The sequence below is a fragment of the Ambystoma mexicanum genome, chromosome 12, assembly GCF_040938575.1.
Source record: "Ambystoma mexicanum isolate Mex_15411 chromosome 12, UKY_AmexF1_1, whole genome shotgun sequence".
NCBI classification, from domain to species: domain Eukaryota; kingdom Metazoa; phylum Chordata; class Amphibia; order Caudata; family Ambystomatidae; genus Ambystoma; species Ambystoma mexicanum.
In genome coordinates, this window is record NC_090936.1 from 45,241,431 (window position 1) to 46,394,863 (window position 1,153,433).

Sequence of the window (1,153,433 nt, forward strand, 5' to 3'; positions counted from 1 at the left end):
TTATTAGACCTAAAAAATCAAATCTCACAGATCATGGACAAAGGCAAACCTGCCTTGCTCCTCCTCCTCGATCTATCAGCTGCTTTTGACCTGGTAGATCACCAAACACTCACCACCCACCTCACCCATGCAGCCCATTTCTCTAATCAAGCAGCATCCTGGATCATTTCCTTCCTTGAAGGAAGAGCCATGAAGGTCTACTCCGACACAGCTAATGCAGATCCTACCACTATAAACGGCGGTGTCCCCCAAGGATCTTGTACAGCCCCCACCCTCCATAACCTCTTCACAAAACCCCTCTTCGACCTACTTGACTCCATGGGTGTTGCATATACAAACTATGCAGACGACACTCAAGTACTTTTACCCCTATCTGGACTCTATCACCAAGACGCCACAGCCCTTCACAACATCTATGCCACTATCCAAGCTTGGATGGCAATCAATGGCCTCTGTCTTAACAGGGAGAAGACTGAAATTCTCATCCTGGGCCAGACAAACACATTATCGAAACTAAGCCCCCAATACAACAACTTCAACATAGACAACTCAACCATCTCTGTATCATCCTCTGTCAAGACCCTAGGTGTTCACATTGATGCAAATCTATCGATGAACAAACAAGTCAGCGCCATAGCCTCTGCATCAGCGTTCAGCACCAAACTCATCAATGCCATTAAACCCTATTTATCCACCCCCAACCGCTTGGCCATAGCTAGAGCAACTATAGGAGCCAAGCTCGATTATTGCAACGCCCTTCTAGCTGGCAACTCCGCCAAAAACATTACCAGACTGCAAACCACACAAAACAATGCCCTCAGAGCCGCCATGAGCATCCCTAGAAGAGACCATATATCCCACGCCAGACGTGAAGCCTGGTGGCTCCAAGTCAAAGACCGTATTACTCTGAAAATCCTCACCATCACTCACAGGTGCATCAACAAAACCGCTCCAGCATTCCTATCTGAAGCAATATCAAGGACAACATCTACTCACCCCACCAGAGCTCAGTACACCAACCAGCTACACATACCACGCATAAAGAGAGCCACAGCGGGAGGTCTAGGCTTCTCCTATATTGCACCGAAACTCTGGAACTCACTCCCTGCCACCATTAGAGCTGAAACTTCCATCTCTGTCTTCCGCAACAACCTCAAGGCCACTCTCCTCAACTAGCAAGTGGAGGACTGCCTCCTCCACTTCTGCCATGTATGTTGTAATATAACACAAATGTAATATAACTATATTATAACCTGTATATGTACTGCTAATGACTATGTAACTATATTGCAACCTGTATATATATATTGCTAATGACCATGTAACTAAGTAACTAAGCTTTATACTGTAACAAGTGCCACAATGTCCTCGGGATTTGTGCCCTATATAAATACGAATAATACAAATAAAACAAAACAAAGTAGTGGAAGGGACGGCTATCGTGGAGTGTGCCTCAGGCCGACTAGGAAGCAGCCCGTAAGCGATGCAGTTGCAGTAGGAAATACAGGCCAACAGCCAGTGTGAGATGGAGGACTTGGACAGCTTCTTACCCACAGTCGTAGGGTCAAAGACTACAAATAGCTAAGAGGACTTGCAGATTTGTCTGGTGTCTGGACGTCCAGGAAATTCAGCAATATTTCTGCTGGAGTGCAGGGAGAAGCAAAGAAGACAGGCAGGACCAAGGCTTTGTTAAGATGGAAAGACAAAAGCTCCTTGGCCATGAAGGTAGGATTCATTCATAACACGGCCCTGGACTTGTAGAACATAAGGTAGGGTGTTTTGGATGACAAAGCCTGGATCTCGTGTACTCTCATGTCAGAGGTGATGGCTACCAAAAAGGCAGTCTTCCAGGTGAGGAATTTTATGTCTGCTTTTTACAAGGGCTTGAAGGGAGGACCCATAAGTTTGGAAAGAACAACGTTCAACTCTCATGTCGGGGCGGCGGCCACACACGCAGGAAAATCCCGGAAGGAATTCCTTGAAAAGGCGATGGGGCCATAAAGACGGTGTGGCCGAAGTGCGGGTAAGCCTAGAAATCACTGCCAGATTAACTTTGATAGAAGAGTGCAAAAGATCACCGCCGTCCAAGGGCAGAAGGTAAGGTAACATTTCCGGAGGTATGACGTGAAAAGGATCAATTTGATTGGCAGCACACCAAATTGTAAAAAGCTTTCAATTGTGATAATAACAAGACAATTTACAAGCGCAATCTTTAGCCAGAACATTGCAGCAATCCTGCGGCATAGGAACGTGTTTGAATTCTAGGGAAGCAGGAGCAAGGTCGTCTGGTTGAGCAAGGCTGGGTTGTGGTGCAGCACTGCTCCCTTGTTTTGTTTATTTATTTGGTAATGCGCACTAAACCCTTAGGTTGCTAGACGCAACAGGGCAAGTATATTTAAATCTTAGTTACAGAAAATGCAACGGGTACGGACATACAGATATATAACTTGCTACCACTTACAGGTTTACAGTGAGGGCGTGGGGCTATGGGTCACATATCACATAATGCAATCAAGTAGTACAGTAGGTCACAGTGTACAGTGAGTGTGGTAGACAGAGATATAACTTGCTACCACTTACAGGTTTACAGTGAGGGCGTGGTGCTATGGGTCACATATCACATAATGCAATCAAGCAGTACAGTAGGTCATAGTGCACAGTGAGTGTGGTCGAACCGTAGGCCGAACAGAGGAGGATGAAGACCGGAAAAAGAAATATTGGAGATGCCGACGATAGGCTGACAAGTTCCGAGAACCAGAATTAGGTCAACCAGGCTGGGGCCACCAGGATCAGTTTGTGCCGATCTTGTCTGAAAACTTGCAGGACCCTGGGTATCAGTGGAAATGGAAGGAATGCGAGAAGATACCTGTCAATCCATGGAAATGTGAAGGCATCCCCTACTCTTTTGGCTTGGGTTTATCTGTTGCCGGATACTCTGAACTTGGAGTTCTCCCTGGTGGCAAAGAGGTACATCTCCATACACCCCACGTCTGAAAGTCGAGATGAAGCTTGTCATGGAGAAACTCCCACCCGTAACAGGGGAGCAGTTCCCTGCTTAGGTAATTGGCCATTGAGTTGTAGATCTCAAACTGATGAAAGGGGGACAGAAACATCTCATGGGCTGTTTAATAGACGAAGGTCTAGAATCGGTCTCCATCCGTCTGATTTCTTTCGTACCGGGAAATACCTCGGACAGATGCATGTCCCCACTGGGTGTGTCGAACACGTTTTATTGCTCCCTCGAACAGGAGGGCATGGACCTCCCACTGGAGTAAAAAACGATCATATTGCACTTTTGTTGTTGGAGGAGCTGGCTTTGAAATTCTAGGGTGTGTTTGTGCTGGTTTATGGACAGTTCCCATTTATCAGTGATGAAGTTGGACCACTCAGTGAGAAGTGGGAAAAAAAGCTCTTCCATAGGGGTGTGGAAGGGAGGGGAAGGGAGTCTGGTCAGGCTTGATTGACCTGTTGATTGGGAGGTGCTGCATCACCACTGGTTGCCCCTGTACAACTCGGACTTGTTCCTGTATGCATCTCCGGAAGGAAACGTGTTAGAGTGAAAAGACTGGGATCAGTCACACTGTAAAGTCCCTGTTGGATCTTGAAAACCGGGGTTCCTGAACGAAAGGACTGACAGCGTTACTTCAAGTGCCTAACGACCGGGCAATGTCAGTGTCTGTTTTGATAGCCTGGAGAGTGTCATTGACCTTTTTTGCCACATAGATCTTCGCTGTCAAAAGGCATACCCACAACCTTAGATTGCACTTGCTGCCTGGAAGTTGCTAGACGTCAACATCCCTTTCGGCGCAGCACCAAACTATTGCCCATTTGCCAGAAACAAGTGTCAGAGATGTCCACTGCAACCGAGATGGTGTTGTCTGAAGCAGCCAACCCCTCACGAAGAAGCTGGAAGCCTCGTCCTTGTCAAGAAATCCAGGATGGGTCCAGCTTAAACCACAATTCACAGTTGTAGCGAGACAGCATAGCCAAGGACTTGGCAGCTTATCTCGTTGTGGGCGCAGTGGGAATAACACCTCCCAAAAGCATCTAGTGGTCTCCCTTCTTTATCAAGTGGAATCGCACACAGGGAAGAAGGGTTGGTGAGAGTTTGGGAGCCGCCGCAGAGACCACAGAATATGGGATGGGCTGGGTTTGCTGGAATTTGGGTGCACTGTCAGATGCAGTGTATTTCTTCTTGAAACCTGTCCTATTTTAACAGGGCCCATGAAAGGGGTTCTTCTTCATCCGAGGGTCATCTTCCCAGATGTCATCAAGCATAGGGATAGAGACAAATGTCTTGCATGCTTCCTCTAGGTGGTGGTACAGGAAACCTTCCTTCCTCTTCTCCTCAGGTAGCATATCAACTATTCTCGTACCCTTGGTCATGAAAGAATGAAAAGTACAAATCTTGTCAGTTGAGGAATCTCTCATGGGTGAATCATTTGGTTCGCAATCCACAGGAACGAGTAATCAAGCTCATCAGTTCTAGTATTAATAGAGGCTCCACCCCGAGAAGCGATGCCCTCTGTGTCCCAATAGGAGAAATCGACATGAGGGAACAAAGGCAATGGAGAGACGAGACTGCACTGTTTAGGAAGAGCTGGTCAGCAGGCAGCTCTCCTGGAGCTGGCGGGACCAGTGGTTCCCTATGCTGCAATAGCAGACACAAAAGAGTAGACAAAATGTTCAGTGACAAAGAATGTGCCTCAGGTTGACTGGAGGCAGGAGCAGGCAGAGGAGTAGCCAGAGGACGAGGGGTATGTGGCAGTTGTATGCCTGGAAGTGGTTGCATTTGCAGAGGCTGAGTAGGCAGTAGTGACGAAAGAACACCCCCTTCTGCGTAATATGAACTACCCCTTCTGGAACAGCTCTACAATGTCCCCGGGGCACTTGAGAAGGCCATGGACTTCAGGGGGACCATAAGGAGTCAGTATAAACAGAGGTTGTTTCTGCCGAGGGGAGCCTGAAGAAATAGATGGGCCCGTGGACTTGCGGTAGAATAAATAGAAATGTTGTGGCCGACGAAGTGGTGACTGCTGTTGACAGAGCTGTTTTTAATGTCGACTAGGTGGAAGTCTTGGTCATCCAACATTTTGCAGTCATCGACAGAGTCACCGCTGAGACCATCAATGGAGTGATGTACAAGGATGTCAAAGGGATGGAAGCAGACTTCGTGCAATTGTTCCCGTCAGCAAAGAGAGCATCAACTGAGTCATCGTCTTCGGTGCGGTAGATATCATCAGAGGAGCCATCGAGAAAGCCCACACCATAGCCTTCGTGGACTCAGGCTTTTCATTTGGTGGCATACATATGTCGACTGCTGCAACTTGAGCAGATTTATCGTGGGTGACATGTTCCCTTCTCACACGCTTTCTACGGGAAGCCTCCTCATGGGACCTCTACCTCTTGGAAGAGGGAGTGTGCTCCCGGGGCCTGCTTTCGCAAAGTTATTTGTGGCATTTAACTGAAGCAGAGTCAGAGTCCACAGTACCCTTATCAAGCCAAGTCCCTAAACTTCTATGCTGGTCCTGGAGGGTCTTTTTCTAGAAGGAGTGACAGATGTGACACGTAGTTATTCTTCAAGTGGCAGGAGGGACATGCCTTAAAGAGGCCTTTCTTGACCATTGGAGCAGCTATGGTGGTAAAATAAGGAAACCTTCAACAGGTGGCAAAGATCCGGGCAACAATGGATCACTGAATATCTAAAAACACCAACAGAAGAACAAGCTCAACTTAAGCTTTCCAAGTATACACTATGTAGATCATCGAATAAAGAGGAAAACTTTCCTAGGATTCCCAATACTTAAACGGGCAGGTAAGAAATCTTAAGATTGCCTCAAAGGTGTCTGGGGGGAATAAGGGATTCTTTGCCTTTTGGCTCTGGGGAAAAATGACCCAAAACGAGTCAAAAGAACACTAAAGTGACTGTAGTTACAAATTTCAATGTAAACTGCCCTACTGTTACTGAGGATTCCCAGCCTGACGACGGGGAATATTCAAACAAAATGTGAATCTATGAAAGGTACCAATGCTGGAGAAAAAAGCACATATTTTAAATTAACAAGTCAAAGTATACACAAATGAAACAGATCAGCCATGAGGTCTGAAGTAAACACACCAAAGACCACGGGTGTTGTCGCAAAAGAAATGAGTAATCAACCAAATAAAAACGCAATTGATGAAACAAACTATTTTTATAATCTGACGATTCGCAAGGTATCATCACTTCTCCCCAAGGGGGAGCCCCTTCCAATAATGCTAGGTAGCTGTCAGGGCTACCCAATAGTCCCCCTAAGGGTGGTATAATTCGGGAGGACCTCATGGGAGGGACTCCCCCTCTGGGGATAAGGACGATCCCCTAGGATATAGCCTGTTGGCCAACATCAAATCCCATTCGCACCTAACCCCCATGCCAAACAACTTCTTTGAGAATAGATCCATGTATTTCTGTAGTGTAGGAGAAACAACCACAACAGAAAGTACCAGGATGAAGAGCACAGGAGACATGAAGATTACTTACTGTGCTAGTACTGTTACGAGGTGGCCCCGAAGATGCATGAAGATCAATCCATCAAGTACAACAAAGGACTTTGACAATCCACCAGGGCAGGGCTGGCAACATTGTATAAGAAGTAAAGAAGGACTGAAGACTTTGACAAGCCCAGCCGGGAGAGGCAGCAGGTGAACCACAATCGGAGGATGCCGGCGAGGTGCTGAGGGAGTTCTCTGTGGGTCCAGCTGGAACATACCCAAATGCAATGCAGGAAGAAGCCAAGCAGTCCATAGCCGCTCTGCAGCTAAAGAGATGGAGAAAAGAAGCCTGAAGAGCCGGAGAGAAGTGCCCCAGTCCCAAGAAGACCTGGTGGTGTACCAAAGTCCCAACAAGGGTAATGGGAGATATGAGAGACCCAGATGGGACACAGTGGTGGAAGACAGGCAGGCTCAAGGGGCAATCTGTGGAGCCAGTAGTAACAGTCAAACTACTGGGAAGGGTGCACCGAGAATCAGAGGAGAGCTTTCTTGTCGCAGTTGCAACAACAAGCCCACTGACCACCAGAAAGGGTCTGAGACCCTAAGCCAAGTACGCTTGAGCATCAGAGATGAAGTCCCTCATTGCTGTGGCAGCAACAAGCTCACAGACAAACAGAGAAGGGTCTGGGACCCTAAGCCAAGTATATTGAGCATCAGAGGATAACTTCCTCGCCGTAGTGGTAGCAACATTCCCACTGACCACCAGCGAAGGGTCTGGGACCCTACACCAAGTAACTTCAGCATCAGAGGATAACCTCCTCGCCGTAGAGGTAGCAACATTCCCACTGACCACCAGAGAAGGGTCTGGGACCCTACACCAAGTAACTTGAGCATCAGAGGATAACTTCCTCGCCGTAGTGGTAGCAACATTCCCACTGACCACCAGAGAAGGGTCTGGGACCCTAAACCAAGTATATTGAGCATCAGAGGAGAACTTCCTCATTGAAGTGGTAGCAGCAATTCCACTGACCACCAGAGAAGGGTCTGGGACCCTAAGCCAAGTATATTGTACATCAGAGGAGACCCTCCTCATTGAAGTGGTAGCAGCAATTCCACTGACCACCAGAGACGGGTCTGGCACCCTAAGCCAAGTATATTGAACATCAGAGGAGAACTTCCACATTGCAGTGGCAGCAACAAGCTGTGAGAAACCTGAAAGTGTCTCACCCGTTAATCCCCAGAGATCTGCCATCCAGGTGACCAGGACATGGCCATCGCTATTGGATCCAGTTCCTGGGGGTGGGAAAGCGGGGAAGGATCAACTGGTTGGGGGATCTTCGGGAGTGGAAGTGGGACACCGAAGGGTGAGACATGCTATCCCCTTCCTTATGACATTGTTTCTGCATCATGCCCAATAGGATACTTAGAAACTCTACCCCCCTTTTACAACACAAACACTTTCTCACTACATGAGCAAAAACAGACCAACACCACAGCCATTTACCTGACATGTCCCAACACAAGGGTCAGGTACACACCGAACAGCCCTTTTACTTCCCCACAGGGATAAATGGAGGAGCACAAGAGCACACTTTGAGCAAGGCCGAACGCACGAGGAAGCAGCCATTCCGGGACAGCAGTTTAAACGCAGGAAAAAGGCGGTGGGACTTGAGAGGGGCTTGACAGGTCGACCAGGAGGGAATTGCCCCTGCTCTTTTCAACCCAGACCCACGAAGCCTCCAAAGAAAGAAACGTAAGACTGTGAATCACAGATGGCGAGTGGTGTGACAGATGTCAACGGTACTCGGAGCCCTCCCGCACTGATAGCCAGAGCAGGGAGAAGCACTTGCCGCCGTGGTACCGTTGTTAACTCCTGAAGCCGAAGAAAAGCTAACGAGTTCAGTACAGTTGGTGAGTTGGAAGGAACTGAAAGTAAACCGAACTGTATCAGACTTAAGGTTGCAGTGGCAGCATTTTACACAAAGAGAGAAGATAATAGACAGTAGTCTTTTCTGAACAGACTGGGTACCAGAGTTGGAGTGGTCCGGTGCCACGTGGGCATGCATTTGACTGTCTCTAACTGGTATCTTTCCTGCAGAAACAGAAGGTTTGGAATTGAGAAACTACTAATACCAAGAGGCCTATGGGAGGTGGGCATGAAGTGTCAAAGTGGTCATATGATGGTCAAGCCAAACCCCTCATACAGTCGAAAGTCTGACAAGTTGTGAAAACAGGATGAACTGTGTGGTTTTTGGGCAAATGTGAACCCAACCGAGGGATGCCTACGAATTGGGGTGGACATTGACACACCCGTGAGCATTGTGTTGACAAGTGTGAACCCGACAGAGGGATGTTGTTATGACTCACCGCCTCAGAGATTCCAAGGAATCTGAGACACTCCAGGAAATTAGGAAGTTGGGGGCTGGACAGTTCGTACTTCACTAGTCAAGGACGAGTTTTTTCTATCAATGTACACTTCTGATGTGCTTATTGAACAAGCAGAGGAATTAATCAATCAAAAGATGCTGAAAACACGCAACACAAACCCACCATCTGCAATATGGAAAGGACAGCAATTCGCAACACAGACTGATTTTCTCTCTGATAAGAGTAGAGCAGAGTGCTTTAGTGCTGACCTCTAGAGTGGGGGTTGTCTCATCTGAGTGGAGCAGCAATGCGTGTGTTGTGATGGAGTAGGAGTCCCTTGTGTTCCCAAATAGCCAGAGATTACCTGAGGAAAACAGGTACGATAGATAAGACTGGGTAAAAGTGAGATGGGGACAATATGAGGAGAGAGATAGTAGTCTTACCAGGAGTAGTTCAGCTGTGAAGCGCTGAAAGGCAGAGATCCCAAATAATTCAAGTATGGTACACACGCAAGTGAAAGGAATGGTTAGTGGGACCTGTCCCGACAGCACGAGGACATCTGAATCACACAGGATGGTGCGAGCAAAGTAAACGTCTCTAGTCCGTGCACAGTCAGTGGTGTCAGGTAGAGAAGAAATCCAAAGGGCAAGAAGGCAGGTAAGTGGTTTTCAGCAGAGCGTCTCTCAGGAAATACCTTGAGGAAAACAGTAGCACAACAATCCAAGGGACAGACGCGGTTGTCAACGTGCTGGCAGCAGATAAGGCAGAAGCGGTAAGCGATGAAATCCAGGTACGTAGCAGGTTGTCGGTATGGAGTGGGCAGCGAGGAGCAGAAACTTAAGGAAAAAGCAATCCGTAAGCAGTCCGTGTAAACAATGCTGAGGTCGATTGATTCCAGGCATGAAGCAGTGGGTGGAGTCTGGGTCACAGAAACAAGTCAGCAACAAAGAATCAACAAGGTAGCAAGGAGTGTGTATAATCAATGAACACATCTAATCAGAAGTGCAGGGCTAACAACGAAAGCAATACTTATTCCGTGATGCATGTAACATACAGTGGGTCACGTGACCGCAAGGGCCGGTCCTCCCATTGGTCGCCGTATGCACATCTGCATGAAGTCGTGTATGCAAAGGCTTCCAACGTCGCCATGGCAATCTCCAATGGAGGAGGGGTTGTGCCCGTAGTATATGTGTGGGTCGCCTGGCAGAGGAATGGGGCTGAGAAGCCATGTACAAAGACCTGTTCCCTGTATATGGAGAAATTGCAGTGAGTGTGCGTGATAACCTGGGCTCACTCTTAGACGGATTCCTGACAGATTTCCACAGTGAATGGTTGATTTGAGCCCGACTAAGGGAAGCAATTGTGGAGAGACGGAAGGATCGGTGCCCGGCTGAGGGGGATTCAGGGGTGTAGCGTAATAGCCCCACTCCCCGAGGACCTCCTACCCAGCTGATCCTCCCTCGCTTGTCCACCCACAGAGTCGGGATCCAAAAGAGATGGCCTTTCCCTGGCGACCTGAGTATGGGATCCGCGAGCACTAGGTTGTGAAACACCTTCTGGTTTTGAAAAATATCAGATGAATTTTATTTATTGTTAATCCGTTAATACAGCTATTACTAAAGCCTTTAAATGAGAGAGAGAGAAAGAACAAGAGAGAGGAGACACGAAAGGGGGGCCAAGAGGAGAGGGGAGACGGAGGGGCGAGGTGGAGGGAAGTATATGGAAGCGAAGGTGAAACTTAAGTCATGTGACCTATCAGGATTTGAAAGAGTGTTGTAGAAGGATGCCGACACAAAGGTGGCATGTTGGTTAGTAAAGACTTTTATTTATTAGAAAATAAACTCTCACTATCCCTATCTTCTAAGAGGGGTTTCTCCGCCTCAAACTAATACTAAAAATGGACTGACAGAAAGTCTGTCGAAATCAAACTCCACCATCTTTTGTCACAACCTACTTCTATCTCTTACACTACAGCTAAAGAATAACTCTATAGAAATGTTTGCTCTCCAGAAGAATGACTCCCTTCTCCTGGTATTGGTTCAGACACTCCAATACGTTTCACACAAAAGCCAGGGGCAACGACTGCCTTCCCGATGCGTTTCTTGATCAAAAGGACTTTTGATCACATGACTTAAGTTTCACCTTCGCTTCCATATACTTCCCTCCACCTCCCCCCTCCGTCTCCCCTCTCCTCTTGGCCCCCCTTTCGTGTCTCCTCTCTCTTGTTCTTTCTCTCTCTCTCATTTAAAGGCTTTAGTAATAGCTGTATTAACGGATTAACAATAAATAAAATTCATCTGATATTTTTCAAAACCAGAAGGTGTTTCACAACCTAGTGCTCGCGGATCCCATACTCAGGTCGCCAGGGAAAGGCCATCTCTTTTGGATCCCGACTCTGTGGGTGGACAAGCGAGGGAGGATCAGCTGGGTAGGAGGTCCTCGGGGAGTGGGGGAGAAGCACCCAATGATGAGACATGGCATCCCCCTTTTTCCACAACCCATATAACCAATATCCCTGCTTATGTTAATGGAAACTAGAACTCCCATTATTCCTCCCCACTTTACCTTGAAAAAGGTACTGCACCAAGGAAGATGAGGAATGAGGTTAGAAGAATTACCTCCCCTGACTTTCATTGGCCCTGTCCCTGTAATGAGGCCAGGAAGAGTCAGGCGCGTAACTGTCATATTCCATAGAAGGAGATGGTCATTGTGGCGCCGTTGGTCCCAATCACGGGTGGCGGCCATTTTGTCTCCCAAGATGGCGGCACCGTCCGTGGGCAGTGTTCCAGTCTTGCAAGAGTTGCTGGCTGTGGAGGCTCCTCCTCCTCGGCAGAGATCCGGTTATCTTGCGGCAGGCACAACGCTCGAGTGCGTTGCTACTCTTCCTAGTCAGCGCTTCGTAAGTTCGTCTCTAGGCTTACCACTATTTGCATTCTCATTTACCTCTTGCTAAACCTTCTTCTGTCTCTGTTTTTATAGAAGTCTCCTTGTTGCATTTCAAAGACAGCGATTCCGCTTCCTAAACTATATTTACGAGCTCCAGTGCGGAGCAAGACAGATCCTTCTCCTGTCTTCTACAACCGCTTCCATTCACACCAGGTTGGACAGTTCACACACATTGAATCGAGTCAGCGGTTTCACTCATTTCTCAGCCGCGTTGTTCGTAAGGCTTTTTGCTTCGATTCGAATCTGCTGCCAGGTACCCTTTTCTCCTTCTCTTCTCGTTATTTCGAACTACCTGCCCGTCTCTTCTACCTTCTAGTCTCCTCACGCTTCCTTTTATATATATATTAGGCTTCCGAAGTTCCATCACGTTGTCCACGAGTCATCACTCTCAACGTTCCACAGATGCAATCCGAACGTATGCAATCTTGAGGCAATATAGATCACAATCCTCTTAATACTGGTAAACATTAGGCTACTGACATCCGCTTCTACTCTGTGTTTAAGCACATACTTACCTTTCTCTAATCTGTGCCTTTCTTATTTTTCTTTTCGGTACCTGCATCCAGTCACCTGGAAATGTGTTAAAGACTCGACCTTACCTGCTCACAGAGAAGACTTCCAACAACTAAGGCGGACAGGGTTTTCTTCCCCAGAGGGTTTCCCTGGGGAGTTCATTCCTTCCTGGTGTAAGCTATCACGGGATAGGAGGGGATTCCCCCGGGGGGGCTTCTCAAATTCCACACGTCCGGGTTACAGGATCAGGTCAGTGGGTGCATGTTTATAGGGAAATATTATTATTACTGGAAATGAGAAATATCTAACAGAAAATATTACAGTTAGCAACGCCCACAGTATATTTATATATATAGAGATTATCTTAGTCTCTATTTTCTACTTCCATTCTGTTTCCAGGCATAATTGTTTTTTCCCTTACGCTCACACTGAAATGGATCCGGCTCAACAACAACAATTACTGGCGGCAGTCCAGTCACTAACGGCCGAAGTCCAGGCACTTAAACAAGAGAATGCGGTGTTACGTTAACACATTGGTCATGTTACGGATGTACTACAGCGCCTTCTAGACAATCATTTGTTCTGTAAGCTGGACAAGTGTGAGTTTCATCGAGACAGTGTGGCATATTTGGGCTTCATTCTATCCGCTCAGGGGGTTTCTATGGATCCCCGGAAGGTTTCTGCTATCCGGGACTGGGCTTCTCCGAATTGCGTTAAGGATATCCAGCGATTCCTGGGGTTTGCCAACTTCTATCGGCGATTTATTCCCAGCTTCTCTGAGATCATCTTACCGTTAACGGCTCTCCTCAAGAAAGGGGTTCCGTTCCATTGGTCCAAACAAGCAGAAGAAGCTTTCACCTCCCTGAAAGACTATTTCATGACCGGGCCTATTCTACTCTCTCCTGATCAGGGAAAGCGATTTATCGTGGAATCGGATGCCTCCCACTTTGCCCTTGGAGCTATCCTTCTTCAAGAAGATGATCAGGGGGTGGAGTGTCCCGTGGCATATATGTCAAAAACCCTTTCTCCTTCAGAACTGAACTATACCGTTCTTGAGAAGGAGTTGCTTGCCATCAAACGGGCTTTTGAGGAATGGCGACATTTACTGCTAGGAGCCCAATTTCCGGTAGAGGTTCGGACTGACCACCACAATCTTCGAACTCTTCAGAATGCACAAACTCGCAATAGCAGACAAGCCCATTGGGCTCATTTTTTCTCTCCATATGAGATCGTGTTTACCTTCATTCCTGGCAAAAGTAATTTAAAGGCTGATGCCTTATCTAGGAAGGAATCTACTGAGTGGGCTCATTTCCGGGCCGAACCTTTATTTCCCAATGCTCGTTTTGTGCATGTGATATCCAGTTTTCTTCAGTCCGTAGCAAGAGCTACGTCGGTTTTCCAACAGGATAACCCTGACCTGTTTCGGGCCCTGGGACTCACTGTATTGCAGGACTGTGCTTACCGACATCAGAAACTATTTTTACCCTCAGCGGAACTCCAGAAATCTGTTCTTATAATGTGTCATGACTCACTCATAGCTGGTCATCGTGGAGTCAACAATACTATGGAACTGGTCCGCCGCAACTTCTGGTGGCCTAGTCTTGTGGAAGATGTTAAACAATATGTGGCTGCCTGTACCGTCTGTTTACAATCAAAGGCACCTCGAGGTTCCCCCTTAGGTCTACTCACGAGAATGCCCGTGCCGATTCGTCCATGGCAGATCATTTCCACGGACTTTGTAGTGGACCTTCCTAAATCAGCAGGATGTACGACCATTATGGTCACTATTGACTATTTCACTAAAATGGCCCACTTCGTGGCCTTGCCTAAAGTACCTACCTCAGCACAGATGGCAAGGATCTTTATTACGCATATCTTTTCTGTTCACGGGTTACCAGATACCATCGTTTCGGACAGAGGTCCCCAGTACACGTCTAGATATTGGCAACAACTGTGCAAGATGCTTGGGGTTACCCGCGCCTTGAGCTCGGGTTTCCATCCGCAAACCAATGGGCAGACGGAACGATTGAATCAGACCCTTGAGGGCTACCTCAGATGCTATGTTTCAGCATCTCAAGACAATTGGACGGAGTTATTGTCATTGGCTGAATTTGCTTACAATAATGCGCATCACACGTCATTGAGATCCAGTCCTTTTCACTGTTCCTATGGATTCCATCCTACCTGCTTCCCTGTGGGGGTGTCGTCTGCGTCTTCTTTCCCGGATGTAGTCTGTCTGCTGCAGGAGATCCAGCGGGGTCACCAGATGGCTCTGTCTTCTCTTCAGAACTCTCAGGAACGGATCAAACGTTTTGCTGATCGCAGACGCTCTCCAGCTCCGGTCTTTGCGTCCGGGGACAGGGTGTGGTTGGCCTCTCGTTTTCTTCCTCGACACCTGGTGCCTTCCAAACTTTCTCCTAAGTACTTTGGTCCGTTTCCTGTGCTTCAACGTCTGGGTGAGGCAGCCTATCGTCTACGTCTTCCTCCTTCTTGGTCCAGGATTCACCCAGTATTTCATGTTTCTCAGCTTAAACAGGACGTGGCGGATCGCTTTTCCCGTCATCAGATGGCTCGTCCTCCTCCTATTTCGACTCCTTCGGGGCCGGAGTTTGAAGTTGCCGGCATTTGCGATTCCTGTTACCACCGGGGCCGTCTTCAGTACTTGGTGGATTGGCGGGGGTATTCGCCGGCTGAACGGTCCTAGGAACCGGCTTCTGCCGTTCATGCTCCGCAACTGGTTCGCCGCTTTCATCGTTCTCATCCAGGCAAACCGGGTACGTCAGCTCTTTGGAGGGGGCATACTGTCATATTCCATAGAAGGAGATGGTCATTGTGGCGCCGTTGGTCCCAATCACGGGTGGCGGCCATTTTGTCTCCCAAGATGGCGGCACCGTCCGTGGGCAGTGTTCCAGTCTTGCAAGAGTTGCTGGCTGTGGAGGCTCCTCCTCCTCGGCAGAGATCCGGTTATCTTGCGGCAGGCACAACGCTCGAGTGCGTTGCTACTCTTCCTAGTCAGCGCTTCGTAAGTTCGTCTCTAGGCTTACCACTATTTGCATTCTCATTTACCTCTTGCTAAACCTTCTTCTGTCTCTGTTTTTATAGAAGTCTCCTTGTTGCATTTCAAAGACAGCGATTCCGCTTCCTAAACTATATTTACGAGCTCCAGTGCGGAGCAAGACAGATCCTTCTCCTGTCTTCTACAACCGCTTCCATTCACACCAGGTTGGACAGTTCACACACATTGAATCGAGTCAGCGGTTTCACTCATTTCCCAGCCGCGTTGTTCGTAAGGCTTTTTGCTTCGATTCGAATCTGCTGCCAGGTACCCTTTTCTCCTTCTCTTCTCGTTATTTCGAACTACCTGCCCGTCTCTTCTACCTTCTAGTCTCCTCACGCTTCCTTTTATATATATATTAGGCTTCCGAAGTTCCATCACGTTGTCCACGAGTCATCACTCTCAACGTTCCACAGATGCAATCCGAACGTATGCAATCTTGAGGCAATATAGATCACAATCCTCTTAATACTGGTAAACATTAGGCTACTGACATCCGCTTCTACTCTGTGTTTAAGCACATACTTACCTTTCTCTAATCTGTGCCTTTCTTATTTTTCTTTTCGGTACCTGCATCCAGTCACCTGGAAATGTGTTAAAGACTCGCCCTTACCTGCTCACAGAGAAGACTTCCAACAACTAAGGCGGACAGGGTTTTCTTCCCCAGAGGGTTTCCCTGGGGAGTTCATTCCTTCCTGGTGTAAGCTATCACGGGATAGGAGGGGATTCCCCCGGGGGGGCTTCTCAAATTCCACACGTCCGGGTTACAGGATCAGGTCAGTGGGTGCATGTTTATAGGGAAATATTATTATTACTGGAAATGAGAAATATCTAACAGAAAATATTACAGTAACTCTACCAATCTACACCTGCCACCTATTAGCACTCCCGGTGGAGATAAAAGGCGGCATGCATAGGCACACTGAGTGAGGCTGGGTACGAGAAGGAACAGCTCTTCCGAGGCTGATGTGAACCAGGCTGTGCAAGGTGATGGCCAACAGGCTGATCGACAGTTGAGAGTATCAAGAGAAAGCCAGGCAAGATTTCCAGGCTTTCGGGAGGCTGTGAGCGTTATTTGAGTCCTGGGTCATTTAGTATGGTAAATCCATTCTGCGCATAATAAACGCGTTAAGGTTCTATTGCACAATGTGTTAAATCTGATTACCTTAACTGTACCTTAACTAAGGTTTGTTTAATGAATTTCAAGGGATTTGTTATGCTATATAGTCTCGGGAGGATAGCTCAGGGGCAATGTGCTCACCTTGAAAGCAAGATGCCACGCAGCACCACAAATAACCTATCCTATCATATCAAATTGCCATGGTCAGTGGCCACATCCTTCGGCAGGGGCCACTGTACATGTTGTACCAATACGTTTCTTTTGGGCCCAGTAGCCATGGCCTTTGCCCATGGCCTTTGCCCATGGCCACTATACATATTCCACCTATAGGTTTCCTTTGGGCCCAATCCCTGGGGCCATTGGCCCTGGCTAGTGAGTACGTAGACCTTGCCCACTGTATATATGAACACACTAGGTTTCTTTGATGCTCACTCGTCATGGCCTTCGGCAGCGGCTGCTGCAAATGTTGAACCAATAGGTTTCTTTGGGGCGCACAGACCAGGACCACTGGCACAGTTCTACGCCTAGATGCAGTTTAGGGATTTGCGCAATACAAATGCTAAAATCAAATCTCAAACACCCAATTCCCTTTGCCTAGTTGATGCGATCACAACACATGGCCCCTCTTTCATTTTTTTCCCTCCATTTCCATTCCCCCGGTAATTCACAGATAATTACTGCCATAATCTTGCGCCAATTATCGCGCTAATGCTTGAAAATTAAAAAGTCCTCATAAGCACTCCCCATGTACCTCCTTCCTTTTCCTTGGGTCCCACCACCCACCTCAGTTGATTTTTTACCTCCCTACTGCCTCTTATTACTTCCCTCTTTGCTTCGCATGTGATGCATTTTCATTTCCAAGCACATCTTCCGTTATCACTGCAGTAATGTCGCAAAATTTTCCTGGTAATGCGAAAACATCCGTAATGTAACTGGCCACCCAGACCACCCCCAACTCCACAACTTCATATGGTGTCCTTTCCCCCTCTCCCCACCTCTTGCTTGATGCAATTTCAACCTTTTCCCTCCTCCAACTAGCTTTTTTTGCACTTTTCGTTTTCGCATTCCCCCAAAATCACTGCGGTTATAGCTTGCACGGATCAAAAACAACCCAGCGACTTTTCATTTCTGAAAAGGCTCTCTTCTGCAAAGCACCATGGGTGATATACCTATAATTCGGGTAGAAGAGGGGCACATCTCTCCATCAAATATTTAAAACACTACTGGATGGAATAACCCAAAAACTTTCCTAGAAATTAAGTTAACATTTTGTGGCCATGTTGTTTCTTATTTGGTCCAATTCCTCCCAGTTATTGCACTTCGGCGCGATAACATTTTGAATTTTTCTCTATGTGAAAATGAATGCAAGTAGGCTGCAAAAAGTGTTTTTTTTTCTTTCTCAATAACTTTTTAATTTCTTAACAAATATTTCCCAAAATGTCCAGTTGAGGGTGGCCCATGACAAATATTTTGTTTGGAAAATATTAGCCAAATCCATCATGCAAGTCAAAAGTTATTAGCAATCAGATTTTGGATTTCCTATGGCTCTAGGCAATCCCCTTAACTATAGTGCAGCGACTGTTGCATTATATATATTCGGACAGCTTGAGGATTTGAGTGTGAGGATAGAGTGGCTGTGACATCAGCCATTCCATTATGGTCACGCATATGCACGATATTTCTTTTTGCTTTGCAGACATATAGCTGAGTCTTGGGGGCAAGGGACACTGTGCACATGCTTAGTTCCCAATGAACGGAAAACCTAATCAGATTTAGAATCCACCAGCCCATCCAATCAAAAAACATTCCTCCTCCCAATCAACACCCCACTCGTCTACTCGCTTCTACAGTTCAGGAAGGCACTCAAGGCCCTCCTATGCAAAGAAGGGCTCCTCCCTAACACCTAGGTCCATGCACCATGCCTTCCACCATCATCCCTGAGACTGGGTGATCTGATCCCCACTGCTTGCTCCGCTGGTTGGCTGCTTGTAGATCCATTGCTGACTATTGCCCGCCTTGCCCTGTTTGTTAGATTCCGACTCATTTATTCCTCTGCTCCCTAAACTTGTTCTTCCACCTATGGTTGTGAAGTGCTCTGTTGCTTCCCGAACCTAGGGTCACACTCAATAAACACCCTAAAAACAATAATAATCAAGCCACAAAACAGAAACAAAATCAACACTCTCCATTGGTTACAACAGAAAAACAATAGTATATAACTACATCAGAATAAGACAAACCCCTTCCATTGTATGTTCTTAAAACCACAACTAGGCAGATCACTTGCAAAATTATTTGCACAAAACAACAAAACTTGTGGAAATTCACAACACATGCACATGTAATTATAAGTATAACTCGCATATAAAATAGTACAGTAGTCATTAAAAAATGATTTTAAGAAATCAGTGGGAATATTTGTTTGAAAGCGTTAAGGTCACTAATTATATACACGTAGCCTGAAAACATTGGGAAAGCCAACATATACATAACAGAAAACCAACTTTTGTTGGAGCCTTAACATGTCCTCACCAATAAAAAGTGACATCAGAACATATGCACATCTTTAAGATATGCCAACAAAACTCAACACATATCACACACAAAATACATTCTAACATGACACTTTAATATGTAAAATAAAAAATGATACATTCTAAAATCACACCATAATATTTAAAATTTTAAAAATGTAATTAAAACATACACCCACATGAACCCAAAAAATAATATCACGAAAACGTATAAACCTACTACCGTCATTATGCTACATTTGACACTATTCCATTGTATGAAACATAGGCCTCAGCCGCTGTCTAGCAAAGTTCTCACGTCCGCCATGCTGTGAAGCCTAGGCCTCTCCAACTGTATTATTGCACAGCGCAATAAATGCACTCATCCTCACCGCTCAGACTCTCGCACCAAAGAGACCCCGCAGTGGACAAAGATCGCTGCAGCTGAACAACATCAAAGCCTACAGTACGTACGTAGACCTTACACCAGGTTAGTTTTTCCTAAGAAAGTGCTTAATGCATGAAAAAACAGGTCTGTTGTGATATATCGGAGAGACACAAACGTATGTCTTTTATCCAGAGGCGTTGCAAAGGGGAGGCCTGAAGGGGCTATAGCCCCAGGCCTTTTGGTTGTAGCCCCAGATAGAAGCTCAAAGCTAGATAACTCAAGAGTCCCGACAGTACCGACATTAGTATAGCCCCAGATCCTTTCCAGACCTGGCAACACTCCAGCTTTTATCCCATCAAGTTGGGAAGTCCTTAGGTTTCCAGTCACTGTCACAGGTTCTATCAACATTATAGTATGTACCCCTCTAGGTCATGGAAGAATGCGGCAAGGGTACCCCTGTGATGTTCTGCCTTTGGTGGTTGGACTGTGTGTGTGGAGGGAATTGGGTCAGCCGTGAAAGTGTGCCTGGTCATTTTGATTGCACAAACTCGGAACCCCGGTCATGTTCTGTTAGGCCGCTTGTAGCAAAAGCCCGTTACAACAGTAGTTCCACATAAATGCATGCTTTTTTAGCATCTTTGTTAAGAAGGTTACCCGAATGGGGCTTTTCTTAATCTCTTTCTCCTTTATTTCCCCGCAATCCTTGATGATGGCGAAAGTGTATTGCAGAGCTTGAACGCCATGCACTAAATACCAGAGCAGTCAGGCCAGGCTCTCCAGTAATCCTCACTTATTTTAAAGACTGGGCACACTTTCTCAAAAGTGATCCGCAGGCTCCCACGAATCTCCAAGTGAGATTTAAGTAGGTTCACTGATTCCCACAGATTCTTCTTCCAGACCGAATCTGTCTGAATCTTTTTAAAGAGCCATAACATGGAAGTTCAGGAGATGTTCGGGCAGGTTTGGGTTGATTCTTTGTACATAAAATAAACACAAACCAACTTCATGGTGTTCAGGAAGGGAAAGAGAAACATTAGGGGGAGAGCAGAGTGGGTGTGAGGCTGGATGTGGGATTAAGCAACAGGAGATGTTGTCATCTGTCTCTGTTAAAGTTTTCCAGAAAAGACAGCATATAAGACGCAGGTATAAGATATCTCAGTAGGTTAATGGCGTGCTGCACAGCTCTATGTAGAACCTGCCGGTCCAAAATTTATATCTGAGAAAGAGCACTACAGCATTTTACACTCCTGAAGTTGATTACATTAGTAAAGTTGAAATGGACAATTGTAGGATTTCATGTCAGACCAGCAGAATCAGTCATGCGTCAGTCTTGCCATGACATTGACTGCTACTGAGGTTTAACATATTACAAAATAAGGTGTTCCTTAGAGACATGGGCATCTAAATGGTGTATAGGCCTTGGGAGGAGTCAGCCATGTGTTAGTTGTGCATGAAGCCTCATCCTGCTCAGTTTGCTTCCATGAGGACCACTGAGGTGTAGAGAGTCCATGACTGCGAGCTAATCCTGCAAAGGGCAGTAGGGCTGAGAACGAGACAGTCGCATGTCATGCGTTCATGATGCAAACGTTTATCCTCCTGACGTTGCCTAAATGAGTACCATTGAGTCGGGTAGTGCTGCACTGTTGCGAACTCTGTCCCTGGGGAAATGCACATAACACAAGGGCATTATTATGAGTGCTGTGCTATTTCCTTTGGAAATAGTGCCATACTCAGACAGTATCACCACGTGCAGTAACAGGAAGCGTCCAAATGATTCGGAGTCATGCAGACCCTTCAGGTATTGGCGATTTTTGCAAGTCTATCATACTGCCAGGGTGAAATGCTATATCATGCGTGATCAAATGCAGAGTTTCAGTAATGAAACGCGTCATTTGGCTGTGCAATAATGCATGCAGTATTTCCGACAACTGCATGTTGTCTCCGCATGTTCTAAACGCCATTATCGTCAGACTTGTGGCGGGAGCCTATGCATTTTCTTCATTGATTCTTTTCTGTCATCTGAAAATAGAGTTCATGTGGGTTTCTGTTTCAAAGAAGCAGCAGGCAGGTGCAGTCAACAGGCCATTGGGAACTGCTATTTCTTTGGACAGCCCTGGCAGGAAAGGTTTTGACCTTTTCCATTAAGTTTATGCTGTTTGCTTTGAACGTGTGTTTGAAGGATCCATGGGCAGGGATGCTCGTCCGCACAGACCCCCTCCCACGCTGGTGACAGTGAATATAACAAGTTAGTGAGGTGATCCCCAGTCAGCAAATCCCCAGTAGCAGAGGAAAGAACTCATGCAGGTAGTGAGTAAGAGTAAGGGATACTAGGAATAAGAGGGAAAACCTTACAAAGCACACGTCTGATATTACATGGCTGGTCGTTTGGGGGAACATTGGGGCATATGGGCAAGGAGGAAAGAGGCAGGAGCTGGCGACGGTGAGTCTAATCCCAGGTGAGGGAGCAGCAGGTTTCTGCTGTTGGGATGGATGAGGGAAGAAGGAAAAGGAACCTCTAGGGAATTATTTCAGTCCATCTCAGGAGATCCAGGGGACTAAGCAGGAGATGGAGCAAACAAAGGCAATCCCAGTTCGGCAATGAGCGGGGGCGAACGAGGACCAGACAGATAGAGCAATCCCGATAGAGAGTCCTGTTCCGGTACTGAGCACAGGCTAATGAAGAGATGAAGTGATCCAAATAGATTTTCCAAGTTCTGTAACTAGTGGGGGTGAACGAAGGTGAAAATGTGAAGGAGAAAAAGCAGTCCAAAAGCAAAGCCAGGTCACAACAGCAGATCAAAAAACAAGCAGCAGAGGGTAAAAGCGAAATACTGAGTGGAAACTCATTGTAGATCAAACTGGGAGTAGCATTTCAGGTTCCCCCGTCCTCACGTTGAACAGGTACACGCAGGGAAAGCACCAAGGCTGGCCAAGAATCATAGTTAGGTTTAAGGACATCCTTGTGGTGCCCCTCTTCCAAGCCTACGATATCCACCAGATACCACTTTCTCATACCACTCAAGTTCCAGTTGGAATATCGAGAGCCAGCGGCTTGCCAGGCATGATGGACCTGCGGACTCCTGTCAATGTGCAAGCAGAAAAAGTGTGAACCTCTTCAGGCCACTGAATACAGCAGCGTGTCGTCACCATGAATTGTCATGAGCTTAACCTGAATCTGTCAACCGAATCCCTCATAAATTCGGCCGAACCCGAACCACCCAAATACAATGAGAATCAGGTGGTTCAGGTTTTGGCCGAATTTATTCACCCTGGCTTACTTATTGTGTACATTTTGAAAATAACTGCCAATTTTGAGAAGATCCTCATGCTCACTTTGATATAATAGCTTGTCGAAATGCGGGTGATAAAGACGGCTATTAGAAATCTTCCTCTCGTTTCTCAGACTACAGCAGTCAATGCTGTTCAGCCCATTCTACGAGTATTCTGAATATTCATGTACTTTCATTAAGATTTTTCAGTGACGTTGTGCTTGACGCTTCCCGTAGCCCCATTGCGCATGCACGTCACAGCGGATGGAACGACGGGCGGATTTTCCAAGGGCCATGAACCCAATTATAGGACAGACATTTGCCGAATTAAAACAAATGGACGTTGAAGAGAGTCGACAGTGCCGGCCGACTTCCAGCGCGCCAAGCACTTCCCGTGGATAACTAACCATTTTGCTGAAACATAATCGAAATTGCCCTCCCATGGCTGAAACATCTGAGGAAAGCGCACTCTGGCTGACCTCGTTAATATGATCGGAGTCTGTTTTCAATAGTTTGGGAGCGCGAAAGTGGGAGTGTTCTGACAACATGGAGAAATGAATATCTGTAATCGGAATTCGGATGTAGATGGTACATCATAAAGCGGCCAGTGACCCAATTTTTACTCGATGGAATTGCTTGCCAAACATCTCTTATTGATTTTCTTATAAGGATATTAACAGAATGTTATCTTACAAAAATCCTACTCAAGATGTATAAGATTTTATAAGAATTCCATAGGTATTTGGTTTTATACAAGCTATTTTAAGATTCTTAGCAGTGTGCCCAAAATCCCATTAGTTCCTCACAATCTTACAATGCATTTTTGTGTAGGTGGTCTTAACCGGGCAATCCTGCATTAATCTGACTGGTGCCCCTACGGCTGCCTTTTTTCCAAAGATCACCGATATTCTTATGCATGTAATAGAGTGCAATGTGTTGCAGTTTATGCTTTTTGAGTCCCACTGTTTTGAGCAATTCAAGAGAGTTAGGAGCATGCAGCGGCAAAGCCAACCACAATTTAGCAAGCTCCCTTTTCTAAGTCATCCTTTTCATCAAATAGTACATTTCTGTGCTGAACTATGCAATTTTCTGTGATATTGTGCAAAGTAACATATTTCAAGGTTGGCCTATACATTTAGGGCAAGCAATATAACCCTCCACACCCGAGTAGAGAGCGGTAATATGCAATAAAGCGGTTTTCAATTGCAACATTAAAAATATGATTGGCCATAATGGTAGAGTCCGCAAGCGGTCTTAAAAGTGAATGGCAGGAAGAGTGGGCAGTACACTGAATCGTTTTAGTCAAAGGCTGTAATGATAGAGAAGCATCGACCACAAGCTGTGGCAATAGTGGAGGATGGCGCCGGAAACCTTCGGTACAGGTACGCGGAAAAAAGACGGCACACAGATGGAAATTATGGTACAAATGCAGAGTGAGCCTGTGGAGACCTCCAGGCACATAATGTGTATTTTTGAGATGGCCAGTGAAAGAGGTATGTGGCACAGGGCCCGGCACATTGCTTAACGACAAGCATGTCCTGATGTTACAAGCGGTTGTGGCTCTCCGGCGATTTTGCGTCATGGCAGTAATGGCTTTCTTGGATGTTGAATGCCGTTCACCTAACTGGGTCTGTTGTGCTGCTAATTCACACGGCAACCACGGCAAATGCACAATGGAAACTACCACTATGGCAAGTCATCTACAAAATGGAGTGTGCAAACGATTTTGAGGATGAAAAGTGCCATTTATTTATTTCTTTAATTTCATTTGTTTGTAAAGCGCTGGGACAGGGCCCTAAGGCATGGAATCGAAGGACAGGACACACAACAAATAACACAAAAGAGAGTTATCAGGCATTAATCTTCATTTTAAAGTAGGGTGACCAGATATTTAAAAAAGAAACAGGACAGGCCATGGACATAGAAGTAGGACTAAAGTAAACACAAATAAAACTTCAGTCCAACTTCTGTGCCGCTCGCCTGTTGCGGGGGCTGAGAGGGGGTGTGCTCACAGGCACACTCCTCTCATTGGAGGAGAGGGGCTGGAGAGGGGAAGGGGGAGGAAATGGGGGTAGGAAAAGCCCTCACGCCCACATTCACACACAGGAAGAGTCGCGCCTGGCCAGATTTTGGTATGTTGGATTCGGGTCCCAGCAAAAACCGGGTCTGTAGCCACCCACCCTTCTAGTCCCAGGACAGGATTTATAAAATTAAAAAACTCCTGGGATCCCGGGAAGGAGGGCGATTTCCCAGAACTGGGAAAACTGGGACGTCTGGTTACCCCATCTTAAAGAATCAGGTGAAAAATTATTCATTCGAATGAAAGAGCTTTGAGTTTGCATTTAAACGACAACAGTGAGGACCAGGACCTCAGATCCGGCGGTAATGCGTTACAAAGGCGAGGTGCTACCACCGGGACGCATCCTTGTGCATCTTTCTTGGGCGTAGAGGGGAGTGGACATGGCTCCTTTAATTCTCTTGATATTTTTAACAGCTCCCTAGAGTTTGAGGAGGCCCCATTCATCTTTTTCTCATGAAACAGCCTCTTTGCCTCAAAAATTGCCTTTCTGTATTTTTTGACTGCTGCAGTCCTTATTTTCTGAGATGGGAGATTTTTGCCATTTTTTAAATGCCATGCATTTCACCAGTTGTAGTTTGTGGATGTCTGCAGAATACCATGGTTTTGAGGGCTGTGTGCTACCCATCCTATGTTTCAGTGTTGCAAGGGGTTAACTGCAAAATCACATCATTTTTCCATAGGCTGTTGCAGGTTTCGAAGCAGTATCCAGACTGGTGGAGAGATTGCCCTCTACGAGAGAGAGGAGGGGGCACCATAAGGCTGGTGTCTATTTGTGCAAATCGCGACACAGGGTCTTCTGTGGAGTACTTTTATTTTTTTCGGAGGGCATTATCTCAGGCAGCTGAAAATGAATGAAAGAGTGGTCAGACCCCAGACCGGGATCAACTGTAACATTGTCCACCATTAAGCCATGGGATGCCACCCAGTCTAAGATCCCATCACCGATGTCGGAGGGTTGCTGGATCTGTTGCAGAAAGTTCAACCCTTCCAGGGTGGCCTGTACAGATCAAGCTAAGGGATTGTTAGGGTCATCAAACCCTGTATTCAGGTCTCCAAGTACAATGACCTGAGAATGAGGTTTCATTGCTGTTGAAATCCAATCACTAAATTGGATCATAAAGCCTGGCATGCTGTGTGGGGGGCAATAAATCAAGAAGATGTTAACCGTTGTGTTAGGGTCTATCAGCAATTTAGCATTTAGGGTTTTACAATCGGCAACAGCCTGTGTGTTAATAGGGCGTATGTTAAGGGATTTGTGAAAGGTCAATGCCGTGTCTCCTCCCTTCCCAGCCCAGAGGGTCTATCTTCTCTTGGAATAGCATAGTCCTGGGAATTAGCAAGTGTCGGAGCTGCCCTGCCGCTTCATGAAGCCATGATTCTCTTAGGGCCCATATGTCAACCTCAAACTCAATCATGAAGTCAGCGACTTCAATCCAGTGCTTTAATAAGGATCTTGTGTTTAATAAGAAGTATTTGAGTGCATTCACCTGTATTCTTCACTCCTGATTGTTCACACTCCTCACAGCAATTGTCCCCAGCTGACCAGTAGTTGAATGATGTAATGCTGTTTTTGAGGCTTTCTCTGTTGAGTCAGTCCAACTAGAGCCACTGATGTACTCAAATTTTGTAGGTCTGGAGAAACTTTAGAGGGTGTACTGGCAACTTGTTTTGTGTACGAGGGGTGGGAGAAGGGAATAGTTTCTTACCTGTAACTCCATTTCTCCAGCATTGGTATCTTTCATGGATTCACATGCTTAGAATATTCCCCGTCGTCAGACTGGGACCCCTCGGTACACATGTATAGCCTTTTCCTATAGGAAAACTTCCGACACTTTTGTGTCCTATCTACGTCCTTTTAGGACCCGCCTACGCATGCTCCGTAGGCCGTCCCAGTATAAGAGGCCCGCCCCCGCGGCTCCCCTTCAGATTTCAACCGTCTCCAAAGTAGCGGGATCTCCTTGCGTTGTCTTACTATTTTGTACAAGGTTGTATACCTGGAGTTGGAGTTAGAGAAAATGTCCTTCATGTCAGGAAAAGCACTGTTCCGTCCATGCGCGACGTGCGGCTTGAAAAAAGTTTACGAGGGGGACGGACATATGGATTGTATATATTGCCTCCACCCTCATCATTCGGCGGATAACTGCGACATATGCAAAGGGTTTTCTCAAAAAACCCTCAAAGACCGGAGTCGACGGCTGGTGGCATGGCTGAATGATGGAGCGGGGGCATACCCCCCTTCGGAGGTAGGCTCCACACAATCGGCGAAAACATCACGCAGCGCTACCTCGTCGGAACCACCAGAGAAGAAATCTCGACCGACGGAAAAAGAGTCATCTGGGAGTCACTCAGTTAGAGACTCCTTGTCAAAGAAATCATCTTCATCAAAAAAGCATGAAAAGGAAAGGAAATCCTCCTCGGGCGATCATCATAGATCGACCACGAGTCGAGAGTCGAGTAAAAGCAGGCCAAGTGTGGAAAAGGCGGGACCGCCTAAACCACCTGCTCAGTCACCGTCGTCGACGGCGGTCCAGTCATCGGCCTCCACCCTGCCACTAACGCAGGTGGCATCCACCGTCCCACCGACAACGGCAGCGACGATGGCCTCGTCGACGGGGGTTCTACAGGAGGCCTGGAGGCCTGAAGTTTTTGATCCGATCCCCCGGATACTTTACTGCAAGAACAGGCTGTGTCGCTGTCCTCGGAAGACGAGAACAAGAGAATAGCTGGCCCAGCAGACCTAGGGCTACGAGCGGCTGACAAGTCGTCGACGAGGGGATCCGGTATACCGGTATCTGCCCCTCTTCTCAATCCTCAATCTGTTTTGTCATTGGAAATTCTGTCCACGCTTCAGTCCTTGCTACAGTCGTTGGACCAGAGACTACCTCAGGCAAACCTGCCACAGTCACCCGTCGACGAGCCAGGCCCGTCCCGTCCACCGACGCACATACGCACGCCAATCTCAGCACTGGCACAAGAGGAAGGTGAGCTGCCAGATTCGGAGTCTGACAGGGGAGCCATGTCGGATATCTCATCATCCCCCTCCAGGGATCCAACCTGGGAGTCAGAGGTGGAGTTGGAAACCCCTAGAAGCCCAGCTCACCCGTCCCCTCCCTCACAGCGTGGAGCTTACCTTACTGAAACAGATGGCGCAGGACAGCTCTTCCCATCTGCACCTCGTCCGCATGCTGCCTGGCAAGGCAGTAGTGGCGGGTAAACGTGTGGGGCACTGACCATGCCGCAGCTTGGCATATGTCCGTCAGCGGAATTCCTGCCCATAAAGCTGCTGAGGAGGACATTGATCTTGTAGAATGGGCTCTAGGATGTCCTTGCAGTGGCCTTCCGGCCTTGGAGTGACAAAACGCAATCGTCGATGAGACCCATCGAGCCAATCCCTGTTTAGAGATTGCTTTTCCTCTCGTCGACGGACCATATGCGATGAACAGTTGTCGAGTAGACCTGAGTTCCTGTGTACAATGTAGGTAAAATTTCAGAGCCCTCTTAACGTCCAGGGTTTGAAGAGCTTTTTCTGCTGTCGATGATGGTGTGGCGAAGAAAGTAGGGAGAACAATGGACGAGTGTTTGTGATACACTGTCGGAACTTTTGGGACGAACGTAGGATTAGTTGCCAGGACCACTTTGTCCTTAAAGAATCTTAGGTATGGCGGGTCTACGACCAGCGCTTGCAGTTCCGAGATTCTCCTAGCTGATGTGATAGCAATCAAGAATGCCAACTTCCACGAAATGAATTTTATGTCGGACGTGGCCATAGGCTCAAAAGGCGGTTTCATTAAGCCTGCCAACACTGTGTTGAGACTCCAAGTTGGGGGGAAACGTTTTACCGGGGAAAAACTCGAAATAAACCCCTCATGAAGTGTTTCACAAGTCTGTCGCTAAATAGAGGAGACGACTGCCGCTTCCTTGTGAACCTTGAGATGGCCGCCAGGTGCACCTTTATCGATGTGAAGGATAACCCCCTCTCCGCCAAGAGGAGCAGGTAAGGTAGAACTTGTTCCGGCGTCACCAACAACGGTTGTAGGCCTTGTTGTCCCCTACACCATTCACAGAACCTCTGCCACTTATAGGAGTAAGATTTGTTTGTAGAAGGGGCTCGAGCCTCCTGCAGAATTGTTTGACAATCCATCGAAACGTCTAAAGCACCGAACTCCGAAAAGTCAGGAGCCAGGCTGCAAGGTTGAGAGTGTCCGGGTCGTGATGCCACACCGTGCCTTTGTCCCGGGATAGTAGGTTCGGGACTCTTGGAAATGCTATGGGATGTTCCAGCGACAGGTGAAGCAGGTCGGAGAACCACGGTTGCCTTGGACAGTATGGTGCCACTAGAATTACCCGGCAATTGTATCTGCGTATCCACTGTATTGTCCTCCGTATGAGGGGGAACGGGGGAAAAGCATAAAGGAACATGTCCGTCCATGGGAAGGAGAATGCCTCCCCCATGGAACCCTCTTGAGGCCATCTGCTTGCGAATTGCTCGCATTTCTTGTTGTCTTTGGTCGCGAAGGCGTCCAGAGGGGGGTGACCCCATTTCTCGAACACTTTCATCAGGTGAACTGTGTCCATTTCCCACTCGTGTATCTGGGCCATGCTTCTTCTGAGGGAGTCTGCTTGGGAGTTCCTCACTCCTGGGAGGTGGTGAGCCAAGATGGAAATGTCGTGCTTTAATGCCCAATGCCATGTTTTCTGGGCTTCTATGGAAAGAGTTCTTGATCGCGTCCCTCCTTGTTTCCTCAGATAAAACATGGCCGTTGTATTGTCGGTCAGTACTCGTACTCGCGAACCCTTGATGTGTGGTAGGAATGCCTTCAAGGCCCATCGTACTGCTCTGAGCTCTAACACGTTTATGTGTAGGAGTGACTCCGTTGGCGACCAGCGACCTTGCGTTTGGAGAGCACCCATGTGAGCTCCCCATCTGGTTAGGGACGCATCCGTGACTATGGTTCGCTGAAACTCCGGTTCCTGTAGGGGTACACCGTTGTTCAGATTGTGGAAACTCTGCCACCACTGAAGGGTCCGAAGCAGCTTGTCGTCGTCGATGGTTATCTTGTCTGACCACGATCCTTGAGCCTGCGTCCATTGGTCCGCGAGGAATTCCTGGACTGGCCTCATGAATAGGCGACAGTTTTCCACCAGATGGATGCAGGATGCCATGGCCCCTAGGACCGAAACGTATTTTCTCACTGAGAGCCTGGTGTTTCGCCGTAGTCGGCTCGCTTGCTGATTGAGTCTTGAGGTTCTGTCGAGAGACGCTTTCACTAGCCCTAACTGGGTCTCGAACTGTGCCCCCAGGAATACCAGCATTCTCGTTGGCCGCAGAGAGGATTTTTCGAAGTTTATGGCGAATCCCAGCTGTTGTAGAAGCTGCATGTTGGCTTGTAAACTTGAGTTGGTCGACGCTGGGGAGGATCCCCTTACCAGCCAGTCGTCGAGGTATGGGTATACATGGTGGCCTTGCTTCCTTAGCCAGGCCGCTACTGGCGCCAGGCATTTCATGAACGTTCTGGGGGAAGTCATGAGCCCAAAGGGAAGAACCGTGAACTGGTAGTGAGTCCGCCCTATTACAAATCTCAGGAATTTCCTGTGTTTCCGACACATTGGAATATGGAAGTACGCGTCCTGTAAATCCAGGGACGCTAGAAAATCCCCCTCTTGAAGGCGCGGATCACTTCCTGCAGAGTGAGCGTTTTGAATTTTAGGCTCTTTAAAGACTTTTTGAGATCGCGTAAGTCTAAAATGGGACGCCATTTGCCGTTCGGCTTTTTTACGACGAAATATCTTGAGTAGACTCCTTGACCTCTCTGTGATGTTGGAACTAATTCTATCACGCCCTTTGCTAACATGAGTGTTACCTCTTGTTGCAGTATCTTCAGATGGGAATGAGCGGTGAACGCAGGTGGAATGTGCGGAGGGCTGTGTTTGAATTGTAGAGAGTGTCCGTTTCTTATAGTGTCCAGCACCCATTGATCCGTCGTTATTCGTTCCCATTCGTCGACATATGCTGACACTCTTCCCCCCAGAACGGTGCGTTGTATGTCACTGCTGATCTTTATTTTGCTTGTCTCTCGACGACAACGGATATGATGGTCTTTTCCTGGATGTCTGGAAGTTACGGCGTCGGTTTGCCGTTTGGGAAGCACGTCTGTATCCCTGGGAGGGGTAAGCTGATCTGCCAAAGGATCTGTCTCCAGACGCAGAGAATCTGGAATTACCTGAAGCTCCTCTAGAGGGACGAAAAGACTTGTAGCTTCGGCCACTCTGGAGGGCACCCAATGAACGTGCCGTGTCCGAGTCCTCTTTCATTCCCTTTAGGGCTTCGTCCACCTTCTCACCGAAAAGAAGGTCTCCCTCAAAGGGCATATCTAAAACTTTGTATTGTACCTCTGGCCTGAAGTAGGAACACTTAAGCCATGGCTGTCGTCGTAATACAACCCCATTATTGACTTGCTTGAAGCCTGACTCAGCGAGGTCCACCGCAATGTTTATTGCGTGATTTGAGGCTTCCTCACCCTCTCGGACAAGTAACATCGCTGCTTTCCTATGCTCTTCCGGAAGATGATCAAGCAACGGAGCTAGCCTGTGCCACATCTCCCTGTCGTATCTGGCTACAATCGCCAGAGAGTTTGCGGCCTTTACTGTGGTTGCTCCCACGGATAGCACTTTTTTGCCAAAGGCATCCTGGCGTCTCGCTTCGTTTTCAGGTGGAGTCGTGCACTTGTGCTGAGCCTTCGCCTTCCTCGCCGCTGCCGCCGACACCACCGAGTCTGGCGTTGGTTGGGAGGATAAACACTTGGGGGTAGACTCTGGAGCCTTAAACTTTTTCTCGAGGCGTCCTTTCACTGCCGGCTCTGAAAAAGGGTGACGCATTGTCTGCAACCCCTCCTTCCACACGTGGTCTAGTATTGGTATTGAGAACACAGACCTCCTTCTCTTACCCATGTGGTTGAACAAAAAACAGTCCTTTTTCTGTTCTTCCTGGGACAAACCAAATTCTTTGCACGCCTTTTCCATCATAGAATGGAATGATGCAATGTCGTCCGGAGGGGACGGGTGAGCTGGGCTTCTAGGGGTTTCCAACTCCACCTCTGACTCCCAGGTTGGATCCCTGGAGGGGGATGATGAGATATCCGACATGGCTCCCCTGTCAGACTCCGAATCTGGCAGCTCACCTTCCTCTTGTGCCAGTGCTGAGATTGGCGTGCGTATGTGCGTCGGTGGACGGGACGGGCCTGGCTCGTCGACGGGTGACTGTGGCAGGTTTGCCTGAGGTAGTCTCTGGTCCAACGACTGTAGCAAGGACTGAAGCGTGGACAGAATTTCCAACGACAAAACAGATTGAGGATTGAGAAGAGGGGCAGATACCGGTATACCGGATCCCCTCGTCGACGACTTGTCAGCCGCTCGTAGCCCTAGGTCTGCTGGGACAGCTATTCTCTTGTTCTCGTCTTCCGAGGACAGCGACACAGCCTGTTCTTGCAGTAAAGTATCCGGGGGATCGGATCAAAAACTTCAGGCCTCCAGGCCTCCTGTAGAACCCCCGTCGACGAGGCCATCGTCGCTGCCGTTGTCGGTGGGACGGTGGATGCCACCTGCGTTAGTGGCAGGGTGGAGGCCGATGACTGGACCGCAGTTGACGACGGTTACTGAGCAGGTGGTTTAGGCGGTCCCGCCTTTTCCACACTTGGCCTGCTTTTACTCGACTCTCGACTCGTGGTCGATCTATGATGATCGCCCGAGGAGGATTTCCTTTCCTTTTCATGCTTTTTTGATGAAGATGATTTCTTTGACAAGGAGTCTCTAACTGAGTGACTCCCAGATGACTCTTTTTCCGTCGGTCGAGATTTCTTCTCTGGTGGTTCCGACGAGGTAGCGCTGCGTGATGTTTTCGCCGATTGTGTGGAGCCTACCTCCGAAGGGGGGTATGCCCCCGCTCCATCATTCAGCCATGCCACCAGCCGTCGACTCCGGTCTTTGAGGGTTTTTTGAGAAAACCCTTTGCATATGCCGCAGTTATCCGCCGAATGATGAGGGTGGAGGCAATATATACAATCCATATGTCCGTCCCCCTCGTAAACTTTTTTCAAGCCGCACGTCGCGCATGGACGGAACAGTGCTTTTCCTGACATGGAGGACATTTTCTCTAACTCCAACTCCAGGTATACAACCTTGTACAAAATAGTAAGACAACGCAAGGAGATCCCACTACTTTGGAGACGGTTGAAATCTGAAGGGGAGCCACGGGGGCGGGCCTCTTATACTGGGACGGCCTACGGAGCATGCGTAGGCGGTTCCTAAAAGAACGTAGATAGGGCACAAAAGTGTCGGAAGTTTTCCTATAGGAAAAGGCTATATATGTGTACCGAGGGGTCCCAGTCTGACGACAGGGAATATTCCAAGCATGTGAATCCATGAAAGATCCAATGCTGGAGAAAGGGTGGAAGGAATCACAGGAGATGCATGACTGACAACTTTACACATAGGGGAATTACCGGACAGAAGAGCGGTTGGTATCTCCATTAACCCGATGCTCGGCGGTTATCGATATACAGATCAAGGGAAATAGGGGATTCACATGTGTGTCACCATGTGGTAGGCAAGGCAATGTGCTACCGTTGGTAGTTAGGTGGATTAGTGGGAAGGGATCCTTATTTAAGCCACTTGCTTTGTCTGTAGACAGATCCTTGTTGTCACTGCAGTCCGCACTTACAGCTGAGTTATTGTATGCAGGAGATAGACCAGTATTGACGTCTAGTAAGCACACTTACAGTTTAGCCGTGGGTTCTACGTATTGTCTGTCATTGTATTGAGCATCAGTAGGCCCTCTTTGCGCGAGATCTGTTACGGTTAATAAGCTGGGCGGGTGAGATGCATCGTGCACAGCCAATGTTTTAGTAAGAGTTTCTGGACTTGCATGGATGCGTGATGTGTGTGCAGGGAATTTTTGCATTTGGCGGCCTTTGTCAGAACTGGCAATAATGCTGGCGGTACGAAGAGCCATATTTTCGTATTTCTGTAGAATATCAGCCACTCTGCTACTACTGGGCATCCATGCCCTCATAGGCATTGGCATTGTCTGAGAAATTGTGGAGAAACAGGCAGCGTAAGACGCCGAATGAAGCAGCCCATCGCGAACTGTCAAATTCCGGCCTTTTGCTTACGCGCCGGCGCTGATGAAGGGATCAGAAATGCCGCTGGACAACTGGGCAATGTAGTTTTTCAAAAACTACATGTAGCTGTAAGAAAGCATTGTATCAACAGTAAGACAGACGCAAGTGACCACAGTTCAAGGGTGTTTATTGAACTTCAAAAAGGGTTTGAAAAATGCCCATCTAATCCTAAATCTAAAGATGGGAGCAAGCTACGACCATCAAATAATAATAACACAATCTGGTGGTGCTTTGTCAAAATAAAAGGGTCTATACTAAGAAGCCTATTGCCAATCCTTACCTCTAAATGCAAATAGTGTGGGAGACAATGTTATGCAAAAGAAGTGTTCAAGAAATCATGTGTCAGGATGTTCAGGCCGTTGGCCTCCCTTCCCCATGTTTTTAGCACGGGACAAGGCGGTACACTCGAGCTTAGCACAGTCTCTGGCTTCTCTGGCACAAGAGTGCAGTTCAAACTTTAGCATCAGAGCCTTCTGTGTCCAAGTATCTTTGCCTTTCCAAAGTCTCTTCTTTCAGAGGGCCTAATGCAACAAAAAAACACTACGTTATTTTGCTCTCCGAATTTCACACATACTCATTTTCTCAGGTGATTCACTATTCACCTCGGATCCCCCTTTGCCGGGCTCATATCCTCTTTAATACAATACTCATAGGATTTTCATGTATCCAATTCATGTATCGATTTCTCGGGCGATTCATGGCTCACCCCAGATCCCCCTCCGCCAGGCTCAGATCCGCTTCAACACAAAGTTCAATCAGACTCCCACTGCTGGGCTTGAACCAATTTTTATTTACTTTAACCAAAGGTTCTCTACTGATCTCCCTTGTTCGGGATTGAACAAGTTTTAATTTACTTTGTCATCAACTTTCTTTATTAACATCCAAGACTTTCGATTGGGTACGGGATTTTGCTTGACCCATTGCAGGACTACTTCGATTCACAATCCTTTTTCACTCATTCACTTATTCCACCTCTCAGTGGATACCGTACAGAGACCTTTGAATGAGCATGCACGCGGTGCCAGGCCACTCTGTCTAAAGTATTGTATCTTGGTTTCAAAGTTCAATCACTCATCTGTTTTCCAATTTTACTTGCGTTGGTTATCATATGTGCTTCATACACTGTTCACTTCAGCGCTTACCATACAATGTTGCCTCTTACAACATTGGCTTCAGCACAGACCGGTCTGGTATCAGTCTCCCAACTCACCGGTTGTGTTGAATTTACTCGCACTGCTTTGTTGTAGGAGCCAAGGACAGTACCACAGCGGCAGGCGATTCTCCCCGCCTTGATTATCAACGCAGGAGGGCCCCGGGTATCTCTGATGCACAATACAGGATTCTTCAACCTGATTTCCTGGTCTTGTGCTTTCTATTCTCGACGGTTCGGGAAAGTAACGGTTCCTCATCGAAAAGGTCAAGGTCACGTCCCTCCTTGCCATCCCCTTCTGTTTGCCGTCTTTCTTCTCATGTTAAACTGCCATCTTGGAACTGCTGCTTCCTCGCGTGTTTGCCTTGCTCAGAGTGTGCTTTCGTGCTCCGCCTTTTATCCGTGTGGGGAAGTGTAATGGAAGTCAGGTGTGTGTAATTGTCGGTCATTGCCTGCCCCTGCCTGACCAGTGTATTGGGACATGTCAGGTACACGGCTCATGTGTTAGTCCGTTTTTTCTCATAGTGAGCTGTCCTTGATAAAGTGTTTGTGTTGTAAAGGGGGGCTGAGTTCAGTATCCTACATGGTAGAATGGGTAAAGGTATTGCAGGGAAGGGGATACTGTGTCTCGCCATCCAGTGTCCCACGCCCACTCCTGAAGACCCCTCACCCAGGTGATCCTGCTGCACTGGTCCACCCCCAGGAACTGGATTCAAAGGGGATGGCTGTGATGGCTGTGTCCTGGCCATCTGGATAACAGATCCCCAGGGAATAGCCGGTGAGGCACCTTCAGGTTTCTCACACAGAACACAGCGTGGAAGCCGGACACTTTAAGTCAGAACTTCGACCCTTGCTACAAAATGCTCAGTGAGCTTGGTTGCAATTAAATATGCAATGCAATTTTCAAATATGCAATAGCTCAATCATGCACACATTTACGAAATGCAGTCAAACAGAGCCCTGCAGAGTAAAGGCAGAGTGAAGGCAGCCACACACGTATCAATCTGGGGCTTATTTGTTGCTCAAGTGTGACGCGTGGTAGCATTTTACCAATAGTGAGCAGGAAATTCCCACTTAGTGTGTAGGCAAGAACACAGTAATGTTACCTATCGTTTTGTTTGGGGCCAGATTCATGGTCCTGATTGGGAATGTCCCCAGTGAGTCACTACTTCCAATGACGTCATAATTAATGCTCCAATTTGAAGTTTAAAAGAACCACATATTATTTCTCCTGCAGCATGATAAAAAGATAAAACTGAATGTCAAATGAGCGAATCACTAGAACACGAAGTTCCATTTGGTGCATGCTTCAGAACAGCATAGTAAAAGTCCAACTAATCGTACCCTGAAGAACAGTTACACATTACTTTAGACTGAAACATGTTGGTACAAACAAGGTTATATGGGTTAGAAGATTTATAATTGGTAACTGAAAAATGCAAGGTGAAATCAATATTGAAGAATTGTGAAACTCATGAGAAGGTTTATTAACATCGAATCAAGACATGAATACCAGAAGAGATGAGAAAAATGTACACTGCCCTCTTGCTAGGCCCAACATCAACAAAGGCTCTTTGCCTTCCCCCCAGGGATTTCAAATATGTACTCCCTCTTGTTTATATCAGGATATAAATCTGGCTACTTACACATGCTCTATCTGTTTTCTTTGCTGTTCTCCTGTGACACGTTGATTGAAATTCCCATGCTAGTACTTGACAGGGCAAGCAGCTGGGGACTGCGTTGAACCAGTCACTATCCGATACATCATCCGGAGGATAGAACGAGTGGAATCCCTTGGGCTTGTCATCAAAACAAAACACTTGTGTATAGGTGCATTATAAATGAACAATACATACATCCTAAGTGCTATTGCTGACCCCTTCCCCAAAGCCACTCAGTAATATCATCCCAGGGAGACCTAGCAGGCCCAAGATACAAAATTGGTGTGAAAGGGGTGACTCTTTGATACCCGGAGTGTTTTTGAAGCAAAAGCTGGGAGATTCCCAGTGGTGAAACCTGGCTGGGCAATTTGCACGCTAGACCCTGGAGGCTGCCACAACTTTCAGCAAACAAAGTTTAATTAACTGCCAGGCAATTATGCAAATCTATGCAAAAAGGACAAGCATACTCGTCCTCGGCTCTTAAGGGGTTAAAGCATGTGCCGCAGGAGAAAATACCTTTTACAAAGTGACTGAGGAGGCACCAACTGATAAGCCACAATTGGATGAAGAAGCCATCCAGGCACAGGGGTACTTTCCCACGACCGCGGGTTGCTGCAAAGGCAGAAGACTACCACAAAGGATTTCAAAATGGTAGCTAATTATGAGCAGAATGTAAAGAGGCAGGGCTAACAGGTGAGAGAAATCTCCTCATTAGACAACATGGAGATTTCCATTTGAACAATTTGAAATTCATTTGGGGGGAAACACAACCTGTGAATGAACACAAAGTCCCAAAACAAACATACCAGGGACAGAGAGAATCCCATGGGCTGAGACAAACACTAAGAACCCTGGAGAACTATACATTAGAGGCTTGACCCAAAAAGGTGGCGAAGAGACGTAGGACCAGACGGAAGTCAGTGAGCTTTCCCTGGATCCCTGGATGTATGGAGAAACCACTACTACCTAGGAGGCGGTTGTGCACATTTTGGCAACCTTAACATCAGCTGCTCTGAAGAAGGGTAACCTAGACACTGGCTCACTAAAGGGCAAGCTGAAGACGGCAAGCATAGAGGACTATCCTTAAGTCAAGCAGTGAAACCAGAAGGGTATCTAAAATACCAGGAACTCCTAAAGTTTACCTGACCAGTGACCCCTGCCTGCAGGCTGCAATATTGCCCATCTGATAAGGAACTTGAATGAAGGGGACAGAAATCCCATTGATGCTAAAGTGAATGCTGAGAAACCCAAAGTCTAGGGACAGACCAAGTCATTGCTGAGAAACCAATAGTCTTGGAGAGACCTAAAGTGAATGCTGTGAAAACCAAAGTCTCTGAGAGGCCACAGTGAAGGTTGACACATCTAAGGTCTAGGAGAAAGCCAATGTGTGGGAGAGACCTAACATCAATGCTGAGCACCCCAGGGTCTGTCCCAGACCCGGAAGGAATTAAGAGAAGCCCAAGGTCTGGGAGGACGTAATGTCAATGCTAAGGTACCCAGGATGTGGGAGAGACCTAACATGAATACGGAGAAACCCGAATTTTAGGAGAGACCTAAAAGTGAATATTACAAGGCAGCGGTGAGGCTCGAGAAGAGGAACCTGAAGAAACCTGAATCCTTAGTGAATTCTTGCGAGGCGTTGGGAAAGTAGGAAGGACGAGGAAGAGTCCAGACTGTGAGTAAACCATGGAAGAGCCCTCGCAGGAGAACCTTTCAGTTTAGGTGAGTTAGGCTAGAGTTGGACATTTGAGAGTAGGGACTGTGAACTAGTTTGTTGGCCATTCCTTGGAACACTTGTGCTATAGCTTCGGGTAGACTGTAGCCTAAGGTTCTGTTCAGATTAGACTTTGTGACTTTTCTATTGGCCACTCTATTAGACAATGCTTTGTAGGCGAGGGTGCGCATGGAAGGGCAATGCCTCTTAAGCTTAGCTTTAGCATTGTATTTCTTGGACACTCCTCCATGGAGGTGGTGAGCACCTGGAGAAAGAGTTTGTGTTGTCCCACCACTGACATGCTTTGATTTAGGAATGTACTTATTCTTTGCAGAGATTTCCCTAGCTCCTGTAGGATGTTGGTTCTACCCCTCTCTGGACAGAGGTGTGGTGTACCCTTGCTGTCTGTAACTGTGTTACCATTACAGGAGTTTTCTGAGAAGAACCTTCCCATCTGCAGGACAGGAGAGGAAGTGAATACATCACCCATGGGCCTGTAGGCAGCGTTCATGGTGAAGGTCAGGAGGAAGGAGGTCCGTGGTAAGTACCGGTGCACACTGCCATGTGAGGTGGGCAAAGTGTGGTGCACATCTCGATTTCCGGCTAGGCTCTGAATTGGACTGTGGGATAGGGCAGCTTGAGTTCCACTACCAGCTAGTTAAAGGAGCCGATAAGCTGTGGAACATGACTGGTTATACTGGTGAGTGAATAAATGAGGAAGTACGCTTGTGCACAGCAGGATGGGCTCCGCCGTGCATGCGCAGGATTAATGCTGGACACGCGTTTCATTGTTGCTAGGTGCCTTTCAATCCTGGGATTGTTCTGCCAGGTTGTCTGTTGGCACGCGGGCACTGCGGCATTATGTGTAAACCCTCTAGTGATTTCTAATCCCCCAGAAAGTGGGGCGTGAGGAGGAGTTTGAGGAGAGACTTGCGAACGCTGTTAAACAGACTGATGAACGAGGAGAAACCCAAGATGAGGTCAAAAGGCAGGAAGGGAAAGGCCCGCCGCCTTCCTCTCCTCCTTTGTCATCTTTAGGAGACTCAATGTCCTCAAGAACAAACTGTCTCACGCATGAGCAAGTGCCTGAAGTGCTGTTGTTATTATCAGTATGGATGATGTTTGATTGCACAGCTCTGCCAAGGCCAACAGAAGATGCCACGGTGAGGCGGGTCACTGGGAATAGTAGGGATATCCTTCCCATCATTGCGGAGGCAAGGAAAATAGTGCTTAAAGAATGGAAGGGAAGGAGATAATTATCATGCAGAGCTCCATGGCTAAGTCATATCATTTCCAGGGTGTGGTTGAGGTGGAGCGTCTGCTGTTGAGCCTTACCACTCATGACACCAGGGCAGGCTGCAGTAAATGATCTCTTGGATCGGAAGTTGGACATGGCACTTGTGGAAGGATCTTTCATGCACTCTCTTGACTTCAGTACAGACACCGATGCCTCGTATACTGCTAGCCTTAGTGGCTAAATCGTTGCTTCATAGCTATCAGGTCACCTATGATAAGGAGGAGGGCGGTGGCCGCTTCGAGTCAATCGAGGAATGCATCAGGAGTCGGAAATCGCTATCAGGTAGAGTGAGGTCCACCTCCATGACATTGGGAACGGTGGTAGTTGCTCGCAAGGACATCCACGTCAGGTGTTGCGGCGCAGAGAATTTGCAGAAGTCGTGGCAAGTTATCCGGTGAGCAGCTACAGGAGAAGGTTCCCTGGAAGCACAAAGTGGACATGCGCGCTGGTGCGCTTGGAAACAAATCTGGACCCCCATCCTCAAGGTCCAAAAGCAAATCACAAGAACAAAACCAGATGCAGATACTTTAAAGGCAGCCAAAGAGTGTTTCCAGTGGAATGTCCAAGACGCACCCAAATTGCAAAACCTCTCACACCCGAGAAGCAGCAGTCCTTCCTTTCTCCAGGGGCTGCTGGTTGGGGGCAGGCGGTAGGACTTCTTCCAGCAATGGCTCGGTTCGATGGAGGATGCCTGGGAGCACCCCAAGAAGGCGCTACTGCATCAGATTGTCTGCAGGTGATCAAGGTATCTTTATATGCTTACAACAGTATCCCCAGGGAAGCTGCAGGCGGTAGGTTTCCCAGGTCCTCTAGAGCATGCAGCAGTGCTAGGACAGAGACTGCCTTCTGGCTTGGGGTCAACGTCTGAGTCTTCACAAAAGTACAAACTCCATTGATGGTGGCCCTCCATCACACGGGTATAGCGCTGCTCATTTGCCTAGACAATTGAGTACTTCGTTCTGTGCAGTGGAAGAGGGAGTATTGGCGACCTGTGCTGTGTTCACCATCCATGGACAAGTAGGGCTATAAAGAGAAAATGCACATCTGACACGAGTGCAGTACTTGCAGTTTGTAGGCGTGCATTCTTTGCCCTCTAAGGGTTGTTGGAGTTGACCCTTTATCCGCAGGGATGGGATCATGGGAGATCCTTTGCGCTCAGAGGGAATTTGTGGTCTGATTTTGGATGTGTTTGCAGAGGTTGATGGCAGCAATGGTCTTTTGTCATGCAAGGGGCAGGGTTGCGCCTCAGAGTGCTCGTTTGACTCTTCCACCAGTGGTGGTCCCCAGCGTCGGAGCATTACGAGTTCTTGCTGGCGAAGCACTCAAGGAAAGTCTGCAATGATGGCTAAGCCTGCAAAATCTGTGGAAGTGGTTTCAGCTCAAATCTCTGCCACCTACAGTCTTGACGATGGATGTGGGTGGACCTGAGATGTCGAGCAGCCCTGAGTTCAGAGATTACCAAGAATCAATGGTTGGAGTTGGAGGTCAGGCTATTTTCGAAGTGGCGGAGGATGATAGCCATTTCCAGAGCCCTTATAGTGTTCTTATATCAATCTCCAGGGTGGGATGCAGTCCAGAGCTGGGGAAATGTGCAGGGTGGGGGCTATGCTATCCTTAAGGGCACCATGTATCAGTGGGGTGATGAACACCTTGGTTGACACAATGAGTCTTTCCGTTCCCTATTCCTAGGAGTGGTCCCAGAAGCCAGAGCACTCAGGACCTGGACTTTCCACGGATATATTTGCTTTCAAGAATAACTCCCTTTGACAGCTTTTCTCCTCAAGGTCTCATAAAGAGGGAGCCTTGGGGTGGGGTGCCCTGACAGTTCAATGGCTAGAGGAGTTGGTCTACACCCTTGACCTCATTCCCCTATTGCCCAAGACAATCAGAATTAGGAGCAGTAGAGCAAGACCTATTCCAATCACGCCCTTCTGGACCCAAAGCTCAGGTTTCCCTCTTCTGTTGCAGTTGACAGCAGGTGATTCAGTCAATTTACACCCAGGGACAGTGGTGATGTGCCGATGCCCTTTGCCAGCCAACATTTGGATTTGGGTGGCATGGTGCTTTAAAGGGTAGAGTTAGAGCATCTGGGGTTGTCTTCTGTTCTCGGCAATCATCAAAGAGTCCATCAACCTTGTGCTCTTATGCTAGGCATTGGGGTAGCTTTGTCAAGTGGCATAAGGAGAGGAAGGTCTTGCTGCCCCCCTTGAGTGTGGCACTCTTTCAGCGTCACAGTTCCTTCAGGATGAGTTTCAGCTGGTGCTGCCTTCTTCTTGCCTTCATGCTTACTGGGCAGCCATTGTGGCGTTGACAGAACTTTGGTTGACGCCCCCCAATCATTGCCCCCCAATCATCTACTCATGGGCTTTCTGAATTACTCTGCCTGGATTAGGATCCTTGGTTCTGATATGGGATTGGTCAATATTTGTCAGCGTCTTACGGGGCATGCTATTTAAGATGCTGGCGATGAACCATATAAAACATCTGACCAAGAAGACGGCGTTCCTTGTGACTATTCCTTCTACCAGGAGATTTGTGACCTGCCATGAGGTCCTCTGCCTGATCTTGATGGTGGAGTCACTTAAGGGACTGGGTGCGGCCACAAGCCAGATGTTGCTGTGCCCACAGGGACATGATGGGGGGGATTGCCTGCAGGAGGCAGAGGCTCACCACATTGGCACCCTAGATGCTCCAGTCCTTATAAGGGACTCGAGGATCCAGAAGTGCCTTCATGCTCAGCTAGCCTTGCGCAAGTGCAGAAAGCACACTCACAGGGGAAGAACCTAAACCAAGAGACTTGGTGATGAAGGGCTCAGGTGTCCACGCTAGGATGCGAAACTTTGACTGCCCATCACGCACACGCGCAGGGACACAAACACACGCACCACAAACGCATGAAAAGACGCAACTTGCAGAACTATTGTATTGGCTTATGAATGCAGCTATCCTAGTTGCTTGCCAAAGTAGTAGGAGTAGGAGATGGGAGCCTTCACGAGACGTCAAACTTCTGTTCCTGTGCTTCCATGCACAATACAGCAGCATCCAGGTGTGTGTCAAGAGCCATCACACACCCATTGGACACCAGAAATGCTGCCCTACTCTCTGAGGCTACCTATCTGCTCCACCTTCCCACCCTAGAACCCACCTACTCACAGCCATGCCACGCGTCTAACTTCTCCAAAATCTCTTAGTCCACACACTCCAAAACCATGCCCTCGACTACACAGAGCCGTACCGCCAAGGATACGCTCCTTATTTTGCAAATGTTGGCGCTGCTCTACCCTCTCCTCGACCTTGTGAGCCAGGAGGTGGCCCTTTCACATTGTGCTACTTGCAGCACCTGCCTGGGTTTGGCCTCCCTGTCCATGGGGGCCCGCTCTACGCATTCAGTGTCCGTCTCTCCCATCCGTGTTTGCAGCTTCCATCTGCTGTACTTACCTGCCTGTACCCCCAAGAGCTGCAGGCCATGGAGGTCAAGGCGAAGCGGTCCACCAGGGTCGGAGGTATGTTGAAACACTTGTATATGGGCGCGTTATAAATAAAATATCATATCATATCTGTTCACTATGGCACGAGAGGGGTCGCATAACATTAAAGCATCATCTTCAGAGTTACAACAAAGAAGGGGGGGCAGTCCAGTTTCCATCCCCTGTGACCAACAAGAGGTCACAGTGTGGAGAATACACTTTGCAATTGGAGATGCCATCACATGTGCCCATGCAAATCCCTCTCATGCATTGGCGTCCTTATGTGTCATTATTTATTCTGTATGAATATAAATGCATGGCATTTATAAATCATGAACCCAGCTAGGAAGTAACGGAGAGTTGTACATAGGGGACACACCTGGGAGGGAGCGGGTTATAGGTACAGTGCTGGTGTAGTAGAGGAGATGGAAGGGAGATCATGGGAGGGGAAGGAGCTGTGGTGTGAGAGAAGTAGGGTTGGGTGGACCAATCACCCATTGCAAGAAGTTCTTTTGAAGATTAGGACCTTGAGGTGCTTTCTGAGGTCTAGGATGGGAGGGGGATGGTCTTACCAGCGCTGGTAACTTGTTCCAGAGACAGGCTGCCTAAAAGTGATCATGTCAAAGGCTAAGCTGATCATTTTCTCCCACTCGCAGACAGGTGCGCGCAGTACGCGGGTGCACCGGGGACGGGCATCCCCCGGAAACGCTATTTTCGCGAAAGACAAAAGTCGGCGCCCCTGCCCACAGCCAATCACAAAGCTCTGAAGACCAGGGATGCTCACAAATAACTCGTCAATCATCTCGCTTTGTTACCTTGAAATGTGATCTGTAGCACATTGTTTAATTTTTTTTATGTGCTTCATTGCACCTTACAGGAGTACAGCAATATTTGAAGAAAGCATATTACCGACTCATTATTTATTTAGCGGTTTTATAAAGTGCCAATTATCAATAAACTGCTTCAAAATACTGAAAAACACAAAGATGCATATAGATAATTTAATACACACTAGTACCCGTCGAGGGTCAATCAGTATGTAAGAAACAATCTGATTGGAACTCGCCGGGGCTTTACCCGACCGGGAATCCCTCGCCTGGGATCCCTTTCCTTTGTTCCCGGCAGGGGGGCATGGCAGCCCCTCAGGCAATGAGGAGGCTCGAAACAGGGCAATTCCCGCTTCGAACCTCCACACGGCTGGAGGCTGCCATCCTCCCCCGCTGGGAATTCAGCTAAGTGTTTTGTCCCTCTCCCCCTCTCCACCCTCCAAACAATCCCCTCCCTGCCCTCCCAACCCCACTTACCTTCTTTTTCATCCTTTTTCAGGAGCGAACGCGCTGGGCACACTTCTGTCCCCAGCGCGTCCACTCCCGATGGCCGCCATGCAAAGGGAAAACGGACTCCGCTTTCCCTGTTCCCATTGATTCACGGTTCGTCGCCTTTCTCATGGTGGCCCTGAATCATGCTCTTCCCATCTTCATCTTATATCCAGGCTTGCAACATTATGTGTTACTGCGGACTTCTGCAATTGCATTTGCTGTCCCCTCTTGCTTCTCCACTCTTTTTGACTGCTTACTCTCTCCTTTCCCTTTCTCCCTTTTTCTATCTCCCCCCTCCTCCTCTTGTTTTCGTCGATGCACTTACTCTATCAGAATTGTCCCTGGACCTAGTATGATAGCAACCGCATCTGTTTCCTCCCCCCTCCCCTTATTTGTTGGCCCCCCTTCCAGTACTATCTGAAATGTCATCAGGCCTAGTGCGATAGTCGCTTGTGTTGTTCCTCCCCTCCCTTTCTGTACCCCTCTCCCTCACCTTTTGTTTTCTCCGGCTCTACCAGAAATGTCGTCAGGCCTAGTACGGTAGTCGCCTGTCTGTTGCCATTTCGTTCCCACTCTCCGCCTTCCTTCCTTATGTATGTTTTAGCTCTTGCACTATCTGAAATGTCGTCAGGCAGAGTACGATAGTTAATTTCACATCAATTTCATGGCCTATAAGAATGTCATTGTATTTTCCCTTGTTCCCTCCCTTGCCTTGAAGCACTTTGAAACACATTGTGTATAGGCGCTATATAAATAAACTATCATATCTTCCCGTCGGCCAGCGTTTCGGAACACATAAACAATACTATTAGTACCCTGGTCTTGTGGGCTGGGGTACTAATAGCAACCAGCCCTGAGCCGCGGGGGCATTACCAAGTCAGGTAATGACCTGGGGCCTTCGCGGGCCCCGGGGCATTACCTGACTCGGTAATGCCCCCGCGGCTCGGAGCTTGTTGCTTAAATAAACATGGACAACATGTACGTAGGTAATGTAATGGCATTAACGTGGCATTCTGGATTTTCTGCCCAGCACATCACTTGGAAAGTGAATATATGCAGCCCTGCCATTGTGCTTGGCAAGCAGTGTGGCTCCAACTCCTTAGGCAGGTGAAAAAAGTGATGTGCCAGCAGGAAAAACGCTGGATCCATCACTGCTCGAGGGAGGTGAGGACACCCTTGATTTATAAAACAACCCACTTCTTCAGTTTAATGAGCAGTGTGTTCTCTGAAATGGTTAAGGAGAATTTAATTATTTGGAAAGTAATATTAATGGCTCGGTAGCTGCATTCCCCAGTGTCCGTCAGGAGCAACAAAGACAATTACTAGGAAAGGCCCCAGGGCTGCAGGCCAGAGGGAGCCGGGCTGGGTAATGAAATTGAGAAAAGACACATGCCCTGCCGCGTTATTTGGGGCTTTAAGGAGAATTTTGCTGGAAAGGAAATGCAAAGTCTGTGCAAAGTCATTTAGAACTGCAAGAATGACCACTTGCACTGACATTTCGCTGCAAAAATACAGTTTGCACAGTTCCATGAATCAGGGTTTGTGTCGGCAGTGCAAAGTCACATTTCAGCAGAGCAGTCACTTTGAACCGGGCAGATATTCCATAAATCGGACCCATAGTGTTTGGCTGCATTTCCATTGGTTGCTACTTTGTGTCTGTGTCAGGGCCCCGATGCCTGTAGGATTTCGGCGCTATAGAAATAAATAAATACAGACAAACTGCACTGCCGTCACTTTCACTTGCCTTTTGTGGCAAGCATACAGTAAAAGGAAAGGGTCTGCATGATTTTGAGTGGTGCAGACAGTTTGGGGTATGCTAGCGCCCCATCGGGATCAGTAATTACCGCATGGTGTAATTACCGCATGGTGTAATGACCGCATTTAGTAATGGTTTTGTGGGGCAGAAATGTCCTTCACACAAAACCAGGTGGATTTTACAAGTTTCACTTTTAAACGCTAAATATGAGGGGCAGTAAAAGTGGTGGTAATCCTATTACTGATGCTTTCTTACAGCACCGCCAAATGATAAATGCATTGTAGTTGCCAGCTGATGCATTGAATTATCCCTTAACCTTCACTTGCCCTGCAAAACCACTTTTAAACTCTGTTGACTTTTTCACCTGCATCATTGATGATCTATGTAGCGCTATTTCTTTTGACAACTTTGCTGCTATTTATGATGCTGTAGCATGCTGGAATGCTAGGAAAGTGGAAGCTTAAGACAACTGCAGTAAACAGAGGCAAGATCAGTCCACCACATGGTCTGTGTTGAGGTCCTGGGCCATGGACCGTTTGAGGATGCAAAGCCCCCAAATGTACAGTGACCAGATTGTGTAAATAAAAAAACGTGGACAGGCCACTGACATAGAAGTAGGGCTGCAGCTTCAGCAATGATAAATACACAAGAAGGACTAAAATACAAAGAGGACGCCAATTAAATTGTAGTCCTACTTTTTTGCCAGTGGCCTGTCTGGTGTCATGTTGGAGGCACAGAATGCTGATTGGAGGATGGAGGACCTGAAGGAAAATGGAAGGTATGTTGGAGGGAGTGTAAAGCGAGTGGGGAGAGCGGTAGCTGTCGAGATATGATTCTTCAGTCGGTTTAGCCAAAAACCGGGACGGTCTCCACCCGATCCCCAAACCACAGGACTGGGTTTTTAAACCTAAAGAAGTCTTGGGACCCCCAGGAATGAGGTGCAAATACCTGGACGGTCCAGGAAAAACCGGGACGTCTGGTCACCCAACCCAAACGCCCTTAAATAATTGGAGCTGTATTAGAAAAACATTGCAGCACCCATGCAAGTACAAATAGCACAAGGTAAAAAAACATTGCGCTAGGGGAAATTTCTTTAACTCCTTAACTGCTGAGGGTTTTCGCTCCCAGTGCTGAGCCCTTTTTTGGACATTTTGGTATGTCAGCATTCAATCCCTTGTAATTGTTTTGTTACAAGTGATATCCCGGCCAAATGTACCCCTTTTCTTGCCACATGCAGGCGGTCATAACACCACCAAGGATTAGTCGTTTGATGTAGGTGGGTGTGAGAAAGTAACAAAATAAAAGTGACCATATTCAGAAAATGCCAATAAAATCATGTACAAAGAAGCCAGTGTTTTTTTCTTGTAAGAGCTAGGAACAAATGTTTTGCAATTCCGAATTCACCATAGTCCAAGCTTTCAAGAACAGGTTGAGTGGAAACAAAAAAACATTTTTCATAAGGTTACCATCAGTTTTGTGAGCGGGAGGTAATTTTTCAATTATTTTTATAAAACATGCTTGGGTGGAATGCAAGGCGAGGGTAGGAAAGCTCAATTGGAACACAGAAAGGCGTACATTTCTGAAAAGTAGACAAAATTCCAAGTCCAGGAAGGGGTCATTTACGCAGGTAAGGCAACAACTATGTACCTAATATTCCCATAGTTTGGGAAAAAATTGGAAAAGGGACAGAAGTATGTGGTGGACATGTTTGCACTTGAAAGGTAATGGCTTCTGTGAATATTGAGAATACTGCTCCATTCCCCAGCCGCTTCTAGTCATGAAATCATACATTTTTTGTAATGTTTTGTTGTAGCAGTAGGTCTCTATGGCAGTCACCCCAATTACCAGCAGAGAAATACTCGGCCCCATCAAAAACTCCCCACCGCAGAACTGAAGACTCCGCCATGGGGCCAGGTTTACTCCCTTTATTGTCTAACAAAATGACAGGGATCACTCTGGAAAAACATGAATTCTCCAGGGTTCTCATCTCCAGAGCGTATTTCACCCAGTTTTATCCAGGTGTGACGTCACAGCTCCATCCCCGGAACATATCCGGCATTCACATTGGTCAGTGTAGGCAAACAAAGTATATGTCCTCTAGGGGTTACTTCTACTATTGCATAGCCATATTGGGGGGCTCCTCTGGGGACCACCTCTGCATGTTTCGATTTACAAAGTTGCACGGTCGCAGGGAGACTATTGGCTCCTGCAACATATATCTTCATGTGAAATGCGACTGTGGATTGGGCAGAATGGATCCTCCCAGCCCTGGGACCCTGGACGGTTACCAGACTGAGTGTACCTTCTCAAGGTAATGAGAATGAACATGGAGGGGCTGTGTGTTCCCTAATGTTGCCATCTCTGATCACCTGAGCCTGGGAGAGTACATTCAGTTGGCAGTTTGTGAGCGACACTTGTATCTTTCCACCTCCGATTTGGTGGGAACAGCTTCTCTCCGTCCAGCTCGAGTAAATAGCCACTGTCCTGTTCACATGTGTATAGACTACGAAATGGAGCTCCCTTGTCTGTAATTATGAGGGTTTTAGTCTGAATTTCTCACACGTGGCTTATCGTCTTGGTAACCAGGAACTTTCCTGTCTCCCCTCGTCCATGGCTGAGTGCATCATTTCTGCTGGTCTCTGGCTGCAGCGATCATGCCAGCCCATGTACTCGAAGCTTGTCTCCCCTTCGTGATTAATTTCAGTGGGCCTATAGCTTCCATATTTGTCCTTATGCGTTTCCATGCTAGTGGCAGTCAAGCGTATGCAAGCTTGGTATGCGTATACTTTGCATCTTGTGGTTCAACTTTGGTGAAGAATGTGGCTATACATAGAGATTTGTACGTGTGTCCGTCATCTACCTGCATGAGTGATAAGCATGTGTTTCATGTCTATATGCAATAAGCTAATGCATGTTGGTATAGCTTTGTGAATGGATGGCTATGTACTTTATGTCTAAGTACGGCTACATCATGATGTCAGTGATGATGTCATTGATTTTTTGATTTGTGGTCAGTTGACTTGTTCGATTGATGGCATCTCCTTCAGATCATCAACTGGGCATGGCCCCGAATGACTGTCTGAGAGAGTAACGTTTCTGATATCTGCGATACATCGACGATGTCCGTGAAGGGCCTATGAGTGAGGTACATCTATCGTGCCTCAGTCTTCGGGCTGAGAGTCAGGTGGGGGCCATCAGGGCCATACGTGGACCTCTAGTCTTCAGTTTCACAAAACAAGCAATACCATGAGCCAAAAAACAGACGTACTTAGCATTTGAAAATAACCAAAATGAATGTGGTAAAGAATGGCAAGCATACATTTTCTGAAAGAGCACAGGCAGACCTTTTGAAGGGTAGGTAACTTGTGCAGGTTCCAAAAGCGCACAGTGCCTAAAGCAGCGACTAAACGTAGGTCACATTTGGGAAATGAAGGGGTTGTGTAACAAAGTCCAGTAGGAAATGTATGAAAACGTCATCACGACCAAGAAAAAACAACAAATGTCCTACCTTCCCACATTCCCACAGGTGTCTCGATAGAAATGGCACCTGACATGTGTGTGTGCACCAACCTGGGCGCAAAGGGAAAAGGCTAAAACACTGGTACATCAAATGCCCTGGGGAAGACTGGATTTGGCTTTGTGGACAACCCACAGATTTGGGCCTGGGGTGTCGCAGCCACCAAGGAAAATAGGGAACCCTATGCCTTTCTGAAAAGAAGACACCTGTGGGAATCCAAAGAGGTCTGACTTGCACAAATCACTGTAGATTTTATTCCCCACAAAGCCCGGCAAATTCCAAAATGTAGCCAAAAAACACAATTTTCAGACATTTGCCACCAGGAAACCACCCAAACACGTTGGCAACAACATGTCCTATCGTCCCACGTTCCTACAGGTGTCCCAACAAAATCAGTACCCCACATGTATGGGTGCACTTATCTTGGCGCAAAGGGAAAAGGCTAAACCAATGGTATATCAAACGCCCTGGGAAGACCACATTTTTTACTGTATTTGGTCTTGTGGCCAACCAAGAGATGTGGCCTGGGGTGCTGCAGCCATGAAGGAAAACAGGGAACCCCATGCATATTATATATGAACTCTAACATTAAATACCTGTAGTGGAGCAGCTGTAGGCCTCTGCAGGAAGTCCCTCCCCCCTACCTCCTGTATGCTGGAAGCCTGAGACAGTGGTTTAGAGGAGCAGCTGCATGCCTCTGCAGGAAGTCCCGCCCCCTTACCTCCCATATGTTGGAAACCAGAGATTGTGCCGTGTTTGACACCAGCAGTTGTGCCAATACTGCAGTGTATATTCGAAAGCAGATACCAATTGAGACAACCATATTGAATGTATCCCCGAAGGGACAACAATCTGAGGGAGGAAGTCCCTGAAGGTATATGAGAAAAGAGCAAAGAAAAAAGCCTGTGATGTCATAAGAGAATATGAATGACATCTCAGGACACTGGCTGAAGCTAATGTATGGGTCCTACTGAAACAAATGATGAAGTAAAGAGTCAAGTGAACTTTAAAATATGAAAATGATTGCACGTGCACAAAGTGCTACAGAGAATCAACTATTCAATAACTTTACAGATGCTTAAACTCAAGTAACCAAAGTCATTTTAGAAGCTGGCTATATGTAGTGAATAGAATGCAGGCGAAGCTGCCACTGTATAGAAGCTGGACATCGGTATCACGAATTTAGTAAGCCAGTACACATGAAGCAGAAAGGGAAAATTGTGTCGCAGAAAGAATAAGCTGTATCGTGGAGCTGCATGGCGAGGTTGTTTGGCCTGAAGTCAAGACTGAAGCAGCCAAGGTCGGCTATCTATTCTGGAAAGGAGTGAACGTGTGAAGGATTAATCATTTCCTGTTAATGTGCAAAGAATGAACACCAAGAGTGCCACGTTTTATTCATTTAAGACATTTAAAACCTGCAAAATGGACCAGATCGTGGTCTCCTGTCACGTGAGCAAAGGATGAAAATATAGTCGAACTTGGAGTCCCAGAACAAAGATAGTGAGTGCCCACACTCCCATGTATTCTCATAGACAAGGATACTTTGCAAGGCCAAGTTCAAAGACAATCTTCATGGCAGAAGGTCTGGGTGATGAGAGATGCTGGGCTAATTGTGTGGGGAGGACGACCCAGGCCCCATCACCTTGACCCTGGGCCTGGGCTTACGTGCTGCTAAATGAACCGAATATTTCGGACATGGCACAAGCATGGCAACCAAATGTAGTGGCTCATATAATGAAGGACCTTATAGTTTGAAGACAAGGGAGAAACTGTGTACTTAATGTTTTTGAATATTTCAAAAAAGGTAGCAGGCGCTCCTCTCCAGAAAGAACATGGCATGATAACCTGTTCTGAGATGAGAGTTTGCAGCACACACTTTTTGCTCACTGTACCTTTCACAGATGGGAAATATCCATTTGCATATCAGTCTTTGTCCCGCCGACATGGGCAGTCCAGCACCGAAATGCTATGGCAATTCCTCTCTGAACAAGAGTACTAAAAGCAACCCCATACACGTGTTTCAGCCCTGTTGGGCTTCATCAGTGAGGTGAAACTTTGTCTCTCTGAGCACAGTGAGCAGGGAGTCCACGTCTGGTTGCCCCCAGGTAACTCAGGGTGACCAACCCCAAGTTCCTAGCAAATATTTCAAAAAAGGTAGCAGGCGCTCCTCTCCAGAAAGAACATGGCATGATAACCTGTTCTGAGATGAGAGTTTGCAGCACACACTTTTTGCTCACCGAAATGCTATGGCAATTCCTCTCTGCGCAGCTTCACCTCACTGATGAGGCCCAACAAGGCTGAAACACGTGTATGGGGTTGCTGTTGGTACTCTTGTTCAGAGAGGAATTGCCGTAGCATTTCGTGCTGGACTGCCCATGTGGGTGGGACAAAGACTGATATGCAAATGGGTATTTCCCATCTGTGAAAGGTACAGTGAGCAAAAAGTGTGTGCTGCAAACTCTCATCTCAGAACAGGTTATCATGCCAGGTTCTTTCTGGAGAGGAGCGCCTGCTACCTTTTTTGAATTAATGTTTTTGAAGATTACATGTTTTAGAGGTAGGCATATATTGTCCACCTGACAGTGGGCAGCCAATTACAATCCTAATTCCTATATAATGTGTACTTAGATGTTCCACTTAAGCCTATCCCAATCCCCAGTAGGTTCTTCATTATTCACCACATAGTATGACGTCACCTCTGATGTATTTTGAGAATATAATCATGTTTTTATGAACGGATCTTTGAGAGAAATCAAACGTACATCTGTTGATGTTTGTTGTAACTCCCTGTTTTAGATAATTAATTGTAAAACAGTACTTTGCCATCTTCCTCTGTTGGTTCGGTTATTTAGACTCAACAGTTATTCTGTGAACCCATCCATTGCATGCTCGTTCCTAAAGGGCCGTAAGGTCATAACTTAGTAAGCAATTTAACAAAAAAGTGTTTACGGTTGGGACCGGTTAATCTGTTCCTTGACATATTTTGTATGCATTCTGATTTATTCCCGCCCGGGTTGTTAGGACTGTGCACCGGGTAGCTCAAAATATTTTCCAATTTGTATATGTTATGTTACATTGGACTTGTATAGCGCACTGCTGACATTTACATTACCTTATGGCGCTATCTTCTCATGCGATCACTATATTTGCTGAGGTGTCCAGCCAAGTGTATATCAGAGTTGGGGAGGGGATGGTCCTGACCATTGGTTGATAACCTAATGACCATCCATGCCACCTTCCAGCTTGAGTTTATTAGGGAGGTGGGCCTGGCAGGGAGTTGGAGACCCAAAGGCTATTCCCATCACCTTCCAGTTTGAGTTTATGGGGGGGTATGTGTGTGTGCGTCTGTATCCGTCCACGTCCGATGATGTCCGCCAAGGAACGATGAAAGCTTAATGGACGACCAGAGGAGGGAAAGACAAAAGGAGGTAAAGTACCTTCTGCTCATAGGTAAGTCAACATACCAGCTCCAATCAGAGCGGTACTTGCCTGCTTACTTACAAATGTATTGATGCTACAAACCGAGTTCGCAAAAAGCCATCACGCTCACAAGTGGCGGTATGGCATAATCGCTAAATTGTCTACCTTGCAGCCACTATAAAGCTCCTAGTAATGCTTTTTCATGTAATCAAAATCGCGTGTTGCTGTAAATAATCCCGATTATAAGCATAAAGGAGAGTTGCGGAAAATCATCCGAGCCCTGAAGTATTCTAACGTACACCAAAGTGACTGCCAGAGAGAGAGAAGGCACCTGAAGCTTGATTATAAGAACTGGTTTGAGTCCCACCATTTTCTAATGTCCCAGAGAGAGAGAGGGGGCGAGCGGATGCTCGTCGAACAATGCTTGGAATTTTTGGTCCCTGGTGAATCAGGATTTGAAGTCTCAGTGCACCATGCAAAGTAACTCTGTGTCGGAAAATACCTGGCGAGAGCATTTTATACAACTCCCCAGCAGGGTAGACGAGGCCAAGGGAAGAAAACATTCCCTGGGAATTACAGCTCACCTTAGAAGATGTAACATTATTAATCTCTAAATCCTCGTGCTCAAGAGCAGCGGGGGCCTGGCGGTCTCACCAATTCCATCTTTAAGTCTAACATTGATCTGTGGGCAAGAATACTACTGGCGTTATGCAGCATAGGCAGTGCCCTCCAACTTGGAAGACTGCAATTATCATACCTATTTATAAGAAGGCCGATCGGGCGATCCAGTTAAACACTACCTGATCACCCTCCTGAATGCAGGCAGTAAGGTGCTTGCAGCTGCAGCGTTGCTGGAACTTGAGATCTGGGACCATGACAGGGTGACCTGATGAAAATCCACACAGGATTCGGGAAGGGTTTTTCAACTTCCCTAAATGCCTGGTGCCTTACCTCATGTGTGATCTTCCCTATAAAAGGTTGCCCCCTGAATATGGAGTACTAGTTGACCTCTCCAAGGCGTTCAGCACTATCAATAGAGAATGTAGGTGGTAGAAATTAAAACAATGGGGTTTGACTCTGAATTTGCTGTCAGCCATGAGAACACACAAGTGCAAATTAGACCAGATGGGCAGGGTCATCCAACAAGTCCACTTCCAATGGATGGAAAGAGGTCTGAGGTGGGGACAGATCCTTTCCCCCTGCCTCTTTAATCTGTATGGCAGACCTAGATGAACCTCTGTGCCCACACGTCGTTGTTAGTCCCAAGATCGGCCATCAGATGGATTGCCTATGCGGACGACATTGTGTTATTTGATTACACTCCAATAGGCCTCCAGCATCTGCTGAATGCATTGGGGGAATATGCTGCAGAGAATAACCTACTGGTAAATCCATTAAAGTCGAATATAATTTGCTTCGGTAAATCAGCTACAGAGGAATCGGTTTCAAATGGTTCCTAAACAATTAAGAGATTGCTTTGATAAAAGTAAGTTATATATTTGGGTTTTAAAATTACATCACACTTAAGGATTGCCTCTGTGCGAGCACATGTCTCGGGAGGATAGCTCAGGGGCAACGTGCTCGCCTTGGAAGCAAGATGAGACAGAGCAACACAGGTTCGATCCCTGGGTCCGCGCTTAGAAACCTCTGGGTATTAAGCGTGTTATAAATAACCTATCATATCACATCACATCTAGGAGGGACAGATTGACCAATTTGCCTGCCAGATGAAGAGGCTGCTGGCCAAATATTGTCGATTTTCCATCCCTCCTTTAATTATAAAAATCTAGACATGGGAACTGGATTGGGTGAGACCCGCCTAATGGCGAGCTCAATTTTCCTCAATTTCACTTAAATTTGCTAGCAACCGGTGAGGCTATGAAAGCTCGGGCGAAGAGGCATCATTTTGAAGCTGAGTGTTCCTTCTGTAAAGGGACACTTAAGCACACCCTGAAACATATCTTAATCCTATGCCCTGCGCTACAAGATCAACGAGACTCACACTACACTTGCTTCGTAAGCGACAGTAGGTTCGCGAACATGGAAGAATTCTGGGAACGGTTCTCTTCGCGACACGAATCGTTTTTAACCATGCAAGTCCCGAGAATGTTGACTCATATTGGTCTTTGAAAATGACAATGATTTTATGCGTAATTATGTATGTAGATTTGTGATTGATGTATTAATGATTTAAATGAACTTGCATATATGTATAACATATGTGTGAAAAGCCATATTGTTGTATTTCTGTATTACATAAATAAAAAAAGAATCACCATTGCCTGGTGCTTCCAGCCACTGACATGTTTAGTCCTTAGTAGCATGCCGGTTCCCAGAAATACGTACTATTTAAACAATTATGGCTATTTAATGTTAAAGATATTTATATAGCGCATCGTCACCAACGGAGTTGGTCTCCAGGCGACGGAAGTTCTAGTGATTTTCCGCCAAAATTGTATTTGAATGACTTACCTGCGGGTGCTAGATTTGCAACAGAAATGTGCTAGACCCAGCCATACATAGGAGCGTGGAGATAATGTTCCTATTGGCTTTGCGATCAGGGAAGTCCACACTCCTAATCATTCCATAATTTAATTATTTTTTATACCGAGGGGAGTAGGGCAATGGCAGGACGGTTAGCCAAAGCTGCACACCTTATAATATTGTACTCAACTTGTACTTTTACTCTGAATTGTGAAATATTGCTATCAGCGGGGGAAAAACCCCATGATCAGCAGAAAACCCCAGCTTTATAATTATGTATATAATGTCCAGCCCCTATTGTTGACCACACGATATCATCTATTATTAGCTGGCAACTAGGTGTCACTCCTTCTTACTGCCCTGTGCAGCATGATGTTAGACTAGGGAGATAGCTCGTCGGGTTAAGCGCTCGCCTCAGAGACGTGGGGCAGTCCCCAGCTCCGAAGTGTGAATGCCGCCTCGATCAAATGAGCATGATTAAAAATAGGCTAATAGTAACAGTTGTTAGTACAGTGCTTAATAGTGAGGACCATATCACTGTTAAGCACTTGAAACACTTGTGTATAGGCACGTTATAAATATCCTATAATCTACAAAGAAGCGCTATATTAAAACATTATAAAATGTTGACGAAAGGCTAAGGTCGCAGGAAGGTGACCTCCAGTTTGGCATTTCTCGCATTAACCCGATGAGCTGTCTCGCCGCCAGACTTTCGTGGCATTGTTCGGCTGTGGGTGCCAGGTGGGCATCAGCAAGTGAAGACGGTTATGGCTGAAGCCTCGGGCCGCAGGACCCGCGACAACAATAGCAGGGCAGGGCTGCGCGTAGGTGCGCAGGGGATGCGCACAGGCGCGCAGCCTGCGGGGGAGGGGGGGTGAAGACAATGGGAGCGGGACACCTGGCCGCCTCCCGCAGGTCGTGCTCCGGGGTGACCCGATCCCCCGGGCAGGGATCGCTTTTCCTGCCTGCGGTGAGGAGGCATTACGTCAGGCAGGCAGAGTGTGGCGGGGAAAGAGGGGGTGCGCACACGTAGCTGCGGGCTGCGTGCGCGGAGGGGGCGGTGTAGCGCAGGGGGAGGAGGAGGAGGAGGCGAAGGAGAGCCAGGCTAGGCTCCCGTACGCGCAGGTTGGCACTGGGCTGCGGTGAGAGGGAGCCCGCTCGGAGGGGCATGGTCACTGGGGCACTTTCCATGGGATGCGAGGAGCGCGGGGCTGAGGGGTTGGAGGAGCAGCACGGACCCGGTCGGGCATGAGGAGGAGCCGCAGAAGCCACAATGGAAGGTCTCCTGTCCCCCATGAGAGCCAAGGTAAGGGGGGGGGTTGTACAGCTGCACCTGGGAAAGAACCAGCAATTCGCTAGCAGAATTGGGGTTATTTATAATAATATGCATGGGGGGAACCCCACAAATAAGGTAGCAGCGGGTAATGGGGCTATCGCCATTCATCCCGAGTTCATTGCATTGTTATTAAGCGGGGAGCAGCTGGGTGCGGGGCGGGCCGCGGGGACCTCTTGGCACTCCCCTTAATTCAAACCTCTTTTCGCAGCAATGACACGGTGTTCGCTTCCCCCATCATGCACGTGCTATTGGGGGGGCTTGATGGTCAGGGGTCCGGCCTCGCGATGCACCCACAGACATCCCTCTCGTGTCAGTGCAGAGAGACCCCCGCACACACTTCGGCGATGCTAATGTCCGCAGTTTGACAGTGCTACGCCGCAGAACCGGTTTAATGGATGCGCGAGTTTTTAAGGCACGTCCTGTCTAGTTGTCAAGGCCGCCAGACATGTGCTGCGCTCCAAAGTTTTCGGACATGTGTCAGGAAGAGCGGGGCCGGTGATGTGTTGCGATGCGCACCTTTTTGCGTATGCGTACATGCCTTCACCTTGTGGGTGCTTAGAATGGATTTCAAGGCACTCTAAAACATGACATACCATCCCTTTTCCAATATGTTGTGTCAGCACAGTAGACACTGCTCTGTCACGGGTGATGAAGTCTGCCACATAGGTGCGCCTAATAGATTACTTTGAATAACCTGGTTCAGTTCAGTGATATGCATGAGAAAGTGATGGTATAAGTACTGTGACCCCAAATAAATGCCACACAGAGTGGGGCATCCAATGTCACCCCGTGCCCCGGTGTGGCGGAGCCAGCGGCGCAACCCCGCGCCTCATTTTGTATCCAGAGCTTTTGGCTGGACATTGATGGTGACATTTGCACGACGTGTTCTTTCGGCTGGCTTTTAAGTGGTCGCCCCAGGCAAGCTAGCATGGTTGGCGGCTTATTACAGCAACATTGCAGTGCCATTACTGTGGTAGTCGATCATGTGGCGGCGGTGTGTGGCTGGACGCGCGTGAGGCGCGCCAGGGTGCTCTCGAGACTTCACACCTTCACCGTGTGTGTTGCTGAGCCACGTGCACCTGCACACCAGGCGTGCACTGCATCTTCTGCAATGCTTTCACTTCTGTGCACCAACACATTTACATACGTCTTGGTCTGTCTTGAAGGTTTCCACGCTCCAGTCCCCTGTAGAGCACTGGTGTGGGTAAGCGTCACGGAATTCCACATTCAAGAGAAGCACTAAATAACCTATTTATTAAAATCAGCATGTGCCATTGGGCACGATGTGTCCAAGTGAAACATGTTTCGGTACCCAAGTGCCTTCCTCAGGACTTGGCCCATTTCCTCTCCTTTGTTGGCATCCTGCCTGCTAAGAACATTCTTTACAAGTCAAAACATCCCTTTGAACCAGTCTGCTTATGTGATTTGAATATGTGTGTTTGCATAGCAGGCCTGTGTTGGTATAAGGGGGCGTTTGGCCCACAAAATCTGAATTTCTCCCCAAGTGTCTTGTAATGCTATAGAGGTTGGTGACCGGCAAGCTGTGTGCTTATGCGGCGTAGTGAGTGTATGCTAGTTCTGCAACAGCATTGTATTGTAAAACAAACAAAAGTATTATTTTTTAAATTAAAAACAGCTCCAATGACTGATTTTGCTCCAGCTTTAGGGTTTGTGAATCAGATAGAAGGTAACTGGTTCCAATCGGAGATGCTCACAGTTTTTTTTTTTTGGTCGGCTCTGGTTAAGTCTTGGGCCCACGTGTAGACAAGTTTTTTGTTCATACCTGTTCCCCCTTACTCATGAACCATGCGACTGACACTTCACAATAGGTCACGAGAGGTCTACAGCCAAGGATGAGAAAACCAAGTTGGAAAGATAAGCCGCATTTGCAATACTGTGATCTGTTACGATTTCTTTCAATAATGCTATTGTTTTATGCAATCTTCTTGTCCTCTTTTGAATGGAAGACCTGAAGTTGAAATGCATGGAGTCCTAACAAAAACTGTGGTGAATGACTTGCTCTGGAGAAGTGGATAAATGAGGGTTGCGCACGGGTGACCACACATGTTCGTACACTGCAGTGTGCCTGCCCGGAGGCAAACAAGCCACATGGCTGCCAGATTTGGGCTTTTCTTTTGAAGGGAGTTTATCAGACAAATGAATTCATTGGAACATAGCATTCATTACTCAGCTTGTCCTTTCATTGTTAATAGTGCCCCCTTTTTCCATATCTTGCAAAAGAATGTCAAGATATGGGACCTTTTGGGTTTGGCCGGCAACTGTTGGTATATGTTTCGGCGTTTTTTTTGTTGTTTTCAATAGGCCTTACGTCAAAGGAGAGCATTTTGATCCGCAAGCAGGCATCCCACAAAAGTACTGTCAGAGCACATACATGTCTAAAACACAATGAAACAGGGCACCAATTGTGACCCAACAACTGGTTTCCAAGTAGGTGGCTTGATCCCAACAAAGCTGTCAATTTACGTCCTTTCTATTTAGCTATATAGTCATTGCTAATTTGTCAGGCATCCAAAGCAACACGCTCGCTTCACGGTGACAAAATTATTTTTTTGACTCGGTCTGCCAGATAGTGACAAGAGAAGGAATGGCATATGTTACCTGACCACAGGGGACCACACTACTGTGATAAACAAATACAGCATGTTTAGCTTTTGATGGCCCAAGCAGGTATGCAGTAGCTTGCCCTTCTAAGTAGGCTGTCTGATCGCTCTTAGCTAACACATTGAGCATGTTACATGACCCCTACCTGTGATCATGTGTATTCATTCGTCCAATAACATTTTGACCATTTAATGGTCAACACTTGTGTACAGGTGCGTTATAAATGACTTATCATATCATAACGCCAGGGTTTCTGGGAATTGAACATCGGAGTGTAATTGGATTAAGTCCAAATAGTCTTTGGCTGAGTGAACCAAGAGTTAATGGGCCTCATTCCGAGTCCGGCGTAAACCTGCCGGTGTCACCGACTCTTTCCGAGCCCGGCGGCCGGGAAGTCATGTTAATCCCCATTCCCATAGAGCCCCATGGGATTCTATGGGAGTGGGCACACGGGAGCACTGGCACCGTTGTTAACGGTGCCAGTGCTCCAGTGAAAAGTCTGCCTACCCTGACCTCTGCGCCCGGCACGTTCAGACCTACCGGGCACAGCGTTTCCGGCAGGCAAACTTGTAGTTTTCCGGTCTGGAAACATGGGTGCCAGTGAGCTTACCGGGGCCCTTGTTTCCGGACTGGCAAACTTATAATGAGGCCCATTGTATTTACACCTCTGCATGTCCATGGTCTATATGGTCTATATATATGTTCAAGATTAGGCGGGACCGACACGGGCCCGATACTCTTATTTTAGTATGAGGAAGTGAGGTTTGTGGCTAAATCAGAGCTGGGGCTCTGTACTTAGCGTTGCGTTACCTCATGCCCGGCATGCACAGTCGGTACTCACAGATACACGTGACACTGATAAATGCAGGCGCTCCGCGATCTGTGCTAAATTATTTATTCAATTTTTCATGCATTCTTTCCAACATGAACATGTGTGCAGCATTATTAATGGTGTGTCATAAGAGACGGATATGCTGTATCGGCCCGTTCGATGGCTCCCTTTTGTGCCTCGAAGACCAGAAAGAGAAGCGGGCAGGGTTGCCTGGGTTAAAAATCTTGCAAAATGAATGTCGCTGCTTGTCGCGGTGCGATCAGGCTCTCGTTCGGCTTCATTTTTGATTAGTCTGATCATCGCCATTACTGGGAATCCCGGTAGCGTGTCCTCCGGGGATCTCCATTGCAGCCGCTTCTTGTCTTGCCGGTGCACTCCGTCGAGCACGCACCACGCTGCAGGCCACTCGCAGTCTCCACATTCCTGGGCTTCCGTCGTGGAAATGCGTGTGGTTGCGTAAAAGGGGAAATGCTGTCTAGGAGATGGTTGTAGCCATGCCAGTGTGCACTGGATGCCATAAAGGAAAGTCTCTAGCTTGGTGTGATGTGAGTACATGCATCGGCGCCTGGATGCCCACGGGCTTTGGCGCCTTATAAATCTGAATAACATAACAACATAACATAACATCCGTCAATAAATGCGCTCTTTTGTGTGTGGAGTAACTGTGGAGCGGATTACCCCTCGTTCCCCGTGGGTGCACTGGCCAATCAGGATGCTCAGAACATGGGCTGTGTTCACAGGTGCAAGCCTCCAATCCGATCTGCCAGAGTGTGGCTTGGGCTGCACACCCCTCACCACATTTCTTTTTCCAGTTCCCGCATAGACAGCAGCACACGCCACAGCACCGGTGAAAACCAGATGTTGGTGCAAAGGGCTCTTTTGAAACCAAAAATAAGAGAAACGCATCTAAAATGATGAGCGCCTGAAATCCTGATGATCTTCCCGAGTCCCCCCCTCCTTATTGATGGCGTGATGGACAGCATCAAGGAACGTGGACTTCAGAAATACACCGACCCCTGGCATCCCACAAGTAGGCTTTGTTTTTCAGGTTTTTATCAAAAGAGCCCTTAGCACCTGCATGTTGTTTTTCACAGGTGTGAAGGGTGACATTAGCCGAGCCGGCGTCTGATCCTGACGGTATTGGCACCACAACACACACACTGCAGGACCCTCACTCTGTCAGGACTTTAACTTGGTAAAGGGATAGTTACCAGCAAGGTGGCCCTGGCGACCTGGTTATTAGCTGGTTATGGATACATTGTATCATTCTCTCTGCTCCCCTATTCATTATAGGAAAGGTGGTTATGGATACAGTGTATCATTCTCTCTGCTCCCGTATTCATTCTTTTGATAATAAAGGAAGGAAAGGTGGTTATGGATACAGTGTATCATTCTCTCTGCTCCCATATTCATTATAGGAAGGGTGGTTATGGATACAGTGTATCATTCTCTCTGCTCCCATATTCATTATAGGAAGGGTGGTTATGGATACATTGTATCATTCTCTCTGCTCCCATATTCATTATAGGAAAGGTGGTTATGGATACAGTGTATCATTCTCTTTGTTCCCCTATTCATTATAGGAAGGGTGGTTATGGATACAGGGTATCATTCTCTCTGTTCCACTATTCATTATAGGAAGGGTGGTTATGGATACAGTGTATCATTCTCTCTGTTCCCCTATTCATTATAGGAAGGGTGGTTATGGATACAGTGTATCATATTCTCTCTGCTCCCCTATTCATTATAGGAAAGGTGGTTATGGATACAGTGTATCATTCTCTCTGCTCTCATATTCATTATAGGAAGGGTGGTTATGGATACAGTGTATCATTTTCTCTGTTCCTCTATTCATTATAGGAAAGGTGGTTATGGATACAGTGTATCATTCTCTCTGCTCCCATATTCATTATAGGAAAGGTGGTTATGGATACCGTGTATCATTCTCTCTGCTCCCGTACTCATTCTTTTGATAATAAAGGAAGGAAAGGTGGTTATGGATACATTGTATCATTCTCTTTGCTCCCATATTCATTTTAGGAAAGGTGGTTATGGATACATTGTATCATTCTCTTTGCTCCCCTATTCATTTTAGGAAAGGTGGTTATGGATACAGTGTATCATTCTCTCTGTTTCCCTATTCATTATAGGAAGGGTGGTTATGGATACAGTGTATCATTCTCTCTGTTCCCCTATTCATTATAGGAAGGGTGGTTATGGATACAGTGTATCATTCTCTCTGCTCCCATATTCATTATAGGAAGGGTGGTTATGGATACAGTGTATCATTCTCTCTGTTTCCCTATTCATTATAGGAAGGGTGGTTATGGATACAGTGTATCATTCTCTCTGCTCCCATATTCATTATAGGAAAGGTGGTTATGGATACAGTGTATCATTCTCTCTTCTCCCATATTCATTATAGGAAGGGTGGTTATGGATACAGTGTATCACTCTCTCTGTTCCCGTATTCATTATAGGAAAGGTGGTTATGGATACATTGTATCATTCTCTTTGCTCCCATATTAATGATAGGAAAGGTGGTTATGGATACAGTGTATCATTCTCTCTGTTCCCATATTCATTATAGGAAGGGTGGTTATGGATACAGTGTATCATTCTCTCTGTTCCCATATTCATTATAGGAAAGGTGGTTATGGATACAGTGTATCATTCTCGCTGCTCCCATATTCATTTTAGGAAAGGTGGTTATGGATACATTGTATCATTCTCTTTGCTCCCATATTCATTATAGGAAAGGTGGTTATGGATACATTGTATCATTCTCTCTGCTCCCATATTCATTATAGGAAGGGTGGTTATGGATACAGTGTATCATTCTCTCTGCTCCCATATTCATTATAGGAAGGGTGGTTATGGATACAGTGTATCATTCTCTCTGCTCCCATATTCATTATAGGAAGGGTGGTTATGGATACAGTGTATCATTCTCTCTGTTTCCCTATTCATTATAGGAAGGGTGGTTATGGATACAGTGTATCATTCTCTCTGCTCCCATATTCATTATAGGAAAGGTGGTTATGGATACAGTGTATCATTCTCTCTTCTCCCATATTCATTATAGGAAGGGTGGTTATGGATACAGTGTATCACTCTCTCTGTTCCCGTATTCATTATAGGAAAGGTGGTTATGGATACATTGTATCATTCTCTCTGTTCCCATATTCATTATAGGAAGGGTGGTTATGGATACAGTGTATCATTCTCTCTGTTCCCATATTAATTATAGGAAAGGTGGTTATGGATACAGTGTATCATTCTCGCTGCTCCCATATTCATTATAGGAAGGGTGGTTATGGATACAGTGTATCATTCTCTCTGCTCCCATATTCATTATAGGAAGGGTGGTTATGGATACATTGTATCATTCTCTCTGCTCCCATATTCATTATAGGAAGGGTGGTTATGGATACAGTGTATCATTCTCTCTGCTCCCATATTCATTATAGGAAGGGTGGTTATGGATACAGTGTATCATTCTCTCTTTTCCCCTATTCATTATAGGAAAGGTGGTTATGGATACAGTGTATCATTCTCTCTGCTCCCATATTCATTATAGGAAAGGTGGTTATGGATACAGTGTATCATTCTCTCCGTTCCCCTATTCATTATAGGAAAGGTGGTTATGGATACATTGTATCATTCTCTCTGCTCCCGTATTCATTTTAGGAAAGGTGGTTATGGATACATTGTATCATTCTCTTTGCTCCCATATTAATTATTGGAAAGGTGGTCATGGATACAGTGTATCATATTCTCTTCTCCCGAGGAAGGAAAGGTGGTTATGGATACATTGTATCATTCTCTCTGCTCCCATATTCATTATAGGAAGGGTGGTTATGGATACAGTGTATCATTCTCTCTGCTCCCATATTCATTATAGGAAGGGTGGTTATGGATACATTGTATCATTCTCTCTGCTCCCATATTCATTATAGGAAAGGTGGTTATGGATACAGTGTATCATTCTCTTTGTTCCCATATTAATTATTGGAAAGGTAGTCATGGATACAGTGTATCATATTCTCTTCTCCCGAGGAAGGAAAGGTGGTTATGGATACATTGTATTATTCTCTCTGCTCCCATATTCATTATAGGAAAGGTGGTTATGGATACAGTGTATCATTCTCTTTGTTCCCCTATTCATTATAGGAAGGGTGGTTATGGATACAGTGTATCATTCTCTCTGTTCCCCTATTCATTATAGGAAGGGTGGTTATGGATACAGTGTATCATTCTCTTTGCTCCCCTATTCATTATAGGAAAGGTGGTTATGGATACAGTGTTATGGATACAGTGTATCATTCTCTCTGCTCCTCAGAGAGGTCAACTGCAAAAGGTCTTCCTACACAAGCTGATTGCAGAGGACAGTTAATGGAGAGAATATATTCTCCAATTCTGTTGCTGTATTACAAATCCACCTGTTATGTTGACTTATACCGCGCACCGCTACCACCCAGGTGCTGACGCGGCTCTGCAAGAAAGTGGATGGGTGGCTTAGGATAGAGTGGTAGGATAAGTCCAGAAGCAGGAGAAACTGGCGTCTCTGCGTGTTGGGTTACAGATTGGTTGATTGCGTGCACCGGCTTATTGTATCCGTAAGAGTGAGGTCCGATGGCTGGTTTGTTTGTTGTATGTGAATACCTGTTATGTTGGGTGTGTGTTTGTGTATTTTATTTGTATATTGGCTGGTATTCAAGGTTGTAGTTGAGCACACTGCTTTGAGTATCCGTAAGAGTGAGGTCCGATGCCTGGTTTGTTTGTTGTATGTGAATACCTGTTATGTTGGGTGTGTGTTTTATGTGTAAATTGGCTGGTGGTTAAGGTTGTGGTTGAGTGCATTGGCTTGTGTATCCACAAGGGTGAGGCCCAATGCCTGGGTTGTTGTATGTGAATGCCTGTTAAGTTGGGCGCGTGCATGCGTGGGTGTTTTATGTGTAGATTGGCTGGTATTTAAGGTTATGGTTGTGTGCACTGGCTTGTTCTGTCTGTAGGGGTATGGTCCAGTACTTGGTACTGTTGTTGTATACGAGTGTGAGTTATGTTGGGGGTTTGTTTGTTTGTAGTTTGGCTAGCCCATACCGTGGATAGTACAAGGGAGGTGTGTAGGACGGGAGCAGGAGCCAGGGACGCTGTTTGGGAGTCACAATTACGACCTCTGAGGTCTCCCTTGCTACCCCTGTGGTCTCCCTTGCTACCCCTACAAAAAAGGAAAACATATATATATATATTTTTTTTTATTATTATTATTATTTTATATATTTAAGCTCTTGGGCTGTGGGCAGTGTCATGCTTCTGTTTCTGGAGTGGCTGGCTTTCTTGTTCAGGCCTCTTAAAAAAATAGGGGGTTCCACAAATGTAACACTTTCAGCACTGACCCTAAATAAGAAAGAATAGGAATAACAAAAAATGTGTCTTTCTGGAATTCTATACAGTAATTGCTAGACTCATTAAAGGGTTATTTCAGGTACACTTTAGGGGGTGAGTCACTGAGTTAGTCTGTTCTTAAATACCTCAACTCAGCCTTTCATCCTTCTGAGGTCGATAAATGAGTACCAACACAGGTTGGGTGATATTGTAGCTATATTTGTTCTGTATAAAGCACCTAAGAGTAAGTGCTATATAATAGCACATCATTATGGCTTTGGACGTCTGCTTGCATTCACAGTAATTTGGTATTATGGGCCTATACACACTGATATTAACGATACATATGATGATACATTCTTTTATCAAATGCATATCACATTATAGTGATATCGTCACAATTTGTTTGTAGTGTACTTAGGAACAATGCTGTGTGATGCCACTTCCTGTTTTGTCAATGATTGAAAGGTCGTGTTCCATCGCTTCATGTGATGTCACTTCGTGATGGGGTCAAATGACATCACTACACCCTGGCATTTTGGTGAAATGGCGTCCCTGGCAGCAGCGAGGTGGTTATTACATTAGGCACTCTCAAAGTTCATCTAAATGTGGTGCATGGCTAATCCTCACAATTCTATCTAAATGTGAGGCAAGGCTAAGCACAATTCTATCCAATGCGACTCATGGCTAATCTTCACAATTCTATCTAAATATGGCGCATGGCTAATCACAATTCTATCCAATGTGGCGCATGGCTAATCTTCACAATTCTATCCGATGTGATTCATGGCTAATATTCACAATTGTATCTAAATGTGGCGCATGGCTAATCTTCACAATTCTATCTAAATGTGGCGCATGGCTGATCTTCACAAATCTATCTAAATGTGGCGCATGGCTAATCTTCCCAATTCTATCTAAATGTGAGGCAAGGCTAAAGAGGCGTTTTGAGCACTCAAACACGTCACGGCCGGCAGTTGCGGGCGCATAGGAAATGACGCGCAACACAGGATTTCCATAAGCCGCTGCTGCCACCTCTGTGAGACACCACCTGACTCTCACCATCTCTGCCTTCTGCAAAAGCAGCATCAAGAGTCGGGAGGCATCCGACTGAATGACCTGCAGTGATGCCCTGCGCTTACAGCCAGCTGGGCCTCTGCCCGCCCTGTCATTCACCTGTCAACATGCCAGGATCAACACAGCTCACGCACCTGGCGATAAGTGCAAAGGAACACAACACCATCAGGCAGGATTGCAGAGGTCCACGCCTCTGCCAATATGAAAAAAACTTTACATGACAATAAAAATGGCTCATTTGCACAAAGTTCCACCCTTCCGTCTCAGCCTCAGTTATCAATCGAGAAGGCCACGGTTACGTGCATACTGAACCATCAAGGTTGCATAGCAAGTGCCATTACCACGTGTTAATGCCCCCTGGTCCAAGTTAGTAGGCCGGCGCAAAGATGAAGGTACGTTATTCACCTGGTAATGGCACGAGCGGGGTGGCACTGTCGCTATCAAAGCATTCCACCCCAATGAGGGTAAAATGTTTCTTTTAAAAGAAGGAAAGGCAAAGGAGAAACTTTGGAATGTTGGGATAGATTATGTATACTGGCAATTAATGCCCTCTACTCTGCGATTGTCTGCAATGGATACACCCGCATTCTTAGGTTCCACTTCCGTGAAGCGGTCCTATGGTTGTGCCAGCTTGTCCCACCTGCTCGCTTACATACAGGGCCGGCCTTAGAAGCTACAACGCATGTGGCGCCCCTCCCCCCGCGCACCGCTAGTCATGCGGCAGGGTGGAACCAAATGTGTCAATACGCATGGCAGGCACTCTATTGTTATTAAATGTGCTCCGCTCCGAAGAGCGGAGTGTATTTAATTTCAACAGGGCGTCTGCCATGCCTTCTCCCACCTTCAAAGACTCCCCCGATCTGGCGTGGTGGGGTTCTAATAGCAGGGTGGCCGCCCGGCCCGCCCTGCCCTAAGGCTGGCTCTGCTTACATTAGCAAACAAATATAGTTATTCTCACACATGGTGCATGGCCACAGGGCATTCATAGTATAGGTTTGGCAGAGGGAGTCAAAGATCTGACCTGCTAAATGCATTTTAGTTAATACACAATGGCCCTCATTAGGACCCTGGCGGAAAGGGGTTTACGCCGGCGTAAACCATGGCGTACCTTTCCGCCTGACTACGAGTTCCCGTAGCGCCATGGTGATTTTTACGCCTGCTTTTTGCAGGCGGAAAAATCCATGGCGCTACGGGACTTGTTGTTAATTACGCCACCGTAATTTACGGTGGCGTAATTAACGCCTTCCCCACTCCCATTATACCCTATGGGGCAAAAATGGGGAAGGGTAAATGGGGATTGGGGACTTACCGCCCCGCCAAGGTCGGAATGGGGCGGTAAGTCCGCCAACCCCCATGGCGGAGTTGGCAGCTTAGCGCCATGGACCATGGTGGAAATTGCACCATGGTCCTCCGCCAGGGTCGTAATGAGGTCCAATATGAGAAGAACTCTCACAGCGGCATCCGTGAAGGTTTTTATTCTGTCTTGGTGTGCCAGTCACTGGTAGCGGGCAGGATCCTCCTCCAGAAAAAACAAGCATTTTATTTAGCTTGAAGACCTCACAACAAAAATCATCAATGACGAAAGAGTACAGACAGCAGCTTTTTTTTTAAAGGGGAGATAGTACATAGAAAGGGCCCGATTTATGGAATACTTGCACGATTCACAGTGAATTTGCACTGCTGAAAAGTGACTTTGAACAAAGCAGACACTGCCCGAACCTCGCAAACTTAGCCCACAACATAACTGTGGGCTCAACCTACGAACTGTTCCCCGTCATCAAAAAGCCCAGCATACTGGCTTTGCTAATGCTTGCATTATTGAGCTGGAACTGCACTGGATACAGCCTTACACCCACGATGCGGGGTTCAGCGATGCTTCCTAGAGCCAATCAGCAGTAAACGTGCAATCACACCATCACCCCCCCCTTTAACTCCCCTCCCCATGGGGATTGCGTTCTGCGTTTCAGGGTTGTTTCTCTACCAGGGGCCACATGGCATGAGGACCCTGGCACACCCATTACGGGAGTAATCAGTGAATAAGGGAGCAGCAAAGCAAACAATTCTAACAGTTTGGGTTTTTGTGTAGGCATGGCAAAGGCACCTACCTGGCCGGCACTGCCATAGGGCTATTAACTGGTAATTGTTGGTAGCAGTTGCAAAATGGTGCGAGTACCTGGGCATCTAATAGCAGTGCTTGGCAAATGCCTAATACTTGTACACGAGCCCCAAAACAGTTGGCTTTGCCAATGCGTATTTTTAGCAGGTGCATAGTTCTTCTAAATCGAATGGCTGAAGGCAGACCTGGTTAAGATGTTTTACAGTAGCCTGTTTACAACTCCAATGAAGTCATTAACTCTCTGAAGACTGCTTTGAAAAAACACTGACAGGCACTGAGTGTAAAGTTTGGTGGCAAGGTTGAGGAAAGCGACCTCAAAGAGTTCCCATGAGGATGTATTTTGGGCATAGAGGGGCCGGGCCTGGGCGCTTTTCTACATGTGGCAGAATTTCAAACCCAGTATATGCCAGGTCGGTGCTGTAGTGCAGACCGCGTGCTCTTTGCAGCTCTCATGGCCAGGGTATCCTGCCAAAACTCTGACCCCAAAACATATCCAACCACAATAATATTGGCACTTTTTTACTATCTACATTACGTAACATCGACAAGCAAAATATGAGTCTTGTATCATCCATCATTTCCCAGTGAGTGTGCTAGGATTGGAGTCGTTTTTGGGTGGTATTATAATGTCTCGGGTATGATTAGTCAACTTGCCTTTCAGGAACACCCTCCAGACTTATTCAGTGACTCATCAGTCGCTAAGAATTTGAGGTGGCACTTGTTCCCAAGTGACTTCCTGCTTTTTCTAAATGCACAAAGCGCTTTCACTGGTTTGCAGGTCCTCAAGCGGTTTCTGGGCCGGGGCTTAACAAGAGTAAGTTAATATAGCTTTATAGACCTGCTGCGAGGGCCGTACGGGCGTTATGGGCCCTGAAGACAGAGTTAATATGAGGGACCATAACGTCCAGTACGGCCCGAGCTGCAGGTCTATAAAGCTATTAGAATACCCTCAGTATTTAATTAAGTTAGAAAAAAGACAAATTACTAATAAACGCGGCAGAAATTATTTTTTATTGGGAAAAAGTTTAGAGGGTGGAAAGGGTAGTTTTGTAAAGAAAAACATCCATTTCAGGTTTTTATGTGTGGTGCCATGGACATGAAGGGTGCAGTTAATGCATTGGCCATGTGGAACGAGACCAGCGACTCCAGTGTTTACATTTTGGGTTGAGCTGGTAGTTATTAGCATTGGGTCGGAGCATTCAAATGGAGAAAGTAAATGCAGGTGTGAGTTTTCTTTTTCTTCAGGTAGCTAACTAGCATTGGAGGGAGGAATATTTAAATGTGGAAAGTCAATGCAGGTGTCACCAGTCATTTTCAGTTTTTATTCTGCTGGGGAATGCAGGGCCAAAGTTAGAAGTTTAATATTGAAATATAATGTTTATAAAAAAAAAAATAAGTGTGTACTACGTTTAGCAGGTGGGCACTGTTCAGATTTTACACAGAAATATGTTTATAAAACAAAAAAACGAGTGTATTCAGAACGTTTAGCAGGTGGGCACTGTTGGCAATGAACTGTGAATAAACGTTATCTACCTTTGTTTACTTTGTTTCTTTTATGTGTGTTTATGTATGTTTTGTCCATAAAGTTTACAACACAAAAGCTTTAATTTGGAACGATTAGTGAGGGGGCGGGGCCATGTTATGCACGCACGCACGCACGGCAACGTGACGAACTAAGCTGCGAGCTAGGACGCTGCCCGATGTCATAAGCGCAGGTGGCGTCAATTAAGCAGCGGCGAAGGTAAGCAGCACTCTGAATTTTGCAGGCTACATTCAGTCTGCGGGCTATACCAGTTCATATAGCCCACAGATTGACCAATCAGGATTGTGTAAACACCACTAGGGTGTTCTAATAAAACATGTGCGTGCCGGCTGCTGTGCGAGTGAGGACAAAGCGCCTGGAAACGCACACCGCGGGGAATAGGGATGAGCAAGGAGCAAACAGGCTGCACCGCTAGGCTCATGATACAATGTAGGACAAAGGCAGGTGTCCCACCAGATGCAGGGCGTGCAGTGTGTGGGAACAAAATGTGTCTCTTGCAATGGCGCACATCTTTTGGGATGTCCAGTTTATATACACACTTTTGAACTTTACAACATGGACTTGAACATGCTGGCCTCTTGGAAGTCAATATTGTTCAGGCCTTGGTTTCAAAGCCAATTTTGGTCACTGAGAAGGTGAAATCGAGGACAACAGGGGCCACAGACGCAAAATAAATCTCTAACTCTCCAAACAAGAATTTTTTGCAAGCCACAATTTTAATAGTCAGGCCTCATAGCTGGCAGACTGAAGAACGATGCTCTGGAGGGTTGTCCAGAGCTGTACCTGTGGTTATGATTAATTCAAAACCTTCCAGCAATCACCTCTTTGTTTTGCTAAAGGCCTCACAACTGGGCACCAACCACATCCCATTTTATACCACAATACCACGTCTCATTTTCAGATGTTGAACTCAGCACAGTGACACACCCTAATATTTTGCCTTTAAATATTGGAGCTGTAAATCAATTAATATATTCAAAATAAAAAAAAACACATACATTACTAATGCAACTGGGCCTGAATAAGTGAAAACGCCAACAATTTGTTACGCCCATTTCACTAAAACAAAATGGCACCGCTAACACGTCCATGGGGGCGGAGTGCAGGAGCAATGAAGCCTTTCATTCCACCAGGACATTTATACAGAAAGGCAATGCCCTGGCCAGAATGCAGTCAGTCTCTCAGTCCACGCGGGCTCCATTCAAGAAGCAGACAATGGGCTATGCCAATGATCACCATGGTAACAAGGAGGGGGGAAAAACCCTGTTTGAACATTAAAAAAAATCCTATAGTAGTCATCAGTTTGTAGATATCCTAACAGTAGTGCTAGTCTTTTGTAATTTCTGCACATGTATACACTGTGCAATGAAGCAATGTTATGTTGTTTTTGTACAGCACCGAACTGCCATTGCTACTACTTGGAATCGCTGTCAGCTGTCTGGGAAATTTGGAAGACTAGTATGAAAATTGCATGACAGGACTGCACTTTACATTGAAGGGGAGTAACAACGGCTTTGGCAGAGATTACTAGTACTGCAAGATTATTTTTTAACAGATATGTGCAGGGTGGGCAGTAATGAGTTCCTGGGTATGCAAGGGAGTTAGTGATTGCTGGCGCGTGATCAGAATTTGAGTAATGGTAAGCTGCAAGCTATCATGGGAATGCTTTGCTAAACAGGTAGAGCAAGCAGAGTGAGTGGTGTCATGATTATCTACTTCGAAGCAACTGACTACAGTTGTGGGCTGTGCAATTAGATGATTCACTTTAAATGACATTGAAGACAGAAGACGTGATAAACTGTAGGTTACACTGAAGGAAAATAGTATTTGCTTCGGCTAGGAGCACTAGTAGTGTAATGTTATCTTGGTTACAGTAATGTGTTGAGTTGGCAGCAATGAGTTCCTGAAGAGAGTTAGCGACTACTAGCATGAGATTTGAATTTGGGGCCTGGGACAGTGTCCACTATTATGGGAATGATTTGCCAAAAATTGGAAGCAAGCAAAATGAGCGGTGGTACAATTATCTCTCACGAGGGAAAATTATTACGACGGTGTGCTCTGCAACTATATGATAAACTGTACATTAAATTGAAGGAAAATAGCAGTTGCTTCGGTAGAGATTACTTGTATTGTAAATGTTTATTTTCCAATTGTTATGTGTCGCGTGGGCAGCACTGTGTGTTTGACTATGGGCCTCATTACACGGTAGGCGGTAAACCATGGTGCTATTAGCACCATGGTTGCCCCCGTTACCATACCGGTACCACCATGGAGAAAAGGGGAATTACCACCATATTCCAAGGTTGGCGGGGCGGTAACTCCCCCTTTCTCCATGGCCCTTCCCCATTCCCATTTTTGCCCCATAGGGCTCAATGGGAATGGGGAAGGGGCTAATTACGGTACCGCAAATTGCGGTACCGTAATTAGCAACAAGGTCCCTTTGCGGGTCCCAACTTTAACGGCTGGTCTACACCAGCCGTTAAGGGTGGGTCCCGCAAAGGGACCTCGTAGTAAGGCGGTAAGGGTTTACCGGTACCGGTGCCCTTACCGGTACCGGTAAACCCTTACCACCTACCGTGTAATGAGGCCCTATGTCTTTCTGAGATGCGATTGCCTACCCAAAAGTAAGTGACTGCTGTATAGTACACAAATGTGATTGGTATAACTTCACAGTGGCGTACCCTAGTATTAGAGTGCCGTCGCTGTGCAGCCGAATGTTCGAGTACACAGTGGTGCATGTGTTTTGCAGAGCACACTGCAATCGGATTTGCATATAGGTGCAGGTTGCTGAGGCTTTTATGTTAGATTGGATGCGAGCTATTGTATTGTACTTGGAAGGATGGAAGGCTGAGTTAACATGATGGAGTTTGAATCTTTGACTCTGGGCTGGCCAGTTCTTCTCATTCCCTCACTTTCTCGCTCTCTCATTTGCTCCCTCACACAAACCCCTGCAGCATGCGCGCACCACTATTTAATGATGCACAACAATGAAAATATCTATTTCTATTTAGTTTTGAACAATATTGCTGACTCAGTACTGAAATTCAGCTATAATGGAATTCAAGTAACACAGTAAAGTTTCTAAAAGCAGAAATGGTGCAAATTCTGCTACTAGGTCTGCCCTGTGATGTATTTATATCGTTTGTTTATTGACTGCCACTGCCTATTGCATTCGATAAAAGTGTTTGTAAGGCCTATAAACAAACGCCAGCACGTACATTCAGTGGGGGCAATGGGCACGTTACACGCAGAGGACACTATGACAGACTCTGGCCTTTAGGGAGTACCAGTGATGCTGTTTAGTTCTTCATTGTAAAGGGAGGGGAGGGGAGGTGGCTGGTTGTGTGTGTGTGTTTGTGTGTGCGTGCGTGTCTCTTGCTTCATCGTGAGTGCTTAACCCGTTTTATGAACCATGTGCAGTGTGTGTGATTAGCCTCTTTCAGGGCATCCAGTGTGTTCATTGAACGTGTGCTAAGAGGCCGAGGTCGCGTGCTACTCATCGGTCCATAATCTCTCATCCTACACGGATTTGCTTAATTTACTTGACGCTCTATCCAATACTGCCGCAGCCTCTTGACGCCGCCGCAGCCCCCCGAGGGGCCTGAGGGATTAAGGCACGTGCCACTCGAGGGGACGCTGGGCATATCCATTTGTTTGACGCGCAGCATCTCATTTTCGGGGAAGTCGTGGCTCTGTACACACATTTAATGGACAGGTTGTGGGTGAAGGAGCGCTGTATTCACCTCATCAAGCACGAGGCGCAAGGGGATTGATAGCCGCCCGACCGCCATCAACTGGTCGCTTGGCACTCCCGACGGAAGCCTGGCTCAGGGAGGGAAGCCCTGTGCAATAAGGGCAATCGTCCAATGGGAATATACGTCGAATTACCGGACGACCACAAGAATACAACACATATGCACATTTAAAATATATCAGGAATTCAGGCTGAGAAAATAAACAAGCCTGCACCCTTCCAATTTCACGTCTCGGGGCTACTGAGCACCCCTGTTTCAACCTCTTATCATATTTGGAACTTGGAACACTGGGTGCTTGACATGGCAGTCCCTCTTCTGTTTCTAAAGTGTTTGGCTGAGTCGTCCTTCCCACTCTAGTCCTTCTTTTACTTCCATGACTAGGGAAGCCTCTAACGTTTGCTGTGCCAATCTGCTTTAAACAAGTGTGGACTATGCCAATGGGTGCACATCGGGTTGGGGTGGGAATCTTAAAAAGGGGCGTGGTCGAATGGATATCACACTGACGCAGCTCCCCTCTCTTCCCTCATTATGGAGAGATTATGGGGCTTCATAAGGAAGAGTGGGGTGGCAAGAAAGTCACACAGTCCCCTTTTTCTTGGAATCCTAGTCCTAAATGTAAAATGGAAAGAAGAAAATTACAAGTCCCGCAGGGGTGTTGCTAGGTCTGGAAAAGATCCCGGGCTACGCTAATGCCGGGACTGTCAGGACTTGGGGCTAGGCTAGGTAGCCCTTTGGTTGTAGCCCTTGAGCTTCAATCCGGGGCTACAACTAAAAGACCCAGGGCTATAGCCCCCTCAAAGCAACACCTCTGAGTCCCAGAATTCTAAGGAAAATGGGATTGGACGGCTCTCACGCATGGAATCAGGGAGCTTGTGAGCTCTGGATATACAGTGTGTTGTCCCGGTTACGTATGTCACCGCTCATCGAAATTGGCTTCTGCGGACAGTGTCAAAAGACCACCCCCAAATCGGCCAGCCGCTCATATCACAGATGCTTCTCGTACAGTAAAGGTACGTTCTCTGTAAAGCAGTACACTGCTTCTCAGAGGTATATGTTATTTTACGTTAATTTATACCACGGGGCAGTCTCCAAATCCCAAAACAAAAGAGGTTCTAAGAAGTGACAGCCCAGACCAGGAGGGGACTATATGGTATAATAAGAAAGCGACGAGGGGTACAGACCTGAGCTACATTGCAGCCTCTGAAATGTGATTCTGAGTCGGATTTAGGCGGACTGCCTTCAGAAACCCCAAAACAGAAACTCTTAATAGTTAGAGCCTCAGACCACGTTCTGGTACTTTCTGCTCTTAGAAAAACATATAAGAATTCTCCAATCTAAATCAGGCCTATAAATGTCCACTCACCACCAGCCAATGGCGAGTGATCAAAGACTATTGGCAAGTAAGAAATGGCGTGGTCTGTGGATCTCTACGGTGGGGAGCAACTTTTCATGGCTGGCTAGCAGCTTGCAACTTGACATTTTCACTCAGGCTCTAAATGGGATTATGGAAGTCTGCTGGGACTGTTTTTCGGTTCCCGCAAAGTGGATGGGTGTCCCAACCCTAACCATACCCGATATGTTGCTTTTATTTTCAGCATTTGACATTTGCAATAGTCCTATTTACAGCAAAAGTATACTCCATGTCAAATCGGTTAAACACAAACTAAAAATGAAGGCAGCCCTCGCTTTTCTAGGACGATAGTCCAATGTGGTGCCGTCTTCCCCTTGGCAAGTAGATGTGTTTTAGACATTGTAATTGTTGGTGAAAATGGTAATTTGTTAATTGTGTTTTCACGAGGGATAGAATAGTTTTGTGACCACATTGCCCTTTGCTGCATTGCACAGGACCCTTTAAGAATGGGCATGTAGTTAAATATGATATATAATAGTTTATTTATAACGCGCTTAATACTCAGAGGTTTCTAAGCGCTGACCCGGGGATTGAACCTGTGTTGCTCTGCATCGTCTTGTTTCCAAGGCGAGCGCGTTGCCCCTGAGCTATCCTCCCGAGACAAGTATAGCTGCCCTATAACAGACAATATTTGGTCTGGACAGTATAATTGGGCAGTGCATGTGTGCACTTTGAGGCTGATCCATGGAATATTTTGCACGGTGTAAAGTACTTTTCAATGGTGCAAAGGGACTTTGCACTGCCAACAAACACGCTGATCAATGGAATAGTGCAAAGTGTATCTTTGCCGTGCAAAGTCACTTTGCACGTCAAAACGACACTTTGCACTGCTCCACCCGGATCCATGGAACAGTGCAAAGTGTATTTTTGCTGTGCAAAGTCACTTTGCACGTCAAAACGACACTTTGCACTGCTCCACCCGGATCCATGGAACAGTGCAAAGTGTATTTTTGCAGTGCAAAGAACCTTTGAACGGCAAAAATACACTTTGCACTGTTCCATGAATCAGGGTGTTTGTTGGCAGTGCAAAGTCACTTTGCACCAGTGAAAAGTACTTTGCACCGTGCAAAATATTCCATGAATCAGGTCCTATGTCTCTTCGAGAGGATCTTGGAAGGGAGAATATTCTTGTTTTTATGTGAATGCTAATTTTTGTAATGTTTCTATTTTCACTATATATACATATATATATATATATGTGTGTTTTTTATAAAATGTGATTGTTGTCGCTTTTATGGATATGCTTATCCGAATAAAGTATTTTTGACTGATGGACACACTAAAAAAGGCCACACGCAGCTCATTGCTTTAATTCTGTCGTACGACTGCCCCGACCCTCTCTGATGGCAGCCGCAGCTGGACATAAAAAGAAGAACATGAAAAAGTAAATATTGAATACAATCAAACATACATGGATTGTTAAAAGAAATCCATCATCATGCAAGTTGATGGATCTCCAAAGGTATCCCCGAAACCACTGAAGCTCGCGGCCCGTCCAAATCCAGCTGACGCGGAGCAAAAAGACCGACACAGGTGAACACGCGGGTTTGCTAACAATGGACTCAGCAGATCTAAAGGAGACGATAACACAAAGAAGAAGAAAGGCCTCAGTAGTTAGGGGCCACCTGTTATAGGACGCCATCTAGTGCTTACTTTGTAAAGAGATAAGTACCTGTGACACATTTGGGTGGGCCTCTCCCAGTGCCGCATTGAGGGTGGTGGATGCACCGACCAAGGCCAAGGTGCGATGTACAGATACCAAATCGACAAAGCACAACATAACTAAACATACTAGCTGTGTCTTGAAATCAATACACATCACCGTTAACATATTGCTCTAAAGGTGATTGCTCTAAAAAGTTAACCTGGTATTCACAGAAATAAAAAGCGAACGCGGACATACATAGGCCAAATCAAAACCCAACTGATTAAGTTGCGTACAAAACACTGCCGCAAGGTTTTCTTGTATAGGTTGCCACTCGTGACAGGCACTTTTCGTCATCAGTGTTCTTTGCCCACGTGTTGGTGCTGCTGGCTGGCGAATTTCCTGCTGTCGTCAACCCAACTTGATGTGGCAGCGCTGCTAGTTAGATCGGAGCTGCACCCAAGTCATGAAGTATGATCGGAGCAGTGGTACAGGCACGGTCAACAAGAACGCCCATCTATGTCACCTTCCAATTGATTCTTATTCATCAACATGGATAATCAGCACTGCCCTGCAGAGGCATTACTGGGGTTTGGGGTGGAGGTGGCCCTGTGCCCTTTGCCTGTAGCCCCAGATAAAAGCTCAGGGGTTACAACCAAAAGGCTAGCTAGCCCCGAGTCCCAAGATTAGCCTAGCCCCAGATCTTTTCCAGACCTAGCCACCCCCCGGCTGCCCTGCCCGATTGGGCCATTAATTTCACATGAGTCACCCAAGGATGCAAGGACCCAGGTATGACTGACTTACAGATGGCACTTGATCCATCTCCGCATGTGAACGTGGCGATTGTTGTTGGAATGCTGGAGACGCAAAACGGCAGGCTCCAATCAACGACAAGGAATGTGCCAGCTTTCTACCAGCATAGGAACTGGCTCTATAAAGAATTTCATGCACGGTAAGGAAGCATTCCACAGAAGATTTAGAGCGTTTTTCCATGGACCAGAAATAACCTTGGGTTTTAATGTTACCTACATGCGCAAAAAGACAGTCAGTGGGAGAGAACATGAGTGAGCGTGCCAGTCAGTGACTCAGCATAGCTCTCTCTATTCTGTGTACTTGCAGAAAAACTGCAGACTCAGCATGGATTGCCCTTGAGCATTGTGTGGGGAAAGCAGAATACAGAGTTTTGTTCCTGGTCTCACTGCACTGTAGCAGTTGTTGTGTGATCTAGAATCTCAAAGTTAAAATTAAAGACTTAGAAAATCCCAAGCTATGATACATGGGTGTGACACAAACACAAGTGTTCATATTTGCATGTTAAACTCTGGTCAGACTATGCTGCACACTGTTGGGGTACATCTCTTGTTGAACTCATACAATCCATGGTTTCAAGAGCCCCAACATTGTTTCGGCCTCTACCGTGGTTTTCAAGTTTCCTTCTGCAGGCTATATACATGCTTGATTGAAAACAAGCTCAGAGGAACGCAAAGCATGTGGTGGGGATGTTGTTCAGGTGGGAGCCATTTGCGCTGTGGTTGTGAAGAACCGGATGAACATCTGTAGAGCAATAAAAAGGCTGCGCAGAGAGCGGCATGATCGAAGTCTCAGGGGGCATGATTAAACGGGATACTGTATGGTGTGAGGGAAAGGCAGCTGTTGTGCCTACTCACGCAGCAATAAGTATGCATGCTGAGAAGTAATGATTTCTTATATAGTAAATGATAATTGAAAATGAAAACAACGGGTAAGAAAGGGACCTACATGGCTTTTGGAGTTATGAGCACATTGTGACTTTCCATGGATGATTTTAAGCTAATGGCCCGTAACTCTAATTATCTTAGATCGGCATACATATGATGTTTGCACCTGGATTTCCACGCAAAGAAAAACAGATCTTGGAATCATGTACCCTCTGTTATTAGTGCTTTGGCCAAGGAATACATTGAGGACCAGAAAAGTTAAGTAGGTAGCCTGTGTTACCATGTACAGGTGGATAGTTCATGGTTTAAGCACTCGTCTCTGACATCGGGTCAGCCTGAACTTCACAAGTGCGAATACCGTACAGGCCCCACCCCGTCAAGGTCAATAAATTGAGTGCCATTAAATGGGGAAATAATCGTAGCTGTCACCCAACATGAAGTGCTACGTGTGACAGGTATTATTATTCCTAAAACAAGGCTATTAGTTCCGGAATACGAATAATGCGAAACAGGATTGCTGGTTGAAGGGATGCAGCTACTCACTGAACACTACCAAACAAATTATATAAAAACGTCTTTATGTTCGGTACATCAATGTCCAACTTATTTTCATTAATATCTTGATAACCGTGCCATTAAACCTGGTTGTGTTATCCAGGAGTTAAGTGCTGCATTTCAAATGTAAAAAGTGCTTTATATCCACTATCCAAGAATTACTATATAGAAGTTCAAGAAGTTCAGTAGTGCACTACACATGTTTCAGACATACACCGCTTCTTCAGGAGAAATTACGTAAGGATGTATGTCTGTTTGAAAAAACTGCTCTCATATTTTTGCTGGAATTCTTTACCACTGAATGTGGGGGAAGACAGCCACAGCTCCTCACTACCCCCCCCCCACTCCTCTCCAGGCAACCCCGACTAATATTTCCTGGTACCAACCCACCATCTACGATCCAATTTGAGCAAAAACAAGCCCAATAAATTCAAGTACTTTTAAGTCGAGCAATAGATCCATTCAGTTACAGAAATGTAAAGTGCAGAAAAATATTGTAATTAAGATTCTATTGCTTGAGACAATTTATGTATATGCCTTTATGATATATAGAAATGGAATACTTTGTACTTGGGAAGTGCATCAGGGATTTTATCTAACTTGTAGTATGAACTGCATCCAACATTAGGAGCTGTGGCCGGTAAGGAAGAGGACGCGGACACTGTTATGACATTTTCACTGGTTATTCATTAAATGATAAGAATAAAGCCTATCTTTTCCTATTGCTATATGGGTGTTCACTGCCTATATGAGGTACTCATCAGGAAGTCTCAAAAAGAGTACGTGCGTTGTCCGAGAACTAGTTCTAACTAGCCCTACCACTATTCTAAACAACTTAACAAAAAAAGGTCTGGAGAATGTCTCCCTTCTCCTGATCATCTCTTCTCACAATGTCCCTCCTTCCTTTCGAAGTTCCTTTTAGTAGGCTAATCTTAGAAGGTCTCTTGTTACTTCTTATATAGGTTCTTGCAACTATTGCATAAGGTCTTTGGGTTTCCCTCTTTTACAGCGACAGTTTTCCAATGACCCCTTTTTATACTCAGTCTTATCTTTCGATCCTGGGGCGGCGTACGTTGCATATCTTTTCCTTCATGGGCTTCACTTGACTTCACTTCATAAGCATAGATTTCTCTTTTGGGTATGCTCTACTCTGTACTTCTTGGCCAATGGTGTACGTGCCCCTCTTTCCAGGCTATTTGTGCCCAAGTCTTAATCATCTCTCTTTTAGGCTTTAACTTGATTTGCTTTCCCACATTATTACAGTTCCATTTCACCAACTTTATATTCAATATCCCGTCAATTTCACTGGGATGAGTTTTTCCTGCTTCCTAACTTTACCTTGGAAGCCTCAAGGTTCTCCCATTCTCCCCATTCTCTGCACTCAATCTGGTTCTCTTCAATCTTTCTGTTTCTCTGCCTTCACAATTCCGCCAGCGTCCCGCTCTCAGTCCTCTCTCTCCCTGCAATCGGGTATCACTGCGGACAACCGGACGTCTCGCTGATTCCACAGCGTACTAGTTTTGTTTTCATTTGACGGGCGTGCTGCCCACCAAAAAGACGTTGTGGTCACGCCACCACTGGTATTTGGGTTCCCGTCCCCTCTGCTTCTCAGTGCAGTGAAATGCTGGGCCTCCAATATTTCCCTGTCGCGTCTAAGCCACTTCTGAAAGTCACAGGTTTCGTGGCTTTCCTTCACTTCTCCTCTCTCAAGTGTTACACTGTCAGGGAGCTTCCCTTGCTTACGTTTGTATCTCTCTGGCCTTGTCTCAGCGTATTCTTCTTTTCCAGCCTAGTTGTCTCAGTTAAATGGAGGTTTCTCCTTAAACAGATCAATCCTCTTTCTTGTTCGTTAAGGTACGTTTTGGTTTTGTCATCCGCCACATTTTTTCATATCTGATAGTCCCATATATGCCACTATGGGCAATGGGGAGTGGCTTAATGAGTTCCTCATAGGAATGTGAGTTCTTGTCCCCTAAGGGGGAGTCTCTCTTAGTGAGGTTCCACTTGCCCAGATCCATAGGGAAGCTCTTGCAAAGTGGGCTCACCTTCGCAGCCTCAAAGGGGAAAGCTCCCCATTGGGGAGAAGGGACAAATTCCCTCGATTCATCACAGACTCTTAGTAAAAAATTCTCCTCGGAGCGGCGTTCGGGTTGTAGAACTTTACAGCTGTATACGACTTCTTGTAAACATGCAGGCACATGAGGCTAACCTTATAGATGGAAGTTGGTACTAGTGGTCCATGCTGTGAGAAACCTAAAGACACACTCACAACTACTCCCCTGACATCTTCTGTTCAGGTGTCTAAGGGAGGGCCATCACTTTTGGATCTCGACCCTGGGGGTGAACATGCGAGGCAGGATCACCTGGGCGGAGGGTCCTTGGGAATTGGGGAGAGGGTGCCAGAGGGCAAAACACAGTATCCCCCTTCCCTGACAGTGACTTACCTTACCATCCCTCAGCCTTTGTAAGATAGTGCTGTCCATATCCTACTTTTCCCCCTAAAGTCAGACCAAGTACTGAGAAGAAGCTAACCCCAAGAGTAATGCAGATTACTTATAGCAGACACCACTATAGGACTGGGACGAAGAAGAGGGAGCCTGACAACTCCAGAAGTGATGGTCAGGCATGTCCTGTTAATTGTATTGATTGCGGTCAGGCAATTGAGCCTGAGGCTGTACACCTGGAGCCTGCTAGAGACTCACAGATGTATAAAAGGTGGAGTTCACAAAAGCAAAGAGAGCGAGAATCCTGTGGGGTTAGAGAGGAGCAGGAAAACCAGCACAGCCCCTGAAGAGCCGGAGGAGAGAAGGACACCGAGATGCTGAAGTAAGACACAGTGTAGCAGAGTGTAATTGCGTAGTGAGGGAGCCGTGTGTCAAGAGAGCTGGAGAAGGTGGGAGAAGGGCGCTGTGGAAGGTGGCGGTTCCTTTGCTGTGGTTGAGGTGCTCATTCCCCTGAATGTAAAATCCATCCAGGGGTGTCAAAGAGGCAGGCGGTGAGACCCTGACCTCAGGTCTCAGAAAGCAGCTGAACAAATAAACTAAAGAAAGGAACGCTCCGACCGGTGAGTTTCAAAGGAATGCGAGGAAACCCAGTGAGCATATAAAAGTGAAGGAATTACATTGTATCGGAGTGGTCGCGTGCAATCGACACATTCTCGAAAACCTCCGATTGAAATAGAAGAATGAACTGAAACAAGTGCAAGGTTTGAAGAGAACTTTGTGGAAACATTATATCAGAGTGGTTACGTGTAAGAGGTGTGTGTTAAAAAGTCTCTGATTAGTCCAGAACATTAAGAAAGTAACACGAAATGGATTGCCTTCAATAAGAGGCTGAAAACTCTGAATGAGCAGCCGAGGGGAGCCAGCGAAATGCGAGCAAAATGCTGAATGGGCAAAACTACATTGAACAAGCAAAGTGGAGCCATTACAAGAAATCCACCAAAGTATATTAGAGAAAAGAAGGCCTGAGAAGTGTCAAGAAAGACACATCCTTAATGTATGAACCTGTGAGTCTATGTGAACCGTCAAGGTGGCAGAAAGCTGGGCAAGGACTACTGGGTGTGTGACCTTTAGTGGGTGTGCCGTGTGGCCTATTAACTCCGCCTAGACCAGAAAGCCCTAACTCATCCAGGAGAAGGGTGAAACCACAAGATAAAGTTGAACATTGTGAGACTGTTGTGCGATCCAGTGCTTGAAGCTTAGGAAAGAAACCCCACGCTCCTTTGGAACATTGGTTTGTGAACCAGTGCATGAAGCTTGGTGGAAGGGAACCCCTGAGATCCTTTGGAACATTGTTGTTTTGTGAACCAGGGCTTGAAGCTGGGGGAAGGGAACCCCTGAGCTCCTTTGGAACATTGTCTTTTTGTGAACCAGTACTTGAAGCTTGGGGAAAAGAACCCTCTGAGCTCCTTTGGAACATTGTTGTTTTGTGAACCAGTTCTTGAAGCTTGGGGAAGGGAACCCCTCAGCTCCTTTGGAAAATAGTTTTGTGAACCAGTGCTTGAAGCTTGGGGAAGGGAACCCTGGAGCTCCTTTGGAACATTGTTGTTTTGTGAACCAGGGCTTGAAGCTTGGGGAAGAGAACCCATGAGCTCCTTTGGAAACTTGTTGTTTTGTGAACCAGGGCTTGAAGCTGGGGGAAGGGAACCCATGGCTCCTTTGGAACATTGTTTTTTTGTGAACCAGTACTCGAAGCTTGGGGAAAATAACCCCCTGAGCTCCTGTAGAACATTGTTGTTTTGCGAACCAGTGCTTGAAGCTTGGGGAAGGAAACCCCAAGCAGCACCTTTGGTACATTGTTGTGTTGTGAAGCAGTGCTTGGGGAAGGGAACCCCTGAGCTCTTTGCAACTTTGTGTGTTGTGAACCAGTGCTTGAACCTTGGGGGAAGGGAACCCTTAGCTCCTTTGGAACATTGTTTTTTTTGTGAACCAGTGCTTGAAGTTTGGGGAAGGGAAACCTGAGCTTCTTGGGCATATTGTTTTGGAACTGTATCCTGAACTTGGGGAAAGGAGCTAGAGACTGCTCCAGACTTTATTTTGAACACTATTTGAGTTAGGATATCCCTACACTACAATTCTGTATTAGACGTGAGGGCAAACATAGTTTTTGACATAGGCAGACTTTTGATTTGGACTTACAGACATAGACTTTCCTTTGTTTCTTTAGGTAGGGATGTTCCCCACCTTAGCTATAGGGCAAGTTAGGCATTACACCATCCCGACATTTTAATAAAGGTTTTTCGAAACTGCTGTCTGTTGTCTGTGTCATCTCTTGATACCATGCCTGTCTCACAATGCGCAGGTGCTTATGCATTGTTTGTTATGTTTGTATGTATTCTTCGCCACACAGGTTGACACTTTAGAACCTTGCCATTGCGTAGTAACTGACAGTAGCCTGTTAGTTCCTTGCAGCATTTTGGAGTAGGTTTGGAAAGAAGTTCTAGAGCTTCTGTTTAGGAAAGCAGTTAGAGATAAGTCCTGCTTCCGTTCTGCCTCTCAAGAGAAGTAACTCTGCCAGTGTTGCTCATCATCTGTAAGGATCTCCAGCCTTTCTATTATTTATTTATTTGGAAGGCACTTAAAGCCTGTGGGCACTGTGAGCCTGTGTCCCTCTGGTTTGACTATGACACCAATGATCCCTCAAAAACAAAGAGGTGATGGCTGGAAGGTTTAGAATGAATCTTAACCTCTGGCATTGCTCTGGGCAACCCTCCAGACCATGTTCTTCGCCTACCAAGCAATTACAGAAGGGAAAAGACCATATGCAAATCAGGCTTGGCCCCACTCCAAAAGGGGTAGTCCAGCCCGAACTTCTAGGTCACATCCCTTCTGCACGAGACCACAAGCATCCCCAAACATGTTTCGGCCTTGTTGGGCCTCATCAGTGAGGAGTAGCTTGGGTCTCTAAGCCAAGCAGGCACGGGACCCACGTCTGGGCATACCCATCCCACTCGGGGTGACATAACAAAAACAAAGAGGTGATGGATGGAAGATTTAGAATGAATCTTAACCTCTAGCATTGCTCTGGGCAACCCTCCAGACCATGGTCTTCGCCTGCCAAGCCATTACAGAAGGGAAAAGACCATGTGCAAATCAGGCTTGGCCCAGAGCATTGCCAGTGGTACAGATTAGTTCAAAACCTTCCACTCATCACTTTTGTGGTCACAGTTTGTCTCACTATGTGAGAGAGGGTATACCCAGACGTGGGTCCCTTGCTCGCTGCGCCACATGGAACCAAGCTGCACCTCACTGAGGAGGCCCAACAAGGCCGAAACATGTCTGGGGTTGCTTGTGTTTCTGTGCAGAGGGGACCTGGCCTAGCAGTTCGGGCTGGGCTGCTACCATTGGTGGCAGTACCTGACTGATTGCATATGGCTGGACCCCTTTTGCAATGGCGCAGACGGGCTAAAAAACGGTGGTGTGGAAGGTTGCCCAGAGCATTGCCAGTGGTACAGATTAGTTCAAAACCTTCCACCCATCACTTTTGTCATCACAGTTTGTCTCACTATGTGAGAGAGGGTATGCCCAGAACTGAGTCCCTTGCTCGCTGCGCCATAGGGAACCAAGCTGCACCTCACTGAGGAGGCCCAACAAGGCCGAAACATGTCTGGGGTTGCATGTGTTTCCGTGCAGAGGGGACCTGGCCTAGCAGTTCGGGCTCTGGGCTGCTACCATTGGTGACTGAAGCTTGCCCAGAGCATTGCCAGTGGTACAGATTAGTTCAAAACCTTCCACCCATCACTTTTGTGGTCACCAATGATCCCTCACCATTGACTATGCTAGCTAGGGTTGAGGGGATTTGTATTCCAAAACATCTGGCGAGCCAAAGGTTGCAGACTTCTAATCTGTAGTGAGGAATGGTGATCTAAGAGTGTGTGCACGTTCGGTGTGAGTAAGACAGTGCCTTTGATTTTCATGCACGCTCCTTTAAGAATGTGATGCCATCTCTTATTACTACCACAAAGTAGCAGTAATGTAGTGAAGGGAGGAACACAACAATGGGCATCCTCAAAGAGTGTGGTGAGGTTAATGGTAGGTCATACACACGCTCAGATGAGAATGGTGTGGTCGTCTCTGAAGGGGTAAAACACACACACCATCTCGCCGGCCACTTCACTCAATCCTAATTCTCCCACTCCCTCGGACCACCCCAGTTCTCCTGCACCCTTACTTGTAACCCCTTGGGAGTGTCCCTGGTGTACAGCACTCCTTTGCTAGCCAGCTAGTTTTGCTCTTTATAAATAACTTTTATGCACACATAAACCGTGGAGGCACCATATGGTAGAAGGTAAGGGAGCAGTAGAGCACAAATTGAGAGCACTTCAAAGACGCTTCTCTCTCTCCCTCTTTAGTGGGAAGTGAAGAAGGCCAATTAAGGCAGACACAAGACACCTTTTGTGTGGTCATTTTCCATCTTTGGATGGTGTGTTGTCCATTAAGGGGGATTACCAAGAAACCTCAGCAAGAATTGGGAGAGGGAACAGTGAACCACCTGAAGTAGCAGAAAAAGAACAACCGCAGCAACATTTTAAGAAGTTTCAAGTAAAATTATTGAGGGATGTGAATGAATAAGGACTGTGGAGAGTTAGAGCGAAAATGTGCTTAATGGGGACCGAGGGGGCTCTTGGGATTTTAGGGGTTCGTAAAACACTTGCATGCCTACTTATAAATAGTCGAGAGGTCACACAACCTGTAATCCTCGGCTCTTGCTGACTGCAAGTTTCTCTGAGAACCAACCATGTGGTATCCAGGGGTAGGCAACCTGCTGCTGTTTGAATACAACTCCAATGATCCTTCTACCAGGACTATACTGAAAGGGATTTTGGGAGTTGTAGTTCAAAACTTCTGGATAACTCGATGGTCTAATGTAGTTTCCAGGTGCGCTTCCTCGTAGAGGCGAATCTACACCGCAAGAAGGTGCCCACGCAAGTTTCAAAAAGTTTGGGGAAAATGGATGGACAATCCGTGAGACCAATTCCCCTTTATTCCCTTCCCTCCCCCGTCTTCCTCCCTTTTATTTTATTTATTTTTGTTTGTTTTCTCCCATTGCCCAACGCTCCCATGCCCCCATCCCTGGAGCTCGAGGCGTCCCTCCGCTCATCCATGAAGTTGAGTCGATTTTAACATGACTGCATGCATAATCGCGCTAACCGCCTATTGTTTTTTCTCACCAGTTTGATCTATGCACTTGTTAAAACTAATAAAAAGAGTTTAAAAAAAAATAATCAAACTTCTGGATAGCTTCAGGTTTCCTAGCCCTGCAGTATACCTTAGAACCTTGACAGCGCTGCTGCAGAATGAGACTATGGCACGCAGATGAGAGCACAACCGAACTTCCCAAATGATTTGGGCTCTGAAAACTTCATGTCCTTAATATCTCAGAGAACGCCCAATGCTCCTTCTACAATACATGCTACAGGTTGCTGTCATGGCGACCTCCTACGCGAGTATTGATGCTGCAAACGAGTAACATATGTTCCCGCCAACGGGCCTAGTTCAAGTGTAACTCCAGCCAATGCAATGTTTATCATTTAGGAATAGTCTTTCATAAACAAAACGGACCCCCTCCACAGCCCCCGATCAAAAGAACATGCGGCTAGTTTGGTGGCTCCAGGGAAATGGAATTCTAGCTTTGCAAATCTGCTGTACAATTCTTTGTAAAGGGTTTATACTGTTGAGTCAAGGGCGAATGGGATGGTGTCGCAATAAAGCTGTTCTAGGCAGCAGCCCAGGGTACGACTACCAGAAAAAGGGCACCACCACTAATTGCTTTGGCAAATGAGAGAGCGCAGCAAGTTAACAGTACACCCCAGATGTTGAGCCATCGGGGCAAAGATGTGCAGCCTAGTCCTTATTTAGTTAATGTATTTATTTTAAACATGTATACAAGGATGCAAAGCCCAAGGGCTTCTAGGCGCTATTTCGAGTGGAGCAAAAGAACAGAGGGGTTGGGGGGAACAAGGAAAGCCCTCACATGTTTTTATACTACTTCTTCCATGATCCCTCACCATTGACTATGCTGGCTGGTGCTGATGGGAACTGTAGTCCAAAACATCTGGCAAGCCAAAGGTTGCAGATTCCTTGGATATGCTCTAGTAGCGTTCACATGTTTTTTTGTATTTTGATATAACTGTATTTTAATAAAGCAGTAGTTTGTTTTAGTGTGTGTGCGTTTTAGGCATGGGCGTGTCATCTGAATAAACTACATTTCTCAATCGGAAATAAAGAACTACATAAAGGGGACATTCAAATTCAAATGTCTTCCGAAAGAGAAAATCAGTGAACTCATATTTTGGAAAAATATTTGAAGTTTTTTGAATCTCATCAGCACATGCCTGGGGTTCAATTAAACCCATTTTACACCAAACTCTGGGTGCATGAAATCGAGGAGGTGTGTGTTATTCCATCCATAATCTGATAATGCAGCAGATCAAGGGGGGGGGCGGGCTGTTGGGTCAATAAACAGATTGCTTCCATTCAATGGGGGGCAAGTGTTGCTTGGACAGCTCAAAAGGATTTGCACGGATGCTAGTTTGTTTACATTAGCGTATGCAAATGTGATGTCAGCCTGGAGACATACCCCGCCAGCCTCTTTGCAATGATAAGGTCACTGCCTATGGCAGCTTTTGGTTAGGAAATGGACATGGGGAGCGGGGATTCCAACGCAAAGAGATAAGGCAAAAACCCACCAGCTACACTGAGCAGTGCTCCAGCAGAGCGCATTCAAAGGTACATTTTGGAGCAAGGTTTTCGTGGGAGCGCCACGTTGCCAACAGGACAATCTTGGAATGGTGCATCTTTTAAGCATTTGGGGTTGCACCCTGTGTTTCACTGTTTGCTACTCCTTTGAAACCCCTGTCTCACTACTTGCTTCAACATTTTATTACCTTATGTAGCTGGCTATCTGCACCAGTCACCTACCACTAGTCATTAACACGTTTCAACCCCGAGTCTAAAATGAGATTATTTAAAAAAGCAGCACAATGACTTTCATCAGGGTCAAAAGTTGGGCAATGTCAATTCCTAGGATGACATTGAGTGTCAAAGGGCGTGCAGTGTCACCTGCTACACCCATGAGCTTGGGGAACTGACTGCATTAACGCGCTGCCAAAGCATGACTTCTCAAGTAACTTATTTGGGTCCAACACCTGCAACAGTGAACTGTGCATCACAGCCACTCACACAGATCAGTTTCCAGGAGATGACACAAAAGATAAACACACTACCCCAGTGAGCCCGGTAACCAGCCCCCAGATTTTCCGCTGTCAGGCCCATTGTGACTTTGGTGGTCATTGCAAAAACAAGTGGTATTTTAATAATTGCGAGCTGGGATTGCATAGGGTAGTTGCCACTAAGGGCCTATAGGAAGCACTGCATGGTGCGAACACGGGTTATTTACCCGATCCAGTACATTCTATGAACCATGTGCCGTAGATTTACCATGCAATCCCAACTCATGATTAGGTGGTATTTAAAAAGTATGCTTTATGGAAAACACCATTGGCCCGAGTCATGGAATTATTTGCGTGGAAAATAGGGAACTTGCACGCCAAACTGCGTGCGAAATCCCTTTCATTGATTAATGGAATCGAATGTGCAGGACTTTTCCAGGACTTGCGTGGAGTTCGTGCAGGCTCGGCACATCTCTGCTAGCCATCAAGTGCTTTGCGCGAGACACTGCGCAGGGCGTGGGCATGGCTTGCACAGAGGGCTGGGAAGGGGGCTGAACACAGAAAATGGTGAAGAACATGAGAAAAAGTGGGCGTTACGAGGGACCGGCACAATTGCGCCAAACGACACGCATTCATGGAACCACTTGCCCAGCCTCCCGGCATAGAAATTGCCACGCTAATCCCTCAATCACTACGCCACCCGAAGGCAGGCGTAAAGACACTTGCTCATAGGAATCGCAGTGCGGAAGGTGGGTTTGTATGTCAGATATAGGGGTGCATGTACGCAAAGGGGGTTCTGATGTAACTTAAGGGTGCGCGTATGCAGTGTAGCGGGGTGCAGGACCGGTTTATGGGGGTTCGCATGCAGAGTTTAACCCGAGTTACGAAGTATCATATGCATGTTGTCGGGGTGCTGGCAACAATTACGGGGTCCCTGCCCAGGGCTCCCGAGATGCAGGCGTGCTTGCAGAGGAACCCACACACTTTTTAAAGGGTGCGTGTGTTCACCCCGGGGGAGCATGCAAAGGTAGCTGTTCTGGCTGTTTATGCTTTGCGCTGGGGCATGTCGGGGGCATTCGGGGGGCGCGAATACGGTTACTTTGCGCAGTAAATTCCATGAATAAACGGAGCACGCATTTTTTATTCTGCGCGTAAGGCTCGCACAGTATCGTTCTCGGTGTGTGGTAAATGCGGGAGAAATGCGCACTTTTCCATGATTCATGCTCCATGTTTTTACCATTATCACCATTTGTTTTGGAAAGTGTAGAGCTAGCTTTCCCAACTATAGTTAGCAACCTGATTCAAAGATGGTGGCAGTCTACTTGCCCACTGCCATGCCTCTAAGGGCAACTTAATCAGACCTTGGGTAGGGAAGTGACTTCCACTGATTTTTATTTTTTTTACTGGCAACTTGGTAGAGTCACTGAGTTGTACTAATAGTGTGTGCCTGGTCCTCAAATCCCTGCATAGCATGTGCTTGCCCTCCCAGGAGACACCGCCACATATCTTCCTTGCTGGTGCGGGGAGCGCAGCGGGCACGCTTTGCTTTGTCCTTGGCTAGAAATACTCCCTTTAGAGTGCTTTGTAGGCCGATAGGTGTTTTTCCCCGCAGCTGACTGTGCACTTTGGACTTTGAAAAAGTGCATTACTTCGATTTTCTGGGATCAAGTGTTGGCGTCAAGCAGTGAAATCGGAGTCACTGAAAGGCGTGGATATGCTGCTAGTGAGATAAATGGGGGCATCCATGCCAAGCTAGGGTGACTCTGGGTTACATGGAGTGACATCTCTGAGCAGCCTGTCTATGCATCAGGCCTCTTTTCATATCTTCAAAAAAAGCAGTATCGTGGCGATGCATCAAATTGAACAGAGACAAGACGGAGGTCCTGGTGGTTGGGTGCCCTCCTGATCCCTCACTTTGGGTTTAATCTTTCTGGCCTTCTTCCCTTGGTCTCCTCCCCACACCAGTTAGCAAGGTGGAAAATCTGGGGGTCATCCTTTCTGATTCTTTATCCATGGCGAACCAAGTCGCAGTAGTCTGGCAAGCAGGCCATTATCAACTTAAGGTCCTGAAGAATGTGCTCCATCTGATTCCAGAGCATCTTCGCCCTACGGTAGTTGCGGTTCTGTTTTTATCCCGCTTGGACTATTGTAATTTGCTGTACTTGGCCCAACCGAATGGTCACATACAGCGATTACAATGCCTGCAGAATCTAGCAGCTCAATACGGAACCCATATTGCACCAGTCTTACGATCACTGCACTGGCTCCCGGTGGGCCAGCGCATCAGATTCAAAGCCCTGTGCATAGTTCACCGAGCTCTCCATCTTCAGGGCGCTGAATATCTTCAATTGAAATTCAGCCGCTGTTGCCCTAGTCGTTTGCTGTAGGGGCGTTTCTGGGGTGGGGGGGCTAAAGGGGGCTATAGCCCCTGATGTTTTGGTTGTAGCCCCGGATAGAATCTCAGGAGCTACAGCCAAAAGACTAGCTAGCCCCCAGTCCCAAAGTTCTGACATCAGCGTAGCCCCGGGTCTTTTCCAGACCTAGCAACTCCCCTGGTTTTCTGCGCTCTTCTTCTGCAGATCTCCTTATTGTACCTAGGTTTCGATGTACAAGGGTGGGTGGCCGCGCTTTCTCCATCGCTGCTGCCAATCTGTGGAATGGGCTGCCACTCCCTCTGAGAAAATGATCCAACCACTTGGCTTTCAGAAAGGCGCTTAAAATTGTGCTTTTCTAGGTGTCAGTTGACACACTCCAGCCCCTTGTTGGAAAATGGTCCTTCTCTCCAGCACCAAGATACCTTCGGGTGGCCGTGCGCTTTAGGAATGTACCTAACATAACATAACATGCATTACCAGTTCTATGCATTGCGTTCCAGAAGCACGGGTCTCCCAAAACATTGGAATCCGGGAACCTTCAGCAACTGCAGATTTGTTGGACTAACCTATGTAATGCTACGGTCCAAATTTTCATATAGAGAATCAAAGGTGGTCTTAATATTATTCCAATAGGTGAAGAAAAACACCTAAATACATTTTGCCAAAGCTTCAAATGGCTTTTAGCACCTGCTGCATCAGGGCAGCCCGGATACTTTGGGACGCAAGCATTAAAAGGTGATATTACTCTGTTGTTCTGGGCTGCCTAAAGGTACCTTAATTTACCTTGTCACGGGGGTTATCTGGGAGATACTTATGTTCATGGATCCTCTTTTTCAGACTGGTGCTTCGTCCACCATAGAAATAGAAAGGGAGAGCTTTTGTTTTCTGTGGCGGCCATCTTCTCATGTTGTTTTCACTTTATGGAACATTTGTTGCGATCAACGTGCCAACCACTACCTGAACACTAAAACCTAGTGCCCAAGTGGTTGGCATGGGTGATAATAGCGTATAAGCCTGGCATGTTAAAGTGCTTGGCTCTACAGTGAAATACCGAATTTAAAACGAGGCCGAAAACACAGAATTTTATTTTTAGTCGAATTTCCAAAATGACTGTTTTTTAAAAATGTTTTTAATTCTAAATGCAAGGGTAGACCAATTGAGGCCCCCTCCACAATTCCCCAACCTCCCCATCTATTATTTGCAAACATTTTGATAGATTTGATTGAAAAAACATAGCTTTTCGGGCTCGTTATTTTGTCAATTGTTTTTTTGAGGCAATACCAAAGCGCTGAGCTCTTGTTTACTGCCCTAACTCCATTCACTGTTAACTCATGCTTTCGCATATCCCTGGTTCCGATGGTTATTTTTCCCTTGCTCCCACTTTTTCCTCCTCATCCATTTCCCCTTTTCCTCCAGAATCTGAATACCCCCAATGATCGAACATTAGGTTCCATGTGCTAATATCCTTGCAAAAATATTGCCATACAAAAATGTCGTCATATTTTTGCGGCGATATTAAGGGATGTAACCTGGCGGGGATTATTTTTAAATGAGTGGGGGACACCCCTGCAATCCCCGCTCCCAAAAACCCCCAAAATTATCCCCACTAAAAATATTGCCTATGGCCGTTCCAAACGACCATATATACAGCAATGTTTTTGGTGTCTGGCTTTAGCATTATCCATATCATTTAATACTTCAAAGGAACTCTCCAATCTACTTATTGATAAGCTATGGAGAAAAAAAAACATTTGGGTAACATAGAGAGATACCCATTTGCCTTGAAAAAGACTTTTTAGTCAAAAGACGTGTTGGCTGTTTCTGCTAACTTAAATACCAGACAATACACTGGAATACCAAGCAGTTGAAGACTTTGGGACACTTTATATCTGGACAATTATTGTGAACTTTACTGGCTAAGCGCGAGTGGTTTTTTCACCTTTGACTCGAAATCTAGTCATCCTGGTTTACTGGTTAATCAGATTACCTTTGGGTTGCACAGAGTGTGCGAATGCTTCTGTGTTTTTTTTTAATGTTTACATGTATTGTTGTTAACAAATAGTAGTAGCACAGGTCAAGGTAGCAGGAGGATGTCACAAATGCAAAAGAATCGTTTTTAATGGGACAATCTATACTTATTACAGGGCTTTGGCATTCCTTAGATCAGAGGTCTGCAACCTTTGGCTCTCCATATGTTTTGGACTACAACGCCCATAAACCCTAGCCACAATAGTCAATGGTAAAGGATCACAGGAGTTGTAGTCCAAAACATCTGGAGAGCCTCAGGTTGCATACCCCTGCCTTCGAACATCACAGACTACAAAAGGCATCTAATGCTATAAAGCACATATAATACACGTTTTACAGTCAGACATTAAAACCTTTTAAAAATGCTAAAAAAACTAGTGAAACATTCTGGTGTCGTTCAGTTGAGGTTGAAGAAATATCTGCAATCTTGAATCCAGGAGGATTTTTGGTTCCTATGGTGTTTTTGGATCCTGCAGTGTTTTTGGATCCTGCATGTTTTTTGGATCCTGCAGTGTTTTTGGATACTGTAGAATTTTTGGATCCTACAGTGTTTTTGGATCCTATGGGATTTTTGGATCCTGCACGTTTTTTGGATCCTGCAGTGTTTTTGAATCCTGTAGGATTTTTGGATCCTACAGGATTTTTGGATCCTGCAGTGTTTTTGGATCCTATAGGATTTTTGGATCCTGCAGTGTTTTTGGATCCTATAGGATTTTAGGATCCTGCAGTGTTTTTGGATCCTATAGGATTTTTGGTTACTATCGGATTTTTGGATGATTTAGGATTATTGTGATCATGTAGAACATTTTTTAAAGAATTTCAGGCCCCGGGGGACTTGCAAACTTGTGCTGTTTGGCTCCAGCTAAAGAATCCCCCACACTTTATTAACTTTGCAATTATTCTGTCAGTTTTCAAATATCATCTCACTTGCAGCCGATGAGCAGCTGGCTGACATTACCAGTAATTGCTTTGATGCTGTCATCACATTTGCTTACAAGGAAAGAAAAGCAACAGACGATCAATCAGTTGGCGGAATATTCATAGTCGCTGATCATAGTAAGTGCTTTCCAATGTCATGGCAACCGTTGCATGCGCGGCGGCGCACCTGATTGCTCCACTCTGCATTCTGGAGGGCTGCTGCATTGCCCCATTAATTTTATTTTGTTATCCTCATTTGTATCTCTATGGAAGAAAAAACAGGCGTGACATATCGCCTGCCACTTCCGGCTTTCAAAACGAAACATGACCAAATAATTATGAATGGCTACAACAGATGCCGGCGAGACAACCGCTTGGTTGCACACAACTGTGTATTAGTCAGGTCATGCACACGGTGTTCAATCCTCGTTGCTGTACATAGTACTGCTACAAACACTGGTGTGCAATTGTGTATACACATTAAAGGTTAGAGTCAAGTTTGAGAGTACACAAAAGCAAGAGATTGTATGACATCAATGGCTTTGTGTGCAAGCTTTTCTCACTGTACTGTATGCTGTGGAAATTCTGCTTAAGTTGTCATGCAGGGAGCAGTTGTGGTAGGTGACAGAAACTTGGACAGCATGCCGTAAGTCAACATCCAAAGTGCAGGATAGCCCTCAAGTGGAAGGTGGGGCGGGAGCGCACCCAAAAAAATAAAATACTATTAAATTGGGCTTTTATATTGCACTTCATGCCGGAGTTCAGCCTCTAAGCGCGTAAGCAGGTATCGAACCCATGCTGCTCAGTGTTGTCTTGCTTCACAAGTCTCGGGAGGATAGCTCAGGGGCAACATGCTCGCCTTGGAAACAAGACGACACGGAGCAACACAGGTTTGATCCCCCGGTCCGTGTTTTGAAACCTCTGGGTATTAAGCACGTTTTAAATAACCTATCATATCATATCAATCACTTAGCCACTGAGCTATTTTACCGACCTGGCAAATGGGCTGCAAATGAATGCCCTGCCCTCCATATAGATGTTAAGTACATGAATATTTACCATTCAAAATAACCAATTATTATCCAAATGCGATGGGTCAGAGTCACTTTCATCCAAGACCATGCCATTCGGAGGACATCACCCGTTCAACCCCCCACATACTGTACTCCGAGGCATGGTGCTAATGTGCATGCAGGAATGGCGTGAGAGTGAGCTGAGGACTCTGCACGCCCAGGCACGCAATATATGTGATTGCATCGCCATAGAAGCAGAACAATGTGCCTCCGCAATACTGTACTGTGTGTTAAGGAATATTTGTACCGGGAGTACAGTACAACCGTACCTTGCTTCTAAATCTGTCCCATCACCCAACTCCGGGCCTCCAGGGCTGGAATCCTGACAGGTTTTCAGGATACCCCCGAATAATATTAATGAGGAAAAATGTGCATACATTTAGAATCATTGTATGCAAATATATTTTATGATATGATAAGATAGGTTATTTATAACGCGCTTAATACCCAGAGGTTTCTAAGTGCGGAACCTGTGATCGAACCTGTGGTGCTCCGTGTCGTCTTGCTTCCAAGGTGAGCACGTTGCCCCTGAGCAATCCTCCCGATATGAATATTAATACTGGATATCCTGAAAACTCGGCATGGATCCAGCCCTCGAGGTCTGGAGTTGAACAACCCTTGAGGTTAAAAGTGCACCACATTTTAGATATTTTGTCTGCTCACGTATCTGCCAAACAGCAAGCAATGCCAGATATGGCATAGAATAGATGAACAAGTTACTTTCTTACCTGGTAATGTTCTTTCGATGGGATGGTCCGACGACGTATTCCATATCTATGACATGTAATCACCACAGCTGTGCTGCTTCGGAAACTTTTTTCGGCGTCTGCGTCCTGCGTCGATGACGTTGATGCGCCGTCGTCGAGGACCTCCTCCAACGTCCGACGTCATCCGATGTGATAAGTAGGACGCACGACGCCCGTAGCCTCAGTTGTAGTTTTTTCCCCCAGAACGTGTGACATTAGTCAACTGCCACAAAGCCTTGCGGAACGTAAGCTGCAATCGCAAAAGAAATTCTGCAGCGGGGAAGGCAGGGCGGGAGCGATATGGAATACGTCGTCGGACCATCCCATCGAAAGAACATTACCAGGTAAGAAAGTAACTTGTTCTTCGAGGTGATTGGTTCCTCCGACGTATTCCATATCTATGACAGACTCCCAAAGCAGTACCAGAGCAAGGAGGAGGGAAAGAATTTAGAATCAAAATTTAGAATAGCCAATCAAATAGCAGAGCAAAGGACCGCCTTGCCAAAGGCCAGATCCTGTCCTCGGATGGAATCGAGGGAATAGTGACGTACAAAGGTATTTACTGAAGCCCAGGTGGCTGCATCACAGATGTGCAAATAGGAACACCCCTCTGCAGGGCAGTAGATGCAGCCATACCCCTGGTAGAATGGGCCCGCAAGCCAGCCGGTGGGTCCTTACCCACCAAGCGGTAACACTCCGAGATGGCTAAAATAATCCAGCGAGACAAAGTCTGTTTCGTCACAGCTTGCCCCAAACGCTTTCCAGCGTAACCAATAAAGAGTTGATCGTCCACTCTGACCCGGGACATGCTTGAAACATAAAAGCTTAAAGCTCTCCTAGGATCAAGCCTATGGATCCTCTCCTCTTCCTTACCAGGATGCGGAGGAGGATAGAAGGCCGGAAGAACAACCTTCGGGGCCAAATGAAATTCCGTCACTACCTTCGGAAGAAAAGAAGGACGAACTCTAAGGACAACCCTGTCCTTGTGAAATAGAGTGAAGGGTGGCTTAACTGAAAGTGCCTGTAACTCACTCACTCTGCGAGCGGAAGTAACCGCAACTAAAAACACAGTTTTCAGAGTTAACAGCCTCAAAGGGCAAGAATGTAAAGGCTCTAACGGAGCACCCATAAGAAACTTAAGAACAAGGTTCAAATCCCAACCGGGCACCAGGAAAGGTGACGGAGGGAACACATTAGTGAGCCCTTTCAGAAACTGTGAAATTAAAGGGATTTTAAAGTAAGAACACTCTTCAGACGAGCGCTTAAAGATGGACAGCGCCGCCAGGTAACCTTTAATGGTACCCACTTGCAAGCCCCTTGGGCCAAAGAAAGTAAAAAGGACAGAACCATGGGGATGTCACATGCAAAAGGATCCACATTCTGAACTCTGCACCAGTCGCAGAACTTACGCCAACGGTACAGAGACTTTGTTGCTGGCCTTCGGGCCGAAAGCAACACCTCCATCACGTCTTCAGGGAGGTCCCAATCCTTATACCTCAACCTTTCAGAAGCCAAGCATGAAGGTTGAGGGATCTGACCTCTGGATGGAGAACCTGACCCCCCTCCCGTGAGAGCAGATCGTCTCGGTAGGGAAGACGACGTGGAGGGCAGATGGACAAGTCGAGAAGATCCGGGTACCACGTCCTCTGAGCCCACGCCGGAGCAATGAGGATCATCCGGGAACCGAACTTCCGTAACCTCCGCAGCACTTGCGGGATGACGGGGACTGGAGGAAACGCGTACAGCAGCGGGAATGACCACTCCACCACAAACGCGTCTCCTAAGGCTCCTTTTGGAGGAAATTCCCGCGAGCAAAACCTTTCGCACTTCCGGTTGACACTGGAGGCGAAGAGATCCACTTGAGGGGTCCCCCAAAGGGCGAAGATCTCCAGGAGAATCCCTGAGCCAACTCCCACTCATGAGAGATCGCGCTCTGCCTGCTCAGAGCGTCCGCAGTCACGTTTTCGTCTCCGGCCAGATGAACTGCCGAGATCGAAACTTACTGCTGGATGGCCCAGAACTCGAGCTGCATCGCCTTTCTGCACAGTGGAAGTGACCCTGCCCCCCCCTTTTTGTTGAGGTAGTGCATGGCCACTGTGTTGTCCGTCAGGATCAGGACACTCTTTCCTCGCACAGTCGGCAGAAAAGCCTTCAGGGCTGGCCTGACGGCCCTCAGCTCCAACAGATTTATATGGAGTCTGGACTCCGATGGAGACCAACGACTGCTGTCAGCCCGTTGGCATGAGCTCCCCATCCCGTGAGGGATGCATCCGTCACGATCGTCGCCTCCGGCCAGGGAAGCCAAAATGGAGGCCCCTTCATCAAGTTGCCTTCGACGGCCCACCACAGAAGGTCCCGGGCGACCGACTACGGCACCTGAACCGGGTCCGACATCCTGCCGGTGGACTGCGACCATTGCGTCTTGAGTGCCCACTGCAAAGATCTCATCCGCAGGCGAGCCTCTGGCACCAGAAGAATGCAGGATGCCATGAGGCCGAGCAACTTCGAGAACTCGAACGCTGGGAGCGTCTGGGCATGCTGAAACTTGTGCACCATCTGCTGAATGTGAAGAGCCCTCACCTGGGGAGGAAAACACTGCCCCAGGGAAGTGTCAAGCACTGCTCCGATGTACTGGAGCCGCTGTGTTGGCGTCAAATGGGACTTCTTTAAATTGAGGGAGAAGCCCAGCCTGTGAAGGGAGTGGCAGGTGACGGACAGATGATCCAGGACTTGCTCGGGAGAGCTCCCCCTGATCAACCAATCGTCCAGGTAGGGGTAGACGTGAATCACCCCTTGCCTGAAATGCGCTGCCACCACCACCAGGAGCTTGGTGAAAACCCTCGGGTTGGAGGTCAATCCGAACGGCAGGACTCGAAACTGAAAGTGCGAGTCGCCAACCGCGAACCTCAGGTACTTCTTGTGCTTGGGATGGATCGGCACATGGAAGTAAGCATCCTTGAGGTCGAGTGACACCAACCAGTCCTGAAGCTGAAGGGCCTGAAGGACTTGAGAGAGAGTAACCATCTTGAACTTGTCCTTCCTGAGGAGTTTGTTCAAACCGCGCAAGTCCATGATGGGTCTCAATCCCATGTCTTTTTTCGAAATCAAAAAATAAGGGGAATACCATCCCTTGTTCCTCTCCGCTACAGGCACCAGTTCTATGGAGCCTTTCTCCATCAGGGCTTGAATTTCCTGCGCAAAGAGCGGATCCGGACTCTGCAAAGAGAGGTTCCCCGGTGGATTGTCGCGAGGCCTGTGCCGAAAGGGAAGACAGTAGCCGTGGGTTATGATCTCCAGAACCCACACATCTGAAGTAATGGCTTGCCACTCTACAAGATGCTGCACCAGCCTTCCCCCAACCGGCGAACCATGGGACATGGCCTCATGACTGAGTGGGAGCGGCTGCGGCGTTACCTGAGGGCAAAGAGGCAACTGCCCGAGCGGCCTTGGCACCACGGGTACCCTGTCGTCCACCTTTGGTACCCCTGCGTTGGCCTCTTTGACTGCCAGCTCCTCTCGCTTTACTGAAGGACGAGTAATAGCGAAAGGAACCACCCCTCCACTGCTGTCCCCTAGGACGAAAAGGCGGAGGTTGGCGAACTGCAGCGCCCAACGACTTCGCTGCAGCTTTTGAGGTCTGCAACCTCTCAAGGCTCTCGTCAGCCTTGCTGCCAAAAAGGTGTTCACCATCAAAGGGCATGTTGAGGAGCCGGGACTGCACATCAGGAGCAAACCCGACTTCCGCAACCACGCAAACCTGCGTATCACGGTGCTCGCCGCCATGGACCTACTGACGCATTCAGCTAAGTCCAAACCCGACTGAACGGACTCACACATGGCATCCTTACCATCCTGGAACATAGCAAGGAAACCATCCCGTTCGTCCCCTTCGGGAATATGTTCAACCGCTAACGCAACACAGTTCCACAGAGTGTGTGTGAAACGAGACAAGGCACAAATGGAGTTGGCCGCCTGAAGCGCCATACCACCAGAAGAAAACACTTTCTTCGCCCAGCCATCAAAACGTTTGTCTTCCCTATCAGGAGGGATGGTAGGGTACGACGCCTGCTTTGCCGGGGCCGTGGCCGCCTGCACCACCAAACTCTCCGGAGTGGGGTGCCTGGTCAAGTAGCAGGGGTCGCTACTGGCTGGACGGTATTTTCGCGACAAGGATCTGCCCACCGCCGGGAGACTCTCCAGAGCAGTCCAAGCCGCCGCCACCCTTCTCTGTAAAGCCATATGGAACGGCAGTACCGGGTCAGTTGGGGGACCAACATCAAGGATGTCCGTTAGATCATCCTGCACAAACTCCCCTGGGGGAGCAGACCATCCCAAGTACTCAGAAACCCTAGCCATAAGGCGCCGGTACGAGGAATCGGCATGAGAGCCAGGCTCAGGCCTACAAAACTCCACCTCCGGAGAGGTGTCCAGTCCACTGGCATCATGCAGTGACTGCCTCAAATCGTCAAACTGACTATGGCCCGAGACAATTTCATCTGGAACCTGACTAGGAACCAGGCCATCAGAATCCTCACCCGCCTCTGAAATATATTCCAGGTGGCGAAAAGAAGGCACCCGAGAGTGCTTGCTCTTAACCAGAGCCTTCCTAGGGGGTTCCCCCGTGCCATGGGGTACCTCCGACACGAAAGGCGTCGATGGCGCCGAGCAAATCGGCGCCGGTGTCGAGAGAACAGGCATCGGCGCTGAGAGGATCGGCGTCGAGGAAATCGGCGTCGACGTCAGATGCAGCGCCGCCAGCATCGGCGGCGTCGACACAGCCCTCGAAGCCGGAGCCCCGAGCGTGTCCTTCGACGACCTGAGCGTCGACGGCTTCGACGACTTCCTCGGAGCCGGAGCCTCGAGAAAGCCTGTCGACGCCCTCGACGCCTCAGACGTCGATGTCTTCCTCGAAGACCTCACAGGTGCACACGGTCTCGAACGCGTCGAGGACCGGGACCTGGAACGGGTACGTCGAGAACGAGTCTCCTTGTCCGAACGGGACCTCTCCCGTGACTCGTGCCAACCACTCTTGCGAGCGGTGTCTCTCGACCTCTCACGACGGACCCCACTCGGGGGCGCGGACGGCTTAGTACCCTGCGACTCAAGAATCGCCAGCATTTTCTTCCTGAAGGAAGCCCATTCCTCCGGCGTCGCACGGCTGGTGGGGTAAGCGACGTGCCGGGCAGAGTCCTCCGAAGAGGACCTGGAAGACGACCGGTGTCGGCGCTTCCGAGAATGCCTCGAAGAGGCTGAGGAGTGGTGAGACCGACTCCTAGATGGAGACCCACGAGACTTCCGACGATGACGCGGAGAGTCACCCCTCGAATCATCCGTCGAAAGCCCCGCAGACTTCGACTTCCGGGGCTTGGACACCCGACCTACCGACGACTTCTTCTTACGTTCGCGTAAGGCTTTGGACGTGAGCGACTGGCAGTCGATACAGTCATCCGTGTCGTTGGCCTCCATGAGGCACCAGAGGCAGGCGTCGTGCGAGTCCGTCACCGACATATTGGACCCACACTCCCCGCACTTCTTGAAACCCGGACGCGGGGTCGAAGACGAAGTAGAAGACATCTTCACACGAAGGATTTTCACAAAAACGAACAGGTTCGAAGAACCGAGAAGAACAGAACTCCAAAGAGTCGAGGCGTTAACCGAGATTCACGAAGCAACACGTTCGCGGAAAAAACTGAACTGAGGCTACGGGCATCGTGCGTCCTACTTATCACATCGGATGACGTCGGATGTCGGAGGAGGTCCTCGACGACGGCGCATCGACGTCATCGACGCAGGACGCAGACGCCGAAAAAAGTTTCCGAAGCAGCACAGCTGTGGTGATTACATGTCATAGATATGGAATACGTCGGAGGACCCAATCCCCTCGAATGATTAATTGGCGATTTGCATTTCTTTGATAAAATCCCCCCTCGCTACAGTATCAACGCATGGCATCAGCTGACCACATCATGCCAGGGGAACCCACAAGGGGAAGAAGATAGTTGAATGCTGCCCGATGTTGTATAGGGCGAAAGTTGCACCGGCTGGCACCCAACACAGCACCAAGCCTCCTCTCCCAAGGGTTTGAGCCTTTGTTTGTTTGTTTATTTATTTGTAGCGAGCGCCATACCCGAGGGTATACTTCATTTGGGAACAGCCTGAATATTGCTACTGGGGCACAGGTGCGTGTTTGCGGACACATGTAATACGAAGAGCGGTGTGAAATGTGGAGCGCTAGGCTTTACCATAAGTGGTCAGGTGCAGAAGTTGCAGTCTGGTGTCAGAATCCCCTGTAAGTCAGAAGACTGCAACAGGATGTCATGATTGTAGCTTTTCGGCTGAAAGATTGGATTAAATGCCATTTACTGCCCCTTCTAGGGCCCGGTGGTAAATAAAAGCCCCATTAATTTCAGCCAACACTTTAGAATCTATACCATGATGTAAAGGAAACGGTACAATGGCGGAGCCAGGATGGGGGAGGGGGGGTGCAGCCGCCCCCTCTGGCTCCCACCTGGTGCCCAGTGCATGACCAGTGCGCCCCAACCTCCTGCTGGTCCCCATTATCTGCCCCCACCTGGCACCAAAAGCTGGCTCCGCTACGGCATGGTGCCCCTTCTTTCCTGCAGAGACATCCATCTGTGATGATGTAATGTTGGCACTTATTCACTCACATGTGCGGAGTCATAGTAAAACGGTTCTTTATCACATACAACAGATATCACCAATATTGCACGCACAGGGGAAGTGGGAGGTTATTGATAGATTGATCGCAGGAAGGGCTCTTTTTTCCGATGTGCCTTTCCCTTTTGACAGGCAGGCACTTGTCTGGCTGGCAAGATGCCTGTAAGGGCAAGCGGAACTCTCTCCCACCTCGTCCTGCCCACATGAGCCTCTGACAGCCAGAAAAGGGCGCCCCCTTTGGTCAAGTGGTTGAGTCAGAGTGGAGCTTCTTACCTAATCCTGGCCTCTGTAGGTCCGGGATCCTCGTGCACAGCAGCAGCAGCACTTATGAAGGTGGCTGCATGACAGTAAGCTTAGGCAGGGGAGCTAGCACATCTCTGCTTTTATACCCTATCCAATGGTCTGGTGGGTTGCCCAGAGCAATACCAGAGGTTAAGATTAATTCCAAACTTTCCAGCCATCACCTGTTTTCTTTTGCTGTATACCCTATGCAGCTGCCACCTAAATGCATCCAGTGCCAGGAGGGAGTGTCACAAGAGTGCCATCTCCCACACCACACAGTTCACAGATGTATCGAAGTAGGGGAGATTTGAGTCCTGGGAACTCAGATGCAAAGCACAAGGCCTATGTTGGGACACAATGATGCTGCTGCAATATTTCTGCCCTCAAAATCTCCTTGCAGGTTCCCAGGCCTACATTTTGTGGCATAAAGATTCTGCATTAGTATTCTAGGGCACAGAAGCTTTTCCGACACGTCTCAGGCACTACATGCAGTTATTATGGCATCTTGTATGGGTGCAGAGACATAGTTGTTGCATTTTACGTCACAGATGGTCAACATGCAAGTTCTCAAGCACCATGCTTCATTTGACATACTGCAGGGCCCAGCGGTTCTAGGCCATAGATGCTTTGCTGGCATGGTCTCGGGCCCCGTCAAACATGATATTGGCCTCTTGAAAGGTGCAGAAAACAGTAGATGGGTGCATTGTAGGGCACGGAAAGTGCACTTGTATGTTCTCAGGCATCATACAAACTTTCATCTATTGCAGGGCCTGGAGACTCAGTTTGTGTGTTCTAGGCAGTTGTAGAAGTGTACCAAAAAGACAAGTGAAACTCGGACCTCAGTGGCGAACGGGACAGGTGGGACCATAGCGCAATGCGTGATAAGGCATTGCAGCCTGGGCGGTTTGATAACCAAATTAGTTGTACGGGCGAAAGAAGGCGGGACCCTGTATCTTTTATTTTTTTCAGTGAGTCAGTCAGTGGAATTATTTATATATAGCCAAGACTTGCTGATCGTCACTCAACTAGAATTCATACCCAACACCTGCCTGAACAGAGGCCACTACATCAGTGCCAAGGAACTAGAAAAAGCTTGAAATGTCATGAACATAATTTGGTAATTTACTTGGAACCTGGGTCCCAAGAATGAAAGTTGTATCTCCTCTGGTGTGGCAGAGATTTTGTTATGAACAGTCTGTGATCCTCCATAGACCAAAGGTCCCTTCCTGGGATATGCTGTGTGATGCTATCCTGAAGGTAGCAAATGTCCCTTCCTGGGACACACCATGTGATGCTATCCTGCAAGTAGCAAAGGTACCTTCGTGGGATATACTGTGTGATGATCTCCTGATGGTAGCAAAGGTCCCTTTCTGGGATATTCCCTGTGATGCACTCCTGAAGGTAGCAAAGGTCCCTTCCTGGGATATACCATTTGATGCTATCCTGGAGATAGCAATGGTCCCTTCCTGGGATATACTGTGTGATGCTATGATGAAGGTGGCAAAGGTCCCTTCGTGGGATATAGTGTGTGATGATCTCCTGAAGGTAGCAAAGGTCCCTTTCTGGGATATTCCCTGTGATGCACTCCTGAAGGTAGCAAAGGTCCCTTCCTGGGATATACCATTTGATGCTATCCTGAAGGTAGCAAAGGTCCCTTCCTGGGATACTCCACGTGATTCTATGATGAAGACGGCAAAGGCCCCTTCCTGGAATATACTGTGTGATGCTATCCTGAAGGTAGCAAAGGTCCCTTCGTGGGATATACTGTGTGATCATCTCCTGAAGGTAGCAAAGGTCCCTTTCTGGGATATTCCCTGTGATGCACTCCTGAAGGTAGCAAAGGTCCCTTCCTGGGATATACCGTGTGATGCTCTCCTGAAGGTAGCAAAGGTCCCTTCCTGGGATATACCATGCGCTGCTCTCTTGAAGATAGCAAAGGTCCCTTCCTGGGATATACCATTTGATGCTATCCTGGAGATAGCAATGGTCCCTTCCTGGGATACACCACGTGATGCTATGATGAAGACGGCAAAGGCCCCTTCCTGGAATATACTGTGTGATGCTATCCTGAAGGTAGCAAAGGTCCCTTCCTGGGATATACCGTGTGATGATCTCCTGATGGTAGCAAAGGTCCCTTTCTGGGATATTCCCTGTGATGCACTCCTGAAGGTAGCAAAGGTCCCTTCCTGGGATATACCATTTGATGCTATCCTGGAGATAGCAATGGTCCCTTCCTGGGATATACTGTGTGATGCTATGATGAAGGTGGCAAAGGTCCCTTCGTGGGATATAGTGTGTGATGATCTCCTGAAGGTAGCAAAGGTCCCTTTCTGGGATATTCCCTGTGATGCACTCCTGAAGGTAGCAAAGGTCCCTTCCTGGGATATACCATTTGATGCTATCCTGAAGGTAGCAAAGGTCCCTTCCTGGGATACTCCACGTGATTCTATGATGAAGACGGCAAAGGCCCCTTCCTGGAATATACTGTGTGATGCTATCCTGAAGGTAGCAAAGGTCCCTTCGTGGGATATACTGTGTGATCATCTCCTGAAGGTAGCAAAGGTCCCTTTCTGGGATATTCCCTGTGATGCACTCCTGAAGGTAGCAAAGGTCCCTTCGTGGGATATACTGTGTGATCATCTCCTGAAGGTAGCAAAGGTCCCTTTCTGGGATATTCCCTGTGATGCACTCCTGAAGGTAGCAAAGGTCCCTTCCTGGGATATACCATGCGCTGCTCTCTTGAAGATAGCAAAGGTCCCTTCCTGGGATATACCATTTGATGCTATCCTGGAGATAGCAATGGTCCCTTCCTGGGATACACCACGTGATGCTATGATGAAGACGGCAAAGGCCCCTTCCTGGAATATACTGTGTGATGCTATCCTGAAGGTAGCAAAGGTCCCTTCGTGGGATATACTGTGTGATCATCTCCTGAAGGTAGCAAAGGTCCCTTCCTGGGATATACCGTGTGATGCTCTCCTCAAGGTAGCAAAGGTCCCTTCCTGGGATATACCATGCGCTGCTCTCTTGAAGATAGCAAAGGTCCCTTCCTGGGATATACCATTTGATGCTATCCTGGAGATAGCAATGGTCCCTTCCTGGGATACACCACGTGATGCTATGATGAAGACGGCAAAGGCCCCTTCCTGGAATATACTGTGTGATGCTATCCTGAAGGTAGCAAAGGTCCCTTCGTGGGATATACTGTGTGATCATCTCCTGAAGGTAGCAAAGGTCCCTTCCTGGGATATACCGTGTGATGCTCTCCTCAAGGTAGCAAAGGTCCCTTCCTGGGATATACCATTTGATGCTATCCTGGAGATAGCAATGGTCCCTTCCTGGGATACACCACGTGATGCTATGATGAAGACGGCAAAGGCCCCTTCCTGGAATATACTGTGTGATGCTATCCTGAAGGTAGCAAAGGTCCCTTCGTGGGATATACTGTGTGATCATCTCCTGAAGGTAGCAAAGGTCCCTTCCTGGGATATACCGTGTGATGCTCTCCTCAAGGTAGCAAAGGTCCCTTCCTGGGATATACCTTGTGATGCTATCCTGAAGGTTGCAAAGGTCCCTTCCTGGGATATACCGTGTGATGCTATCCTGAAGGTAGCAAAGGTCCCTTCCTGGGATATACCGTGTGATGCGATCCTGAAGCTAGCAAAAGACTCTTCCTGGGATATACCATGTGATGCTATCCTGCAGGTGGCAAAGGCCCCTTCCTGGTATATACCGTGTGATGCTATCCTGAAGGTTGCAAAGGTCCCTTCCTGGGATATACCGTGTGATGCTATCCTGAAGGTAGCAAAGGTCCCTTCCTGGGATATACCGTGTGATGCGATCCTGAAGCTAGCAAAAGACTCTTCCTGGGATATACCATGTGATGCTATCCTGCAGGTGGCAAAGGCCCCTTCCTGGTATATACCGTGTGATGCTATCCTGAAGGTTGCAAAGGTCCCTTCCTGGGATATACCGTGTGATGCTATCCTGAAGGTAGCAAAGGTCCCTTCCTGGGATATACCGTGTGATGCGATCCTGAAGCTAGCAAAAGACTCTTCCTGGGATATACCATGTGATGCTATCCTGAAGGTGGCAAAGGTCCCTTCCTGGGATATACCGTGTGATGCTATCCTGAAGTTAGCAAAGGTCCCTTCGTGGGATATACCGTGTGATGCTATCCTGGAGGTGGCAAAGGTCCCTTCCTGGCATGTACCATGTGATGTTATACTGATGGTAGCAAATGTCTCTTCCTGGGATATACCGTGTGATGCTATCCTAAAGTTAGCAAAGGTCCCTTCCTGGGATATACCATGTGATGATATGATCTGATAGGTTATTTATAACGCACTTAATACCCAGAGGTTTCTAAGCGTGGACTGGGGTTCGAACCTGTGTTGCTTCATGTCATCTTGCTTCCAAGGCGAGCACGTTGCTCCTGAGCTATCCCCCCGAGACTGCGGTAGGCTGCGGTATCCTGAAGGTTGGCTGGATCAACCCGATGGATGCATTTGAAAAGGATGCAAAGGTTTTAAAGCTGAATTCTCTACTCTAATGGAAACCACACCCTGTTCCTGTGAGAGAGGATTACATTCCCAATGGCCAGAAACAAACACATTTTGCTCCACCTGGAGTTTGCTAATAAGTTTAATTGAAGGACCCACCCCCCAGGAGTATATTTCAAAAGTCCAAACCATTAGTCACTACAACTTTATACTTGTCCAGAGGCATTAGTGGGCAAATCCTGTATAGCCACCGGATATTAAATAAGCAATCCGTGTGAATGGAGTGGAGCTATAAAAACTATATTGTCTTACAATTTTACCTGAGAAGTTTTCCAAAAACCAGGGGGAGGAGGGACTCTTTCTTAGTGTTCGGTGGGCCTCCTCCATCTACCCATGGCTAGGATGAAGCCAGCTAGAGTGCAACCAGGCTAAGTCCTTAAGGTTTCATAAAAGTACAGTCACATTTCACTTTAGCTGCAACTGCTATAAGATGGTAAAGTGAAGAGGTCTGCTTTAACTTCAAAAAGTACAGTCCCAGAATGGTGAATTGGGCTGTAAAAAGTAGGGAACTGTTAACAGTAAATCATGACAATCGCGGAACTACGCTCCCGACCGTTCCCGCTCACTGCAATCTCTGGTTCTAGAGCATAGAAGCATTGCTTGCAGTGTTCCAGACTCTGCAGTTCCTTTGGCCTGTTCCAAATGTTGGGTTTACACAGCACACACACCACCTGCCATCTTCTTCAAAGGGTCGCCATTCCAACATTAAGCTGCGCATGGAAGGCGCAGCTATGTACATTATTTTAGCAAAGTGCACTCATGTTTTATCGTATGTAATGCGTTGTCTTCTACAATTAACCTAAATGCAAAACAATTCAAAAACCTGTTTAAAGAGATACATTCTGCCCCAACCAGTGATGTAAACGCACCGACGCACAGACTCATGCAAACATCATGAACACACTCCTCAAATACCCCCGTTTTTTTTTAGCTTTCCTCTCAAAACCACCAACATCGATGCTTAAACATCAGACCAAAATCGTTCAATCAGGTATGTATCAACATACCGCAATTTTGTTTTAACACAGAACATTATTTTTAATGTTTACATTGTCTCAGGAGGATAGCTCAGAGGCACCGTGCTCGCCTTGGAAGCAAGATGATGACACGGAGCAACACAGGTTCAATCCCCGGGCCGCGCTTAGAAACCTCTGGGTATTAAGCATGTTTTAAATAACCTATCATATGATATTTAGTAAATTAATGATCAGTAGGGACTTACACTGACATTTAAGAGGTAAAATGGCAATTCATTCACACATGACAATGCTTTGCTTTCCAATGCCACCTACTATGAAAGGGGGTGGGTAGGCTTCCAACACGATCAGACTGGCAGATGGGTAGACATTGGTTCATACACAATTAAAACAAGCTTCTGATTTGGCTGACCCCCTTCTCCTTCACGCTAGCTCAGAGGACCTCAACCAACGCTTGCAGTACGACGGGCAGAGGGCGCTTCCATTTACACACAACAGAGGTAAGACCCGCCATATGCACGTCTATTGCTGATGTACAACGCAATACAATGTGACGTGGATAGGTGGTCACAGGTGCCCGGTTAAAGGGTCGAATACATTGTTTCGAAATACAATAGTTTGGAAACAAAGGGACAGAAAAAAAAAGTCGAACAATTCGAAGAATTTCCATTCTTTGGCCTTTCATTGCACAATCACGTACCGTGCACCAGTGCAATTCTTTGCCCTTTCGCAGCACAATCGTGTGCACCGTAGGCACAGCTGTATTATAGCTCTGCACGCTACCAAAGCACAGCTTAACCAGTTGACACTTCCTCATCACTATTCAACCCTAAGGTGCTGGGGCACGAGCCTCACTATCCACCCCTCACTTTGCACAGTCAAAGCTGGCGCCTGCCGCAAATACATGCCCTCTATGCAGAACATAGTAGCAAAGAACCCAGGTGGATAATAAAGTAACATTCCTGTGGGATAGCAACATTGATTAGTCATTTCAAAACCTGATGCACTGTTGCAATTTTTGACAAAATGTGATGCTATCCGATTAACCCTATCAACATTCCCTGCATATCCATCGGTTTGGCTCATGGTGCAAAGCGTAAAGCAGGACACATTTGACTTGTGTAGATATTAATGCAGTTCTAACAGGAGCCACTGTTGACAGAACAGAGAATTATAGTCAAACTCCCTTGTACTGTCCCGAAACCGTACTGTAGTTGTATGCAACCTCAAGGTCTCCAGATATTTTGAACTACAACTCCCATAAGCCCTATCCAGCAAAGTCCTGGTGATGGAGCATTAGACTATTAATCCAGCATATCTGGAGAGCTGCATCTTGCCAAACCCTTCACCAGGCATCAGGTCCGAGCTAACTCTGTACCCTCTATTCCTCATAGTCCCCCAATTGAGCTCTACTGCAACTGTTAACAGAACTACCACCAGAAAGTGCAAAGGCTGCCACAAGTGGGGCAGGTACCCAGAAGTAAAACTCTCAGAAGCCCTTAACACCATAATGTGTGACATAACTGCACAAGTCGACCACCAGACACTCTCAGAGGACCTCAAGCTCTTGAATAGTCCATGACATCTCAAATTCCAACCCCTTTGCCACTGTTGCAAATGCTAACCCAGCAGTGTTATTGGATAGACAAAAGAAGCATGTGTCCAGAGGTGTTGCTTGGGAGGGCTGAGGGGGCTAAAGCCTCGGGTCTTTTGGTTGTATCCCAGGATAGAGGCCCAGGAGCTACAACCAAAAGGCTAGCTAGCCCCGAGTCCCGAAATTAGCGTAGCCCCGGATATTTTCCAGACCTAGCAACACCTTTGCATGTGTCCCCCTGAAAATAAGCTAAATAAATTTATAAAGTTGTGTGATTCGAACCTGGATCGGGTTCATGTTTTGGCACATAATTCCTGAAAAGAGTTCCCCTCCGATTCTCTCTAGGTCCAGATGCTATATTTCTATGTAGCCAAGCTGTAGAATTGCAGAGCCGTATTTTTTAACCCATTTTTCTGCATCGGCCCCTGCAAAATGTCCCCCACTCTGTCCACATCCATCCTCCTTTCAACCCTAGCTCTTTGAATACGTTTTGCAACTTTTCTAAGTATTGTGCTATATGTAGAACGAATTATATATTAAATGAGGTCTACCCATGTATTGTCCCAGGTGACTGTTCCATTTAATCCCACCACAAAATGGTCAGAATGCCCCCAAACTCACCCCATTGTAAGAAGCTCACTGCTTTTATCTATTGTAGGTTCATTTGTGATCAAAAGAGGATTGTTCTTTCACCTCTCTATAAATAAAAATAAATAATGCTCTGGAATATTTATAAAATAGTCCATGCAGTCTTATGCCCGGTTTCCTGATTCCTGAGTAGGCTGCAACGGGAACCAGGCTAGCGATAGCTCTAGCCGTCTCCACGCTTGCTAACGTACAACTCTGTCTCATTTGTAGCGGGCCCGGCCGCCGTTGCTAAGCAGTGCCCTGTTTTGGCAGCCACGCTCTGCAACAGGGTATATATATACATGCTTTTGAAATGGATTGTGTCTCAATGCAACATCCGCCTCCTAGCACTGTTCCAAGCCTGCTGGCACGCGTCGTCAATTTCTGATCCTAGATCGCTTTTGTTATCGCGGCTCTGCTGTTTCTGAAATGACTGAGTCTACTGGAAGTAGCGGATTCTTCTAATGCGTCTGGGTAGTGCTGATTATTGTGGCTATCCAGCATGCGCCCCCGCCCCTACCACTGGGACTCAGACTACCGCAATGTAAAAGGGGGTCTTATAATTAACCCATATTTTACAGATGTCAAACAAATCTCATACTGCTTATCCCCAGGGATCTCATTATTATCAAATGTTTCGGCAGATTTTCTACAGGCCGCTCGGCCATTTTGTTTCAGACGCGGTTGGGAAAAGGCAACATTTCTGTTTTAGAATGAATTTTCCAACGACGTGCGTTTCTTAATTACCGGAAGATTAATGATTTAATCAGAGCTGGTATCCGTGTGTGCCATGCGCCTCACTCCCATTCATCTGGGTTTCGGCACCATTAATCAATCGAAGTTTTAAATGTGAAGGGTGACAGTTTGATTTAACGAGTTGCATTGTTGTAACCTCTTTGGGACACTTTGACCCGCTTCCTCACCCGAGGAATATATCACTTGATATCATCAATGTCAGGCCGCAGCGTTTTATTCAGAGATGGACTGGCGGAGAGGCGACATTAGCCTGCGCTTGTGAATTAAACATGCATTATTCACCAGCAGGCGGCATATTCATGGTTGGGGGTGGGGGTTGGGGTATTTCACCACAAATTGAGGATTCCCGCGGGAATGTTGTCATGTTGTTGATCAGTAAAGTTGGGTGTTGGTTTGAAGATATTGGTTGACCAGGGTTCTCGCCTTTCAGCTCAGTCCACTGACGGGAAGAATACTGTTCCTTTAACTGCTAGCCCCGCCCAACACTCCAATAAGCGGTGTAGTGCATTGCCTGGATATTTAGTATGCAAGAATGACACAACAAAGCTCAAAGAGAGCCAATTCCCTTGAAATAATTAATTTACGAACTTTTGGGTGATGGAACGTAAGCAATGGCAACTGATGTTCTTAAGGTATTCACAGGAGAAGCCCAGAATGCACTGCACATTCCCACACGTTCTCGTCTTTGGGTCCCAAACATGTGCCGAACTTGTTGCAAATTAAATTGAGCTAAGCAGTGCTTCCCTCATGCACTAGATAGCGCTCTTCTTTGGACGGGAACGGCCAAGGCGTTGTCCATTTATAGCAGAGTGGCATGTGGCAAACTGGACAGTGGCCATACCTCTCAACCTTTTCTATCCCCAGTGTTGGTGAAAACACAAGATTTCCTTTTTTGGTAGGAGAGAACCCATTGAACTGTATGGACGGGTCAAGGGTTTGGTGAATGAAGTTCTTGGTGGGTGAAAGGTTTTGCGCAATGTTTAAACTGCCTTAATTCCAAGAGATTCCAGTCTGTAATGACCTCAGTGAGAGGACCAGAAAAGTCAGGCTATCGAGACCTCTGTGGAATGGTGGAGGCTGATGTCCAAATTTCAGACGGGGTAAGAGAGTCAGTCCTTTGACTTTGTGGATGGTGGCAAGAAGCATGACCCAGCTGTGTTATTTCCCTGTACTACTGCACTTGCGGCTTGTAGCTACAGAGCAATATCGTTTCGTAAAAGCAAATTTATTTTTAATCTTCCCTCGCATCCTTCAAGACAGCTGCAGAAACCATGAATGATCGCTGTCAGCCTATGAAAGATGCGATGAGCACATGAAACGTGCATCACTATTATACTTGAGGGAGCATCCTGACTGGGGGGCTGGAATAAATCATGGACGCTGGTCTAGTATTGCTTAAGTTAACCTGAGGGAGGGGTGTGGTGATGGAGGCAAACAGTATTTGATCCTCACTGGCATTCCACATGGACAGGACCTGGGCAAACAGCATCCATTTCCTTGCTGCATCAAAGAGGTACTTTGCACCTCGTATTGGTCTCGCTTCAAGTAGCCGCCGGAGCCAGAAAGAAGGGAATGTTGATAAAGCATCCAAACCAATGCTTGGGTGGATCCCTGGATATTGCTTACCAAGTAGAGAGATGTTTACCCAAAATACAAAAGCCTGGGTTAGCAGGAGAGCTGAAATCAGACAAGTAAATATTTTACGCCCAGAACAGAGAAGACCTTTGATCAGCCCAATTGCTTGGCAAAATGTCCATTCTACACAAATGCAGCCTTGTTAGGACTTACACCTTCTCAAACTTGAGGAATTCTACGATCATTGTGATCGTCACAGATTAAAGTGGTCATAATAAGTACGCAGTGAAGAACTGGCCTCCATTTATTCCAATCACAGGGTGGGAGGGAGGGTCATTCATTCCTTTGCCACGTCTTCAGACCGGTTGAAGTAAATCAGGTGTGCGACCTGGAAGTGCCACTGGACCTCTGATTGGAGAGGACCAAGCATGAACCTGGAAGTGCCGCTGGTCCTCTGATCCGAGAAGACAAAGCATGAACCTGGAACTGCCGCTGGACCTCTGATCCGAGAGGACAAAGCATGAACCTGGAACTGCCGCTGGACCTCTGATCCGAGAGGACAAAGCATGAACCTGGAACTGCCGCTGGACCTCTGATCCGAGAGGACAAAGCATGAACCTGGAACTGGCGCACGACCTCTGATCCAAGAGGACAAAGCATGAACCTGGAACTGCCGCTGGACCTCTAATCCGAGAGGACCAAGCATGAACCTGGAAGTGCTGCATGACCTCTGATCCAAGAGGATAAAGCATGAACCTGGAACTGCCGCTGGACCTCTAATCCGAGAGGACCAAGCATGAACCTGGAAGTGCTGCACGACCTCTGATCCAAGAGGACAAAGCATGAACCTGAAACTGCCGCATGACCTCTGATCCAAGAGGACAAAAGATGAACCTGGAACTGCCGCTGGACCTCTAATCTGAGAGGACCAGGCATGAACCTGGAACTGCCGCTGGACCTCTAATCCGAGAGGACCAAGCATGAACCTGGAACTGCCGCTGGACCTCTAATCCGAGAGGACCAAGCATGAACCTGAAGTGCTGCTGGACTTCTGATCCGAGAGGACCAAACATGAACCTGGAACAGCCGCATGACATCTGATCCAAGAGGACAAAAGATGAACCTGGAACTGCCGCTGGACCTCTAATCCGAGAGGACCAAGCATGAACCTGGAACTGCTTCTGGACCTCTAATCCGAGAGGACCAAGCATGAACCTGGAAGTGCCGCTGGACTTCTGATCCGAGAGGACCAAGCATGAACCTGGAATTGCCCCCCAACCTCTGGTCTGAGAGGACCAAGCATGAACCAACGTTAGCAACTATTAGAACGCCCTCAAGGTTCTGATGTTCCGACCCAGGAATATGCCTCATGACTGCTCTCACCACTCCCGTGCGGCCAATTTCAGCAGGGCAGACTCAGCCCTTCATCCTTCTTAGGTTGATAAATCGAGTACCATTACATTTGATAATAACAGTTCCGAGAAGCGTAAGAACACAGGTATGAAAAGCTATAACTTCATATTATTCTTAATATTGTTATATGCGAGGCACCTGGTCGTGCCCGCTTTCCTATCCCATACACCTAAGCACAACTGGTTTGCGATCGGAGGGGCCATGTTTCCGCGTCCCTTTTCTGATGTCCCAACCTCTTCCTGTTGTGCAGACCCCTCCACATTTGATCCTTGTGCTGGCTCCTGCCTACAACCAGCATGACAGGTTATGTTATGTTATTTGGCGTTTATATAGCGTTCTATATATCACTGGTATGACCTCAAAGCGCTTGTCTGTTGAACACCCTCGGGTAACCTAAGTCCAGGTGTGCATTGATGTTACAGTGCAGTGTGTGTCAAACTTGATATGGACCATGAAAAAGATTTTTCGAAAACCTGGTCAGATTCAATTCATAAACTCCATCTCTGGTTAAACAGGCCTGGCCTTACCCCCAAGGTCCCCTAAAGACACTGTACAACTAAAGAATCGAATTAAATGATTTAATTAATTTACATTAAAAAAGAATGAAGTCTTTATTACGCCTTGTGCTGGGCAGATATTGCTGCACGTGCCTCCTAACTCAATTATAGAACATATCCATACGGGAAAAGGCATATAAATTCCCGCATCGCTCTCGCCGCAATAACCAGGCGGAATTATGTATGTCACCCCATAAATAAGTGCTGATAAGAATAATCATCTTTGCACGACAAAAGCAGGAAGAAGGCAACCCGCACCTTGCGGCTGCGGCTGGTTCCAATTCTAACAAGGGTTAAAGGTCACTGTTTTTAATTAGCCCGGCTGAGCGTTATTGGGTGTCCTTGCAACCGTAATGAACAACGAATGGCAGGTTGGGGGGGGGGGGGCTGTAATTGACATGATATCCCACTGCTAGCTTTAGCCCCCCTGCCTCTGCTAGCCTCAGCCCCCTCCCACAGCCGCCCCCACCGCCCCCTACTGCTAGTTTAACTCTGGTTCTTCCTGCCTTCCTGTACAGCAGGACTCAAACCGGACACCCCTGCAGCAGATATGTTTGTTTACATAAACAAACACTAACCTAACCTGCAAAACAAACAATCCTATGCAACTATGTATGACAATCTCTTTGAACTAAGACAATGTAACAGCGCCTCGATGCCCGTGGGCTGCTAGTGCGCTGTACAAATACAAACAAATAAATAAATAAATGGCAGAACATAAAGCAAAACAGCAAATTCACCAAACTACCCAGTTGCAGGCCGACTTACTGCAACGCCAGACTGACAAAATGGACGCCACACAATCGCTGCTCTTGCCTCTCTCTCCTTCAAGTCCATTCTCGGACTGAGCCATAGGGAAATAGGCCCATGGTGGAACCAAAAACATAAAATGCCGGTGTGGGCCTGTTTTTTTGCTCAAAGTGGACCACTTTTTTTATGGGCAATGTGGGCCAGTTTGATGAGTTAATTCATCATGCGGCTAATAGTTTTGACCAGTGTTGCTGAATTAATATTCTTTTAAATTCACAATTTGCATCACATTTTATCAAAATAAACTCCCCGTTGGGTACTATTCAAACAGTGTCCCAAAAGGAATGAATAGACATTTGAAATTGTGGGCCACTTTTTCATTGGTGCCAGAGACAATTTTATGGCCTAGTCCAACCCTGCTCAAGTCCTTGTCTCCAGTGCATGAATTCAGAGCGCCTCTGGTGTAGCCCAACCACATTTTTCATTCTTACTAGATGAAGAACAATTTTACCATAAATTTGATTTCCTCGCTCTGCATAGGTAGAGTCTACAAATGGCCAACATACACGCTGTGCTCCTATTTTCACCTAGTGGTAGGAAACGCCTTGCTAATCAGCCTACCGGCCACCATCATTGCACCGACGAGAAGCACCCTCCAAGCCGCTGACGGCTCAGCAAAGGATTGCACCGATGCGAACACATAACGTCACCACTTTGCGAACATCTCTGGCCAACCCTACAGACACGCCGCATCGTTGTCAAAGCCAGCTGCCTCAAACACAAATCGGTCACCAGGTACGCGTTCTTCTGCCTGGCAGGCAAAGGTACCATTCGTGTCAGTCAACGGTTACCAGAAGCCAGGACCTGGCCAGGCTAGAGCAGCCGAAATGTCAAAAATGAAAGAATGGGGAAGCAAGCAATCTCGCTCCACACCCGCAGACTGTGGAACGTCATGCCAATCAATCTCAGACTCCGCCCCCTTCATTTAATTCAGAAAATACATTCAGTAACCTTGTCTGCAGAAGCTCCTTGCAAAACTTAACATTCTTCTCACCCGTAATGTATATCACACGCAGAACCCACTCAGCCAACTAACAGTGCACAATATGATATGATATGGCATTTATAACACGCCTATACACAAGGGTTTCAAGGCGCGACGAGGCAAGGGAGGGGGAACAGAGGGAGGACAGAGACAACGATCTTACTAGGCCAAGTGACATTGAGATTGCGCAAGTGCAGGGGAGAGGGGAGGGGGGAAAGGTGCCAGGGGAGGGGGAGAGGGCAGTGCTGTGCATGGGATCAAAATAATAACAAGAAGTGCGGCCAGCAGGTGGCAGGTGCAAGGGTAAGTGCAGACAGCAGGTGTACAATAATTGCAGGAAGGGGGACTGTAAGGTTACAGATACAGACCCAAGTGCAAGGGTTGCTGGGAGGCAGTGCGGATGTGCAACTGGGCGGGCAGGGAACTGGGCCTGAATTCAGAGGCCCGCATTTATGGGAGCAGGGCACGCTCCCCTAAACATTATTCTTGTAATAAATGCTATTTTGAAGGTCCTCCTGCCACCCTCTGCCTATGCCATGTACACCTGTATCCTTTACTATTGTACAGTGGTTGGTTGCTTTGCGATTGGGTTTGTGTTCAGTAAGAAAACAAATGAAATAAAATGTTATTCTCATTGTAAGCCCTGCCAAAGGGGTCCGGTGGTCTGCATACCTGAAAATGAAAACCTTTGAGTGTTCATTGATTTTTTTGGACTTTGGTGGTATCTCATTGGTAATACCACTAAGATACCACCAAATGGTATTACCGTTACCACCACTTGGTCTTGCGGTATTACTACGGGCAGTACCACCGCCGGAATAAAAGTGATGGTTTAGTGGAGTAAATCTTCATTTTGGGATTTTTTTAGGTATGCCTACCGGCAGAATTACCGCGTGGTAATGACACCAATTTCTTGAGGTAAAATGGAGGATCTACAACATGAAGCTGGAGGTAGCTCCTCCACTTCACCTAAAAAAAAATCAGCGGTATTACCAACCAGTAATTGTCCCCCACTTTTTTCCCGCACCGCCTGTGTTTTGTAAATGTAGCAAGAGGGCATTTATTGCCAGTTAATGACCTTCTCAAATTTAGTTTTCATTTGCATGATTAAGGAGATAGGATAACAGCTTACTGCTCTTCCCAATTCATTGAAAATAACTAAAATTGGCTCTGGTTTATCAGCCCAGCAAAGAGTTAAATTCCATTAGGAATGCAGACTGACCAAAAATATGCAAATGAGCAGCAATGAACATTATTTGAATGCACGTTTATGTCACATATATATGTCATATATATTCAAAGGATCTGTAAAGCTGGCGGAATTAGTCAGCGGTATGTCGACCTGCCCAGCCCTGATCTGTGCAAAACAGGTGGGCAGGGAAATGTATTTTCCTGAGTGCATTTGATGAGCCTGACCCCCTACATCCTACTCTTCAGAAAGGACCTGAAGGCCCCACTCTTCAAAGAAGATCTTGCTGCTGGCACCCCCTCATTCCTGCTTCCTCCCTTCCTGACCATCGCCCCCTTTCTCTCACCCGTCCTACCTCCTCTGCTACCCCCTGCGCCCTCCTTGTAACCCCCTGGATGTGTCCCTCGATGTACCGCACGCTGTTACCTAGAGAGGTTTGCACTTTATAAATCCCATACACACACACACATATATATTATATGTTGTCTTTGATTGGGGTCATACATTTGCAAGAAAATCACTTCATGGTAAAATCCTTCAACCCCTGGCAATGTACACCGAGCCCGGGAATACCAGAATGTTTGTGGTCTGTGTAGAATGTCTGTTTGCTGGTAATTTGTCCTGTGTTGCAGTTTTCCTACTTTAATTTGTTACTTCTATTCAAGTTACAATAAAGCGCATAAAAGTCCCAGAAAGCAAAACGAAACGCTAGGACTGGCTCAAAGGAGCCACGCATCACACGAGACCACTTGGCGGCGATGCATATTAGGTGGAACTGTGGCTGCTGCGTTCTCACCCCCAGACATAACAAGAGACGCCAGCCATAAAGAAAGCCGGTGGACGCAGTGAGCAGGCTCACACGCAACCGTAGACACGCAAAATAAAGGATCCCTGCGCAAACGGGTACATGTCTTTATATCCAAGTAATTTATAACGAATACCCATACATTGAATCTTTTATCTTGAAAACGTTTATAGTGAATGCATTTTTGGGGGAGTTCCCCCCGTTTCCCACCCCTAAACACCAGTCCTGACCGTTTCCCAAAAATATTTAACCCTTTACCCCACCCTAAATACATTCAGTATAAAGGTTTTCAATTTAAAATATTCGATATATGGGCATTAAATATAAAGGATTCGATATAAACACTGTAACCTCGCAAACAGCCACCAAGAACAATACATTATAGCAGCAATGCAGTACAGTGCAGCCTTCCAAATCCCTGCGAATTGCAGGCCACCCAAATATGCAATGCATGAAAAGGTTTATGCAATCCGAAATCTAAGCCCACCATTGCCAACAACCCCACAACCCGTGCCGCGTCTTTCAGTGTAGAGGATGGCCAGCACCCGGGGTCTGCTGTGTGCACACGCACTGCTGCGGATCCGGGAGAGCCCAGAGGGATCCAATAAGCGGAGACCGATTTGATGAACGTGTCACTCGTAATTGATGGACCTTGGCATGGGGAGCGCTACGTCGCTCTGTGGGGATAGACTTTTGACTCTATTAACCCTTCCTTCTGTTTCGGCCACATGATCAATGGAGGCCACTTCATTCTGGCACAGAGAAGGGGAGGGAGGGGGCTGTGAGGTGGGGTATGGGGGTAGGGCGGCTGCCCGCAGCAGCATGTCATCCATGTTCTTGGTGGACCCGAGCTTTTTTCATTACGCTTCATTATTATATTTATTTATTTATGAAATGTATATAACGCGCCGAATCCAGAGGCATCTGGGTATATATTGGTATTGAGCAATGGAGCGCTGTACAGGTGATGGAGCAAAACATTGGCAGCAAGAATTGAACAAGCCATCAAGTAAACATTTCTAAGAATTATCACAGTATAATATATGGATGGGGGAGGGTGAAGAATTTAGCCGGAATCTAGGTTGCGCCAAGCAATGAAAATAGGCTGCCCAATGAAGATGGAGTTTTCCTAGTGTATTTTCTATCTTTCCCTGCATTTGAAAAATATGAATTCTACAAGTTGAGCCTTTCAATCACCTTCTGCTATACCGCCATGAGTTTGTCGCCAAGCATCTCACGCGTCGGTATACGTGGCAACTGTCGCCGGGTAACCACATGAATAGAATCCAGGTAGAATCCTTTCATACAGGGTTGTCCAACTGCAGGCCTCGAGGACCAGATCCATCTCAGGGTTTCAGGATACCTCTCATTAATATTCATAACATACATTTGCATATAATGATTGTAAATGTATGCACATTTTGTTCTCATGAATATTAACGAGGGATACCCTGAAAACCCATCAGGATCCTGGACCTTGAGGCCCAGAGTTGGACAACTCTGCATTTAATACATTGAGTTGTTAAGTTGTTTCCTGCTTTGGGGGAACCCATGTGACTTTCTGGAGAAAAACATATTCCAGTGTTTGAAGGGTCTTGGATTATTGGTGACAGAGACACCGCTTTATGTCAGGCTGACTGTACTGAAAGGTACACTTGTTCGCAGGGGTCAAGTCCTAAAAATAAAAGTGGGGGTGAAATATGCACATGTCATTAAATTGGCTTTGCATAACCACCCAAATTGCACAGGACCAATGGCATTTGCCTTTCTTAAAATCAACACACACACAAAACCAAGAGAGGATATGTTCTTCTAATAGTGTTTTTGAAAACGTTGAAAGGTGTACATGTGTTAAACTCCAAGAACCAATACAAATGTTTTCCCTGGAACATGCAGTACCCAAATTGGAAACGTCACCTTTAGTTGTTTGTTATTTTTCATCAGTTTATATCATGCAGTGGTGAAGTGTCCGGCTTCAAACCTGACGACTGTGGTTCGATCCTGAGGTGGGCTTTAATTCATAAACTCAAATGTTTCTCATTTTAGCTGGGGGGACTGAGTCCACCCTCTGAAAAAAGTGGCTGGACTCCGTCCACCTGCGTGTACCCTCGCCTTGAGCCCTGCTTGTTCGTAGCCCACCTGCAACAGTTGAAGAAAAACTATCGAAAATGATCTAATATCACGAGTTTTCTCACAAATGTCGGTGGATTGCATGTGTACTCCCATCACCATTCTTCCATCTTTTTTAAAATGTTTTCTTTAGTTCTCCTTTGTGTTTATTGCATCGTGTCTTCATTTCTTTGCAGTTTTAGGGTATTCTTTTCCTTGCTTCCTTCATGCATGGGCAGATTATTTTCTAAGATGGTGCCGGGTTTGTTGGTTGTTTGAAGTAAGCATGTCCCATGCATGATGTAGCGGCCAACAGGTGACTGTGTTTTGTTCCCAAGCGTGGCCATTTGTGTGGGTTGGGAATTGGCGCTCCTAGCGCACCCTGCCAATTACATTCAATAATAGCCCAGGACATGGTTGCAAGTTTGTGTGAGTGCTTTTCTAAGCATCAGTGAATTAAGCTATTACGGAACCATGTGTTCTGGGTCTGGTTGATGGATGGATAATGATTTTAAATGTGTGATTGGCTTTAAGCTTCATTGTGGCATCTTGGCTTGACTGCCTTTTGAGCACCGGTTAAATGTTCCGTGAGTGCTGGTGGATGAAATGCTGAGTGCAGGCTGAGAGGCAGAGTTCTCTGGACATCAGATGAGAGTTCATGGATGTGTGATGGCTAGACTAGTGGGTGGAGCAATAAATCTACTTGCCTGCAGCAACACTTACCTGGCATGTATTGTGGCTGGCCATTAATAGTAGCAGCAAAGATGATAAAATGTGGTATAGGGTAGGATGACCAGATGTCCCGGTTTCCCCGGCACAGTCCTGGGAAATCGCCCTCTGTCCAGGGAGTTTTTTAATTTTATAAACCCCATCCCGGGATTGGAAGGGTGGGTGGCTATGGTCACGAAATCGTGCCCGGCGTGACTCTTCCTGTGCGTGAATGGGTGTGTGAATGCTTTTTATGCCCCTATTTCCTCCCTCATCCCCTCCCTGGACGCTCTCCTCCAATGAGAGGAGTGCGCCTGTGAGCACCCCCCCACCACCCCGCAACAGGCCTGCGACATAGAAGTAGGACTACCGTTTTATTTGTGTTTGCTTTAGTCCTACTTCTATCTTTAAGGCCTGTCCCTTTTTTATCTGGCCACCCTAGGTATAGCAACGTTTAAATGTATGACGAGCAGAGATTATGGCTGAGTAGGTGCCAGCAAGTACAGCAGAAGACTACGCTTTGCTATCCAGACATTTAGATCAGTGTCCTGTTCCTCGGCCATAGTAGATAGAAGACATTCTGGAATATTCTGTTATCTGGCATCAAAGATGCCAGATAACAAAGCTTTTACTTTACTACTGCCAGGAGTGACTTATTGCACGAGCTTATTATTATATTGAGCAATCCACGTGCCTTGCACAGGGTCTGTTCTTCTGTTCGGGGCTCGAGCCAGGATGTTGCCCGGGAAGGACAACACAGCCTCGAGCTGTGACAGAACGAGCCTCCCAATTGTGCCCTGCAGAGGGTTAACGAACCAAACACTGAGCACAACACAGAAGCAAACTCATATCCATAGGCATTTGCGGGTCGTAAATGAGTTAATTCAGAGCTCCCTTAAGTTCTGCAGGGAAAGGGCGGGTCAACTAAAGCTGGAAGAGCAGCGGAAAGTGTGTGTTTAAATAATCATGGGGAATGCTTTCTCTGCGCTTGATTATGATATCACCACTGCCGGAATACCGCCCGGGCTAATAGCGTTACCGCCACCCAGTAAAAAGTAACTTTATCACATTAATTGTGGGCTTGCATGACATATTGTTTTGTACATTTTCAAATTAATACTCATTCTCTTTGGTGGATTTTCTTACATAAATGATGCTTAGGAAGTTGCATTTAAAACTGCACTCTGCGTCACAGCGCGCTGGTATCGAAACAGGGAGATGATGCTTAGGAAAATGGGATGTCAAGATCCACAGTATCACCTGGCCACTTAGAGTAGATGTCCTACGTGTCTGTCTGACAGAAGCACACAAGTAGCTGAGGTTATAGCAAAGAATGTCCGAAACATGTATAAAAAAAAGGAAACAAACGTAAAAAGCACACAATGGCGTTGGTGGTGCCGTTTCTTCTGAAATTGGTGGACACACTGGCAACTATTCAGCTACAAGAATATGTAGAGAGTTATAAAATCTTACATCCAAAACTATCGTGTTTTAGAACTGCACATGGTGCTGAAAGCGCCCTCCTAGATCTGCAGCCAGAAAAGCTGGATGTCACAGATAGGAGTACGTCAGGGCTGCTGATGTTATTGGACCTATCGGCAGCTTTTGATCTCATAGACCAAGGAAAACAACTGACAAAGCTGGCAGATTATGGAGGATTTTCAATTGAAGCCATTAATTGGACTAGATCCTTTCTTCAAGATAGGAAATCTAAGATAGTCTGTGATCAGGCACACTCAAATCCAGAGATAATCCAATGTGCTGTTCCTCAGGGAGCGTGCCTATCCCTGTCTTATCTAACATATTCTGTCGTACTCTATGTGATGTCCTAGACACACTGAGGGTTCCTTTCTCTAACTATGCTGCCAAAACTCATCTCATGATAGAGCGGGGCCCATGAGGAGGATATGGAACACATAGGAAGACTACATGAGGCTATCCAGGTCTGGATGAAAACGAATGGCCTCTGTCTTAATGCAAATAAGACAGAGTTTTTAATTTCCGAGTCTCAACAGGCACGGAATAAGCTTACTAGTTTGTATGAGGGCTTCACTGTAGAAGACTACTACATTAAAGTTTCTGCCAAGGTGCAGACCCTGGGAGTGATCTTGGAATCATCAGTGGGCGCTGACGCCCATGTAAACAGTGTAGTCCAGAAGGCCCAATATCACCGAAGACTATTAAGGCTAGTAAAGCCATATCAACAGCAAATTGTTCCACTCTAGTAAGAGCTGTGATTATGCCGAGGTTAGCCTATTGCAATGCCATTCTTGCTGGAGCTAGTACGGGATACATTATGAAATTACAAGTCCTTCAAGATTATTAAAGGCACTTCAAGGCGAGATCTGGTCTCCAATCGCAGGAAGGAGCTTGACTGGCTTCCTGTGGATGTCAGAATATGTTTTAAAGTAAATAACATCGTACAGAAGTGTCAAATATTTGAAAGCTCCCCAATACCTGCAGGAAAGACTACCGACGGAGCACATTGTTAAAATCACCAGGTCAAAGGACTCCTATGCACCTGGCTCAACCAAGATGCAAAAGAGCCCGAGGAAATTGACGATCCTTTACCATGCAGGCTGCAATGATGTGGAATAAACTCCCATTGGAAATACGCTGTGAAGTAAATAACTCCACGCTTAGGAAAAATCTCAAAACCAGGTTATATATGTCCTTCATGATGTCTGGTCTGTTTGTGATCTGTGTATGTGCCCTGATGCCTGTGGGCTGCGGCGCAATATAAGCAAATAAACATAAACACAATACAAAAATACTATTCAAAGTGTCTTTGACACCAGGCTCAGCAGCCTTCAGTAGTGTCATACTCACTGAGGGCAAAGCAGCACATCTCCGAAGCACAGTGTCCGGCTGAGCAAACCAGAAAACTGTATATGCCACACAACAGTTTAACTGTAGGGTCGCTCGTAATTTACTCCCCAGACAGCTCTTCCTTTGACTAAGCTGGCACTTTATTTCCTTCTTACAGCACTTTGTTTTCCTCCACCCAGCACAATTTTACCAACCCAGCCAGATGGGTTATGGTTTTTCAACATACTCGTTGCCTTTATTTGTTCCTGGTAGGTTTTAACTGGTTGTGCAAGCAAGTTTCTTTTTTCCAGGACTAAAGTGTCTTGTTCCTGAAGCACGACTTCTCTTGCTTCTAAACAGCACTTAATCTGTCCAATAGTTTCACTTAATTGAATTCCAATTGATTTCTTCATTTGCTTTTACTTGCCACAAACAGGACTTTATTCTTCGAACAGGTTGCTTATTATCTGCCCCGCACAGCTCAGAAGAACGATGGTCTAGAGGGTTGCCCAGAGCAATGCCAGAGGTTAATATTAATTCTAAACCTTCCAGCCATTACCTCTTGTGTTTTGATGTAGCCACCCCGAGTGGGACGAGTATGCCCAGACGCGTGTCCCGTGCCTCCTGGGCTTAGAGACCTAAGGTACTCCTCACTGATGATGCCAACAAGGCCGAAACATCCCTGTCGATGCTTGTGGTCTCGTGCAGAAGGGATGTGACCTAGCAGTTCAGGCTGGGCTGCCCCTTTTGAGGTGGAGCCAACCCACCCCAGGAACGGCCATCTGCGTAAAAGTCCCTGTACTTGTAATGGGACTTTTTTTTGCTGCGGGTCCATTCCTCCTCCCCCGCCCCACCTGCAAAAACAAAAAGTCTACAACCCTGGCCGTACCCAGCACAGAACGCCATATTTTCATGTCATGTAGCCTGTTGATCCCCCCCCCCTCCTCCCCCATCATGAAGTATTGACAGGTCTTAGTACTTCCCAGGTGTAATGTTATGCCGCTGCTGGAGATCACGCAGTAAGGAAATAAAAAGGACACACCCTTCCAGGGTGGTACCAGTGCACGCTGTCCAAGTGTCATTATTAGTACAGAGCCTCCCCGCCACCCCATCGCACTACACTATCAGCCAACACAACACTACCCAAATAGATCCTCATTTGCCCACAGACGGGCCCTTTATGTGATTTCCGGACAGGTTGGTGTTTGCCTGACCTCTTTATAACTGTCAAGTTATAGCCACTGGTTATAGCTATAGCCAACAAATTAAACTATTGGCTGGTGTAGAGAAGAGAGGAAAGGATCCTAACAAGAAGCTTGAGGCCATAGATGTGTTTTCACTGCCCCTTTGAATTTTAAGTAAATGTGTTGACAGTGCTACATAGGAAAAACGCGGTTGTTAGTGCTGGACAGAAAAATGCCACTGGCCTCCAAGCGCTCTGGTGGATCTGGAAGAAGGGAGGGAGTTGGTCAAGTTAGTGGGGGGGAGGGGGAGAATACTGCTATGTGGAGGCCTGCAGTTTGGAAGTACCTGGATACCATGTGTGGGTATGTTTCTAAGTAGATTCAGGTGATAAGTAACATATTTTAACGGGATTCCTAGTTCACTGTAGGGTAACTCACCGTCTCCCTACTCCCCGATGTGATCCATGGAGATCCCAAGCTATTCACTTCCATACGCTGAGCTGCTGATGTTCAGTTGTTGGACATATTACATGGCCAACTTGTGGTGATATCTAACCTCCCCCCGCCCCCATGCAGCTAGCCTATGTTGAGGGTCATTGAGGCAAAGTTTTCCAATATTTTCTCATGACAGGCACATCAAATTTGTTTGGATTAATCAGGCTAGAATTGTGAACTAACTGATTGAAAACGGTAATGTCCTGAAAGCAATTGCCATCAGTAGTGTTCCGTTCATTGTATGGACTTACGTCCGTCAGTTAATCACACCTGCCACATCACTGAAGAGACAACTCAATAACTGGATTGCGTGCGCGACCTTGGTTTTGAGATATTGCCACGCCGATCTTGAAACTGCTCCAAATCTTCCCCGTCCAGGGCCAAGTTCAGTTTAAATCCGTCTGCGGGCCACCTACAGCTGATTACCCTACATGGATTCCCGCTCATTCCAGAGAGTTCCACTGATGTTTTCCAGGGAACCTCGGTTCTCTTCTAGAGTCAGTAAGCTGCAAGGGATTACTACTCAATCAATGGCAATTGGATCTGTGCATCTTTCAAGAGAGATTCCAAACTCTGAGCTTTAGACAACCAATTGGTCAATCCTTTATCTTGAATTTCTAGGCGCTGAGATCTTTGCTTCATAAAGACGCTGTCGGGCCATAAGCTATTCATATACACCATGTGTTGTAAGCCTTTGAGATCTCTGAGGTCTCTGGGTAAGAAAATAACGAGCCTTTGCAATTTCTATGTAGCTTAGCCTGAAAACCTACACTTTGGACACTAATGGTATTGTAAAGACCTCAGTCCCCTAATGCATCCACTGTGATATGTGCAAACACATATGCACTAAACTCAATAATTACTTTATTTGCAGTCACCTTGCTTTCAGGCATTTGTTGCATAGACTTGTGCATCGCTAGTAGTGATTTAATTTAATGTTCAGATTTTCAGGTGATCGTGGAGTAGAAACCTCCAGGCGACGGAAGCATCATCCGTCTTTAAATTTCTCTCTAAGGTGCGTTACCGCTTTTAGAAAATGTCCCAGTAAAATGATCCAGCCCTCCCAACATCTGGGTCACTTTGCTTGTAATCCTGTTTAAAACCCAAAGTCATTAAAATATTATCCTTAAACTAGAGGAGTGCATTCATACTGACATCTTGTGATACCATACACGCAAGACAAAAGCTTTCTAACCATATGATTATACATACATGTAATATTACTATCTGAGAAAATCACTTGCATTTTTATAAGAAAATCAAGCGTTAATGGGGAACATCTCCCCAAACTATATCCTCTCCAGAAGCATCATGGTTTTTGCAAGTTCTGCAGCTATGATTTGGTCTTCAAGTGGGCTCCTCCAGTGGCAAGGCCAAAGGTTTGGAGTGGGAAACAAAGCATGCAGAGTTCCTAGGTAATCCTGCATACCTTATCAGAGACTCATGCCTTTCTTCAGCCGTAATTCGAGTGGGCACAAGCCGGTTAGATCACCATCCTTTCTGATATACAACCCAGCGACCCCACTGGGAATGTTTTGTGGGATACCCATTTAGCACTTCAAAACGAAGGAATATTTCACCCTTCCACGTCAGGTTCAGGGGGATCATACGTCATCCTGTGGGATAAAACCACATACCCAGACTCAACACTCAATGATCCCTGGTCTTTCATAGCACACTCCCACCAGCCCTGGTGATGATCTAAATATCTCTCAATATAAAGTACGGATTTTAAGATCTCCCCGTGGACCATTTCACGGGATCGCTTGAACTTGCACTTTGCCCGAGTCAATACACGGTTGGATAATGGTGCGGCGGAGAGAAGATGGATGGTAATGGACAGTAGACGAGTTGCGTAATGCGGTAATCGTTTCATGCTATGAAAGTTTTTGTTCATTAGAGACCATTAATAAAGTCAGATGCCTTTACACACAGTCGAACGGAATGCCTGCCTTACTATTTCATTCCCACTTGGCCGACGATGGCCATTTGAGGCAGACACTTTGAAAGTGTTTTTCATTTAGATGGATAATCCACGTCTAGTGAGTTCTTATTAAGAGCCACTCTGTGCCATCCTTCGGCTAGGCGTTTTATAATTAGGGCACACTTAAACAGTGCAACTCTTTAATCACCCTGCAGTGTGTGCCCTGCATAATCGTTATAATTACACCCTACGTGAGCGCCGCGCAGCAGCGTCCAAAAGGATGTCCTTCTAGTACGGAAGACATTTTTAATAACTTCCTCACTGTAAGCAGGGCGCCCAGACACTGCAAAGAATTTTACAGCTGTACGATATCATGTTCCTAATTTGATCACTTTGTGTCTATCCTTAGGGAAATCAGTACCACCGGATCGCCGTCAGAACACAAATTGAACTGCGCAATTGCATTATAATTGTTATTTAAGCGAGCCGGGCCCCTTAAATTGACGTTTATGCAGCACTTTTATCTTATCATGTGAAGAGAGTCGCAATTAAGCATTTGTTTACTGGAGCAAACATTTCAATGGTCTGGATAGTGAGTGTTTATGATTTACTCGACAGGTTCTGATCCTAATGAAAAAGAGGACTTGTTTTATAGGCAAATGGGAGCACGGCCATTTTGATTAAGTTTACTTATGATCATTAACCTGTTCATTTTTAATCTGCAGCATGAAGTTGAATTATGACAATAAAATTGGACAAAACATCAAACAAATGTAATATAAATGATTGTGCAAAAAACGCAGCAAACTTTGTTTTTCAGCATTGGACTAATTAAATTTGAATTAGGGTAGATCATCAGACACGCAGCTGTGTACCCTACCGAGGAAGGTATTCGGAGCGAAAATACAAGCTCCCTTTTGGTGCCACTACCTTGTTTTGGTCTAGTGGAGGGATATCAATTTGTGGGTGGTAGTGTCCCTTTTTTTTGACAATATGTGAACATTTGGAATTGATTATGCAGAGTTGTCAAAAAATCTTAAATTCAAATATTTTGTATTTTGAATATATATGTGAATATGTATATTAAATTGAAAATAATACAACATCAAAAGGAAAAAAAAGAGAATTTAATTAAAAAACACAGATATGAAAAGTAACAAACGGGTATTCACTCTAGCCTGGATTTCCTTACCGTTCTTCTAAAACCACTAAAAATGCACCCTTCCTGACTCTGGCATACCCCTAAGGTAAACCAGGATGGAGGCGGCAGCGCCGATACTTGAATGCAGTAACGAGCCCACCCTCCCCTCTGAAGAATATGATGAAAAGTACAGAATGTAGGGTGTCCCCTCAGAAATGTCTGGCTTTGAAAAACATTCCCATTATTAAAGATTTCACCATGCGGGCACGTACGTGGCACTTCCAATCGTTACCCAATAGGGATGGTGTATGCAACCTGCGGTTTTCCAGATGGTTTTACTACAGTCGCGTAAAACCTCACCATTGACTATGCTGTCTAGGACTAATGGGAGTTGTAGTCCAAAACATCTGAAGAACCAAAGGTTGCAGACCCCTGCAACAGGACTTTTATGACAATAATCAGAAATATTGTTTCTTTCCACACATGTGCAAAGACACCAAGAGACATTAAATAGTCCCTGCCCTGCTACTGTCCTGCCACAGACAATAGGGAAAGGTTTAAGATGGAGGCTCAAAATGAACAAATTCGTGCTACTGGAACCCTGGAGATGCCTGCACATTGCGGGGTTTCTTTTTTGTTTTACTGCTGTTGGTTGGCAGCAATAGAGATTAATGCACATTGTTCAAGCCTAAGTGGAGTCAAATAACGTTTTTAACTATGTACAATAGTAAATATGTTGAATGCAAAATTTCGAGTGGGAAAATGTATAATGTTTATACACAGCAAATAGTATAAAAGCAAAACAAAAACACAATGGGCAACATTATTTGTAAGGCGGCGTGGCAACAAAAGCTGATAAAGTGCTGGCAATTCTGTTACTGCCACTTTACCGCCACATTTGGCGGTACTACAGAGGATCCACATTCAGTAAAATGCTTGTGGTGCTTCAACCAAAAATCCCAATGGAGTCAGAGGGACTCCAAAAATAATAATAATAATTAGGCATTTATATAGCGCTACGAACCCTCGGGTATCTGAGCGCTGCTTATTATTACCCACGGTGTGTGGTGCTCATTTATCGACCTCGGGAGGATGAAAGGCTGAGTTTGGCCCTGCCACGATTGAACCTGTGTCGGCATGCTCTTCACGGACGTCAAAGCGAGCGCTCTACTCGCTGTGCTATCTGACTGCCCGCCATGCCACTACTCGTAATACCGTGGTAAACCCAGACAAGCAAGTGATAGTAATGGTAAATTATTTTGGCTATAAATAAGCTGGTTTTACTGCAGATTTATTGCCAAACTCTTAATGAGGCCTAATGTATGTTTAAATAAACATATTAACACCGAAATTAAAAATGGGGAGAACACCTGCAGGCCCAAAATCCCCTTTCCCCCTAACCACATGAAAGTCTTCCTTCCAAGGAATCTAAAACTATAATCCTGATCAACCATTTCCCCCAAATCTACCTTCTCTACAGTACCCTATTTTCAGACCGTAAGCCATTGAGGAAGTCCTCCCACTCACCTACCATCAACGGTGACACCCCTGCAACTACCTGAAGCCCAAAGGTGAGGTTACAGTTTCTCTATTATACATGTAGTAGTATTATGCTATTTGTTGAGCGTGGGCCTGGCTTTGGTAAGCAACGGAGCGCTTGACAATCATAGTGGGAAGAACACAGTGAGGGAAGCAGAGAAAACGGAGTGGAGAACTGACAACGGAGAGCAAGGATGAGCAATTGGCAGCAAGGGATCTGCACTCATCCCTTGGTCACTGAAGGAATCAGGGTATTTCGATTGACCTGAATCCATGGGATTGAGTCCTGCAGTGAGTACAACTCCCTTGAGACCGTGGGCCTTCCCTTTGCTGAACAGGCCCACCATCCTGGCAGTCAACAGGCACTCAGAGTTCTCTGGAGTTTATAGGGTTCGGCTCTTCTTTCCTGATTTTTTGTAAGCTCTTTCTTGTCTCATCTTGGGCTTTGTCAGGAGGTCACCTTGGGTCTTCTCGATATGTGGGTTAACTGGCGGGACCATACCTGGTGCCCTGGGTCACCTGAACTGGGGTCAGGCATCAGACTCTTTCATAGTGGTTGGAGTAGGGGCTGTCAGGCTTGACCCCCGGGCACCCCCGATTAGTGGTGGGCTGTTCTGTTAGAAGGTCCCATGAGTGTTGTGAGAATATTCCACCACTTTAATCAGGACCATTGGTCTGGGTTCTTCCTCTCATGGCCATCAGTTACTATCCTCACAATCCTTCTCCTCTATCCCCTTCCTTTTCCTCACAATCCTTCTCCTCTATCCCCTTTCCATTCCTCACATTCCTTCTCCTCTATCCCCTTCCTTTTCCTCACAATCCTTCTCCTCTATCCCCTTCCTATTCTTCACAATCCTTCTCCTCTATCCCATTCCTTTTCCTCACAATCCTTCTCCTCTATCCCCTTCCTATTCCTCACAACCCTTCTCCTCTATCCCATTCCTTTTCCTCACAATTCTTCTCCTCTATCCCATTCCTTTTCCTCACAATCCTTCTCCTCTATCCCCTTCCTATTCCTCACAATCCTTCTCCTCTATCCCCTTCCTTTTCCTCACATTCCTTCTCCTCTATCCCCTTCCTTTTCCTCACATTCCTTCTCCTCTATCCCCTTCCTTTTCCTCACATTCCTTCTCCTCTATCCCCTTCCTTTTCCTCACATTCCTTCTCCTCTATCCCCTTCCTATTCCTCACAATCCTTCTCCTCTATCCCCTTCCTATTCCTCACAATCCTTCTCCTCTATCCCCTTCCTTTTCCTCACAATCCTTCTCCTCTATCCCCTTTCCATTCCTCACATTCCTTCTCCTCTATCCCCTTCCTTTTCCTCACATTCCTTCTCCTCTATCCCCTTCCTTTTCCTCACATTCCTTCTCCTCTATCCCCTTCCTTTTCCTCACATTCCTTCTCCTCTATCCCCTTCCTTTTCCTCACATTCCTTCTCCTCTATCCCCTTCCTTTTCCTCACAATCCTTCTCCTCTCTCCCCTTTCTAGTCCTCATGCTCCTTCTTTGACGCTGTGCCACTCTCTTCCTTCCCTGCCCTCATTGCTCCTCTCTTTTACCTACCACCTCCACCCCCTCTCTATCTTCTCAGTTTCACCTTTCCACCTCTCTTCTCTCCCCCTATCCTCTTTTCCATGTACCTCTTACAAACCTTTGTCTTTTTCCAGCACCTCCGTTCTTCTCTCTCCCCAGTCCATCTCCTCCTCTTGTCTCCCTCTGTCTTCCCACTCTGCTCTCGACTTTTCCCCATCTCTCCTTTTACCCCCACTATCTCTCCTCTCCCAACCGTTTTACTTCCTCTCTCCTTTCTCCCTCCTTCACTTTAGACCTTCTTTATCCGGCCTTCTCATGCCATCTTTCTTCTTGCCCCTTCACATCTGCTTAAATTTCTCCCTCACCTTCACTTCGCTCGCTCCTCCTTTCCTGCATGCCACACCATCACACTCTAATCTGCTCCTTACTTTCCAAACTCTTTGCTCCTACACCCCTTCATCACCCAGACTCTCCTTTTATCCCTACACAGAAGCAAGCCTGGAGCGATTAATCACTCTAGTGTTTTCAAGTATGAGTTGCCTGTGAGCATGCTTGGGGATTAGGCGCTAATCTTCGGGACTACAGAGTCAACAGGTGGTGGCGCCACTCTGCCAGCCTATGTGACGAAGCAGCTGTCTGCCATCTTGGATTCAGTTCTCTGGCAGCCAACGCTCTTGGGAGGTCCTGTCTGTGGAGGCAGCTCATGGACCACACAGACTTTGTTCAAACCTCGGCTACATTACCCGGGGTCAAGGCCTTTCTTTTCAGCCAATGGGTTTCAGGGACAGTAGAATTGGTGATACAAATTAGCCTAGGCATGGACGTTTAAGTGTAGCTAGGTCGGAGGCATACCAGGAATTGCACTTGGCTTTGGACTTCAAATGGACACTCATGACAGGGGCAAGAGCATCAAGAGTATCATGAAGAGAAGAGTAGAGCAGAGACAGGGCTGTGTCAGGATGTGAGTCAGCCAGATGTGGAGGAGCGGCTGGGCTGGGGGGAGAATGTGGCTGCGAAAGCCTCAACTGTCACACGCTTCATGGGCCGGATGTCCAAGAAGGTAGATGTTGGGAGTAGGCTTGGCCTGGGGGCAAGAGAGGGAGAGATGAGAGAAGAGGAGGGAATGATCGCTCAAGGAGAGAGGAGTGGTCAGAGGGATGGAGAGGGGCAGGTCAGAGGATATGAAGACATCTAGTGTGTGCCCTGCGGAGTGAGCCGGGTCAGAGGGGAGCATGGACAGAGAGAGGGGGTCACAGAGGTCACAGAAGAGTAAAGAGGAGGAAAAAGCAGAGTCTAGATGAATATTGAGGTCACAGAGGAGAAGTTGAGTGGTAGAGGCCAGGAGGGAGGAGGCAAGATCCGCCCACTCAGAGAGAAATGTGGCAATTTGACTAATAGGCTGGTAAGTGGTAGCCATTTTAAGAGATGGCTAGGAGAGAGAGAGAGAGAGAGCCTAAAGACAAGGCATTGAAAAGGGGAGTAAGTCTGAGTGGGAATGATAGAGGCAGGAATCCACTCAGGGAAGATCAGGGCTACCCACCCCAGACCGGGAGGAACTGGGTGCGGAGAGGATCTTGTAGCCCTCGGGGAGGAGAGTGTTGAAGCTCGTGACAGAGCTGCCCGTGAACCATGTCTCAGTAAGACCAAGGACCTCAAGGTCTTGTTCGTCAAGGAGGTGGCAGATGTCAGAGGAGTGTTTGACGGCAGAGCGAGAGTTGAGAGTGGCAAGTTGAAGAAGGTTGCCAGCTTTAAAGACCTTCCGGGGAGGGGTACAGATCAGAGGTACGTCCTGCAGAGGAGAAAGAGCCCTAGGAGGGGCAGAGGAGGAGGAGGAGAGAGAGGGCAAGGTAGCCAAGCGGGGAGAGGAGGGGACAGCAGGAGATGAGAGGAAGTTGATCAGGTGAGGGAAGCGCCTATCAAAGAGGAGATTGGCCTGAGGACCTTCGACCATGAGACAGGCTACGCTGTAACCCCTACACCCAATCCTCCAGCCTACACTGCCCATGCATCCACACAATATCCGGCCGTTAAAAAATGGAAGTCCTCCATCTCCTGCCTGACTTCACCAGAGCTCTGCCAGGCCTATCTTGGATGTACACTGTTTTGTGTCTCAGGTGTTCCATCTGTCCTCTAACCTTTTCGCTCTGTCGATCTCTTCCTCGAAGTCTCAATGTGGAATGCAACTCGTTCAGCACTTCAGCCCTTATTCCCTTTTCTCTCCCTCCAAGCATCTCTTCCCTCAGAAGTACCAGCTCAACACGTACCCCCACTCTTTCAGTTTCCCGCATTCTTTTCGATATTTGTATTGCCCCCTCTCATTTCGCCTCTCTTTGTATGTGTTCCCAGTTTAATGATGTTTAATTATTTTAGACACCTTTTTCCATTTCACTAATGGCCTTTCCCCCATGTTTGCCCCCCTCCCCATTGCTTACTACCTTCACTTCATTTAATGTTTTTCCCACACTTTCATAATACCCATTATCCTATACTGCTACATGCAGGAATACCTCCTATGTTTAAAAGTGCCACATAATTAAAAGTTGGGATCAAATTGGATGCCTACTGCATGGGGTGCATAAAATATACTGCATAGGGTAAATGACCCGTAGCCTATGCAGAAATATCACATGTATTCACAACTCCATTAGGTGATATTTTAAAAATAGGATGTGCTTGGAATAACACGCTTTTACTGTGACCAGCACACTTAAGAGGTCCTAAGTGCTGGAATTGTAGGGGAAGTGCCCACATGGATTGGCATTCAAAGTACCCAATGTCTAAGCAAGGTGGGCGGAGTCGGCCTGTCTGGTGTAGGTATAGACACACACAATCTCCCACTGGAGTCGCCATACACACTCATTCATCACCGGCACACACACACTCACCACAGGCACTTCTGCACTCACATCCAGATGTGTGGCAGCTATTGTGTGGGCGTTTGCCGGTTTTATTATATACCATTCGATTTGTGTAAACTCGTTAAAGCACTCCATGGGGCGGATTCTCAAAACTGTTTTTTTGGTGCAAGTGTTGAGATGCGCGTGCACCCCATAAAATGTGCATCCGGACCCACAAGGGGCCTCAGAATGTGTGCAATGGAGCTGAATACCTACAGGAAAAGTTCTCCCAATGTGTTCCTTCACGTGCCCTCCGATCTCAGTCTGCTCTACTGCTATCAGTGCCCCGTATCAGGCTGGGTAACATGGGGGGACGTGCCTTTTCTGTGGTGGCCGCTAGGTACTGGAACGGACTCCCGTTTACGCTATGTGCCACTACTGACCATCTCCCTTTTCGACGATCACTCAAAACACTGCTCTTTTAGTCCCTTATGTCCCTCCTCCTCTCTCAGCGCCATGGTGCCCTCGGGTGTACGTGCGCTTTATAAATCTGCCTAACAGAACATACATAACAATCCGCCACGCGCATATTCAAATGCTAATTTTCTCCCCTTCGCGCATTTACACAAATGAGGGGGGTTTTCTGCGCATTTTAAAGCATATCCGGTGCCTAGGGCTGCAGCCTTTGAGTTCAGCTTCAGAACCCCAGAAAGCTGCTAATCCGGCCTCCCTTCTTGCTTATTCCGTGGGCAATATGCACCATGCCCATCGAGTACACGCAGCCGTGCCTTCCCACACTGTCAGGATTCTTGGCGGGAATAGAACGGGTAGGAGAGCCTTCAGAGTGTACACGTGCTGCTCATAATAAGTGTTGACAGCTTAATTTTTCTACAAGATTCCAGAAGCGCGAGCCGAGTGAAATTTCAATTAAGACCTGTCCAGCGCGCCTGTTCCTGTCGCCATTTTAATGCAGGCAGACGCGGCGCATCCGCGCCGTCGCTCCCCAGAACGGCGGCCATTACAAGTACACAGGGGGCTATTTGGTCCACAGGTGACAGTCTACGAGTGATGGGACATTCACTCAATGTTTTGACAGCTAGTGGTGGGCCATGCGGCTCCAGAGCCTAGACTAGGATAAAAACTCGGGAGCTGTGTTAATTTCTGATAGGCCAAGAACCCCTTCATTCCAGAGTCTACGTCTAGCGCTAGTCCATCATGGCCCGAACTGATTCCAGTGCCTAGCGCTGGCTAGTGATGCGTCCACTCACTCCAGTGCCAATTGCTTGCTTTAGTGGCCCCATTCACTCCACTGTGTGTTATAATATCAGAGAGCTCCCCAACACCCAGGGCAACCATACTTCCATAGAGAAGCAACGAAAGCAGTCCTCCAGGATGGCGTTGCTAAGAGCATAGAAAAAACAGGTAAATGTGGACAACCTCCACTTCCACATAACACAGTGATGGGGTGGAGGGTGTTTAGGTGGGGAAAGGTGAGCAGAGCACTACAGAGCATGCAAGAGAAAGAGACGTAGACTTGTTGTACCTCTGCCGCGATATATATACATCCCTAGAACCTACCAAGCTTCCCACCTAGGAGCTCCTCCCACAGGGAAGTGTCATGGACACATTGCCATGGTATCTTGAGTGACAAAGGGTGGAGCTACTTGGGGAAGGGTACAAGGCAGACAGCTTATCCCTCTTGGGCTTATTATTGGTCTTCTAAAGAAGTGGGCACATTATAGACCTTCCCAAGAAGTTGACCTGGGCAGGGTGTCCACAGCTTGACCCCTACTATCCACTTAGGATAACCCACGACTAGGAAGTGGCTATATTAGTTTGTCAAAATGGTCGACCAATTCAGAAACAACTCACTGGGCAGAGTGAACCATGACAGCATGAGGTCACCTAGGTCAACAGGTCCCACCCACCCACCAGAAGGCCTGTGGTCCGTTCCCGGCTCCATATCTTGTACACACAACACCCATACAGCTCAGCAATTCACACTTTTAAGGTTTGGTAAGACTTGTGCCATAGGTCTGAGTTATCATAAGAGCTATTATTTCAGTACTAATTACCACCAAACTCGGATATCTCTACCACCACCTAATCTTATAGATTTACTGTGGGATTAGGAGCAGTGGTAACGCAGTGTTAATCCACATTTTTGGAGTCCATAGGACTCCATGGTGATTTTTTCGGATTTACTGTGAGCGGTAATCCTGCTGCAGTAAATTTGCTAACTCTTGGAGGTCAAGTGGAGGATTTTCCTCCAGCGAAATGCTAGAGGTAAATGGTCCCCTTTACTGCCAAACTAGTATTAAAGCAGTGTGGGAAAATAACTGTAAAGTGGCAGCAATTCCACTACCGCCTTTTTACCTACATTTTCCCCTAAACTGCAATTCTCGTAATGAGGACTATTGTGTTTAATACATAAATAGTTACTATTCTTGTGTTCATCCAATTGAGGACATGTTCTGAGCAGCAGCGGTGCACGGTATAACACACTATAACAACTACAATGAAGTGTGAGGGCTCTTGATTGGCGTGTTAAGTGACTGGGTGAATGTTGCTTTGCACACAAGGCAAAATGAACCACCTTGGGAGAGTTCAATTATTAAGAGCTCAAGGCAGCCACTGGATTGAGCCAGTTGAAAGCCAAGATCCACCCAGCTGTGCAAACGGTGGTGGAAAACTGTGCTGTTCTACTCCACCACAGAAGTGAACCTCTGCGCTGCAAACACACCAGACTCCACTTTGATCACAAAATCAACTTTTCCCAATGACATCAATGAAAAGGTCGAACCAAATATTTAACTATCAATTGTGCCAAGTATTTTGAAAAGCTGAGATTCCACTAGTTCCCAATCTTTTACAGCCCACAAATTAAAACAATGTTTTCAGGTGCCTTTGTCACATGTAACTGGCTTCAAAACAACTGTGCGTAAAATTATAAAAATAAAAGGGCCCTTTTCGTGAACTCATCTTGCTCCATTTTGTCGCGGGGGGACCGTATTCCTAATAGATATGTTGCCTTGGTTTACTGTGCTCTATTTGCGAGCTGTGTGTGTTTCACTGTAAAGAGCTCCCAGGCCCCTCAAGTAAGGCGAGGAAACACTGAACATGAAGGATGGCGAGGGGTAGCTTGAAAGACAGATTGCTTTCTGATTCTTAAGAATTAAAGTCCCTGTGTTTTCGCCCTTCGCTGCCTATTAAGTGCCAGCCTTTCCTTTTTCCCCATAGTTTGATTCATTTTTTAATAACCCTCAAATAGTCACCCCATATGTACCTCGGTGCCACATTCACTTATTTCCCGGTCTTCCTTTTTTAATACCCTTCTGTGTGCCCTTTATTCTGCTATTGGCATTAATATTTTCAGCCCATGGCTCACCCGTTAACTATACTGTTCAAAAGAGCCCTAATTAAAGTTAGGTGAAAACTAGAAGCTATTTCACAACTTGTAAAAGGTCAGCAAAGCATTTGGGACTTTTTGGTCCGGGAAAAACAGCCGCGAAGAACACCCTTATTCTCAGGTGTTCGATCCCCTTCAAATTGTCTTTAGTGTCACTGTGCCTTTAACAGCCATTAATGGACCCTTCTGATCCCGGGAATTCCAAATGACGTGTTAATCAAGCACCCTCAGTCGGGGAGAGGGGGGGGGGAGGCAATGGGGGGAGGGTTCAAAGCTTGAGGGTAACAGAACGGTTATATGAAACCAGCACAAATAAACACCCCAGTAATGAATGAGTAGTTAGATGAATGAATGGAGGGAGGAAAGGAGAGGTGGGTAGGGGATCTGTCGGCCCAAGGGCTGCCTCTGTGCTGCGGGCTCCACGTCTGCCCTTCCACCTGTGACTATGTGATGATTAGAGGCTTATGAAGGCAAGCTTGAGAATTTGTGACCAGGGTAGAAACATCTCCACGGCTTTTACTGCCAATAGCCCATTGTAAAAATGCCATTGTGTACAAGGAACCTTGACTGGCTACTTGTTTGGCATTGCCCAGATGTTTCTATCAGAAGGTTCCTTTTTAGATACACTGCGGTACAGTTTGAGTGGAACCCAAAATAATATATAGTTGACTTTTCTCGAAAAAGCCCTAAGTGATACGGGAGGGATCAGGTTGATCTCGTAGACCTCCAGCGACCTCTCATTACCAATCCAAGAAACTCCTAGATAAATAGCAGTGATGCCCCTTGATTCAAGACACGCACCTCTTAGGTTTCTTAGAAACAAAACAAATAGCTCCCCAGACAAAGATATCTTGGGCCGTTTAAGGAAGGTGAAGTACCTCATCAAACCAATTCTCAACAATACATTCATAGAGCAAAGCAGAGTCCCGGAAGCCTCAAAGTGACCAAAATAATATCACACTTGGAAAAAAGGAATCCCAGATGATCTGTGGCATTATATAGCAGCTGCTGAATCTCTAGCATGAGGAATGTGTGGGGAGTAACCCCAAGCGCATCTAGAGGGAGTTGCAGTGATAATCTCCTGTTACCTTCAAATACAAACATTACTTAAACTGTGAAGGCATCATGAAGAAGGACACAGACAACAGATTCCAAACTCAATCAATTTTTATTAACTTAAATGTCAGGATGGAAAAGGGCCTAACTTGCCCTGTGCTAAAAAAGGATTTCCCTACCTAAATAAAACTAAGGAGAGTCTGACTTAAATAGTTCAACTTAGGAATCTGTCTGTGTCCAAAACATAGGCTTGCCCTCACAACTATAACTATATGACGTGTAGGGACATCAGCAACCAACAGAAAACCGTGTTTAACATAAAGTCCTGATCTTCCTTCAGCTCACAGCTCTCTTGCAGCTCCCTTGCTCAAGTAGGAAACAGTTGAACAAAGTGAAGTCTCAAAATCCTCTTATTTAGAATTAGAATTCAAAGAAGTCTCTTATTGTCTCGGGGTTTCCTTCCCCAAGTTAGGACTCGGGATTCCCTTCCCCAAGTTCAAAATCACACAAAATGACCTTGAGATGAAAGGCTTCTAATCAGGACTTGGGGTACCCTTCCCCAAGTGTCAAAACACAATTTCAAAAGGAACACAATATGTCTTCATCTTCCACAGTTTGGTTAATGTTCTTTTCAAATCCACAGTTCAAATGATGTTGCAGCTCTCCCACGGGTTGAAATTGTGTGTGTATCTGGTTGCAGTGTCTTTGTCTGCCTGTTCTTGTCAACTTTCTGTTTCAAAGCTTTGGTTCTTTTTAACTACAAAGTCTTAATTCAATTTGGTGTTCAATAATTAAACCTCTGGCTTATCGTTTGTTTTCCCATCATATGGAGTTCAACAAATGTCCATTTCACTTTAAATGTATAATTCAATGTGCGTAGACCTTTGAAAACGTGTTTCTCATCACATATGATCACTCTGATTCAAGATTTTCCCTTTTGTTTATTAGTACACAAATATATCTGCTTGTTTTGCTTTAATTAATTGGATAGTTCGGTGCTCAGAGACTTTTGAGAACATGTTGTTTGCCGCACGCGACCACTCTGATACAAAGTATTTCCCTTTCTTGTGTACTTAACAAGCATGAATGTTCATTCCACTTTAATTGAGCTGTTCACTGTTCGGAGACATTCAAAAACGTGCTTGCTGCTGCACGCGACCACTCCGATAAAAGTTCACACATGCGCACCAGGTTTCTCAAACCCCAGAAACTCACTGGTCGCTTAGGATGTCTGTGCTGCAGTGCGGATCACACAGGCTTCTTCCTCTAGTGCCGGGACTCCAGCTTCTGCCCCTCAAACACCCCTGGGGTGGTCCTCCAACACAGGGGAATGATCACTTTAAATGGAAAGGAACAGGGCAGCCTTCCAGCATTGCTACCTTCACCTTTCCTGATCTGCTCCAGGGAGCCCTCACTCCCACAACATGCTGAACGGTCCTCTGCTACATGCACCGGCCTCCTGGTCCTTCTCCTGAGCTTTCCTCCCGAGATAAGACTGCAAGCCCCCAATGGAAATACCTCTATCCACGATTTACCAAATAAGAACTATGCGCTGCGTTTGCAATACCACGCAGATGCAACCCTCGTCTGAGTGGACATGGTCTAAAGACAATCACAACACCTCCCTTACTAATTACCAAATGGGCGAAGGGAGGGTTGGTTAGAATCCAACCACTGAAAGATGGAGGTTGCATTTCTTGGTCCCACATGAAAAACCATAATCAAGCAGACATGCCTCCATTCCTCGTATTCAGGGCAACCGTCAAAGACCAAGCCCGAGTAAGAAAGCGGGGGGGAGGGGAAGGGAGGAGCTAGTTGTTTATTTTCCAACATTTAATTCGCAAGTTAACAATGTGATGACAACTCTTACAAATAAGATGTTCAAATGGAATATACAGAAAACATGCATTTCTTCCGAAACGATAGATCTGCCGTGGTGGTGGATGCTTTCATTGGTTTCGTGTTCGGATCAACAGTGTTTTCCTTTAAGAATTACTTTAATAAGGAGTTGCTATTAGGTCAGGTCAAAGGCTGTTTTTTTCTCCATTCTTTTAATTTTGCCGCGAGGCACCACCTTTTCCTTCAATCTTTCTTTCCTCTGTTGCTTGTTTTCCAGTCCCACAGTGAATCGTAACCCCACCACCGCTTCCTTTCCATTTCTTGCTTATTTTCCTCTACCATTCAGGCAATTTATGTCATTCTGTCATGAAAGCACATTTAACATTGAATCAAGTATTTTTAATGAAGACCTCATATGGTAAGGTAACTTGGTATAGAGGGCGGGGGGTTTCCTTAAATCCCTTTATTTGGATTTGAAAAATAACTAATTTGGCAAACACAAGAGGGCTTAAAATAGAGAAGTCTGGATGGCAAACAGACTGGGAAAATGTAATCATGTATTGACTGGCACTGGGGAGCTCTGTGGGGTCTTCTTCCAAGGCTTCATATACTTCAAAACCCTGGCTGCTCTTAAACTATAACACTGGGGTTGTCGCCACTCTATTGGAATGAATACAATTCACTATAAAGGCAGAAGATGGCACCTTCATTTAGTCAGTGAGACTAGGAGCACACACATGTACTCTAGCTTGCAGGAAACCACTCAATCCCAACTTGCTCCCAAGCGGAGAACTCTGCCTTTAGATTCAAGACAAGGGTCTAGGAGTGAATGATATGATATAGCATTTATAACGCACCTATACACAAGTGTTTCAAGACGCGACGAGGCAAGGGAGAGCAAACAGAAGGGAGACAGAGACAACGATCCTACTAGGCCAGGTGACATTAAGATCGCGCAAGTGCAGGAGAGGGGGGAAGGGTAAAAGGGTAGGGGGCAGTGCAGTACATAGGATTACAGTAAAATAAATAAAAACAATAAATAAATAATGACAATAAATAGAGACAATAAATAAAGACAATAAATAAAAGTGCGGCCAGCTGGTGGCAGTGCAAGGGTAAGTGCAGACATCAGGTGGCAAGTGCTGGTAGGGGCTGTAGGGATACAGAGACAGTCCCAGAGTGCAAGGGTTGCCAGGGGGGCAGAGAAGGTGTGCAACTGGTGGGGCGGGGACTTGGGCCCGAGATTAGAGGGTAGCCAGGTAACCAGTGCAGATTCAGATTCAGCCAGCTGATCAGCAGGGGAGGAGGGGAGAGAAAGCAGAAGCAACGAGGAAGGTATTGAGGTGCTTCCGGAACCAGAGATGTTCTCCTCAAGTTTCAGAGAGGCAGGGAGGCTATTCCAGAGGGAGGCCCCAGCAGAAGAAAGATCTACCACCAACTTGCTGCTTGGAGAAGCGACTGCCCCTTGAGGGAGTTGGAGGCAGATGAGCGAAGAGCTCGAGAAGGAAGATATATATTGGTGTCCCAGGCCCCAGAAGGCCTTGTGGACAATGCAGAGGATTTTGAACTTAATCGTCGCCGCTACTGGGAGCCAGTGCAGAGATTTCAGTTCTGGAGAGATACGATCCCTGGGCTTGAGGCCAAGGACAAGTCTTGCAGTCCTATTTTGGATGAATTGCAGAGGGCAGAGAGTAGAAGCAAGCAGATTTAGAAAGAGGCTGTTGCAGTAGTCAAGCCTGGAGAGAACCAGATCTCTGGAGACAGTGAGCTTCTGGGTGAAGGAGAGGAAAGGAAGCTTACCTTTGAGGAGGTGCAGCTGCTAGTGTGACTTCTTAGAGACATCAGAGATGTGAGGAGAGAAGGAAAGTGTGGAGTCGAAGATGATCCCAAGGATTTTAGCCTCACTGGTGAGAGCAGGAAGAGGCCAGCCAGAGAGTGACGGAAAAGGAGGGGGTAGGTGTGTCCCGATGAGGAGAATCTCAGTGTTACTGCCATTAAGGCAGAGATCATTGGCGGCACACTACTCCTGGATAGCAGACAGTCAGAGATGAGAGAACGAGAGGAGGTGGCAGAGGGGAGCCTGAAAATGAGTTGAGTGTCATCCGCATAGCACTCAAAGTTGGGGCAGAGAGCGTCAATGCAGTGGGCAAGAAGTGCCAAGTATTGGTTGAACAGCTAGGGAGGGAAGTTAGATCCCTGGGGAACACAACAGGTAGAGATAGAGACAGAGGAGAGGAAGGACCCAAGTTGGACCTGGGAGGGTCGATCGGAAAGGAAGGTGGTCAGCCAAGCCAGGGCCTGATTGGTGATACCCAGGTTATCATGGAGACGGTTGAGCAGGATGGCATGGTTGACCGTGTCAAAGGCAGAAGAGAGATCAAGTAAGATGTGGACACAGTGGGTGTTGGAATCGAGGTTGGAGAGGAGGTCTTCACAGATGTTCAGGAGAGCAGTTTCCGTACTTCTGGGAGCTCTGAAGCCAGACTTATGGTCATGGAGACAACCAACAGATTGAGAGTGAAGATTAAGTTGGGAGATAGCCAGCTTTTCCAGGAGATTGCCCAGGAAAGGACTGATGGAGATTGGACAATAGTTAGCAGGGCAGGAAGGGTCGGCAGAGGGCTTCTTAAGAAGAGGGTGCACAAGGGAGTCTTTCAGGAGGGAGGGGAAGACTCCAGAGGCGAATGAGTGGTTGCAGAAGTCCGCCAGAGCAGGAGCAAGGATGTCAATGTGGTCCTTGATGGTATTGGAGGAACAGGGGTGAACCTGTTTTGATGAGACTTTCATAGAGCGGACTTGTCTAGCCACCTCATCTGCAGAGAACAGTGGAAAGGCAGAGAAGGAGGGTGCAGAGGTGGCTGGAGAAGGGCCAGAGGAAAAGCAGGGAGTAGACAGAGGAGGGGGAGAGGAAGAGAGAGAGGACAGGATGTCCTGAGTCTTAGATATGAAATGAGAAGCCAGTGCGGTGCAGAGGGCCTGGGAGGGGACAGGAGAGGTAGTGACTGCAGCAGGATTGGCCAGCTCCCTGCAGATTTGAAAGGGTTCGGCCAAGTTAGATGCCGCGGATATGCGGGCTTGGATGTGGGCTCTCTTCTTGGTGCGGACAGAGAGCCGGTATTGCCTTTGGAGCAGGTGGTAGGCCAGTTTGTCAGAGGATGTACCGGAAGCACGCCATTTCCTCTCAGCCACCCTGCACTTGCGTTTAAGGGTGACAAGGTCTGAGACATACCAAGAGTTGCACTTCTTTGGGCTTCAAGCGGATCCTCATGACAGGGGCAAGAACATCGAGAGTATCAGATATATATATATATTTTTTATTATTAATGTTTTGTTTGATTATACAAACTTTTCATTTTATCCTTTACAAGATACAAAAGAACAAGGATAGAAACAAAACAAGAAAAAAAGGAAAAAAAACAAAAGGTGAAAAATTTGATTGACGTATATGCTTGTGTTTCTTACAACAGTCTGTCGTTCAAAATCGCAGTCCAACATTTAATTACTGTAAAAATTAAGTTCTTATCATGTCCTTTCAAGAGATGTGCCCATCGTTCCTCTGTATTCACCTGCTTCTGAGAGATTTTAAAGAAGTCTTTGAACAAGTTTCTTTTGTCCGTTATAGCATCACAGACCATAATTACATGAAATAGAGTCTCTCTGGTGTTGTCAGTTTTACAAAATCAGCAGTCTGTGGTCGTTATTGTTGGATGTTTTATGCTAAATAGATAATCACGGGTTGGAAGTATATTTAAGCGGAATCGTAGAAAAAGATCTCTTATTGATTGTTCTGGAAAACATGCTAAATATGGAGGTAACTCATTGAGGGCTCTTGCTTCTATTGACCCAAATCATTGCTCCTTTATATTTTAATTGTTCCTCTATTGTTTTGATCCATTCATTTTGTTGTACTCTTCTTTTAGCATATTTGTGGTCTGTTTATAAGCATATCTTCACTGATGTCTTCAGAGTTCATTTTCTTTTTTATCTCATTAGACTAGTAATGCAGAGCTGTTACACATACAGGGTTCTTTTTTTCCTTGAGTATCTCTAGAGATGGAATTTTGTCCTAGCAAATTATTTTTCTATAGAGGTCCATTTTTTTCCAGGCAATGATTGATTCAAGGGACTCTAAGGCCAGTTCAAACCGAATTCTTGAGATTGGAAATGAGTTGGATATGCCGAGAGTTTTTCTCCAGAATATTGCCTCGTATTGTTGCCATTTCATTGTGTCTTGATTAATTGTTTCTCCAGCATATGTTAAGATGGGTACCACTTTTTGTCTATATGATAGAATAGTTGATTTTATTGAGTAGGTTCAAATTTGCAATGAAAATAGCGACCCAATCGAGCTAGAGATATTGCCTTTCTCTCGATGTAATTTTTCCATTCTTGCTCAGTTGATGATGGATTTATCAATGCACCAAGATATTTGAATGTTTTGGTGTCTTCAATCACTTTTTCATCTAGTTGTAATTTCACACTTTTTCATCCTGTGCTGTGTAAGGATGTTAGTCTCATTAACCTGGTTTTAGAAATATTGATTTGAAGGTCATGATCTTTCATGAAAGAGCCCACTTTGTTTAATGTTTTTTGTAGACCAGATTGTGTTTTGTCCATGACAATGATGTCGTCTGCATACATTAAGGTCTTTAATGGTTCATTATTGATCTTCGGTGGGTTCGCGAGTGGATCATCGATTGCTTGTACAAAGCCAAAGGTGTATAGGTTGTATAAACATGCAGCAGAGGGGCACCCTTGTTTAAAACCATTCCAAGTATTAATTTCGTCTGTTACTGCACCGTCTTTTGTCAGTCTTACTCTGATCGATGTATTAGAGTAGAGTTGTTTAATCGGATTAAGAATGGAGGGAGGGCAGCCCCAAGCCGTTAGTTTCACCCACAGTTTTTCTCTATTCACCGAGTCAAAGGCTGTTTTTAGATCAATAAAAATTGCATAGACTTGTTGTTTCTTTGCTATCGCTTCATACTTGATCATATTCAATAGTAGCAGATTGACATTTGTACCGATTTTGTTGGCGAAGCCATTCTGCCTCTTTTCTAGAAAACTGTTTTCTGATGCCCATAGGTTGATTTTTTTCATTAGAAATCCTGCAAAGAGTTTTCCCAATGGATCAAGAAGGGCTATAGGTCTATAATTTGTTGGCTTTTTCCTGTCACCAGGTTTAAAGATCGGGACCAATATCGTCAAGGTCCAACTGTGCGGAATTTGTTTTGTGTTCTCTATTAGTTTGAGAAGTTTTCAAAGAAAGATCGCCCATTCTTCCGGATCAGTCCATGTTATTGAGATTTGGTGATGATCGCTATTTGTTTGCGGATGGTTAGCAGTTGTTATCAGGTTTTTAGAGATCTTTTCTGAAATAAAGATATAATCTATAATTGAATTGAATTTTTCTCGTGTCCATGTTGGAGGAGGTTTATCTTGATCATTTTTTGGTTGCTCGGTCAATGTTAGGTTTCTAATACAAGTTTCCGGGGCAGATTTTAAATTGGCGTTAGATAACCCATCCGGGCCAGGTGCTCGCGATGGATTTAAAGAGACAATAGTTTTTCTAATCTCGTCTTTGTCCCATTGTAGGTCCCAAGAATGTTTGTTATTCGAACTGCTTGCTGGTGGCCGATCTGTATTTGTATTCTAAAGTTTTTTGAAGTGTTGAGACCATTCGTCAGCTTCTACCTTTTGTATCATAGTTGGTCTGTTAGATTTACCATTTAGGAGTGACCACAGCTGTCTGGTGTTGTTCTGTTTTAAGGCCGCCAAAATGGCTTCCGCATCCGATTGTTTCATTATAGCTTTATGTGATTTTATGAAATTCGAATATTTTCGTTTTTATTTTTTTATTTCGAACGCAGAGGATGTTTTCGTCTGTTTTTTAAGTTGCCGGATTTTTTTATATAGAGTCTTTTTCATTGTTTTGATGTCGTGGTTGAATTGATGTTTGTGTTCATTTTGATAGGTTCACACATTTTTTTTGGTTGCTGGTATTTATGCAAAATCCACTCATAGTTGAGTTTTGAGTGATCTGGTAAATTTGCATGCTCGAATTTTGTCAGCAGTTCGGGCATTTGATGTTGTTTAATTCGAATTTTGTTTAAGCCATTGTTTATTTCCAGCTCAGGGAGGGTTAATCATAAAGTTTGGGTTTGAGCAACAGTCCATGTTATTGAGATTTGGTGATGATCGCTATTTGTTTGCGGATGGTTAGCAGCAGTTATCAGGTTTTTTAAGATCTTTTCTGAAATAAAGATATAATCTATAATTGAATTGAATTTTTCTCGAGTCCATGTTGGAGGAGGTTTATCTTGATCATTTTTTGGCTGCTCGGTCAATGTTAGGTTTCTAATAAAAGTTTCTTCAGACCATTTTTTAGCTCTTGAGGACAAGTTTGCAGAAGTTAATCACAAGCCTTGAGGACTATAGAGATGAATGTTCAGGTCACCAGCAATTATAAATTCGGTTGAAAACATTCTACCAATTAAGTCAAATTCATCAATAATTGAATATAGGAATTTGTTCTCGTTCATTGCTAATGGGTTCCAATAAGTGTTGAAGATTGTTAGGTAACTCAGTTCTTCTTTTGGAGTTTGAATACAAATAATAATATATTGGGCCCATGAATGTAGATTTTGTTTTGATACAATTGACCAGGAAGGGTTCATTTTTGTCATAATCAACATGCCTGCTGACGGTCTACCTTGGTGTGAGGTGATTGCTGGATTCATGAAGGTCATAAAGCATTCACATATTACTTCTTCAGTCAGCCAAGTTTCTTGGAGGCAGATTATCGTTGCATTTTTTAGATTTAGAGAACCTTCTACAAAGAGATGATTTGAACCTTGTATTCCAGGAGCATAGTGTGATCTCTTCTGTCTTAGTTTCTTTAGCTTTTGGTTCTTATAGATAGGTCTTAATTCTTGTATTTTGAGATTCGGCTCGTAGTGTTAGTTTTTGTTTAATTTGAACGCTATCCGACATATCGAGGTGCAATTGTTCAGTCCTGCGAATTGGGTGATAATTTAGCTGGGTATCTTTGTCTTGTAGATCATTGTAAGAGGGTAACCAAGTGAAGTTTTGCTTTTTTCGTTATTCTTCTGTTTGTTTTGGTTCGAATACTCTTGGTTCGTATTTATTTTTGTTTTTTTGAGATCATCGATTTAGTTACAAGGACTTCTTCAGTTGTAAATCCCAGTTTCATTAGGTGGTTTTTTGTTGATAGGACATGCATCATCGTCTTTTGGTTATAAAAATCAAAATGGACTTGATCCATCTGCTTCTTATTTGGAAAGTGTAGGACATCAATGTCTCCTGAGGTGATTTGAGTCAGTTGTGGAATAACCATGAATAGTCGCAGAATGTTTGATCTATTCATAATCATTGATTCAGTAGGATTTAGATTGGTTGCGGCTAGTGATAGCCGGAAGATGTTATTTACTTTCCTTGGATCCACAAAAAGTGGTCGAATGAGTGTACATGCGCCCTGTCTCGTACTTGTTTCTTCGCTTTTGTAAGAGTTTTCAGTGTCAACTGAGCTCCAACTTTCCTCATTTGATACTGTAGAGTATATAAAAGATATATTGGTGGATGTGTTAATTGAAATTGAATTGGCAGTAGAGTTTTCCGAACATTCATCTAAGACGATTAGTGGTTGATCTTGAGGATCAAGCAGGGTGTCATCTAGCTCAATCGGCGTAATAGACTCTGCCGGATTGTCAGGGCGATTCCTTGTCAAATCGGTTGTTGGGTCTTGATCAATAGCAGCTAGTAGAGCGTCGAGCAGTTTGTCCTCTCGTTGTATCGATGTTTGTCCTGAACCAGCCGTTGCTTCTTTGAGATTTCTTTTTGCTGTTATTGAGGCTTTTGTCATGTCGGTTCGTGCTTGTTCTTTCATATTTGTAGGGTTTTTTTATTTGGGTTTATAGGTTTTGCTTGTTGTTTTTCTGACATATTCAGTCTCCTTAGGAAAGCTCTGGAGCCAGTCTCATGTTTTTTTGCAGTTTTCTTCTTTGACATCGGTTGATTTCCTAGATGGCCTCGTTTGGTTAGGTCGAAAATGTCAAAAGGAGTACATGATTATGGTTCAGTGTTTATCATACTCGTGGCAGGGTTTATAAGGTATACCTGAGTTTCGTATTGAGTAGCTTGGTTTATTTTAACATCAAATGTAACTTTTCCTTGTTTTGAGGATTCATCTGGTTTGTTGTCTGTGCCAAGGTGTTTTTTTGTTTTGTCATCCAACATTTTCTTTGTGATCATTGCTAAGGTGTCTGTAAGGTTTTGTTTGTCAACCCGGTCAATTCTTGCGATTTCTGCTAATCGATTTTGCCAGGTCCTGGAAGCTTCTGCCTCAAAGTTGAGGCGTTCTTGTATCGTGCTTATGAACGCTTCCATGTTGATTTGTTTTGTTAAGATCATGGCCAGTAGGGTCGCTTGATCTTTTGTAGAGTCTGCCATTGCTTCTTGAATCTTCAAGAAGGGTACCATGGCTGATGAGAGAATGAACACGAACGTATTTTGGAGATCCAGCATTGTGTTGGAATTCTTTCTTGAATCTCCATAGTCTTCGTTGTAATTTCATCTATTACAGGTTGGTTGTTATTCATTGGTGAAAATTTTGATGGAGAGGTTTGGGGGGGAGACGTTTTATAGTGCTTCAATTTGATTTTGTTATCAATTGGGGTGGATGTGTTGTTTGTAGACATTCTATTCTTGGGCTTTTGGTCTCTTTCTTTTCTTTGTTCTTGTGAGTCCAGAATTGCATCAATTTCGGTGATGTCAAGAGAAAGGCGAGCCACTTGGTTTTCTAATTGTTTGTTTGTGTTTCTTTGGGGTGAATCTAGCCAATAATAAGACGTTTGCCATTGTTGTTTTGCGTTTTGCGCTCTTTGCTGTAAGGATGGGGTGCAGGGTAAATCTAGATGTGTTTTTGTACAATTTTTTCCCGCTTTTGTAGATGGCTCGATATTTGGAAGAGACTCACTGTTTAAGGTTGTTAAGCCGGTCTGTATCATTTTGTTTTTTTCCTACTTCATTAAAGGATTTGAATCATATTGCTCTTCCTTTCTTGTAAAGGTGTGTATGGGCGCTGTAGATACCTTATCTTCTGTCTTGGGCTCTACCGTAGGCGTTTGTAGGAGCTTGTTTATTGTATTAGCAAGAATGCTATGTTGATCTTGAGTAGAATTTACAACTGGGTTGGTAGGAGTAGGTATTTTTGGGGCATTCGCTAACGTCTCTTCTAATTTTTCCTGTAATCTGGTGCGAGGTTTGATGGAGTCCATGATCTCTATTACGCGGTGAGATCGGATTTATACAGAAAAATGAAATGAAGAGTTATTAAGCTTACCGCGTCACTAGCCGTAAACAGCAGCAAACAGCAACAGTAGATGCCCTTTACACCGACAGGCTTAACGCCGCAAGGGCAGTCAGGTCTTCTTTTTATCCGTGCTTCCAGGGGGCGTGTCTTGTTGATACCACATGACCCGTGACACACAGCAGTTGTTATGGACGCTGACTTCAAACTGCTACGGCTCCAGCCGTAGTCTTACGCGAGTCGGAGCGTATCAGGCAGGTAATGCTGGGTGTTCCAAGGCACGGGAAAACAGAGGCTCAGCAAGAGCCAAACAGGAGCAGCAACAGTAGATGCCCTTTACACCGACGGGCTTAACGCCGCAAGGGCAGTCGGGTCTCCTTTTTATCTGTGCTTCCGGGGGGAGTGTCTTGTTGATACCATGTGACCCGTGACACACGGCAGTTGTTATGGACGCTTACTTAAAACTGCTATGGCTCCAGCCGTAGTCTTACGCGAGTCGGAGCGTATCAGGCAGGTAATGCTGAGTGTTCCAAGGCACGGGAAATCAGAGGCTCAGCAAGAGCCAAACAGGAGCAGCAAACAGCAACAGTAGATGCCCTTTACACCGACAGGCTTAACGCCGCAAGGGCAGTCGGGTCTTCTTTTTATCCGTGCTTCCGGGGGGCGTGTCTTGTTGATACCACGTGACCCGTGACACACGGCAGTTGTTATGGACGCTCATTTCAAACTGCTACTGCTCCAGCCGTAGTCTTACGCGAGTAGGAGCGTATCAGGCAGGTAATGCTGGGTGTTCCAAGGCACGGGAAAACAGAGGCTCAGCAAGAGCCAAACAGGAGCAGCAAACAGCAACATTAGATGCCCTTTACACCGACGGGCTTAACGCCGCAAGGGCAGTTGGGTCTTCTTTTTATCCGTGTTTCCGGGGGGCGTGTCTTGTTGATACCACGTGACCTGTGACACACGGCAGTTGTTATGGACGCTCACTTCAAACGGCTACGGCTCCAGCCGTAGTCTTACGCGAGCCGGAGCATATCAGGCAGGTAATGCTGGGTGTTCCAAGGCACGGGAAAACAGAGGCTCAGCAAGAGCCAAACAGGAGCAGCAATAGGCAACAGTAGATGCCCTTTACACCGACGGGCTTAATATCAGATATAGCAGAGTGGAGCATGGGAAGGGCTGAGTCAGGGTGTGAGTCAGCCAATGGTGGAGGGGGGGTGAGAAAGTGTTGGCAAAAGACTCAACTGACACACGCTTCATGGGTGGGATAACCCGAGAAGGTAGGTGGCAGTGCTGGAGTGGGCTTGGCCTGAGGGGTAGAGAGGGTAAGGTGGGAGGAAAGGAGAAAGTGATCTATCCAGGAGAGAGGAGTGCTGAGAGGGACAAAAAGGGGAAGGTCTGAAGAGATCAGAACATCCAGAATGTGCCCTGCAGAGTGAGTTCTCGCAAAAATGTTATCGTTTTCAAATATTGCCCATAGCAAAAAATATATATTGAGTTTCTATGTAAAATAAGCAACACACCAGCTGTAAAGTAATGTTTTTAAAGGACATGGGTTGGGAGTATCCATTTTGTATGTAGACACAGTATCATCTGTTTCTTTATGCGTTAATTTTTTCTAATTTTAGGTCATATCTTCACAGCATTTAACGTGATGGACATTGAGGTACTGAAGGAAGATGTGGGGGGTGTCTAGTGCCGCTGAAGTCTAGTTTTGGTCTTTGATGGGAAAACAAATGTCACTTTTTGCAAAAGGGACACCAAATACCAGCTGGATAGCCATAATTCCTGGGCTACTGCAAGTTAATTTATTTATTTGTTGTGCATTTGTTAGGTGCTTATACAGTATGTCAATTCTGTTTCAAAGTGCATTCTGTTTCTGAAAGGCAGACACACATGTATTCTTTGCAGCAGTGGCTGTCCTGATAGCTCAAAGAACCCCATCCCCGGCTCCACAAAGTTTTGGGTGCATATTATGGGTTGTGCAGGAGAAAAAAGGTAGTCCGTGGGCGTAACATTCAGAGTTGCGTAGACTGGACAATGCAAATACATGGATCCGAATGGAACTTGGACACAGCGGTGCCGGGGTGACCGGGAAGATGTGGCTTCATGGGAGGGGAGTGTCCTCCATATTCCCGGGTGAGGGGTAGAGAATTTCAAAGTCTGAAGGATAAAGTCAGTAAAGTCCTCATAGATTTGGGATCAGAAGTTGGGCTGTCGACACGCATCGGAAACTCACCTTCCCCTTCCCAAGACGTTTCACTGTGAAATCCTCCAAGGAACCTATGTAGGTTCTCGGCCCATTGCCTTCTGGGAACAGTCAATATAAAAGCCAGCGGATCTCCCAGGTGTTGCTACGTCTGGAAAATATCCGGGACTCCGCTAATGTCGGGACCCCAGGCTAGCTAGCCTTTTCGTTGTAGCACCTGAGCTTCTATCTGGGGCTAGAACCAAAACACCCGGGGCTATAGCCCCCTCACCCCGCCCTAGCAACACCTTTGTATGCGGAAGACAAGCTCGAACATGTGCAGCCCTTTTATGAGTCCCACCGCAGAACGCGCACCTGAATGTGGCGCGTCAGACCCGCGCAGCAAGGAGCTGCGTGCTTTGCACTGTTTTGGAGTCCAATAAAAGCAAGCATTGTCCATCTGGTTCAACCGGTTTCCCATCCAGCAGCACACATGATTCCAGTTAAACAGCCATTCCTCACCCTCTATGCAGACACTTTCATCTTGCCAATTGCTCAGAGCCTGGGGAGCAGCACATCAGCGGGCTATTGTTTAAAGCATATTTCATTTTGGTTTTCAGTGGCCGCCTTCTATTTGAAGTCGTTTCCAGCATGCTATAAACTCAATTTTTATGCATTTTGCAGAGTCACAATAATCTGTTTCATTCACTGAAAGCTAACTATTGCCTCTGACCCCACTCCTGACAGTTCACAAAGAAAATCCAAGCTATGAATCCTTGCTTCAGAATATATACAAAATAAAGTGCCCCCACAGCTCGTTATGAGATGCATCGAAATCAGTGGGGAGTTATGTGCCAGATAAGGCCATAGGCCTCAGGGAATGTGCTTTATATGAACACTTTACCAGAATGAGACTCAAAGTCCTTGGTGGGGGTGAATTATTCTGTATAATACCAAATGTTCAATGGATATCCGCTGTTAAACACAGAATGTAGGGGTCTCAAGGAGAGTTGGCCAAATTGAGTTTATGGAAATTTGGACTAGGCCCAATGTATCTTCTTATAGAACCAGGAGACGCCTTTGGGGCCAGATTTGTTTCACATATTCTGTCATTAATGATATAATCAGCAATCGTGTTGCAATGTTTATGTATACTCGTTTTTGAGTGCTACAAAATGGTATTAAAATGTATCTCTTCACTAACTGCATCGCTATTGATAATGTTATACTAATCAATGGCCGGTCTGAACCCTAATAGCATTACATCATTTAGGTTTATGACTTGCTGCATAGGCGTAACACCAATTGAAGTAGGTGCATTAACCGACTGAGCAGTCTTATCGGTGCCTTCCCGTTCACTTTAGTAAAGACATAGTACGCTATAAAACATCAATAAATCACTTCTTGTGTGGATGTTTCCCGCCCTTCCTTCCTTCTTGGAAGAGAGAGACATCCGCCTGTGATCCGGTCCTTCTCCTCTGCAGAACGAGAGTCACATTGAAAAACAAACTAAAAATGAGCTCGCCATGTACTTTTTAGTTTACAGTCACTGGATAATTTGCTTCCACAGCTTTTTTATTTTAAGTTTTTGCTTGTACGACAGAATTGATGCCACAACGTAACATTTCATCTTATGTTATTGCGTTGCGCTAAAGCTGTGCCCAAGTTGTTTTCTTTTTAAATGCAAAAAAAAAAAAAAAGTAAGATATTTGTCCCTGGGACAAGGGTAAGGCAGTAGAGTGTAAATCGCATATGTGATGGGGTAAGAGAACACTGGAAGGGCTCAAGCCCCCACCCCCACAACCCTTCTTGTTGTGGTCAGAGGAGATTGGCTATAGGGTGCTTAAATTACTTGTGTTGCGCTGCTGGTGGACATCGTCATGGCTGCTGCGCCCGACGGGTCAACGGCGATGGCGGACGGTTCGGCGCTGCAGGCTCTAGCACCGTGATCTAGCGGTGTACCGGTTGCTAGAGTTAATACGTTGATCTCCATTTATTTTTTATTTTTTATTTGAATGTACAAAAAAATTAACCGATGTGCCATTCTCTCGTTTTCCATACACGGCACGGTTTGGTCATTTTGGCTATCCCCATGTAGTGTTTTGGTTTCACCCTTTCTATAACCGTTAGTCGTTTCTAGTGTTTTGAACCAGGCCTCTAAATCAGTGGTGGAAAACCTGCAACCCTCCCAATGTTTTGGCCGCTGCCTCCCAGGATCCCTCACCACTGTGAATGGGGTTGATGGGAGTTGTAGGCCAAACTATCAACAAGGCCGAAACACGTGTCGGCGATTGCTGTTGGAACTCTTGTTCAGAGGAGAATTGCCTGGCATTTTGTTGCTGGACTGCCCAAGTGGGTGGGACCAGGCAAATTGATATTTCTCTTCTGTGAAAGGTACAGTGAGCTAAAACGTGGCTGTAGACCCTCCCAAGTGGGAACCTACCCAGAGGTGTTTTTTTGGCCGTGTTCTTTCTTGGTAGAGAAGCTCCCAGACCTTTTGTACAAACTATTTGGAGGGTTGCAGGTTTAACAGCATTGCTCTAAATTAGGGGTCAGTAACCTTTGACCTGTCAGATGTTTCGGACTACAATTCCCATAAATCCTAGCTAGCATAGCCAATGGTGAGTGATCATTGGAGTTGTAGCCCAAAAGATCAAGAGCGCAATAGGTTGTTGCTCCCCCTGATACAAATCAATGCAAAGAGCTACTGTTGTCTTTCAGACGATAAGAATTTTGACATTCCTGTCGATCGCTCATCACTCTAATGTCCTTGCTGGACCGTCCCTCTTTTCTCCCCAATCCCCTAATACAGGAGTCCGCAACCTTTGGCTCTTCAAATGTTTTGGACTACAACTCACAATACACCCAGTCAGCATAGTCAATGGTGCATTATCATGGGAGTTGTAGTCCAAATAATCTGAAGATCTGCAGGGTTCAGAACCATGCCCTAATTTTCTAGATTAGAGGGACTTGCTTCCCCAAAATAATGGTCTAATAATATTTGAATTTCTGCCCGATCTAATTTTCCTTAATTTGCAGCCTTCTGTTTTCTTAAGATGGACAGAAACCCATCTGATTCGGACAGGCAGACTGGTTCCTGCACCAGCCACGCTCCCCTGGTCTCCGCTTCATGCCTGCCTGCAGATGCAGTCTTGTTTGGTGCACCAGGCAGTAGTTTAGGTTTATTTTGGTTGAGACGTCTATTACCTCAAGATTTCATTAGGGTAAATCTGATCACTGCTCCCTTCCAGAGGCTCTGTTATAAAGGGAAAACGGTCCTTTGTTGGCATGGGGGTAATTAGGCTATCTGAGGTGGCAAGGTGTGTTGGAGGGGAAACGTTAAGTTTCAAATTTCTTTTCCTTGGTTTGTCTTATTCTTTCTCAGATATATTTTTGACAAATTACCCAAACAAAATACAAAATTAATTTGGTTTTTAATCGAAGTTACTGTTCACCATTACAGTTAAATAATAACCAGCAATGTGACAAATCAACTTCCTGGGCACCAGTGGTCCAGGGATGAATATCGGTTTCTAAACCATCAATCAGCCCCACACCTCTATTACACCAGAAGGGATCCGAACAGATTGGAAACACAAGTACATTTTAAACTTCCTTGTTCGATTTTTGTAACGCGGACGGAACAGCAGGCTCATCTCTGCGAGGTCGTGGATCATTGGTTAGTTGCAACACCGCAAAAATGCAATTATTACCCAATGATAGAAGGGACTGTCCAGTCAAGGTTGTATACAGATATCTACTTTATTATTATCACAACAGACAGTTCCAGCACACCACAAAATACAACCCACCCTGAAAAGGAACACAGAGGACAGTTTCTAGAAGGAAAGGGATGCACTCTGTACACTGACAGGAGGGGAGTTGGTGAAGCAATCAGTCTTAACTGCTCAAGGTTATTTGGTTTCAGCACCAAGGGAGCAAGAGGTCGTAAATGTCACCAGGGGCCTTCGGAGAAGGACCTGGGGGCCAGAACCACAATGTAGTTGTTGCTTGAGATGATCTTGATGCTCGACAGCGTCTAGTTGGTTCGAGGATGCTTTGCAGCTCCTGAGACAGAATTCAAGATGGGAGACAGCTGCAGATATCAGGCGGCATGCATTTCGGCAAGCGAGACTGGACAGATGGCTGAAGGCTGGCCTACACGCCAGCTCGGAGGTCAAGAATCATTGTCTCTGTGCTGGTTGACAGATGTAGAACATTCGTCGAGGTGTCTCTCTTGGCTTTAGTGACTGCAGCGTGACAACAGTCAATGGTGCAGCCAGTCGCGGTTCGAGGTCTCGACTGTTTCGAAAATGTCCTTAAAAGATGAACGCTGTTTGTGGCACTCCTCCTAGCTTCTTCACAGGGCTTGTGTCATCCTTTAAGGCAGATGGTCCAAAGCTGAGGAGAGTGTTTGCTGGCAATGGCCTTGTCCTTTGTTCAGAGACTCTCTAGCACTTCCCACCTAGGAAGCTTGCTGGCAGAACCTGGGAAGTGATGCTGTGTGCTGGGTGGGTACCGGTTCTGGAGCTGCTGGACGGGTCCTCGTAGTCTGGTATCTCCCTCTGTCCCCTGGGAGATGTTTAGGCGAGGGATTTTGCTTCCCTCTTAGAAATCCTGGCCTTCCTTCACTGACGGAAGCTGTAAGGCAGACTACACATTCAGCCCTGGTCAAAATGAGACCACCTCCTTAGTCCTGTCGATGTCGTCAGATGATCTCCAAAAGAGGGGCTCAACCCTCCTTTAAAGCTAAATGGGCATCAGTGATTGGTGCAGGCTAAGTCTACCATATTGAACCAATCCTGGGTCCCCACCAACAATCTTATGCTATGCGTGAGGTCATAAACAGAATGCTTTGCAACAGGAAAGGTAAGGGGTGACAACATGTACTACTAAATCCCAACCATCTTCTTGTCTGTTGTGGATCAAAGTGTCTCTCTGGTTAATTGAGCTCTCTGAGACTCTTGATGAAAGCGCAGGACTCTCTTGAAGTATGTGGCAAGAACAGTCTTTCTGTCTCTATCAAACCATATACTTCTTCCCTCTAAAAGGGGGTTCCCTGCAGGGGTTGTCTACTGTAAACAGTTGTACCAGACATGACATTCACTGCCCTCAATACAGAGGGGTGGGAGCTATCTTCAAGCTGACACATTGCATATCAAAAAGAAAGGTTTTGGGGTTTCCTGCCCTTTGTTAGTTCTGTGAACAGGCCTCTTCGCAGGCCTGCTTCAATTAACTCTCTTCGGTATGCGCTGCCCCGCACAGAACTTAACAATAGGCAGGGCAGAGCCCTGGAGCCTTTGATATTTTATTTAGGCTGGCCATGGCCGGAGGAAGATGTTGCCTTCCCCCTTCTTAAAATGCTTTGATATATCTGTGGCTGACACATTCCAGCCGAACATGACAGGAGGACTGCGATGGTAGGCTGTGTCTCCCAGTGTACACTTAACTATGTGTTTGTTGTGCAGTGAGCATTGGGAAATGTGTGCGGATTAACCCCACACATTTCCCGGAGGTGTATCTACCAACATTCAAGTTCTTTAAAAAAGTATATCAACAGACCAGGTGAGTGCACACTCCCCATGCAGATGGTTGAATTCCTCACAAGCATTAATAAAGAAAAGTAAGCCTTTTCTTTGAATGGATGAGCAGACACGGGGGAGTGGAGCCCCTATTGCCAGTGAAAGTGAATTGTTATTTTCAAGAATTTAAATAGAGCCCCTCACCTTTAGTCACTGGACCCCCACAGCCCATTGCACTCATTTATGGTCTTCTAAGGGGCATGTTCCATCCCTTTGTGACAGGGCTTTGCCCACTAGGGGCAGGGCATGCCACAGGTCCCTGCCACATGCAACTTTAAAATAGTTCTTTTTCAGGCTAGGCTTTGTAAATCTGAGTTTGGTCCCCCAGATGAAAGATGTTGACGAATCGAAACTCAAAATAGAATGATAGGCACCCACAATCACTATACCAGAATCCAATCTGAATTTGGGTCTGCAGACTGTCCCAATGGAGGAAATATCCCTACTGAGATGTTCCTACTATGTAAGGGAAATCACTGGATGGACTTTCACCAAACAATTTCAAGGATTTCAAGTTGGTTGCGAGGACCAAATACTAATCGGGTTTGCTGATGCTCAGGTCCAGTGTTTCTCGTGCTGCCATGGTTGCCAACATTACCCATTCCCATTCCAATCTGTAGTTGCTTATCCAGTCCTGGTTTTTTCTTTTCATTCTGGGACTTGTAGTCCGTGTTTTATAATGGGAAAAGTGGAACTACAAGTCCCAGAATGCAAAGAAAAAAAAACAGGACTGGATAAGAACCTACAGATTGGAATGGTTCATGTTGGCAACTATGCGCTACGGTTCATTTTGTTGGGAACTCGAATGGGATTTTTGGGAGAACCTTCCCCGCTATAACTTTGACTCCACAGAACAGAAATTCAAAAAACTTTAAGCGTGGGTTGCATTTTTTTTTTTATGTTCAATTTTGTCTTCAGGGGGCAAGGTTATACTCTGAAAATGTGCTCTGTCTGTGTTGAAATGCAATTTAACCGTAAGTCATTATTTGCTATTATAATAATTATTTAGTAGGATGTCTGATGATGGCAGACATTCAACCTGCGGCTTGAAAGTCTGTAAATAGCCTGTTGTATAAAATCCAGGCACTTTTTCAGGTGACTCACTGAACAGGTGAAGCCACCGGTTTTCTCCCAGGCTTCGGTCGCCCTGCTGCTCAATTAAGCTGCGACGCCCCTCCCAAAAACGGTATGCATGGCCTGCAGGTGCAACAAGTTGATCTGGTGGCCCGCATTGTCCCTGAAGGAGTCACGTTACCTTGTTATTGAAGGCTGTGCTTCGGCTGCTCTTGTCCTGGGGATCGCTTTCATGTTTTCTTTATGATTTCTCAAATCCCTCAGGGCCAGGCCTTGCTTGCAGGAGCGGGGGAGGAGGCTTCTCTGTTCTGCATTTGGGGATCATCATTTTTGGGCACGTACCAGTGCGTTGGTGAGTGGGTATGTTTTTAAGTGAGTTGTGGGGAGTCAGACATAGGAGACGGACAAGAAGTCGTCAAACCCAAACATTTTATTAAAGGAAAGAATGCCTCACCTATCCCTGCAGCTTTGATGATCGGTTTCCCTAATCTTCCAAAAAAATAACAAACGGGTGCTCGTAGGGATGTGTTCCAAAAACTCAGTCCTCTGTCCAACCTCATTTTTTTAGTTATTTTATTTATTGTATTTGTTGGTAGTGCCCAAACCCGGAGGTATCAGGAATGGTTACAGTAGGGTTACATCCCTCAGGAGGCAGTGGTAATCCGTGGTATGAAGGCATTACATAGTGAGTTGCAAAATGGTTACAGTAGGGTTACATGCGTCAGGAGGCAGTGGTAATCCGTGGTATGAAGGCATTACATAGTGAGTTGCAAAATGGTTACAGTAGGGTTACATGCGTCAGGAGGCAGTGGTAATCCGTGGTATGAAGGCATTACATAGTGAGTTGCAAAATGGTTACATTAGGGTTACATGCGTCAGGAGGCAGTGGTAATCCGTGGTATGAAGGCATTACATAGTGAGTTGCAAAATGGTTACAGTAGGGTTACATATATCAGGAGGCAGTGGTAATCCGTGGTATGAAGGCATTACATAGTGAATTGCAAAATGGTTACAGTAGGGTTACATGCGTCAGGAGGCAGTGGTAATCCGTGGTATGAAGGCATTACATAGTGAGTTGCAAAATGGTTACAGTAGGGTTACATGCATCAGGAGGCAGTGGTAATCCGTGGTATGAAGGCATTACATAGTGAATTGCAAAATGGTTACAGTAGGGTTACATCTATCAGGAGGCAGTGGTAATCCGTGGTATGAAGGCATTACATAGTGAGTTGCAAAATGGTTACAGTAGGGTTACATCCGTCAGGAGGCAGTGGTAATCCGTGGTATGAAGGCATTACATAGTGAGTTGCAAAATGGTTACAGTAGGGTTACATGCGTCAGGAGGCAGTGGTAATCCGTGGTATGAAGGCATTACATAGTGAGTTGCAAAATGGTTACAGTAGGGTTACATGCATCAGGAGGCAGTGGTAATCCGTGGTATGAAGGCATTACATAGTGAATTGCAAAATGGTTACAGTAGGGTTACATCTATCAGGAGGCAGTGGTAATCCGTGGTATGAAGGCATTACATAGTGAGTTGCAAAATGGTTACAGTAGGGTTACATGCGTCAGGAGGCAGTGGTAATCCGTGGTATGAAGGCATTACATAGTGAGTTGCAAAATGGTTACAGTAGGGTTACATGCGTCAGGAGGCAGTGGTAATCCGTGGTATGAAGGCATTACATAGTGAGTTGCAAAAGGGTTACAGTAGGGTTACATCCGTCAGGAGGCAGTGGTAATCCGTGGTATGAAGGCATTACATAGTGAGTTGCAAAATGGTTACAGTAGGGTTACATGCGTCAGGAGGCAGTGGTAATCCGTGGTATGAAGGCATTACATAGTGAGTTGCAAAATGGTTACAGTAGGGTTACATCCGTCAGGAGGCAGTGGTAATCCGTGGTATGAAGGCATTACATAGTGAGTTGCAAAATGGTTACAGTAGGGTTACATCCGTCAGGAGGCAGTGGTAATCCGTGGTATGAAGGCATTACATAGTGAGTTGCAAAATGGTTACAGTAGGGTTACATGCGTCAGGAGGCAGTGGTAATCCGTGGTATGAAGGCATTACATAGTGAGTTGCAAAATGGTTACAGTAGGATTACATGCGTCAGGAGGCAGTGGTAATCCGTGGTATGAAGGCATTACATAGTGAGTTGCAAAATGGTTACAGTAGGGTTACATCCGTCAGGAGGCAGTGGTAATCCGTGGTATGAAGGCATTACATAGTGAGTTGCAAAATGGTTACAGTAGGGTTACATGCGTCAGGAGGCAGTGGTAATCCGTGGTATGAAGGCATTACATAGTGAGTTGCAAAATGGTTACAGTAGGATTACATGCGTCAGGAGGCAGTGGTAATCCGTGGTATGAAGGCATTACATAGTGAGTTGCAAAATGGTTACAGTAGGGTTACATGCGTCAGGAGGCAGTGGTAATCCGTGGTATGAAGGCATTACATAGTGAGTTGCAAAATGGTTACAGTAGGGTTACATGCGTCAGGAGGCAGTGGTAATCCGTGGTATGAAGGCATTACATAGTGAGTTGCAAAATGGTTACAGTAGGATTACATGCGTCAGGAGGCAGTGGTAATCCGTGGTATGAAGGCATTACATAGTGAGTTGCAAAATGGTTACAGTAGGGTTACATGCGTCAGGAGGCAGTGGTAATCCGTGGTATGAAGGCATTACATAGTGAGTTGCAAAATGGTTACATTAGGGTTACATGCGTCAGGAGGCCGTGGTAATCCGTGGTATGAAGGCATTACATAGTGAGTTGCAAAATGGTTACAGTAGGGTTACATCCGTCAGGAGGCAGTGGTAATCCGTGGTATGAAGGCATTACATAGTGAGTTGCAAAATGGTTACAGTAGGGTTACATCCGTCAGGAGGCAGTGGTAATCCGTGGTATGAAGGCATTAAATAGTGAGTTGCAAAATGGTTACAGTAGGGTTACATCCGTCAGGAGGCAGTGGTAATCCGTGGTATGAAGGCATTACATAGTGAGTTGCAAAATGGTTACAGTAGGGTTACATGCGTCAGGAGGCAGTGGTAATCCGTGGTATGAAGGCATTACATAGTGAGTTGCAAAATGGTTACAGTAGGGTTACATGCGTCAGGAGGCAGTGGTAATCCGTGGTATGAAGGCATTACATAGTGAGTTGCAAAATGGTTACAGTAGGGTTACATCTATCAGGAGGCAGTGGTAATCCGTGGTATGAAGGCATTACATAGTGAGTTGCAAAATGGTTACAGTAGGGTTACATGCGTCAGGAGGCAGTGGTAATCCGTGGTATGAAGGCATTACATAGTGAGTTGCAAAATGGTTACAGTAGGGTTACATGCGTCAGGAGGCAGTGGTAATCCGTGGTATGAAGGCATTACATAGTGAGTTGCAAAATGGTTACAGTAGGGTTACATCCGTCAAGAGGCAGTGGTAATCCGTGGTATGAAGGCATTACATAGTGAGTTGCAAAATGGTTACAGTAGGGTTACATGCGTCAGGAGGCAGTGGTAATCCGTGGTATGAAGGCATTACATAGTGAGTTGCAAAATGGTTACAGTAGGGTTACATCCGTCAGGAGGCAGTGGTAATCCGTGGTATGAAGGCATTACATAGTGAGTTGCAAAATGGTTACAGTAGGGTTACATCCGTCAGGAGGCAGTGGTAATCCGTGGTATGAAGGCATTACATAGTGAGTTGCAAAATGGTTACAGTAGGGTTACATGCGTCAGGAGGCAGTGGTAATCCGTGGTATGAAGGCATTACATAGTGAGTTGCAAAATGGTTACAGTAGGATTACATGCGTCAGGAGGCAGTGGTAATCCGTGGTATGAAGGCATTACATAGTGAGTTGCAAAATGGTTACAGTAGGGTTACATCCGTCAGGAGGCAGTGGTAATCCGTGGTATGAAGGCATTACATAGTGAGTTGCAAAATGGTTACAGTAGGGTTACATGCGTCAGGAGGCAGTGGTAATCCGTGGTATGAAGGCATTACATAGTGAGTTGCAAAATGGTTACAGTAGGGTTACATGCGTCAGGAGGCAGTGGTAATCCGTGGTATGAAGGCATTACATAGTGAGTTGCAAAATGGTTACAGTAGGGTTACATGCGTCAGGAGGCAGTGGTAATCCGTGGTATGAAGGCATTACATAGTGAGTTGCAAAATGGTTACAGTAGGGTTACATGCGTCAGGAGGCAGTGGTAATCCGTGGTATGAAGGCATTACATAGTGAGTTGCAAAATGGTTACAGTAGGGTTACATGCGTCAGGAGGCAGTGGTAATCCGTGGTATGAAGGCATTACATAGTGAGTTGCAAAATGGTTACATTAGGGTTACATGCGTCAGGAGGCCGTGGTAATCCGTGGTATGAAGGCATTACATAGTGAGTTGCAAAATGGTTACAGTAGGGTTACATCCGTCAGGAGGCAGTGGTAATCCGTGGTATGAAGGCATTACATAGTGAATTGCAAAATGGTTACAGTAGGGTTACATATATTAGGAGGCAGTGGTAATCCGTGGTATGAAGGCATTACATAGTGAGTTGCAAAATGGTTACAGTAGGGTTACATGCGTCAGGAGGCAGTGGTAATCCGTGGTATGAAGGCATTACATAGTGAGTTGCAAAATGGTTACAGTAGGGTTACATCCGTCAGGAGGCAGTTGTAATCCGCGGTATGAAGGCATTAGATAGTGAGTTGCAAAATGGTTACAGTAGGGTTACATCCGTCAGGAGGCAGTGGTAATCCGTGGTATGAAGGCATTACATAGTGAATTGCAAAATGGTTACAGTAGGGTTACATATATCAGGAGGCAGTGGTAATCCGTGGTATGAAGGCATTACATAGTAAGTTGCAAAATGGTTACAGTAGGGTTACATGCGTCAGGAGGCAGTGGTAATCCGTGGTATGAAGGCATTACATAGTGAGTTGCAAAATGGTTACAGTAGGGTTACATGCATCAGGAGGCAGTGGTAATCCGTGGTATGAAGGCATTACATAGTGAGTTGCAAAATGGTTACAGTAGGGTTACATGCGTCAGGAGGCAGTGGTAATCCGTGGTATGAAGGCATTACATAGTGAGTTGCAAAATGGTTACAGTAGGGTTACATGCGTCAGGAGGCAGTGGTAATCCGTGGTATGAAGGCATTACATAGTGAGTTGCAAAATGGTTACATTAGGGTTACATGCGTCAGGAGGCAGTGGTAATCCGTGGTATGAAGGCATTACATAGTGAGTTGCAAAATGGTTACAGTAGGGTTACATCCATCAGGAGGCAGTGGTAATCCGTGGTATGAAGGCATTACATAGTGAGTTGCAAAATGGTTACAGTAGGGTTACATCCGTCAGGAGGCAGTGGTAATCCGTGGTATGAAGGCATTACATAGTGAGTTGCAAAATGGTTACAGTAGGGTTACATGCGTCAGGAGGCAGTGGTAATCCGTGGTATGAAGGCATTACATAGTGAGTTGCAAAATGGTTACAGTAGGGTTACATCCGTCAGGAGGCAGTGGTAATCCGTGGTATGAAGGCATTACATAGTGAGTTGCAAAATGGTTACAGTAGGGTTACATCCGTCAGGAGGCAGTGGTAATCCGTGGTATGAAGGCATTACATAGTGAATTGCAAAATGGTTACAGTAGGGTTACATATATCAGGAGGCAGTGGTAATCCGTGGTATGAAGGCATTACATAGTAAGTTGCAAAATGGTTACAGTAGGGTTACATGCGTCAGGAGGCAGTGGTAATCCGTGGTATGAAGGCATTACATAGTGAGTTGCAAAATGGTTACAGTACAGTTACATCCTTCAGGAGGCAGTGGTAATCCGTGGTATGAAGGCATTACATAGTGAGTTGCAAAATGGTTACAGTAGGGTTACATCCGTCAGGAGGCAGTGGTAATCCGTGGTATGAAGGCATTACATAGTGAATTGCAAAATGGTTACAGTAGGGTTACATATATCAGGAGGCAGTGGTAATCCGTGGTATGAAGGCATTACATAGTAAGTTGCAAAATGGTTACAGTAGGGTTAAATCCGTCAGGAGGCAGTGGTAATCCGTGGTATGAAGGCATTACATAGTAAGTTGCAAAATGGTTACAGTAGGGTTACATCCGTCAGGAGGCAGTGGTAATCCGTGGTATGAAGGCATTACATAGTAAGTTGCAAAATGGTTACGAGACAGTGGTAATCCGTGGTATGAAGGCATGGTTACAGTAGGTTGCAAAATGGTTACAGTAGGGTTACATCCGGCAGGAGACAGTGGTAATCCGTGGTATGAAGGCATTGCATAGTAAATTGCAAAATGGTTACAGTAGGGTTACATTTGTTGGAGGCAGTGCTCATTATGTATTGGAGAGGCTAAGGGGTTACACATATTTCTTAAAAAGTAAGGTTTTGACTCGCTTGCGAAAGAGTGTGTGGGATGGTTTGTTTTGGATATGCTGAGAGAGTGTATTCCAAAGTGTAGCAGCGATGGTGGTGAAGCAGGAGCCGCCAGCTCTCTTTCTGGAGAATCTAGGCATGTGCAGGGTAGATGTGGTGGAAGAGCGGAGATTGCATGTGTTGTGATTCTTGGTGATACGGTTCATGAGGTAAGGGTGGGCACTGTTGTGTAGGCAGCGGTAAGTGATAGTGAGGAGTTTGAAGTTGATACGAGCTTTGATGGGGGAGCCAATGAGCCTCACGTCTGATGTGTGGGATGTGATTGGAGCGTTTCATGCCCCAAACAGCTCTAAGAGGGTTATTTTGAAGCAGTTGTGGTTTTGTGATGTTTTTGGTTGAGGTCCCTGATAAGATGGTGTTGCAATAGTCCAGTTTGCTACCTATGATGGCTCAAGCTAGGGTGAGGCTGTTGTTGGGGGTGAGGAATCTTCTGGAGAGGTTTATAAGTGTGATGGACTAGCTTGCTGAGGAGGCCATAGCTTTGGCATATTTTTGCATGTTGAGTTCAGCGTCCAGATAGACGCCTAGTGTTTTGACATAGGTGGAAACCGGGATGGTGTTGCCGTCAATGCAGAAAGAAGAGAAGGCAGGACTGAGGTGTTTGAGGCGGTGTGGGGGATCCCACAATAAGGAGCTCCGTTTTCTCATTGTTCAGGCAAAGATGGTGGGTGGCCATCCAGGTCTGTATGATGCTGAAGACGCGGTTGATGTTGGCAGAGTCTAGTTCGTGGCTTCTGGTGATTTTAAGGAGGACTTGCGTGTCATCTGCAAAATTGGTGTAAGATATGTAAAGGCTGTCAAAGTGGGCAAAGAGGGGTTTGGTGTACATGTTATAGAGGGTAAGGGAGAGGCAGGAGGCTTGTGGGATTCCATAAGAGACAGGTATGGGGTCAGCTGCTTCAGGCCCTAGGAAGACTGCGAAGAGTGGATTGGCTGGATAGGAAGGATTGGATCCATAGGGTGGCTTCTGGGGCGAGGTGGAAAGTTGCTGTCAATTGTTTGCAGAGGATTTCGTGATCAACCAGGTCGAAGACTGCAGATCGGTCAAGTAGGAGGAGGATTGCAAGCTTGCCGTTGTCCCCAACGTGGTGAAGCTGGATCTTAAGGTCAAGGAGTGTAGATTCCGTACTGTGTTTGGATCTAAAGCCTGATTGGTGGGTACCTAGCAGATTATGGTTTTCACAGTGTGATTGGAGTTGTGTGTAGCCCGTGCCGTCCAGGATTTTGAGGAGATATGGGACAGTGGTGATAGGGGGGCAGTTTGTGGGGTTGGTGGGGTCTAAAGTTGGTTTCTTTAGGAGGGGGTGTGACTCAAGCTTCTTTGATGGCTGTTGGAATTGAGTGAGTTAGAGTTAAAGGAAGCATTAATGAAGTCTGCTATGGTAGAAGCCAAGGGTTCTGCACACATTTTGACAATATGGGCAGGGCAGGTGTCGCCAACACAATTGGATGCTTTCAGGTGCTATATGATAGTGAGAGCTTCAAGTGGGGAGACGGCAGAGAATTGCAACTGTGGGGGGTGGCCGCAGGGGTGATGACTAGGGCAGTAGGTGGCAAGGGTGGAAGTTGGGTTTTCTTGAGTATGGCTTTATCTCTTAATGTACATGTTTTGGTGTCCAGGGAGGATTGGATGAGTGTGCAACATGTTTTGTCCTTTGAGAAGTTGTCAGGTGGGGGTACAGGGGTTTCAAGTCAATGCTATGCCTCAGTTAGATGGGTAAAAGGCTGTGTGTTCTCTGGAACTTTTATGGTTTGACAATTCGACTCATGCCCTATTTGAACATGGTTTCAGTTTCCATGTTGCTCACAGGACGTGTTGACAATTTTTTCTATGCACTGTTGTACAGTATTTAAACTTGGATGTTTTTCTATGTTTCTTTTGACACATGTCTCCAGCATAATTTTATCTGTGCAACAACATGGATATGTTCTTTTTACTTGATTATCTGGAATCGTACTTAATAAATGTGTAGCCTATACGCATTTTTGAAGATTTAGCGCAGTGTGTTTTGCTGTAATAATATATAGAACACATATTAGGACTTGCAATATGTATAAAATAATTTCATGGTTTCCCTTACACACAAAGTGAGTTAATTCACTGCTAGTAATCTCATAGTTTTCCAGTCGTTACTTTTTTTGTTGTATTTAGCTTGCCTTGCCCCAGTCCCTTACAGAGTAGGGGTAGACCCTTCTGTCTTGCAGTTCGCCCTGCACAGTAAGGACCACAAGGGGCAATACCTCCAAGATTGCATACCTCTCCCTCCAATGTATGGGATTGCCACCAAAAATATAGACATCAAAATTTATGCTAAAAAAAACCATGCATCAGTATTTGTGAGCTGAGTGGTGTAATGGTGCAAAACGGACTGACCCCGGAAGTAGAAATGTTGAATGGTGTTTCTAGTCGCGGAATGTTCACATGTGAAAGCGGGGTGATCGGGTAGTCATTGCGTGTTTTAAGTGGAAATGGCAGTCAAGGCAGGAGGGTGGGTATTTCCATGTATCTAACATGTTGGCAAACGGGAAGGTTCTCCAGTGCCTTAATAATTATGTCAGTTTTTAAAAACAGCTCTACAGCAAAATGTCTTTAAAATGCATCTTTGTTGGCTTACTATCAAGATGTCAGTGCGTGTGATAATACAGCTCATGTTGAGACATCCGTGGACTGGTAGCTAACACTATAAACCATGCTAACGTCACACATGGTCAACCACACAAATGTGCTTTCAAGAAGGCTCTCTCCCTCGTGTCCACCTTTCTCCCCGTCCAACTTGTCTCATCCTTACACCCACCTCCCTGGCCCCCGTGCACACCCTCTGCTGGTGGGGCTTGGAGAGAGAATGGACTGGAGGGAAGGTCCGGCTCATATCCACAACTGGCAGTTTTTCCAGCCCCGGTCTCTCCCTGTGGCGTGGCCCCCGGAAGTGCTGCGTGCACTGCTGTGGGGCCACCCATGGATATCCTGTCTAGGGGGGTCCATATGTGTCATATTACACTTATACTGATTATATGAGGATGCAATGAGCATCTGATAACGGCAGCTTGACAGCTTGGCCTGTCCCCTTCCCATGGGCACCTATGTGGGCATATTGTGGCAGTTCTTTGGATTATCAGGCTCCATGTGGCACGTGAGTAGGGTACATAGGATTATAGCGCTCCACCAGGCGTATGGTGGCTGTGCCTGTGCACATGATGTATGGAGCTGGCTTCATGGCGCTGTACTTGCCATATGAGAGCAGAGCATGGAAATACGGAGCTGCATCTGACATATGATGGGCCACCAGGTCATGCGATGCTGATGCACCGTGCATATGATGGTAATACATAGGCACCCGTGGCTGTGTTTTCTGTATAGTTACCATGCCTATGCTTATATGGGATGTAAAGTATAATCGTGCATGAAATATCAATACCTGGGCAGTTAATACTTTACCTAGCATATGTAATGTTAATTGGAGTTTTTATCTGCAGAATGTATAATGCAGCACCTGGGCACAGTGGGGTGTACCTGGCATATATGATCGTTCTGGAAAAATAAGCACATAGTGATGTACAACCGTAGCAGGGCTTATGATGGCAGTAGCTGGCCATATGAGGGTAATGTAGGATGCCCCTACAAGGGAGGCTGCCCCCAGCGTGTATGGTGATTTGCATAACCTTATCTTGCCTGTAGCTGGTGTGGTTCATTACCCTAATGGTGGTACAGTGGAATATGGTGTTGGGTGTCTTTTGTCCCTGGTCTGGATCAGGTGACCTTGGCACGGTGCGTGGAAGTCGAGGCCCATCCAGCATGGAGGAAGTGGTTGGTCATCGTCGTCAAGTGAACCGGTAGAAACTCTGCACCACAATCGTTGGGCTCCCGCCCTTCTCACCAAGGTGATACGCGGAGCCGGTGAGAGGCAGCCTCCACCAGAGCGCGTTCAACAGGTGTGAGGATGAGGGCAGAGCTCACTCACCAAAACCCGGGGGAAGTACCTAAGAAACGCTGAACGATGATACTTAGAAGTGGAGCTAAAGCTAAGAGAGCAGTCGAAGGATGTGAAGTTACAGAGAAACAGAGCAGGCTGGAAAGAGGTCTGAACACTGCTTAAGCCCACCATAACAGTGGGAACCACTACAAAGACTGCATGGAGCCAGAACCCCTAATGCAAGTGGAAGGACTAGGGAAAGGCGGTCTTTTGGAAGCATATTAAGCAAGTCAGAGCAAGGATAGCCAGTGCTGCTGGGAATTGGAGTCTTCACTCTTAAAGCCAAGGGGGACGTGACAATAAAGGAACATACTGGCCACTGTGACTTGCACTCAGATCTCTTAAATTAGGTGGATTAAAGACGAAGTGTAGAAGAAAACTAGTGACACGTCGCCCCCGAACACCACAAAGCACCGTCATTATAACACCTTCACAAAATCTTTGAATTGCATCATCTCGGGAGGATAGCTCAGGGGCAACATGCTCGCCTTGGAAGCAAGACTACGTGTAGCAACACAGGTTCGATCCCCAGATCCGCGCTTAGACACCTCTGGGTATTAAGCGCGTTATAAATAACCTATCATATCATATATATTCCCATCTTCATTTTTTCGAGTCTGTGAAACTGGAAACAAATGAGTACCTGGGCATATGAGTGTCTCCCTGGCATAGGAACCTGTGCCTATGTAATGCATGTAGCTGGCTGCATGAGGCTGCACCAGGCATAACAGGATATCACTGTTACCAACAAGGCCTCTCAAAAGATATTAATTGCTTGGCGTGTGCCCAAGGAAAGAGTGATAGCAGCACACACCTGTGTTAAAGGCGTCTTCAAACGCTTTTCTGGGTGGTAAAATATGCGCAAGTGTTCAGAGTCCTTGAAATCGGCCTGGGGGCTCAAATAAGTGTCATCACCCTGAAGTGAAATACTACACAGCATCAAAGTCACTCAAAAGCCCTAAAGACTCTTAAGTCTTCTCCAGGTAATTGGAGTAGTTTTCTTAGTTCCCAAACCTGCGAAGCCTGAAAGAGGATCATGTGACCAGCCACACTCCATAAAAACATGTCAACAACACGAGATCACGTGTAATTTAATCCAGCCATTGTGGCTTCATGATGTCAGAATGAGGATATATACACCCTAGGGCGTTAAGTGGACCCCATAACACCAGGGACACCATGTTCCAGTCCAGGGTTTTCATGTGTCTGTCAATAGCCTTCTGGGAGTTGTAGTGTTTGGTAACTTCTTCCTTTCAATTCCCCCAAGATTTCTCTGTCTCCCAACCTCCTATTTCACCTTTTTATGAAATAGCAACCAGCATCAGGCATGCTCTCCTACTGGTGTTGAGTCTTAGCTCTTGATGTAGAAGGGAGAGTGAAACCGCATGCAAAGGGCTTCTGCCCCCAAAGAACAGCCCTCCATCCTCTGCTCTTGAAGGACAACAGATTTTGTACTGTGGAAATCGAGGGACAGGTCAAAACACAAGAGGTGAAGGGTGGAGAGGTGTGAGATTTAAGAACAAGGGCAAAAGATTCAGTCGCTTGCTCCATAGGGTGCTAACTGAGAGGAGCTAGTTGGAAGGCAGAAGAGATGATATTAGTTGAAGTTGGAAATAGAGTCAGTCTGTTATTTATTTGTTGTAGTATGAAGTAGAAAAGAATACAATATTTAGTTGTGTTATGTCAGAAATCCGTGGATGCTGTCCTCTTTTTCATAGGGGGAGCCCTTTGCGTGAGGACAACAATGACTACCGGTGGAAATGCGGTATTCTGATAACAGATCGCCATCTGTTACACACTCCTCCCCTGTCCACTTAACCTCTGTACCAGACTGCCCTATGTATGTCGGTGGGGTTGAGAACTCAGTCCCCTTTAAAAGTACTGGTGGGACGATTAGGAGTTAAATTGACTCACTAGGGATCCTCGGGATTAGTATTGCGACGAAAAAGAGTCCAACTGACTCACTAGGCGTCTTCAAGGTCAGTTCTGAGGTGAGGAGAATGTGTGGAGGCATACACTTTTCCTCTGTGACCCAAATTGTACTGTCTAGTGGTTGCCAACTTCCTATTGGCTAAGGTGGAGTAGAAATAGAAGAGGGAACCCAAGAAGTATTGGCAAGCCCTCCCGGGAGGAGCAAGGATCAGGAAAACTGTGTTCTGATGAGAAGGGGCTTTGGACCAGTTTGCCTACCAGTGAGAGGGGGAACCTTTGCGAGCCGGCGTAGTACAGAGAGCTGCAAGAACCTGGAGAGTTCCTTACTGGTGGAATGGACGTCAAAATCTTCCTCAATGAACAAGGAACAGGGAAGGTCTGCTGTGCGAGAAGGGGTTGCAGACCAGAAAAACACAGAACCGCTGCTCATGCAGACCCTTTAACCTGAGAGAGACGGCAAGAACAGGACAGCCGCGAGACACCACTGAGCACCCCGAGGTGGGTTGGAGGACCGGAAAGGATGTTGAGGACCCCGCAAGGCAGAAAGATAAGTAAGGGTCTGGGACCCAAGTGTAAAATTGATTGGCAGTACCTGGGAGGTTAGTGCACCAGGTCCCCCACATTCCCAAGGAAGGGACACAAGGGTCTGGGACCCCCCCCCAATGACATTGAAATGGATTCAGAGGGATCTTCCTCGTGGCAGTACCTGAAGGGTTAGTACACCAGGTCTGCTAGATTCCCAGAGAATGGAAATAAGGGCCTGGCACCCACATGAGAAACCGAGTTGTATCCAGAGGCATCTACCTGGTGCGGTACCTGGGAGGTTGGTGCACCAGGGATGACAGATTCCCAGAGAGGGCAAACCAGGATCTGGGGCCCATATCTATTTACTTCAAGTTGTGTTACGAAGAGCAAGAACTGACAGGAGAGCAGACCATGGTTTTGCCAGACAACTGTGAGAAAAGCCAAAAGTGGGAAAGTCCTCTTCGCTTTGGGAAGTTTGAGAAAGAACAAGACCTGGCAGGAACGTGAGCCAGGATTATGCCAGAACACTGGGAGAAAAGCCAAGAGAGTAGTGTTTCTCTTAATATTGTGAAACTTGAGAAGACCAGGGTAATGAAGCATACCCTGTGGTGTTGCATTCGAAACCTTGTGAAAGACCAAGAGAGGATCATCCTCTTAACATTGTAGAACACTTAAGAATCCAGGGTAAGGTGGGTGCTCCCTCTGCGGTTTGTGATTCCTGTCTAACATCAAGAGAAAGAAGACATTCTCTTGAGCTGTGGTGAAAGACAGGAGTTGTAACTTTGTTTTGCACTTGTTTGTAACTTTGTGTTCTTTTCACAGTGGAACTTTTCTTTGCACTATTTGAGAAATTTGATTTGCACTTTTTGATGAAAAGACTCATATCCTGGGGAAGGGTATAAAAACCTCAGGAAAGAATACCTCAGAGCACAGGAACTTTGAGTCGTCACCTAGGAGAAGCAAGCCATTCCCTCAACCAGAACATTGGAATATTAGTTTAGTTACAAGAGTTAGGGTTGGAAATAGGATTTGACTCAGGACGAAGGAGGTTTTATTTATTGGACATTCTGACAGTTTCCTTAGTTTTGTTTGAGGCAGGCAATGCCCTCTCAGTTTTTGGGAGAGATAGGTGTTTCACTTTATTTTCATTAAATAAAGGTTTATGACAACAAACATGACCCTCCTGTGTCCGTCTCCTGCCTCTGTGACCCTTACAGTTAACAGTGTAAACTCACTTTGGTGATTGAAGGTTCTTATTTAAGGCACCCGCACTCTACAATAATCTTTATTTTGAGCGCTCACACTATCAACTAGATTTTGCATTTTGATTGGAGGTTGAAAAGTGTGTAGGTCAATTAAGCAAGAAGAAATCAGAGTTGTCACAATTATGTACTTGCAACAGGCAATCTATGAAAACGGTAATATTCACTTTAGTGCTTCTGTGTGGTATGGACAAAAGTTGTGATCGAATGACACAGATACACCAGAAGAGATTTAAACACAAGGAAATCAGAGGCAAAGACGATGTGGTGCAAAAATGTGGCTTATCACAGATTACTTTGGAACTTCTTGATTGCCAAGAGATTTTTGTGGTCATTTGTATGCTCTGAAATAGAACACACTGCATCATATTTACGAGTAAACATACGAAAAGAGAGCGAACAAGAAACTCAGATTTATAGCATAAGATGTTCCAATGTCTTACAACCAACCAAATGTTTACCTTCTCTATTGATTTAGATCAATATTAAGAATGATTGATCTCAAAGTGGAACAATCATATTAGCTGAATACGAACAGGGTTATTCAATAATCAAAGAAATAGAGATTTTGCTGCAGGAAATGAAGTGTCCCTGAAGAAGGCTTGGCCAGGTGAAATAAAATGGACCATTAATGCCGAAACCCGGTTGTCAGTAAACTGTATTTATAACAAGTTCTGATGCGATTGATGGTAATTAATTTCCTCTTAAAACATTGTAGCGCATGGAACATGTGTATATATTAAATGAATGTACTGTAACATTTCAGTATAGATTGAGATATACCTTCATAAATTAGCACAAATAAGAATGTTTGTATGTGGTATTGTATTTATTGTATTTTGTGTAGTTTTTATTTGTGAGGTTTTAATTTTCTCTTTAATCCTGTAAATATATGTATGATTTTTTTTATTAGATCCTTATATGATGGACAAACCTTTTGTAATAACTGGTTGTTTGGATGAATTTGTAAAAAAAATGTTGGTTCATATTTTTTTAGCATTATCATGACATCTTGGGACACGATTGGGGATGTGTTGTAGTTATGAGTACACTGAATGTTATATATAAGAAAACACAGATTGTGTTATGCACTTTAGTATTTAAATATATGCTTCCATTGGAAAATGTGTACAGATTACCAGACTGCAAAACCATTTTGCACTTGCCACCGTCCAATAAGGGACTGGCCCCATGCTATTCTATGGATGAAACCCACCACACACCTATCTGTGGCTTCTCTCCTATGTATCTGTGCCGGTCACCGCGCACTTGCCCATTGAACATGACCACGCATTCATGAGATGCTGCTGCCTCTCAACCCTTAGGTAGCACTAATGTATGCATTCTATTCTTGACCCGCAACTGTTTGTAGCTGCCGCCATGCAACATGTGGCTGGCACCATGCTCTTGCCCACCTAAGCTGACCTTGCAATTTTATGTAGCTGCCGCCATGTAAGATGTGGCTGGCACCATATACTTGCCCACCAATCTATGTAATCACTGATCACTGTTATGCTCTTTCTGTAATTGTCTGAAGCTATCATCTATGTATGTTTGCCTTCTAACTTCCCTGATGTAACTAAGCATGCATTCTTAACAGCGCCACGATGCCCGAGGGCAGTGGGCGCTTTACAAATTCAAATAAATAAATAAAATAAATACATTTCAGATTTTAATGACCATGTTAGAATGAAAGGACTGAAGGGGGAAACAAGAAAACTGTGAGGTTCATAATTGTTAAGAAAAACTAGTGTAGGATAATAATGAGAATAGCCTAGGCAGGAACCCCTGCCACTCGCTCGGAGGACGTTCTGGTTTATATCCCAGTGGCGATGCCAGCCGCAAAGGCAATATGTTGTCTACCACAAATTGGCAAGTAATGCAGGGATGTATTCATTTCAGTTTGGAAAGGTGAGGCGTTTTAAGTGCTCCACTGCCCCCTATACGGGACCACAAATGTTTGCATTGGGTAACTGGGCATCTCTTGGTTGGGTGGTTTAAAATCCTATATATTTGGACAAAAATGTTTATAGATTTATTATAACCTGGTTGATGGGCCACTACCTCTTGATGACACCCGAGGCTAGAGGACAGAAAATATGTCTGCACTTAAACCCAGTGGGCAATGTGGCTGTGTATATGGAAAGCCAAGGGGCACAATATACCACTTTACAGACAAAGATAAACACTCTTAGGGCCTGATTCATGGAATTATTTGCATGGAAAATAGGGACTTTGTGGTCAAATCTGCACACAAAACCCCCTTCGTTGATTCATGGAATTGACTTTGTGGGACTTTTCCGGACATTGCAGGGACTTTGTGCAGGTCCGGCACGCCTCTGCGAGCAGTCGAGTACCTTGCATGAGACTCTGTGCAGAGTGTGAGCCGGGCCTGCGCCGAGAGTTAAATTGGGGGCAGCACATGCATATTACCCGTACTCCGCGCTGAATGAGGAAGAACAAGGCGTTACATGGGTGTGTCGAGGGAGGCCCTGCACGAGGAAATCGCAGGCTAGGCACCACGCGAAACCAAGTGTATTCATGGATCTGACCATGCAACATCACGTTGGGTAAATCAGCACGCAAGCTCCCGATCACACTGCCACAAAATAGAAGGCGCAAGGCTCAAACGCATATGATTCTCAGCGCAAAGTTATGGTCCCACTGGGAATTTTGGGGTGCTTGCATGCAGTGGGGGTGCTGTTTGCAGTTAGGTGTGCGCATGTGCAGTGTAATGGGGTGAGGCCGATGTTTACAGGGGTTTGCACGCAGATTGACCAGAGTTTTACCTGAGTTATGGAAAATGCTATGCATGTCATTGGGGTGCTGGTTACAGTTCCGGGGCACTCACCGCAGTGCAGCCGAGGTGCAGACTTGGTTGCGGCGGACCCCATGCAGTATTACCAGGGTGCATGAGTTTGTGGCCGAGGAGTCCGCAGAGGTACGTGTATGTGGCTGGATTTGCTTTGCATGGGGGGTGTGTCGGGAGCGTTCCGGCTACGACTTGCACATAGACTTGCATATAGGGTTACCCAGCGGGATTCCTTCCATGAATACGCAGAGCGTGCACAAAATGTCTGCACACAGGGAAGCGCAATGCCATTCTCGGCCACAATGCGCACTTTTCCATGAATCAGGCCCTTTACCTATTACTGTGGTGATTGGGTGCAATACGAAAGCAAATTCACATAAACGCGATACATCTAAACGCAGCTGCTTTCAGATATGATGCCAGACCAGTTGTGCGAAAGAGTCCACACCTGTGACATCACAGTCATCAATAATCATTTAACCCTGACTCCTGAGCAGAGATTGGAGGTACCCAACACTGCTGAGCTTCCTCAGAGCTGAACAAAGGGGTGGGAGTGTGGGTGTGCACGCCCGGTTCTCCCCTGGCGTTCTCCTAAGGAAGTACAGGACGGCACATGCGAGTACTGCCCCATTGCAAACAGGGCATTGCAGCAGTGCTCGGCAGCAGCCCTGTCAGTATGATGTGGCACCGTTCCGGCTGGCAGAGCAGGGGAGTCACCATGACGCATTTTCTGCCCAGTGCTCCAGCTGACGCTGCAACAGGAGCAACACGCTTGGCAGCCGCCCTGCTCCTGAGCGGATACCGATTGTGGATGGCTACACCGTCCCCTGCCTGCTACCCCGGGGGCTACTTCCAGACCTCGATGCACCCCATCCACCTAAACATTGAAATGGTATTGACTGCTGCCCGAGCCCTGCACTTCCCATGGCACCAAATCCTGCCTCTGCCACTGCAGGCGGATGCCAGGTGTTTTAACTTTTTTATGGTAGGTGGCGAGGCCTGAGGGCGGTTGAAGAGACTGCCAGGTGGCATAGTGTTGTTTCTGGTTTGTTTTAACTACAGTAATGAGATGGATGAAAAATGGCGGTAAAAACACGAGTTCATTGCTAATGTTTCCTGGATGGCTTGGCCCATTAGCTGAGGAGCTGGATTTATGGAGGACCTTCCCTTCTGTGCGGCACATTTGCTTTTAGACTATAGTGCCGTTGTATTTATTTTGTCATGTTCCTGCATGCACCGTCGAAAAAAGCATTATCTCTGCTAAATAAAATAAAGTTAGAAAGATTTAAGTTTGAAAAAAAGTTTCAAAACACTGAGGGCCCAATTCATAGAAAAGTGCACATAGACCCCGCAAAGTTTGTGTGGCGAAAAAGGAATTTGCATGCCACCTCGCGTATATGGCACCTGTTGCGCGATCCGCGTATTCATAGAATCCTTCCCGCTAAGTAACTCTTTGTGCAAGTCGCAGCCAGAACACCCCCGACATGTCCCTCGCACAAAGCAAATGTATCCACTAATACCTACCTATGTGTGGTCCTCAGGCATGAACTCATGCACCCCAGTGATCCTGCATGGGGAACACCCGCAACCAAGCCACCACCCCGGCGACTCTGCTTAGGGTCCCCTGTAACTGTTCACAGCACCCCGACAACATGCGCACTATGTTCCAAAACTCTAGTAATTTCACGGTCAATCTGCGCGGGAACCCCCGTAAACTGTGCGCTACACTGCTTAGGCGCACCCCTAAGTTCAATCAGAACCCTGACTGCGTGAATGCACCCCTAAATCCAATTTGTAAACTTACCTCTGTGCAGTGCTAAGCGCAGGTGTCTGCATGCCTGCCTTCAGGTGGAGGTTAGATCAGGAGCTATTTCCCCGACATGAGGTTGCGTGGTCAGATCCGTGAATACGATTCATTCTGCGCAGTTGTGGGTGTGTAATCTCCTCGCAGAAGGTCGTCCTTCGGCACACTCACATGTTCCCCTGTTCCTCCTAATTTTGCATGCTCTGTGCCCTATTTTGGCCTCTGCATAGGCCCAACCCACACTCTGCGAGGAGTCTCGCGCAAAAGGCACTCGACTGCTCGCCGAGGCATGCCAGACCTGCGCGACGTCTACGCAAGTCTTTTAAGATCCTGTAAGATCCCAGGCAGTTGATTCCATGAATCGGCTAACAGGGTTTTGCGTTAGAATGGCACGAAAGACCCGATTTTCCACGCACATCATTTCATGAATCAGGCCTTAAATGTAAAACCCCCAAAATTTGAAAAAGTGAAAAAAAGTTTTAAAAAAAAATCCACTGCAAACAATCTGGTGAAAATCTAAGGTGCTTGTGGAGGGGGAACAGAATGGTGAAAACTCGTTTTAATATTCAAATACCGTTTTGTAAAGTGCAGAACAACAGTTTCAGAGAAAAGAGGGGAAATGATAACAAGCAGAGCAAGCATGGGTATAAGAATGGGGTGACCTCAGGGTGCTGGCAGGTGAATGAAAACAGTGGGCCTGAAACATGCTGCTCTCCAAATGTGTTGGACGTCAACTCCCATGATCCCTAATCATTGCCTTTGCTGGATAGGGATCATGGGAGTTGTAGTCCAGAATACAGAGAGCCAAAGGTCCTGAAATGAAACTTAGAGAAATGAAAAGTGTCCAGCACGCATAAGGTGAGGAATTTTAGGTGTACGATTATCAATGAAATACAAAACTATTTTTTTTTAAATTACCTTTTAAAACTTATACATAGCAATGCAAACATTTTTCATTTTCAAAACTTGGTGTTTGAAACTTTATATTGTAAAACGAATCACCTATAATTAGCAACGCAGGAGAAATGCCAATCAAAATTGCTCTAATCCCCCATCTTGTAAGATTTTAACACAGCGCTGCTGAGTGGGTATTTACAGATTTTGGGTGGGCCTTGCCCCTCAGGCCATACCCTGACTACGCCTCTGGTGCCAAGGACACGAAAACACAAGGAAATAAAAGAGTTGCGTGTCCGGTGCGTGTGTGTCATGTGACACACCTTGAGCCAAACATGGCAATTTGCTCTGTCTCTTTTCCTCATTTCAAGTAGGGGTCGGCCAGCCTGCAGTATTTGTATTTGTATTTTATTTATTTGTATAGCGCAGCCAGGCCCAGGGGCAACCGGGCGCATATCTTGGCAAGGTAAGTACAGCAGGTAATGGTTACAGTAGGCTAAAGACATAACACAATACACAGGAGGTACCAAATGTTAGGACAGCTTAGTAAAGTGAGCGCAGTATATACATACAGTAGACAGTGGAGTTATACAAAGTATACAATATAATATGCAGCAATATTTACAATTGTAATGGCAATGCACAGGGTTTATTTACAGTGTGCCGTGCACAATATTTACACTTAGCAATAAATAAATACAGACGAGGGCAATTGAGGTGACATGAGATAGGGTGGGTTCGGGTGGGAATTGTGCATGCAGGTTGTTCACAGTTTCTTTTTTTTACTTGGCGGTGGGAGGTGCGGGGGGTCTGATGACCTAAACAAGGCACGGGGCCAGTGGCTGTGGTGAAAGCTCCACCGTCCTACTTAAGTGTTTTGCTGGCCATGTTCTCTTCCTGCTGTTTCCCAAACGAGCACTAGGTGGCAGTGCACAATGGTTAAATAGGGACGAGAGATTAAGTTCTTGATTTGTTTTAAAGCTCTCGGGATATTTTTGAAAAGGAGTTTAAGTGCAGTGTTGTAAATACAGTCATATGTCCGACTTGGTAGAGTCTCTCCCAGGGGTTATTCGCCCAAGAACAAGTCATTGGGCTGTGTTCGTGCTGGTAGAGAGATTCCCAGACCCCCCTTTTTTTTTGCATACATTAACTTTGGGTTTCACCCTAAGTTAACAGGGCAATCCAGACGTGGACCCCTTGCTCACTGTTCTTAGAGAGGCAACAGTTTCACCTCACTGATGATGCCCAACAAGGTTGAAACACGTGTATGGGGTTACTGTTGGTACTCTTGTTCAGAGGAGAATTGCCTAGCATTTCGGCGCTGGACTGCCCCTGGGCAGGACAAAGGCTGATATGCGGGGAAATTTCTTCTCTGTGAAAAGGACGGTGAGCTAAAGACTTGGTAGAGTCTCTCCCAGGGGTTATTCGCCCAAGAACAAGTCATTGGGCTGTGTTCGTGCTGGTAGAGAGTTTCCCAGACCCCCCTTTTTTTTAATAAAAAAATCATACTCTGTAATTACTCGGGAAATCTGCATGCAAACCGTCCCTGCACCCTGCTAAACTGCGTACGTGCACCCCTAAGTTAGATTGAAACAGCAGTTGAGTACATGCACCCCTATGTCCGATATCCAACCCCACCCCCGTGCTGCGAATCCTACGTGCAAATGTACTTACGCCTGCCTTCGGGTGGTGGATAGTATGAAGGACTTGCATGGCCATTTCCCAGCAGAGAGGTTGCACGATCGAATCCATGAATACGTCTCGTGCCGCCTAATTGTGGGCGTGCGGGGGACTGCCTGCAGGGACTGCCATCCCTAGGAATGCCAATTTTTAAGCAAGTTCTTTCCAACTTTTGGTGTCTGCCCCCTTCCCAGCCCTCAGTGCAAGTCACGCCCACGCTCTGCGTGGAGTCTCGCACAAGGCCCTTAGTGGCTCACAGAGACATGCCGAGCCTGCGCGAACTCCACGCAAGTCCAGAAAAAGTACAGCGCATTCCATTCCATATATCGACAAACAGGGATTTGCACTCAGAATAGAGCGCAAGTACCCTATTTTCCACGCAAAAAATTCCATGAATTGGGCCCTAAATACACTTCTCTTCTGTACCATTTGTGAAAAACCTTTGCAAAAACACATCCTGCCCCCACTGATGTAATACGTGTCTGTTGAAAATCATTTAACCCTTTATAAAGTTGGGTTTTAGGCCTGGGCTTTCTGCTCTTCTTAAGGGCTTGAGAGTGACTTTAGTAATGAAGCGTGAGATTGGGGACCAATCCCGTATACTTTTAGATCTTTCCGCAGCTTTGGAACAAGTTAAAATGTCATTTGTATAGTTAAAACTACCAGCTTGGGAGATCTCTACTCACAGCAATTCAACATCAAGAGTCTCCACTTTCCTACCGAATAGATCACATGGATCCTCAGGGATACTCTTTAGGAAACCAATCGATTCCAATTCTAATTTGGGGCACTCACATTCTGAAATAGTCTTACTATTGAAGAAAGGACCCAGCACTATCTTTTATTGCTAACAGTGCCATACCATAGCAGCGTTCTCATCCCTATATCACATTCATGGACACTTGGGATCCAGTCGTAGAATATCCAAAATTGTTCAGGGATGACTGCATACCTGCTTTTCAATCTTTGTCACTGATCTCAAGATGGCTCGTGACCATACGAGAACCTTCCGCCCTGTCTCCAACTCACCAGGAGACTTTGGCCCACTAGCGCGGTCTGCGGCTAGTGATTTACATTATCTCAGCCTGGCAAATTTGCTAAGAAAGGGTGTAGATATACTAGGAGTGTGTTAGAAGTAATGATTCTGGTGCAGGATGGTTGCTCAAGGCAGGATGGTGAGTATATGTGAGCCTGACACATACCCTTAAGAACTTCGGATGAAATACTTGCCGGTAGGCGATTGGCAATAGGCCTGCGGGCCCTAAAACCTTGAGACTGTAAGTGAATAAAGAATTGTGGCGGGCACTATGTTCCTTTGACTAAATACTAGGTTAAGAAACCAAAGAAAGCCCAGCACTCCTTAGGTTATGCCCTTGACTCTTTGAATGAATCCCACCTGAAACAAGTCTTTATTATGTATGGTTTGCTGTCTTTAGGGTGTAAAGGCCTTCGACACACCCTTTCTGATCAACTTTACTCAGATGTTACATCTGGCGATTCCCTCTTGTGTGCGCCGATGATCCGCCATCACAGCGCCCGTTGCTGGTACTCGGGTGAACTAGGGGACCTATTGATTAACCATGAGGTCATTTCACTGGACTTGCCTTTGACAATTTGGTCAATCCCCCTTGAAGCAGTTTGTTCGTTAGGGTTCTTACGTATTTGCAAACTAATTGAAATGAAACTTTAAGATTGATCTGAGGGCTATATTTAGGCATTAGCATAAACGATAACAGATTCATGACTTTTAGATCATTTTAGACTTTTAAACAAATTCGAATGTGCCAGCTGCACTGTCAGAGGGCAATAATAGCTGGTTCAAGCCCTCTGTTCCAACATTTCACTGTGTCTCCTTTGTCTCTCCGAGTTTTAAACAAAACATTCTACTATCATTGAGTGTACTGTTCTAATGGCAATCATGCACTCCCCCTGCCCCCCCCCCCCACTTTCGGGCCATTACCAGGTGTTAACATCCCTTTGACCTTGTTAAACACCCTTAATTCATTTGGCCCGTTAACTTGGCCCAAGGGCTGTTATCACCCAGTAATGCACTCAGATTGTGGCATTATTACTTAGTTATTGCAGGTAGTTGAGAAATTGATACTGTTTTAATATGAATAACTTCCTATATGGCATCATTTTGGTCATTCAGGCAATGTATTGATTCTGGTGTTGGTTTTAGGCATTTCCTCATCTTTTTGCTTCCCTTATTATTTGCCCTCATGTTTTATACTTTGTTTTAGTAAATGCTTTGGAATGTGGTCCTGATGTTTTATTTAAAAGTATTGTGCACCTTAAACAATAATTAAACAATTAAGTTCTGCCACACATTGCAAAGTACAGGGATAGCACGACAGATAAGCTTCAAGGAAGCCAACTTTGCTTCCTAAAAACAGGTAAATACCATAAGAAAGTATAGAGTAATAAAATACTCCCAAAAAATAAAAAAATAGGAAGCGTACACGTATGAGCCTGTCCCCTGCTTCCAGCTACACGACTCTCTAGCTGTGTTTGGATAAATGGTGCCAGCAGAGCGGTGCCGGTGCTCTGATATTATTACTGCCTGATCTGAAGAGGAACTTTAAAGTAAAATTACATCTCGTAATTAGCAAAGCATGGATTACAAAAAGATATCTGGGTCATTTCAACTCATCTAAAAAGACCTCCTTTAGAAACGCAAATTACCTTTTTACTCCCTAAAAATAATTTTACTCCCAATTTTGAAAAATAAGTAACAAAGCAATTGTGCTGCAAAATCGTATCAGGACGCCAGCACGGGGCACCGATTCGCTCAAGGCAAGATCTGCAGCGGGTATTGTCGATGTGTGTAAATAGTTCGAAAAAAATGCTGTGTCATGCACACCGCGACTGCAGTAACAAGGCTGCCCGCGGCGGCGCGTCCTGATTGCTGTTCTTATCGAATGGGATGAAATGGCAGGGGGCAAATAAAAATAATAGACACTTCATTCTATTGTTTTCTACTTTTCTGGGGCTGTTGTTCAGTATTTTAAAAAAATAATGATTCTTCTGGATGTAATTGTTATGAATTTTAATGTGCCGGTTAATACTATCATTGGGGACAGGAAGATTCCATCGCTGGGCTTTCCCTTGTGGAAGAATTCATAGCATTTTTTGTGTCACATTTTGCCGCAAATGTATGTGGGGGGTGTGTTAGGTTAATATTAAAGAAAGAGGGGACTTGGGCAAGGGGGGCGGGGGAGTCCCCCTGCATACATTTGCTATAAAATGGCCAATAAAAGAGAAAAATCAATGAACTCTACCACGATGGAACATTCCTGCTGATATCACATAGTGCCGCCTAATGGTGCCTACATCCAGGAAGCAATGTAGAGACTTGTTCCAAGCATGTACTGCTGGAAGTCGAGCCAATCCTCTTCCTACATGGGTGTGGCCTGCTGAAAGGAGAATCAGGCAGGGTGTGTGTTGCGGAGGTGAGGATGGTACAGGAGTGCTAGCAGGGGGAGGCAAGTGCTGAGATTATAGCACGAAGACTGCTGCACAAGCAGTCATCTGGCTCTGCCAGTAACATTATAACAGTGGTCGAAGTGTACAAAGAAATTGAGTGCAACTATCTTCCCTGCTGGCCTGAACCCGCTCCCCACAAACCCCATCGTCACGCCCTCTCCTACGTGCAGTCCGAACCCCCAAACAAGCACACCTGCTGTTTAAAGGAATGTTCAGTGCAGTGCATGTTCAACGAAATCCCTCCGGAATGGTTTCTTTTTAAAATAAAAGTATAGAAATGGTAAAACTTTGTTGTTTTTTTTTAAGTAGAGGAGCACCACTCCCAACCCTTCCGTCCACTTCGACCACTGACATAACGATTTCTGGGGCATTGTGGGGTCTTTTCCCAACCTAGATAATTGAAGGACACATCTGTTAATAACCTGAATTTGTACCATCCTTTCCCAGCCACTTCCGATCACGCCCCCCTCAAACAGAAAGACGAGAAACCCCAGATGTGCAACCCCAGAATCTTTGGGCTTGCTCAGTTGGCTGCAGCTTCAGTGCTTGAGCACAGCTGGTTCGGGACTCCGGTTTGAGCCTCCCCTTCCCACTTAATGACTCTCACTCAGAAGAAAATCAACACAATGGTGCATTGAAATGCACGTGACAGCACTTCTTAGCAGCTGGGAAGCCAACAAGGGAGAATTCCATCCCAACATTAGTTTTGCCTATTAGGTGGTGATGTGAGAAGGGACACACAGAGCTCTGGGTGTTGTTTGGTTATTTACCCATCCACTGACGGCCATGGCAATCTCTATGGCTATGTGAGTCGGAGTGGATGCCTGTAGCAGAATCCGCAATTCCGAACCGGGCCCCTGCTGTGCCTCTCAAGTCTCACAGTGATTAAAAAACATTGACGCATGGTGCACAAGGATCGCACAGTCAAAAATGTCCCCAATGCCTTCTTCAGCACACTCAGGGTGGGGGATAAATGGGGGGCTGAAGGAGTCTGAATGTCTCCTTCAGCTCTCTCTGACACAGGGCCGCGTGACGATTCACTAGATGCTGTCACTTCTCCCCAAGTGGGAGACTTTTGTCATGAGGCCAGGGCGGTAAGGCCGCTACCCGATAGTTCCTCAGGCGGTGGAATAATGCGGCAGGATCGCATGGGTAGACACCATCTGGGGTACAGCCCTTATGAGAACATCACACCCCCACATACTGTAGCCTCTCCTTCATCTGCTAATCTCTTTGTAGGCAGTTGACCGATGCACTGTTGTAAGGCACAATACCGCAAGGTTCTTGAAAGTACAGAGACGAAGAAGGACAGGAAACTAGGTAATGGAAGTACCAGGATGAATTGGCCTGCAGAGAAATGAAGATGAAACCTGTGAAAGAGACAAGGGACTTATACAATGGGCCCAGACACTGCTGGTAACATTCTATAAAAATTGACAATGGACTAAACACTTGGTCTCGAGTAGCCGCAGAATACTGCAGGTGTGCTGTGCACCGAATGCAAGAGATTGAAATCTGTGTTGCTGATCCAGAGGAAGAAGGATGCTGGCAGTCCGTCCTGTCTGATGATCGGAATGTCCGCAGGTGCTGACCTCTGTACAGTAGTGTCGAGAGGAGGAAGGAACACTAAAGGCAGCTGGAAATGGCGTCCTACAGCCACAGGGAAAGCAAGAAACAGGAGAAGCCGAATGAACGTCGGCATCTTGGAAAGCCCTGGCGAAGTGTTGAAAACCCCAAAAAGGTAAAGGGTTGCATGGGAGAGCCGGAGTGGACGCAGGGCAGTTCACCAAGAGGGTGCATGCAGTTGTCCCTAGGCCCCTTTGCGATCATAATGCTTGGGTGGCACGGCAGAGGCAGAAATGCCTACAAATCTCCTCCTCACCGCACTGGTGGAACGAAGAACGTTGACCACCAGGGAAGGGTCGAGGACCCCAAACACCATAAAGAGAACTTGAGAAGTAGAGTCCCTCATGACATTGGTGCAGATAAGCCCACAAACAGCCAAAGGAGGGTCAGGGACCCTGAACTAAATATGAGTTTATATTGCCACCTTGACTTATCTCTGGCGTTTGACACCAACAATCAAAATCGCCTTTGGGAAAAACTTAAAAGCTGGCACATGTCTGATCATTTGTTGTCATTTCTGATGACTCTTCATGAAGGTTCTTCCGTCCAGGTGAGGGTGAGTGGACAGGGTGATATAATGGATGTAATAAAGACCTACAATGGTCTTTGCCAGGGCTGTGTCCTGGTCCCATGCCTATTCAACGTCTATCTGGCGTATCTTGAAGCCAGTATGATGAACGCGCTCTGAAACCCTTGTGTACGAGCGCGATAGAAATAAAATATCAATAATTACTCCTAAACTCAGAAATCTTAGGGTCTGCTGGATGTTCTATGCAGACGGCATTATCCTGGTAGACCAGACTCAGATTAGTCTGCAAAGACTGATCAATACGTTTACTGCTTATGCTCCGAAGAACAACTGTGATCCTCAGGTTTTCAGGACTACAGAAAGGGCCTAGCACATTGAAATGGCAGGTGGGGGATGATTTGATTCCCCCTGTAGCGGAAATTAAATACCTTGGAATCATCTTCTCGTCATGGCCTACAACGTCTGATACTGTTTAGAGGTTAAAAATCAAAGCCTGCAACCACGATTCACACTTAAAATGGCTATATTGCAGATTCTGCCGATTTATCATGGTGTCATGAACCGTCGTCTGCGTCCCTTCTGGACTTCCTGGTCCCGAACCATAGGGGATTGAATACAGTGATCCTTCCAACATGGCCGCTCGAAACAGAATGCTGCTTGCCAGTCTCTACGCTCCACGCTTTACGCTCTACAAAACAGACACGCCCCCATGGCTCTGCGCGTCTCAATGCTACCGCTTGCTGTAGTTGGACATTTGCTGCCGGAGTTCGCTCGGGGATTTCTGTTGATTCCTGGTTCCCAGCTCCTTGAATTCCCTTTCCTTCTTCCCATTTCCTCTACCTTACCTTCGATCTTCCTGGATTTTCACCGCGCGCTCGGGTCACGGCCTTCCGTGCCTCCGAGTGTGAACAGCATAGCTTCCTGGTACTCGCCCTGGACATTTCAACGTACCCAGGAATTGGACTGCGAACATCACGCTGGAATCCGAGGACCAGCGCACGGAATCGTACAAATCCTGGATCGTGTGAAAGAAGACATCACAGAAGGTTACAAGCAAACAACAAAAGCAAGTGAGAAGGGGAGAGACTTGTGACACATGGGGCCTTTAGTAGAATATTACAAACTTAACATTTTCCCTGCTATACTTTATGGACAGGAAGTAATTTGTATGGCTTGGGCGGTTGACTGGGTTCTGTGAGGCTTTGATTGGTATGCAGTGATTCCATTGAATACAAAACTAATGAAAAAATAACAAGTGAAAAAAAATGAATACCAAAATAACTCATTTAAAAATAAAAATAAAAATGGGGTTGTGAGAGGGAATATAGGTTTTGGGGGTGGGAGAAAAGTATTAACAAAAAAGGGGGGATTTGGGGTGATTACCCCAAAAACAACAAAAAGAAATGAGTTATTTTTTCATTAGTTGTTTTGTATGAGTTATTTTTTCATTACTTATTTCATTAGTTATTACTTATTTCAGAATAAGTTATAATTGCATGTAACCCTTTGATTTGGTGCAAGGTATTTAGTTTACCTCCGTGCGTGCCTATAACAAAATTTCGTTTTGAGTTGGGTTTGATTTCACTTAGGTGTTGGTTTTATTGGAAAGTCTTGCTATTATATAGAAATCTTCTGGCACCTGTTAATGGTTCCCACTTTAATATTTTTGTTACTGAAACTCAAGATGAAAATTCTAGTAATCCAATTGGGTGATTTTGTTTATTTGCTTCTAATATTTTATTGGAAATTAACTTGCTCCCGAAATTCCTCGTATCGAGCCCTAGATTAGCAAAAAAGCTTATTTTTCATAATGATTGGCAAAAAACTATCGAGAAGATGAGAGCCTGTCGCCTTTATATTAGTCTATCATGATTAGAGAAACCTATTACCAAAGCATTTGCATAGATTTTCAAATCCCTAATGACGACTCCAGTTCCTCCGGTTTGGACTTAATCTAATCTCATCAGAGAGATTGCTGCAATTCGTGCAAGGATCGTTCCAGTTCAGCAAGGCTGTGCATTATGTCAGGTGGCGGGGCTCATTCAGACGAGAGAGCACTTGGTTTGTGAATGCAGAGCATTGCAGGAACATAGAATCAAATATTTTGCTAGATTTGTGCATAACAATCTTAGCTTAACCAATCAGGGCTTTTGGATCTGAGCAGTTGGAGGCCAGGAGGTTAGTCTAACTGTAGCTGCATTGAAATGTTTAGCTGCGATTGGAATTATTCCCATTAAAGAGTTATGATTTTTTTTCTTCGTGATAGTTCTATAAAATGATGTCTTGATTGATTTTCCGATTTACCATGAATTGATTATTGGATATATTTTAATGTATTTATGAATAATTATATGGTTTTTCTTTTATAGGATATTTAATTGTTGAGTATTTTTTTATTCTTTTTTGTTGTTCTGCATTTATTAAAAAAAGTCATATGTTATGAGCTATTTTATGTAAGGCTAATTAAATTGAGCCAATTCATAAATATTAATAACAAAAAACTATGAGTCCTCTTACTCGTGGCAGTCCTTGCCAGGGAAGTGAACCAAGTCGACCATATGAAAGAAGAAGAAAAGCCAGGGTTGTGCACCTTCCTAACACTTAGAATATGGTGTTGTAGGTGTGAAGTCTAATGAACAGACGACATGGGGAAGGGAGTCATTCCCCCTGGCTGTGAGGGAATGATAACGATACGTCATTCTCCTGGTAACATGGGGTCCAAAAAGGCCTGGGTAAGGGAGTCATTGCCCTCGGCTATCTCAGACCAGACGTCAGGAGATTGGGGGACCTTCTCCTAGTCCACCAAGAAGAATACAAGTATTGTTTGGAACTTTATCATCAGGAGAAGGGAGCCAGTCCCCCTCACAACGTGTGAGACACAAGACTGTTCTGAGATTTGTTTTAACAAACCAGGAACCATTATCCAGGAGAAGGGAGTCATTCTCCTCGGACCCGAACAGTACTGCTGTTGTAATATGGAAAAAAGACCTCATGGGATAAGCAGAGGGCAAGCCAGGGGAAATTCCCTGACCAAAAAAATAAATGAGACCAAGAAGATGACAAACTACTGTTTTATTTAACAAGACCCACATAAAACAGGGAGAGCATGAACATTAGGCAAACATTTCCATGTCTCTCCCAGTTCTGATCTCAGCAATGCATTTTAAAGGGTTGTGACATCATAAGCGACGTGTCACAGCAAAAAAACCTACGGTGGGAAAGGGTTGGTCAAGGGAATCAGCTACATAAAATTCTATAGGGGGTTAGTACTTTGATTGGTCAGGCACGATCTACAAGCTCCACCCGAGACCACCTACAAAAATATACATGGAGAGACATGTCATCAGGAGTGGTTGCTGCAACACTGCTTAGGGATTGGTTGGGGATGGATTTCTCAGCCTTAGGCATCCTGGACAGTTATCAGCACAAGAACACAAGAGGAGGTGATGAGAAGGACCCCAAGGTGCTGCCTGTCCCAATAAGGTTGCCACTTTCCGATTACCTAAGCCGCAAGCCAGGACATTTTAGCTTTCAACTTCATACTATATTGTATCTTGTGTCCCAATGAAATGGATGGGAATGAAAGTCTCGGTCTACCCTTGCCTGGCACTAATGAATAGGCATTCTCTGCCAGTTGCAAGTCAGATGTGTAGGGACCACATTTCAAAATGTTCTGCTTAGTATTTTATGAGGAGTCTAGCCCTTTTACTGTGAGTGTCATTACCTCCCTTGGCCTCTAGAGACTTTGTCGAGCTACTTTCCCCTCAATGGCAGGTCTAGTTGGTGGGAATCTGACCTTCCAGCAACATTGTTTCTTTCGCTTCTTCTGCGAGAACTGTCGCTCACGTCTGGGGTCTGTTTATCGCCTGTACTTATTGAATGCTGGTCCAACATTTCCTTCCCCGATAACCTTGGCAAACTGTGCACTTGATGTCTGAGCTGTTCAGGCTTGGCTTTTCTGCTGGCTCAGCGAGAAAGGGTCCCTCTGAGTCTTAAGGCTTCTCAATGTCTCCCCGCCACCTAAGTATGGCTGTCCCCTCTATCTTACTTTAATGGCCGCTCATTTTAGTTGCGTTCTGCATTCAGCTTTATGTGTATTCTCATGCGCCTTGCATTTCAGCGTACCAAAGAGAGTATATGTCTTCTAACCTAGTGGATGCAAGCATGTTCTTCGTGCCCAAGTGCAATTTGACCTAGTGTTCGTGTATCTTCATGTTGGATGTGTATGCGATTCGTGTCTAATGCACCTACGTGTCTTGGCCTCAGCCATGACGTCATTTGTCTCCTTCATGACTGCAGCTCATTCAATTGCTTCATCACCTGCAGGTTTATTGACTCAGTGACGTCGTCAGGGTAGGGTCTATAGGGACATCTCAGGGAATAGTGTATCCTGCATCAGCGATACAAAGGTGGTGAGGGGGTAGATGCCACGAGCGAGGTGTGCCGTTCATGTCTGTAGCATGAAAACAGGCGAGGGGCCATCACAATGATGGACACTATCGTCTGTCTCTCTTTGATGCCTTATTCTTTAGTTTCTTGTGTAAGGGACAGAAGTGAGGTTTTCTTGACACAGATCCTCCTGACAGACACCTTATCTCTTTAGTTGAGACAGGGAACACCCCCTCTTAGGAATAGGGATCAATACGTTTACATTTTTCTTTCCTATTCAATAGAAGTCTTTAGCCCCAAACATGCCACCTTTGTTCAGCCTCCTCCTCTTCTGCAGCCTCACAGTAGGTATAGGATTAAAGAAGTCTCAATGGCTTGACCAACCCTTCCAGGATGCAGGATAGGGTTGAGTCTCCAGCAGACTTGATGGCTTCTTCTACCCTCTCAGGGTGCAGGGGTGAGACCCCCAACAGTCTCTATGGCTTCTTTGGCCCTCTCAGGGCCCAGCAGGGCTCACTCAGCCCATCATCCTTCCAAGGTTGATACACTGAGTAACTTTTAAGATGGGCTATAATTTTGTCTATTTGATAATGATATTGTGTTCTTATGTAGTGCTTCGTGCCAGGCTCCATCAGCTTCTAAGCACTGTAATAACAGGTATTATTATAATTATTATTATTACTATTCCATTTTTACCAGTACTTGATTTATAAACCTCAGGAGAATGAAAGAATGAAAGGCTAATTGACCCCTTTGACCCACAGATTGTTAAGGAGCTAGCACTGGTCACCTCCGATCACCTCTTCACCTTATGCAACTTCTCTCTTTTAACTGGTGTCTTCCAAGCCTGTTAAAGAAACAGCTCACAGTTATGAGTAAGTCGGGAGAAGGTCAGAGTTACTGCCATTAACTTCTTTGTGACTAGAACAGTCTCTCTCCAAAAAGAATGTTGTAAGTGAATCAAAGACCCCCTTGAAAACTCAAGAAGCTTTGCGTAAACTTCTCTGAAGAGAAATGTTACACATCAAAAAACCTTCCTTCTGGTAAACAGGCCAGCTGAACTTATTTTAATGAACCACGGTTTTCCACTTGGCATCCTCAAAGTCTTATTTTCAAGAGGGTCTTTGATTCACTTACAGCAGACTTCACCCCCAGAGCTCAACGAGGAAGACAACCATTTATTCAACTAGTAGACCGATCATTTCATAGTTTCATGTTACGCTGGATCATTCTCTGATCCTTACAGATGGATTGATTTTTTGTACATTCTGTTAGCCACTGTTCGCTGGATATATTGTTGACATATATGTATCTAGCACTTTGCACTTTGCGTGTATCTAGCACTTTGCACTTATTGTATTTATGTACGGTCATGTATCTTTGTGTCTTTGTGGCACATTTGTATTTAACTGTAATGTTGTATTAAATTAACATTTTTGCATAATAGAAGCCAATACATCATATCATGCAGATGGTGTTGATAGCATGTGATTTTGAATTGTGCAGATAGCTGCAACATGCATCATGTTGTCCAGAATGTATCCTTCATTCACCTGTAGTTTGGTCATTAACTAAATGTATTACAGTACTTAAATATTGACTTTTAACCTGCATCAAAAGTTCTCTACATGATTAAAATGGACTCTCTAAGGAATTACTATTTGGCGAAAATATTACTCGGGGAAACATACTCTCTGAATGAATTACTTGAGCAAAATGGGCTTGAGTAATGTTTTGTTTCACTGTGAATTCGATTTTTTTCAACAATGTCCTTTCTTCGTAATATAGCTTCTCTCTGAAGCCTCAGGCATCTTATTGGGTCTTCAAAAAAACAGCCACCAAATTTCCGTAGTATTTTTTTGTAGTTGTGTTTACACATGTTTGTTTGTCAGTGAGTTTCGTTGGCACGCCGCTTCCTTGACCTAAATGAAATGGTTGGCCAACAAGCCCTCAAAAGCGTTTTTTAATTCGGCCTCAACTTTTGTATTTTAGCACATTCAGGAGAGCAGTCGCTGCAATGATCAAGCGCGCGGCCTGCTCCAGCGAACCGCGCGCCGAGTAATTACTTTGCGGAACGAGGCTCTGGAAGGACTTCTGCCAGGGAAATTGCGCAGGCAGGAGATTTTGGGGCTCTCATAGACCCACAGAGAATGCGCCTTGGCGGGCATTAAAGCTCAGGTCATTTGCTGGGTTTGAAAGAAGCCTTTGTGGCTCATTACGCAAGGGCTGGCGGCAAATTCCCGCATTGTGAGGGGGAAATGCTCAAGAAGGATCCGCGAACTCAGTCCATTCAGGACTTTCCTTGGAGCAACGCCAAAGAATCAACTACCCGCTGGTCGAAAACAACACTTACGCAAATGGGATCTTTTTTTTCACCAGCAAGAAAGCTAGCAATCCCAGGAGTAAAAGGAGAGAACTGTCTCAGGTATATAATCTCACAAATGCTCAAAGCACAGTGACAGAGCCTGGATTTACCTAGGTTACCCAAGTGATCAGGGCTTTAGTGTAGAGGTGGAAAGAAGCGCGTGAAGGCATGAAAGCAGCAGATGCTATGTGGACATTTCCAAACTCCACCACTGTCACTCTAGTTTACACAGGGCTGGGTGGATAGCTCAGGGGCAACACGCTTGCCTTGGAAGCAAGACAACGCGAAGCAACACAGGTTCGATCCCCGGTCCGCACTTAGAAACCTCTGGGTATGAAACGTGTTATAAATAACCAATTACAATTACACAATGTAGAGGTGTCAAAGATGGATGCAAACAAAAGGGTGGCATTTAGTTTTTCCAAGACTTATTTACCAGGAAAAGAAACTCTTACTATCCCCATCTTCTACAAGGGCTTTCCCTGCCTCAAACTAATACTAAAGGGGCTGTCAGAATGTCTTTCAAAATCAAACTCCACCGTCCTGTGTCACCACAAGCATCCCCACACATGTTTCAGCCTTGTTGGGCCTCATCAGTGAGTAGTAGCTTGGGTCTCTAGGCCCAGTAGGCACAGGGCCTGCTTGTGGTCTTGTGCAGAAGGGATGTGACCTAGCAGTTAAGGCTGGACGGCCCTTTAGGGGTGGGACCAAGCCTGATTTGCATATGGACATTCCTATTTCTGCAATGGCTTGGCAGGCAAAGAACGATGGTCTGGAGGGTTGCCCAGAGCAATTGCCTGAGGTTGAAGATTAATTGAAACCTTCCAGCCATTGCCTCTTTGTTTTGCTTTGCTTTAACTGAAGCCATCTCTATTGATGCCCTTTATTGATTTTACGCCATGTTCCCAGGTGTGGCAAGGGAAGAGTGGCTGGTCTCCCGACTCCTCCACCCACCTTACCAGCTAGTCTGATTCCCGGGTGTTGGGATAGGGGTCACCAACAAGATAGCTGGCCCAATGAGTGACTGGGTCAAACTTCCTTTCTTGCCCAATTGCTCAAGTTACCACCAGCAGACCGCCTCAACGACTACTGCTGCCACCACTCCTGTTGGACTTTGGTCCCTCAACAGGCTACCTTCACATCTGACAATTCCCTTAAAGTGTCATCCCTTCATGTGACATTCCAGAACTATTGGCCGTACGCCAGAACGACAACATTTACTGACCACAGATAAGTTAAATCAAATTAGAGGAGATAATTCAGTCACTGGCAGTAGTAAACCCTGCCTTACTCCTTACTTCTTGTTCTCTTTCCAAGAGTATGTGAGGAGTAAGTCAGAGCTACCATCTTGTTTGTGAAGTGACTCTCTGCAGGAATTCAAGAGGAAGTTAGTGTTGCTACCGATAACTGCTTTGTGAATCTGCCCCATGCAACACACACACTTTACTGTCCAACCAAATTATTTGGGATCCATGTCATTCTATCGCCCGTTTTTATTTCGCAGCATTTTTTGCCACTGATTTTTTTTGCTGCAAAAACTCATTGACATTTTTTTGTTGTTATTTGTTGGGGGGGTTACCCGCATTACCCCTTACAACCTAATTAGAATGTAGTCCCAAAATACCCCAAAACCTTATATCCCTCTACCCACCCCCACCCCTTATTTTCCAATGGGTTGTTGCAGTAAAAAATCTGCGGCAAAAATGCAGCGAAAAAAACACGGTGATGAATGGACGTCGCACCATTACTTGGGTGTGGATAATGTGGGAAGCAGACGAAGGAGTCGGATGACTTAATGACACGTTCAAATGGGTTTTAAATAAAATAATAGAAAACTCCTAACATTTCCCATCGCTATGAGGGAAGTTCCCTTCCTAACTCGATAAAACTTAGTGTGTGCACGTCAAAGTCCAAAAGCAAATGTTCTCTGTCCGAACACTAAGCAGCTAACGGGCAACGCCACTTTGGAAAAATGTCTTGATCTGGCACTCTTGGCGATGATAGGTTCTTAAGACCTTTAAGTTCCTTGTAGCTTTAGCAGAACCTCCTTTTGAAAAACAACAATTATCGTTGGTATGAGGATCTCTCTCTCTCTTTGATAAAGAAACCATTTCTTTTTTCCATGTATCAATCCCTCCAGGATGACTTGAAATATACAGTGCTTTCTTTCCCACCTTCTTAGCGCTGGGATTAAGTCCAGTAACTCTATGGAAAATTTCATATTTCTTGTGACCAAATATATCCTCTTAGCATTTCATACTTTGGTCGGCTATTCCAGTCTTGCATCACACTGTGCTCCTTTCTCTCTGGGATAGTGGGGCCCTGTGCCAGGTACGTGTTCTTAACTTTATATACTTTTGTGTCTGTTCCAGCCATGCCTGCCATTGTGTGTATCCCTTTCTGCCTGGAGAATGGGGGCTGCGTGCCTGTTACATTCCCTCATTGTTTCATGCCTGCCATTGTTTGTATCCCTTTCTGCCTGGAGAATGGGGGCTGTGTGCCTGTTACATTCTCTCAATGTTTCATGCCTGCATGGCTTTAGAACTCTTGGAAGCCTTGCTTGCCTCCACATGCTGGTAGCATCACTTTCCCTGTCCGTTTCTCTGGTGGCGGGAAATGTCCTTGTCAGCACGAGCTTCTGATCTCTGACTCCTCGCTTTCGCCGGGACTCAGCGTTCATTGCTGGGCACCCTGCCCGCCACTGCTGTTCAGTGGTCACGCCAAATAAGAAGACAGTTGTCCCTCCGTCCTCTCCTTACCCTTGACCAGTGCCGCTTGTTCGGTCAAGGTACCCGCATTCCAGCCTCCAGCTAGTGGGCATCCCGCTCGACAGGTCAACGTAACCTCTGCGGCTCAATGTGGTTGCGCCCCTCCAGGACACCAATGCTTCAGGGGCTCTGGGGATTTGGGGTGTAGAATGGGCCGATTGTGGTGTTATTGTGGCAGCCATTTTGTAAAAGTGAGTTGAAATGTATATGTTTGGGAGTGAGTTGCAGAATGTTGCCTTTCAGAGCTTGTTTTGTTTTCATGTTGAACTGTGTGCTGCATCTGTCACTACCACACTCTACTACCACTGCTTCCCCTACACTCCTTCCATGCTCTCCTCCTCCGGTCTCTCGCACGTCGTCCTCCACCTCCTGTCCTCACCCAACTACAACCCACACTAACTCCCTCCCAGCTTACCTTTAAATATCCCGCTCCCTCCCAGGATTGGTTAACTTACCCTGATCAATAAACGTACCTTTCATGGAGGGTGTGACTTGGGAAGGGCTTGGGGAGACTCAAAAGGGCTTGTAAGCCCCGCCCTGTTTCTCACTCTGTCCTGCTGCATTTCTAAAAGCAACGCCCATAGAGAATTGCTCTTCCCTTCTGCAAGGCTCGGCTGTAGGCAATTTCTAAACATATATCTTCCTGGTGGGCTATTGGGATTCCTTTTCATATGGCCTTCCTGGCCGTCTTTAGATAAGAAGTATCCCTGGTGGTTTGGTAGATTTCCCTAGTGCGGCTGAGTTACCAAAGACTGTCTCGCCCGCTCTTGCAGGCTCTTTTCTCTACTGTCCCTGGTGGCCTAGTGGGGGTCTGCATGGGAGTGTGCTCCATCTGCAGCCTGCTGCTGAACTGTGCTCCTCCTCCTGTTGATGCCACACCGACCGCTGGGGCTCTCACTTTTAGAGCCCCAGCCAGCATCGCCTCCCCCACCTTTCTCCACCTGCGGTGGCACTGTTGGGCCAAGCCACCAGGGTCGCTGCACTTCATTCAGCAATCTGCCACCGCCTCTGACGCCGAAGCAGCCGGAACCCGCCTCCCTCAGTCTACTGCCGACAGGCGTCTCCGGCTGGGTCCGCCACGTCGGCTCTGGCGTCCAGTTAATGCACTGCCGTCTTCTAGTAATAAAGTGTTGGGAAGGGGTGCGCTCGCACACACTCCAGCACTCAGGGGTGTTATAATCGGGTTCCCTCGCACCCCTGGCAAGGTCGGCGGACAGGCCCCATCACAGGCTGTGAAATGAAATGACAGCCGTTTGTGGGTTGCAGTAGTATGTAATCCCATTATTAAGATGTTTTTGGTTGTGCATTATACGAAAGATTATACCACAGGGAATTGATTACATAGTCTTGTGGGTTAAGATTGCCTGTTTAGCTTGGGTACCCCTTTTTTAACTTAATATTCGTCTCCCATAACCCTTAGCTCTTTGTTAATGGTAATGAGTGGAAGCTGGAGAGAGCCCCCAGATTTGCCAATTCACAAAGTACCAATTTGAGAGATTGTGAAAGAATGGGAGAGAGGGTTTGATGGTGGTAATGTGAGAAAGTGAAATGGGAGTGGTCTGCAGAGCCCAGTTGTGGAGGTGTTGGCAGGCGAGCAGGATGGTTTGCAACATTAGGCTTTTTCGTGTTTTGGTTGGATTTCCAATGTATTCTTATGCCTTGTGGTGCCCTGATCAAGCCTTGCCATGCCATTCCTTGCTATATATCGGTGGATTGCTTGCCCCCTTTCCTCGCTATACCTTTCCTAGTTGCACAGTGATTCTTCACACCACTGGGACATGACTCCATGTATGCCCCTATATTTTTGCTCCCTGGTGCCAAAATGTGAAACAGCTTCCTGACGGCGAATGCAATTGCTGTTCTACCATGTGTTTGCTCTCTGATTCCCAATGTAATTTGTGCACCTGTCGCGCTGTGAAACACTTGTGTATAGGCGCGTTATAAATGCCATATCATATCATAACTGGTTCCTAGATATTGCAACTTCATCTTGTAGCATGCTGAGTCGATCCTAGGGACTCCACCACGATTCTTCGCCTTCTGAAATCCCTGCTCTGAGCTCTACTTGGGAACTCTTCGTAACCACGGCCTACTCGGTACTCACTACCTCATGCTCCCTAAATCTTCCACTTCCTAATCTCATCCAGGAGCAGTCCCTGCCAACTGCCCAGTGCCAGAGATATCCTCCCACTCCAGGGTGCCCCAGGATATCTCCTCACAAGTACCTGACCCGAAGGACACGCCAACCAAGGCATCCCCCAAGGAGCAACGCTACCGAGACATCACCACAACCACACTGGATTGATGCTGCAAGTTGCACACTGGGGCCGACATTATTCTCCCCACACTACACACTATACTCGTACACACTAAGCCACCTATACACAGTAATGTAATAACCCCAGCAGCAGACACCAAACAGAATCACCTTAAATATCCCTGTCCCAGCAAATGCATCCTAGCAATATGGGCTCTGGAGCCCCCTGCCCGCCCTGGACACAAATGTATCCATGCTCTGGATACTGAACACATAGAAAGAGACCTACAGTCAAAGCAGAGCCCAGGGTACTTCCAGTCTGCACTCATCAACAGGACAGCAATGCCTACCTTGCATGTTCCCTCTCTCCCCACTAAATTAACCCACCCTTCTCAGTCAGATCCAGCAGAGTGCATTGATACCATGCAAATGCAGCGCAGAGGGGTTTAAAGACCATTAACATAATATAAACAGGAAGCTAGTGCAAGGATTTTTGGTATGGGTTAAGGTGTTTTAATGTCGCCTGTCCAGTTTTCTGAAATACATATATTTAAAAAATGATTTAAGCAGCTGAGGGATATTATAGGATATGCGTCTGTCTTATCTGTAAAGGGGAGCCTGAGAAGAGTTAACTAATGGTCCCCGTATGGAAAATATTGAACACATGTTTTCACTTTGGTCAAAGAGTTCACGCGGCTTAATGCATGGTCAAAATGTTGTAATATGAAGGCACTACCATTGATGAATGAGGCGGAAAAGAGGGTGGCCATCTGTCCAAGGGGCACGTGGATTACTCTGCACACTGTCCAGCTGCCCTTATTTATTGTTTTTTTAAGTCCTAGCATGTTACTTCGCAGTCCGTTTATCACTCTGTTTACAAGAACTGAACGACTGAGTGCCCCCAGTTCGGGTGCGGCACCCAGGTCTCTACTAGGAAGTGGGGCCGTCTTGGTTGTGATGGGTGTAACTGTGCTTGTTGTAAATGGCTCGCAATCCTTCAAGGTGGAGTCGGGAGCTCAAAGTACTTACACAAAAGCAGTCAAGGGCTTCCTTAGAAGCCGCTATTAAAGAAGAGGTTCTATGCAAAGCTCTGCTTTCTGGATCTAAAGTGTCCCAGAGCAGTGCACCCAGAAATCTTGTGGTTTTACCCCTATGAGTTTCTCCCCCAAATGGGGGCAGTCGGTTTTGCCGGAGTCGAGGTTTCTCCAGCTCTGCTTTCTGGATCTAAAGTGTCCCAGAGCAGTGCACTCAGAAATCTTGTGGTTTTACCCCTATGCGTTTCGCCCCCAAATGGGGGCAGCCGGTTTTGCCGGAGTCGAGGTTTCTCCAGCTCTGCTTTCTGGGTCTAAAGTGTCCCAGAGCAGTGCACCCAGAAATCTTGTGGTTTTACCCCTATGCGTTTCGCCCCCAAATGGGGGCAGTCGGGTTTGCCGGAGTCGAGGTTTCTCCACTTAAAAGGTGTATTTTCGGGCCTTTCGATGGATGGCCTTGAAAATAGGGCTCATTGTTTTTAATGGAATTCCTGGCAGCACTGGGAGCCAGAGACAATTGTATTGGAATTGAAGCGTAGTCTGACTAGCTAGGCCCAATCTCAGTGTTGTTGCCCTTCTTGACGCTGGCCTAGTTGGCCAAATGAGTTTTCCAAGTTAATCTCGTTGGACCGCCAGAGAATACAATTCAATCACGTTTTGAAGATATTCACAGTGAATTTGTGCGAGGATAAGGTACACAATGCTTTTCAAAATACATTGTTTGAATATGTTTGTTCTTTCTCCAAAATCTGATTGCGAACATCCCGTTTGGTGGGTCAATGAGTACAGTCTATGAGGTGCTTCCTACAAGCAACCGCAATAAGCAACCACATAGAGGACAGGGGCGGGGCAGTCTAAGCCGCGCTTAAAATAGTAACCACTGAGAGGACGGTGGGGGCGGGGCTTACCTGCTGAGAGCATGAAGCGCATCCACATGCTATTTGATATGGTGTAAAACAAAACATTGCAAAGTCCCCAAACTCTATATCAGCGATGGACGTAAATAGCCAATAAACAACCCACACGTTGGAGATGCTGTCTGCTGCTCAGCACCTAGAGTGGAGCGGTGTGTGATATGATATGATATGGCATTTGTAACGCGCCTATACACAAGTGTTTCGAGGCGGGAAGGTGTGTATGTAGAGCCTTGACTGCTCCACAGTCAAAGCTCGACATAGACACTGCTCAACACTGGGTGATCGCCCCGTTCCACTCGTCAACACTAGGCAATGCCCACGGTGCACTGCTTGACATTAGCACCACAAATGGGAATATGGACACTAACTTCAATCCTGGTGGTCAAAGGGGGTCACTTTGTCCTATCACACTGATCCCGAGCCGCCCATTCTGCCACGCCAGCCCTTAACTTCCTCATCAGTTTCCCTTCACTGTGGGGTTCCTCTGTGAATCTTCAGCTCATGCTCACCACTGCACTCGCCACAGCTGCAAGAGCACAACTGTGTTTATCCTTCCTTTTTTATTGCAAATACATCCCTTTAACCCCCGCCTAACCAATATACCCAACTGCTACCCATTCCCAGGAAACTGCCCCCACCTGACTCCCCTCCCTCTACCCTCATTTTTACAGCGCAGCTACATCTGCCTGTAGGCTGAGGTGTGAGTGCACACACCGCTAACTACCACACTCTGGTTGTTAGGTAGCCCTTATTTCTCGGGCATTGTCCAAGGATGGTCAAAATCATGCCCAGAAACCCGAGCAATGCAGTCTCCTTCCTGTCACCCAACAATTCTTCCATTGCTTCATTTGAACAACCTTGCGGCTGATGTTGAACCTCTGCACGTGTATGCATGCTAAGCCAGTCAACCAGCACAGTATGTGGAAAAGTATTGGGAGACCAGTTTTGATAGTTAATCCATTGGTTGGCCATAAGTACACCTTTTTTCTCTGCAGGGCACTAAAGAACACCCGTTATTAATCTGAACTGTTAGCAAGGCAAGCACCTTTCCCCTGAGCTATCCTCCCAAGACTAGCCCCTAATAGAAGCTCGGGGGATACAACCAAAAGGCTAGCTAGCCCCGGGTACTGACAGTCCCGGCATTAGCGTGGCCCCAGATCTTTTCCAGACCTAGCAACACCCGTGCACTTTTAGAACCCCTCTGAAAAGCGTGTGCCCGCATCGGTTAATTAGCAAAGCGCATTTCAGGTGGGAGTCCCTCGTTGGCATGGTAACCAATTCCTTACGGCAAGGGGCAGAGGAGAGTGGGTCTAAGGACAAACGCTTCCAGCCATTCTGATGAGTCCTGGTACTGATAATGTATTTATCCACGCTGCCGAGGAGGAAGCAGCCCCAGGCTGCTGCGGAACCAACATACTCTTATGTTCCCCATGCCTTGGTCGTTGGAGCCCAAGACTATTCTTTAAGAATGCCAGAAAAACTCACAAAGCGGATGGAAGCGAGCAGGAAGTCTAAACAGGAAATGCCTCATGTTTTACAGATGTAGGCCTCGCGCCATTAAAGAGCCAGTGAAGAAGACCTTCACGTCGTATCGATTGCAAACTCCTCGAGACCCTCTTAGAAAAGGCAAAAAGGCCCTCGCTGTGATCGGAGGGCCCTGCGGTGGGAAAAGTTTGAACAATGACCTTGAAGTGTGAACTATTCAATTGAGAACTCCACCCAAGCCCTGCGGCACGTGCAGGAGGGTCAGCATCAACCTGGCAGAGCCTTATAGCTCTTGACTCCCTGGGGGTCGAATGGGGATCTCATTTTAATCTTCAGTGAGAGATAAATATTTTAGTAATAAAGACTAGTTTTGATGTACACTAGGAGGCGACAAAGCAGTCTACTAATACATCAGATTGGTAAAATCGCAGGCGTAGCAAAGCAGTTTGCAGGGCAGGGGTAGCAAACAGCACCCCATTAGCGATAACTACCCCTAGATGTCCATGCTGTACTTGCTGTTGAGAAAGCTTATCCAGGGGGTACCGACACTTGGATGCACCACCGCAGAGCCGGGCAGAGTCCCTCAGAGCAGATCACGGCTATAACGCAAATCGTATTGCGTGAATCGTATTGCGGGGATTGTGGTGTACATGTGAACAGGCAGCGAGTAACATACGGCTGAAATGCGTGTATGGGGGAACACAATGAAAGGGTGCATGGAGGGTCCATGGCTATTTATTTATTTAATATTTACATAGCGCCAGTAGCAAGCCCTCAGGCATCAGGGCGCGAATCAGGAAACGGTGCAGGCATATCAAGCAATGCAATGCAATCTCTTGGGAGTGGTCTTGCCTTCAAACTGTGGCTATAACACATGACACACACAGCACTATTTTTCAAGAACCATTTGCTTTTAGAAAATTGTCCTATGAGGGAGCCTAGATGCCTATTGGGGAGGGAAGAGGCAATACAGCTAAGATTGCCTGCTGAATATTACTGCAGGCTGTAATGAAGAGCTCTCTGCAGGGAAGCACACAACAAGCGCTTGTGTTTTTCTCTGATGGGTTTCTTCTGACGGGAGATTTAGGAAAATGGTATATCTGACTTGAGAACTCAAGGTTGTGTGCTTATTCATATTAAGGACATGAAGATACCCTTCAGAAGACAGCTTGGGAATGCTGTGAGCTTTCACCTGCCAACTAGCCATAGCAAAGAAAAGCAAGATGGCCGCGGGCGCCATGCTCAGCAGAATGGCTAACGGCATGGAAAGTAAGGTAGGACTGTACTGCTGGGTACAATTAAGGAAAGAATAAGCCACACGTTTAGGTTAGAGCTCTGTTTAAGAAGAGTTTGGTTTCAATCGTTTTTTACTTTTTTTCTCTCGATTTGACAGTACTAAAACATTTTTAAACTTTTTTAAATGAAATTTGTAAAAAAGGACCAAAATATTATGGTCCCTTATATGTGTTTTGAATGTTTTCATTCTAGTTTCCAAATTTTTAGTCTCAATATGTGTACACATCGCTAGCCAGTACAGGGCCTGACATCAAAATTAAGGTTCCTTTTAATATAGCTTCCATTCAATTTCTATGGACCCCAAAAGATGTTTAAAACAAAGGCATTGCTTTGTTGCCCCATAAAAAGCCCCTTTTTAAGGAACTACCTTCTTTCTTGGTCCCTGCAGAGATGCCGGCAGCTGGTTTGTGAAGGCAAGCTATGAAAGAGAGCGAGAAAATGAATTTTGAACCCGAGATCGGAGATGTCAAAGTATTTAACGGGAGGTCAGAGCCTCTCAAGAAAAAGTGAAGCCGAGTAAGATTGCATTTTCTGTTTTAAGTGATTGCATTTCATGAGGACGATGGAACCGGACTGTCAGTTTTTCTATTCTGATCTTTTCTGGGTTCACCAGGAGACATTAGGACAAAGAAGTTATTAAAAGGCAGGTGTTCCTCTCTCTCCCTCTCTCGCTTCAACATGTCTGCCCACAGGTTTGATGTGGCGGCGTTGCTCCCAGGCTTTGAACTGCTTGTGGAATATTGCATACAATGAGGTTCCATATAACATGGGTATTTCCATGCATAGGGGTAACAGTCGCCCCATTAAAGAACATACAGCTCTGCCCACACGGTCAACAATATGTATGTGTGTAGGGGATTTGCAAAGCATGGACCCAGCTACAAAAATGGACAGAATACAGAGTGAGAAGCAAAGGGAGGGTAGAGAGTGGGCTGGGGAGACAGGACAGGAGCTCAATGGGTGATGGAGCATCCGTTGTAGAGCAAGGACTCCTTCTTTAAATATAGGAGGGATGGGGACAATGTCACGTGCATCAGTACATTATTCCAGAAAGCGGGTCCCTGGTAGGAGAAGACCAGTTTCCTGAGTCTTTCCTTCTTGCATCTTTTAGAATGGAGTCTGGTGATGTTGTGGCTTCTGCTACCCTGAAGGCCTCATGAGATTGAGTTGTTCAGGGTGGAGCTTCGTCGTAGATTTTCATCTGGGCAAGCTATTTAGGGGATGTTGTGGGATTAGAGGGCTAACCAGTGTAGCAATGATAGGAGTAATGTGGTTGTGGGGGTAGGGAGGGGCCCGAACACTCCGGCAAGGATAGTGTTGCCTTTTCCAAGTGGGAAAAGGACCAAGGTTTCATCAACGACATGTATAAAGTCTTTGGAAAGGAGGAAGGACTTGATTGGAGGAATTCAGATGCATAACCTTGCAGTTGGCCGTTTTGGATGCTCTTTTCATGCAACCTGATCTATCCATCATCTTTCTGATGGCGAGAAGGTGGGTGATAGGCCAGTAGTTTACAACAATCCTCGGATCCGGCGTAGATTATTTCACTATGAGAATGGCCTGACAAGTCTTCAATGCGTTGGCTTTGATGCCTTGTGTGAGGTTAGCTGCAAAACACAATAGCTTTTTAGTTGAGCTAGCTCAGTCAGCAAGGCGCTTTCCCAGATCTCTGTGTGCAATCTACTGACACAAGTTTGAATCCACCATGCATGGCCAACTCAGCCTTTCATCCTTCTGAGGCAGATGCATTGAGTGCTGCCGTTGCAGTGGACAGACACTATTGTGGGTGCTTAGAACTTGCAAAAGCCCAGCATGCAGCAATATTAAAAAAATGCGATATGGTTATTCATTCAGTTTGTGGCCTCCTCACTTTTGAGTCTCACCACCTTTGTAAACTTGTTTATTCTCTTACTTCTGTCCAGGAGGAGGAACTTCTCCTCTCTCATCGCTTCTCCTTCCGTTTACAGTTCTCCTCCTATTTGTAGTGTAGGTTAGTGTTAATTTTTTTTGTTGAATTTATGCTCAGAAAAATGAATACATTAGCAGTCCTTGCCAGTGGAACGGCTGGGTCACAGGTTCCTAGTCTTTCTGGGGTGCAATAAAAACAAACGGACCCCTCCCCCCTTTTATGGAAATGCAAAAAAAAGTTATTTATAAATGTGTTTTTTTTTTGTTTCTATTTTATGTATAAGGACTAATTTGTGTGTTTGTCTGAATTTTTCACTGCCTATCTGTGTTTTCGTGTTATGTGTCCCTCTCTGGGACGACGCGAGGACACGTCTCAGATTGTTGGATGTTGACCTACAGTTCAGAAGCATTCGGGTTCTGCACATGTTTAGTCTTCTTCTGGTCGGCCCCACGTGGATATATCACTGTAGTTGATTGGTTCTTAATCTCTGTCGTCCTAGTTTGTTCTTAATTGGAATTGACTTTTCCCATTAAATCACATTTGTCAAACGAAGGATTTATAAATGATCCCTTTCTGCCGTAAATGGTCACTATTTGTTCGAACTGTGGAAAAATGTGTCACTTCGTACCACCCGGCCATCTTGTTTGCTGGCTACATCCAATAAGCCACACCCCCCTCCCCACCAATGAATGCTCTTGATTGGCTGCCTGTGGCAATCACAACGGTAAAGGGCATATGTATTAACCAATAAAACAAAAAGAGGTAGCCTGTCAGAGGAGGAGACTAATGTGGTCTTGAAAGCTGCAGACAAGCATACAGTTAGTGCTAATGAAGGTATTATTGCCGTAAGATCCTATTTTTTGCTGTTTTGGGGGAAAATACAACCTGTACAAACATAACAAAACATTTTTATCAAACCCTTTTTCCCTGAACCACAAGTTACTGCCCAGTGCGTTATCTGAAGCCACTTGTAGCTAAGCTTCGAATTGTTCGCTGTTTTTCGAAAATTAGGAGAGTTGGAAGAGCAATCATGATATTAGTAGTCACACTTTAGAATTCTCTCCAAGCCCAACTACAGGCTACTGAATTGGAGTCTGTGGGATACTGGCTAAAACTGGCCCTTTTCTGCAGTAGTGTTTGGCACGATTGTTTGGTTTTCTTTTGTTGCAACCATGTGTATATGGCATCAAAAGGCTGTCTATTTGGTAAATATGCACTGTTTAGCTACATTAACATCGGACAACACATTTGGAGGCAATAAAAGGGGTTTGTCGATATTGACCGTTTTCAAGTGCATTATTAAAGGTAGCTCGTTTTCATGGAAGAGCCAGAAGCAGAACTTATTTAAATAACTCTTCATACGAAGATATCAATTAGAACTAAGAATCAAGAAAGTCATAATCACAAACGTCGGGCACCTCAGGGCTGTTACTTCTCTGTATCCAAGATGGCCGCCACAGTATAGCTTTCCCGTTCCGTTCTCCTTCTGCACCATGATTCAGTGCTTGAGACTCCTTGAATCTTGGAGGACATGCTGCTGGAGCCGCAGGTGCCAGAGAAATTGCTCGACTAGTTACAAAACATATAGGCTTGATACAAATCTCCCACAGACGCACAAGTGCCCTTATGATAATCCATCCAAATACATTTGCTTAGATTCCTTTTGAGAGACTTGGCCTGCATGCATGCGTCCCAAGGATAATTGCTTCCTGTCCTTGCGAACATGGGTTCTCGATAGTCCGTCTCTTCGCACATGGGTTTTATCGGAAGCGCTTGACAAGGTATATTAATTACACCCCTCAAAGTGCATGCAACACATTCCTCGTGGTCAATATTGGTCCCATATCAAAGGCATTAATACAAAGTTAACTTTGTGGTCACCTTGAGAACAGTAAAAAAGTGTACAGAACAATGCAGGGTGGTTACAGATAAACACAAAACCTGACCATGGCACTAGGTTGTCCCATTGCTCCTGTGCTTTTTATCTGCATTTGACGTTCTGGTAGTCCTACAGACCGTAGTGTAATCAAATAACATTGTGCTGGGCCAGTAGGCCTTGTAAGGCACAATGGAAATCTAATTAATAGGATACAACAATATGTATCCAGTTAAGATAAATTCTAAACCTTCCAGGCATCACCCCTTTTGTTTTGCTGTAGTCACCCCAAGTGGGACGGGTATTGCCAGATGTGGGTCCCATGCCTGCTTGGCCTAGAGACCCGAGCTACTCCTCAATGATGAGGTTCAATGAGGCGGAAACATATCTGGGGATGCTTGTGGTCTCGTGCAGAAGGAATGTGACCTAGTAGTTCAGTCGGACTGCCACGTTTGGGGTGGGACCAAGACTGATTTGCATATGGTCTTTCCCCTTTCTGTAATGGCTTGTCAGGTGAAGAATGATGGCCTGGAGGGTTGCCCAGAGCAATTACCAGAGGTTTAAGATTAATTCTAAACCTTCCAGCCATCACTTCTTTGTATTTTGCTCCAGGACAAGGACAACGTATGGAGAGTCCAGTAAGAATCAAATGGCGGGAGGATATGCAGAGCAATACACACAGGGAATACGAGTTATGAAGAAAACGGTCTAGGCTGGCGGGTCTCCGGATGAGATGTTCTTTGAAGAGTGGTGCCTAAGGCGCATTTTATGTGGAGACCGTTGAGGAACCATTTTGTGCGCCCTCTTTATTGGGCATTATTTTCCCCTGTGCTGAAAGAGTTAATGAAAAGGAATGGAAATTGTACACTCTTGACCATTTTGCCCTTTTCATTTTAGATTGCTTTTTTAAGAGAGTGATTTGTTATTCTCCGCTGTGTCGAACAAAGCCCTTAAAATGAGTCCTGCCCGCGGAGTTCCAATAAGGCAACCCACAGCAAATATATTCCCAACTCCTCGCATTGTCATGGCAATACATTGACTTTTTACTTGATGGGCGGCCCTGATTTAGACCACGTTGATATTCCTTTCTTTGCTAGGCCTTGCTGTTGTCGAGTCATACAGCGACAGCGGCCGCGCGGTTTATCTCGTCACCGCCAGACTTCACCGAAATTCATTTTTGTAAAGGGCTTAGGATGGTTTTATTAAGTGAGACGCAATATAAATGCTAATGTGACTATTATCTCGACTCGTAAAACCTCGAATGCCATTATTAGCACATTGCCTTCGATAGGGCAGCAACATCTGTGACAATTAAACAAATATAGTTTTCCAACAAGCACAGCTGTCGTGAAAAGGCATTAAACCTGGTATCTATCATGCAGTATCGTACAGTATAATCCACTCAAAGCGAACCCCCACTTGTCACTAACATCATCGATATGCAAGATCTGGCAAATGAAAGTGGAAAATACAGCCATCAAAGTATGCACTTAATGTAAATCCACAAAAATCTAATCACTGAGTGTAGGGAAAAAGCTTGGGCGCAGGCAACCCACTTCTGTTCCATAGTTAATTTATGTTACTCACTTTCCACCCTTGCTTCAGTTATTTTTTTTAAAACTTTATTTTTGAAATTTTCAAAACATCAAATAACAGGTGCACCATTCTGGTGCACTGACGAAGCAGCAGTCAGAGGTAGGAAAGGGATAAGACCAGTTGAAGAGAGGGTAAGAGAAAAAGGGAAAAGAGCAGAAAATAGTTTAACATTTCCCGTTTACAGGTTCAACTACATTGCCTCGCATCCCCGCCCCATCGCCCACATCTCAAGACATTAGAATGTTCCTTGATCAATGCCCAGTAACATAACGTTCTGAGTGTCTAGTGACTTTCTGCCTCAGTTACCCCCATCGAGTTCAAGTGTCTTCAGTGTCAGACGGAACTGTACAATTTAACAAATATGCGATGTATGGCCCCCAGATGTCAGGAGGTCGTGCATGTAATGGAAGAGTTTTTATAAATTCACTCTCTACATCTTGACAATACGTTATGTCTCTTTTCCAATCTTCGAATCTGGGCAGGGGTCCACGGCTCCAAGCCATGGCTATTCGTCTACGGCAGGGGTGCACAACTGATTTTGACAGAGGGCCGAAAAGTACCTTACATGAGGGCTATAGTGGGCCGAAAAGTAAATGTGGGTGGGGCGGTAGGCGGGGCGTGGCAGGAGGCTTTTTAAACCCCCAAGTTGCACTAAACACATGGAAAAAGAATGTTTTTGAGGGGTAACGATTTTTATTTGCATTTCAAACTTACATTTTGTACTACACATTTTCCATTGTTATAATTTATTTCTATTTAGTTATTGTATCTTGCCTGTTCAATTAATTTATATATATTTTATTGCCCCTAGATTGGACATGCCGTTATTTTGGACTGCTATAGTTTGCTGTTTGGGTTGCCCAAGAGGAGTATGGCCTTCGTTGAGTCAGGTTTCCTCAAAAAGCCAAAGATGAACATCTCCTAACTGTGCCTGTTTTAGCTTTATTATTGGGTTCACTCTTGGAGTGCAACACTATGCCCCATGGCCCCCTCACCCCCAACCAAACACTATGCCCCAGGGCCCCCTTACCCCCAACCAAACACTATGCCCCATGTCCCCCTCACCCCCAACCAAACACTATGCCCCATGTCCCCCTCACCCTCAACCAAACACTATGCCCCATGTCCCCGTCACCCCCAACCAAACACTATGCCCCATGTCCCCCTCACCCCCAACCAAACACTATGCCCCATGTCACTCACCCCCAACCAAACACTATGCCCCATGTCCCCCTCACCCCCAACCAAACACTATGCCCCATGTCCCCCTCACCCCCAACCAAACACTATGCCCCATGGCCCCCTTAAACCCAAACCAAACACTATGCCCCATGGCCCCCTCACCCCCAACCAAACACTATGCCCCATGTCCCTCACCCCCAACCAAACACTATGCCCCATAGCCCCCTCACCCCAACCAAACACTATGCCCCATGGCCTCCTCACCCCCAACCAAACCGCCACCCCATGCCCCCCCCACCCCCAACCAAACCCCCACCCCATGCCCCCACCACCCCCAACCAAACCCCACACCCCATGGCCCCCTCACCCCCAACCAAACCCCCACCCCCCAAATCAGCACACACAAACAAGCACCAATACAGACCCGAACCCCCACCCCCAACTCAGCACACACACAAACATGCACCCATAAAGACCCGAACCCCCACCCCCCCAACTCCAAACCCCCCACCCCCAAACTCAGCACACACACTCTCAAGCATGCACCCATACAGACCCGAACCCCAACCCCCCAAATCAGCATACTCTCAAACAAGCACCCATACAGACCCGAACCACCACCCCCCAACTCAGCACACACACAAACATGCACCCATACAGACCCGAACCCCCCCACCCCCCAACTCAGCACACACACAAACATGCACCCATACAGACCCGAACCCCCAACTCAGCACACAAAAAACATTCAAATCCAAACATTCATACACATCCGACACACCCCCCACCCCCACATCTCAACATACACACAAAATACATTCAAATCCAAACATTCATACACATCCGACACCCCCCCCCACCCCCGCATCTCAACATACACACAAAATACATTCAAATGCAAACATCCATACACATCCGACACACCCCCCACCCCCGCATCTCAACATACACACAAAATACATTCAAATCCAAACATTCATACACATCCGACACCCCCCCACCCCCGTATCTCAACATACACACAAAATACATTCAAATTCCAACATTCATACACATCCGACACCCCCCACCTACGCATCTCAACATACACACAAAATACATTCAAATACAAACATTCACACACCCCCCCACCCCCGCATCTCAACATACACACAGAAACATAAAGCAAAACAAACCCGACACACAAACACAAACAGAGCACTTACCGGAGACCTGCTGGAAGGCTGGAAGGCAGGTAAGCTGGAACGCTGGAATCGTACTACGGCTGGCGTGGTCCAAGGCTGAAATGCCTTCCGGCATCAAGCCTTATGGACCACGCCAGCAGTAGTGCTGGCCCTCCATTGGTGCAGCACACACGCATTACGTGGCTCGTAGGAGCGACGTGGTGCGTGTGTGTGCTGAGCCAATGAGGGCCAGTGTTTTGTCCGGCCCAGAAGACAACAAAGACTTTCCTAATGGAGGGCGGCCGCGGGCCGCCCTCCATTAGGAAAGTCTTTGTGCCTCGCGGGCCGGACAAAAGAGCATGGCGGGCTGCAACTGGCCCGCGGGCCGTATGTTGTGCACCCATGGTCTACGGGCTAGTACCAGCAGGAGGGCTGTCAGCCTACGAGATGCAGGTTGCAGGTATTTGGTGAGACCCAGCAGGGGTGCCAGCGGTAGCGGGGCTACCTGTTCACCTATTATGTCAGCAATCATTCGTAACACTGAAACCCAGAATCGTTGGACACCTGGGCAGTCCCAGGCTAGGTGGAACAAATCAGCATGCCTCGCTGTACAACATTCACATCGAGCCGACGCCTCTGGGTGATGCCGGTGCTTCTTGACAGGGGTATAGTACGTTTGATGTATAAAGTTGAAATGTATTAGTTTATAACGTGTGTTCACTGCAACCTTTTGGGTTTGACGTAATATGTACGACCAGTCCTCGATGCTTATAGACTCCTGAAGGGCGGATTCCCATTTTTGCTGTGTTTTAGCGTTAGGTGACATTGTATCTGTCACCAGGGATTTATAAAGCAGTGAGACCAACCTCCCCTCTCCCTCCGCCTGAATGGTGTTGTGCAGTAGGTTCCAAGTAGGTGGTTGTTGAGGGAATGAAGGGAACAATTTTTGCAGGGTATGGCGTAGTCTAAAATATAGGAAGGTGTCTAGGGAAGTGTTCCCTCCTCTGTCTTTGGCCATTTGCGGGGTAAGGAAGGTGCTCTCTGGGAAAACGTCGCCAAAGGAGTGAATATTGATCTTGTCGGCCCATATTAGGAATACTTTTTCATTCGTGAGCGGAATGCCCGGAATGAATCTGACCGGCAGTAAAGGAGAATATCTTATGCTCATACCGTACTTAGCAGCCATTTTTTTCCAGATTGTATATGTGGCCAAGACCGTGTTTAATGTATTATATGGAACTGGGATTTGGCTAACGATAACGGCGCTGAGCAAGTCAGGTGAGGCTAAAGCGCGTTCTACCTGCACATGCGGGCGGATAAAGTGGGGCATGTACCAGTAACTCAGAAAATGTGCCTGAGCCGCCCAGTAGTATTTTTCTATGTCTGGGAGCGCCAGGCCGCCCTTTGATGTTGGTAATACCAGGGTGTCATATGCCACACGCGCGGGTTTCCCTGCCCACAGTAGTTCCAGGACTGCGGATTTCACTTTCAGTAGAAAGGATTTGGGGAGAAGTAACAGAATATTTGTGAACAAGTATAATAGCTTAGGCAAGATGACCATCTTTGTTAGTGAGGCCCTGCCCCAGAGTGTTAACGGGAGGGTTTTCCACCTATGTACTCGGTCCTGAATAGAGTTGAGTGTGGATATATAGTTATCTTTATATATCGCGTGGTAATTTCGTGACATATATATACCTAAATATTGTACCCTTGTGTTTTCCCATTTAAAGCCATAATCATCCACAAATTCCACTGTGTTGGGGGTCAGAGGGAATATCACCGACTTGGAGTGGTTGATTTTTAGACCCGACATATGCCCAAATCGTATGACTTCTCTCATTACCGGGTTAAGGTTCTCCCGAGGGTCGCTGACAAACAATACGACGTCATCAGCATAGAGGGAGACTATTAATTTGTGGGGACACAGCTTAAGGCCTCTATGTATTTGAAATTCACGCAATCTCAAAGCCAAGGGCTCCATAATAAGAGCAAAAATCAGGGCGGAAAGTGGGCATCCCTGTCTCGTGCCACGTTCTAACGTTAAGGGCGAGGATCTGGTGTTTCCCATTATGACGTATGACCGAGGGTCATTATACAGCAGGGACACCAGTTTAATAAAGAAGTTGCCGAAGCCCGTCTGTCTCAGCGTTGCCAGCATAAATGGCCATTTCACAGAGTCAAATGCCTTCTCGGCGTCCAAAAATACTGCAATTGCCTGCTGTGTTGGATTTAGGGCCCCGATGACGCCAAATAGGCGTCTGATACCATAGGTGGTGCTGCGGCCTGGGATAAATCTGGCTTGGTCCCCAATCTGGCTTGATCCCGGGAGGATAGCACAGCGGCAAGACGACACAAAGCTACAACAGGTTCGATCCCCGGGTCCGCGCTTAGAAACCTCTGAGTGTTTAAGCGCGTTATAAATACGTAACTAAGACAAAGAAAAAAAAAAAAAAAAACACAATTGCACAACTAAGAAAAACTAACAATTCCTGTAACAGCGCCTCGATGCCTGCGGGCTGTGTGAGCGCTTTATAAATGTAAATAAATTTAAAAAAAATTAAATTAAATCACTAGAGCTGGCATTAGAGGGAGGAGTCTGGAGGCTAGGATTTTAGCGAGAATTTTATTGTCCAGGTTGATCAGTGAAATTGGTCTATAAGATGCACACTCATCAACGGGTTTGCCATCTTTGTGTAACACTATTATATTAGCTTCACGGAGTGTGGGGGGAAGGCTACCCTTCTCAATTGATTCCTCGTATACGCGAAGCAAAATGGGGGCAAGGATAGCCGCGTGGGCCTTGTAGAACTCTCCGGTGAGTCCGTCGGGTCCTGGTGCTTTAGAGTTTGGAAGGGATTTGATTGCATCTAGGATCTCTTCTACCGTTATCGGAGCGTTCAGTGGTTCTCGCAGGGCTGCCTCTACCCAATACAGTCTAGTGTCATCAAGGTACTCCTTCAGGGAGCTAGAGTCTAGCCTGCCTCTGGAACTGTACAGGTTCTGATAAAAATCCCAGAATGCCGTGGCGATGTCCTTTTCTGAGTATACTGGCTGACCATGTGTGTCCTTGATGCATTCCATCTGGGTCTTGTCTATTGATAAAAGGCGAGCGAGCAGGGCACCTGGTTTCTGCCCCTCACCGTATTGCCGAACCAGATGTTTGCAATTTAGGAATTTTAGTTCCCTTTCAGCTGTTTCTCTGAATTTCTGAAGTTCCTCCTTCAGCTCTGCCTGTATTTGGGAGTTCGATGTTGTAGCAGCTCTAAGTTCCAGCGCCTTTAAACGACGTTCACTGTCAGACAGCTCTCTGCGGATCAGTTTCAATATGCCATTTTCCTTGGCGAGGCATACACCTCGAACAAAGCATTTTAGTGCTTCCCAGATGATACAGGTGGAGTCTAGAGTGCCTTGGTTTATCTCGATGAAGGACGTTATTTCTTGATGAAGTTCATCTGCGAAAACAGCATCAGTAAGTGAGCCTGGCTTGAACCTCCAGTGTAGGCCTGGGACTGTTGCTCTGGCGAGAGAGACATCAAGTGTGACCATTGAGTGGTCGGAGTACGTAAGTGGCCAAATTTGACTCATTCCCCAGGAGAATGGGCAGTGAGAGGACGCCATGATGTAATCAATTCGGGAACTGGTATTATGAACTGGTGAGTGAAATGTGAAGTCCCTCGCATCACGATTGTAGAGCCGCCATGTGTCATTCAGATCGAACGAACGGCATATCTCACGAACTTGAATGCTTGCTTTAGACAGGTGTCTGGTTGTATTATGGGATTTGTCGAGTGCTGGGTCCATTGGTGTGTTGAGATCAGCCCCCCAGATGATGGTTTCCGTGTTGATCTTTCCGAGTTGGGACATCACCCAGTTGAAATTGTCGTGGCCATCAGTATTTGGAGCATAGGAGTTCACAATCACCACTTCCCTCCCTGCGATTATTCCCCTCACCAACAGAGCCCTACCTTCAGTGTCCTTCTGGGACTCAATGAGACTGAAGCTTGACCTCCTGTCAATCAAAATGGCGACTCCCCTGGCAAAGGATGAGTATGACGAAAAATACCTGTGGCAACCCCATGATTTGGCCCATTGAGATTCTGTTGCTGGTAGGAGATGCGTTTCCTGGAGTATGGCGATATTGACATTATGCCGGCGCAGATATTGGAAGATTCTCCTGTTCTTTGCTGGCTGGTTGCCGCCTCGTATTTTCCAGGTGGCTATTCTAAGCGTTGGTGTTGCCATTCAGGGGGCCAAACAAGTTCTCTACTCGACAGGATGTAAAGGTGAGGCTGACAACCGGGGGCACTGAAGCAAGTCAAGAATTTAAGATTTGGGTCATCAAGGATGCACGGTTCAGACGCCGTGTGGCGAGAGCGGGGTGAGCAATGCGTAAATGTCGAACCAGAGTCCCTCCCTCGTGTGGGCAACCCCCAACTGGCCCACGGTGTTCCCTCCCTTGGTAACTTTACTATAAACATTGCTGTGCTAGGGGCGTTAGTAGCCCACCAAGAGGTGCCGGGCTTCCGTTAGCAACAGGAGTTCATTCCTGTGGTGACCATCGCGGTTGAAGAGAGGAGCGCATTAGCGACGATCCCCCATTACTGAAGTTCTGTATTTACGGAGGGTCTCTTCTTACTCGGTCTTCACGACGCTGTCTCGGATTGTTTCCGCTGGGCCTACAGCCGACCCGATCCAGATAGTCGCTGTCCTCCTCGGGGGTATTGAAAAATTGTGCTTTCCCTTCATTATGAATGCGAAGTTTCGCTGGGTATAACATGGAGTAAAGGATTTGATTATCTTGTAGGCGCCGTTTGACAGATATATAGGATCTTCTTTCTAATTGTACTGCTTGGGAGAAATCAGGGAAAAACTGAATGGGATCGCCATCATATTGCAATTTCCCTTTGATTCTGGCTGCCCGGAGCACCGCATCCCGGTCTTTATAGTTTAGTAACCTTGCTATTATCAGTCTCGGGTGCATGCCTGGTGCCGGCCTTGAGCTCGGGATCCTGTGCGCCCTTTCTACGACAAACAGCTGAGATAGAGACTCTTTCCCGAAAAGTGCCAAGCACATTTGTTCCACAAAATCCTCCATTTTGCCTGGGGGTTGTTGTTCTCTTACTCCTATAATCCTAATGTTGTTCCTTCGGGAACGGCCCTCCAAATCTTCATTCTTAGCATTCACTACCTTCATCTGGGCTTCAAGTGTGGAGACCCGAGAGGTCAATGCTGTCATTCCATCATCCAAATCAGACACGCGTTGTTCTACGTTGTCGAGCCTGTCTGCATGCTTATCAAGTCTATGTTGGAGCTGGTCTACCTTTGTAGATAGGGTGTCTAACTTGCACCCTAAACCACTGATGCCGGCTTTCAGATCCATCAGGATCTCCCTGATATCTTGATGTGGTGTCTGTTCTTCCGATAATAGCGCGTCTGGTGTAGGTGACACAGGCCTACTGCTGGCTGTGGGTTTATGCTGGGAATTAGATTCGAAGTGTAGTTTCTTCTGGGTTTTGTCTATTTTCCCCATGATGGCTTGGAGAGATGTTTGTGGTTAAGGCTGGGGCTTATTTAGCAGAATGGTAAAGGTGCTGGATCGGGCCTGGCTAGTGAAAGTGCCACAAGCCTTTGGAGACGGGCGTGTGCAGTCACAGTTTGGCAAACATTACCGGGTAGGCAGAGTGCGGCCACAGACTCCCTCGTTGGATCTGGATTGAGCGATGCACTCCGGTGCACTTTTATTGGAATACCCACGATCACGGTGGGCACTGCAGGCAATGTTTTTCACCTTCCCCACATTCTTTGGAAAGGGCCCGTGGTCAGGCCCAACACCTTCCCTCCCGACACTCGGCACGTCCACCGGAGCGCCACGGATGCAGGATTCGTGATTGGGGTGGGCCGAGTTGACCCTGGTGGCAGCTCCGCTGCGCTGCATGGCACGGACCGGCAGGCCGTGTGTAGACCCAAGCGCGGGCACCCCCACCACGTCGTGGGTCTGGTCCGTAGTGTGGCGCTGTGTCACTCGTCTCCCCAACTCCCCGGCCGCGTAGATGGTGGAGTCGTAGCCGGGAGCTTGGCGCGGGTCGCCCACGCTCCGTAGTGACTGGAGGCTCGTGGACTGGAGGGACATCGCGGTGACGGGCACGCCCCGTACGGAGACCTCGCGGGGGACCGCTCCCTCGCCTCGGCGTCACCGCGCCCGGGACCCCGGCCAGCTGGTCGAGCCTGCAAGGAGCTCGTACAAGGCAGGAGGAGTGGGGCCGCTCTGTTCAGCGGGCTCGTCGCTCTGCGTGTACACACTGGTGTCCTCCTACCTGGATCTTCGCAGCATTCCGGCTCCCCAGTCCACTGCGCTGCTGGTCTTTCACCGGGCCGCTGCGGGGACGGAGACCATTCGGTCTCTACAGTGCCTTCTCGCACACGTCGACCCGCCTTCTTGAGCGGCTCGGTGCGCCGCCCTGCCGATCGTGCGAACGCCGGGCGTCCACCTCGCACGGCCGCGCGACCACCAAGGGGGACCTGGCTCCTTCAGTCAGGCGGCCTGCAGGCCTCGAATCCCAGGATATGTAGCGCGGGCTCTGGTCGCTCGACAGATAAGGGAGTTGGCTCAAAGTGATCCGCGGGACGCCGCGAGTGCACTCAGCAGCAAACTGGAGCGGTTTAACAACCACAGGAGCAGCGATGGAACAGGATTCATTAGAGCCCTACGGAGCTCTCTTGGGAAGCGGCCATCTTGGGTGGCTCTCTAGCGCCCTCTGCAACCCTTGCTTCAGTTATGTCAAGCCTGTGCTTGCAAGATCCCTCGCCCCAACCACAAAAAAAGGGGGTTATGAGTCTTTTTTTTGGAAAGGTTTGTTCGCAGACAACCGTGTCAAATGTTTCAGAAGATTTCCCAAGACATCAATTGTTCCCCAAATGCTACTTACATTTTTTCTGTTGAGTCCCTGCAAGTATGTCTTCTCGCTTTCACTGAGCCTGCTCTATCTTCTATCTTCCAAACTTTTAGAATGTTTCGCTTTGGTTGTGCTGCTTCAGGGCTACACAGGGGCCATGCACAAGAGCTTTCTTGAGCAACCCCGCTTAAGCAACTTGGTACTCCCTGAACCTTTTCTAAAGAGGGCCAGCCATCTGTCTAGACCTTCTCTAATGTGTTTCTTTAGTTCTGATGCCGAGTATAACCAAGGAACTCATTGCCAAAGACAAATATTCTATTGCCTCGACATCGCCTTGCCAGCTAGAGGGCACTTATTGAATAAAAAAGATGCCTGGCCAAAATACACAAATCAGTCTGACAAATTTCTGGTTCAGTGTGGGCTATTGTTTAGTAGGACAGCCCTTAAAAATGTTCTGAACATGAAGAAAACGATACATTCTAACCTCAAAGATTAAAGACATAAGTCTGTGTTTTTTAGAGGTCTGTAATTGCAGTGATGGGTGAGGATTATCCAGACGAGGGGAAGAGGAATCTATTGAACTGTATAGGTCACCCAGGAGATCCATATGCAACTCCAATGGTGATTGGTTGAAATCCATAAACTGTGGAACAGAATTAGCCATTTTGATCAATTTGGGTAGGAAGGAGGCTATCCAAAGGAAGTACGAGTCCACTGCTCTGATTACTTCTGTTCTTTTTTTTTTACTACTTCCGTTCTACTACAGGAAAGCTGCAATGAGTTGTTGTGGTCCCAGGATGCATTGCTCTTCTTCGTCTTCTTCTTAAAGGGCGCTGTCCCAGATTTCAATAAAGGTGGTTTGGTTTCCATGATCAGAATGGAGGTCAAACAAGACGATAGTTGCAGCTGCGAAGATCGGCTTGCGTTTGCTCAAGGGCGGTTTTTCTGTAAGAATCTCAGTACGGTTGGGAGGTTGTAAATGAGTCTATAGGATCCTGGCGTTTTATGAGGTTGGTGCATTTTTAGAAAAGGAGTAACAGTGAATTGTTTGAGGGAGAGTGGTCGGTTGTTTCTTTGATGGTCTTCAAGGCGTTTGATTGGCATGCCAGTTTTTGCCGATGGGCAATCGCATACATCTTTGAGTACGCTCTCGAGAAGATGAAGTTGGGTTTGAGTGTGAATGCAGGGTCCTCAGTGGGTCTGATATGGTTGAGTCTGCTTTGGGGGCGAGCAGTAGAGTATTTGAGGGTCTATTGAATGTATTATCATTACATTTCCTAATTGTTCTTACCATAGAATTGTAACACCTCCTTCCACATTGTTTCCTATAGATTGAAGGAGGGTCTAGGTAGGTTTGATTAAAACTCCAAAGGCTGGTTGTGAGCATTTTACCAGAAAATGTGTTGTAAAAATTCCATACAAACATTCCGAGAGTGAATATTCGTAAGATTGTTGCTTTGTTCTCCCGTGTTCCCCTCCCTTGCCTTGTCGCGCTCTGGAACACTTGTGTAGGAGCGCGATACAAATAAAAGTTCAATATCAGTGGCAGTGACCAATATAAAATGGCCGCTGGACCTATTGGAAGACCGAATAACCTTTGACTCTTCTGCACCACACACAAAGCTTAGTATAACGGGTGCCTAAGCAGGGCATCAAGTCCAAAAGCATGTGGAGTCCAGCGACACATCACTGTCCTATAGCCATCCACCCCACAGTGCAACCTTGGAGAGCAGCTGGCAAAGGCTAATGCTGGTTTGCGTGTTCGATGTATTGCCCAGAACATGTTCTGCCCCAGTCCCTGCCCCGGATCCAGAACAATCTTCGACCAGGTAAGAAATGACGAGCCACTACAAGTTTGTACCACCATCATTTGAGCCCTATTTTGACTGTATTCCCTGGTGTGCCACTCCGATTATTCCCCAAGGTGCACAATATACTTCATGTCCAAGCTAATTCCCTCCCAGTGCCCAAGGAAATTCACTTGACTTGCTTCTAGACATCAAAGCTTATCTTGAAGCATGCTGAGCAGGACCAAGACACACCACCAGGGCACTGCCTACCTGGAATCACTACTGTAGACTCACCCTGGGGAATGTACTCAACCACTGTCTACTTGGTACCGACTGCTCCATACCCGCTAGGGTTTCTCCGCACTCCCATCCAGGACCAGTCACTGCAGAATGTCCAATCTGAAAGATACCAGTCAACACAGTTATTCCTCCACAAGTACCATACACAGAAGGCACCCCTACCGAAAACGTCACTATGCCCACACCGGATATTTGCTCGAAGTTGCCGAAGGGGATTCCACTAATCTCCCCACACTAATATTCTCAACGTCTATGATGAAACACACTATTCAAGTACCAACTAAGCCACTCACACATGGCAATGCAATAACCCTCCCAACAGATATCAAACAGAAACGACTGCTAAGTAACCACCTTACGAACCACGTCCCCAGTCAATGCATATTAGCACCCGGGCACAGGAGTCTCCTCTCTGGACACACGTGCCTCCATGCTCTCGGCATAGAACTCCAAGAAACACGCCTGCATTCAGAACTCAGGCTACTTCCGGTCTGCACACACTAACGAAGCCGCAAAGGTTTTTCATTTCCCCAGTCTCCCTGCTAACGTAATGCACGTCCCCCTCTCTCTTTCCATTGAACAGTATACATTTTAGTAACATAGCACAACAGAACAATGCATTACAGCACTCAGCATAACACAGCACAATTAGTAGATAATGTCCCAATTCCATTATTATTAAATATTCATCTTAAACCCAGAGCAGCTATAAACTACCATCTTTCACGCCCTTACCTTGCATGCACATTCGTCCCGACTTTATAAATGTAATATATCAGATCCTCCCACGTGCATCTATATGACCTTTAGATAAACACAATTGCCCAGAAAAAATATTTTACAATTAATAAATTACACCCTATTCTATTCAAGCTTGGATGATTATTCTTAATATTTCGTAATAACACTTAATGAGTATGAATTTCCTTTAAGCCTCTTCAGGAAAAAACAATATGGCTTTCACCCCCACTGTGGAGGATGGACATGGCCTTTAACGACACCAGGCCTCAGCACAGATAGGCACGAGCGAAGCCATTCACACGCTGGGCTTTAACCAGTTAACCTATATTTTCCCTTCAGAGAGTTGCAAAACAAATATTCTAAATCCAGACGTATGAATATGATATGATATTATGTGAAACATGGTTGATAGCGACGCCTGCTGGCCAAGATCAGTATTGTTACTCATTAGCTTTTGATTGATTTAATTTTTGTAGCGGCAACGTCTCCTGTAGGCCTCAGAGCGCTTAAATGTGACAAGACAAACAAAGTAGTAGAACAAGGAGGATGTGGAAATTGCACAGGATCAGACAGGTAGCATGTCAAGCTTTTTATAATGACTAGTTGAATTGTTATGCTATGTTAAAGGGTATTTATAGCGCGCACTGTCAGGACCGGAGTGGTCCCCAGGCTCTCTCGTGGATCTGAAAAGCAAGAGGGTAGGTTAGTAGGACTGAGTGGGAAAAGGCGCAAGAGAGCCGTCATGTGCTTTTGGCAGCTTCAGTTTGGTTTACACCGCTCGCTGAGCATAGGTGCGTTTTTCCGGTTGGTAGTTGTGTGCTGTTGTGCGAGGCTACATGTGGTTTGTTTCATTGTTGTGGTGTAGTAAAGTGTGTGTGGTGTGTTGTGCTGTATAGGTATGGTTGTGTTTTATTTACCGAGGGGAGATATTTTTAGTGGTTTGGTTAGCGGTAGCGCTCCATCGTACCCCATCCGCTTTGGCCACCAAGATATGCAACCCTGCCAGTGTTGCCCATTGTGGTGTGCTGTGGGCATAACCCTCCTGTATCCTGTGCAGAGTTATGCGTCCTCAGCAAGTCTGTTTAGTGGTGAAACCTCCTCCACTCCCTCTCCCCCCGTGTTCAGACTAATGGATGTCTGGGCCGCTTTGGCTCTGACGTGTCCTTGTGTGCAGCCGTTAATAACTCACTGGGCCCCTTGAAGGCGGGGGTGGATCTCGTCCCTGTGTCCTTGGGCTCCCTGGGCCCGAGGTTTATTTGTTAGGTTGCTACTCCTTCTCCTTCAGCTCTAATGCGCTCTGTCTGAGGTTCACCCAGGATGCTCCCATCTCTCCCCCTAGGCTCCCGTCGATCCCTCCAAGGAGGTTCCATGTGTTAATATCCCCGCAAAAATATTGCCATACAAAAATATCACCATATTTTTGCGGTGATATTGACCCATGGACCCTGGGGGGGACACCCCTGCAGCCCCCGCATTATTTAAAAATCTGCGGGTGACACCCTCGCAACCCCCGCTCCCACAAAATATCCTCCCCAAAAATATCGTCTATGGTGAGACAAACGGTCATATTATTGGTGGGGATATTTTGTAGGGATACACCTCCAACGAAGTGGATCTGCCCGGGACTCCCTCCTATTCTGACTTCTCTTCACCTCACCACACTTTGTCATGGCAGGGTCTGTTCCTCCGTCTTGCCTTATGTATGATCAATCCGAGGGGAGGGGTGTGTTGCCCATTCGTGTGTTCATCGGGTTCTCCATTGAAGAACCAGGTGTTCAGGGGTTTTCTGAATTTTAGATGTGCCTTCATGTTCCGTATTTCTCTCTGGAGGGAGTTCTACATTTTTGCAGCTGGACAGGGGAATGCTGATCTGCCCCCTTTTTTCCTTGTGTACGCTTTAGCTTGCAGGCGGATGTCATTTCGTGATTTGAATGCTCTGATCAGCTGGTGAACGGTGATGTTCTTTTGTAGGAATTCTGCTGGTTGGCCGTTGATTGCTCTGTGCGTTATGCACATTGTTTTGAATGTGATTCGACTGTTGACTGGCAGCCGATGTAGCATCTTTAGTGCAGGACTGATGTGGTCCCCTCGTGAGAGTTTGAGGAGAAGTCTGGCCGCTCTGTTCTGTATATGTTACTGTTTCTCAAGTACATAATCCGACATTCTGAGGTATAGGCTGTTGGCGTAGTCTATTGGGACATGATGAGGGAGATGATGGGCCGTGTTTTGTGCGTTAAGGAGAGGAATGGTGGAATCTTTTTGATTATGTGTGGGTCTGAATCCGATTTGTGCCTGGTCCAATAGTTGCTGTTCCAGTGTTTCTTTGTATACATAGGTCTCTATTAGTTTCGCCTGGTAGGGAATGTTTGATATTGGTCTGTAGTTAGAGAGGTCGTCCATATCGCCCGTGGTATCCTTCAGGAGTGGTTTGATGTCCACCGTTTTGAAAGACTGCAGTATTCTCCGTGTTGAGAGTGATTGGTTAAAGACGTTTCTGTAGCATTTCAGTGGCATGCCTTGCGTAAGAATTTATTTATAGATGTCTGGAAGGCAGGTGTCAATTGGGGAGCCTGCTTTATTGCTATGTTTCACTAGCTTGATTAATCTCTCTACTGATATTTGGGTGAAGTTTTGCAGTTTGCTCTGTGTTTCCAGGGTAGGTGGGGCATGGCGCACGGTCTGGTTGATTGGTCTGCTTTGTATGTTGCTGATTTAATTTTTATGTGGTCTGCAATGTCGTTGCATAATTTCTGTCAAGGTACCAGTGTGTTGTTGCATCCAGGTGGGTTTCTCATCTCATTTATGATGTTAAGTGGTTCTATTTAGATGTTGGTAGCTTCTGTGATTCGGTTGTCGTAGTATTTCTTCTTAGCTTTGAGAATTTCTTTTTTGTATGCTTGGATTTGTTTCTGATAGTTTATTTATTTTCCTGGTCGTAGTTTTTCCTTCATTCTAGTTAATGTTTCTGGTTTGTTTTTTCCATTGTATTGAGGTGGTGTGTGAACCATCTTGCCACTGATTTCTTTTGAGAAGGGGTGAAGGGTTTTTCCAGGGAGATGTGGTCTATTGTTTCGGCAATCCATTTATAGAATAGCACTGCTTTTTTGTTTAGGTCGGTTTCGTCCAGGTTTGTGGTAGATGGTTTTGAGGATTCCAGTTCTTCTTTTAAGTTACTTTGTTTGATGTTATTCCAGTTTCTTTTCAGATTGCGGAGAGCTTCTGGGTCTGGGTGGGCACTTTGGCTGGTAGTTAGATCACGAACGGTATGATGAGGTAGTCGCTCCATAGTATTTTTATATTTGTATTGTTGGCGCAGTTGAGATCAGTTTTTTGTTGGTGAAGATTGTGTCGAGAATGTCCCCTGCTGTGTGTGTCGCTCCTTTAACCATCTGGTATAGATTCATTGTCTCGAGTTTCTTGATTAGTGATTATTGTGAGTTTGCATTATCTTCTTCAAATCATATGTTTAAGTCCCAGAGGATTATCAGGTGATCATGTTTGATGGCCAGTTTCGTAGTGGTTTCTATGAAGATGTCCATGAAAGTTGCGTTGTAGGTCGGTAGTCTATAGATGAGTATGAATGTTAGGTTCGTTTTTGAATTTGCTCTCAGGTGAAGGACTAGGGATTCACAGTTTGATGTTCAGGGGATCGTCTGTTTTCGTTCACTTGCTGGAGCGTCTAGCACCATTGGTGGTTGTGAATTGTTCTAGTGGGTGGTCAGTAGTGAGATATCGTATTAGGTATAACTAATTTTCCCTTCATTTGGAGTTTGTACTGTTTTGTGACGTGCGTATAGGTGTGTCTTCTGTTGTCGCATTTGTGTTTGTTGGCAATGTACCATGGCGTGATTCCATTTGATTTGTTCTTTCTCCTAGTTTTCTCTTGCATCGTCTCATTTTGTGTTGAGGCATTTTGTGGTATTTTGGAGTCTACTAGTTTAGTGAGTTTGCGTTATTGTGTTTCTGTCAAAGGGGCTTTGCCCGCCTGCAACAGTTTCCTGAGTTTTGTGTTGGTTGTTGCATTCCTCCTGGGTCTTTGTGGTTTCTTGGTGGCCTGTGTTTACGGATGAGGGGGTTTGAGTCTTACTGACGGATAGGTAGTAAATTGGGTAGGGAGGGGATTTGGAGGCGAGGGGGATGATGCTTCCTGGGAACACCACTTAGGTGTCCTTTATCCTTGGTTAACTATCCCTAGCTATTCCTAGATTTTGAGTGTTGTGGGGGTGGTGGAGCACCTACGATTGGGGTCCTTAATGTGTGGAGAAATTAGTTCTGCTGATTTTTAGCTCGGATTCCTGGATAGAGGTAAAAAGCCTTAAAAAATCTTCAAGACACAGCAGCAAATGCAAAGCTCCCAGATTCGAGTTTCCTGGTTAGAGGAACAAAAGCCTAAATTTCAAAGAAAAGCAGAGATTTCAAAACACACCAGCAAATGCAAAACACCCAGATTCGAATTTCCTGGAAAGAGGGAGAACACGCAAGTTTCAAGCACAACAGCAGATGCAAAACACCCAGCTTTGAGTTGCCTGGATAGCGGTCTATATGCTAGGTATGGCTAACTTACACAATTGGACTAGGTGCCAGATATGGCTAACGAGTTGACTTTAGTGTGGATATCAAGTTGTAGAGCAATTGTTGAACCCTGCCAAGGCTGAGCCCCAACTACGACTAACCCGGTCCAATGAAACTCTGATGTAAATACCACATGCAGACCCCTTGCACCCGGCGAAAATGTGAAAATACAGAGCAAAATGGGGCAAGCATTCACCAAGACTGAAGGAGTCCGCGGAATTTAGAGAAAAACAGGATTGCAGCAACACGTTTGAGTTTTTCTTGAGGAATGGCCATGAATTTGGTGAAATATTGTAGGGAGAACATTTCTAAGGGAACCGATCGGCATTGGAACGATCGCTTGAGGATGGTAGAGCGGCTCAACCTGGCACTCTCCATGGAGGGCTGGTCTTGAATGTTTGGTCTGCATTGACCACCTTAGATATCAGGAGCCTGACCAGATACAAAGGGACACCAAATGCAGAATTTGTGGTATTCTCTTCAATGTATTCAGAGCGTGGTTCACACCGTGGTAAAACCGATAACGAAAACTATAACAAAATTGGCGCCCGTTTTGAAAAAGTGAGGAAGCCAAATTGCACCTGAGCTACCGAATACGCTCGTCTCCCAAACTTCTACCAAATCCAATCTAACTCATTGCACTGGCCTCATTGGCGTTGTAGCTGTGACATGAAAAACGGGTGGTACTTTCAAATACCACTCACTACATTGCAGGGCTGGAGGTATTTACAATAGCTATGATCCACTACTGACCATCATCCAAATGGTAAAATAAAAGGTTTTAAAATAGTGCATGAGGTTGCAGGTTTTTTCAATACATCTGTTACATCCGTACAGGCAAGTGCCTCAGGATCCATCGACCACAACAGTGGTAATCCATGTAGGTTCCATGTGTTAATATCCCAGCAAAAATATCGCAATACAAAAATATCGCCATATTTTTGTGTCGATAGTGAGCCATGGATCCTGCCGGGGACACCCCTGCAACCCCCGCATTATTTTTAAATGTGCAGAATGTGCGGGGGACACCCCCGTTACCCCCGCTTCCACAAATTATCAACCCCAAAAATATTGCCTATGGCGAGACAAACTACCATCTGTATGGCGATATTTTTGGTGTGGATAATATGTAGGGATACCTCCATGGAAAAATTTGCCTCAATGGTTTGGGAGTCCTCCATGTTATCCACACTTCCTGGCGGGAAGCAACCACAGCCCCTTGATGCTTCATTATTCCTAGTCAAGGCACCTGACGGGGGAAATAGGAAGCAACAGGAAGCACTGACCCAGCTCACTGAAGCTCGGGGCTTCTACAGGGAGATCCATTACGATAGATCTCCCAGGGACATCTGCAAGCATAAAACACTCCCGCAACATGGAAATGGTATCTGCCGCCCCCTTAGGCTCAGCCTTGTCTGAGGGAAAGGAAAGGCTTGCTTTGTGTTTCCTCCATCCCCTTCTTGTCTCATGTAAGAGGCAGGAGGTAGACATACCTGTATTTGAAGAAGGCTGCTGTCTTGAGAAAATGGATGCACTGAAGAAAAGATCAGTGCATGGCCCCAGAGACAAACGAATTCATGATCAAGTCGGAAGACGTGGCAGCTGGGATATGATATGATAGGTTATTTATAACGCGCTTAATACCCAGAGGTTTTTAAGCGCAGACCCGGGGATCGAACCTGTGTTGCTCCGTGTCGTCTTGCTTCCAATGCGAGCACGTTGCCCGTGAGCTATCTCCTGTGTCCAAAAGCTGCACATCTTGTACACCTGAATGGCTTGTCAAGCCTTTAATTGCTGCTTGTGTGTATGAAGGTTCTGCATAGATGGCTGACATTTCCACTGCAATGACTACCTCCACCCGCCCCACGTGAGTGGGGTTTTGGCTTCTATTAAGAGACACGGAGGCTAGTGTTATGCATTCAAATTTTATTCAAGCAGAAGCATATGAATAAAATGTTTTGGCAACTTAAGTGCACACGAAATAAAGATTTCATTAACATACAAAAACTCCAAGTAACCCACTCCAAATTGGAAGTCCACTTCATGGGCTGTCAACAGCCAATCAGCCACATTCTTTGAGCATGATGCCCTCTCGAGCTGGCGCTTCACTTTCTCCTGCGGCTGCAAGAACAAGCCGGCGAAGCAAAGCAGCCCCCAAATCAACAGAGAGAACCATCCTATTAAATAATGCAGGGAGACCCTCCACACCTCATCCATGGCCTCAGGAACACGCCAACTCTCGAAGACAGTTCGTTTTTATTGGTTTAGGGGCTCTCTAAGGGCGGTCACTCTGTAACTCGCCTATAGATGGGAGGTCGCTCCCTAACCCTGGTGTTCCTAAACCCTGGGGATGGTCGCTAGAGATTGGTAACCCCTACTGCCTACAATCTAACTTCTCTGAGTGATAATGGCCTAATGGCAGAACGCTGTATAAATCTAAGTCTCCCTCAGGGAACATCTAGGTGGGCCAGGCACTAAAATCCCCAAAACAACATTGGATTGAAATGTTTGCCTTTCACACTCAGCCCCCACTTGCTCTTACCCTTACACGCTCTCTCCCTCTCACTAGATCTAGCAATCGCAATCCCTTTACTCCTCTTAGTCTCCTCACTTCTAATCCACCCTCTGTCTCCTCCATCTCTGCCTGACACTTCCTCTTCTGTCCCTCAGATGTTCATTGCTCTACTGTGTACCTCCACCCTCCCATCTTACTCCTCTCACTCCCCTCTCTACTCTCTCCTCTTCACTCCACCATTACTTCCCTCTCCAGGCTACAACTACTCCCCTCTCTGTACTACAACTACTCACTCCACCCCACACCTTTTCCCTCATTCACCTTTCTTTTAATTCCTCAATTACTTTTCTTTCACTCCCTGCACTTCCACTATTACTCTCACTCCCTCACCTTTCATGCACACTCACACGCCAGTACCACTCTCTCCCACCAACCAATACCTCACCTTGCACACTCCTTCACTAATTCTCCTCCATACTCTTGTGCTCAGTCCTTCCTGCTCCTGGTCTCTTGGTCCCACTGCTCCTACCGTGATCTCACACCGACGAGGCCGTCCTTCCTGCTTCCTGTCCTCTCTTGTATCCTCCCTCCTCCCCCTCTATTGGCTGGCTCTCCCTGCTGGTTCCCGTGCCAATCACTGACTCCCCCTTTCTCCCATGGAGGTCTTGAATCATCAAAGCATTCAATCGGGTGCATAAGCCTTGTCCCTCTTTCATACACGGGTCCGCTGGTCTCCCACAATAGCAGCCCGCCAAAGTCAATGTCCCAGTTCGCTTGAGGGTCTCCAAGGATGCCGCATTGAGGGGCCTACAAAGGTGAAAGACTCCTTTCCTGATGACCTACTGCAGCTGCCTTGGAGCATCCGAAAGACTCAGGTTTCCCTGTGTTTCTTCATCTACCAGTTTTATGCATTTAGATATAGTGTATAAGCCTTGCTCACCCGCAGTGGATTTAAGTTTACACTCTTCACCATCTTGGCACCAAGTTTTAGGACTGTGTCTTTATTTGGAGATGCGAAGCCATCAATTGATTTGTAGTGTTAGGCGCAGGGCCATGCTTCTAGAATCTCTGTCTTCTTCCAGCAATCTCCATGAACGCACATCTCCATGTACGCATATCTCCGGTTTCGCACATCTCCCACACCTTCGGGTACCCACATCTCCGGGTACGCACATCTCCGGGTACCCCCAGGTACCCACACCTCCGGGTACCCACATCTCCATATACGCACATCTCTGGGTACGCACATCTCCATGTATACACATCTCCATGTACGCATATCTCCGGTTTCGCACATCTCCCACATCTCCGGGTACCCACATCTCCGGGTACCCCCAGGTACCCACACCTCCGGGTACCCACATCTCCGGATACGCACATCTCTGGGTACGCACATCTCCATGTATGCACATCTCCGGCTACGAACATCTCCCACATCTCCGTGTACCCAGATCTCTCGGTATGCACATCTCTGAGTACCCACATCTCCGGGTACGCACATCTCCGGGTACCCCCAGGTACCCACACTTCCGGGTACCCACATCTCCATATTTGCACATCTCTGGGTACGCACATTTCCATGTATGCACATCTCCATGTACGCATATCTCCGGTTTCGCACATCTCCCACATCTCCGGGTACCCACATCTCCGGGTACCCCCAGGTACCCACACCTCCGGGTACCCACATCTCCGGATACGCACATCTCTGGGTACGCACATCTCCATGTATGCACATCTCCATGTACGCATATCTCCGGTTTCGCACATCTCCCACATCTCCGGGTACCCACATATCCGGGTACCCCCAGGTACACACACCTCCGGGTACCCACATCTCCGGATACGCACATCTCTGGGTACGCACATCTCCATGTATGCACATCTCCGGCTATGAACATCTCCCACATCTCCGTGTACCCAGATCTCTGGGTATGCACATCTCCGGGGACCCACATCTCTGGGTACGCATATTCATCACAGTGACGATAACTGGCAAAACGGATCAACTTTCAACGAAACAGAAGATGCGACAGGCAACAGCAACACGCAGCAATGCCAAAGCGTGAATCCTTCTGCAGAAGCATGTAAAGCATGGGTGCACAACATACGGCCCGCGGGCCAGTTGGGGCCCGCCATGCTCTTTTGTCCGGCCCGCGAGGCACAAAGACTTTCCAATTGGAGGGCGGCCCGCGGCCGCCCTCCATTAGGAAAGTCTTTGTTGTCTTCCAGGCCGGACAAAACACTGGCCCTCATTGGCTCAGCACACACATGCACCACGTCGCTCCTACGAGCCACGTAATGCGTGTGTGCTGCACCAATGGAGGGCCAGCACTATGGCTGGCGTGGTCCATAAGGCTTCATGCCGGAAGGCATTTCAGCCTTGGACCATGCCAGCTGTAGTACGATTCCAGCGTTCCAGCTTACCTGCCACTTACCTGCCTTCCAGCACGTCTCCGGTAAGTGGTCTGTTTGTGTTTGTGTGTCGGGTTTGTTTTGCTTTATGTTTGTGTGTGTATGTTGAGATGCGGGGGTGAGGGGGGTGTCGGATGTGTATGAATGTTTGTATTTGAATGTATTTTGTGTGTATGTTGAGATGCGGGGGTGGGGGGGTGTCGGATGTGTATGAATGTTTGTATTTGAATGTTTTTTGTGTGTATGTTGAGATGCGGGGGTGTGTCGAATGTGTATGAATGTTTGTATTTGAATGTAGTTTGTGTGTATGTTGAGATGTGGCGGGGTGTGAATGTTTGTATTTGCATGTATTTTGTGTGTATGTTGAGATGTGGGGGTGTGTGAATGTTTATATTTGAATGTATTTTGTGTGTATGTTGAGATGTGGGGGGTGTGTGAATGTTTGTATTTGAATGTATTTTGTGTGTATGTTGAGATGCGGGGGTGGGGGGGTGTCGGATGTGTGTCGGATGTGTATGAATGTTTTGATTTGAATGTTTTTTTGTGTGCTGAGTTGGGGGATGGGGGTTCGGGTCTGTATGGGTGCATGTTTGTGTGTGTGTGCTGAGTTGGGGGGTGGGGGTTCGGGTCTGTATGGGTGCTTGTTTGAGAGTTTGCTGATTTGGGGGGGTGGGGGGTTTGGGTCTGTATGGGTGCATGTTTGTGTGTGTGCTGAGTTGGGGGGTGGGGGTTCGGGTCTGTATGGGTGCATGCTTGAGTGTGTGCTGAGTTGGGGGTGGGGGGTTTGGAGTTGGGGGTGTGGGGGGTTCGGGTCTTTATGGGTGCATGTTTGTGTGTGTGCTGAGGTGGGGGGTGGGGGGTTCGGGTCTGTATGGGAGCATGTTTGTGTGCTGAGTTGGGGGGTGGGGGGTTCGGGTCTGTATGGGTGCATGTTTGTGTGTGTGCTGAGTTGGGGGGTGGGGGGTTCGGGTCTGTATGGGTGCATGCTTGAGAGTTTGTGGGCTGAGTTGGGGGGTGAAGGGTTTGGAGTTGGGGGGTGGGGGTTCGGGACTTTATGGGTGCATGTTTGTGTGTGTGCTGAGTTGGGGGGTGGGGGTTCGGATCTGTATTGGTGCATGTTTGTGTGTGTGCTGAGTTGGGGGGTTTGGTTGGGGGTGAGGGGGCCATGGGGTGGGGGGTTTGGTTGGGGGTGAGGAGGCCATGGGGCATAGTGTTTGATTGGGGGTGAGGAGGCCATGGGGCATAGCGTTTGGTTGGGAGTGAGGGACATATGGGGCATAGTGTTTGGTTGGGGGTGAGGGGGCCATGGGGCATAGTGTTTGGTTGGGGGTGAGGAACATATGGGGCATAGTGTTTGGTTGGGGGTGAGGAACATATGGGGCATAGTGTTTGGTTGGGGGTGAGGGGGCCATGGGGCATAGTGTTTGGTTGGGGGTGAGGGGGCCATGGGGCATAGTGTTTGGTTGGGGGTGAGGGGGACATGTGGCATAGTGTTTGGTTGGGGGTGAGGGGGCCATGGGGCATAGTGTTTGGTTGGGGGTGAGGGGGCCATGGGGCATAGTGTTTGGTTGGGGGTGAGGGGGCCATGGGGCATAGTGTTTGGTTGGGGGTGAGGGGGCCATGGGGCATAATGTTTGGTTGGGGTGAGGGGGCCATGGGGCATAGTGTTTGGTTGGGGGTAAGAGGGCCCTGGGGCATAGTGTTTGGTTGGGGGTGAGGGTGCCATGGGGCATAGTGTATCTAGGGTCAATAAAATATATATAAGTTAATTAAACAGGCGAGATACAATAACTAAATAGAAATAAATTATAACAATGGAAAATGTGTAGTACAACATGTAAGTTTGAAATGCAAATAAAAATCGTTACCCCTCAAAAACATTCTTTTTCCATGTGTTTAGTACAAATTGGGGGTTTAAAAAGCCTCCTGCCACGCCCCGCCTACCGCCCCGCCCACATTTACTTTTCGGCCCACTATAGCCCTCATGTAAGGTACTTTCGGCCCTCTGTCAAAATCAGTTGTGCACCCCTGATGTAAAGGGATTCACTGCCACTGGAGAGGATGACGTGACACAGTCGGCCATTTTAATGGCACAGGGCCTCATTGGGAATAGGCTGATAAAGGTGGAAATGGTGTGTTTAAAACATCTCTTAATTCGGAAGTGAGATTCCAGGGGCTATTTACTGCAATGGGTACATAGACATTACTGAAATGCTTAAATATGTATTAATTACCCCGTGCAGTGCATTCTGGGTGCTCGATCTCACATTAAAACATTGAAAGGCATTGCTGCAAGCAAAAAAAACGGTGGCACTGCCAAAGTTTAAGATTCACCCGGGAACTTGTTCAAGACGCAGGACGAGGGAGATCATCAAGAAAGCTTCCAGAATAAGGAGGACCTTCAAATTGTGACCGAAAACCTAAGTAAGTCTTGTGGCCGAAGCCAAGGGACTCTGCTTCGCTTCCATTAAGAGTCAGGCCACTCTTGGGAGGATAGCTCAGTGGCAACGTGCTTGCCTTGGAAGCAGCACGACACAGAACCACACAGGCTCGATCCCCGGGTCCGCACTTAGAAACCTCTGGGTTATAAATAACATATCATATCGATACCGCCTACTATCCTTTCCCAGTTGTGACGTAAGATATGGTAACAAGTGCAGTGTATTTTTTTTCACCAGTGCATAGATACAACATTAAAGTTTAATAACGAAGGCTCGAAGCAGGCCCGGCCGAAGAAGTTCGGGGGCACGTTTCAACTTGATGGTGGCCTCCCCCCTAGCTTAGAGCGGAAGACTGTCTGCGGCACCCATGGGGGTGGATACATTATAATGGAGACAAATACAGCCAGTGGTCAATAGCCGCTAATTATCATGAGACGCCAGGAGGTAGCTGAAACACTAAATGCCCACTGATTATCACCTTGTTGCCTTTTAACCCCCCATTCCTCTCCTTGCCCACGCAGAAGAATGTATCGCTTTTCAGTGGATATTTAGTGTTTGGGCTCTCTGCTGCCATTAACGCCCGGGTGCACTTTGCTTTAAAAGTGTGCATTGCAGCACTCGCGCTACACATTTCATTTCCTGGAGTTCTCCAGGTGGTCACTTCCAAGTAACGGCCTGAAGTGCTCTAGCAAACCAAGCTTGTACCGAGATTGCCGCAAAGTGCACATTTAAAGCCCGAGAACGAAAGTATTATAGAAAGGAATCTATTGCCGTATTATAAGACTGCTGACTGGCAACATGTGAGCAGTTGCTGACGGCCCACCCTGAGGCTTGTGACCCCTTTCATTTGAAAAAGTTGAAATGTCCTGATGCCATCCCTGGCTCAAAGCCTCCAAAGGCTAAATGCACAAGCACTGTTGCAGCACTATGCATTGCAATTCGTGCACAGAGCTTGTTTGCACAAGGTGCATCTCCTCGCCATTGCACCAGCCAATTTTATGCAATTGGTTGATCCTAATGATGAGAATGTATTCACAGAATGTGGGAAGTCTAAACATTCACGTTCTTCTTTGCATAGAGGGGAGGATGAATTTGGGCTTTGAGAGGTCACCATAAGGGAGCGATTGATGAAATAGGCACTACAGAGAGGGGGAGGGGATCAAGGACCATGTGACCTAGACCTGCCTACATTTGCGAAAGAAAAACCTGGAGGATGATGTCATCTGACACCCCACCCCCTTTTCTCTTAGACTCCGCCCACCTGCACCCAAATGAAACGTCAAATGGCACCAATCCGATCAAGCTTTATGCTCATACTTTGTCTCTGCTCACACCTCGATGTGATTGGCCACTATCGGTCTGTTTGTAGCCAATCACATCAAGGTGTGAGCATAGGTACTCGAACGGCCAGAAATACTAAAGACTCCACGCTCTTCCCTGGAGACCCGGAGAAGAGCGTAAAAGAGTCTCTGGGATAAACCCAGCGACTAGGCAGGTCTGTTGTGGCCGTCCACGGCACACTTCTTATTCCCCACAGCGATGTGGGAAGGGTGACAATGCAGTGACATAGTAGAAGGCACTTCTTAGTTTCTGTGTCCTGCCGCACAGTGCACAATGTTTACTTCTATGCCAGCCTGCATGCCTGGCTGCCACTGCTTTTCTAGATGGTACAGTGCTGAACACTTGAAACCACCATAGACAGTAGGTTTCTCTTACCACCGAACACAATGCTGCGCTCAGCGATGTGGGCATAATATGCACCTTGATGTGTGAAAAGTAAACAGCATGAAAGTGTCCACTTGACTCCTCACTGGGCACCCTCCGCTTCTCAAAGATAACTTGGTTCACCAGCACAACCACTCACTCATCACCATGACTTATTATATAAATGTTAGCACCATGTGAGCAATTTCTAGATTGGAAAGTGAGTTTGAGACTCTGTTGTTGAGACTACTAAAGTATTAACCAAAGCTCAGTAGACCGGTCCCATCGCTCTCTCATGCTTTCATTTCCCAACTGTTCACCAGTGTAGAAATCTTGCCTGTATCCCAGAATTCCTCAAAAGCTTTGGGATTCTATGAGGTCAATTGAACCAAATAACGGGAGTGCTGACACCGCAGTTGGACACTTACATATATAGTGCAACTGTACCGTCATTATTGTTTGGCGGAATCATGACTACGCACAGCAGACATTTGTAATCACCCGCAGACTAACACACTGAGTGAGGGTGGGAGCAGAGCAAAGGCATACCAGGTCCCTCAAAAGTCTGGGAAAATCTTCAAATACATTGGAGTTCTGAAGCCATCCATATTCATCACTTGGCAGTCAGTGGAACATATTTAAAATACTGGTTAGACATTATTTTTATACCAAACAAGAACACAGGCCTGGGAAACTGGCTTCCAACCTGGGCTCTTGATTACTGGGAACGATAAAGTTACCGCAGAGCAGTCTGAAATTAACCTAGGCACATGAGGCCTTCTAGTCTGGCACACCACCAAGTGGAATATTTTATCGTTAAAGGAAAGGACCCACTCAACCAGCCAAGCACAACAATCTGGATCATTCTACACTGATAAAACGCCTGGAACTTTTGATGGTGGCTCGCATGCTACGGTGACGCATAAAACACCAGGAACTGCTGTCGTGAGAGCCATGCAGTATTCAGCGTGAAGCGTTACGTCAATACCTGTAGCCACACCGATCGATATTAACTCTGTCTTTGAGAGCAGTTCACCGTGTCGCTTTCCCTGTAGGTTTACTTTCGGTAAAGTCCCAGTTCTAGGGATGGGGGCTGGCTGGACCTTGCCACACAACACTTGCATCCCCCGGTTTGCCCCAAGTGGAGGACAAGCTTATGTGCTGAGTCCTATTCGTTTTTTTTTTTTTAGCATATTTGGGGTATAGCCACAACATTTTGTCAAGGTCTCTTTCTGAGTGTGACACAAGGGTGCAACAGTGCACCTAGCCCTGTTTGCAGTGTAATGTATGTAGTGTTGTATCCAAAGGAGGGAAAACAGGGTGCAAATTGTGCTGAAATGCAAATAGCAACAAACATTAAGTCAGTGATAGCTTCAAGCAGTGGAAATTGTGCCAAGTGGCACCAGGAGTAAATATATATATATTGATTAATGCTTCAAAACTTAGTGCTAGTAAAACATGACGGCAACAGCATAACATGATCAGCTCACTGCAGTGCATTGAAGGTGAAAATGTTGTGGTGGGGGCGCTATCTTCCGGTTGATACCAGTGATTGGTCTATCCTGTGTCACAAGCGGTTACAAATGATGCACACTAAAAAACTCAAGGTGAAACAGTTTATTTTGCCAGGATGATGCTCACGTTTAGATTACTACAAGGTTCTTGTCTTGACCCCGGTTTAGTGCCCAGACCAGTGTTTTCTCTCCTTTTCCCCTGGTATCACCCTCAGCCTTTCCTTTCTCCTCCTTTTCCCTCCTGTGCCTTTTCCTGGCCTCATCTTCCTCTACTCTCCGGGTTTTCTCTTTTACGCCAGCTGTTTCCCGTGTTTGGGTTTTCTGCTTCACGCAACGTCCTCCACTTCCAAAAATGCCCCTCCAGAGGTGTGTTTCACCCAGTGAAAACGCTGCACTTCAAACATTAGGCGGGGGTTTGGGTCTATTTGACCGAAAACATTTGACCTAATCACATTTGATCGAATGTATTTGACCTTTTTTCCCCCCAGACTCCCTCCCCACATCCCCTCAACCTAATCTATTCCCTTACCCACCCCATATATATTTTTTATTAAATTTGACCGAAATAAAGGTAAAAGAAATTCGATCAAATGTTTTTAGATCAATTATGTTAATACCAGGCAGTGAACACGTGATTGCCTCAATTTTGAATTTTTGGAATACTAAAAGCTATGGACTGAGCTCAATGTGGTGCAAATCAGGCAGGTTGATGATTTGTTTCCCCTAATAATAATATTAAACTAATAATAATAGCGCCTAGAAACACTTGTGTAGAGGCGCATTATAAATGCCATATCATATATCAATAGCACCGACCCCTCACTTTATGCCACAGGGATAAAGCTCAAGATGATTCCAGGTTTTTAGGTATAGAAATACTTCTCGGCCGATTTCATGATATACTTCAAGTACCATAATGCATTGCCAAGTGTGATTGTTCCTCTATGTGCTTGAAAAAGACAACATAATTATAACAAGATGCATTTTAAATGATCAGATTTTGCCTACCTGCAATGTTGCCCTGATTATTTTTAGAAGGTAAGAGGCATGTGTTAAGTGAGGAAAGGTATCATGTAGGCGCCTGGGATTTGGGATACATTGTACTGTACACTTTACTGACACTATTCCTTTCAAAGGAGAAGAGTAATCATGTCAGAAGGGTAGGCCAGGAAAGTCAGATATGGAGCAGCCTTGGGGAAGGAGACAAGTTTGAAGGTCGTGGGGAGGCCAGGGCACTGGAAAGCCCAATATACATGTAATTATGAGCATTTGCAGGAGTGGGCCTCCTGTGGATCTCAAGATGTTTTGGCCTACAACTCCCATGATCCCTCACTACTGCCTGTACTCACCAGGCGAGTTGGAGGTGTGCCCATAGATAGAATGCGAGCGTACATATGTACTGGAGGCATTTTTTTGGTCTATTTTACTTGATCAATTCTAAGACCTTATCAGTTAGTCTATTAAGTTGTCCAAAAAGTCTATAGCACGTGCTTCGGACTTGTTAAAATAAGGAGCCTCCATTTTCTCTGCCCTAATTGCATCGGCGCAACTCACACTGCCAAAATCGCATTTTGTTCCCCGGTCCGCCTGAGAGTAAGAGTGACAGGGCCAGTGCAGAACGATTCCGAAAGCCGCCGCAGAGACTAGTTAGAAACTACCAGGTCCCGAAGAAACAGGGCATGCAGGACCGCATCTCCCAAAATGCATCAGATTTAGAGATCCAAAACCTGAAGCAGAAGCTGGAGTGTCTTTCACGTATTCAGGGAAACATGCGCTATGGGGAAACACTAGCACATCCAGAAAGACCCTTAGTACACAAGCGCAGATCATCAAAGGGAAAAATGCACTTACGCCACCACCCCTTCAGCAGCAGCAGCAGCGTGTGTAAAGGAGACTGACATTCTCCTGCTGCTGCAGCTGGCACATTTAAAAAGAGAAGTATTCCCTTCCCCCTTCCCAAAAGGAGACATTTCTTTCATAGGTGGGAACTTACTAGAAGTTTTCCTGTCTGTTGGAATGGCCTTTTCACCACCAGAAACCTGCGAGCCCAGAGGCAAAGCTGGGGCAAAGTGGGAGCAGAGTGGCAGAAACTCCAGCTCCTGCAAACTGGAAGAAATCTAATATGGCGGCAAACCTTTTAAAGAATGCACTCCCTGGCTTGGAATAGGAAGCGCATGCACCAATATATTCAAACGTTTCCCTCGATCAGAACAGCAAGGGCCTTAAAACTGAGGCTAAGATAAACAGATTGTGTCTTTGGGGCTGTGACTCGGGGGAGGTATTTGCTGAGGAAGCGGGAGAGCACTAGAGCAGGGGAGCCCCATGAGCCCATAAAAGAGGTGCACACCATTCAAGGAGTGACAGGCCCCCTGTGTCCCAGAAGGGGTGTGTGCTCCAGTGACAGGGAGAAGATCCCCAGAACACCAGACGAGGGGTGTGCTCCAGTGACAGGGAGAAGATCCCCAGAACACCAGACGAGGGGTGTGCTCCAGGGCCAGGGAAAAGAGCCTCAGAACACCAGACGAGGGGTGTGCTCCAGTGACAGGGAGACGATCCCCAGAACACCAGACGAGGGGTGTGCTCCAGTGACAGGGAGAAGATCCCCAGAACACCAGACGAGGGGTGTGCTCCAGTGACAGGGAGAAGATCCCCAGAACACCAGACGAGGGGTGTGCTCCAGTGACAGGGAGAAGATCCCCAGAGCACCAGACGAGGGGTGTGCTCCAGTGACAGGGAGAAGATCCCCAGAGCACCAAACGAGGGGTGTGCTCCAGTGACAGGGAGAAGATCCCCAGCGCACCAGACGAGGGGTGTGCTCCAGTGACAGGGAGAAGATCCCCAGAGCACCAGACGAGGGGTGGGCTCCAGTGACAGGGAGAAGATCCCCAGAACACCAGACGAGGGGTGTGCTCCAGTGACAGGGAGAAGATCCCCAGAACACAGAGGAGGGGTGTGCTCCAGTGACAGGGAGAAGATCAACACCAGACGAGGGGTGTGCACAACTGAAGGGGAGAATAGCTACCTTGACTCCTGAAAGAAGATTCTGTTGGAGTAAGGGCAGAGGGTCCCCTTGAATCCCAGAAGAGTGATGAGTTCCATTGTGGGGACAAAGAACCCTCTGAACCCCTAAAGAGGGATGCGCTCCAGTGAGAGGTAGAAGGATGCCCTGAACCCCAGATGAGGGGTGTGTTCCAGTGACAGGGAGAAGATCCCCAGAACACCAGACGAGGGGTGTGCTCCAGTGACAGGGAGAAGATCCCCAGAACACAGAGGAGGGGTGTGCTCCAGTGACAGGGAGAAGATCCCCAGAACACCAGACGAGGGGTGTGCTCCAGTGACAGGGAGAAGATCCCCAGAACACAGAGGAGGGGTGTGCTCCAGTGACAGGGAGAAGATCCCCAGAACACCAGACGAGGGGTGTGCTCCAGTGACAGGGAGAAGATCCCCAGAACACCAGACGAGGGGTGTGCTCCAGTGACAGGGAGAAGATCCACAGAACACCAGACGAGGGGTGTGCACAACTGAAGGGGAGAATAGCTACCTTGACTCCTGAAAGAAGATTATGTTGGAGTAAGGGCAGAGGGTCCCCTTGAATCCCAGAAGAGTGATGAGTTCCATTGTGGGGACAAAGAACCCTCTGAACCCCTAGAGAGGGATGCGCTCCAGTGAGAGGTAGAAGAATGCCCTGAACCCCAGATGAGGGGTGTGTTCCAGTGAGGAGGAGAAGAGCCCTGGCACTCAATAAGAAGGGTGGGCTCCAGTGAGTCCATTCAGACCAAAAGAAGAGACATCTAACCCATGAGAAGGGTGGGGTGATAAGTAGGGACAGGTAGTGACTTTGCCCCCAGAAGAGAGTATGAGTAACAAACCAGAAGCAAACAGGAAACCCAGCCCCCAAGCAACAATCCCACACCACAAAAATACATTGTATCAGTAAAGACTGACGCCCAAGAAATAACCAAAACAGAGCAACAAAACAGAACAAGACCAATCATCTCAGACCACTGCAGGCGTGAGCCAACCAATGCCAAGTAACAGTTTGAACTGGGGACTCCCAGCCCTTTAAGATGAGTTGCAATACCCGTGAGATGGATGGGGATGCAGATTTTAATCAAACATCAATAATCAAGACGACACAAATAGTTTGGCAAAGAGTTTGTCTGTTTTAATATGAGTAAAAGCCCAGTTAAAAGACTTACACCTCCTAAAGCGGAAATGTGAAACCACCTGGAGACTACTGCCATCCAAGGACAATAGATCTACGCTAACCTAAATAGCTGCACAATATAAAAATGCAATATGCTCGGCCAAACGAGATTCCTATAATGAACGTATAGTCAAAGCAAACTCTAGCATGAAGGAGCTTTTTACCATACTAAAAGAACTAGAGTCACCGATTCCTACACCCGACAGATGCATCAAAAATAAACATGGTGTACGGACATCCAACTTGCAGTCTCTAACAAAATAACTACTCTACAAAAGAAAATTGCCCAAAAAAAAGACTCTTTGAATTTACCTCTAAATACTGAAAATCCTACCCAGCCAGTATAACATTGACCAACCAAACTGATAAATTCCACTTCTCTAAAGTATCTATACTAGAGGTAGAGAAACATATTCTATTGCTCAAGCCATCTAACTGCAAAGGCGATCTCTGCCCTGCTCAGCTGATAAAGGATGCAGCAAGAGACCTTGCACCGTTCATTACTAAACAGATAAATGCCTCCTTCGCATCAGGTACAATCCCCTCCAATCTGAAACAGTCCTTGGTACTCCCGCTCCTAAAGAAGCAATGCCCAGACCCACTTATCCATACGAACTACCGCCCTATAACGTCGGTACCGTTCCTACTCAAAATTCTGGACAAGGTCGCTTATATCCAAATCCAAAATTACTTAGAATTGCACAAGCTTCTTGGAGTTAGACAATCGGGTTTTCACCCGCTACATGGGACAGAAACTGCCCTCATCGACCTACTAACACAGGTTGATGAGCTGAGAGACAAAGGGCAAAATGCACTCCTCCTACTGTTGGACCTCTCAGCGGCATTCGATTTAGTGGACCATAAAGTCCTCTGCAATCATCTGGACTCAGCTGCCCATTTCTCAACCAAGGCCATTATGTGGATAGAATCATCCCTGAGTGATAGAACTATGAGAGTCTTTTCTCCCTTGGCAGCTGCGGACCCCATCCCTATCACATGTGGTGTCCCACAGGGCTCTTGTGTGTCACCTACACTCTACAACATATTCACCAAGCATCTGTTCGATGAGCTGGACCTTCTGGGTATCATCTACACTAACTATGCAGATAATACTCAGATTCTCCTTCCACTTTCCGGGGATTATGACAAAGATTCAGCATTGGTGAATAGAGTTTACCTCATCATCCAGGCATGGATGGTCACGCACGGTCTATGCCTGAATGATGACAAGACTGAGCTCATTATCCTGGGGACCCACTATAACCTGAAGAAACTAGGCACTGAATACGCCACCTTCACCATCGATGGGAATATCATCAGGGTAGCTAAGGAAGTGAAAACTCTCGGCTTCTATCTGGACTCCACCATGTCCTTTGACAAGCAAGTCAAATCCCTGGCCTCTACCACCTCCTACACCTGCAAGCTTATCCGAGCAGGCAGACCTTTCCTCTCAAATGACAGCTGCATGATCCTGGCCAGGGCATTAATACTCTCTAGGGTAGATTACTGTAATGCTCTTTACAGCGGCGCGAATAAGGTTATTATCCAGAGATTACAAATACTCCAAAATAACGCTTTAAGAGCTGCATTAGGTATAAATAAAAGAGAACATATCTCTGCCACTAGACGCCAACACAACTGGCTCACCTCCTATAACAAAATCTTTCTAAAAATAGCCACCCTTACCCACAAAGCACCAAACAATGCTGCCCGAGTTATCTTTCAGACAGACTGCATAGAAAAATGGCCACCAGACCTACAAGAGCTAGCAATACTCACTGCCTTAATGTTCCTAGATATCGACTCACCAAGATGGGCGGCAATAGCTTCCCTGTGAAAGCCACTAAACTATGTAACTTCTTGCCATGTCAGCTTAGAGTTGACCAATCATACCGACTATTTAGAAGTAACTACATCAACATCCTTAACTCTGCTGTTCCCTAACTATGCCGTACACTAGATCGACTGAGGCCACCTGAACCTGACTAATGTTCACTGTATAAATGTCTTCGATGCCTACCCACACCGTCGTCCTAACTGCTACTACTTGTATATTTGTGCATATGTTCCACTGTAGTTTCTTGTAACTATATATTTATAACTGTAATTATGCATAGATGTGTATATGCTCTATTGTAATTACTTGTAACTATAGATTCCGTACTGTATAATATCTGTAACTTTGTAAGCTTTGAATGTCCCTATGGCTGTGTCCTGTTACCTATGGGTTAGGTGCACATTATATATTAATAAACAAACAAACAAACAAACAAAACAGGGAGTACAACGAATATCAGCAATCGCTCGATACTCAACTCTCAATCATTTCATAAAAAAACTGGGTTCTTAAACCCTAAAATGGTCATAGCTGACATACTGACCTGCGTCATTACCAATGTCATCCTAGGTGGCAAACTTCCAAAACCTATCGGAAAGCGGGATTGGGTCTAAGTGAGTAACTAAACATAGGTGTTATATCTGTATAGAGTAACGAAGAGACATAATTGGATACTTCATATCAGGTGGGGCAACTAAGCCCTCCCTTAAAAAATGGCACCATGAGCATCACTAAATGTACGGCGTCTCATTGGCTACACAAACTATAGGCCCCCAACTACGTGGTCCTCTACAATTGGCTGATTACTAACCCCCATCAATAACTTTCCACCTACGTGAGCAGCACGCAGACTGAACAACCAGGTGCGGGTGAGCATGTCTTGATACCACTTCCCACCAATTAAAGAACACTCCATCATCACCTCAATGTTTCAGTGGCAATTAGTGTCTGAAGTTTGGCCTCGAGTCTGTGCTGTTCTCTGGGATTTTCTACGGAATATGAGTATTGTCTGGCTTTCATGCGTAGGTGTGATCTCTTCGTGCGTCCAACTTTCTTCCATCACGTGACTGGACACCACGATTTGAGACTTTCTGTGTATTTGATTTTATTCCCCAATAGTCCTCTGACGTCTTTTGTTTTCACTTGACCTTCTTGAACAGGAGCTCCTGTTCTTTCATATTAATTGTATCCAATGTCAGCCAATTCTAGTTCTGATAAGACCTTGGCTCTTTGGCTCAGCCAACTCCTTAGCTGAAACATATTCTGTTTTAATCCAATTGCTTTTCTAAGTGCAACACTGAATCGAGGCCTTCCTCATTGCTCAAGACTGCTATATACGTAGTGGAACATCCATTCCTTATCCAATCCATATGTACCTATGAGGTAGATATGCATATGTTGACGCTTGCCGTGATCTATTCACTATAAGCATGTGGCTAGCTTCAGGATTAATTTGCTGCTTGCGTTTCATAGCATCTGTACACGTTTAATCTAACTAAATTTCTTCATCCTGTTCATGGCATAAGTCTCTTTAACTTGATCTCAAGATGCCACTTATCCTTGGTACTTCTTTGTTCTTCATAAATCGTCTGCCTCTCTGGTCTGGTTATCTTCTATCTGGAGTTGATTCAGTTTCGTAATGACGTCACCATTCATCCTGGTCATTCAGTTTCTTTGTTTCATCAGGAATCATATTCAAACGGCCATCATATTTTCTTGAATGTAGTTATGGTTTCCTTAATGGGTAATTCACTTCCCATATTCGGTTAGGTATAGCCATTCTTATGGGTACTGCACAAAGTTGTTGCTGTTCTTCTTGCCTTCTGATTGGTGTAGTATGCATCAGATACTTTTGTTCATACTTCTCAGGTAATATAGGCAGGGTAGGTGGAGTAGGGGTACTTGGCTCCTCCTCTACAAGTTTGTCACTACCTATCACCCCACCCAAGTAACAGTACACCTAACCCAACACTGGAAGAGAGCCCTTTGCTGGAACAAGAACAAAATCCCTACTTATCGCACAGCCCATCAACCTACCAGCCACTCGCACAAGCAACCAACCGCAAGCATCGAAAGCACATAAGGAGGAATGCCAGAAACAGTAGTTCTGGCTGCTTCTATCCGCAGCACCTTTATCCTGCTGGGTGTCAAGGTCAGCCAAGGGGAAATATTACTAGCATCACAGCTATTTCCTATGGATGCACAATATCTGTGCATGTACATCTGAAAATTGTCACTTTCAAAGGAGAACTACAAGAGATCGCCCAGTTACCCCCAAAAACAGACTTGTGTTTTCAACCGAAGTAAACAGCATCCACCATTGAGAACCACAAGGTTTCCCCACTCAAAGATGGCCGCCCCTGAAAATCGTTCATCTGCATCCTGAAGCCCTGTGCATTGCATTACTCGGATTGGCTGCTGGCCATTTCATCTGGCCAATCACACCTCGCCGGCAGGTGAGCGCAACCGGCGCTTGGCGACATCCCCCTGTCCTCTTCTATACCGCCTACCCACAGTCTGCTATGGCTCCCACCTAATCCGCGCACCGCCGCCACGCAGCAAATGAAAACTCTACTACCCCTGTCTGAGGAAGAGCCCAGCTCCCTGACCTTTTTACTAAAACCCTTCAACAACATGATCTGAATGCCACAGGACACTAACTTCACTACGGTAATATGTAATTTGTATCCCTATACCTCCCACCTTACCCAATCGCTGCAATGTATTGTTCCAATCTGCCCGTCAATTCACGTGGCGACCTGCTGGTACACCAGCATGACTTGACCTATTTGCACGCTGCATCGTACCCTAATGGCCTTGACCTGCCTACCTACGTGCACTATTATTCATGAGAAATTCCTGCACTGGCCGCTTCTTCTGGTAGGTCCACCCATTTTGTTTGCCGCACTTGCACTAAACAGCCCGATCGCCCCATTTCCGCATATGGTTGTGCCCATCCCGTCTGCTGAAACACCCACTCTGCCCTCAATTGCCGTTCTCCTGGCTGCGCCCATCTGTTAAACCCTGCAGTGCACGGCCCATCTGTTAAACCCTGCAGTGCACGGCCCATCTGTTAAACCCTGCAGTGCACGGCCCATCTGCTAAACCCTGCAGTGCACGGCCCATCTGCTAAACCCTGCAGTGCACGGCCCTGACTCTTTGCTTCACTTGCATTGCCGCTTTGAATATGCCTGCCGACACTTTAAATCTACATGCCTTGACTTGCAAACCTATTTGTGCCACTTTGTCTGAACCTCCGGCGCTGCTGCTTTGATCTGCCAATGTATTTGCTCTGTTTTATTTGAACCACCTGCACAACTTATCTCGCTGCAGACAGCAACCCTCCTTTAAACATGCGTACTCTGATGCTAGAACACTGTGCCCTTCCGTGTTCCGTCTTCAGGTACTGACTACCATTGTTGCTCTTGTGTGGTCTTATGTCTGATACAATCATTGCCACTATCAATCACCTAACATGCAAATCAGACTCCCTTTGAAGGGTTCCTCCCATCATACTGTAGTCTGCAGAGCTGCCCAGTTGCCACTAGCCATCCTATTCTCCTGACTCTACCTTGTGTCTACTGAATCTGCCTACTACCTACTTGTGCCCATTGAAGTAGCCTACCACCCCACTGGTGCTGTTTTCAGCCTATATTTTCTCTGTGCCTATTGAATCTGCCTACTGCTTATTAGTGCCCATTGAAGTAGTTTACCACCCAATTGGTGCTGCTTGAATCATCCTGCTTTTATCTGTGCCTATCGAATTAGCCCATTGCTTATCCCAGAAAGTGTTCTGTCGCCACTATCTAGCATGTCCCCCCTAGCCCCCAGCCAGACTACCTACATCATAGCCATTATAAAAAGCATTACGCTCTACACTATGTTACTACACTCACCCTCCCTAACATATAGCTCTACCCTACACAATACCAAAAACACCAGCCTATTCTTAGACATGAATGACACTCAGTCCCCATTACTAAGTATTCCATGCCCAACCACAACTAGGAACCTACGACCAGAGCTAGACAAGCCAACATTTATGAGCTTCCCATCAGCTCCATTCCTACTACAGTAGGACTAAGGACTATGCCAACTCGGCCTGGCCAAACAAACCTAAATTTGAGCCTAGCTTGCAACTCTGACCCTCTGCCCCGAAATAGTCTCACCAAGCATAGCAAACCTAAAACGACACAAGTCCACCAATCCACAACCACTGTGAATCCTCAGATCAAGGGAGCTCTAATTAACGCCAGATCTCTAGTAGCACACGCTACAGAAATTGCTGACCTGATCTTAAGTGAGGACTTCGACTTCCTCGCTATCACTGAGACATGGATGCACCCTGCAGCAGGCCCCATGCTTATGTTAGCAGTCCCGGATGACTACTCCATACTGAGACAAGACAGACTAAAATCTAGAGGAGGTGGTATCGCTATCATCTACAAATGCAGCCTTTCCATGAGACTAGCCACACCTATTGATGTCCCCTCCTGTGAACTGCTATCTGTAAAGTTCCACTTACTAATGCCCAAACCCTTAATATCCACCTCATCTACCACCCCCGGACCCCCCCGGATCATTTGAGGATGACATTAACACCATTCTGTCCAGCAACCTCAAAAGCTCTACACAAGTACTTATACTTGGGGACCTCATTATGGGTTTTAATGACCCACCAGACCAGCTCTCCCTCACCACATTCAACACCCTATCAGAAATAGGCTTCACCCAAAGAAGTAACGCACCTACCCATGACAAAGGTAGAACACTCGACTGGGTGGCAGATTACAACTGTCAAGCCAACATCCTCTCTATCCTACCACTAGCTTGGACTGACCACCACCTTGTATCATTCATGCTTTCTACTCACAGACCCCCGCCCCCACCTGCCATCAGGGCTCCACCCATGCTAACCAGAAATAAAAAGAGTATTACTGCAGAGAGACTCATCCCGACCTTACTCCCGACCCTCAACTCACTCCCAGACAACACGGACCCTGAGACCCTGATCGAAGAATATAATAAAATGATGACCCCCTCCTTGGACTCGATCGCCCCCTAAAACTTAGACCAAGTAGGCCTAAAACTCACCTGAATAAATGGTTTACGCCTTTCCTGTAAAACCTAAGGCAGCAAAAAAGAAACTGTGAGGCCGCCTGGAAAAAACTACCCTCTGCAGCCAACAAACTTAAACTTACTAAACTCTCATCCCTCTATAAGAGAGAAATATGTCTAGCAAAACGAACCTCCTTCGACACACGCATATCCCAAGCCAGATCTAATATGAAGGAACTATTCACCATCCTCAAAGAAATAGAGACCCCCATAGCACCACCTGATACATGCATCAAAGATAAAAAAATGGTGCTCAGAGATCCAAAACGCACTAGCCAACAAAATCTCCACGTTACAAAATAAAATCGCCAGTAAAAGAGCTTCCTTAAACGTCTCTCCCCCATGTAAAATAACTGAGAGTATTACAGCAAATGAGTCTACCCGATTTAACTTCACTAAAGTTTCCATTCTTGAAGTGGAAAGAATCCTCCTGTCACTGAAACCGTCTAATTGTCAGGGCGATCTTTGCCCCGCGCAGCTTATTAAGGATGCCGCCGAGACCTCTCTCCCTTCATTATGAAGCTTATCAACGCGTCCTTTTCCACTGGCACCATCCCTACCAATCTTAAACAATCCTGGGTACTTCCACTCTTAAAACAACCCACTCTCGGCCCATCCACTCCAACCAACTACAGGCCAATCACGACAGTACCCTTTCTCCTAAAGATTCTGGATACGGTTGCTTATGTACAAATCCAGAATCACTTGGAAGCACACCATCTACTAGGAGCCAGACAATCAGGCTTCCGTCTTCAACACGGATCCGAGACAGCACTCATCGATCTTAAGAACCAAGCTGATGAGCTTAGAGACAACAGCAAAGCTGCCCTCCTCCTCCTCCTAGACCTCTCGGCTCCATTTGACTTGGTTGACCATACTATTCTATGCAACCACCTTAACACAGCTGCCCACTTCTCTGATGAAGCAATTACCTGGATTAGATCTTTCCTAAATGGTAGAACCATGAGGGTCTTTTCTCCTACAGCAGCTGCCGACCCTATACCAATCACCTGTGGCGTGCCCCAGGGTTCCTGTGTCTCGCCTACATTGTACAACATTTTTACCAAGCCCCTTTTCGATGATCTGGATCATCTCGGTATCACCTATACTAATTATGCAGATGATACCCAGATCCTCCTCCCGCTTTCTGGGGATTATGAAATGGATTTGGCCTTGGTGAATAGAGTGTACATCATCATCCAGGCATGGATGGCCACACATGGACTATGCCTGAATGATGATAAAACTGAACTTATCCTCCTGGGCACCACCTCCAGCCTAAAAAAACTAGGACCCGAATATTCCTCATTCATAATCGATGGTAACAGCATCAAAGTAGGACAAGAGGTAAAAATGCTGGGCTTTTACCTAGACGCAAACCTCTCATTTGCCAAACAGGTTAATTCTCTAGCATCCTCCATGGCCTACACGTGCAAATTGATCCACACAGCTAAGCCATTTCTCTCCGATAATAGCTGCACAACCTTGGCCAGAGCCCTCATCCTGTCTTGCCTGGACTACTGCAACACCCTCTATCTAGGGTCCACCAAAGCTACTATTAGAAAAATCCAAACTTCACAAAATAATGCCATTAGAGCGGCAATAGGCATCTCTAGAAGAGACTACATCTCTGAGAGTGGATGCCAGAACAACTGGCTCCCTACCAACGACAAAATTCTCCTAAAAACCTTGTCACTCACGCACAAATCTCTCAACAACGCTGCGCCCATCTGCTTGGTCAACAGATTCCTCAGACAGTCATCCCTTAGACCTGCTAGGACAGCTTACAAAGATTGCCTCTCTATCCCTAATTTCATGCGCTCCACAATCGGTGGCAACAGCTTCCCGGTAAAAGCAGCCAAATTATGGAACTCCCTACCTCCCATACTGAGAACTGACCTCCCCTACCAAAACTTCAGGACCAACACCATCATGTGGCTGAAAGCGAATGATCACTAAATCTAATAAGTAGCCAGGTTTCACTGTGAGGAGTCAGAACTTCCCCTCCACCCCATTAGACTCACCTTACTATCACTTCTAATTGTATATATTGCTGAGGTAAGCAAACTATATGCATCATTTAGATTTTTGCTTTTGTACCTTCCTTCTGTAAAAGGACCTATTCTGTATATATCCTGTATTTAATACCTGCATGTAAATAATAACGCTGTTGTAACTAAGCTTCGCAAATACATGTAACTGCTGCGCCCTGTTACCCTAGGGTATGTTCGCACATTATAAATAATAAAACAAACAAACAAACAAACAACAAACATACGTGAAATCCACTGAATGGTACAACCTCAACAGACCATTCATCACAAAGAATTGGCGAGGCACAAAGTTTCATCAGTGCAAGCAGATAGATGAACCCGAAGAAAATAAACCCAAAACACAAACTTCTTGACCAACTCAATGAAGAAACAGAAACAACACAACTGAAGGCACAATCTGAATGAAAGAAACTCAATATCAACTGAAATCACCAAAGCCGCCATCAAAGGACAAACTAAACCCAGAAAACAAAAAGATACACTGCAACCTCGTCAACTCCAGATCAAAGTCAAAGCACAAAACAGAGTTATATACAAACCGCTAAATGGTGCAGGGTCAGACATCCCATTCCTCATCGAAACCTGGTTAACTCAAAGCTTCAAAGTAATCACACACTATTCTCTACCCAACAACTTCAAATTCAAACAAGCCAACTAAGAAGGAAAAAGAGAAGGAGGTCTCGCTGTTACATACATGAACCAGCTAAAGATGACAACAGCACTGCCACAAAACATCCCAAACTGTGAATCACTCTTTCTGCACTTTGCCTTAGACTACCAAACCAACCGATCATTCCTACTCATCTACAAACCACTGGCATACAACCCACTACTTTCACGGACTTCCTCGTGGACGTCATCACCAACACTGCCATAAAACATGATCACTTGATCATACCAGGAGACTTCAACATCTGGTTCAAAGAAGAAAACATTGCCTCGCCTTAAACTATAAACAATCAGCTAGCAACGATGGATATACAACAATGGGTGACGGGTGTGACACACACACACGGCAGGCCACACCCTAGATGCAATATTTTGCAATAGAAACATCTAGTTGCAACTCCAATGCAACTCCTCTGGAGAGACCGCCTCATAATACTCTTTGTGATCCAGCTGCCAATGCAAATACTAGCTAAGCTTCCAAAGAACTCCGCCAATTCAGAAAAGAAACAGGAAATTGTAAGGGTGCAGAAGGAGGGGACTGACACACAGGTTGCATAGTGGTTTCCTTAAGACTTTCATTTTTGTCAAATGAAAAGGAAAACATAACTGTCCCTATCTCCGAGGGATTTCCCTGCCTCAACTAAAACTCTAAGGGCTCTGGCAAAATGTCTGCATAAATCAATAGTCCACGTCATGTGTCAAAAACCCTAATTCTATCCCTTACATCTAAAACTAGACTAAAGACCAAGTAAGGCCTTCTTGGTCCCAAAAAATGACACCCTTCTTCTGGACTGTCAATAAGAGTTTGTATCCTTAGGGGAATGACTCCCTTCCTTCCCTGGATCAGAAATGTCCTTCAGCACAAAGAAACAAGCGTTCCAGCACTTCTCCTTGGAAGACGTACTGTCTATCTTTTAACACCCTGTATCAGAAAGTCTTTTACAACTTTGGTTACCAGGAAAATGCCTCCCTTCTTCTGGTATCTTGGGTCCACAGTTCTATAAAACCAGGGGGTGGGAGGGAAATGACTCCCTTCCCCTAGCCTCACTTCTATTCTGGCATTACAACTACGCACTAAGTCTTTCATTCTGAGAGTGCCAGACTCCGACTTCCCCGTCTCTGTATTGGGGCAGACTGGGTTTACTCTCCTGGCAAGAACTGATAGGAGGAAGATGGCTTCTGCTATCCTTCTCTTGTGGCTGCGGGTCCCAGACCTGTGTCTCTCTATTGCCTTTTTCTGGCAGACCTGCCTCTCCTGCCAGGTACTGCCACGAAGAAGATGATTTGTACTAATATTCTCTCCTTGGTGCGGGTCCCAGACCTGTCTTTCTCTCACTTTGTGTTCAACTCTCTCAGTGTTCGATTTTCCCCCAGTCGTTCTTGCCCCTGACCTGTGGGTTCTTGTCTGCTCTCTTCTTCTGAGTCTCCCTCAACTCTCTTAAGCCCCCACTAACCATCCTGGTAACCGAGATAACTTTTGAGTTCTCACTGGCATCCTTCGGTTGGTCTCGGGCGTTCTCTTCTTCTGCTTCGCTCTCTTTCGGGCTTCCCTCACTCTCCGAAATCCTGCGGTATCTCAGCAGCTTCTGGTTCCTCAAAGAATGCGTTTCTGGCTTTGACCGTGTGGTACAGCTTCTTCTCCACTCTGGACTTCTGCCTCACCAGCTTCCGGGCTGGTCCTTCCACTTCGCACTGATTAGGGATGCCCCGCCTCAACGCCTGTGTCATGCTCAGTAATCTCTTCTTGTTTCCGTGCAGCACTGGTTCCCCCCTCATGGATTCTCAAGGGATAGCTTGACAACATAACCAGTCCTTCTTTCCTTTTTACGTCAAACAGGTCAGGAGAACCAGAATGGTCATGCAGCTTCATACCAGTGTGCTTCATTGTCCTGCACCTCCTCCTCGTTCCAGTCTTTGTTAATTATGTCTCTATTAAGTAATCCCTACTCTTCCTCGTCTCGGTATATGTTAAGCCCTCTGACTTACAAAGATACATGGAAGTGTGGGATATTGGATTTGGTTTTGAGGGATATGGAGGGGTGTAGGGTGCTGGTGAAGGGTTATCATTCTGTGTTCTCCCTAGAGGTTTGTCTGTGTCCCCAGAGAGGGAGTCTCTCTCCATGTGATCCTACTGCTGTGCACAACCCCAGAGGGATTGTTGGGTAGTGGCCTCGCCTCCCTGGCCTCATGGGAGGGGCTTTCCCATGTGGAGATGTTATGACATCTAGGTATTTGTCACAAAATCCATAAACATCACTGACAAACACCAGACTTGAAGACACAAAATCACCAATCACTGTCTTGAACTCATTCAACATTGAAGAAAGAACTGACACAGTCCAAAATTGGTCAAAAGAACACTAGATGATGTTGCACCAGAAAAACCATTCACACCCCAACTCAGAGCACTGACGAAAACTAACAGGAAACTGGAACACGAATGGAGGACAACTATGATCAACAGAAAAGAAATCCCATACCAAAGACAGATACAAAGCCGAAATACTCAAAGCAAAATAGACATGCTACAACAAATGGACCACAAACTCAAGCAACACACAGAGATGCTCAAGAGATATTCAACAACATCAAGTTAAGAAACCCAACAGCATGCAACACACCTACAGCCTCGCAAAAACTATGCAATGACCTTAGACCAAGTCCAAAACAAGATCACAAACATCCAGCAAGTCATTAAGAGCATGCCCAAAAACACCAACAAGCCCCCTTAACTCGCCAATGCTGGAACCATCTACAAGACTAAATAAGTACCCATCAATTGTATTTAATGCTTCTATAGTGCCACACTGCCATGGGCCTAAGGGCACACATAAAAGAAATATATAACACACAAGAACAAAACAAGGAGGCCAGAACCAAGAGCACTAAGTCAAGAAAACATCTAATCCGCCCCCTTATTTAACACTCGTGTCTTGATCGCTCTTTTAAAGTGGCTCAAATCGGGAATAGCCTGAAGTGTGGCTGGACGCTCATTCCTCGCACAACAACTTGGGGAGTTCCACAAGGCTCATCCCTCTCACCTTTGCTATTCAACATCTATGTGACCCCTTGCATCAAAAGACACAATCTCACTTGTTACAATTATGCAGACGACACACAAATCATCTACAAAATCAACACCAGTGGAGTACAAGACCCAACGTTTATAAACTGCCTCAAAGAAATAAATTATTGAATGAGTACCAACAGCCTTAAACTCAACCCAGCCAAAAGAGAAATCATGATCACTCCCAAAAACCTGTTGAGTCAACACCACATTTCAAGGCCTACTGAAATGGGAAATCAACCGTAATCATCCAAAGTGGTTAAACATTTTGGAATATTAATGGAAAACAACTTACTCGAAAGGCAAGTCAACGCTATAGTAAAGAAGTGCTTCTTCCACTTACACACAATCGGACAGATACTACCATTGTTCACCTTCCCACATAGAACACTCACCATCATTTCTCTTGTCATTTCTGTTCTCGTGTATAGAATAGACTACGCCGACAGCATCTCTCTCGGAATGCCAGACTACCTCACCAAAAAACTACAATCTATACATAACGCAGCAGCAAGACTACTCCTCAGACTCACTAAGAGAGTACACATCACACCAGCGCTGAGAACCCTACATTGGCTACCAGTTAAAAAACACATTTTCTTCAAAACGCTCTGCATAACACAGGGAGCAATCCACAGCCAAGGAGCAGAATTCATACAAGGAACAATGTCAATCTACAAACCGAACACTGAGGTCCAGCAACGACATTTGCCTTTTACCTAAACAATACTAAAAGCGGACATTTGGTGGAACAACGTTCTCCTGCAATGCGGCAATACTTTGGAACTCGCTCCCAAAGGAAATAAAAACAACAGAAGATCACCTAAAGTTCCAACAATTGCTAAAAACATGACTCTTTAACTAACTGAGCTATACAGGAAACTTCAAAGGGAAACTGCCAACAAATCACAATAGAAACACCAAAAACAACCAAAACCTGATTAAGCGAAACATTGATACTCAACGAAATAAAGCATTCCCCACATAAATCACCATAGAATAATATGAACTCAACATTGTGCAAAAGGACACAGATGACTCTCCACTAACCCTACTAAAAACTCTCCAATATCATGCATCCTCAATACCCTCAAACACAGAACAAAACACACTCATACCTCCATCGCAGCAAAAACCTGAAACCACCACAAACTGCACACACTCTGCAACACCCAACAGGAAGCCAAAGCAATTACCCACAACTCACCCCATACACACCCATACACCAAACACCACATAACGTCTACCAAGTAAAAACAAAACAGTAAACAGTGACTGGTTTTTCTGAACTGAAGCTACGAACAGCTCAGCAAAGCTCTCTTGCTCTCGCCCCTCCCACTAACTCCACCAAACCCTCCTTCCTTGTCCGAGCTGCCTGAGCACCTGAATACCATGAAAAGGGCAGCCGTGTGCGGTATAAATCCCAATAACATACGTGAACAGCCTAGAATGAATGCAGTAGAGGGGTGTGCTACAGTGGAGAGAGGGAGAGAGGGAGAGAGGGAGAGAGAGAGAGAGAAAGGGAGAGAGAGAGAGAGAGAGAGAAAGAGAGAGAGAGAGAGAGAGAGAGGCAGGGAGAGAGAGAGAGTAACAGAGAGAGAGAGAGAGAGAGAGAGGCAGGGAGAGAGAGAGAGAGAGAGAGAGAGTAACAGAGAGAGAGAGAGGGAGAGAGAGAGAGAGAAAAAGAGAGAGAGAGAGATGGATAGAGGGAGAGAGAGCGAGAGAGAGAGAGAGGAGAGAGAGAGAGAGAGAGAGAGAGAGAGAGGGAGAGAGAGAGAGAGAGAGAGAGCGAGAGAGAGAGAGAGAAAGAGAGAGAAAGAGAGAGAGAGAAAGGGAGAGAGAGAGAGAGAGAGTGCCAGAGAGACAGAGAGAGAGCGAATTAGACACTGAGCAGGTCATCATATCCCGGAGTAAAAGACCAGGGGGGTATTGTGGGTATTGCCCCTTGCTCCGAGAGAGGGGGATAATTAACAGAGAGAAAGAAAGCCCCAGTAAAGGGCAGGATATGTGGGACACCTGGCAACGGGAGGATGCCCTAAATCCTAACGTAGGTGGAGAGGCCTTGTGCTCCCCAGAAGAAGTGATAAAGACTGAATGCTAGAGCGACGTAAACAGGAGACCTTCCTGTCTGGAACTTTCTGAATGCATTTGGTGGTACTCAATTTACTGACCTAAAAGGGTGAGCATTGAAGGGCTGTACCAGCCCAAGAAGCTCCCTCTTGCCACCTTCTCAGGAAAATGAACATTAAAATTCCTTCCGTATCAGACCATTTCTGACAGCCATTCAAATTACGTACACCTGATGGTTAACTTAGAATCGCATTTCTTTGCAGGTTGTTCTCAAATAGGAATCGCTTATTAATGTGTAGCCATGAATATCACTCTGGCGTAGCCGGGCACTCAGCGGCCCCGCTCATTTGGCATGCTGTTTGTTGTTCATCAGGGTGAATTGCGTTGACGCTTTGGGGCACTTTGAATGTGAGAAATTGACAAGTGCCTTCAACTGCTGTAAATAACATCTGACAATATGATTTCTTCTGTAGAATAATGAGGAAAGTCAAACCAATTGTTCATTCTCCTTGCTTTCTGCATTGCAAGGCCCCTGGCTGGCTCATTAGTTTGCCATTTTCTGCTTAAGTGACCTTGTAAGGGAATGGAATTTAAAGGGACGTGCTGGTAGAAGACGCGCACTGCTCTTGTCCAATCAAAGCCTGATGCCCCGCCCTTGAATATGGCCAGCTCAAATAAAGGCGTTGCTTCATATTTTCATTAACCTGGCACTGAAAAGCACTGAGATTCACAGCTGGCCTTCAGAAAAAAAGCAAGGCATTCACACTTTCAAGCACTACAGTGCCTAGAGGCGATTCATTCAGAAAAGTGGCACTACAGAAGACTATACATTCGGTGCACTCAAGTACAGATCGTGCAGCTACCCTAACCCCTACTCTAAAGTTGAGTTTGATCATCCTTCTACATACCAACATGTCTCAAATCTTCCAGGAGATGCTTTCAGGCCTTGGTTCTTTCTTTTCCAGTTATAAATCCAGTACTACAAGTCCCAGAAGGCAAAGTAAAACCCGGGACTATACGGGATGTTGGCCTGGATGGACCAAGGGGAATGGGAAGAAAAACAACATCCTGCGACTTTTTTAAAAGCAGAACATTGTAACAGCATCAACCACCAGTCAAATCTATCACTCAGGCAAACCTGGAGAAAACTGTTAAAAAAAAATGGAACATGCCAATTGCGTTTATTTTTTTTTTAAAAAAGGACATTTTCAATAGCCGGGCTTTAACGTTCAATAGGATAATTGTTATAAGAAAAGGTAGGTTGAGGCCGATTGGCTGTTTTCTTTTTTTTGACAGAGAGATCACAAACAATTGAACTGGATGGTCTCCAGCCAGCCTCTGACTGAGGATCTCCAAGCAAAGATGAGCAGCAGTAGCCTCGAGACTCATGCATCAAATAATAAGGACAACTCAATAGTTTGGCAACGGGAGTCCATTTAATGACAAGTACAAAAAACGGGGAGTTCAATTAACATCAGCAACCGCTCGATCTTTTCTCTCTCTTCCAACTCCAACTTAATTTCAGAAAAAACACAATATTTATAGTAAAAACTTGTCATCACTGACTCGCAATCTTAAAAGCCTAACATGCAACGTGATTGGAAGGTAACTTTATCATAGGTACTATATCTGTATGTGGTAACGGGGAGAGGGGATTGGACAATCAATGTCGGGTGGGGCAACTAAGCCCTTCTTTCAAAATGGCCACTATGAACGTCACTAAAAGTACGACGTCCCATTGGCTCTACTCATTATAGGACCCTATATTACACGGTCCACTATGATTGGGTTGGCATCAGCCCCACTCATACTTTTCCACTTGCGCCTAGCAGCATGCAGAAAGGCCAGCCAGGTGCAGGGAGTTAGTCTGCACCCCAGCTTCCCTCCCATTATGTTACAATCAATCATCACCTCAGTGGTCATGTGTCATTTACTCTTTTGTAGTTTGGCCTCGAGTCTGCTTCTTGGTCTGAGATTTTTTAAGGAGTATGGGCATGGCAGAGATCCATGCATAGGTGTGAAAGTCTTACTCTTCTAGCCTGCCTTGACACGTGACTAGATCACCATGAAATCAGCCTCTGCTTTGTGTATTTGTGTATTTGATTTACTTCTGCCAGTCTTCTACCATCTGTGGCTTATCTTCACCTTTCTGAACAGGATACTCTGTTCTTTTCTCTTTAATTGTATCCACTGTTGGCCTTTTCCAACCAGATACGTCCTTGGCTTCTTAGCATGGTTACCTTCAGCTGGGTTTCGCTCCGTTTTAATTCTCGATTTGTTTGCTGCAACACTCTCCTCTCGAGACCTTTAGTAACCTTTGCTCAATTCTGCTCATGTGCGTAGTGGAGTTACACTCATTTATACAGTTGGGCTCTGCCCAGTGCCTATCAGACAAACAGCACCTATTGTGAAGTACCGACACCTAAGAAAACCTGGACAGTAAGGTACCCATTGAGAAAACCATATCTACAGACAAGACATAATGACGGTTCTCAGAATGTAATACCTGAAGAAGCCAAGAAGATACGAAAAGAAGACAAATTGCGACGTCATGAGGAATCGGACGGACGCACATATAGAAGATATAAGGACCTGAGAATACTGACAAGAGACGAGATACCATGGATAAGTGACATCCTGAACATAAGATGAAGAAATTGATGTCAAGAAGCAGAAACGTATACCATATGCACGATGAAAATATTAAGTTAGTTGAAACGTGTACAGATGCAAAAAACCGCAAGAAGCAAATAAATCGTGAAGTTTGCTTATGCTTAATAGTAAAAGAGATTGTGGCAAGCATTACTATGCACATATCTACCTCAAAAGCACTTTATATGCAATTGAAAATCCACCACGCATATGAGCAGAATTGAGCAAAGGTGACTAAAGGTCTGAAGAGGAGAGTGCTGCAGCAAACAAATCGAGAATTAAGACGGAGAGAAACCCAGCTGAATGTAACCATGCCAAGAAGCCAAGGTCGTATCGGGCTGGAATAGTCCAACCGTGGATACAATGAAAGAGAAAAAGAACAGAGTATCCTGTTCAGAAAGGTTAAGATAAGCCACATATAGAAGACTGACAGAATTAAATGAAATACACGAAAATACATGAAGAAGAGGCCGATTTCACAGTGTCTGAATCACGTGACAAAGCAGGATGGAAGTGTAAGACTTTCACACCTACGCATGGATCTCTGCCATACCCATACTCCTCAACTTTCTCAGACCAAGAGCAGACTCGAGGCCAAACGACAAAGAAATAATTTACACATGACCACTGAGGTGATGAATGATTGTAACATAATTGGAGGGAAGCTGGGGTGCAGACTAACTCCCTGCACCAGGCTGGTTATTTTGCATGCTGCTAGACGTAAGTGGAAAATTATGAGTGGGGTTGATGCCAACCCAATCATAGTGGACCATGTAATTTAGGGTCCTATAGTTAGTAGAACCAATGAGACGTTGTACTTTTGGTGACGTTTACAGTGGCCATTTTTAAGGAAGGGCTTTGTGCCCCACCTGACATTGATTATCCAATCCCCTCTCCCCGTTACCATACACAGATATAGTAGCTATGTTAAAGTTACCTTCCAATAACCAATCAGGTTGCATGTTAGGTTTTTAAGATTACGCGTCAATGATGACGAGTTGTTGGTATAAATATTGTGTTTTTTCTGAAATTAATTGGAGTTTAAGCGAGAAGGAAGATCGAGCGGTTGCTGATGTTCATTGAACTCCCTGTTTTTTGTACTGGACATTAAACGGACTCCCTTTGCCAAACTATTGAGTTGTCATTATTATTTGATGCATGAGTACGCATCAGCATCCCCATCTATCTCGAGGGTGCTGACGCTCATCTTAAAGGGCTGTTAGGAGACCCCCAGTCTTATATGTCAACTGGGGTCCGTCCAGTTCAGAATTGAGCGGTATTTCCGGTAATTGGGGATGCTCAGGTTGGGTCAGGCAAATGTAACATTCTGCAGCAAAGGCTAGTAAAGCCACCGCCCAGAGGGGTTTATTGCTATTAGCATCTCGGGCACGTTGTACCGGGATGCTAATTGTTTTTTTTCTTCAAGTTGAGAAACAGCGTGTTTCCCATTCCTCAATTTGTAAATAAACTACAATGCAAGATGGCTGCAATGGATCAGGTAGAAGGGAAATACATGTAGTCCCTTCTCCCTTTCCATGGTGGCTATTTCCACGACAGATGCGCCAGAAACACTGAGGCCCTGATTCACAGAGCATATTCCAATGAGGATTTGCAATTATAAAATGCTTCTGTGAATTAGGCCCTGAATGTTCCCAACACCATCGAGAGACGAAGAAGTCAAGGTAAGTAGGGAGGTGGATAGGGTGGGGGACATGGAAATTGGGGTTCAGGAAATGAGGGGAAGGGAACGCAGGTGCCGCACTTACCTGAGCAGGGAAGATGGCGGCCTCACACTTCCGAGGAGGCTCAGAGAGGGGGTTTTATCATGTGGCAACGCCTCTGCTCTGAGAACCCTGACTGGTGGGGAGGCCATCACCCCACCGCCCACCTCCACTGCTGGGTACTAATAAATAAAAAATTGCACTTCCTTCTCTGTATTTTGTTTTAAATTGTCTTTTTAAGTGTTTATTTTTTTCTGTGGTTAGTGTTGCTCTTGGTTTTCAGCGGTCTCCTTTCCCACTTTGCAGTGTGCAATTATTGACAAAATAATAAAGATATACACTGGCAATGCCATCTGTGAACATTCCACGGTACATGAACTATGGTCTATTTAGCAGCTAAAATGGAGTGTTCTACATTTAGGATTATGAACAAGACACATTTATGAGTAAAGAATAAGTTTGTGTTGGTTAGAGAATGCCTCGTGTATTGGCGTTTTTCTATAGACCCTTGTCAGGGTGGTACTGCTCAGGCAGAAAGAACGGGACACAGACTCGGATGGTAGTCCATCATCAACCGCCTCTATTTCATTGACTGAATGAACCAATTCAACAATTGCGCGTGTGTTGCTTTTCTTAACCAGACAATGTATGTTCGTGGTGGCGGATTCGGGGAAAGACACACATTCTGTTCTCTATTCAGAAGCATGAATTTCAAATGTTTTCCAAAAAGAATACACTTTTAAAAAAAACGGTGCCAGGCACGCAGCACAGGGAGAGCTTTTCCTGAGGCCTTTCTCTGGATAAGAGCTAGTTTTAAGCACAGACTGATGCACTGAGCCATTAGGTGGAGACTAGAAGCCTTCAGTTGCTGTGCAAAACTGAATTTATAAACATTATTTGTGCATGTTCTTCATTTAGGACCCACATTTATATTCAATGTATTCTGAACCCGACCAAAGACGATAAAGCACCTCACAAAAAGTAACTTATGTTGATCACATCAACTGTTAAAACAGTGATAAAGTCACATTCAAACAGTAATTATAGACTAGAGATATATATGTAACCCCCAGAGTCAAACGCACCAAAGTAGGTGGGTCCAGTTGCCCTTTCATTGCTGCCAGACAATGGAATTCCTTGCCACTCACCCTGAGGGCTGACCCTACCACCTCGCATTCAGCAAAGCCCTCAAAACCTGGCTGTTTGACTAACATGTGCTCCCTATCCTGTTTACCATTGTCAGTTTTTCATTCTGTGTGTAGATACCTGTAACTAAGCAAACCGACTTACCTCTTTAACAGCACTGCGATGTCTAGGGGCTGCTGTGCGCTATAGAAATACAAAAAATAAAATACAAAATAAATATCTTCTGGGTGGGGTATAGCGTATCTCGGCTGAGAGAATTCCAGGTATGACAGCCACATGCGTATCAAACACCATCAGTGTCAAACGCACAGAAACAAAACCTATCGGTGCATCCCCATATCAGTAAGGAGTACTTTTGTCATGCTTTTTTAAACCCACCATTACATTGATGGTGTTTGCTAAACATAACCTATGCTGCAACCAGAAGTATGCCAGATCAGACCACACTAACGATTCCTGGTGACGGTGATTATCGTGTGCGACTGCATCTTTGAGAGCTGCTCGTCTTGAGTCGGTAAACCTACGTATAAAATAGCACAGCCCTACAAGCCAGTGAACTTTTTCTGGAGCAAAATGCATGCTTTTACCTCATTTTCATACCCACAATGCACTGCTCAGTAGTTCTGAACTGGACGTGAACTTTTAGGCATGGCTACTGGGTGGTACTCTGGCATGCGTGGTTTAACCAAGGGGACCATATGTCTACATTAGATACAGACTTTAAATTCAATACACAAAAGCAGAAGTTGCTTGTGAAGGGTACCAGCTGCTTCTTGGTCAAACATTCTTAATTTACCTACAAAATATGAACAGGACTAGCGGCCGCGAGTGAGACTTCCATCTGCACGCCTTTAAAAGGTAAATCTAATTCAAGCAAATTAATAAAACCCATATATCTTCCACTGAATATTTTTAAAGATTTGACAAGATGCCACAATAATGTATTTATTGGGAATTTGCTAGGCACTTTTCCAACAAATAAATTGTGTTTCAAAGCTAGGAGAAAGAAAACTGTTTGATCTTTCTTTTGGATTGCAACAATACACTGCGGTACAATAATGAACTTGGCCCTGTGGCTTCTGTGACTATTTGACCGGTTTATTTATTTATTTATTTATTACATTTATATAGCGCACAAGGAGCGTAAGGGCATCGTGGCGTTGTTACAAGAAGGCTTACTTGGTTGCATGACGAAAACAACAGTGGGGAGGCAAAAACAAGGGCGTATAGGCTGCCTCTGTCTTTTGAAATACATAAAAATAACATATGTTTTCGTTTGCAGCCTTTTAAAGCTTCATCGTTGAATCTTAAATTGTGTCTTTCATGGGTTCTGCTTTTATTCAGTTTTCAATGTGAAGACTATTGTCAGCTTTGTGACATGAGCAACACATATATTGGACAATTTTGTCCTTGGCAGCCTACTTCTCTAGATCTTGGAAGGACACAACCTAGCCAAGAGGTGAGGCGGCCAATCAAGTGTTTCCTTATACTTAGGACAGCCAGAGCACCTCTCCCACCCTACGTGCACCCATATAGTACATCCATGTCTCATTATTTGCATCCTTTCCATTCACGTGTTCACACATTTGAAACTTAAATCCATTTCTCTTTTCCTCCTGTCACTTCTTTCCTGTCTTTCTTACATTTTTTCAATTTCCTTCAGCAGTAGAAGGTCTGGTGATACCGGTATTAGCATAATTGACCTAAAAACAATCGATCTAATTTTTTTAAACTTTTTTTCAGACAAATGTAATTAAATATATATATATATGGGGTGGGTAAGGGGGTAGATCAGGTTGAGGGGAAGTGAGGAGGTTGCGGGGTCTCCCCCCATATTTTAGACAAAAAAGAGGTCAAATAAATGTGATCTAATGTGATTAGGTCAAATATTTAGGTCAAATAGACCCACACCGTGATACCAGTATGGGGACACAAAAAACCCTAAAAGCCGGCCAAGCAGAGGTGTTTCTAGACCACTGCTGTGGTGATTCTGCACAGTACAGAAGCTCAATAACTAAATAATTTATCATGCTCTATGCTTCATGTCGAACGCCTGCTATCTGGCCTTTGAATGCCATATAGGTCTGGCTGTTCTGAAACACGGCCTGGCAAGTGGGCATGAATTAAATGCATCTTTGACACATGTGACCAATCAGCATATCATTTGCTTGTTAATAATCTTTTGTGCGCACTCTATGTAAACTACAGCACTGGCTCTTAACTGCATAGACTTGTCCTTGGATGTGAGAGACTGATGTATACCAGTCTCCGTTTCACCTTTAGCAAAGCCCCTCTTGGACTAGGGCAGAGCTTGTACATGGTTAATGACCTAGTGATCCATTCCGTGACTGACCACTCTTCATACTACGGCTATAATAATGTCACTGCACTAGTCAGCTCGGCTAACCAGTGAACAGTCACTTGAAATTATAGCAAATACTATTTGCATGCAACGTAATGCTCTTTTATTCCAGCCTGTGCAGTCTATGTTGTGCCAGAGGGTCATTCACCCCACAGCGCTTTGAAGTCATAATAATGGCATTAAGGTGCTATAGAAATACCAAGTAACGTAATAAACATAGCATGAGGAAAGCCTTGGGGGCCTAGGGGAATACCCGGCCTTCCGATGATGATTTGTCCAGGCTGCCGCTAACCTGTCTTAACATGTGGCACACATCTGCAATGTCTTTCCCCTTCTGTAATGGCATGGGAGGTTGAAAACGTGTTTGTCTTAATGACTATCTAGGGCATTGCCAGAGGTTATGATTAATTCAAAACCTTCTAGCAGTAATCCTTCAGTTCTGCTTATTTGACAGCATGGGGATGTTGGGGGATGTGGGACATTTACAGATGGGAAAAGACAGTGTATGTCTGTGGACAATGTATGGTTATCACGAGTAGGGGAACAGGAAGCGAAAAGAAAGTGAAGAGGAAGTGCCAAGTGTCATCCACACTCCAGCCACCCACTTCGTACTACCCAGTACTTTCACGCCAAAGTTTATGACGTATGAAGAACAAATAAACCAGCAAAGAGCAGCGCTTGGGTTCTACCCAGTGCATATAAGAGTAACAGCATCTATTGAAGTACCGACACCTAAGAAAACCTGGACAGTGAGGTACCCATTGAGAAAACCATCTCTACAGTCAAGACAAAATGACGGTTGTCAGAATGAAATACCCGAAGAAGCCAAGAAGATAATGAAGGAAGACGAATGGAGACCTCATAAGACATCGAACGGACACACACATAGATGATATAAGACCAGAGAATGCTGATAGAAAACGAAGTCAAAAGGAGATACTATGGATAAATGACATCTTGAACCCAAGATGAAAAAACTTATGCCATATACACGATGAAGACATTCAGTTAGTTTAAGCATGTACAGATGCAGGAAACCGCAAGAAGCAAAGAAATCGTTAAGTTTGCTTATGTTTAACAGTAAATAGATTGCGGCAATCACCAATATATATACCTCGAAAGCATTTTATACATGAGTGTAACTCCACTACGCACATGAGCAGAATCAAACAAAGGTTTCTAAAGGCCTCGAGAGGAGAGTATTGCAGCAAACAAATTGAGAATTAAGACGGAGCGAAACTCAGCTGAAGGTAACCATGCTAAGAAGCCAAGGTCGTATCTTTTTGGAAAAGGCCAACAGTGGATACAATTAAGGAGAAAAGAACAGAGTAGCCTGTTCAGAAAGGTGAAGATAAGGCACAGATGGTAGAAGACTGGCAGAAGTAAATCAAATACACAAATACACAAAGCAGAGGCCGATTTCATGGTGATCTAGTCACGTGTCAAGGCAGGCAGGAAGAGTGAGACTTTCCCACCTACACATGGATCTCTGCCATGCCCATACTCCGTAAAAAATCTCAGACCAAGAAGCAGACTCGAGGCCAAACTACAAAAGAGTAAATGACACATGACCACTGAGGTGATGATTGATTGTAACATAATGGGAGGGAAGCTGGGGTGCAGACAAACTCCCTGCACCTGGCTGGTCTTTCTGTATGCTGCTAGACATAAGTGGAAAAGTATGAGTGGGGCTGATGCCAACCCAATCATAGTGGACCGTGTAATCTAGGGTCCTATAGAGAGTAGAGCCAATGCAACGTTATACTTTTAGTGACGTTCGTAGTGGCCATTTTGAAGGAAGGGCTTAGTTGCCCCACCTGACATTGATTGTCCAATCCCCTCTCCCCGTTACCACATACAGATATAGTACCTATGATAAAGTTGCCTTCCTATAACCAATCACGTTGCATGTTAGGTTTTTAAGATTGCGCGTCAATGATGACAAATCTTTGCTAGAAATACTGTGTTTTTTTCTGAAATTAAGTGGAGTTGGAAGCGAGAGAGAAGATCGAGCGGTTGCTGGTGTTCATTGTACTCCCCGCTTTATGTGCTTGTCATTAAACGGACTCCCTTTGCCAAACTATTGAGTTGTCATAGTGATTTGATGCATGAGTACGCATCAGCATCCCCATCTATCTCGAGGGAGCTGCTACTCATCTTAAAGGGCTGTTTGGAGATCCCCAGTCAGAGGGCTGGCTGGAGACCATCCAGTTCAAAAGGTTGCAGAAAGAGAAGACGGAACGCTTTGGTGCAACCTCATAAACACACAGAAAGTTGAAATGCATCTGTCGGTGGTTTTGGGTTATCTTCATTTGCGTTGTACGGTGAGCTGAGGGGTATTAGAGGGGGGAATCCGGGGTTTTTCAAAAGCTCTGTTTTCATAACTTTGTTTCTCTCTTCTCAGAGCAGCTGTGCCTGCCTGTTCGAGTGCTTATTAACACGTGGTTGAGGCACGAGGGTGGGGCAGCTTCATCTTGGATTTTAATGGGAAAATCTAGTCGCTTGCCATTTGCTATTTATTGTACCATTTCCTGTCTCATCTTTTTTATGGTATATAAACTCATCTTACGAGTAATAAGAGCCCGTGCAGGGGAAGCATGGCCTGGCAGTTCAGGCTTGACTGCTCCCCGTACGGGGGAGTGCCAAGACAGTTTTTTATATAAGCTCCCGCCTTGTGTAACTGCACTGACAAACCAAAACAAGAGTGCACTGAAATGCGTCCCAGGACAATTCACAGTGGATTGCTCAGCCAATTATATTGATTGATATTCGTTTATGGCAATGCCTTTCCCATTATCAGCCAATTTTTGAAACAGTCGGTGGGTGGCCTAAAGACGCTCGCGAGACGTGTAGGTGTCAACCTCCGGAACCTCGGTAGGTTTATCAATGATGTTAACTACCTCCTTGGCTTCCTCCTCACCTGAGTCTTCTGGCGAAGTGTCGTGGCGGAATACCTTTTTTCCAGTCTTCTTCTTTTTAGAGAAGAGGTATGGTCGTCCGCGGTGGGAAGCCACCCTGATTCCCTGCCAAGCAGGGAAGCAAGAGGCTTCCTTCCCGCAGGGACCGGGTAAAGAGGGAAAAAGGCGGATGCCTAAAAAAACCCTCGGAGAACAAAGTCACGATCCTGTAGCTTTTAGAGAGCGAAGTGCAGCAATTCAGTAGACCCGATGTAAGAAGCAGAATGGCTGGATCGAGGGTCTTGAGCAGGCGATGGAAAGCGAAGCAGGTCCTTGGAAGAATCCAGTAGTGAAAAATGAAGGAGTAGGGGAGGACAAGGGGCACAGAGAAAACCAGAAAGTGGCGGAGCGCCACGGAAGGGAAAGAAACAAAGAAGGCGAACGGCGAAGTGACGCCGACTGGAGATCAAAGGGTAGCAAATATGGAACGAGGAAAAACACAACGGAGCAAGCAACTCGGAAAGAAACAAAGTTGCAACGCACCGAACCCGGAAGTGGGCGGTGCTTAAATAGTGAAGCCGGGAAAATGAAAAGGAAAGACTAGAGCGGCAACCTGGGAAAGGAACAGGGAAAAGCAATGGATGACCTAATGGCGCCGCCAACGCCAGGCGTTCCATAGCCTCCACCGGCGACTAGACGCCGGCGGCATGACAGTATGCCCCCTTCCAATGGGATACCTCCCCGGCTTGCCTGGGAAGAGACGGTGAAACCTCTGAACTAAAGACGGGGCATGGACATGGGAGACAGGTTCCCAGGAATCCTCAGAATGGGGGTAACCTTTCCAATGGATAAGGTATTCCAGGCGCCCACCCCGAAAGCGGGAGTCCAATATGGAGGCCACCTCGTACTCTTCCGGGGGTAGGGTAACCGGAGACGGAACAGCCGGAATGGAGCGGTGATAGGGATCTGGCCTAAACTCCCTCAAGAGAGAGGAATGAAAAACAGGGTGTAAGCGGTTCATGTGTTTGGGCAAAGAAAGCCGATAGGCAACTGGGTTGATCCTACGCAGGATGGGAAACGGGCCCAGGAATCTGGGGGACAACTTAGAGGGGTGAAGCCAACGTGGGAGGTATTTAGTGGATAACCACACTTTGGTTCCCTTCTGCCAAGTGGGGGAAGGCAAGCGCTTGGGGTTAGTCTGGTTACAATAGCGCTGACTACTTGCCCGAAGACTATTGATGGCAGACATATGGGCTTCTTGCAAAGAGAGGAGAAGGGAGTCTACAGAAGGGACCGTAGAAGGGACAAGAGAAAAGAAAGGAGTGAAACTGGGATGATACCCATAAGAACAGTAGAAAGGGCTAAGACCAGTGGCACTGTTAACAGCGTTATTGTAGGCAAACTCTGCAGTCGAGAGTAAACTAACCCAATTGTCCTGCTGGTTGTTGGTGAAGCAACGTAGATATTGCTCAAGAGTAGCGTTTGTCCTTTCTGTTTGTCCATTGGTCTGGGGATGGAAACGAGACGATAGTGCACGCTCAATCCCCTGTCTCTTACAAAGTTCTCTCCAGAAGTGTGACGTATATTGGGATCCTCTGTCTGAGATTATCTTACTGGGGATTCCGTGTAAACGGAAGATCTCTCTTGCAAACACGGTTGCCATCTCTGCTGCCGTAGGTAACCCAGCCAAGGGTGTAAAGTGGGCCATTTTAGAGAAACAATCGACCGTGACCATGATACAGGAACATCCCTCTGAAGCGGGCAGTTCTACGATGAAATCTGTGGAGATAATACTCCAGGGTCTCTTCGGTACCTCACTCTGCTGTAGGTAACCAATGGGTCGTTGGGTAGAATGCTTGGATCTACAGCATACAGGGCAAGAGCGGACATACAAGTCCACCTCTTTCGACATATCTGGCCACCAAAAACTCCGCCGAAGAAGTTCCAGAGTGTTCTTCGCCCCTCGGTGACCAGCCACAAGATCGTCATGACACCATCCTAGTGCGGTGCGTCGAGTCTGGGAATCAGGTAGGTAGAGACGATGTTGCTTGAATCCCAGGCCATCCTGTATGGAGATGTCATCTGAGTGAGGAATGGTATGAGAAATTCCCTCAGATGGTGTGCCTTTACGTACCTTCTCCAAAAAGGCATCTACGGTATATATGAATCTTACGTCAGTTAACAGTAAACTGGGAAGTTCCCTGTTCGTTACACCGGAACATGGCCTCCGAGAGAGTGCATCTGCTAGAATATTCTTAGATCCCGGGAGATAGGTCAATAGAAAGTCGTACTGGGAGAAGAAATGGGCCCAACGGGCCTGACGTGAATTGACGCACTCCATATTTTGTAGGACTTTGAGGTTCTTGTGATCCGTCCTTATTTCAAAAGGGTGTGTTCCTCCCTGTAGTAGATGACGCCATTCTTCGCAAGCCGTCTTCATGGCCAGAAGTTCCTTCTCAATAACAGAGTAATGTGATTGACTTTCGTTCAAAGTTTTGGAAAGATAGGCTATTGGGTATTCAAGACCAGCATGTTCCTCTAAGAGGACTGCACCCAAGGCAGCTGACGAGGCATCGGTCTCAACAATGAATCTTAATCCTTGGTCGGGTTGCCGAAGGATGGGTGCAGAACAAAACTTCTCCTTTAACAATAAGAAGGCTTGATCAGCGTCTTGAGTCCAGGAAAAAGGTTTGGACGTCTTCTTGAGTAGACTAGTAATAGGGAGAACCGTCTCCGAGAATCCCTGAATGAATTTGCGATAGAAATTCGCAAGCCCAAGGAACCTTTGGATGTCCTTAACAGATTCCGGAGTAGGCCAATGCAAAATAGCTTCGGTCTTTGTTGGATCCATGCGGATGCCTTCCGCAGAAAGAATAAACCCAAGGTAGATCACCTGAGAAACTCCAAAGACACACTTCTCTACATTGGCCTTGAGATGGTGGTCCTGTAGCCTTTTAAGAACTTGAATGATATGAGTGCTATGGATCTGTGCGGTTTTTGAGAATATCAAGATATCATCCAGGTAGATTATGACACTATGAAAAAGAAGATCAGAGAATGTTCTGTCCATAAAACGCTGAAAGATAGATGGAGCATTAACCAAACCGAACGGCATTACTCGATACTCGTAATGACCGAACGGAGTCCGGAACGCAGTCTTCCATTCGTCCCCAGGATGGATGCGTAAAAGATGGTAGGCTCTTCGAAGGTCGATCTTAGTGAAGATCCGTGCTCCCTGCACCGCCTCTAGGATATCCTTCATGAGAGGCATGGGATAACGGTCTCTTACTGTAACTTGATTTAGGCCCCGGTAATCAATACACGGTCTTAATTCATCTGTACCTTTTTTCGGAACAAAAAACAAAGATGCCCCCGCAGGCGAATGGGAATGTTGAATGAGACCGTGTTGTAAATTTGAGTCCAGGTAGTCCTTGAGAACTCTCTTCTCCTTGAGTGAAAGAGAAAACATGCGGCCAAACGGAACCACTGCATTGGGAACCAAGGTGATATGGCAATCTTCGGGTCGATGTGGGGGTAGTTCTTGAGGTCCTTCTCCCTCAAAGACCTCCGGATAATGAAGACACTCCTTAGGTATATTGTTCACGGATCGAACATCAGTCAGAGTAAGAGGGTCCGGAAGAGTATGGATAGTTGCAGCCACGGATTGTATTGAGCAAGACTTCTTGCAAAAGCTAGAAGAAAAAGACAGTTGGTTCTTGGTCCAATCAATCGTAGGGTTATGTTTCCGGAGCCAGAAAACCCCCAGGATGACAGGGAAGTGAGCAGCTCGAATCAAGTCGAATTGGATGGTCTCAGTATGATGGAGAACCTTCATGATCATGGGTGCGGTGGCATGAGTGATAAGACCGGAGCTTAGCAGTGTACCATCAACGCCCTCGACCTTTTGATCTTCCTCCTTCTCCAGACGACTGATACCAGTCTTGTCAGCCCAGACGACGTCCATAAAACATCCAGCTGCTCCGCAGTCTAATAGAGCTAGGACCTCGAATGTCTGATGTAGGTGGTTCAACTGGACTGCAATGACCATGAGCCGATTGTCTTCGGAGGAGTTGATGGTAGGTGTTATGGACAAAGAGACATAGGGACCAGGATAGCCCCCTCGGTAACTGGTCCCTACTAGTTCCGAGGTATGGCGTTTCCCGACCTGCGGGGAGGTACGTCCGAACAGTCCCTCAGAACATGGGTGTTGGAACCGCAGTACATGCACAGATTGAGGTCTCTGCGCCGCTTCCGTTCTTCGGGGGCAAGCGGTCCCCTGGTAGTTCCGATCTGCATGGGCTCGTCTCTTACCGAACCCGAGGGAACGGAACAGGACGTAGCCGGGTTAGAGGTAACGGGAAAACCACGTTGTCTCCGCCGCTCAGACCGTCTTTCCGATAACCGAAAGTCGAGCTGGAGTACCGTGGCCCAAAGCTCCGTGAGTGTAGAAGGGCGGCTAACCCTAGCAAGTTCATCCTTAAGGTCTTCTCTGAGGCCTCGACGAAAGATTGTGTATTGGGCATTCTCTTGCCAACCCGCATCAGCCGCCACCCTTTTAAATCGGGAAATATAAGACAAAAGGTCCATGCTTCCCTGACGGATATCCAGTAGCTGTTCACTGGCTAATAAGGTAGTCTCTTGTTGTTCAAACGCAAGTTTGAACTGGGCGGTAAATCCAGCATAATCCTGAAGAAGAGGACTGGCACTGGTTACCAAAGGGGCTGCCCAAGCCAGGGCATTCCCGGTCAAATTGGAAATGAGGAACCCTATGCGGGCTTGGTCTGAGGCGTAAGACTGAGGTCTAAATGTGAAATAGATCACGCAAGCCTCCATGAATTCCTTAAATTTGTTAGGTGTTCCGTCGTATTTGCCACAGGATAATGGCATAGGAGGGAGATCACTGCGTGACTGCTCAAAGCGGTCCAACCTCTGTCTAAGGGTAGTGTTCTCCGTCTTTACTGCCTGTAACTCTTGAGTGAGGTTATGTACAGCAGTTAGCAGTTCTTGCACCTGCTCAGGTGAGGCCATGGTTCTTAACTGTTGGCGTTGCAAACTGTCAACCTCCGGAACCTCGGTAGGTTTATCAATGATGTTAACTACCTCCTTGGCTTCCTCCTCACCTGAGTCTTCTGGCGAAGTGTCGTGGCGGAATACCTTTTTTCCAGTCTTCTTCTTTTTAGAGAGGAGGTATGGTCGTCCGCGGTGGGAAGCCACCCTGATTCCCTGCCAAGCAGGGAAGCAAGAGGCTTCCTTCCCGCAGGGACCGGGTAAAGAGGGAAAAAGGCGGATGCCTAAAAAAACCCTCGGAGAACAAAGTCACGATCCTGTAGCTTTTAGAGAGCGAAGTGCAGCAATTCAGTAGACCCGATGTAAGAAGCAGAATGGCTGGATCGAGGGTCTTGAGCAGGCGATGGAAAGCGAAGCAGGTCCTTGGAAGAATCCAGTAGTGAAAAATGAAGGAGTAGGGGAGGACAAGGGGCACAGAGAAAACCAGAAAGTGGCGGAGCGCCACGGAAGGGAAAGAAACAAAGAAGGCGAACGGCGAAGTGACGCCGACTGGAGATCAAAGGGTAGCAAATATGGAACGAGGAAAAACACAACGGAGCAAGCAACTCGGAAAGAAACAAAGTTGCAACGCACCGAACCCGGAAGTGGGCGGTGCTTAAATAGTGAAGCCGGGAAAATGAAAAGGAAAGACTAGAGCGGCAACCTGGGAAAGGAACAGGGAAAAGCAATGGATGACCTAATGGCGCCGCCAACGCCAGGCGTTCCATAGCCTCCACCGGCGACTAGACGCCGGCGGCATGACAGTAGGGCCTGCAGCACTCCCCAACCCCCCACCCACTCAGAATAGCCAGGGGCTCTGAAGGAGGTGCCAACATTCCCCAATTTGTGCGACAATCAGGAGTGAGACAAGTGAACATCCCCAAAATATTTTTAATAATGGTAAAAAAATGTGTTGCCAATGTAAATACACCTATCGGGTACACTCCCCCTCATTCTGGTATATATACACACACACCCCAGTTTGATAAATTCCCTTGTCCCAAAGACAGGCTGAATAAAGGCTTTTCCTGGCCCTTCATTGCAGCTCAAGCAGAGCAGGTCTTGCTTATATTAGTGACTTCGGAGTCTGTTCCCCACTTGTCAATTTCTAACAATGATGTAAGTTCAAGACCCTCGCGGCCTGGTGAAAGTGCAGTGGGCAGCAAGCTAGCACCCCCAGCGTCTCTTCAGCTGCGCAAGCAGACGGTCAGCACTGTGCCAAAACACAGCGACTGTGAGGACTTCAGGTCTTGCTGGGAGTGTCCACTTTGCACACCTGCATTTCTAGTTTGGGAATGGGAACTGATGATCTGACAGTCCTGAAGTGGCAGGGCCACAGGGGGCCCTCAAGGCACAGCTGAAATCAGCCCCAAACAATTTCTATGGTGATCACTGTGGCGGGTCGGAAGAGGGAGTCGGACAAACTAAGGTCATTATGAATTGTCTTTTAATAACATTAAGAATAAAGTCTACCTTTCCTTATTAGAAGAGGGAACACCCTGCCTATCTAAAAGAATTGAAAATATGTCCTCTGTCCAAACTAACTCTACCTGACTCTACCACTATACATAACTAACTTAAACTAGACCAAGAGAGTGTGGCCTTTCCCCTGGCCTTCTTGTGTCTTCTGATAGTCTCTTTTATGTAAACATTTGTCTCTGGTGCAAATGTTCCTTAGTGTAATCTTCCTTGGATAGATTATTTGATAAGATCTTGTGGCTCTTCCAAAATATACTTAGGTTTTAAATTCTCTTCAACGCTGTCTTTTTGACCTCTTCCCTCCTCACAGTCTGGTCTACATTAGTAGACCTCTTCCAGGCTTTTAGTTTAAGCTTTCCTAGCGTGGGTGTGTATTTTCCCCCAAGTATGATTTTCTTTCTCTTGGGTTTTCTTTCTTGGATTATACGTTCCTTTATCTTGTTCACTTGCCAGTCTTAAATCACATCTCTCTTTGTGCAAAGTTGCATCGTGCTTTTTGCAATATTCAAATCTTGAGTCATTGGATAACTTAGTTTATGTTCTGATTCTTTCTCTTGCCCCTATAGAATTACTAGACCACTGTTTAATGATATACTAGGTTATTTATAACGCGCTTAATACCCAGAGGTTTCTAAGCGCAGACCCAGGGATCGAACCTGTGTTGCTCCGTGTCGTCTTGCTTCCAAGGCGAGCATGTTGCAATTAGCTGATCTTATTGATAATATTTCGTTATTTGTACTGGGACGAGTTTCTCTCTTCCTTTAATACCTCCCTTTCCCCATCTGGGTTACGTGTTACTGGCTTTGGTGGGTTTTTAAGTGTCCTTGGACAGTCTTATAGTTAGTATCTCATCATTAGGACTGATGAGTTTCGCCATACATGTCATGGTGCCCTGGTGGCCTTGCGCTCTTCCCAAGTTCCCCGGTACCTCAGTTTGTGCAGGGGAACCTTGTAGGGCAGAGGTCGCCAAACAGTCGATCGCAGGCGACTAGTAGCTCGCCTGAGCCTTTTCAGTCGCTCGCGCTGAAGATACCGAAAAATAAACGTTAATCCTAAGTTATATTATTTAATGGTGTTTGTGTAGCCATGTTCCGTGTTCAGGATCCGAACCCTAGTCAGCCCAATTGCAGGCAGAGAACTTGGCTACTGTGCCACTTGGAACTGCTTGTAAATCCACTGACAAATGTCAGTATCACGTTATGCTTCTGCAGGCCGCCTGTAGTACCACAGTTGGCCTAGTGCGCCCCCACGACAGTCTTTCTTAAGCAAGCTGCTCTTGTTAGCCAGAGATGTTGGAGGGGCTGGGGCAGGAGCAGGATCATTGTGACCACGCAATAAAAATATCACAATAGCACTGCTGCTCGCCTGGAAATGTTCAAAATAATATTTAAAAAATGGTGCAATTTCTTTCAGGTGGTTTCTTTCCAAATTCCACACCGTACATTTCCACTTTAAATCACTTCCATGACACAAGTACACCCACTTTTAGTACATTAAGCAATCCATAGACACGCTGTACAGTAGAAGCCTACCAGGGTAGTTCAGCAGGTTGACAGACCGATGCTGAGATGTTATATATTCAAAACTACAGGTTGTTAATTGTATGACATTTTGCAATGCATTATACAAAAAAGTGCTATACAAGGTGTTTGGCCAGGGTATGGGTTGGGCTGGTTGCTTGCTTATCTTCAGGGCTGAGGTGGGGATATTTCTGCCCCTGTGAAAATCAAAAGTTGGCACCCATGAACCCACAGTTTAATTTCCTAAAAATTGCTGTCAGCATAACAGAAACATTTATTTGTGATTAACCAGTTTGACAAGCATATAACATATTTATAAATATAACATGTGCTAAAACACAGAGGGGCACACAAATAATGATAATGATGTGTTATTTATATAGCGCCTTAATCCAAAGCGCTTTACAAAGCACATATTTACATGCAATATCACCCAACTGAAATTGGTACTCATGTATCGACCTCAGAAGAATGAAAGGCTGAGTTGGCCTTGCCGGGATTTTAACCTGCGACCTGCAGATCACGCTCAGATCGCAGCAGCGAGCGCTCAACCCGCTGAGCTATCTTACTGGCAAATAACAGAGTATGTGTGGTGCCTGACAAAAAAAAAATTTCAAAGAAAACTTGTGAACGCAAGCAACATTTTTCAGTTTGGAAATTACTTTTTTTTTTTATGTAAGTGTGAAATGCACATTTGGAAAACAATAGTGTGCCTAGCATGTAGAAAGACTGCATAAAACGCAAAGGAAGGGCACAAAAATTACAGGATATTTGTGTGGTAGTCCAACAAATATCTGTCTTTTTGAGACAGCTACTAATAAATAATAATGCAACAAAGGGGTTTTTGAAGTTCTTAATATAATCGTGAAGGCATATGTTATTCCATCTGTTTATAGAGGAGGAAATATTCGAGCCCAAAAAATATTGGTAACAATTCAGAGGTTTATAAATATCCCCACCCCGATATCACCCGCTAGTAGCTCTCCACTGTTGGCCTCCACTACAAGTAGCTCTAGCTAACGTAAAGGTTGGAGACCCCTGTTGTAGGGTATTCCTCTTCAGTATCTGCCTACTTGTTCCTTATGTCTGCCGACGTCCAGTTCTCGGCTTTGCCTCTGGTCACTGCTGTATACGGGCGCTGGTGCTAGGGGGCTGCTCATGTTCCCAGCTGTGATGGTTTTGGCGCATTGTGCGGGCGTCCTGCCAGCCATGGTATTGTTTTGGTCATTCCACCACCTGTCACAGGGTTTGTCTCCTCCACTTAATGTTGCCGGCGCCAAGCCTCTAGTGTCCCGTACTGGTGTTCTTTACTTCCTCGCAAGTCATGGGCTCCGCGGCTTGAATCCCCGCCACCTCTCCAAGGTGTGATGATGTCAAGGGGCTTCCCCGGCGAATGATACTATCCCTCCTTACTCCACTCGTCCCAGTTAAGTGCACATCCCCTCTTAAAGAGACAATTCCTTTCCATTTTCATGTCAGTTTGTTCCAGCATTGCCTTCAGCCAAATATAACGATGTCACATTACTCTTCAAAACAGGCAGTCCCATATATGCGGCTATTCTATGTGGCCTAGGAAGTTCCTCACAGGAATGGGAGTCCTTGTTCCCTAAGGGGGAGTCACTCCTAGTGAGGTCCCACTTGCCTAGGCCCCTAGGGAGTGTCATGCTGAGCCGGCTGACCAGCTAGCCTCAAAGGGGGTTGCGGCCCCTGGGGAGAAGGGATGAATAACCGTGATTCGTCACATCACCCTACACAACTTGCTTCTCCCAGAGGTTATGAAACACTTCACTAGATGGCAAAGAATTTACCACCCATGGACAGAGGGCGTGTAACTATTCAGACATCAGTTTGCCCTCTCTCAAACTTGAACAGTCATGTAGTCGGATTCAACGCGATATTGTCATGGCAGAACTTTGGGACATTGGCATGCAAGGGATCTAGGGTGCGGCCGTGCCACTGCGTCGCAGTAAGACAGATCGCTGGGGTGCACGAAGGAGGAAGAAACCGGTGAGGAACAGAAAAACTAGTCAGGTATAAGTGGGAGAGAAGAGTGGCATTGAAGACATACAGAGTAAGCAAGAGCAAGAGACAAGATAAGCAAGACCCCAGAGAGTGATACCAATGGGGGGGGGGAGGTATGAGAGAATTCTGCAGCGGAGATGTGTGGGGACAAGATGAAAAGGAAAAGACATTGATGAAGCTGTTATGTCGGACTTTATCTTAATGGCGTACGCCTCGCATGAGTTGTATCGCGTGTTCAGTGCATCTAGACAAACAAACTGCAAGGACTGCACTGAGTTAAACCCTTCGCATGGGCAGAATCATGAGTGCAATGGAGGGTGAGCCAGACTGACTTTTGTGAAATACTGCCTTTCAGGGGTTAGTGTCATGTGGCAAATGCTTTGTTACATTACCATTAGGCTGTGTGAGAAAGCTAACACTTCTCGTAGCCAGATCTAAAGTGAGAGGCTGGACGGAGAAAAGCTTGGGTTGACAAAAGGAGAAAGTAGACATCAGCAAGAGATGTAAAAATATGTAAATACAGAAAAAAAACAATTGAGAAACGGAGGAAATTATTGTCAGAAAGCTATGTGTAACAAAAATAACTCTTACTGTGGAGTCTGTTGTTCAGTGCGCACAGAGCCGGTTGTGTGGGTGGCGGATTGGCAAACAGTACTCCCGTTGTCACTCTAGGAGTGAAGTGTAACATTCTGCATGAGTTGTCTGAGTCCCCCATAGCCAGCCGTGAAGACCCTGTGAAAAAAGGGACAAGTCCACGCAAACCCTGAAAAAAAAACAACCCACCACTACACACTCAACCAGAGAGGATGGAGTAATGAGGTTCAAGCATTACTCATTTTTATTTGTAATTTTAAATGATTATTTATAAGGAGATTAATACCCAGAGGTTTCTAAGCTGGACCCAGGGATCGAACCGGTGTTGCTCTACATCTTCTTGCTTCCAAGGCGAGCGCATTGTCCCTTAGCTATCCTCCCGGGACCCCAATGTTACAATGTACACCGCTGATGGATAAAATCTGTCAGCAAGAAGAAAGAAGAATAATCCAGCTGTATCACACCAAATTAATCCATAAATCGCATCGAGGTGTGCCGATTCCAAATGCTTGATAATAATGTAATGTAGTACTTACCACATAAATCAATTTATAAAAACAGTTTATATGGGTTGTGTAGCTCCTTTAGCCCCCCCTAGCAACGCCCCTGCTTGGGAGGATAGCTCAGGGGCAAGGCGCTGATCTTGGATGCAAGATGATGCAGAGCATCACAAGTTCAATCCCCGGGTCTGCGCTTAGAAACCTCTGGATATTAAGCGTGTTATAAATAACCCATTAAAATTGCAACTTTAGCAAATATGGATACATTTATCAGAGTTTGACCGTCAGACCCACACTGGCCCTAAAAACAAAAACTCTGGCCCCACTGAAGACAGTGGGGTTGACATGCCACTTTTTCTTGCACCCGCCCTTGTCGCTCCGCATGGACTCTCTCCGTTATTAATGCATTCTCTGGACAGCCGCCTGTAGAAAGAGTTGAAGATTGCAGCATGTAATGTCAAAAACCGCAGGCCCTCATTATGAGTTAGCGATAGTTGAAAAATAGCGGTTATTTCCAAATAAGGGAGGTTTTACCGCCTATTCAGATTAAGGGTTTTCATAACCGAAACTCTTGAAAATCACTGCATTTTTTAATGGAGGTAAACACAACCACGCTAAAGCCTTACTGCATGTGGTACCACCCATGCAGTATTATCATGCGTGGAAATACTGCATTTCACTATTGGAGTCCGATGGGACTCAGAAATAGGGAACAACAGAGCGGTTTGCTTGACTCTGAATAGCGCGCGTTAAGATGCCCTAGAAGTAGAGACATTGGACCTGATTCATGGAGCTTTTAGCCTGGTGCAAAGTCACTTTGCACTGCCAACCAACACCCTGATTCACAGAATCAGAATGTGTGTCTATCCCTTGTTTTAATCAAATTAAATTCCTCATAATCAGCCGTATACATTTTGATAAAAGATACAACACATTTGAGAGATTGTTACTCGAGTAAGTTCTTTCCGGTTAAAGTGATATGGTCTGTTTGGCGGTAAGAAAGTTGCACCATTGCTGCGAAGAATATAGCATCAAACTGCTCTTATTTTCCTGTTTTTCACAAGGCTATGTTCTTTTCTGTCACCCGCCACAAAAAGGAGCCTGATGGCCTCCACAAAGACCCATTGATGGCGTTGCCTGTGTGAATCGCTGCTGCATTGGTCACAGCCAAATTTTGTGGGACCCACCTCTCCATCCCACAATACACTCCACTGTGCCGAGCCATTTATGAAAGGTCATTGCAGAACAGAAAAATGGACTAGAGTCAAAGCACGCAGCCCTATAAATATCGCTCATAGCTCGAGGGCTGCTTATTTCATTATCTCCCCCCCCTGTTTTTCGCTCTATTTTTCCCCCCCCCGCCGTCGCTTCCCAGAGGCAATGTCGGAGCTGTGACTGCAAAAGTTCCAGCGAGGGGTCAGAGCAGAATCGTGGCTTTTTCATGTACCCGTGCTCACATGGGATGGTTGGCTCATCTGTGCGGCAGGATTCTGGACAGCGCATAGCCTGCGGTACTGCGCCGAAGCGCGCTCTCTGCCTTGGTCTCCGCATTGCCTCGCCGTGGCGAAATCTCAACATTGGACCCTACCGATCGCTGCTTGAGAACGGATCCCGGAAAAATGACCCTATCGGCAAGACTGGAAGACATCGAGGTGACCCTGGACCATCTGCTCATGGACCTCTTTGTAAGTAAAATTGGGCCGGGAGGATAGCTCAGGGGCAATGTGTTTGTCTTGGAATCAAGACAACGCAGAGCAACACAGGTTACACTTAGACTGATGTCCGGTATTAAGAGCGTTATAAAAGATTATTTAATCCATTAGAATATGGTGGACATTGAAGCTTTGTTTGGTAGTCAAAGGTATGAGAATGATGCATTAAGCGGCTCTCCAGTAGACCTGTAGTCCGGCAGGTAGATGAGCAAGTACTTTAGGCCAATGCCACTAGCAGCAGCATCTCTCCAGTAGACCTGTAGTCCGGCAGGTAGATGAGCAAGTACTTTAGGCCAATGCCACTAGCAGCAGCATCTCTCCAGTAGACCTGTAGTCCGGCAGGTAGATGAGCAAGTACTTTAGGCCAATGCCACTAGCAGCAGCATCTCTCCAGTAGACCTGTAGTCCGGCAGGTAGATGAGCAAGTACTTTAGGCCAATGCCACTAGCAGCAGCATCTCTCCAGTAGACCTGTAGTCCGGCAGGTAGATGAGCAAGTACTTTAGGCCAATGCCACTAGCAGCAGCATCTCTCCAGTAGACCTGTAGTCCGGCAGGTAGATGAGCAAGTACTTTAGGCCAATGCCACTAGCAGCAGCATCTCTCCAGTAGACCTGTAGTCCGGCAGGTAGATGAGCAAGTACTTTAGGCCAATGCCACTAGCAGCAGCATCTCTCCAGTAGACCTGTAGTCCGGCAGGTAGATGAGCAAGTACTTTAGGCCAATGCCACTAGCAGCAGCATCTCTCCAGTAGACCTGTAGTCCGGCAGGTAGATGAGCAAGTACTTTAGGCCAATGCCACTAGCAGCAGCATCTCTCCAGTAGACCTGTAGTCCGGCAGGTAGATGGGCAAGTACTTTAGGCCAATGCCACTAGCAGCAGCATCTCTCCAGTAGACCTGTAGTCCGGCAGGTAGATGAGCAAGTACTTTAGGCCAATGCCACTAGCAGCAGCATCTCTCCAGTAGACCTGTAGTCCGGCAGGTAGATGAGCAAGTACTTTAGGCCAATGCCACTAGCAGCAGCATCTCTCCAGTAGACCTGTAGTCCGGCAGGTAGATGAGCAAGTACTTTAGGCCAATGCCACTAGCAGCAGCATCTCTCCAGTAGACCTGTAGTCCGGCAGGTAGATGAGCAAGTACTTTAGGCCAATGCCACTAGCAGCAGCATCTCTCCAGTAGACCTGTAGTCCGGCAGGTAGATGAGCAAGTACTTTAGGCCAATGCCACTAGCAGCAGCATCTCTCCAGTAGACCTGTAGTCCGGCAGGTAGATGAGCAAGTACTTTAGGCCAATGCCACTAGCAGCAGCATCTCTCCAGTAGACCTGTAGTCCGGCAGGTAGATGAGCAAGTACTTTAGGCCAATGCCACTAGCAGCAGCATCTCTCCAGTAGACCTGTAGTCCGGCAGGTAGATGAGCAAGTACTTTAGGCCAATGCCACTAGCAGCAGCATCTCTCCAGTAGACCTGTAGTCCGGCAGGTAGATGAGCAAGTACTTTAGGCCAATGCCACTAGCAGCAGCATCTCTCCAGTAGACCTGTAGTCCGGCAGGTAGATGAGCAAGTACTTTAGGCCAATGCCACTAGCAGCAGCATCTCTCCAGTAGACCTGTAGTCCGGCAGGTAGATGAGCAAGTACTTTAGGCCAATGCCACTAGCAGCAGCATCTCTCCAGTAGACCTGTAGTCCGGCAGGTAGATGAGCAAGTACTTTAGGCCAATGCCACTAGCAGCAGCATCTCTCCAGTAGACCTGTAGTCCGGCAGGTAGATGAGCAAGTACTTTAGGCCAATGCCACTAGCAGCAGCATCTCTCCAGTAGACCTGTAGTCCGGCAGGTAGATGAGCAAGTACTTTAGGCCAATGCCACTAGCAGCAGCATCTCTCCAGTAGACCTGTAGTCCGGCAGGTAGATGAGCAAGTACTTTAGGCCAATGCCACTAGCAGCAGCATCTCTCCAGTAGACCTGTAGTCCGGCAGGTAGATGGGCAAGTACTTTAGGCCAATGCCACTAGCAGCAGCATCTCTCCAGTAGACCTGTAGTCCGGCAGGTAGATGAGCAAGTACTTTAGGCCAATGCCACTAGCAGCAGCATCTCTCCAGTAGACCTGTAGTCCGGCAGGTAGATGAGCAAGTACTTTAGGCCAATGCCACTAGCAGCAGCATCTCTCCAGTAGACCTGTAGTCCGGCAGGTAGATGAGCAAGTACTTTAGGCCAATGCCACTAGCAGCAGCATCTCTCCAGTAGACCTGTAGTCCGGCAGGTAGATGAGCAAGTACTTTAGGCCAATGCCACTAGCAGCAGCATCTCTCCAGTAGACCTGTAGTCCGGCAGGTAGATGAGCAAGTACTTTAGGCCAATGCCACTAGCAGCAGCATCTCTCCAGTAGACCTGTAGTCCGGCAGGTAGATGAGCAAGTACTTTAGGCCAATGCCACTAGCAGCAGCATCTCTCCAGTAGACCTGTAGTCCGGCAGGTAGATGAGCAAGTACTTTAGGCCAATGCCACTAGCAGCAGCATCTCTCCAGTAGACCTGTAGTCCGGCAGGTAGATGAGCAAGTACTTTAGGCCAATGCCACTAGCAGCAGCATCTCTCCAGTAGACCTGTAGTCCGGCAGGTAGATGAGCAAGTACTTTAGGCCAATGCCACTAGCAGCAGCATCTCTCCAGTAGACCTGTAGTCCGGCAGGTAGATGAGCAAGTACTTTAGGCCAATGCCACTAGCAGCAGCATCTCTCCAGTAGACCTGTAGTCCGGCAGGTAGATGAGCAAGTACTTTAGGCCAATGCCACTAGCAGCAGCATCTCTCCAGTAGACCTGTAGTCCGGCAGGTAGATGAGCAAGTACTTTAGGCCAATGCCACTAGCAGCAGCATCTCTCCAGTAGACCTGTAGTCCGGCAGGTAGATGAGCAAGTACTTTAGGCCAATGCCACTAGCAGCAGCATCTCTCCAGTAGACCTGTAGTCCGGCAGGTAGATGAGCAAGTACTTTAGGCCAATGCCACTAGCAGCAGCATCTCTCCAGTAGACCTGTAGTCCGGCAGGTAGATGAGCAAGTACTTTAGGCCAATGCCACTAGCAGCAGCATCTCTCCAGTAGACCTGTAGTCCGGCAGGTAGATGAGCAAGTACTTTAGGCCAATGCCACTAGCAGCAGCATCTCTCCAGTAGACCTGTAGTCCGGCAGGTAGATGAGCAAGTACTTTAGGCCAATGCCACTAGCAGCAGCATCTCTCCAGTAGACCTGTAGTCCGGCAGGTAGATGAGCAAGTACTTTAGGCCAATGCCACTAGCAGCAGCATCTCTCCAGTAGACCTGTAGTCCGGCAGGTAGATGAGCAAGTACTTTAGGCCAATGCCACTAGCAGCAGCATCTCTCCAGTAGACCTGTAGTCCGGCAGGTAGATGAGCAAGTACTTTAGGCCAATGCCACTAGCAGCAGCATCTCTCCAGTAGACCTGTAGTCCGGCAGGTAGATGAGCAAGTACTTTAGGCCAATGCCACTAGCAGCAGCATCTCTCCAGTAGACCTGTAGTCCGGCAGGTAGATGAGCAAGTACTTTAGGCCAATGCCACTAGCAGCAGCATCTCTCCAGTAGACCTGTAGTCCGGCAGGTAGATGAGCAAGTACTTTAGGCCAATGCCACTAGCAGCAGCATCTCTCCAGTAGACCTGTAGTCCGGCAGGTAGATGAGCAAGTACTTTAGGCCAATGCCACTAGCAGCAGCATCTCTCCAGTAGACCTGTAGTCCGGCAGGTAGATGAGCAAGTACTTTAGGCCAATGCCACTAGCAGCAGCATCTCTCCAGTAGACCTGTAGTCCGGCAGGTAGATGAGCAAGTACTTTAGGCCAATGCCACTAGCAGCAGCATCTCTCCAGTAGACCTGTAGTCCGGCAGGTAGATGAGCAAGTACTTTAGGCCAATGCCACTAGCAGCAGCATCTCTCCAGTAGACCTGTAGTCCGGCAGGTAGATGAGCAAGTACTTTAGGCCAATGCCACTAGCAGCAGCATCTCTCCAGTAGACCTGTAGTCCGGCAGGTAGATGAGCAAGTACTTTAGGCCAATGCCACTAGCAGCAGCATCTCTCCAGTTGACACTGCTGGGTCATGCAACAGCTCTTCCTTTCCATTCAGGCGTCGACAATCAGCACTCTAGAACCCACTAGCAGCAGCTTCTCTCCAGTTGACGCTGCTGGGTCCTGCAACAGCTGTTCCTTTCCATTCATGCATCGACGATCAGCATTCTAGAACCCACTAGCAGCAGCACCGTCTCAACTGTTGACACTGCTGGGTCATGCAACAGCTCTTCCTTTCCGTTAATGCATTCTAGAACTCACAAGCAGCAGCAGCTTCTCTCCTATAGACACTGCTGGGTCATGCAACAGCTCTTCCTTTCCGTTCATGCATAGACGATCAGCATTCTAGAACCCACTAGCAGCAGCAGCTTCTCTCCTATAGACACTACTGGGTCATGCAATAGCTCTTCCTTTCCGTTCATGCGTCGACGATCAGCATTCTAGAACCCACTAGCAGCAGCACCGTCTCAACTGTTGACACTGCTGGGTCATGCAACAGCTCTTCCTTTCCATTCAGGCGTCGACAATCAGCACTCTAGAACCCACTAGCAGCAGCTTCTCTCCAGTTGACGCTGCTGGGTCCTGCAAAAACTCTTCCTTTCCGTTCATGCATAGACGATCAGCATTCTAGAACCCACTAGCAGCAGCAGCTTCTCTCCTATAGACACTGCTGGGTCATGCAATAGCTCTTCCTTTCCGTTCATGCGTCGACGATCAGCATTCTAGAACCCACTAGCAGCAGCACCGTCTCAACTGTTGACACTGCTGGGTCATGCAACAGCTCTTCCTTTCCGTTCATGCATTCTAGAACTCACTAGCAGCAGCAGCTTCTCTCCTATAGACACTGCTGGGTCATGCAACAGCTGTTCCTTTCCGTTCATGCATTCTAGAACTCACTAGCAGCAGCAGCTTCTCTCCTATAGACACTGCTGGGTCATGCAACAGCTGTTCCTTTCCGTTCATGCATTCTAGAACTCACTAGCAGCAGCAGCTTCTCTCCTATAGACACTGCTGGGTCATGCAACAGCTCTTCCTTTCCGTTCATGCATTCTAGAACTCACTAGCAGCAGCAGCTTCTCTCCTATAGACACTGCTGGGTCATGCAACAGCTCTTCCTTTCCGTTCATGCATTCTAGAACTCACTAGCAGCAGCAGCTTCTCTCCTATAGACACTGCTGGGTCATGCAACAGCTGTTCCTTTCCGTTCATGCATTCTAGAACTCACTAGCAGCAGCAGCTTCTCTCCTATAGACACTGCTGGGTCATGCAACAGCTCTTCCTTTCCGTTCATGCATTCTAGAACTCACTAGCAGCAGCAGCTTCTCTCCTATAGACACTGCTGGGTCATGCAACAGCTCTTCCTTTCCGTTCATGCATTCTAGAACTCACTAGCAGCAGCAGCTTCTCTCCTATAGACACTGCTGGGTCATGCAACAGCTCTTCCTTTCCGTTCATGCATTCTAGAACTCACTAGCAGCAGCAGCTTCTCTCCTATAGACACTGCTGGGTCATGCAACAGCTCTTCCTTTCCGTTCATGCATTCTAGAACTCACTAGCAGCAGCAGCTTCTCTCCTATAGACACTGCTGGGTCATGCAACAGCTCTTCCTTTCCGTTCATGCATTCTAGAACTCTGAGGCGGAAGCAGGAAGACAGTGAAACCATCAAGCGAGAGAATGGATCAGAGGTGGAAGGAGAAAGGGGGGAGGGGCCGGTATGGTGGAAACCATTCAGACAGGCAGTTAGGCACACACGCAGACCTGCATGTCAACTGAGAGTGCAGATGAGAAATGCGATGAAGGAGAAAAAGAGAGGGGCATGTCATAAGAAAGAGGGAGAGAGAGGGAGAGAGAGAGAGAGAGAGAGAGAGAGAGAGAGAGAGAGACAAAGATGCAGACATACGAGGAATTTGAGAGCTAGACAGCCATGCAGACATGAAAGAAGCACTGCAAAGTGGTCCTAGGTTTGCATGGGGCGTGCAGTCACAAATGTGCAGGGGGCGTGCGGTTCCACGTTTGCATTCGGCGTGCGGTTCCACGTTTGCTTTGGGCTTGCATCTGGTCTACGTGACTATGTATTTGGTGGGATAATCGTTCGTCAATGGAGCTTTTTCTGCATTTAATTCTTCCTAAATGCTTTTCTGAGCATAACTGTTTTGAAAAGAATAACTTCTCCGTAAAAAAAAAAAAAATGAAGGAGTGAGCTGTTTTTCCAAAAGAGGCGTTCGCGCTGCCACCTGCATCTTGTTGACTGGTTTAGCTTGAAGGCACGTGCGCTTTTGCTGCAATCGCTCAATAGCTGGCGCGTATGGATTCCTGTTACATGTGCAGTAATTAGCTTTTTGCACACGAGAATAGAGATCGGGCCCCCTCTATTGCAGTGGAACAGAAGCCATGATAGCGTCGCAAGTGCGCTCCTCCTGGACGAGTCGGGCAGTGCAACCTTGCCTGAGCGCTGGGACATGTGCTTTGTCGCCAACCCTTGCTCTGCTCTGCTATTACTGGGAATTATACTGCGTGCCGCTGGCTTGTGCATGCTCTCCAGGCGCCCCTGGTGTGTATGAAATAGAGGGGGTGCGTTGGGTCAGTGGGGAGAGAAGGAAAGGCAAAGAAAGGGAGCGTCCCTGCTGAGTCTATGCGTGCAGGGCCGAAGTACCCAGGCACTGTGTGCAGATGTTTCCGGCCAGGGCATGGGGTATTTGTGTCCAGATGGGCGCCATGTGTGCCCGTGGTACATTGGCTGGGGCGCAATATGTATGCACGTGGGTTGTAGAGTTCTGATGTTTGGTGTCTGGTGGGATTTTAAAATGCTGTGCACGAGTGGCTTAGTTTGAGGCCTTATAAAAGGGAAGCATTCAGTTCGGTCTCTTTTGGGTGCACATAGTGTGCAGATTAATTAATTAAAACAGTCTTATGTCTCTCACTGGTAGAGTTGACCACGTTTTTATCTGTGTTATTGAATGATTTGCAGTCTTCAGAAACTTAGTGCTGAGTTGCAATCTCTGAATGGGCTTAATCAAAATGGTCTGATTCTTGATAGGTGTAATATATAAAACTACATTAAATTATGTGTATAAATTTTTTATATACATTATTTTATACATGTATAATACATTATATTTAATACGTTAAATATAAATGTGCACTGTGGTGGAAGAAAATGTTCCTAATTGCAGATAATAGTTTGGTAGCTCAACAAGTGAAGCACCTGTTGTTGAGGTGTTAGTTTCCGCACCCACAGTCTCGGGTCACCTCACCACAGCCCTTTATCCTTCAGGGGGCAACGCATTGCATATCACACTAGTGTGGTAACGCTGTGCAGCAGTAGGCTATTGGGGCAATATGGTCTCAGGCATAACAGAAAAACAGAAATCATTATCAGAAAGCGCTTTTGCATTAAAGCGCTATATAAATTAAAATAAATAAATACAACATGCAAATGTTGCCAGACCCCCACGCCCCTCACTCGCCCCCCTCCTATCCTTGTGACTGTAATTTGTAGTGCTCCCCTGCTCCTTGGATTTACTTCTGCACTATATCAACAATCTACCAACACATTGAGTAGTTTAATTACAGAGTATTAAATGGCAACAACGCACGTAATGGTCACGTAAACACAGAAATACGCAAGGTTTCTGTTCCGTTTACTCCGTAAAAATATCTGCATCGGGTCAGTCACTTGTAGTACAGTGATAGAACAGCAGGGGGCTCCCTCTTAACTATTTCCAGTGCGGTGCGCCCAGCGCCAACATACTTGCCACCCTAGGCAAAGCGACCTTTTGCAAATCACGTCACCCCAGTATGGAGCACCCTTTGGTGTGTGTAGTTGGCAAACTGATCCCACTATTATCATCATCGACTCCCCACTAGCTGGTCACCTAGTTCCTGACTGCCCTGGATATGGCCAGGCCCATCACCGCACCTGGCTGCAGCAGAGCAAGAATGTACTTCAAATAATGGCTAAAAAAAATTACATTAATACAGCCCATTTTTAGAAATAATTGGAAAAAATGATTTAGATAAAGTTCCGAATATATGAGATCTCAGCAATAGTCACTCAACCTACTGAGCTATCTTTTGAGTGACCGCCTCTTTCAAAAAACATATAGTCAGAAAAAGAAAACGAAACAACTTTATGGGGGTGCAGACACAGTTAGGCTAATGTTGCTGTAGCAAAAAAAAGAAAAAAGAGAGGGAGCAATGTCCCCCTTTGCCCCACTATTCTCGTACTTGCACCTGGGGTCAGTTCTGCCGCAGCAGCAAATTAACGAGCACCCGAATGAGCCACGAACCCCTTAAAAACAGTGAAAACAAACTAATTCAAAAGCCATGTAAGTGATGAGCTAAACCTGCTGTCATCGTGTCATGCCTCAAAGCACCCAGCTGGTGGTTATCAAAATAGTGCGGACAGGAAATATACACAGTCTCCAAGAAACAGCACTGTGGAAAAAGGATGGGTGCAGTAGAGGGGGGGGGGTGAGACAGGAAAGACGCTGGGCAGGGGACTATTCCAAGCGCCGGAGGTCAGCAGATGACGCATTGGTCGAAATCTTAAACCTGGCGGCTGACATGTCGAGTCCTGAACACCAAAAATGTAAACTTTAATATTTTCCTTCTGCATTTTTAAAGTAGATATTATCATCTCTTTATTTTTGTAGTGGATATTTGCAAAGTCTACTCTACTTTGTTACTAGACACAGATTAAACGTGCATTTGTGGCAAATTCATCTCTGTCGAACTAATCAGAATTGGTTCTTCAAGAAAAGTGATCACGTGCGCTGGGCCAAGGCAGTGGAGTCGACTTGCGCCACCCGGTACAGCTGTACCCCTCCTCTGTGCCCCTCTGTATCCTACCCCTCGCTGTATATCCGTTTTATTGTTACCTCTGTAAAGCGCTCCATTATGCATCAGCATGGAATGGTATTGTTTATATATATAGCGCCTTTACACAGACAAGTCTTTCAAAGCGCTCAAGGAGGGTGGGAGCATGGGGAAAAAACAAACAGTTACTCAGAGCCCTTGATATTCTGAGACGATAATAGTCTGCACAGGCAGAGTAAGTGAGTAAAAGTACATTTAAGATTGGGGGACAGCAAAAAGGCCTGACAGCGATTCTGCAGATTTAGACAGTGCAATTAAGGGGTAAACACAGGGGAGAACAGGCATTCGATCTTCGGCGTAGGGCATACAGCTCGAGCAAGTGCAAGGAGGGTTTCAGGCAGGGAGAGGATCAAGTGCACCCGGTCAGTTGATACTGGGGTAAGTGCGGAGAGAGCCACTCTCTTGGGTTAATTTCTCAAGTGCATTGAGTGGGGTAGGGTGTAGGGCCCTGAGGCAAGTGTGAGGGAGGACTGGCGTGGGTACCGGGGACCAGTGAGACTCTGAGGTACAACCGGCAGCCAGTTAGCATGTTGTACGGAGGAGGAGGGAAAAAGCAAAGCTAAGTTAGCAGGGAAGAGGGAGAGAGAAGGAAGAGGAAAAGAGGAAGGGCTTGAGGAGTTTCCGGAACTTAAGAAGATCAGGCTCAAGACAGAGGGCAGCAGGGAGGCTATTCCAAAGGGAGGCCCCTGCTGAGGATAAGGATTTCCCTCCAAATCTCTACTTGGAGAACCGGCTCAAGGTTGGAGATAGATGAGTGGAGGGGTCATGAGGGACAGTATTTAGGTAGACAGCTTTGCATGTAGGTGGGTCGCCAGCACGAGAAAGCCTTGTGAACAATGCAAAGGGTCTTGGATTTGATCCTTGCTGCCACAGGGAGCCAGTTAAGGGATTCCAGTCCCAGCGAGATGCAGGCCCTGGGCTTGAGGCCAAGGATAAGTCTTGCGGTTCTGTTCTGGATGAGTTGTAGAGGGCGCAGAGCAGAAGAAGGGAGGTTTAGGAAGAGGCTGTTGCAATAGTCCGGCCTGGAGAGAACCAGGGCTCTGGAGACAGTGAGCCCCTGGGGGAAAGTGAGAAAGGTAGAGTACCTCTGAATAGGGGTAGCTGATAGACTTTTTAGAGAAGTCTCAAATGTGCGAGGAGAGGTAGAGAGTGGAGATGGAGAATACCCCAAGGTTTCTTGCTTCGAAGGTGGTTGCAGGCGCAGGGCCAAGGGAGGCCGGCCAGAGCGAGAGTGGAAAAGCAGGAGCAGGGGTCCCAATGTGAACGCTCTCAGTCTTAGTGGCGTTGAGACAGAGGTCGTTTGCAGCACACCAAGACTGAATAGCGGACAATTAGATATGAGTGAGGAGGAGGAGCAGGCGGCTGAGGATAGCCTGAAAGATAGCAGAGTGTCATCCGCATAGCACTGGAAGTTAGAGGTGAAAGTGGCATTCACACGTGTCAAGGCAGCCATATAGACATTGAAAAACCCAGGGGAGAGGTTAGATCCCTGGGGAACGCCACAGGTTGAGAGAGTGATAGTCGAGTGAAAGGGTCCGAGTTCCACCTGGGATGGGCGGTCAGAGAGGAAGGAGGTTAACCATGCCAGAGCCTGACCTGTGATTCCCAGGGTGTCAAGGAGACGTGCAATCAGGATGACGTGGTTAACCATGTCGAAGGCAGAGGAGAAGTCAAGGAGAATGAGGACAGAGGGGGTGTTACTGTCAAAATTTGAGTGCAGGTCTTCACGGGTGTTCAGAAAAGCAGTTTCAGTGCCTCTGGATGATCTAAAGCCAGATTGATGGTCATGGAAGGAACCCATAGATTCAGTGTGTAGGGTCAGCTGAGAGATGGGCAAAGGAGTGATGAAGATAGGTGGTCGTCTTCTGGAATGGATGGGTCGGCAGAGGGATTTTTGAGCAGAGGGTGCACAAGGGAGTGCTTTAGGGCACCAGAGGAAAAGGAGAGATTGCAGAGATCAGCCAAGGCTGAGGCAATGGAGTCAATATTGTCTTTGATGGTTCTGGAGAGGCAGGGGTCATCCTGTTTGGATGAAGCCTTCATGGATCTGACTTGTCTGGTGACCTCATCTGGTGTGACGGGTGAAAGAGAAGAGAGGGTAAGAGGAAGGGGGCCCTGTTGTATACCTCTGTAAAGGTCCACACTCAATAAATACAATAATAATACAATAATAATGGGTTTACCTTGACTCTATATTGAGGCGTGCCACAATATGAAAAAGTTGAGCATAAACCAGTAAAGTGTTAGGTCACTGCTCTCTTCCTCTGCATTATTTGCTAGGGAAGCAGTGTCCTGTCATTTTAACAAACGAAAAAGTTTAGAATGGCAAACTTTAGAATTTTTTTTTTCGAAATGCCATTCTTTCGAATGACAATTTCTTTGGGTTAGGGTTGGGGCTTCATTTAGGGTTGGGGGGTAGGATGGTGGCATGGGGATTGGGGGGCTAAGGGGGGAACCCCCCCAATATACACTAAAACCTTGAAACGTTACATGGAGCTGTTCAGTGCTGTAATTTCAGCACTGGACTGCTCCATCTAACGTTGCAAAGTTGCAAAAAAAAGCATTGAAATGCTACTTTTAACATGTAAAAGTGCATTTCAATTGAAAACAGTCCATGACTATTGTCGACGGATTGGTTTCGAAAGAAATGCACTTTGCATGTTAAATGTAGGCTGTCACAGCTTTGTTTTTCCAAACTTTGTTTTCAAAACTTTTGTTTGCCGAAACTTTGTTTTCGAAATTATAACTATGAACTTAGGGAATCCCTTGTCTCTCTGTTCTGGCACCACAATTTTAGAACCCTCTCCCTGAATCCCCCGGAAACACACCCCAAGCCATTCAGTCTTTACGAAAAGGCTTAAAATCTATTCATTTATTAGATCAAACCCACAGTGCTTTCATTTGGTAACTTTACTTCATTGTAGCTGCCCTAGTGACAAGGGGAAAATGCAGTGGCGAATGCATGTGCACTATAAGACATCAATAACATCAAATACCACAAGATAATGTAACATAGAAAAATTGATACTGTTGTGCATCAGAAGGAATAATTGGTTAAGTGAACAGAGAGGGTAAAGGTTTGGCTAAAACTTTTTGAAAGTCAGAAAACACTGCAGGGGGCAACGAACGATGACAGCATCTTGACAGTTGGGGGTGTGCAAAAGGCACAAGACTAAATTCCAAAAAATATGTATTCATATGCATGGGGAAAACAGTCTAAAATGTAGCCACACCAACTCTGGTGGATGGCTAAGCAGCAGTGCACTGCTCAGAAGGACTTGGTCTGGCGTGCCAAAGTGTGGAGTATTTTCATCCACGCCACTGTGTCACACTGCACCCCTTTGCCAATGAGGAAAGGAAATTGCCAAGAAGGGAGGCAATAACCCCTGTGCGCCCTAAGTCTGCAAAATTACACAGAGTTCATAACCCATCGAAAGAGCTGCATGCCCTGCCACTTACACCGGCAAAGTGGTGTAAAAGCAGGAATCACTGCCGTCATCTGTCATCACTGCTGTCATCTGTCATCACTGCTGTCATCTGTCATCTGTCACTGGAAACAAGCCCACAGAATGGCTAAAATCCGAAAATGCCCCTAAACACAGTTTCCTAATCAATGGCAATCTTCAAAGTGCTGTTTTGGTGCTAAGTTCAGTTATTTTCCCCAGTGAATTATTGAAAGGAAAGTGTGCTGGAATCATGGATCCTCCAGGCAGTCAGAGGAATCCAGGCATCACAGCCTGACAGTTGCCTAAAGAAATTGGCTGTAAAACTTAACTTAAATGTATTTTCTTTGTCCTGAAAAATTGCAAAATCCACTATTTCAAGCATGTTGGTGAAGGGCTAATTCTTTTAAAAGGTTTAAATCCTTCATACACAGGGCTTATATTTTATATGTGAACTGAAAAGATTTTAATGTATAGGAATCCAGTGTGAAGCCAGTCCACATGTGAACTCTTATCTGACAATGCCTGGCCTTGGAAACTGACATCTCCATTGACACTCCCTTGATAACAGGAAGGCTAATTGCTGTTAATGGTTCACGCACAATCCCAGCAAGCCTCTCAATGGGGCTGCATTAGACATTGGTCTGCGGTCTGACCAAAGAACGAAGGATATGCTGAGAATTGGCCTCTGCAAGGATGAGCAGGATGTAGAGGAGGTTTCTCAGTGAACTTCAAAGGACTGGCCATCTGCTCACTTTGTAAGCAAGAAAAAAAAAACCTGGACTGGATTTTGAATGGAAATTACTTGTTTTGCCTCAGAACTTTATGACATTTAACATGACTGCCAAAATATGTAGACAAGTGAAAAATACAAACTTATAAATCGGAACTCATGCTAGACAGTTGAAGATGTGGTAGGAGTTCTTATTACATAAGGGACCAAAGATACACTAAAACACTGATTGTGGCAAAAGAACAAGTTACTCTCTTACCTGGTAACGTTCTTTCGATGGGATGGTCCGACGACGTATTCCATATCTTTGACAGTAATCACCACAGCTGTGCTGCTTAGGAACATTTTCGGCGTCTGCGTCCTGCATTGATGACGTCGATGCGCCGTCCCCGAGGACCTCCTCCGATGGCCGACGTCACTCGATGTGATAAGTAGGACGCACGACACCCGTAGCCTCAGTTGTTTTTTCCCCCAGAACGTGTGACACCAGTCTTCTGCCAGTCAGACACACAAGGCCTTGCGGAAACGTAAGCTGCAATCGCATAAGAAATTCTGCAGTGGGGAAGGTAGGGAGGGAGCGATATGGAATACGTCGTCGGACCATCCCATCGAAAGAACGTTACCCGGTAAGAGAGTAACTTGTTCTTTGAGGGGATTGGGTCCTCCGACGTATTCCATATCTTTGACAGACTCCCAAAGCAGTAGCAAAGCAAGGAGGTGGGGAAAGAATTTAGAATACAAATTTAGCATGCCCAATCAAATTGCGGAATAAAGGTCTGCCTTGCCAAAGGCCAGATCCTGTCCTCGGATGGAATCAAGGGAGTAGTGACGTACAAAAGTATGTACAGAATCCCAGGTGGCTGCATCACAGATGTTACGAATAGGAACACCCCTCTGCAGGGCAGTAGATGCAGCCATACCCCTGGTAGAATGGGCCTGCAAGCCAGCAGGTGGGTCCTTTCCAGCCAAGCGGTAACACTCGGAGATAGCCAAAATAATCCAACGAGACAAAGTCTGTTTCGTCACATCTTGTCCCAAACGCTTTCCAGCGTAACCAATGAAGAGTTGATCGTCCACTCTGACCCGGGACATGCGTGAAATATAAAAGCTCAATGCTCTTATAGGGTCAAGCCTATGGAGCCTCTCCTCTTCCTTACCAGGATGTGGAGGAGGATAGAATGCCGGAAGAACAACCTTCTGGACCAAATGAAATTCTGAAACCACCTTCGGAAGAAAAGAAGGACGAACTCGAAGGACAACCCTGTCCTTCTGAAACACAGGGAAGGGTGGCTTAACTGAAAGTGCCTTCAACTCACTCACTCTGCGAGCGGAAGTAACCGCAACCAAAAACACAGTTTTCAGAGTTAACAGTCTCAAAGGGCAAGAATGGAAAGGTTCAAACGGAGCACCCATAAGAAACTTTAGAACAAGATTCAAATCTCAACCTGGTACCAGAAAAGGTGACGGAGGAAACACATTAGTGAGCCCTTTCAAAAACAGAGAAATTAAAGGAATCTTAAAATAGGAACATTCTTCGGACGAGGGCTTAAATATGGAAAGCGCCACCAGGTAACCTTTAATGGTCCCCACTTGTAAGCCCCTGTGGGCCAAAGAAAGCAAAAAAGACAGAACTATGGGAATGTCACATTCAAAAGGATCCACATTCTTAACTCTGCACCAGTCGCATTATTTACGCCAACGGCAACGGTACAGAGACTTTGTTGCCGGCCGTCTGGCCGAGAGCAACACCTCCAACACGTCTTCAGTGAGGTCCCAATCCTTATACCTCAACCTTTCAGAAGCCAAGCGTGAAGGTTGAGGGATCTGACCTCTGGATGGAGAACCTGACCCCTCTCCCATGAGAGCAGATCGTCTCGGCAGCGAAGACGACATGGAGGGCAGATGGACAAGTCGAGAAGGTCCGGGTACCACGTCCTCCGGGCCCACGTCGGAGCAATGAGGATCATCCGGGAACCGAACCTCTGTAACCTCTGCAGTACTTGCGGGATGACGGGGACTTGAGGAAACGCGTACAGCAGTGGGAATGACCACTCCACCACGAACGCATCTCCTAAGGCTCCTTTTGGAGGAAATTCCTGAGCGCAGAACCTTCCGCACTTCCAGTTGGCACTGGAGGCGAAGAGATCCACTTGAGGGGTCCCCCAAAGGGCGAAGATCTCCAGGAGAATCTCCTGAGCCAGCTCCCACTCATGAGAGATCGTGCTCTGCCTGCTCAGAGCGTCCGCTGTCTCGTTGTCGTCTCCGGCCAGATGAACAGCCGAGATCGAAACTTCCTGCGGGATGGGCCAGAACTCGAGCTGCATCGCCTCCCTGCACAGAGGATCTGACCCTGCCCCGCCTTTTTGTTGAGGTAGTGCATGGCCACCGTGTTGTCCGTTAGAATCAGGACACTCTTTCCTCGCACAGTCGGCAGAAAAGCCTTCAGGGCTAGCCTCACGGCCCTGAGCTCCAACAGATTGATATGGAGTCTGGACTCCGACGGAGACCAACGACCACTGACTGTCAACTCGTTGGCTTGAGCTCCCCATCCCGTGAGGGATGCGTCCATCACGATCGTCACCTCTGGCCAGGGCAGCCAAAATGGGGCCCCCTTCATCAGATTGCCTTCGACGGCCCACCACAGAAGGTCCTGGGCGACCGAGGGCGGCATCTGAATAGGGTCCGACATCCTGCCGGAGGACTGAGACCACTGGAGCTTGAGTGCCCATTGCAAAGATCTCATCTGCAACCTGGCCTCTGGCACCAGAAGAATGCAGGATGCCATGAGGGCGAGCAGTCTCAAGAACTCGGACGCTGGGAGAGTCTGGGCAAGTTGAAACTTGTGCACCATCTGCTGAATGTGAAGAGCCCTCACCTGGGGAGGAAAACACAGCCCCAGGGATGTGTCGAGCACTGCTCCGATGTACTGGAGCCGCTGTGTTGGCGTCAAATGGGACTTCTTTAAATTGAGGGAGAAGCCCAGCCTGTGAAGGGAGTGGCAGGTGACGGACAGATGATCCAGGACTTGCTCGGGAGAGCTCCCCCTGATCAACCAATCATCCAGATAGGGTTAGACGTGAATCCCCCCTTTCCTGAGATGCGCTGCCACCACCACCATGAGCTTGGTGAAAACCCTCGGGCGGAGGTCAATCCGAATGGCAGGACCTGAAACTGAAAGTGCGAGTCGCCAACCGCGAACCTCAGGTACTTCTTGTGCTTGGGATGGATCGGCACATGGAAGTAAGCGTCCTTGAGGTCGAGAGACACCAACCAGTCCTGAAGTTGAAGGGCCTGGAGGACTTGAGAGAGAGAGTACCCATCTTGAACTTGTCCTTCCTGAGGAGTTTGTTCAAACCGCGCAAGTCCATGATGGGTCTCAATCCCCCGTCTTCCTTCGAAATAAAAAAATAAGGGGAATACCATTCCTTGTTCCTCTCCGCTACAGGCACCAGTTCTATGGCGCCTTTCTCCAGCAGGGCTTGAATTTCCTGCGCAAGGAGCGGATCTGGACTCTTCAAAGAGAGGTTCCCAGGTGGATTGTCGTGAGGCCTCTGCCGAAAGGGAAGACAGTAGCTGTGGGTTATGATCTCCAGAACCCACACATCTGAAGTAATGGCACGCCACTCTACAAGATGCTGCGCCAGCCTTCCCCCAACCGGCTAACCATGGGACCTGGCCTCATGACTGAGTGGTAGCGGCTGCAGCGTTGCCTGAGGGCAAAGAGGCAACTGCCTGAGCGGCCTTGGCAACTCGAGTACCCTGTTTTCCACCTCTGGCACTCTTACGGTGGCCTCTTTGACTGACAGCTCCTCTCGCTTTACTGAAGGATGAGTAATAGCAAAAGGAACCTCCCCTCAATTGTTCTCCCCTAGGACGAAAAGGCGGAGGTTGTCGAACTGCAGCGCCCAACGACTTCGCTGCAGCTTTTGAGGTCTGCGACCTCTCAAGGCTCTGGTCAGCCTTGCTGCCAAAAAGATGTTCACCGTCAAAGGGCATGTTGAGGAGCCGGGACTGCACATCAGGAGCGAACCCCGACTTCTGCAACCACGCAAACCTGCGTATTACGGTGCTCGCCGCCATGGACCGGCTGACACAATCTGCCATGTCCAAACCCGACTGAACGGCCTCACACATGGCATCCTTGCCATCCTGAACCATAGCAAGGAAACCATCCCGTTCGTCCCCTTCGGGAATATGTTCAGCCGCTAATGCAACACAGTTCCACAGAGTGTGTGTGAAACGAGACAAGGCACATACGGAGTTGGCCGCCTGAAGCGCCATACCCCCTGAAGAAAACACTTTCTTCGCCCAGCCATCAAAACGTTTGTCGTCCCTATCCGGAGGGATGGTAAGATACGACGCCTGCTTTGCCAGGGCCGTAGCAGCCTACACCACCAAATTCTCCGGAGTAGGGTTCCTGGACAAGTAGCAGGGGTCGCTACTGGCTGGACGGTATTTTCGTGACAAAGACTTGCCCACTGCCGGGAGACTCTCCGAAGCAGTCCAAGCCGCTGCCACCCTTCTCTGCAGAGCCATATGAAATGGCAGTACCGGGTCAGTGGGGGGACCAAGATCGAGGATGTCCGTGAGATCATCCTGAACAAACTCCCCTGTGGGAGCCGACCATCCCAAGTACTCAGTGACTCGAGACATAAGGCTCGGGACGAAGAATTGGCATGAGTGCCAGGCTCAGGCCTACAAAACTCCACCTCCGGAGAGGTGTCCAGTCCACTGGCATCATGCAGTGACTGCCTCAGGTCATCAAATTGGCTATGGCCCAAGAGAAGCTCATCCGGCACCGTAACCGGAACCAAGCCCTCATCAGAGCCCTCATCACCCTCTGAAATGTACTCCAGGCGGTGAGAGGAAGACACCTGGGGACCAAAGCAATGCCTGACTTTAGCCAGAGCCTTTCTAGGGGCTACCCCCGTACTACGGGGCCCCTCCGACACCACAGCCTCGAAAGGCGTTGAGGGCGCCAAACAAGGCGGCGCCGGCATCGAGAGAATCAGCGTCGAACTAATCGGCATCGACGTCAGCCGCAGCGCCGCCAGCATCTGCGGCGTCAACACAGGCCTCGAAGCCAGAGCTCTGAGCGTGTCCTTCAACGACCTAGGCGCCAACAGCATCGACGACCCCCTCGGAGGCGTTGCCTCGAGAGAGGTCGTCGACGTCCTCGGTACCACAGGCGTCGACGTCTTCCTCGAAGACTGCACAGGATCACGTGGTCTCGAGCGCGTTGAGGACGGGGACCTGGAACGGGCATGGCGAGAACGGTTACCCTTGTCGGAGCAGGACCTCTCCTGCGAACCGTGCCGACCACTCGAGCCCGAAGGCGTGCGAGCAGTGTCTCTCGACTGATCACGACCGACCCCACTCGGAGGCGCGGACGGACCTGTGCCCTGCGATTCGAGAATCGCTAACATCTTCTTCCCGAAGGAAGCCCATTCCTCCTGTGTCGCTTGCAAGGTGCGATAGACCGACTCCTGGAAGGAGACCCACCGGACCTCCGACGATGATGCGGAGAGTCGCCTCTCGAATCATCCGTCGAAAGCCCCACAGACCTCAACTTCCGGGGTTTAGACACCCTACCTATCGACAACTTCTTCTTGCGCTCCCGCAAGGCTTTGGCCGTGAGCGACTGATAGTCGACACAGTCGTCCATGTCATGGGCCTCCCCGAGGCACCAGAGGCAGGTGTCGTGCGAGTCCGTTACCGACATCTTGGACCCACAGTCCCTGCATTTCTTGAAGCCCGGACACAGGGTTGAAGACTAGGTAGACATCGTCACGAACAGGCTTTTCACTAAAACCGAACAGGTTCAAGAACCGAGAAGAATATAACAGAACTCCAAAGAGTTGAGGCGTACCGAGATTCATGAAGCAAACAGGTTCGCAGAAAAAACAGAACTGAGGCTACGGGCATCGTGCGTCCTACTTATCACATCAGGTGACGTCGGCCGTCGGAGGAGGTCCTCTGGGATGCGCATCGACGTCATCGACGCAGACGCTGAAAATTTTCTGAAGCAGCACAGCTGTGGTGATTACTGTCAAAGATATGGAATACGTCAGAGGACCCAATCCCCTCAAACTATTAATGTTGCAAGCTTAAAATTGTATGTTCACGATCCACTGATCAGCGCCCAGAGATGTGTCAAATTACATAGGATTAATCCAAATGTTACAGGTAAAACTGATAAAAATCCATAGAATGACCAATACAGCTCTCCAACCAAAACAACCAAAACAAAGCGTAGCCTGTAGCCACTCACAGACATGGGGGTGTGTTTTGAAGTTCTGCCCATGCCATAAAATTTGTAATGGATAAATATAGGAGTTTGACTACACATAAACACACACTACTTCCAGAGAGACTGCTTCCAGAACACCCTGCTTCCAGAACCCATCCAGATGTCCACGCAGCACCTTATTCCAGAACTCTTCATTTTGTAGCTGACTCCAGAATTCTTTGGGAGATTCAGATTTCTTTGCAGAATTAAGATTCTAGCATAGCAAAATTATTGCTAGCCTGACCAATTGCAAAAATCCCAAACTTGAAGGGACTTAATTTTAATTCAGCTTGGCTGGCTACCATTAGGCTTGGCCGCTGAAAACTTGCATCCGGCTATCTGCAGTGTCCAGTAACCAGAAGGGGCCCTTCCAAATCCAGTTTGAGGTGAAGTCCAAAATTCACCAGAACCGTGCCGCTGATCCAAATCCCTCCAGAAGTGCCCTGTGCCGGTAGACCAGACCTAATTTATTGACCAGAGCTGACGGTCCAATTTAATAACGTATTCTGTAAGTATTAATAGGAAGAACAGTAACCCATAATATATCTGCAATATATCTGCATTGTATGTTCCCAATCTCAAACCCATCCCATCTTTAATTCAGAACCATTGTATTGTTAGAACTATCCTTGCGCTGACTTTTCTCTCACCTGTGTTACTAAACCATACCTCCTTATTGATTTGATTAAGAAAAGTAATTCCCAAACCAAACAGAAATTAGAATATCACGCATGATTAGAGTTATGATTGGCCGTGAATAACTGATTCCTGTGTGGCATTCTCTTTTTCGTAGTCCTTAATATAGTATAAGAAAACCAATCTATCATTTTTAAACCTGAATTTCTGTTTTCCATTTTCGTGCCTATTTTGCAAAAACGCCTCTCACGAAAACATCTATAACTCTTTCAGTTTTAAAGATGGAAACGAAATTTCAACTCCCACTTGTACCTAACATCCTTAGCTATCTCTAGAACCCACAGCATGAAACAGTGCGATTGACACATTATATCAAAAATGGCGTAAGGAAAAGTTTGCAGCAAATTGACATTTTGAAAAGTTTGACACGTGTGAATTAGCTTTAAATTATTTCCCGCTTTGACTTTGAGATTCCAACTGTGTTCTTTTCATTAAATCATTGCTGGTGTTTGCTTGCATCTGTCCAAAGCGCCTCCTGTGGAAATTTATAATAATATAAGCATTTTTGACCACATTTGGTGTTTTTGTTCAGCCAATTGCAAAGCCATTCTGACAGTTGAAAAGTCAAGGGGGAAGGTGGGAGTGATATTCTGTTTGATCTGTGTTATTCCTGAGTACCTGCTCTCTCCTCACATCTAGTTAAATTGACTATTGGTGGGTTGAGGGGTGTTGCAGGGGGAACCCCTAACCATAAGTGCTATCTGTTCTAAACCAATCCAAAAGTCTTCTTTTCTTTGCTGCATTGTTTTTGTGCTCATTCCTTGATTCCTAGTGCAGTAAAGATATTATTCGGTGTTCTGTCACCCCATTGGTGATTGTTGTTAACTATTAAAATATATTGTGATTTAAATTCTAAATACATAAATAAATATTTACCTTTGCAAACTAGCCTGATTCTAAGTTCAGTGTGACCGGGGGGGGGGGGGTCTCAGGTGAAGGGTGTGATATGAGTGGTATATCGTTCAGAATATTGAACTTATAGATACAAATAAATAAGGGTTTCATTTGTGCACTACATGCTGGGCGAGACTTGGGTGTGTGCCAGATTGAAATCACTTACAACAGAAAACAAGCTATAAGAAGCCAGGGTGAAGCAGGAGAACTGGTAGCCTGCCTGGTCATACCTGGTCTAAAGTTAAAGTGTTATATTATTAATGATAATTAAGTATTACTACTACTTCACTCTAATGCTATGTTGCTGATTTTATACCAAACACACATAGGACCTATACAAAAAAAAATTGATTTGGTTCATTGGTGCAGAATGGAGAGCGCAAGATTGCTTTGCTGTTGTGTTGGTACATGCAGAAAGGAAGGACCCGAGCGCTGTGTGCTGACAGGGCTCTTGGGGTATGCGTAGCCAGACGGGGCCTCCGGTGTAGGTTTCCCCCTGGCTTTGTTACTAATGAGTAATGCCATGTCAGCGAGAAGGGGCCGAGGTTTTTTGGTTGGCTGCTGGTTGAAAGGTGTAGAGTTTGGATGTTGTTATTGTGGGTAGGAGAGTGGTAACTAGCTGGTGTCTATGTGTGAGTGTCTAGGTAGATGTGTAATATATTAGCTGGACAGTAATACAGGGAGCAGTGTGAGCGTTTTGACCATCCGCACGATTAGAGTGCGCTCACCTGGCCTTTTTTTGTTTACTTAAAAGAATGATTGATGTGAGAACAACCTCCGAAAATGTGTGGTCCATTCACGCACATATTTTCCACACTCACTGCACAGCAGAAAAAAAGTCTTGTGCTCTGGGGGACACATTTTATCAGCTTCACCCTCCCCTGTCATGTGTAGCTGACACCTGACAGACGTGGGTACATCAAAAGTCTTTGGCCGTGGGCATCCTGATTAGAATTTCACAGCCCCACGGATTTGCATCTCCATTGTCAAACCTTGCTGGAGGAGGCAAATACTGAAGAATGTTAATTAGCAGGCCTCAGGGAAGGCCTGGGTGCACGAAGTGACAATGGAGACCAGACACCAACACCTCTTTGTAATGCAATGTGTCAACTTGGTACTAACACCCCTCCTTGGTATGAAAGGGCAGTGAATGTCCTGTTTGGAACCACTCCTTTCAGAGCAGGTATGTGACTTGTAGGAGGCAAAAGTCTGCCTGCAACCCCCTGCTTCAAAGGAGGTCCATGTTGTGATCAAGCGCCACATAGCGTTCAGTTAATTAGCGAGACACTTTGATGTACAGAAGGCAGGAAGATGGGTGGGACTCAGAAGTATATGTTGTCATCCTTCCCCTGTCTGTTGCCAAGCGCCCTGGTTCTGACCTGAAGCATCACTGAAGATTGTTGGGGGAGACCCAGGATTGGCTCACTTAAATTAGGCTTGGGCCCCGTTTGGCTTTAAAAGAGGACCAAGCCCCTCACTGAGCAGATCATCTGACGATTTTGCAAGGAGTAAGAGGAAGGGCTCATTTGGACCCAAGCTGAACGTACAGTCTACCCCACATCTTCCGCCAGTGACTGAAGGCCAGGAGCTCCAAGAGGGAAGCAGGATCACTCCCCTAATCATCTCCCAGGGAACAGAGGGAGATACCAGATTCAGAGGACTCGTCCAGCAGCTCCAGAACCGGTACCCAGCCAGCACACCGCTTGCCTTACTAGGTTCTGACAGCAAGCTTCCTAGGTGGGAAGTGCAGGAGAGTCTCTGGACAAAGCACAAGGCCGGTGCCTGCTAACACCCTCCTGAGCTTTGGGCTGGCCACCTTGAAAGGACACGAGCCCTGCCAAGAAGCTGAAAGGAGTGCCACAAAAGCATCATCCAGCGTCCATCTTTTTAAGGACCATTTCGAGACAGTCGAGTCCTTGAACCGCATCCGACTGCACCACTGACTGTTGTCACGCCGAAGTCACCAGAGCCAACGAGACGCCACGATCGGCATTCCAGATACGCCAACTTGCACTGAGACGATTATTGGCCCTGAGCTGCCATGCCGGACAGCCTGCTGATGTCCATCCAGCCTCACTTGGCAAACTGCCTGTTACCTGCAGCTGTCTCACACCACTAAATTCCATCCCATGGGCTGTGAAACGCTATGGAACCACCTTAATGCTGTCCAGCACCAAGAACTTCTTCAGCACCAGTACATTGCGGTTCGGCCCCTTGTCCTTCTGCGAAGGCCCATAGAGACAGTTAAGACCCTTTACCCCTTTGGTCCTGGGACCAAAATAACCTTGAACAGTAAGACTGATTGCTTTACAAACTACCCTCCTGTCAGTATCCAGAGTGCATCCCGTTCCTTTGCGACACTGTCTGTCCTCTGTGTTCCTTTACAATGTGGGCAGTAATTGTAGTGTGCTAGAACTGTCTGCTGTAGTAATAATAAAGTATATATTTTTATGCAACCTTGACTGGACAGTCCTTTTTATTATTGGGTAATAATTGTATTTTCACTGTGTTGCAACTAATCAAAGATCCACAACATTGCGGAGATAAGCCTGCCGTTCCGTGCACGTTACCAATATTGGACAAGAAGGTCTTATTATTCACTTGATTCCAATCTGTTCGGATCCCTTCTGGTGTACTAGAGGTGTGGGGCTGATTGATGGTTTAGAAACCGATATTCATCCCTCGAACACTGGTGCCCCGGAAGTTGATTTGTCACAAGCAGGTTAATGAGCAGTGCAAACTATCGAAAGGCAACATATAACATGGCATAGCATAGCCTGAAAAGGCACAAGAAAGCATTAAAAGTCATAGCAAGGTATGAAAAGGTCTAACAAGGGCCAACAATATGATGACCGGCCCTTCCACGCGCCTTCCAATGGGTTCTTGAGAGAGCTCCTATTTCCCATTTCACTTTATCACTTTGCCACTGTCAAACCCACCCACTCTCTCTTGGTCTCCCTCGCTTTCAGTTTCTCACTCTCTCACTCACATAGATATATTTTATGCCATCTGTAACAAGGTTCCAATAATTAATAAATGAGCGTAGGGGGCTTATTTGCAATGCCACTCATTGCCTCAATAGTATTGCTAAGTGTTAGGAAAGATCTACTTTTTTGGTTCATAGAAAACGCTGCCCATTTAATGATAACTCAACATGCTCATTTCACCTGCCTTAGTACGCTTGGGTGGCCAGCTGGTGGCTATGTCAATCTCACTCTGACTTGTTCCAGTGCTGTGCCAGTGGGCCCTGGTAGTAGCACCTTTGCACTTCATGTCAGATTCCTCCCTCTTCTAAGCATTGTATTAATAGCTGTCATTATTACCAAATGTACTGGTACTCAGTGTATCACCCTCAAATGAACGGATGGATGGAGAGATGAGTCGACAATGCCGGAATTCACACTTGTGAAGTGCAGGATGGCCCCGTCTGCAGGAGCATGTTAATAACCCCTATGTTGGTTCCCACAGCATATCAATGGCTTTTACAAACTTGGAAGCATCCAGGGAAGAGTAAAAAAAGTAATTAAATGTCTGTAGAGTTCATTAAAAAAAAATCCAGACGCTGGGGCACATAGCAATATATGAATATGTATATTAAAAAACAAAAAAAAACGCAGTGGTTTTTTAAAGTAAAAAAAATGTTATGGTAGAAACCATGAAAACAATCTTCAGGTTTTCCTAAAGGGGATGCGCTGTAAGCAGCATAACAATTAACTCTACTTAATTACCTTTTGTGTCTCGTGGTCCGTAGTTCCTCTGACTTCACGCCTACCTGTGTCATATTAATGGGTGCATTATTTAGAGTGCATTAAATGGGCTCTCATAGGGTGTCTCTAAGCTCGAGCACCCCCAAAACGTGAGAACCCTCTCTCCCTCGGCTTGTGCAGCTAAACTATGCGACCAAGAAGCAGAGCGAGCCTGAACAAAAACAGGGTACACCGGTAGAGTCATGACCCCCCAGATATTCTGAGCTGTGTAGATTAAAGGCTTGATTGCAGAATTTTATTCAGTAAGGCAGAGATCCCCAATAGTGTATAGATCCCATAATAATAGCGCCACACCACCGTATAAATTGTACCACATTATTTAGAAAACATTGCCCCTCCATTAGCAGTTTTGGATCTATAGGCATGGAATCTGTATTTTGCCTGCACTGCCACAATGACACTTACTGGCTCTCAGACGGCAACAGGTGTTAGTATCTAGCCATATTATGGCAGTGCCTGGCAAATACCTCTCCAATGCCTGGAGCAAGAGGCAACAATGATGGTTTTGCCAATGCTTATTTTTAACAGGAATTCACAGCAAGGATCAAATGCAAGGAATCACAAACTGCTGATAAATCAAGTGGTTAAAGGATCAATTGGTTAAGAGGGTTGTATTACATCGATGATCCGGTTTACAGCTACAAATAAACCATTACCTTTCAGAAAAATGTGTACAAATAACACTGGCATTCCCTTAAAAGCACGCAGCTGGATCAAAGAGAACCTGAAGGGTGTTTTGTGAGGGGATGGGCAGGTAGTGGGTGGAGATGGCCATACGGACTAGCGTGGGCAATTGGCGAGTAAAAAGCCAAACACCACCTGCAGGGTACGTGATGCACAAAGAAATTGAAACGACTAAGTATTGCTAACTCTTCTCTTCCTAGGAGTAAGACCGCGTTTCTAATGGCAACCTCTTTGCAGATTTAATAGTCTCTCTCCAGGAGTAGCTCGAATTTACTCCTGGCGACTTCTTTTTGAATCTGCCTGAGAGTTTTGCCATATTATGAAAGCAAAGATAAATGTTATTAGCAAGGTGCAATTGCCATTGCTGCAAAAATAGCTTCAACAAAATGAAGGGGATACACACAGTGGTACCCATGTGGATGTTTAGGCCAGTGGATGGCATCCAAGTCACCCAAAGGATCTTTAATGGCAGCACTAACCTTTACATATTTTTTTTCTACTATATTAACAAGAACCACTTTTCCTGACTCAAAAGATGTTAGAGGTCCTCAGCTTTAAATTAAAAATAAAATAAAATACCTCATCACACCAATTAAGGCGTACGATGTTAAAATGTATGGCTATGCAGCGGCTGTCTCCACTACTGAAATGGGTACTTCGGCACTTAAATAATCACTGACAAGCACAGGGCGGATCAGACAGCCACTTGATTGCAGTATTGTGACGTTCCCAACAGCTTGTAATGTGCAATTTCCATTCTGAATCGCTATCTCTTATTCCCAAGCAGCAGTTTCCAGTATCGCACGCACACTTCCTCGCTGCTACAAAAGGGTACGAGTGCTCTGCTGGTGTCCACAGCTCCAGCGGGATAAGATAAAGGGCCCCATCAGGCGCGACACCTCATAATTAGCTGTCATCAGCAGTGGCACCCTGGAACCAAGTTTCAGAGCAGCTCTCAGCTGAGGATGCCATCAGAGCTGAACCATGCAGAGCTATAGCACTGTCTTTAGCAGGGCGTTCTTTCAAACGAAGGAAGTGCAGAGCCCCTGAGGCTTGGCAGGTACAACCCAGCTGTGTGTCTGCTTAGTTTTCTGCTAATCTGCAAAAGGAAGTGCCATCAAAGTCAAGAGTGATGTGACTTTATGGCTGGATAATTTGTGGGCACAAGATCACAAGCATGACATAGAAGTGGTTCCTTGTGGCTTGGCAAGGAGAGCGCATGCATGGTGCATGGGTACTAACTACCAGAAGCAGTGTCTCAAAAACTTTTGCGGCTCGCCCTAGTGAACGCTGGCATGATTGTCTTGCCGACACCGTCATGGCTTAGGCCTGAGCGTACCAGCGGTCTCCTCCCCCTTTCTGGTTCCAAGGTGAGACTATGCTATTCTAGCCATTTCTAGTTTACAAGTTTGGAGTTCTTGGTGGAAGACGTCTTCTATTTCTATAGTCTGGCTGCTGACTATAGGCCGGCCTTTCAGATTCTATGAGGAATGGTTGGTTCTGGTTCTCAGGTTATCATTATATATGTAGGTCTCTGGACTTGCTGGAGATAGTGGCCAATTTTTCCATTTTAATGGCTTCGGGCTCAGTGCTGCTACATTGCTGGACCAAAGTGGAGAGGTCACACTGACGCGTTAATAGAAGGAGGAGAAAAAAGGGACAGTATATCCTTGTACTCTAATTTTTATAATAGCATTCCTTAGTTCATATATTCATCATCAATATTATGCTGTGGTTAAAAAGTATAAGAAAAACCCTTCTACCTGTCGTGTGTGAGTAGAATATGCCATTTCAGTTTAAACGCCACAGAGGTACAGCACCAGCTAGTAGAGACCAGTGGAAGCTCTCTCCAGTTCAGAGCCACACAGCAATGCACTATGGGTATGCAAATTACCCGAAAAGCTTGCTTTTTGTTCCACAGGCAATTGTCATTGTCTTATAGGGCAGTGCTATTTTATATGTATAGCTTTATCAAACCAAGACTGCTCGTATATGGACATTAAAAGCCAAAATTGCATAAAGTCTTCCTTAACCGTTTGAATGCCGGGCCTTCAGTGCTTTCCTATGTAAATTAAGATGTATATGTATCATCCATAGCTCCTGCCCCTCCCCCGGCCCAATACCGCACAGGTGAGAAACGTTACTCACTCAGACAACCGTACCGACCTTATCCCAGGCAGGTACAGCAGGACATAGAGACAATTTAAGCTGAAGATGGCAAAGGCAATCAAACTAACGTTGTAGCAGTAACGAGTGCACGCATTAGACACAAAGCAAACATGCACTCCACATGAAGAACACGTACAATAGGTGAAAATGTGCATACATACATGAAGAATATTAACATAGCATCCATAAGACATGATGAACACTAATTTAACCAATGTATAAGTTGAATGCAACATGAACAATATGCAAATATAGTTCACTAACATAGAAACAAAGTGTAATTGGGCAACCATCTTCTTAAAAATTGAAGCCGCAGTGTGCTTTCATATAAATAAAGGCCTCAAGACTTTGAGAAAACTCAAACTGCTGAATCCACAGAAATACATATCCTTGCAGAGCTCAGATGGTAGCTGGCAATTAGTGCCAATGGTAGAATGAAATAAGAGAGGATGGGAACGGTGGAACAAAAGCATGCAAGCAGGATACTCCCATATTAAAGTTTTATACAAATATAATGAATCTTTGTTCTCTAGGTGCAATAAAACAGCAAGCCAAAAGACTTCATGAAGAATAACTCAAGAGTGTCCCCAGGGGAAACAGAATGCATGACACACAGTAATCTTAGCTAAAACCTCAATAAATAGGAGGTATTTCAATTTCATACACGGTCCTTCAGCAAGTGACCTATAATTGGAGAACAATGACTATTCATTAAAAGCCAACATAGATAGGACACCAGCAGTACTCCCTAAAAGCCCACGTAGGTGCAAGGTGCCACACAAGACCAAGTACAAAGGGATTGTCTGGTCTCATGGCCTGAGAATGAGGGATTGTAACCTCTTTAATTCAACAAAGTATAGTGCATGGGCCTCTCTATCACTACGCTCTATCTGGCTCGTATCTTGACGGCCTTTTAAGTGTCCAGGGTTAGTTGGCTACGAGCCAACCTATCAAACCCCTTAGTGCCATTTAGCCCATCAAATAGTATGCCAACCTATCCTTTGTCGTAGAGATCGTGTACTTTTACCTTTATCAATATAGGGGTGGTTCCAACTGGAGCCATCAGATATATGTAAGCCAATGAAGTGTTTAACCTCTATATAACATATATACAGCCAAACCCACTAACCTATCCCCGAAGGTTTTTGTTCCTGGTATTATGTTATGATGTCACCGATGACACATTTTGAGTACTTAAGCAATTGGTTCTTATTAACTTGTCGAGAGCCACAATATTTGAATGCTTGTATGCTGTCCCAGCTATATTTGGATGATAATAAAGCTGGATTTTGCCTTGCACTTTGTCTACTCAGTCACAGAGTCTGGTTTTGATTGACCCCACTTCCTCTGGGTTATTTGGTCTTTTGAGACCACTTTAACAATAGTTACAACAGAACATAAGCAGGTGTTTCTATGCAACCACATTTACTTCTCTGCTTCTCCTCGTGTGACATACACAGCAAGTTAAGCAGCAGAGAGCCTAAGGAAAGGAGGGGGGAGCACATCTCCTAGACAGACAGAGATTTAGTTTGAGTGAAGGCTTGGTGTATTATAGCGGGTTGCGGTACAAGACGTGCTGCAGCACATGTTACACTCAACATGTTTAATCACAAGCGTTAAAACATTTAGTATGCAGGCTTTTAAAATTCCAGCTGTATGCCCAAGTGCAGGCATTTAACAGAATGGGTGCCTATTTCAAGAGTCTCTGTCCTAACAAAGTGATGGCTCATGGGCCTTAACCTATGTTTAGAATGTACGGATACAAGCAGGACATTTACTCCATTAAGATACACAAATGTAATGTGTTTTCAGGGTGTTATACATAGTGAAGAAGAACAAATAAAGAAATGAAGAACAAGAACAGGACGAATAATGACACAATCCTTGGCATTCCTGAAAGTGGTAACGGTGATACTAAAAGGAAATTCATAACACACTCTTGCTCCTCAGCACCGTTTGAAGAGTAGCCCGGTTCTATGTGATAACAGATAATACATAACAGAGAATGATTTTTCAGTGAAACCAATAACAGTGAAAAAATATTGACATTTTTCGTTTTGGGGTGTTTGGGGGGTCCGTCCCCCCAAACCCCTGTTTATCTATGTACTTAAACCAACCCCAGCCCTCCCATTTTAGCCCTTTACCCAACCCCATATCTATTTCTTTAAATGTTTGTTGTTTTTTCCTCTGTTTTTGTTTCTCTGTTATAGCATTCTCTGTAAGTTTATTCTCTATTATCACCGGATACCAGGTAGGTCAGCTTCTTCCATATTCGCCTAGAGAATTGGGCAGACCATGAGAGCATCTCAATTCCCACTGCCAGTATTGATGACAGAACTCTTGTTCCAGACAGAAATGAAAATCTAAAGATAACCTGGAAAACTAAGAAGATATTTTATGATCGAGCAGCTAAGGGTCTGAATGTTGCAGTACAGGGAATGCTTCAACAAAACTACATGTAAGGCAGGGCGTGCAAAGTCTCTGGAAACTGGGATAAGGCACTTTGGTTGATTTCACGTTTACTCTAAACCCATTGGAGAGGAATTTGAAAACGTTTTGCTTAAAAGTATAAGCCGATGACATTTAAACATATTGTGTGTTGCGTTATATTGTGACCACCCTTAACCTGGGGAGTTCCTTCCCACCCCAAACTCCCCACCCCTAATCAAGGATCCCTGCAATACCTGCCTACATTTTTTAGCGCTGGCCTTACTGACGACTTATATAGAGCCACACAAATCCCCCCTCACCCTCCGTGCCCACAGTGAGCCAAGAACCAAACCGGGGTATAGGAAATCTGTATGTATTTATTTGGAAGATAGGTAATAGAGATCACACTAAAACGACACATGCCACCTTCTTTGTGGCTCACAATTAAACTTATTGTTACTCAAATAAATCACGCAAGTTGGTTGGGGAAAACACAAATCACAATACTTTACTTTATACAGATTTCACTTCAAGAAATCATCAAATTGGTCAATGAAGAAAAACACTTTAAAATGCGCAGGAAAATCGAAATTGCACAGCACTACATATGTAAAGACTAGCAGTTTGTTTATAGGTTGCTACAAATGCATGAGGCAATTATGATTTCACGCACACTGTTGGTTTAAAATAAACACAGGGTGATTTAGTGGTTTGTTTTCAGACCCTCCTTCCACTGAAAGGTCTGTGTTGGGGAAGCTGGACAGAAAATCATTGGAATGATTTGAGAGTTTTGGATTTTAGACCCTCTCTTCTTAAAGGCCTGTGTTGGGGAAGCTGCACAGAAACAATTGGGATGATTTGAGAATTTTGGATTTTAGACCCTGTCCACTTAAAGGCCTGTGTTGGGGAAGCTGGACAGAAACAATTGGGATGATTTGAGAATTTTGGATTTTAGACCCTCTCCACTTAAAGGCCTGTGTTGGGGAAGCTGGACAGAAACAATTGGGATGATTTGAGAATTTTGGATTTTAGACCCTCTCCACTTAAAGGCCTGTGTTGGGGAAGCTGGACAGAAACAATTGGGATGATTTGAGAATTTTGGATTTTAGACCCTCTCCACTTAAAGGCCTGTGTTGGGGAAGCTGGACCCACAGGATTACCCAATTAAATTGCAGTCTATAGTTTTTAACGCACACTGGGAGTGAGGCCAGCATTAGACAGAGATCAAGAGTGCCTTAGAGGGAGAGAGACCAGCCTTCTGAGAGACAGCTCTTTTTAAATCCTCTGTCTTAGACCTCCCATGAGTGCATGCTTGCTTAACCCCTTAAGTGTCAAAACGAGTATGCTCATCCTTTTTGCATAGACTTGCCTGCCTTTCCCCTTTTTCGAGCCTCCTCATTAGCAGAGGTGTTTCTGGGGTGGGGGGCGCTGAGGGCCTCTACTAGAGGGGTCTATTGGTAGTAGCCACGGATAGAAACTCAGGGGCTACAACCAAAAGGCTAGCTAGCCCCGAGTCCTGAAAGTCCTGACATTAGTGTAGCCCCAGATCTTTTCCAGGGTTAGCAACAGCCCTGCTCACTAGAATGTTCTATAAAACACATGATTAGCCTGGCTTTTTGAAAGCCAGCAAACGGATGAAAAGGTTAACCTTGCACTTCCTCCATTCAGCTTACCACATTGCACCAAAAAGCCATGGACTGAGCTGCATTGAATATTAGTAATGGGAAATGTTATTGGTTTTAAGGTATCAGTAGAATTAATACATGTTAGTTTATTTTCCATTGCACTCAATCCATAATTGTAGTGTGGTCAAAAATGATAACATCAGCTGTTACATCATGCCAAATTATAAACAATCCTTTTTGCTGGCATGTGCTCTGCGTGTTCACAATATTGACACACTATATTCAACCCAAAGCCTCACACCTTTATTGGCAAATGGGATCAATTTTCATCTTTGTTGGAATGCTGACCTATCTAAAATTTGCAGCCTCCTTTCTTCCTAACAACCTTTCACTTCTTCTCTGCAGCACCGCTTGCATCCTTGTCTGCTAAAATTGATCCATTTGTTCACAATGTTCTCTTAAATTTCTTGCTTCCCTGCTTCTTTGGATGTAACAGCACCCCTCCAACATGTTTCTTTCAATGACCCCCTCCCTCACTCTCCCTTCCTCTTTTCCACTCGGATTTGTGTACAGGGACACGGTCCCTCCTTCTCAGCATCATCCCATTACTTGCACGGTCCTCTTCAATGCGGAGGGGACAACACCATAGCCCCCTCTTATCATGATTCCCAAAGCCCCCTCCCAATCTACCTGTGACTTACCTCTTACACCTCATCACCTCCTGCTCTCTTCGGTGGTACGTCCGCGTTGCGTGTCGGCAAAGTAGTGTACGTAAATGATGACTTCAATTCCCAAGCTGTGCTTATCGAAATCAGGGCAATCATTTACTCTCATAGAAAATGTGCTTGGCTTGCTCTGTAGAAACAGATTCAACAGCAGCACACATTCCTCCTTAAAATATTCTAAAAATGCTGAAAAGTCCTTCTAATCAACGAACAGTACTTTTAGGTGCAGGTTTCCAATGGGTGCGAACATTTACTATTCATAGACTAGCACCTGGACTCCTCTTCCACCCACACAGTGACCACATGCCCATCTTATCACTCACACCCTTCTGAGCGATGCCCGGACTGACAGTCATTTTAGGCTCCAGGACTGATGCTGCCTGACCTTCCCGCCAGATTTACGTCACTGTTCCTCGCGCTGGCTCATGAAAGGTCGACCGTGCCCGCGAGCGCTGGCGTCTTGGGCTCAGCCAGCTGCACATTATTAATATCATATTTGTAAGTAGTGTTGTCCTTGCATGTTGTGCAGCACAAGGTAAACCACGCTCTTTTTTTCCAGTAGAGACCGTATTTCTTGAAGCATAGAGCCTATTTCAGAATTTGCAAGATTTGTGTGTGATCTTCACGGTCATATTCTGTATTCTTTCCTGTTAGCCACAGTCCCAATTTATTGAATCAGGTCCATAACTATTGATGACAGATACAGGTGCTCAGGCCAATCTCGCCTGCTCCTTCCGTGCCAGTTGCACTACTCTGGCCAGTGGTCTACCCTCTGGCATAAAACATGATCATGTTTTCAGGGTAATGACTGAATATGCAAATGATTTCCAATTTGGATCCATTGAATGCAAATTTATCTCATGAGTATTCATGTTGGATATCCTTAAAGCTGATGTGTTTGCAGCACTTGAGGAGAGGAGTTGTGCACCCTTGGTCTAGACCCGTAGGCTCCAGCTCTGCTGTTGCGGCTGGTGCAGTGCGATTACTCTTTTAGAATAATCTTACTTGTGCTCCTCCGACCACACTTATTGGAAAAGAGTTACATGCATACCCCCCATCCCTCTCAGAGAAAATATGTTCCTCCTTATACTTACATTGCAGGGGAGTGTTGCAAACAAACTTGATTCAGGAGCACATGCCAAATGAACTAAGCGCAGCTTCCCTTCTAGATTGAAACCCATTCCTCGTACCCCCACCATCTCTAACATCTTGACTCTGCCTACTCCTCCATCATCATCGACGGAATAAGTATCCCCATCCCTCCCCATGTCCAAACACTAGGACTCTACCTAGATGCTGAACTCATCCTGAACAAACATGTGAAGGCCATGGCCTCCACGGCAGCATACTCAAACAAACTCCTCAATCTCTCTAGAAAATTCCTCACCTCTAGCAACTGCCTCACTCTAGCCAGAGCAACAGTCAGCAGCAAACTTGATTACTGCAATGCCTTCCTAACAGGGACCTCCGCCAAGAACCTTAATAAACCACAACTCACACAAAACAATGCCCTCTGAGCAGTTTGCAGCCTCAAACGCTCAGAGCACATCTCCCAAATCAGACGCGAAGCCCACTAGCTCCCCGTCAAAGCAAGCATTACATTTAAAATATTATCCACCAGTCACTGTTGCCTCTACAACATGGCCCCCCTATATCTCACCCACTGCATCTCCAAAAAACCCAATCCACGAACCTTACGCTCATCCTCCTCCATTGCACTCACCACCCCCAGATTCACCAGAAAAAGAGCAGGGGGGCTCCTGCTTCACTGTCATCGCTCCCACACTATGGAACACACTCCCACCCTCAATCGGGAACAAATCCTCCTACATTGCGTTCCGCAAACAAGACAAAACCGCATTATTTAACAAATACGTATGAGTCTCTCTGAAACCACTGAACTGTAACTCTGCACTGTAACTATCTATGCCTTTACTATGTATGTAATCTAGCGCCATGATACCTCTGGGTCCTAGGCGCGTATAACAAAGGAAATAAATATATAAACCCAAGGGGCTTTTGGTTTGATACCTTTGGATGTCCCCTTTATACTATCAGAGTTCTGTTTTCACCTTCTGAAGCAATGGCCTTAAAAAGGGGTCCACCCACATGTATACACCACACAAGTCTCTCCCTATGTGCCCCACTAATCTTGGTATGTGCCTCAGACATGTCACACTATTTGGGCAATTTAGGGTCATTAAAGATGGTAGATGGCCACTTTGCCCCACTTATAGAAGTGACCGGACCCCCACCCCATCATCCGTGTGCAAGATCCCACATATCCCGGTTTTCCGTCACTACCTCGTGCACCTCTATGGCTTTGACAGGCACCACCCCCAAATAGGAGGTTACTTACATGTTTTCACATCGAACAGCATCTCATGTGCTACAGGCAGGGATAAAAGTGAAGCATCCTTGCACCAAAAAAGGAAAATGATAACTGCATGATCCTGCTCCCCTTTGCGGCCCTCAAAAACTCTGCTCCTAAATGTTGGACTGCACCCATGAGCTTTTGCATCCAACAGTGTCATCTGCAAAGGGTCGTGCCATCACTTCCAACCCCCCTCTGCGACACCCCTGGCTAGATAAAATAAAATAATAATAATTAATGATAATAATAATAATTTAGCATGTATATAGCGCCATGAACCCTCGGGCGTCTGAGCGCTGCTTATTATTACCCACGGTGTGTGGTGTTCATTTATCAACCTCCGAAGGATGAAAGACTCCGTCTGGCTCTGCCGGGATTCGAACCTGCGTCAGCATCCATCATTCCAACGGATGTTCTCTAGAACGGGCTCTTGTCACTCTACGTCGCTCCTCATTCAATGGCTCCCTTTGGGCTTTTTCTGGTTTCCAGTCTTGCAATGATGCAGCTTCTGTTTTTGAGTCAGACTCTGGAGATGGCTAGGTTTCTGCATGGGTGAGGAGGCACTCAGGTTCACTCAGCCTCAAGCCATAGTGAATTCTCCAGCTCATAAAATTGCCATTGATGTAATGATCAAATATCTGAACTGTGACATTATACTACATAGATCTTTCAACATCCCCTGAAAAGGGCTTGGAGGTATGACTGTGTGAGCAGAGAGATTTTGTGAACATAACACATTGCATTGCTTATTTTAGGCAATTGCAGGTCATTTATACCTCATGTGCTATGAAATTGCCCTTACCTAAAACCATCAAATGAACCCCATGTCAGCAAGGGGATACCTTCTTCATCAATAGAACAACTTTTACAGAAGTCATAAAATCACCTGCTTAAGCCATGACATGTATTCATATGAGACAAGAATGTATTGAGTCATGAAGAATGAAACTGACGAAAGTAACTTAATATATTGCAAAAGGACAAATACACTGGCCCACGATGAGCCATGACATTGGGCCCATTTAATGCATCTTATGTTCCTACAACTCATGAAATCGCCCCGGGACCCTTGTAATCACTCTTATGTGTTATTACATTTCCATACATGAGCCATGACATTCTTCCCATGTAATGTATCTCAAATAACCCATCTAAATCATGCGATTTAATAGGTCATGTTAGGGCAGTTCTATGTCCTAGGGAACATGTCATGTATGTTGCTGCTATTCCATTGCTTCGCTCGTGGAAATGAATTACATATATGAGGAGCGTGTGGGAGAAATACTAAAGTAGGTGCATTGAACATGTTGCATAGGTTAAATCCTTCAGTGTGTAGTTAAAGATCACCTAGTGCGCAGTTTAATACAACCTGGTGGTCAAAAGCGCCAAACAGCATTAAAAGAGCGCAGCGTGACATGCTGGCAGGCAATTAACTAGAAATCACTCTTAAGCTCCAAAAAGATGGGTGGGACTACAGATGTTGAGCAGGCGGTGAGAGTGGGGTAACAGGGAGAGGAATGGGGCATAAGGGGGGTTTTCCCCCAAAGTGAGCATAAAAAAAAAGAAAAGCATGAGGCTGGCACCAAACCCAGCACTGTGTGGACCCGGAGCGAGTGGAGTAAAGGACAAGGTGCCCAGAGATTTCCTCGCATTATCATACTGGAATAAAGTGCAGCCAGCGTGGTACTGCCCGCAGGGTCATATACACCAGAACATGTAATGGTTTCTGTGTTGACAAATCAGTGGTTTGTGGAGCTGTCATTATTTAGGTTTATATTTTAAGTTTATGCTTCCACACTTTACAAAGAATACAATATATGGTAAGTCACTTAGTTAAGGTAGCTACTTAGCAAATAAGTAAGGACGGGGCCCACCGGCTCCCACCACCAAGGGAAGTTTGTTCCAACTCACTTCCTTTCAACTGTGGGAGGAGGGGGGGGGGGCAGGGTGCCAGAGTGACATCACACTCACACTCTGACATCAGGCACACGCAGGGAGGGCACGTGGGATGCTACATAGCAGTATCATTGTTTGGGCCACTGCATGCCTTGTGTGAGGGAAAGCGCATGCGCACTCCCCTGCCATGTCATGCTCTTTGGAAGAACCCTTTCCCACTGGTTATATTATATGGAATATTCCATTACAATCATTGGACTCCCCTTGTGTAGTTTCCTGCTTTTGTATGGGACTAGTATGTGTCTCATGTTGAGAGGAGAAACACAGGAGAGAGTGGGGATTCTGTGATGTGTGAACTACACTACAAATCTCACCCATACATGTTTTAAAGGACTGCTATCTTTGCCCCTTGTATAATATTAATCTTTTATAAAGTGCATATCACATGCACAATTGCCCCTCAGTCTTCTCGTTGCCATGACATCATCATTTGTGAACTATGGTATCATCCTAACAGAAAAGTCAAATATATTAAGAACTATGATGTTTGGTTGGTGAGCGGGCTTGCCTGTGGCTTGAACGTGAGCAGCCCCCCATCAGCCTAGGGTCAGTGGCAATGGGGTCTCCATCTGCGACAGTTTAAGGGTAAGATGGTGGAGGAGAAACACGTGGGGCTCTTGCCCAACCCTTCAAGATATTGCTTTAGTTTGTATCCCATCTCTGCCACCATTCTGGACACGGAGGGGCCGCCTGTTGCTCACATCCTTGCCTAGAGGGGAAAGTTTCCCTGGGGCTTAAGCCCATATGCAGCCCCGTTTCCTACATGTCCTTCCCCTCCCAATCAGGAAGCCATGGCCCAATTCAGAATGACTCATTGTGTCGGCCTAAGAAGGGTTAAACGATTTGCCAGCACGTCCAGGATGCACGCTTGTGATCGGCTGCTTGCACCCAGAACGCTGCCACAAGTGTATCAACCAACCGAGCTACCTTACATATTATATTAAAATCATCTATCGTGTGGGTTGACCTGCTTGAGGATACGTGAATAATAAGAGTTGTGGGTTTGGGAAAGGCAATTCTGGAGGGGAAAGCAGAGTAAAAGTAAAACACTTGCCAAGTGATGTAAAAGGGTTTTGTATACCATAGCTTCTTCCTTTTGGGCAGACACTTTGTACTACAAAGTTGATGGATGCAAGGCGTTGAATTAATCATAACCACTATCATTGCTCAGGCCAACCTTCCTTGCCATCATTTTTGTTTGTTTTACCACATTTGCCTTATTACGGAAGGGGGCCAGCCGGTTGCAACCCATTCTTGGGCTTTTCTTCAATGTGTAAAACCTACCCATCACTGTTTAGTTTTGGTGGAAAGCAGGCTGCCACTAAAAAAAACATGGCATCACCTTGGTTAAGGTTGCACCATAAGGTTTGGTGAATTTAAAAGTTGGCATTGCTGGCTGGAAGTGTGGCTTTGATATGAAACACAATTGAAATGTAGAACTTTCTCCTGGAATAAAAACTTTTTTTTAGTTTTGTCTATTAGATGATAATATGAGTGTCACCTATGAGCTGAAATTATTGACAATGGAAGTGAAAATAGAGAAAGCTGGGTTGTGACGAGGGATATATATCATGTGGGTTTTGCTTCGCTTTATCCATTGACCGCCGCTGGCCTTGCTAGTCCCTATGGCCATTGTCACCCAGGACATGCCCCTCCCTGCCCAAGGGACACCCCCCTTGGCACTCTGAGCTAGCTCCGTGCTTTCCAAGCAGCCTTCTGAAAGGTAATAGCTTAATCGCAGTGAAATACCCTCTAAATAAATTACTAATTTACAATGTGTGCCCTATAAAGGGTATGTATGTGCTTGCATCTATTCCTTGCACTGAAGTCCTGTTAAATACAAGAGTTGGCAAAGCCAACAGTTTCGACTGTTTTATAAGCCTTGGATGGGCATTGCCCAAGTACTGTTCGTATGCTCTGGTTCTAACGCCATTTACCAGCTGTTGCCATTTTGTGGCCAGGGAGGAAGTCCCCTTACACAGCGCCTGGAAAATGCTGGTCTGATGCCCACACAAAAGCAATAACTGTTGGCTTTTCCAATGCTAGTTTTTCATTTGTTGGACTTGTGATTCACTTGAACTGAGGGCGTAATTTCACCTCTATTTCAAAGGCTGCCGTTTAGCTTGCTAGCGGATGCCACCCTGATTGGTTATGGCAGCTGTAACCCAGGTTAGTAGCTTGTAAAGACTAGTCTCTTTGCCCACTGAGCTGTTTTTGCATTCTGGGTATTGTAAGCCTGATGGGTGCAGATTCAAGTCCTTACAGGACCGACGCTCTGTGCCAAAAGACACAGACTATACGTTTGCGCGTTGAAACAGGAGCCACTTTCAGAGGAAGTCGAAAGCATGATTTTATTTGCGTTTCATAAAAATCCAAACAAGAAAAGTCGATGCAGGGAGAATCACGGCTAAGAGGTTCACAGAATAAGTCAATAAGGGGTGCAACATTAAAAAAAATCCCACTTCCCTCCACAATTCAGGGAAGTGGTGGGAGGCGACCGCCGACGGTTAAAAAAAATGGGTAGCCATAATTAAAAACAGACGCCCACATTAAAAGAGTGAAAACCCTTCCCAGGCCGTATAAATCCTAAAGGCCGTTCCCAGTTCCTGTCTGTGGCACTTTCTCTGTGGAGTGGGTGGGGCTCCGGCCCGCCAAGGACTAGAAAGCGCTGAAATAGACATCTTCCAGACAGAGCCAGCAACAGGAGGCCATAATCTTCTATAATGCAGGAAGCGGGGACATGCGAATCTGCAGGCCGTGGGATTAGCCTTGCTCCCAGGGTCAGTGACCCCACGCAGCACGGGCTTTCATCTGCAGTGGGCGCGCCCACGTTGCAGGACACCGGTCCTTTGCATGGACTACCAGTTCGCGGTGATAGACCCGAGCAAAGCAAATGCCTTAAACATACTGGCCAGCATTAGCGCCCCTTCGTGGCCTTGCACCGTTATAACTATTATGAGAGAGGGAAAGCCCTGGCTGCTTTGATTTTTATCAAATAACAAAATTATGTGGGTGATTTCATCTCTGAAAGGGAGATCTGCTAATCAGATCCCCCTTTCATAGGGTAGAAGTCAATTTCGTCACAATCACCCCAAACTAAGTTGCACATTTTTTTCTTCAGTTTCTGGGAAAACAACTTTGCACTTTCCGAGTACACTGAATTCCTTTAAAATACAAAGAAAAAAGGCTGCGGCAAAAAGCAGTAAAGGCAGTGCTTTAAGTGGGATACAAAAAAAATCGAAAGGTTGGGCGGGGGCTCTACCACACTGTGATAAACATTTTTGGGGGTGGGGCCTAAAAGAAGGTCTGGGTACCCTCAAATCCCAAAGCCTTTACAAGAGGTGGGGCTTACCAAATTAAGAGTGACCTAACGGACCCAATCGAGTTTTCATACATACGATGAAAGGGAGTGCATTTTACCTTAAAATGTATAGTAAATAATATATATGTACTTAAAATAGATATTCATATATAAAAAAAAGAAGTTCAAATCCAAATATGTCACTGCACTATGAAGAAATAATAATAATACATGTCTTATGTTGCGCTACAAACCCATAGGTCTCAAAGCGCTCAAATAACAGATAACATTATTATCCCACAGAGTGGTACTCATTTTATCGACCTCGGAAGGATGAAAGGCTGAGTTGACCCTGCTGGGAGTCGGACCTGCCACAGCAGGCTGCACGCAGATATCAGGGGCGAGCGCTTAGCTCGTTGTGCTATCTAACCGTCTTTTGTAGCTTTTGAAAGATGCATGTGACTCTAATGTACTAATTAACATCATTGCAATAACAATACTTTAATTTAATGAGTTGCAATAATCAAACCTGTTTGAAAACAACCTAATTCAAAATGTATTTCACTGATGTTGTAATTATCAATTAATCAATAAATGTTTATTTCAGAAACAAGCGTTGTAATTATAAACATGACTGATGGGAACATCTACTGTTTAAAAACAGTATTTCCGCACAGCTTTGTATTTACATTGTGCAAGGAAGAGATCTATCTATTCAGGGGCTGAGCTCTGGCTAGCCCATGCCCACTTAAAGGCCAGAGTAGAGGGATGCCATGGATGAGTCTTTTACTATTTCCATGTCACACCGAGGAAGATGTGGGACTGAATGACCAGATGGCGATTGTTTTATACCAGATGAGGGGGGAGCAGATGGCGAGGAGTATCAGATTCTCCGAGATTAGGGGGGCAAGAAACCTGCTATGGCTGAAAAAAAGATGGAGGCCGGCAGGACATGCGCTGTTGGCTGAAATGGAAGGTGTGTTTTAATTATCTAATGGAACACAATTCCTGACCATCCCACTGGCACTCGCTGGACAGGCACCAGCCTACGAAATGTTGAGTCCTGGTGACCGAAGGTGGCCAGGTCTACTTGCCATTGGAGTGGGAGCAAGGGGTCCCAAAAGAAACGTGTAGCTAGTTGCCATTAAATACTTGCACAAACGCGAAGCATACAGTGGCAAATCGGTTCTCTTATACATTCTATTGAGGGGCACTACTCTGCAAGTTGAATGCTGCTACCTTTTTTCTTTGGGCTTGCAGCTGGTGCTTTGGCGAGGCACAACTCTCGTATAGTGTGTACAGAGTGGTCTGGCGTTGATGAAACAAAATGTCCGCAGTTGTGCTTAGGCTATGTAGTTTGGGCACATGGGTGGATGGTCCCTTTGCACCACGGTGTGAGGTAACACAGTTTTGGTGCATTTGGGTATAGCTGCAGCAGTGCCAGTAAGTAAGTCTGTTAGTGGTGATTACGTGCCACCTACTTATTGTATATACGGTTTTGTCTGGTAGGTGTGCCTTTGCACCCAGAAGGTGCCAATTTTATTGGTATAGTTATATGCACGACTTTAAATGGGTTAGGGCAGCAGAGCCCGAGCAGTCTCCAAAAACTGTCTTTGAGCCGAGGCACTGTCGGAGCTCCCTCAGCACCCAAAGAGCAAGCACCTGGCATGATTCGGGTGCCTCGCGGTCATGACAGAGAAATTAAAATTAACACGCAGTGAGAGCCGTGCATGCTGGGAAGCCATCTGCCAGCTGAAGCAGGATAACCAGTGCAACAACCTATGCTATGTGCTATCTGTTCTCTTCCCCTTTGCCACAGGTGCTCTCCTGGGGGGAGTTCAGGGCCGGCAGAAGGTGTCAGGGATAAATACACACCTTGAGGTCTGTCTGCGGCCAGCAAAAGCACATTTAAAGTGACACTCGTGCCTCACTAGGTAATGTGTGCACACTGTTAGCCCTTCCTTGCAGGAAGTTAATAGATACATACTATCACAGGACAGGCAGAGAGCAGGGGAACTGAACCATTAAAAGCACTTAAGAAGAGCTATTAAGGACACTGAGCCCTGGTCACAGAATGAATCTGTTTTACTCACTGATTGAATTGCGTACATCCGAGTCAGAAAGTGTTGGCAGGGCCTCGTGATGTATTGTTTGTGCCTTGCTTAAGCCACCTGCCCCTCCTTTAGGCCACGCCCAGCACAATTTGGCCATGCCTCATTTCCTTTTTTTAATTTTTTTATTTATTTATTTATAAGATTTACACAAAGATAAACAAGCAAATCAATTAATACAATTAAAACAAAGCATTTAAGTACTCGCAGAATATAATATACAAATAACTTTCAAAGAACGAGTACAAGGTCAGAAGATCATCCCAGATCTTTGCATGTCATCTCAACCTCCCCTGTCGCTTATACATCACCCTCTCCATGGTTGCAAGCCCCGACATCGCCTCAATCCAGTCCTCCACAATAGGTGCAGTCCGTGTCTTCCAGCCCCTCAGAACTAGTTTCTTGCCCAAACTAGCACCACGTTGTATCCCACCGAAAGCGTTATGTGTAAGGGGCGTGTCATAGAGCAGACAGTTCGTGCTGAAAGGCGGAAGAGGTGGGCTGGACTGGGAGGAGGATAGTGCAGTGTTAGTGCAGGGCAACTGCACGCCTCTCCTGTGATGGTGCGTCTTTGGCCACACAGGCCAACTCCCGCATCTCTGGGGAGGGGCCGGCACGCTAGGAGGAGTTCCCTTTGGCAAAGCCAAAATGTAGACTTTCCCAATAGTTCTTATGCTTCAAATTGCTACTTGAGCACTTTGGGAACCAAAGTGAAGCTTGTTTGCTTATTGCAAGGCTGTTATATCACACCACTCACTCCCCCTTTCTCTTCTACACATGCACCCCCCCTCGTCTAAAGCGCTTTGAAGTTGACTTTTGACAGCATGAGCACTACATAAGCAACCAACAAGACTCGGCATCGCTCATTCACCTTAACGTCTACAGGTGCCCGTGTCTGATGGGGTAGCCAACATTCCAAAATAAGCGCCAGGGAGCCCCAACCTAGGACCTGCTCCCCGCACCACAGCTGGGGCAAGGATCTCTGCCACCCCAAGCAAAGTGCCAATTTGTCTCCCCCACCCTTGCAAAGATTTGATCATTTTAGGGTCCAAATAGCACCCCATGATGCCTCTCAGTGGCGGTGCCTGTAGACAGCACCCTATGACGTGTTATAGGACCTGCCTGCCACCTTGTCAACAGGAGCGTGAGCTGTGAGATCAGAAATGACTGCCTCTTCGGGTCCCCGCTGCTCATCCGATATGTTGCCATCTTTAAGAAATGACACACAACAAAGAGGGGACACAATGACACACACAGAGGGGTCAGAATAACTCAAATCAGAGAGGGGCGAGAATGCCAATGAATAGATAAGGATTAGAATGGCACAAAACATGGCATAAATCGTCTCCAGCCACAGGTGCATTAACCATGCCTCTCATCTCCAGCCACAGGTGCATTAACCATGCCTCTCATCTCCAGCCACAGGTGCATTAACCATGCCTCTCATCTCCAGCCACAAGTGCATTAACCATGCCTCTCACCTCCAGCCACAGGTGCATTAACATGCCTCTCATCTCCAGCCACAGGTGCATTAACCATGCCTCTCACCTCCAGCCACAGGTGCATTAACCATTCCTCTCATCTCCAGCCACAGGTGCATTAACCATTCCTCTCATCTCCAGCCACAGGTGCATTAACCATTTCTCTCATCTCCAGCCACAGGTGCATTAACCATGCCTCTCATCTCCAGCCACAGGTGCATTAACCATGCCTCTTCACGCAACAGAGTCTTTTCAAATAGCTGCTGATCTAGCTTCGATGGCACTTTGCTGTCAGGCTTCACTCCCTAGAGGACACTCGGTGTTATTCACCAAACACTAGCGCGCCACTCATCAGTGGAGTTTTTTTTAACTTATGGAATATGGGCTTCCAGAAACTGTATTCCAGTGAGAAGGACAAAACATGCAGTGTGTTAAGATTAACATGTTACAGATGATCAACCTCAGAATGGTAAAGGGCTGAGTCGGCCCTGCCAGGGATTCGAACTTTTCAGGTGGAGGCTCGCCCACGTCGGAGGCGAAACACTTATCCCCTTAGCTTTCCACCCAATCCTTGGTGACCTGATAGTAACATATGATATGATATGATGGGTTGTTTATAGGGCGCTTAATACCCAGAGGTTTCTGTGTCGATCCGTGTCTTCTTGCTTCCAGGGCGAGCACGTTGCAGCTGAGCTATCCTCCCGAGACATGGGGTGTCGACTTCCATGTTCTAATGCTCCTGGGATGGACAGGGCAGGGAGAGGCGCTTCATGAGTTGCCCTCGAGTGCAGATTTGCCTTCTACTTAAACCAGGCTCTACAGTGAATTTACGATGCACTAAAAACTGTGTGTGCCTGCGAGCAGTGAGGCTGTGTCAGCCATTAGCAGAAACCACGGCTCCCACCGCATTCACCCCTCGCGCCTTTAGTGGTCGCCAGCATCCGCCCCTTCATGGGCTCTTTCCTCTCATGGTGGTGTTTGAGGCTAGAAACACCACGAGTCTGTTCTGTGCACTCAGCAGCTCACTGTCTACACGTGCTGCTCCAGAAGTCGGATTTCATTCGGTGTTTTGAAATGTATTTAGAGGCCTGCTCTGTGCTACTGCTGCATAGTGTAGCCTCATTAACTGAGGTGCGATGCCTCACTGGCAGATAACAAGGGAATGGCCTGTGGGGAAGGAGACGGGCAATGCTTTGCTACAGCAGAGCCATGTGGTACTAGAGCAGAGAGTGTTCATAGGCAGAGCGTTATGATATGATAGGTTATTTATAACGCGCTTAATACCCACAGGTTTCTAAGCGCGGACCCGGGGTTCGAACCTGTGTTGCTCTGTGTCGTCTTGCTTCCAGGGCGAGCACGTTGCAGCTGAGCTATCCTCCCGTTCAGCAGAGATTTCCAGAAACCAAGCACTCGTCTCTTCCATATGGACCCGATTCATGGAAAAGTGCGCATTTATCCCGAAAAGGCCGAATGCTGAAAACGACTCTGCGCGAGCCTGCACGCAGAAAAAAAGATGCGCACTCTGCCCATTCATGGAAATGTTTGCGCAAAGTACCCAAGTCGAGGCCAGAAACGCCCCCGACATGCCCCCACGCAAAGCAAAAACAGCCAGAAACAGCTACCTTTGCATGCTCCCCCGGGGGCACAAATACATGCACCCTTTAAACAGTGTCTGGAAACACCTGTGAGCAGGATTGCATCTCAGGAACCATGTGCAGGGTCCCCCATAACTGCTACCGGCACCCTACAACATGCGTATGATTGATCGGAAAATATCCATGCAAACCCCCGTAAACTGTCCCTGCACCACCGCTACACTGCTTACATGCACCCCTAAGTTAGATCGGAACCCTGGCTGCGTACACGCACCCCTAATTCCGACACCTGATCTTACCTCTGCGCAGTGAATCCTATGCGCAAGTGCCTGCACACCTGCTTTCGGGTGGCGGATAGTATGAGGGTTTTGTGTGATCATTTCCCTGCTGCGAGGTTGCACGGTTGTATCCTTAAATACGTATCATTCTGCGCAATAATGGGTAGGCAATGGACTGCCTCCGGCCCGTCCCTCCAAATGCCCACATTTTCCCTTGTTGTTCCTAATTTTCTGTGTTCCACCCATGCACTGCGTGGTATCTCGCGCAAGGCGCTCGGCCTCTCGCAGTCATGTCCTAAGCCTCCAGTCCATGCAAAGCATGAGAAATGTCCTGCGCAGTTGATCCTATGAATTGACAAACGTGACTTTGCGTGCGATTGGCACGCAAAGTCACCATTTTCTGTGCAGATAATTCCATGAATCGGGCCCTAAATATGTATAAAGCAGAAAACCTGTTTGTTTGCTCCCTATACAATTCCACACCGTTCCACCAATCAGCACCAAATTTTGCATAGTTACATGCAAGGACTCTCCGGACATTACTGTTTGCATGACATTTGGAAACCCCACCCCTTTAAACCAGATTTCATCGCCTTCACACATGAAACGGTTGCCTGAAATCTGTGAAACATCAATGGGGTCGTACAAGGACCAAACAGAGCCATTTTATGCATCTCGACACGAGGAACACAACTCAAAGGCCTTGAAAACCATATTTCAAGGCCCCAGGACACAACGTTTCTGAGATATTTGCACCGCAACACACCATTTTTGCAATGCACTGCACCATGCCAGGGTGGGGCGACTGATGGGAAGAGAGCACACAGAAGATCCCAGTGTGTTGCAGCACGCCAACTCTCACCTTCCCTCCACATCTGCTCCGGGGTATGTAAGCCAGCCACACAGGCCCATTCTCAGTGCAGTCCACTTCAGAGTGCAAAGCACATCAAGCGATAAGCGACTCAGAACAGTGGCCTACAGGATCATTGATTTTCAACAATTGATGAGTGTTATGTCTGTCTATAGAACCCGTGTGGAGTATGAGTACCTTTTGAGTACCTTTTGATAGTTAAATCATATAGCTTCACCCTACAGTAATATATGGGGCAGTGCCAGACCCAGGGCATGACCAGTGATCGGCATAGCTAGGGTACAGCATTGGTAATGCAGCGACTGCCCATTTATTCACCACATCACCCAACATGTACCCCTCTTCTGCATTAGGCCTTCAAAGGAGACCAGCAGTTGAAAATGGTGCCACCATCCATGTGGGCTGCTCCTGTGGAGGATTTGGGCCCGAGCAAGACAGCGCTGCGCTCCAGATAAAGGGCCCAAGACCGAATAAAAACACACACGTGGTTGGTGGGGTCTACTGCGTTAAGTGAGCCACCGTCTCCAAAATCTGCTGCTGTAGTAGGGCTCCTACGGTCACCCAAAAGCAGCCCAAGCGATTTCTCCTGTGCACTGATCCCTACATTGAAAGCAGGCTTCAGGGGACTCACAGTAAGCGAGGAGGGCTGAGTGATTCATTTACAGGTTCTGAGAATCATTTAGGGAAATGGGACATCACCGCAGAACAGCACAAGCCTCAACGCTGCCAACAGGCACTGTCCACATGAGGATACATGACTTGTGGCTTGCGGACACTTTACTGCTAGGGTGAGTGTTGCGACAAATGAATTGGGAAGAGCCTACAGTTTGCATCACTTGCTCAGAAGCGTTTCATGCTTGAATCACTATCACAGACATATGTTAGATACACAATTCTGTGGTCATTTTATGTTCCCAAAATGCAATTTGCTTTTATGGAAATCACCTGGAATCCATGGCTGTAGGACTAAGACAATCCTGAGTATACTCCCATTGTCACTCCGTGAGTCAGTTACACATGGGCGTAATTTTAGGGGGGTGGGGGGCAGGGGTGTTTGTCCCCCCCCAAGTGTCATGGCACACCATTTTATCCCCATTCATTTGGCTGGGGCACCTTTTCATCAGATGTCATGTCCCCCACAACATTTTCAGTAAAGTTACTCCACTTCCGTTACACCTGGAGGTTTTCTCATTGTGACTCCATGACTCAGTCCCCCCTGCATGGGCCCCTCAGCTGTACGTGATTTGGTTACTTGAGGAGAGCGACGCCGCTCGACGTAGGCTGGGCTCTGCCCGTTACCACGGCCACCATGACTCTGACCATTTACACCCCACCCAAAGAGAGGGTTTTCCAGAGTAAATGTAGTCAATGTCCAGCTCAGCGAATGTCTTCCATTTCACTGGGATCAAAGCGAAAGACTGCAATGGATAGAAGGTCCGCTAAGATTTCTGTTTTGTAGCTAAGGTTCAGAATAGTTTATCGCCTGTGATGCCACATAGGATTTGCAGCTAGGGCACTGCCAGCATGAGTGCATCTAGAGAGGCGGGACTACCCAAGACGTCTCCTGATACAGGCTATACAAAAATGCCCCTGGTAATCTGACCCTTGATCTACCGGACACCCCTTGCTCTGCACCCTTAATTTTCCTTATTTTTGCTGTCGGCGCCCACCAATTCAAGTTGGCCAGCTTCTTCTAGGTAGTCACTGAGATCACATGACCACCCACGGACTGGCCCATGGCATATAACCTTCCAGTCCTCACCTCATTTGTTTTTGCTTTCTCACCTCGAGTGGGACGGGTATGCCCAGACGTGGGTCCCGTGCCTGCTGGGCCTAGAGACCCAAGCTACTCCTCACTGATGAGGCTCAACAAGGCTGAAACATGTCTGGGGATGCATGTGGTCTCCTGCAGAAGGGATGTGACCTAGCAGTTCGGGCTGGACTGCCCCTTTGGGGGTGGGACCAAGCCTGATTTGCATATGTTCTATTCCTTTTTGTGATGGCTTGGCAGGCGAAGAACGATGGTCTGGAGGGTTGCCCAGAGCAATGCCAGAGGTTAAGATTAATTCTAAACCTTCCATCCATCACCTCTTTTGTTTAGGCATGGCACATAAGTTTCATGAAGTACAAAACAATCATGTTTTTTGTATGTCTTCAATCACAAATGCCCTTTCAAGATCCTCTGGTGTCTCGGTTTCCCCACCCAAAGCAACCTAGTGGAATGGTCTGGGAAATACCAACATTTGCAGCAGGAATGAACCCACCAAACACAGTGCTCCAGGCTTTATAACAGCCCCTCACTCACCGTTGCCTGGAAACAGACTTGTGCAAATTCTGTCACGGTCTAACCGGTGCCTGGATGAGACAAGCCTACGTGGTGGAAGTACCCAAGGCTGTGATCTGGTCCTTCTAATTGGAAAGCTGACAAGGAAATTCACAAGATGCTTGAAACAAGTGTCACTACTTCAGCATGAAAACAAAAGCATGCCTAAGAATGGCCTGCAGACCACATGTTGACTGCACTCTGCATTTTCACATTTTAAGGTACAAAAAGAAACTACCACTGAACTGTAGAATAGTAAAACCTATAATTGAGTATTCAAAGATTGATGGATACGTTGTGTGCATGCTATGATAGACGCAATTGAGCAATATCTCCTCTGACTCCACCCTGAGTGTAAGCAGAATGTCGGTCTTTCACTCATATAGGTCACTCCCAAACTGCAAACTGTTTGGTGGGGGCACTATGAAAAAATCATAAAACTAAAAAGCTAAAATGTGCAACTCTTGAAAGAAAAGGTTGAATCTCAAATGGTAGGTTATCTAGCATTTTATAGCACTCCTGCCATAGTTCATGGCATCAAAGCACTTTGCCTATCAGAAAGACAAACGAGGAGCAAGATAGAACATTCGCGAGTAGTAGGGAGAAGTAAAGTCGGGTAGACAGCTGGGATGAGGGCGAGAGAAGATGCTCAAGAAAGGTACAGGTGCAATGGGTACTGTCAGACCAAATCTATCATGGGGCACAGCTGTATTCTATGTGCTGCTGTGCCAAAGGGGCCTGGAGATGTGTTTGCTGTGCAAGGGCGTGGAGGGAGTGGGTCTGGAATGTATTCACTGGATGGTGACCCTTGGCATATCAAAGCCATGCACAAGAGAATGCATGCAGCAAAACCTCTACCCTTGCTTCCCAAGAGTCCCAATAATGTTGGGGGTGGGTTGCATGTCAGAAATCCGAATCTCCTATGTTTGCAGAAGCTTCCTGAAAAGCAAGCAAAAAATACCCCACGTGTTTTTGTTTTTTTCATTTACGTCATGGTTACCGAAATGCTAAGCTTGTGCACAAAGTGCCTATGGACGGACTTTGAGCCTTCCACAGCATCATGGTGAGACAAAGTCATGTAGAAAAACCATGGCCTAGAAAATCAAGCGTGCAAAATAATAATAATAATATTAATTATGCTTCTTCTCACATCTGAATTGAATGAAAGCTGGAAGGAAAATATGTGCACGTTTAACTGAGGGTGGGATTTCGACCATAGCTTTGCTGGTAGCAGAAGCCCAGTCCGGCCTTACTGGAGGTTAATGAGTCGTGCTAGGGCCTTTCAGGTAATAGTTATAATGTTGTGTGAGGACGGAATCCTCTTCAGCTGAGGCTGCAGGCTTATGGGAGTTAATTTACATAATCCAGCCTTTGACTAGCCTCCTCACCCAGGGCTGCAGTTACTGTGTACAAATGACAGAATAACCATAATAAATACAACTAGCCGTGCCTGGCATGTCATACCCCGAGTTAGCAAACTTACATTTCCTCTTCTCTCACTCTCTCCCCCTCTCTGTACCGGCAAAGCCACGTTGCACTTAAATTCCTTAATCAGTAACATGTCATGCATGGATGGGATGCCGAATAACTCTTAAACCAAATAATCAGACCGACTCAGGAAGTTGGCAAAAAGTCTCATCCAACTGCTTCAATATCAATTGTCTAAAACAGGGAGTTACAACCGACATCAACTGACAATCGCTCCAGCTCTCAACGTATTCCATGAAAATGACACTTAAGTACTGAAAACTCATCATAAGTGACATCATACTACCTGTCAAATAAGAGAAACCAATGGGGTGTTGTGGTTGGGTCAAGGGGAACATCTAAGTATACTTTCTATATGGGAACGGGTTGTGGTTGAGTTGCTACAGTCAGGTCGATAACGTATGCCCACCCCTAGTGCAAGTCATCTTCAACACTTCTCAAGTACACAGAATACTATTGCCTCTTAAACTATAAGGACCTTCGTTATACAGCCTTCTATAACTGGCTGGAACACTGGAGCCATGTTTGGAACATTCGGCTCCTTAGCAGCATGTAAGCTCATACCCAGGTGCCGGGAGATGGGCATGACTTTTGCTTCGCACCCAATTAGCCCCTCATCTCTCATCGCCCATGCCTGCTGCCATGCAGACTGTCTTTGTACTTGGCCTTGCAGGAGGTTCTATACTCTTGGGAATAAAAGGGAGTACAGGCACATGCTTATCACGGTTCTGGTCTGCATGCCCAACTCCTATTTTCATCCTTGGTTCACGTGACAGGAGACCGTATTTTGGCCTGTTTTGCAGCATTTAATTGTCTTTAATTAATAAACTTGGCACTCATGGTGTTCCTTCTTTGCACCTTAAAACAAGATGGTGCAACATCTCACAGTTTCTGTTCTTTGTGGATAGATAACCAGTTCTTGGCTGCTTCAGCTTTGACACCAGGTCAAACAGCTCCACCCTTCAAGTCTGTGATCTCCAGGAAGTTCTTTGCTGTGACACACACAGCTCACAATCCTTCTTTCTCTGTGCATTTGAACTTACTAAAATTGTGGCACCGATGTCCAGACACTATATAATGGCGGCTTCACCTGCAGTCTGTTCACTACGTATAGTTAGCTTCTAAGATTGCTTGATCTACTGGCGTTGCTTCATCTGTACAATTATTAAACGGCTTGCATTGTCTGCAGTGCTTATTACACATGCAATCTTCATTCTGCATAAGGATGTACACTCGATTCCTTATTTCGTCATCAGTTTCTATAAGGTCCATACATCCTCTTCATCAGCCACTCTTCTCAGTGCGTCACTCTCACTTCTTGTGACGTAACTAGCTTCTCTTTCTTTTGTCTTCATATTCCTTCTGAAATCCACTCCAAGAGATTGTCATCTCTATGGGGGCACATCAGGTATGGCTTTCTTAGTGAATGTCTTTTCTCGAACACTCTACACAGTGTGGTCATAACTACTGGTGTCAAACATGGTGCCGTTTCAGCCTCCCAACATACGGGACTTCCAGGAGAGGCATTTGGCTGCTCCGCTACAACATTGTCAGGTGCGTGTTTGCTAGAGCCACCCCGGCCATTGCGAACAGCTGATCAGCCAGAGAGAAAACATGTATATTGAAAGGGAGTGGGTGACATTATTTGTAAAAAAATAAAAGCTAATAAACATAATGACATTGTAAATGTGCTATTTTTAAAATGTTCTAGTTTTCATTTCTAATGATCACTTGTATTATATAATGCAGTTATAGCAAGAATGTTACACTTGTTTTACTGGGCAAAGCATATTAGCAAAACCATATACATTACTCTGATAGAAGGTTATCAATCCAAGATAGATAGTCTGGCACAATTCTAATGTACTCTTTAGAACTACCCATATGGGAACTAGTTGGGGAATAAATAGAATCAATGAATGTTTCTGGCTGGTTTGCATAAAACCCCGGAGCATTTAGAGAACTTAAAAAATACCACAAATCTTTATGTTTGGAAAATATAACTGTGACAAAAGAGTTATATGCTTGAATCACGAATTACATAATGCACACTGGTCTTGGTGCACCTTTAGGTTTTAACAAAACTCACCCTAAGATTCAAATATTTCTAAGCATGAACGATATATGCTCATTCAGACAGCATAGAAAATGGTTGCAACATCTGTCAATCCATTGGTGCCCTAGGACTGTGTTGCTTTTCGTTTCCAGAGCGATGTCCTAATACCTGCATCACCTTCTTTGTACTGAATTGTATTTTTCTGTCTCTTAACATTGAAAACCTCAAGTAATGCACCCAGATACACTTGGATTGGGTACACTATATAAATGACCAAATAAATAAATTAATAAATTGAGGGAGAGAAAGGGCTGGTGGGTCTGTGTGATTATACCCAGTTAGCAATGCACAAACATTCTAGAAAGTAGTGACAATGTCAAACCAAATAGTTTAAGGAATTAAAAATAAACTCTCAAGAATTTGCTTTTTTTACACTTGTAGGTTTACCTAGCCCCCACCCTTCTTACCTAAACCCTTTCTGGTTTTGTTTAACCAATCTCTTCTTAAAACAGTGAGTAAGATTAAGCCCCAGTTTCTTTTTTACTCTCACCTAATCCCTACCCAACAACACAGATTCGTGTGCCTCATCATTACAGCCCCGTCATCCATCCTCCGGATGACAAATTCAGCCTTTAAGTTTATTCTGTATTTTCAATGTCTGAGAGGCTAGGTTTTCTGTCTTTTTGTTTACCTTTTCGAGCATTCTTTCCTTTTTTGATTCTGTATTTTGAGCCGGGGCTACTTATCACTCAGGTCAGACCGAGTCATGTCCACAAGATATATCATTGGTCCATTATTGAAGGCACTGGTGGTTGCACCTGATTAAGCAGGCAACATTCCTTTTAGCTGATGAAGCTCGCCCAATCTTTGCTATTTCTATGCCAGTGGAGGTGTAGACTGTCCCATTTTTATCAGCTGCAATTTGCAAGCTACCGGTAAGATCACACAAGTTGCACTGGTGATGAACAATTCTGCTAACTGGATGTGCAACTTTGCACCATTTGAACAGACCGAAAAGTCTGAAAATGTTACAAACGCACTCGCCATTGAGCTAAAATGATGTTTCTGCATTGATCACTCGGTTCCACGCGATTTGTTTGCACTGATAAGTTGCTGCAAATGTCAGTGCAAAATTTCCAAGCAACTAGGCTAAATATCCTGCCACGGTTGCACATTGAGATCCAGGCCTAGGACTTAGTAGTTGTGAGTTTCCCTTTATGAATGTGGGCCTATCATTCCTAGCATACTATGTTGTTCACTGCAATAACAGGACTTGACATAATGGGCCTAAATCACTGACTTTGCACTAGTGCAAACTGACTTTGCACTGCCAACACACACCCTGATTAACAAAGTGGTACAAAGTGTATTTTTGTGGAAAATGCAAAACTACACTTCCACCGCTTTTTAAATCAGGGTGTGCGTTGGCACTGCAAAGTCACTTTGCACTAGTGCGAAGTCACTTTGCACTGCGCTAAAAGTTCCATGGATTAGCCTCAATGTCACTCTCATGCCATGGGGTTATTTGGCAGTAACGGATCCAGGGCGCGCCTCGAAAGCTTGTGCAATGCTGTTTTTAAGTTAGGAATTTTAAATCCAGAAAGATGCATGTTTATTTAAATAAAAATCAAAAACATAATTTTGTAATAATGTTTCCATTTTGTGGTTCTAGATTTCACGGTGCATGCCGCTGTGGCATGGCCTTGCAAGGGTGGTGTGCTGGAGGCAATTTTAAAAAGCAGGGGAAGCTCTCATTTTACTCAAAATCCTTACGTTCTTTCATTACATTTCTTTTCTTTTTTTTCTGTCTGGTGTCTTTGTAATTCTAGCAGCAGCGCTTCTCAGAACCTTAAGCTGCCCAGTCTGCGCCTATATTAACTTTTTTATATTTTGGTGAGGCTGATATTTTAGACAGTTTAAAATGGCATAAGGAAATAAAGCCTAGACTATTTTTGTTCAAGTTATTGACGAGGTGACCTTTGACTAAACTTTCATGATGAAGCTTTGTAAGTAATTTCTTTCAAGATGTGTAGGTCTTTTCCCGTCTCTTTTTTTTTCCTCGCCGGTTGCCGGCACACATATGGTACCAATTCAGAACAAAACGCGATTGTTTAATATTTTGAGTTTCCCACATCAAGCTAATGCTTCCCCGCGCCTTTTCGTGGTGTGTGGGTCTCTGCTTTAGTGATAAGCGTTTCCTGACCAGCCCGAAAAAACCTGGTTCCCTCGACCGAGTCTTTATTTTTAGGTGTAAGTTGAGTGTGCTGCACTACTCCAGCACGAAAGGGTATTTTAAAAGTTGATGGAGTTTGGCAGTGGTAGGGCTGGCCCCTTCCGCCCCCCCACCCTCCTCGAAAGAGCAAGAGAAAGGAAAATACATTTAGTAGAACCAGGGCCAAGCCACAAAATGATTCCTCGGGGGTCCTGAAAATTCCACCACTCAACGTCCTGATCCCAAACTACCAGACACAAAGGTTTGGATTTCAATAAGATCATGGATGGATGATTGTTGCGGTGTTGGGGTTACAAAGAGTCTTTGCCGAACACATGCCATGCTCTTATATAAAAGCCAAAACAAAAGGGGTGATAGCTGGAAGGTTTAGAATTAATCTTAGCCTCTGCCATTGCTCTGAGCAACCCTCCAGACCATCGTTCTTCGCCTGCCAAGCCATTACAGAAGGGGAAAGGCCATATGCAAATCAGGCTTGGTCCCACCCCAAAAGGGGCAGTCCAGCCAAACTGCTTGGTCACGTCCCTTCTGCACGAGACCACAAGCAGAGGCATTGCTGGGGGGGTGAGGGGGCTATAGCTCGGGTCCTTTGGTTGTAGCACCGGATAGAAGCTCAGGTGCTACAACAAAAAGGCTAGCTAGCCCGAGTCCCGCCAGTAGCTTAGTCCCTAATCTTTTCCAGCAACACACCTGACCACAAGCATCCCCAGGCATGTTTCAGCCTCATTGAGCCTCATCAGTGAGGAATACCTTGGGTCTCTCGGCCCTGCAGGCACGGGACGCATGTCTGGGAATACGTGTCCCACTCGGGGTGACTTATGCAAAACAAAAGTAGCGATGGCTGGAAGGTTTAGAATTAATCTCAACCTGGCAACCCTCCAAAGCAATACATTCTAAAGCCTCCAGAGAAGAATTCTAAACCTTCCAGCCATCACCTCTTTGTTTTTGCAATGCTCTTAAATAAGCCATATTGGGCTAGTAAGTTGGAGAGGGGCTTCTTTTATTGTCCGTCAGAGGCCTTCTGATTAATCACAAATCAAAAGGAACAGAGTCTCCCTGTCAGCATATTTCAGCATGCTCTGGTGGACTCTCTCTTGGAACAGGAGGTGAACCCCCCCACACCACCACCGCCCCCCACGTAGCCTTCACTGACCAGGTAAACCTATTAGCTCAGTTCTACACAGTTAAGGCCCAGGGAAAAGTAAACATTGAGCCAACCCATTTTGCACCATGTTTGCCAATTGATGTAAAAGGGAGCAGTGGAAAGTGCATTGCTCCCAACAGGCCTCCCACTACGGCTGCACCGATGCTGCTACGGCGGAGCCATAACAAATACTGCCAAGTCCAGTAAAGGTGATAACGAACCCCAAACTGATGGAAGAAGAAGCTTCTTTCTACCCAGGAATGTCTCTAGGCAGGAATGTACACCATCAATATTTAGCATCTCTTTCCTTTCATGAATAAGGCCAGCCATGTGCAAACGAGTTGTAGAGGAGGAGACAAGTACCCCCTCCTCAACCACATCGCCTATATTGCCTGTACTGTCCCTTTTGTCTATAGATTTTATGCCGAAATATGAGACATACACGAAACAGTTGAATCGACAAAGGGCAGAGTATACTCTGTGCAGTACCAGTGAGACTATCAATACCTAAGAGAATCCTAGAGGCAAGATTCCCATTGAGAAAACCATATTTGCATTTGAGGAAGTATGACAGTCGTTTAAATGAGATCCCTGAAGAAGCAGAGCAAGTCAACGACAAAGGTGAATGGTGACGTCACACAGAGTTGAACTGACGGGTGTAGAAGATGCAGAAATATACGAGAATGAAGATATTCTACAAGGCATCAAGAAAGTACTGAGGATAAGTGAAATCTTGGGATCAAGGTGAAGAAGCTTATGCCATAGAACTGATGAAGATGTTAAGTCATTTTACACGTGTACAGATGCAAGAAACTCAAGCAGATGAAGTAATCATGATGCTAGCTTTATAGTGAATAGATTGCGGCAATCACCAATGTTTACATATATATAATCAAGTGAAGGATGGATGTTTCCACTACGAGTTATATAGCAGTACTGGACCCTAACAAGAAGGCCTCATTTCAGGGTGTTGCAGGTAAAATGCAGCTGAATTAACACGTGAATTTCAGAAAGGCTAGGTTGGATGACCTCAAGAAGCCAAGAACAGAACTCCTGTTCCGAAGGCATCAACAAAGTAACGAAGACGTCAGAGGTCTAGAGGAAAATAATATTTTAAATGCACCAGAAGCTTGATTCCATGCTCTCTAGTCACGTGAAAGGATTAATTGGACGAACGAGATAGTCACACCTACGCACAAAGGCAGACCGACTTTCTGAATTTCTCAGAGCTAAGAACACTCTCCAGGCCGTGCTTCAAAGCCCTAAATGACAGTGGACCATTGAGGTGAAGATGGATAAGTATGCTAATTGGTGGGAACCAATGGCTAAGGTGAGGTCAACAGCACCTGGTCGGCCAGACTGCTTGCTGCTAGACGTAGGTGGAAAAGTACAGATGAGGGGTAGAAGCCAACCAATTGTAGAGGGCCGCGTAATTAAGGGTCCTATAGTTTGTGTAGCCAATGGGAACGTCGTACATTTAGCGACGTTCATAGTAGCCATTTTGAGGGCGGGCTTAGTTGCCCCACCTGATGTTAAGTAGCCAATTATATTCATTCACTATCCCATACTAATATAGATCACATATTTAGAAGATTCACTGAGAGCCAACCACTTTCCTTAGTAGGTTTTTGTAATTTGCCACATAGGATGACGCTGGTATTGACGCAGGTTAACGTCATTGATGACTAATTTTGAGTATAAGAAGCCCGTTTTTTTTAAAGAGGCTTTGATTAAGAAGATCGAGCGAGTTTGTTGATGTTTGTTATGCTCCCTGTTTTAGACAGTTGAAAATAATAGTTATCCTTTTGCCAAATGACCTGAGTCGTTTCTATTATTGATGTATGGATAAAATCTGCATTGCCATCCATCTCTAGGGTACTGCTACTCGGCTTTAAGGGTTGGCAAGTCCAGTTCAGAGTGTTAACCGGGCACAGGCAAGAAGCAGTCTACCGCAAACTGCTACGCCACCGTTCCCTTCACAAGAACCGCACCTAATCTCATTTAGGTAGGGATTTAGATAGGTAGATTTGCTGTAACTCTGGGCCTAATTCATGAGTCATGGAGTGTTTAGCGCAGTGCAAAGTGTCTTTGCACAGCCAACCAACACATTGAACTGAGCCTAATTCACAGAGTGGTGCAAAGTGTATTTTAGCGGAGCAAAGTCACTTTGCACTGCAAAAGTACTCTTTGCACCATGCTATAGCACAGCGAGCTCAGGGCCCGCACATGTGGTGTGGGCAATCCATCCAACACAGGATATCAAACAGAGGAAACGTGAACAGTGAGAATGATTGAGTCAATACTTCAAAGCCTCCCATTCCATCATTTTTAACTCGTCTGTGGCCTTTATAAGACGGAGCAACCATATGTGAATGATTCTTCAATGAGTGAGGCTTGAGTCCGTTGACACAAATCGGGAAGTAGCGTGTCAAACTGCGTGCGAAACACCGCTCGTCGAATCATGGAACCGTCTGTGCAGGACTTTTCTTGGACTTGCATGGAGTTTGCTCAGGCTTGGCACGGCTTTGTGATCGGCCGAGTGCCATGTGTGAGAATCCACGCAAGGGGTGGGCGTGGCTGGCATAGGGGCCGGAATATGGAGCGGAACGCGCAAAATGGGGAAGAACAAGCCAGAAAGTGGGTGTTACAAGGGATGGCCGGCAGGCAGTCCATCGCACGCCCATCATTGTGCAGAACGACATGTATTCATGGATGCAACAGCACAACCTCTCGCCTGCGAAATGCACATGCAGTTTCCCCGAGATCTCTGCCACCCGGAAGAAGGCGTACATACTTGCATGGAGGAATCACAACTCTGGAGGTGGGTTCAAGTGGCCGATTTAGGTTGTGCCTGCATGCAGATGTGGTTCTGATCGTACTTAGGGGTGTGCGTACGCAGCATAGTGGGGTGTAGGGACTGTTTACAGGGGTTTGCTTGCAATTTGACTGGAAAAATAAATGCTTTCCGGGAACCTGCATGCATGTCCTCGGGGTGCCGGTTACAGTTACGGGTGACACCACGCAGTGGTGCAGGCCTGGTTGGGGGGCCCCCAAGCACTATTCACAGGATGCGTGTGTTCGCACCCTGGGAGGCCGCAAGTGTAGGTGAATGTGTCAGTTTTGTTTTTGGGGGATGTGTCGTGGGCGTTCCCAGCCACGACTTGCGAATACGGTTACTTAGGGCAGTTAATTCCATGAAAACGTGGGCGTGAATTTTTGTTACTGCGCGCGCAGTGTCGTTCTCAGTGCGCAGTGTCGTTCTCGGCGTGTGGGAATTGTGGGAGAAATGTGGACTTTTCCATGAATCGGACCCAATGAGTATCATCTTGGAGAGCTGTTACTACAACGAAAACCTACCACTATCAGTTTCTTGGGCGCAGAGGTGTCACTAGGAGGGGCTATAGCCCCACATCTTTTGGCTGTAGCCCCGGATAGAAGCTCAGGGGCTTCAACCAAGAGACTAGCTAGCCCCGAGATTTGACAGTCCCAACATTGGCATAGCCCCAGATCTTTTCCAGACCCAACAACACCCCTGGTCCGGCGGCTAACAGTGTGCAATGCTGCTAAGCCTCGTGGTGTTAGCAGTACATATGAAAAGCCTGTTTTACCAATGGACATGTAAATAAGCGGTTTCCAGGACACAGAGTTCCTAGCTATGCGCTTCTCAGTTCAGCAGTCTCACTGAACTGAATTCCGCAGGAGGAATTCCGCGCTGGTAAACATTTGAGTAAACACCGCGTCCTATTCCCACCTTACCGGGCGGTATTTGAAACCGCCCACTGTTGTTACGCTTTGGCGCACCCGCCCAAGCCTTCTTGGCTCTGGGAGTTTACCCTGGCGCTTTTCTTAGCCTGAAGTGAGTCCCGGACAGAGAGCAGCAAAATCTGACTATGGGATTTAAAAATTAATCGCAGGGAGCGCCAGATGGTCACTCGCCAGAGATGCACTGTAATGGGACCACGTGACCGTCTGTACAGCGCCGGGGGGGGGGGGGGCGTCACACGGCCTGCCGGGCAATAATTCTGATAGAGCGCCCATTAGGCGAGTGACCTGGTTCCCATCTGCGACCGCTGCGCTGAGTGGGCTCGGCACTCGGTGATGCACTCTGCCTCCTCGCCCCCACCTCGGTGTGCACCGAGACACAGAAAGCAGCCCCAGATATGCAGCTCAAAACTTGCTGCCCGTGTGCACTTTTCTTCCCACGTCCAGGAATTGCATGTTTTTGACTCATACGCGCTGAAGTGAAAGGCGCTCGGTTATTTGAGCTCTGCGGGCTCTGGGGCGGGGGAGGCTCCTGGCGGCTTAGAAGGAGCTGCTTTTGGTGGCTGTGTTCTTAGCGCGCGCGCACGGCCGCGGGCACCGGAGCGGAGGAATACCGCCACCGCCACCGCCATGGTGCTGCAGACAGCGGTGACCCCGGGCAGGACCCGCCGGCTGCTCTTCAAGATACCCTACGGGTCCCTGCGGCGGAGAAGCGGAGAAAGGGTGAGTCGCCATTGCAGTTCGGCGGTATGGTAGCTCGCAGGGTTGATCGCCTGCTGCATTATGGTTTGTGTAGCCTACGGTCTGTTATAATGCAACCCGGAGTTACAGCGCTAGGGGAAAATGAGCTTGTAATGATGTTAGTCAAGGCATGCGTGGCTCCCAGGATTGGCTTGCTGTGTGCAGTGCTGCTTCTGTTGCAAGGGCAGACTTCGGTGTTGGGCACACAGCGGCAGGTGTGCCATTTCCATTTCTTTGGGTTTGACAAAGGTCAGGTGTGAACGGTCGCATGTGGTGGCTGGGGGCAACGCGAGGGAGCAACAGAGCCAGGTTGGCTGTGTGGTATAACATGGCAGCCTGGTTCAGCGCTCGTGGCGGTGTTGAAACCATCTTCTGAGACTCGACTGACCCGCAAATGTGGGGTCATTCCGCATGTATCGATGGTCAAGAAAACAGCCGCCACACTGGGGCACCCTTATCTGTCACTGCACCTTAGGACGTCACTGGCAATACGCTTCAGGGGTTGCTGCGATAGCTCGGCGGGGCTATGCACCTGCTGCAGAGATCGCCGTGTCACGCGTAGATCACAGGTTTATCCTGCCATCGTAAAACGAGCACAGCTGAGCTGGCCAAAATGATACGATGCTAGAAAACTTGTCGACCTCCGTCAAAGCACCCAGAAGCTGTCTTTTAGTAGCATGCACTGTTTATCCTCTGCATTCTATCATGATGCGTTATGATTATTCGTGTTTCTCGTTAATTTTGAAGCTTGGCCCCCCACGACACCTTCCCTTGTGTAAGGTTGTGTTGAATAGCACAGCGCTTATCTGTTCCTGAGCAACACCGCCTCTTTCGTGTGCTGTTGTGGATTTTGCACCCTGTTTCTTTTGTGGCGTTGTTGCACTGGGTTACCTTACGTTGCCAAGGAGATATAAATCCAAGGAGATGAAAAGGTCCGGGTCAACCTTTCCTTGAACAGAGGTTTTGGACTGCATTTCCCAGGATCCCCCTCGCCAGTGGTTAGGGCAGACGGAAGGTGTTGTCCAAAACATCTGGAGAGTCGGATGTTGGCGGTCTCTGTGCTTTACGTCAACGTAACATTCACAGTGGAAAGGGCGAAATGCCACTACACTATATGCGATCGAAAGTTTAAAAATATATGCTCCAAATATGATGACTGGCTGGGTGGACTGGTGACGCAGTGCCTTATGGGAGTTTGGGAAATAGCCAGGAATGTATGTATGTATTCTAATATCGGAGGATTTAAAGGGCCATCGAGTGGCTGGCGAACTTACACATTTTCTTACTTTCATATGAATTGGGGTTAATTTCTTAACATTTACTAAGGTACTATTCATGCCAAACAAAACTGCATTCACGCTCCATGCTGGCTGGACCAAGTGAGTCACGTTTGCATACGTTATTCCATGATGTAATATTATTTTGCCTGACGTTTCCTCTTATAGATTGGGAGGATAACTATTGGTGTTCAGCGCTTGCTGTTGACATGCATGTGTGATCTGCAGGTCACATGTCTGTAGCCTGGCAAGATTTACTCATCTTTTTTTTACTTTCCGAGGTTGATAAAGTGAATACCAATTAGATTGGCTAATAATAATTGTGTATAAAATGTTCTATGTAAAGCGCTTTGGATAAAAGTGCCATATCGATAAAACATTATTATGGTCTTTGAGGACTCGCCTGGTCGAGGCATTATTTGGCATATACGCTGCACCTCTGACTGGCAGCACTTCACTCTGTGGCTCATTGTGTAGTATTCATCCACTCCTTCATTCATCCACACGTTCCCTGTATCCAAGGCTTATCTAAGCGAGTGCTTGTTGGAGGCTCCCCTTGAGTTGGGCACGGCTTCCATGATGGAAATTAATCAGAGGAAAGAACCTTCCGAAATGTGACGTTGTATGGCAATTCCTCCTCAGGAATGCCTCTGTCATCTGTTGAACTGTGCCTGCCTAGCAGTGTCTTTGGTTTAGTCACTCACTGACTAGGGTGACCATATATTTAAAATAAAAAACCAGGATGGGCCACCGACATAGAAGTAGGACAGCAGTTTCAGTGGACCTAAACACAAAAGAAAGACTACAAGACAGGGTTTTAAAAGTTAAAAAAGTCTCTGGATGCTGGGACCAGCGGTATAACACTGGGACCGTCCCGGGAAAACTAGGACATCTGCTCACCCTATCACTGAGTCGATGTGCTGCATATCGCCCCATTGATCTAACAGGAATGAGGGGGGCGAGGCACATTTGTGGTGGAATGTCCTGGTCAGGGCCACAATAACATTTTGCAGCTAGAGTACTCTTCTGCTCAGAGATGCCTGCCATGTGCAGAGTTAAGTTTACTTCTGCATGTTCCGATGTTCAGCTACTCCCCCCTTTGGCATTCTATGGTCACAGATATATTTTTTTCTTTTTTAGAACACAATATTTAGCCTGCACATACTATTGGGGCTATAGCATCCATTAAACTGTATTATGTGAATGGAAGGCGGCTTAAAACATGTTTAGTCCAACACAAGTATTTGGCATGCAGTTTAACATTGTGGCATGGCCAAGATTCCCCAATCATGCTCTCCAGAATCACCCTTACTCCAGAATTCTGTCAGTATCCCTCCAACTCCACCCTGGGTTGCCCGCTCGTCCACCTCCAGTATCTCAGATGCTTGATTCTTCCCACCCTGCAATCCTTAGGAGTCTGCAACCACTGTCTCTCCAAATGTTCTGCACTACAACTACCACAATCCCTCACCACAGACTATGCTAGAGTGTGCAGATGGAAGTTACAGTCCAAAGCATCCAGAGTGCCAAACGCACACCATGTCACCTGGCCACCATTTTTACCGTCCGGGGCTTCATTTTACAAACCAATGATTTCAGGCTTTTGAGGCAAAGTTATTGAAATGAAGATCCCCAAAGACGACTACTCCTAGAATTGATTAATTTGTTACATGAATGACCAAAAACGGAAAAGCTGTGGAAGGAAGGCATAGGGCATGAAGTCCCTGTTACTCTGTGACAAATTGGATTCTGCCCTGCGGGAGTACAATGATGAGTAGAGACTAAAACGCCCCCTCAGCCCTCACACTACTACAAACCAAGAGTCGCCACCACAATTATAAAGGTGAAACAGGCAGTGCCTCCTTCACCTTTTGAGGTAAAGTGATCCGAGGGAAGGCTATACTCTCAAGAGGGGTGTGAATGTGGTTCAGTAGCACCCCAAACAGCGAAGTGTAACAGTCCAAAATAAAGGAATGTCCAATAAAGGTTCTATACAAATATATACACTTTTACATGACACACCAGCTATAATCAAAATGAACTAGAAAAACAATGCACAAAACCCACCACTGATGAAAGAACACAGAATAAGCAAAGCTAGCTGCATCTCTCCCAGTAACGAATCGGGGTTCAAAGGCGAGTGAAGACCTCTTCATTACATGATCCTGATGGGCTCACTCTATGCAGGCGGAAAAATTATGCAATGTCCGGTATCGAATGCATATGCTCATTTTGGGAATATTATTGATATATTTTCTTACAAAGTGCTATTGCTTGATAACGTCGCTCTGGAGCATGGCGAGGTAAATTCGGTAGCGGAGCCGAAGGTAAGGGGGTCAGGGACACACAGGATGGAAATATTTTAAAATTTGCCATCAATGACCTCGTTATGCATCGAACGTCCTGCGGTTACGCGGCCTCTTCTGCACCATGATGCCTTTCAACCCGCAAATTATAAGAAGGCATACACTTCCAAGTCATGCATATGTACATATGCAGATAATAACAAAAGACCCCCGCACCCATTACAACTGAAACTATAACTGGACTGAAATCAAGTGAACGTCGCCAGCATAAATACACTGCCGCCCCTGCGTACCATGTCACTAATAACTGTACATTTTGGGAAACATGCTGGTAAGTCTTCTAATGGGCATGTGCTGCCAGGCAGTGACAGCAACATGCTTTGCTTCTGCGCAGGGGTGTTGCTAGGTCTGGAAAAGATCTGGGGCTACGCTAATGTCGGGACTGTCGGGACTGAGGGCTAGCTATCCTTTTGGCTGTAGACCCTGAGCTTCTATCCGGGGCTACAAGCAAAAGACCCGGGCCTATAACCCCCTCATGCCCCCCACCCCACTAGCAAGGCCTCTGTGTTGTGTCTGCGTGAGTCCTATGTTATCATGACAGGGACTCTTTGCCATTATTGGGAACCCTCATTCCTGTGGCATGAGCAGATGTGCTCCCCTCCAGGGTGTAATTAGATTTAAATTCCGAAAGGGGGCTAACCCTTCAAATCTTGGGAGAGGGGCTAACTTCATAGACTGTGGGGGAGGGCAAACTTACTTGTATGGCGCATCTAACTTCTTTACACATTCTAACAAGACTATTCTGGTGCAGCGCTAATGTTAGAAGCAGTTAACTCTTCCCTTCTGAAACCAGGCACTTAAGGACGGCTGCGAGAATGTGTCCTCCTGCACTTCCAATCACTCACCTAACATGCAAGTACCAACACCCCATCACCATTTCAATTGCATTAAAATGTATGCATACAAACCCAGACGCTAGCAATGAAATGTTTTACATTAGTAATTGCCAGGCCTTTGCTAACAGTGCAGCTCCCGGCACCGTGTATGATCTGTGCCCTGTCCCGCCTGCCAGTAGTCGTTGCACCCCGGCCTCCTTCACAGTGGCAGAGGTAGGGGAGGGGGTTGGACAGCAGTGCTCTGCACCCAGTGTTCATTTGGGAATGACCAGAGCTCTCAGCCTCTTCTGGCACTGACACCCGTCTCTGCCAGCGCTCCCTCATCCAGGAAGATTTCCCCGGCAGCCGCATTGAGGTCAAGTCTTTCTTCAGCTGCAAATATTGGAGTCTGACACAAGAATACATTGGTCACAGGAAGCCGTGACTCAGCCGCCCCTTGAGATGTGCACCTCAAGCTGGAAGTGACTCAGGGAAAAGCACCTTCAGGAATGCAGCATACATTGCTAAGAAGGGTGCATGCCACTTGCTAGTTATATGCCTTGATGAGTGACTACTTGCTTCAGAAATGCTGCAAACCAACAGCCCAGTTGAGTCATTTTACTTAAACCACCCTCTGGTACCCCAACATATTACCTTCATGCACACATGCGATTTCCATGCTTTTCTCTGACATCCCGTTGATTTTGGAATGCTTGTTATGTTTTATGTATTTTGAATTACTATGCATTGGATAAAAGCAGCTTGGGAGGCAAACGCCCGCCCGCTGCTACTGGGCAGTCCCAGGAATAATATACAAGATACACCTCTCAAACTCTGAACTAAACACAACCATACCTCTACAGCACAACAAACTGCACGCACTTCAAAACACTGCCACAACGACGATACAAACCACACATCGTCTCGACCAACACCACACGGCGGCTACCAATCGGAGAACACACCAACTGAAGCTGCCAACAGCACATCACAGCTCTCTCGCTCTTTTTTCTCGCTTAGTCCCACTAACTCACCGCCTCCCTCCATGCCTTACAGATCCGTCAAAGCAGCAAGAAACTGCGCAGGTGGCACCAGTACGTGGCATAATACCCTTTAACATAACCAGAGGGCACTAAGATTTGCCAATTTGAAGGGTGTTTACAGTTTAGCCATGTTATGCCACAACAATGTCTTTGCTGTACTTGACGTGCTCTGACCCGATACACAGTGTCTTACTGTCCCAGGAAATGTGGACAATTCCAATGTGTGGGAAGCGTACATTTGCTCATAACAACATTATGGCAGCGTCACACGTCCTTCGCTCATTTGTCTTTGTGTTCTTGCATCGTTTGTTTTTATTATCCGTGCATTGTTGATCTTGAAGTGTTGGGGTTTTTGTTGTGCAAGCCAACAAAGTTGCCAGTACTAAAGGTCAGCTGAGACCCTGGTGCGTGACTTTAAGTGCGGAGCGGCTGTCAGTACCAGCACTTCCGTAAATAAGCCGGTAAAATGGCTCAGTGGGATAAACTCTTGTTGGAGTGATTTGTGTTTGATCTGCAGGTTGCAGTTTCAAATCCCAGCAAGGCCAACTCAGCCTTTCATCCTTCCGAGGTCGGTAAATGAGTACCAATTTCGATTTGGTAATAATAGTAATGCATGTAAATATGTCCTATGTAAAGCGCTTTAGATTAAAGTGCTAAATGATTACTGCAATGTTGGTCACACAACTGCAAAATCACAATTGGTTTGGACAGGAAGTTGAATTTCAGGCAGTGCAAAACGGGGCACATTTCTCGTGAATTTATTTGAAAATTCTATGGAATGCATTCAGAGAACTTTACCCATCATTAGTTTTGAAACAGAAGCAAGTGCCAGAACAAAACAACAAGTGCAGTACGAGTGTAAGTCTAAGCTCTAAATTCAAAATATTGCACACCCAAGTGTTACTAGAATAACATGTTTTTTTATGGGATGCTACGTCTCGTGGAATTCAGGACCAAGTGAGATCACTTACCTCATTTGAGAAATATATTTTTTTTTTGTAGTGGGAAAGCCGTAAGCCTGAGAAAAGCTCCTAATTGTGGAAACGAAACCAGTAACTCTTTAGACAGTTCATACATGGCCTACGTGCCCCATTCAATTTGGGTAGTGGTTGTCCAATCCAGTTCCAGAATGCAGCAAAAGAGACAAGTCTGAATATGTTCTCAGATGTGGGGGGGTTACATGCTTACCAAGCTCAACACGCACTTCTCTACAAATGTGCCACGGCGCTCTGCATTCCGGGCCATATCTTGGATTCAGGACATGCTTATCGCTCATGTGTGGAGATGTGCTGAGTGATAAATCATGACCAGGCTTCAGTAATGCCAAGGTGCCCACTTACCGTCCTGCAGCAGCTAAGTGAAGACGCTCAACATTCTAATGCCTGCCGGCGTCGAGCTTAATGGAGTGGTGCGTAATCGCTCCTGATCGCAGAGCATTCATGGGAGCAGATCTACCACGAAGGTGACCTTGTCTTGTCAAACAACCAGTTCATTTTCGCATCTGACAACCCTCGCCTTAGTGATCACAAAGTTGTAGTTCCCCGAATTGTATTGATCATGAAATTCCACTCAATTGTTTTCACTACGATAGTAGCAGCCACTTTGCGTTTGTTGGCATCACATTGTTAGAGAATTCACCAGCGCGCTTTGCAGTAGCTAAATTTAAGTCGCTTGGAGGATAGACCTACAAGAACCAAGTCTATCTGGAGGATAACTTACAAGAACCAAGTCTACCTGGAGGATAGACCTACAAGAACCAAGTTTACTTGGAGGACAGACCTACAAGAACCAAGTCTACATGGAGGATAGACCTACAAGAACCAAGTCTACCTGGAGGATAGACCTACAAGAACGAAGTCTACCTGGAGGATAGACCTACAAGAACCAAGTCTACGTGGAGGATAGACCTACAAGAACCAAGTCTACCTGGAGGATAGACCCACAAGAACCAAGTTTACTTGGAGGACAGACCTACAAGAACCAAGTCTATATGGAGGATAGACCTACAAGAAGCAAGTCTACCTGGAGGACAGACCCACAAGAACCAAGTCTACCTGGAGGATAGACCTACAAGAACCAAGTCTACATGGAGGATAGACCTACAAGAATCACGTCTACCTGGAGGATAGACCTACCAGAACTAAGTCTACCTGGAGGACAGAACTACAAGAACCAAGTCTACCTGGAGGACAGACCTACAAGAACCAAGTCTACCTGGAGTATAGACCTACAAGAACCAAGTTTACCTGGAGGATAGACCTACAAGAACCAAGTTTACCTGGAGAATAGACCTACAAGAACCAAGTCTACCGAAGTGTTGTCCAATGGGCTCTGTTTCTGGTTAATCGCCCCAAGAGGCTAGGATTACATGCTGAACAGGGCAGGGGCGGTTTCAGGTAGATGGAGCAGGGGCCTGGATGGCTTTGTTCTTGGTCAAAATGTATGATGGTGGCCGAAATTGACATCGCACTTCCGGAGTTCCGGCAAGCACGTTGTCTAAGTTCGGCAATTATTAGTGCAGCTCCTTGGTTTGAAGCGATGAACCACCATTGATAAAACATACTGCAGGCTTGCCACTATCCCTGCACACCAACAGGACTGGGTTTAGATGGCAGGACAACTTCCCCCAACAACTTCTACCTGGGACCATGCATTGGTACTTTTCTGTACCCGTACAAATGTAAACCATCTCTGCCGGCCCTATGCAAAGAGACTCGCGTCTCCCAGACTCTGGGATTGTCTCTTTGTTTCCTGAGTGTCTTTGCTCTCCAAAGATGCCAAGGAAACCTAGACTTTGACCACAGCGTTTAGCCCCTCATCCCCCATGAGGCTGCGCCCTCCTTGGCAATGTGGGGGCATCTGACGTTGTTCCACTGTCTTGTGTTTTGTCTCTTGTCTGTTATCTATATGCGCCTTGAAGCCTCCGGGCAATCTGGCGCGTTATTAAGAATTAAAATAAATCAATCTGAGCTCTATGAAATAGCATCCCAATGCTGCCCATGAGATGTGGTTACCTCTAGAGAACCAATCCAATGGTTCTCCAGATTACCAACAAACTCACTTTGACATAGAGCAGGGCTTTGATGCTTTGCCCAAAGGAGTGTGCATCAGTTCTCCCAGCTCATCGCAATACACCACGCACAACCTTGGACCCCGATCCACAACCAGTTCAGATTTTTCAGGAATTCCAACATGAACATTTATGAGATTCATTTCCCTCCAGTGGATCCAAAGTGGTCACCCAGAAAACCTGGAGGCTGTGCGCCACTGCACTAAGAGCTCAAGGTTCCATGTAATAATGTCCCCGCAAAAATGTCCCCTGACAACAAAAAAGTCACCATTTTTTGGGGAGACATTACATTGAACATGCGGGAGAATCCCCTGCAAACCCTGTTTTTTTTTTTTTTTTAAATGGAAGCAGGGGACAACCCCGCAACCTGTCCCCATACATAATGTCGCCATATATAATGTCGCCAATGGCTTTTCCCCGCGACATTATTACCGGTTACCGAGCTCAACTCACTGAGAGGCACTTTTTTCAAAACTACCATTAACAAAGGATAAATCCATCTTTTTTGTGCACATATATTCACCCTTTAGATGGCATTTTTCAGGGAGCCGGAGACATATTCATAAATTCCAACCGTGCGCCCCATAATGCAGCGGGTCACCCTGGAATTTGGAAATTGATTTTGTGATTGGCCCAGACTCACTGATCTCCGTGCTCGGCTAGCGTATCAGCATTTTCAAGAAGCCGAGGTAACGGGGCTCCGCGAAGGCAGCGCAGAGCCACGCCGCGTGGTCGCATGTCCATTAAGTCGGTAACGTTTTGTGACACTTGGAGCTGGCAGAGCAAATGAAAGGAGACTTGCTCACAGAAAGGCCCTTGCACTATTCTTGCCATGTCCACATTTTGGGAAGTGGTTGCTGTAATGGCTCGGAAGATATGTTAAAATATTAATCCTAATTATCATCGGCTTTGCAAGAAATCAACATTAAATATTCATTAAAAATGAAATTGTGTTTCATAGCCCATTATACCTGCAGGCCGCAATGAGTAACGGCGGCGCTAGGCTTTGTCTTTCCAGTGCAACTACCTTCGTCCATTTTTTCCACGCGCAACCGAAGAAAAATTGTAATTGCTTCCAATGAACCAAAGATATGCTATAAAAGCTTGCCAAAGGATAATGGAGTATAAATCACCGGAGTTAGTCACACACTTTCAATTCCATCTCCTATTCTCAGCTGCCCTCTGAAGTTTTAATTAGTGTGTTACCAGTTCCTGAGTTTCTTCATTAAGTCTATGTTCTTGAGGTGGGGAACCTAATTAGGTTGGACGGGTGACGCGCGTCTCGGAGTACGTCATTCTGCGGCATCAAGGTTGTGGCCTTGCTCAAAGAGTGCGAGGCAGACCAGACGTGGTGGTGTGGACAGGTCAGACACCTTCATGAAAAACTTTATGAATTGAGAAGGTTACCAAAAGATTTTCAATAGGTATTAGTGTACATGTATAAGTGCTGGCGTGACTAAGACCTGGGCACGATGGTTCATCAAACTCTATATCAGGGCATTAGGTAGCACCACGCGGTGGTTCGCAACACATTCTCCACCTCCGCTCCTTCTGCACCTTACCATTTTTCATGGGTCCCATTTTAACCCCCATTTTCCATCAGCCTGTTCTCTGCCCCCTCACTAGGGCCTCCCTTTTCTCCACCTTCCTTTTTATCTCATCTACATTCTCCACTCCTTTCTCCAACTTCCCTTCACAATGTCTCAATTTGACACCCAAGTTCTTCTCCGTTCTCTACCTCCTCATTGGCCACCTTCCTTTTCATTACCTCCTCATTCAACTCGCTTTTCTCGATGTGCCATTCTCCACCTCTCCATTCTCCAACTCCAAATTCTTCACCTTATCATCCGTCGTGTTCTAATCATCTGACTCTGCACTCCCAATGGCCCAATTCTTCCCCTCTACATTAGCAGGCTTTCCCACCTCCCTTCCAAAGTTACATGAAATGATCTGTTCCTGGCATAACATAAGTGGTTCTAGCATATCATCATGGTCAATATCGGTTAGAAATCGGTTAGTAATTCATAGGGTCACTTCTGCCCCCCTTCTTAAATGTCGGAATCACCACTGATCGCTTCCAGGAAGGGGCCGTAGGTCCCTGTGACATATTAATGGCCATTGAAAAGGCTAAACGTATAGGTACCTGTCTTCTGTTGACGTTGAAAAGCATATATGTGTCATATGGAATGAGAGGTGTGCACGGTATAAGAAAGGTTTCTAAGTTCCATCGATCACACGCGCCTCTATAATGTACATTTGTAGATGCATAATTGTCAACCTTGATCCATTGCAGAATCTGCATGATGGCATAAGATTGCGTAGTAGTATAGGTGCAGCACCTAATTTTAGTTTTAACTCGTGAGGAGGCATTGGTCCTACAGTGTTTTGCTTTTGAGAGACAGAAATGTTGAGCCAGTAATTAATGATCTGTTCATTGACACTGGAACCGATGTGCCCTGTGTGAAGAGAAGTGTGGGTGGAAAGAAGTAACTTCTGAATGTTTGCAATAGTGGAAGGTGAAGTTGAGCGCATAAAACCGTGCTCATTCTGTTTGTTGAAATGGTAGCTGTTGTTGAAGTGAAGGCACTTTGCCATTTGGACAGCAGGGGGCAACCGAACACTGATAAATTGCATCAGCAGAGTACGGAAACATACCTAAGCATTTTATTTATATAGATAGATGGATGGTCTTTAGAAATGTTATGTGGTTGGGTACACTCTGTAACCAAAGACATGCATGCTTCAAGCTGGGAGTTTACATCAGAGAGTGCCTAGTAGCATGATTGAACCACCCACTCTACAATATCAAACAATGTGCTGACACCCGATCTAGCGATAGTTGAAAAGCATATATGAGGACATGGTCGACATGTTTCAGTCATCAATCTGAATTCGTGCTGCAGAGTGTTTTGCTTGTATAAGCTGTGCTAAAACTATGCTGGCACCTTCAAGTTATCCGAAAGAGACTCGGGCATGGGCAGACTCCAGCTAGCTGCCCATCTGACAGTCAGAGGTACACATCTGGGGTTCATGTCTGACTCCCAACCGAAATAAATCCCATATGGTCGGCTCACTGATCTCCCTCAGGCTATTTTCAATTACCTCAGCTTGAGGGGGAAATATTTTTTTTAAAAATGTCAATTGATCCTTGCATTTCTCCTGGTAGATGTGGCGAATCAAATACCCCCACATATCGAGTTCCAAAAACAGCAATTGGTACATACTAAGCAACCCTAAAGTTAATTGCGACTTTTGAAACCCCTCCTACAATCAAAGGGGCGGTCGGTATCTGTTTCACTGCTCACTTATTTGGGTGGTTTTTTGAGATAAGTTTTGTTTCCAGAATATAACTAAAGTGCATATTGTTATTATAATATAGAAAACCTGAACAAAATAGCTTGGTATATAGTCCCCCCGCCCCAAAAAAAAAAAAATCCACATTGCCCAACTAGAAATGTAACCTTGAAGCACATTTTACCGAAGAATGCACCTGAGAAATTCACAATAAAAAAATTAAAAAATGACATTCGCCTTGGGATCTACATTTTGACCTGCAGGCAGCAGAGGAGCTGTGATGGTTTAGCACTGCACATCCTGTTATCTAATGTGTGATGCAGTTCACTGCGTCAGCTCAAGCCCAAAGAACCAAGACTTGCACTCATAATAATAATAATGTGGGTGCTTAGAAGCGGGAGGAATCCAGCATAAAGCGCTACATACAAGCATAACATTTTATTACTATTACAAAAGATTGTGATTAAATGGAAGACCGATTCATGCGACTGGGGGGGGGGCGCGGAAGTAATATACGCCCTCATGCCATGCGCGGTGATAGCCTTGCAGTCTCTACCCAGGAACAGAAGTTGTAAAAATTAGGCGCATATCACGAGGCAATTACATGTCATGCGCTCCCGTGTATTTTACAGCATTCAGTAGACCTGCACAGCCACAAAGTTGGCCACGAGGGAGCCAGAGCTGCATGCTGCGCTGCCCCGTTTGGGGGAGAGCCCGTTGGCTCCACAAGGCTGCGTGCAGCCCCAGACTTAACCGAAGCTTGTGAGATGCGAGCCAACACATGCTGCCAGCTGCAGCATCGACCCTGGAACATGCAGGTTGCACCTTTGCTAATGCTACTTTTGCCAAGGGCGAGCTGCCATGGGGATGTGGGCGCCCACTGCCTCACCTTCTCAAACAGACGGACTCCCAGCGAGGACGTTAGATTGTCACCACTGCATGACCACTGTGTGTGCTTATTTGGTGGGAAGGGCCTGCACTTGCATTGGCTGGGAGGATTCGGTCGGGGTGGGCAGGCGAGCAGCTGGGGGGGCGGGGGGGGGGGGTGTGGATTAGGATAATAATACAGGTAAGGAGGATCGGGGGGGGGGGGTTCTGCAGGGGCCTCCCCACGCATACATTTGCAGTAAAATGTCCTTAAGGAAACACAAATGTACCCCATTCTTCCTCGATGAAGTAAATTCACAAAGAAATCACACAGAACCATGTGTAGGGCCTGTTGTGCTATAGTGGGTGCTTGCAAGAGAACTGCTACTTGTCTGTGGTCCGCTGCGCGTTGCTGGATTTGGGTTAACATGTGTACCTGAAGGTATTTGTCCTGTGTTAGGCTGTGTTCTACTGTATAATGGGTTGTCCGGTTTGATAAAACAGCTGTTGAGGAGCGACACATTGGTGGAGTTGAGAGTCTGATATATGCCAATACTATGTCATTTTCAGTTTGGGCTATGAGGTGCTGCTTGCAACACCAATAAACTAAAACGATTGAATTATAGTACAGTTGGGGAGAAATGGCATTTGAGGCGCGGCACACAGCTTGTAGATGTTTGGTTGTTTACCCATTGACTGCCTATGGCCATGCTAATCCCTATGGCCATTTCCACCAAATTTTTGCCCCTAGCCGCCCAAAACCCTCCTGGATACTCTTTGAGCTTGCTTTAATCAAGTTCTACCCTCAAACGTTGCACTCAAAGTGCTTGGAAGTATTTTCCCAAAGCAGTCTTCTGCAAGTTACTGACTTAATTGGAGTTCTAAATCCGCTACTGGGGAAAAATATAGGTCTTAACCAGTGGCGTAACACAAAATGTGGGGGCCCCCCTGCGAGCCATGCTGAAGAGCCCCCCCCCCAGCTCGGCAAAAAATCATGGGTCGTGCCACACTTTGGGCCGGCCTAGATTATCACGCTTGCACAATACGCATGAACGTGCTGCTGAAGGGGTATGCCGCACACTGTACTAGGAGAAAGATATAAATGTGTTTTAATGCAATATACAGCACACTTTCTGAGAAAAATTAGCTAAAAAGCCAGAGTGTTTGCCATTGTTTTTTAGGGAAAACCTATCCAATACATGCAAATCACGCGTTGCTATTAAAAATGCCACGCCACATTGAAAACATGTCCCACTGGCTGCACAATGTAGACCAGTGTAGACATATTATAACATTACACTAAAGCATGCCAGGCCACATTTAGACATGCCTAGACTGGTTGCACCAAAATGCCAGTCGAAGCAATAACACTCATCAAGAAGAGAGCACACATTAATGCCTGTGTCTCTGCTGCCTCTAACAACACGGCCAAACTCTTTAAAATCTGCATGGAGCTGGTCAATTCTGTTGCGGTCTCCACCTCTCCTGTTCCCTCCCAGGCCCACTGTACGGCTCTGGCCTCTCACTTCTCTGCTAAAACTCAGGACATCCTGTCCACTATCTCTTCTTCCTCTCCCTCTTCCTCTCTCTGCCCCCTTTGGCCATCTCTACCTCTCCTCGTCCTTTCTCCTCTTTCTCTCTGACAACACCTGACAAGGTTTCTAGACAAGTCTGATCCATGAAAGTGCTGTCCAAACGGGTGCTCCCCTGCTCCTCCAGAACCATGAAGGACCATATTGACACCCTCGCTCCAGCCTTGGCCGATTTCTGTAATGACTCTTTCACCACTGGAACTTTCCCCTCGCCCCTTAGGCACTCCCTTGTGCACCCACTCCTCAACACGCCGTCTGTCGATCCTGCCTGCCCAGCAAACTATCGCCCAATCTCCATCACCCAAATTCCTGGGCAAACTCTTGGAAAAAAGCTGGCCATCTCCCAGCTTACTCTCCACATTGAATCTATTGGTTGTCTCCATGACCATCAGTCTGGCTTCAGAGCTGCCAGAGGCACCAAAACCTCTCTCCTGGATACCTGTGAAGATCTGCTCTCTAACCTTGATTCCAGCCTTCCTTCTGTCCTAATCCTCCTTGATCTTTCCTCTACTTTCGACACAGTCAGCCATGCCACCCTGATAAATCGACTACGTGAGAACCTGGGCATCACGGATCAGGCCCTGGAGTGGCTGACCTCCTTTCTCTTGGACTGCCCCTCCCAGGTCCAACTTGGTCCCTTTCTCTCTGCCACCTCTCTACCAGTGGCATTCCCCAGGGCTCTATCCTCTCACCCTTGTTTTTCAACCTCTACCTGGCCTCTTTGGCTTACCTTCTCCTCTAACTTTCAGTGTTATGGGGATGGCACTCAGCTTTCCTTCAGGCTCCTCTCATCTCTTGCTCATTCCTGACTGTCTATCTGTGATTCAGGATTGGTGCACCGCCAGTGATATCTACCTTAGTGCCATTAAGATGGAGATCCTTCTCATTGGGACCCCTGCCCCTGCTTTCCCTCTCTCACCCTGGCCGCCCACCTAAGGCCCTCTTCCTTCACCTTCCTGCGAGGCAAAAAACCTTTCGTGTCATCTTCGACTCCACTCTCTCTTTCTCTCCTCGCATCTCGGACGTTGCCAAGAAGTCCCACTACCTACCAGCTGCTCCTCCTCAAAGGGACTCTTCCCTTTCTCACTTCCACCCAGAAGATCACTGTCTTCAGAGCCCTGTTTCTCTCAAGGCTGGACTACTGCAACAGCCTCTTTCTCAAGCTGCCTTCCTCTGTCCACCCTCTGCAACTAATCCAGAACAGGACAGCAAGACTTATCCTTGGCCACAAGCCCAGGGATCATATCTCTACAGCCCTGAAATCTCTCCACTGGCTCCCGGTGGTTGCAATAATCAAGTTCAAGACCCTTTGCATTGTCCACAAGGCTTTCTGGGGTCGGGCTCACACTACATCCAATGCTCTCTTCCAAAAATACCTTTTTTCTTGATCCCCTCCCCCGGCTACCTCCAACTCTCTAATGGCTAGACGCTTCTTCAGTCAGAGAGTGGGGGGGTAGATCTCTTTCCTCTGCAGATGCCTCCCTGCCCCTCCCAAACATTAGCGGACCACGTGATGTTCCAGAAGCAGCTCAAAACTTTCCTCTTCTCCTCTGCTTTCGCTCTCTCCCTCCCCTGCTGACCTACCTGACCTCCCCTACTGACCTACCTGGCCTACCTGTCCGCTGTACTGACTGGTTGCTTGGCTACCCTCAGAGTCTCACTGAGTCCAGGCTCTTTCTTGATCAGTCACCCTTGCACTGCCTCCGGCCTACCACACACTTAGGGACTGTAACTGTAACCCTACAGTCCCTTGTCCTCCTTGCACTACCTAGAGCCTCACTGTCCTGGCTGCACTTACTCAGAGCATTACAGCCCTGTTTTCCCCTCCCTTCTTCCTTGCACTTCCCCCTCCCTTTCCCCTTGCATTTCTCATTCTCGCACTTGCACGATTTGAATGACACAAGACCTAGTAAGATCATTTGTCTTGTCCACCCTCTCTCTTCACACCATTGCTTGTCGCACCAAGAAACACTTGTGCATAGGCATGTTATAATATACTTATATCATATCATTTTATCACAGATGCTCAAAAAAATCTACAATGCTGCAGTAAGAAATGGCTAGACTGGCAGCGGTGTCCAGTCATTTGGTCGACTACAAACTGGTCGACTGCAATTTGGTCGACGTCATTTGGTCGAAAACCAAATGGTCGAATTTTTTTTATTTTATTTATATATGTGTTTTGTGGGTTTTCGTGTTAAAAAAAAAAAAGAAAGAAAAAAAAGGGGGTTGGGGGGGACCCCCCCAAAAAAAAAAAAAAAAGGGGTAAAAAAAAAAATTCGACCATTTGGTTTTCGACCAAATTGATTCGACCAGTTGTCCAGTCAACCAATTGATTTCGACCAAATGACTGGCAACCCTGGCAGCACCACCCAAATGACAATCTAGCCAGGTAATTACACTTAGCAGGACTGCTTTATCAGAAATGTGCAGTTAAAAAAGCTCATAATAAACTGATGAATAACTAGACTGGGTGCACCAAAATGCCTCTCTAGCCACTAATACCACATATCATGCCTGCTTAGCCTGGACATGGACAACCATTATGATTTATCGCACAATCCCACCACCCACACATTCCCTCTCCCTCCCATGCCCTACCCCAACCTCCAAAATCAGCTCCTTGGCCCAGAATTACCTTCTTGTCCCTCTTCCTTGTCCCAGAGCTTAGGTTTGAGGATCCTTGCTCCATAGGTAAGTACTGGCATGAGGAAGAGTGGGATTAGGAGTAATGAATATACAGATAACTAAGTCAGGCATTACCTCCATGTACCTCTACCTCATCCCAGTGCTTGTGTATGAGGCATGGTGCCTCATACCCAAGTACTGCCTCATACTCAAGTACAGGGACACGGAAGAATAGGGATAGGACTAATGACGATTACCAATAAGTAATTAAGGCATTAAACACAAGTAGGGGCTTAACAATATTCAGTTGACTGGGCTGCAGCACTCACCCCCAGAAAATGTGGACTATGTTGACTCAACCTGGCTGACCTTCAGAGCAGTTACCGGATAGAACAGGACACATATGTTGAACAGAACAGAGCAGGCACCTGGGTTTCCCTGTTAACAAGGGCCCAGCCGTAGCTAACATAAAGCATTTCACTGTTAGTACCTGCATCCAAATGCCAAATTTTTTAGGCAATTGAAATTTGATGTGGGTTTAGTACTTTCATGCCAGGGAAGTGATTGGAAGGGTAGAAAGGGAACATGAGACTGTTCATTCTCACAACAGTTCATAAGTGGGTGCTTTTACAATTAAAGGAGAGAGTTAACTGCTTGTAACATTGAAGCTGCACTAGAATAGTCTCATTAAAATGCGTAAAGAAGTTAGATGCCCCCACACAAATAAGTTTGCTTCCGACACCACCCGTGAAGTTAGCGCCTCTTCCAACATTTGAAGAATCAGCCCCCCGAAATGTAGGTTTTGTTGTGCCCCTGAACACAGGCAGAAACACCATTCACCATATACATGCATGCACGTCCAGCCATCCTTGCATTTAAGTGTGCACTCTTTCACCATACAGGCACACCCAGGAAGCCATTCATACATTTAAGTGTGCACCCTTTCACCATACACGCACACACGCACACCCAGTCACCCATATATTTGTGTGCACCCTTTCACCATACAATCACACAGGTAGCCACCTCCACATTTAAGTGTACACCCTTTCACAATACACTCACACACCTCATTGGTTTGAGGGTCGCCCTATTACTAAAAAAGAAATTGGGCCTCAGTGTAAGTTTGCTGGTCTGGTAACAACGGTACCGGTAAGCTTGTCGGTACCGTTGTTACCAGACCAGCAAACTACGAGTTCTGCTCCCGGGTGCCTTCCCGCCCGCCAGGTCAGACCTGGTGGGCGTACCGGCACTCGCGAGCAGAGCATGTCGGATGCACCGGCACCATTCTGAATGGTGCTGGTGCATCCGGGCTCCCCATTCCCATTGAACCCTATGAGGATCAAATGAGAATGGGGAGCATTTTTTTCCGGCCCCCGCGAATGGGCAATTACCGGTAATTGCCCATTCGCAGGTGCCAGAAAAAAAGTGCAAGTTTGGCGGCAGCCTACCGGTTTTACCGGCAAGGCTACCGTCAAACTTTTAATGAGGCTGATTGTCTCTTTTTGAAATCACTCTGACTTCATAAAGAAATTATTTCTGTTAAGGGCCGAACCATAACGGAAATCATTTCTTTATGAAGGCAGAGTGACCTAAAAAATAAACTATTTCTTTTTTAATTCATAGGACTCCCCCAACCCATGACATGGGGGCCTCCAGCCTGGGCTCTTCCATGTCATGGGGCAGGGGGAACCCTCTGACTTCAAAAAGAAGGTTTCTTTTTGTAGTCACTCTGTCTTCATAAAGACATTATTTCTGTTACAGAAATCATTTCTTTATGAAGGCAAAGTGATTTAAAAAAGAAATTTAAAAAAATAATTTTTGCAAAATATTTTTTTTTTCTTTTTTTTTCTCCAAGTGGGGCCTCCTCCCAGGCATGTGCTAGGGGGGCCCCACGCACCGCGGGGGCTGCGGTGGCCCCTGTTATGCCAGTGGTCTTAACCGGGTCTACCTTCAGCCACTCGATTTATAAGCACTCCGTGTGTGCTTCCCTGAAGTCCTGTTAAAAACAAGCATTGGCAAAGCCCACAGTTTTGGCTTGTGTATAATTATTAGGCATTTGCCAAGCACTGCTATTAGATGCCAAGGTACTCATCATTTTGCTCAACAATTCCCCATCACAACTTGCATTTGCTCTTCTATCACACTTTGCATTCCCCAGTCCCTCCCGCACTCCAAATCTTACTCCCAACTCTCACTTATGCTCCCCAATTCCTCCTGCAGTATAGAGTGCTTCATTCTTTCATGCTACGTGTGCATCTTGCATCTTTTCTTCCATTCTAGCACACTCTTCCCTCATCCTTTCTCCCAAACTGCAGCTCACTGCCTCTTTCCGGCCAACCTCTGCCTCTGTGCTTTTTGGCTCACTGCTCCCCCTGAGCCCATGCTCCCTCTCTGATGTCTGTACTTCTGCTCCCTCTCTGATGTCTGTACTTCTGCTCCCTCTCTGATGTCTGTACTTCTGCTCCCTCTCTGATTTCTGGCCAGCTGCTCCTTCTCTGATGTCTGGCCCACCACCCCATTTCTTCCTTTCTGCTCTCTTGCTCACTGCTCCCCCCTCTGACCCACGGCACTCCCTCTGCTTTCTTGCCTACCACTCCACATCTCACCCATCACCTCCCTCTCTCTCCTGTCCCTCTCAGATTGTGACAATTTTTCAAATTTTTAAGTGACTACAGCGGTTCATAACTTTGCTGTCACACGTAAAAAAATGTTTTTAAAAAAGTTGAATGACCGGGTCAGGAAGACCCTGTTATGCAGTGACACCCACTGTGCGCCTACTTGAAGCAGGCGCATCGGGTTCTCTGCAATGTCTGCACGTTGCACATCTTGTTTGTAAATGTGGGATGCGCTTTTAAATGTGCAGAAACACCCCCGGATTTGCCTAAAGGGGTGAAAAAGGCCATCTGAATGGATACGTCCATTCAGATGCCATAATGGATTGGGCTGCTCTTTTTTTGACGTAAGTGATGGTTTGTGTTTGCGCATTTCATTTCTTGCATCCCAAAAAGTTTTGAGAACCTTGCCCTTTGTGTCTTTTTTTTCAGACTGTCTTTTTTTGCAAAAACTGCAATTTTCGCTGATGCATTTTCACAGCATTTTGCGGGATTGCAAAATCACTATAAGCTGGAGGGTCTGTACTATCATCAAAGGCAAATGTAAAGGTAGGATACTTCAACGGCAACGTGTTCGCCTTGGAAACAAGACGACATGAAGCAACACAGGTTCGAACCCCGGGTCCGCGCTTAGAAACCTCTGGGTATGAAGCGCATAATAAATACGCAACTAAGACATACTCCTTTAACAGCGCCCTGATGCCCCCGGGCTGTGTAAGCGCTTTAAAAATGTAAATAAATAAAAATAAAAAAATACCACTGTGGCTGTTCCTGGCAAGGGCCTTTTCCATACCTACACAAAAGCCCAAAACAGTTGACATCGTCAATGCTTGTGATGAAGTGCTCTGTACCATATTTCAACAGCTTGTAAGCGCTGTAAAAGATTATACTAAACTGTTGAGGTGGGCGGAGCCTGTAATGATTTCTTATGCAGAATTCAATACCAACATACCCGCCCTTAGCATTGTCGCCCTCGAACGGCCCCTGCCGGGATTTGAACCCTAGTTCTGCAGGCTGAAAACAAAGGCCAGGCACAAGAGCTTACACTACATTGCCAGATAATACGTATGTGTGTCAAGAGTGTTATTTTGTGTCAATGGACTTGGAATATAAACGGCGTGTGTGTGGTCATTGCTACTGGACGTCAAGCACTTGGATAAACCTGTCTTGTTTTGCACTCTGCCGCTGCCCAGGTAGAAAAGCACAATTAACGGTGGTTCCCTGGGAACAGCTGTGTGTAATGCAGCCGCTGGCATCACTGCCAAGAGTGGCGTATAAATAGAAGGCTTTGATTCTACTGTCTGGCAACACGCAGAGAACTCCTAAATCCCCAACGCCATCCCAGCGAGGAGCACCTCCCGCCTAACACCCGCTGCTGCTGGCTGGAGCCCCTCACTGTGGCCTAAATCACAGAGCCAGCCTGAGCCCCCTCCTTCACACTCCCTGCTAAAGCATGCATTATACCCAGTCCTGCTAGGAGCAACCGCGCGGCTACAAAGGGTGCAGTGGAGCGTGCAGCCATTGAGTTAAATTTAACTGGAAAAAGGGGTTTATACGGGAAGCTATTTTTGTTTGCTTCTCGTCCATTTACAGCACTCCAGAACGTGATCATTAACTTGAAGGATCTTTTGTTCAGAGTTCCCGGGATTGCAAAGAAACAGAGGGGCGATGGAGACTGTGGGGTCACGCTTCGGTTAAGATGCATGTTCTTTCTGGCATATATGCATGGACGGCGTCAGGGCCTTTCAACTTTTTCAAATGGAAGGGGCATCAAGCCTCAGGGGGCGTCACCCAGCAACTACCCCCATGTTGCCAGTCAGCAGTCTTGGCACACAGCAATATATTCATTTCTCTATTTTCGTTCCGGGGATTAAAATGTGCGCTTTGCATTGCTCGCATCACAAGCTGTGTCTTCTCTTCCCACAGGATATGAAGAAGTGTTATCACCTCAATCCCTTCTAACACTGGTTCCTCCACAGCAGCCACTTGCTGACAAAGAAGGGTTTAGAGCTAATCAGTCGGCATTTAGTTTAAGGTCCCGGCTGGCTGGCTTGCTGGCCATCGCGTGATAATGGTCGGCTATCACCCTCATCTCTTCCCACACTCCCCACTAACCAACCCCAGCCCCCCTCTCTTTCAGATCAGGCACAGCGCCTTGAGACCACGCAAATTGTAGTGGAGCACAGTATAAACCCAGTATCTGCTAACATAACACACACACATCCAGGGGCGCCGAGTACGGGGGGCTCCGGGGGCCCTAGCCCCCCCGGCAAAATCAAGTCGGGTCTGAGCCCCCCGGCCGGAGAGAAGTGATGCAGCATCGATGGCCGTTTCCATCGATACTGCATCACTTCTCTCCGGCCGGGTATAAAAGCGAAAATGTGCGATTAAGCCCTCCCCTCTAGGACTCATTGGTGTATGGTCCTGGAGGGGAGGGCTTAGGCGCAGCGGTATTCAAACTGTGGGGCGCGCCCCTCTGGTGGGCCGCAGCCTCATGCCCAGGGGGGGGCGCGCATCCACAGTTTGAAAAAAAAAATAAGAGGATAAATGACCAAAGGGTCGGGCTGTTGCTTCATTAACAAACAGCCGCCCGATCCACGGCCCCTGCCACACATGCTTAGTGCCACAGGGGCCGGGCCTTTGTGAGGTCTCAGGCTCGCATTACCCGATCCTCGGCCCCTGCCACACATGCTTAGTGCGACAGGGGCCGGGCCTTTGTGAGGTCTCAGGCTCCATTACCCGATCCTCGGCCCCTGCCACACATGCTTAGTGCCACAGGGGCCGGGCCTTTGTGAGGTCTCAGGCTCCATTACCCGATCCTCGGCCCCTGCCACACATGCTTAGTGCCACAGGGGCCGGGCCTTTGTGAGGTCTCAGGCTCCATTAACCGATCCACGGCCGCTGCCACACATGCTTAGTGCCACAGGGGCTGGGCCTTTGTGAGGTCTCAGGCTCGCATTACCCGATCCACGGCCCCTGCCACACATGCTTAGTGCCACAGGGGCCGGGCCTTTGTGAGGTCTCAGGCTCCATTACCCGATCCTCGGCCCCTGCCACACATGCTTAGTGCCACAGGGGCCGGGCCTTTGTGAGGTCTCAGGCTCCATTACCCGATCCACGGCCCCTGCCACACATGCTTAGTGCCACAGGGGCTGGGCCTTTGTGAGGTCTCAGGCTCCATTGGGAGCCTATTAATGAAGACACAAGAAAAAGCGCACACCTTCTTTTGCTGCGATGATGGTCATCACGGCAAAATAATGTGTGTGCTTTTTTTTGTCTTCATGAATAGGCTCCTAATGGAGCCTAAGGCCCCACAAAGGCCAGGCCTCTGTCGCACTATGGGTGGTGGCAGCAGGGTCGGATTGGCCCCTGGCCGGGCTGAAATCGTCCCTGGGGAGTAAGGGCCGGTTTAAGGCCATGCTTGGGCCGGTTTGAAAACAAAATTTGGGAAAAATTCATTTTTTTCAAATTTATTTTTTCATTTTTTATTCTTCAAAAACCTTTCATCCTTCTTGGGTCGATACGAGTACCAACACAGGTTGGGTGGTATTGTATGCATATTTGTTCTATAAAAAAGAGCTTAAGGCTAAGTGCTATATAATACCATATTATCATGTGGCCTTGGACGTCTGCTTAGAGTCACAGTAATTTGACAATATGGATCTATACACACAGATATTAATGATACGTATGGTGATCCATTCTTGTATGAAATGTATATCACCTTAGTGAAATCATCACCATATTTTTCGTAGTGTACTTACGAACAATGCTATTTGATGCCACTTCCTGTTTTGGCAAGGGGTGAAAGGTCGTGTTCCATCACTTCCCGGGATGTCACTTTGGTGTGGGGTCAAATTACATCACTTTCGGTGATATCATCAGAGGTCAAGTGTCGTGAGGCGAGGGGTAGGCCACTTTTTTGAGGCGAGGGGTGGGCCACTTTTTTTTCTGGGTGACCAGACCTCTTGTCCCAGTCCGACCCTGGGTGGCAGCAGTGGTGTGGAACTGCCCAAGTGTCACAGAAGTGCTAGAACATATTTGGGCACAGGCACCTACTGTTTTACAAAGTAAGCACTTGGTATACACATGCAGTTGCAATGAAATGTTCATTAAAAAAGTATGCCCTCAAGAGTATGCTATCACAGAGAAATGGGGACCCCAAAGCCAGTTCAACTACCCACTCCCAGGTGTGCTACTGAACAGGTAGATGTAAGTCGAGAGCCAACCAACCTCTTTCTCCTATCTGTGCTACTGTACCATACAAATAAGGGTGAATCAGTCTCCTGTAGCCTCTCTCCCAGTCATCGATTCTTGATGATTTACTGGTGCAGTCACAAAAAAAAGATTTTTTGGGGATTCATTTTGTTTACAAAAGTAGCGCATTGCTAAAACCCCCTGGCTGCCAGTACATTGTCCTTGGAGCGTCCCAGGCTCCCTACGCCCTGAGAGCCACCAACCTTGGTTGCTGATTTATAACAAATGAAAGACGCAGACAGAACAATAACTGTGTGAGTCAACTGAGAGATGAATGCACTCATGCTCCATTCAGAGAGAGGCTTTGAAAATGTAGCTCTTACAAATCAGAGAATCAGGGGGACAAAGAAGCACTGCACATCTTCGCTCCCTCTTCATGGGTTTACGGTTGCCACCTGAAAGGTTGCCAGCAGCTACCATGCCATCCTGTCCCAACTCCATGCCTCGTGTTCTATTCCCTGGTCAACCAAACCCTGTGAACTCATAGGCCGCATACGACCCACAGAAGTCTTTTTACTGCCCATCCTGAACGTCTGTTTCTTGCACTAGTGCTATTAACGTGTGCAGCTCCAAGGTATAATATTAACAACCAGTGTTTGTGGGTAAAGGGCTGGCATAAAGTCTCTATTTCAGAGCCAGAGTCAAATGATAAGGTGCTTGTGGCCCTATGGAGTTCCAGGCCTCTCCTTGGACGCCGGATTCTGCAACCTTTAGCTCTGCAGATGTGTTGGACTACAATGCTCATCAGCCCCAGCCAGCATAGTCAATGGTGATGGATCATAGGAGTCGTAGTCCAAAACATCTGGAGAGCCACATGTTTAAGACCCCTGGCTTTAAGGAACAGGAAGTAAAATAATCCATGAAAGTAACAGGAGTATGACGTTCCTGGATCTACATGGGTAGAATAAAAGTAGACTAGAAGAACAGCCTGGGGGCATCAAGTTTATGTAGGATGGAATGGTGGGGGTCTGAGTCACCTGAGGAGACAGGGGTATCTTACAGGTCTGAAACCTGGTAATCCACTTTACAATAAAAGACAACATGGAGAGAGGTGATGTCTCTGTGTGGCCTGTAAATCTGCCGAGATACCACCAAACTGTCCTACCAGTACTGCCACTTGGTCTGGCGGTATTACTGCCGGATTACAAGTGGTGGTAGGGAGTGTTAGTCCCTATTAATTGGAGTCCATAGGACTCCATGGTGGATTTCAGTGGTATTACTGCTTGTAGTAATTTTGCTGGTGGTAATATCCCAAATTGTTCTATTTTGGGCGGTATGGTGGAGGAAATACCTCCAGCTTCTTGCTGGAGGATTTTCCTCCACCTTTGCCCTCAAACTCATAGTTGGGCGGTGCGATAATGTGTCTCTATACGGTATTACCAGTGTTGCCAGTCAGAACTCATTTACCTCAGCAATGTATTCAGTTCTCTGTTTTTTGTCCTGACGCTTAAAATGTGCGATTTGCATTACAAGCTGTGTGCCGCAGACTGCTTCCACTCTATGCGGGGGAGAAGTTAGGACTGTGGGGACTGAGACGGCAGGACTTTTCAACCTTTTGACACAAGGGGCCTTCACTGAGTCTTGGGGGGGCATCACCTCCCACGGGATATGGTACAGTATAATTACCTCATTGCTTTCTAACACTGGTTCCTCTACATCAGCCTCTTGCTGACATAGAAAGGTTTGTAGCTGTTCAGTGGGCATTCAGTGGATAAGATCTATGCTGGCCTGCCATCTTGTGATAAACGGCAGCTATTAACCTTAAATTTGTCGCCATTGCAAGTCTCACTTCTCCCACAGCCACAGCAGAGCCCACTTGCCAGTGCCTGATAATCCCAAAATTCTCTGTCATTTTATGCAAAGCTGCATTTCATTTTTATAAGGTTATTTTACACACTGAATGCTGATCAAGTGTTTTAAGTCTGGACTTTATTAACTGGGTGCTTGTAATTACAGCACAAGCACTCTTTACAATCTAAACTAGAGGTGTGTTTACAATGTTGATTGTTCTAAAATACATCTCCTAGTGTGCTGCTTTGGGTCAGGTGGCTCCCTTTAAGCTGTACACATTGATACATTGTCTGGTTGACATACTATGTGATTTGTGTATTTTATAAAGGAAACTAAGACCACTAGAACTCACCACCCCAGAAACTCCCAATCCCACCTTTGGGGGCATTCCTGTGGACATGGGAACACATAGGAAAGAATGAATAAAAAAACATTTTGCCTTCAAGAGGAAGCTAGACCTTTGCAAAAGAACAGCTGGAGCTGGGCAAGCCACCTAGCAACATTAAGGTCCAGCTTTGATGAATACTTCCCTGAAGTAAATGCCGGCATTAAGGACCGGGTGATGCAGACTTTTCTGGCAGAGGAGGTGGTGCATCATCCATTTGATGCCCAGGAAGAGCTGATTGAGGTTCAGTCGGACACTACTCTGCAATCTGAATTTAGGAACATTGCAGTGGGTGAATTTTGACTGAAGGTAATCCTGGAGTATCCTACATTGGCATGGTCTGCTATACAGTCGCTCTTACCCTTTGGGTCTTACTACTTGTAAGAAATAGGCTTTTCAGCACTGGCTTTTTTACTGACTCCTTCATTTTTTGAATAAGGGGTGTTTCAAATGAATGTTGAAAACCCGGAAAGTGGGAGTTTTTAAAACATGGAGACAACCATGGCTACAACATTTAGACGTGAGTGCTTCCATCAGTCCCAAACATCACCTGGGTGCAGGGTGAGCCTGGGTAACTGCTTTTTATCATTGTACACTACTTTACCAGAATTTCTGGTAAACTACAATGTTAAAAGCAGTTAACACTCTTCCCCCCCAAGTCTGAAACCACACTGGATTGCATTATACTTCAGCCAGGATTGCATTATACTTCAGCCAGGATTGCATTATACTTCAGCAGCACATCTGATGTCTCCACTGAAGGGTTTAAGATTAAGCTACATCCCTAACTCTATCTGGTTACCCAGAGGTAACATCTTAGCAAATGTCACTTGTGGCTGGCCAATCTACAGCAGCACTATTGTAAGTTTGAATTGTTGATGTTTTACTGAACTATGGCACCACACACGTCTTGCTTGGTAGTTTTTAATCGGGAAACGTCTTTACTTCTCGTTTCCCTTGAATTGGGAACTTTTATTTTGGTGGTGGTGGTGGTACTCCACCTTGCAGCAGTACCTTCTGTTTAGCAAGCATTTCATTCTCCCATCCTAGTTGTGTTGCTGGACGATTATAGAGGGGTGGAGTAGGGGCAGTGATGTCTTACTGGAATGCAACTCGAAGGCTTAAATCTCCTTCTTTCTTGACTTTAGTATATGCAGTGCATGCTAGACAATGTTTCCACTGTTCTGCGCTGCGTGCGCCAACACCCCCCCCGCGCGCCGTTGCACCAAGTTGGCGACTACATGTCAGTGATGTCACTTCCTGTATTTGGGCCCCCCCCAAGGAAATGCATAAGTCGGCTCCCCTGCACACATCCCAAACACACACAAATCCCAAAGTCGGTGTGTACATGTAACTTCTATTAACCTTATATTTTGCTGTAGAAACAGTGGTGCTGCTGCTTTTCTACGCCACACGGGACAATCTTGGGATTTCGTTTGTCAAGAAAGCGTAGAGGTGGCAAAAACGGGCCATGCATTCCAGTTGCACCAAAAAGCTGCTATGTTCAACCAGAGGGTGGTTCACCTCGCCAATGCAAACGTGTTTCAATCCACAGTGTGGACCTTTCTCGAAAAGTGATGTGTTAAGGGCTTGTTTCTGTTTTCAGAGTTCAGTTTGCAGTTTAATAGCACAACGGATGTGTGGTCTTGGAAACGGAACAAGAATGTCAGAGGTCAGCGGTCCCAGAGTTCAACTCTCTTTTGTTTCTTGGTAACAGACTACAGAGAGCACAAGCTCGCCCATTGTATTGGAGGTTCAGCAGTTATGGCCAGCAAACTCCCCTCAGCTCAGCGGTGAAGGGGAACTTCCCCCTCCTATCGCACAAGGAGCTAACGGACCCTTTCCTTGCAAGAAGATTCCTTAGGCTGCATTGAACCCCACCCACTTAATGTCATTTATTAAAGAGTAATTGGTGCCAGATGGGACATTCTTGTACAAATTACTGTTCTGCTTTCGGCCATTTTGTCCCAATTTTATTTTCATAAAATGCCACGAGGACCCCAGACCTCCGACGGGAGGCAGGATTATCTGTGGAAGTCTTCCAGTATACGACAGAGACTTCAGCATTATATACACCGCGCGCCACCGCAACACCACTTCGACGTTTCTTAGGGATACAATGACGGCATAATGCAACCTGTGTGATGCCGGAAGATGCCGAACACAGCAAGATGCATTTGCCATTACAGTTATTAGCAAGAAAAAGAATAATCAGATAGTCACTAGATCAAGTTTTCAAGGCCTGCACGGCTGGATGAGTAATGCATTCCAACAGGGGCGTTGCTAGGGGGGGTTAAGGGGGCTGTAGCCCCTGATCTTTTGGTTGTAGCCCCGGATAGAATCTTAGGAGCTACAGCCAAAAGGCTAGCTAGCCCCCAGTCCCAACAGTTCCGACAGCAGCTTAGCCCCAGGTCTTTTCCAGATCTAGCAACTCCCCTGCATTCCAACACTTCATCTGTGGCTCATCCACGAGCTCAGACCGCACAGCACTGACCCCGTGCTGTCTTCCTTGCTGCACTTGCACGTTCTAATGTATATTTGCATTTCCCTCCCCTGCTCCCTTCCTTGCCCTGTGGGCGCTGTGCAATAATGTTCTCTTATTGTATAAGCATCTAAAAAGTAAACAAATAAATAAAAATAAATAGATGCAGAGCAGGAGTTTTTTTTTAATACCATTGAAAAATAGAAGCAAGATGTAACAGGAGAGAGTCATTGTATCCCTACGAATCAAGAAGATCCTAGCCTTGATGAAGCCCAGTGGGCGAAACTCCTGGCCATGCAGTCGGTCTTCTTTAGGTCTTATAGGAAATGTCTCTGAACCCATATATGGAATGAATTTACATAGAAGCTTTGTAGCAGAAACTTAGATTTGATTGCAGAATTCACTATAATAACATATGAACTGTTGGTTGCCCTTGTCAATTATGTATGACTCATTGTTAATTACATACGAAAGGAACATTGTGAAACAACAATGATCGCCAAGAATAATTAGACGTTCTACAATATGAGATAACCTATGACATACACATCAAGTAATTTAAATAATTCTGTTAATTCTTGGACTATATAACTTCTTTGAAGTGTGTTAGGGCTGTAGCCTACATAACTTGTCGGCATTATATGTTTATTACAGCTTTTTGGACCATCAAAAGCGATCTTTTTTTTAGAGCTTTGTGGCCAAGTGATTGGCCTCCATCTTTGTTGAGCCACCACCAGCGTTTGGTTCTTTTTGGTACAGTTCTAGAAATCGACTTTTGTTTGATTGAACTACAGCATGAAAAAGATATTGTGGTTTAATCTTAGTGACGGTGAAGGGATATAGGAAGGAGAATTGAATGTGGGGGGCTCCACAGAGCTATATAGCAGCCTGCCCACAATGGTTGGCTCAAGGGACGTAGTGCCATGGGTCATCAACTTTGGAGTTCCTGTAAGACAATCCCGATGTCCGAAAAGATCCCATGGATTTGGGAGACAACGGTACTCCATTTTAATGTATTTATGTATTTTGCAATTTATATAGCGCACCCAACCCTAAGGCATCTTGGCGACTTATTAAATATGCAGCAGGTTTGGTAGACTCTGGGTGTCTGCTCAAGTAGAATAGCTTATTAATTTAATGGATATTGTCAGCAGCATTTTCACAAATCACACTGCTGCTCGAATTGCGCAATACAACCCGCGCATTGGCGCACGTAATTGGATTTATAGAAAAAAATGAAATCAAAATGGACTCGAGTGCCCAAACTTGAATGTTTGCATAAACAGTATGTTTATGCAAAGTTCTTTGCTGAGTATTTATCTATTTATAGTTGAATCACAAGGCGCCCTCTGTGAAACACAACCACTCTGAGCCACCGGTCACTTTGTGTACAGATTTCTATCAAAAGCAGGGATTGCTGGTAATTAATAAGCTGTATAAAGCTTAAAGAAGGTTATTAAGTCAATTGAATAATAGAGGCAAGCAAAGAAATTGTTAGAATTCTAAATATACTCGTGCGCACAGTCGAGGGTTAGTTGTCCCTGTGATATTCTGATAGTTTATTTATAACGTGCTTAATACCCAGAAGTTTCTAAGCGCAGACCTGGGGATCGAACCTGTGTTGCTTCGAGTCGTCTTGCTTCCAAGACAAGCGCATTGCCCCTGAGCTATCCTCCCGAGACCTGTGAAGGTTGTACTGTAGTGTAGTAAGCGAGTGGGTGCAACAGATGTGACCGACAGATGGTTCCATGTAGCTTTACATATAAATTATCCCGTCTTCAACCCTGTCATCAAGTCAGGGACCCTTTTTAATGTCTTGGAACACACGCTCAGTTTCTCATTCTAGGGCCGCCCCGAAAAGTTCCATTAGCACTTGGACTCACAAACATAACCAGTAAAAACTCCAGAAATGTATAAATCAGTAGTTGAAATGACAGTTTATGTGTTACAATGACGCTGGTGCCCGCCACTCAGGTTACATCCTTGCAAGTGAGAATCCTGGAACATTTGGGCGGGACACCTGGCTCACTACATCACACACACCCACACGCCACTCATGACATCACCCCTCACTTAGATAATATGCAAATGCAACAAAAGGCATCTAAAAAAGCAGGCCGAATACGCGAGGTGCAAGGTAGGAACGTTGAACAGTGTTGGCCAAAAATCCTAAAGGGTGGGTAAAAGTATAAAGGGAACACAATTGTAAAACTGCATAACGAAGCAACAGTTCGCCTTTCTGGCGCGATGGCACCCAAGTGCCTTCTCAACAGAGAATCTCCGCTCCAGGTTCACTTGGCATACAAATAGTCACTTTAATGTCTTCAGTGAAAACACAAGCAGGCAAATTGCAATCTTCTGGCTGGCCAAAGAAAAGTGTGCCTTTCAAGTTCCTTATGAATGTCTGGGAATCTTCAACTCTTCACATGTGAGAAGCGTGTCCTCGTAGACGACTCACCGAGTGGCCATTCTTAAAGAGATCTCCACTAACCACTTCAACTCCACTAGACTAGCACTATGCTCCTCTCGTACCTCCTCTCAAGTCTTCACCTGACGCCCGCTGCTCCTCCTGTCGCTTTCACACACTAAGTAGGACTTGGGGTGCATGTGCTCCTCTCTCTCTTGCACCTCAGCCTTTGTGTCTCCTTCCTCTCCCCTCCTTAGATGTCAGCACCCTCTTCATAATTTGCTTCAACTCCTAAATAATTTGTCGCAATTCCTCCTGAAAAGCCTCCTCACCCCACTTAAATAACTTCTCCTCTTTCTCAAGATCTTCTCCAACCTTCTCCCAAATTACTCTTTCACCTAGCATTTAAACTGCTCCTGCTCAACATATTCTTCAGATGTTTCAATCTGCTCTTGCGCCCCCCTACACAGAAACCCTTGCTGCCGCCTCTGTACTCAACTCCATCCGCTCAGGACTAAACTAATGCACACAAAAGAAGTCTGTTATTTCTCCTTTCTAATCACCATCTCTATTCACTCCTAGCCAACCTCTCCTTAATCTGCTCCTCCAACCTCTCCTTAATCTGCTCCTCCAACCTCTCCTTAATCTGCTCCTCCAACATCTCCTTAATCTGCTCCTCCTCTTCCTCCAAGTCTCTGGTCCACTAACTCTGCCACCTTTCGCCAACCTTGTCTCTTTTACTCCCTTCTTCTCTCACCCCACTCCTAAAGCCACCACGCTCTCGGCTCTAGCTTGCTCCCTGGTTGCTTCTTCTCCAAACACCCACACCAGACTGAGCAGCCACCCCCACCTTACATGTGCCAGCCCCTTTGTTGGGGCTCCCCTACATGGGATTCAGGTGTGAGCAGTTTTGCTGGGAACTTGTAACTGGCTGCTTTCTTTCTCGTGCATGTTCCTCTCAATGCCTGGTGTACCGGCTCGGCCCCTCCTGTCTTGTGGACCAAGCCTTATGAAAGCCTGAATGGCAAACAAGTCATTGGCCAAGTTGGGCAATAAGCAGAGGCGCTGCTAAGTGGCAGGGCTGAGGGGGCTAGGGCCCCTGGTCTGTTGGTTGTAGCCCCGGATAGAAGCTCAGTGGCTACAAGCAAAAGGCTAGCTAGCCCGTAGTCCCGACAGTCCCGACATTAGCGTAGCCCCGGAACCTTTGAAGACCTAGTAGCACCCCATACAATACGTCACATTGCCCCACACTCCCAGTTAGAAATCTACACCCCCCCTACCCCCCACACACCCCCACTTGGCATGGCCCATTGCTTCAGGGCCAAGACCCTGCATAGAGAGCTGAACCTCAATTGTGCAGCACATCTAGACTGCAGTGGTAGTCTGGACTGGGCTATGCACACAGAATAAAATGGCTTTCGGTAATATGCATTGATAGATTTATTTATTTGTATGCTTATAGAACGTCGAAAAGCTGCAGGCATCAGGGCGCTTACACAAATCATACAGTTAACACAGTAAACAAAAAAACAGTAACAACGACTGTACACTGACCAAAACACTAATTAGCTGGCAGACCAGAACATAAGTGTAACAGGTAAATACAAACCAAGGAGCAGAAAAAGAACAATAAAACTATGGACGCACACAAACTTGTTTAGAAGCTAGAGCGTTTGACTAATTAATTCATAACAAGTCTAAGACTAGTGGAGGAGCATATATGCTGTGAAAGTGACATTCTGTTCAAATACAGTGGTAAGCTGCTGGACCCACAGCCCGCAATAACACAATCCAAATTATCCGTCGAACCCCACTTAAGAATGTGGAATCTGCTGAGAACTTTTAGGTCTTGCTTTCTTACACAGTTAGGGCGCAATTTCACCTTCCGCCAGGCCAACATTTTATTTTTCAGGGCCTCCCTGGATTCGAATTCATTAGGCTTGGCAACGTTGGTGATGACAACATTTCTCGAGTCCTGCGCAAAACTCCTTAAGCTGGGGTCGTCAATACTCGACATTCTAGATTTCTTTTGTCGGATGTAGAGATTGGCGTGCTGACCTCTCGAGGTATAATATCCTGCCCTAGACCTTGACATACCTCTGTGCATGCTGATTGCAAAACAGATGTCAACAGATGACTTCAAAGCATTTTTATTATTGTTGGGACCCCAGCTGTTCCAGATGTGCAGGTTACAATTACTGTTAACCTGAGTGATGGGCTAAGGGCAGCCTTGGTCAGGAGTCTGACATACCAGGTGTCAAAGCTAATAACATGCTGGATCTATCAATATAATGGGAATCTTTAATTATAATGATGTGTTATTTATATGGCACCTTAATCCAAAGCGCTTTACATACAATATCACCCAACTGAAATTGGTACTCATTTATCGACCTCGGAAGGATGAAAGGCTGAGTTGGCCTTGCTGGGATTCAAAACTAGCGACCTGCAGATAACGCTCAGATCGCAGCAGCGAGCGTTCAACCAGCTGAGCTATCTTACCGGCTGCCTGAGAGGTGAAGTTCAACACAGCAATATTGCTGAAAGACACATAGGGCCTCATTACGACTTCGGCGGTAGCCATGCCGCTATTGCCGGCATGGCTGATGCCGAAATCGGGTCCGGGTCCCCAGAATGTGGAATTACCAGGCCATTCCGAGTTCGGAGGGCCCGGTAATTCCTCCCTCCAGGAACCCGGGCCCGGACCTTCCCCATTCCCATCTGAGCCCCCATAGGGCTCAATGGGAATGTGAGAGGGTGCAAATAACGGGCCGATTACAAGCGACCTGTTGTTTGCTCCCTCTTCCCTTCGCGGGACCCGGTAAGGACGCCTGGTTTGACCAGGCGTTACTTACCGGGTCCCGCGAGGGGAGCTTGTAAGGAGGTGGAACGGGTTTAACGGGTCCGCCTCCTTTAGTGGAGCCTGTTAACCCGTTCCGCCTCAGTCGTAATGAGGCCCATAGTGTTTCTAGGGGCCTCATTACACGGAAGGCGGTAAACCATGGTGCTATTAGCACCATGGTTGCCTCCGGTATCATACCGGTACCACCATGGAGAAAAGGGGAATTACCACCCCACTCCAAGGTTGGCGGGGCGGTAACTCCCCCTTTCTCCATGGCCCTTCCCCATTCCCATTTTTGCCCCATAGGGCATAATGGGAATGGGGAAGGAGCTAATTACGGTACCGCAAATTGCGGTACCGTAATTAGCACCAAGATCCCTTTGCGGGATCCAACTTTAACGGCTGGTCTACACCAGGCGTTAAGGTCGGGTCCCGCAAAGGGACCTCGTAGTAAGGCGGTAAGGGATAATGGTCACTGGTACCCTTACCGGTGACTTTTAACCCTTACCGCCTTCCGTGTAATGAGGCCCTAAATCTTTGATAGCTCAGATTAGCCTCTTGTTTTGTCGGGACACTTAATTCCCATATAATGTATCAAGCCTCCACATTTCAAGGGTATGCGTGAGCACATTGTGGGCCCATCACTCAAGCATGCACTGACTAATTTTAGTACCACGCAATCAATGTTCTAGAAACCGACTTCATGTAACATGCATGCCAAGACGGGGAGGTAGTATTCTCTCTTTCAGGGTCAAAATTCAATTTCATACACTGTAAAATATCACAGACACCCTTACTAACGTATCCACTCACCTTTTTGCCCCTTGTACCTTTCCCAGCTGTGTGTGCGTGAACGGCCTTTCTACAAATGTACCCACCCTCTTGCTTTTCTGCCCTCTCCCTTTCTCCCAGACACTATGGTCAGAAGACCTTGGCCACCATTTGGACAAGCCTCGGCCCTGCAAGACTACTATGTTAGCGGCTGGTGTAGCGTGAAAGTGGCCAACTACAGAGAGCCCCCCGCATGGTGGCAGATGCAGAACAGCAATTGTTCAAGGGGTATCGGTCAGTGACCCAGGCACTATAGCATGCTTCTCCCAAAATATCTTTAATATGTGAATACCTTCGTAAAAGGGTCTATTTTCATATAGGTCATTCATTTTCATGGAATTGGCAAAGAAGCTCCCATTGATGGTTTCAGTTAGGATAGCTCACAGGTTAAGCGCTCTCCTCTCGCATGGGTATGCACTTTGCAACTGTGAATCCCAGCAGGGCAGACCCAGGTATTCTTTACTCCCAATCTGATGAATTGTGTATCAGTCCATTGGGTAACAACTATTGTCACAGCGCTTAGAAGCAGGGAAAATGTGTCATGAAGCATTTTCCCAAACAAGATTTGAATTATTGTAATTCTTATTATAATAGAAACCATAACTCAGGCGAGCGTCCAAATACAAGCAGATATTGCCACCAGGGAAAGAACAGAATGGTGCTTAAAAACAAGTCCCTTTCTCACTTTCCATGGCTGCCTAGAGTGGAGGGAGGATGGCATTGGGTCCAGTGATGTTATGTGTGGCACAGGCAGGGTGCAGAGGGGTATGGCAGGTGAGAAGAAGCAGGGGTGGCGAGGTGGCAGTGATAGAGTGGAGCACGCATGGTGAGCAGACTTTAGCTGGCTATTAATGCCAGGCTATTGATGCCAGGTTCACCCCACAATCTGAATTGGCTGCACCCTGGGCACTGGGTGCTAATCCTTGACATTCCAGCTGCAGTTGACACCATGGACCACTGCATAATGTTCATTCTAGCATTACACCTGCGACTTACTGAGCATCTTTCAATCACTTTATGGCCATTCATCCTGTCCTTGGCACACATCAAATATGTATTATGTAATGTGTGTGAAGGACTGCATGATGAATGGGGACATGGGTGGGTGTGTGTGTGAATGAGTGAGTGTATGGCGAATGGGGGCACGAGTGAATGGTATGTTAAAATGAGAGAGTGAATGTTGTGTAACTGTGTGCGTGTGTGCACGCTAATGTGCAACGCTGGCACGAGGTGCTGATTTGGGCGGATAGAGGGTAGGAGTTGTTTGACAGAGGGACGGGTGGGGAATGGGAAATTTCGCCAAAGATGCCCTTTTAGTGGGCTTCCTTGATAACGTAAGCGCATGATGTGTTATGTGGCTACAATGGCATTTTGGTGCAGCCAGTCTAGTAATTTATTACTGTGGCATGTTTATTTTTTTACTGTACATCTATAATAAAGGAGGCATGACGTATTATTAAGTGGCTAGTCTGCCATTTTGGTGTACTCAGTCTAACCATTTCTTCCTGTGGCTTGACATTTTTTACTGACCATCTCTTCTAAAGTAAGCATGGTAAGTTATTACATGTCTAGACTGGCCCATACCGTGCAGTCACTTTGGGCTTATTGTGATATGACATTTTTAACGGCAAAGCCACCAGAATTATGTCTTTATGTTGGGCAACTGCCATATATTGGCAGAGCCAGCATGGCTCTGTTTTCTTATTATATCATTAGTGGCATTATGTGTAAAGCAAACATGGGTATGTTCATATATGGAAAAGACTGCCATATTTTGGTGCAGCCAGAAAGAAAACGCACGGGCACTGCCAGCGTGAAAATGGTTTTATAATGAACAGAAATGTATGGTTTGTATCTCAGGTGGAAGGTGGATTAGTGGCACACTGTACCACCACCCCCCCACCCACACCCCCTCCCCCCCTGTCCCCTGGTGGTCGCTATTGCCTATAGGGTGATGCACGATTGGATACCTGGGCTTTAGATCTATACATAATCAAAGCAACTAAATGTGCCATGTTATCTTTAAATCCAATCACTTGGCCATTCTCACTGGCATATTGTGCATACTTTAGGCTCTCGATAAACAAACCTTGGGATTGAATAGAAGGGCGGAGCCTGCCGATTTGTCCAGCTTCGTTTCTGAAGTGGCCCGTCGCATCACGAGTTAGTCCCCATCCCTGCCTCCGAAATTCAGGTTTTGTTGCGCCCCTCTGCGCACGGGAGTGTTTTGTAAATCCACTCTCCTGCACAACAGCTGCAAGTCAACGAGGTTGCTTCTCTATTCAAATTTAAATGAAGTATTGTGATCGCTGTTGCAAAAAAACAGTTGCATTTAAATTATGATCCTGTGCCGGGAAAAAGCATACACGAGTTTTGACAATGTTCTTTGACAGCGAAAATGTGTCCACGTTCCCAATCCGGAGCGCTGCATTCCACGGACAAGCCCGGACTTCCTGGACGCCAAGTCAGTCGCTGCTTTCATTGGGAGAGGAGTGCAGATGTGTCCAGATGTTTGAACTCTTCGCTTCCAGGCAGAGGGTCAGCCAGTTCACACCAGGCTTCCAGCAGACAGTAAGAGTGACTTAACTCGAACTCCCCCGCCCTCCCCCAATCGCTTCATCTCCTACTGGTTGTCAGTCATACTTGCCCTTATTTAAAAATTGCAATCCCCGGGCGAGGGACACGGGTGTTGATGACGGGCCTCCTCCATCCTCAGGTACCTCCGTCAAGTCCAGGTCCAGGGGAGGCTCAGTCCTGGGGTCCTCTAGCTTCTTGAAACAGCTCACATTCCGGGTAACAGCCGCCGACCTCCCGTCTGAGGCAGTTACCATGGACCCCTTGATGGCCACCACATCGAGCGGCTCAGGTTCGTAGGGGGGAGAGAGCTTTCAGTGGGGATGCCTGTTCCTGATGAGTACCTCATCCCCCGGCTCCAGTCGCTGCAGACGCAGCCCTCGCCACACATTCTCCTGTTCGATCCGCATCCGCAGTCCATCTCAACCTGTTGGTCATCGATCACCCCAGGATCCTTCTCCCCCACCTCGGGCAGCAGTCCACGGGGGCACCGCTTAAACATGGCTTCCGCGGGCGCCACGCCAGTGGATGCATGCGGGGTGGTGCGATACACCCACAGGAATTGGTACAGGGCTCTCTGCAGACACTGGGCCTGCGCTATTCTGAAGGCCTTGTTCAGTGTCCTCATCAGCCTCTCGGCTTCTCCATTGGCCCTCGGCCATAGCGGGGTAATCTACCTGTGCTGTACCCCGTACCCTTCCATCAGTTCGAGAACTGCTCGCTTTGGAACGGCGCACCGTTCTCAGAGCACAAGTTGTGGGGAAACCTTCTCAATGGTGACCACCACATGTTCGAACGCCACCGACTCCACAAACTCCACCTCCGGGAACTGAGAGTATTCATCCACGACCACCAGGAAGTGGGTACCAAGGGTCGTAGACCCACAGTCCGCGTGCACCACTTCCCAGGGCCGCATACCCCGAGGCATCGCCTCTATAGCCGGCTCTCTTTGCAGAGGGGAGGCCGCCTGACACCAGACACATGCCGCCACACAGTCATCAACCCTGCGTTCCAGTTCGGGGAACCACACTTTGAGCCGCAGTCTGCCCTTGGTTTTTGTGGCGCCCTGGTGTCCATGGTGGTCCAGAGAGATAACTTCTTTGACTTTCGACTGGGGCACAACAATACGATCACTTCTCAGCAGCAGGCCATAAGCCGAAAACGACAGCTCCTCCCTCACCCTCCAGAGTTGCTCCAGTCGATCTTAGCCTCCTGGGTGCACCCGGCCAGGGATTCCAGCACTGTCTTCCACAAGCCCTGCTGCATGGCCTGTTTCAGGATCCGGAAACATTTGTCCTGCGCCGCCGCCACCTCCAGATCTTCCAGGCGCATGGCATTTGGGGTGGCCGCCTCCACAACCAAGCGAACATGGTCGTCCGCTTCCTCGGCACATGTGTCCGGGTCCTCCCCTCCACGCACGCTTGGGTGCCTGGACAGGTAGTCCGCCGCGTTGTTCACCCCTGGCCGATACACCAGAGTAACCCCATATTCCAGGAGCACCAACATCCACCTCTCTATCCTTGCTGGGGGCTTAGATGACGACCCTGCTAGGATTGGAAGCAGAGGTTTGTTGTCCGTCACGACCGTCACCGGGCGGCCCAGGACATAGAGCCTGAAATGCCTGCAGCCCCACAACACCGCCAGTGCCTCCCGTTCGATTTGGGAGTATCGCTGTTCCGTGTCGGACAGTGCCTTACTGGCGTAGGCCACCAGACGGACACCACCGTCCCGATCTACTTGTGTTAGAACAGCCCCCAGGCCAAAAGGACTAGCGTCCACAATGATCTCCGATGGCAGAGCTGGATCGAAAAAAGCCATGGTGTCATCAGCCGTCAGTGCACTCCTGATATCATCAAAAGCCGCTTGTTCAAGGGGGCCCCACTGCCAGCTCGTGTCCTTCTTTGGTAGGCAATGAAGGACACTGATGATACACCGCCGCTGATGATACACCAAAACTGAGCCTCTTATAGCGATAGAGCCCCCGGTGGGTGCTGAATGTAGTAATGTACCTTGACTCCGGGTGTAAGAACACCTGATGGTAGCCGGCCTGGAGATCGAGCTTGGAGAAAAACCGAGCACCCTGCACCTCCGCAATGATGTCATCAATCGTTGGAGTGAGATGTCTCTCCCTTTTAATGGCCTTGTTGGGTAGCCTCATATCGACACAAATACGGACGGAATCAGGTTGCTTTGGCGTCCTTGCCACCACAATTGGGGAGACCCACGGAGTTGGACCCTCCTCCTTCTCGATGATGTCCAAGTTCACAAGATTGTCCAACTCTTTTTCCACCTGCTCCTGAAGATGAAAAGGTACCCTCCGATCTTTGAGGGCAATAGGCTGCACAGACTCATCTATATGAAGCCTCACAGGGTCACCGGCCATCTGTCCGATTCCGTTGAACAAAGCAGCGTACTTGTCCAGGAGGTCGTTGATGTCCTCCAGTTACACCGAATACGCAAAACTGACGATGCCGAGGGCCTCTGCTGCAGCGCAACTCAGGAGAGTGTTTGTGCTCACCGGAGTTACATAGAAGCGTGCGGTGATCTGCGAACCATCATGCTCTACCTTCGCTACAAAGGCACCGTCCAGCGGGAGAGGTTCCAAACCTCCGAAGGCAAAGATGCAGGCCTTTCGGCTGACCAGCTTGGGAGGCATGTCCATTGCGTCATAGTGTCCACGGGCCATCACATTGACCGAAGCACCCGTATCATTGAGGACTGGGACCGGTGATTTGTTGACCTTTACCATACACCTTGGCTGCCACCTGGCCTTCGATTGGAGGGCACCCACACTCGATACAAAGAAAATGTTCTCTTCGTCTTTTTCCTCCTCCTCTTCCACTGGGGGACCCTCTTCGCTTTGGCCAACCTGAGCTACACTCGGTGGGCGATTCTGGCGAAGGAACCCAGACCGGACCGGGCCTCTAGGCACCATCACTGGCAGGGCTGCCTTGCACACCCAGGAGAAGTGATCTGCCAGGCCACACCTGCCGCATGTTTTCCCAGCCGCAGAACACTCAGCAGGGTGGGGTAGATCATACCCACACTTCTGGCACGACTCGCTAGCTCTTCCACCTCTGTCACGGAGGCCAGATCCAGCTCTTCTGGCACCTCTTCCACCTCACCACATGGCACACACCTCCTCAGTCTTGACCGGACGTGTGCCAGCCTCCATCCTGGACGCCCGGGCTTCGGACACTTCGTGGCAGCGTCCTAGCTCAAGGATGCGGGCCAGCGTGGTACCGGGCTCCCTCAGCACCTGTCGTCTTAGTTTGCCTGAGGAGCACGCCTGTATGTGCATCGTACGGATCATGTCATCCGCATCACCCCATGCATATGCCAACGACAGGCTCCTAAGGCGGCCTTAAAAAGTGTCTAAAGTCTCATCCTCCTTCTGCTTTGCGGACAACATCACAAACCTTTTGAAGTCGGCATTGGCCAGGGGCAGAAAATGAGCCTGGAGGGCAGTCTTCGCAGCCGCATATGAACCATCACCCGGTGGCAGGGACTCGAAAATGTCCTGGACCGCAGGTCCTGCCGAATAAAGCATGGTGGCCAGCTTGCTGTCATCGTCCATCTCCATAGTGGCCCTGAAATACATATCGAGGCGGTCCACCCACTTCTTCCCACTTCTTCCATCTGGGCCCCAGACTGGGTGATGGGCCTGAGACATCGAACTCGGGGATCGGCTGCAAAGCCGCTGGGGCCCGTGCTTGGGCCATGACAGGAGGTGGCTGCTGAAAAACAGGTGGTGCCGCTGGTGGAGCCTGAAGCAGGGGAGCCTGAGGTGCTGCTGGGACCTGAGGCTGCATCGGAAGTTGCGGCTGGGCTGTAGGCTGCTGTTGGTCTGCAGGTTGCCCACCGTCCTGATCACCAGGCCCGTTCATGGGATAGAGCGCACAGGCACCCCCAGCGTGGATCTTGGGGGCCGCAACTCACTCCCACCACAGCACAGTCCTGACACCCACACAGGCAATACAGAGTCCAACCTGGCAGTGATGATGATGATGGTAGGGCTATCACCCCCACAGAATGTTCCATGCACCGACACAGCAGCTAGACATGATGATGAAGAGGATGATGAGATGTAGAAGTCCTCAGCTGCAGCAGCTTGGAATGATGATGAAGTGGATGAAGAAAGATGAATCCTCAGCTGCACTGGTGATGTGTTCATGTACAGATGCCCCAAAGATTGAGCCAAGGAGATAATGGACTAAGCAGGCCCAGCCATTTCAGCCCTTCACCTCGCTTACACTCAACGTAGGAAGCTCAGAAATCAATAATAGTCCAAAATTCTGGCATAAGAATGCAGGTATAACTGCCTGCTAGCAGTAGTTCCAAAGATTTGACCTGGATGCCTCTCACCATTCGCCCTAGAGCTCGGTGAGTATCCACGTCTGAAATCTAAAATGGCCACCTGCCGCGTGGTGGATGCACGGCTCACAGTGTGAAACGAAATTCATCAAAATTCCGCTTCGGGAAAAAAATTGAAAGTTACTGTCACCGCCGGGCCCAGGCATTACCCCGACCTCGTCACCACTGTTGGGAGGTTTCCAGAGCTCCCACTCGCGATCCCCGTAAGCCCCCAAGCACGCACACAAGGACACAGAGAAATCTGTCTGGCTCGGGCTTCCCGGTCGCACTGTCGCGGCCGGGAACGCCGCCTTTATTTATACTGCACGCGGCAGCGTGCAACGGCACGCCGCCGCATGCGCTTCCCTTAAAGGGGCAGCACCACAATGGGTGTGTGGTTGGGCAAGCAAGTGAGCATGTGTGGGCAAGTCCAGTGAGTGTGAGAATTTGAGTAAGGCAAAGGAGTCAGCGGGTGAGTGAAAACAGGTGGTTGAATCAGGGAAAGGATTAAGCGACAATGGGTTGTAATTGGAGTGGGTGAATGATTTTCAGTGGGTGAGTGAATATGGGTGAGTGAGTGTGGGTTAAGTGCAGCAAGGGTCGGTGAGTGAATGGTTGCAGGTGAGTGAGTATGGAATGGTGAGAGTTGTAAGGTGTTATGTATGGGTGGGCGAGGCAAAGGAATGAGTGAGTTTGGGCTTGAGTTAGCATGAGTGAGTGCATGCACAATTTAAAAGCTAATGCAAAGAAGTTGGTATATGTGGGTACCAGGGTCATGGGTGTAATTTTAGAGGGGGCAAGAATATTTGTCCCCACACTCATTTGGCAGGGACCCCTTTCAGTTTAGAGTGCACGCCTTTCCCCGAGTCCTGGACTGGAGTCACCACTGTCGGCATTTCCCACTGCGGCATAAGATCTGATCCCTTTTGGCCTAGTGAGAGATGCATACTTTCTGAGCTCTGCAGCTGTGACCTACATAATCGTACACATAGCCAACCCGCCCTCCAATCATTATACACTTCAAACACTTGCGCACATGCCTCTATGAAATTGTAGGACGCAGTCCCCGGCGACAGGAAGCGGCCTTCAACTACCAGCAGACACTTGTGTCCTTTGTATTGCAAGCCAGGGCCAGTGAGTGCTGCTCCAAGTCTGGGGCTGATGTCTGGAGCAGTTTGAAGTAGCACACCAGGCGTGAGTCACTGGTTTCTAAATCGAGTGGACAAATCCTCTTTGCTGGTTACGGTTTAGAGGCGACTGGGCGCGTCCACCCGCAGCGCTGGATGGACAGTGATTCATGGAATTATTTGATGACGCGGGTTCCACTGTGGTGGGGAAACGAGGCCTACACACTGTGGCAGACGGCGGCATGACCATCTAATTGGAACCGAACTAGCAGTCATTTTCTATGAGGGAAAAGGCCTACTGTGATCCCAGAGGAAAGGCACCTGTAGCTGTGCAAAGAGCCTACTCATTCCCACAGCCGCAGGGGAAGAGCTTTCGCTCAGTTGAGTTAAGAGTAAAGTTATTTTTCAGCGATGATGTCGCTAGGGGAGCATGAGGTTGGATCGGTGTGCCTTTGGCCTAGGATCATTTCAAGCACCCGCCAACAAACCCAGGGCAAGTAGCAGACGATGCCCCTTAGCCTGTCATCATACCCCCAACCTGCCGATTTGCCTTCTAACCCCCTTGCTCTACCATGGTAGCAGCACCATTGCTAGTGGCCAAAGATTCTGTGGAAATGAGTTGCTTAGCAACTTCAGTACATTTTCAACACCCCGTGAGAAACCTGGGGGTATTCTTCCAAGTAGATCCCGGGAATCCTTTATTCAGGTGGCCAAGGAAGATCTATCCCTCTCTTAGCCCAACCCTTGGGGAAGATGAATGGGGAAGGATCACCTAGGTAGGGGAACCCAGGGTTATGCTCAGGGGAATACTCCAAGTGAGGCGCAGTATTATACAGAAGAAAGGGATGAGGAAGATGAGGTCCTTGAGACTTTGATAGGTTATACTAACTCGACCTCCCTTCCACCTAAAGAGTCTCTGTTATCCAAATCTCCTTCGAACCCAAACCCCTTTCCACTCGAGAACCACAATTCCCAGAATTCCTGTTTGCCTGTGGTTTTCTACATGAATATTCCCAGTCATTCTCCTTGCCGCCCCTTTGATTATTATTTCTCGCACTCTAAATCTGCTCAGACAACACACTACCATTCCCACAAGTGCCCCTGTTCAGATCACGATAAAAACTCTGTGGTCATTTTTGTTCGTTTCACAAACACCACCAATCTCACCCTCCTGAGTTTACCAAAACCCCTAGGATGAAGGATAGCATTGCTCATGTTACCCCACACCTTTCCCTACCCGGACCCTTTCTCCCAACACGAAAGACAACGGACTAACTCTAAAGCCATTCACCTGACATGTCCCAACCCAACGGTCAGACAAAGTCAGACAACTAACCAGAACCACACACACCTGATGTCCCTTTCCCTTCCCCACAGGGATAAAAGGTGGAGCAAAAGAGTGCAATATGAGCCAGGTAGACCGCACGTCCAGGGAGCTAACTCAGCACAGCAACAGCCTCACTACCGAGAGGGTGACAAGGAAAGAAGCGACCTTGCCCATTCTGGCCAAGGCCCATGAAACCTCTGCAGAAGGAATCGTAAGACCTCCGATGTCAACAGTACACAAGATCCTCGTCCGCTGATAACCAGCCCGGGGAGAGATGCTTGTCTTCATGGTACCAACCTTGACTCTAACCAGAAAGAAAGCCCAGCCATTCATCACAGCTGGTGATTCGAGGGGAGAGTCAATAAAAAAAACGAACGAACTGTATTGAACAAAAAGAAGCAAACTGCTAATTGAACTTTGAAAGCATAATTTGCGATTAATGTGAAAGGGGAAAAACCAGCAACAGAAGAGTCCGGCACCACGTGGGTGCTCACTCGGGCAACTCTGGGTGTTTACACAATTATTGGAAGGCCTTGGGAAAGACGAGAAGAGGAGTCAAAGTGGTCATACAGGGGTCTTATAAAATCCTCTGTACAGTTGAAAAAGTCTTTGACCGACAGAGGATTGTGAAGCTAAGGGAAATGAATCCTGCATCATAAGAGTTGAATGTGTGATTGACAGATTGGCAAACGTGAACCTGAATGAGGGATGCCGATAAAGAGGGGATAAAGTCTAACGTCCCGAAATACAGTGTGTTGACAAGAGTGAATCCGGCCGATAGTGAAATGTACAAAAATTACATTTACATTTGTGTAAGTCACCAGATAAATTGAATTGAAAGCCATAGTGAACCTGATCGAGGGAAGCGAACAGTCAAGTTAAATATGAATACGGAAGAGGGGGATCCAAGGGTGAAAAACCAACACTCACAGACACGTGAGTGCGGCAAACCAAAATATAGAGGGAAAGCATTTTTGAATGCATGACGTGCCAAAGGGAACACCGACAGAGAGAAGTCATATTTGAGAGTGGTCTGAGCCGAAAGAGGGGGAACCCAGGGGTGAAGAACTATCACCCGAATAAAGAGAAGAACTTGTTGTTGAACTTTTGTTTTGATACTTCAAACCTGCCAGGTCCTCGAAAGCAAGAGAACATAATTATCCGAGGTCCTGGTATCATTAAGGAACTTTCTAGGGATCTGCGCCCGGAAGAGGGGGATCCATGGGTGAAAAGCATCACCCAATGTATATGTGAAAAGGAACTCTTTGTAATTTTCATACTTCAGGTGAACGGAGACAAGAGACTTAACCAGCAAAAGCCCTGATTGCTGAAAGCAGAACTGTTAGCCCGTTCTGGGAAAGCTCAATGTGTGTGCTGTGCTCCGAAGTCCTACCTTATCCAGTGTTGAAAACGTGGGGAAGGGAGACCTCAAGTACCGCATCCTGACTTATTATTTGTAAACATGTCCTTTTTCTTAACATTATCCCACACTTCTTTTAGTATTTAGCGTAAGGATTGGCAATTTGTTTTTTTTTTTTTAGTATAGGCCCTTTTGTTTTTGACACGACGACACAAGGAATGCCTAATTTTTATTTGATGGTCGAAGCTTGCTTCCATCTTAGATTCAGATTTAGATTAGACGTTTTTCCAACCTACCTTTGCAGTTTAATAAACACCCTTGAAATGTGATCACTTGTGCCTGTCTTTACTGTTGCCACCATGAGTCCCTTACAACCCCCAAACTCTTTAACAAACGACAGCTATCTTTTAGACCACAGGCAGGTGCTATGTATGCTGTGTTGAAGAGACTTTATCAACTAGCCTATTGCGGTGGCATTGTGGCTTTGATATTCTTATTTTCTCAATACCAAAGACCATCAGTTTTTACTCTGTTGGCCCTTACAGATGGGCATAACTGGTTGGCCTTACAATGGGCACACGCCGTGCATGCTTGCTTGGACGAGTCCAGTGGTGTGACATTTCTCATGAGTGCCACGGACACCTAGACCCTCCTCCAAATGAATGGATATTGGGGGTGGCAGTTTCCAGTTAACCAGCGTTCAGTTGATGAGCTGATGTTACTGCACCAAATTAAAATAAGTGGAGGCAACACCAACATTCTGGACATCTCCTCCCTTGCTGAAACTCTTGGTTACAGAGTTTCGAAGACACTATATGGCTTTCTGCCATAGTCCCTGGCTTTCTCTTCTAACACATTTCATATGGTAAAACATCTCGCAGACAATAATGAGGCTGAAGTCTTCTCCGCGCACATTATCTCTCAGGCATCATGTTCGCTTGCTTCAGTGAGTATTCCTGTCGGGGTCAACAATATTAAAAACCAGTATCTTCTAGACCTCACGATTGCAAAGCGCGTTCCACTAGCCTGCATAAATGTGGGACAACAAAACCCCCAATGCCAAAATTCTATTAAAGGTGATCACTGATTATGGTCCTGTGCCGTACCCCCGGCCTTAACCTTTCGCTACTGGTTACCTCGGTCAAGCAAAATCATAAAGTGCTTTGCTTGGCAATTAAGGCACTTCTTTTACTTTGCCCTGTTCTTCTTGCTTAGAAATGTTTACACCCAGTCCCTTATACATGCCATATCACATTGTTGGCAGTCCTGATCGGTGGCCAGTCCTTTTCCTATACAAGATTTTGCCTTTGTGGCATTTTTTCCCCAAATTGCATTAGGACCCACACAGAAACTACATGCATCTGCTACAGTTTCAGAATTTTTTTTATATTTGCTACAGTTTAAGAAACAAATGAAGGTCTGGGCTGGAGTTTGGTAGAGGCCCCAGGATGAAGGATAGCCTTTTAGTGGGGTTCAGGGCAACCTGGTCCAAACGCTGAACCCTTATCCTGAGGTATATTCATAACTTGACTGTGCAGCACTAGCTTTTAGTTTGGGGTCCTAGTTTGTAGGAAGCTGCAGAGATTGAAGCGTGCCCTTGTCAGAAATAAAGGGAGGGACACCTTCTCTGGAGTTGAGCGGTGTGGAAATTGGAGTGTACGAGATTGTGTGAGTCGGCCAAGTGTATGGGTTCAATATTATATACTGTGTTGTGCAGAGATCTTGAGGAGTTTACGTGTTGATGTTATGTTAAAGGTTCTTATACCGCGCACCACAGCCACGTGCAAGGTTTCTTGGTGCTCTGGTGGATCTGTAAAGTAAGAGGGTAGTGGGTACGTTAATAGGACAGAGCAGGAGAAAGATCAAGAGAGCTGTGATGTGCGTTTGGCAGCTTCAGTTCGGTTGACACTGTTCGCTGAGCGTAGGTGTGCTTTTCAGTTGGTAGCCGCCATGTGCTGTTGTGCCAAGCTAAGTGTGGTTTGTTTAATTTTTGTGCTGTAGTGAAGTGTGTGTGGTTGGTTATGCTATAGAGGTATGGTTGTGTTTAGTTCAGAGTCTGAGAGGTGTATGCAGAAGGGTGAGTTTTTAGTAGGGTTGGTTAGTGGTCGTGCCCCTGACTACCCTCTCTGTTATGACTAACTGTAGCCCATATCCCTTCCCGTCGTACATTCTGGTAGGCTTTAATTACCGCCCCTACGGTGTTTGGAGAAGTGTGGGTTACACAGCAAGGTGACCCCCATGTCCTCTACCTCTTTAGCACACCTGGGTGAGCATTAATAACCACCCTCACAGGTCCCTCTGGGGAGGGGGGTGTTTCCTGTGCCCTACAGTGCATTTGTTCTGAGATCGGGACAACTCTCTCTCCTGTTTCAGTTTAAGGTCCTCTATCAGTGGTCCAATTAAGTCGACCCCATCTCCTCCCCGGTTTCTCCTTTGACCCTTTATGGGGACAGGTAGACCCTGCCACAACTCCCATGCAGAGGCCTCTCTTCGTCTCTGCGGTCTACTCTAGACCAGTTTACTCCCAACACCATCTCAGTTGTGTGTTCATTTTATGGTACACAGGTGTTGTTCAGATGTTTTCCTCATGCTCGGAGCTGAAGACCCCGGTTTTTTCAAAGTTTTGTTAATTTTAGATGGTCCTTTATAGTTTGTATTTCTCTCGGGAGGGAGTTCAAAAGTTTTACGGCTAAGCAGGAGAATGCTGATCCACCAAGTTTTTTTTCTCCTGTATGGTTTAGGTTCTAGGCGGATATCGTCACAGGATCTGAGTGTTGTAATCGGCTGGTAGATGGTGATTTTCTTTTGTATGATTTCCACTCAAAGGGCGTGGATTGCTCTGTGTGTAATACACATTGCTTTGCAGGTGATTTGTTATTTGATTGATAGCCAATGTAGCATCCTTAGGGGTGGATTGATGTGGTCCCTTTATGAGAATTTGAGAGCTCTGGCAGCTGCGTTTTGTATTCTTTGCAGTTTCCTCAGTAAGTAGTCTGGCATTCCGAGGAATAGGTTATGCGGGTAGTCTATCCTGGACACAATGAGGGAGATAATGGCAAATGTTTTGTGTGTGAAGGAGAGGATTGTTAGGATCTTTTTGATCATGTGTAGATGGAAGAAGCATGTCTTAATTATCACGTTTACTTGTGGTTCTAGCGTTAGATTGTTGTCCATTAGGATTTCAAGGTTTTTGGCTACTTTGGAGGGTGTTGGTTCAGTTCCCAGTTCAGTGGGCCATGGTATGTACTGGTTGCTTCCTTGGTCGTTGGATGTGATCATGATTTCCATCTTGTCCGGGTTGATTTTGAGGCTGTTAGTGATTATCCATTGGTAAAGTTCTTTACGACAGTCTATTAGCGTTGTGCTCTCCTCTTGTTCCTTGACGCTTTTTTAGATGATTTGGGTTTATGCGTAGTTGCAGCAGGTGAAGCCATTTCTTTTGATGTGGTTGATTAGTTGTGTCATATAGATGTTGAAGAGCAGCAGGCATAACAAGGATCCTTGTGGAATGCCACAGGTGGTGTCCCACGGTGCGGATTCGAATGGTTTTATCCATACTGTTTCTGTTCTTTGAGATAGAAGGATTTCATCCAGAGCAACACAGTGGCTGTGATTCCTATTTCTTCCATTCTCTTGACAAGAATGTTATGGTTGACTGGGTCGAATGCTGTGGACAGGTCGAGTATTATCAATGCCGAGTTTGTTTTGGAGACTGCGTTGTTCTTTAGGTCGTCCCACAAAGAGAGCAGTGCTGTTTCCACCCCTCTCATAGGTCTGACGCCAACTTCTGCCTAGTCTAATAGTTGGGGATTTTTTACGTGTTCCACTGTTTGTTCATAGACATAGATAGCTAGTAGTTTTGATGGATAGGGAATGTTTGAGATCAGTCTGTAGTTTGAGAGGTCTTCTATATCGGCCGTTGTATCCTTGAGGATTGCTTTGATGGAGGCTGATTTGAACGCTCACGGTACTCTCCCCGTTGAGAGCGATGGGTTGAAGAGGTTTAGGTAGCATTCCGACGGTGTACCCTGTGTAAGGATTCATTTATAGATGTCTGGTGGGCAGGGGTTAACTGGGGGACTGCCTTGTTGCTTTTTTTTACCAAGCTGAGGAATTTCATTTTTCACATTTGGGCTAAACTGTTCAGCCTGTTCTATTTTCCCGGGATAGGTAGGGGATGGTACGCAGTCTGGCTGATTGGTCTACTTTGTATGGTCCGGTGTATGTCAGTGATTTTATTCTTAAAATAGTCTGCAAGATCATTGCATAATTTCTATGAAGGCACCAGTGTTTGTTGCATCCAGGGGGATTTCTCATCCTGTTTACGATGTTGAATAGTTCTTTCTGGGTGTTGGTGGCTTTTGTGATCCGATCGTTGTAGTATTTCTTTTTAACTTTAAGAGTTTCCTTTTTGTATGCACAGATCTGTTTTTGAGAAGTTGCTCTTTTGGTTTGGTCGTAGTTTTTCCTCGATTATTGTTCCAATTTCCGTTTTTCTTTTCATTGTATTGTTGTGGGCTGTGAATCATCTTGCCACTGCTTTCTTTCGTGATGGCATGAGTGGTGTTTCCGGGGAAATGATGTCCATGGTTTCCATGGTCCATTTCTGGACTACGTCCGCTATTTCATAAGTTGCGTCCAGGGTTGCGGTTTTGCGGATTCTAGTTAATCTTCTAAGTTACAGCTTGTGACGGTATTCCAGTTCTGTTTCCAGATTGGCATTATGGATGCTTTTGATGGTAGTTGGTTTACAAACAGTATAATGAGGTGGTCGCTCCATAGTATTTGTATTGGCTTGCGCAGTTGAGATCAGTTTTTTTTTTTGGGCGAAGATTGCATCAAGAGGATGTCCCTCTGGGTGTGTCGCTCCTTTCACCATCTGTCGTAGTCTCATTGTCTCAAGCTGCTTAGAGACTTCTGCGAGTTTGTGTCTTCTTCCTCAAACCATATGTTGAAGACCCCAAGGATGATCAATCGATCATGTTTGATGGTTATGTTTGTGACGGTTTCTATGAAGGTTGCGTCGTAGGTCTGTGGTCTGCATGGGAGTATGAATGTGAAGTTCGTTTGCGGGTCCGAAGTTCAGTTGATAAGAAGAAAAGAGAGCCAAGTCTGAAGAGCTGCACCCTAATACACATTGGTTAGGATGAAGCTCTTCTGACGGTTTCTAAAAATGTGGGTTAACCACCCTCTTTTGAACACAAAAGTGACAATAACACATTGCTACTTACTCCCTTATGTGTCATTACTACTTGGGCACTCTTAACCTGTGAGTTGGGTCATGGATAGGTGAGACACAAGCTTAATTTTTTGTCCCATGAGTTGAAGGCCCATAAAAACCAAAGTTGGGAGGCTTTATGTGGCTGCTGTGAGTTGTGTGTTAGTATGAGCCAAGTTGGAGAGAACACACACCTCATGAGAGCATTGTGCCATTTTCTGGAATAAGCTCGGGTCTTCCTCACTGTTCAGGAGTGGTGGACCATGAGGACCCCATCCCGTTAATGGTGAAACACCAACCAAGATCACAAGCACTTTTGGACAGGGATAAAAAGCAACAAACTACATATGCATTGGCCGGTCCTCCATCCCAAACACCTCCCTTCCATTCTGCTTCATGGCACTTCAGAACATACGAGTTTGGGCCGACCCACTTTGCCTTCCTCCTTGCTGTAATGCAGCTATCTGCAACCTTTGGCTCTCCAGATGTTTTGGACTACAACTCCCATCATCCCTAACCAGCATAGTCAATGGTGAGGGTCATGGGAGTTGTATTGCATAACGTCTGAAGAGCCATAGGTTGCAGACCCCGGCATAATCTTACCTCATGCTCACACCCCAAGACTAATGTGTGACATCCGCACACCCTTCAAGGAAGGAGACACATACATGTCTGTTTGGGAAATAATGTACTCTTTATCTTGGCCACGTGATCGCTTTCCCTAATATGTCTTCATTTCGGTTCATGGCTCAGTCCTCGACTGGGAACAGGAAAGCCTCTGTGGGTCTCTGTGAATGTGGTCAGCGTTGTGCCCTCGGGAGGACATGTCACATTTACTCACGTAGGTTAAAAATACCCACGGAGATGAGTAGGCCAATAAGAGAAGTTATTGCCACTGTTCAGCCAAAAAAGAGGCTGGAAGAGCTTCTTTCCTGGTGCAATTGCTCGGCTCCGGTCACACGAACTCTAAATGCGGTATTCTGGTGCAGCCCACCCGTCAGCTGAATCCGAGAAATTGTCATTCAAAAAGGATGCCGAGATTAAAATGGCCGCCGTCGTGGGGGAGTACAGTAAGTTCAATGTCATGAGTGCTTGGCAGTAGCCTTTGTTGCGGACTTTGCTACAAACATGTGTACGGCAGTGCTTCAAGTGGGGAGAGAAATCGAGGGGGCTGTAATAAGGGGGTGTGGTCTAAATCATGGGTGCTGCCTGAAGTGTGCTGTGCATGTCATGCAAGTAGCGGAAGGAGCTGAAAGAAAATGCATTTAAAATTGTCTTTAAAAAAAGTGGTGGGTGAATACATGTAACATGCATTTAAATAATCACCATTAGTGTGTCATTGTACCGCACAGCATGCAGCTTGACGCAGCCTCAGAAGAGGAGACTGCATAAAACTGCAAGCTTTGGGGTGCAATGACACACTAATGGTGATAATTGAAATGCAATCACCAACCACTCCCAACAGCAAGGAAAGATCGTTTTTTTATTTTCCTCTACTGCGAACCCGAGACCTACTGGTGAACAAGGAGTGTCACAGTCGACTGTGCTGTTCGGGAAAGGGTGGAATTCTTTTGTTTCATTTAATAGACTTCTTGTCATACAAAGCCCCTAACGTGGCTTTATGTGGCAAGCAGTCTATTATACGAAACAAAAGAAATGCTGCACCTACGACATAGCACAACACTGTGCTATTTGGTAGGTGCTGGATTGATTTTGTTTTATTCAACAGACTGGTAGCCACATAAAGCCCGTAATGGGTTGAATCTGTCAAGCAGTGTATTGAATGAAAGAAAGGCATTCCAACACCTATCCAATAGCATAGTGGATAGGACACTGGCTTATCCGGGACACTGCGTGTGTTTGAATCCTGGCAATAGAGTGGGAAATACAAAAAGTGTATTTTTTAAAAAAATATATGGATTGCATTGCAGAGCGAAAGGAGCCTTGGCAAGACCCTGGCTCGATGGACGTTTTGGGAGACTGCTAGGGCTGAGCCCCAGTTAGCCCCGTCCCACTTAAAGCCCTGTTTATGGGCATTGTGCTTTTTGTGTTCAGCAAAGCTCGTGAACGAAAACCAAGCAGCACACAGTTCACAAGTATGTCCTTCGAAGCAAGATGACGTGGGGCAGCACAGGTTCGATACCTAGGTCAGCGTTTAGAAACCTCTGGGTATTAAGCGTGATATAAATAACCAATTACAATTACATACGTGTAATGTTGTTTTGTAAATATGACATGTGCCTTGTATAATCCACCCATCAACCCCAGTCGGACTTTGAGAGCTGGGGTAGCAACCCCAAAAATATTTGTGCTGTTTAGTCCACAGGGGGTGGGTGCGGTCAGCGACAGTGGGCAGTGAGCTGCCATGCCGCTGTGGCACAGCCGTGCTAGAAAATGTTTGGCCCCGGCACTGCTAACTGACAAGTTGCGACTTTTTGTTTGGGCGTTTGGTGTAGGAGGTCTTTGTAAACATGGTGTGTTGTACATGCAACAGTATGACGTGTGGGTTCCGGTTGAAACCGGATATCACAAACCAAGATTTTTTTTGCAGAGGCATTGGGGGAACATGGATTTGTGATAGCCTGGAACAGTAAACAGTTATGATATGATAGGTTATTTATAACGCGCTTAATACCCAGAGGTTTCTAAGCGCGGACGCTCCGTGTCGTCTTGCTTCCAAGGTGATCATGTAGCCCCTTCGCTATCCTCCCGAGTTGTTTTTTCTTATTTACGCCTAGTCACAGTTTTGGGCACAGGTAGATAATATGATTTGTTGACTTTTACATATATTTTTTGCAAAGTGCCGAAGCCAGCATTAGAACCCTGGTTGCCAGAATCTAGGTCCCCGCTAAATCAATACAGTAATACTGATAACAAGAATTAGCAATTGAGCCATTAGGCCACATTGCAGGGAAGGATGTACATGAAGGCAAAAGTCTGAAATTAATGGAAAGATCCTATAAATGCACACATTGCTCACAAGTTGGCAAAACTATGAGGAAATGGAAAGGGGAGGGGGAGTACTTGTCCTTGGGTGGACATATAAAGGGGGCGTAGCACCAGAGAACATTACAATCTCCAATCGAAGGATTTTGCATGCTCAAGACAGGCAATTGGAGCTTTTTGTTGGAAAATGTGGGTAAAAATTGGGTCGATTTGATCTGCAGACCCTCTGAACGAGGGCTAGTTGTAAACCACACGTGCCGTTCATCACTAGAATTCTTAAAGCCGCGCGTTTCACCTCGACTGCAAAGACATGCACGTCCAGGAACATCGTCTACGGCTATTCCTGCGGACCTGTCTCTAGCAATATCATCAGAGCTTATTTCACGCTCAGAAGAGTGACTTTGCTTCACCAGTTGCGAGCTTCTCGCAGTAAATCCATTTTAACTCCACGCGGCCCAGCCTGGAGCATTCACACACATGCAGGCAGAGAGACAGAGGGGTCTAATGGCACCAGCCATCCAAAGAGGGGGCCTTCTCTTTAAGGGAGAATGTATCCACGCGGCGGCTCTATGACCCAGGGGTGTGCCAGATAGCGTCCGGGAGATCTTTCTGGAATGTTTCTAAAAATGGCCTTTCTGTGCCTGGCCACGGCGTGGCGATTAATCAGGAGGTCAGCGCGTTCCTTACACTTTCCCAGGCTTGTAAAGCTCCCCACAGCTCGGCTCCCAGGGGCCATGTCCAAACATTCGGTCGCTTTACAAACATTACTGTGGCAGTTCTGCTTGCCGGCGCCTTTTTTTATTATTTCCATTTGTTTGCTGATGTTGCCTATTTGTGTCTTCTAGGGTTTCATTAAACATGTTCCCACTGCACCAGCTGTCTGGATGCAAGGCTGAGCGGTAGGCGTTTACAGTAACCCTTTCTGTTCACCGGGAGGTCTTTTCAAGCTTCGATTTTTGCAAAAGAGGCTTGGCTATCTCTTTGACTGAGCTAAATGTTGACTGAGCTAAATGCAAAGAATGATACACGTTATTCATGGGAGAGGGGCAAAGTCTGCAGATGTTGATACTAATAAAATGTACTCAATCTCCAATCCAAGGTGTTGGAAGTCTGAGGCCACGCCCCCCCCATGAACATGTATATTAGCCAACAGAAATCGTCAACCTGCAGCTCTCCAAATGTTTTGGACTATAACTCCCATGATCCATCCCCATGTACTATGCTGGCTAGAGGTGATGGGAACTGTAGTCTGAAGCCTCTGGTGAGCCAAAGGTTGCAGACCCATCTACTGCGATAGATGGTTGTAGGAGGAACAGCATTTCTGGGAGTCGGTGCGGGGGCAAGGCAATGTCTGGAGATGTTACTACTAATACCATCCATTCCACCACCAGCCCAAGATGCTGCTAGTATAAGTACATAACATTCAGACCCGCACACACATCTATATTCTAAGCCAAAACTGAGAAAGCCTCCATTGCAATGGTCTGCATCCTTTAGACTACGAATCCCATGATCTACCACCATTGACTATGCTGACTGGGGCTGATGGGAGTTGTAATCCAAATCATCTGACTAGATAAAGGTTGCAAATCCTTGCTCTGTTCAAGAGAAAAAAAGCTAGACTGGGTTGCTCACTGGATGTGACCCACTCAGGAGTCAGGTCTCAGTCCTCTGTGCCATTACATTTCCCATACCACTTACTCCCATCCTTGCCAAAGCCAGGACTGAGGCACATCCTCTTAATGGAGCACTCATAAACGCTAGGTCCTTGGTTGCCCATGCAACGGACATCTCTGACCTGATACTGGCGGATAATTTAGATTTCCTTGCCATAACGGAATCTTGGCTACATGATGCTGCAGGACCTTTGCTCATGTTAGCCATCTCAGACGGATATCCAATATCTAGACAGGACAGAGATGAAACCCGAGGCGGAGGCATCGCTATCATATCTAGATCCAGCCTCTCTCTGAGAATAGCCCCCTCTCAAATTATACAATCCTGTAAACTCCCTCTAATTCCCAGACCCTTACTATCCATTTAATCTACAGACCGGCCTGGTCCACTTGGGACATTTGAGGAAGACATCTATACCCTATTATCCAACAACCTTAAAACGACCACCCAACTATTATTACTAGGCGACTTTAATTTAGGATTCAATGACCCAGCAGATAAGTACACCTCCAACATAGCCAACATCCTATCAGAGCTAGGCCTCTCCCAAAAAATCAACAAACCTACCCACAATAAAGGGAGAACCTTAGACTGCATAGCTGACTATAACTGTACTGTCACCATCACCTCCATTGCACCACAACTGTGGAGAGACCACTTCCTGGTGTCTTTCACACTTTCTACTACTAGACCATTCCCGTTGGCCTCACCTACTGCCCCACCTTGCCTAACAAGGAACAAAAAGAATATTACAGTGAATAAAGTGATCCCTGCCATTGTCCCTACCATCAACTCACTGGCTGACAACCTAGATCCAGGTACATTGGTCCTTGAGTATAATAAAATGATGCTTACCGCACTTAACAAAATTGCTCGACTTAAACTCAGACCTAGCAAACCCGAATATCATCTAAACAAGTGGTACACCCCCCTGCTAAAGGACTTATGACTCCTAAAAAGGAAATGTGAAACCACTTGGAGATTACTCCCATCAGAAGACAACAAATCAAGTTAACTAAAATCACTTCGCAATATAAAAATAAAATTTGCCTGGCAAAACGAAACTCCTACAACGAAGTATCTCCAACGCTAATTCTGTCACAAGTCTCTCCCCTTCTCACCTGTTTTTGTTGTTTGCTTGAGACCTTCTTTGGTGACTTCTTTCGCACGGTCCGGGATTTGTATAAACCCGTGTGCTGGTCTTCGGATTCCAGCGTGAGGATGACAATCCAACTCCAGGATACGTTCAGATGTCCAGGACGGAGACCAGGAAGGAACAATGTCCGAGCTCAGAGACACGGAATGCCGTGACCCGAGCGTGGGCAAAAATCCAGGAAGCCCAAAGGTAAGTTTTGAGAAAAAGAAGGAAGGCAGGGTGATTCAAGGAACCGGGAAACAGGATTCAGAAGAAAGCCCCAAGCGAACTCCGGCAACACAGGTCCAACTACAGCAAGCGGTAGCGTTGAGATGCGAAGAGCCACAGGGGCGTGTCTGTTTAGTAGAACGCAGAGCGTGGAGCGCAAAGACTGGCAAGCAGCGTTCCGTATCAAGCGGCCATGTTGGAAGGATTACTGCATTCAATCCCCTATGGGTCAGGGACCACTAAGTCCAGAAAGGACATAGGCGACGGTTCATGACAGTATGCCTCCTCTGAAGCCCAGCTCCTCCGTGTTTGCCTGGATGGATAAGATGGTATCTTCGAATCAGCCTGGGGGCATTCATGTTTGACACGGGTTCCCAGGTGCGCTCACTGGGAGGATAACCTCTCCACTCGACCAAATATTTTAATTGACCACATCGGTACCTAGATTCACAGATTCTGGAGACCTCATATTCGAGTTGGTCATTGATAATCACTGGGGTAGATCTTGGAGCAGTTTGAGGTGGCTGAACATATGGTTTTAACAGAGAGGTGTGGAAGACTGGATGGATCCTTTTCCATGATTCTGGTAGTCGGAGTCGAAAGGCCACTGGATTGACAATTTCTTTTATAGAAAAGGGCCCGTAATACCTGGGAGCCAATTTATTTGGCCGTAGGTGACGGGGAAGGAGTTTCGAGGATAACCAGACTTTATCGCCTACTGAATAGGAAGGCCCAGGTCTTCTTTTGGAGTCAGCATAATGTTTAAGATCTCTTCGCGACTTTTCTAGATGTCCCTTTGCTTCTTTGTGCACATTAATTAGTGTTTCAATCCAGGAATCAACCTCAGGAACTGGGGTTGGGTGTGGAAGAATGGACGGTAGGACTGAAGGATGAAATCCTTGACTACAGAAGAAGGGACTGGTTTTGATAGCTGAATGATCCGAATTGTTGTATGCGAATTCGGCCACAGGTATTAAGAGTGACCAATCATCCTGGGCCTTGGTGGCAAAGCAACGAAGATACTGTTCCAGGGTTTGGTTTACTGGTTCAGTGGCTCCATTGGTCTGTGGGTGATAACCCGAAGACAAGGTAGGTTGGATTCCCAGTATACAACATAACTGTTTCCAGAACTGGGATATGTACTGAGGTCCTCGGTCAGAAATGATCTTAGAAGGTAGCCCATGAAGCCGGAATGTGTGTTCCAGGGAAATTCCAGCAAGTTCAGATGAGTATGGCAGTTTGTATAAAAGTGTAAAATGAGCCATATGAGTGAACAAATCAATGGTAACCATTATAGTTGTGTAGCCCCTGGAAGAGGGTAGTTCCACGATAAAATCCATGGCAATGATTTCCCAGGGTCTTTTTGGTATTGCTGGTTGGAGCAGGAGACCTGCTGGTCTTTTGTTATCATGTTTGTTCTGATTGCAGACTGCACATGTCTGGATATGGATCTTGATATAATCCTCATCTTTGGCCACCAAAACTGTCTTTGTATTAGATGGAGAGTGTTGGTGATGCCACAGTGTCCTGAATGGAAAGTATCATGACATAGGCTTGTGATTTTGTGTCTCAGTCCAGGTGTGGGAATGACCAAGCGATTGTCCTTGAACAGGTATCCGTCCTTTGTTTTGAGATTCCTTCGATTGTTTCTCTTAAACTCCTTCCGAGGTTCAGAGGACTGGGTTTGAATTCGAATATCCTCCAGGAGGGTAATTGCTTGGGCAGCAAATATTGTGTGGGGAAACATCTTAGGAAAGGTCCGATCTTCAAGGGGTTCATAATCAGGACGTCTGGATAAGGCATCGGCTATAATGTTATGTGTTCCAGGGACTTGATGGATTTGAAATTGATATTGGGCAAAAAAGAAGGCCCAACGGGCTTGACGACTGTTTCTACATTCTAGGGATTTCAGGACTTGAAGATTCCGATGGTCCGTGCAGACTTGTACCGGGTGTTTGGCTCCCAAAAGAAGATGATGGCATATGCGGGACGACATGCGAACGTATTGGACATATGCCGAAGACATTCACGCTCACCCGAGAAAGGTTAGGGATTTTTTTTGGACCGCTCCTAGGGCTATCCCCTTACAGCTCAGAAGGCATCCTACCCTATCAGCCCAGCTAATAAACTATTGTCTACTTGGCCTTCGCCGCTTTCTTCGCTCTGGGGCCCTCCCATTGACCTGGGCACAAAGGGTTTCCGTGACACTCAGGCCTGGTCTGATATGGGGTTGGAAAGAGTCTCCCAACTCTCACGTGAAGAGGGCTTCATAGAGTACGACAACTTGGCCGAGGCTCTGGTGGATAGGCCCCCCACGGTCTTCGAATACTTGCGGTTGAAAGGGATTTTGTCCCAACCCCGGTGGACCGAACAGCTTAGTCGCCCCCTTACCCCATTTGAACTCATATTGGCTAAAAGTACATCTCGAAAGGGCTCGCTGTCCAAGCTTTATAGTGTACTGATAACATCAGATCTAGAGGGTAGATAACCCTTCAAACGCATATGGGAAGAGAGGTTGGGGATGACACTGGATGATCACACTTGGAGGGCGGTTTTTAAATGCATCTTTACGGGTTCCCTGTACACGGCTGCCATGGAACACATCTTTAAAATCCTCCACTCTTGGCATCGCCCCCCGGCCCTGTTGTCCAGGATGTTTCAGGATGTGTCCCCCTTCTGCCCTAGGGGATGCCACCAAAGGGGAACCTGGTTTCATATGTGGTGGAGCTGCCCGGTTATACAGGTTTACTGGACGGAATTACTTAGCTGGATCAAAGATATTGAGGGGTTTGGTCCGCCTCTGCACCCGCTGGAAAGCCTACTGGGCATCCCCATGCCGGAGTCGGAAGTAAATGTTTACCCCAAGGTCATCGGTGCCATGCTGCGAGCAGGGAGGTTGGCGCTAGCCCAAAAATGGAAGAGTGTCTCGGCCCCCTCCAAAGAGGAATGGCTCTGCAAACTCAGGGTGATTTTTACATATGAAAAACTCACTGCAATAGCAAATGATACCATGTCTGATTTTGCACAAGAATGGACTGCAGTTCTACTGCATGATGACTGTGTTTCCATGCGCCTGTAAATGGGAGATTGAACGGGAGAGAACATGGCACATTCCTTCATACCCCTCAAAGTCCCGGTCTGGCCCTTGCCTAACGGTTTCCCGGTTGTACCCCACTGTTTCAAGGAATGCTCTTAACAACCATGTGGTACGCAAGCGTCCTCCCCTATGTTATAACTATTAGCAACACCTCTAAACTTGGCATGTTAATCGTTTGGGGGGGTGGGATGGGAGGGGGGAAATGGGGAAGGGAGTTAAGGTAATGAAAAAGAAAATGTTACTGACAATGTGATTCATTTTGCTGTTTTTGCCGGTTGGGTCGGCCGTTAGGCCCAACCTAATTTGTCAATTGTCAATAAAAACAAATTTAAAAAAAAAAAAAAAAGAAGATGATGCCAATCAGTGAAGGCTTGACGGATGGCTAGCAATTTCTTTTCCAGGACAGAATAATGAGTTTCACTGGGGGTCAAGGTGCGAGAGAGATAGGCGATGGGGTGTTCTAACTTGCCACCAAGTTCCTGTTTCAGGACTGCCCCAATGGCGTAGTTGGAGGCATCAGTTTCGACAAGAAAAGGTCGATCAATGCCGGGTTGAGCTAGGATGGGAGCTTATGTGAACTCCGACTTCAACCGCTGGAACGCTGAACCTTGGGCTGAGGTCCACTGAAAAGGGGTATCTTTCTTTAACAATGTAACAATAGGATGCACAATCTCAGAAAATGCTGGTATACATTTCTGGTAGAAGTTAGAAAGCCCTAGGAAGGATTGAATTTGTTTTCCAGCGGTTGGAACAGGCCAGGATAGAATGGAATCAACCTTTGAGGGGTCCATTCCAATTCCCTTTGGGCTAAGAAAGAATCTGAGATAGTGAACAATTGATACATGATAAAGACACTTCTCGGGTTTAGCCAGGAGCTTATGTTCACGTAGACGTTGTAAGACTGTTTTTACGTGCTCTTCGTGTTTCAGGTGGTCCTTGGAGTAGATCAGTATGTCGTCCAGATATACAATGATGAAGAGGAACAGCATATCAGAAAACACCCGATCCATAAAACGTTGGAAGATTGCTGGGGCATTAGCAAGTCCAAAGGGCATAACCAAGTATTCAAAGTGGCCAAAGGGTGTTCTGAAGGCTGTTTTCCATTCGTCACCTTCCTTTATACGAATAAGATGGTAGGCACCCCTGAGATCTAATTTTGTGAAGACGACTGCACCTCTGACTGCTTCCAGGATGTCCGAGATGAGAGGCAGTGGGTAGCGATCCTTGAGAGTAAACTGGTTAAGGCCACAGTAATAGAGAAGCGCCCGCCGGGGACTTGGATGGTCGTATAGTTCCATTTTCCAAGTTGGTATCCAGGTATTCCCAGAGGGCCCTTTTTCAGGTTCTGACAAAATAAACATTCTCCCGAAAGGGATTACTGCTGAAGGTTCAGTATTGATGGCACAATCCTCAGGTCTGTGTGGTGGAAGAGCTTGAACAATGGCTGTCGAGAATACATCTATGTAAGCCTGATAGGCCCTGGGAATCCGGATGATGTTAGAGACAGTGACTGGAATTTGCTGAGTTTCTTGAGTCTTCAGAGGACCTTGGTAAGGTATCTATGGATAAACAGTGGGACATACAATGTTCAGAACCAAGAAACAAGGAGCCTGCTGCCCAATTGATGTAGGGGTTAATCTTCTGTAAGCAGGGCGTGCCTAGAACCATTGGATAGTGGGCCGATCTTATAATGTCAAATTTAATCCTCTCTTGATGGTGGTTTATAGAAAGTAGGATCTCTTTAGTTTGAAGGGTTATGGGTCCGGAAGACAGGGGTCTCCCATCAATAGCTTCTACAGGTTGCATAGTCTCTCGAGTTTCATGTGGAATGTTGTGAGTAGTGACCCAATCATGATCTATGAATATGCCCATGGCTCCGCAATCCACTAATGCCAGGATGGGGTAAGATTCTTTCTTGGAAGGCGATAGGAATGCCTGTAGAATCACAAGATTATTTTGTCCAGGAGAGTTTAAGGAAGGAATTGATGTGGAGCAGACACCACTCTCCTGAAACTGTGCCCCATCTAGGATCGGGAGCTGGCGTTTCCCGAACGCCGTGGAGGAGCAATAGGGCACTCTCTCACAAGATGTTTATCGGAGGCGCAATACATGCACAGACCAGTGTGAATCCGGCGCATCCTTTCTTGTGTGGGGTAATGGGTCCACGGAAGGCCCCCGGTTGCATGGGTTCTGGATCCGAGGTTGGAGAAGCTGTGGGCTCTGGTCTGGATGGGTGGTCTGTGGCAGCCTTTTGGAAGGTTGATTTAGACTTCTTTTTCTCCGCCTTTCTTTCCTGGATTTGAAAGTCGATTTGCGAGGAAAGGTCCATGAGAGCCTGGAATGAGTTTGGGAGAGCTACCCTGGCTAACTCGTCCTTTATTTCTTCATTCAGGCCTCTTCAGAAGAGAGTGAAGCTGGCTTCTTGAAACCAATCAGCTTCCTTCACAAGTTGTTTAAAGCGGGTCACATAGGTAAGCATATCCTGGGATGCTTGGTGAAATTCAAGTAAACGTTCTTGAGCGCTGTAAACCTGCTCTTGGCGATCAAACATGGCTTTTAGGGCTTCCACGAACCCATCATAATTATCCAGGAGGGCGTCGCCCAAAATTGACTAGGGGGGTTGCCCAGGTCAAGGCGTTACCAGTGAGGTGTGAGATCATGAACCCCACCTTTGCTCTAGGAGTGGAAAAGTAGTAGGGCTTGAAGATGAAGTGTACCAAACACGAATCAAGGAAGGCATGGAGGGTCTTTGAAGAACCATCAAATTTGTCCACTACTCCTCCTAATAACACGCTTTCCTTAGTTGCAGAGTCACATGACAAGACTAGCTGCTTTAATGCAGCGTTCTCAGCCTTAAGGTTCTGGACTTCTGTGGTTAGCTCCTGCATGCCTCGCATGAGGTCTTGAACCGCGGCTTCCATCTCTGTGTCTGTATCATTTTTTGGGCGTCTCAATCTGTCACAAGTCTCTCCCCTTCTCACCTGTTTTTGTTGTTTGCTTGAGACCGTCTTTGGTGACTTCTTTCGCACGGTCCGGGATTTGTATAAACCCGTGTGCTGGTCTTCGGATTCCAGCGTGAGGATGACAATCCAACTCCAGGATACGTTCAGATGTCCAGGAAGGAGACCAGGAAGGAACTATGTCTGAGCTCGGAGACACAGAACGTCGTGACCCGAGCACAGGTGAAAATCCAGGAAGTTCAAAGGTAAGTTTTGAGAAAAGGAAGGAAAGGTTATTCAAGGAACCGGGAAACAGGATTCAGAAGAAAGCCCCGAGCGAACTCCGTCAACACATGTCCAACTACAGCAAGCGGTAGCGTTGAGACGCACAGAGCCGCGTGGCATGTCTGTTTAGTAGAACGCAGAGCGTGGAGCGCAAAGACTGGCAAGCAGTGTTCCGTATCAAGCGGCCATGTTGGAAGGATTACTGCATTCAATCCCCTATGGGTCAGGGACCACGAAGTCCAGAAAGGATGTAGGCGACAGTTCATGACAAATTCTAGTATGAAGGAATTATTTACCATACTAAAAGAACTAGAGTCTCCTATCCCTACACCTGACATTTGTACCAAAATCAAAACATGGTGTTAAGATATCCAACAGGCTTTATCCAGTAAAGTAACTACCCTCCAGAACAAAGTAGCCCAAAAAAAAGATACATTGAACTTGCCACCACAATTTAACAACCTAAACCTCCCTCATAGCGAAATACCATCTGACCGTCCTGCTAGATTCCACTCGACTAAAACCACCATACTTGAGGTAGAAAAGGTCATTCTTTCACTCAAGCCGTCCAATTGCCAAGGAGACCTTTGTCCGGCTCAGATTATAAAAGATGCCGCAAGAGATCTTGTTCCTTTTATCTCTAAACTGATTAATGCCTCCTTCTCATCTGGCACCATTGCCACCAACTTGAAGCAATCTTGGGTACTCCCACTGTTAAAGAAGCAAACCCTAGACCCACTTATTCCTACCAATTACCGTCTTATCACGACAGTACCATTCTTGCTCAAAATACTCGACAAGGTCACATACACCCAGATCCAAAAATACCTGGAACTGCATTAGCCCTTGGGAGCAAGACAATGTGGTTTTCGCCCTCTTCATGGGACGGAAACCACCCTCATCGACCTAAAAACTCAGGTCGATGAGTTAAGAGACAAAGACAAAACAGCCCTCCTCCTACTATTAGATCTCTCAGCCGCATTCGACCTGGTGGATCATAAGGTCTTATGCAGCCACCTGGACTCGGCAGCTCACTTTTCTACAGAGGCTATCAGATTGATAGAGTCATTTTTGAGTGATAGAACCATGAGGGTCTTCTCCCAATCGGCAGCAGCTGACTCTGTAACTATAACTTGTGGTGTCCCAATAGGGCTCTTGCGTCCCCACTACGTTATACAATATATTCACCAAGCCGTGTTCGATGATCTGGACCTTCTGGGTATCACCTACACTAACTATGCAGATGATACTCAGATTCTCCTCCCACTTTCTGGGGATTATGACAAGGATTTGGCACTGGTGAGTAGAGTGTATCCCATCATCCAGGCATGGATGGCCACCCACGGTCTATGTCTGAATGATGACAAGACAGAGCTTATCAACAAAAGAGTACACATCTCTGCAACCAGACGCCAAAACAACTGGCTCTCGACCCATAATAAAATCCTTCTAAAAACGGCATCCCTTAGACACAAAGCACTGAATAATGCAGCCCCTGGCTATCTTGTAGATATGATGTGATGTGATCGTTTATTGATATAGCGCCTATACACAATGTGTTATACACACCTAGAAGAATATCCATCAGACCCACGAGAGCTAGCAATGCCAATTGCCTCACGATACCAAGATTCAGACTCACCAAGGTTGGCGGCAGTAGCTTCCCTGTGAAAGCAGCCACACTCTGGAACTCCCTGCCACACCCTCTCAGAGAAGATCAACCATACTTGTACTTTAGATGTAACTACATCAACCTGCTCAAATCCAATGATCCCTAAGTTGGTCTGCTGGTCTATTCACACCCAGGTTGCCTCCGCGTAGTCCTTCTAATCATAATGTAAATACCTGCTAACTGTACTTATTTATCCTATCTGTTTATAACTTGCATATATGCATCACCGTGACCTTACCCTGTAACTCTGTAATCGTTGCATTCTCTTATTGCTTCGCCCTGATACTCTCGGGTCTGGTGCGCATTATAAATAAATAAACAAACAAACAAACATATCAGTCCACTCTCTCCCAAAAGCACAGCCTAGGACTAAAATGACTCCTCTGAGAATTACTACCAACTGCAAACGCAGGCACATGTTTTGGCCACACCGGGCTTCATCAGTGAGATTCAGCTGCTTCTAACGATGCGAGTTTTACAAAGAATACTCCAAATGAGTTTTGGTTTGTTGAAATAACAAGCAATCTGTGCATCAGATTTTAAATACTTTTGAATGTTTAATGTCATTTGTTCACTGAAGATGGCACAGAAGGACCCCGCCCCTTACCAATCACATCAGCGATTTAGTGATACCATTCTCTTCCATACAGAAAATTACTAGCATTTCTTTGACTGGTGAGTGATTTCCTTGCAAAGCTTGGATACAATAATTGAAAGTCAAAATGTGGGCCTGTCAATCAGCAAACTTTGAGTAATTCCAAACATGTGCCCTCCAGTGCCCTTCCCACGGAGGAGCGGATGCTCGCCTATTAACAGGGCATGAGAAGGATAGTCTGGCATGTTAAAGGCCCTGGGCACAGGTTAACACTCTGTTGACTTATGAATCTGGGCAGAATATTAGAAAGCAAAAGATATATTCCTCTGCCCTGTGTTCCCCTCCAACCATTAAACAGGCGGTTAAAGTCCTTTTTCAAAGTCAGCGGGAAAGGGAGTGGCAGGAGATGACACCCCCGTCTCCACACCCCCGACTATTGAAAAAATAAAGCAAGGGGGATGGAATACAGCTTTAAAAAAAAGAAGAAAAAACATTTGGTGGGATGGACTGAGATGAAATGGGCCAAAAAACATGTAATCTTCATGGCATGCATTGTAACGGCAAAACAAAAGAGCTGATGGATGCAAGGTTTGGAATTAATTGTAACCTCTGCCATTGCTCTGGGCAATCCTCCAAACCATCATTCTTCACCTGCTAAGCCTTTACAAAAGGGGAAAGACCATATGCAAATCAGTCTTGGTCCCACCCCAAAAGAAGCTGTCCAGCCCGAACTGTAGTGGGCACATCCATTCTCCACAAGACCACAAGCATCCCCAAACATGTTTCGGCTGCATTGACTAGATCTTGTTTTGTAATGGCAGCATTGAGTTGGGGTTGCAACGAGATGGCTGCATTGAGTTGGAGTTACAAGGAGATGCTGCATTGAGTTGGGGTTGCAGTGTAGTGTGAAAGCGGCATTATAACGGCTGCACTAAGTTGGGCCTAGAGTGGAATGTTTTGCGTTGAAATGACTGCATTGAGTTGGGGTTGCAACGAGATGGCTGCATTGAGTTGGAGTCACAAGGAGATGCTGCATTGAGTGGGGGTTGAAAGGAGATGGCTGCATTCAGTAGGGGTTGTCAAGGAGATGGCAGAAATGAGTTAGGGTTGAACGGAGATGGCTGCATTGGATTGGGGTTGCAAGGAGATGGTTGCATTGGGGTTGCAAGGAAATGGCTGCATTGAGTTGGGGTTGCAACGAGATGGCGGCATTGAGTTGAAGTTGAAACGAGATTGTGCATTGAGTTGGGGTTGCAAGGGGTGGCTGATTTGAATTGGGGTTACAACAAGATGGCTGCATTGAGTTGGGGTTGCAACAAGATGGCGGCTGCATTGAGTTGGGATTGCAAGGAGATGGCTGCATTGAGTGGGGGCTTCAAGTAGATGGCTGCATTGAGTGGGGGTTGCAAGGAGATGTCTGCACTGAGTTGAGGTTGCAACAAGATGGCTGCACTAAGTTGGGGTTGCGAGGAGATGGCTGCATTGAGTGGGGGTTGCGAGGAGATGGCTGCATTGAGTGGGGGCTGCAAGGAGATGGCTGCATTGAGTTGGGGTTGCAAGGAGATGGCTGCATTGAGTTGGGCTTGCAAGGAGATGGCTGCATTGAGTTGGGGTTGCAAGGAAATTGCTGCATTGAGTTGGGGTTGCAAGGAGATGGCTGCATTGAGTTAGGCTTTTGGTGAGATGTTCAGTAGAATACTATAGATCTCCCACAGCTTCCAACAGGACGCCCCAGTTGGAATCCTTGACATGAACCCTACTCCAGGAATGAACTGACTTGTCATTAGTGAGTCCAGGGTGCATAATTGGCACTAGCCATTGGCTAGTGATATTTGACTCTTTGTGAATACGTAATGGTGTGCTGTATGTATAGAATTAGGTGACCAGTGACTTTTGCTATGGCTGGCTAGTAGCCATCATGTTACATTTTTGCCCCATGAGTGAGTCAATCTCACAAAACCTGTTGCAAACCAAAATCGCAGGATGCACAGACCATACTTTGCAGATCACGTCTTTAGTCCAATTAATAAAAAAAGTGCTGCATTTGGTTCTTTGCAGATGGATTTTGGAACTCGAAAAAGTGGGTGTCACCCAGCAAGGCCTCCACGTTGACCCAGCTGGTGTCAGTTTTGGTTTTGTAATCCATGCAAAACTTCGGTATGCATGATTGCAATATTGAGCCAATTATTTGCTTAGAAACCTCCTCTGTGCACGGCTAGCCACCAAGAAGTGTGCAATGAATTTGCATTCTCAATCTGGCACAACCTTGCTCGAGACAGGAGTCTTCCCCCAAAACGGGGGCAATCTTTTAAACTTTTTTGCTTTGCAATAACGTGTCTTACTTGAACATTAAGCGCAATATACGAACCAGTTGTGACTTATTTGCAGCAAATACATGAATGCATTTTTGTGACTAGACATATACCTTGATACAATTTAATTAAAAACGTTTTCTGGGGAAATTGTGTAAATAGCTCTCAAAATGTATAGCTGGAAGGAGCCATGACACCAATGGGAACCGGATAAAGCAGGCCACGAGGCTACCAGACTCAATTCTGCAAAAGACTCGGACAAAAAAAAACAAGGAACAAAATCTGTTCGGGGTTAGAAATTGAGTTTTAGCCCAAGAAGCTTGGAAATGAAAAGAGAAATGGTTTGTTAGCTTTAAAGTGAAGAGTTTATTGGAACCATGTGTGCACCAGAAACAGGATGTGTCTGGCAGTGGCTCAAAGCAAAACTTGGAACGTAGACGGCGAGTGCTTTGTTTCCAGCGAGCCCCTTCTACTGGGACGCCCTTTCCTTCTCTGCGGCCTTGGCAACGGAAGTGGCTGGCGGGCAGCGCGCACCTTGCCGCAGGCAGCGGTGGAAAGCGGCTCTCCTGGCCTTGCACTGCAGGCATCAGTTGCAAATTGTTGCAGAATTCACTGCAGGTTGTTAAGTATTAAGGAAAAAAAAATCACACTGCAGTGCAAATAAGGCAACACTGGGTCATCCAAGAGTCTACAGGCCCCAAATATAAAACCTTTTTTAAGACTCCAGTGAGACTGCGTTATTTACGCCCACATATATTTTATGGAATTCACTTGAACACTTGTTTAAATACTGAATCACGTGTCCACCGCAGAACGTACATAGAGGGGGATGTTATGCATAGTGTGATCAGATTTTTTTTAAACGGGACAGGCCGCAGACATAGAAGTAGGACTAAAGTGAATACAAATAACACTGTAGTCCTACTTCTGTGTCACTAGCATGTTGCGGGGGCGGGGTGGGGGTGTGCTCACAGGCACACTCCTCTCTTTGGAGGAGAGAGGAAGGGGGAGGAAATGGTATTCGCGCAGGAAGAGTCGTGCCGGGACCCGATTTTGGGATTTAAAACCAGGTCCCGGCAAAAACCTGGACCATTGCCACCCACCCTTGCAAACCCGGGACAGGGTTTATAAAATTAAAAAACTCCTGGTATCCCGGGACGGAGGGTGATTTCCCAGGACTGTCCCGGGAAAACCGGGACGTCTGGTCACCCTAGTTATGCATATGTGAATAAATCTTATGCAGATATTGGTGATTACCAGACCTGGACACTTGGGTTTGTTTGCAGAATTATGCACAAGCTTGTGAACGGCCACAAAATCGTGACTTCATGGATATTCATTTCACGCATTAGCACAACTAGTTTACCCGCGAGTGATCGACACCTTAGCCGGGTTAACAGCCCCTTTTCATTACCTTTTACAAACAAGATCTGTTTACTTAAAGCTTTGTTAGCCCCGGTTTGATCAACCATTTTCAACGTTAGATCTGCTACAGAACAGGAGTTATAAGCAAATATTTAGGGGGAGGGGGCTTATCCTTAATCAAAAAATGGAAACAAATGTAGTCATTTGTTAGATATTTGTTAGATCTGCTACGATCAAACCGGATCTAACAAAGATCTAATGAAACAGATCATTGTTTGCAAAAGATCATGAAAGGGGGGGTTGATCTACTTGTAAGCTGTACAGTCAGTGTGAACTAACATTGCAAGCATGTGCGGATGAAATAGCAACAATCGTGCACAAATTATTTTAGCCAAGGGAAAAAAGGAATTCAGAAGTTAGCAGTTTTCCGTCGCTTTTTTCGTACTTGCACAACACGTAACTGTATTCATTTTTTAACCTTGTGCACACATCAGCCCACATTTTTAGGGAGTGTTGTATTCGAAAATACACATCATTTTAATTACGTTTAGCCTGTTCTTGGCGTTCTTTGTGCACACTGTGTCCATGGGTAAGATACAACTAAATAGACGTAATTTACACTGTTCTTAACTTGCCCCTGCAATCAGTATTCATTGTGAACTGGTCGCTTTGTGGTCCATATCATTGATACACTTGTGATGTGACATGACGTTTCCACCACAATCATTATGAAAATGCTCTTACATTGACTGCTAAGTGCAACATAGGCACTTAGGAGGAAGGCTTGCAAAGCATCTAGCCGTTAAAAAATAAATAAATAGGGTGAAAAATCTTCCAACAGTACCAGGTTGCTGACCCGGGTCATCCAAATGTGTCCTTCGTAACCCAAAATCTATCTTAGACGGAACCAAAAAGTTCATTTGTAGCCTTTGCAGCTTCCACAGAACAGGTGTAAAGTGCTGAAAGTGGCCAACACAACTCTGTGATCAAGCCTCATGTCTGGATCGAGCTTCTGGGCATTCTCGGTCCTAGTGTGCTTCTGTAATCTGGTCCTTTTGTCTCACAAAAGTGTGAAATTTGGGTTGACATACAGTGTACCAAGTTCACATTATAAGATACAGCTCTGAGTCTCGCTGCCATCTGTGACACATGTTCTTGTCACACTTAAAGCGGGACGGCCTAAAATTTCTCACTTGGGGCACAGTAGCTGCCCAAATTGCTTCTCAGTTTTAGACCAAGCCACATAGATCTGGTACAAGCAGAAGGTCACACACTGGAAGGCCACCTAGCGCAGTGGTAAATGAGGCCTGTCCCTCTCTGGAAAACTCTATACATAGAGTTTCCTTATGTGCAACGCTTTGTTCCTCTATGGAAATTAATTTAAACACCTACTTTCAGACTTTATTACTGTGTCGCTCCAAGTTCATTTGAATCGGCACACAATGAGGCGATTGAACCATGCAAACCCTGTTAGATTGCTGAGAGTTAAATCTCTTTTTGGAGCAATCTTTCCTCCATCAGTGGAAGAGGTAGACCTAACTTTGTAACCCATCATCCTCTTAAATGGTGGTAGAAGCTCATTGCCCACAGATGAGCCTCAGCTTCCATCTAAACTCATATTGGTGCTCCTTCAAGGATCAGCCCAGGAATGTATTGACTTCCAACTTCGCATTTCAGTGTGGTGTCGCCAGGGGGAGGCTCCACAAGATACCTCGAATGAAAAATAATCTCGTTGAGTGAAGATTCCTAGGACCCTCGTCCCACAAAAAATAATAGCCAAGTTTGAAAACCTTAATTTGAACCGAAATAACAATTCAGATCCAAGGTGGGTCCCGTTCATATGCACCGAAGTGCTGCCCACCTTGAGGTGCATTGTCAGAGGTGACATCTACACCGTCGGGAACTGGGAGGTGGATCTGTTGCTCGGGTCCTTTACTTTGAAAAATTGGCGCATAACAACATACACGTTCAACCTTGATTGTGGACCTTGCGTCTCCTGCTGGGATGTGTTGACATGAATTGCACCTGTTCTGAGAGGTGCTTATTTCTGGCCTGTGCAAAACATCTCTGTAGAGGGGCAGTAAGGGAATACACCCTTCTCCACCTGGAAAGTTGGAAAATCAACTATTGTACTGCTTATTGTGACCTCTCCACCTGTTATTACAACTATAGAGCCTAATTACAAAAACACTATATTGCGCCCCCTCACACAAAGTGGTGGTGGCGTGATGATTGAGTGAGGACCCCATTTTACCCATCCTGGTGGGTAGCGGAAAGTGCCTGCTCTTTTAAGCACAAATAGCATTATGATCTGGGCAGGCTTTCTTCTTAAGAATAAGCCTATACGACAGGTAAGTGAGTGAAGCATTCACTCCAGAGGTCTTTGTGCAAACTGCAGTCAGAGCTTTGGATCCTGGCTGGGTCGGCTCTGGCCATCTTCCTTTAATGGCTTTGTTACACCACTTAGAAGCAGTGGGAGACTAGTATGAAGTCTTGCAAAAAAAGATGTGTTAATATTATTTGTATTACATTTTCACCTCTGATACTGTAGTATGTTGTGCTAAATTATTGGGCTATATACAGTGCAACTGTTGCCCTTTGCATGGTCTCTTGGTACATTGCAACCAGCAGGAAAAAGGGGTGGATTTGTGTAGGAGGAGCAGTGGGAACAGTTCAAGTTTGCTTTGCTTTGCTGTTGCATTGAATCATGCAGCTAATAAGGAAACATGATCTTTGGTAGGAGGAGCAGTGGGAACAGTCCAAGTTTGCTTTGCTTTGCTTTGCTGTTGCATTGAATCATGCAGCTCATAAGGAAACATGATCTTTGGTAGGAGGAGCAGTGGGAACAGTCCAAGTTTGCTTTGCTTTGCTGTTGCATTGAATCATGCAGCTCATAAGGAAACATGATCTTTGGTAGGAGGAGCAGTGGGAACAGTCCAAGATGGCTTTGCTGTTGCATTGAATCATGCAGGAAATAGGATCTTTGGGTAGAAGGAGCAGTGGGAACAGTCCAAGATTGCCTTGCTGTTGCATTGAATCATGCAGGAAACATGCTCTTTGGGTAGAAGGAGCAGTGGGAACAGTCCAAGTTTGCTTTGCTGTTGCATTGAATCATGCAGGAAACATGATCTTTGGGTAGAAGGAGCAGTGGGAACAGTCCAAGTTTGCTTTGCTGTTGCATTGAATCATGCAGGAAACATGATCTTTGGTAGGAGGAGCAGTGGGAACAGTCCAAGTTTGCTTTGCTTTGCTTTGCTGTTGCATTGAATCATGCAGCTCATAAGGAAACATGATCTTTGGTAGGAGGAGCAGTGGGAACAGTCCAAGTTTGCTTTGCTTTGCTGTTGCATTGAATCATGCAGCTCATAAGGAAACATGATCTTTGGTAGGAGGAGCAGTGGGAACTGTCCAAGATGGCTTTGCTGTTGCATTGAATCATGCAGGAAATAGGATCTTTGGGTAGAAGGAGCAGTGGGAACAGTCCAGGATTGCCTTGCTGTTGCATTGAATCGTTGCAGCTCATCAGGAAACAGGATCTGTTTGTAGGGCAGTGGTCTTCAAACTGTGTGGCTGTACCCAATACGGCAGCCCATAGGATGTCTGAGGGTGCGGGGGTGCCTGCCAAAAGGGAGGATGGAGACTGCTTGAAATAGAAAATATAAGCAGATATAGAATTTGGTGGGCCGGGCACAATGTTTGTATGTGGGGGAGGAGGGGCTCAGTTTGGAGCCCACTGGCAGAGGGTAAGCTTCCTGGTGTTTTGGTGTATGATTCTTTGAGAGGAGCCCAGAGTGTGCCCGCGGGTGGATACACATCCTCTGAATCTGAGAAATGTATGTTATAGTCACTCTCTAGTTACAGAATTTTCTTGGACACTTTTCAATCAGGCTTTTGACCATCCATGTGCACTGAATCTGTGCTTGTGTTGGTTATTGATGGCCTCAACATGATGTTGGACTAGGGTGGTGTGGGGTTTTTGATCCTGCTGGATTTATCCACAGCTTTCGATACCATCGACCACTCTATCCTGTGCCACTGTCTTTGTGAGGTTGGAAATTGCAGCACAATACTTCACTAATTCAAGGCTTTCTGGTCGGCGCGATCTCAGACACTCTCACTTCCCCCTTTTAAGTCTGCCCCTTCTGCCCTCACTTGTGGGGTTCCTCAAGGGTCTGCAATCTCTCCTTTACTTTTCAATGTTTATGTTTGGCCATTGGCTAGTCTTATTCATTCTCACAGGTGCCGTTTTTACTCTTATGCAGACGACAGCGAGTTTATTCTGCGAGTAGATCGGAATCTGAATGGAGCTGCCATTCGTTTGAGGGGCTGTTGGGTTGATATCAGGGAATGGGTGAATAATAACTGGCTGAAATTGAATGGCGACAAGACAGAAATCCTGGTGATGGGACCACTGATGTGCATTGTTACAAAAGACATGCGGAATGCCTGATAAAAGCGGTTACATACCTCTGAATGTTACATGCTGAATGATACAGCTTCCCTAGTTCGACTTGAGCGGCGTGAGCGACCACAATTACAGCACCATCAGAGAGAGTTCACAACACACCATATAAACGATACCAGTCCTATTACCAAGAATTAAGCGTCTCCACTAAAAATAACAGTGATGCTTTTTTAAGAAGGTTACCTTCTAATTACCATCAGACAACCAATTTACATGGTCTGAGAGCACTATTCTTAAGGAAAGTGTGTGAAGAATATTGTATTAGTGAAAATTCTTCTAAATGAGTCACTGACCAAGTCTTATTTTAATGAAGTGGACCTAAATGAATCATCATTTGTCCATCCACAAAATCACCAGAATACCCCCTGATGAATTTCCTCAAAATTAGTTAAATAACCCATAGAAAAGAAACATGTTAGGTTTAATGTGAGCGAATGTTGTAGGAGTTGCAATGATGTTATGTAAGTATTGTATTTTACTACGTTTTAGGAACGAATTGTGAAGTAAAAACTTCACTTGGATTTTAGATAATTTGCTTTATTTTTGATATTGTGTTGTTATGTCTTTTAGGTAGTGTAGTGTATTTGACGTGGCATAAATATAATTATGAACATTTCATGTTTGTCTAGAGCACGTTGACACTTTATAATTCTGTATCAATTATGTTTATATTTCAGAATTGCACAATATATTTGTACGTTTATTTGTAGTAATATATTTGTGTTTTTCTATACATTTTAACTCTGTAAGATTAATAAATAAAATAATGTTTATAGAGATTGATAAAAATTGGGGTAATTGTATTCTTTACCCCGCGTCTGATATTAGTGACCTGCATCAATAAGTTACTGATCCAATTGGCATTGGCCCCTAGTCTCTGTTTTGTTTAAGGATTGCATTCCTATACCAAGAATGACTGTGGCCCAATTTCATGGAATCCTCCCCCAAAGTTATTATGAGATTGGACCACTGACAGCAGGGCCATTCAGGAAATCCCACCCCGTGGAGTCCTATCGCACTCCAGGGGAATGGGAACTTACTGGCACTCTGCCGCCCGTAATATCCCAGTAGTACCAGGATAGCGGGTGATGGGGACGGTAAGGGTGGGATACCGGAAAACCCAGAATGAGGGCCCATGTTATGGGGTCTCCTGTCCAAGTCCTGGCCTTTCATTTCTACAAACATTAAGTAAAGGTGAAGCCCGGGAGTGGAATTTCGTGGGCGGCAATGACATGGTTTCATCTGGTAGCCATATAATTGTCCCACAAAATAACTTGTGAAGTTATGATATGATATATGATATGATATTTTATTTATATCGCGCTCATACACAGGTGTTTCAGAGCGCGACAAGGCAAGGGAGGGGAACAGGGGAGAACGAAACAACGATCTTACTAGGCCCAGTGACATTGAGAACGTGCAAGTGCATGGGAGAGGGGGAGGGGAAAAGTGCATGGAGGGGAGGGAGAAGGTGGAAAGTGCAGAGCAAAGGAGAAACAGGATAAATAATAATACAAATAAATAAAGAATAAAATCAGCACAAAGTGGTAGTGCAGCCAAGTGGCAAGTGCTAGGTTTGAGGTAGCAGATCAGGTGGGTCTGATAAATGCAGGGGGGAAGAAAAAGGGGAGGGGGCTGTATGGGTACAGATACAAACCCAGTGCAAGGGGTGGTCCGGAGGCAGTGCGGTAGGGTGGCAGGGTGAGCAGGAACCTGGGACCAGAGACAGAGGGTGTCCCGATGCAAGGTGCCAAGAGAGCAGATCAGCACGGGCGCAGGGGGGGTGAAGGCAGAAGCAAAGAGGAAGGTCTTGAGGTGCTTCCGGAACCTGAGATGGTTTTCCTCAAGTTTCAGAGAGGCCGGGAGGCTGTTCCAGAGGGAGGCCCCAGCCGAAGACAGAGATCTACCCCCAGCTCGTTTCTTTGGGAGGAGGTATTTACAGAGGGATAGCTGAAGATATTTTTTTAAAGTTGTCTTTTAAAGTGCCATGCCCAAATTGTATGGTTGATGTTATTCTACTAATAATAATTGCCATATTTAAGCCTTCCCCTTTATTAATAAATGATGTGACGTGTGAAAAAAGAGAACGGCATGCCCTGTGAGCACCCGTGGTAAATTTCCTGGAGAAACTCTGGTCTTGAATGGCCGACCGAGGTGAGCCCACTGACACGTGTTGATTATCAAACATCATGAAAGCCAACCCAAAAGGTAACCAACTATTACCGGGCAGGCCCTAATTGGAGTGGATGGCCCTTGGCAGAAACACGAGCCTGAAACGAACTGCGGGAGCGTAGAAAGCAAAGCCGCTTCTACAATAAGGCAATTCTAGGTGGCCACAGCAGGGGCCACAAGCAGCGGGCACCATATTGGTCATAAAAACATGAAAAACTGACTTGTGAAAGGCCGGGATGGACCTAAATTGACAATGCATACCAATGGCCCTCATGACAAGTGTAAGAGCCTATGACACCTGTCCCTATAAGCGGTAACAGTACTATAATATTGGGCAATGCCTTATCTGAGAGTCTGCTCATCTCCAATATAGCATTTTATCACCCTTCCCACAGGGACAGCGTTGGTGCCTTTCAACTTCTTTTGTTGAACTGTGCCTTAATCCTCAGGGAGGCCCGCTTGAGCAGCACCCCTATGACAAAGCAAAATGCATCTTTAATTGAGGGAATTTAATGTATGCTTTGGAGCCATGCACATGCTGGCTGCTTTTGTTGGTGCCCCCAGGCCATGACCACCCATAGGCTTTGCAGTATCCAGCAATGTTCTTATCACCTCGCTGACTTTTTACTCAGGTTTTGACTACATTAGCACCTTGCTGACAAAGTGATCAACATGCTTTTCAGTGTTCATTTAGTGTATCAGCTCCCCACTGGTTACCTGGCTCGTGATAATCTCCAGTAACCTTCTCACTGCATTCCTTTATGTCACCATTATGATATAAGTAATTTATAACGCGCCGGTACACAAGTGTTTCTTGGTGCGACAAGACACAGGGGATGACAAAGGGAGGACAAGACAAACAAGCTTAGTAGGCCTTGTGTAATTCAGATCATGCAAGTGCGAGAACGAGAAGTGCAAGAGGAAAGGGGGGAGAAGTGCATGAACAAGAAGGGGAAGGGGGAGGGACAGGAAACAGGGCAGCAATGTTCAGAGTAAGTGCAGTACAGGAGTAGCGCGGCTCTGAGTAAGTGCAGGGAGGCAAGGGACTGTAGAGGTTACAGTTACAGCCCCTATGTGTGTGGAAGCCCACAGGCAGCGCATGGGTAATTAATCAAGAGAGAGCCTTGTACCCAATGAAACCATGAGGGTGGCGAAGCAACCAGTCAGTGCTGTAGACTGGTAGGTCAGCAGGGGAGGGAGAGATAAAGCAGAGGAGAAGAGGAATGTTTTGAGCTGCTTCCGGAACTTCAGGTGGTCCGGCTCAAGTTTGAGAGGGGCAGAGAGACCATTCCAGAGTGAGGCATCTGCAGAGAAAAGAGATCTACCCCCCACTCTCTGCCTGGAGAAGCGTCTGACCCTTTGAGAGTTGGAGGTAGCTGAGCGAAGGGCTGGAGAAGGAAGGTATTTAGGAAGAGAGCGTTGGATTTAGAGCGGGGCCCGGCCCCACGAAGCCTTGTGGACAATGCAAAGGGTCTTGAACTTGATCCTTGCAGCCACCAGGAGCCAGTGAAGAGATTTCAGGTCTGGAGAGATATGGTCACTGGGCTTGAGGCCAAGGATAAGCCTCACAGTCCGGTTCTGCATAAGTTGCAGAGGGTGGAGAGTAGAGGCAGGCAGATTTAGAAAGAGGCTGTTGCAGTAGTGCAGCCTAAAGAGAACTAGAGCTCTGGAGACAGTGAGCTTCTGGGTTAAGGTGAGGAAGGGAAGAGTACCTTTGAGGTGCCTCAGACGATTTTTCAAAGCTAGAGGGGCACTGTAAGGGTGTCTAAGAGGGATGCTGGCACAAGGGTGGCATTTTGGTTGGTAAAAACGTTTACTTATCTAAAAAAGAAACCCTCACTATCCCTATCTTCTAAGAGGATTTCCCTGCCTCAAACTAATGCTAAAGGATCTGTCAGAATGTCTTTCAAAATCAAACTCCGCCCTCCTGTGTTCTAACCTACTTCTATCCCTCACACTACAACTAAAGAATAAGGCAACAACAAGTTCCTTCTCCGGGAGAATGACTCCCTTCTCCGGGAGAATGACTCCCTTCTCCTGGGGGTTGGGCGGTATTCCCAGAAATGTTCTTTGGCAAAAGGATGCGGGAGAGAATGACTCCCTTCCCCTGGCTTGTGGTTCCAACAAACCTTTACAGCAGTCAACATTCAGAACCAGGAGAATGACTCCCCTTTTCCTGATATTGGTTCACACACTCCAATATACTTCACACCGAAGCCAGGTGTATCAAACGGGCATCAGTGTCTTCACCAGGAGAAGGACTGCCTTCGCCTGGTGTTTGAGAATTATTTTCCTTATCTCTGAACTTGAGGTTTCTTTTGCCCCATTCTCGTGGAATTGGCAGAGTCCCAATCCCTTCTCGGGGCCTCATTGGACCTTTCCCCCCAACATCAACGAGTATGCTTTCCTCGGATGCTTAGCACACTTGTGTTAAGGTGCCAGACCCTACTCTGGTGCTCAGTGGGCTTGTTGCCATCACTGTGACAAGGACGTTTTCCTCATATGCTCAGACCACCCATTCCAATAGTTTGATTGCTGCTACTGTGCCTGAGGAGAGCTGCCCCTCTTCCACCTCTTTGTCCCCTGTGGGTCTCTCGTGCATCCCGTTACCTTCTCTGGGACTTCGGTAGACCACTGAGGCTTCCTCGGGCTGGGGTACGTCTCTCCGGCTCTTCAGGCTTCTCTCCTCCGCTTCTGCAGCAGTGTGGTGGCTCCACGCTCTACTGGACTGCTCGGCTTCCTCTTGCTGCTTCGTGTTCATGTCCACTCCAGGTGGACCCACAGAGAACTCCCTCAGCGCTTCGCCGGCATACTGTGCTGTTTGGCATCCCCCACCAGCCAACAGCATTTGAAACTCCCACTCTGGATGGTTTCCACACCTGCTGCCTCTCCCGGCTGGGCTTGTCAAAATCTTCAGTCCTTCTCTAATTATACATTGTTGCAAGTCCCGCCCTGGAGGATTGTCAAAGCCCTTTGTTGTTCTTGATAGGCCCATCTTCATGCCTCCTCAGGTCCACCTCGTACCATTACCAGCACCATTGATATTGAAATTAATATTTTATTTCTATCGCGCTCGTACACAAGTGTTTCAGAGCGCGACAAGGCAAGGGAGGGGAACAGGGGTGAACAAAACAGCAATCTTACTAGGCCCAGTGATATTGAGAATGCGCAAGTGCATGGGAGTGGGGGAGAGGAAAGGGCATGGAAGGGGGAGAAGTGGAAAGTGCGAAGCAGAGGAGAAACAGATAAATAACAATAAATAAATAATAAAGGCAACAAACAGTGGTAGTGCAGCCAGCAATTTGCAAGTGCTAGGTTTAAGGCAGCAGACAGGGTAGGTCTGATAAGTGCAGGAACAAAAAGGGGGTTCTGTGTAGGTACAGATACAGACCCCAGTGCAAGGGGTGGCCCGGAGGCAGTGCGGGAGGGTGGCAGGTCACCATCAGTAATCTTCCTTTCTTCTGTGCTCGTCTTTGTCCTGGTACTTTCTATTTTGACTGTGTCTCCAGCACTACAGAAATACATGGGTGTCCTCTCAAGGAAGTCGCTTGGAATGGATGGGGGCTTTGGGAAAGTTGGGGTGGGACATGGACCAACAGGGCTGTACCCTAGATGATCGTCCTTCTCCCCAGAGGGGGAGTCCCTTCCCATGAGGTCCTCCCACATTAAACCATCCCTGGGGGGGCAATTGGGTAGCTGCCGCATCTCCCTAGCCCCATGGGAAAGGCTCCCCTTTGGGGAGAAGTGTCTATACCTAGTGAATGGTCACAGGTCCCCCCAACCTTATGGTGTAATTGGCCCCTGCAAAGGGTGCCCAACTACTTCAACCGGCCCTGCTCTGGCTAACCCATTCTCTGGACCCTGTTCCCTCCAATGATGCTTTGTTCTGCCCCTTGCCTCTGTGCCGCCTTACTGTGCCCTATTTCCCGCTCCATGCCCACCAACTTTACCTCTGTGGACCTCAAACATACCCGCACCCACTATCTGTACCTGTGGCTAGCCTTTCTGAAAACTGCTGTCGCCATGATCATGGCGGCCCCTCTGGTTAGTGGTACAACAAACAGTGCTCCGCAGCCCACCGGGCGACGAGCACCGCGTTCTTAAAATAGGTTTCATTTGTGCATGGGAGTCAGGAGCAGGTGTTCAATTAATGGATAACACTTGCTATGTCCACTTGCTATGTCCTTTATCGGCAGAAGACTGGTATCCCAATTATTTAATGATTTTTTATTTTAATTTTTGCCCAGCGCTGGCCATACCCAGAGGGTTCCGGAGCGCTTTACAAGGTTCAAAGTTCAGAAGTTGGGTGGTGAAACAGAAGTAACAACATTTTTCTGGGTGGAATAGGAAGAAAGGAGAGACGGGCGATGGCAGGGGAGGTGGCGTGCATCCCAGAATGCAACACTCCTAATGGCAGAGCCTGTAAACATAAAGGTGGGTTTACCAGAACAGCCACTACAGGATTTCATAAATCGTCCTGGCCTTTACTATGCTGTTCAACATTGGTCACAACACAAACTAGGCAGCATCAAAAGCTACTTTTTTTTGTTGGCATAGTAGCTGGAAGCGTGCCCAGGGTATTTAAAACAGAGCGTAGGAAGCGGAAAGACTTTGGGAAAGGTATGGAAGCGACTGAAGAGCTAGAGTCCCTGAAAGGAGTCCAGAAGTCATTTGTTATTTTGAAGGACGTCCCCTACTTGTCGCTCCCTCCGCAGCCCAGGCCCATTGAGGAGGACCGCCCTATAGTAAAAGAGATGTTTAGTAGTCTGGCACCGCGGCTTTATAGGAAGCCTTCCTCTTTTATGTTGGAGATGGAAAAGGTTAAACAGCATTCTGGCTTGTCCCGGGAATGTTGGCACTGGAGCCGCATTCTTCCCAAGTCTGGATGGGATCCCGGCAGCTTGAAGCTGACAAGATGACTTGGGAAGGGAGTTTGTTTCATTGGCTGCGCCTCCGACCGCGGAGCAGCGGGGACAGATGCAAACAGTGGTCTCTGGGAGATGCTGGGACTGTCTGCAGAGCAAGAACACAATTTTCATCTAGTCCCTGGCGGGCCCCGGGATATGACAAAGTACGATTTTGAGGGGATCCTCGCTTCTCCGGGGAAGACGACTTCTGGAAGACCGGTGGGCGGAACCGAGTCATGCCTGCGACGCTTCCATGTCCAGTGTATTCCTTGGGACGTTTGAGACTTCTTTTTGTTAAGTTCTCCAACGCATACTGAGCAATTTTTCACAGCCGAAGTCTGGTTTGATCGGCTTTAGATAACTGGCTTTGCGTATGCCATAAGCGCCATGGCGGCGGTGATCCTGAGCGTTGAGGACTTGTGGTATAACTGGGATAGCCTTGTCTGGAACCTGACCTCCCGGGCGCTAAGGTCCTCTCGCTTCGGGAACTTGCGAATCTTGCAAGTGCTGCTGAAACCCTGGTGCCTTTCCAGAACTGTATACCAGGTGAGAGGTCATGTTGCCGGAAGCCCTTACCTAGATCTGCGGGGGCATATTGCAACTCACACTGTGTAGGTGACTCATGCTTTCAAGAGGGGATATGGGAAACGGGTACCATGAGTTCCACCCGCCACCCCCCTAGAATTACCCACGGGAGCCATTATCGTTCCGCGCACAAGGACATTTATTCGGTTACATGTCTTTATACCGAAGTAATTTATAACGAATGCCTATATATCGAATCTTTTATCTTGAAAACTTTTATAGTGAATGCATTTTTGGGGGGTCCCCCCCCGAATTCCCGTTTCCCACCCCTAAAAACCCATCCCAACCGTTTCCCAAAAATATTGAACCCTTTACCCCACCCTAAATACATTCTCTAGAAAGGCTTTCAAGATAAAACATGCGATATAGGGGCATTCCATATAAAGGATCTGATATAAACACTGTATGCTCATTTATCAGGCCTCAAGGGTACTCGAGGGAGAGAAACTCGCTGCCTGCTCCCGTGAAGCACTGTTTGCGCGCCATCATTATCGTATGGTTTCGGAAATCCAGTTTGCTGCGCAATGTCATTAATCCATGCAATAGCCGGGGCAACATTAGCCCCAAATTGGTGGCTAATGGCTTCTCACTTCAATGCATTTGTCTAGCAATGCCCTCCTCCACAGGCGCGTGCTTCTGCTGCTTGTTTGCAAGTATAATCACGCCTTTCGCAAAATGCTGCAAGTTGCCTGAATAATAAAGGGAGTACATGATCTGCGCCCCTCCCCCAGCACCAACTTAATCTACAGATGTATGTTTTGGAATTAAAAAGTCCCTTGCATGCTTTCCATTAATATACCTTTCTCTTCATGCTGTCGCGTCACTGCTCTGCCAAAGCAATTTGTAAGACGGAATGGCCCGTGTGATTACAGATTTTGTCAATTTGCAAAACATTTGCAGCTACGAAAATCTGCATGTGTGTTATTGAGGCCGATGCTTTTTCTGGGGCAACGTACTCACTCCTGTGCTGCTTTTTTCCCCTCCAATTTCTTTGTTTGAAATATCTAAAGTGTTCTAGCTTCCCTCGTTCATTCGGGCATGGTGAGCGTTTCGATGCATGTACCTTGGCAGGAGGCGCTATACAAATGCAAGATAACCTAATGTAACAAGCAGCGAGTGTAGTTAAAAAAGGCCGCTAACTGTTAGCTAATTTATAAGTCGCTCACAATTAACCATTGGTGATGCAAGTAAAAGTATACATTGTAAAATAAATCCCACAATGCTGCAATATTTCTGGATCACAATCACATGGTCGGTTCTACAGGAAGGTGCACGCTACCAGCAGGGGGTGCCAGGCTGATCCAAAGAACTGCAAATTCGCCCCCGTTTCTGTCATCACTAGTTCACGTTTCCTTTCTACCAGCGTTTAATTGCCACTCGGTTGCAGCCGAGGTGGTGAGTGGTTGAGGGACAACTGGGAGTACTGCAAAATGGTGGGTGCGCAAATGCATTGGGCATGTGTGCAAATGGTGCTAGCTAATACACAATTGCACAAGTGCAAATGGCATTTGCACTATCACCAATGCAATTGTGCATGCGCAAATTCCATTTGCCTATGAGTAAATGTACAGAAATCGGACTCCCGGGGCCTCAACATCATTTGGGCTGGAAGCATAATGCAATTGCACAGGAGCAAACACCATTCGCGCATTCACAAAATATAGTTGCAGTGTCGTTAATGGGGTCCTGGGGCCTAATTTAAAATGTACATTTTGTACCCGAGTAAGCACTTTTATGAGCACAACTTTAATTTGGGCAACAACGCATTTTAAGTAGCGAGGGCCCAGTAATGCAGGATGAGTTGCACACACTATGCAACCTCAGCGATACCCTAGTGAAACATAGCAAAGGGAACCAGACAGCAGCACCTGACATGAACAGGAGAAAGTGTACTGTATACCTACCTGGGAACAATGGGTGGGCTCTTGAGGGGGTAGCGCAAGTGAGAAAGAATCACAAGAAAAGGCAGGTATCCTCCATTCTTTTGTATAGGCCTAACAAATGCTCAATAAAATAAAATAAATAGAAATAAAACGCTACATGGATTCATATGTTAAGCAGTCTATTGAATGAGAAAAAAGAAATCCAGACTCTCCGAAATAGCACAGTGCGATGTGACACTGGCTTGTCATTGGCAAGGCTCAGGTTGAAATCCCCAGCATGGGCCAAAGAAATAAAGTGTTTTTTCCTCACTGTTGGGAGCAGAGGGAGCCCCCGGCACGACCGATGTTTCAGGAGACTGCAAGGGCTCAGTCCTGGCGAGCCCCAACCCACTTAAAGCCCTGGCCATATCTGATGTCAGTGCCAAAGGTTTTTTTCTGTAGAACACAGCTGTTATTGGTGTGGCTTTGCAGAGCACATGCATCTGGCAAATGAGAGCAGGCAGTGTCCTCTTTGCTGCACGTGTCTGCAAAACTAAATGCTGTCCTTTAGGTTTGCAAGCCCTTTATGTGTGGTCAGGTTGTTTTTTTGTCCTGAATGCCCAGGCCATGGCGAATGGCTGACAGACTTCACACAATGTAAATGTTGTCCATCTGACTGGCATGGGTGCCATTGGGTGGTACCTGTGTATGTCTTGGGAGGATAGCTCAGCGGCAACGTGCTCGCCTTGGAAGCAAGACGACGTGGAGCAACACAGATCCGATCCCCGGGTCTGCGCTTAGAAACCTCTGGGTATTAAGCGCATTATAAATAACCTATCACATCATATCATGTGTTTCATCCAGAGGAAGGAACCAAAGAAGTAGTAAGTGGCAGTCCGGAGTATTAGTTGGAGGAGCATGAGGAGTAAGGACAGCTCTAGAAGTAGTAGTAGTAGCAGCATAAGTAGTTGTAGTACCAGCAGCGGCACTAGTAGTAACATTAGCAGTAGTAATAGGTGGTAATAAGAATAGTGGTGGAAGTAGCAGAGTAGTGATAGTTATATTAGTAGTAATAATAGTAGTAGCAGCAGAAAAAAGAATAGCAATAGTATTGGTAGGATAAGTAATAGTGGTAGGGGGAGGAGACAGAGGAGTAAGAACAGGAGTGGAAGTAGCCGCATCAGTAGCAAAAGTATCATCAGTACTGTTAGTAGCAGTAGTAGTAATAGTGGTATTGCTATAGTAATAGCAGTATAGTATTAGTAATAATAGCAGTATAGTAGTAGTAGTAAGAGTTGCAGCATAGAAGGAGTAGTAGTATCAACAGTACTATTAGTAGCAGTAGAAGTAGTCTTAGTATAGAAGTAGCAGTATAGTATTGGTAATAATAGCAGTATAGTAGTATATCAGTAGTACAAGTTGCAGCATAAAGGAGCAGTAATATCAGTACTATTAGTAGTAGTAATAGTAGTATTACTATAGTAGTAGCAGCATATTATTGGTAATAATAGCAGTAAAGTAGTATATCAGTAGTAAGAGTTGTAGTATGTAAGGAGCAGTAGTATCAGTACTATTAGTAGTAGTAATAGTAGTATTACTATAGTAGTAGCAGCATATTATTGGTAATAATAGCAGTAAAGTAGTATATCAGTAGTAAGAGTTGTAGTATGTAAGGAGTAGTAGTATCATCAGTACTATTCATAGTAGTATTAGTATAGAAGTAGCAGTATAGTATTGGTAATAATAGCAGTAAAGTAGTATATCAGTAGTAAGAGTTGTAGTATGTAAGGAGCAGTAGTATCAGTACTATTAGTAGTAGTAATAGTAGTATTACTATAGTAGTAGCAGCATATTATTGGTAATAATAGCAGTAAAGTAGTATATCAGTAGTAAGAGTTGTAGTATGTAAGGAGTAGTAGTATCATCAGTACTATTCATAGTAGTATTAGTATAGAAGTAGCAGCATATTATTGGTAATAATAGCAGTAAAGTAGTATATCAGTAGTAAGAGTTGTAGTATGTAAGGAGTAGTAGTATCATCAGTACTATTCATAGTAGTATTAGTATAGAAGTAGCAGTATAGTAGTGGTAATAATAGCAGTATAGTAGTATATCAGTATGAAGAGTTGCAGCATAGAAGGAGTAGTAGTATCAGTACTATTAGTAGTAATAGTAGTATTACTATAATAATAGCAGTACTGTATTGGTAATAGCAGTATAGTAGTAGTAAGAGTTGCAGCATAGAAGGAATAGTAGTATCAACTGTACTATTAGTAACAGTAGTAGTAACAGCAGTATTAGTATAGTATTGCTAATAATAGCAGCATAGCAGTAGTAAGAGTTGCAGCATAGAAGGAGTAGTAGTATCATCAGTACTATTAGTACCAGTAGTAGTATTAGCATAGTAGTAGCAGTATAGTATTGGTAATACGAGTATATTAGTAGTATATCATAGAAGGATTAGTAGTGTCACCAGTACTATTAGTAGCAGTGGTAGTAATAGTATTACTATAGTAGTAGCAGTATACTGTAGTAATAGTATTACTATAGTAGTAGCAGTATACTATTGGTAATAATCATGTAGTAGTAGTAAGAGTTGCAGCATAGTGGAAGTAGTAGTACCATCAGTAGTATTAGTAGCAGTAACAGTAGTATTAGTGTAGTATTGCTAATAATAGCAGTATAGAGGTAGTAAGAGTTGCAGCATAGAAAGAGTAGTAGTCTCAACAGTACTATTAGTAACAATAGTATTAGTATAGTATTGCTAATAATAACAGGATAGCAGTAGTAAGAGTTGCAGCATAGAAAGAGTAGTAGTCTCAACAGTACTATTAGTAACAATAGTATTAGTATAGTATTGCTAATAATAACAGGATAGCAGTAGTAAGAGTTGCAGCATAGAAAGAGTAGTAGTCTCAACAGTACTATTAGTAACAATAGTATTAGTATAGTATTGCTAATAATAACAGTATAGCAGTAGTAAGAGTTGCAGCATAGAAGGAGTAGTAGTATCAACAGTACTATTGGTAACAATAGTATTAGTATAGTATTGCTAATAATAGCAGTATATCAGTAGTAAGAGTTGTAGCATGTAAGGAGTAGTAGTATCATCAGTACTATTCATAGTAGTATTAGTATAGAAGTAGCAGTATAGTATTGGTAATAATAGCAGTATAGTAGTATATCAGTATGAAGAGTTGCAGCATAGAAGGAGTAGTAGTATCAGTACTATTAGTAGTAATAGTAGTATTACTATAATAATAGCAGTACTGTATTGGTAATAGCAGTATAGTAGTAGTAAGAGTTGCAGCATAGAAGGAATAGTAGTATCAAAGGTACTATTAGTAACAGTAGTAGTAATAGCAGTATTAGTATAGTATTGCTAATAATAGCAGTATAGCAGTAGTAAGAGTTGCAGCATAGAAGGAGTGGTAGTAGCAACAGTACTACTAGTAACAGTAGTATTAGTATAGTATTGCCTGTTACGAGGAGGTGTAGCCTAAATGATAGCCATGACCTAAATAATGGGCTCCTACTTGACCAGAGTTTTGAGACACTGCTGGGGGTCAGCCCTGGCTAGCCCCGGCCCACTTAAAGCCCTGGTATTATCGACATGTATTTGTGGGCATATTGGCAACCTATCCTGTGACCAGGTTGGCTCTTCCGGCAGCCATTTTATTATGAGATCAAGCGCCCAGTTACACTGCCTACCAAGACTTTTCTGACTCAATTTACAAGTGTACTTGCAGCCTTGGGTCAGGAGCACGTGTTTTGGCATCCCAGGCTGCATGTGGCCACTGTGCACTTGAGCCTTGAGGATCAGATGTATAATTGTGAGCTCTTTGTTTCGGGCACTTAGAACCTGTCAATTTGGGCAACTGTTGGGCTTGCAGCTGAAACTTGGCTGTCCGGCTTTTGACCGGGCTCACTTTGATATGCGAGTCCTTTCGCACAGCTGTGGGTCCTTCACAGGGACGCCGCTCGGATCCATGACTTACTTTTGGATTAAAGCCACAGCACCAGGGTGTTCTTCCTCTGTCACAGTGGAACATCTGGCGGGCGCGGATGCAGGAGCTGCACGCCACGCTCCGGGTCTGCGCCGCCTCGTGTTTTACGAGTGCGGTTCGATACGTTTCCTGGCACTAATGAGAAGAATGCATAGGGCTGTGAAATCGGTGTTTTCATTGAGTGATAGGATTACCAAATACATATTTATTCAAAGTAGCATGTTAAAGAGAAACCCCCAAATACATTTTTTTAAATAACTTGAATGTCCATAGTAGTGTGATCTTTCTACAGCCTGAGCAGAGTTAATTGCATTTAAAAACTCTCCAAGCATGGAGGTGGGTGATGCCATAGACAGGACGATGGCCTTGCCGGTGATGCAATGGTAATTGCCAGCACGACAGCCTTCCGCCCGTTTGGTTCCAGCATTGCCTTCAGCCAAACACGCAGAGGTTACGTTAGTCTTCATAGCAGACAGTCCCATGTATGCTACTATGGTGTGTGGCTTGGGGAGTTCCTCACAGGAGTCCTTGCCCCCTAAGGGTAGTCTCTCCCAGAGAGGACCCACTTGCCCAGACTCCTATTGGGGCTCTTGCGGAGTAGGCCCACCTCCTTTGCCTCAAAGGGGGAGGCTTCCTCTTGGGGCGATGGGACGAATATCTTATATTCGTCACAATGCATAGCAACACAAGTATTGCCTGCTAGTGCAACTTTGTGTTCTGTAAGAGAAATGTGTGACGAGTAACACTGTTGTGGGTGGGTGTGTTTGTGTTTACATGTTTGTGGTAACACAAGTTTGTGGTAACACAGAAATTGGTGTACATTACACAAGTGAGCGTACAGTGGTACCAGCTTGTATCTAAAAGCAGAGGGTGGTGCATTAGTTCACGGGCCTCCCCCAGCCCACAGAGCTCGATATACCTGCTGCCGACTGCCCTGTACAGCCCATGCCCACCTCCCACCCACCTTGCAGCATTGTTACATGTCCCACACGGTAAACTGCTAACGATTCCCTTCTAGAATACATTATCTGCCGGTGATAAACCCTAAGCCCAAGCGACTGTTCCCCACCCCTTAACCATCAAATCTATGCCTAAAACCCACTTGAAGTGTACAGGACTGTTTTTTTCTTAAAGTTAGGACCATGGGCAATAAATACTCAAATATAAATACATAAAACAAAATATAGTATATATGCACAGACCATATATTTTGCACAAACACAATAATACATGTGCACATTATCCCAAAGTCATCGGTCTGCGTGCTTAGCATGGAAAGGAAAGCACAATGTTCTTTCTGACAGCTGTGCAACTTGGACCTAATATGCTTGAAATCACTTCAAAAATTCCCACCTGCTTCAGTACTAACTGGATCCATTCGGTCTCTTTTCTTCCCAAGAAGTCTGTTTTTCTTTACATGTGTCCAGCCAACAAGTATTCATTGCTTCTCTCCTACTAGGTCTCGCGCTTCTCTACTTCCCAATTGCAAGCCCAGTAGAGCGTGTTCTGGTACCACCTTCATTGAAAGCCCAGAAGAGCGTGTCCTGGTACTACCTTCATTGCAAGCCCAGAAGAGAGTGTCCTGGTATCACCTTCATTGCAAGCCCAGAAGAGAGTGCACTGGTCTCACCTTCATTGCAGGCCCAGAAGAGCGTGTCCCGGTACCACCTTCATTGCAAGCCCAGAAGAGCGTGTCCTGGTACCACCTTCATTGCAAGCCCAGAAGAGCGTGTCCCGGTACCACCTTCATTGCAAGACCTGAAAAGCGTGTCCCGGTACCACCTTCATTGCAAGCCCAGAAGAGCGTGTCCTGGTACCACCTTCATTGCAAGCCCAGAAGAGCGTGTCCCGGTACCGCCTTCATTGCAAGCCCAGAAGAGAGTGTCCTGGTACCACCTTCATTGCAAGCCCAGAAGAGCGTGTCCTGGTACTACCTTCATTGCAAGCCCAGAAGAGAGTGTCCTGGTACCACCTTCATTGCAAGCCCAGAAGAGAGTGTCCTGGTATCACCTTCATTGCAAGCCCAGAAGAGCGTGTCCCGGTACCACCTTCATTGCAAGCCCAGAAGAGCGTGTCCTGGTACCACCTTCATTGCAAGCCCAGAAGAGCGTGTCCCGGTACCACCGTCATTGCAAGACCTGAAAAGCGTGTCCTGGTACCACCTTCATTGCAAGCCCATAAGAGCGTGTCCTGGTACCACCTTCATTGCAGGCCCAGAAGAGCGTGTCCTGGTACCACCTTCATTGTAAACCCAGAAGAGCATGTCCTTGTACCACCTTCATTGCAAGCCCAGAAGGGCGTGTCCTGGTACCACCTTCACTGCAAGCCCAGAAGAGTGTGTCCTGGTACCACCTTCATTGCAAGCCCAGAAGAGCATGTCCTGGTCTCACCTTCATTGCAAGCCCAGAAGAGCGTGTCCTGGTACCACCTTCATTGCAAGCCCAGAAGAGCATGTCCTGGTACCACCTTCATTGCAGGCCCAGAAGAGCGTGTCCTGGTACCACATTCATTGCAAGCCCAGTAGAGCGTGTCCTGGTACCACCGCCTTTGCAAGCCCTGAAGAGAGTGTCCTGGTATCACCTTCATTGCAAGCCCAGAAGAGTGTGCCCTGGTCTCACCTTCATTGCAGGCCCAGAATAGCGTGTCCCGGTACCACCTTCATTGCAAGCCCAGAAGAGCGTGTACTGGCACCACCTTCATTGCAAGCCCAGAAGAGCGTGTCCCGGTACCACCGTCATTGCAAGCCCTGAAAAGCGTGTCCTGGCACCACCTTCATTGCAAGCCCAGAAGAGCGTGTCCTGGTACCACCTTCATTGCAAGCCCAGAAGAGCATGTCCTGGTACCACCTTCATTGCAAGCCCAGAAGAGCGTGTCCTGGTACCACCTTCATTGCAAGCCCAGAAGAGCGTGTCCTGGTACCACCTTCATTGCAAGCCCAGAAGAGCGTGTCCTGGTACAACCTTCATTGCAAGCCCAGAAGAGCATGTCCTGGTACCACCTTGATTGCAAGCCCAGAAGAGCGTGTCCTGGTACCACCTTCATTGCAAGCCCAGAAGAGCGTGTCCTGGTACCACCTTCATTGCAAGCCCAGAAGAGCGTGTCCTGGTACCACCGCCATTGCAAGCCCTGAAGAGAGTGTCCTGGTATCACCTTCATTGCAACCCCAGAAGAGCGTGTCCTGGTACCACCTTCACTGCAATCCCAGAAGAGTGTGTCCTGGTACCACCTTCATTGCAAGCCCAGAAGAGCGTGTCCTGGTCTCACCTTCATTGCAAGCCCAGAAGAGCGTGTCCTGGTACCACCTTCATTGCAGGCCCAGAAGAGCGTGTCCTGGTACCACCTTCATTGCAAGCCCAGTAGAGCGTGTCCTGGTACCACCGCCATTGCAAGCCCTGAAGAGAGTGTCCTGGTATCACCTTCATTGCAAGCCCAGAAGAGTGTGCCCTGGTCTCACCTTCATTGCAAGCCCAGAAGAGCGTGTCCTGGTACCACCTTCATTGCAAGCCCAGAAGAGCGTGTCCTGGTACAACCTTCATGAAGCGCACATCTAGAAGTGCTCTGGCGACTGTGAAATAGGGCCTGGAATCATATTGCAAAATGTGTGCACTGGTGCAACTGCAATTGTGCACAGCGTTTTCACCAAGGAAAAAATATCTCTAGTAAAAATACCTCGTTCCTCGCACTTACTATGGACAGAATAGTGGTGTATGGAAGGAGTAACGCCTGACCGGGGCAACAGCTAGTTTAGGGAGAGTAATACTTACACTTCAGAGAAAGGAGGAACACTTGCAGTAAAAACCCGGGGAATGCTTCCATTGAAGGTAGAGGAGCTGCCATAGACATCAATGGGAATGTTTTACAGTAGGTTGAAGGTGGGTGCGTACAGTAATGAGTGTGGGGACTCTTGCAGTATAGGCAGGTGGGATGGTGGCATTATGAAAAGCTCGGCCTAAGTTATCGATCTGAAAGCGCACTGTCTCCGAAAACCCACCTCCCGCGTTCCACTCACAGAGAAAGCCCATTTGCTGATTAAGAGTCACCGAGATGCCTTCACTGCACAAAATTACACTGGAATCATCATTTGCACTGCGGACCTGAAACAGCAGCAGTAAATTAGCAACAATTAAAAGACACGGTGCATCAATTTCAAGCTTCACAGAACTTTATTGGCCTAAAAGAAGGCTGACTGAGCACAAACAATATGGCGGCCATAACAAGGAAAACGCTGAGTCAGCATTCAGAAACATTAAACCGAGAAATACGTAAATAAACGAGGGGAGCCGCAAATTAAAGGGGCGGGGGGGGGGCGGGGTAAAATGACAACTATTAAAAAAAAGGGGGCTACCTCGCCTAGTAAAAATGAGAAAGCAGGCCTGAGGGATAAAGGGAGAAGAAAAGAAAATAGAGGTACAAAGCGTTGGGGAGCAGTGCAATAAATCGTATTTGTGAAGTTATTGGCCATTAAGGACTGACAGAATGTACAGCAGCAATTACTGACCTCGATCTATATTCCATATAAAGTCAGCCAATGACCATACTTGAACAACAGTCAATAACTACTGTTAAATTACACATGATAGCCTACCCATGTTTTAACATTATTCAAGCTCAGCCAAATGTACAATTAAAATGCTTACAATTTCGAACACAGCATTGTTATTGAAATACTTGAAAATAAAACACGGTTAATTCACTAACCGGTTTTGTCTATTTTGTTAATTCATAGTAACGTTTTTACTTAAACCCCACAACACCAAAATCTATAGTGTAATTAGCACTATGCAATAACACACTTATAGAACTCTGCAGGGATCATTAGCACCTGGGATAACGGCCCTTCCACGATGTATGGCACTGCTTTCTCTCGAGCCATAACTCGTGCGATAAACAGTCATTATTACACGATAATTAACCCCTGCCTCAGGTTCCAATGAGTCACTGTATTACAGTTTTAAGATCATTAATTCATGCATTCATGATTTTGAAGATTCCACTCTACTAAAGACGGAGGATATAGAGAGTGGGGTTGGGGGCGATGGGGGCTATGCTGTATCATAAAACAAAAAAACGACCATTGCTTCACCCATAAATCACTTCCATTCATCAACTGGTCAACCATGTTCCTCCAACCTCGGCAAGCAACCTTACCCGGTTGCCTCGTGCCTGCCCAGTGTTGCACGGGCCCTGCACCCAAAGGCCTCTTCCTGCTTGAAAACAACACTTCGGGGAGAAGAATCCTGCTGTGAAGCTCCAGTGCAAATGACACGAGAAAGTATTATATTTAAGAAATCCCATCTTTCATGTGGATGCTGGGGGATTTTCTGAACATCGCAACTTCTAGGGAAGTGGTCTGCAAACTGCGGCTTTCGAGATGTTTTGGACTATGACTCCCATGATCCCTAACCATTGACTACGCTGGCTAGGGCTGATGGGTATTGTAGTTGAAAACATCTGGGGAGCCAAAGGTTTTATCTCACACTGCTTTTGATGACTAGAACGCTGACCCAGATTACATGGAACCTTTTTGATGGCTGTGCACTTCCTCCTCGTCCCAGTACTTCTCTGGCACCCTTCCTTTGGGTCGTCCGTACTCTTCTTAGTCTCAGTATTTCTTAAAGTCACCGATTTACAAAGGCACATGGGAGTACTAGGCAAAGTGTTCGGGTATATGGGGTATGGAGGTGTGTAGTGTGTTGGGTGAAGGATATTATCCAGCATTCTCCCGAGATGTTCTCTCTTGTCCCCAGAGGGGAGTTCTCTTCCTATTAGAGCCTCCCGCTGAGTACCACCCCCAGGGGGGCGCTATCGAGTAACGGCCTCAGCACCATGGCCCCATGGAAAGGGGCTTCACGTCGTCGGGGCGAAGTGACGACATCGTAGGATTTGTCGCAGTACACTGTCTATTAGTGCTATGCTGTGGATTGCGGACACGCTGGTAACAGTTTGCAGGAAGTAAGAGTTAATTGGAGTACTCAATTTTAATCTGCTGGACAGCGGTAAGAGATTGTTGGAAACCAGGTGGTGACAGTTGAATACATTACAGGTGTGCAACTATCTTTGCGCATTGTGTGTGTTACATGCGTTCCATTGCATGGATCTGCGCGTGCTTTATAGGCGTGCCAGTGGAAGGGGGAGTGTGCGTTATCCAAGCGAGGCTTGCACGGGTCTACGCGTGGACGTGATGTAGGGGTGTGTTTGTGCTATGGTGAGCCTACAACATCATGGATAAACGGGGCACTAGTGAGGATTGTAAAACACATTGTTGCAGATTTCTCTCATCGCAACCTCTTAAAAGACATTGCGTCTCTCACCACAATTAAGTTGTTAGCAACACAAAAACGCGCTTCAGTCTCCAGGCGCTGAGCGTCTGATGTAATCAAAACAAGGGGCCGGAAACGAGGGTCTGAGGAGTTATAACAGTCTCACGTTCATGAAAAAATGCAGCTGGGAGGCGTGGGGGTGGGGGGTGCATGTGAAATTCAAACTGGGTGCGTGGTATGTGGCACTGCGCTTTCACGTCTTACATGGTTTACACAAGACGCTTGCGGAAAGCGAGCAGTTTGCGTTTTCTCAGAAAGGGCCGACAGTCCAGCAGCAAGCTCAACAGTTCAGAGGCCAAGCCTGGTGCAAAGGTCATGCTGGCTCTATCAAGGCGCCCCCTGTCAGAAGGTGGGGCCCCCAGACACAGGACATGTAGTTCCCAGGTCACGGGGTCACGGAGGTCACTAGGCCTGGGAACATTTGCAGCGCTTTGAAGAGCAGGAATGCAGACGAGGCGGATGCGAGCTCAAGAGACCTGCCTACTTTGTGAATCCGGGCCGAGCCTTTTATGAGCTTTCCATTACCCAGGCTTCCAAGTTAGATAATCGCCTCCAAATGCTTTGCAAACTCTTTCAAGAGTGTCCTAGATTTGATGTTTCTGGAGGGGGTCTTGGGAAGGGAAGAAAATGCATTCAAATGGCTTTGCTAACAAAATTGAATTATAGGTGAATAAGGGCAGAGTAATTTGTAACCCGGATGTCGCAGTCACTCGCGCCAAGTCAGGAAAATATCACAATCGCTGCTGAACCTTCCAGTTAAACAGGGTTTCTATTGGGATCCAACTGAGGCCGATATGTTTTTGGATATATAAAGGTATACATGTCCGTGGTTAAATAAAAAACAGTAACTGGGACCATAAGTCCAGGGTGGCTTTGGGCACTCCAACCCTCGAAGACAGTTCAAAGGTTTTTCTAGCCCAGCCTAGTCCAGGCGTCCCTGAACCTCAGGATGGTCTCTAGAGATCGGTAACCCCTACAGTCTTAGATTCTGCCCATCTGCTCATAATGGTCCAGGGGCAAACGCCCTCTCTATCCAACTCCCTCTGGGAACAGACTAGGAGAATCGTAACCTAGGCCCCCCAATAGTTGGGGTCAAGGAAAAGGTGCCTTCCAAACAGCCAGGTCTCTCTTGGATCTTTCCTTTCACACCCTTGTGACCCTCGCCCTAATGTTTTATCCTCCCTTCTCTTTCTCCCACTCTCGTTTGACTTTTCCCTCTATTGCTCTTCTGTGCTTCCGCTGTTCTCTCTCTCTTACTCCCAACTCCCTCCTCTCGCTACTGCTGCTCTTCCCGGTCCCCAATACTACTCTCCTCCACTCCACCCGTCTCCTTCAGTCACCCTGCTTTCACTCTCCCAGTAAGCTTCCAAGTCACCCATTCATACCCTAATCCCACCTCTTATAGCCCCACTCAGCCTTGCACTCACACTCACCAACCCCCCCCCCCGCCCCCAACTAACACCACACCTTGCACACTCTTTCATGGGCTGGGAGGATAGCACCGGGCCAACACAATCATCTTGGACACAAGACAGCGCAGAGCAGCACAGGTTCAAGACCCAGTTTGCGCTTAGAGGCTGGAGCCCAGCACGAAGCACGCTATATAAGAGCAATTTAATTTTGTTTGTGCTCCTCTGCACCATCCTTCCTCCTCTTGGTCTTTTGGTGTTCCACATTTAGGGTGACCAGACGTCCTGGATTTTCCAGGACTGTCCCTGTATGTGGTGCTTTGTCCCCCTTTCTCAAAATTATGTTCCCATTGGAAACTGCAGTGGTCACGGTTTTTGTAATAGGTCTTCATAGCTCGCAGGCAGGAATGCACAATCTCCCATAGAATAAATGAAGCATTTTACAATTTAAGATAGTGTTAATTTGTGATGAATTAATTATAATATGTGTTTATTTTAACAGTAACACTTAAACCCCCTTCTCCTCCAATTACTACTGAAGTGTAGTGCCTTGACAGCCACTTTCAAGAGTTAGTCCTACTTTTATGTTAGTTGCCATGTCCCGGTTTTTTACTTTTTAAATCTGGTCACTGTATCCATATTGCTTGACTTCACCCGAATAACAGTTTCCTGCGCCCTTTTTTTATAATCCTTCCCTTCCCACTCCATTGCTTCTCACCCTCAACTGGTTGCCTGGGCAACAACTGTCTTCTTGAACCCCAAAGGTTGGGTTACAGGTATGCATATGCATATAAGGGACTTTAAGCCCTGCCTCTTTTCCTTAAGTGAGTACGATGGCATTTGGAAATGGTGGCACGCTGACGATATAGTCCATTTTAGAGCTTGTATGCCTGCCGGCATTGGATAATGGCGACTTGTTAAAGGCATAGTCTATTCCATAGCTCGTTGGCATAGCCGGTTTGGTACGCGACCACTCCACGGCCCTGCTGAAGCTACAAAGTTGACACGTCATATCATCTATATGGTTTGGACTGCTGGTCTAGTGTGCCGACCACTTTGCGGTCTTGCAGTTCTTTGCTGGCTTACTCACTCGGGCTGCCCACTTTTTCCTCCGCTGCCAAGTTCTCTGGGTGATGCAATTATGTGGGGAAAACAGAAAACGGGTGGCCAGAAATGTGCACCACAGGTATGGGGCAAGAAAATGCGGTACTTGATTCAGTTTTGCAGAAACAGAAGAGCAATCAGGCTCCCTACCCCCTTTTTTTGTTAGTTGGTCCTGTTCGATCCCGTCTCATATAGAAAATGAGTTACTTCTAAAGTTCCTGGGATTACAGTTCAGCCTCTTGATGACAAAACCTGTAGTGAGCCAGATTGCAATAGGATCACAATATGTACAATAACGTGCAAAATGCGGGAACCAAGCAGTAATCTAGCGTAATCAAAAGGAGACCCGTCATTCATCCGTGCCTTTATGTGGGGCGTTCCATGGCGGGTGATGGACACATAGGGAACTCATTCGTATTTCATCCAATCATTACTGTCCTGAAGAAGTTGTATCAAACGTAAGAACCTTCCTGGTGAACATCGAGCTCTACGTGAGTGTGCAGTCCTTGTGATAAAAGTACCCCAACCTGTATGCCACAAGGATATAGCAAGTTCCTGAGGAGTTCCTTGGCCAAATACGGGAATGTGCTGAAAGGTCAAGGTCATCGCACCTTGACACACTTGTGTATAGGCGCGTTATAAATGCCATATCATATATCATATCTTATCATATCATGTTCCTCTATTAATGACTTGGAATATCCTTCAATCGCATGGCAGTGAGATTTTTTTCCTTGTGACACCATCTACGTGTTTAAACACTGTTCTTGTCCTCCCTCCGATACAAGAGATCTTCCAGTCGTTGAAATGTAGGATATATGCCAAAGCTTTTTGTTTAAAAAAAATCTCACCGATATACAGTTTTTACTGGATGACAATATTTGAATCTTTTTAATAAAAGTCAACTAATGACCTTGAATCGTCAGCACCTCGATGCCAAAGGGCTGTCTGTGCGCTATACAAAGGTAAAAAATAAAATAAAATAAATGACAATTTGTTTAAAGACAAGAAATCTGAAAAGCCAGTCGAGGCTGCGTGTGCTTTAGTGGTAGCTTGAATTCTGAAGAGAGAACCTCCTTTCCCACCGGGCTGGCTCTGGCATTGTGACATCACAGCTCAACTGCAATGAGAAGAGTAATAATGTTCTTATTACAGGTCTAACATGTAATAAGAAGATTATATAAGTGGCCTTTGGGACAAGGCTTCAGCACCGGAAGAGCACTACACTAGTGATTTGTGCAGTATTAACATTTTATAAAATAATGTAACATACCATTATTCCCTCCTTTCGTGCACTACATTCTGCGTGCAGACACAGATTCTCTGCTGTCAATGTAAAGCGTGAGGCAAGGCCACTCTACGCTAGAACTCTCTGTAATACATCCCCAGCCCCACCCAAGGTCCCAGTCACCCTTTTTTCTACTTTATAAATGGCACCCCGTGTGGTCCACTCTGCACATGCACAACATTCGTTGTGGCACACATGCAGAGAGCTCCCACGCCTTGCACCGTCGGTGCAATTTCCATGCATGCGCACAAGCAAATTGGAGTTCATCACTGGCACGGAACCCGCCGGATGCCCTATTTTTTAATGTATGCCTGCGAAATTAGTGACTGCGCTTACAGTGTTAAAAAAAGAGCCTTGTAGGCCCTTCTGGAAAACGAACGTGCGGACCCTGCAATGCAAGATATACAATATCATTTTAAAGATATATGCATCTGTCATAAAGACGAGCTATGCCACTCTTTTGCAATGCTCATTTTATATCATCTCTCCCATGTTGAAATCCCACCTGGTAAAGATGGCTGCCATGAACCTCGAGCCCATGTGATCTTAAATAAACATAAATGAGGGACTTTTCAATTTTGCAATCAGATTTTTTTAAACAACGGTACAGTTTGGTCGAAATGCTTTCGCTTTATCTGTTTCAACGCCCCCCTCCCGACCCAAGATTATTAATAATTGGGGGGCACAGATTTGGTGATGCAGTAAGATCTTAAATATGGAAAAATAAAGACACCGTTCATACTCTTCTGCTTGTTCGGAGTCGGAGACACAGAATTTGCCTGATGCGTTGTTTCATTTGTAAAACCCGGCGTGGACCCTTCCTGGTGCTTTCTTTTCCACTCTAATGCTCAGGGCTTTCTCTTCTCCTTGGAATGCTCCAGAAGTCACTTGGGTAGAGTTTTGCAAGTAAAATAAATAAATAACTGGCAGTGCTGTCGTTTTTGATGCAAATCACCACCTTGTCTGCTCTGCAAGGAAGTCCTTGGACTCCATGTTTTTTCTGGCGATCAGCAAAACGCTGCTAACTATTGATTCTCCAATGCAAAACATCCCGCAGTCACCTTCAACGACTGAGGCCAAGACTGCACAACGCTGCAGCTAGATACTCATTGCACCTGAATTTGGCCTCCCTCCTCGCGGCGTACATGCGGCACGACAGAGCGCGGGTGAATGACAAAGCCGATCATCAACCGCCTTCCCACGTCAAAACCCCCTGACGGTCTGTCGTTACTCATCAGCAGAGGGGGTTCTTGTTTCTCACTTACACCCCAGAAGCCCCTCCCGGCTATCATTATGTATTATTTCTGCAGGGGTTGAATTGTGAACGTACTCGCTTCAAAACAGAGCAATTTCATGCTGAGCAGGATTCCATCAACTATTTGCACAGTGTCCAAAGCCAGATTCCTTGGAGTCATCTGTTTAACTCCCTATTCACTGAGTCTTTTAATATTATTATGATGGTGTTTACTGAGCGCAGAACTAGCTTTGAGAAGCAACAGAGTGCTTTACAGAGGTATACAACACAGACACTCAACAAAGCACTAAACAGAGGTATAGAAAAGTACAGATGCTTAACGGAGCTCTTTTCAGAGGTATACAACAGTACAGGCTCACAACAGAGCACTTTACAGATGTATACAACAGTACAGATGCATAACAGAGCACTTTAAAGGGAAAACAACAGTACAGATGCGTAACAGAGTGCTTTTTACAGGTATACAACAGTACAGATGCATAACAGAGCACTTTACAGAGGTATCCGGAGGATAGCTCAGGGGCAACGTGCTCGCCTTGGAAAATAAACAACGCAGAGCACCACAGGTTTGATCCACAGGTTCGCGCTTAGAAACCTCTATGTTTTAAGCATGTTATAAATAACCTATCATATCATATCATATACAACAATACAGATGCATATCGGTGCGCTTTTCAGAGGTAACAACAGAACAGATATATGGCGGGGTATAATACAGAGGTGCACAGAGGTGGGGTAAAGGCTGTACCGGGTGGCAGGGAGGAGAAGGGCGGCCAGCGTCTATCGAGTCAGGTGGCGCAAGGGGCGATGTGATGGCCTAGGTGTTGAAGCAGATAGATTCCTTGAAGAGGTGGGTATTGAGCTCTTTTCTGAGTTGTAGGAGGATGGGGGCGAGTCTGATGCCGCCGGGGAGGAGGTTACATAGTCTCGGGCGTAGGCAGAGAAGGCTTGTTTTCTGGTCCTTTTTTTTCAGTCTGCAAATAATATTGCAGGGACCACAAAATACCACGTGAGTGGTAACCTTACAGATGTTCACCTCGTTACCATCTTGGGACCTTTAAATGTCTGCTACAAAGGCTGTGGATCATCCGTAACATGGACTCACGCATAATGCTCGATAATCTTTGTAGAGCTCATGCATCGCAGGGGCTCCAAACCCGCCACTTGTTGCCAGCACTGATAAATAGAACCTCTGCATAAGTCTGTACGCGTCTACATGTGTCGGTATATGGAAGAGTGACTACACAACTTCAAGAGGGATTGAAATTGATTAGTTCCTCCTGAAGCATGAACTCAATGAGTGTCCTTCTGTCGGGTGCTCCTAAGATCAAGCAGACTAGAGAAGGAGTACCGGGGAATTGTGTTGGCAGGCCATTCGGTTCTTCGGTGATAAACAGTGACGATTTTGAACCGAGGGATCCTACGAGCACTCCAATGGGCCTTTATTATAATAATACGAGCATGGGAGATCGGCCGAGCCGACTAACCTGCAACGGGCTGGGCTGGGCCAGACTCAAGGAATAAAGCCGGCCGGGAAGAGCCACCATGGCAAGAAGACCCTGCAACGTGCCAAACATAGGACTTGCATGGGGAAAGCACTAACAGAACACTGCCCGCGCATGCTGACGACCGGGGCCGGAACTGAGTAAGATGGGAAGTGCTCAAAAACTCTGATGTCGGATGCGATAGCGGCCTTTGTGAGCCCCACAGACCACTGCTGTTCAGATAGGGGGGGCCTTTCTGTGGTCGTGGGGCCACACAGTGCCACAACTTGAAGCAGATTTAGGGCCCCAGTGCACTTAAAGTCCTTGGGTGCGTGTCAGGCGGAAGATGAGTACATTTCTGCTGATGTCAGCAGGGATGGGCTCTTAAATACCTGTGCGTTTGTGGGAACATATCTAATCTTCCGCGATGATAATGATGTGTTATTTATATAGCGCCTTAATCCAAAGCGCTTTACAGAGCACATATTTACATACAATTTCACCCAACCGAAATTGGTACTCATTTATCGACCTCGGAAGGATGAAAGGCTCAGTTGACCTTGCCGGGATTCAAACCTGCAACCTGCAGATCACACTCAGATCAGAGCAGCGAGCGCTCAACCTGCTGAGCTAGCTCACCGGCTTTGATGGGACACATTTGAAAAATAAGACCCACATGCACAGATAATCTTTGTTTAAAATGTCTTATCAATTCAGTGCCAGGTTTTAAATCCTGTATATGGCTCTTTATTCACGGCAAGAAGAAAAAAATCAAACCCTTCAAAGGAAGAAGGAAGCGTGCTTACTATTCAACGCAACCAATCTGCTTGGTCGACTGCATCAAACAATTAGATTAAATGCATGGGGGCACTGCTCAAATTCCATTGGTTGAATACCTGAAGAAAAGTATGATTTCATTGATGGATGCAATGGTCCTTTCCAGCATGCCCAGATCAGTCGATCTGATTGGTCGTTCTCACATTCATGGCTTAAGTCAGAAAGTATAATTGGTCTATTTCACGGGAGAGGTTTCTGTACCACCAAGTTGTGGACCTTGGCTTGAATCTGTGTCCATCAAGAGAAAATGTTGTTTAGACAAGTAAACATATATATTTATCTTGTCATGGTCACCGAGTGGAGCTAGAGGGACTGCAAGGCCCTTCTGCTCCTACCTAATGAGGATTCCACAGCTATTAGCCACTTTAACAGCTTTTTACCATATGAGGAGAAAAGGGAGGCGGAGGGGTTTTAATCTCCTGACAAAAATAGCAAATCTTTGAAATGTGCAACTTATTTATTTAGACAGAGAATGCAGAAGTATAGCTTCTGGCCCAGTCCACTGCGCCGAGATCAAACGCGCCCGCGCGATGCGCACGAGCCAGCATAATCCGCCTCCCTTTCTTGTTTTAGCCAGAAAATCAAATTCATGTGCAAATCACGTACTACATTTAAAGTTACATTGCTATGTTTATAAGGCTTCAATAGGCTTCATTCAGGGGCTAACCAGGATTCTGTTCTGGGCTGCCTTCTAGGAGCATGCGCCGGCAGAATAGCTCAGCGCCTCCGAAATCAGTGATCAGCCTGCAGCTCACAGGTTGGAGATCTGGAAGGGCTGACGAAGCCAGCCCTCCTTCCCAAATCGGTGAATTGACTACCATTACATTGGTTAATAATAACGCCCGTCATTACAGCGCTTAGAAACGAGAGGAATTCAGCATGAAGTGCTACATCAAAACAGGATATGATGAAGAAGAACCAACTGCACCAATTCTGATCCTTATTGAACAAGCTGAGGATGCAGAGCTGGTCTCGTGTCCATGTTGAGACAATTCTTTAAATGCAAGAAATCAACATTCTTACCAAAATTACATGAATGCCCCTCTAATTCTGTTGCTTCACCTCCCCTTGCACACTGCAATCTAAACCCTCTTTGACCTCTCTGCCCCGTGCCCTCCCTCCTACTGCCTCTCACTTTCGGTCCTTCACCCGTCCCGCCCTCCACCAACTGAACACTCTCACTTCTGATCTGATGCCAGCCAGTTGGTGATTCAGTCTTGATTGCAGCACCATCTTGTATTGCAGTTGTTATTTATATAGCGCCTTTTACCATTATTATAGTCTCAATGCACTGGTGGTGGGAACGCCCCGTGGATTGAAGTTCAGAGTGTTGTAGGTCACGGAGTAGGATTGGAATGCATTTGTGTGCATTTGGCCTCGATAAGGCTGATCGAGGCTGGCCTGGCTCTGGAAGAAAGCAACCCACGAGGTCGGGCATGTGGATGGGTGCTGAGAGGGGTCAGGAGATGGCGTGAGTGCTAGAGACTCGCTATGTGTCCAGCTGGCCTGAATTTGGATGTTGATGAACACAGCTCTTTACATGTGAGAAATTGACATGCCAACCATTAGCACTTCAATATTTTGGCAAATCTCTTGGTACTCTGGAACCTCAATCCCAACTCCACCTCTCACTCTCAATGTGTAGACTCTCTCTTACGCTTGATCATCCTACTCGTGACTGGAAGTCTCTTTTCACTTAACGATTCATGACCCCGTCTATATTCTAGCAGCCATGTTGAAATGGACATTCCTAGCCATGACGCAGGAGCATTGCAACAAATAAGCATATTGTATACAGTAGCAGCCTCACCCTACTGTAGCCATCTCTTCTCCCAGTCTCAGTTGCCAGGTTACGTGACACGATGAGAACGTAGCACATTACTTCTGCTCGCCATTGGTGGTTCACCACTAGCCCCACTACGCTACCACACGTGCAACACTGCCTATAAACTGTTAGGAGGTGAAACCAAAAGTCTCAGTCTTTCAAAAAGAAAAAGAAATTAAAGATTTTTGCCTACAGAGGCTTCGGACTTGATATAGTATAAGAACACCAGAAATCACAGGAATATACACAAAGTGTTTTTCAGAAACTCACAAATTGATTTTCATTGGATCAATAAAAGTACTCACAGATTTGAATTAATTCCTGATAGTTGAGAATATCATTTCTAAACCGAAAATCACGAAAATGTTTTCTTCTATAATGCATTGAATTGCTGTGGCCTGTTTAATGCAATCCTTTGTAATTGTAATTATAATTGGTTATTTATAACGCGCTTATAACCCAGAGGTTTCTAAGAGCGGACCCGGGGATCGAACCTGTGTTGCTCCACATCGTCTTGCTTCCAAGATGAGTGCGTTGCCCCCAAGCTATCCTTTGCCATCAGCAGCAACACATTTTGTGTTGAGATCCCCATCCAGGGAACACTCAATGGTGATAATGCTTCAAGGCTCAAGTCGAGGGTATACGTGGGTGGACGGAGTCCCCCTACTTTTTTCAGAAGTCCCCCCTGCTTTTTTCAGAGGACATGTTGATATGCAAATTTTTTGTGACGCCACATTCAATTGGTATGTTAATGAGTCACCCACTTTTGTTTTTAGGACTTGACCCCTGTAATGCTTGCTTTGTTTCTGAAAGGCCTTCCTTGCGGAAGGGTTCTTACCATGCACCTATTGGTATAACCAAATGCATCGTTTACTTAACCAGCAACACAAGGATCACATTCACTGTTCATACTGTGACAAAGGCGAGTCGCTACAGCTGCAGGTTTTGCAGCCCAGGGTAACCGGGCTAGCAGGGCTTCTGAGCCACAGCCATGAGCACCCAGGAGACGTTCTACAGAAGATGGTGCAGAGTGCAGAGACCCCACCTGTCACAAGCTCCATTCCCAGACTGGAATATCTTGTCTGTCATGGAGAAGCCCTTTAGCCCCTGTACTAGCTGGTCATTCTGGTGGTGCCTACATGTAGGTTAAAGATGAGAAGTGGTAACAATGTTACCCCGAGGAACAACCCACTCAACTCAGCCACCAATGGGTCTTAAAAGCCCAGACGTCAGTCTCCCCAAGGGTGGCGGCGTAATGTAAAATGGAAAGTGAGAGAAAGTGACAACCAAAGCCAAAAAAACAGAGGTTCCATGTGAATCGCTGTACTCATGCCGAGAGGGAGGACGGAGCTATGGCGGGGAGACAGCCTATCACGGTCCACCCCCAGTGAACCACAAGAAGGGTGCCCCCACCCCAGGGACTTACCTGCAAGCCAGAGAGAAGAAATGCACTCGAAGAAGGCTCATGTGTCTTGGGAACACCCTGGACCAAGAACGGGTGGAGGGAATTATCAAGGCCCTAGTGAAGGGCGAGCGAACCTCTATCACTCTGGAGCAGAAAGTAGCGGGCCACCCAATTGCTTTCAGGTGCGGATAACCTGTAGCGGGCTACGCACTGTGGCGAAGAAGACAGGGGGCGCCATATCCCTGATACAGTGATCTGTGGTAAAGGGCAGTTGATAGATATAACCTTGACACCGTGAGTTGGGAGCAATGAAGAATGTGGGTGCCATATCCCTGAGTCAGTGTTTTCATTTAAAGGTCTTGCCGGAGAAGAGTATCAAGACCAAAGCGAAAACTCAACCAGTGCATCGTTTAGTAGAGAAATAAAAACAAAAAGTAAGATTAAAATCTATTTCAAAATTAAAACCAGGGCTTGATGTCCACGCCTTGTTGTACCAGAGTCTGATGGTAGTTCTCTGTACAGTGCGGTCATCTCTACTCCTTGGGCCTTGCACCTTGCGGCTCATGCCAGGAGCCTTTTCCAAGACCCAACCTCTTTCAGCGCTTTTCATTCTTTCGTGGGCCAAAACTGCTGTTAAAGACATAACTGCTCATGTTACTGACCTCCCCATTGTTCAGGGAAGCGTCTAGAATGCGCGTTACAACGCCAGCGTGTCCATCAACCGGGCCCTGCAAACAAAGCCAGGAAGTACATCGTGTCTCGCTGCTGCCGGCGTTAATTACTGGGAACGTGAAAGAGCGCGGGAAACGCTGCAACAATACGCGCGGAATGAGGGGCGCGCCCGCCCACGTCGGCCTTAGAAAGGGCAGCCTATTATTATCATTGTAATGAGGGACGAGGCGTCAATTATTTCGGTTTCCCAGCAGACAACACCAGACGTGATTAGGGCGGTTGCCTGGAAGGTGTAGGGGATGTTAAGGTTCAAGACTGCTCGTGGCAGAGCACTAGAACCCGGGCAGAGCTGGAGCCACCATTTCTGTCTTGAATGACTCTTTCGGATCAGGATCCCGCCTACCCCCCACCCCCTGTGCTCACGTGAACTACGCCCCATGCTACCACCTGGAAACGGAGATCTTCTGTGCGCTTTCATTTCGGGAAGGGAAGAAATGGATGAGTTGATAAAGAAATACAGTAGCATCCAATCTGAGATGAGCGCCGTTATAATGTTGCTGGCTGCACTAAAACTGTTTGTTGCCTTTATTATTTATTTATTGTTATTTATCTGTTGCTCCTCTGCTCTGCACTTTCCACTTCTCCCCCTTCCATGCACTTTTCCCCTCCCCCTCTCCCATGCACTTGCGCGTTCTCAATATCACTGGGCCTAGTATGATTGCTGTTTTGTTCTCCCGTGTTCCCCTCCCTTGCCTCGTCGCGCTCTGAAACACTTGTGTACGAGCGCGATAGAAATAAAATATCAATCAATCAATATAAGCAGTCTCCATCATAATCGGAAATCCTATGGTTAAATGGCAGTGGTTGCTTCCCAAATCGATATTGCATTGTAAACCCGGTTGATAATTGTTAGTGTTGCGCCGGGTTTGTGAAGGCCTAAAAGATGTTTTGCTCTGCTACTTGCCCAACTCAGGAACATACCGACCCAATTGCCAACTTCATTATTTTACCAGCTACATACTGCGGCTCATGATTTTAGGGTTAAGTCACATTTGTGCTCCTGCCGTAGTCAAACACACCTATCACGGCACTGTGGCGTGTGAGCATGAAGAGATTGTCACTTACGATTTGACGTTCCTCGGCCCGGCCCGGCCGACACCAATAGCTGGATTATTGCTGTTTTTATTATTAGACGGTGAGCAATGTTTGGTGCCTCGTCTTTTCAATTCACTTTATTCCCCGCCCCCTCCTCTTCGCCGCTTCGGATGGGAATCTAGAATTGTGTTATTGGTTTTCTTATTGCTGTCGGTACTGCTGCTGTTTGGTTTGAAGAGAGGATTAACGTTTTCACCTTTGCCAGACTCCCCTGTAATTGTTTCGTGAGACCTGCTTTGGGTCAAGGGACAAGAAGTTTGTATGAATGCTCCAGAAACCCAAGCAGGGTTAGTTTCCACACCTTCCAAATGCACCCTGCAAGGCCTGCACGCACTATGGAGATTTAATTCTACAGGCTATGCGTTGTTCGCAACATTTATATCAGAAATCCCTATGCATTCCCAGCAATTGAGATCAGAGTCATATGCAAACATGACTCCATCAGCATGGTACGACCACAGGGGTTCTCGAATGATTCAAATCTTAAAAATGGCCATATTATTTGCAGTACTTGCTCAATTTTAGGTCTCCAAAACAAAGTTAAAATGAGAGCCACCTTCAAATGCCAGAGTTCCTAGAGAGGCAGGTCCAAAGGTGGGAATACAAAAACATTCATCAACCCATGGTAAAGGACATTGTTTAACAAAGTACAAACAGTGCTCTTGCTTTGCTGTTTGTCAGCCAGAGAAGCATTGGTTATTTGTTACTGTTTTTTAACATAAAACCTATTTGCGTTGACTTTCCCAAACTACTATTGCTGGTAACTTCGAACTCCCTGGACATTTTGGCCTGATATTTTTCTGAAGATGTCTGACATGCGCCTCCCCAAACTGGACATTTTGGAGACAAGTATTTAAACTGTTCGAAGTTATTAACAAAACAACAGAAGCCCTACTCCCATTCATTTTCCCATGTATTAAAAGGGGCTTCTTTGAATACCCATAGCGTGAACCCAGCTGGACAGACTAATGCCAAATAAGAAACATGTTGGGCACACAGTGTCACAGATGTCCCTTTTTTTGGTTTGGTGTAAATCATTCTATCCGTTTTTGAATAATATGGTGGGGAAGGGGTTTCCCCCGTCCCAATACATTAAATATCTCCCATGGTGCACTGTGGCATTGAGCCATTCAGAAATTAAAAGCTGCAGTTTTTTCTCCCTCAATGTGAGCCAATCCTGAAGTAATCCCACGGGGCGCTGAAAAAGAAATGCACTCGAATGCTATTGGCTGGAGGGAAATGGGTGGTTTCACCCCGGGGTAAAGGTGGGGGAAAAGAGGTCCGACCACAAGTGTAGTGGGAAAAGTTACTGGTCGGCTGGGGCGCCAGTCTATGGCAGAATGTTTTGGTCTTGCTACGAGGATCACGCAGGATTCACGCTAACAGTTTGCATGATGCGCTCGGAAAACAAATGCTTCACACAAACTGGCGAGTGAAAGTGGGTAATTGGAGAGGCTCAGGAAGGATTTACACAAGGAAGGGTGTCTAGAAAGAAAGAGGGGTGTATATAGAAAGTGCTTTGGGATGGGAAGATTTAAATCGGGAAGCAATGCCTTACCACGAGAATGATTGCAGGTAATTGTGACCACCGTCATAGAAAGCAGCATTAAGGTGAGTGCAGGGAAACTACCATGGAAATGAAATAAGGGGAGGGGGCAAAAGGGTGGAACCGGCCAGGGCTCTGTCGGCCCATACACATTCTGTTGTGTTGCTGCCACAGTGGCCATCGAAGGTGGGATAATTTGCCAGCTAGAGAGAAATGGGCATCAGTCAGTCTTTTTGCCTAATGGTTGCAATGCGGGAAGTAGACAAGGATGATGACTGCTGGGGTCTGGTTAGTTACTAGGCAGGGGACATGGCGTACAGCCGGAGGCCATGTGGGCCACAGTCTTTATTAATACTTGCTGCGACATGGACAGTGGCCACAGCCGGAGGCCATGGGCCGCTTGATCGAGTCAGTTACTGGGCAGGTGAGGACAGGCCCCAGCCATAGGATGGGCCCATAGGCCAGTGGGCCGCTGTCTTTATTAATACTTGCTGCGACATGGACAGTGGCCACAGCCGAAGGCCATGGCCCGCTTGATCGAGTCAGTTACTGGGCAGGTGAGGACAGGCCCCAGCCATAGGATGGGCCCATAGGCCAGTGGGCTGCTGTCTTTATTAATACTTGCTGCGACATGGACAGTGGCCACAGCCGAAGGCCATGGCCCGCTTGATCGAGTCAGTTACTGGGCAGGTGAGGACAGGCCCCAGCCATAGGATGGGCCCATAAGCCAGTGGGCCGCTGTCTTTATTAATCCTTGCTGCGACATGGACAGTGGCCACAGCCGAAGGCCATGGCCCGCTTGATCGAGTCAGTTACTGGGCAGGTGAGGACAGGCCCCAGCCATAGGATGGGCCCATAGGCCAGTGGGCCGCTGTCTTTTTTAATACTTGCTGCGACATGGACAGTGGCCACAGCCGAAGGCCATGGCCCGCTTGATCGAGTCAGTTACTGGGCAGGTGAGGACAGGCCCCAGCCATAGGATGGGCCCATAGGCCAGTGGGCCGCTGTCTTTATTAATACTTGCTGCGACATGGACAGTGGCCACAGCCGAAGGCCATGGCCCGCTTGATCGAGTCAGTTACTGGGCAGGTGAGGACAGGCCCCAGCCATAGGATGGGCCCATCAGTGTCTTTTTTGATAATGGGGCCGACATGGACAGCCTTGTCCAAAGGCCATGGGGATTGGGACCCTGGATATGATAACACAACAAAACACTTAACATTCAGTGAAAAAACTTGATTTAAGACATAGTTAATCTTTCTAGTCTACCTGTAGTTATTGCACCCTCACCAGTTAGAGGTTTTTGTCGACTGGACCCATTGTCCAACAATCGTGCAGAATTATCCACGATGAGGTATTTGGGTTGATATTAGAACTGAAGAATCTGAATGGTTTCCAAGCTTCCAATGCTTAGTGTCAGATGACGCTACGCAGCCCACACTGTGAAACCTGTTTAATAAAGTTAGCGCTTTCCCAGTCACCGAAGAGACCTGTGGCTTTCCTCATTGCCAGAAATAAATAAAGATTGCTTTGAAGACTGGAGGGTGGGTCCAGGATGCATAAGTGGGTTCGAATAAGTGACTAAGAGGCACGTGCAGGTTCCATGTAATAATGACCCCACAAAAATGTCTCCTGACAAAAAAGTAGCTGTTTTTTGCAGAGAAATGATTACATACAGGGGACATCCCCACAACCCGTCCCCATACATAATGTCATCATATATAACGTCGCCAATGGCTTTTCCTGCCGACATTATGTATGGGGACATTATTTCCTAATACCCATTTGCAGCAGACGGGACAGGTGGCACAGACTGTGAGAAGACAGGGCAAATGTCACACATTCTGCGAAGATGGAGCAGACGGCATAGATTCCGGGGTCGTTCTCGCACTGGGACATGGGCTGTAGGTTGTGAAGTTGGAGTGAGAGCTCGGAAGAAAGAGTGGTCACTAATGTTGGTGGTGAGTCAATCTCCAACAATGTGAAAAGTAGAAGCCAGAGCTGAAGGAGTCAAGTAAGGGGGGAAATTGACCCTAACCCCATACCCCTGAGGCCCACGGGCGTGTGGCGCATTATGAAAATTAAAATAAATAAATACCTTCCCTGTCATGAACGCCAAATAAGTATGTCAAAGGTGCCAAGACGCGTTGTGAAAGGTGTGAATAGCTCAGCCAGTCCTAGCTTGTACTCTGCTACTATAAACCTTGCTTTTATTATGGGCAAAGCCTAAATACAATTCTCTGAATCCAAAGAAATAATCAGGACTTTGATGCTATTCAGATGGGGCAGCTTGCCATCTCTGATATGGTTGCCAATGCATTCCCATCTGCAGATAAACAGAAACCTTGCTCGTGCCCATCAGGGCACCTTGCAACTCCAAGGGCAAATGTTTAGGTGGCAGTTGCCTTAACGAAGGCACAGCATCACAGAGCCATGTGGCATGGTGCCCGTTGCACACAGCCCGATGCGCTATGCCATGTGGACTGATGCCACCTCGCAGCGGCATCCTTCACAGAGATGGTTTCTTGTAGTAGAATCATCCTGTGCATGGCCTTATCGGGACTGGTTCAGACCAGATCTCAGAGAGCAGAGTATGGTGGCCTTTCAATATTTATATATTTATTTTGCATTGTGCACTTAGTTTATTACAAACTTTAGACACATAAAAAAGTACACAATATAGAAGAAAATCATAATGCAATATCATAGATAAATATTCATATTGTGACACACGGCTACAATTTGAGGTACAGGGAGATAACGTGGTCTTTGGGTTCAAGGGAAACAATTTAGCCACTATTTACCCTCACTACAAAATATAATAGGATTGACCCATTGACATTGTTCGAAGCTATGCATTTTCTGTGACTATTGGGTGATATAAAACACTACACAAGCATTTTATTCCAGCCATTAACCCATGCTTTCTGTTGTCCACCAGTTGCCGGTTGGAGCTCGTGTTTGAGACCCCACAGGTGGGCATCCCCTACGTAGAGCGTTATCGATGTATATGTGGCCCAATGGGTCTAGTAACTGTAAACAGCACTGCCTTCTAACATGGGTAAGAAACCTACCTATGTGACTCTTTGGGCCCTCAAATTGCCTCCAACCGCCCCCATGGCTACCCTTTCAGTCGATGTCTCCAATCTAGGAGGTTGTGAAGCGTCTGCACGGCGCGTTCCTCTGGGCTACGTCCGCCATGGTTTCTGATTGCCCTGTTCTCCAGCCCATAACTTATTTGACAGCAAATTTAATTTCAGAGCCTGCAGATTCCTTACCCATGGCTGGGTGAAGTGAAATGCTATTAGAACTTGAAAGCGCTGTGGCGCGTGCGGCGCAATAGGCCTGGCCTGATTGACAGCCCGGCGATTGAGTGTCGTACCCCGGTAGCCTTGCAGAGGCGAATCACTTATAGTTGAAGAGACTCCAACCTCAATCGGTGCAGGTTCCATCTTTATGGGCCAAGCGTTCATCTCCTCCATTAAGCTATAATCCAAGCGGCTAGACGGCAAAGCGCAGAATCAAAAGAAAAATCTATTTGACAATTTGCAGGTGGAAACGTGTTGTCAAATGGGAAATGGGGCGACGTACGACGCAACGCCTGCGACAAGGAACATTTCGAAGGAAGGTTGTGCTCCAAATTGGCACATTTCTCCCAAAAGGGTGGCACACTTCTGAATGCTACTCTAGTGCGAGACTTTGATGAGTACATGTGTTTACTGAAGCAAATCGAGGTTGGTGGGTTTGGGTTCTGTGATTTCGGGTTGTGCAGTTATTGAGAATGGGGACATGCCCGAAGGATTTGTATGTCTAAGTGATCTGAAATGTTTTCCTTACTAACCCGCCTATAAGGTATTGTAGGAGCAATTAACCCCCCCTGTCAGTGGTGCATTAGGCGGCCATTGAGTTACCCACAACCAGCACTGCTGACCATTACCTCCCCCTGAATTGTCTTCCTCATTCAATGAGATGAGCTATCACCGGAGACAGGGTGATTGTGAAAAGAGGTAGAAGTGTACCGAAAAAGGACTGGAACTGTGGTCTCGGCTGGGGAGGTGTAGGTGATATGATATGATAGGTTATTTATAACACGCTTAATACCCAGATGTTTCTAAGATACCGGAACCGGGGATCGAACCTGTGGTGCTCCATGTCGTCTTGTTTCCAAGGCGAGCGCGTTGACACTGAGCTATCCTCCCAAGATGTCGTCTTGTTTCCAAGGCGAGCGCGTTGACACTGAGCTATCCTCCCGAGACATGGAAGCATAGTGCAACATTTGACAAGGTGTTGCTGCCGGCACATTGCAATAGTTTAAGGGCATTTATGCACGGTTCAAAGTGACTTTGCACAGCTGAAAAGTGGCTTTGCACTGCAGACACAAACCCTGATTGATGGAACTGTGCAAAGTGTATTTTTGCAGTGCAAAGTTCATTTTGTACTGCAAGAATGACTGTGCACTGCAAAAATACACTTTGCACAGTTCCACGAATCATGGTTTGTGTTGGCAGTGCAAATTCACTTTTAAGCAGCCCAAAGCCACTGTGAACAGTGCAAAGAATTCCATGAATCGAGCCCTAAGAGACTAGTAACTAATGCTCCTATTACAATTGCACAGGGACATGAATGGACAAATCCTCTATGTAGAATGGTGAATCTGTCTGTAAAAAGTAGAGGAATGGTAAACAGAAAAAAGAAAAGTAGAGGAACACCGTTCCAGACCATTCCCGCTCAATTCGATCACTGCTTGCGACCCATATTATGAAAAACAATATTGAGTAGCATTAAACACAGTACTTTTCCTATTTTCTAAACTTTTACGCTGCTCCCCCCTTCTGGATATAAAAGCATACCTCTCGCCCTGATGGTCCCGATTATACTCAACACATTTTTACCACTGGACAGTGGGAACTATTCGTTTTTGTGATTTTGGTATTTCACCATTCAATTGCTTCAAACGTTTTCTGTTTCATTAACCCCTTAAGTGCCAAGGATGAGATATCTCGTCCTTGGCAACAAGGAGGTAATCCCAAGGACGAGATACCTCGCCATTGGCACTTAAGGGGTTAACAGTAGTGGCAAGTAATCCTGGTATTAATGGAGTACGCGTGGGGGTCACATCATAAGTTATTATGTGCATCCGTACTTGCTGTAAGTACATCTAGCAGACATGCAAGTTAAAGGTTTATCTCCAATTAATTTATAAAGAAGACAAGAGTCCCCCCCCCAACGCACTGCGTAAAAAGAGATTCTGTTTCACACCTTAGGCTTTCACTCTTGCGTCTCATGTTTTTGTTGTTGGGAAGTCCCACTTCCTTAAATATATAATTGTACGTTCACATAACATGCAGAGTTGGAAATCGTGTTGAAAATGACAGCAGGGCGCTTGGTCAACTTGTTTCAGAGATTCTGGTGGGCCATTCATTGCTGCACTCTCTCCCGCTTCTGTTTTTTTAATTTTCTACTGCTTTCATTAGTCATCAGGTCCACTGCCCTCCCACCCCCTGCCCTCTGTTACTGCATTTGTATAGGTTGTGAACTATAGGTGTTCCGTTAATGGTATGGATATTTATTTATTTATTTATTTATTTATTTATTTATTTATTTATTTATTTATTCGTATTTGTTGAGCGCACAGCAGACCGAAGGCATCGTGGCGCTTGTTACGCTGATGCTTATACTGAGTTACATACGTTTCAACTGATCCATCATGGTGGTTGTTACAGGGTTGTTTGTACTTAGTTACATACAGTTCAGGTCCGTAGGTGTTACATTGGTCGATGTTCTACATTTGTTACATACATGCACTGTGGAACAGGTGATTGGGAGAACAGATTAGTTGAAGATGGCAGTTGTGAGTTTTCTACGGAAGGAAAATAGAGATGTTTCAGCTCTTAGGTCGGTGGGGAGTGAGTTCCAGAGCTTTGGGGCGAGGAAAGGGAAGCCTATACCTCCTGCCTTTGTCCTGTTGATGCAAGCTATCGTTAGTTGATTGGAGTATTGTAATCTGGTCGGTCTGGTGGATTGAGATCTACATAATGTGTCAGATAGGTATGAAGGTGCTGTCTTCCTCGCTTGAGTGATGTGGTCTCTTTTCGGTATGCTGATGGCTGCCCTAAGAGCGTTGTTTTGAGTAGTTTGGAGTGTAGATAGTTTTTATTTAGTTGTGCCAGCTAGGAGCGCATTACAGTAATCTAGTTTGGCTCCTATGGTAGCTCTGGCGATTGAGAGGCAGTTATCTTTAGTTAGGAATGGTTTTATTGCGTTGATAAGTTTGGTACTTAGAGCGGGGGCCGAGCAAACAAAATATTGGCAGATGTTTGTACACACCTGCATACGTGGTACGCCATTATTGCCTACCTTTCCCTATTATGGCATTGTTAGTGGAACGTACTGATCCGAGCTCGATGCAAGCCCTTTGGGAGTACTGTTGCCTTTTAGTCGCTGCATGTGAAGGGAGGATAGCACAGGGGTAACGCGCTGGTCTTGGAAGCAAAATCACAGGGCAACAGAGGTTTGAATCCCTGATCCGCGCTTAGAAACCAAACTCTATAAAAAACAAATTAAATGTATATGGCTGGGAGACCAATCTTATAGTAGTGGGCAAGGCTCAAACATATAATAGACATGGAAGAAAGACAGCTGTGGACTGTTAATCAATTTGATCACCTGGGTGTTATTTTTGATCCTTGTGGTCTTGGTACCCTCAAAAAACCAACATTGGTGCATGCCCGAGACAGAGCGCAGGCTGGGTGAGGCGCTGCAATTTAAAGTTTGGTGAACCTCGGCTGCAGTCCCATTGGTGGGTTATCCTCTGCTTGTACTCCACCCTTGCCTCTGAAAAGGCAGCCAACCGGATTGTGTGACCGTGGCCTAGTGGGAAAACGAATGGTGAATGGTATATGAAACAATGGGCACACTGAAAGTGTAACACACCCACCATATGCAAACATTTGATGATGTTGCTTGTTAGTTATTTAGCAACTTTATTGAAAGTGAACTGTCAGACCCCATGGGGCCTTCATGTTGTCTACCAGTGGATCACTCACTTGTATTCAGTTGTCTCACATTGTCCATCAGGTGTCTTACTGGTTCAGGAAATAGATAGTCTCATGCACACAGACTCAATGCACACCCAGCAAACATCCGTGTCAAGCAGTCTGCCAATGCTGGCCATTTTAGGACACAGAAGTGTGAAACAAGCACAGAGGTGTTGCCCGGAGGGGCTGGGGGGCTATTGCCCCAGTTCTTTTGTTTGTAGACCCAGATAGAAACTCTGGGGCAACAACCAAAAGGCTAGCTAGCCCCGAGTCCCGACAGTCCCGACATTAGCGTAGCCCCGGAACGTTTCCAGACCGAGCAACACCCAAGCAGTGAACCACAATCGGAACCATGGCATTCCCTTTCAATCACACACACACGATTCAAACCCCACTGCTCCTAATTCAATTCTTTCAAGATATGTCTCTTTTCCGAATGATGTTGTTAGTCCTTCCCTTCCCGCGTGTTCTCTGTCCCGCTGTGGAATATCCTACTTTAATCGGTTCCATGTCTTAAAATCGTGGCAAAAATGGCAGTGAATACAAAATATCGTGGCAAAAATGCTGTGGTTTTGCCGCCACAATCATGTAAAGGATGCGCGGCACACCCCTGCAACCCCCGGACCCATTATACCATTTAAGGGGACCCATTATACCATTTAAGGGGAGCGAGGGAGACCCCTGCAACCCCCGGACCCCTTAAATGGTATATTGGGGTACACCTTTACAGGGTTAAACCACAGCATTTTTGCCGCGATTTTATCACCTGATACCCTTTATTGTTTGCGGTGGCTGAGCATGAGAGGAGACCTCCTCCTTAGCCCCCCATCAATGTATTTTGGAGCATGGAAGACGAACAGCCACCCAAATCAACCAGTCGCTTTTTCCTTGGCTAGATTACAGCCTCCTTGTCTTGTCAGCCCATGCGCGGTGAAGCATGGCGACTCCCCACCGCGCGGAGACATATTAATGTGCACAGCATTACAAAAACAATTCATTAAAGGAGGGTTATAGTTATTCATAGATTTTCAATGCAGTGGAAGCACAGCCATAGGCCAGGTTCCCTTTAAAGCAGCTAAACTGGCTTGTACATCATTACCGCTAATTTCATTTCATGAAAATCCCAGGGCGGGGGCAGGCAGTCATTAAATAGCACTTCACGTGAGTGGGCAGCGCTGACCGCTGGCTCCTAGTGTGATCTAAATGGCATTTTGGAAGTGAGCTCTCAACACAAAAATCATGGCGGCCGCGTGATAGTACCAACCCGGCCGTGTGGGCCAAGCTTCACCGGGAGCATTGTTGCCCGCCCACTAGTTCATATTTAGGTTATTGATCTGGAGTGCATCAGCGGTAGCTATGGCAACACTGTAGACAACCAAGAAGCCTTTGTGTATGCATTTGAGGCCGATAAGGACCGGTGCAGAACCAAAGGTTCTTCGCCAATTGTACTAGTCTGGCCAACAAGTCCACGCATATGGCTTTAACCTCACTAATTGAATTGGGGGGTCATTGACTAATGGATACAGTGCAAATTATCACGCAGCAGTGGGCCGCGTGCATACAAATATTCAGCGTGCTATTTTGTCAAAATCATGACCTGCAAACACCTCCACCTAAAATGGTCACCAATCTTCTATGCAAACAGACACAGAAACCTTGCAGCTCAGAAACATTTTTATACTTTATTTTTATTTCAGCGTGCTAGGGTCAATGTCGCCTTCTGGCCTCCTCGGTGTGCTAGAGTCCATGCTATCTTGGAGTGGGGTCAATGTCGCCATCTGGCCACGTCAGCGTGCTAGAGTCCATGCTATCTTGGAGTGGGGTCAATGTTGCCTTATGGCCACATCGGCGTGCTAGAGTCCATGCTATCTTGGAGTGGGGTCAATGTTGCCTTATGGCCACATCGGCGTGCTAGAGTCCATGCTATCTTGGAGGGGGGTCAATGTCGTCTTCTGGCCATGTCGGCGTGCTAGAGTCCATGCTATTTTGGAGTGGGGTCAATGTCGCCATCTGGCCACGTCATCGTGCTAGAGTCCATGCTATCTTGGAGTGGGGTCAATGTCGCCTTCTGGACATGTCAGCGTGCTAGAGTCCATGCTATCTTGAGTGGGGTCAATGTCGCCTTCTGGCCATGTCGGCGTGCTAGAGTCCATGTTATCTTGGAGTGGGGTCAATGTCGCCTTCTGGCCATGTGATCGTGCTAGAGTCCGTGCTATCTTGGAGTGGGGTCAATGTCGTCTTCTGGCCACGTCGACGTGCTAGAGTCCATGCTATCTTGGAGTGGGGTCAATGTCGCCATCTGGCCACGTCGGCGTGCTAGAGTCCATGCTATCTTGGAGTGGGGTCAATGTTGCCTTATGGCCACGTCGGCGTGCTAGAGTCCATGCTATCTTGGAGTGGGGTCAATACCGCCTTCTGGCCACGTCATCGTGCTAGAGTCCATGCTATCTTGGAGTGGGGTCAATGTCGCCATCTGGCCACGTCAGCGTGCTAGAGTCCATGCTATCTTGGAGTGGGGTCAATGTTGCCTTATGGCCACATCGGCGTGCTAGAGTCCATGCTATCTTGGAGTGGGGTCAATGTTGCCTTATGGCCACATCGGCGTGCTAGAGTCCATGCTATCTTGGAGTGGGGTCAATGTCGTCTTCTGGCCACGTCGGCGTGCTAGAGTCCATGCTATTTTGGAGTGGGGTCAATGTCGCCATCTGGCCACGTCATCGTGCTAGAGTCCATGCTATCTTGGAGTGGGGTCAATGTCGCCTTCTGGACATGTCAGCGTGCTAGAGTCCATGCTATCTTGAGTGGGGTCAATGTCGCCTTCTGGCCATGTCGGCGTGCTAGAGTCCATGTTATCTTGGAGTGGGGTCAATGTCGCCTTCTGGCCATGTGATCGTGCTAGAGTCCGTGCTATCTTGGAGTGGGGTCAATGTCGTCTTCTGGCCACGTCGACGTGCTAGAGTCCATGCTATCTTGGAGTGGGGTCAATGTCGCCATCTGGCCACGTCGGCGTGCTAGAGTCCATGCTATCTTGGAGTGGGGTCAATGTTGCCTTATGGCCACGTCGGCGTGCTAGAGTCCATGCTATCTTGGAGTGGGGTCAATACCGCCTTCTGGCCACGTCATCGTGCTAGAGTCCATGCTATCTTGGAGTGGGGTCAATGCCGCCTTCTGGCCACGTCATCGTGCTAGAGTCCATGCTATCTTGGAGTGGGGTCAATGTCGCCTTCTGGACATGTCGGCGTCCAAGTGTCCATGCTATCTTGAGTGGGGTCAATGTCGACTTCTGGCCATGCCGGCGTGCTAGAGTCCATGCTATCTTGGAGTGGGGTCAATGTCGCCTTCTGACCACGTCGGCGTGCCAGAGTCCATGCTATCTTGGTGTGGGGTCAATGTCACCTTCTGGCCATGTCGGCGTGCTAGTGTCCATGCCATCTTGGAGCGGGGTCAATGTCGCCTTCTGGACATGTCGGCATGCTAGAGTCCATGCTATCTTGGAGTGGGGTCAATGTCGCCTTCTGGCCATGTCGGCATGCTAGAGTCCATGCTATCTTGGAGTGGGGTCAATGTCGCCTTCTGACCACGTCGGCGTGCTAGAGTCCATGCTATCTTGGAGTGGGGTCAATGTCACCTTCTGGCCATGTCGGTGTGCTAGTGTCCATGCCATCTTGGAGCGAGGTCAATGTCACCTTCTGGCCACGTCGGCGTACTAAAGTCCATGCTATCTTGGAGCAGGGTCAATGTTGCCTTCTGGTCATGTCGGCGTGCTTGATTCCATGCTATCTTAGAGTGGGGTCAATGTCGCCTTCTAGCCACGTCGGCGTGCTAGAGTCCATGCTATCTTGGAGTGGGGTCAATGTTGCCTTATGGCCACGTCGGCGTGCTAGAGTCCATGCTATCTTGGAGTGGGGTCAATGCTGCCTTCTGGCCACGTCATCGTGCTAGAGTCCATGCTATCTTGGAGTGGGGTCAATGCCGCCTTCTGGCCACGTCATCGTGCTAGAGTCCATGCTATCTTGGAGTGGGGTAAATGTTGCCTTCTGGACATGTCGGCGTCCAAGTGTTCATGCTATCTTGAGTGGGATCAATGTCGCCTTCTGACCACGTCGGCGTGCCAGAGTCCATGCTATCTTGGTGTGGGGTCAATGTCACCTTCTGGCCATGTCGGCGTGCTAGTGTCCATGCCATCTTGGAGCGGGGTCAATGTCGCCTTCTGGACATGTCGGCGTGCTAGAGTCCATGCTATCTTGGAGTGGGGTCAATGTCGCCTTCTGGCCATGTCGGCGTGCTTGATTCCATGCTATCTTGGAGTGGGGTCAATGTCGCCTTCTGACCACGTCGGCGTGCTAGAGTCCATGCTATCTTGGAGTGGGGTCAATGCCGCCTTCTGGCCACGTCATCGTGCTAGAGTCCATGCTATCTTGGAGTGGGGTAAATGTTGCCTTCTGGACATGTCGGCGTCCAAGTGTTCATGCTATCTTGAGTGGGATCAATGTCGCCTTCTGACCACGTCGGCGTGCCAGAGTCCATGCTATCTTGGTGTGGGGTCAATGTCACCTTCTGGCCATGTCGGCGTGCTAGTGTCCATGCCATCTTGGAGCGGGGTCAATGTCGCCTTCTGGACATGTCGGCGTGCTAGAGTCCATGCTATCTTGGAGTGGGGTCAATGTCGCCTTCTGGCCATGTCGGCGTGCTTGATTCCATGCTATCTTGGAGTGGGGTCAATGTCGCCTTCTGACCACGTCGGCGTGCTAGAGTCCATGCTATCTTGGAGTGGGGTCAATGTCACCTTCTGGCCATGTCGGCGTGCTAGTGTCCATGCCATCTTGGAGCGGGGTCAATGTTGCCTTCTGGCCATGTCGGCGTGCTTGATTCCATGCTATCTTGGAGTGGGGTCAATGTAGCCTTCTGGCCACACAACCATGAACTTGACTATCGTGTTCTTCAGGCAAGATATTGGAAAAACGCAATTCACCAAAAATGCTCAAACCATCTGAGCGGCGCTTCATTTACTCTCTTCTGATCAGTGTTTCACATGATCCACATACATGACTAACCATGCACTCAGGCTTCCATAACCATATCCCTTCTCCCCCGCTCCCAGTGTCTTATGTCATCTTTCTGCCAGTTGTCTGTTTTCTGCCTTTCCTCCTCTATCCCCTTCTTTCTTAGGACTAGGTCTGGTTTACCCTGGGGAAGACACAATACACCGTTTCTGCAGACATGCCTCCACGCCTTAAATCCACTCTGGTGGGGACTGGCACAGGCATAAAAGCTCAGTGACATAACATAACTACATTGGACCTGAGTTCCGTCTCTAACACAGATTGCCTGATACACAGAAGATTACAAGTCCTGAGACGTGAGCCGGCATAGGGCTGTGAACGGCATCCTGCACTATAGGCTAACTACATCGAGAGAAGGTTGGGACACTTCTGGTCATGCCTCCCCCAATTTAAAGATGAACAGCAACTCAAGTCATACTCGCTGCTTCCAGCAGGCCACAAATTGCCAACCCCAAGCACAAGGACACCACACATTCCGGTGTAAAATATACGCAAGAAATGCACCCAGGGCTTTAAGTGGGCCAGGTCTAGCCCGGGCTCAGTCCTGGCAGTCTCCAAATATTGCCCTTGAGCCATGGCTCAACGTGCTGCATCATGATGCATTAGAGCACCTCCTCGATTTCTTATCAAACTTAACGCACCACGTAAGACCAAAAATAACTAACCTCAACGCAAAAAAACTGCAAATCACCAGCCAAAAACAAATTGACATTTCCAATTAAGCTTCCTTAGCTCATTACAGCTCATCATTGTTTTGTTCTTGTTGGGCACACCGGGATCGACCGGCATATAGAGCTACAAGAAAATGGCTGGTCCAACAGACGGCTTAGTTTGTGGCGCAATTTGTTCCAGTTTGAGGACGTATTACTGATCAGTTTGATGAATATTACTGGCCTAACGTGCCTTAACCCCGGGTAGTTGGGCGTGAAAAAAATCACAAATCACAATTTTGGGAAGGTAGACCACTTTTCTTCGGTGAGCGGTGAGCGACGCAGTAGCAGAGCCTGTGACCATTTCAGAGCCCGACGCACCCTCGACATGCCAACCGAAGAGTAGTGACTTACTGCCCCCCCCCCCACCCCCACAGGCTGTGGGCGTGAAACATCTATTGCAATCTACAGTAGATCATGGGTTAACTCATGGAACCCCAGAAAAAGTAGAATTCAGACTCTAACTACCAATAGTAGCCCGCATTCAATGCTCTACTTTTGTTCAGCTCTCTAGCCAATCAGCAAGCTGGGAACGCAGGCTCTAACCGCTGATAAAAAGGATGCATTCTACGCTTGCTTTTATGGTGCGTTATGTGCAAGGAGATGTGGACAAACTAGAGATGAGGCTGCCATTGTATTCCCCTCCACAAGCGCTAGCATTAGAGCCCTTACTATCAGGCTCTAATGTGTGATATATGACCTCAAACAATAAGGCCCCCTGATGCGGGCCCTAATGCCTCGACGAGGTTTATTTTCAAGGCCAAACCTGTAGCGTTTTACTCTAGCGCCGCCCTATGCAGCCGGCAGGGAGCTTTCACCCCAGAACTGAGGTGACTTGGACTTCTTGCTCCAGAAACTCGTGAATCAGACGCCCTGCTTCCTTGCGAATAGTCTCTAATGTGCACAGACAGGAAGCATACAATTAAGCAGAGAGTAACCTTTGAACCCACTGCAGACTGAAGAGAAGAAATCAGTGGGAAGTTGGCCAGACATTCTGCAGATTGTTTTCTGGCGGCAGCTCAACGTGTTCAGAGAAACTGGGCGATTAATGTGATAAGCAGGAGCTTCGAGGGAATGCAGAATGACCGGGAACTCAACTCCTGTATTTTCTTTGCTAGAGAGTCCTAAAAAAAGAATGTTATCGTATTTCCCTTTTAAAAATACTCTAAAGTAGTTGTTAATTTTTTAATGCAGAATTTGTAACATGCAAAGGTCGTAACGTCAAGGGCTTCTTGGCACAGACAGCTTTTTTGGCAGGCGAGGCATTGGAAGGTACAGGCCTCCGTTTTTGTTGAGTGGGTTTGCAGACCAGAGTGAATTGGGTATCCCACGGCATGAACCTGCTGCACTGCAAAAAGAGACACACGGCACGCTTTGCGTGGAATGTGAGCTTCACAAGACACTCACTCAGCGTGAAGGCCCTTTTCACTTCCCACCCCAGCTGCACAATACCAGTGTGTAATGTTGTAGCTGGGTCTTTTGTTGACAACCTGAATGCTGGCTTGGTAGGTCGCCTTTATCTTTCATTGTTGTATCTTTTTCATTCCGATGTTCCCTCCCTGTTACAACTTGCATGAGCCCCACCCACTACAGTCAATGGGTGGGGGATCATGGGAGCCGTAGTTCAAAACATCTGGAGGACACCTGGTTGCAGATCCCTACTCTAAGCCTTTGAGGCACAGTCCTTCTAATTGTCATTAGTGCCAATGTAATTACACTCTTGTTGGGAAGACCCCCTCCTCCTCGGCTGCACAGGTCTGATTCTGAAGGGTCCGCACCACACCAGCTTTTTACGATAAGCGCTGATTACCAATAGCCTGTACCTAGAGTCACTTCATTAAAATTTATTGTGTGGCTATCTTGAAATCCTGGAGTGGATTTAGCTCTCGAAAGACTGGCCCTGGAGGCCAAAATGGCAAATGCATAAACTATTCTTATTCAAAAGCCAAAACGATTGACTTTTTATATAGAAGAGCTTTATACAGGCATACTGCCCATTTCTAAGAATTATCAATTTTTGCCCAGTGGTGACGCGGGTGCCCACTTTCATCGATCCCACGATGGCAGCCAATGGCCGTCAGAGTGAAGGGGATCAGAGGCACAGCCTGGCATGACTAAAGCTGCCAGAGAGCCACATGGGTTTGGTGGGCACTGGGTTCATGCATGCGGCCTGGACTACATGGAAGCACATTCGCATGACAGCGGACTGCTGCAGTGTGAAAGGACTCTCATGAAACATGTGGCCGGCCTTCAAGCCACCAGTTTATTTTGATTCGTAAATAGAGCCTTTTGAGTTTGGGATATTCAATAGTCTTTAATATTCAATTCAAAAAGATGTTCAGTAGTAGAAGGGCCTCACACTAGCATAGCCAGAGACGTTTTTATGGGAGGTCAAAAGATGCACTTGCCCAGGGCCCCCACCTTGGAGGGGGCCCCCCAAGGCTGCCTGGTCTAAAGAAGCAAGATTTCTTAGTTCACCAGACCTAAATAGCACACGTCCGGACATGTTATTGTATGGTGCTGAGGCTCTAAACCTATTGCCTGTCTGTTTTGGCAAGTACGTTCTGCCTCCATCAATTCATCATGTAATGCTTTCTGTGTTCACTGTGGTATATATAGTTTGTGTGTGCTTTGCGGCACACCTCCTGTAGCATTCTTTCCTTTCTGTGGGAATTATGTTTATCATGTGCAATAGCCAAATTTGAAATGCATATTGGTAAACTGATTGCCACAAATGGTTCAGATGTTAGCTCAGTGTTTTAAGCACTCATTGCAGAGATATTTGTTCCTATGCAAGATTAGAATAGCACATTCCTGTAAGGCTGGCTGAGCCTTTCCTATGTCTGAAGTGTATAAACCTGCCTGTGTATGTAGTTGGTCTTGCAGCACAACAGGTGCTATTATCAGCAATGTACCTGCACCAGATAGGGGTTGCTATAAAAACGAACATGTCATCCTTATGGTGAAGGTCTAGACATTGGTTTATTCAGACGGAGTGCTGTAAAACCTAGGCAATCACCTCCAACTATGAGCATAAACTGTTAGTCCAAGAGATGAATAAGTATCCAAATTTGGAACCAAAGCGTTCATGCTTGTATCCTGGCTTTGCCAGTAGACAATACAGTGATCCTGGTCAAATCATCTAATATCTCATACATTACTGTACTGTCTTCTGTGAGGTTTGACTCCTCGCATGATGGTGGCATCATTTAGCCCATTACTTGATCTTTCTTCTTATGTCGGCCATTTGAGTGAAAGGGGTGGTAGACAGAAGGGAAAGGACCGGATGGTGCAGGACTCGGGCAAGCACATTTTAAAGTCTGCTAGTTTGACACAAAAAACGCTTTGCATTTTTGTAAAAGTCAAAGATTTTTCTGCACGTTTATCAATGGCAATTTCACAAGCCAGTGTTTTGGAATAATGTAAAACTGTAAAATACAAAAGACAAACTTAGATCAAATCTGTTAAATCACACCCATTAGTATGCTGGTACTTATATACTTCTCTTGATGATGGAGAGAATGAAGCTAGAAATATTCTGTGTTACAACCTTCTATAATATTTTGTTTTAAAAAATGGTCATGTTTGGCCATATGATTGGTGTACTTTCCAAGTCAGTTTTATAAAATAAAATGATTTTAGTTCATGGTAAGAACTGGTAATGAAAGTGTTCAAATGCTGAAATTGCAGAGTTGGCAGAAATCCCAGATTCACCCCTTAACCAGTGTGTGTAATGTTGGGCATCTAATTTAATCATGTATTGCCTAGCCTCTTGAAATTGCCGGTCCCTAAACCTTTCAAAATTGCCCTTCAGAGCGATTTCCTTCTCAGGGTATGATCTTCAAAACAGCCCCACTCAGGGTTTCACTGGCTATAGTGTTTCTTTCACTATAATAGTGAGCATTGATATATTGCACACTACAGGAACGTGTTCCTTTGATCTCTAATGGCAACACTATTTGAAAACCATGTCCCACTTATAATCTCAGTCTGTTTGAATACCGACACCTTCCTGATAGCTTCTAATCTGCATCCACTATCCGTGCTATGGTATGTGTAGCTTTCTGCTTCCTACCAATTGATCTCCTCTATCCATGCTTGAGCATGTTTTCTTCTGTGAGGCAGCAAATGTGAGTTCTCTGTCTATTCTGGGTTACGTGTACCTTTCACATACAGTCCTGCATTAATACTACAGGCTGCATACCTTCCTGGATTCTATTGATAAAAAGTCTCCTGAATCTATGCTAGAACAGAAATAACCTCTTCGTAGACTGATAATGTTGGCTTTCAAATGGTACTTGTTGATCATTCTGATTAGGGCAAGAATGAAGAGGGGAAGGGGACTTAAAGAGAGTAAACATCCTTATTTTTAATGCTGTGAGGCAGCATATCCACCTATGGGGTGTGATTGCCGGGGGGGGGGGGGGTCGGGGCAGATATTCTTGATCACTTAATTTCTTTGGTTTGGTGGAGGGAGGCCCCCAAAGATGTCCGTGCCCAGGGCCCCAAAAGTGCTTAAGATGGCCCTGAGCATAGCATTGGTTCCCGAGGGCGTTCAACCTACCAGCGCGTTCAGATCATACCAATGGTACATAAGGAGCTATACAAATGCAAAATAACATAACATAAGATTGATCGATGCAAAACAGAGCTATGCATTGCAATGGGCACACCATGCAGCACCCCCCCACCCCACATTATCTTTTTTGCAGTGTTCTATCACAGAATCAGAGCAGAAGCCATGGGGAAGAAACATTTCACATGAATCCAAAAGCAGGGGTGTTTTACATATACTCATCCATTGGTATGAGCCTCTCAATGACGTTCAGTAATCACGGACGCGAGCTGCCGTTTTAGGAGCTCATCTGTTTGATCTACATGCATGTTCTGGGAGCAATTAAGCTCAGGGGGTGGATAGTAGTAAAACAAAAGATCAGTAGAAAGTTATGGTTCACCGAGTTAAGCACTCACTTAACACTGAGTGCTCTGTGCACAACCTGCAGTCCTTGCAGTCCCTGCTTTGAAGCCCAGCAGGGGCAGCTCAGCCTTTCATCCTGAGACAGATACATGGAGTACCAAATAGTGGTAAAATTAGCACGCAGCCCTGGGAAGGAATTGTGCCGGAACAAGACACAGCTGCGCTCTGGCAACAACTGTCTTGCTGGAGCGCCCTTCCGTGTACACCCGAGGTCAGTGTGCATTGCATGCTCGGAAGGAATGCACATTGGAATTACTATCACAGACATGCTTGATAAACTGGTGGTCATTCTTATTTTCCCAGAGTGCACTTTGTTTTTATGCAAAGCAGCTAGTATCCTATATTTAGGGCACCCACATTATTTGGCACCCTCAGTCCCTCCCACACCACTAAGAATCCTCCTCCGCTCCCGTGCATCAAGGTGGGGGAGGAGAGAGTGTCCCCCCCAGTAGATTTTTTTCCTAGGGAGCTCTGCAATAAATTAGCCGATTATTGCGATATACTATGGGTTCTCAGTTTTACAGTTAAATACAAGTTTCTTTAGTGAATACTGAAAAATTAAATAAGGACAAAGAAGAGAAGGTGTCAGACGTGTTGGCCTAGTTGCCTGACCTGCCTGACCTACGATCATAGAGAGTGCCCTGTAAGCAGCGTTGTGACTTGTGCTAAAGTCAGACTATGAGAAAATCGCTCGCTCAAGTGAGTGCCTTTTCCTCTGTTAAACGCTGGTAATGGCGGCAGCCTGGCGGCACAGTGCGGGCTGCGGGTGCTTCTGCAATTGGGTTTACTGGGGGCAGCCATGTTTGTTGCTGGATCTGTAAAGTAAACAATGCTTATTTTCTGGCATTGGGCTGTGGGAAAGGTCACACTTGTTACTGGGTAGATTGTGACTGGCCAAACCTGTTGCTGGGCACTATCAAGGACGAGCAACATTTTCCACTGGGCATTTAGAACGGTGGCCATGGCGCTTTCTGGGGACTGCTCCTGCCTTTTAACTATTGCCTAATTATCATCTATGACTGGGCATTAACCACACACGTTTCAGGGTTATGTAAGAACTGCCTACACCTAGGTAGGGGCAATACCTGTTGCCTGGCATGAAGGTGCTTGCCAAGCCTCTTTTTGAGAACTGGAGGAGAGTGTTTCACTTACTGGCCACATGCTTAATCAGTGCTGGAAATGGAAAACACTAACTTTGGGATCAGCCACGGGGCAGTTAGGAGCACGCGTAGGGGTTGGAGATTTTCTCAGCACTCCTATCCTGTGGCATAGTCTGACATGGCTATCCACACTCCACCGCTACACTCGTCACACTCCGGCTTCTGCAGCGTCACTTCCCTACACGCCTTTGCTAATTATTGAACAGTTGCTTTAATAAATACAATTTACTACTTGCAGGCAAAGGGCTGCTCCTTCCCGTGTCTGTTCAGACTACAGTCTACCGACGGGGTGATTCCACCTGCAGCACTTCGAAGCCCATAGGAAATGACAGGAGGCGCTATACAAATATCAAGCAACATAACAGAAAAGCTTCTCTGCTGTTCATGGACCTGGATTGGTGGTCAAGTCCATCTCCCAGCGGCATCCAACCTGGTCCCAGGCATGCCTGGGCTTCACTGCATGGTCGCCATGGTGATAAGGATCTGCAGCGGCTCTCATTAGGCGGCTCTTGCTGCACCTTACCCTTTAGTTGGGATAGAGGTGTTGTACTGTCATTAACAATCTTCACACCATGGAAACATGTAAAAACAGCAAGAGAGGAGAGAAGATGAGAGACAAATCTCAGTGAGGTCTGTCATACACAGCAAGGAAAGAGTCAGGTGACACATTGCCGGAAAGAGTTCTAGAACACTGCTTCTTCTTGGTTAAAGCGATTTAATAGGTTAAAGAGGGTAGATTTGAAGGTTCACTGTTTCTATTGCCAATTTTCACCCTGTTTTTTAACTCCTCTTGCCTGCAAATGTGCAGGGGGCGGGGGGAGACATCTTGGAGCACCCTCTCATTTACCCGTATCCCCATCCCAACCACTTTCAAATCAATAGCTACTTTCCCCAAATTATGATCTCCCCCAATCCCCTAATCCCACTCTTTGTATATGGTCTGTGAAGTTTAACGCAATGAAAATTCTGCACTGAAAATATGCGCAGTGAATATTCTGCAATGAAATGAATGGGTGTCCTATCGAAATGAATGGGTGCCCTATCGAAATGAATGGTGCCCTATCGAAATTAGTAAATTTAAACGAATTCAATTAGCACTCCAAAATAAAATAAGGCGGAACAGAGAAATTGGCTACTTGAAGGCTAGGCAGGTAATGGACACACAGGAGCCGTGCCTCATAGAGGGGCAGATTACCATGGCTGCATCCCGCGATCTTCCTGTGGTGAGCAGCTGACTGCCACCAAGATGGCAAGATGACAGTGCGCAGCGTGGCCTACCTCCCTCCTGCTGTGTCTCTGTTTCCGGCAGGACCTACTAATAGCAGGAAGAAATGTGTGATAATTGTAACCTGCTCAGAGAGCTCCATTAGAGATCGGAGTAGTTTGTCAGAATCAAATAGGCTTTGAGAGCAGGCGCCCTGTGTGCACACGTTCTGCACTTGGCCAGCCCCTCCATTGAATGATATTGGCTTCTCCCCCTGCAAGCGCTGTTCCCAGCCAGAGATGGCTTTTCTAGAAGTGACCCAAGTCGCCAGTGAATCCTACGTGCACCCCACTATCTACCTGTCCCGTCGCACCCACATTATTTATTTATGACATGTATGTAACGGCCAGACTCAGGGGCATTGCAGCGTCTAGTTGGAAGGGAGAACAGTCTTCTAGTCATACCTGTTAACAGCCAGGTTTTTACCTGTTTTTGAAGGTTGTGTAAGACTGTTCATTTCTGATGGCCGGCGGCAGAGAGTTCCAGTTCGTATTCTTACTCGTCATGTGTTCTATTGGAGACTTTGTGAACTCAAACATTTTTGCGATCTTAGGCCGGGTACTGCAAACTGTGCTCAAAGCAACATAATTGTATTGATTATTACTGTCAAAACACGGCCCGCTCGTACAACTGAGTACTTGCTTGGTACTGGGAAATGAAGGCTGGCCACTGTCAGGGTTATCCACAACACCAAGCACCACAACTGCTATTCTGATGCAAACTTTTCTCCAGCCTCCCTTGTCGCGAGCAAGTTTCCCACATATATTCCAAGTCATGTGCATGACTCAGAACTTCTTCCTCATTTTAGCTGTAATAATTTATCACTTTTTTGCCCTTCCATGTTACAGTGTAAGATAGTCACTCACATTAAAGGCTAACACTCAGCCAGCTAAGGCTATAACCATGCAATTTGCTCACCGATGATATAAGACAGGTCCAACTACCAGCACAGCCCTCTGCCTTTTAAACACCACAGCCCAGGCTCGGACTGGCCTATAGAGCAATAGGCCCATGGCCGAACCAAAAATGCAAAATGCTGGTGTGGGCCAGTTTTTTTGGTAAAAGTGGGCAATTTTCCCCCCGCACTTCTTGCCATGGTCAGTCCAGTACTTCATTTATTGGACATTTGGCTAGCGCCTATACACAAGTGTTTCCAGGTGCCACAAGACAAGGTGGGGGGTGGGGCGCGGGAGGCAAGGAAATAACAAAAAAAACTGGGAACATATAACTCGAGAACGGGCTACTGTACTGTGCATTCCATAGAGATTGCTTACTCCTTACCCCTAGAAAGAGAATATCGGATGGAGAAGGCCTGTCAATTGGATTCTCCAACATTGGAAACACCGAAAGAACATTCTAGAATCATGACAAAGTCAACAGATACATGTGTTGCCATCTTCGCACTATGTTCATGGATGTGTCCACTGCACTGAAGCGGATCGATGGAGGAAGGGATGCAGGTGTGGATATGGTATGATATGATAGGTTATTTATAATCCGCTTAATACCCAGAAGTTTCTAATCGCAGATCCGGGAACCAAACCTGTGGTGCTCCGTATCGTCTTGCTTCCACGGCGGACGTATGGCGTGACTCCCCCAATCGGGCATGGGGCAAGGCAGGCGTGGGAATGGTAAGCAGGAATTTGTGGGGTGGAAGAAGGAGGCTGTGTTAGGATGGGCATGAGGGCAGAACCTCCCATTAAGTAAGGAAAGGTGAAGGGGAAAAGACCCAGCAGAGGGGGGCAGAGAGAGAAAAAGAACCAATCCAAACACAGTCACCACAACCATCTCAAGAACCAAAAGTTGCACACCCCTGGTGTATGAGAGAGCCTCATAGAAAATGCTGGAAGCTTAGCAAGTCGAGGTACCAATTGTCGTAAAGGTCAAATGACTGGGTATTGCACATGGAGCAAAGGTCAACCACTGCGGGGCCCCTGAATCTGTGAGGCGTGGGTGCCACTGAGCTTCAGGAGCGAAGCGTGAGAGATAATTGTGCAAGACATTGGGAAGCTCTGCGTCTTCAGCAGCAAGGTGGCTGAGCACTGCACGGGCACGTTCACCGATGTGCAGGTGAGAAGTGACAGCCTCCGGGCACCACAGCAGGGATGTTCCGATGCCGGAACAGGTCACGAGAGAGCCTAGCTTAACAGGGTTGTCCAACACCAGGCTTTGCCGGATTCTTACGACACCCGTGATTAATAATCATGAGATACGTTTGCACACAGTGATTCTAAATGTATGCAAATATTTGTTCATGAATATTAATGAGGGATATCCTAAAAACCCGTCAGGTCACAGGCCCTCGAGGCCTGGAGTTGGACTCTAGCAGAAGACTCTCAAACATTCTAAGCACGAGCGATGACAGTAGCAGGAACACTGCAGTACAGGCGATTGCAAAGCTCAGGGTGATCAAATCAGAGTTATACATAGATCCTCCAACCCAAGGACGCCTTGGACCTTCCATCTAGATGCCACTGGAAGCAGCTTTGTTTTTGTTGCATAGATCCAACACATCACCCTCGCTGCCCCTGCTCATAGAAATGCATAAAGTGTTTGGAACGCTTTTGTCCCCCTCGGCATCGACTATGCAATGAATTCCTCTGTGGAGATGTTCAGCTTAGTGGATAACTAACTAGGTAATTCCTGGCCGCAACAAACTGACCTACTGAAGAGTGCAGGCACGAATGTAATACATTATTTGTAGATAAAATAGATGGGTGCAATATACAGCTGACGGCGCGGCTAGCCTCTGCTCCAGGCACCCATAGTTTTGCAATGTTGAAGCCAAATCTCAGGAAACTCTGTCACTGAGCTGGACAGGGAGCTGCCTCTGGCAACTAGCCACAAAGCACAACCTAGGAAAAGGCACTTTTGGATTTTGGATGCTGGCAACAAATCAGGCCGAAAGCGATTGGCCACCTCACCTTCATCTGGTTATCCACTAGGAAGGCTCCAGACATCAGGAAGGTCCTGCCAAACTCTGCTTCAATCCAGATTACAATGTTTTGGTGAATTAGCAATGTTTTCCCTTTTAAGGTTTTCTCTATTGTTTGCAGAAATTGAAAATTTGAGGTAGATAAGTCATTTTCAGAAGGTTATCGCTGCCGACATCATTTGGTCGACAGGCACCTGAGCAAGTTTACCATTGTCCTTCGGCAAGCTAGCTCAGTAGGCAAGCACGTGCGTTTTATTTACAGTCACAGGTTCGAATCCTGACAGACCGCCTGAGCCGTTCATCCTTGAGTAACATTGAGCAGAGCAACCACACAACCGTAGGTCCGAAAATGGATTGTGAGGTTTAATAGAGGAAAATGGAGGCTCGGAGGATAGCTCAGGGGGCAACCCGTTTGTCTTGGAAGCAAGATAACACAGAGCAACACTAATTCAAATACTGTCCCCGTGATTTGAAGCCCGTTATAAAAGATAACTTAATTAATGAATAGGGAATAGCCAAAGAGATGAGACATTGCAGTGCTTTCAGACCTGCATCGGAAACGCCAATATCTATATGTAGGTTTTTTGGCAACAGTTTTCACCATAACCAGCAGGAAACCCAAGCTAGGAAGCCGTGCAGATTAATTTCTGAATCAGATGAATGCTGATCTTTAAATAAATAATTAGCACTGAATCAGCAGAACCCTTACACAATGTATGCTTCAAAACATCTTTTCAAGAGTGACCACTTACCGCCACACCTCCAGGCTATGTGGGCTTTGCCGCTGCACAAGCGACGGTGCAAGAGCAGAGTTCAACAATAGTTTGTGTGGAGACACAAAATGTGATTCTTTTTGCACCGAATAATAGTGCAGAGTCAGATTTATTTATATGCCATGTTGCTACCCAGAGGAGTAGATACGGTAGGGCCCGAGTGGGCAAGGCCCACCCAGATCTGTAAATGCCCACTCTGCAGCACTGTGTGGGCATTTCTACATGTAAATGCTACTAAGGTGGGCCCAACTAGCTTAGATTCAGCCCCCCCCTTGTTAGACAATCCTAGCTACACCTCTGTTGGTACCATGAACCCTAAACCACCCAAGTCGCAGAGGCCTGCATCCAAACCTTCAAAGCTCATTGTAGTGTACTCCACCCCATACCTGGTACTTGTTCAACTTTTGGGGAACCCTCTTTCAAGTTCAGAGAACAAACGAGCACCAGTAGGTTTCTAAGCGCGGACCCAGGAATCTAACCTGTGTTGCTTCGTGTCGTCTTGCTTCCAAGGTGAGCATGTTGTCGCTGAGCTATCCTCCCGGGATGTAATGGCGGTGAGTGAGGCGGGCACTTACCGGCATTCTGTGCATTTTCAATCACTTCTGCTTGCAGCTTAGGTTCAGTCGCTTCTGTGCACCAGGAGGCCTTCGCACCGACGGTAGCCCCGCTAATTAAACGCTTGCCCCATTAACGACCTTTCGTTGGCACGCACCTGGAGAGGCGCCCGGAAATAACGCGCCTGGTTGTACCTGTAAATGGCCTCAGGGGGGGAATTACAGGAAGTCGACCATCCTGCTGACTGCGCTTGTAATTGGTTCGATTGGTAAACATGTACTATTGGAGTAGTAAATACATCTTAAGTCTCGGCACACATGTGATGGAATCTTGGTCATGCAAGACACAGGGACTCCGTACTCAGACGGGCACATGGAGCCTGCTGCATGAATGAGGATCGCGATCACTTGAATGGATGGAGTCCATGATTGATCACAACAACTTCAATGCCACTCCAGAAAACTGCCCATTAATCCATGTTGAGACACCTCCAGGGTAGGCTTATTAACGAGGCTCGATGCAGGCTTAAGTGACCATGAAATGGTACTCCTACACCAGTGGCCTGACACCGGTGGCTCTCCGCATCAGTACGACCCCCAGGATTCATCACCATTGACAAAGCTGGTTAGGGCTGATGGGAGTTGTAGTCCAAAGAATCTGGAGAGTCTCATGATTCAGAGCCATGTCTTACACTCATGAACGCGTTGTCCTGAAATGGAGGACATCAAGTTAACTTTAGTCGGTCTTGGGTCTTTTCAAAAAGAGAAACGTATGTGCTTGCACCACTAACACCTGGGAGGGAGGGCATGGTGCACGCGAAGATTGCAATATATAGCTCAGGGGCAACATGCTCACCTTGGAAACAAGCCAACATGGAGCACCACAGGTTCGATCCTCAGGTCAGTGCTTAGAAACCTCTGGGTATTAAGCGCGTTATAAATAACCTATCCTATCATATCATTGTCCATAAGGATGAGGAGGGGGGCACTAGTAGTCTTTGCAGGTGGGGGCGGAAGACTTACAGAGTTTGTAAAGGATCAAAGGATCATGCTTCAGGGTCTACAACTGTTTGTTGTTTTCTATTGTTTTTGTTAATTATTAGTGTTTGAACATACTGTGACATGTGCAGATATTCAGTAGAACTATCAACCAATCAAAAGCCAACATGCAAAATTAGACAATGACTTGGGGCTTACAGAAGAAACAGTTAATTTGGTTTAAAATTAGCACGACCCATTTTAAGATGAAAGGACATTTTTGAGAGACAAGATGGTGGTTATTCTTTTGAAAACAAATTATTTTGAAAAAGAAAACAATGTAAGCGTACTAACATTGTTAATTGGCTCTTTTTAAAATTGTACAACGCAAATTTTTATGATCAATTTCAGTGTCTATTGTGGGCATAACAAGAATGTTGCACTTGTTTTACTAAGCAGAGTACATGAGCAAAATATAGAATAATTATATACATTATTTTCTTATCATAGGTTACACACAACTTCAAGATAGACAGTCTGATGAGCTCCTACTGTACTCGCTCAAAAATAACCCACATAGAAAGAGGAAGGTGGACAAATAGCACCAATGAGGGTTCCAGGCTGCTTTATATAAAATCAAAGATCGTTTTAGAAACATAAAAATGAATGCAGATCTTTATTTTTGATAAATATGGCTGCTTTAAAAGGGTTGCCTGCAAGTATCACTAAATATATTAGCTAATACCTACAAAATGTGCCCCAACTCTAAAGCATTTGCCACCATATGTATGGAGCGAGCCCAATGCACAGACATCCTACTGATACAGGATTAAGCTGATATTTTTCTGACAAAATGTGGTTCTGTCTCTGTTGCCAGCTATTTTTTATTCATAGGCAAACATTAAAGTTGCAAGCTACCAGCCAGCCATACAAAGTCAGCCAGCCATACAAAGTCACTCACCATCTCAATTCTATGCATACACACAGTACACCATTTCTTACCAAGAGTCAAAAATCACTAGCTAATGGCTGGTGGCGAGTGCACATTTTGTACCCGGCTGGATTGTGTATGTCTTGAGTGCTGGGTTTGTCAGTGAGTTTTCCTCTCAGGTGGTAATATTCTGTGCAGTAGGCTACCTTAGGCGGCTGGTCTAACCTATCAGAAGAGGAAGACTCATGTTTCTTTTAATTGACATCAGAAGCCTGCAGCCCCAGAGCCTTGACATTGACCGATGCTACAAGAGTAACTCGTCAATTACTGAGCTGGAGCGTGGACTCTGGGTCCACAAAACCATGACTGCGCATCACCAGCGCCGTCCATTGGTTTGCCGCGCCTCCCTTCCCAAGGAGCCCTCGTTTCCCCAACAACAGAATAATTAAATACATTGATCGTTTGCATTTCTATTGCAGCTTTGCTGAAAGAGGGATCAGCACAGGCGGGTTCCAGTTCAATTATGTTATGCAGACCATTCTGACACACAGGGACAAGCCGGCGCCTGCTCCTTTGAAAAGAATACTGGGGAGGGGAGTAGATACGTAGTGATTTTGGAAGACAGCGAGGTAAACCCAAAGATAGATAGGCAAGTAGATAGGCAGATGGAAAGTTATATAGCTAGGTAGAGGTGTATATTGACAGATAAAGGGCTAGATGGGTGGAAGGGATAGATTATAAGCTCTTTAGCCTAAACATTCAGCTCAACATGTTTCTGTTCATATCCAATATATGGCGAACATTCATCAGGAGGCGGCAAATTTATGTCACTTCTTTAGAAATACATTAAATGTAACGTCTCCGGAGTTTAATATTATATCCACTTGTGCTTGTACAACAGTATATGGCTGCTGCTGCCCCAACCCAGGCTCTAATAAAACCTTTTGTCATGAATTGTAATCATTACCAAAATATCCAATAGAAGGGTAAAAATTACCTCGATTGGGTAGGTGCGGGGAGGCTGTTGGTGTGATGCAACATTCCATAGTCACACATTAGTGATTTATTATTTACATTTCATATACTGTTGTACAAGCAAGATTGGATACAATATTAAACTCCAGAGCCATTGCATTTAACGAAATGTTCTGTTTAGGCTAAACAGCTTACACAAGACACGTGTTAAGTGGCATAACACTGAGATAATGTTTTGTCAGTCTAGCACATGGGTGCACAACATACGGCCCGCGTGCCAGTTGCGGCCCGCCATGCTCTTTTGTCCGGCCCGCGAGGCACAAAGACTTTCCTAATGGAAAGTCTTTGTTGTCTTCCGGGCCGGACAAAACACTGGCCCTCATTGGCTCAGCACACACACGCACCACGTCGCTCCTACGAGCCACATAATGCGTGTGTGCTGCACCAATGGAGGGCCAGCACTACGGCTGGCGTGGTCCATAAGGCTTGATGCCGGAAGGCATTTCAGCCTTGGACCACGCCAGCCGTAGTACGATTCCAGCGTTCCTGCTTACCTGCCGCTTACCTGCCTTCCAGCACGTCTCCGGTAAGTGGTCTGTTTGTGTTTGTGTGTCGGGTTTGTTTTGCTTTATGTTTGTGTGTGTATGTTGAGATGCGGGGGTCGGATGTGTGTCGGATGTGTATGAATGTTTTGATTTGAATGTTTTTTGTGTGCTGAGTTGGGGGGTGGGGGGTTTGGGTCTGTATGGGTGCATGTTTGTGTGTGTGCTGAGTTGGGGGGTGGGGGTTCGGGTCTGTATGGGTGCATGCTTGAGAGTGTGTGTGCTGAGTTGGGGTGTGGGGGGTTTGGAGCTGGGGGGTGGGGGGTTTGGGTCTTTATGGGTGCATGTTTGTGTGTGTGCTGAGTTGGGGGGTGGGGGGTTCGGATCTTTATGGGTGCATGTTTGTGTGTGTGCTGAGTTGGGGGGTGGGGGTTCGGGTCTGTATTGGTGCTGGTTTGTGTGTGCTGATTTGAGGGGTGGGGGGTTTGGTTGGGGGTGAGGGTGCCATGGGGCATAGTGTTTGGCTGGGGGTGAGGGTGCCATGGGGCATAGTGTTTGGTTGGGTGTGAGGGGGCCATGGGGCATAGTGTTTGGTTGGGGGTAAGGGGGCCCTGGGGCATAGTGTTTGGTTGGGGGTGAGGGACATGGGGCATAATGTTTGGTTGGGGATGAGGGGGCCATGGGGCATAGTGTTTGGTTGGGGGTAAGGGGGCCCTGAGGCATATTGTTTGGTTGGGGTGAGGGGGCCATGGGGCATTGTGTTGGGGGTGAGGGACATGGGGCATAGTGTTTGGTTGGGGATGAGGGGGCCATGGGGCATAGTGTTTGGTTGGTGGTGAGGGGGCCATGGGGCATAGTGTTTGGTTGGGGGTGAGGGACATGGGGCATAGTGTTTGGTTGGGGGTTAGGGGCCCTGGGGCATAGTGTTTGGTTGGGGGTGAGGGACATGGGGCATAGTGTTTGGTTGAGGGTTAGGGGCCCTGGGGCATAGTGTTTGGTTGGGGGTGAGGGACATGGGGCATAGTGTTTGATTGGGGGTGAGGGGGGCCATGGGGCATAGTGTTTGGTTGGGGGTGAGAGGTCCATGGGGCATTGTGTTTGGTTGGGGGTTTGGGACATGGGGCATAGTGTTTGGTTGGGGGTGAGGGGGCCATGGGGCATAGTGTTTGGTTGGGGGTGAGGGGGCCATAGGGCATTGTGTTTGGTTGGGGGTGAGGGACATGGCGCATAGTGTTTGGTTGGGGGTGAGGGGACCATGGGGCATAATGTTTGGCTGGGGGTGAGGGGGCCATGGGGCATAGTGTTTGGTTGGGGGTAAGGGGGCCCTGGGGCATAGTGTTTGGTTGGGGGTGAGGGATATGGGGCACAGTGTTTGGTTGGGGGTGAGGGGGCCATGGGGCATAGTGTTTGGTTGGGGGTGAGGGGGCCATAGGGCATTGTTTGGTTGGGGGTGACAGGGCCATGGGGCATAGTGTTTGGTTGGGGGTGAGGGGTCCATGGGGCATAGTGTTTGGTTGGGGATGAGGGAGCCATGGGGCATAGTGTTTGGTTGGGGGTAAGGGGGCCCTGGGGCATAGTGTTTGGTTGGGGGTGAGGGGGCCATGGGGCATAGTGTTTGGTTGGGGATCAGGGGGCCATAGGGCATTGTGTTTGGTTGGGTGTGAGGGGGCCATGGGGCATAGTGTTTGGTTGGGGGTAAGGGGGCCCTGGGGCATAGTGTTTGGTTGGGGTGAGGGGGCCATAGGGCATTGTGTTTGGTTTGGTGTAAGGGGTCCATGGGGCATAGTGTTTGGTTGGGGGTGAGGGACATGGGGCATAGTGTTTGGTTGGGGGTGAGGGAGCCATGGGACATAGTGTTTGGTTGGGGGTAAGGGGGCCCTGGGGCATAGTGTTTGGTTGGGGGTGAGGGGGCCATGGGGCATAGTGTTTGGTTGGGGGTAAGGGGGCCATAGGGCATTGTGTTTGGTTGGGTGTGAGGGGGCCATGGGGCATAGTGTTTGGTTGGGGGTAAGGGGGCCCTGGGGCATAGTGTTTGGTTGGGGTGAGGGGGCCATAGGGCATTGTGTTTGGTTTGGGGTGAGGGGGGCCATGGGGCATAGTGTTTGGTTGGGGGTGAGGGGGACATGGGGCATTGTGTTTGGTTGGGGGTGAGGGACATGGGGCATAGTGTTTGGTTGGGGGTGAGGGGGCCATGGGGCATAGTGTTTGGTTGGGGGTGAGGGGGCCATAGGGCATTGTGTTTGGTTGGGGGTGAGGGACATGGGGCATAGTGTTTGGTTGGGGGTGAGGGGGCCATGGGGCATAATGTTTGGCTGGGGGTTAGGGGGCCATGGGGCATAGTGTTTGGTTGGGGGTGAGGGGGCCATGGGGCATAGTGTTTGGTTGGGGGTAAGGGGGCCCTGGGGCATAGTGTTTGGTTGGGGGTGAGGGACATGGGGCATAGTGTTTGGTTGGGGGTGAGGGGGGCCATGGGGCATAGTGTTTGGTTGGGGGTGAGGGGGACATGGGGCATTGTGTTTGGTTGGGGGTGAGGGACATGGGGCATAGTGTTTGGTTGGGGGTGAGGGGGCCATGGGGCATAGTGTTTGGTTGGGGGTGAGGGGGCCATAGGGCATTGTGTTTGGTTGGGGGTGAGGGACATGGGGCATAGTGTTTGGTTGGGGGTGAGGGGGCCATGGGGCATAATGTTTGGCTGGGGGTTAGGGGGCCATGGGGCATAGTGTTTGGTTGGGGGTAAGGGGGCACTGGGGCATAGTGTTTGGTTGGGGGTGAGGGATATGGGGCACAGTGTTTGGTTGGGGGTGAGGGGGCAATGGGGCATAGTGTTTGGTTGGGGGTGAGGGGGCCATAGGGCATTGTTTGGTTGGGGGTGAGGGCCATGGGGCATAGTGTTTGGTTGGTGGTGAGGGGTCCATGGGGCATAGTGTTTGGTTGGGGGTGAGGTAGCCATGGGGCATAGTGTTTGGTTGGGGGTAAGGGGGTCCTGGGGCATAGTGTTTGGTTAGGGGTAAGGGGGCCATAGGGCATTGTGTTTGGTTGGGTGTGAGGGGGCCATGGGGCATAGTATTTGGTTGGGGATAAGGGGGGCCTGGGGCATAGTGTTTGGTTGGGGGTGAGGGGGCCATAGGGCATTGTGTTTGGTTTGGTGTAAGGGGGCCATGGGGCATAGTGTTTGGTTGGGGGTGAGGGACATGGGGCATAGTGTTTGGCTGGGGGTGAGGGGGCCATGGGGCATAGTGTTTGGTTGGGGGTGAGGGGGCCATGGGGCATAGTGTTTGGTTGGGGGTGAGGGGGCCATGGGGCATAGTGTTTGGTTTGGTGTAAGGGGGCCATGGGGCATAGTGTTTGGTTGGGGGTGAGGGCCATGGGGCATAGTGTTTGGTTGGGGGTGAGGGACATGGGGCATAGTATTGCACTCCAAGAGTGAACCCAATAATAAAGCTAAAACAGGCACAATTAGGAGATGTTCATCTTTGGCTTTTTGAGGAAACCTGACTCAACGAAGGCCATTCTCCTCTTGGGCAACCCAAATAGCAAACTGTAGCAGTCCAAAATAACGGCATGTCCAATCTAGGGTCAATAGAATATATATAAGTTAACTAAACATGTGAGATACAATAACTAAATAGAAATAAATTATAACAATGGAAAATGTGTAGTACAAAATGTAAGTTTGAAATGCAAATAAAAATCGTTACCCCTCAAAAACATTCTTTTTCCATGTGTTTAGTACAAATTGGGGGTTTAAAAAGCCTCCTGCCACGCCCCGCCTACCGCCCCGCCCACATTTACTTTTCAGCCCACTATAGCCCTCATGTAAGGTACTTTCGGCCCTCTGTCAAAATCAGTTGTGCACCCCTGGTCTAGCACATATATTGCATATGTCTGGAACGCCCGATACACCACCCATCAAAGTGGTTTAGACGTTTGCATTACCCGTTTGTATTAACCTAGAATTGTATCCTAACCTTTCATATTCCTTATCTGGAATTGTTTTACCAATGTTTTTTTTAAGTATACTGGATTTGATTAATGTATATTTGTTTGATTAACCGATTGTTTGTCTAACTGACTGCTCAAAATCACAGGCTGTGATTTCTCGAGCCCCTATTGTTCTATATTATATATTGTTTATCTGGGAAGGAGTGCTGGTTTGAGTTAATTCTAAAAATAGCAACCTGGTAGTCCCTTTATTTAATTCTAAACCTTCTAGTGACATGGCGTCTGGGTTTTTTAGCACATACCACAGTGATAACATCGGTAGTTTTAACCCATTTTCAATTTATTGGCAAATCCTGCATTTTAATTCTCTTGCAACGCCATGCTGTTTCCGCCACACATCAGCTGCAGGTGGCATTCAGAAACCTGCAGTGTTGTGGTGACGTCTTGACACTTGCCCCTTAGTTTAATGTCATCTTTGTAAATGACCAGCTGTAAAATATGCTTGTTTTGGGCCTGGTGCAAGTCCCACTTTTTTACATCCCCAAACTGGCTGACCGCTTTTTCTCATCTTTGTGCTATTGCACAGGCCTCCTTTGTGCAAATTCCTCCTACCATCTGTAAATGTGTTATTGTAAGTCATTTCTGTTTGAATTTGACATCAATCATCCATTAAATACAAAATGCTCCAATCAAATCTTGTGGTATAAATTAACATGACCTCATTTATTTGTGTATCCAGAAAATCACACTGACAACCGTGTGAAGGCACAGGCAGCCAAATGTGTTCCTCCTCCCCAAATTACCCCTCCAAATGCACCTTTAGTTTTTGCAACATAAATCTCCATCCTGCTAAACTGGACTGTTGTCTCGGCAAGTGGCTACACAAACTGAATCCTTCATTCTTTGAGGTCGATAAACTGAGTACCATGGGTGCGTAATAATCCTGACGCTGAATATGGTAGCTCTTAGAAGCAGGTCTGCGTCAAGCGCTATATAAATCACCTTATTGTTTGAGCTCCCACTCCTACATACCAATTGCATGTAAATTTATTGATGCAATACCATTGCTTGATTCTTAAAGATTATATTTCTAGACTCCCTAAGACGGGAAAGAAGATTACTAGTTTTGTATTACAAGCTTAAACTATTTTACAATTTAAATTTTAGTAATTCGAGCATTCGCTTTAACTGTAAGCCAAGAAGGCATTTTTGATCCTGCTTTTCGAATTCACCAAGATTGCCCTAAACATTTGTAACAGAATTCCCTTACATTTTTTCGCTCTTTCTGAATGCCCTAGAATACACCGTTAATCAATATTACAACTCATTCCAAGCTTAAAGTTCACCAGGCATGAGTCCTAATATGTACTATTACAAGCTACAGCGGGTCAAAGGTCACCCATTCCATTAATTCTTACGGGAATGCACCTTGGATCGGTAGTACATCTGTGCTTCCGGAATCCTATTATTTCTCCTTTCACTGTGCAAATTCTGCTCATGGGTGATATAAATGTTTCATGAAATTTCAAGTCAACTGAATAATGTGGGGTCCATTAACTCCTAGTAATGCATGATAGAGTGTTCATTTCAAATTGGGTTTAGAGCGTTGCGCTGTCAAACACAAGGGCTATAAAACAGGATTTCACAGGGTAGAATTGCTGTTTTTTATTCCTATGTGGTACGGCAGCACTGGTTTCCCCGTGTGCTCTTTGACAAATTATTGTTGTTAAATGTACTGCGTTGAGTTACAGCCCAGACACAAACACAGACTCTAACAGGACTTCAGTGCAAAGAACAGATGTGAGGACACACATATGGCCATTAAATCGAGTGGCTGAAGGTACACTTGGTTAAGAGATTTTTATTGCACCATGACATTATGTACAGCTGCAATTAAGCCATGAACTCTCAGGAGACTGCTTAGACCACTGGGCAGCCTAGTCGAAAGTTCGATGTTACTGACTGATAAAGCTAGCTCAAAGAGATCTCAGGAGGAGGTGTTTTGGGTGAGTGGGGCAGGTACTGAGTGGGAACGGCATTGGGGTTTAGCATGGCCTTGGGATATCTTCCAGTGTGTTAATAACCAAGCAACTCCTAAAGGCTGTGCATCGCTCCTCATATCCGCTCTCACTCCTGTCTGAACTCCAATGCAATATTTCAGCTCATAGGTGGTGCACCAGCTAAGAGCCAAAACTAAAAATGACCAACGCATCTTTTCTGAATTCTTCAAGCATTTGCTCACCTGGTGGGGGTTGTAGGTCTGTTTATGTGTGCCATTATCTCAGCATTGCCATTCATTCGGTATTGGCAGGAGTTCCTTGGTTAAATGGTTGAGTCACTGTGTATGACCACAGAATCAATGTTATAATTCTAATTGTTCTTTTATAACGCGCTTAATACAGGAGGCCGGATTTGAACCGGTGTTGCTGTGCACTGTCTTGCTTTTAAGAAAAACGATTTGGCCCCGACCTATCCTCCCAGCCCAATGTTCAAGGGCAATGCTATAGTTCAAGCTCCTCTGGGTATTTTCAAGTGAAATTAAGGCCAAAAAGCACCCAAAAAATATTAGTCACCAGGGGAAAGACGTGCTTAGGTTGAACAGTATTTAAAATATGACTTGCTGCTGTGGGTCCTCAGAAGGGCTCCTTGCCATGCTGGCGAGGTTTTCGCTTATTGGCATCGTCTCCCAGAGTGCCTGCTTCCTCCCGTCCCCCCTAGCCAGATTGGGGCGTTATTGCTGGGCCTGTATAATTCCTTTTTGTTCCAGTACTTGATAACCAGAAGACCTGAGAATTCCATCCCCTCAGTCCACCGAACAATTATCCTATTTTTTTTCTCCATGGAAGACATTTACTTCCGTGGTATAAAAGCACGGCAGTATTTACACTTCCAAGAATATGGACAGACGTCTGCATTTCAAGTCTTGGAACTGTAGGACTTCCTCCATTAAAATGTTAATGGCAGCTCTCTGCTCAAGGACCAGGGTGGCTGCAGGGAGGGGAACTTGAGGGACTGGTTCTGCTGGAACACTGCTGGTGTTAGCCCCAGCAGGCTTGGCTGAAAGGCGGAGGAGGTGGGGGGAGGGGGTACAAGATCCTTCCAAATACTTCCAAATATAAAAAAAGAGGAGCATATTTGTAGGGTGGTGGTGGTTGAGGGGTGGGGGGTGTCTTTCTCCTGTGTAAAGCCAGTGGAAAGAAACTTAAGATAAGATTCCAAAATAGCTGAAGAAATATTTCTAAGAATGTCACGAATTTAAAGGGAACTCTACAAAGGACGATTCAGAGTTCTCCTCTACATGAAACACTTTGGTCCCTCCAATGCAGAAAAAACAGGCAGACGTTTCATGCGAATTGGTGGTAAGCGAATCAGTGTTTTTTTCATATATATAATGATTAGCCATTGAAAGAGGACTATGCAAAAAGCGTTATATCTTATTAAAGCTTGTGTACGGTATGCTTTGTACCAAAAACACATTAAAAAAAAGCGCTTAAGTGTGTTCTAATACTGAAAGTAGAACATGGGAATCTGATGCCAAAATTGTAAACTGTGAAAGCAGGGCTGAAATCCCAGCTTCCTTCTAGACACATGTTGTGATCCTGGGCGAATCACTGCGCCTTATTTTCTTTACCTACCACAGTCCGCATCAGCCAGCATCGATTCAATGCTCCGCGCGCTACAGAAAAAGTCTCACTCGTGCATCGCTTCATGGTCTGGTGAATTAGTCCGTGTATTATTATAATGTAGTTCTTTTCTACAGCGCACACTGTAAAAACAATTAACCCACTCGTGGCAAAATCACTTGCGAGTTGAGATGTTCGCGCAGAAAATTTAACTAAATTACATTTTACAACTGTGAATGGCGCATGCATTTTAAATGTATGTATATTTATAAGGCAGCCCCATAACTGCATTTTTCTACAGATGTCCTTGGTGGTGGCCCCCAGTCTTTTTGTTTTCTATTTTCTTGACTCTCTCAGCAACATCACTGCCATACTTAGCATACAAGTCTCGCAGGAGCGCGTGACTTGCAGGAGCGCGTCAAAACGTTCGCTTTATTTTGCAATTTCTTGCTAACAAAATATCGTTAAAATGAACTATTTTTGACCCATTAAATAAATAAATAAATGTTTTTACTGGGTCGCTTAATCATATCACGGAGGGGATTTCTCCCCCCAGTCCCACCTCGCCCCTGCAATTAATGTCCCACATTCCAAGCCTATCCTTAACCATGGGCGTAATTGTAGGCGGGGTCAAGGGTGTTTGCCCCCGCCCCCCACACACACCTTTGGGCGCGCTATTTTGCTCCACTCGTTTGGCAGGGGCCCCCTTTCATTTAGATGCCATGTCCCCACCAACCCCCAACGTTTTCAGCAAAGTTACTCCATTGTCCTTAATTACTCCGTATTGCAGTTTAGAGCGCAATACCCGGTGAGTAACAGGACACTAGAGTGCAGCTTGTCAGTCCTGCGCACTGATGGACTAGTCCCGAGGCCATTACAAAAGCGTTTTTGAAAGAATTCGGTGCACTTTAAAAGCATTTTATAGTTTGTATCAAATACGTAAACATAATGTTTAACAACCACCTTAAACATTTAGAATATTGCAACGCCCCACGCCCCCCCAGGGTAACCGAAGTGCGGACATTCTTTCTCAGCCATGTCAAAAGGTTGCATGTTTCCAAAGGGAAACGTGACGCACTCGTGTACAGCATATCATGCAAGACATTCCACCCGGGTGAGGCGAGTCCAGTCCTGGTTTTGACTTGGCCGTTTCTAACTCGTTTTTAAAAACCTTTTTATTTCCTCCCTCTCTAAATCCAGGTCTACAAGTCCCAGGTGCCATGATAAAATCAGGATTGGACCAGTTTTGACACGTTTTTATATATTTACACACCTTTTCACTTTTTTCCTAAGCTTTACGGATGTAAGTGTTTTGGCCACTTAGGGGGGTGAGGGGTGGCATTCTCAAAATAAGATTCCTAAACACTGGCAGTAGTATAAATGCCACTCGCCTTTCATGATCATAGATATTTTGACCACCAAGGTATTCACATCATGTAGTATTTTGGAAATACCACCTGTGGTATTTTGTGCATTATTAGGAACTGAAATACATCCTAAAAATCTGCCACTGATTCCCCGTAATTTCTGCTCCACCCACAAAGTGGAGGTGAAATAGTCATGAGTCCCTTTGGGTCACCTGCTTAATGACACCTTTGACCTGTAATTGAAGATCTGTGCTCGTGCATACCTTTATTTGAGGCCCAAAAAAGATGCAGGAGACCCACAAAGGCAGTGAGGATGTGGGCATCGCCGAGGCCCACATTATCGCCATCTTCCACACATGGAGATGCCTAGTGCACAGAAGTTCCACCCTTATGTGTATTTTTCATCTATAAAATTCCGGTGTCGTTGTTAGGTTAGATTTTCATTTCTATTGTAGCTCTCCCTCCACTGTGAGACCCGCAACACTTTTTGCTGGACTTGTGGATTTTTTTTGTCCATGTTCCTGAGTGAGTATGATCCTTTTTCCCTACTCACCCTTTCTTTTACTCTTTTTATGGGTGTCATTTGTCTGACTCTCCATGGTATATTTTTGAATCTGTACCTTCTTATAACATTTGGGGCATTGTGATGAATCCAATGGAGCCATCACGGATTCCCTGGCGGTGACCTCCAACCACGTGGCCGCTACCTGATCCTGACCGTGGAGGCGGTTATATGAGGGAGAATCACATGGGAGGAGACAACTACAGGGAGATGCTGTTACATCATTGGAGGTGTCGCAGTGCTCCCCCCTTTCCCACGAGAAAGACCTTCTGGATCCTAAGACCATAATGACCTATTGTTAGCTAACACGACCCCCTCCCTGTAGAGAAATCAAGAAATTTTTTCTCTATATAATTCTATTCAGGTCCACACTTTTCACCCTAACACACATAACTCACACTTACCACCTTTTTTTCTAGATGTACCTTTTTATGAAGTCAATGAGAAATACCACTCTGAAGTTAAAAGCCCGAAGAAAGTTATGGACGTCAACTCCCACAACCACTGGGACGAGGAGGAGGACAAAGGAGTGACAGGAACCCGAAATACTATGTGTGGACTAGTTGTTTTTCCAAACCTTCAATAAGCGGGACATTTAAAGATGGCAACCACCTTGTGGAAGAGAGAGGTGCAACAAGCAGTGCAGAAGAGGACGTTGCCTACTACGCTGGAGCTCTGAAGCATGAGGCACACAGAGAAAGCTGGCGAAGCAAAGAAGGCCGCCAGGACAGGAAGAGAGATGCTGCGGGTGAGCAAGCAGGACAGTGTAGACACAGGGAGCAGCGCAGGAGCTCCTGGAGGTACAGTCGCTCGACAAGGGAGCAGACTCCATCCCGGGCACAGCACGAGAGCTTGCGCCTGACCGTGGAACTGCATCGGGTGCTGGGGGACCGTCCACACCCTCCTACCTGGAAAGCAGAAGAAGAACCCATAACAGAGAGGTGCGGACAACGTTGGAGATGCTGGAAAAGGCTGGTGAATCTGCCCAAAGCAGCTGGGGACCCCGGGGTGTTCATACAACTGCAACAAGTGATTGAATGGCACAAATTTGCTAATGCAGAAAATATACAAAGACAAGGTTTGCTTGAATGCATCCAAGCCAAAGTACAAAGACAAGGTGCCATAAGAAGAATGTTTGAATGCAGCCAAGATAAAGTATAAAGACAAACCCCAATAAAATATTGAGGCATGAGATGCCAAAGTAGGGGGGAGTAGTTTTTGAGCAAGTACAGTTGAAAAATATTACCACAAATAGATATACCAAGCAACACATTGTATATGGTATTGTAGTATACCCAAGAACTGTGAACCACATAAGAGGTCTGGCAGGTGAATGTCCCAGACAGCTGAAGAACTGTGAAATGCATAAGAGCTCTGGCAGGTGAATTCCCTGAGTAGATGAAGTTGTGTTACAGAACTGTGAATCCTAATAAGCAGTCTCGGCAGGCGAGTATACCAGGCAGTTGAAGTTGTACAAAGATCCCTGGTAGGAGAGTACACCAGGGAATCTGGAATACTTAAAGGGAAGTGCTGGCAGACTGGTATATCAGACAGCTGAAGAATTCTAGAACGGGAATATACCAGGTAATCTGCCAAGATACAAGAATGTTTACAGGAAGACTGTTACAAAACGTCTTGCTTGAACAGATTTTTCATTTGAACAAGAACTCGTGAGACCATTGAAGACACCAAAGAACTGTTTGCAAAAGTGTAATTTTGCCATCCTGTTTAAGAATCCAGGGGAAGGGAACCCCCTTCTTTATTCAAGGGTCCTTACCTTGGAGAACATTTTTGTTTGAGTCATTCTTACACTTTTGGTTTTGAACACTTTTTCTAACATCAAGTTGGAGATTTCCTTTCTCACATTATTGTTTTGTTTGTAGTGTGAAGGTCAGGATAGGTTGTTTTGGCTTTGCAGTTACTGACATCCTGACACAGGCAGATCCTTAGTTTTAATTTCTAGGTAGAGAAGTTCCTCTTTAGAAATAGGACTATGGAGGCCTTTTTCAAACCCATTTTTGTTCAATAAAAATGCCTTAAGGAAACAGCAGCTTTGTGTCCATCTCATATTTTGGACCCCGCACAGCATCTACATGTTATAAATGCAGCACAGGGCACTTTCTGTGCAGAGTTGCGGGGTTGCCCCTTGGGCTTCCCTTTTTAGTTTCTCTTGACTTACCTTACAGAACTACTATTCTCACTCAAGGATAGAGAGGGATTCCCATTACATTTTATATTGTGAGACCAGCAAGCCCCGCCTTATGGGGAGTGCTGGCGAAATACATGTTATCCCCTTTCTCACTGTTCCAGTAACATTTCTGTTACTGTGACAAGGTAACTATTATGGCTGGTGGCAGCTCATATACTTTACTTACCTTTGTGTTAATATTACAAGCAGGCTGTCAAATCAGCTCTGGTAATGCACAGGAGGGTCACCATTCCCCTAGAACTATGTCTTCTTTCTTTTTGGGCTGTTTTTAGTATGTTGTCCTTTCTTGGTCCTTCTTCTGCCGTCCTGGATGAGGGAAGTCCTGGTTGCTGTTTTGTCTTCACCGGGAATCTTTTGTGTAGCTCGCCGAGGCTCCGGCATGTCTGTGAAGGCAGAAAGTGAGGGAGAAGTCCGAAACTCGGCTCACCTTTGTCTTCTGGTGTGCCTGAGAGAAACCAGTTCCCACTCAGGGGGTTGGTTGTCCTGATTGCAGAGGTTGTGTGTGGGTTCCTGCATATCAGTCCTGGATCTTGGATCTGAAGACAAGTCCACCAGTGCAGCAGAGATCCAATGAAACAGAGGAGAAGACGGCTGTAGCTACTTCCAGTGACCAGAGATGCTGAAAGTCTTGTGCGGCTGTGTGGGTGATTTGTGTGTTTGGGAGTTCAGCCATACCGTTCGCTCAGGCCTAATTCTGAAACACATCCAGGGGGACTTCTACAAAGTCTCTGAACACTTACTACTAACTCTGCTTACTTGTTGGAAGAGATATCCTTTGGAACGCTGACTTTTCTGCATCCTGTGCCTATCCTGTCCTGCCTACTGTTGGCCACTAGACCACTAGTGTCCCCCTACTGCCTCTGAGATCACTGATGTCTTAGAATAGGGAAGAACATTTACGTATATGGACTCTGACTAGAAAATATAACAAGTGTTGCAAAGTACTTACTTGCAAAGATGTTAGTGTGTAACTTTGATTCCTGAAACAGAATAAGTTAAAAAGTGTCACTAGGTTCTTACTTACCTTTGAGTTGCTTGTTGCCCCTCTGAAAAGCATAAGAAGGTATTTACTTACCTATGAATTGCGTTCCACTAGTCTAGAAACTAACAGTGTTGGTATTGCTTTACTATTCCTGAAACTGAATAAGTGTAAAAGTCTACCAAAAAAGATTTACAAATGAATAGATGTTGCAATTCTAAATGTGTAACAATAGGTTCTTACTTACCGTGACCTGCTTACTGCCCTTCTGAAAAGTTTTGTAGAGTTCTTACTTACCGTAGAATTGTATTCAATTCTTCTGAAAAGTATCTTTGGTATAACTAACTTTTCCAGCAATAGAAATAGTGTTCGAGTTTATGATCAATAGGATTTTATTCACTTTGAATAATTTGGTGCCATTTAAAATGTTCTTATCCACGACTAGCTGACTGCCCCTCTGAAAAATATATAAGTTTGTTACTGTGTTCCGAAAAGTAATCTGAGTGTAGCTACATCCATTCTGAAAGAAGAAATAGTTACATATGTTGGAAGGTGTATACATGCAACAGTGTTGATATAGCTATAGTATTGTTGTAACAGAATAACTCTGTAGGTTATTACCAATAGGGTCTGCTTACCTTGAATTACATCCTGCCATTCTAAATGTCTAAAAGTGGGTTTTACACACCTTGAACTGCATCCTGCTATTTGAAATAGGGTTTACACTTTAGTTTGCATACTATAAGCCTGGTTTTAGTTTTAGGAGTGTGTTTATGAATGATAATAGTACTTAACTTTCTAAAGAATTCTCTTTGCATATAAATCATTATGCATGCAATACATCAGTATATCAGTGTTTCTATCTACCTATCTACGGCCCTCTCTCTCCCTCCTAAATTAAGCCTGGCTGCTCTGTCATTGCTACCATTATCTCAAGTGGTACAGCTTTATACTAAGCGTTGGAGTTTACTGTATTGCTTAATGTATCATTTTATAAAGCCCATGGGTGGACTTTAGAAAAACTGTCCTAACACTCGTGCACTGTGCATTTTCTTCCTATCAAGGAGGGATAGAAAGGCACCTAAAAAAAATGTTTTAACCAAGGATTTTGGTGAAACCACATTCTGCATGGTTTTACTGCCCCAATGACGGTACTGGGGTTCTTTTCTTTCCTGCTACCGTACCTCCACTGCTTTCACCTACTTTTATTTCCTTTCCTCCCTCTATTTTATTAATTTCTCCTGTGGCTCTAAATCTTGGACTCCATCGGGACTCTTCACTCATTTTTTCACATCACATTTCTTCCATATCAAGTTCCTGCCGGGCACATCTGTATAACATCCGTAACGATCGTCCCTCTCTTTATTTTCATGCTTTGAAGCTACTCCTGCCACCCTCACTAATCCTTGCTCTTATTTCCTATTGTGCGTCATCTTGTTGGTCTTCCTATCCCGCACTGTTGGTCTTCCTATCCCGCACTGTTGGTCTTCCTATCCCGCACTGTTGGTCTTCCTATCCCGCACTGTTGGTCTTCCTATCCCGCACTGTTGGTCTTCCTATCCCGCACTGTTGGTCTCCTATCCCGCACTGTTGGTCTTCCTATCCCGCACTGTTGGTCTTCCTATCCCGCACTGTTGGTCTTCCTATCCCACACTGTTGGTCTTCCTATCCCGCACTGTTGGTCTTCCTATCCCGCACTGTTGGTCTTCCTATCCCGCACTGTTGGTCTTCCGATCTCGCACTTAAGTCCTCGTAAATCTATCCATAACTTGTCTCTTCGTTGACTATTCTCCCTCTCCTCCCGCAACTCTCTTGCTCCTCCTCTTTCCTCTTTGCCCTGGCTTCCTTTCCATTCTCGCCTTAAGTTCAACTTCCTGTTCCTAGCCCCTCCTCGACCTCTTCGTTCAAACTCCCAATATCTTCTTACTGTCTCTCATCTTCCTTGTGCTCAATCACGTTTCCGTTCTTTTGTCTTGTCGGCCCTGCTGCGTTGGAACACACTACCAGTCCATCTTCACTCCCTTTTACTCTTACGCCTCTTTTTTGCTGTCAATTTAAACCCCATCTTCTCTCCACTTAACGCGTTCATTTTGTAATTTCTTCATTCCCGTTATTTGATGTACCATTTTTAATCAGCGCTTTGGTGTACAGTGTGGTATAAATATAAATTAATACAAATAAACCTATAATATGAGAAGTCTCCTCACTTTACCGCAGGCGGTAACCAAAAATCCTCCATTGCATATTCCTGATGGCATACCACATTTCCCATAGTGAATATGCACCCCGCCCCTTAGCATCGCAAGTGTTTTGGGCATTGGAAACGCCTTAGGACGGAATTAACCCATAGCGACCCAACCATTGCTACCGCAGGATGGTGGCATGGGTCGGTCTACACATTTACATTTTGAAATACCGCTTCATAAATAGCAGAAGACCCCTCAACAGATAGAGAGAAGTCACCCTAACTGGATAGCCGCTTGATGCCCCCCTATACATCAAATCTCCTAGAAATATATGCAATTCCAGCAAATCTCCCATAATGGCTTACAATTTCTAGCAATAATTCAGAAATGCTTATCATTACTGGTTAAATTTCAGAGCTATGTACATGGATGGCTAATCATAAAATGAACCAGACTTGCCATTAAATTCATACAATTGGTCAACATAGTTCCCAACTACTTAACAACAACAGTTATGTTATGTGACCTCCTTTATATAATGCCTTGCTGCCATTGTTTGGGCCTCAAAGCGCTTTAGGCTGTCTAGGAATGTGGAACACTGTCACCTGTACACAGACTTACTTCACCTAAACTAAACGCCTTTGCTCACTCACCAGCCATAAATGAATGCAATGCATATAAATATTTACTAACAACGCGCAATTTAACACAAAACATGCTGGTTACAGCTCTATTAAAACATTACACCATGTTTACAATCTATCTGAAATGCAGTACGTTTTTCAAAATCTCCTAGAAATGTACACTACTCCTCCCAGGAGCTCACTGAAATACCCACAGCTAATGCTGCACTCCTTCCGCCCCATTGGTAAGAATGCAGATATGGTATAAAGATTGTGCAGTATGCATGTCGGTTTCTTATATAGCGCCTAATGCTGCTATAGCGATGTTTTGAAGAGCTGTAGAAGAGGAGAAAGGGAGGTCCAGCACAAAGGGGAGTGAAGGCAATGGAAAGGTTAAAGGTGGGAAGAGGATCCAGAACATGACTGTGGGAAGTGACCCGGTCTAACACCGAGTTAGAATTTAGGGAGCAGACAAGGGAGGGGCCTAAGACAGAAAGGCTTCAGCTGTGGCGTCCTCTATCTTCAGTCACAAGGAGGTGGGGTGAGTTTACAAAACATAAACTAACAAAGGTCGAACCAACTTACCAAGAAAAGACAGTGGTCGACTAAACCACATAGAGCAGTCCTTGATTCATCCATGTATGTTAAGAGGGCCTCAAAGCGCTCTGAAGTAGATAAAAAGGCAGCATCTTGGCACTACATAGAACAAAAATCGAATTGAGCTGAATTGATCCATCTGACACCTGGAGTTATTGTAAGTTTTCATTGGCGCGCACCCCACCCAGCGCCTAACCCCCCTCTCCTGCACTCCGCACTCAGGAGCACTCTAAGTATTTTGTAAATGTGTAAATACGGGCCTCCAGCTATCAGTGCTAAAATATGATATTCCCCCAATCACTCAACCTGGCACATGTTGCTCCTCCTACCCCATCACCACCCGGTGTACGCTGCTCCTTCATACAATGCTCTTCTGTAAAAGCACCTTACCCGAGGACTGCTTCTGCTCTCTGTTATTTCCTACTTTGTTTTATTTATTTATTTATGGGCATTTATATAGCGCACAAAACCCTCAGGCATCTAGGCGCTAGTTACAGAAAGTGTTACAGAGTGCAGGTGAAAGCATAGGTTTATAAGCCATTTCTTTAAAATAAATTACACCAATTTCTTCAATAACTACATTAGTCCCCGATCAACCATGCCCACACCACTGTTTCATCATCAGCCACTCCTAATAACATCCTAGGCGTGGTCCCTGCGCGCGCATATGCACAGCTGCCGCGCCACCTTCAGGACCTCTTTGCCAAGATCCCCAGAGCCGCAGCACACATCTGCCGCCGTCTGTGGCACGCAGACAAGTAGTCCCAGTGGGAAGGCTGCCTCTACGCCAGGATTAGTCTCAAATCATAACACAACTAATTGGAAAGTCATAATCCACCCTCGCCCTCCATTCACGCCACTGCTCATGCTGCATCAGAGTAATGTTTTGTCCCTGGTATCTGTCCCACTGTTTTACTACCTCATAAACTGGCCCACCACTTGTTCTCATCTTTGTGCTATTGTACAGACACCCTTCTTGGGAATGCCCCTGCCATCTTTAAATGTATTGCTCTAAGTCATTTGTGTTCGAAATTAACATCCCTGTTCTTCAACTAAGAACAAACACAAATTTACAAACTAAGTAAGCTTGTATCATACGGCGCAGGTATTTCCGGTCGCACATCTGGGGCTGCGCGGCAGGTGAGCTAAGCTGCCGCAGGGCTTGCCACTGCTTATGGCGCCCTTTTGGGAACACAATCGAAGAATGAACAAACTCCCAAGAATTATGTTTCCCCAGAGAGCCGCTAACATGTGTTTGGGGTCGTTGGCGTGCCCATAAGTACACCCCAGAGCAGAAATGGTGGCAGCATTAATCCTGATGGGTGGGCATGTTGTGGCAGGCAGGAGGTACATGTGTGGTTTCCCAGCAGTAATAAGGGTTAGCAGCAGGGTTGTTGCTAGGTCTAGAAAAGGTATGGGGCTACGCTAATGTCGGGGCTGTCCAGACTTGGGGCTAGCTACCCTTTTGGTTGTATCCCCTGACCTTTTATCCGGGGCTACAACCAAAAGACCCGGGGCTATAGCCCCCTTAATCCCCCTAGCAACGCCTCTGCTTAGCAGTAAAGAAGTGTTGCCATGGACTAGCCCTTTCTATTCAGAAACACACCGTATTATTTCACTACCACTGGAGAATTGGACCAGCATGGAATAAAGAGTAATTTTAATCTAATGAATATCCCCCATCTTGTCCTTTTGGCTACTGATGTAACCGGAGAAGCCAATGCCAAACATTGTAAAATATTTGCGTAGATTTGCTCATCCCTTTGCCCTCATCAACAGACACGAATTAGGCAGTGTGCATCCGAAGAGTGGAAACTTTCCACCTTTCCCGGATGCATAAAATTATAAAGTTGTCTAGGGAGGATAGCTCAGGGGCAACGTGCTCACCTTGGAAGGAAGACAACACGGAGTACCACAGGTTCGATCCCCGGGTCCACGCTTAGAAACCTCTGGGTATTAAGCGCCTTATAAATAACCTATCATATCATATCCCTTAGGCACTGAAACAGTAAAATAAAGCTACTTGGTGGGGTGACAAACCTTTGTTAGTAGTGGGCGCTGGCTGGATTTGGTAGTCCAGTTGGGGTACCAGTTAGAGGCTGGTTAGCCTGGTCTGACGCCGGGATCGGCGCCGCGTTGTGGCTGGGTCAGACCGCAGGACTGTGTGGATGAGTGAGTGTTCACTTCCTGGTTTGGTGGCCCAACCTGGACCACCAGCCACCAGCTCTACCAGTTCAGTCCAAAAAGCCCTAATGCACAGTTAGTGATATTATAATTCATTTAAGTGCCAAGGGAATGAATTGGGCTGATACAGGTGTGTATCGCCACAGGATAAAATAACCACACAAACCATCCGTGTGGATGCTTATTTTGGGGTTTTCGGATGACACCTACACGTAGGCTACAATGTGGGAGTCTGGCGGAACATTCCAGAAACAAAAATGCTCTCACAACAGCCCAATCCACCACATACAGCGTTGCAGGCAAACGCTGCTGCAACAGTGTTTTCTTAGGCCCACCACAGGTTGGCTGCACAGGGATATCATGCAACAGCTTAGCTCAGGTGACCAGGAGAGAAAACAGAGCTCTGCTCAAAGAATTCCCTCAGTGCCCTTCAAAAACGAACATATTGACCTGTGTAACCAACTATACTGTAGAACTCGCGAAAAGCAACAGTCACATAAAATAGAATTTTGTCCAGAGCATTCCATAGCACTTCAGCTCCTCAAAAACACGCAAACGCATAAGCGCACACACACACAATAACAACATTCACCCAGCTCTTTGAACCAGTTTGATTTGAATATGAACTAGATACGCCGAATGTAGCAGAAGGCATGCAGACGTGCAGGAGTTTGCACATTTGGCTCTCCAGATGTTTTGGAATACAACTCCCGTCACTCCTACGCAGAAAAATCAATGGTGTCGCATCATGGGAGTCGCAGTATAAACCATGAGGAGAACCTCCGGTGGCAGACAACTGCAGTGGTGTCTCCACAGCACAGGGCTCTCCTACAAGAGAAATCAATGCTACTGATGTCACGGGACAGGTAACTCCGAAGTAGGCTAATACCCTCAAGAAAAGTAAGTTAGAGAGTAATAGCATGAACGTGTATGGCCCTTGATGCCCAGTACATGCCTTCTGAGTAGTGGCATCCGTGGTATGTGCCAAGAAGAGCAGTTCTGAAAATGTGTTTTATGATCTTAAGAGGGCTTAAAGATAAACATACATCTATTAATGTATAGTATTACTCAATTCAAAGAAAGTATGGATTGTTTGAAAATTATAAATATATTGTTACTTGATGAAAAATAGGAACTTTGTTTTCACTCCCAACTTCTCAAATAAGAAAGTACCCTCAAAGTGTTGGAGGTTGGTCTGCAAAGGAATCGCCCTGCAAACTCAAGTGAATTCTCTGCCTTTCGTGGGTATTTACGAAAGAAAGCTGAGTGGAGGTGACAGGTCAGGGGGTAATAACAAGTCTCGGTGAAAACAAACTGCCACTACACTGCTGTGTCCTTCAGCAGAATTTTGATTATATTGTCCATATTAATCAAGATGTTTTAGTTACTTACCTGTAACTGTATTTCTCCAGCATTGGTATCTTTCATAGATTCACTTGCTTGAATATTCCCCGTCGTCAGACTGGGAATCCTCTGTGATTTAAATAATTATTAAAAAATTAAATATATATACATTGTTTCCATACAAATACACTGTAGATTGCCCATTATGGCCCATTAAGACATTCACTTGTGTAGTGCCTCCACCTCACTTTGGTCCTTATGGCCCTAGCCAATGAGGTCGCAGGGTTTATACGATTAATGATAAAGGTTTTGTAACAGTAGTAAGCCTGAAATATCCGTCTGAAATCTAACCAGTTTCTTTCTTACTGGAAACCAATTGCAACAGCACTATTCACCTGGGATAAGAAAATGACACCACAACTCATCTGTAATAACCTATTGCAGTTCAGTTGTGCATCGCAATTCATTTTCTAAAGCCAATACGGAGGGGAGTTCCAGCTGCTACTAGAAGACAAGTGAGTTCATGCCCAGTATTTCAGATTCCATTCTTCTGGATTGCTTGTAACAATGCACAGCCATTAGGTGACAAGGAGACACATATGGTAGTATGTTTGTTTAGAGTAGGAGAATAGTTCATTATCCCCAAACTACTACTTGTTCTAAACCACACAAATGGTTCTAAATGCATTTTAATAAATCTGTTTACACTTTGGCTGTAGACCCTCCTGAGTGGGAGCCTATCCATAGGTTTTTGGGCTGTGTTTGTTGTCAGCAAAGGGGCTTCCCACACCTTTGCTACTTTTCTAAAACCCGGGGGCAGACGTGGAGTCTGTGCTCACTGTGCCTTACACAGGCTCAGCTTCACATCATTGAGGAGGCCCAACAAAGTCAAAGAACGTATCTGAGTTTGCTGATATTTACTCTTGGCCAGAGGAGAATTGCATAGAGTTTTGATGCTGGACTGCCCGTGTGGGTGGTCCAGATTGGTACGCAAATGGATATTTCTACTCTGTGAAAGGTACAGCAAGCTAAAACGTGTTAATGTTAAAGGTTACTTGCACTGCTCACTATCATCACCGGAGTGGTCCTGTGGCATTATGGCGGATCTGAAAAAGGACGGTGTGAATCAGGGAGGCTGTGAGAGCAGTTAGTAGGGTGCAGTGGGAATAGGAAGGTGAGATATGATGTTCTGTTGGCAGCTTCAATCGGTTTGCATCGTTCGCTGAGCTTAGGTGCGATTTTCGAGTCGGAGCGATTCCAATATGCTGTTGTGCATGGTTTTGTGTTTGTATGTTGTTGCAGTGTGGTGAAGTACGTGTGGTATGCTGTGCAGAGATGCGGTCATCTAAGTTTCTGTAGGAGAAGAGTTTGCAGAAAAATTCATTTTTAGTATTGGGTTTGCATCTTTTTTTTCTTACCTCTTTGCATTGGATTCCGTGGTCGGCAACCTCTGTGCTTTGTTATTGTTTGGCATCCGAGTCGGCAGGTGCGTTGCGGTGTGGTAATGATATTCTGTAGAAGTCTAGCGGCATGTGGACATGGGTCGCGGAGGTGTGCCCGCCCCGCGCCTTAGGGTTAGAAATGGTTTGGTTCTGAAGGTTATGGGTCTCTCGCTTCACTTCTAGTGGGGGGTCCCTGCCTACTGTGGAATTACTCTATAAGCTTGGGGGGTTGTGTGCATGAGAGGTCCACAATGTCCTCTCTACGCCCACCAGTTGGGGATGGTTAGGCAATGGATTGTAGGTCCATCCCTGGGCATCCTGTTTCCATGTTTAGCCAGGTGTGAGAAAGATGCTCCTCCAAATGTTCTTTTATTGTATGGTTTTGGTACTAGGCAAATGTCGTAGCTTGATTGGAGTGGTCCTGCTGGATGGTAGATGGTTACTTTCTTCTTTAGGAACTCTGCTGCTCGTAGACCTTCGCGAGTAGGAACCTTCCCACGTAGCAGGTTATTTGGCCATGCCCGTTCTCAGCAGAGTGGCTCCCACACCTTAGCTAATTAGACCATATTTGTTTGCAACACATTATAAACTCATATTTTTACAGCTTTAACAGATATTATAATTACTCAACATAAGGCCAAATGGAACATAGCTTGCGTCGGCTTGAGGACAGGACCGGGTATGCAAGGGCAAAATGGTGCAACCGCATATTTTAAGGAATAAAATACCCCCATCATATTGTATAAGAATGTTCCAGGCCACCCCAGAATTCCAGCGCCAATTAAAGGAACGCGGCCTTTGGCCTTTTTTCTCTATTTGGCACGGAACTCCAGGGAGACATGCAAATCCTTTTATCGTACGACTGGGCGTTCTTTATTCCATATTTTCTGAACAATGGCTCCAGAGGCTGTTCCAGAGTAGATTGGTAACCCTCAGTACCATATGTGAGACCACATTTCCTCCACAATACTCTACCTCCAACTACGCCTACTGGAAAAGAAGCAGCAAAAATGATTCCCCTACAAGCGAGGTGCTTAGAAGCCTGCGGACCACCATGTGGGATACACCTTAATTAATACATACTAATAAGAAGCACAAACCATTGTGCGAAAACCACACACACCGGTGCACTCAAAGACTGTCCCCAAACTTGTTTTCATTTGTGGCCTTGTCTGGAGGCCACGAGCGATGCACCCAGGATGCACCCCTGCAGTCCTTTCTTTCCCTTTATCATTTTTGTACTGTTTTGGATTTCTACAAAGGATGGACCAATCCCATCTTTGAATTGTGAAAAACGAAAACTTGGAACATCATTTTCAAGGTTTCGTAACATACCCATCAGTATAACTGGCATAAGGGGTTTGGGGGGTGTGGGTGTGTGGCATATATTTGGTGTGATTTCATCAATAGTGAAAAGATGCCATGTGTGTACCTTTCTATGTATGCATAGGAACGCGCGAGTGGACAGCTCACGTGTTCGGCGTTCTCTTCACACATGGGACGACCCTGCACATTGCAAGCTTGAATGTGGCGCCAGAGCAGACTCGGCCCTTAAACCCTCTGAGAGTGATCAATTGTGTTATTATAACATCTACCAATGCAGTGCTTAAAAGCAGTAGGAATTGGGCATGTAGCACTATATAAGAAAGTACATTATTATTAATAATATATGCAATGAAGCGTCCCCTATTGTGCCTTATAATGGTATTGCAAGTCACACAGGAGTTCCGTGAGCAAATAAAGGGACGAGGCTGAAGTTCAAGTTCCATTATAAGGCCACAGAACTCCAAGTTGACTTGCAACATCCTTACTCATAAATGCATGGCAACACACAGGCATCCCCTTTAATATTTGGCCTCTTGATTAATATAATGTAAGAAATCTTCCATTTGCAGCTCAATAAAATCAATGTGAAATCTGTTTGGATTTTATTATGCAGCTTCCAGTGTGAAGCAGAAAATTGGTTTAAGTGGATTAATGAAATGCATCAGACAACCGTTTTTATTTTGTTCTTTAAAATTAATAATAGCCTTCAGATTCTAGCGCTTATGTGTTACATTCCAGCTGTGCACAAATTGAACATTCAACCACAAACAGCTCCTTGTCAAGTAATGGCTGTAAAGTGTCACAGAAAACTATTTTACAAGCAAAGAATTTGAAAAGCTTGTCATGCCTTTAATTAAGTCATTCAGTAACAGCTGGATTTCTGCAGTCTGCTGGCTCAAGCAGCAGGCATTGTTGTAGAAATATGTATTGGATTAAAGTATAGGTTCGGCTGGGGTAACATGACTATACCAATGCCCTCGGATATCTAACCCCACAACTCTGGGTGAGAAAAACAGACAGTGCATTGAAAACTGAAAATGTCAAGAATTGCATTCTAATTGAAACAAAAGTCGTCTCCAGCTTTACACCACGGAGATCAACACAATACTATAGAGTCGAACCAATAATCAACCATATGAATTTGCCCTGCCTGTATGAATCGTCTGTTAGTTCACATGGAACCATTTATTTTCAATCTCAATTCTATACTCATTCTATAATTGCTTCCATCTAGACAATGCAATTTTCTTTAATGCTGACATTGCTGCTTTTCAGCCAACAGATGTACTTACTGATATAAAACAAATTCAAAAGGACTGGATTTTCTACAGTATTAAAAACAAGTATGGTAATGGAGAAAACCAACCATAAAAAACAAATTTCATTTAAATTTGGCTCCCCTGTATAAAAGTGAACATATTTGGTATGTGCAGGCCATTTAAATGTAGGCAATGGCCAGCTGACATATGACTCGTACAGGTTTGAATTTGGACAATAATGCTCTCAAGGATTTTGCATTCTTCTATGAAAATATATGTCTATAGTCTTCTCAGGCTATGTGCTTGAGCAGATGTGTGTGTGTGTGTGTGTGTGCGTGCGTGCGTGCGTGTGCGTGTGTTTACCACTTTTCATGATTTTCTATGAATACAATGAATTCTCTATGTTAATTTCGGTTATGTAAATATCTGACTCATGTCTAGATGCATATTGTGTGTCATGAATAAACTGTGTGATTGTGTCAGCATGAACCAAATATTCTATTTAATGGTACTTAATCTTACAAAACCTCTCTGCATTTAAGTTACACCAAAATGCTTTATGCGCTAACTTGCGCTTCCAATACAAAAATGCATTGGATTTTAAGGAAAAGGCATCTAAATGTATATTCAATGTATATGGGGAGATACAGGGCAGTATATCTAACACTGCACACAGGTCTTTGTCATATTAGGGTTTGCCTTTAATTCCCAGTCCACTATTCAGAGGATTTCATCAAGGATAATACAAGGGCGATTTGGGTCCTACTTTACTTTTGAAATGCATCTTTTCATCTCTTGGAGAATCAACAAGGTTTCAGTCAGTCTGGAATTACTTTATCAGCAAGCTCTCTTTTCAGATGGCTGCATGGAAACCAATTTCCAACCTGGACTGGTCAATCCCCTTTCCTGCTAATCACTCCACTGCTGCTGAGACCGGTATCCTGGTCCTTCATGAATCTTACAGGGTACCAGGGCCTCTACCCCATCAACACCAGCTCCCCCCACTCCCCCCCCAATCAGCACTGCCCTTGTGGGCCCCCTGCCTAGTGGCTGTGCATCCCACCACCTTGGGATTCCTCAGCTATAGCACTTAGCCAGTGGCTTCCTCCCTTGGCTCTCCTGGGCACTTCCCTCGCAGGCCATCACCAGCACTTGCCCATACCTTGCCCCCCTCCCTTCCCTATCTCCTGAACTTCTCTTCAATGCACTTGCACGTCCAAATGTCACAAGGCCTAGTAGGACCACGATTGTATATTTACTGTTTTTTCCATTGTTCATTACTTCTCTTGTCCTCCTCCCCCCACCACCCACTTTGCCTTGTGACACCTGGAAACACCATGTTGTTGTATAGGCGCCTAACAAATAATAATAAATAAAGGCTTATGTTTCCAGTCTGTTTGGGGATCAGTCAGGAAGATGATTCTGTTCTCTTCCCCTTGGTCACCTCTCTACAATTGTATCCAGCCAATCTTTACTGTTAATCTCCCATATTAATGCATCCCCTCTTATTCTTAGTTTAGGAAAATTGAAAACATTCAGAACGACCAGTTCTGGTTCACATTATATGTTGCACAATCAATTGTGGTTACAAACGCTGCATTCTGTATATGGAAGGAAATGGTAAAGACATTGGTAATTTGATTGATACTAATGGAAATGAACTGTATATTTTGTATTGTATATTTGGATATGTTGGAAATGGATTGTTATAGCTTCTGCTATGATTTTTATTAATCTAATGTTGTTGTTTTATATATTTTATATAGGTGCAAACGTTTTGTAAATTAAACTAAAAATGTACAATAATAAATAAATACACAAATAATAGTATGGAATTTCCTGGTCAGTGATCTTTGTGGCTATCAACAACCTGCTTGCAGTCCTTGTTGGCAGGGACAAGTGTCTCCAAACCATACAATATAACCCAGGCAAGTTCTCCATTTGTGCCAACTTCAGGGACTGTATTCACAAGAGTTGTTGATATTTGACCAACTCATCAGAGTGACTGACTTTTAAAGGTATTCAAGTGCCTCCCTTTGGTGTTGAGTTTCCAAAAAGAAAAAAGTTTAAATACGTGGAGCGAGGCGTCGAGTTTAAGTACTCCCATGCCTTATCCTGCACATCAATGCACTGCAATCCATCAGCAGATGGTTTCGTTTTACAGGCTCCCCTCTTCTTTCCAAAATCATATGTCAACAATTACATCTTTTGGGGCGTGACATGGCATCATCATTACAATGGAGACAATCCGCTTTGAGCGAAGGCAGCCCCCAAGTCTCTAGCACCCACAGAAGCGGCAATAGTGTCACTTGTATGCTCTTCCCTATTCTGCAGGAAGCAAGAACCAACCGATGGCAGGGTTAAGACTTTAGGGGGTACCTATTGTAAGATATTGAAGTTATTTATTAATTTCACACTTAGTTTGTGGTCTCTGCATTAGCTTTTTTGAGATCTCTTCATGTTGAATTACCTGATGCCGTGTCCTATGAGGTCGTGACTGGGCATGGGTCGGCTCTCTCGGAGATTGGTCAAATGACGCATGTGGTTCCCAGATTGGCAAACGTCAGAGTACCCACAGAACAGAAACAATGCTTTGAGATTTCAAAATCCAAGCACTGAGACAAAGAGTTCCCCTCACCTCCTCTTTCTCTTATTTTGTTTTTATTTTATTCATTTATAAAGCGCACAGCAGCCCGGGGGCATCTCTTCCCGACGCCTCTCCCATGCTTTGTCCGTTCCCTAGCTCTCAAAGCACGCGACTCCCTGATCCGCACCGGTTGGCTAACCCTTTGCGGCATGGTTGTGGGGTGGCGCGGTCACCTTGAAGAGACTCTCCCTGGAAACGAGGTGTCCGTCGATCCAGTGACAGACCTTCACTGAAGCAGAATGCATTTGCGAATAACACTCTCTCGGGCTTGACAGGTGTATAGTGACCTTCCTGTCATAAGTAACCCACAAGCTTGTGCATTTCACAGTTCAGTGCCATGAGTCACAGTGGGTGCTCATGGAAAAACACGAGGGCCCAAACTTTTTAAAAAAATGTTTTTAATCTGTATATATATTTATTTATTTAGTAACACGCCTGCTTGGTCTTCACCTTTTATGTTTTTACCTTTCAGATTATCATTATTCTTTTTAATATTACATTTTTATTGGTTTTGTAACATACAAACATTGAAAATAATAATGCGCAGGTACCCCTGAGAGGGAATATTTTCTCAATGAGTGTGTCTCCAAGGGGTAGTTCTTCCCATTCTTTCCCAATATTCCCGAGTGCCTCAATATACGATGATAGGCACGCGGGAATAGCTGAATAGGTGCAAAAGTAAACCTGGCACCACCCTGCATAGAGCGTACTAAAAATGCACCATCACTAAGGACAAATATTTTGGCGAGGCTAGAGCACGATTTGTATTAATCTGTATTATTTCATATAATTATGCTCGTGCATGCGCCGCCACACTTAAAATGGGAAGAACTACCCCTTGGACAAAGTTTTCCTTGACACAACCCATCATTGTGTCTTCCAGGAAATCCAGACGACTCCTTCCAGCCAACTAAGACCACCCATGGCACTCAGTCTCTAACTATTAGAGAATAATAACTATGACCTCACGAATATAAAACCACTTTCGGTTTTCTCTCTCCTCAGGCAGATGGGATGACGGCTTCTCCGATCTCACTGTCATCCTGATCCTAATGTGACAGGCCTTAAGTACATGGTCCTGAAGAAGATGACAATTGACTATCATCAAAAGAACTACCCCTTGGACAAAGTTTTCCTTGACACAACCCATCATTGTGTCTTCCAGGAAATCCAGACGACTCCTTCCAGCCAACTAAGACCACCCATGGCACCCAGTCTCTAACTATTAGAGCTGCGCAGAAGGTAATAATGACAACTATGTGTAAAATTAAGGAGCCCTTTAGGCGAGTGATAATCCAAACCTGTCTATATTTACCAGTTCTCTTCTCTTTATTAAAAAGCGAAAAGTAGACATGATAAATATATTATGCATTAATGCATTAATGATTCAAAATAACTATGACCTCACAAATATAAAACCACTTTCGGTTTTCTCTCTCCTCAGGCAGATGGGATGACGGCTTCTCCGATCTCACTGTCATCCTGATCCTAATGTGACAGGCCTTAAGAACATGGTCCTGAAGAAGATGACAATTGACTATCATCAAAACCGGTCAACCCTTTTTTCACCAGGGATACCCCAATAAACCAGTTGGGACACCATTAAGAAAGTGAATGTAACCTGTGGAGGAAGGACCTTCCTAAAATTCTGCAGCTCTGTGGACTCCAACACCATAACTAGATTGGAATAGAGTGAAACCAGACCATCAAATAGATACCAAACACCTTATCTGGATCAATTGGAGTAACTAAGAGGAGCCCACAACAACGATTTTATTTCTTAATTCTTTTAAACCCTTTGTACTCAGCAAGTGATCTATGACCTGGGGACCACACACTTCCTGTGAAGGTCAATAAAGGAATAACGGTCCCATGACCCATGGAAATAGTTCCTCCTAGAAATGTGGCCCCCATGCCATGTGAGGCACTGACAAAATTACGATCATCACCAAGTAGCAGGCAGTTAACAGCCTTCAATTCAGTTGAACATTAGGGACAGGATCTCCACCAGCCCTAAACCCTATCCCTAGACGGACAGAAGACCCCATCATCCCACCCCTAAGGACAGAAGCCTGTACATGCTATAAGGGATACCCCAGAAGAAATAACCACTGAGGACATAACTTAATTGGCAAAAAAGAAAGAAAAAACCTCCACACTAAATAGTGGAACCCCACGAAGTGTTGCTGTGTGTGAAAACTATGTTCTAATTAACACTTCAGGGCAAAGTACAAAATATAATCCATATCCCCCTGATTGTGATCCTGTCTCAGACATTGTGAGACACATGTCTGCGGGTGTGAGATTTCTCCCGTGGCCTTGCACAGAACCGACTCTGCTTTTGTAAAACATTGCAGTAAAACTTATTGCGATGTTTTCCCAAATCAGCCGCGTCTCCCGCAGAGTAATGATCAGGCGTAGAGAGAACTTATGCGGTGTAATCAGCCCACGCAGCCTTTGCTGCTAAACTCTTCATGTCTCGTGTTGGGTTATTAATTGGCAGTCCTTTGCGGCTCCTGTCTGCCGCACACCAGTCACAGCTAGAAGATTGTGGTGCTGGAAAAGTCTTGAAAGAAAAACAGGAGTGTCGTTTTACCCAGTGACACCAGGTGTGGCTTCCTTACACAACTCTGTAGAATCTTTGCTGGAAGACGTGCAGGTATATCTTGTGCTCTTTTTGAAATATTTGTTTTCAGGCAAAGGAGGGCTTTTGTACTGCTGAAGCCCATGCCACAGAACCCAGCCTTGTATCAGTGCAGACATTTTGTCATGTACAATTTCTTTTAACATCCTTGAGCAATAGGCACTTTGTGAACAAATTAATTACAGGGCTCTGCCACCTGCAGCTCTCTGGATGTTTTGGACTTCAAATCCCATACTCACCGTCCCCCGCATCAGTCATTAAGCTGATTAAGACTGATGAAAATTGTAGTCAAAAACATTTAGCAAGATAATGGTTGCAGAACCCGCACTAACTGCGCCCAACTTTTCTAACGGTGCGATTTACAATGTAGGCAGCCGTATTTATATTCCTCTGGTTTTTTGACGCATCTTGGCACTGAGGGATCACGACGTAGCAGCCGGTGAATGGTTCTCACGATCACGTACACCCATTGAAGAGGGAGCAGAATGCCTTGAGAATGACACAATCTGTCTATTTTATCTAATGGCAATGGCCATTGGTGCCATGGCAGCGGCCATAGAAGCACTGGCTGCCACCATTGCAGATGTCCAGCATGCACATGTGGACATAGCAGGGATCACCCCAGAATCACTGTGTGCATGCAAGGAAAAGCACTGTTGAACAGGTGCAACACATGCATTCGACTATTCATGTTTCCACCTTTGCCGCTGACAAAACTCCTTCCATATGGCCCAGGATCAGATGGACCGCTAATCACGATATTAGACTATCAGTTGCCATTGCTGATGAGCTGATGAGCTGAAAAAAGATTGAGGCCCAGAGTGTGCTGCTTAGGATCAGTGTATTGGTGAGCTTTCTGGCTGCTGAGTTATTAAAAGGTTGTTTGTTGGAAGCCTCTGCTATGTACGGTGGGTAGAATTTTGCCGGTTTTCCTTGGCAGTTTATTGACATGGCTATAGAATCTAGTTTTCAATAAAGATTTTTAACGATATATTGGGAACCACATTTAACATATGACGTCCCCACTGCCCCCAACTAAGATGGCCCACAGTACACTTTGTTCAGCTAGCCTGGTCTATGACTGATATAAAGCCACATAGATCACCCCCCCTGCGACAACAATGAGCTACGAACCAGGCTGGTGTATAGAGAGAATATACATTTATTTAAAGTATATGTCCAATTAATAATTTCCTTTAATAGTTACAAATGCCGCTTCTCTGTGGCACAAACAAAGCTTCCATACAAAATGCACTTTTTCCATTTTGTAATAAACAGGTAAATATTACTTGAAAAGATTTAGATTTAAAACAGAGCACGCTTTGGTCTTTCACAAAATCCAAATTACACCCGCAGCCCTTTCTAAGTGTCAATTCCCTGGACACTGGAAAATGTTAGAGTTTCTGAAATCAAACATCCTTTTGAAAATACTTTGAATTGATAGAACCTTTCTTTCGTCACCTCCAAAAGCAATACAAAATCATTTTGCTATCAGGATATACTCACTCTCAGAAAAGATTGTATAGTTTTCAATTGAGAATTACAATGGGTTTCACTTTTCGAAGCACTTCTCTCCCCATGACCAAGACCCAGGCATCAGTTATATGCAGCACCCCTCTGTTTAAAGGCCAGATCTAGTGAGTGGGGACAGTTTTGGAATTCGGGAAGTGGTAACAGTTGGGTATTTCATTTTGGGACAAAACACCTTTTGTTTAAAGGCAAGAACCGGAGAGTGGGGACAGTTGGGAATTTTGTTTTGGGGCAAGGGCACCCCTGTTCTTCCGAGAAGTCTGGGTTTGACAAGAAAAATGAATGCACCTCAATTACTTTAAGTGACTATAACTTAACTTGCCGCTAGGAAAGACGGTGGAGGTTTTGAACTCCTCCGAGCTCCCTCCTGCCTCAATCTGTATGGGAGTTAATTCAATCAATATTTAATCATATATTCTAAGAGTGTACACAATTTTCCCCCATCCACTATTAAGGGGAAATATTAAGGCAGGCAGATCCCCCACACATCATTTGGATAAATATACTTGCATTGGAAACCTCTGTTTTTGGGCACTAAGGACAGACGGCAGGGATCCTCTTTGGGTCTGGTCACTTCAATCGCAGATCGTCACCTGCTTTCATCCCTCGTATGGCTCTCCTTAATAACAGGGCCCAGTCAGCTTTTAGGCTTTCCCATTTTCTATTTGCCAAGCAGGGTTAAGTATCCATCAATTGCAAGGTCTCTCCATCCAAGTAAGATCAGGCAGCTGTCTAAGTATTCACCCAGATGAATTATAGGCAAGTCTCCTTCAAGATGTTTGCAGATCTCCCTCCATGGTGGTTTTTAGGTTAGTTCTGTCCTAGAGGGTGTTTGGGTAGGTTTGTTTCTGTCTTTTCCATTGAGCAAAGGCATTTTACTCTGTAAGCCACACATCCACTTATTAAAATTAGATGGTGTTGGTTTATTAGTTCTAACTGTTTCATTGGAGGATTATCCTCTCTTCCTCCTCCCAAGATCCATCCCCTCTCTACCAATAGGCCCTTGGAGTTCAGTGATGAAACTGATGTGAAGAGGTACACACCTTAATTTACGTTCTTTTTTCTAAACATGTAGGTTTTTGCACTCAAAAAGTCCCTACAGGGAAAAAATGTGTCATTCACCAATACATGTCATAATACATAGATATTAATGTTCCTCCAATCATGACAGATATGGGAGACTTACTTTAGTTTCAGCAGGTTGTTGCAGAGGTGCGCTACGGTTTTTCGCCCCTTACACAAAAAATAACAGTTGGAAATGTGAAATTATTAGCCCTGATATCTAATTTAATAGATCATCAGCTCCCCAACTTTCAGATTCAGGACATTTCTGGGTATGCTTGAAACACCTATTACCTTGTAACTAAAATTCTCCAAATTGCATTTGAATTAAAGTCATATACACCAACGCCTTGAATTCGGCTTTAAAGTGACATCTTCCCCAACCCTGTATGTATCATGGTTCAAATGTTACTCAGTAAAATGAGATTTTTAATGTAGACCAATAACCATATATTGATACATAGATTTGCTCAGTTTTGTTTCTTCAATGTAAGGTGCAGGGAGGCCCTGGCCTATGTTACAGTCTCTGGGCCAAAATGTTGATGTATGGCTGGGCTAAATACATTAGCTCTTTGTTCCCTGAACTAATGGGCGCTGAAGAGATTTTTATCCTGCAGCATAAGGCTCACCCCTGCCCTCTGACATCATGAGGCCATGCTGGCATTAGCTATTTGTCCTTGCAATCCTGGGTGTACCACATTTCAGATCTAGAGTTGTGTATTTTTAAAACTGCACCCATTCAAGCTGGCTCTGTTGTCCATCAGCCCGTTGTAAACACCTAGTATGCCTGAGCCAAATTATTTTGCCCTTGCCTCAAAGAGATCTGACTTTCAGATAAAGAACTAATCAGACCTGGCAATGGGGGATGTCACTTGCGAATTCTGCCCAGCAACACACATGGCCCTGTCTTTCTGGGGCTCATAAAAGATTTACATGTTGCATCTGACAGAAAATAGCCTTTCCAAATGTTGGATTTGTTTTCCATGGACGGCCTTAATTCCTTTATTAACTTGAATCTTGCTATCATTGTTCAATGCTCTTCATACTGATATGTTAATTTAAGCAAGAGACCATTTGTCTCCAAGTGTTTATTTACAGCTGTGAAATGCAGACACTACTGAACTTTGCAGTTTCCGTATTTGACAAACCCTGATTTTCATGTAAAATCAATTTCTTAATTTATTTATTTGCCCTTACCCCTTACATGCAAGGCAATTTTGCATCAGTGTCTTTTCCTTGCTTTTCACTTCCAGCATTTTTCTTAATGTGGCAAAACTGTAAGTGAAGGGCAGCTGTTCATTTTGTCATTCACAGCGGCCATTTTCACCCCACATATTCCTCATGTCATTGGCAGAAAGACACATACTCCGCATTCAGTATGTCCCGTTGCTGTGTTAAGGTTTTGGGGCTGGCAGGTCATTTTTCCAGTGGGCCCCTTTCCATCAGACCAATGTATTTTGCATTAGAGGCCTAACCCAGCCTTTCAGTTGTTTACTTTAGTTTAGTTTATTTGCTTGTGACATTCTGGGGCTGTCATTAAACCCCACAGATTGCTTAAATAGTCGATATAATTCACGTGGCATCCCTTCCTGTGACGTGAATGAGTGTGGATGATCTTTGCGATTCCCCTTCTGTTGCCGCTATATTTTTGTTGAAACGATGCCTCTTGCAGGGCCACCACTCAAACAAATATGGACCACATGCCAACCAACTCTTCCCAAGCTATGACTGATTCAACTTTCAGAACTTAAAACCCCTTCCACCCAGCCTAAATCTTCATGAACTTACTAGAAATTGCGGACCAGCTAGCAATTTCACTAATCCTGCTGCCGAATATTGAGAATGAGCAATGCATCCGAGTTGCTCGAGGGCTTCTATGCGCTGTGCAGATCTAGTAAGCAATGAATGGAAAAGTTAGCTTTAAATTGATTTTCAAAAAGCAAGATGTACAGACAAATTGCTAAAAGGTTTTGTCAACAGATGGGGGAAAGTTCTGCATCCCACACAGGACGTTCCCATTTAATGTGTTGTTTTCTATAGAGCCGTCACCTTGTGGTTACCTCAAAATGATTGTCTGCCTCGCGGTCAGTCTCATGTTGAAATCTTTGTGGTCCAGCAATGGAGTTTTGCATCCTGACCTTTGCATTCAATGTCCTAATACTACTCTAAAATGTCAGGGTTATCACTTCCTTGACATCAAGTAATGTGTTCACTTTCTCACCACGCTGGTGTGGAGACGTCCTCAAACATAATACAATTAAGCCTGAGGAGCTTCTTAGGCACAGTGGTTTATTAGGTGCACACCCATATGTGTTGGGGTACACCTCCCATCAGGTCAAACAGCATAGTCAGTGGTGAAAGATTATTGGAGAATCAGTTCAACCAATCTGGAGGGCCACCTTTTCAATTTGTATTTATTCAAAACGGATTTATTCCCCCCCCCCTCAGTGCCAAGGCATTTGTTTGTGATTTTGGTATTTCACCATTCAATGCCATCTAACGTTTTCTGTTCCATTCATCCCTTAAGTGCCAAGGACGAGATATCTCGTCCTTGAAAACAGAGAGGTAATCCCAAGGACGATACCTCGCCAATGGCACTTAAGGGGTTAACAGAGAGAAGAGGGGGTCTTATGGTCACGTGCTTATCCTTAAGAGGAGTGTTGAGTTGAGTCGCATACACCGGCTGGTGATGGAACATAATGTAGGGACAGGGACTGTAGGAAACGACAACCTTTTAGATATTGAGAGCCCGAGACCAGTATTTGCACATTTACCAAATTACCTAGAGTAGTCGTCCTGCTGCGAGGCATAAAGCAGAAAAGGGGGGTTCATAAGAGGCCAAGCTCTGAACTATTGCCCTGCAATGAGTCACCTTCTCCACGAGATGGCACTGCTTGGCGAGTAATATTTTACCGCTGCAACCTTACCTGCAGTTGTGTGGATTGAGCATTTAGTAGATTTTAAGTAGCGGGCGGCAACGAATGAGATGCCTTTCACAATACTAAAGTTAAGGTGACCCAGCATTCAAGGTTAGCGATGAGTCTTTTTTTTGGGGGGTGGAGGGGGTTTAAAGAGGTCTTTGATTTTACCATTATTTTTTTTCATGTTGCAGCAATGCATAGAGAATCGTTTATCTACATGTTGTGTAGTAATGTGGGCCTTCTGCTAAGCGCGGACTGCACGCGGGTTGTACAACAGCACGGGCGCGAATTACCACGTGTGGGAATTATCACATGCGGTAATACTTCTGTGTGGAAGAAATTTACTCCACTTTCAATTTGAAACTGTAAACTTGGTGTTGCAGTAAAATTGCCTATCCCGTTTTAGTCTTGGGACGATAGCTCAGGGGCAACGCCTTAGCCTTAGAAGGAAGACGATGCTGAGCAACGCAGGTTCGGTCCCCGGGTCTGCGCTTAGAAACCTCTGGGTATTAAGCGCATTATAAATATCCTATCAATATATCATTACTGACACTTTTTTAACCGTACCCTCAAACCCCATTTGTGGCCCAGAGTAATGAAACACACCTGACTTTGCCAGTTGAGAGCTTTTATAGCATGGTTTCTTGAAATATTCGATGGAAGATGATCGGCGTCCCTGGGTCTGGATAACAATGACCTTACAGGCTTGCTCGGGGTTCAAGAATTGTCTCATTTCGGCATCATTTGCATGCAGTAATTGTTGCTTTTCAGCGTCCGGGGAGATGAAGGACACATAGGCATAACAGACACAAACCTGCTACGGCTGCTTCTCGTACCGAAGAGAAGAACAAAGAGTCCAAAAGCTCATTAAAAAGCAGCGCAGGAATATTAAACGTGGCAGCTAAAAAGGGCCGCCGCCCCCGGGTGTTTGCAGCATCCCAGCTGCCCTGCACCGAGCCCGCCAGGCAAGCTTTCTCACTGGTCTGTTACAGGACATGAAATTAATGTATCTCGCGTCCCCTGCTTGCAAACGGTGCAGAATTAAAATGTGTAGCCTTCAGAACCGAAAACCCAAGTCCTTGGATTTGCATAAATAAATAAACGTGCAGAATGAGCTCTTTTCCTTCAAAGGTGAAAGGAAAAAACGCGGAGAGAACATTGAGCTGCTAAAATTCCAGCTCCGTTGCTGGCACTCTTCAGCAAGCACCCCTAGCGTGCTAGTGAGTACTCGTACAGCAGGTCTGCATCCAAGATAATGTTCAATGTCGCCGGCCCATCCCTCCCCTGCTACATTAGATGGGGCTTGAATTTGATGAAGCCTAGGGATGCACACAGAATAAAGCCGCCAGCCACTTGACAGTCAGCGTAAGCAAAACAAAAAAGGTGATGGCTGGAAGGTTTTGAATTAATCATAAACTTGGGCACTGCTGTGGGCAACCCTCCAGACAGTTTTTTCAGCCGGCCAAGCCATTACAGAAGGAAAAAGGGGTAGTCCAACCCGAACTGCTAGGTCACATTCTCTCTGCATAAGGCCACAAGCATCCTCAGACATGTCTCGGCCTTGTTGGGCGTCCTCAGCAAGGAGTAGCTTGGGTCTCTAGGCTGTTTCGTTTTTCTGCAGTCACTGTATCCACTGAATCATTCATTAGCAGTATACAGTCGTCCACGGAATACAATGCTATCGTTTAAAGCTTATTTCATTCTCTGCTACTTCTTCTTACTGTCAGCCCCCCTGAAGTGAAGCCCAGCTCTTCTCTCCCGCACTATACGGGTGGTAGTCTTGAAGACTGGAGCGGTGGCCACCCAGCTGTTATTTTGTACTCTCACCCGGTGATCAATACATTTTTCCAAAATAAAGACAGTATTTGCTGGACTGATCGTGTCAGCAGACTGGCTCTTTATTGTAAAAGCAAAGTTAGCTCGCTCAGTGATGTATTTTGACACTGGTTATGTAACCATTTTCCTTACATCCTTATGAATCGTGGACGGGTGTTTCGCTGTTTACACAGCTTCGTCAGGGCAAAAAAGAAATTATTCTGTATATAAGCAAGTAGGAAGGACAGGTCCTTCTAAATCAATATGGAGGATCTGTTGAGAAGAATACTGATGCAGAAATTAGAGGCTGCAAAGGATCTGAGTGTAAAGCCAATCTTTCTGTATTACAATGAAAAAAATGTCCTCCACCAAATACACAGTAGATTGCATATGCTCCCTCTGGCCCTCTCTGGCCCTCTTTGGCTCTCTCTGGAAACTCCTTAAAGGTTAATGGTATTTGGAAATATTTTCACTGCCTGATCTAAAATACACTTCTCCTTGCTGCCGGACAATATTTATTTCACGGGATGGGCGGTGTTGGTTCAAATTAATGTAAGTTTCCACAGGCTTTTAATGTAGTCTTGTCTGGGTTTTTGCAGGATTTTGTAGCATATTTGCTGCCCAAGTCATCATTTATCCTACTGCAGGCAAAGGGCCTAGGTCTGGGAGTGAGCTTTGCAGTAGATTCATTTGTTTTGTGACAGGTTTTAATGCAAACCCACCCGTTGCTTTTAAAGACTTTCCAATTTAAAACCAACCCAGATTATTATTTCTCTGGCCGCTGAATTTACTTTGGAACAAATTAATGTATGTTTCAGGTCCATCCTCTGCATTCTAGCCCTGAAGAATGCCCTGGGACATTGTGCCTGAAGAATGCTCAGTGCTGCAGATAGAGGAGGCTAGCCAGTAAAATGGGCTGTATTTTGACAAAGCTATCTGTGTTTCTCCATACTGCCACCTGTTGGCCACAATAGTCAAATGCAGCCCAGGAAGGGCTGGGAAAGAGAAGAGGTGCTTTACATGCAAATGAATCCCAGTGGAGCCCAGCAACTGCCCAAAAGGGGGCTAGTTGGTGCAGCAACCCAGGTGTCATCAAGGTTTTGCCAGCATTGCACAATGACTGCTTGAGCAGCAGCCTCTGACCGTATCCTCTGCAGAAACCTGCATACTGAAAGCCACCCTAACCTGGAAGGATCGTCAGGGTCTCCCGCTTATCCCCGAGGTCTGAGGGGTCCTTGAAAGCCGATCTTTGGGCACGCTGGTGCTTACATTGTTGGTTTTCAGCCTGAAAGACTGCCGTTACATTCCTCAGTGCTCTGAGGGAGGCCTTACGTGAAACGCTCCACAGAACACAAACTCTGTTTACGTTACATCAAGGGCTAAACATAACTGTCCATCCCACACCCTTGCCTCCTGTTGCCAATAACATTAATTTCTCTTATATAAGGCCACCTTCTGAGTTGGCACGAAAGTCCTAGAACACATTTTTGGTAAATTGCCTACGGTAGCATAAACAGAAACGGTAGGCATTTAAACCCTACATATTGTTATTTATTTATTTGGATGTGTAGAGCGCACAACAGCCCAAAGGCACCGAGGTGCTATAAACAGGAACGTAAGAAGGCTTAATTCAGGGTTACAGGAATTCCGCCCAGCAGAGGTAATCTTAGCACAGGATACTTGGTTACCTATACAGAGGTAGATACGGTACAGGTTACTTAGTTACAGCTACAGAGGTAGATACGGTAAGGTTACTTAGTTACAGCTACAGAGGTAGATACGGCACAGGTTACTTAGTTACAGCTACAGAGGTAGATACGGTACAGGTTACTTAGTTACAGCTACAGAGGTAGATACGGTACAGGTTACTTAGTTACAGTTACAGAGGTAGATACAGGAGAAATACGCGCAGTGTCATACTAAGAGCCTAGTTTTGATGGCTTTCCGAAAAGCCAATTAGCCTGATATGTGGAGGGAGGGTGTTCCAGTAGGTGGCGGCCATAGTAGGGAAGCTGGTACTACCAGCACGAGCTCTGCGTGTTTTGGGAATGGTTATCATGTTAGAGTATGCCGTTCTGACTGCCTGGGAGCAAAGGGTTTGGCGATAACTACCAGCATTGTCTGAGCACGCCCTCAAACTCTTCACACATCAACACTACTTGATCTCTCTCTTCGAATAGTCGAAAACGGAATGAAAACGCTAGTGCACAGATTAGCAAACACACACTCTTCTGTGTCGCCTCTTTCTAAAACATAGTCCATATACGATGAATTAACACGCACCCACAATACAAGCATTTAGCCTTGCCTAACTCCATCCCTGTGGTACAGACACCTTTCTGGCTTTCCCCCATCTTACTTCAACCTTGCACATGCAAATCTTCCCAGCAGACTAAGGTTTAGTTACACAGGGAGGAGGCACAACGAGCCTTGGACAAGGATTCTGCACTTTCAAATGACTACATAGCAGAGCAACGAAACATAGCACAGAACCATTTGAAGTGGAAACCAGGCACAATTTTTCCTAGCAACTGGCGAATATCTTCCAAATAGAAGCTTATGCATATTTCTTATTCCGGGAACCCATAGGATGTTATCAGGGAATGACGGTTTTACCGCGTGTGGTAGTCCTGTGGGCACCGCCGACGTCATTTTTGTGGACGTAATACCTACATGGCCATGCTGGTGTTTTTCTTGCTTTCCAAACTCAGAACCAGAGAGATCGCTAAAGAAGGTGGCATTTGGAAATAGCACCTGTGTTAAAACTACCACCAAACCAATAATGAGTACATCATGTGTTATTTTTGCATTGCATTAATGGTCTATTACGTGCAAAATGTAGCTTATTTTTACCTATTAAACAATATTGGTACTGTTGACCTGGAAGCAGTTGCATTCACACAGTGGAACCGCATCTTCTATTACATAACGCCCTGTTAATATCATTTGTTATAAAGTGTGGTAGTTTACATTTTGTAAGCTTTGTTATAGTGAATGGAAAATGTCTACACGATTTTTCTCTATTTTACCCTTTGTATGGTTTTCTCTGGGTGCCCGCTAACTTAATCAAGAGTAGGGGTGCAGCTGTACTCGAGCACTGTGGTACGATTCCGGTGGTCCAGTCCACCCAGGGTATTAAACATCCCTGCTTTAAGGGGCGGCTGCCGGACAAGCATACATCCACTTCTGCAAATATACAAACTGAAGGCTGACAACCCAGACTCTGCAGCAATTCAGAACAGCCCATTACTGAGTGCGGGGCAGGCTAGAGGTCTCATACCTCCAACACACTCTTGTGTTTACTTATTTATCCATATAGTAAAGCACTCATAGCAGATGTCTGCAACCTTTGGCTCTCCATATGTTTTGCACTACGTCTCCCATCAGGCGTAGTCAGCGCAGCCAGTGGCGAGGGGTGATGGGAGTTGTAGTTACGCACACCTGAAGAGCCACAGATTGCTGACCTCAGACGTATAGGATTGTTTTTGACACATCATGCCCCACTGGGATTGGCCCTAACCCAGGCTTGGACTGGACTATAGGGCAATAGGCCCATGGCCGCAACAAAAGCGCAAAATGCTGGCATGGGAACGTTTTTTGGGCCAATGTGGGCCAGTTGGATGAGTTACTTCACTATGCAGCTACTAGTTTTGCCCAGCGTTGCTGAATAACTATTCTTTAAAATGCACACTTTGCATCACATCGTGGGTGCTCCTCAAACAGTGTCACAAAAGGAATGAATTGCCATTTGCAACTGTGGGCCACTTTTTCATTGGTGCCCAAGACAATTTTATGGCCCAGTCCTACACTGCCCTTACCTGAGAAACAGCTAGTCTGGCCTCTTGCAAGGAGATGGCCTCTTGGCTACCAGCCTTCTTCCGTTTTGGGAGGTTTTTCTCTTTGGCGTTTCAAACGTTTCAAAATATAGGGTCATGTGGGCGCCATTACAAACTAAATATAGCCTTACTATGTAATGGGGATTTGAAAGCATACAACGTGTTTTCTGGGAAAGTCACTACTTTACTTATTTGGCCATAAATTGGGGGATCCGACTAAGCACTTTGCAATGGTTAAGAATGAGGCTGGCACTGGGATAATGTCAGCTAGGGGTCCAGGTTATAAGGCGTGAAGAGCCTCTATAATAAGAATGTGGGCATTCCGGCCTAAGTACCATGGTGGGCTGGTGGACCCCTGATAGGCTGTCACCAGACTTTGAAGGACACCCGCTGGACTTGGATCGAGTATTTTTGATACCTATGGCCAACACTGAACCAGGAAGAATAGCAGTGTCCGGCATGCGGACGTGGAAAGACTGGCGGTCCACAACAGTTTCAAGAGCACAAACTACAAACATTATCTACAGCAAGCAGACACCCTCAGATTGTATACTTTAGCAGCAAACAACACCAACCAATTATTTAGGGACGGGTGCGGCCGGGATGCACGGGGCCCATCAAGGATGACTTTTTTTCCACCCACTGTATGCACACGTAGGCTGTGTCGCTGAGTGCACTGGAGCCAAGCGGTAACCTACTCACACTTTGCCCGCTCATGACTCCTTGGTGTTGTGGAGCATTGGGCAACGAGCGGCAATTCGGATAAATGTCAACCCTTCCGTTGTTATGAAGGTCTAACCCGCAGAGGCACCGATGATCGCATTTCATCTCTCATCGACCCTCCCAGGTCCAACTTGGTCTAACCTCTCTCCCTGGCTTTTCAACTAATACCTGGCAACTCTCACCCACTGCATTGCAATTTTCTGCTCAAATTTCCAGTGCTACGCTGACGACACTCAACTCATTTTCAGGCTGCCCTCGGCCACCTCCTCTCCCTCTATCATCTCCGATTGCCTAACTGCCATCCAAGATTGGTGTGCCACCAATGATCTTTGTCTGAATGCCAGCAAGACGGAGATCCTCCTCATAGGCACACCATCACCTTCCTGTCCCCTCACTCTCTGACTGGCCACCCTTGGCCCTCCTCCTACCCCCACCTGCGAGGCTAAGAACCTCGGGGTCATCTTTGACTCCACACTTTCCTTCTCCGCCCACATCTTTGATGTCTCTAAAAAGTCAAACTTCCTACTGCACCTCCTCAGAGGTACTCTGCCTTTCCTCTCCTTCCCCAGAAGCTCATGGTCTCCCAAGCTCTGGTTCTCTCCAGGTTGGACTATTGTAACAGCCTCTTTCTAAATCTACCTGCCTCTACTCTCCGCCCTCTGCAACTTATTCAGAACAGGACTGCGAGACTTGTGTTATCTTTCAGGCTCCTTGACTAGAAGAGCGGATGGCCCTTCAATATGAAGGCAGAGGTAGTCTTAACATGTGTAGGCAATTAGCACAACAAAAGACACTCTTACCTTTGTCTTGTGCGGAGATTAAGAATCTACCTGATTCCCCCTTACCCCACCTAATAAAACAGGCATGGAGTGGAGGTGCCAGGGAAACCCTTTGTGGGAAAAAACCCTGTGTTGCTGGGGATCATTGAAGGATTCCGGGAGACTGCTGCCGAAGCTAGCGATCGTCGAGAGCCAGCAGCGGGAAGCACTAGGGAGACTCGGATGTCTGTGTCTGTGCCCCCGACTGTGGGTGTAAACAAGAAGGGTAATGAGACACAGTATCAGAGGTAAGTAGGTATCAGAGGTAAGATGGAAAGGTTGTTAAAGATGAGCCTACATTGGGAGGAGTTCTAGAGGATTCTATTTGAATGTGCTGGTAACAGGGGTTTCGGGAACTCTGCCATATGACAGAAGTAAAAGGGAAACCACCGATCCTTTCGGAGGTTCGTTCTATGGACAGATGATTGAGAGGTGAGATTGGAATAGATCAACTAACTTAGAATATAGAACGTAATCTAAAGATTACCTACCCGGTAGCGGGAAGTGTTTGACTTCTTTCTGCAATATGATGTGACATCCGCGGTTAAGATGGATGCTGGGCAATGTAGTCCCAAATTGAGATTGAATATGCCTACGCTAAGACAAAAGAGGAAGAGTGTGATTATCGGTGGATACAAGAAAAGAGGTGAGTGTCTGGGTAAGTCTAACTACTTACTTGAAAGAAGGTGACGAACTGGCTATGTCCGAAATGAGAACAATGAAGGACTGGCCAAGGGATTTGTTCACGGGTAACCCGCTAAAGAGAAAAGACAGATTAGAAAGCAAGATGGGAACAGAATTACAGAACTAACAGGGATTTCAATAAAGGGTCCTTGTTAACTCACGGAGCGTGGCTGACGATAGTCGTAGCAAGGCGCTGGCCGGTCTGTGTTGACTCTGGAAATACACTTCCATGCTGATGGGAAGGAGTCACCGTCTCCCGATGCAGTCGGAGAACTGAAACTGCACTCGAGGGAAGCAGCGCCATCTTGGGAGGAAAACTCCTAATACCTTGTACATAACGTCAACGGCGCCACGCAGACCAATTCTGAGTAGTATCCATGACAACTTGTCCTTGACCTCAAGCCCTGGGATCGTATCTCTCCAGCTCTGAAATCCCACCATTAGCTCCCAGTGGATGCCAGGATTAAATTCAAAACCCTCTGCATTGCCCACAAGGCTTTCTGGGGCCTGGGTCCAAAATACCTTCAGCTATCCCTCTGAAAATACCTCCCCTCTCGAGCTCTTCACTCCTCTACCTCTAACGCCATCAGGGTGAGTCATTTTTCGAAGAAACAAGCTGGGGGTAGATCTCCGTCTTCGGCTGGGGCCTTCCTCTGGACAGCCTCCCTGCCACTCTAAAACTTGAGGAGAGCCATCTCCGGTTCCGGAAGCGCCTCAAGACCTTCCTCTTTTCTTCTGCCTTCGCCCCCCCTCTCCCCTGCTGACCTGTTCTCTTTTGGCACCGTGCACCTGGCCACCCTATGTCCTCCGGGCCCAGGTACCTGCTCACCCTGCCACCCTCCCGCACTGCCTCCGGGCCACCCCTTGCACTGGGGTCTGTATCAGTACCCATACAGCCCCCCCTTTTTCTTCCTGCACTTATCAGACCTACCCTGCCTGCTGCATTAAACCTAGCACTTGCCAATTGCTGGCTGCACAACCACTGCTCGTTGCCTTTATTATTTATTTATTATTATTTATCCTGTTTCTCCTTTGCTCTGCACTTTCCACCTTCTCCCTCCCCTCCATGCACTTTTCCCCTCCCCCTCTCCCATGCACTTGCGCGTTCTCAATGTCACTGGGCCTATTAAGATTGTTGTTTTGTTCTACCCTGTTCCCCTCCCTTGTCGCGCTCTGAAACACTTCTGTATGAGCGCGATAGAAATAAAATATCAATAGCCAATGGGATGTCTATCAATTATTATTATAATTATTGTTTTTTATAATGCACTTAATACTAAAGAGGTTTCCTAGTGCAGATCTGGGATTCAAACCTGTGTTGCTCTGTGTTGTCTTGCTTCCAAGATGAGCGTGTTGCCAATGAGCTATACTACGCATATTGGAATGGAATTGGAACCGGACTGTCACCTGGAGCGGAAACAATGAAACAACTACTAGGACATAAGGGAGTGCCCCATTCTTGAATTTAACTTTTTAACAGTAAAGTGGGGGCAGGTCGTGCCTAATTTAGGTTAAGCAAATAAGTGAGATTTTTATTATTTATTTATATTGCTGTGGGCCTCTAAATCACACAGAGAGACTCTTTGAATATCCTTGAATGCTAAATTTGGTTTCAAACGTATCTGCCAAGTAACCCAAGTGAAGGGGAACGGCAGGCATTCCCTCCCACCCCCAAATAAAAATAAATGAAAAATACAATTCTAAGTGATTACATTGATGTACATTACCACAAAGTAATTTAATTTTTTTGTAGTAATGCAGAGCCATTTATAGAGATGTCTCTGTTTGCGATTGACAGGTTGAGATCGCAAGCAGGATCCTTGATAGGAAGGCTGGCTGTCCACGGTGCCTGGGGTACAGTTCATTAAACTGTAGCAATCTCAGTAACCTATTACTCGTACTCTAATTAGAAGCCAACTTTGCACTCACTTGACTGGCAAATGAGGACAGGCCCCAGACTACGTCCCAAGTGTCCAGGAGGATTCTACAACCAGAAAATTGACATAACATAACAGGTATATCTATGGAGCCTACGTTGCCCTAATGGGGCATCTTGGCGAAGACAAAAGATGTTACCCAAACCAACGGTCAGTGGCTGAAGTGAGCGGGAACGTCGGGAACAGTATTCCACTACTTTTGTTTTTTTTACAGTTAACAGCTCCACTACTTTTTGCATCCAATTTCACCATTCCCAAACTGTTCTTTGTGAGGTTAAAGCATACTTCTCCATTTTACAACTGGATATCAGTCCCTTTCTTCCTACTCTGTCACCCACCGGAATCACAGTTCCATCACTTTTCTGGTACTCTTCTACCCCACAGTAATTTATTCAACCTTAGAAGGATGAAGGGCTGAGTGGACATTTACAAGTACTGTGTGTCTGAATGTGTCTTTAATCCCATCACCATGAGCATGTGCCATGCTGTATTTTGATGAGACTGGGGTCATTACGACCCAGGCGGTAAGTACGCCAACTTTACCACCATGGTGTAAACTACGTTTACACCATGGTGGATGGCGGATTTACCGCCCCATTCCAAGGTGAGTGGGGCGGTAAATCCCCATTTCCCATTTTACCCTTCCCCATTCCCATTTTTGCCCCATAGGGCATAATGGGAGTGGGGAAGGCGCTAATTACGCCACCGTAAATTACGGTGGCGTAATTAGCACCAAGTCGGTTTAGCGCCATGGATTTTAACGGCTGCTAAAAGCAGCCGTTAAAATCGGAATCAGGCGTCAAGGGTTAACGACGGCGTTAACCCTTAACGCCTGAGTTGTAATGAGGCCCAATCACTTTGGAAACTTTGACTGATTGAAAAGTTGTGCACCCGTTCTCCCCGCCCCCCAATATCTCTTTATATTGTACTATCTTCTGCTTAGAAACACACTACTTGTGTCCTGCAAGCACTGGAGACACACTGAAGTTTGTGGTCGTTTTTATCTTGCCATTTTTCACTGTCTTTCCCGGAGGAACCGTGCTGCAAATTTTTACTTTGTGACCAAATGTGGTGGTTGTGGGTGCATTCCATGATGAAAGGTGGCAAACCCCTGTGGTAGGATTGCATGCATGACATCAATCCAGCTACACTTGCCATGGCGGTGGGAGGGCGAGCGGCTTCTTGTCTGCAGGAATTTCTAGGCAGTGGGTGAGAAGCCTAAACAGTGCTTAATTTGTTGGGGTGTTTGCCGGGGCTCAGCCCTGGAACTTATTTTTGAGCCCCGGCACTTATTGTCTCAGACTCACTTTAATAATGAAATGGTGATAGCCAGCACATCCATCAACCACAATGAGCAGGTGCAAGCTGTGGTGTAACCCGAAATATGTCTACACTGTGGGGAGCAGCTATGGGTGTTGGCAGCAGTGGTGCCCACCCGCAGTGTCACAGAGTGTTGGAAAATATTTAGGGCCTGGCACTTATCTTTTGGCAAATTAAGCACTGAAGGAAAGAAGTGACGAGATGAATGCAGAGTTGCACACCATTATCCCTGCTCTTACTGGTTATTGTTGGGAGTCTATGTGGGTGGGTATGGCTGGATTTCTGCCCAAATGTATTTTTTCTTATACGCGTTTGGGTTCGTGTGATTGGAGGGTAATGCATACGTCACACAACGCCAAAATGTGGTTTGAATCTGCACATAAAGTAGGTGGTCGCACAGTGGGAGTTTGGATGTTTGCTGACTTTTCTGTGCAATGGCACATCACGTTTTCCCCAGCACAGAACTGTAAAATACTGGCAGGAGACAAAATGACTAAAAGCATGGGAATTTAATATTACATGAATTAAACAAAGGCAAATGATTTCTTGCGAGGCTGCATAGCGACTACAGATGCTGGAAGACTTATTGCAGGAATAAATATGAACGGTAGGGCCATCAGAAGTAGCCAGGATTGTCCAACCAGTGGGGCCTGAAGCTAATTTAGTTGGGCCCACCACAGTGACATTAACATCTGTTAATACCCACGCAGTGCTGCTGAGTGGACATTTACCGATTTTCCGTGGGCCTTGCCCGCTGAGGCCCTACCCTGTTTACGCTTCTACGCAGCAACCACACTTTAATGCGTGAAGAGGAGGGAGTCTGTCATAGTTTTGTGGGAGGATTTTTAGGGGAAACGTACTAACTAAAATAAAGCGATTTAGGGAAGAAAACCTAGCATTAGGGTGTGTTTCAGCGGGAGGAATTTTTGAAGCCTGTTTTAGCCATCAATAGTGGGGCTTGCCCGCTGTGCAGCAAAACTCGTCGTTCTCACGCACAAGGTATGCGCCACGCCTAGCTTCTCGCTTCCGGAAGTTGCTAGAAGGGTTATGAAGGCAACTCTAGCACATCTGGGATGGGGTGAACTTCTGTCCCTCCCCTGCGTGGGGGGGCAGAGGGATGGAAGCAGTGTGAAAGAAACCGCACAATGCTCTGTGGGTGTAAGCTTGGCTCTAGAAGGACTCCAGTCAGCTGAAGCGGTGTGGCCTCGGCCTGCGGAGTGAGGATGTCGGAGGCCATAGCCGTGGGTCTCAGTGCTCCAAGGTCCAGCAGTAGGTAAATGAATGATATGATATGGCATTTATAACGCACCTATACACAATGCATATAACAATGCTTGTGGCACCCCATACCTATAGGACGCCACTTGCAGTGGAGTAAACACTTGCCATATTAGTATTTATAATAATTATCGATCAGTCAATGGCACCACATACCGATGGTGTTGCATGCAATTCACCCTAAGGTTTCAACAGCATGTGGCAGAGGATGTCAAAGTCAAGGGGACTGGGCCCACATTTGGTGGACGTGCCTAGTGGAAGTGCCGTCTTGGGCGGAAATTACCGCTCAAATAAGGGAAGTGTTCACATTTGAAAAACCAATTGGTGCAAGGGAATGGATGTGTGGGATGTTTGACCCAGAAAATAACTTACCTTCCGGAGCCCAAAGGGTAGCCTGTATGGTGTTGTTGATAGCAGCATGAGGATCTTGACGATGGAATGGGTTACATATAGATTCCAAGGGGAAAGTGTCCAATTTACACAGGACTGGGGGACAGTGCTTACTCACCGTCAAAGTGATTTCAAGAACAATGGTGCCCACACAATCTACAAATCGAATTTTATGTAAGAGGTGAGGGCGGTGTGCCCAGAGAATTAGATATTAGGAAACAAATGTTTGTTGTTGTCCCAGGAGGAGTGGGGATAGGGACACCCAATGGTATACAGTGTTTATATCAAATATTGTTTATCGAATCTCACATATAAACTTTTATCTTGAAAACCTTGATATCGAATATATTTAGGGTGGGCTGAAGGGTACATTTGTTGGGGGAAAACGGTCGGGATGGGTTTTTAGGGGTGGAAAAGAGAGGTTTGAGGGAAGGGGACCCCCAAACAAAAAAAAACAAAAAATGCATTCAATATTAAAGTTTTCAAGATATATGTTTTGATTTATATGGACATTTGGTATACAATATCTCGGTATAATACCACACGCAATGTTGTTGATTTGTTTGTTATACAAAATGGCCATAAACACAATTTTTTTAAAAAGTGCACCAATAGAACAGACAGGGAACATAGTATGCTTAACTACAATACACGCGTGCAAAATACAGTGGTCCAATCAAGCAAGGCCGGACAGAATCTGATGGTGGCTCAGCGTGAGAGACTGCCGAAACCTCTTAGGTCGTGCACAAATCTATGAGGGTTTTACAGAAGTCAGAAGAGTGAGCTGGTTCTTCCAAGGAGCTGGGGCCCAAGCCATACCATAACTTCTAGCCTATCTTGATATTGGAAAGGCATATGCCAACATCTGCTGGACAACCTTAAACACCCAAGGAGCATCACCCAGTGGGAGGTCTCCATTGGTGAATTTCCCAAAGAAGTCAGAATTTAGATTTGCAACCAGCTTCAGTAAAATGAAGGGTTCTTCCCTTTGAGCCAAGTTTTGACTTTTACTGTCAGTGGCCGTGATAGGTGGACCTAAAATGAAGGATGCAGAAGGTACTTGGGATAAAGAGGCTTTGGGTAAGGCTTTATGGTGCGTTGACATGTTTCGGTTGACACTTCAAATGTTTAATCATGAAAAAGGTATGATGGTAGTAAAACCCTTTAAAAAAATAGTATAGGTTTTACTGTTTAATGTAGTTATGTGGAACAGAGCAGCAGGCGGGGGGCACCATAGAAAAACAACATACAAAAAATACAATGCTATAGCATAGGTATGTTTTTGTAATTTTAGAGGAGTCAATTCTCGGTTGATTTTAGTCTGGAGCAAATGTCTGGAGCAAAATGGTCAAATTGTTGTGACCTGAATCGAGGGAGGATCCTCACGGATGAGCGCAAAAATCAGGACTTGCATGCTGATTGGCTGGAAAGCACTGTATCCTCAAAGGGGTTTCTGTGTGGTTATATCTATTCGATGCACAATCGCACCCATAGATATGAGGCTAGTCGTGATCTAGTCGAATGAAGCCAGTAACCCGATTTTATGAAAAATGTACTTTACTCCCAAAAATATTTAGAAATGTGGTTTCCATTCAGTCGACGCTGGCTCGCTTTCCCTGTACTCATTGGGATTTAAGCGAGAACCCATCACTACAGCTTTACACTTAGTTCTCTGCCAAGAATTTAGTTTGTACCAAATCAAGACAATGATTTACTCTTGATTCCAGCCGACCCAGAGGTGACTTCAAACTTTTCAGCGGGTCTTCAGCCGGTCTACCGTGTGGTTAGAAAGCTTAAAACATTAAACACATCTTATTAGAGACAGTGTCTGAGTGTGCACTCAACACAAGGACTTGCAGTACTATAACTTCATTCTGATCATGTGGAGTGTCCATAAAATGTATTTCAACGTCCTTTAGTGAAGGAACTGGGGCTCAAGTTGAGGGTATAGGCAGGTGGACAGGGTCCCTCCACTTTTTTCAGAGGGCACTCTAATTTCTGGTAACACCACATTCAATTGGTATGCTAATGAGTCGCCCCACTTGTGTTTGTTTAGGACTTGACGATCAATGTTATTACACATTCACTTGTGGTCCTTCATAAGGAGAAAGGCTGGATGGGACCAAGTCAATCTGGAGAATACATTCTGAATAATGTTTGGTTCTTTTATTCCCATTAGTGGAATGACTGTAGAACACATTAGGGTGGTCCTCAATGCATCACTCTCAGAAAGTAAACAGGGAGATTGTTAATGGAATGCCCTCAGAAGGAAATGCAACGGGTCCTTGTGCACAATATGTATGAGGACAAAATGATAGGGCAAAACTGTTCAATCTTCTGCAGGGGTCTGCAACCTTCGTTTTTTCAGGTGGTTTGGACTACATCTCCCATCAGCCCCAGTCAGCATAGTCAATGGCAAGACATTGTGGGAATTGTAGTCCAAAATATCTGGATAGCCACAGATTGCAGACCTCTAGCCCCACTGAAACCGTTCATCGGGGAACCAGAGAATGACAAATAAGAAGAGTGTTATATATTTGTTTGGGTTTGCGGTACACTATTTAGTTTCCTTATTCTTATGGCAACTGGCAGATATTTCAAAAGTTTTAAGGCAAAACTCAACCATCGTCCACCTGATCGAACTTGAATGAAATTCGTGACTTAAAAGGAGTCATAGTTTCAGAACACTAGGTCACATGATGGGGGCACTATAACTCTGAGAAGGCATGAGCAGACCATGCGGTTGACTCCCCCCCAGATCAAATATTGGTCGCCGATATGGCACTCAGCAGGGACACTTTTTCAAATCTTTGGGAGGATCAAGAACTTTTTCAAAAGGAAATTTAATATTAATTATTCCTGTGATATATAATCCAAAATGATTGATATGATAGGTTATTTATAACACGCTTACTACCCAGAGGTTTCCAAGCGCGGACCCGAGGATCGAACCTGTGGTGCTCAGTGCCGTCTTGCGTCCAAGGCAAGCACATTGCCCCTGAGCTATCCTCCCGGAACCTCCATTCAAATGATTTCTCTAGCACAAGGGTTTTCAACCTTTGACTTTCCATGCATTTTGGACAGCAACTACCATCAGCTCTAACCTGCATAGTCAATTGTGAGGGATCATGAGAGGTGAAGTCCAAAACATCTGTTGAACCACATGAAACACGCTGAAACATTTGAACCCGGCCAACAACTTATATGCAATGTCAAGGAAAGTGCACTTTCCTCCTAGATGTGTCCTGAGGTACAAAACATATCTAGTTCTTTTGTTATTGGCAGTGTTGATGTGTGTATTCATAATTGGTGTAGAATAGATTAAAAATAAATGTTCTGAAGATGTATGTATGGATTTTCATGTGGTAATATTTAGGGAATATAAATATTGAATCCAAATGTTTTTAAATGTTTTTTTATTAGCATATTATTCTGTATAACACATTTGCTGTGTATTCTGGGTAATGGATTCTGTTTAGGTGGTTTCATGCATCTTCATTGTGAACCATACTTTTTTCCCTGCATGCTCCCAAGATCCTTTGCTTTCAAATGAGCCCTCCCAATACCACTTATTTTTGAGCCCTGGCACCTATCAACACTTTCATTATGAAGTGGCGATAGTCAGTGCATCCATCAACCACAATGAGCAGGTGCGAGCTGTAGTTTAACGCCAGATCTGTCGCCACTTTGGGGATCAATAAGTGTGGTGGCAGCAGTGATGGGGAACTGGCCACCCGCAGTGTCACAGTAGTGCTAGAAAATATTTCCCTGGCACTTCTTTTTTTTTACACTATAAGCACTGCCCTTACTGTTGTATTTTCCACTGGATACTTGTGCTTTGGGATGAAAGCCCCACGGTGCCACATTTTGTCAAGTTAATGTGTTTAGTACTTTTTATGGCCAATTTGATTTTAGCGAAATTGCCCTACTGTTCTGAGTATTTTCCACTGAGCAGGCTTAGGAATAGCTAGAAGAAAAAGAAAAAAAGTTGCCGGATGTTTTCTGATAGAAAATAGAGACTGAATCCAAATGGCTGGGATTTTGGGTCCTGGCGTTAAAAGTAAAAGAAACTGTTGTGTGAGCTATGACTGTTGGAAAAGAAAACTCAGTCTAAGTCACATTTTTAAGGGATCTGTTAACACTTTTTTGGCTGTGTTTTGATGCAGGTGCACTAACTGGACGTGTTCAGCCAACATCTGACTGCACTTTATGATCATTGTGTTTCTGTTTAAATTATAATGGTCCCCGCTGGCCAAGCATGTATTGTAATACGTGAAAATAAAACATATGGTATCAGTTTAATTTGATTTCCTCTCAAACCTTTCATACTTCCATTTTCATCAAATGTCATGGTCCCAAAGGCTGGCCCGCGATGCGCTGCAGAAACCGGATTTTCTAGCATTGACTACATTTCTTCATTTTTTGTATGTCTGCTCACATTTCTTCCAGCTGTTAAGTATTTCATATGGGGATCCAAGACTGACAGATGTGGTAGACACTGATACAGTGAGGAAATGAAACGTGCATATGCTAAAGATTGCTGCCTTAAACCTAGCACTTGCAAATTGCTGGCTGCACTACCACTCTTTTGTTGCCTTTATTATTTATTGTTATTTATCTGTTTCCACTTCTCCCCCCTTCCATGCACTTTTCCCGTCCCCCTCTCCAATTCACTTGCGCGTTCTCTGTCACTGGGCCTAGTGAGATCGCTGTTTTGTTCTCCCCTGTTACCCTCCTTTGCCTTGTCGCACTCTGAAACACTTTCGTATAAGCGCGATAGAAATAAAATATCAATATCAATATCAATAAACACGTCCACTTTCTTTGCACAATGATACTTGCACAGCCCCAGCTGGGACCACCAACCCCTGCCAAAGATATAGGACCACTTCCGAATGAAATGGCAACTCCCTTTGCCACCATTAAAATCTTCATTTGCTCCTTGGACTCATCTAGTTCAGGAATGGCCCTGCTCAGGACCCTTACCAATAAGCTGCAGACATCCCATCACCCTCCCCCTCGTAAAGAACACCGCCATCAACAACCTCCTCACAGAGCAAGAAGAACCCAAGACATCGAGCATCACATGTGTAAAACCAAAGAACGGGAAAGGTTGTCAGGGATCAAAATTAAGATGGGATAAGCAGGAGCTAAAAGCAGCTCCTGGGTATCCAGCATTAGTCAGTGGCCAGGAGCTACCACTGGGGAACCAGTAGCTAGTGCATAAACTTCCACAAATGTAACTCTTAAATAGATGCAAACATATCATTTTGAATAATAAAGCACATAGTCAAACTTTTCAGGTACACACATGCAGTGGGCCCCTGAAATATCTACCTTATTTGCTGGAAACATATATATGCATTTATTGAGCATGGGGGTGTAATGGTGGGGTGGCAGTCCCCAGTCCAGAGCGGAATAGACAGGCTGGGTAATCCCACATCCCAAAACAGAAGAGTCAAGGTAATTGGCAAAGGCTTGCTTTTTATTAACAATCCAGAAAAAACAGGGACAACAATGAACATGAAAAATCTCCATGCTCTTGTCCTCGTCGTGCTTGACAACAGTTTAAGAACACAGAATACATCACAACTGACATCTCATTACAATCTTGGTTACAAAAACCTACAGGAAGGTGGTATTGGTTAGGAAAATCGTCTATATATGCAACATAGGTTAGTTTACTCGTTGGTTCTGCTGTATCTGATTGGCTCCACCTGAGCCCACACCTATATTGATTACAACATCCCATCAACTAACTATTGGCTGTGCAACAGTTACAAGAAAGCATCATTTGAGAACTATGATTGGTTGGGAATCGTCTTACAAACCTTGACTACTTGGCAGGTCATCAGCACACGAGCAACAATAGTGGTAGGGGGAGCGGCATTAAGGTGCTGCTTCTTCCAATTAATAAGACACCATCTGTGATTTCCCAGGCAAAAAGCCAGGACTTTAGCTTTTGAACTTGGCTCTGTCTAGTGTCTTTGTTCTGAGAACTTCAGGGGAGTGAAGGCCACAGTCTATCTGCATCTGGAGTTAATGAATAGCCAGTCTCCAACTATAAGTCATGGGTGAGGAGACCACGATTTGAATTAATCGGATCAACTTTTACTAGGATTTTAGCCCATATTAATGAGGGTGTCTTTACCCGTCCAGTCCACTAGAGACCTATTCGAGCTACTTCTTTTCCAGTATTTAACCTTACTTAATGACCACCAGGTTTTCAAGGGCTGTTTGTTTCTTTACTTGATCTGAGAGAAATGTGCCTTATGCTTCGGAATTGTTATCTTGTTGTCCTCTGTGCTAGTCTAAACCTTACGTTTCCAAAATAACCTTGGCAGGAGTTGTGCAGTTATTGTCTGGTGTGCTGAGGTCTGTATTTTCATCTAATTCGGCGTGTTGAACCTGCCTGCAGCTTCGAAATTTCGTCGATGCTTCCCATTCACTTGAATGTGGCGGTGCCTTCAATTTTATCCAAAATGGCCACTCGTTACTGTTGCATTTCTGTGTTACACAACCTTATGTATTCTCTATCCGTCTTGAGTTTCAGTGTATACATTGATTATGATGTTTTCTAGCGCCTATTGGTTGTAGGTTACATTCTTCATGTCTAAATGTAGTTTTGACCGAGTGCCCGTGTATCTTCATGGTGAGTGCTTATCTGCCTTGTGTCTAATGCATCTATGTGTGTCAGTTTCAGCTGTGATGTCACTTGCTCTCGTCATCTTTGGTTACAGCTCCGGGTTAAGGTCGCTAGGGTTTTCTTAGCAAATAGCGTCTCTCGTACTTGCGATATGGTGACGGAGAACGTTCAGATGCCATAAATTATGCACACCTTTTGTTCCTATGGTATAGAGGCGGGGGAGGGGCTGACATTATGAATGACGCATTCAACTTGCTCTCGACAGCGGGTGCTTTTATCAACAATGCTGTACATGAGGATGAGAGCAGTGAGCGGAGCAATGCCTTTGCAGGGTGCTTTAGAAAATGTCAAGGTGGTGGCAAAGCAGCAGTCCAGGTAATGAGGTGTGGGGTGTGGTGTGTGATTAAAGTGGTAACACTGACTGGGGATATCACAGACACATACAGAAATTAAAGTACAATTTAGGGATGGATATAAAAATTATCTGGGTACAACTGATTGAATCTTTTGGCAGAAAATGGTGTAAGGGTCATAGAGTTATGGGTTATAAGTATTTTATCCAAAAATTAAATTAAGTGACAAAAGAAGAAATCACACCTATGCAAAAAAAGTGTTTTCCTTTTTTTCAATGTTTTTTTCTTCCAGGATTTGGTGCTTTCCTCCATGTAACCCTTATTTTCCGACCACCTGTTTTCAATAAATTAATAAATACACTTTCACGCTCCTATTGCCCCCCATTTTTAATAGATAAATAAGCATGTTCTGTCATTTTGGTCCATGGATACATGCATAGTTGGAATGTGCAGTGCAATATGGCAGACTTTTATTTTTTGAATTAAAAAATAAATGATCTCAATATTTGACTACATTTCCTAATGATGCATGTACATTTCTCAATATTTAAATGTCTACCTACTTTTCTTTTGTAAATGTGTAGCTAAAGATTTTTTCTAAATTGTAAAGTGCAGAATAGTTTAATAATACAACTGCCTGCTATAAATGGATATTTGTTGGAAGCTCAATGCTTAACACAAGTAGAGCGCAAATTAAGGAGTCAAAAAAGCAGATTTTTCAAACTTTTGAATTTGCAAAGTTATCTATTTCAATGCATTTCATGAGGAATATTTTCTAACAAAAACAATTGTCCACTCAATTTTACTGATATCCCACAAAGGAAAATGACTGGTACCCTGCTATCTTTTCTGGTCAATCTCTAAAGACCAATGGTGTGACCTCCACTTTGGTCTAATAAAGGGTATCAACTGGTGCAGGGATCTGCAACATGTGGTTCTCCAGATGCTTTGGACTACAATTCCCATGCTCTCTCATCTTTGGCTGTACTGCTTCAGGTCGAATGACAATAGCTGGGAGATTGTGACAAGAAAAGGAGGGAGAGCCAGAAATTATAGTTTTGGGCTCCAAATCCAATTGGTGTCATTGATTTTAGGAAGTCCATCAGGTCAGGTTGTGAAAATTGGTTAAATAGTTACAAAGGTACGAGTAGTGTTCAATATTATCAGTGTAAGAGGGATACAGGATGAATTGCTGGAATACACTAACAAGTGAATAGGTGAACATGATAAATTGATAAATAGGAGGGTAATCAAAGAGGGATCCCACAGGTGCTTGGTGGGATCAGCCCCATCTTCACATAATTAAGTAGGATGTTATGATCGAGCGTATCAAAGACAGCCCAAAGATCCAACAGCGTTAGGAAATCACCTTCCTGGAGGCTATTGCAGCACCTACCAGGTTTCCACTGGTAACCTAGATAGACACACCGCTATTTAGCAGCGTTCCTCACAGCCCATGTCTGGGGCCATTCCTAGGATGCCGGAAACCCGTACCTGGTGGAAAACGTCATGACAGAACAAGGTCCTTTATTCATGGACTCTGGATAGGCGTAACCAAATGCCTTACAGTTCTTGTTCTGAAACAAGGAAGGAATTCCATAAAAGCCCAGAATACTCAGAGACATGCGTCTGACAACATGTAATGTGGAACGACCCCAAGAAGATACTTCTTTCATTAGGTAATTAGTGTTCTGTTTGTTTTCCAGTTATATGTTTTGGGAACAGTTGTTACCTGTAGTCTATCAATTTTTCCTTGTGCCAATTGTAGAGCCAGGAATGAGACATGGACACAGAACTCATGGTTTTGGTTATAAACTTTTATCCAAATCAAAAGCAGCTGGAAAAGGCCTCACTATCCCTAATTTAGGAGGTATTTGTCTACCTTAACCAAAACTAAGGGTCTCTCCTTTATCAAGATGTCCAACATAAAATGCGTCTCATGTCCTAAATCCTATTCTGGCCTCACACTCTAAATTAACTCTAAGGTGCAAAGGATATTGTTTCAGTTTCTCCAAGTGCTCAAATGTAAAAATTCAACATAGAAGTATAAATCCAACCAAAATATTTCAAAGAGACGGTGTTCACAGTTCCAGGGAATGGCTCCCTTCCTCAGACTCCTTTTTCCAATATTCAAAAGTTCAAACAAAGACTAACCAAGCTTATTGTAACCCAAGAGGGCAACTCCATCCTCTTGGTGTGTTCACAATTTGAGGGAATGGATCTGCTCCCCAGTTTTCTATTCATCTCAAAATACCAAAAGGCATCTGTCCGCTTTGGATTTCTCTTCCCACTGTATTTCCAATTTTAGGTGCGTGTCCCAGACTCGCAGTTCGCCTGTATACTCCCCTGCCAGGTTCTCTTACACTGAGGACAATTCACAACCTGAAGGGTATGGGTCTTCCAGAAGATTCCCTTTCACTTTAACATTTAATTTTGCCTGGAATTGTAACAGTTTATTGAGAGGCCGTCCGCAACACAGGGATTTCCTTCCCTTCCCAATCTTGGTGTCACACAATAAACGGTTTAATGTCAGTTCTTTATTTAGCCCTATTTCTGATGGATATCAAACCCCTTGGATCCCACCCCCTGAGCTACTAATCAGCCAAGAACCAGGCCGGTGTACAGGAAATATATTTGTATTTATTCAGGTGACAGGTAATAGAAAATCACACTAAAATGTTGCATATCACGTTATCCGTGACACACCACAATACACTTCTCTCTACATAAATAACTCACACAATTTGGTTGGGAAAACTCAAAATCACTTTATTTTACTTAATAGAAATGTCAAAATACATGATCATCAACACTGGTTCCTGAATAAAATCACTTAACATTTGCAATGCTGTACCATTTTGGTTTCCTGTGCACTTAAGAGGCTAAAAGTAAATACATATATGCTGATTTAGCTGTGAGTTTTTGAGAACCCTGACCCCTACTTTGTTCTGTGTTGGGGAAATCAGACAGAAATTGGGACGATTTAAGAATTTTGGATTTCAGACTCCTCTCCACTTAAAGGCCTGTGTTGGGGAAGCTGGCAGTTTAGAGATTGTTTTTTAGTTTAAGGACAGACACGGATATTCCTTTAAAAAGTCAGGGTTAACAGGCAGAATAGTATTACACAATTACATTACAGTCTGTAGTTTTCAGCGCACACTGGAAATGAGCTTTTTTTATTTAAAATATTAAAAGAAATCACCTGATGGTGTTCTGCCAAGGGGAATTAAATTAATATTTGTAGTTAAATGGGCAAACGATCTACACAGGTCCCCCTCCCCACGCTCACTATAAAGGGACATGTTTTAAGGCAAGCATATTCCCCCACGTTTGGTTTGAATTGGATCAATTCTACTCACATTGAAAGCCACTATTTAAAGTCCAGTAAAGATAGCTGCATTTAAGGACACTCTGGAAGTACAGGGCAGGGGTCTGGTCACTCCACTCTCAAGGATGGCACCCCCACTCTTCACCATATGGCCTAGTCCGTTTTTTTTAGGCCTCTGTAGAAATAGACAACTACAACCACATGCAATCTCAGCCATCTCCTTTGGTGTTTCCTTGCAGCTGCCAGATGGTAAATTTCAGCAGCTATGTCCCTTCCTCATAGTGCATACACTTTATATACCAGTGATGCCACCATGAAGTTTATAACATTGGTCAATTCTCACACTAAGGATTGGACAGTTACCCTTCTCTCTCCCCCCAAATCCAGCCCCTCTGTAAGGATTCGTTTAGGAATCTGGGGCACACATGGCAATTCCTATTTGCAATCCCCTTTTGTTTTCATGTCAAATTTTGGCACAAATCCAGTTTTGTGTCAAAAACGTTGTAATGTACTAGTAACTGCCAATGTATATATATATTGTTTCAGCTAATCATGGGAATTTAATAAAACAGCTGGGTCCGCACCATGTTGCACAGCCATTCTGCAAATTTCTGCCGTTTTAAAAAAAGCCTAATCGTTAGGAACATGCAATTTATTCCCCACATACCTAATTTTACCCCCACCAGTTGGCCAACTCTTAAATAAGGATATGTTCATAGCAGCCAGGAACACCTTTTAGCCCACCATTACAATTCCCTCTGTTCCAGGTGGATTGAATTTTATTTCAGCAAAATTACCTGGAAATTACCTAATAAATCACACATAAATAAAGGAATTATGACTTATGGTTGCTGAGGAGAATGCCTGAATGATAACCGTCCTTTAAAATGAATAGTAAATCTGCAGGTTATGCAAACTGGAGCCCTCCTGTCTCCAGTGACATTTGCCTCTCTTTGCCAGTGTTTTTATTAATCTCTTTGTTGTTTGAAGCTAGAGTGTTGCAGATCGTAAATGGAGGATGCATTGGCAACACAGAGTTCCACCTCCCCACATTGCAGTGATACACCGGCTAGTGCCATATGCTCTGCACAGAAATGAGCTTTCAGAGACACCAAGTCTGGGAAAAGTCTGTTTTCAACACCTCTTAGCAGCCACACTTTATTGCAGTTACAAACAGCTGGGATAGCAGCCAGGCTTTCAGTGAGGTAGTCCTTTGTGAAGTTTGCCTCAGGCCTACTGCAACTTTTTCATGGAAACAAAGTGGGCTTTTCTTTTCAAATGTCCACAGGTATTTTGCATGTGAAGCATGATGTACATTACTTTTTGTTAACATATACCATGTCTTTTCCCTGACTAAATGTTGGCAGGGGATTCAATTAACCTCTTGTCGCCATTACAGGCAGGATTTAGAAAAGGCTACTCTTGAATAGATAATTGTCTGGTGCACTCCACCCTGATAAATAAACATTGCAAGGTTAGAGGTGGGAAGCTTTATGTGGCCTTCCTAGATCTGGAAAGGGCTTTTGACTCTATCCCCAGGCATAAGCCATGGGGTAAATTGGCTGCTTTGAATATGCCTGCAGGTCTTTTAAACCTTTTGCAAATCTGCTATAGGGACACACACGCGTGCATGCCTACTTGGACGGATTGCTCTCAGAAACCTTCCCAACTAATAAAGGCGTGAAGCAGGGCTGCCCTTTGGCCCCAAAATTATTTATTTTATACTTGTTTGATTTTAATTTAGCAAGGTTGGTAAAACAGAGTGAACGTCCCCAGTCTGAATGGTTTTAATATGGGTGCTTAATGTGTGCAGACGATACCCCCTCGATGGACTTAACCCCCGGCCGGCTCCAGTAGATCCTTTTGTATGCAGAGGCATATTTTCCTTCCCATGGGCTGAAATTAAACAGAGCTAAGACAAATATTTTGGTATTTGGGAAGGGAACAGCTGTCTTCACATGGCAACTTGGTGAAGAAACGATCAAGGTAGTAAAATCGTACTACTACCTCTGCATGTTATTTGCAAACAATGGGTAATGGACAGAGCACGTTGCAGCAATTGTGGTGAAGGCGTCGGTCAGGCTGGTCGGCCTTCTTAGATTTCATCATATGTTTGTCGGACATATACTTGATAAGTGCCCGGAGATGTACAAAGCCATGGTCTGCACCATGATGACCTATGGGAGCGAGATCTGCGGATTTGTCAATTGTGGTATTTTGGAGAAACTCTAGAATAGAATAATGAAAAAATTAGTGGGTCTCCCACAAGGTACACCAAATAGCGCGTAGCGGTTGGAACTGGGGATTCAATCATTAGAGGCAGAAGTACAAATAAAGTTTGCTAGTTATTTTTTAAAAGTCTGTGTGGGCCAACCAACAAACCCAAACTTAAAGAGAGTGAAAGGGGAAATCAGGGTATCCCCGGCAATTATTAAATACCAATGGTATAATGAAGGAATGAAGTTACTGACTGCGTGGCAAATCCCTTACAAGGACTGCTCTTCCAGCTATACGTAAACACATATCGTGAGCACGGTAAAGTGGGAAGCGAGAAGGTGGGACTTGGAGAGAAATGTCAGGATGGCACGTCTACTGCCCTCACTTGCTCCATTTACAGCCCTAAGAAATCTCACGTATGTGGGTGGGGAAATTTGTTCAGTCAGATCTGGGCCCTGCAGAAGACTTATAATAATGATTAGGTTGAATCTGTTGCCCCTGAAGGAGAGAAGGAGGTGGGAGCATGAAGATATGTTTAGGAAATGCCACTGTATTCAGGATAGAGTTCAGGATCTGGGCCACTTTTTACTTTTACGCCCACAGTACTTAAACTTGTGTAAACCGTTTTTAATTAACTATTTTCAAGTACGAAATATCAGATGTTACTGTGTTGCCATTTGTTTATTCATGGAGTATAATGATGAGGAATTTTTGTATGACTTATATAACTATGTTTTTAGAGCACTTATTAGAAGGGGATCCATTTTGATATTGTATAAGTTAAGGCAAATTGTAATATGATGATGTATGTTTGTTTGTATGTATTTAGATTTTACTGTTTTGCTGCTAATGGAGGAATCCAAACACAATAAAGAATTGAATTGAATGTTGGCGGGGGAACATTTTTCTCTTGTCTTGCTTTAAATTGCAAACGCCCATGCAAAGTCATTTTGGTGTCGGTGTTTGAAAATCCTGCTTTTCATGTGAAAGAAGCCTTTGGATTTCTTCTGCCACTGTGAATTTAAAAAGGCTGCTTTTCCTTTTGTAATGACAGGTAAGCCTTTTGACATAGCGCATTATTGTATTACTGTCATGAACCACCGAATTCGGCCCTTTTGGACTTCGTGGTCCATGATGCACCGCGGCTTGAGCTCAGTGATTCCTCCAAGATGGCCGACGGCCCAGAAACTCTGCGCTCTAGCCTTTACACGCAACACTCTGCTTCCTAGAAAACAGGCACGCCCCCCGCGGCTCTGGGCGTCTCAACGCATCTGCTTGGAGTTGCTAGACATGTGTTTAGAGTCCGTTATCCGTGCAATCTCCAGTTTTCAACCTTTTCTTTTTTCCTTCCTGGAACCCCGCTCCAGTTTCCTACCTTCCCGAAAGCCCGTATCCCTCTTCCCGGATCCCGTCTTGCGCTCAGTGCCATGTGTCCGAACATCCCCTGAGCGTAAGGTTCTTGCTCCTCCTCCTTCCTGGATTCTTGGCTAACTTTCCTGGACACAGAACGCTATCTGGCTTAGGCAGCCGGCTACCCATGCTGGAACCCGAAGACTCGCGCTCCAGCCTGTACAAGTCTCGGACAGTGAGGAAGAAGGAACTTGCATCCAAGAAGACCACAAGCAAGGAAAAACAGATGAGAAAAAGAGAAGCTTGTGACAGATTGAGACGCCAAAAACCTGAAATAGAAGCAGACATGGAAGCCGCAGTCCAAGACCTCATGAGAGGTATGCAAGAATTAACCACGAGGTTCAAAACCTCAAGGCCGAAAATGCCGCATTAAAACAATATGTCTTGTCCCGGGATTCCGCGGTCAAAGAAAGTGCCCTGGTAGGAGGTGTAGTGGACAAATATGATGGATCTTCCAAGACCCTGCGTTCCTTCCTTGATTCCTGCATGGTGCACTTCACTTTCAAACCCTACTATTTTTCCACACCACGAGCGAAGGTCGGATTCATGATATCTCACCTTACGGGCAATGGCTTAACATGGGCGACTCCCTTAGTTAATTCGGGAGACCCGCTTTTGGATAATTACGATGGGTTTGTGGAAGCCCTTAAGGCCATGTTTGATTTACCAGAACTTGTCTACAGTGCACAAGAAAAACTTCTTGAATTCCAGCAAGGCAGTCAGGATATGCTCACTTATATGACTCGCTTCAAGCAACTAGTTAAGGAAGCGATTGGTCTCAAGAAGCCAGTTTCACTCTATTCCGAAGGGGTTTGAATGATGAGATAAAGGACGAGCTAGCGAGAGTAGCCCGTCCGAGTTCCTTTCAGGCCCTCATGGACCTTTCCCTACAGATAGACTTTAGGATCCAGGAGAGAAAGGCTAAGACAACATCCCAAAGGACAACCATAGAATACCCTTGTCCTAAAGAAACATCCGCTCCACGTGCCTCAGAACCAGAACCTATGCAATTGGGTGCCTTCTGTGGACCAATTTCTCTGCAAGAAAGGATCCGCAGGATCAATACCGGACTTTGCATGTATTGTGCCTCTGATAAACATCTTGTGAGAGAGTGCCCAATAGCGCAACCCCGACGTTCGGGAAACGCCAGCTCCCGATCTTAGGCGGAGCACAGCTTCAGGAGAAAGATGCCTGCTCTGCATCCATTCCTTCCTTGAATACTCCAGGACAGAACACCTTAGTGATTCTCCAGACTTTCTTGACATCTACTGAGAAAGAAACCTTCCCCATCCTGGCTCTAGTGGACTGCGGTGCCATGGGTATTTTCATAGACCATGACTGGGCTGTCACTCATAACATCCCTCGAGAACCCAAAGAGGTAATACAACCCGTTGAAGGAATAGACGGCAGACCACTATCTTGAGGACCCATTACTCACCAAACCAAAGAATTATTACTCTCAATAAACAACCATCAAGAAAGGCTCCGATTTGACATCATAAAGGCCGCTCATTACCCCATGGTTCTAGGCATGCCCTGGCTTCAGAAGCACAATCCTTACGTCAACTGGGCGGCCGGATCCCTATTTCTAGGTTCTGAATTTTGTATGTCCCAATGCTTGTCTCATGACACATTGCAAAACCTTCCAGTGAACTCCCAGAACCACAAGCAATCATCCTTAAGGGACTTCAACATTGTCCAAGTACCAGAAATTTATCAAACGTACTCAGATGTGTTTTCAACAGCCATTGTTCAAGCTCTTCCACCCCACAGACCTGAAGATTGCGCCATTGACACAGATGCCTCAGCAGTGATTCCATTCGGAAGAATGTTCATATTATCTGAACCCGAAAAGAAGGCTCTGCAAGAATACCTGGATACCAACCTGGCAAATGGGACCATCCGGCCTTCAAAATCTCCAGCCGGTGCTTCCCTATTCTTCGTTCCAAACAAAGAGACTAAAGAATTCGACCTTGTTTGGACTACTGTGGTCTCAACCAATGTACCCTCAAAGACCGCTATCCGCTACCACTCATTTATGACATCCTGGAGGCAGTTTGTGGTGCTGTCATCTTCACTAAACTCGACCTTAGGGGGCTTACCATCTCATTCGAATAAAGGAAGGTGATGAATGGAAGACGGCCTTCAGAACTCCCTTTGGCCACTTTGAATATCTGGTAATGCCCTTCGGTCTCGCCAATGCCCCTGCGGTCTTTCAACGATTCATGGATAGGGTTTTCTCTGATATGCTGCTCCTTTTTGTCATTTTGTACCTGGATGATATACTGATTTACTCCAAGGACCCCCAGATCCATCAAGAGCATGTAAAAGCAGTCCTACAACGTTTACATGAACACAAACTCCTGGCCAAACCAGAAAAATGTCTCTTTCATGCCCAAACCATTCATTATCTTGGATTTGTGCTAAACTCCAAAGGAATTGGCATGGATCCGGCCAAGGTCGACTCCATACTCTCTTGGCCGGCACCCACCACTGTGAAACAGATTCAATCCTTCCTGGGACTAGCAAACTTCTACAGAAAATTAATTCCCACATTTTCTGACATAGGGCATCCTATAGTAGCACTCCTAAAGAAGGAAACACCGTTTAAATGGTCCAGTGCTCAAGAGAAGGCCTTTCAACAATTGAAACAAAAATGTACTCAAGGTCCAATCCTGGCTCAACCCGACATAGATCGCCCCTTTTTGGTGGAAACAGATGCTTCTGACTATGCCATTAGTGCGGTCTTAAAACAAGAATTCGAAGACAAGTTGGAACATCCTATTGCCTATCTATCCCGCACTTTGACTTCCAGTGAGAGCCATTATTCTGTCCTGGAGAAGGAGTTATTGGCCATTCGACAAGCCTTCACCGACTTGCGCCATCTACTCTTGGGTGCTAAACATCCAGTGCAAGTACAAACAGATCATCGAAACTTGCAAATCCTACAGTCCCTGGAATGCAGAAACAGTCGCCAAGCCCGTTGGGCCTTCTTTTTTGCCCAGTACCAATTCCAAATTCATCACTTTCTGAAACTAATAACATTGTCGCAAATGCCTTAGGCGTCCTGACTACGAGTCTGTCAAAGCCCGGGCCTTTCCAAAGATGTTCCCTAATACTGTGTTTGTGGCACAAGCAATTTCCCTCCTGGAAGACATCCGTGCAAAAACATCTTCTTCCGATCTCTGGAAGGAATACACCAGGAACAATCAATGGAACTTAGTAACTAAAGATGGTTATCTCTTCAAAGACAAATGGCTGGCCATACCCACATAAAAGCTGAGAGACAAAATCATGAATCTCTGCCATGACCCCTTCCATTCGGGACATCGAGGCATCACTTCCACTCTCCGTCTCATACAGAGACAATTTTGGTGGCGAAAATGATTGCTGACATAAGAACTTACATCCAATCTTGTGCTGTGTGCAATCAGAACAAACATGACAACAGGAAACCTGCAGGTCTCCTACATCAACCCGCATTACCAACACGCCCTTGGGAAATCATTGCCACAGACTTCATCGTGGAATTACCCCATCCAGAGGATATACAACCATAATGGTTACCATCGATTTGTTTACCCATATGGCTCACTTCACACCATTGTTCAAACTGCCATACTCGCTTGAACTGGCTGGAATATTCATAAAACACATATTTAGGCTTCATGGATTACCTTCCAAGATCATCTCCGACAGAGGACCCCAGTATATATCCCAGTTCTGGAAACAACAATGTCAAATATTACGCATCCAGCGTGCATTGTCTTCGGGATATCATCCTCAGACCAATGGGGTAACAGAACGAGTAAATCAGACCCTATAACAGTACCTCTGCTGTTTTGCAACCAAGATCCAGGATGATTGGTTGCTTTTGATACCTGTAGCTGAATTTGCTTACAACAATTCTGATCATTCTGCCATCAAGACAAGTCCATTCTTTTGCAGTCAAGGATTTCATCCCTCGGTTCTACCATCTGTTCTACCACATCCTACCCCGGTCCCTGCAGTTGATTCCTGGATTGAAACACTGGTAAACGTACATAGAGATGCTAAGGAACACCTGGAAAAGGCCAGGATAGAAGTCAAACCATATGCTGATACCAGGCAGAGACTAGCCCTTCTTATGCACTTGGGGATAAGGTTTGGCTATCCTCAAAACTTCTGCGGCCAAATAAACTGGCTACCAAGTATTATGGACCTTTCTCCATTAAGGAAATCATTAACCCAGTGGCCTTCCGACTCCAGCTTCCAGAATCCTGGAAGAGGATTCATCCGGTCTTCCACACTTCCATATTGAAACCATATGTACAGTCCTCCAGAACTACTCCTAGACCTAACCCTGTGCTCATCAATGACCAGATTGAGTTCGAGGTCTCCAGGATATGTGATTCCAGATACAGACGGGGTCAGCTCTAATATTTGGTAGAATGGAAGGGATACCCCCCCAGCGAGCGTACCTGGGAACCAGTCTCAAACATGAATGCCCCTCATCTAATACAAAGGTTTCATCGAGTCCACCCAGGCAAACCTGGTGGTTCTGGGTTCAGGAGGAGGCATACTGTCATGAACCACCGAATTCGGCCCTTTTGGACTTTGTGGTCCATGATGCATCGCGGCTTGAGCTCAGTGATTCCTCCAAGATGGGCGACGGCCCAGAAATGCTGCGCTCTCGCCTTTACGCACAACACTCTGCTTCCTAGAAAACAGACACACCCCCGCGGCTCTGCGCGTCTCAACGCATCTGCTTGGAGATGCTAGACGTGTGTTTCGAGTCAGTTATCCGTGCTATCTCCAGTTTTCAACCTTTTCTTTTTTCCTTCCTGGAACTCCCCTCCAGTTTCCTACCTTCCCACAAGCCTGTATCCCTCTTCCTGGATCCCGTCTTGCCCTCGGTGCCGTGTGTCCGAACATCCCCTGGGCGTAAGGCTCTTGCTCCTCCTCCTTCCTGGATTCTTGGCTAACTTTCCTGGATACTGAACGCTATCCGGCTTAGGCAGCCGGCTACCCACGCTGGAACTCGAAGACTCGCGCTCCAACCTGTACAAGTCTCGGACAGTGAGGAAGAAGGAACTCGCATCCAAGAAGACCACAAGCAAGGAAAAACAGGTGAGAAAAAGAGAAGCTTGTGACAGTTACGTGCAGCAACCCCCACAGTCTGCCTTAATAGGCCCAGTTTCAGTGTGAAGGTTCTGTTATTAAGGCTGGTAGGACATTTTTCCTGTGGGCCCTTCAGTTCCATGGGTTTGGGGCCATTGATTAATCCCCACAGTATACTCTCCAACCAGGACTTCCATACAGTTCTTTCAAAATACTTGGCTTGTAATCTTTCTTAAACACTTGGTTTTTCCTGGTATACTCTCCTGCCATGTCTTAAATGCAATAATCTTGCCTTTTGTCCACCAAGTGATATGTGCCCAGTATTGGTTTATCAGCTCTGGTTTAGCAAAGTTTGTTTCAATATTCCTGTTGTATTGACTTTACTTTCTCTACTTAAACATGTGTCCAGCAACCCATTTGTCTCACAGTTCAAAAATATGTTAAACCCTTTACAGGTTTCACTTTGCACTTCTCCCTTTAATTTCATGCAGCGGCAAACATTTTTAGGCTACCCAGTAACCAGTAAGGCTTACTGGGTGCTTTAAAGGTCCCTTGCGCCTCATCACTTCTTCTCTAAGTTTGTTGGCTCTGCGTGCGTCCATTAGCCGCTGTGTATTTGCTGCATTCTGTTCCACAGTACGTGGTTCCCACGGCCTCGTACTCTCAGGCGTTTGTCCCTCTGCCACTCGGTTTCACCTTACGCCGCCAGGACTCGTCTGTGCACTGCTTTCCCCAGCGTGCTGTCTGGCAGAGTTCTGACTGGAGTCTGTCCATCTCACAGCATCACCCGGCTTCTGCACTTCTCCCGCTTATCTGCGTCTGTCAGTTGCAGTGGATTTAAACTTCCCGGCAGGTTTGAGCGGTCTCCAAATACTAGACTGCTGCGTTGGCTTACATGTCTAGTCATTTTCATTGCTCCATTCCTCGTCCTCATCTCAGTTGCTGACATGCTGTTCCCTGTGTGATGCTGGGAAATATTTGAAGTAGACCTGGCAAGGGATTGAGGGAGAGAGTTACAATATGCCGTTAGCGCATGAGGAAGAGAGGGACCATCGCTAGTCGGGAAAGGGAGGTATTTGATCCTAACTAATGATGTTATGTCATCCCCTGAGGGTCACCTCCCCTCATGTGATCCTCCCTCGCATAGCCGCCTCCAGGGTCAGGATCAGGTGGCGGGTGGCGTCTCCTGGCCGCATCAGGAGTGGCTATCCCAGGTAAAGGAGTGATGACATCATCAGATTCATCACACAATTCACTGAGAAGCTTTACAAGAAACTACCTTCCGTGTTGTCTACTAGATATCTCCACCGTGTGTGGGTTAACCACTCCTGTGAAAACACCAGGAATGGCAGAAGAATCTTGGTGTTTCGAGCTTGGGCTTAGGAGAGAACAGGAAGGGCACATTGGGAATGAGGCCAGCATGTAAACATTACTGAGGGTAGTCACTAATTCTCTAACCTATTGTCCGTCTGTTTATTCCTCACTCCAGAACCTGATCCGAGGTACCTTGATTCCCTACAAAGGAGGTGCAGTGTGTAAGACGCTTATGCCCCTAGGACGGGAACACTTTGCGTTTTGTTGTATCCATTTTTATATATATATATATATATATATATATATATATATATATATATACAGGGAAGGTTTCCTTCCAGGGCAGAGGGGTAGGCGTTATGTTCCTTGACTCCCAGAAGTCCTACGTGACTACCACCGGCATCTGACAAACTCATCAGTTTCTGCCACACACAGGCTGACCATGCACACTGAAAAAAACACATGTAACTCACACAAACACTGAGAAAATGCACACTCACACACATACGTGGAAACACATGTACAGACACACTGAAACAAGCATTGACGATGCCAAAAGTTATGGCTTTCTGTAGGGTTTGGAAAGGAACTTTCCAGGCATAGCCACAGTGCTCTTAACTGGTCATTGATGGTAGCGGGTGCGAAATGGTGCAAGTACCTGGGCATCTAACAGCAGTGCTTGGCAAATGCCTAATACTTATACAAAATCCAAAACTGTTGGCTTTGCCAATGCTTGTTAATAACAGGCTTCAGTGATGGAAACGCAAAGTGCTTATAAATCGAGTGGCTGAAGCCACACCTGGTTCAAATAAGTCATTGGGCCTCATTACACGGACGGCGGTAAGGGTTAACGGTCACCGTTAATGGCAACGGTGACCGTTAACCCTTACCGCCGTACTACGAGGTCCCTTTGCGGGTTGGAGGAATTAACGCCTGCTTCTTGCAGGCGTTAAAAACCAACCCGCTAAGGGACCTCGGAGCTAATTACGGCACCGCAAAATTGCGGTGCCGTAATTAGCGCCTTCCCCATTCCCATAGAGCCCTATGGGGCAGAAATGGGAATGGGGAAGGGCAATGGCGGAAGGGGGATTTACCGCCCCTCCAACCTTGGAATGGGGCGGTAAATCCCCTTTCCGCCAAGGCGGTGCCGGTAATTTACCGGCATGGTCCAGGGTGCTAATAGCACCCTGGATTACCGCCTTCCGTGTAATGAGGCCCATTAACTCTCAGAGACTACCTTGAAAAACCACTGGCAGATGTTTTCAGTACAATGTTTGATGGTAAGCTCCAAGGGAGCTCAAAGAGTTCCCATGAGGAGGTGTTTGGCAGGGAGGGGCAGAAAATGGCTTGGGATCGCCATAGGGATTAGCCGGGCATGGATACTGAAAGCATGGGCAAATAACCAAACCCCACTTGCAAGCTTTAGGTCCCTCCTCGTATGCCTCTGTGCTCTAATGCAATAGTTTTGGCTTATAGGTGGTGCAAGTTGCACATAATAGTGCAAACTGAAAAATCAACCACTGAAAAAGCACACAATCACACGCACACGTGCACTCTCTCCCTCTTGCTTTCTCTCGCTCTCTGCATCACTCTGCCCTCTCTTTTCCTCAGTGCAACCTCTCGCTGAAGGACGTCATGGTGGCCGGGATGCAGTTTGGCCCAAACTGGAGGACATATGGCGAGTGGAATTATTTAGTAGCTTTTCTGACGGGAAGAGGCGAGTCCCCAGGAAACCCCTGGTTGTTATAAGCTGCTGACTAAGTGGACGTGGCGGGGCCGCTGCCACTTGGGGCCCGCATCCTGCATTGTCATCGCCTGCCCTGCATCCTGCTTGCCTGTCAGTGGGGTGCACTTAAGCTCAGAATAGGTCAGCTGCAAAGGGCCACGTGGCTCAGGGCGGTGGCGTAGCCTGGGGTGGCACGTGGTACGTGCTACACCTGGAATCTGATTGGCCACCCGATTATCCTAAACTATGATCATTGTGTGTTTGTGCTTGTGCTTCACGCCACCTCTGCATAAGTCAGTGCCCCACTTGAGCCACTACAGTCAAAGGAGTCTAGACACGCCACTGTCTCAGGGGAGTGAGGGCTGTTGTGTGCATTGATCGAGGTGTAACTCGCTCCCCTACTAGGCGTGGCAGGGATAACACAATAGGCAAATCCATCTCATAGAAACATGTATGTTTCGACCCTGTATTATCTAGCAGTACAATGTGCATTAGAAAGGCGCCACCCCTTGTGTATGTATTGCCTCATGGATAGGGAGACCAGGGCTGGCTGTCCTTGTGCGTCCTAGTGCATTGCTACAAACTCATTTAGCGCATAGTTTTTTTTTTTAAATTCGTGAACATACTGTATTTCAGAAACATTGTAACCTATTCCACAACATGTGTAAAAGGCAACACCCCCGCCCCCTGCCCGTTATCACCCTTTGCAGGATGCACCGGCTGGACTCCGCTGTTGACTCACGCTTGAGAGGGGGGCTGTGCACTCAGGTCCACATTTCCTTTTGGGTGGGGTGCACGCGGTCGTCTCGGCAGAGAGGATGCCACAACGTCGCCGCGCCTTAAAGAAACTGGCATGGTAGGGGATTATGCGTTTTATTTTTTAAACATTCTTATTTTCGTGTAAAGTTCCTATTGTCGCCTGCCCTGGGGGACGTGCGCCGGGTGGTGTCTGGCAGGGGAATCGTGGCCCTCCCAGATGTGTGCAGGCAGGTCTGCAGCAGAGCCGTGCATTGCCTGCTGCCTCTCACGTGACACCGCCCCAGTGGCTGCCGCTGCTCCCCCTTTCCTCCCGCCTCCCCTCCCCCCACTGCCAGCCTCCTTTCATTTAAAGTCTGTTTTTGTCTGCACGTGAGCCGTTCAAAAAAAAAAGGGCAAAAAGCGGCTTTGAGTAGCCGGCACTGCAGCTGCTGGTTGTGGTGGTGGGTGGAGGTGGGGGGGTGCTCTGTTGTCATGGGGGGCCGTCGCCACCGCCTGTGTGTGTGAGGTGGTGGGGGGTGGAGGATGCGCCGTGCTGCACCCTGGACGGCGGCCAGTGGCTCTTGCACGGACCGTTAGCTGCCCGGCGTGTGGCACTGGCAGAGGCCCTGGCACGGCAGCCCGGCGGAGGGGAAGGACCGGCGCCTGGCACACGGAGTGCAGCCTGCCTGCCGCAGGCGGACGATGCTGCACGCTGGGCCGAGAGGATGCAGGTCTGCGGCCGCCGCTTAGCTCCCCCCTGACCGCCTCCCGAGGTGAAGGAAAGGTAACGCTTCTGGCAATTCCCATCTTAAGAGGGCAGGGGCTCTGCGGGGGCGGGGGCATATTCAGCTGCACAGGCTAACCTGGCAAAATAAAAGACACATGTTCGCGAATAGATCGCGTAACACGTCCGGTGGTTGTGTGTGTGTGTAATAGATATGTTTGAACCGTTCCCGGGGTTGCTCGCATACACCGGAGGCATGGACTGGCAAAAACGCCATGCACCCCTGCACCCTCCCCACCCCACGCCTCTCGAGGAGGGTGGCATTTTGCCCAACGCTGTCTCTCCCCGCACCCCATCATTGCATGCAATTACCCGCTATTTGCGTTTATGCATGCTTTTGGGGGACGTGATGGGAGAACAATATTACTTCATTTTATAGGATTTTTTTTAAATGGTGCTGATGCCTTCGATTTAACATGGGTCTGCACTCCCAGACCTTGGGTTAGGAGCTTCGGTGCCTCACTCTAGAGCCCCCCCCGCCCCCCAATGATACACAGGCAGAATCCGATCCGACCCCCGCCCTCCTCCTTCCGCTCAAACATGCTTCTGCTAGGTTAGACTAGCTGCCACGAGAGCTCTGCTCACCCCGAGGGATGCAATGGGTTTATGCCATCAGGAGAGGTGCACGTGCTTCCCACTGCTGCTAGCTTGGCTAACATGCCTGCCGTGCACAGCAACGTGTGTGTGTGTTTTTTTGGGCGAAGCAAGATTTCCAATATAGCAGGGGAGGGAGTAGGGAAGAGAGATTGCATGCAACGTCAAGACGGATCACACGTTGTCAAACACGTTCACTATCAAACGATTGTACACGCCTGGGTGAACACAAGAGATGGGTGTACACGCGCACACACGTCCCCCGTGATGCCCAATGCACAGAAAAACACAGTGGAAAGAATTCTGAGCGAGATCCTTTGCAGTGTTGCTTCTCCTAGTGAGGAAAAACCAGTCGACCTCCCCATTTAGGAGCTGGCAAGACTGTTTTCTTTGGCTGGACGGTTTCAAAGGCACACAGTGTACAGCTTCTGCAGTTTAGCACAGTACATCATCCTCCCATAGTGCCAGCCATTACCTTGGTCAAACTGAAGTCGTTTGCTGATGGTCTGGGTGTGTGGTTGGTGCAGCGCCAAGAGGCTGACAACAGTGAGCGCTCCGTTTGTAAATGAAAGTGGCTGGCTGCCCACAAAGGCATTATTTTTTTACTATTTTAAAATGTAGCCTGTGTGCTCATAATTACGAAGTCAAGGTAAATTAAGGTTACAGCGTCCACACAGAGTGCAGGGTTTGCATTGTAACGTAAATGGGTCCTGTCTAGCGCCACTTCTGCCACGTGAGCTGCCCCTTGGCACTAGTTTGTAAATGCAGCGAATGAGGCTTTGAGAATATAGGCAAATGTTTATTATATTTTTAACGCTGATTTTACATAGCTCTTGGTGCTGGCTTACCCCAACTTCTAGGCACTGAACTGATGGGCCCGGAATTGAACCCAGGTTGCACAACATCGTCCTATTCCCAAGATTGGCGCACTTCCCCTTAGCAACTCTCCCAACTAACATGTACCTGTAGATATATTTAGTGGAAAACTGTACACACCAGGTACATTTGCAGAATGCAGTAGGCATTTGTGTGGACTAGTAAGAGGCCTTGCTCTGCACTTCCCCTTAGCAACTCTCCCAACTAACATGTACCTGTAGATATATTTAGTGGAAAACTGTACACACCAGGTACATTTGCAGAATGCAGTAGGCATTTGTGTGGACTAGTAAGAGGCCTTGCTCTGGACCTGAACTGTATGCAAGATACATTCTCTAAGTAACTTTATTGGGATGGTCAAACTTTGCAAACACATGACATGCACGAAAGTTGCAGAGGCACTGCCAGGGAGCTTGTGTGATCAGCTTACTGAGATGGCTAAGAAATAGAAGTCGCCATGGCATGGACCATGCCTTCTGCATGTGCACCCGTGTTACAGAGGATTAACCAGCTGGCCACCGCAGGAACTTTAACTTTCAAAATAGTTGATGTTGCTGGCTTTATTGAACACCAGTCTAATTTAATCTGAAGGCCTCGTTGGATGTACCTCAACAAACCGAGAGAAACGTCTAACATTCTAGTACGCATCACCTGGAACCTTCTACGGCAGCTTAACCAGCCCAGTCTCCCCAATCTCTCAATCTGTGGGTTGAATTTGGGCACGGGCGGCTTTATCCAGAATTAACCAAAAGCTGACAATCTCAACTTTTGAGCCAAACACAGAGGCAACTTGCAGGTTGTTCTCTGTCCACCAATCTCTTCAGGAGACAGAATTGGCTGGAAAGGGACACACCGGCCTGCGGCGCACGCTTGGTCCATGCCGACTAGGCCTCACTAGTTCATGGTGGTCCGCGCAAAGCAGTTTCATGCCATGTGACCAGAACAGCGGGTTGGGACGCTGGGTCAAGTGTCAATTCCAACTGCACCAAAAACATGACTCAGGAGGAAAGCTCAGGGGCAATGTGTTCGCCTTGGAAGCAAAACGACATGGAGGAACACAAGTTCGATCCCCGGGTCAGCGCTTGGAAACCTCTGGGTATTAAGCGCGTTATAAATAACCTATCATATCATATCATGACTGTTGAGTGTCTAAAGTTCACAAAATATTGGTTCGAGTGTGCCTTGCTCCGGTTGGCACAATCCAACATTTTGAAAACCCTGACCACAAAGATGCGTACCGCTAGCGATGCGAACGACTGGAAGATCGTCATCGTGGATTTCATCCATTGATATTTTTATCTCTTTCGGTTCCAGTTGTGAACGCTTGAGTGCTTGCTGAATCCGGGTTTCTCAATTTTCAGTGCTGTAGGAAAATAAATTAATGTGCTGGCTCCACACTTACGATTTGGCAGAGTACGAGCTACCAAGCTTCCCGTTAATGCACTGGCGAAAGATGCGGGGAGGACCTACCTTAATGCATCCATTTAATAATGTTTAACTACATTTATTTGGCAACGCCTGGGATGGGAAGTCAGTTCTCAAAATGGGCCACGTTCCCCTACGAGAGGCCGTTGAGGAGATTGTCCACGTGTCTCACAGAACCTTTCATGGGTTTGGTTTTGGCGATATCCCCATCACGCTTCCAGCCCAGCTTATTTTATTTATTTATGTATCTATATACAGGAGGAACAATGCTCTTTTGATCACAAAAGAACGTACAATAGATACAAAATCAGATTTGATGGGAAGCGCTGAGGTTCTTACAATGGGGTGAGTTTGAGGGACATTCTGACCAGGTTGAGGAGCGGAGTAAATGGAACAGTCACCTGGGAAAATACGTAAGTGGACATACATAGATTAAGGACAACCAACATTGACCATTTTAACGTTTTTAGCTTATGCTATGCTCCCTTGTAAACACCTATTGAAAGGAAAACTATAAGCAACCTTCGGAATACAAATATGAGCTATAAGTCACCTCAACGCCAAATGCCAAAAGGGGAACGTATGGGACTAGTTCAGGCGTCTGAAACTTTTGCCTGTCCAGATGTTTAGGACTACAACTCCTGTCAGCCCTAGCTAGATTAGTCAGTGGTGAGGGATCATGGGAGTCATAGTCTAACCCATTTGGCTTAGGTTGGAGGCACCTGGTCTAGTGGCTAAATGGCTGGCCTTCGTACCAGAACGGGTAAACTTGAATACGTAACGGTTTATTGAGAGGCCACCCTCAACGCAGGGAGTTCCTTCCTTCCCCACTCAAGGTGTCACGCAGCAAACTAATGGATTCTTTTATTCAGCCCTATCTCCATTTCCTCTAATACCCCTTGGATCCTCCCCTGAGCAACCTATTGTATTGTATTAGGTTATTTATATAGCGCTCTTTCTCCATTTGTATGGCCTCAATGCTCTTTGTGGTAGGAACAGCCTCAGTGACCATAGTCAATGTGCTAGAGGTTCTAAGGGTTTTAGATTTGGAGATGCGTGTGTTCATTTTCCACAGTTTAGGAATTAGGTGGCTCGCTAGGCTCGACTAAGCAGTACGCCAGGTGTTCCATTGTGGCCTGCTATGTGTGCTGGTAGACCGGATGAGCATAGCCGTAGCTGCATTCTACGGTGCATGGATGTTTGACCGTGCCTGCGACCTGTGACCACAGACGTGGTGTAGGTATACATACCGTAGGCTTCGATGTTGTTCGACTGCAGCGATCTTTATCCAGTGTGGATGGTATAGTCTCCCTATTTGTGGTCTCTGTGGGGAGAGAGTCTGAGCGGTGAGGGCGAGTGAGTTTATTGCGGTGTACCACAGCAAAGGCTGCTGGCTTCCCTGGTGCATTTGTCAGGTAGGAATATTGTTGTTAATGGGGCGATAGTTTGTCGGGGTCGGGCGATGCAAATATTGCTGTTCGTGTTGTACTTGGAAGAGGAGTAAGGTTTATTGTGATGTGCCTCAGCGAATGCTGCTGGCTTCCATGCAGTATTTATCGTGTAGGTGTATTGTTGTGCATGGGGCGGACAGTTTGTCATGTGAGCCACTGCAAATGCTGCCAGCATCAGAGCTGTGATTGGTGTATAGAAATGTGTTTGAGACAGGGGGATGTGTTCAGGATGATGTTGGAAAGAGCCAGGTTGTTAGGGGCTTTCTGAATTTCAGGTGATTTTCAGTGTTGCGAATGTGTAGGCGTAGGGAGTTCCAGATAGTTGGTGCTTGGACGGAAAACCAGGACACGTACAGTCTGGAGGAGTTGTGAGGCGGGACCACTAGGCGATACGCTGAACAAGACCTGGGACTCCTTGAGGGCTGGTAGGGCCGGATTTTGTCTCAAAGGAATTCCAGGCCGGTGTTATGGATGACGCGGTGGGCGGTGCACATGGCTTTGAAGGTAGTGTGTCAGGCAATCGGGAGCCAATGGAGGACTCTTATTGTAGGGCTGATGTGTTCTCGGGGGGGGGGGGGGTAGGTTATTGAGCAGGCGTACCTCCGCATTTTGGACTCTTTGGAGTTTCCTAAGTTGAATCTCAGCATTCCATGATGTAGAATACCAACTGTGGCTCCGATTGGCAAAACACCGAGGTCATTGAAACCAGTGCAAGCTCGGATTTCCATTGAGGTGGGAATGGAAGACGTTCACTCACTCCATATCACCCACTACAATCAAGAGAAGGCTAGCAAAAGTAACACAGAAGAACCTTGCAATTACGTTTTCTCCCCCTCAGGTGGGTAGCAGAAGCATTCTGTATCAGTACCCTATACTAGTAACTCGAGGCCAAGACCGCCACCAGTCGCCCCTTCCCTGGTCGAGCTGATGAATGGTTATAAGGTGATAATGCTGTGGAGGTCTTTTTTGCCATGTCCTCCTAGAGGACTAACGAAAGGGCTGGCCCCTAATCAAAAGGGAACTGGGGAGTACCAAACAGTACACACATTTGTTCCCAATCGAAATTATTTGAAAACATAGCATTTAACTTTATCAATCAAATGAGTGCATCTTTTTTCGGCAATCCCGAATCACATATTTTCTTTAATGCCAAAGTCACATAGATTTCCCTAAACAATAGTGTAAACATAGTTTAGCATAGTGCTTTATTCTAAAAACACATCATTTCCTCAATTATAGCCAACAAATGTATTCTTCACTGAAAAAAACGCACAGTGAAAGTGTGACTGAAAGCGCATAAAAGTGAACAACACGTACATAGGAAACGAAACAATGTACATATCAGTGCAATCAATTTCCTATTCAGCTACTAAGATATATATAATTAATCAAATTTGTTGTCTATAAGTAATAGGAGCTGGAGGACGCCGCTATTTTAGAGCTAGCCAACCCTACCACGCGATGACTTGCATAGTCCTTTGCCATATGATATGATATGAAGTGGCATTTATAACGCACCTGTACACAAGTGTTTCTAAACAAAACAATAGCTGAACGATGAATAGTGAGCAAAGGCTTATATCATCTGTTTCCATTTACAGAACAGTAGCTTGGGATAATCTAGCTGGCAGGGTTGTCGTATAACACACTGTATGTAATAGGTTTCGGCAGTGGGAATTTTGTGGTACGCCTTCATCAGGACCAATGGCTCCAATAACCCTGTATAAATATAATACATCACAAAACGAAAGAGGAAAAAAAGGAGGAAGTGTTAAAAAGGTTGCCAAGGAAGTAGTGGGAAGAAAATAGCTCACCACAAGTTGTGGTTCAAGGAGACCACAATGCTACTAGAGGACTACCCATGTCTATAGAATCTTGTGATATCAACAATGCACGTCATTGTGGGGGTGCAGTGCAGTTGTGGAGTTATACTTTTCTGACACATTGGAAACCTTTGCTCTTCAAGGCACTGCCTTTAGTCCCAAACACATGTGTGGTTTTGTTCTAAACAGAATTGGGGGAACTGGCACATTGTGGCTGGGTCTTAACTTTTGAGAGGACTCTGGCTGCAGTCCTACACGGGTACATGTGAGAGTTTTGCCATCCACCTGTATGTACCATCATAGCTGCATAGGACACGTCCAGCACAGAGGCAGAACATTGTTGCACAGTAACAAGGAGATGCTGGAAGCAAAATGTCACTCTGGCTGGGGCAGCAGAAATGCATGCACTGACCCCGGTCAGCATTCCTATACTCTTTACATGTTTGCAAGAGTTAAGCCGCGCAGTAATGTAATGAAATTGCGTCCTGTGTAGATTGACTTCTTACGTTTGGGTGGCCGCTTAGCACTACAGAGACGGCAGGGTTGAATTTAGTGGGGGTAAGAGGTGATGTGTGCCGATCGGAAGCATGTTGCAATGCATGTTAGTAACAATCTAGGTGTGTTGCGTTAGGACGCATGGGGTTCTGTTGCCAGAGGGGAAGAGGAGCCTCTTTTGTTACCCTGCTTGGTTGCCTGATAGCTGGTTCCAGACTGTTAGCATGGGGGATTGTGTGTAGACCGGCACTGCAGGGCGTTGTGCTAGCAAGGTGTAGTGCTGGTTGTGAGTTAATTCTGTCTTTATTCATTTAATATTTTGACGAGTGACCGAGTGGTTGTATTTGTTAGCGCTTCCCAAGTTGTTGTGTTAGTTGGCTCTTCCAATTGTGTTTTTATACTTCCTTTTGACCCAATCTTTTTTGCTTTTCTTTGTGGTGGCCCTCTTTTGTAAGCCTTCATGAAACTCCCAGGGTAACATATCTGTGTCAAGTTGTTTTGGCTTATCACTCTTAGGCCACTGACACCCAGATCTTCATCAAAATTGGAAGTTTCGAGGAAACCTTTACTAGGGTCAAACGATGCTGGGGGAGTTTAGAGGGTGCACGTCTATCAATCAGCTTCAGTTGAATGCATCCAAAACAGAGCCTCTATTTTTTGGAACCAGACATCTACTCGCAGCCGCCAAAGAATTGCTAGTCCCTAATTCTCCTGGGTTCTGAGCTGGGGTTCGCTTCCAAGATTAAAAATTGGGTTGCATTTAGCAGGACAATCTTGGTAGTAGGAGCCAGATAGGAGCCACGGTGCAGGCAATTTTGTATTCATTATGATTGCTATGGCAGGTCCTACCAATTATCCCAGATGAAGATCATGCGACAGTGATGGGTGCCTTAACGAATGCCCATTGGAACAAGGGCAATAATCTGTTGACGGGCATCCTGGCTAAACAACTGTACAGGCTTCAAAAATCTCTGAATGCGGCCTTTAGATTGGTCTGCCATCAGGGCAAATCGGCCAATGTATTTCTGTCCTGTCGGGCATTACACTGGTTGGCAGTGGAGGAACGTATTCAATTTAAGGTGGCGTATCTTATTTTTAAATGCTCAAATCGATTGGCACCTCCCTATTTGAGAGATAAGATTTGTTGCAACCAACCACCTAGTTGCTTACGGTCAAGAGATCTGTTACTAGTGGCTGTTCCTCCATCGGCGTGTGTATCAAGGGGAGACAGATTTGCAGTTTTGGTCCAAAGTTGTGGAACAGTATCCCTAGAAAGATTAGGGTCCTCGAGATGCTTCACTAGTTTCGTAGATTACCCAAGATGTTCATGTTTCAGTAAAGGGGCAATGGGATGGTTATGGGGGCTACTCTGGTTACGAAAATTCTGTTTGTTTTATACACTGCTTTGGTGACTTATTATCAGCTGCACCTCTGCACGGTTTTGTCCGTCGTGAGCATGTTATAACTATCCAAAATCAAATCATTGCCATGGGCAAGTCAATGGGTGGGCAAATAACCAAACAGCACCTAAAAGCTGTGTCCCCCTTCTCATATGCCATTTTCCTCTATCTGTACTCCAATGCAATCGTTTCGGCTTACAGGTGGCGCAAGTTCCACCTAATAGCCCAAACTAAAAATGAATAATGAATACCGGCATGGTTGAAATAGTCAAGTATGAAGCTGCACATTTTAGGATAAATTAATAAGATTCTTAACACGGTCTATGGATCATAGTTCAAACTTTGGCTCTGTAGATGCTTTGTACTACAACTCCCACTAGCTCTAACCAGCATAGCCAATGCTGAGGGATCATGGGAGTCATAGTCCAAAATAATCTGGAGAATCACAATTTGCAGACACCTGGATAAATCTGGAGAAAATAAAGTGATATTTCATGAATTATAAGTTCACAAGAGTAAAACATTGTTTTTAAATTTTGAAAATTGCTCTGGGTAAGGAATAAAAGTATGGCCCCCTAAAATGTGCATGGATTCCGAGTAGGATATTAGTGTGCCTTTTATACCGCAAGCCTTGTAAAACAATTGATGATTTCAAACATACTTTTTATGAACACATCAAGTTGTCTTTGCATCCTATGGCCCTTCGTTGGCTATTGATAATTAAGGGAATGGGCTAATTTATTAATTGTCAAGAAGTGTGACTGCTTATTGATAGTTTATTAAAGGAAGACAAAGCGAGGAGAAATATTAAGCATAAATGAAAGTCTGTGGAGGCCTTGTTTATCACACATCCCACTGTTTAGTACTTGAGCATTTTTACATGATGCCAAACAGAACTAAAGACTGTTATTCTCTCCCATGGCTGGGAACTTGCGCGCTCTTAGGCCCAGCCTCATGGCTGTATTCTCCACGGTCGCATTTCTTCATTGCTGTGTACTTCACCACCTTTCTTCCCTGGTAACTCCCCCAAACCTTCACTATTTCTTTCTTACCTAGCTCTCACGCTTCACTTTCCTACCACTTCCTCTCTACACCTCGCCTCTCCTCATCTTTCCACACTTCCCTAGATATTCTTTTTCTCACCCACACTACATGTCTTCCTATGACATCATTCCACTCATGCCCGCTATCCATTGTCCCTCAGGCGTTGCTGCATTGGTATCTCACTCCTGTATTGCCTGTCCCGCCATCCATCTCCCCAATATTCTTCTCTCGCCATAGTTTCTCTCCCACCCTCACGCCTGAAATCCACGGCTATCACTCATTCATCACTCTTTCTCAGCCTCCTTCCATTGCCCGACTCTTATTCCGCTCCTTCCCTCCGTTCTCGTCAGTTATCCACCTGCCCGTCTTCGTCACATATTTTTAAAAAGTGTTCTTAAATATAAATTGCCAATCCTTCCAAAGGTGTTCTGCAGGTTCCAGGGTTCTTTGAAAGAATTATGGCAGCTGTGGGTTGTGATGGATCAGAAGAAAGACACAGAGTCTGATCTTCCACGATGTATATTCTTGAAAACACCTAAACTTCCCTAAACTACAGGTTATCCCTAACTAACAAAAATGAACTAAGATGCTCGTCAGTTTTCAGAGTCCAAAAGGAAGATCTGTCCTCTGTCCAAACTAATCTAACGTGTCCCTGCCACTAGGCAAAGGAGAATGACTCCTTTCTCCTGTTGGCTGCTTCAGTTCAGTATTGTATTCGCAGATAGATCTTTGCAACTACTTTTATCAAGTCGTACAACTCAGATATCAGGCTTTTCAACTTCTCACAAGCGTCTTTTCCACTATGTCTCTCTCTCCCCACCTTAGTCTTCTCCTTGACGGGTCTATTCGTTTCTATTCCCATCTCTCCTTGTGGAATCTCTATTCTTCCCTTGTTCATCAAACTTGTGAGTTTATTGCTACTCAATGTCTGATCCCGTTCTTGGTTAGGAACGTTCGATTGTTCCAGTTATGACAGTCACTCTTTTTAAATATTTCCAACCCTTCGCTCTTACTGGGACGAGTACGACTGCTCTGGTAACGATTTCCACTCTTCTCAAATACTTCATGCTTACTGAGACGAGTAGGAGTGTTCCAGTAATGATTTTCACTCTTCTCAAACACTTTGTTCTTACTGGGACGAGTACGAGGGTTACAATAAAGATTCTCACTTGGCTTTATTATTCTTTCCTTACTGGGATGAGCATGAATGTTCCAGTAATGACTTCCGCTTTTCCCAAGCGCTTTGTTTTTACTGGGACAAGTAGGAGGGTTACTGTAAGGATACCCACTGTTCTTCGGTAGTTTTTATCTTTGACCCTCACTGTGGCGAGTATGATTGTCCACTTAATTTTTTCCAATATGCCGTCTGGGTCTCCCCCATTCCCTGTTACCTTTAGCGTCCAGGGTTAGTGTCACCAGGACTGTTATCCATTCAGGACCTTCTTTTAAAGTTGTCAGGTTGACCACTCGACTTTGTTTCCTCCTCTTGTTCGTAGTACAAGCCACACAGTGTACTGGAATGAATGGTTTCGGTGTAGTTCTTGGGCTTCCCCATTTGACGACTCTCGGTCATGCCACCACTCCTCGCTGGGTTACTCGCAGGATCCTTTGGTCTTTTGTCTCTTTCTCATGTCAGGTACCCAAAGGGTGTGTGTTTCACACCAGCTTATCTTCAGGCATGTAAACTGCATGTCGCAGTCCCCTTCAGTTTCACTCATACAGCTCACTTGAAACTGCTGGCTTCTCTTCCAGTAGGAATTCCTCCGCCTAGAATTATGACGCAGCCGGGGAGCTTCTAGGCCATACATCCAAGTCCTTCTTGTGTGTTCTATGTACGATCTGTATTGCTCTGGTGATTTTCTTAGTCTGAGTGCCAGAGAAATATTCCTTGTTAGGGTTATTCACAGGTTCTTTTTGACAGTAACACATATCTACTGGTTTTCCATGCTTTCTTCTGGTCGATGATGTTACCAAGGGATTATAGGCAAGTGTCTGATTTTCAGAGAAGTTCCTGCCTTACCTCTGTCTTCCACAAGCTGCGGAAATCATAGAGGTAGGCTCTGTCTTTGGAGGAGGCCAGACTAACACCCCAATGATGGGATCAGGTTAGTCAAAGGGATTAGCTCTGACCACAGGTCCAGTTCTCCGAAGGCAAACCCTCTGGCGAAGAAAACCCCTCTGAAAAGATTGTAGGATCCAAAAAGGTGGGTCTTGACACTTCCAGGGAAAAATGACTTGCAGCTGAGGCAATGACCAAAGGAAGAGGGAATCCAATAAGAGAAACAGAGACACAACTAGAGACAGGAACAAGCAGGGCGAGGAAGGAGACGACAGAAGGCAGGACAACAATCCAGGGAACAGCCAGCTAGGATGGATAGACAAACAAGCACAGCAGTGCCACAGAAACTCATGATGAAGTTGCGACACAGGGATCTGCTGCCGACATCTCAATGTATCCGGATCCAGGCAAACGTCACTCCATGTGCGTACAACAGTGAAGGGAACGCACATGAGTAGACAATCACTTGCGATTCCCGAACACACCGTAACTGGACCATAAAGTATGGCGGAAGCACGCCGCGCGCACGATGACAGCAAGTGGCTTAGGCAATTCCTCTTCAGAACGCGAATCTTGGTCCTGACGGGGGGAGTCTCTCCTAGTGAGGTCTGTTGTGGTTGAATCATCTTTTTATCACGGCGGTGATGAGCACAGCAGAAATGCTTCTTGGCATAACATAAGATGGTGTCCTTCGTTCTTTGAGAAGTTGACATGACCGTCCTCCTTGCCAAAGATCACACTGCTTATTTCACTTCCACGCTCATGGCACATCGACTGCTGGCGGGCATTCAGCAACTACGAGCAGCACACGCAAGATCCGCATCCAGGAGTACGCGCGGGCATGCAGAAACTCTCACACACCTGTCCGCTGGCACTCGGACGCAGGGGTGTTGCTAGGTCTGGAAAAGATCTGGGGCTACGCTAATGTTGGCACTGTCAGAACTCGGCTAGCTAGACTTTTGGTTGTAGCCCCTGAGCTTCTATCCAGGGCCACAACCAAAAGACCCAGGGTTATAGCCCCCCACCCCCCTAGCAACGCCTCTGCTTCTGACGTACTAAACCTAAACCACCCAATAAATTGTCTTGGTTGAGGTGGCAGGGCAGGGCCTGCCTAATTCCACTTTTGGGGGATGACAACAGGATACATAGAGGATTCTGGGCTGGGTGTGGCGGGGGGCATGTATGTTTGCATAATGAATATCTGTTGCCCACAAGCTACACGGTTAGGACAGGGGGCCTGAGAACAGCTGCTAGCCAGTGTCCCCGCTCTTCTGCCACCCATTGCATTGATGGTGGGGTTACCTATTAAAACCTATGGCTAAGCACCCCTTTATCATTAACAAATGCCCTGCTAAACTCTGTAAATAATGCATGACTGTAAATGATATTGTTTGATAAGTAGCCTAGATTAGATGGTAACTCTCACCTCCGCATTGTAATAAGCTTGATGTATATGTCTGTAACCAATCTCCTAAGGTGAAGCGCATAGATAACTCTGCGTTTTGTGCGCTATACAAATGTTCAAATAAATAAATAAACAGCCTCGGCAGTGTGCAAATAACCTGCGGGCAAAGTTAATCTATACATTCTAATATGAACAGTTCCTATGTAATTGAAATACAATACACACTTTCTATTTGGCATTATTCAGAAGCTATCAATACGAACTAAGGAAATAAATCTTAATACTTTATTTTTAAAATGGCAGAATAATGGCGCCAGGTCATGGCCAGCATCTATGGGGAGGAAAGATTTTACATATGGCGCCCCAGGTATTGGATCGCTATCCTCTGGCTATGAAATGGTAAATATACTGGCTGTGAGATTCTATTCTGGCGTTTGACCTCACACAGACCCAGTAGAGTAAGCACAGGAGTCTGCCACCCGCAGTGAGCTGCTGGCCACTGGAATGTGCCAGAGCAGCTCTTCTGCTCCACAACAGCGAAATATCTGACCTCACGCTTCCGCGCCCACCACACGTGCACGATTCTGCTATTAAAACTGCCACACCAAGCAAAGGGCTTTCAGAATCGGCACAAACCCGTGCAGCAAAACAACCTGACCACTGCAGTATCAGGGTAACGCTCTAGACGGCCTCAAAGCCATCAGTTTCAGGCAGAACTCTGTATACCCTTATTGCACATTTCGGTCCATTACGTGTTACCAGCCATTATTGCACATTTCGGTCCATTACGTGTTACCAGCCATGGCTTGTATATCAGTTTCAGGCAGAACTCTATACCCTTATTGCACATTTCGGTCCATTACGTGTTACCAGCCATGGCTTGTATATCAGTTTCAGGCAGAACTCTGTATACCCTTATTGCACATTTCGGTCCATTACGTGTTACCAGCCATTATTGCACATTTCGGTCCATTACGTGTTACCAGCCATGGCTTGTATATCAGTTTCAGGCAGAACTCTATACCCTTATTGCACATTTCGGTCCATTACGTGTTACCAGACATGACTTGTATATCAGTTTCAGGCAGAACTCTGTATACCCTTATTGCACATTTCGGTCCATTACGTGTTACCAGCCATGGCTTGTATATCAGTTTCAGGCAGAACTCTATACCCTTATTGCACATTTCGGTCCATTACGTGTTACCAGCCATGGCTTGTATATCCGTTTCAGGCAGAACTCTGTATACCCTTATTGCACATTTCGGTCCATTACGTGTTACCAGCCATTATTGCACATTTCGGTCCATTACGTGTTACCAGCCATGGCTTGTATATCAGTTTCAGGCAGAACTCTATACCCTTATTGCACATTTCGGTCCATTACGTGTTACCCACCATGGCTTGTTCACTAGTTTTAGGCAGCACTCCATATACCCTTATTGCACATTCTGGTCCATTCCATGTTACCCGCCATGGGCTTGTTCATCAGTTTTAGGCAGCACTCTTATACCCTTATTGCATATTTCGGTCCATTCTGTGTTACCTGCAATGGGCTTGTTCATCAGTTTTAGGCAGCACTCTATATACCCTTATTGCACGTTTTGGTCCATTCCGTGTTACCCGCCATGGGCTTGTTCATCAGTTTTAGGCAGCACTCTATATACCCTTATTGCACATTTCGGTCCATTCCATGTTACCCGCCATTGGCTTGTTCATCAGTTTTAGGCAGCACTCTATATACCCTCATTGCACATTTTGGTCCATTCCATGTTACCCGCCATGGGCTTGTTCAGCAGTTTCAGGCAGCACTCTATATACCCTTATTGCACATTTTGGTCCATTCCGTGTTACCCATCATGGGCTTGTTCACCAGTTTTAGGCATCACACCCTTATTGCACGTTTCGTTCCATTCCGTCTTCTCCGACATGAGCGCATACAATTAAAAATACAACATAATTTGTATTCATGTCACAGTCGATTTCCTTGCACACATGTTAATAAAATGTATAAACAAGTACTGTTAGAAATATAGTGAATTTATGGAAAATTGGGTGGTTGATGGAGAGCGCACCCCCAGAATAAAGAACACCATTGGAAATACATGTAAAGAGCCAAAATACATATATAGGGCAATTCATTTTAAGGGAGATTTAGCTAAACGCAGGGAAGGACTGGGTGTAAAACGGTCCTCGACTATTTATTGCACAGCATTCTGCCTGCATCGTGTGAAAGTAAGCACATAATATTTTGGGAATGGATTTGTGGAAGGTTTCCAAGATTTTTTCATACAACATGATGCCCCTCTGTCGACACGTGTTTCCACCGCATTTCGATCTTTATCAAGATAGGGCTTTTTTAGCAACTTAATTAGAAGAAGACTTCTTCGAACCCGTATATCTGAGATAATGATCTCCCTTATTCCTGATCCTGTCCCCGTTTTACCAAAGGGCAGAGTTCCCCGATGGCATTCTGCACGCCTCTCAGAAGAATATTGTGCTGTACCCAGCACCAGTTGACCTGTTATGCCCAGACAAAGAGGGCATCAGCATTGATGTAAACATGCTACTTCCACATGATGTAAGAAAGGTCAGGTAGCCTCAAGGCCCTACGGCAATTTCTCAAACATTTGAGCATTATTCATGCCTTACAATATACCTCTGGAGATACCGAAGCCACCCCTTGTCTCAGTCCTTGTTTGCAAGTTTATGAGTCTCTTCATACCTGCATCGCTCCAGATGTTTTGGACTAGGACTCCGATGATCCCTCCCCATGGGCTTTGATGGCCAAGGCTGATGGGAGTTGTAGTCCAAAACATCTGGAGAAACAAAGGTTTTAGACACCTGCCTTAAATCCTCCATCCAAGCAAGGATCCTAGTTGCAAAATGCAGGTTTGCAATTGCATATTGAATTCGGCTATGGTTTAACCCAGAGGCCAGAGTATACCAAAGCACACTGAAAGTTATTTTACACTTGCATGAAAAGCCAGAGCATATCCTGGGTTAAGACGATGATTTTGGGCTTTGGAAAACACCTGTGGGAGTCTATAGAGAGTCACCGGAGGGAGAGATTCTGGGACGTGAGAATACAGGTGATGTTGGGTAGCCCGAACAAACACCCCATGATGTACTGGTATTTGAAGCATAGGAATATATGAGAGCCAGGAACCTATTTATGCAGTGTTACATCGGATGTCTCTCTCCTGGCTATAACTCCTAAGTGGGGCACAAAGCCTCGGGCGGAACCCTGTGGATGGGATAAGTGTGAAACAGTAGTGCACCTCTTACCGTAGATTTCGAGTAAAGGTCTCCTAGCCTTTTTTAGGTCAAGCATTATAAAAATGAGCAAGAGCGCTGTGGCATGTCCACTAAAGACGAAAGGTTGATGGAAGTCGTGGCCAGCTATCTCACTGCGGCCTGGCACAAAACCAGTAGTGGGGCTTGCATTGAGAGATGGGTAGACCTGTGAGAAAGGGGCGTGGGGATGGTTTCATGTGAATACCTTACTTGTGCCTTAGTATGTTTATGTCTTATAGATTGTGGGTGATGATTGTGTAATATTGTAATGGCTTTTGCTACACAATAAATTAATGAGAGAAAGATGGCAAACAGAGAAAATGAGAGTGAGCGACAAAGAAAGACATGGGCAAAAATGAAGAAAGGATGGATGAAACAATACAGAGGGGGCTGAGGAAGGGGGAATGTGATTGAAAGAGACTGGGCCTGAGACAATTGGACTAAGAAAAGGAGAAGATCTTTGACGAATGGGAAGTACAAGGACAGGAGGACTGTGCAAAGGGCTCCTAAAAACAAGCTGTGACGAAAGACTGGCAAAGAGGACTGTACCCAAGAAGGACTAAGATAAAGGAGAAGGACTGGTGAAGGGTGAAGACTGACATATAAGAAGGACCGTGCTGAAGAACCTCTGAAGAACTGTGACTAAGGAGAAAGACTGAGAAAAGACGGGCGCACAAACAAAAAGGAGTGTGATGAACGGGAAGGACTGTGCTGAAGAAGGAGCCCACATCCTCTTTTCCGTAGCATTGCACTGCCCACAAAGTGTTACCTAGAAGTGCCAAAACTAAAAAGGCCAGGATACGATGCACGCTCACAGCTCGGGTGCCCGCACACCAGAAAGGAAAAAGACAGCAGAACTGCACTGTATCCTGAAACCAATCCAAAAGGCACATATTTCTGCAAAAAACAGCTGTGTGGTAAGTAACATTCAGCTGCTCGCTATATACATTCTTGTCATATTGGGTGATTTATGAAACATATTTGTTCCAGATAAACAAGGTTTTCAGCTAACTGCAGCTATCAAGCAGCTTCTGGTCAATGCAGAATGTTGCCGAGTTGGCCTTCAGACATTAGATTTCCAGACAATAAAGGAGGTTCTGAAACCTGCAAGTCTCCTGATCTGGTTAACTACGGCTGCCTCGCCATTGACTATGCAAGATGGAGGCCATGGGAATTGTAGTCCAAAACATATGGACAGGCAAAGGTTGCAGACTTCTTCTGTGCCTTATCCCAACACACGGGGCCCTTGTCTTAGATGTTTCCCTTTGTTTAGAAAAGTAAAGACTAGTAGTAATATATTGTTTTGCTTTGTACATAACAGATAAAGTCCAGTACTAAAGAATATTGGGATGATTTGTAGAAGATTCTAAATATAGTTTAAAATGAAAACTTTATTTATGAATTTTGCAACATGAATGTCTATAGAAAAGGCCGCAAGGTGGCTTTGTCAATACTTGTTCTGGTGCCTAATAGGGAGAAAGGCGAGGTTAAGAATAAGAGACACAGACTGATCCAAACAGGTGGGATTTCAGTAATCTACCGAAGACAATAATGGAAAGGTGTGTCATTTCTGCTGGCAGTTTCCCCCAAGCCTTTGACCCCCAATCAGATAGTCTTCTGTCCCCCTCGCTCTTAAATTTAGGTGCATGGGCTGTTAGAAACCTTTTCGTCTGTTTAGCCAGATGGACACCCAGGAATCTATAATTCCTGGGTGTCTTTGCACTATGCAGAGGCTACTCTGCAAGCATTTAAAAAATAAAAAAATAAATGTATGTCTTTCTTGTGCATTGTTCATTTCACTGGGAACCAATAAAAATCCTTCCTGCAACAGACTTGGCCCTATCGCTTAAAGCATGATTACTTCTCATGTACACCTTAAGATGTTTTTGGACCACAAGCCCCATGATCCTTCACCATAGCCCATGCTGGCTGTGGCTGATGGGAGTTGAAGTCCAAACCATCTTGAAGGTCATATGATCATTCAAATGTGCTTTTTTTTACAGCCAGTCCCTAAGGGTGACTGGGAGGACCCCATACAGAGCATTGCTGTAATCCACTAAAAGTGAGTTCCCGATGATGCGAGCCCGTAAGGCGTGATCTTTTCTTGTGCGGTGTCTCCTTGCATGTCACTGTCTGCACCGCTCAGAAATGTTTCCATTGCAGGTGGGAGGTGGGGCAGGGGCGGTCAATATGAATCATATTCTCACTGTTTATGAGGGCAAGGAGTTATGCCGGTTGGCTCTGTGTGCCAGGGTTTCCTCTGCCCCAACCACCAGCCGCGTTACATGTTTAACGGCACTCGTCGTAATGTTCAGCCTATGTTGTTTCGGCCAAACAATAGAATAGTTTTGTTATGTTATTGGGAGTTGTACCATGCACCAATGCACCTTTTTGTGGTCTCCACGTGCCCTGGCGGATCTGAAAAGGAAGGAGGGCTGGGAAGGCTTAGTGGGATTGAGAGGGAAAAAGCACAAGAGAACGTTAATGTGCTGTTGGTAGCTTCAGTTTGGAAAAAACAGTCACTGCCCGCTGGTTTGTATTTAGTTGGTAGTCGTTTTTTGGTGCGTGTGCGTGCGTGCGTGCGTGTGTATGTGTGTGTGTATAAATGTGTGTGGCTGGCTTTGTTTCATGTTTGGTGTTGCGTGGTTTGTGTGCAGTTTGTGATGGGTTAATGTTTCACTGTGTTAGAGGTGTGGCGTGTTCCGTTCTGTGTTTTAGCGCAAGTAAGCAGGATATTGGAGCGTTGTTAGTGGGACATCGGTGGGAGATCTATACCGAAATAATCTTCACCCCTGGCAGCACTCTGGGAACCTCCCCACCCCCCAAAACCATCGTTTTCAACCTACCAAGCAATTACAAAAAAGGGAAAGACCATAAGCAAATCAGGCTTGGTCCCACCCCAAAAGGGGCAGACCAGCCCTAATTGCTTGGTTTCATCCTTTCTGCACGAGACCACAAGCATCCCCAAACATGTTTCTGCCCTGTTGGGCCTCTTCAGTGAGGAGTAGCCTGGGTCTCTAGGCCCAGCAAGCTCAGGACCCACCTCTGTGCATACCTGCCCCACGCGGGGCGGCTACAGCTAAAACAATAAAGGTGATGGCTGGAAGGTTTAGAATTAATCTTAACCTCTGGCGTAGCATTGCAAGCTAACTCGCCTCATTTCAAGCTAACTCACCTCACTCCCAGCTAACTCAACTCAACCCCACCTCTTTGCAAGCTAACTCACCTCACTCCCAGCTAACTCAACTCAACCCCACCTCTTTGCAAGCTAACTCACCTCACTCCCAGCTAACCCAACTCAACCCCATCTCATTGCAAGCTAACTCACCTCACTCCCATCTCCTTGCAAGCTAACTCAACCCAACCCCATCTCATTGCAAGCTAACTCGCCTCACTCGCATCTCATTGCCGTTGCAGCACTGCAAGCAACTCATCAAAATGGCTTTTTTCATCCATTGCGCCTCAAGCCATCTCATTCAATCTTGGGATTTGTTTTATTTCCTTTTTAAGTTACGTCGCACCCTTCTTTACCCCACTTCCCACCCTTCTTTACCCCACTTCCAACCCTTCTTTACCCCACTTTTGCTGTTACTGACCCAATCTACCCCCTTAATTTATATTTTTTTCCTGTATGTTTCCCTTTCCCTTTAAGGCCTTTCCCTTTTACTGTTCGGTAATGATTTTTAAAAAAAAATGTTGTGCTTTTTTTCATGCCTTTTGGTTTCAAATTGTGACTTGTTTTCGATTGAAACCAATTGGTGCATTTTCAATGCGTTGTGTGGCAACGAGCTGAGACCACTTTGAAAGGGGGTTTCTCTCAAATGGCTGTCATTCAGGTGGCCGAAGAGAAAAGGGATATTTTCATTAATTCAATGCGTGCTCACGCTACCATGAGTGTGAGTGGCAGCAAGTGTGCAAATATTGCCTAGGCCACCGAGGGCGTGTTTAGGGCGTCTTCCCATTTCACCTCATCCAACGCAATGGCAGCCATTTCAGAGAAACTCCTCTCAAAGTCATCTCAGCTCGTTTCCAGGCCAAATCGCCCAAAACACCGCCTCCTCCCCTCTCCCACTATCACAAGTACAAAGTTCTGTTGTATGGGACATTATGTATGGAGACATTATGCGTGGGGACATTATGTATGGAGACATTATGTATGGAGACATTATGCATGGGGACATTATGCATGGGGACATTATGTATGGAGACATTATGCATGGGGACATTATGCATGGGGACATTATGTATGGGGACATTATCCCCATTATGTCTGGGGACATTATGTGTGGGGACATTATGTATGGGGACATTATCCCCATTATGTATGGGGACATTATGTATGGGGACATTATGCATGGGGACATTATGTATGGAGACATTATGCATGGGGACATTATGTATGGGGACATTATGCATGGGGACATTATGTATGGGGACATTATCCCCATTATGTATGGGGACATTATGTATGGGGACATTATTACCCGATACCGTTATGTTACACCACCCTGCATGTGCTTCTGGCCACTGATGGTCCACTGGTTTTAGCATTCGGAGCACTTCCCAGGATGGGGGCAGAAATATTAGTAGGAACTTTGGTTCCTGGGAAGGGTTTCTGCAAATGCTTGGCGGTGTGGAGACCAGCTCATGGGTGTGCAGTGAGTCAAGTCACTGACCTACGGTTGTTGAAGGCGGTATTCCTGTAGGCAGCGGGCGCAGCAGTGTTCTGGCTGGAGGCGCAATATTTTCTGATGGGAGCACAGGCACCTGATGGAAGCACGCATGTTGTTGGAAGGTGAAACGTTTCTCACGATCGATGGTTCTCCCTGCAAGAGTTGGACAGAATGAGCTGAGTCTACAGGCCTTGTCTGTAGCAGTTATTTCTGATACTAACTACAATCAGTCTCTCTCCCCTACCCTGCCCACAAGGGAGACGTGACCAGAGTAATGTCTCTTGGCAGATCAGGTTGGATGCTGTCTCCCATGTGCCTCTTGTTTATAGTCCTTTGGGTGACTATATTTATTTATTTAACATTTGTAGCGCGTGCCTAACCCGTGGGTATCTTGGCGCTGGAAAGCAGGTAATACAATTTACAGGTGTTACCACAGGCAACAATGATAAACATAGGATTTACAAGGAGCCAGATTAAGTGTATTTACAATCAATAAGTATTTACAGATACAGTAATGTATATAAGGAGTTCAGGCACTGCCACATCCATCCATTGGGCACTAACCAGAGTAGACCTCCTCCTTTAGAGTTTGCTTCCTGGAGATCCCAATGTAATCTCTGTGGGATTAAAATTGAATGGGTCGTTTTGTCATCATGTGACATGCTGGATCTTTTGTCTAACCACAAAATCGTCACATCTGTTCTTGCCCCTCTGTTGCCCGATCCCACCACAGTTATGGCCAAAGGTGGTCCCTTTCACCTACTATACCTTGTGTCATCTTGGCTGCTTGCACAATGCCAATGCTGCCATAGAGTTGCTTCAAAGCACTGCAGTGGAATTTGGTGCAACAACGAAGTGGCAGAAGTGAGAAGCAACAGGGCCCATGATGTTGTGTTGGTTGAGTGCTACGCGTATAGAGAAAACTGAATTATGTTATCGCGAGTGATGCTGAGAAGGGGGGTAAGGCTGGCAGCTCTCTCGGCCATCGTTTCTCTTTGCGCAGATGCCAAGCCGAGTTGAGCCGCCTAGGTCCTGTGCTCATTGGGACATTGTGGGCTGGGCCAAGGCCATACATGTCAAGGAGCTAGGATGGGGTCTTGAAACCATGATCATGTTTCCCCCAAGTCTGCCTCCATGTCTGTTGACTTGTTCTCCTGCCACCTCGACCCTTCTGCACCGCTAACCCTCTCTTTCTGCCCTCTTGCCCTGCCCTAAATCTTAAGAATCACTCTACCCTTTTTCCTACTTTCCACATGTTTACTTCAATCCTTCTACTTCGTCTCTTTGCCTGTTTCCTTAGTTTTAAAACACTCCGAAGTTTTCAAACTATACTATGGCATGTTGGCGCTATGCAAAAAACAATACAAAAGTTTACTCCTTTAAGTATTACTCCTCTGGGTAAATGACTACACCTCAGCCACGCTGTCAAAAACACACTGTTTTAACATGTCATTTAATAAGCATTTATACTCAGTGTTCTCTGGCTAGCTTGCAGAAAATGCACCCCTTAACAGAAGAGGGTGACCGTTTTAGCTTTTCCTGGCTCCAGAGAGTGAAAGTGCAATAATTTGAAAGTCTGAGGGAACGGGGGACGGGGCGAAGTTGCCGGCTTCCTCACAGCAGGGCCAAGTTAAACAATTGCGACAGGAACAGTTGTATGGAGTTTCAGGATCACGCGCCAGCTCAACCCATGTGGTCTCCATAACTCCGCTCCTCGCTCAGCTTTCAAACAAAAATAAAACCATGGCAGAGTTTGAGAAAAAGCAGAGGCGGGCCTTCAGTGGAGAGCTTTGCATCTTGCAAACCGGTCCTTAACAGGGATGGGAACATTGGTGACGCCCAGAAAGTGATCGGCTTATACTGTTTGGGGTTGGTTTGAAAGGTATAACCAATCACAAAGATTGCCCTGAATTTTTGTTTAAATTGTGTTTTGTTGTACGGTTGTCGTACAGTGCAGTGTCTACGGTTAGCCTGGCCTCTTAGAGACCATCACTGTTTGGCAGCAAACTGACCAAGTCTCATGATTTTTGCTGGAGACCCCCAAATTTCCAGCCAAAACTGTTGATATGTTTCGACTTTCTGCCTTAAATTTACTTTCCTCCAATACAAGTCAACGGGGGAAAAATCTCCCTCTTATTGGTGTGGAAAAATCTGTTACTGGTGTCACGGTGTTCAATTGTTGAATGAACCCGAGCGATAGTCAAAGTGGGTTGTCTCCGGGATCCATTTCCAAGTGGGGGCAGAGGTTAGGAATCAGGGGTGTTGCTAGGTCTGGAAAAGATCCAGGGCTACGCCAATGTCTGGACTCAGGGCTAGCTCGCCTTTTGGTTGTATCCCCTGAGCTTCTATCCAGGGCTTCAACCAAGAGACCCGGGGCTATAGCCCCATGAGCCCCCCCTAACAATGCCTTTGGCCTGGATCTCCTCCTGGGTCACGGCGGGAGTGCAGGCCGCACGGGCTTGTGTGGTGGAACCCAGAGTTCTTTTTTTCCTGGGGGTGGAGGTTGTGCCAGGGGCTATCACTGGTTGGTTCTTTGTTTAGATGTCGCATGTTGCTCTGGTGTGGTCTTGTTAACTGTACATTTTGGTTTATGTCACTTAAAGTGCCTCGTCTTATTTTCCTCTAGATGACGGAGGGACGGCGATGTCAAGTCCACCTCCTGGATGACAGGAAGCTGGAACTTCTCGTCCAGGTAACACTCATTTCACTCCTTAATTTCTGCGGCAACGATTAAACTGTTCTCAGGTTGAAGTGTGCTTCATTAGATGCAATACGGAAATACATTTGATAGTGAGTTACTTATGAGTGCAAATTTCTGTATTCAGAGTCGAGCCAGTCCTCTGTTTTGTGCTTGTCTGTGCAGTTTACTAAATTTTGATTTTAATTATGTAATGATTGCGTTTTATAAAAACTATTACAGTACCATCATAATGCCAAGAATGCCAATTTATTGTAGTTTCATCAATATGCCAACACTTGTTTCGAGTTTGAAACGCTCTTCTTCAGGGCAGTCCAAACCTTGAGTTGTATTAGATGCTATTATCCTGTATGGTAGTTCTCGTTTCAATGAAAACTTTGAACTGAATGTTCTGTTTACATAGAAGGTCCTTACGCTCTGTTGAGATAGTTTCCTCAAGTTATTAGAAGCGATTATTAATTCACACCAAGTATTCTTGTTAAGTGTTATTTTCATGCTAGAATGTTGGCAGCTTGGCAGACCACCTCTATAAATCTCGGATGAGTGCAGGCAGCATCCAACATGGCCTCCTCGTGTCCAGTAGGGTGCAAAAGCCAGCCTGCTCCTCAGGCCTTCCTGTTGGTCCCTCTGCTTCCATCACCCTGCTTACAGCGCACTGGTCATTACATTGGAAGACCGTAGCCATTGGGTTGGTGGACACGTTGTTCACGTGGTGAGCGTGGACCACTCTAGGATGAGGTCAGAGCATCCATGCATTTTAATTTCTGTAAATGCAGGTATTGCTATCCCCTATGGAAGCGATCGGGCAACATACGACTCTCCAGATATTTTGGACTAGAACTCCCACAAGCCTTTTCCATTGGCTACAACTCTATCAGCAATACCGATGGGAGTCGATCCCAAAAATGTGCGGAGCTAAAGATTGCTGACCCCAAGTCTGAACTCCTAATTTAATTTTTGTTCCATCGGTTTTTATTTTAAATGCTATCGTGCATCGTTACATGTTTTTATAAAATAAGTTGCTCTCTTCTGTGTAATGGAACGGAGCCCACTGTTCTCCAAGCCCCTGCCCCTAACCGCACCAGGTTTTGTGGATAACCGCTGCCTATGTAAAGGACTCCCATTGAGAGTGACTGCTTTTGCATGCATTTTGTTTGGATATCTTGGAAATGTGGGGTAGATTTGTCGGTGGAGGCATGACTTCAAGGCGCCAGGAATAGACACAGCTTGGGGGCGAGCGTGACAGTGACGGGTTGATGTATGATGCCGACACTCACGGGTTTGGGCGCTGTCAACAAATACAATACATAAATAAACAGATCACCAAACTAGGACTGACTTTGTTCCAACAAACAGTGCATTTTGACAATGACACATTCACAGGCGAAAGTCTAGTTTAATTGCCTTACAAATGTGTAACCGGAAAAATCATCATGCATTTTAAGAAGAGGCATTTTCCATCTGACCACCGTGTTGTGTTTAACAGCTCGAGGAGTGGGGTAGGTAGGGTGTATTGAAGCAGTGGCCCCCTGGATTGTGAGCCCGTCTTATGCCAGAGGACCTTTCTGTTTTCAAATATTCATTCTTATTATTTGATTTGAGCTACTTAGAACAAATCGCCTGCCACAGAAATACTGTGCCCACAGTGCCCTCGTGTATTTGCAGTTCTTGGCCTGCCACAGACATACTGTGCCCACAGTGGGCTCCTGTTTTTGCAGTTCTTCATTTCCCACAGACATACTGTGCCCACAGTGCCCTCGTGTGTTTGCTGTTCTTGGCCTGCCACAGACATAGTGTGCCCACAGTGGGCTCGGGTGTTTGCAGTTCTTGGCCTGCCACAGAAATACTGTGCCCACAGTGGGCTCGTGTGTTTGCAGTTCTTGGCCTGCCACAGAAATACTGTGCCCACAGTGCCCTCGTGTGTTTGCTGTTCTTGGCCTGCCACAGAAATACTGTGCCCACAGTGGGCTCGTGTGTTTGCTGTTCTTGGCCTGCCACAGACATACTGTGCCCACAGTGGGCTCGTGTGTTTGCTGTTCTTGGCCTGCCACAGACATACTGTGCCCACAGTGGGCTCGTGTGTTTGCTGTTCTTGGCCTGCCACAGACATACTGTGCCCACAGTGTGCTCGTGAGTTTGCTGTTCTTGGCCTGCCACAGACATACTGTGCCCACAGTGGGCTTGTGTGTTTGCTGTTCTTTGCCTTCTACAGTCATACTGTGTGCTCAGTGCCCTCGTGTATTTGCAGTTCTTGCCCTGCCACAGACATACTGTGCGCTCAGTGCCCTCGTGTATTTGCAGTTCTTGGCCTGCCACAGAAATACTGTGCCCACAGTGGGCTCGTGTATTTGCAGTTCTTGCCCTGCCACAGACATACTGTGCGCACAGTGCCCTCGTGTATTTGCAGTTCTTTGCCTTCTACAGTCATACTGTGCACAAAGTGCCCTCGTGTATTTGCAGTTCTTGGCCTGCCACAGACATACTGTGCCCACAGTGGGCTCGTGTATTTGCAGTTCTTGGCCTGCCACAGACATACTGTGCCCACAGTGGGCTCGTGTGTTTGCTGTTCTTGGCCTGCCACAAACATACTGTGCCCACAGTGGGCTCGTGTGTTTGCAGTCCTTCGCCTGCCACAGACATACTGTGCACAAAGTGCCCTCGTGTATTTGCAGTTCTTGGCCTGCCACAGACATACTGTGCCCACAGTGGGCTCATGTGTTTGCTGTTCTTGGCCTGCCACAGACATACTGTGCCCACAGTGTGCTCGTGAGTTTGCTGTTCTTGGCCTGCCACAGAAATACTGTGCCCACAGTGGGCTCGTGTGTTTGCTGTTCTTGGCCTGCCACAGACATACTGTGCGCACAGTGCCCTCGTGCATTTGCAGTTCTTGCCCTGCCACAGACATACTGTGCGCTCAGTGGGCTCGTGAGTTTGCTGTTCTTGGCCTGCCACAGACATACTGTGCCCACAGTGGGCTCGTGTGTTTGCAGTACGTTTCGGGCTCATTTTACTCTTGAGCGCAGGTTTGGAATGCTCGATCTTGCCTACACACATTAGGAGAACACGACACGGCGTTACATATGGGAAGTGCCGCATGTTATGCTATGTACAGCACACAGCCCCTGTCTAAAGCAGGTTTCGCAAAGTCTGATCCTTAAACGCCCCACACACCCTTTATTTATTTTTTAGGATAACCGCTGACTATGTAAATAAATCGCCTTTAGATTTTGTCTGGCTATGTTCAAAAACATGAAGTGGATTTTGCTCTTTAAGACCGGACTGGATCACTGTGACCCTAAATTGCAAGCCCTCTGGAAAGAACCTTGCAGGGGCGAGAACGAGTGCAGTCACCGAATACTGGCGGATAAATGTATTTATTTATTTATTTTACATGTGTAGAAGCGCACTTATTAACACGTGGGTGTCTAGGCGCTAGTGGCGTGTATATTTTAGCCCAATAGTTCACAGGGTTACCCGCTCACACCTTTTTCATCCTTGTGGGTTTTTTCATCCTTTATTGGTCGATACACTTGGTATCATTAAATTTGTTGATAAGACCAGCTCCTATTCCAGTGCTTAGAGAAGCGTAGTATCTGCCATGACCCATTATATGAAAACATATCATGTTTATATGTGCAGAGCGTGGGCTAAAGCTGGTGGGTGGGGTTACTCAGCCTCTAGGTCCCCACTATTTAAGGGGAGAGAGAAGGGATCTGCCCAGAGACTTCTATGGGGGTCCAGAAAGGGCCCAACGCATTCCTAAGGATTTTGCGAACCATACGAATTTTGATCCAACAAAGTCAGGGGCCTGGCTGTTGGGGCTCGTCACAAAGAGGCGGGGGGGGGGGGCACAGATTTCTGTGTTGTGGAGATTTGGAGCAAATAGACTCCTAGACTCTGTGGACAATGGGAGAAAATATTTCCGAGTTAAAGTGGGGGACGGTATATAGTACTCATGCTAGTGTGTCGGACCTTTCCCGGGCTGGGAACTGCAAGGTTGTTATCTACCAGTCGCTTGTTATCTTGTCAGAATGTTTGTCACCTTATCCAGGAAGGTAAAGGCCGTTATGGCTAAATAAGTTGGATTTTTACAATTCGTGCCATCAACCTTTCTCTTTTTCCTCTGTCTGCGCCTGTACTTCTAATTTCAGTTTCACAAAATACTATTGTTGAATTACAAAAAAGAACCGCTTTGATTTTGAATCCCTTTTCATTTGAATTGACCCTCAACATGACCCTGGAGCACTTCAAATTTCAGTTATCCCATTGAATACTAAAATAAATTGAGTTGCATTAAATTAAATGCATGTTAAAATGATAATGAAAGGCCTCTCAAATGTTATCCAAATGAAGCATTCACTTGCAGCGATGGAAATTGCAAATTTTCTTGAATGATTAGATGTACGTTGGATTCGGGATTACCATCTCCAATTGCACATACCACACATATTTAACGCAGCACCAGAGCTGCAGCACCACAGATGCAGCACCCTTGTCAATGTGCATTGCGCACCCTCGAGCCCGACTCTCCAACATCAGTTCGAGTTCCCTCCTTTGCCTGCATCCATGTGCATACCCAAACAGGATTTGAAAATTGGATTTATGCAAATACAAATAACCAGTGAACACATGACGTATGTGGATGGGGGGCTATTAACGTGACCTCTAAACTTCTCCCAGAATGAGTGATCCAATTTAGCTAGGCAATACAGAGTTCTGATTAAAAAGAAAATGTTGACATGCTATTTGAATGATATCATAAGAAAATGCCAGAATTACTGCAGAACTTGAATGAGCTTTTTGTGGCATACTGCATGTGCCATGTGTTCCTGAACTTATAATATGTGGAAGTCTTAGGTGTGCACCAATCCTCTTGGGTGCTTCTGAAAAACCAAGTAAAACCAAGAAGCTTATCCCTTTTTGAAAAATCAGATTTATAAAGAGAATGCAAACTGCAAAACACTAATGGATGTATGAACATTTTAATTGCATTTCGTGGCATGGCTGCAGACAGTTTCGGAAGGCTTCCCCAAATTTCCCTCAAAAAGTACGTATTTGCACAAAATTGGATTTGAGGAAATAGATTAGAAAAATTCAAAATGTTTCTATCACTTGAATGATTGTAAATTTATGGACATTTTATCATAGAATGCACAACCTTTCCTTGGCAAAGCAGCCTGTGCTGCGTATTGGGGTGATATAACAGACACGATTATGTTTTTTATACGTGCATATCCCAGAAACCATGTTGCCTTGTGCATGTACCATTTTGATACACAGCACGTTTTGAGGGAAGTGATCTCATGCAAGGCAATTAAGCTGCATTCCTCTTGGTGGCGTGAGTTGAGCGGACAGGAAGTAGCACTGCCTCACTCCAGGCAGATGCGGAAACTCATGAATGAGTAGGATTCAAACTGATTTCAATCACAGGAAATAGATTTAGTTAGTGGTTCCCGCCAGGAGACATTCTTTTGTTGCTGTAGCTGTACGCACAAAATTCTGAACTTCACAAACTCTCCTATGCAACTTTTTTTAAAATATGGTTCATATGCAAAGTCTGTTATAAAATAAACTTTCAACAGCCCACTGATTATTTTTTTTTAAAATCTGAAATAAATATTGCCATTGCAGCTCTCTGTTAATTACAGGTATTTGTATATTTAAAAATATCTTTGTGGCCTTAAGCAGATGCAAATATTTCTACCCAAACTGTTAAAAACCATTTCATTTTCTATAGCCTATGTGTAAACGAGATCATGTGACCTACTTGAAAGGGTCATTATTGTGAGCAGAAGCACAGAGGTGCATATAGTGTTCTTCACTTTCATGGTGGGTTGTTTCATTCTGTAGGGACTCTAAAATCCAAAGTGCATCTGTATCCAATGTAAGAACCCTTTCAGGTTCATCACTGAATTTTAAAAGCAAAACAAAAAGGGGCTGGTACCTGTGTTGTTCACGGTTGAATTGTGAACTACATTTTTGCACTTCAAGGACTTTTAAGGCATTTGGTGAGATAAACAACTTGGAAAGCCTGTGATATTTTGCATTTCGTAGACTATGCACTCCATCTTTAGCCTAACAACGTGAACTGTACCTGCTTCCGTCTCTTCTGGAATGCCCACAATCACGAGTTAATTACTGCAGTGCTGGATGTCGTCGTCCTCTCATTATTGGTTCTTGGATTGTCTGTTTCTAGTTACTTATCACTATTCACCCAACGAGTCCAACGTAAAGAGCCCGGTCATGCTAATCCCTCTCGTCCCAGGCTAATAATCATTCATAATGCTTTCTACCATTGGCCGATCATTTTAGAGGTTTGCCAACTCTGTTTTTACTTATTTGATCAGTCCAGCTGGCCTAGGTGAAGCGAAAGTCCACTTGCCATGTGCAGTTACATTTTAACAGTTTCATGTTATTTGAACAGAACTAACTGAATCGTCTCTACGTGTAGTCATAAGGGGGCAAGTGAGGGAGGTGGTTTAGAAGACTGGTCCATGTGGGACTGAACAAGAGCGTTGTTTTATGAGGGAACCGTGAAGGAAGTTTGGAGGAATACATAGCCGTTCTCTACAAAACAGGGGAGAGTTAGTGGGTTTGCCAACCATGGACGCATAATTCCATCAAACCCTAGTGCTGTGAGAGATGGGGAGAGAGAGAACGAGACTGACCCCCTACCTATCCCCGACAACGTTCTAGATTTCACAACTACTTCCGAGATGTAAATATGGCTTGGAAGCCAATAACAGGGCAGAATAGGACTCTTTCGAGGCAGAATTTGAATAAGGCAAGCCGAACAAGTAGCTTGATGGCTTCATTTCTAGATGTTAATGGGAAATGGTAGCGTTGGAGTCTTGCATGTATTAGAGCTTTAAGCAGCACCAACACTCAAATCCCAAAACCATCCAGCAGAGTTCGGAACCCAACATTAGACCTTAATTTGATATCCTTTTCCCCTGATGGTTGGAGGTGAATTAGTGATGGCCTACCACCTGCCCCCCCACCACTTATCAAATAAGTCCTGTGTTTGTTCTCTTGCAGACTCCAAAGGGATCCTCGCTGTCCTGATGTATTGAATATATATGCCGCTTTTAGTCCACTTAATATACTTGTACCAGTCCAAAAGTCAGACACGTCCATGTTTTCTGGAACCTTTGGCAAGACTGAATGCGTACCTGCCCTGGCCTATCGCCACGCATCAGTAATCTGACCATCCCTATTCATAGCCATCTATGTTGGAGCCCCAAATAAAATTAATAACCCACGCCTGCATTTCCTACCCCCACCTACACTGGTTCCTCAAGGTCCATGATTTTGTATCCAATTTTCGTCACTATGGGAACTGCGCTTACTTTGGAATAGTTGCGCTCCTTCACAAAACAGACACGCAGAGCTCAGTTGTATGACTTCCACTTAGATTGAGAAAGTTTGAGGACACCATTTTTCAGACATTTTTCAAGTGACTCGGACTGATGGGAGTCTGGTACTGAGAAAAATAAACTGAGCGAGTTGCTCCTTTGCTGACATCTGTGCCAGCACAGTCACAGATGCAGGCATACCAAATTTCTCCTTCGGTGTCTGCAGATTCTCCAAAATTCGGCCGCCCGTCTTGCTCTGAATGCTCCCAGACTGGCTCATTCTCAGGAGCTCCTCTGCCAACTCCACTGGCTCCCTGTGAAAAGCTGTATCAAGATTAAGGCCTTTTGTCTCGTGCATCAAGCTATTCACAACGCTGGGGCAGAGTTCCTACAATCTAAACTGGTACCGTACAGACCATGCAGAGCTCTCCGCTCGGCCAATCCTTCTTTGCTCTGTATTCCTCGTTTTCTCCGGACTCGTGCTGGAGGAAGGTCTTTCTCCGTGCTCGGTCCTACCTTTTGCAACATCCCTCAATTTCTCTTTTCGTAAACGTCTAAAAGCCTTATTCTAGTATCCCTGGATTCTCTCTCTCTCTCCTCTTCCCACCACCTTGATGCCTTTACGGTCTTGTTGCCGCTTTATGAAATCTTAATCCAATACAATATTAACATGTGATCTAAGAAGCAAAAGGACATCATATGTTACTATGTACTAGTACTGAACAGTGACACAGGAAGTAGTCAGGATCTGTTAGTATGCAACACCTAATCAGCCAAGATGTGTGCTCCAATCGCTTGATCAAAATTCACCATTGGCCAAATACACCATTGCCCAAGAAGGACAATGTTCTGCCATGCAGCTCATTCAGCGCAACGCTTTTTGTTTTCGCCCTCCTTTATAGAGTCAATTAATTTCTAAATACCACTTTAATTCTTATCTGTGCATGCTGCATACATTAAAACTGTCCTCTTTTAAATGGCTTTGCTAGCCTAGCTTACAGTGTAGCACGTGCACAGATATGCAAATGAGCTCTTTCAAGCATCCTGGGCCTGCTTCTTGATGCTCAGTCTTCAGAGGTCATTTGAAAGGCAGATGAACTACAATGGAAAGGAAAGAGGTGTTCCTTTGACTAGTCACGTTTGTATATTTCCTGGCTGTATTCCCCCCGAAATACTGCATCACAGATTATAATAAAAGTACAACAGAACTACAGGACGGGTTCTCAACACTACAGGCGGTAATCTCTCCGCACTGTTGGTTTTCACAATAAAAGCTCCCTGGAAAGTCGTACTCCAAGCATTATCTCATCAAGCAAGCTTTCAAGAGATTCACAAGAGGTCGCCATGGAACAGCACTTCCAAACGGCTAACATAAGCAGAAGGATGGGGTGCTCAACAAGATGAAGTTTATTTACATAACCAAAACTGAAGAACGCGTCTTCAATAATGAATTATGTTCAAAATGAAGGTCTCTTACAACGTTCCTAGTTTGTGCTCATCCTAGCCCCACTCCGTCCGGTGTCAGTTGGAATACCAAGCTCTTTGTCTTCAGGCTGCAGGCCTTTGGGTTTCCCCAAACCCAATTTGAGGCAATGGTAAGGGTCCGCTGGGGCCAGGACGTCACAGACTCGGCAGAGCCTTGGGTTTTCTTCCAAAAGTCTGATATAGAGGTAGAGCTTTCCGAACACCGGTCCACTGTCAAAGGATTTCTGGGACAGGCTTGCAGAGTTCAATGTATAACTACCTACTTGTCCATGGATCCTGGTCCCCAGGGCATTCCCCTCTTTTCTACCTCAGTCATAGTCTCTCTGTCCCTCTGTGAGAGTGCAGTCTTGTACCTCCTCCCAACGCTGATGTCCATCGTAAACCAACAAGGTCAGTCGGAACCTACATGGGCTCGCTGGCTAATAAATGTGCCTGCACTCCTCCTTCCTCCTCTGGTCTTGTAACTCTACAGTCACCTGTAGTTTCTCTCTGTTGCCCCTCCCCAGATGGTCAGGATTATCTCCTCCCCCTCCTCTCCAGTGAACTCCCGCCTCTCTGACCCACTTAATAAACCTCTCTTTTGGTTATACCATTTCTCCTCCAACCTCTTTAATAATGCTTCCTCCCACTTTCCGAATTGCTCTCACTCCAGATGGTAACAGACCTGTTCCAATGTCACTTCCTCCCCGCAGCCTCCAAAACCCTCCTGCCAGTTCTCCTCTCAATCAACCGCTAGCTTGCCAACCTCATCTAAACACGTTTTTCCTTCTTGAACACCCCCCACCTTTTGACTGAGAAAGCTGGCTTTTGTAGGCTGGTCTCTCCTCCCATTGGGTGGTGCTTAGGAGTATGGATTGCACTGTGTAGGGTGAGCAGGGCTGGTCCGTGATTGGGCCATGTGCCTGTGGTCAGGTGGGCTGACAGGGGAATGGCCATAGTTTATTTTAAGGCTTCATGCCATCTTGAGTTTACAACTGCCCAAGACATGTGTTGGGTCTCCTCCCTACACGTTGGAGTCCTGCTGACATTACCTGCTCTGACCTGGGTCTCTTCCTACTGCCAGCCTGTAAATCAAAGGTCTGAAAGACATTCAGTCGGCAAAAGAAGCAGATCAGGAAGACTAACATTTTCGTCACAGGGAAATAGCAACTTTGTGATATATTTGACCCTAGCATGTGCAGGAGAACAGTGTTTGTATGTTTCGTACTTCACATGGACAATGCACGCATGTATCCTTTGAATATGTTCTTGCATCGAGTGCTGCTTTCTATGTGCTGGACTCCTGCAGTCTGTGGCAGTGCGATTCATGTTCTCAAATATTTCTTATGGCAGTGAGTTCAGAATGACGCGCCTCTGCTCTCTTAAAGCGAAACAATTTCTATGGTAGAAGTTTAAGTTTGGCTAAGGACCGGTAAGGGCTCTCTAGAGGTACCAACACTAGGATTAGAAGTAACCTCCTAAGGTATGGACCTGACTGTCTTTCCACGGTGGTCATTGCTGTTGGGGAGTGCACTCCTGTGACTGCCCCCCCCCCCCCTGTCTTAGTGCTAGGACCCAGTGGGGGTGGTCTGTGGTTCCCTTGTAAAATTCCTCTGGGTCCAGCATGCACTAATTTGAGGCAGCCCCATTGACCCATCCCAGTATGATATGATATGATAAGTTATTTATAACGCGCTTAATACCCAGAGGTTTCTAAGCAAGGACCCAGGGATCGAACCTGTGGTGCTCCGTGTCGTTTTGCTTCCAAGGCGAGCACGTTGCCGCTGAGCTACCCTCCCGAGAGGATAGACAAAGGATATGTGTGCCAAAGTTAAGCAGGGGAATTCATTGCACTGAACAATACCACTGCAGAACAGGCTCAGTTTAATTTAGCATCTTCAAGGACCAATTCAGAATACAATCCGACTGTGAAGCTGCACTCCAGAATGCAACTCATTACAGAGAAGCACTTGAGAAGCAAACCTCGCCTTAGAACAGTATGTGCAAATACACTGTTCCCCAAACCAGCAGCACACGTGAACATAATCAAATCATGCCAAAGCATTTCTAAATAATGTTTAACCATACACCGGAAAGGAATACCAGACTCATGGAATCTTAACCCTTTATAGCAGAACATCAAAAATCACTGATTTCAATGGCACCAGACATATTCAATTTATAGGCAACATTTCACCAAAACGGTTGCATAACAGGAATTCAATAAGCACACTGCATTCATACTACAACTCACAGGAGCCCTCACTGTCAACTATGCCAGCTAGGGCTAATGGGAGTTCTAGTCCAAAACATCTGGAGAGTCAAACATTGTAGACTTCTGGAATATAATTTTGCCATGGCAGAGCGGAACGTCTCCACTCCTGCATGGAAAAACTGCAAGACACAAGCGCATCCCATTGGAATGGCATTCGACATCAACGTCCAAGGATAGAAAACCAACCAAAAGGGAACCCGAAGAAAACTCTCATAAGCACTAGCACTTAAGAATACATGGGGCCCGATTATGAGTTGATGGCATGATAAAGAAAAGTAGCAGTAATTCTGTTACTGCCACTTTTTTTGGTAGTAATAGAATGCCTGCACCGTCGGATGCGTGTGAAGTGGAGGATTTAGCGTCATCGTAACGCTGGAGATAAATCCTCCACTTTCAGGCCCCAAATCGGTGGATTACCATGGAGAATAACCACTCGTAATAATTGCACCAAAAATCCCCGTGGAGCCTTATGGATACAAAAAAGGGGATTTATACCACCATAACACCACTCGTAATACTATGGTTAGTGCACAGGACCGAGTGACAACAAAGGTTAAGGCTTATGGCAGTGAATCCGCGGATTTACTGCCGATTAACCTCTAAACTCGTAATGAGGACCAAAGTGTGTAATTGCGTGCATAGCTACTACTATCAGCTAACACTAGAAATAGTTGCTTGTTGACAGGCTACACACACCCTCAATCTTTGCTAGTCGCGTTACATGTATGTTTTGTGTCAACCAAGGACTGGTCTCCTCGAATGTCTAATTAACGTTTTCAAGATTGATTTGTGAGTTTTCTTGTGCAAAGCTAATTTCTTGGCTTTAACATTTTTTATTTTGCACATCCAAAAGAGAGTCACATGAAGCTCATCGAAAAGGAAAATCACAACATTAAATTCTGAACAATCAAAGTAAGTTTACAAATTAACAATCAGAATTTACATGTGAATAAGGATTTACCAAAAATGGACAGAAAAATAAAAGCTAATTTCTAAAATTGTAGTCTTTTCACCTTGGTAAGATTAAATTATGCATCTGCCTTTAGCGACTTAGGCAATAAAGCTTTGATTTTTCACATTGTGCTTACCTTAGTCAGCCAAAGTAATGTTCATGGTCACAGGCGCTTTAACATGTTACCATGTAGCCGGCAAGATAGATCTTTGAATTAAGAGATCGACTCAAAGTCAGGTTTGAATCCAAGCAGGACTAACTCTGTCACAAATTCTCCCGAGATCAGTAAATTGAATAATAATACGTGTTACAGTACTTGGAAGCAGAACGAATCCGTCACAAAAACTTTTTTTTTTAAATTGAAGGGTACAGTTTAAAGTGAACAAGCTTTTCAAGAGGTCAACCCTGGTTTCCATTTCAGTCTAAGTTTGCCTTTAAGATTCAGCGATTCGGTCGTAATACTATCTGTAGGCCAACATTCTGGTGTCTAGGAAGACCTCGCATACTGACTCACAGGTTTTGCTAGAAACATAGATTACCCCACTCAGAGAGTAGAGGATCAACACATAGAAGGGATTCAATAGGAGAGTGATTCCTGTGCAAGTGTGATAGCCGTACAGATGCACAGTGCACCCACTGTAAACCCCCCAAAAAAAGACAAATACACCAAAAAAAGAGTGATAAAAATCACTCCTAGCAAAAATGAGCCCAGAAGTGCTTACCACCTACTCCCATCCCATCCTCTGTGAAGGATCTGTTACATCAGCTGAGAAGTGCTACTGGAGGGAGCTTTAATAATATTACAAATGGATTTTGGAAATCTCTTTTTTTTTTAAAAGCACTTTTTTCAACCAAATGCTGAAAGACATAATGGAGGTAGAAGGGTGACATGATCAACCTTTTGACTCGCGTTGGATTACACAATGAGCACAAGTCGCTAGATCAGCCCCCAACAAGATAAGACTTGTTAAAAATGTTGGTTTTCTAAATCGTTTCCCGCTCGTCCATCGCCTTCTCAAACGGTTTGTGTCCTCTTGCATGTGGATACAAACCAAACTCAAGTTGTTGACTGCACTACCAAATGATAACTTTTCTGGGCATCTACGGGAAGCCCCCATTGGTCTGTTCTCAGTTTCCTTTGAGCGGATCGCACGCATGTTTTTTTACCTGTCAACGGCATGGCGAAGTAGGAGAATGGAGCGGAAGTAAGATGGCGGGGGCCCGTGGCCTCCAAGAGAACCATCAGAGTAAGGTAGTCTCAAGGCAGGGGCAGTAGTGGGGGACCCACCTCCCATTGTTGGGGTAGTGCTTTAGAGTCAGGGGGTTGGTTATACCCCACAGTGTCGCTGGTGTGAATTATACACTTAGGGATACTGGGGAACCCCATTGTCTAGGCCGTTCTGAATTGAAAGCGTGGCTTCCTTAGAAAGGATGGGCACTGCAAGGACTCTGGCTAGGGGGACACATTCTGGGAGATCAAATCAGACGCATGGATTTTGGAATTGAGGCTCCCACGGTGAGATCTTTCTGTGGCTAGAGCGGTGCTGCACCTCAGCGATACTTCACGGACGATGCCCATCATGGTGGAAAGAGGGGCCTGGCGTCGCCTTTGGAACTCTTTTTCAGAGGAGAGGGGCCTGGGCCTTTTGGTGCTGATTTGTCCTTCTCCGCCAAACCTGTCTGATATATGACTGGATATTTCCCCTGTTTTATGGCCAGTGGCGATTCTAGGGAGTGGCCTAGGGTTGCACGTGCTACCCCTAGAATCTGATTGCAGGTGCTACCCCATCATTCTAAACTATGATAATTATGTTGTGTGCGTGCTCGGACTTCATGCCACCCCAGTCAAAAGAGTTTGAACACGTCACTGTTTATGGCACCAAAAGCACAAAAGTGATTGCATTTGCACTACCCCATAGAACAGGTTATTTGTCCTTGTTTTGCCAAATTATCACAACCATCATATTCTTTTTCTGGTGAAAAATACAAAGGTAGTTTCAAGGTGCTGTAGAGGAGGAGACGTGTGCATCACTGATAGACTCTGCCCCCTCACCTGTGTCATACTGGAACAGCAGCAGAGGAGACCTATGTGGGACGCCAGCTATTGTCCTAACGCTGCATCGAGTGTATGAGAGACGATATGCACTCAGACAACTGTATCGAGTGTACCCTCAAACTGAAAGGGTATTGGGAGATTTGCAGGAACTGCTAAGCTTTGACGAGCTGCAAAGAAAGACTGACAGCTGCAAAACGATGTCATGAAGGAAAGACACGAGGACACACAAACGATATGCAAATTCTTAAAGAATGAAGATATAACTAACGTAATAAGGGAAACGTGTAACTGAACACAGAGAAATCATGAGCACCAAAGAAATAAGTGAGCAGAGACTAAATGAATGTTCATACGCAGAAACTAAAAGGTAGATGAGACATATAGAAGCGTGTGACAAAAGAAAATGTAACGTGACAAAAGCAGCCATGAGAAAAGGATGGATGCCGGAATCGTGTTGAAACCAATCAAGCTACCTCAGAGACAGACCAGGACTGCAGAGTTGGGAGACGCTGGAAAAAACAGCTTCATGTGAGGAATAAAGAGGAGTCTATTGGCCTGGGATAAAGGATGCCATGTCAAGGAATAATTGCAAGGCACAAAGGGAGTCAAGAGGATTAACCATGTACGCAAAACACATTTCTCTTAGATTAAGCAAAGAAACCATGTGTCAAATATTGGACAATCAAAAACGTAGAAAGCCTATGTGCGGTAGAGCAAACAAGTCTTCAGAGGCCAAGAGGAGTAATGACACCCAGTTTAATTGAATTAGATAGCACTAAATAAAAGGTCGGAATTTACAAAATCGTTGTCTCCTCACACGCGATTCAGAACTTGAAAACAAGGGCTATTCATTAAGCCCCAGATGAACATAACCTTGTACCTACACTCCCTTGAAAGTCTGAGACCAGAGAACGGGCTGTAAGGTCAACTATCAAGAAGAAGTCTTGGCTTAAGGCCTGACCGATGAGAGATGGACTAATCGAGCAAGTGGGTATTATACTTATTTAGAGGTGGTTTAAGGCGTGCGTACCAGATAAGGGGCATCCAGTAACATTGTGACGTATAGGTTCATATGTTCTATTATCCAATCCCTCCCTTCAATAGGTTTTACAGTTTGCCACGTAGGATGACATCATATGCTGACGGACATCGAGGCATAAAGCCTTTGTATAATCGAAAATTAAGTGTGAGCGTGTGGACTACAGTTTGTTGCTTGCCAGATTGCCCTACATTATTGAGTTGATAATAAAGTAGTACTTTGCCATATTCCTTGAGTCTGTCCGGTTATTTGAGTCCGAGATCATTATGGGTAATTCCATCGAGCACATGAGACGCTTCAAGGGGCTACTGCACAGTTTGCTCACGCCAACATGCAATTAATTTACAACAGAAGCGAGCGCAACCTTTGCCATGCTGCATCACGTGCAGAAGATCGTCGCATCAAACTAACAATTGACAGAGTGGAGAAAATGGTGTAAATTGGAGCGTTTCTATAGAAAAAGATAATGGAACTGCTTAAAGGATAATGTATATAGGAAGGGGAAAGGGAACAATGTGGATAAAGCCGATGATGAAAGGCCAGGTGATGGGCACGTGTGTCGCGAGAGTCAGAAGGCGCCGACTGATGATGCGACGGAGAACCCGAGCGATTGAAGCCAGTGGGAACAGCGTGGACGGAACCCACAATAGGTTGGTGTCATTTGAAGGTAGAATGGGTCAATTCAGAAAGAAATCACAAAGGTGAGAGGCTAGTAATTGGTGCAGCGGCCAGACAATGAGCCGCTCAGTGGACAATGCAGGAAAATACACCCGGGATCTCCAAAGCAACCAGCCAAGCAGGGGGTTTGATGGGAGCATTCAAAGGTGCATGAATAATCAGGCCTCCATGGAGTGCTATTAATGTACCCGTCTCAGGGCATTATGAGTGCACTGAGAGAAAATAATTGGACCTATTCTCCGAGGTGGATATAGGGGGGGTACTGGTGGCCTGGAAAGAAATATTTAATCAAAACGGAAAAATATCAAAAGACTTTGAGGTTGTTTTTTTTTTTTTTTTTTTAATTTATCTCCTTTCCACTACAAATTTCTATGGGGCACGTATGCATGCTCTACTGTGGGCAGAGAATATGAGATTACGATGCCTTTAGTTTTTCGGGGGTTCTGCACATGACTGTCAGAGAGGTAATGGGAGGGGGGTACAAACACTTACTAAGGATGAAGGCTTAGTCGTCCAATGCCCAAAGGGTCAGCCTAACAGGGCAGTGTGGGCCAGTTTGATACATTTGTCACCTGGACCACTGTTATAGGTGAACATTTTTTTTTTGTAATGTAACATTTGTCACAAATGTGCTCTGGGCAGAACTCAAACGGTTTATATCGGAACGTAACAAATCACGATTCGCAAAGGAGACACTTTCTTTTGCCCTTGTCGTCCCTAGGATTTGCAAGAATGCATATTTTGAAGGGCTGAAAACGCCGTTCATTTACTGATCACTTTCACAGCAGTCTGGCCAGTACCCCTTAATCTTTCCTCCCCTCTTCTGCGCCTGTCCAAAACCTGCTTGAAATACTCTCCCTTTAAACTGGGAAGCAGTTACATTGCATTTCTTAAACCTTATGAACATATCTGTGTCCTCTATTCAGGGGTCTGCAACCTTTGGCTCTTCCGGTGTTTTGGACTACAAGCCAGTGGTAGAAGTGTACCAAAAGAAGTAGTGGAACTCTGACCCCAGCCGGGAGCAACGTGCAACACATTTTTCAAGGGTTGCAGGCGTGCTGCTTGACGCCCAGTTGAGGTTAAACAGATCTCAGTTTAGCTGCAACTGCTATTGGGCCTCATTACGACCCAGGCGGTAAGTTACCGCCTGGGCCGTCACTTTACCACCATGGCGTAAACTACGTTTACGCCATGGTGGTTGGCGGACTTACCGCCCCATTCCGACCTTGGCGGGGCGGTAAGTCCCCAATCCCCATTTACCCTTCCCCATTCCCATTTTTGCCCCATAGGGCATAATGGGAGTGGGGAAGGCGTTAATTACGCCACCGTAAATTACAGTGGCGTAATTAACTCCATGGTCCCTTAGCGCCATGGATTTTAACACCCGCTAAAAGCGGGTGTTAAAACCTCCATGGCGCTAAGGGACCTCGTAATTGGCGGTAAGGGGTCGGCGCAGCTAACGCTGGCGTAAACCCCTTACCGCCAGGGTCGTAATGAGGCCCATTGTGTCTTAAAGTGGAGAAATGTGCTTTCAACTTCACAAAGAACAGTTCCGGAATAGTGGAAATGGTTGCAAAAAGTAGTGGAACTGATAACAGTAAAACAAAAACAGTCGATCTCCGCTCCTGACCGTTCCCGCTCACTTTGATCACTGGGCCCGATGCAAGGCACAGACCAAAACATCTGGAGAACCAAAGGTTGCAGACACCCGGGCTCTACCGCCAACCTCCATTCCAAGGTTAAAATCACATGCCAAGATGAGCAATCCACTGAAAGAGGAACTCCCTCTGAGCTGCCATTGGTGCCATCAGAAAATTGCTCTTCCCTATATCGGACACTCATTGCAATTCCGGAGGCTCATTGCGGCCCTCATGGTATAAAATGCATGCCATTTTGGTAGTGGTCCTCTGAACTATTTCCATTGGACTCGTCCTTCTGGGTAGGCAGCCACCAGACGGTGGCACTATACCCTGCATCCAGGTGGTGCAATGGTAGCTTAAATGGTTCCTGCTCATTTAATACCCTTTTGTGCACTAGAAATGCCCCACCCCCATCCTCCCTACCTGATCCCCCCACTCCCTCCAGTGCTACGCAATCATGTAATTTTGTATGTTTATATAGTACTCGGCAGTCTGAAGCACTTGCACCCCCCCTTAACCTCCAGGTTAATGTTATCTTTGCATGTCACCCGTTTCTTATTTTTTAGTTTTGTACTTGGGATATGTCCCACTTTTTTACACCCTAATAAATTTTATCGCCATTTTTTCTAATATTTGACCTATCGTACAGGCACCTTTCTTGGGGATGGCACTTCCATCTGTAAATGCATTGTATTGTTTATTTCTATAGCGCCTATACACAGTAAAGTGTTTCAAACCGCTCATGTATTACTGCAAGTTATTTCTGATGGAAAAGAACATCCCCGTTATTTAAATAAAAACAAATAAATATAAAACCAATTAATAACCCATCGGGCCACTGTAGTGAATTTGGGCCCTGCGTTTCATTCCAGTATTGTTTGTGTTACGGATGCTGGGATGTTCACACCTGCTTTTCGACTGTACGCGCTGTATCTACTTAATCCAAACCATTCTGTTCAACTTGCCTGCTCTTGCATTTTGAATACTAAATACAAAAATGCACATTTTATTTTTTTGTAATTCTAAGTTTAAAAAAATAAATAAATGCAACATCTAGGTAGGTTATGTTATAGGCCAATTGGAATCATGAGTCTCAACAGTCAATGGGACAAAAGAAATGTCCAAGACGTGGATGGCGTTCTCTGTCCTGATGTGGCAGGTGACCAGTCACTGGTTTAAAGGGTCCAAAATGTATCGCAGATCGAAGACCAGCCTTGCTCTTCTTCTCGACAGAAAAGGTCACCTATGAAGGTTGCGGCTGACTACCGGACACACAAACCACTAAACTCCTTGCTAAGATATCCCCTAACTCCTGATCTCACCATCTATCCTGGTCCCTAGGGGAGTCCCTTAGTCCTTGGGGTGTTCCTAGCCTTGTACAAAACACTCAGGCACAGCTCCTAGCCAACAAGGGGGACACTGGTCTTGCTGAACCGTTGATATCTCTAATGCATATATCTCAGAGTAATTCTCCTTAATGAAGGTGCAGCTTGCCTGCCCAGTACCGACCAGTAAGGATAATTGAGTAACTGGTTCTTGCCAGTTTCTAGGAGAATGGAGTGATGGGCAGACTGTGGCTTGAAAGGCTAGCATTTCAAGCTATCATTTCAAGCTAGGTCAAGCTCTTGGAGAAACTTGCCATCTCCCAACTTAATCTCCACGCTGAATCTGTTGGTAGTCTTCATGACCATCAGTCTGGCTTCAGAGCTGCCAGAAGCACGGACACTGCTCTCCTGAACATCCGTGAGGACCTGCTCTCGAACGTTGACTCCAACACTTTGTGTGTTCTCATTTTGCTCGATCTCTCTTCTGCCTTTGATACTGTCAACCATGCCATCCTGCTCAACCGTCTCCGTGATAACCTGGGTATCACTGGTCAGGTTCTGGCGTGGCTGACCTCTTTCCTCTCCAATCGACCCTCCCAGGTCCAACTGGGGTCCTTCCTCTCTGACATCTTTTTCTCTACCTGTGGTGTCCCCCAGGGATCTAACCTCTCTCCCTGGCTGTTCAACCAGTATCTGGCACTTCTCGCCCACTGCATTGCCGCTCTCTGCCCCAACTTTCAGTGCTATGCGGATGATACCCAGCTCATTTTCAGGCTACCCTCGGCCTCCTCTTCCCCTTCCCTCATCTCTGACTGTCTTTCTGCTATCCAGGAATGGTGTGCCGCCAACGACCTCTGCCTTAATGCCAGTAAGACTGAGATTCTACTCATCGGCACACCCACTCCCTCCTTTCCTGCAGCTCTCTGGCTGGTCTCTCTTGGCCCTCTTCCTGCTCCTACCTGCAAGGCAAAAAACCTTGGGGTCATCTTCGACTCCACGCTCTCCTTCTCTCCTCACATCTCTGGCGTCTCTAAGATGTCACACTACCAGCTACACCTCCTCAGAGGTATCCTTCCTTTCCTCTCCTTCCCCAGTAGCTCACGGTCTCTAGAGCCCTGGTTCTCTCGAAGCTGGACTACTGTAACAGCCTCTATCTAAATCTGCCTGCCTCTACTCTCCGCCCTTTGCAACTCATCCAGAAGAGGACTGCAAGACTTGTCCTTGGCCTCAAGCCCAGGGACCGTATCTCTCCAGGACTGAAATCACTACACTGGCTCCCAGTGGCTGTGAGGATTAAATTCAAAACCCTCTGCATTGTCCACAAGGTCTTCTGGGGTCTCGGGCCAAAATACCTTAAACTCTCTCTTCCTAAATATCTTCCTTCACAAGCTCTTCGCTCATCCGCCTCCAACTCCCTCAGGGTTAGCCGCTTCTCCAAGCAACGAGTTGGGGGTAGATCTCTCTCCGCAGCAGGGGCCTCCCTCTGGAACAGCCTTCCTGCCTCCCTGAAACTTGAGGAGTACCATCTCCGGTTCCGGAAGCACCTCAAAAGCTTCCTCTTTGTCTCTGCTTTCTCTCCCCCTCTCCCCTGCTAAAATCACTGAACCTGCACTGAATCCGCAACTGGACCACTCACCGATCTCGGTCCTTGGCCCAGCCACTCATCCCTGCACTGCCTCCCTGGCAACCCCAGCACTGCGGGACTGTCTCTGTATCCCTACAGCCCCTCCTCCCTGCACTTACCTTGCACTTGCCACCAGCTGGCCCTTATTTTCTATTTTGTATTCTACTAACCCTGTACTGCACTTTCCCGTCTCCCTTTCCCCTTGCACTTTTTCCCTTCCCCTCTACCCTTTGCACTTGCGTGATCTGAATGACACCTGGCCTAGTAGGATCGTTCTCTGTCTCCCCTTGTCCCCCCCCGCCTCGTCGCGCCTTGAAACACTTATGTATAGGCGCGTTACAAATGCCATATCATATCATATCATAACCATGTGTGGGCAAGTTGTCAAACAATGCTTTTCACATTTATGGGGACCTGGGCAGAGAACTAATTCTTCCAGGTAGTCTGCTTGGACAGCTGATTAACCTTTAGCAAGTGTGCCCCTGGTGGACACTACATACGCGGCGCAACGTCCCTGCTCCTTTCTAAACATGGAAGAAAGTTGACCAATGCCCATGCATGGAGACAATGGGAAATGTTATGTTTTTAATTCTTTATTTAGATTTTTCCTGGCATCTTACGTACTTCTTGCTCCCAAACCACTATTGTAAAGATGTGTGTTTGCACACTAGGCTTCACTTTACACCACAGTGGTGTTGCTGCACACACATTTTGCGTTCGGCATGGGCATGAAGGGAGCAAATCCATGATTTCTGCTGTTTATGGCAATATCCTGAAGTCAGAGAAGGGAACCGAGGGACATTCGGTGGTTTCAAAAGATATGGAAACATTGGTAGTCCCGTTGAACTTGACTGGTGGTACTGTCATTGGGGACGTGTTGGGGATATTTCGACTGCTGGTAGAGTTTGATCGGTGCTTCTGCCATTGACGGAAGCGGGGGGGAGGACCATTGGTGGATGCTGGGGGTCTGCCACTGATGGAAGCAAGTTATTGTTGATGGGACAACATGAAGAGTAGCATTTTGGAGTGGACTGAGTGAAAGAAAAAGTAAGAACGTTTCAATATACATTATGAAAACAGGAACATGGTGGAATTGCTTCTGCCAATGATCAATTATTTGCTTGACTGGCTACAGGCGACTCAGCTAGAGCGCCAATTTTCCCATTAGAGAGGGGCAAATACATTTCGATTTTATCCCCTGGGAGGATAACTCCGGGGCAACGTGCTCACCTTGGAAGGAAGGTATCACGGAGCACCACAGGTTCGATTCCCGGGTCCGTGCTTAGAAACCTCTAGTTATCAAGCGCGTTATAAATAACCTATCATATCATATGGTCTACATGAAGCACTATCACGTATGAGGATATATTCCTCGAGGGGTTATCGTTGATATTCACTCGTGTGCAAATGTAGAGTCCTTTCCTCTAAGAATGCTAACGCTTTTCAGGTTCCAGCACAAACTATGTGGGTGATATGGGCAGGACTGAGGCGGGCTGTGGGGGATGCGGGCGGAATTGAGGCGGGCTGTTAGGAGTCAGGGGAAGTGGCGTGATGAGGGACACGACACGCGCTTGTTCTAGGCCAGTGGTGTTAGGTATATGTGTAATGACATCGCAGTAAAATAGGACATTTGTATATCACTGCAGTGACATCAAAACTATCGTAATGATGCATAGTTGGTGAATTAATTTACGTAACGCATATTCAACAATAGTCTCCTGTATCAAAAGAGGAGATGGTCTTGATCAAAACTGATGAGATTTTTGTGTTCTCCAGCAGTCCTTTTGCTTTTTATTGACTGTATCAATGTACCCGGTGGTATGCACTGTAATGTGAAGGCAGGGGGTTAAGTGTCACCTGGCATTCTAGGTCATTAACTTGAAAGTCAGGGGTCACTGTGAAAACCTTTACATTTCCAAAGAGGCGTTGTTCATGGAATGTATTGTGCTACATTTGCGGTCTGCTGTCCGGTGCAGCAAATTTAAGAATCGCGCAGCCAATTCGATCTGCACAGAATGTGAATCCCACATATTGGAAGATCCTCTTCTCTGATTTCACCCAAGACCTGGAGAAATCAATGATTTTGATGTTTATCGAACCCTTTTAGCCTCCTATCGCTTACTTGTGAGGAACTGCGGAAGGAGGCTGTCCAGCCCAGTTTCCCTCTCGCGCCAGCCTTCCGAACGCGCCTTCCTTTAGGGAGTCACAATATCTTTGCGTTGGGATGAGCTGCTCTGCCTTTCCAGCACCGCAGGGTAGAAACACAGCCTTCCAAGGCCTGACTGACTGCCTCCCCCATTCTCCCCCCCCTGCCCCCCCTGCAGTGTTTCTCTTTTGCTGTGGAACAGCGTGCCATCATGCTTTGTAGATGAACACATCCGCTTTCTGGACTAGAAGGACGGAACTTCTTGTTTGAAGCAGGCTCATCCCTTCCTTCTATCTCACTCTTGTGCCCCGGGAGAGATAGCAGACGCGGCCGCTTCAGTTCGTTATTGTTGCCTTTTTCTCGCATTTGTCCTTGTTGCAGAGAATTGAATGGCTGCCTTTTATGCATAATGACTTTCACACCGACGCAGAAAATACAAAATGTAACAAATGCTTTGTTTCTCTTGCAAAGTAAGTTCTTCATGAATGATCCAAGGAGGAGACCGGCCTACAAAAGGAAATCGAGCTTAATTCTTCAGTTGTAAGTTTCCAGAGAGGAGCAGAAATGTGAACAGAACCCCCTGGAAAACACACACACCTTAAATAGGGGCAGCACGTGTGCCTTTTCGTTTGGTGCTGTATGGTCCTCCCATCCAGAGGGTTAAATTGTTCCCTCTGCAGAGTGGCCCGTTTCATTGGTTAGCTGAGGTGACAGCCGTGTCGCATTTTTGACCTGTGTGGGGCAGAGCTGTACCCTGTGACATGGCGTAATGACCTTTGGGAAGGAGGCATTTTGAGAGCAGCACTGGGATATTTGGGGGTCGGAGAACGCAGAAGAAGCAGGCGTCTAGTAAGGGGTCTCATAGGGGAATGCCCCTGGACTAGGACCTTAACTCCAGGAGCTGCAGCCTCATAGCTGAGTGGTTTATGGGGAGTGCCCCCCCCCCATGTTCTCATGTTGACGTCAGTGAGACCATCCCCCAGTTGGCATGTTGTACTCAATATCCCACAGGTGTTCAGGGCATATCATGGCAAGAGAAACGCACCAGGCAAGATAGTCCGGGATGGAGATCTCGGGTGTTTTCTCATGTTCATCCATTTGGGGAAAGCGTAGAAGTTTGAGATATTCGAAACGCCTGCTGCATCTCCTGGTAAAAGTCTTAATAAACCTGATTTCTTTCTTGACCCGTGGTTTGGCAGTCTAATGCTGGGAGTAGTGTCGAAGAGTCAGAGAAATGACAGCAAATACAACCTGGTGAATTTATTTTGATGCCGGACATTGCATGGCAACGCTTCTGGCATGAAGCGCCATAGTGTGGCTATCCTGTTGCTGGTACCCAGCTCTCAGCTAGGTCTAAAAGCCTTGCTGCACGGGTTGATGTGCCATCCATTAATTTTCACCATAGATGACTACCTCTAATCTCGGGAGGATAGCTCAGGGGCAACGTGCTCGCTGCGGAAGCAAGACGACACGGAGCAACACAGGTTCGGTCTCCGGGTCCGCGCTTAGGAAAGCTAGTGTGTTATAAATAACCTATTACAATTCATTACGGGAGCACTGTAAAGCCTTGATTTGGGCTCATGTATATAAGTTGGTTCACCAATTGTATGTTTTTCCTGGAACCCAGAGTTAATTCTATTAATTAAATGAAAGTTCTGGTTGCTTTATACAAAAGGTAGTTGGTTTCTTTGTAGTGTGTCAATAGATTTACGTCTCAGGGTTGACTGGAAGGCCCAAGGTGTATTGCAGTGCCAAATCCCGGGTTAAACAAGGACAGTACTGCTTTTCCCTCAGGGCACACCAACACCACGTCAACCCCCAAACACACCTTCTGTTCATTGCAGTGCACGGAAATGTAAGTTTCTACTTCTTCCTACACTTAATTTAAAACAAAACCATTCCGGGACGCTTTCTTTTTAAAATAAAAGTATAGGAACAGTAAAACTTAAAAATTAAAACAGAGGAGCACCGCTCCCACCCAATTCGATCACTGCACCTGGGAGCGACCAGGTGAAAACAGTGATGCAATTTACCTCCGCTGAAAGTGGGCAGGTGATCTTGAAATCCACCCTAACCCACCTTCCATTAGAGCTGTGGAGGAGCGGCAGTCGCGCAGCAGGTCTGGGTGGGGATGGGGTGTGGAGTCACGCGGACCGCTATTGGGCTCAAAGGGGGAAGTATTGTAACCTGTGAACTGCCCAACGCATGGATGCATTTTGGAAAGCATTATTACCCCTTACTCGTCCCAGTCCGTAGTCAGCGAGTAAGGACTGGGACGATGACGAACACAACTCAGTATAATCTAGAGGACTGGTATCGAAAAGTCATTTGTTTTGACGAGTTTATGCCGGCTTCCATGTCTAAGTAGGTGCAATAGGGTGGGACCGATTCACAGTAAACAACACTTGAGGGCACCAGCACTTCAAGGTACTCACTGATTTTAAAAACATTGCTCAAAAGGCTCCCCGGGTCCGGCTGGGTCAGTTAACAAATATGCACTTCTACTGAATAATCGTGTCTATTTCACATGTGTAAACTGCACACCTGAAGAGCACGCAAACGCCGCTTTCTCTTTGCGAATAAATGCCATAATGTGAACAACTCTGAATTGTGAGTCAGGCGAGCGCAACAGGGGGGCAGTGTTCTGCTGTGCACCTCTGTGGGCGCACTGTCTTTTTTTAAAAGTTTGCTCCCTTCAGTTAAAAGTACCTTGTCCTCATTTTTCCCATTAGTAAACAATTTTCAGGCTTTGTTTCCGGTCTTTGCCCTTTGAAGTCAAATACAAAACCGGTTTATGGTCTAATCTTTTGACCTCACGCCACCATCTGTTGTCTGTTGCCCGTTTGACCTTTTAAGCCCATTGTCGTTGGAAGTATTTGTCATCCCAAGAAAGTGACAATCGTTGTTATCGAACAATGCGTTTTAAAGCATTGCTGTAAACATGTAGACAACCCTGTGGAAGTGATACTTGTAATGTCAGGGCGGGCTGACATGGTTACCACAGCAACGGCGCCTTGCACTAGTTCTGTCATAATGCAGCAGTGTATTTTTTTTTTAAAATCAGTCTTCTATAGCTTTCCAGCAACCCGTATATGACTAACTTATTTTTCACCTCGTTAACTGCAGCAAAAACCCTACAGCTGGGGATAGCTGAACGTTGTAATTTATGGTATTGTGTGTTTTATACACTGCTTACGCTACTTTATGGCTAAAGAGAAGCGTTACAGCCCGATTCATGGAATTATTTGCGTGAAAAACACAGATTTGCGCGCCTTTCTGGCCGAAAATCCCTGTTTGAAGTATGGGCATTTTCGGGCAGAAAGGCGCGCAAATCTGCGTTTTTCACGCAAATAATTCCATGAATCTTAGTGTGTAAGGAAGGGAGCAAGTCGAGTGAGGCTGTGGGCACCACAGGCGCAGCTCACTGAATCCAGGCCCATCTCGTGGTGATCAGGGTGGGATTTCGTGATGTGGGGGTTTCAGCTGGGCCAAATGGCCCAACCTCTGTGTTTTTACTCCAAGAGTACACTCTGAATGGCGTTCCAGGAGCAGTGTGTCTAGAACAGAGGTCTGCAGCCCTCCAGATGTTTTAGACTACAGCTCCCATGATTCCTCACCATTGCTATGCAGGATAGGACTGATGGGAGCTGTAGTCCAAAATATTCAGAGAGGCAAAAGTTGCAGAATGTGGGTGTCCAGGAGTGGGCAGTTGGGCTCATGAACAATGTAGAACCGAAGGCATAACATATTCTGGTCCTCTGGGGAACACATAAGGCTTCTTTCAGCCCAAGGTTAAGATGGTAGCGAGTTCCCAGATTTGAAGCTATGTATATTTGGCCTACCGAGGGCAGGTAGGGCAGCGGATGCCGTCTGAATCCGCTGTTGTTCCCGCAAGTGTCCACGTAGAGGCAAATAGCCTATACAATCGGGTGACCAGACGTTCCTGTTTTCACGGGACAGTCCAGGGAAATCTCCCGGGGTCCCAGGAGTTTTTTCATTTTATAAACCATGTCCCGGGTTTCCAAGGGTGGGTGGTTACAGTTACTGTACCAAAATCGGGTCCTGGGTCAACTCTTCCTGCGTGAATGGGGGGCGTGAAATGCTTTTCACGCCCCCATTTCCTCCCTGTTTCCCTCCCAGGTGCTCTCTTCCAATGAGAGGAGTGTGTCTGTGATCACAACGCCTCCCCACCCCTCGCAACAGGCCAGCGACATAGAATTAGGACTGCAGTTTTATTTGTATTTACTTTAGTCCTACTTCTGTTTCTATGACCTGGCCCCTTTTTTATCTGTTCACCCTACTATGCAACGAACCATGGCAAGCTTGCAGGTGACTCAAAAGGAATATGTGTGAGAAAAATGTCCTTTTAATGAATTCTGGGGGAGGTAGTTTACTAGTTTGTGCGCTATTTTGAAAAGCAGACTGCAATGGAGTATCAGGTGGGTCGATAAACCCAGCCTTGCCTATGGTTGACGTCCTTGCAGTAGTCTCGAGTCATCTTGACCTGGCTTTTATTCCAATATGTGCCTAGCTTGAATGCACACAAGCATTCAGCACAATAGGATTGCTTGTATACTCAGAAGAGGTGTATTATAATTTCTTGCAGCACAGCTGGATCCTGCCAGGCTTCACCTCCTGCCTTACACGTATATTAGTGCCTCTATGTTGGCAGAGACTGGCCTTCTGTGGGCATGCATCTTTCAATGCGTCACTGGGTGTGTAGTTGTTTCATGAGTGATATGCCCCCATCCAAGACGCATTTCATGTCTTATTCACTCGCCTTTTAAAACGGGGGAAAATATTATTTCATTGGCGATTTAAGGGTCTGCGCAGGGCCCATTTTACAGAAGAGCAGCAGGAGCCAACATTTCTGTGGCTATTTTGGGAGCAGGGCAGTGGGTGTGGTCTTTTTCATACAGACACCATCCAATGCCATCTGTGTCTCCTAGAGGACATCTCATGCTTTTTACGCAGGAAGTTACCATTTAAAATCCGCCGTAGGGCGCTCCCCTTTTTGTGAGTTTTTTTTTCAGTCGCACATGAACCAGCCACAGATCAAGCCTTGCGTGTTCACATCCAAAGTAATATGGAGTGGTTGGCTTAGATGTTGTCCAACTCCAGGCCTTGAAGGCCGGATCCATGCCGGGTATTCAGGATGCCCCTTGTTAATATTCATGAGATAAATTTGCATGCAATTATTCTAAATGTATGCACATTTTTCCTCATGAATATTAATGAGAGAGATCCTGAAAACCCACCCGGATTCTGGCCCATGAGGCCCGGAGTTGGACAACTCTGGATATTGTCTGTGCCCCTTCACATCCCAAATACAGCCACACTACCAAGGGGCAAGGCAAGAGCAGTCCTATTTTAAAAAAAAATATCTTTTAGAAACTATAAGGCCTCTTAAAGTTATAATTAAGATCTCCATTAAAATAAGGGTGGAGTTTACCTTTAAAGGGCACAGAGATAAAGGAAGGACGTATCTGTATCCGCTTTTATATTTGCCACAAATGTATGTTCTTTAGCAAAATAGCAAACAAAAACTAGTGCTTATAGGGGAAGTTACATGGGATGAAAAAAGACATTTCTTTAGAACGAAGAGTGTGATATGATATAATAGTTTATTTATATAGCGCCTATACACAATGTGTTTCAAAGCGCTTCAAGGCAAGGGAGAGAACAAGGGAAAATACAATGACATTCTTTCAGGCCATGAACAGTAAGGATGTGAAATTAACTATCGTACTCGGCCTGACGACATTTCAGATAGTGCAAGAGGTAAGACATAGATAAGGAAGGGAGGAGGAGAGTGGTAAGGAAATGGAGACAGACAGGCGACTACCGTACTAGGCTTGACGACATTTCTGGCAGAGCCGGAGAAAAACAAGAGGTGAGGGAGAGGGGTGCAGAAAGGTAGGGGAGGAATAAAACAAGCGACTATCATACTAGGGCTGACGACATTTCAGATAGTGCTGGGGGTGGGGAGGAAAAAAAACAGTAAGGGGAGGGAGGAGGAGACGAGGTTGCTATCATACTAGGTCCAGGGACAATTCTGATAGAGTAAGTGCATAGAAGAAAGTAAGGGGAGGGGATATGAAAAGGTAAAAGGGAGAGGGGAGGATAGAACTGAGCGTTAGCAGTCAAAAGAGTGGAGAAGCAAGAGGGGAGAGCAAATACAATTGCAGAAGTCAGTAGTAACACATAATGTTGCAAGCCAGGATACAAGATGAAGATGGAACAGTATGATTCAGGGCCACCATGAGTACAAGATGCGAAGGAGGTCCAGCATGAGAGTTGAGAAAGGGCGACGCACCGTGAATCAATGACGTCCATAAAAGTAAAATCCTGCATTGGCCACAAGACGGTGATAGTGAAACCAGAATTTATCAGCAGGAAGGCACCAGGTGGGCGGGGCTTGCTAAGTGGTGAAAAAGAGCAGCAAGCAGGAAGGCACCAGGTGGGCGGGGCTTGCTAAGTGGTGAAAAAGAGCAGCAAGCAGGAAGGCATCAGGTGAGCGGGGCTTGCTAAGTGTGTGTGTGCGTACCTTTAAAATATGAGCAATTAGGTGATAACTTGACTCTGCACCTATAAAATATTATAGATTTCAATTAAGTTGTGGTTTTTCATCTAGCGCTCTGACAACACATCTGAAAAGGGAGGGAACATGGAACTAACCAGGCGCTATTTCAACATCAAGGTCTAGATGTGGAGCCAAAGGGGCGCTCTTCGGGTCTTCGTCGCGAGGCCTGGTTCTGTGCACAGATGTGTGGCTAGGGCCTTCCAGAGTTAGGAAGCAAAGGCGAATATTTACTAAATGCAAGTGTTCGCTGGTTTTGTAATATCCTGGCTGCAGAACTTGACCAATAAAGAACACATCCTATTAAGCAGAGAGTGAATGCAGAGTGTGGTAAAGTGCAGACCGCAGGCCAATATCCCATTGAGTAGACAGACGTAATGCCTTCATAGCTTCCTTGAGTGGTTTGCACAGTAAACATGCAATTATGCACTGGTTTGCTGATTTAAGAGTGTGCATTATTGCTCCTTCCAGTCTCGCATTGAATCGATGTGGTCCCTCACACAGTGGAAGATGATTGTGTGGGGATTTCAGTGCCTGGCTTTTGTAGTCTTTCTCCTGCTAAGGCGAGCCCAGAGTTTTACCGCCTCCTTTAACATCTTCAAGTGACCTCACTGTTTATGAATAGTTCTAGAACATGGGCAAAGTCCTTTGGTGACAGAGTATACCAGAAAGTAATTTACATACGACACGCTAAACTAACAAGTCGTAAACTCTGGAACATTTTCTAACAGTTTAGGAAAGAGCACTGCTGTCTGTGCGGTCACATTAAATTATGTGGTGGGTGTGGTCGTCTAAAGTATGTACCGATTTCCTAAAGACTCCAGCTCGAGAGAACATTGGTCAGGGCTTTCGAGAGAACATTGGTCAGGGCTTCTTCTGATCTGGTTTTCCATGGCAAGAACTGTCTGTCAGTAAAGCGTTTCAGGGTTGTCCAACTCTTGGCCTCCAGGGCCAGAATACTGGTGTTTTTTCAGGATATCCCACATTAATATTTATGAGAAAAAATATGCATACATTTAGAATCAATGTATGCAAATCTATCTCATGGATATTAATGAGAGGTATCCTGTAAACCTGGCATGGATCCGGCCCTCGAGGCTTGGAGTAGGACATCCCTACTAGATCGTAGTAAACTGGGAGTCCTCCGTGAGCTCGGAGGTGAATGGTCTGGTCCTTGCTCCATTGAGGATTGAGTTGAGCTTTCAGTCAGTTACTTTCACTTGCCCAGATTAAAGGTTCCTTCAACCGATTTGCCACGTTGGTATATCCCAGCACAAAGACGATATGCGCTACTGCGCATGCGCAATCCACTGAGGCTGGTTCCCAAAGTTCTATTTCCCAAAGGCACGTGATCTTGTATGTTGGAAATAATCATTCGTAAAAGCAAGAGGTTTGGCTTTGGTAAAGAGAACTCCTTTGGTCCTCTGGCCCCACCTTGTTTTTTTGTCCCTCCCTGCTCGCGGGCAATACCGGGCGTGCATCTGTTGCATGACACATCCCATGCATCTCCAACAATTGTCTCTATGGCTTCATTAGTGCTAAAGCGCTACCTAGGTGGCAAAACTATTATCAAGCCTAAAGCACAATTTATGGACCAAAATTATGCAGCCTCAGAACAACCGCAGATTTCTATTGCCTCGACATTTTCATCCCTCGCTTGACACACATTGGGCCCGATTCACAAAGATTTGCACTGGGGCAAATCAGATGCCCCTGAGCGTCTCAGAGCTGCCCTTCTGCCTGGTACCTCAATCCCAAAGCTGGACACTGGAGCAAAGCTAGACATGCCTGTGGCCTCTGAAGTTCCCCGATGCTAACACGGTTCACAAAAATTTACCGACGGTATTGGGAAAGTAGATTTGGTTTTGTTGGATGCTTCAGAAGATGTCCATTCTTTTTACCACACTGACATTAGAAGCCCAGGTATGAGCCCTGCCTCTAAAGGTCCAATTACGCGGTGGGTGGGGTAGGGATACAACAGCGGGATGTGTGAAGGGGAACCCCTGTCGAACGAAGAGGGTGGCAACTTCTTCCCTTCAAACATAAATCTGCGGGGTAGGAGCACACAGAAAGCGTGGTCTGGCAAGTGAAGGAGCAATAAGGACTTGCGAGGAAGTTGCAGCGTGGTAATTGCTGAGTTGGCCAGACTTAAACCCCATGAGAGATACGATAGCAATAGAAGGTCTTTCTTCCTGCATTCAAGCTTTCCTCAAGGCCGCTTCACAATTGCCAGCTCTAAGTGAAACTATTTAATATTTGGGCTCTGGGGTGGTTTTCCTCCATTCTCTGGCTCTTGCGGGCTGGAAAGTCCATGGTCTTGTCCAGTTCTCTGTCGAAGGCATTTAGGAAGGTGGTTGCTGGCGAGGGGGGCAACAGGAGGGAGATTTTCGGGTTTCTAGATCCCACATGCGTAATTTCTAAGTGCTGAGTGAAGTTACCTGTGCATATTCTTAGGATCTGATGGTGTTGTTATTGAGTGTATCAAGCTAGTAAAATGGTGGTCGGAGCAAGACCACGGGGTGTGCATCAATGGGGTTAACGTGATATTATAGATGAAAAGTATGTCCAGCTGGTAGCCCCTACCATGCGCTGGACGGTTGACCTCCGGAGGTCAATTGATTCAAGCCTTCAGTTGCCCTCAGGTTTTTGGAGTTCTCCAACCAGAGATTAATGGCTCCTATGATCAGGATGTTTAAATTTGCAGCGAGCGTACTTCCCGTGAGGTCCAGGCTCTCAGTCAGAAAGTCTGCATTATAGCATGGGGTATGAAACAAGTGGCCTCAGGGATGTTTTGTTGTTGGAACCACTTTTGTAGATTAGAAATTGAAAACATTCATATGTACTATGAAGGACATGTGCAGGTGTTCAAGGAAGTCAATAGCTACCCTCAACACTGTGTGCATCACACATTACTTCAGGAAATACTGGTGAAACAAGATCAGGAAGGTCTTTATAACATTTCGAAATGCGCCATTTCCACACTCGCGGGCTACTGGTTTGTCTGATGCAGGAATTGCATCTGTTGTTCACTCTTATTTTAATGTAGCTTGCATTCCCCGATTGTATATATGAACATTCCGCTCACGCTCGGCCACCGTACATGGGAACAAATGCTTTGAATTGACTGAAAAATACAGCACAAGGTGCTCATGGAAGACTAGCGAGTACCAGGTTCTAAGTTAATCGATGTGCAGCTAAAGAATGTGAGCGTTCACCACTAGCAGTCGTCAAAAGAGTGTGTCCATTATTTGACCATCATCATAGACTTGTTTTAATTAATGTTGTGGTAGGTCAGAAGAAGGAGACAGACCAGTGTTTTACATTCTTGAAATTCATTTATTAAAATGAGTGGAAAAGGCCTCACTATCCGTAATCTATGGATTTCCCTGCCAAACCAAACTAAGGTGCTTGTCGTCTATTGTGAGGTCCAAAGTAAACAGCCTGTCGTCTGTCCAAAGCTAGGCTGCTCTGTCCCTACCCCTAAGACAAATGGCCAGAAGAATAACTGGTATCCAGTCATAATGTCGAATACAATAATGTCGAAAGTCAAAATGTCGAAAATATTTAGTCGAAAATAAAAATGTCGAATTACAAAAATGTCGAATTTTTTTCGATTTTTTTTCGAATTAATGTTTAAATAAATAATTAATTAATTATAGTTTATAAAACATAATTTTTTTAAATGGTTAAAGGTATATCCATTGTGGGTGGGGGGATTGGGAGGAGGGGGGGGTTGGGGTAGGGGTTAGGGATGGGTTTTTTTAATAATTAATTATTTAATTAATGTTTTATTAAATAGTTTTTTTTTAAAAATTAAAGCTATATCCATGGGGGGTGTTGGGGGGATGGGGAGGAGTGGAGGGTTGGGGTAGGGTTTTGGGATGGGGGGTTTGGGGGGGGACCCCCCCAATAAAAAAAAGGTTAGTATGTGTGACATTATACATAGTTATTTTAACATTGGTTTTTCGATTTTCTTTTCGACATTTTATTTTCGAAATAATGACTTTTTCTATTATATGTATGTGTTTTCGACATTTTTGAATTCGACATTTTTTTTTCGACATTTTTGTAATTCGACATTATTTTTTCGATATTATGTCTATAAACCGAATAACTCCCTTCTCATGGATAAGCTTCCTCAGCCTTAGTAGACAATGTTGAGATACTTTTTGGCTATTTCTTGGATTAACTTATTTAGTTCCTCTAAGGGACTTCTGCACGTCATTGGCTTCCCTATTCGTTCTCTTTGTAGGCTCCTCCGCAGCGTTATGAGATTTGGAAATTCCTGTACAATGTCTTTCATAAGTGTCCCTTAAAGTCTCTCCTTCTCTGAGATTACCAGGGATACTGAATGCCTCTTTATAGCATTCTTGTTCTCTCTGTTTTTGTAGTTCTTTAACTCCTTATGAATAATACATTTGACATCATGGTGATTCTCCTCTGATTCACGGTCTTTCTCGTTCAGATAATTATAGCAGACCCAATAGTTATTTGTATTCTCTTGTCCAGTTTTTACATTACTAAGACGCGTAAAAGAAGTTTCCTACTGGTTCTAATTCTTCTTAATTTCTGACCATTCACTGGGATGAGTAGGCTGCGTCCCGCAGTGTCTTTCACTCTTCTTACTTTCGGATCTGTCACTGGGACGAGTAGGCCAATTCCCAGAGTGTTTTTCACTGTTCTTAGTTTCGAGCCACTAACTGGGACGAGCAGGCTGATGGTACTCTTAATCCCTGTGGTCCCTTCCTGGGTTCCATGCCGTCCCGTTACCTTGCTTCCTACGGGTTTGCGTCACTGTGCCTGCTCGCAGGATACAGACTTCCCTTGTCGTCAGGGCAGCTTCGCTTCTCACTCTAACTCCTTCTGTTTCTTCTCCGCGGCACCAGTGCTGCAGCGGTCTTGGCGTTGTTGCCAGACTGAACAGTCCAACTCTCCTGAGTCACTCCACCGCTCGACTAGTTCTCTCTTCTGGGTTTTTCTTTCCCCTCTCTCTTCTATCATCGGCTTCCTTGGTGCTTCTTGCCCACAACATCTTGTGGCTTCTTCCCAGCGCAGAATCTCCCGGTCTTCCTCAGCACTCCTGATTTGGCTGATTTGATACTCCTTTGTTTCCCTTCTCATGGGCAGTAGTCCATCTTCCCATTTTACGATATGTTGGTGAGTCTGCCCAAGCAGAGGATTATAGTTGTTTTTCTCTTTTAGTTGGGCACTCTTCGTTATTTGTTTATTCTTCTTTGTCACAGTAGTGTTGGTTCCCAACCACTGAGTAATCGATATTACTTTCTCACCATTCTTCTTCTTCACAGTATTTTTACTATATTGTTCCTCAGTTTGGATCCTGGGTCTTATGTCGCTTTAACAAACAGTGCTTGGCTTCATGGATGTCTCTCAATTTGGGATGCGACTGTTGTTCCAATGGAGAGGGCTCTAAGGTGTTCCTCTGCAGAATGGGAGCTCTTGTCCCCAAGAGGGGAGTCTCTCCCTGTGAGGTCCTGCATGCCTAAACACCTAGGAGGATTATTGCGTAGTGGGCTCACCTCCCTAGCCTCACAAAGAAAGGCTGCCCCTCCTCCCCGGAGAGAAGCAACTGAATCCCGCGATTCGTCACAACGTGCATTATTAAGAGTGGTCGGAAAAGGAGTTGAAGAGGGCATGGCTTTATTTAACGAGAAGAAGAATTGTGGCGTGCTTAAAAAGAAATAACGAAACAACGGGTTAAATGTCTGAGTTGAGGGAGAAGAAGGAATGCTGCTAGAATAAAAGATGTTGAAAGTGAACCAGTGTGCCCCGCCCCCACCGTTGCATTTACATGGGATAAATACAGGCAGGAGTTCCTGGTTGCATAACACGTAGAACCCAACACATGCAGACATGCTTTTAGCCGTGTGCCTGCTGAACATAAGACTCTATGACTTTCATGGGATAAATCCCTGCTGGGCAGATAACTCAATTTGCCCAAACGTCAGCATTGAGCCTAAACTAAATATAGCCTCACTCTGCAGGTCTATTGGCCATGCACATCAAATATGCACATATATTACACCCGGCAGCCCAAAGGGGAGTGGGAAAACATTGCCTTTTTTCAGGATGGATAGGGTATGCAGGAGCTCTGATCCTTGGAGCCTTTTGCGTCGCTTTTGTTGACTGACGCGAGACGGTGTGAATTGCCGGCTCCCAGTTGGGAAGATAAATAGGCTGTGTGAGACGTCCATATTCCACTCCTGACTCTAAGCGAGTGCTTCACTTCCCACCAGGCAGAATTAAGAGTGAAATATTTCAAAATAAAAAATGTAGACCGGTGTAATCATTTTAGTTGACCCCCGTCGAGATTGAGATATTTCATCTTTTCGCTGGTGATGTAAAGTGCCGACAGGTATACGGCTAAAGTGATCTGCAAGCAGTGTGCCACTTGGCTCCACGAGCGACTATCTATCAGAGGTGGCAGATCGTGTGTTAAAATAACATTAACTGTATGCCTAGGACAGGTGCCATTCAAATGCACTTCCAGGCCACAGCTTCCGCTACCGGTCCATTGGAAACCAATTTTCTTATTGCAGGTTCTTTTAACTGGATTTGCATTGTCCCTGATAAAAGATTTAGTTTCGTTGCATACATTAATAGCCCAATTACATTGCATTTCCTGAAATACTTCCCTGGCAGGCTTCCGCTCGGTGGGACGGCTTGTGTCAAAGTGTCTGGAGGGCATTCTTTTAACAGTTGAGGGCCCCAATAAAAAATAAAGTGTTGGCCCATGTACTGAGTTTGTATCCTCCCAAACACTGGGCCTACGATTAACTCTTCAAATGCACATGCTGGTTTGTGTCTTGTTTTTAGTGGTAGCTGACCTGATTAAATTCCAAAGAGACCAGAACAAAACTCCGTACAATGGCACTCAAACCACAAAATTTAAAAAGGAGAGGGGAGGAGTGTGGGAAGAGACAGAGAGAGAGATTGAGAGTGAGATTTATTGAGAGAGAGAGGAAAGAGAGAGAGAAAGAGAGAGAGAGAGAGAGAGAGAGATTGAGTAAGAGTTTGAGAGAGAGAGAGAGAGAGAGATTGAGCGAGAGATTGAGAGAGAGAGAGAGAGAGAGAGAGGGAGAGAGAGAGAGAGAGAGAGAGGGGGAGATTGGCTGGATCTGGTGACCACTCCCCTATGGCCCAAGGCCATAAACTGCCTCCAGAGAAGTGATCGTCATTCCCAGATGACGGGTGCTGAGGAACCTCTTCGTAGTGGTACATTTGGGAAGTCTTCCCATTGGCACACCGTGCATAGGTTCTCAGTACAAATGAATGACAATTGCTTTGTGGGATTGTCATCTGGCTCCAAAACACTGTGCAACATTAATGCAGTGGTGCCATAGAATGGTTTTCTATAGCACAGCATCTTCAGTTTTAGTGCCTTCTTGGTGCATGGTTCTGGAAGATCAGGGGGATAAAGGAGGTTTAGTAGAAGAAGAGGGAGAAGGAGGCAGGTGTGAAACCGGTGTTGTTGATGGTTGTGGGCCGGAGTTACCAGATGCCGGGATGGTCTTATGTTTTTATGTGGTTTCTGACACATGGGTGCCCGTCTACCAGGAGCAGGGAATTGAAGTGCTTCCAGCACTGGAATGTTAGGAGAATCACTGGGATGAGAGAGGAAAGTGACAGAGATAGAGATCTTGCATGGCCGTCCAGCGTTGTAGTGCTAGTAAGCGTTTGGCTGCATGGCAATTCCTATACGTAGTGTAAAGTGGTAAAAATTGAAAAGGTGAGTATGTTAGTCAAAGCGGCTGGAGACTTCTAAAATCTCCTGTGTATCTAGCCATCCATACTATCTGGAGAACAGACTGGATTTGAGTGAATTCCTGAAAGCCAGGTGGTCTTCCATTGTAAAGAGAATCCTGTGTGTGGTCTTCGATAGGTTGGTTGCCAGGAATGAAAGAGAATCCTCCCTGGTTGAAGTGCAGTCCTGTTACCAGGAGCGCATTGCTGGATCAGAGCATTGTGACAGATACTCAATAGTTTAATTTCTTCTTGGGGGATCCTGGTGCACTCCTGTGAAAAGCACAGTTGGTGATACAGAAGGTTTTGAATAGGATTTTCTATTTGCCCAAGAGCATTGTAGAGTTCAGGGAGCTAGAGTACTAGCTTTCATCTTTCCACCCGTGGGAGGAGTTCAGCTGCTGCTTTTGGCACTCTATGCTGATGGCTTAGCAAGTATCCTGGAAGCCAAGGTGGAGACTGTTGGCTTAACCAAGTCTTGAGAGTACTGGGGAAATGACTTCCCTGGTTGTACGTGGTAACGCCTAATACGCATAATGCGCTGGCTGATCCTTTAAGCTAAGACCCTTACAATAAAGCAGCTTCTCACAATAGCTTTAAGTTGAGGTTTAAAGGAGGGAGTCGTCCATGAGGAATCCAAGATTTTCTCACTGTTGATTTGTCCATGACTCCTGGCCAAGGAATGTTTGTATGGTGGTGTGATTTGAAACAGCAGATCATATGTTCTGGTTTAGTTTCGTTTTCATTCTCTTGCCATCCCCGAGTCTTTACGTGGAAGGCAATTGCCATGGTATGGTTGATAGGCTAAGTAGGTTTGTCAATAGTTTTAATATCATCTGCATAATTGTAGCAAGTGTGGCATGTTTCATGTTGATATTGAAAAAGTGGTGAAAGGCTGGACCCTTGCGGTGCACCTGTGAGGAATTTGACCATCTGCACAGTGGGTGTACACTCGCCCGCGCTTTTTTGAAATTTTAAATGAAATTGAATGATGGTAGATCAACCTCCAGAAAATGTGCTGGGCTAATCTGCACACATTTTCCTATGCTCACTGCACAACATATGCATTCACCTGTGTACTCTTGATGGATAGCCTACAGGAGGAGTACAGGATGCCATCCCTGATGCCCTGATGCCCGCGGGCTGTCAGCGCGTTATAAACATATAGACATAGACATGGACATCTCCGGAAAGGGGGAGGGCCAAACCTTCCGCCTGCCATGGCCAGCCTGATTAACTAACAAAGGCTCCATGGATATGTCCTGTTCTTTTGTTGGGCCCTACAGCTGGTGGCAGTGATGTGCATACCATTCAGAGGGTTATTCAGACAGTTCCACATGAGGCCTAGCTCAAGAGGTTAACAAAGGAGACAGGAAACCCCACCAAACTTTCATATGAAACTGTGTTAGCCTGAAGCCAGCTCCATCCCTCAGTATCGATTAACAGTGAACGGTCATGTCTTGGACTGCGTGTTTACAGTAGTTCACCCCACAGGGGGACCCCTTTCATAAGGTTGCGAGAATGAGGTTTGCCGGAGCCAGAGAGTCTGGTCTTGCTGCAGCTTCAAGGAAGACCTGCTGCTTTAATCAGGAACCACAAAGAGCTCCATTAACCAGAGATACCCTTTAATCCACAACAGACAGGAAGAATGGTGGGACTTAGTATTACATGTTTTCACCCCTTACCTTTAATGTTGCAAATCACTCTGGTTATGACCAAATGAATACAGGAGATTTTCTATTGGTTACAGGAGATTGGTGGTGGGGAACCAGGATTGGTTCATGAAGGTAGGCTTAGCCTACACCAATCCCTGTCATCCATTTGGCTTTAAAAGAGGGCCCAGCCCCTCTTTTAGCAGATTATCTGATGACTTTGCAAGAAGAACTCATCATTGTACTCTGGCTGAAGGTACAGTCTGCCTTACATTTTCTCCCAGTGAAGGAAGGCCAGGACCTCCAAAAAGGAATGCAAGATCCCTCCCCTAAACATCTCCCAGGGAACAGATGGAGATACTGAATCCAGAACATAAGGTACATTATGGTTCTGTACCCCTGGTCCTTTCCAGAAGGCCCCTAGAGATATTTGAAGACCCTTTGCTTCCATTGTACTGAAGCTAAGTAACCTTGAACCTTTGTGATTATTTACCATACCGACTACCCTCCTGTCAGCATCCAGAGTGCATCCCTTTTCGTTCTTTGAAACAGTATGTCCGCTGCATTCCATTACAGGGTGGGTTGTATTTAGTAGTGTTGCTAGAACTGTCGTAGATATGTTTATACACCCTTGACCGGACAGTCCCTTCTATCATTGGGTAACAATTGTATTTTCGCTGTGTTGGTATGTGCGACAAAATACAGCGATCTAAGTCAGAGAGTATATGGGCTTGAAGATGAATACTCTGGGACAGAAAATGACTATTGTACAAATATGACAACGATTTTGGGGTTCTTACCCTGATTGGTTCAATTGTGAGAGTCTACGAAGGTTGACCCTGGTTGCGGCTGTATTTTTACCCTCCAAAGATTCATGAACTGTTCCCTCAAATTGAGAGGCTGACTTTTAGATGGTTCCACTTGCCCAAGTCCCCCAAACATCCCACCATGTTGGACTGCCGTCAGTCCGTCGCTTCTCCCATCATTCCCTTTAAAAAAACCTGCATCACTGTATCAATTAGTACTTTTCCTTTCATAAATAATAAGCATTGCAAATAGACAGTTTAGCGTTTTAAGTGCATTGTTACTGTTCTTGGAGATATTATAGAGAGAGACTTTGGGTCTTAAGACCAACACATTTGTGTCCCTGCCATGAAAAGGGGGTCTGGCTTGATTGGTAAAAAGGTATGGCGTTAAGTAGTCCATATTGTCCAAAGGATTGGGGAGTGGCTAGGCAATGCATGCATTTGATATGATAGGTTATTCATAACGCACTTAATACCCAGAGGTTTCTAAGCGCTTACCCAGGGATCAAACCTGTGTTGCTCCGTGTTGTCTTGCTTCCAAGGCGAGCACGTTGCCCCAGAGCTATTCTCCCGAGACAAAGAGCAGAGCTTGTGAGGGTTGTGAGCACACTATATTCCTCCGGGGGGCAGGGAGCTGTCCTTCTACATACCCCAGTAATTGTTACCTTGTAAGTTGACTATTGACAAAGTTCGCTGCCAGCTGGCCATCTCCCAATGTCTTCTCCTTGGCCCAAGGCAGGGCATCTTATTGTCTGTACTGGCACTGTGGTGCCGGTGTCCCTCAGCGCGGAGGTGCCAGTGTCCTCCAGTTTTGTGGGGTTTAGGGGAGATTTCCGCAGCCGGGGTTCATAGCATCCGTGTGTCCATGCAGCCGGTGTGACTGTTCAGAGGATCAGTGCAAACCTTATGGGGCTAAAGGTACCAGAAGTCCAATACCTTGCCACTTCATGTCCCCCCTCAAACTTTAAGATGCACAGGAACCATCTAAGATATGCAGTGGTGCCACAATGGCACCAAAGCTCCTATCCAGTTAACACCACTTTCTTCATATCGTCTTCGGTTTCTTTACTTTGCCTATATTTTGGCCTCGGGTTTCTCTCCCTGGATCTGCTTGCATGCCCTCCCTGCAGGCTCGGACTGGCTTATAGGGCAACTGGCCAATTCCAGAGTCAAAAACACAAAATGCTAGTGTGGGCCAGTATTTTTGTTCAAAGTGGGCCACTTTTTTTGGCCAATGAGGGCCAGTTTGATGAGTTAATTCACCATGCGGCTAGTAGTTTTGACCAGTGTTGCTGAATACATATTCTTTAAAATGCACAATTTGTATCATATGTTATCAAAAACCTTCCCCTTGGGTACTATTCAAACAGTGTCACAAAAGGAATGAATTGCCATTTGCAACGGTGGGCCACTTTTTCATTGGTACCCGAGACAGTGTTATGCCCCAGTTCCGACCCTGCCCCACTGTGTGCTTTGCGGTGTCCAGTCATAATATCGAATGCAATATTTTCGAAAGTCAAAATGTCGAAAATAAAAATGTCGAATTACAAAAATGTCGAATTTTTTTCGATATTTTTTCGAATTAATGTTTAAATAAATAATTAATTAATTATAGTTTATAAAACATAATTTTTTTAAATGGTTAAAGGTATATCCATGGTGGGTGGGGGGGATGGGGAGGAAGGGGGGGGGTGGGGTAGGGGTTTGGGATGGTTTTTTTTAATAATTAATTATTTAATTAATGTTTTATTAAATACTTTTAAAAAAAATTAAAGGTATATCCATGGGGGGTGTTGGGGGGGATGGGGAGGAGTGGAGGGTTGGGGTAGGGGTTTGGGATGGGGGGTTTGGGGGGACCCCCCCCAATAAAAAACGTTAGTATGTGTGACATTTTACAGTTATTTTAACATTGGTTTTTCGATTTTTTTTTCGACATTTTATTTTCGAATTAATGACTTTTTCTATTATATGTATGTGTTTTCGAAATTTTTGAATTCGACATTTTTTTTCGACATTTTTGTAATTCGACATTATTTTTTCGATATTATGACTATAAACCGTGCTTTGCCAATGACAACTACTCTGCCTTTCCTGGGCCTTTCCAAGTCTTGGTTCTGGCATCTACTGCTTTTTGTTGGCTTCAGTCACTGTTTCCACCGTTCCTACACGATTAGCCCTGAGAGCACATTGCGTTGGAATCAGAGAGAAGTATAAAGAGGCGAAAAGAAGGTTGATGGCATAGATAGACGCATTGCTTATGCCATCTGCTATCTATGCACAGGTGCATAACATGCAGGCACTTTTTTGAGTGTGTGCATTTTTGAGATCATGTTTATGTTTTAATTTTTCGATTTTTTTAACTTAGACATCATTCTCATATTTGAATGGTTTTCATTGCACGTTAGGTAGCGGTCTACTCAACGTTATTAGTATCTTTTAGAAGAATAATTGTCCTAATGGTCCATAACATGTGTAACCATTGTTTTAATGTGAACACTGTAAGCGGTCTATTGTTGTATATACAAAGCCACTCGGCTGAATGTGTATTAATAAATAAATAAATAACATGCTCACTTCAAAATCATACGTGTGGGAGATGGCAATGCTCATGTACTAATAAACCAGACAAAAACAAAGGAGGTCAACAAGCAGATGCTTTGACTGAAATCCTTATTGTGAAGCCTCTGGTCATCAAGGTGTTTTGGACTGCAATGCCCTTGATCTTTACCCCCCTACTCTGATAGCGAAGGCTCATGGGAATTGATGTCCAAACCATCTCTGGGGCAACATATTGACTAATCCTTTTGTGGTGTATAAACATGACCGGTCTCCACACACAGCATTTGCTGCAGAAAGTGAGGAAGGCTTTGTTACCCTAAACAGGAGATGTGTGCTCAAAAGTGTGTCTTTAATTGTGTCACTGTAGGTCTATGTCTTTCATACTGATCTTCTCCACTCTTTTCTATATTCATATTTCAGAATCCCTGTATTCTTGTCTACGTTTATGTAAATTCGGTTCTGCTGGAGTATAAAATGCTGATTAAGTGAATTACTGTAAATGGCCTCGGAGAATCGATTAACAGTGGGCGGGGGTCGGTGGGTGATAAATAAATAGGACATTATATTAATTATCAATTAATTCCAAGTCCCGCTGACTACTGCGAATTAAAATGCCTGCAAGGTATGCATGCAGATCCCCTTCTAAGCCAGGGTCTTGACACCAAATCCTCATCCAATCTTCACCTATGTTTTTAAAACACAAACTCGAAGCATAAATTAAGCTGTGAAGCCCCAAAGAAGCCTTACAAATATTTTTTTTTATCCTATTTTGGTTTGTGCATGAAGAAATGTGTTTGCGCACATCATAACAGAAGAGGTAACTCTGGGCGTGGGACCTGCAGGTTCCAGATATTCTGGACCACGACTCCCATGATTCTCTTACCATTGTCCATACTGACTAGGCATGCTGGGATTTGAAGTCCAAAACATTGTGGAGCCCAAAGCTGGCAGACCCCTGCTGTGGGGCGTTTCAATCGTTTTGCTTCTGATTATTAAACTGCTGCTGTCAGTAGGGCTCGACATTCTGCTCTTGCTTTCATTGTTCTCATCATATTCACTGCTTGGGTTTGAGCACTGCATAGAATATTCCCACTGCTTTCCAGATAAAAAGACATAGATAGAATATATGCCCCATATCCTACGTAGCTGGCTTTAATGGTTTCATACTACAGCTATTAAGGAGTTTGTATCGTGAATTAACTACCTTTAAAAGTACTGGGGACGTCTCCCTTTGATGCAATAAAGAGGTGCACACCTGCAAAGCAGCGATGGAAACTGTAGAGGAGCAGGTAACTGCTTCGTCACTAGTTCCCGCCCCCTCACCACCATCATACTAGAATGGTCAGAGAAGAGCAGTGAATGGGACCCTTTGTTGTTCCCATACTACATCGAGTGTACGAGAGACGTTATGCACTCAGACAGCCGTACAGAATGTACCCTCACGTTGAGCCAGTGGTAGGATGCGCATGGAAGGATGTCAACACGCACCTGTGGACATCATGGAGCGTTAAGTGAAATCTGACGAGGGCAGAGTGATGTCATAAAGAAGATATATGAACCTATGTTGGAAAGATATGAAAATACTTAAGAGTAACGATGTAACTGAAGCACGAAGGGAAACGTATCCAAAGCTAAAGTAATCATTACTATAAAGAAGATGAAGTGACTTACTGATCAATAACTGTAAATACGCAGTAACGCAAGGTAGAAAGGAAACATAGAAGCTTGCTACAAAGGTATACATAACGTGGCTAGGACAGCCATGATAGGAAAATGGACGCTGATCCGTGTCTGATAAAAGCAGGCTACCTCAGCAACAGACTAAGGCTGCAAGATGGAAGAATAGTCCTGTGAGCAGAACCGACCATGAGTCAAAGTTGGCCCAGAATAAAAGATGCTATTTCAAGGAATAAGCACAGAGCACAAAGGGAGTTACATGGATAAGCTGTGAATATGGGACATTCCTCATAGATTAAAGAAGAAAACATGTGCGAAAGCCAACTGTTGGTCAAATAAAAACACACAAAGCTCATATGAGATAGAGTAAGTCGCTGGATGCCAAAAGGAGCAAGTGCGTCCAGCAAAGTTAGATCAAACAGCAGGAAATAGAAGGCTGAAATGGAAAGATGTGTGGTCTGTTAAGATGTGTTTTCGGAGAACAGAACAAGGGTTATTCATTAAGCCTCAGACAAAGATAGTGGTGTGCTTACACGCCCTTGAATGTTCCAGGCCAGTGAGTAGTCAACAAGGTCAACTCCACAAGTAAGACTTTGGTTTATGGCCTACCGATGAGAGGTGATGGACTCACTGGGAAAACGGGGAATAGTCTGATCAAACACCTAACTTTCATTTCACTTACATGCTGCTAAAAGAGTCCAGCGTTCACGTTTGGAATAGTATGCCAACCAATCAGTGGGTTTGAGGGACAACCTAACATACAATGCTGCAAAGACCAATCTACTGACAGTTTGTCCATTATAACCAGTACTGTACGGATGTAGAGGCAGTCCACGGCGTGCCCTACCGATAAGGGGCAGCCAATGATGCACTATGATCCCTTGACCAATCCTTCCCCTCGATCGGTTTTGTATTTTGCCACGTAGAATGACATCATAGATGGCACATATTGGGGTATAAGACCTCTGTGTAATCAAGCTGCTTTGTGAGTGTACATGCATTAGTCCGATGATTGTCGAGTCTCCCTACTTTAAACACTGAGAATAAAGTAGTGTTTTGCCATATTCTGGATATTTGGTCTGTGATCTTTATTTGTAATTCCATCTAGCACAAAAGACCCTTCAAGGTGCTAGAGCACAAAACATTTCATTTAAAACGTCCACTGAACCCAATTGGGGAAGTTGCATTCACAGGTAGGTGCCAAATACCACAATTCAATGTATGCTATGTGCAAAGACAATATTTATTTGGTTGTTTGACTAGAAATATTCTCACTTGTGCAAGGAGAACTGATGTTTGTTCACAATTTGTTATTAGTGTGTAGGCTTACATGTGTCCATTGTAATCCAAAACTTGTAAATCCCTATGGTGATTTAATAAATGAAAGTGCCTATTGCAATCCAGCGCTGGACGACCCCCCACCTTGATCCGAGGCTTGCACATGCGTACTGATCCAGACATGTATTTCCCTATTGTGATCCAACTTGCATGCCATTATTGTGATCCAAGACTTGCCCATCTCCATCACGATCCAAGACGTGCACGTCCCTATTGCAATCCAAGATTTGCACGTCACTATTATGATCAAAGACTTGCACGATCTTTATATTCGCATTGTGATCTAAGGCATGATAAATCCCTATTGTAATCCAAAAATCGCAAATCACTACTATGATCCAAGACCTGCAAAGCCCCTGCTGTGATCCAAGGTTTGCATGCCCCTACTGTGATCCAAGGCTTGCATGCTCCTACAGTGATCCAAAACTTGCATGCCCCTACTGTGATCCAAGACTTGCATGCTCCTAATGTGATCCAAGACTTGCATGCCCCTACTGTGATCCAAGACTTGTATGCCCCTACTGTGATCCAAGTCTTGCATGCCCGTATGTTATCCAAGACCTGCATGCCCAGGACCTTCTGTGATTAAAGACTTGCAAGCCCCTATTGCGATCAAACACTTGCACGCCCTGTTTGTGATCCAAGACTTGAATGCCCAGTTTGTTATCCAAGACCTGCATGCCCAGTTTGTGATCCAAGACTTGCAAGCCCCTACTGTGATCCAAGACTTGCATGCCCCTACTGTGATCCAATACTTGAATGCCCCATTGTGATCCAAGACCTGCATACCCCTATTGTGATCTAAGACCTGCAAGCTCAGTTTGTGATCCTAGACTTGCGCGCCCCATTTGTGATCCAAGACCTGCGCACCCCGTTTATGATCCAAGACTTGCATGCTCCATTTGTGATCCAAGACCTACACCCACTGTTTGTAATCCAAGAACTGCACGCTCCATTTGTGATCCAAGACTTGCATGCCCCATTTGTGATCCAGGACCTGCATGCTCCGTTTGTGATTCAAGACCTGCACGCTCTGTTTTTGATCCATGACTTGCACGTCTCTATTGTGAGCCAAGACTTGCAGCACATCTATTGTGATCCGAGACATGCCCATCTCCATTGCCATGCCCCTTTCGTAAACCAAGACTTGCACGTCCCTATTAGGTATAGGAGAGTTGCTTGTCCGTATGGTGATCTAGACAGGCTTTAGTAGCCTTAATGAAGGTTTGTCCACAACAGAGAATCTTACGTCATCCTATGTGTCATGCTTCAAAATGTTCTCATATATGCTCAGGGGTATGGATGCAAGAAGACATATAGGCTGAAGATATGTCTTAAATCCCTAAGGCCTGTGTACACGGCAGTAGGAACTGGTTGGAACAGGCTGCACCACAGGTCATGTACTTTAGTCCTAGCTTCTTTTTGGCTTCTGATTCACTGCTCGGCTATCATGCCCGGTTTCCAGCACCGTGGAATTTAACAGTGTGACCGAAGCCTGGAGCGGGTAATGGGGGGGGGGTGGGGCTTATGTTGCCACTCTTCTCATTAGCGTGCTTGTGAATTTTGAAGTAATCCTCGGTTCCAGGTGCCCAAATTAATGGAAAGTAGTGCCTTGAAGTCTCACAAATAGTGGCAAAACGCCTATAATATGATAAAAAGGGCTGCATTCTCATGAACTTTAATCACTGTCCAGGCCTTTAATGATCGGTGTCAGAGAGATGGGTCATCTTTGCAGACATTAAATGGCCATTCATTACCCCATCTCAAATCGGGTCTCCAGGTGGCATTTTTGTGTATTGTACACATTTAAACATCAAATGTTAAAATATTGTATCTAGTCTCTGTGACAATGTACTGGGTTTGGCCATATGCTGGGGGAAGTCTAAGAGAAATGACACTAAACTTGTTTAAGTATTAACAGAAATATGGATTGCGTTGAGTTAAAAATACACCCAAAAATTCATCTGAGCGGCTTGCCATTGAAAATATACAAGTTGTGAGACAGGCATGGTATCAAGAGAGACAAGGACTCAAATTGGTTTGTTTGAAAACCTTTATTTACTAAGGTTCCTGGGTTGGTGTAATGCCTGACTGGCTCCAACTCGAAAGGGATAATTCTCTCAACTGATGTTTCTAATGGCTGTCGCTGTCCAAGACTCCAAAGTAAAAGTCCATCTGTGTCTAAACCTATGCTTGCACTCACGATATACAAAAATGTGCTAGGAAGTCTTTTCAAAAATAAGAAAAACAGTGGTTCAACAAAAATGGAAAGAAGGATTGCATTGAGGTGGTATTTTCACCAGGTGCTGCTGGGTCACTGTCACACAAATAAGTTCAATCCACAGAGCTATTCCTAAGACCTTCTCCACAGGTCTCTTGTAGTTATTCCAACTACCTTCAGTGTCTTTGAGTTCTTTGGGGTTCCCTTCCCCAAGCTTCAGCTTCATCAAGTTTCAAAACATCATTGAAAATAACACTGTTTCTTTTTGTAAGCTTCTCGGGGTTCCCTTCCCCATGCTTAATTCCGCTCGCCAGTTCAACAAAAACTTTACAAGTCTCTTACTTGGCTAGTTTTCTTAGGGTTCGCTTCCCCAAGCTCAGGCCCCTTTCAACTTGGAAACACAAAACCAGTTCTTTATCGGGATGTACTTTCAATTCTTACATAGGCCTCTCAGGGTCTCCTTGACTCTATACACATTTGTTTTGTAGTCCAAACTGGCAAAATCCCAATTAGCAACACGCACTGTCACAAACTAAACTTGTTGTCAAACAAACAAACAAAACAAGTATACCTGTAATTATTTAACGTCTTTTGTGCCTCTAGAATAGGAGTCTGCAATCTTTGGCTTGCCAGATTTTTTGGACTACAACTACCATCAAGCCTATCCAATATAGTCAATGGTGAGAGGGCCTAGAATTGTAAACCAGTGCCCTAGAATGACCCAGGGCTGGTTCTACAATGAAACAACTCAAAGTTACTGCCTAAGGCGCCACAGTACCATGTGAAACCACAGGTCACACAGCATGTTGTCCCCAGACACATTTAATTTGGATTTCATTTCAAGGAAGGTGGGACAAAATGGCGCTTTTCATCAGGCGATATGAATCCCTCTATCACCCTAGGAATGACCACTCCGCAAGAGGCGCCTTGGGGGTTTTCCGACCCTGCCTCTGCAACCCCCAGAGCGATGATTAGTCTCTTACCCGAAGTTGTCCCCTGCGCACCATGGTGGCCGGAGATTTCAAAACGTTCATTTTAGTTTAAAAGGTACGTCAGAACTTTTTTTAAAGGCTTCTTTGTAAGAAATCTAGGGGTGCTTCCTTGCTGCTAAATCCCAGGAACCTGAAAGCTTGCAACTTGAACAGGAAAAATAGGCCAGACCTAACAACGTGGAAAGCAGTGGAGTTCAGAGCAAGAAAATGCTGAAAATGAGAAACTCAAATTATGGAGAGAAAAAAATACCAGGGCCTTATGCATCATGGATTTCTTACCGAAGGCGCTTGCGATTTTAGCCCCCCTCGTTCCCCTCCTGGATGCTAGTGTAATGGATTACATAGAAAGCAATTGTTGGCTGTCGCCCCCCCTTTTTTTGTAAAGTCAATTACAAACCTTGGCCAGAAAACCTGCTGCAGGCGAAATGTTTCATTTTTCTTTTGTAAATCAGGGACATGAAGAAAAGCAGGCTCCTAAAATAGACGCGCTGCGCTAGGTGAGCGCGCCTTCCCCTCCCATTTCCCTTGTAGCTATGCCCTTATGGAGGGAAATGTTTAATGCATTTTGTATCAGCCCTTTCTTTTATTTTTGACTTCACGAGTGGTAATCTCTAAAGAGAAAAGCAAAAACAAGAAATGTAAACAAGCGTCCACCCGAACAAGCGGTTCGCGTGGGCGTTCGGCAAAAAAAACATTTGGCCAAATGGCATTATGCAAAAAAGTTTCTGCAAGCGCAAACGTACACCTTGAGACGGTACCACAGCACTGAAACAAGAGAAAAACCAGAGCGTAGAAAACCTCAAGAGACGGTCCCCGTTCCCCTCGCCCCCACACAGAGAATAAATTCATCATGGCGGAAACAAGAAAGTCTTTAAATTATGTCTGGATTCTAGATGGTTTGAAATGGTCCGAGGGTCCACCGTCAGGGAGTTGCAGAGCTTTGCTGCTTGGTTAGAAAATGAGCACCCCTGACTCCCTCTCATCTCTCCAATCTAAATTTGGGGGTGACGAGAAGACCTGCGAGTCAGAGCAAGGCGCTCTGGAAAGTTGATACTTTTTGAAGATTGGTACTCAAGAAAGCCAGGGCCGATGTTATAAAAGGCGTTGTGAATAGTACAAAGAGACTTACATTTTATACGTTGGTCCACCGGGAGCCAACGTAAGGAAACGAAGGGCAGAAGAGACATGGGACCTCATAACGAGTTAAGCAGTTACACGCCGGTGCTACCGGCGGGTTGCTGCCAAACGTTCAGCCGCCTGACATTACAAGTCCCAGCAGCCCGGGATGTCAGGCACCGGAAAGTTTAAGTCCCCATTCCTGTGGTGTCCATAGGACTTCACAGGAATGGGGACAAGGAAGCACTGGCACATTGCAAACGGTGTCAGCGCTTCTGTGAAAACCATGCCTGCATGGGCCAGTGCCCCCGGCAGGTCAGACCTGCCAGGAGCAACAGCACCAAACGAGGGTTGTGTCCGGAGCACAACCATGTGCCGACGGAAAACTGTATACGTTTCCTAAGCCACAAGGGCTTGAATCTCGCAGACTGCGCACCGAGGTAAGACCCACTAGGAACGCTGTCTTAATAGTTACCAATCTCATATCAACAGATGCCATGGGCTCGAATGGTTTGTGGGCCAGGGAGCCCAGAACCTCACTGAGGTCCCAAAAAGGTGGCGGATGCTTGATCAGGGGGGTACCTCCTGGTTAGCCCTGCTACATGTCGCTTAACCACGGCATTTGAAGAAGAAAAAGCGTTGTCACCAGAATTTCTATAGGCACCTATGGCTGCCAGGGCGGTGTCATGTCCTCACCTGCACCTCCGACTGAGCTAGACGCGCCGAGATGGATAACACCTGATCCAAGGTGCACCTCAGGGTCCACTCCCTTTTCCTTGGCCCAGTGGCAGATTCTGGTCCATTTGTTCTTGTATTGAGTCCTTGTGGAAGCACTTCCAATGCCTTGAATGATCCTCAAGTTGTCCTGTGACAGATGGAGGTACTTTAGGGGTATCTGCTCCGGAATCAGGCTGCCAGGGCTAACTTCTCCTGGGAGGGGTGAACTACTGCCTCCCTTTCTGGTCTAACAGGGGAACCGCCCCTAGTGGGAGAGTCTGAGTTGCTCGGAGAACCAAGGTCTGGCCGGCCACTGTGGTGCTATCAGAATGAGGCGTAGGTGGGGTGGCCCCTAGACCTTGCAGAAGACCCTGTGGATTAACGGTGTTGGGGGAAAGGCATACGCCCACATGCCAACTGTGAGAAACCTGAGGGTATTCTCCCGGTAGGACCTCTGGGATCCCATATTCAGGTGGCCAGGACACAGCCATCGCTGTTGGATCCAGTTCCTGGGGGTGGACCAGTGAGGTAGGATCAGCTCAGTGGGGCAACCCGGGGTTAAGCTGGGGGGAATACCCAGGTGAGACGCTATACCATCACGGGGAGGATGGTGGGGAAGGAAGCCCCTGAGCTTTTATAAGCTATTCCCACTCATCTCTTCTACCCATTGAATCTCCATTACCCAAAGGTAAAACCAACAACCCATTTACATCCTATGCATACCCTAGGAGCACGAACCCCATCAGGATTACAAACCGCCTCTCCTTGCTTTCCTGTTCCCTATCTGAATGCTCCCAGTCACTCATCTTCCTGTCTCTCTGAATGCTATCTTCCGCAATCCCAACCAACTCAAGTAAACTACTACAGTTCCCACAATCCCTCCTGTTTATTTCACGGCCCCAGCTATTCCTGTTCTCCCCATAAAACCGACCAATCCTGTTCCTCTGATTGTCCTTTTTCGAACAACCAATTCACTATGACAGAACACTACCGTTCCCACAATCCCTTCTATTCTTTTCTTCGTCCCTGTCATTCTTGTCCATTTAACAAACCCTTCAAAACCTACCCTTCCGAGAGCACCCTAAACCCAAATATGATGGCTATAATTCCATGTAGCACCTCTTCCCCATCCCACCCCGTAAGACACTCAGGAGCTCTACCACCCTCTTCTTCCACCCTGAACACTTTCTCACATTTTAACAGACAACAGACTTGTAATGCACCTTTTTACCGGACATGTCCTCACACAAGGGTCAGGCGAAGTCAGACAATTAATTTAAATCTCACACACCTGACAGCCCTTCCTTTTCCCAAAAGGGATAAAAGTTGGATCCAGAGAGCACAGTGCGAGCAAGGCGAGCGCGGCAGACAGCACAACGAGACACTTTACAGCTAACACACGGTAGTTCAAGAGAAGGAGAAAGGCGACAGGAATCGAGAGGGTGGCGAGGAGAGAAGTGAGTTTGCCCTTTTCGTCCCAGACCCGCAGAGCCTTTGTAGAGAAGAGTCTAAGACCGCGAACAATAGCACAAGTGTCCTGCAGAAGATGCCAGGTGTACACGGGGCAAACCTATGCCAATAAGAAGGAGCGAATGAAGCACCACGCCTGTGGTACCGGCCTTGACTCCAGAGAGGCAACAGCCAAGCGGTTCATCACAGCCTTTGAGTCGAAGGGAGAATCGATAAGAACCGGGCTGTGTCGAATGAGAAGCACATAGTGGCAAGTTGGAAGCAAGTTAATGAACTTTGAAAAGAACTGTAAAAAGTATGGAAGGGGAGGCCAGCTGCAGAAGGAAACGTGCACTACGTGGGTGCTAACTCAAGAGACTCTGGGCGAGCCCCATATGAGAGAAAACTACAGAAATCAGAAGGCCATAAGAGGGTCAGCGGACTAGGTCAAAGTGGTCATACAGATGGTCAAGTAAAATCCCTGCACAATTGAAAGACTTTGATCTACAAGTTCTGTGGAAGAAAGGGAAGTGAATCCCGCAAAAGTTGAATTATGGATGTGGAGAGGGGTCAGCACCCAGAAGAGGGGGACCCAAGGGGTGAGCCACTATCACCATGATCGAGACCCACAGTAATCCTGGCGAGGGAGGCTAAAAACCGAGAGGGGTCAGAGCCTGGCAGAGGGGATCTAAGGGTGAGAAGTTGTTACCCAAAGATTGAGAAAAGTGAAAGCAAAAGTTAAGAAACGGCAAGAGTAATCCCCAAGGAGGGATGCCAGAGAAGAGGGGCCTGAGCCCGGCAGAGAGAGATTCAGAGATGAAGCTATCACCCAAGTACTAGCAGTCGAGAGAAGTCTGAGCCCGTTAAAGGGAGATCCAGGGGTGAAGCCATCACCCGAGTACCACCAGTCAATAGGGGTCTGAGCCTGACCGAGGGAGATCCAAGGTTGAAGCTATCATCCAAACTTCAAGTAAGAAAATAACTGACATATAAGTTAAGGAACATGATACATTAGGGGTGAGCGCCCAGAACAGGGGGATGCAGGGGTGAAATCGTCACCGTACGTGAAACTGTGATAAGCGATTGAGAAGGGTCCGACTCCCAGAAGAGGGGGACCCAAGGTTGAACTTGGGAAGACATAGAACACATGGAATTACTGGAACCAATAAGGCCCAACCACAGCATTGGTGAAGTAGGTCTGCTCCCGTCGACATGGAAAAGAGGACTGGGGTGTGGCAGAGTCAAGGGAGTGTATGCTCCTGGGGCTGGTGCTGCGTCCCCACGCAGAACTTAATGTAAAGGGGGAAGACATATTTTTCTGGTGAAAAAGGTTCCGGTCCCTAGCGAGGGACGCCCATACAGTATGGAGGAAAGGGGACGGGATGCAGGAGTAATGAGAGCGCCAAGTTGACGCTAAGAGGTCTTCATGTTTATAGGACCTCAGGTTAGACCTATCTGAGGAACACACCAACAATTCCGTTGTTGGAAAGTTACTTTTTGATTCAACCACCAACTGATCTGTTCCAACCAAACCTTTAATTTGTTCCCATGAGAGCCTTCAGCCTCTCCCACGTGAAAAATCATTTGGGTGTCGTCGGCATAGACTGACTCCAAATGATCTGATAAGGTCCACTAGGGGCCTCATGTACAGATTAAACAAAAGCGGACTCAGAGACAGCGGCTGATTTGAATGGTGGTAATAGCACGGACTGGACTTTGTCCGAAACAATTATATCCAGGCCACATCTCCGACACCATACCCCACTGAGGCAAGGTAAGAGAATGGACTGCTCGATCACATCGAAGGCCATGGGAGGTCCAACAAAATCAGTACCCCCGAAACTCTGCGGGTGACCAGCCATCTCAATTTTTCCGTTGCTGCAATCACTACCATTTTAGTACTAAAACCAAGTCTAAAATCGGCTTGAGGCGTATCCAGCATTTCTGCGTTTCTACATAAGCCTGCAGTGCACTGTGGCTACCAACTCCAGCAATTTGCTTGAGTACGGTAGCAGAGAAATAGGTTAGTAGTTGGAGAACTGATTGGGATCCAACAACTTTTTTTAAGCAATGGGATCACTGCAGCTCTCCCAAGTTGTGCTGCCACTGAGCCTGTATTAAACAAGCAATTTATCAAAAGGCATAGGCCAGGAGCAATCAACGTTCAAGCAATCTTTAGGATTTTTGCCCGGCCACGTGTCATGCGGTGAGCCGGACTGTTGCCGAACCACCATCACCTCAAGCAAGGATGACACAGAAACAGGATTGAAAGAAGAAAACAGTTCTGTTGCAGCTGTCTCTGTCTGCTGAGCTCATACAGAAGAGATGGGATTGATTTTAGGATTAATCCCATTTAAATCCTCTTGAATTTGAATAATTTTGTCTACAATGTATGGATGCCTTGGGGTATTCCGAAAGAAAACAAGCATGGCAAAGGCAATATATTTTGGCTGTCCTATATCAAAAGTGCAGCCTCAGTGACCCAATGGTTAGGTAATACCATGGCAACCCATACAATTAGTTACAGAACTTAAAACAAAACAGGTGCACACTTAAAAAAAATGGTCTGTCAAACCTTGGACATCTAGGACTCAAAGGTATACACATAATGTTATCCTTTCAGCAAATCACAATGCCAGAAACATACAAACGAAATGACATTACTAAGGAGGGTGGGGTGCACTTATACACATTTCCCTTCTGTCACACGCCATATAAAGAGTTTATGCCCCACTATGAAACCCTAAAAACGAATGGGTTGCAAGTACAGAGGCCCATCCAGAGTAAATGTGTTGCACTTTGCACTAGGGAGTTGCATATAACAACGCTTCCCACAAGTGACTGATTAAAAGGGGAAGCAAGACTCTTGTACATGCTTATGGCCTTCGCAAGGGTCTCGATCTCCTATTAGTTTTGGCCGTTAGGCGGCGCTGTAAGTGCGGTGTACGAGCTGGAAGTATTGGCATTAGAAAATAAGACAAAGATGGTGTGTGGGGATCACATCTTGTGGGTGTTTGTTTTTTAACCCGTCCATGGATCACCAATGGCCATGCTAGTCCCTTTGATCAGGCTCACCAATTACCTGCCCTCGCATCACCCTCCCCAGCCAACCCCCCACACGCTGTGATCTCTTTGAGCTACTGCTTTTAAGTGGATACCGTTGTTGTATGTGAGCAGCCTTCTGAAAGGTAACAGCTTAATTGCAGCTGTAAAAAAACGCCCCAATCATGTATGAGCCCCTTGATTTGCAAGCAATATCCATGTCCTTGCATCTGTGTTTTGAAATGCATTCTTGTCAAGAACAAGCCCTGACAAAGCCAACAGTTTTTGTATACACATTAGATAGGCAGTTGCCTGTCACTGCCATAATATGTCACGGTACTAATACCATTTGCCAGCTGCTGCCTTTTTATGGCCAGGAAGTACTATTGCAGCAGTGCATGTCCCCATGCCCACGCAAAAGCAAAAACTGTTGGTGGTGCTTAGTGTTTTCTGCTCATCTAAATACAGCAGAGATGTTTTTTCATAAAGAAGAAATGGTGTTGATATAATCCAAGTGGTAAGAGCCATGTGTGCATGCGTGCAGGGGCTCAATGACTTGTGAAGACATTGCTAATGGAGATGTGCTACCATCACGGACATCGTTTCTCGGCTGAGCACTCCGGCGCTGTGCATAGTGCCTCGAAGCCCGATTCAGTTAATCCTGCATGTAAAACTTTATATTTAATATTAGAGACGTATATTTCAGTAGTTCGCCAAGGATTAGGGCTCATCGGCTTCTTTGAAGGTGTATCACAACGGGGTCACTAAACTGGGCACGAAAACTCATATCCCAACTAAGGTTCAAGCAAATCCAATTCCTGTAAGGGAGCGATGAGAGGAAGCTCACAGTGAGGTGCCAACCGGCCTTGCAAAGGGCACTCAATCGGTTTGGAATTGGGTCCAGGGACGGTCTAATCCCATATTAGATATAATGCAAACCTCCCGTCGTGCTCGGTTGTCCCCCATAGGTTTTCTGTGAATCCCATAGGCTGTTACAGATGTTCTTTAAGCACCAGGTGAACCTCAAGTCTATACGATCAGAGGTAAGGCAGTGCACAAACCAGGTTGGTGATTTAGCGATGAGAGATGCAAAAGATCCCCATTCTTGGGTAGTCCTCGCTGACTGTTTCGGGTACTGTATTAATCAACATATTAACAATGAGCATCAACTGGACTTGCAATACTTGTATACAGCAGGTCCATCTACTGTCTTGGTCCCATTTTCCAAAACACTGGACCTGGGTTCTACAAGTTGAGGGTCTCTGGCCTGCCTTCGCGGCCACACTGAACGCCCTGTGAAGGAGCCACCACCCTGGACCAGATCTTCTCATGCTGTTCATCAGAACTTAAGGCAGAAGTCATTGGATTAATGGGAAGAATTTAAGTCTTTGAGGGCGGAGCAGTGGTAGTTTTCTTACTCAAGGCTTTCCACCCTCTCAACAGGTTGTTCTGTCATCACTCATTGCCAGTTAAGGTTTGTACATAGAGGACGTTTCAGGGACAAGGCATGATTTGTGTGGTGCTGAAACACTCACACCAACAATCCACAGTCCATCTCCACATACATGTTAAGGTCATGCCTGCATGCAGTGCCTACATGAGGCCCTGACCCAACCCATGCTCATTTCAGGGTTTTTGTGATTTAGAAGAAGGAACATTGTAACCTGTGAAGCTCGGAGCCATGTAAAGGAAGTGTAATTCATGGACGCCGGTGGCACTACCCCTGAGTGCCTTTAGGATTTGTATGTGCAGTGACATGTCTTTACATTATTGCAAGGCTGGCCGTAATGCTGTTAATTTCTTTTTCATAGCATTTAGAGGTTATTTAAACTCATTTTGAGCAAGAAGAGGTCAACTATGAGTTTACGGTCCATATTTATGCAGTGAACATGATTTTCTTGATGCCTCGTTCTCCTACCATTGCACTGTCGGTGCCACCGACAGAGACCCTTGAACACGGAGTGAGTTTGTGTTAGGGGAGTTTTCCTAATGTCCACTTGAGGCAAGACTTCATAACACTATACCTTGGCATACAGGTCCCCAACTCTTAGTGTAAGTCTGTTCTACTCAAGGAACCTTGGCACAGTGGCAGAGCAGTCAGACTTATCATAGGAGGAAGATGTGAGCTGTAGGTAAGTACACTGAACACAGTAAATACAATAGTCCGAAGAAACACTTACACTTTAAATGTTATATTAAAATTGCATTTATTATATTTACAGAAGAAAGGGCTTAAAATTCTTAGTTCAATAAACCAACACACTTAGGAATACTTAAACACACTTTTCAAAGGCCACTGCTTCAATTGTAGTTGTTCGCGGTACAATTGTTACAGCATTTGACACTAATGACAATCCTGCCGAATTATTGGTACGACCGCGCACTTGCGTTAAGACAACAATATACAGTAACTGTATTTAGCTTGCAAAACCACATAAGATAAAGTGTTTTAAGAAGGAAACAGCTTGGGTAATCACACAACAGCAGAGCTTACTGTTCTAGAGGCACTTTTAGGGCAAACTAACAGTGTAAAAGTCAAATTCCTAACAATACGAAAACGTCAGTTCAGAGTGGAGTTAAAGTCTTGAGAAGCAGCAGAAGAGCAAAGGTTACTTGGGATACTTTCAGTCTCGAGAAGAAGATACTTGGTAACTTGACACAACGGAGTCCCTGCAAAAGGACTCACTAAAGGGACACAAGCCGGCAGCTTGGGTCTGAGGTAGAGTGGACACCTCTTCATGCACTATAATTACATGGGAGCACCTTCTTGGTTCAAGGCAAGTTATAACTTTCACCCCACAGTACCTTAGGTTAGAAGAAATGCTCGTAACTGGATTCTCCTCTGTGCAGCAGCGACGGACCCTGTCTCCAGATTCCTCGATATGGTGATGAAAGGAAGGACTCTGAATGGGATGTCTCATCAGCAGTCTTGTGAGAAGACCCTTGGCACAGATTTCATCGGTCACCTTGGACAGTCTGCAGTTTTGGCGTATTTTTTCAGCACCAACAAAGGACAGTTGATCATCTTCGATTCTGGAGTACTGCACTCTGGTGAGGGGATTTAAGATGAGTTGGATCGTGTGTCTTAGGGTTCACCTGGTGCTCAGCAAAGACTTGGGTGGATTCGGCCTCTCAAAGACGTTACATTGCAAATGATTTAGAGGTCTCCTGGTAGTCACGGTCTGCAGCTCTGGAAAAGCATAGCACCTTGGGAGATGGCTCAATTTGTAGATCATCGCAGGACTAGTTGGTCCCACTAGCCGAAGGGAAGGAGTTGTCCTCTTCGAAGCTCCTCTGTTGAGTAGAAAACGGGGTCAGGACAGCAGTGGTCGCTTCACAGTGATGACAAAGGTCTGCGTCATTGGTCATCTTCAGCTTGGTTTACTTCAGATTACAGTGGTTGACTTGCCTTTCACCTCAGGAACCTGACCTTTTATTCAGTTTTCCCACAGACACCTGTGCACACTCTCTCAGCATTTTACAGAAAGGGGCGGGTGGCTTTCCAGTAGGAACTGGTTCCATTCAGGGGAGTGAATAACTCCCACCCACTTCCTGGCTGCCCAGACACACTGGAGCCTACACGGGCACACCTAAGGCTTCCCGCCAAAGGCAAAACACACACACAGACCTCCCCCTCCCAGAACGGTAGAAGAAGGGCTAACAAAGAACCACCATGATAGAATTGGCATAATAAGAAAGGAGCCACCATGTTAGAACATAGGTGACCCTATTGTGCATAACCGAGACACTGAATACAGTCTGCGGTAAATAATAGCACAATAGTTGGTAGAACACATCCACTGCCACCAGCCATAACTACAGGGTTGTCTATGTGACTAGCAAGTCACAGGGAGAGAGAGAAGGGGGATACTAGGTATCCCCCTAGCACTCCATATAAGGTGGCGTGTGCTAATCCCTCAAAGTATAACATTTTTAGGAAGGAATCAACGTATCCCTCTATCTTTAAGAACTATAGGTACTTGAGGATAGTAAAAGAATCTCAAAGCAGGACCCAAGGAGTTCTCAGCACCACTGCATATGAGCAGCTCTGTGCTGCAAAAGTAAAACACAGATACCTTAAAAGAGATATGGAGGAAAGTAGACTCCATGGTAAAGGTAAAACCCAGAGAACAGATTTCCAAAAGACAGAGCAAATAAGAATGAATGAGGGTTGGAGTGGGGGAAGGCATCCCTCTTTAAGGATAGAAAGCAAAAGGTCAAGAAGTCCAGCAAAACGTGCTGGGGGTCTCACAAAGGGAGGGGATGAAGCATCATTGGACCGTCGAATGACCAAAACCATAAAGCACATATACTTCCTGGTTGCTTAATGTGTTTCCTCGCTGTCTGGTTCCAAACGACACTCATGTTTACACTCATTCCTGGCTTATTATTGTGGTAGTTATTGAGCGCGGACGTAGCCTCGAGAAGCAACGGAGCGCTTTACAGAGGTATATAACAGTACAGAAGCATAACGGAGCACTTTACAGAGGCTACAGAACCGATATACAGCGGGGGGGCATGACACAGAGTGCCGTCTCACAGCAATAGGAACTGTTTTGGCAATTAGGAAGCAGAGCCTGAGAAACACGGAGTAGGGCAGCCAGCCGCTATCACTCTGAGTGCTGATGCACCATCCCGCCGCTGCCGTTACATCTCAAAATGTCTCATTGCATTTTACTGCAGTACAAAGTAGTGTTGGCTGCCGGACAGGTGGTGGCAACAATATGGGACGTGAGGGAGCGTATCGGTAAAGCGCGATAAAAACTGGATGCAGTGGGGGAGTCTAGTGGATCCTCTCTGTTAACTGTGCTGACCAGAGCTGATGGGAGGAGCTGTGCAAAACATCCCGAAAGCCAAAGCGTCCAGACTCCTGAGCAACCAGCACGACTGGAGTGAGATTCTAGCATGGACGTGATTTGGAACCTCTTTCTTTGTGCCTCCATTATGCCCTCGACCCAACCACTAAAATGATTTTGTTTACCAAATGTAATTAACTGGCTTTTTTGGATAGCGCCCTCCCTGCCCCCACGACCCATCCCCTATCCTCTACATCTCCAAACTCAACCCTATATATATTGCCTGGCCCCAACCTACCATATACCCTTTGGTGGCATTTATTTATTTATTTTGTCATTTATATAGCACACAAAGCCCAGAGGCATCTGGTAAAAAAAACTGTAAAAACAAAATTCACAGAGTTGAACTTCTACCAAAACACAGAGCTGAGGGGTGTGTGCCGGTCTTTATTTTGGCAAGATCTTGCAGCTCGCAAGCGAAATGACGTCTGCCTCGGATCTGACACCGTTACTTTCTTCCCAATCCGAGGGCTATAGAGGTCTCCTTATCGGGTATGTCACACAGTGTTTTTAGAAATTAAAATGTTTCACGAAATATATACAGTGTTAGTAGACTGGCTCTTGGGTTTTGTGCAGCCTGCGGGCCAAGATGGTGACTCATGTATATCCTGCCCTGAAGTTCCCACGCCACGTGCAGGGGTAGCAACACGCACTGCATGATGTTGGTCACTGAAAGCTATGGGTTGTGGACTAATGATGCCTCGGCCAGACGGTATTTATTAAAACCCCGAGGGTGTTTATCGAGTGCAATTTACCCAAGACACAGCATTCTGTGAGAACCTCTTAAAGTCAACTCTCTTCAACCTCAAACTGCCTGAACCCACCACTGCGCCACAATGCCCCACTCAGGAAAGGTTCCTGGCCGGGTCAAAGTTCAATCGCGCCACATCCTTAATTGGCGCAAACTTGTGGCTTTGTCTCGTGAGAGCATAATTGTCCATTTATAGGAAATCTGGGCCGGAGGAGAACCGCCACCAGGAAGTACCAGTTGCAGAGCACAATGGTGTCATAGAGAGCGTGTCCTTGGGGTCTTGTGCATACCCTCCCCAACTCTGACCCTGAATCGGCATCAATCATTCCCTTATTGGACTCTACAGTCCAATGTAATTCTTTTGAAATGCCACAAAGCTGATCATATTTTGTGAAGTAGTTTCATGACTAATATGAAAAAGATCATTATACATTGTGTGTGTGTGTGTGTGGGGGGGGGGCTGTGCCGATATCCGCAGCATGTCACAGAGACGCAATGACCTCATGCCATTGTTCCTCGCGCTGCAAGCGGAGATAGCCTGGTCACGTGACACTGGCATGTCATTATACACCGCCCAGACAAGGGCTGCAATCTGGGGGCGTGGCATTGAGTTATACAGCACACCCAGACTCTTACTCATCCGGGATCAAAAGCACAGTTTATCTGATCTCAGATACAAAGGCCAATGGAACATGCGCGAATCAGTCCTGTGTTTTATTCATTAGGCTCGTGCTTAAAGAAAAAGCACCGATTTCAATCTTAAACTGAAAAAAAACCCTTTCTTTGTTATTTTAGATCTCCTCTGTTATGATAGGCTTGTACTGTGGAGTAGATGGCCGGGAAATGTAACCAGAGGAGGTTTCAGCTTAAAAATATGTACTCCTCACACATTTATTTTTCAAAAGTCAAAAGGCCAGCTTATGTTTTAATGTTATGTTCTAATACTGGGGTTTACAGTCTACTCTGCTGCTGTTTGCATTGTATCCAACACTTACAGAGCCATGGGTGACTAGGGGGGCAGCAGCCTCCCTTGGCCGCTCTTCTGCATCCGGTTATCCCCTCCCCCCATCCCAAGCCTGCTGGTCCAAGCTGCTTACAACCAGAAGGATATAGCAAAATGAGTGTGTTGTAATGTGGCTTGGAGAGTAGCTTTGTGTGATGTCATGAGCTGGTGGAATGTTAGTGTTGGAGGTTTTACTGGGTGACCGTTAGACAGAGAGAAAGCTGAGAGCTGAGAAGTATCTGTGTGCGGGTGAGCCCGGTGTTTCCCTTGTGAAGTTGTGTCTTCAGTGTCCCCTACCATCCCCGTGTTTAATCTGATGGGAGTACAGGACCAGGACAATACATCACCATAAACGTACCTTGGTGTCCCGGACATCCACCTTGTTACAGGGTGCTGGAGTATCAGGTAAACGGGGTGAGTACCAGCACACATTCCGCACACTGCAACTTACAGGTTGCATGGCAACCGATTTCAGTTCAAAGCTGGGCCCTGCACATGCACGTTTCTACTTCTCATGCCAAGCAGGCTTCTGGAATACTACTTCCCAATGTGGCAAAAAGACTACAAATCACAATGTGGAATGGTGTGGGTGTGTGTGTGTGTGTGAGAGAGAGAGCGCGCTTCTGCATCGATGGCTAAGAGAGCATAGGTTTCAACTGTTTGCTTGGTGGGGATGGACAGTGCATTGTGAAGTTTTTACAGGTGGGAATAGTGCCATATATTGTGGGCACAGCATCATGAATGTATTTTGCAGTGGGAATGCCGGCATATATTGTGATTACAGCATCATGAAAGCATTTCACAGGGGCAAATCTGGCATATATTGTAGGAGCATCATTGTGAAAGGGTTTAAAAAGGAAATGCTGCCATGTAGCGGGGGTGCAGAATCATGAACACATTTTACAGTGGGAAAGATGACATATATTGTGGGGTGGCATTTTGAGTGTTATATTGGCAATAATGGCTTGCATATATTGTGGGTTCAGCAATATGAAAGCATTTTACAGCAGTAATGCTGGCCCACATTGTAATCGCTGCATCATGAATGGACTTTAAATAGCAGTGCTGGAATGTAGTGTGAGCACAGAATCATTAAGTGTTTTACAGTGCTGGCATATATTGAATAATCAGCATTATGAGTGTTATAATGCCAACGCTGACTTGCACATTGTGGGTGCAGTAAGTTAGAATCATTTTACTGTCACAATACCGGCATATATTTTGAACACTGCCATCATGAAAGTGTTAACAATGTGAGTGCTGGCATACATTCTCGGCAAAGGCATTATGAAAATATTTTAAATGTCACTGTGCCCGGTTGGTGACCTGACATATATCACTATTTGTACATTGTATGAATTGTTACCCCATTTTGTAAAAGATTGTGCTGTAAAATGCACAATTTGTACTCAACCTTTTAAAACATATTTTTAGGAGGCATTTGTGCCTGGAGAGGAGACTCATGTGCTGGGGTTAATTGGCTGCGGCTGCAGTGTTCTTATGTTTGATGTCTTTTGGGAGAAGTGTTGAATTGCCCTGTGTGGGTGGCTTAGTTGCTATGTATATTGGAATGTAGAATTTAAATGCGTCAGTGGAGACCTATGTGGGTACATAAGTGAGAGGGGGGGGCATCTTGGAGCTACATACAACAAAGGATCACCTAGCATGGGCCTAGTAAGATCGTTGTTTTGTTCTCCCCTGTTCCCCTCCCTTGCCTTGTCGCGCTCTGAAACACTTGTGTACGAGCGCGATAGAAATAAAATATCAATATCAATAGCTAGTCATTAAAGTATAATAAAGCAGTACAGGTAATGCAAAAGCATGAACAAAGCCTACTAGTACCCAGCAGGAGGGCTGTGGCGGCCTCCCAGCCAATGGGGAGGCTCAGAACGGGGTGTATGACACATGGTACAGAACCTGCTCCACTTCTCAGAGTGGAAGGCTGCCATGTCCTGTTGCCAGGAATCAGATAAGAGCGCTCTGCGCCGCGTTCCCCTAGCCCCCCTTTTCCACATACCCTATCACCCCAACCCACGTCCCACCCTTGGCCCTCGCCCACGCCGCTAACAGTAATGTTCCTGGTGCATCTTAGAATCAAGAACGGTCGACATGGAAAGGGAGTAGGTGTAGTTCCCACCCCCGGCCCCCAATCTATGGTGGACATCTTATTATGTTGCTTGATTTTCTCGAGTTGTTAAGATGCTGTTTCTGAACTTGAGAAAAATACACTATTACCCGGGGCACTAATAGCAATATAGCCCTTGCCGGGGGCCTTACTGGTTAGGTAATGCCCTGGGGCCCATGTTAAAGCCCTTGCTTTGCTCGGGCTTGTAACTGATTCCCTGACATTATCTGATTGGTAATGCTCGCCTGCTCAGGTTATATTGCTTAAATAACATTTTTTTTTAAACGAGTGCCCTCACCACACTCCTAACACTTGGCCTCTGAAGACAGCGCCTATTTCACTTTCTCACTTTGCCACATCAAGCACTCTCTCACACTCCCTCACTCGGATACATTGTACAGTGTATTCAACAAGGTTGTCGGAATGGCTGTGTGAGGAGGACGGGCTGTTTGGAGGCTCCACTCGCCTCATAAGCAAACTGGCATGCGTTATGCGAGGCATGCACTTTGGGGTTCAGACATAGGGGTGCCTGAAATATGAAATGACCAGTCACTCATTTCAGCTTGCTCACTATAAATGTTGACATCCTGAGGGCCATCTATACTTTAACTTGCTTAGGAGCGTGGCTCACGCGCCCCGATCGGAGCATCACCCAGCAGGCAGTGAAAGAATCCCTCACTGTTTCTCCCAGAAGTCTACCCCAGAGTCCCCAACATTTGTATGCCAAGGATATAAAGAACTGGGACAACTGGGCAAGAAGATGCTATCAAAGATAAACACCAGTTCAGCACCGTCGCCAGGCGTTTCAGTTTCCTGGCTGTCATTCCGAGCCTTCCCTAGTGGGTTGAGTGAGCGAGAGCCTCTTTAACGTGTGCTCATTATCATGTGAAGCTTAAAACCTGGATTAATCCTGATCAGTGTTCCCTTTGACACTATGCCATCTACCAGCCTTTACCAAAGTCAGAGCTGCTCGTGTTATTTTTCCACTTTAATTTTTCCTACAAAATGTGCCTAACCCATTAATAGAAAAGAAATAGTATAGAAATAATTATGTGTCAAGGCTGTGACGAGAAGATCTAAAAATTCATTAGACTGGCTCTCATAAAATGATTTCTTCACAGGCGGTCTGACAGCACAGGAACAGGAAATGCTTACTGCAAAAAGTACTAACGGATGCATAACTGTGATGGCTGATTGTAGCACGAAGCTACGTCAGCGTACACTTCATTGCTACCTCTCGCCAGGGTCGTATTGCGGCATAAAATGTTCTCGGGCAGCAATGAAAAAATGGCCACTGTTGCAAATGTCATCCCTTTTGTGACAAGACTGTTTGAGTAGTACCCAAGGGGGTGGTGTTTCATAAAATGTGATGCACATTGTGCATTTCTGAAATAGAGTCTAACACCCAGTTCCCTTACTTTCTCTCTTCAACTCCCCTATCTCCTTCCACCCCTCCTTCCGTTCCCCCACAATGGTGGCACCGCAGCCCTGTGCCCCCCTCGCAAATCTTTTAAAATGGGCAACCAGCTTCACTTAGCTATCCTCAATTCTCGCTCTGCTATCAAACGCTCCTCTGACATCTGTCACCTCTTTGAAGACCTTGACATCCTTACTCTCACTGAGACGTGGTTCAAGGCCAGCTCCGTCACTGCTTTTGACACTCTTCTCCCTGAGGGCTACAAGATCCTGTCCAATCCCAGGCATTCTCGGTCTGGCGGTGGAGTGCTCTGATCTTTCGTGAGTGGGTTCCTGCCTCCATCATCCCCACTCAATCCTTTGAAAGCCTAGCCTGCAGGCTGTCTGTCTTACCTACTTTCTATCTTACCCTCGCTACCATCTACAGACCCCCCCAGACCTTCCTAACTCTTCCTCTCAGAATAGGCCAACCTGTCCTCCTCTCTTCTTGCCTCCTCCCCCAAGCGTATCTTCCTTGGGGACTTCAATATCCATCTCGACTCTTCTGATGTGGCCACTGCTCATTTCCGTGACCTTTGCGACGCTCTTTCCCTCACTATCCTTCCCTCTTGCCCCACCCACTCTGCCAGACACACCCTGGATGCTCTCATCTCAACAGACAACCCTCTCTCCAAACCTCTCACTACCCCTCTCTCCTGGTCTGACCACTCTGTCCTCTCTTCCCACCTTGACCTCCCCTGTCCCTTGACAATGCCAACACCCTCACTGCCACTCTCCGTCATTTGACTGATGAAGAGTGTGTCAGTTGCAGCATTTGCCTCTTCCTTCATCCCCCCTCCTCCCCCTTCTTTTGACTCTGCTTCTGACTCTGTTCTCGTTAACCTCCTCTAGCACCCTGGACATCCTTGCGCAGTCATGAGGATCCGCATGAAGCCTGCCTCCAAACGCAACTCTTGGCATGATTTCGACTTGGTAGCTTTGAAACGCAAATGCAAAGCTGCAGAGCAGAAGTGGCAGGCATCTAGCTCGTCCTCGGTCAAACTGGCCTGTCGCTTACTCCAAAGGCAATATCGTCTCTCCATCTGTTCCAAGAAAATGGCTTATGTCCAAGCCCACATCTCTGGAGCCACCAATAACACAGCTAAACTCCTTAAAATCTGCAAGTAACTTGCCAATCCTACTGCAGACTCCTCCTCTCCTCCTCCCTCCCCTTCTACTCCCATAATCTCCTCTTTCTCTCCTGTTGCACCCAATGAGATTTCTAGAGTGGTCAGTTCTATGAAAGTCTCCTCTAAAGAACCATCAAGGACAACATCACCTCTCTTGCCCGAGTCTTGGCTGACCTCTGCAATCTCCCATTTGTCACTGGCTCCTTCCCGCAACCCCTTAAGCACTCACTTGTGCACCCTCTCCTAAAAAAGCCATCTGCTGACCCTTGTTGCCCGCTGACTAAAACCCTATCTCCATCACCCCTTTTTTTGGGCAAACTCATGGAGAAGCTGGTCATCCCCTAACTTACCCTCCACACCAAAGTCTCCCTGGGTCCTCTCCCCTCGCCCACTTGTGAGGCAAACAACCTTGGGATATTTTTGACTACTCTCTCTCTTTATCTCCTCACATCATGGACCTTGCCAGGAAGTCGTAAAGCACTCTATAAATAAATACATCCATCAATAAATCAAGTCCAATATCAAGTTACATCTCCTCGGGAGAATTCTACCTTTCCTCACCTTCCCCAGAAGCTTGTCCCCAGAGCTCTGGATATCTCCAGGCTGGACTACTGCAACAGCCTCTTCATCAACCTGCCTCTTTCCTCCCGTCACCCCCTTCAACTAATCCAGAATAGGTCTGCAAAACTTATCCTTGGCCTCAAGCCCAGGGACCACATCTCTCCAGCCCTAAACTCTCTCCACTTGCTCCCGGTAACCGCAAGGATCTAATTCAAGACCTGTTACATCATCCACAAGGCTGTCTGCGGCCTGAGACCACTTTACATTCATTGTTCCCTCCCTAAATACCTCCCTGACAGAGTCCCTCTGCTCTTCTGGCTCAAACTCTTTGCAGATCAAATGATTATCCAAGCAGAGAGTGGGGGGTAGATCCCTTTCCATGGCGAGCTACTCTCTCTGGAACGGCCTCCCTCCCCCCTCAGACTTGCGCCGGATCTTCTTAAGTTCCGGAAGCTTCTCAAGACTTTCCTTTTCTCCTGTTCCTTCCCTCACCCCTCCCGTGCTAACTCTCCATCTGCCAGTGCAGCCTGGTCCCTCCAGAGTCATACAGGGGCCAGACAACTCCCTACCAGTCCCTCCGGCATCCCTTCTCAGCACTTGCCTCTGGGATCCCTTTCCTGGATTATCCCAACTGATCCTCCCTGTCCACCACACTCTTTCCCACCTCCCCTGGTACTTGCCACCTTGGCCCGCCCAGCACTTGCCCAGCACCCCACCCGAAGGGACACCCTCCTGCAGCAGTTATCCCTCCCCCCTTCCCCTTGCACTTCCCACCTTGTCATGCACTTGCACAGTAGGATTGTCACAAGACCAATATAACCGTTTTTGTTGTTTTACTTTTGATTCCCATGTCTCGCACCCGACCTCGGTCTTGTCTTGTGGTGCATGGAAACACCCGTGTGTAGGCGCCATACAAGTGTCCAATAAATAAATGTGTGAGGGCAGAATCTCCTTTCAGGTGGGGCCAGGAAAGACACAAGGCTGCCTATACAGAAGACGAAGACATACTTACGCATGCCCCACCTCCCTGCTCCAACACGCATCCCCGGCTCACCTTGCCAGTCATCTGAAATCGATTGATTTGAACTGGAAGGTCTGGACTGTGCCGCTAACCTCAGTTTTTAGTGACCGTCCTGGAGACTGAGGGAAGCAGCCTTTGGTCCGGATTGGTCAGAATGAAGATCTTTGGAAAATGGCTCTCCTAATTGACTCAGTCTAGTATGTCACAAAGAACGCAGTCATATTCCTTTATAGAACGCTGCAAATAAGGCCCCCAACAAGCCAGGGTATGGGACACGCTACAAGGCCCCAAGAAAAAAAATGAAAAGGAAGCTTGAAGGGTCATGACCACTCAAGTTCCTTCAGCCTAAGAAAGGAGCTACTTGGTGCGACACCTCAAAACCAGATAATGTTCCCACAAACCTATATATTCTCCCATATAGGTTTGTGGGAACTTTACTTACGAACTTCATTTGTATGAAACTTCACACTATTTAATAATCATGTGGTCTAATATCTTTTTGGACATTTTAGTTAATACCATGCATACCATATAGCTCTCTCTCGCTCTCTCTCACCCTCACTCTTCTGCACTATTTTCCTCTCCCTCTCTCAATCTGTCACTTTCTACGTGGGCGAGAGTCGCATTGTCAGGTGCGCTTTTGCTATAGCCTCCCAAGCCATTGCTAAGGGCCGCATGCCCAGAGGAAAAAACAGTGATCTTGGTAAAATGGGGGGAAGTCTGTATTGTTGTCCAAAAGAAGAAATTAAAAAAAGAACAATAATTTCTCGCTTGGCCTACTGAGCAAAGCACATTAGCAAAACTTAGAAAAGCCATATAAATTATTTTCTGATAGAAGATTCCACTCCAAGATGGAAAATCTGGTACCCTTCATTTATACCCTTTTGAAATATCCCTATCAGAGATGGGGGTGGGAACAAATAGCACCAGTGAGGGTTCTTGGCTGCTTTGCATAAAATTAAAGAGCATCGTAGAAACACGGGAATGACCACAGATCTTTATACTGGACAAATGTCAACGATAAAAGGGTTGTTTGATTGAATCACTAAGTATATAGTGCAGCCTTCACCCTCCTTTCTTTTTTTCACAACATTCACCCTCACATTAAAAGGTTTGTAGCATGGAACCATAGACACTGATTTAGACAGCCTAATGATTTGAATAACAGGAGAACATGCCTGCAACATTAATTTCTTCACTTGTGTCCGATGGCTTTCTGGAAATCATTAGGTTTCCCTGCCCCACTCATAATTTTAGCCGTGTCCCAGGTTAAGGATGGATGTGTACATGCTCAGTTCACAATACACAGACAAACTTATGATAATTACATATGCATATATATAGTATATTTTATATGTAGGTAACTTCTAGAAATTCCGTACGTTTTATGATTTGATACTGTATTTGTCCTCTCCTTTTACAGATGAGTCACAGGAAAAATTAGGTCCAGATGGTACATATTCACTGACACAACACTCTTCCCTTTGCCTTTGCAATATACTCTGCATGAAAAATTACTTTAATAGTCATCTCTGCTTATCACCTACTTGGCAATAAATGTTTACACACATTGTACAGCAACTGTTATTTGCATGTTTGATCAGACCGCAGTCTTCCAAAGGGCGTTCATCCACCACAGTGCTTCGAGGCCCTACCAATGACAGTAGGCGCTATACAAAAATCAAATAACATAACAAATAGGCATTAGATGCCATCCATTACGGCAGTGCGTGGAAAATGCCTAACCCATGCCAGCACAGAAGCCAAAACTGTCAGCTTAGCCAATGCTTGTTACATTGTTTCTCTTAGGAGCATTCGTTTTAATGGCAATGAAGCTGCTATTTCTTTGCCTTCTCCTGTGAAAATGACTGGACTGCAGGTATTTTAATGTGGGACTGCAGAAGCTTACTTATAACCAGGTCTTGTTTAGTACAAAGCACTCAGAGGTTCTCTGGGAAGGGACACGATCCTAGGGGGATGTAGACAGGATTACTTATCAAATCAGTGATCCATGGAGGTAAACGAATATTTCAGAGCCTTGGCATGAGAGCTCACATTCAAACTTGAACACATTTGATTGGCAGGTTTGCTTGCTTGACCCATAGGCATTGACCTCGTTTTCCCTATCAGCTTTTCCCTGTGCCATTCCTCTTTCCACGAATACATCTCTCGTCGCCCAAATTTCTACAAAAAAAAACATAGCTCATGACTGCCTTTTGCTGAGAACAAGTGTCTTCCGTGGGTACTCATCCTCCATCTCTCCTTCCTTACTTCCCTGGACCTCTCTGCAGGGGATGGAGGGGGGGAGTAGGAGGGGCAGTGTATGTGTGTTTTTCTGTCTGTCTGTCTCTTTGGGGTTTACAGGGCTTTATTGGAAACACATTGGTGGTTATTTTAAAACATATGCTAATTACATGTGGGGACTACCAAAGCTTGCACTTATGCTTTGTCGGGGTCCCCACATGCGATTTAAAACTTTTGCAAGATGGGGTGCAAAAATAATGTGTAAAACAAGGAAACATCTCCTTTACTCTTCACTTTTATGTTCCGTTTTGCAAAAAGGTAAACGCTGCCTGAAAATTACTTATTGAAGACGGCATTTACAAAAGGATTCCGTTTTAGGAGGTGGTAATGCGAGGAGGAATCCACAGGAATCCAGGCATTTTATGCATGCATGAAAATCGCATGCAGAAATAAACGGCTGTGCTCTCCCGAGATGGAGGAGGCAAGTACGGCTGAGATGCAAACTCTGCTTTGTGCCCCTTCTCGGCTTTGGAAGAGGATGGAAATAGGCATTTGCCTTGCTTTTCCGCTCCAGCCTAACTCCTTGCAGTTATGCCCCATTTTACTGCTCCGCCCAGTACAAAATGACCCTTTCAGTCGGAATTGTGGCTGTGTTACCACGTATTTGATATGAGGTTTAGTGTCTGGAACAGGGGTCTGCAAACTGCGTCTCTCCAGATATTTTGGGCTAAGCCTCCCATGATCGTCTCAGAATTGAGCATGCTAGTTGGGGCTGATGGGAGTTGTAGTCTGAAATATCTCAACGGCCAAAGATGGCAGACTATTCCCAGATAATTCGTGTTTTTAACTAAATCAAGCAGTTTTTTTTAATATCACTCCTCATTCCTAACTCAAAGTGCAGAACTGGGATTCGAACCCTTGCTGCTTAGGGTTGTCTTGTTTTCATGACGAGTGCACTGCAGCTGAGCTATGCTGCCGGCCCAGTGTTGTACCAACCCCAAACTCTGAGGTTCTGAGCTGTAGCATAACACTGTTGTCGATAAAGAAAGGATGTCATGAGCATGCTGAATGTTTGCCAAAAAAATTGGATTCTAACGTTAAGGGTAAAAGGAAATGGGTACATACTGTAAATAAAGTGAACCCATTGGACTAGTGCGAATGGCAGTCTAATTCAATGAAACGCTTATACGTCCAGATGCGGCTCATTGATTGTAATGTTATGTTTTCTATGGCACTAAGGATGCTTGTGTCTGTAATCAATCATTCTACAAGAGTCCATGCTGAGCTTTACAGTAACTGTAAATCTGTTTTGCTGTATTCAGAGCCCGCAAAAGTAATGGCGTCTCTCTAGCGCGCATTAAGAAGATCTACTGAAAAGCTTGTTCTCTGCCAAAAAATGTCAATGAGCGAATGCTCACAAGTCCCAGCAGCTCAGGGATGTGCACGATTTAAATACAAATCTCGTTTTTATTTTCTAGCCGAAACTTCTGGCGAAGGAGCTGCTTGACCTCGTTGCCTCGCATTTCAATCTGAAAGAGAAGGAATATTTTGGGATTGCCTTCACAGACGAAACGTAAGTATTGGACACATTGGTTTATTTAGATTTGTTTACCTGTTTGTAGTGCTAACTGATGTGATATCTTAAGACCTGTCCTGATGAAGCCCACCTGTAAACTATGGCAGATAGTTCCTGGCAGAGCTGACACAATTAGACAAGGCGCAGTCCCTCCTATCCAAAAAGAGTAAACAAGGGTTCGAAAGTTGTAATATTGATATAATTCAGTTATTAAATTACTTAATAAGAAGCCCACATTTCACATCCTGTGTGTTACTGGGGAAGTTACAGGTTCAAATTGAACAAGCGCTCTTGCCTCTTGATGGCGACTTAGAGCCGGCTGCCCTCAATGCAAACAACATGGCTCCACAGAGTTGAACTTGACAGCAACATTTATTGGCTGTATTAAGTTTAAGTCACTTTTAACATTTGTAGGGTATTTTCTTGTTTCCCATTTTCGTCTTTTTTTTGTTGTTTGGCTGCTTTTTTGCATAGTTGTGTGCTGTGACATTGCGCTTCGAGTTCAGTTTCACACCCTCAGTGTTTTGCTAATTTTAGTGCCTCTTTGGATATCGTACGCCCTCTCTCTTTTGAAAGGGTATATTTCAAAGAGCCTGCAATGCCAGTTTTTACATGTAGTCCTTTCTGCACCTTTTTTTACCCATCACTTATGCCTGGAAGTACAACTATGTTACTTGAAAGGAAGACCCGGATTATACACTCAGATGACTGAGTTAAGTAGTGCCAACAACCACTAGAGGGTTAACTGTCTGATAGGTGCTCCAGTTGCATTTTGTCATGGCCCACCATTGGAGGAACAGTTGCTGATGTGTGCTTTTGTGACAGACCAGACAAGTGCAGTGATTTATGGAACGCGGACCACTGGTAGCAGTGGTCTATTGATCCCAACTGCTCCTTGTCCCACGAGGGAATACGAGAGCCCGTAACATGTTGGAGTCTGGTGGTCAGAAAGAGGGAGTGGGGACTAATGGGGGATAAGCTGGGGTTTATGCCATGAAGGCCCAGAGGAGGAGAAAGCAAGGCTTATCCACCGGCTTTTCATAGGCTCATTTGAAGTCTGAGATAATTTTCCAGAAGAACCAAGCATCCAGTTAAAGAGAAATTCTTTTAGTTAAGGTATACAGGAGGTTTAACTGGTTGCAGGTTCCTTTGCTGTGCAAATGTGCTCTTCACATTAGGTAGGGGCCCAACCTGTTCCAAATACCTCTGTCTTCATGACAGAGCACACATATTAGAAAGCAAATTACAAAATGTCTTGTTTTGTGCCAGGATGTCATTTCACCAAAATGCAAGGGGTAGTGGAAGTGACATCACACGACCCTTGAACTCTGATGGCATCACAGGAAGTGATGTTATTTGACCCCACCCCGAAGTGACATCACAGGAAGTGATGGAACACAACCTTTCACTCCACGACAAAACAGTAAGTGGCATCACATAGCATTGTTTCTGAGTACACCACGAAAAATATGGTTACGATATCACTGTAAAGTGATATACATTTCATACAAGAATGGATCACCACATGTATCGTTAATATCAGTGTATGTAGGCCCATATTACCAAATTACTGTGAATACAAGCAGACGTTCAAGGCCAAATGATAATGTGTTATTATATAGCACTTACACTTAAGCGCTTCATATATAACAAATATACATACAATAGCGCCAAACCTTTGTTGGTACTCATTTATCAACCTCCGCAGGATAAAAGGCTGAGTTGAGCTTGCTGGGAGTCGAACTGGTAACCTACAGATCACACACACATTGCAGCAGTCAGCGATAAACCCACTGAGCTATTTTATCAGCTATAGCCATCAGAAAACCAGCCACTCCAGAAACAAAGAGCGACATGCTGCTGGCCACAGCCCATGAGCCTCAATGTAAAAAAAAAGAAACAAAAAAATGAAAAACTTTTTTTTTCTATTTTTTAGGGGTGGCAAAGGAGACCACAGTGGTAGCACGGGAGACCTCGGGGGTCGCAGTTGCGAACCTTGGCGACCCATAAATGATATACATGGGTTGTGCATGACGCATCCTTTTTCACAAGTTGTTTCCCCTCTTGATACAACAACCCTTTTCCTCGTCCTTTTCTGTCTCATTTGCTAGGTCCTTTCTGTCTCATTTGCTAGGTCCTTTCTGTCTCATTTGCTAGGTCCTTTCTGTCTCATTTGCTAGGTCCTTTCTGTCTCATTTGCTAGGTCCTTTCTGTCTCAGTTGTTAGTGGAGATATTCGGGAATAAGAGCTGCTGTGGGGTTGGACTTTAGACTACTAGGAGGTTGTTTGGTGGTTATACTGGCAGTATAAGCAGCTGGTACAGGTGTGGGCTCAGCGCTTTGAAGCTGTGTCTTTGATGCCATCTCATTGGTTCAACTGATTTCTGGCGTGCTCAGGCTTGTCCGATAGCTCGATTTGTTGTTTGCATGAAAAAATTGACTTGCGCACCGCAAATCAGTGGGCAGGAATTGAGTTAATGGAGTGAATTCATAAAATGTAATCACAGCTAATAAAATAAGCAGGGGATTGCATTTGATCGCGTGGCCCGAGTGCATCATAGATTTTCCTCGCCCAACTACCTTCGTCAAATGCCAATACCCTCTGCCAAAGTGCAACCATCGCTTGCACAGTCCTACCGCACAAGCTAGGGGATTTCACTCCGGTGTCACCTTTGAAGCACGACACGTGAACACTGATAGCGGAGAGTTTAACTCTGCTGGAACTTCTAGACACAATGTTAGAATGTCTACTACTAAAAATAAGAAATAAAAATAAAAAAATAAAACGATATTTCCCAGTCTCAAGGATTGGCTACTTTATACTTCTTTTTATTATTATTTCTTTAGAATGTACGCTATGAACGGAATCCGCTCTAGGCGCTTGAATAGATTTAGTACGTCAATCTCAAAATGCACTTGGTTGAGAGGAAGAACACTACGCTACCACAGTACAAGCAATCTGCACTTCCTTCCTGTGCATTCCAAACCCCCTCCAGTGGAGAAGTGGTGTGTACAGATTCCATGACCATAAAGATCCTGGTCCTTTCTGCACATCCCGCTACAAGGCTGTGTATGCAGCGGCAACTACAGTGCGTGTTAAGTCAGAATCAGGAAACGGACAAGGTGGCATTTGGGGTGAAGTATTTCTTAATTTGAAACCACAAAACCTAAGCTATCCCTAAGTTTCCCCGTCCCTATTTGAGAGCAAAGAAAAAGAGTTGAAAAGGGTGTTTGTCAGGATGCGCTGCAAAATAATCACAGTTTGCCATCGAGAAACCTGTTCCAGCTTTATTTCTGTCCCTACCGCTATAAACAGAAAAGAGCTTAACTTTAAGTAAAATATGAGGGCCTTTGCCCAGCACAGGAATGGTGGCTGGTTTCTCAACCCACAGTGATGTCTCCCATCACAAAAAGGAGTTCCCTGCCTAATTGTACATTTCTAGGTAAAAGGTACCAAACGTTTCATCCACCTTTGACTTCTTGGGTTCTGACACAGTCTTTGGTTAGCCCCTTTCTCCCTGGGTACATGGTACATTGTCTCAATCACAAGCCTTCGTAGACCTTTGTGAATCTTCTAGTTCTTGACTCCACACCATGTATTTTCCTTGGGTTCCCCACCAAGGAAACTCATGGGATTTTCTCCCATTTGCTACCTCCTGGTGTTTACACCTCCTTGGGGACACAGGTCTCACACACTGCCTTGAGGTTTGGATTCCCCCTCCACCCATTTTGATCTGGGTTTTTGCACCGCCCCCTGCCCCCTTAGGGTATGGGTTTTCTCACCCTGCCTTAGGGTCTGGTTCCTGTCACCCCACCTTGGGGTCTTGTTTCTCTCACCCTGCCATGGCATCTGGTTGCTGTCACCCAGCTGTGGAATGTAGTTGCTGTCACCCCACCTAGGGGCCTGGTTTCTCTTAGCCCCGCCTTGGGGGTCAGGTATCTCTCACCCGCCATGGGGGTCGGGTGTCTCTCACCCCACCTTGAGGGTCACTGGATCTGGTATGGCCTTTCCGCCCTCTTCCCAGTTCCCGGGGATGACCATGTACTTTCTGTCTCTGTGTGGCGATCCTCTGTGAAGGCATCCATGAAGGCTGACGCGGGTTCTGTGGGGTGCATTCAAAGACCCCAAACTGAAGTCCCTTTCACATGAAAAACAGGAGTTTTCAACACTGAGACAAAAACTGTTTTACAGTTTAAATGTGAAAATGTACCACTGCTAACAGAAAAATGTCAGGGAAAAGACATGGGCCCTCATTAGGACCCTGGCGGATTTTTTCCGCCGTTGGCGGACTTTTCCGCCATGGCGCAAAGTCCCTTTACGCCATGGCGGATGGCGGACTTACCGCCCCATTCCGAGGTCGGCGGGGCGGTAAGTCCCCATTGACCCATTTACCCTTCCCCATTCCCATTTCGGCCCCATAGGGCTCAATGGGAGTGGGGAAGGAGTTAATTACGCCACCGTAAATTACGGTGGCGTAATTAACACCAAGGTCCCATAGCGCCATGGATTTTTACGCCCGCAAAAAGCGGGCGGAAAAATGACCATGGCGCTATGGGAACTCGTAGTTGGCGGTAAGGGGTCGGCGCATCTAACGCTGGCGCAAACCCCTTACCGCCAGGGTCCTAATGAGGGCCATGGTGTGTGTTGACAAAACAGTAATGGATTTTATGTTTTGCATGCAAAATACCAGCAGACATTTGAAAGCAAAAGCCACTTGCGTTTGGCTGTGGGACACTTGACAAACAAATCCCCCACTACCAGTCTGGATTTACATCCCCCAGCTAATTACAAACTGCAATAAAGTGTCCTGCTAAAGGTGTAGAAAACCCAGTGTTCCCCGGACTTGCTGGCTCTCAAGGCAGTTACTGCAGGACAAGTTCCCCTCAGCTGGAGCATGACTAAAACGAAAATGGTGTTTAGGTTTTAACACAAACTCGCAGCAAGAAACGTTGAAGATGATGTTCTAGCATTGGACCATATTTTTATTATGGAAATTCAGCATACAACGGGGTTCATGGAAAAGAGTCTTGATCAGTTTATTTAGCTTGTGTTACATGTTTGTGAGACAAAAGTAAATGTAGAAGTGCGTTTAAAAGTAACATCTAAAAAGTGTGCTTTGTAATTGAAGCTTTGTTTTGTACCACAAACAAGGTGGTGGTGTTTGTGATTAAATAAACCTGTTTTTCATTCAGCTTAGAATTTAAATAAATATATATTCTTTCTATACGCCAGCCTGGTTCTTGGCTCACTGTGTGTACAGGGGGCGGGGGGAATTGTTGCAGGGCTACCTGAATGGGAGGAAGCAACTCCCCAGGTTAAGATTGGTCTCTCAATATAATGCTACATCTCCCGCTCTGCCTTCTGATTTGAAGACAGTTCCTAAAAAGAGTCAGAAACCATACCGGCCATTTGTGTAGGAAGATGTAAGTTTATACCCAGTTTAACTCCTATATAACCTACAAACATATTAGGCTTGTGAGACAAGGGCAGATAATAACTTCCTGTTTAGGGATGGCCTGTCTTCACGAGGGCAGGGAGGATCACCCTGTTGGTGAGGTCTGATACACCAGTGGTCTGGGGGTTACTACACGCTTACCCGTACAGCTCCAAGGGCCCAAAAACCCATCCCCGAGAACAAATGGAGGACTCAGCCAAGGGCAAGTTAGACTGTTGTTTATTACATAAACCGTCAGGGATCATACAGGACATTAAAAAATCTCCAGAGTCACCGCGTCCAAACCCGTGTCAAGCCTTTTAGTTGCAGAGCGTCATCACCACATGGGCCTCTCTCAGGAAAACCTATCCCACTTTCTGGTCGGGTGATCGGACTGGTATACAGTATAGATTTCCCCTATGGATCTTACTTAATCGGCCCTTCCATGTCAGGTGGCTGGCCAGGCCCTTCCCTATGAAACTATCTATTACATTGTTGCAAGGTTGCAGGATTACCATTGATCTTTGCCCTCTGCAATCCACCTCAGGAATTCTGTCCCCCGATTGGCTGGAACTGGTCTCCCCAGGCCTGGACCGAGCTCTTTTCTCAGTGCTCTGTGCACCTCTTCAAGGTGATGAGAATGGCTATGTGTTCCCAATGTATCTGTTAGCAGTATCACTTTTGCCTGCGAGAGTGCTCTCCACGTTGCAACGTTGTTCACTTGTTCATGTTTCACTTCATGTCTGTGTTGCTGAGAACTGTTAGTCTTCCAACTACAGGTGAATAACCATTGTCTAGCTCAGCCACATCAGGTGGTTGAGGACCACAAAATCAAGTTCTTCTGGTCTGCAATTTGTGAGGATTTATTCTTTTTTTCGGCAGATGGCCCCTTTGTCGTTTCAGGATTGAAATGTGTTGCTTGTCTCTGACCTTGGCTGTAAGCCTTGGCATTCTGTCCTGTGCAACCTGGTTCTGCATTCTCTCGTCTCTCATCCTGCAGCTTGTGGCCTTATGTGATACTCATTATACTCATACTATGATTTCTGGACACCTATATCATGCTTTGTTTCCTATAGGTTAGTCATATTTGGCCCTGCAGGCTCCTTTATTTGATCCTGCAGTTCCATAGGGTTAGTTGCCATAACCATCTGCAAGCTTGCTCTGCCTCTCTTCGTTGCCTTGCGTTCAGCGTTTCTGCACTTGGCTATAGAGAAAAAATAATAAAAGCTTTTGACAGTATGTATATTTATCTGTCCTCTATCTACAGAACTGTGTAAGCATGTTCTTCGTGAATACGGGTGTGTGTTTGCGTAACATTGTGCATGGTTTGCGAGTGTGCTTCATGACTAACATAGCTATGTCATGGTGTCACTAATGACGTCGGCTGAGTGGTTTTTCGGCATTAGTCAATGTCATCCATCATGGCATTTGGATTCATGACCACTGTGGAAGCACCTGTATCCATAGAGACATTCACTGGATAAGGTTTGAATGGCTGTCAGAGAATATCTTTCTGCATACGTGTCAGTCACTGGTCCTCCTGGGGCCTGGCTGAATAGTCAGTGACTGTTCATTTTTTACTCTTTGTGCTGTCATGTACATGGGGGTGAGGAGGGCCATTTCAGGGACCCTCTCTTCAACCCCCCCGTGGGATTCTGCTTACCCAGTCCCCTAGAGGGCTGTTAAGATTTTCAGGCTCACCTCCCTAGTGCCAAATGGGGTCGCTCCCCCTTGTGGAGAGGAGACAAATTCCATGGATTCGTCACAAGTCGTACTATAATGGGGAAGGTTTGTTGAGCATTGTACCCTGTGGTAAAAAATTAAGTCTGTTTATCAGCAAAAGGATCACCCATGGTGCAAAGTGGTTCATCACAAAATTGGTCACTATCGGGATGCAAAGGCATAGACTACTATCTCAGGTTAGGGACTGCAGTGTGAAATCTGTACACTGCATGTAATTCTAGGAATGTGAGATGGACTGTCCGTCATGTGTGCGTGCTGAAAACCTCAGGGTAGAATTGTGTAGCCGCACAGCAAAAGTAAAGGTGTAGGGCATTTTTAGAATAACAACAATGTTATTAGGGACAAGCCAGACATTCCATGGAATGTACTGAATAATAGGTTATTTTCATCTTCTGGATGAATGCCAACCAACTTTTCAGATGAAAAGGAGTGTGGGAGCCCCTCTACAGAGAACAAACATGGGTCCTGATTGATATGCAAATGGTAAATACTCCTCTGTGAAAGGTACAGTGAGCATAAACATGGTTGTAGACCCTCCCGAGTGGCACCTTCCCAGAGAACAAGTTATTTGTCCATTTTTATTCTGGGTAGAGGGGCTCCCAGACTTTAATTTTTAGGTACTTGTGGTTTCACCTTAAGTTACCTAGGGTAATCCAGATGTGGACTTCTTGCGCATTGTGCCTTAGAGATGCTCAGCTTCACCTCGCTGATGAGGCCTGACTAGGCCGAAACATGCATCAGGGGTTGCTGTTGGCACTCTTGCTCAGAGGAGAAATGCCTAGCATTTCGGTGCTGTACCGCCCAAGTGGATGGGACCGGACTGATATGCAAATGGTTATATTTAGACCCTCTGAAAGGTACAATGAGCTAAAACGTGGTTGTAGACCCTCCAGAGTGATATGATATGATATGGCATTTGTAACGCGCTTATACACAAGTGTTTCGAGGCACGACGAGGCAGGGGGGGGACACGGGGAGACAGACAACGATCCTACTAGGCCAAGTGTCATTCAGATCACGCAAGTGCAAGGGTAGAAGGGAAGGGAAAAGTGCAGGGGGGAAAGGGAGAGGGGAAAGTGCAGTACAGGGTTAATAGCATACAGGATAAATAACAAGGGCCAGCTGGTGGCAAGTGCGAGGTAAGTGCAGACAAATGCTGGGAAGGGGGGCTCTAGGGAAACAGACACAGTCCCGCAGTGCAGGGGGTGCCAGGGAGGCAGTGCAGGGGAGAGTGGCTGGGCCAAGGACCGAGAACGGTGAGTGGCACAGTTGCAGATTCAGTGCAGTTTCAGTAACTTTAGCAGGGGAGAGGGGGAGAGAAAGCGGAGGCGAAGAGGAAGGTTTTGAGGTGCTTCCGGAACCAGAGATGGTTCTCCTCAAGTTTCAGGGAGGCAGGAAGGCTGTTCTAGAGGGAGGCCCCTGCAGCGGAGAGAGACACCTGGACACCTTCCGTGAGATTAGGTCATTTGGCCATGCTCGTTCTCGGTAGAGGGGCTACCAGTCGATTTTTTTTTGCCTTCATTCATGTAGATGGCAATGGGCTCATAAACGGGCAGAGGTTTTAAATTGATCTTTGTGGACGACTTGGAATAGTTCTATAGCTTTGGCAGTCTCTGCATGAGTTATATTGGTGAGGGACCGTGATGCATGAACGACCATGGGAACAGAGGACGTTAAACTAGGGATAATTTTACTGGCACACCCTGTCGGCGTCCCTTTTCAAATTTCGAAAACAACAACTGTAATACTGCGCAGGTTCCAATAGATGTCGGCCTATGCACAGCATGTGAATCTAGGCAGATACAAGCATCAGAAATACAATTATGGTGAGTTATGTATCCCTTATGTAGATCATGATGAGATCTGTAAAAGGTGTTAAAGGCCTGCAACAAGAGCAGACCTATAAACAGGGGCATCTGGCAGGAAACAGATTTGCGAGACATGGACAGCGTAGCTATATACCAAGCACTGATTATCTTTGGCACAAGTGATTCTGTCCAGGCTTGGGCGTCGTGGGAGCCTCGGAAGTCGTGGAGTAACAAGAAACCCCACTTTGATATGCAGTGCAATACTGGCATCTAGTGTCTGATTTCTGCAGGAGGTATATTTGGTGGTCCATTTTGGGGGTTTGCCTCCATAGAAGATGGTGGCGCTGTTTGGTGTGGTGCCAAGGACGGCCCGTGCAATGGTGGCCATGGCTCACCTTGAGAACGGGCTACATTGTCAACTGGAGGTTTAGGTTTGAAGGACGCATTTAGCGATGACATGGTCCTTCATGGCGAGGTAGAGGTAGAAGTAGCAGTTCTGAATGGTTCAGGTTTAAGAGTCATGGTGAGCTTAGTAGCCAAACCACAGTAAGTCACTTTGTTTTTGGGTTCGTTAAACCACAGCCAGTTTTTCTCACTCACGCTAGATGCTTTGTCCTCAGAGTTGCATGAAGGTTTCCAAATATCACTGAATTCCTCACAAAGGGAGTTCGCAAAAGGATGCAAATCAATTCGAATCTGCCTCTGTCCACTGTCTTAACAGATGTGTTGCCTGACATGAGCCATTAGCCCCCGTGGGGGCCCCCAGACCCTCTCTCTTCTGTGTTGTAAGTTGGGCGTTCGACATGTTTTCATGAAATCTTGGATCAGAAGCCATCCAATCATACCATAGCGGCGTGCACAACAGCGCTTCCTGTCCAAAAGCACTGGGAACGTGACAGGCTAACAACCGTTTCTCAGATTATTGCACAAATGGCAGTCATGTATGTTGACGTAAGACACTGATGTGATTTAAGGATTCCATGCTATGCCGTAGAAGCCAGAGTGGGCGTTTACGTCAACCGGAGAAAGCTCAGACACAAAATGGGTCAGCAGACCTGTCTCTGCGCTTGAAATCGCCCTGCCGTCCTTCCATTCACAGCCCTTGCGCCTCCACCCAACGTCTCATCTTGAAAACCTTTCCTCAAGGCTCTATATCATCCGTCCGCCGAATATTCAGGATACCGGCAAACCAATAACGAGGGCCAATATCCTTTTGGACAGTTTCAAGGTTAACTTTCCTATATTTGGTGCTCTTCTGCAATGGCACAGATGAGATAAAACGTTATAAAATGGAATGCTTGTTAGAGGAATTCCTGGCAATTAAGGCGCATTGCCATCATCACTTCTCAAAGATTGAGTCCCAAGTGTGGCGCCGGTATAATTTATTTGTAGTGTTTCTGATTCTAACACATATTCAGAGCCATAAACCAGAGGATTCTTACAATCTCTCATGTGCTGGAGTCAATCGACATCTGACCTTTTTTCAAGTAAGGGTCCTGAAATGTAATGGTCTCTTCATCTTGGCATTTTTTTCTCTTTTGTGCACCTTAACTTTAACAGGTTTTTGGGAGAAAGCACCGAAATCCAAAAGATAGCTTTGCTCCGCTCCACCGTTGCACAGAATTTGAATCAAATTTCTCTGTCCTCTGCCATGAATATTGCCTGAGCTCAGTTTTCATGAAGCTGCCTTATTAAATCGAAATATTTGGTCTCTACAAATGTGTAAATCATTTCTAGATTTAAATGTGCAATCTGTGTAACATTCATAGTGATATAATAGCATTCCTATTACTGATTAATTTAAAATCCAAGCGTGAAAGCGTACCAGGTGACGATACATATCCCTAAAAGGGGAATGCGCAATTACGGCATGCCACATTTGGCCAACCATCAATGAGCTATAATGGGGAATAACCAAAAGAATTGATGCGACCAGCATTGGCCAAGCCAACTACTATATTTCAGAATTCTTCCTTTAAATCATCTGTGAAGATCTGAACTGAGAGTCGTCCTCATCTAGACTGGTGGAAACAACGAGTCTGAAAGCCCTGCTCAGCCTCAACCACTTCTGCCTGCAACTGTGGACTTCACGGTTGCACGGGCTGCTTCTTGCCACGTTGCTGCAAACTTTGCTGGGACCTCGCCAACCTGCTTCTGCCGCCTCGGACCCAGAGGAAAGGACTGTTGAACCCCAAAGCCTGACTGTGGTGCTCCAGAGAGCCCTCTGACCTTATCTTGGGTCACACCAATGCCGCTTTCAGTCTCTAGCTCCTGAGGGGGCCTTCTGTGATGTTGACACTGAAATCAAGCCATCTTTGCCCTGCTGGGTCCTCTGCAAAGGCTTGATCTAACCATTAGTGGAAGCCTAAAACCCAGTGTCTGTGGGCCTTCAGCAACTTCATCCACAATGAGCCCACTGGCCCAACAGATGCCCTGTCCTCTAGCGTCTGTGTGGTTTCAGAGGTTGGTACATGGGGGCAGAGAAACCTTACATCACTTTAAGCACCCCGATCCCCATTGACTTTCTGTGATCATAAAGCACATATTTAAAATTAGCTACCTCACTGGGTCAAAGGCGGTGGTGTCTGTGCCAGCTGTCCTCCATGCGGCCATCTAGGGCCAGGGAAATCAGTACTCAATCCCCTCGATTACATGAGAGCTAATTGGGACTTTCTACAGTGACCTTTTAAAGAAACCTGCTTGATAAAAAAATCACTTGCCTATAATAGACTGCACTCTGAAAATGGTAGGGATGGACTTCCTAAGCATTGTTTTTGCTTTCGGGAGGATAGCTCAGGGGCAACGTGCTCGCCTTGGAAGCAAGATGACATAGAGCACCACGGGTTCGACCCCCCGGTCCATGCTTAGAAACCTCTGGGTATTAAGTGCGTTATAAATAACCGATCATATCAAATGTTAAGGCAAACTAGAGATGTAAAGACTGGAGGAACCATTACCCTTGCCACCCACTTTAGCCACTTTGCAGCGTATATTCCTGTGACTGTGTTGAATTCTAAAGTGATAGGGAACCCATCTTGGTGTTACCAAAAATGTGGATGTATATAGGTTTTATAGAGAACCTACTAGCAGTGTCTTGAACTAAAAGTTTGGTCAAAGGCTTAAGTGTGAACTGGCAGTCCCTTTAGGTTGGCGTCTCAGAACTCTTTACCAGAACAGGTTCTGAAAAGCCATCTTGGCCATCTGGATGGGGGCAATGCCCTCCTCGAAGGCCTCCTGTCGTCCTCCCTTGTGCCCCTGAGAAGTGTCCTACATGCGGCCGCACACCTCAGCAAGAGTCTACAAAGATACAACCACATCACCCGGGCCCTCATCGATCTTCATTACTGGCTCCCACTGCATGCACGAATCGCCTTCAAGTCTTGCTGCATCATCTATAAGGCAGTCGCCTTCACGTCACCTAGCTACCTCGCAGAGAAACTCAGCATCTCCGGCAGACAGCGCACCACCAGAAGCCAGGACACGTGCAGACTTTAAATCTGCCGCTACAAAAAGGGAAAGGGCAAGAAAACAAGACTTCTTTGCCTACGCCCCAAGACTATGGAACCTCCTCCCCACTGGCATCGGACTCGCCCCCACGCTCCTACAATTCATAAAAGAACTCAAGACCCACCTCCTCAAGGAGTCTCTCCATAACACCTAGGCCGTCATGTCTACCCCTCCACCCCCGCCAGCTGATTCGCTAGATGCTGTCTGCCCCTCTCCTCGCCATCCTGTACAGCTGTGCCCCTCCTCTGTGCTCCTCTGTATCCTACTCCCGCTGTATATCGTATATCTGTTTTGTTACTTCTGAAACACGGTCTGTTATGCATCTGTACTGTTGTACCCCTTTGTAAAGCACTCCCGTGTGTATCGTTGTGCACCTCTGTAAAGTGTTCCGTTGCTTCTCAAAGCTAGGGCCACGCTAAAATAATACCAGAGTAACAATCTTAACTTGTATGTGCAATTTTGTGCCTAATTTTTCACCATTTTTTACCGCCACGCCAAATTTCTTTCATAAAGGAATTTCCCAGCCATTTTGCCTTCAGATCAGTGGTATTCAAATGCTTTTATGCTGACCCCCCACACCCCTTGAGTAAAAACATTGGAGCTGCCCCCAGATGTCATATCTGCTTATATTTTCTATTAAAAGCAGCCTCCGTAATCGCTTTTGGAAGAGCCTCTTGTCCCCCATGGACATCCTTCAGGCCCCCCCGAGGGGTGGGGCGGGGCAGCCCCACAGTTTGCAGACCACTGCTTCAGCTGGAGAGACTTCTGTAATACTAAACGTGGGTCTACGTAGTAACACTGGCCTTCGCTTTCAGCTTTCCTGGCTAACCCCCCCAACCCCCCCCCCCCCCATTCATAATCTGCATAGTTTACGCGACAATGCACAGAGGATGGACACGGTCGTGTCTCAGTGGGGAGGGGGGCTGTATTTTCTCTGTTCGCTTGCACAGGGTCGGCAGTGCTGTGCAGAAGCAAAGCTCGCATAGGAAAGCCCCCGGGTTCAGTGGGGCTCACCCAGTACCCCTTCCTATTCACACTACGTAGGCAGTGCAGTGGGGGGAAGTAAACAACGCAAGTGGGCGCCAGAAGGGCCATGACCTCATGTTAATGCGAACAGCCCATTTTCGCAGCTGCGTCGCGATGACAGGATGAGCGAGACAAGTCCTGGCTTGGCATCTTTGGACAGGAACTGAGCCCTGCCCTTGGCTGGCTGGCTTGCCAGCGGTGTTGGAGGCACATCTAAGCCATGACGTCCCCGCCATCCGTGGCGCGTGCAGCCCAGTGTGCTGCTGGCCACGTGCAGCAAGATCAAATGTGCCACGGGCTCGGGGTATTGAGCGGCGCGCGACGCAGCAAGCGCCAGTATTTCAATGAAACGCCAATGCAGCCGCTTGCATTAATGCATGCAGAATTGTCCTTGCGTGTGGTGCGTCTTCCGCAATGTCCTTCACAACTTAACAGTTCACCCCGAAATAGGTTTCTGAAAATTGCTAACACAACTTTCAGAACAACAATAAGTTTGCACCAATCCGAAACTGAAGCAAAGCTCATTTTGCACTTTAGTGTATGCTTGGCGGCAAAGAAAAACCACCTCCCCCTATTTAATCCCTGAGCCCTCAGGGCGAGCTGGTGCGTTATCAATCATTTAAATAAATATATGGGTAATACACCTCCGGGTAACAGCCGCACTATACTAAGCTCCGATACATACATTCATACGTAACAATACTTATAGATTAGGGGTCTGTCGCTGTGGTCCTAAAGGGTCCCTACCAGACCAGGTTTGCAAAATTAGAGTGTGAGGAAATGATCATCATATATGAGCTCCATTTTTAGGTAACTAGCTGAGATGTCTATTTTTTTAAAATGTATTTGTTTTAGCCACCTGATGAAGATCAAAGATGATCGAAACATGTACATGTTACGGCTGCTATCCGTAATGTCGTTGATAAGAGCATGATTTTTCAGAGAATTTCAAAGAATATTCATGTGAAAAAGTATTGAAAATAAAACAAAAAAGCATAAAATGCACTAAAATAGTGTGAATGGAAGTTTTGTATCAGGGTGTTGTACCCAAAGGAAAACTGGCACATCGACCAGTGGATCGGTCCACTGTTTCTTCAATTTCTTCAATATATTGTGCATCCCTGACTGGGTTTAAGACACAGAGTGTATTGATTGGCTATGCTCCCAGGTACACATTTCAGTTATTTGGATAGTTTTAAATCGAAATTGAAACACTTGTGTATAGGAGCGTTTCAAATGCCATGTCATATCATATCATCATAAATAGGTTTTGATAAGCTAATTAGACCTGGGACACATCCTTAAAATGGGTGCGTATTGAAAGTTCCCAAGAAGCATCAAGAATACAATGGACACCCATCTTTGCAGTTGCACACGAGTTTCAACTGCGATAATTTTTCATCACTTCACCAGGACTCCATGTGGGAAAGATCAATAAGAGCACGGCCAGTGCCCGTTCCCATTGCTGACGTGCACTCCTGGACATGCTATCCTCCTACTGTCCCCAGGGTGTCTGCCACGGAAGATATTGATCGCGGCATGCTAAAGACACCTTTCGTACAATCGAGCCGTTCTATTTTTTTTTGTCGCGTCAATTCTGAGTTGTAAATAGCGGATCTTTGCATTTTTCTGCAGTCTTATCTTCTGCGTTAAGCAGGATTGTCTAACAAGTGGGGCATGAAGCTAATGTAGGGGGGCCCGCCGCAGTGACATTAACATCTGTTAATGCCCACAGAGTGCTGCTGAGTGGACATTTACAGATTTTGGGTGGGCATTTCCCGCTCAGGCCCTACCCTGTCTACGCCTCGCAGGGTTCCAAACATATTCAGTAGTCAAGCATAATAGAGCTGTTTGCAAACACTTGGGGTGAAGAAGTCTCCCATATACTTGATTCCAATTTACAATTTACATAATCTTCTGAGCACTGGAACCTTTAGCTACAGGCTCTCCAATTTTGGGATCTGCAGATATTTTGGACTACAACGCCCATCAGTCCTAGCCAGAATAGTCAGTGGTATTGTGGGAGTCGTAGTCTAAACAAATATGGGCAGTCGCAGGTGTCGGACCCATGCTTTAACACAGCTGAAACCGTAGACCAGAAAGATTGTAACCCAAATGAGTAACAGCCTTGCGGATGCCAGTCTCGGCTCTTGTAAATGAAGGGCGTGTTGCCTCAAGGGCAGAAAAGATGAAGTACTTCTTTAGTGGAATTTTGATACTACAATGTCTTCCGGTAGAAAGAGAAATTGTTAACCACTGTGCAGCAGTCACTATGAATCAGGCTAGCCTGTTGCATAAAGGTATGTCTAAACTATCTGGTGGCCTGTGAAACAGACCCCTGTGCATTGTACTCACAAAAAGGGAATGCAGGAAAGCACGTGGGGGTCCATCAATGTGTTGATGGATTCAGGGAAGAGAAAGCAAAACATGGCGTCAAGAGAAATAACAGCGAGGAAGCAAGAAAAGGCCAACGAAGCAACAGTAGCAAATGTGCGTGTTAGTACAAAAAGAAAAAGGACAAGCAAAAAAAAAGGAGGAAAACAAATTCGAAAATCATTTGCTAAAATTTTCAGGTCATGTGGGTCCAGAGTAAAAATGTTGCTACCTTTTTTGGATTATGGGAGAAAAGCTTAAGAAGCACTAACATTTAAGAGACTTCAGTTGTTTGGTTCTATGTGAAAAGGTCCCCTGGTACAAAAGTCACCAGGTTGGTGACTTTTTTCCGTCTGCATGCCCAAAAGCCTTCCGCCACATATCCTAAAACGGTTTTTATTCAGTATTCTAACTCCAGTCCTAGAATATTTGGGGAAAGTGTTTGATTTTCTTAGGAGTGCACAGGTGGGGAAAGGTCGCCCTTTGGCAACCTTTTGCCAGGCGACTATCACTGGAATAGTTTTTCTAAGACACAGTGGCAAATTCTGCTATGATCCTAAGGGCCTCGTGTACGGCAAAGTGTATTGCATTGCACCAGAAAGGTACTTGTTATTAATGCATCCAGACTGATGTGTGGGCAGTAAGGTAGCAGGTTTTCTCTTTTTTTTATTGTGATATAGCCGAACATGCAACTTTTCACACTTAAATATATTAAAACTGCATAAAACAATGCATTACATGACAAAGCGATAAAAATAAAGTACATTGATTATTGGTAATAAAACCTAAAACTAAAGAACTTTAAAAACTTCAATAGCCTGGCTTGTTTCAAGGCCATACGTCTTTCCCATAATGAGTCCGATGACAACAAGTCTAGTTTATCCACAAACCTGCCCACGGAGCGAGCTCACAGCTCCCCACTGCCCCTGCAAACCATCAACAAACGGTATAAAGATTGAACTACCATCTCATTGCAGAGAGAGCAAGGAGTGGCTCTAGGCAAGGACTTGTCACGAATCGACTGGATTTCCCCTGTCTTCATCAAATTCAAGCGAAATCTTAAAAACTCTGATCTCATAGTTGAATTTGGAAAGTGTGTCAAATAGTTTGAAAATAAACCTCTCAGTTTGTCATAAATCGACAAAGATCTAGAGATAGTCAAACCACACATTTGTGTTAGGGTTTGAATCCAGTGCATTTGTGAGAAAGCCAGCTTGACGCCCACCGGATTTACAATTAAGTCATTCACCGAACGATCACATAGTTGCAAGATCTTACAAACATATTTATCCCAACTGAACCAAGACAGAACTGGAGGCCCTTTTTAGATCGAAAAGCATATCCTCATACAAGGAGTCAGCCCGTGGTATCAATATACATCTATACAGTGTGATAATTTTCTAATCCATATAGATTTTTTAACGACATGAGACCCAGTTCATCTTTCAGGCTGACCATCGGGAGGCTCAGGGGAAGACACAAAACCTTCTTCCAGATCTTTCCCTCAATTCTAGTCCAGTTGAGTGTTTGAGTAAGGTAGAGGGTCTAAGCCATATAACAGATGGACTAACCTTTGTTTGTTTTGTAGTATCTTATTAGAGGACACAGCGAAAATGTACAGTAGGTGTTATACAGTTTCCTCATTTGAGCCACCAATGGAACGAGTTTAAATTCCATATCGGATTCCAGATGGTTCAACGTTTGAGTGGGACGCAACTTAAAGCCTAAATATGTGACTTTGTTTACTAAGTGCAACATTTGTTGAAGAAGCGACCACTTGAAACTTGAGAGAGATTCTGGGATCTTTTACAGATAACAATGCTGGATTTAGCCGGATTTACCTGCAGGTCATTAACCACAGCATCATTTCCAAAGGTGGTCAAGAGGTGCTGCAAGCCTGTTGGTGCATATTCCAACATGACTATATCGTCTGCGTAAGCAATCCAATTAATAGATTGCATACCGATCTTTGGGCTTGCCAGCGATTGATGAGCCAAACCTTCCAATAAATCGGGTAAGTAGAGGTTAAAGAGGCAGGGAGCAATTATACACCCCTGCCTCACCCCTCTCTCAGTAGGTACTTCACCAGACATCTCCTTGTGTATTTAGTAGAACTCTCAAGGTTGTACCCTCATGCATACTTATGAGTATAGCCAACAAACTCTTAGACAAGTCCCATGAGTCCAGCTTTGACCAGAGTCACTCACTATTGATGGTGTCGAAAGCCTTGGAGAGCTCCATCCAGGCCCCATATAGTATGGTACTGCCCTTCTTCAAGGAATAATTACAGACAATCAACAACGCCAAAGCATTCAAAGATGTGGAGAACTCTCTCCTAAATCCTATCTGCAACTTAAGACAGGACATTTCCCCTCCTTATCCAGTCCTCCAGATCCCTGAGTACTGCACCAGTAAAGATTTTACCATCCACATCCAAGAGAGCGATCGGGCGATAGTTGGCAGGATCAGCCTGACCGCCCTTCTTGTAAATGTTGATGATAACAGCTGACTTCCAAGACTCCGGTAAAGATGTATTCTTTAAGACTTCACTAAAAAGAATCATTAAAGCCTTGGACCATAGATCAATATCAGATTTCAGTATGGAGTTAGTCTGTTCGGACCAGCTGCTCTAGACGAGGAAGATCTTTTAATAAGGTCTGCTTTATCTTCACTCAAAGACAAATTCCAATTTCTATCTGTTCTAGATCTAGGTCCTGCAGTAAATGACTTCTTAAAGATAGTCTTAAAGTAATTGCACCAGATTGAATCCGCTATCATGTTACTTTGCAGTTGTATCTGAGGCATATTCAGGTTATTGACTAGCAACCAAAAATTCAGAGGATTATTATTGGCTAGTACCTTCAGCACCATTTCCCTATCATGCTGATGACGTGGGTATCAGTGTGAGCAGGACCAATTTCTATAGTTAGTGGGCAGTTTCTTTAGTTCAGCGCATTAGTCCAATTGGGGTTTAGTTGTATATTTTAGACTTCAGATGGATTTCCTAAGATCTTTTTCTGGACCATGACTCATCTTCAAAAGAGTGTATGTGATGTTTGCGCTTGAAAGGGATAAGGACCAAGTTGGTCCAACTCCCAAAGGAATCCACATAACTAGCTGGGCCGCACATTCGAGATACCTCCCACTCTGACAGATCGTTAACCACTCTTAACAAATTATTATTCAGAGTAGCACCATTGCGCCTACATGCCCGCACTCTGTTCTTGCCAGTATTTACCATGAAGTTAGACATGCATAATACCACTCTGCCCCGGTTTTTATGGGTAAGTGTGACGGTTAAATGATCATGATCACTTGTGCCCTTACCCACACAACCTGAAAAGCTGTACATCGAGCAACCAGATCATCAATGAGCAATGGGTAGCCCAAAGTAGAACCTGAGGAGCCTCTGGACCAAGTAAACACTGGGGCAATGCCCCCCGTACACTCCCGTTAGCCATTTTGAAATTCCAACTTGCAAAAAGTGCCAACCATTTACAGTGGGATTTTTACAAAATGTATTTGAACCCCACCCACTGTGGGTTAAGTGGTCACTGCTCCGAAGCGTATCGCTTGCAGATTCTATCTACAAAGGGTCTATGTTTGCGATCTAGATCAAATGAATACCATCAGTGTACACATCTATAGTTGACAACAGTGCTTGTGCGGCAAGACATTTAAATTGATATATTTACAAAACTATTTTAAAAAATAACACTTTTAAATCTGGTAAAAGACAATAAACCTTTATTTACCAAGATCAACATTAGATTTGTAACTAAGTGCTTGCCTTAGACTTGCAACTAAGTAAAGTACTTGCATTGACCTCCCATATTAGGGCGGGCGACGCCGGAACACACAACATTACGGCCTTAAAACCAAACCCAAAAAACTAAGAAAACCACCGGGAGTGTTACATGTCCCTAAATCTGAGCCCTCAGGGTCACAGAGCATTGGGGTGAGCTATACCAGCCTTAAAGGGGACGTACGTTATAAATTCGTAAACCAAAAGATCGAATTACAAAATTACGAACACTACTTGTTCGCATTTTGTAATTCAAACTTTTTTTTCTCTCGCGCAACACATGTAGTGTATGGGGGGTAGACCCGCGCAACCCCCGTAGACCATAATACCTAACTAGCAGGGCAGGTGACACCTGCGCAACCCTAGTTCGGTATTTTGGTAGTAGGTATTTTCTAGTAGACCGAATGTACACTATTTGTGCATTCATCTTTTTTTCAACATTTTCGTCAATCCCCCTTAAAGGCAGACATAATTGGCAATGTATTCTGTGCTCTAACCCACCATTTCTAAACTCATCTAAAATGTGATTTTTGTTTTCCTCATCAGAAATGTACTTTTTCCTCCTGTCCTCGTGCATATTTTTATTTTTCTCCCCAAAACGTGTTTCCTTTGCCCCTGGGAACCCCTTTCTTGTCACCATACTTCGCTATTAGTGGAAGTCTGTTGCTCGCCTGCCCCAAAAGAAAAACGCCAACCCACCAACAATTGGCCAACATTGTGAACACAATGTTTTAAATCGAACACACAGTTCGGTCCTAAGAATTATATCAATGCTATCAGAATGACAGAAAGGCCATCACTCCCCCCGAACACCACTTGCTTTAGCATTTTGTTTGTAACCCTCTCTCGTGATGAGGGTAGGGGGTGGTTCTGCCACGCTGATATCGCATGCTCTGCTTAAAACTACTACTTCCTGTGTGACGGTGAGGCTAAGGGTGTGTGGTTGAGATAGTCTGTGCGGTTGCACGTCCTTCATAGCCGCTGCGAACCACCTCTTCCCTCATCCGAGAACCCCCACCACTCAGCGGGAGATGGTGTAAAATGATTGATCACTTTCTGACTAGATTTTTAGTTTACTTCGCCACTTACAAAAAAACTCTGCTTTGGTATAAAAAATAAGTATTTGTAAATTAATATTTTTAAGAGTGTTCTTGTCACAAAACCGCAGTACCCAGGTTGATTTGCATTTGCCAAAATCAAAATATTGTAACCAGGGTGAACATATGCTTGCAGCAGCGCAATCAATTTCCTGCTTTTAGTTTGGAGCCTGTTCTATAAACCTCTGAAATCTAGAAAAATGATTCACATGGCTCTTGAAGCCTCCCATATTGATGGGAACCCCACCTGGTTGGAATACCCCACGACCTCACCCTCTACTGCAATGGGCCTGCAACCTGCAGTTTACCAGATGTTTTGGACTAGGACTACCATGGCCCTCCTCCATTGGTTATGTGGTGCAGGGCTGATGAGTTGGAGGCAGTGCTGGTCATTGGGCCGGCTCTTGGCGGATCCGAGATCCGGCACCAGAAATGGAGCCGGATCTCGGGATCTGGCCAGAGTCAGCCGCCCAAGACCATGAACCGCGCTGGAATACTTAAAAATACTGATTCCTTTCAGTTGTACATGTACTGAGCATAGTGCCTTACACACCAGTGTCAAAGCCGCTGGTAAAAGGCAACGCTGCCGTGGCGGTCGTTTTAAAAAAAGATTTTTAAAATTTTTTTTTTTAGGTATTCCAGCATTGCTGGGTGCACACTACGAGCCCCACCCCTCTAGACCATGCCCCCTTGGGCACCACCCCCTCCAAACTTCTTCCCCACCTTTTGTTGTGGGATCCCCCACCACATTTTATTTCCATTTCCACCACTGGTTGTAGTCCATAACATATGTAGCTACAGAGCTTCAGACCCACGCTGTATTGCTTGCAGTAAATGTTGCATGTGAATATGGAATGTGAGCACTGAGGTACTTCCCGGATCTTTCCTGCTGGTGGTGACCTTTTATGAAGCAGCCGTATGAACCAATGGCGATAGAAGGCTTAAAGGACCACACCTGAGGCAGAGAGGAACTGTGCTGGGCGTAGAGCGCCTGCTTCTCTCCTCTCTTGATTTTTGATCCACACTGGAGAGAGGAGACCTGGGGAAACATCTGTGTGGTTTGGTAGGCCTCAGGCAGCGACCGCATAGACACAGAATCCAGCTGACTTAAAATGTTTAAGCGCAGCACATATGAGAGTAACATATGGGGGCACTAGAGGGGTATTGAGGAGAATGGATGGTGACCATATGAATTAGTGCACGAAACTGATACCTTGGAAGCCAATACAATGATAAACAGAAGTTGAGGGCAGTTAAGGCCTCACGGCTCAACTAGAGTTCTCACTGCCCTGCTTTCTTGAATGCCTCAAAACTTCATTTTTGCTTCAATTTAACACATGTCCTCCGGGCTGCAAAGGGTTGGGTAGAGAAGCGGTGTGAGGGGGTGAGACGTGGAGGAGTAGAAGCATATAGGGCAGGGAGATTGGAGTCAGAAAGCAGCCACCCACCACACCACTGCCGACCCGTTCATCCTATGCATATTTAACTCATGTCGTAAGGGGTGGGGGAGTAGCGTGTAGTGAGTGGGGAGTAGAGAAGGAGCAAGGGGCTAATCAGGAAAGAGTCAAGAGTAGGGAGAGAACACACACTCGTTTGGCAATTTCCATGGCTGGCATCCTTTTGTATATTGGCTCTTTTCAAGCTTAGGCCACTGCGCTTTGGACGGAATGATCGATAGACTTTTGGTGGTACAGTCAGAGTGGATAGGATGATCAGGGGAAGAGGCAGCCTAGTAGTTGGGGCAGGAAGTGGGTTTTAAGGTCCCTTAAATTAGTACGGATGCAAAATGCTGCTGGCGTTTGCATCTGTTCAACCGTGAGAATGCATGGAATAGCGGCACTCGCTTAAGGAATAGCAGGGGTGCAGTTATCTTCTAGATGGAGTAATATGAGACCTTTGGCCACTCCTGTAAAAATTGAAGTCTAGTCTAGATTAGGTTGAACAAAAATGTTAGGTTAAGCTATGTCACTGGGATTCATGCCACAAACCCTGTGCCATTTGCATGGCCTCCAGGTGCTCTGGCAGATCTGATAAAGAGGGGTCTGGTTTAGGTCAGGAGAGAGTGAGGTGGTTAATAAAATAGTTGTATTAGAATAGTTTTATTAATGAGCCTCGTGTATGAAAATCTCTGATTGCCACTGATGATTAAGAAATGATCTTTATGCTGTACTCTCCTCTCTTCAGAAAGAATTCACACGCTCCTATTGTAAATTTGTTCTTAAAATAAGGCTTTCTTCCCGCTGTGGGTGGCAGTGATGGCAGGCAACCGCCCGCCAGCCTGGGCAAAATAGGCTTGGGCCGTTACCAGCCATGTCTGCCTCCCACAGCGGGGGTGAAGGCATTCCCAGCACAATATTTATCCGGGGAGCAAATGATTCATTTTGTTTTCCTCAGGAGATTGGCTGCACGTGCAACGCCACTCTCCTGAGGGGGAAAAAACTAAGAAAACGTGGCTGCCGCCATAGGGAAAAGGCACAAAGTCCCCTTTCTATTTCTATGGCAGCCTGGAGCGGGATGGCCGGGACCGGAGCACAAAGCTCCGGTCAAGCAGGTAGTGGGAAGAAAGGGAGGGGGGTGAAGAAGGAGAATGGTTTGTTTTGGGGGTTAGGTAGTGGGGAGGCAACAGTGAGCGACTCCGTTTCCACCCCACATTCAACATTTAAACAAAATATGGCACCCACCGCAGAAGGAGTCTCCGGTGGTTGGAAACAGCGGGCGAAGAATGTGTATTCTCCCCCACTGTTCCAGCCACCCGATTGGCTGAGCACCCTTCCCCCGGGTGCGACTACTGTATGATATCTTTGGGGTTAATACCATGCATGTTTTTTTATGTCAATTTAAGTTTGTATCCTAGATGGCTGTTCCAGTGAAGCTGAAAGCACACTTACAAAAGCTGACTTTTGCTTTTTTCCATCCTTCTTCAACAGGGGACATTTGAACTGGCTCCAGTTGGACCGGAGGGTGCTAGAACACGACTTCCCCAAAAAGTCCGGCCCAGTCGTCTTGTGCTTCTGCGTCAGGTACTGTAGCCTCTTTTTCTTCACTTACTCAATGGCGACCTTGCATAGTGGAGGACGAGGCAGGCTTGTTGGGCAGACCGTGCAGAAACTTAATCCGGTTAAGATGGCGGTTTCGGCTTGCTCATAATGGATGGCTCAGGACTGCTACCAGCAAGTGACGCGCGTCACGGCAGTACAGTACAGGCGACCGCGCCACTCCATCATCAGATTCTGTTACACGCAATTGCAGGCTAATGAAAAGCCAACAGTACATTGAAATCCCCCAGCTCCCAGGAAGAAGGGATTGTGGGCATCAAGTGACTCCCTGAAGTGTGACTCTGCTGCTTTTTTGTATTGGGAAGGTGACCTCCAAGAGAATAAACCAGTGAGGCCACAATGTTTCTTCTTTGCTGTAGTCTTTTCATGAAACTAGGCTTTTTTAAATGAAGTGTATAGTTCCCAAAATCATTCAAAAGAAATCAAATAAAATGTTGTGTTGTTGCTTTCCAAACCCATGTACACTTTAGATGCTATATTCCCAGTAATTGTACACATTTGCAGAATGCAGGCCAAAATATGTAACCATGTTAGTTTTATCGTATACAAATATACTTACAGTATGTCGTTACATTTGCTTTACTTCGAACTAGTTGTTTTGGACTACGACTTCCATGATCCCTTGCCATCGACCATGCTGTGTAGGGCAGATGGGAGTTGTAGTCCAAATCATCTGGAGAGCCAGAAGTTGCAGACCTCCCCATCCCTCCATGATGTAGCAGAGGACAGACTGCTAATTGTCTGGTTGAGGTGGACGACGATTAGCAAATGAAAAACAGTAGACATCAATAAGAAAGCGCAGCGGGTGGTGAGCAGACGGAGTGGGGCAAATGAAAGAAAAATAAAGGCATTGAGGGCAAGTAGAAAAATGAATTGTACATTAAATATATCATTGCATTAGGACACCCAATCAAAGGACTTGTATTATGTTCCCACTCAGTCCTCATGGTAGCAATCACAAAGCTGAGGTAGTAGACGATCAGATTGAACCAGAGGGGCGCACGGGCAGGTCGATTGATGTATCTGGACTAGTGTGGGAGGAGGGCTGGGAGGATCTGTCAATGAATTTGGAGAGCTGAATCGCTGACTTCTAGGGATTGAGGGCTGAATGGCTGTTCTACACAATGTCCCTTGATTTGCTAGCCATGTTCATGCAGGAATCGGCAACAGGTGGTATCCGAACTCCTGTTACACTCGTGTTCAATTTTTGTATCAATTTTCCTGAAACTATGCAAAAACCTTTACAAAAGTTGGTTGCATACAGTTATTTCCATCTACAAGCTGTTCTGGTTGGTCTTGTAGAGGAGGCTCTCTTTAATGCCTGAAACAGAAAGAGCAGGGGCAGTCTTAGAGAGGCACCTATGGGTAATTGATTGGGTCTTGAATACAATTCTTTCATGTATCGGGAGCCAATGGGCCTTTCTTCTGGCAGAGGGTATTTGCTCCTGTTAGGAATGTTTAATGCCGAACTGAGAGCATTATTTTGAATCACTTGCAGTTTCTGAATATTTTTCTTGGCTGTGCCAAGAAACGGGGCATTACAGTCGTCAAGTCTAGAACCTATAACGGCACGGGAAATGGGGAGTGAGCTGTCAGCCGACAGGAAGGGTCTACAGGCATTAATACGTTTAGAGGTTTGGGCGCTGAGAAGGAGATGGCGTTGACTTGGCGTGAGACAGAGAGGGAAGCATCGGAGTAGACTCCCAAGGTTTTTACTGACTGGGAGACAGTGATGCAATTGCCGCTGATGGTGAAGGCTTTATATTCCTAACTGAGATTGCAGATCACAGAAGCGGTTCAGACAATGAGCAGCTAAATTGTATCATCATTTAGACACAGAAAGTTTGAAGCCATCCATTTTTTAATGGTTTGGTAGATAGTGTTTAGTTTCTCCGAGTCATGGTGCTAGTTGCCGGACAGGGGGAGGAGAATCTGTGTGTCGTCTGCGTAATTAGTGTAGGAGATACCCATTGTGTCCAGGAGGTTATAAAGACTGTTATCATGAACTGTATTGCAGAGTCTAGTATAGATATTGTGTTATATTTTTCAACTGGTGGAGGAATGGGGGAACTATTGTCAGATATGACTTACAAACTGTACAACTTGTTCCTAAATATTTTGTAACAAAATGTTGACGGGGATGAACAACAACGATTAAGGACATTTCATGTTTGGATTAGGGTGGGTTAGAGAGAATTGGCTTTGGGGCTGAGGTGGGTGTTTTAAGGGTCCACTCGCCACGGCTGGTGCAAACATTTTACCTCCCAACCCTCGTGTCATGCTGATGTTTCAGACATGGAAGTTGATGCAGAAGAATTGGCCTTCCTCTTGCAGCTCTACTCAGAGGGTATCTAGACTTCCAATAGTGTTTAGAGGACAATATCCTCTAATGTGGCAACGGTGAATTGGATATTAGGTTAAAATCTTATTTCCAGTTTTCTCCATTTCATTGCCATGAGACTCATCCTATATCAAAGTATTTAGTACCAACACTAGACGTGTCAGCAGACTGAATGGCTTGTAGAAAGATGTTGGTGCTCTCATTTTTTCTTTTCTCCCTCATTTCTGTCCAGTTAAATTGTACCACTACTTCTCTGCTTGTGAAGGGGTCCGGTCGTGTGATGCGACAGCATTTTGTGTGGGTGGGCTGCACTTAAGTTTAGCTGATCACAAACAATGTATCCATTTGATGGCCATACGCCAAGCTTTCCGTCCATCAGCCGGTGGAGAACACAAGCAGTGACACCCTACTGAACGCTGTAGGGTGACCATTTGTCCTTAATAAACCTTTTTCAGCCTCCACAGACATCTGAATCAGAGCCAAGAGGTCCTACCCGAGTCCCCCATGACTAATTTTGAGACAAACTCCTGGTCAGATTCCGTGAGGTATTGAATCAATTTTTGAAAAAATTATCAGATGTGGGAGGGCAATCCTTGAGCCATCGAAAAGTAAATCCAGTCAGGATATCATTATGACCAGCAAATATGCAAATAACATCCACTGTAATCCATTAGATGAGCTCTCATCTCTGACCAAGTCATTGTGTCTATGCAGAAAGCTTGTGTGGATTTCACTCTGTGGTGGAGTCAACACGCTCAGCTGTAAAATAGGTTGATGAGAAAACGGCGTTACTATTACCCTACCGAGCCCTTATTTTACAAACCGTGCAAAGATTATAGCTGCAGTGAACTCATCGATTCGCAGCTTCCCCAGAGATGTGGGTAGCAAGCACTTACCGGCAAAAAATGGTTGGAAGACCTCTTGAAGAGAGATTCCTTCCTTTGCCACCGGTTTCTTTCAGATCCTTAACTCCGTAGCATTCTGTTTTTACCCTTAGCCCAACCACAGCATCCTGGAGCGGGATTAGCCACCATGCCGGTGATACGGCCATCACAACATCATCTGTGGCGGTTGTCTCTCTATTTTAAGTAGCACCAGTGCTTTAAGCGGGCAGGGGCCAACCAGGGCTGGGCCCCGGCAGTCTCCAAAAAGTGGGGCTGAGTCAGGGTTCTTCCGGGGCCCTCCGGTCCCACCACAACATTGGCGAAACACACTATCCCGCTGCAGCCGCATCCACGACAGGAGATGCACCCCACCATTTTCCAGTCAGTCACTGTAACTTCCTCCTGTGACCCCTCGCTTGAGGGGTCACAGGAGGAAGTTACTGTTCTTTGTTTCCCCCTCCCCAGGTTACTGAGGCGTCGTTGACGCTGGGCAAACCTCGGGACTCAGTGCCTTATTTCTGTGTTAATAAAAGATGGCTTGAAAAGTACACAATTCAAGCCATCTTTTATAAAGCTTTGCCGACGGACAAAGATGCCTCGGACTTTGTCCATTGTCAAAGCTTTATGAAAGATGGATTTAATTGTGTACTTTGCAAGACATCTATTATAAACATAGAATGTTTAAAAAAAGATGGCTTAAAAAGTATGCAAACCATAAGGTAGGCACACACATTTATATAAATATTATATATTTGTGTGTGTACCATAGTATGGTTTGTCTACGTTTCAAGCCATCTTTTGTGAACATAGAAATATGTATATGTAACATATTTCTATGTTTATAAAATATGGCTTGCATAGTACACAAACCATAGTAAGGTACGCATACAAATAGATAAATGCTTACATGAATTTATATATTTGTTTGTGTACCTTACTATGGTTTGTGTACTGTGTAGGCCACGCCCTTCCATCAAGCCACGCCCCCCCACCCATCCTTAAAGCCCTGAGTAGGACACATAACTATATAATCTCAAAGTTAGGCTAGGGCATAAGCGTTTGTGACTACGGGAAAACAGCTATACCCACACCCTCTATTGCACGCGGTCGACTTCAAAATTGAATTATGCATTCTGTGCCATAGAACTGTAATTGCTAGTGCTGCACAGAGCCAATTTCTCCCACAGAGTTTGCACAACATGAAATAATAGAAATATTGCCTCTAATTTAATTAAGCCATCCGGATAAATTTGTGTCTTTAGAATGAATGAGTATTAGCAACTGTGTTCAGAAACATCAAACTGTGGCGGAGAACTGTGGCATCAGTGTGTTGCCTCCATGCAGCTTTCTCCATCCAGCACATGCATGAGCTAAAGGAACCGCATGCTTCCCACAAAAGGGTTACACACGCTTTCCTCGCTGTAGTTGTGCGTACTCGCAGGTTACGTGCACCATGCAATTTGCTTGAGTGAAATCTCCATAGATGCTCTGAAGGTAGAATTGGCTGATGACTAATACGATGGCCTTCTGAACCCTCCTGCATGTCAGTAGCGATCTATTTCATAGGCCTGTATGACTAACTTGTGCCGCATTATCGGGCGCGTGCGGTCTGCTCGAATCAGTGTCTTGCATTGCTGCGTTCGGTCTGCTTGCATTTGCAATAAAAATCTAGGTTAGCAAGTTAATCTGGGAGTTCCTTCTCGGATCTACTGTTGCGGGAGTCTTGTCGAAGAACCGCGCCGTTGTTTAGGAATTCCAGGATTGCTGCTACCAATCTGGTTGTTTCAATTTCTGCATTTTTTGTACAATTGTAACTTCTTTTAAAACCCTTCTCCCCGTTTTCCTGAGTCCCCTCTTCAAGCCCCCCCATCAAAATGGCCACTCCACGCCCTCTTCACGTGATCTTTAGACCCACATATTATCCGTTTTCAGGAGCAGATTGGAAACGGTTTACAAGATACCTTTTTGTAATTAGTAGCTTTTGCTCCTTTTTTCGCAATGCTTTCCGAGTAATCCTATTTTCTTTTCTGTATCAAGCATACGCGCAAACCTGATGTTCCCCGTTCTGACATCCCCGCATTATTGTATCAGCCTTCAATATACTGGAGCATTAAGTTAATTACGAGTGACTCCCAACCAATAATATCTAGCAAATTGCTTATGAAGCATTTTGAGACAGCGATGCAGTATAGCGGCCCATCACTGAGCATGGAGTACCGGTGCAGTGCAGCAAACCGACACTACCGATGTGGAGGAAACTGTAAACGCCCTGCCGATTTGGACACCACAGTTTACTATCATGGATGTCCCTCTCCCTTCCCTAGCTCTCTGTTGCGTAAATTATAATAGCAAGAGTCAGTAGTAGCAGTGTTCAGTCCGTCGATTCTCTTTTCCCAATGGTGTGTGGTTCGTCAACAGCCCGCGGATGCACACACAGTCTTTGGCGTACCTTCGTATCAAATGAGGCAACCCCTGCGGTTTTCCGGGACCTGCTCCGAATGTTCAGATCCTCTTGCAGCGTAGAGCTATGGCCTGGAGACAAAATGGCATCTACTCTGCAGGAGTATAAGGATGAGGGGGGGGCTAAGCCACCTACTCAGTCCCCACACTTCTACAAACCAACAGTGATCTCAATCATATGGGTACAACAGGCAGAGTCAAGAAAGAAACCGCCTTCGATTTTTGTGATAATGTGGACCGAGCGAAGGCTATCTTCAGAAGGGATGCGAATGTGAGCCAGTAGCAACCCAAACATCAATAGTACAGGTTTAGTCGATGTTGGTAATCGCTGGTTCAGGGTGATGAGTCGGCCGATGTTCCAGCAGTTCGAGTCGAGGTCCAGCGGTTCTAAGCTGTGACTATGGTGGTCTGATGCAATGTTTGAGTGGTGATGTTTTAAAGTCATACACAGCGGCGAGCTGTTTGTTTGAACCAAACAGGTGACACTCTCTATCTGGAACAATGCTGTGGAGAGCCAGTTCAGCAGAGGCAAAAACTGCAGCAGTCCCAAAGAGTGCCGCAAACAGCACCAGTGGATCCCTCTGGTTTGGGCACATAAACAAAGCTAAAATGCAGTTCTACCAGTTCAATGCTATGAAAACAGGGATCCTATCTCAAGATGCTGTGAGACCCACTGTAGGAGTTCTAGGACAAGGGGAGTTATTTTGGTTCTACGTGAAAAGACTTCATTTTAAAGAGAAAAAGACCGATTTGCAATGCCCAATTTTCTTTTGATCATAAAAGCAGCATTGTAAAGGTCTTTATTTCTTAAAAAACAATATTCAGGTGGTTCTCCCCCATAACCCCCAATTGTTCCTCCCCACGCCCCTCATCTCACCCCATCCCCGGCCCCTCCCATGGGATTTCAGCCCCACACCCCACCCACTCCCGCGGGATTTCAGCCCCAGTCCCCTACCCCCACCCACACACCCCGCCCAAACCATAGAACATACTTACACACACCACACACAGGCAACCACACACTTACCCGTTCTCCTCACCCTCTGCTTCCGGGTCCTGCAGAGCCTGTCAGCCCCTTTGCACACTCCTGTGTGGCTTGGGCATGACAGTTTGATTTAGAAAGACAGCTCTGTTCATCCCCATAATGCCCTGGGAGTGGGTAGGGAGCAATGCTTGCCTCTACCTTGGACCATCCCTTCACCTCAATGGCTGATCGTTTTGGAACGATCAACTTTCCGAAAAAATGATCAAACCAATTCTTTATGCCCGTCCTATATGGTCCAAAAGTAAGGCACAGAAAAGTTGGGGACCCCCTTTTTTGTAGGTGAAAGGCATGAAAGGAATGGAGGAAAGCAAGTCTGTTTTAAGGGGTCAATCCCTATCCGTTTGACAAGTGGTCTTTGCCTGCTTCTATCATACCCAAAGTGCTTTGTGCTAGAGAAAGTGTGGGAGATAGGAACAAAGGAGCGGTACAGAGAAAAGAAAGATGTCAGAATCCTTCCCCAACTGTGCTGAGCTCCCTCACGATACACTAACTACTTTAGACCCATGGCATCGACGCCCTTTTGGTATGTAACACCCTGGTGCAAGGCTAGTCGTTTTGTTTAGGTTGTACGCTTTGTATCCTGTTTCCGAGGACAGTTCCTGCTGAGGTATGTCCTGCTGGAGGGAGGTGTTACCAGAACTCACAAAGAATCAAACAGATAGTACTCTCACTGTCTATTGTTCGGCTGGCTGCAGCAGAGACAGCCAGTCTTGGGAGACACAGGTGCCATGGCAGGTATGAATGAATTTAACATATGTATGATAGAAACCAGATGTGGCTTTAATAATTATGTGAATTGCCAGCCACCATAATCCAGGCTCAGGTATGGCTTATGTTTAAAGATTAAACTGCCACCCGGATGTTAGTCCGTCATAATTATGTAGCTTTGGAAAAGATGTTCAGATTTCAAATGCAGCCTCGTAACTGTAGAGACTTTGCTGTCACCGCAGCTGTCAGACTGGGCACCTGGGCCACTTGAGAGTATTGATGCAGCATGGCACAGGTGTACACTATGCTTTTGGCATGGAGTTTAATGAAAGGGGGATCAGGTGAGCAGACCGCCCTTTCTGAGATGGAATTACCCACATCATTGTATTATTAATAGAATTCCAAAAAATCTAGGGCTCATACACCCTGGTCAGGTGGCTGTCTTTCACACACCTCTCCACTGTCACTCCACAACTGGTGCCTTAAATAGTTTAAAAATTCTTGCAGTAGCATCTCGCGGCATATTCCACCGAGAGGGCTCTTTTTTTGAAAGCCCTTGGACGTTTCTCAAATTATGGTGGTTCTATATTTGAATCCTTTTCATTCCATACAGCTTGTATACTATATGCAATATGTGCGCGTGCTATCCTTACTGAAAGATATACATCCACTTGGGCTTCCTGCTACAAACTGAAGACAATGGCAATTAGGTTGCAGGGCAGAAGAGGAGAGAGCTATGGATGCGTACACATCAAAAGGTAACGATTGGGTACGCTAAGCTAAAGAGTATAAGGGTTTTTACTCCCTGATGTAGAATTATCTGAGGAACATGTGATACGGAGAGCCAAATGTAGCTTACATCCAGTGCTCACAGACCTTGGCCATGCATGTAGGTATATCTGTGTGTTATGGTTTTCATGTGTGCATGTAGGTATATCTGTGTGTTATGGTTTTCATGTGTGCATGTGGGTATATCTGTGTGTTATGGTTTTCATGTGTGCATGTAGGTATATCTGTGTGTTATGGTTTTCATGTGTGCATGTGGGTATATCTGTGTGTTATGGTTTTCATGTGTGCATGTGGGTATATCTGTGTGTTATGGTTTTCATGTGTGCATGTAGGTATATCTGTGTGTTATGGTTTTCATGTGTGCATGTAGGTATATCTGTGTGTTATGGTTTTCATGTGTGCATGTGGGTATATCTGTGTGTTATGGTTTTCATGTGTGCATGTAGGTATATCTGTGTGTTATCGTTTTCATGTGTGCATGTAGGTATATCTGTGTGTTATGGTTTTCATGTGTGCATGTAGGTATATCTGTGTGTTATGGTTTTCATGTGTGCATGTAGGTATATCTGTGTGTTATGGTTTTCATGTGTGCATGTAGGTATATCTGTGTGTTATGGTTTTCATGTGTGCATGTAGGTATATCTGTGTGTTATGGTTTTCATGTGTGCATGTGGGTATATCTGTGTGTTATGGTTTTCATGTGTGCATGTAGGTATATCTGTGTGTTATGGTTTTCATGTGTGCATGTAGGTATATCTGTGTGTTATGGTTTTCACGTGTAGAAATATTCGTCTTCGTGAATTTTGTTGCAAAAAGAGGCATCTATTGAGATGATGGGATAGCAGCAAAACGTCTTACCATTAAAGGGAATCCCCGAGTTACATCACACCAGCAGCACCCAGAACCAGTGCCGGAGTGTCAGACAAGCGCAGCAAGTGAGCATGGGGTGTAAGACATGAGTTTAATGCAAGATGTGTAACATCAGGTTCATGGCAACCGACTACCTTTACAGCGCACCCTCCAAAATATATACTAGCACGTTACTAAAATGGCAGAGCAAAGCGATCGGCCAAACTGCTCGATAGGTGCATACCGACTATTGGGGTACATGGAAAGATCCAATCTCCCATACACGCATCTTCTGGATAACCAACCAAGGTTGCTACATTTGTGTAAAGCTGAGGCGGTAATAAAGCTGTGCCGCACATGGGCGGAACTAGTCAATGAGATTATCTCATGTTGACGATGGAGCTATGGCTGTTCAAATATCAAACATACGGCGAAGAGCGATGAAAACCAGCATGGGAATATTCCAGCCCAGGTCCCTGTGATGATAAATTATTTAAGACTCCAAGACCGGCTCACAAGTAGCTCCTTGAAGATCATAGAGGCTGTAGCAGGGCGCAGAACGGAAGCCTGTGAACCACCTAATGCTTCTGGGGCAATAGGCTATTTCCCTTCTACCTCAATGGAGGTATTGATCAAGGCAGGTGAAGGGGCTAGTGGCAGACATTCAAGCCGGGAACTGTGTTTCGTGATTGATTGTTTTTCTGGCTATGACAGTTATCTGACCCCCACTAATTAGAATGTCTTCTCTGCATGCATCCACTTTGATACCACCGTCCAGCTCTCTTTAAATCTGTCTGAGGTGTTGAAACACATCCGACAACTGTTGTAAGTCAGACTTAGAAGACGGACAAGAGGTCATGTTTGAACAGGATGTTTTATTAAACTAAATGAATGCCTCCTATAAACCCTACTTCCAGGATATTTGATATGATTGGTTATTTATAACGCGCTTAATACCCTGAGGTTTTTAAGCGCGGACCCGGGAATCGGTCCTGTGTTGCTCTGTGTCGTCTTGCTTCCAAGGCAAGCAAGTTGCCCCTGAACTATCCTCCCGAGATGAGTTCCCTATTCTAAAAAAAACAGCAAACGGGTGGTCTTTGAATGCCAGGTTCATCAAATGGTCTGGCACTTGTGGGATTTCTAGTCAGGTAGGCTGGTGTTTGGGAAGCAAGTCGACCTTGTATACGACATAGGCAGCTTTGAAGAGTGTCTTGGCTGGGATGGGTCGCCTCTTAGGATGGGCGAAAATGTGCTCACATTTCTTAAGTCCCATTATGGGGCGTGCAGCATCGCGTTCAGACTACCGTAGGATTTTTTCATGGAAGGACCTGGACACTTCTGGATTTATGTGGCGAGATGCCCGCTTGAATACTTGACCAACTATAGGCAGAGTAACGAGGGGTCTGTAGAAAGGCTTCTGTCAGGTACAATTTGTTATGGGTCCACTTCTGTCTTCGCTGTCATTTAAAGTCTTCTTCAGATCCCTGTTAAAGCTGGTCATCTTGTGCGTGATGGTCCAAAACTGTCAGACACCGAGTTAATTCTATCAGCATCATACCAAGTAGGGTGCCGTGTTATGCTAAACGTGTTTGAGGTAGAAGTACTTTGAGACTAAAGTAGCTTAAAAGACACTCATCGCTGATGGGCTACTCCAAAGCCCCACCCAGTAATGGCAAGTCATTTGGGTTCTTGTCAGATATTTTGTGCCTTTCAGTGGATGAGCTCCACGATCTAGCAGGACTGTATTGGATGCACCACTGCCTTGGGTATCAAGGCGTTTTCCCCAGGACTTGAAATGGACAATGGAGCGTTGAATTGAATTTTCGGAACCAGTGCATTAATGTCCATGCAGGGCTGGTGGAGTCTCTTTTGTTAGTTTTTGGTCTTTTCTGATGGAGTTTTGAGATTATATTTACCATCTTCTGGTTGTTGGAGTTATCGTAGTCCAGCAATTGACCCTCCTTCCACCTACCAGCTACTGACAATGTGTTCAATGGGTGAGTGGGACAGTTTCCCTCAGACTGATCGGTTTTTGCAAATACTTGACTTTTTTTTATATTTATGAAAATGCATATATTGCGGTCTAATTGGCCTTCTGGGTCCTTCTTTGGGACTTGGCAGATATCCATAGACTCTGTAGACTCTGGCACAGGTATTGGGGCCCATTCCTGGTCATCCATTGGTCTTAGGAGGATAGCTCAGGGGCAATGTGCTTGCCTTGGAAGCAAGACGACGTGGAGCAACACAGGTTTGATCCCCAGGTCAAACTAAATCATTTTACATATAATATAATTAAACGTTACTCAACGCAGTGGCTAACGTACTCCTAGTCCATAGTCCCATTTCCTCCATACTGTAGGGGCGTCCCTCCTTAGCGACAGGACCACAACCTTTTTTGTTCCAAGAAAGAGCAATTCCCCTTTGAATTTACAGGCGCACGCAGACGCGGCTATGGATGTGACCACGCCCCCATAGCACCGCCCTCCGGTGCCTGGCCTTAGTCCCCTTGTACGTGCCGGGTGGCTACACAAGCCTGACCTATTTATACTTTTGGGGAGGAAGAAGGGTTGTCTGGAGGAAAGTGGACTGTGGACTAGAAGTACGTTAGTCACTACGGTGAGTAAGAATTACTCCCACGTCCCGTCCCCCTTCCTCCCCACTGTATAGGCGAATACAAACGATGACGCCCTAAGGGAAGAGTGTTGTTGATCTCTTTGAAAACATTCTTGAGGACAGCTTGTCCAAACTGGGCATCTGCCCTGGCACCAACATCTAGACAGTAGTGCTTGCAAAAGACTGATGGTGAAGCCCACGTGGCTATCTTACTAATGACCTGCCATGGCACCTGTCTCTGGCAAGCTACAGCCGACAGCATGAGTCTGCATATTTTGGAGGCATGACTTTTTCTGTAATGTATAGGACTCGGTGACGGCCGCCACCATCCACTGCGCTATTGACGCCTTAGAGGCTTGTCCTCCGGCAGCCGACCCACCAAAAGTGCCTAGAAGGATATCTGACTTCCTGAACTGCTTATTCCTGTCTAGGTAGAACTTGAGGGACCTCCTGAGCACAAATAAAGTGTTTCAACTAATGCTTCTTTAAAGATACAAATGCCTTTTGGCTGCCTAAAAATAGATAAGGTGTCAAACTTCCACTTCCAAAAATAGGGAGTACATCAGGCCCGCCTCTAAATTCTATCTTGAGTCCTGCCGTACAACATAAGATGCTTAACTACCTTAAAATATTATGATAAATTCACATTCAGCCAGACATTGCAGGAGATGGGTCTTGCCTGTGGAGAAAGGAGGGCCAATGGGATCTAGAGCAAAACCAGTGGGGGATGGAGGGGTCTCCTAATCCTGGCAAAGCAGTGAATCCCCAAAGCAAGTCATCCCCTTACCCTCCCCCTTCTTTTTGCAGGACCATGCCAGTCAGACCGTTCGTTTCTTTGAGGCTGGCAGGAGGCTTGTGCTGCAAAGGAAAGCAGCTGGGCAGCCGTCTGCCAGTGCTGCCTGCTGGCTCCTTGAACGCTTGGGCCGCCTTATGCCAATGAAAGTCAGAATCGGTTCAATTAAATACGTCCAGGCTTTCAGGTGTAATGAAGTGGTTAAGACTCCCTCTCGGGTTCAGAGCCCTGCTGCAAAAGGACCTGCGTGCCACACCGGTGATGCTTGAGGTGAAGGCGGGCAAGGCTGGCAATGGCAGTGTACGCAAAGCAGAAGCCTCGCCAGGGATAAAAATGGTATTGCAAATCAATAACACGAGTGCACAATGCAAGATGGTGCAGTGATGGTCAGTGCAATATGAAACTCAAGGCAGCACAGGAATGCAAGGTTTTGCTACTTTTTGGGGACCCCTTCTACAGCCACAGCCCACCCCTCCTAGCATCATTTGTTGTAGGTAGCCTTTGGTACTTCTGCAGCAACAGTTTCCGTGGTCTGTTGGTAGCTGGGTTCCCTTTGCGTGTATTTCACTCCTTCCTGCCATGTTCCACCGGAATTGGCTTTGCATATTAGCCCAGTTTGGCTCCACGGCTTGAATACACAGGTATGTGTGTTGTGCTTGCCCGAGACTTATGTATGCATTCATATGGTATGATAGGTTATTTATAACGTGATTAATACCCAGACGTTTCTAAGCACAGACCCTGTGATCGAACCGGTTGTTGCTCCGTGTTGTCTTGCTTCCAAGGCAAGCATGTTGCCCCCGAGCTATCCTCCTGGACATTGGGACCCAAAATGCCCCAAGATGGGCATTACAGTGTTTGGTGTGCTAAACTCAGAGAATGCTTTAAAAGATATTTATATCCCTTACAAACGGCTACAATTGCATGTTGGAAATCAGCAACTTTAGCTATGTACAACACGGAGAAGGTTCAGGAATGACCCTTCTGGGCATTGCATTCTCTTGTGTCCTATCTACATGCAGGCAAATGCAAGGGCCACTTCCTTGTATTGTTTTTATGCATCCAAATTATGAATATGGGATGTGCAAGAGAGTATGGACAATCAGCATTCCTCACCCTCCAAACTCCAGGCCAGGATTGAAATAATCCCTACATTCTGAGGTACAGGTCGCCATTTTGTGAAGCTGATGCAGATCAGACAGGCTCTGGTATTTACAACCGGTTCAAACCTGTTTTTTTCTTTTTCATCCGGAAGTGTTTGGCTTTGTACTTTTGGTTCATCTTTGCAACTTTTAAAACTTGCTAGAAAGTATTCTGTGGGAGTAACGTTAAGTGAATGTGCCAAATACATTGTAATGAAAAGTCAATTTTGTGGAGCCCCCTGCCTTTACTTAACTCCGACTACTCCCTCTATTTCGGTTTAATAATTTTCTTCCTGTCAAATTCCTTGCAGAGGAAAATCCAAATGTGTTCCATTATAATAATTGGGTAATAAAAGGTTAAACTTTTAACTAAAATGAAATGCAATTGACCCTTCAAATGAACGTCTTTGGTGAACAGCAGAAACCTGACACAGCCTGTCCAGAAAGTGTATCCTTGAGTTTTTTGGTTGACAGCACTGAGCATGAAAGAGACTGTGAAAAGGGAGGGGAGAGAGGTCATGAACCTGGATGATTGGCCGGGCTCTTGTTTGGGTCTCCAGTCCCTTCATTGGCTCACCAACCTCTACATTGAATTGTGTTTGTCCCTTGGAAAACTATGGCAGTAGCTGACACATACCTACACACAAACATTAGCCAAACTTGGCTTTGTGTACTAGCAGCTGCTGGCTGATCTCTCACGAAAAAAAGTCATGACTGAGTATTGGCATGTTATAAAGGAGGCACGAGGCGCTGGGAATACTTTGTAATGCTCACAATTTATTTAGAACAGGCAGGTACCTAGGTGCGGTACCCTATGCTCCGACAAAGCAAGGTGTGGCTATCTCTCTCATTTGAGAGTTCACTGTTACCCACAACCTAACCATCTATAGAACATGGTAGTCTGATAGCCAGCCTAAGAGAAACTCTCAATTTTTTTTTTAGAAGCTACAACTCACATCAACTTTAGTCAGCGTAGTCCAGGCGTCTTTGGCTCACCAGATATGTTGGACTACAGTTCCCATTATCCCGTACCATTGACTATGATGGCAAAGGGTGATGCAATTTGTAGTCCCAAAAATCTAGAGAATAAATAATCAGCAGGAGATCTGGGACTGCCTTCGTTCAGGAACATGCGTCATGTATGGAAGATGGTGGAATTGAAGCAGAGCCGGGTACAAAGAGCATTGGCGGCAGAAGCGTGGGCTAACATTGCTTCTCAAACATGCAACCAGAAGTGGTCGACCAAAGGACTATAGCAATGTTGATCAGAGAATAGGGGACAGGCCATAGACATAGATAGTAAACCCAAACAGGACTCTGATAAAATGTAGTCCTACTTGTATGTCGCTGGCTTGTTGAGAAGTGTGTGTTCCAAGAACGCTCCTCTCATTGGGAGAGAGCTATTGGGGAGGGTAAGGGGGAGCAAATGGGGGCGTGAAAAGGCTTCATCGCAGAAAGAGTCGCGCCGGGCACCCGATTTCAGGAGTTCTGAATCAGTACCCGGCAGCCACCCGCCCATCCAATCCCGGGATGGGGATCATTAAATAAAAAATCTTTCGGGACCCGGGACGGAGGGCGATATCCCCGAAAATGTCCCAGGAAAACTGGGACGTCTGGTCACCCTATCAGAGAATGAGAAACTCAGTAGCACATATAGGTCTTTTATCAGCCCAGGTCCTCACTATCATTATGTCCCCACCAGTAACATTTTGGGGGTGACCGCACCACCATTCCCTAGTACTTTTATACAAAAACGAACTGTGCATGCTTTTACACATGCAACACCACACCGCACACACAAAACACACTAAAAAGACTCACCCCAGATCGTGGTCAGCGATACTATATAAAAGACCCTGTATTATCAAGCTCCCCACTCCCAGAATATGTTAATGTTAATGTTAAAGGACATTTGTACCGCGCACTATCACCACCGGAGTGGTCCCCCGATGCTCTGGCGGCTCTAAAAAAGGAGTGGAGGTTGAGTTAGTGGGAGGAAGCAGGAAAAGTGAAAGAGAGCAGTGATGTGCTGTTGGCGGCCTCAGCTGGGCCTGGGGTGTTTGCGACCGGTAGTCGTCGTGTACTGTTGTGCGAGTCTATGTGCCTTTTTGTTTTGTTGTTGCAATGTAGTGAAGTTTGTGCGGTTTGTTGTGCTGTAGGTTTGATTGTGTTTGGTTTGGAGTTTGAGAGGTGTATGCAGAGCAGAAATTGTTAGTGGAGTTGGTTAGTTTGCATCTCTATCCTGAATTGAAGCGCTAGGCTTGTGTAGTCTCCCCTGATTCGGCTCTGTCCTGATCTGGGTCCATCTGACATTTGGAGGTTCCTTACTTCTCTGGCCCCCACCTCTAACCGTCTCGCTCATATCCCCCCCTGTCCTCCCTTCATATTCCTGTGGCCAGTGCACCTGTCAATGTCCAGAAGTCAGGCCGTGTGGTGAATTGCCAATATCTCGACAATTCCACAACACTGTGGTATCTTGGTGGTAACTAAGGGGCGGGTGGAGATGTTAGGTGGGATTGGCTGGGGTGGTTGACCCGGTACCGTGCGTGGCCTGTGTTCCAGTCCATCCGGTGTCACCCATCCAGGTGCCTTGGGTGCTTCCTCGCCATTTCTGGGGCTGTCTGTGTCCTTTTCTGTTTAGTCATCTTTTTCTTCTTTTTTTCAGTTTGAGTGTGAGGTGTTGAAGAGCCATGTTTTAGTGATTTCCTAAATTTTAGGTGATCTTCGGTGTTTCTTATTTCTTTTGGGATGTTGTTCCAGGTTTTTGCAGCTAGGTGGTAGAAGGAGGTGCCTCCAAGTTTTTTCTTAAGGTATAGTTTGAGTTCCAGGCGGATTTCGTTGCTTGATCGGAGGGGTCTCGTTGGTTTGTAGATTGTTATTTTCTTTTGTAGGAATTCTGCTCCTTGTCCGCTGATTGCCCTGTGCGTTATGCTCATTGTTTTGAAGGTGATGCAATGTTTTACTGGGAGCCAGTGTAGTGTTTTTAGGGCAGGAGTGATGTGGTCTCTTCTGGATAGTTTGAGGAGTAGTCTTGCTGCTGCATTTTGGATCAATTGCAGTTTCTTCAGGAGGTATTCTGGTATTCCGAGGTAGAGGCTGTTAGCATAGTCGATTCTTGACATGATTAGGGCGACGATAGTGAGTGTTGTGCGCGAAGGAGAGGAAAGGTAGAATTCTTCTTGCTGTGTGGAGGAGGAAGAAACATTTCTTCACTGTTGCATTTATTTGTGGTTCTAAGGTTAGGGTGTTGTCCATTAGGACTCCCAGATTGTTTACTACCTTCGATGGTGTTGGTGTGTTTCCCATTTCCGTAGGCCATGGGATGGTGGTTTCGTTCTCTTGGTCTTTGGATATGATCATGATTTCTGTCTTTCCTGGGTTGATTTTCAGGTTGTTGGCATTCATCCAGTTGAAGATTTCTTTTAGACACTCGATTAGGGTTGAATGATCAGCATCGGTACCTTCGATTTTGTAGATGATTTGAGTATCATCTGCGTAGTTGTAACATGTAATGTTGTATCTTTTGAAGATTCTGATGACCGGAGTCTGGTAGGTGTTGAAATATAGTGGCGATAGTGAGGATCCTTGAGGTACTCCACAGTCGTTAACTCGTAGAGTGGATTTGAAAGGTTTTTTCCATACGGTTTCTGTTCTGTATGCTAGGAATGATTTGGTCCAGCGTAGTGCTGTGTCAGTTATGCCTATGTCTTCTAGTCTTTTGGTCAGGGTGTCGTGGTTTACTGTGTCAAAGGCTGCGGAGAGATCGAGCAGAATAAGGGCTGAGGTAGTGTATGAGTCTGCGTTAGTTTTGAGGTCATCCCAGATGGATAGTAGTGCTGTTTCCGTTCCTCTTGCTGGTCTGAAACCGACTTGAGCTTGGTCCAGCAGGTGGTGTTTTTCTACGTGTTCTTGGGTTATTTTATATACTTAAGTTTCTAGAAGTTTTGGCAGGTAGGGGATGTTAGAGATTGGCCTGTAGTTGGAGAGGTCTTCTACGTCGCCACTTGTGTTTTTCAGGAGTGGCTTAATGTATGCCGATTTGAAGATCCTCGGTACAGTCCCTGTTGATAGTGAAAGATTTAGGTTTCTGTAGTGTTTTGCTGGCGTCCCTTGCGCGAGGATTGACTTGTAGATGTCTGTGGGTTATGGGTCCATGGGTGATCCAGCTTTCTTGCTTTGTTTTACCAGCATTGCAAATGCCTCTGCTGATATTTCAGGAAAGCTTTTGATGTTGTGCTGTGGTTCCGTGTTAGGTTCGTTAGGTGGTATGTTGTGATTGGTTGGTCTCTTTTGTATGGTTTGTCCGATGTCACTGATTTTTTTTTTTTAAGTGGTCTGCCAGGTCGTTGCATAGTTTTTCTGAGGGGCTTGGGTTGTTATCGCAACCAGGTGGGTTTCTCATTTCTTAAATGATGCTGAACATTTCTTTTTGTGTGTTGGTAGCATTGGTCATCGTAATGTCTTCTCTTTGCCTTTTGAATTTCCTTCTTGTATGCGTGAATTTGTTTCTGGAACAGTGTTTTTTTTTTTTTTTGGTTGTATTCTTTCCTCCATTACAGTTCAATTTTTTTTGTTTTCCTTTTTTATGGCGTTTAATAGTGGGGTGAACCATTTTGCCATTGCTCTTTTTTTTGATGGGGGGATGGTTTTTCTGGGGCGATCTTGTCTATTGTATCTGCGATCCATTTGTGTAGTATCCCCGCTTTCCCGTCTAGGTCAGCTAGCTCTCTAGTTCTGTAGTTGAGGGTTTGGTTAATTCCAGTTGTTTGAATAGATTGCTTTCTTTGACGTTTTTCCAGTTTCTTTTTCTTGTCGGAGACAGAACTGCAGGAAGTCGATTCCAACGTTCCCTGGGGGTGGGGGTGAAGCTTTAAAACTGATACCGGTATGGGAGGAAGTGGGCAGAGCTGAAGGCAGATAGGGGGCTGAGTCTGCAATGCAGGCGTGCATCGGTTGAAGTCGAAGATGTGTAATTATGCCATGTTTTTGTATATACAATTTACAAGGAAGAGCCCTTGCCACCATAATCAACTGTGCAATTTAAGGAAATTACGCCATTTTGGGTGAATAAACCAAAATAAACATAATTGAATAGCGTGAGATGTATTTTGGGCGTGGAACCTTCTGGTTGCGCTTCGATAATGATAAAAAGAAATGCAAATACCGGCGCTTGCAAAACCCATCGTGCATTATTCATTTCTGCATCTATCTTGTCAAGGCCACGCTCAGCTCTCAGCCAATGAGCCAGACAATTAGTTTAATGCAGCGGTCCATCTAATTTTCAATCAAAAATGCTTTCCTTTACCTTGAAGGGGAGGGGGGTGGCCACTTAACGTGCAAAAGTTACACCATAGCTTAAAACACATTCTGATTCGCATTTTTGCCGTTGTCTGCATGATGCAGTAGAGCAGGGGTCTTCAACTTTTGTCTCTCCAGATGTTTTGGACTACGCCTCCCATGATCCCTTGCCATTGACTATTCTGGCTAGGGCTGATGGGAGTTGTAGTCCAAAATATCTGGCGAGCCAAAGTTTGCAGATCCCTGCGATAGAGGCTACAATAGCAGTTCTCAGGTTATTATTGTTAAGGTATTTATTGAGCGCAGACCTAGCTTCGAGAAGCAACAGAGTGTTTTAGATATCAAGGTGGTACGGACATGGTCAGGAACGCATAGAAATAAAGGAGCGGGGACCTTACAGCAGAAGAAGCGTGGGCAGCCATAGATCTACGAGCCACCAGGAGGGGGGGAGCAGATCACCCAGTCTCAGGTGAGGTGGGGAGTGATGGGTGTGTGGACCCAGGTGTTACGTACAAAATCCACTGCGTCATCTCGGGAGGATAGCTCAGCGGCAACGTGCTCGCCTTGGAAGCAAGACCAAACGGAGCAACACAGGTTCGATCCCCGGGTCCGCGCTTAGAAACCGCTGGGTATTAAGCACATTTTAAATAACATATCATATCATATCATCAGAAGCAGAAAAAATGATATGATTTGGAAAAATCAGTGATGCAAAATAACTCAGAGTTACGAGTGAGGTAACAGCGGTGTTCATCTCCACAGAGGGAGTCTCCATGGAGGGGGGTTTGGGAGGAGTCTGAGGGTATACCAACCAACAGCGTGGACCTCAACTGTCGAAACATACTTACCGGTGTCCTACCCAAGCCATGGAGCATGGCCCACGGAACAACCTTACTTTGGAGAAGACAAGCATGTGAAGAACTCACTGCAAATAGTCCTGTTGCCCGAGTCACAGATAAAAGTCTGTCTTCGCATGCAGAAAGGGACAGAGAAGCCTAAATCTGTATTCACAAAAAGATATATTAATCTGGACATGTATGTGACATATACATGACAGGCGCCTTGAAGCAACTCGCTCAGCATAGGCACCTTGAGAAATAGAGCGGGGGAGCCAGGGAATGTATGGGTAGAGCCGAGCCTGGGGGTCTGGTCTGGCTCTGGGGAACGGCCGAGCTTAACAGGGGAGGGGCCTGGTTGGGGGGGCAAGAAAATGGACTGGGGAGAGAAAAGGAGCTAAACGGGTCTGGGGGCAACAAAAGGGGCTAAAGGAATGAGGAACAAAAGGGGCAAAACGGGCATGGGGCAGTTAGAGGGGTTGAGGGGCAGTTAAATGGGCTACAGTGTACTGAGGGGTCAAGTAAAGGGCCAAAATGGGTCACTTACCCTTTTTGAATTCACTGCTGCCTCCCAGCACCACCAGCAAGTGTAAGTGTTCCAGCTCTGCCCTAGCCAATCATTGAGTGGATGGGGCGGGAAAGCAGGTGTGCTCCTAGTGTTACGGCAGCACTTACAGGAGCACAGCTGCCTGACTTCCTGCCTACCACGTGACTTCCTGTCCAGCCCTATCCAATCAATGAATAACTGGGGAGGGACAGCATGGGCGTAATTTTAGGGGGGGGCAGTGGTGTTTGTCCCCCCAACTTTCATGGTACACCATTCTGTCCCCATTCATTTGGCTAGGGCACCTTTTCTTCAGATGTCATGTTCCCCCCACACACCCCCCCCCCAACATTTTGAGCATAGTTACTTCACTTAGGCAGCCGGGACCAGAAGACAGGCAGACGTGCTGGAGCGTGTCTTTTGTTTAAAACGTATTTATTTATTTTAAAAGGAGGGGGCGAGCACCCAGTGGGGCTCGTGGCCGGCCACTGCTTTGGGCAGGCACTGGCCTGAGGTGGGGTGGGGTAGGGGGGCAGACCAGAGCCCTATGTGGGGCGCCCAGCTCTACTTAAAAAGCACTGGATACATAAAACGCAGGTGCCTTTTTTGACCCAGTGAACAAAACTGGGCTTTGGGGAGGGATCGGTCGGATTGCGATTTGTCTATTTCAGACTTGCAAACTTGAAATGCTTAAAATGTGAACAAATGTCCTACCGTTCCCCTGCACCACTTCGAACAGGTGCAGGGAAATGCCCAATACACGAAAGGGTCATTCACAACCCTTGTGTGTTTTGCTGTTATCTTAATGCAACCAGTGGTGGAAATGTACCGAAAAAAAGTAGTGGAACTGTGGTCAAGGCCGTGAAGAGGGTAGGCGGAAGCATAGTGCAACACGTGACAAGGCGCCGCGGCCAGGGCATTACAGTAGTCTTAAGTGACCAGGAACTGAGCCTCCTATTACAACTTTACACCTGCACAGGGACATGAATGGACAAATCGTCTATATAGAATGGTTAATATGGTAGTAAAAACTAGAGGTATGGTAAACGGGAAAAATATGAAAGTAGTGGAACGGCGTTCAGAACCGTTCCCGCTCACTTCGATCACCGATGACAGCGGTGACTTGCTATGCTGCGGTTGCAAAAACATTTATGTATGCTCGTTTCGGCTAAAATTACATATTATATATTTGCGTTTCGTCATGACTAGAAGTTAATTGTGTCAATGTTGGCATCGCCTCTCGACCCCTGTGCCTAGTGGAAGCCAATGTAGCAGACCTAAGAGACTCTGGCATGCACGTGCAATGCCTATGCAAAAAGAGGACACGTGCATGGTTTGCAGGTCCGTGTTTTTGTGAATCTCGCCCTCAGCCGTGTTAGCGCATCGCTTCCATTCGGTTTTGCGTTGCTCTTTCAATCGTGCCCAGAGTTCAAGAGGCGATAGTGTGCTTTCCGTGGGGAGAGCAGAAACCCCCTCCGGGGGTATTCTGCCAGATCGGGTCGTTGTCAAAGAAAGGAGGGTTCTCCCTGGGCACGTGCACAGTGCTTTTCCAGATCTGTGCCTGCTGCTGCATTGTGGAAGCTCACATTACAGTGCACAGGCACTTGGGGTTTGAGCCATGAGACGGGCAGGCATGCACGCTCGCAGCCCTGCCGTGCAGAAGCCGGTTTCCTCGCCTCTTCCTGTAAAGGGATTTCTCTTGGCCCCGTTTCCTCACTAAATCCGTCACACTTTGCAATGTTCTGGGTGATTTTATAGTAAATGCGCTACTGCCCTCCAGTGGCGAATGTTGGAACTGTGCTTAGTCTGTGGGAAACGCTATATAATAGGCTATGTAGGCCGTGTCCTGCCATTTCCCCGTATTAAAGGCCGACTCCATTCTCTGACCAGTGGCAAAATACAGCCGTCTACACGTGAATGTTTAGCCTTCGGGCTACCACTTGCCCGACTTAACGGAAGCATGCATTAGTCGCCCAGTGGTTTGCTGTTTGGGCCATTTAATGTTTGTAACTGTCCCTAAATAAAGCACGCTAATCATCAAAATGTACAAATATGGGAACACGCCCGATTATAGAGGAAGGGGAAGGGAGACGGACTAGTAGGAAGACTGGCAGGGGTGGAAGGGGGGGTTGCAAACACGAGCGCAAGAATGGAAAGAGGAGAATAGGGGTAAGTAGAGAGATGATTATTATTATTTCTTATATAGCGCTATACCCTTGGGTCTCAGAGCGCTGAAAGAACAGATGACATTATTATCCCACAGAGTGGTACTCAATTTATCGACCCTGGAAGGATGAAAGGCTGAGCGAGTTGACCTTGCCGGGATTTGAACCTGCCACACACAGCAGGCTGTGCACAGATATCAGGGGTGAGCGTTCAACTAATATTAGAGCATGTAGAGAAGAGCGATTATGAAAGGGGCAGAAAGAAATGTAAAGTGCAAAGGTGGGTAGGATGAGAGATATGATGGTGGTCTGGGGGAGGTTGAGAAGCTCCATGACTAGGAGAAATATGAGAGTGAAAGAGGGGGTTCTGAAACAAAGAGGGGCAGGCAAACTAGAGCTAGAAAGGGAAGTTAGACGAAAGAGATGCAAAGAAGATACAAAGGAGAGAATGATGAGAGCAATGGTAAGATAAGAGAAGCTGAAGTCTACAGTCGGAAAGCAAGAAGAGAAAAGAGTAAAATAGGTGCTGGGAGGCAACGCATTGCACCTAAAATCCGCAGGGGAAAAGGAAGAGGTACATGGGGTGAAAACAAGAAGGCGTTTAGGTGGAGGTCGATCATAGGAAAAAAGGGACAGGAAAGGAGGGTGCGAAGAGAAAAGAGCCATTGAGAAAGGTAGAGGTAAAGGGGATTAAAAGAGGTGATGCTGTGAGAAGAGCAACAGAAGAAAATAAGGGCGTGGGGGCAAGATCAGGGATGATGCTGGCAAAGCCTCATGCGCACTCCAGGGTTTTTGACGAGAGGAATTCTCCTTTTTTCGTGACTTCTCACAAGTGTATCTCCTTCCACAGACTATCAGGTGCCATTGCACATTTACAAGAGCATGTAAAATTCTCCACATGCATCACTTAGTGTTGGCTTCCTTGAGGGATGATATAGACACAGCAGAGGAGGTAACATGAAAAGAGGCAGCGTGGGGGAGATTGCTATGGCCATTAGGATACATATTAAGAGGAGGGAAGCATGAAAGGGAGTGGGAGAGCTTGGGAGAGAGCCAGGGGAGAGGTGGCACGGGGAGAGGCGAGGAGAGAAGTGGTGTGAAGGCAGAGGCAAGCAAAGTGAATGAAATAGGAAAGGTGATATGGTGTCATGGTGAGCGAAGAAAAAGTGAAAAGGAAAGAAAATGAGATGAAAATGGGGGCATTGACCTTTGAAAACATATGAAGAGTCTTTCAAAAAGGGCTCTGGAAGGTGGTAGCAGGGGATCGCTGACCCATCCATCCCCCATAGCCAAGAGATTGGTCACACATTAAGCCATAGTGCCAAGCATAGACCTGAGTCCAGTCATTGCAAGCACTCCTAAAATCAAGATCAGGGACTGATCATTTTAACTCCTCATAGAACCAATGAACTGTCAGAAACCGCCTACAACCCGCACTCCTCTTGAATTTAAAAGGCCTCGTACCTTGATATTATCACATGACAAATGCCTTTCCCATTCCTACACAAAAGCCCAAACTGTTGGCTTTGCCAGTGCTTGTTAAGGTGGGTTTCAATATGGACCAAGACCGTTTGTCCATCCCTACCCAGGATCCAAGAGACATGGAGTGAGCCGCAGCAGAGGGGGGCTCAAAGAGAAATGTCCCTGATACCCAGGCAAGATTATCACGTGACAAAATGCAAACTAATTTGATAGAATGCGACTCCAGAGCAAGTATGCTCCCAGCAGTGGTCCGCTGCAATATACAGTGCCCCAGTGCCTTATCGGGGTCTGAGCTAAAGAAAATAACTAAGTCCAAGCTCCAAGTCCACAAATGCTTGGAGCAGAGGACATCTCTGTGGTAATGTCGGGATTTAGTCACTAGGAGAAGCTCAAGCACACTTGCACTTTCATGCACATTGCTTCCTTACCTGGATGATCAACTCTTGACTGAAGGACCGAAGGCCTCTTTCTGCAGGTTGCAAACAGCGCCCAGTGCCATGGGGCTCATCATTCTGCTACTGGGCGGGGCATCTACCGGAAAAAAATGACAACCATTAAGAGAACTGTGCTGACACCAAGTCCTAGAACAGTCTGTCTGAGTAGATAACCTTGGCGAATTACCTGTTTGTCCCCTTTAAAGTGGACTGAGCGTCCACGTCAGCACCTCAGGGGATTAAACAAACTGCTAAATGTGTGTGTAATAAACTAGATTGTCCCTACCCCTTCAATTTTGTCAACACATTTTTACACAAATTAACCTCCCTAAATTTGAACCGAAAAGAATAAATGTGCATTGAAAAAAGTTCATAAAGTTGGCCATGCAGCGTGCACAGCAGGAACTGACTTGCGCCTCAGCGCTTAAACATATTTGCTCATAATCTAGGGTGGGTGAAGTGTCAGGGGCCCATTTCAAAATGATGCTTGGGGGCGGGGGGCCTTTGCCTTACAGGTGGTAAAATAGTGAGAGGCACCCGTGGGGTGTTTAAATTATTTTTAAAAAGTCAAAAGAATGCAGCGAGGTGGTGAATAGCTGCACATTATCATGGGAAATGTAGCCAGCAAGGGGCTGAAACACTAAGGGAACGATTCCCAGGCGCATTTTATAATAGTGCGATTCCATTGGCGAACTCTGTGAATCAGGACCTAAATGTCACCTGAAAAACGATTAAATCGTTCTTTGATAGTATGGTGGTAATGTCATCGGGGGAAACCGGACTAAAATGACAAGACGGTGCTAAGAACGTTGCTGGAGACCGCAAGAGAGAGGTGCCGGCTTGAGGGCGGAGCAAAGGCAACCTGTGATGTATACACTGCACACGTTTAATATCCCAAATTAAAGGAGTGTATTTCTATGTTATGTTATACGCCTGCCAACATAGGGCAGGTGCTCGCGCCCCCCCCCCCCCTTGCCGGCACACAGTGCCCTGGTTCTATTGCAACTGAAAGGAGGCCAATGCAGAGGAGACATGTTTGTTGTCTGAGCACCTGCTCCCATGAAGATGGCGGCCACCGTGGGCCAAATACCAACAAGACTACGCTGCCTCCTGCAGCCCACGACTTTCCTCCACCAAGACCGCCTCTATGGAGTGGACAACCAGCTGATTGGACCAACTCAGCTTTATTGTTCCTGCCTCCTTGCGGGCAGAGTGTGCCAGCGTCCCCTACCCAAGGCCCCTACTTAAGGCCTAAAGCCTGTCTGGTGCCTGTCCGGGGCATGTCCGGCGTCCTGGCACCCTCAACTTCTACCCTCCCCCGCTCGTCTCTCCTGCACCTCCCACCACCTTCGTCATTCACTCAATGTGAAGTTGTGGAGCCGCATCCCAATACATGCAAGGTAAGGGTGGATGGTAACCATTCCTGCAAGTTCTACCGTCACTGACACCATACCGATATTTACCCCCTATGTCTCGATTCACCTGCACTGTTGCATCCTTCCTATTGAATGCTCCCCAGATCCCGATCAAATCCCCCCACCACACTGGCCTACAACCCAAACCTTTCACATACTTTCTGACTGCCCTCATATATCATTTCATTTTGCCATAAGTGTGCTCAAAGTTTCACTAGTCCGGTGACCAGTTTATGATATGATAGGATTGTTTATTTATAACGTGCTTAATACCCAGAGGTTTCTAAGCGCAGACCCAGGGATCAAACCTGTGGTGCTCCATGTTATCTTGTTTCCAAAACAAAGCGCGTTGCCCCTGAGCTATCCTCCCAAGACTAGTGCACCACTTTCTGTACTAATCCCCTTACAACATAATTATTGCACTGCTTACCGTTGTGACTATGTTTACCCCAGGCAATACTTTGACCTCAGTACCATCTGGTGTTGCCATCCCACGATGTAAGAATTCTATCATATTGCTGTCCTGCCTGTATCACCGTTCTTTCAATGGTCCCTCCTGTATGATATGACCTGTATGATATGACCTGTATGATATGTTACATCTTATTTATAGCCTCTTATTGCTTGACCTTTGCTGTCCCTCGTTCTTCTTCACTGTTGCCGCCGACCTTGTTCCTCTCCCTCAGCCTACGGCCTGCATCGTCATCGCATGATTGATGCAGCCCCCCAAACCATGAGGCGCAGCCTTCCTAATTATGCACCCACTTGACCTACCTATGTATACCTGATGTAGCCCTGTACCATGAGGCTCAGCTCTCCCAGTTTATGCACCTACTTAGTTTGCTCATCTATACCTGATGTAGCCCCCGTACCTTGAGGCGCGGCTCTCCCAGCTTATGCACCTGCTTGATTTGCCCATGTAAACCTGATGTGGCCCCATACCATTTAATGCACCTGCTTGATTTTCCCATGTATACCAGATGTAGCTCTGTACCATGAGGCATGGCTCTGCCAGTTTATGCACCTACTTAGTTTGCTCATCTATACCTTATGTAGCCCCAGTACCTTGAGGCACAGCTCTCCCATCTTATGCACCTGCTTGATTTGCCCGTGTAAACCTGATGTAGCCCCCTGCATCATGAGGCGTGCCTCTCCCAGTTTATGCACCTACTGGATTTGCCCATGTATACCTGATGTAGCCCCTTGCATCATGAGGCATGGCTCTCCCAGTTTATGCACCTACTGGATTTGCCCATGTATACCTGATGTAGCCCCCTGCATCATGAGGCGTGCCTCTCCCAGTTTATGCACCTACTGGATTTGCCCATGTATACCTGATGTAGCCCCTTGCATCATGAGGCATGGCTCTCCCAGTTTATGCACCTACTGGATTTGTCCATGTATATCTGATGTAGCCCCCTGCATCATGAGGCGTGCCTCTACCAGTTTATGCACCTACTGGATTTGCCCATGTATATCTGATGTAGCCCCTTGCATCATGAGGCATGGCTCTCCCAGTTTATGCACCTACTGGATTTGCCCATGTATATCTGATGTAGCCCCCTGCATCATGAGGCGTGCCTCTCCCAGTTTATGCACCTACTGGATTTGCCCATGTATACCTGATGCAGCCTCCTGCATCATGAGGCGTGGCTCTCCCAGTTTATGCACCTACTGGATTTGCCCATGTATATCTGATGTAGCCCCCTGCATCATGAGGCATGGCTCTCCCAGTTTATGCACCTACTGGATTTGCCCATGTATATCTGATGTAGCCCCCTGCATCATGAGGCATGGCTCTCCCAGTTTATGCACCTACTGGATTTGCCCATGTATACCTGATGCAGCCTCCTGCATCATGAGGCGTGGCTCTCCCAGTTTATGCACCTACTGGATTTGCCCATGTATATCTGATGTAGCCCCCTGCATCATGAGGCATGGCTCTCCCAGTTTATGCACCTACTGGATTTGCCCATGTATATCTGATGTAGCCCCCTGCATCATGAGGCATGGCTCTCCCAGTTTATGCACCTACTGGATTTGCCCATGTATATCTGATGTAGCCCCCTGCATCATGAGGCGTGCCTCTCCCAGTTTATGCACCTACTGGATTTGCCCATGTATACCTGATGCAGCCTCCTGCATCATGAGGCATGGCTCTCCCAGTTTATGCACCTACTGGATTTGCCCATGTATACCTGATGCAGCCTCCTGCATCATGAGGCGTGGCTCTCCCAGTTTATGCACCTACTGGATTTGCCCATGTATATCTGATGTAGCCCCCTGCATCATGAGGCATGGCTCTCCCAGTTTATGCACCTACTGGATTTGCCCATGTATATCTGATGTAGCCCCCTGCATCATGAGGCATGGCTCTCCCAGTTTATGCACCTACTGGATTTGCCCATGTATATCTGATGTAGCCCCCTGCATCATGAGGCATGGCTCTCCCAGTTTATGCACCTACTGGATTTGCCCATGTATATCTGATGTAGCCCCCTGCATCATGAGGCATGGCTCTCCCAGTTTATGCACCTACTAGATTCGCCCATGTACACCTGATGTGGCCCCCTGCACCATGAGGTGTGACTGTCCCACACCCACTTGTATATTGTAACCTTCACCTTTAAGTACTTTAACTTCGCACTTACTGTAACTACCGCCCTGATGCCTGAGGGTTGGGCGCGCTGCCATAAATGCACAAATAAATAAAAGGTTAAAATGCTCTGACGCTTTCCCTGTTCATAGTATCTCTCTCGGTTGTAGTACTTTCCCCATCCTTGGATTGATTTAAATCTGCAACCTCTTGTACAGGCTGCACATAGAATGCTGCGAGAAGTGTTCACACCTCAGGGCTGTCCCATTGCTCGATAAATGCGCACCCAAGCATATTGTTTGAGGAAAACAAACTGTGTGTTTAAAGAGGAGGTGTTAAGAGTCTTACGGCAGAGGGGCTGAGAGGTTCTCCAGGTGGGTAAGGTCTCTGGCTGCCCAGGCCACGTGCTGTGCAGGTGTCTGCACTCAATGCTTGCCATATAAGCAATACTAGTATATTCACAATCCCCTAAATCTCTCTTGCGGGCCAATTCATTATGAACCAGGTGATAAGAAGCTTTTCCCCTTCTTTCCAATCATGCATAACAACAGTGCTGTGCTTGGTTGGGGGGCAAACAGCCAGGATGCAGGCAAGGCACTCAAGTGGGCCAATCCAGGCCTTGTTTGCAGCTTTTGCAATCATTACGTCAAAACAGTCCACCATAGCTCAATGAATTAAATGTTTGTCGCACAATCAAACCTATTTCCCTTCATGAATTTATCTGCATAGTTTTCTATCCTGCCCGTCTTCAGATGGGAGGTGCCAGATCTTACGTACCAGACTGCTATATGTCTATGGAGACAGAAGATGTCGCTGTTCACCAGATAACCTGCCCCTATTGCTTCCCAAGCTTTAATATATAAAGCCCTAGGACTAAAGCTTATCTAGCAAAGCTGAGCAAGAACGTCTGCCAAGGACTGGATCAGAACCCGAAGCCTCTGATCAGGAGACTCGCTGCCACCACTGCAAACCCTTTCAACCACTACCCGCAGCCCGTCATGGCAAAGACCCTGTGAAACCAGCCTTACTGTGACAAGTCCACACAGACCATGAAGAAATCCAACCCACGACTACACACTCAACCAGAGAGGATGGAGTAATGAGGCTCAAGGCTCGGTATCCAATAATCACAGCTGATGCATAAAATTTGTCAGCAAGAACAAGAAAGAAGGCGGAGCTTATCCAGTCGCACCAGCTCGCTAATAGGTGACTGGGCACCGATGTGCTACCCATTATGAAGGAGTCAAGTCAACCCAGCGAAAACACTGATCGCACCCTCAGCTTCATTAAAGCAGCTGAAGATGTTCTCATGACCTGGGTGTATTAGGGAAACATGTTTTCACTTAGCTTACAGTATCCCGGGCACACATGCTATAAGGACCATGCAAGGCAGGGGCATTGTGTTTATCCCCAGCCCTGCATTCCCTAAAGTTATCTAGAGTGCTAGCACACAGAGCTGGGATCAGCACGCTATGGCTCGCCAGGAGTTCTGGACTGCAACCCGTCAGCTCTAGCCTGCATAGTCAATGGTGAGGGTCCATGGGAGTCATTGTGCAAAACGTCTGGAGAACCACAGGCTGAAGGACAAAAGGACAATCTCCTTCTCCTGCAGGATGAGTTATGGTTACACAAATGGTCCCATTTGAAATGGGGTGTAGAAGAACAGAGGTTTTCCCTATGAATTGCAATGCTCTGTCGCCCCTGGGTTAAAGAGGGAGGGAGGGGCGGGGCGAGAAGCCGAGTATGGGCAGAGGAAGGTGGCGATAAAAATTTGGACAATAAAATAGAAAAAAATGATACTCAAGATAACGCAATTCCCTGTGATTTTCCATCCCTTTTATGATTGCAATGCACATTGTGTATTATTTGAACACATTTCATTTAACAATAGTCCTATGTTGTTATTTAGTTATTCACATTTTTAAAGCGCACATCAGCCCAAGGGCATTGTATATTTACATATAATCGGTTCAAACGTTGTACATTTAAAAATGAGTTTCAATTCACTTCCCTGCCATTTGCCAAAGGCAGAACTTCACATTATGTTTTTGTTGTGATGAAATAGCTCAGCATGGCGGCTGGTGCTCACACTCAAAGACGCAGAAACACGAGTGTTAACCTCTGTGTAACCTCCTTTTCATGTTTCCCCAGGTTCTACATAGAAAGCATATCCTACCTGAAGGACAACGCCACGATAGAGCTCTTCTTCTTGAACGCCAAGTCTTGTATTTATAAGGTAAGTGAGTACTGAACTCCTCTGGCAGAGAATAATCTCACGGGGCGAGGCATAGACTGGCCATTTATTGCAGATCTTTGTATGGGTGTCGGAGTAAATTCAGGGGCTCTCCGCAGGCCGCGGCAACAATGAGCCCCGGTTTCCAGGGGATAATGTCAGTCTGAATGAAGATGCCGGCACGGGCGACGCTGAGCAGATAATCAAACAGAGCCCAGAGGTGCACACGCCTCCGCCATCTGAAGTTGCCTTGGAAATGGCATTGACTCCTGAATTTTAAGCAGCTTTGCCCCCTGCTAATAATGCAGGAAGCTGGTTTAACAAATATGGAAGGGGGTGCTGGCGGGGCCTTCTGGCATTATACTTGCATACTATTAAAGGGGCACTGGCAAACACGCACAGGTACAAAGTACGCTTTTTTCAGAACTTGTCGGAATCGGATATGAAACTGTGCTCCAGTTCCTTGAGATTTTCAGTATTCGCGATACCCCAGGGCAGCGCCGGCTCAAGGTGTGTTCAGGGGGTGCGGCTGCACAAGGGCGCCTCCCGCCCAGTGCAGCAAATAAAGGGCGCCCTGAGCTGGAGGTAAAGCCCTTGCCCCAGCTCAGTGTCATGTAAACTAAAGTATCTGTCTGGCCCATTGCCTATTAAAAAATCACGCCACGGGGTGTTCTTGATAGGCATTTTAGGCACACATTTTGGAGGTAACTGGGGCTGTGCGGGACTTGCATTTGTAAATGTCCCATCGCAGTTCTAACTGCCTATACATTCGTAAAAGTGGGCTGCTGATCACAGAGAAAGGTTTAACAAAAGTAATCGCCAGCCACTTTGTTTAGGTGCCAACCAAATATCTTTGAGTCCAAGAGGGGTCTCAGGCAGGGCTTAGTGAGGCCCGACGGGTTCCGTCAAAATGTTGGGGAGGTTGGGGTGAGGCCTGGTGTACTGAAAAATCTTGCACAGGGCGCTGGTAGACCTGGGGCCGGCACTGCTCCATGGCACTTGTCTGAATTTGCAAAATCTTCTCTGCTCTCTGTAGATAATTCCCCCAAACGTGAGATCTGCTTAACTGGTTGCCTTTAGGCGTACTTGCCAACATGGTCCTTCCCACGAGAGGCGCTTATCCAGTTCTGCTTTTTGCCTTGCATTCTGGTACTAGCGGTGAAGGTCTAATGGGGAAATCTAAGCTAAAAGCCCCAGAATGCAAAGACTGAAAAGCCCTTGGAGGTTGGAATCTGTTATGTTGACACGGATGCTTGAATGTTACGTGTTGCATCACTTCAGCTCTACTTTAGCAAATCAGTGTTCGGGCATGACCCCCTTTTCCCGTAGTGGGACGTCAGGGTGGGTGCTCACCAGGAAGTAATAGCAGGGGCAAGAAGGTGTGCCAGTCGCACACCTTGCAATGCTAGTGGTAAGAAGAGGGGTGTTGGTGGGGGATGGGAGTTGCAGGGGTGCCCCCCCACACTCCTGCTTCTCACACTATTCCTTTTACACTTCTTCTCTATCCCTCCAAAGTCTCTCACTCCTAAGTCTTGCCTCCAACCTTCGATGTTACCACTCCCTCTTCCACATTTCTGCTTCCTCCTCCAAACCACCACTCCCTCATCCACACTACACCTCACTCCTATGCAACACTGCCTCCCTCCTATGCGCTACTGCCTCCCTCCTATGCACTACCTCCCTCCTATGCACTACTGCCTCCCTCCTATGCACTACTTCCCTCCTATGCACTACCTCCCTCCTATGCACTACTGCCTCCCTCCTATGCGCTACTGCCTCCCTCCTATGCACTACTTCCCTCCTATGCACTACTTCCCTCCTATGCACTACCTCCCTCCTATGCACTACTGCCTCCCTCCTATGCACTACTGCCTCCCTCCTATGCACTACTGCCTCCCTCCTATGCACTACCTCCCTCCTATGCACTACTGCCTCCCTCCTATGCACTACTTCCCTCCTATGCACTACCTCCCTCCTATGCACTACTGCCTCCCTCCTATGCGCTACTGCCTCCCTCTTATGCACTACTTCCCTCCTATGCACTACTTCCCTCCTATGCACTACCTCCCTCCTATGCACTACTGCCTCCCTCCTATGCGCTACTGCCTCCCTCCTATGCACTACTTCCCTCCTATGCACTACTTCCCTCCTATGCACTACCTCCCTCCTATGCACTACTGCCTCCTTCCTATGCACTACTGCCTCCCTCCTATGCACTACTGCCTCCCTCCTATGCACTACCTCCCTCCTATGCACTACTGCCTCCCTCCTATGCACTACTTCCCTCCTATGCACTACCTCCCTCCTATGCACTACTGCCTCCCTCCTATGCGCTACTGCCTCCCTCCTATGCACTACTTCCCTCCTATGCACTACCTCCCTCCTATGCACTACCTCCCTCCTATGCACTACTGCCTCCCTCCTATGCACTACTGCCTCCCTCCTATGCACTACTGCATCCCTCATAGGCACTACTGCATCCCTCATAGGCACTACTGCCTCCCTCCTATGCACTACTGCCTCCCTCCTATGCGCTACTGCCTCCCTCCTATGCGCTACTGCCTCCCTCCTATGCACTACTTCCCTCCTATGCACTACCTCCCTCCTATGCACTACTGCCTCCCTCCTATGCGCTACTGCCTCCCTCCTATGCACTACTTCCCTCCTATGCACTACTGCCTCCCTCCTACGTGCTACTACTCTCCTATGCGCTACTACCTCCCATCTATGCACTACCTCCCATTTATGCACTACCTCCCACCTATGTGCTACTACCTGCCTCCTATGCGCTACTAACTCCACCTACATACCAACTCCCTCCTATGCACTATTGCCTCCCTCCTAAGCACTAATACCTCCCTCCTATGCACTACTACCTCCCTCCTATGCACTACTACCTCCCTCCTATGCGCTACCTCCCTCATATGCACTACTGCCTCCCTCCTACACACTACTACCTCCCTCACTCTACTTCCCTAAGTACTACTATCTCCCCCTATGCAATACCACCTCCCTCCTGAGCACTATTACCTCCTCCTATGAGCTACTGTCTCCCTCCTATGTGCTACTACCTCCCTCCTATGTGCTTATACCTCCCTCCTATGTGCTACTGCCTGCCTCCTATGCCCTGCTGCCTCCCTCTTACGCAGCGCTGTCTCCCTCCTATGCACTACTGCCTCCCTCCTACACACTACTACCTCCCTCACTCTACTTCCCTAAGTACTACTATCTCCCCCTATGCAATACCACCTCCCTCCTGAGCACTATTACCTCCTCCTATGAGCTACTGTCTCCCTCCTACACGCTGTCTCCCTCCTATGTGCTACTACCTCCCTCCTATGTGCTACTACCTCCCTCCTATGTGCTACTACCTCCCTCCTATGTGCTACTACCTCCCTCCTATGTGCTTATACCTCCCTCCTATGTGCTACTGCCTACCTCCTATGCCCTGCTGCCTCCCTCTTACGCAGCGCTGTCTCCCTCCTACGCACTACTGCCTCCACACTAGTACTACAACTGCACTCACCATCTTTCACTCACACACAAACACTTCCCAGTCACTCCTTACGCTGTCTCATCCAACCACATTGGTTACTCTTCCATGCACGCTCACAACCCAGCACCACTTGCACTCGCAAGCCAATGCCTCATCTGGTCCAAAAATCACCTCCACTGTCCACTCCACTTGCCGGTCTCTTGGTCTCCCACCTCCACCCCTTTTGACATCACCCGATCAACCCACAACTTTTTGGTTCCTGGCCGCTTTCTTGTCCCCCATTCCTGTCCTCTGATTGGCATTCTGTATAATCTGGCCATGTCTTCCCCGCTTGGAAGGCGTTACAAACACAGAAGACCTTAAATGGCAGGTTATGTCACGTCACGTTTCTCCTCTAGGGTGTGAGGGGGGAGGGTGAGGCACAGTGAGGCAGCAATGGCGGTACGCCTTGTATATTGCCCAAGTTTGTGTCAGGAGACCATTGGCTGGCTCCCGTTCAAGGTATGTATAGTCCCACTTGGGGTTTCTTCCACATGCTTAAGTCTCTGGTGATTTAGGGGCCCCTCTGGGAACCCCCCCTTTGGGCATCCCAGGGCCGGCATGCAATGTGCAGCACCAGTGTCTATTCCTCTTGCAGTGCCGGCAACGGAGTGTGTGTGCGCGCATGCTTGCAGCTGCAAGGACCGCATCTCTGGAGTTGTTCTTTCTCTCCGGAGTGTTCACAGGTCTGTGCATAGGGGCACTGTGATTCATCTCCCCTTGGCAAGTCCAGGGTACTGGCCTTGTCACAGTATCCTACCTCAGATAAGGGGTAGTGGGGGACTGAGCGGGTGCCCCCCATATTACAAGGCTTCAGAAAGATGATGCAATGAGGAAAACCATTGGGGCATGGTGAGTGGAGATGGGGTGGGAAGGTAGGCTTTATGGAAAAACATCTCTTGGGAATTCGTCCTGGATCTATTGCATAATTCCATCCACTGTTTGAGTGCTCCAAATGAAACGAGTCTCATGTTTGGGGTGAGCTCGTGCAGTAATGTATACAGCAACATATTTGTTGTGATTCTTTGGATTAATTGGTCAGCGTTAGTTGAGAGATTCCAATCCTAGGGTACAAGGAAAGTAAAGAAGACGGATACGAACGACTGGGGCTGATGCCCCTGTAGTGATAAGCGAATCCATCTTTACTTCCACATTCCAGAAAAAAAATGTTTTATATTGTTCAACTGTTGGGTCTCTGCTTAAGTAAATGGTGTATAGCAAAGCTCCTGGAGGGATTCTACAAATGGGTATTATTTTCTTGAATTTGTATTTCTCTAAACCCACGTTTGGTCATACCCATCCCACTTGGGGTGGCTACAGCAAAATTAAAGCAGGCTAATTTGGATACAGTTTTCCACTTCTGTAATGGCACTGTGCTAAGCAACCAAAACTATACCTCAATGGTGGCACCAAATGAGGTGTGCAAAATGCCTGGGCTTGCTTGTGGTATTGTGTAATGGCAACGTGGGTCTTCAGATTCTGTAATAACATGGCATACTGAAAGACAATGGTCTGTAAGGTTGACCACAGCAATGCCAGAGGTGATGATTAATTCAAAACCTTCCAGCAATCAACCTTCAATTTCACAAACATCGGGCGTGTGTACTGGTAACCAAACCTAATCCGGTCATCCACGGGCCCAACGAGTCCTGTTCATATGGGGGCCTGGTGGACTCTCCCAGTTAGCAATAATGTATTTCAACGAATGGGGAGGCGGGGGGGGGGGGCAATTGCAAGACATTCTTCTTAAAATCCACACAAGCTCTTTCGCAAACCAGAATTCATTCTTCGTAACCTATAAGAGTTCACATATAACAGAGCCTGAAGCCACCACCTTACTGCTGCACACATCATACCCTTTGAGAGAGCTGTGTCCATGTTGAGGTTCAGGTATTTTTTTGAGGTTGTTTTGCTAAAGAGGCATTTTGAACTTCTGGCAAACAATTGCGTGAAATTCAAGGCGCTACATATCGCTCGCTGGACATTCACCCACCTATCAAAGTTGTTTCTCTGTGCAGGTGGAATCTTACTTCGACCAAATCCATGCATGGTCCAAGAGGTGTAGACAGGGTCGGGCCTGAGTGGGCAAGACCCACCCGCAATCTCGAGGCAACATCTAGATTCAAGCGTCCGCAAGAGGCAATGTCAGAAGCGGCTGTGCTAGGCAGTGCGTCTTGACGTTGCACACTGTGTAGGGTCCTCTACTCTACTCTCACAGCGACGGAGCAGTGAGTGTTCGGCGAGCGCAGCGTGCTCTCCCGCAAGGTGTGCAGGATCATTGTGGCGGCTGCGGTGGTGGCAGCTCGGTACGGCAGAACGGCACCGGGAGCTCAGCGTCTCATTCACTCTGGAGTCCTTTGGAGCCTCACAGTTCCCGACCTCTAGTGTGCTTTTAGTGTCCTTTGATGGTAGTGGCGGCTCACGGCTCGTAGTAACAACAGCGCATCTGCTTGGTGTTTAGCCGGCTCTGCACATGAAACGTGGTTAAGAGGTTTGCTCTCCTCATTGCCTCGTAGCTTTTTCTGGTGTATTTCTTGGTGATTGTACCTCGGTCCTTTTGTCCGCGCATTTACCTCTTAAATCAGCCAGCCATGCCAGTTACAAGATTACAGTCTTTGCTAAGCATGGACATGGACACAGTTCGCTCACTAGAGGTGGGCCTGGTCTCCACTCCGCAGCCTTCTAGTGACCAAAGGAGTGCGGGGGCAGGGAGGCGGGGGAGTGCAGTCCTGTTGGCACACTCTTCACCCTCACCTTTGATGGATTACCAAGGGCGAGGCAGTTGTCTTTCGGAGGTCGACAGATGCTTCAGAAGGAACAGCGTCTCTTATCTGAGCTTCTGTGCAACAACAAAAATCTTAATAGTGAAATTAAGAATGGGTATAGAGCCATGACATCTCTTTCACCCCTTTCTTCTCCTGAACTGCCCCACTTCTCCGGACTGCCCCACATATCTGTGCCTTTGGGGGGGGGGACAGCAGAGAGATAAACGCCAGAAAGTCTCAGTTGAGGGATGGACACCCTTAAGGCCCCCTTTTTACTGGTCCGCCTATAAAGTTCAGTTGCTGCAGGACCTTGTGGCATCCTTAACCTTGAGGACCTCCATTCCTGAGCTACAGCAGTTGGTCAGAAACTCTCAGAGTTTCCGTCGTCTACCCTGCAGAAACCTTCAAATCCAGATGCTAATAGGATCAAAAGGTCACTTGGCTAGCCTGGATTTCACCAGGGAACTCAAACTAACCTCTCTGACTCTACCCATCTGGTTCTGGCCTTACAGAAGAAAGAAGTTGCTCTGGCTTCTAGCCCCGGGGTTGAAGCCCCATTAGAGGTCTCCTCACCTCCGTGGCACCATTGGCCCCCATACGCCACAGGGATCCACGTTTTAAAAAAACGGCAATGGCGAACATTACGGACCCCACCTTAAGGAGCTTTGTACTGGACCCTAAAAAAGTTATAATCTCCAATGTAGAGAAATCGACTCACTTTGAATCAAGGGAGGCCCTAATGAATACAATCTTAGCTTGGCTTAACATAAAAATGGCTCCTAACTGTGTCAGACCCACAGGTTTAAGGGTCCTTATGAGAACCCATATCGAGAACTTGTGTGGTCTGGACAACATTGACTGTATTATGGTGGGATGCGGATCGAGCAGCTTCCCAATGTTTCGTCACAGAATCACTAAAATGAACCATCTATCACTGTTCTCAAGGTTGAACATTGTTTTGAATTGATCTGTTTTACTCAGCTGCCCGTTTATGTTTATATGTTGTTTATTTTTCTTGTTAGTATGTCTTGTATTGAGTCATTATGCATACGGGTCAATTGTGCGTGTTATAAATAAATAAATAAATACATCTGGAAATACCCACTCAGCAGCGCTGTGTGGGCATACTACACTAGCACTAGTTTCAAGCCCCACTTGGTAGACGATCCTGGATATGCCTTCTACCCAAAGAGATCTGCACATAACAGAATTCTGAAAGGCGGCCAACTTGGTTACCCTGCATGTGCTCCGCCCGCCCGTCTCTGCAGGAAATAGTGGCTCTAAAAAGGCACCTTTTTTGTATTGAAAAATATGTGCCGTACTTAGTTGTAGTGTATGCTGACAATGTCATACTGCCCGTTTACAGTTTTTTAAGTTGGCAATCAAGAAAAATAGGAAGGATCGAAAGCAAAAGTTGCCCAAGTTGATAGTAAATGTATTACTTTTATATTGTGCCCATTCATAGCATCCCATTGTTTCATGCTTAAACTCTGGCATAGAGTTAGCTAATGTCGTTGGTCGATTGTTGTAACAGAGAATTATGCACGCTGTGAGGACTGTGCAAGAATAACCTGACATGTGTGTACGTTTGGCACAGTTCGAACACTGGACAAAATGTCCCTTCCTAGCATAATTTTAATTTAGAGCGTTTTGAAGAATAAATGCAGACTACACAGATAAAAACTATGTTCCCTTTTTCCCTGCTCTTTAACATATGTCATAAGTTCTGATTTTCAGATGTATTAAGTGTGGATATTTTGGAGGGAGAGACCATTTAAATGCAGCAAATGCTTTGCATTTGGCAAAGGTGTGCTGTTTTGAATAGATTATGTTACTGAGATCTACGCTGCATACCGCTGCTATTTGTATGATTCCATGTCATTTCATCGATTGGTGACATTTCAATGAGTTTTTTTCAAAGTATTTTTCATTGAAAAAACGAAACAGAATGGATTCATTTTTATTTTTGGGGGAGTTCCCCCGATCCCCATCCCCTATTATTTTTTTACCTATTCCCGACCACCCCCACCCCTTATATATACTTTTCCATTCCCCCTAAATATTTCGATGAGTTTTTTCGGAAAAATGTACTCGTAAAAAAAAAACATTGAAATTTCACCCATCAATGAAAGAACGCTGTACCATTTGTATGGCCGCCAAGCATTCTGGCAGATCAAAAGGAGATGGAGGGGCGGGGTCTCAATTTGGGCTCGGTGAAAGCTCTTTATTATTAGAAAATTGCTTCTATTTTGCTCCCCCAAAAAATCAAATATTGTAATTTTCTAATCGCCAACAGACATGTACTTCAGCAAGGCAGCAAAAACATGTTTCTACATTTAACAGTCCATTATCCAGGAGAAGAGCGGGCCGGTGGGAGGTTTCATCCACCCCAGCGACAGGGAGGCCTTGTTAGAGCGAAACACATGAACATGTATTTCATATGGCTTTCATGAGCAATGTGGCAAGATGTTCAACTGGAACGATGGGGATAATGACCGCAGTCGAAGGAGGTACAACAACATTTTGTCCATTTTTTTTTACTGTGAAGTTGGTTGTTCGTACTCAACCTTACACAAGTTAAAGCATTCCATTTACAAATATACAAACTTATTACATATAAAATTCAATTAAAACACTTAAGAAACAATTTCCAAAATAACATACATCAAATACATGTTAATGTTCACTATCACCACCAGAGTGGTCCCTTGGCGCTCTGGTGGCTCTGAAAGAGGAGGGGAGGTTGAGTCAGTGGGAGGAAGCAGGAAAAGTGCGAGAGAGCAGTGATGTGCTGTTGGCGGCCTCAGCCCGGTGGGTCCGTTGGCTGGGCCTGGGGTGTTTGCGGCCCTTAGTCGTCGTGTACTGTTGTGCAAGGCTATGTGTGTTTTTTGTTTTGTTGTTGTAATGTAGTGAAGTTTGTGCGGTTTGTTGTGCTGTAGGTTTTGGTTGCGTTTGGTTTGGAATTTGAGAGGTGTATGCAGAAAGGTAAGTTGTTAGTAGGGTTGGTTAGTTTGCGTCTCTATCCTGAATTGAAGCGTTCGGCTTTTTTTTTTTTTTTTTAGTCTCCCCTGTTGCGGCTCTGTCCAGATCTGGGTCTGACTGGCCTACAGGTTCCTTACTCCTCTAGCCCCCGCCTCTAACATGCTCTCTCATAGCTCCCCTTATCTTCCATTCATACTCCTGTGGCCATTGCACCTGCCAATGACAACCTCTCGGGTAGTGGGGTGATTGCCAATATATTGATAATTCCACACCCGTGTGGTACCTGGCGGTGATTAAGTAAGGGCGTGCAAGAGTGTTGGTGGGATTGTCTGGGGTAGTTGACTCGGTCTCCGTGCGTGCCGCTTGTGTTCCAGTCTATCCGGTGTCCCCGTCCAGGTGCCGTGGGCGTTACTCTCTCGGGTCAGGGATGTATGTGTCTTTTCGGTTTAGTCATCCTTTTTTTCCAGTTTCGGTTTATTGGTTTAGTCTGTGGTGTTGTAGAGCCAGGTTTTTACTGATTTCCTGAATTTTAGGTGATCTTCAGTGTTTCTTATTTCTTTTCGGATGTTGTTCCAGGTTTTTGCGGCTAAGTGGTAGAAGGAGGTGCCTCCAAGTTTTTTCTTATGGTATGGTTTGAGTTCCAGGTAGATTTTGTTGATTGATCGGAGGGGTCTCGCTGGTTTGTAGACTGTTATTTTCTTTTGTAGGAATTCTGCTCCTTGTCCGCTGATTGCTCTGTGCGTTATGCACATTGTTTTGAAGGTGATGCAATGTTTTACTGGGAGGCAGTGTAGCGTTTTTAGGGCTTGAGTGATGTGGTCTCTTCTGGATAGTTTGAGGAGTAGTCTTGCTGCTGCATTTTGGATCCGTTGCAATTTCTTCAGGAGGTATTCTGGTATTCCGTGGTAGAGGCTGTTTGCATAGTCGATTCTTGACATGATTAGGGCGACGATAGTGAGTGATTTGTGCGTGAAGGAGAGGAAAGGTAGAATTCTTCTTGCCGTGTGGAGGAGGAAAAAGCATTTCTTCACTGTTGCATTTATTTGTGGTTCCAGGGTTAGGTTGTTGTCCATTAGGACTCCCAGATGTTTTACTACCTTCGATGGTGTTGGTGCATTTCCCATTTCCGTGGGCCACGGGATGGTGGTTTTGTTCTCTTGGTCTTTGGATATGATAATGATTTCTGTCTTTCCCTGGTTGATTTTCAGGTTGTTGGCATCCATCCAGTTGAAGACTTCTTTTAGACATTCGATTAGGGTTGAATGGTCGGCATCTGTGTCTTTAATTTTGTAGATGATCTGAGTGTCATCTGCGTAGTTGTAACATGTAATGTTGTATTTTTTGAAGATTCTGATGACCGGAGTCTGATAGATGTTGAAATATAGTGGAGATAGTGAGGATCCTTGTGGTACTCCGCAGTCGTTAACTCGTGGAGTGGATTTGAAAGGTTTTATCCATACGGTTTCTGTTCTGTCTGCTAGGAATGATTTGGTCCAGCGTAGTGCTGCGTCTGTTATGCCTATGTCTTCTAGTCTTTTGGTCAGGGTGTCATGGCTAACTGTGTCAAAGGCTGCGGACAGGTCGAGCAGAATCAGGGCCGATATACGTAGGTTTCTAGAAGTTTCGCTGGCTAGGGAATGTTAGAGATCGGCCTGTAGTTGGAAAGGTCATCTACGTCACCACTTGTGTTTTTTAAGAGTGGCTTGATGTATGCTGATTTGAAGATTTTCGGTACAGTCCCTGTTGATAGTGATAGATTTAGAAGGTTTCTGTAGTGTTCTGCTGGTGATCCTTGTGCAAGGATTGATTTGTAGATGTCTGGGGGACATGGGTCCATGGGTGATACCACTTTCTTGCTTCGTTTAACCAGCATTGCGAATGCCTCTGCTGATATTTCAGGAAAGCTTTGGAGTTTGTGTTGAGGTTCCGAGTTGGGTTCGTTGGGTTGTTTGTTGTGGTTGGTTGGTCGCTTTTGTACGGTTTGACAGATGTCGTTGATTTTTTTTTTAAGTGATCTGCCAGGTCGTTGCATAGTTTTTCAGAGGGGGTTGGGGTGTTATCGCATCCTGGTGGGTTTGCCATTTCTTCAATGATGCTAAACATTTCTTTTTGTGTGTTGGTGGCATTGTTGATTCTGTCATCGTAAAGTCTTTTCTTTGCCTTTTGAATTTCCTTCTTGTATGCACGGATTTGTTTCTGGTACAGTGTTTTTTTCCCCTGGGTTGTATTCTTTCCTCCATTCCAGGTCCATATTTTTGTTTTCCTTTTTCATGTCATTTAATAGTGGGGTGAACCATTTTGCCATTGCTCTTTTCTTTATTGGGGTGAACGTTTTGTCTGGGGCGATCTTGTCTATTGTATCTGTGATCCATTTGTGCAGTATCTCTGCTTTTCCGTCTAGGTCGGCTAGGTCCAGTTCTGTAGTTGAGGGTTTCGTTAATTCCAGTTGTTCGAATATGTTGCTTTCTTTGACGTGTTTCCAGTTTCTTTTGGTGGTGGTTGTGAGTTTAGGATTTTGGATGTAGGCTTGGGTGGACAGAGTGATCACGAATGGGATGATGAGATGGTCGCTCCATAGTATTTGTATCGGAGGTGCTGTGGTGATGAGTTTTTCTTTGGCGAAAATTGCATCTAGGGTGTGTCCTGCCGAGTGCGTTTCTCCTTTGACTAGTTGTCGTAGTTTCATGGTGCTGAGTTGTTCAATTAGTGAGTTTTGGGAGTTGGCGTGGCTGTCTTCAAACCAGATGTTGAAGTCCCCCAGGATGATTAGGTGTTCGTGGTTGATGGCTAAGTTGGTGATGGCTTCTATGAAGTTATCGACGAATGTTGCATCATATGTTGGTGGTCTGTATACCAGGATGAATGTGATGTTGGTTTTTGGGTTCGCTGTTAGGTGTATTACCATGGTTTCGCAGTTGAGGATGTTGAGTGGTTCGTTAGTTTTTATTTTCAGGTGTTTTTTTAATGCTATAGCAATGCCTCCTCCTTTTTTGTTTTTCCTGTTTATTTGTAGGCATTTGAAGTCGGTCAGAAGGCAGCTTTGGAGTGTGATTTTGTAGTTGTCGTCCAGCCATGTTTCTGTGATGAACAGGATGTCAATGCCGTTGTCGTCAAGTAGGTCGAAGATCTCTGTTGAGTGTTTTGACATGGATCTTGTGTTTATTAGATTGCAGTGAAGTTTGGAGGTGTTGTTTGGTTTGGGTTTTGTCAAGGTCGTCTTCCGGTCGGTGTTGAGGTTTCCTTCTTGGTCGGCCACTTGTTGGGCTGTGGGGTTCGGGGTGTCAGCGTCTTCGAAGAGTTCTTCTAGGTTTTGTCTTGGATTTGTGTTTTCATCGGGTTCGTCTTCCAGGAGTTGTGGTTGTTGATTGGGAGTTTCTCTTGCTTTGGTGATGTAGGGGGTTATTGGGTCGGTCGTCTGTTTGTTGTTTGTTTTGGACATCCTTCTTCTACTTGCTTGTGTTAGGTTGATTGATGTTGCTGCTTCTAATGTTGGGTTGGATTGCCGTGTTGGCCAGTTGTCTGCGAGGTATGGAGTTAGGTAGCCAGTTGTCTGCGAGGTATGGAGTTAGGTAGAGGGATTTTTCTTTTCTCTCAGAGTTCCTTCGGTTTGTGTTCCTGCCTGTGGGGGTCCGGTCTATGGTTGTTCTAGGTTGCTGTTCTGGCGTGTTTGTTCTTTCATCTCTTTGTCTTTTTCTCGGAATTGGTCGTTTGCGCGGCATTGTAGGATTGAGAGTTGTTTAATCTTTGTTTGGTAATGTCTAGTTGGTCCTGCTTTGGTCTGGTTCTCTTGTGGTGTAGTGGCTGGTGAGGGGGTGTCTGCTACTAGTTTGGTCTCCGTCTGTGGGTGGTATTCCGGCCGGAGTTGACGACTCGTTCAGTCGCTGTCCTAGGAGGGGAAGGGGGGTTGTAAGGGTTATTAAGTTGGGTGTTATCAGTGGTTCTCTTTACTGTACATAATCATTATAGATACAAAAAATGAAAAACAAAAAGGAATGAAGATGAATGACGTAATCAAACCAACCAGCTTTGTGCAGGATTTTGATAACAGCTTCTTCACCACTGGAAATTCTGGCAAAGAAATACCCTGTGTTGTTTAATGCAAAATTGTGCATGAATTGTCCCAGCCATAAAGTTATATACGTTACCAAAGCTGGACAATTGAAGAGCATGGGCTCTCTATTCCGGATCACCTCCTCACTTCTGCATTTTCCATGCCCAAAGATCTCACGTGACAAATTTGACCTGTAGGCAACAGGTTCAGCCTGTATCTCAATAACAAGAATGTCGTCTTTCAGGTTCGGCTTATTAGATCGGCCACAGAACAGGTGTTGGCTTCTCATAGGAAGGTGGACGTTCCAACAGCTGTTGTTCATCCTTTCAGACTCATGTGGACAATCATTTCCGGTTAACGAAATACATTTGACAAGCTCTTAGTTTTTTGTCTGCAAAGGAGAAACCACATATTTTCCTGACAAACTTAGTTGAAAGAAGTGAGATGTTGTAAGCCACTCCGCCTTGTTCATGCCTATTTTACAGTGTGTGTGTGTGCGTATGTATACAAATGGAAGGATTTAAAAAGTATTAAGGTTAGTATCTAGAAAAAGTCCATGGACATTGGGAAAGCCGAAATTAAGGTAGAAACGCTCAGTTTAATGCAAATATCATAAACCAACTCAATAACAATAACAAATTATACCTTAATTCATGCCTTGATACCACTGCTCTACAGCAACAACATTTACTGTTGGGTAGCTTACATCAATGCGATAGTTTAAGTGAGTGTTATGAAGCATTGTTGTAGTGTGATGGAGTGCATTTTTATTAAGCAAACTCTTAGGGGCCGATTCATGGAAAAGTGTGCATTAGTCCCGCAAGGGCCGCACGCCGAGGACACTGTGCGAGCATGCGCACATAATGAAAAAAGCATGCCCCACATTTTTGTGGAATTAACAGCGCAAAGTAACCGTATACGCAAGACGTGGACGGAACATCCCCGATACGCCGCCACACGCAAAGCAAAAACAGCCAGTACAGCTACCTTTGCATGCTCCCCCAGGTGCAAATACTCAAACAGTGAGTGGGGTCCCCCACAAGCAGCCCTGCATCTCCAGGAACCTGCCCGGATACTCCCGTAACTGTTACCGGCATCCCGACAACATACGTACAATGTATCGTAACTCTGATGAAACGGAAAATCTTCATGCAAACCCTCGTAAACCGTTCCTGCACCACACTACACTGCGTACACGCACACCTAAGTCCGATAGGATCCCCGGCTGCGCACACGCACCCTTGAATCCATCATTCAAACCCACCTCTGTGCTGCGATTGCTATGCGTAAGTGTACTTACGCCTGCCTTTGGGTGGCAGAGAGATGGAGGGTTTTGCGTGGGCATTTCGCATGCGGGAGGTTGTGCGTTCACATCTATGAGTACACTTTGCCATGCGCATTTGTGGGCATGCTATGAACTGCCTGTGGCCTGTCCCTCGTAACGCCCACTTTTTTGCTTGTTCTTCCGAGTTTCGCCCCCCTACTCCACTGTATGCGCCGGCCTTGCCCTCGCTCTGCCTGGTGTCTCGCGCAAGGCACTCGACCGCTCCTAGTGACCTGCCGAGTCTGCGTGAAGGCCACACAAGTTAGGAAAAAGTGCTGCGCTGTCGATTCCATGAATCGACTAACAGAGTTTTGCATGCTGAATGGGGTGCAAATCCCCCATTTTCCATGCAAATAATTCCATGAATTTTCATGGGTAATAATCGAAACTTTAAAAACGTGTCTCCAGTCCCCTGGGTTCTTTCTTTTTATTTTTGGGTTTCTCTGTTATATTCCAAATGCAGAATGTATTACGTTTTGTGTTTGCATTTGCAAGTTACACGCGTATAAAAAGTACCACATTACAAATGGCTTGCAGGAAATCCCTGGACCATTTACAAATTCTGACTAGAAGTTGGCACTGGTCCAACTTTAAATCCACGTTTGGTCTGGTGAATAAAAAGCACACAAAGACAAACAGAGGTATTTCGTCATATGGCGTAGATTTGAATTGAGACCTAGTGAATTGCTGAGTTGGTGACCAGCTCAACATTTTGAATTTGCTTCCATCTTGAAATATGCAGACACTGATCTGCAAAAACGTTTTGTGGGTCAGACTGCGACCTCCAGTGGCGAAGGCATGCATTACATGGGCAGAATATCCAGTTTTGAAAAATAGTCTAAGGGCCTGGTTCTCAGAGTGTTTTCCTATGGGATTATTATAAAAAGTGTCTGTGAACCGGGCCCTCAATGTGTCCACTTCATATACATACCTCAGGGACAGGGCCACAGACCCGAGGGACAAACTGTGCAGACATGTGCACGCTTTTCAATATTACTGTAACAAGGTCTGTGGGCCACGAGCGCTCCAATTCCATAGCACTGTGACTACAGTACTGAAGAAGACAGTCACTCTGCACACCAGCCATGCCTTCATTAACTATTAGTAAGCTAACTGCAGGCTTAAATGTGCAAAGGGCACCCCTGGCACTGGGCCTGAAGCACATAGCTACAGGTCATGCCAGGTTCACTCTGCATAGACCACGGCCTGTCATCACTGTAGGTGAGGGCACTCTGACAGGGCGAAAGGCTATGCCCTCTGGTGAGGCAATATCGTAACTTGAATTACTAAATAGATAATCTAAAAAAAATCTCTAACTTGCAGTTGTGGCGTTATTACGGTTTTGTAAAAACAAGCTTTAAGCGTACTTATTTTGTCAATTATGGTTTCCAACACAACCATAACTCGCCCCCATCTACGCACTGCTCATGACATCACAGATAACACAGACGACCGTACAAACTGTATCATCATCGACATGTTTGACGACATTGAATGTAACATCAATGACGACACGGCGGCCATACTCTTTGCGTGCTGCAGAAAGTTTTATTTCATAACTAGAATGTCCCGTCGCAGTGTAAAGTTGTGGTTGCAAGAAGGCTGTGGGCTATCGCTGTTTGTGTGGGTGTTAAAAGTCAACAAAAGAACGGCTTAAAGGGTAGTCAATTGGCCCACACTTACATGCCCGAGGGGCTGTCCAACGAAAAGAAAATGTAAAGCCCTCAAATGGGGGCATTTGGCGTCTTGCCAATGAGCCCAGTCTTGCTGCAGTGCCCTGAAAAATCTAAAATAGTTGGCGATTATTCAGGAGACTCCCATATAACGGGTACTAAATTGCAAAGGTGAAAAGAGAATTGCCTGATCAACATTTTTTCCTTCTGGGTTGAAAAAAGGCAAAACCTGTTTGAGACTATGGACATGGGGGTAATAGGGTGCTAGGGCAGAGATTTGAAGAGGCAATAGACGCATAGCATCGGTCTATAAGACTACATCTTTTAAAAGAATATCTAGTAGGCAAAGTACCAAAGTAATCAAGTGAATTATGGGGGGCGGTGCTAAAAGTGCGATGAGTTTAAGTAACACCAGGCTAATCCAGCTCTCGGGGGAGAACACGAGCCGGCCTCCACGCATGTGGGCTGAAGGGGAGTATCATTCGTTTAAATGTGAAAATTAAGGCACTCCTTACGTAGGGTGACCAGATGTCCCAGTTTTGCCAGGACGGTGCTGGACTTGGGCCCTCTGACAGTGTCTCAATTGGGTCCCCAAATTGTTTAAAACATGTTGAAGTGGTCTTATCCTCACAGCCTGATCTGTGGGTTGTCTGAATAAGTATCTATGCTTCATGCTTAGAAAACACTATGATTTTGGGATGAGCGTTGTGAAGAACGAAATGAGCACCAATCCATGAACATAGTAATTCAAGCATGTACTCCTTTTATCACGGACCTGTGCCACATATAAAGCTCTGCGGGTATTGTATTATTTTATTTCATTTCAATTTTTGTTTAGCAGTGATCATACCGAGAGGGTCTCGGGGTGCCTTATATGATGGTTCAAAGTTTGAAACGGTGGGAGTTGAAAAAAGAAGTTGCAAAATATTTTCTGGGAAGGATAGGAAGATTACGATAGACCAGTGATGGCAGTAATGGAGGGTAGGGTTATGTGTGTGGAAACAGGTATGTTTTGAGAAGCTTTCTGAAAGTGGTGATTGAGGATGCAGTGCGTGTGTGGAGAGGTAGGGTGCTCCGTGCCCTGAGTGCCCAGTGGGTAAATACTTTCTTTTGTGTGCATGTCAGTTTGCAGAGTGGAATGTGTAGATGGTGTTGGCTAGCTTGTCTTTAATTTGTGTGGGTGATGGGCTGTTCTTATGTTCCCAAAATGCTCTTTGATTTTATGTAAAGCAGCCAGGAACCCTCAGTGTTGCAGTTTGTCCCCTTTCTCTGACTCACAGGGGTACAACGTCGCTGAACCAAATGAGAATATAGTTTAAATAGCAGTTTATGATATGCTGTTCTACCAAATCATACTTTATTATTAGTGCAGTGTATATTGGGAGTGGTATCAGAAATTAACCTTTTTGGTAAACATTTAAAAAGAGTTTTCCATGTTGGTACAATACAATAATGTCCATTTTACATACCTTCTTTGGCTGATAATATACACTATTTTGTCTCTCAAAATATCCTTCTCGCTCTAAAAAAAATTTCCGTTCAAATCATAACAAATATATTTTTTTTTTCTGTGAGCACCAAGGCACTATATAATTGTGCATGCTGGCCACGTATAGCGCTAAGAATGAACAAACAATAGAAAATAGACCCAGGTGTGGACCTTGCAGTCTGGTTATATGACCCCTTGCAAGGTCTGTCAGAAACCCAGCAGCCCGCGCAACCCCCCACCAACAGTCCGTATACCTCTAACACCCCTCCTCCACCCCATATGGATATGACCGCATTTCTACAGGACGAATGAGAGTGCAATGTTTCACCAGATAACACTCGGGGATGCCCCTGCTTCTGCTATTCCCAGCCTACATTCATTCAACCATTATAAAAAAAGCTCAACCCCTACCCGCCCGCCCGCCCTAATTCCAGCACTTCTGGTGTGTGTTAATCCATTCCTACCAATCAACGCCAGATGGCAGCCTTTTAACAAAAATGAAAGTCGTTCAATACACGCTCTAAGAGCATAAATCTAGTTTCTGAACTAAAGGTTTCTCGTGAATGTGAAGAATGCCCCGTGTTCATCTTCACAACACCCCCCTCACCCCGCCTGCTGCCCCGCTCAGCCACGCAGGCCTTTAAAATGTATGGACTTCAGAGTCCAGAAACACGAAAGAGGTGTAGATATGCAAATGTTTACTTAAGAACGCCAATTGTTCCTAAGAAACAATTCAGGTAAAGTTATGACGTTATTTGTGCAGTCAGAGTAGTCACTCAAAGATTTTTAACACCGGCGAAATCTTTTCGGCCAGTCACACTTATCAAGTGGGCTTAGATGAATAAAAAGGCGCCTCGAAGCAAAAATGCCTGTCAATTCTTGACACCTATTTAATTTACCTATTTAGTCCACGCCTCCCCTATTGCTGTCTCTTTCCCATCCCCACGCCGCCTTTTTTGTTAAAATGTTAAATGTTAAAAGTATTTGTACTGTGCATCGTCACCAACAAAGTTGGTCTGCGGGCGCTCTGGCGGATCTGCAAACGGGAAGGTGGGATGGGTTAGTAGGGTGAAGAGGGAGTAGGATAGGAGGACGAGTGGTGTTCTGTTGGCAGCTTCAACTCGGTATGCACTGGGTGCTGAGCTTCGGTGCGAGTATTGGATCGGTGTCAGTCCTTGTGTGCTATTGGTGTTGCTAATGTGTTGTTGCGGTGTTGTGAAGTGCGTGCGGGTTGTTGTGCGAGAGATGGTTGTGTGAGATTTTGAGTGAGATAAGTTTTTTGTTAGTCGGTTGTAAGAAGGTGAACAGAAGTTCAGAAATCTGTCCGAGTGTGGCACTGGGCAAACACTCCCAATTTCATTGCGGTGGGCAAAGATCTGCGCCTGGCAGGGTTTTGGTTTGTGTGGGGTGCTCCCTGTGCTGTTCTAACGCGCTTTGTAAGTGTTTTGATTGCTCCTTGCCGTTCTATTCTGGCCCGCTCTGTAGGTGTTGTAGTGCCGAAGGATTGATTAATGTGGGTTGGGTCTCTATTCTCCTCCTTGGGTGCTGGGCTGGTGTGGCACACTCCTTTCAAACTTTCTCTCTAAATGTGTCTGCGGTTTGGATATGGTATGTCCGGGGGGAGTGGGTGGGTCATTTAGGGCTTCGTCTGGGTATCTGATCAGTCTCTGGAGGCCTCCTTTTGTGGCTACTCCCATAATATCTTATGGTGTGTCATGTGGTCGGTTCTTTGGGTTCAGTGTTTGTCCATTTGAGAGTGGCCGAGGTTGGTGTTATTTTTGTTGTTTAAATGGGGTGGGCATTCTAGTTCGTCGTCGTTGATGTTACACTGTGAAGAGCCATGATTTGAGGAGTTTCCTGAATGCTAGGTGGTTTGTTGTGTTCCGTATACTCTTAGGTAGGTAATTCCAGGTTTTCGGTTGCCTGGTGAGAGAAAGAGGATCCTCTGAGTTTTCTTCTGTTATAGGGTTTTGCAGGAATTCTCATTTATTAGTACCCGGCGGGGCTGTGTGGCAGCTTCCCAGCCAATGAGGAGGCGGGGAATGAGGTAAGTGCTCTGCCCCTCTCGCGCAACAGATTTCACACTACCCCTTCCCTCCACTTACCTGTTTTTTTTGCTCACCTTTGGGAGTAAACGCCCTGGAATCATTTGCGTCGCCAGCATGTCCGCTCCCGATCTGTGACAGGCTGCATTGGAAAGGAAGAAGGGAATTCTCTCTTTTCCACGGCAGCCATTTTTTGACTGTTTTGCTTTTTTTTTTAAATGTCTTTCATGGCTGCCTTGGAAAGCAAGAAGGGACTACCTGTAGTCCCTTCTTCCTTTCGATGGTGGGCATTTTCTTAGTTCACTTTTTTTGTTTTCAACGGCTGCCATGGAAGGGGAAAACACTGTTTTCCCTTCCCAGCGCCCATTTTGTATACTTTTTTTTTTTAAATGTTTAACGCCAGAGCGCTTCGGTACAGAAACCAAATGAGGTCCCTCGCAGGGGGGGCATTACCCCTTCAGGTAATGCCCTATGCCCCCCATCCCCTGCAAGGGGCTTATTTCATCTTTTCTAAAAAGGGGAGAAAGGCCTAGTTTCAAAGCGCTTTGAAGAATCCTGTTTTACGTGCTGGCGCTTTACATTACAGAAATAGATAGAGAATGCTTTGTGAATAAGCAAATATGGTGGGGGTTCCACCCTCAAAACGGTTTAATATAGGCCTACAAGCTTTGGCTCTCCAAATGTTTTGGACTACAACTCCCATCATCCCTAGCCAGCTTAGTCAACGAATATGGGTCATGCAGGTTACAGCCTAAAACCTCTGGAGAGCGACAGGTGGCAGACTCTTGACCTAAACCATCAATACTTTGTATTACCGGGTTGTGTTGCCAACAATGTTTTGCTGTAGACATGAAGCCCTTGCGGTATGCCCTTTTTGCTCTGCTTTGGTGACTCTGCGTCTCCCTTTTGGGGGCTCCTGTTCCCCTATTGCCTTAGTGGTAGTTATTTTCACATGTAATGTGCTTTTTAATGTATGTCATGAAACACCTATCAGTCCGTTTTTATCCTAATGATGGAACCGCATGAAAATAGGAACCAACTGTGAGATTGCAAAGTGGCCTTCCTGCGAGATGCGCCAGCAGAAGAAAGTGGTGATTAGTGCACTGCGAGCCGGAGGGGGAGAAGGTGCTATGGAAAGGTGGGGGTTCACACTGGATTATGAGGGGCAGAGAGCTGCACTAGGAGAGGGTGGTGATCACTTGACTATGAGTGATGTGGGTGCTAGGAGAGGGTGCTGGTGCACACTGGACTGTGAGAGGTGAGCTAGGAGGGGTTGGTGCTCACCAGACTGAGTGGTGTGGGTGCTGGGAGAAGGTGGTGATCACTGGACTGAGAGCCAGGGGTCCTAGGAGAAGGTGGTGCTCATTGGACTGAGTGGTGTGGGTGCTGGGAGAGGGTGCTGGTGCGACTGGTTGGAAAGTGGTTGAGGAGACGGTGCTCGTTGGAGTTACACTTTCCTCAAATGCAAACTTTCTCTCCTTTATTCACTAAAGGGGGTGCAAAGCTCTGAAAGTGGATCTCGGGGAACATGCAGGATTAAAGACGTGTGGTTGCAGGATTAAAATATGAGGCACTGTGAACGTTTGTGACACGTAGGCAGAGCAAAGTGTCCTCATTTTGTATGTGCAAACTCTCAATTTTATCCGGGAGACGGTAGTATAGCTTTCGTTTTCTCTTTGCATTCTGGGATTCGAACGTCTGCATTTTCCTGTTACAGTTCTAGGACTTGAAGTCCTAGAATGGATAGAAAGATTCAGGGCTGGGCTACCATCTCCTGCATGGAATGGGGCGTGTTGGCATTGTTGACATTTGGATGGTTGACTATTGGCCAAGTGCCATGATCTTGAGGCGGGCTGTTGGAAATCTGTACAGGCACTGTCCTGTCTCACACCACCCTGCTCCATCCATGGGTGTAATTTATTTTGGGGGGGCAAGGGTGTTTGTCCCCCCAATTTTTGTGCCACACTTTTGTCCCACTCATTTGGCAGGGGCCCCTTTCATTTAGATGTCATGTCCCCCCCTCCCCAGACATTTTCAGCAAAGATACTCCACTGGTTCCATCCCTGGTTGAGCCAGGCACGCAGCCGCGCCCACTGGTGGGAAGCAAACCGATGCAAGATCTCTTTTCATGTGAAAAGACTTCTTTTCATGAGAAAAGAAAGGGACCTAGAGTCATGAATAGCTTGAAATACCGGTTTTAGATGCTTTCCCAGTGTAGCTAATCCTTGAACAAGTGCAAACAAGGTTTTTGACATCAGTGTGTCATTTCTCAGAAATCTGTGAACTTCAGCTGGGACTGGACTCGTCGGTCCAGCACAGAGCACAATCCAGTCAGGTTTTCAGGATATCCGCAATTAATATGTATTAGACAAATTTACATTTAATGAATATCAATGGGGCAATAGAAGCATATATTTGGAATCCTGAAAACTTAATGACATTTAGCTACAGGGTGGCGCAACACGACAGCATCAACCTGCTCTGCCCACCATCCTGCGTAAAGAACATACCGCCTTTATAATGCCTGAACCCAACGTCCATTAATCTCTGGTTGGTGCAGAAAGACTATTGATCTAGCAAACATTTAGAGTGATGGGTCACAGTTGATTGGATCTTCTGAAATTTGGGAAGTGCACTGCGCTTGTTGACCTGGGACGATCTCACCAAGATAGCAGTTTGAAAAGGTAAAACAAATTGCCACCGTTGCAGAAAAGGATCCATTTTTATTTGGGTGGATAGCTCACGAGTTAAGCCTTGCCTCAGACATAGAAGGGACCAGTCACAGAATCTCCTTTATGTTTGGAAGATTGGGGCAAAACGGTACTAGGCAACAACAGGCACAATGTTCAATTATTGGGTTCATGCCATGCACCGCTGCCATTTGCATGGACTGCAGGCAGTCTGGCAGGGTTGATGGCTAAAGCAGGTGTTTTAGGTTAGTGGGGAGAGAAGGGGGAAATGCTGTTGTGTTGATACGTGCAGACCAGAAGACCAGTCTCGAATGTTTGACCATGTACCATAGCCAGTTACGATTGCTGGATCATCTGCAATGGGCATCGGCGGGCATAGTCTCCAGAAGTTAATGGCGGTGAAAGAAGCGGTAGAAGAAAAGATTCACATTTTTGGAAAAGCAAAGGAGCTCCGACTGCCCAGAAATTGTGACAACCACTACGAGACAGTTAAGCATGACGCGGCAAGTGGGGGAAGGGGAGGTGAGGCACTTTTGCTATAGACATATCAAAATCTCAAGAGACCAGGATTAGACAGCCCTTGCCAAATTGAACCTGGGCAATTTTGGAAGTTATATTAAAGGCATGAATGTAAACAGGCATTTGCTGAGCATGAGTTAAAAGCAGCTCCCGGTTAATCGCCCCGTAATCGGGGGCTACCCCCAAGGGAACGAAGAGTTGGTACTTAGCAATATCTAGCTACCCCACGTCTAACTTCCAGAAGAGACGCACCCTATCACCTATTAAACATTACGTATGAACCTACATGGCTTTAAATGAGTGCTAATGCTCTCCTTGCATTACCAAACAGTCCAAGTAAAATTTTGTAATTGGTTATTTATAACGCGCTTAATACCCAGAGGTTTCTAAGCACGGACCCGGGGATCGAGCCTGTGGTGCTCCGCGTCATCTTGCTTCCATGGCAAGGATGTTGCCCCTGAGCTATCATCCCGAGACGAAAGGCAGGAGAGGTATATTTGTATGGCCCCAATAGGCCTGAGGAATCACAAGTAGCTCCTGGAAGTAATTGTAGCGCTTTTTAGTGTGGGCAAGTTGAAGAGAAGCATACATAGACCTGCTGGCAAGGCTATGCCCTCCCATTTGAGAGGAGATTCAAAGACAGCCGGCGGCCTATAGCAATACACTGGCACAGTAGTGCATGTCCAGGAGTGACGGTGGACGGCTACGAGGAGTGTGCGACAGGCTCCAGGGAGCATCTCTCCTCTCTGGAATTTTCTGTGGAACACGTTTTAGTGGATTCATAAGAGTGCCATTTGTTTGGAAGATTTCAGAGGTATTGGAGGGTGTGCTTGAACCAAAATGTGAGCAGGCACTGGGAACGAGCCTAGCGGTGTGGGATGCCATGTGTGGCATTCTCCTAGCCTTATGCCACCTCATGCCAGGCCTCCTCTTGCACTATCCGGCCTCGGATGCAATGAAGGGGTCTCCGCAAGCCTCAAGTTTCCGGTCAGAAGTTTGGAAGCGTCAAACGGCTCGCCGCATAAAGCCTGCGAAATGTAGCAATTAGAAGCCCATTATCAGAGCGCTGTCTGGGGGGAAATGGATGGCGTGCAATAAGCAGGCCGATTGCCTTTAATGCCTACATTTAATCCAGCTCCCAATTAAAAGCTAGTGTTATTGGCCTGTTACCGTGCACTCTTTAAACACACGCACTCTTGGATGCAGTATGGGGGTGCGGGTGATACGACCCCCGCTGTTTTCTTTGATTCTTAACCTGGCTAATGATGTGAACGGATATCCGGGCACCTGGGCACCCTGGCACTGTTTCCTGTCGGTGGTTTGGGGAAAAATGGCCGGTGTTGCCAAGCAGACTTGAGCCCTGCAGGGTTGACCTTGGTGGGAAGCGCCTGCTCACCCTGAGGGGTGTGGGGGGGAGGGGATAGCCCCTCCGCTCTCCCCCAATCACTCATGTACTTGCTAATTAAGGGAGGGGGGGCGGTGTAGAACAGGGCTGCGATTGTCCTGCCCGCTGTGGCCGCCACAGTGACTAAACACGGGCAGTGGGGGGAGGGGAGAATGCGGGGTGTTATTGAATCCAGGCTGGCTTTCCTGCATGGGAACGCCGCACCCTGCCCCTCACCCCAAAGAAAGTGGGGCCCGCCTCGCCCTTCATTAACCGGTGCTTCCAGACAGGGGGTGCTCGTTAGGGCCCCCTTGGGCTAGTTATCAGCTAATGTTTCAATTTTCTGTTCCTTTTTCGTTTTCTTCTGACCCCGTGTGAACTACTTTGCACAAATGAAGAAAAAGTCCTGGATGTAAGGAAACTCGTGTCTTGTTACTTCCCAAACCACATGTTTTTTACTCCGGCGTCGTTGAATCCTGTTTTTACGCATCTAACAATTCAGTCTTGGTTTTTATTATTTTTTTGCCAGCAACATTATGTTCCCCAGCAGGTGCTGGAGTGAGTTGGGCCCGTTTATTCGCACACACTCTTTGCTTCGAGCTACAGCAATCTTGCTAACTTGTGTATTAGCATCCCTCACACAATGGTGTGGATTGAATTGATTATTTATATAGCGCCTACACTCACTGCGTTTCAAAGCGCTTCAAGGGAGGGAACAAGGGAGACATACAATGACATTCTTATATTTTTGGGAGGGTGTTATTTAACGGGAAGGCGAGCCCATTGAAGTCTACGGACGGGATAGAGCTTGTTAGGAGGGTGTAATCCGTCCAAGGCGGGTGGCACCCTCGAGAGGCAGGTGAGTACATCTGTAACCACTGCTGCATACATCACTAAACTCCTCAACGCATGCAAACCTTTCCTCTCCACCAAGAACCGCCTTACCATTCATTGCATGCTCCATCATCGGCGCAAAACAGGACTATTACAAAGTCCTCTGTGTGGGCACCCCGCAAACGGAACCTCAACAAACTACAAGTTATCCAGAACAATGCTCTACGAGCTGCCCTGGACCTCCCCCAAACGGGAGCATATTACCACATCAAGGAAAGAAGTCCAGTAGCTTCTAATAGGCGACTGTATTACATTAAAAACCCTGGCTATTACCCATCAGTGCCTTTCTGACACATGCACCGCCTTACCTCTCACAAAGACTCTCCTTTACAAAACATAACAGACTTACTCGTACCAGCAGCAGTCTCAGGCTCTTCCTTCGCAGATTTAAACGTACCACAGAGCAGGTGGCTCGAGCCTCCCTGTTTCAGCCCCCCCCCCCCCCGCCTCTGGAAACTCTTGCCGCTGGCACGCCCTGCAGATCTCTCCTACAAATCCTCCAGGAAAAAAACCTCAAGACTTGGCTCTTTTCACCACAAACTCTCGTCACCTTCTGCTCATCTCCTTGTACTTCATACTACCAGCGCCCAGGTGTCTGCGGGTTTGTGCATGCTTTATAAATGTAAAAATAAATAAACCTTGCTCACTCATGAAAATAAGTGCCCCATAGCACTCAACCGTCTCCATTTTCAACAGGTACTTTGCAGAAAATGCACTGGAGTGGATGCAGAGAGACACTCCATTTATTGACTCAAAGTGAAGGCATATGAGGGCCACAGTCTGAAAATCAGAGACCCTTTAGCGCTGCGATGATTGGGTGTCTGGTAGCCGTGCAAGAGTTGAAAAAGGGCGCTCCATTGAGAGCCAAGGTGGAAAAAGCATGTACAGAGAACAGCAGCATTGTGTGTGCTATACTCCCTAAAAAGGAGACTGCAGTGCAGTTAAAGATGGATGGCTCACAAGGCACGTGGGACATTTGCTGGGGCAGTGCATGAAGGCCTTTCCACCGGACCTACATCCCAATGCATCAATGTGTCCCTCCCCCTATGATTGTAAAGCACCCTGTTGCTTCCCGAAGCTAGGTCTGCGCTCAATAAATACCCTAATGAGATGGATCAGCGGGTTGAGCGCTCGCTGCTGCCATCTATGTGTGATCTGCAGGTCGCAGGTTCAAATCCCGGCAAGGCCACCTCAGCCTTTCATCCTTCCGAGGTCGATAAATGAATACCAACTTCGGTTGGGATGATAAATGTATGTAAATATGTTCTCTGTAAAGCGCTTTGGATTAAGGCGCTATATAAATAACACATCATTATAATGCACGAGGCACACAAACACTGAATGCCTCATGATGAACTATAGACACAGGACTAAATGTTGTGGTGGAATTTGAGACAAGTGTGATTTCGAGAGTAAAGTCCAAAATTGTATTTTATTGTAAATTATTTATTTATATTTGTAAAGCGCACAAACGGCCCTTAGCCATCGTGCCCCTCTTGCGGTAGGCTTACTTAGTTGTGAAATGATGTGTGTTGGTGCTTCTGCTCCCCACATTCTGTTGTCTTGGGAGGAGAGCTCAGCGGCAGAGTGCTCGCCTTGGAAGCAAGACGACACGGAGCAACAAGGGTTCGATCCCCGGGTCCGCGCTTAGAAACCTCTGGGTATTAAGCGCGTTATAAATAACCTATCATATCATACCACCACCACCCCTTCTGGCAAACCGCGTTGGCAGCCATATTGCCCACCAACGTTGCTGCCAATACAAGCTGATTTCATCTTGACGGAGGTTTAGCTCCACGCTGCTTTAACGTCTGTATGATGTAGACAATCTACATCGAGTCAACAAGTGACGACAGTACCTCCAAATTCAAGCTACCTCGCAAAGCGCCTCATGCAGACCCATTTGTCTAATGCACGGACGACCCAAACTAAAAGAGAAGTGTGAAATGCATGGTGAAGAATCGCTGGAAAATGCCTTCTATAAGCTGAAACTAAAGATAGAAGAAAGATGGGATGTGTGGAAGGACATACTGCGGATGTTTGTCTTTCAACCAACTCACTGAGAGCCCATGCAAATCCCTACGTCAATTCCTGCCCACCCTCATCCAAAACACACCCTTTGGGATCTCTTTGAGCCAACTCTTCCTTATTTCTAAGCAGCGTTCTGTGAGTCAATGATGTAAATCTGCTTGCAGCGTAACAATGCCTTACCAAGCATACCTTTAGCCGCTTGCTTTTTAAGCAATATGTGAATGTATGCATCTGTTCCTTGCACTGAATTCGTGTTAAAAAAAGCATTGGCAAAGCCAACATCGGACTATCTTTTATTAGGCATTTGCCAAGCACTTCCATAATATGTCCAACAACTAACAATATTTGCCAGCTGCTGCCATCTAATTGCCACTTAGTAGGTACTCCATGCCTGCACAAAAGCCAAAATGTTTGGCTTTGTCAATAATTGTTGGGTCATAACGTGTGTCCCAAACTCTCTGCCTTGATCCAGGTTTCCTCACACACGTGCATCATAGTAGAAGCTTATCTGACGTAAGTGACACACTATGGAGCTCCAGATCTGTGACTTTACACCTGCATAGGTTTGGATAAGTCCTCTCTCTAATGTCCCGGTCGCCTACCCCCAATGTTTCTTTACATCCTAGTATGTCACCATCCACCTATGTGTAACCCTTATGCAAACCATTGACACGCTACCAGGAATTCGGTAGCAGGACAGCTTTTAGCTGCTTCGACCGGTCCATCTAGTTGTGTCTTTGGCCTTCATCACAAGGCGGCTGTAGGGTTTGAACAGCTTAGGTACTATTGAGCACCCCCCCACCTGACCGCGTTCTGCACTTGATAGGACGAGTAGAGTACCGGACATCGAACCACCTGCTGCTCCTTTTCTGGAATGTTCTGTAACATCAGGCACTCAACTCTGTTCTTTAAAGTGAGTTTAGAAATCCAGGGAGGGGCCTCAACGAGTCGCGAAACAATATTTGGGAGTGAGATCTCAAAAATAGGTGCCTTGGCTGAAGACACATAAATAACTTCGGATAGGGAGGTTTTGACCAGCACAATTGGTCGAGGGAGAATATTTTTGGATGAATTTCAACATAAACGGTGTCCAGTCATAATATTGAAAACAAAATTTCGAATGTCAAAAAAGTCGAATCAAAAATGTTGAAAAAAAAAATGTCGAATTATTTTTTTTTTCGATATTTTTTTTTGGGCTCTAGTTTATATAAAAAAAATAGGTAAAAACAAATAAAAAAAGAAAAAATGGGGGTTGGGGGGGAACCCCCCCATTTCGAAAAAAAAACGTCATAAAAAATAAATTCGACATTATTTTTTTCGACATTTTTTTTTCGACTTTTTGACTTTCGAAATTTTTGATTTCGAAATTATGTCTATAAACCAACATAAACGTATGTGGGGGGTGGGATTGGGTAATAAGAAAGGTGGGTGTGGGGATGGCGGGGTGCAGGGGGGTCTCCCCCTACTTACATTTGCTTTGAAATGTCCCAAACAAAATCAAAAAAGAATTCTGCGAAATCGCCATCGACCAATTGTTTGAGGAAATCACATACAGCCAATAACTTAGCAAGGTTACGTTGCACCTCAAAAGAGGTGCAACGTAAATAACTGAAAGGTGAGGCTTAACAGACGTTGTTCAGTTTTCATTCTTTTAATCAACAGGCCTAGCATGAAAATGAAAGAAGTCTGGAAAAAAAGTGTTCGATATAATGTAATTGACATGATATGATAGGTCATTTATAACGCGCTTAATACCCAGAGGTTTCTAAGCGCGGACCCGGAGATCGAACCTATGGTGCTCTGTGTCATCTCGCTTCCAAGGCAAGCATGTTGCCCCTGAGCTATCCTCAGTAGTGCAACGTGCCCTATTGAGTAGGATATCCTTGATTGCTTAATCAAGCTATCCTTGATAACGTTAAGTATTCAAGGTGGTTTACTAAAATCCAAATCGGGTGAAAAAATGAATTCTAATTGGAATAGGTCAATGCAAATTCAAATCACTGTAAAACAGCTCTGAGTGTCTAGACAGATAGACTTTGCAGGACAATTTTCAAACCCAACATAAGAGTTGAAGGATTTCATGGGCCTGGTGCAGCAATCTTTGCGTAACATGCTGGGCACAGCTCCCTCCACTAAAACGGAATGCCTGTGTTCCCAGTCTTCCAGCCCCCCCCCCCCACAAAATGTAAAACTATTATCCCCAATTTGCTGCTGAGAATTTAAAACACATTTTCAGAAAAGTGGATGGCACGTTTTACCACAACAAATGGTTTACCACAACAAATGGTTTACGTTTAGCAGTGCTATTGCAGTTAACACTGGCTTGTTATTGTCTCGAAAGGACTTCTTTAGCTCTACAGATGTTGTGGACTACACCTCACATCAGCCCTAGCCAGCACACGCAATGGGAATGAAACATAGAAGTCGTAGGCCAAAAACATCTGGAGAGTCACAGGTTGCAGGCGCCCCGATGTATTAGAACATGAGACATTCCGCAGCAGAGCCAACTTTTTGGAGAGCAGGGGGAATTTAAAAATAAATTTGAGGAGCAGACACTACCCTGAGAGTGATGGGAAGGGGCAGGCTGTTTAAAGCCATGTCCGTATCATTCCAGTTCTTTCTGGCATTTACCACCTTCCAGACAAACTTACTGAGAAGGAATTATGTGTTTGCTTTCAGTTCACAAGATGCTACTGTCACATTGTACTTTTTTGTGTTTTGTGCAGGACTGACTTGTTAGCTCATGTTAAAGTACAATGACAGACTGTTGTCCCAGAGCAGCAACGAGAATGTGAGTGTTTTTAATTTGGGGTCACAGCTCATATTGTATGCATCTCAAACAAAAAGGTTAACTCGACTCAGCTTTCCGACAACAGTTTTATGCCAACCGTGCCCAATGGCCCCTAAATTTGTGATCGGTAGAACAGGATGGTGAAGAGGAAGTGCCTTTCACAGACAAGTGGAAAGGGGTAAAAGAGTTGGGACATCAGTGGAATGTGGGAATTGGTTCTGTCATTATATCAATACAATGTATCCGGGAAGGATAGCTCAGCGGCAACGTGCTCGCCTTAGAAACAAGACGACACGGAGCACCACAGGTTCGATTCCCGGGTCTGCGCATAGAAACCTCTGGGTATTGAGCACGTTATAAATACGCAACTAAGGCATATTCTGGTAACAGCGCCTCATGCACCCGGGCTGTGTGAGCGCTTTAAAAATGCAAAATGAATAAATAAAAACAAAGTTTCTCCACTCACATTCACCTTGGGACCAGAGGTCAAAGTGAGTGGGAACTAACGCAGACTGAGTACCACTACTTTTATTTTTTCCACTGATAATATTTTTTGTACTTTCATTTTTAAATGTTAATTTATTTACTCGTTTTTTCCAACCATTTTCACACTACTTTTTGCTTATAAAGCATACCTCTGAAGTTTAGTTTTGAACTGGTTTTCGAAGCCAATCCCTACACTTGGCCTCGACCCGAGCTTGAAGTCAGCAAAATGTGCTAGGCCTACTAAAGTGCTGCTTTCTGGCTCCGATCCAGGCGTGGATTAAACTGCAAGGACAGCATTTTCTACTTTAAAAAGGCACATTTTGGCATATGTGACATATAAATGGAAACGCGCATATTCGTCACAGCGCGTCTTTTTCTGTTCCTTTTATAACCTCTTGAATAAAAAGTCTATGCAAAAAGGACGAGCATACTCGTCCTTGGCACTTAAGGGGCAAGAAGCTTATTTCTTGAATAATTTTGGTATTAATGTATGACCTCTACATTGTTACTGACTAAAAGGTGTGTTTGGCAGACACCGTCAATGTTATGATGTGTTTAAAAAATGCACGAAAAACAACCTTGCACCTGAAACATGAGAGTCTATTAGGCCGTTTCAACCAATTCACACATGCCACAGCGCTGCACAGTAGCCATCCCAGGACGTTCTCGTCCGGTTCAGAGCTACTGGGCAATGCATTGTGGGTATGCAAATTAGCCCAAAAGCAAATGTGCTTTGTTTTATATGGCACTGTTATGTTATACATAGATTTGTAAACCCAAGACAGAGCTCTGAAGGATACAACCACAGACATGTTTAACCCTCACTAGGTATACTCAGCAATTAGTGTGCATTTTAAGTTGGGGCTCATTGACCGCATCTCCTGCTCCATTTCACAGCTAAAGATGGGCAGATTTGACTAAATGATTGTGTTACATTACAAGGTCAGGACATTAGATTCAACCTTTGAATTTATTGTTTTGGGAGAAATAAATGACAATTTAACACTAGTTTTCTTTGCACTTGAACTATTATAAATCGAAAGAGTGAAGAACGGTTGGGCAGCAATATGCAATGTTGTTTCTTGAATTTGCAGGAGGAAAACCACCCAAAGACGTCAACACCAACCCTCTCCTTTTGCACTGCTATTTTTAGTTTGGGCTTTTTGGTTTTGGTATTTGGACACACAGCTTGTAGGTGTTGTTTCGGTATTTGGCTATTTGCCCACCCATTGACTGCCCAGAGCCATGCTAATCCATATAGCCATTCTCACTCAGTTCCTGTTCCCCGCCTCCCCCCGCTCAAAACACCTCCTCATGGAAAATCTTTGAGCTCGGTTTACTCAAGCCTTACCATCAAACCCTGCACTATAAGTGCCTGCCAGTGTTTTTTCAAAGTCCGCCTGCTGAGAGTTAATGACTTAAAAGGAGTTGTAAAGCCACTACTGGTGTAATCAAAATGTCAACCGGGTCTGCCTTCAGCCACTCGATTTTTAAGCCCTATACATGTCCTTCATTGAAGTCCTAGTAAAACCAAGCATTGGCAAAACCAACCTTGTTGGCTTGTGTATAAGTGTTAGACATTTGCCAAGCACTGCAATGAGATACCCAGCTACTCGTACCAGTGTGCACCTACTACCACCAACTGCAAGTAAATACCACTTTGGATGTGCCTGGTAAATGCCTTTCCCTACACAAAAGTCCAAACAGTTGACATTGCCAATGCCTGTTCTTTTTACACTGCTTAGTGCACGCCACATTTCTGCCTCCTCGTGCCTTGCAATGTTTCAGATTGACTCTGGATTTCTGCTAACAAATTACAAACGGGTCGGGGAAGGAGGCTCTTGTGTGCCCATATGTAATGCCCGAGCACAGGAAATGGCACAGGGGCTCTGCCCTGGCCCTTTCCTACTGCATAAGATACACTCCAGAAGCAGAGGACTGGAGATGCCTGCATAAACTCCTAAAGTGAAACTGTGGATGAAATTTGTAAAACAAAGGGGGTTCTGGGAGTCTCTCTACCAGCACGAACACAGCCCATTGACCTGTTCTTGGGTGGATGGCCCCTGGGAGAGTCTCAACCAATTCTTTAGCTCACTGTTCTTTTCATACAGAAGAAATATCCGCACATATCAGTCTTTGCCCTGCCCTGGGGCGGTCCAGCACCGAAATGCCTGGCAATTCTCTTCTGAACAAGAGTACCAACAGCAACCCCAGACACGTGTTTCAGCCTTGTTGGGCCTCATCAGTGAGGTGGAGCTGTGCCTCAATGAGAACAGTGAGCAAGGGGTCCACGTCTGGATTCCCCTGGTAACTTAGGGTGAGACCCAAAGTTACTTAATATGCAAATCAAAGGGGGGTCTGGGAGTCTCTCTACCAGCACAAAAACAGCCCATTGACATGTTCTTGGGTGGATGGCCCCTGGGAGAGTCTCAACCAATTCTTTAGCTCACGGTCCCTTTCACAGAGGAGAAATATCCCTGCATATCAGTCTTTGTCCCGCCCACATGGGCAGTCCAGCACTGAAATGCCTGGCAATTCTCCTCTGACCAAGAGTTCCAACAGGAACCCCAGACACGTGTTTCAGCCTTGCTGGGCATCATCAGTGAGCTGGAGCTGTGCCGCTCTGAGAACAGTGAGCAAGGGGTCCACGTCTGGATTCCCCTGGTAACTTAGGGTGAGACCCAAAGTTACTTAATATGCAAATGAAAGGGGGGTCTGGGAGTCTCTCTACCAGCACAAAAACAGCCCATTGACATGTTCTTGGGTGGATGGCCCCTGGGAGAGTCTCAACCAATTCTTTAGCTCACGGTCCCTTTCACAGAGGAGAAATATCCCTGCATATCAGTCTTTGTCCCGCCCACATGGGCAGTCCAGCACTGAAATGCCTGGCAATTCTCCTCTGACCAAGAGTACCGACAGCAACCCCATACACGTGTTTCAGCCTTGTTGGGCATCATCAGTGAGCTGGAGCTGTGCCTCTCTGAGAACAGTGAAATGTGATTTGAAGGCGCGAGCTCATACCTGCATGACAGGCTTTTTACAATCCAGTCACTGCATCCTTCCCTTTTGAGCAGCAACAGTAATAGCAGACTTGCATATTACTGGCCTAACCTCCACGTGCAGAAATCCGAATTCAGAAATGTTTGCATGCAATGTTTGCATGCAATAACCAAACAAGTGTTTCGCGCCCTGAAACACTTGTGTATGAGCGCGATAGAAATAAAATATACATTCCATTCAATTCAACCCTACCTCTGCCCTCTGGACACTTAGTTATGCTTATTTATTTATTTAGCATGTGTTAAGCTCTCTAAAGCCTGGGGCATCAAGGCGCTGGTTACAGTGTTGATCAGCAGTATCACATAGTGAGCAAGAAGAACATTAGAGGCCCAGGCAGCATTGTTTTAGCTGCATTTACAGCAGGGGTCTGCAACCTGTGGCTCCTAAGATGTTTTGGACTACGATTCCCATGATCCCTCACTATTGGCTATACTGGATAGGGCTGATGGGATTTGCTGTGCAAAACATCTGGAGGGCGAAAGTTTGCAGACCCCTGATGTACAGCATGCACCCATCACTTCCACCATATGGCTGCACTTAGCCAATCCGTGATAACCTCGAATCTGCCCTCCCTGGCACTGCCAAAAGCATAACTGACCTGGGCCTATGTTCATTTGTTTCAAGTTTGTTAAAATGTGAATAACCAGCCAGATTTCAGTAACTAATCACGCACTATCAAACGCTTTGCCCATATTATACAAGTCTGCTGTATTTGTATTTATTGAATGTAGAGGGATTTTAATTTGGAAAAGAAAACGGGCGCCCAACCCACTGAGCTACTTCAAAAACTGGTGAATCCTTATTTTAGTTTTGGTAGTGTGCTCTTGTCTGGGAGGAGCCATTGGTACAGCATGTGTACTTTGCTACTCTTCGGTTTATTTTCTTAGACTCAGTGTGTGGCGAGAGGAGGGGCCTTGGCTTCTTTGGTTCGCTTTGTGTGCAAACAATGGACAATGTAGCTGTCCTGTGTCACTGCAAGTGTTTTCCCTGGCTCGAGTGCCTTTGATGCTGTCACCTTAATCCGCGACAACAGTATCTTTGTGCACAATGTGCAGTTATTGTAATGCACTTCCTCAGATTGTGAATGCATTCTGTAGGTTCTTGTTCATTCCAGTTTGTTTTTCTTTGTCTTCTCGAATGTCCCCATTACAAACTCAAGACTACAAGTCCCACAATGCAAAGCAAAAAAACCGGACTGGGCAAGCGCCTGCTGATTTGGAATGGATCATGTTAGTTCCATGTACTTCAAGGCAAAAAGGGGTTGTGGCCAATTCAGTTGACATTTGCTACACATTTGTAGAATTCTGGCTATGATATTGGATCATTGTTACCAAAGCACATGCAATCACTGCACCCTGGATAGTGCTTAGATAAACTTTGGCCCCGTCTAGTTTCACTTTTCCTAGTCCATGGAAAGTTATTGAAACCTAAAATACCCAGAACTCTTTCTTGAGCCCGACCTACAAGCAAACAATTTTACTAGAAATTAAATGTAGCTTGCCAGTGACCCTGGCAATGCTGGGGGTGCTGGCGGGAGCCTCCGTGACAGGTTCTACTGCTTTCATGGGTGGGTTGTTATATTCGGAGAGACTTCCTGAAGTCACGCTCCTCTCAGTGGAGTGGTGCAGGTGTAGCGTGCATTCCATTTCACGCATTCATGCACAGCTTTTGAAGTGAGGCAAGGCCAGGGCGGGCCCAGTGCAGGTATGCTTCATTGTGCAGGGAGAATTGCACGGTGCAGATCAATTCACTGCAAACTCATATCTCGTCTTTTCTTTTCTCCCCCCCCTCTTGCTGAAGGAACTCATCGAGGTGGACAGTGATGCTGTGTTCGAACTAGCTGCCTACATCTTGCAAGTAAGCGGCCATTTTCAGTTTTTGTGTGTAGTGTGGCCCTCAGGGCAAAAGACACCGATGAGAAAATGTTATATATTGAGTACTGGAGAACAGATTTAAAAGCCTATGAAATGATGGGCGCAGCTCTAAAGATGCAGGCCTTGAGTAGTCTTTAACTTTACACCCCCGCAACACCCCCATTGCCGTAGTTTGCTGTGTGCCCCGTCCCAAAATGGTGCATCATTGTGTGTAATTACCAACTGCCTCAACTGCCAACTACCTCAATCTGTTGATTAACATAAGCAGAGGAAGGTGTGCCTGACCAAAGTCGTTCTGGACTCACCAGGTAGGGCACTCATCGACCACGAATGCAGCACTTTGTGCGCCTTAATGCGCAGGCGCGCTACATTTTCCATCAATGCAGCACTTTGTGCGCCTTAATGCGCAGGCGCACTACATTTTCCATCAATGCAGCACTTTGTGTGCCTTAATGCGCAGGCGTGCTACATTTTCCATGCTATGGCACACCTATGCCAGGGAGAAGAAATACCTATGTCTCAGAACAGCATATGTAAGTGTTGGCAGATTAAAATGCATGTGTGCGCTTTATGAGACCATGAAATTATCCACACATACAAACCGTTCACCATAAGCTTTCTGTAGACCGCCATGTTATTTGTTATGTTATTTGGCATTTATAAAGCGCTGTATACATCACTGGTATGACCTCAAAGCGCTGGTAGGTTGAACGCCCTCGGGGACCGTAGTCCAGGTCAGTTGAGAGAGTATGGTGTCAAAGGATACTTGGGTGCACCAGTTAAATGGGCAGCTGAGGCATGCCAAGTATCTGTGGGTGGTTTCCATTCTGTAAAATGATGCCCTTGCCAGGTATGAGTTGGCGCAATGTGGTTGCAATGGAATTCTGAAGGCATTCCGGTGACTTTTTGTGTAATTAGTCCTAGCTTTGAATCAGATGCATTAAGAATAATGGGCGCGTGATCAATACTTAGCCGAGCAGGACATGTTTGGGTTGATTCATATGGTTGCAACACTGAGATGCAATGCCTTGTGGCACGCGACACATACGCAAACATGACATTGTCCAACTACCACCCCTGGTATTGTGCTTGAAGCAATCCTGGTCGGTAGCAATGCTCAGATAGAAAGGGATAGACCATGGAAATGGCTATTAGGCACAATGGTACATGTTGCCCCCATCTCTCCTGGGAGCACTTACCGGCCCTGGCTACAGTAGAGAAGAAGAGGCGATGTTTTTTTTTCACCTGCTAAATTTTAGCCAGGGCCAACTGGCTCAAAGAATGTTTCTCTGCATGGTGTTAATGTATAGAATAAAAAACGTATTTGTCGTCCTTTATCCTGTATTGTTATGACATGATTTTATATGATGAATTTTTAACTTTTAAAATGTTTTATATATTGCTCTAGTCTTTGCAAAAAATGTGGAATGCATTAAATGTGTTGTAAGGTGTTCAGCTGGGGTTACGTTTGCACCATATACATTTGCAAAATCAGATGAGAGCCTTTCTGGAGCACCAAGCACGAACGCCCCTGCAAGCGGCACAGCAACGACGGCTTGGCGCATGCCGCCCCCATTTTCGATGATGCCACAGGCTGACAAAGGCCCACGGTGGGTTGAGTGGCTAGAGGACTTTAACACGTTCATTGATGCAGCGGGGGAAGACAAGTCCCCTCGGCTGCGGAGTATGTTCCTAAATCTGGCGGGCAACGACATAAAAGTCCTCACCAAGACCATTCCTCCCGCAGAGCAAGCTGACTTTCCGACACTGATTGCGGCCATAAACAAGAGGTTGGTCATTGAACCGAACAGGGACTATGAACGTTACATATTCAACCTGTGCACACAGCGAGTTGATGAAACCGTCGACGAATTCATTACCCGACTACGCATAAAAGGGGCCTATTGTCAATTCGAAGCCTTCTCCCTTGACGAAGCCATCCGGCTGAGGGTCATCGAAGGATGTCTGTCTCAAACCCTAAAAAAGCAACTTCTGAAAAAGCCTATCTCCATAGAAGAGGTGAGCCAGATGGCCAGAATTCTAGAGAGAGTGGAGAAGCAGGCAACCCAAATCTCGAACACAGCGTCGACGAGACAGGAGAGAGCAGAAATTGTCGCAGCGATACACACCAGACAAGGGGACAAAGGCGCCAATCCCAACTACGCCATGACGCCGAGGACACAACGCCAATGTTACCGCTGCGGCATGGCCTTCCCACATGCAGGAGCCTGCCCCGCCATATCACAGAGATGTGGCAACTGTGGCAGGGAAGGACACTTCCAGTCGGTCTGTAGAGAAGGCAGACCGTTTCCGACGCAAAAGTTCCCCATCGCCGCACAATTCAAAGCGCCCGTCAGGAACCCCCCATTCCAGACGTACCAACCACGCACATACGCCCAAAACCCACGGAGATACGTTAGAGTAGTCGAAGAAGCATATCCCGTGGACGACGGGCAAGAGCATGAAGGCGAAGAGCAAGTATCCCACATCAGAGACGAGTACGACGGACCTCCGGATCATCTCTCACAGTATGAAGGGGACTCACAAGGGTATCCACAGGAACTGGATCAATTTCACCTGAATGCACACGACGAATACGTGAATCTCATCATGGACGAAAGCGAGGCACGTGAAGCTCCCAAAATACCCGTCGACATAGCAGGCCAGCAGTTCTGTTTCCTTGTAGACTCGGGAGCCACCGTCAACATAATGGGCGAAAAAGAGTTCAACCAGATCACCAATAGACCACCCCTGACACCTTCGGCCTCCAAGATCTACCAATGGGGCGCTGCAAACCCCCTGCAGTCGATTGGATTTTTCAGCCGCCGGCTCATACGTGACAACCAGTCCACGACGACAGACATACATGTCATTCGCAGCCCCACCAAAGGCAGATGCCTACTTAGCTACAGGACGGCGTCATGCCTAGGACTCATTGACATACATGTCGGCGAAAGGGACAGAATACGCTCGACCGACCCGGCATCAGAAACGAGGGACTCAATACTGTTTCTCTCCTCGGCACTCACCAAACCTGAAATGATGTCGAGTGCTGCCATCCAAAAAGAATTTCCTCTCATCTGCAAGGGTCTGGGCCAACTGAAAGGTCCGCCGGTGAAACTCCACATTGATCCCACGATTCGACCGGTCCCTCAACACCCGAGAAGGGTCGGCTTCCATCTGCAGGAGGCAGTGTCAGCAGAACTCAACCAACTCCTGACCGATGGCATAATTGAACCAGCCACGGGCCCGACCCCGTGGGTATCCCCACTGGTCATAGTACCTAAAGAAGGCGGGCGCCTGAGACTCTGCGTTGACATGCGCGTGGCCAATACAGCAATTCAGCGCGAAAGACACCCAGGGCCACGCATCGAAGATATGATAGTGCAACTGAATAAGTCCACCCTCTTCTCGAAATTGGACTTGAACCAAGGCTACCACCAAATGGTACTTCACCCAGAATCCAGAGGAATCACCACGTTTGCCACCCATGATGGCCTATTCAGATACAGACGCCTAAACTTCGGCATTTCATCGGCGGCGGACATTTTTCACGAAGCAATCAAACAGATCATACGCCCAATCAAGGGCACGTTGAACTACAGCGATGACATTCTAGTGTTTGGCCGCACCCGAGAAGAGCACGACACCGCCCTTCGAGCCACGTGCAAAGCCATTCAGGATGCAGGCCTCACGTTGAATGTGGAGAAATGCAGATTCAGCAAAAGCAAGTTAAAGTTCTTCGGTCACATCTTCTCGGCTGACGGGATGACGCCGGACCCCGACAAAGTGGCCACCATCTTTGGTCTGCAAGCTCCAAAACAGATTGCCGACGTCCGCTCGTTCCTGGGCATGGCCGGATACTGCGCCCGCTATATCCCCCACTACGCCACCATCACGGAACCCCTCCGGAAGTTGCTCCAAAAGGACATGATCTTCGCCTGGACCGCCGAGTGCCAGGAAGCATTTGATTCCATAAAATTGTCCTTGGCCGAGGCACGGAAACTGGCCTATTTCGACCCAGAATGGCACACAGAAATCGTGGTCGACGCGAGCCCGGTAGGTCTCGGGGCCATTCTTGCCCAGACCAATGGCAAGGACGCTCACCCGCGCCACATCGTGGCGTATGCCAGCAGAGCACTCGCGCCCCCTGAGGCAGCATATTCCCAGGCGGAAAAAGAAAGTCTGGCCGCAGTATGGGCATGTGAACACTTTCATAACTTCGTCATCGGGAAACGGTTCACCCTCATCACAGATCACCAGGCCCTCCTGTCGCTGTTCGGAAACCCAAGGACAAAAATGCCCCCCAGGATAGAACGGTGGGGCATCCGGCTACAAGAGTATGATTATCACATCATTCACCGACCGGGGGGTGAGCATAATCCAGCTGACTATCTGTCGAGACACCCCTCTGGGACGTCAACGCCAAGACAAGGTGATATAGAATATATAAACTACGTCACTAACAACGCACTACCTCCGGCGATGTCACTCGAGACGGTAGCGCTCGCAACAGCAGCAGACCCATCCATGGCACTGGCGATTGAACTCACTGAACACAACAAATGGAAAGACTACAAGAGAGCACTATCGTCACACCCAGGAGCAAATCAAGACGAAGTAGAAAGGATTGCAAGGATCCACTCAGAGCTAGCAGTACACGACGGCGCCATACTTCTCAGAGGGTGCAGAATAATAGTCCCATCGGCCCTGAGATCTGAAATCATCAGGACGGCACATGAAGGCCACAGGGGCGCAGACAACACCAAGCGCCAACTGCGACGACATGTATGGTTTCCCTATCTCGACGCCTTAGTCGACCGGTGGGTGAGAAATTGCATGGCCTGCCAATGCACAGCCAGAGAAGAGGCACCTGCACCCCTACAAATACACATATCCCAGAGCGCCCATGGGAAAAGCTCGCAGTAGATTTCTACGGGCCCCTCGAAACAGGAGAATATTTACTTCTATTCATCGATGAACACTCACGATTCCCCATCGTCAAAAGATCACCATCCACAGCATTTGCACACGTAGCGGCAATCTTCGATGAAGTAGTGAGCGAGTGGGGTATACCGGACATGATCAAATCTGATAATGGACCCCCCTTCTGTAGTCATGACTTCTCGAAGTTGGCGAAACATTTGGGGTTTAAGCACCAGAAAATAACGCCCCTCTGGCCTCAAGCAAATGGAATGGCAGAGCGGTTCATGTCATCGATTAAAAAGACAGTACAAAGAGCAAAGCTGGAAAACGTGGATCTCCACCAAGCTCTGTGCAGAATGCTCCGAGACTACAGGAACACGCCGCATGAAGCGACAAACAAGACGCCAGCGGAACTGATGGTAAAATACCAAGTTCGCACGAGGATCATTCAGCACCCGATGAACAGACCGGACCCCGACATGCAACTCATAGAGAGAGACACACAGAGAAAAGAACGAGCTTGCACCCAAACCAATGAAAGGCGGAGAGCTCAGCAGAAGGACTTCCAAGTAGGAGACGAAGTCTTAGTCCAACAGCCAATGGCGAGAAAGAGTGACTCCCGATTCTCTCCTCAAACGCTCCAAGTCACTGCTGTGAAAGGAACAATGGTGACCGCTGGAAACGAAGAAAGAGAGACGACAAGGAACTGCTCAAAGTTCAAGCTGGCACCAACGACCAGCCTTGAAGAACCTCAACCCACAGATCCTGAGATGATGTCGGTGGATGCGCGAGACACGTTGTGGACGCCTCCTCAGTTCTTCCCCCGGCCACGGACCAAGAGAATGGAGAGACCAGAAGAAGATCCTCATGAAGGTACCAGCGCTCGACCACAGCGGGCCATAAAGAAGCCCGCGCGATTAGTTGAGGAATGTTGAGCCGGACGCAAAGACATTTTGTCCGGGGGTGATGTTACGGTCCAACACCGCTACAGGGACCGCGTCCCCTTTAAGAGGTCAAGCCCGTACCACGTGGGAACACGTCACGGGAGCAGGGACGTTATAAAGGGGGAAGGGACAGAAGCAAGTCAGTCCATGTATGTATTTGAATAAAGAAAGAGTTACCTTCCACTCGGTGTGTCTGTCCTCCTTTCATGGGCTCAGTCCAGGCCCAACACAAGCCAGGTGCCACGATTCAAGAAAGCGCTTCCTGCAAAATGGGAAAATAAGCCTACATTTCTGCAACGCATAGTGTGGATGCATGATGCAGGATGAGTATAGACTTATTGAGTGGGTGGTTCCCCTGACAAAGGCTTCCGTAACAAGAAAACGTGATGGGTGAAAGGTTGTGGGACCACGCCTGATTTGCTTGTGGTCTTTCCACCTGTGTAGTGGTTCAGCAGGCTAAAAATCAACGGTTTGGAGGGCTGCCCAGCAAAATGTCCAAGGGTATAATTAATTCAAAACCTTCCAGCCATCTAACTTCAGTTTTGCATTAGTCACCCTAAGTGGGCAGGGGTGCCCAGACGTGGGTCTCAAGCCTCCTGGTCTTGTAGACCTAAGCTACACCTCACTGGTGGCACCCAACAAGGCCAAAACATCTGTGTTAGCTGTGGTCTTGTGCAGAAGGGATGTGACCAAGGAGGTTGGTCTGGACTGCCCTTTCTGGCATGGGAACAAGCCTGATTTACATACAATCAAGCCCCTTTTTGCGATGGCTTGGCAGGCGAAGAACAATGGTCTGGATGGTTGCCCAGAGTGATGTCAGACCTTGTGCATCGATCGAAATCTTGCAGCCATCACCTTTAATGTTTTGCTATGGACTTCAGTAACGCATCTGCTCTCTTGGGAGTGGGGCATTTGTTTAAGTCAATTTGTGTTGTCTAGAAAGCAAGATAGCCACACTTTGTTTACATAAACATTTCAACAAATGCATTTTTTGTTGGGGGCCAGAGGCACTCCACTATATTTCCGTGCATATTTTGCAAGCGTTATACACATCTCCACGTCCGCCTCAAAGATTTAGTTGGTTAAAATATCCTACAAAACAACCACATTCCTATTTTGAGGGGGTGCACATTCTAGTTTTCAAATGGGCACTTGAATGCTACCCACTGGCAAGAAATACTGCAGGTCCAAACTCCAAACCATAAATTGCTGTTACTATGCAATTCAAAAGATCCTTTCGAACCCTGCAAATGATGTGCAAGGTCCATGCACTGGTTATGGAATCAGTAACCAGCACAGGGGGAAGTGAATTGTGTCATCACTCCCCCAGCGATTACCCTTTTGGGGCAGGTAGTGTTTATTATTGTAAAGGTCTGAACCCCGGTACCCAGGTCCTGGGAAGTTCCACCAGGATGGCTTAGCCCCTGAAAACCTTTGACATCCTTTGCACGCGAGGCTGCACTTTTTCAGCTGAATGAGGGAGAGCACATCTGGTAAAAAAATAACAACACATGTGGTCGGTCCACTCAATAGATTTTTCGTCTTACTCAATGGATGGGCTCTACGGACGTACGATTACTTTTTGGGTGCGGGAATTTATGTAGCCAGGTAACATTTATTCTACTAAATAACCTGGTGTTCAAAAGATCTCCTCCCAATACGGGGAGCACATTCGAGGGACAGGCTATTCCTGGTAGCGTGCAACTGAAGTGTACACATTTCACCTCACTCGGTTCACTTGTGTGAAGCACAGATATTGCACCGTCCCTGATGTGATGATAATGGAACGAAGGGGTGGCAGGAAGTGACGTTGCAACCGCAAGAGCCTTTGCATCAACCCCTTGGTCTTCGCACAGTTTTTGCATGCCTGAGTTTCAGGAAACGGAAGTCCAACCAGTGCTTACAGCACTAAAGGAGTCAGATTAGGAATCTCCTTAGTCTGGTTTGTCCGCCTTTGAGAAAAAAAAAAAAAGCCGCAACTGTCACCTGTGTAGGCGTCTCAGCCGGAGTGAAAACGAAAAAGAAATAATCATTCCATTGGGTTTGCAACTCGGGATGGTCGGATCAAGCACGTGCCCAATATCAGGTGTCCTGGAGTGGGAAAGAGGCTTGACTCCTATCGCAGATTCCAATCTTCCAAGGCCCAGCCAAGGTGAGACCTGCCTCAATAGACCACGAAGGAGAACTCATTTTCCATGGAAATGAGGCCTGAAGAAAGCCTTTGAGCCGCGGGCTTCTTGCAGCGCGCCCGTCTTTAGCAGCTTCTTACAGCACGCAAGGTCCCCTTTCCAGCTGGACAGCGACTGGACTTGATCTGCCTCTAGAGCTGTTCCTTCCCATGTCCATTGCAACTATTGGACGTAATCTTTACAAATTCTGCCCCTCCCAAAAAAATCCGATTTGTTACAGCCCCCATTCCCATCTCAAACTGCCCAAACAAGCACATGGCTGCTGTGCTCTCCTCCCCTCTGACCAGGAAATGTTGCTTTTTTTCTGTTTCTTCCTCACCTTCACTTATTCGATGCCAGTTACTCATTTTGTGTCCCTTTGCCCCCATTTCCGCTCTGACTTTCTAACAAAGCCCTCCTATTTACTTCTCTTCTGTTCTTGCCTATTCTCTCATCTTCTCCTCTGACATCCCCTCTCCTTTCTACTTTGCCTATTCACAAATTCTCCACTTCCGTCATTACCTCAATTCCCACCTACCATCTTTGAAACTTTCCAAACCCTTCACCTATCTTGTGTGCTCTCTCATTCTTTCTCACACTCCCTCTTGTTCTCTCTGTGGCTCTGGTTTCCTTTATCGCTCATTCGCTCTGTCTCTTGTTCTTCCTTATCTTTTCAACTCATCCCTTTACCTCCCCTCCTTAGCTCCCATCGTCTATTTACTTTGACATATTCTCTTCTCTCCCGGATTACCTTTCTCAATTTTTTATAAACATTTTTATTTAATTTATTTATTTGTTTTTTTAATAACACGCTTAATACCTGAGTTCGGTTTCTAAGCGCGGATCTGGGATTCGAACCTCTGTTGCTCTGCGTGGTCTTGCTTCCAAGACCAGCCTGTTGCCCCTGTGCTATCCTACGTTCACAATATGGCTGCTGATGTATTCCTTTGCGTCATTTTGTCAACATCCATGTGGCAATGTGTCCTCATGTGGGATGCCATCCCTAAAGTCCACGCTGTCTGGCTCCTTAACCTCAGATTTCATAGGAAGTGGACATTAAGATGACAGTCAAGCTTAACCTAGTGTTCTTGCCGCTTCTACTATCTGAAAGCTCTTCACATGGGAAGTTATTTTCCAGTTTGTTAGCAGCTGACCTTCTAGAATTGTAAAGGTAGAGAACTGGCAGTACTCCATGGCGCGGTGCTTCTTTTACTGGAACAGTGACTGCGCTACTTGGGGCACTGTAGGTACTTTGGGATAGTCCTGCTTAGTCGAGCCTAGATAGCCACCCTTTTCCTAGATCAGCAAACATATGCACACATACATCTTCTAAATCCAAACCTCTTAGAACTTTCCAGCACATTGGCTATGGTCACCAAGGGCGTTCCAACCGAAAAAGCGCATTGAGGCCATACAAATGGGGTTAAGAGTGCTATATAAATAAGCAAGCAGAATACAATAGTTATGAGTGCTGCTTGTTTTAGGCTTGAAGAACTGGAGGGCATGTCACTTGATCTCATTTTACATAATGAACGATAATCGTGTTAGTGAGGACATCCGTAATCGCACTAGGCATGTCAGATCAGAAAATGGTGGCCTGTGCGCTCCTCCCTTATAGTCTTTTGCCCATTTTAGATTCCCCTCCCCATCAACTCCTCCAGTCCCCTATGCTCGCCTCTTGGCTATCTTGTTACCACTTTCCCTCTTCCCACTTCTTTCTTTGCCTACTCTTGCCACGTTGGCATGCGAGGGTGCAGAGCTTCATGGTTGAACAATGCCTACGGACCCTTTGAGTTGCCAAGTTGAAAATGGTCATGAGCTGCCATACTGCATAGAAAGGAACAAAAGACTGGTTGGCGACAGACTAACACCTCATTACGTAGTGCAGTTGTCAATTATACAGGGTAATGACCACCCCCAACTCACCATCAATACCCCCCTGAATTCAAACCCCATAACTGGGTCCTTCCTTGCCTCCACTCCACCCCACACGCAACGATGTGTTGTACAACAGTTGTAGCAAATTGGAGGAAAACAGTTAAAGAAAATGCATTTTAATGACATTATCCACATCCATAATGAACCCATTCACACCCGTCTCCCCTTTTCGCTTGTCCTCTACCACCTATGAGCCTGTCGCTTTATCCATCGAATGCCGTTTCTCGAAATTATACAATATCATGTGCACCATCCTCTACGTTTCCATTTCTGAATCTTTCTTCTGAAAGCTTGAATTAGGGCAAGTGTTCATACATGTGGATGCCCCGGAATTTGACTTTTGTTAAACAACATTTATGTTGCTGCAAATGCGTTGAGGATAACACATGTGATTATTTGACAACTTCAAAAAAAAAAGTTATGTTACCGAAAACATTAGACACAGACGTGGAAGTTGCTATGAAGCCCCTTGCATTTACTGTGGATATTGCACATTGGGAAATAAAGGCTGCAACACTGTTTTTACTAGATCACACGCCATAAGTTGTAAATTATTATATGGGCAGTTTATTGTGCATGCTCCCCATAACTGTGCCCAGAATTTTTGTTTTGTGGAGTACACTGCACGGATGCACATTCCACAGTGTGACTTAATTGTTCTTCTGCGGCGGAACATTAGCTCTGGGTGATTGCTTAAGATTTTGAAGGCCTGGGTAAGGAAATAAATGGCACACATTACTTACCGTAATCATATTTCTGGTGCTTGTATCTGCTTAGATTCACATGCTGTGCATTTAGTCCGACATCTAGTGATAATCATGGAGTATTGCATCTTTTTTTCGACTATCAAAAAGGGATGAGACCTTAATGCATGAAGGATCATAGGTACACTAAATGTCACAGTAGGCATAGTGTTACAGACACGCCCAAGTCGACGTCCCTTTTCGATCTAAGCAGATTCACAAGCATCAGAAACAAATATTTCGAGAACTATTATGCATGCGCGACAGGACTTCTTGCAGCTAATTTAAAGGCTCAACCTGTTGTTGCAAAACTTGCAGATTATGCCTTACCCAAATATATGCCCAGTAAGGGTGAATATGGCTGATCCGACCACTCCAAATATATATTTCAGCATAAAATCTATAGGTTTAACGATATGCTGATACCACCTGGAAAACTCCTGAGAACTTCTGTATTGCTCACTCAAACTTCAAAAATGAAGGCACTCACGTGCAGAGCCTCTTTGGAAACAACTGGGAAAACATTTAGGAAACATTCACTGATACATACAACATGCAATGGCTTTTAACTAAATCTCTTTGGAAACAACTATTACAAATCTCAGGTTTGGTTAAGATTAGTTGATAAACTAGTGGTCGGATAAAAACAAACCTTTGCTGGAAATGACTGTTCACGAACCCTAAATTTGTTGAAGAATATTTCATGTATGTAATGGTTGGAACAATCAAACCTCATTGAAACGATTTTAGCAAACCCCAAATTTGCTAAACAAAAGTTCATATATGCAATGGTTGTAGAAAATGGTTGGAAAAACCAACCCTTATTGGAAATCCCTGTTATTTGTTAAGTAAGCCCAGCATTTTGTAAAAATAGTTCAGATAGGTAATAGTTGGAAAAACCAAACCTCTTCGGAAGGGACGGTTATCTTAACAAAACCAAACATCATTGCCGATTTGGTTAAAAATAGTTGATATATGCAATAGTTATAGGCAATGATTGTAAACACCAAACAGCAACTGTTCACAAACTCTAAATTCGGTTAAGAATATTTGATTTATGCAATGGTTGGAACAATCAAACCTCATTGAAGCAATTTTAACAAACCCCAAATTTGCTAAACAAAAGTTGATTTATGCAATGGTTGTAGAAAATAGTTGGAAAAACCAACCCTTATAGGAAATCACTGTTAACTAAGCCCACTGTTTGGTAAAAATAGTTCATATATGTAATAGTTGGAAAAACCAAAACTCTTCGGAAGGGACGCTTATCTTAACAAAATCTGTTTTATAAGTTGATATATGCAATGGTTACGGCAATAGTTGGAAAAACCAAACATCATTGGTAATGCTTGTTAAACCCCTGATTTGGTTAGAAATAGTTAATAAATGCAATAGTTATAGGCAATGATTGTAAACACCAGACCGCAACTGTTCAAAAACTCTAAATTTGGTTAAGATGTGTTAATATAAAATAGAGGTTTTAGGCAAGGGGATTAATTGAACCTTCTGTCTGCAGTTGTTGTCTAAATAACTTCTCACTTTATTCACATATCGAGAAATGGATGGCTATTGTTGCACTCGTGATTATTTTTAAAACAAATATTCTGGTTGGAACTATCCACTTTAAAGAATTTCTGAATGAAGTAATTTGAAATAATGCAGGAATTTTTCTTTGTTTTTTTTTTCTTTTTGTTTGTTGTGATCCATTTGGATATCTGTCGTTGAAACTAAGTAAAAGGTTTGTAATAAATGAAAGTACTAATTAAAAAAACTAAAAAAACAATTTTTAAGGAAACTCTTACACTGATTCTGTATTCTTTTTACAGGAAGCCAAAGGAGACTATGCAAGGTAAGCAGGTCATCAATTAGCTATGTCTGAAAACAGCCAACTGCACATTTTGAGTATGCTGCCTCTCGCCTTTTCAAATTACAGTTTTATGCGTATTTGATCAATGGTGGAAGTAAGGTCTATGCAGGTCCCAATAGGAAATGCATCTTCTCTATCGCAATTTCTTTGCATGTGGGGGCTGGCGGAGGGGACTGTGTTCTCAGAGTGGCCGTACAAACGTGTGCACTTCCCCACTGAATAATGAAGCAGTAGAGTCCGTGCTACAAGGCTCTATTTTGTGATAGTGGACCGCCGCCCAAGTTGATGCCCTGAGTCAAAGATGAGGGCCTCCAAGGGGTGCGAAGGTCACCTAGCACACAACAGAGGGTGATGGTAAGGGCTCTTATTCTATTAGAAAGTGTGCAGGAGGGGAAAAAGTAGGCTCAACTGGAACTTATTAAGATACTGCATCTTCACATCTCCTTGACCAAATCCCTGTACATACACATCAAAAATGGAAGCTAGGAATGCAGCCTTTTTTAGATACTCATTCCGAGCTTGATGATTGGCTGGAGAACAAGATGATGTTTGAAGGGCAAAGAAGCAGCATAGAATGCAGGCCACAGTCACTCAAGCACAATTTAAAGAACTGTGACTTTGGCCATTGGCAGAATCGGCCACAACCCCTTCATGGAAGATTGTTTATCGATGTCTCCTCCTACAACATTTGACGAATTAATGAAGTGTCAACTAACCCACCATTCCGCCCTTGCCACAGCACCCACCACCCCCAACAAACCATGCATTTCCCTTTTCACTCCCAAAAGCACATCAACTAAATGCAGGACAATTACAACAAAACTCGATCATATTTTCCTCCCAGAAATCTGCTGTACCTGTGAGAATTATAAAGCTAAGCGAGACTCACCATTTACTGTTTTGTCATGCTATTGTTACCCCATGTTAGACTGCATTTCTAAAGTCTGGCCTGGTGGACAGAGTTTAGGAGGTCAACCTATTTATAGTGAACAGGGACAACTCTGGGAGTTGTAGCCAAACCAATCAAGGTAGCATGGAGAGTGGTCAAGGCTATGTATCGGGAGGAGTGCATGTGGGGAAGAGGTCCACCATGAGTCCAACACAGTGAGCGATCAAGGATTACACTTGGACAGGTAAGTACAAACAAATAGTCTATTTATTATGTGGCAAGAAAGACACTATAAAAAATGACTTAATAGCAGGTAGTAATATCCCACAAGACTAAAATAGTAAAATACATAAATACAATCAAAGTAAGTTAGTGTAAAACCTTCAGTTCACCCCAACCCCCTCCCAATACCTGAAAGGGAGGGTAAGTAAATCGTTATTACACCAACAGTCCACAGGAATATGAGCCCTAACTTCTAAGGTCCATCCCTAAGTTGTATTGGGGCTTGTGCCCAAAAATTCTCAAAGTTTCCAATAGTTTTAGGGAGTGGGCAAATGTTAGAAGGAGGGTCTTGTGGATGTGAGGGAGGTTCCAAAACTCAGAAGAGGACATATTCTAGTGAATAAGACTGTGCTCAGCTTTTGGAGGACTTTCAGCAGCAGGTTTAGTTAAAGCCAAACAATGGTAAGTGTTAAAAGTTAGCAAATGTTTAAAGGGTGGAGATAGGGTGACAGTTAAGTATTGCTAAAACTTAGCACCCGTACTCCGGTATTTCTGCAGACTTGGCAGGTCATTGGAGGGTCGCCTGAGATCAGTTTTCCCGGTGTTGGTTATGGTCAAAGAAGCCCCGTAGCTTTGGGTGCAAGAAAAGATCTGGGTGGGTACAGGAGCTTGGTGCAACCTCCTGTCGATCGATAATGCAGCAAGCACTGGTGCAGGACTCTTCAGGACAGTCAACCAGATGCAAGTTCACCGGTTTCAGGGACGGTCACCTTTGCACAGCGCTAGCAGGGGACACAGATGTCACAGTCGACGTTGGTCCTCTAGCTTGGGCCTAGTCGATGCAGAAATTCTGCAGGAGGACTCTTGAAGGACAAGCCGAAGACTCCTCGAGTTTCGACCTGAAACTTGGAATGACGTTGCTTTTATCGCAGTTGCCCAATTTGGAGCTAGTCTGTCCCTTGGATGTCCAGGAGCATGTCAGAGGGCTCCAACTTGCTGAATTTCCAGAAGACGAGAGTGGTTGTTCCCACCACTGCTACGGGACGAAGCACTGATGAAGGTCTTCTAAGATCACCATCCAGACAGGGCTACGCTGGGATTGCAGAAAAATTTGTCACCAGGCCTTCTCAGAATCTGTCCACAGGTCTTCTGAAATCTTCACGGCTGTGCCGGTTTCTATGGATGGCTCCTCAGAGGATCTCGGGTGAATAGCTTCAAGACTCCTCTTCTTATGGAAAAACTCAGGTGAGCAAAGAAACTCAGCCCAATCAATGAAGATCTGCTGGTCACTCAAACCCCTGCAGTGGTCCAATCAGGTACACTGTTGGCGAAACTCATGCATACACTCCGGACATACTGAAACCAGTGTGTGCATTGGGACCAGCTAGTCCCAAACCACTTCCTGGCTTCCACACACACATGCCCTGCACTAGTGTGTGAAAAGTACAGCTTTCCCAGGCAATGCATACCCATAAAAGGATTTTCCAGACCTGGCAGGGCAGGAAGAAGGCCAAGAGACAAGTTGGTTAAGGAACAAACAAAAGACCTTGAGGCACGGCCATGTTGGGACACTAGCCACAGTCAGTAGCCAAACGGGGTAAACTTAAAGAAAAATACAGTAACACTAGAGGAAAAGTAATGCTGCCACCAGTTTGTCCTTGGGCAAATCCAAGATAACCAAAATACCCCCTTGAGTGCAGTCTATGGTCATACAATAGAAATTCCATTGCACTGCATTGGAAGATGCATTGTGCAATGTTAAAAAAGTTACCCAAAATAGATAACATGTAAAAGGGGAAAAAGTTTCCCAGTACCAACAGCCTTAGGGACTAACAAAACAGAGACAGTTTCCCCAACAGGAATGATTCCTAGCATAATGTATGTTATTTGCAATCGTTTTAACTAGATTCCTTCGATGTGATGTGTTAACTTGTAGTTTTTAGTCTACAACCACAGTAGTGATGTCTACTTAATCATCCTGTGGTCTCTACCATCTTAATCACATGCGTTATTCAACAGCATTCTTTTAACTAAAGTACATTCTTTAGACACTCTTGGTCTAATCAAAATATATGTTTTAATCTTGGAAATATACAAATAAATACATTTTTTTAAATAAAAAAGTAAAATTCCAATAAGAAATACAAACAGTAAAACCACTAACATTAACCAAGTAGCAAAATACTTAATTTCATCAGCCACCATATCCCTCAATCGGAGCTTCACTATCTAACTAGCAGAGGGGGTTTATGACTTTTCAATGGGATCTTTCAAACCAGGGTCTTTGTAAATCTTTGAGTAACCTGATATACCCATCGGGCCTTGCAGATCAGTGTGCTGCTAACTGAATTGGCCATAAGTTTCGGCGAATTGAGCTGGTAACTCTGCCTTCTTCAGGACCAACAAAATGTTCCCTGGGAAAAGCCACATGTATTTGGTCTAAATTTCTGCCAACAATGCAGTTTACACAAACGTATTGAAAAATATCACCGCCACCAAAGATAGGGTGCTTAAAAGCAGATGCTATTAAAAATCAATAACACCTGTCGTTCATTCCACACCCGTAAAAGTAACTATCAGATCTGTGTGATTTGGCCGCAGCGGAATTGACTGCAGTTAATTTTGTCTGCAAAAACTATTTTGCTGTGGCCAAACTCTGCAAATATATGCCCCCGATCCCCCAATACACCACCCCGCCCACTAACCTTTTGAACGTCTGCGTCCTTCTCCTCACCCTGCTGCATCAGGTCCATCCCTCTTACGCAGGTCGGATCTAACGCTGCAGGGTCCCCTTTTCCCTTTTTTTTTTTTGTCCTCACCTCCAATTCTCAAAAAGCGGGGGACAGCCCTGCAACCCTTCAAAGCCATCAATAACGAACATGGGTTGCGGGCGACAACCCCGCAACCCCTGCTCCCCATGTTTGGTGTTGATTACCCAATTTGATAGAATGGTACTGGCCGAATTCAGCCAGATGTACCATTCGATCAATTAAATTCAATCAAATTGGGTAATACCACTTATCACCTTAGACTGTGAGAACGGGAGCCTTAAGGACTAATCAGTTTCCCCATAACGTATGAGCAAAAGGCCAGTGGAGTGAAAGACTCCACTCCACTGCAAAAAGTCGAGACGGAGTGCAAAGACAAAAGCAAAAAACGTTTGGGGGTCCATAAAATATGGAGGGAAATTTGCTCGAAGAGAAAACTTTCCAACACTCCCTTCTCTAGGTTTCTGTCTTTCTGACTTGTTGAAAGGTGGGCATTCTGTATTTGCTTTCGTTATAACTTGTCTCTACCACCAACTTCTTAGAAAAAGAGAGATGTCCGAGGTGCGACAGGAGAGTCATTGTGTTGTTCTATGTTTCCTTTTTGAAGCTTGTGCTTATTTTGCACAAAGTGCCTTAATGTTTGAAATAACTTGTAATGGGGTGAACGTTGATCGTGGCATGAAGTTGATTGCGCACTTTGATGCTGTACCTCACATACATTAACACTTTGCCTCACATGTATGAGTCAAAACCTTGTTTTCCTTTTCATCTCGTAAGTGAGGTCCCAAGTTCATAATGTGAAAGGCCAAACTATAAGTATTGGGAGGGTCACTGACGCCAAAGTGGGACAGCTGTACTGCGCTCTACGGCATAAGAGCGCACAAGGAGAGGTTTGCCATCGCCTTTGGCTAGCAGACACACCCACCTTAAATTCCATTTGTTTTTTCAGGATATGATATGAATGGTTATTTATAACACACTTAATACCCAGAGGTTTCTAAGCGCCGACCCGGGGTTCGAACCTTTGTTGCTCCGTGTTGTCTTGCTTCCAATGCGAGCACGTTGCCGCTGAGCTATCCTCCCGAGGCAAGTACACCAATGAAGTACGAGAAAATGCCTAGGACGAGAAGCTATGCAGATTAATTGCCCAATGTTTGGTCCATCAGAAGCACAACTTGATTTTAATAGTCAACAAGCCCGCCCTCTTTTTCATAACCAGGGATGACTGAAACATTATAGTAAATGACGGGCTGAACTATAACGTAGGAAAATAGCTCTCAGCAAAAGACCCCCCTGAGTGTGGAATGCCGTGTGCATGACTGGACTGCTACCAATGGAAGTCCCCCTGGAATGCGGGGCATAAACCCCCCATAATCCGTGCAGACACACAGCAGGAGTGGGGGGGCCAAAACAGCCATAATGGCGTAGCGGAAGTGCGGGGCTTACGCAGCCTTTTCTTTGCCCAACAGTCCCCAAACACGACTATTGTCCAACCAAATACCTTAAGCTCTCCTTTCTGTTTCTGCCAAAATAACTGCAGCGGAATTCCGCGGGCTTGAATGGTTTTTAGTTTTTTTTTTGTTACCTGTCGGAGGTTAGAAGAGGACAGGTGGAGTCAGCGACGGAAATGTTGAAGATGTCATGATGGGTGCGCGAGGTGGGGCTACCTGCTGGAACTGATAATAACGCGATTTTATTCAAAGTTGCTGAACAGTGGTCTATGTTGGTTGCCGCCACCAGCAAAGTAGTCCCAGGGAAGGCCTGTGCGCCGAGTCTCTCATGTTAATCACGTCTGTCTTGCTGTCGCCGGGGGCCTGCCGTGTACCTTTCACAGGGTGGGGGATGGAGGCGAGTTGAACATTCTCTGCATTGCTGTCAGTCTTAGGAGCGCGTGCTGAGAGAGGTGTGACTGCCAGTGTGATATTCACAGCCTGTGCTGGGGGGGGGGGAAAGAATGCGATACACCGCGCGAGTAGGCACTCGCCCAATGCAGCTTTTCAGTTTTTGTATTTATTTGCAGGTGCATTTGGACAAGAAACACTGTACACACTTGCTGGCTGCTTTACAAAAAAGAAAAGTTGATTTTGCTGTAACACAAACCATGTGGTATTGGGTAACATAACCATTGTTTACAAGTGTGTACAGCAGGTTGCGGGTCAATTGGGACATGTGACGAGTCCTGTGATGTCATTCCTTCTCCCCAAGGGGAAGACCCTTTCTATGAGGCCAGAGAGGTGAGGCTGCTACCCGATAGTCCCCAGGGGTTGGCGGGAGTATCAGCAGGAAGATCTCGTGGGGAGGGATTCCCCCGCTGGGCTACAAGAAGGTCCTTACCTTCCTCTAGTCCTGTAACCTTCCCTATGTCCATGCATCAAACCACTAATATCTCTAGTACCGGGACGAAGAAGAGTAGGGATAATACAAACCGAATGACTGTCTTTGGTACTGACATGAAGAAGATAATCAAAGACCTGAAGATCATCACCAATACAGGGAGTGGGAAAAGGTGGCACTCTGGAGCCATGAAGAGTGACCCAGGGAAGAAAGAGGAACGTTCTAGACCTCTGTGCAAGAATGGTCACGGAAGTCTAATAAAAACTGACAAGGGACTAAAAGAGAAAGAACAGTCCTAGATACCACACGGCACAGGAGCAGAGCAGCACGGGAATTGAAGTAACCCAATAGATTCGAGGGAAACACAGATAACATGGTCTAGAGGACGAAGTCGGTCCATGGCCTGAGGTTAGGGGCGGACAGCGGGAATCCCTTGCTCGCTGGTGGCGAGCTGCTCCCCAAGGCTGCTGGAGACTGAGAGACGGAGCCCAGGCCAGAGAGGAGAAGCCGCTTGAGGCTGCGGGGACGCGCAGCACCTGTCATGACAAGGCCAAACACACCGGACAAGCAAAAGAGAAAAAATGCTGGCTGTGGGCTGCAGTTGGCCCGGGGAAGCTCCCGCTGGAGCGGTCCTGTGCAGAGAGCTGGCACGCAAGCAAGAAGGGGAAGGAAGCAGGGCTAGAAATCAGAAGATGCCGCAGGGGCTGCACAGAAAGTCTGCTCTCACAGGAAGACCCAGGGACTTGTCATAACTCCAAAGAAGGTAAGGGGTGACACGAAAGAACCGGGCAGGCAGGGGGGGACACGGGGAAGGTGGTGAATTCCCCTCCTACTCATCACAGTAATTGGGCCATCAAGTAAGGGTCAAGGACCTTTGTCACCCATGTGAAATGCAAAAAGGAAGTTACCTTAATTGTGGCAGGACCTAGCAGGAAAGTGAACCAGGTCTGCCAAAACTACGGTAACTGAGAAATACGGGCCAGGGACCCGCACCCATAAAAAGAGAAGAGGTATAAGTCATCTTCTTCATTGCTGTACTTTGGCAAACGGGGAAGCTAAGTCAGCACATCAGAGAGAGTCTAGGGACAAGGGTCTGCGACCCACCGATCAAGGCAGGGAGACTTTAGTATTGTTGTTTTCTTTAGGGTCTGGCCTGACAGGTGAGTTGACCCAGAACCAAGAAAGATATAAACCAGGGGAAGGAAGACATTGCACCTGTCACTGTGAAACTTAAGAAGGTGTGGTGGAGGGAGTTACCCCCCTGACATTGTGAATTGTGGACCATAGGTTAGGGAGTCACCCCCCTGTTTGAGAGAACTGTGAAACCCAGTGTGTGGAAACCTATGGGAAGGTGGTCATTTCTTCTGGGAACCGGAAAGCTAATTGGAACTTTCTTGGGTATTCGGCTGTTGGAACACCAGGGGGTTTGTGCACCTTTTCGGGAATGGCGACCTGAGCTTTGATAGTTATATTGTCTGCCTGCAGGAAACGTGGCTCAGGGAGGCCCCAATCCTAGAAGGGTTCCAGATTTACATCAATCCAGCACAGAAAGGAACCTCAGGCTGACCAACCACCAGGCTGCTAACTGCAATCAAGGGAACTAATGGCCTCACAGTTGTCTCTGTGGTAAACCAGACACCCTTGATCCCGTTCATATCATCAAAGGAGAAAAGCTGTAATGACCCTAAAGGATGGACCCAGCTGATTTGTATTTTACACTGGAATCCTGCATCTACGTTGGCAAAAAACGTAGCTGTATCTGTTAAGGATCAGATTGACGAAGCCAGGGCTACCTGGACTAACCTTGATGTTATAGTCTGTGGAGACCTGAATATCGACTGTTTCAACAAGGACCTGGAGCTGATAAAAGATCCGCCCCAGGATGTGACTCCAAGTATAAATAGAGGTCTTCTATGGAGGGAGGAGCAAAAGAGAAGAAACATCAGCCTCATGAACGGCCATATTAGGGGATATATTCCCCCCTCAAGAACATGAAAACGAGGAAAGGCTTCTAAAATCCTTGACTATATATTAGTTTCAGACAACCTCCATGAAAAATTGGAGAGTTTAGAGGGGATTGTGACTAAATTTAGTGACCACAATATTTTGAAGCTCAATGGAAGATCCTGGGTACAACGGTTGAAGATCACAATGGGGCAAACATTGGAATAAGACCAGGAGGAAACCGACTAAGAATAAGCAGGGCTGAGGTCACAGCCTTAACCGATGGAATCAGAGGTTCCTTAAGAAAAGACACTGATCAGACAAAACCATCAATCCTCCACTATCCATCGTTCTTAATGGCCATTAGTGAAAAACGTGGAGTGGACCTTAAGAAAGTATTTACTGCTCGCCACACCTTTGATCTGGAAGTGGCAACAAGGAAAAGTTCACTAAACAAACTTCTAAGCACCTGCAAAAAGCACTCCAAGGAAGCCGCAAGAGCAGGCAACCAGCTATATAAAAACTGGCTCAAGCACCACAGGTTTTCCCTCCTTCAACTTGATGCTGGGTTAATGTTAAAACTAATAGCCTCTAAAAACACAGCAGATATGTGGAAATTGTTCAATGGACTGACAGCTTCACAACAATCAAAGTTAGCCAACTCAGTGCCTGAAAGTGTATGGGAGAACACTCATGGCTCGCTATTCGCGAACAATCACAATCCTGTGGAGAGGCTGAAGGAGATACAACACGTCACCTGGTCCTTCCAATTTGAGGAAAGTGACATCGTCAATCTGATTGCAAAGTCAGGTAATTCAAGAGCTGCTGGCCCGATGGCCTCACAAATGTCATGCTCAAAAAAGATGTAATAATACAGGGTGCCTGGCTAGGTCCTGATATGCCCAGGAGGGTGAACGTATATTCAAACAAAAAATCAGGATGGGAGACCCACACTTTTGAGATTCAGGATCATTTTAGTTTAATCTCTGAATTTTGGTGATGATACATATATCAATTGTTAGCATAATAACAGACAGACGGACCGTTGTACATTTGATATGTAGGTGTACCACTAGGTACCACCCTCAAGAGTGTGGAGGGTGCAAGCCTTCTGATGGTGCAAGATCTCTTGGATACACAGTTAACAAGGGTTTATAACACAAGAGTGAATGCAGCCCAGGACCTCAGTTGCTCCATGGGTATTGTCATAGGGAAAAAAACACAACAACAGGTGTGTACAAGTATGCAAGGGGTGGAGTTGGTTCATAGATCGACACTGTAGTGTTTCGGCCACAGGGTACGACGACTGGACGTAGGTGACTGGGATGGCCTTCTTCAGGATGGAGGTGAAGGGTTGAAACACTGTCCGTGGGGTATCTGTGGGATTCAATGACAGATAGTTTAGGAGGAGTGGGATCTCCAGAGTTAATTGGTGATTTGCGCAACTTATTAGTGACCAATTAGTGTCAGGACAGGTGCAAAGAGTAAGCACCAGAGAACAGAAGCTTACCGTGAACCGACAAGCGGTGCGGCGGTAAGGGCTTCTGAGAGTCTTTGACCATGCGGGAAGTCAGATGAAGGCGGTGGCCCAGTGGCCACTGTTGCTGATGGAATTAGTCCAAAGAACCGTATCTGGAACCGGGGTCTACAGATGGCGGTAGCGCAATCAATGGCGCCAGCAACTGGAAGGAGAAGGCAAGAGCTACTAGTGGTCTTGGTCTTGTAACAGAAAAGGTTAACCGGTCAGGGGTGGTACATACCTGATCAGGGGTGAAGGAGCCAGGAGGCTGATTCAACAGAACCAGAACATGTGTGATGTCCAGTCCGGTTATGCTAAAAAAAGATCCAGAGCAATGGGCTTCCTTTATTATAGAATTATTCGAGATAATTAAGACCACAAAGACCATCCCGCCGTCTTGGACAAGATCCATCGTTGTGCCCATTTTTAAGAAGGGCGATAGGTCTAACCCTGCCAACTATAGGCCTATCGCCCTTCTGGACGTAGTGGCAAAGATCTTTGCAGCTTTACTGCTCAAAGATCTGAATAAATGCAGCACAGCCACAAACCACTTTGCTATCTGGCAGCCGGGTTTTGTGAGAGGGACAGGTACGACTTTGAATCTCTTGCTCGTGAACCTTCTTAAGTACAGGGTTAAACTTAACAAGAACACATCAACCTTTGTAGCCTCGATAGACCTGGCACAGGCTTTTGACTTTGTGGACAGAACAATTTTGTGGTCAAAATTGCAGGCTTTGGGCTGCCCAAAAGATCTGAGAGAAGCACTTGACACTACAACTTCATTCAGAGTAAGAATGGATAATCGGGGTTTGTTGACAGAGGAAATCCCCACATCAAAGGGTCTTAAACAAGGTTGTAGATTGGCACCAGCTATCTTCAATCTATACATATCTGACATTGAAAACGAATTTGTCAATATAAAGTGCTTTCCTCCCTGTTTAGTCGGAGTTGCATTGAGTAGGCTCCTATATGCAGACGACTTGCTGCTGTTGGACCAGACACAAATAGGTCTACAGCGCCAACATGATGCCCTGGACAATGCTCTCAAGATAAATGCCAGAAAATCTAAAATCCTGCTCTTGGGAAAGAACAGAGGAAGCAGATCGAGCTCAACGGCCTAGTATCTAAAGGGAGAAAGAATACCAGAGATAAAATCTATGGTGTACTTAGGCTTGTGTCTAACCGACGGCATTAGCGACTCCTACAGAGACCTCACATTGAGGAATAAAACAAGAAATCTTGCATCTCAGGCGAATATGATCAAACTGCGCCACAGTACATTTTATTTGATCCCTGTAATTGAGTTTTAGACACTGAAGGCCATCCCTACAATTGACATATGGTGCCGTAGCATCATTCTCGCTGGCATGGTCAGTGTGGCCAAAACTCTAGGGCCTTTTTTGGAGGAAAGTTCTTTGCTTGCTCAAATCACTTCCCATCGATTTTATACGGAAAGAGTTGGGACTAACTTCAATCTACGCGGTACCCATATGGAAGGCACTATCCTTCTACCGTAAGTGTTTAATTCCTCCGGGCGTAGGAGGCTTTGCAGTCCTTCAAAGTGCCTTGGTAGAAGTGCGTGAGAGAACCCTAGCGGAGTGGAGAAGAACAAGTTACTTTCTTACCTGGTAACGTTCTTTCGATGGTATGGTCCGACGACGTATTCCATATCTATGACAGGTAATGTCCACAGCTGTGCTGCTTTGGAAAATCTTCGGCATCTGCGTCCTGCGTCGATGACGTCGAGGCGCCGTCCCCGAGGACCTCCTCCGATGGCCAATGTGATAAGTAGGACGCACGACGCCCGTAGCCTCAGATGTAGTTTTTCCCCCCAGAACGTGTGCCACCAGTTTTCTGCCAGTCAGACACACAAGGCCTTGCGGAACGCAAGCTGCAATCGCAAAAGAAATTCTGCAGCGGGGAAGGTAGGGAGGGAGCGATATGGAATATGTCGTCGGACCATCCCATCGAAAGAACGTTACCAGGTAAGAAAGTAACTTGTTCTTCGAGGGGATTGGGTCCTCCGACGTATTCCATATCTATGACGGTATTACCTAAATTGACCTTTTACAATTGACCTTTTGCACAATTGACCTAATTATAGTGGTCCTAATTGACCTTCTGCACAATTGACCTTTATATTATTTTAGTTATTTTATATATGTATTGGGTTGGTTTTGGATTATAAAATAATATAAGGGGATTAGATTGGAGGTTGCAGGGGTTTTTGGATTGGGTGGGGGTTTGCGGGGGGTTCCCCCGCATATATGTCCTAATTGACCTTCTAAATTAGGTCAATTCTCCCGAGGTCAATTCTCCCTAAGTCAATTGTGAAAAGGTCAATTAGTATACAACCATCTATGACAGACTCCCAAAGCAGTACCAAGCAAGGAGGTGGGAAAAGAATTTAGAACACAAATTTAGCATGCCCAATCAAATTGCGGAATAAAGGACTGCCTTGCCAAAGGCCAGATCCTGCCCTCGGATGGAATCGAGGGAGTAGTGACGTACAAAAGTATGTACTGAAGCCCAGGTGGCTGCATCACAGATGTGCCGAATAGGAACACCCCTCTGCAGGGCAGTAGATGCAGCCATACCCCTGGTAGAATGGGCCCGCAAGCCAGCCAGAGGGTCCTTACCCGCCAAGCGGTAACACTCGGAGATAGCTAAAATAATCCAACGAGACAAAGTCTGTTTCGTCACAGCTTGTCCCAAACGCTTTCCAGCGTAACCAATGAAAAGTTGATCGTCCACTCTGACCCGGGACATGCGCGAAATATAAAAGCTCAACGCTCTCCTAGGATCAAGCCTATGGAGCCTCTCCTCTTCCTTACCAGGATGTGGAGGAGGATAGAACGCCAGAAGAACAACCTTTTGGCTCAAATGAAATTCCGAAACCACCTTCGGAAGAAAGGAAGGACAAACTCTAAGGACAACCCTGTCCTTATGAAACACAGTGAAGCTTAACTGTAAGTGCATGTAACTCACTCACTCTGTGAGCGGAAGTAACCGCAACCAAAAACACAGTTTTCAGAGTTAACAGTCTGAAAGGGCAAGAATGCAGAGGCTCAAACGGAGCACCCATAAGAAACTTAAGAACAAGGTTCAAATCCCAACTGGGCACCAGAAAAGGTGACGGAGGAAACACATTAGTGAGCCCTTTCAAAAACTGAGAAATTAAAGGAATCTTAAAATAGGAACATTCTTCAGACAAGCGCTTAAAGATGGACAGCGCCGCCAGGTAACCTTTAATGGTCCCCACTTGCAAGCCCCTGTGGGCCAAGGAAAGCAAAAAAAGACAGAACCATGGGAATTTCACACTCAAAAGGATCCACATTCTTAACTCTGCACTAGTCGCAGAACTTTCTCCAACGCCGAGAGCAACACCTCCATCACGTCTTCAGGGAGGTCCCAATCCTTATACCTCAACCTTTCAGAAGCCAAGCGTGAAGGTTGAGGGATCTGACCTCTGGATGGAGAACCTGACCCCCCTCCTCTGAGAGCAGATCGTCTCGGTAGGGAAGACGACGTGGAGGGCAGATGGACAAGTCGAGAAGGTCCAGGTACCACGTTCTCCGGGCCCACGCCGGAGCAATGAGGATCATCCGGGAACCGAACCTCCGTAACCTCCGCAGTACTTGCGGGATGACGGGGACTGGAGGAAACGCATACAGCAGTGGGAATGACCACACCACCACGAACGCGTCTCCTAAGGCTTCTTTTGGAGGAAATTCCCACAAGCAGAACCTTTCGCACTTCCGGTTGACACTGGAGGCGAAGAGATCCACTTGAGGTGTCCCCCAAAGGGCGATGATCTCTAGGAGAATCTCCTGAGCCAGCTCCCACTCGTGAGAGATCGTGCTCTGCCTGCTCAGAGCGTCCGCCGTCTCGTTGTCGTCTCCGGCCAGATGAACAGCCGAGATCGAAACTTCCTTACTGGATGGCCCAGAACTCGAGCTGCATCGCCTCCCTGCACAGAGGAAGTGACCCTGCCCCCCCCTTTTTGTTGAGGTAGTGCATGGCCACCGTGTTGTCCGTTAGAATCAGGACACTCTTTCCTCGCACAGTCGGCAGAAAAGCCTTCAGGGCAAGCCTGACGGCCCTCAGCTCCAACAGATTGATATGGAGTCTGGACTCCGACAGAGACCAACGACCACTGACTGTCAACTCGTTGGCACGAGCTCCCCAGCCAGTGAGGGATGCGTCCGTCCCGATCGTCTCCTCTGGCCGGGGCAGCCAAAATAGGGCCCCCTTCATCAGATTGCCTTCGACGGCCCACCACAGAAGGTCCTGGGCGACCGAGGGCAGCACCTGAACAGGGTCCGACAGCCTGCCGGAGGACTGAGACCACTGGAGCTTGAGTGCCCACTGCAAAGATCTCATCCGCAGACAAGCCTCTGGCGCCAGAAGAATGCAGGATGCCATGAGGCCGAGCAACCTCAAGAACTCGGACGCTGGGAGATTCTGGGCAAGTTGAAACTTGTGCACCATCTGCTGAATGTGAAGAGCCCTCACCTGAGGAGGAAAACACTGCCCCAGGGACGTGTCGAGCACTGCTCCGATGTACTGGAGCCGCTGTGTTGGTGGCAAATGGGACTTCTTTAAATTGAGGGAGAAGCCAAGCTTGTGAAGGGAGTGGCAGGTGACGGACAGATGATCCAGGACTTGCTCGGGAGAGCTCCCCCTGATCAACCAATCGTCCAGGTAGGGGTAGACGTGAATCCCCCCTTTCCTAAGATGCGCTGCCACCACCACCATGAGCTTGGTGAAAACCCTCGGGGCGGAGGTCAATCCGAACGGCAGGACCCGAAACTGAAAGTGCGAGTCGCCAACCGCGAACCTCAGGTACTTCTTGTGCTTGGGATGGATCGGCACATGGAAGTAAGCATCCTTGAGGTCGAGAGACACCAACCAGTCCTGAAGTTGAAGGGCCTGGAGGACTTGAGAGAGAGTAACCATCTTGAACTTGTCCTTTCTGAGGAGTTTGTTCAAACTGCGCAAGTCCATGATGGGTCTCAATCCCCCGTCTTTCATCGAAATCAAAAAATAAGGGGAATACCATCCCTTGTTCCTCTCCGCTACAGGCACCAGTTCTATGGCACCTTTCTCCAGCAGGGCTTGAATTTCCTGCGCAATGAGCGGATCTGGACTCTTCAAAGAGAGGTTCCCTGGTGGATTGTCGTGAGGCCTGTGCCGAAAGGGAAGACAGTAGCTGTGGGTTATGATCTCCAGAACCCACACATCTGAAGTAATGGCTTGGCACTCTACAAGATGCTGCACCAGCCGTCCCCCAACCGGTGAACCATGGGACCTGGCCTCATGACTGAATGGTAGCACCTGCGGCGTTGCCTGAGGGCAAAGAGGCAACTGCCCGAGCGGCCCTGGCACCTCAAGTACCCTGTTTTCTACCTCTGGCACTCTTACGGTGGCCTCTTTGACTGCTAGCTCCCCTCGCTTTACTGAAGGACGAGTAATAGCGAAAGGAACCTCCCCTCAATTGTTGTCCCGTAGGACGAAAAGGCGGAGGTTGTCGAACTGCAGCGCCCAACGACTTCGCTGCAGCTTTGGAGGTCTGCAACCTCTCAAGGCTCTCGTCAGCCTTGCTGTCAAAAAGATGTTCACCGTCAAAGGGCATGTTGAGGAGCCGGGACTGCACATCAGGAGCAAACCCATACTTCTGCAACCACGCAAACCTGCGTATTACGGTGCTCGCGCCATGGACAGGCTGACACAATCTGCCATGTCCAAACCCGACTGAACGGCCTCACACATGGCATCCTTGCCATCCTGAACCATAGCAAGGAAACCATCCGGTTCGTCCCCTTCGGGAATATGTTCAGCTGCTAATGCAACACAGTTCCACAGAGTGTGTGTGAAACGAGACAAGGCACATATGGAGTTGGTCACCTGAAGCACCATACCCCCTTAAGAAAACGCTTTCTTCGCCCAGCCGTCAAAACGTTTGTCATCCCTATCCGGAGGGATGGTAGGATACGACGCCTGCTTTGCCGGGGCCGTAGCCGCCTGCACCACCAAACCCTCTGGAGTGGGGTGCCTGGACAAGTAGCAGGGGTCGCTACTGGCATGACGGTATTTTCGTGACAAAGACTTGCCCACTGCCGGGAGACTCTCCGGAGCAGTCCAAGCCACTGCCACCCTTCTCTGCAGAGCCATATGAAACGGCAGTACCGGGTCAGTGGGGGGACCAAGATCAAGGATGTCTGTGAGATCATCCTGAACGAACTCCCCTGGGGGAGCCGACCATCCCAAGTACTCGGTGACCCGAGACATAAGGCGCCGGTATGAAGAATCGACATGAGTGCCAGGCTCCGGCCTACAAAACTCTACCTCCAGAGAGGTGTCCAGTCCACTGGCATCATGCAGTGACTGCCTCAGGTCATCAAACTGGCTATGGCCCGAGAAAAGCTCATCTGGTACCGTAACTGGAACCAAGACTTCATCAGAGCCTTCATCACCCTCTGAAATGTACTCCAGGCGGTGAGAGGAAGACACCTGGGGACCAAAGCTATGCCTGACCTTAGCCAGAGCCTTTCTAGGGGCTAACCCCATGCCACGGGGCCCCTCTGACACCACTGACTCGAAAGGCTTCGAGGGCGCCGAACGAGTCGGCGCCGGCGTCAACAGAAACGGCATCGACTTCGAGCGAATCGGCATCGACGTCAGCTGCAGCGCTGCCAGCATCGACGGCGTCGACATAGGCCTTGAAGCCGGAGCTCCGAGCATGTCTCTCGACGACCTAGGCGCCGACAGCGTCGACGACCCCCTCGGAGGCGGAGCCTCGAGAGAAATTGTCGACGACCTTGGCGCCACAGGCGTCGACGTCTTCTTCGAAGATGGCACAGGATCACGCAGTCTCGAGTGCGTCGAGGACCGGGACCTGGAACGGGCATGGCGAGAACGGCCACCCTTGTCCGAGCGGGACCTTTCCCGCGAGCAGTGCCGACCACCCTAGCCTGAAGGTGTACGAGCAGTGTCTCTCGACCCGTGCCGACCGACCCTACTCGGAGGCGCGGACGGACCGGTGCCCTACGATTCAAGAATCGCTAACATCTGCTTCCCGAAGGAAGCCCATTCCTCCGGTGTTGGAAGAGGATGGGGAAGGCTACCGATGCCGGCGCTTCCTGGAATGCCTCAAAGAGGCGGAGGAGTGGCGAGACCGACTCCTGGAAGGAGACCCACTGGACTTCCGACAATGACGCGTAGAGTCGCCTCTCGAGTCATCCGTCGAAAGCCCCGTAGACCTCGACTTCCGGGGCTTAGACATAGACATCCGACCTACCGACAGCTTCTTCTTGCGTTCCCGCAAGGCCTTGGCCGGAAGCGACTGGCAGTCGACACAGTCGTCCATATCGTGGGCCTCCCCGAGGCACCAGAGGCAGGCGTCGTGCAAATCCATGACTGACATCTTGGACCCACAGTCCCTGCATTTCTTGAAGCCCGGACGCGGGTTTGAAGACGAAGTAGACATCGCCACAAACAGGTCTTCACAAAAACCCAACAGGTTCAACGAACCGAGAAGAATACAGCAAACTCCAAAGAGTCGAGGCATACCGAGATTCACGAAGCGGACACCTTCGCGGAAAAAACGGAACTGAGGCTACGGGCGTCGTGCGTCCTACTTATCATGTCGGGTGACGTCGGCCGTCGGAGGAGGTCCTCAGGGACGGTGCATCAACGTCATCGACGCAGGACGCAGACGCCGAAGATTTTCCGAAGCAGCACAGCTGTGGATATTACCTGTCATAGATATGGAATACGTCGGAGGACCCAATCCCCTCGAAACATATGTACTGCAATTCTGGAAAGTGTAGCATTAACAGAAGGGACTTTACTAGACAATCTAACTTATGTAAAGAAAAACCTATTTGACCAGGATTGTATAGTGACCCAGGACCGCATCAGCAAATTTAAAATCTGATGCACGGTCCCAGCGTACGTGAGAAAGTTTCCATCTGCTTACTTACGTAACGGAATTGAGGGAGGCACTGAATGAACAAGACTTTACATGTACATTCTGTAATCAGCACTCAGAATCAGTGTACCAATTTAATTTTGCTGTGTCCATCTCGAAGGCTTGTGATATCTAGACTCATGGAAAGGTTTTTAGGTGACTCATGAGCGACAACGGCCATTGAGTGATGGGACAACTTGAAAAAGGGCAAAAGAATCCTTAATATTTCAGCTACGGGCGGATGACGCCTGAGGACTAAACGCCCCTGTAAACTGAAGTTTGGTTTTATCTGGTTCTCTTGGAACTGTATAAGAAAGTCTGAAGTTTGAAGCTTCTTCTATTTTTTTATTTTTTCCCTTTCTTTCTTTCTCTCGTTCTTTTCCTTTCTTGAAGCAGCGAGAATTTAGTTGAAGGATGGGTCACTTCTAGCATAGCACGAAATACGTCTTAGGCGTACTTCTGTTGAAGTATTTTTCCTTGCATTTGTATATTTCTTTTCAACATACATTAAGCAGTTATGTTATTAGGTTTCATCTTTTGGGGGATAACATAATTAAAATGTTGTATTTTGTAGCAGATACCCCCATAGGTAAACATTGTAATACCAGAGTACACTGTGGTTCACTTTGATGGGTCTTTTAACAGTCTTTGAGGCGATTAAGGGCTGAGTCGACCAAGTCTCCGTGTCACCTGTGTCTGCAGGGTGAACATACGTTTCTAGTTGTGTATTAGGTCAGCGCGCGGAGGAGGTGCAACACCATGTATGGAGGATTTCGGTGGGACAACAGACCTTTGTGTGTGGTGGAGGGAGGGGAGCTGGCTTCCTACTTTGCACCCAGATAACCAATGGACGCGAGTTTTCAGACACACGTTTACTTTTGCCACATTTTCAACACCCCCAAATAGTGCCCTCTAAGGAAATGCTTCACTGAATACCCACGGCTGCTTGAAGAATTGGTGTGCTACTTGGGTGTGTCATGTCTTGTGTAGTGTGCAGGTTGTGGGGCCCACAGGTGTGAGCGATCCAGGAGAAGCCTGTGCGATATGTTTGGGGTTTACTCACGCTTGAGAGTTCCAATGTAGACTCTCTGCATGGGGGTCGCGGGGTTCTTGCATTTAAGTCACTTAAATCATATTTACCTTATTTGAGGGAACGCTCTTTGGAGTAGGGCAGTATTAGGCATGCAAGGGCTGCCGCAGGGTATGGGGAGTGTCTTGCGGAACCGGTTATCTTCTTGAAAGGGCACAGAATGAGTTACAAAAATTCCCAAACTATTTGCTCATAATTTTCACGGAAAAATGAAATATTAAACACCAGGTGGAAAGTCTTTGCGTACAGCGAGCCTTTGATGGCAATAATTATGTTTTCCGTTGTTGCCACCATTAGCCTTGTGCTAATATTATGTAATGTTTGTAAGTGGCACAAGTGTATTGCTGGGATTAGCCCTTTGTGGAGCTGTAAACCCTGCAGAGCTGTACTTTAGTACTGTGGTATTTGTTACTCACCGAGGGTCATGGCTGTTTGTGCTGTGCTTTCGTAGTCCAGATACCCTACCCGTGTAAGCAGCGGGGGCTCTCGGTTAATTACACAGAGAGAACGATGGAGGAAGTTGTGTTGCACAGCGCCACGAGCTGCCTCTAGGAGCCACCACAGATGGAGGAAGTGCTGTTAGGAGGGAGCTTGAGGTGTGATTCTTTATGGAGACAGAGAGAGATTTGCAAGGTGTGTGAAGTAGCCATGCACGGTCTCAAACCCCCCAATTTACTAATCCCCCCATACACCAGTCACTCACTATGTGCCCTTCCAGATGGTTAGGACTTCAACTCGATCAGCCTGCGCCAGCATAATCAGTGGTTAAGGATCATGGGAGTTGTAGTCCAAAACATATGATGGGCTACATAGTGATTAAGCGAACTAAGCATGGCAGACCTATATAACATCTCTCTCAAATTGATGGACATCGCACATTGGATCTCCCCACCCCCCACCTCCACCCTGAGCTCCGCCATACCATTACGGGCTGGCCTTTCAGAAGACACATGTACAATGGCTGTGTGGGGCCGTCTCCAGAGGAGTAAATGTTGGTTTGGAACCGGCTCCTGTGGCTTTTCTTTCCCCGAGCGCCTCGCCAAGAGCCAACGAAATGAAAGCACGCTGGCGTTGATGAGAATTGCCCTGGGATACCGGCAGCCTGAGAGACAGGGCCTGCATTGTGCCAGGGAGTAAAGTGGCTGAAGGGAAGCCCTGGCCAGGGCCCTACTCTCTGGAGCCGCGCCTCCTTGCAGGGAGTGTGCAGCGGGAGGGCAGGCCTTTGTCTGAGGGTTGGCTTTCCTCTCATACACACACACTAGCTCGGGGTTTTGTGTTTTTGCATACAAATGTATCTCTTCCTGTGGGAATGAGTGACAGGGCCCCAACGAGTGTTTTTCAAGAACTGGTTCATGGAATGCCCTGGCCTTCTGGGCCGGCATTACAATTCTGCCAAAACATCTTTCATTTGTCCCCTCTTCTTTCCATCTTTTTCAGCAATGACGCGGTGAGGAGCGACTTGAAGAAGCTGCCGGCCCTTCCGACGCAAGCGCTGAAGGAGCACCCGTCGCTCGCTTACTGGTGAGCTATATACGGCTGTCTGTCTTTCTACTCAACTGTCAGTCCATCTGTCGTCCTAGCTGCCTAGCACTGTATGTGCAACAGCAGCCTCTCATCTACCCATCAGTGCATGCGGCACCCCATTCTTGTGTTCGTCATCTGTGAGTAATGTTCACCCGCCTCTCAACGTACTTTCTCTCGTTCCTTTACGCCGGGGTTGTCCAACTCCAGGCCTCGACGGCCAGGATCCTGACAGGTTTTCAGGATATCTCTCATTAATATTCATCAGGATGAATGTGCATGCATTTAGAATCATTGTATGCAAATGTGTCTCATGAATATTAATGAGGGGTATCCTGAAAACCCTACATGGATCCGGACCTCAGGGCCTGGAGTATGCCAACCACTTAATAAGCCGCCTCTCCCGATCACAAGTGCAAAAGGGCCCCCAGCTTCCATTTGATTACATGTGGGTCCCTGCAGTGCTGCTGCCCCCTCAGTGGGCAGCATTTTCTATCCACCTGAAGGAGCTGGAAACACTCAGAAGCAGCAACTTGCTATGCCCCTGCCTCAAAAGTTCACCACAACTAGGCCGTGGTTACACAGCATAAGACTCGCTGCATGCCCATTGTCGTCTCCACTGACCTCTCCTGGCGGTGACATGTTAAAATTCTACTATCCATCACATATTACAGTTCCATGTGTCAACACATTTTTTCACTGCAGAATGTTTGTTACATTTTCAAATTCAGTGAAGCAGCAAAATTTGTCGGGGAAACTCCCTGACCTCACCCAACCCCACTTTTCACCCGAACCCTACTGCCCCACCACTAATGAACCATGACAGTTGTAGATGTTTTTTTAGAAATATGTATTGTAGGTGAATTTTTCTGCACTGAAAAACATGTGCTGGGAATATTCTGTACTGAAATTGCTGGGTGAAAAGGTATGATATGAAAGGTTATTTATAACATGCTCAATACCCAGAGGTTTCTAAGCACGGACCCTGGGATCGAACCTGGGTTGCTCCGTGTCATCGTGCTTCCAAGGCGAGCACGTTGCCCCTGAGCTATCCTCCCCCCTGAGAAACATTACCCATTAAGCCACCCATTCACAGCAATTGAAGACTCGCTCCTACCCCACACAAAACCTCTGAACTACACGCATCAATGCTATCTTGTATGTTCCTTCTGCCTCCACTAAACAAACCCAACACCCCTTTTTCAGTTCCCTTAGTTCTGGGAGTCCATGCAAGGGCCACGGATGAAACCCACTAACTTCTGGGGCATGTAAATCTGCTTAGATTCACTTGCTGTGCATAGTCTGCCAAAAAAAACAACAGATGGCAGATTTGGTGATGCATGTGATTTTAAACAGATACAAGGCACAGAAAGATGATTACTAGGTAAGTAATTATTGTCATAATACATACCATATACCAGGATAAGATAGCGACATTTAACAAAACAAAAATCAATATGTAAGAATGCTTAAATGTAAGGTATGCTGATGAAGTATCAAATCTTATGTGGGATAAGGTGTAAAAGAATACTGTGCCCATTTTTAATGGTGTGCAAGCTCTCATGCCCCCTCCGAGACTATAATCCCATTAAGAAAATATCCTTACGGTGCCCCCCTAAAGAAATGCCATGAAAAGATGCAGTGAAATGGCCATTCTCCAAAAGTGGTGAAACAGCCACGGTTGAGTTTGGCATGTACCTTTGCGTGCATAGCGTTGAATGCTGAAACATCCTCTGCAGCACATCGAGAACGCTGCTCTGCAGCGAGCGGCCTCCTCAGTCAGCCCTGTGCAGCGTGAGTCGCAGTTGCGTTACTGATGTTTGTGTTTGCATGCTTTTCATGTACCACTTGATGTGAATGCTTGCTGCAAAAATCATACCGGAGTAAACCAAGTCAACGCAGTTGATAGTTGCCATTGTGTAAACTGATGGATTGCGTATTTGTGTGCGTGACCCTTTTATTTTATATGGCACAACTCGCAACTTCCTGCGTTGCATTTATTCAGCCCCTTCTTCCTTAAAAATTGAACTGGTGCAGGTCTTAGAACTGCTGTCCTAAAATCCAGAACAGAAAGCCCACATTGTAATGACTCTTATGGGCAAATTAGTCAGATGTTAGCATTTGACCAAGCCCATTTTACAAAGGATGCACGATATTCAGTTTGGCAAAATATGGAGACAACTCAACTGAGCTGCAGTGTCTTTGTGTGTTCTCTGGTGATGTAGAGACAGGCTGTGTCTGCCCCAGGGTTGTTTGGGAATCTATTTGCACGCAGCTGCCAGACCACATCCTATACTTCCACAGATGCCCAACCTTCATATTACAGTGATATCTCTTAGTCAGCTTTACGCTGCACCTGGTCCTGTTGCTCGTACCTGCATGCTATTGTTAGGAATTCTGTTTAAGACCCAGGATTGAAGTACATCAAAGTTGTCTTCTACAAGAAACCCTTTGATGAAACCAGATTGCGTCATCATTTTGGATGCCCCTTGAGATCCGCCATGCTGTCAGTCCAGGTTCCCACACCAAAGTCTTGTGCAGGGCATATAAAATCCAGGGAGGTCTGCATCCTTTTGGTGCCACCAAGCAGAGATGATAGGTTTTTGTTGATGGTAAAAACCCTTTGTGTCTGCAGTTGGCACTTTAACTCGCCTCTGTCTCAGCACGTTCTGCAAATGTTTCTGTTCAAAGACGCTAAAGGCTCTAACGAGTTCTTAATGTCCATGTCATCACTGGAGAGGACGCACTGTCTGCAGAAACACTCGACAATCTATTACGGCATAGGGCTTGCACTGTGGGATCTGAGGAGATGCCACCCAAGAGGAAAACAGAGAACCTGCATGCAGAAGCACTCCACAACCTATTTCGGCATGGGGGGTGTGCTGCGGGATCTCAGGAAATGCCACCAGAGAGGACAACAGAGAACCTGTCTGCAGAAGCACTCCACAACCTTTTACGGCATGGGGCGTGCGCTGTGGGATATCAGGAGATGCCACCTGAGCGGACAACAGAGAACCTGTCTGCAGAAGCACTCCACAACCTATTACGGCATGGGGCGTGCTCTATAGCCCCTCAGGAGATGCCACCGCAGAGGACAACAGAGAACCTGTCTGCAGAAGCACTCCACAACCTATTACGGCATGGGGCCTGCTCTATGGCCACTCAGGAGATGCCAGTCGAGAGGACAACAGAGAACCTGACTGCATAAGCACTCCACAACCTATTACGGCATGGGGCGTGCTCTATAGCCCCTCAGGAGATGCCACCGCAGAGGACAACAGAGAAGCTGTCTGCAGAAGCACTCCACAACCTATTACGGCATGGGGCGTGCTCTATAGCCCCTCAGGAGATGCCACCGCAGAGGACAACAGAGAAGCTGTCTGCAGAAGCACTCCACAACCTATTACGGCATGGGGCATGCTCTATAGCCCTCAGGAGATGCCACCGCAGAGGACAGCAGAGAACCTGACAGGAGAGCTAGTGGTTGGCAGAGAATTTCAGGCAACTTCTTAAAAAATTATGTTTTCCTGTAACCAAGCTCTCGGAAGGCAGGTTTGCTTTCATTAGAGTTACACTCCCCATTGTGTAGTCCAGGATCACGCGTTACCCTAATGTCCAATAACATGAGCCGATTCCGCTGCACCACCCACCATGAATATAATACTTTAAAAAAACAAAAATGGAACATAAGTCCGTAAAACAGAAAGAGTATGCATGTTGTAATATCTATAGCTCGTATTGTTATGGTATTTTGCAAACTTGGTTACTTCGAATTTCCATTAGATCAAAAGTACACATACACCACTAAACACTGGCGTATAGGTGCGTTCTAAATGTCATATCATACCACAAAGCCTCGGCTTGGCTCGTGCCATGAGAGTGCACAATATCTGCAGTGACTTTGCCCTATTCTTCAGCAAGCAGAAGTATTTCAAGATGTCTCTTAAATTCCCAGTGTCCCCGACTTCACCTGCTCATAATCACAATTTGCACTAAATGATGTCCAATTTGAGGAATTCTCAAAGAAGGGTTATGTCTATCCAGGCATACCCTCGTGAATGGGGATTTTGGCGGAATGGTTTGGGAAAGCTTCCATTCTTGAAGACCATGTTGAGAAGGTCTCCTCAGCGACTAGACCGGACACTTAATTTGTGTCATGAATATTGTTTGACCATAGCTATAGAGCAAGAATGGCCCGCTGGATACAGGTTGGACATGGAATGGATAATAGTTCCTAATGAGGGTGGGATAGAGAGTATGCAAATGGTCAAAGATTGTGCACAGAGTAGGGGAGAGGCCGCGTGAGGTAATGGGGAGGTGTACATCCTTATCTGGCGGATCATGAGGTTTTCTTTTAAGAGGTAGGTCTTAAGGTAATTTTAGAATTTCAGCAATGATGGGAAGCGGACGATGTTTGGTGGAGGCTGCTCCAGAGTTGGATAAGTCCTCTCAGTTTATCATTTTTGCATTTCAAGTCCATCTGGATGGGGCCGCCTGGTTGGGTGGTATCCATCGGAGAGGGTCAGTTTCTCTGCAAGATAGGGTGGGTAGCACTACCACTGCCTCGGCCAGCAGCACTTGAAGATGCGACAGGCCTGGACTCGCAGCGCTAGCATAGCTAGGTGAAAGCAATCTGGTCATATTGCTTTAGTCATTTGATTAGCTGCGTGACTGAGGCCACCACAGTCACAAGCTGCGCCAAGATGTTTGGGGATGCCAACCATCAAGAAGGGATAGTTATAGAACTTCAATGATTGTTCTGGCAATTATCCTACACCAAGGGTTTCCTGATCCACTCCTCAAGAGCACCAACTGCACCAGGTTTTTAGGCTGACCACTAAGAATGTAAATATCTCCTATTATGATTCACTGTATTCGCCATGTGTGCGGATAGCCTGAAAATATGGAATGGCTTTGTCTTTTGAGGATTGGACTTCATTCCAGACCCATGTTCTTCTAAAACAGGATCACAACAGGATGATTTTTGTGTTTGCTGGCAATCTCAACAACCGAAGGGAGACAGCCTCCTCTTCACTGCCATGCCATCTATGCTCTGCCAGGCGTGCCACATACCTGGCTTTGTATATGTTTTATGCACACTGAAGGCATTTAAGTGCTGGTGCTTCTCAGGCAACTTGGGTGTCCAAACTGAATCTCTGTTCACTTATCTGCTGCTATTTTTATATCAGCATACTGTACTGCATTCCTTTGTCTTTCACTGTTCAGGCTTGCATGGGGATTTCCTGGTAAAAGCATTCATTTAAGCAGGTCCTTTCAAAAAGACTTACATAAGCTTCAGAGAGATCTGTGTGCGCTTTCCAGGGCAGGAGAGCAATGACAATTCACTCTTGTCTCAGTTAAAACTGCACATGGCTTTGCCATTGTTTCCTGTGTTATATGCCAGGGGACATCTTGGCAGGACGGCAGAAGGGGTGGGGAGGCTTTGTGAGACCCACGCCTCTGGTTCTCCATCGTAATGGATTGTTGTTGGCCACCATTTGTTTCCCTTAACATCAGTCCTAGAATAAGGATAGAGTCGATCCTAACTCACATCGATCTTCAATGGTTGTATCCGGGCGGAGGGGTGGGGGGTGGGGGGGTCCGGGTAACATAGGTTCCTAAGCAGGGCATTGTGTCAGTCAATGAAAGTTGGACACGAATTTTTGACTGTATAAGCGGGGGGTAGCAGCAAAGCCGACCGAAGAACTCAATTGCCGAACCTTTGCTAAATCATTTGAACCCATTGCCTGCAGAGTACTTGTAAACGAGATGACTAGCCTTTAAATTGGTGACATGGTGTTAAGTCAGTTCGGATTGGCTGACTGACTGCTATCCCCTAAAGGAGAGAAACAATTGGGGATAGCAGGTACTGTCTATTCAACTTGAACTGCAATAATGCACACCTGCACCGATAGCAGCTTGCATGCGACGAGTGACAGTAACCTTAAGGACACCTGCAAGATCCTGTACCCACAGAACCTAATACCCAGATCTGGACTGCAGTAAGCAACCTCTTCTCCCACTTTGCAATTCTGTCTTTATCGCCTTCACAGTACTTCTTCCACCTAACATAAACTGCCTCCGATGCACACAGCATTCATAGGGAACCTACAAAGAAGAGTGGAACAGAGACAAGCATTTTGGATGCATCAATTGGACTCTCTTGCACCTAGAGGCATGAACGAGGAAATATTCTTGCACTGTTTCTTGTGACAAGATGGATTTGGGATACACCACCCTTACAACAGAAACCTACTGGCAAATCCTAGGTTATATGGTGATGATTTGTATCAGACACACCGAGGGGCAGATATTGAGTTTACTTTGCGTATGTAAATGTGTGTGTTTTTCACCTTTTATTGCTCTTAGAATATATTCTACCCTATGTTGTTTCTTATATTCAATGCAACAGATAGTGTATTTTTTAATTTTCTGACTAAGTGGTTACCTATACAAATGTTTTATGCTGACACTGATACTTGATCCATTGCACGCTGTATAGTTAATTATTTTAAATATGTTTTTAGTGTATTTTGAATTTTAAAGAGGTATTTACTTTTGATACAGGATTCAGGTTTTTTCTTTATTTATCATTGCATGTTTCTGATTTTGTATCGTCTGGATTGTATTTATCTTCGGAGATGGGTTTTGCCGCACTCCGAGTTACACCGGGTGATGACACAATTTCGACTCAAATATGTGAGGGAATGATTATCATATTTGGTTTAGTCCTTTAGATCTTGGTGAGCACCAATGAGTAATATAATATTTTTTTGTTAATATTACATTGATTATTTTCAACAGGGGTTTTCAAGATCACTCCTGCAGGAGTACCATATATTTTCTGTGATGTCGTGAGGCTTCTACGACGCAATGATTCTTGTGTATGTTTGTTTTTTTGCTAAAAGCGGGACGTACATTTTTTACAATTAGATATATATCCCCTTCATATAAATTAGTGGTTATTTTTTATGTATAGACTCGGAAGGTGTTTCCTCTATTAATACATTTTTTGAGAGATGGACCTCGGCACAGCCGTACCAGGTGACAACGCAGTTTCTTAATAATTCTAAAATGTTTAATTACTTTAAAAATGACATGCTTAAGGACGACCTTTGTTCATATATGTAGTACTTGGTAAAAGCAACATGTCGAGTACCTCGTCGGCCCTGTACATGTGTTTTTTTTACCAGAGCGCGTTACACTTACCATGATTTCTGACGTTTGTACCTCACTGTGTGATGGCGCTTGAACATCAGTACCCATTAGTACCCAATTACACTACATTACATAGGAAGCCAGGCGGTGTTTAATGTTTTGAGGAAGAGATTGCGCACAGTAACGTAGGTGTCTATGCTTCATCCGTCGCTCTATTACAAACCTTTCAGGGACATCGGGAAGCCGGCGGAGCTAGGAGGTTCCGTTGTCCCATAGTTGATACTATCTATATCCCATTCCTTGATCCCATGTATAGGACATTTCAAACGTGGTTAAACATATGCATCTCTCTACTTCACACACTAACGAATGCATGCATAAGTATTCAAAAGTGTTGCCAATTCATATCTCTCTCTCTCTCTCTCTCTCTCTCTCTCTCATCAGCGTTGGTGCAATTCCGTAAATAACCATTTTCTTCCCATCCCCAGGTGTCTTCGTGAATTCTTAATTTCAGTGATGTAGTTCTGATACTTTATATCAATATCCGTGGGTCTAAAATGGATACCAGATCAGGAGTGGGAATGATGAGGCGTGCATTTAAAAGCCCGAGGATTGTGTTTGGGCTTCCAGATACTCTTAAGCGTGGCAGCTCTCTTGTACATGAAGGCACTGTAGCGCAGCATAAAGTGGTCTTTCTTAAATCCACACATACAGGGAACTGGGATTACCGTACTTGATCGCACGAAATGCCCGCGAAGATGGAGCAAGAGTGGGTGGCGCAAAGGGGGAGGTTGAACGATTTCAAAAGAGAAGGTTGTGTTCATTGCAACGATCATGTGTTCACATAGCGTTTCATGACAGTTACCGGCCACTTCTAAGCGATGTGAACGTGTTGGCCATTTGAAATGGTTCATCCACAGCATATGGTGGGTCTCTTCTGGGGTATTGTGTCCAGTTTATGAGTCAAGAGTCCACGGTCCTATATGATTATCTGCTTAGTAGACCCCCCCCCGACTCCCAGGAATACTTGAGCCCACCTCAAGGCCTTCACACATCCTTCTCCGGCATGGGTCTGGCATGGATTCACATGCTCATGAATATTCCATGTCGTTAGTCGGGAATCCTCGGCAAAAGAAAAAATAGTTTTACTTTCACTTACAAACTGTCTTTCTCCTATAAACCAATCACTGAGCTCTGGTCATACTGCCCCCAGCCAATGACTGCCCTCTCCCTAAACCCCTCCTCTGGCAGCCATCTTGCATCCATGCAAGTTAAAGTAGCACTACCACCAAACTAGTAATGACCCGCATGAACTTTCTGATCAGTCAATAAGCGAAGCTCTCGCCCCTTCCTTTGATTACATTTTGTTGTTGTAAAAACCCTGAAAACTCTTCATTCAGCTCAAGGATCACCGAAATAAGCCCATTTGTACACTTCTCACTGTGAGTGTCCATTCCTTCTGAGAATGCTACTTTGAACACTCGCTTTCACAGTGCTTAGAAGCAAAGAAACCCCTACTGTGAAGCACTACACTAACACATGCTTTTAGCGCATCGTTTTATATACTGTGTTCACATATGGTGCACAGAAGTTGTCCAGCCTTTGAATGCCATATAAGTCTTATCATTCTCAGATGTGGCCAGCCAAGTCGACATATATTGAATGTATCTTTGATGGATCTGACAAATATACATGTAATTTGCATGTCACTGCATGCTACACTTTGGGCATCTGTTCTGCGTGCAAAAGAATTGCAGAGCCCTCCACTGCACACAGTTGCCCTTGGGTTTGAGGAACTGGTTTATAATAACCCCATTCCACGTTTAGTGCACGCCCTATAGATACGGTTGAGTCCCATAAAAAATGTGGTTTAGCAGTCACATAGTCACTGACGTAGCAATCCATGATTATCTCAGCTTATGATTGAAAAGTTGCTTGACGTTACAAACACTATTTGCATGCAATGTAATGTTAATTTTATTTCATGTCTTTTCAGACTTCCAAATGGCCATTCACCCCACTAAACTTAAAAGCCATAACAATGGCTGTAAGGTGCTAGGCAACAATAAAGTAACAGAACTAACCAGGCATGAAGATACTTTAGACTAGCAGTATAACACGTAGCTCGCCAGAGGTTTTGGACTACAACTCCCATCAGCCCCATCCACCATGGTCAGTGCTGAGGGATTATGGAAGTTGTAGGCCAAAACAACTTGGAAGCCACAGGTTGCAGAACCATGGCCTAGAAGTAGACTACAGAAATGGTAGGTGGCTGAACACACATGCTCTGTGAGGAAGGTTCAAACAAATATGTGTACAGTGGCGAAAAGGGGCAATGCTATGTAAGGAAGGCATGATATCAAAGTAAGACAGACACAAGTGATCACAGTTCAAGGTTGTTTATTGAACTTTATCAGGGTGTGAAAAACGCCTATCTAAACCTAAATCTAAGATGGGAGCAAGCTACGACCATCGAATAATAATAATACAGTCCTAGTGGAGTCTAGTCAAATAAAAAGGGCCTATACTAAAAAAAACTATAGCCAATCCTTACCACTATGCTACAAAATAGTGTGGGATAATGTTCACAAAAAGAAAGAAGTGTTCACAAAATTATAAGTCAGGATGTTTAGGCTGTTGGCTTCCCTTCCCCATGTTTTTTTAGCATGGGACAAGCCAGGTCACTCAAGCACGGCACACTCCTGGGCTCCTCTGGCACAAGGTCCCAGTGCCTTTCACCAACATCAGGACCTTCTGTGCCCAAGTCTCTTTTGTTGAAAGTCTCTTGTCTCAGAGGACCTGATGCACCATAAACAACAAAGAAAAGTTCCTCTTTCCAATATTTACGTCGGGCGATTTACTCGTCACCCTGGATCTCCCTGAGCCAGGCTCCGATCCTTCTTTCACTCTTAGCCTCGCTCAGTCAGGTTCAGACCAACCTCAATTTGTAGGCATCCCTCAGTCGGGTTCACATTTGTCACAACAATCTTCTCGGGTGTGTTACTGTTCACCCAGGATCCCCCTCTTCCGGGCTCAGACCCCTTTTCTACAATCAGTCCCCCTCAGCCGGGCTCAGACTAATTTCAGTTTACAGACAATCTAAGACTTTCGAATTTGCACGGGATTCAACGTAACCCGCTGCAGGACCACTTCGATTTCACAGTTCAATAATTCTTCCCCGCTCGTGGGAGGGCACTAAACAGAAACCTTTGAGTGGGCACTCACGTGGCACCGGACCACTCTGTATCTGGTACCTATTTCGGTTTTCCAAAGTTCAATTGTATGCCAGTTCTCTTTCTTCATACAATGTTGCCGCTTTCAACCTTGAGAACAACGCAGTCCGGTCTATCAGTTTCTCCAACTAACCAGCTGTGCTGAACTCATTGGCGTTGCTTGGCTGTCGGATTCAAGGACAGTACCACGGTGGCAATTGCTTCTCCAGCCTTTGCTATCAATGCAGGAGGGCCCAATGTACCTTTGACACACGCTACACCGCTCGTCAGCTGCAATTCCCAGTCTTATGTTTCTTTTCCTGGAGGCTTCTTGAAAGTCACGGTTCTGTGTTGAAAAGTGCAAGGGTAATTCCCTGCTTGTTATCTTCTCTGATCTCGCCACCTTTGTCCTTGTTTTAAACTGCCATCTCGGAATTGCTCCTTCCTTGTGCGTTTTGCCTTGCTCAGAGTGTGCTTTCGGGCTCCGCCTTTTATCCGTGTGGGGAAGTGTGAAGGAAGTCAGGTGTGTAATTATCAGTAATTATCAGTAATTGCCTGACTCTGCCTTACCCTTGTGCGACATGTCAAGTATATGGCTCTGGTGTTAGTCCATTGTCACTCACGATGAACTGTCTGTGAGAAAGTGTTTGTGTCGAAAAAGGGGGGGTTGAGTTTCTAGGTATCCTACCTAGTAGATCGGGGAAAAGGTGTCATAAGGAAGGGGATACAGCGTCTCACCCTTCGGAGTCCCACTCCCTGAAGACCCCCCCCCCCATCCAGGTGATCCTCCAGCACTGGTCCACCCCCAGGAACTGGATCCAATAGCGATGCCCGTGCCCTGGCCACCTGAATGATAGATCCCCGGTCACACCTTCAGATTTCTCACAGTGGGAATATGATACAAGTTTCCAACAGATTCCAGCAAGTAAAGGCAGGCTTGTTTCAGGGCAGGGGTACCTCTAGAACTACAGGGATGAATAGAAAATCATTTTAAAGGGTCAATTAATACCACTAGTACCTAAACACTATGATTGTTTGTTAAAAGGCATAGAACGGTCCTTGAGACACTGCCATGTAAAGCTGGTGACCATCCAGGGTGAAACCCACTTTTCAATTGTGTTTCAGCATTCACAGCCCTTTCTGTTCCCTGGCTGAGCGATCCAGCCCCCACAGGAAGCAAGAGTTCCTGGTTAACCAACGTTCCCAAATGTTTACAGAGAAAGTTGTTTTCACTCTGCAGGGGAAACGGGTCTGAAATATTTGCAAGAATCTACTTCCTGGTATTGTAGGACTAACTAGCATGCCCCAGTTTCTGTCTGGGTTGCAAGCGAAAGTGTGAAGTCGTTTTTCAGGGTAGGACTTACGCTTCAGAAAAAAAAAAACTGGAATGCACCAAACCCCTATTTCAGATTTGGGCCAGGCTTGTTTAATGTTAGATCGTTATGAGATATTAACTTTAATTTCTATTGCCTAAATCTGCCTCCTTGTTTATAGGTCTACATGTTTAGGGGCTGGTTTATATAAGCTGGAGAATGGTACAGAAACAGGAAAGTATGTTTCTACACAATGCTAAGAAAACGATGTAGTGCCTTTTCCCCCCTGCCACGTGGCCTATCTGCCAGCATCTCCGGCTAGATCACAATGTCATGCCGGTGGAGAGGTATGGATCCATGCAGACTGTGTCCCCACCCCCTCACTTGCATTTGAAAAGAGCGTGCAGAATCCCAAGGGATATGATATGTTATTTATGACGCGCTTAATACCCAGAGGTTTCTAAGCGCGGACCCGGGCATCGAACTTGTGCTGCTCCGTGTCGTCTTGCTTCCAGGGCGAGCAATGATGGCTGCCATGTTTTTCATGGTGTTTGCCATTACGCAAATTCATTACAGGATGTGGTGATTGGCACAGACCCCTGGAGAATGTCCAAGTTTTCTTGCCCAACAGCACATCATGTCATTATTGAAAGAATCCCTCTGAATGAGCAGGGAGAGTGGAAATGGTAGCGGCCCGGGTGCTTCACGTGATAAACAACTCTAAAAGGAGCCTGTTGCTATTGCATTTTAGACCAGTGCAGAGAGTGCAATTCCCATGATTCTATAGCTCTGCTGTGCCCTCAGTGCCTCTGAGACATGCTGCTTATTCTGCCTTCAACTACCGCCAGCCTCAGCCTGCAGAGTCAGTAGTGAGGGATCATGGGAGTTGAAGGCCAAAACATCTGATAAGTTACTTTCCACTGCAGTAAAGACAGCTTGGACCACGGGGGGGGGGGCATAGGACAAGACCCAAGTCAACATGCAGGGCTTCCTGGGGTCACGCAGAGGTTTAGGGGGGAGTTTCTATTGATTCCAGGAAAAGGAAAGGCTTTTTTTACCACCAGCCTGGCAGTTTGGCACTGGATACCACCATGCCCATCTGCAAATGGTATTAGTATTTCGACTCAAATGAAGGTCCTTCCTCCCTTTTAGAAAGCAGTGCTGGAAAAGTCACACTTTTGGGGTGCTAACAGCTTAAACCATTACCAATGTTTGTTATCAAAAAACGTGTAACTTCCTGGTAGCACACTTCTGAGTGAGTGCCCCTGCCTGCCCACCTGACCCAGAACACCTGGTGCAGTGTAGGACACCCTCGACTGAAAGTTTTGAATGCCTTGATAATGCACCAATTCCCCCACACTCTACCCCCCTGCCCAAGCCCTCTTAGATGCTGGGTGGTGGGGAATGCAAACTTGGTCTGCAAGTGGTTTGCAACTACCAACAGGTCTCTACACACAAGTTACGGAGCCTGCCTGAGGGCTGCAGGGGATTTTAAGGCACCCTATGCTGGAGTGAGCTCTTCCCCAGACTGACTTTGGAGGATAATCAATGTGACCATATAGCTCCCCTTTACCCCACAGACCCTCACTCACGCTTTGCCAGGGTTGCCAACTTAGAGATGAATGTTGGTATAGTCTGGGTCACTGCCCCTTGTGATTACTCTGCTACCACTCAGTGGCGTGGCGTGGAATTATTGCCTGTCTTAATAGATGTGTAAGCATCGTGGCACATTGAGGTCACTGCTTGCAGCAGTACATCGGAATTCTCGGCAGGCTTCACACCCATCACCTTCTGGCCTGAGGCAACTCCTGAGCCATGTGATTGAGTAACCAGAAAAAACACATGTGCACATTCCAAGGGTTGTAAAGATCTTCCTACGAGCCAAACCTATGTGGGCCATCTAGGCTCTTTGCACTTGACCTTGTCCCAGGCTAGAATGTGTTTTTTAAAAGGAAAAAAAAAAGTGCCAGAATAAAACGCCCAACAAGAAGGAACAGTTTATAAAAATTAAAGAGTAAAAATAACTTGACTGTCAGAATTGGCAACGCTCAGTAGTACCCATCGCGATCCCCTCCCGCTCGACGTTCAGAAGAAGACTTCTTCAAAGACAAGTTCCAATGCGAGCAGGTGATAATAAGGATAAAAAAGAGGCGGGGGAGGAGGGGTGCAAAGGGAAGATGCTAACCCCCTGAAGGCAGCAGTCGTGCTCAAAGTGAGCAAGTGCTTGGACTCTCTTCCCCACCTCCCACCATCGGTGGTTGCAGGTTCCTTGCCTGTAGAAGAGGGTAGAGTTTCTTCCTGTTTCAGGACATGGTGCCTTATGCCCCAGGACCTGAAGACTTATGCAGGGTGATTCAGCGTTGGGGCAATGTGACTGACATAGTATGTTACTGGACATTTATACTGCACCGTTCACGACCCGAGTGATCCTTCTGCACCACTTACTGCACCAAGGCTTGTCCTCAGCGGTGAAGTACTGTGCTCTGACCAAGTTGAAAAAGACCTTGGTCTCTGGAACAAGGTGGTCGCGGGGGGAGGGAAAATAAAAGTGGAAATGGAATAAAATATAGAAAAAGATGGCAATAGAAATGCTGGTCCGCGCTGTCAATGAGTCAGGTCGGTGGTTGATCCTTTTAAGGGGATCTCCTGAATCCATACTCCTGCATAGATACCAAGAAGTCCTGTCCTGCAATCCGTCGCATACATGCCCCTCATCGGTGCTTTAAGTGGGGGTAGAAAAAGGGGAGGTGGGGGGACTTTAAGGAGGGGTGTGTCCTAAAAGATGGGGCTAGCCCCGGCCCACTTAAAGCCTCGCTCCTTGTCATTACAAAATGCACATCCCAACCTATTCAATTTGCATTCTGGGACATATAGTCTTGCTTTTTTTGCGAATATTCTTTTATTGAAGTTTTAGGTCAAAAACGTAACTAAAATCCCAGAATGAAAAGGGAAAAAGGATGACCTTCTCCCAAATGGCACGGGGGCACCTTGCCGTGTGTGTATGCGTTTGAATGCCAGAGAAAGTATTTTAAAAGTAGCTCCTCCTGCATAGGCAACAATGACAAAATTCGGTTCAAGAGGGGGGTCGTAGACATGGTCGTTTAGTCCACTTATCCTACCACTTTCTGCACCTTTTGCAAACACTTAATTGTAAACCACCAAGCTTGAAAAAAAGCTTGGCCTATCATAATTGCTGATATTACCCATTCCAATCTGTAGGTGCTTATTCAGTCCTGTTTTTTTTCCTTTGCATTCTGGGATGTGTAATTCAAGAATTACAATAAGAAAGGTGGAACTACAAATTCCAGAATGCAAAGTAAAAATATCAGGCCTGGATAAGAACCTACAGATTGGAATGGGTCATGCCGTCAAATATGTACTGCATAGTTTTCAGGAATTCTGCAGTTTATACCACAGAATTGTTTTGGACAATCTCAAGCTTACAAACAGTATAAGAAGCAAACTGAAAGGAGGGGGAAAGGCAGTAATCGTGCACAGTAGACAAACCAAAAATACGCACGCCAGTAAAAAAAAGTTGCAACTGTAGGCGAGATGGACAACCGACCATGAAAACAAACAAACAACAGAGGGTCAAATGGTGTCACAACTCATCTGGACGAGCCGGCCTCCGAGAAGCTGGTACTTACATTTTCTCTATGAAACAAGATGGTTTCAAGTGTCGAGGGGGCTGTTGCATAGTGGGCAAAAGGGACTTGCCCATAAGCACATTCCGTTTATGCCATGCTTGCATTGAAGTTGAAGACATTCACATTCCTATGGCCTGTTTTTTAAAGCGCACCCTAATCCAAAAGGGTGTCGTGGCGCTGTACAATAGACATATGAACAAAAAAAACAATTATAAAAGAAAGGAAGGAGGAAATAAAAGAAAAAAGGAAAGCATGGTACCGTAAAATAGGGAAAAAAATCAGCCTGGCGAGTTGTGTGAAAGGGGAGGTGGAAAGGGGAACAGCTGGGATTTGGAGGCAATGCCGCACCAAACGCGCTAGCAGCGTTCTCCCACGCAGGAGCCGATGCCCACACATTCTAACCATGATTTCGTTTTCGCTCATACATGGTGTGTTTTTTTAAAAAAAAAATGTAAGTTAAGGGCATTTCATGAATGTAATCCCTTCTTTGTCTAATATCGCGTTACCTCTGATGTGCGCAGGCGATTGGCCAGTCTTGGACACAGCAGGATCGGTGTCTGTTTATTTAACTATTTTGGGACTATCCACGCGGTAGCGCCTTCTCCTGTTCCTATAAACACTGGCGCATCCGCTCATCCCGGTTAAAAGGCGTGTGTCATACGGGCTATGATAAATGGTGAGCGATGGCGCTGAGGCGGCGACAGTCTGGGGGGGGGGGGGGCGCGGCTACAACAGTGATATTAGCAGGTGACCCTGCCAAAACTACAGACTCTGCACAGCTGTCTGGGATTCTTAGCACCACAGGAGGCTGGCGGGAGGAATGGCAGAACGCATAGGTCCTCATTGTATGTGCTTCGCGCCTCCCCTTACCGCTCCCCCTCTCCCTTCTTTCCTCTGTGAATAGTGCACACTGGACAATGCGTAAGGTTAGTTTCAGATAGCTCAGTGGGCGATGCTCGCTTCAGAGACCTGTGTGCAACCTCCAGTCCCAGTTTCGAACCTTTAGATAGAGCTGTCCCCAGCAAGGTCTATACATTGAGTTTTCGATTTCTGTTGGAACACTGCAGACAGGGGCTAGGGTTTCTCAGCATTCAGCTGAGTAAAGAGGGTCCGTTCGACATGGCTTTAAGTGGGCTGGGGCTTGCCAGGCTGTCTCTCCCCTCACCTGAACTAGCCACAGAATACACTGAGCCCCAGCAAGCAGCCCGTTTAGCCAAAGAACTGCGCATGGATAATGTACTGCCTGTAGGTGTCAGCACTTCTAATTACAAAAAGAAGAGGCATCTCAGCCCTTTAACCATGCATGGCTCTTTGGCTAAACAGGCGCCGGGCGCATTGGTATCACACGTTTGGTGGACTGTCCTCTCCTTTTGCTTCTTAATCAGAGGCTCCGACTCCCCGCCCCCCACCCGACCACCCACAGGCAGCCTGCCAACGGGGCTCAGAGCCCACAATCAAGGAATAAAAAGGAGAGGCTGGGCGCACCAAAGGTATGATACCAGTGTATCCGGGCTCTTCTGCTTGGCTCGGCTCCGACTGCTTGGCGACCAAAAAATAGCCAGGCCAGTGGCTCCGTAGGTGAGGGAGGGCTCTAATTAGGGTGTGTGGCCTAAGTACATGGGTGAGGTATCCCACCCACATGGCTTTGGCCATGCCACTGACAGCCCCCCTCGCGATTCTGCCTCCCACTTATAGCCCATAGGGATAATAAAGCTCACCACACTCCGCAATGGGAATACCCATTACAGCGCTTAAACACACGAGGAAGTGCAATTTAAACACATATTATTATTAATCGTTAACTTTTTGGAGTGCAAAATTTGCATGTCCCCACTGCCCATTGACTTTTCCCTGGGGAAAAGTGAAGTGTGTGCCATTTTATGGAAATTAATATCGGAAGTGATCTCAGCAGTGAGGGTTTTATGGCGATATCGTGGAGTTAAATCGCCTGGTTGTTTTCGTGCCACTCGCTTTTATAACAGTGCACATGCAATAAAAGGGTGTGGGTTGGGTGGACTGACGTCACGTTGCACGAGGGGCGGGTTGGATTTCACATTACAGCTCATCTCTGTTGTTGAAAGTTACTTTGTTTTCAAAAATGGTGTTCTTGAAATTGCTCCCCCGGCGACCACACGAAGTGGCCTTTTACTGAAAATGGTCCGTCCCGCTCTGCCTCGTGCCTCCTTGTTGATCCGCAACCCGCGTGAGAACAGGGACAGCACCAGTGCCTTTCAACTCTTTGAGTTGAATTTGGGTCTCGATCTTAATGGGGCTGGGGAGAGGCGACTGTGTGCCTCCACGTTGCCAGCCTTATCACATAGAAGAACACTTATTTATTTGAGGTCATTAAAATGCAGGCCATGCAGCACTCACATTGTAGGTTACCTTTAGCTGGTGCCCTCGGCTCACTCAGGTTTTGCAGTGATTATTAGCAACGTCCTGATCAGAGCCGGCTTTGAGGGTCGGGCGGGGGCGAGCCGGGCGACCGCCCGGGCACCATGCCCCCCCAGGGCTCGATTAGCCCCCGCCACGCCAGCTCGGGGGAGTCTTTCAAGGGCTCCCCCGAGCTGGCGTAGTGGGAGAAGGCACGGCAGGCAGGCTTTTGCTATTAAATGCGCCCGCGGTGGCAGGCGCATTTAATAACAATACAGTGCAGTTGTCAGCACCCTATTGTTATTAAATGCTCCCCTCCGCTGCAGGCGCTTTTAATGACAAAAGGGCACCATTAGCCCCCCCACCACAGCAGCTCGGGGGAGTCTTTCAAGGGCTGTGCCGAGCTGGCATAGTGGCAGACGGCATGGAGGCTCCCTGTTGTTATTAAATGCGCCTGCGGCAGCGGAGCGCATATAATAAAAATAGGGTGCTAATGCACCCTACTCATATCATTACCTACTCGCCAGAGTGAGGTTAAACATTGTTTTTTAAAAATTAAAAATGAAGGTTTCCGGTTTTATGCTATTTTTTTTTCTCAACATTTCAGTCTGTATTTATCCATATTCGTTTTATCTGTGTTTATCCATGTTTATATTTGCTCTGTAAAAATCAATGCGTTGGAACTAGTGCTTGTCCACGTTTAATCTAATAAAAAATGTTGCACTTTGGTACCTCTAATGGGAAGCATACCTTAAAAACAAGCAGCCACACCTTCAGCGAACATGTTAAACATAAATGTAGGCCTTTAAAACAACTTCCAAGAAAAATAAAGCACTTGTTAGCCTCTGCGATATGTTACTTTGCACAGCCATTGGCCGGCAAAGGCATAATTGACACCCCAAATGCTTAAACCAAACTCATGAATTTCCGCTTTTTAGAAATATATACTGAAAGGAAACAGAGTGATTTCCATCTGTATTTATATGTAAAAATCAATAAAAACTGAAAACTGGAAGCCCTAGCTATAATCCATGTACACTACGAGTGCCTCAGATTGTTTTCCCCAGTCTGTAGGCAAGAAGGGAACCTAAACATTTTGAAATAGGCCCAACAACAAGTAGTAATGGTTTAGAGAATAATGTGCACTCTTTTTCAGAACATATTGCACTAATAACAGTAGGGGGCCAGTGCACTTGAAAAGGGACTTCGCAAGAAATCAATTTGGCTCGAATTTGCTCTGGAAGAGGTTGGGGAAGGGGCAGAGGTCAGGAACACAAGCACATATGGTAGAAAAGTTGAAATCAATCAATGGACAGACGGCACGTGAAAACCTACACGGCAACTGGAAGTTGAGGGATGTTTACGCAGACTTTCAATGGGTCTTCAGAGGGGTTTTGGTAGCGCCATCCACGTACCTCTTCATGCCGCTTAACGGGGGGGGGGGGGGGTGGAGCGAGTCCAGGAGACGGCCTCCAGTGTGGTCTCTCTCCACAAACGTTGTGAGGAAGCTACAAAGGGGACTGGCAAATGCAGACCTCCTGTTCAGATCCATCTGACAGGAAAATTGAGAATCGCTGTGAAAATGAAATGCAGTGGCCCGCTGGAAGCCTTGTAAATGAGCAAGTGAAAGTCATTCCAAACAAATCAAATTCGCTCATTTGCCCTGAGCTTCCAGTGATACTTATCAAGGAATTAGGATGGATGTGGTCTTCACTTTCAAGAAGGCTTTGGAGTCTTTTTCGCACAAAAGAATAATAGTCTGGGAAGCGCTGGGGACACATCCTAACACGTGAGACTCTGTGAGAAGCTGAGGGTTTGCTAGACGTGTCCAGAGGAGGCGTTTAATAGAAGCGGGTGCACCAGGGAAATCCCATACAGGACAGCTTTTGGAGCCCTCCAGAGTAATTCCCTCTTGGGTGCATCGCAGAGGGCAGGGGATTTTTAGATGACCCAAAGGGCTGCATGAAAGATTTGGACTTCAGAATGATTGAAATAAACAAGGGAGAATTGAAAAAGCAATGTGCATTTTGGCAGCAAAACCAGAAAGAATTCCGGCTCTTGCACAAAGTGCCTTCATTATACTTCAAGGAACTAAAAAATATATGAGGGGGGATTACTTGCATGTAAAGCAAATAAATACTTTGATTAAAATAAAAGCAACTTGTATATGGAGGGGTACTCCATCTGATCTGTAGAAGGCACTGTGTACTGGCATGGCCCCTCTGCTGCCACACACACCCCACCGCAAAAAAGGGGAGCAAATCCAGACTGTGCCCTTCAGAAACCCCTCGCAGGGAGCGCTGAGAAGTAAGTTCCAGAAGTAAAGGGTTGCAGGAAGCTCACCAGATCCCCCAAAACAGCAGGACCCTTCTACCGCCTCACACAACAGAGTGGAAGCCAGGGGAGAGTGTAGCAGCCTGCACTGGGAGCAGAAGTATCTAAGATTTAGCAGTGGAGGTGGTCTACAGGCACCCCATCTCACCACCCCCCCTCACCCCAGTAATGCTGGGTCTCTTCCCTCACTCACCCATCATCCCAGCAAAGACAAGAGGCAGAGTGACCTCTAGCAGGCCCTGCGGCTGTAGTAGCGTGGTCTTCCACTCCAGTGGCATGTAAACAGGCTCCTCACTGCGACCACTGTTTAAATACAGAAGCACACCAATGTCCACTGAAGACCTTGCCATCGGGGTATCAAATATTTCCTGACCTCGAGACGTTACATCCACGCGAGCACTTCTCCCAATGGTACCCAGTCTGCAAAGAAAGCAGTACCCTCTGGATAAGCAGACCCTTTAGAAACTCAAAGTCACACTGCGCCTATATGCCATATGTTAAAATGACGCTGCTTCGATTAAGACTAACCTGATCTTGAGGTTCATTTTTCTAATGCTAAAGAACAGAACAAAAAGTTAATACTAACCCTTGCTGCCAGGATTACCCCCAAAGAGAAAGTACTGCCCTTGCTCTTCATAACCCCAGTTAAAATCTACCACACCTTAATTTATAACTAACATGGATAGAAAATATCAACCAAAATCTGAGATATGAAATAAATGGGGGCGCTCATGTCTAGAGCCCAGCGGTACATGACACAGCAACAGGCCACCATACGCCATTCAACCTACCGCAATTAAAATAACCCCAACCACACTACACACCCAATCAAGCACTTGGAATCACCTCACTGCACAGTTGCTTACCTTATACCCGTGCAGTGTTTCCCCACGTCTAGAACCTTGTCCCTTCCCCTCCTCAACTTAATTCTTCCCATTCTACCAGAGTCCCAAGGTCACTAAATTCAGCTCCAGTCTGGTTTCACAATTTCATCCCGCCTCTTTGCAAATGGCCACCAACATCTGTAATCTACCGGCCCCATCCACCCCATGTTGCAATATCTGGTGACTATCGCAATCATTATTTCGCCATCACAATTAGCTTCCCAGTCGCTTTAGGGCAGGAGGTCTGCCTCGTTTGGCTCTCCAAATGTTTTGGACTACAACTCCCATGATCCTTCACCGTGCTGCCTTGAGCTGATGGGATTGTTAGTTCAAAACCTCCCCCGGAGTGTGGCTTCCACTACCTCCACCTTATTCCCTGCAGTGTCCAATGACTGCTCCACGAGAAGACCCTACGCCTGTGAGTATTATTAGTCATTACTATTAATAGTAGGTCACACTCCAATCTCTTTGTTGACGCAACCAACTGAGCGATCCAATGAGACGACGGCAGAAGTTTGTTGCGGGCATGCCGAACCCTGACACATAATGCATACATGCCAACTCTCCTTATTCAGGCTGGAGACTCCCGAATGTTCTGTAAAAAATGTTGCTATTTTTCACGTTCTCCTGCCTAAAATAATTCTAGCCCCAGTTCATTCCTATGGCAAACTTTGTCTCCCGATTTCTTGGACGAAATCTCCTTCCCGGGAGCCTCAGAATGTTGGCATGTATGATAATGGGCAGAGCCAACCTGTGTGGGCATTGGTGACGCTTTTAGTCAGTGGCCCTCATCATAATTTAGGCAGTGATGGGAAGAATAGGCAGCATTTGAAAAGTGGCTTGTTTTTGCCACCCACAGAATGATGGAGCCATAAAGTTTTTTCCCCAGAGTATTCTGGGAATACCACGTGTTAAAAACCTGCATGACTGATTTTGTTACCTCCAGATGCCAACAACCTCCACCTTTGAGTGGCCTTTGTGCTGTGCGCCCCTTGCTTTGTTTTCTGCTCGAGTAGGTGTGTATGATTTTAGCGTTACCCTCAAACACTTTCTTCTCCTTCCATTGCAGTGAGGATCGGGTTATCGAGCACTACAAGAAGCTGAGTGGTCATAGCCGAGGACAAGCCATCGTGAAGTAAGTGCTGACCTCGAAACTTATGGCTAAACCTCACCATAGCGGGTCACATGATTGCTGGCTCTTCCAGCGCCTGCAGCGCGTTGTCAGACATTTATCGGGATGTCTCTTCCCAAAAGCATTATGTCCTAATAACATGAAATATTGGAGTCGACCTCAGTTGACCAAGACTGCCACTAATCCATGTTTGTTTATTCTTTGCAGTTATATGAGCGTTGTGGAGTCCCTCCCCACGTATGGCGTGCATTACTATGCAGTAAAGGTATCTTTTACAAAGGGGTAAATGCAGGGTGGGGGGGGGGGGCTAGTTGACTGTGCATGCTGGTTGTGGACGAATGAAATATGGCATGCCGTTTTAAATTAATCCGAACTCCACCAGTGAGATGTTTAAGCTGTGCTCCAGGCGACACTCGACTAAAGCAATGGAGTAATTTTTGATAATGGAATGCTAGTTCTTAAAGGTGCTGTTGCCATCAAACCAACAGACGTGTAGCGTCCTGGGGGGTAACACAGAACAGAAAGTCCCAGTTAAAAGCATTAGATACTGGGACGCACATCCTACAAGCCTTTGTTGGATCTAGTCGCCGAAGTCCTCTCCTCAATTTGCAACCAAGGTATGAATGGCTGATTGACGGGGACATCACCAAGAAGCATTTTGTGGTTCTTGTGTGGGTTACGCCACTCACCCTACATATAATTCCTTCCTCGCCCTTTCTTCCTGGTCTGTGCAACCTGTTTACTCACAGGTTACCAGGACAGACAAAGCATTTCCTTACCCTTCAGTGAAAGTTATTCATATGATGGTATTCATAACTTGAAATACTCTGTAACCAACCACTAGATGGTGAAATGCGCAAAGCGTGTGCCTCTAAACAGTTACAAGCCATAAAAAGACAGTTAATGGGTAGGTAACACTGGTCACAGATGGATCATATGCCAAAGTAGGGAGTAGTAGGTTCTGTCAACTTCCACAAACAACCCTGGGCTCATTCGGGAAAGCATTTTTTAAATGTTTTCTACAAGCTCCCTCGGAACCCCATCAAGCAATAGATTAAATAACCACTATTATTTAGGAAGAAAAATATATTGCTTGTGGCTGTAAACAAGTCATTTGACATGTGCACTATATTTCAATGAAAACAAAGTATTGAGCAGGGCCGGTGCTACTGTAGAGTGATTCCAAGAAACTGCAATGGGTTGAGCTCACAGATAGTAGCGGTTGGCAGCATAGATCGGTGCACCGGGATTAGCCCCAAGAAAAGAACCGAGACAATTTGTCCAACGTTATGTATTCTGCATAGAAAACATGTTTCTTCTCATGCAGCAGTCAGTGCTGCTCCTGACTAGATAGCCATTGTGCCATTGCTCTGCATAAGAGACCTTCATGGCATTAAATGCAGTCCATACCTTAAACAACTATATATCGTTTTTTAAAAATATCAAAATCAGAAGATTCTTTTGCATTAGGTGCTATGGGAGCCTTGATTAAGTGATTGCCTCTGCTTTATTAGAGCTGAAATCCAGCTACAGGAAAAGATGGCCTGGCTACACCCGCTGGTCATACGCCCTTGTTGCACGTTAACGCGCACCAGCTTCCACTTTCCATTTGTCCTGCATTCGTATGGTTGATACTTCTTGAAGAAACCAATGTTTCCCCCAAGACTCTTTGGAGACCGCCATACCCCCAGAACTCAATGCCGTCGCTCACATGAACAGGTAGAAGACAAACTCCAGCCGAGGGGCTTCCACTGTCAAAAATGTAGATATTAGCCTTGGGCGCAGTAGGGCAGTAGCTGAAATTGAATTTGAAGTGTATGCCTCCCGGCTGTCTGAGCCTAATAGTTTTACCATTTATGAGCTGCCATTTTGAGAAATACTGCCTCCTGCCTTGCTGAACTCAAGTCCCAATGTTGGCTGAGCGTCCAAGGCAGTGAATCAAAGGGGGTCGATGTATTAAATGTCACGGCGGCCGTCGATTGGTTGGTTTTGTTATAAATGCAGAGTCTCTTAGGGACTCGGTTGGACCGATCTTATCGTTTGGTGACTGTCGGTCTCCGTTGCCGGTTTAGGTATAGATTTATACCCGGTTTCTCGTATATCATCCACTTCTGCTGCCGTATTAGATTTCTCCCCCACCGCCAAAGCACAGAGGCCTCTTATTTCACTGCGTTATTAGACAATTTTCCAACACACAAATTCTTTTGATCCCCGCAGGACAAGCAAGGAATCCCCTGGTGGCTCGGACTCAGCTACAAAGGAATTTTTCAGTACGACTACCACGACAAAGTGAAGCCAAGAAAAGTAGGTTCTTTTCCTTTATATTCCTGTTAACAGAGAGATCATTGATGGCCCTTATCGCATATGTTGCATGAGTACTTGCCTTTTTTAAAGATTTGTGTTCCTATTCCATAACGCGCCCTTCATTGGATAACCTTTGTATTCATTCCAGGTGATATCTATGATATGATAGATTATTTATAACGTGCTTAATACCCAGAGGTTTCTAAGCGCGGAACCAGGGATCGAACCTGTGTTGCTCAGTGTAGCCTTGCTTCCAAGGCGAGCATGTTGCCCCTGTGCTATCCTCCCGAGGCAGGAATGGTGTGGGGTGGAGGGGTAGATATGTCCGGGAAGTGGAGTTGTGGGGGGAGGCAAGCAAGCCATTGAAGAGTAAGATTGGTGGTGAATATTTAGTCATGACCCATGATGCAATGCAATAGACACCACTTTCCAGGTCCTCCGGCTTCTTCTGGTCATTCCCCACCTTTTCCAATACAGGAGGTGTTACGTAACATAAAACTGAAGTGCATTCATTTATTTTCTGGGGCTCCTCAATAATGGGCAGCGTGGGGAACCGCTACAGAGAGCAAATGGAAAAGATGGAGGTGGAAGGAGGAGACAGAAGGGTAGCCAATCTTACCCAAACTATGGTCTCATTCCTGGAACCTAAAATTTTCTCGATATCGCAACATAGTAGACATTTTCCAAAACATAACTTGGGCAATGTGACTGCATAAACAGGCATTTGCGTTGCAAGCGTAGCTGAGCCAGGACATCATCCAGGGAGAGCGATAAAGCTTGTGCAGAAGAGTCTCAATACAGTTTTCCTGGATGATGGGCGAGTTTGGTGGAAGAAAACAGTTCCCTACCAGCCGAGGGAAGAAGCTTCTTTAAGATCACGGTGGGCCTATGTAGACATTACGTTATCCATGTACTACATGCTGGAAGGCCTGGGAGAACAAATGGGGCTTGAGTGACGCGTGAATTTTAGGTGGCTTTTCTAATTTAATGGTCTGTATTTAGGCTCTTTAGGTTCGTTGGCCTACAGCTCCCATTAGCCCTAGCCAGCATTGTCAATTGTGCAGGATCATGGGAGTTCTAGTCCTAAACATCTTGAGCACCCCAGGTTGCAGACAACAGTTCTAATGTTTCAGATCCTCAAGGAACCGGGAACTCATCTCACACTTACGGGGGAGGGTGGGTCATCACAGAAGGAAGAAGCATTTGGCTGGTCCAGCCATCCTTAAATGTGCCCATGTGGATGAGGTCAACTGAAGCAGATCCCAGTTTCCTTTAGGCGCCTGTCACAGTGAAACGTGCTGGGGACCTGCAGAACATTAGTGTTGGGAGTGCACTCCTGACCCTAACGTATGCAAGGCGGCTAGCCAGCGCATCATACACGCTGCCACTCAGCTTTCAGGAGATGCACAGACCACTTTTGAGAATAAGGTCACCTGCTCATTTTTGGAAGTAGGGCATCTAAATTCAGCACATCCTCTACCCTATTTTTAGATGCTTCATTTGCTGAGGGTCTGGTCCAAAACCTACATTAAAAATAAAAATAAATAGCCACAATATGATGCAGAAAGGAGCAAGAGGTGGGAGCGATGGGCCAGATGGGGAGTGATGGGCAAAAGAGCAGAGTGAGAGCAGTGGGCCAGAGGTGATGTGGTGCGCCAGAAAGAGGGAGCAGAGGTCCAGAAAGCAGGGATAGCAGCCGGCTGGAGAGGTAGCGGTGGTCCAGAAAGAGGCACCAAGCTTCAGATTGGGTGAAAGGATGCAAGACGCGAGAACGAATGAACGACTGTAGACTGCACAAGGAACTGTGGATTAAGGTTTGAGTTTGAAGCATAGTTTGGAGGGTGTCAGGTACTCAGGAGTGTAAACTGTGAATTGGCAGTGCAACAGAACACACAAATATGCCTGTGACTGGCAGACTGAGTGGTTTGTGAGTGTGATTCGGAATTGGTGTGAGGGGTGTTGATGAGTGGGGTGTGTGGGGCTTGGAGAACATAGAAGGGGAACAGTTTCACAATCATAACAGATAATGATAAATAATGTTGATATCTTCAAATAGGCACACACATTAAACCAAAAAAGTAGAGTTAAATAAACACTGTTCTGTCAAGCCTCTGACATCTGGGACTCTTCCTACTAAATTGGTACAAAGGGTGCAAATAATGATAACCTGGCCCACTTGTAGCCTCACACAATGCCCCGTTCATGCAACCTACCAATCTTATACCCTGCAGTCAATATAAATTGTGCCACAAAAATTCTGCAATTAATCCAAGTTTGTGCCACAGCATTTTTTGCAGCAAAATGTTCAATTTCAAGCCGCAATATTCTGGAGGTCTGATTAATACACCTTGAGCCTGGTGGGCTATTGTTAGAGTAATACTAGGCACGAATGCTACACCCTCTGTACCCACACCAATACAAATATTTGCTTGCTTTCTGTAGGTCAAACATTTTCAAACAAGTAGACCTAAACCGGAGAGGTGACCAGTTTGCAGCCCAGGCTCTCGAAGGAGGAGTTTGGCTATGTGGGTAGGAGGGAAGAAGGGACCCACTCAGAGAAGATCAGCGCAGCTCCACCGCCAGCACGGTTAGGGCGAGGCTTAGAGATGATCCTGTAGCCATCATGGAGAAGGGAGTCAAAAGCAGTGATTGAGCTGGCATTGAACCACGTCTCGGTAAGAGCGAGGATATCAAGGTCAAGGTTTTCGAGGAGGAGGCAGATGTCAGCAGAGTGTTTATTGGCTGAGCGGGCGCTGAGAGTTGCCAGGTGCAGGAGGTCTGTGCCTTTGAAGGTTTTTCCGATGGGGGTTGCAGGGGCGTGGTACACCAGTCGGAGGAGGACGAGGGATAGAGCGAGAGGAAGGAGGAGTAATAGGCGCAGGAAGAAAGAAGCTGGCTTCAAGGGGCAACTGGTGCGCTGTGGGGTGGGATTGTTCCTCGGGATGGTTGAAGACCTTGCCATCAAAGAAGGTACCATTTGTAGGAAAGAGTTGGTGGTCATTTAAAATAATAAAGAATAATTGGATATTTCATGCACCAAATCCTAACCACAGCGCATTAAGTGTTTGAGGCTGGGTGACTACCGCTGTTTAAACCACTGGCAGTGGAATGCCCATTGAACCGCTATATAGGGGGTCGAAGTAAGAGGCAGGGGCTTTAGTGGTTGGTGGAGGGAATGGCAAGTAGGAACATGGTGTACCTTCCTGTTAAAATAAATTAAAAGAAAGAATTTCACCACCAAACAGTCGCACACTGGCATTGTGGCATGACACCAACTGCCAAGCGTATCTGTTGTTGCGACAAGGCAGAAAGATTCCTGACTCACTGATGTGGTATTTTTAGAAATAGGAGGTATTTAAAATGCCACTTTTTTGCTCTTAATGCTATACTCCTAATTAAGCCCACAGTGTTTTCACAAGTCTGCTGCACTCTTTCTCTGGTACTTGTAAACAATGCATGTTTGTTAGTCATGAAGGACAGATTCTGAGGAGTGTTGAAAAATGTTGGCATTGAGGCGTGACCCAATCAGATTAAATCCAGAGTATTTTATCAGTTTGGATGACCCGACACTGAACCTTTCACTACTGAAAAAAGTCACCAATTATAAAGATAAGTGCATTCCGTTTTTTTTATTGCAAAAAAATGGCAGGTTTTTAAATGTGGAAATTGTGTTTTGAAGCACTCATTGGTAAGGAATTTTGAGCAATTAGTCTACATTCCGAAGCCCCCATGAAAGCAATGTTTGAAGGGGTCAGTGAGTAGCCCGGACCCCTAGGGAGGTCCTTAGTGCCCCTTCTTTGATGCGTTATTTCTTGTGTATGACTCTCACTTTCTGCATCTGCCCGAAGTCCAGCTAATCCACTAATACTAAGCAGCCCGCATTCCTCACCTGACAAAGGAAGCAAGTGTGGCCTCTTTGCTGTGAGTCTTATCTTGGCTTGCCTTGACCAAACCCTGCTTCTGCTACAAACCGGCCCTCTTGGGGGCAGACATGACTGCTGATGGCGCCTCCCAGATGCTTGATCCGCTTTGGATAAGAATTTAATCAATCAGCAATGAGCTGGAGGTGCATCACCACTCATTTTGGGTGCATTGCTGTTCCAGAACTATTTGTGGTCGTTTTGATGTTGTGCAGCTAATAAAAAAAAACGCTTTAAAACTGTGCGGATGGGGGAGGGAGCACCAAATAGCAGAATTGTGGTCCCTCCTTTAGCTCGCCCCATCATCCATGCGATATTCTCTTCCCTCTCTGCAGTGTGAAGCGAGACGCTTCCATAGTGCTTACATGGCATCTCTGGACTTCAAGGGGTGCTTGCAATCTACTAAGCTGGTTTCCCACTGAGATGGTCTTACCAAGCAGGGGTTTAAGATCAGCAGGGCTCAGCAAAGCTCATTCTTTTTCCTCTGGTAGATACAGCGGTCCATCTTTAGGACCCCGGGCCAACTGTTGGAACATGCTTTGCACTGTTTCATTATAAGTAGCAATGCAGGATAAAAAAAAAACATTAACATCCTCAAAAGGTAAAAGGGTTTTGTGTTGGAATAGACAGAAGTTGCCATTTTTCTGATTTGTATGATATGATATGATAGGTCTAACGTGCTAATGCCCAGAGGTTTCTAAGTACGGACCCGGTGATTGAACCTGTGTTGCTCCATGTAGTCTTGTTTCCAAGGCGAACACGTTGCCCCTGAGCTATCCTCCCAAGATTGTACAGTGCTGGTGGTACCATCTGGGCACTTAAGGGGCACAGGGGACAGTTCAAGCAAGTTGCATAGAGGGATGGAAAGTGTTGCGGCATGGATAGGAATAGTCTATGTTAAATTCTTGATTAAAAGGAAGGTTGTTGGGCTTTCGGCAGAATACAGGAAGTCAACTTAAAGTCAGATTAAAGTTTTGGGGGATATGACCTCAAAGGGTATTCCTTTTTTTTTTAACTTAAACCTTTTCTCAAGAGGATTTCATGGGACTACACAAATGCACTCTTGGATGGACTGATCCCTGCGCATTGCAGATGTCCCCCTCATTTCCACAATTGCTTAAAGATGTTCTTTTGCAGCACGCAGGAGGCTGTTCTCAGATCATGAAAGCGCAGATCAATGCTGCTCCCCATTAATGGGGAGCAGAAATAGGATCTTCAGCAGAAAGACTCCTGCGTCGCCTCTCGTTTATCATTAAGGGTTCTTTCCATGCCACAAAAACTAGAACTTGTATTAAATACATTTATGGTACAAAAGGGCTATTTCAGTTTTTGGCTGTGTTTAAAAGAGAAGAAGATAAATATGAAGACTCGTTTAAATATATATATCGGCAGATTTTAATTGAAACTAACGGGGAACACTATTTACGAAACAAATCAAAGTAGCCTATGCAAATGGCTGTGGCGCGAGCGATGAAAACTAGCCCAATAATAACAAGTATTACTGGGGATTAACATAGTGCATCATGGCCGACTCCTCCTGCTTCTAAGCACTCGACCATATTGCACCCCATGTTGCAAGCCCATCACGTTCCCAAGGCAAGCGCTTTGCCCCCTGAGCTAGCAGCATGTTGGCAAATCATGTATGCCAGGGCTATTGGTTTATATCTGTGTCTGTGAGATGTAGGATCAGGCGACTATGCGTCAGTGTGACCATGCAGGTGTCCTAGTTGGATGCGGTGCGCGCTCACCCACCCATGAGTGGAACAGACGGGCGGGGGAGGGGGGTAGAACTACGCCATGTGCTACTATCCTCACACTAGATCACTTCCAGACTTGCCCCAGAGTTTGCAAATCCAAAGTGGACTTTATGCACAAAGGGGATTATTCTAGATTTACACCTCATGAATGTCTGCTGGGTGGCAACAATGGGCCAATTAAAATTCATGCTGGGGTCCCTGGCAACACAAAAAGACCATTCATTGGTATGTATTTCTTCAGCAAACAGACATCAAACTTTATTGTTGCACCAAAAATCTTTGATCCATCAGACCTCCTTCGTGTAGTGCTGATTATGCAAAGGAAGTGAGAGGGTCTCTATTGTATTTTATTGCATTGTATTGTACTTGTAATTTATATAGTGCCTTTTACCATTATTATAGTCCCAATGTGCTGTTAGTTGGACATCCCTCGGAGGACCGAAGTCCAGAGTGTTGGAGGTCATGCAGCACGATTAGGATGCGTGTGTGCATTTGGCCAAGTAAGACTTAGCAGGGCTGCCCAGGCTCCGGTGCAAAGCAACCCACGAGGTCAGGCATGTGGATGGGTGCTGAGGAGAGGAGTCAGGAGAAGGCGTGAGTGCTAGAGTCTCGCTATATGTTCAGTGTGCCCAAATTTGCTGCATTCTGCTGTCAGAGGTGTTGAGGCGTAGTCTGCTGTATGTAGGAAGAGAATTATGTGGACAGCACGACCACATTTTGTCAGAGTCCTCGCTGTATTCTGATGCGTGTGGGAAGCCATGCCTGCGGCCAGTGTCCGCTGAAGTGGTGCGTTATACGTACCTAGCAACTTCGGTGGTGATTTGTTGTTTGGGCGCCTGAACGGATGCTTGGTTTCTTCTGTCGATTCTTGTGGTCTTTCTGTAATGGAGTCATTCTTGTAGAACTTCATTCAAACTTGCAAATCCTTCCTTATGTTTTCAAAGGGATGTCCAGATTCTAGGCTTTAGCTTTCTTTCTTCTTCGTAGCACGTAGCGACTGCGCTACCCACTTAACATCCTAACCTGCAGCGGTTCATCTTTCAGTGAGCACGATCGCAGAGCCCTAATCAATTATCTAGACTTGAAAATATTTTGGAGCCTCATTCTGAGTTTGGCTGCGCAGGCAATAACTGGCAGTAACAGAACAATTAAAAATTTCGAGGGAAAACCAGATGGAACTCCCTGCCACCTCACCTTAGAGGAGTAACCTCCCACTTAGCATTCCGCAAAGCGATCAAAATGTTATTTTTATGTACCTGCCAGCTGCCTAGCCATCGCACAACATTTCATACAAGCACCACCCGTCTACACCCAATGCCTAGTAATGTCTCTCATATAACACCTGTATGCTCTATGTAAGTCATCTTCCTGTAAAAGTGCCTCGATGCCCTTGAGCTATCCGTGTGCTTTATAAATGCAAAAAATACATAAATGAAATAACTCCTGCAGGAGGTTTTTCGTCACTCATACCTCCAAAATCATGAGCAATTACCATGGCTGGGTAACTGCTCACAGCAATTCCTCCCAAAGCCCATCTGTGTCCTAGGGCATCCCGAAAACGAGGACTAACCTCGCTGATGACACACTTGCAGATTTACTGCCAGATAGAGTGACTGTTAGGTAACCAAACTGAACGATATTTTTCGACAGAAAATCCTGCCAAGCGCAGAATGAGTTCCAAAGTGCTCTGCCAAATGCTTGTCAGCAGCTGCAGGTATTGATGGCATTGCAAGAGCAGGGCCTGTTCCTCAATCCTTCAGCAACTCTTCTTCCCTGGGTGCAGGCCTAAATGAGCACGCACGTAGTACGCATTTGGACTTCTTGTGCATACAGCGATGAGCACGCATGCACACATGGACTCCATGGACTCTGTGGACTGGCGCAAACCCTGCATTGTTGGTCTTTATTGGGTTTGGTGTCAAGTCAGATACTGCAACCTGGAGCAAATTAGGCCATTAAACTAAACCGATGTGTTGTACAGAATGCACACACAACATGAAAAGTCGCACAACTAGTGCGTGTGCAGTAGCACAACCCAAATATAGTTGTGATGCAAGAACTTGTTAGCTGAGAGATGTTTCTGCAAATGTTTTTATTTCTAGAGTAGTATTACATGGGAGAGATCACACGAACACGGTGATCACAGGTTTCTTTAATCGGTAGCTGTGTACAGCAGCCCCACTCCCTTCACAGCTCATTAACTGTCTCTCTCTCAAAACTAAACATTCCCAGAGGAACTTGGAAGCTTGGTGGCCATGTAGGATAACTAACACGGGATGTTGATGACCCAGTGGGGAGCCGTAACTATGTACAGAACAGAACTATGTACAGACATGTAAACAAGGCTGATCATGACAGTACTGAAGTTCATATCACACTGTCTTCCCTTTACAGTAAGCAATACAGCATGAAACAGTGTTGCTAGACATTATTTACAGTCTCCTTGAACTTTGCCAAGCTCTCTTTGCACCATATCGCCCCATTACTCAGCAACACAGTACTCTCCCACCCTCAAAGGTCTGCAATACTTCAAATGATCTTTTTGCCACTTTTCTACCACCCCTCACCTTCACCCTCACACCCTCTTCCAACACACGTTCCTTCACACAATTCTTTTCATCATACATCTCCTAGGCCCTCCTTTTATCCTCTATAATTCTTCTACGTAAACCCCCCACCGGGATCACATGACGCGCATCCACAAACGTTTACATTCATCCTGGATGCACCCTCTTCTTCAAATCTTCAAAAGGGGAGACACCAGTCACTTGAAGTGGAGCAATCCTACACTGGACTACGCGCTCCACTATGGCACGTTCCCAATTACCCCAGAAGCAATTGCAATCCTAATTACCCCCATAAAAGTCCTGTTAAAACTTTCCACTGTCGCATTCCCCTTAGGGTTATACAGGGCTGTCGTTGAATGCCCTATCCCATTGTCCTCCAAGAATGTTTCCATTTCCCTCCCCAAAAATTGGGGACCATTATCAGAAATTATCTTTCTTGGAAACCCCTCTCTACAAAATCCACATTCCAAAAAACGTCTGATTCCGTGTGAACTAATGTCCCTCACAATGCACATTTCTGGTCACTTAGACGACAAATCCATCAAAACAATAGCATATGCACTGCCCCGGGCATATATGGGTCCCAGAATATACATTGTCACCACGTCCCAGACCGAACTTGGGGCCTCCACAGTCGTCATTGGTGGCACTCTGGTAACCAGGATCTTATCGCTTATCTTTTGCAGCCCCCCCACTCCTGCAAAGTTCTATGTCCTTATCCAGTCCGTGCCAGCAATGTCGTATCATAGCACTCATCTTGCAAATTCCAAGATGTCCCTCATGCACTACCGAACACAACTCTGCTCATGCCTTCTTGTAGCACCGTCCACTCAACCTGTGACAAAATCCCTCTATCAACACTCCATTCTTGTTTCACCCTCCTATATCCTTTTCATTTCTCATCAATTTCCTCTAAAGGCCACCCCTCTCGTACATACCTTACCGGGGTCATGTGCATGGCATCTTGTTCACATTCCCCTCTCCAGTCACTCTCCTTGGCAATGTTACAATTGTCAAAAACCTTTCGCCTCACAGCTGATGCCATCATCCTCCTCTATGAGGTTGCGGGATAAAGCATCAGCAATGACATTTAATTCACCTTTCATCTGTTTCGCCTCCATGTTCGAACCCTGCATTGCAGTGATCCATCTGACATCCTCCTCGACACTCCATCTAACCCCTTCCTGTTGAAAATGCCCACAAGGGACTTGTCGGCGGTCACGATAACGAACTTTCGACCCCAAACAAATTGCTGGAATTTTTCCACACCCCACACACACGCTTTTCTGCATTCCTAAGGACACACCACGCAAAAGCCACCATTTGCAAAACGTTCACTTTTTGCTGCATCAAAACACAACCAAGCCCATTCCCACTGGCATCCGTGTGCAATTGTGCATCCCAATCATCCATGAAACCTTTTAAAATGGGAGCATTCACCAAACAACTCCTTATGTCCTCAAATTCTCTCTCGCGACTCTCACACCGATTAAACCTCACTAAACCTTACCTCTTCATCAACATCCTCATCGCCTTTGTTGCTCCAGCCAAATTTTCCATGAATTTTCCGTAAAACGCAACCAAACCTAGGTTTGAGGACAATTCCTTTTTGCATCAACTGCATTTAGGAAGCAAACTTCATTCTCCCACTGCACCTTCATCCAGCCAGTGAGCCACCCCCTCCTGAACCATTTTAACACTGCCTGATTTGTTGCGGTGCTTGCAGCAACGAACCATATGACCTTTTCTCCCACCTGGCAGGCAAAGCACTGTCTATCACTAGCAAGATTGTGTGCATTTCCGCATCGATATCATTTTTACTAAATGCTCTCTCTTCTGACCTCTGCTTTGCATCCCACTTCTAATTCGTGCATTTACTTTCTTCTTTACACGTGTGATGCTTCCGAGTTATAAGTATTCAACAGCATTGGTACTAGCAGGTAGCACCTTCCAGTGTTCAGCTTCTAAGTGCCCGAATCATGGAATATTTGCCTGGTTCAAAGTGAATTTGCACTGCTGAAAAAGTGACTTTGCACTGCCGACACAAACCCTGATTCATGCAACCGTGCAAAGTGTATTTTTGCAGCGCAAAGTCCGGGTAAAGTTAGCGCATATTCATTTTTGCAGTACAAAAGGACTTTGTCCAGACATTGCACGCAAAAATACACTTTGCACAGTTCCATGAATCAGGGTTTGCGTCGGCAGTGCAAAGTCACTTTTCAGCAGTGCAAATTCACTTTGAACCGGGCACTAAATCTTTAATACATTTCTCTGTTTGTTCAGCCATATTTGCTATTTCAATCGCTCTCTCCAACGAAAAATCTTCGCCACTGGGCCCTTGACTTGGTGAGCATGCAGGATAACACTAACACAGGATGTTCATGACCCAGTGGGGAGACATAACTATGTACAGAACAGAACTATATACAGACATGTAAATAAGGCTGATCATGACAGTACTTAAGTTCATATCACTACATAACGAGTAGCATTTCCGATTTTTGAATTGCAAAGCCTAAATTAAAAAAAGGTAGATTTCCACAAGTCTGCATAAGGATTTCTTGAATGTGTAGCATTGGCTAGTTCAACCGGAAACCCTGTAAAAAGGGGTTCTTAGCAAACATGCGTCTCTTATGGAACAGACTCCCCCTTCCTCTTCATCTTGAGCAGGACTTCCTCCAATTACAGAAGCTCCTCAAGACTTTCCTCTTCACGTCCTCCCACCCTCTCGGAAGGATAGCTCAGCGGCAATGTGCTCGCCTTAGAAGCAAAACGATGCGGAGCAACACAGGTTTTATCCCCGGGTCCACACTTAGAAACCTCTGGGTATTAAGCGCGTTATAAATAGCCAATCATATCAGTGTACTAAAAAAATAGGCATGTGATGAACTGGCGACTGTAAGTTTATTCCAATGGGCCACTTTTTAAAGAAGGGACAACTAGCTGTGCGCTCCCGCAAATTACACTTTTGGGACACAGGCTACTTGGAAGGTTTGTCTGGCTACCCAGGGTAACTTGAGCCGGAACATGGAGGCGATGCGGCCACCCACGCGCCCTTGAACAGTGCTAACTGTAAATCAGTGTGGGCAGAGTGCGCAAGAACCACGCCACACGAGTAGCACAAACATGGGAGCGTGCCTGTCCAAGTCCTCAGTTGCAGACCTCCATCGCTCCCCCATTGCATTGTGGTTGGCAGCGCACAAGACGACCCTGGCTCTTTGCCAATATGCTTTACTATAACTAACCCCAGGGAACTTTCAACTCTCTGCCAGCCTTGCAGCCCCCCAGTGCGCCCCTATAACTTTCCTCCCACGCCGTTGCTATGCACACAGAGTCTGTGGAGAGAACGCTGGACGCAGGCAGAGGCCATTAAGTCCAGGTGCGATACAATGACATGCCAAAATATTTGCTCACTTCTTGCTACAGTTCTAAATCCTCAACTGTGACGAATGCCTCACCCTTTGTTTTCATTCCCCCTTATTTTTTTTGCAAACTGACGAGTGTTAACTGGGTTTATGTTGATGCCGGCGTGCACTGGAAACTACCTCACTCTGTGCTGATCGGCTAGAGTATGGCAGCTCTGCTCAGGAGGGACCTCTACTACCACATGCGAAGGCAGTCCATAGCGCATGCAGTGCCAGGGGCAGATTCTGGTGCCGGGAAAGGGTGGGCACGGACCTGGGGGCACCTCCTTTACAAACAAATTCTAAATGATTGGCGGCGGCAGAGGATTTCTTCATTGGTTGTGTGTTTGTATTTCCCCAAAATTAGTGGGAGAAACCAAGCATCCTGAGTGGGTCTTCAACGCAGGGTGGTTTGGGTGGGGTGGTACTGCCGATTACAGAACAATTTTTGATGCAAGTGTGAAAAAGTCCATAAAATATAAAAGAGATCCTGTAGGATTGACACATGAAAAAACACAAACAGATGGAGGCCTGGTCATCAACAGCACACCCGAGCATTTTATAGCATTTTCAGAATGCCTAGGCATAAAGTATATGCCTGTACTGCCACTGTAAAGCGCACGTTTATTATACCTGTCAGCAACACATGCTAGCATGATCCTGTAAAGGATGATCATGTTTTCTGTGCCAAACTATCTGCCAGCGTCATCCATATAAAACACTTTGATGAGGGTGCCTACAACATATGCCAGAATTGCCACTGTAAAGCACCTGTCCATGATGCCTGTACCCACAATGTATGTCAGCATGGCTCTGAAAATCACATTTCCTTGCTGCATGTGCCCGAATGTGCCCACTTAAACACTAACAGTGTCCAAAATATATGCTGGCATGCCCCTGTAAAGCACATTCATGATACCTGTGACTACAGTACATACCAACATGGCACTGTAACACACATTGCCATGCTGTCTGGGATTAAATATAAGCCAGTATGGCCACAGTGAAACACGTTCATGATGGTGCCCAAACCATATGCTTGCATGCCACTTAAAGTGCATTCATGCTGGCTGTATCCAAACCATATGCCAGCATAGCCCTATAAAGCATTTTATAATGCTTGCTGATGCTAAATCTACCATGGCCCTGTAAAACACGGTCATGACGGCACCCAGAACCTATGCCAGAATGCTACTGTTAATACACAAATGTTGCTTGTGGCCACACATATGCCAGCATTGCCCTACAATGCAATGTGTCAGTCTACAATTTCCGTGTAAAACACATGCATTATGGTGCTTAGCATAAGTCCCAGTGCAGACCTCCACCACAACAATGCACCCGTACTATTCATGCACGCACCCAATAGCAAATGCACCAAGATTTACTCGCTCACACACTTGTGCACTCACACACACATTCTATTCACAACATTATGCACGCACAAAAACATTTACACATCTAGGATGCCCTCTATCCCTCCTGGGCTCCTCTGAGGGCATCCAGGCTCCGATGAAAACACATGCACTGTTGGGGGCTCATGGCAATGAGGAGGGTGGTCTGGGACAGGGGCGCTGGGGGGAAGGGGGGACACACAGATAAAGGATTCTATAAAGTTTGCAAAACAAGCAAGCTTCACATATGCTCACGTCATGAGTCACCTGACCTCTTCCAGTTTCAGGCTTTAGAGAGATGCGTTCACCCTCAGGGCCTGACCTGGCTGGGAGATGGACGAGGCACACGCAAAGAGATATATGCCTGAGTGCCTGCATTTGAATGCAGGGATACAAATGGATACAAATTGTTTTATGAATAGGGCCGTGCTTGGCCAAGAGGCCAGTAAAGGGGGTGCACCTGCACAGAAAGGGTAGCTCATCGGGGAGTGTGTGTGTGGGGGGGTGGGTCTCGGATTCCCTTACTGCTGCCACGAAATACACGCCTCCTCAATTCGTAGAAGCTTTTCGTGGCACTATAGATGAAGCGGCTGAGCACTGGAAACTGTGATGATGCTGTATTTTCCTTGAGTTATGCTCACTGGGAACCCTTTAATCTTTAAAGACAAATGCCTGACAGAACCACCAGAGGGCAGCCTCACCAACATGGACTGTGATTGTAACATTCACTGGACATTTACTGGAAGAACTCAATCCCCTCCCCCTTTCGCAAAGGGGAGGCGGATTGTCAGTGGTGTGGGCGAGGCAGAGGGGTGGAGCTAGGTGTCGAATAACGTGGGGGCTCTGAATTTTTTATGCGGGCTGATTTGCATAAATACAAAGTGCTTTTTGGGAACTTAAGAATGACCACCAATTTATCAAACATGTCTGTGATAGTAATTCAAATGTGCATTCCTTCTGAGCATGCAATGCACACCTGGTACGGTGCTCATTTCATCTGACAGAATACTCACCATGACAGTAAAATGTGTGCAAAGCATCAGACATATATAGAGTTTTGGAAAATGACATTGGTTGAGTTTGGGCTGTCCTAGTCAGCAAAGGGTGACTTTCAAATGTTGCATGTAAAAGCTTACGTGTCGCGCTCAGTGCATTGACACTTCAGACGTACAGCATTCTGTAGACTCGGGTGCAGAGAGCTTCTTCAAATTGATGGGGGTTTGGGCTTCTGTACCCCCACAGAAACGTGCTCTTGCAAGCTGATTTTTGCCAGAGCACAGGTCCATCCAGGTGCACCGACTTTTGGTTTTTCCGGAGGGGCCGGTGTCAGAAAAAAAACCGGTCCGATTCCAAGAATAGGGACTTTCATGAAAATTGCGTTTCCAGGGTGAACCGGGCCCCGGAGCACCCATGTACGAGGCATCCCTTGCTCCATCTCGTTCCGGGCCAATTCCTTCCATGCTGCTAAAACTTGTCACACTTCAGCATTGGGGAGGCATCCATTTTTTGGCGCAGAGCCAACTTTACACGGGCAGTATGCTCGAAAACTCCCATCTACACGAGTCTGCTGGATTCACTTATGTCTGAACATTTAGAGGTTAAAATTAAGCAATATATAACACTAATTTTACATTTGAAATCCTGTAACATGTAAACAAGAAAACATTTTAAATTACGTTAGTAAAAAAAAAATAAGGACATTATATTGCGGTTTATGCTAAAAGAAAATTGTGCTGGGGTGACGCCCAATTCACCAATCAATCAACCGGCTGCACCTCCCCCACCCTAGCTCACCACTTCTTTTTCAACTATTTCCATTCACACAGGTACACTAGACAAGCTTTTCTTTTAATTTTTAATATCATTTATATTTTTGAATGAAATATGAAAGTTGGGTTATTTTTTGCTTTTTTCATTGTTAGCTTGACTATTGTCTCTAAAAGTTATGTTTCCTCTTCGTTTTCAGTATTTCACATTTTTTGAAGCAGTATGTTTTACTGCATAGCATCTGATAGGCCTATAATGGACAGTCTTGATGTCCTGAGTCCCATTGTATCTCCATACACTTAAACGATGTCGCAAAGTTTAGGGTTACTTCCAGGGGTGGTCTGGGAACAAAAGAGGCCCTGGAAAGAACGTTCAAAGAGGCCCCTTATTACCCATTTTCAGCAACCCCCCAACACTTTTCCTATGATAAAATGTGGAACTAACATAGGTTACCAGACAAAAGAGGCCCAGGGTGCAGAGGCCTATCAGGAAATCTCCAGAGTTCCCTATAGGCCTGTCCACCCACCCCTGCTTCCTTCAGGGTGTGGGGGAGGAGGTTCCTCCTTTTCAAGAAATCGATTGCCTGTTGTCAAAGCCATAAATTAGTCTTGAATTTACAGTACAGTCTTCTTTTCCGAGGATATTGGAACAAGGCGTCATGGACTATAAACTGCCAAGCAAGCCAGGAGGGGCTAAGTCTGTTTAGTTTAGTCGGGTATTTGTTTGCAATCTGCAGTCCGAAAGGAAGAGGCCCGTGCATTACAGGGAAGCAGGGTAACAATCAAAGCGGGTCCTCGAGGTAGCTCCAATACCGCTCACTCTTTACGGCTGCTATTAAACCAGGTGACCACGGCAGCCTGTTGTCCTCCTGTTTGTAAGCACAGGAAAAGCAAAAGGTGACCTTTGTAGAACCCTCATTTTGAATTAGTTAATTTGGAGGAGGGGACGCGAATGCCCCCTCCTAATAAACTCTAAAATTGCAGGTTAGATACTGTCCAGCAGGTTCATGCTTCCTGCAGACTTACCCCCCCCCAGGTTTTTCTTAATTCATTTAGTGCTATTATACACCATGTTTTCATGCAGGATGCTGCATGCATCCAATGCGCTTTACAGGGAAAGGTATTTTTCATTGCCAAGCCCCCCCTCCCCTGCCTTCATTCTAACGCAGGGGTCTGCAACATGCAGCTCTCCATGTGTTTTGGACTATGGCTCCCATGATGTCTCCCCATTGACTGTGCTGGCTTGGGCTGATGGGAGTTGTAGTGCAAAACTTCAGGACATTCAAAAGATGCAGACCACTGGTAATATTTTCTGCTGTTAGCTTCAAATAGGATGTGTGCGTGTTGCACCATTCTTATGCCTTTTATTGGTGCGGGTTCTGACATGTTCTACCATCTGTGTAACCCCTTCACTCTGCAGGAAGTGGTATTGTAGACTCACCCACTATTGTTGCAGGCTTGAGCTTCAATAGGAATACTACTGCCTCTGTGCTGTCATTTGCCGCCACTGTTTTCCTGAATAGGGCATTGCTAGAACTTGTGGTTTAAACTTTCCACTGCGTTGGGGCCCCCGGCGTTTGAGTGGTCTTAAATCAGCCTTTATCCATCAAAAGATTTGGGGCCGATTCATGGAATTTTTTGCATGGTTCAAAGTGACTTTGCACTGCCGACACAAACCCTGATTCATGGAACTGTTCAAAGTGCATTTTTGCAGTGCAAAGTCATTTTGTACTGCAGTACTGCTAGTAATTAGTACCCCTTCCCAACCTTAATGCTAGTTTCTGGCACCTGAAAATACTGCCTTGGAAACCATAGTGGCAGCGAGCACAGGATATTTAGGATATTTGGAAGAATGAGGAGCAAGTGGGATGGTGATCCAGGGACTGCCAAGCTGACTGCATGGAATGCTATCAATGCCCTGTGTTGGCAGGTCTGGACAATTCTACGCGATTTATTGATCACGCCAGCCTCAATAGTTTGTATATTTCACAGTTCTGAAAGTGTGAATGCTGGACTGAGCCAGCTTCAAGGTAACTATTGATGGTTGCAGGCGAGGCAGAGAGAGGGATACTTTTGCAGTATTTTACTCTGCCTTGTGTGGCGGACAAACAAAATACTAACACAAATTTAGGTTTCGATGTCAATCTTTTGCGATCAGAGGTTGTGGGGATAAAGGCTTATAGGGACTAGGGGTTTAATCTAAAACTAAACTGGGAGTTACTCTCCAGGAACTATGTAACCGTTTCACAATGAGACCAACAATAGTGTTGCAAGTTCTCTCATGGGGATACTGGTCTCGCCACCGCTCTCTAAGCCAAACAGAATCTCAGAGTTTAGCACCCAGCCACATCTTGGCTCAATTAACAGTTTCCAGGATATAGCACGCCGTCAATGCTTTGTCAAAGTTCATAGTCAAATTGGTATCTCCTGCCAGAAGTACAGTGCCTGGCCCACTTCTTCTGGTTCTCAGGGTTTACTGCCCCAGCTCTCTCAAAACAGCTACAGTGGCCCATCTCTATTAAGGAATAGTGTGCCCTTCCCTCTATCAAGGGTTATAGTGCCCTTTCCTTTATCAAGGGCTATAGTACCCTTCCCTCTATCGAGGGTTATAGTGCCCTTCCCTCTATCAAGGGATATAGTGCCCTTCCCTCTATCAAGGGATATAGTGCCCTTTCCTTTATCAAGGGATATAGTGCCCTTCCCTCTAACAAGGGCTATAGGGCCCTTCCCTCTATCAGGGGAAACAGTGCCCTTCCCTCTATCAAGGGTTATAGTTCCCTTTCCTTTTTCAAGGGCTATAGTGCCCTTACCCCTATAAAGGGCTATAGTGCCCTTTCCTTTATCAAGGGATATAATGCCCTTTCCTTTATCAAGGGATATAGCGCCCTTCCCTCTATCAAAGGATATAGTGCCCTTTCCTTTATCAAGGGATATAGTGCCCTTCCCTCTATCAAGGGATGTGGTCCCTGATTCATGGAATTATTTGTGTGTAAAACAGGGATTTGCGTGCCATTCTGCCCGCAAATCCCCATTCGTCAAACAGGGATTAGCCATGTATTTTGCACACAAATCATTCATTGTGGTACAACGTTGTTAAATCGAGTCTTTTTTTTATGTTTTTTTACCTAAATTCTTTTTGTAAAAAAATATAATCGAATAAGTAAGGGTATAATGTTAAATTATTCTGGGGGTGGGGTGCGGGGGATTCCCCCTAGTAAAAAAAAAATGCTCAAAAACCTTTTGGGGAAAAAATGTTCTGGTAAAAACCCATCGAAAAAGACTGTTGCAATAACATAGAACCATTCATTGCAGTACATAGAGTTATGGCTAGTGTGAAATCAACAGTTACCAGGAGCTACTTACTATTCACTACCCAGGTGAAATGATTCTATACAAACATGCCTGCATGACATTAGCTCTGTCCTGCATCGCAATGTGCTCAAAAGTGCATTGTGGCATTTCACTGAGTCATGTTTAATATACAATGGGGACATTAGCTGTAAATGATATATGAGGAGAGGTCAATTAAACGGTTTAATGTTTAGTAGTTATTATGCGAGCGCTTCCTCTCCTGCGCCTGGCACCTGCTATCATTTACAGCTGACTTGATCGTGGGTGATTCTGACTGCCACTGTGGTAGGTTCCAGGCACACATGCATCCACACGTGCACACACACCACTCGGTTTCCTTATTCTAATGTTCTAAAACCTAGCCCCGTCCACATTCGCGATTAACTGAATTCACAGCGGGCCTCCAGAGGTTTAACGACAGTAACTGCTTTGCTAAATGTTATGCTGCCGTTGGAAACCTTTAAAGAGTAAATTGCAGGCTGGGCGTATCTGCTACACAAAGCCATAATTATGTAAAGACGCAGAGGGCCACACAGGAGGGGGAAAAATACACGAAGGACGCTTGCGATGGCTTTCAATTTGGGAACGAGTGTGCATTGCACGATAGCAAGCCAAGCTGCACCTCAAAGGCCACAACCCGGAGGCAACATGTCGCCGGTTGCTTTTGATCCTGTGCAGAGGGGATGTGGCTCAACAGTTTGAGCCGCACTGCACGGATTGGTGGCAAAACTGAAAGTCATGTTCCGATTGGCTGGTGCCCGTGTGGTGCAGAAGGGCTACACAACAATGGGCCTGATTCATGGAATTTTTAGCGCGGTGCAAAGTGACTTTGCACTGGTTCAAAGGGACTTTGCACAGCCAACAAAGACCCCGATGTACAGATCGTTGCAAAGTATATTTTGCAGTGCAAAGTGACTTTGCGCTGACTTTGCCCTAGTGCAAAGTTACTTTGCACAGCAAAATGCACTTTGCACCATTCTATGCACATTATAAATACGCAACTAAGATAAACATGTTCCTGTAACAGTGCCTTGATGCCTGCAGGCTGTGTGAGCACTTTACAAATGCAAACAAATAAAATAAATGGTGTTTGTTGGCAGTGAAAAGTCACTCTCCACTGCGCTAAAAATTCCATGAATCAGGCCCAGTGTCATTTAAAGCTAAATTAATTCTATCCCTTGGGAACAGTGCTTGATATGCACGCCAGGTCATGCATGCACTTTAGCATAGGACAAACTCCAAAATGGCACAATGGCTTCTTGGCGGTACAGTGAGGCAGGCCATGGTTAAATGAGGTATACAAGGCTCCATTCAGGGCAGTTTTGTACCACACTTTGTGAAAATGGCAGACAGGTGCTGGTGACTTTATCCAGCATACCAGTGAATTATGTCTCGTAATGGCGGTTGAGCGTGGGGAACCTTAATCCAGCAAGCGGCTCTCTGATGTCTTGCGATTGTGGCCAGCCTTTATCCAACACACCACTCAGAGGTCTCTTGTGATGCAAACCTAGTTGGTCTTATTTTCATTTTGCAAGCAGATTTCTTCTGCATGAAGGCCTAAACACACACCCTAAACAATACCATACAAGAACCGGACTACCGGCGGGTCGCCCTCGTCTGTGGGTCAGAGCAGGCCCTAGTGCTTTCTATGGTAGCATTCCAAACTGCTGTTATCTCAAAATCAGAAGTTGGGACTTAAACATCTTCCCCTCACAGGGCCTATTTATTTGAGGGTTTTAACAAAATGTGTGACTTCTCTGTGGCCTCAAGCTGCCTGTGACATGGCGGCATGCTGTACACCATCCTCTCCAAACCTCTTCCCCCTTCTCAACTGCTGTGGTATTCAAGTAGGCAGGTACACTTACTGTCACTGCTCAATTTGGCCTAAAGATCTCATTTGTCTTGGGGGTATAGCTCAGGAGCAACGTGCTCGCCTTGGAAGCAAGACGGCACGGACCAACACAGGTTTGATCCCCGGGTCCGCGCTTAGAAACCTCTGGGTATTAAGTATGTTATAAATAGGCAATCATAATAATTTGTTGCAGGGGTAAAAGGTACATTTTGTCGCATTACTCACGCCTTTTTGGTCTACCCATCAATGTTGCAGCTTGTCGAGCGACCCAAAACCAATAGCAAAGTACATGTTTAGTATTTGTGAAAAGATACTCTTGACGTGTGACAGCTGGTGGGAGTGGGGCTACTCGGTTTCTTGCTCAAATGTTTTTGGAAGTGTTGTGCTCCATTAGCTGCTGGTCACGAGGAAGCAACTGCGGTCATTGTGGTATTTGACCTCCAATCCCCTGGAGCTCTGCTTTCTAAGGACGTAGTGACCTGGGAGTCACCAGTGAGTGCACTGGACAATAAGGGAAACCACTTGATTGCGGGTGAATGCGACAAGCGGGTCTGGCCCACACTGACCCCCCCTGATCTGGAGACAGCCCCCCAGGACGGCTCCATGAAATGAGGGCAATAGATGGGCGAGGGGTTCAGAGCCGCCGCTCTATGCAGTTAATTGTGGCTTCGGTGGGAGGTGACAGGACACGGAACTCGGTGAAACGCTAATTTCGAAAGGTTAAGAGCACCCGAGTTAATATGTGCGTGTTCTTTGCTCAGCTCCACGGCCAATCTCTTGTAGCACACAGGGGCAGGTCCTCTAACACTCTGTGCTCACGACATACGAGGTGCATAAGCGCCTTTGCCATGTACGTGCAACTTGCTAGATGCAAGACACCGATCAGTTTTGGCTTATGAAGCAGTAACCAGTGGAGTAACTTTGCTGAAAACGTCGGGGGCGGGGGACGGACCTTGAACTAAATCAAAGGGTCCCCGGCCAAATGAGTTGGACAAAATGGTTTGCCACATAAGTTGGGGTGACAAGCACCCTTGCCCCACTCTAAAACTACATCCACGCCAGTAACATCAAACTTTGTGCTGTATGGAGGCTCTATAAATGTGCTACTCGTGCACTAAAAATGTCTTGGCCAAATGTGCCCCTTGATTCAGTAGCAGTATGTGTGTCCTTGCATTTGTCCCTTGCACTAAAGTCCCGTTAAAAACAAGTATGACTTGTGCATAGGTATTAAAAATGATTAAAAAGTAATTTGCCAAGCACTGCCATCATGTGGTGTTGCCATTTTTATGGCCAGGCAGGGACTGGCAAACTGCTACCAATGCCACAACTGTTGTCATTGCCAATGCTTCTTTTTAAAGGATCTCACTGCATTGATTGGCTGAGAGTCCATAGGTCTCCCGGCTCGCCCTCCCCCCCACTCTCACTCTCTCTATGAACACATTATTGACTGGCACACACCTATCACCACCAGTACTATGAACTCAACTTCCTTTACAGCGATTCAGGGACCTTAAAATGTCCCTCGTGCATGCATTGTCAGGAATCGGAAGGGAAAAAAGAACAGCCCAATTCATGATAAAGTGAGCATTTCTCCCTCATGCCGAGAATGACAATGTGCGAGACTGCACCGAATAAAAAACCCGCGCCCCGCATATTCATGTAATCTACATGCAAAGTAACCTAATTCGCAAGTCGCGGCTGGAACGTCCCGACACACCCCCAGACAAAGCCAAAACAGCCACATTCGCTTCCCGTGAACAGTGCGCAGGGTCCCCCAACCAGGTCTGCACCTCGCACCACTGCCCGCGGTCTGCCAAAACTCTAACCGGCACGCCGAGTACAGGCGTACAGTTTCCCGGAAAGCATTTTCCCGGTCAAACTGAGTGTGAACCCCTGTAAACCGTCCCCGCGCCCTGCTATGCTGCGTACACACACCCCTATGTAGGATCGGAACCCGTCTGAATGCACGTACCCCTAAATCCAACATGCAAACCTACCTCCAGAGTTACGATCCCTCCCTGCAAGTCTGTACGCCTGCTTTCGGGTGGCCTAGACATCGAGGGCACTTCGCAGGCAAGAAGTTGCCCGGTCACATCCATGAATACACTTTGTCATGTGCATTTGTGGGCGTGCTATGGACTGCGAGCGGTCCGTTCTACTTAAAGGCATGGTCTAGTAAAAAATTTTATTTCAAAAATAGATAGGCAACATAAAAAAAATATACTAGCATTCTCTTTTTTAAAACTTCCTATGTAAAATTTTGAGCTATTCAAGCTCAAACTTCGCAAAAGCACGCACATGGGCGCATCCATTTTGTGAAATGGATGCCCTCCTGTGCTGGCTTTTGCTTTTGCGGCACTAATGAAGGAAAAGCCAGCCAGCTGTAGTAAACAAAAGCTACCGCTGGGTGGCTTTCCCTTCATTAGTGCTGTAGGCGGAGGACGGGGACCGGAGACCAGAGCAGGAAAGCTGCAGCTGAATCTCGGTAAGTGCTATTTATTTTAAAAAAAAAATAAGCACTAGCTGCGTTTTTTTTTCTACGTTTTCCGGGCTGGAGGAGCCCGGAAAACTTAGAAATAAAACCGCAGCTTTAAAAACATTGTATTTATGTTTGCGGTTGCTTTTGAGGCGACTGCAAACATAAATACAACGTTATTGTGTTGGAAAACGCTGCGGTTTTTCTTTCCAAGTTTCTCAGGCTCCTCCGGCTCCCCTGGGAGCACCGGAGACCCAAAGTGATAGCCACAGCAGGCAGAAACACAACGCGGTTGTGTTGGAAAACGCTGCGGTTTTTCTTTCCGAGTTTCTCAGGCTCCTCCGAGCCAGAGGAGCCTGAGAAACTTGGAAAGAAAAACCACAGAGTTTTCCAACACAATAACGTTGTATTTATGTTTGCGGTCGCTTCAAAAGCGACCGCAAACATAAATACAATGTTTTTAAAGCTGCAGTTTTATTTCTAAGTTTTCTGGGCTCCTCCAGCCCGGAAAACTTAGATAAAAAAACGCTGCTAGTGCTTATTTTTCAAAAAAAATAAATAGCACTTACCGAGATTCAGCTACAGCTTTCCTGCTCTGGTCTCCGGTCCCCGTCCTCCGCGTACAGCACTAATGAAGGGAAAGCCACCCCGCGGTAGCTTTTGTTTACTACAGCTGGCTGGCTTTTCCTTCATTAGTGCAGCAAAAGCCAGCACAGGAGGGCATCCATTTCACAAAATGGATGCGCCCATGTGCTTGCTTTTGCGAATTTTGAGCTTGAATAGCTCAAAATTTTACATCGGAAGTTTTAAAAAAGAGAATGCTAGTATTTTGCCTATCTATTTTTTAAATAACATTTTTTATTAGACCATGCCTTTAATTCCCACTTTCTGGCCTGTTCTTACTAATTTTGCGTGTTCTTCCCCCTATTCCAGCCCCTACGAGGGCCACAACCACCCCTTGTGTGGAGTTTCCCGCAAGGTACTCGGCCACACACAGAGCCGTGCTGATCCTGCACGAACTCCATGCAAGTCCCGGCAAAGTCCTGTGCAGTCGATTCCATGAATCGACGCGCAGTTTGGCGCGCAAGTTCCCTATTTTTCGTGCAAATAATTCCATGAACGGGGCCCTAAATGCATTTCTCTTTACGCTGCACCTGTGGTCTGACGAGGAACCGCATGCGCAGGAGGGAGATGGCACTTAAACTACGCACTTCAAATCGCATTCCATCAGGTTTCAAAGGGAGTCTATCATAACCCCCCTCTGCCCAGTTGCAGCATATAAGTGGTCCCTGGTTCTGAGAAATCTAGGTTCAAATATTCTGATCCAGGGAAAAATTAATATGGGTGTGAGGAATGCATTTTTGGGAGTCAGTGCCACACAGTGTGGACCTGATCCATGGAATGCTTTGCATTGTACAAAGTGACTTTTCAGTGGTGAAATAGACTTTGCACTACCAACAAAAAGTCACAAAGTTACTTTGCACTGCAAAAATACACTTTTCACTGTTCCGTGAAGCAGGGTGTTTGTTGGCAGTGCAAAGTCACTTTTCACCAGTGAAAAGTCACTTTGCACTGTGCACCAAATTCCATGAATCTGGCCCGTGTTGTGGGCATCTGCTTATATTCTGAGTATCGAGCCTGTGGCCTGCACAGTAAAACATACAATTGGCAAAACACACCTCTACTTCTGCTGGAAAGGAAGACCCAAGTGTTGAGGCAATTAAAGCACTGCCTGTGCAGGGGTGCACCACTCCAGGTGCAGCGTAACCAAAGCAGTGCCTAGAGGCCGGTGGACCCTTACTGTGTGCACTGCAGGCCTGTGTGTCTGTGCACAGAGTCGGACACAGCAGCCAGTGCAGGCATCTTTGGGGCGGGTGGATATGCATGCCAGACGTCATGGTATGCCACAACACAAACATCTAGCATGTTCTGAATTCCAGCACACTGCTAGTGTAAGTCATGGAATGACTACTACACAAGTTGGGACTGCAGAAATACAGAATAAAACAACATTGTCTATGAAAAGGTGATTATCTTTTCAACCGCACTGATGGCTGAAATGTGAATGCATATCTAAAAAGTAATTAGAGGTTTTTTTTTTTTTTTTTTTTTAAAAAACCTACGCCTAGTTTATTGCTATATAGTGCTTGGAAGGGCTGTGGTAGCGCTGTGGAAGCCTGGTGATGTAAAATGGAATGTTATTGTGTGAATGAGGGAATGCTCGTAGTAAAGGTTCTAGCCCTGCCTGGGGGATGGGAGCCAGTGGTGTTCTCACGGAGATATCTCAATATTACTTAATTATCCTTAATAAAGTAATTGCTGGAACCTACCATGTGAGCCTGAGGACCTTACACATTATGGTAATGTTGACTGTTCTCATTACGCGTGCATCATTTTAAAAAGACAGGCCGGTATAATTTCAAAAGGACAGAACGAACAGCTTTGCAATGCTTAATGTTAAATGTAACATTAACAAACTATACCAGGAACAAAGTAACTGGCATCGGGTATATTTGACTGCTGTGTTGCTTAAAAGAGACTTCTAAACTCGTATGCGCAGGTGACAATGTACCTGCGATCATCTGAAACTTAAGCACATTTTTAATTGTGGTCTAGTTTTTTTAAACTTTGCACGTTTGAAAAGTGATAAGCAAGTTGCCGTGCACGCTCATTGAAATGTACAATACTTTAAAGTCAGGTGTTGCCCATAGGCAGTGTTGAGCAGAGGCCTGGTCAATAACATATTATCTGATCATGATTTTAACTGAATTAAAATCATTCACATCAATTTTGAAATATTGCATTTGGATTTCTCTAGACCAGGGGTCTGCAAAGCTGTGGCTCTCTGGATAATTTGGATAACAGGTCCCAAGATTCTTTGCCATTGAATTTAATGGCTGTGGCTGATGGAAGTTGTGGTCCAAAACACATTGAGAACCAAAGGTTGCAAAGCCCTGCTATAGAAAGGCTGGCGCCTTGAGTTGTTTTTTTCTAGAAAGGGTGACTTACAAATGCTTTAAGCATTCATTCATAGGTCTCAGAAACCTAATGCATCACCGGCTACTTTGCTGTGACTGCCTGAAGCTAATGTTGAAGTTATATTTGCTGCGCGTTGCATACACGACTAGTCCCTTGTTCTCCAGAAGTCGCCCATGTTCACTAGGTGAGCTATACCCTGGGTGCTAGGTTTATCTCATCCTTGAGGTGCCTTTCTTTAACCCTTCTGTGGTGTTGGCTGTGGTTACGCCATCGTCTGCATGCTTTGACTCTCTAGATGTTTTGGACTACAACTCCCATCGGAATTTTCCAGAGTTGACAGTGGTGAGACATCATAGGATTCGTGGTCCACAACATCTAGAGCCGCAGATTCCAGATCTGAGCTCCACGAGGAGAGAAGGGGCTGCCAAACGATGCTGCATGGCTAATGTTTCGGAAAAATCACAAACTCAAATTAGCAATTTTATCCAGATTAATGCCACGTTTTGCTCATACGATGAAGTGTGATGTAATGTGCAACGTTTGCATATACTGCCATCATATGACCATGTACCTATACCATTTCCCAGCTGTTAGCATCACATGGCCAGGTAGTACCATTATGGCAGTGTCTGGCAACGTGCATCCTACGTCTACACAAAACCCAAAACTGTTGGCTTTGCCTTTTTTTTTTGTTTTTGTATTTTTTTACCCATATCTCAATCCCATGAAACATGGCAGGGCAGTCAGTTCTGTCAAAAAACGTTAGCAAGACTTGTACTGGTAGAGTCGTCACGCTAGTTGCTTCTGGATGGCAGGAACGCACAGGGAGAGTTTACTTTAATTTCTCTTATTGCCAGTTTAAAACCTCCAGATGCTCTTAAGACACCTACATAAGTGTAGACTGAAAAGTGCTGAACCTCTGTGTAATTAAGGGTATTTTGAATTTGTTGATGTATCTTTTTTTATTTATTCTGCAATAAAATGATTTAGGTTTTTAAAGTCCACTTTTAGAGCCCGGGTTTTGCAGTATTCTTCGAGGAGGTTAAGATTGTATCGGAGTCCTTCCTCGAAGGGCACCAGTATGAGCAGGGCATTCGCACATAGCAGGAATTCAATGTCTGATCCACCCAGTCTCAGACCCCGGGCCTCCTGGGATTCCCCATATTGTGAACGGAGGATAGCACAGGGGCAACGTGCTGGTCTTGGAAGCAAGACCACGCCGAGCAGCAGAGGTTCGAATCCTGGATCCTCGCGTAGAAACCGAATTTGTATTGGTATTAAGCGTGTTATAAGAATCTTCACCTTGCAGCTGACAGAGTTGCACATAGAATTGTCATATGTCAGCCCACACCACGGCCATATTCCCAGGCCTGGCAGCTCCACCGATTTAGACTATTCTCGTGAGCAGAGCAGGTATGATAGGATATAATAGGTTATTTATAGCGTGCTTAATACCCAGAGGTTTCTAACTGCGGACCTGGGGTTCGAACCTGTGTTGCTCTGTGTCGTCTTGCTTCCAAGAAAAGCACGTTGCCCCTGAGCTATCAGATGTCTGAAATATCCAAGGAAAAAATTCACAAAAAACTCGGTCATTACTACTTCGTTATTTTCTAATTCGTTTCTTTCTATGGATACCGGTTGAAACCACTGAGGCAGAAATTCCGGGGGATAAAGGCAGGTGGCCATCAGCCTGTGTGTTCAGTTTAGCAGAGCCCTAGGTGTGCCACCCTGGTGCAAAGGATGTGTACCTCGTGCAAAGCCATGTCAGAACATGAGGTCAAGAGGAGAGAGGATGGCGGGGTGGTTGAGGCATAAAATTTAAATGTTTGGGAAATTACCACTATTTTTACAAATCTTAGAAGCTGGAGTAATCCATGGAGAAGGTCTATATAAAAAACCTGGCATTGCTAAGATTGTGCACAAATGACTGCATTTGTGTTGAATGATGTGCCTGCCGTGTGTACGTGAACCCAAGCTATCACAAAGCGCTTTGCCACAGAAGCAGCAGGAAGTCGGCCTGCCTTTGTGGTGCTGTGTTACATGAAAAAAAGTCTCGTTCCCGCCGCTTTGATTCTGCAAACTGTTTGGAGAAAATTATAGGTTCACACAAACATTTTGAACGTTAAGCCACAAAGTCTTGGCAGGGATGCCCTGCGCTGGCGTTCCGCCCCGGCTGTACCGCAGTCCCTCCCATAACATGTGAACGCTTTCATCCATTAACGTTGGACACACCCACAACACCACACAGCCGCTGGGGGGGGGCTGGGGGGGAAGTAGCCTAATGCCATGTGTTGGGACACGTAGCTTTCATAAAAATAAAATAAATCTTTCAATTGAACTCTATTGTTTGAATCGCCTTTATATTGCAAAACATGTTATCAGGGTGTGACGTCCTTTCATCGCCAGGCTTCCCAAACGCCTGCCACATGGAAAGAATAACGAAAAAGTTACCAGAAGGTCTTCGCTGCTGACGTTATGTGCCCTCGCTTGGAACAAATGTAACCGTTTCTAACCCGTTGCTGTTCTTTTGCACTGTTGCAGCAGTTCCCAAGCAGGCCGTGCAGCCGCTCTTCCAACACTGTTGCAGTGGCACCACTGCATTTTGCACAGCCTCTCATGCATGATGACAGACAGGCCATGCAGGCTGCAGACAGCGCCGCTGCAACAGGGCCAAACAACAAACTGAGGGGTACAACTGGAAGATATGGAGTGGCGTACCCTAACTTCCAGTGATGCTTAAATATGCATTGAGTGCCCCTATTGGATAATATCAAATATTATCAAATATTGGGTAGAAGTTAAATTGCTACATACACTCTTGGGTCAAACCCAAACCGTAGCAATGGCTTCTGGTGGTCAGAAACGACCACCCATTAAGTATTAGCCATTGCAACCAAGCAAAGGTGTGCACGAGCAGTAATTCTGAGCGTAGCTCAACTGAGCCCCCATGCAAACACGCTCTGTCAACCTTATAAATAGCATTAGAACTGTGCGGCGCGTGCGCAATATGGCCCAAGTTAATACTTGCTTGGAAGTACTTAACGTGCACAGTGTTTCATGGCGTCTACCAGGGCCACAAAATGAATTACGCATTTTCTGCACGGACAGGGGCCAGAGATGGCCCCCTTCTCCATAATTTCCCGCCTCTATGCCCTTATTGGTTGTTGTGCATGCCTGTATACTGCATAGGCCCCTCCTCTCACTATGAAGGAGGGCCTTGCAGACTTGCAGTGCTGCTGCAACAATGTAAAACACACAGTGTGGCAAATAGCTAGAGTTGCCACACAGTAGGGAGTGCAACGTGAGTAGCTAAAACAGTAAGATGCAGGTGCTTACTTTGGCACCAACAATACACACTGGCCTCGATTCATGTAATATTTGCCCAGTTCAAAGTAAATTTGCACTGCTGAAAAATGACTTTGCACTGCCGACACAAACCTGATTCATGGAACCGTGCAAAGTGCATTTTTGCAGTGCAAAATCCGGGCAAAGTCATTTTGTACTGCAAAAATGACTATGCGCTGACCTTGCCCGGACCTTGCACTGCAAAAATACACTCTGCACGGTTCCATGAATCAGGGTTTTTGTCGGCAGTGCAAAGTCACTTTTCAGCAGTGCAAATTCACATTGAACCGGGCAAATATTCCATGGATCGGGCCCCAAATCTACTTGCCTGTTTCTAGGTGAAGCTAGAAACAACTTGATTATAAACAGAGCAACACTCCTTTCTTAAATGAGAAATGCGTTGTAATATTGTATTAATGCTGTTTTCAAGTTCGACTCGGTGTTTTTTTTAAACATTACAATATATTTGTCCATACCACTTGAAGCGAGTTGAAGCCATAACAGTGAGAGTTAGGCGCTATACAAATGCCGCATAATCTACCATTGGCAATACAGAGCATGGGGGATAGAGGCTTTGTCAAAAATGGGGGGTGGGCGGGGGAGTCATCATATGTAGCTTAAATCCCACACTGTCCGCCTGAAGAGCAGCGGCTGCTTTTGAATCGCACGTTGTGTGGGTGTGTTGCAGCCGCGCCTCCTAGTGGCCGGAAGAGGAGTCCCGAGGGGTGGCGAGGGGCGTAATGTCTGGGAGTGTGGCCCTCCCCCCTCCTGCACTGGGCTCAGCCCAGACGGAGAGAGCGCCCGCTTGCAAGCCTGCCTCCTGCCCGGCACCGCCGCCTGGAGCGGACTGGAGCAGTGAGGGGTGACCGGGAACAAAGAGGGGAGATCGGGAGCCGGAGAGAGGGGCAGTGCGTGTGCCAGGAGCCTGCTCCGGAGGACCCTGCGAGGGCAGGCATCTGGGACTCGCCCACCCCCGGCATTATTCACTCTCGGGTGGGAGTGGTGGGAAGGCGTGCGTCCTGCGCACACTCCTCGGCAGCCCGGCGCTTAACCTGCCCTGTGTTTCTGCGCAGATCTTCCAATGGAGGCAGCTGGAAAACCTTTACTTCAGAGAGAAGAAGTTTTCGGTGGAGGTCCATGACCCGCGCAGGTAAGAATCAAGGCATGGTGCGCCTAGAGGCTGTGTTTCTGTGCGCGCGCGCGCTGTGGAGCTGCATTTGTGTGCCGAGCATGAGCGCATGCTGAGCGCCTCTGTGCGGAATCCGCAGGTTAATTCCCAAGTGCCCGCTCAGCCTTTCATCCACCAGAGAGATGGCATGAAGAGAGTTATGTTGATGTATACCGCGCACCGCTTACCACCCAGGGGTGGTCTCCAGTGGCAGTCTGCGCGGCGTGTGTGTGCGTGCGTGTGGTGCTTTCTTTCTGCTTATTCTGTATGAGACGGGGAAGTCACATGTCTTGAGAGGTTCATTTGATCGCAGCCAATGGGCAGGAACTGCTGTTGGCAGCGCAGGTTGGCTGGGAGGGAGGGTGATCCCATTGAAATGCTTGGAGCCATGTGGCTTGCCGGGATTAGTGGCACCCTGGAAGCCAGGGTGAACATCTGTGTTTCACAATATTTTCAGATGTGGCTGAATGGCAGCACGTGCTTGTGTGTGGAACTTGGTAAAGCACTACATAAGTAAAATCCCTTCTAGGCGCTTAACTATGCTGCAATATGTTAAGCACTCGCGGCTGATTGCCAATAGGGCCGATTCGGCATTTCATCCTGAGTAAAATACATAGTGCCTGATTCGTGGAATTTTTAACACGGTGCAAAGTGAATGTGCGCTAGTGTAAAGTGACTTTGCACTGCCAACCAGGCGCGCAACGCCATTGAGCTAATCGGGCTTAACCCGCGTACCCTCTCAAAATGTGAGTTGAGGGGCTGAAGCCCGGAGAGACGCCTTTTCTGAAAACATTGGATTTAAAGTGCCACTGTGCTCATGCAGATGAATGCCTTTGCACAAACGCAGCAACACTTTAAAGCTGCTAGTTTCAAGAAAGGGTTCCCTCACCTTTCTGGTTAACCTACATCACATGCACACACCAGCCCCCTTCCCACGGATGCGAGCGAACATATAATGATCCGTTGTTTATATAGCACCTTAAACCAAAGCGCTTTACAGAGCACATATTTACATACAATATCACCCAACGGAAACTGGTACTCATTTATCGACCTCGGAAGACTGAGTTGGCCTTGCTGGGATTCCAACCTGCGACCGGCAGATCACGATCAGATCGCAGCAGCGAGCGCTCAACCCGCTGAGCTATCTTACCAGCGAGCACAAGGTTATATGTTCTTTCACATCTGAGGGGAAGGGGCTGATGTGCACACTTGCTTTTTGTTAGGCAGAGACATGGGGGACGCCTTTTTTTGAAAGTAGCAGCATTAAAGGGTGTTGTGTTTTATCTCATAATGTATGCATGTGTGCAAGGAGTGTGTATGTAATCTGTGTGTATGAGTGTATGATGTATGGGGGCTGGGTGTGCATGTAAATGAGGGAGTGTATAGTGAATGGGATGTTTAAGTGAATGAATGTGTAATTGCATGTGCGCCTATGTGTAATGCTGGGCTGCTACCATTTGATACTTGGGCCCCATACCAGACAACCCTTTGGTTTGAACAGAGGGGGCGGAGCCTCCAAGTTTCCCACACCCAGTTTAGAAAGTGGCCCCTGCCATCACCAGTTAGCCCTCCCTCCCAATATAGGTTTTGTGGTGCCCCTGCTACCAGCAAACCCCCCCCCCCCAATTCATAGAGTGGTGCAAATAGTATTTTTGCAGTGCAAAGTGACTTTGCACTGGTGCAACGTGACTTTGCACTGCAAAATTACACTTTGCACCACTCTCTGAAGTTGTTTGTTAGCAGTTTTGAACCAGCGGTGCAAAGTCACGTTGCACCACTCTCTGAATCAGGGTGTTTGTTGGCAGTTTTGCACCACTGCAAAGTCACTTTGCACCGTGCTAAACTATCCCTGAATCAAGCCCATAGTCTTCCATTAAATTTCAAAAGGCTACAGGCAGCAAGTGCTACAATTACCAAATGCAATTATCGGCTGGTATGCACGCTTACATTGAATAGACTGGTCCTGTTTCTTTTTTTTTATACTGCGTTCAATGGGGTTCGCTCTGGTCCAACCCCGCCAGTTTTGGTAAGCAATTAGAGGCCAGGTTGGATAAAGTGAACTTGCCAGCGATGATGGTCAGGTGGGAAAGTTTGTTTTAAAACCCAGCAACGGCAAGGCAGCCATTAACCCGCTACATGTTGTACCCTCAGTGACACCATGCTGGCCAGTGACATGTTTCAGGAAGGTGGCCTTTGGAAACACAATAGTGTGTGTTCTGACGCCCAGGCCTTATTGCAGAAACGTTGCACTGGTGTAAATGCATTTTTGCACGGTGTTTGCACTATGGCAATAATTGCTCTTTAGTGAAAAATGTATTCTTTCAAAGCATGTTTGCACCAGATCAGTGTTCACCCTGGTACTTACAGGGAATAGTATTACAAGTAGGACACACACTGCCCTGGTGCGAGAGTGCACAAATGAACTAGGGTTTATGCGCCTGCAGCCATGCATGAAGATGTCGCACTCCATAACTTGATATTTTTCTGCCCATGCCTTCTTCCTCCCCCTTGGAGCCTGCTTTTCTCCAGGGCATGGCCGGTTGCATCAAACACTTCCGTGCTCCGCCAACTCGCTACCGCAGTGGGCTCACACCAATGCCTCTCTGCCTTTGTTTTCATAAAGTGTTTTTCTGAAAACACTTAACAAGTTACTTGTTCCTAGTGGAGAGGGGTTTTTCAGGCTTCGGTGCCTCAGGCTCGCGACATGTTTCGGCTAAGCATTTTCTCATTTCGTGTCAGAACAGGGATGAGCCTATCACTTGCTTGGTTGGGCCCAAGATTTAGTGATTAGCAAAAATGCACCCGAGCTGCTTCTTTTGGGTCCAATAAAAGCATGCACCCAATCCTGTGTTTTCATAGGTTGGGCCTCCCATTTTGCCAGTAGACCTAAATGTGTATTGGCCCGGTAGTGTCCTGTGCTTGGGTCAGGGATACCCTTTCTTACTGTGGAGGCCTGAGTGCTAATCTGGACTTTGCCCTCTCACCAAATGATGTTGATGAGATGGCAGGATCATGCAATCTCTCTGTGTGACCAACTTCCCTCGAGTGGAAAAACTTTACGCATTTGCAAACAATACCAGCACTAAGATGGTGGTCCAGAAATCTTGAACCTGGGTGAAATTTTTATATCTATGTTGAGAACGGTATGTCCTCTCTAACGGTAACTCCCCCAAACCGCCCTGACGCCGGTGACTCCCTTTACGGCGCACCGGGACCCTTTCCAAATCAAGCATCTCATCTTGGAGCCATGCCAGCACTGGCTTCCAACAAACCAACAGAGGAAGGAAACCCATTTGATGGCTGGCCTATAAATCCCTGGGAAGCTGCTTCCCCACCTTTCCATCTCTATCAGCCTTAATGACACTAGGGTGGACCACTGAGATCCTTTTAATCTTCCAGAGTATGGTGAGGGATCTCCAAGCGGACAGGGCTTCCCCGAAAGAAATCCTCGATCCAAGTCTGGCTTCCTCAAACTCAATAGAGCTTTGATGACTAGGTCTTGGACATCTTTTTCCAATGGATTCTTGGGGTGCACGCACACAATGTTTGCAGCAGAAGAATTCTACACTCCAGAATTTGTACACTGGTATAGCTTGCCCACCCAGCATCGGAAGGCGCCAAGAAGACCTGGCACTTCCCTGAGTGCAGGAGAGAGTGAGGGCAGGAGAGAGGAAGAGAGCCACCTGCCCGATAAGTGGTCTTAACGGTTCCGATAAGTTACAGGCAGTGGTCTCTAAACCAAGGCTCGCCACATGTTTTGGACTACGATTCCCGTGATGCTTCTCCATTGACTAGGGTGGCTTGTGCGGATAGGAGTTGTAGTCCAAAACATCTGGAGAGCCAAAGGTTACAGACACCAGAGTAAAAAAAAAATATAAATGCTACATGGCAGGGCCAGTAGGCGTTTGTTAGGTAGCAGCACTGGTATTGCAGGTGGGACAAAACTGCTCCTATCCAGCACAAAGGATGGGGCGGTGAGCTCCAACGGAGAGCCTGCAATCTATGGCTCTCCCTATGTTTTGGATTACAACTCCCCTCAGTGCTAGCAAGCCTAGTGCACGGAGAGAGGTCGCCTGTTTATTTATTTATTTATTACCTGTAGCAGCCACACTAAGCCCAAGGCCATCAAGGCGCTGTTACAGATCAGGTTACACAAGCATGGTTGTGCATCGCGGTCTGAAACATCTGGCAAGCCTTCGGTTGCAGGCCACTAGCTTACAAAAACACCTCCCTCCCCTAGTAGACGTTCACCTCCAGAAAATGACACATTTTACCAAAAATCGCTCACATTCAATAGTTGTCCCAGAAGACTGTCAGGGCCCCAGTTTATTTCGGTCCCCGTAGATCTGTGTAAAGTAATAATTATACAAATGCAGATGTATTTTTATTTAAATGTGCAGGGCCGAGGCATTGCCCAACTTGCTGCACGCCTTTCCTTTCAAATACTACTTTCAGTTACACTGTTTCTTCCAGCCTTGGCAACCGGAGACACATGGGCGTAATTTTAGGGGGGGGGGGGGGCAGGGGTGTTTGTCCCCCCCAACTTTCATGGCAAACCATTTTGTCCCCATTAATTTGGCTGGGGCACCTTTTCTTCAGATGTCATGTCCACCCCAACATTTTCAGCAAAGTTACTCCACTGCAGAGACAGCTCGAGCCTGTGGTGTCCCGGGCTACCGGAGGCTTTTTAGTTACATGTGTCCCCAGTCTGGCAATGTATACCCATTTTCACGGGGTCCTTTGCATAGCATGGCGTTACTTTTAGCTTTAAAGGACACGAGCCATAGCAGCGGGTGCATTCACAGCACTTTGCCAGTGCACCTTCTATAATGCACCACGAGTCTTACCCACTCACAGTTAAGGAACACTTCCGGGATAGAAACCATACACGTGACAGTCACTGGATTGTCTGGGCTGTCAACGAGGTGTCACTCACTAACAGCAGCCTTGGGGAGGTTGGGGGCGGAGGGGCTGGCGGTGCAACTCCGAAGTGCCTGCCTTCAACAATAGACCCCTGTGTTTGGGGGTGGGGGCATTACCCGCTCATTAACTGTTCTCATTCGTAAAGCTTCTCAAGTGCCAGCATTGACAGGCACAAGGCAAAACGTGTCTGTGATTGTTAATCATCACTGGCAGTGCCGTGTGATGAGACTTTAAAGTGACAAAGGCCAGCGTGGCATTTAAAGAGATGTTGCTTGAAATTGTAATAGTTAAAAAAAAACATCTTTTAGAAAACGTTTCAATGCACGCAATTTAGGTTTCTGCCATTATTCTAGGGTGAAGTCCCCTGAAAGCAGCGGGTATGTGGTTTGTAAGCGTTCTCGTGGGTTTCTGCCATTACTCTAGGGTGAAGTCCTATGAAAGTAGGGGGTATGTGGTTTGTAAGCGTTCTCGTGGGTTTCTGCCATTACTCTAGGGTGAAGTCCCCCGAAAGCAGGGGGTCTGTGGTTTGTAAGCGTTCTCGTGGCGTGCACCTTCTCCCAGTGCACCTTTTTAAGGGGCGAGTTGTGGTTTTGTGGGACGTGTTTTTGCGTCTTTGAAGGGGGCGATAGCCGTCTCTGGGCTCGCGGACACCCGACACAACACACTCGAGTGCGGCGCTCACGCCGCTCACACGTGGGTGGGGGTCCATCCCACCCGCTCCGGGGACACCGGAACACAGCACATGGCCGGGTGGCAACCGGCTTACCTCGGCCCCAGGCTGGGGTCGCCACCCTGGCCCGACTCACAGGGCCAGGTGAACACACAGGGACGGCGTTGCCCGGCAGGGGCACCGTCTGGACGGCGTTGCCCGGCAGGGGCCCGTCCTAGAGCTGGGCCCCGTCCTTGGGCCCAGCACACGTGGTGAGGCACACTCATTGTGCTCGCACAAACACACACACACACACGCAGAGTCGAGCTGGTCTGACTGACGAGCCGGAAATATACACACACTTGGAATATACCATGTCCCCCTACAGGGGTGACATGCAACAGGTGTGTGGCAGCCGCGTTGCCCCTGCAGGCAACACTCCTTCCAAGCTCCTCTAAACCCAGCTCGGGGGTCTTGTTCAGAGAGAGCGGGAGTGTGTGCCCTGCAGAGCAGGAGTAAGATGCTGAAACGGAACCTGGCAGCACCCGTGGCAAAAGCGGAGGTCTCTGTGTGCGGGGTGTCGCGGAAAGGGGCCGTCAAACCACTGAGGATAATTCTTGCATGTGCTGTACGTGTGTCCTTCACGCTCGGGCGGTCCTGGCTACTCATTGACCTGGTTAAGAATGCACACTTTCCCACAAAACAGAAATAAGCCGAGCTGTATGAACTGGGTGGAGGAATTGCCAAATCTAATGCACTGTTTAGCTGGAGAGCCTGCTCATTGAGTGAAACATTTGCTGCCAGTGGTCGCAGTGTACGAAAAGAAGTAGTGGAACTATGTTCCCTGCAGGCCTGAACCCACTCCCCACAAACCCCATCACCACACCCCCTCCCACACACAATACACACCACCAAACACTTGCACCTGCTGTTTAAGGGAACGTTTAGTGCAGCGCACTCAAAGGGCAAGTTTCAACTTCTTCTTACACTTTTATTTTAAAGCTAAACAATCCTGGAACGGTTTCTTTTTAAAATAAAAGTATAGGAGCTGTCAAAGGTAATTAAAAAAAGTAGAGGAGCACCGCTCCCGACTGCTCCCGCTCACTTCGACCACTGCTTGCTGCTGAGACCACAGTGTAGCCTGCAGGATGCCACAGCTTCTAACCCCCGGCCATTCCAGCTCAGCCTTTCATCTTTCCAAGATCTGTGTTTTTATTACCAGTGCCACGAAACAGCAGGTGTTGGAGCACTAAAAAGCCGGCTTGTATGTACAACATACATACAGACAATAATAAGCCATTATTATTTCTCTGGCTAACACAATGGGGGATCAGCAACCTGCAGCCCTCCAGATGTTTTGAACTACTACTCCCATGATCCCTCACCATTGACTATGCTGGCTAAGGCTGATGGTAGTTGCATTTCAAAAGGTTGCAGTGGAGGATATAAGTGTGCATGTACCGTGGTGCGTTTGGGGTCTGCTGTGGTGGTCTCTGGGCATGCCCGTGTTCTGCTTGCTGTTCACGCTGTTAAACACTGCTCAGTGGGTTGATGCTTTGTTTCCACCTTTTTATCTCCTCCTTCTGTATCCTTAGGAAGTCACAGCCCATTCTTTCTGCTTCTAGGGCGTCCGTCACCCGGAGGACTTTCGGACATGGTGGCATTGCCGTACACACGTGGTATGCCTGTGCCGCCTTGATAAAGTCCATATGGGCTATGGCCATAAGTCAACACCAATTCTACCTGGATAGAAAGCAGAGCAAGGTAAGAAACTCGTGTGGTGGGGCCGAAAATGGGATGATGTCATGTGATGTTTGCAGGAGATCTGTATAGCGCCATAGACAGCTTCAGGGAAGCACATGCCAACTACAATGGCATGAATAGGCCGCATATGTATAGCTGACGCTAGCTTGAAAGCGATAGAGTACCGTTCAAAACAGTGTGAGTCGTATCAGGAGAACGTTTCGCGTTGGACGTAAAGTGTCATTATGGAGCAATGGTGTGATCTTGAAGATCAGGGTTTTTGGCGCTTTAAGATACGATATATGTCATTTATAACGCGCTTAATACCCAGACGTTTCTAAGCGCGGACCCGGGGATTGAACCTGTGGTGCTCCATGTCATCTTGCTTCCAAGGCCAGCACGTTGCCCCTGAGCTATACTCCCGAGACTATCCACAAGGGTAGAAGAGAGGGAGGGGCAATCACATTTCCATTTAAATGTTATTCCAGAGTCCAGGGGCCTAGCAAGAGAAGTCCTGTTTTCTAGTTCTTTCCTTCTTGCATCTCTCATATTGGTATCACTACATATTATCCCGAGCAAAAATATCACCGTCTATATGGTCGTCTGGAACGGCCATAGGCAATATTTTTGAGGGGGATAATTTTGGGGTTTTTAGGAGCGGGCGTTGCAGGAGTGTCCCCTGCTCCTTTAAAAATAATGCAGGGGTGTCCCCCGCAGGTTCCATGCCTTAATATCGCCTATGTATGGCGATATTAACACATGCAACACTCACATTATAGTCTGACGATGGTGTAGTTTCTGGTACTGCCAACTGCTCCAGAGAGGGTTCAGAGTTTCCTCCAGGTCGGAGGCAACTTAGGTATAGCTTTGTGAGTGATGCAATCCTTTCTGAAGATGTTTTAGGTCACTGATAAATGTAACACCTTGTTTAGGTCTTTTCTCACCTAGTGGAGCAAAACTATAGGTTTGGTTAAAGGTAGATGGCAAATGAGTATGCATACACATCCCCATAGTGATTTACAATCAGTGTTTCTGACACTAGATTTGCTGAAAGATGAACCTTCGGTGTTGACTGTAGTGGTATTTGGTTGAGTACCAGATGTCCACGGTCTGACAGAACAGTATTTGTTTTGTTCTTCTTTCCTTGTTCAAAGCATGTCCTTGCATTGTGCTATTACTGAACTTTCATGATTATCACTTGTCATGTGTGAACTTCAATGCTGCGTTCCAGCCACGGAATTGATGAAGTCAATTGATGCATTTGAGGCTGACCTTGACCTATGACACAGAACTATGACCTTTGAGCTGCTTGTATTTCTTGCTCATAGTTTGGTTGATCCCTTGTGCTACTCTAGTTTGAGTCTCCGCATGGGACACTAACCAGCCCTGGACTACCTTGGCCTGCATACACAAGGGTGATTATTAGGGTTCTCAATAATGTATCTATCAGTTTTATGGCGGGTTCCGTGGGGGTCAGTAATGCGAGGCGGACAACTGTTTGAGGATTTATCAACATATGCCATTTTATTAAATAAAAGAAATTGATTCAAAATGCTTGACTATCCCTACTCTGCTGGGATTTTTCCTGCTTACCCAAAGCTAAGGGGAAACACTCTAACACAGATAACTGGCCCCCACACTAAGCAACAAATGCACAAGGAAAATATATGGCAATACAGCATCACATGAACAACATTCACAGGCTTCGAATAACCTGCTAATGTCCTGGGTGATTTCCGTTCCCCAGGATCCAATGTCAATTCTGTTAGTGTTTATAACCAAAGAAAGAAATGTCTCAAATCAGTTCTTGATTGTTCAATGTCAATGTAAAAGTGTAACCACCAAAGTTCTAATGATACCACATCTCTTGTCCCTGGTGAAATATCCACTTTACACTTACATCAAATAGCACCAATGGTAATCCTAGCTACGATGCATTGCCGCCTCTCCAAGAATACTTACCAAAGAAATGCAACATCCCCAAATATTGGTGACACACAGTTCTTGCTAAACAGTTAGTACCCTCTTGGTTACAGTTTTAAGATTCACAATGGTATATTTGTCAGGATGGCTTCTCAGCGCTGCTGCTTCCACTCCCAACAACTTCACTTCTACTTTATTCACTATGAGAACAGTCACCTTTGCCTCACTGTACTCCACTTTGCTTAGACTACTACCATGTTGCATCTACTGTCAACCAGATATACCACCACAGCTTCAGTACTCTGGACTACGTCCACAGCTTCAATGATTTGTACTTTTAGACAGGCTTTGACAAGACGTACTTAAACCACTTTAAGTAGGCAATGCACTCTTCCTTTATGTAACTCTCTTCAAAAGGGGCAGCCTATTTGCCTCTCTTGTCTATCAGCCATAATAACAACCTTGGTTTGCCTTTAGGACTCACTTCTCTGTGTTCCACAATCTCTGGCCCTATGGGTTGTGTCAACTTCAGAATAGTCTTTACAAGCAGCTTGTTTTCCATCCCCAACTTTATCTGCACCTTTCTGCCAGCTATTAGCCAAGTAATTACCCAGAACCCTTGGTGCTACTATTCTAGATTCAGGTAATGCTTGCACACTTGTATCTTAGGCCAATGAACTGCTATTAACTTCACAGTACAATTAGATTGCTTCTTAACTCTGAGAGAGGATGGTTTCACTATTAATATGGGGAGACTCTTGGCTTGGGCAACGTTTCTTCGCTTTTTCAATAGTGACTACACTTTAACTTCCTATAAATTAAAGGTATGCCGTGTTAAAGTAAAGAATATGATTCAGTCTCTTTAGAAATCACAATTAGGAACACGCGGCCACTTCTTGATGTCGTTTTCAAGGTTTAAAGATTGGTATAGAACTGTAGTCCTGTGACCACTCCTTTAGATAGTAACAGTCTTTCAAAGATTGAACAATGAGTTTAAGCAGCGTTAGCATCCCACGAGAGTAAAAATTCCTTTCACATTATACGCAAGTGCTACATTTCCATTGTTCGATTATTTCAGCTTCAAATAACTTCTTAAACATTTTTTTTTTATTGTGCATTTGGTTAGACAATTAACCTTAAGCACACCGTCATTAATCAACAGCAGAAATGTATAAAAAGAAAGGTACAGCCGAACAGTTTTTCTTTAATAAAAAACAACATTCATATAAAAAGGTTAAGAAAAGATCAATTATAACTATATACTGATCTCTGATTAATAAGCTTATCCAATTTCTATGTAAATTTGTCATGGCAATTCATATTTCAGGCAATGGAATAATTTTCTATCTTGTTTTGTGCCTTTTTCCACACACAATACGCAGCATGAGTTATCACCAGAGAGCTAGCCCCTATGAGTTTGTTCCAGAATAATCTAAGAGATCACTGCACTGACCGTAATTCCGCAGACGAAAATGTTGACGACCATTACGGCGCAGCGCAGTGATCAGATAGCTCACAGTGGCCCGCACCCACCTACCCCACTCCCTGCCAGCCACTTACCTTAACTGCGGATCACACAGAACTGTGCCGCTGACTTCCCTCGATTCTGCAGCATCAGTTCCTACCCACTTACGTGGGTTGGCGCAGGTGCCACAGGGACCTTTCTTTTTTTTCTATCCCTAAATCGTTCTTGTCTCCCGCCCCCTGTTTAATGGAAGCCGGAGACACCCCTGCAACCCTGCCACCGCCGACTCCCCATTACCACAACTAATAGGAGCGGGAGACACCCTTGCTTCGATTAGTCGCAGTACTGGGGATCAGCATTTATTTACTATGCAACGGTGCACTTTTAGTCCTAGGCGACTTTTGGGAGTTGCAGTCAATGTATGGTCCCTTCCAGAATTGATCTCCCTGTATGTTCTCCATATCTTGTACAAATGTGTTATACCCCTTGTGATATTGCTCAGCCAGGTTAGGGCACTGTGTTAATATAGGTGTGGCCGATTCTACCTTTGACTTGAATAACCTACACAATCTCATATCACTAGGCACTCCACTCCTAGCCCCCATGTATTAATGTGTAACTAAAATGTTAAAGCAGAGATAACTCACAAATCTGAATACCTCTTTGCTACAGAGCTTGGTTATATAAGCGCAGAGTTTATTGTACAGGAAGCATATAATTTTTTCCTGCTGAGATGGGCAATAGGGGTTGCCCTGTTCTGTCGATCTCTAAATGGATGTTATCAAAGTGATCATATGCCGTTTCCCGTAGGGCCCTCAAAAATTGGTTAGGATTAGGGGACTGCAGTCTTCCCGCAAAGGGGCCTACAAGTGTCAGACCACTGTTGGGGGCATTACATCAGAGCTATGTATAACCTGTATAACAACTTCTATTCTCTTTAAATCTTTCGTGAGTTATCAGGGAACTGGACACTGTTGCCGGCAATGCTCAAGCAAGGTGTTAGAATGCTGTGCTTCACTCACCAGCTTCTTTGACACTTACTCTGCGGGTCGCACTGCTTCCATGCCTTCTGCAACAACGTCTATTACTTCTTGCTTTTTAGGGAAACACACCCCTCCTCTGTAAAGGTGTTTCTAGTCCAGCCACGCGTTTATGGAGCCCCTCTCGCTACGGAGACCCACGGCTTGACAGCTGCTCCTCGCCTCGGTCTCCAGCACGTTCTCGGCATGGCAATCAGGCTCACATGGGGAAAACTAGCTCTCCCGCACGTCTTCCCACTACGCAGCCTCTACACTTCAGAGTTTGGGGGAACAGGACCATCTCAGAACAAGCAGGTGAAATCTGCTGTCTCCACGTTCCGGCGTCCCTCTTGTTCTCCCACATCTGCTTGGTTTGCCAGCCTCGTGCCTTCTTCCTTCTGCTACTACTGCTACAACTCACATTCCAGCTCCTTTCAGTTGCAAGCACATGAGCAGGCCTTTTATGCCTCCCAGGTTTATTTATGGAACATTCGTATGGTGCCTATACAGCAAAAAGTGTTTCTAGGTGCTGCAAGACAAAAGAGGGGGGAGGGGGCAGAGGAGAAAACAGTAACGGTCCTACTACGCCTTGTGACATTTGGATCGTGGCAAGCACAGTATCAAGTAGTACATGGGGAGTACAGGTGTGGGGTGTTAGGCTTAATTGCCTGCCTCTTCAGCCCTCTTCCTCGTCCCAGTACTTCTGGGATTATGGGACGTGCAGTCCCCTGCAACCAAGTTAGCTTTTTCAACATGAGTTTATTTTAAGGGTAGATTTACTTCTCTTAAAGTTATTAAAAGATGGACTGTCAGAATTGGTTGTTACAGAGGACATTTGATTTAAAACAATTTCTCTAGACCCTTTTACATTATACCTTGGGGAGCAAGGATGGTATTTATTCTTGAAAGATCTTTCTGTTCAGAAGACTTGTTCACATTAACCGAGCTTGTACCCCAGGTTGAAGGTCTTATATGTGGGTCAGTATAATAACAATATGCCATTACCTGTTTTGGCAACCCAGAAAGGCACTTCCTTTCAGAGAACAAATACTGTGTTTCATCCCATGGGATCTCCTCACCACCCTGGGCCCCGTTTCCTCCCTTATCCTCCCACAGTACACCACCCCCGGGTTCAGGAAGTGTCTGCCTTTCCCTAGCCATCTGGCAGGAGACTTTAAGCAGGGTTTCAGTGAGGGATCCGTAGAATTCTTAACAGTGGACCTAGCTGGGAAGCCATGGAGTGGTGCGCATAAGGGGCACACACAGGGGTTGCAGGAAGGGTTCAGGTGGAGCATGGATGCTCCAGAGTAAGCCAGATCGGCAACATGTTCTTTAAAGTTTTGCCAATGGCCTGTTCTTCAGGTGCAGCCCCTTCCACCACCATATGTACTTTGGGGGGCATGGGGTAGCTATTGTGATGAATCTGATGATGTCATCACTCCTCACCCGGGGATAGCCTCTCCCCATGTGGCCAGGGGACAGCAGCCGTTACCTGATCCTGACCCTAGGGGTGGCTATGAGAAGGGAGGATCGCATGAGAGGAGGCGACCCTCATTGGAGCAAGTTGATATTATCGGATGAGAAATGTATCCCCTTTTCCATTATAAGGGTGTTCCCTCCATTCCTCATGCCCTAATGGCATACTGTGTTAAACCCTTTCTACAGACCACAAGACCTACTTATGACAATTTTCAAAACTTCATGAATAAGCTACCAAGAACTGCCTATCAATCCCATATGCATAGAAGTACTGGGACGAGGAGACTAAACAGAGTAGTGAAGATTACTCTTCAAACCTCCCCCAAATCTACTAATGACATTTTTCAATGCTACATGAATAAGCTACCAAGAACTGCCTATCAATCCTATTTGCATAGACACACTGGGACAAGGAGACTAAACGGAGTAAGGAAGATCAGTGAGTCCAATAAGCACATCACAGGCTCTAGTGTTTACACACCCATAATAGGTGCTGGGACATGTAAAAATCCCAACTAGCATGGAGAGCAGAGACGCTGCCTGGGAAAGCTTTGTCCTCTTGGTGCCGAATGAGGGACAACCGAGCCACAACGCAGACCATGGATCCAGCCGGCTCAGAGGGACTGCAAAAGAAGGAAGACTGCAGATGCTGGTTCGCTGTGTCAGAGCCACGACAAGAAGATGAGGGAAGTCTCCCTGACAGATGCGGGAGCAGAGCAGCAGTACCAAAACTGCCCGAACACGGGGAAGAGCTCCACAGCAAGGCGGGAACCGCGAGGGACATGGGAGCAGATGAGCTTAGCCAACAAGCCTGTGAACGTAAAGCTGTAGCACTGCAACACTGCAACCGTTTACGGTGGAAGAGCTGGAGAACACCAAGGAACGCCAGTGAGTCCTGAGAAGGGAAACTGGGACTCCAGGCTGCTGCAGTAACATTATCAAGGACAGATGAAAGCTCTAGAAGTGAATGAAAGGGAAATGGAGACCTGAGGTCTACAGAATAACAAAGTGAATGCAAGAAACCCACAACAAGGTGACTGCAGGGCAAAGTCAAGTTTGCAAGTGTGTAAAGTGAATCATGTTGGTGAGGTCTGGTATGCCAGAGGTCTGGGTGTTACTACGAGCTTACACGTTCAGCTCCCAGGGCCCAACAACCCTTCCCCCAGAACAAACGGACAAGTCAGGCAAAGGCAAGTTAGAGTGCCGTTTTATAACGAAAACCGACCAGGATCATACAGGACATTAAAAAATCTCCAGAGTCACCAGTCCCATACCTGTGTCAAGCCTTTTTGTTGCAGAGTATCATCACAACATGGGCCCTTCCCTGAATAACCTATCCCACTTTCAGGTTGCGTGGAGTGGTATACAGTATAGATGCCCCTATGGATCTGGGTTGATTGGTCCTCTCATATGAAGTGGCTGCCTTGCCCCTTCCTCAAGAAGCTAGAAACTATCTATTACATTGCTGCAGGATTACCATTGACCCTTGCCCTCTGTCATCCACCCCTGGGTTTCTGCCCCCTGATTGGCTGGTACTGGTCTCCCCAGGCCTGGGTCCCAGCTCTGTTCTCAGTGCTCTGTGCACCTCTTCATGGGGATGAGAATGGCTATGTGTTCCCAATGTATCTGTTAGCAGTACCACTTTGCCTATGAGAGTGCTCTCCTCTTTGCAGCGTTGTTGACAAGTTCATGTGTCTCTTCATGTCGGTTGTTGCTGAGAACTGTTCATCTTCCCACCGTGGGTGAATAACCATTGTCTAGTTCGGCCGCATCACGTGGTTGAAGAACACGAAATGGAGCTCACCTGGTCTGAAATGTATGAGGATTTGGTCTGTTTTTCTGCAGATGGTCCTTGTCGTTTTAAGTTTGGAATGTGCCGCTTGCCTCTGACCTTGGCTGCAAGCCCTGACCTTCCTGTTCTGTGCAGCCTGGCTCTGCGTTTCCTCGTCTCTCGTCCTGTGGCTTGTGGCCTTATGTGATCCTTGTTGTACTTATACTATGATTTTACACATTGTGCTATGTTTCCTAAAGGTTAGTCATATTTAGTCCTGCCAGGCTCCTTATGTGATCATGTAGTTCTATAGGGTTAGTTGCCCTAAGCATCTGCAAGCTTGCTCTTCATTGCCTTGCGTTCAGTGTTTCTGCATTTTTCATTTGATCTTGAACATTTGTGCACTTTCAAGCGCAAAGACATTACCCTTATCACATTAGAGGCACTTGTAGAGTGTGAGGGCTAGGATAGGATTTCAGACACAGGACATTTTGCTTTGGATATCTTGGTTGAGGTAGGAAAATACCGGCAAGGGTAGGGACAGCTAGGCATTTTCCAACCCCCTTTTATTTTGAATGAAAGTTTATAGCCTACACTATGAGTTCTCTGTGTCCGCGACTCATTCCTGGCTCCTCGCAATACCATTTGTCTTTTTTTCAGAATAACAGGTATATCATTTTGATCATGCTGATCTGCCCTCTTAATTGTGTATATAAATACATAGCTGCCAAAAGGCCCAGTGTCCTGTGCAAAGGCGTTAGCGACTGCAGGTTCTTCACATTGCCTGCTGGGACTCGTAGGCCCGTATTTTCGAAGGGGAAAATGTTACTATGAATAACTGCAACTACGTCAAAACAAGGGCTGCCTGAAGGAATGGTGTATTATGTGGGACCGCTTGGCAGCTCGGTATGCATGCCCCCCCTTTGAGTCGGCAGTTGACTCTGGTTATAGGTCATTAACGGTGCAAGTCGGCCCTGAAATTTCAGGCACAATTTATTTAAGCAGCTGGAGAACAGGCACTTGGCTACAGCCATCTTTGCAGGAAGTCTTTGAAAGTAAATCATTATTTAAACCAAGCAAGATTGTGGCTTTACTGAAGCCCCCGGCCAGGCCGTATTAGCCCACGCCCTACTTTGAACCCACTAATACCGAGTTCGGATTAACTGAGTGCAAACTCTGAATTCTACCTGTCAATTGTATCAAATGGTGAATGTCTATTTGCGTTACCAACAAAGTCTTTTGCTCCTAAACCTGCAGGCATAGAAGTTTTTTGACTTTCAAAGACAGGAAATGAATTCCACGTTTTTTGAGCATGAGACTGTACGACTTCCTCTTCCAAAAATGTAACTGAAGCACTGGTTGCAGCGAAATCCATTGCGCTCCAGCTCCCAGTGACAGAGCTATCGTACCAAAATAAAGGGTGTACACATTGCAAGAACGAAAATGCCTAATTTGGAAGGCTGAATTTTGCTGCATATGTAGGTGTGTGGAGGGGTTAAGGGTAATGATAAATGTGGAGGAGTTATGGGGGGCTTTGAGGGGTCTCCCCCGAATATATATGCAGCATTTAAAAATCGACATTTTAGGCGTCGGAATTTATTTTCCGACATAATCACACAGATACGGGACACAGGCCCCAGAGTGCGTTAACATTGCAGCTTTCACGTCACCGAGAAATACATTCTGGGCCCTGCAATAAAGCACTGTGTCAACAGCCGCGAGTCTGATAAGATTAGGGGAGTCTAGTTCCCATGTGTGGAGCAGTGCCCTGGAGCGCGCGCTGACAGGCCAGAGCGTTCACCTCGCAGAGCCCGGCTGATCAGAGAGCGCTCTCACACATTCACAGTCTACCCCATGCCAAGAAACTCTGCGACCTTTGGAATAGATCAAGTATTAGGAATTCTAGCTACTCTCCTACACAGAGTATACATATCTAGAAAAACCGTAAAAAAAAGGAAAACTTGATTTAAAAAAAAAAGTGCCCATTGCCAAATAATGCAATTTGTTTTTAGGTCACAGTCTCTGGTTTGTGGAGGCAAACAGTTCTCGCCTTTCCCCCCAGCCCATATTGTAAGGGCTCCAGATAATATATTTCAATATAGTTCAACTCTACAGTTCTATTTTCGTAATTCATACTTCTTTGCACCCAGTAATAAATGCAAATGAAAAGATTAAATTCTAGATTAAAGTTCATCTTCAGATCTGGCAGTAATAATACTATAGCTAATTGGACTGCAACCCACATCCCTCCAGACGCGTTGGCCTTCAAATCCCATGATCCCTCACCATTGACTCTGCTGGCTAAGGCTGATGGGAGTAGTAGTTTAAACATCTGCAGAGCTAAAGGTTGCAGACCCGCGGTATAGCTCTTTTCATGAGTGCTGCTGTTCTGGTACCACTGATCAGAATGTATCAGTGGAGCTATGTAGGTGGAAGCAGGGGGCCGACTCCTGTGTGTCATTAGTTGGAGAGCATTTTTACTCCCTTTTTCTGGGAGATGGTTATTTTCCTATTTTGGCTCTGTAGGCCGCCTATCTTTAAGGATGCGGGTAGGTTGTACTTCTTCCTGAGGGCACAGAAGGGGTTGCAGTTTCAGAGGACACCTTTTGCATTTACGTTATAGCACAATCATGTATAGTTGGAAACGCAGGGCTTTTGTGTGCCTCGTGTGCGACATAATCCTATTGCAGCCTAAACCCTTGCAGGCTAAACCCGCATAGCATACAACGCTTGTGTGGACCTGTGCTTCGGTCGTGTGGGTGGAGCTCTGGAAGAATAGTGCCCGCAGTGCCTACTTTCTCCAATGAAGTGTGGGCGTGAACTCTTCTCCATGCCCACCACAAGCTCTGGAGATTTGAAAAGGATTTTGCACAAAAGGTTCCTTCCTATACAGGTTCCAGCACCTGGATCTGAAGCCAGCCTTAATCCTAAAATGCCAGCAGCACAGTATTCTTCTATTAAGCATTATAAACTGAGGATGGGGTCATGATCACGGCACAATGACTCGCTCCCAAAATATTGGCAGAGGTCAAGAAGAGAACTGTACGATGGGGCGGGGTCACTATCCAAAGTGATCATAGCCCCTCTTGAGGTCTAGAAGGCTATTATATTAGCACATGGGGTAAGCAAATGATTTAAGTGTGCTGCTCAACAGCAGATACAAGCATCAGAAATACTTTTTCGGTGAGTAATGTATCCCATATATTTACCAGAGGTTATTCTGAGCAGTCTGACTGGCTGAGAGAAGACCTATAATGGAATACATGTGCTAATCATACTTTCAATATCACCACATTTTCACGTATACACAAATAGCAGCTCCTAATACCACAAACGTTGTCAAGCTTGGTAATGATTTGCTAAGAACGAGAATAGCAACACCTGCGGCAAGGTTGGGCTTGTGACTCCAGTACAGTTTGTCCGTAATCCTTCACGTGGCTCCAACAGTCTCAAAGGTGTGGGTATTGCCAAATCACATATGAATTCCTCTCACAAACTGCTGTTGCGAGAACTGTTCGGCACTGGTTGGAAGGTATCAGACCCAGATGATAAACACTTTGGAGGGTACCGTGGAGCCCAGAGTTTCCGGTTTCATCCATCCTGTTTCAAGCTCTTTAGAGCTCTTGGAGGACATTATTGTACTAGAGCTCAATTCATGCAAGCCAACTCTTCCAACCAACTAGTCTTTCTTTCCTTTTTATTAATTGTTACAGAATACAATACCATTTGCTATATAATTTTCCCCTTTTTGGCTCTCCTATCATTCACTTTGTGTTCTTGTTGTGTTCTATGACATTGATTTACACAGCGAAGCACTGCTTGCTGTTTGCATGCATCCAGGCACATTGACAGATCTGAAAGAGGGGGGCTGGGTATGTGGGGAGAGAGGGAAAGTGGAAGGTGGCTTTGCTGCAGTGTTGTTTGGGGGATTTAGCCCCATCGTGTAACATTACCTGCAAGAATGTGTATTGAAATCGATGAATGCTTTCTAATTGGAAAACTCCAATAGGAAAGACTGTAGCCTAAGAAAGCCAGGATTGTTGCCCGAGGGTTTTGAATTTCCTATTTATGCTGCTGTGTCTGGGATTTCAGCTTATTCTAAGGACGTAAATGGGTCACGGTGGGAGTTTGCAGGGCTGTGGACAGCACGCCATGTGACAGCATGTTGAGACTGGAAAAACTAGTGGCCCAGTCCCTGACGAAAGGAAAAATGCAGTGCAACCTGGCACTCCAGGGAACGGCGTCTGCCCACCTCGAGCAGGGTCTACAAAGGCAAGGGGGTAGGGGGTGGGGAGGATGGTCTGCCCTTACTCCTTAGGCACCTCACTGCTGCAAATGCCACAGGTGGGTCTGGAGGTGGTTCTGTGTATCATGGTTCGAGGACCAGAAGTAATGTTTCGATCTTAATTTATCATAACAAGATTACGAGTTCTTCGCACCTTTGTGGGTGCCTCCAATAGATAAATAGCCTGGTTGAGTTATTCGTCTCTTATTTGTGAGCTATACCCACTATATAAAATATCAGTGCATTATTTTTTTTTTCTCAAATCGGATATGCATGCCATAACAATATATTTCAAAATGACGTAGCCGTTACGCGTCTCCTTCAAAGGGCCGAGTGAAATGTATGTAACTTCCTGGTTTAATCCAACATGGCGCCGCTATTGTTGCTGAAATCCGGTGTGGGAGAAGACCGGAGGTCACATGGCTGCCTGAGCCTTAAAACAAATTCTCTACTTTCCAGTTTAGAAACGTTTTTTTTATAAACTGCTCCGCTAAGTGAATTTTTATTTAAAGATGAACTGTGCACTGGAAATGCATTGCTTAGTGTCAGACATAAGCACATTGGAGGCTGGCTTGTGTTATTGAAGAGCTGTGAGAGTACAGGGCCATTTTGTGTCATTTGTGACACGTGGCTCAGACATGTGCAACCTTAACATGATACCGAGGTACGTCTTAGTTTGCCACAACTTGGAACTTTTAGGTAAAACAATACAGATCATTTGTTTTGGAGGCAACACAATAACTTCATTTGTGATTGCTCTTACTCACTTCAACATATTGTCTGCAAGGACTGGCATCTCTTCTCCCCGAATAAACGTTGTTCGCTGGTACACGGCGTGTTGGCACCATGTTCTGTGCCACAAGCATTGGCAGCTTAGCAGCGGATTGCAAAATGCTGGTGCAAGAATTCAGTTAACCTTTGTTTGTTGTGGCTGCCAGCGCGGGGGAGAGCGGAGCTTGCACGAAGGTGCTGAGGTTTTAAATGTTTCACTTTTTCTTCCCTCCCACAGTCCAAAATTCATGCAGCAAGAAGCCTCAGCGAAATCGCCATCGATCTGACCGAAACCGGAACGCTGAAGACCTCCAAGCTAGCCAACATGGGGAGCAAGGGGAAGCTAATCTGTGGGAGCAGCGGCAGCCTACTATCCTCGGGTAAGTGACTCACCCCCTTGCATGGCTTCCAAAGAGGGTGCCTTCTCTCCAGTAAGTTGGGTGCCCCCTTACATGGCTTGAAAAACAGGTGGTGTTCTTGCGTCCCGGTCCGCGTGCATCCCCCATGTCCTGCCATACTCCCTTACATGGCTTCAGTAGTGGACGACATTCTGGGGTCCTGTCCAGGTAGAGCCTCCCACCCACTTGGTCCGGCCTCGGGCTTGTTGCGCTTGCATGCTCCATGTCTTGAGTAGCATATTGACCCGCTATGCGATTGCGACTAGGGGGCCTTTAACTTGTATGACAATTGTTTGCTATGCACTAGGAGGCATGTCGGCTGGCTTCTTGAGCTACTGTTTTCATGTGTTATCTCATGAGCTAGCCATGCCCCTTTACACTGTGGTAGAAATTCTTACCCCCAGAAGTTGGACCACCTTACAAACTTCTACAAGTAAGGAACTGCCTGCGGCATGGTGCCAAGGAGCCCCCGTTGGGTAGGTGCTACGTGCTCAGCTAGCTGCATGTTGTATGCAAGCAGCCAAAAGGATGACCATAGCCAGTGATAGAAGTGTACCAAAAAAGTAGTGGAACACCGCTCCCGACCGTTCCCGCTCACTTCAACCACTGACCATAGCTAATAACTACAGCATCTGGCCGCAGCTGTTCACCATACATTTCTTAATCTAGAGACATCAGAGTCCTCGAGAGTGTTTGGCAGTGGACGGTGGAGAGAATTATTGTTTGTGGGTGGGGGAGGGAGTTTCTCTTAAATGTTTTTTCTGCTTGCCTCAAAAATACTGGTGTGTCCTGCCAAACTTACAATGGTACAGCCTCAGTTTACTGCCTCTAGAATTGTTGCCTTCTCACCCCCCCTTCCGAAATGGAATGGTATATCTCGATTCACTGCAGAATGATGGTGTTGGAGTCGGGTGGGGGAGGGGTTGGGCGATAAGGGGGAAGAGTCCTGCAGCTACATCCAGTCTGCACACTGAACTCTTAGATACTGCAATGTGTTGAAGGAACAAGGGTCATGTGCTGGCTAATTGAGTAGCTTTTGGTTGCCGCGCATCTCAACTTAAAATTTGGAAAGCGCATGGCATGCCTTTTCGCTATACCTATTGGTCATGGCACAGGACACAAATAGAAGGATCTAATGCATGCTTGCCAACATGCTAACGTTCCAGTCAAGGGGCTTTAACGGCACAGAAAGGTCATGACTAAATGTTCTTTTGATGTCTGTTTAAAGTATGGGACATGCATGTAAATGAAGAAAATCATTCAATTTTGAGGAATAAAAAAGAAAATGCCAAAAAATTAAATCCAACGAAAATTAGGGACACTTCTGAAAATGTAGCAAGTATGCAACTCCTACAGGAGTGATCGAAATAAAGAATTGATGATCAGGAACTAAAAGCAGCTCCTGGGTATCGGCATTGTGTCTCATTGCTTCTATCCACCGGGTCTTGGGAGGATAGCTCAGGGGCAACGTGCTCGCCTTGGAAGCAAGACGATGTGGAGCAACACAGGTTCGATCCCGGGTTCATGCTTAGAAACCTCTGGGTATTAAGTGCATTTTAAATAACCTATCATATCATAGCTGAGTAAGCAGCAGCACTTCCTGAGAAACGAGCAAGTGCATAGCTTGTCGCAAATCAAACTTCCACAGGAGATGCACACTTTTGTCTACTATATATGATGCATCATGTTTTAAATGCCTTCTATATGTGTCCCAATTCTCAGAGGTATAGCCAGATAGGGGAGGTGGTTGCCCCCATTGACCCCCCCTTCTTGTGTCTGAGTGTGACCCTCCCACAAGCCCCCACCACTCCCCGCTGGGCTTGCACTTGATTGAGTGCTTTTGTTTGACAAAACATTTTCTGAGTGTAGTTGCAGTAATAGTACAGTAACCCTTCCACTGGTTCACCTGGGCCCACAAAGCATCCCCTCGGCTGACTGCCACAACACTTTTCCTGCGGCACCAGATTGAAGGGAAGAACCAAGCTCGAGCAACGTTTAAAAGATTTTGTATAGGCGTATATGCGTGGCCGGGGATCTCTACCAGTCAACTCCCTTATAAGCAGAGAACACTTGGGCCCATCAAGGACTCCCTACCACAAGAACGGAGGACTCAGCCATGGGGCAAAGTAACTGTCTTTTATTAGCCAACAAAATGACAGGAATCACACCAAAAAATAGGTATCCTCCACAGCCCTCATCTTCTAAGCATGTGTCACCCAGTTTTATCCCGGTGTGACATCACAAATTCTGGCCCCATCCCAGAAACCTATCGGACATTAACATTGGTCAGTTTGGGTCAGCTACGTATAGGGGCTATAAGGGTTAGTTCTATTATTGGATAGCCGCATCTGGTGGCTCTCCTGGGGACCACCTCTACAAGCATCAATCTACAATGTTGCAGGGTTGATAACCCATTGACCCTTGCTACAAATGATATCACCACGTGAAAGTTAACTCTGGATTGGGTAGAATATGTCCCCCCATCCCTGGGACCCTGGACAGTTACCAGACCATGTGTATCTTTTCAAGGCAATAGGAATGAGCATGGAGGTGCGATGCGGTCTCCAATGTTGCTATTTCTGATCACCTAAGCCTGGGAGAGTGCATTCAGTTGGCAGTTCACAGGCAACACTTGTAACTTTTGTCCTCTGGGTCGATGGGAACAGCCTTCTCCGTCTACCTTGGCTGAATGGGCATTGTCCTGTTCGGCTGGGTCACGTATGCTGAGACCACGAAATGAAGCTGTGCTGCTAGGATTTTAGTCTGATTTTCTGCAGGTGGCTCATTGTCTTGGTAACTGGAACTTTCCCATCTCCACTTGTCCTTGGCTGGGTGCATCGTTTCAGCACACCTCTGGCTGTGGTGATCATGTCAGCCTGTCCATGTACCCAAATCCTGTTTCTCCTTTGTCATTAATTTCAGAGGCCTAAAGCTTCCATATTGTTCCTTATGGCTTCTCCATGTTAGTAGCAGTCAAGCATGTGAAAGCTAAATGTATGAATACTTGGCATCTTGCGATTTCAGCTTTGGCGAAAGATATGAACGTATAGAGATATTTATTTGTATCGTCCTCTGCCTACGTGGGTCACAATCATTTTCTTCATGCCTATATGCAATAAATTAGTGCATGTTCATGTAACTTCATGAATGGATGCATATGTACTTCAGGTATGAGTGTGGCTACGTCGTGATGTCAGTGATGACGTTCTGGTTTTGTAGTCAGTCGACTTGCTCGATCAATGTCATTTCCATATCGTCCAGATCATCGATTGGGTACCGTCTGAATTGGTGTCTGAAAGAATAACGTTTCTCACACCTGCAATACATTGAGAATTGCAGTGATCTGTCATTTCTCTGCTTTCGCGATGAGTCGTGTGGGGGGGCATGAGGGTCATATTCGGCCCCCATCTGCAATTTTTTACATAAGTATCTCACTGCATGCATCCTTCGAATGTTATTCTGTCTGTGGGAACACGTTCACCTATGTGTTTGTTGTGCTACCTGAACACCCCCAGGTTACCCGTGGCAGAGCCAACATTCAACACAATTGTTCCTGTGCATCGGTGTGGGGTCAACAGTATCCCCTTGGATCTGGGGAAATGAGAAGCAACGTCTGCTCAAGCAGGGCAGTCTAAGCCTCTCAAGCAAATGTGCACCTGTCTAAATGTGTATATATGGTTTGTGTTTTATTAAATGTTATGGTTTTAATTACCTTGTATGGTTCAGAAGAGTGTCACCACGAACGAAATGATCACCACCCTCAGTGTGCATTACATGCCTAAAAATATTGTATTACTGAACCACTGTCACAGCCATTTTTGTCAAATAGAAAAATCTGTGGTCATTCTTATATTCCCAAAATGCTTTTTGATTTTATGTAAAATGATCAGGGACCTTCATTGGTGCCATTTATAACACCCTCTTCGCCATTGGTGATGTCCTTAATGAAAGGAATGTTTTTATACTGATGGAGAGAGAGAGATGGATTTGCAGGTGGCAATGTACTTACCAACTGAGCTAGAGAGGTGTATTTAAAATATACAGACTGGATAAAAGCAACCATCAAAGATCATACTGAGTGACCCAAAATAAATGTTTTCAGGGCCACATGATCTATTGTTTGGGACAGGCAGACTTTGCCTAAGCTGCCTGCCCCTCTTTTGCCTCTTTTTCAGGCAACTTACACCACATCCCCTTCTTAATTTCCCCATCAATATCTCAGCCCACTTAAAGCACTGTTTAGATGTGCATGTTTGAGTGTGACTGACTGAGGTGTGTGTGTGTTTATGCAAGTGCAAATAGTGCATGCGTTTGGTGAGGGATAGCGCAACCCTGTCATCACCAAAAGCGTGTTGAAAACCGAAAAAGATAGTCTGTGATTCCACCTGCAGAGTGGGGTCCGAAATGCACGGGGCTAAGTCACGGCAGACAAGTGACAATCTTGTATGAAGTGAAAAAGACAGAAGTAAACTAATTAAGCAATAAACCCCAAGCTGGGGGTTCAATACTGCTTCTGGTAATTCTCCAGGGCCATAGTTGCAGAGTACCGGGGCATTACCAGAAACAGTAATGGCCCCCCAGCTAGTTTTTTTTTTGCAGTTAGTACTTTGGCCCGTTGGACTAATAGTGTGCACGGTAAATTGGGAAATGAACTTTTCCCAAAAGAAAATAAAAAAAGATGGCCACCATGGAACTGGGAAAAGGGGTTGTAGTCCCTTCTCACTTTCCATGGTGGCCATTCCCAGAAATGCAGGGACGTGCCTGGAACGCTACTGTTCATGGCTCCTGCGAGGGACCAGGCTGCATAACTTAAATGGGACGGGTGATATGTGAAAAAAGGGGTTGGGGACAGGGACGTGCAGCGCTGGGGAGCACTTACCTGAGCACCTGGTGGGGGAAGAGGGCTGCCTCCTGCTCTGAAGAGGCTCGGAGGTGGGCTTTAGCATGGGGTAAAGCCCCCATTCCAAGTCTCCTCATTGGCGGGATGCATAAACCACGCACCCGCCACGTACTAATAACTGCATTTTAGAGATATTACGTCATTAGTGCACAAATTATATAATAAACCAAGCTGACAGTTTAAAAGAAAATAAAAAAGTTTGTTTTCTTTTTTTCACCATCGCAAATTAGTCTAGTTAACAGCATGTATATTAATGTGAACCTAAAAAAAATGTTGTCTTGTAAAAAAGAAAAAGCACCTGCTTAGTCCTGTCAGAAGGGATGCAGATGTTTACAACCATACCACTTTTATCCATCCATCATTCACCCCTCAAGAGACGGAAGCTGCACTGTATTATTCCCTAGCAGATGAGTCTGCAGCCACCTAACATTATTTGCACTTTAATGTGCTTAGGTTTAAAAAAAGAAAGCCAAGCCGCAGCAGAGCTCTTTTGTACTGGGAATGTCTGAGCACTGGATACAGGGTATCCAAGTGGTTACAGGCATGGCATGGGCTCTGTCTGGCTTTTGGTTTCCCTGGATTTGAACTCCATTTAGCCAGTTTTCTGACCCAGGGAAACCGCGCCACTACCAACACTGCATCAGATTGATTTGCAGTTTAGGATATTTAAAACGTCTAACGTGTCAGGCAGCAAAGCTATGGAGGAAGCCAAACCGGAGCGATTCCGGCATGTATTGTGTCCGCAGCGTCATGAAAGTGATTTATAAATGGAATGCTAGCTTACTCTGCATACACAATATCACACTGATTTACAGTAGCAATGATGGCATATATTGTTGGGCAGCATCATAGAAGTGTTTTACTTTGGCAATTCTGGTAAATATTGTGGGTGCAGCATCAACGTGAATCACAGTGGAAATGCTAGCATATATCATGGACACAGCGTCATACGTGTTCTATGGTGGAAATGCCAAAATAAATTGTGAATGCAGGTGCTATGAAAATGATGCAAAAGGCTCTATTTTTACTGTTGGTGACCTGGTATCGAGTGAATTTTTTCATATTTTGCCTTTCAGAACTAATTGTAAATTGTCTGATTTTTTAAACTCTGTTTAGCCCAAAAATATTGCTGTCAACTAAATTCAACCCATTATTTTTAAATATTTCTTCAGAGGTCAACCCCCCAAGATTACTTAGGGCTTATCTGCTATGTTGTGTTATTGTGATTTATAACGCGCATCAAAGGCACTTTTTGTGGTCTGCAGGCGTCCTGGCGAGCCTGAAAGTGAAGGAGGGTTGGGAGGGCTCAGTTAGTGGGATTGAGCAATGCTCTTACGCTCGCGCTAGTCCGATGAACATAATTGCCTTCACCAGCCGACACAGGCCTTGAATCTTTTAGAATATTGGTGCCCCTTCAGGAGCCACTCATATACCCTGGAACCAAAAGCTGCCTCTGGCACAGCCAATGCTCCTTTACACACATTCCCCAGCACTCTGAGTTAATTTCATGTATGGCACCAGTACCCTGAAGGGTGTAACGTAGCTCCCGGTCATGCTAACGTGGCTCTTCTAGGCTACAACCAGGAACTAAAGAGCTCCCAGAATTTTAGATCCTCCCTCATAAACCAGGAATTATTTGTCTGTTTGAGGCCGTGCTCTGATCACACCTTTCTTGCCCGGGTAGGCCACTGGTACTATGCAGAAATATTCCTCACCCCCACGGACAAATACGCAAGTGTCATTAAGAGAATGTTGCAGTAAACATATAGCACTGGTTTCCAGTTTTGAGACACGCTTTCATTCAGGGGTTAAGTGCCACGTAATAATCTGGCATCTTATTCTTTTGAAATTGTGAACTAGCACAGGGGTAAAGCGCTGGTCTTGGAAGCAAGACCACACAGAGCAACAGAGGTTCGAATCCCGGATCTGCACTTGGAAACCAAACTCAGGTATGATATTAGGCGCGTTATTAAAAAAACTATTAAATAAATAAATACAAAGGAGCTGTGACAATTGCTCAAATAGACTCTGGTTGAGTCCAACTGCATCCTCATTGGTAGAGGATTGCCAACGTGTTTGCGCCAGTTCTTCTGGAATTTCTGAAACGGCCAATCCCACTACCGGGTTGGTGGCTTCTTTAGGTGACGACTAGTCTTGCACTTCCTCGTAACCTCCATTACTACTTCACCCTTGAGATCAATTCCTTTAATGTGGAGAAAATCGATTCCGAGTCCATTGTTGGCTGCGTTAGCCAATAGCATGGGCGCTGCCTATGAACAGCAGCGCGTCAAACATTCCCGCCTGTTCCTCCAGGACGGCAGCACGCTTCACCTAGAACATTTAGGTACCCAAGACCGCACCACAACATCTTGATTGAGGAGACTCAAAAGCCTCTGAGTGGGGAGGGCAGCAAGAAAAGTTCCACCAGTCTGCATCCAGTTTGGCCTTCAAGTCCACTACTGATTTCATCTACTTTTTGCTTTAAACAAATTACATTATGAATGTCGAGATCCCGACCAATCAACAGTATAGTTACGCAAGGTATTAATGGACCTATTGACGAATTGCACTTAGATCTCGCACACTAAACCTTGAGATCTCTATGGACCATCGTAGACTAGAGTAATAGCAAAACTAAGTTGTCAACAGAAGGTGCCCAGATAATGGGAGCACATGATGCCAATCCAAAGAGTTTTCACAACTCCTATTCCTTCTCCTTATCGAGACTAGTTGAGTAGGGGCACGACCAGCAAGAGTTGGAATGTGCAAGCTTAGCATACGCATCAACGCGTGTTTAGTGAATGGAACAGTCACTCACACCAGCGCCATCTAGTAGCCATCACTGGAAGTTCACCTGTTCAGAGCCACATGAGCAAAGCATTGTGGGTATGCAAATTAGCCCAAATGGAAATCTTTTGCTCCAGAAAATTGTCTTGGTCTTACATGGCAGTATTCCATCTCCCTGCTCAGACATTCTGAGTACAAAATAATGTTAGGTGGCTGCAGAACCAGCAGCTTGTGGATATAGTGCGGCTTCCATCTCTAATGAGGTGCGAATGGTGGATGTGTAAAAATGGACACAATGTGTGAAGCTGCAACCCTAGTGACGGAAGGAGTAAACGCGGGGGGAGGGGCATTTTCATTCTCGGATTTCTTTTCCAGACAAGTCTTTTTTTTATATACGCATTAATAGGTATGGGTGGGAGGCTTGCCATTTTACAGGCCGGAAGCTTAGTCTTGCATACACAGAATGGATCCTACCAGGCTATCCAGCTAAAAAGGAGACAATTCAATGATGGCTGCATAGGACCTGCACCTTCATAAATTCACTCGTCAGCCGGCTCAAAGCTGCCAAATCCCTAGAGTTCTACATCGATAGAGAACGCCCTTTCCGGTAATACATCGACTAAAAAATAAAATAAACTGACCACCTTGTATCAACTGGTAGTCTTCTTGATGATCAAACCCTTCCTCTCGCCAGATGGCTTCATAACAGTGGTCCAAGCCCTAGTTATCTCACAACCCAATTGCGGAAATGATATGAAATGATATGATAGGTTATTTATAATGTGCTTAATACCCAGAGGTTTCTAAGCACGGACTTGGGGATCGAACCTGTGTTGCTCCGTGTCGTCTTGCTTCCACGGCGAGCATGTTGCCGCTGAGCTATCCTCCTTCATCTCTGCAACACCGCCTAGCACCCCATGGACCTTGCAACATGCTGCTGCACGCCTGATCACCGGATCAAATAAATATACCCACATTACCCCCCCCCCCCCCCTAAGAGAACTGCACTGGTTACTTATCCAATCCATTATTGCACATGTCCTTTATATAGCGCCCGTTACCATTATTATAGTCTCAAAGCGCTGTTAGTGGGAACGCCCTTGGTTGGCGTAGTCTAGGCGGGAGATGGAGATGACCAGTAATGCAGAGACTGAGGATAGGAGAGGTAGGGAAAATAGTAATTTTAGTATGCGTAGGTAGGAGTAGTAGGTTCTGGATACAGAGTTGATGTGTTTGGAGAGAGGTAGGTCTGCGACCCTGGTGCATCCAAGATTTTTAATGGAGGTGGAAGGTTGTACTCTAAGAGGAATTTAGTGCAGATTTTTATTTATTTATTTAATCATTAATCCCTCCCAGCTGTTGCTCCGTGCTAGGGCCGGCATCAGCCGGGGAATCCCCGCGTTTTAAGCTAGAATGCAGCAGGTTAATTGAGTCATTCCACTGAGCCAATGGGGTTCGTAAGAATTCTGTCTGCCTCGCTTGCCGGCGATGCATTTGCCATAGCCTGTGTCTACCAGTCTTCTTAATTGTGCCGAACATTTCCAATCTTAGGGATTAAGATATCTTAATGGGAGGTAAGTGACAGCTGGAACTGGTACTTTTGAGTTCTTCACCTAAACAGGCTGTGCAATAGAATGGTGACCGTGCAAATGGCTTCACACAAGAACGATTGTTCAGCCTCAATGCTGCATGGTTCCTGCATTCCTTAGGTCCCAAGCATTTGCGCCGTTTCGATTATGTTCACTTGTTCGTGGCGTTCGGTGCTATATTGAAGTCGAGTTGCCGGCAGAAGTGATTTATAGGTGGGCGGGTGGGTTTGTTGAGCCCTTCTATTCACCGGTATGTTCATGAAGTTAGTAAACTATGAAACGGTGGCTGGGATTTGGGGTGTGACACTTTCGGGGATAAAAAATAAGGCGGTCTGCTTGATTTCACCCTTACTCGAGGAGCCATGATGGAGAGAAAAAAAAATCTATATTCTGGGGGGTGTCCGGACATTTCATCGAAAAAAATTTGTCAACAGGACATTTGGTCGAAAAAAATTGGTCGACTGGACAAATGGTCAAACCAATTTGGTCGAAAACCAAATGGTTGAATTTTGTATTTTATTTATATATATATTTTTAAGGTTGTAGTTTAGGGAAAAAAAGGGTATTTTAGAAAAAAAAGGGGGTTGGGGGACCCCCCCCCAAAAAAACAAAAAAAGGGGTAAAAATAAAAAAAATAAAAATTCGACCATTTGGTTTTCGACCAAATTGGTTCGACCATTTGTCCAGTCGACCAATTTTTTTCGATCAAATGTCTGGTAACCATTCCGGGGGATTGTCTGCCAGCAATACTTGGTTTATATCAGTTGTCTGAATACTGGGAACATTGGTTTGAAGTCTCGGGTAGATAGTTCAAGGGCAACGCGCTCGCCTTGGAAGCAAGATGACGCGGAGCAACAAAGGTTCGATCCCCGGGCCTGCACTTAGAAACCTTTGGGTATTAAGCGCGCGTTATAAATAACCAATCACAATTACAAGAACATACAACATATGCCCTTTCACACACGTCAGACAAGTCTCGGGAGGATAGCTCCGGGGCAACGTGCTCGCCTTGGAAGCAAGACGATGCGGAGTAACACGGGTTCGATCCCTGGGTCTGTGCTTAGAAACTTTTGGGTATTAAGCGCGTTATAAATAACCCATTACAATTACAAGAGGAAGTGTCCCGCTAGGGTGTTTTGGAATTGTACAGCACCACAATTTGCTCCAATGGCAGAATGAAGACCACAGGTGATATTATCCCTAAGAGTGCACCCATATGTTGGAAGTAACCGCGTGTGCTTGATGATAAATACAGTGGGAATAGGAGGCGAGGGGCCTTGGCGGCGTGGTCAGCTATGTAGCCTATAGCAGCTGTTCTTCTGGAAAGGGACCCCCACCTGACAGACCCGAGCAAAGTAAACAGCGTAGAGTGATCTACATTCCTGCAAATCTGTGTGGGATCCGGAATGAAGCATCAGAATGCGCTGTGGGAACACACGGGGCCTGTGTAAACAAATGTCCAGGATTTGTGGGTGTGGTACCGAGGCCTGTTTATTATTCTTATTCTAGCCTTTTTACATCTTCCAACCCTCTAGCGCGGTCACCCGCACCCCTCAATTTAAGTAAATGGTGGTCACAGCAGAAGGATCACACCAAATACATTCTCTTGCCCTTTTGCTGTTGCCCTGGTAACACATGATCGGATTGTGTAAATCACCGCTGTTTTGACAACTGAAAACTACATTACTTTCTTTAACAAAGAAGAGCAGATATCCCCACGGTCTGCTGCAGTCTGACCAAAAGGAATGCACAGGCAGGTTCTTGAGGCAGCGCGGGGAGGTCGAAACCACAAGTGGCTATTACATTGGCCAGGGATGCCTGAGCAGTGCAAGGTGGGGAGGGCCCGGGGTGTTGGCCATATGTTCGACTCTGCAGTTGCATTATGTGAAGAACAAGGTGGAGGGTTTGGCTGGGCCACGATGCTGTAGACATCCTTCTATAAAAAGGAACCAAAGCGTAAAACTCTCTGAAAGACTAATTGTGGCCCTCCGATGTTAACACACCCCCCCCAGTGCATCGGAAGGCCACACACAGTTGGTGTACCTACTTACAATCTGGCCCACCTCCTTAAAAAATTTGAAGGTACTGCCCTGTCAACAGTGTTAAAAACCTACCCACCATGCAAGGTGTGGCATTAGGTAAACATTTGGCGTGATCTTCACACCCCTCACAATATCCAGGACCAAGGTACCTAGCAGGAGACTTGTGTTTGGGACTGTCAATGAGACCCACTTTCAGGATGCAAGAGTTTTCTGCTAAAATGTTGGCTGGGGAAAAGCCTGCATGGTATTTTATTTATTTATTTTAATTCTCGTTACGCGCCACATGCCCGTGGGCCTCAGGGCACACCATTATTATAGTCCCAAAGCGCTGGTAGCGGGAACGCACTTGCTTGGCGTAGACTAGGCGGGAGATGATGATGGCTAGTAACACAGAGACTCCGAAGATAGGAGAGGTAGGGAAAAGAGTCATTTTAGAATGTGTAGGTAGGAGTGGCAGGTTCTGGATACAGAGTTGATGTGTTTGGAGAGGAAAAGGTCCCTGTCCTTGGTGCATCCAAGATTTGTAATGGAGGTGGAGGTGGCAGGTTATACTCTACAATGTATTTGGTGCCGATTGAGTTTTTTTTACCATTTATTGTAATTCCTCCCAGTTGTTGCTTCATGCTAGGCAGAGTGCCTGTGAGGGGACAGGAGAGGTAGAGAGTTAAGTATAGGGTCCCCTGTAAGGGTCTGTGCTTTCGACCACGGTAGCTGACCCCACACACCCACCCCCTCCAGATTCTGCTGGTAACACCAACACAGTCAGTTGAGTGTTTCATAGAGCATTGCCAGGTGACTTAATTTTATTTAATGTATTTTATTGGTCATTTATAAGGCGCTTTATACAACAGAATTGAGTTTCAAAGCACGACAAGGCTAAATGGGAAGGGAACAGTGGAGATAACAGTGTCAAGAAACAAAGTAGCAACAGTATTATATATACATTTGTGGTCCTACTAGGCCTTGTGGCATTCAGCCGTGCAAGTGCATTGATGGGAAGCGCAGAAGGGGCGGGGAGGGAGGCAGAGGAGTGGAAAGTGCTGGAGGAGGCCCCAAGAAGGAAGTGCTAAGGGGAGCCAGGAGGAACACAGAACACCTCACGCTAAGTGCCGGTGCAGGCAGCTCTCAAGGGTGGCATGTGGAGTCACCAGGCAGGAGCCCAAAGGGCAGCGCAGGGGTGGGGTGCTAAGAGTGACTCCGAGGAAGGGTCCGAGAGCCTCTGGGGTTCATGAGGAACAGGCCATCGGTCACAGCAGCAGTGGGGTGATTACCACAGGAGGGAAAGAGGTATAGAAGGGCAGAGTGTTGAGCAGTTTCTGGAACTTAAGGATGTCGGTTAAAATCTGAGAAGGGCAGGGAGGCTGTTCCAAAGGGAGGCACCAGCCGCGGCGAGATCTGCTCCCCACTATCGCTTAGAGAAAAGTTTGACAGTCAGAGAGTTGGAATTAGAGGAGTGTAGGGCTCTAACAGGGGAGTATCTGAGGAGGGTAAATTGAAGATAGCGTGGTCTCAGGGCGCAGAAAGCCTTGTGGACGATGCAGAGGGTCTTGAATTTGATCCATGCAGCCACTGGAATCCAGTAGAGAGATTAAGGTCTGGGGAGGGGAGATGCGGCCCCTGGGCTTGAGGCCACAGATAAGTCTTGCCGCCTTATTCTGAATTAGATGGAGGGGGCATAGGGAGGAGAGAGGGAGATTGAGAAAGAGGCTGTTGCAATAGTCCAGCCTGGAAAGGACCAGAGCTCTGGGGACATTGAGCTTCTGGGCTAAGGTGAGAAAAGGAAGAATACCTCTGAGGAGGTGCAGCTGGAAGTGGGACTTCTTTATAAGGTCCATGATGTGAGGGGTGAAGGAGAGAGCTGAGTCGAAGATGACCCAGAGGTTTTGGCTTCACGGGATGGTGGGGGAAGAGGGTCCGAGGAGGGTGACCACAGGGTAGGAGGAAAAAAAGAGTGCAGGTGTCCCGATGAGGAGGATCTCTGTCTTACTGGCATTGAGACAGAGGTTGATTGCTGTGCACAGGCGGGATGAGGGGGAAGTAGAGGGAAGTTTGAGGGAAAGCGGTGCGTCATCGCCATAACACTGGAAAGGAGAATGGGTGATCAGATGACCAAGAGGGATGAGATAGATATTGAGGAGCCAGGGCGAGAGGATAGAGCCCTGGGGGACACCACAGGTAGAGAGGTTGGTGGAGAAGGAGAAAGGGCCCAATTGCAGTTGGGAAAGGCGGTTAGTGAGGAAAGAGGTCAGACAGTCCAATGTCCTGTCAGTGATGCAGACGGTGTCACAAAGTAGTTTTAAGAGGATGGAATGGTTGACCGAGTCAAAAGCAGAGGAGAGATAGAGGAGAATGAGAACAGCCGGAGAGTTGGAGTTGAGATTTGCGAGCATTGTTTCACAGATGGTCATGGAGGCAGCCAACAAGATCAATGTGGAGGATCAGTTGGTGGAGGGACAACTTTTCCAGGAGTTTATCCAGGAGGCGGGTAATAGCGATAGGGCGATGAGAGGGTGCACAAGGGAGTGCTTGAGGGATAGAATGAAAGAGCCAGAGGCAAAGGAGTGGTTACAGAGGTCTGGGAGGGCTGGGGCGAGAGAGCGAAGGTTGTCCTAAGGGTTCTGGGGGAGCAGGGGAGCACCTGTTTGGAGGAAGCCTTCATAGAGGGGACCACTTAGAGACCTTGGCCGGTGTTATGGGCAGGAGGGAGTGGGCGAGAGGGGTGAGATTGGGGTCATAGAGCAGACCACTTTGGAGACCACTTTCGTGACTCCATGTCGGGAATGGTAGCATGTCCCAGTACTAGGCTTCAATGTCTCCATCAGTTGCCTGTTGGGAGTTGTAGTGTTGGGTCACTTCCACTTAATAAAATATACTTAAGTACAGCTAAATCTAAAGCAAAGCTCAAGATTGGATCAGAGTGTTCCTTGTGACATGGAATGACCTGGCACCCCTAGTTGGTGTAAGAAGCGGATGATGGGTAGGGCGTGCGTGGGAATGGGTGAGTAATATGTGTGTGTTGGCCCTAGGGCGTGTATTCTCCCTTGAGGGGAACCCCAAAAAGATCCTTCCTCTAAAGCACACCTCTGGTTTGTTACTGTGTTCAAAGACATAATACCATCAATGCCTGGCGGGTTCAGGCCCCGTTCTTCTGATTGTCGTCACATGTGGAGGAAAGTTTGTTTTGGCTTTCTATCTGCCTGCCTCGCCTCCCTGTGATGCTGCAGAGTATCCAGGCCTTTGTCTCGTGCACGAAACAAAAGTGTTCAGACCCCCTCCCCATTACTGAGTGTCGCCCACAACTGTCCCGGGAGCACAAACTAAGGACAGGATGATGGGGGCGCACTCAGCAGTTCTTTCTGAGAACATTTTCTTTTCTCCATAGTGTCTTTACTTGGAGTAAAGTTGGGCTAATAGTGGCCTAGTAAAATACTATATTGAATTCTCACTCACACACACCCTCTTCTTCCTCGCACTCTTCCACCTCTGTCTGCACCCATATATTGTTTGTCACACATCTTAGCTTGAAGACAAGGGGAAGGCTGTGGCTAGCAAGCGGTATAGACAGGAGTTGGGTAGTTGTCCCAAGAGGCAGGGTGCATCCGTGTGATATGATGGTAGGTGTAACCTCAATGTTAGCGACTAGAAGCAATGCGCTGCTGGAATGCAGGGGAGCTGGCCAGTTGCCTGCATGAGTGCAGCGTCATGGAGATTTCAAGCTTTCCTAATAATGCAGGGACTGAGCGACCACAGTGCCACTCTCCCAGGAGGGACGGTGGCAGACACCCATCCCATGTTCATTAGGTATTGTCTTCTACTTGTTGTGCCTTTTCTAGGCAGATCTAATTTCTATTAAATGCTGCACCATCCTGATCCTCTTTGATACCTGTACCCCAAATGAGTGCAAGAAAAGGAAAGGGGACTATGGACTAAGAGTACGTTGGTCACTACACTGAGTAACTATTAATAAACCTTGCACTGGGTACAACGTTCTAAGATGTCAACCTCTCTGGTCTTCTTAGTTCATATATTTATGTGAAACGCAAGCGTTGCGTAACAAAGAACCATGTGTTTGGACTGTGGTCGTCATTAAAGCGTTTAGTTTGTAAGACAAGCTCTGGCAATGAAAGCCAGTGGGGACAATGTGACACTGCAGCAACTCACTGGTATTTACTCTCACTTCATGGGCTTGGCTGCAGTCTAGCCAAGACATTCAAAAAGTCTGTGGGTACAGAACGAGTTCATGTAAGAAATCACTGGTGCTTATTTCAAGCCGTGCTTAAGGGCACAGGTTCAGCAACTTTGCAAGGCAGGGTGTACTTCACAACCGAGCCAAGTAATCGTATACCCTAGCTTTTGGTGCATAGCACATCCAGTTCTCGTCATGTTATCGTCACCCACTGCAGAACGGCAAGTCTTAAAAAATGAAATATGTTGCTGTTATTTAATTATTTTAATCTTTAAAAACTTTTATTGGGATCTCACTAGGCTGAGAGGTTTGGCTTCTGCCTCGGATTAAAGGGTAGCCCCTGAAAGTGTTGTGCGACTAGTGCCTCTGCGCATGACATCAGAGCATCCCCGGGATCTAATCCGCTTACTATGATATCAGGGTTTTATGAGGGGTGTGCAAAAATGTTTTACCCTGTAAGTGCAGAGGCATCGTTCAGAATTTTGTCTCAGCGGTTCAGTCGGGGGCAGTACTGTATACAGAATTATCCCACTTGGAAGTATCCAGAAGTGCCAGCTGGTGCAGAAGGCAGCCGCTCAAAGCCAGGTTGAAGATCGGGTGCTGCTTCTAGTGCATCTATCCGCTGTGACCTGGCCCTGGCTTTCTTTGAACTTCTGAATTCATCGCAGTTGGATGCTATAGCGGATTAAGCTCTGCAGAGCCTTGGACCTCACCATTATCCACCCCAGCTTCCTCGTTGCACGAATTGACGGAAGTGTCATGGCTGACCTTCTGTTTAGGACGCTGTGTAAGTCTCACTTCTTCAGTTCAGATCTGCATATCTTTAATTCATCCTTTGCTGGAGTTGGTTTTCTTTTGCCCATAACTGTCCCAATGTTCTTTTCATTTGTATACACAGGACTCCAGTAGTCAACCTCAGTGGGACCTGAGCATCTAAAATGGCTACTACAGCTATGGTCTGTACACTACAAGCGGTTTGGCCCTGGAATGTTTGAGGTCCGCCAGTTACTTCAGACTGCACTCCACAGGCGTCGCTGTGGGGCGGGGGAGTGCAGAGGGCTATTGTCCCGGGTCTTTTGGTTGTAGCCCTGGATAGAAGCTCTGGGGCTACAACCAAAATGCTAGCTAGCCCCGAGTCCAGACAGTCCCAACATTAGCGTAGCCCCGGATCTTTTCCAGACCTAGCAACACCCCTGGCTGACCTCCCATTTACATTTCTGAAGAACCGCAAAAATTATGAAGCAATCCAAGGTATTACAGCTGATAATGGAGGGCTTAAAGATTTCAAATCGCCCCATGAAAAGCAATTAGATTCCCTTTTGAACCCCCGCCAGGACCGTTCCTGGCTAATGAGGTATAGGGTAACTAAGGCCAACGTATTCCTAGTGCACTGGACTGGTCTTTGCACTCTCCACTCAGGTTATCTGCATAACATTTTCGCAGCAGTCCTTAGGCGTGATCACCCGGCATGGGCCTGACACAGGAGGCGGTAGCAGGGAAATGATGCAAACATGAGACAAGGGCAATACAAGATTAAGTGTCCTGTATGAATGAAAGGAAGCACAAAAAAAAGTATTTCTGAATAATGTACGGTCGCAGTGCAAAACCTAGACACCCAGGCACTGCTCACCAGGGTGATCTCTTCCCAGCCATCGGATAACTGAAGGTTATAAGCTTCATTAGAGCACGCTTCTTCTCTATAGACAATCAGAAAGTGTAGAACTCTGGCTGTAACCACCATTAGTACCCGGCGAGGGTCAAAGAGCTTGTAAAACGCAAGCTCATTGGCGTAGGCCCGGGCCTTACCTGCCCCAGAAGGCTCTGAGCTCTACGCGGGCCGGAGCTCTTCCCCCGACTGACTGCCATGGAAAGGGAGAAAGGACTACGCATACCTTCTCCCTGTTCCATGGGGCTATTTCTTTTGTTGACTTTTTTTCAATGTACTTCGATGGCCGCCATGGAAAGGGAGAAGGGACTACAGGTAGTCCCTTCTTCCCTTCCATGGTGGCCATTTTCTTTGTTTACTATAGCCACCACAGAAAGAGAAAACGGACTATGTTTTCTGTCCGTGGCGTCCATTTTTTAAACTTTTTTTTCTTTTTTTCCGGCTGCAAAACGCAACGTATCTCGCAGCCGGGGCAAAAAAAAAACATGTGTAACTGGTTTAACGGGCCGGAGGTACTAATGGAAAAATGCCCCGAGACAGCTGGCCATTACTGCATAAGGGGAATTAACTTATGCGGTAAGGGCCCGCAGTCTCGGGCCATATTGTCTAATTAAGCGCTTTGAGGACATACCAATGATATATAAGGCGCTATATAAAAAGCCAAGTAACATAACATAACAAAGAAGCCTGCGTTCCATGCTTCCCCCTTTTGTTCTTCTCACTGTTTCCATCTCTTCGGCCAATCAGCAGGCTTGGAATGGAGGTTCTAACCACTTGTAAGAGCTGAATTCCAAGCTTCCCTCTGTGATGCTTACACACTGGGCAAGGAGACACGGACAAGCTGTGCCACGGAAGACTGCAGGCGAGGCTGCTTTTTTTAACCTCCTGCACAATCTCTAATAGTGTTTGAGCGCTTACCAGACTGCTGTGTGCGCCTTTGGCTCAGAACGCAGTGGGCTCTAACACGACAATGTTCAAATACAGAAAATAATAATAATGGTAAACAAATGTGCAGGGCTGCAGTTTATAACCCTGAAAGAAAACCTATGTAGTTCAGATGATGCACGATGGTAGTTCAAAAATTGCTCTGTTTTTTAAATTTTAATATACATAACCCGCTCTTTTCAAAATCAGTGACGTGGTCCATCGCCTTGCGCCACGGTGCAGATGCTGTGGTGAGGATGTAGATCGTATCGCCATTGAACAAGGGGCGTAGAGAATCCCCTCATTCGCTGAGTCATGGTGACCTTTCGCATGAAGGTTCATTGTCTCCCAGAACAATGTTATGGCACCCGCGGAGCCCGCGCTTCCGCCGTCTCATTTGTCTTTTCTTGAAACTGAATCAGACGCAGCACAAGGAAGCGAGGACTATTGATTGGCACGATAACAATGCGCCTTGAAGGCAAATTCTAGAAAGATCCAGTTTCTGAGAAATGAAAGCATCCAGCATTTGATGAAATTGGCTTATTTCCAGTGCTTGGCGTATTAAATTCAAATCTAGACCCTGCTACACAGCTGCACGTACTCCAGAGCACAAAAACAAGAGCCTTTTTGTGCAGAAGTGCATTTTATCACAGCAGCACAAACTCCTGAGCGCGGTAACTCGAGTAGCATCACTTCAACATACCTCTTCTTGGACGAGGAAGAGCAGGAATAGGAGCAATGAAGATTACCGGTACGTAATCCGATAAATACAAACTCTGGTGGTCAGCAGCAAAAGACACGGCACAGAACAGAAAAAAATACAACATTGAAGAATGTAGTCTTCACACGCATCCTTTACATGTATGTACCTGTAACAAATCACGTTCGCTCAAGCGCCCAGATACCTCAGGGTTAGGCACGCTCCACAAATAATAAACTAAACTAAACAGGAACACACATTCTTGAAGATCGCAAAACAAACTGGCAGAAAAAACTCCACAAGCTCTGGCACATGCTCTCCACACAAGCTTGTCTGCACAGACTTCACTGAGAGAGATACCACAAACAATTAGACAATACCTACCTGGTTGTGTTGAATCCTCTTTGCCCCCCCATACAAACATTCTATTTTTTAAAAGAAATTGATGTAATAAAGTCATTATTTGTGTCCTTTTATACCTTGATGTGCCTGCTGTTTATTTTCTGTGCTACTGGGTTACGTCACAAAGTCCATCAGCTTTGTACTGACACCTTTTGGTGTTCAGCCCCTACTGGGAGAGGAAGTGAATTTGCCATATGCACTCTGGCTGCTCCCTTTACCAGCTGCTGGCGACTGCACACTTATGCAAGTGCCCTAAGCAGTTATGAGGATGCTACCCTGAGCTGTGTCGCGCCCAACCCCTACCCACCCCGGGTCTACTGTACATTGGTAATTGTAGTAATAACTCTGTCGCCGCACCAGTGTAAGTTGTGAAATATCCACGCCCACTGGGGCGAAGTAAAAGAGGAGGGGGGGCGGCAAATGCCTTTTATGCTGGAAGCAGAGCTGGGGGCAACCCGTTTATCTGGAAGGAAGACCAATGCGGGCAAAACACAGGTTCGAAACCCGATCCCGTGCTTCGAAACCACTCGATGGCATTAAGCGCATTATAAATTAATAATAAAATAAATAAAGGCTTTAATCACATGTAGGATAGTTTTGTTTAAGGTAAGTGGGCTAAGGATTTTAATCAAAAGACAGATATCCACGCGATTAGACCCATGCCACGTTGGTCTTAATGTGAGCTGCCCCGGCTCAAGACGTTGTAGTGAAAGGTTTGCTTCAAACAAGACTGAACCAATGACCCTTTACCCCAATTTGGCATTTAAACTCATGAGCTGTATGTCACTCAGAGACCAGTGTCTCACTTTAAAGAAACCAAGAAGCAGTTCTCCAATTGTTGCCAAAGAGACTTGCATCCTGGAGCTGCACTGGTTGCTTGCTTTGCTTCTTCTAGGCCATTGACTGCTTGACCAACTGGACTCCTCACTTCCCTGAAGAGTTTGGAATTATCTGCAGTGCCCTTGAAATGGAACTTGAAGACGCCACAAAAGCTTGACTGACACCAAGTGGTCCATGGACTCAGCAGAGCCTCATCCTGGCTTGAAGCAATGTTTGCGACAGAGCTGGTAGTTAGGAGATTTGTACGCATTGTTCGCTTGAGAACTTTCTATATATAAAGAACACTCGGATACAACCAAAGACAATGATTCAGGTCTTTACATTCTTCCTTCAGCCCTCCCCAAGATAATGAAATCCCCAAAAACCATCTGACCTTGAAATAATGCATCTGGAAAGATCTTAAACCTCGAAAAAATGAAGAAATATTCACACCATATCACCTTGGAAGAATAAGTAGCTTTGCAAGCCCTTTCCCCTAACCCCTACCTTGTTATTAAACTTGCCGATAAGGGAGGAGGCATAGTGGTGATGGACACTACTCAATATTTACAAATGTTGAAAACAGCTCTTGGTGACCCTATTAATTACACTGTCCTAAAAAAAATCCCACCTAGGAAATCCGTCAGATCATTGCAGACACTACCCTATATGGGAATCGATGCAACTGGATCTCATAGAAAGAGTTTGATTTTCTCAACAACTCACAGGGTCATACTCAAACCTATGCACTTCTGAAAATTCACAAGGACATTATGAACCCTATTGACCATCCTATTGTGTCCGATTGTGGTTCAGCCTTGGAACCGATCGGCAAGTTTGTGGATACTTTCCTCAAACCAATAAGCCAACTCACAGAGACGTACCTAAGGGACGCGACCCACACTACTCGCCTATTTAAGACTCGATTACTAGTATCGATGGACATTAAGTCCTTATATACTAGCATCCCCAGATTAAGTGCCTGAAAGAGCATTTGAACTCCCTTATCCTCCAAACACGTGTTCCCAATAATTTTATTGTTGAACGCATGACTATCGCTTTGAGCAAAAACCACGTTGTTTTTGCCAATCAGCTCTTTCTCCAGACCAGTGGCACTGCCATGGGAGCAGCTGTCGCTCCTGTCATGCTGTTCTTTTCATGGTATCCTTTGAGTAAGAGTACTCAAGTGGCACAGCGAGTAGTAATAATCAGCGCTCAGATACCTGAGGATTCGTAGCGCTATATAAATGCCAAATTATTATTATACTATCGGACATCAACCTCTTTAAGCAGAAAATCTTATCCTGGAGATGCTATATAGATGATACTATTTTCATCTGGGAAGGCGCGGAGGAGTGCAATTTTCTGAATGGTTAAACACATGCAGCACCAAATTCCAGTTTACCATGGAATACGACCACCACCAAATACATTTTCTGGATATGATTATTAAACAGCAACAAGGGTCCTTGGCATGTATCCATTTCATTAACTTTTGCCCAAAGCCAAACCTACACAGCGTTGCCCATTCCCATCTTACTGAGTCGAACGCTTTTACACTGTTGAGTGTTGTAATTGCGGCAAGGGGCATTTTACTCTCTTTTACCCCTTAAATATAACATTGTGGGCATTCAGCTAAAACAGTTTCTTCTGTCAATCATCTATTTAAGTCCTTCCAATGCAGTGTCCTACACAGCGGTGGGCAACCTGCCGCCCGCCAGTTGTTTTTCTCTAGGACTCCGATAATCCTTCACCGCTGACTAGCCTGGCTATTCACAGTAGAAGTTGTACACCAAAAGAAACCTGGTATTGGTATCTCTGACGCAAGGAAACTTTGTGTTGTTTTCAGTGCCTGATGGTAGCGATAAAACTGTGTAATTGGGAACCCCGACCAAATAAGCGATTTGCGCCACCCTTTCTCCAAACCCGAAAAGGTGGCCACTTAATAAAGAAATTCCACCCCATAGACACCAGCATTAGTCTTGGAAAACTTGCTGTCTTGGATCAATTTTTATTTCATTTCCATACAGTGCACTGGTCCTGAAACTAGCCTATTTTGTCTAAGAATAAAACTTGTTGGATAATTATCTCCTTGTGGGACCTTCGTAAGAAAAGTCCATTTGAAAGAGGGATGGGTTTATTGTTTACAAGCATTCTATAATGTCATAGAACCTGGGGGCTAACGTTGCCGGCACTTATACGACGACTAAGCCTTTTCTGCTGAGTGGGCAACTTGCATTTCTGCCACTCAGGCTGTTCCGACAGTATATGAAAGGACCCGTTGCCGCCATCCCTGTTCCTCCACTGCGGTAAAAAATGCATTTCAACTTTCCCTTATGTTCCTGTATTCTTTGGAAGCTTGACCGGGCGGGAAGGGTTGCCAGATCGTCACATGCCCTGCTGTTCCGTCATCCTAGAGAAGCTTACATCTTTCCTTCCAATATTGTTCCTGCAGCATACAAAGGCTGGTATAGACGCATGTCCGGCAGTCCACAAAAGATTGGATTACCACTGCCTCCATTCGCTGGCATTTGCACAGCCCTGTTGCTCCTGCACAGTGTTTAGTTTATCATTTGCAACACCCAAAATGTGATGTTCAATAGGGGATCTTGTATTGTCCATTCACCTGCTGTTCCTACATGTTCGAGAAACTTGCACCGCTGCATCCCATGTCCATCCTTGCACTGCAGGGAAACGAGCATTTTTGCATGCCAGTGTGTTTTCACAAAGTCACAATATAGGGAAGCAAGCATGGTGGCGAGCATTGTTGCGCGCAACAGGGGACCTCGCACTGCCACACTACCCACTGTTCCTGCACGTTTTGGAAGCTTGCATTGCCACATCCCAAGTTGGAACGTCATCGAAGTTGGCATTGCCACGCCGGCTGCTGCTCGTGCCGTGCATTGCATCTTGCAGCGTTGCAACACCTTCTGCATCTGTTCAGAGGGGGGTCTTCCTTGTCCAACCACGGCTGGTTTAGCCATCTCTGGAAAACGTCATACTCTCAAAAGACATGCACTTAACAAGCAAGAGAAAGCCCACCGCTCTACAGGGTGGCGAGCCACAGCTTACAAAAGCATCACTATGGCACCATTATCCAGCCCTATTATAAAGACTAAAACTGCAACATGGCATAGATGGGATGTGGGGTGTGGGGGAGGGGGCACACTAACCATTAGAGCTGCAGACACAGCTACTCGTTCGGCACTTCACAACAGTCTGTTATTTTTGCTTAAAAGCACTTTCCAGAAAGTTGCAGAACTCCTTAAGCAGCGCAACAGACAAACCTCCTCTCTGTCCAATGGGTCCCTCTGGATTAACAGCACAATCCAGCCCTTGTGTATGGCATTACTTAAAAGAATGGAGTGCCTGACCCATTTTCAGCCCCGAAAACTGCCGAAAGGCTGAGCAATGGGGTGACAAGCATTTCACACTGTCTGCTTTGCTTGGCAGCGGTCCCCCGTGCTCGAAAGTCAAGGGACAGAATGAGGCTTGAGTGAGAGATGTTCAGAAAGAAAGTGGGGTTCGCGCTGCTTTGTTGGTTTTGCTTCACGTTTTGGCAGCAGACACACTTCGGTCTTCGGTGCGTCTGTTGACAGAACCGTACTCGAACAACGCTGAGCACGGGTGGGAACGTTGTGCCTTTTCATCGCTCAGGGAGTGTGCTGTTTTTTTGGTCATGTGTTTGGCAGCGATCTAAGTTTGAACAAAAAGCTCCTTTCAGCTTTGGGTAGAATAGTGCGCTTTGGTTACAGCTGACCTGGATCTATGAAGGCAGAATATCCGAAACAGTATACGTGTTGTCTGGCTGCCCCTGTATTTTCTCCCTGCATTTAGCTTTGACTGGGAAAGCAATTTTTGCTATTGCCGATTATCAAAATGAACGTGGGCAACTTTCAGAATTGTCCTCATCGAGTTTTCTTACTTTTCCTATTTACAGTTTGCATCTGTTGCTGAAATGTTTTGGTCAGTACTCAGTTTTAAAATCAAACTAGAATGGAAAAACCTTCCCTCCTGCCCACAAAGTCTGGGGCAGGGCCCACTGGTAAATAAGAGACCCGAACCTCCAGGGTCGGACTCAGGCACCAATGAAAAAGTGGCCCACAGTTGCAAATGGCAATTAATTCCTTTTGTGACAGACTGAATACTACCCAACGGGGAGTTTTGGGATCAAATTGTGCAAATTGTGCAATTTAAAAAATATTTATTCAGCAACAATACTCAAAACTACTAGCTGCATAGTGAAGTAACTAATCAAACAGGCCCACATTGGGGAAAAAAGTGGCCCACTTTGACCAACAAAAACTTGCCCACACTAGCATTAGCATTTTACGTGTTCGGGTCGGGCATTGCACTATAGGCCAGTCCGGGATTGGTCCTATGAGCCAGCCTACGCCCGGTCTCATCTTTCTTTTGAGTTATCGGATGACAAGACTTACCACCTGGGTGTTGCCCTGGAGTTTCAGCCATCATAATGGCTCTCCATTTGTGTTAGTTTATTGGAGATAGTCTAATGGCTGCTGCCCTAGAAAGTGTGCTCTGCTACCCTCATAGCAGGGGTAGCTTGGCGGAGAGAGAGGCCTCTCCAATTGGAGGATGAGTTGCAGTATTGCCTGGCGTGCTGTTACATTTGCCATCGGGGAGAATTTAGTGACGGACTGGGAAGAAAAGAGAATCCCAAGTTGCACACAGGTTTAAATCAGGTCTATCTCCAATTGTGTGCCTCAACCCAAAGGTGGAACATCAAGGCACATTCACAAAAGTTCACTTTAACTGAGCGTACACAAACAGTACACAAACGTGAGTCCAAGAGCGGGAGCAAACGGAAGCAATTTTTTCTGTATTCGAAACCTGTGATTTTATACTCGCCACAAAGCAATGGATTTCAGGAGGTGAGTTACTGCCTGAGCTAGCCTTGTGGCCTCAAACTGCCTCCGAGCTAATGAATATCTTGTGCCAAGAACTCCCGAATCCCGGTCCTGCGCTCTCTAGGCAGGTAGTGCTTCCTTATCCCTCCTTTGGGGAAATATCTAATCAATAAATAGATATAAATACATCTGGAGAGGTCAACTAATCATCAGAATCTGGGAAGACAGCTTGCATGTTATTCGCTCGCTTCTACCATGCTGCCGGCTTTGATGGCCGGAGTTCATATGTCAGCAGGGGCGGCCTCAGCCATTCAAGGTTCCGAGGTCGATAAATGGAGTACAGCAAATTTGGGTAAAAGCAACAGCCCCAGCGCTCCAGATAAGATTTTGCAGTGAGAATATTTTATTCTCGTTTTTTGGAAGTTGGGAGTAAAATGTTTTCGGGGAAGTAACAAAGTAATGGCTATTCCCAATGGATGTATTTTAGGTGAATAACCTTTTTAAATCCACACTTTTTTTGCATCTTATTTATTGCAATTTTTTTAAAAAAATGTTTTTACCATAGCATTCCTTCTTCAGGCCAGGCAGTAACAATATTAGAGATCCTTCCTGTGGAATTTGTAAGCATGTACCAGTATTCCAAAAATATTTGTAGAGCCGTGCAAGTGGAAGCAGGGACAGGCTCCTACTTGTCTGTTGGTAAATATTTATTTAGAAACACTTTCACTCCCCATTTTATTTTTCTTGGGAGTATTTGCCAGTTTTTAGGGAGAAGCAGCTGGTATGCCGTGCATCTATAGGACTGCTTCCAGGTATTGCATGAAACACTAAGAAAAATCTGATATTCTAAGAGTTGACTGTCAGCAGTGGGACTATAGGTTCTGGGTTCTAGGAGTTGACTGTCAGCTGTGAAAATATAGGTTCTGGGTTCTAGGAGTTGGTCAGCCGTGAGAATATAGGTTGTGAGTTCTAGGAGTTGACTGTCAGCCATGAGAATATAGGTTCTGGGTTCTATGAGTTGACTGTCAGCCGTGAGAATATAGGTTATGGGTTCTAGGACTTGACTGTCAGCCGTGAGAATATAGGTTCTGGGTTCTAGGAGTTGACTGTCAGCCGTGAAAATATAGGTTCTGGGTTCTAGGAGTTGGTCAGCCGTGAGAATATAGGTTGTGAGTTCTAGGAGTTGACTGTCAGCCGTGAGAATATAGGTTCGGGGTTCTAGGACTTGACTGTCAGCCGTGAGAATATAGGTTCTGGGTTCTAGGAGTTGACTGTCAGCCGTGAGAATATAGGTTCTGGGTAACCCAAATTTTAGAAGAGGAAGTGCAGATGGTTGCTGTGAGCCTAAAGGTCAGCACATTTGGCATGGTAGACAAGCAGTGTGCTGCTCCACTTGACACACTGGTGGATTAGTTTACTGCTACTTCTATTAATATTTACCATATACAATGCAATCATTCTTTAAACCTTAGTTTTATTAGCAGCCCTTAATTCTGGATAATGCGACACCCCATTGCGTATGTTGTCATGGCCCTTCATCAAGGGGGTGAAGGGGCAGCAAGGGGGACTTTGATTTCAGAAGGGTACCTATATTGATTCAACGTAATGTGCCTGTATTATTGAATTTCACAGGATTGCGGCTGAACCACCAATTCCCAAGCTGACCCCACCATGGGGGAACCTTCAGACAACACACTCTTTTGGTCCCGGAATCAGGAGATGCATTCCCCACTAGATGACATAACAGGTCTACAGCAAACTACATCACTGTGCAGATTGACAGTTTAATTATAAAGTATTTTAATTAAGCAATAAACCCTGAGCAGGCGGTGGCATTGCCAAGTCAGGTAATGTCCCAGGAAGGTCCCGCGCTTTAGCTGAAGTGGTTATTGCTACTAGTACTCTTAAGAGCGGGTTACTGAAAGCATTTTTTTTTCTGATTCGAAATGCTCTGCCATTCCGCAACAGAACAAATAAAGTTTAAAAAATTGTTCGCCAGGAAAGGGAAAACTAAGTCAGTTTTCGGCAATTGAAAAAAAGCAAACAAACACAATGCCCACAGTGGAAAGGGAGAAGGGACTACGTGTAGTCCCTTCTTCCTTTCCATGGCGGGCATTCCACAAAATGAGAAAAAAGCAAACAAAAAAATGGCTGCCATGGAAAGAAGAGAAGGGACTACGTGGAGTCCCTTCTTCCTTTCCATGGCAGCCTGTCGCTGATTGGGAGCAGACGCGCTGTGGACAGAAGTTCTCTGAGCATGTGTGCTCCCTAAATGCACAGAAAATAAGGTACGTGGGGGTGGGGAGTGGAATCCTGGGGATAGGGGTGTGAGGAGTGAGAGGGGGACCACTTACCCCATTCCCCAGCAGTGGGAAGATGGCAGCTTCCAGTCGTGAGGCGGCTCGGAGTTGGGGGATTACCTCTGGCAATTCCCCCGTTCCGAGCCTCCTCATTGGCTGAGAGGCTGCCACACCCCCCACCTTAGCGCTATGGTATTAGTGATCATTAAGGACCAGAAATGTATTTTCAAATCTAAAGCATACCCCGCCCACTATCACATCTTTGACTCCACACTTTCCTTCTCCACCCACATCTCTGATGTCTCTATAAAGTCAAACTTCCTACTGAACCGCCTCAGAGGTGTTCTGCCTTTCCTCTCCTTGCCTCAGAAGCTCACTGTCTCCCAAGCTCTGGTTCTCTCTAGGTAGGACTATTGTAACAGCCTCTTTCTAAATCTGCCTGCTTCTACTCTCCACCCATGGCAACTTATCCAGAACAGGACTACAAAACTGGTCCTTGGCCTCAAGCCCTGGGATCGTATATCTCCAGCTCTGAAATCTCTCCAGTGGATGCAAGGATTACATTCAAAACCCTCTGCATTGTCCACAAGGCTTTCTGGGGCCTGGGTCCAAAATACCTTGAACTATCCCTCTGTAAATACCTCCCCTCTCAAGCTCTTTGTTCCTGTACCTCTAACTCCCTCATGGTTAGTTGTTTTTCAAAGAAACACGCTGGGGGTAGATCTCTATCTTTGGCTGGGGCCTCCCTCTGGAATGGCCTCCCTGCCGCTCTAAAACTTGAGGAGAACCATCTCTGGTTCCGGAAGCACCTCAAGACCTTCCTCTTTGTTTCTGCCTTCGCTCCCCCTCTCCCCTGCTGACCTGCTCTCTCTTGGCACTGTGCACCTGGCCACCCTCTGTTCTTTGGGCCCAGGTACCTGCTCACCCTGCCACCCTCCTGCACTGGCAACTGGCCACCCCTTGAAATGGGGACTGGATCTGTACCCATACAGTCCCCCACCCTCCCCACCCATTTTCTTCCTTTTCTGCACTAATTCAGCGTTACCCAGTCTGCTGCCGTAAACACTGCACTTGTCACTTGCTGGCTGCACTACCCCTGCTTATTGCCTCTATTATCTATTTATTTTTATTTATTGTTATTTATCTGTGTCTCCTCTGCTCCACACTCTCCACTCTCCCCCTTCCATGCACTTTTCCCCTTTCCCTTGCACTTGCGCGTTCTCAATGTCACTGGGCCTAGTGGGATCGTTGTTTTGTTCTCCCCTGTCCCCCTCCCTTTGCCTCGTCACGCTCTGAAACACTTGTGTACGATCGCAATAGAAATAAAATATATCATATCATATCACTATGAAAATTCTGCAGATAGGTTGGGACTCCATTGGGATGGGGGGGTCAGACATCACATAAAGATGATTTTGGGGGGTAGGAGGGAGAAGGCAAGAGATTATGATACATAGGGCAGCCGTGCGGCTGTCCTTCCACCTTACATAGCATCCAGGGACGCGTTTTAAGGCACTCAAGGGCATGTAAAATGTTCACTCAGTCATCCCGCAAGGTAGTGCCTTGAAGTGGCTACACACCTCTTGTGTGCCTTGCAGCAGCATCATTCTGCATGGTTTGGGCGTGGACTTAATCGCCTGCATGAGTTTCCGCGTCCACACATCAGGAGGCCACAGTCACTGGTGCTCTCAACCTATGAAGCTTGATAAAGAGCCCACGCAGGTGAACATAGCTATGTGTGTGCTGCCCTATGAGTGACCCTGTGACTCATTGAGGAAGACGAGCACAGTGGGATTCTCCTCCTTGGTGTCACTCATGTCATGAGGCAGAAAGTCTTATTTCAAGGATTCCTTTCCTGAATGCCAGAATATGTGCGTGTTCGCTCATCCTGAACGGAGATGCCAAGGTACTTTGTAAAAAGATGAGCTGTTGTTGTACGGTTCTCAAGGAGGATATCCTAGGTTTTAATCTGCACTGGAAGGTGTCAGACTATTTGCTTAACTCATGTGCTTTTTCGTGTTTAGTCAGCATCCTGTCTCTGGTAGAGGCACCCTCCGTAACACACACGGATATAGCTGTGGCTGTCTCGCTCCCTCTTTGACTCTATATGCCTCGTTTTTATTCACTCTAGTCTATCACTATCTCTCTCTCTTTCCATACTTTTTTTCTCTTTCTATTCCCATGAGGGTGAAAGTCTCATTTCCCTGTGAGTGTTTGCTCAAAACATCTGAGCTGTTGCGGACAGCCTTGAAACCAGAGGAAGATTTCACGGGTGGCACAAGAAACATTCTAAGCCTCCTATGGGTCAAGGGTTTTCATGTTTTTTGTAATGTGCCATATGGCTGTACACCTCATCTAGTAAAGCACCTCCTCCCAAGCCCCGGTCTTTCTATCCCCAAGTTAGTAGATATAGAATATTGACTCCACTACTATGTAAGTTCTGTCTTTTGCTGGATGTGAGGATGTGAAGGCAGGAAGCCTTTCGGGCTATATTTCCCTGGGATTTTCCAAGCCTGTTCCTATTCTATCCAGATGTTGGTGTTCCAAAAGAGTAGGGTAGTGTGCCCTACTGAGTCATTCTTTTTCCTAACAACCTCATGTTCTCCTTCCCCTGTCCTTACCTTGCATTTAGCCTCATTTCCACCCGCCTCTCTTCTCTTCTCTGTTCCCCGATGTCTTTAGTTCCTTCTGTGCCTCGCCTCCACCCTTTGACGTTGTTACATTCTCTACAACTCGCCACCTGCACACTACTGCTCCTCTTTCCACACTGTGCTCCCTCCTACACACTCTTCCTACTCCACCCCAACTCCTACTCAGTCAAGCTCCTTTCACTCACACAAACACTTAAGATTCACACCCTGCGCTTCCTCCCTTGATCACACTTGTTACCGTCTCATGCACACTCAACCCACTTGCAGTCACTAACCAATACCTCACCTGATTCAGAATTCCCCACCACACTCCACTTCTCCTTCATTCCTCCTTCTGGTCTCTTTGCCCTCCACCACCTCCTCCTCCTCTGAGCTCACCTGAACAACCCTCACCCGTTTGCTTCCTTTTCCCCCTTTTGCACTTCCCCTTCTGCTTCTATTGGTCTTCTTGCCCTGGCAAATCCTGCCCCATCTTCTCCTCCCGGGAGGTGTTACACATAGCAACGTTGCTAAATAGCGGCCTAAGCCCAGCCCCTTTTTCGACACTGGTCCATTGTAATCTCACAGGGATGGCACGTGGTTTAAAAATCCTAATCCAGATAAGGACAGTCTGTGGGTGGCGTCCCCCAGATATGTATGGCTCCTTTTGGGGTTTCTAACCCCTTTCCATGTCCTCGGTGGTCTAGGGTTTGGTCCATGTTGCCGGCCGTGCACCCGCCATTGTTCTGAAGTGGACCGCGATTCGTCCGCAGTCGTGAAAGTGCTTCGGAAGCTGTGCTGCTCTCTCACCTTCTGGAGAATGCTCAGGCTTGGAGGCTCTGTTCATGTAAGCCGCCGGTGGACAGTCTTCGCACATCTAGTTTCCACTGCTACTCAGGTCCAGCACGCTCTCTTTAGAAGAAAGATATAGACTCTGGAAAGCGTGGGGCTTGGCAGGCACGGTGTGAGACAAGATTGTACTGCACAAATATATACTGGCAAAAGTGGGGTGAGGTAGGATCTCGGGCCCTCTCAACTGCCATCGCCCTCAGGGGGCTACCCTTATAACAAGAGGGCTGGGGTGGGCACAGCTATTTAAATAATAGGAAAATATTTAACTTTACTAACATTAACAGTTTCCTTTTAAAATTGAACAGTATATAGGTTAGCCATAATATGAGCATTAATCTTGTTTTAATGACAAAGCATATTATGAAAACCAGGAATAGCCATATATATTAATTTATGAAAGAAGGTTATCATTTCAAGATGGAGAGTCCGGTATACTCCTACTGTGCTTTTTAGAAATACCCGTATGAATGAGATAAATAACACCAATGAGGGTTCCTGCCTCTTTTGCATGAAATCAAGAGCAATTTGGGAACATAAAAATGACAACAAATCTTTATCTTTGGCAACATTTTTTGCTATAAAAGGGTTGTAGGCTTGAATCATTGAGTACACAGCGGGTTGGTGCTCATTTTGTTTTTCACAGCACTCACCACAACATTAAAATGTTGGTAACATTAAGGCTTACATACTGATATGGACAGTGTTCTGATGCGGCGCGAAGATAGAATGTCTGCGGCATAAGGCATTCCTTGGGCTATCTGGAGAGGTCTCTTTTCCTGGCACGGAATTTTAGCGCGTCTCGTGCAAGCATGACTGTGCACATACGTTTCCTATGCACAGACATTCTAAGATGATTAAATATATATGGGCTTTTTAAAAAGAGATACAGAGATAATGTATACTATATGAAGTTTGCATGGGCCTAACCCCCGAGCCTGCATAAATCACAGACCCCATGGAATTAATCAGAATGTATGAAAAACATTTCTGTGCGAGCATAGTTCTCTAGTTCGATGTATTCCTTACTGTTTTTTCAAAAACATTTTTATCTGCGTATTCTTTGTGTATGCAGTAAATGAACACATTCTGCTCCCTGTTACGGTGTTAAGCTATAAAAAAAACCTTCAACAAATTGAAAGATGTTGAACATACGGGGAAACAAGCCAACCCGGAGTTACTCTTCAGCCCACTTGCCGTTGGACTTGAAAGAACCATGCAGTCCATGCGACTGAAGCCGGACCATTGAGTCAAGCCATGTCCTGACGTCTGCTAGGTAGAACGTGCTGCTGCCGCACACTGGACTACCAGCTAGTCTCCTAGGTAGAAAGTCCTGCTGCAGCACACTGGACTACCAGGAAGTCTCCTAGGTAGAACGTGCTGCTGCCGCACACTGGACTACCAGGAAGTCTCCTAGGTAGAAAGTCCTGCTGCCGCACACTGGACTACCAGGAAGTCTCCTAGGAAGAAAGTCCTGCTGCCGCACACTGGACTACCAGGAAGTCTCCTAGGTAGAAAGTCCTGCTGCCGCACACTGGACTACCAGGAAGTCTCCTAGGTAGAAAGTCCTGCTGCCGCACACTGGACTACCAGGAAGTCTGCTAGGTAGAAAGTCCTGCTGCCGCACACTGGCTAGTCTCCTAGGTAGAAAATCCTGCTGCCGCATACTGGATTACCAGCAAGTCTCCTAGGTAGAAAGTCCTGCTGCCGCACACTGGACTACCAGCTAGTCTCCTAGGTAGAAAGTCCTGCTGCTGCACACTGGACTACCAGGAAGTCTCCTAGGTAGAACGTGCTGCTGCCGCACACTGGGCTACCAGCTAATCTCCTAGGTAGAACATGCTGCTGCCACACACTGGACTACCAGCTAGTCTCCTAGGTAGAAAGTCCTGCTGCCGCACACTGGACTACCAGGAACTCTCCTAGGTAGTACGTGCTGCTGCTGCACACTGGACTACCAGCTAGTCTCCTAGGTATAAAGTCCTGCTGCCGCACACTGGACTACCAGGAAGTCTCCTAGGTAGAAAGTCCTGCTGCCGCACACTGGACTACCAGGAAGTCTCCTAGGTAGAAAGACCTGCTGCCGCACACTGGACTACCAGGAAGTCTCCTAGGTAAAAGGTCCTGCTGCCGCACACTGGACTACCAGTAAGTCTGCTAGGTAGAAAGTCCTGCTGCCGCACACTGGACTACCAGGAAGTCTTCCAGTTAGAAAGTGATGGGCCGCACACTGGACTACCAGGAAGTTTCCTAGGTAGAACGTGCTGCTGCCGCACACTGGAGTACCAGGAAGTCTCCTAGGTAGAAAGTCTTGCTGCCGCACACTGGACTACCAGGAAGTCTCCTAGGTAGGAAGTCCTGCTGCCGCACACTGGACTACCAGGAAGTCTCCTAGGTAGAAAGACCTGCTGCCGCACACTGGACTACCAGGAAGTCTCCTAGGTAAAAAGTCCTGCTGCCGCACACTGGACTACCAGTAAGTCTGCTAGGTAGAAAGTCCTGCTGCCGCACACTGGACTACCAGGAAGTCTTCCAGTTAGAAAGTGATGGGCCGCACACTGGACTACCAGGAAGTTTCCTAGGTAGAACGTGCTGCTGCCGCACAATGGAGTACCAGGAAGTCTCCTAGGAAGAAAGTCCTGCTGCCGCACACTGGACTACCAGGAAGTCTCCTAGGTAGAAAGTCCTGCTGCCGCACACTGGACTACCAGGAAGTCTGCTAGGTAGAAAGTCCTGCTGCCGCACACTGGCTAGTTTCCTAGGTAGAAAATCCTGCTGCCGCATACTGGATTACCAGCTAGTCTCCTAGGTAGAAAGTCCTGCTGCCGCACACTGGACTACCAGCTAGTCTCCTAGGTAGAAAGTCCTGCTGCTGCACACTGGACTACCAGGAAGTCTCCTAGGTAGAACGTGCTGCTGCCGCACACTGGACTACCAGCTAATCTCCTAGGTAGAACGTGCTGCTGCCACACACTGGACTACCAGCTAGTCTCCTAGATAGAAAGTCCTGCTGCCGCACACTGGACTACCAGGAACTCTCCTAGGTAGTACGTGCTGCTGCCGCACACTGGACTACCAGCTAGTCTCCTAGGTAGAAAGTCCTGCTGCCGCACACTGGACTACCAGGAAGTCTCCTAGGTAGAAAGTCCTGCTGCCGCACACTGGACTACCAGGAAGTCTCCTAGGTAGAAAGACCTGCTGCCGCACACTGGACTACCAGGAAGTCTCCTAGGTAAAAAGTCCTGCTGCTGCACACTGGACTACCAGTAAGTCTGCTAGGTAGAAAGTCCTGCTGCCGCACACTGGACTACCAGGAAGTCTTCCAGTTAGAAAGTGATGGGCCGCACACTGGACTACCAGGAAGTTTCCTAGGTAGAACGTGCTGCTGCCGCACACTGGAGTACCAGGAAGTTTCCTAGGTAGAACGTGCTGCTGCCGCACACTGGATTACCAGGAAGTCTCCTAGGTAGAACGTGCTGCTGCCGCACGCTGGAGTACCAGGAATTTTCCTAGGTAGAACGTGCTGCTGTCGCACACTGGAGTACCAGGAAGTTTCCTCGGTAGAACGTGCTGCAGCCGCAACACTGTACTACCAGGAAGTCTCCTAGGTAGAAAGTGTTGCTGCCTCGCCATGCTGCATATGCAATTCACAAGTTGGATTTCGTCTCCTGTTGGTACGGCAGTGGGGTCTGCTTGCAGGGGGATAGAGGCTGGCACAAATGACTGGAGCCTGTGCAGCCTGTTCCTGTATCAGATGCCGGGTTGCTTTAAACATGGTGGATGTGTTGGTGATTGACATGAATCCAGGGAGGTGATTGGTGTCTATGTAGGTCTTCTGTTGATCACAAGATCCTTACCTCACATCTCACTCATGCAGTACAATTCTCCAAAGAAGCCTCTTTGTTGAGATTCCTTCCTTAAAGGAAGAGCCATGAAGGTCTTTTCAAACCAGGTGAGTGCAGCTCCTACCACCATCCACTGCGGAGTCCCTCAGGGCTCGTGCACAGCTTCTTCTCTCTACAACCTGTTCACAAAGTTACTCTTACAAATTGAACTCCCTCTGCATAGCATACACCAACTATGCCGATGATACCAGGTACTCCTACCACTCTCGGGCTCTTATGACCAAGACGCCCCAGCTCTCCATTTGATATGAAAATGGGTTATGTCTCAATGGAGATAAAACTGAGATTATCCTTATTGGCCCTAAAGAAACGTTATCCAAACTTGGTAAACAATACGATAACTTTACCATTGATAACTCCATTATCCATGTCTCCTCTTCAGTAAAGACACTAGGGGTATACCTTGACGCCAATCTATCCATGACCCTCCAAGTTAGTGCCATTGCCTCCGCCTCTGCCCACACTACCAAGCTATTAAATGCAGTAACACCCTTCCTATCCAAACAGAGCTACCGTTCAATTACTAGAGTCACTATTGGGGTTAAACCAGATTATTATAAAGTCCTTTTTGTTGGCACGTCATTAAAAAATCTAAATAGACTCCAGTTCATACAAAATAATGTTTTCAGAGCAGCACTTAACATCCCCAAAAGAGACCACATCACGCAGGCCAGGCGAGCTGCTCACTGGCTCCCCGTTAATGAAGGGATCACCGTCAAGACCATAACCCTAATGCACAAGTGTTAGCCCCGCCTTACCTATCAGAGACAATCGCCAGAGCCACCTCTGTACGTCCCAAAAGAACTTGCCACTCCAACCAATTGCGCACCCCTCCCATCAAAAGGGCTAAGGCGGGTGCGATTGGTTTCCCCCACATAGCACCTAAACTATGGAATGCCCCAGCCCCAAAACACTCAGAGCTGAGACCTCCCTCACAGCCTTCAGGAAAGTGCTAAAACCAACTCTCTTTAACTGAACATAGCCTTTTTTTCTCTTGCCATACCTCTCCCTCCCCTTCCCGTCTGTTTTTTCTTTATGTAACTAAGATTGCATTATGTAACTAAGCATGCCGTCTTGTAACAGCGTCACAATGCCCTTGGGCTGCTGCACGCTTTATAAATGTTAATTAAATAAAAATAAAAATATGTGTTTGATAAGCACCAGCTTGAATGTATGAAGGAGGCACATGGAGTGCCCGAGTCATTATTGATTAGTGAAAAATTGGCACATAGTGTTGAAGTGTGTCTGTATCTCGGACACTTCTGCTAGATAGGATAGTTAAGGCTCTTTCTCTGTTAACTGTTTAAAGGAAGGTAAAGAGTGGATGGTCGCAAGGGAACCTGTTGCCCCTCCAAAATTTCTGAACTCCGATGTCAAAACATGGAAACACACACGTTTAAACCGACCGTATGCAGTTTATGCAATCAAGAACTGTTTGCCGTCGCCGGATCTTGTATTTGAGTGACCCAACCATGTAGAAACTTTTACATAGCGATTTACCTACATGACAGATTGCAGTACTCCTTGCTTAAATAGTTCTGTATAAATATTAAAGGGTGGCATTAAGATAAAAACAAGTATACATTGATGTTTACCAAAAATCTATTGCTAATAACTTTTGACTCGCTGGACAGAGTTGCATGAAATTTCTCCAAGTCAAATGCTTGCCATGGCCTGCTATGAACTAAACATTTCGGAGAAAATGTGTTAAATGGTTCAAAAGCTAGTAAGAATTTTTTTTTTTAATTTGGCCTCGTCCCATTCATTTTTCAATAGAGAAAAAGGTGTTTCCATTGAACAGATTTAGCTCGAAAACCAGACAAATTGGGCATGAAGCACTGTAGATGTGCCTTTTGTTGGTTTGGTGTAAACCCATGGAGTAGTTTTGAAATAAGTTGATAGAAAACCAAGCACTCCCCATTCCCCAAAAGTTGTATGTATCTCTCATCATCATCATCAATAAAATGCATCACATAACAAACAGATATACACAGATTAAAGTGCAAAGTGCAAGAAAATGAGAGGGCATACTTAACATAGTCTGGATTTAAAGGGGAGAATACAATCACAGCCCCATTGTTTCATAGTGAAATCAGTAAAATAATGTCCACAAACTGGATTAAGGCAGTTCAAAATGTATCGCTCATGGTGTGCTGCATCATTGAGGCTGTTCAGAAATGAAAAGCCGCCATTTTTTTCAGTGGAGGCGATTACCAGTAAATGTATGCAGGAACTAAGCTAGGGTATCCAAAAACACTTTTCGAAATGTGTGCTAAAACATGCAGAGGACCACCAACATTAATATAACAGGCAAGGGTGTTGGAGCATGATCATTTTATAGTTGTGGGATATGGGCCTTGGCTATGGAATTGGCCTGCTTAGCCTATTTGTGTAATTGGAAGAGTGGACGCGGTCAAAAACCGTAGCCATTGAGTATAATTATAAAATTGTTCTTTTATAAAGCACTTAATACCGGAGACCAGTTTCTAAGCACGAGATCGGAATTCGAACTTGTGTTGCCTGCATTATCTTTCTTCCAAGACAAACGTTTTGGCCCCTGAGCTATCCTCCCGGCCTCAAGGGTGAAGGCCTTTGCCCATGCTATTTTTGGATAATTTTGGTAATGTAGACTCTGGACACAGCGAAAGCCATGGACGGTGGGCTCTACTAGGCAGGGAACATATAGCCTCAGCGAGAGCACCAGCCAACTGGATACTGCCAAGGGGATTTGGGTCTTGTCCCCAGATCACAGGCTGCAGTATTTTTTGACCTGTTGTTACAAAGTGGGCAGCAGACACGGCCGAAGGGCATTGCTACTAGCCATGGCTGTGGGGTCTACTGTGCAAGGGGATGTGGGCTAAGGCAATGGCGGGTTGACCTCAGTCTTATAATAATTGGTGCTAAAAGGACAGTGGGCACGGTCGAAGAAGATATAGCATAACAAAACCCTTTCATTTCAGGGAAAAAAGTTTAGTTAAAATTATCTAATTTATCGCCCAAAAACCTGAAATTCAGCCTGTGTGAGAAGCGATGACCATTTTAACTTGGAGTCTGCCCCCCCACCCCAGCCCCTGTTACTTAACACAAATATGACCTCACTACATGGACAAGCAATGAAATTAAAAAAATTACATCGTGGAGGACACCTAGGAGAAGGACGCCAAGATAAGATGGTTCTCATCTTCTACGACCACTGAATTTCATGGGTTTTCTTCTGATAAATCGGATAAACGCTGAATTAACTTACGTTCGTACACTCAACATATGTATGAGATATTTCTCCCAACATCCTCTTCTAAAGCCTCCACGTTAAGCGGCTGTGGCCTTTAGGCCAGCAGGTGGCCTCACACGCCATTGACCTTGGCCCCATTTCCAGTGCACTGCTCCTCTCCGCCTTTGTTCTGGAATGGAGATTACAACACGAGTGACAAGTCTGGGGCCCAATCAAGGATGCATAGGGGCATGACCCATGGACTAGAACAAGACCACGCTCTCGCCGCCCCGAAAAGTATACCCATTCTACACTTCGATAATTGGTTTTGTTTGGTGCAAAGGAAGTGGTATATCACACATGGACCGCATTATTCTATTTGATACGTGCCCTCAAGCCAATATTATATCGCGACAATCGTTTATCGTTAGTTGCTACAACTTTTAGGAAAGTCATCAAGTGAAGCGATTTAGGTTGACCAAATTGATGGGTTGGTAAAACAGATACACCTTCGCATAGAATAGCCCAAACTAATCTTGTAGCTTTTCTTAGAAGCGTGACCACTTGTTGCTCACGCGTCATAGGGGTAGGTTCTGTTCAGCCGGTTGTGCCGCAACAACTATAAGGGCTCCTGAATTCCTCTTTGATGAGGATGCACGGTGGGCCTTAATACCGGTTGTGACCCCATTTCCTAGCAGTCACCTCTGTGTGCCCTTCTCGCAATATGAGGATGTGTACATCTCGTTAATCCCGTTGGATTTCTGCATTCTGAATGCTGAATTAATCTCCTCCCGGGCTATTTTAATCTTCTGCAATAAGGTGTTGAATACTTAAATTTAACGCAAAAATGCAGGAATGAACACATTTTAGGCAGCTTTGCTTAGAAAGGGGGCCACATTTGAATACAAATGCAAGGCAGTGTGTTTCTTTAATAGTTGGTAGGAGTTGTAAAAAAATGCTCTTGTCTGAGACCTACCAGCAAAGTTTAGGGCATATGTTTCAAGCGATGAATATGTCAGATTTTTCTAAAAAAACATTTCACGCCCCATTAAGACACATGTGGTGACAGTAGGCTCCACGAGCTTCATCCGGACAAATCTCTGAAAAATGTGAAACTTCGTAACCATGAGAACTGGCGCTCATTCATCGCCTTCCTGTTCGTGGGAAAGTCCGCCCTCGTCAGTGGGCCAGGGCAAGAGGGCCCCGGGAGGTTGCTATAAAATCACAACCAGCTGCTGGAGACGTGAACGGCTTATGAATGAACGCAGGAGGACGGCAGTAGTATAGGCTGTGCCGGCTTTCCCGGCCATCTTGAAAGGGGTGGATTTGGTGCACAGATCAATTTAAAGGTTTTCCACTGAGAGATGGCCTGTTTGTGAACTGTTGCTGTAGTAACCAAACCTCTAAAGTAGCCCTATGCCAGGTGCGAGTAGATCGCCCACTCCTGGTTTTAATCTTTGCATTCTGGTACTTGTAGGCTTGCGTTTCCTGTTTGTACATGTTGTGCTACAAGCCAATGAGGCACAGGCTGTGCAAATCAAACATTTCATGGGATGGGACAAACTGAGGGGGCTGAATGAGGCCATGCTTACCTTGCCCGAAAGGGATAGATCACCTGTTAAGCGCTCACCTACAACATGGAGACCAGCCTGATCTCAAGTTGAAATCCTGTTCTTAAGCTCAACCTTTTGAGCCCAACACCAGTGATCGAAGTGAGTGGGAACGGTCAGGAGCAGTGTTCCACTACTTTTATTTTGTTCTGTTTACCATTCCTCTACTCTTTACGACCATATTCAACATTCTACAGAGTATGTGTCCATTCATGTCCCTGTGCAGGTGTACATTTCTAATAGGAGCCTCGGTTACTAGTCACGTTGACTATTGCACTGCCCCGGCCGCAAAACACTGTCACATGTTGCACTATGCTTCCGCCTACCCTCTCCCCTGCCGAGACCACAGTTCCACTACTTTTTTCGGTACACTTCTACCACTTCGCCAATACATTGAGTACCTTTAAAGAACAACACCATTTATTTCAGTGCTCAGAAACGTATTCAGGCCTCAAGGGGTGCGTACAATGGATTGATCGCTACAAGACGTCACCCCTATATGTACTGGTGATGCTTTTTCGGCTTTTGTTTCATTAGAGCACATATTTTCTAGGCAAGCATTGGCTGGCCTAGTGCAGGTTGCCTTTCAGAAGTAGTGGAGTAAGAATTTACGTAACTCTGGGTCCAGCCAAAATCTTTACAGTGACACAAATAATTCAATGCTCCTGTTAGGGAGCTTTTCCATAAGCCCTGTGGTCAGGATATTTATGTTCATCTTCCTGACTTTGGGGTACTAGACTCCCTCAAGCGCACCAGGCACTGTAAGTGGTAATGGGGCAGGCCCAACTCCCGGGAAGAGGAATGGTGGCGGATTCATAGGTACAGGACATACTTTCAAATACCAAATGACAGAATGCCCAAACACTATATTTAAAAAAAGGCAAGAGGTCAATCACTGCACTTACAGGTAAGTACATTTTGTAAAGCAAAGGTGTGCAACAATGCACCAAACAAGTGATATTTTCAAGAAGAGTTTGTTTATTTAATATGGCGCGCAAAACCCAGAGGTAACAGGGCGCAACAGAGAACAGGAAGATAAGATTACTTAAAAGCTTAGTTACAAGGTAAGGCACAATTGAGTAGGAAGCAGATCATTACATTACGTAGAATCTGTTGAGAGGGCATATATACAAATATACATACAGTAATTTACATTTCGGCGGGTCAGTTTATGTACATATATACAGATAGGTTGGCTAGGGGCTGTTAGTGAGCAGGGCGAGGTTCAGTCATGGGGGTCGTTGGATCGTAACCAGGTGAGAGTGTTTCGCCTAAAGCTGTAATAGGATTGGTCAGTTCTGATGTTGAGTGGCAGAGCATTCCAAGAGTTTTCAGAGCTCAGCGAAGAGTCTTTCCTAGAAAGTAACAGGTAAGCAACACACTCCTCTTACCTAGGCCAAACAATTATGAAGGAACCGAGGGGACCAGTTGTGCATATTTGGGGCAGTCTTTGGTGAGAAAAGGTTACCTTCTGCGAAAGTGCCCTAAAGATTAATTGCTGGAGTTCTGGTGGGGTGGAGCCCACAGAAGCCCCTTTGTGATGAAAACGGAGGACCAGGGATGAAGAAACTAGCGAAGAATGGGCTTGTTACCAGTGCCTGAAGCCAGTGGAGTAACTTTGCTGAAAATGTTGGGGGGGACATGACATCTGAAGAAAAGGTGCCCCAGCCAAATGAATGGGGACAAAATGGTGTGCCATGAAAGTTGGGGGGGACAAACACCCCTGTCCCCCTCTAAAATCACGCCCATGCCTGAAGCGTCTATAGAGAAATACCCTGGGTCAGAAAAGACGTTTGGCAGCAACTGTTTGCTGTTTTTCAGAGTGTTCCATGTTCCTAAATCGCCAGTTTTTGTTTCAATGAGTTTTTTGCCAAAAGTTTTTTGATGAAAAAACTCATGGAAAAACTTTTTTGGGGGTGTTTCTCCCAACCCTTCTCCCCCATTCCTTATTCCTCCAACCCCCATCATTTTCTATTATTTTTCTCAGCAACAAAACGAATTGAAAAAAACACGGTCGATGCAACGTCGTACCTTACAGGGGTAGTTGGATGTTGTTTGGGGCCACCTTACATTTCAGTGATAGGAGAATAGTGCCAGAGGATTCCCAAGACCCACAGGAAGAGCAATTGGCAATTCAGTGGTTCCCGGGTCAAGGGTCTGAGTCATATGTGAAGAAAGGCAGAGACGCTGCGGTCAGTGGTTATCGTCGATGCAAGTTCCCCACACGGTCCTTGCACACAGGATTGGTCTTCCGAGGCTGGGGACGCCTCAAGAAGATCCCAGGTAAGAATGATTGTTGGGAGAAAAGCTTGTGAAGCCTCACTGGAGAGGCACCAGCTGTGAAAAAAAGACTGGGAGGTGAGTTTGTTGGTGCCATTGCTGGACAAGGAGTAGCACGGACCCCTGGAGTTTCTCAGACTAGAGAGATGACACCAGTGTGCATGCCTGATGTCCTGGGATGAAGGGACCCTGGTCTGTTCGGCACACTCTTCAAAGTCCTCGCAGTGAAGGCCAGTGCTTCAGAGGGAGGAGGCCTTCGGCCAAGATTTGTCTCCACTGGATCGGGTGATGGAACGCTGCGATTGGTTCCTTTTCGGTCTTCTGGAGAGGCAGAGTTTCGCTGCCGGATTTGGTGGAGTGTCAAAGGATTCTGGTGCAGATTTTTGGTCCATTCTCCAGCAGGAGTAGATTTCAAGGTACAGAATTGCACCAGTAGACAAGGCAACTGGAAAAGGGCGGTCTACTTTAATCTAATGAGCGAGCACAGCACCCAATCCTACACCAAGAATGAATCAAACCGGGTTTGGGGGTGGTCAACCAATGGAAAGCCATCCCTCCAAAAACCCTACTGCACCCAGGAAGGGCTCTCACAAAGGTAGTGAATCCACTGTGCCAGTCCAGCAGCTGCCAGTCAGAACTCATTACTACACCGCCCCTCCTCCCCCAAACTGACCGCGTTGTGCCTCACACCCACGGTGCCAAAACTTTGCACCTTGTTGAACACACAGAGGGACAAGGGACAGTCACGTGACCCCGTCGGATATACGAGGCAAACAGACAAACTCATATTTGGCAAATGGAGGAGTGGGTGAAAAAGTACCCTGCCAGGTAACAAAATGGATTCCATCATGTGGTACCATAGTACATCGGCAAAAAAAGTCACCACCGGATTAGACACCTGACTAACAGAGAAGGGATACCTTTCTGGGACATGATGGGGTACGTTATGGGTACCTCTGGCTTAGGGTTCATAAGTACTCTTAAGGCGGAGGACACAAAAACAGAGCCACACTCTGCTGGCTTCGAATTAAGCCTGGCTGGGAGAAAAACAAGGTCCAAAACCTAGAAAAAGCAGAACAATGTACAGGGGGATTACACATGTAATAAGCGAGTTTTCTACTGTACCTCTTGAATCTGTAACTGGATTCAGAACGTGTCTGTGCGATTTATTGAAGTTCTGGAACACCACGTGTCAGACTGCATTCAGGTCAAAGCCAGGAGTTTGTTCTTCACCTTCGAAGATCTCAAAGCAGCCTTGGACTCGAGAAGTTGAGTACGCCTTCCAGAAAAGGTGGGGAGTTCTCGCATCCTTGATGGCTCTTTGCCACACCAGTCTGGCAGGTCATTCGTGACACATTCGCAGGTTTCTGAACGGCAAACCCTAGCCCCAATACAATTGTCAGTCATGGTTTCTAACTGTTGGTGTATGCAGAAGGAAGACGCATCCAAAGAGAATTGTATTACAAGATGACTTTGTTTTAAAAACCAACATGTTACATAACTAAACAATTTCACTCTTCCTCCATTACTGGGCAAGGAAGCGGTGGCGCTGTCTACTTGGGTGGAAAGTGATAGCAATGGGAATGGTCATCAGAATGCAGGTAAAAGTGGGGAAAATGCACCCTGTATCCAAATGGTACCTGGAAAAGGGTGTGCGGGGGTAAATCCCTCTCTCCTATGCAGGCATTCTCTGAAAAAAGCAATTCTACTGTCATGGCAGGATGCTTCGATAGAGTAGAGCAAAAAGATGCTTCATTACTATCAGGAAGCATTCTCAAATGCTTTGAATTCTTGTCAAAAGGTTATAAACTGCCAATCATTTTCGGTTAAGGGTTTAAATATTATTTAATGACCTTGCTTTAAAGTTGGGCTTCTTTAGGAAAACGTTACAGTAACATCATGTAACCGGTACATGGACAATATGGCAGCGATGCTTCCACTGGGCAGCCCCTCTTTACATGTCCATTTGCTGCACATCCCCAGCCTCTACACCTTTGAAAAATTTCCTCTAAAGACCAATGGCTTGTCCAGGAGAGAGAGAGAGTGTGTGTGTGTGAGAGTGTGAGAGTGTGAGAGTGAGAGAGAGAGAGTGTGAGAGTGTGTGTGTGTGAGAGTGTGAGTGTGTGTGTGTGTGAGAGAGTGTGTGTGAGAGAGTGAGAGTGAGAGAGAGAGAGTGTGAGAGTGTGTGTGTGTGAGTGTGTGTGTGTGAGAGAGTGTGTGTGTGTGTGAGAGAGTGTGAGAGAGTGAGAGTGAGAGGGTGAGAGTGAGTGTGAGTGTGTGTGTGAAAGTGTGTGTGTGTGAGAGAGAGTGAGAGAGAGTGTGAGTGTGAGTCTGTGTGCTTTGCCCAAAGGGTCTTGGTAGCATTGTGCAGAGCAACAGAGCTTCGAATCCGATCCGCACTAGAAACCGAACTCCGGTATTGTGTTATAAAAAATAAATAAAGACGTGCTGCTCTCCTGCTCTTAAAGTGTCTGTTGCTGCACCGGTTTCATGCTTCGACATTGCATTGTCGCCTCATTGCATCCATTGATAGCCGGACTAATTATTGCTAATTATATCCTCTTTGTTGAACCTCTTATTTCCTTCCTTCTTCATGCAATGTAAATTTCCCATTTATGGTCCCGTTGTGTTTGTGTGTTTTCAAATTGTGCAAAATCATCAACATAGGGCCTGATTCATGGAAGTGTTTTATAATGGCGCAGTCCCATAGGAAAACGTTCCATGAATCATGGCCATAGTTGTCTCGGAGCACCAAGGCTTGTTCGAGAGTTGGCCTTTTTGTTTCTTGTCAAAGGGTACCCAGACCTTAGATGTAATAGTCTTTCAGAGTGTTTCTTTGTAGTAAATATTTGGTACATTTTTCTGGCCTTAGATTAGTATTTTACTGCGTCTTTTGAAGATGTTGGGAATACTTTTTGGGGCACCCTTGAAGAATAAGGTTTCTTCTCCGATTCCCCTAAATAGCCCACGGCTTTTGCGAGAAACCTTTAATTAAAATGGCTATCTTTGAGTTCCACAGCGAGTACTGCCGTAGCACTAGGGGACCGGACATCCCTTTTTGCTGCGGCGGAACATTTGATTTGGTGCCCTCCAGTAGGCGGATGAAATTTGAAGGAATTGCTGTACGTATGTGGCTAGAGTCAGCAGGAAACAGCATTCCGGCTATTGAAAAATACAGGCAATTCTAGGTTCCCTTTTAAAGAAAGTGGTGGCTTTTAAACACCCTTGCACCCTTATTGGGTTTTGCATTAATTTGTTCCCAAACACAGCCAACACTTGTTTCATGCAAGCTGCGCTTTCTCAAGGCTAAACATGAAATCAATTGGCCTTGAGAAAGCAGAGGTTGGGTGAAACGTGTGTCGTCTACATTCTTTAGATACCAACAAATACAAGGAAAATGTATTGAGAAAAACATGTCGAGAGTTCTGGCTCATGAGCGCCACGCTCAATACCCTATAAACAAAGTGTATTCCATACAAGGAGCGTGCCAGAGCTCTCCAGTTTCCAGCGCCTTGAGGCCTGCCGGCGAGCCACCGCTTTGCAAACATTTAATAGAATCAAATAGAATGTATGCACAAAGGTTTGGGTCTTTTTGACCTCATCACATTTGATCGAATTTATTGAACTTTTTTTGGTCTAAAATGCTGGGGAGGCGACCCCTCATAAACCTTCCCCCCCACTTCCCCGCAACCTAACCTATACCCTTACCCACCCCATATATATATTTAATTCAATTTGACAGAAAAAAAGGTCAAAAACATTAGATATAATGTTTTAGGTCAAATGTTTTTAGGTTAATTATGCTAGTACCTGCACAGATAAACCTTTAGAAGTGGCCTGGGAGAAGCTCTACCCCTCCAGGCCAACACCTTGGCCGTCACAGCTATTGTACAATTATAAACCTGCAGTCTATTCTGAACTTTTGTGTCCGAATGTTTGTGTTTTTCTGTTAGCAGCTGGTGGAGCGGCAGGTTGTATGCTAGCGTGCACACGCGTTATACCCCTTTAACCACTGCAGGGAAATGGATGTTGGCAGGAGATGGAAGCAAGCTCGCTTGGTTCGTTCATGAATGAAATCGGATAGCGTGACTGCTGGGCACGCAGCCGATGTCCAGGTGTCTTGTATGGTATCCAGCCTGAAACCTGCCATGAATGTGTATTTGTGCAAGGCTAGCTTCCTTCCCTCGTCGCCTGCAATGCATTACTCAAGACTTGAGGCTTTAATGAGCATTTGTTGATGCTTCTCCAGCCCAGATGTTCGCTGGGTCCGTCGTCCGCTGGCCTCACGTACTCTTTGTTTGTTGACAGGTTCCCAAGAGTCGGACAGTTCTCAGTCCGCCAGGAAGGACATGCTGGCTGCCCTGAGAGCGCGCCAGGAAGCGCTGGAGGAGACCCTGCGACAGCGGCTGGAGGAACTCAAGAAGCTCTGTGTGCGGGAAGCGGTAGGAACCCCACATTCCTTTACCATGCATGCTTTCGATCTGTCGCATACCACACGGATTAGGGGGCTTCTGGGAGTCAGTGTTTATTGGCATGGACGTAAGCTTGTACGCCTTGACTTTTCCCCGCTCCGATTATCTTACTGGAGTGGAAGCCATTCATTTAAACAGAACGAGATATTTGTATAGGTTATTGACCATAAATGCAGAAATTAGACAGTGTTTTGATTGATTCTCCTCTTTTTAGAGCAATGCCACAACGCTTTAATGGTCAGTAGGTTATTAACTTTATAGAGGCAGGAGATATTTTAGATTTGTAAACAAAACATAGCTTGGATACATTGGCTGTCGCTTGCAATATGTTTTTAGGTGACCAAGCGGTAAGCAGCAGCAGAAGAAGGCTCTGTGGTTTGTAGGTGAGGCTTACTATTATCCACTGATTGGTCCAGTTTTTCCCTGTGTATATGTGTAGCCGGTAAGGTAGCTCAGTGGGTTGAGCGCTCGCTGCTGCGATCTGAGCGTGATCTGCAGGTCCCAGGTTCGAAAGCTGGCAAGGCCAACTCAGCCTTTCATCCTTCCGAGGTCGATAAATGAGTACCAATTTCGGATGGGTGATATTGTATGTAAATGTGTGCTCTGTAAAGCGCTTTGGATTAAGGCGCTATATAAATAACTCATTATCAAATCATTATCTACACAAGATTACTACTGGAGTGCCCAGTGTTGTCATTCAATAGCTGAGGTAGGGGGTTAAAGCGATTGGTCCAGAATCACACCGTTTTTGGTTCTGTTGCAAAGATTTAGCATAAAAACCAAGTGATCCCCTCACTTCTACAGTCGATAATTTGCTGCACCCCTTAATGAGCATTTTGCAGGCTTCACTGTCAATATCTAGGCACATCAGGACATGGGTTGTTTTGCATTGCAAAGTGAATCCCCTATCCGAGCTTCCCAGCAACCCATGTAGTCTACTCTGTCGAAACTCTAGGATCAGAGCTAGACTCTCGAAACTTTATGAGCCTCTGACCAGAACCCTACCTCCCAACAACAAAAGATCCAATACCCAGAAGCCCAACACCAACGTCCCCCCAAAAAACAGGAGACTTCCTCCCACTACCCAGACCAAAACTGTACCACCTCATCCGTCATACCACCTACTTAAAGGAGGACTAATAAATGCAAGATCCCTGATAGCACATGCCACAGATATCTGCGATCTGATAGTGCTTGACAATCTGGACTTCATCGCCATCACCGAGTCCTGGCTGCACAACGCAGCAGGACCCCTACTCTCCTTAGCCATCCCAGAAGACTTTACTATATTCAGGCAAGATAGAACCAACACGCGCGGCGGTGGCATTGCCATCATCGCTAAGACCAGCTTAGATATGAGAATCTCACCTACAATAGCAGCTGACTCATGTGAATCACTCACTATCAAACTTCCACTAGCTAGCTCCCAAACCTTGACGATCCACCTCATCTACAGACCACCTGGACCCTTAGGGACCTTCGAGGAGGATCTACATAATTTACTCTCCAACAACCTTAAAACCTCTTCACAACTACTCGTCCTAGGAGACTTCAATCTGGGTTTCAATGACCCTTCAGATAAAAATGCCACCATTATTGCCAATTCCCTTTCAAATCTGGGCATGACGCAAAAAACTCTTGAACCTACACATAATAAGGGAAGAATCCTTGATTGGCTAGTAGACTACAATTGCACGGCCAATATCAAAGCTATTATCCCTCAACCTTGGACAGACCACTTCTTCCTGTCATTTGAACTATCTACCTCCAGACCACCTTCACCAGCCTCCATCATGGCCCCGCCTTGCCCAACAAGAAACAAAAAGAGCATCACCAGAGACAAAGTGATCCCGGCCATTCTACCTACACTTAACGGATTAGCAGATCATCTAGACCCAGAAACACTAGTCAACGAGTACAACAAAATTATGCTAACTACCCTCGACAACATCGCACCCTTGAAACTTAGAAAAAGTAAACCCAAATCTCACCTAAATAAATGGTTTACCCCCGAACTAAAGGATCTGCGACTACTTAAGAGGAGCTGCGAAACAGCTTGGAGGCTCACCCCTTCAGTAGACCATAAAATGAAACTAACAAAAATCTCCTCCCAATATAAAAAAGAAATCCATCTGGCCAAACAGAACTCCTTTAATAAGCGGATCTCCAACGCCAATTCAAGCATGAGGGAACTTTTCACCATCCTCAAAGAACTAGAGTCACCCATCCCCATTCCGGACACTTGCATCAAAGACAAAACTTGGTGCTCCAACATTCAGCTAGCCCTATCCAACAAAATCTCCCTACTCCAGACAAAAATAACTAAAAAGAAAGCCTCCCTTACTCATCATCCCAAGACTAACAACCTCATTACAGACCATACCCCAAAGACCCAGGTCACAGCCACACGGTTTATGTTTTCCAAAACATCGATTCTCGAGGTGGAGAAAGTCATCCTCTCTCTTAAGCCGTCTAACTGCCAGGACGATTTTTGCCCTGCCCAGCTTATAAAAGACGCAGCTAGAGACCTCTCCCCGTTTATTGCCAAACTCGTCAACTCCTCATTCACGTCCGGCACGGTACCCACCAACTTAAAACAATCCTGGGTACTACCATTGCTTAAAAAGCAAACGCTAGACCCTCTTATACCCACAAACTACCGCCCCATTACAACAGTCCCCTTCCTGCTCAAAATCCTGGATAAAATCGCCTACAATCAAATCCAAAGTTTCCTGGAACAACATAAACTTTTAGGAGAGCGCCAATCAGGATTCCGTCCACAACATGGTACAGAGACTGCCCTTATTGACCTAAAGGCACAAATAGATGAAATAAGAGATAAAGGTAAAATGGCTCTCCTCTTGCTGCTGGACCTCTCGGCGGCATTCGACCTTGTAGACCATGGAGTACTTTGTAGCCATTTAGACTCAGCCGCACATTTCTCCAAGGAGGCCATATCGTGGATTGAATCCTTCCTCAGTGATAGAACCATGAGGGTGTTCTCCCCTTCGGCAGCGGCGGACCCAATCCCCATCCGTTGTGGAGTCCCTCAGGGCTCATGCGTCTCCCCGACTCTCTACAACATATTCACTAAGCCCCTTTTTGATGTTCTGGACCATCTTGGTATCACCTACACCAACTATGCAGATGACACCCAGATTCTCCTCCCACTTTCCGGGGACTACAACAAGGATTTGGCCTTGGTGAATAGGGTGTATATCATCGTCCAGGCATGGATGGCAACCCACGGTCTATGCCTGAACGATGACAAAACAGAGTTGCTCATCCTAGGGACACATTCTAACATACAGAAACTCAGTCAGGACTATACATCATTTGAAATTGACGGGAACATCATCAAGGTTTCCAAAGATGTGAAGACACTTGGCTTCTATCTGGATGCCACCCTCTCTTTTGACAAGCAGGTGAAGTCATTGGCATCTGCCACCGCCTACACATGCAAGCTCATTAGAGCAGGCAAGCACTTTCTCTCCGATCACAACTGCCTTATCCTAGCGAGAGCATTAATCCTTTCGAGGCTTGATTATTGTAATGCCCTCTACATTGGAGCAAATAAATCCATTACCCACCGACTGCAAATTCTTCAAAACAATGCCCTACGAGCCGCCCTTGGTGTACCTAAAAGATCACATATTTCAAACATTAGGCGTCAAAACAAATGGTTGTCCTCCCAAAACAAAATCCACCTTAAAGTTGCATCCCTAGTTCATAAAGCCCTGAACAATGCAGCACCAAGCTATCTCCGCAACAAACTCACAATAAGACATCACTCGCGCCCTGCCAGAACTGCAAATGCCAACAGCCTCATCATTCCGAGATTCAGGTTATCTAAGGCGGGGGGTAGTAGCTTCCCGGTGCAAGCAGCTCAATTATGGAACTCATTGCCTAATCCCCTACGCAAGGCACAGCCCTTCCCTAAATTCAGAAATAACTACATCAATCTGCTAAGGACTGCCAATGAATAGCCTACCGGCGCCCACTTATCCTTCACCCCACCCCAGAACATACATTTCATCATGATCTTATGGTCCCACCCACTTTGCCCACCTGACCGTTGAGCTTTCGCCCACACAGTACCTGTACATAGACTGTCTTGATCATATTTTGTATTTATTCTGCATGTAAACCGCAATTGCTGCCTTTCCGTGATATTTTGCATTCTATATTTGTATTTTGTATTTGTACAGTGTATGTATCCCATGACCCCACCCTGCAACCTAAGCTTCGCATTTTCTGTACTGCTGCGCCCGGTTACCTTCGGGTCTGGTGCGCATTATAAGTGAATAAAACAAACAAACAAACAAACATGAAACGTGCACACGAGAAAGGGCATAAGGGGAGGAATTTGGTGTACAATGATCAGAACCATTTTAACCAAACATGTTGAGACTCCACCGCCTAACTGGAACTTCATACACTCAGCGACTTAGCTCTGGCTGCCGTTTCCGCCAATGTTTTTAAACCAGGTTATCGCTTGCAGCCAACTGTGCCCGGTGTTTTCAGGGTGTTAGGTCAACATCCCATGCCCGTTAGAGGCTACTCCTACAAAAGACTGACATTTTTATTCTGCCCATGCACTGGTATCCAACAAGGGGCAGTTTGCCTCTCTCAACCCCCACGCCAAGCTCCTCAAACCACCCTGGCCTCACCCGCCACCTCTTGTCCCCCTTGTCTCTTTGCTCCCACCCTGCCCTGCCAAAACCCTCCTTGTCGCGCTCCCTCCATGCTGTACGCCTTCCAAAACACCCTTCCCTCCTCGAACCCACCCTCCCACAAACCACTTACCTGCCCTGGCACTTGCGCCTTCCAGGCCTGCTGCCCGCCCTACCTCTAGTGTTGCAGTCTTCTCTGGGTGGTGGTTTAGAGACCGGCCAGGAAACACTTCCAAAGACCTGCAAGATAAGTATTTGTGAACTCTGAAGGGACTATCTTGCCAGGAGAATCAGAATATGTCTTTATCACTGAAACTTCATTTTAGTGACGTTGCAACACATATTTACTGTCAACATAATGGAAGTTACGGCAGCTAGGTTGCCAAATTCTGATTGTAACTTGGTAACTTATTCCACCCTAAAATGTTAGGCAACGTTGCCCCGAGTTAGTGTCCAACAAGCCACGAGCCAATGGCCGGTTTACCAGAGTGGGAAAAAAGTAATAGGTAACTGCTATTAAACGACTAGCTATTAATGGGCTGTCATGCAAACAAAGGTTCTGGCGCTAGTGATGCATGTATAGTGTTGCTAGCGTCCCTTTATCAGAAATGATATATGTACAATGATGCAATCTAGGTGTGAGCAAATCTTAGCTCTGTTGCCAATGTTTTCATTCGACTGCCATACTGCTTCACCATTTCCTTTCCTCTTTAAGCTCATAACTCTCAATTCTTAGTCAGCAGTTTTTTTTCCTCAATAGCTCGAGTTTCCAATTAATCTCGGCCTATGTTTCACAGGAGGTTTGGTCCATTCAGGGTCTGGCCATTGAGCTGCAAACCTCCCACATTTTTTACTGGTGCCCCGAGAGCGCTGGTCATGAAAGCTGGCTAGTCTAGTGCATAATTTGAGCTATTGAAAATGTTCTGTCTGTTAGGCACCCCAAGGGTCTAGAGCCGTGCAGCACAAAAAGCATTTGTCTGTCTTTGGCAAGCTTGTGAAGTAAAAAGCAAAGCAACTGACCCTTAGGCGTACACCCACTCACACACACGTGTGGATGTGTGTCTCAAGGGCTCCAGTGTGCTTGCTCTACGCAGGCACGCTGCAATATGAACAACAGATGTCCCCCTTGTGCCGCGTCAGCATTCTCCGAGCCGCCAATCCTTTATCGCCCGTTGAGTTGGCCTTCATTCGGGCCGCACTAATCACCATCCTATTGGGTCTACAGGAGCTCACGGGGAAGCTGCCAAAAGAATATCCCTTGGACCCGGGGGAGGAGCCGCCGGTTGTACGCAGAAGAATTGGGACTTCCTTCAAGTTGGACGAGGAGAAATTACAGGCGAGAGGAGAGGTGAGAGCTTGCTCAATTTCCTGTTTGGTGCTATCCTCCTCTTAGAAATGGCATTCCATCAACCAATTAGCACATTCCTCAATGCAAATGTGTGTTTTTGAAGCTTGCGCATTTAGCAAAGACACCGTAATGAAGCAAACTTATTCTTTTGCTTGTGCACATATGCAAAATATGCAACACAGAGGTAGCCATTGTTCGCATTGTTTATTTAAAAAAAAATTAAAATGTTTTAGCAAATAGGGTGTGGATGTTGGACAGTACTAGAATGGGCAACCAGAGGAAGGGGAGTATGCTGGAGACTACTGTCGCGTTCAAGGCCCCGGCCTTGTTTACAGCCAGTTTTACCGCTGTCCATGTGAAGTCAATAACTGTTGGCATGGGAGCTGCTAAAGTCCCCTGTCTCGCGGGGCTTCCTGCTCCCGTCAGCCCTGCAGGATGCACAGCTGTTTGTGGCAATAGTACATCGCATCTGGGTTTGAGATTAAATTACATATCGAAATGAAACGACCACTGCATTTAGTTTCTCAATGCAGACCATGGCTATAACCACCCCCCCCCCCCTAGTACATCTTGCCAAATCCTGATCGCTCTGGCCAACCATAATATTCCATCTTTCGCCAGTTGCCCTTGCCTGATCCATTCCAGCTCCTTTGCTTCCCTTGCCACCTTACACGTACCCTCTGGCTGTGCCCCATGTACATATACCCTCTGGCTGTGCCCCCATGCGAAACTGCTGCTCTGGTTCCCAGCTACATTTCCCCTTTATGAATCTCATACACACATGCCTATTGGGAGGATAGCTCAGGGGCAACGTGCTCACCTTGGAAGCAAGACGACACGGAGCAACACAGTTTTGACCCCCGGGTCCGCGCATCGAAACCCCTGGGTATTGAGCATAAATGACCAATTACGCTTGGCGTTTCCACAGGCCATGCCTAACGGAGGTCCTGACCCTTGCACAATCTCATTTAGAGCATACGATTAAACTGATGTTGACTCACAGTCACGTAAACTAAGAGGCTGTAGGCATGCAGGCTGTGGAGACCTGCAGATTATTTGACTACACTTAAGTCTTCTTCCCCAATGACTCAGTGACAGAGATTTCATGGCCGCCATCTTGCTTGGAACGGGGAGGTGGGAAGCCTGGATGGCAGCGCTCTACTGAAGGCGTTTAGGCATCACATATTAACGAGGCATGCGGCTGTGCTTCATGCACATACTGGGGTTGTGTCTTGTGTCACTTTGTTTGTGTGACGGGGAACATGTTCTCTATGCTGTAGTCCTAAGCATGCATTCTGTCTGCTCCTCTCTTGCCAGAAAGACACATTTGCGAGTTAGCAGCTGTTGTGTCCCCCTAGTGAATTCCTTACGCTTATAGAATTATTAAAGCTCTAACGTGTTATTTTTAAGTGCCAAGGACGAGTATGCCTGTCCTTTTCCCATAGACTTGCCCAATAGCCTGGCAGTTAAGGGGTTAATTTTGAATGTAGCATCTGAATCCTCGTGGATGGGAGAGGACCAGCCGACTACACAGAGACTCGCCCCATATACAGCCCCATTTAATATTCTTGCTTCTTCCGCCCCCTCACTTCTCTTATAGTTCTGCCCATAAGGTGGCACTGTACCCACTGCCTACAAACTTAAAACTCTTGCCATGGGAAGTGATGGTTGGTAGGGATGCGGGGTGAAGAGGGACACATGGCCCGTGGGTGTTTGGCTTTAAATCCAGCCATTGTACTCCCAGGACCAAGCTTGCCCTAATGGCCGTTCCCACCCAATGCATTCCCCAACACCCCCGCGTCCCCTGCCCCAAGATAGCTTTGAGCTAGATCGTTGCCCTTTTGGGGATATCTATGGTATTAAAAAACACTCTCCTTAAAGGTAATGGGTAATGGCAGCTGTAAAACTAGCATCTGGCGTGATGCAAATATCTCAAGCAAGCGTGCCTTCAGCCACTTGAGTTTTAAGCAATTATTTGTACTTGCACTTAATTTCTATTAAAACCAATTATTGGGAAAGCCAACAGTTTTGTCTCTTGTATAGGAATTACACAGATTCGAATGCCATTTTCCAGATGTTGCCATTTTGGCCCAGGGAGAACCATTAAGGCAGTTTCTGGACAATGTCTATCACATGCCCACACGAAAGCCAAAACCCTATTGGCTTTGTGGTGCTTGTTCTCCTTATTCCACAGTCTACGGTCGGGTTACCCCAGCGGGGGCACAATACGTCAATTGTCCCAGGAAAAGTACTGCTGACGCAAGACCACTATGCAGTGAATGTGTAGTATGAAAGCTTTGCCTAGTGCCTTAATCCACTAGGCGCCCACGTGACAGGCCGAACCTGGACTCATAACACCATGTGGCTTGAAAACAATGATCATAAAAATACTCTAATTCTCTTGGCACATAATGCTCCTAGAAATCAGTTGCGTGCCAGGATATAGTGCTTCGCCGCTGCGCATTGAAGCCTGGAAGACATCCTCTTGAGTCAATCATAGCACCATCTTGATATTATTGATACGGTCATGTTTTTATAAAGCGCTTCATGCCAAATATCTCCTACTTCTAAGCACTGTAATTACAGATCTTAATTATTGTTCAATGCGAAGGTATTCTATTCTTGGACCTCACAAGGAGGAATGGCTCAGCTGGCCCAGCCAGGATTCGAACTTGTAGTACAGGCTGGCTCCATTCCTGAGGCAAGTTCTCAACTCGCTGAGCTATCTGCCAGAATATGCAGACTTTGCTGTGGTTGGTTTACGCTTGAGCGGTTTGTACTTGGAATTTCCAGTTTTGCAAGTTGTTGGAAGTAGTACTCACTTCACTTCAAGTTAAGTTACAGTCAGCCATACACGGAACCTCAATGGTAGTCATCAACTCAAACAGTGCTGACTTGCCACTGACATCAGAAGCGCGGCCTGCCAAGATGCACCGAATATTTGAGAAGGGATTAGAGCCGTGCCAGTTTCTCGTTGGCATCCGACCCATGTCTGTCATTCGTCCTGTTATTTTGAATTGGCAAGACGTGAAGCATTCACAATATTTGGATCATGCTTGCGGCTTCCATCGGCAAGAAACGCAGTGTCTGATCGGATGTGACATGCCTAATCTTGACGCTACCACTTTACATACTTCAGTTTTTAGCACACAGACTCCAGCATGAACTGCAAGCGTAGGCTAGCCAGACAGCCGAAACAGTCGCCTGTAACCCACCGCGGTCTGTCCATGCAATCTGTGTGCATAACCAGCACTCGACGTCGGCAGGTCTTCACCCCAGAATGCCAGCAGCAACATAGACCATCAGGCAACTCGCGCCACCTCCCGGCACTGCAAAAATGAGGGTTACTCAGTAAAGCTCCTGAAGAACAGGATTACGGATGAAGTTGAACCTGCCAACAAGGAAACACAAAGGAGATACCAACATCAGGTCTCTGCTTCTCCCCAGACGCTCCCAAAAAATTCTCCAAAGCCAACTCTCGCCTGTCGGTTAACATCACTTTCTTGCGTAGGGTTCTCTGCAGTGCAGTATCTTTGCTTGGGGGACCACCCCTAAATTCCCAAGCTTCATATATTGACGATTGAATGACCAAAAGGAACTAACCTTGTCCCTATGGAATGTTCCCACCCGGTCCAATATCAATAGCGCAGACCCATTCCAGCAGGCTTACCTCTGGCGAGCAATTTGGAGAAATGGAAATTGTCAGCAGATGCAAAGTGTCCCAACTCCCAAGGAGAGTTGGAAGATCGTTCACGTTTTTGGGTGTTCTGGCCACGGTACAGGCAACAGAGGACATTGCAACAAGATACGTTTGTGGTTATTGAAGGTAGACACATATAGTTGGAATATCCACCCATTTCTCCTCGGTGGTTGGGGTTGCGAAGGTGACCTGGCAAGTGGGCAAGTTTTTATTCTCTGCCTTTAAAATGAGATCAAATACAATTAAGAGTAGGGAGACCAATTAAGATGTGGGAACCATACGCCATTTTGTGTAAGCAAACTGTTTCCCATTAAGACTTGGTCCCCACTCTAGTTCAAGTATGCAATTACCCACCTTCCACCCTTCTTTTGTTAGTTATCATGTATTTTTAGTTTGTGTATTTGATGTTAGTGAATTTTATTATTAATGTTTGTTCTTACGTCACAAAAGGCTCTCCAGGGCAGAAAAGTTAACAATCGTATTTTCTATGGAACTTTACAGTCTCCCCTTCCCGCTTACTATGGTGCTTAACGTTCACTGTGTAAACCGGCTTACAAAAGTCTAACCGGGTACTAAACTGGTCCTTTCTGAATTCCCCACGACACACTAAAACCGTCTGTTCAGCAGACCTGCAGTATTACATTCTGTTCCAAGATGGTTCCAAATGTTGCCAAAAGGCTCATGTGCTGCGCAAGTCTCAGTGCAATATGGCTGTCGAGATTGGTCTCAAGACATTGCGGAAGCCGCTGGTGCTACTCAACCTTCTCAGGTCAGAAGTATGACTTTGAAGGTGGGGCACGCGAATATAGATATTATGCCAATATGGCCGCCGTCAAGGCCGACACTCTTTTGCTGTGTTATTTGGGGCACTATGCTTATGTTGGGTCTCGCTTTACTGCCTTTTCCTGCCATGCTGCCCTCTTTGGTCCTGCTTTGCCTGCCTTGCTGCCTAATATTATGTGAAAGGTTCTTATACCGCGTACTGTTGCCACCTGCACGGTCTCTTGGCGCTCTGGTGGATCTGTAAAGCAAGGAGAGAGGTGGGTAAGTTAGGAGGACTGAGCGGGAAAAAGAGCAAGAGGGAGGTGATGTGCTGTTGGTAGCTCATGAGCCCTTGTACAGAAAGTCCCCAAAATTGCCCCTAGCTTGATTGCAGTACAGCAGGGTGGCTAAAGAGTGGAAGACCCAACACTCCTCCTGTACTGTCTTCTAAAGCAAACTGAACTTTGTTATATACTCCTCTGTGCTGCAGCAACTTTGTATCAATTTTCTATACTTCTCCCATTGTGTGTGGGGGGTCAGGGGGGCTGCCCAAAGTACAGCTACATTCTTCTACTGCCATGCACCAGCTCCCAACTTTGTGACAAGTGATCATTTTGTGATAATGGAGGCCCTTTATGAAATGATGCACCCAACTCACCTTTGAAATCCTTCCTCCTCCAAACATTTAATTCCCATCATCCTCTTTCTCACTATCTCTTGTCCCAGCCACCCCAACCTCACTCACACACAAACTTTCAGATCTTCCAACTCTTCGTTTTCATAAACATGTGTCCTTGAAAGCGAGGACCACTCAGGCCCCAAAGAGTGTGACCAGGGGTGTTGCTAGAACTGGAAAAGATCCGGGGCTACGCTAATGTTGGGACTGTCAGGACTCTGGGCTAGCTAGCCTTTTGGTTGTAGCCCCTAAGCTTCTATCCGGGGCTACAGCCAAAAGACCTGGGGCTATAGCCCCCTCAGCACCCTCTCCGAAGCAACGTCTCTGAGTGTGACTATCTCTAACACTCTTCACGTTGCTGTGCAGCACAGTCTAGATTCTAGAAATATCAAAGCAGCCTCAGAAGAATGGAGTGGAAGCAGGTCTGTGTTTGATTGGCTGATTTTCTAGGGCAAGGTGAGGCGGCAGGAATATGATGCAAGGCAGTTCAGTGGCTATATCATCATTCATCATTCATGTGCCGTGCAACATTTCAGGCACTCCCCTCCTGACTCTTGGCTTGGGTTTGGTGCCAGGTCCAAAGCTTGTTAGTAGGGTTTAGTGGACAGTTGGCCAAGGTAACAGCAGGAGGGTCTATATATTAAGGCCGCAATTTGCATTTTTAACTTGTTTTGAATGGGAAAGGATTTGTTTATTTATTGTTTGCTTGTTAGGCGCTTATACAATCAGACACTGCTGTTTCAAAGCGCCCACAGGGCAGCGAGGGAGGGAGCAGGGATGGGAGGTACATTGCAGTTGTTCATAAAAACACAATATTAAGAGCAGACGGGGGGGGGGGGTAAAGTAAAAAGAGGACGAACCTACCGTGCCTTGTGAGTATTTAGAACGTGCAAGTGCAGCAAGGAAGAGGGCAGGGGGTAAGTGCTTGAGCTCATGGGTGAGCCACAGATGAAGTGTTAGGGGTGTTGAGTGCAACAGGGCTTGGAGCCGCGAGGGGTTTAAGTGCGATCGGATGGGAGATGGACAGAGTTGGCATCCTGTGGTTGGCTTTGGGGTGGGGGGGCAAGGGACCCTTTGAAGGGTGCAGATTAGTTCTTATAGGGAACAGAGTGACACCGTGCATGCAGGTTGTTATGGAGTAACGCAGAGAATTAAAATGAAGGTGGTGGGTGCGATGGAATTAGCCAGCATATTCAAGTGCCCTTTGCCATCGGCAAATTGGCCAACATGGTGTTACGCACATTCTGCACGTTTTTCCTCTGGCTACAGACAATAAATACAATATTTTCGTATTGTGAGGTACAGCCTAGGTTTGAATTTTCAACGTTTGTTTTTTGGAAATGAAAGTGATGTCTATTGAGGAACTCACACTCTGGATAGGTGAGAATGAAGGGAGTGTGGAGGCCAATTTAGCTAGGGCTGGTACGGGAGTGAGCTGCCAGGGATCGCCTGCGTAACTCTGCGGAAGGAAGCCAAGCAGGTTGGATGGTTGGCTGAGACTAAATGGATTATCTGTTGAAGGCAGCTGTGATATGCAAAAGGGAGAGATGTGGTAAAGAGACCACATCTTCATGTTTGAAGGGCATGTGGACACCACAGTGGCAGTGGGTGGGCATTAGAGCACAGGAAGGATGGTGTAAGGACTGCAGTTAAGATGTTAGGCCAGTTATAGCACAGGGTATTTTCAATATACTGCAGAAAAAAGCGAACCCAGCACCCCCTACCACCACCTCCCCCCATGGGATTAATCTTCTTCTGGCTCCAACCTATCGTCTAGGCCTTATGATGGAAAGCATTAACCCTGTCTGCTAAGAGCACAATCATCTAGGTTCCCTTACAGAAAAAGCAAACTATCTGAACTAATTTGGATTTTATTTAATTTTTAACCCTTTCTGCAAGGTACTGGAGATGGTCGTGCAACATTTTTGACAATTCAAGCTCTTAGCAGAGTTAGCACACCAGTGTGTTTAAGGGGAAGTGTTCCGAAAACCTGGTTCAGGATTCAGTGGCTGTTTCTGTTGAGGCCTTTTTGTAATTTGGGTTTGACTCTGTTGGTCAAGAGCTTGAGCGTGCGTATTGCTAATGTCCAGAGTTACTCACGAGAAACTGCATGGGAAAACCTTGTGGCTTTGAGAAGATGTTAACCCTTGCACTTGCGTGTTCTCAATGTCACTGGGCCTAGTAAGATTGTTGTTTTGTCCTCCCCTGTTCTCCTCCGTTGCCTCGTCGCGCTCTGAAACACTTGTGTATGGCGCAATATAAATTCAATATATCATATCATATAACAACGGACGGCCATGGGCCTTATGGATTGAGTTTGCTATATAGCTTAAGGTAAAATGGCACTGATGTTTACACTCATCAAATAAACGGCAAACAATGTAGGTCCTGTTCAATCACTCCCTTTGAACTCATTTCCCAGAAACTACAACTTTTTTTTTCTCATTTGACAGGAGGTTGAGCTGGAGCGCTTGGAGAGGGAATTTGCAATTCAGTCGCAGATCACAGAGGCAGCGCGACGCTTGGCCAGTGATCCGAACATCTGCAAGATTAAAAAGCTGAAGAAACAAAGGAAAACCTCCTATCTCAATGCGCTGAAGAAACTCCAGGAGATTGAAAATTCAATCAATGAGTATCGCATCAAATTTGGGAAAAAACCAACTCAAAGAGCTTCATTAATCATCGATGGTGAGTAGCCCATAGGAGAAGACTCGTTGATGGCCAGAGTATTTTGTAAATCTCTGGGCCATCTCTGTTCTAGCGCCAAGCACTTGAAGCGCTAAACAATATGTATGAAATTGAGGTTATTACATGCCTAACACTATTCTGCTTTGGGTTTCCATTATAACGTCGAACTTACTCTGAATGGCCACTGTTTATAAGCATTTGCTTCGATTAGTTTGAGAATTTCACAAATCCAGCATTAATAAAACTTTGGAATTTTCAATCTGGAAATGTAGCTAGCAAGATGGCTATTTGGAGAAATTATCTAATGAGAAATGACCACTTTTTTCGGTTGAATTGGTTAAGGATTTTAGTTCACTTTTTAAAAAAAATAGACAGGTGGTGAGGGGATAGGTTAAGGTTGGGAGGAGTGGGGGTGGGGGGGTCTCTGTCATTTCTCAGTAGGTAATTTTTTCCGATCATTTCACGGTAATCCAGTGAGATAAGTGGGTTTGGGTATTGATCCACATGGTTGGAGTAGATTTTGATTGTGTGCCTACATTTAGTTGCAAGTTGACTCTTGATGATGCGTACCAGTCTCATCAATACTGCCCATACTCTTAATCTCTAGCCATAGTAATCTACAAAAACTCTCCCCCTCCCCCCCTTTTCTCCTCTCTCTCCCCCTCTCATCCTCTCAACCTCGCTCCATTTGTGTTGTCGGTTTCATAATGAACATGTACCCTGTAGTGAGGGTTGCCATGAACTGAGTTGCCACACCACAGAGCATTGTGGGGGGACTAACACTTTTCTGGCTCGGTCAGCAGTGACACTTAAACAGATTTTGTCGCAATGAGATGCCCCGTTGTGGCCTGGTTTTTGGGTTAGAATTAACTGCAGCTCTCTGGGACATGCTCCGCTCCTCCTTGCAGAGTTCTGCTTCCTGGGGAAAGTTAGTCAGCCTCAATGCCTTCTCGAGTTGAGGGGCAGGGTGAGGGAAGGGGGGTTGGGGAGTATTGTATCTCAGTGTCTTTACACCATTCCTTTGGAACCTGTGGTACTAGTAGAGTTGCAGACCTTAACTGTGAACAGAAGCTAACATGGCGACCCCCGTCATGCCCTCCGCCAACCTGACCACCAACAATGACGTGCAAGCAGCATTGTGGTGCACCCCTCTCTCATATTTATGCGCAGCGGCACTAGCTGTGCCCATATTGGTCTCTGAGTGGTAGGTAAAGAAAAACAGAATGGGTTTTCATCGAGCCGCAGCACTTTAAGTTTGTGTTGAGGGATGCCTTTGAACCTAGTGAGAGAGTCCCCCTGCCCAGTTGTTTAACTGAGCCTGGTGGCAAGGGGCCTATGCAGTACACACGTACACATTTTGGCCAACTTTCCAGTTGATTGTATTTGCTAGAAAGTTTAGACTAAATATGGCCCATGTTACCTGCTGCGTTTTAACAAATGGTATATATTTTTTAAATCTATACTAATCTTCATTGATTTTCTGATTATCAAAATGGCAGTAGAAGGGCACGTACTGCATGGTAATGTTTGTCGGGAAATTGACTGCAGCCTTAAGCGCCGACAGCTTCATAACAATAATAAAATAGGACGGGGGTTGTGTGAAGAAAGCCCACAAAAATGGCAAAGCCTTATAAACTCAAATCTCCAAAGGAGTATAGTGTTGCACATCTGTACATTATTATGAAATAGTGTCGCCATGGAAACCATGACAGTTTAGCTTGCGCCTTTGAAAACCCATTGCTAGGTAGCGTGATAAATAACGCGACTACGGAAAACTGAATTGCCACAAATCTATGTGGACAGCATTATATTATCCAGTAGTTACATTAGCCAAAGAAGTTATTAAAAAAGCGGGCATGACATGGAAAATGCCCCTGCGATGCTGTGTAGATATTGTATTTCGAAGTGATATTCCTTCGGAAAATGTGGCTAGGCTGTCGAATGCACCACAAAACAACCGGCTCCTGGTTGCGTGTTATAACTGGGAGATCTTAAGGGGTAGGTGCCAGTGGAAAATGTGCACAGCTAAATGACATAGGTCACCTCTAGGAAATTAAAGGTGACTTTCAATATAGTTTGGCTCCTGCTTAATTTGCGCCTGTGTCCACACCAATTGGTGCGTTGAATGGTAGCATAGAATGCAAATAAAACGGAATATGCATGTTCAAATAATAGGGACCAGAGAAAGGGTCGAGGAGACTGCAGAGCTTAGACCAAGAAAGTGGATGGAAAGTTTTTGACTTGACTTGACATTGTGAAAATAGGCAGGCCTTGCACATTTTTAAAAATCCCACTAGACCTGCAGGGCGATTTCCTTAGTTTACATACCGATCTAAGAGAAATGCACTTGCCCCATGGTGATGGATGACAACACATTTACTAGTGTTGTCAGTAAAACACGGTGCATGTTACTGTAGCCACATTTCATATTTGGTGCAGCGATGCCATCCATGCACAGTGAAACTTATTTGCCATTTACTGCAAAGTTTGTTTCTAGTAAATGTAAAAGAAAGGTTTCAAACATCCCCATACTTTCCAGGAAGGTTGAGTACCATCGAAATCTTTGTGAGTGGACTAGTAGATTTTGTGAGTCCTCACAGGGTAAGATTGACCACACGTTGCCTAGTGGCGGCTCACATTTTTTTTTTGTGCCGGCTTTCAGCTCTTACCACGTTATCGGTAATTCCCACCAACACAAGACATGCCAAGTAAAAAAGAAAAAAGGTTTCCCCCTAGTAGATACACTGTATTCAATGTAGAATTCCTTTCTATCTTTATTTTCATTGACTTCTTGCAATTGTAGCCAATTTTCAGTAATTTTAGGGAAAGCGTGGATAGTTGAGTGAGGTTTGGTATTACAGAGCATGTTGTGCAAAATAGGGAGACTGGCTTGTGTTCGGCAAGTTTAGAGCCTCGCTTTTGAAAGGGAGGTGTGTATAGTGTCTGTTTCGTTTTTTAGACCCGTGTGGTAAAACGACTGTCAGCAATACATGTATTACCTGAAAATTGTGTTTACAACCCAAAAATAAACAGATCTGAACTGTATTTCTAAAGGGCCATAATTAGTAGCCCATCCCGGAAGCATAGGTCAGGTGTGGTCACCAAAATCTTTGTGCTGCTGGGCACCGGTCACTGCTCTGACACATCACACCACATGTCTAGATGGTACCACCCATAGTTAATATTTGCCCACTCCCGCCCCCGCTGGGTAGTATTTTTTCAGCTGCTGGTAATGTGGATACTTACTTGAAATATGTGTTGCTATGCCAACCACTAGTGGTAATACTTAGGTAGATTAGCACAGAGGTTACAGCTTGGCAGTGCAGAGGCAAAAACAGCTCGTGATATTTTTTCCATAAGGGCAATTGTGCGTCTGTAGCACTTATTGTATTATAATCTTGGACAACTACAAGTAGTGTGACAGACATTTAGCTTAAACCTTTGGTAGTTATTCATGTTTAGTAAAATATTTTGTTTCTTTTGCTGTCCTATGAAGTGCCATCTGGCCTTTTTTGGCTGCTTCTGTACGCCTTGATACATAAAGAGGCAACAATACCTAAAGAAACTCTAGAGGAATTGAAAAAAACATAATAATAGTCGCAGCTGGCCAAATAAGCGTCAAGGGTCTGAGCACTTCTAATTGTGAAATGCATCTGTGCTGGGTGTAATTAATATTGAAAAGGGAATGGTGAAATGCATCTGTGCTGAGAGTCATGAACATTGAAAAGGGACTGGTGAAATGCATCTGTGCTGAGAGTCATTAACATTGAAAAGGGACTGGTGAAATGCATCTGTGCTGAGGGGACTGGTGAAATGCATCTGTGCTGAGAGTAATTAACATTGAAAAGGGACTGGTTAAATACATCTGTGCTGAGGGGACTGATTAAATGCATCTGTGCTGGGTGTAATTAACATTGAAAAGGGACTGGTGAAATGCATCTGTGCTGAGAGTAATTAACATTGAAAAGGGACTGGTTAAATGCATCTGTGCTGAGGGGACTGGTGAAATGCATCTGTGCTGAGAGTAATTAACATTGAAAAGGGACTGGTGAAAAGCATCTGTGCTGAGGGGACTGATGAAATGCATCTGTGCTGGGTGTAATTAACATTGAAAAGGGACTGGTGAAATGCACCTGTGCTGAGAGTAATTAACTTTGAAAAGGGACTGGTGAAATGCACCTGTGCAGAGAGTAATTAACATTGAAAAGGATCTGGTTAAATGCATCTGTGCTGAGAGTAATTAACATTGAAAAGGGACTGGTGAAATGCATCTGTGCTGAGAGTAATTAACTTTGAAAAGAGACTGGTGAAATGCATCTGTGCTGAGAGTAATTAACTTTGAAAAGGGACTGGTGAAATGCATCTGTGCTGAGAGTAATTAACTTTGAAAAGGGACTGGTGAAATGCACCTGTGCTGAGAGTAATTAACTTTGAAAAGGGACTGGTGAAATGCATCTGTGCTGAGAGTAATTAACATTGAAAAGGGACTGATGACATGGATCTGTGCTGAGGGGACTGGTAAAATGCATCTGTGCTGAGAGTAATTAACATTGAAAAGGGACTGGTGAAATGCATCTGTGCTGAGGGGACTGGTGAAATGCATCTGTGCGGAGAGTCATTAACATTGAAAAGGGACTGGTAAAATGCATCTTGTGCTGAGGGGACTGGTGAAATGCATCTGTGCTGAGAGTAATTAACATTGAAAAAGGAGTTTGGAACAAGAGTTACGGCACATCATGGAAAGATCAGACTTGGCAGTAGAGGAAAAGATCAAACGCAACGACCGATAACCAGGACTACTACCACACCACGACTCTTGACAACCCTCCGCAATGTTACGCGTGTACATCGGTGACCAGAGCCCGAAGGACACCGTGTTTATCTCTTACTCCGTTCACACATCATTCTCATTCTCCTATAGATTGATTACAAACTTTTATTTTTAAAAACGACTGTTCCTGAACATAAAATGCTTTGCTAATGAACTGCAAGGTATAACTGGCTCGACAATATAGAGCGATTGTGTCTTGATGTTTTTTTTTCTTCCTTTACAGAGGGAAACATTGCCAGTGAGGATAGCTCCCTCTCCGATGCCTTCGTTCTCGAGGATGGTATGTGTCTGTTCTTTGAAAGTCCTAAGCTTAATACATGGAGTGCTGTCCAGCACCATCTGTTAGAATGTTTTAGGAAAAGTACAGCCACAATATCAGTGTTGGAGGCCAAATCACATATTTACAGAGCCCGGCATGGTTATGTTGGGGTTCAATTTAGCATGTTGCGATGTCCATCACTGCGCTGTGCAATCGTACGCAATCTCGCACTCTGATATCTTGCAGGAAAATGTCTGCTGAGAGCAAGGTTCTGCAACCTTTGACTCTGCAGATGTTTGAGACTATGTATCCCATCAGCCCTAACCAGCAACGTCGATCATGAGGGATCATGGGAGATGTAGTCCAAAACATCTTGAAAGCCAAGGTTTTCTGTCTGACACCTGGTTTAGAACCAAAACTGCCCTGGCACAATCAAGTGTTTTTTGGAGGGGGTTTGTGTATGGTGTTTCGTGCTCTGGCTACTGGGTGGGGGGGGAAGGACCATGGGAGTAGTAGGAAACCCTGGAACTTGTTCTTTAGTCCTGCAGATTGGATTGTGTGCATTGTGCTTCTGCTGTGGGACATTGTAGAACTGTGTGACTATATCCCAATTTCTCCTTGCAGACGATTCTCAGGTCACCAGCACATTATCCCCTCTGCAGTCACCTCACAAGGGGCTCCCGCCGCGGCCCCCTTCGCACATGAGGCCCCCTCCGCCGCAGTCACTCGAGGGTCTCCGTCAAATGCACTACCAGCGGAACGACTACGACAAGTCGCCGATAAAGCCCAAAATGTGGAGCGAGTCCTCCTTGGACGAACCGTACGAGAAGGTCAAGAAACGCTCCTCGCACAGCCATTCCGGGTGAGAAATGTGCGCCTCGTGAATTGTAGCACGCTTTACACCGTATGTCTCCACGCTTAGGTAGCACATTTCAAAAGGGTGTGATTTTTCATTCGTGTGTGTACTTTCAAGTTATGCTTAAAATCTGTATTTATTCACATAAAACTAATGTTTAAAGATAAATGATTGCAGAACATTTTTAATGTAACAAAAATACTAACATTGTTGACTAACTCAGAAAAGTCAAAGTAAACAGAATCTTCTCTCTGGGGGGTGGGGTTATGTGGGGGTGGGATAAGGGGGTTGGCAGCGTATTAAGGTAGGGGGGACCGCATTAAAATAACAGGGAAAAAGATGAAAATGCATTTGTTAAGATGATTTTCAAAATCAACCGGGGAGTAGGGGACTGGTTTCTGAGGGGTCACCCTATTATAGGGAACAGGGAAAAGACACTGATGTCTAGCCAAACTCAATCAAGTTAGGGTAGCAGAGCAGTAAGGCGTTGACTCAGTAGGGTGAGGGGCAGCTTAGGACTACAATGAGGCACAAATGCAGAACTCCAATAATTCCAGTTGGACAGCTAATGTACTCCAAGCCATGAAAACCTCAGATAAGCTACTTATACACAGATATGCATTCCCTGATTGTAGGTTCTGCTAACAGAATAAAAGCACATTACCTTTGCAACAGTTAGACAATACCTTCAGCAACTGTGTAGAGTAAAGCAATTGAAAAAAAATAAAATAGCAATGTAGGACCAGTTGGGGGGTCAGGTAAATAAATTGTTTGAACACATTTAGAACATCCACAATTGAACCTAGTTCAGGTCCCCAGTTCTTAATCAGCCCTGCCCTGCAAGGGGATGTGGCCTAGTGCCCCAATAGTCAGCAGTTGTATAAGAATCATCAGTGCATTGTCAGGAGCGTTTAGAATGTGATTTGCAAATAATAATTGGCAAGGCCAACGGGTTTAGGTAAATGATCCAGAAACAGACAAGCAAGGTAAGTAAAGTTCCTGTAGGTTCTTCTCCCAATCCTACCAAATTATGGAAAGTGTAGGGGCGAGCCTTGGCCAGACCACCAGCAATCACAACCAGGCAAGGTAGGTTTAGGACTTAACACCTATACAACCCTGTTGCATTAATGAGGGTAAGAATAGGAATGCAAACTCCCCCCTTAATGTGATGTCTTAGCAACCACTTCAGGGATTCCAACATCTGCTGGACCCTTTTACTTCTATGCTTTGACCGGTCGAGGGAGGTCCAGGGCCGCGGTGCAGTGGTCACTTTTGGCATCAGGTTTGGGTCAGGCTAGTCAGCGGTTCCAGGCTCTGACGAGACAGTACTGAAGCCTGGATATCTAGAAACCATTGGGATGCCTGGCTGAAGACTTCTAAAGAGCTGGCGAACTCCAAGGACCTCTAGGACACGAAGAAGATGGGTTGAAGAGGTGGTCACCGGTGGCAGGCTGTCCACGTGGCACAAACAAAGGAACAGTTCCTGCCCAGTTTCTCTTCGGCCAGGAGCTGAAGATCTCCGGAGTTCCAAGGCTGAACCCGGAATGCTAACCGGTGCAGAGGGGCAGCCCAGGTGAGGACTGGTCAGCCACCAGGTTGTCCAGGAACAGCTCTGAAGGCTCGGTAGGAATGGATTCTTGAGCAAGTGTTGGGACAAGTAGTTTCAACTAGTCATGGGTTTGAAGTGCTGTATGGGGCATTCTGGAAATCTGTAGAGAAGAGCAGGACTCCACCAGGACTTGGCTGGAGGCAATGCTGGTTGGCTGCAACAGTTGTCCTCAGCTCGTCAGTGGGCTGGCTTTTCTTTGTCTTGGCTCCAACCATTATCTGTCAAATGACTGCAGGTGTCCTCTTGTTATCCAAGATTTGATTTGGACTTTAGTTGCCACCAGGCCCACCAATAGGAAGGATCTGCCCCATTCAAACTGCCAGAGGCTATCCAATCAAGGACAGCCTCTGGGCCACACATTCTGCCTAGCAACAGGCACTCTTTGGCTTGGATGTGGACTAGGTGCAGACAGACCCAGTCCCCATCATACTTACCCGAGGGTTTCGTTGCATAGCGTGGATCTTAAAGGTCTGATAAAGAATTGTATACTTTGTACTCTTCTGTCTAACTGGAGTGATGAGTGTGCTCTGTGTGTTTGTCTCATTGTGCCCTTAGACTGGTCTGACAGCCTCCTCAGCCTAAGCCCTACTGCCCTGCTACTCTACCCCGACTGGTTTGGCTAGATATCACTGCTTTCTGTTCACCAGGGTTGATTCTGAAAATCCACCTTAACAGGAAGACTCAGCACCAATTAAACTGGCAACGGCTGCCCAATCAAGGACAGCCTCGGGCTAGCCACCACATCTGCCCAGCAACAGGCACACTTTGGCATGGATGTGGACTGGGTCCAGACAGACCCTGCTACCACATTCGACCACATACACAGATCGCCACTTTGCCCTGAAAATAAGCTTTGCCCAAAAAGCGCTTCCCCTATATGGCAATTCCAGACCAGCGAGGGCAGGAGAAGGCCAATGCACACAATGGCCAAAGGACTGGAGAAAGATCGTGTGACACAGCCATTTTAGATTATATGGTCATCTAAATGGCACTGTGCACTAAAATGCAAAAGAACACACAGCAGAGTATCAAATACACTGTAAAAAATCATTTGCTGCCACCGGTGCATTCTGGACACATTGTGTCTGCAACAGTAAAGTTGCAAAAGACAATGTAAAAGGGACACAAAGTAGCCCTACCATCCCTCAGAGTACGCTATGTGTGCAGGACCAAAATAACAAGAAGTCCCCTAAGGGGCACAGGGTCTCCCAGTACTGCTCGTCTTAGGAACTAATCAGTCTTCCCAGAAAAGGTGAACAGAAGCCAAGTATGGCTGAGGGCTTAACTTACCTCAAAAAAGTCAGGTCAGGGGGCACGCAGCAAGAAAAAGATGGGGCCCCACTGAAGTCTACGGGAGGAAAGCAGGAAAAAGAAAAACGACCAAACTTGCAACTTTAAAATGTATGTAGCTGACGCAACATAGAAGCCTTCTCTCTACCACTGTTCATCTCTAAGAGAGATCTCAATAAAGCAGCTGAAAAGATATTTGGTCTAGAAAAATTGTGCAGCCTTTTTTTCCAAAGTGATCAAAGACTGTGTTTCAGGACTACTCTGCAGCGTTCAATTTCCATGGTTGGATGCCTGAATTCCCAGCCGTGGTGCCAGAATAAAACTAATATGCAAATAGTTGGTACCCTTTTGCAATGACGTAGACAGTAAATACATTAAAAAAAGGTTATGCAAGACAGCCCAGAGCACGACTAGCGGTCCTGCTCAATTCACAGCCTTTGACCAATTTGTTTTTGATGTTTAAGTGGGTATACCATACGTTCTTAAACCTTCTTCGATTACCCATTTCATCCATTGAACATTCGGTTGGAATATGACCAAAACAAGATGCTCCTGCTTAACCTCACACATTACACACCAACCGTGATAGTCCCTCTTCAGTTTTCCTGTCTGCATTTACATTTCTACTCCTGTTTTGCAATTCTTGGGTCGAATTTGATTATTGCCTCTGGTGATCCTCACCTTCTCTCGAGTAAATTCATGTAGCTCAGGGAGCAAGAGTGCTCCTGCAAGCTTGAACCAATATAAAGGGAACACCTTTCGTTTTGTTTTCAGTGGCCACAAGCGTTTTCCTAGCACAGGCAGCTGCGCGGAAGCCGGAGGGAGCAGCTCTCTGCAGAACAGCCCTATCCGAAGCCTGCCCCACTGGAACTCTCAGACAAGCATGCCGTCGACGCCAGACCTTCGGATACGCAGCCCGCACTACGTCCATTCCACGAGGTAAGACCTACCATGTCAAGAACATGCAAATTCCATGCCAAGGAGTACACGCTTAGGGGTAAATGGTTCATCTACTGCAGATTTCCAAAGGGTCCCCTTTAGAGTGGTCTGCATGGAGTGACTCCACGGGCACAAGAGGCCTACTTTACCAACATGGCTCATGTTATGTTCCTGGCCGTAGAAGTCTTGGTATTAAATACCTACTTTTTCATATCACTCAATTTTTCGACCTTGGCAGAATGAATGGCGGAGTCAGCACTACCGGGAGTCAAGGCTTTTGTCCTGCAGTGTGAACATAAATATCCAAAACAAGCACTTAAACTTGCTGAGCTATCTTACATAAAGTGTCAATCTAGGTAGGTAGTGAATGGTCTATTCCATCCAGCAGAAATGGTATGTTTGTTAACGATGCAAGCCCAATCCCTGGTGGATGTTATGTCTGCTGTGGGAAAGGCTTTCTAGTGCGCTGCAGGTGTTTTTTGCATGGCTCACACAATTGCTTGCCCTTCTGATGGGCACACACACATGATATCCCTGATACAGAGGGATAAGGCTCATGAGAATTGCGGGGAATTTCAAGTGGTTGGGTTTATTTGTGAGGTCTATGCCATAACTATCGATGGTGATTTTGTGGCAAGTTTCCTTCGGAACCCTCCTTTAACCACGTGGCAGTTGCAGTAATTGCCGCTGCACTGCCACAGCAATATTTTAAACAGGTGCAGCAGGAACATGGCCATCCACTTGCTTTGGAAACCATATTATATATGATAGGTTATTTATAACGCGCTTAATACCCAGAGGTTTCTAAGCGCAGACCCGAGGATCGAACCTGTGGTGCTCTGTGTCGTCTTGCTTCCAAGGCGAGCACGTTGCCCCTGAGCTATCCTCCCGAGACAAATATGTGCTAGTACATGGCGCTGGTGGTGGAGTGGCTAAAGCGTGGACTTGCTCATTTGCTAGTTGTTACTAAGTGGAGTTCTTCTTGCTGATTAAGTCTCCTGTGTGCGCGACCATCCCTCCAGCATTCTTGTGTGGCTTTCTGTGTGCACCTTTGCCCGCCTTTGATTTTCAGAATCAGCCCTGTGGACAGATTCCGAGAGGCCACCCTATTCTGATTAATAAGAACAAACACTGAGGTCTAGCTAAACTATCAGGGTAGTGTGACTGAACAACAAGGCTTAGACTTAGAAGGGTGTAAGAGTGGTGAAGGGTTAATTTAATCACACAGACATACAGCTATTTATTTAGGCCTTATAGAAACTATTACATCTGAAATACCACATGTATAGAACACCAAAACAGTCACTACTAGTATAAACATGTTTACTTTGGTGTGCCCTGCTAATAGCACCAACACTCCACTTTTAAAAAACAGCAACTGAATTAAGAAAAAAAACAAAAAAAATATATATATATATATATATATATATATATATATATATATATATATATATCAGAACCAGGTCAGTAACCAATAGTTCAAGAACAAATGGGCTGCACACAAAGGAGTTAGGAAACAGCATTGAAAACCTTAAAAACAAAAAGGTACTATTGTGACAAAGTTCTTCCTTAGCTAAGCAATAAGGAGTCCCGTGCCCTAGAGTCGCAAATCCCAATCAATCTTTCCAGGAGGATAGGACTTTGTTAGGAAGTTGAACAAGTGCTGGCTAGAGCCAACATGCTGTTTGTAAGTATTCCAAGGTTGAGTAAGAACTGTAGAAAGATTCTTAACAGACCCTTTCCCAATGCAACCACCTTAATGGGGGCCAAAGGAAGGGTATGTGACCAGAACACTGCTGTTCATCTAGCTACCCCTTTGTCCTGTTTCAATGGCTGTGTCCATCCTTCAGTCTATCTAGCTATCCCTCTGCCCTGTGTCAATGGCTTTGTCCATTCTTCAGTCCATCTATAGTATCTCTCTGCCCTGTGTCAATGGCTTTGTCAATTCTTCAGTCCATCCATAGAATCTCTCTGCACTGTGGCAATGGCTTTGTCCATCCTTCAGTCCATCTATAGTATCTCTCTGCCCTGTGTCAATGGCTTTGTCCATCCTTCAGTCTATCTAGAGTATCTCTCTGCCCTGTGTCAATGGCTTTGCCCATCCTTCAGTCTGTCTAGAGTATCTCTCTGCCCTGTGTCAATGGCTTTGTCCATTCTTCAGCCCATCCATCGTATCTCTCTGCACCGTTTCAATGGCTTTGTCCATCCTTCAGTCCATCCATCGTATCTCTCTGCCCTGTGTCAATGGCTTTGTCCATTCTTCAGTCCATCCATAGTATCTCTCTTCCCTGTGTCAATGGCTTTGTACATTCTTCAGTCCATCCATAGTATCTCTCTGCACTGTGTCAATGGCTTTGTCCATCCTTCAGTCTATCTAGAGTATCTCTCTGCACTGTGTCAATGGCTTTTTCCATCCTTCAGTCCATCTATAGTATCTCTCTGCCCTGTGTCAATGGCTTTGTCCATCCTTCAGTCCATCTATAGTATATTTCTGCCCTGTGTCAATGGCTTTGTCCATCCTTCAGTCCATCTATAGTATCTCTCTGCACCGTGTCAATGGCTTTGTCCATCCTTCAGTCCATCTACAGTATCTCTCTGCCTGTGTCAATGGCTTTGTCCATCCTTCAGCCCATCTACAGTATCTCTCTGCCCTGTGTCAATGGGTTTGTCCATCCTTCAGTCCATCTATAGTATCTCTCTGCACCGTGTCAATGGCTTTGTCCATCCTTCAGTCCATCTACAGTATCTCTCTGCCCTGTGTCAATGGCTTTGTCCATCCTTCAGCCCATCTACAGTATCTCTCTGCCCTTTGTCAATGGCTTTGTCCATCCTTCAGTCAATCTATAGTATCTCTCTGCACTATGCGTTGAGGTCTCTGCCCATTTAAAATGGTTTCAAATTGACATCTTATTCACAGCAGTGGTAATCTGTACAGCCCATGTTTGGGTTTCAACAGAGATTATTAATTCTTTAAAGATGTATTTCTAGTTCTATTTTTACAAGCAGGATCATTATCCATTTGAGAGTCTAATTTGTATGCAATGTACTTCATTTTCTCTGCTGGCTTGTAATTCTGTTTGTTTTGTTTTTGAAATCCACAGTACTATGTGATATATTATTTGTGAGACCATGTACATGTCTGCCCATTTGAGGTTTTCTTGTCCAGGTGCAGCAGCTGCAAGTTTATGTTTCTACATTACTTAAAGATCCCCCTTTTGTTTTGCTCTCAGGTCCGTGGACATCAGCCCGACCAGACTGCATAGCTTAGTACAGAACTTTAGACATAGAAGTTCCAGCCTGGAATCGCAGGGCAAACTTCTAGGGTCGGAGAACGACACTGGGAGCCCAGACTTCTTCACGCCAAGGACTCGTAGCAGCAATGGCTCAGACCCCATGGACGACTGCTCGTCGTGCACCAGCCACTCCAGCTCGGAACATTTCTACCCCGCTCAGATGAACCCAAACTACTCCACGTTAGCGGAGGACTCGCCGTCAAAGGCCCGGGAAAGGCAGCGGCACAGACACAAATCTGCTAGCAACCTTCTGTCCTCCAATTCAGGGAGCATGCCAAACCTGGCAGCCAGAAATGGAACTGGGCACCACGGAGTCTACCTCCATAGTCAAAGCCAGCCGTCGTCTCAATACAGGATCAAAGAGTACCCGCTCTACATTGAAGGAAGCTCCACTCCCGTGGTGGTGCGCAGCCTGGAGAACGACCAAGAGGGACACTACAGCGTGAAAGCACAATTTAAGACCTCCAACTCGTACACAGCGGGAGGGATGTACAAAGAGAACTGGCACGGGGAGGACAGTGTGGATTCCGTAAGACTGACCCCCTCCCGTTCTCAGATTGTAAGGACTCCGTCGCTTGGCAGGGAGAGCCAGGAGCGGGGTTCAGGCAGGACTGCGGTGTCAGATGAGCTCCGCTTGTGGTACCACCGTTCGGCATCGTCACACAAGGAGCACAACCGGCTCTCGCACACCAGCTCCAATTCGTCGGACAGCAGCTCTCAGTACAGCACATCTCAAAGCACCTTTGTGGCACACAGCAGGGTAAAACGAATGCCACAAATGTGCAAAGCAACTTCAGGTAAGCCATCATTGAAGATGCATGCCTAGCTCTGTTATGTTATGAGATGTTTGTGTAGTGCCTATTTGACATTGTCATGGCCTCAAAGATCTTCAGGGTATCTGGTAGTTTATCAGGCTATAGTTTTTACATTATATGGTAAAGCAATAAAATGCATTGCAGCAGAAGTAATTACGTTATAAACATGTGCACTGCAATTGGAGGAAACGTGCATGCTAATACTGGAACATTATATTTAGCACTTTGTGTTGGAGTTTGGGCCCTGTGTTTTGTTATGTCAATGAACAAGTGATTGCTGTCAAGAGAACCAAATGTGGGCAAGGGACTAGCAAACCAATATAGAAATGCTGTTGTATAAGGTGGAGCCAGTTTTGTGTGTCGACACGACCATCTATTCGCAGAGCAACTGATGATCGTTGTGCGCCCTGCAATTACATGTTCACCTGTAGGTTACTGCGCATGCATATTCAGTAGACCAAAGTTGGCAAGTTAATTACAAGACCATTATTTGTGAAACTTGGGCATGGGGACACTGCATTATATTGAAGTTGTGTTTGGTAGACTGCAGTCTCGTCATTAGATTAGCAGGAACATTACAATGGGCCCAGATACCGCAGTCCTATTCAGGCTACTTTTTAAATTTTTTTGTTTAAATGTGGCACACACAACTCAGACGGTCCCTTACCTACGAAGATGAGAGAGTAAAGTAACTGAAATGAGCAAATCTGGGGACATTAGATGTATCCACACTCTGCCTACAGTGTGAAGAATGGACTACAGAGTGAAATTCCTGACCTGTGGTTTTGACACTAGTCCTCTGACCCCTTTCAATGTCCTGAACTGTTCTTAAGTGAGCTGTCCTCAGACATTCATTGAGGGTGCAACTCTACAAAATGTGACCCCCTGAGGCACCGTAAGCCTCTCTGGGAAATGCACCCAAAAATATACCCCGTTTCTCCTAGATTAACTGTGTGATCCGTGGACGATGGTAGCAACAGGGAACCATGGAAACTTGCACAAGAAGTTGCCATTCTATTTGCAATGAAGGTCATATTACCTGCTCCTTGGCACAAAGCCTCTATGTGGTATTATTGCATTAGTGTTTTGGAAGCACTCGCAGCTAGCTTGCTTTCCTTATGCGAAAGGAAACCGAAGTATCCACATATGGTATTGGTAGTCTTGCCCCAGGAAGTCTACGGCAAGAGCAGTCAAGACTAGACTAGTATTGTATATATATTGGGTGATGCATGTTTCAAATGTGGTGGGGAAGCAATGGACGACAAGGGTACACAGCAATAGTATTCAAAACCATGAATACAATGGGAAAGATGGAATATCAAAGCCCTTCCAAGAGAAGTGCCCAATTATCTTGGCCCTGAAGCACTTGATTTGCATCGAGGCAAAGCTGCTTTTCAACAAGTGGGTGGAAAAGTAATCGACTGTTAGGCATAATGTTGCTCCGTCCCCCACAATACACACAACCTTGTTGTTTCTCGGGAACGGAAAGACTAAGCGTGTTCAAGCGCAAGCGCGTTCAAGCGCAAGTGTGTTCAAGCGCAGCCACTTTTAAGTGACTTACTACCTTGTTAAAAAGAAATGAACATGCTCCTGTGAGGGTCTATCCTCAATCTCCTGTCCAATGGTAGCCCATCAGAGCTGGCTCTAAACAGGCATGTAGCATGACCAAAGCTCAACCTGCAGCCCAGTGATGTCCTGAGAAGAGGAGAATGAGCTAAAATCACTTTGGGGACACATTGGCCTGCACCCTCCACAGTGCTCAAAACATCGCTCAGCACTTTTCAAGGTTACATTAGTTGGCGTTTGTATAGTGCACATCTGCCACTGGCACGGCTTCATAGCACGCTTAGCCTCAGTACATCTCATTCAAAGTGTCACCTAGGCAAATCAGTTTTCTTAAACTTGGCTTTGCCGCTTTGCCGCATCTCGCTGTGCGCAGTAAATGGATCACTTTTAACATCTGCTCATTGGTATTCAGGTGTAACTGTTTCTGCCCTTGCACGAAACAGCGATTTTTAACAAATCAAGTCTATTTTGGACAAAAGTCAAGGCCAAAATTCTTCGCCCAAGAATGAATGTGCACGTTGACCGAGCATATGAAACACTCAAACAGCGGAGAGAGCTTTCTAGGTTTTCTGGCAGGGCCCAATGACTGCTTAGCCAGAGCCTTGGAGTTGCACCCACAGCATAGAATCTGCCTACTAAAAGCAACTCTAACCCGAACGCGTCTTCAGGGGCACCCACATATCGCCCTACAACAGAACAGGGCCTTTGAGCTTTGATCTTTGGGCACACTGGTGCCAATGTTGCAGCCTGAAGGATTCCCTCCTCACTTCCCAGCGCTGCGAGGTTGGCCGTTGGCATGCAGTGCTATACAAGCAACAAGCTTGACATAACTTTATGTTGTAACCAGTCAAGTAACACACTCTCAACCTCCAGCTGTGAAGTGACTACACTCTCAGAAAGTGGGCTTATCGGAATTCCACACTCTTCCCCTTATTTCACCAGTGCCAGGCTTGGAACCTATTCCAGGCTGTCCCAAAAGATCTACAGCAGCCCGCCCTACACCATAGTTCTCCAATCGCATCAAACTTTCACACATTCTATTCTAGCCAGGGCCAAATTTGTCCTTCTGGATTGGCAGTTCCAAACTATTATTCCAGTGTTTCCACATGGAAAAGTGAAAGAAAATTAATCCCAGGTCAAAAATCCATCACAGTTTACCTGAACATCTGGGGCCTATCACAAAGGCAAACACTACATGCTATTAACTACTCTAAGCTGCTTCACATAGGGGGCTTACTTCCAAATCTACTTCCTTTTTTTGCAATCCTCATCTGTGCCTTACCCCGAACCCCCCCTACTCCTTTCCCCCCAACGAATAAGATCTGGATGCCAGAGTGGGGGCAAAGTATGCCATTCTCCAGACAAGCTAAGCATTCTGAGGCCACTACAGTGGTGATATGGAGCAGGATAAAAGCCTTTGAACTTCGCAGAACAAATGTGTTGGCACTGCACAATGTGTCACTGTAGGCCAACTAGATCAAGGCCCACTGACCCCATGGCTTTGCTCAAGCCGATATGGGTAGAGTACCGCATATCTCCACTCTCACAACATAGATGTGCGGTAGATGTGTGTTAGCATAAACATAATTTATATTTGCTCAATTTAGAATTGCAAAAATTAGCAACTTTCGGCTCAAAATGTATATAATTTCCATAGGAGCATGTGATGTAGTTGTACACAGTTGTGCAGTAAAAGCTGTGAACGGGTAATCCCAACGTGGGCGTATCCATGAGCCGCCAAGGAATGCACTGCCAGTGAGCACTAACGCATGCACAATTCCCTTCTGGCCACTGTGCAGTGTTCAGCTACCTCATCGTGTGAGCATGTGTACTCCTGAACACCATGACCTGACTCCCCAATATTTAATTTCCTTATAGAAACAAGCAAATATGCACCCATTCTAAGCATGTTTGCATTCAGGCTGCAGAAGAAGAAAGATTAGCTGCCTTCCACTGGCCTTCGTCACCATGTCATGTGGTGCGGGCAGGCCATTGAATATGCAGGAACTGAGAAATCCAGGGAGTTCGTCCACTCTCCCCAAGGGGGTGCCACCCCCTTTGGGAGTCGGGAGGTGAGCCTGCTGAGCTTAACACCCCCTAGGGGACAGGGCAAGCGAGATCCCACTGGAGGTGACCTCCCTTTACAGGACAGGAAGTCCCCAGAAAAGGATACAAGTTACCTTCCTTTATCTTACAATCCCAATCATTATTATTATCTTTTTCGGCTACATGAGGGTTAAAGATAACTTGAAACTTCCTGTGCAAATGGCTGGCATGGTTTCTGGCCCTCTGTACTCGCCACCCTCGACTGGAACAAGGGAGCAGTGGAAAATCTCGCACCCTAGTAGAGGCAACGATACATTTAAAAAAAAAAAAACAGAACTAGAAAGGTGGAGAAGAGAAACACACAGGCTGGAGAAGTCTTAACACCCCCTTTTGGGAAGTGTGCCCAGACACACCAGGGGGTGAGGCTCAGAAACCAACCACAGTTGTTTTGCTTGGGCCGGGGGAAGAAGTGTATTTTTTTTTATTTATTTCATCTCATGTAGTGCTAGGGACAGAACCCATGTTAGTATAGGATTCTGGACAGAGGACATTTCATGTGTTGCAAGACATCCCGACAAGCACCCTTTAATGTTTTCCTTTACAGAGTATGGCAGAAAAACTTGGGCTTCGACCGTGTGATTGATAAATAAATATTCAGCCAAAATGCCGCCCGGTCGATCTCCCGATTCTGATCTACTACCGAATGCTCCTGCATATTCATTAGGGCATTAACGACCATTAATGCACTGGCCTCTTTGTGCATCGTGCTCCAGCGCATTTCGGCAGGCACGAAGTTAGGTTGAAATGTATGAGACATGGCGAGTGCCATCACAGAGAAAAGTATTGTTATCTAATTTACTTGTTCTTGCCATGGCCCCCAACCTCTAGGATAGATATTAATGACCAAAAATGCACATATTAATTTGTGTTAATTAACATTTGAATGCAAAACTGCAGTTGGTGTGGCCTTGTTGTGCGGTTGACTTATGGCCTGAGTGTAGGTGCGTGAGTGGAAAAGTGTGTGGATGGAGTCTTGTTTATGCAAGCTGTTATGCATGACAGTCATAGGTGTGGCCCCACCCATGGTGGCGTGCAATCATGTTTGCAATAATTCGTTGACCATTTGGTGAAACCGGTGTGAGGCGCTGGACAGGGAAGAGGACTTTTGCGAATAGGCGCCAGGCTCCTATTTGTCCAATATTTAGCATGTTGGCTGCTAAACTCGGGAAGGTGTACCGGAGCGTTTTAGCGTAGGTTTGTTTCTAAAGAGTGTTCACGTTTAGAGTTTGTGTGAGGTTTGTTGAATTTCGATCATGAGGCCCAGAGATGTTCTCCAATCATGGCCTCCAGACTTATTCGTGCAGCCTTAGCAAGGGTGCCTTGAGGAGAGAATCGAGGAGGGCTCATGCTTGCCATCTCAAGTGGCTCAAGACTGACAGGCAATGTTGGGCTAGTACATTGGCCGGTCAGAAGCATCTTCGGTGCCAGTCCAGGAAAAAGGCTAGTGCATTTTCTGCAAGACAAGGGGCCTCATTGCAGGTCCCGCTATAACCGTGCCTGTGCTACCGGCGGGAATGCCGCCGGATCCGTAAATACTTACTGACGCCTGACTTCCCAGTGCCACCGGGAGATTACAACCCCAGCTGCCCGGAAAGTCAGCCGCCGGTCAATGTAAGTCCCCATTCCCATAGAGTCCCATAGGACTCTATTGAAGTGGGGACACGGAACCACCGGCCTCCGTTGCCAACGGTGCCGATGCTTCCGTGACCGGTCTGCCTACCGTGGCCGCTGTGCCCGGCAGGGTCAGACCTGTCGGGCACAGCTTACCGGCACCCTTGTTCCCGGACCGGCAGGGTCATAATGAGGTGCAAGGTAATGATGCGTGCACGATTGGGGAGGTGTTCCACAGTTCGGCTACTTGGGCCCAGTAGGTGCCATGGCCCAGGTCACTTTAGTGCGCTTGTAATTTTGTCATTTGTATTCACTTCTAGGTTGCCATTTTTGTAATTGGAGTAATTTCTTATCTGAATAACATATTGAAGTCTAGTGCCTGGAGAACAAAGGGAGTGATAGAGTGAGCTATGAAGGAGATGTGCAGAGCCACAGTTAGCCACTGCCGAAATGTGGTCCAAGGGGCCATGGTGTACAGGCAGTGTGGCTGAGTTCTGGACACACTGAAGTGTACAAGGTAGGCAGTGCTCCAGATAAGATTTTGAAGTGAGTAATTTACTCCCTATTTTTTTAAGTTGGCAGTAAAAAGATTTTTTACGGACTAAAAATGTTATGTCCAATTCCTAATGGGAGTATTTCATAAGCGAGTACACATGTTTTAACTGAAATGCTTTGGTAATAATGATTTCTTTGCACCTAGTTAGTCATACACATGAAAAGATACATGTTTACTTCTTTCAATTAGGCATCAATAGTTGTAGTTTCTGTCTATGGTACTATGTGGACTACTGGTCCAAACACATCCATGGAGCGGTGCAAGTGAAAGCAGGGGTACACCTACGTGTCCATTTTCTATTTTTGTTGGGAGTATTTGTACTCCCTGTTTTTATGTTTTGGGAGTATTTGCCTATTTTTAGGGAGTAATAGTGGCCGATACATCCCTTAACTTGTAGGGCTGGCAATAGGTGTTCTTAAATATCCATTAATTGATTGGCTTTTGCGGTCAGCTGCGAAACAGAGCCATAGAGGCTTGGACATAGTGCAGAATGTCGCCCAAGAGGGGAAGGTGCGCACAACATCTTTAGCAAGCCGAAGCCTGATTGGTCCACAGAGTAGTTTGGTGGCACTGTGGACAGAGTGTTTCCATGGTTTCTGCTACCAAGGCTTTTAAAAATAAACACAGAATTGATCCCTAATTCCAGCCTGTTGCTAGTCTAAGAACTTAGATGTGCATTCATTTTGTCAAAAGAAGAGGCTTCTTTTATCTTAAAGTAAACAAACATTATTTTGGTTGGATGTGCTGTGGAACAGCTCGTTAGTGACCTCGAAGGGTCCGTGTGCATTTGAGTTCATTCATGAAATGTTAGAGGCCTGAAAGCTTTGCCTCTCCATATGCCTTGGACTGCAACGTCCATGATGCCCCTCAATTGACTGCTGCCAGGGCTGACGGTAGTTGTAGTCCAAAACATCTGGAAGGCCCAAAGTGGCAAACCTCTGATGTCAGACCTGTAATGAGTGGTTCAGCGCGGGGTTGGCACTGCCATGCTACTTATGGTGACACTGGTCTGCCGCACAATGACTTATTGAAAGTGGGGAGGGTAAATGGCATTTGCGAGTCACAAACATTTCCTGCACCGGTTTATGTAATTACCAGATTGTATTTGAGGAAACAGAAGCACTTGGCGAGTAAAATAACTTGCTCGTAAACACACAAGGCGCTTTAGGAAGCTGAGAGGGATGTTTTCAAATGCTGGGCCCGAGCCCTTTCTATGAGGTCGGTTGTCCCACACGCTATGCGTGTGTTCTCTGCATTGCTGTCTGGGATAGCAGCTGTAAGAACATACATCAACTGGCTGTGTTTATATACAGCCAGACATGGCAGCCAACAACTTGGCGTGCACGGCCTCAAAGATGCTTATCTGAATGGAATGCCCCCTCCCCCTCGCATATCAGAAAGTCAGAGTGGGCCATGACCCCCAGAGAGGAAGCAGGGTCTTTGCATCACCCTGTCAAGAAAAGGTTTACTCAAGAGCCAGGCCCGCTTCGACCCCAATGAAATAGCACATTAAGTAGCATTTAAAAAGGATTTGAAATATGACTTGGGCCTCTCTGAGAAGAAATTCCTTATGCGATGATAAACTGTGGGAAACGGGGCTCTGAGCACAAGGCCTTCAATTGTCTGGTGCATTAGCTGGGAAAACAACCGCGTGGCCCTCATTGAAACCGCTTCCGGGCGATGCCAGAGAGCTGGCCTCCCGCCAATGTGATTATTAAATTAAGTTAAAAGAATGTCAGCTTTGCAATCCAAAAATAAATGTGTACCTTTAGCACCAAATGTATATAGCGTTCCAGGCCACATTTACGCATTCAAAGGACATTACCAGGTGTTAATGGCCCTTGGTCCAAGTTAATAAACCAGAGAGGGAAGCAAGGGTCTTTAACGAGAGCCATGCAATGTTAATACCTGGTAATGGACCAAGGAGGTGGGCATTATTTCTATTAGAAAATTCCACACAAGGAGGTTAGAATGTTCTGTTTAAAAGAGGAAAAGAAAATGGAGAAACAATGGAATTGTGGTACACAATACATATAATGGGAATTAGTACTAATGCCTCGCGCCAGGTAAAAGCCTTTGTGAAGCGAGGGCTTTACTGTTAGCCCGCGGCATTATCAGGTCCGGTAATGCCCCACCCTGCAAGGGTAATATTGCTATTAGTATCCGGCACGATGTACTGGATACTAATAGTTTGTTAACCAAATAATAAAAAGATGGCCGCCATAGATCCGGAGAAGGGACTGCGTAGTCACTTCTCCCTTTGCATGACGGTCATTGACGAGGCTGCAGGACGCAGCAGGAATACTGTGGTTCACGGCGTCGGCGAGGGACCAGGCCGTGGATGGTAAGTGGGGCAGGGATGGAAGGGGGAAAGTATGTGGGTAAAGTGGGTGGTGGAAGGGGCCGCGGGCCACGGAGCAGCACTTTCCCGAGATCCCGGTGGGGGGAAGATGTCAGCCTCCCGTTATAAAGAGACTCGGACGGCGGGATTACCATGTGGGTAATACCCCCATTTTTAGCCTCCTCTATGGCTGGGCTGCCCCCCCTTTCCACATATGGACAAGCTCTGTTTGGATACAGCTTTACCCTTATTGGCAGGGCCGAAAGCTATGAAGATTTGTGTGGACGCCCTGAATGACTTGGTTCTGTGATGGCTCTTTTCACGTCCAAAGATTGTAACGCCACTTCCGCGGGCATAGGGGCTTCTGGAAAAAACACAGGTAGCGCTATTTTTGCATTTTAGTGAAATGCCTTTGGAATTAATTTTGGATTGGTCATAAGTAGCACTTTATCTCTACGGAAGCGCAGGCAGGGCTTGCTGACCACTGATGCATGCAGTTCTGACATCCTTCGGGCTGTCGTGATTGCCACTAGGAAGGCCACCTTCCAGGACACGTGTTTTACGTTGGCCGTGGCCATTGGCTGGAATGGCTTTTTCATCAATTCTGTGAGGACTCTATTGAGGCTCCAGTCCGGCGGAGTCGCCTTAGTTGGCGGGAAGACTCTAAAAAGCCCTTTTAGTTAACGCTTCACTAGTCTGTTGCTGAACAAGGACGTGCAACTCCTTTTCCTTGTATACCTGGAGGTGGTCGCCTAGCGTACCTTGATGGATGAGTGACTGAGACCTTGTTTTGCCAATGAGAATAGGTAAGGGAGAAGTTGTTCCGGGGTCACGTTGAGTGGTTCTAGCATTTGCTGCCTTTGACACCAGTCACAGAACTTTTTTCAGACAGACGTCTTTACAGACCTATGGGATTGCTAGCTGGCCAAATTCTACAAAATCAGGAGCCACACTGTAAACTGCACGGTTTGCGGATCGTGATGTAGGACCCTTCCGTGGTCCTGCAAAAGGATGTCTGCTTGCCCGAGTAGCCTTATCGGACGATCCGCTGACAACTGGAGTAGGTCCGAGTGGCAAGTTTGTCATGGCCAGTTTGGCGCAATGAGAATGATTTTGCAAGGATGTTTCATGATCATTTGAATCACCCACTGTATAACTGGCGTGGGGGGGGGGGGGCAAACAGGTTTGTCCATGGGAACGAGAGTGCATCTCCTTTGGACCCCCGCTGCGGACTTCTGCTTGCAAAACTCAGGCAATTTTTTGCTGGCTGAGGCAAACAGGTCTATGAACTGTTAATCCCACCGCCTGAATGTTGTTGGTGGATTTCCCACCCGTGCAATTGCTTTGACTGCCTGCTGAGGCTGTCCGCTGTGCTGTTTTGTACTCCTGGCAGGTGGGATGGCTGTAGGACCACACTTACAATAATAAAGCAGTAGGTGCAAGTTCCAAAACAAAGTATTGCTGGCTGAAGGACTCACACATGACTGACATGTGGCCACTCACCAGATATTACATTACATTGCATTTGTTATGCGCACTATTGGCCCTCAGGCATAAAGGCGCAGACTAAGACAAGACAGCGTAGACAGACAACAAGACACATGAAAAACACGAAAAGTAGAGACCCCAAGAGATTTTAGCTGGGTCCCCCACAAGATACCAAAGCAGGACTTTACTTAAGGACTGGTTAACTAAGAAACAGAGAGATGAAATTCCTGAGTCCAGGTAGCAGCCAGATTGGCACGATTTCAGGAGAAAAGGAGACTTTTCAGTTCTTTTTTATAGACTTGGAGGTAATTAAGTCTCCTTAGTCTGGCAGGCAATTTATTCCACAGCGAAGGCACCTTCACATTAAATGCCCCATGTTCAGCCTTTGAGGTCTTGCATCTAGGCTGAATTATCAGATTTTGGTTTCCTGATCTGAGAGTTTGTTGATTACATTTCTCTTTTATATGGTTTTGTAGGTAAGCGGTCATAACTTGTAGCCTGCATTTAAAAGTAATAACCTAAAAGAGATCCGGGATTCAATGGCAAGCCAGTGAAGAGATCGCCTGGCCTCTGTTATGTGGCTGTGCCTGGGAAGTCTGAGAACTACTCTGACCGCCTAGTTCTGAGCTACCTGCAGCCTATGCAGTACTAGCTGACTAATGCCTAGCAATAGACTGCAGCAATAATCCAGCTTTGCTACGATTATTGCCCTGGCAATTGTCTCTGCACTTTCTTGAGAAATCATAGGCCTCAAATGAGCCAGTAGTTTAACATAGTATACCACACCCGCCACTACTGTAGAGACATGAGCCTTCATACTTAAGAGTCGGATCCAGAGTTACCAGTGGCTATCAAAAACATCCACTCATGTAGCTATGCCCTCAAAAGTTAACCCTATAAAAAATGGTTCTGATGCTGACATCTGGTTGGCCACCAACAGTGAATCTCTTTTGACCTCTGGTGGCTCTCGTTTTTTTAAAGGGTCCAAGCAGGCGACCACGGGCAACTATTTGTAGTTTTGGCCATTCGGTGGTGCTTAAGCACCAACTGTAATCCAAAACGATTGCAATCAGTCACTACTAGGAGGAAGATGACGCGTGAAGAGGAGCACAGCTTGTGGATGTTGTTAGGTTATTTACCCACCCACTGACGGCACCTAGACATCCTAATGAGTATGGATATTTCCACCCATTGTCTGCCTTTCCCACCGAAAACACATCCTCCAGCGATTTCTTTGACATATCAAGAAGCAACATCAAACTTAGTTTGCCAGTGCTTTTTCGGAGTGATCGGTTTGGAGTCAATGGCTTAAGAATAGCTGTAGATGTGCTTCTGGTGGAATAGCCAGGCGTGCTTACAGCCGTTTCATTTACATCTGTTCTTTGCACTGAAGTTCTGCTCAAAACAAGCATCGACAATGTCAACGGTTTGGGATTGTTTATGGGTATTCAAGAGGCTTTTGTCTGGCACAATACTAGTTAAATTATACAATTTTCCAGCTGTTGCCATCTTACGGTCAGGTAGTACTGTTATGGCAGTGCCTGGCAAATGCCCAGTGTTAGGAAAGATTTCGTAATTGTAGGTAATTTTCCTTCCATGTGGCAACCCCTAAACTTTTTGCTGTTGTTTTTCACCTTGTTCTCGACTTTGCCAGAGAAGTGCAGCCTTCTGCCGCACTCCTCTGGGCTTTCGCTCCTTTCTTACAGGGAAGCTGACATGCCCTTAAGACAGTCAGTACCGGGGAACGCTGTTTCCCGTAGTTTCTTTTATCATGTTGCGGCTTTCGTGCAACATGACACAAGAGGGCACTGTAAGCTAAGTTACAGCTCTCTTGGGTCTCTAGCCTTCTACAGGCCCTAGATACTCGTTTAGGATTGTATCTGATCGGTGCAAGTGATTCAGGGACGGGAATGGTGGCAGCGATCGTTTCTTGTGTTTTGAGCTCCTTTTGGCGTTCTAAGCGCGTTTCTCGCGCTTAACCCAAAATGGTGGCCTGGCTCCCAAAATGGCCAGACCACGAGGCTCCTTTGTCCTGTCCGCTGACCGTCTTGCTCCCTTCACCTTCCCCAGGTCGAGCCGACCCGGGGCCTTCCTTATTTGGGCATGTACTTTCCCGCGAAACACGGATGCTTTCGCGGGCTTCTACATGTCTTGTGTGTGCCTCCAGGATGTGGGCTGGGATGTCTGGTCCCAGTACACATCCTGGGTGCCAGAGTGTCTAGGGTGGTGTGAATGCCTGGGACCACCGTGGTCCGTGATTGGTCCACGAATGGTGTGAGTGTTGATGAGCGGATCTCCCATTGGGTCCCCTCCGTTTTGGCGCGAAGGGAACCGTGGATAAGAGGGGGCTGGAAACACCACTACCATGTCGATCTCCTGAGTTCTCACGAACAAAGGAATACAGGAGCCAAGTATCCTGCAACCAAGAGGCTGGACCGAGGAATCACTGGTGACCCGCTGAAGGACTTCTCCTCTGCACTGCTGTCGCCTTGTGAAACCCTTTTCACCTTTGATCGAACCAGAAGGCCTGTACTGGTACCTCGACCCTTGGAATAGCGGGAACAGCTATTCTCGGCATCTTCACCATCTCCTGCCAGTAAGCCTTCGGAAGCGTCTCTGGGCCATCCAGCTGACTGACCAGCTTACACGGGAGTCTTGCTCCGTAACCGCCGCCAGGTTGTGTAGTATTTCGAGTCCTTGTCACTCTCACACGCTTCGTAAACTTGGCGTTCCCAGGTCTGAAGTGAGTAGTGTACATTTGGCTCAGATACACACGGCCGCTCCGTTGCCCTGCTGTGGTAACAAACTGTGCGGGTTTCTTCGATTGGGACGTCTTTTTACTCAACACGACGACGAGGCATTACCTGCTCTTCTGAACCTGCCAGCTGCTGAAACTGACGCGGAGAAGCCTGGGTCTGCTTGCATCGGGGACCGGTGAGTAGCATAGCTAGGATCTTGTTGCCCTCCTGCAGGAGCCCATTGCTTTTCCCCGCTGTGTCAAACAGCACCCTTTTCTGTACTCGCGCTCTGCTTCTGCCCACTGTGGAGGCTGCGCTTGAGTCGCGGAACTTGTTCTTCTTCTTTTGTGCACTAAACTGAACTGCCTGATTTCCCTCGAAAAGCTTCTCCTTTTGCCCGTTGGCACCAGCGCGTGCAGGTACTTTTGAGCACAAGGCTCCACTCTTTCCAGGGCTCGGACTTCCATCTAGTTAGGTGCCTCTGAAGGCAAACTGGGTCTAAGCATTATTGCGCACTGCCTGTTTTCCCTCCCTTTTAGGTGGACTACACATTTCGTGCATATAACGCTTGAGACTTGTTGTATTGGTATATATATTGTGTTGATATGGTATGTGTTGGTTTACTATCGTTATATTGTGATTTTCTCGCTACGGTCATTGTTTTAAAGGCCTTCAAATAAATGTGTATATATTTTTAATATAACAACTGTTTGGAGTAGTTTGTAAGTGTTCTTGCTGTGTGTGCTCATTGCGGGCTTTCAGTCACCCTCACCCCTCTTGAGACCTAGTATTGACCGCCGCGATCGCTACCTTGATTGGTCTGGCTCGTCCAGAGGTTACCCTGTTCCAAGTAATTAGGTTGGCCTTCTGAACTTCTGCGCCACCAGGACAGAGTTCAGAAATCCGTCTTAACAAATTGGTGTACAGCGGTGGGATACGACTGAAGGTATCCAGTGTTGCGCACGAACTAAGGCATTTCAGGTTATTCCAACCAGGACACGTAGTGAATTGTTGTAGTATAACTTTAAAAAGGCCATAGTCCTATCTAACAGTATGGAAACAAATACCTTGTTAACCTTAAATGCTTCCAATTCAGAAACATTGAAAAAGATGTGTGCGGAGAGAGGTGTTTCCTCTCAAGGCACGAAATTGGAAATGATCCAAAGAATCGTGGCGTGGCAAGAAGCGCAGCTTGACGCTATAACTTCTGAGGACAGTGCGGAAGGAGGTGGGGCTGCTCTCACTGGTAGAACCGACGGTTCTGCCGCTGCACTGATCCATCGCGACCACGAGGACAGGGAGGACGAGATGTCTAATGTTTCCTCTGCCAGTGCTGATGGGGAGGCTATGCTTAAATTCTAGAAGCAAGAGCTGCGGTTTAGGCAGCACGAGCTTGAATTCAGCATAGCCAAACTAAAAATCGAACAGGCAGAAAAACAAAAAGACAGGAATCACCAGTTGGAACTGGCCAAGCTTCAGGTTGCAAATGGGTCCAAGGGTCCTGGACATGGGTCTGGGGCCTCCTCTCATCCACGGTTTCCGAAAGATCTGCTCAGTGTGAATGAGGAAAGGAATGACATTATGGACTGGCTGGATGCGTTTGAGAATGCATGCGAAGTTCAACAAGTTGACAATGCTGATAAGATTGCCTGGTTACTCAGCAGACTGCCCCATTCTGGCTGTAGTGCCATTATGGAAATGTCGAAGGCTGAGCGAGCTGATTTCGCAATGTTAAAGCAAACTCTCATTTTAAAGTTTGGGAAGACTCCGGCCCAATATTTGAAACGTTTCAGAGAGTATAAGAAAAAGGAAGGTGGTACTTGGGTATCTTATGTCACTGAGTCCTTGAAAAACTTAACTGGCTGGGTCGAAGGTTATAAGGTTTCTACCTTCGAAGGCATGATAAATCATGTCATGATGGAACACATTTTTGCATCTTCTTCCCCGGAGCTTAAGCAGCATTTGGCCGATTCGAAGGAGATAGATCCTAAGAAGCTGGCCATTGCAGCAGACTTATGGGTGTCATATCGAGTGTCCCATAAGGACAAAACTCATCCTGGTAAGCAGGAGGAAGGGAAAAAGTCCAAGGATAAGGAGGGTGGAGAATCTGATAAATCTTCTTCTCATGAGGGCCACAAAAAGAAAAATAAGGGTAAGACACAAGAGAACTCACAGGGTAGTGGAGGTCAGCCTCCGAAACAGAACTCTGGTTACAATAAGTCTCCCTATGTAAACAGACCCAATGGATCTTGTTTTGCTTGTGAAGCAACTGACCACATGAAGGGGGATCCCCGGTGTAAGGTTAGACCTTTGGGGGTCCACTCCGCCAATCTGGCCTTCTCCTCCTACGAGGAAGAAGAGATTACAGGAGCATCCTTCTCCTCAGACTCATTTCCCAGCGGGATAGAGGCTGAGGTAGTTTTAGTTTCCCTGGGTTCCTGGGAGCCTAAAGTCGCAGAGGCTTATGCTAGGATTCCGGATAATACCAAGCACTACTTTAAAGACAGTGTGCTGATCAATGGAGTAGATACTCCAGCTCTTAGGGATAGTGGGTGCAGTCGCACTGTAGTGGATTCTACCTTGGTAGACTCAGAGGAAGTTGCCAGAGCTACTCTGATGCCCACTAAGTTGGCTGACGGCCCACTCCGTATGTTCCCAGTAATACCTGTAAATCTTACTTTAAATGGTACAGCAGTCAGGATTCCAGTGAGCATTCAGAGAAACGTCCCGGGAAAGGTCTTGTTAGGTAATGATCTCAGAGCTTTAGGGCTCGTAGGAGACACTGCCGAAAGACCCTACACACGCTCTCAAGCACGGGCAGCATTGGCCAAGACCAATACGCTGCCCCAGCCGAAGGGGAAACCCAAGGCGAAAGGAGTCGACAAGTCAAGACGAGGGAAAGAGAATATTCCCCCGAGCTTGCCTACCACTGCGGTGGAGGAAGTTGGTCAATCGCCCGGGCCTGACGAGGAGGTGGCGATGCCTGAAGTATTTGACCCCAACGATCATCCTGAACTAAAAGACTTGTTGGTTGAAGGAGGTCCTGATAGGGACGAATTCAGTAAAGGCCAACGTGAGTGCCCATCTCTGGAAGGCCTAAGGAGACAGGCCTGCTCCCAGCTTGAGGGTGAACCTCCTGGGACGCATAGGATTTATTGGGAAGGTGGACTCCTGTATAGTGAGCCCACAGAGACTACAGAAGGAGACCATAGGAGGTTGGTGGTTCCCCTTGCTGTTAGGCCCTTCCTCCTGCAGTTGGCGCATGAAGTTCCCCTTGCTGGTCACCTTGGTATGAAGAGGACCAAGCAAAGGTTATCCATGCACTTCTACTGGCCCAAGATGGGGGTGCAAGTAGAAAGTCACTGCAGGAGTTGTGCCTCCCCTCAGTTGTCTGGTAAGGTTGGCGCAACAATCCAAGCTCCGTTGGTACCGCTCCCAGTTGTGGGGGTACCATTTGAAAGGGTAGGGATCGACATCGTTGGTCCCCTTGACCCACAAACATCCTCGGGCAATAGGTTTATCCTGGTGCTGGTCGACCATGCAACCAGATATCCTGAGGCCATCCCATTGAAAACTGTAACTGCCAAGTCAGTTGCAAAAGCTTTACTTGGCATATTTACTAGGGTTGGCTTCCCTAAAGAAGTTGTGTCGGATCGTGGCAGCAACTTTATGTCGAAGTATATGCAGGCTATGTGGAAAGAATGTGGGGTCACCTACAAGCTCTCTTCTGCATACCACCCCCAGACCAATGGTCTGGTGGAACGTTTCAACAGAACGTTAAAGAGCATGATTGGGGCTCTGGAGGAACCTCAGAGAAGAAAATGGGATCTTCTTTTACCATGCTTACTGTTTGCCTACCGAGAGGTACCACAGGAGGGTGTTGGCTTCAGCCCCTTCGAACTTCTGTTCGGTCATCCCGTACGGGGACCCTTAGCCATCGTCAAAGAGGGATGGGAGATGCCCACTCCCCCTGTTACTACCAACGTAGTTGATTATGTGCTAGGGCTCAGAAAACGGATGGCACTTCTGATGGGCTTGGCTAGTGATAAATTGAAGGCAGGACAAGCGCTGGTGAAACATTGGTACAACCAGAAAGCTTCCCTCATCAACTTTACACCTGGTCAGCAAGTCCTGATCATGAATCCCATAAGGCCTCGAGCTTTACAGGACAAATGGTCAGGCCCTTACACAGTGGTGGAGCCCCTGGGTGAGGTTAACTATTTAGTGGACCTTGGAAGGCCTGGACAGGCTCCAAAAGTGTTTCGTGAATAGGCTGAAGGCTTTCGTCCCAAGAGTCGAAATCGCAGCACTGCTACTGGCTTCAGATGTTGAGGAAGAGGAGTCTGAACCTCTCCCCAACCTGTTCCAAAGCGGTCCTTCAGATAGCTCCTTTGAGGGTGTCCGAGTGGCCCCTCACCTGACTTCTGATCAGCAGGCTGAGGTGAAAAGTTTGCTTAGGCAGTTTTCCCCCCTGTTTTCACAGTCGCCTGGTTTGACACCTTGGTGCAAACATAACATTGACACAGGAGACAGTGTACCTACCAAAAGTAGGGGATACAGGATGTCAGACAAAGTACGGTCTTATATTAAGACCGAGGTCAACAAGATGTTAGACCTTGGGTGATTGAACCCTCTAGTAGTCCTTGGTCCAGCCCTGTGGTTTTGGTTCCAAAGGCAGGCACTTCTGAATTGAGATTCTGCATGGATTACAGGGCTCTGAATGCTGTCACCAAGACAGATGCACACCCCTTGCCTCGAACAGACGAGCTGGTGGATACTTTGGGTGCCTCCAAGTACCTCAGCACGTTTGACCTCACTGCTGGCTATTGGCAAATAGCTTTAGCAGAACATGCCAAGGAGAAGACAGCATTTTCTACTCCAGACGGCCTTTACCAATTCCGGGTAATGCCATTCGGGTTGAAGAATGCACCTGCCACTTTCCAGAGGCTTGTGAATCATGTGTTTAATGGGGTGGACGAATTCTGTCTTGCATATCTGGACGATATAGCAGTTTTCAGTGCCACCTGGGAAGACCATGTGAAACACCTCGGGATTGTGCTCCAGGCTCTTCAGAAAGCACACCTGACCATAAAGGCTAGTAAATGCCAGATTGGACAAGGCTCAGTGGTTTACCTTGGACATGAAGTAGGTGGAGGGAGGATACAGCCTCTTCCCAGTAAAGTACAAGCAGTACAAGACTGGCCTACTCCCACTACGCAAACCCAAGTGAGAGCCTTCTTAGGACTCACGGGGTATTACCGCAATTTTGTGGCAGACTATGGCACCATAGCTGCCCCTCTGACTGCCCTCACAACTCTGAAGAAACCCAAGAAGGTAACTTGGACCGACGAGTGTGAGAAGGCCTTCAATGGCTTAAAAGACTCCTTGTGCCAGGCCCCTGTCCTCAGGACCCCTGATTATCAAAGACCTTTTATCGTGCAGACGGACGCCTCTGACACTGGGATAGGAGCTGTACTATCACAAGTAGATGAGAAGGGTAAGGAACACCCTATTGGTTTTATTAGCCGCCAGCTTAAGGACAGAGAGCTCAGATGGTCCACGGTAGAGAAAGAATGTTTCTCTGTTGTGTGGGCCCTAAGGAAGCTGAGGCCCTACCTCTATGGGACCCACTTCACTGTGAAAACTGACCATAAGCCCTTAAAGTGGCTAATGAACATGAAGGGGGAGAATCCAAAGTTGCTTAGGTGGTCCATAAGTCTACAAGGCTTCACCTTCACTATTGAGCATAGGCCAGGTGTCCAACATAGCAATGCTGATGGGTTGTCCAGAATGTTTAACCGACCTGAACAAGAGACTCATCCAGGGGTGGATTAGTTCCCCCTGTCCATAGTCTGGGAGGGGCGAGTGTTAGGAAAGATTTCGTAATTGTAGGTAATTTTCCTTCCATGTGGCAACCCCTAAACTTTTTGCTGTTGTTTTTCACCTTGTTCTCGACTTTGCCAGAGAAGTGCAGCCTTCTGCCGCACTCCTCTGGGCTTTCGCTCCTTTCTTACGGGGAAACTGACATGCCCTTAAGACAGTCAGTACCGGGGAATGCTGTTTCCCGTAGTTTCTTTTATCATGTTGCGGCTTTCGTGCAACATGACACAAGAGGGCACTGTAAGCTAAGTTACAGCTCTCATGGGTCTCTAGCCTTCTACAGGCCCTAGATACTCGTTTAGGATTGTATCTGATCGGTGCAAGTGATTCAGGGACGGGAATGGTGGCAGCGATCGTTTCTTCTGTTTTGAGCTCCTTTTGGCGTTCTAAGCGCGTTTCTCGCGCTTAACCCAAAATGGTGGCCTGGCTCCCAAAATGGCCAGACCACGAGGCTCCTTTGTCCTGTCCGCTGACCGTCTTGCTCCCTTCACCTTCCCCAGGTCGAGCCGACCCGGGGCCTTCCTTATTTGGGCATGTACTTTCCCGCGAAACACGGATGCTTTCGCGGGCTTCTACATGTCTTGTGTGTGCCTCCAGGATGTGAGCTGGGATGTCTGGTCCCAATACACATCCTGGGTGCCAGAAAGTCTAGGGTGGTGTGAATGCCTGGGACCACCGTGGTCCGTGATTGGTCCACGAATGGTGTGAGTGTTGATGAGCGGATCTCCCATTGGGTCCCCTCCGTTTTGGCGCAAAGGGAACCGTGGATAAGAGGGGGCTGGAAACACCACTACCATGTCGATCTCCTGAGTTCTCACGAATGAAGGAATACAGGAGCCAAGTATCCTGCAACCAAGAGGCTGGACCGAGGAATCGCTGGTGACCCGCTGAAGGACTTCTCCTCTGCACTGCTGTCGCCTTGTGAAACCCTTTTCACCTTTGATCGAACCAGAAGGCCTGTACTGGTACTTCGACCCTTGGAATAGCGGGAACAGCTATTCTCGGCATCTTCACCATCTCCTGCCAGTAAGCCTTCGGAAGCGTCTCTGGGCCATCCAGCTGACTGACCAGCTTACACGGGAGTCTTGCTCTGTAACCGCCGCCAGGTTGTGTAGTATTTCGAGTCGTTGTCACTCTCACACGCTTCGTACACTTGGCGTTCCCAGGTCTGAAGTGAGTAGTATACATTTGGCTCAGATACACACGGCCGCTCCGTTGCCCTGCTGTGGTAACAAACTGTGCGGGTTTCTTCGATTGGGACGTCTTTTTACTCAACACGACGACAAGGCGTTCCCTGCTCTTCTGAACCTGCCAGCTGCTGAAACTGACGCGGAGAAGCCTGGGTCTGCTTGCATCGGGGACCGGTGAGTAGCATAGCTAGGATCTGGTCGCCCTCCTGCAGGAGCCCATTGCTTTTCCCCGCTGTGTCAAACAGCACCCTTTTCCGTACTCGCGCTCTGCTTCTGCCCACTGTGGAGGCTGCGCTTGAGTCGAGAAACTTGTTCTTCTTCTTTTGTGCACTAAACTGAACTGCCTGATTTCCCTCGAAGAGCTTCTCCTTTTGCCCGTTGGCACCAGCGCGTGCAGGTACTTTTGAGCACAAGGCTCCACTCTTCGCAGGGCTCGGACTTCCATCTAGTTAGGTGCCTCTGAAGGCGAACTGGGTCTAAGCATTATTGCGCACTGCCTGTTTTCCCTCCCTTTTAGGTGGACTACACATTTCGTGCATATAACGCTTGAGACTTGTTGTAATGGTATATATATTGTGTTGATATGGTATGTGTTGGTTTACTATCGTTACATTGTGATTTTCTCGCTACGGTCATTGTTTTAAAGGCCTTGAAATAAATGTGTATATATTTTTAATATAATAACTGTTTGGAGTAGTTTGTAAGTGTTCTTGCTGTGTGTGCTCATTGCAGGCTTTCAGTCACCCTCACCCCTCTTGAGACCTAGTCTTGACCGCCGCGATCGCTACCTTGATTGGTCTGGCTCGTCCTGAGGTTACCCTGTTCCAAGTAATTAGGTTGGCCTTCTGAACTTCTGCGCCACCAGGACAGAGTTCAGAAATCCGTCTTAACACCCATCATATGCTTACTAAACCAAAATGCTGGCCTTGCCAATGCTTGTTAAGAGATACTGTATTTATTGAGACAGCTTGGAGGCGAGTGGGGAGAAATGGTGCGTTTAGATTGAGACCACGCTTAATATGTACTTAAACGGTCCTTCCCTGGTGCTAAAAGCGATTTTCGCAATTATGACGTACAACTCTGCTTTAATGGGAGTCCTACTGCTCTTTATTTTAACATAAATGTTACCATTTTAAAACAGCGTTTCCCCATGATCCCCTTTACTCTACCCCGACAATCTCTTACACCGCTCACTCTCTTCGACGGAGCCCCCAATCCCTTTCCTTTTCTACCCTTGTAACGCCACCACAACTCCATCCCAACTCATTTTAACCCCTTACCCCACTACCCTTTATATATTTATTTAATGTTTTCAGTGTTTTTCTGTATTATGGTCCTCGGTGAAATGTAGGGGAGGGCTGTAATGGCACGAGATTTGATCACACACTTGGCCCCTGCAAATATTCGCTCTTTATACCTTGTTACTTTGGAACGAGCCTTTGAAAGAATCAATGTGTGTCTTTTTTTTAAAGAAAAATAAAGAACTTCCTCTCTGTAAAAGCAACATAATCCATATGATTAGAACTGCTCGGTTGCCTCCGCTGCAATCTTTTCAACCTCACCCTGTCCATAAAATGATTATATACATCTGGTTAGGCCCTTTGTGGGGACTTTTACGTGTGTCGTGGGTGGCCCCTGGTGTTTTTCTGTGCTTCTGTTCTTTTGGGGTGGTGGAGTGAGACTTTTGCTTCTCCTTGGTTACACTTGCCCCCTTCACCAGCAAGATTCCCGAGTGCTAAATTGAAATAAGCACATTCCAAGTACCCCCACAACCCTTTTGAAGTCCGAGGCCTTAGAAACTGCTGCATGAATGCTGGAAGTGCACACGGCCTTGATTAAAGAGTGTGTCATTGTGGGGCCGCTCCCATGGAGACCCTTAGTCACAGCCAGGTTGCTTTCATCTGTCCCGATTGGTGACCATTGCCAGCGTGACCCTGACCATGTGACTCGCCGTCTAACCTTTCTCCTCCTTTTGTTTTCCAGCTGCCTTACCTCACAGTCCGAGGAGCTCGACGCCCACCAGTGAGCTAGGAGCAACACCACCGAGCAGTCCCCACCACATCCTGGCGTGGCAGACCGGGTGAGTCACGGGTGCCGTGAGGGATTAGCCTAGTTCCTCCACTGGGCTTTTTGTTGTCTGCAAAGAGCAAGCCACTCTGGTATGTCAAGGACCTCTCTCTCCTGAAACCCCAAGTCCAAAAGAACATTGGCCAGGAAGGGAAGACAAGGGGGCGGGGTTTGCCATCTGTCCAGTAATGCAACATACCCAGCCACAGGAATGAGAAATGTTTAGAAATGTTGCCCCCTTGTGGGGCGAATACTCTTCTGCATGGTACACCTTGGTGTACTGTTTCTACTTTTTAAGCTCAACCACCCTTGAGTGAAAATAATGTAAGCAGAGCCCTTCAACTGCCAGGTCTGTTTACATCTTCTATTTAAAGCATCTTCGCCCTCCCTTTTCAAGGGGTCTCCCGCAACCCCTGGAACTCTTCTTGGCCCCCGATTGGAAGCAGCCCTATAGTGTGAAGACCACTGTGGGTGTCAACTCTTCGTGAAAGACTCCGATGAGGGTTTGCAATATGTGAGCGGACAAGGCAAAGTTTGATTTCGATTGTGCTTAACCGAAGGGTTGTTTAAAGGTTTAACCTTTCTGATGGGCGCATTCGGTGATGCAGAGGAATGGGGGCTGGGGGTTAGGGGGAGCGGAGCCTTCAATCAGAACCGATGGAGCTAAAAATGGGAGATATAAAATAAGCAACAAAGAGTACGGTTATTTGCAGGTTCATCAGGCCAAAACGCTGAAGGCATAATAATAATAATTTATCTCGTATGTTGCGCTACACACCCTTAGGTCTCACAGCGCTCAAATAACAGAAGACATTATTATCCCACAGAGTGGTACTCATTTTATCGACCTCGGAAGGATGAAAGGCTGAGTTGACCGTGCCGAAATTCAAACCTGCCACAGCTGGCTGCACACAGATATCAGGGGCGAGCGCTAAGCTCGCTGTGCTATCTGACCGGCATGGCCAAAAGACGTTCAATCCTAAACCCAAGAAATGGTTGTTTGACAGAGCTCAGCGTAACCAGCCATGAAGCATTATTCGGCACTCTGAAAATATTTTACATGTTTGTCTTTGACAATATTTTTTTTTAAAGTTGACATATGCCCACAACGCAAGTTTTTTTCTTAGAAAACCATTCCCAAAGAATCCATGTTTTTAGCGGGGCTGCTTTTTTAAAGGGGCTGTACGTATTTTGATAAAGTGGTTCCCTGGCGTGAGTAGGCTCATACTTCTGCGATGCCGGAGGAAACCAGGAACTACGAAAACAGAGACTGCGCCAACAGACCACAAAAACATGAAGACAAAAAGATACAGATTTTCCTACAAGATCTCCCTGAAATCAACCCAAAAGCAGCAGAAAGAACAACTGAAGGGGACACTGTCAAAGACACATAACCGTAAATCAAAACAATGTCGCTACCCATAAGCGTGCCAACGCGTTGGCAACTTGAAACCTCAGAAGACAGAATGCCAACACAGTTCTATGGTTTTCTGTCTTCGAGGGGTAACATTTTTAAGATGAAAGACAGTAGCCAGCCATAAAAAATCACTTGCCACCTCCTTTCTACACAGCACACTTACTCGCCAAGAGTCACTTATCACTAACCAATGTCTAGTGCACATTTTGAGCCCTGCTATTGTGACCACTTATCAAAAACAAAGATGGATGACATTTTGTCTGATTTCGTTTTGTTGTGTCTTTCATGCAAAGAAAAGAATATGGAAGCCGTCTTAATAAAAAAAAAATATAGATTTCTGAGGCTTGTGGAATCTGCTTAGATCACCTGCTGTGCATAGGCCGACATCTAGTGGAAGCTGCGGTGTATTACAGTTGTTTTCGAAATTCGAAAAGGGACGTCGACAAGGGTGTGCCAGTAATACTATCCTTAGTGTGACGTCCACTGCACCCATGGTCCTTCACTATAATATTTGGAAGGAAAAAGAAAATTCAGAAAGGTCTGGCGAGTGTCCAGATAGAAGGGTAACATGCAATGGTTGGCCCTGAAAAGTAGATAAGTCTTTGTTTTTACAGTTGATAACTTCTCCCTTCCACTCGACCGCTGCTTATCCCTCCTCCCTTTGCACTTTCCAGAAGTGCCCGACCAATTGCTGGATCCCTTCAAACATTGAAATAGATACGTTCACGTGTTGCAGTATAGACTACTAAACCATGACTTCCCATATGTAGTGTGCATGCTAAGCAACATGTCACTGTACGATTTGTGGTCAAGACCCACATATATATATATAAAAAAAATATATATTTTCATATCAATATTTAAAAAAGAAAATTCGCCTAGTTGCACCTATTAGGTGAATATCTTCTGTGAATTTACAAAAAGTATATTTTCAAAGCTGGTAAAATGCCTGTTACAACTAAAGGATATCATGTCAACTTTCTCAACATAGCGCTTCACGCTCGAGTCCCCTGGCTTCCAAGAACTATCAAAGAACATATAATAGAGCAGATACAATGTAATGGTACTCAACAGATCCACAGCGGAAGGTTGTAGGGATGACTCGGCACTGTGAGGATTCAAACCTGCAAAGCGCAGAATGTCTCAATGATGTAGACAAGTACTTAACCCGTAAGTGATCCTCCTAGACCAGGGGTCTGCAACCTTTGGCTGTCCTGATGATTTGAACTACAACTTCCATCAGCCTTAGCCAGCTTAGTCAATGGTGAGGCATCATGGGAGTCGTAGTCCAAATCTTCTTGTGAGTCCCGCGTCCTAAACATAGTGTAACCTTTTTCTACGGTGCATCGCTGCCAGCAAGTATGGACATTTTAAGAACTGAAAAGAGTGCTGGATGCAAAGAGCAAAATAAAAAGATACATGGAACTTGGCATCCTGTTGAATGCAGAATAACATGAAATGCCAAAGGCACTTTTGACAGCACCAGTAGTCTGAAATGTTATCATGTATTGTATGAAGGCGACAGTGCAGGGTCATCAATGAAACATTATGCATCGGACGCTAAAATCTGCAAGAAAGAGATAACTATTGCAGAACGCTGAACCAATTGATAAAACCCCTGCCAAGGAATGTGTATAAGTGCAGGGGTCTGAAACCTTTGGTTCTCCAGATGTTTTGGACCACAATTCCCATCATCGCAACCCACAATAGTCAATGGTGAAGGACCACAGGAGTTGTCCAACACATATGGCAAGACGCAGGTGAGGGCCCAGAGGATAGCTCTGAGGCAACAATATTGCCTTGGAAATAAGACAATGCTGAGCAGTACGGTTCGAAACCCGGTGCCACACTTAAACAGGATGGACCCTGCTATGCAGCGTGATTTAGCGTGTTTTTGTTTTGCCTTGGAGAGTGAGAGAGGCATTATATCCATTACAGAGAGTGAAAGGTAAAATATATTGCATAGACAGTGTGAAGAACGTCATATTCTGAAGACTGAAAACCTGCGGCAATGAAGGGATCTGAGCGAATTATAAAAATAGTGGCTTGTTGCTCTACTCTTAGGACTATATTTACAAGTGAATACTGAGCTCGCGCTACATCCCTTTTACTATCGTTGAGTGAAAATAGCAGCTGGGGTGATATACCCCGAGACTGGTTTTGAGCACCCAGAAGCCGCTAGACATTTTATATATATATTTTTTCATGAACCAAAATTCTTCTAGGTGCTATATCCATGAGATTGTTTGAATACCAGGAAGTGTCAAAGCACTCTACCCCTGAGACTACACGACAAGAGATCAAAAGGGAGATGGGCATTCTTGTTCGGGAGAGAACCTGTCCATGCACTTTAATTTGTCCCATCACTGAATCTCACCATCGGAGCGTTCGAAAGTGGTAACTTCTTCATTAACTAATTTATTCTGTAGCCCCTATACGCATTTATAAAAACCTCCGCCGTGACCAGCGGATAAAAAAACTGTATACCATTTGTAGTGTGTCACATGATTCTGTTGAACTACCCCTTGGCCAAAACCCCGCTCACTCCTGACTTTTCTAGCTACTCGTCCAGTACAATCCCTACCACAAGCATTCAGTGTCACTCCCGTACCCATCACCACGTTCCTTATCAATACACTACATCCATATTGTTCACATAAGACGAGCTGCTAAGCATATAACCCCAAATGACATACATTACTCACTGTAATCGTATTTCTGATAATTTTATCTGCTTAGATTCACATGCTGTGCACATAGTCTGACATCTAGTGGAAATCGCAGATTATTGCATCTTTTTTTTCGAAGATTGAAGTGGACGTCGACATGGGGGTGACTGTTACACTATCCCTAACGTGACGTGTAGTGTATACCCAAAACCGATATTTTAAAAAGTTAGAGAGCTTTTTTGAAGGGGAACCAAACAACCAGTGGAATTCCCGGGCAAGCCAATAAGGTGCAGCCAAGTGGCAAATGTGTTATCAGCATTCCAACAGGACAACACCATGGATTTCTTAGTGTGTGACAATTATTCCTGATTTTCATTACATGGGATGCATGAATACAGTGTATCTGCAAATATTCCACTAAACATTGATGACCAATTAATATTGCCATAGAAGGGAAGGTCATTGAGGGTATTCACTACGGCAGCATTTGAAAACTCAGCAACGCTTTCCAGTTGCACAATGGTGTGTAACAGGAGTATGATTGTTACTCCTGTAGACTGCAACTAGATCCTCCTTGAGTAAAAAAGCAGCGTGTGCAGCTTTATCATTTAAGAACATCGACATGCTTCTTGGTGCTTGATCAGATCACGTGCTCAACTAACATTGGCCTTGCATGTCCCTACAGAAGGAGTCAAAACGTCACCCAACCGTGGCACAACCTTCCCAATTTACAGTGCCAGTCCTGTGATGTGCTTTGAAACACACATAGCAAGGACCAAGATGGAGTTTCAAATGCATTAATTTCCTGGGGTTTAAGAAAATTACATTTTCTCAAGGAGGATTAGGAGGGGGCAGAGAAGGCATGCGAGTGTCTCGCTCACGACTAAAATGTATTGGATGTGACCAAAGATATTGGCATCTTCTAAACCAAGTTTTGTAGACGGAACAGTTCATAAACCAACTATTACAAAATGAAAACAGGCTGAGTGCACTAACAAATGTAAATATTCTATCTGGATTTTTAGAATTTACTAATGGCCTGTGAATTCATGGGGTGCAAGGGACCCGAACCCTCAAGCCATTTGGGGGGTACCCCCTCACCACACAGACTGCTAGGTTTCTTCCCCATTGTATCCGAGTGTTCCTCAAATAATGTGGGGTACACTCAAAAATATCTGTGCAATGCTGAAATCTTGGGATGCTTACTTTGTCAACCTGACCGAGATGGTGTTCAAATACACCATGTGCTCTCAAATATCCAGGTGCAGCCCCGTGTGCCAGCCTTTCAGGTTAAAGAATGCCATGCCAACATCCACGTTACCAAGACCTTTTCAGTTGGCCTGAATTAGATATTATTGTTATCACGCAAAGTTAAACCGTGCCAGCCTAGAGTTGCACAAGCTTAGCAAATTGCCATTCTAATTTCTGCATCAATACAAAATCGAATTGGACATCACTACAATCCGCATAGTCAACTGAAATTATTGACCGCGGCTGAGGTCAGCTTGTCAAAATCTTGTTGCCCGATGCCCCAGATAATCTGCCAGGAGAATTTATTGAGAATAAGTCATGCCTATGGACATTGGGAAGTATTCAGGCTTATGTTTTCCTTTAGTGATGCTTGTCAATAAAATTATTCCTTTGATCATTCCAATTTGAAATTTCAACAAAGGATTCTGTAGATAATCTTAATCTTAAAGCGACCAACTAGTTGGGTGGAAAAAACAATCTGGTGGGACCTCGACGCATGAGGGAGTTTGGGTACACTACACGTCACGCTAGGGATAGTGTTACAATCACGCCCATGTCGACGTCCCATTTCAATCTTCGAAAGAAAAATGCAATACTCTGCGATTACCACTAGATGTCGGACTATATGCAAATCATGTGAATCTAAGCAGATACAATCATCAGAAATGCTATTACGGTGAGTAATGCGTGTCATATGCATAAGCACAAATGTTATAGGGTTGAGAAACCATATTTATTTTATCAATTCACTATATAGTGCTATAGGATATAGAAAACGCTCAAAGAAAACCCTTTTAACTTTCAGAATGTGTTTTGCGCTGTATGTCTCAATTGGAGATTTCAGCCATTTTCACAGTGATTAAAATTTTATCTAAAAATTGGCATTCTCCTTAACTTCAGTTTGCAGCCACTTGGTATAGGCCACCAATTGCCACATGTTGCTTCTGTTTGTAGTAAAAAGCAACAACAGACTAAGCCTTACCATGGGCTACCTTGAAAAGAACCATCAAATGAAGCCCTCAAGCAAATGGCATGCGATCCTGGAGATGCCAGTATTGGATCAAAACAATGTGGCAAAAATGTATTTTAAGGGATTTTCACTGAAATGTATGGTGTCACGTTTTCCCATACTTATTTATTGTTGACATTCTGAGCATTGGTGCCTAATTCCATAGTTGAGAACCCAATCTCATCAACATCCAAGTGTCTTCAGAATAAAATCCCAGTTCTGTGTGTGTTTTCCGTGCTCATTGACCAGATACGTCTTTGACAAAAAAACAAGGCACTGCTGTTTGGAGAAATGGGGGTGAAATAAGGGTCAGACTGGTGCAAAATATATGCTCAACTACCCCACAACAACAAAAAAAACAACGGCCCGCTTTCGAATGGAGCCGGTTTTGCTGGACCTTTGGGCATTGATTTATTACAAGTGCAAGCCTGGATAAGCTGTGCATATAGACCAAAGGGTCAAACTGCATTCGAACCAAAGCTTTGCCTTGTTGTGTAAACTGCAAAAGTGTTGATTCCAAAGATCAGTCATCGGATGACCAAGAAGACATTGGTAAATAGTTATTGGCCAAGAGCCTTTTGGGTGTTCCGAAACCAGCAAGGCCTCTCTTAGTTGCCAATTGGTTGCTGATGGGTCCCCTTAACCCCCAAACCCGCTTTCCTGCTTGCAATCACATTTGTGCAATTTAAGAACCTATTTAAGCCAGACACTAATTAAAAGAACCTTTAGCTACGGATGCGAGACTAGAAAATGCAATGTTGAGAAGAAAATAATTAAATGGCATTCGTTTCCATCAGCTTTTAATTCTGTTAACTGAAAAGGCCCCTCCTATCTGGAGTAGAAATGTACCAACTTGGTTATGCCCAATAAAGTGTTTTATTTATTTTTTCAACCTGACTGTTCTGCATTCAGAAGTTTCAAGAAACGCAAAACTGTTCCCCGGAACACTATATTATTAATAAAGCTTAAATGTATCTTCCATGTCCCCGCTGGGTTTTAACTTGCTTCTACATTGGCGATGGACATGTGTTGCTTCTTTGCATATTGTCACTAACCGCTTTGTCTTGAAAACGCCCTCTTTCACTTTCTTTACTGCACTAACACAGCTTGTTGTCTGTCTTATCTTTCCTATAACTCTTCCTCTTGCCTCTTCCTTCCTTCGCTTTCCGATGTTCAGAGAAGGAACCGAAAGCTCCCCAAGTTTGGATGAGTCTCCAACTCACCCAAGCACTGACGAATAGAGGTACAGTACAGTGAAGGGGGAGGTGGTATTTGCACTCTGCTGTCTTTGCCTGCCTGCGCTCTGTTTTGAATGTGAACTTAGCTCCTGTGAGATTTGTGGTAATGAAGGAATCTCGCTCTTCAAGGAATAATGAGAAAATGGGAGGTCATTACAGTTATTAATGACCAGGGTAGAATGTCCTTATTTCTTATGTATTTGCTCCCTTGAAGCTGCTATGGTCACATTAAAAGTACCTCTTTAGCATGACACCTGAGAGTTAGTATTTAAATTATTGGATGTGCAACAGGATACAATTCCTCACTTAACAGTGAACGCACTGTAAGTTAATAATTTACCGATAACCTGTCCGTGCAACTGCAAATCAATGGGAGCCCATGGTCAATAATTTATGACAGATTAATTACACCTCAATTTTAGTAATTACAATTTACCCAAGCCAAGACTAAGCCTCAGTAGAAGAGCGATCATTTCGAAACACGTGTCAGGCTGCATTAGTTTTTGATTAAAACCATTCATATATATTTGCAATTGCCTATTTACTTTATGTGTGTGCGCAGCTGGAGAGCAAAACCCCCCCTTTTTCCTACAATTGTAGCAAGGCTTTGCTTAATTCGTGATCTCGCTATGCCCCCAGCAACTTTGGGCCTCATCACGGGTTGGGCGGAGCAGTACAAATGCGGCTGTAATAGCTTTACCACCGCATTTGGGCTCCGCCCAATCGAGAGTTTGGGCGGAAAGTTGGATATTTACCTCCAGCTTTCAGCTGGAGGTAAATCTTGCCACTTTCCACCCATTTGCAACGCTATTTTCGTCACGGTAATAGCACCCAACATGCCCCATAGAGTCCTATGGAAAAAATGGGGACTTACAGCCTTACCACAAATCGGGATCTTGCACTAATAGCCCAGACTGAGTTGTGGTAAAGCTATTTGCATTGTGCGGTATCCCACTGCCGGGATAAAGTCCAGCTTGTGATGAGGCCCACCATCTTTTATTACTGGGGTTCAGTTTGATATTGAGTGCTATATAAAAAAAAAGAAAATCAGCATGGATAGGGAAATCATTTATATCCACTGGATATACTGCCATCTAGTGATCTGGCTCTGAATTGGCACTTGTGGTCATCACTTAAAAAATAAATAGGCGTCATTATCTGCGATGCCTATAATGCAGGGTCCTGTGACCTCTGGCGCTACAGTTGTTTTGGACTACAACTCCCATCAACCCAGGCAGTATGGTCAATATTGAGGGTTTGTGGGAGTCTTAATCGAGAACAGAAAGAGATACAGGTCACAGACCCACCAACCTGCAAAATCGTTCTTCAAATCGGAGCCATCTACAGATTAGTTTTAATCCACCTTCAAAATAAATTGCAGAAACTGATGACGGTGATGATGGCTTCCTAGTGTGGAGGCGGAAACGCACAGCACATTCATAAAGTGATGGATTAATAATGAGAGATCATGCAACTGGTGTTTACTAATAGACTGCGATGACAGTGGTGCACTGTTTGCAGGAGATTGATATATGATATGATGTGGCATTTATAACGCGCCTGTACAGACCCTCGATTCATGGAAAGTCAGGTCCGGTTACTTACACGATAGGGACTGGATCTCACCTACCCTTATGGCAGAGGCGATGGCCACAAGGAAAGCCATTTTCCAAGAGAGAAAGTGAGTAGGGCCTGATACAAAGGCTCAAAGCCCCCCCCCCCCAATGAGCCTTGTCAGTACCACATTGAGTTCCCATGACAGGGCAGGAGCCTTCACCAGTGGGAAAGATCGGAAAAGTCCTTTGAGAAACTCCTTGATGAGTCAGTGGGACCAAAGTAAAGATCTTCCTGGGGACCTGGTGTAGAAGGAGATCGGCACACGATGTACCTTGATGGATGCCTGCGCCAGTCTGGCCTTGGCCAAGAATAGCAAGTATGGCAGAATCTGTGGGCCCGTGACCCTCAGAGGGGTAATCTTCAGTGACCAGCACCACGTAGCGAAATGCTTACACTTGTGACCGTAACACTTCATTGTAGACGATGCCCTGGCCTTGGCAAGGACTTCACTGCAGTCCCCTGGTAACTCATACCCTCCAAACCCTAGGGCTGCAGGAGCCAATCCCTCGGGTTCAGCAATCCTGGATCGTGATGAAGGATTGCGCCTCCTTCTCTGGTGAGAAGATCCGGAACCACTGGCAGCTTGAACGGAGGTGACGTAGACAGGCTGAGAAGGTCCGGATACCAAATCTGCCTCTGCCACGCCGGGGCAATGCGTATCATCTTGCATTGACACTGTCTGAGTGTGTTGATGATTCGTAGCAGGAGAGGGAACAGTGGAAATGCGTACAGAAACAGCCCTTCCCACGAGAAGGAGAATGTGTCCCCTAGGCTCCCCGGCTGGTGGAATCTGCTGGAAAACCTCGGGCATTTGGAGTTTGCTGTCATCACAAACAGATCGATCTGGAGTCTGCCCCATTTGACAAACATTCGGTCCACCTGATCCAGATGAAGCTCCCACTCATGGCAGTAGCGCAGTTCCCTGCTTAGGGAGTCTGCAATGGTGTTCTTGACTCCCGCCAGGTGGAGAGGGACGAGGAACATCCCCTGTCTGATGGCACAGCTCAAGTCCTGCGCTTCCTTGGAGAACACCGGGACCGAGTGCCCTGCTGCTTCCTGATGTAAAACATGTTGATGGTGTTGTCGGTGAAGATTCTCGCCACCTTGACTTTCAGAGATGAGAGGAACGACTTGAGGGCCCAAAATACTGCCTGTAGCTCCAGGATGTTGATATGAAAATCCTTCTCCTGCGGCAACCAAAGGCCTCTGGCGTGCAGATGTTCGGTGTGTGCTCCCCCACCCTCCAGGGAGGCATCCATGGTGACTGTCTCCTGGTATGGGGGAGGGGGAGTTTGAAACCCTGTGCCTTGGGCAATATTGGAGCGAACGCCCCACCATCCTATCGCCCAACGGAACTCTTCGTTGAGAGTTCTTGTCCGTAAAGCTTCCAAACACCTGTATCGAGCGGGTGTCCAGGAATTCCTATCGGGGTCGCATCTGCAACCTGCCGATACAGACGAAGTAGATGCAGGACGATGTCATGCCCAATAATGACTTGATGGCCCGCACTGAGGCTGTCTTCATTGACGACAGCCGATGCACCCTTTCTTGAATGGCTACTAGCCCCTCCGAGGGCGACGCCAGGCAAGACACAGCATTGAGTCTGGCACCTAGGAACAGCACGTTCTGCGATGGCATTAAGCAGAACTTTGGATAGTTGATATATAATCCCAGATCAAACAGCAGCTGAACGGTTGTCTCCGTGTGTCCGTTGGCTAGCTCCCACGAGCGGGGACATATCAGCCAGTCGTCCAGGTAGGGGTATACATTTTTGCCCTGTAGATGCAGATAGGCTGCGACTGGTGCCAGGCATTTCGTGAACACTCTGACAGCCGACTTCAAGCCAAAAGGTAGGACCTTGAACTAGTAGTGCTGTGCCTGCACCACGAAACATACAAACCTCTGATGTTTCTTGTGAATGGGCATGTAGAAATGGGCATCCTCCAGGTCCAATGATGTCAAGAAGTCTCCTTTTTCCAGTTGGCTGAGCATGTGTTGCAACGTGGCCATCCTGAACTTTTGGGACTTAAGGTATTTGTTCAGATGTGGTAGGTCTTGGAGGGGCCTCCAGCCCTGGTCTTCTTTCTGACAAAATCTATCTGGAATAGATTCCGGAGCCCCAGAGCCACTGGGGAACCAGCTCTATTGCCCCTTTTTGCAGCATGGCTCGTACCTCTTACAGAAGCTGAAGGATGTGCTGCTCCTTACTGGGAACTGGAGGGATCCGGGGACACCTGCGTTGGAACTCCAGGGTGTGTCCTTGGGCAAGAGCGCCCAGCACCCATCTGTCAGTGGTGATCTTTCTCCACTCGCTGACGAACCTTGTCAGCCGGCTTCCACCGGGGTGCACGAGTGGGAGCCAGACGTCCCGGTCGGTTCAGTCTTGCTTCGGCGCTGGCATCCTGCCTTGCGGATGACACTGTCCTCTGCTACTGTAGGCCTGGGAATGGACTCTGTAGGCTTCTTGCTTTGAGGATCTGGAAGGCTGTCTATACGATATGGAGAACCCTTTTGAAGACCTGCTCGACTTTCTCCTGGAGGAGCGAAAAGAAGACGAGCAGTGCTGCTGGTGCGTGCCCAGGGGATGGGCCATCTCCATATCCATCCTGATGGCCTGGAGGGACTCGCTGATGGCTGTAGAGGCATTTCAGGTGTTTGTCCCCCACAAACACATTCTCTAGCCCGCATTTGGTACAGGGCCTGAAGAGGGGCCTTCCCCCTCCTTCTCCTCCGTCATGGTTGGAGGGCGCGAAGTAGGCTCAAGATGCCTTGTAGAATCTTTGATGGATCTTTGCCCTTGAGGGGCGTGGAACTTCATCGACAACGAATCTCCGCCGGTCGGCAGATGAAGGCAAGAGCACACTGGCTTGTTTGAAACAAAAATAGAACTTTTTCTGTTGGAAACATAAAAAAAAGTACAAATACCTCGGAGCGCAAACTCAAGGATTCCCAACACTGAAGCATGCAGTAAAAATCTAAAGATGGCTGCCAGAGGAGGTGCTTAGGGAGAGGACTGTCATTGAATGGGGGCAGTTTGAACCAGAGCACAGTGATTGGTTTAGAGGAGAAAGTGAAACAGTTTTTATTTTACCAAGGATTCCCAGCCTGGCGACTGGGAATATTCATGAGCATGTGAATCCATGCCAGACCCCATGCTGGAGAAATTAAAAGACTTTCTTGGAACTACCACCAATGATATCAAAAGAGCTAGGGTAGAAGCGAATGACCTGGGACTTAAACAACCAGACATTCCAAGGTCTTTTTACCAAACGAACCAGAGGAATTTCCTCAGATGAAGTTGAGATGCCGATTCTGTATGAGCACGACTGTTAAGGATGGGCCATAGACCTGATTCTCCTGATCATCTAGGATATCCTGTGGCATAAAATGTGTATGAATTTAAGTCCAAAACCTTGAGGCCACGGTCACAGATCACCAACCTTTCCCCCACATCCTCCCCATTAAGTTCCATCCTGGGCCTCACAGGCAACCAAACCCGGTGTATGTAGCCCCTAAGTCTCTGGGTTCAAAATTCCCCAAGGTGCCACATGGTCTGTTGTCCACAATAAAATGTTGCAAATCTCATTTTATGGTCTTTCCTCACTGGCTGTTGGCTTCTCTTTTCTGTTTTTAGAATGCCGCTACATCCTGTTGTGTACGGACGACAGAGCTGTTCCCTCAGGTTCTTAATACAATGCTGGGGGATTCTGCAACAAGGCTGTGTTTATCCGCTAAACATGGCGACGAATGATGCCATGTATGGGTATGGCCTTGCCCGAGGCTCCAGTTTGAGCTCAGGGAAGCCATAACCCGGTCTCGCCACATGTATAAATGAGTGTGTGGGATTCACGTCTGAATGCAGAGCTCATGTGTTTGTTCTAAAATAAATCCTGAAAAGTTTAAATGGGGAGTTAACTCCTAATTGGATGGCTGCCAAATATTTGAATAGTGCAGGGTGTCTGATTGGAGGCAATATGTGCATCCAGACCCCTCCTCCCCCACAATCTATTTAACAATCGGGTTGCGACACTATACCGTTTGGTCAAATCACGGTACTCAACCCCAAGCGTACAGGAAAGAGAACTCACCTAAGGGGCACAATATTACTTCTACACAAGTCTGCAATCTCATGGCAAAATACTGCTATTTCCTGCATGCACCAGACCTCCGTTCAGGGACAAAGAGGTTTTTAAAGTCTAGCATTAAAAAAAAAGAGTGGTAGTGGCTTCCACTGCTGAGCTGGTGAAGGTCACCCCCTTCAAGAGGTTTTCTCTTGACCACCACTGCAGAGAGAGAACGAGGGCTGGCGAGACAACTACCAGATCTTCCCATTGTCCGCTGGCCTGACACCACTGGCTGTTGAGCCACTCTTGCATGGGACGCATGCGCAGCCATGCATGGGGAACCAAGTATATGCATGACGACATCATTCCTAGGAAGAGCATGGCTTGCCACCGTCACCTCCCGACTGGCTACATATTGAGGGATCTGAAAAAGCATGTTCTGAACCCTCTCATTGGAGGGGAAGACCAGACCGTCCTTCGTTTGAATTACGGCTCCCAGAAATTGTTTTATTTGACTGGGGACTAAACTGGATTTCTTTTTGTTGATTGAGAAATCCAGACTGAAGAGGAGATCTACTGTTTTTGGGTGTTCGAAAAACATGCGTCGAACGAGTCCCCTGTGATGAGCCAGTCGTCGAGGTAAGGGTAAACTGGGACTGATAGGGTCAGGTGTGCTGCTGCCACTGCTAGGACTTTGGTAAACACCCTTGGTGCCGAGGCGATGCCGAAGGGGAGTACCTTCAATTGGTAATGCCTTTCTGTGCGCTGGAAACATTGGAATATGAAATTATGCATCTTTCTTATCCAATGTTTCCATGTAGTCACCTTGTTTCAGCAATGGGATCACCTCTTGCAGTGTTACCATGCAAAACTTCTGGGGTTTTATGAACCTGTTTGCTGGGCACAGGTCTAGAAAAGGGCGCATGGCGAGATCCTTTTTGGGTACAAGGAAGTACTCTGAATAAATACCCTTGTTTACCTGAAGAATAGGGACGGCTTCCATGGTGTCCTTTCCCAGCAATGCTTCCACCTCTTGATTCAGGATGTCCAGATGGTAGGGTGAAAGGCGCTGTGAGCACGGCGGTCTGAATTGTGGAGGTCGGGTGAATTCCACGCTGTAACCGTGGGTGGACTGTCTTTATGACCCACTAGTCTGAAGTTATCCCCTCCCATGCCACGAGGAAAGATGTTAATCGCCACCCGACCGGCGTGACATGGGACGGGACCTGGACTTGGTGGTCATTTCTGACCAGAGGCTGTGGCTCCTCTGGGATTGGGGCCTCTACCTCTGCCTTTTGCCTAGAAGGGTAGTATGCGGGGCTTCCCGATGTTTGTCCTGTGTTGAAGCTACCCGTGCCGTAGTTGTTTTGACCAGCACAGGTTTGCCCTCGAAAGGACTGCCAAGAGTTATTACCCCTCTGGGAGGAGGGTTTCTGCATAATTTGTTGCAGAGACTTTAGACTCTCATGCTCCGTCTTGGCCGTTTCCAAAGCCTCATACACCGCTTTCCCGAAGAGGTTAGACTCCTCAATGGGTTCATTAATGAGGGAGACCTGAGTTTCAGGTTTAAACCCTGATGTACGCAGCCAAGAGTGTCTTTTTTTCGTAGGGTCCATTGGGCCAGGGACCTTTCTGCAGTTTCCGCAGTGTCCAGAGTGTTTTTGATGACATGCTGGTTAACTTGTCTTCCCTCCATTACAATGGAGAGAAGTTTTGATTTGGCGGGTTCAGGAACCTCTAGGAGGCCTTCCTGGAACAAGTTCCATTGGGCGTCGGCATAGCTTGCCAATAGTGTTGTATTATTAGCAATCCGCGGAGTATATACGGCAGCCGATGTGACACCTTCGCCAAGGGCATACAGACACTTGGAGTCCTTGTCCAGCGGTGATTCCCCTGTGGCAAGGGGTACCCCTGCCCTTTTCCGAGTGGTAGTCACTACCAATGAATCTGGGATGGTGTGTCCTCTGATGTATAAAGGGTCGGAAGGGGAGGGGCGGAATAATTTTTCGACTCTTGGGTTCACCGCCCGAGTTTGAGCTGGTGACACCAATGAGGGGGCACCCTTCTCGTGATAGAATTAAGGAGGGGGATGGCCTGGCTAGATGGAGGTTTCTCCTTAAAGATATCCTCTACAAAATCCTGCTCAGGTACCGCCTCTTTAGTGGACATTTTAAAGTATTCAGCTGCTTTTTTCAACATGGAGTTGAATGCCATTTGGTCATCTACAGGAGAGGCGTGGCGAGCCGGGGTGGACGGAGGAGAATCCAGGCACAAAACATCAGTGTCCTGATCTTGCAGTGTCCATGGGTCTTGACCTTCCTGCTGGGTTTCTTCCCAGTTGTCCATAGTATCCTGTTGTTCTTCCTCATAACTTGGTAGGAATGAAGCTTCCTCCACTTTATTATAAATGTCCCTATATGAGTCCATGTGGACAACGTCTTCTTGCTGAAAGGTAGAAGACTGATCTTCTTGAATTTGGAGGTTAGGGTCTACCCGAGCCCTTTTCGGGGGGGGGGTGATCAGAAAAACTGATAATCTTCTCCAGCCGATCCACACATCCTTCGAACTTCTCTGTAGTCCATTTAGTGGACCCAAACGGGCCTACTGGTGGAAGACTGGTGTTCTCCGCCCTACGGCATCGAAAAGAGTCTCTTAGGGTGTCGGAAAGAGGCTCTTGACTATCTGCGTACTCATCGTAAGAATCGGGAACTTTTTCCGTGGCTTGTCCCATAACTTTAGGCAGAAACGGGGTAAGAGCCACCGCTGCAGTAATTCTTTTGATGCTGCTTTCGATAGTCGCTGAATAGGCGTGAGACAGAGGTTCCGATGGTTTATCGGTAGGAGTAGTACCTTCCGCGGTGCTAGAGGGCCTAGTGGTTGGTTTTTCGATAGAGGCCTAGCTGTAGTTTTCGGGCCTACCGCAGCCTTCGGGACCGTCGATGCGTCGGATTTCCGCGCTTCGACGTGTAAAGTTTTTGGAGCAGCGCCCTTACTTGATTTAGATTGCCCAGTCGCAAGACGCTGCTGCGGATGCGGGGAAGGCTTTGGATCTGAACGATCCGAGGGAACCGGTGAAGTTTCCGGCGGCCCTGTTGGCGCTTTCACCTTTTTCGACGAAGACGTCGAAACCCGATGTAGGGGTTGTTTGCTTAGTGTGATGCGCTTGTACGCCCCTGTCGCCGGGTGTTGTCCCTGTAGCGAGACCCGAGTCAGGCCTTAAAGGGTCAAGGACGGGCGTGGCGGACCTAGAAATGTCTGCCCCGAGGTCTAGAATGTCTGCAACGGATGTTTGGTCATCCGAAGTACCCCCGTCACTTTCAGCGGGTGTGGCTGTGGTGGAAGACGGTTCCACCCGCTACATACCGTACACGGCCCACCGCTTTACACAGCGCTCCTTAAGGGTCTTAGGCCGAAGGAGTTTGCAGGCCGCACACCACTTCTCATCGTGCTCTAGGGGGAGACAGGCGTTACATGTCCTGTGTTTGTCCTTCCAAGGATATCTGACCCTACACTTATGGCAGAATCTAAAAGGAGTCCTTTCCATAGCTAAAGGGAAGGATGACCAGACCGAAAGGGAAAAGAAGGGAAAGGAGGAAAGACATACCAACAATATGGCCACCCCGACCCCACTCTCCCTACTGTATAGGTCGGCCAGAGGGCCTGACCACGTGGAAAATCCGACCGCCGGATTTTAGGCGCCGAAATCCACAGCCGTAGCAAATCCCCCGTAGTCTTCATCGAAAATGTTCTTGGTGAGCGAAGTGACTTAATGGGGAATAACCGACAAGTCGGTAAGATAAACAATGTCTCTTGTAAGAGCTCCGCTATAGGGCGACCAGTTATCTGAGTGGAAAAAAACAATCTGAGCGACCTCGGCACGTGAGGGATTTTGAGTACTACACACGTCACGATAGGAATAGTGTTACAGACACTTCTATGCCAACGTCCCCTTTCGGGCCCCAAAAGACAAGATGTAATACTCCGCGGTTACCACTGGATGTCGGACCATATGCACAGCATGTGATTCTAAGCAGATTAACAAGCATCAGAAAAAATGTTAACTTGAGACGGTGCCTACTTAAAGGGTAATTGGGGGAGGTAGAACAACCTCATGATTCCGCTTCTTGCCTGTGGCCAGTTAATGATCCTGTTTATGCAGGGGGAAGAGGCAAGGTTTATGTTATGACTTTTGGGTGGGAGGGCAAATCCTGCCTCAGTCCGTTGACCATGTTCCCATACTAGCAGTTATGCCTTTAGCCCTCCCCATTGCTCTACTTTCCAAGTGCCCATAGCGGTTGCCACTGCAGAGAAGCAAAAGCTTCCCCAACCTCAGTTGTGAACCGTACAATTCCTTCCTGAGGCACAAACCCTGGGAGGAGCCGGTCACCATTGCAATCCTATCTGCGTGGAAAGAGCACTCCCAGGTATGTCATTCGAGTGAAGCTGTTGTGGCCTTCAGATTTCACTTGGGGTTCTTCTCTCTGCCGTCCTTTAATACAAGCCTCTGAATGCCTCCTCCTTCAGATAACCAGCCTCATTGACTAGCCACCATCCAGGTAGCCTATACGACAAGTATGTCAACTTGAGGCCAGTACAATCCTCTGAATACCTCCTCCTTCAGATAATCAGCCTCATTGACTAGCTACCATCAAGACAGCTTGTACGACCAGTATGTCACTTTGAGGTCAGTACAAGCCTCTGAATACCTCCTCCTTCAGATAACCAGCCTCATTGACTAGCTACCATCCAGGTAGCTTGTACGGCCAGTATGTCATCCTGAGGTCATTACAAGCCTTTGAATACCTCCTCCTTCAGATAACCAGCCTCATTGACTAGCTACCATCCAGGTAGCTTGTACGACCAGTATGTCATCTTGAGGTCAGTACAAGCCTCTGAATACCTCCTCCTTCAGATAACCAGCCTCATTGACTAGCTACCATCCAGGTAACTTGTACGACCAGTATGTCATCTTGAGATCAGTACAAGCCTCTGAATACCTCCTCCTTCAGATAACCAGCCTCATTGACAAGCTACCATCCAGCCAGCTTGTACGACGAGTATGTCATCTTGAGGTCAGTACAAACCTCTGAGTACCACCTCCTTCAGATAACCAGCCTCATTGATTAGCTACCATCCAGGTAGCTTATACGACCTGTCATCTTGAAGTCAGTTCAAGACTCTGAATACCTCCTCCTTCAGATAACCAGCCTCATTGACAAGCTACCATCCAGGTAGCTTGTACAGACCAGCATGTCATCTTGAGGTCAGTAGAATGCCTTAATTGGCCATCTGTGTTCCCTCCCATGCCGCTCCCCATTTCTATTTAATTAATGCCCTCTTCATCAGGCTTGCGCCTTGCACGCACTGTATGGATTCCCTGGGATGTATGGACTCAACCTGGAACAGCGGAATCCTTGTGTACATTTTAGTGTTACCCGCTGTCGCTAAGCCGAGAGACCACACCAGTTAATCTGTACCCATAAACTACAGGGTGTTATTACACCCCATATTCTAAGTAGGCTCTGCATGGTTTAGAATTTAGATCATTTTAGCATTTAACAATCCCTGTAAATGATTACAGAGTACGAGAGTGGAAAAAAGCACAAGAACAAACATTGGCAATTACGGATTCTGTAAAAGACATGTTGCACGCCCTTTCGCTTTCCTTTCTTGCCCTTACTCTTAAACAGCGATCGGTGTGTATCATTGGCCCCCTTTACCTGCAGCTTGTCCCGCTGCCAGGCCAGTGTCCCGTGGCTCTACAGGTGACTTTTTCATTGGATGAACATTGCAGGTGTTTTAGTCCATTGAATTTAGTCATGCCAGGATGGAAGCAGTCAATAATTTAATTTGATAACCTATGCTTTAAGTTGATTTTCGTTTTTTGCTCTGTCCCATTGTTGAACTTGAAGACCAGATGTGGTTGGCACAAGTCTGGCCTCCAACGTTCTTTTAAATGCAACACATGTTCACTAATTTAATTACCGCCAAAAAAAAAAGTATCCCCACCGACTGTTTTGATGTAAAGTGATGCTTACACTGAGCCCGGTTTTATGGTTTACACCTGTCTCTCTTTTGTCTCCTAGGAGTTACAGTGAAAGCAGCTTCATGGATTCTCCCCTCTATGCTGAATTTGTTGATGTCCAGTGGTATGGGCAGGAAAAAGTCAAGCCTGGCACGCTAGTGTGAAACCCGACCTCAACTTGAGCTCATCCATGACTTTCGGAAATCACCTCACTGCCTCTCATTTGCCTTACCCAGATGCACTGTCACCCCACACCAGCTTCTGCTCGCAGCACTCTTTAATTTGGAGGCGCTGATGGGCCCTGGTTCTATGCATACGCCGCTTGTGGATATCCATGCCGCCACCAACAGTTGTGCACACCTTCCACGTCCTCGTGCTGGTTAAATGTGGGAACTCCAGGATGACACACAATTTCATATCCAACCAGGCTAAGCAGATGTTGTTAAACACAACAATGTGTGTGTCATGCCGAGTATAACGATCAGATGGTGGATGTTACCGCAACGCTGGCTAAAGGACGGCTAACCCAGTAAATGAGCATTACTGATTTTCTTTACTTCCTGCTGCAGTATTTTATTGAGTTATTTCTTCAGAGCAACAGTGTCACTCCAGAGTTGTGCCAGAGGAGCGACAAAAGCTCAACGCTACCAAAGAACAAGATGACATGACCATTTTCATTAATGGCCTGCGACAACAAAAATCCTTCTCGGGTGTACATACATGGATGTGCAGCCCGCCACCTGGACATTGCAATTCCATGTTTAAATATTTTTTTTTACCAGGTGTCCATGAAACTGTTCCCAGTGTGATGGGAAGGAGTAGACTCTGGGAAACTGCTCCAAACTCGTGAACGGACACTCACTGTTAAACTGGACTTGTAAACCATAGATGGTGTGCCAGGGCAGGACCTACGCAGGTACAAGGTCCCAACTCAACACTAGCTGGTACAAACGAAGCACCAATACATACAGATGTTTTTTTTCTTTTTGTACTTGCAATACATAAAAATAAAAACAAATGCCAAAAGCTGTACTGTTGACTCAAACAACTAGTAAATGATATATCATATTTAAATACAATGAAATCAAATGAAAGCACACGATTGAGCTAGCGAAGTTGTAAAGCTACATTAGCTTTGTACTAATACAGGATAACTCTTTGTAGCACTTGTGTAGCAAAGGGCTTCTCTCGGCACTACGCTAGAAGACGCATTGTTGCCCAAGAGACCCGGTTAGCACTGTTATAAGTAGTCTATCCCGGTGTGATCACGCTGACCTAGGGCATTCTGCTGCATCCGTGAACCACCGACAACTCAAATCGAAGGCTGAAAGGGTGGAGGGAGCCAGAAAAGCTGATGCGCGCGTCCAAGTGGCGCAAGAATCTCGTTGCATGTGCCTCAAAAGACACCAAAATCAGAAGGCCTCAGATTCTTCCATAACAAACCAGTGCACAAAATCCCAGTGGCTACAATTTTTGCTATTGGTTATTTATGACGCGCTTAATAGCCAGAGGTTTCAAAGCACGGACCCGGGGATCGAACCTGTGTTGCTCCGTTGCCGTTGAGCTATCCTCCCAAGTTAACGTGCAGAAACAATTGCCAGCTAGGGGCTTTGCTGTCTTAGTGCTAGAGTTTTGGGTGCAACCCATTCCTACAAGCAAAGCAAAGTTCTTTGTGTGAAAAAAATAAATTAAGAAGCAGCCAGAGGGGGCTTTAGCTGAAAACCTAGCTGAGCCTTACTGAAAGAAGCAAACTTTTTAGGTGTTCCCGGAAAAATAGCACTGTATTAGACCAGGAGGGTGAGAGCTCTGTCCCATTTAACAAAACGATGGACACTTGAACACAGATGCTCAAGGCAAAAACCAGTAAATGTACTGATGAATAAACAAGGCTTCATTATTGAGGATTCTTTGAAAATGTGATTTATTTTTCTTTATTTGTTATTCTGTTGCTTCATTTTGCAATAACGGCAAGTGTGAGCTGGTCTGGTAGTGAAGACAGAGATTACGTAAAACAGGTTTTACTGTTTAGCTGAATTCAGTTATACAAAGTTGTAGATAAAATGTTAATCGCCTGAGATTAACGAGTTGCAGTATGATGCGGAGGGGGTATGATATAGATATTGTAAACAAGCACTTGAGAAACCATTTTTTATTTTTTTATTTTTTTAGACCCGTCTGGTCTCCGACAAAGCCGCCATTACGTTCTTACAGTACGTGTTCCGTGCTCCCTTTGCAGGGAGAATTGTCGTAAGACCTGCATTCACTGCAAGGGTGTGGAAAGCAAGACTGTTGTTTGGCCACACCCACCCAACAGACATTATGCAGTCAAGTGTTGAAAATGTCATAGCAGTTTGGGTTAGGTTTTTTTCACTCCGTATTGATTTTAGTTTCGAAACTAGTAAACCCCTTTCTGGTGCTATCAGATGAACAGTTACTGTTTAGTTGACTAGTTGTAAAGTTTTACATATGTTCATGTCAATAGATTTATTACAAGTTGTGTACAATGGATTCCAGTTTAAAAATATGGATTAGGTTGCTCCCGATATCGCCCGTAGAGCATGTCAAAACGATTTGACTGGATTCTGTTCATCTGTATTCAATGACAAAATGTATGTTGTAGAAAAAGTTGCAGAGTTTTTAAAAAGAATTCTGCTGTTAATTTATTCTTTTTGTATTAAGAATTTGTATAGTATCTTTACATTTTGCAAAGCGGTGTTGTCAACACTTCCTTATTAAAGCATTTTCAAAAATGAAAAGCCTTGGTGGCTCTTTGAGGAAACAAACTAAATCTGAGCATTGTAGTGTGCGTCTTCTATTTCAATGAGGAAAGGGTTTGTGGTTGGTGGGTTTGTACACTGCTAAAAAGCTCATACAGGTTTATGCGACTATGAAAAATTAAAAAAAACATAATAAAACTAAAATGAAGAGATGTCAGAAGACCTCTTAAAGTGGCTAATGAAGTACAAACTCGATGGAAATATTGCATATTTTTACTTCATATCTAATTGCACAAAAACTCAATTTAAATCTATAGGTTTTAATCTTTTATTAAAAAAGAACGACGTGTAGACTGGTGTTGCTGATGGACACACAGACAAATACTTGGGTCTTTGAATTCCCATTCTTGTATTTTAGGAAAAGGATTATAAATTATGACACGTTGTTAATAATTCGGGGCATTAGATGCAGCCCTTTTTGCCCCCAGATCCAGATTTTCTATTTGATGGCATTGTGATTTTCTCTTGTTTGGTGTATCATTTTAGAACTGATTTTATTTTTAGGTAGAACATGGAAAAACAGGGATATATACACATTTGAATATATGTTAAAATTACATTAATCTGAATTCTGGCAGTTTTTGTTATGTTTTTTTTATTAGATTTTTTGTTTATATGTTTATAACGTGCCAGAAGCCTGTGGGCATCAGGGCGCAACAAGAACACAGGAAAGACAGAACAAAAAGAACGCGAAAAAAGCGGTCTAGAGGTTAGATAACCGTTCAGGGTATTCACTTGAATAGGTGGGTTTTCAGGGCTTTTCTAAAAAGCTTCAAATTAGGCAGGAGTCCGAGTGTTGCTGGTAAAGCATTCTAAAAAGAGGTTGCTTCGACTGGAAAGGATCTATCATTAAATGTACAGAGAGGTCTGTCATGAACTTGAGAGGTTCCCACAAGAAGTCTCAACTTGAAAAGTACAGGTTTGAGACTGAAGATGGATTTTCAGAATCCAGCCTTGTGGACAAATTCTGAGAGGCCACCCTATTAGGGCACACAATAACGTCTAGCCAAACTATGTGGGTTGTACGGCTGAACAGCCAGGCTTAGACTTAGGACAGTGCGAGAGTGGTGAAGGGTTCACTTATGCACACACATATCACTCTTAATTACACAAGTTAGGCAGAATGTACAATAATGCAGTTATTTAGGGCTTGGACAACTCTCATCAATTAAAAACCACAGTTAAGAAAAACACTAAAAACATTCACTACTAATACGTGCACATTCATCTTGGTGTGTTCAGCAAAGAGCACCAACATTTCACTTTGAACACAGAACTACTTGTCCATGTACTGCAGGGCTTGCAAATTATTAAAAATCCCACTAGACATGCACTCACGCAGTGTTGACGGATGACAACATATTTACCTGTGTTTTCTGTAAAATGGTGCATGTCACCATAAGCACAGTTCATATTTGGTGCAATGCTGCCACCCAAAGGCCTTCCATGCACAGTGGAATTTTTATTTGTCATGTACTACAAACAGTTTGTTTCCAGTAAATATCAAATAAAAGCTTCAAACATCCCCAAGCCCCAGCAATGTCTAGTATCCTGCAAATGGTAGTCACCCTTCATAAAACCTCCTTGCCAGTGTGATTGGGCTACTAGATTTAGCAAGCCCTGAAGTGTAGTAAAGCAAGTGAATGAATAGAACCAGGTAAGTAATCAAGACCTTCAGAACTAACAGCTTAAGAAAGAAGTTAGCCGGGGGCGCTGCTGAGCAGCCAATCAAGAGGGCCACTTGAACGAGGAGCTTCAGCCTCGTGTAATCTGTTACTTCAATAAATCCGATCTTGCCTGTAGGTTCTGCAAACCAAATACGCCAATGTGCTGGTGAAGACTGTGTGCACCTGCAGACCCAGTCTGGTGCAGAACCGGAGTGCTGACGGCGCGCTGTGGGCTATCGAACATCCGCCGAGGCCGGTTGCTGGTCTAGTGAGAGGGGGAGGTGTGGATTGCCCGGGCCCCGTTGCCGAAACCACACGCGGCTGGGAAGACTCCTGCTCGAACTGATTCGAAGCGTGGTTGTACTTGGGGACTGATGGCTGAGCCGACCTGGGCAGACGGGGTACCACCACCCGGAGCGAGGGGCCCACGACTCGGATATCTGATTTGCTGTGGCGTGCCCTGTATGCCCCCCCCCCCACCCCTTGGGATCCATAAGGCGGCCACAGGCATGATTAAACATTGACTGCGCTTGACCCTGCAGCAACATTCATATGTGAAGAACTCCGGGGGCTGGAGCACCCCTGCAGACCCTAAACAAGCCTTGAGGTGCTGGCGCCTGACTCAGTGAGGGGGTGCTGTGGGCTGAGGGACACAGTACTGAGGCTATTGGAGGCGGGAGAGGGGTGTGCGCTGCCTTCACCATTAACCCGGGACCTCCGTGCTGCATAGTGCACATCTGCTGCGCGGGACGGTCTAAGGCCACGCCATCACCCCGACACAGCGCTTCAAGTAACCCCGGATCCACAGTAGTCAGCGCCGGAGCGCCTGCAGAGAACGTGCTGGGCGCGAGCAAGTAAGAGCCTGGTGTGTTGCAGTCTCTCCTTTGCAGGTGCCTCCCGAAAGGGGTACCCACGGGCTGCCCACACCCAGAAGTCTGGGACGCAGTCACCACGCAGCTATATAAGAACTTGAAGGCCCCTCTCTGATAGAGCACCATTCTGGGATCCGGGCCATGGGACTGTGGTGCCACAACATTTGGAGGTGTTTGCCCCGACCCCTTGCGGTCTCTGCTGCCATCGAGTGGGCTAGATGGTGAAGACGCTCCAGGCTCCTGTTGTCATTTTCTTTCTCACTTGGCGCTGAATACACCCTGTGACTCGTAGTGCTGGGGCCGCGCTGCTAGGACCGATAAGCCTCCTCCTCACAACGCACCACAACAGGGCCAGTCCGTAAGGACCAAAAAGCCAGACACAGCCCGCTCTAACGTAGATTCGACCCGCTGCTGGACCCACTGACCACCCTCCCAGCACACCGAGAGCACGATGCTGCGCTACACAGGCACTTTACAATGTTCGACTGCAAATACAGAGCGGGGAGCAGTCCGGGCTGCATAAACTAGACAGTGACACTTAACAACATGGGAATGGATAGATTTGTCTTGCGGTGAGATCAGACTGCGCAAGAATCGCCCTGTGCCATGTAACGGATGCACTGTGAGCAGGAAACTGTACGAACTTAGCTGTAATACACACATTGGTCACGCCTGGGGAGCACCAGATTTAACTCAGACCACGAACATATTGACTCACATCCAACCCGCGCAGCCCGGGTCACTCCCAAAGCCACCCATGTGACGACGCACGCCCGTGGGGCCATAAAACCGAAACGTGTGATACACACAGCCTGCCAAATAACAAAGTATAGCTGATTGACACTCCTGCACACCGCATGCTCCGACAGACCTGGTGCTTGCACTGGGACCAACTGGCCTGGGCCCTCGCACTAGAACGTTGAGCTGTCATGACCACTGTGAGGGGGCACATGTTGTGCCACAAGCAGGCTCCCACCAGAACCCTGAGGGCCTTAAAACCACTGCAAAAGGACTCCTGGAGCCAGACCTGGCGCCTTTGGCACCAGGCTCATATGTAGGAAGAAAGGGCTGTTCAAACTAGGTCCCATTTATGTACATGGGCCTTTAAATCCAACATGGAAGCACCCACACAGTCTAGTTCTAAGAACCAAGCCATGCGGTCTAGTGTTTTGGGTGTGGCAGGCCTGGAACTACTTTCCCTGGTACTACTTTACCTGGGCTATATAAACCACACCCTGACTGCAGAACACACTTTGTGTTATTCTGCAACCAGCACCTCACCGTGTCCAGCTCCTGGTCTTCAGCATCTTCCTGTAATCCTGCAAGAACAAGATTATTCTGTCTTACCTGAGAAAACACCATCCAGCACTCAGCATCTCAACTGGGCTGCAATCTGTGGACACCGAGAGAAGAAGAAACATCACTCACCTGTGAGTACTAGCTTAAGAACTTCCGGCGAACCGCTACCACAGCTGCTGTTCAAACATTGCGACCTGCAATAACGAGAAAGGGAAAAACAATATTAGAACGCACGCTTCCAAAACATCGAATTCCATCAGTCTTACCTGAATTCCATCATGCTACGCCACGCTTCCATCCATAGCACCACAGCAACATCTGGAAAGGAAAAGAGACATATTCAGGTTTGTTTTCAATATTAAACAACCGCACAGCGCTGTACTACCTTAACGGATTCCGGGGGCATGTTTTTCATCGCGCTCTCATCCACTCGCAGCACCACAGCGGACTGTGAGGAGAAGAAGAAGAAAACACAGGTTAGCTTTAAAAGACAATAAAGGTGCTGCGCTTCGAGCTTTCTCTTACCTAGAAACGTGCCTCTCCATCCGGCATGCCAACATCAAGACCTTCGCATCCGGAAAGGAGATAAAGACATTAACAAATTCCCACCATAAACAGAACAAAGACTTACAATTAACAAACCTACCTTCCTACCAGCAGATTCGGGGTCACAGCAGGCCTGGGCCCAAGGAAGGCATACTGCCCACTAACCCCCTCTCCACTGACAGCAGAGTGGTGGTCTCCGAAGAATCAGCATGACGAAGGGATCCGGATCCAAAAAAAAGGCCCCCTGGATACTTTTACGAGCACGCCATCGAGATGCCGCGACACTACTGTGGCCCCTCCTATGGCGGAACAACCAACTGCCTCCATCGTCACTACAGATGACCACTTGCTCACTATGGTGCAAAAACAGCTTTCTAGCCGTTAATGTGAAACTCTATGACATTGTCGACACTATTAGTTCACTGAAGTCTAAACTTGAAAAAGAAGGGGAGCGAATAACGGAAGTCGAGACAAGAGTGAGTGAATCTGAAGACAAAATCACGAAGCACGATCGTGACATCGCACACCTTCAACAAGAGTTCAGCAAAATCCAGAATAAATGCGACGACCTAGAATCTCGCTCCCGTCGGAACAACATCCATATAGTTGGAATTCCGGAAGCGGCCTGTAAGGGTCTGATGGAGCAGTTCGCCGAGAACCCGCTGAAAACCCTGTTTGACTCCTCTAGATTCTCACAACACTTTTTAGTTGAAAGAGTGCACCGAGTCCTGGCCCCCGTCCCCAGACCTGTCGCCCCCCTCAGACCACACTCGCCAAACTTCTAAACTACCGGGACCACGACCTACTTCTCCAGATGGCAAGAGAAAAGGGGACACTCAGATACGAATCGGCTGACATACACATATATCCCGATTTTGCCACAAATGTACTCTCCAAATGCAAATCATACGACCCAGCCAAGAAGCTATTGTGGATCTGGCAAGTCCAATAATCTCTACTGTACCCAGCAAAGCTGCACATACAGCACGGAGGAAGGGCCCACTTCTTTGAGGATCCTGATGAAGCACTTGCCTACATAGAAGCTAAAATCCCTATTCCACTACCAAGAAGAGACCGTGAATCAGGGGGAAGCTCCCCCACAGACAGCAACAACCCAAACATAATGGACAACGATTGACGTCTCCGGCCTACTTAGGCCCACAGTTTGAAATGATTATGGGCACAGGTTATTCGTTTCATGAGCGTGGAGCAAGAGGCGGCCATCTAAACAGTTCCACAGCCCGCACACAGTACGCCCGAAGAGAGTTCAATGTTACAATGTAATTCGGGGTTCATCGTCAAGTTGAGGAAGATGTGGGAGGCGGGTGGTGGGGGTTGCACTAACCACATATGTTTGGACCGGGGAGGGTCCCAGTTCAAAGTTAGTTTGTTAAAGTTTGAAAAACGGTGCAGATTGCTCCTGGAGCCTATAACACAGTCGTCTACCGGTGCTCTCCCGACTAGGACTGAAACAACATTGTTTGTGTTTTCAACATGATTGGTAAAGATACTTAATTTATGTCATGGAATATTCGGGGCCTTAATCGTCCAATTAAAGCGTGCAAAGTAGTTGCATCCTTGAACAGACAGCCTACCAAGGTGGTGGTGCTGCAAGAGACATGCCATGGGTCCCTTAAATGATTTGTTCGCCAAATCCGGGGGCCTGAAGTGGGGTAACACCACATACTCATCACAAGCACGAGGGGTTGTGACATTAATACACCATTCCATATTGTTTCAAGAGACTAAGCATTGTATCGACCAACAGGGCAGATATGTTATCTTATAGGGGAACTGGCTGGGATTAACGCGACATTGGTAAATACCTATGGCCCTAATGTTGACGATCCTCAGTTTTACGGTCTAATCTTAGATATCCTACTTGGGAACCCCCAATCGCAGGTTATATGGATTAGAGAATTCAACCTAATACTTGACTGCACTATGGATAGATCCAGAACCACACATCGAGACTTGAGTGGTGCAGGTCGTATGCTGCTTAGCGTGGCCAGTCACCTGGGCTTGGTAGATGCCTGGCGCGCTCGCATCCACACTTCCCGTGAGTACACATACTACTCTACGATTCACAACGCACACTCGAGAATAGACTACTGGTTAAGACACCTACATGTCACGAGTGGAAGAGTGTAGAATACTTCCCCGCACAATCTCAGATCACACCCCCATTACTCTCACACTGAATTGGGGCGAACATGGCACTACACACCCACTTTGGCATATGCCCCCACTTGCTTGGCCAACCCGGCCTTCCTTGAGTTACTGCACAAGGGTATTGAGGAGTTTTTTCAGATGAATGTGAGGACAGTCAGCAACACAGAATGGTCTGGGAGGCCTTCAAGGCTTGGGTAAGAGGAGAGGTCCTTTCCATAACACCCGGGACATTGAGGGAAACCAGACGCGTACTAACTAGAGGGGAAGCCGACCTCAGACAGCTAGAAGTAGAATACGGAATCATGCAGAATTGTGCCCTCCTGGGCTGTATTAAGGGTAATTTGCTGAGGTTGAGGGAACTGGCAGACAAAGAGGTTCAGATGCTTTACTATCCCATACGGGCAAAGAAATATGGCGAGGCAGATAGACCAGGGAGTCATTTGGCAAATGCGATGAGGGACAAAAGGTGGGGACCACACATTTCTAGTATCCTTACCCCTTCTGAAGCTACGCTCAACACCCCACTGGCGGTGAACAATGAATTCCATAAATTCTATGAAACCCTATACTCCAGCTCTGGCAAATGCACGCCTAACAAGCTTAAGTCATACGTAGATGAGATACCACTCTCCAAACTCCCTGTGGAGGCCCAGTTGGCCATTAACCAGCCACTGACCATTGATGAGATACTCAAAGCCATAAAATCGTTCTCCTCTAGGAAGACCCTGGGAGACGAAGGCCTCGGAGCAGAGCTGTACAAAGAACTTGGTCCCACTCTAGTCTCCAATTTACTGCACATATGGGAAGAATCGCTACAAACTGACAGGCTTCCCCCGTCTCTCTCGGAGGCAGTGATTACAGTATTGCTGAAACCCAACAGGCCAGCTGCCGAGATGGGCTCATATAGACCACTGACCCTAATAAATTCGGAAACAAAGATATTTGCTAAGCTCCTAGCCACTCGACTCTTATCATACATGTCCAAGCTAGTACATCCCGATCAATCTGGATTTATTCCCAGGCGGTCGACTGCATTCAACCTACATTGGCTGTTCGGTATTATCTCCCAGCTCAACCTGCAGACGAAGGCTGTGGCTGCCTTATTAAATGCCAAGAAGGCTTTCGACTCAGCATTCTGGCAGTTTCTGTTCTCAGTGCTGCGTCGAATGGGTTTGGGGGAATTTTACATACAATGTGAGTGCGTTTACTATATGCCTCCCCGGTTGCTATAGTCTGCACCGGGTTCACACTCTCCCCGATGTTCCTGCTCGGTCGTGGCACAAGACAGGGGTGCCCGCTTTCCCTGTTGCTGTTTGCGCTCACCATAGAACCCCTAGCATGCATTATGCGGCTCAGGCATCTACACCAAGGATTGCATATGACAGGGCCAACCCACATCATCTCGTTGTATGCTGATGATTCACTAATATATAACAGAAACCCTGCCGCTAACCTGATCCCCATTCTGAAAGAGGTCTGCAAATTCACTCAGTATTCAGGCTTCCACGTCAACCAAGCGAAATCTGAACTGTTTCTGTTGAATGAGATTACTTCTCCTCCGGACCTAGCGGGATTTCGTTGGGCGCAGGACAAAATAAAATATCTGGGCATAGTTCTTACACACCAGCACAGTTCTCTACTGCATGAAAATCATGAAAAATATATGATTACATTATTTGACAAACTGGATGTGTGGATTAGGCTTCCCATTTCTATATACGGCAGACTGTCTCTATTAAAAATGGTAGCGGTTCCCAAGCTACTATATTACTTCTCAAATATACCCACTTGGCTGGGGCGCACATTCTTTGATAAACTGAGATCACTGGCAATTCGGTTCACGTGGGCTTCTGGTGCCCCGCGCATGAGATGGTAGGCCATAATTAGACCGTATGGGCAGGGAGGACTGCAGGCCCCGGATTTCGAATTATATTATGAAGTTGCTCAGGAACAGTACGCTGAACACTGGTACTTCACACAAAATTGCCTGCAACACATGGCCTTAGAAGAATACAGTGCCTCCCCAGCCAGCACTCGCACAATTGTCCTGGCAAAATACCATGCTGATGATTGCACTTTCGATCCAGTCCGTACACCCCTAAACGCCTTGTCCAGAATATTTAGACGACTGAATGTCACTGATCCTTATGTGGGGCGATCCCACTCTGGAACTGCCCAGGCCTCTCCCTTACTTATGATAAAGCTATACAAAAGGGGGGGGGGGCCCTGATGACACTTCATGACACTGTATGACCTATTCCCCCGAGGGCTCTTTCGTCACGTACATGATTTTACAGCGAATCTGGGCGCTAGCTCCATCAAAACATTACAATACTACAGAATGAGAGCAGCGGTCAAGAGACTCTGGCCATCATTTCTGAATGAACCTGATGAGTGTGAGGTGCTCAGTGTGGTGGTAACAGGCGGTGGTCCCAGGGGTCTGGTTTCTAGGTTATATAAGAAATGTCAGGACAAATCAACCCACCCACAGTGGGCTAGAGGGAGGTGGGAAACAGACTTGGGTACCCAGTTGGATGACATGCAGTGGGCCCGCTGGTGTCGATTGACTAAAGTAGTGTCCCCCAGTGCCCGACACCGGCTCATCCAATTTAAAATACTTAATAGATTGCATTACACACCTGATAAAATCGCTAAGTTTGCCCCAACCGCGGACGACAGCTCTGTCAAATGCAAATCAGCAATTGTCGACACACATCACATGTTCTGGGACTGCCCCCGGGAGGCCCTATTCAGGCGGGAGGTTGCCGACGTACTACAGGTATGCACCAGTGTGTCCCCTGCCCTGTCTCTTCCAAAATACCTCTTCGGGGACATTGGTAAAATTGCAATTAAACTGAGACGCCTCTTCAACCTGGGCTGCCTTGTGGCCAAAAAATGCATACTGCTCAGATGGAAGGCAGACTGCACACCAGTTATTGCTATGTGGGTCAGGGAAATGACATATGTCAACAACTGCTAGGAGACCTATATCTCACTGGTTCCATCATGCTGCAGACCCAAGGATATTTGGGAACCTTTCCGCGAATATTTGCAAGAACAAAGAACGGATCAATGATGAAAATGTGAAAAGCAAAGGTGAAGGTTTATGCTAATCGCATTATGCATGTCATTGTACCTACCGGATGGATGTGTGACTGCACAGAATGTAACAATCTAAGACTCTAAGGCCCTCATTACAACACTGGCGGTAAGGAACAAGTTACTTACTTGTAACTGTTGTTCTCCAGCATGGGTCTGGCATGGATTCACATGCTCATGAGAACGGTCGGGCTCTTCGGTTGCCAGGCATGGCGCAACCTTCCCGGCGCCATCAACCACGAGCCAACGCTCTGGCTCGGGTAAGAGGAAGTCCGAGCACCCGGCGAAGCTTCTGGAGAGGCCCCGGTCCAGCTTGAAGGCCAATTCGGAGGGGGAGCGAGGCGGTGACTCCCCCCCTAAGGAGAAGGTGGTGAGCGCACCTAAGGTGGCGAAAGTCTTGATCCACCCGGCCAAGGCCTCTATCGAGACAGTCGCGGCGGCCCTGGCTCAGCCTGTGGAGGCTACACCAGTGGCGGCGACCTCGGGGCCCAGAGTCTCCCTGCCACCGCGGAGGGAGTCCTCTTTGAAGCCCATCGACAGGACCCCCGTGAAACCTCCGACGGAGAAGAAAAAGGGGGAGGCAGGAGGCCATCGTGGATTCGGCCTCAACCTCTGAAGAGGAGCTGATCGAAGTCTTAAGCCACGGCATTGGTGTGGAGGAAGACCAGCCCGTCGGGAGGGACCCCGACGAGGGGGACGACGAGAACGTCGAGGGTACCGACGAGGTTCATGTCCGCCCGTCGGAACCCCCTCAACCAGTGCCGCAAGACAACTCTGCGGCCATTTTGTTGGCTATACAGTCCTTATGCTCGGAGATAAGGACGAGATTGCCATCGGCCTCCACGTCAACTTCCCCCCCGGACGGCGAGGGAAAGAAATTGGACACGATGGGATGCAGAGTCGTCTCATCGGCAGCAACGACGATTAAGGCTGCCAACGCCTTGGCTATCGTAGCACGCTACGACAGGGAGTTGTGGTACAAGATCGCCCCCCTGCTGGACTTCCTACCGGGCGACAAGAGGGCTGAGTGCCTAGAGATCTTGCAGGAAGGTGAAGTGGCGTCGGACCACGCCATTACGGTAGCGACGGACATCGCGGATACTGGTTTTCGCCAGTTGGGCAACGGCGTGTGCCTTAGACGGCGTGGATGGCTCAAGGCAACGGACTTCCGGCAGGACGTGCAGACCAGAGTTTTGGACATGCCGTTCGACGGGAACAACCTGTTTGGGAAAACAGTGGACGATTCCCTGCAAGCCATCAAGGCGGACACGGAGACATCCCGGTCTCTTGGTGTTCTCCAGCAACGACGGCCGCCCTTTCGGAGCACCGGAGGCAAGCAGGGTGCCTCCAAAGGTTCCGACGGCGGATATTCCACCTACCGTCAAGCGGCCCGTTCGTCGTCACAGGAAGCCTACAGGGGACGAGGCAAGTCGGGTGGACCCCGCCATCGTCGCCTGGGAGGACAGGGTGGCAAAACCTCGTCGAAGCAGGACTGAACCGGCCGTGGGGTCGGGCCCCCACCGAAGCACCCCGGTGGGAGGCCGGCTGGCGAACTTCATCGCCGTGTGGGAGTCCATCTCCACCGACCGTTGGGTGCTGGACTCCCTGGCCCAGGGTCACGCGCTCGAGAAGTGCCCGCGCGTCCCCCTCGTGGCCAGGAAGGAACATCACGTCCCTCAACTTCTCTTGGAGGTAAAGGCGATGCTCAAGAAAGGTGCCATCGAGCTCGTCCCAAAGAGGCTTCGGGGCTCCGGAGTTTACTCAAGATACTTCCTCGTGAAGAAGAAGACAGGAGGATGGAGTCCCATCCTGGACCTACGACAACTGAACAAATTCATCAAGGCACAGAAGTTCCGGATGGTCACCCTCCAGCACGTCCTGGGTCAGCTGGAGGAGGGCGATTTCCTGTCGTCGTTGGATTTGGAGGATGCTTACTTCCATATCCCCATCCTAAAGGGACACCGAAAGTTTCTCAGATTCGTGGTCCAAGGGCAGCACTACCAGTTCAGAGCCCTTCCCTTCGGATTGAGGTCGGCACCCAGGGTGTTCACCAAGTGCCTCGCACCGGTGGCGGCGCGGCTGCGCCTGGAGGGGATCCACATCTACCCCTACCTAGACGACTGGCTCATCCGAGCAAAGACAAGGGAGCTTGCCGCGGAACACACGGCGAAGACCGTCCAACTACTCACGGACCTGGGATTCTCCATAAACTACGCCAAGTCCCACCTAGTGCCCGCACAAGACACACTGTTTCTGGGAGCGAAACTCAACACAGTGGCGCTTCTGGCCTCGCCGTCGGAGGAAAGAACGAGGGCCATCTTGGGCAAGGTGCAGCGGATGCTGGTTGCAGACGCGGCCAAGGTGAGGTCCATCAAATCCCTCCTCGGAATGATGTCTTCTTGCATTTATCTCATCCGCCTGTGCAGGCTTCGGATGCGCCCGTTGCAGGAGTTCCTGGACGCTCGCTGGGTCCAGACGACGGGCAGCTTCGAGGACAGGATCACACTCGACGAGAGTTTCCGACGAGCGATCCGGTGGTGGGGCACCCGCGCGCATCTGACGGCGGGCATGGACTTCCAGACCCCGGGCCACCAGAAGACAGTGACCACGGATGCCTCCCTGGAAGGGTGGGGAGCACACACCAAAAATCTGCACGCGAGAGGCCTTTGGCTTCCGACAGAGAAATCCCTCCATATCAACGTCCTAGAGCTCCGTGCAGTGTTTTGGGCCCTCAGGTCCTTCCTTCCGTCCCTAAAGGGCAAGGTGGTGAGGATCTTCACCGACAACACCACCACCATGTTCTACATCAGGAAGCAGGGCGGTACCAGATCCCCAGCCCTGTCCAAGGAGGCGCAGGATCTGTGGCATTGGGCCGTCGCCCAAGGGATGTTTCTGGTGCCATTTCATCTGGCAGGAATAAAAAAACACCATCGCTGACTCGCTCAGCAGAAAGCTGCGCTCGTGCCACGAGTGGGAACTACGACAGGATCTAGTGGACAGCCTCTTCTGACGCTGGGGCACATCCCAGATCGATCTGTTCGTGACGGCGACGAACTCCAAGTGCCGGAGGTTCGCCAGCAGGTTTCCCCAGCCGAGGAGCATGGGCGATGCTTTCTCGTTCCCCTGGGAGGGCCTATTTCTGTACGCGTTCCCTCCTTTGCCGTTGCTGATCCGGCTCATCAACCAGCTCAAGAGGTCACGGTGCAGGATGATACTCGTCGCACCCGCGTGGCCGAGGCAGATATGGTTCCCGGACCTTCTGGACTTGTCAGCGTCCCCGTCAATCAAGCTGCCAGTGGACGCGGATCTTCTCTCCAGGGAAGGAGGCGCCATCCTCCATCACGAACCGAAGTCGCTGAACTTGCAGGCCTGGCTCCTGCAGCGCTAGAGTTTGGAGGTTACGACATACCGGCCGACTGCAGAGAGGTTCTTGCAAAGACCAGGGCATCCTCAACTCTTAAATGCTACGGGCACAAATGGAAGAGGTTCTCTGTCTGGTGCCACGCACAGAAGATTAACCCTCTATGGATTACGGCTCCGCAAGTACTGCCGTACCTACTGACGCTGGCCAAGGCTGGACTAGCGCACGCTTCCATCAAGATTCATCTTGCTGCGATCTCCCGATACACCAGAACCACGGGACGGATGTCCTTGTGGTCTCATCGTCTGGTGAAGGAATTCATGAAGGGACTGTTCAGATCATTCCCACCGGTGAAGGCGCCGACCCCGGCGTGGGAGCTCAACGTGGTGCTGACCAAGCTCATGGGACCTCCGTTCGAGCCTCTGCACTCAGCTTCGTTGAAGTTCTTGTCGTGGAAAACAGCGTTCCTTGTGGCCATTACCTCTGCACGACGAGTGGGAGTGATCCAGGCCCTTTCCTGCAAGCCCCCATACTTGACTTTTCACGACACGAGGGTGGTGCTCAGGACGCACCCCTCCTTCATGCCCAAGGTGCCGTCGGACTTCCACCTCAACGAACCCTTGGTGTTGCCTGTTTTCTTCCCGTCGCCTTCGTCTCCGGCTGAAAGGACTTTGCACTCGCTGGATGTGGCTAGAGCGCTGAAGTTCTACGTGGACCGCACGAAGAGCTTTCGGAAGACGTCACAACTTTTTGTGAACTTTGGACCTGTCAATCAGGGGAAGGCTCTCTCAAAGGCTTCCATTTCCAGATGGCTCTCCGGCTGTATCATGTACTGTCATCGGTTGGCAAACCGACCGCTGCCCGGCCGTCCGAGAGCCCATTCCACCAGAGCGATCGCAGCTACCACGGCGTTCCTATCTGGTGTGCCCCTGCTGGACATCTGCAGGGCTGCTACGTGGAGGTCGACGCACACCTTCACGAAATTCTACTGCGTCGACCGGGATTCCAGGGAGGAGTCCAGGGTCGGCCAAGCAGTGCTGCGCAACCTGTTCGCCTAAGGTGAGCCTGGTGAGGAGGTAAGAGATGCTTAATGTTGAGTTGTTGTATTGCTTAATGTTGAGTCTGTTGCCACCTGCCGTGGTTGTGCATGTGTGTACTGCTATGTATTCTCTTATTCATGAGCATGTGAATCCATGCCAGACACCATGCTGGAGAAGGAACAAGTTACTTACCTGCTCACATGCGAACCCTCCCTCCTACCCCTCTGCGGCTCTTCACTTGGTCATACTGCCACTTCACGTGCTACTAAATCTGAGGATGGCTGCCAGAGGCGGGGCTTAGGGAGAGGGCAGTCATTGGCTGTGGTCAGTATGACGCAGAAATCAGTGATTGGTTACTACTACGAAAGTCAGATCAGAAACGAAACTGATACTGATTTTTTCTTTACCGAGGATTCCCAGCCTGACGACAGGGAATATTCATGAGCATGTGAATCCATGCCAGACCCCATGCTGGAGAACCCATGCCGCTATTAGCACCATGGTTGGTGCCGGTGTTGTAACGAGTCCGCCAATGTTCAATGGGGAATCACCACCCCATTACAAGGTTGGCGGGCGGTAATTCCCCATTGAACATTGGCCCTTCCCCATTCCCATTTTTGCCCCATAGGGCTCAATGGGACTGGGGAAGGCGCGGCTGGTCCAGACCAGCCGTTCAGGTCGGGTCCCACAAAGGGACCTCGTAATTAGGCGCTAAGGGGTTAACGGCGCCGCAGTCTTTCACGGCGCCGTTAACCCCTTAGCGCCAGGGTCGTAATGACCCCCTAAGGAATGTAATCTGCACTATGCTAAAATAAAGTTTAAAAAAAAAAAAAAGAAGTTAGCAAACACCATACAAAACTTTCTAAATAAAGGGCTAACCTTAAAAAGTAATTCCCTAGCTAGAACAGAAGGGGCCTAGTGCACTTAGGATCACAGGTCCCGAGAATAATGTTTGCAGGAGGGTGGGAGTCTGTTTTAGGAAGTTAAATAAGTGCTGACTTAGCGTTTGTAAGGCAAGTAAGAACTTTCGGAAAGGTCTAATCAGACCATATCCCACTCAAACCAGCTTAGTGAACACCCAGGGGTAGATACAGGACCAGAACACCGCCGTTAGCAAAGCGGGGGGGGGGGCAAGGACATTCCGGCCAAACAACACCATGGAGAAAGGCCAGTCAAAACAGGCATGTTTATTCATCCCCCGGTATTCTATTCACTCAGACCACCGTTGAACATCCTGAAATCGCTGGGCATTCTGGATTCATGCTTTGATTCTGTTCAAAGAAGCCCAGGATGTCGCAAGTGTATATGTCACTTCAGGCATTAGGTTCTTGGGTCTGGCTGGTTTGCGCTTCCATGCTCTGATGAACCAGATTCTGGACAGCTGGATAATCACTATACACAGACTTCGGGGCCAGAACTCCAGTGACTACCTGGGGAGACTCCCAAGAAGTGATGCCAGGGGTGAGCAGCAATGGTCACACTTGACCAAAATGGGAGAAGAGGACCCTAGTGGCGAGAACAAAGACTTTGGGAAAATGCTTCTTGTTCTAAAGGCTGAGGATTTGCACAGTCACATGACTCAACTCAGGATGGCAACCGTGGGAGTAAAGTATCCCTGAGGACATCTGGCTAGCCCACAAGTTGGTTCGGACTGGTTGTTCCCACTGGTCGAAGCACTGATTAAGGTCTTCCTGAGATCTGCAGAGAGGCTGGACTTCACCTGTGAAGTGAAGAAAGGGCTATTGGCCATCTTCCACCAATGAGTTCTGGGTCCTCAATGGGCTGCTCTCTTTCGTAGGGGTCTTGGCTCCAACGATAATCTGAAGTGTGGCTGTTGGAGTCTTCCTTTTATCCAGGATCCATGCTAGAGTTGCCCCCAGTCCACCAACGGAAAGGAACTGAACCATTCGAACTGGTGGGTCGTCTGGCCACTGCAACAAACATGCCTGGTCAAGATGTGGAGTGGCCCAAAGCAGACCTAACCGGGGGGGGGGGGGGCGCACACATACACACACACCCCGCCCCCTCACCAGTTAGTCCGTGAAAGGTGGACCTTTCCCCAGGAAAGGGTTTACCATATATGGAAAATATGGTCATTCCAGGGCAGCAAGAAGGTCAAACGCCAAGATTACCAAAGAACACGTGAAAATGTCATGGTGCGGTCATTTTAGAGTATGTATTTTCCATTAAGCTGTAAAATGCAAAGGCATACAGACTACAACAAAGAAAGCTCTGTAAAAGTATCCACTGCTACTAACCTATCCTGGACTCACATGCAAGTAAAAACAAAGTAGCTAAAAACTAAAATGCACCTACTGCACTCCACTTAAGGGATGATCTGTGCAGGAAAAACAAATAACTTTAAAATGGAGAACAGAGTTCTCCTGCACCGATAGCCAACGGGGCGGTCAGTGCACCCAAAACAGAGGAGCTTAGAGAGTTAAGTGGAGCAAAACATATTTACCTCCAAAAGTAAGGAGAGGTTTAAAACAAAAGCAAAAAGAAGAGTTCCTGATTTTTATAATTATTCTTTATTATAAGAAGTCCAACGACTTTTTACAATTAACATTACATACAAAAATACATACATTATAATCCACATAAAATTCATAAATCAATCATACACCGAAGACAATATTCGAGAGCATAAAAGAACGTTAAAATCCTTAGAGATGCAATCATATTTCTCTCTTTATGAACAATCGGGATTAAGGCCCTCATCACAAGTTGGGCAGAGCGGTAAAATGCAGGGGCAACGCTATTACTGCCGCATTTATCGCTCCACCCAATCTCGAGTTGGGCGGAAAGTTGGAGTTTTACCTCCAGCTTTTTTTGTTAGAGGTAAAAATCTAAAATTTCTAGTTGTTTTAGGCAGTATTATTGCGGCACTAATTGCGCCGAGAAACTCCCATTGGGTCCAATAGACCCAATGGTAAATGGGATTTTTCGCCTTACCAGTACTCATGATCCAGTGCAAATTGCGGCAGACCGAGTAGCGGTAACGCTAATGGCGTCGGGATACCACCGAACTCTTGATAAGGTTCTAAGTCTCTACTGGTTATCAGTTAACAGAGGAGTAAGCAAATAAGCATCAGCAATACATGTTAAAATGTGCCTAATTCGAAATATACATCAATACTTTGTTACTGTGTGCAAATAAGCAATGAGCAAATAGGAGCCTAGCTTAATATTTGGATATTATAGATACAAAAATTTGCAAATAGGCATTGTATAAATAAATGTATAAATCAGCATAGTATTACTGGCACGCCCCGTCAACATCCCTTTTCGAGTTTCGAAAACAACAACTGTAATACTCTGCAGCCATCACTAGATGTCGGCCTATGCATAGCATGTGAATCTAAGCAGATACAAGCATCAGAAATACAATTACGGTAAGTAATGTATCCCATATACTGAAATGCACTAACTACTAAATAATGTGCAACATATGTTTATATTTACAGGTAATCCAACAGTCAGCCTAGTTATTGCTGTTCAACGTCTGGCCAAATTTGCTCCAAAGCCCATGAGCTTTTTTGCTTGTACTGAGACCCTATAAAGTGCAATCTGCACTGTGACGGACACAGAGTTTAAAATGTAGTTCCAAAAGTCTTTGGATTTTATTTACAAGATTATTGTAAGCACACATGTAAGTAGAGCCCTGTTTCATCCACTCTGTAAATGTGTGTTTTGCAGTTTCCAGGGAACCCTGTGATTTACAAGCACAACAGTATCTTTCGCATGGCTTCAGTTTAAATTGGGGACCTAATACAGTTAGTACGGAGAGTTGGTCTATTCATAGTGTGAGGCAGGCATGGTATCACAAGTAAGGACACAGACACAAAGGTACAATTTTGAACACCTTTATTACGTTTGACTGTGGGTTTGAGACCTCCTAACTGGCCCTAATTCTATAATGGGAGCAGTCTCAACCATCAAAGTACAATAGAATGCTCCAAGGCAGTCAGTCAAACAAAGGAAAAAGTCTGTGTCAGAGACCTATTCTTGCCCTCACGTTTCACAATAACGAAGTGTGGGAAAATGTATGAAAATAAGGAGTGTATTAAAAGAATGTCAGAATGGCAATGAAAGTGGCTCACCACTCTCTTCCCCAAGTTCAGTTCAATGGGGTTCTTACAAAGTTCCTTCAAGGTGGGTAATATTCACAGTTCAAAGATTTCCCATAAATCTGTTAGGCTTCCCTCGCCCATTTCAATGTCGGTTCAATATGAGTAGCAGATTTCAACGGCAAGACTACAACCACCTTTGTCGAATCTTAGACATGGACAGACCATTACTTAATATCTTTCATTACACTAGCTAGTAGACTGGCAAGTAAGACCGATCCAACAGCTCCGCCTCTCCTCACTAGGAACAAACAGAATATCAGAGTAGATAAGCTACTGCCCCTCCTGTTACCTACTGTCACAAGTCTCTCCCCTTCTCACCGGTCTTTCCTTTTTACTTGCAACCTTTTGTGACTTCTTCCGCACGGTCCGGGATTTGTATAAGCACGCACGCAGATCTTCGTATTCCAGCGTGCTTCGTTCAGATTGTCCAGGACAGAACCAGGAAGGAACAATGTCCGTGCGCAGCGGCACAGAACCCGTGGCTCGAGTGCGGGCAAAAATCCAGGAAGGTTTTAGTAATTTGAGGGATGAAAGGAAAAGGAGGAGGAATGAAGGAACCGTGAATAGAGATCAGGAAAATGGCCCTGAGCGAACTCCGGCAGCACATGTCCAGCTATGGCGAGCAGTAGCGTTGAGACACACAGAGCTGCGTGAGCGTGTCTGTTTTGTAGAACGTAGAGCGTGTAACGCAAAGACTGGTAAGCAGTGTTCTGCATCAAGCGACCATGTTAGAAGGATTACTGAGTTCAATCCCCTGTGTGCCAGGGACCACGAAGTGCAGAAGGGACGCAGACGGCGGTTCATGACACCTACCTTGAACTCCTTACCAGACACCGCGACCCATCTTTGCTAGTAGACCTATACAACTCTACGATCACACACGCGCTAGACACTATGGCTCCATTTAAAACTGCGAAAAGGTAAACCCAGAGCCCATCTAAACTCATGGTTCAAACCCTAGCTAAAAGCCATGCGGGCAGAGAAAAGAAAATTGGAAATCCTGTGGAAAAATATTCCCTCCAAAGAGAATAAATACAACCTGAACCAAATGTCCACTAAACACAAAGCGGAAATATTTCTAACCAAATGCGAAACTTACAACAATACGATCAACAAAGCCATTTCCAGCACCAAGGAACTCTTTGTTATCCTAAGAGAAATGGAATCCCCCATCCCTCTGAGGACTTGTGCACGAAGGACAAATTATGGTGTACTAATATCCAAAATGCACTATCCAATAAAATTGCCAGCCTCCAAAATAAAATCGTAGCCAAAAGGCTTAAACTCACTAAATTAGGTACCCACCACAGACCCCAAGAATACTCTCTGAAACCCCTCCAGGGTTTTAAATTAACCCAAGTCAAGAGGTGGAAAAGATCATTGCCTCGCTCAAGCCGTCAAGATGCTAGGGAGACATTTGCCCAGCCCAGATAATCAAAGAAGCTGCAAGAGGCCTGGCTCCATTCATCACCAAATTAATGAATGCCTCATTTCCGAACTTGAGTGTCCCCACTAACCTCAAGGATGCGTGGGTTCTACCACTTCTTAAAAAAAAATGAACCCTGGACCCATCCATCCCAACTAACTATAGGCCTATTACAACAGTCCTGTTTTTACTTAAAATAGACAAAGCAGTGTACCTCCAGATCCAAATGTATCTGGAAACTAACACCCTTTTAGGACTGCAGCAATAAGCTTTTAGACCACTACATGGTACAGAAACTGCTCTGATAGATCTTAAAATGCAAATTGATCAACTCAAAGACAATAGGCAATTTGCTCCATTACCTCTACTAAACCTATCAGCCGGTTTTGATTTGGTGGATCACAAAATGCTCTGTAAACACTTGTCCACCGCTGCTCACTTCCCCCAAGAAACCATAGGATGGATTCAATAATTTCTCAATATTTATTTATTTATTTAATATTTTTATTGCGCCGGTAGCTCGCGAGCCTCGGGGCGCAGAAACAAGGACACGAGAACGGACGGAACAGATAGTGATTAGACAGAGCAGACGGGACAGTCACATAGAATTAAGCTAACTGAGGCATATGCCGTGATGGCCGTTTATTTGAAGATATGGGTTTTTACCTGTTTGCGAAAACGCGAGTAGTTGGTTTCCAGTCTAAGGTGGTCTGGTAGGTTGTTCCAAAGGTTGGCTGCAAGGGTTGGAAAGGCTCTACCTAAGCCACTTTTGAGTTTGTGAGGTGACGTAGCAATTTTAACAAGTTGGGATGATCTCAGTGTTCTATTAGGAACGTATGGTTTGATCCTAGTTTTTAAGTAGGTTGGTGCCTTTCCGTAGATGCATCTGTGAACGATGGTTAAGGTTTTGAAATGCACCCTATCTTCGATTTTCAGCCAGTGAAGCTCTCTTCTGGAGTTGCTGATATGTTCTGTTTTAGTTTTGAGCTTGACAATTCTTACCGCGTTGTTCTGTACAATTTGGTAGCTTTGTAGGCATTGCTTGGAGGCACCCAGGACTAGAGCGTTGCCATAGTCAAGGCGCGATAAGATGGTGGCTCTTGCTATGGTCGCACAATTTTCCTCGGATATGAAAGGTCTGATGGCTTTTATTAGACGGAGGTGGTAGGCACAGTTTTTTTTGATGAACTGTACTTGGGCGTCCGCACCCAACGATGCTTCTAGCAGCATACCTAGGGTTTTAACCTTGCTTAGGACCGGAATGGGGGTATCTTTAATGTGGAAGGATGTGTAGGATGCGGGTAGCTTAGCACGAGCAGAGGATGAGCCGAAAATCATGAGTTCCGTTTTTTTCCGTTTAGGCACATCCAATTGGTGTCCATCCATTGCTCCACGTGGTTGTATATCGTGGTAAGTTGCTCGCTATCTTTCTGATAATTGCCACTTAGTTTGAATACAAGCTGTGTCGTCAGCATAGTTAGTGAAATAGGTGTTTATGTGGTCTAGAACAAGGCATAGGTATTTTAAGTAAAGATTGAACAGTAGGGGTGACATACTGGCCCCTTGGGGAACTCCACAGAGGATTTCTTTTTCAAGGGAGAACTTGTCCCCCCAGTGCACTCTGGATATTCTGTTTTTTAGAAAGGACATTATCCATCTGATGGCTTCAACAGAGCAGTTGGTGGTCTTTTTTAGCGCGTTCTGGAGTAGGTTATGGTCGAGGAGATCAAATGCAGCGCTGAGGTCGAGTAGAACGAGGAGGCCTGTCTTACCCTTGTCAATAATACCGAGCATTTTGGTCTGCAGATCTAACATGGCCGTCTCGGTACTGTGTGCGGAGCGAAAACCAGACTGCTGTGGGTGGAGGGAATTAGATTCCTCTACGTGTGCCTGGAGCTGCATGGTGGCGATCTTATCCATGATTTTGAGGATGAAGTTGCAGTTTGTTATGGGTCTGAGATTATTCGGATCGCGTTGGTCGAGATTGGGTTTTTTTACCAGAGGGGTTACTGTGACTTTTTTGATGGCATTAGGGACTTCCTGATCTCTAAAAGAGGCATTAATGATCTTTGTCAGGATGGGGGCGAAAATGTCTATGTTGTCCAATATTATCTTAGGTGGAATGATATTCTCTGCACAGGTAGTGGGTTTCATGGTCGCCAGTACTTTGATCATTTCGCTGTTGTTGATCTCTGAACTTGAAAGTTCCAATACCTGCTGTTGCAGTCTCAGCTGGCAGAGTAACTGTCGTTTTTTTGTTGGTCAGGGAATTTATGATGGCGTCCCTGGCTTTTGAAATTTTGTTTAAGAAGGCGATCTGGGTGGCATTGCATTCTTCTTGAGAGGGTAGGAAAGGAGGGGTAATGGCTTTGGGTTTTTCTATGGATTTGAGGATATTGAATAGTTTGCTGGTGGAATTGGTGGCTGTAGAAATCTGTTCGTTATAGAAGTTTTTTTTGGCCTCGGTTATCATATGTTTATATATTATTTCGCTTTCCTTCCAGCGGGCTTTATTGGCTGATGAAGGATTTTTTAGCCATACATTTTCTCTGTTTCGTTTGTCCTTTTTTTGTTCTGCAAGTTCTTTGGAGAACCATTGTGGTTTTTTTTGGTCAATAATAGGTCAATGAGAGTCTTCTCTCCCTCAGCCACTGCAGACCCCTCACCTATTACATGTGGAGTACCACAACGTTCTTGCATATCACCCACGATGTATGATATATTCACAAAGTCTTTGTTTGATGACCTCGACCAATGAGAGACACCTACACTAATTATGCAGATGACACTGAGATACTCTTACCCCTCACTAACGACTACGATATAGACCTGGCCCCACTGAACAAAATGTATCTAATCATTCAGGCATGGATGGCAGTCCATGGCCTGTGCCTGAATGATGACAAGACAGATTTTGATCCTAGGAGCCCCCGCTAACCTCAATAAACTTATTGACAAATACACATCTTTCAATATTGATGGCATTGTCATCAAAGTTCGGAGTAAAAAACCCTAGTTTTCTACCTGGATTCAGCCCTGAACTTGGGAAAACAAGTTAATGCTACAGCATCTGCAACGGCGTACACATGTAAACTGATACATGCTTGTAAACCCTTCTTATCCACCGAGAGCCGCATTACCTTAGCGAGAGCCTTAATTCTCTCTAAACTCGATTATTGTAATGCCCTTTCCTTAAGAGCTAGCAAACACATCACCAACAAACTCCAAATACTACAAAATAATGCACGTAGAACTGCATTAAGTATTCCTAGGAGACAGCACATCTCTGAGGCTGGGAGAAAGCACAAAATCATCAACATATCTCATATCCTGCATCGTAGTGGCCAGATTTAAATGCTTACGGTGCTTACGGGCTGCTGTGTGCATCAATAAATGTGAATGAATAAATAAATAAACTGAAAAGAAAAGGTGGCAGCAGTTTTCCTGTCCTGGCCGCACAACGTTGGAACGCCCTCCCTTCTTATCTGGGAACCGACCAGACCTTCTATAGCTTCAGGAAAAACACCAAAAGCTGGTTAGTTACTAATGACACACGATTTCCGTTCGAACATGCACTACTTTTAATACCATAGCTGCTTAGATTGTTGTAATGCACCTTCTGTTTGCGTTACACTATATGACACTTGCTATATTATTCTATATAATGTTTTTGCTTCTATTCTGTGTGTATCTGCAACCTTGAAATTTCCTGCAATGCGCTCCGATACCCACGGGTTTGGTGCGCTGCATAAATCAATAAACAAACAATATGCATCACAGTTCTCCTCAATGGATTCCTTCGGGCTTCCCTCACCCGGCTCCAAAATTCTCAAACAGATATTCACAAAGTTCCTTCTTGGTTACTTTCACAGGCTGCCATTGCCTGTCTTAAAACACTTAAACATGGCTGAAATACTTTCCAGCTAAACAGCTCCGCTTCACAGAGCTCGGGGAGAACTGCTATCCCCAAATGTTGTACTTCTCTTTCACAATGTTCACCTACGCATCTGCATATTATCATCACCTTCATGCGTGACCACTCCGACAGCAGGGTCCTTATTATTACCTAGCCAGAGACTTTCGCACCTGCACAGCATTCCCAGCCCTATGCGTGACCACTCTGACAATAGGGTTGGTTTCTTAATATCCGTGACTCTTGCAATTGGTTTCGTAGAAGGGGCCCGCGGCCACTCTGTTCCTCATTTCACGTAAATATCCATTCACTTTCACATTAGCCTTTCAGGATCTCTGCAAGCACTCTTTCCCTCGTGCCCGTTCCTTCTATGGCTTACAACACATTTCGTTTTCATTCTTCACTGTTTTGTTATATTTCAAGAAGCGTCTCACAACGTGCCTGGTCACTGCAGCGCTCCGTTACTTTGTTTCTCATCGGCTCCCTCGCCGGCTCACTTAAACATTCAAGCTTTCAGTTCAATGTCTTTATTCTTCAAAGTGTAGCCTTGCGTCTAACACTGTAGCTTTCCACAATCACGCGTATCAGAAACGGGCTCTCCATTCCTTTGAACTCACTGGCTGTGATTGCTTTTGTGCGTCCCGCTTTCAACTCGTCAGGGTCAGGATCTTGCCCCTCAGACACTCCTGAGGGGCCTCGCGGCTCAGGGGAGGAAACAAGCAATTTGCTGGTGCATGGAGTAAAGGGACTAGCCGGCTCCTCGGCTCCCTTCTCCTAACTCTTAGGATTCCTGGAGACATCTCCCTTGCCATGCTTTCTCCTGCCTCAACTCGCAGCGTGTGAGCCTCCTAGCATCCTGTGCTCCCTGGCCTGGTTCTCGGCAGCTCTCTCTCAACTGTTCCTCTGTCTCGCCATAAAGCTTGCCTTCCTTCTTGGCCTCTGCCTTGCTCTCTGTGTCTTTCTGTGCTCCACCTTTTATGTTGCAGTCTTCCTCTTCCCAATATTTGGACTGATTAGGAAAGGGGGCAGGGGGGAGTTATGGGAGATAAACCCATAAAGGTAGAAGGAATATGAGGTAAATAACTGTCAGGAAATGGGGGACACTATCTCACCTTCCAGTGCCTCCTCCCCAGTCCCCAAGGACCCCTCTACCCAACTGTTCCTCACTCGCTTGTCCACCCCCAGGGTCGGGATCCAAAAGCGATGGCCCTTACTGGCCACCTGAATAAGGGATTCCCGGGGACTGAGTAGTGAAACACCTTCAGGTTTTTCGCAGTAGGCACAATAAAATTGCACGTATCTTGGCTCACAATCTCACAATTTTAGCCTAACAGAAATGGAGGTTTCTCCATATACCTCGTCGGACCATTTCTGTATATATTTTCAGGCATGTATTAACCTTAATGTGAAAAAACAGACACTTCGGAAGGTCTTTACACCTTTCAGAAGCTCCGGGAATCTAACCCGAGATAATCTCACAGTCTGGGCTAAATCACTGAATGAGGAAACCCAGTCTACCAAACGTATGGAGGCCACTACTGACATCTTAGTCAATTCATTGAAAACTGCTACAGAGACGTTTGCCCCCATTAAGAATAACTGCCTGGCAGACCGGAAAAACAACTCCTGGTTTAATGTGCAGCTTTTGAAGCCGAAAGCAGAAAAGATCAAATGTTTTTACTCCTGGTGACAAATTTGTGATTAACTAAGCCTGGACAATGAAGATTGTCCAGGCTTACAGCTCAGGCAGTCTTGATTCTATTAAAGACAAGGAAGCGAGCATTATGCTTTATCTTCTTTATTACTGTTCCCACAGCAATTCAAAGAAACTGTATATATAAATGTTTTTTTTTGTTTTAACTTTGTAACATTTTGTTCCTTCTAACATAAGGTTAACATAGTTTGAAAAAAAGTTCATAAGGTATAACATCTGAAATAAAATGTCTTTGGACTACTACTGCCCACAGTCCTCTGGGCCTCCTGTAGTCCTGTATCACACTCCTTACCCAACCCGGGCCAACCTGCCCCTATGAGATGGTCTTGCCTGCCTCTCTACTCCTCTTTCTTTGGCAGCTAATCCGCGTTTGAGTCTTTTCAACAATCAACTTGAAACAACTGGAAATCACAACTTGAACTGTGCATCTCTGCTGGAGACTTGGCTGCGCGATGTCATCTTGCGATTCTCGCTATAAGGATCTTAGCAATGAGGATGCTTGGCGGCTCACAAGACGTCTTCTGGTCTTCTCCTGCAATGAATGGAGACGTGATCATAAGGGTGGGTTTCATTTGACACATTGTCATTATACAATTCATGATTTCCATCTGACTAGAAGGATGTTAGACATGTCATCTCCATACAATCCCTGACTTCCATCTGGTCCCAAGGGTGGGATATAATGCTCGCCTCCTTGTCTTTAATAGAATCAAGTCTGCCTGAGCTGTAAGCCTGGACAATCTTCATTCTATGACAAGATGGAGGCGAGCATTATGCTTGTTCAAAGCTATCTATTACTCTGTTTGCAATCTGAGACACAGGTTTAAAATAGAAAGTTTTAAAAGGTACATTCATTAGACCAATCAGCTGCTGTCATGATATCCTGTAAAGGAACCCCTGCTGCGTATGTGCTGAATGCCATCGCGCCTCTTGCTGAATGTGCGCCAAACTGTGGCAAGTCTACTCCATCCCACTGCATTACTTCTCTGACCCATCTTGCTATGGTGGCTGTCGCTACTGCATGAAAGGGCTTCCTACGTGCAATTAATAGCTGAGTCACTCCTCTAGGCCTTAATGCTGCCGTGGCTTTCTCATAGTCTTTAATACACTGTGCTACACATAACTTGGCATTATTTGGGAAGTACGGATAGGAAATAACTGCAGTCCGACTTAGTCCTATTCGCTACATTGAATGCTACTCCCTCTGTATAGAAAATCTTCCTGTCGATCTCTAGGGCTTTCACATCGGACACCCTCCTACATGCAATGAGGCACAGAAGCATAGCCAGTTTGCCTGACAACTGTGATCGTGAGATGTCTTTATTCTCTGGCCAGTCCGAGAATAACTGAAAAACTTTGCGCACGTCCCATAGAACTGAATATTTAGCCTTGGGTGGCTTCCTTAACTTAATACCTCTCAACAGCCGGACTACAGCGGGATGCTCTCCTATCGGATGACCCTCTAGTTTGTTACGTCCTGCTGAAATTGCGGATCTGTAAACACCTATCGTTCTGTAGGCACAGCCTTCCTCAAATCTTTTCGCTAAGAAATAGAGCATGTGTACTAAAGGTGCCGAAATGGGATGAACACCGTTAGTTGTGCAGTATGCTGCCCATCATTCCCAAGCGGCACCATAGCTCCTAATAGTGGAAGGCGCCCATGAGCTACTGATGCAATCTGCAGCGAGCTGTGAAATTAATGGCAGCTCCCAACGTTGCCTGAAACCCGGCATGCCAATAAGGTGAGCGAGCCCTCCGCTATGAGCGGGTGAAACTGGCCGTCGGGTTTCCGCAGGATGTTCTCCCTGTGAGGAATCACTCTCGGGAAATCCGTGAAAAGTTCCATCACTACTGGAAACCATGGCTGGGATTTCCATAATGGGACTATGAGCACTAGCTCTGCTTGTTCTCTCCTCACTTTCACTACTGTTCTCGTCAACATGATGAATCGGGGAAAGGCGTAGTGGAGGGCTCCTGACCATTGGTGCAAGAAAGCGTTGTTCCCCGTTGCTTCAGGGTCTAACCTCCAGCTGTAGAACTTGGGGAGCTGTGTGTTGAGCCTGGTGGCGAACAAAACAAGATCTAAAGGGCCCCACAGCTGTCGGATGCGATCGAAGATGCTCGGGAGCAGTCTCCAATCGCTGGAGTCTACCAGATACGGCGAATTCCAGTCCGCCACCGTGCTCTGGATGCCTGGTAAATATCCTGCTGATACTGAAATCTGCTGACTTAAGCAGTGATGCCAGAAATCTTTGGCTAGTTCTGCAAGCATCTCGGAAGATGTTCCTCCGAGTTTGTTCACGTATCGGACTGCCAAGATATTGTCCATCTTAAGAAGGACACAGCAGCTCACTCGGTCTCGAGTGAATGCTTTCACTGCGAAGGATCCTGCCAAAAGTTCCAAGCAGTTTATGTGAAGCTTGAGTTCTTCCTGTGACCATTTTCCTCCTGTCTGCAGGCCTCCGCACCGGGCTCCCCAACCTGCCCTGCTGGCATCTGATTCTATCACCAGGTCTGGAGTGTCTCCGAATATCGCCCTGCCGTTCCAGGCCTCCATATTCTGTAACCACCACTGGAGTTCTGTAATGGCTTCTTGGTCTAGCGAAACCAATTGGTGAAAACCTAGGCCGCCTCTGAGGTGCCTGATTTTTAGCCTCTGAAGGGCTCTGTAATGCAGGGGCCCTGGAAATATCACCTGAATCGAGGCTGCTAACAGACCCATCATGCGGGCCAGATTACGAAGGGAAATAACTTTCTTTGCTAGGACTGCCCTTAGTTCTTTCCATATTTCCCACACTTTCCGAGCTGGTAATTCCAGCGAGGCTCTCTTCGTGTCTATCACAAACCCCAGGAATTCTATCCGCTGAGCGGGCTGTAGGTCTGACTTTTCTACTTTGATGATGAAGCCAAAGGAGGTCACTAGGTTGCATACCCATGCTGCTTGCTCTCGTAGAAGCGTCGCGCTCTGGGCTAGAATCAGAATATCGTCTAGGTAGATGATCATTCTTATTCCCCTTTCCCGAATGGCTGCTGCCACGGGTCCCATGAGCTTCGTGAATGCCCATGGGGCGGACGCTAGTTCGAAGGGAAGACATGTGAACCTCCACAACTCTGCGTTCCATTTGAACCGAAGATATTTTCGGTGATGTTCTGCGATGGGGATCGTAAGATAGGCGTCCTTGATATCTAGACGGCTAGCCAATCTCCCGCCCTGAGTAGATCCCATAGGAGGTGAATTCCCTCCATCTTGAAGTGCCTGTAAACTACACACTTGTTCAGGCCTTTCAGATTTGACGGGTCTGACGTTGTCCCCTCTGTGCACCAGGTACATATTGCTGACAAAACCTGGGTCACTTTTCCTCTCTCGCTCTATCGCTCCCTTGCCCACTAAGTTCTCCTTCCTCTCCGATCGACCCTCCCAGGTCCAACTTGGGTCCTTCATCTCGGATATCTTTTTCTCTACCTGCGGTGTCCCCCAGGGATCTAACCTCTCTCCCTGGCTGTTCAACCAATACTTGGCACTCCTTGCCCACTGCATCGCCACTCTCTGCCCCAATTTTCAGTGCTATGCGGATGATACCCAGCTCATATTCAGGCTACCCTCGGCCTCCTCCTCTACTTCCCTCATCTCGGACTGTCTGTCTACTATCCAGGAATGGTGTGCCGCCAATGACCTCTGCCTTAATGCCAGTAAGACTGAGATTCTTCTCATCGGCACACCCACTCCCTACTTCCCTGCAGCTCTCTGGCCTGCCTCCCTAGGCCCTCTTCCTGCTCCCACCTGCAAGGCAAAAAACCTTGGAGTCATCTTCGACTCCACACTCTCCTTCTGTCCTCACATCTCTGACGTCTCTAAGAAGTCCCACTACTATCTGCACCTCCTCAGAGGTATTCTTCCTTTCCTCACCTTCCCCCAGAAGCTCACTGTCTCCAGAGCCCTGGTTCTCTCTATGCTGGACTATTGCAACAGCCTCTATCTAAATCTGCCTGCCTCTACTCTCAGCCCTCTGCAACTTATCCAGAACAGGACTGCGAGACTTGTCCTTGGCCTCAAGCCCAGGGATCGTATCTCTCCAGGACTGAAATCTCTGCACTGGCTCCCAGTGGCTGCGAGGATTAAATTCAAAACCCTCTGCATTGTCCACAAGGCCTTCTGGGGGCTGCGGCCGAAATACCTTCAACTCTCTCTTCCTAAATATCTTCCTTCCCGAGCTCTTCGCTCATCCGTCTCCAACTCCCTCAGGGTCAGTCGCTTTTCCAAGCAACGAGTTGGTGGTAGATCTCTCTCTTCGGCAGGGGCCTCCCTCTGGAACAGCCTTCCTGCCTCCCTGAAACTTGAGGAGAACCATCTCCGTTTCCGGAAGCACCTCAAAACCTTCCTCTTTGCTTCTGATTCCTTTGCTTCTGCTTTCTGTCTTCCTCTCTCCTGCTGATTCCTGGATGAAACTGCACTGGTTACATGGCCTCCCTCTCTGCTCACTGGCCCGGCCAGTTGCTCAAACGCGCTGCCTATCTGGCTACCCCGCACTTGGAGACTGTTTCTGTATCCCTACAGTCCCCCTACCTGCACTTATGCCTGCACTTACCGTGCACTTGCCACTAGCTGGCCATTTATTTATTCGTATCCTTCTATCCCATGTACTGCACTTTCCCCTCCCCCTGCACCCTCGCACTTTCCCTCTCCCCTTTCCAATGCACTTGCGCGATCTGAATGACACCTGGCCTAGTAGGATCGCTATCTGTCTTCCTCTGTTCCCCCTCCCTTGCCATGTCGCGCCTTGAAACACTTGTATATAGGCGCGTTATAAATGCCATATCATATCATATCATAAGTTGCATAGTTCGCTGTGGGCTTGGCTCTTGTGCTTGAGAGGGGATACCTACGAATTCTAAAGTCATGCCTGACACTGCTTCTAAGACCCACGCATCGTTGGATAAATCGCACCAAGCATGCAAAAAACTGGCTGTCCTGCCCCCTACTTTGTGGGTCGCAGTTCCTGTACTCACCAGTCAGAGCGTTTTGATGTCTGAAAGCTCCTCTTCCTCTCCTGTTCCTCAGAAAACGGCTTCTTGCCGGGAAGAAATGATCTTGCTGTCGGGTCTCCCAGTACTGAGACCTCGGTCCTTGGGGTCTTCTTTGGGAGGTGAAGCGACCGGACGCTCGACCCCTTTGGCGTCCGGTCCTAGCAAAAACGTCCGGGAAAGATTCTTCTGATGGAGGATTGGGTCTTCTCCTGGGCGGACTATGTGCCCACAAATTGGCTCATTTCCTTGGCGAAAGCCTCCCCAAAGAGCATGCCTTTCACGCCTTCTCCCGCCTCGTACGAGGATAGGTCGCTCAGCTTGCTGTCTATCTTTAACAACACTCCGCCCCTTCTTTCAGACGAAAGGGCGCAATTGGCGTTCCCCAGTAGGCAGACTGCGTGCTGGGCCCTGCTGGCTAGCACTTGGAAGTCTACTGGAGTGCCTGTATCCATAGCTCTTTCGGCTAGGTCCATAATTTTTGCAAGGGGGCCTGAAAGGTCCAAAAGCTTATCTAGGGTCGAGATCTGGGGTGTCAGTAACTTTACCCGGCAACTCGGGCCTGAGGCATTCCACTCTCATCTTTGACCTGATCTCTCGGTCGAGGGGCTTTCTTATGTGGAGGGTCATATATTGGGCCACTCTGGGTGATGGCACCCAGTCTGTAGATTTTGGATGTCGGATTGCCTCCGGATCGAACATATTCCCCAAACTCTCATTGCCTGGGTTCTGTTCTACTAGTTGATGTGAGGGCATTTCTTCTTCCCCGCTTTCCTCATCCGGTGTGTATCCCGCATCCACTTCTTCCCCCACATTCTACACCCCTGGGGTCGGGGGTCGAGAGCCTGGCACTGTTGACCTTTTCAAGAAAGCTTCCTTCAGTCTATTCACTGGGTCAACTGGCTCTTGGGGCATCAAACCTACCCCTTCTGGTTGGCTCGGGGGCGTCATAGAGTCTCTGCTCTGCCGAGCCTTTTTACTGCCCTTCTGATCAACCCCTTGTTTGGGGTGTCTTGCTGAGGTGCCCTCGCCAGAGCTGAGCGCCATCTTCTCAGATCTGTCTTGCTCTGCTTTCTGTGAGTTCAGTATAGCCTCCAGCTGGTCTAGCCTCTGTGTAGTCCCCTAGGACCATCTTAAAGCTCTGTGACAGATCCTGGTCATTATGGATGGGTTCTTATGCCCATTCTTCAGATCTCCATTCTGGAGTAGTGGACCTTGACCCCTGGGCTCTGTAAACTGTGCCATGTTCGTATGGCTGGCACCTAAGCTACTTTTCTTTTTTTTTTTTAAGCCCAGTTATGTGTGCCTGTTCACCAGACCCTTCCACAGTGATTCGCAATATTTCCTCTTTTTATTTTCTTTTTTTTGGAGGAAAAAGCGGGCTTCAGAATTGTAGCTACCCGCGTCGCGCTCACCGCTCTCTTCCAAAACTTCCTGAAACTGCGGTGAAGCACGCGCGGTGGCTGCTGGGGTGCGATATGCACTGGTCGGCTCCCGCTGGGTCCTACACACTCCAAGCGGGAAGCCAACAATACGTTTGCAGATGAAGGAGGAGGGGCCGGGAGCCTAATGCGAGTGCTTTCACTTGTGGCTCCGGCCCCTGCTCAGAGAATCACGCGACGGTGAGCCGGCTACGGAACGAAACGGTTCCTAAGAATACACTTCTGAGGTAAATCCTTAGCATCAATATGTACGCAAGCGTGCGCAAGTATGAACTTTTATGAATTTCTAAAAATGCCTGAGCGCTAACTCCATATGCATTAGTCAATGCACCACTTCTGTAATATATGTCAAAAGTACGATCTAATTAAAGGGCTATATGTATAGCAGGAAAGGGTACTTAGCTCTGGGAATCAGCAACAAAGAGGAGTAGAGAGGCAGGCAAGACCATCTCATAGGGGCAGGTTGGCCCGGGTTGGGTAAGGAGTGTGATACAGGACTACAGGAGGCCCAGAGGACTGTGGGCAGTAGTAGTCCAAAGACATTTTATTTCAGATGTTATACCTTATGAACTTTTTTCAAACTATGTTAACCTTATGTTAGAAGGAACAAAATGTTACAAAGTTTTTAAAAAAATAAAAAAATGTTTATATATAAAGTTTCTTTGAATTGCTGTAGGAACAGTAATAAAGAAGATAAAGCATAATGCTCGCCTCTGTCTTGTCATAGAATTATAAGTAGCTCTTGGGTATAAAACGGCAATCACTGAAGCAAAACAAGAATCACTGAATAGTAGAATTCATAACGCGACGTCCAATAGCAAAGAGCTTTTTAAAATGTTAAGAGTTGGAAACTCCTAGGGGTCCCACCCAAGATCCTATTCTTAAGAATATGAAATGGTGTACAGACATCCAGTCTGCTATGTTTAATAAATTGGAAAAAATCAAAATTGCAATTGAAGATAAACATAAGTCTCTTAGTAAGGATCTCCACAATGGAAAGGTCTTTTCGACACTTAGAAAGGAAATTATTTGAACATAACATTTGCCTGATCCCAATCATAAATCCGCCATGGAGCCTACCCAAGGGGCATTTTTTTTTGCCAGAATTTGGTGGATATTAAACCCAACAATGAACACCAGGGTACACAACTAGGTCACTGGAGTGTGAAAATATTGGGAGAGAACCCACTTATGAGAGCAAGTGATGATAACCTCTTGTGTTCCAACTGATTAACGTTAAACCTCCCTTGGAAACCGTACATTGTTGAGGAAGGAAGCTCTTCAGCCATTCCCAGACCTGAAAATTCCCAAAGATGTGGGGATGTGGCCGATATCATCTTCCATAGGGACTTTAGAGTGCTCCTTTAGGCATCTTGGCAGCAGGTAGAAGGTATTTCCTCATGGGATCGTAACATCTGATATGTAGCCAAGCAAGCGCAGTGTCAATGGATGAGTGCGGAACAAGGCAGCTGTTTCACCCAGACAGCAGTGTAGACACGATACTCTTCCCCGCTTTGGTCTAACTGCTCTACAAGATCAGCATCTGTGGTGTTAAGAATTTTTAATGATGGAATTTTTGCAGGCAGATTTATTACTGCAGCTCGGTTTAAATATTTTAAATCGGATGTGACAGTGGCCGGCCCAATAGTAAGGATTTTAGGATCAAGGGGTGGTGTAATCTGTGCTTGGCTTATAACAGGAGCATTGTGGAAAACAACCGCGTTGTTTCTGCCTGAATCGCCCCACGGGGAGCCCGAGAGCCCCAAATGGGAAAGCAGATTTAGGCAGAAACAACACAGCATTTAGCATTTCCCATTTGGGGCTCTCGGGCTCCCCATGGGGAGCCCGAGAGCCCCAAATGGGAAATCAGCTGTAGGCAGAAACACTATGTGGCATGTAAAGACAACCGCGTTGTGTTTCTGCCTGCTGTGGCTTTCACTTTGGGTCTCCGGTGAGCACCGGAGACCCAAAGTGATAGCCGCAGCAGGCAGAAATGCAACGCGGTTGTGTTGGAAAACGCTGCAGTTTTTCTTTCCGAGTTTCTCAGGCTCCTCCGAGCCGGAGGAGCCTGAGAAACTTGAAAAGAAAAACCACAGCGTTTTCCAACACAATAACGTTGTATTTATGTTTGCGGTCGCTTCAAAAGCGACCGCAAACATAAATACAATGTTTTTAAAGCTGTGGTTTTATTTCTAAGTTTTCTGGGCTCCTCCAGCCCGGAAAACTTAGAAAAAAAACCACAGCTAGTGCTTATTTTTTTTTAAAAATAAATAGCACTTACCGAGATTCAGCTGCAGCTTTCCTGCTCTGGTCTCCGGTCCCCATCCTCCGCGTACAGCACTAATGAAGGGAAAGCCACCCAGCGGTAGCCTTTGTTTACTACAGCTGGGTGGCTTTTCCTTCATTAGTGTCGCAAAAGCCAGCACAGGAGGGCATCCATTTCACAAAATGGATGCGCCCATGTGCTTGCTTTTGCGAATTTTGAGCTTGAATAGCTCAAAATTTTACATCGGAAGTTTTAAAAAAGAGAATGCTAGTATTTTTTTTATGTTGCCTATCTATTTTTTAAATACATTTTTTTACTAGACCATGCCTTTAATGTTGCTCTCTGGCAAAGGTGGCTGAACAGGCACTGATTGGTGAGACTTTGTTCGTCCCGTTTACCAGGCCTATGGGAGCCTCCTTAACACACCAACTAGTCAAAGAACCCACATTTTTCTGTCTTTTTTTCATCTTTGTTTTTTTGTTTTTTGGGTAATAGTAGGGACAATAGTAGAGTACAGGCAAGTATCTGAAACATCGGCTTCAATAGAAGGTAATTCGGGGACTGCGTATTCCATTAGGCGCGCTGCACGCTTTGCTCTCTGCCTCTCTTTATGTGTTTTTTAAGTGATCATGGATTGATCATGGTGGTTCCTCGTTATAGACGTGTCGGTCACCTTCTGTATACTATCAGCATCCTTCACGGGAGGATTACTATTTGACACAACCGTGCTAGACGCTAAGCGTGGTTTTCTGAGGGCCCGATTCTGCTCCAACAGTGATGTCAAAAGTATGATGGTTTTGCCTGGTTTTAAATACTCATGAATGGGTCCATGTAGCTTGATAAGTATTTTTACAGCAAATTGTAGTGCGCCTAAATTAAGATTGCTTGCTCTGCTTGCTCTACTTGTGTTAATCACACTCGGATGGCATGGGTCAGCCATTACTTTGTCTAATTGGTCTACTTCAGTGTCAGGAAATAAATTGGGAGTCGTAAACATCCAATGTAAAGGCATATGTTGGGATGAGGAAGACTACGCAACTGCAAAACACCAGAAGTGGTTGTATTGACCCTTTTTGTAACCTAGTGGGTTTGAGTTACCCCATGCAGTGAGTAACAGTGCAAGGAGGGAGTTATTGTTGATGTTGATAACAGATTGCTTTATGCTCCTTAACAAGTCATCTCCAATTAATGTAGTTAAAGGTCCATCTCCTCGTGTCTCAAAAACACCACTACCATTTTGGTCCACCCTAGGGGAAAAATATGTGGTCATTTTCCTGTGAGAAAACTTATCCTGTGTTAATGGTGCACTTACCACAGGCAAGATAGCTGGACCAGTATCGCTCCTCTTGGTGCTAGATGAGCGGGTTCAGGTCCTTACCTTTTTATAAGGTTTAACTATACAAAGATTATATGCTGTAGAGTGGCTGACAGTTTTTCCTGGCAGAATTGGTGAAGTCAATGAGCACGGAGGCCACACGGTAGATTGTGTGGGAGTGGTGTGATAATCAAGAGGCGAGGAAAGAAGGAAAGTTCACGGTCTTACTGGAATTAATGTCAGTACAAATATCTTGTTTTGACCACTGCACGGTACAGCTCCTCTTAATTTTGCAGTGGCACACCAAGTCTAAGGAGAGCAGAATTTTCTGCCTGCAAACCCCCCAGTACCCGAGACGGCCACAGACATCCACTCTTAAACACTTGTTGTCTGTGCAGCACTCCACACCGCTACAAAGCTAGGTAACTGGCTCCTTTTCCAGGTAAAATCCAATGGTGCACAGACTGCTCTGAATGCAATAATGTTCCACAGACAACCCCTTTTGCCCACTTGTTGTCTTATCGAGAGAAAGCGGAAAAAAATAAGAAATAGTTCCCAACAGGGACGATTTGGGAAAACAGAAGAATCGTGATTGTTATCTCTCTTGGATCTCCTGTGCACCTCACACCTTCAGTAATTCTCTGGTGCTCACCCAGTCACCCACACTTTAGGCAAAATGGGCCTTTGTTTGTGATCTTTCAGCTTGTTGGTGCTGTTGTAGCTGGCTTGAGAACTGTGGGACGCTCTATTCCAAATCTCTCCTGTCCAGAGTGTTGTCACAGATGGCACAGAAATCACACTGTAGAGACAGTTCACAGGTATTTATTTTCAATTTGTGGGGCTTAGGGCCATCCCGCTCTAGCTTGTCTGTTTGACGCCCCTCCCTTGCCCAGGCGTACTTAGCCCCAGGTCAGTGCTACCGATTATTTCTCCATCAGTATGCTAAAACTCTATGATCTGCAATGACGGCCTAAAAGCAATGGCTAAACCTTCTCAAGGATTTCTGTGACATGTCCAAGTAGTTCACCTTGCCATCATGGGTGAAAAACCCCTCTTTATGGATGGCGATTGGTAAAGAGGGGGCTCCAGAGCCAGCCCTAGAGATAGAGAAGAAGCCCCCATAAATGGTTAATAAAAGCCTGCTCTCTCTCCCCTCAAATGCCAGCACCTGTCTTTGCAGAACCAGGTCTCCAGTCCTGCCTCTAAGAGCATATGCTTGTGAGTGTTTTATCTCCACTTCAGAAACTGCCCCGGATGTGAGAAGAGAAGCCAGTGAACCTATGAACACTTACCCACACAAATGAAGATCAAAACTCTGTGCTGACAGAGACACAATCACGCTAGAGAGATAGAGCCTGCAGCCACCGCACACCACCAGAGAGCCAACCCTCACAGCAGGGGATAAAAACCTTGTCTCAGGTCTTGTATTTGAATAAGACATGGATTAAGAAGAAGAAAGTTCCCCAAAACCAACCAAAAATTCTCTGACAGTCGGGACAAAACCACAAAGTGTAATAAGGATTTTCCAATGCCAGGTTTACCAACAAGCTCGCGTTGAGAAAGTGGGCAGGGCTAAGCCACATTTTAAAGCTTTCCTCTGCACAAACATGCCCTGGGAAGGCAAAGGGAGAAACAGATTGGTTAGGGAGGAATTTCCAACTAGCACCGGGGAAGAGCTACTTAAGCACCAAACAGGACACAGAAAATGAGGCCTTGTCAGGTGGGGTCATAGGTGGAGAGTGGCCAAGAGACCAGCAGGAGGGAGCAGTGGCTTGTGCAGAAGAGTGTTGGAGCAGGTGAGCCATTGGTTTAGGAGTGATACTGGTTCTGCAGTGTAAGTGTGTGATACAAGTGTGTAGTGAGGATGGTGTGTGGGTAGAAATATTGGTATTTGGTGAATGGAGGGAGGCTGAATTGTGCTGTGGTTGGAGGAGTAGAAGAAATGCAGGCGGAGGAGAAGTAGCAGCAGTTTGGGAGGAGTAGTAGGGTGGGAGGAGCAGCAGAGCAGAAGTAGTTGGAGTAGTAGAAGAAGGAGTAGAATTGGGAGAAGAATATTAACATGAAAGGATAGAGGAATAAGACTGAAGGAGTGGAACACAGAGGTGACAGAAGGTTGGCAGGGAGGAGTCCGGGAAAGGAAGTAGGTTGAGTAGAAGGCTAAGGTGACAGAGGGCGTGAGTGAAACTAGTTGAATCCTACAACGCATTTGCTAGGTATTATACCAATCCCTATTAGAACACTAACCTTAGAAAGTTAGGCAGTCAGAGAGCCAGCATTTATAAATCCATCACTAGTCTAAACCAGAACATAGACAGTAGGGGGTCAACAATCAGTAGCACTAAATGGGGTCACAGATGACTGGGCTATGGAGGGTTGTGGCAAGGTGAGAGAGGGGCCTCCATAGGCTACGCAAAGACTCTTGAACAGTCCTTGAGATTTTGGGATGTTTTCTGTGCCACTTCCCAACTCTCCTTACATTATCCAAGAGTTTGTTCTAATAGGGATAGGATTTTTGGCCTTGCAATTACCATGTTGGATTCATGCTGGTTCAATCACACCCACGCTCACCTCTTCCTTTCTACTCCCACTACTGCATCCCTCATCTTTCTTCTCCCATTATGTCCCCTCTAATGATTCACTCCTTGTTCCCGCATCCACCTTTGGATGTTACTTCTTCTCTGACCCCGTTCTACTACTACTCCTGCTACTCCTCCCCTCCTCCTTCTACTCCTCTCACTAAACCTCTCCGCCTCCCACTACTCCTACTCTTTGTCCTCCCACTACTATTTTCACCCTCCCACCACTACTACTCTTCCCCCTCCCACCAACTACTCTCCTCCTTCCACCAACTACTCAAACACCCTCCTTTTACCCCAGCACTATTTAAGTCACGTTCACTCCTTACACCACCATCTATACTTATCACACAACCACGCACATGCACACTGCAGAACAATGTTCACTCCTAAGCTAATGCCTCACCTGCTCTACGGATCTCATCCCCAAGCCACTGCTCCCTCCTTTCTCCTGGTCTCTTGGTTGTTCCCCCACATTCAACTCTGACCTTACCTGAAAAACCCACTCTTCCTGCTTCCTGTCTTGAGCCTAAATCCCCCTCTCACTCGCACAGGATTGGTTACGTTGCCCTGGCCAATCTGGCCCAGTCTTCCACATCTAGGGCATTTGTGTGCTAGGGAGAATCTTGAAAAGCGGGCTAAGACCCACCCACTTTTTCTGCTCGGGATCACCACTTACAAAAGATGCCATTAAAGATTGTCCAGCAAGTCTCTTTGCGGAGGGTGGTGGATGTGCCCCCTTTTGCTCCCCGGTAGTCGGGGGGGTTTTCGGCTCTGCCCGTGAGCCAGGCCGGATGCCTCTGGCAGTTGCAAGGTCCCCCAGACTGCTGCGCAAGACTGGTGCATCTCAGCGTTGCATTGCGACAGTGCCTCTGGCATTCGCCGGGCGTCAAAGGTGGATTGCTCTCGTTCACCTGGCTTTGTCCAGTGGGTGGTGCTTGTTACAGGCCCTGCCCTTATAAGCTGGTGGTGAGGAGAGGCCTCACTGGCAACAAGAATCACGCCCACACTACTGGCTTGGGTTCACAACTGCCTGCTCATCGGACAGGTGGTTCTCTTTATTTACTTGGTGACTTTGCACCCATGCACTGCCGTGCTTACATCATTACATCACTTGTGTCAGGCTTGGTGTTCAGCGTAACCTCCAAGGACCCACAGTGCACCAGTACCACCATGAGGAAGAAGCAACCCCCAGGACAGAGCTGGTAGCCCCTGGGAATGGAGCGCCCTCTAGAAGCGACAGCATGCAAGACCCTAATGGAAAAACCACAAAGATACTTAGACTCTGTGTGTGGACGGATTTATAGTCTGTTGGTGTTAGGGAATGAGTGGTACCGGTTGTCTGTCTTGCAGATGTGTGGAGTGAAATTCAAGAATATGGAAGGAAGAGGAGTTCTGTCCAATGAGTGATTCCGCGGCCACCTGACAGAATGGGGACGCTACAATCAGTATCAGGTAAGTCCAAAGAGTTGAATCCAAGTATTTCCAAGATAGAGCAGCTGAATGTTACGCAAGGGGCCAAGGTCCCAGCAGAGTCCGGGAAGGTACAGGGGCTGGGAAGGGCAAGCAGGAGCACATCGGGTTCCAGTTAAACACGGGGATCTGCAGAACTGGAGCTGGATAACACGGACAGCATGAATGGTTGAGGAGCACCGTGCAATTTGTGGAAGGAACCTACATGCGCCGCTGTACGTACCTTCCATGAGGGAATGAAGAAACATGTAGGCCTCACTCACGGAAGCCATAGAGCATGAGACTGTATGGTTTTGGGCATGTTCATGCTTGTGCGTGACAACTTGTTAATCACACACAAAACAAAACCTAACAAAATATAAGAATTTGCAACCATACGCTTTGGTTTCCAGTTTTAGGATTTACTTCTGGGTCTCCTATCCATCTATTATCCCAGCACCCTGTTCTCCTTACTCCATTATGCAATCAGAGAGTCTCATGGACAATCAACCTCTTAGTTTCTCTTTGGTATCTGGATAGTGTAAGCGAGGCATGGTGTCACAAGTATGACACTGACACAAGAGTTACACATTTCAAAACCTTTATTAGATTCTTGGAACTAGAACTCCTACTTTGCCCTTTAGCTATGACGTGAGTAGTCTCTACCATCAAATAATAAAGAAAACACAGTCCTAGACAGTCTTTGCTAAATCTAAATGTGACCTATACTAACGATCTAATGCCTGCCCCATCTCTCATACAAAAAATGTGTAAAGGGGAATATGTATGCAAAGGAAAATCAGTGTTATAACATAAAGGATCAAAGTGGCTGAGTCAGCTCTCATACCCACGTTGGACAGCACAGAGTAAGGGGGCCCCCGTAGACAGGATGAAACACTCTGGCTCAGGTTCTCAAAACAAAGGCAGTTCAAAACGTGGATCGAGGCCCACCTGGCCTTCCACGTTAAAGTCACTTATTCCAGCATTCCAAACCTTCTTTCACAGTTCAACAAAAAGTTCACATAGGTCTCCCTCGGCCGGGCTCAGACCTCTGAAACACAGCACTTGCAGGGGTTCCCTTCCCCAAGTTTAATTCACATTTGTTAGGGGTTCTTATAACACTTCCAGTCTCCCTCCATCAGGCTGGGACCTCTTACGAATGTGCAAGGCTTTTACCATAGACCTCCGCAGGACCACTTCGACTTTCTCTTCAGCTCACACTATGTTATTTGCCCCAGTGTCTCTTGGTCTTGGTAGTTCAGAAACATAAGCACAAAAGTTCAAAGAAATATTTCTCTTCAAGCATTCACCTTTTCACTTACCCTTTTGCCGGGGTTAATCTTGACCATTACGCATTTCAGAGTTTGTTCATTTTGCTGCTTTATAACAAAACATTTTGCGTAGATTTTCGAGTGGGCTACTTCCTTTCGCCGGACCACTCTGCTACTCTATATCACTGGCTTCACAGTTATCAGCCACTTAAAAGTTCATCAATGGTTAGCTTACTCTTATGTCCTATCCCCTTTCCTCCATACTGCATGGGCGTCTCTTCCAAGCGATGGGAGACTGAACCTTTTTCACCAGAAAAAACCTTCTTCCCCTTTAAATTTAGAGGCGTGCAGGGGTGCGGCCTTGGGAGAATGAGCGGCCCTGACTCCGCCCTGCAGTGCCACATCTCAGTCCTTTTCCACGTTGACGGGAACGGGCCGAATTCACCAGTGCTCCTGGGTTTGGCTTTGTCATTCAGGTACTCGGTTCTCTGGCGTCACGCTCCACCCCGGCGCATGTCAACTTCCACAGGGTTCAGCAGGTGTCCATTGTGCAACGGGCTCTTCCCAACTTCAGGCCCCCACGCCCTCTGCCTACGTTGCCTTGGCCCAGACCGCGGTTGGCAAGCTTGCACAGCATGTGGCTCGCTGTCATCGAAATCGCTGAAGATCAGACTAGCCAGGTGAAGGGAGCTCTTCCAGAAGTCACCTGCAGAGGAGGACCTCAAGAACTTTGTGAAACACAGAGCCAGGCCCAAAGTAGGGCCGCTATTCTCCATCTCACCCCGCAAAGGAGACTCCTTCCCAAAGACTCTCCCACACGGGAGGGACCATTCAGGTCCTTGTACCAGCGCGTGCACCGAGGCTGCTGCAGCTACCGGCCTTCGGGCAGAGGGATCCTCGGATCCTCCCAGTGACAGTGTTGAGGGACCGGAAGGTTCTTGTACCGGATATTCATCCGAGGGGCTCTGCCCTTGTACCGGCAATATGGTCGAGGGGCTACACCCTAGTACTGGCAATACATCAGAGGGGGCGCCTAAACGCAGCTTTACCGGCCCCCGGGTCGAGGGTGTCACACCTACTGGGTCTAGGCCCGAGGAGCAGGGTAGGCCTCGTGATCCACATACAAGAGTCTTAGAGGATGTTGGGCCCAGCGAGCCGAGCAACACGTCGCAGGCACGTGGCAGGCAGCTCGACAAGATGGCCGCCGCACCAGACAGAGGCACCCGTCCGATGCCATTCCAAGAGTTCGGAGAAGAACGAGTTTCAAGGTGGGACTGGCCTCAACCTGGTACGTGACCTACAGCCTATCCTTATGCGCAGGGCAGATTCGCACTGCCTCCATACGGTCAGGGTATGCAGCGGCTCCAGCTCTCAAGAACCCCTACCACCTCTCCGGCCAGTGAAGAGGGGTTTTTCGAGAGGTTCCTCAGCCTCATGAAGTCACATTGGATGGGGGTTATCCTCAAGGACACCATCAGGGAGGTCCTCCCTACGATGCTACCGGCACCACAAGCGCCTCCGCCGGCACCCCCAGTCCTGGCGCAGCTGTTGCCTCTGGCTCCTCAGCCAATTCCTCAGGCAGTTCTGTACCAGCCTCCGCCTCCTCCTCAGCCTCTGGCTGCAGTCACATGCCATCCTCAGCCAGGGCCTTCCACTAAAGCCTTGCAGGGCTGGCGGAGTACCTGGGCCTACCCCAACCAGAGGTTGAGCAGCCGGCAGAGGGGGTTCTGGATGAAGTCCTCACGCAACGCCCCTCATCCAAAATGGGGATTCTGCTGCGAACCGATGTAGTCTCCCTGGCCAAGAAGGGTTGGCTCAAGCCCCACTCGGTCCAGCTGGCCAATCGATGCCTGGACGCCAAGTACAGGCAGATGGAGGGAGATATACGCTTGCTATCGGCCCATCCTCAGCCACATTCCTCTGGGATCGCTGCACCATCACTATACTCCAAGCCTCAGTCGTCATCAACCTCCACAGCAGCAACGCTAATAAGCAAGGAGGAGAAGATCTTGGAGGCATACGGGCATAAGCTGTATTGCAACACGTCCTTGCATCTTTGTCAGGCCAACGCCAATGCCATGCTGGCTGCCGCTAACCAAAGGTTATGGCGGGAAATTGCGTACTTCCTCCTGGACCTCCCTACGCAGAGCCAATCACGTTTCAAGGCGGGACTGGCTGAAGCCAAGCTGGTGGCGCAGGACCTCATGGAATTCACCGTGGCCCATATTGACACCTCTGGCCATGCCATCTGTATCCCCACAGACATGAGAAGGACAGCCTGACTCCAGGCAATTAAATTCAACCCAGACGTCCAGAAACGCATATTAGATCTGCCGTTCGAGGGGGGGGGGACCTCTTCCACTCCACCACGGACGAAGAGCTGGACAAAAAGAAAAACAGCTCGACCAAGACCACGCCCAAGTCATACACCCAGTCACAGCAGTGCTCCGACAAGGGGCGTACGTACTAAGGGTTCCGCGGCTTCCAGGAACAGAGATCCAGGCAGCCTGACTGATCATCGTCTCAAAGCCGGCGCAAGCAACAAAAAGGGGGTTGAGGGAGTAGGGTCTTTTTCCAGTCCCCCTCCTCCGCAACTGCCTACAAGGGAAAGAAGGCATGACACGCCCCTTAGGCTCCATGTGTCTCCAGTGGGGGGCAGGCTTGCTCCCTATGCACATTTCTGGTGCCAGAATTTCGCGGACCCCTGGATCCTCGCTGTAGTATCTATGGGGTACCGCCTACCCATCCCAGCCTTTCATCCCTCCTTCCCTCGAACTCCTTCAAGTTAGGACAGCAACTTTTCTGGGGAGATCCGGTCGCTCATAGACAGCCAGGCAGTGGAGGAAGTCCCAACCTCCCAGCGAGGCTTGGGCTTTTACACTCCAGGATTTTTGCCATTCAGAAGAAGAACCAGGCAGGCCTGAGAGTTGTGCTGGACCTTTCCACCCCCAACCTCTCCTTACACTACAAAAATTCAAGCTGGTTATGCCAGCTTTTATAGCGGAGACATTGTGCAAGGAAGACTGGATGTGCTCCGTTGATCTGAAGGACGCGTACCTACACGTCCCGATTTGGGAGCCCCATCGTTCTTTCTTACAGTTCAGGATCATGGGCTACCATTTTCAATACAGGGTCCTTCCTTTTGGCCTCAACTCGGCCCCCACGGTCTTTACCAGGCTCATGAATACGGTGGCTGCCCTCCTCCGAGCGCAGGGCCTCCACATCTACCCACACCTCGATGACTAGCGCGTCAGGGCTACATCTCCAGAAGTGGTTCACCACTCTTCCCATGCCCTTATGAACACACTGCACGGTCTGGGCTTCTCGCTCTCAAGAAGTCGCAGCTGCAGCCCACGCAGACTCTGACATTCTTGCGCCTCATCTGGGACACGTGCTTCGAGAAACTATTTCCATCGGAAGACAAGATTTCGGCCATCAAGAGGGCCACCACCCACTTCCTCAGCAGAGAAGTGACCTCGGCATGGTGGTACCAGCATCTCCTGGGTCTCTTGGCGGCGGTCCTCCACACACGCGATTGAGGATGAGGAGGATTCAGCTGCACTTCGGGGACTCGTGGAATCAGGAGCGGGGCTCTCAATCTGAGATGATCAACATTACTCCTTCCCTCCACTCGGACCTGACATGGTGGTCCAGGGACTGCAACATACGGACGAGCAAGCCCTTTAGGCCACCGCAGGCCACCATCACCACAGACGCCTCGCTCAAGGTCTTGGAAGCCACCCTGGATGATCTCGGTCCACGGCACCTGGACTCGACAGGAGCAGGAATACCACATCAATTGGTTAGTGCTGAACGCCACCTGGCTAGCGCTCGGAGCATTCCTACCACTTCTAAGGGGCAAGGTTGTCCTCATCCAGACAGACAACTCGACCAGCATGTACCACATCAACAAGCAAGGCGGCACCAGATCCTCTCCTCTGTGCAGACTGGCAATCAGCATGTGGGAGTGGTCCCTGGAAAACTCATCTACCTAACGGCAGTCCACCTCCCGGGGGAATCCAACCTGAAGGCGGACAGGCTCATCAGGCTGGGAGCAGACAATTACGAGTGGCAGCTAAACAACCTCGTTATTCAGGAGATCTTCAACAGGTGGGTTCATCCCCAGGTGGATATCTTTGCCACCTGGCACAACAAGAAGTTCCCTCAGTCCGCCTCCTGGCAGGGACAGGGCCCTGGCTCCCTGGGCGATGCATTTCAGCTTCATTGGAACGGCATGATGGCTTACACCTTCCCACCCACTCCGATGATTCACAGAGTGATTTGCAAGATCAAGGAGTCTGGCCAGCTCAACATCATCCTAATACCTCCATGGTGTCCAGCCAGACCATGGTTTTCGGAGCTGCTCAGCCTCTTGGAGATGCCTCTGATTCACCAACTGACGGGCCCAGCTCATCTTCTGGTGCAGCAGGAGGGCAGGGTCATCCACCCAGTCCCACAGAAACTAGCCCTCACAGCATGGTGCCTGAGCAGGTAACACTGCAGCACCTCAGCCTCTCCCAGGCTAATCTGGAAATCATACAGGGAGCAAGGAGCAAGGCTACCAGGGCCCAGTATAAAAGTTGGACCAGGTTCTGCCATTGGGCAGACTCCAAGAAATCGACCACATGGCATGTAATTTGGATGATGTGCTCTCCTTCTTGGCACACCTAGCCCACTCGGACGTGCAGGTGGACACGATAGGATTGGAGGAGGATCTTCTATCGTCAAGAAACATTTGACAGGGCTCGCAAGGCTCTACCCACCCATCAAGTGTCTGCACCCCGTGTGGGACCTTAACATAGTATTGGGCGCCCTCGCGCACAAACCGTTTGAGCTGACATTAGGCTGGTCACCATCAAGACAGCCTTACTAGTCGGCCTCACCTCGGCTCGTAGAGTCAGCAAAATCCAGGCGCTGGTTGCCTCGGAGCCATATATTACCTTTCACAGAGACATAGTAGCCCTGCGGACACACCCAGCATTTCTGCCCAAGGTGCCGTCTGCTTTCCACTTGAACGAGGAAATAGTCCATCCAACATTCTTTGGCGATCCGAACGACGAGGCACAGAGAGTGCTGCACTGCCTGGATGTCAGGCGTGCACTGAAATTCTACTTGGACAGGACCAAGGGCTTCTGCAAGTCGGACAACCTGTTTGTCACTTTCGGAGGCTCAAGACTAGGCTATCAGACCTCCGTATCCTGATGCATGGTCTCGGCCATCAAGGAAGCGTACGAGGGTCAGCACAAGCTGACTTGCATGCCATGCAGTCAGGGCCAAGGCAACGGCCATCGCATTCCAGCGCCATGTCCCTTGGCAAGTCATAAGCAGGGCGGCCACTTGGGACACTCCCTTGGCTTTCTGCAAGCATTACTGTATGGATGCCGGCTCTAGATCAGACGCGGCTTTCGGACTGGCGGTTCTCAGAAACCTATTTGCTTAAGGAGGGTCTCCTCTCCACCCTGGGTCTACATTCAGTTCTAATCGCCCATGCAGTATCGAGGAAAGGGGACGGGACGTAAGAGTAATTATAAGTTACTCACCGTATTGACCAACGTACTCTTAGTCCCCTTTCCTCCATAGGTCCCACCATCCTCCCCCCTAATAATACTGGTGTCATTAGGCAATGTTAAATCTTTTGTCGACACATCAATGAGGACTGAGGTGTGGCGCCGCAGGGCAGAGACTGGGCAGCGTATGCTCCCAGAGCAGCACCACCCGCGCGCCTCTAAATTTAAAGGGGAACACGTTTTTTTCTGGTGAAAAAAGTTCCGTCTCCCATCCCTTGGAAGGGACGCCCATGCAGTTTAGAGGAAAGGGGACTAAGTCATTACAGTGAGTACCTTATAATTTCTTTTGCGTCTCATCAGCATGTGCGCAGCCTTCAATTCTGAGATACACTGTTGTGGCTTCAATCTTTCCTTGACACAAACCGGCCTTTCATGTCTTTCACTAACTCACCGGTTGTGCGCGTTCCTTTCTTGTCTCTGCACGAGTCAAAGTTAATATCACAGGCTTGGCCTCGCCTTCCCAACGCTGTCGTTCACCCGGGAGGGTCGCTGGCGTCCTTGCTTCATGTCTCCTTCACAGTTTCCCAGAAGCAACAACTTTCTGCAGGGATCTTCAGGGTTTCCCTACCCTTTTTTCTAGTCCCTCGATCGGTCGTCCTGCTCCAGTAGGTCCGCCTTTGCGTCGAAAGTTATGCTCCTTCTCGTGTTTCACCTTGCTCAGAGTGCATCTCTATCTTCCGCCTTTTATCTGTGAGAGGAGAACTAATGGGTATCAGATGTATGTGATTAAAGTCAAGTGCCTGACCCAATTAGCGGGGCATGTCCAATGAGATGTTTAAGGGTTAACTCAGTCGCCTTCTTCCTGGGCCCAGTGGTTGTGTAGAAAGGAGGGGAAGGGGGAGTTGGGTTGTTGCAAGATCCTATAAAATAGGATGGAGCATGGGTACGGGAAAGGGAGGATTCCTGCGTCTCACCATTGGTTGCCTCACCCTCACTTCCCGAAGACTCCTAACCCAGGTGATCCTTCTGCACTGGTCCACCCCCTGGGTCTGGATCCAAAGGCTATGGCCATGCCCTGGCCACCTGAGAGAGAGATCCCCGGGGACTAGTAAGTGAGACACCCTTTGGTTTCTCACAACAGGTTGGGTTCATCTGTATCTTCATCTCGTGACGTCTGCATGTTCCCACTAGATATCCATCTACCCTGATTCATCTACGCCATCTCTTGTTGCGCTGGCACTGGGGTATCTCCATGGCTTTCCCTTCTTCGGGGACCGACAACCATCAGAGCCATTTGCAGTTTGGTGTCACACTTTCCCCCGCTCTTCTTGCTGTCACAACTGATCGTTTTTAATGAGATAATTTCCATGGAGAGGATTTGTAAGGCAAACACAGCTTGTGTGTCGACCTACGATTAAGACTAAGAGCTATGTAACCCATCAGTATTTGTGATGGCACCAATCACCTGCGGTCCAACTCCCTGACATTTTTTGTCACTTGTAATTCTCTCAACCGGATGGGATTGATCAGCCTGGACCAATGTTCCGGCACCATAGATCGTACCTTATAGTTCATACAAGCTTCTGCCAGTAGCACCCCTTTTATAGTGCCTGGCGTTGTTCTGTATGCCATTAGGAATGTCACAAGAGCAGTGTCAAGAGGAGTGTCCCACTCCACCTCCATGCAGAGTATTAGTTCAACGTGCACATGAATCATACTCAGCTCTTGAGTATGATTCAATTGGGAGAGGTCTGCTCATCTGGCATGATGCTTGACCACATTTACATCCTTACAGCATCTAAACTAGTTTTCCTGGGCCCGGGAACCACACCTTTTTCCTCAGTCTCACCTTGGGTTTTGTGCAATTTTATGACCTTTGTGGGCCATCTCCATAACTATCCGAATGAGAACTAGGGGAAGCGAGATTCTTGTTTCCCCTCAGCAATATAACATCAGTTCCTACAGATAATTGTTCAGATACTGTAAGGGTGTCGAAGAAGGAAGCAATGGGGGGGGGTATATACTGTATGTATTTGTGCATAAAAAGGTCTTCATTAGCCCCATCTTCTAAGAGGGATTTCCCTGCCTCAAAACGAATACTAAAGCGTCCATCAGAATGTCTGTCAAATTAAACTCCACCATTCTGTGTCACAACCTACTTCTATCGCTCACTTTACAAATAAAGGATAAACTAACAGAAAGTTCCTTTATCAGGAGAATGGCTTTCTTCTCTGCTGCTCGGATAGTGTCCAAAAGAATGTTCTCTTGCAACACAAATCCTTCCTCTGGCTTGCGGTTTCCACACAGCAATTATACAATTCCACGTCCAGGAGAATGGCTCCCTTCCCCTGGTATCCCCGGCACACCTTCTAGCTCAGAACTAGGGGAATTACTTCCTTCTACTAGTATTGTTTGGCATAGTTCTTGCTCGCAATCTTTGGCTTGATGTACACTTTGCCGCTCTGGTATGTGGTTAGCAAAATTACCCTTTGTTGTTCGCTGGAATTAATGCTTCCATTGCGATGAGGACGGTCCTTGTTTCTTCAATTCCCTTTTGTTGGGGTGCCAGATCCTTCTCTGGTGGTCAGTGGGCTTTTTGTCACCACTGACAGAAGGAACTGCACCTAAAATACCCTGTTTATTTTCAGGTCATAGACCCTTCCCTGCTGGTCAGTGATTCTGTCTTTCCCACTGTGATGAGGAATACTCTCAGTATTTGTTTTTGGGTCCCTACCATCTCTGATTATACCAAGTAGCGGGTTCTACACTACTGTGGCAAGAGAGAGAGCTTTGTGAACCAGCCTCCCTTCTATCCTCGTGCCCCCTCCAGGTCTCCCGTTTCTCCTGTTACTTTGTGTGGGATCGTGGTATGTCACTGGGACTTCCTGGGACCACAGGTCGTCTCTCCGGCTTGGTCTTCTGCCCCGGTTCGCACCTGCTGAACCTTTGTAGGCTCCCACGGCACTTCACCAGTGTCCTCTTCCTTCCAGACTTTCGGCAGCGCCTGGATATCTTGCGCTGGTTCGCCTCCACACCTGCTGCCAGACTCCGCTGTGTCTGACCCGGCCGCGCTTGACATGGCTGAGTTTGACACATTTGATAGTCCTTTGTTACTTTTATACCTTGCATCCAGTTCACCCCATAGGGATTGTGAACATTCTTTGTCTCTGTTGATAACTTAATCCTCATTCCTCCTCTGGGCCACTTCATACCAGTACTAACTCAGTCATGTCTCCTATTTTCTTCCTCATCCTAGTACTTTTGGTTTTAGCTTTATTTCCTGTGTTACAATAATACATATGTTTACTGTCAATAAAATGGTTCTCAACAGTGGCAGGGCTAGGGAATGTTGGAAAGTGACAACATTAAATAGGCTGTACCCCAGGTGATCGTCCTTGTTCCCAGAGGGTGAGTGCCTCCCCATGAGGTCCTCTCGTATTAATCCACCCCTAGGGGGACTATTGGGTAGCGTCTGAACCACCCTAGCCTCATGGAAAAGGGCTCCCACTTGGGGAGAAGTGGCAACATCTTGTGAATCAAATTCTAGGTGTGAGCGGGCACCACTATGGGTAGGTTCAGTATTCTCAATAGTTTATTGGTAATTCTGGTTAATGTCAAAGTGAAGGGTGCATACCCATTGGAAAAATGCCTCCGCACGCGGCTTTCAAGATAATCAGAGAACTGTTGACCTTGGCTAGTGAAAGCCAGCAGTGTGGGTTGCACACCCTTAGGTTAGCTAAAGAGCCAGGGCAATGTAGGTTAATGGTGTTGGTGATTATTTAGTATTCTTAGGTTGAAAGAAAAATAAAAAACAAGATTCTTATTGTGTCAAAACAATGTTGTATTCAATATGTTGACCACTGTACTGCGGCCAAGGCCAAAAAGCTGCAAAGCCTATGCATTTCGGGCCAGTGCTCCATCGTAAGGGCATTTAGCTGTGCATGTCATTAAGAAGGCCACCAGCACGCCAAACAATCAGTGGAGCAAGGGCAACCCCATGCCAATAACAGAAAGATACATCATTAGAGAACCCGTGGAAACATCGCAATGTGGGAACATCACAAAATGCATTCAGTGGTTACATTCCATGCATCCATTGAAATTGTCCTATCGATGGCAGTGGTGTACTGGCACCCCAATAGATCATTGCTGTGGACTTGGACAGTGTGCTCCCGGCTTCCGTCTGGAGGTACTCCTCTTCACCCATGATGTTAATCGTGGTTCCTGCGTCGATGAAAAAACAGTGACTGATGCCCCCCAAATCAAGTACGACTCTCAGAGCCTCCTCTGCTTCTGCATCTTCATGCATCAGGTTGGCCTACTCGTCAGTGTATTCAGGGTATAATTTGTGTGGCATGTCCACATATTCTGGGTATGAGACATGTGGCCTTCATACTGGTCAGTGTATCCCAGGTATGGGAAGAATGGCCTGTCGTATTGGTCGTATTCATAGTTTGGGACTTCCTCTATAGCTCGTTTACATCTCGGCGGGCATCGTGGCAGGACTTGAGAAGTCCTCCATTGGGTGTTCTGCTGTGTCTTCATCAGTATTCTCCCAAACTGCGGGTTTGCGCTTGTGGCTGGGAATGGCCTGCCTTCCCTGTACGTAGTCTGAAAAGGACCTTCTCTGCCACAGTTGGCACACTGTTGGTTGATTGTCAGGCAGAGCCCCTGGTGTGCGGGAATGTGAACCCACATCTGTAACACATCGTTGACACTGTGATGGGCTGTCGGCCTGTTGATTGAATGGCCAGCTGTGCATTCTCTGTGGCACTGGAGGCACTGGTGAAGCCTTGTCAGGACTTCTGGTGGACTGGAACGCTGCTACTGTGTTTTCCTTTTCCATGTTCTTATTGAGCAACTATGGAGGCCGCCTGTATATCTACCCTTTCATACAATTTTGCAAGCTCAACAATGTCATTGAAGGGTATAGGCCTCTTACGTAAAGGTTTCCTGAATGTGAAGAAGGTGCATCCTCCTATCATTCTGAGGCACATGGCTTCTTCATCGGAGAAATTGGCAAATTGGCAGTGGGCCGTTTTCTGTTGCAGTCTAGTCGATGGTTGTGTGGCCTTTGGGCACACTGATTGAATGACATGCATTAGTCACCGTAATAGCATTTCTGATGATTGTATCTGCTTAGATTCACATGCTGTGCATATGGTCCGACATCCAGTGGTAACCGCGGAGTATTGCATCTTGTCTTTCGGGGACCGAAAGGAGATGTCGGCATAGGCATGTCCGTAACACTATCCCTATCATGACGTGTAGTGTACCCAAAATCCCTCACATGCCGAGGTCCCTCCGATTGTATTTTTTCTGCCATGAGGGAGCCCAAGGCTATAGTGAGTGAGTACATAAAGAAAGAAAAGTAGTAAGACGTCATTGTTGCTTCCACCCCGAGCAGGGAGGTAGGGAGGGCGCATGTGAATCTAAGCAGATACAATCATCAGAATGCCATTACGGTGAGTAATGCATGTCTTCTGATGCTTGTTAATCTGCTTAGAATCACATGCTGTGCATAGACTAGCGAGCAGTACCCGGAGTTGGAGGTGGGTTGTGAGAAGGAACAGTAGAGAAAAGATGTCGAAGTACTGATTGTCCCACCTCAGAATCAGACCTACAATGATTGTCTAGGCAATAGTGTTGTGTAAAGGTGTGTACAGAACTCCAGGTTGCCGCTTTGCAAATGGACTCTAGGGAAACATTTGCAATGAATGCAATGAATGCTATGGAAGCCCCAGTGCCTCGAGTAGAATGTGCTCTAGGCTTGAAGGGCAGTTCTCTCTTAGCCAGAGTGTAACATAGTGTGATGCATTTAACAATCCACCTTGAGATTGCTGATTTTGAGACAGGATCCCCTTCTCTACCAGCTGCCACTGAAAGGAAGAATTGTTTAGTCTTCCTCAGAAGTTTAGCTCTTTCCAGGTAGAACATGACTGCCCTGCGCACATCTAGTGTGTGTAGGCTTCTTTCGGCCATGCTGGTAGGGTTCTGGAAGAAAGTGGGTAGTTCGATTGATTGCTTCACATGGAACTTTGAGATGAATTTAGGCGCAAACCTAGGATGTGTGCGCAGAACCACCATATCTTTGTGAATTGTAACAAAGAGGTCTAGCACAGAGAGTGCTTGTAGTTCGCTAACCCTTCTGATAGAAGTGATAGCCACTAGGAAGGCTGTTTTATAGGTCAGGTCCTTCAGACTTGCTTTATGCATAGGCTCAAAGGGAACTCCCATGAGCCTGGTTAAAACCACATTTAGATCCCATCCAGGGGCTGGGTGAGAAATAGGAGGATGTATCCTCTTACGCCCTTCCATAAAGGCTTTGATCACCGGTATTTTCCACCGCGACACTTTTTGTTGTGATGTGGTGTAGGCTGACAGAGCAGCCAGATGAACCTTTAGGGAGTTGAAGACTAACCCAGTGTCCAACAGATAGTTTCGGTATAGCACAATGTGTGTGGGTGAACAATCGATGGGATTGACGCCCTTGGAATTGCACCAGATAACAAAATGTTTCCATTTGCTGGCATAGCAATAACGTGTATTTGGTTTCCTAGCTTCCCTGAGTATGTCCATGCACCTCTGAGGGAGTTGTATCTGACCAAACTCTATGACCTCAGGAGCCATGCTGCTAAATTCAGAGTTTGTGGGCTTGGGTGAAGGGTCTCCCCCCTGTCCTGAGACAACATGTTGTACGGGCAGGGTTGTTTCACTGGTGGGGAGAGGGACATTTCCATCAGGTGAGCGAACCAGGTTTGGCGGGCCATGGGGGCCACCAGTATCATGGTAACTGGTTCCTGGTGCATCTTGTCCACTATCTTGTTGAGAAGGGGAGTCAGGGGAAAAGCGTAGAAAAATTTCCCTGACCATGTTATCCAGAGACCGTTCCCCTTGGATCGGTTCTGGGGGTACCTGGAGGCGTAGTGTTGGCATTGGGTGTTCTCCTGAGTTGCGAACAGGTTGATCTCTGGGAAGCCCCATTCTGCGAAGACGTTGGACACAATGGGCCTCATTCCGAGTATGGTGTTAAGGGATAGCGGCCACCGGTAACGAGACCGGTGGCGGTGATCCCTTACCGCCATACTCCGAGTTCCCTTTGCGCCCTCGCCCTTAACGCCTGCTTTGAGCAGGTGTTAAAGTCGAGGGCGCAAAGGGGCCTCCAAGCCAATAACGGTGACCGTAATGAACGGTCACCATTATTTGCATCTTCCCCATTCCCATTGAGCCCTATGGGGGCTCATTTGGGAATGGGGAAGAGCCTTGGTAAATGGGGAATTACCGCCCCGCCAACCTTGGAATGGGGCGGTAATTCCGCCATCCACCAAGGCGCTGCCGATCCGGGTACGGCGTCAACCAAGGCGTTAATAGCACCATTGGTTAGCGCCGTACTCGGAATGAGGCCCAATGTCTTCGTGCAGCCGCCATTCGTATTCTTCGGGCAGAGGAAAATCTCTGCTGAGTACGTCTGCCAGAAGATTAAGTTCCCCTGGAACATATTGGAACAGCAGAAACATCTTGTGTTTGAGAGCCCATATCCAAATGTTTTGGGACAGCTTGGGTAGCCCTGGAGAGTGAGTGCTCCCCTGTTTGTTTAGGTAGTACATAGCTGTAGTGCTGTCCGTTAGAATCAGCACTGTCTTCCCTTGCAGTTGCACCTGAAAGGCTTTCAAAGCCTTGAACACCGCTAATAACTCCAGTAGGTTTATATGGTTGGACGCTACTTGAGGGGACCAAACTCTGTGTGCTGTCTGCTGAAGCAGATGAGCTCCCCACCCTGTGAGAGATGCGTCTGTAGTGAGAGTGGCTTCCAACTGCAGGGGTGGTGAAGGTCATCCCCTTCAAGGGGTTTTCTCTTGACCACCACTGCAGAGAGAGAACGAGGGCTGGCGAGACAATTATTAGATCTTCCCATTGTCCGCTGGCCTGACACCACTGCCTGTTGAGCCATTCTTGCATGGGACGCATGAGCAGTCGCGCGTGGGGAACCAAGTATATGCATGATCCTATCATTCCTAGCAAGCCCATGGCCTTGCGCACTGTCACCTCCCGACTGGCTACATATTGAGGGATCTGAAAGAACATGTTCTGAACCCTCTCGTTGGAGGGGAAGACGAGACCGTTCTTGTCCTGATTAGAGCTCCCAGAAATAGTTTTATTTGACTGGGGACTAATATGGATTTCTTTTCATTGATTGAGAAACCCAGACTGAAGAGGGGATCTACTGTTTTTTGGGTGTTCGAAAAACATGCGTCGAACAAGTCCCCCGTAATGAGCCAGTCGTCGATGTAAGGGTAAACTGGGACTGATAGCCTGCGCAGGTGTGCTGCTACTGCCACTGCCAGGACTTTGGTAAATACTGTTGGCGCTGAGGCGATACTGAAGGGGAGCACCTTGAATTGGTAATGCTTGTCCTGGATCATAAACCTTAGGTGTTTCCTGTGCGCTGGCAACATTGAAATATGAAAGTATGCATCTTTCATGTCCAATGTTGCCATGTAGTCCCCTTGTTTCAGCAATGAAAACGCCTCCTGCAGTGTTACCATGCAAAATTTCTGGGGTTTTATAAACTTCTTCGCCAGGCACACGTCTAGAACAGGGCGCATGGTGAGATCCTTTTTGGGTAAAAGGAAGTACACTGAATAAATGCCCTTGTTTACCTGAAGAATAGGGGCAGCTTCTATGGTGTCCTTTCCCAGCAATGCTTCCACCTCTTGATTCAGGATCTCCAGATGGTCCGGTGAAAGGCGCCATGAGCGCGGCGGTCTGAATCGTGGAGGTCGAGTGAATTCCACGCAGTAACCGTGGGCGACCGTCTTTAAGACCCACTGGTCTGAAGTTACCCCTCCCATGCCATGAGGAAAAATGTTAATCGCCCCCGACCGGGGTGACATGGGAGGGACCTGGACTTGGTGGTCATTTCTGACCAGAGGCTGTGGCTCCTCTGGGATTGGGGCCTCTACCTCTGCTGCATTTTTGACTGCTTGAAGGGTAGTATCCAGGGCTTCCAGAAGGTTGTCCTGTGTTGAAGCTACCCGTGCCGTAGTTGTTTTGACCAGCACAGGCTTGCCCTCGAAAGGACCGCCTAGAGTTATTACCCCTCTGGGAGGAGGGTTTCTGCCTAATTTGTTGCAGAGGCTTTAGAGTCGCATGCTCCTTCTTGGCTGTTTCCAAAGCCTCATCCACCGCTTTCCTGAAGAGGTTAGATTCCTCAATGGGCTCATTAATGAGGAAGGCTTGAGTTTCCCGTTTAAGACCTGATGTACGCAGCCAAGCGTGTCTTTTCAGTAGGGCACGTTGGGCCAGGGACCTGCCCGCAGTTTCCAGTGCCCAAAGTGTCCAGAGTGTTCTTGATGACATGCTGGTTAACTTGTCTTCCCTCCATTACAATGGAGAGAAGTTTTGATTTGGCGGGTTCAGGAACCTCTAGGAGGCCTTTCTGGAGCAAGTTCCATTGGGCGTCGGCATAGCTTGCCAATAGTGTTGTATTATTAGCAATCTGCATAGTGTATGCGGCCGCCGATGTGACACGTTTGCCAAGGGCATACAGTCGCTTGGATTCCTTGTCTGGCGGTGATTCCCCTGTGGCAAGGGGTACCCCTGCCCTTTTCCGAGTGGTAGTCGCTACCAATGAATCTGGGACGGCGTGTCCTCTGATGTATAGAGGGTCGGAAGGGGAGGGGTGGAATCATTTTTTTACTCTTGGGTTCACCGCCTGAGTTTGAGCTGGTGACACCAATGAAGGGGCCACCCTTCTCTTGATAGAATTAAGGAGGGGGATGGCCTGGCTAGATGGAGGTTTCTCCTTAAGGATATCCTCCACAAAATCCTGCTCATGCACAGCCTCTTGAGTGGACATTTTAAAGTATTCAGCTGCTTTTTTCAACACGGAGTTGAATGCCATTTGGTCATCTACAGGAGAGGCCGGCGAGCCGGGGTGGACGGAGGAGAATCCAGGCACAAAACATCAGTGTCCTGATCTTGTTGTGTCCATGGGTCTTGACCTTCCTCCTGGGTTTCTTACCAGTTGTCCTTCGTATCCTGTTCTTCCTCACAACTTTGTAGGAATGAAGCTTCCTCCTCTTCATTATAAATGTCCCTATATGAGTCCATGTGTACAACGTCTTCCTGCTGAAAGGTAGAAGACTGATCTTCTTGAATTTGGAGGTTAGGGCTACCCGAGCCCTTTTCGGAGGAGGATGATCAGAAAAACGGATAATCTTCTCCTGCCGATCCATACATCCTTCAAACTTTTCTGTAGTGCATTTAGTGGACCCAAACGGGCCTACGAGTGGAAGACCGGCGTTCTCCGCCCTACGGCGTCGAGAAGTCTCTCTTAGGGTGTCAGAAAGAGGCTCTTGACTATCTACGTACTCATCGTAAGAATCAGGATCCCAATCCGTGTAAACTTTTTCCCCGGCTTGTCCCATAACTTTAGGCGGAACCGGGTTAAGACCCACCGCCGCAGTAATTCTTTCGATGCTGCTTTCGATAGTCGCCGAATCGGCGTGAGACAGAGGTTCCGATGATTTATCGGTAGGTGTATTACCTTCCACGGCGCTAGAGGGCCTAGTGGTTGGTTTTTCGGGTAGAGGCCTAGCCATAGTTTTCGGGCCTACCGTGGCCTTCGGGACCGTCAGAGTGTCGGATTTCCGTGCTTCGACGTGTAAAGTTTTTGGAGCAGGGTCCTTACTTGATTTAGATTGCCCAGTCGCAAGATGCTGCTGCGGATGCGGGGAAGGCTTTGGATCTGAACGATCCGAGGGAACCAGCGAAGTTTTCCGCGGCCCTGTTGGCGCTTTCAGCTTTTTCGACGAAGACGTTGAAAACGGTGTAGGGGTTGCTTGCTTAGTGTGATGCGCTTGTATGCCCCTGTCGCCGCGTGTTGTCCCCGTAGCAAGACCAGAGTCAGGCCTTAAAGGGTCAGGGACGGGCGTGGCGGACCTAGAAATGTGCACGTCGAGGTCCATAACTATCACACCTTGGGGAAGATGGCGAGTTTGGGATCGCTGGCGTCGCGGTACGCCATTAATGTTCCACCACGACTTTCCAAGCGCTGGGTGCGGGACTAGCTTTCTTTGCGTCGCGTACGTAACCGGTAGCACTTATTCCCCTGCTTCCGGGTTACGGACGCGTTGCAACGTTTCCTTGGTTCCTCCTTGGTTTGCCTGCGCTCCGTGTTTACCTTTCTTGCGTTTTTTTCCCATTTTGGCTTGCTCCCCCTCTCCCGCTTAGCCTCCCTCTGGTTCTGCCTTTCCTTCCTCCTGCTCTTTCTCTTGCCTTCCTGCCTCCTCTCGCTCGAAGTTTTTCCAGAGTTCCTTCCCATAATTTTTCAGACTTCTGTCCGTCTCTTTCCTTCGCTTTGCTTCCGTTTCCTCCTCTTCCTGGCTTACTCTCTCTTCCTCTGTATTTCCCGCTTCCACTGGTACCCTGACCCCGGCCTGTTTACTTTTCTGTCTCAGCCTCCCGATCTGTGTTCCGCATTGATTACCTGTGTATCGGACCTAGCCTGTTTATTGGACTGCTCCTGCCTCCCGATCTGTGCACGCATTGCTTACCTGTGAATCGGACCCGGCCTGTTTACTGGACTGCCCTTGCCACCTGAAGTGCTCCCTCTGGTCTACCCACATGGATGCCTTGGATCTTCTCCTACCGCACCTGACTTCATCTTGGTTTCCGAGGACTTCAGACTTCTCTACTACAGCCTGAGGATATCATCTGTTTTTTTTTTGTGCCTTTGGCTTTTTCCCCCTTCTGTTGACGGTCACGGGGGATCATCCACCGCCCCACCTATACGGTGGCACTGTGGCGTCCTTCCGTGGCCGTCCTTGCCTGCATAAACAAAAGGAGAGACCCGGAATCAAAGAACAAAGGAAACCCAGGAGAAAAGACAAAGGTGAGGAGGAAGGGGAGAGATTTGAGACAGAGACCTCTTTTGAGGAAGAGGACATAGCCGACCCTTGTGACAGTTTGCAATGCCAGACATCAGAATGGCGACATCTCAACAGATTCAGGAACTCGTAGCCGCCGTTCAGAATCTGAACTTAGAGGTACAGAATTTAAAGAGTGCCAACGCCACCTTACAGCAGCACCTGACTGAGAAAGAACGCTCTTTGACAGATCTACCTCCACTCCCTTTGGTGTCCGGCAAATTCGATGACTCACCCAAGAGGGTCAAAGAATTCTTAGACGCTTGCAACCTCCACTTCTCATTTTGTGCTCAAACCTTTGCCTAGGATCACGCCAAAATTGGGTTTATGATTACCCACGTGACTGGCAATGGCCTTGCTTGGGCTACCCCTCTCGTTAATCAAACCGACCCTGTTCTGCAAGACTACAGTGCCTTCAAGACCTTGCAGACATTTCTGCGTACCGAGAGTACCTTCTTAGCATCAGAAGATCTACTTGACATTCGCCAATGCAATTCGGACCTGCTTACCTATATAACAAACTTCAAACAAGTCGCTGCAGAAGCAGGATGGCAAGAGCAAGCACAGTATGCCATTTTCAGACATGGTCTAAGGGAAGACCTCAAAGACGAGTTGGCCCGGATAGCTCGCCCTACAACCTTTGATGATCTTGTTACGGCTACCCTTTGCATCGATTTCCGTTTGACAGAGCGTTGGGCTGAGAAAAGGAAATCTAAACCCTATGTGTCTCCTTCTGTGGAACCCCTTCCTCCCGTTTTGAATCTTTCTCGCAATCTAACCGAGAAGAACCAATGCAGATAGGAACCACTCGGGGGTCCTCTTACTCCTGAGGAACGGAAGAGGTGCAGAGAAGGGAGTCTGTGCATGTATTGTGGAGCTTCTACTCATCTACTTAGGGACTGTCCTGTTGTCCCTCCCAGATGGTCGGGAAATGATCGCCCTCGGTAAGTGTCAGGACTCACTTCTGCGGGGCCTCTGCAAGTCCTTATGTAACCCTCTCCGTATCTTCCCCGAAGATACCTGAAGATGCTCGTCATATGATTCTCTCGGTGACCCTACTTTTGGGCGATTCCGAGATCCAGTCTCAGGCTCTATTGAATTGCGGTGCAGCCGGCAATTTCATGGATACTCATTGGGCTGCACAGAAGGGTGTGACTCGCATCGCCAAGAAGGAAGACCAGAAAGTGGAAGGTGTAGACGGCGAGCCTTTAAGCTACGGCTTAATCACTCACACTACTGAAGAACTTGTCATGTCCATACAACAACATACCGAAAAGATAGCCTTTGACATTATCCGTGCTGCTCATTTTCCCCTGATCTTTGGTATAGGATGGTTACGGAAGCACAACCCTACTATAGACTGGACTAAAAACCTTCTTAGCTTCCAATCTGCTACCTGCAAATTGGAATGTCTGCCCGGACCCCAATTTGAAACAGTTAAGACTGCAAGCAGTTGTGAATCTAGAGCAGTACATTGTCTGCCCAATTACCTATTGGAGTACACTGAGGTAGTTACCGAAAAGATACCTCTGGAACTACCCCCCCACCGTCCGGAAGACTGTTGCATAGACCTCACTCCAGGGGCCCTCGTTCCTTTCTGTCGGATGTTTTCTCTGTCTATAGATGAAAGACGCCATCTCAGAGAATATCTGGACAAAAAACTAGCCAACAAACTTATTAGGCCTTCAAAGTCTCCGGCGGGGGCCTCTTTGTTCTTTATTCCCAAGAAAGAGACACAGGAATTACGCCCCTGCATTGACTACCGGGGCTTAAATAAAGTGACTATCAAGGATAGATATCCCATGCCTCTCATAGCGGAGATCATTCAAGCTGTCCAGGGATCCACTGTATTCACCAAGTTAGACCTAAGAAATGCCTACCACCTGCTCCGGGTCCAAACAGGAGATGAGTGGAAGACGGCTTTTTGGACTCCGTTTGGGCTTTTTGAATACCAGGTGATGCCCTTTGGGATAGTCAACGCCCATTTCATTTTCCAGCGTTTCATGGATCATCTCTTCTCTGATCTACTGTGCCACACAACCATAGTCTACTTGGATGACATATTGGTGTTTTCTCGAATGCCTAAAGAACACAAGGAACATGTCAGGGAAGTCTTCCAACGACTAAAAGACAACCACCTTTCAGTCAAGCTCAACAAATGTGTTTTCTCAGCCTCCTCCATCTCCTATCTGGGATTTATTCTCTCCAGCAAGGGCATCTCGATGGATCCTCAGGAGGTTACTTCGATCCTAAATTGGCCTTCACCTAAGTCCGTCAAAGAGGTACAGAGGTTTCTAGGTCTGGTGAACTTCTATCGGAAGTTCATTCCGAACTTCTCCCAAAAAGTTTTGCCCATCACATCTCTGCTCAAGAAGTCCTCAGTTCCGTTCAGTTGGTCTGCAGCAGCCGAAGAGAGTTTGCTTCAGCTCAAGGAAGCCTTCTGCTCCGCTCCCATTCTGCGTCAGCTGGATCAGAGTCTTCCTTTCATTTTGGAGACCGATGCATCTGCGGCAGCAATTGGAGCAGTCCTTCTGCAGGTTTACCAGGGTACCGAACATCCCATCTCCTATTTTTCCAAAACTCTCAATGCCAGCCAAAATAACTACTCAGTCATCGAACGTGAACTACTTGCTATGAAGTTGGCGTGTCTAGAGTGGCGACATCTACTTCAAGGAGGCGAATATCCCTTTACCATCAGGACGGATCACAAGAACCTGCAAGTTTTGAGGCAATTCGAGTGTTATAATACTCGTCAGGCTAGATGGGCGCATTTCTTTGCCCAATTCGACTTCAACATTATGTACATACCAGGTGAGCAGAATCTAGTGGCGGATTCTCTTTCACGTCGCAGTGATTACACAGCGGAAACTGAAGACTCAAAGGAACTTCTGTTTCCCAGTACCAAGTGCATTGGTGAACTTTCTACGTTTCTCCAACAAGTCAGAGAATCCTCTGGAGGAAAATTTGAGGTGGAACTACACCCCAAGGATACCTCATAACACAAAGGATGGGTTCTACCTGGTGAAAGATAAACTGTATCTACCTACATCAGCCCTAAGGAAAACAGCGTTGTCATGGTGCCATGATTCCAAGATTGCAGGAGACAGAGGTATCAAGGGTACCCAGGATTATGTACAGAGGCAATTTTATTTGCCTAACATGAAAGAAGACATCAAAGACTATGTCCAGTCCTGTATTGTTTGCCTCCGCAACAAGGTACCACACCAAAAACCGATAGGATTGTTGAAACCTGACACCATCCCTACAGGGCCTTAGAATACCATTTCGACTGATTTCATCATCGAATTACCCTTGTCTCAGGGTTGCACTTGTATCATGGTGGTAGTGGACTCTTTCTCTTTCTCCAAACTGGCTCACTTTTCTCCCCTGCCTGGGGTTCCCTCTGCTACCGAAATGGCTGAAGTGTTTGTGAAGAACATATTTCGGTTACATCGAATACCCACAAAAATCATTTCAGATCGTGGTAGTCAATACACCTCACACTTTTGAAAAACATTCTGTGAAAGATTGGGCATTGAGAGGGCTTTAACATCGGGCTTCCACCCTCAATCTAATGGACAGACCGAACGGCTCAACGGTACCCTCGAGCACTATCTGAGATGTTTTATAAACCAACAACAGGATAACTGGGTCTCTCTTTTGCCCTTGGCCAAATTCTCCTATAACAACTCCACTCACTCTGCTTTGGGTGTTAGCCCATTTTTCTGCACCTACGGTTATCACCCACATTCCATTCAACCCACTCTCGATAACCTCCACTAACATACCTTCTGTTCTTCCCTCGCGCTTATCCAAGAAGTTCACGAGAAAGCGAAAGTGTGCCTTCCAAGAAGCGCAAGATCGATACAAGTCTCAGACAGACAAACACCGGAGACTTGTCCCAGGGTGGGAAGTAGGATCCCGAGTCATGCTTTCTAAAAGATTTCTACCCCGGTGGGTACATCCCTCGAAATTGTCTCCCAAGTACTTAGGACCCTACAAGATTACTCACAAAATAAAGCCTGTTGCTTTCGTCTTAGTCTTCCTGTAGGTCTTCGGAGAATACATCCTGTGTTTCACACATCCCAATTAAAACCCTTTCAAGAAGATAAGTGGTCTCGTAGCTCTAAGCTCAGCCCTATACCTATTGACACTACCCAAGACGAATATGAAGTTGCCCAGATTTGTGACTCGAGGTATCACAGGGGTAGGTTAGAGTATCTGGTACGATGGAAAGGGTACCCCTGGTCAGAAAATTCCTGGGAGCCCAAATCTCATATTAATGCCCCTCTCAGGGGAAGGCATACTGTCACACCTTGGGGAAGATGGTGAGTTTGGGATCCCGGCCGTCGCGGTACGCCATTGAATGTTCCACCACGACTTTCCAAGTGCTGGGTGCGGGACTAGCTTTCTTTGCGTCGCGTACATAACCGGTAGCACTTATTCCCCTGCTTCCGGGTTACAGACGCGTTGCAACGTTTCCTTGGTTCCTCCTTGGTTTGCCTGCGCTCCGTGTTTACTTTCCTTGCGTTTTTTCCCGTTTTGGCTTGCTCCCCCTCTCTCCGCTTAGCCTCCCTCTGGTTCTGCCTTTCCTTCCTCCTGCTCTTTCTCTTGCCTTCCTGCCTCCTCTCGCTTGAAGTTTTTCCCGAGTTCCTTCCCGTAATTTTTCAGACTTCTGTCCGTCTCTTTCCTTTGCTTTGCTTCCGTTTCCTCATCTTCCTGGCTTACTCTCTCTTCCTCTGTATTTCCCGCTTCCACCGGTACCCTGACCCCGGCCTGTTTACTTTTCTGTCTCAGCCTCCCGATCTGTATTCCGCATTGATTACCTGTGTATCGAACCTAGCCTGTTTATTGGACTGCTCCTGCCTCCCGATCTGTGCACGCATTGCTTACCTCTGAATCGGACCCGGCCTGTTTACTGGACTGCCCTTGCCACCTGAAGTGCTCCCTCTGGTCTACCCACGTGGATGCCTTGGATCTTCTCCTACCGCACCTGACTTCATCTTGGTTTCCGAGGACTTCAGACTTCTCTACTACAGCCTGAGGATATCATCTGTTTTTTTTTTTTTGCTTTTGGCTTTTTCCCCCTTCTGCTGACGGTCACGGGGGATCATCCACCGCCCCACCTATACGGTGGCACTGTGGCGTCCTTCCGTGGCCATCCTTACCTGCATAAAAAAAAGGAGAGACCCGGAATGGAAGAACAAAGGAAACCCAGGAGAAAAGACAAAGGTGAGGAGGAAGGGCAGGGATTCGAGACAGAGACCTCTTTTGAGGAAGAGGACATAGCCGACCCTTGTGACAATAACATCCGCAACGGATGTTTGGTCATCCGAAGTACCCCCATCACTCTCAGCGGGTGTGGCAGTGGGGGAAGGGGTTCCACCCGCGACATACTGTACGCGGCCCACCGCTTTACACAGTGCTCCTTAAGGGTCTTAGGCCAAAAGAGTTTGCAGGCCGCACACCGCTTCTCGTCGTGCTCTAGGGGGAGACAGGCGTTACACATCCTGTGTTCGTCCTTCCAAGGATATGTGACCCTACACTTAGGGCAGAATCTAAAAGGAGTCCTTTCCATAGTTAAAGGGAAGGATGACAAGACCAAAAGGGAAAAGAGGGGAAAGGAGGAAAGACATACCGACAATATGGCCACCCCGACCCACTCTCCCTAGTGTATAGGTCGGCCACAGGGCCTGACCACGTGGAAAATCCGACCGCCGGATTTTAGGCGCCGAAATCCACAGCCGTAGATGAATCCCCCTTAGTCTTCGTCGAAGATGTTCTTGGTGAGCGAAGTGACTTAACAGGGAATAACCGACAAGTGGGTAAGATAAACAATGTCTCTAGAAGAGCTAAGCTATAGGGCGACCAGTTATCTGGGTGGAAAAAAACAATCTGAGGGACCTCGGCACTTGAGGGATTTTGGGTACACTACACGTCACGCTAGGGATAGTGTTACAGACACACCTATGCCGACGTCCCCTTTCGGTCCCCGGGAGACCTGATGCAATACTCTACGGTTACCACTGGATGTCGGACCATATGCACAGCATGTGATTCTAAGCAGATAAACAAGCATCAGAAACATATCTCCCATAATCTCTATTTGGTTGTATGACCAGTTTCTTGTTGAGCATCTCTAGGAGTGTCTCATAGGTTGCCCTCTCTTCGTCTGGGTGTCGTGACTCACCAGTGGTGCAGTCCCACAGATCAACTGAATGTTCACATGGACACAAACCATTTTATTTTTTTTACACGTCTTCCGTTCCTTGCTTCCACAGATGAACGCTGTACCTTACAAGATTGTCCATGAGCTAACGCTTAATCTTATAGGATTTCCTATGAGCTACAATTTCAACTCTTACAGCTCCCACATTGGGGTAAGCATTCTTTTTATTAGTTTTAACCTCTTGCGTGGCCCTCGGAATGTAGTAGGTCTGATTAAAACACTCTGGCTCATATTTACAGAGAAAAGACCGGTAGACCATGATCTCACTTATGACTGATCTTCTCTCTGTCCCCTGTTGCCTGATTCCGACCCTTTGCTCCTGGTTGTTTGTGCTTTTTTGTGTGTTCTGAGGCCCAAGTGTGTGTGGCGCTTACACACATTTTAATAAATAAATACAGGATCTCTTCAATCTATGGAACACACAATTGCACCTCAAATATGCGAGGTGAGTTAGAGCATCCAACAGCAGCGAGATTAGGAAGATGACTTTAGTAGACAATAACGGACCCATCTTGCTTCTAGGTGAACTGGGACCTATGATACATGTTAATGTGAGAACATGGTAGAATTCTGAGGCCATATCAATGGTGAACACTTTTGAAGGTAAATCTCCCTTATTGACAATTTGCATTAGATGCGCAACCTGACTTGATTATTGATATTTAACATATAATGGGGGTCATTACGACCCAGGCGGTAAGTACGCCAACTTTACCACCATGGTGTAAACTATGTTTACACCATGGTGGATGGCGGATTTACTGCCCCATTCCAAGGTGAATGGGGCAGTAAATCCCCATTTCCCATTTTACCCTTCCCCATTCCCATTTTTGCCCCATAGGGCATAATGGGAGTGGGGAAGGCGCTAATTACGCCACCGTAAATAACGGTGGCGTAATTAGCACCAAGGCGGTTTAGCGCCATGGATTTTAACGGCTGCTAAAAGCAGCCGTTAAAATCGGAATCAGGCGTTAAGGGTTAACGACGGCGTTAACCCTTAACGCCTGAGTTGTAATGAGGCCCAATGTATGTTTTGTTTCTCCAACTATATACTTGCACAAGAGTATTTTTCATTGTATGATGATACACAATTAGATATATGACAAGCCCATGAATCTCTTTTCAAACACCTATTCAAATGGACATTGGGACACAATTAGGCAACCTACATTTTCAAAATTGGATTTGCTTCACTTTTTGACCAGCAGTCGCTTCCTGTTAATACAATACACTATGTTGTTAAATTATAAATAAGTGTTGATTTTAAGTTTGAGATACAAAATTAATTGGTGTTATTGGTAATCTTTTAGATCAATTATTACTTCAAGACCCCTGATGAGGAGCAGATTTCTCGAAACGCCTTGGGTCAATTTCTGAATAAAGATTCATGTTTTAAGAAAAATTTATGGGGATATAGATGTCTTGTATTTTCATAGGATATCGACATAAAAGCATTGTACAATGGACTTGTCTTTAAACTAGCTCTTACCCTAAGAGTTTATATATCATCAAGAGTTTGTTCAAAAGGACTTCCAATTACTTGCCTTTTAACAGGCTAGTGATAGAATGCAGGGGAGGGGAGTTCCCTAATCAATGGGAACTTTATATGTTCACGTGTAGTCATTTTATCCATGTGGCAGGATCATTTTTTTCTCTCCTGCACCTTGAATTACAACAATTCATCATCAACATTCCACAATAGAACCATAGGTTTAAATAATACTACACAAGGCTGTGCACTGTGTTAACAGTGTGGTTATTTGACATCTTCACCCACTAAACTTGTGAAAATGTCAGCAATAGCAGGTGCCTTCCCTTCACCCACAGCTCGGATAAAGTCAGTGAACTCCTCCAAATTTACAACAAGAGAGAGCGAGAGGGAAAAGCAAACAATCAAGCATACACTCTGGCTACAATGGGAAGCAACCCCTTAAAATTCAAACACAAATCTTGTGTTTTTGTAACTGTGCTCCTTAGTCAGGGAGAGACTTCACCACCTTCTGTCCATTCAGTTAGACATAAGAAAAAGCTTCTTACTCTAGTGTTTATAGAAAAATATACATATTTTAATGTTCAATCAGCACAATGAAAAAAGCAATACATAATGCAGCATGTCCTGCCAAGAGTAAATCGTGTATGGCTAGAACATAATAACCGCCGATGTAATAACACAAACTTTTCTACATACACATAACAATCCAATTCATTGTTTCCATAAAGTGACTTGTGCTGTGCAAAACGTACACACGGGACATACCTAGTTACACACACCACTCATTCTCTCATACCATTCATCCTGTTTCTATTGTGTCAAATACACCTTCAATATAAAACGAAACAAAAATCTACAATGTGCTCAACATGTTTCTTTCCAAATTTTTAACAATGTTCTAACTGCTTGGAAATTCTTCAGGGGCTAAAGATAAAAAAAGTTTGGTCACTTATGTCAATACTGATTGCATTGACAAAAAAGACAAGTGCGGTTTACAAGTAGTTTTTCTTGGTCGTATCCGAGTGCTTGTTCGATAGGCTCAGGTTGACCTGCATTAAGTGCAGCGGAAGGGGTGTCTCTCCCATTCTTGTATATCTGGGGAGAATCTATGCTGTATAACAATTTAGAATCCTTTTCAGGAATGTTGACGTCCTGCTGTACAGTTGTTACTGGATTGGCTCTGTTTTACATAAATGTCACCATATGGATTGGTAACTCTAGAGCTCTTGTTTAGTGGACTCTATAATGGCAGGAGTCCTGCTTTATGTTGTCCTTCTAGTGTTTCCAAATCATATTTACTGATGATTCCCTTAGCAGGGCTTCAGTTTCTTAGTGTATTCCCTTAACGTGTCCAGGCTGCCTGTGGTGCATCAGTGGCAGATGGACTTCAAAGGTTGTGTCCCTCGTGTGGAATCCGAATAGTGTCGGATGCTTCCTCCTGTTTCCTTGGGGTGCGCGTATTGCAGAGGTTAGTTACTACTCCTCGGGCGTTTGCATTGGGGACTGGCGTTGGCCTTATAAATGCGTGTTTCCGTATTGTATCCGGTTTCGCGAGTGTAGCAGGCGCTTTCCAGCTACATCTGACTCCTCCAGTCACTCTATCCACCGGGGCCCTTTATCATGCTGTGGATGCAACTGGAAAGGTTGGGGACTTTCTGTCATGTCTCGGCGAGGGTGGCGGATTTGGAACCGCTGGTGCTATGGTCCGCCATAGCTTATTCCATCACGTTCTCCCTCTTGCGGGTGTTACCAGTCTAGTTCTTGTATGCGCACGTAACCGGAGGTATTTATTCAGCCACTTCCGGGTTACGGATGCATTGAAACGTTGCCTGGTTATCCACCCGTGTTGCCGTCGCTCTCGCTGTGATTGTTCCCGTTTTCAGACCTCGCGTCCGTCCTTCCACTCTCCTCTCCCGTTTTCCTCCGGGAGCCCTTTCTAGCTTCTGTTCCGCCCGCTTGTTCCTTCTTCTTTCACACCTTCTTACTCTCTCTCTATTTTGTTCCGATTCTTCCTTCTCTCCCGTTAGCCTCCTTTGTTCTTTTGTCCCTTCCCCTTTTCTCTTCCTATTTTCAGCTTGCTTCTACCTTCTCTTCAGATTCTTTTTCTTACTATTCTGTTTTCTATCTCGACCTTCCTTTTTAGTTGCCCCTGTCTTTCGCCTTGTATTCTACAGCCCACCAGTGTATCAGACCTCTGCCTGCCTTTTCGGATTGCCTCTGCCACGCACCTTGTACTTATCAGCCAGCCCATGTACCAGACCTCTGCCTGTCTTTCCGGATTGCCTGCACCACTCGCCTTGTACTCAACAGCCTGCCAGTGAGCCAGTCCTCAGCCTACCTTTCGGATTACCTTGCCGTCTTGATAGTACCGTCTGCTCCACGTTCTCCACTTCTACCGGTCCACTGAAGCCTGCTCCACGATCACTGTGTGGTAGTCTCTCAAGGGTTTTTTTGTGCTATTGGCTTTTTCCCCTATCTTGATGTTCACAGAGGGTTAACCCCCGTCACACCTGCTACGTTGGCACAGTGGCATCCTTCCGTGGACGTCCCTATCTTCACAAAAAAAGGAGACCCCCAGAAGCAACGAGAAAAGGAAAACCAAGAAGAAGGACGAAGGTGAGGAGCTTGGGGAGGGTGGTGAAATGGAGTCTTCTTGTGAAGAAGAGGATATTACCGACCCTAGTGACAGTTTGCAACGCCACCAAGAAACCAGTATGGCAACACCACAACAAGTTCAGGAGCTTGTTGCTGCAGTTCAAGGCCTGAACTTGGAAGTACAGAATCTCAAGGCCGCTAATACAGCTTTACAGCAATGAATGACGGAGAGAGAACGACCCTCGCCTGACCTACCTTCGCTCCCTTTAGTGTCGGGCAAGTTTGATGGCTCACCAAAGAGAGTTAAAGAAGTTTTGGATGCTTGTAACCTTCACTTCTCTTTCTGTCCCCAAACCTTTGCTTCTGACCACGCCAAAGTGGGGTTTATGATTACCCATATGACAGGTAACACTCTGGCATGGGCCACCCCTCTAGTAAATCAGCCCAATCCAGTTCTACAGGATTATAGCACGTTCAAGACCCTCTTACAGCAAACCTTTTTGCGCACAGAAAGTACGTTTCTTGCATCAGAAGACCTTCTAGACATCCGACAATGAAATTCCGACCTATTAACATATATCACCACCTTTAAACAAGTAGCAGCTGAAGCAGGATGGCAGGAGCAGGCTCAATATGCCATCTTCCGGCGTGGATTGAGAGAGGATCTCAAGGATGAGCTAGCCCGTATCGCTCAACCAACCTCTTTTGCCGACCTCATCACTGCTACCCTCCGGATAGCCTTCCAACTGTTGGAAGGCCGGGCTGAAAAGAAGAAGACCAAGTTCTATGGCCCCCCTCCCCTGGAAGCCCATCCTCCTACATCTTTGCCTTCCTCACACCAAAGTAAAGAAGAACCAATGCAAATAGATACAGCTCGAGCTCCGCTCACCCCGGAAGAACGTAAGAGACGTAGGGATGGCTGTTTATGCATGTATTGTGGAGCATCCACCCATTTGTTATGGGGTTGTCCAGAAGTCCCTCCCAGACGATCGGGAAACGATCGCCCTCGGTGAGTGTTAGGACTCACTTCCGAGGGGCCATCCCAAGTCCTTATGCAACCCTTTCAGTATCCTCCTCGGAGATACCTGAAGATTCTCGTCTTATGGTACTTACAGTAACCCTTAAACTAGGAAGCACCGAGGTAACCTCCCAGGCCTTACTCGACTGCGGAGCAGCCGGTAACTTTATTGATACCCTTTGGGCTGAACAGAAGGGTATCAACCGTGTCACAAAACAAGAAGACCAGAAGGTGGAAGGTGTCGATGGTGAACCTTTAAGTTCTGGGATGATTACCCACACCACAGAACTCAACCTGTTCATGCAGCAGCATTCTGAAAAGATTGTCTTTGACATCATCCGTGCAGCCCACTTTCCCCTCATTTTGGGAATAGGTTGGCTATGAAAGCACAACCCTCACATTGACTGGACTAAGAACCTACTAAGCTTCCAATCTACATTCTGTAAGACGGAATGTCTACCGGAGCCAAGATTTGAAACTGTTAAGACCACAAGTAGCTGTGAACCCAGAGCCGTCTATTGTCTACCGCACCATCTCAAGGACTTTACTGAGGTAGGTACCGAGAAGATTCCCATAGAACTACCGACCGGAAGATTGCTGCATCGACCTCACTCCCGGAGCCCTGGTTCCCTTCTGTAGGATGTTTCCTCTATCTCTGGAAGAAAGACGTTATCTCAGAGAGTACCTGGATACCTACTTAGCCAATGGACTGATCAGGCCTTCGAAATCCCCACCCGGGGCCTCAATATTCTTTATCCCTAAGAAAGAATCACAGGAACTGCGACCCTGTATAGACTATCGGGGCTTGACCAAGGTAACCAATAAGGACCGTTACCCGATGCCCCTGATAACGGAGATTATTCAAGCCGTCCATGGTGCCACCGTGTTCACCAAACTTGATCTACGGAATGCCTATCATCTGCTCCGTATTCAGACAGGAGACGAGTGGAAGATGGGATTTAGGACTACGTTTGGGATTTTTGAGTATCAGGTGATGCCCTTTGGGTTAGTCAATGCAACTTCAATCTTCCAACGCTTTATGGACCGTCTTTTTCTGATTTACTATGTCATACTACCATTGTGTATCTCGATGACATTCTGGTGTTTTCTAACACATCAGAAGAACACGACGAACATGTTAAGGAAGTCTTCCGAAGATTAAGAGACAATCATCTCTCTGTCAAATTCAACAAATGCGTATTCTCAGCCACATCCATTCCTTATTTGGGATTCATCCTTTCCAGTCAAGGAATTTCTATGGACCCCCGCAAGGTGGCTTCGATTTTGGAGTGACCATCACCTAAGTCTGTCAAGAAGATTCAAAGGTTTCTTGGCTTAGCAAACTTTTGTCGGAAGTTTATCTCAAATTTCTCTCAGAAGATCGTACCTATCACGACTCTACTCAAGAAGTCTTCGGCCCCGTTCAGATGGTCTACAGAAGCAGAAGATAGCTTTTGCAGTCTTAAAGAAGCCTTTTGTACCTCTCCCATCCTTCTTTAGCCGGATCAAAGTCGACCCTTCATCTTAGAGATGGATGCCTCTGCTGCTGCTATTGGGGCGGTCTTATTGCAGGATCCTCAAGGCTTTGAACACCCCATCTCGTATTTTTCAAAAACCCTCAATGCTAGTCAGAAAAATTATTCCGTAATTGAACGCGAATTATTAGCAATGAAATCGGCCTGTCTGGAATGGCGCCATTTACTGCAGGGAGGCGAACACCCATTCACCATCCGGACCGACCACAAAAACCTGCAAGTCCTAGAACTTGGTGGCAGATTCCCTTTCTCACCGATGCGACTACATGTCCGAATCAGAAGCCTCTCGAGAATTGATGTTTCCCCTAACCAAGTGTATCGGAGTACTCGCCACATTCTTGAGGCAGGTGAGAGAAGCTTCTGGGGGACAATTTGAAGTGGACAAACATCCCAAGGACATCAATTATGACATCAGACACGGCCTCTATCTAGTAAGAGGTAAACTTTATTTACCCACGCAAACTTTTCGGAAGACGGCTTTAACTTGGTGTCATGATTCCAAGATAGCAGGACATAGAGGTGGCAAGGGCACCTTAGAGTATCTACAAAGACATTTCTACTGGCCTGGTATGAGAGAAGATGTCATTCATTATGTACATTCCTGTGCAGTTTGTCTTCGCAACAAGGTTTTACACCAAAAGCCTTTAGGGTTACTTGAACCCTGTACGGTTCCCGTCGGCCTTTGGAGTACCATCTCGACCGATTTCATCGTTGAGTTGCCCCAATCTCAAGGATGTACATGTATCATGGTGGTGGTAGATTCCTTTACCAAACTGGCTCACTTCTCCCCCTTACCGGGGGTTCCGTCTGCAACCGAAATGGCAGAAGTGTTCCTTAAAGACATCTTCCGTCTCCACGGGGTACCTACAAAAATTATCTCAGATCGGGGAAGCCAATATACTTCCCGGTTTTGGAAAGACTTCTATGGAAGTTTGGGAGTGGAGAGAGCTTTGACATCTGGGTTCCACCCTCAATCCAATGGACAGACAGAACGCCTCAATGGAACTCTTGAACAATATCTACGATGCTTTGTAAACCTCCAGCAGGACAATTGGTTCTCACTATTACCCTTAGCTGAGTTTTCTTATAATAACTCTATTCACTCTGCTCTTGGTATAAGTCCTTTTTTCTGCACATATGGCTATCACCCACGTTCTATTTTGCCCATTTCTGACTTACCCACCAACCTGCCCTCGGTGGATTCTTCTCTCACCCTTCTTCGAGAAGTCCATGAGAAGGCTAGAAAAAGTCTCTGTGAGGCACAAGAGCGCTACAAGACACAAACCGACAAACACCGCCAACCTGTCCCTGGGTGGGAAGTAGGATCTCAGGTTATGCTGTCTACAAGATACTTACCTCGATGGACTCACCCCTCCAAGCTTTCCCTTAGGTTCATAGGACCGTACAAGATCACACATGTGATCAATCCGGTGGCACTTTGGTTAAAACTTCCCATAGGCCTTCGTGGGGTACACCCTGTCTTTCATGCTTGTCAATTAAAGCCTTTCCACGAGGATACTTGCTCTCGTCATCCCAAAAGAACTCCTTTACCCACAGATTCCACCCAGGATGAGTATGAAGTTGCCCAGATCTGTGATTCTAGTTATCGCAGAGGTAGATTGGAGTAGCTTGTACGGTGGAAGGGATATCCCTGTTCAGAAAATTCCTGGGAACCTACCTCTCATATCAATGCCCCTCTCCTGGTACGCAAATTCCATTTCCATCATCCTGGCAAGCCCGGGGAGGGCACCTTAGGAGGGGGCATACTGTCATGTCTCGGCGAGGGTGGACGATTTGGAACCGCTGGCGCTATGGTCCGCCATAGCTTATTCCATCACGTTCTCCCTCTTGCAGGTGTTACCGGTCTAGTTCTTGCACGCGCACGTAACTGGAGGTATTTATTCAGCCACTTCCGGGTTACGGACGCGTTGCAACATTGCCTGGTTATCCACCCGTGTTGCGGTCACTCTCGCTTTGATTGTTCCCTTTTTCGGACCTCGCGTCCGCCCTTCCCCTCTCCCATTTTCCTCTGGGAGCCCTTTCTAGCTTCTGTTCCGCCCGCTTGTTCCTTCTTCTTTCACGCCTTCTTACTCGCTCTCTCTCCTTCGTTCCGATTCTTCCTTCTCTCCCCTGTTAGCCTCATTGTCCTTTTGTCCCTTCCCCTTTTCTCTTCCTATTTTCAGCTTGCTTCTACCTTCTCTTCGGATTCTTTTTCTTACTATTCTGTTTTCTATATCGACCTTCCTTTTTAGTTGCCCTTGTCTTTCGCCTTGTATTCTACAGCCCACCAGTGTACCAGACCTCTGCCTGTCTTTCCGGATTGCCTCCGCCACTCGCCTTGTACTCAACAGCCCGCCAGTGAACCAGTCCTCAGCCTACCTTTCGGATTGCCTGGCCGTCTTGATACTACCGTCTGCTCCACGTTCTCCACTTCTACCGGTCCACTCAAGCCTGCCCCACGATCACTGTGTGGAAGTCTCTCAAGGGTTTTTTTGTGCCGTTGGCTTTTTCCCCTATCTTGACGTTCACAGAGGGTTAACCCCCGTCACACCTGTTACGGTGGCACAGTGGCATCCTTCCATGGACGTACCTATCTTCACAAAAAAAAGGAGAGACCCAGAAGCAACGAGAAAAGGAAAACCAAGAAGGACGACGAAGGTGAGGAGCATGGGAAGGGTGGTGAAACGGAGTCTTCTTGTGAAGAAGAGGATATTATCGACCCTAGTGACACTTTCTGAGGAACGCTGCGTTGACGTCTGAGGTCATAGGAGCATGAGGCGCACCAACTACGTCATCCATGCTGATGTACTCAATGTGGTGGTGTCCGGTGGAACGTAGGAGGGAGGCTATACAACTAAGATGAAACCGGACTAAGTGACGAGGACGTGTTGCAAGTTATTTCCAAGATGTGACATCTACGGGTGGGGTATGCCAGGGTGAGCCATAGGTGAGCTCCTATTACAACTATTAGAACTTTACACTTGCACAGGGACATGAATGGACAAATCCTCTACGTGGAATGGTGAAATTGGTCGTAAAAAGTAGAGGAATGGTAAACAGAAAAAAATAAAAGTAGTGGAACATTGGTTCTGCTCACTTCAATCACTGGTTCAGACCCCGGACTGCGGTGTGCCAGACAATAGGAGCATGTGGTGGCAGGAACGTGCTGGGCCAGGAGTGTGGTTGGCAGGAGTAGTGTGGCTCCTACACTATTAATTATTTAATAATAATCAATTTCTTTTTGTTTCCTTTTCCATTGATTGATGTTCCCCTCTCCGGCGTAGGACTGCATTCCTGTATACCTGCTGCGCATCGTCCAGTGGAGCAAGCCCGGCTGTGCCCCCACCCTCTGCTGTAGAGCGTTCCTGTATTGGGCAGCTGCCGACGCTCCCCTCTGTGAGTAAGTCAGGTGTACTGTCGTGTCACACCTGGCACGGGTGCATTCTCGCTGCGTCTTACCCAGCTCGGCTCTTCACGGGCGCAGGACTCCCGCTGTTCAGTCGCAGAATGTGCTGGCATAGCACAGTGTGGTTTGCAGTAACTCGTCGCCAGTTACCTTGTCACAGTAATAACAAAACCACACAAGTATAGGTTGGATTAAGCAGCCGGCCTCTTTATTCACTCCTCTGTCGCACTCTACAAACTCTGACTCATCGTCATCCTCGTCTCCCTGTGATCCCTCCTAGATCTACTGGCTGCGTCATTAAAGGGCCCGTGTCCCACTTGCAACAGGGTGGGCTGTGGAACCATAGAGGTCAACCTTTCACACACTCAAGGCTCACCAAACCCTACCACGCCAATCAGGTGCGTATCATAACACTGGAATCCCTCCAACCAGTCTCTTTGTTCCTTCTACAGCTCATGGGACACAGTTATCGCTGATCTGACTGACCGCTCCCCCATAAGTCCCATCACAGGATCTTTACTCTTCACCATTTAGGCTACACTCGGTCAGAGATTGAGGGAGTTGTGCACACAGCAAGTGCAAAGGAGATGAAAATGAAAAGTACCGAACAATCTCTCAAAAGGAGCAAAGTAAAAAAGAAAAAAAAAAAGCATATTAACCGGCACTGTAAATGTTGGATATTGAACAGGGGTTCCTGAAGAAGAATTAAAAGTTGAGAGCTTCCCATTTGGTACAGATCCCTTTACCGAATATAAAGGCAAGATGGGCGCGACTACAAGTTTGTTGGTAGTGATAAAATATGCAGTTTTCCTAATGTATTAAAGTAAGAGTTTTGGATAGAAAAAAACTCCTTATACATTTGCTTATACCGCAAGTGCCCAATGGGGTCCCATGCACTCCTAAATGAGGAATTGTCCCTGGAGGATAGCTCAGCTGCAACGTGCGCATCTTCCAAGCAAGACGACACGAAGCAACACAGGTTCGATCCCCGGGTCCGCGCTTAGAAACCTTTCGGTGTTTAAGCGCGTTATAAATACATAACAAAGACAAAAAAAAAACAATTACGCAACTAAGAAGAAAAAAAAAACACAATTGCTGTAACAGCGCCTCGATGCCCACGGGTTGTATGAGCGCTTTATAAAAATAAAAATAATAACAGGCGGCTTACAATGACCATAAATTGAGCATAACCATAGGGTGACCAGACGTCACGGTTTTGGCTGCCATGGTCCCGAGACTTTCCCCTTGGTTCCGAGAGTTTTTTACATTTCAAAACCCCATCCTGGGATTTAAGGGACGGGTGACTTCAGTTATGGTTTTTGCACGGGACCGATAAACAGATCCCAAAATTGGGCCTGGCCCCGCTCTCTTGCTCGCAGGAGCTCCCCAAACACAAGGCAGGAGCAGTGCCATCCTGCCCCTGGGTGCCCACCAAGTACCTCCGTAATTACGAGGTAAGCCCCATGGCTCAACCCCTCACTCATCGCATGCGGCACAACGCGCCTAATTGTTAGAGGCTGCATGCTCGTTTGATGCAATTTGGATCCAACCTCCTCTGTGATTCCGCCTATGGCCTCTGGCCGCCATGACGCAACACGAGGATGACCACCGACATGGACGGCCCCTCCCCCCTGTGAAGCTGCAGCGTCCACTTGACTTCCTGGTTGCCCGGCTCCTCGCACACGGATTGGCTGTTGGTGCGTATTTCTGCACCAATCATTAAGCAGCAGGCAAAGTCGGCCCCACCTCCGGAAGGCCCGCGAAAGAAGGCCCATTTCCTATCCCGAGCCTGTCCAGAACTGCCAGACCACAGGCCCATGAACTCTGCCCGCCTTACAAATACTACCTAACTGTGGACCCCACACCCCGCCGGGTAAGAGACTTCTTATTAACTGAATATTTGTGCACTAATTCCTACCAATATCATAAGAAATTAGCATCTGCACGCCTCTTCTATGCACCTCCTGCAAACGGTGCCGCTGTTGCTATTAATCTTGTCGGCTAGCTTTGCCTGTGTCTGGTATTTACCTCGTTAGCTACTCACAACTTTTGTTGCTAGCTCTTAGTTTGCTGGCGTGTCAGGCCAGTCACTTACGTCCACAATTAAGTCATGACCAGATACTAGAATGTTACAGCTACTCCCGCTGCCACTATGATTATTCTTCCTTGTTTATTTGTGTGCATCCCTTCATTGTATTTACATTGCCACTGCATATCATGTGCCCGGCACCTAACATGTGAGTCCCCAATACTGCTCTGTGATTGCTCTGTCTGTACCTCTTAGTCGGCGGAACTCACTAAAGTATCCTAGTTAACTTATATGTTATCTGTCAAACCTTGTATTGCAATACGACCTGTGCTTGCCTCCTTTTATTGCCTTCGTAGTACTTTGACCTGCCATTTATAATAGAGCCCACTCACACTATTGCCATCAAGACACAGCACTCTATTGCGCCTCGCACCTGATAGCTCTGGCTGCCTCCCCGTAAATGTCACTGAGTTCACGTGCCGTGTCACTGCTGTCACTCTACTTTGTCTCTACTAAGTCAAAGCATATTACCACTATCATGACATTTCTGCCTTTATTTCCATCTACGATTGCCCCCTCGTATACCTCGAGCTAGTGTGCAGCTATACTGTTACAACATTTCATGTGCCTCTACTTCTCTCCCATTTATGTCTATTGCCTCCTAGCACATTTGACTGCTCTATTAGTGCTCAAATCACTAGACCTGCATCGCCAACTCACAATATGCTGTTGCACCTCATTGCTCGTTGTACCCTCGGCCTACTGGTCACATCACTTGTACTAACTTGCGTTCCTGCCTTTCATCACACCACTTCCCACAACCTTATACTACCACTAAGCACCCTAAATATAACACTCTGCTCATGGCCTGCCTCATTAATTACAACATGCCTCTGAACCACAATCTACCCACCAGCAGGACTACCTCGCCCCTCGCCGCACCACACATGCCTAACATCCTGCTGACATCCTCACTACAAGATAGCAATCCTTAACTGAACTCCCCACCCCTCTGGCTAGAGCACTTTGCATCCAAACCCACACCTAACCAACCTTGCGCGCTACACATTAGAAATTCCATACTTAGGTCCAGATTCCTTCACACACCCTACCAATCTCGCAACTAACACCAGACTCCCAAAGTATTACTACCACTAGCCTCCCCTTTTCCCGTAAGCAGCGAACAGACCCCTAAAGAAACAATGATCAATGGAGCCCTCATCAACACCAGACCTCTCCCTGCATACGCTCCTGACATTGCAGATCTCATTACCACACAAAACCTCAGTCTCCCCGCCATTACAGAGACCTGGCTACATGCAGCCTCAGGCCCATTACTCTCCCTAGCTATCCCCAGTGGATACTCTATCATCAGATGCGACCCTAACTCGAACCTCTCAAAAGGGGGCCGAGTTGCCTTAATTTACAAAGACATTATCAACTTGAGAATCATCCCTTACTCACAGATCCCTTCAGCCGATTTACTATCGGTCAAAAAATCGCCATCTCTCCTACCAGTACCGCTAAACTGCACCTCATCTACAGGCCCCCGGGTCCCATCACCACATTAGCCGACGGCATTACTTCAATTTTAGTAGACAAAACTAAGCCGAATTCCCAAATCATTCTACTAGGTGACCTCAACCTTGGCCTCCTTGACCCCAACAACCACAATGCATTGGACATCTCCAGCACTCTCACAAATCTAGACCTCTGACATCGTATCTGCGAACCTACCCACAAGAAGGGACGAACACTAGATTGGATAGCCAATCCAAACTGTAACATCAAGATAAAATTGAACCTTCCTTGTGCGTGGTCTGATCACCACATCATCACTTTTAACATCCTAGCTAATGACCCCTACATCAAACAGGACATCGCGCCTGCAATCCCTACTAGGAACAAAAATGACATTACTAGGGACAAACTGCTACCCATTATTCTGCCTTTCCTAAACAAGGCCTCACAGACATGCTCAGACCCGACTATCCTTATTGATACCTTCAACCGCATTATGATGAAAGCAATAAACTCCATCGCCCCTATGAAATCCAGGAAACCTAAACAGCTTGCCCACCTCAACTCGTGGTTCACCGCACAACAGAGAGCTACGCAAAGAAAAATGGAACTCGAAAGCCCGCTGGAAAAGTCTCCCGTGTGTAGCGAACAAAGACAGCCTCATCATAGCTACCCTTAATTACAAGGAGGCTATCTTCCAGGCTAAAAAGGAGACTTACAACACACGTATGGCACAAGTGGAATCCAACACCAAGGAGCTCTTTAAAATTCTTAAAGAGCTTGAGTTCCCTTCTTCCCCTCCTGAGAACTGCAGCAAAGACGGTACTTGGTGCGCCAACATACAAAAAGCCCTCTTTGATAAGATATCTACTCTCCAACTAAAAATTAATGACAAAGAAATGCCTCCTGACCGCCTCACAAACCAACCCCCTCCCCTACAAACCCCAGCCATCTACACCATTCAGCTTCTCACCACTTACCACCCCAGAGGATCGAAAGCATCATTAGCAAACTCAAACCCTCCAACTGCCAGGGTGATACCTGCCCTGCACCCATCCTTAAGGAATCCGCACATGAGCTAGCTCCTTTCGTCACTGCTCTTATCAACTCATCCTTCAACTCCGGCACAGTCCCTGAAAACCTCAAGGACGCCTGGGTCATCCCTATTTTGAAGAAACCCACGCTGGATGAATGTATACCCACCAACTATAGGCCCATCACCACTGTTCCCTTTCTGCTTAAAATTCTAGACCGTGCAGTTTATCTGCAGATTCAGAACTACCTGGAATCAAACCAACTTCTAGGCCTTAGACAATCAGGCTTCCGGCCTAAGCATGGAACTGAAACAACACTCATTGACATCAAAACACAAATTGAGGACCTAAAACACAATGGTATTTTGGCATTACTACTCCTTGACTTATCGGCGGCTTTTGATTTGGTTAACCACCAAATCCCCTGCAGACACCTTAAAACGGCTGCCCATTTCTCAGACAAAGCCACCACCTGGATCAGATCCTTCTTGGACAACAGGTTGTCATGATGCCTACCTCCAGGGACCCAGACCAGGTCCAGCAACCCCGGAAGCAGGCATCAAGTTATTTTGCGCAAGTCCAAAAAACCCTGCCAGGGGCTGTTTGGGTGCGGTCCTGGCACCATAGAGTCAGTCCTGGCACCATAGGCGCCAGGCTCATAGAGTAGAACTTACCTGATGCAGACCATGCTGCAAGCTTACCTGATGCAGACCATGCTGCAAGAGCTCCAAGCCAAAGGAGGCTTGGAAGGGACTACTTTACCTAGGGACTATTTTTTTTACTCGGGCGGGGCTGGGGAGGAATACTTACCTGGGACTACTTTGGAGGCTATTTAAACCACGCCCGAGAGGGCAGCACACGCTTTGTGTTATTCTGCATCCAGCAGCGTTAACACTCACCGTGCCTGCAAGTCTGCATCCAGTCTTCTGCCACGCCCGCCTCGAGTTTGGAGCTCCTAGAAAAAGGGAGAAAGAAGGAGAAAAGGTTAGAAAAAGAGCAATACCTTTGATCCTTACCTGAATTCCCGATCCATCGCGCCTACGAGCTGGAAGAATGAAGTTATTTTATGCGCGTCGCCTCGCCTGCTGCAGCGCCGCGCTGAACTCACCGGCCTTCGCAGCATCTTCACATTCCACCGCATCCTCCTGCATGTTCACGCCGCATTCCGGCACCTAGAAGAAGACAAGAACAGCAAGGTGAGCCAAGGGAATACACAGAGGAATATTAGTTACTCCCCCATAGACTTACCTGATTTTACCACCGGGGGTACTATCCCTCTTCACGGGTCGGCGCAGCTTCCACTGCATCTTCGCCGAACCCCAGCCCCTAAGGGGAAACAAAAGGACAGCAAGGTGAAACAAAGGGACTATCAAGGGGAACCCTCCTCACCACATTAGACTTACCTGATTTTACCGCCGGAGGTATTATTCCCCGAGACTTCATACTTTCTCTCAGCGCCTGAATAAGGGAGAAAGCAACAGGTTACATATTGACATTATTTATCAAACTGTGTTGGAAATACAAATCCTTACCAGAAAATTACCGGTTGCCACGAGGAACTCTTCACTAGGGTCAAGCTCGACCTGCAAGGAATCGGACAAGAGTGAAAGTCAGGCATTTGAACTCTTACGAACTACATACTTTTCGGAGTCAATATTGTTCTGGAACTCACCAATTCCTTTGAGCCAGTGAAGCAACTGGTTATCAACGCGCCCCTGCGCTCAATGCAGGATGGAGAGCTCATCTTTTCAAACCATCAGGTGAGACTATAAGAGGGGACATCAAAGGTGATCCGTGGGGAGAACAGCGGGGTTGGGGGGATTTACACTCAACTCCACGGGTGGTTAATTCCCTTTCTCCATTTGCAGAAGAATATTCCTACGGGCCAAGCAAACAAAGGTAGGTGGGCCAGTCCAGTCCGTCATCTCGGCCCTACGCATCACAATGGTGGAGACCGCAGCTGTCCAGTTCAGATCGACGCCTCTGTGGGAGCCAGGTGAGCGCAACACAGGTCAATGAGGGTCTTCTCCCCATCTGCTTCCTCCGATCCTTCACCAGTACAATGCCGGGTGCCACAAGTTTCTTGTGTTTCACCCACACTCTATAATGTGTTTACAAAACCTCTATGATATACTTGACTATCTGGGTTTCTCCTATACCAACTTTGCCGATGACACTCAGATACTCATCCCCATCATGGGAGACCACGCTGCGGACCCCAAAGCGCTAAATGATGTTCATCAAGTCATCCAGGCGTGGATGGCCCAACACGAGCTCGGTCTTAATGACAAGACAGAGCACCTCATCCTAGGGTCGCAACACCGACTCAACAGACTAGATCCGTCATTTAAAGCTTTCAATATTGATGGTAACACCATTAAGGTCTCCAAAGACACCAAAACATTAGTTGTATACCTTGACTCCACACTATCGTTCAACAGACAAACCAATGCTGTCATCTCAGCCTCCACATACACATGCAAGCTCTTCACAGCTTGCCGCACCTTCCTCAGTACTGCCTACTGCACCATCCTTGCGAGAACCCTGGTTATGTCCAAACTCGATTATTGTAATGCACTCTATCCAGGGACAAGGCAGCATAATCTAAACAAACTTCAGGTTATTCAAAATAATGCCATCAGGGCAGCCTTAAATCTCCTGAGTTTGTCACACATGTCTAACATCAGGAGAAGTTTACACTGGCTATCAGTCATACAAAGAATATCCCTTAAAGTGCTTGCCCTCACGCACAAATGCTTGAGCAATCAGACCACCATCTATTTGGCCAATTGATTTACTCATCACACCTCTACCCGCCCATTGAGATCTGCCCAAGCACACTGTCTCAACATAGCTAGATAAAAACTGATAAAAGTAGGTGGGGCGAGTTTCCCTGTCCTTGCTGCTAAATGCTGGGACTCACTGCCCATCTCCCTTAGGACCGAACCGTTTGCCTTCTCATTTAAACATAAAGTCAAGCTATGGCTGGTCACCCAAGAATACTGTGAAGAAAAGGTGACACACAAACTACCACTGTCTCCCGTTTTTATCTTAGTGCACCGCTTCTTTGATTCACATTTTTGTTAGACTTTTTCAAAAAACTATGTGGACATACACACACCCTGATGTAGAAAACATATATATTACATTTATTTGTATTTCACAATTGATTTAGGAGATATTATAAAACATAGATCAAGCAATTTTCCTCCTTTTTCTTTAGAGATTTCTGCCAGGATTTTCTATCTTTCAAGTTTTTAAGGTATTTAAAATAGCCATCATTATGTTTTTACACCAGGAGATAATATACTACTGTCTATACGAACAGTTCTTTATTCAAAGAAAGCAATGGAATTTCGTCAATGTTTTTGCTCGATTATAACACCCCCCCACAACAAAAAATATCGAGTGCGACCTCCCTTTAATTTGGTCACCCAAGAAGCTTAATTCTCTTCTATATTCCCAACCTGTTTGTATAAATAGAGACTCTTTATATCCGCTTCCATGTAAACTTGTTTTTATATACTTTAATACTGTAACCTATAATTTGTAATTTCTACGATTTGCTCCTGTGAATAATTCCCGATGTATGTATAATATTACGGTAACCTAAGATATGCGACCAGATGCTCTTGGGACAGGCGCACTCTACAAATAAATAAAACAAACAAACCACAAACTCGTAATCAGGGCCCTAGAATGTGTTATAATGGAACGAGACATAGTACGTGCATCTCAACTAGCTGTGACAGGCTGCTGTTAAAGAGCCTTAGGAAGTGAAAAGCATACGTAACACTCTCCTGGAAGTCAACCCCAATTGTAGGTCATCTGCTCCCCCAAGTGGCCAAAATAGGGAAGCAGGTTCAGGTTCTCGCGATACTGAATGAGAGAGATTAAAACAAGGGAACAGCATAACATTCAGGTTGGAGAAAAACAGCATATGTTACCCAAATGAGGAACGTGCATGTATTACAGAAACTAAACAACTTTAGAAGGTATTACCACTAAGGTAACAGTTTCACTAGTGAAAAAAACGTTTTCGTTTAATGAACTTTGCACCAGAGAAACCAAGGCAAACTTTGCACTGGTGCAAAAAAAAATCCAAGTATGATTTTTACACTATTTGAATTGTTGCTCAAAGCTTCTGTGTCAGTCCATGGTGTGCAAAACACTCCTAGTGAGTCGCCTGATGAAGGTTAACAGCATAATCTATGAGTGAGCAGATTTCTAAATGGCCATGGTATAAGAATTTGGTATCCTATAGCTTTTAGTTTAGTTTAATATTTGTAATGCGCGCCAGACCCGAGGGTATCAGGGCGCAATAAGCATTACGAGGGTTGTTCAGTTTAGGTTACAATGCTGTACAAGATAATACATAATATACAGAGTTATAGACAATGTTTACACAATACAGGCATGAGACAGACAAGATACATGCTGCAGTGAGCATCGAAGACAGTATGTAGAGGCGGTTCAGGAGATGCAATGTGTGTATGGAGGTCAGAGGTCGTTTTCCTTGATCCAGTGGATGATATATTTCACCAAAGCGCTGTGTGTGAAACGTATTTGCACATACCTATATCACCCAACCTTAGTTGGTAATCATTTATTGACCTCCTAAGCATGAAAGGGCGAGTTAGACTTTCCCGGATTCTAACAGTGACCTGCTGATCGCAAAAATCACAGCAGTGCGCCTTCAACCCGCTCAGCTATATTACTGGCATTACTAGTGTACATTGAATGTTCCAGCATGAAAGATGGGGAATTGCTTTCAGACCTCTTCTCTATGGATAAACTACAGATCTTCTTCTCCCCAACATTATAAGTGGGCGCCAACTCTGGTGCCCCCTCAACTCTTGTGTAAGGGACCGCAGTAGCATACAGACTGGGCACATGCAGAAACAAAATGTAGAAACTAAAGCATTACGGAAGTCAAGAATAGCTCTTCCCTACTTCAGATTAAATGCGGACTAATAATTATGGGAGTTGTAGTCCAAATTATCTGAAGGGTTGCAGGTTGCCTAACACTGATGAAGTGGCAAGACCAGTTTATATATCTGTGAGGTAGTGGGTTTGAACTCATGCTTTTCAGGTTTCTCTTTCGTAAATAGCATTGTTATACATTGAAAGAACGTATTCTAGCCAGCAAAAAAAAAAAAAGAATTCAGAATGTGTCCCAAAAAGCTGAAGTCCCTAGTGGTTTTGCAAACGTATTCCCTTCAAACGTGTATAGTGCAAGGGGGTGTTGTCCTGTGTGCTCGCCCTCTGTTGTCACGATGGGCTGAAAAATTAAGGTTGAGAGCTATATTTGCCGAGGGTGGAACGTAGATTATTCTCCAGACACCTGCTAGACCAGGCAGCCCCGTATATTTTTAAAGGAATGAATTTCTCAGCCTTTCGCGAAAGACCTGGGACTCTTTACCGAAAATACTTTCTAAGCTGCAAGCCTTGGGGATCCCTTTGCTCAAAACTAAGTTTCTGTCGCGAAAAAGGGGTTATTAGGATCAGCCCCCCTGCCTCTCTCCTTGTCTGGGCTAGAACTCTGGGGATCTTTGGGAACAGGCAGGGAAATGCATGCTCCGAGCACTGACCACTGCTCTGCCTCCAGTGCATCTGTAGTTTTAAGTCTGGAAGCGACAATGTTGATCTTGCAGGATCCAGAGCCGCACCCACCTCTGAAAGCTCCAGTCTGCCAGTTGTTGTATTTTCAGAGATACCTGAATTTTAAACTAATACTACTTGTCTCGGGAGGATAGCTCAGCGGCAACGTGCTTGCATGGAAGCAAGACCACACGGAGCACAGGTTCGATCCCCGGGATCCGCGCTTAGAAACCACTCGGTATTAAGCTCGTCGATAATGGCTCTGCCGTTTCATCTTTTTGATGCGATCAAGCTACCAACAGAGCTCAGCCCTGACCGCCTCTGTCAGAGGCGCGGTCTAGAAATACAATAAACTTTCCCTGAGCCATTTTGGTTCCTGGCATTGCAATGTGTTGTAGGGTAGGGCCCTGCAATATTGCCCGTTTCCCAGAGGGTCACTTTTAGCCTAACTAGGAGACTAGTAGTAGATGGGAAGGCCCCCTTTTTAAAGCGATGACATTTTGACAGGTGGGAACGCACCCTGCTTCCGGTATTAATCCCGCCCTTTTGATAGGATTTTGATATACATTTAGTATCAAAGTTGATATCCATTTATTTTTTATTTGTTTTTTATTAGCAATAGGTTAAAAAATCAAGCCTTACAGCTTTAAAAAATTCAACATAAAAAGAGAAAAATAAAAAAACGAGACTTAGCAGAAATCCCCAAAAAACCAAGAAGAAAATATTGAATCCAGGAGGGGCAAAACAAACAAGAATAGTCATTGCAAAGAAATACAAAATCATTTTGCCCCTTTAAAATTTCATAAAATCAAAAATAATTCATAATCATTCACAAACAAGTAATCCGGTGAAAATGATGAATATTCAATAAACAATACACCACTTGCTTTTTCTTTTTTTAGCCACAAAGACTTTCCCAACCCTCTCGCAGTGCAAAACCCCACTGGAAGCTATTTGGTAACTGCCATTTGTTCAAATACTTCTTTCAAAAAGGCAAGCAGAGCCAAAGTCAAGGAAATTTGAGAGCTTGACATCAGCTTTCCCCGCCAATCATCGGCAGACATAGTTGAAAATTCAGTGAAGAACTTCGCCGTCCATTTGAACCGGAGGTCTCTTACCCCCGGGCAGGAAAGGGTAAGGTGTATTAATCATTCTCTATTACCTTCACAGAGCCTACATTAGTATTCCTATACAGTTGCCGGCTTCCGACTCTCTATGACTTCCTTGGTAGGCACCAAGTTCAACCTCACACACAGAAAATTGGCCCGCTTATGCCTGCATGGAAATCTCGCTATATATTGAGGCACTGAGCCCCTTGCACTGATGTCCTTAAGGTTGTTCCCATGGAGCTTTGAATTGGTCCTTTTATCCAGAGCTTAAATCCAATCAAGGTCATACAACTTTCTCTTAAACCTCGCTGGGTCTGACCATAATGACTCCTCTGATTCGCCTAAAACACCCAAAGTGTCGTTACAAAGAGAAGTGTAGAGGAGAGCCTCAGTGAGCATTAACGGTGTCCAGACAACTGGTCGAAAAGAAACTGGTCGACTGCAATTTGGTCGACGCAATTTGGTCGAAAACCAAATGGTAGAATTTTTTTTTATTTATATATTTATTTTTCGGGTTTTCGTTTAGTTAAAAAATGGGTTTTTAGAGAAAAAAAGGGGGTTGGGGGAATAAAAAAAAAGGGTTAAAATAAAAAAATAAAAAATTCGACCATTTGGTTTTCGATCAAATTGGTTCGACCATTTGTCTGGCAACCAGCATTAACATTGCTGAGCCAATTGCCGCAAGACCTCCTTCCAACGTTGCAGTGCAACATTTCCTATAAAGTGAAAGACTTTTCCAAATCGTGATTGAGTAAAGGGAAGTCAAGCCCAATTCTACCCTGATGATCTGAATAGGCACACCATTAAGTAGGCCCAAGACGTTCCTCCAAAATAACCCTTCCAGCTTATCCCACTCTAAACCAGAAAGCAAAAAAGACGTTTCTGCCCTATATGTCACAATTGGTATAGGCGGAAAAAGTCAATCACCGGGGTAAGGGAACATTTCCATAAGCGCATCTGGATGATACAAGCTTGGGCCGCTAAATTCCTCGTCTTAATCTGCAAAGATAGTTCCCTTTGAGTATCAGCTGCACTGTCGTTTAGACACATCCCCAGGCACGCAAGTGCCGATACTTCCATTCTTTCTTCACCTTTGATGTACCAGGCATACCCTTGGCCTCTTTTCATCTTCTTCTTGTGGCCAAAGGTAGGTATTGGTGATTTATTGACATTTAATTTTTGCCCATTGAACTCCACATACTTCCCCAGGGCATCCAACTGCCTTTGGAGGCCCACCTCCGTTAAGTCACTTAGGATAAAATCGTCGGCGTAGAGCAGTCTTCCGATATGTACCCCCGCCAAGGTAGGTGGAAAACATCTGACAAACTCAAACACCGACTCAATGTCTGAAATAAAGAGACTGAAAATGGCAGAGGCCAATGGGCAGCCTTGCTTCAACCCATTATAGGTTGGGATTGAGTCATGAGCCCCTTTCGATCTAATCTCACTCGTAGAGACGTTCGGCTGTGTAGTGCTTTCAATGCTTTTCTAATATCCAGCAGGCATCCCCAGGCTTCTAATTTTGTCCATAACCGTTGCTGATCTATCGTATCGAAAGCCTGAGCTAGATCGATTGAAGCCAAATGTAGCTTGTGTCCAAATTTCGCCTTTTCCTTTGACTTTAGGATATTTAGAAATGGATTTGCCAAGGTCCCAACACCCTTAATAAAACCTGTTTGCCAGGTATCATAGTGGGCAGTAACTGTCGCCCAGTTGTTCGAGGCTTTAAGAAGGAGCGGCCCAAAAATCTAACCACTTGCATCTAAAAGGGCAATGGGCCTATAGTTGCCTGGATTCGCCCGATGACCCTTTTTGTAAATTGCAACAATAGTTGAACATATCCAAGATGATAGGATTTTCTTTTTCTTTTGATGTCTTCGAACCAGAACCACAATTTCTTTGACCATAAATCTGGATCCTCTTTTAGGTGCAAGTTCCGTCATTCCATCAGGGCCTGGTGCTCTTGAATTGCTGGCCCTAGGTATATGGTCCCAAATTTCAGTCTGAGTCATAGAAAAGGACCAAGGCCCTCCCCAGACCAGGGTCCGCTTGTGGCTGTTGATTTTTAGGGCCTGCAAAGATTGTCTCAAAGTGGGTCTTCCAGTTTTCAGCCAGTATAGGGTTTAGCAGTACAGCATCTTGAGGTGCAGAGAGATAGTTCATAACTCGCCACATCTCTGCTGTATTTTTGGAGGAGATGGAGCACCCAGTTGGAGCATCTGATGTTTGTGGCTTCTGAGCCAGTTCTTAAAAGCTTGTTTAAGAGGTCTAGAGCTTTCTCTGGCCTCCACAGTTTGGCTTCAGGCGTTAGCTCTTAATTTCTTATTCGGTACCTTTTTCCTGGTTGCAACCTCTAAGTCGTTTTTATGGCGTGCTGAAAAACCAGGTTTATTACCCATCAAGGACGATGTTTTAGTTACTTACCTGTAACTGTATCTCTCCAGCATTGTTATCTTTCATAGATTCACATGCTTGAACATTCCCCGTCATCAGACTGGGAATCCTCAGTGATTTAAATAATAATAAAAACATTAAATATATGTACATTATTTCCATAGAAATACAATGTAGATTGCCCCTTATGGCCTATGAACCCTTCACTTGTGTAGTCCCTCCACCTCACTTTGGTCCTTATGGCCCTAACCAATGAGGCGGCGGGGTTTAAGCTCCGCCCCCGGCAGCCATCTTCAGATTTTTTGCCATAGAAGACTACAGGAAAGATGGCGGCGCGAAGAGGGAGCAGCCTCGCAGGGGAGGCGGGCGGGCGCATGTGAATCTATGAAAGATACCAATGCTGGAGAAATACAGTTACAGGTAAGTAACAAACTTCTCCAGCATTGGATCTTTCATAGATTCAGATGCTTGAATAGAACACCAAGCAGTTAGGCCATGCCGATATCATAAGTACATTCTGCAAATTCTTCTACTCGCCTTACTATACAACAAAGTAACAGGTTACATTTAGCAGGGAAGGCGGGAAGAGAAGGCTGCTCCTACCTTACGCAAAGAGATGGCGAAGAACCGCTTGTCCCACTGCCGACTCTTTGCTGGCATCTTCTGCCAGGCAGTAATGCTCAGATAGATTTCAAAGGTACTCCAGCGTGGAAAGCAACCAAAGCTGCCCTCCCTCTGGTGGAGTGAGCTGAAGGCGGTCTAGCCAGTGGATCGTCTTTTGACTGATGGCAGTGGCTGATACATTGGGAAACCCAACGTGCCAAATTTTGCTTTGAGATGTGCTGTCCTTTAATCAGGCCAGTGAATGCGATGAAGAGTCTAGTCGAAGGAGCGGAATTCTTTAGTTCTCTGGATTTAGAACTTTAGGACCCTTGCTGTCATGATCCATAGAACACGCCCCTTTTGGACTACCTGGTCCCTGTCACAACAGGGCTTGCACTCCTTGGTACTTCCAACATGGCCGTCTAACGTGGTACGCTCTCCAGCAGCCTCCACGTCAGACGTAGCTCATTCTACAAAGAGACCACGCCCCCGCAGCCCCACGCGTCTCAACGCTACCGCTTGCAGTGGCTAGACGTGTGCTCCGTAGTTCACTGTAACTAATCTCTTGTTTCCTGGTTCCCGGACCCTCGACTTCCCCCTCTTCCCTTCCTCGCTCCTTACTCTGCCTTGATTCCCGGATCTCATGTACCGCCTCCGAGTACACCTCCCTCGTTTCCTCGACTTCCCGGAGACTCCAAGTACCCCACGATACTGAACGCACGCTGGAACCAGAAGAGGCTCGCGCAGCCTTGTACAAAACCCGATCCGTATGCAAGAAGGCTCCTTCCAAGAATTCCTGCAAGGATTGAACTCAGGTGAGAAAGGGGGAAATCCGTGACAGATTGAGACGCCAAACGACCGAAGCTCGAACCAACCAAGGGCTACCTTCTGGGGACTGCACCTTGTGCTGGTCCTCGTCATTTTAGATCTTGTCTGCCCAAGTGTCGAGGTAGCAGTACTCCCCAAGAACCTCAGAGGAGAAGGTAACTCTAGGGGTCTGTCTTCCTGACGGATGTGGAGTACCGCTCTTTGCACACTCAGCCTGGTGGCCGACTGCCTCTTTTAAAGCCTCGGACGGACTGGATAATATGCCTATAGTTTCTCTTCTTCTCTCATCCTCCCCTTGGGATTGCTCGCTCACAAAACTTGTATGCTCCTCTTCCTCCATGGAGTAAGTCGAAAGATTAATTAAGTCTATTGACTGGTCATCGAGGGAGGTGTCCACCAGCTTTGGATCACTAGTTTGACTCCTTGACACAGGAGGGGATTTATCAGACACCAATTCACTGCTGCCCGTTGTACTGACCGGTCCTGTTGATTTAGCTAATAAAATTGGAAGAACATTCCTAATGGTGGGCCTAATCCTTCCCCCTCCTTCTGGTACGGACGGGTCACTTTGCATTGGCCTAGGGTCCTTGCGCTTTATCACATTCTTTTCTTTAGCAGGCTTCCTCTTCAAGGCCTGTCTCTTAGTTTGCGCGACTTGCTGTTAATCCTCTCGCTCTCTGATAATTTCAAGAAGATGTCATATTTCTTTTAGCAAAGAGAAGGCACTGTAGATCCAACATCTTCAAGCTCCTTCGACCCTCTCTTTGAACCTACGGTGGTATGAGGGGAGTGACCGTGGGCGATAGTGGTAGGCCTGCTGCCTGAGGTTGGGCCGCCCCAAAATGTTCCGTTTCACCTCTAGTCTCTTGAACCTCATTTAAGGGCTGCAGAGGGGTTGACATAGGTGGATGGTTGTCTTGAACGTGATCTTTACAACCGCCCGGGGCGACAACAATGTTGGTGGAAGACTAGTAGTTGGCATCTGAGATAATAAACCTTGAAGCCCATCACTCCTTCTATTCATATCTCTCGTCGCCGTTGCAATGATTGAATGAAGAATGGTAGTAATCTCTTCCTTGTTTTTATCAAGGTTCCCCTACATCCCTGTCACATAACCCTACAGAAGTACGAGTTTAGTGGTAACATTGCGATCAGTATTGACAGATCTCGGATATGATCACTCATGGTTTCATGTAGTTTCATGTAAGGAGTCAATGTCAGGGCTGCAATAAAGCCTGAATCCAAGGTAGCAGGTCTCGGACCTGAGATTCAACCTGCGGGTCTTCATCTGTTAGTTGCCGGCACGTACTTGGAGGGGGGGGGGCTAACATGTGGTCCTTCACAGGTTGATCATGAATGGATCCCCTGGGTGGCCCCACCTGGATGCATGGGATCGATGGCAACACCCGGAGTACGTCTTAACTCTTTCTTTAAGCAACACCCTAGAGTCATCTGGAGGGTCTGCTCTGGTTTTTAAGGGGGGGCTTACCCCCAATTGGACCGCCTGAGAGCAAGACCCATAGGAACAGTCCGGGGGCCCACCATATCCATCCCCATGCGTCCGCAAGGCAGTTTTCGTCGACCAGCCCCAGTCAGATTGACACAATCTTGGAGGAGAGGGCCCCCTGGGAGCTGGGACAGCTGGCTCATCAGACATCACTTCTGGAATGGGGAACTCTGGTCTCCAATAGGCGAAGCAGGACTTGAGAGGTAGCTTGTATGGAATTATACCTCTTGGCTGCCAAAGATTTTTCATAATACAGGGATCCGGTTTCTTCTTAAAGGTGTTAATGGGATTTCTGCAAACCGATATACTCTATGGGTGACTGCACCCTCCCCTGACCAGGGAGCCAAGGTGAGATCCAAATTTACATCAACTGCTGGTACCAAGACTCCTGCCTGCACCAAAGGTTGTTGTGATGGTAGTGAGCTTTGAGGATCCATTCCCAGTGGCCCTTGGCACCAAACCGGAGTATCAAAGGTGGACTAAGCGGAGGGGAGGAGGTGCTGGCCTCAACCTGACTGGATTCTTGACAGTACAAGTCTGCAGGAGCTTGGGTTTTCAGCCCTGTAATTCCATGCTCTAAAATATTGAGGGGAGGTTGTTTTAGCTGTGACATGAACCTGTACCTCAAGAGGGCAACCTTTTGCACATGTCTCCCCCTCCCGAGTCCCTATGGGCGACTCAGGAAATTCCCGCTCCGTGCTTCCGATGACAACTTGGAGGTGGGGACAAAGACTGTATGGAATATTCTGTTTGGGCTAGTGTTACACTTCAGGCTTCCCAGCAAGCCTCCTTGCATAATATGACTTCTTTGCAGGCTCCTCTATGGTCCAGGTACAAGCTACCATGGCGTCTGTACAAACGTCGATGCACTCCGGGTCACCGGACACATCTTGTACGTGGAAGACGTACAGCAAGCCACGCCCCTCTTACGACTATAAAACCACCGTCTTCCAAGGGGCTCGTTGCTGCTAATTAGCGTTAACAGCTACACGTGGTTTCGCCCGTTTCCTATTCGTGTCTCCCTACACGATTCCCCATCTGAACTGGTTTTGACCTTTGCCTGACTTTTGGATTGCCTCGTCTCCTCCTTTGTTCCTGTCGTGCTCGTCTGGTTGGTGGACTCGGAACGCTACTGGATCCGGCTCTCTTCTGTGTCTTGCGGTTCTTATTCCTGGTTGCCGCTCTGCACACCAAATTGCTGTCTACTATCCGGATCATCTCAACGGCTACTCAACTTTACTCGTGTACTCAGGTACATACTTGATTGACAATCCTCATCTTTGCTATTTGTTACCTTCACGACTAGTTTGGATATTTGTCTTCTGTTGGATTCTGGGACATTGAGTGACTTTCCTGTGTGATTGCTCTTACGTGGATATAAACGCTTTCCTGAACTGCACCAGCCCGGCACTAGTGCGTCCCTCGTGCCGTTCGGGGTTACTTCCCTATACTAACTTCGCTGTTTGTTATTTTCTCCTGTCGTTGTCTTCAGAATCCTGGACTCCTCTTCCTCCATTTATCTTTACTCAGGTCAGTTGTTATCAATTCTATAGCTATAGTTGGAACCGATACTGATTTAGATCATTTCCACTCATTGGTGTTATTCTTTGTAGATCATCCCGGGGAACCTCCACTCCAATATCTTTCTAGGTAGTTGCCCAATTATTTCAAATGTTCTATCACTTGCATAATCTCTGTAATATCTTTGTATTCCTTTGCAGCATTGGTATTGGCGGTGTGTGTTCTCCCCGCTCTTTTATTCAATTGACACCTCTGTCTGTCCCAACTGAAACAGCAGAAAGGTACATTGTGGAAAAGAGCCCCTCTTTGAGGAAGCCTGAGCCTTGTACTCAGGGGAGCTGGGATGGAAGGCTGAATTTTGAATCTTATACCACCAACATCTCCAAGGTCATTTCCTCTGCATCTTCGGCCTATTTCGGAGTGGTGAGTAACAGCTAGTCTGGCGTTTAGTGAGCTGTACAGCCTAATCAGTCCGTCACCGGGCCACGTACTCGATAGATGTACCACCATCACTTTAGTTACTGGACCTCGATTAACAATCTGCGGGCAAAGAAGTCCCCCACTGTTTTTACAGTATCCTGAGAGCAGATTGATATCCCCCCGCGGAGATGACCCGTGTCAAAATGCCCTCCTTAATTTCTTTCCTGTGGCCTAAAACCACCACACAACCACCTCGGCCCGCAGGAAACTAAGGGAGCAATTAGTCCCAGAAGGGATGGAAAGTCTTGTGAGTGGTATCTCCTTGAACAGCAGATATAATTACTTTTTCACGGGCAAAAAATTAATATGAAAGAGGGACGGGCGAAGATAAAGCAAATGCGTGTTCTGATTACTTTATTTTCAGCACAGACACCTCCCTCCATCCGCCGTCACCTTACAGACCGTGCTGACCTGTAGGAGGTAGGACTGGAGGGAATGTGCCGCCGTCAAGGGTGTCCTGCTGCCTGCAGCCCCAATATACTCCCTGCTCCGATGCCAGATTAGCACATGAATGCAGAGCAGACAAGTCACTATAGATAAGCACCTAGAGACTAGAGTCATGCTGCACCGCAGAACAAAGCAAACAACGTAGCAAAGCGGGCGCCGTCGACTCTCTCAATTTTATATCAAATGTATTTTTTTACTTAAAGTGTTTGTGTACTATGATACAATGTTGAGATGATTTGCTATAAAGTTTATATACACTTTATATTAAATCTATGTAAAGATGGGAGCAGCACTGTTGCCTGGTCGATAGCGAAGTGAGTTGTGAGGAGATAGACTGCGAGTGGTAGGTGGTGACGCTTTGATGATGCGGGAGTGGGTTGGGTGTTTAAGGTTTGATAGTAGATTTAATAGAGCTGTAATATGAAACTGGGTGATGACATACATTTATTAGAGTTGTAATATAAAGCCCAATGATATGCAGACTGGTGGTCGTGGAGACAACAAACAGTCGGAGAGGAAGGATCGGCAGAGGGCTTCTTAAGAAGAGAGTGCACAAGGGTGTGCTTAAGGGGGGGGCAGGGGAAGGTTCCAGTGGCAAAGGAGTGATTGCAGAAATTGGCCAAGACTGGAACCAGGGTGTCGATGTGGTCCTTGATGGTTCTGGATGAGCAGAGGAGAACCTGCTTTGACAAAGCTTTCATAGATCGGATAGAAACATTGTCAGGGGAAAGGAGGAGGGGAAGCTGCTAAAGGCAGGCCAGGAGTGGCGGAGAAGGAAGAGGAGGTAGAGGAAGAGAGTGTGGACAGGATGTCCTGACTTTTACTGGTGAAATGAGAAGCCAGGGCCATGCAGAGGGCCTGGGAGGGAACAAGAGAGGGAGAGACACCAGCAGGATTGGCCAGCTCCTTGCATATTTTGAAAGGTTTGGTCGAGTTGTTAGATGCCGCAGAGACGCAGGCTTGAATGTAGGCTCTCTTCTTAGAGAGAGGACAAAGAGTCTGTACGGCCTTTGGAGCATTTGGCAGGCAGATTTTCAGAGGGTGCGCCTGATGCCCTCCACTTCCTCTTAGGCACCCTACACTTACATTTAAGGGTGCTGAGGTCAGAATCGTACCAAGAGCTGCACTAGGAAGTCGGCTTCAAGCGGATCCTCATGACAGGGGCAAGGACGTCAAGAGTGTTAGAGATAGAGAGATGAAGTTTAGAGAGAGCTGTGTCAGAGTGTGAGTCAGCCAGAGGTGTAGGAGGAGGAGAGAAAGTAGCAGTGAAAGATTCCACTGATACACGCTTCATGGGTTGGGTGACTAAGGAGGTAGGTGGCAGTGCTGGGGAGAGCTTGACCTGAGGGGTAGGGAGAGAGAGGTGGGAGAAGAGGAGGAATTGGTCACTCCAAGAGAGAGGAGTGGTGAGAGGGTTAGAGAGATGGAGGTCTGAGGAGATCAGAACATCCAGGGTGTGCCCTGCAGAGCGGGTTGGGCCAGAAGGAAGAATAGAGAGTCGCAGAGGTTGTGAAAGAGCCCTGAAGAGGGTGGTATCCAGGTGGATATTCAGGTCTCTGAAGATGAGAAGTTGAGAGGTAGAGGCAAGGAGGGAGGAGGCAAGGTCTGCCCAATCAGAGAGGAAGAGGGCGATCTGGCCAGGCGGCCTGTAGACAATGGCCACAGTGAGAGAGAGGCCAGGAGAGATAGAGAGCCTGCAGACCAGGCATTCAAAGGAGTAGTCGTCCTGCGTTGGAATGACAGAAGCAAAGATCCACTCTGGGAAAATCAAGGATACACCCCCACCGGGACGGTATGTTATGGGTTGGGAGAGGATCTTGTAGCCATCAGGAAGGAGAGTGTCAAAACTTGTGACAGAGCTGGCCGTGAACCAAGCCTCAGTGAGACCGAGTACATCCAAATCAAGTTTTTCCAGCAGACAGCAGATGTCAGAGGAGTGTTTGACAGCAGAGCGAGAGTTGAGAGTAGTGATGTGAAATAGGTTGCCACCTTGGAAGGACTTCGGTGGAGGGGTACAGGACAGAGGTGCGCCCTACGGTAGTGTTGCTTTTAGAGCATGCCATTATAATTTTATAATGTAAAGGAAAGGTTTGGTAAGAGATTGGGCGTTTATTAGTATTTGTAACAAAATGAGACTTAAAAGGTATATTTAACAGAAGTCAGTGGCTTGACGTTCAGTCTCAACCCCCTCTCCCCAATAAACAAGGGTTCCCCAACAAAACTTAAAGCTCCTACTCCAACTATGGTTGTCTGCAAACAACATACCTTCTACCCAGCTGGTTGATAGGACTAGCAACCAGACCACTAAGATCCCTCACATTGTCCCTCCATCCATCGTCCCTCCATCCCTCAACCCCTTCCCCCAATTTAAACCCAAGTACAGTTTCTATCAGATTCCTAAATGTTGCAGGCAGCTTTAATTTGGCATCTAAGGTGCTCACAGAGTGCTTAATCAGTTCTGGTATCTCTGCTCCATTCGACTTTCGGAAATCCAACTTCTCTTGTTACAGGTCTATACGGCTCGCTGGTTCTCGTGCGTCAGCCTCCCATCTATATAGCAAAGCACCCATTCTTCTCTGAAGGTCATTGACAACTGCTCTCAATGTATCCATCACCATCATAGCGCATGACCTTACGTTGCCAGGCAGCCTTCGTAGGCAGCTGATCATCTTTCCATCCCTCCGCTATGGCTAGTCACCCTGCTCTCAGTATTGCTTCCCACATTCTGGGGAGCCTATGCTAATTTCTATCTTTTGCTGGGACCCCCAAGAACATCTGCAACGGGTCTCACCCCAATTGAATCTGTAAGGAAGACATGGTATGAAGTTCAAGGGTGTTTATTAAACTGTAGGTGCAGGTTGGAAAAACGGGACTCATGAGCACAGCACACGTTCGAGCTTTCCCTAGCACAAGACAACAGTTCCACTTCACATATCATGACCATCGGTGGTTAACTCCCTTTTCTACAAAAACGTCTCTTGCCCCAAGGACCAGATGGTTTTCAACAATAACAAACAAAAGAAGTTCTGTTTCAAATATACGTTGGGTGATGACTTTGCCCGTGGGTCTCCCTCTTCCGGGCGCAGACCACTCTCAAATTTCAGCCTCCCATCAGGTTTGTAGAGGAAGAGCCAAGTACCCCTACTCCAACTGCCCCGACTCTATTACCTATAGAATGGAAAGCAGAGTATGTGACGTATACAGAACAATTGAAACAGCAAAGAGCAGAGCGTGGACTACCAGTGATATTACCTATACCTAAGAAGATCTGGGAGCCAAGGTACCCATTGAGAAAACCGTACCTGCATGCATGACAATATGATGGCTATGTATGGCGTATGGAATCATTGCAGATTACCTTTGGGGCACATGGACAGAGCAACTGCAGTGTAAGTAATTAATCTTTTTTTGCCACTGTTCTAAACAATGTGTGACCTTGCAGCTAAACATGCTTCTGCCTCAATGCTGTTTTACAATGAGCGTTAGTCCTCTTCAAGGACAGCTATGTTAGGTTTCGGTTTCCGGAGATGATGCTGGAAAAATAAAGGAATCCGCCGGCAATATGTTTCGATTGCAGCATGCATTTCCGAATGTTGGTAGTGTCATTACTGTGAAGGTACTACGACGTATAAGTAGAAAGGATGGTGCCATACATATGCTGCCCTGAATGCATAAAATGTGCTTATGTAGTATATAGGGAACATTCATATGTGCAGTGTGCTATGTGGAAACGGTGGATGATGGCAGACTGTGTGTTCGCTGCCTCAGCATACGTGGGTGGGTGGGCCATCGTACGCAGTTTGGTGTTGTGCACCATCAACATGTTTGAGGCAGCCATTCAGCAAAGAAAAGGAATTACAGTGTACCTTCATGAATCACTGTAAGGGGCTTATGGTGTTGAAATGGTGTTTCTTTTATACAATAAGAAAGGGAAACAGAAGTTGAAAAACCTATGCAGTAACGCAGTGTTTGCAATATGGCCGCCGAGCTACAAACTATGTGCTGCAATGAAATATGTGGTGGATACTTTTCTTGTGAATGGTGTGCATAACAATATAAATGACGTAATGGTGTACAAGGTGCCAGTGGAAAGGAAAGAGTGAAATGTTGCAACACTTAGGCTAGTTACGTAAGATGTTTGGATGCATTTATAAATTTGCATTCTTGTGATTGTGCACATTATTGGGTACGGTTGCTGTAGTTTAGTGCATTGAGTGTGTTCACGTATTATACGCTTAGGTGAACAATGTACGTAGGAAATTGGTTATGTATTGTGTGGAAAAAAATGGCAGCCAATGTGAACTGCAGTGGGTAAGGGGTAGGTGGCTGTGTTGTATGTAGGGTTAGTGGTACGTGCATAGATGTTTGTATGCATAGTTGTAGAGTGTAGCGGCAATTGTGGGCAGGGTGTACAATATTGAGTGCATGGCCGGAGCCTCTACACTGTACTGGGCCTAGTGAAGGAAGTAGGGTGCAGGTGAAAGCTGTGTAGTGTAATGTAGGTGTGCATTGCAAATGGTGGCATTGCTATGTGTATTGTAGACCAAAGTGCACTCATTGCACTGTGCACATTGTACAGAAGTATAATACCAATAGTTGCATACTTACTTTGTGGAATGAGGAGGGGCTGTACTGTGGTTTGTGTATGGATTATCTGTGGGAAAAGAGAACAGAACGTGTTAGAGCAGGTATTTAGTTACTTTGCAGTCTACAACAAAGCATATATTTATTTTACTTTTCAGACCCTCATAACTGGTACTTCCAAAGTGTTATGCTTTGAACCATTGTACTGTGCAATGAGCGCAGTTCCTGTGTTTCTTTCCATAATCATTGGGTCTGTGGGGAAGGAAAAAAAATCCATGCAGGATTAAAAAAAAAAACATTCCACATTGATTTGCTACTATGGTGAACAATGAATGATAGTCACGTTTGGAGTGGTTACAGCACTTTTTAAGGTACTGTTGAAGAAGGAGGAAATGTAATGGCTTATGATTTCTGCCCTCTACATGGTGGTAGGATGGGTGGCATTGTATAGCAGGTGGAGTTTTATGCATGTTAACTGCTTCCTTTTTGTACCACTGTTTGTTTATGCGTTTGATGCGGGTGGTTTGCAAATATTGTGCCATTGTACTGTGCTACTGCAGAATTGTGACGGTAGTTACGTACCTGTTGGTGTACTGCAACTGCTCATACTTTTGAATTTTTTAATGATATATTTGTAGCACAGTAGTTGTTGAAGGTTGCGTTGGGTTGTTTTAATGCTGGAAAGAACATTGTCGTATTGTGGTTGCAGTTAGATACCAGGTGGCGTATTCTAGCTGTTAACAGTGTCCCATCCGCACAGGTTACATTTAGAAGCTTACGCATTCCTGTTGTTATTTGTACATTTGTGTACATTCTGAAGTCGTAGTGTACCACTATGGATATATATGGCGATAGGTCTATATGTGTTTCAGTTGTATGACTATTTGTAGAGAGCTGGTGACTGATTTCCATACTTGCTGGTTTTAGAGGTTACTGAGGATAGTTTTGAACCCTCATACTTACAGGGTAATTCATAGAATTTCGCAGAAAAGTGTCGCAAGCGGCTGGCGCAGAGTGTCCGCGTGCGATTGACTGCGCCAGGCACGTGCGCTAAAACCGATTTCCGCGCACAGCGTATTCATGGATTTTAGGCTCCCAAACCAGCCGTGGCGCAGAGTATCGCAGCGACCCTGCAGCAGCGCCAGTAACGCCCCCAAGAACGCCCTCGCGCAAGGAAAAGCCATCAAAATCGCTAAATCATCGCAAAGGGCTGCGCTAACCCTGGACCAGTTTACAGGGCTGGCAAACAAGGAACGCAAAGCGGGTAACGTGCATATCAGGGGTACGCGTGAAGTTATACACGCGATTAGCCAGGGTACGTGTATTACAGGGGTACGCGGGAAGTTTAACACGCGATTGGCCAGGGTACGTGTATTACAGGGGTATGCGGGAAGTTTAACATGCGATTAGCCAGGGTACGTGTATTACAGGGGTACGCGGGAAGTTTAACACGCGATTAGCCAGGGTACGTGTATTACAGGGGTACGCGGGAAGTTTAACACGCGATTGGCCAGGGTACGTGTATTACAGGGGTATGCGGGAAGTTTTACATGCGATTAGCCAGGGTACGTGTATTACAGGGGTACGCGGGAAGTTGAACACGAGATTTCCCAGGGTACGTGTATTACAGGGGTAGGCGGGAAGTTTCACACGCGATTAGCCAGGGCAGGTGTATCACAGGGGTACGCGGGAATCATCACATGCGATTTGGCTGTGTACGTGTATTACAGGGGTACGCGGGAAGTTTTACACGCGATTCGGCTGGGTACGTGTATTACAGGGGTGCGTGGGAAGTCACACGCGATTAGGCTGGGTGGGTCCTCACAGGTGTTCCCTGTACACCCTCCACGGCCCCTGCAGGCAGCCTACAAAACAGGGGACTACCCTGCACACCTGCTCATGTCCCCCTGCACCCCCACACCCCAGCAGTGCAGGGGCAGCCTCCACCAGGCCCCCACCCATGCCTCCCACCACCCCCAACCCCCAGCAGTGCAGGGGCAGCCTCCACCAGGCCCCCACCCATGTCTCCCACCACCCCCACCCCCCCGCCACCAGGGGCACCCTCCACCAGGCCCCCACCCATGTCTCCCACCACCCCCACCCCCCCCGCCACCAGGGGCAGCCTCCACCAGGCCCCCACTCATGTCTCCCACCACCCCCAGCCCCCACCATCCAGGGGCACCCTCCACCAGGCCCCCACTCATGTCTCCCACCACCCCCACCCTCCCGCCACCAGGGGCAGCCTCCACCAGGCCCCCACCCATGCCTCCCACCACCCCCACCCCCCCGCCACCAGGGGCAGCCTCCACCAGGCCCCCACTCATGTCTCCCACCACCCCCACCCTCCCGCCACCAGGGGCAGCCTCCACCAGGCCCCCACCCATGTCTCCCACCACCCCCACCCCCCCGCCACCAGGGGCAGCCTCCACCAGGCCCCCACCCATGCCTCCCACCACCCCCAACCCCCAGCAGTGCAGGGGCAGCCTCCACCAGGCCCCCACCCATGCCTCCCACCACCCCCACCCCCCAGCAGTGCAGGGGCAGCCTCCACCAGGCCCCCACCCATGTCTCCCACCACCCCCACCCTCCCGCCACCAGGGGCAGCCTCCACCAGGCCCCCACCCATGTCTCCCACCACCCCCACCCCCCCCGCCACCAGGGGCAGCCTCCACCAGGCCCCCACCCATGCCTCCCACCACCCCCAACCCCCAGCAGTGCAGGGGCAGCCTCCACCAGGCCCCCACCCATGCCTCCCACCACCCCCACCCCCCAGCAGTGCAGGGGCAGCCTCCACCAGGCCCCCACCCATGTCTCCCACCACCCCCACCCTCCCGCCACCAGGGGCAGCCTCCACCAGGCCCCCACCCATGTCTCCCACCACCCCCACCCCCTCCGCCACCAGGGGCAGCCTCCACCAGGCCCCCACCCATGTCTCCCACCACCCCCAGCCCCCACCATCCAGGGGCACCCTCCACCAGGCCCCCACTCATGTCTCCCACCACCCCCACCCTCCCGCCACCAGGGGCAGCCTCCACCAGGCCCCCACCCATGTCTCCCACCACCCCCACCCTCCCGCCACCAGGGGCAGCCTCCACCAGGCCCCCACCCATGCCTCCCACCACCCCCAACCCCCAGCAGTGCAGGGGCAGCCTCCACCAGGCCCCCACCCATGTCTCCCACCACCCCCAACCCCCAGCAGTGCAGGGGCAGCCTCCACCAGGCCCCCACCCATGTCTCCCACCACCCCCACCCCCCCCGCCACCAGGGGCAGCCTCCACCAGGCCCCCACCCATGCCTCCCACCACCCCCAACCCCCAGCAGTGCAGGGGCAGCCTCCACCAGGCCCCCACCCATGCCTCCCACCACCCCCACCCCCCAGCAGTGCAGGGGCAGCCTCCACCAGGCCCCCACCCATGTCTCCCACCACCCCCACCCTCCCGCCACCAGGGGCAGCCTCCACCAGGCCCCCACCCATGTCTCCCACCACCCCCACCCCCCCGCCACCAGGGGCAGCCTCCACCAGGCCCCCACCCATGCCTCCCACCACCCCCAACCCCCAGCAGTGCAGGGGCAGCCTCCACCAGGCCCCCACCCATGTCTCCCACCACCCCCACCCTCCCGCCACCAGGGGCAGCCTCCACCAGGCCCCCACCCATGCCTCCCACCACCCCCAACCCCCAGCAGTGCAGGGGCAGCCTCCACCAGGCCCCCACCCATGTCTCCCACCACCCCCCCGCCACCAGGGGAGCCCTCCACCAGGCCCCCACCCATGACTCCCACCGCCCCCACCCCCACCCCCACCGCCACCAGGGGCAGCCTCCACCAGGCCCCCACCCATGTCTCCCACCACCCCCACCAGTGCAGGGGCACCCTCCACCAGGCCCCCACCCATGTCTCCCAGCACCCCCACCCACCAGCACTGTGGGGCACGTGGCCAGCAGGCAGTCAGGCAGCAGCAGGTGGGAGCGTGCTCAGGGCTCTGGGGGGCAGTAATTTGGCCTCCTGGCCAGGAGCGTGGTCTCTCGTGTGTGAACGCGTGGACAGCCTGATAGGGAGTGAAATCCCACACGTCAGCAAAGGCCCTTAGCGCGTAAACCCGTCAACAGCATATGCGCGCCTATAGTCACCTGCACGTGCAGGAAATTGTTGCGTGACACGTCCCAGTGTCAAAGCGTGTGATTGGTGAAAATGGATCTACACGCAGAAGTGACAAAGCGTGTGATTGGTGAAAATGGATCTACACGCAGAAGTGACAAAGCGTGTGATTGGTGAAAATGGATCTACACGCAGAAGTGACAAAGCATGTGATTGGTGAAAATGGATCTACACGCAGGAGTGACAAAGCGTGTGATTGGTGAACGTACACCCCGCGTAAGTGACGCTGTACGTGTGGGCCAGTATATAAGGTACATGTAGAACACCATTTCCTTGTACGTGCTTTTCGTGGAGAGCGAGTGGGTGAATTCTGTACTTCTTGTCGTTTCACACGCGATTTACTTCACGGCGTTTCCAGTTCGTATTCCCTGTTACCTCTGACAGCTTTTTCTCTTTTTTCTCTTTTACTGGTTTACCTGGGCCTGTTCCCTCAAACAGTGTCCCCTTCTACTGTTGTCCTGTCTTCTCAGACAGCGTACACATCTTCTTTTGGCGGGGGTTTAGCCAGCCAAACGCGCTCATTTTTCACACTCTTTTACCTGGCAGACGGTGAGTCACGCACGTATCCAACTTCTGTGCTTGCCCCGTGTGTAGCCTACCCCTTCAGAGGTCATTCTAGGCTGCGTGTGACACGCATACGTTCATTCTTGTGTTACTGGGTGCCACAGCGTAGTGCAGGTTTTTCTTTCTGCACACGTGGTCTAGGAGGGGTTGCGTGCACGTCATCTCCCTTTTTTGGGCCTCCTGTGCGTTGCGTGACCCGTCATCTTTCCCCAGGGGTTACAATCAGCCGTGCTAGAGCACTAGGGTACAATTACCATCTGGTACCCAACCCCTTTGACCCCCAATTGCCCAGGACAATTGTCTACAGCCACTCCCATACGCACATTAATATCAGTGCCATGGCTGGGAGGCGAGGATTCCGTAAGGGTGGCAAAGGTGGAAGAGCCACAAGTGGTGGCCGTGGTGGATCCGGTAGGGGACGTGGTCGTAACTTGCAGGGTGAGCCTGTCCCCCCATGTGTGGAGGACCAGTCAAGGGCACCCATCACCCCCCCTCCCCCCCTCCCCCCCTCCCGTTGAGGCTGAAGTGGCTGACACCATCCATGCTCAGCCCTTGTTGGACCAGCCCATTGTGGCACCAGACCTGGCTGACTCCATGGCTGACTTCCAGGTCAGCAGGGCTACGACACGTGCGCTGGTGCACGTTGATGCCATCATGCCACGTGGATCTGGGGCAGCAAGGTCATCTGCTGCACCAAGGAGGCAGGGCGGAGAGGCTGCAGGGGCAGCTGCGGCTCCATCCACCCCAGCCCTCACACACCCAGCCAGGACAGTGTCGGTCCTAGTCCATGCTGCTGACATTCCCCCTGACACCATCACACTAGAGCCAATGCCTGCACCAACTCCCAAGCTGAGTGTGCAATCCCACACTCCTGATACAGAGTCCACCAGGGCTCCTGCCCCTAGTGTCCAGAGCGGCGCAGGACACTCAGGATCACCACCACCTTCCAAGCGGAAGAGGAAGAGTGCTCGTCCGGCACAGGCTGATGCCCCAGACACGGCTACACAGTCCGGCCCGTCCAGGAAGCCCAGCTTCACGGATGACGAACTGAATGCACTTGTCGAGTATGTGTCCGGACATGACAACGAGATGGTCATTGTTGCAGGATCCAAGACCACACCTGCACAACGCCAGGCACACTGGCAGACCGTTGCGGACATTGTAAGTGCCCTTGGAATCGTGAGGCGCACAGCCAATGATTGCTATAAGCGCTGGAATGACCTAAAGCGCAGGGCAAAGAGTAAGCTGGCCTCAAGTCATGCCGCAACTCTAGTGACTGGAGGTGGGTCTCCAGTAGTAGACATGGAACTCACTCCACATGAGTCAGTCGCTGGGACCTACGTCACGGAGGAACAGATCCAAGGCGTGGGAGATCTGGCTGATTACGAGGCATTGTCCGGTGAGTGCACATGCATGTGTGTGTCATCCATGTGCATGGTGTGTGTGTGAGGGCTTCTGTTCGGGTGCCAGGTGAGAGTGTGTGCGCCTGAGTCGTATGGGTCAGCCATGTGCTTCATGCAATCCTTCCTGCGCAGCTGCATTTGGCCATAGCAGTATCCCTTCTGCCAACAGTAGACATCTAGCACAACTGCACGCCAGTTGCCCTTGAAGTGTCACCTTGACACAACATATTTGCTTCTTTTTCACTGTTCATTCAGTCAGTTTGTTTGCATTCCACCACTTTCACTAGGCATGTCGCTGTCCACTAGTCACATGTCTGACATGGGTATGGTAAAGTGGAGTGACTTTGTTACCTGGATATCATTTGTACACACATGTCCCTGTGCAATTTGACCATTTCAGACTGGCAGCTCCAGGTGAAAAATCTGACCTGTTAGAATTAGAAAAGCTATTACATGCGGGAACTGGACTGAATGAATAGGTGCTGCCCTCCTCTCCATCTTCACTCAATAGCAATGGTACATGCCATCTGTGTGATGGCATGTGTGTTTCACCTGCCAATCACAGGCCAATGTGTGATGCCACTGCCAGGCAGCATGCAGAAAATGTGTTCATCTTCCATCTTGGTGTCATCAGTGTGTGCCATTTGCCTGCACTTCATACGCAGTGAGGGTGCATGCATGGGAGGGTTTTAGTCATGTGGGACATGTGTCAATCAAGTACTGGTTCTCTTGCTTCTCAGCCCTCAATGTGTGCCATGGTGCTAATGCCTGTTTCCATTTCTTTGTTTACATGTCTTTGCAGGGGAAGACGCACCTGATACTGCTGGGGTTGTGGAGATGGCGCAGACCCAGGAGGTGTCCCAGGGCCGACCAACCACCAGTGAGGGACGTGGTGTGGTGGTGGGGGAGAACCCACAAGTGCTGCAGGTCTTGCTCTCAAGGGGTGTCTCTGGCTGCACCTCCCCCGAGCTGTACTCAGGTGTTGATTCGGATGAGACCTACGTGCCGTCGCAGGTGAGTGCTCCAGGGAGGGATTCTGTTCTGTCTCACCCACCTGCACCAGGGTCAGTACCCTCCATGGGGATGTCAGTGTTGGCAGCTACGCCTTCGGTGGTTACGGATGCAGGGTCACACTCCGCGACATCTGATCCTGTTCCTGGGCCAGCAGATCAGAGGGGGAATGCATTCCTGCAGCCTCAGGCAGTGCCGGCACAGCAAGGCGCAGTTCGCCTTGCCCCAGACAGGTGTGGTGCCCGCCGACATGGTGGCCGTACGCCACCCGGCAATACCGCATGGGAGCAATCCATTTACGGTATGGCTACCCAACAGGCTGCATCATCCGAGATGATGGCTCAGGCCATGGATAGGGTGGCCACTTCCATTGTCCCCCCAGAAAGGCTGATGGAGCGACTAGAGCAGGCAACCGACTCCATCTGCCAGTCACACAGGGAGGACATGTTGGGGTCCAACAGGGACAGGCGGGCGGCACTGGCGACTCTGCAGGAGGCCATCTCCATTGAGTCCCAGGGCCACAGGGAAGCCCTGAGGCAGGAGCTCCTACACCTCAGGACGACTCTTGTTGAGCTTGAGGCTTCAACACACCAAAGGACAGAACAGCAGCTGGAGCGTCTCACCCGTACGCTCTCAGCTGAGATGCAGGCAACGAGGGTGGAGGTCCGGGCATCCCGTGAGTTGTTGCATGGGGACCTCCGCACACTCATCCTCCAGGACCAGACCTACCACACCCGCATGCTTGCAGCCATGGAGGAGCAGACTAGGGCCTTGCGTGGGCTGCCTCCCATAGTGCAACCACCTCCGGATGCAGCTGCACAGGGTGATAATAGCGACAGCAGTGATACTCCCACAATAGGGTAGCCGTGTGGGCCATGAGCCCATGGAGGTGTTTTATCTTCCCAGGATCCACGCAGGTGGGTTCTGGTGTGCATCCTGTCCTCGGACCTCCTGGGTGGCCTCCCCAACCCCCCTGGGCCCATCAATGGCCATTTTTGATTGTTTCTTATTTTTATTTTTATTTTGATTTCTTTTATTCCCAATTTTTTTGGGACGATCTGTTGGCTTCGATCTGTTGGCTTCCGTGGTTCCTGTGGGCATACGCTGCATTGTGGCTGGGCACATGCAGGCTTGTAATGTATTTGGTTCAGATGCTTGGGTTTGAGTCACACACACCCCTCCTGCTTCCCGTTTCCATGGGCTTGCAAAGGGTGTGCCCAAGTGACAGTGAATTACACAGTGACGTTGGACTCCCATGAGCTGTGTGGCCAGTCTGTAGTCAATACTGTGTATACATTCATAGTGCATATTGCTGTTGTGTTGTACACTGCATGTTGCATTGATGTGTAACTCTTCTTCTGTGTCTACCTCCCAATTTGCAGGTCCCTTCCTCAAGTCCACACAAGGACCTCTAGTCTGGAGATGGGGACCATGTTGGCAGCAGTGCACCCACAACTCTACATGGCGCCAACACTGCACAGTTGGTAGTGGTGGGAGTGCAGGCATTTCCAGGTGGTGAGACTACTAATATGTAACATTTGTGATGTCATGTTAATGGTACTACGTGCTCAAGTATGTTGTTGGTCCGGCATTGCTGTGAGCATTTCAGGTGTTGCAGGTTTCTAATAGTGCCACTGTACATAGTGAGAGTGATGTCATGTTGTGGGGATTACTTTTTTTACCTGCAATTAGCATGACATGGCACGGTGTGTCGTGTGGCAGTGCTGGGGTTGGGTTGGCTGACATGGCACTGTCCTCTTGTTGCATTTTGCAAGTGGGTATTCATTTTAGCTGCTTCAATGTGTAACTTCACAAAACTGCATTGGTGGTGTCTGTGTGGGTAGGGATGCACACATTGTGACACTTCCAGGTGAACAATCTCAGGCTGACATGGTATTCCCGGTTCATTCTCCAGACATTCAGGATCAGTGTCAGGTTGAGTCATCATTGATTGTCAGATGGAATGTGCCAGGGCAGTGTGCACTCCACAGGGGTGTGATTTCTATGTGAAGTAATTAGCCACTAGCTGTGTACGGGCTGCCTCCCCCCGTGCCCTTTCCCCTCCCATGCGCAGCGGCTGTGCATGTGGTTGGGGATGTGGGGCCACCACCATGTCCACGGCCAGGCCCCGGGCGTGTTGCAACGTTGTGCAGGACACATGCTGCCACTATGATCCTGCACACTACTGGGGGAGCGTATAACAGCTGCCCGCCAGAACGGTCAAGGGAGCGAAAGCGTGACTTTAGCACTCCGAATGTGCGCTCCACTATGCCCCTGGTTGTAATGTGGGCTGTGTTATATCTTACCTGGGGTGGCGTGGTTGGGTTCCGAATTGGCGTCATCATGTGGGGGCTGAGAGGGTAGGCACTGTCCCCTGTGGAGGTGGGGATTGGTATCATTGGTGAGGTTGTGACCTTGCTCAGTATCCAACATGCATGCATGTGCAGTGGCATACATACTCACCAAGCAGCCATGTATCGCCATGCCGCCCAGCTTCTAGGTCCCGGCTTAGGGTGGACATTCGGTAAATGAAGCTGTCGTGGGTGGAGCCGGGATAGTTGGCATATACTGAGGTGATGATTCCCTTGGCATTACATGCTACCTGCACGTTGATGGAATGCCAGTGCTTGCGGTTCCTATAGATGTGCTCAGATGCCCTGGGGGGACGTAGAGCCACATGGGTGCAGTTGATGGCACCTAGCACTTTGGGGAATCGTGCCACTGCGTAAAAATCCAGGGCGGCAGCATGCCTTTCTGCAGGTGTTCTGGGCAGGTATATGTGCCTGCGGACTGATGGGCGTGCAGTCATGATGTTCAAGACCTGGTGTAGGCAGCGTGACTGGGTGGCCTGTGACACCCCACCCACTATGGCACTTGTCCGCTGAAATGATCCAGTGGCTAAGAAGTGCAGTACATTGAGGACCTTCTCCAGGGGGCTGAGTGCTTGGGAGCACAGGGTGGGTGATGTGAGGTCATCCTCCCACTCACTCACCAGGTCCAGTATGATGTGTGGTGGAAACCTGTACCTCCCATACACCTGGTCATCAGGCATCCCGAAAAGGCTGGTTCTGGGTGTGAATATTCTGGCCCTGACTATCCTCCTCCTCCTCCTTTGGTAGCCCACTGCCACTGCTGCTAGGAACGGTATGTTCATCCTGGCGTCTGAGCTTGTTATTGTTAAAGTCCGCAATTTTATGCTTTGCGCGTGTTCTAGGCGAGCGTGTGACCCGCGCACCCCTGGAATCCAGTTCCCAGTCCAATAGCGTGTGGAAATTCACACGCACCACGGGATACAGCGTGTGACCCGCGCACCCCTGGAATCCAGTTCCCAGTCCAATAGCGTGTGGAAATTCACACGCACCACGGGATACAGCGTGTGACCCGCGCACCCCTGGAATCCAGTTCCCAGTCCAATAGCGTGTGGAAATTCACACGCACCACGGGATACAGCGTGTGACCCGCGCACCCCTGGAATCCAGTTCCCAGTCCAATAGCGTGTGGAAATTCACACGCACCACGGGATACAGCGTGTGACCCGCACACCCCTGGAATCCAGTTCCCAGTCCAATAGCGTGTGGAAATTCACACGCACCACGGGATACAGGTTCGCTGACGTACTTGCGTGTGTAAGTGGCCGCGCACCCATTAAATACACGTACATAGGCCAATCGCGTGTACGCGCACTTTTGTCCAATTACACGCGATGACACTCTGACGTGCAGTATCTCCACGTGTGCCCCGTCATCACGTGCTGAGTGGGGAACACCCGTGCGGGTCACGTCACAGACGCGCTTACGCGCTGAGGGACTCTGGTCCAATAGAATCACGTATGCGTGCTGACGCGCTTACGCGCTAAGGGCCTTTCCTCGGATTTCACGCTGACGTGCAGGATATTCACGTGCCAAATCACTCCGTATCAAGCTGGCCACGCGAAAACACACGGAAGCCCACGCTCCTGCCCAGAAGGCCGAGTTACTGCCCCCCAGTGCCCCGAGCAGCCTCCCACGTGCCATCTGCTGCTGCCTGCCTGCCTGCCTGCCTGCTGCCACCGTGCCCTGCCATTTGGTGCCTGCACATCAGCCATCTGCAGGGGTCCAGTTGCTGTGTCCACCCCTGCTGGAACTGAAGACTCCCGACTGGGATTACATCGCTCCACAGCCCAGCCCCAGGACCCAGTTGCCCACCCACACCTGCCTCTGGGGTTGCCATGTCGGGCACTTCCACATCTGGCACCAGTGGCAACCCCAGGCCAGAGGGGCAGAGGGGCACCAGCTTCACTGTCACCGAAGTTGGTGTCCTGGTGGAGCATGTCCTGGGGCAGTATGATGCCCTCTTTGGATCGTCCCGCGCCAGCAAGGAAGGACGGCAGAGGATCTGGGCCGACTGTGTGGTTGCCATCAACGCGGAGGGGGTGGCAACCCGCGACGTCCTGAAGATCAAGAAGCGCTGGGAGGACTTGAGGTCCAGGACCCTTGTGAAGGCCCGGCGCCTCGTGGAGGGGGGCCGGGGCCGCATGAGTTCCATCCAGATGAGGGTCCTGGAACGCGTACGCCCAGCGCTCCACGCCCAGATCCTTGAGAGGGAGGCCCGTCTGGAGTTGAGCGGTAAGTGTCCATGCATTACTGTGTGAGACAGGGCATGTTGCGGTGTGCTGGTTCTATGATACTTGCCTGTATGTGTGCCATAGGCCATGTATGCATGTATGTGTGCAGGGACATCATGGTAATGCATGTGCGACCAGTGATGTGTGATGCACATGGTTGTTGCATGTGTTGAAATGTCGCATGGGGAGCCCTATTCAGATTTTGAACATGAGAGCATGCCAGTCTCTGTACCTGGACATGGGTGGGGGTGAGGGATGGGTGCTGATGCCAGGTACATATATGGTAGCCATGTCTGTGTGCCTGACCTGCGTGTCTGTGACTTGTGCATGCCATGGATGCATGACACATGTGTGTGACAATGCAGAGATTCAGTAAAGCAGCCAAATTACCCTTGTATCCGCTGTGTTTGGTGTGTTTGGGGCCAGATGGATGTGACTGAGGTGAAGTGTGTGCATGTGATGGGCATGAGCCATGATGCATGTGAGTTACATATCATTGAATGTTTCAAGAGTCCATTGGACATGCATGGAAATGTCCATGGCATGCACCATGCCTGTTACTGTGTGTGTTTTGCCTGGACTGACCCATGTGTTGTGGAGGGACATGATGGAAGTGTACTTTGACAGTGGTGCTCATCTGCTATTGCTTCCTGTCTAGGGGACCATTGTACAGTGCCCTGATGCTTGTGTTCTTTGTCTCCCTCTACGCAGCGGCTAGTGAAGAAGAGGGCGGAGACGGCGCTGTGGAGCAAGGCGGCGGGGATGCCCCCACGGCTGCAGCGGAAGGGGTGGGTGAGCCCCCAAAGGGGCCTGCTATGGTGGGAGACGGTGAGGAGCCATCCAGGTTGGTGGTTTGCACAGAGGAGGAGGAGGCCGCCACTGGGGCACACATGGGGCCTGGTGGGGGCATCCCTGCTGGTGCAAGTGGTGCAGTCCAGGGCCAGGGGCAGGAGGCAGCACAGGTCACCGTGGAGGGGCCTGTGCATGTCGCTGTCCCTGACCCTGTGAGTGCACCACCATGCACCAGCAGGGATGCCCCGTCCCAGGCCTGTCCGCAGGTAGAGGGGATGTCCATGTCACCTGACTCCCCTCCACCTGCGGACGTGGGAACCCCTGGCCGTGCGGAGAAGGTCCTGATTGGGGTCGCGATGCGCACGGCTGTGATTCGTGATGCCGTGCGTGCTTCCCGGGAGGAGCACGCACGTCATCACGAAGTGCACCGTGCCGACGTGGCCCAATTGGGATCGGCCATGTTCGGGGGTTTCCTGCATGTGTTGGCCAATGTGGCGGCCCTCTCTTCCTCTGTGCAGGCTATCCACCAGTCGTTCTCCTTGCCGTCTTCCAGCCCAGATGCCACCAGGGCCCCCTGTGGACCTGCCCCGACCAATGCAGCCAGCTCGGTGGGGATCCCATCCCTGCCACAGTCGGGAGTCAGAGATCCAGCAGGGGTGGACACCAGAGCAACTGGACCCCAGCAGATGGAGGATGTGACGGCATCATCGGGCAGGGCACGTGCACGACGGCGTCGGTGGTAGGTCATGAGGATGACCCTGCACTGCTGGGGTGTGGGGGTGGTGGGTGACATGAGTGGGGGCCTGGTGGAGGATGACCCTGCACTGCTGGGGTGTGGGGGTGGTGGGTGACATGAATGGGGGCCTGGTGGAGGGTGCCCCTGGTGGCTGGGGGGTGGGGGTGGTGGGAGACATGAGTGGGGGCCTGGTGGAGGCTGACCCTGGTGGCTGGGGGGTGGGGGTGGTGGTAGACATGAGTGGGGGCCTGGTGGAGGATGACCCTGCACTGCTGGGGTGTGGGGGTGGTGGGTGACATGAGTGGGGGCCTGGTGGAGGGTGACCCTGCACTGCTGGGGTGTGGGGGTGGTGGGTGACATGAGTGGGGGCCTGGTGGAGGGTGACCCTGCACTGCTGGGGTGTGGGGGTGGTGGGTGACATGAGTGGGGGCCTGGCGGAGGGTGCCCCTGGTGGCTGGGGGGTGGGGGTGGTGGGAGACATGAGTGGGGGCCTGGTGGAGGCTGCCCTGGTGGCTGGGGGGTGGGGGTGGTGGTAGACATGAGTGGGGGCCTGGTGGAGGATGACCCTGCACTGCTGGGGTGTGGGGGTGGTGGGTGACATGAGTGGGGGCCTGGTGGAGGGTGACCCTGCACTGCTGGGGTGTGGGGGTGGTGGGTGACATGAGTGGGGGCCTGGTGGAGGGTGACCCTGCACTGCTGGGGTGTGGGGGTGGTGGGTGACATGAGTGGGGGCCTGGTGGAGGCTGACCCTGGTGGCTGGGGGGTGGGGGTGGTGGTAGACATGAGTGGGGGCCTGGTGGAGGGTGCCCCTGGTGGCTGGGGTGTGGGGGTGGTGGTAGACATGAGTGGGGGCCTGGTGGAGGGTGACCCTGCACTGCTGGGGTGTGGGGGTGGTGGGTGACATGAGTGGGGGCCTGGTGGAGGGTGACCCTGCACTGCTGGGGTGTGGGGGTGGTGGGTGACATGAGTGGGGGCCTGGTGGAGGGTGCCCCTGGTGGCTGGGGGGTGGGGGTGGTGGTAGACATGAGTGGGGGCCTGGTGGAGGGTGCCCCTGGTGGCTGGGGGGTGGGGGTGGTGGGAGACATGAGTGGGGGCCTGGTGGAGGCTGACCCTGGTGGCTGGGGGGTGGGGGTGGTGGTAGACATGAGTGGGGGCCTGGTGGAGGGTGACCCTGCACTGCTGGGGTGTGGGGGTGGTGGGAGACATGAGTGGGGGCCTGGTGGAGGCTGACCCTGGTGGCTGGGGGGTGGTGGTAGACATGAGTGGGGGCCTGGTGGAGGGTGCCCCTGGTGGCTGGGGGGTGGGGGTGGTGGGAGACATGAGTGGGGGCCTGGTGGAGGCTGACCCTGGTGGCTGGGGGGTGGGGGTGGTGGGAGACATGAGTTGGACATGGGTGGGGGCCTGCTGGCAGGTGCCCCACAGTGCTGGGGGGTGGGGGTGGTGGGGGACATGAGTTGGACATGGGTGGGGGCCTGCTGGCAGGTGCCCCACAGTGCTGGGGGGTGGGGGTGGTGGGAGACATGAGTGGGGGCCTGGTGGAGGGTGCCCCTGGTGGCTGGGGGGTGGGGGTGGTGGGTGACATGAGTCGGGGCCTGGTGGAGGGTGACCCTGCACTGCTGGGGTGTGGGGGTGGTGGGTGACATGAGTGGGGGCCTGGTGGAGGGTGCCCCTGGTGGCTGGGGGGTGGGGGTGGTGGGAGACATGAGTGGGGGCCTGGTGGAGGCTGACCCTGGTGGCTGGGGGGTGGGGGTGGTGGTAGTCATGAGTGGGGGCCTGGTGGAGGGTGACCCTGCACTGCTGGGGTGTGGGGGTGGTGGGTGACATGAGTGGGGGCCTGGTGGAGGGTGACCCTGCACTGCTGGGGTGTGGGGGTGGTGGGTGACATGAGTGGGGGCCTGGTGGAGGGTGCCCCTGGTGGCTGGGGGGTGGGGGTGGTGGGAGACATGAGTGGGGGCCTGGTGGAGGGTGACCCTGCACTGCTGGGGTGTGGGGGTGGTGGGTGACATGAGTGGGGGCCTGGTGGAGGGTGACCCTGCACTGCTGGGGGGTGGGGGTGGTGGGGGACATGAGTTGGACATGGGTGGGGGCCTGCTGGCAGGTGCCCCACAGTGCTGGGGGGTGGGGGTGCAAGGGGACATGAGTTGGTGTTCATTAGTTCAAGGAGACATGTGCCTTTGCTGGGGGGCATGCCCATGGTGGGTGGGCTGCCTGCGGGACATGACCAGGGATGCAGGGTAGTCCCCTGTGGTGTGGGCTGCCTGCAGGGGCCGTGGAGGGTGTACAGGGTACACCTGGGAGGACCCACACTGTCAAATCACACGTGGAACTTCCCGCGCACCCCTGATATACACGCGCCCAGGCTATTCGCTTGTGGAACTTCCCGCGCACCCCTGGAATACACGCGCCCAGGCTATTCGCGTGTGGAACTTCCCGCGCACCCCTGAAATACACGCGCCCAGGCTATTCGCGTGTGGAACTTCCCGCGCACCCCTGAAATACACGCGCCCCCAGCCTATTCGCGTGTGGAACTTCCCCCGCACCCCTGAAATACACGCGCCTAGGCTATTCGCGTGTGGAACTTCCCGCGCACCCCTGAAATACACGCGCCCAGGCTATTCGCGTGTGGAACTTCCCGCGCACCCCTGAAATACACGCGCCCAGGCTATTCGCGTGTGGAACTTCCCGCGCACCCCTGAAATACACGCGCCCCCAGGCTATTCGCGTGTGGAACTTCCCCCGCACCCCTGAAATACACGCGCCTAGGCTATTCGCGTGTGGAACTTCCCGCGCACCCCTGAAATACACGCGCCTAGGCTGTTCGCGTGTGGAACTTCCCGCGCACCCCTGAAATACACGCGCCCAGGCTGTTCGCGTGTGGAACTTCCCGCGCACCCCTGAAATACACGCGCCCAGGCTGTTCGCGTGTGGAACTTCCCGCGCACCCCTGAAATACACGCACCCAGGCTGTTCGCGTGTGGAACTTCCCGCGCACCCCTGAAATACACGCGCCCAGGCTATTCGCGTGTGGAACTTCCCGCGCACCCCTGAAATACACGCGCCCAGGCTATTCGCGTGTGGAACTTCCCGCGCACCCCTGAAATACACGCGCCCAGGCTATTCGCGTGTGGAACTTCCCGCGCACCCCTGAAATACACGCGCCCAGGCTATTCGCGTGTGGAACTTCCCGCGCACCCCTGTAATACACGCGCCCAGGCTATTCGCGTGTGCAACTTCACGCGCACCCCTGGAATACACGCGCCCCCAGGCTATTCGCGTGTGGAACTTCCCGCGCACCCCTGGATCTTCCCGCGCACCCCTGTAATACACATAGCCCGCTCCCCCAGGCCCGATCGCGTGAGGAACTTCACGCGAACCCCTGTAATACACGTAGCCCGCTCCCCCAGGCCCGATCGCGTGAGGAACTTCACGCGAACCCCTGTAATACACGTAGCCCGCTCACCCAGGCCCGATCGCGTGAGGAACTTCACGCGAACCCCTGTAATACACGTAGCCCGCTCCCCCATCACGCGAACCCCTGTAATACACATAGCCCGCTCCCCCAGGCCCGATCGCGTGAGGAACTTCACGCGAACCCCTGATATACACGTAGCCCGCTCCCCCAGGCCCGACCGCGTGTGAAACTTCACGCGAACCCGTGATGCACGTACCCTGCTGAAATCGCATGTTAGACTTCCCGCGCACCCCGGTATACACGCACACGTATTTTTTGTCAGCGGGTGTCCGTGTTTGTGGGTACCCCTTTGCACGTCATTTTTCCTGGAGGGCCACAGTATGGGACATTCATCATGGCAGTATATAGGTGCGATTTGTTGGCGCACCTTTTGGCGCACATTTCTTACAGCCGCAGAGACGCTACCGCCTGCTTTCTTGTGGCGGTCGTGTTTGTGCCTGTGCGCTGGTTTGAGCGTGCGCTTTTTTCCCCTATTCTATTCCATGAATACGTGTTGTAGGCGAGCGTGTGGGCGTTCCGCGCACTTGTGCCCTGTACTTCCCCCGTGACGCCCACGTTTTGGCAAGTTGTTCCCCATTCCGAGTGTTACGCCCGTGTTCCGCCTACTTTTGTTGCGTGCGCCGCGCTATGTGCGAATTTCGCTGTGGCCTGTGCGATTTTCGCTGTGACCTGGCGCACGCTGTTAGATGGCCTGTGCGCCAACGTGCGCCGCGCACTTTTTTATCGCACATCCGCTGGTTTTCTCGCGCACGGCCTTCCATGAATCGACGTGCGCTGCTTTTCGTGCGATTTTCGCAATTGCACTGCGATTTTCGCTATTCCACTGCGAATCGCACGTTTTTGCCCACTTGCGCCGCGCTAATTATTCCATGAATCGGCCTCTTAGTAGTTTCCATTCCGCGTATCCTGTGGAAAATACTGGTACTGTGAATTGTGTACACATACGGTTTGTGTGAGTGTATTAATTGGGTTCATTCGGGATAAAAGTGTCCAGCACACACTTTAATGCATTTCGTCAATGCTTGCAGTATGCTAAGTCTCTTTAGGCTGACAGTGTGGAAGGGCATTTTTTATTGGTCCACTTACAAAGGTACTGGTTGGTGCTGGGGCATACGGTATAGTAGGTTTGTACATAAATGAGTACATTTTGGCTTCAAGAATATTAAGCAGGCATTTGCAAGATTTGCAGGTAACCTCTGTTTTGGAATGATGGAAGTATCATTGCATTCCCACCATGACCATTGCTTTCTAATGTATGCAGTATAGTGGCCTCCATTGGTTGAGTTCTCTGTGTGGTAGATCATGGCTACTGTTGTGAAGGTTTTCTTGCTAAGCAATACCTGTCCGTGTGTGAAGGCAGTAAGCTTGCAGTTCTTTTTGGTTCCATCGGCATTGTATCTTAGGAGCATTAATATTACATGTTGACTATGTGAGTGTATATGTAGCGTTGAACGATTATCAGAATTGTATAAGGAACACCACATGCTATGGTTTACATTTTGCACCAGGTGCTGAAATGGAATGGAGTCACAGTTAGGTATTGATACTGTCAAGGAACTGAAGAGTTGAATCCTGCAGGAGTGAAGCTGGCCCACCTAGCCCCCAAAGCCTGCCTGCTCAACAATCCTTTTACATAAAACTATTGGCCAGGCAAACCCAAGGGGAAAGGGTGATGGATAAACAAACAAACACAGGAACTCTTGCTTCTGGCACTTCTGTTTGTCTTCACAGGAATGTCTCTGGTATTTAGCAATAGAGAACCTAAAAATGAAAAGGCAATATTTTTTAATATTAAGCTAACTCTCAATATCTATTCTAAAAAACTTATAACTCTGTTCCCATTACCTGAACCCTATGCTTAATAGCTAATAGGCTAATTCCTTCTGTTTTTTTCTCATAAACAGGAGACTTCTGTAATTGTCTTTTCTTGACCCAACTTTAAACTTCTTATAAACTTTGTTTCTTCACTGAATTCTTATTCCTTGCTATTAATATTGTTCTGGAAATAATACCCAAATTATTACTATCTTATCTTTTCTGTTAACAACTTCCTCATATAAGAAATGCTTAATATTAAATACCTGGTGTGGGTCTTGCTGAAGATAAATTTCACCATGAAGTCTGCAGGAATTTAATTTGTGAAATAATCATTCAATATAAAAAATCTGTAAAGTTTTCAAGTCACATGTGCGAAGCGTGACGAAGATTCAAAATGTTCAGCAATCCAAAAGATAGCCTTGACACAAACACGAAGAAAATCCCAAAATGGCCGCGGCGTACGATGCAATTCCAAAATGGCCGTGACGTTCAAGCGACGCAATAGGGTCCTTTTCTCTTAAGCGCGCGGTCAAAAATAAACAATACGCGCGCACAATAGCTACAGTCTCGCGCTCGTAATATAAAAGGTTAGTATTGTTATAAGATATGTTAGCAATTAAACAACTAAGCGAAAACGAATACGCTCACATTTAATTGACTAATCCACATTTTCTCGAGTAAGGTGTTAAACTGGAACTTCAAAAATACAAATATATACATTAAACAGATCCAATTGTTCAGATATAGTTCCAATAACAAAATAAAGAGTTCTTTGTTTTTTTTTTTAAGAAACAACACTGAAACTTTCAGAATTTCACTTAGCTTCGTCTTGAACTTGAAAAATCTGCCACTCAGCCAACCAAAGCTTCTTGGAATCTTCTTTCTTCTGTAGATCTTCTCTCACTATAACTGGGAACTACTAAATTAAATTCTGAGAGGGATTTATACTAAAAAATAAGTACTCTACTATATTGTAGTGAAAACTATAACTTTATTCACTGGAGAAAACTAAAGCATGACCTACTCTGGTGAAAACTTTAATGAAAGGCAGTTGATAATTATTGGAAACATTCTAAATGACATCACAATGATGCCTGCTATAAACTACACCAATCACTGATGAGAAAGTGTTCCACCATCTTGGCTTGGGGAATTTTCATCTTTCTAAATGAAAGTTAGTTAAGGGAAAAAATAGAACAACTAAAACAGGAATTGTTCTACTCTCTATCTTTTTAATATTTAAACCACCTTCCCTTTCCACCTTTCCTGAAATAATATTTGCAACACTCTTTTCTCATAGGAATCTTGCCAATGTGAGGTACAGAATGTGAAAACCTGAGAGATACATATATGAAGCATTGGTTAGGTACTAGTTCCTCAATTAGATGGTTGAACAGACTGCATGTAATTTTCCACACGTAGGAAATGTGAAACATTTCATTTATGAGTATGTTTTTCGTTTCCAGTACTTGAAGTAAGATCTTCTTGTTGGTTTAAAGTGAATTCCACCATTCCAGCACTGTAGTCCAATTCTTCCCTTACTCCTGAGACAAAGTAAATGGTGTCAGGATTACTTACTGCATTTCTGTGAGGGATGAGCGTTTGCAAACACAACTGGCCGCGCCATTTAAATAAATGTTTTCAACAAATGCTGGCATTTGAGATAGAACATTAATTGTTACATTTGCATTGCAATTCACACCTGTTGTATTGGAAAATTTGATTGGACCAGGTAGTTCTGTGTCTGAACACTTGGATGGAACAGTACGTGGTTTGTGTTAAGAGAACATTTGTTTTGTGGGATGAGTTGGGTATGTTTTGTCTTTTTTACTTTTTCTGTATGTGCTTTTGGTAGTTGATGTACTATAAGTTGCTTTCAATTTCTTTGATACTGTGGCCAAATCGTTTACAATTACTGATTGAATGAACCTTTTTTTTACACCTTTCCATTTCTGAGGAATAGGGTACAATTTCAGATGGGATGTGTACAGTGCACGTAGTCTACTATACTCTATGATGCAAGGAATGTCTGCACTGACTGCAGTTGTATCAAAATGCACTAGATACAGTCCTTCCAGTGTATGTATCCCTGATAGTGCTACGTAACTCATGCATTTTTTGAAGACTGTGCTGCCAGTATCAATCAATGCTTGATCTAAGGGTAGACCTTGCGATTACGAATAGTAACTGCATAAGCTACCGACAGAGAAAACTGTTCTCTGCGTACATACATGTCTTTGAAAAGAAGTAATCACACCATTGTGCGTCCTATAGTTTTAACTTCTGAAAGTTTGTCAAACTTGATGTTTACAAACTGAATGCTGTTGTCACGTGGGTATGTCTGGAAGCCAACAACTGTACCATTTGCTCCATTAACTAAAGATTGCTCTACGTCAATGTTACGCTTTAACATAACTCTACCGCTCACACATAATGTTAACATTTTCTCCAAACCAGCTGTGTTGGAGATAGAGTTCTCTAAGGTTTTTAGTCGTGCTATGCCTGGTTGACACATAAGTATTGTCATAAAGTGTACTTCCAGTTTGTCAGTGGCATGAATTTCCACTAGTGGGCGTTTTTCTTTTTTCAGCATTGTTGCATTAAATTGTGCAAAGCATGCTAGAGTTGGCATTAAGCACATACAGATGACACTTCTGTGAGCTAATTGTTACATAACATCAGTAGCACATTTGTTACACCCGTACAGCTCATGGATGTAGCCTCAGCCTCCTTTGATAGTACACCAATCTGTAGGTCTTTTTAAATGTTGGTGTAGGTGAGGTCTGCAGATTGACACATGTTTTGCATTAGTTCTCTGTATTGGACATGTTGCCAGAGATTTATATTCCCAATGCTTCCAAGACTTTTACTGCACAGTCTGTGTCGTAAGGTTTTGAAGATAGGTTCACCTTTGATGGTGTTAATTGAAGGAGATCTCCAAAAACAATGACATGCTTTCCTCCAAAGAGTTCTTCATAGTCGGTTTTGAGGACCTCTTGGAATCCGAGGTGAATCAAAGCCAACATTAGGTTGGGGACCATGCTCACCTCATCTATTACGAGCATTTTCTTTTCTTTCAAAACTCTGCATAGCTCGAAAGCAGAGTCTGGTGAAAGTTTATAGTACTCTAATTTGTTTTGGTGTTCTACTGGAAGGAGTAGCAATCGGTGTAGAGTGACTCCATCTATGTTGTAGGCAGCCAAACCTGTAGGGGCAGTTACAACAGCAGAAAGGTTGTTGTTTGTTAATTGTTGGAGTTATTTACTGATGATTTTTATTAAGAATGTTACCTGACCCAGCTTCACCACTTACATATAGTAGTACAGGTGTGCAGTTGTCACAGATGCAAGTTTTACTTTCGTGCTGTATACCATGTTGTATGGTTTCACTTCTAGAAAAATGGTACGCTGTTCATTGTTTAGTTGGGATTTGAGTACTGCTAACTCTTCTGCAGAATGCTCCTACTGAAGCATAGTGGTGGTTACTTCTGTCATGGTTAATTCTGCTTCATTTGCTATAAGTGGCTGTCCAAGTGGTTCTTGGCTGCCTGTTTGAGAAGGTTCACTGCTCTCAGAAGTGTTTACGTTTAGTTGTGCTTGAAGTTCTTCTTCTTGTTGGGGTTGATTGTCCAATATGGTTTTGTACCGTGTAAAGTTTTCATCTGTAATTGTACTTTCACTGGCATTGAAAGCATCTTGATAGGAGGTGTAGGTGGCTAATAAATCTTTTCTCCATGGTTTGAAAAGTTGTAGTACAGCGATGTAGTACAGTTCTTTGTGTTGAGGAGTTTTTAATGACAACTTCATATTTTTTATTACGCTGCATTTGGTCAGTTTCACCAGGCTGCCTTCACAACTTTCCACTCTGTATCTACCCTTTTCCTCCTTTGGTTTAAAGTTTTTGTATGCAAAGTTTTGGGCCATCTGGTACAGGCACAAGGATTCTAAAGTAATACTCCTGTTCGGGTACTATGTGTCCAATACGTTGTTCTTCAAAATGTCCTGGCTGTTGGGTATGCTTTTGGCTATTGTTTGTATGTCTTCGCATGATTTAAGTACTCTTTTTCTGGATGCAGAAGGGCCAAGGCTTAGCCAGACTCTTCTGTCAGATTTCCCATATTAGGCGGTGCCGGTTAAACGGTCAGCGGATTTGTAGCTCCCACATTCTCTATGGGACAGCATTTTAATGCCAAAGCTGTACAATTTCTGTGCCAGTGTTTTGTCAGAGGATTATGTCATCGCAAAGGTCTTTGAGCTCTGTTTTCTCAAATATCGTGCAATTGCAGTGGAATTGTCAGCAATGTACTGTACATCAACATTCCATAGGAGGGATATCATTGCATTGTAATCATTGATGTACTTTGATGCTTCATTCTTTTTTATGCAGTATGTGTTTTTCAGAGATTTTCCTTTGACACTGTGTCGAACCGAAGACATGAAGCTGTTTACTTGGCCTGTTGTGGAAACTGGTCTAGGGAAACCAAAGCGACATTTGGTGTAGAATGTGCTTCTGTTCTCATATTTGCGTCAACAATACTTGCCACACTTGTGTCTTTGGAATTGCAAAATTTGTGCTCGTCACTATGTGTACTTTCCGAAGTGTTTTCGCAAGAGACATATTTGTGAATTAACTGCAAAACAGTTTCATCACTTTCCTCACCAAATTTAGGAGCATTTTTAATCTATAAAAGCATGTGGATGTGTGGTGCTCCTCTGGCTTGATATTCTTTTCTCCAAAAGAAGTGTTCCACTTCTCTGAGGGGAGGAAGTGCTTTATTGCAAATGAAGTGCTGCATGGCAAGAAAGCGATGATGAAAGTAACGTGAAACATTTACTGGATCGAGACAGCAAAGCTTTCCTGGCGTTTTCATGTCTACATCCGTTTTGTTTTTGTTTGCTATGCGTAGGAAAGTGTGCAAGTCTTCCCATGCATACTCAGCACAACTTATAGTGACAAACCATGTTGGTGGGCCAAGATTGCATAGCATACACTGTACATCTATGTGCCGGCGGAACCAGTACTCTTTCGTACCATGCGTGTTTGACAAGAGATTTATAACGCTTGACTGTAAGACTTTGTCTTTCTCTTGCACCTTTTGAAGAAGTGGTGTAGCAGACATGTTTTGAAAATGGGATCCTGTTTTTAATGTGTGGGAAACTCCATAACATAGCGTTGCCAGTTCACTTTCAAAGAGCAGGTGGAATATGTACTCCACGTTCTGTCTAAATCTAGGGTCTTCAGAATACGTTAGTAAACAGCGGTATTCTGATGCTGTTATTTGTGTGCGTCTTTCATCATATCTTTCACCTTTTCCAGTCGGGAAGAGAAGAGGAAAGGCTTGTGCCTCCACAGTTTTCTCCTATACACTGATTGGCGCTCCTTTGACTTGCCACATTTGATATGTTTCTAGTGCATCGTCTATGGTGTCCTTGGAGTGCAGTGGGTGAATTGTATAGTAGTCTAAAATATTGGAGGCAGCACTAGAATATAGGAGTTCAAATTGACCAGTTGTTGAGGAGTCCTGAATTATTTTGGTCGTTTCTTTCAGGTTTTCTTGAACGTTTATTTCATTGTAGTATTCATTGTTTTCTTTAAGGTATTGCAACACTTCCCTAACTTTAGTTAAGTCCACTAGTTGCTGCCAAATGTTTTTGTCTTTTGTAGGTGCACCATTTACCAGGATAATCAAAGATTCTTGTATTGGCCATTGCACTCATAAATGTCTATATTTTCTTTGAGATCTAATGGTAAATAAACTACTTTACCACAAATGCCTTTCAGTAATTCGGTGGGAGGCAATATTTCGGTTGAAGTCATATTATTGCTTGAAATGGGTGCACTATTTGGATTATAATGCTCTCATACAAATTAAGATGCTGCAGTGTGTTTGGCAGTGGAAATAGTTCAACATTTTTACTAATTGACTGTGAAGGCCTTTGGTTATTGTCAAGCTTTGCAGTGCAGTATGTGCACAGTATGGAGGTGTTCTTAATTTCATATTTGTTTTCAGCTATAAGGTACAGAGCTAATTGAAACCATTGGGATTCTTCATTGCCTTCTATTTTCTGCATTATATCTACAGTTGTGGTGCCCTTTCTATAGAAGGTTCTACAACAGCACACACATACTTGATTTGGCATTTCAGTAGATGTGCTTTTGAACTTTTTTAATTCTTTTTTGTATTGCTGCACTGTTGTCAGTTCTGTTGTCTTAAAATGCTAGAGTTTGTAAGTGCTCTTCAGTTCCACAATATTTCCTTTGGATGTGCTTTATTTCATCGAGCACTTGTTTGGCTGTGCCGTGCAGGAGAATATTATTTAAAATGTTGGAGTGCTTAAGCTGGACCTTTTGCATAGTACAGTTTGTACACTAGATTTCTGACTGTTGAATGGTGGGTTGCTAACATTTTGATACGGTGGAAGGTGCTTTTGCAAGTGGGTCCAGAAATACACGCTAAGGAATGTCCTCGTATTCCAGTGTAGTTGCGCACTGGACAGGAGTCCATAGTTTGTAGTACTTTTATTTTTATTTTGTCATTGCCTTTGACATACTGATTAAGGAATTGCTGCAGAGATATGATAAAGCATTGGCAAACGTTACACATTGATGTACAAGGCCATTTGTAGGTGTGTCGTGTTGCCTTGGTGGAATGGAGAGTGACATCTAAATTTGATGAGGATATTTCTGAAAGCAGTGTTTCCTCTTCCATTACGGTATTGTGTATCTTTCCATACCCTCGTCCACTCAGATGTACGGCAATTTGGTTTGTTTGTATGCTTCTTCACTGAAGTATGGCTCTGTGTTGCTGGTGTGACTCCACTCAGCTGTACAGATGCTGACATTGCATTTGTTTTGAAGAACTGCTTGCAATTTGCCAAATAACCTTGTTAGTGGTTTCATTCTGTTCAAAATTAGTATAAACAATTTCCGTTTCACGTTCATTGCACTGTCTACAAGAGCTTCTAGGATGACTTTTCTGCTGTAGGTTTTGAGGGTTGAGCGTTATTTGTGCCGTCTATTTATAAGGTTCTGAAGGACTCTGTGGTGGAATTTTGTTTTGTAAAATTACTTTTTTAGAATACTTGCTTGTGGGTACATTACCATTTGTACGTGGTCACTTAGAAGTAGTGTGCATTACACTGTACTTACTGCTTTTGTTTTCATCTCACATTTTGACAGATCAACTACACTTTCCTTACTGGTAGATGCATCTGTTTTCCTTAATGACTGAATTACCTCTTCTCCTTCACCTTTCTGTTCACGTTCAGCTTGCAGTGGATGGCTACTTTCTGTGTTTTTAGGTTGCGTGCCTCTCTTTCTGCGTTGCTTTCCATGGAGTTGCAGTTTGGTAGGCATTGTGTAGTAGCTGTTGGTGACGGACGGGAAGTGTGGGTATGCACATTTTCAAATGTATATGTGTCCAGTGTGCATAAGTGGGTTAATAGGAGGGTACACATTTAACTGGAAGTGTGTCAATGTGCCGTGGTCTCTGTCACGGTTCCCCCCGGCAGTGCTGGTAGCATCTGGACAAGGAAGATGTGTGATTGGCGTAAGAGGCAGCTATCTTCTCCTAGTAGCTGCCCCTTCCAAAGTGGCCCCGGATCAGGACACTCAATTGAATCCAACATGGCCCCTGAGGAGCCTGCTATTTCATAATCCTTGGTGGTCTAGTGGTGCTGGGTGGGCCCAGGGTATATAAACCCCACCCAGGGCCACACCCAGCGCTTAGCGTTTTCTCTGGCCGAGGATAGGCGTGACGCTTGCCTATCTTGCTCCCGGCCCCTGCAACCTACCTGATACGCTCTGCGACCGCCTCGCGTGTTATGCTTTCTGCTGTCCTGCCCCATACACACCGAGGCCGTGTGCAAGCTCCCTCCAGCAGTGCTTCGCGTGCACCCTGCTCCAGCAAAACCTACCTGATATGAGCCGCGGTCGCGTGCGATCTCCCGGGAAGTCTTCCACATCTTAGAGTGACTCAGCAGTCCTGAAAGCAGCATCGGGAATCACTTGCCGGCTTCATTTCCACCGCGGCACTCAGCGTTTCTTTGTCGGAACTTTCTCCTACTGCATTCCAGAATTCCTGCAAAGAACAAAGAACAGTGGGTAAGTACAGACATTTAGTGCCATCTCCAGCTTCCCTCGCCTTCATGTATACTCACCACGGTGGCTCAAGCAAAGTCGACCGGGAGAGGGGGATAAGGATAACCTGAGACATTTCTTTCTTTTAAAAGACAAATAATTTAGACATTCTTTAAAGTTGAACATTAAAGCATGCCTCTGCCTTAAGACGGTATACTGTGTGCTGGTTCTGGGAGACACATTAACCAGTACACCGCTTTTTCATGCAAAGGATATTGTAAAGGCAACAACGCAAGCTGGTGCGCTGCAGCTGGCCTGGGCCACTGTGGTTCAGTGAAGGAACTGGACTAGGATTGCTGAACTGCCTACCCAGTGAATTAACTGGGACAGACTTATTGCCTATCCGGAGACCCCACAGAGAACTAGTAATACAGAGGGCACCCGGGGTCTTCCCACTAAATCCAAATCACTCCCACCTCTCTGACCACTGGGTAGTTGACCTGCAGTGAGCAGAGGGAAAGGAGTGTTTTGGGCCAACAGCAAGGGGCTGGAGATCACAGCAACAGACCGGACCAGGCACTCGTGCAAGGCCCCAGAGGTAAGAGTTACAGAACGCTAAACCCAAGTCATCACCTTGCCTGAGTGCCATGGCATCAGATGTGGACCAGCTAGCTGCCCTGCTGGGCGAGTTACAAGCCGAGGTGCATGCTGCACGCTCGGAAACTATTGCAATGAGAAAGGAGTTGGTTGTGAACAGGGAAAGAACGGAGGAGCTGGTGAAGCGCCTAACCAGAACCCAAGCCAGACAAACACCATTGCCGAGTCCTGGAGACGGAGCAGCAGCAGCACCTCAGATACAGATTACCACTCCAGTTACCGTCCCTTTGGCCCCACCAGAGAGGTTCATGGGAGACCCCCAGAAGTACGGAGTGTTTATGACCCAGTGTAGGCTCCATTTCCTATGACGCCCGGCGGCGTTCCCGACGGATCAAACCAAGGTAGCTTTCATCCTGTCTTAACTGGGCGGGCATGCCGCTAGCTGGTCCGTACCACTAGTCGACCGGGATGACCCCGTTTTACATCATTTTACCAACTTTCAACTGGAAATGGACAAGCTTTTCTCTCGCCGCACCCGGGGACATGCCTTGGATGGGGAATTGATGGCCCTTCGACAAGGGTGTCAGGATTTACTAGCCTATATAACCACGTTCAATCGGTTGGTGGCAGAGACCAACTGACCAGAGGACAAACAAACTACCCTGTTTTACCGAGGATTGCATAGTGAGCTGAAAGACGTACTGGCACAGATTGTGAATCGACCAGATCATTGTTCGGACTATATAGATTTGGTGGTTCAGCTGGACCATCGTCTCCAAGAAAGGAAGTCTGATCGTTCCCGTTTTGAGAATCGACCTTTATATATATACGACCCCCGAGAAACACCACGAACCTCTGAGAATACGCCCGAACCAATGTAATTGGGTGGTATTAGAGGTCCGTTAACCAAAGAAGAAAGGGAACGACGCAGAAAACAACAGTTGTGTCTATACCTCGGAAAAGCAGGGCATTTCCTAAAGGATTGCCCAAACAAGGTACCCCGGAAATCACTGGGAGTTATGGAAACCACACCAGACGTGCGAGAGCCATCGGAAAACTGCATGGATCGACAAGAGTAGAGACCGGCTTGTCGGGAAAAGGAGAGACATCTGCGGTCTCGCACCTTACAACCCCAGTTATCCTATTATGCCCTGAGCGGCCACAGCGAATGCATGCTTTGGAAGCGTACTTCGACTGCGATGGCAGTGGGTTATTACATGGACATCCCGGTGGCCATGCGCATAGGTGTGCCCATATGGAAACGGGAGAAGGTTGACCATATATTCTCTGTAGATGGGACACAGTTGTCGTCTGGGCCAGTGACCCAATGTACTGGAACGGTTGCATTGTTATGCCATGACGGCCATCGGGAACAGATTGTTTTCAACCTTATCAACGCTCCCCAATTCCAACTAATTGTGGGAATGACTTGGCTGGTATTCCACAACCCAGCCATAGATTGGCAGACTCATTCGGTGACGTTTTCAGCCACATGCAAGCACACCTGCTACCCTGCTTCAACCAAAGCTCACGAAATCCCAAGACCAGAAACAGAGCCATCAGGAACGGTATTGGGGATCAAAGGTCAACTGCCTCCAGAGTATAAAGATTTCCAAGATGTTTTCCACAAGGAACAGGCTAACACCTTACCGCCCCATAGGGTCTATGACTGTCAAATTGACCTGGTTCTGGGAGCACAGCTGCCTTGCAGCCGTATTTATGCCCTTACCGAAAAAGAGAACCAACACCTGCGGAAAAACTTGGATCAGTATCTGGCTGACGGGTTTATTCGGCCTTCCAAGTCCCCTGTTTCATCTGCTCTCTTCTTCGTCCCTTAAAAGGAAGGAGACCTCAGAACCTGTATAGACTATAGAGGGCTCAATAAAATCACCATAAAAAACCGGTACCCCTTACCATTGATTCCCGTGCTATTAGACCAAGTTAAGGGGGCGAAGATTTATACAAAACTCGATCTCAGAGGTGCCTACCACTTGGTTCGCAGGAAGGCTGGGGACGAATGGAAGACGGCCTTTCGCACCAAGTTCGGGCTGTTCGAATACACAGACATGCCTTTCTGACTGTGCAATGCACCGGCTGCATTCCAATACTTTATGATGGATGTGTTAAGAGAACTACTTGATGTCTGTGCTGTGGTGTACATAAATGACATCCTGATCTACTCAGAATCCGTCGAGAAACACGTCCGCCATGTAAGAGCAGTCTTAGAAAAGTTTTGCCAGTATCATAGTGCGCCTTTCACGTGACAACGGCGGAGTTCCTCGGATACATACTCAGCCCTCAGGGCATGCAGATGGACAACCGCAAGGTGGAAGCAATATTACAATGTCCTTCGCCCACCTCCATCAAAACAGTCCAGAGTTTCCTAGGATTCGCGAACTTTTATAGGAGGTTCATTGCTGATTTCTCAGACATTGTCCATCCCATAACATCGTTACTTCGCAAGAATCGCACCTTTGCATGGACTGCAGAAGCCGAGAAGGCCTTCCAGCAATTAAAACGTTTCACCACTGCACCCATACTCAGGCATCCGAATCCGGAGCTCCCGTTTTTGGTGGAAACAGACGCTTCCAACGTAGCCATGGGGGCAGTGCTTTCCCAGAGGGATCTCCACACTAACCAGTTACACCCAGTGGCCTTGTGGTCTCGAAAATTCAGCCCAGCAGAGCTCAATTACGCTGTGACCGATAAGGAACTTCTTGGCATAAAGGCGGCATTCAAGGAATGGCGACATCATCTCTAGGGGCACGACACCAGGTCACAGTGCTCACAGACCATCGTAATCTGCAGTTCCTACGGACAGTCAGAGCACAAACGCCACGGAATTTACGATGGGCCCAATTCTTTTCGGAGTATGACTTCATCGTCAGCTATCGTCCAGGAGTTAAAAATGGAAAGGCGGATGCCCTTTCACGAATCGTCTGGCGTACAGAAGAAGAGGACGCCTATGCAGTTCCGACTCCGTTGCCTATTATACCAGAAGAAAAGATATTAGAAATTACCAGCAACCCTCTGACTGCACTGGAGAATAAACAAGAAAAGATCAAGGAAACCATGACTCCAGCACAAGTATGTACGTGGGCCTCACAAGGATCACAACGAACTGTAACCAATGATCTTCCTTATTATCGGAATCGCCTTTATTTACCACAGTCAGTAATGCGAAAGCAAGTCATCGATACCTACCACGATACACTAACAGCAGGACATCCTGCAATTGCAAAAACCATGGCAAAAGTGCAGCAGCATTTTTGGTGGCCCACTTGGCGGAAGGACATTGTACAACATGTGAAATCCTGCAACATCTGTGCAAGGAATAAAACTCCAAGAACTAAACCACAGGGATTGCTTCACCCCTTATCAATCCCACTGGCCCCATGGCACACAATTTCATTAGACTTTATGACAGAATTACCCAGCAGTGGTGGTTATACCACCATCTTGGTTGTGGTCGACCTCCTGACCAAATGCGGTACACTTTATTGCTTTGAAAGGCATACCCAATGCAGGAACACTAGCACAAGTTTTCCTAACCAACATTGTCAGGTTACATGGTTTTCCATCGGCAATAATATCAGATCGAGGGAGCCAATTCATATCCAAGTTCTGGAGAGCCTGCTGTACCAAGGCAAAAATCGAGGTCTATCTTTCCACCAGCCATCATCCACAGACCGATGGGTAGACCGAGAGAACGAACCAAACGCTTGAGCAATATCTGCGGTGCAAGCTGACCCAAACAGATCTAATCTGGGCTGAACTACTATGGGCAGATGAGTACGCATATAATAATTCAATCCATAGTTCCACTGGGGTCTCACCCTACTTTTTGTATGGACAAGACCCACGGACCTCAACCTTGGACCCTCCGGCACCCCTGGAAATGCCGGCTGTTAGTACCCTACATGCCAGCATTAAGGAGACTCTAAAGAAAGCTACCCAGACCCTCCTGGAAGCAAAGGCCGTTCAAAAGCATTACGCAGACAAGAAGAGATCCCCTGAACCTCAATACCAGATAGGAGATAAAGTGTGGTTATCCACAAAGTACATCCACTTGAAAGGACCCAGAAAGTTCCACCCTAAGTATGTGGGGCCGTATTCCATAAAGAACATCATTAATCCCATGGCTATGGAACTGGGCCCCCGTGGTTCAGTGAAGGAACTGGACTAGGATTGCTGAACTGCCTACCCAGTGAATTAACTGGGACAGACTTATTGCCTACCTGGAGACCCCACAGAGAACTAGTAACACAGAGCGCCCCCAGGGTCTTTCCACTAAATCCAAATCACTCCCACCTCTCTGACCACTGGGTAGTTGACCTACAGTGAGCAGAGGGAAAGGAGTGTTTTGGGTCAGCAGCAAGGGGCTGGAGATCACAGCAACAGACCGGACCAGAGATCGCAGACAGACCGGACCAGGCACTCCTGCATGGCCCCAGAGGTAAGCATTACAGTCTCTAACCTTCGGTTGGGGACAGTATCGTACTATGTGGGGATGAGTCTAATGGTGACGACATAAACACTGAACACCAGTAGAGGTGTCATAAGTAACAATGAAGTCCATAGTAATGGATGGCCGCACATCTATATGCTACAATACAATAGTGCACTTTTCTAGTAAGACATACAATAGTAGGATGGTATTGTACTTACTTTGTTGCTTGCCGAGGGTACGTTTTTTGCAGGCTGTATTTTCAAGTGCACACTCCAGTGGCTTTCCGGAGCGAGGTGGGTACTGCACCTGTATATGAAGATGGTAAGAAAATATGTTGGGTAATGGGATAGTGCTTACATTTGTGCAATACATTCTTGAAAACTATAGGGGCATGCCTTAGCAGGAAGAGGAATTGTGTGCGTTTAAAATTGAAGGTTTACGATATGAATGGGCACTTGGGAGCATAATCATGTTGGTTAAGGGGCTAGGTGGGTTATTTAGGAGTGTATTGTATGACTTGTTATGAAACACGTGTGTGTATTAGTGTAGGCCTATTTACTTTCAAAATGCAGTACTTCGCATTGTGGAAGGGTGACAACAAGGTGCTGAAAGATGTACAGATTGCAAAGCAGAATGTTTTTGTGCGTGCATTTGTATCTACTTCTCTGCATATGTATGCTTGCTACATGACTGTAAGCATGGCTTCTAGCCTTTGATTTCCTTATGCACATTTATGAATGTTACTGTTGTAAATGCACACATACATTTCTTTCTTGCCTAACTACTGTTATATTTGAGGTGCGGCAGGAAACTGTCGTTATGTTTGCAATGTATGCACTTGGCTTACTTTGGTGGGAGAGGGTGCCTGATTATTTTGTGTGCGATTTTTACAAATTTGATAGGAGGTGCGTTTAAGGGGGGAAAGCATTGTAAAATTGGCGGAACAAAAGAAAACAGAAACCGTTTCCAAATACCAATTGCTGTTACGGGCGAATGGCAACTTTGGCACCACTTACTACTGTAGGAGCCATGTAATGTTAGGTGATGGAAGATGTAACGGTACGAATTATGAGTATGTTATGGAGATTCACTGGTAGGTACCCTGTTGCTACGAACGTATAATACAGTTAGCACTGTACTGTACAAAAATAGTAATACCTACTAGGCGTCGTGATGGGTAGCGATGCCGATGTATGTGGGTGCAGAACTGGTAGATCGGTTTACAGTATTTACTGGTGCAGGTCCTTTTGATTAACAGAACATTTGACCTCTGTGTGCTTTAACTGTTGGTGTGGATTGTTCAATAGATGTGATAGCGTTACATGCACAAATCTTGAATGTAATTGGTGGATGCGTATGTAATCTTTTAACAGTAGTCAATCAGGGAGTGCTGGTAAAACAGTACTGGAAAGGGAAGAAGGACTGGCCCTGCTTTACTGGGGCGTGGCCCTCATGGTAGTTGGGGAAATCGCACATGCTACATGCTGTCCTTAATGTGCTTGCCATGGAAATGGGAGTACGGATTATCGATTCAGGTGTATGTCTGCTTTTCTGTGCCATGCTAATATGTTCTTCTGTGCCCATGAGAACTTTAGTGCTTTTAGTGAAATGTTTGCCAGTGGCGTTGATAATTTCTTTTCCCTCTATTGAACTTAGTCATCTGTTGCACTATGTACAATGTATGCTGCAGACACTCGTGTACTAATTTAAGGTGGAAAGGCACAGAGCACACCCTAAAAAGGAACACACAAAAAGGTTTTCCTTTACACGTCGCTTTAGCAAAATTAAAACACTTTTCAGAACTTCCACTAAGCCATCCATTTTCTATGACGCTTAAAATGTGTTCGTGCAGCCCCCCACACAAGGAAATATGTTGGCGAAAGCTGCACCATTTGGCAGTGCGCAGGTGCTACATCCGGGTCTTTTCAGGGTGGCTGTAATGTAAATGGGACTGTGCAGGAGTTGGGATTGGTCAATATGATTTCCTGGGTGTGGTGTGTAGGAACAGATTGTGCCAGAACATCTGCTTGCGAATAGGAGTTGAGATGGCTAAGGGGAGCGGGTGTGCCGTTCAGTAGGCGGACTATATGGCTTTTGGGCGACTCGTGGATACATTGGGTACAAGTTTATGTTAATGTCGATGTGCACTGGTACGCAATACGTGGGGTGAAGTGGCTCCACGTGGGTCCTCTTTGTGCCAGTTTGGTGATGCTCCCTCATCCTGACATTATTATTGTTCATTGTGAGGGAACAGTTAAGGGCATGTTAGCGGCATATCACAGCAGTTTGCAATGAAGGAGACATTTCGGCAACTCATGCAAATGTTTCCAAAATCTACACAATTCTTTCTCTCATTGCCCAGAGACAGATGTAGCTGCGTTCTTCCTTGTGTGGGCCACAAATGGAGAAAGCACGGCGGAATGTGAACAAGGCTGTTTGCACTTTTTTGCGTGACGTTGCCATGTTCTCCTTCCAGAATGAAAACATTAGGTTTCGTAGTAGCAACATTGTTTCGCTCAGATGGAGTTCATCTGACTGATGCTGGCAATGAGCTGTTTCTGCCTAATATACAAAAATCAGTGCAGCGCTTACTGCAAGTCTAGCAAGCATTTTCTCCATAGCTGTTCACCACTTCCAATGTTGCAAAGACAAACAGCACAAAAAGGCTCTTTTCAGAGCCACCACTTTGACTTGCAAATGCATACAAAGCTTTTGACGGCAACCCGCCGCCCATTGTTGGCATTTCTGTATGCAGCGCTCATAGGCTGTGCCACTACCTGCATGCTTTAATTCAACTTCTATTTTTCAACAGTGCAAGGTGGCTCTGAAAAGAGCCCATTTGTTTCCCCCTTCTGGTTGTGTAGCATTTGTCCTATTGGTATAAGACACGCTACAAAAGCCAGTGATGGAAGGGATATTTAGCAAACGGTACCAACCACAGGAATAAGAAAGCATAGGCGAAGAGCAGAAGATGTGGGGTGCACCTCACTAGGGTTGGGGGCACTCTGTCATGCTCCTGCACCGAAGCCTCAAAAGAACTTCAAACATATTCCCCCTACACAGTCCTGCATTGCAGTATATGCACAATACAGTGACCTTTGAAAGGTACAGGTCTGTTGCAGTGTGAAATACATCCCTTAAAGAACTATGTATCTCATGATAGTTCTTCCAATGATTTCTGATAGTTTTCTGCCAACATTACAATGACAATCCCTTGTGGAGGGCGTTTATGAAAACTATATACACATGTGATGTCATCAGTCATGTAATGAATGACATTTGTGATATCATCTTTGATGTCATGGTTGTTAGTCCTTGCCCTGCACAGGGGTAGCGCGAGTTATGGTTGCTTAGCTTACCATAACTGGCGAATTTTTGGGGGTTTTTGGTTTTACTTGTAACAATAACGTCCCTGTAACATTTTTCCATTGAATTTCATAGGTTTTTTAGTAGTGCAACTTAACCATAACGTCCCTTTAACAAAGTTAAGGCCTCATTTCAAGGTGTTGCAGTTAAAAAGCTAATTGGATTTACAAGTGAATCTCAGCAGAAGGAGTTAAATGAGCCTAGAAGCCAAGATCCTATCAAACAGGAATTGGCTGACATTGGATACAAATTGTGTGAAAGAACAGAGACTCCTGTTCAGAAGGCTTGAGCAAAACAAAAGACGTCAGAGGACTAGTAGAAAATATTAAATACACGAAAAGGCTCGATTTCATGGTGTCCAGTCATGTGGAAGGAGGAAGTTGGCCGATCGAGGTGGTCACACCTACGCACGAGGGCAGGCTGTGCTTACACTCCTTTAAAAATTCTCAGAGCACAGTACAAACTCAAGGCCAAACTTCAAAGCCCTAATTGACACTGGACCATTGAGGCGATGATGGATTGATATATTACGTGGTGGGAAGCTAGTGTTAAGATGAGTCCACCAGCACTTGGATGTTCAGTCTGCGAGCTGATAGACGTAGGTGGAAAAGTACTGACCAGGGTTAGGAGCCAACCAATTGTAGAGGACCATGTAATCAAGGGTCCTATAGTTTGTGTAGCTAATGGAACGTTGTGCATTTAGTGATGTTCATAGTGGCCATTTTAAGGGGAGGGCTTAGTTGCCCCACCTGATGTTAGCTGGTAAGATAGCTCAGCGGGTTGAGCACTTGCTACTGCGATCTGAGCGTGATCTGCAGGTCGCAGGTTTGAATCCCAGCAAGGCCAACTCAGCCTTTCATCCTTCCGAGGTCGATAAATGAGTACCAATTTCGGTTGGGTGATATTGTATGTAAATATGTGCTCTGTAAAGTGATTTGGATTCACTTTCCTTCACCGTTCTATACTGATATGGAACTTATACTTAGCTATTCACTTACTCCCTCCAATAGGTTTTGTAGTTTGCCACTTAGGTAGTGACGCAGGTTGACACATAACTGGTGACCAATTTGTCTAATAAATCCTCTGTTTTTTGTAAGGTTCGTTGAGTAAGAGGATCGAGCGAATGCTGATGTTCATTGTACTCCCTGTTTTAGACCTTGGATATTGAAACGGACTCCCTTCTGCCAAATTACCTGTTTGCCAGCAGAGGGGCTCATCCGGAGTCAATGGGGGACACGTTCTCATTCCCGTGGATGGGTCTCTTCGGTTATGCGCATCCCCCGTTTCCACTGATTCTGAGGACGATCCAGTGGGTGTGAAAGTACCGGTGTGGGGTGATTTTGGTAGCCCCGTTCTGGCCCAGGCAGACATGGTTTTCAGATCTCCTTCACCTAGCGGTGGAAGAGCCGTTTCGTGTAGGTGCGGACCAAGATATTCTGTCCCAGGATGACGGCAGAGTGTGGCATCACGATCCGGCATCTCTCAGCCTAGATGCAGATTTTATTCATACATCAATAATCAAGACGACTCAGGTAATTTGACCACAACTTCACCACTCTTTCGCTGGAAGGTTTTACCAGATTCTATGTCAAGACGGAGGCGAGCATTAAGCTTCATCTTCTTTTTTAATCTACTCTCCAGCAGTTTCAACAAAATATACATTTTCTTTCAAATAACTTTTTTTTTACAAAACTTCAAGTCCCATCATCCTTGTAGTCCTTAGCCTCTTAGCCACGTGAGTCCTTCCTCTTCCTCTGTTCCTCCTCTTCTTTTGCTGCTCTCCAGTGAGATAAGTACCACTTTTATAGCTGTGTAATATCATGTGTTAAATGTACAAATAATAAGTACGGAATTCATATATATGTTATCTGATACGTGGGTTTAGCTGTAGGCCCCCTTAAAGCGCGGAGCAGCAGCGTTAGACAGTGAATATACGAAGTCGGCGGCCCCGTGTCGCACTATCAGCACTTCAGGGGCTCACCACTCCCCGCGTACAGGCCTGGGACAGCGCAGGTTCGCGCCGGGGGCAGAGTCACAGGAGCGTAATCTCCCGTCAACAGCACTGACGCGGCCCACTCTCACTCTAAGCAGATGCCGCAAATCAGCCCCCACCGCTGGGGGATGGAGTTCAGGAGCGAGTGAGCTCCAACGAAGGAAAGAAGCAACCCCCTTCCTCGCGAGGCCGGGGCTGCTCTCCACACGCAATAGCCAATGAAGAACTAAGCGCTCGAACTCAAGGCCCCCACCCTCAGGGGGGGCAGAACACAGCACATTTGCGCTGGAAAAGCTTCAGAAGTGAGTAAACGTTGTGGGACACGTTAGAACTGAGAACTTTATAACAGAGCGGACAAATCGCTACGGAGCAGTCATAAGCTCATTATCTACAATCCAGCCTGATAAGAAGTGTCTTTTGACACATGGGATTTAAGAAAGGATCCCAAACATAAACTGCACAGTGTGCAGATAAGGTGCAGACTCACAAGCTAAAGTGAATCAGTGGACGTGCCACTACACCTGCAAAGGTATTATTTAGGCACCTGATGGCACTAAATATGTCTAACTTCGAATGGAGTGAAGAAGAACAAGAGGCAGTCTACCAGGAAGACTTAGCCTATAGTTTTAAAGAATTGCTGGGGGATTCACTCCCAGAGGTAGTGGCTCAAGGGGTTAGACCCCTACAGGAGAGACAACAAACTATAGAATTATTTCTGAGCCAGAAAGACAAGAGCACCAACCGGGAAGAAAGCACGTCCACTAGGGTCGCTCCAAAGGACCCCAAGGGGTGTAACAAGGCCCGGAAGAGCAAAGACCCTTCTGAGCCCCGGGGCCAAACGGAAGGGGCAGGTTCAAAGGCCCCGGAGGCTTTAAGCACTTTCAACAGACTGAAACAAGCGTTTATCAAAGAATCACAGGTGCCGAGCCTCGAGACCCCCTACCCAGGGGCCGATAATATGGGTTACCCAGACGAAGAAGGTTTCCCAGAAGAGGAACCGCCAGAATCCCATACCTCCACTCAGGAGGATCCAGATAACAAAGGGGATGAGGGAATACAATATCCACCAAAGAAAAGACAGCGGAAACTCCATAATATAGAGGAGGAGGAAACAGACATGTTTCACCCGGAGGAGATTAGAAATCTGAAATCGTCGGAGTGGGTGCCGTCACCGAGAGTCGCCAAGTATATGACACAGAGACTGAGGAAAGCCTTAGAAAAGGAAGTGAGGCAGAGAATGATGGCTGAGTGCCCAAGACCAGAACTACCAGGCACGGTAGCGGAAGCCCCAGAATTAGACCTGAAAATGCTATTGTTTGTCTCCAAAACCTACAGAGACCCCATGAAAGGAATAGATCGCTCATGGAAAAGCTGCCAGGAAAAGGTCCTTAACCTAGCTGGACCTCTGGCAAAGATTATGGACTTAGCCGAGTGAGCCAAGGACACAGGAGAGGAAGTGGACCCTGGAGTCCTAGCGAACTGGGCGCAGCGAGCCGTATGCTTACTAGGCAATACAAATTGTGCAATATCGTCCGAACGCCGGAGAGGGCTCCTGCTCAAAATGGACCAGAAATTAGGACATTTATCATCATATGAAGCGGGCGAAGCAGCTCAAGGACTATTGTTCGGAGAGATCTTCGGCAAAGAAATGGGGTGGTTCGTAGGAACCTACACATCTCAAGAGAAGGCACAAGCCTCCTTGAAGAAAATCTTCCCCGGAAGAGTTTTTGGTGCGACTGGTCGGTACAGAGGTCGAGCGACCGGTCGGTATCAAGCATCCAGAAGGCCTCAAGGCAATAGAAACCAGTACTGGGCGAACAGACAGCCAGACTCATTCTTCCCGCCAAGAGGTTGTTTACCTAGAGGAAGCCGAGGTAGAGGACAGGGAAGAGGACACAACTTCCCCACAGGTGAGAAATTTTACATACGCACCAGTAGGGGGGTGCACGGCAGTATTCTGGGATGCCTGGGTGCTCCAGACAGCGAAAGGCATGCGTATCGAATTTACAGAGATCCCTATCCAAAGTCAAGCGCCCCGCCCTCTAGTCTTGACGTTGTCAGAGAAAGAGCTATTACAAAAAGAATTGCAGAGCCTAGTAGAAAAACAAGCGATAGAGCCGTGCACAACACACCCAAAATTTGTGAGCAATATGTTCCTGGTTCACCGAAAAGACAAAGTGAGACCAGTGATAAGTTTGAAACAAATGAACAGCTGGGTGGTCTACAACCACTTCAAAATGGAAGGGACCCACCAGCTCAGAGACACTCAGACAGAGCGATTTGTTAGTAAGAATAGATCTGAAAGACGCTTACCTGACAATACCAGTACAAAAAGATTTCCGTCCCTTTCTGGCATTCAATTGGGACGGGCAGTTATGGCAAATTGCGACAATGCCGTTTGGACTGGCATCAGCCCCATGGGCATTCACGAAGATCATGAAGCCAGTAGCGGCAGCAATCGGGGCGAAAGGTATACGAATGATTATATATTCAGACGATATCCTGCGGATGGGCAACAGCAGAGAGACACTCCTCTACCAGACCGACTGGCTGGTGAAGCTCTTGACCTCCCTGGGATTTCTAGTGAGTCGGGAGAAGTCAGAGATGAAACCAACGAGGAGGATAGAATTTCTGGGATTTATTATAGATACCAAGTCAGCAACCCTAGAACTTCCAAGCAGGAAGATCAGAGGCACAAAAAGGGAAATAAGCATTTGTCTCAGCAAACCAATGATATTGCTCCGCAATATAGCAAGAGTAGTAGGCCTACTAGCAGCATCGAAACAAGCAATATTCCCAGGCCCGCTACACTACCGGGGGCACTGCAAAGGCTGAAGATAAAACACCTCCAGCAAGGGCTGCATTATCATCAACTAGTGCACTTTAGACCAGGAATCCAGGACAGAGCTGGAGTGGTGGCTACTGTGATGCTGGAAATACATCGGAGGGACAGGGCCTCCATATCCTTGTCCTTTACTGCTTTTCATTGTGTGTTCTGTCGTGTTTTCCGCGCAGGAGTCCATGTGGGACTCCTGGCAGTGCAGCTCTCTCTCTTTTGGTTTTATGAACCGACCCGTGGGATACCCTTATGGCACCCATGGTGGGGGTACAACCCTGTGCCCCTAGTGTATGTTTTTGGGCACCTGTGTGTGACCCACAGAGCAGGGTGCGGGCTGGTGGCAGCTCTGTGCTGAAATGACTGGTGCCCTGAGCGTCCTCCATTTTGGGATGCCCAGGCCCTGTCATTGGCATCGGTAGATTCCTGATGGAGACAAAATGGACCCCATGGCCTCTTGCCTTCCATCACCTGTTGTCTTGATCTTCCCGAAGTTCCGGGAAGCCCTGCCTCTGTCCCTTCACCCTGACTGGCTGTTGGGTGGACGTTCTGTATATGGTAGTGTGGGGAAGTGCCGACCAGACTGGCTGGAGCCTTCTCAAAGACCGTATGTTGTGGGTACGCTTGTGGGTGGGACCTGGGTGAATGGAGTGTGTGACGAATATACATTCTATGTTGTGACTGTCTAGTATCTGGTGTTTGACACAATGGTGGAGACAGCCCTCACTTATCATCATCCTCATGGTCTTTCTGCTCGCTTTGTTCCGGACAACCCTGCATATCCAGCCATGCCGCCGCGTCTTCTGGGGTATTGAAAAAGTATGCCTTACTCTTGTGCAGGACCTTGAGCTTTGCAGGATACAAAAGCATGTACTTGATTCCGGCCATACGCATTCTCCTTTTGATCACCACATGGTGTAGTCAGGGTATGCCGTAATGGTTGCAGATGCCCTTTTCATCGTTCCACCTTTGCGAAAATACTCCAGGATCTTCTCTCTATCTTTATAGTTCAAGATCTTTGCTATTATCGCCCGAGGGGGGGGCTCCAGGTCGTGGTTTCCTCATTAGGGCCCCGTGCGCCCGTTCGACAGCAAATCCTTGGGAATGTTTGTCAGCTCCTATTTCTTGCAGGATCAAATTCTCCACGTAGACCGTGGGGTCCTGACCTTCCTCTCCCTGCGGTAGGCCGACCACCCGAATGTTGCTCCGTCTCACTCTCCCTTCAGCCTCCTCCACGCGTTTTTCGAAGTTGGCGATCTGTTGCTTCAAAATGTGGACTTCCTTTGCGTTACTTGTACTGGTTTCCGTATTGGTTTTCACTGTACTTTCTAGGCCGCTTGTTCTTTCAGCCAGCGCTCTTACATCCTGTCGCAACAGGTTGACTTCTAGCCCAACCGCATCAGTTTTGGTTTCCAAAGCGGTTCTTAAGTCCGCCATCGCTGTACCCCACGAGGCCTTTGACTCTGTGATGGCTGTTAGGATCAAATGATCCTCTTTTGTCGGGGATATTTCTGCAGGCGTGGCTGCTGCACCCTGTACCGGGGTGGTCGGAGTCTGTTGCGGCTTGGCAAAAATGTCCATAGTGGGTTGCTTACTTTTGGTCTTGCCTCCTCTCACCGACATTGTGCAGTCCTGCCTTTGTGCCGAGGCCCATCTTTTCTGTAACGTGCGGGCCCTGCTTCACCGTTCCTCCTTCTCCGTGGTTATAGCGCGCTATGGCACCGCCAGACCTGTGTGTCGCTTGCGCCTTCTATCAGTCCACTTTTTGAGGGCTACTCCTCTCGCTCTCGTAGGCGATCCGTTGCAGCTCACGCGCGCCGTGACTTCGCTCGTGCACTGTGTTGTGGACCGCTTCCAGCAAAACCGTTCTATAGCACCAGTGCAGATCTCTTAGCCGCAGTTGCTTCCCACTTCACTTTCCACCCACTGCGCTCTCCTTGCGAACCTCCGTCCGCCGTTGGGCTGTTGGGCCTACATCGGCCTCCTTTGTTCTAGCGCGCCAGCCGTTTTGTCTGGTGTGTCGCAACGCGGCCACAAACTTTCAGTTGATCTTGCCAATCTTCCTGCAGTCATCAAGGACTCAGCTCTCCATCAAACTTGCCCCTCGCCTTTACACATCCAATAGAATCATTTTGAGCACGAACATTCCTTTTTTAATTCGTTTTCATGCAGGATCATATTGGATCGTCGGGAGCAGCACGGAAGACACGTCCTACTCCATGGCCCTCTAGCCACGCCCCCCTAGCTCCAGCTGAAAAGTTCTATCCTTTTCCTTCTCAACGTTATCAAACTCGTCTTGATCGCCATATACTTAATGTCCAATTCCTTCAGCCAAAGCTCCTCCCTTTTCAAGTTATATTTGATCTTAGCTTCAGATGTATTGACATACGATTGGGAAGCTCTCTCCTCAGAATGACTGTTAGCCTCAGTAGGTGAAACGACTACAGGACCATTCCTACCACTAGGCTTTGCCCCAGCATCATCGACACCACTACCAGCAGGTAAAGTACTCTTTCTAGACACCGGATGATCCAATCGACTCTGCACCGATTCACATTTAGAAGTTAATTACTAATTTAGAAGTTGGGAGCCCCCTTTTTTTAACACAAGGTTTTTAAGTATTCAACTTTGAGCAAAGAAAGGGTCTCAGTAGTGTATGTTTCCATTATATATAGTAGATCAAATAACTTTTACAGGCCGAAAACATCCAACACTCAGAGTTCCATGTAACAAGAACTATCTGATCACTCCAGTGAGTCTACACAGTGTCAAAGACCTTATCCCACCACTGAGCACCATTTGTAAGATGGATTTTCATAATCAATTCTGGGGGTGGATTCTGAGTGGCCACCTCATTATAGTGAACACGGAGAAGACACTGATGTCTAGCCAAACTCATTCAAGGTAGGGTAGCAGAGCAGTAAGGCTGAGAATCGGGAGAGGCGCGACAGTGGTCTTGATATAGAATGAGACACGCAGAGCACTACAATTATTCTAGTTGGATAGACTTTGTACAAAAGTATACAATTATTTATTAGACCTTTGAATACACTAAGCAATGAAAACCTCAGGTAAGTACCATCTCACAACTATACATTAACTTTTGAGGGGGTTCTAGTAACAGAACACCAACACTTTACCTTTAAAACAGTTATGCAATAGTAAGGGGCAGAGTCGGACTGGGACAAGAAATTGGCCCGGTCACCCAAAAAAGTGGCCCACCCCTTGCCTCAAAAAAAGTGGCCCACCCCTCGCCTCACGACCCTTGACTTCTGATGACATCACCAGTAGTGATGTCATTTGACCCCACCCCAAAGTGACGTCCCGGGAAGTGATGAAACGCAACCTTTCACCCCTTGACAAAACAGGAAGTGGCATCAAATAGCATTGTTCCTAAGTACACTAAATTACTGTGAATCCAAGCAGACGTCCAAGGCCAAATGATAATATGTTATTATATAGCACTTACACTTAAGCTCTTTTTTTATAGAACAAATATGCATATAATATCACCCAACCTGTGTTGGTACTCATTTATCGACCTAAGAAGGATGAAAGGTTTTGGAAGAAAAAAAATTGAAAAAAATATATACATTTTCTTTCCATTTTCTTTTCTTCCAAACCGGCCCAGGCATGGCCAGAAACTGGTTCCAACTTCCCAGTGACGATTTTGGCCTCGCCACAGGCCAAAAGGCAGAGGGGCCAATCCGACCCTGGTAAGGGACATAAATAGCAACATTAAGTGACTGTGTATGGTAAAGCAAGTGATAAACAGAGAAAATGGAAACTTAGAACCAGCTGGAGACAAGTACATCGTTAGAAATGCAAGGAAACCAGGGTATTCGTCCCTTCTCCCCAAAGGGGAAACACCCCCTTTAAGACTAAGGAGGTGAGCCTGCTATGCCAAACCGTCCCTAGCCTAGGGGTGTAGGAAAGCGGGATCTCACTGGGAAAAACTCCCCCTTAGGGAACAAGAACTCCCAATGTTAAATAGGATCTCCATTAAACCCAGTCTTCTCCGCTTATATGGGAGTAAATAAAGCTGTTAATTTGAGGAAACATTGGTCTTTGTCTGATATAAATGCTGACCCGCCTCCAGTGTGAAGTCTTAACCAACTGAACTTTGTCTCGCATTACAGAAACCCCTACAAAGACCCTTTGTTTCGCACTGGGAGAGAGAAAAGACCAGCTGACGTAGAGACAATCAACAGGGGTCGAGACGCACAAAGCAGAGGCCGACGCTACTGTGCAGAACCAGAGCTGCTTGGAGGTGGAAACACAGAGTGTATGTGGTGGGCGAGCAGCTCGAGGAACACCGCCGAGCCCAGTAGCACCGACCAAACAAGGTTCTCCACTCGCATACTGAGAGACACCAACAGAGGAAGGAGAAGAGATACCGGCAAGGTATCAAGAAGGTTGCTGCCAGAAGAACTCTGAGAAGGATACCGGAAAGCCCAGGAGAAGGCTGTAGCCGGAAAGACCTGGGAAAGCACTGGCAAGGCCATGAGAAGGCTGACACCAAAAAGGCGAAAGGAAGTACTGGCGAGCCCATGAGAAGACCGCGATGGAGGAAGACGCAGGAATAGATAACAGTGATCCACTGTGAAGGCTGCCACCAGAGAACGTCAGGAAGCGGCTACCAGCCTCCCCTGGACAGAAAGCTGTGGAGCACCAGGAACATGGATTGGACCCAAGAAAGGGAGGTAAGCGGTAGGGCACTCAACTAAAACAGGGAAATAAAAGACCCAGTGATATAGGGAGGCATAGCTGATGAGAATGCTAGTTGCCGAATCCATAAAAAAAATCAAGAAAAATATATAGAAGAGATGGAGAATAAACTTGAGGAAGTTTCCAAGCGGCTATAAGTCAAGAGGCTCGGGGGCCCAGTGAAGGGCTAAACTAAAGCGGGCAAACCAAGATAAGGATAACGAGATGGGCCTGGAGGTCCAGGAGAGAACGTTAACTGAAACACAGAGACCAATTACAATCCAGAGAGGAAGTATAGTAGCCCTGGAAAGGAGACTGTGAACATATATCCCAAGTGTCTGGAAGGGAATGAGAAAAGTATGTTTTTTTCTGCTTCAGTGAAACTTCCAAGTGTAGAGGACTGAAAGGAAAACCAATTTATTTGAAAAAGGCTTGAGAAGGGAATCGTGCTTTCACCAAACTGAGTGACGTTTGTACCAGGGACTGGTGCCAACTATCAAATACAGAAAACGGTGATCAAATTCCACTGCAAAAAGTGCTTTGAAGTGCTGCTCCCTTTTCCACGCAGTGCTGCTGTGCCTATGGTACAACTACCATGGGTTGCAGAGGACTGTTTTCACCTATTATTGTGGACTTTTGCTTGATACCTGCTCTATGTTCTACCCCGAAGAAATATGTTGTAAGACTAGAAAATAACTGAGGATGCGAGAACTAGTATCCTTTTTTTCGGAACATGCAAACTAAAGGAGCACGGTCAGTAGTAAGCTCGAATTGTCGACCTGCCAAATAATATCGTAAACTAGAGATGGCCCATTTCATGTCAAGGCATTGCAGTTCCACAATGGGATCATTCGTCTTGCATGGGAACAACTTTCTGCTAATGAACATAATGGGTCGTTCCTTCCCCTCTTACCGCTTCCAGTCCTACATAGAACACGTCTGTTGGTAGTATAAACTGCTGGTTAAAATGTAGCATTGTGAGGTCTGGGCTTCCATTAATTCATCCCATGCTTGTTGTGTCGAGTGCTTTGTTAGCTTATCTGTAAGGGGTGCCACTTTGTCTAAAAAATTGGATATAAATCTTTGGTAGTAACCTACCAGCCCCAGGAAGGCTCGCACATCCCACTTAGTTATGGGCCTGGGGGCCCACCCGATGGCTTCAACTTTGGCTTTTTGGGGTTAAGACTTGACCATTCCCTGCTTGAAATCCCATATATTTAACAAAAAAGGGGGAAAATGACACTTGGAGGTATAAACTCTAAGGTGGGCCTTATGCAGCTGGTCACATACATCCCCGAGGTGTTCTAGGTATTCATGCCAGGAATTACTGTGGATGAAATGGAATGAAATGATATTTTATTTATATCGCGCTCGTACACAAGTTTTTCAGAGCGCGACCAGGCAAAAAGGGAGGGGATCAAGGGAGAGAAAAAACAGCGATCTTACTAGGCCCAGTGACATTTAAGAAAGCGCAAGAGCATGGGAAAGGAAAATGGGGGAAAAGTGCGAAGCAGAGGAGAGAAAAACAAATAAATATTAAATAGAATAAATAATAAATAAGGGCTTTAAAACATTGTAGTGCAGCCAGCAAGTGGCAGGTGAAAGTTAGTCAGAAAGGTATATCTGATAAGTGCAGATGAAACGTGGGAGGGGGACTGTATGGGTACAGATACAGAACCCTAGTGCAGATGGTGGCCTGGAGGCAGTGCAGGAGGCTGGCAGGGTGAGCAGATACCTGGGCCCGAAAGAACAGAGGGTGGCCAGGTGCACAATGCCATGAGAAGAAACAGATCAACAGGGGAGAAGGGGGGCAAAGGCAGAGGCAAAGAGGAAGGTCTTGAGACGTTTCCGGAACCGAAGATGTTTTTCCTGAAGGTTCAAAGTGCCGGGAGGCTGTTCCAAAGGGAGGCACCAGCCGAAGACAGGGATCTACCCACAGCTCGTTTTTTTGCAAAACGACTAACCCTGAGGGAGTTAGAAGTAGAGGAGCGAAGGCCTCGAGAGGGGAGGTATTTACGGAGGGATAGTTGAAGGTATATTGGACCCAGGCACCAGAAAGCCTTGTGGACAATGCAGAGGGTTTTAAATTTAATCCGTGCATCCACTGGGAGCCAATGAAGGGATTTCAAAGCTGGAGAGATACGATCCCAGGGCTTGAGGCCAAGGACAAGTCTCGCAGTCCTGTTCTGGATTAGCTGTAGAGGGCGGAGCGTGGAGGCAGGTAGATTTAGGAAGAGGCTGTTAGAGTAATCCAGTTTGGAAAGAACCAGAGCTTGGGAGACCGTGAGCTTTTGAGGGAAGGAGAGGAAAGGTAGAGTACCTCTAATGAGGTGAAGTAAAAAGTTAGATTTTTTGGAGACATCAGAGATGTGTGCGGAGAAGGAAAGTGTAGAGTCAAAGATAACCCCAAGGATCTTAGCCGCGCAAGTGGGGGTAGGAGGAGGGCCAAGGGAGGCCGGCCAGAGAGTGAGAGGAAATGATGGAGATGGTGTACCAATAAGGAGGATCTCAGTCTTGTTGGCATTTAGACATAGATCATTGGCGGCACACCAATTTTGTATGGCGATTAGACAATCTGAGATGAGGGAAGGAGAGGAGGAGGCTGAGGGAAGCCTGAAAATGAGTTGGGTGTCGTCAGCATAGCACTGGAAAGTTGAGCAGAACATTGAGATGCAGAAAGCGAGAGTTGCCAGGTATTGGTTGAAAAGCCAAGGCGAGAGGATTGACCCCTGGGGAACACCACATGTGGAGAGGGAGATAGAAGATAGGAAGGACCCAAGTTGTACCTGGGAGGGTCGATCAGAGGGAAAAGAGGTCAGCCAGGCCAGAGCCTGATCAGTGATACCAAGGTTGTCACGAAGACGATTGAGCAGGGTGGTATGGTTGACCTTGTCAAACGCAGGAGGAGAGGTCAAGTAGGATGAGGACAGAGGGAATGTTAGAATCGAGGTTGGACAGCAGGTTTTCACGGATATTCAGGAGAGCAGTTTCCGTACTTCTGGCAGCTCTGAAGCTAGGTTGGTGGTCATGGAGGGAGCCAACAGTGTCAGAATGGAGATTAAGCTGAGAGATGGCCAACTTTTCCAGGAGCTTGCCCAAAAAGGGAGTAATGGAAATTGGGCGGTAGTTTGCCGGACATGACGTATCAGCAGTGGATTTCTTGAGGAGAGGATGCACAAGGGAGTGTTTAAGAGGGGTGGATAAAGAGCCAGATGCAAAGGAGAGCTTGCCGAAATCAGCAAGGGCCGGCGCAAGGGTGTCAATGTGGTCCTTAATGGTTTTAGAGGAACAGGGAAGGACCTGTTTTGATGAGGTTTTCATAGATCTGACTTGTCTAGATATCTCATCAGGGGAGAAAAGAGGAAAGGAGGAGAAAGGGGTATGAGGGGTAGCTGAAGGAGGGTCAGCAGGCTGAGCAGGAGAGGTAGGAGGAGGGGGAGCGGAGGAGAGGGTGGACAGGATGTCCTGGGTTTTAGAGATAAAGTGAGAGGCAAGGGCATTGCAAAGATCCTGGTAGGAGAGAGGAGGGGTGGAGACTGCAGCAGGGTTGGCCAGCTCCTTGAAGATTTTGAAAAGTTTGGCCGAGTTGTTAGATGCCGCAGAGACGCGGGCTTGTCTGTGGACTCTCTTCTTAGTGTGGACAGCAAGTCGGTATTGCCTTTGGAGCAGGCGGCAGGCCAGTTTGTCAGAGGATGAGCAAGACACCCTCCATTTCCTCTCAGCCACCCTACACTTCCGTTTAAGTGTAGCAAGGTCAGAGTCATACCAAGGATTGCACTTGGCTTTGGACTTCAAACAGATCCTCATGACGGGGGTAAGAGTATCAAGAGTAGTAGAAATAGAGGAGTAGAGAAGAGAGAGGGCTGTGTCAGGTTGTGAGTCAGCCTGGGGTGGAGGAGTGGGGCAGAAGGTTGCAGCAAAGGCCTCGACTGACACACGCTTCATGGGCCGGATATCTCAGAAGGTGGGTGGCAATCTAGGAGTGGGCCTGGCTTGGGGGGAGGAGATGGATAGATGAGAGGAGAGGAGGCAGTGATCACTCCAGGAGAGAGGAGTGGCAAGGGGGGTAGAGAGGGGGAGGCCAGATGAGATCAAGACATCAAGTGTGTGGCCAGCCAAGTGAGCCGGGCCAGAGGGAAGGATGGAGAGGGAGAGTATATCGCAGAGGTCGCGAAAGAGTGAAGATGAGGGACAGGTAGAATCAAGATGAATGTTGAGGTCACCAAGGAGGAGAAGTTGAGTGGTGGAGGCCAAGAGGGAAGAGGAGAGGTCAGCCCACTCAGAGAGAAAAGAGGTGATTTGACCAGGGGGCCGGTAGAGAGTAGCTACAGTAAGAGAGTGGCTAGGAGAGAGAGAGAGCCTGCAGACTAGGCATTCAAACGAGGAGTAAGCTTGAGTGGGAATGAGAGAGGCAGGGATCCACTCAGGGAAGATAAGGGCTACACCCCCTCCAGGCCGATTGGATCTGGGAGCTGAGAGGATCTTGTAGCCGTCGGGGAGGAGAGTGTCAAAACTCGTGATATAGCTGGCTGTGAACCATGTCTCAGTGAGACTGAGGACATCAAGGTCAAGTTCTTCTAGGAGGTGACAGATGTTAGACGAGTGTTTAAAGGCCGAGCGAGAATTTAGTGTGGCGAGATGGAGAAGGTTGCCAGACTTAAAGACCTTCCGGGGAGGGGTACAGATCGTATTTACGCCCTGCTGAGGTGTGGAAGGAGTTTGAGATGGAGCAAAGGAGGAGGCAGAGGAGGGCAAGGTAGCCAGAGGAAGAGAGTAGGGGACAGCTGGAGATGAGAGGAAGTTGATGAGGCGAGGGAACTGGCTATCAAAGAGGAGGAGGTTAGCCTGAGGGCCTTGCACCATGACAGTACCATTTAGATAGATGTTAATAAAGACTCTAGAGGAGTCAGAGATCCATACGTACTTCCCAGCGGGTTCCACCATTAATGGGAGAGGAGGAGAAAGGACAGAGCACAGAGATCATATGAAGGGTACAGAGATCTTTTGAAAGAACGAAAAAGAGGATGTCAGTGAGGGTTTGTCTGGCAAGGGCGCTGGAATAGGTATCAGTGATGGGGAGACCAGGGTTAAAAACCAAGATATCCTTTTTGAATTTCTTCTTACCAGACTTAGTGAGAAGGGGCGGAAAGTTGATAGAGAAACAGTTGGAATAGATAGGAGAAACATATAATGCCATGGACAGGTAGAGAGAGGAGGCAGTAGGAGAAATATACAAGATCAGAGGTATGGAGCGGTCACTGGGCTAGCAGGTAGCAGTGTAGGTGAACAAAAACACACCCAAGTTTAACTTTCCCAAAAACACACCCAAGTGTGACTTTCCCAAACACACCCAAAATTGACTTTCCCAAACACACCCAAAATTGACTTTCCCAAAAACACACCCAAGTTTGACTTTCCCAAAAACACACCCAAGTTTGACTTTCCCAAACACACCCAGATATTGAAATTCAAGGCAATAGCTAAGGCACCAATTGGTAAAAGAAATGAGATGGGATCATAGGTGAGTGCTCAGATGAGAGCACGAATGGAAGACCAGTTAAAAAACACAGGAAGAAGGTATAGTGAAGTGAAATTAGAAAGAGGGAAACTAACCAATAGTTGGGGAAACGGAACAGTCGTGGAAGTCCAGGTTGATAGTAGAAAAGAGATGGCAACCCCAGGGAGGGTCAGGCTGTTGCATTGGCATCCCGGAAAGCAGACAGGGAAGCTGACAGGAGCCTTAGAAGCGGGCCTTGGGTAGGGGCCGGCTAAAGCCTGTCGGTCCCTCGTTGGTCAGGAAGAGAGAGTCCCCAGCCAATGGCAGAGTACCATAGAGGCAGCCAGGACTAGGTCATCAAAGTAGGCCCCTGAAAATTCTCTGCAGGAAGCTAAAAACCCAGTCCATTAGTCTTTGAAAGGTTGCTGGGGCACCATGTAATCCAAAATTAAGAAATTAAGTACAGTAAATTGAAAAAGCCCATCCGTTGTGGAAAAGGCAGTCTTAGGCTTTGCTGTCTCAGCCAGCGGAACGTGCCACTATCCCCTTGTTAGATCCAGGGAAGAAATATATATGGCTTTGCACAACATCTCCACTAATTTGTCGATTCGAAGCATCGGGCATGCGTCAAACTCCAAGAAATCCTTTAACTTCCAAAAATCTATGCAGAAGGGCAAAGATTGGTCGGGTTTTGGGACCAACACGATGGGAAATGGCCACTCACTGTAGGATCTTTCAATCAACCCAAGAGCCAACATATTCCTGAGATCTTCAAGGACCAGGACTTTCCCCGATTATGGCAGCCAATAGGGCTTTAGGTATACAATCCACCTGTGGGTCTCTATATAGCGTAACACGCCTTTGACCTTTCCAGTTTTTTAGAGAACACATCTGGGTATTCTTTGGGTAGTTGAGCTAACTGTTGGTGAGCGGAGATGGTAAGTCTGATTAGTATCTCTACTCCATGTACCTATATGGGGTGAGAGGTTTCACAAGTCTTATTCGCATATAGCAGTGTGATGCTGGAAATGCATCTGAGGGACAGGGCCTCTGAATCCTTGTACTTTTTCTGTTTTTGCCGTGTGTTCTGTTATATTTTCTGCCCCGGAGTCCATGTGGGACTCCTGGCAGTGCAGCTCTCTCTTTTGGTTTGGTGAACAGACCCATGGGATACCCTTATGGCACCCATGGGTAGGGGTGCAACCCTGTGCCCCTAGTGTATGTTTTTGGGCACCTGTGGGTGGCCCCCGAGCAGGGTATGGGCTGGTGGCAGCTCCGCGCTGAAATTGACAGGTGCTCTGGGTGTCCTCCATTTTGGGATACCCAGGCCCTGCCATTGGGATCTGTTGATTCCTGATAGGAAACGAGATGGCCCCTGTGGCCTCTTGCTTTCTATGGCCTGTTATCTTGTTTTCCCAAAGTCCTGGGAAGCCCTGTCTCTGTCCCTTCCCCCTGACTGGCTGTTGGGGGGAAGTTCCATGTATGGTATTGTTGTGAAGGCCCAGCTAGACTGGCTGGAGCCTTCCCAGTGTCTGTATGTTGTGGGTACCTCCTGTGGGTGGGACCTGGGTGAATGGAGTGTGTGACCAATATACACTTCTTGTTGTGGTTGTCTGGTTTCTGGCATGAGAGACAAAGACTGAGACAGCCCTGCCCGAAACTGGCCTGAATGCAGTGTGTAGTGTTGAATGGCTGGGTACCTTTCCCAATCCACATTTCTTGTTGTGAGTGTCTGGAAGGGAGGAGTGTGGCCTGAATGCACTGTGTGCCTGATTGGCTGACTGACTGCATGAATGCCCTGCAGTATGATTGGCTGCTGAGTGTGTGCCAGCAGCGTGGATGAGAGAGAGGATAGTATATCTGGGGACCTCTCACCACTGGAAAAGTGTTCAGAAGGGACCATTGGCTCAAAAGCGACCAAAGTGTTCAGAAGGGACCTTTGGTTGAGAAGCGACCATTGTGCTCTTACAGCAGCCAGGGAGCTGAGTCTCCACTCTACGAGTAACTGGAACTGCTGATCCTCGACATCCAGCTGGAAGAAGAAGACTTGCTGTGGCATTTGCTTCGACCGATCCGAAGGCTGACGAATTCGTCGAGGGCTGACCCGAGAGAGGACCTGGTAAGGCGCCCTCTTCCCATGCTCCGAGGGACCATCGAGCACCGCTCCATCTTCGCCGAAGCGCCCTGGAAGACAGACCCTCGAAAGGCTGTCGACCCGAGACAGGACCGCCGAGGAGATCGAAGTGAAGCACCCGGACATCGACGCCGTCGAAGTCCATTGCCGTCGACCAGGGTTCGCAGGTTTGTGGAACCGCTGGAGGCCCGTCGAAGTTGTGTTGCCCAGCCGTGGGAACCACTTGACGCTGTGCCGCCGACGACCGGAGCCGTCCGCTCCTTTGCCTAAGAACATTCAATCGAAGGACTCTCTCGACCGCTTCGTCGACCTCTTATCCTGCCGGAGAAAGTCGAGGACGACCAACGCGCCGAGGAGAAACCTGCCAGTGGGTTTCCCGCCACCCGACGACCTCAAAGACTCGGACGACTCGACGCCCTTGCTGGGCTCCCGTCTCTACAATCTTTGCGGTCCAGAACTATTGTCATCGAGGTGCCCCGCACACCTCCGCCTTGCAGGACGCCGACGCCCCGACGCCGACGAGCACCGCTCGGACGAAGCTGCCGCCTCTTCGACATCGTTCTACCTCGTTTGTCGACGGACGTTCGACGCCCCATGCCTCCCGCTTGAAAGGGAAGGCATTCAAGAAGGGCCGTCGATTCCCCGTCGCCGAACAGCGAGTCCCTCGACATTTGTCGACGCCTCTTCGAGGAGCTCGACTCCACCAGGTACATTGGGGGGGTAAAAACATTATAGGAGAGAATAAGACTTGCAGAGCAATATATGGACTGGGCTTGTGCTATATCTTTCTTTACAGGTTGCCCAGGTGGGGGGATCTCCACACAGAACTGTGCCCAGTGGTAGGGGCCAGTATTCTGCCTATTGCTCAACCATCTTGTTTTCTCTCCTCTCTCTATTGCTGGTTTCACTCTATTGGTCTGTGTGACATTGTACAGTATTGTTCATGCACTTCAATGAGATCTAGGGTGGTACCACTTTAGGATTGTAAATATTTGTCATTGTAGATTTTGCCGGAGTACAAAGTGAGTTATCATGATGAATGTACATAACCTTAACTTTTGATTATATAAAGACTGTGTTCTAACCAATACAGAGTGTGGATAATCCTTTGTGGGGGGCTTGGGAATACACTGTACTTAAGAACCAGCCTGCATCACCTCCTGAGAAGCTAGGCGTTGATTGCTCGACCATTGCTACCGAATAGAGAATCTTGGCTGGGGTCTCCTGTGCCTCTCCTCCACCGTATAGGGAGCGGAAGTACAGACACCCCCCACCGGTCGTAGAGGCCCGTCTCTCACACTGGTGGCAGCGGTGGGATGCTTATGGTTTTAAGAATCAGTGTATAACCGTGCCACTTACAAAGGATATTTGCCCTTTATTGAATTAAGGTTTAGTTGTGTACAAGGTAACTGCATTACAAACAATGGAGTCTATTGCGAATGGCAAATTAACTCGGATGAGCTTGGAGGCTCTCCAGAGTGCTTGTGAAGCTAGGGAGTTAGACTTTGTGGATAAGTCTAGGGCTGAGCTGATAGCTGCCCTGGTGGACTACCAGACTGATAGTGAAACTCTTGATGAGGGGGGGAATGCAACCAATGAGGACTCTGCCCCTGGGGTTTCAGCTGAATCTGTTTCTGGAAATGCCGCCATTCCTGCTGCCTCTGTTCCAAACTCCAGCAATTCCTTAGAACTTGAGTTATTAAGGATGAAATTGGCCTTTGAATACCGCAAGTTGGAAATAGATGCTGAGCTTAAGAAAGAGGAATTGGCTCAACAAGTGGAGCTCAAGAATAGGGATCTTGAACTCAAAAATAAGGACCTTGAACTCAAGAGCCAGGACACTGAATGTCAGAGGATCCAGCTAGAGAAAGCTAGAGTGGAGACTTCAGCTAGATCCAGTGAGAGTGTCAGGTCCCCAGCCACCAAGTTTATGAAAGATTTGGTTGGTGTATTTGTGGAGGGTTCGGATATCCTCCAATGGATTGAAGCGTTTGAAATGGCTTGTGAGATTCATGATGTGGATAAAAGAGATTGGGCGAAGTGTTTGTTAAGCAGAGTGCCTCAAACCGGGTATGACTGTATTCTGAAGCTGAGTGTGGAAGAAAGGGGTCAGTACGAGTGTATGAAGTCTGCTTTGATTGCCAAGTTCGGCAAGACACCTACCCAATACCTTAGAAGGTTCAGGGATTTTAAGAAAAAGGAGAATATGTCTTGGGTTGACTGGGTGAGTGCTGCGCACATGAACATGATGGGGTGGATCGATGGATACAAGGTTAAGACTTTTGTTAAATTGTCCCACCTCTTGTTTTTTGAGCATTTCTCTGAAGCCTGTTCACCAGAGCTGCGTCAGTATGTGGCTGACCAGAACATTTTGGACCCCTTTAAGCTGGCTAGGTTGGCTGACAAGTGGGTCTCCCACCGGGTGTCCCCTAAGGAATACAGTGGGAAGGACAAGGATAAAGAGAAGGGGGCCTCTCAGAAAGCTGAGGAGTCCCCCAAGCAGTCACAGTCGGGTAAACCAAAACCTTCCTCTCCTAAGACCCAAAAATCTAGTGGGGATAAGTCATCTGGGGGTGGGAATAAGAGTAGTGGTCCACCTGCTGCAAAGCAGGCTCCCAGTGGTTCCAGTACCGTACCCCGCACTCCTGGCGCTTGTTGGGACTGTGGGGCTCTGGATCACAAAAGGGGTGACCCCAAGTGTAAAGGTAAGGCACTTGGAGTACAGGCTGTCAGCCTGACCTACCCTTACCCCGTGTCTGAGGTGGAGGCCACTGTCCTCCCCTCCTCTGCCGGTATCACATTTGGTGCTCCGGTGGAGATTTCCTTAGTGTCCCTTGGGGCCTGGGACCAGTATGCAGAAGTACTGGCGACTATCCCACAGAACACCCGTAGATTTTTGAGAAGTGTCCTCTTGAATGGCCAGCCTTCTACTGGTTTGAGAGACACTGGGGCAAGCATGACAGTGGTGGACAGGACCCTGCTCAGGCCAGAGGACTATGAAGGTGCTCCTCTGCAAACCACCAGGTTAGCTGGTGGGCCTCCCAAATTATCACCTGTAGCCTTAGTCACACTCATGATTGGCGACAAGACAGCGAAGCTTCCTGTCCTGGTTCAGGACAATGTCCCTGCTAACATTTTGTTAGGGAATGATCTAGTAGAGTTGGGGTTGATCTCGGATGGTCTTCCCATGACTGCTGCTGCCGTCACTAGATCACAGGTGACATCGGGTCTGGCTGTGGGTCAGATACCCGAGCCAAAGGCGAGGCCTAAGGCAAGAAGGAGGAAGACCAAGAAGGCCACCCCTGTGGAGGGAGCACCTTCTCTTCTTGCCGCACACATTGGGATCCATGCTCCGGACGGGCTGGGTCCAGTGGAAAACCCAAACTCAACTCCTTTGGGAGAAGAGGCAGAAGACTCTCCTGTGGGAGAGGTTCTTAACCCGGAGGATCATCCCGACCTTCAATGCTTGTTAGCTGAAGGGGGACCCTCCCGGGCGGACTTCTGTAAGGGACAGAGAGAGTGCCACTCTCTCGAGGGACTGAGGAAACAGGCCCTGGCCCAGGCACAAGGAGAGGTGCCTAGGAATTTCCGGATTTATTGGGAGGGTGAGCTCCTTGTTAGTGAGCCCACTAAGCCTGAACCTGGTGCCCGCAAGAGGTTGGTGGTACCCCAGGTTTACAGGCCCTTCCTACTGCAGTTGGCGCATGAGGTGCCCCTGGCTGGTCATCTTGGGACCAAGAAGACTAAGCAGAGGCTCTCTGCCCATTTCTACTGGCCACGGATGGGAGTAGAGGTGGAGTCCCACTGCAGGACCTGCCCAACTTGTCAGTTGTCTGGCAAGACTGGAGGCAGTGTCATTGCCCCACTGCAGCCGTTGCCAGTGGTTGGCACCCCATTTGAGAGGGTGGGCATCGACATCGTCGGTCCCCTTGACCCTCCCACTTCAGTTGGACATCGGTTCATCCTGGTCTTGGTAGATCATGCCACCAGGTACCCTGAGGCGATACCCCTTCAGACGGTTACGGCCAAGATGGTTGCCCGGGCTCTCCTGGGCATTTTCACCCGTGTTGGATTCCCCAAGGAGGTTGTCTCTGACAGAGGATCCAACTTCATGTCGAGTTACATGAAAACCATGTGGAAAGAGTGCGGGGTAACCTACAAGTTCTCCACCTCTTACCACCCCCAGACCAATGGTCTGGTTGAGAGATTTAATAAAACTCTCAAGGGCATGCTAGGGGCTTTGGAAGAACCCCTAAGGAGGAAATGGGATCTCCTCCTGCCATGGCTGCTATTTGCTTACAGGGAGATACCTCAAGAGGGTTTTGGTTTCAGCCGCTTTGAGTTACTCTTTGGTCATCCCGTGAGGGGGCCCCTCGCCTTGATCAGGGAAGGCTTGGAAGCCACCCCTCCCGGTCCCGCCAAGCAAGTGGGGGACTATGTGTTAGGCCTCAGACGGAGGATGACACAGATGATGGGTCAGGCAACAGCAAATCTCAAGGCCAGCCAGGAATTGAATAAGTACTGGCATGACCTTAAAGCCTCGCAAGTGGATTGGACTCCGGGACAGGAAATCCTTGTGATGGAGCCTACCAAGCCTAGGGCTTTGGCAGACAAGTGGACTGGACCCTTCAGGATCATCTCCAAGATGGGCGAAGTCAATTATCTGGTTGACATGGGAGCCCCTGGGGTAGCCCCTCAGCTATTCCATGTCAACAGGCTCAAGCCTTTCCACAGGCGAGCGGAAGTCTCATGTCTCTTGCTAGCTTCTGGGCAAGAAGAGGATGAGAGTGAGCCCCTTCCTGATTTGCTGCATAGCAACCCTCAGGATGGCTCAGTGGAGGGAGTACATCTCTCTCCAGATTTGACAACAGAGCAACAGAGGGCCTGTAGGGCTTTGCTCCAACAGTATGCCTCTCTGTTTTCACTGAAGCCAGGCCTTACACCGTGGTGTAAGCATGAAATTGACACTGGTGACAGTGTGCCTGTCAAAAGCAGGTGCTACCGTATGTCAGATACCGTCAAGAACCACATCCAGGCTGAGGTCACCAAGATGTTGGATCTGGGTGTTATTGAACCCTCAACCAGTCCCTGGTCCAGTCCAGTGGTCCTTGTCCCCAAGGCAAGTTCACAGGCGGGTACCAAGGATTGGAGGTTCTGTGTGGACTACCGAGGAGTCAATGCCGTCACCAAGACTGACGCGCACCCATTGCCCAGGGCTGATGAGCTCGTGGACACCATCGGTGCTGCCAAGTTTGTGAGCACCTTTGACCTTACTTCAGGCTATTGGCAAATAGCTCTGACGGACCATGCCAAGGAAAAGACGGCCTTCTCAACACCTGAGGGACTCTACCAGTTTAGGGTCATGCCTTTTGGGTTGAAGAATGCCCCTGCCACCTTCCAGAGATTGGTCAACCATGCGCTCAGTGGGCTGGAAGCCTTTTGTGTGGCTTACTTAGACGACATTGCCGTCTACAGTTCCACCTGGGAAGAGCATTTGACACATCTGGATAGGGTGTTGCAGGCCTTGAAAAGGGCTAACCTCACTATCAAGGCCACCAAGTGCCAGATAGCTCAGGGGAAAGTTACCTATCTTGGTCATGAGGTAGGAGGGGGTCAAATCCAACCTCTCGCCAGTAAAGTACAGGATGTACAGAACTGGGAGACTCCCACTACTCAAACCCAGGTGAGGGCCTTTTTGGGTCTCACTGGGTACTATCGCAATTTCATGGCAGACTATGGGACCATAGCTGCACCTCTGACAGCTCTAACGTCACCCAAGCAGCCTAGGAAGGTTAATTGGACCGAAGACTGTCAGAGGGCCTTTGATGGCTTGAAAGAAAGTATGTGTAGGGCACCTGTGTTGAGTGCGCCTGACTACAGCCGACCCTTTATCGTCCAGACGGATGCCTGCGACACCGGAATTGGAGCTGTCTTGTCCCAGTTAGATGACAAAGGGAGAGAACACCCTATCATATTCATCAGTAGACAACTCAAGGGTAGAGAACTTAGGTGGGCTACTGTTGAAAAGGAGTGTTTTAGTATAGTTTGGAGCCTTAGGCGTTTTAGGCCCTACCTTACGGGGTCTACCTTCAAGGTCCAAACAGATCATAAGCCCCTGAAGTGGCTTATGCAGATGAAGGGTGAGAACCCGAAATTGCTCAGGTGGTCCATTAGCCTGCAAGGGCTAGACTTCACCATAGAGCACAGACCAGGGAAGAGTCACGATAATGCAGATGGCCTTTCCAGAAGGTATGTTGACCGTCTGGATGAGGGTGTCTATCCCGTGGGAGATTAGACACCCTCCACCTCAGTCTGGGGGGGGGGCGACTGTGATGCTGGAAATGCATCTGAGGGACAGAGCCTCTGAATCTTTGTCCTTTTTCTGTTTTTGCCGTGTGTTCTGTTATGTTTTCTGCCCCTGAGTCCATGTGGGACTCCTGGCAGTGCAGCTCTCTCTTTTGGTTTGGTGAACAGATCCATGGGATACCCTTATGGCACCCATGGGTAGGGGTGCAACCCTGTGCCCCTAGTGTATGTTTTTGGGCACCTGTGGGTGGCCCCAGAGCAGGGTATGGGCTGGTGGCAGCTCCGCGCTGAAATTGACAGGTGCTCTGGGTGTCCTCCATTTTGGGATACCCAGGCCCTGCCATTGGGATCTGTTGATTCCTGATAGGAAACAAGATGTCCCCTGTGGCCTCTTGCTTTCTATGGCCTGTTATCTTGTTTTCCCAAAGTCCTGGGAAGCCCTGTCTCTGTCCCTTCCCCCTGACTGGCTGTTGGGGGGAAGTTCCATGTATGGTATTGTTGTGAAGGCCCAGCTAGACTGGCTGGAGCCTTCCCAGTGTCTGTATGTTGTGGGTACCTCCTGTGGGTGGGACCTGGGTGAATGGAGTGTGTGACCAATATACACTTCTTGTTGTGGTTGTCTGGTTTCTGGCATGAGAGACAAAGACTGAGACAGCCCTGCCCGAAACTGGCCTGAATGCAGTGTGTAGTGTTAAATGGCTGGGTACTTGTCCCAATCCACATTTCTTGTTGTGAGTGTCTGGAAGGGAGGAGTGTGGCCTGAATGCACTGTGTGCCTGATTGGCTGACTGACTGCATGAATGCCCTGCAGTATGATTGGCTGCTGAGTGTGTGCCAGCAGCATGGATGAGAGAGAGGATAGTATATCTGGGGACCTCTCACCACTGGAAAAGTGTTCAGAAGGGACCATTGGCTCAAAAGCGACCAAAGTGTTCAGAAGGGACCTTTGGTTGAGAAGCGACCATTGTGCTCGTACAGCAGCCAGGGAGCTGAGTCTCCACTCTACGAGTAACTGGAACTGCTGATCCTCGACGTCCAGCTGGAAGAAGAAGACTTGCTGTGGCATTTGCTTCGACCGATCCGAAGGCTGACGAATTCGTCGAGGGCTGACCCGAGAGAGGACCTGGTAAGGCGCCCTCTTCCCGTGCTCCGAGGGACCATCGAGCACCGCTCCATCTTCGCCGAAGCGCCCTGGAAGACAGACCCTCGAAAGGCTGTCGACCCGAGACGGGACCGCCGAGGAGATCGAAGTGAAGCACCCGGACATCGACGCCGTCGAAGTCCATTGCCGTCGACCAGGGTTCGGAGGTTTGTGGAACCGCTGGAGGCCCGTCGAAGTTGTGTTGCCCAGCCGTGGGAACCACTTGACGCCGTGCCGCCGACGACCGGAGCCGTCCGCTCCTTTGCCTAAGAACATTCAATCGAAGGACTCTCTCGACCGCTTCGTCGACCTCTTATCCTGCCGGAGAAAGTCGAGGACGACCAACGCGCTGAGGAGAAACCTGCCGGTGGGTTTCCCGCCACCCGACGACCTCAAAGACTTGGACGACTCGACGCCCTTGCTGGGCTCCCGTCTCTACAATCTTTGCGGTCCAGAACTATTGTCATCGAGGTGCCCCGCACACCTCCGCCTTGCAGGACGCCGACGCCCCGACGCCGACGAGCACCGCTCGGACGAAGCTGCCGCCTCTTCGACATCGTTCTACCTCTTTTGTCGACGGACGTTCGACGCCCTGTGCCTCCCGCTTGAAAGGGAAGGCATTCAAGAAGGGCCGTCGATTCCCCGTCGCCGAACAGCGAGTCCCTCGACGTTTGTCGACGCCTCTTCGAGGAGCTCGACTCCACCAGGTACATTGGGGGGGGTAAAAACATTATAGGAGAGAATAAGACTTGCAGAGCAATATATGGACTGGGCTTGTGCTATTTCTTTCTTTACAGGTTGCCCAGGTGGGGGGATCTCCACACAGAACTGTGCCCAGTGGTAGGGGCCAGTATTCTGCCTATTGCTCAACCATCTTGTTTTCTCTCCTCTCTCTATTGCTGGTTTCACTCTATTGGTCTGTGTGACATTGTACAGTATTGTTCATGCACTTCAATGAGATCTAGGGTGGTACCACTTTAGGATTGTAAATATTTGTCATTGTAGATTTTGCCGGAGTACAAAGTGAGTTATCATGATGAATGTACATAACCTTAACTTTTGATTATATAAAGACTGTGTTTCTAACCAATACAGAGTGTGGATATTCCTTTGTGGGGGGCTTGGGAATACACTGTACTTAAGAACCAGCCTGCATCAACTCCTGAGAAGCTAGGCCTTGATTGCTCGATCATTGCTACCGAATAGAGAATCTTGGCTGGGGTCTCCTGTGCCTCTCCTCCACCGTATAGGGAGCGGAAGTACAGACACCCCCCACCGGTCGTAGAGGCCCGTCTCTCACAAGCAGCACCAGTTGGGGGTTGCTATTGTCCTTCCACTCTTTCAGTTTGCTGACATGATGTAGTTGGATGAGTTTCCGCCTGTCCGCTTGTTGTACTTTATGCTTTATGTGAGAGCTTGGAGAGGACCTCTGTGACTACATACTGTAAGGGTGCAGAAGTAAGACTCCGACACAGAAGGGCCATTGTGATTGCAATTGTGAGAAACTCATGGTGATACAAGTAAGACAGATACAAGTGATCACAGTTCAGGTGTATTGAACAATGAAAAGAGTATGCAGGTTGGAAAAACACCTAATCTAAGATGGGGACAGGTGTCGACCATCAAATGAAAAAATAAAGCAGTCCTAGTGACGTTGTGTCAAAATAAAAAGGCCTATAGTAAGAAACCTATTGCCAAACCTTACAACTACTTTGGAAAAGGGTGTGGGATAGTTCTCAAGAAAAGAAAGAAGTGTTCTCAAATAATAAGTCACGATACAGTGGTTTGGGTCCCCCTTCCCCACGTTTTGAGCATGGGGTAAGGTGGAGTTGGTGGAGCACAGTACAGTCCCGGGCCACTCCAACACGAGTCAACAGTTCAAATGGCAGATCTCAGGACCGTCGATGACCAAGTCTCATTTCCTATGAAAGTCTCTTGCCTTCCGGGCCTGATGGATTTTAACATCTAAAACAAAAGTTCCTTTAACAAATGAATGTTCGCTAGCGTGGTAATGATTCACCCCTTGGGTCCCCCTCTTCTGGGCTGACCCTTCTCAATTGTAATCCAAGGTTCAAATAGGGTGATGGTTTCCCCCCTGGATCCCCTCTTCTGGGCTGACTCTTTCTCAATAAAGATATCTTTGCGTCTCTTATTCTTTTCTCCGTAAACAGTGGGTGATTGCTTAGCTCCTCGGATCTCCCTTGCTCGGATCTCTCTCGACTGCCAGCCGATGGGTGACGGCTTCCCCCTTGGATCTCCCTCGTTCGGGTCGGACCACTCTTGATTGCCAGTGCTGAGTTAAGCTTAACCCCAGATCTCCCTTGTCCAGGCTCAGACCTTTCGGTTAATGTCTTTGTCAAACAGTTCACTCCTTCGGCATCCCTCCTCCGGGTTCACTATTACCTTTTCTTTGGTGCTTTCAAATCGGGTCAAATGCTCACGGGATTCACGTCCATTTCTTTCATTCACCAAGTGGGATTCACTTCCGTTACTTCTAGCCAACTTCCGGATCAAAGTCTTTCGAATGTACAGGGCTTTTACTTGACCCACTCGTATGACCACTTTGCTTCCTTTGGCGGCCTGCCTAGGGCCTTCTGCTTTCTGTAGTTTCTCAATATGGGCCTCGACCAGAGTCTCTTGAGTTGGCACCCACACGCTGCCGCTTTCCTTCTGCAACTGGTCTCCCCTTCACAATTTTAACAGTCCATCAAAGTTCATTTGCTTTGTTTCAAAAGTTGCAAACTTTGCGATTCTCACTCAACAAAGCCTGGTGCTTATCGGTTCTCCCTTCAACTCACTGGCTGTGATCAACCGCTGGGTTTTTGACTTCTCTGGAGTCCAGGCTGGTACCATGGGCACAGGAGCTTCCCGTGCTCTTGCTTATCGGCATAAGCTTGCCCCGTGTACCGCCGGCACCTGCTGAAGGACACTCGTGCCATTGTTCACGGTCTTACACTTTCCTCCACAAAGGGTCTGCGGGTCTGGGAAGAAAAGGACAAGGTCACCTCTCTCTCCTCCCTCTCGATTCCGGTCGCCTTTCTCCTTCGCCTGAAATGCCGCATTGGTTTAGCAGTCTCGTTGTGCAGTCTTTCGTGCTCGCCTTGCTCGTACTGCACTCTCCTGCTCCACCTTTTATCCATGTGGGGGAAAAAAAAGGCCGTCACGTGTGCGATATTCAAGTTAATTGCCTGACTTTGCCTGACCCTTACGTCGGGACATGTCAGGTAAACATGTTTATTACAAGACTGTGATTTTCTATCTCGGGGAAAAGTGTGGGTCAGGACATGACCAAAGGGGATTGTGGGAATCGTAGTGTTTTGTCTGATCCAATTGGGAATGCGGAAAAAATTATAATCAGAGGAACAGAAAGAAGACAGGTAAGGCGTATGTGAGTGGGGACCGGTGAAACAAGGATTCTGGGAGTTCTGCTTTTTGGGTGTAACTGGGTTTGAGACCTTAGATGATTGCTTTCGTACGGAGGGGTTGTTGGATCTGGACCCGAGAGATCTAACAGGAGGAAGGGAGGCAGATGTAATACAGCCCATGAAAGCCTCAGTTATCTCATCCTTCTCCCCTTCTGTGGTACAATACCACATCTCACCTGGGGCGATTCACCGAGCATAACCCCGTGCTCCCCCATCCAGGTGATCCTCCCCCACTGGTCCACCCCCAGGAACTGGAGCCAACAATGATGGCCTTGTCCTGCCCACCTGAATAGGGGATTCCTGGGCTCTACCCGGGAGAACACCCTCAGGTTTCTCACACAATACACTTTTATTCAAGTGAGACCTTAAAAGAAAACCCTATCTTGCCCTAGCTCTAAGAGGGGTTTCCCTGCCTGAACCTAAATGACCAATGTCACAGACAGGATGTCAGAAAGCAAGAGTCCACAGTTCGGTATCCGAATCTTAGCTCGATCCCTCACACTCTATGTTAAATCGAAAGTAGATCTTTACCCTGGACAAAAAGGCAGTTCTCGGTTTCCAAGTCTTTCAAGTGTTGAGGGAATGTCAGCCTTCCCCAGCCTCCCCCAGCCTTCCAACACAGTTCAACAATTGATTGGGGAAATGTCTCCTTTCCCCAACTGGCCTTTCTCAGGATTCTTCTTGGTCTCTGGGGGTTCCAAACTCTGGTTGGCAGACCTGGTTTCCTTCTACCAGGCACTACGACAAAGGAGGAGTTTGGATGTTTCTCCAAACTCTAGTGGGTCCCTGACTCTGGTTGGCATACCTGGTTCCCTTCTCTACCAGGTCTCCTAGTCCCAAATACAGACTTGGTTCACTCGCCTGCCAAGTACTGTCTCCACATGTATTACTCTCACAGTTCTCTTCACGGTTTCTTCATCTCACATGCAGACTTGGTTTACTCTCCTGCCAAGTACTCCGTTCGTGTGTATTACTCTCACAGTTCTCTTTACCTTCTCCTCGCTTATTTGACAGCCCTGGGTCACCTTCCCTGCAAGTACTATCACAAAGAAGATTAGGTATTCTTGTTACGTGATACGTCCATCTCCTGCAAGGGCCCCAGACCTTATTTTCATCATTACAGTGTACTGATAATGTTTCACTTAGTGTCCCGTAGGGCTTATCCTCTTTCCCCCACTTTCCATACACTGTTGGTTTTAGGGTTCCCTGTACCCTTTGCGGACCCCTAACCATAGGCTCAGCCACCCTAATACCTTAAGGGTCTTGGCTGCAGCCCTCTGGTCAGTCGCAGGACTTCCCTGTGTTTTTCTCTGCCTTGCCGCTGCAGCTCTGTGGCTTCTGTCCATGTTCGGCATGCCTCTCCCAATCCAGCAATGCTGGGACGCTGGTCCTCTCCCCAGCCAGCCTCTCGGTTCACCCAGTGTGTCCACTGTATACTGCCCCTTCAGCGTCTCTGTGCCTGTGTCTGATCCTGCTGCTCACTTTGCTGTTTGTTGGTCCCTCTCGCAGTTCTTATCTGGAGCATCCGACATACAGGTGAGTCTGTCAGTTTTTATGTCACTATCCAGTAAGGTCTGTAGTTGAAGACTAAACGGTTCTGCAGGGATCACTCAGATGAACTTGCATGATCACGCCTCTTCCTCTTCCCAGTTTCTTGGCGTGGATCTTCATGATAGCCGCCGCCATTCTTCCTCAACTCAGTTCTTTCTACTTCTGGAATCTTAAAGAAGTACCCAGGATAGTGGCCAGGGAAGAGCCATTGCTTTTGGATCCCGACCCTGGTTGTGGACAAGCGAGGGAGGATCACCTGGGTGAAGGGTCCTTGGGGATAGGAGAGAGGGTATCTGAAGGCGAGACATGGTATCCCCGTCACAAACACTGACCTACCTGACCCTCCGTCAGTCTTCATGTGATACTGTCAATATTAGCTAATTTCTCCCTGTAGTTTCACACCTAGTGGAGGAAGAGGCAACTAAGAGTTGTGCACACTTCCTATTGCAAACACCACTCTAGTATTGGGACGAAGAAGAGGGGCCTGGATGCATCCAGTAATAAAGATCAGGCAGGTCACACTAACAGGTTTATACAAGGTCAGGCAATTGAGTTTAACCAACTGCACCTACAGCCAGAATAGTAAAGAGTATAAAAGGTGGAGCCCAAAATCATACACATGAGGAGGAAGGAGAAAGAGGAGAGAATTTTCTGTGTTGGAGGACCAAGAAGCCAAGACGCCAGCAACAATCCCGGGAGACCTGCCAGTGGGACTGAGAGTCCTCGTATTGGAAGGCCAGAAGCAGGTGCTGCCATACAGCAAAAGTGCAGCAGAGCACAAAAGCCGGTGTATGCGTGACGACGTGCCCGGTGCAATGGCGTTTTTTTCCCATTCTAGAGCCGTTGGGAGGAGCTGCAAAGATCCGTAAGAGGAGAGACCGGAGCGCTCTGAAGGGACCCCACGAACACTAGTAAATGCCGCGTCTATTGAATATTGAACTGAAATAAAGTTGCTATTTGAGGGAGCACAAGTAAATACTGCATTTATTGAATGCCAAACTGAAAGGTACTATGGTGAATGAACACTAAGTCAAATAGAAATATCAACCGGTAAAATACAATATATGAACCGAACCGAAGACGTGATGAAATTGAAGAGTGGTTTTGAGCATTACAAGGCTGTCAGTTATAACTGCAAACGTGAGAAAGAGTCACAAGTATATGGCAAGCCAAGAACTGGTATCAAAGAGTGTTACAAGGAATAGAAGTGTGGAAAGTGAAAGCCCAAGGCAGAAGAGCCTGTGAGGTTCCACACAACTTTGGAGAGATTTATGGTTGCATGGCCTGTGAGGGTGGACTGTGCGGTCTGAAAACTTCGCCTCGACCAGAATGTCTCCTAATGTGACAGTTACAAACATCAAGAATCAAGCCAAAGTCAAAGTATAGGGTTACAGGTTGCATGACCTGTGATGGGTGGACTGTGTGGTCTGATAACTGCACCTAAACCAGAAAAACAACTGGTGAAGCAAACCTGAAGGTGGTTCAAGCAGACCCTGTGTTTTCTTTTGAACTTTGAATAGATTAAACCAACGTGAGTACTAAGTTAAAGTCCAGGACCTACGTTTTGTGTGAACTGTGCTACATTTGAACTTGGGGAAGGGAGTCCCAGGACCTTCCGGTTTGTGTGAACTGTGCTACATTTGAACATGGGGAGGGGAATCCAAAGACCTCCTCTCTATGGGAACTGTGGTACATTTCGAACTTGTAGAAGGTAGTTTCAGAACTTGACCCAACACTATTTAAGTGACTCTCTATTGGAACTGTATTGAACTTAGGGAATTCAAGAAGAACTCAAGCTGAAAGTATCTTAGCCTTTACTTTTGAACACATATTTTGCTGAGAAGATTGCCACACCATGTTTAGTTATAGTTGTGAGGACAAGCGTAGGTTTCGACACATACAGACTTATTTTGGACTTGAAGACATAGACTTTCCTTAGTTTCTTTAGATAGGGAAAATCCCACTATAGTATAAGGCAAGTTAGGCGTTATACCATCCTGATCATTAATAAGGTTTTGTTTAGAACTGCACATCTGTTGTCTGTGTCACTTCTCTTGCTACCATGCCTGTCTCACAATGGGATGGTAGGGGTGAAGGAGAGGGGCAGGCGTTAGGCGGATACCGCGTTCTCCCACAATAGTCATCTCTGGTCCCATAGGGGGCTTGCACTCCCATGAGATCCACCCACTGAGTACCACCCACAAGGGGATTATAGCGTAGCGGTCTCACCTCCCTGCCTCATGGGAACGTGATCCTCCTACGTAAGCAGTGACAACATGCCAGGATTTATCACAATACGGACAACGCCAATGAGCAAGCAATTTATTCTGCATTGTAATTAGCAATACCATGGCTGTCGCGGACCTGGAATGTTACAAGTTTGGCCCCTTTGTTAAATTCCCTTTCCTATTGAACCTGGGCTTCTTGTAGAATGGATCGTACCAGCTTTCTCACCTTCCGCATACATTGTCGGATGTTCTGAACCAAAAAGGGGTCAGTAGTCTGTCGGTTTTCAGGATCTCATTTCTCCCGCATGATGTCCAGCACATCTCTGGAATTCCTGCCATGGGCCAGTTCGAAGGGAGAATCCTATAGCAGATTGAGGTGTTTTGCAGATAACCAAAAAGGGCCCAGGGAATTAGGTTATCCCAATTTCAGCCATAATGAGCGACCATTCTCTCAGAATGCGCTTTAGTGGTTGATTGAAATGTTCGAAAAAGTCTGAGGATGATAGAATATTACTACTGCGGTAATTGAGTGCAGACCTAGTTTCGGGAACCAACAGAGTGCTTTACAATCATAGATGGAAGTGCGAAGGGTCTTAAACAGTTTCTTTATATCAGTCTTCAATGCAGACATAAATCGACTCCCCTGATCCATGGGAAGCTCATTGGGAAGCACCATCGGGTAAGGTATCAGTACCTTCAAAATTTCCTGCTGGTTTTGCTTCACAGGGCGAAAGCCTCTGGATACCGGGTGGCAAAGTCCAAGATTACTAGGATGTCATTGTTTATGGATTTTGAGGGCTCGAGGGGCCCTACCATATCATCCCAATATGGAAGAAAGGCACATCAATGATGTGGAGTGGTTGTAGAAAAGCCTTCGGTATATCGACAGGGGACAACTTGACAAATCAGGTAAGTTGCGCAACATTGTTTCACCTCAGCACAGATACCCAGCAATGTTTTTTTGAGGCGAGGTTTGACTGGGTAAGGTTTGACTGTGCAATGCTGCCTGCACAGGTTGTTGTTAAGATGTTCTTGGGGCGAGCGGGGGAGGACAGGGTTCTACCGGAGGGCCTGATGGACTGCCTTGCGCCAGGAGCATGAGGGACTCCGAGTGTGAGATGGGGAGACAGAGGAGAAGATTGGCATAAAAAAGGGAGGTGGGTCTGGGGTCGGGTGGAGAGCCTGGGAGGGTTAGGGGGTATCAGTGCTATTTTAGAAAGGATAGCATGGTGTCTATCAATAGCGATATTGTGAAAGTGTTCAGACTGGGTGTCGCATAGAGATTGGGAGTTAGAGGGGAGGGGTTGAGCAACCTGGCGTCTTGAATTCTGTGATGATTCTGTGCAGTTTCTTGCTTGGGTTGCGGGAGGACAGGATTCGGTTCCAGTAGAAGTTTTTTTTGGCTTTCCTAATTTCTGACCAGTAGGCCCTTGTCAGTCTTGCAAGATAGGATACGTTTTGAGGAATGGGGTTGGTTCTCCAAGTCCACTCCAGTCGGTGCTTGGAGGTTTTGATAGATTTGTGGTGGGTTGTTCACCACTTGGGGCTGGAGCCCACTCTGAGAGGTATGTCTCATTGGAGTTAGGGGTATGGGGGCGCTGGAGAGCCAGTGATCAAAGAGTTCAATAGGGGGAGGACCTTCTGGAGTGAGTGTGCTGGGAGTGAGTTGAGGAGAGAATTGGTTAGATCTGGGTTAATGGTGACTTTATTCCAGAGGGGTTTCGGTGGGAGTGGTTGGAGAGGGCGGGCTGGTGAGCCAGAGGAGGGTGTGGGGGGAGGTCAGGCGAGAGAAGAACATTGTAGAGTGATCTGGCCAGCTTAGGGGACCGGATGTGGAGGGGTGGATATAAGGTTTGCAGTGCTGAATACTGCATTGAGGGTGTGGGTGGGGAGGGATACGAATTGTGTTAAGTTGGGGGCTTCTAGGTTATCTGTCAGAGAACAGGTCGTGGGGTTTGAAGTAGCATCAAACCAGATGTTGAAGTCTCAAAGTACGGTGAGAGAAGGATGCGATTTAAAGTGGTCGATAGTGCATCACTCAGGGAGTCTGCAAAATTCCTGTTGTAGCCGGTCGATCTGTATAGGAGTTTGAAGCTGTGGGGGAGAGTTGGAATTTTACAAGGAATGGTTCATAATCAGTGCTGCAGGCTAAGGTGTCCATAAGTAGTTTTAGCAATGGTGGAGTTATTAGTGGCGGGACTCCCTTTCTCCTGTACACCTCCTCTTTTCTTGTTTCTGAATCAGACCAGCAGCCTGGATCCTGGTTTGTCGGGGAACCAACTCCGGGGTTCCCATTTGTTTAGAAGATTTATGGGGATGACAAACTCTGGATCAGTTGGGTGCTGGTTGGGTAGGATGGTCCAGTGGTCGCTGTCGAGCAAATTAATCAATTATATGGTCCAGTCAAGTCTTAGTCATTAATTTGGTTGTTTATTTTTGGTTAATTAGCACCAAAGAAAACATCATTGTAGAAATGAATGACAATTTTTGACATGGTAAATCGCTACACAGCCGACGCGCTGTTCAACCTAAGTCTTTTTCAAGGCTGTGATTAGTGAGTTGGTTTGATGGTAATGTGATGCACACAGTGAAGTGACATGGTGAAACCCATTGTTATTTATGACATATATATTCCATCCAATATGCATACATTAATAGATAGTTTCAGTAATGAGGAATGGAAGCACATTGTGGCAAAAGATTGGTAATTGGCAAGTCCGTGATCGTGAGTGGTGGTGACAGGGTGGATAACAGGGCAGAAACATATAACAATTGATAGTTACATTTGGGCATAATGAGATGCATAATTACAGTTAAAGTAAAATGAGACAGAGTAAGATACAATGCACCAAGGGAGACAAAGGAAACAAAGAGAGTCAATTAGTTGACTCAAAGGGCCAAGAGAATTTGGTATGACAGCCTTGTTGGAGGAATTAGAAAAGGAGGAGTCTTACCCAATTGAGTTAGGGGGTGGGCTTCAAGATGCTGTAGGCTGGTCCTCCCAGATAAGGGTGCCAGGGGGGCTGGATAGCCGATCTGAAAAGTAGATACATAGGGTTGGCAGCAGGGATGGGACCCATGGACGTGTGGCAGAAGGGCGACTAATGTGGGTTGCCCTGAATGGGCCGCGTGGTGACTTGCAGACTGGGAGATCTGGTGACCAGTAAGGTGAATTAGTTATCTAGCAGGAGAGGTGAAGGTGCTAGGCTGTAGCCATTTGGCAGGAGGCCGGGGGGGGGGTGGGCGTCTATGGAGGGGCGTCTGATGGGAGGTTTACCGTTGGCCGGGTCCGGCGAGTTCGTTGCGTGCGAGCGTTCTCGGAAATCCATGTGTTTCAGAACGGCACTGCTTCCGGGAATTTATAGAAGCATAGCGCGGATTGGTTGGTTCATCGAGCGGTGTGATTGGTCTAAGGATACCGTCCCGCGGGTTGGTAGCTGTCAAGGTTTACGTCACAGGGGTGAAATATTTAATTATTAATTATCAATTAGGAAATGTCCAGACCGAGCCTGGTCCATCAGACGGATTAGTCTGATAGGGTGCTGTGGAGGGAAAGCTCTGATGGTATGTTTGAACCAGTCATGGCATGCAAGTGGCCGCATGGTGAGTTATGACGTTGCTATAAGATATGTCCCTGAGGGTTGCAGAATTGGGGTTGTATAGGTACAGTCAAGGTGTAGGTAGGTGAGGGGCGGGGGGATGTAATGTGTCCCCCTTATCTGTGTGCAGGAAAGGCAATGGTGCGTTGGCCCAGAGGTTGGCAAGACCTTGTAAGAATGGCCCTCACCCATTTGACTACACCTGGTTGCTATGACACCATAAGTAAGAACCCAACAAATGAAATCCTAACAGAAGCCAACTGCCTGCTGACCAAATGGCATAAGCGTGGACTCTTGTCAGATGACGAAATGAAATACCTACACCTATCACACCATCCAACCCGCGGGACGGTCTCCTTAGACCAATCACACCACTCGATGAACCAACCAATCCACGCTATGCTTCTATAAATTCCCAGAAGCAGTGCTCCAAATTCCACCGTCACCCCCGTGCATCTTCCCTCTATCCTCATCTGCAGCAGTGGTCTTCTCCCGTAGGAAGGGCTCCAAAGAGACCTGACAGCTCCGAAACAACAGAGTACAACCCCCCCTTCTCCCACTGCAGTTACAACTGATAAATGTTTTTATGAGAAAATAAAAAATGAAACATGAATGCTGAAAAATCACACACGTTTATGGACGGCTCTGTGACCAATATACTAACAAACTCATTATTTTACAGATGTTAAGGCGGGGTCTAGTGGCAGTCCCTGATTTGTCAATACATGGATCCACCTGCAAGAGAAAGAGGGCTGCAGAGATGTTGCCACTAACCAGCCACCTAAGGAGATGCTGGGGGAAGCTTTCACTACTCGTCGGGCACTCCGATGGGCAGGTTGGATAGAATCAAATTGCAGAAGCCTAGTCTAGTGGGGGGTCCCTGGTCTGTAATGCTGGATCACGAGAAGACGATGCCAGGACCACCTGTAAGAGAAAGACGGCTGCATAGATTTTGCAAACAAACAGCCAACGAGCTGGGAGTCGTGTACCAGGGGAAAGCTATCGCTGTCATTAACACGTGAAGAAATCCAGATAAACGCAAATTGCAGAGGCCTACTTTAGTGGTGATCTACATCGTTCGTCACAGAGAAGATGTTGCCTGACTCCACCTGCAAGAGAAACTACTGCTGAGATTTTGCTCTCATCCAGCCACTAAAGGGATGCCAGAGGGGATCTCTACCCAACTCACCAGACTCGCCGATGGATGGTGCACAGAGGCAAACTGCAGAGGCCTAATCTAATGACGGCCTCTAGTCTGCGACGTTGGTCGTGGAGAAGACAATGCCTGCATCCACCTGCAAGAGAAACAGCTGCAGAGATTTTCGCTAATAACCAGCAGCACAGATGGGTGAAGCTCTAACCACTGCACCATGACCTCCAATGGATTCATGGTATAGAGGCAAACTGAAGAGGCGTAGTATAATGGTGATCCCCGATCTGCGACGTTGGTCGGGGAGAAGACTATGCCTGGATCCACCTGCAAGAGAAACCGCTGCAGATATTTTGCAGTCAACCATTCACCCTGGGGGGCACCATTGGGAAGCACTTGCCACCTCACCAGACACCCCAATGTGCAGATTGGATAACGGCAAACTGCAGAGGCCTAGTATAGTCGTAGTCCCTAGTCTGATGTTGGTTGAGTGGAAGATGTTGCCTGGATCCACCTGCAAGAAAAACTGTTGCAGAGATTTTGCCTTCAACCATCTATCCAGGGGATGTCAGCTGGGATATCTCGCCAAATCACCAGATACTCCGATGGGTGGTGGACAGAGGCAAACTGCAGAGGCCTAGTCTAGTAGTGGTCCCTGTGTGCAAAGTTGGTCATGCAGAAGACGATGCCTGGATCCACCTCAAAAGAAGCAGCTGCAAAGATTTTGCTTTCAACCAGCCACCCAGGGAGTGCCAGAGGGGAAGCTCTCAATACCACGCCGGAAACTCTAATGGGTGGGTTGGATAGAAGCGAACTGCAGAGGCCTAGTCTACTGACAGTCCCTGGTCTGACGTTGGTCATGTAGAAGACATTGCCTGGATCCACCTGCAAGAGAAACAGCTGCAGAGATTTTGCTATCACCCAGCCACCCAGGGAGTGCCAGCGGGGAAGCGCTCACCACCACGTCAGGTACTCCGATGGGCAGGTTGGATAGAAGCAAACTGCAAATGCCTAGTCTACTGACAGTCCCTGGTCTGACATTGGCCATGTAGTAGACGTTGCCTGGATCCATCTGCAAGAGAAACAGCTGCAGAGATTTTGCTGTCAACCAGCCATCCAGGGGAGCACCAGGGGGAACATCTCACCACCTCGCCAGGCACTCTGATGGGCGGTGGATAAAGGTAAACTGCAGAGGCCTAGTCTAGTGGCTGTCCCTGGTCTAAATCATCAATTAACATGGAGGAGATAAACCCGGGAAACACGTGTACGTCAATACAGCAAGAAGAGTATGGTAATAAGCTCGGATTCCTAGTAAGTTTACCATGCTGCATCAAACGTCACCACACGGGGACCACAGCGTAAGTATACACGTCTAGTCACCGACTTACCTGTATTTCAATGGTCTTCAACACTTGCCTCAACATTGATCTGGTCACGGGAATAAACATCTTCGCCCACCATTCCAACCAACGATATAATGAAAATATAGAGAGAGGAAAATAAATTAGTCCCAATGAAGATGTAGCTCCCCATTCACACAACAGATCACTCAGTTTTCAGTGAACTACACAGCACGTAACGCTCATTAATTTCATGCATACCAATACCCCACGAAACTTAGCAGAGCAACGTCAAACTTAGCTGGCCCACATATTGCTCCCATGCCAGTAGCTAACACGATCCAGCAGGGTTAGGACGCATCACAACTTTGGTTCCCCCTTCCCCATAAAACACAAATCAGAGTGCAACTGGTGCACCATCACGCGGGAACTGAGGGCTCTGGCATTTCCAGTCGACCCTCACCACCACATCAGGGATCCCTTGCCGCTCCCACATTTCCACAAACCACTCCACAGAACATATCCTTCTATATGAAGGTTTTTCCAATATGATATAACTAGTAAATATATGTCTGCTTCCAAGACAATTAAAGAGAGTAACACAATAAAACTTCCTTCTAAATGTTAGTTTATACCAATGATGCCCACTGCCTGGACCTGCGAAAAAGTGGTTGCTCTTAAGTGGATATCAAATGTTCGTAACATCATGCATATCAGCAAGCTGGCAGTTTGTGAAAAACAATCTATGTATCAGGTACCCTTTTTGCACAATCTCTTTTAGAGTGGGGGGCACATTTATTTTGGAGTAGCATAAGAAGCATGTGTAAATCTTTATGCACACTTTTTAGCTGTACCCTATTTTCCTCAATTTGTATGACTGGGAGGTGGCACAGTCAAAAGTGACATTTCTGTCACCCCTATCCGCTCCATCACACAAAAGCACATGCTTTTATGCCAGCATGATGTTGTCATGGTGGCGCAAATGCTTTGGAGTCTTATGGAATCTGACTGCTTTTTGCTTTATTCCCAAAAACTGCCTGCCATTCATTGATGCCAAGTGGAATTTACTGAATTTGTACTAAAACAACTACCATGAATAGGCAGGATACCTGCATTTACACCTTTTGTTTCTCACTTCATAATGCAAATGACTATAAGTGCATGCAAGGGACCTGTGTGCACTTGCAACAGGTCCCCTCGGCACAATGCAAATAAAAGGACACCTTGCATTTCGTAAAGTTCTAAAAGCACAGTACTGTAAAATAGGAGATTTTTCAGGCAACCATTATTTTGCATTCTGGGACTTGAGGTTTTGCATACAAGTACACAGATCTTCTTTTTGCTGAATATTTTTCTGCAAGTATTTACATATTGTCAGGTTGCTTTACCATGTGATTTGTGCATTGAATTATTATTATTTTTTATTTTTTTAAGTGAACACTACAAGAGTGCATTATTGCAGTTTTTGGGAGCCAAAACTTAAATATGTGTAAGCGGTAGAGAACAGAAGATATGCATTGAAGTGCCTAAATTGCAAAGTGGGCTCCAATTCCTGGGTTCAATGCTCAACCAAAGTGTGTGATCATGGGCAGACTATTTACTCTCACCGCAACTATACACCCTAGCAGCCCAACTATCGCACGCATTCTCCTGGTTGCAAGAAGAGGATGCGCCGAAATGGACCCAGATCGAGGAGGCCTGGAGCCAGTGCAACCCGGCGGATCTCCCGCACCTGCCAGAAAAGCAAGTGTAAATGAATAAAGGCCCCCTCTCCGCCACGGTTGCAATTGTCCGAAGCTGTAAGACAGCAGCTCGGAGATGGGGTATCCGGGGCACTTTTGGCTCCCTAACCCCTGTCTGGAACAACCCAGAAATCTCACCAGGTTGGTGCCGCAATAGCTTACAGTCTAGTTAGGAGGGAGGCCTACTCAAAACGGGTGACTTTATGGAGGAGGGTTACCCCATCTCATTTGATAGATGCAAAATAAAATTTGGGGTAGATGAGCGGGAGAGATTCCATTATACCCAAATAAGGCACTGGCTGTCCCACAAGGCGGTTCGTGAGAAATGCGCCAGAGTGCTGACAGCCTTAGAAGCTTTCCTCACAACCCCAACAAAAAGAAGCAGGATCTCTGCCCTGTACCGCCTTCTGGACAGGGCTGACCTCACGAAAAAAGAAAGATACATGATCGAGTGGGAGAAGGACTTTGGTCGGGAAATAGAGGTAGAGGAATGGGTTAAGATTTGGGCCAGATTGCATAAAAGCTCACAATGCATTACAAACAGGGAGAGAGGCTACAAGCTCTGCTATAGATATTATGTAACACCAGTCCAGATCAACAGAGCTAACCCAAATCTTTCTGACCACTGCTGGCGAGGCTACCCCACCCCTGGCTCCCTATTTCATATGGCATGAACCTGCCCAAAAGCAGAGACATATTGGAGGGAGGTGATTAAACACATTAAGGACATCACTGGTCTCACCATACCATGGGATCCGGGAATTATCCTACTAGGGGAAACGGGGGAGGGAGCACTACCAATTTCAGGGCTCATCCCCCGCTTGTGTACGCACTTACTCCTTGCAGCAAAAATTGCTATGGCTCGCTTATGAAGAAAAATGAAGACGGCCCCTCCGTAGCTCTATGGTGGTCCAAGTGTTGGGACATCCCGGTTGCCGAAAAGGTAACTGCAAACCGAACTAATAATTTTAACAAGACCATGAACATTTGGGACCCATTCATGGAATATGCAACCAGATTACCGGTGCTGTCCAGAAGGCCACCAATCACTAGATGGCTGCAAAGCAGCGCCCTCTATTAACCAAACCACAGGCATCAACAGTAGATACTCTAGATGCGTGCAGCGATCCGCATAACTACCAGGAATGGGTCTTGCTTTGGACAATGGAGCACTAGATATCATCAGCTGATCCCTCGTCATCCCTATGAACATATTTTAAAGAAATGTAACAATCATTAGCTATTGGGTTGTTGTCAATGTCATGTTTATGTGTAAAACATAATACAATGTTGTCATGGAAAAAAAAAAGGGAAGTCCTTAGTGATTAAGTTCACACTATTAAAAAGAGAGTGCCTTACAATGGGGCAGATTTTGAGATTTTAGTGACAAAATGGCAAGCTCCTGTATTAGTGGCCCTGAGGCTGACATCTAGAATTGCGTTATTATTGCAGGGCGCCGCCCCCATTTACCACATCACTTAATTTAACAGGCAGCTATGTAGTCTCAGCCGCCAGTCACTGCACCAGAGATTATAGCGTGGCAGACACATTAATTTCCTGCCCTGCTAGAGATTATAGCGTGGCAGACACACATTAATTTCCTGCCCTGCTGCTGCCAGAGAGCAAAGTTGCCTGAGCAGTTCAGAGTGTTACCCCAACTAAGAAAGAGTGCAAATTCTTGCTATGTTATGAAGTCTTGCATAGCACACCAACTTCCTGTTTCAGAGTTTCTTGGAGCCTCCGGATTGTAGGAACTGGGGTAGGGAACTAACACAGGGGCAGGGTAAAAACGCAGAGGAGCTGTGTGTAAATTGGACTGGATTTATGATATGACTCAATTGTATTATGTGGGCCGCAGCGCAGAAAGGAGAGACTGCTGGGGAGAGGTGTTGACTGCACCAAGGGGGTATGTCTGGAATGTACTCACTGCATGGCGAGCCTGGGCATGTTGAAGCCATGGCCAAGAAAACACAGATGGCGAAGCCCTTCTACTTAGTTCCCTAAGCCCCCAACAACATTGGAGAGGAGTTGCGTGTCAGAAATCCGAATTTGCCAAGTTTTGAACTGCTCCCTGAAAATCGAGGAAACAAACTCTGCATTTATGTGCTAGTTACCACAAGGATGATTTATTTGGAAAACCTTAACAAAACCCTAGGAGTGTGCTTCTGGGCAGAGACACAAAGCCTGTCTTTGGCTCAGGCGGGGTCAGGCATGTGGGCATTCCGCAGTGTCATGGCGAGCCAAGGATTGTTGAAACCATCCCCAAGGAAACACAGTCAGGAAAGACCATCTACTTACTTCCGCAGGCCCCTCAAAAACATGTGGGAGTGGTTGCATGTATGTAGGGGAGTATGTATGCAGTGTGCAATTTTTAGATATTTTGTGAATTGTGCGGAGGCGCAATGCTTAATGTGCGCACCAGCTTGCTAACATCTGATGGGTGCAACACCACTGGGCTAATTAAGCTCCAGCAACCCTCCCCTGAAATTCTGGGCCATTCCTGAGTGGACCTTCTGAGCCCAGATCGGTCATGAGCAGGGCAAACTCCAGTCCAGCTCTGTACAGTTACTTTCCTTTTGTACTCACCAGTGCCTCTCTTAGGCATGAATTGTTAGGCAACAGGGTCTCCAATGGGGCAGTTCCAACTGAAAGAGCCCCCTTACAGCTCCAATTCACTTACAAATCTGTGTTGGCTTCCAACAGTGTTTAAAACAAAAAAAAATGCCTTTTAAAGATTAGTTTATACCGTTGATGCCCACTTCCTAGACATGCAAAAATAAATGTTTGCTTTAATGTGCATATAAAATGTTCTTGACATCATGCATTACAGCTAGCTGGAAGTTAGGGACATATACCAGGTGACATGTTTACACAATTTCTTTTAGAGTGGGAACCATGTTTGCTATGACCTAGCATAAAACATGTCTAAAACATATATGTTAAGGTTTACGCATGCTTTTTTTTAACGCAGTGCCTGTCATTCATAAATAGCTAGGGGCATTTTCTCAATTCGCAGTACAGAGTCACCAACAAAGGCGTTTTTGAATTATGCCTGCATTTACACCACTACAGCACGTATTCAAGGTTTGTTCTAGAACACTATTAGGCCGATTCATGGAATTAATGTGCGCTGAAAATTCCCGCGCAAGTGTGCGAAACCGTGCGAATCGCAGTGCAAGTGCAAAAATCACAGCAAAACCCACGCACATCGATTCATGGAAGTCCGTGCGCGAGTAAAATCTGGGATGTGCGCTGAAAATCTGCGTGGCGCACGCCGGCGCACAGGTCATCTAACGGCGTGTGCTATGGCCACAGCGAAAGCGCACATAGCGCGGCACACATAACAAAAGTAGGCGTAACACGGGGCGTGACACGCGGAATGGGGAACAACGCGTGAAAATGTGGGCGTCACGGGGGAAGTACAGGAGGCAAGTGCGCGGAACGCCCACACGCTCGCCTACAACACGTATTCATGGAATCGAATAGGGCAAACCAGTGCACCGGCGAAGACGCGCACAGGCCTAAACACGTACGCCACACGAAGGCAGGCGGTAGCGTCTCTGCGCATGAAAAAAATGTGCGCCAAAATATGTGCTAACAAAAAGCACATATATACAGCTCTGATGATTGTCCCATACTGTGGCCCTCTAGGACAAATGACGTGCAAAGGGGTACACGACAAACACAAACACCCGCTGTGTCAAAAATAGCGTGTGCGTGTATTTCGGGGGTGCGCAGGAAGTTTCACACACGATTGGCCTTGGGCGAGCGGGGTGCGTGTAAATCTGGGGTTCGCGGGAAGTTTCCCACGCGATAGGCCCTGTGCGAGTGGGGTGCGTGTATTCCTGGGGTTCGTGTGAAGTTTCACACGCGATTGGCCTGGGTACGTGTAAATCTGGGGTGCGCAGGAAGTTTCACACGTGATTGGCCTTGGGCGAGCGGGGTACGTGTATTTCGGGGGTGCTCGGGAAGTTTCACACGCGACAGGCCCTGTGCGAGTGGGGTACGTGTATATCTGGAGTGCAGGGGAGTCCTACACGTGAATTGGCAGTGTGGGTCCTCCCAGGTGTTCCCTCTACACCCTCCACGGCCCCTGCAGGCAGCCCACACCACAGGGGACTACCCTGCACCCCTGGTCATGTCTCGCAGGCAGCCCATCCACCATGGGCATGGCCCCCAGCCAAGCCACATGTCACCTTGCACTACTGATCACCAACGCATGACCCCCTCCACCCCCACCCCCAGCAGTGCAGGGCACCTGCCAGCAGGCCCCCACACATGTCCCCCAGCATCCCCAGCAGTGCAGGGCACCTGCCAGCAGGCCCCCACACATGTCCCCCAGCACCCCCACCCCCCAGCACTGAGGGGCACCTGCCAGCAGGCCCACACTCATGTCCCCTTGTACCCCCACCCCCCAGCAGTGCAGGGCACCTGCCAGCAGGCCCCCACACATGTCCCCCAGCACCCCCACCCCCAGCAGTGCAGGGCACCTGCTAGCAGGCCCCCAAACATGTCCCACTCATGTCCCCTTGCACCCCCACCCCCCAGCACTGAGGGGCACCTGCCAGCAGGCCCCAACTCATGTCCCCTTGCACCCCCACCCCCCAGCAGTGCAGGGCACCTGCCAGCAGGCCCTCACTCATGTCCCCTTGCACCCCCACCCCCCAGCAGTGCAGGGCACCTGCCAGCAGGCCCCCACACATGTCCCCCAGCATCCCCACCCCCAGCAGTGCAGGGCACCTGCTAGCAGGCCCCCAAACATGTCCCACTCATGTCCCATTGCACCCCCACCCCCCAGCACTGAGGGGCACCTGCCAGCAGGCCCCCACTCATGTCCCCTTGCACCCCCACCCCCCAGCAGTGCAGGGCACCTGCCAGCAGGCCCCCACTCATGTCCCCTTGCACCCCCACCCACCAGCAGTGCAGGGCACCTGCCAGCAGGCCCCCACTCATGTCCCCTTGCACACCGACCCCCCAGCACTGAGGGACACCTGCCAACAGGCCCCCACTCATGTCCCTCTCATGTCCCCTTGCACCCCCACCCCCAGCAGTGCAGGGCACCTGCCAGCAGGCCCCCACTCATGTCCCCTTGCACACCCACCCCCCAGCACTGAGGGACACCTGCCAACAGGCCCCCACTCATGTCCCCTTGCACCCCCACCCCCCAGCAGTGCAGGGCTCCTGCCAGCAGGCCCCCACACATGTCCCACTCATGTCCCCTTGCACTCCCACCCCCCAGCAGTAAAATGGCGATCTCATGACACAAACCAAAAGTCAACTATGTACATCAACACATGTCCACCACACGAAGGCAGGCGGTAGCGTCCCTGCGCTAACAAAAAGCCTGTATATACAGCTCTGATGAATGTCCCATACTGTGGCCCTCTAGGACAAAGACGTGCAAACACGGACACCCGCCGTCTCAAAAATAGCGTGTATTTCGGGGGTGCGCGGGAAGTTTCACACGCGATTGTGCCTGGACGAGCAGGGTACGTGTACTTCAGGGGCTCGCGGGAAGTTTTACATGCGATTGGGCCTGGGTGAGCGGGGTACATGTACTTCAGGGGCTCGCGGGAAGTTTTACACGTGATTGTGCCTGGGTTAGCGGGGTACGTGTACTTCAGGGGCTCGCGGGAAGTTTTACACGTGATTGTGCCTGGGTGAGCGGGGTAAGTGTACTTCAGGGGCTTTACACGCGAGTGTGCCTGGGCGAGCGGGGTACGTGTACTTCAGGGGCTCGCGGGAAGTTTTACACGCGATTGGGCCTGGGCGAGCAGGGTACATGTATTACTGGGGTGGGCGGGGAAGTACAGGAGGCAAATGCGCGGAACGCCCATACGCACGCACCAAAAAAGACGCGCTAATCCGGAAACACGTACGCCAGCAGGAAGCAGGCGTACGTGGACCCGCGCAGCATAAAAGTGCGCACAAACAACAAGCAAGCTCAGACGCCAGGATGAACATACTGTTCCTAGCAGCAGTGTTCGTGGGATACCGCAGGAGGAGGAGGAGGATAGTCAGGCCCAGAATTTTCACACCCAGAACCAGCCTTTTTGGCATGCCTGATGACCAGGTGTATGGGAGGTACAGGTTTCCACCTCACATAATACTCGACCTGGTCAGTGAGTGGGAGGATGACCTCACATCACCCACCCTCTGCTCCCAAGCACTCAGCCCCCTGGAGAAGGTCCTCAATGTACTGCACTTTTTGGCCACCGGATCATTTCAGCGGACAAGTGCCATAGTGGGGGGGGGGTGTCACAGGCCACGCAGTCACGCTGTCTACACCAGGTCTTGGCCATCATGACTGCACGCCCATCAGTCCGCAGGCACATATACCTGCCCAGAACACCTGCAGAAAGGCAGGCTGCCGTCCAGGATTTCTACGGGGTGGCACAATTCCCCAAAGTCCTAGGTGCCATTGATTGCACCCATGTGGCTCTACGTCCCCCCAGGGCATCAGAGCACATCTATAGAAACCGCAAGCACTGGCATTCCATCAACGTCCAGGTAGTATGTGATCCCAAGGGAATCATCACCTCAGTATATGCCAACTATCCAGGGTCCACCCACGACAGTTTCATTTACAGAATGTCAACCCTAAACCGGGACCTAGAAGCTGGGCGGCATGGCGATACATGGCTGATCGGTGAGTATAAATACTACAGCACATGCATGCATGCCAGATACTGAGTAATGTCACAACCTACTAATGATACCCATCACCACCTCCCCAGGGGACAGTGCCTACCCTCTGAGCACCCACATGATGACGCCAATTCGGAACCCCACCACGCCACCCGAGGTAAGATACAACACAGCCCATATTGCAACCCGGGGCATAGTGGAGCGCACATTCGGAGTGCTCAAGTCACGCTTTCGCTCCCTTGACCGTTCTGGCGGGCAGCTGTTATACGCTCGCCCAGTAGTGTGCAGGATCATAGTGGCAGCATGTGTCCTGCACAACGTTGCAACAAGCTGGGGCCTGCCGGTGGACATGGTGGTGCCCCCACATCCTCAACCACATGCACGCCCGCTGCGCATGGGAGGGGAAAGGGCACGGGGTGAGGCAGCCCGAACGCAGCTGGTGGCTAATTACTTCACTTAGAATCACACCCCTGTGGAGTGCACACAGCCCTGCCACATACCAGCTGACAATCGATGATGACACAAGGGACAATGAACTGTCACAACCATACCAGCCTGAGATTGGTCACCTGGAAGTGTCACAATGTGTGCATCCCTACCTGCAGAAATACCACCAATGCTGTGTCATCAAAAGACACATATGCTGCTAAATGCATTACCCCCTTGCAAAATACAACATGAGAACAGTGCCATGTCACCCAACCCCTCCCCAGCACCACCACCCAAAACACCATGGCATGTCATGCTATGTGAGAGCAAACAAAGCAATCCCGAAAACCTGGCACAAGTGTTACAAAGTACAGTGTCCCTAATGGAAACTGGCCACACACAATATGCTCCCAGTAATGTTGAGCTAACAACACACATGACCAAATACTTACCAACAATACAATGCAGCTACACAAGCTCAAACATAACTAAAACATGACAGTACTAAGTTAAAGTAGTCGTAGTCTTACAACCTAAATATGCCACCACATCGCCCCCTTCCAACTGTAGTCTTGCAGGCTTCAAAACTTGTCTTTGTACTGCATACAACATGAACTCCATCTCCAAAGTAGACGGCCTTGTGAAGACATGAGGAATGAACCTGCAAATTCAGAGGGAGACATGGAAGCAGAAGCATACATAATTCCAACATGCAGTGTACAATACAACAATATACACAAGGAATGTCTACACAGTATTGACTACAGACTGCCCACACAGCTCATGGGAGCCCAACATCACTGTGTACATCACTGTCACTTGGTCACACCCTTTGCAAGCCCATGGAAACGGGAAGCAGGAGGGGTGTGTGTCTCACGAACCCAAGCATCGAACCCAAACTCAGGACAAGCCTGCATGTGCCCAGCCGGAATACAGTAGATGCCCACGGGAGCCACACAAGGCAACACACTGTTAAGAAATAATCAAAAATAAAAAAAGCAAAAATAAAAAATAAAAAATGGCCATGTGGGGGCCGGGGGGGCCACCCAGGAGGTCCGAGGACAGGGTGCGCACCAACAGCCGCCTGTGTGGATGTTGGGAAAAAAAACACCTCCATGGGCTCATGGCCTGCACGGCTATGCCAATGTGGGAGAACTGCTGCTGTCGCTCTCATTACCCTCTGCTGCTGCCACAGGAGGTGGTGGTGCTATGGGAGGCAGCCCACACAAAGCCCTGGTATGGTCCTCCATGGCAGCAAGCATGCAGGTGTGGAAGGTCTCGTTCTGGAGGATTATAGTGCGGAGATCCCCATGCAGCACCTGACGTGATGCCCGGATCTCCTCCCAAGTTGCCTGCATCTCAGCTGAGAGCGAACGTGTGAGCCGCTCCAGCTGCTGTTCTGTCCTCAAGTTAGTGGAAGTCTCAAGGTCAACAAGAGTCTCCCTGAGGTGATGGAGTTCTACCCTCAGGGCTTCCCTGTGGCCCTGGTACTCTATTGATATCGATTGGCGTAGAATCTCCAGTGCCGCCCGTCTGTCCCTGTTGGACGCCAACATGTTCTCCCTGTGTGACTGGCAAATGGAGTCGGTTGCCTGCTGTAGTAGCTCCATCTGCCTTTCAGGGGGGACATTGGAAGTGGCCACCCTCTCCATTGCTTGAGCCATCATCTCAACTGATGCTGCCTGTTGGGTTGCCATACCGTAAATGGATTGTTCCCATGCGGTATTGCCTGGTGGCATACGGCCACCGCGTCGGCGGGCACCACACCTGTTTGGGGCAAGGCGATCAGCGCCTTGCTGTGCCGGCACTGCCTGAGGCTGCAGGACTGCATTCCCCCTCTGATCTGCTGGCCCAGGAACAGGATCAAATGTTGTGGAGTGTGACCCTGCACCCGTAACTGCCAAAGACTGACTAACCAACACTGACATCCCCATAGAGGGTTCTACCCCTGGTGCAGGTGGGTTGGACAGAACAGAACCCCTTCCAGAAACACTTACCTGCGACGCCACATAGGTCTCATCATCCGAATCAACACCTGAATAGAGGTCTGGGCAGGTGCACCCAGAGACACCCCTTGACAGAATCGTCTGCAGCAAGAGTGGGTTCTCTCCCAACACCACACCACGTCCCCCACTGGTGGCCGGTTGTGCCTCAGGTTCCTCCTGGGTCTGCACCATCTCCTCAACCTCAACAGCATCAAGTGCGTCATCCCCTGCAAAAAGATGAAAGACAAAAAATGGAAACAGGCATTAGCACCATAGCACACAAATAGGCCTGTCAAGCTACAGAACCAGTACATGATTTAAACATTTCCCACATGACTATAACCCTCCCATGCATGCACTGTCACAGAGTTGGAAGGGGAGGCAAAAGTCTGACACTGATGACACCAAGATGGAAGAGCAACATATTTGCTGCATGCTGGGTAGCACTGCCATCACACATTGGCCTGTGAGTGGCATGTCCTATACACATAAATGACACATGCCATGGTACATTCCACAAGTACATCCATTTTTTTTATTTTTTTTTAACGGTTTTTATTATTTTGAAAACAAACAATACAAACCAAACTGGCAGCGCTTTTTGCAACAAACACATGAACATCAATTAGTCTTCCACAAGTACATCCATATGTCAGTGAATGAGTACTGTCACCCATCCATGTGAGATGGACATGAATAGATGAAAAATGCCACATAGTGTGAAAAGATACACCATGTGCCACACACTGCAACACATCCAGTGTACAAAAATACAGTGATTGCAGGGCCATGTGCACTTCAACATGACAGGAAACAACTAGCATGTTCCACATTCAAACAGGCCCAAAAACATCATGTGATCAGGACAATACTCATTCAGCCTGAATGGTCAAATCATTCAACTACCAAGGTGACACATGTGGGCCAATGCGGGGTTCTTCACTGACAGAAGCATGTCACATATGTCACAATAGGGCTGAGGAATGTGTTGCAAATGTGGGAGAATTGAAAATCAGATTGAAAGAACACTGAAAAATACAAACAATGTTGTTGCATGATGCCACCTCAAGGGCAACTGCCGTAATGTTGCGCTAAATTACTACTGTGGGCAGAAGGGATAGTGTCACACCCAAATTCAAGTCCGCAGAATGTTTTGGATGAAGCACATGGGTGACCCATACTACTCAGTCACACACAACCTCACCTGGCACTCAATCAGAACCCGTCACCCAAACAACATACACATGCATTACACACACACGCATGGGCACTCACCGGACAATGTGTCATAATCGGGTAGTTCTCCCACACCTCGGATCTGTTCCTCTGTGACGAAGGTCCCAGCAACAGACTCATGTTCAGTGAGTTTGTTGTCCTCTTGTGGAGACCCACCACCAGTCACCAGAGTAGCGGCATGACTTGAGGCCAGCTTGTCCTTTGCTCTGCGTTTCAGATCGTTCCACCGCTTGTAGCAATCATCAGCTGAGCGCCTCACAAATCCAAGGGCACTTATGTGGTTGGCGATGGTCTGCCAGTGTGCCTTACGTTGACCAGGTGTGGTCTTGGACCCTGCAGTCACCACCATTTCGTGGCTATGTTGCAACACATAGCTCACAAGTGCATCAAGTTCCGATTCATTGAAGCAAGGCTTCCTTGAGGTACCGGAGTGTCTAGCCGTGCCTGGGGTCTCAGCCTCTCGTGCCAGAGCACCCTTCTTCCTCTTTTTAGAAGGTGGAGCGGAGCCAGAGGAGCCAGAGTGGCTAACGCCGCTCTGGTCAGTAGGGGCAGAATCACCGGTGGACTGGGTTGTTGGAGTGTGCAAATGCACATTGACCATAGGACTTGGTGCAGGCATTGTCTGAAGTGTGATGTTGGCAGGGGGAACATCAGTATGATGGACCAGGACCGACAATGTCCTGGCTGGGAGAGTCAGAGCTGGGGCGGATGGAGCTGCAGCTGCCCCTGCAGCCTCACCACCCTGCATACTTGGGGCAGCAGATGACATAGCTGCCCCATATCCACGTGGCTTGGTGACAACTTGCACCGCCACACGTGGCTTAGACTTGCTGACCTGGAAGTCAGCCAGGGAGTCATCCTGTGCCAGGTCAGGTGCCACAATGGGCTGGTCCAACAAGGGCTGAGCTGGGATGGTCTCAGCCATGTTTCCCTCAACCATGGGGTGGGGGAGCATGGGTGTCCCTGATTGGTCCTCCACACATGGGGGTCTAGGGGCACCCTGCAAATCCTGGCTACATCCCCTACCGCGCCCACCACGTCCACCTTTTGAAGGTCGGCCACCTTTGCCTTCCTTACCGCTTGGTCGCCTCCCAACCATGGCACTGATGTTGTTGTGCGTATGGGAGGAGCAGTAAACTATTGTCCTGGGCAATTGGGGGTCAAAGGGGTAGGGTACTAGATGGAATTCATACCCTAGTGCTCTAACAAGGCTGTCTGTGACCCCTAGGGGAAGATGACGGGTCACGCAACGCACAGGTAGCCCAAAAACAAAAATAAACGCGCACGCAACCCCTCGTAGACCACATGCATGGAAAAATGAACCCGCACTATGCTGTGGCACCCAGAAACACAAAAATAAGCGTACGCGTGATACACGCAGCCTACAATGACCTCTGAAGGGGAACGCGACACACGGGGCAAGCACAGTTGCTAAGTACGTGTGGAACTCACCGTCTGCCTGGAAAAAGAACGTGAAAAATACGCGCGTGTGCGCGTTGGCAACACCCCCGCCAAAAGAAGAATTGTACGCTGTCTGAAGAGACAGGACAAAAGGAGAAGTGAACACTGTTTGAGGAAACAGGCCCAAAAAAAGTAGAAAAATGAAAGCTGTCAGAGGTAACAGGGAGTACGAACTTGAAACGCTGTGAAGTAATCGAATGTGAACCGACAAGAAGTACAGAATCCACCCACTCGCTCTCCACAAAAACCACGTACAAGGAAATGGCGTCCTACACGTACCTTTTAAACCGGCCCACACGTACACGTCACTTACGCATGTACGCGCCCTTTCCTCCAATTACACACGCTGACACTCGGACGTGCAGCTTTTCCACGTGTGCTCTGTCATCACTTGGTATGAGGGAAACACCCACGCGCGTCACGTCACAGACGCGCTTACACTCTAAGGGCCTTTGGTCCAATGAAATCGCGTACGTGCACTTACGCAATTACGCGCTAAGGGCCTTTCCTCGATTTACACGTGAACGTGCAAGATTTTCATGTGCCAAATCACTCTCTATCAAGCTGGCCACGCATTCACACACGGAAGACCACGCTCCTGCCCAGAAGGCCGAATTACTGCCCCCCAGAACCCCGAGCACGCTCCCACCTGCCATCTGCTGCTGCCTGATTGCCTGCTGTCCACGTGCCCTGCCATTTGCTGCCTGCACGTCAGCCAGGGGTGCTGTTGCTGTGACCACCCCTGCTGGAACCGAAGACTCCCGACTGCGATTCCATCGCTCCACAGCCCAGCCCCAGGACCCAGTTGCCCACCCACTCCTGCCTCTGGGGTTGCTATGTCCAGCACTACAACATCTGGCGGCACTGGCAGCCCCCAGCCAGAGAGGCAGCGGGCCACCAGCTTCACTGCCACCGAAGTTGGTGTCCTGGTGGAGCAAGTCCTGGGGCAGTACGATGCCCTCTTCGGAAGGTCGCACGCCGACAAGGAAGGACGGACCAGGATCTGGACGGACATCGTGACTGCCATCAACGCGGAGGGGGTGGCAGTCCACGAATTCCATCATGTCAAGAAGCGCTGGGAGGACTTCAGGTCCAGGACCCTCAACAAGGCCCGGCGCCTCTTGAAGGCAGCGGATGCTAAGGGGCCTGTTGGAAGACCAAATGGGGGTCCTGGAACGTGTATGCTCAGCACTCCACGTCCAGGTCCTTGAGAGGCAGACCCGTCTGGAGTCGAGCGGTAAGTGTACATGCATACTGATTGGAAGCTGTGCGTGTGGTGGTGTGCCAGTAGTGTGCTGGTTGCACATGTGGTTTTGTAGGGCCATGTATGGATGTATATGTACAGGGCCGTGAGGCTGACACATGCAAGTCCTTTCATGTGTGAGACACATGGATGGTGTATTTGTGGGTAAGCATGCAGGCCAAATGCAGATGTGTGAGCACACATGTTTGAATGACTGTGTATGTCAGTTGTCAAGGTTGTGGTGTCACACATGGATGTTGGTTCCAGCTGCATGTATCTGCACTGTGTACATGTGCATGTGTATCTGACAAGTGTGCAACTGTCATGCAACATGGACACTCCCTGTGTCTCATGTGATGTCTGGCTCACCTTTGCCTGCTCATGCTGTTTTATGTGTATGGATGGTGCTGGCTGTTGCGATATGGCTGTGGAATAGCTCATGTGTGTGATTTGAAATGACATGTGTGTTGGGGATTGTGATGCCATGTCTGAAGTTTGACAATGACACTCGTGTGCAACTGTCATGTGTGTATGAGTCCATTGTACAGTGCCCTGATGCCTGTGTCCTATCTCTCCCTGTCTGCAGCGTCGACTGATGAAGAGGGCGGAGAGAGTGCTGTGGAGCACAGCGGCAGGGATCACACCGCCAGCCGGAGACGCAAGGCCCGGCTCCCCTCCCAGGTTGTCATCTCGTCGGGGAGTGAGGAGTCTGGTGCCGCGTCCCAGGTCGCAGCTGCCGAGGGGAGGTCCAAGAGGCAGAGGTCAGAGTTGGACTCCTCGGCAGCCGAAGGGGCAGCTGAGACCTGACAGGGCCCGACGGAGGAAGATGGCACGGAGTCATCCAGGTTGGTGGGGGGTTTGGTGGAGGAGGAGGCCGTGCAAGGGACAGAGACGGGGTCTGGAGGTGGGGATTCCACTGTGCTAGTGGTGCAGTGCAGGGGCAGGGACAGGAGGCAGCACCGGCCGCCGCGGAGGTGCCTGTGTGTAATCCTGTCCCCGATCCTGTGACTGCATCATCTTGCACCAGCAGGGATACCTACGTCCAGACCCGTTTTCAGGCAGGGGATGAGCTTACGACAACTGGCCTTCCTCTGCCTGCGGATGTAGCTATCCGGGACCGGGTTGAGCCTGTCCTGGGTGGTGTGGCGTTGCGTCAACGGGCCATGTGAGGCGAAATGCATTCTTTTCATGGGGAGACTGCATGTCGTCTCGAATGGCTCGTTGACCACGTCGACCTACTGGGACAGGTCACCAGGGCTGGATTCCTCCGTTTGCTGGGCCTTGTTCCGACCCCCTCCTCAACTGAACCCCCTATGCGCCAGTCGTTCTCCGTGCCATCTTCCCATCCATGTGTCACCTGGGTGCCCTGTGGAGCTGCCTCCGACCCTGCGGCCAGGCTGGTGGAGGACAGATCACACATCCCTGCCACAGGCGGGAGTCGGTCGTCCAGCCGGGGTGGCCACCTCAACAACTGCACCCCAGCTGGAGGAGGACGTGCAGGCAGCAAGAGCCAGGGTACGGGCAGAGGCACAGCAGCAGCAGCAACAAGGTGGGAGCCATGATGGCTCGGGGCCTTCGTCATTGGAGGGGCAGGCATCGGCCAGAGGGCAGGAGGACCCAGGACGGGAAGTGTCTTTCGTGTGGCAGCGGTTAGGCCATGCCATAGATGCGGAGCGGCAGCGGGCAGAAGAGGCACGGCTCATGATGGTCAGGGCGGAGAACTGAGGCGGGCCGAGTGCCTCGAGGCAATTCGCAGGGAATTGGAGGAGAACATGTCGTCCTCCCTGCGAACCCTCTGGGCCATGGAAGAGGACCGCCTCCGGGACATTGTGCAGGAGTTCGATGATGCCCTGGCCCGGGACATCCAAAAGTGAGCCGTCGGACTAGCCTGCTGCCCTTGTAAATAGTTAGATAGTGTTAGGTTTCCTTTGGTTTTTTCTTTATTTTGGTTGCGCTTGGACAATGCACCACGTTTCTGTATATAGTTTTTCATTAGGTAGTATTTTTGATAGGTTTCATTTCTTCAGTTGGGATCATGGACCCTGGATTGTTCATCTGTATATAGTTCACTATTGGATTCATCTTTTTTTTTTGGATTTCCCCATGGAACAATGGTTTTCACTTTTGTTTTTCCCTTGGATTTGCTTTGTTGGACTGTGACTTTGGACACCTTTCCTTTGGATTATGATTTCTTGTTTTTCATTATTTTACGGACATGCAGCTTTTCTTTTTTTATTCCCATTGTTGTTTGTTTGATTTAAATTCCATTCATGTTGCTTTTGATACATTTTTTTCTTCATACTTCGATGTGTAGTATTATCTCATTGGTTTCATGCATGTCATGATATGGGTTTTCACATTCACTTGCAACCATTGTGTGTGTGTGACGGACATGTGTTCATTTACATACTTGCCATTGGGGTTGTATCATGTAATTGCCTTTTCTATGTGGGTGGATGCAATACTTGGTTGGGTCTTTGGGCTGGGGAGGCTGGCCATAAGGGCCATGATTGAGGATCGTCATGACCTGGGGGCAGGGGGACATGAGTGGGACATGAGTGGGGGCCTGCTGGCAGGTGCCCTGCACTGCTGGGGGGTGGGTGTGCAAGGGGACATGAGTGGGGGCCTGCTGGCAGGTGCCCTGCACTGCTGGGGGGTGGGTGTGCAAGGGGACATGAGTGGGGGCCTGCTGGCAGGTGCCCTGCACTGCTGGGGGGTGGGGGTGCAAGGGGACATGAGTGGGGCATGAGTGGGGGGCCTGCTGGCAGGTGCCCTGCACTACTGGTGGGTGGGGGTGGAAGGGGACATGAGTGGGACATGAGTGGGGGCCTGCTGGCAGGTGCCCTGCACTGCTGGGGGGTGGGGGTGCAAGGGGACATGAGTGGGGGCCTGCTGGCAGGTGCCCTGCACTGCTGGGGGGTGGGGGTGCTGGGGACATGTGTGGGGGCCTGCTGGCAGGTGCCCTGCACTGCTGGGGGGTGGGGGTGCAAGGGGACATGAGTGGGACATGTGTGGGGGCCTGCTGGCAGGTGCCATGCACTGCTGGGGGGTGGGGGTGCTGGGGGACATGAGTGGGGGCCTGCTGGCAGGTGCCCTGCACTGCTGGGGGGTGGGTGTGCAAGGGGACATGAGTGGAGGCCTGCTGGCAGGTGCCCCTCAGTGCTGGGGGGTGGGTGTGCAAGGGGACATGAGTGGGGGCCTGCTGGCAGGTGCCCTGCACTGCTGGGGGGTGGGGGTGCAAGGGGACATGAGTGGGACATGTGTGGGGGCCTGCTGGCAGGTGCCCTGCACTGCTGGGGGGTGGGGGTGCTGGTGGACATGTGTGGGGCCTGCTGGCAGGTGCCCTGCACTGCTGGGGGGAGGGTGTGCAAGGGGACATGAGTGGGACATGAGTGGGGGCCTGCTGGCAGGTGCCCTGCACTGCTGGGGGGTGGGGTTGCAAGGGGACATGAGTGGGACATGTGTGGGGGCCTGCTGGCAGGTGCCCTGCACTGCTGGGGGTGGGGGTGCAAGGGGACATGAGTGGGACATGAGTGGGGGCCTGCTGGCAGGTGCCCTGCACTGCTGGGGGGTGGGGGTGCAAGGGGACATGAGTAGGGGCCTGCTGGCAGGTGCCCTGCACTGCTGGGGGGTGGGGGTGCAAGGGGACATGAGTAGGGGCCTGATGGCAGGTGCCCTGCACTGCTGGGGGTTGGGGGTACTGGGAGACATGAGTTGGTGATCATATTGCAACGTGACATGTGGCTTGGCTGGGGGGCATGCCCATGGTGGATGTGCTGCCTGCGGGACCTGACCAGGGGTGCGGAGTAGTCCCCTGTGGTGTGGGCTGCCTGCAGGGGCCGTGGAGATGGTAGAGGGCACACCTGGGAGGACCCACACTGCCAATTCACGTGTATGACTCCCTGCGCACCCCCAAAATACACGTTCCCCGCTCTGACAGCAAAATCGCGTGTGAAACTTCCTGCGCAGCCCGGTAATACACGTGCCCTACTCCAATTGCGTGTGAAACTTCCCGCGCACCCCTGAAATACATGTACCCTGGCCAATCGCATGTAAACTTCCCGCGCACCCCTGAAATACACGTACCCAGGCCAATCGCGTGTGAAACTTCCCGCGCACCCCTGAAATACACGTACCAAGCCCAATAGCATGTGAAACTTACCGCGCACCCCTGAAATACATGTACCCAGCCCAATCGCATGTGAAACTTCCCGCACACCCCCGTAATACACGTACCCCACTTGCACAGGCCCTTTCGCGTGTGAAAGTTCCTGCGAACCCCGTAATACACGTACCCTGCTGAAATCGCATGTGAAACTTCCCGCGAACACAAGTAATACAAGTACCCCACTCGCACAGGCCCTTTCGCGTGTGAAACTTCACGCGCACCCCAGTAATACATGTTCCCCGCTTGGGTTTTCCTTGCGCCAGGGCGTTCTTGGGGGCATAACTGGCGCTGCTGCAGGGTCGCTGCGCCACTCTGCACCACGGCTGGTTTTGGAGGCTAAAATCCATGAATACGCTGTGCGTGGAAATCGATTTTAGCGCACACGGCTGGCGCAGACATTCGTACGCGCACACTGTGCGCCAGCCGCGTACGCCACTTTTGTGCGAAATTCTATGAATTACCCTGTATAACATTAAGCCTCCCTTCTAAACCGAGTCGTACTTTTCTGACATGTTCTCACTTTCATGACATTTTCTCACACACTCATAACTAGTGTACAGTCAAGTACCACGTATCCCGGAAAACACAACCATAGTCCCTCCCTCACATCCCAGGTGTGGCCTCTCACAGTTGTGTCTTGCATGTGGGCCAACATCTCTGTTTCCTGTCCCCTCATTGCCACTGTCTACAGACTAGGGTCTGGCGGTGCCTGGCCTGGAGGGGCCACTGTAGGTCACTTCTTGGACGAGTTTAAGGGTCATGTGAGCACTACTGTCGAATACATACTTCATAACATAACTTCTGACCTGTTGTGGCATATTTTGAAAACGCGGTAGGATGTTGCTAAAATAAAAAGCGTCAACACACCAAAACTGTAGGGTTAACAGCATTACAAAAGAAAAAGCCTACTTTATCTTACACAACATTAGCTTGGCAAGTGTTGCTACTCTAACTCGTCCTGTGTTTTACATGTGCCCGCCACCTCTGAGGTAACATGTGGTAACTTGGAAGCAACTTAAAATACGCCACTACTTTCACGAGGTTAGGTGCCGTCGAAAAACCAACACTTCCGAGTTTTCCTCGTATATTTTTATAAAAACGATGAGATGTTACTAGAAATGTGCTAGGCAGGACTACTTAAAAAGCGACAGTCTTGTGACTAAAACTGCGGTTTGCAAGTAAACAAATCCTAAATACAATTCAGAATTTCCACACAAAATGCGCCGCTTCTTATATGAGGTTAGGCGCCGTTAGAGAACTACCGCCGAATACATTCTTAATAACATAACTTCTGAGTTACGCTCGCATATTTTGTAAAGGCGGGAGAGTGTGACTAGGCTGCCTGAGGAGGCGGCGGCCCTCTGGCTAAAACTGAAGCATCTCCAAGCACTGGAAAGTTCACGCGTAACTAGACTGACATTGGGAAATGGTGCATAAAAGAACGTTTCCTGTATCCCGCACGGACACAAAATAGCATGTTTTATTGGTAATGGCTGATACTGTAACTCGCCGTGTCTTCTTCACGTGCCCAGACCGAGGTAACCTGAGGTAACTTTAAAGCCACTTAAAATACGCCATTTCCAGCACGCGGTTTGGTTCCATGAGTCTCAGACCACTATCGACCGTCGAATAAATACTTAATTTTAAGTATTTACACACAATTAAACTACTCCACACATTTTAGGCCACACCACTACCTCCAATACATACTCAATAAAATTAATAATGTACACACATAATAGGCCACCTCTTGGACGAGGTTAGGTGACTTGAGGCCAGTGCCATTGAGGTGGATGTAGAATAAATACTTATGAGTTACCCTCGTATATTTTTGTATAAGCGTTAGGCCGTTCCTTAAACGTGTGAGGCGAGACTACCGAAAAGGCGGAAGCCTACCGACTAAAAATGTAGGGATTGCAAGCAGTGAATGATGTGACGTCCCAGTAGTGTGCAGCGCATGCGCGAGCCTTGTTTTCGGCCGCGCATACGCAGGTTAATAAACGGCGCCCGTGCGGCAGTTCCCGCCGGGGCGTGGACGAAGCAACACCCCGTCCCGCGTCGTCCTTGTCTGTGTGCAGAGTATGCGTGCATGCAGGAGTGAGTGCGGGCGCCTCACCCGACCATCTGGGGTGAGGACATAACAACTGGCGACGAGGAGGAGCGCCACGACAACGCTCGCCCCGATGCAGAACGAACGTCGGATCAGCGGTGCTGCGTATCATGGCATGACACGGACCCAGCGCGAACGCTACGATTAAGGTGTGTCGCAGCAGTAGCGGCCTGCACAGGTGCTCGTGCGCTGCTGCGCTTCTACCACATAATAATTTTTGGAACCTTGGTCGTTCCCACCCACCGGGGGACGACCCCTTACTTCTGACACAGAAAGGAAAAGCCAAGACACGTTGTTGGTGATCCATATATATCAGGTTTGCGGCCTCTGTTACACCAAGAGGTGCCTGTGTGACCTGCAACAATCGCAGAAAGTGATGGGGAAGCTGAGACTGCACGTGGCACAAGGGGGCCACAACAAGGATCTCTGTTACCGATGCAGGAGTTTGATATATCGGGACCCCCATCCAAATTGGAGCCAAGATGGTTGCTCTGGATTAAAAAGCTCGAAATGTACTTCACAGCGACCGGCATCACCGATGATGACGTGAAAAGGGCGACTTTGCTGTACGCTGCAGGGTTGGACGTCATCCGCATTTTTGAGGCATGCAATCTGCAGGTGGTCACATATACTACAGTTAAGACTACATTGGAAAACCATTTCATACCACAGTCGAATATGGACTATGAGAGATTCCTGTTCTGTGGTGAGAAGCAGAAAGAAGAAGAACCTCTTGATCAGTTTTGTGCCAGGCTGAGAATGATGGCCACTGCATGCCGCTGGGACAATGATACGGAACCAGGTAATACAGGGTTGTAGCTCGAGCGAGCTAAGGAGACAAGTGTTGCGTGAACCTGGATGGACACTGACACAAATACTGGACAGTGGCAGGACGTTTGAACTGGCGGAATCGAGAGGCGCAAAGATGGACGCAGCCAGGCGCCCAGGTATGGCGGATGAGGCGTTTGCCATTAGCAGACGTGGGGATACAAAAGAAAAGTGGGGCCAGAAAAAACTAGAGACTCGCCATCCTCCAGGATCGGAGTCAATATGTCAATACTGCGGTTATGACCTGCCACATTCAGAGGAATGCCCGGCCAAATCAAGATCGTGTGGCCGGTGCGACGGACCAGGACACTATGCCCATATGTGCCGTGCCCCAGCCCCGGTATCTGTACAGAGAGGCCCAGCAAGAAGTCGCGGTGGCGGATCTAGAAGACTACGGAGCATTGCCGCTCTCGAACAGGAAATACAAAGGCTACAGCTAGCTGAGGAAGAGGAGGAGGAGGATGAAGAAGTGTTCTTCATATCTAACCTAGCGTCGGGAACCAGGAAGAAGAGGCAACCCAAATGCACGGTGGACATACAAGGTGTGCCGACACAGGTTCTAATTGACACTGGGGCCTCTGTACGTGTATTGGCCGAAGAACAATACCAAAAACTTCCGGGACCTCCCGCGCTAGACAGCTCCGCGGCTAAAATATTCACATTTGGAGGGGACACCCCGTTACCCATCAAGGGTGTGTTTGTCACGCCGGTCACCAAGGGTGACAAAGCAATCAAAGCATGTTTTTTTGTCACGGACGTGAGTCTCCATTCATTACTCAGCTGTGCAGCATCTGAGGCCCTTGGTTTGGTGCATTTCGCATTGGAAGTACACCAAGTAGACATTGAGTGCCTGCTGGACAAATATGCAGGCATTTTCGAAGGAGTAGGGAAACTGAAGGCGCCCCCGATAAGGCTGCACATCGACAACACCATCAGACCGACCGCTCTGAAACACAGACAAATTCCTTTCCATCTCAGGGAAAAAGTAGAAGAAGAGCTGCGGTCGCTTGTTAATATGGACATCATTGAGAGGGTGGAAGGGCCCACACCCTGGGTTTCGCCAATAGTAGTCGCTCCCAAACCAAAGCAGCCGGGAGCAGTAAGGATCTGCGTAGACATGCGCCTCCCCAATGCGGCAATTAAGAGGGAGAGACATCTAACGCCGACCCTCGACGACATCGTAGGTGAACTTCAAGGGGCACGTGTGTTCTCCAAGCTGGATCTACGAGCGGGATATCACCAACTGGAGCTCCACCCCGACTCAAGATTCATCACAACTTTCACAACACACGAGGGCCTATACCAATTCAAACGTTTGAGTTTTGGAATATCATCTGCGGCGGAAGTATTCCAGAACACAATTAGGGGAGCATTGGCTGGGCTGACAGGTGTCCTAAACATGAGTGACGACATTTTGGTATTTGCAAACTCAGAAGCAGAGCACCTAAAACGTCTAGAGAGCACTCTAAAGAGATTGAAAGACCTGGGGCTCACGTTGCACCGCCAAAAGTGCGAGTTCTTCAAGGACCGGATAGGGTTTTTCGGCTTCATCTTCCAGGCCGCAGGAATATCACCGGACCCGGAAAAGGTCAGAGACATTCGAGAAGCGGCGGCGCCACAATCCCCAACGGAAGTAAGGAGCTTCTTAGGGATGGTGACGTACTGCGGGCGCTTTATAAGGGGACTTGCGTCGATGGCGGAACCTCTCAGGGCACTAACAAGAAATGATGCAGTGTGGAAATGGGAGTCACAAGAACAAGAGGCATTCCAAGCCCTAAAAAATGCCTTGTCGGATGGGGACACCATGGCGTATTTCAACCCAGCGGTGGAGTCAGAGGTAGTGGTGGATGCGAGCCCAGTTGGTGTGGGAGCAGTGCTCTTACAGCCCGATGAGCGTGGAGATATGAGACCGATTGCCTACGCTAGCAAAGCACTCTCCAGCACAGAGATGAGATACTCCCAGATAGAAAGGTAAGCCCTGGCCATCCTATGGGGCTGTCGCCACTTTCGCCTGTACATATTGGGCAAACCTGTAGTGGTGGTCACAGACCACAAGCCGCTGCTGCCTATACTAGCGGGTGCATCATCAAAACCCCCACCCCGCATTGAGAGGTGGATGCTGGCCTTAATGGAGTACGGGGTGAACCTGGTATACAGACCTGGGACCAACAACCCCGCGGACTATTTGTCAAGGCATCCCAACAAAGAAAGTGCAGAAGTGGACTGCAGTGAAATGGAATGCAACGGTCTGCTCTGTCAGATAGTGGAAGGTGCGCTTCCCAGGGCACTGTCGAGACTAGCGATCGCCACAGAGTCATCTAAGGATGAGGTCTTCAACATCATCAAGACTGCGGTGAGAAGTGGAGACTGGAGGGAAGTCCTGCGCAATAACTCGCGGCGCCAGGAGGAAGCCCAGAAAGACCTACAGGCACTCTGGAGGGTGAGAGATGAGTTATCGATCTCTGATGATGGGCTGATACTCAGGGGGCGACAGATCGTCATCCCGCGAGAGCTCAGGCGGCGGATACTGGAGTTGGTGCACATTGGACACAGGGCGTCGTGAAGACAAAGGCAAGGTTAAGGCCAAAAGTATGGTTTCCAGGTTTGGAAGAAAGGGTGGAGGGCTTTGTAAAGAGATGTCTGGTCTGCCAAGCTGCCAAGCCAGGGGACAAAGCACCACCAATCAGCTCGATGGAACGAAGCACAAAGCCGTGGAGTACTGTACACGTGGACTTTGGCGCGACGGGTCGGGGGATGTATTTTCTGGTAGCCGTGGATCAATGGTCGAGGTACCCGGAGGTGGAAGTGGTCGAGTCGACGGCTACCGAATACACCACGGCGGCGTTGGACAGAATGTTCGCAACGCATGGGTTTCCCGACACCGTGTGCTCAGACAACGGACTACCTTTTACAGGCCGCCAATTTGCCCAGTACCTGAGTGAGAGGGGGATAAAACATCGGAGAGTGTCCCCGTTATGGCCGCGTGCAAATGGTGATGCCGAAAGAATGATGCGTACGCTCAATAAGGTGATGCGAATTTCAGCCAGCCATGGTGAACCTCTCGAAAAAAGAATTGTGGAATTCCTTAGAGTGTACCGCACAACCCCTCACCAGTCCACCGGAGTTGCCCCAGCCGAAGCACTCTTCGGGCGCTGCCCGAGAGGGATGATACCGGAAATGGATGACCGGAGACCCGGGGTCATAGACAACAAAAGGGTCCGAGAGGAACGGGCGGAACGCAACGAGAAGGAGAGCGAACGGAGAGGGCTGCAAGAAAAGGAGGTGCAAGTCGGAGACTCCGTGCTCGTCAAGAATCGGCACCCGGAAGGGAAATTATCCTTGCCTTTTGAACCACATCCCTGGAAGGTGACCCATGTGAAAGGCACTATGGTGACTGCGGCCAGTGAACGCGGCACCGTCACCCGCAATCGATCGTTCTTCAATGCAGGGGGCAAGCTCTGAGGCCCAGGAGAGCGAGCCGTCAAGAGATCCGGACCCTACCCGTGGCGCTGACTGTCTCGTGCCCACGGTCACTCCAAGATATCCAGTTCGAGGGGGAAGGAGACTTCCGGCCCATTTAAAAGATTACATTATGGACTCGGGTGACTGACCTAGGTAGTCCAGAGGCTTACACTCGACGTGTGCAATGTTTGTCTTACAGTTATGGTGATCACGCGAGTACAATGTGTTCGTACTACACTGCTGTTTGTTGTTATAAAAAAAGAAGGGATGTGACGTCCCAGTAGTGTGCAGCGCATGCGCGAGCCTCGTTCTCGGCCGCGCATGCGCAGGTTAATAAACGGCGCCCATGCGGCAGTTCCCGCCGGGGCGCGGACGAAGCAACACCGCGTCCCGCGTCGTCCTTGTCTGTGTGCAGAGTGTGCGTGCGTGTATGCAGGAGTGAGTGCGGGCGCCTCACCCGACCATCTGGGGTGAGGACATAACAAATGTCATAGCATTTCCACACTTAAATAGTCTAATGGTGGCAGGTATTTCAAACGAGAAAGCTTACTTTATCTCACCCGGACACAAAATAGCATGTTTTATTGGTAATGGCTGCTACTGTAACTCGCCGTGTCTTCTTCACGTGCCCAGACCGAGGTAACCTGAGGTAACTTTAAAGCCACTTAAAATATGCCATTTCTAAGACGCGTTTGGTGCCGTCACCGGATGGCCACTATCGACAGTTCGAATGCTTAATTTTACACACAATTAAAGCACGCCGCCTTTGGGCGAGGTTAGCTGCCTCTGGGACCACTACCTTCCAATACATACTCAATAAAATTAAGAATGCACATGCACAAAACGTCACTGTCGCTATTTTTTGGATTAGGTTAGGTGCCGTGAGGTTAATGCCGTCGAATAAATACTTAATAACATACATTCTGAGGTACTCTGGTATATTTTGTAAAATCGGTAGGATGTTCCTAAAACCTGTGAGGAGGGACTTTTATTCTTGGTAACTACATTACTACTGTACCTCGTGTGTTCTTCTCGTGCGCACACCCGGGTAACCTGAGGAAACCTTGAGGCACCTTGGAACTGCAAGAGGCTGCACTCGGCAGCGCGGGGCGGGGCAGCAGCTTTGCACACAGTGCGGCCTCTGGTTCCTGAGGGGAGGGGACCCTGCTGCGCTGCCCGGCGCCAGAGGCTGCCCGTCCCTCATCCCCGGGCACTGGTGCTCAGCTGGCCAACTCCTGGCCTGCGCGTGCCCTGAGCTGCAACTTCCCCTGCTCAGAGACCGCGCACTGGTGCACGTCTCGCGCAGCCATTGGATGCGGGCGCCGCCGCCGCGCGTGCTTCCTTTCCTGCCCTGCGCAGCTGCAGAAGATTGTCCTACTTGTGACCCGCCGTCACAAATGGCAAATCGTACCTTTTCTTTGGAGACCAAGCAGTACCCAAGGGGGAGGGTTTTTTTTGTTCAAATGTGGTGCAAATGCGTGCATTTTAAAAAACGTGTTCCGTAACACTGGTCCAGACTATAAGTCACAAAGTCAAGTAACTCATCAAATTGGCCCACTTTGGCTAAACATTTATTTTAAAACACTTGCCCACTGTATTATGTTGAGCTACACTTTTAAGCTGCACACCACGCTCCTCTCACCAGGATGTTCAAAACGTCTTCAGTTTTGAATCAATCATAACCACAGGCACAGCTCTGGGCAACCCCACAGACCATGATTTTCAGCCTGCCACGCCATTACATAAGGGGAAAGACCATATGCAAATCAGGCTTGGTCCCACCACAAAAGGGGCAGTGCAGCCCAAACTGCTATGTCACAATTACCCGGGAGCTGTACAATGGGCCCTCTGGCACTTATAATCGAGCTTCAGAAATGGACCGACTGTTCCATCTCACGGGAATAGGCTCTGAATCAGGTGAGGAATCTGGCAATGCAAGCTCCTGCAAGTGACATTGCGGCACTGCCGCCCGTCATCAATACTCTCAATGCACACCAGATCAGGAACACTCTAATCCCTGCTGCTTGTAACATTGCCAGTCCAGACACTCCCCCCTTACATCACAGCCTCATCTGTTGCTTGACCTCGGTCTTCTTACCTAGGATGTACTCGTATGTCCATTAGAACCGAACTGGAGAAAATGCACACTGAGAAGGTGTCATCCTAAAAGCAATTGATAAGTAGAGGTCAAAAGCCAAAAAGCCCTCTAACTGGTATTTGTCAAAAAAGAGACAACACAGAGTGATTGTGGTATGCCAAAGGCAAGCTAACCAGTTTATTGCAATATACTGGGGAAAAGCAAGATAAAAGCCAAGCTCTCACTCCAACATTCTCCAATGTTTGAATAGACAATAGGAGTTTATATAGTACAAATGGGTCATTGTGATATCACAGTTATGAAAACCTGTCGCTCCTGCTCGCTGGCTCCCTCTACAAAACTACATATGGAACTACATATGGAACCTATATGTGTACATGTAGGCATTGGACAATCTTTATCTAAAATCCCACCCATGGGCCTTCCCCTAAAAGTTCTTCCTCATCAAATCCGGAAATTAATTGGTAGGCCCTAAATTACTTCTGTGGTGAAAAAAGACATGTGCTAATCGGCTACAATGCGTTCACACTATCCATGAACTGGCTGCATGATGACATGTTTATACAGGAAAGTGAGAGAGAGCGAGAGACAAGCGTGTCGCTTATTTTAATTAAATGAAATAGCCCATATTTACCTCCCATGTCATGAGTTAGCCTAGGCTCAAGGCCTTGTTCGCAATCCGTGATCGCCATCCTGTTCTTGACATATTTATGAATAATTATTCTGTGAGTCATCCTGCACTTACCCTGGTAAGATTTCATCACAGCATTTAGTTGTTTTTTCT

At 46.8% G+C, this 1,153,433-nt stretch overlaps 1 protein-coding gene across 9 annotated transcripts; it reads left to right on the forward strand.

Moving 5' to 3' along the window:
* Positions 1 to 56,773: 56,773 nt before the first annotated feature.
* Positions 56,774 to 954,309, forward strand: FRMD4A (FERM domain containing 4A). Of its 9 annotated transcripts, none has more exons than XM_069627927.1 (24): positions 338,399 to 338,884; positions 567,905 to 567,970; positions 639,065 to 639,159; positions 662,883 to 662,975; positions 693,557 to 693,641; positions 729,158 to 729,214; positions 741,777 to 741,799; positions 761,993 to 762,076; positions 784,067 to 784,132; positions 784,337 to 784,394; positions 786,347 to 786,433; positions 816,318 to 816,394; positions 823,613 to 823,751; positions 836,682 to 836,823; positions 882,818 to 882,951; positions 888,880 to 889,002; positions 896,594 to 896,828; positions 901,883 to 901,939; positions 902,543 to 902,780; positions 906,448 to 906,612; positions 909,843 to 910,702; positions 932,180 to 932,276; positions 939,787 to 939,852; positions 951,615 to 954,309. In XM_069627927.1, the coding sequence occupies exons 1-23, from the start codon at positions 338,792 to 338,794 to the stop codon at positions 939,848 to 939,850; spliced, it is 3,138 nt and encodes a 1,045-aa protein (XP_069484028.1). In that variant the 5' UTR covers positions 338,399 to 338,791; the 3' UTR covers positions 939,851 to 939,852; positions 951,615 to 954,309. The 9 variants fall into 9 exon arrangements, with proteins under 9 accessions (XP_069484027.1, XP_069484025.1, XP_069484028.1 ...); XM_069627921.1 differs by lacking the exon at positions 338,399 to 338,884 and adding an exon at positions 419,282 to 419,764 and having other exon boundaries at positions 823,583 to 823,751; XM_069627923.1 differs by lacking the exon at positions 338,399 to 338,884 and adding an exon at positions 419,282 to 419,764.
* The last annotated feature ends 199,124 nt before the right edge of the window (positions 954,310 to 1,153,433 follow it).

Excerpts from the sequence above, each read along its gene's own strand:
- FRMD4A (XM_069627919.1), top strand. The coding sequence starts at position 419,606 with ATGGCGGCGGTGATCCTGAGCGTTGAGGACTTGTGGTATAACTGGGAT. Across the intron at positions 823,752-836,681 it reads TGGATAGAAAGCAGAGCAAG|TCCAAAATTCATGCAGCAAG; the intron begins GTAAGAAACTCG and ends TCCCTCCCACAG. Across the intron at positions 836,824-882,817 it reads CGGCAGCCTACTATCCTCGG|GTTCCCAAGAGTCGGACAGT; the intron begins GTAAGTGACTCA and ends GTTTGTTGACAG.